Below are 1,153,433 nucleotides of genomic sequence, written 5' to 3'. Positions count from 1 at the left end.
GTAGGTTTTTTCCTGGCATTTCATAGTCCTTGGACGCTTTTCTTTCAGATTTAATCGGTGACCAATCAAAATATTGTGCTAAAACATTAAGATTCGATACGATACGATAAAGCAGTGCCTGTGATATTCCGAAATACGATGCATTATTCCTGTGGACACTGACTTTCAAGTAAAATGTCTCCTTACTAGAATATGCACAATGAATTTATCAGTGCAGGTTATAGGCACGTGGCTGTCGACATATGAAAGTTTGCGTCTGGCCGTCAGTCGTGTTGGGATAGCCAAATAGTAAGACGATCGCTCGTGATAAGCGGGAAATCTGGGTTCGAGGCCCCGTCAGGCACAAATTTTCACTGTCGTCATTCCATTGTACAGCTGATGGTTGCCCATATTCGCAACCGCGAATACATTTCATGTATTTCATGCTTTTCAAGTACTTTAAGATTCTTCTCTGTAGTAAGAGACTTTGGCCTGTCTGGACCAGAAAGCTCCGCAACCAATCAAGTGTCTTGAAATCTTTAATATGCGAATACTTTGTCGTGGTTTTGACGTTTCGGAAACGTTCCACAAACAAATCACAAATTCCATTGCAGTAATAGTCGTGTTGCCAACATAGCATCAGAACACATATACGCTCTTGAAACTTCCTGGCAGATTAAAACTGTGTGCCAGACCGAGACTCGAAATGTGGACCTTTACCTTTCGCAGGCAAGTGCTCTACCATTCTGGAAATATACGCTCTTATTTAGGTAACTTTTATTCCTAGTTTCTCAACAAACAACATAACCTCAAACTGCTACTGTCGGCTTACTTATGGGTACTAAGCACGAGTCAAGTTCAGAACTGACTTTCACTACGTGAGGCCAACTAAAGTGCGACTGACAACTGGCTTACGTATACTAACATTAGTATGATGATGACGATGATGATGATTCGTGCCAAAGATGTTGAAATTCTGATCACCAGTTTCTTCCTGAATACACTAAACAGTGAATAACTAAACTAGTAGATGATCAGTTGCGCCCTGCTGGCGCTGACAATGGACAACGCGTCAGACTGATGTCATACATCACTAGGCTACTAAGCGCTTGCTGCGGTACTGGCGCTGATGGTGGTACTGGTAGAGCTGTGCATCCAGTTACATTCGTGATCGGAAGATTAATGTTCATTTGAAGTCTGTTTGCATGACGTCAGATGGAAGTATCATATATGCCGTGTTTAGTGCGCCCTTTATGTCGTCGGATTGTAACTGTGGCCGATGGGTAGGACTGTCTGAGTGATGTTTCGTGAAAGCTTGACAGATACCCCGTTATGAGCACCCTCTATGACAACTGAATATAACTACGTTGCGCCACACTGGAGGCTGACCTTGCTGTTCTGCTCCTTCTGTGTCTAAGGCTGCGTACTGTCTCAAATGATGGACACGCTTCCCTTCCTCTGACAGAATGAAGGGAAACTGATGAAACTTGCTTCACTACCTTCATGCTTCAGTACTTTTAGTCCTACGTGTTTTGGAAGATGCACTCGTGTCGCTTTTACTGGCGTTTGCGTGGAAGTCCCAAGAACAATCTTACCAAACCAAAACCTGGATGAGGGGATGGTCGGTCAAGCTAACGCAATACGTCAACATCCATTTCTTTATCTGTGGAGTGAGTAGAGACGTTCACCGGTATCTGCGCTTTGTCGGTAGGCTGCAGCTGGTGCTCGCTGCTGATGGCGAAGTCGGAGACTGGTGCTGAGTGTAAACGTAGATCCTTAAGGCGTTTAGCTGTATGTTAGCCTGAAAAAGAAAACAGCGTAGAATTTCTGTCTTTACATGCAAGCGCGTGGTGAGGCTTCATTTGTTTCCGGAAGCATGAGAGAGGATTTTTGTTGTTTTACACCCAAACATGTTACAAGCATCACCAAGCCAATGGAAAAATCTAAAACGAAACTCAGTCCGAACACGTCATGAAGGCCCAACGGTACCGACCGGCCGCCGTGTCATCCTGAGCACACAGGCGTCACTGGGTGCGGATGTGGAGGGGCATGTGGTCAGCACACCGCTCTCCCGGCCGTACGTCAGTTTCCGAGACCGGGACCGCTACTTCTCAATCAAGTAGCTCCCCAATTTGCCTCACAAGGGCTTGTCAACAGTGCTCGGCAGACCGGATGCTCACCCATCCAAGTGATAGACCAGCCCGACAGCGCTTAACTTCGGTGATCTGACGGGAACTGGTGTTACCACTGCGGCACGGCCGTTGGCCAAGTCAAAGGAAAGGTACTCAATAATATGTACAAACATGAGAAGAAAGCCTGGGTACGTGCCAAATTACAAATGACATAAGAGCTTGGGAACATAATGTACTCAGTAGGAACTAGTAATGGTATCACAAAAAGAAACAATTTCATCAGCTTCCCCTCATCCTGAGCCAGAGAAGTGATACTGCGTCCGCCAGTCGAGCCGGTGCGCAGCCTTACACGAAGAGGGCGCATACTGCTAGGTGAGCCAGCAATGTGGCCCAGCATAGTTGCAGTCACCCGCCATAGAGAGCGAAATACTAGGGAGTAAAGTTGCATCATAGTCTCTCATTCAAAGATCATTGTCAAGAGAAAAGGCTGACAGCAGCTGAGACGTGGTAATTACTGGTGTTAAGGAAAACGTGGGAGGGAGAGCCCACCAATGTAACTTTCTTCTCACAAAGCCTGTTTATTTAACAATATATAATGACCAATTTGTTTCCTTTATCAATTAACAAGTTTGTGAAATGAATAAGCCTTTGCAAAAGAAATCAAAACAAGAACCACGTGACAATAATTACAAAGGCACGGACCTGCAGCCCGCCCGTTATCGGGTGAAACAGGTGTATTTACTACCGCCCTGGACACAGTTTCTCTGATTAAATGCTCTTCTGCAACACATGAAAACGTACAAGTAATATTGATGACAAGAGTGCTTCAATTACTCAAACAGATGACTTTTTTTTTAAATTTGGAAACTGTATGTCGAAAGGTTTGTGGTTAAGATGCGCACCTACACTTAAAGGTTAAACAAATTAGGAAAATATTATGACAATGATATGGCTTGCTTCAAAGCGAGCAACCTTTTTATTTCAATCAGCAACCAAGGTGCGACTGGACCCCGATCAGTGCGTTTTGACAATCTTATTCTGACTAAAGCCCTGCTGACAGTTGGTTGTTAATATGTCAAAAGTTAAACTGCTTGTCAGTTATGAAGTTCGCTCTGAAGGAACGTTTTAAAACATTACGTATGAGCACTTATTACAAGAGAACCCACTCGACGGAACCACAAGATGCAGTTAAAAATACACCAATAGTAACCGGAGCTTTCAAAGACAGGAACGCGCAGCTTAGTAGAACAGGTAGTTCAGATTATCACAAATGCAATTACAGTCAAGGAATTGAACCGGCTAACATTTGAATCTAACCACAAACTCCTGTTCGTTTAACGGCAACCTGTGCCTTGGTACAATTATTCCGATTCTATTTCCGACCAGGAGCTGATTCATTAAAACGTTAGTGATCGAGTATAAACTAGAAATGAAGGGCAGTGTAATATCAGAACAAATTTTCAAACGACAACCAGTGTGTAGTACAGTACTAAGATCTATATTTACCACCAAAGAGCCGACCGAGTAAAACTGAGGGTGGGGTACAAACCAGAAAATAATTAGAAGGTCGCGAAGATGATGACACCAATCAGTATGATGATTACAGAATGTTACTCCCTTTTCTCAGCAAGCGTCTCCACGGATCCACGGTACGTTGGGGCAGTTACTGACAAGGTAACCTCCCCATCGCACCCCCCTCAGATTTAGTTATAACTTGGCACAGTGGATAGGCCTTGATAAACTGAACACAGATCAATTGATAAAACAGGAAGAAGTTGTGTGGAACTGTGAAAAAATAAGCAAAATATACAAACTGAGTAGTCCATGGGCTACATAGGCAACATCAAGGAGAGTATGAGCTCAGGAGTGCCGTGGTCCCGTGGCAGCGTGCGCAGCTGCAGAAGGAGAGGTCCTTGGTTCAAGTCTTACTTTCTTTATTTTTGCGTAGTTATTATCTGTCTGTTCGTTCATTGACGTCTCTGTTCACTGTAATAAGTTTAGTGTCTGTGTTTTGCGACCGCATCGCAAAAGCGTGCGATTAGTAGACGAAAGGACGTGCCTCTCCAATCGGAACCGAAAACATTTGATCGCAAGGTCATTGGTCAACCGATTCCTCCACAGGAAAACACATCTGATATATTCTATACAACACTGGTGACGGTATGTGCGTCACATGACAGGAATATGTTGTCGACCCACCTAACTTGTACACTTGGCGAATGGGTAAAAAGATTCTTCTACCTTGCCCGATTTAGGTTTTCTTGTGGATGTGTTAATCACTCCCAAAAAAGTGACGAAAACATAAGAGTTTGTCACATAAACTGAAAATACATAACTAAAGTTTTCACTCGATGGAAGATTAGAACCAAGGACCTTTCGTTCCGCAGCTGCTCATGTTACCACGAGACCACGGCGCTCCTGCGGCCCCTGTGTCCTTGATGTTGCATATCTTCCCATGAACTACTCAGTTTGTATATTTTGCTTATTTTTTCACAGTTACACACAACTTCTTCCTGTTTTCGCAATTTATCAGTGTTCAGTTTTTCAAGGCCTATCCACTGTGCCAACTTATAACTAAATCTGAGGGGAGTGCGATGGGGAGGTTCCCTTGTGAGTGCTGCCGATGACAGCCAGGTAGAAGGGGGCAGCCAGGCTACTAGCGGCCGTCTCACACGGATGTTGCCAACCGACCGAAGGAATGTCGGCCTGCTGCTTGTAGTCGTCGTTGGCCCCAGTGAAATACTCCTGTATCTTTGCTCTGCGCAGGCCCTCCTTGCGTAGCTCGGACCTCGTGACCACCTCTTGTCACGACGCTACCGCTGATCCCCAAACTTGGTGCCCCCTTCCTCAGGCCTGAGGACACAATCCACAGATACCAACTCTTCCTCATAGATATTGGCAAGAGGGGTAGTCAATACTACCCTTGAGCTAGTGGCGCCAGACAGAACAGTCTACTAACTTAATGGCGCCACGGCTCAGGAGCTGCTAGAAAAACATTATACGTAAACTCACTGGCACGACCCAGGGACCACAGCCTAACGTGCTCTGTTCATCCGCCCTGGCACTATGCTTCTCTGAAGCTGCAGATATTGAGAAGGAGAAGCAGGAAGCCAACTGCAGGCATCCCCTGTTCACATGCGAAGCAGAAAGGCCTAGGAACAGGTGGAGAAGGAGGTTCACTCCGACTGCATCAGCAATTCAGTCACCACCTGGAACTCGTCGAACAAATGTTCGGCAAGGTTCATTAACTGGAAGGGATAGGAAGAACATCAACGAGGAACATGCCGAGGGCTTTCATCTGCCATATGTGATGTGGAAGGCTCTAAACCGACTGAGGACGGGAGTGACAAGACGCAAGGCCATCCTCAGGAAGTGGGGCTGCGCAACTGAGGAGGATTTATGTGAGTGTGACGACCTACAGGACAAACATCTCTGGTCTGCAGAAACCTTCCCGACCCTTGCCCGCAGAAAATATTTATGCAGCAAGTGACAAGTTCATCAAAATCACGGATTTCTAGTGCTTGCGGTCCATTTAATAGAAAACTACATGTGTCTTGCCGTATTATGTTATTACTTTCAGTATCTTGTATAATTGTCCTGTAAATTTATTGGTGATGTTGCATTTTAATTATTTTGTGTATCTACCTCCAGGATTTATCTAAGTCCAGGACACGAAAAATAAAAAATAAAATAAACAAATCGGTTTCCGTGTCTTTTGTGATAAAATTACCAATTTGGACAGTGTGCATTACGTTCCCAGATTATGTATCACTCACTTTGGCTGCTACTCGCGATTTCTTCCCATGTTTGTACACGTTACTGAGAGCCTTTCCATTGACTTCGAGGACCTTCTAACACGCTAGGGGGTTTAAAACAACAAAAATCCTCTCTCATGCGAATGGTGCACAATGCAGAAGTTTATGTTAAACACAGGCACGTGAATTTGACATTTTATAAGTTTGCATTTTAAAGACGCGTACCTGTCTTCTGTGACGGTTGTTCTCTTGCAGCTCCCACTGCCAGCGAAAGCTCAGATCTTTTTCTGTTTATTATTTATGTCATGTTGTGGAAACAGTCATAGAATGTATTCACAAGAAACTGTTAGATACTGAAATATACTGTGCCATGTACTCTAAAGTTAAATTGCACTCTTCACAACGAATTTGATTACATTCACTACATAAATTTTTGTTGCCTCCTCGGCCGCTTAGTCTGTTGTAAATATAATGAAGCTTGTTGTAGAATTGTTAGTCACTCAAGGTACTATGCTGGCAAACCTCTTACGTTATTTGATTTTCAAACAGATGAGCAAAACTGAACGTACTCAGATATTTCTCTCTTTACTTATTATGATCATCACTAAACTGACACAACTTTCTTTTCCTTTCTTTTTTTTTCTTTTTTTTTTTTTTTTTTTTAGCGCAACGCAATCTGACTTTCAATAATCCCTACAAAAGAATGGCCCTGATTAACAGTAACCTATATCTTTCATGAATCACTTACCTCATAAAAATCGTCGTTACTCGAATTACTGCAATACAGCGTGCGCCAATACTGCCAGCTGAATAAAAGATTCTAACTACTGAAGGCACTATCTACTGATAGGCATAGTTAGCAAATGAAAGATTTTGATAGGGAACAAACAATGTATTTACCTTAATAATATTCAAAAGTCATCATATATATATGAGTTATGATATACATTATTACAAATTTACTCTTCCTGACGGACACACGTCCAGATCGTCCGCTCTCAACATTCTGCCACCTCTCCCCCCACATCCAGCACTGCTGTCGGCTCACCTCCAACTGCGCAACTCTACGCGCTGTTCACATCTAACTGCCCAGCACTACAATAGCGAATATTCCAACAATGCCAACCAGCCACAGACTGCACACAGCACAGCCAGTGATTTTCATGCAGAGCGCTACGTGACGTTACCGACATAAAAACCTAAACAGCCTACTTACACTTTAACTTGTCTCAGCGGTGTTATCAATTGTTTTCACTAGTGTACGCGTCACCGTTTGCAACGAGGATGACTGATGATTCCGCGGCGTGAGGGCCAGAAGAGAAGTATCTCCGACCCTCAGATTAGGTCAACTGATTATACAGGCAATAATTAAAGAACAGAAACAACACTCAATGGCCATTCAACTTAGCATAAAAATTATGACAATTAAGAAGTCAAGGATTGCGAGGTGTTTCAAAACGCGGCATAGCTGTATAAAGGTGCTTCATTCGCAACTACCAGCTTCATGTCAGCAAAGACGGATCTTCGGGTTTATAATCGTTATATTTCCGTGATGTAGTTGGTCACAGTCCCATCTTATTTTCGTTGCTTTTATACAGCTGGTGTCTACCGGGTCTTTTAATGTATCCCACAGGGTGTTGTCTGGCCTCGTTCATTCAGCAGTCATGCTTTGTAAATTTTGAGAAGTATCTTTTGCATGTACTCAATTTTAACATGGCAACCCACAAATCTGGTTTGACTCTTAATGTGGATAAATTCCCGTAAGCTGGTGTGAGTGTTGTTATTGTTATTCACAATGTCTCTGAGCTGTGGTTGTCTTCATCAGAAAGTTCTTTCCACAGTTAAAATTCGGATTTCAAAACGTTGTAGAAAGGGAACCACTGCTCGCAATGACGTCAAATTAATGAAAATCTGACCAACAGATGGGACTGTAAGCGTCATAATGCGCACACCGACAGACGCGCGGCTCACGGCCGTTCCACAGTCCGCGTCCAAGAGGTCCAACATCACTGTCCCCATGAAGAATCGCGCGCTGCTGTCAAAGCACTTTTACAAGAACGGTGACTGCGCGTCAGTAGCACTGCAGAAGTTCCAGACAGCCAAGGGTATGCTAAGGCTCTAGAGAAAACGATTACAAAATTCGAAAAGACATGTTCTTTTGAAGTAGAGGGTGGCAGCGAAAGACAGGCAATTGATCCGACGTCTGTCGAATATGTGGCCACCGCACTGCAGGAGGAGTCGAACAGTGGTGTAGAAACATGCAGTACATGGGGTATAGTCCGAACGCTGAATGCTTGCGCGCACGATACCTAAAATCCTACGAAACACCCATTTTAAGGAGTTTCTTCCTGCTGACCTCCCAGCCGGACAAACGTTCCTTCAGGAATTTCTTGTTCGTACGGAAGTGAACAATGAATGGCCATAGAACATTCTGAAGACAGTCGAAATCCATTTCCACCTCCAAGGATACGTCAATAAGTAGAATCGCAAAATTTGGCAACGAGAAATCTGCATGAAAATTAACCGGTGCCATTTCATTCGGCAAAGGTGGGAATATGGTGTGGGTTAACGGCTTCGGTTACCGTAGGACCGCATGATGTTCGAGGAGATGAATCGTGCGGGTAATCTTACCTGTACCGTTACTGGTAAAGGCTGTCTAACATTTTGCACACCAAAGTCACTCTAACCCTTCGACAGCGAGGATATCGGATAGGATCATTTTTATGCAAGATGGCGTTTCTCCACACATTGCATAGCCAGTGAAGCGGCTGCCGCTGTGGCATTTCGGAAAACCTAGAATTATCAGCCGTCATTTCCCTATAGCCTGTTCCTCCAGATTACCTGATATTAATCCGTGTGATTTCTAGATGCGGGGTTATCCGAAAGATGTTGTGTTCAGTGCTCCAATTACGAACGTAACTGAATTGAAAGCAAGCATTGAGCGACGCATTCTGAACGTGACCGCGACACACTCAAATCTGTCGTGGAACACGACGTTTTACGATTTCAGTTTGTAGCAGAAAATGGAGGACGGCAAACTGAAATGTCTTACTCTAGTCTCACTAAAATTAAAAGCCGATTAAATTTAGATTTTTATGCTTTTTTTGCCCAAGGTTACAGAAAACACGATGTTATTTTGTATTCTGTGTGTTTTTGGCCCCAGTGCAATTGTTGTTGTTGTATTGGTCTTCAGTCCAGAGACCATGGAGCTTTCCATGCTACTCTATCCTATGCAAGCTTCTTCATCTCCCAGCTGAATCTGCTTAGTGTATTCATCTCTTGGTCTCCCTCTACGATTTTTATCCTCCACGCTGCCATCGAATACTAAGTTGGTGATCCCTTGATGCCTCAAAACATGTCCTACGAACCGATCCCTTCTTCTAGTCAAGTTGTGCCACAGATTTCTCTTCCCCCTAATTCTATTCAATACCTCCTCCTTAGTTATGTGATCTACCCATTTAATCTTCAGCATTATTCTGTAGCACCAAATTTCGTAAGCTTCTATTCTCTTTTTGTCCAAATTATTTTATCGTCCAAGTTTCACTTCCATTCATGGCCACGATCCATACAAATACTTTCATAAACGACTTCCTGGCACTTAAATCTATACTTGGCGTTAACAAATTTCTCTTCTTCAGAAACGCATTCCTTGCCATTCTCAGTCTACATTTTATATCCCCTCTACTTCGACCATCATTAGTTATTTTGCTCCTCAAATAGCAAAACTCGTCTACTACTTTAAGTGTGTCATTTCTTAAACTAACTACTACAGCATCACCCCACTTAATTCGACTACATTCTATTATCCTCGTTTTGCTTTTCTTGATGTTCATCTTATATCCTCCTTTCAAGACACTGCACATTCCGTTCAACTGCTCTTCTAGGTTCTTTGCCGTCTTTAATAGAATTACAATGTCATCGCCGAACCTCAAAGTATTTATTTCTCCTCCATGGATTTTAAAACCCACTCCGAATTTTTCTTTTGTTTCCTTTACTGCTTGCTCAATATACAGATTGAATAACATCGGGGAGAGTCTACAACCCTGTCTCACTCCCTTCCCAACCACTGCTTCCCTTTCATGTCCCTCGACTCTTATAACTGCCATCTGGTTTCTATGCAAATTGTTAATAGACTTTCGCTCCCTGCATTTTGCTCCTGTCACCTTCAGAATTTGAAAGAGAGTATTCCATCCAAATTTGTCAAAAGCATTCTCTAAGATTGCAAATGCTAGAAACGTAGGTTTGCTTTTCCTTAATCTATTTTCTAAGATAAGTCGTAGGGTCAGTATTGCCACACGTGTTCCAAATTTTCTACGGAATCCAAACTGATCTTTCTCCGAGTTCGGCTTCTACCAGTTTTTTCCATTCGTCTGTAAAGAATTCACGTTAGTAGTTTGCAGCCGTGACATATCAAACTGATCGTTCGGTAATTTTCACATCTCTCAACACCTGTTCTCTTTGGTACTGGAATTATTATATTCTTCTTGAAGTCTGAGGGTGTTTCGCTTGTCTCATACATCTTGCTCACCAGATGGTAGAGTTTTGTCAGGGCTGGCTCTCGGAAGGCTGTCAGTATTTCTAATGGAATGTTGTCTACTTCCGGGGCCTTGTTTCGGTTAGGGTCTTTCAGTGCTCTGCCAAACTCTTCACGCAGTATCATATATCCCATTCCATCTTCAACTACATCCTCTTCCATTTCCATTATATTATCCTCAAGTACATCGCCCTTGTACAGACCCTCTATATACTCCTTCCACTTTTCCGCTTTCTCTTCTTTGCTTAGATCTGGGTTTCCATCTGAGCTCTTGATATTCATGCAGGAGTTTTCTTTTCTGTAAAGGTCTCTTTAATTATCCTGTAGGCAGTATTTATCTTACCCCTAGTGAGATATGCCACTACATCCTTAGATTTGTCCTCTAGCCATCCCTGCTTAGCCATTTTGCACTTCCTGTCGATCTCATTTTTGAGACGTTTGTATTCCTTTTTGCCTGCTTCATTTACTGCATTTTTATATTTTCTCCTTTCATCAATTAAATTCAATATATCTTCTGTTACCCAAGGATTTCTACTAGCCCTCGTCTTTTTACCTACTTGATCCTCTGCTACCTTCGCTATTTAATCCCTCGAAACGAGCCATTCTTCTTATATTGTATTTCTTTCCCCCATTCTTGTCAATCGTTCGGTAATGCTTTCCCTGAAACTCTCTACAACCTCTAGTTCTGTCAGTTTATTCAGGTCCCATCTACTTAAATTCCCAACTTTTTGCAGTTTCTTCAGTTTTAATCTACAGTTCATAGCCAATAGATTGTGGTCAGAGTCCACATCTGCCTCTGGAAAAGTTTTACGACTTATAACCTGGTTCCTAAATCTCTTCTTACCATTATATAATGTATCTGAAACTTTCCATTATCTCTAGGCCTCTTCCATGTACACAACCATCTTTCATGATTCTTGAACCAAGTGTTAGCTATGATTAAGTTATGCTCTGTGCAAAATTGTACCAGGCGGCTTCCTCTTTCATTTCTTACCCCCGTTGCATATTCACATACTACGTTTCCTTCTCTTCCTTTGGCTACTATCGAATTCCTGTCACCCATGACTATTTAATTTTCGTCTCCCTTCACTATCTGAATAATTTCTTTTATCTCATCATACATTTCATCAATCTCTTCGTTAGTTGGCATATAAACTTGTACTGCTGTGGTAGGCGTGGGATTCGTGTCTATCTTGGCCACAATAATGCGTTCACTATGCTGTTTGTAGTTGCTTCCCTGCACTCCTATATTTTATTTCATTATTATACGTACTCCTGTGTTCACCTCACCAGAAGCTTTGTTCCTCCTGCCACTGAACTTCACTAATTCCCACTAAATCTAACTTTAACCTATCCTTTTCCATTTTTAAATTTTCTAAACTACCTGCCCGTTTAAGGGATCTGACATTCCTTGCTCCGATCCGAAGAGCGCCAGTTTTCTTTCTCCTGATAACGATGTCCTCCTGAGTAGTCCCCGCCCGGAGATCCGAATGTGGGACTATTTTACCTCCGGAATATTTTACCCAAGAGGACCCCATCATCATTTAAACAGTAAAGCTTCATGCCCTCGGGAAAAATTACGGCTGTAGTTTCCCCTTGCTTTCAGCCGTTCGCTGTACCAGCACAGAAAGGCCGTTTTGGTTAGTGTTACAAGGCCAGATCAGTCAATCATCGAGACTGTTGCCCCTGCAATTATTGAAAAGGCTTGTGCCCCTCTTCAGGAGCCACACGTTTGTCTGGCCTCTCAACAGATACCCCTCGGTTGTGGCTGCGCCTATGGTACGGCTAACTGTATCGCTGAGGCACGCAAGCCTCCCCATAAACGGCAAGTTCCATGGTTCATGGGGGGAGGCCAGTGCAATTAAAAAATCCATATCATTTTGCTTTGTACGTGGTTTTGAGCCTCAGAACAATTGAAAGCCGGTTTTTATCCATTCGTTGTGGTACGACCCCGCCGTGGTGACTGAGTTTACCTAACAGTGCCACAACTGTTGACTGCGGAGCTTGTTCAGTGATGCACACTGAGCAATACGGATATTGATATGTCCCACAGCCGTCGTATTGCTATTCATATGTAAATTGAAGCCAACCTCGTTTAAGTAACAATCAAAGTTTCGTTACATTTTTTGCTCCATGACTTTTCCGCCTGTGTCAGTAATACGCTGTTCAAATTTGACGATATTCTGAACAGTGATTATCTTTCTACAGCGTTTTGAAACTGGAACTTTAATTTTGGACACCATTTACATTAGCACCAACGACAACCTTCATTTGATTAATTATTAAAACAGAATCATTCTTTCAACTTCATTTCTCCACTACAACTCTTGAATTCTACACTCATTTAATTATAAGCACGGATCAGATAGAATGTAACACATCTCTAGTGAGAGAATGTTATCGTTTTGCGGTGAGAAAGTTACACAAAAAGCTATGGACCAACAGAGACAAAAAAATCTGCCGTCAGCTTTTGAACAAAGTTTTGCGACCTTACGTAAAAAAAAACCCTGCCAAATGGCATTAGGACTCGCTGTACGAGCGTTCCGTACTAATTTCATCTCCATATATAAAAGGCAATGTCCTGACCGATTGACTGACTGACTGATCACGACAGAAACTTGAAATCTGGAGAAGAAATTAACATTATGCAGCAGGCGTCGTTTAAGAAGTGATTTTTCGAAATTACAATTCTAAGTGGGTGAAATAGGCTACAAAGGGTTTTTTGAAAAATGTCGCTATTAAGGCGATTTTGAAGCTAGACCTACGAATGCTGGTATGTGGTGTCTCGGTCAGAAGTAACGAAATACGTTTTCCAGCAGTATTGGAAATTTAACATTATGGGGGTAAAAGAGTAAGTGAAACCCTTCATTGAAAATATATCATTATTAAGGAACTACTTAAGTATTTTTAACGCTACACCTATGAACACTGATATTTGACTTCTCGGTTAAAAATACAAAAATAGATGTTTCACTGTTTTTGGAAACTCAACACCTAAGAGAGTGAAATAGGGGATTAGATTTTTTATGAAAATATTTTATTACAAAAGCATTTTAAGGATAAATCAACGAAAATTTTAATTTTCATTCTCAGCTAGAAAGAAAAAAATGTTTTTCACTGTTTTTGGAAATGTAACCCCTATGGGAGTGAAATGGACAATGAAAGTTTTCATGGAAGTATTTCATTGTGTAAGCACTTTTGATGGTGACTCTATGAAGATTTGTATTTGGCTTCCCTGTTAGAAATAAAACAGATGCATGTCAATGGTTTTGGAAGTTCAACCGATAAGGGGATGAAATAGGGGGTCAAACGTTTTATGAAAATATTTCACTGCAAAAGCATTTTAAGGTTAAATCTTTGAAAACAAGTATTTGACTTCTAGGTTGGAGACGAAAAAATACATGTTTTACTGTTTTTGGAGCTTCAGCCACTGAGGGGGTGAAATAGGGTCGGACTGATACACTCATTCGGTCCAAGGCCAAACCGCTAAGGACAGAAACTTGAAATTTGGAGAAGATGTGGATTATAAGATCGTCGTTTAAGAAGGGATTCCTCGAAATTCCAACCCTCTGGGGGTAAAATAGCCGACGAAGGTTTTTTTAGGAAAATGTCGTTATTAAGGCAGTTTTGTAGCTAAACTTACAAAAATTGTATGTGGTTTCCTGGTCAGAAATAAAGAAATACGTTTTTCAGAATTTTTTGAAATTTAGTCCCATGTGGGTGAAAAAAGTTTCTTTTTTCAAAGTAAACGATTATTAAAGAACTACTAAAAAATTTTTAAGGCTGCATCTACGACACCTGATATTTGACTTCTCTGTTATAAATAAAGAAGTAAGTGCTTCTGTGTTACTGGAAATTCAACCCCTGAGAGAATGCAATAGGGGATAGAAATTTTTACGAAAATATTTCGTTACATTAAATAAATTGCAAAACTTAATTTACGAAATCCAGTATTTCAATTCCCGGCTTGATAGAAAGAAATATTTGTTACTGGATGAAAGTTGCTACCGAAATATCTCCACAATAACGCAAAATGCATGATTAACAAAAGCTTTGGACACGAGCTACCAAAATGCCTTTTAGGTCAGAAGTACATTCGGAAAAGAGATTGCTTGTATAGCTTTAATTAGCATGAAATGCAATTTGTGAACAACATAAAAATTCGTTTAAATAAAAACAGAAAATATTCTCTGAACGCCATTCAGTCTATGCGAGCGAAGCAGCGGGCGCTAGGTTGGTTATGAATGTAGATAACAACAAAAATTACGTGTGGCTCAGTGGCCAGATGCAAGTCGGAGGTCACTTCGGCGACTTGCTTGTCAGCAGAACAACCCCGGTTATCCAGTCGGAAAAAGGGGCCTATACTTTAACGTGGAAACAGTTGAGAGGGGATGGCTAGGTTAAAACAGACTGAAAGGTCTGTGGTCCTACTGAGATTCGATACAGCAACTTCTCGGTTTCTCAGTAAACATTTTATCACTAGGCCACCATCTGCGACATACATATAAATAATTCCTCTATAGAATGAGGAACGAGACTGCGATGTGACATAGAAGTTTAAAGCATTCACATTGCCGAGGGACCGTAGACATTTGTAAATGACACAAATTTCAACTTTTTACCTCCATCTCCTTCTGAAAGAAGAAGTCTTAACAGTCGGACAGACACATAGACAGAGAGACAGACGGACAGCAATAGCGATCCAACAAGGGTTCCGTTTTTATCGGTTGAGGCCGGAACCCTGAAAATAGATCGGTTTCAGTAATTTAAGTGTTGACACCAAAGACGAAATAACTGCACATATATTTTCGCCCTTATTCCACCAATTGAAGTTTCGACTGTGTCACAGAGTGACCTAATGCGGCTCCTCCTTGAAAGAAATACTTTCAGGAAGCTGTTGATGTAACTCCACGCCCATTCATGGAGTATGGAGTTCTTGCAATATTCCTTCACCAGAAACAAAGCTCGGCCAATCCTTGTCGGCCCGAAATGTCGATATTCAGAAATTAATCAATATATTCTGTATTACACAGTACTGCTATGATGTAACTGTGTTAGTTAATGTAAGATTAAACCGTACCGACTCTATGGAAACTAATATGTCTCATTTCCTGTGATTTGTGGACTCTTTTATTGGTTCAAATGGTTCTGAGCACTATTGGACTTAACATCTGAGGTCATCAGTCCCCTAGACTTAGAACTACTTAAACCTAACTAACCTAAGAACATCACACTTATCCATGCCCGAGGCAGGCTTCGAACCTGCGACTGTAGTGGTCGCGCGGTTCCAGACTGAAGCGCCTAGAACCGCTCGGCCACACCGGCCGGCTGGACTCTTTTATTCTCTCTTCTTGCCTCTCCTTCAGGAACTGTATCATTTGTGATGTTTCAGTGAAACTATAGGATGCTAGTTGTGGACTGCAGCGCACTAGGACGGGGATGACGACATTATCGGGTGGCAGTCACTCCCCACTGTGACCTCAACTTACCGAAGTGCTTAAAACGACTCGAAGAAATTACAAGTATTGGTGTTTTTAGTTGTGTAGGGGGATTTAAAAACGGATATCCTAACTGATGAAATGATGCAGGTTTCGTCTTAAAACGTTGAATTTATTTGATCGGTCCCACTTCGCTGCCTTACCAGTGCTTAACACGTTCAGGTTATTCCACTGCTATATAATGAGCGAACTGTCTAGTCTCCATTATTATTTGTCCCTCTAGGTTTACCCTGTTTAAGTGGTCCTCAACATTTTAGTTAAGCAAGAGCTGATGAGCAACTGTCTCAGGAGAAAGGCTGATGTGTGCAGTAACCACCTTTAAAGCTTTATCAAGTCTTTTCAGTAGTCCCAAAGACGAAATGAAACTACAATTAGCATCGTCTACTGAGTCAGATACTGCCATAAGCACCGTAATATAAAAAAGCAACGTATTTTAGCAATTCAGTCCCGAGATTTTAGATATGAATGTTGTGATACCTGAGAGCAGTCCTTAATGTGAAAAACGCGAGAAATAAACTCTGAGTAAAATACACCAGAATTCTTGTTACTTCAGTTTCTCTCTGTCTTAAGCTGTCTGAAAACTGAGAAGCTCATTCATCAGGCGTTTTTCGCTGTCACTGACAAAGGATCAAGAGCAGACGTTATGAGTAGATGTTACTTTTCGTCTCTTTGTATTTTATAGATTGAATGACACCTTTGCTTAATAGTGACGTATTTCACACAATACTGTCGACATTTTTGTTCTTTTCTGCGTTTTCATCGCAACTGTTTCTCTTTTCATGTTATCAGAAGCTGCAGTCGAAATTGCACTGCAATGACTCACTTGTTTCCTAATTTAAACTAACTAGAGATACATTATAAGACCATATTGACTCATTCATAGGAGTAATTTTTCATAATGATATGCTTATTAAGATAAAAACCCGATACTTATAGGCATCTCAGTAGGGGCTTGTGAGGCTCCCGTCCTGTATTAACGTCAATTCGAACACTCATGCATCGAAGAGATAGTTGTCTACGGTCATTGCAAAAAATTCCCGTGTTTGCTTTTCTGATATGAAACTGTATATTATTCACAGCGTATGAAATTTCAGTACAAAACGCCAACATCCAGAAACAGTGCCACGTACGTTGTCTTCCATCGGTGTCATTACAAATTAGACGTAGTGTTATGCAAGCATCCATAAGGAAAACTTTTTCCTAAAATACGATACTAAAATGAATGTTATTTACTCATAATGTTTATAGCAACGCATGCTGTAAAACAACAAATCATTTTCATTGCCTGAGTTTCAGTTTGTAGTTTACTTAAGGCAGAAGAATAAAAATACGTATGACATCCACAGAAGAGGAAAGCAACCTAAATAATTTTCCCTGCTGTTTATTTGTGATGTTCAAGTAGCAATTTTTGCCTCTGTAAATTATTCGCAACTACATTTAGACATAAATACACTCCTGGAAATGGAAAAAAGAACACATTGACACCGGTGTGTCAGACCCACCATACTTGCTCCGGACACTGCGAGAGGGCTGTACAAGCAATGATCACACGCACGGCACAGCGGACACACCAGGAACCGCGGTGTTGGCCGTCGAATGGCGCTAGCTGCGCAGCATTTGTGCACCGCCGCCGTCAGTGTCAGCCAGTTTGCCGTGGCATACGGAGCTCCATCGCAGTCTTTAACACTGGTAGCATGCCGCGACAGCGTGGACGTGAACCGTATGTGCAGTTGACGGACTTTGAGCGAGGGCGCATAGTGGGCATGCGGGAGGCCGGGTGGACGTACCGCCGAATTGCTCAACACGTGGGGCGTGAGGTCTCCACAGTACATCGATGTTGTCGCCAGTGGTCGGCGGAAGGTGCACGTGCCCGTCGACCTGGGACCGGACCGCAGCGACGCACGGATGCACGCCAAGACCGTAGGATCCTACGCAGTGCCGTAGGGGACCGCACCGCCACTTCCCAGCAAATTAGGGACACTGTTGCTCCTGGGGTATCGGCGAGGACCATTCGCAACCGTCTCCATGAAGCTGGGCTACGGTCCCGCACACCGTTAGGCCGTCTACCGCTCACGCCCCAACATCGTGCAGCCCGCCTCCAGTGGTGTCGCGACAGGCGTGAATGGAGGGACGAATGGAGACGTGTCGTCTTCAGCGATGAGAGTCGCTTCTGCCTTGGTGCCAATGATGGTCGTATGCGTGTTTGGCGCCGTGCAGGTGAGCGGCACAATCAGGACTGCATACGACCGAGGCACACAGGGCCAACACCCGGCATCATGGTGTGTGGAGCGATCTCCTACACTGGCCGTACACCACTGGTGATCGTCGAGGGGACACTGAATAGTGCACGGTACATCCAAACCGTCATCGATCCCATCGTTCTACCATTCCTAGACCGGCAAGGGAACTTGCTGTTCCAACAGGACAATGCACGTCCGCTTGTATCCCGTGCCACCCAACGTGCTCTAGAAGGTGTAAGTCAACTACCCTGGCCAGCAAGATCTCCGGATCTGTCCCCCATTGAGCATGTTTGGGACTGGAAGAAGCGTCGTCTCACGCGGTCTGCACGTCCAGCACGAACGCTGGTCCAACTGAGGCGTCAGATTGAAATGGCATGGCAATCCGTTCCACAGGACTACATCCAGCATCTCTACGATCGTCTCCATGGGAGAATAGCAGCCTGCATTGCTGCGAAAGGTGGATATACACTGTACTAGTGCCGACATTGTGCATGCTCTGTTGCCTGTGTCTATGTGCCTGTGGTTCTGTCAGTGTGATCATGTGATGTATCTGACCCCAGGAATGTGTCAATAAAGTTTCCCCTTCCTGGGACAATGAATTCACGGTGTTCTTCTTTTCAATTTCCAGGAGTGTAATATTTGAAGAATTGTGAATAAAATTTGTTGGCCTATACTAGGTATTTCTGCCCCTAGCCAATGCAGAGTAAGCTGGCGGTGCCGCATATTCTTGTTCGGAGTGTGTGAACTGTTCTCACTCAGAGGATGACAGAGGAACCAAATATTTGCTTCTGAACCTAGGAAGCTCGTTCCAATAAGAAATGCCGCTACTTCGTCATTCACTTTGCGAATCCTCTGTCTTAGACACTATTTGGACAACGAATGTGCGCTGTTTGATGCACTTGTGTGCTTTCTTAGCTTTGAAGCGATAACCCTCAGAGAGTAAGACTCAATTAACTTTGGTTTCTGATCTCGCTGGAGACAACATTCTTACCTCTTTTGCGAAAGAGCCAGTAGCAGGCAAATCGGTAAATAGTACAGAAGTCCTGAGACAACCTCTACCCCATAAGCTTTGTCGCTGTCTTGATTCTGCACGCTGTAGATTGTAAGGCGTCAGGCAAATCCAACACCTTCCATGTAAACCCTGACATGATAAGCAAATCCAGTAGTATGTCACATAGCTCCGAAAAAATTGTGACACTAAATTAACCAAAGTAATACGAGTAACGAGTGAGCAAATGGAATACCACAAACTAACACAAGAATGCCTAAATGCATGTCATACCTTCCCACCGCGAGACAGATGCAGTTCCGAGGGGAGAAACGAGGACAGAAGCCGAGAGCAGAACCGTGTTAAGCTAGAAGGCACAACGATAAGGGACGGGGACGGGACAGACACCCACGTCGAAAGCTAACCGCTAGGACCACCCCCATGCCCATGTTAAAAAAATGGTTCAAATGGCTCTGAGCACTATGGGACTTAACTACTGAGGTCATCAGTCTCCTAGAACTTAGTACTACTTAAACCTAACTAACCTAAGGACATCACACACATCCATGCCCGAGGCAGGATTCGAACCTGCGACCGTAGCGGTCACGCGGTTCCAAACTGACGCGCTTAGAACCACACGGCCACACCGGCCGGCCCATGTTAAAAGCTAGAGCCTTCCAGAAGAACAGTATAGATCTTACGATAACACGAGAAGGGCCACACCAGCCGCAAATTTTAGCGTGAGACTTTTTCGCGTCTCTGTTACGTCAGGACCACCCCCCAGCCCATGTTAAAAGATTGAGCCCTCCAGAAGAACAGTATAGATCTTACGATAACAATAAAAGGACCACACCAGCTGCAAGTTTTAGCGTGAGACTTTTTCGCGTCTCTGTTACGTTGCAAACTTTAAAAACATTGCCCCACCACGAAAAGTATAACGTTTCTCATTGGATAGACAGAATTTTTGTAGGCAGAGCATAAGGTTAACATTGAGACCCTGATTGGTCAGATGAAAACACAGTCAGATAGTTTTTTTAAACCAACTTCGGTAAATTGTAGTAAGGAGATGTTAGGAGAGAGTTACTTCCGAGAAGGCGAGGTGAGCGGAGCTGTGCTGCCCGCCGCCCCCTGACGACCACCGACAAGGTAATGAACGCACGCGATGCCGCATAACAGCGCATAAAGCTTAACTCAGAACTGCAGATGTGTCATCTGTTACACCCGCTTTTTGCGTAATACTAGTGTCGATTGTCAATTAAAGCTCATGGTGTTCACATTTGCCACTTGAAGAAAAAATCTGAAACGCAACGATTTTTCTGTTATATAGTTATTGAGAAGCCACATCAGCCACTGTAATTTACGACAAGTTAGATAAGTAATTAAAGATAATTGAGGGTCACTGTAGACCATTTTGATAGTTTTCTCTTTTGTGAAACTTAATTTAAACCTAGATTATAGATGTGATATGGCATAGGTCATCCTTCGATCCACTGTAGAACTTGGAAACCCATTCAGAGAATATTCGTTAACATTTTTGTTGAACGCAGTTGGTTTTTACCATCCTGTATTAAAACATTTCCTTTTATAAATAGTGCAACTTATAAACAATGTTTTGTGAGTAGAATAAAATTTCCAATGGTAAACTTAACTGCTTTTTCGACGTTATTTTACCAGCTAACTAAAAATAGGAAAGCCTTGAACCACTTCCACTAAATTCAGTTAGTATCAAGATTCTTTTACAGGGAGTGCAGTGGAGCTGACGCTGAAATCATTAAGTATTTGGTTATATCATCGCTAGTCTCACTGAACTCTTCTGAACTCTACATGTCATGTGTGGTCTGATGCCTCCTTACCAGCAACAGGTCCCAGATTCAAACTAGTCAATTCCCTAAAAAACACGTTCAGAGCGTCGTTGCGCGAAAGTGGTAGGGAGGAACGACATAGAACAATCAGACACCACACAGAATGTTAGAAAATGGCGACCCTGCCAGGATCGTAAAATACCATGATTGAAGGTCGACCACATGCCTAACTAGGTGAGAAAAATATCCTGTTAAAAAATTTTCGTATTAAAAAGAAACTCTTTTTGAAAGGCATAAATATTTGAAAACAGTAGCTGCAGCGATAGATAGTGAGACATTCTAGCAGAGACAATGGCATAATTAAGTTATGAATTTTAAAAATTGTTAGAATTAAGTTTTCTCCTCAATGCAAGCGCACAGGTGGCAGATACATCGTTGACAAGTTGGTTCTGACCCAACAAGTAAGTGAATGGATTGTCAAGTTGTGTGTGCAAAAAGTTTATGAAACGCGTGAGATCGTATGAGCGCATGTTGACTCGAAGTATGGCGTGAATTGCTTTTAAAACAGAAAATAAGGGATTCGGAAAGATTAGCAATGGCAGATCGAGACCTTGACCGAATTGAGGTAGAGACCAAGCATGAAAATGGACAGAGAATAGAGGACAGTACAACAGACGATGCAGTATCGCGAGAAATAGGAGAGATAATGCACCATAACGAGGATAATGTACGTCAAGGCATAGAAAACATAAGTCAGCATAGGACAGAGGAACAGGAAAGTAGAGAGACGGTCGATGAGGATTCTAACTTGCGTCTTGAATACGTAGAACCCATAGTACAAGTAATCAGAGCTTCCTCACCACAGAGTACAAGGAATGCGAGCAGAAACGTGTCACAGCACAGTTCAATGCAATCAGCTGCGAACCAAAACTTGGGCGAAAACACAGAGCGTAGGACGTCGGAAGAAAACGCAATAGGACCCACCAATCTGGCAGAATTATTACAACAAATTACGGAAACCATGACACGGCAAAATAAAGAAATAGCCAACCTAATTCAAATTCAGAATGCAGAAACCACGAGAAAAATGCGTGAGATTAAAGAACAAAACAAAAAAATTCAGTTACACCTAAGTCATATTGAAGACGAGGCAAAAGAATCTCGAGGAGTGATAGGAAACTTAATAACAGGTCACAATCAATTGAGAACAGACATTGACAAGGTACAAGTGGACGTACAAACATTGCGTAATGACACTCAGGACGAGATCAAAACATTACGTAACAACACCCAGGGAGAAGTCAAGAAACTAGAGAAACAGATAAACGTAATTACTAGACAAGCAGCAGGTACAGCGCGTAAAAATTGTTGAAAACAGTGTGTTACACAAACGTATCACAAAAGCAGCGCTGAAAAGATATGATAACCGCATAGTCAAAATAGAAGCGCCGGCCGAAGTGGCCGTGCGGTTAAAGGCGCTGCAGTCTGGAACCGCAAGACCGCTACGGTCGCAGGTTCGAATCCTGCCTCGGGCATGGATGTTTGTGATGTCCTTAGGTTAGTTAGGTTTAACTAGTTCTAAGTTCTAGGGGACTAATGACCTCAGCAGTTGAGTCCCATAGTGCTCAGAGCCATTTGAATCAAAATAGAAGCGCAAACGAAGCGACAATTTCAGAAATTGCGAACAGAGTTGTTGCAAATCATTGAAGAGCGTAGTGAACAGGATCGAACAAGCACAGAGTCTGCAAACACATCCGTATCTGTAACAGCACCGGAAAAACAAGCAATTAACGAAGATATTACGCATTTGCGATTCCAATCACAGGCGGAAAGTAGCATACGTGAAAACAGACAGCCTGCACAGCAACAAACACGTTTCGAAATTCTTGATGAACAAACGTCATCACAAACACACGCGGAACCACAAATGTATGTTTCAAGACAGTTTGGATCGTGCAATGAAGCAGCAAGGTTAGCCAGACAAGATACCGAACCAATACCTGACAATGGAAAGCCAGGTCGCGAAGAGTACTGTGCGATGCATTCAGCTACACGTTCACAACCGATAGAAGAAAATTATTGCGTACCACTCAAACGATACTACGCAAGGGTAGGCGAAAGTTACAGTGGACAATATCCAATGGATCTACCACAACCGGAAAGAACGACGGGAGAAATGATCAGAAACAAAAGTGGCGAAGAATCGCGAATTTCATAAGGAACTATGACGACGTACGGCAACGATCATTTCCTCACAGTCAGAAAATTTCAACACTTTCGAGAAGGAAACCCATTACATCCACGAACTTTTATTGATCAATTCCGAGTAGGACTATCAGAACACTGGACGCTAGCACACAAATTAGACTTTATATGTGCACACATGTCAGGAACAGTCGCAGAAACCATGCAAATGTTGTAGCGACATGCCGATCGTACGAAGATTTCAGAGAGAAGTTTCTCTCACGATATTGGTCCAGCGAAGCACAGAACAGAGTGAAGTACGAATTATTACAGAACCCATATTTTGAAAACTCAGGAGAGAAGAGTCCCGTGAAATTTTTCGAATTAATGGCAAAGAAAAATCAATGCTTAGATGTACCATACAGTGACGGAGAGTTGATTAAATTATGCGCGATGAAGCTACCATTGAAATACCAGCAATCATTTGTAGGTCGCGGAGGCAATGACGTCGAAGCATTTAATGGTATTCTAAGGGAACTAGAATATTTCAGAAGATGACGCAAGAAAAAGACGAAGCGCACGTGAAAACGAAAGCATAAAGCAGTGGAATCCACAAGACACAGTACGAAGAAACAATAATTACGAACCATGTGATAACTTCGCACCGAGAAACGACAATAGATTTCAACAAAGAACCGGTTATGAATGTAGAAGAGAATATGGCAATAACTATAATCCACCCAGGAACGGCAACAACTACTACAGAGGGAATAACGACAACCGGAACGGGTACTGGAGAACCAATAGACCGACAAATTATCAACAAATAAACCACTATCAACAAGTTGAACAAGAAAAGAGAATACAGATAGAAGAGGTGGAGGTAAGACCACCAAACCCCGATAAACGTTCGAATTGACAGCTAAGCGCCCATTCCAAAGAGAATGACGCACCGACCCAGGACAACTGCAGCACCTTGAACAGAGAAGTAAAAATTTTATCACGAGAAGAGAAGAAGGAAGAAACAAATCCGCAGGGACTAGATGAAAACGAAGACAAGAAATTAACAATACCGTGTTGGGGACGAAATTAATTGGGAGAATACTGACGAGGAAGATGAATTACCAGAGGCATGCACAACGAATGTAGGGGGAAAGGACGAAGTAATGAGTATTGCAGAGCTATTTGAGATGGAAACCAGGGAAAGCGAATTCAATGAGGATAATGCGCAGTCGAAAGAAGTTGAAAATAAGTTACGAGTGGGCACACAACCCAACGTACATAATGAAGGAAGTTATGAAGCGATAATTAGAGCATTTAGATGCGATTATGTGGAAGTAGTGACGAAGAAGGAGAAAGTAGACGAGGCTGAGGAAAAAGTAGAGGATGTTGTAGAAAGTGTAAATGAAGGAAGAAATAGAGAAGAGGAAATAAAAGAGAGAGAAGTAGCAGTCGAAGCTTATCCTACAGAAAGTTCGAATTCACAAGCGAAATTCCTAAAAAGACTCATGTATCATTTAGTGGAGGATTCGTTGATGCAAGAAGAAGACGAACAGAACCAACCCTTTCAAATTCAACCAATTGTGAAGGCCATGGTAAAGCATATCCCAGTCAATATTGTAATTGATAGCGGAAGTGAACTGACTGCGATCTCAGAAAATTTATTCATGCAGTGTAATGCCAATGAGGAATTGCCAGTTCTGAAAACACGTAAGATTAAAGTAAGAGGTCCTATTAGAAACATTGCTGCAGAAGTTACGAGACAAACAAGGTCAACTCTTTCATGTCAACGTCAAAAGATCGAAGCCAACTTCGTGATTATATCTAAACTAACTGTAGATTTGATTATAGGTGCAGATTTTTTAAATGAGAGACGAGCGATAATAGATATGGGGAAAGGTAGCGTAACGTTCGGGAATGTCACAATTCTCCTTGAGCAAAAGCTAAAATTAGAAGAAATACCAGTTATAAACAAACAATTAAGAAATTACGCGAAATAAAGAGGATGAGGCATTAGAATGGTATGCACAACAGGGGGAATCGCCTCAACTCATGTTAGAAGTCCATAAAGAAATCGACGAAAAATTGCAAGAAGTTCAAGGTACTTGGGAACACAGTAAAAGAGAATTAGAGGATATTTTACGAGATAAAGCAGAGGTATTTTTACCTAAGACGCAGTATTAAACACTTTCAGTACAAGTTTGAAGATTAATTTTATTACTGGTAAATAATCAGCACAATATTTCAAGATTATGTTGCAGATAAGATCGTCATGAGAAAGAAGAATTAAGAGAGAGGAAGGTGGGAAAAAGAAAGTTTCAATAAAAACAAAAACAAAAATAACACCAATAGTACCATAGATTAAGGTGAAGGGATAAAGCGTAGATAGTCTAACAGCATGAAATACTAAAATGCTATACACCACGACACTACACAAAAATAAAAAACGAATTTGAGGTTTTTTGTATAAGCTAAGACTCAAAATATCTTAGAATTGTAACATGGAAAGGGCGCCAAAATTTGTAAAGCTTTTTAAAAAGGCATAAAGCAATGTAGGTACTAGACATATGTTAGATGAATATAAGTAAAACTTTTTGTATGAACCTTTGTAAAAACTCCAGCAAAGACCAGATGCAATGACCCACAAGTTGCAACGCAAGAAGTATCAAGAAAGAAAACGACATAATTAGCTAGACACGATTTTACAAGGCAGAAGCGTCGAGAGAAAGGAAAGGACAGTGAGACCAACAGAAGGCCCTTGTATCGGAAGTGGGCTGTAAATCTGCCTGCTAAGTGGAACCCTGCTGGGACAGAACATGGAACCACATAGTGGCGGAACCCTGCAGAAACACGACAGGACACTGAACGCCAGAAGGGACCGGTGCAGGGACTGACAAGCAAACACCGGAATTTCACCGCTCGTAAACTCTGGAACGCCCCGACTCAGCGGAGCGAGCAAAAAAACGGCCTGACAAGAAGACAGCTTGGGCAAGCCATCACTGGCAAAAAAAAAAAAAGTGTAAAAGTCACACTACTGCTATTAAAACAGCACGCTCATGCACGAAACTGAAGAAAACTTCCACAAAGTAAAAATGACACGCCCAAACAATTTATCAAACTGTTACTAAGAGGAGAACTTCAAAGCGACTAGTTATCAATAAATATTTCCATATCCTGCCCAGAGAAGAGCCAAGAAGCAAGTAAGAAGAGGAGAAAAAGCAGGAAGAAGAGAAGTTGAAGATTCGCAAGAGTGAGACCAAGAAAGAAGATGCGTGAAGAATAGACGACATACCTTCCCAAATCCCTATCCTATTGTAAACTAGTCGTCTGTGAAGTATTACAACGAAAAACGACCGCTTTCAGGGACACATAACGATGACTTTCACGTATACAAAGCCAGTAAACCACGAGATTCTGCACTCACAGCTCCATTTCATTATGGGACTACCACAACAGCAACACACACATGCAAAGCCAACAACGACATACGAAGCTGTACATCAAATACTTGCCCACATGCATCTCGCTCAAGTACATCACCTTTGTGCAAAAACATTCGCCAACCTCATGCTTAAACATTCATAGGATTGTGTGAATGTGTGAAATCAAATTATGTGATGTAGGAATTGTGCAAAAGAAACATGTGAAAAACTAAATAAGTTAAGCACACCAGACAGCTAATAAACAACAAAATAACAGTCATTGACTATGGACTTAAGTAAAAAATAGACTATCGATAAAAATAAGTCATTAGTTCTGAAATGAATGGTACATAAAGAACAAAAGTAAGGCATAATACACACTAAAACTATATGCCACGTATTTTCTCCTCATAAAAATAAAAGAATAACTATATTTTACTTATTTTCTCCTTATAAAAACAAAGAATAAAATGTTATCTTGTTGGATGTTTTCCCTTTTTTTTTAACATTTGTACCATTTGTTAGGATAATATCTCAATGCTTGTGTATGTATATTTCTTTGTCAAAGCAATTCTTGGAAATAATTCTTTTTGTTAGTGTAACAATGTTGAAATGAGTGTCTAGAAACAGAAACATTTTACTTGCACATGATATTTAGAAAATGTGTTGGGAATAGATTTTACTTAATTACTACATTTATAAAAACAATATTTCTAAGAAAATCGATGTGAAAGACTCCTCACTTTCGATAACAAACTTCTTAAAAAACAAACTTCACAATTAACTAAAGAAATAAAATAATTAAAAATTAATAATTATAATAGAATAAAAATATTCTTCCCTTGTCAGTATAAACATATTTTGATAATAATGTGGAGGAATATAAAAATATAAATTAGTAATACAAACTAGCATAGAACAGAATAACGTGGCTGAACAGTTGGCAACAAAATTTAGATAACGGAATAATTTTTGACTGGCTCAGACAACGATTCAATTTTTGCCTAACTTCAGTGCAAAAATTAAGTTTGGTGGGTGGTGATATGTAAGGTGTCAGGCAAATCCAACACCTTCCATGAAAACCCTGACATGATAAGCAAATCCAGTAGTATGTCACATAGCTCTGAATAAATCGTGACATTAAATTAACCAAAGTAATATGAGTAATGAGTGAGCAAATGGAATATCACAGACTAACACAAGAATGCCTAAATGCATGTCATACCTTCCCACCGTGAGACAGACGCAGTTCCGAGGGGAGAAACGAGAACAGAAGCCGAGAGCAGAACCGTGTTAAGCTAGATGGCACAACGATAAGGGACGGGACGGATACCCACGTCGCCAGCTAACCGCTAGGACCACCCCCCTGCCCATGTTAAAAGCTAGAGCCCTCCAGAAGAACGGTATAGATCTTACAATAACGCAAAAAGGACCACACCACCCGCAAGTTTTAGCGTGAGACTTTTTCGCGTCTCTGTTACGCCAGGACCAACCCCCAGCCCATGTTAAAAGATAGAGCCCTCCAGAAGAACAGTATAGATCTTACGATAACACTAAAAGGACCACACCAGCTGCAAGTTTTAGCGTCAGACTTCTTCGCGTCTATGTTATGTTGCAAACCTTAAAAACATTGCCCCACCACGAAAAGTATAACGTTTCTCATTGGATAGACAGAATTTTTGTAGGTTAAGGTTAACATTGAGACCCTGATTAGTCGGATGAAAACACAGCCAGACAGTTTTTTTAAACCAACTTCGGTAAACTGTAGTAAGGAGAAGTTAGGAGAGAGTTACTTCCGAGAAGGCGAGGTGAGCAGAGCTGTTCTTCCCGCCACCCCCTGACGAACACCGACAAGGTAATGAACGCACTTGAAGCCGCATAACAGCGCATAAAGCTTCACTCAGAACTGCAGAAATCTCATCTGTTACACCCCCTTTTTGCGTAATACTAGTGTCGATCGTCAATTAAAGCTCATGATGTTCACATTTGCCACTTGAAGAAAAAATCTGAAACGCAACGATTTTTCTGTTATATAGTTATTGAGAAGCCACATCAGCCACTGTAATTTACGACAAGTTAGATAAGTAATTAAAGATAATTGAGGGTCACTGTAGACCATTTTGATAGTTTTCTCTTTTGTGAAACTTAATTTAAACCTAGATGTGATATGGCATAGGTCATCCTTCGATCCATTGTAGAACTTGGAAACCCAATTAGGGAATATTCGTTCACATTTTTGTTGATCGCAGTTGGTTTTTACCATCCTGTATTAAAACATTTCCTTTTATCAATAGTGCAATTTATAAACAATGCTTTGTGAGTAGAATAAAATTTCCAATGGTAAACTTAACTGCTTTTTCGACGTTATTTTACCAGCTAACTAAAAATAGGAAAGCCTTGAACCACTTCCACTAAATTCAGTTAGTATCAAGATTCTTTTACAGGGAGTGCAGTGGAGCTGACGCTGAAATCATTAAGTATTTGGTTATATCATCGCTAGTCTCACTGAACTCTTCTGAACTCTACATGTCATGTGTGGTCTGACGTCTCCTTGCCAGCAACAGGTCCCAGATTCAAACTAGTCAATTCCCTAAAAACCATGCTCAGAGCGTCGTTGCGCGAAAGTGGTAGGGAGACACGATATACAACAAACAGACACCACGCAGAATGTTAGAAGATCTAAGGGTGAAACGCTTACTGAGCTGTACATTTTTTAGTGCCTCATTTTTTTGTTTCCTTCATTTGTATTGACTTAAGTGTGGCAATGGATGATTTCTTAGCATGATTTCGTTATATATCTATCACTGTTGTTACATTTTCGTACTGTTATGGTAGTCCTTCCTGTAATGCTACTTCAGTATGACTGTGGACTGAATGTAGACACAGACCGTTTTGAACCCAGGAAAGCATACCATACCGCTAATTCGTGACAGTTTAAGATGATTCATTTTATTAAAAAAGGACATTATTCCTAACGCTATCATGGTAAGTTGTAATTCATTTGTGTTGATACAGTGCATACTGAATAACGTTTCTGCATTAGTGTATTGAACACAGCCGTTAAACAGAAGAGATAAATAAATCAGCAGCATTATAATGTCCCATATAATATTCAGATAGCTTTCCAACTTCTCACCTATTAACTATATTGGTAGCAGTTTCGGTAGCATATCACCTCTTTGCATCGTATGCTATGTTTAAAAACAGTATAGCTGTTCAGCTCAGCATGATAATGAGGCAAGCGGTCTCACGAATTCTGTCACTGACTGCACATAGTGTGGGTGAAGGCATCAACATACTGGATAGCAGCAAGAACAGTCGATCTGTGGAGTACAAGTTCTACTATGACCCAACCAAAAGTCGTTGAACGGTTATGGCTGCTGACATGAATGAAATCATATCAAGAGTTAGAGAGAAAAGCATTACTAAATAATCATTGACTTTGTCATCCAAGAGCTGCGTAAACTAGACCAAAAACTCTCCTGTGTAGGCTTGCGTCGTATGTGGTTTGGTTGATTAATGGCTGGCAGGTGTCATAAATATGAAACAGCATTCAGGAGCAAGTAAAGGGTTTAAATATATTTGATTATTGATACAGAGTCCAAATTTGCTCCCACCTCATCTGTGAAGGTAAAGACTGAAAAGGAAGTTGCATAAGTGTTTGAGCAGTAGGTACAGACATGGACAAATCACCACCCAGGTAAACTTCAAACCAATCATGAAGGAAAATTAAACAATTTCTATTTGAGAGACGTTAACGGCTAGCAACACAATACATCACTACTCAACATTCTCCGACATGCAACGAATACTGTGGAGTGTTTGAACAGAATAATAAAAAACTGTAAGTGGATACAGTTTAATCTTCAAGGATCTTATCACTGGCTCGATATTCTCCGACAAGCAATTGGGCAATTTAATCATTCTCAACATCATACTATAAAAATGAGGCCCATTGATATTTGTGATAATGAGATTATAAGTACGAGACCTGTTCCAAAAATTCCAGAACATTCGTAATTTTGCGAGAAAGGTGTGTTGGAGCGAAATGTGGTTGGCATTTCTGCACACATCTGTGTTTAATTTGTAATTGTTGGAAGTTTCATTGTTGTATGTCTGTTAGTTATTATTCAGTGCTCTATTGAGTAGAACACAGTGTCGTACAGTTTGCGAATTTCTAGGTGGCAGAGTTAGAGGAGTAACGCGTCTGCATTAAATTATGCGTGAAACTCAAGAAAACATTTACAGAGACACACCAAATGACGCAGGAAGTGTAGGATGATGAGGGCTTAAGCCATACTCGATGTTACAAATGTTTCACACAGCTTAAAAATGGCTGGACAGAAGTCAAGGGGGGATGTAATGGAAAATGTATCAGATTTATTTAAAAAATCATTACAGCCATATTTATTAATGTACAATTCTAACATTTTGAATGTTTAAGGCAAAAGAGCTGTGTTTTAACGAAAATGTATAATAAAATGTGCAGGATTAATATTTAGCCAGAAATTTGAATTTTTAATTTTTTTATTGTCGTTTCTATAAAAACCCATAACTCAAATTCTAATCATGCAGTGAATCTGAAAATCTTATTGTAGTTTCCTGAAAAGTTTATAAAACCACTGAAATACAGTTATTAATTTATGGTACAAATTGTATCATTAAGAGAGTTTTTAATTTTGAACATCCAAAATTAAGTTTTTTTCTACATACAATCAACAAAAAATAAGAATGTAATTCCTGGATCTCGCATTTTTTAGTACCAGGGAGACAGCGACATATTGCGAATAGTTCCTGAGAATTTCATATCATTAGCGGATATATTCTTTGAGAAAAAGTAAAACAGAGGAAATGAGTTTCAAGGATTTTCCTCTCATTCTTTTACATGTAATAAGCTTACCTCAATTTCGAAATCCTCCGTACTGATACTCCCCATCCTCCAGGTTCTCTTCTCGCATCTTTGAATCTGCCTCGCCTGTATTTGTATGTAAGACACTGATCTCTTTGCTTTCTTGACCCTGCTGTCGTCGATGATATAAAATTCTTTTGCTGTGAACACACCAGGACCTATACTAACTCTCTTCAGCACTTCAGTTCTGCCATTATTTCCGTGCTTGTAACATAATACTGTATCATAGATACCTTTTGAGTACTTCAAGTCCACAGAATGTCCTTGTCAAGCATCTAATCCAAATTAAATTAATGAGGTTTTCATTTGCATTTTGTATCTTTCCATGAAGACATTTCTTCAGTAAATCAGGATTTCCAAGAAGCCTGAATGTAGGCTTAATGGCATTCATAACAGGTTCTGGTCATGAGTGTTAATGTGAACACATCTCATTTCTGTTGTTGAACTTACACCCTTTTCTTTCGGACACAGATTGTGCATTTGTGTTTGGTCACTGGATGGTTAGTGGAAAAAATTTGACCACACAGCACGCCTCGTTGCCTCTAAATTATGTGATAGCTCTCCCATGAAATAGCTGAAGAGCATCAGTTTCTTTCGGAGTAAGCATCCCCCTTCCTCCCAGTAATTTTCCATCCTCAAGTATTTCACCTTCCTTCTCTTTGAGCAAGCGACTTAGCCTACCACCACGCCCCTTTTGGATGTGGCCAACACATTCCAACTTTTATACTGTTGTATTGCACGGATTTTTATCTGTTACAGCTCTGAACAAATAGGAGTCCCCATCATCAAGGTGTTTAGTATATCTAACACCATACTGGTCCTCATATCTGGAGAACATCCTCACAACTGCAGCAGCCTCCATGTCCCCACTTGAGCCACTATAATTTTTGGAGCATGCTACGAAATGCATTTACTTCCAAAGTTACACACTATCTTCATTGTTGGTCGTTTTCCTTGTTGCACACTAGTGGCAGTATTTAGACATAATTTCTACATCTAAGATTTTACCTGAGTCAATACCAATAAAAGATGCAACTCCATACAGAGATGTGTGACCCCTTTTCATTCAGGTCCCATCTACAGATACACACTTGTCAGTAACATTTGCAGGAGATTCACTGACATAAATGTCTACCCCAGGATATATTTCTTTTTGGTTTATTTCCACCAATTCCTCCACTGCTTGCTTCATAGATACTTCGGCAGTATCGCATACAGCAACAGACACTTCTTTATTTATTTTTTCAAACCTTGCACAAGGTGCAGGCACGTTCAGAAAACCACACAATAAATTACCTCGTTCCTTGCCCTGTCCAAAGCATCTCAGAGCACATACTAATCTAAAATTGCTTTCAAAGGTACCAGTGCAAATTTTTTGGGGGGAGGAAAATGAAAATTAATAGCCACACGAATTACAAATTAATTTAAAATCAAAAGCTATTCCCACTCTTCTTTCTTCATCAACAATCATGCATTCCGTATTTTTACAGCTAACAAATGAACACAAAAACTTCATAGCCTGGCAGAGAAGCTCTAAATCAATAACTCTGAATCCAGTTGAGTCCATATCAACATCATTCACCCAGCCATATAATCCCCCTGTCCCAAGTTTCGATGCGGAAGCTGAGAGCTTATGGTCTTCATTTCGGACTGCTTCCTCCTTTTTGTCGGTTAACCGATTTCCATGAAACCTACATTTTCTAAACAAAGTTTTTCCATCATCCATTATACGTAAATCTTGACTTCCACGTAAGTGTTTGCAAAATCAACCTTCTACCTACTAATATGTGCTAGTATTGTCAAAAAGTAAATAAACCACACGCAAGAAAGTTTTGAGGCAAAGATATGTATGTCAGCCAGAGATATGTCAGCAAAAGCTATCGAAAGAAAATTGCTTTCACACTGACAAACATTCCTCTGAAGCAAGCAGTTCCCCAAATGTCGGAAAAGGTGGGAGTGGTCGCCAGTGTAGAGTTAATCAGTTTAACAATTTAAAGGCATTTATGAAGCTGCTGATACCATAATATTCGCACACAACATAGATTAAACTGTGTAGATCAAGAAAGTAATATTTCTGAAAAAACGAGTTTTTGGACCAAAATCGATTACATCCTATCTTAAAGATGACCCTCGTCCAAGACGCCATTCGACTTCTACTGACCACACTCACGTCAGGAACACGAATGAAATTTTGTATTCCAATCGAAGATCGACTGTCCGAGAGATTGTAACACAATGTAACAATTGAGTTGGACCATGGCATGAAATCCTGACACAGCATCTTGGAATTCATCACGTTATCAAGTTCGTCCAACGGCTCTGGATCAGAAGGATCTTCGCCTCACAATCTGTGATGAGCTTTGGTATCGTGAAATGAGGACGATATGTTCCTTAAGAGAATCATGACTGGTGAAGAGATGTGGGTCTGTGGTTATGATGTTGAGACCAAGGTTCAGTCTTCACAATGAGCCAGGAAAGTTTCTCTAACTAGACAAAGAAAAGCTCGTTATACTGGGTCAAATGTCAAAGTTTTCTTTGTCCTTGAAGGATTAGTTCATCATGAATCTGTGCATTATGGCCAAACTTTTAATCAATGGTTCTATCAGGATGCGTTGCGATGTCTGCGAGGAAATATGAGAAGAAAATGGCCTGAAATTTGGCGAGACAATTCATTGTTCTTGCATGATGTTAATGCACCCGCACATTCATCCCTGTTGGTGTGTGACTGCTGCAAGAAAACGAAATAACTGTGCTGTCTCATCCTCTGTACTCTCCCGACCTGGTCCCTGCAGACGTTTTTTCTTATTTCCAAAGTTGAAAACCCAACTAAAAGGAGGAAGATTTGCAACGATAGAGGAGATAAAGGAAAATTCGCAGACGATTCTTTACGCGATCCAGCAAGAGGCGTAGCAAGACTGCTTCCGGAAGTGGAAACTGCGTTGAGAGAGGTGTATCAATTGTGGAGGAGAGTATTCCGAAGGAGACTATGCATAATAAGTAAAAGGTAAGCATGGAAAAATTTTGTGGACGAAGTTCCGGAATTTTTTAAACAGACCACTTACAGTAGAGTGACGCCTCACAAGTAGCAATTTCGTGTAGGTGATTCGGTGTTTATTTTCAAACGTAAGCCTGTATTTGAGAAATATTACCTGCTGAACTGGTCTACAGAGATATTTACTGTTTCCAAAGAACTATGAAAAAAATTCAAGAAGTTGCATCTTAAAGGATGTAAGATGAATAATTTTCTGCTAGTTTCTACACAAAGGAATTACAGGGAAGGTCTAAACTCAGTGCGTTTTTCATAGAATGCATCATAAGATGTTGAGGGAGCAAGGATTTAGTAGGAAGGATCACATTTCCTCCTTCGCACAACAGCTGGGTGGTTGATTAGGACATGTTACGCAACAATGTGCATCTGCATCTACATCATACGCCGCAAGCCATCTAATGGTGTGTGGCGTAGGGGACTTTCGGTACCACTATCTGATCCCTCCACCCCTGTTCCACTCACGAATACTGCGTGGGAAGAATGATTGTCGGTAAGCCTCAGTATTGGCTCTAATTTCTCGTATTTTCTCTTCGTCGTCAATACGCGAGATGTATGTGGGGGGAGGTAATACACTCCTGGAAATGGAAAAAAGAACACATTGACACCGGTGTGTCAGACCCACCATACTTGCTCCGGACACTGCGAGAGGGCTGTACAAGCAATGATCACACGCACGGCACAGCGGACACACCAGGAACCGCGGTGTTGGCCGTCGAATGGCGCTAGCTGCGCAGCATTTGTGCACCGCCGCCGTCAGTGTCAGCCAGTTTGCCGTGGCATACGGAGCTCCATCGCAGTCTTTAACACTGGTAGCATGCCGCGACAGCGTGGACGTGAACCGTATGTGCAGTTGACGGACTTTGAGCGAGGGCGTATAGTGGGCATGCGGGAGGCCGGGTGGACGTACCGCCGAATTGCTCAACACGTGGGGCGTGAGGTCTCCACAGTGCATCGATGTTGTCGCCAGTGGTCGGCGGAAGGTGCACGTGCCCGTCGACCTGGGACCGGACCGCAGCGACGCACGGATGCACGCCAAGACCGTAGGATCCTACGCAGTGCCGTAGGGGACCGCACCGCCACTTCCCAGCAAATTAGGGACACTGTTGCTCCTGGGGCATCGGCGAGGACCATTCGCAACCGTCTCCATGAAGCTGGGCTACGGTCCCGCACACCGTTAGGCCGTCTTCCGCTCACGCCGCAACATCGTGCAGCCCGCCTCCAGTGGTGTCGCGACAGGCGTGAATGGAGGGACGAATGGAGACGTGTCGTCTTCAGCGATGAGAGTCGCTTCTGCCTTGGTGCCAATGATGGTCGTATGCGTGTTTGGCGCCGTGCAGGTGAGCGCCACAATCAGGACTGCATACGACCGAGGCACACAGGGCCAACACCCGGCATCATGGTGTGGGAAGCGATCTCCTACACTGGCCGTACACCACTGGTGATCGTCGAGGGGACACTGAATAGTGCACGGTACATCCAAACCGTCATCGAACCCATCGTTCTACCATTCCTAGACCGGCAAGGGAACTTGCTGTTCCAACAGGACAATGCACGTCCGCATGTATCCCGTGCCACCCAACGTGCTCTAGAAGGTGTAAGTCAACTACCCTGGCCAGCAAGATCTCCGGATCTGTCCCCCATTGAGCATGTTTGGGACTGGATGAAGCGTCGTCTCACGCGGTCTGCACGTCCATCACGAACGCTGGTCCAACTGAGGCGCCAGGTGGAAATGGCATGGCAAGCCGTTCCACAGGACTACATCCAGCATCTCTACGATCGTCTCCATGGGAGAAAGGCAGCCTGCATTGCTGCGAAAGGTGGATATACACTGTACTAGTGCCGACATTGTGCATGCTCTGTTGCCTGTGTCTATGTGCCTGTAGTTCTGTCAGTGTGATCATGTGATGTATCTGACCCCAGGAATGTGTCAATAAAGTTTCCCCTTCCTGGGACAATGAATTCACGGTGTTCTTATTTCAATTTCCAGGAGTGTATGTTGTGTGGCTCCTTCTGAAAAGTGCTGTCCTGAAATTTCAGTAGTAAAACTCTCCGTGATGTACAATGTCTCTCTTGTAACGTCTGCCAGTGGAGTTTGTTCAGCACCTTCCTAACGCTCTCTAAGCGATCCCGTGACGAAACCCGCCGCTCTTCATTGGATCTTCTCTATCTGCTCTATCAGTCCTACCTGATAGGAATTCCAGATAGATGAACAATAATGAAGAATCGGGTGAACAAGAGCCTTATAAGCCACTTCTTTCGTGGGTGATTTAGATTTCCTTAAGATTCTTCCAATGAATCTGAGTCTTGTGTCTGCTTTCCCCACTATCTGTTTTATATTCTCATTCTAATTAAGGTCGTTCTGGATAGTTACGCCTAGATATTTTACGGCAGATGGTGTCTCCAGCCGTTTGTAATCAACAGTGTAGCTGTACAATAGTGGATTTCTTTTCCCATGTATGCGCAATATGTTACATTTTTTTACGTTCATGGTCAACTGCTAGAGTCTGCACCATTCATCAATTCTCTCCAGGTCGCTCTGCACATTCTTAATATCTTCTGGCGTTGCTGTTTTGGTATAAACAACTGCATCATCTCCGAATAGCCTTAAAGAGCATCCGACGCTTTCTACTAGATCATTTATATATATTGTGAGCAGCAACGGTCCTATCACACTTCCCTGTGGTACGCTAGATATTACCTTTACATCTGTCGATTTAGTTCCGTTAAGAGCGAAGTGTTAAGTTCTATCTGCAAGAAAGTCTTGAATCCAATCGTAGGCCTGCTCCGATACTCCGTAAGCTCATATTTTTTCATTAAACGGCAGTGCGGGATTGTGTCAAATGCCTTACTGAAATCAAGGAACACGGCATCAACCCGAGCGCCGTTGTCCACTGCGCTGTGGATCTCATGGAGGAACAGAGCGAGCTGAGTTTCGCAGGATCTCTGTTTGCGGATTCCATGTTGATTTTTATAGAGGATCTATTAATTTTCCAAGAACGTCATAATTCTTGAGCATAAGACATGTTCCATAATTCTGCAACAGATTGACGTCAACGATATAGGTATATAACTGTGTGGATCTGTCCTATGGCCTTTCTTAAAAACGGGAATGACCTGCGCTTTTTTCCAGTCGTTAGGTACCTTTCCTTGCTCAAGTGATCTACGATAAAATACTGGTAGAAGGGGAGCAAGTTCTTTCTCATAATCTTTATAGAATCTTATAGGTATCTAATCTGGGCCCGAAGCCTTTCCGCTACAGCGATTGCAGCTGCTTTTCAGTTCCGCGATTGGTTATCTCAATGTTTGCCATTCCAACGTTCGCACGACGATTGAAAGGAGGGACAGTGTTACGATCTTCCGCGGTGAAACAACTTCCGAAGACCGACATATGCCCACAAATGAAGTCCAGTTTATGCCTAAGTGGCCAATGCTCTGGCAAACCGATCAGGAATTCGGCCTGCTCTATTTCAACATGATGAACAAATCTTCCAACAGAAATATATTTCCCACATTTAATAATAATGATGAAATAAAAATTCTGATTCGACACTAGGATACGTTGACAATTCCAAGCAAGAGTAGTTTTAAAAGTAAGATGGTGACTCTAAAGCGACTTGGAAACACAGACGTAACATGTTCGTCTTCTGTTTCAAGAAACAAGATGTCAACTACATGGTGTCTAAATCAACGATACGCACAATATGGAAATCAAATGAACCCGAAAAACATGTATAACCGTACCGCATCTCCGGCTAATTGGGTTTTTCTATATGATTGTGTACCTAAAGCCCCTAATCTGTGGGAAAAGACATCTGCTACGAAGAATAAAGCAAAACAGAAAGAAGTAGATGGAGCTATAACAGAATCGCTACTGCTCAGTACTTTAGGAATGACAACTTGAGGAAAAGTTCGGTTAACTTTATATACGAGTATTTTTATTACGTAAACTAATTTTTAATTAACAGTAGTTAGTGGAAAATTTGGAGAAAAGGTTTTCAAAGTGTGTCACTAATGAGAATAATCAACGGTCACCAGTTTCTCAGAAGAACAAGAATAATTAAATTGAAACTGAACTTTATACTCGTAAGCAATCTTACGTAAGAATATTCATTGGCGTCAAGATGTAGGAACAGTACCTAACGCTCACTTTCAAGTACTTCACTCCACACATGTCACATAAGTCAGATAATAATCAAATAACAAACACATCCAACATATTGTATTAATTTTCATAGATCAATTGAAGTAAGATTGTTTACTGGCTATGGACAGAAACTTTGTTACGTTATTCACCGTATTACTGACTATTGTAATTGTAGCAAGCAGAAAGATTGTTTGAATTTACTCGTTGGTAAGGACTGTCATTTACCTAACAGTTACTCTGACATTTCTTTGCAATAAAAGTTATAAATTATGCCACAAGCTATAAATTAGAAACTGCGCTTTGACAGTGAAACTCGGTCTCCAAGACATTTTATTATGATAGTTACTCTATTTTTAGCAACTGAATTAATATTGGCTTTTGCATCTTTCTATTTGTGACACCATTCATACTACAGCTAAAGATTTCATTATTACGTAACTGTCCAAAACTTGGAAAAACTATGTTTTGCTAATTTAATAAATTAATGTTCACTTCATTTTCTGTTTATCTCAGTTCGTACAAAGTAATAGGGTGGATACTACTTGGATGATAACTTAGGAAAATTATTTACGTGACAATACGCACGAAAACAATGTTATTTAAGCAATAAAATTCCATACATGCGGATCAGCCTATTACACTTCTAGTTATAAAAAGTTTAGATCTTACTCAACTGTATGGTGCCTTTGGTTTGTCGAGTGGTTTCATTTAGCTGTAAAATAGGGCACAGGTTGATCTTCTTGCCATACCATAGCCGATAACAAGGGCCCACAGTACTCTTGATGTTATGTGAATTACTCTTGCTGCCTTTGTACTGTGCCCAATAAATGCCATACTCATAGCTCGCCCATATTAAACATCCGCCAAAACAACCATTTCAGTTTGCACTGCTCCGCACATCGGAAACAGGCCTTTTTTTCATCGGGGCTTTTGCATAGCCACATTGGCGAGTACACACAAACAGTGTCAACAATAGTCTCCTTGCGACAGTCTTCTTTCTACGACACCTAGAAAATGTATGATCGTCCACAGAGTCGTGGTGTTATACATACATTTCCGCATTTAGTTCTGATATGAACTATCTACAGCGCGCAAAACGGTTCATAAACAGGTCGATACGTGAATAGGATTGCTTTCGCTTACATTTACCGCTTAAGATGCTTACGTGATTTTGCGAATATAGGTAATGAGTCACCGTGTGCTCGAAACAAGAACTGATTTTCAGTGACAAGTATCACATAACGACTTAAGCGCTCAGGGAGAAGCTAATACCGAAAAGAATAAAATATTTTTGGTGAAGGTCTTCTGGAAAGTGGAACACATTTCAGTATCAGACGAAGGGAACCTGCAATTTCTGACTTTACTGAATTCGTCAGCTCTGCTGACATCAGCTTTCCTTTCATGTGAACAATATGAATATCCAGCTCTCCTGTCTACACTAAGACAGACTTGGTCCACTAAACCGGCTGATCAGTTGAAACACCTTCGTATATTATATTGACACTGCAGACGAAGAAGACAGGGAACATTAAGGTAGATTCGAGGGTATTCAGTAAATGTATACTAGCAAAAGCTAAAGAATTTTTAAATACTAAATTTTATCCATCCGATAACTTACAGCTGTGATGGAGTGATACACTGTACAGCCTACAATGCAACATGTATTCAAAGTTCGTCCTCCTTAATTAATCGAAACTCTCAGCTGCCAACAGGTGTTTTTGATACACCTCAATGGGGACAGCTGAAGATACGTGTACCCCAACCGAGACTCGAACCCAGGATCACGTACTTACATGGCAGACGCTCTATCCATCTGAGCCACCGAGAGCACAGAGAATTGCGCGACTGCAGGGACTTATCTCTTGCACACTTCCCGTGAGACCTACATTCCCAACTGTCTACAACCTACATTTGTAATGTTCCTAAAGGATATTTGCCCATTCACTCATTACTCTCACCAACTAAGGTGACGATTCGCATAAGAGTTCGCGCAAAGTATGCGCATTCGCACAGAAGAAAGTCAGTGGCCTACTAGCTTTTAACTATATGAAGATAGCAACTGTTCAGAAGGAACAGACACCAATGATTGACCATGCAAGCCCGTCCGGTCAGTTGTGCAGTCTAACGCACGGCTTCCCGGGGTGGGAAGGAGCGCCTCGGTGCCTATTCTGTATCTTTCCGCCATTGTGCCAATCGTTTCGGTACTCAAGAGCACCGAACGGTCTAGTACTCGAATTAGAGTCACTGCATTATTCAGTATGCATTTCGGTAGCGATACCGTTCGGGTCTAGAGAACTGAAGCACTGTTGTCAGTTCGTATCGCCCAAGCCAATCAAAAGCAAGCGGCCGCAGATCGGCGCATGGACACTGCAGCGCGTACAGAGCCACGAACACAAAGCGGCTAGCAGACGACACAGGCGCGCTGTTCTTCCAAGCACCGAAAACTGGTTTTACGTTGACATAACGCATGACGCCGCATTCCATCGAGCTGACGTGCCCGCCTTCATCGCCCTTGACTCCTCCTTAACAGTATCAGGTGCCGTATATCCATTTCCATGATCCTCAGCTGAAATGCATAAAAAATTTTAGTTTCTCTGACTGCATGTTTCCATGCATGCATAATAACGATAGCGTATTTGACTGTATTCTGCAGATTGTCATAAATGCCGCATTATCTCATCTTATTCTCATTCATACTGACATCATGTTTTGGATTTTACGTTTCGGAAAATGAGTTACGAATAGTGTGTAGTACCACATTGTACTATAAAAAACCCGAAAAATTGATTCTGTGAGTTTCAAAGAATAAGAAGATATACAAACTGTGGTTATAATTCACTCCTAGAAATCCAAATGATTAAATATCCAGCTTCTCTATATAATACGTCAATGATTTGTGTCTTAATAACGAAATTGAATAAACGCATTTTCGAGAGTTCCTGCAGTTCGTCGAAGTATATAACATGCATCTCATGAATGAAAATGTTTCGTATATTGTGCTACATTCTAAAAATATCACGGCGGAGATCTTTCATCTCTGTCTGCTGTTGCTGAGGCTACGATTGCAGATAAATACTTCTAACAGGCAAGATCATGAAGATGTCTGCTACTAGTTACATTCCCAGTAATTTAAGTTGTGATCTTAGATTCCTGTATAACCGCATACTCGGAAATCGCTACATATTCGGAAAAAATGGTGAATTATTTCTGACAAGAAAAAAATATGAAGGTTGCTGTCGGTTGTTTCGCTCACAGCAATTTCATTTCCAACAATTTCATATTTCGTATTTTAAACACACAGAAATCACGAAATCATTACTCAGGAAGTGCGCTCTTACATGTAAGTAATAACGAATATTGCAGAAAAATCTTAACTTACACGAATAACAATGTCTCAGAACATGTTGCATATATGAAGAGGAAAAATAAATTTTGCATCCACCCATGCGTGAACCCATGTCCTTTCATATCACAATCCCGCGCGCTAACAACTTGGCCACGCCAAACGACAGACATGTTGTGTTCAACTCTTATATTATTGTGTAGAGGCACGTAGTCTGATTTCGTTAACAAACGGTACTGAGTAAGTCACAAATGTGTGATAGTTTTTAAGGTTTCGAATATCAGGCTTCACATAATTGCTTTCCATTGTTATGTTACTTGAAAGCTGTAAACACTACAATTAAATAATAATAAAAGCTGTAAATAATATTATAATAATTACTAACAATCCCATTTGTGGGAAAATGTACACAAAGGTACTAGTAGCATCAGTTCACACTCATGTAATATACGTAAGCAGAGACGATGTCTTGATATTTAATGACATTTAAAGTCTTATTTCCATCAAAATAGCACGTATTTTGAGAGAATATTGACCGAATATGCTTTTTTCTTTTTTTGTGTTTTTGATGTAATCATTAACAGTAAGAACCTAACTTAACCATATTTCTAACAAAGGAAAATATTCCATTATGAACTCACTTTCCTACCGGATGCATCTCTGGTGATTCTTTAGTAACTCAATCACTAAATCCAAAGCTAAAACCGCTAAATATGTTTGAAATAACAAATTATAGGTGTACAGCTCACCGATCGACAGGTCCAGACCGAAATCCAAAATCTCTCGGTACTATTGTCATAAAATCGGTGGGAGTACCGTTCGGTAACAAGTCTCAGAAACTTACTGAATAGGATATTTCGATAAAGAACCGAAAATGACGTCACTACCGAGACTAGCCTACTACACCAATCGGTATGAACGATACAGAATAGTGCCCCTGGTCACTGGCACGAATCCGCCTCGCGGACTTGTGTCGAACTCCAGTGAGCCAGCCAGTCTCTGCATGATTTTTAGGCGGTTATCCATCTGCCTCGGCGAATGCGGGCTGGTTCCCTTTACTCCACCTCAGCTACACTATGTCGGCGATTGCTGCACAAACAAGTTCTCCACATACGCGTACACCACCATTTCTCTACCACGCGAACATAGAGGCTACAGTCGTCTGGTGTGAGACCTTCCCTGGGGGTCCACCGGAAGCCGAGCCGCACAACAAACCTGGGTTCAGTGTAGAGCGGCGGAGGGGTGAAGTGGACTGCAGTAGCCGGCGTGGGGTTGTGGACCACTGCAGCTGCAACGATGACGGAGCCTCTCTGTCGTTTCTAGATCCCCAGTTAACATAACATAACATGACCACGCAGCTTCTCAAGAAAGAAATGAAAATTAACCAAAACCCTCAGCTGTTAACAAGTGTCGCTGATATACCTCAATGTGGAGAGCTGAAAATGTGTGCCCCGACCAAGACTCGAACCCGGGAACTCCTACTTACATGGCAGACGCTCTATCTATCTGAGCCACCGAGATCACAGAGGAATGCGCGACAGCAGGGACTTATCCCTTGGACACTTCCCGTGAGACTTACATACCGAAATGTCTGCGACCTACATTCGTAATGTTTCTAAAGGATATTTGCCCATTCACTCATTACCTGCGCCAACTAAGCTGATGATTCCCGCAACAGTTCGGGCGAAGTGTGCGCATTATTAAGGAGGCTGTTGAAATAAGAATGAGCCAAAAGAACTTTAACCGCGATAGTGGATACCATCTGAGCTGTGCGTGGAAACGAGCGCTTGATGCAGAGAAGCAGCAGAGACGTTCCTTCCAAGGTTTACGTTCAAACGGAAGCGGTGGCGCCACCGGCGCACACAGTGACACCGTCTGAGACAGCAGTACGTAATCGCCGACCAATCATAAGCCGACCAATCAGAAGCTGGCTTCGGGCTATACAGAGGCTGCAACAGCAGCAGTGAAGACAGTCAGCTCCTGACGATGACGATGGAGGTAATCGTCGAAAACTCGAGATGTTATCTAGAACTGACGCGGCAAGAATGCCGAGAATGTTTTGTATATTATGGCATAGGCTGTATTCCCTCTAGGTGTTCTTTCTTTAGGTAGAAAAGTCTGTTCTTCGCAGCTTAATGTCTGCCATATCCTGCTTCACAGGACCAGTATATCAAACTCATTTTCGGGTGATGACAGTGTGCTAAGAGCATGCTTTATCTCTGTCATTGGATGCCTCCTCGCTATGAAACTCTCGTAAAGTAACCAAATGCCTCGTTACCTATGACGTACCGAGCAAGATGGCGGCGTGGTTAGCACACTGCACTCGCATTCTGGAGGACAACACTTCAAACTCGCGTCCAGCCACCCTGATTTAGGTTTTCTGTGATTTCCCTAAATCGCTTCAGGCAAATCCCTGGATGGTTTCTGTGAAAGGGCACTGCCGATTTCCTTTCCCATCCTTTCCTAATCCGAGCTTGTGCTCCGTCTCTAATGACCTCGTTGTCGACGGGACGTTAAAAGCTAATCTCCTACCCAGCCTCTTACCTATGAAACCTCTCAAGGCAGCAGCACAGAGGAGTTATAAATGCCAGAAAGCTAATCTCCTTCTTATCCTCTTACCTATGAAGTCTCTCAAGGTAGCAGCCCAGAGGAGTTATAAATGCCAGGTTCATACTATGTATCACTTTATAAATTCGGTGATATAGCTGACTTTATTACGATGATCATCTCTCCCAAAGTAAGTGTGAGATTAAAATTCCATTAAAAGGACTCACCACAACGAATAAACGCCTGATTACCGCTCAAGATCTCGAAACATATTTGTCCAACAGCACTGTTCCATTAAAAGACTATCTAGTCCTCCACATCCCACCATCTAGGTAGAGAGCTATTACATCGAGAAAAATGGCTAATGTACAGGAGGAAATTCGCAATCACGTAGAGCATACACGGACTGCACAAAGAAATTCAGAAGCTTCACACCTGCGATTTATTGATATAGAATGTCTATCTAAAATATCCCCTCGTACATGACCTAATCTTCATTATCGCATTCCTATGGTTAACACGCTGGAAATACTACAGTGTCATGGAGTCCGAGTCTTTGTTGGCAGCACATTCTATCTCTGACACACACACTCTCTCTCTCTCTCCTCGTTATTTCTGTAACATTCAAAGGAGTAAAACTATGAACTATAAAAACTTCGCTAACGTATCCTGGGAGAGAACTCCATTTGATTTCATCGCGTATCTCTCTTCAGATATATTGGAAACAAATACCGTCTGCATGTTTAAATTGACCATATGTGGTGATTCCACTAAATCTACAAATATTGGTCCACTGGAGCAGATGGCCAGTGATCAAAGTCGCTTTCCATAACCTGCGTAAAGTTTTATCGCCTGTATTGGCGGGAGACAATATCCGACAAACAATCATTCACAACAAGAGGATTCTAGTGTTGTTGTTTCACAAACCGTTTGATTGATTGTTTTTTGCTGTAAATCATTAAAGCGGTGTGTTCTGTCAGTTGACTCCTTTTCACGTTCGTCAGACATCAGCAAAAACACTCTGTGAGTGCGTTAGCGTCACTAGAATAAACTTTTGGGTTTAGGAGTAGACCCTTATTCTATGACAGAGCACATTGGTTTTTAGATGTACTAAATTTGTTTTATTCTTATATTGTTGTTAAAGAAGCACACAGGTTTACATAGATTGTGACATGACAATATCAGGACAGTTGTCAAGCTAACGCATTACGTCCTGTTTAGCAGAAATACCCCTAACACAACAATATCAAATTTAGTTAGAAGTTTCTCTAAAAGAATTTTCTTACTTCTAGACAGCGATTCCGGTTCTAAGTTCGGTACCATTAAGGATGACATTCAAGTCTACGGAAGATGGTTAGTTTTTGTGACAAGATGAGCAAAATATTACTGAAGACTGCTCAGGTTCACAGTGAATGCAAGCTGGAGATCCAACAATTTTACGCCTCTGCCAGCGCCATTTACCTTTAGCTGCGACGTGCTGTTGGCTGCAAGGCTTCTCTCACCCTCTGATTGGTTCAAATGGCTCTGATCACTATGAGACTTAACTTCGGACGTCATCAGTCCCCATAGAACATAGGACTACTTAAACATAACTAACCTAAGGACGTTACACATCCATGACCGAGGCAGGATTCGAACCTGTGACCGTAGCGGTCGCGCGGTTCCAGACTGTAGCGCCTAGAACCGCTCGGCCACCCCGGCCGGCTCACCCTCTGAAAATCCTATAAAAAGCTGATCAAAATCTTTACCGACTTTATCAGCTGGAACTGTCGTATGTTTCTGGTTAGTAGAGAAAACATGCACTCATCCCTAGTCTGGAAAATAAGACGATATACACGTGCATAAATGGAGCAACGTGTATGCTTCAATGGACTCTCAGTTGTCGCAAGAACAATGAATTACAGGACTGTTTTGTTTCTCCGCTATCGGAGCTCAACGACTCTTCTGCTAATTTCTAGCTGAACGTCAGCCAAAGAGAACGCAATGTTCACCCAAAATTCCTCTTTTGGCGTCACATGGGGCGTGTTGCGCCCTGTTCCACACTTGACGCTGATCAGAGGAGGGTCTCCGAAGTTTTCAGTATTGCATCTTTCATAAGAAACTGTCCCCCACTTCTTTCATGCTTCACGTCACGGCTTTTTCAGACCAATTGGAGCGTTCGTTTCATCTTGTGGAGACTGCCCCTGCCAATCGCAAAGAGCCTACCTTTAAAATGCTTTGAAACATCGCCCCTCTTTCTCCTTCAGTGTTTATTTCAGCCAATCGGACATGTTGTGCCCGCTCCTGACGCCTTATGGTTACATGCGTACATCACCAGCATACCACGGGCCTTTCGCATGATCAGCTGTGTCAGTGGTCTGTTTGTATATCTAGAAATTCCCCAACGCCGTTTTCTAAGGAATTTGTCCATCGCAAGCAGAACTGGGCTGTTACCTGCTACCCTCGCTATATCGCCGACTACGCTCCCCATCTCGTGAAGGAACAGAGCGAGCTAATTCCATCACTGCTGTTCAGATAAGAATGTTTCGCACCAGTCTTACTCATGGCACCAATCCCAGTGCACAACATCTCTCCAGATCCGTGCATTTCGAGGAGGTTAGTACCTCTTACCAGTGTATAGTAGATATCAGATGGTTGTGGTGACAGAGGGTTAAGAAGAAACATTTGGTTTATGCATGATGGAGGTTCAGACGAACGGAGTTTGAAGCATTCTGTGTAATTCAACTGCGCTATCAGTTCTGGAGTATTGTTCTAATGTTTCTAGTCAGTACCTAGAAGGTATTGACAAGAGAGAAATGATCTTAGAATACAAACACAAGCACTCCTATGGCTACACGATAATGCACGTGCTATAATATTAAAGCCATGTGGTTTCCGAAACATTAGTGATGCAGAGTGCAATACTCTCTCAGTAAAGCAACTCAGGACATGTATGTCCAACATCTGACATACATCCACCTTGCAACTTTTAGGTCCCAGTGCTTCCATTTCGATTTTTTACTCCCATTTCTCTTCCTGCCGCACACTCGTTCTTATGCACCAATATTTTCCTGCGCTAAGCAGCAGTGTAATTACTCTTTCGTTCTCCATCAATTTTCCGGCGTTTGGTAGAATTTCCACGAAATTATTATGTATTTCCCGCCAACTTTCGTAATACTTTTACCAATTTTTATGCCAGTTTTTCAGCATTTCTTGATGTATATATGCTCATATTGTTAATAAAACACGATGTGGTTGGTTTTATATGTGTAATATTCATCAACCTATTAAAATATTCCTGCTAATTTCCCTCCTTCCAGTGATCTATCTGCATGCATTTCAGATGGGATGAGCATGAAATTAATCGAATTGGATAACTGAAAGTGTGACAACTCTCGCTATGTATCTATGTGAGACTCTACGAGTGCAGCATGCAAAGCATGTAGTGAAAACTCGAAGTGTGGAAGCAAGCCAGTGTCTCACACTGATGCATCAGAGAATGTGTCTGTAGACTAGTGTAGTGGTGCAGTTGACGGGAACTCAAAGTCTGGAAACAGTTCTACATGTTGACTTGATTCGCACTCCAACATGTAGGGAGCTACAACAGAGACATGACCTGTATACAAAGCTGATTTCACCTGCTACTGTCTCGATTGTCCATGAGTATATGCTCCTATTACCAGATATGGTATGCTATTTCTGTTTATTAGAATTATCTGTTATTACCTTCAGTTGCTGACGGGCGTTGATATATATCAACGGGGACAGGTGAAAATGTGTGCTCCGACCGGAACTCGAACCCGGGATCTCTTGCTTACATGACAGACGCTCTATCCATCTGAGCCATCGAGGGCACAGAGGATAGTCCGACTGCAGAGTCTATCACGCGCACGCCTCCCATCAGACTCACATTCTCATCTTATATGTCCACACTCTACATTCTTAGTGTCCCTACCCAACACACTCATTACTCGTGGAAGACATTCTTACCAAGTCCCGTAAGAGTTCGGGTAATATGTGTGCACCTGCATAGTTCCTGTTTGTACCATCCAACGCTGATACACGCCCTATAACCCAGCGAAGGTATCTACAATCCGTCGATAAAACACACCTACATGTATCATCGATGTTTGGGATTAAAGCGCTGATGATATTCTGTTGTAAGCACGCAAAATGTAATTACGTTATTTCAAGTGCAGTATTCTCAGGCTAGACCTCTACGCGCTCTCCTCCTCACTCCAGCATTTTAATTTACCGCCAAAATTATAATTTACTACGAAATGTTGTCCCTCTATTTAATTAATTTCCTGCCACAATTTGAATTTTACACCATTTTTTATGGAAGGAGGTGAGGGGAGGTACAGGGATTTCCTAGAGAGGTGGTGGGGGTAGGGGACGCATGCCAGTGAGGGAAATGCCACGGCGTCATCCGGGAGTGGGGTAATTAGTTGATCAATTTTTAAATGTATAGTTAATTTGATATCAAAATTGCGCCAGAACGAACTTTTTTTTTGCCGCTACTGACCAAGTGTGCCCTTCCCGAACATTCTCATTACGTGAGGCGTTTCGTCGATATCTGTAAGAGTTCGAGAGTGATGTGCATCTGCACACGTTTGAATTATGTATGTGATATCTGTTCTCCCTTCAGTGCGGAAGGACACTGGCGCTATGTCAGTAGTGTACGGATACGTCGAGGATTTGTGTCTGACGGGAGGCATGCTAGGGTAGTGCGTGCAGTTGCGACGACCACTGTGTGTGTGTGTGTGTGTGTGTGTGTATGTGTGTGTGTGTGTGTGTGTGTGTGTGTTGTGTGTGGCTCAATGGTCAGAGCATCTGCCTTGTTTGTAGGACACTTGTGTTAAAATCCCGGTCCAGCACAAATTTGCAGCTTTCCTCATGATGTAAATCAGTGATCATTAGCAGCTACATGTCGCAATTCATTTGTGTCTTGTTGCGACAGTAAACGGCCGCTGAAAATCTGAGACCACGATCACAATAGCATTACTCAATGTTATCTTGAAGGCTTCGAAAACAGTTTGTCGACTGTCGGTCCATTTAAATGGCACGGCATTCATGCGCAACAGTTTAACGGAACAGCAAGTTCCGCTAACTCGCGAACAAAAAAATTGCACACACTGACAAAGTAAGATGTGCTGTTCTGGTTCTTGGGTGATCAGAAGCTAAGGATGATATGAGTGTTGTTCATGCGATGTCCTGCGGGGTGCCACACATTGGGGCAGCCAGTTTCAAAACCTGGACATTACAGAAAATTGGAGATAAAATCTTACAAACATATGAACTTTCTAGATTCTTTGGACCATTGATTAGGAATCCGATATTAGAATTACAAACTGAAAATGGTGGATCCAGTTTGGCAGATCAAAAATTATACCTTGCTGAAAACTTGCTAGCTCGGCTGCTAAAACCACACTGTCTTCTCAAGTAACGGTGTCCCACTCCGGACTGATCACTTCGGCGGTCTTCAGTCAGGCTAGGAGACGTCGGTGCGCGGCATGCGCGCCTCCTAGCGGCCGACACTATGGGGAGTAAAATCTGTGGATACAGGAGTGTGGCGCGAGCTATCGACCTTTGCGGCTCGGCACATGTTGGTGTTGGATCGAAAATGCATTCTTACCTTACAAAAACAGAATCCCACCCAAAGGCGGGCTAAGGCAATGTATCATGCAACCTCTTTAGGTGCTTACTGTATCGCAATTTAAAATCGGTTTGTCAAATAGTGACAAAAAACGCTTTATCTGAGCGTATAAAATCTAGACTCTCTCGCATTCATACTACAAAGGGCGTTCAAAAAGTTTTGAACAGTCATCTCCAGTTTTTTTTTATTTCTTGCAGGAGGTGATTGAAATTTTTTCTAAACGTACTTGGAACATTTAGCTATAAGTTAGTATATAAAAGGATTTTCCTTTTTTTTTTTTTTTTTTTTTTTTTTACAGGTGAGCCATAATGCACCGTGAAGTAGATGCCAGGTTGCGACAACGGTCGGTGTTGGAGTTTCTCCTCAAGACCGGCGATGACTCTGCCACATCGATTTACAGGAAGTTGCTCCCTGTTTATGGGGAGGACACAGTGGATTGCAGCAACATCCAGAGGTGATTGCAGAGTTTTAAAGACGATGATTTCTCTCTACTGGACAGTCCATTATGCAGTAGATCATCGACGGCAGCGAGTGATGTGAATAAGAAGACCATTGATGAAATCATCCAAAATGACAGATGTGTGACGACACGACAGCTTCCTGAAATGACTCGTTTGTCATTGGGTAGTGTGGTATCACTGGTACAGTCACTAGACGCGGTAGAATTTTGACGTCATGTTATCCAGTTTAGCTCTATCTGTTAACCCAAGCTGCTTCAAAAATTTTCTTTGACTCTAACCAGTTGATTCTGAAATAAAGGTTTTAACATCTGCTTACAGTGCTACAGGATGTCCATTTGGGAGTTTCCACTGCTGTGGAGCACAAACATCAGAGAAAACGTTCAGGCGAAAAAAGTCACTGGAGACCTTCTAACATCGTGTTGGACCTCCTTCTGCCTGGAGTAGTGCAGCAACTGGACGTGGCATGGATCAACAAGTCGCTGAAGCCCGCTGCAGGAAGATTGAGCCATGCTGCCTCTATAGCCGTCCGTAATTGCGAACGGGTTGCCAGTGCTGGATTTTGTGCGCGAGCTGACCATTCGATTATGTCCCTTAAATGATCATTGGGATTCGTTCAAAAAAAAAATGGTTCTGAGCACTATGGGAAAAAAATGTGTGTGAAATCTTATGGGACTTAACTGCTAAGGTCATCAGTTCCTAATCTTACACACTACTTAACCCAAAATTTTCCTAAAGACAAACAGACACACCCATGCCCGATGGAGGACTCGAACCTCCGCCGGCACCAGCTGCACAGTCCATGACTGCAGCGCCCAAGACCGCTCGGCTAATCCCGCGCGGCCACTATGGGACTTAACTGCTGAGGTCATCAGCCCCCTAGAACTTAGAACTTTTTAAACCTAACTAAGGACATCACGCACAACAGAGCCCGGTTCCAGACTGTAGCGCCTAGAACCGCTCGGCCACTCAGGCCGGCTTTGGGATTCGTGTTGTGCGATGTTGGTGACCAAATCATTCTCTTGGTTCACAATCTTTTTTAAACCATTCGGAACGGTTGTGACCCAGTGCCATGATGCATTGTTGTTTGGGTACATAATATCCGCGAATGGCTGGAAATAGTCTCCAAGTGGTTGAACATAGTCATTTCCAGTCAATGCTTGGTTCGGTTGGACCAAAAGACCCAGTTCATTCCATCTAAATACAGCCCATACCATTATGGGGCTACCACCAGGTTGTACAGTGCCTTGTTGAAAACTTGGTTCCATGCGTTCGTGGGGTCTGCGCCACACTAGAAGCCTACCACCAGCTCTTACCAACTGATATCGTGGCTCATCCGGCAAGGTCGTGGTTTTCCAGTCGTCTAGGATCCAACTGATACCGTCACGACACCAGGAGAGGCGCTGCAGGCGATATCGGGCTGTTAAGCGAAGTACTCGCGTCGGTCGCCTGTGGCCATAGCCCATTAACGCCAAATTTCGCGGCACTGTCCCAGCGGATTGTTCATTATACGTCTCACACAGATTTTTGCAGTTATTTCGCACAGTGCTGCTCTTCTGTTAGCACTGACAGCTCTACGCAAACACCACTGCTCTCGGTCATTAAATGAAGGCCGCCGGTCACTATGGTTGTGCATGCCTGAAATCTGGTACTCTTGACGCCTCGGTTCTGGGAATATTGAATACCCTAAGGCATTCCGAAATAGAATATCCATGCGTCTAGCTCCAACTACCATTCCACTTTCAAAATCTTTTAATTCCCGCATAAGTAAAAAATGACATCTCCGCTGAAGCAGTGCCCTTTTATAGCTCGTGTACGGAATACTACCACCAACTGTGTTACTGCACATCGATAACCAATGACTTCTTCACCGCACTCTTATTGACTGTGATGCTGTCCTAGGAATATTTGACGTATTGTTGGATGTAATTGTCACTTTGGTCTCTTTCTGTAGCACCCGTAAAACGTCCGCCTCCGTATCTGAGCGGCCAGCGTGGCAAACTGCCATACAGGGAGACCGTGTTCGATTACTGGCTGGCTCGGAGATTTCCTCCGCACAGGGCCTTGGTTTTGTGTTGACTTCAACATCATTTCATCACCATGGACACGCAAGTCACTGGAGTGGTGCGAACTGAAAAGGTTTGACCCAGGTGACTTGTAAAATCTGGAAATAACATGATAGCTTATTTAATATCTCACAACGTTTAGACAGTAGACGTTTAAGAAAGAGAGCACTTCTTCTTTCGCTACTTCCTTTATCCCGCAATGTGGGCAGGGTCGGCAGGGTTAAGTACGGAATTGGCATGGTTAATTTTAAGCGGTGGCCGGATGCCCTTCCTGCCGCCACCCCATACCTCCCTGGACGGAAGTAGTGTACCCTGGCTGTCTGCGCCTAGTGTAAATCGTGAATGTGTGTCAAATGTCTGCGAGTCGTGTAACTGAGGCGAAACGTGGGGACCAGCCCCGTATTCACTTAGTAGGATGTGGAAAACCGCCTACAAACCACATCCAGGCTTTCCGACCACCGGCCGTCGTCGTTGATTCGCCAGGGGGATTCGATCTGGGGCCAGCGCGCCTACCCGAGTCCAGGAAGCAGCGCGTTAGCACTCTCGGCTACGCTGGCGGGTTGACAAAGAGAGCATTGGCTCAGGTCAAAACGGTTCGAAGAGGCATGTGATGCGTCGTAGAAGAAATGGTTCTGTTACTCGTTTCAAGTAGTTTAAAATAAAGGTAGCAATCCTAGAAGACTGGAAAAGATCACTATTCATCCCCATTCCAAAGAAGAGAAGTTCTAAAGAATGCTCAGATAACCGAACAATCGCACTTATATCACATGCTAGCAAAGTCATGTTAAAAATCTTACAAAATAGACTTCGCCAATATCTAGATCGAGAGCTACCAGAAGAACAAGCTGGATTTAGGGAAGGAAGAGGAACTAGAGATCAAATTACTAACATTCGGTGGATTATGGAAAAAGCAAGAGAATTCCAGAGGGATGTGTACCTCTGCTTTATTGACTTCGCCAAAGCCTTTGACTGCGTCGATCACAAAAAATTACGGAACGTACTGGAAAACATGGGTGTACAAGATCACCTCATTCATCTAATACGGAGTTTATACATTGACCAAGAAGCCACGGTGAGAACTATGTAAGAAACAACGGAATGGATAAAGATTCAGAAAGGGGTCCGGCAAGGCTGCATACTGTCACCGTACTTATTCAATCTGTATGTCGAACATGTTATGAGGAATGCGAGGCTAGATATAGGAGAAACAGAAATTAAAATAGCTGAAATAAATGGAAACAACCTCAGGTACGCGGATGATACGATCCTGTTGGCAGAAAGTGAAGAAGAATTGAGAACAATCTTGATGAAGGTGAAAGACGAAAGTGAAAAGGCCGATCTCAGACTGAATGTGAAGAAAACGAAAATTATGGAAACTACACCTACCAATTCGTGGGATATAGCAGGAGAAATCATGGAGGTAGTGACCACATTCAGTTATCTCGGTTCCCAGATATCTGCTGATGGAGACTGCAGCCATGAAATTCGGAGACGCCTGTTGCTCGGTAGACAGGCGATGTCAAACCTTGACAAGGTTATAAGGTCCAGAGATATAACATTAGCAACAAAGATTGTGAAGGCTATGGTCTTTCCAGTTGTGATGTATGGATGTGAGACCTGGACCATTAGAAAGGCTGAACGGCGAAGAATTGACTCCTTCGAATTGTTGGAGGAAACTTCTTAGAGTTCCATGAACTGCAAAGAGAACCAACAGATCAATATTGGAGCAAATAAAACCAGCTTTCTCCCTGGAAGGTCTAATGTTAAAACAAAAGCTGACCTACTTTGGACACGCAATGCGAAGGCATGCCTTGCTGGAAAAAACATTAATGCTGGGGAAGATTGAAGGAACTAGAAGAAGAGGACGTCAGAGGATGAGATGGATCGATGGCATCACAGAAGCAATGTGTTCCAACCTGGAAGGTCTACGGGAGAAAGTCCAAGACAGGAAGAAGTGGCGTGATTTGGTTGATGGGGTCACGAAGAGTCGGAACCGGCTAAATGAATAGAGAGAGAGAGAGAGAGAGAGAGAGAGAGAGAGAGCAATCCTAGAATGGGTGAAATAGGGATTTGAATTTCTTTCTTCCTGATTACGAGAGCAAGCGAGTAGGGCTGCGTCGTCTGAGTCCGTAACGGCAGTACTTCGATAAAACACCCTTTTGTGACGCTTCCCAGTACGACGTCATTGGGTTTGTAGTTAACAGTGAAGCAACACCATCAGCTGAGTGACGTCAGAAAGACCGCTCACGCAGGAACTCCGGTCGCGCCGTTGCACCCTTAATCGTAGGAAGGGGTGAGTCGAGCGACGCGAGGAGCACGTGCGGCCGTTGCCATGGCAACGCGCATGCGCGCACAGGGTGCGAGGCGCCGCGGCCGCCGGACGGAGCGCGCTCGGCCGCCAGTGTCCGCGATGGTAGCGAGGTGCGCGGACGACGGCGGGGGCGGCTGCGGCTCGGGCCGCTGGGCGGCGGTGTACGCGTGTCTGTGCGCGCTGCTGCTGGCGCAGCTCGCCTCCTCCTGCTACCTGCTGCGCTACGTGCAGAGGGTGGAGCGTGCCTGCTGCAGCGGCGGCGCCGTCGCCGACCCCGACGACGACGCCGAGGGCGAGGACGAAGCGGCGCGGGTTCGCGCCCCGCGCAGCCTCGCCGATGACAGCAACGCCGTCGTGCAGGAGTCCACGGTCGAGTTCTTCGACCCCAAGCTGCGGCCCGAGATCGAGGAGCGCGACCAGCAGCAGAGCAAGGCGTCCGGCGACAAGGGCGCCACCCCCTGGGTCTGGCTTACCTCTTACTCCAGGCTGCCGGTAAGTCCGCACAGCGCGCGGCTCGAGCCCGCGCTACACGGCCAAGCGGCGAGTGGGCTGCCTAGCGGGCTAGCGGTTGCGTCGTATACTTGGCGAGTAATCTGAACAACAGATGTCTCCACCCATAGAACAGACATTAAGCACAGAAATATAATTAATTACACGCCCACACCGTAACAGATAAGTCAAAAAAGTTACGGAAGTTTAAACGACGTCTTATTCCGCGTACGGCTGTAGACGTTTTTGTTCTGCCATTCAAATTTCGAAATGATACCGTTGTCAAGGCATATATAAACCTAAAATAAAAGAGATCTTCAAAATTTAATGGGGAGACAACAATGCTGTGAAGAACATTAAGTGTAACCAATTAACACGTACGTACTTACAGGTATTCGGAGGCATGTAACGGCAAAGACAGACGTATTAAGGAATGTTGGTACTCCTGTACAATTTCGTCCCACTTCATAGCTTGTTAACAAACCATAGGCATATGTGTTCCACATATTGCTTCATGTTCAAATTGTGTGGAAATACGAGGGCGTGGCACCTCTAAAATTTTCTCAGAAAACTGTTACAACTTTTTAAATAAAACAAACGTTATTAATATTCTACAGCTTTATCCTTCATTACGGTATATTGATAATGTTTACTTATGGACCGTCTGACAGCAACTGAGTAAAACACAATTTTAATGCCATACGCGTTTCGCCTTTATTTTCTGCAAGGCATCATCAGTGGCCTGGAATATGTACATATGTTAGCTATTTAATTTACATTTTTGTCACTGTGCCTATAGGTTATAAACAGTTCTGGTGGTTGGTATTTCCTATTAAGTAGTAATGTTTTGAACCGTAATTACAGGTTGCGTGGACAATTTCTTACATATTACGCTCCTGTTCCATTTTTGGTGTTGTTCTTCTTCTTATGAACGCCAATTTGCGGTTTTTTCCCACATTCCACAGCACTATGAACTGAACGCTTGTTTTAATGCAATTTTTTGGTTTATGTTGCCGACTGTCAAATGTTTTTGCCAAAGATCGAATGTTATTGCCAAACTTATGAGTGTAATTATTGAAGTATCTGTGGTCTGTTCGTGTAATCATTTGTGTGTGTGTGTGTGTGTGTGTGTGTGTGTTATGGTGTGATATAATTTTTTTGTGCTCTGTGTGTGTGTGTGTGTGTGTGTGTGTGTGTGTGTGTGTGTGTGTGTGTGTATGTGTATGTGTATCTCCCAAAGGCAAACAGTTCGCCGATACCATCACCCCAGGATGTCTGTTCAAAAATGGCTCTGAGCACTATGGGACTCAACTGCTGTGGTCATTAGTCCCCTAGAACGTAGAACTACCTAAACCTAACTAACCTAAGGACATCACACACACCCATGCCCGGGGCAGGATTCGAACCTGCGACCGTAGCAGCAGCGCGGCTCCGGACTGGAGCGCCTAGAACCGCACGGCCACCGCGGCCGGCAGGATGTCTGTCTTTGATGACGAAGCCACAACCTTTTCTCTGCTTGATCGCTATCAATGTGAAGTCCTCCAAGGTGTTCTTTAAATTTTGGAAGCAGATGAAACTCGGATGAGGCAAAGACGGAACTGTATGGTGGGTGATCGATGGCAGTGAACCCAAGGCGTCGAATTGTTGCAGATGCCGTAACACTTGTGTGTGATCTGGTAGTTTCATGCTGGAGAAGAGGATGTTCCATGTCTGGACGAACTCAGCGAATTCTAAACTCGATTATAGCACGCATTTTCTCACGCAATGACAAAGTTACGTTAGTCAAAGCCATGTTACACGCTACAATTTCATATCGTCTAGCGACAGAGGGCTGCAGATATGTAGACATGAAGAATAATGATGTAGAATCTCAATAACGTTTGTTTTATTTAAAAAGCTTTAAGAATTTTCAAATCAATTTGGAGGCCTTACTTTTCTGCAGTGCCTCGTACTAACGTTGTTGGGACAGAGAACTGTTTGCCGCAGTATAGTACTGAAAATACTCAATGGCGTGCACATAAATGCAGGGTCAAGTGTGTGGTTCATACCATTGTCGTCTCCCCGTTATATTTTTCAGATACATTATACTGGATGTTCCTGGATGCTTGCCAATGACGTAACGCGTAAATTGCAAAATCAGAAAAAAATTTCTGCAACAATAAGGGGAAAATGACATCCTCTAAACATTTCATACATGATGCGGAGCCACAAGAAAAGCATTTACACTCTTAGATTTTAACAGTTACTTGTAAATAACATTAAAATCAGTATACACCACACATGCTTGTAAACCAGTCCTATGTCAATAACAACAGTCTCTCCTAGAGACAGCCGGTCGTGGTGGCCGAACGGTTCTAGGCGCTTCAGTCCGGAACCGCGCGCCTGCTACGGTCGCAGGTTCGAATCCTGCCTCGGGTATGGATGTATGTGATGTCATTAGGTTAGTTAGGTTTAAGTAGTTTCTAAGTCTAGGGGACTGATGACCTAAGATGTTGAGTCCCATAGTGCTTAGAGCCAGAGCCTCCTAAAGACAAAGCCAAAATTGCTCGTTACCGATGATTTTAAGTTTGTATTGCGGAAGTAAAATCGAGGTTTCTTTGTGTACTGCCACCAGAATAATGTCAACTGCGAACTTCGTTTTAAACTACATTCCGCAGCATCAGAATATAAAAAAAAATAGCCAATACACTGTATCTCAGAAACATTACAACGTACAAGGTCCTTCGTTTTCAGCCAATAGATGGCAGGTTCCGTACCATAAAAGTTTCTCGAACAATATTACACATTAGTAAATAAATTACTACAACTGCAATGAGATTTTTTTGGAGAACAAGAATGTAATTTGTGTTTTCTATACGAAAACATCCTATCCACGTAGATCATAACTGCCGATCATGGTAGGTATAAAGTCACTTTCTTCGTCCGTCGAATGTAAATGATTGTAGACTGTATTGCAATGCTGCAAATTCGCTAATAAATTACGTCAGTCCCTGTAGTGCTTAACGAAAATAATTCGTGAGCGTGCGTTTCCGTAGATGGAGTTTGGATTGTTAAAATGCATCTGCCTGAGAAATGTTTTGGAGACGAGACGCCTATTTATGCAGATCTCGCGTTGTATGAGCGTTACTTACAGCTTGGTTAACACGACTAGGCAGTAAATGCAGAACGCGAGGAATAGTTCGGCAAGCCCGTACAGTTTTTTCAAGCAGCCTGCGTTCTAACAAGGCAGGCAGTCTTCAAAGACGAAGAAATGTGAGGCTACCGAGGCAATATAACGACTTGTACGCGGAAATTTACATCTTTAAAATGATTTCATTCGTCTTTGTTAAGCCTTACCTTGGAAAACGCGTCTAAAAATGCTAGAACAAATGTTGCAAAAAGCAAATTATTAAAAATATTTGCCTTCTGTAAACCGAAATCTGAAATGAGGTAGACGATTTCAGCTTGGCTTGAAACTAGTATCAAGCCATAATGTCAAATTTTCACGTAAAAAACACAGGTGATTGGTATTGTACATGAATTTCGCTTTTTTTATCTCTCGTTGAGGCGTCAATTTTAATTCTTCGTATTCTGTTATTTATCCTTCTTCCCCTCCAGAATAGCATGTGATATGCTTGCTTCACACTGTTTTGATTGTTTTATTTCTGGCTCAAGGAGGTGACCAACGTCTCAGCGATTAAAATCAACTTGTGCAAAAGTCAGTTGGATTCTTTTTAAAACAGTGAGCACTCATCTTGCGTTAAATTTAGTTGTATTTAATGTTTCAAGTTAAATTATAATGAACTTTTCTTCTGTCAGCCGTACAGCCTCTGGTACGTGACAAAAGTGTACAGAGAAATACCATATTCTACCTTTCTCTATATTTTCTCCTATGGTTGACGTTTCAGTGTGTCATTCACGTGGATTTTCTTCAATTGAAGTACAGATTAAGTGATACAAAGCTTAACAGTTGAAAATTACTCCTTATAAACGGTCAGCAGTTTTACAAGAATTTCTGCTGGCGTTAAAGAGCCTGAAGCAAAGAATTTCATCTGGTGAAAATGTTTTATTTTATTGGCAAACTCACAATACGTAACGCGTACAATTACGTCAAAAGGAGGCATAGTTGAAACTATTCTGCACGCAAAATTACTACTTGACGTATCGTATCACACAACACAGCAAACATGGAATGTCACTGGAAAGCAAGTCCTCCTGTTGTCTGGTTGCAAATGTATCACCTTGCGTTCTTATACAGTGCAGCATGTTTCACGTAACGCGAACATGCATATTGTTTTATAGATGATTCGAGAAGTAGAAACAGAATTTTTGTGTAAAGGATTTTGAAACTGATAGCGGTAATTTAAAAAAAACCTTTACATAATTCTTGAGACAGTCACAGTCGAAAAATAGTCAAAATAATCCATACCATGCTGTTTTGTTAACGCTTTGTACATCTTACTCACCGCAGTACTGATAAAGAAAAGTGTTGTTTTCAAATAGAAACGTATTCGCCACGCGGAGTGGCCGCGTGATTAAAGGCGCTATGTCACGGATTGAGCGGCCCCTCCCGCCGGAGGTTCGAATCCTCCCTCGGGCATGGGTGTGTGTGTTGTTCTTAGCGTAATTTAATATAAGTTAGTTAAAGTGTTTAGGTCTAGAGATCGATGACTTCAGCAGTCTGGTCCCATAGGAATTCCCACACATTTGAACATTTAGAAACGCATTGCATGGGCCTTCCAAAGAAGCGTACAGCGGTAGAAGACTTTTCTTCACACAGAAATTACTCTTTATAAACGATGAACAATTTTAGATGAATTTTCGTTAGCGACAGCCGTCTAAAGCGGTATATATTATCACGTTAAAGAATTCCATTTTATATGCTAGAACGAAACAAATACAATTACTTCGAAATGCAGTAGAGTAGAAACTTTTCTGCACACGAAAATTGATACTTCGTATATCATATTTCACAATGTAATAAACACGAAGTGTCATTGAAAGCATGGAGCCCTGTTGATCAGCATAACACGGTTGCACAGAGCAGTTTCAACCCTGTTTTGCCAGGTTACCGGGGCAAAGCGCGAGAGACTTCGCTGTTAGCGATTTTATTTTCTTGTATCCTTATATTTCCTGCTTTTCTGGTGAAACGCTTCACTCCTGAAGATGAAGTTTGTTGTATGACTGTCCCTCCCTCCACTTCAAGAGCTGTCGAATACGATTAAAATAAAGTCGTTTCATAAAAACACATTTTGCTGAGTTAAATGTTATGAGTAATATGCATAAGTCAAAACTCCTTTTATGCGCCATCCGAACGTCGAAATTTTATTTCTGTATCTTAAACTGTTTCTAACATGATGTGTCAGCGGATGTCATGGAAGAGCATACTGGATGTTAAGTAACTGGATGGGATATCTGCACTTCTATTTTAAAACATTCAGTCTTGTTAGAAAACAGTAAGTACACTGTGATGTACAATGTTAACAGTAAGAATCAGACTAAGACAATGTTTAATCCTACAGTGTTAAATCTAGTAATAGAAAGCCAAAGAACGGCTCCACATCTGTTACGAGATAATAGCGACCTGTGATGCCCTACTCCTCCATCTTTCCCTCCAGATCCGTTCAACATTTCTTCGAGATATCTGCTCGACATGGTCAGGTGACGGGTGCTGGTTACCACTGGCACGTTACTCACTACCAGCAGTAATCAGCACCCGTCACCTGACCATGTCGAGCAGTCGCCTCGAAGAAATGTTGTAATATACACAAAATGTGTTCTTACAGCAGACTTGAGAGCCATATACTGATTTGCGGTGCTTGTTTTGGTAGTGCGCAACTTGCGACATCGTACAACACTGCTAGATTTGTGTGTCATTGAAGCCGCTATTGGTAAAATATGACGTTTTACTAGCTATTCGGCCTGAACCGTTCAAAATGTGGCCAACGCCGTCTTGATAAATAGTCGCTCATTCCATGGCTGAAATTTCGTAAATTCAGTCCTCAGTCAGTACACATCAAGGTTTCTGAACTGTCATAAAGGGTTTCGGCCAAATTATACGCTACACCAAGAAGAAATGCAGATGATAAATGGGTATTCATTGGACAAATATATTACACTGTAACTGACATGTTATTACATTTTCACGCAATTTGGGTGCATAGATCCTGAGAAATCAGTACCGAGAACAACCACCTCTGGCCGTAATAACGGCCTTGATACGCCTGGGAATTGAGTGAAACAGAGCTTGGATGACGTCTACAGGTACAGCTCCCCAAGCAGCTTCAACACGATGCCACAGTTCATCAGGAGTAGTGACTGGCGTATTGTGACAGGACAGTTGCTCGGCCACCATTAACGAGACGTTTTCAGTTGGTGAGAGATCTGGAGAATGTGCTGGCCAGGGCAGCAGTCGAACATTTTCTGTATCCAGAAAGGCCCGTACAGGACTTGCAACATGCGGTCGTGCATTATCCTGCTGAAATGTACGGTTTGGCAGGGATCGAATGAAGGGTAGAGCCACGGGTCGTAACACAACTGAAATGTAACGTCCACTGTTCAAAGTGCCGACAGTGCGAACAAGAGGTGACCGTGATGTGTAACCAATGGCACCCCATACCAACACGCCGGGTGATGTGCCAGTATGGCGATGACGAATACACGCTTCCCATGTGCGTTCACCGCGATGTCGCCAAACACGGATGCGACCATCATGATGCTGTAAACAGAACCTGGATTCTTCAGAAAAAATGACGTTTTGCCATTCGTGCACCCAGGTTCGTCGTTGAGTACACCGTCACAGGCGCTCCTGTCTGTGATGCAGCGTCAACGGTAACCGCAGCCATGGTTTCTGAGCTGATAGTCCATGCTGCTGCAAACGTTGTCGAACTGTTCGTGCAGATGGTTGTTGTCTTGAGAACGTCCCCATCTGTTGACTCAGGGATCGAGACGTGGCTGCACGCTCCGTTACAGCCATGCGGATAAGATGCATGTCATCTCGACTGCTAGTGATACGAGGCCGTTGGGATCCAGCACGGCGTTCCGTATTACCCTCCTGAACCCAACGATTCCATATTCTACCAACAATCATTGGATCTGGACCAACGCGAGCAGCAATGTCACGATACGATAAACCTCAATCGCAATAGCCTACAATCCGACCTTTATCAAAGTCGGAAACGTGATGGTACGTATTTCTCCTTCTTACAAGAGGTATCACAACAACATTTCACCAGCAACGCCGGTCAACTGCTGTTTGTGTATGAGAAATCGGTTGGAAACTTTCGTCATATCAGCACGTTGTAGGTGTCGCCACCGGCGCCAACCTTGTGTGAATGGCCTGAAAAGCTAATCATTTGCATATCACAGAATCGTCTTCCTGTCGGTTAAATTTCACGTCTGTAGCACGTCATTTTCGTGGTATAGCAATTTTAATGGGCAGTAGTGTACCATGTGGAGACCTGAAACTACACTCCTGGAAATGGAAAAAAGAACACATTGACACCGGTGTGTCAGACCCACCATACTTGCTCCGGACACTGCGAGAGGGCTGTACAAGCAATGATCACACGCACGGCACAGCGGACACACTAGGAACCGCGGTGTTGGCCGTCGAATGGCGCTAGCTGCGCAGCATTTGTGCACCGCCGCCGTCAGTGTCAGCCAGTTTGCCGTGGCATACGGAGCTCCATCGCAGTCTTTGACGCTGGTAGCATGCCGCGACAGCGTGGACGTGAACCGTATGTGCAGTTGACGGACTTTGAGCGAGGGCGTATAGTAGGCATGCGGGAGGCCGGGTGGACGTACCGCCGAATTGCTCAACACGTGGGGCGTGAGGTCTCCACAGTACATCGATGTTGTCGCCAGTGGTCGGCGGAAGGTGCACGTGCCCGTCAACCTGGGACCGGACCGCAGCGACGCACGGATGCACGCCAAGACCGTAGGATCCTACGCAGTGCCGTAGGGGACCGCACCGCCACTTCCCAGCAAATTAGGGACACTGTTGCTCCTGGGGTATCGGCGAGGACCATTCGCAACCGTCTCCATCAAGCTGGGCTACGGTCCCGCACACCGTTAGGCCGTCTTCCGCTCACGCCCCAACATCGTGCAGCCCGCCTCCAGTGGTGTCGCGACAGGCGTGAATGGAGGGACGAATGGAGACGTGTCGACTTCAGCGATGAGAGTCGTTTCTGCCTTGGTGCCAATGATGGTCGTATGCGTGTTTGGCGCCGTGCAGGTGAGCGCCACAATCAGGACTGCATACGACTGAGGCACACAGGGCCAACACACGGCATCATGGTGTGGGGAGCGATCTCCTACACTGGCCGTACACCACTGGTGATCGTCGAGGGGACACTGAATAGTGCACGGTACATCCAAACCGTCATCGAACCCATCGTTCTACCATTCCTAGACCGGCAAGGGAACTTGCTGTTCCAACAGGACAATGCACTTCCGCATGTATCCCGTGCCACCCAACGTGCTCTAGAAGGTGTGAGTCAACTACCCTGGCCAGCAAGATCTCCGGATCTGTCCCCCATTGAGCATGTTTGGGACTGGATGAAGCGTCGTCTCAAGCGGTCTGCACGTCCAGCACGAACGCTGGTCCAACTGAGGCGCCAGATGGAAATGGCATGGCAAGCCGTTCCACAGGACTACATCCAGCATCTCTACGATCGTCCCCATGGGAGAATAGCAGCCTGCATTGCTGCGAAAGATGGATATACACTGTACTAGTGCCGACATTGTGCATGCTCTGTTGCCTGTGTCTATGTGCCTGTGGTTCTGTCAGTGTGATCATGTGATGTATCTGACCCCAGGAATGTGTCAATAAAGTTTCCCCTTCCTGGGACAATGAATTCACGGTGTTCTTATTTCAATTTCCAGGAGTGTAAAACACAGGGGAGCAAGAGGACGGTTGTTATCACCTCAGCCAATGGTAAGCATCATTACAACATGGCGCAGCAGCTAATGAGAATGCTAGAAACGGTCCTCCTGTGTTTTAATTTTAGATTTGAAGTACGCGTAATTCCGCTGAAGTCGATTATCACACTGAAATAAAAGAAAGTGATCCGGGCTGTTTTTCTCATATAGTTATAAATCAAGATCACTCTTAGTTACTCAATAATACGTCGTCTTTCTGTAAACCAATATTTCAGTAAAAATGACTATATCTGTAGTTAAGCTGGGTAGGTCGCATAAAAAATCACACAGCAGGTGAAGAATGACCTTATTGATCAAAAAGTATGCATGGAGTGTTTCGGAATCGTTTCCATCTTCAGAAATCCAAGTACAAGGAACAAGAGCGTAAACAACTGTGTGTATAACATGAGATGACAGACCAAAGATCCGTAATATCATTTTACACACACAACTGGTGACACACTTGTTTTTGTGCTACCTTTGCCCATAGATTTCTGAAGATAGAATAAGTCCAAAACGTGTCATGGATACTTTGTGATCAATAAAGTAATTCTTCACCATATGTATGGTTTTTTAATGCAACCTAGTCAGCTTAACTACAGATCCCACATTAACAAGAACGGTCACTACATTCTTAAGTGATTTTTTGTCACGCGTTTATGGTATTTCAATACCTAAAGCGATTTGAGTCTTTCCATCTGATTTTCTGGTCGCTCTGAAATAAAAACTCCTGCCAAATTAAACTGCATTCAAGTCCTGTTGCCATAGGCTCACGTGGAAACTTTTATCATCTGTTCCATTTTTCAAATCGAAAATTACGTGATTGTTACAGACGATTGAAGCTTTGGGTCTTATTCCAATGGTGCAAGTGGCAAAGCATAGTCCACATTAAGTAGCTTACTTCACTTTCTTATCCGAGATACAGTGTTTATCTGTAAGGACATCTCACGTACTATAGCGGCTTGTAGTGGTAAGGCGCTGGTATACACGTAAGAAGGTTCTGGACTCACTCCGCGCTATGACCAGCGATGTGATAAAGGCTGTGGAATTGTATACAGTGTAACACAGTTGAGATATCCATCTATATTTCAGTTTGTTTTGGGTCGTCTAAGTCATATGAACCCAATGACGGGATGGATTTTTTGTAAAGGATACCACAGAGTTTATTTCTCGTCGTTTCAGAGTTTCTGTTCGTCTCTAACGACCTTCTCAACGTGGCACGATAGAAGCGTGGCGAGCTCAAGTGACTTTCATCCCTTCGCCTGTTACCTGCATAACGATATAACGCACGTCGTGTGGCTACAAGTACTCGGACGGATTGTTATAATACTGTTAACTGTAAACTTCGCGTAACGACGTTGCTGAGCCGTAGTAAATTGTATGATTTTACCGTGAGTTAGACGCAAGGCGGGAAATAGTGGTTGTTGCTTTAAATTGTGGATGTCATTGTAGTTAGAGTGTGGCAAAAGAATGCTTAATAAGTCGATAAGCTTTCTTTTGCCACAATGATGTCCCGAATTACAGTAACAACCACTGTTTCACCGTCTTGTGTCTGATTCACCGTATAATCATGCAAACTATCAACAGATGTCTGTACAATCGTATTCTGCACGGAAAGTGACATCCCGCTCAACGGATAACCATGCCAACGATGACGCCAGGGCACTTCTCAAACGGGATAGTGTGTGCCGGGCAGTCCCACATCCACAATCGCTGTGTACACAGCCACAGACGGGACGGGATGGCAAAAACAAGACGCCTACCAGGTGTTGGGTCATAAAGAGTATGGAGCAGAAGAGTTGCAAACTGATGTGGCTCGATGGCTTCATGTGAATCGTTCTGTTGTTTCTAGGATGTGGCGACAGTTGATAGAGACAGAAACTGTATCCCGAAGATTACGGCAGGGCCGACCACGTGCGATATAAAAAAGACAGGCGCGTTATTTGTTTGTACGGGCGCGACGATTCCGCACGGCAACTGGCATTTGACCTCGCAGCATGCACTCCACGTGCTGTATTCAGACAAACGGTTACAGTAAGCTTCGGCAGAGTGGTCTTTATTGACGGAGACCTGCTGTATGTGTACTTCTGCTGCGTCTTCACAGAAGGCAACGTGTGGAGTGCAGTTTGTCTACATACCACCTGGACGTCCAACAGTGGAACAATGTTCTTTTCACAGAGGACTTCCGATTTGGCAAGGAGGGTGATCTTCCAAGTATTCACATCTGGAAGGAACGTGGAACACGATTTCTGGACCGAAGCATTGTGCAAAGGGACCGATATCGAGGATGATCCCTAGTGGTGTGGGCAGGGATTATGTGGACCACTTGAATACGTTTTCATGAAACTGTACGCGTGAATCGGCAAGGATTAACTGCTGCCAAGTATCGTGTGGAGATCTTGGTACCTCATGTGCGAATGTTGCGAGTTGGTACGGAACCAGAAAGGAAATTGAGGAATTTGTGGTAAGTTCCTATGGGACCAAATTGCTCAGTCCGTCGGGCCCTAGGCTTACACACTGCTTAATGTAACCTAACTAACTTACGCTAAGGAAAACACACACACTCATGTCCGAGAGAGGACTCGAACCTCCGACGGGGGTAGCCCCGCGAACCGTAGCAACCCCCCTAGACCGCACGGCTACAACGCGCGGCAGGTACGGACCGATATTTCCTATTGATGGAAGATAACGCTCGACCTCACGGAGAAAGGTTAGTTGATTATTTCTTGGAAACAGAAATTGTTACACACGTTGTTTGGCTTCCTCGCTCTCCTGACTTAAATTCCATAGAGCATTTTGGGATCCCCCAGGGAGGCAGCTGGCGTTACGTCAGCACGCACCAACCACTCTCCAAGACTTGCATGCAGCTCTGCAGCAAGAAGGGCGTTGTGGCTTCAACATGCGATTGATAACATCATTCTCAGCATGCCCTGTCGTTGTGCCGGCCGGGGTGGCCGAGTGGTTCTAGGCGATACAGTCTGGAACCGCTCGACCGCTATGGTCGCAGGTTCGAATCCTGCCTCGGGCGTGGATGTGTGTGATGTGCTTAGGTTAGTTAGGTTTAAGTAGTTCTAGGGGATTGATAACCGCAGAAGTTACGTCCCATAGTGCTCAGAGCCATTTGAACCGCGTCATTGTTGGGCATATTTTGCTGCCAGAGGTGATCACACCCCATACTGAGCACATTAACCGGTCGTCGGAATGTTTGTCCAAATCAGTCAAGCTGGAAAAAAACGAAGAACATATTTATCTACCGTTATACATATACAAGTTATTTTTTTTCTCTATTCTTTACATTGTTCCTAATTTACTATCACCCGCTTACACTTTTTCATGGCAAAATAAATTAAACGTTGCAAAATTTCCGTTTGTTGGTTTAATTTTGAACACCAGTGTATTTAGGTAATAAATACACGTTAAATCATGTTACATGCGTTAATATACATGCGAACGCATGCATAAACATACCTCTGATTTAGATGCACTATTCGGTAAGATTAATGAAAGCCAGGAGGAATTTTCCTGTGTTGAGTGTACAGACGTGGTAATCGATTCTACAGTCATGTTATACAGGTAACTAACTAAAGCCACTAAGAAAACTTCACTCCAGTATTCATCTACCACGGAAAACGAAAATTATTGTTCAGTATTGAGACATATATTTTTAGGGGTTATTGCGATCCAGCGCGTCGATTTCTCGTTGCTCTACGCTGATAGCCTAATAGCATGTTGATCCAGCTGTGTAACGCAGATAGCAGCGTTCCTGCGTGGCATGTAACTGACGAATTTTGCTAGGTTTTTGGGGGTATGAAGCAACAGATGAACACTCACACTTCAAGCAATACCCTTTAATTACGGGTAGATCACTTAAAAGCGCGGAGCTGGTGTCCGATAGTGTTCAGAAGTGTTCCATCGGATTCAGGTCAGGCCAAGATATGGTGAGTGGACCATCATCCTCCTCAAACGACTGTAACACGATTATGGCCATGTGACACAGTTATCGTGCTGGAAGGGGCAGTCGCCGTCGGGCTAGACGTCAAACATGGAGGGTGGTCAGCAATAAAATTCACATAGTACACGGCTGTCATGGTACCTTCGATTATTACAACAAGTCCCTGTAAGACCAGTTGAATGTCCTTCTTTGGATAATGTTGTCCCCACCGGCGTGCGTCCGTATTGAGGTGCACGTTTAAGAAACGTAATTCATCCGACAGGCGACACGTCTCTATTGATCCACGGTCAATTCCTTATGATGCATTGCCCACTGTAATCGTAACTGACGTCGTTGGGTCTAGGGCCTTGAGGTAGACAGTGCACAGAACTGCTCTTGCGCGCTTGATGTCACTGAGTACTCTTTGCGCCTTACTTACTTACTTACTTACTTTTACGTTGGAGGCTGTGCGATTTTGTATTATCGTTTTTATTCAGTTACTTTTGTTCTGTGACTGCTTTGTAAGTAAAAGTGTTTCTATTGTGTGTAAGCAATAACAGGCTGTAATGTTATTGGATATAATGTTCACAATCGTAACACAAAAGAGAGTGAAGTAGACCATCATGCTCTCCTTCGCCATACAAGTTCGCATAAAACTGGGCTGTCGAAATGCTGTAAGAAAGACACTGCGAATGTTGTCAACACCAGAATATGCCCCCGTCATTTCAAAGAAACTGCTGGGGTATAATGGATTAGCGTCCACAACTGCTACATTTCTAAATTCTAAGTAACTTTGCCCGGAGTTGTGGATGCGACAATTTCTTTACGGAAACTGGAAGACAAGGAAAATAAAATAGAGGCAACTCTTAATATAGAAATTAACAATATTCAAGTAAATTTAATTGCGTAGTACTTACAATAATGACAGAAGTGAAACTCATTTAATAATGTTTGTTGGACAACCTTGTAACTCTAATTGCTTCTCAAGGCTCCTTGACTGATGGTACGAAGGTTTGGCATATTTCCCGTATCACATCATATCGTTGCTGAACGGAATATAAGGTACGTGAACTCACTTATATTTCTTGTACATCACATTTTGCAACAGTCGTAAGTTATCAACCTAATGTCCTTTTAATAGGTGAATTTCAACGACATAGACCGAAATTATCCTCTCATTCTGATGAAAATGCCAAAGGTTAGCGGTCTAACGAAAAGTATAAAATTGTGTGCTTCTAAAATTAATGCATTTACTTTAGTAAAATTGACAGTGTACGCCTATCAGCTAACTTTTTTAAACTTCTAATAGACAAGAAATAAAATAGCGCTTTATCTGTCATTTTCTCATTATAACTTTTCTGATAGTGAATTTATCAAATTACGTTAAAAGTTTGTTCACTGAATCGAAATTTCATTTTGCCCATAATCTTTACTAACAAAATTTACAAATTTATCGTTGCAGTATTCAGCAAAGACATCCCACTGTCAACTTCGATCAGTCGGGCCGAAATCTTATATCTCTGTGACACCGCTGAAGCGATTTTGCGTCTCTGGCAAGCTTTTGATCTCATTAGCCAATTTCAGGGCCAGCGTGCGTCAAACTGGCCATGCTGCTGTACAAACTCGAATGGACATTGCATTGTATTCTGCCTTGGCGTGCCGGACTCGTGTTGATGCGTTTTGGAGATATCGAGTGTTGGAAATTTTGGACGATACGGTTATACTCACTATGCCATGGTGATTAATAGGCAACGAGTAGGTCATGTAAGTCATGCGATGTAAATATTCGCGCAGTCGTTCTGCAATAATTCCGCACACAGATCTCGTAACTTAAAGTGTAAAGTGGGCCCATGCGTGTAGTGGTACAGGGGTTCACAGGCAGCTGTTTTCATAAACTACAAGCTGATTTGGCTTAAATGGTTCAAATGGCTCTGAGCACTATGGGACTTAACATTGTAACATCTGAGGTCATCAGTCCCCTAGAACTTAAAACTACTTAAATCTAACTAACCTAAGGACATCACACACATCCATGCCCGAGGCAGGATTCGAACCTGCAACTGTAGCGGTCGTGCGGTTCCAGACTGAAGCGCCTAGAACCGCTCAGCCACACCGGCCGGCTACAAGCTGATTTATGGGAATAAGTAATATCTGTTAAATCAATTGCATTTCATGTTGAATCTTATCTTCGTTTCTTACACTTTAATTGTTTGTTGTCTTTTTGAGAGACGTACCTGCAGATCGTCCCTCTCCGTGGTTTTCACTACAGTTAAAGTTACGTCCATGTGGTTTTCGTGATTAGCTTTGAGAACAATGAACCAAATATGTTCAGCATTCCGATTATTATATTCAATCTGTCATTAATTAATTACTGAACACAAAATAGCTACAAGCTGGAAGGCTGAAAAGTCGTAGGCACATGTTGCTACAGTCACTGGAAAGGCAGCGTGAGAATAGTGAAATAATTCAACTGCACACTGCTATTTCTGTCCATTCGTAGTAAATATTCCGCTCTGAGATTGAGTGATCTTACAGATGCATAAAGGTAGGTTACTGGACAATATTCCAGAATGAAGATGACTGAAGTTAACTATGTACTGTGTTTCTTTGTATAGGGGTGACATATTTCGTGAACTGTGTGGTAGCAACGCATTCCCCATTCTCAAAAAAATATGTGCAGGTTTTACTTTTCATTTACGTCGTGATCCTGTTGGACTGATGAAGCATTTAAGGAAGAATTCTTTTTGAGTCTAGATTCGGTAATTGTAGTTCGAGGAAATTCCTAAAGATAGTTTTCTTTCTTTTTTTGTCATCACTCTTCTGATTTATTTGATGAAGCCCTCCATGAATTCCTCACCTATGCCAACCTTTTCTTCTCAGGATAGCACTTGCAATCTATGCCCTCAATTATTTGCGAGGTCTATTCCCATCTGTCTTCATCTACAGTTTTTACCCTCTAGGCTACCTCTAGTACCACACAAATTATTCCCTCATGTATTCCCTCGCTTTCACATGTCGTATCATACTGTTACTTCTGCTCGTCAATATTTTTCATATATTCCTTTCCTCGTTGATTGTCCTCATTCCTTGCCTTATCAGTCCCCTCTGATTTTCAGCTTTCTTCTGTAGCATCGCATCTCAAACGGTATGATTCTCTTCTACTCCGGTTTTTCCACAGTCTTTCACTACCATACAATTCTGTGCTCTAAACGTACATTCTCAGAAATTCCTTCCTCAAATATTAAAGCCTATTTTAGATATTAGTAAACTTCCCTTGGTCAGGAATGCCCTCTCCACAAGTGCTAGTCTGCTTCTTATGTCCGCCTTCCTTTGATCATAATGGGTTATTTAACTGGCTAGGTAACAGAATTCCTGAATTTCATATTCAGTTCTGATGTTAAGTTCCTCATTGTTCTCATTTGTGCTACGTCTTTCTTCAATTAATTCTCCATCCACGTTCTGTACACATTAAACTCTTCATTATTCAACAGATCTTGTAATGATTATTTACTTTTACTGCGGACAGCGATGTCACCATCGAAACTTGTCACTCATAATGTTTCACCTTCAATTTTTTATGCAATTCTTGAACCTTTTTCTCATTTCCATCCTTCCTTCTTCGATGTATAGACTGAAGGGTGCGGGCTAAGGCTAGTTCCCAGTGTAACAACCTTTTTAATCCAAGCACTTCGTGCTTGGTCTTCCTTATACATTGATCCTTCCTGGTTCTAGTACTTATTGAATACTACACGCCTTTCCGTATAGCCTACCGCTACATTCCTCAGAAATTCGTACATCTTGCACCATTATACATTGTCGAACGCTTTTTGAAGGTCGACAAATCCTGTGAACTTATCTTCATCTTTCTTTTGTCCTGCTTCCAGAATTGCCCCTCTTGTACCTTTACCTTTCCTAAAGCCAAACTGATCATCATGTAATAGATCGTCAACTCTCTGTTATGCTCTTCTTTATCTTATTCTTGTCAGCAACTGGGATGCCTGAGCTCTTAAGTTACTTGTGCGATGATTCTATCACTTGTTGGCTCTAGATATCTTCGGAATTGTGTGGATGATGTTTTTCCTAGAGTCAAATCGTATATTGCCAGATTATTCGTTTTCCACACACCAACCTAATAGTCCTTCTGTTGCCACTTTTCCCAGTTATTTTAAAAATTCCGATAGAATATTATCTATCCCTTCTGCCTTATGGGATCTTAAGTCTTCGAGAGCTCTTCTGATTCTAATACTGCTCAGTCCGAAACTGCGCGCCTGCTACGGTCGCAGGTTCGAATCCTGCCTCGGGCATGGATGTGTCTGATGTCCGTAGGTTAGTTAGGTTTCAGTAGTTCTAAGTCTAGGGGACTGATGACCTCAGATGTTAAGTCCCATAGTACTTAGTGCCATTTGAACCATCTAATACTGGATCACCAGTCTCTTCCCTATCTACTCCCGTTTCGGCTTCTATCCGTCGCCAGACAAGTACCCCCCCCCCCTCCCCCCCACCTTATAGAGACCTTCACTGTACTTTTACTACCCTTCCCCTCTCTCCTCTGCATTTAACAGTGGAATTTTCACTGCAGTCTTAACCTGTTACCGCCCTTGCTTTTAATTTCACCGAACAGTGTTTTGATTTTTCTATATTCTGAGTTAGTCCTTCCGATAATCATTCCTTTCCCGATTTCTTTACAGTTTTCTTGAAGCATTTCACCTTAGTTTCCCTGCAATTCTAATTTATTTCACTCTTGAGTGACTTGTCTTTCTGTATTGCTGAATGTCACTGAACTTTTTTGCACTTGCTTGTTTCATCGATCAAGTGAGGTACTTCTTCTGTTACCCACGGTCTCTTCGCATTTACGTTCTTTGTACCTTCGTTTTTCTTTCCAACTTCTGTGATTGCCCTTTATAGAGATGTCCATTCCTCCTCGACTAAACTATTTATTGAGCTATTTATTATCGGAGTATCTATAGTTTCAACGAAATTCAGGCGTATCTCTTCATTCCTTTGGATTTTTTACCCCACTTCTTTGCGCATTGATTCTTCCTGACTAGTATCAAACTTCATCTTACTCTTCATCATTATTAAATTGTGATCTGAGTCTATATCTGCTCCTGGGTACGCCTTGCAATCCAGTATCTGATTTCGGAATCTCTGCCTGACTGTGCTGTAATATTCTCCTATCTCCCGGTCTTTTTCGGGTATAGGTCTGCCTCTCGTGATTCTTTAACACAGTACTCGTTATTTCTAGCTGAATTTATTGCAGATCTCAGTCATTCTCCCCTTCATTCCTACTACCAATCATGTATTCTCCCGTAACTCTTTTTTCTACTCCTACCCCAATAACCACATTCCAGTTCCCCATGATTATTAGATTTTCGTCTTCCTTTACCTTCTGTATATACTCATATACTTCTTCAGGTTCCACATTTCGTTGATAGGCAACATCAACTTTATTTAACTTCCTTGAAGCGTTTATTAATGGCTCTGTCAACAGTCACAGTTTATTAGGCAGCTAGTTTCGAACACTTACACGTTCATCTTCAAGCCTGGTCCACTGAGGCTGCACTGGCAGTGCCTGATCGTAAGAATAAACACGTATATAAATGTTAGCTGCATGAACGTGGCAGTCTACACATACATGTTACCAAGTCAAACTCGATAACAGGCTGCGGCATTCATCATGCTAACATTTATAGAGTAGATGTTCATTATTGAGATCAGGCACTGTCTGTGCAGCCTCAGTGGACCAGGATTGAAGATGAACGATAAGCGTTCGAAACTAGCAGCCTAATAAATAACTGCAACTGTGGACAGAACCATTAATAAATGCTTTAAGGAACTCTCAAATACTTTCTTGATCTTCTCATCTTCTGCTTGCGACGTCGGCATGTATACCTCATCTATTGTTGTCGGTGTTGGTTTGCTGTCGATTCTAATGAGGACAACCCTATAGCTAAACTGTTCACAGTAACTCACTGTCTGCCCTATCTTCCTGTTTATAACGAATGCTACTCCCGTTTACCATTTTCGCCGTAGGTTACTGGACGTTATTCTGGATTGTAAATGATTGTGGAAACCTGTGCGTTGTATTTCTTCGTGTAATCTCCATATGTAAAACGAAATATCCTGACTAACTGACTTACCATTGGCATGTCATTAGATTCACCTAGAGCGATGGAGTGCTTTTCTCCCGACCTTTTCATTCAATAAAAATCCAGTTTGGTCGCAGTAATCTAGCCCAGGTCCATCTCATCAGTGGTCTGTGATGTTTGCTGTTATGACATGCAAGCGATTGTAATACGCTCTTCTACTGTGTCACGAGCTATGGTCTCGTTGCATTTATCCAGTTTCGCACTAAGTATCATTAAAACAGTTTTTCGCACTATGTTTCTTTTACTTTCGTGGACAAAATGATCTTTAGCAGCTTAAAAAATAATAGTTTTTATTTATGAAGTATTACAGTAGTTTCTTCGCACGGCTACTTACATAATACGCACACGACCTATGCAAGTTGGCTGCATGTACATCTATTTCCTCCTTTGGCTGTCAGTCTTGTTACAATAAAGAGGGGAATATGGCGATAAAAACGCTGTTAATAATTGTCCGGATATGATCTCAGTAAAAATGACGTTTTATAAGTAATGACAGGCATGAAGGTAATAGAAGCTTTCGAAATGTGGTGGTATAGGTGAATGTTGAAGACTAGATTGATACATCGGGTAACTAACAAAGAGGTTCGGAATCGAACCGAGGAGAAACGACAATTGTGGTGTAACATGAGCAAAAGAAGGAACCCATTGGTGGAACCCGTCCTAAGGGACGAATTGTCAATTTTCTTATGGAGGAATGTATGAAGTCTAAAAATTGTTGAGGGAGAACAAGGCTTTTAGGGTATACGGAACGCCCTATGCTTACAATATTAAATTGAGCTAAAAGTTAGGAACATTTTCTCATTTGTTATTTGGACGATACTCTTGATGTTTTCACAGAACGCAGAGATATGTTCTGCTTTTATGCTGAATTATTAATTTTGAAAAAATAATGTATAGTTTTTCAGATATTTTATTTTTTGTAAATGTTAAAAAAAGTTATACATTTTAACAAGTATTTTAAAATTCACATCCATTAATACAAAATAATTCCACATATCTTTTAATTCAGATATATTAGAAGGTCTTAAGGAGCAACTACAGAAAATTTCATCTTTCTACTATAAATAGGCCCTGAGAAAATGTACCTTATACACAAAAAAACTAAAGTTATGGGAAATTAGCTTCAAAGTTTTTACTTCAGTACAAGCCTGCTCCATAACTTGTTTCATCAGAATCGTCCAACAGCTTCTTCTTGATGGCTCTGCTATGCTGTCTAGCCATCTTTGAATATACTTTTATGGCATTATCTGAAGACCTGAGCCGTTCCTTGTCCAAACAAAGCATAGCTGCGGCAGTTCGTAGTTCTACACAGAGCCCCAACTTCTGCAGAACTTTCCACTTTGTTATATTGCCATGATTGAATGATGAAACAGCATCATAAACGCCAAAGTGAAGTGTGTTTATACCCAAAAACACAGTTTTAGGTAGTCTATTCCATATCACATGGTTCACACACTAATTTGGATTTTGAGTCCGGCCATGAAGAAATTTCTTTAGTAGACTAATATCTGCGAGGTCTCGGAATATTGGTTTTATTTCATCCATTATGGCAGGTGGCAGGTGATGAGGGTAATTGTATTGTTTCTTATTTACCTTGCCTCTGTTGTACTTGCACCAACTATCGTCTCCTTTTGGACATAGCCCATGTTGGGGATTCTCATTGTTTGAAGCTGTATGAAAAAACAGATCCCAGACTGCTCTTCTCATTAATTCTGCATCTGCTGTATTCTGTCTTATTGCTAGACCATAGCACTTCTGAATATGATCTATTGTGGCATCTGTCAGTCTATTTTTCCCATCTAAAGTTTTTCCATCGCTCAATTTCTTGCCTTTCATGCTAGCCTTGAGCCGTCTAAGTCTTGATTCCATCCTTTTCTGAACATGGCCAACACATTCCAGTTTGGAAATTTTCACATCGTTACCATAGGGTCTCAGTTCCTCAATTTCTTTGAAAGCCTTTGAGTCACCATCTCCAAGATAATTTATGTATCTAACGTTGTACCATTTTACTGAGCATTGATAAATACTTCTTACACCAGCAACTTCCATACCACCACATGACCCATTGTAATTTGCCATGTACTCCTCTTCATGTTTATTTTTCATTTTCTCCTTGCATCTGCAATGCTTGGAAAGTATTGCCACATCAACTACCTTACCAGTGTCCACACTTGTAGCTGTTACTACACCATTCAGAGATGTGTGGCCTCTCTTCTGCCAGCTTCCATCAAAAGCTATGGACAAGTCTCTGCTATTATTATTTTCAACAACTGCTTCCTCAACAGCATCTTTCATGTTTTCCTGTGCCACATCTTCTACAGCAGAGCCTATTGCAATTATGTGTTTGTTAAATTTTGAAGGTGGAGGACGGAGGTTCATCACACCACACAACATGGCACCTGCAGCCCTGCCCTTTCCTATACACCGTAATCCATAAACCAGTCTAATGTTTATATCGTATAGTTTACCTGCATCTGCAATAACATGTGAGGAATTGAAGAAAGTAACACTGTGTTTGCAATAACTGCACATCAACTCTAATTCACAAGCAAGTCCTACTTGTAAGTTTGTTTTCAATGAAACTCCACATTTTCCACATTGTTTGCAGCACACATTGTTCTCCAAAACGTCTGATAATAAAGAAACGTTAATTACCGCATATTTTGTAGTCCCAGCATTTAGTTTCTTGTATTCTTCTTCAATTCCAGCTAGTTTTCTTCTTGAAGCACTTTCCAGTGTAGTGGCAGCAGCATCACTCAATGTATCGCTACCAGTGCTGAGGTTAGTCGCTACTGGGACATCAGATACTGATGAAGATGAATCAGACGAATTTTTAGTACACTTTACTTTCTTGCGCCAATGTACACGCTTTCTAAATACCTTCAGACTAGCTCTTGGCATGTTGAAGGAAAGAAAACTCAATGACTTCTCCACATACGACTTTCACAACAATGACATGGATGTACTCACAAAGGAAACAATACAAATGATGCAGAATCTATTGTCAACTGCCTAGCAGTGTAGCCAACAGAAAAGCTAACTCTCTAGTGCTCAATTATATCTCTGGCAAGGCTGTCTATATCAGGTATATTTCGCGTCTCATATACAAGGTGCGGAACATAGTGTGTCGAAATTATTTTAAAAAATTATTTAAAATAGTTCTATTCACGTCATCCAAATATTTTATACTTGGTATTAAACGGGAGAGTCTAAATTTTTCGAAAATTCATTTACCCAAAAATCGATTTTTTCATCGAAAAACTCATTCCGTACACCATTAATACAGTAGGCAGGTTCAGAGGTGTGTAGGCTGCAATAGTTAAGCAGAGATGAAGAGGCTTACACAGGACAGCGCGGAGAGCTGCATCAAACCAAATAACTTCCGGGAATTCAGCCAGGTAACACTTTCAGCGACCGCCGATACTTCGGCGGGAGAACACCCCGCCATTTTCAAGGCAAACTGCAACGGACAGGCGGCGTACATGCAGATTTAAAACCTCGGTTCTCGGACTGAAGCAGGAAAGATAACTCACACACTGAACACTAGTGTCACCAAAGATGACCAAATTCAGAGCTGTCGATAGTGAGACTACGAATTAGCAGGCGAGGTAGCATTGACTGTGTTCCTCTGTTTTTTGACAAGGGAGAGAGCCGGATTCCAAACAGAGTTTAAACAGAAACCTCCATCCCTGTTAACGAGGTTTTCGCTAATTTAATCTCAACTGCCTCCTTAATAACACTGTCCCAATAGCTGGACGTGCATGTCAATATCTCGGTGTTATTATATAACATGGGGTGACCAGTATCCAACCGATGTTCGGCAATAGCAGATCTATTTGGGTGCTGGAATCGTGTGTGCCGTTTATGCTCAGTACATCGGTCCTCCACGGTCCTGATAGTTTGATCAATATATGCCATGCCGCAGCTACAAGGAATACGATATATACCCGCCTTACGCAGTCCAAGATCATCCTTAACGGAACTCAGAACTGCTCTAATTTTAGATGGAGGTCGGAAAACACATTTCACATCGTATTTCCGTAAAATACGACCGAGGTTTTAAATTTGCATGTACGCCGCCTGTCTGTTGCAGTTTGCCTTGAAAATGGCGGGTGTTCTCCCGCCGAAATATCGGCGGTCGCTGAAAGTGTTACCTGGCTGAATTCCCGGAAGTTATTTGAAAGTTGTTTACGCCAGGAGAAACTCAGGTCTCACCTTGTGTCAAACCAGTTTTCGGATTCAACACCATAACAACAGCGACACGAATTAACATGCTGGACAAAATCTAGGAGGCTGTCTGACGAGGGATGAGCTCTTTGAATGTCCAAAGCCGTGCTCACAATGGCAAAGACTAACAATGAACCTTTCCAAACAAGAAGTTATAAAAGTACGGACAGTATAGCTATGGAAACGAAAAATTTAAGAATAGTAACTATATACAGCTCGCTTTAAATCATCAGAACACTGCACATGTGCTTTTTTTGTAGTTGTTATTCTGTCTCATTCATTGTTCTCATGTGCTTTCATCGTCGCTAGGTAGCCACGAGCAATATCATTTGGAAGCTCATAACGCTTGCAAATTGCTTTTTGACTATAGGAATATAAAAACCGAGATATGGGGTTGAGAAATCAAGGGCAGAATGCAGTCAGTCGCCTTCACATGTATGCAAGTCAGGAAGTCAGTACGGATTATTTGTCAACAATGTTGGCAGTTGTTAAGTCAGAGGTGAATCAGGAAATAAAAGATTACCACAGTAACAATATGCTATGAAAGCTATAGCTTTGGAACAACTAAAAAGTTTTTCTGGTAGACAAATAAGCCACTTAAAATTAAAAACAGACGTTTTGCTAAGATTTAAATGACTGAAACGACACAATTATGAAGTTAACCACTTCACGAAAAAATTAGTGTTAACTTGAAACAAAGATTACAATACTTTTGTACAATCACTGCAAATGTAATATTTGAATGAACATAAAGGTATCCCACGTGCAGTATTGCGGGGTGTCAGTTCACCAACATCGACAATTGCTTCTGAAGGGTCCCTTGTCAGAGGAACTACATCTTTTGCTCCAGACTTCCAGCAGAAGTGAAATAGCTCCAGCTTTCAAATCTGAATGTAAAGGCTGTATTTTATGCACTCCATCTTTCGTTGCAATATATTTGTTACGGATGTATACTGAGACCAATGCGCTGTTTTCGTAGTTCTCTTCTCAGAACTTTTTCGTTCTTAATTTATCTCCTTTATGGGCATTTTCTGTGTTTTGTAGTGACTCGTCCAGTGACTTAAGTATTGGTACGCCTACGGTCACAGTGAACGTGAAAAAATCACAAGTTAAAAGAAGTCCTTGCAGTGGTTACATATTATTTCGAGACTCTGCTCTGTCCTTTTTCCGGCTTGTTCAGCAGTGTTACAGTAGCGCTACATGCTTTTTATAAGATGGATGCAAATCACGATTCTCATTTTCCATGTTTGAAGAATCTATGGTTTAAGAAGGATGAAAATACAATTTGAACGACAGAAAAATTATTCCATGATTGTAAATGCTTGAGGTTGCCAGCTAACGAGAAATAAGTGACATTTATGGAGCCATTTGAGCGCTGAATAGCATGTCTGATCTACAAGCTGCCGCTGGCAGAAAGTTGATTGGCTTATTAAAGCGGATCTTAAAAAGCTGGCTTTCATATAAATAGCGGGCCTGGAAACGATGCTCTTTAGCTTAGCTGTGAAAGGCTGACATACAGCTTATTGGAAGAGTCGGCCGGTGGAATGTTGCCTTCAGGAATGCAGACATAGTTTCAGAGTGCGCTTCGTATTTCTTATAAAATTCGCCATAAATTCTGGACTGTCACTATCAAACCTTTTGTTAAGCTTTAGAGTCCCGTACGTATTGCCTGGCCGGAAGATGATGACAATGACAATCACTAATGCTGACTTTGGATATAATCATCAAATGTTACCAACTGCACAAGTATCGTCGAATATCCTTACGTAAAAACTCAGTCTATTCAATGAGTGTGTGTTGAATTACCTGATCAGGCACGTTCTGTGAACGGGATCTCTACTCTTTTGTCAAAGATATCACGTCTCCTATGGTGACTCTAGACCCTACTGAGAGGTGGTCAAGTCTTCTCGTGTACAGTTCATGCGTACGGATGTCTGCCGTGTGTGGCACATGCTGGAACTCTAATTGTCACCGTTCGTGGCTTCTACAAAGGTAAAACCTACCCAAGACGTTGCTCGCATCCTCCGCATGGTACAATGCAAACCCCACATCAGGGTAAGAGTCATAGCTTGCAACTCAAAAACGTCGCTAAGTTGACCTGTACGTGTGGGGCAGCTTTCGAGGAGCCCTGACATAGAATAGACGTCGTGAAAAACAGCTGAATAGACTCAGATTTGTGGTCGGATTCGAAATGCAGAAGAAATCATTTCGAGGCATAGAAGGAATAACTCAGATAAATTGTTTGACCATTAATTCACCGTCTGTTACCTACACTTAATGAAGTACTGTTGTTACAGCGGGACGTCTGATTCATATTGTAAATGAACAATACGGTTATGGCTTTAATGGGCTGCGTCCTAGAGAAGAAGACGGCTGCAGTGGAGTGTGGCTGGTAGAAGCACTTGCAGTGCTACAACCTCACATAGCCGCAAGCTGTTGCTGTAATTAGCTGCAAAGTTTTTGTGACCAAAATGCAATCCCAGAAGAAAAGGTCGTCTCTTTGACTGAAGCAGCATTCTGTTCTCGAGCTCTTGACTGTTGAAGGCGTTGCTCCAATTGAATTTTATAGAAGTGAAAGAGTTTTACGATATGGCTGTGCTGATGTTAGTACTGCTTAGCACAGGGTAAGCAAATATATAGCTGGTGTGCCTGGAATAACGTCACTGTGTGACAAATAAACAATTGGACTACGTCTGTCAGCAACCAGCGAGTTTTACGGGAAAGACACTGACGAACTGATTCAGACGATTCGGCGCATCACACAGCAGAAAACTGCTGGCACCATGGGAATTTCACGAGAGTGTGGGACTCACGTTACAGCATTGCTGGACTGTTGGAACATGTGTACTCGGTGTGTTCCCAGCGTGTTCATGCCTGAAATAAAAATTCCACGTATTTGAAATTTCCCAGCAATCGTCATTGCGTTACGAGATCTAAAGTGAAGCTTTTCTCGACAATAAAGTAACTTCACACGAAACTTGGCTCCACTATTATGAGCCCGAAACAAAACAACAGTCTCCTGAATATCGACGCCAATATCCGTCACAGAAAAAACAGGAGGAAAAAAAATATTACCACCTTCGGTCTGAATATGATGGCGTCTGTGTTTTCGAATCCTGATAGTCTGCTTTCACTGTTTATGGTTCAAAATTGAACAGACTGCGTTTTATTCCGGTAATGATACTTTATAACGATTTTCTCAAATCAGGCACCACCGTTGCCTAAGATCGTTAGAGAGATGTTCTCCAAAATGTAGGAATGCATCTCAGTTGAATTCGAGGGGAGGAAGGGAATATTTTGTTGTAACGACACACCACATATCACGAGCCGACACTGGAGAGTAAAGAGTGTGTTAAGTCACAAAAGTACAGCACCGCCAAACAGTTTAGATTCGGCGCCGTGTAATTTTCACATTTTCTTTAAAGTCAAGGAACATTACCATTGTTCCAATTAAGAAACTCACACTATGGTGAGAAAGAGATTGCTGAAACTTAACTGCGACAACTTTGCGAAACTTTTCTATCATTTAAAATAATGTCTCCAATTAACTGACGACTACATTTATAGTTAAAAATTTCATTAATGGGAAAACTCTGAGGAGAATCTCTGTATTTCATGTACTACAGTATTTCCACCAATTACCTCGTAGTGTCCATTATTTATCAATTGCCCCTTGTAGCTAGAAACCTGAAGCATACCAATGGACGGCGACATTAATTCTAGCGGAGCCGAAGTTCCCAGACTAAGGAGATTACAAACTGACAGTTTGACAACACCTGAACCTTGGCTCACCAAGTGCAACCCATTACCAGTAACATCTGAGGTTGATTTTTGTGGCCCGAAGCGAGTCGTGATTGTATCAGAAAAAGTGATGTTGATGAGAGGTGACATGGTCACCTTGAAGAAATAGCGATCCAATGTTGGAGGATACGTGGAAACCGGAACACTATCTGATCGCAAATTTTTTCATTCGATTCAGTAACCGGTTTCGATTGAAATAATCATCGTCAGATTAAACTTGAAAAAATATGCATATTTACAAGTAAGAGCATTGAGGTAAGTTGCAACGCTATAAGTAGTAGCGTTGACTCAGACCACCTGAGAAGCGTGTAACAGATAACAAATCTCCTTCCTCAAATTTAAGGGAAAAACAAATAGGACTCATAGCCATGACGGGCATTGTGACGCCATTCTTCATCAGAATTTATTCATTTTTTATATTATGTTAAGTTGAAGGAGACAGGTATGTTGTTCTAATATGCTATAGAAATCATGTGAATCGACGCTATTATTTATACTGTTGTAATTTATCATAATACCCTTACTGATAAATACGCAATTCCTCTTCTATGTCAATCAGATGACCACCATACCAATAGAAACCGGTAACTGAGTTCAATAAAACAACCTTGCGACCAAAGGCTGTTTTACTTTCCGCGGTTTATCGAAAGTGATTCTGGCAGAAATAAACAGAATTGATGAAATATATTCGCTGTTACGAATACGGATAATCGCCAGCTGTATATGGTACTGACAACAATGAAAATCTGTGTCGGATCGAGACTCGAACCAGGACTTGCCGCCTTATGTGAGCGGTCGCTTTACCATTTAGCTATCAATGGACGACTCTCGCCCAGACTCAAATTTCCACATGTTGTCGTTCCTGTGTCACAACCTTTACTCGAATACACCCATACAGGGGAGGACATTTTAACCGAAAGTCGCTGCCAGGTATCGGTGGATCAATATTTGATATTGCGGTGTCAGTGTTGTTAGGATGAACGAAGTAACGTTCCTTCAGACACGCACCCATGTCCAGAGGAAAAAATGGTTCAAATGGCTCTGAGTACTATGGGACTTAACATCTGAAGTCATCAGTCCCCTAGCCTTAGAACTACTTAAACCTAACTAACCTAAGGACATCACACACATCCATGCCCGAGGCAGGATTCGAACCTGCGACCGGTAGCAGCAGCGCGGTTCCGGATTGAAGCGCCTAGAACCGCTCGGTCACAGCGGTCGGCCCAGAGGAACAGACTGGATAAATAAGGTATTGCACTGCCTGTGTTGCTAACCCTTTTCACGGAAAATCAGATTTTGGCGGATAGTGGGATCATTTGTCTGTGGGTTGGACACATGTGAAATGCCAACCATTTCGTCCTTTTTACACAGGGCTACGTACCAATATGATAACTGAACAATTCACATTCTGTAAAAATACTTTATTTCAAAAATATTACAAATAAACAGATATTAATAATATTATGTAAGTATTCAAAACAATAAAATTATCTGAAGCAATAAAAATTAGGTAACAGGAGATGAAAGAAGGGCTGTTAAGCCAATAAACTTTAAATTATAAAAAATTAACGCAGAATGAGACTGAAATTTTCTTCTACGTGTCTTTTTAATGCATTCATTGCACATATTATTTTCGAGCATTCAAAGCAAGTAGGTGTATCACATCCAATGACCTTGTAATTTTTTGCCCATTTCTTTCTGACAAGGACAGTATGTGCAATCTCTGCGTTTTTCCAGTCTGTCACATTTTACGGCCAAGAAAGATAATGACAGAGCTCCTTATGTCTCATTTTCACCGACACAATCTAAAATGGTTTTACGTAATCTGTGAGGAAGGTTTGTTACCTTCAGATTCTTCTTCATGAATCGTGTAACGAAAGAAGTACCCAAAATTCTCAAAACGTTGAATCTTGATAAAGGTTCATTTTTTCCCCACAGTGTGTGCAATGTGTGCGAATTTGTACCACCATAAGCCAAGTACAGCGAGAGACCACCTTTTGGTTCTTCTGTTCGTCAAATGATTTGAACATTTCATGTCGATTATGTCCAGTCCTGATTATAAATGGAAATTATTTTCGTTTTTTTTTTTTTTTTTTGTTCCTAGGTCGTTGAACGCCGAGTGCTGCGTAGAAGAAAGTATAACAACAGATTTAGACTTCTTTGGCACATAGGAAAGGAATGTCAATTTCTTTTTAACCTTATAACCTAGATCCAAGAGTATGAGTTTTATTAGGAAGAAATTCAGGTGAAATCTGAGGTTTATTGCTCTTCATCTTCGCCACAAATATCAGTCCATGTTCAATTCATTCCTTGGCTGCTTCTGTCGAGCAGAACCAATTACTGCATGTGACAATACGAGTAATTTTGAATATACACTCAGTAAGGCGGACCAAGGTTTGGGTAGCGATTTTCAACTTATGTTCTGCAGGCGTGACCCTGGCACCATCACTTCCTTTCACTGCATATGTGTTTGCACTGAACAAGTATGAGTTATGAGCACCTGTTACATCTATCAGTTTCTACATCTACATACATAATCCGCAATCCACCATACGGTGCATGGCGGAGGGTACCTCCTACCAGAACTAGCATCTTCCCTCCCTGTTCCACACCCAAACAGAACGAGGGAAAAATGATTGCCTATATGCCTCTGTACGAGCCCTAATCTCTCTTATCTTTGGCGGCAGTAAAATTGTACTGCAGTCTCAAATGATGGTTCTCTAAATTTCCTCAGTAGCGGTTCACGAAAAGAACGCTTCCTTTCCTCCAGAAACTCCAACCCGAGTTCCTGAAGCATTTCCGTAACACTCGCGTGATGATCAAACCTACCAGTAACAAATCTAGCAGCCCGCTTCTGAATTGCTTCTATGTCCTCCCTCCATCCGACCTGATAGGGACCCCAAACGCTCGAGCAGTACTCAAGAATAGGTTCCTATTAGTGTTTTATAAGCGGTCTCCTTTACAGATGAACCACATCTTCCCAAAATTCTACCAATGAACCGGAGACTACTATCCGCCTTCCCCACAACTGTCATTACATGCTTGTCCCACTTCATATCGCTCTGCAATGATCACTAATCCCTGACACCGTCGATGAGGTCTGGTCTGTTCGTGGCTACCAGATCTAAAATATTTCCATTACGCGTTGGCTGTCGATTTAGCTGCTCAAGACAGTTACGCCGAAATATTTAATCGACGTGACTGAGTCAAGCGCTACACTGCTAATGGAGTATTCAAACATTACGCGATTCTTTTTCCTATTCATCTGCATTAATTTACATTTATCTATATTTAGAGTTAGCTGCCATTCTTTACACCAATCACAAATCCTGTCCAAGTCATCTTGTATCCTTCTACAGTCACTCAACGACGACACCTTCCCGTACACCGCAGCATCATCAGCAAACAGCCGCACATTGCTATCCACCCTATCCAAAAGATCATTTATGTACATAGAAAACAACAGCGGACCTACCTCACTTCCCTGGGGCACTCCAGATGATACCCTCACCTCCGATGAACACTCACCATCGAGGACAACGTACTTGGTTCTATTACTTAAGAAGTTTTCGAGCCACTCACGTATTTGGGAACCAATCCTATATGCCCGTAACTTAGTTAGGAGTCTGCAGTGGGGCACTGAGTCAAACGCTTCCCGGAAGTCTAGGAATATGGCATCCGTCTGATACCCTTCATCCATGGTTCGCAAGATATCACGTGAAAAAAGGGCGAGTTGCGTTTTGCAGGAGCGATTCTTTCTTAAGCCGTGCTGACGCATGGACAGCAACTTCTCTGTCTCAAGGAAATTCATTATATTCGAACTGAGAATATGTTCGAGAATCCTGAAACAAACCGATGTTAAGAATATTGGTCTGTAATTTTGAGGATCCGTCCTTCTACATTTCTTATACACATGCGTCACCTGCGCTTTTTTCCAGTCGCTCGGGACTTTACGTTGGGCAAGAGATTCGCGATAAATGCAAGCTAAGTAAGGAGCCAATGCAGTAGAGTATTCTCTGTAAAACCGAATTGGAATCCCATCAGGACCTGGCGATTTATTTATTTTCAACCCATTCAGCTGCTCCACAACCACAGGGGTGTCTATCACTATGTCCTCCATACGGGAATCTGTACGAGACTCAAACAGCGGTATGTTTGTACGATACGATCCTCCTGCATGAAAGATTTCTCAAATGCCAAATTTAAAATTTCAGCTTTCGTTTTGCTGTCTTCCGTTCCCAGGCTCGACTGATCAGTGAGTGACTGGATGGAAGCCTTCGACCCGCTTACCGATTTTACTTAAGACCAGAATTTCCTTGGATTTTCAGCAAGATCTTTTGCTAAGGTATGACGGTAGTAGTGATTGAATGCTTCGCGCATCGCTCGTTTTACAGCAGCACAAATCTCTAACTTTTGCCTGTCCTCATTCTCCCTATCTTTCTTGTACTGCGAATGCAACTGTCTTTGCTTCCTGAACATTCTCCCAACTGCGCTGTTAAACCACGGTGGGTCTTTTCCGTACGTAACCCAATTTTTCGGCATATACTTCTCCAATGCGTGATTTACAATGTGTTTAAAATTTGCCAATAATTCTTTCACGTCCATCGTACTGGAAGTAAATGAAGTTGATTCATTTACTAAGTGGGGTGATAACAACTGCTTATCTGCTCTTTCTAGTAAGAATACTCTCCTAGCCTTCTTGACCGACTTTTTAAATGACAACATCATGATATCATGATCACTAATCCCTGACACCGTCGATGAGGTCTGGTCTGTTCGTGGCTACCAGATCTAAAATATTTCCATTACGCGTTGGCTGTCGATTTAGCTGCTCAAGACAGTTATCGGATAATGTGATCAAAAGTAAGAACCTTCATCATCACAGCGCGTCAGCAATCGTTGGTTAAAATATTAAAAAACTAAAAACCCGCCTCGATTGCCGGTGTGAGGTGGAGTGTACACCATTAAGTTGTGTTTTTGACTTTGTACATATGTACTGTTTGTGTTTTCCTTTTCTTTTTCGTTTATAAATGTATAGCTATGGTGTTCTTTTAATCGTTGACAAAAGTCTTCTTAGGCACGTGTGGGTTTTATTGTTGTTCTGAAGAAGGAGTGGTTATGTACGCCGAAACCTGGGTTAACACTTAACACAAGGTGTTATTTTCGCAATCGAGGAGGATTTTTAGTTTTTTAATATTTTTTAATTTGTTCAAAAGTAATTCACACGACGGCTTGCCTGTACCACCTGTAATGAATCCATAGACATCCCAGTCTATACTAGGTAGGTTGAAGTCTCCTCCGACTAATATAGCATGATCCGGGTACTTCTACGATACAGAGTGTAGATTCCCTTTGAATGATTCTAGAACTGTCACGGTGGAACTTGGTGGCCGGTAATAACACCCAACAATTAACTTTATTTCTCCTAGCCCTGTTAAACGTGTCCAGATAACTTCACAATCACACTCTATTTCGACCTCAGTAGACACAATATTTTTGTCAACTGCAATGAAGACACCACCTCCTTCGGTGTCTAATCTGTCTTTCCGATACACGTCCCAACCCTCACTAAATATTTCAGAACTTCCTATCTCAGGGTTCAGCCAGGTCTCAGCCCCGAGAATAATTTGCGCGCACACGCTTCCTCGAGGGCAGTAAATTCAGGAACTATATTCCGAACACTCTGAAAATTTACTGCTAATATCTTGGTAGCTGAAGTGTCTTTACACTGAAAGCGTCCGGATTTCCCTGTGCACGCCACAAGTACTCTGCTACCCGAGTAGCCGCTTCCATTGAGTAGCGCACCCCTGACCTATCTAGGGACGTCCTACAATTCACCATCCAATAGCGCAAGTCCAGAAATCTGCAGCCAAGACCGTCACAGAGCCGACGAAGCCTCTGGTTGAGACCGTCCACTTGGCTCCAAACCAAAGGACCCCGATCCACTCTGGGAACGATGCTGCAAATAGAGAGCTCTGCTTGCACCCTTCGTGGGAGGCCAGCGGTCTTCACCAAATCCGCCAGCCGCCTGTACGAACTGAGGATCGCCTCAGAACCCAAGCGACAGGCATCATTGGTGCCGACGTGAGCAACTACTTGCAGATGACTGCACCCCGTACTCTCGATAGCCGCAGGCAAGGCCGCCTCCACATCTTGGATGAGGCCCCCAAGCAGACAAACCGAGTGCACGTTGGAATTCTTTCCAGCCCTGTACGCTGTTTCCCTAAGGGGCTCCATCACCCGCTTAACGTTGGAGCTCCCAATAACCAGCAAGCCTTTGCCCCTGTGTGCCTGCTCAGGCCCTGCTGAAGGAGCGGCCACCTGCCCACTGACATGATGAACGGGCGATGCCAGCCTCAACATTGACCCTCCGCCTCGTGCTCGGATGACGTCTTGAGTTGTAGGACGATCTCTTAAGCTGCGCGCTGGTCCTTCTGAAGTGGATTGTCGAACTTTTATTACGTTTTAATGTGTAGTTTTACTGCAGCAGTCAAGCGGTCGAGAGTTGCACGCAAAACAGTTTCTTCGTTTGAAGTATTTTCTGTAGGGAGGGTGGGATATTCCTCAGATGAAGTTGATAAGTTGATATTTGTGGCTCAGGCGGTGGGACACCGCCGTCACAATCTTATATATCTACTTCTGAGTCCCTATCATGTTCGGATGACGATATGTTTCCTACGCTAGGGACGTATGATTCATCAGAACGTATGTCGCCGTGCGATTACTCAGGTATCGCAAGTTCAATGATTCTTCTCGTACGGTTGAAAACATTTTGTTCACTCTGCAAAGAGAGCAAAAATATGGTCATGGTGGGCGCTCAGAACGGAATTAGAATAAAACAATAAAAAGTCAGAAAATGTCTTTATGGGTAATATTCAGTATGTTAAAAAATACTGCATTAATACAATACAATATCCAGTAATGGATACAGTGAAAATATTCGTTACCTGAATATGTACTTACTTACCATAAGACAAAAATAAAACTACGGAAGAAATAAAAATGTGTTAGTCGGATTATCTGCGTCACAAGCCGGTAAAAAAGTTACGCTTGCGAGATCGTCTTCCTGATAGGCAGGCAAAGAGGAAATGATTTGCCTTTGATACAGACTACTTTGGAGGAAAATGATGCTTGCCTGAAACAGAGAAGTCTACCAGCTGATGGCAACCGACCACCAGATGGAGGAGAGGTTAACTAAAGCATATGGGTGTCGTATGTCCCTTAGGTAGACATGCAGCGCTGTCAGTGGTGGAACTTCGAACCCTATCTGCCTGTCAGGCAGGAAATCTCACCTAAAGGTTAAGAGAAACGACGCAATGTTCCTTCGGACATGCATGCATGTCAGAAGGAATACACCGTTCTTCTTATCAACACAGTGCATAAGTGCACTGATCTCCTTCAACGAACGTCGTTTTCTCCATATGCGAAATTAATTTACTATCTGTTTTTCCTTGTCTATTTCACACAAAATCTCATTCTGTCTCTCTTTCTCTCTCTCTCTCTCTCTCGCTCTCTCTCTCTCTCTCTCTCTCTCTCTCTCTCTCTCACACACACACACACACACACAGCGAGAGAGAGAGAGAGAGAGAGAGAGAGAGAGAGAGACAGAGATACATACCAAATAGAGCTAACTGACGCATCTGGTACGTCTCAAAATCAGTCTTGGAACTAAACTTAATCATTTTGAGCTCCACAGTCGGTTGACACTAATATTAAAAATTAATAAGAAACACCACATCTGTAGTGATATACATTTATTGTGTCTCCACCGGTCTCGCTCGATATAAAGTTATCAGGTTGCAGAGTTGTGCCAAAATCATAACTTAAGAGGTTTGGTCGTCTTATGTAACGTTAGAAGCAAAAACTGCAAACCACGCTCGTACAAACATTCTGCCCACCGCCTGACAGAAGCTTAGCGAATCTGGCGTAAACAGCACACCGAGTCGCATGCACTTCCTATTCGTCATGCTCGCTCTTTTGTCATGTTCAGTCACATCCCAGATGTCTTCGATCAGTTTCCAATCTGGCGAGTTGAGGGGCCAGTATATCAAACGGAACTCGCCACTGTGTTCCTCAAACCATTTCATAACAATCCTGACCTAATGACATGTGCATTATCTTGTTTAAAAATACCATTACCGTAGGGAAACATGATCGTCATGAAGGAATGTACGATAATCCTTGGCCGTTATGATGCCCAAGTGAATGTTCCCAAGAACATAATGGAGCCGCCGCCAGCTTGTCTCTGTCCCGCAGTACAGGTGTCAAGGAGTTGCTCCCCTGGAAGACGGCGGATTCGCTCCCTCCTGTTGGCTTGATGAAGAAGATATCGGTGGTCATCAGGCCATTCAACACTGTGTCACTGTGCGAACGTGCAGTGCCAGTGGACATGCCCATTTCAGCCATAGTTGCCAATGTCGTGGTGTTAACATTGGCACATGCATGGATCGTCGGCAGTGGAGGCCCATAGTTTGGAGTGTTCCGTGCAACTATGTTTTCTGGCACACCTGTGCTCTGCCCAGCATTAAAGGCTAATGTTTGCTCCGCCTCCTGTCGTGTTTTACCAGTCCGCCAAGCCTACGATGAGGGGTGGCCACCCAACCCCAGGACGTCTGGACGTGGTTTCACCTTGATTTCACCATGTGTTGTAAACACTCACCATAGCACTCATCGAACGAACACCCAACGAGTCGTCTAATTTTCGAAATGCTTGTGCCGAGCCTCTAGGCGACCACAATCTGCCCTCGGTCAAACTCAAATAGATCGCGGGTCTTCCCCATTCTACACACGGACAGCACGATCACTGATACTACACCGAGCGCCGGTCTGACGCAGTCACTCCTCGCCAAGTGACGCTGCTAGCGGCTGGACAGGTTTATATCGATAGTAGGTCCGTGGTCATAATTTTCTGGATGAGCAGTGGATACCTACTGCCTATACTATCATGAAAACATGCACAGTTAATGCGAAAATTTCATTTTAAGAATATTGTGACATTGGGTTCTGATAGTGGCAATAGAACTTGTATTGTGACCGTGACAACTACGATAGCGGACAATGATCTTAATACACTAACTGTATGCACTATCAACGGAAGGAGTCCAAGGTAATATCATCTTGGACGTCCTTTTGTCCGGGGTAGTGCAGCAGCTCGACGTAGCATGAACTCAATAAGTTGTTGGAAGTCCCCTACTGTACCCTCTGAGATTGAGCAAGTGTTTCCGGTTCAGGATGTTGTGAACGAACAAACCTCACGATTATGTCCCACAAACGTTTTGTAGGATTCATGTTGGATGGCGAAACTATTCACTCGAACTGTCTACAATATTCTTCACACAAATCACAAACAGTTGTGTCCCAGTGACATGGCTCGACGTTGTTTGGGAACATGATGTCCATGAATTATTGCATATGATCTCCAAATAGCATAAAATAACCTTTTCCAGGCACTGATCGGTTCAGATGGACCAGAGAACCCAGTTCATTCCATGTACGTAAAACCCACACTATTATGGAGCCACCACCAGCTTGCACAGTGGCGTTTTGACAGCTTGGTTACATGGCTTCGTAGGGTCTACATGACACTCGAACCCCACAATCAGCTCTTACCAACTGAAATCGGGATTCATCTGACCAGGCCACTTTTTAGCAGTAGTTTAGGGCGCAATCGATATGATAGTTGTGATGCTCTTAGCAAAGGCGCTCCTGTCGTTCGTGTGCTGCCATAGCCCATTAACGCCACATTTCGTCGCACTGTCGTAATGGATGCATTCGTCCCACATTGATTTCAGCGGAAATATCACTCAGGGTTGCTTGTCTTTTAGCACTGACAGCTCTATGCAAACGTCTCTGCTCTCGGTCCCTAAATGAAGACCGTCAGTCAAACATGGCTCAGAGCACTATGGGACTTAATGTCTGAGGTCATCAGTCCCCTAGGCTTAGAACTACTTAAACATAAGGACATCACACACATCCATGCCCGAGGCAGGATTCGAACCTCCGACCATAGCGGTCGCGCGGTTCCACACTGAAGCGCCTAGAACCGCTCGGCCACACCGGCCGGCCACGAGAAAGAAAACTGGCGTTCTACGGATCGAGGTGTGGAATGTCAGATCGCTTAATCGGGCAGGTAGGTTAGAAAATTTAAAAAGGGAAATGGATAGGTTAGAGTCAGATACAGTGGGAATTAGTGAAGTTCGGTGGCAGGAGAAACAAGACTTTTGGTCATGTGAATACAGGGTCATAAATACAAAATCAAGTAGGGGTTATGCAGGAGTAGGTTAATTAATGAATAAAAAAAATAGGAGTGAGGGTAAGCTACTACAAATAGCATGTTGCTGTTGTTGTGGTCTTCAGTCCTGAGACTGGTTTGATGCAGCTCTCCATGCTACTCTAACCTGTGCAAGCCTCTTCATCTCACAGTACCTACTGCAGCCCACATCCTTCTGAATCTGCTTAGTGTATTCATCTCTTGGTCTCCCTCTACGAGTTATACCCTCCACGCTGCCTCTAGTACTAAACTGGTGATCCCTTGATGCCTCAGAACATGTCCCACCAACCGATCCCTTCTTCTAGTCAAGTTGTGCTACAAACTCCTCTTCTCCCCAATTCTGTTCAATACCTCCTCATTAGTTAGGTGATCTACCCATCTAATCTTCAGCATTCTTCTGTAGCACCACATTTCGAAAGCTTCTATTCTCTTCTTGCCTAAACTATTTATAGTCCATGTTTCACTTCCATACATGGCTACACTCCATACAAATACTTTCAGACACGACTTCCTCACACTTAAATGTATACTCGATGTTAACAAACTTCTCTCCTTCAGAAACGCTTTCCTTGCCATTGCCAGTCTACATTTTATATCCTCTCTACTTCTACCATCATCAGTTATTTTGCTCCCCAAATAGCAAAAGTCCTTTACTACTTTAAGTGTCTCGTTTCCTAATCTAATTCCCTCAGCATCACCCGACTTGATTCGACTATATTCCATTATCCTCGTTTTGCTTTTGGTGATGTTCATCTTATGTCCTCCTTTCCGTTCATCTGCTCTTCCTGGTCCTCTGCTGTCTCTGATAGAATTACAATGTCATCGGCGAACCTCAAACTTTTTATTTCTTCCCCATGGGTTTTAATAGCATAGCAAACGCATTATTGTGGCCAAGACAGACACGAAGCCAACGCCTACTACAGTAGTACAAGTTTATATGCCAACTAGCTCTGCAGATGATGAAGAAATTGATGAAATGCATGATGAGATAAAGCAAATTATTCAGGTAGTGAAGGGAAACGAAAATTTAATAGTCATGGGTGACTGGAATTCGAGAGTAGGAAAAGGGATTGGAGGGAACATAGTAGGTGAATATGGATTCGGGGTAAGAAATGAAAGAAGATGCCGTCTGGTAGAATGTTTCACACAGCATAACTTAATCATAGCTACCACTTGGTTCAAGAATCATAAGTGAAGGTTGTATGCATGGAAGAAGCCGAAAGTTCCATTAGAGCTACGACGGCTTCGGAAGAGCCAGTCCTGACAAAACTCTACCATCTGGTGAGCAAAATATATGAGACAGATGAAATACCCTTAGACTTCAAGAAGAATATAATAATTCCAATCCCAAAGAAAGCAGGTGTTGACAGATGTGAAAATTGCCGAACTATCAGTTTAATAAGTCACAGCTGCAAAATAATAACACGAATTCATTACAGACGAATGGAAAAATTGGTAGAAGCCGACCTCGAGGAAGATTAGTTTGAATTTCGTAGAAATATTGGAGGACGTGAGGCAATACTGACCTTACGACTTATCTTAGAAGAATGATTAAGGAAAGGCAAACCTACGTTTCTGGCATTTGCAGACTTAGAGAAACCTTTTGACAATGTTGACTGGAGTTCCCTCAATCAACTTCTAAAAGTGACAGGGGTAAAATACAGGGAGCGAATGGCTGTTTATAATTTGTTCAGAAACCAGATGGCAATTATAAGAATCGATGGACATGAAAGGGAAGCAGTGGTTGGGAAGGAAGTGAGACAGGGTTGTAGCCTCTCCCTGATGTTATTCAATCTGTATATTGAGCAAGCAGTAAAGGAAACAAAAGAAAATTTCGGAGTAGGTATTAAAATCCATGGAGAAGAAATAAAACTTTAAGGTTCGCCGATGACATTGTAATTCTGTCAGAGACAGCAAAGGTCTAGGAAGAGCAGTTGAACGGAATGGACTGTGTCTTGAAAGGAGGAAATAAGATGAACACCAACAAAAGCAAAACGAGGATAATGGGATGTAGTCGAATTAAGTCAGGTGATGCTGACGGAATTAGATTAGAAAATGAGACACTTAAAGTAGTAAAAGTGTTTTGCTATTTGGGGAGCAAAATAACTGATGATGGTCGAAGTAAAGAGGATATAAAATGTAGACTGGCAATGGCGAGAAAAGCGTTTCTGAAGAAGAGAAATTTGTTGACATCAAGTATAGATTTAAGTGTCAGGAAGTCGTTTCTGAAAGTATTTGTATGGAGTGTAGCCATGTATGGAAGTGAAACGTGGACTATATATAGTTTAGACAAGAAGAGAAAATAAGCTTTCGAAATGTGGTGCTTCAGAAGAGTGCTGAAGATTAGATGGGTAGATCACGTAACTAATGAGGAGGTATTGAATATAATTGGGGAGAAGAGGAGTTTGTGGCACAACTTGGCAAGAAGAATGGACCGGTTGGTAGGAAATGTTCTGAGGCATCAAGGGATCACAAATTTAGCATTGGAGGGCAGCGTGGAGGGTAAAAATCGTAGAGGGAGACCAAGAGATGAACACACTAAGCAGATTCGGAAGGATGTAGGCTGCAGTAAGTACTGGGAGATGAAGAAGCTTGGACAGGATAGAGTAGCATGGAGAGCTGCATCAAACCAGTCTCAAGACTGAAGTCCACAACAACAACTTCAAGTAATTGAGGAAACGCGCCGTACCTTTGACATTAGTCAATCACGTGTTACGCCGTAGTCCAAAAGCACTTACATCTACATAACTATTCAGCGATTAGACCTTAAGTGCCTGCCAGAGGGATCATCGAACCGCCTATAGACAATTTTCCCGTCGTTCCACTAACGGAACAACGCGCGGAAATGCAAACATTTAAATCTTTCCGTGAAAGCTCTGATTTATCTTAATTCACTGCGAGAATTGTTTCCCCCTGAGCCAGTGGGCACCAGCAAAACATTTTCGCATTTGGAGGAGAAAGTTGGTGATGAAATTTCGTGCAGAGCTGCGACGGAAAACGCGTTTAGTTTTACTGATGGTCACCCTAATCGTGTATCATATACGTGACACACTCTTACCTCTATCGCATGCCTAGGAGATTAGGCGTGAAACGCGCGAGTTGTACCTCTTATTATTTCTCCCTATCAAGAAACTTTCGTGAAAGAAGGAACGTGTAGAACACGAAAGAGGAAATTTTCATGTGCGGAGTAATGGAGCCCCGATCATCAGTCAGACGTTTATCCCTCGAGAACCGTTGGCGGATCGCAGGAGATGGAAATGTCGCCTCCAGACGAGTCAAGGAGGCAGCAGCCGCCTCTTAGGGAGGCCAGCGCCAGGAGATAACGACAGGAAGCGCTGCGCCGCTCCCAGCTGAGCCGCCGCTGCGCAGTTTGGCCTGATGGGCCGCCCCCCTCCCTGCCCCCCTGTCGTCACATTCAAACAGGCTGCCCCTGCGTTCCCGCCGCACCTGCAACATGACAACTACCTGCTCGAGTCCCAAAAAACACGTAGTAAGGAACCAGTACTGGTTTCTTTCACTCTCCCTCTATGTACAAAAAATGGTTCAAATGGGTCTGAGCACTATGGGACTTAACTTCAAAGGTCACCAGTCGCCTAGAACTTAGAACCACTAAAACCTAACTAACCTAAGGACATCACACACATCCATACCCGAGGCAGGATTCGAACATGCGACCGTAGCGGCAGCGCGGCTCCAGATTGTAGCGCCTAGAACCGCTCGGCCACTCTGGCCGGCTATGTATAAAAGTCTGCTGATACACACATCTGGTCTCAGACCACACACAGAACTTGACGCAAAAGGAAATGTCGCAATAGTCTCACTATTTTCCTCGTAGTTTAGACACTTTGCACCTGATGCTCAATAAAGGCCTCTCTAATGTTTTCCCACTGATAATCGAATCCTCAGGATTACACGTTTGTTATCAATATGTTCTGTTATCTGGTAGCAAGTAGCGTGTAGCCGAATATAATGTTTACGTAACAGTTAGAGAAATAATGCTACGTTGTGATCCTGCAATCTTATGCACTCTTTATCGCATCTGTTAACTCTTAACCGATATGGTAGGAAATCTTAACACAAAGTGCGTCCTCTTGTGTTGGGGACTTCAAAACAAAACAAGTGTATTGTGTCTGGTAATAAGTTTTGTTGCTGTTGTTTTGGGATGTATACGTAATTATATACGTATAAAGAAGAAAAACATGTTTATTTAGAAACAAACTAAAGCGAAATAAATGTGAAACTATTACAAAAAATATATACACTTCCTCTTATATCTATTTTTCAAGAAAAAGGGCCGGCCGCGGTGGTCTAGCGGTTCTGGCGCTGCAGTCCGGAACCGCGGGACTGCTACGGTCGCAGGTTCGAATCCTGCCTCGGGCATGGGTGTGTGTGATGTCCTTAGGTTAGTTAGGTTTAAGTAGTTCTAAGTTCTAGGGGACTTATGACCTAAGATGTTGAGTCCCATAGTGCTCAGAGCCATTTGAACCAAGAAAGAGGTGGCAAGTAAAAACATTTATTTATGGAATATACATTTGGTAAGGCGTAACAGTAAGACAAGAGCATACATATGCTCCTTTACGAAGACTGTGGCATACTGACAACAATCCAAACATGCATATAAAAAGAGATGGTATTTAGATTTACGATTCATTGAACACGCCAGTCTTTTCGTCTTCAGTTTCAGTAACCTGCATGTCCTCCTCGTCGTCAGGTTCATCCCCATTGGTGGGTTGATTTGGGGGAGGAGACGAAACAGTGAAGTCATCCGTCCCCTTTCAAAGGAACCATCCCGACAATTGCCTGAAGCGATTTAGGAAAATCACGGAAAACCTAAATCAGGATGGACGGACGCGGGTTTGAGCCGTCATCCTCTAGAAAGCGAATCCAGTGTGCTAACCACTCGCCACCTCGCTCGGTTCTTGCTGTTTCGTGATCTCTTGGAATATCAAAAATGGTTCAAATGTCTCTGAGCACTATGGGACTTAACATCTATGGTCATCAGTCCCCTAGAACTTAGAACTATTTAAACCTAACTAACCTAAGGACATCACACAACACCCAGCCATCACGAGGCAGAGAAAGTCCCTGACCCCACCGGGAATCTAACCCGGGAACCCCGGCGCGGGAAGCGAGAACGCTACCGCACGCCCACGAGCTGCGGACTCTTGGAATATCAATTTCGTTGGTAATGTTGATTTCGGGATCACCATCTTGAGCTGAATAACCAACAACACACTCCTCAACCCATCTTAGTACACCTTCCTCAAAGTCAGGATCTGCAGCGTTAACTCTTTTTTATTTTCGATTCACTGCCAAATTCACTAAACTGTGTCGCAGAGTTCTAATTTCATTGTTTACAGTGATTGACTTGATAACAGACTGCAGTCGCCCGAATACGTAACATGTCTCCCCACCACAGGAAGGTACTGACGGAGCATGCTCCCAAACCAATAGATATGAAAGCTACTGCAGCTTAATTTGAAAGTTACTAGAACTTCATACTTCCGTGGGAGATACTCCGCGACGCCTGTTGAGGGGTTAATATCACTTACAAATGCGAAGTGTAATCAAAACGTTTATAGTGAACTACGTAAGACACAGTTCTATATCTGAAACTGCTTCGTTCGAAAGCGCCCGTTTCGTCAGACTTTTGTACGACCCTGGCGCACGACCTTGAATGCGAAACGTATCGTAACTTTTGCTCTCGAAACAGCCATTATCCAAGCTGAAAGATCTGTTCTACCACCCATTAGAGTGCAGGCAATGTTATTACATTAGCAAATATACTAGTAGCAATTTTAATCAATTTTAAGCCACGTGTGCCGTAAATTAAACTATTATAAAAAAGGCTACTTACTACTAAATCGCAAAGTGATTGGTGGATAGAGGGGTCCGATCGTATATCTAACACACAGTAGAAAATACACTTCACTGCATTTATCACTGCCTACCTTCGTCATCGTTTCCTATAATGTAGATCTACCGCCAGTTAAAAAGTTGATCCTTCCAGGAGTAGAATAAGACCTGCATTTAATATGCCTTATGACAATTCCTCTGAAATAAACACTATAACTGTGTATTTAACGTCGCCAATCTCTGGAGGAGCTACCTTGGTACATCACTTCAAAAATTTACTAAGAAGCATTATTTAATTTTGACAAAGTAATTTGTACTTACAAATCAACGTGAAAGCAAGCAGAATTTCTTATGATACAACACTCATGCTATCATATTTGAAACTTCGTTTCTGTAATTACCGAAAATTAGCAATAGGAGCCTGAAACTTTATTTCGGCATAATTAACGTCAGCAGAATAAGACCTGCTTTTAATATACTTTATGACAATTCCTCTGGGGGGGGGGGGGGGGGGAGAAATGAAAAGAAGAAGCCGCCTGGCAGAACTTTGCACAGAGAATAACTTAATGATAGCTAACACTTGGTTCAAGGATCATGAAAAAAGGTTGTATACATGGAACAAGCCTGGAGATACTAGAAGGTATCAGACAGATTATATATGGTAAAACAGAGATTCAGGAACCACGCTTTAAATTGTAAGACAGGGGCAGATGTGGACTCTGATCACAATCAGTTGGTTATGAACTGTAGATTAAAACTCAAGAAACTGCAAAAAGGTGGGAATATGAGGAGATGGGACCTGGATAAACTGAAAGAACCAGAGGTAGTAGAGAGCTTCAGGGAGAGCATTACGGAACGATTGACAAGAATGGGGGAAAGAAATACAGTAGAAGAAGAATAGGTAGCATAGAGAGATGAAATAGTGAAGGTAGCAGGGGATCAGGTACGTAAAAAGACGAGGGCTAGTAGAAATCCTTGGGTAACAGAAGAAATATTGAATTTAATTGATGAAATGAGAAAATATAAAAATGCAGTAAATGAAGCAGGCAAAAAGGAATACAAACGTCTCAAAAATGAGATTGACAGGAAGTGCAAAATGGCTAAGCAGGGATGGCAAGAGGACAAATGTAAGGATGTAGAGGCTTATCTCATTAGGGGTAAGATAGATACTGCCTACAGAAAAATTAAAGAGACCTTTGGAGAAAAGAGAACCACTTGTATGAATATTAAGAGTTCAGATGGAAACCCAGTTCTAAGCAACGAAGGGAAAGCAGAAAGGTGGAAAAAGAATATAAAGGGTCTATACAAGGGCGATGTTCTTGAGGACAATATTATAGAAATGGAAGAGAATGTAGATGAAGATGAAATAGGTGATATGATAGTGCGTGAAGAGTTTGAAAGAGCACTGAAAGACCTAAGTCGAAACAAGGCCCCGGGAGCAGACAACATTCCATTAGGACTACTAACAGCCTTGAGAGACCCAGGCCTAACAAAACTCTACCATCTGGTGAAAAAGATGTATGAGACAGGTGAAATACCCTCCGACTTCAAGAAGAATATAATAATTCCAATCCCAAAGAAAGCAGGTGTTGACAGATGGGGAAATTACCGAACTATCAGTTTAATAAGCCATGGCTGCAAAATACTAACACGAATTCATTACAGACGAATGGGAAAAGTGGTAGAAGCCGACCTCGGGGAAGATCAGTTTGGATTCCGTAGAAATGTGGGAACACGTGAGGCAGTACTGACCCTACGACTTATCTTAGAAAATAGATTAAGTGAAGGCAAACCTACGTTTCTAGCATTTGTAGATTTATAGAAAGCTTTTGACTAGAATACTCTCTTTCAAATTCTGAGCCGGCCAGAGTGGCCGAGCGGTTAAAGGCGCTACAGTCTGGAACCGCACGACCACTACGGTCGCAGGTTCGAATCCTGCCTCGGGCATGGATGTGTGTGATGTCCTTAGGTTAGTTAGATTTAAGTAGTTCTAAGTTCTAGGGGACTTATGACCACAGCAGTTGAGTCCCATAGTGCTCAGAGCCATTTTTTCAAATTCTGAAGGTAGCAGGGGTAAAATACAGGGAGCGAATGGCTATTTACAATTTGTACAGAAACCAGATGGCAGTTATAAGAGTCAATGGGCATGAAAGGGAAGCAGTGGTTGGGAAGGGAGTGAGACAGGGTTGTAGCCTCTCCCCGATGTTATTCAATCTGTATATTGAGCAAGCAGTAAAGCAAACAAAAGAAAAATTCGGAGTTGGAATTAAAATCCATGGAGAAGAAATAAAAACTTTGAGGTTCACCGATGACATTGTAGTTCTGTCAGAGACAGCAAAGGACCTGGAAGAGCAGCTGAACGGAATGGACAGTGTCTTGAAAGTAGGATACAAGGTGAACACCAACAAAAGCAAAACGAGAATAATGGAATGTAGTCTAGTTAACTCGAGTGCTGCTGAGGGAATTAGATTATGAAATCAGACGCTTAAAGTAGTAAATGAGTTTTGCTATTTGGGGAGCAAAATAACTGATGATGGTCGAAGTAGAGAGGATATAAAATGTAGACTGGCAATGACAAGGAAGCTTTTCTGAAGAAGAGAATTTTTTCAACATCGAGTATAGATTTAAGTGTCAGGAAGCCGTTTCTGAAAGTATTTGTAATGAGTGTAGTCATGTATGGAAGTGAAACATATACGATAAATAGTTTAGACAAGAATAGAATAGAAGCTTTCGAAATGTGGTGCTACAGAAGAATGCTGAAGATTAGATGGGTAAATCACATAAGTAATGAGCAGGTACTGAATAGAATAGGAGAGAAGAGAAATTTGTGGCACAACTTGACTAGAAGAAGGGATCGTTTGGTAGGGTATATTCTGAGGCATCAAGGGATCACCAATTAGAACTGGCGGCCAGCGTGGAGGGTAAAAATCGTAGAGGAAGACCAAGAGATAAATACATTAAACAGATTCAGAACGATTTAAGTTGCAGTAAGTACTGGGTGATGAAGAACCTTGCACAGGATAGAGTAGCATGGAGAGCTGCATCAAACCAGTCTCTAGACTGAAGACCACTACAACCACACTGTCAGCAAATGAAATAAAAGGTGACCAATGCTTTACTTTTACTTTCAGTTCTGTTTAAATGAATCAACCATCACTTTAATACAATTGTTGACTCTGAGACATTGTCGGATTTCTGATATGATGATGATTACTGAAGTCATTAATTAAAATACATGACATAGAAGCTAAGATAGTGATTTTTGTGCAGGTTAAATGAACCATTGACATGCAGAGAAGATAACATTAACATTTTTGAAATCATGTTCTGTTCAGTATTTGCTCTATAATGACTGTCACTCAGTTAACAAAACTAATACTATGGTATAGCAGAAAATACTTGACTGCTCTCTGGTGTATCGTCCAAATAAGTGTTGGAAAACAATCTTACACAGTTCCTGCATGTTTCTGACAAACTGAATTATGTTGGTCCACCATAACACCTTCAGGAGCCATTTTCCAGCTGTATGCAGGGCTCAAAAAACCTCAGAACTGCGTACGTCCGGAAACTCTCCAACCACGACTTATTAATTATTTCAGAGACGACCTACAACGTGATGGTAAAAGTCGCACCACTTTAGAAGTGGTCCGACACACCGTTAATTGTAAAATTAAATACACATCTCTCACCAACAGCAACACCTCCACGCTCACGAACATCTCGCTACCGTCATCTTCTTCTCGGTACTGCACAGACTTCTCCACGAGTCAAGGTCACCCAAACAATGCGTCATTTGAGGTTCGCTATCTTACGTGGCTGAATGTTTAATATTTGACCTTCACAAAACATAATTCCCGTGGAGTGTTTGAGTCATTTACAGTTTTATAAACAATTCTTTTATCGTATTTTTATAAAGCAAAACACATTTTAAAAAATAATTTTGGAAGTTACAAGGACATTAGCTTCTGCAAAATGTATGAATCGATGTTATTTGACGTGTAGTTATATCAAGAAATGTAAAAAGATTTATAGGTTGATGTGTTCAATACAGTTGTTCCGTTATGCGCTGCTCTTGGTTTTGTGCCATCAATTCCACAAGTCTTCATGACAGCATTGGGCCATATCTTTCGGGGTTTCCCAAAGGTTCTTTTGTGTCCCTAAGATCTCTAATAAACCATCTTGCAGCAGCTATTGTTATCAGCCCATTGCCATCCAATACTGGTAAGCGGCTGTAGAAGATCTGTTATCTTACTTCTTCTGCAGACGCTGAGATTGACGTCCATCAATCCGACCGCTGTGGCCGAACGGGTCTAGGCGCTTCAGTCTGGAACCGCGCTGCTGCTACGGTCGTAGGTCCGAATCCTGCTTCGGGCATGGATGTGTGTGATTGTCTTAGTTAGATTTAAGTAGTTCTAAGTCTAGGGAACTGATGACCTCAGATGTTAGCTCGCACAGTGCTCAGAGCCATTTGAAGAATTTATTTTTTGACATCATCTGCCTCTTTATTCCGCTTTGCACAAACTGTAACTAATGAACCCTCGTCTTGGTTAATATGTCGTATATCTGGACCATAAATCGCTACTTGAAATACACAGGTATTTCGTTTCTAGGTTCATGGAACATCCTTGTTGCATAGGCACCTTCTCAATACACTCGCAAATCGGAAACAATACTTGAAGGAATTTTAGCTGCTGTGGACAAATTAGCTTACTAGGAAATGTGAATACAGAGTAAATATGTGGTAAGGGAGACTCAATTCTTATCTTAGAATTACAGAAAGGTTTCCACGACCTCCGAACCAACGAATGCCTTGAAGAAAATGCCAGCAAGACTTATACGGAAATCAAAGGCTAGGGGAAGATCTATATAACTTTGTGAATGAATTTTATGAAACTGCAAAAATAATATTAAAAGAAAGCAGGAGTGGAAAAACTTGAGATTCGCGGTACAATCTGTCTAGTATCACAAGCATTAAAACTGCAAAAGCAGGTTATCGAAGAGCTGAAAGAATAATTGAAATTTGAGTAGGAGAGGACTGTTATAGTGTTGAAAGTAGATTCACTGTACAAAACCATTTTAGTTTAATGTTTATCAATCCAGTGCAGAGTTAAGAGAAACGTGGAGACTTATACTATATACGTAGATGTGGAGAGGGATTTTGATAATGTGGAATGTAAAAAAAACATGTGTAGCTCTTATTCTATGTGTTATCAATTACAGGGTAGAAGGGTAATGCAATCTGGTTATTGCAAGAAGATTGCAGTAACCTGCACTGACGCAAAGGTGCAAAAGGCCGAACTCAAGGAGTAGCTTAAGGCGGTGCTAATCATTGTAGCCACTGATGTTTAATGTGTGTATTCAAGATGAAATGGGAGATTAAAGGATCTTTTCGATGTAGAAACTGTTTACAGTGGGCAAAAAAACACTACGATGAGGTTAACTAATGACATACCGCCGGCCACTGTGGCCGAGCGGTTCTAGGCGCTTCAGTCCGGAACCGCGCTCCTGCTACGGTCGCAGGTTCGAATCCTACCTCTGGCTTGGATGTGTGTGATGTCCTTAGATTAGTTAGGTTTAAGTAGTTATAAGTCTAGGGGACTGATTACCTCAGATGTTAGGCCCTATAACACTTAGAGCCATTTGAACAATTTTTTTAGTGACATACCAAAGGTCCCAAAAGCTAACATAACACGAACTTTAACGTTCTTGACGCAATTGAACCTGTTGCAGCCGATGGAATAAGGTTGTTTGCGTTACAAACTGGCGCGCTAGGTGGCTAAATGTTATACATGTAGAAGAGATCCTTTTAGAGGTGAATGAATTTTGTTATGTTGGAAGCAGGAAGAAGCATGAGGGCATAGTATGTTAATGGGGCTTTTTCTGTAAAGGAACAATCGCTATGTTGAAAAATGAGACCAAAATCATTCTCGAAAACAGTATTTGAAGCAAAGCTCTCTATGAGTGCTAAACGTGGACCATGCAGCAGACAGGAATAAAACGTGTCATGAGATGAAACACTCTGAGGGTAAGATCTACAAATGAGTAATTAGATTTGTCAGTCTTTGAAAGTAAGTGGATGATTGAAGATCTTCATAAAATCGCAACTTGGAGGACTCCTTGTATTGGACTAATAATCCGCTCCTAAAGTTAAAATCTGGGTTGTTAGATAGCGTCATATTTCCTTCTAAAATAAACGAAGTTTTGACTTCTCTGCTAGGATCATCTTCAGGATACTAGAACTCTCCATTGTTCCAACAATAATGGACACCGAAACATCCTGAAGAAGATCCCAGCAGAGGGGTCGAAACGTCGATTATTTCAGAAGGAAGTATGACGCGGCCTAACAACCCAGAAGATTTTAACTTTAGTGATAACGGCCACGAAAGCCTGCAGACTTGCATAATCCGCTCCTTCTTGTGCGAGATAGAGCTAACCTCGTCAGTGTTCACATTGGATGCGATGCAGGAAAAGGGTGTTTCTTCGAAAGCTCAGAGTTAATTGAATAATACCCATTTCTTATCTTTATTTTAGATAACTTAGGATCAAACTGTTTGGTATTTGTTCCTCTCAGTAGATGTCCTTTCAACTGAAACTAGGTCGGTACCAGCTAATCGACTTTGTGAACCCAACATGCATACTTGGCTAAGGGTACTTGGGACACACGAGTCGAATGAGGTCTATTTCGTTTCCTGGTCTCCAGTTACAACGATTAAATTGAATACAGAACAATGGTAGTTCATCGACAAGGGCTTTGCGAGTCCATTTCGGTGGCATTAAACAAAACGATAAAAATAATTCCCTGACTTAGCTGTTTGTAGAGGGCCAGCGGTTTAATCCCGTCAAAGGATATCATTTCTCCATCTGAGATAGCTGTAATGCCTTTCTTTCCGATGTGACGTTGGGTTTAATCTTACGGCCTATATTCTATCACACATCAGCGATACACGTTGCATCAGAACAAGCCTAGACACGGTCGCATCAAAGGTATCAAACCTCCCAGCAGTGAATCCCGTTCGCTACTCCCTTCCACTACAGGAACGTTTGACGACTGTTTCCCGTTTCAAATATGAGTCACTGTCCACCTTGTACAGTTCCTTTGTCCAAACTGCGAACATTACAACGTTACTGCTTTCTCCCGGACGTGTAATGAATGAGCCCCTCCCTCCTCCCCCTGCCCATACCTCTCTCTCTCTCTCTCCCTCTCTCTCCCTCTCTCGTCGTTTAAGCTCCTATGTTATCCGAACTTCCACTTGTACAAGCGGCAGAATACTATTCAATGCTTACAACCTGTCTTTCAATCAAATACTCGAAGTGCGAGGCTAGCCGCTTCCATCGGAGAGAAACGAGGTATGTAAGGCAGATTTAATATTCAGTATCGAGCAGCATGAGTGAAAGCGAGAGAGGTGGCCTGATTGCGATATTCATTGCAGATTCCCTTTGAAACGAGATTGCTGTCGGTGATCCGAGGTTAATGCGGATAGCGAACACGTGTCGCTGCCGGGGCGCTTCAGAATGTGCGCGTGTCGCCCACATTCAGGGGAGTTTCGCTACCCACGGTAGCTTAAACTGTAGTCTGTGTCTCCCCAATAGTGATGGAACATATTAATTCGACGTGAAACCGGCAGAGTCATCAAAATCAAATCGGTCGCTTGCATTTGTTTTACGCTCTCCATAACTTAAGAATTACTATAACATCAAAGTTGTACTCTGTTTGAAATATGGTAGAGAAACTGCACGCAGAAAAGCTCAGGTTCGGTTGAACGCTTCTCTTGACAGTCGGCAGAACATCTTACATTTGCACGTGGGAATCGCACTGTGTAGATCATGTTAATATGTAATGAAACTGGGGCCTCATACGACAAGAGCATGCGGTGGCAGCATGGGATGTTACACAGCACTGAGGATATTTTCCCTTTCTTTGTTGTCGTTTCCTGGTTCCCGTTTCCATGGTTCTCGTTCTTTTCTTTTTTTTATTCTCCTTCCATTTGTTCAGTTTTTTTCTAGTTCTGTACTCCGTTTCAATGCTTTAAGTACCTCATCAGCACGATGCTCCGCTGGTAAGGAATGCCATTACTCAAGAGTGTCCATCATACTCCATTTCAGTTATTCTACAAACTAGACAAGCTAGACCCATCCTGGGGTTTGTCCAGAAATACTTTTTAAGTATTTTTTGCATAAGTTACAGATTAACTGAGTTTCATTTTACCTCCTATTCCCACTTATCATTGTGTTTGTACCTCAGAGAAAATATCTGCACAGCAGGCAAATCTTGCCCATAGGCGCTATGTGTCATATTGGAAATATTCTTGCTTGCAGTCAGGGTATTTGTTGTTCACAACAGCCCATTTTATCCTCGGCGCACTTAAGTACTGCCTCTAGTTTGTTTTTTAAAATTTTTATTGTCATTTGGCCATCACCGTACAGCCATTCATCATATTTACAAGGTATCTTTCTTAAATGTTATTCTACTACACACTTCCTGAATTACTATTTACAAAAATATTCACTTTCTGAATAAATCATTTATACATGACACCGATTTAAACCACTAATAAAATGATTATACCACAATAATAAAAATGAATACATAAGACACAAAAATCAACACGTTGTGTACACAGTGTACCTAATTAGTTGGCTCACACATATTTAAGTGCTTGAAAATAACATTTAAAACTAGTGCAGTCTTTGGGTTGACAATACTGCAGCCGATTTTGGAACAGGAATCTCTGTGTTAAACAGTGTACTGGTAAAGGATTTTTGTTGTGTTTTCTATCTGGTACACGATAGCAGTAGATGAATCATGTCTACTTCTTCATTGCATAAATCACATACTGGAGCTTCCATCGATCGGTTCGGAAAATGCGAGTTGAGAATTCAAGATGGTTAAGCGGATGAGCGTAAGCATTGTTATGAATCGTCTGCTCCTATTCCATTCAGTATATCAAGGCGGTAGTTCTATTTTAAGCTGCAGCCAAACATATTGTACTGCTTTTGATTTCTTGACCGAATCCCAATGCGCCTGTCAGTCGTTTCTAGCTTTTTCCTTCGTCAAGTTCAGCGTTTGTTGACGAGAAAGTCTATCATTTAGGATTTCACCTAAGTTCTTTGCTCTTTTAGCTAATCTGTCTACTACTTTATTATGAAAGATGTCATCGTACCCTGGAATCCACAAGAAATTTGTCACTATTCCTGCTTGCTTATTTCTAACGATTTTTTAATAATATTTATAATCATGTGTCATTACAATAAAGCACAACCGAGAAGTACCCCTCTCAACTAAAACTAAAACCACACTATGCAGCCGGCCGCGGTGGTCTCGCGGTTCCAGGCGCGCAGTCCGGAACCGCGCGACTGCTACGGTCGCAGGTTCGAATCCTGCCTCGGACATGGATGTGTGTGATGTCCTTAGGTTAGTTAGGTTTAAGTAGTTCTAAGTTGTAGGGGACTGATGACCACAGCTGTTAAGTCCCATAGTGCTCAGAGCCATTTGAACCATTTGAACCACACTATGCAGTACAAAAATCTTTCTTTCACACGTTGACCTCTGCTCGCCGTACGACAACAAGACACAGAGCTTAATCAAATACGCCAGACAATGAAGTGACGTAATGGTCAGTCTACGAGGCGCGCAGGACACCCTGAGAGTTCAAAAAATTGCTCATTCTTTAAGCGCACTGCTAATGTCTGTCGAGCGATTTGCCAACTATTGAAAAGTTGTAGTTACTTATTTCAGTCATATTTTCCATTTAACATATGCGATGACCGATTTTGCGTGTACTAAAGCACAAGCATGAGTGGAACATAAAGTATTCAATTACGTGTTACACTGTAATTAAGTTAAAATGATATGAGGGTGGCTGATAATTTATGCAATCTCTCTTCCCGCTCTCCACGAATAGACTGGGAAGAAAACCTAATCACTGGTACAATGGCACAAACCTTCTTTCATGTATTTCTCAGTGATTTGTAGAGCATAGATTTAAATATGATACGGTAATCAACTGAAATAAATCGTAAGATTTAATCTATTAAATAAATACCTGTAAGGAATGTCCGATAGGTTGCGGAATGGGAACGACATTGAAAATCCGATGAAGCTCTGCACAGATGCTTAGGACAGTGTCTCTAGCATGCCCATCGACATCATGTCGCTCTTTACATTTCTTAGCAGACAGAGAGTACTTAGAGATGCCTGGAACAACAGCGTCTCCCGCCAAGTATGGCTTCCTGCTGAGAAGTTTCGCCTGATTTCATGGTACCTCACATAACACAACTGTCATCTGTTTTCTTCTTCGTGATATTTCTCGGCCGCACACTGAAGGGTCAATGAGGTCACCCCTGCAGCGTTTCCGAAGCGAAGTGTGTGATCACCCACCACAAAGCCACGACTTGTTTCCCTCTGGTGTTCATCTGTGGTCATATGAATCGCTGGGACAGGCAACTAGCTGCAGACCACAGTAGAGAGGTGGTGGAAAGCACAGGCGGTTGCCTTCTGTGACGAGGGTTTTGGAAAATTGGTTCAACTCTACGATAAATGTCTCAAGTCGCAGTGGCGACTGTTGTAGAGAATTAGCTCAAAGGCATAACAAACTGTTGCAGATAAAACACTGCACTTTTCATTTCGTGATCTATCGGAACTTACTTTCCGTAGAGCCCTCGTCGTTTCGTCATGAAGGAAATACAGAGAGACCACTTGTAATCGGTGGCCACGACTCGGCTGGAGTAGGTAGGTTCATGACGAGGTACGTCGCACCAGTTATTTGAAAATGAAGATAATTGCTTGGGGCAGATTACCACAGAGAGTTCCATGAAACCTTCTCAGACTGAAGATACCAAGAACATCATTGAATCAATTCAACGGCAGGAACAATGAATAGACATCAGCTACCTTCATAGCAGAGAATAATATAGAAAACACTATAGAACATAATCGCTATCTCTAATGACAGTTTCTTTATATTATAGAGTTGTGTGTCCAAAAAATAGTTACAAGGTGGAAAATAAAATGTTATAACTGGTGCAAAAAATAATGTTTTTAACAATATTAGAAAAGTTTTCCCCGTTAGAAGACTGACAACGAAAGAAACTAAGTTCAAAATTAATCTCAATCCAGTTCAATTTTCCTATGTCAAACACACAGTACAAAACAGTTCAATTTTCCTATGTCAGGCACACGTAAAAATACACTGTGTAGAGCTGTTGTGTCGAACGGAGAAGCTAAAATAACCAGAGAATCCGTAAACTTCATTAAGGTTCTTGAGGTGACCTACTGACTTACAAGTCTCATAAACTTGTAAGTTTCTCAGAGAGGCCTAAGTATCTTGACATCAATATACCATTTGGTAATGCCTGTTTCAACTACGTACTCAATACACTGTTTAGCTGATACATTACGACTATTATGTCTGACATAATTAATACGTGGGACCTAAAATGGAAAATTATTTAATGACACAATTGTATTGAATAAGCGCAGTACTGGGCCTTTAGCTAAATATTAACAACAACACTAAAAATACTTCTTGAAGTGTCTTCCAGAACTAATCAATTAACAGATAGACATTAAGTACTTCTTGAGAAAATTAACTATGGCAAGAAGAGTAATTCTTGAACTCTGTAGTAAACAGCACAGTCTTGCAAAACATCAATAATTGGAAAATATTTAATCAAGTCCCTTGCTGGCTGATATAACTGGTAGAATAAAGTTAAAACTCCAGCTATGGAGTACACTCATCGTGTACCCTAAGTTCGTGCTGAGCACAAATAATGAGAAACTTAATGCTCCCAGCTACACTCACTGAAACAAAGACAAACTCCAGACGTGCCAAGCTCACGCAGCCTGGTCCCTGTGGACGCAACATACTGGTTGAAGAGCGGTGGTGTACAGCAGACTGAACGCCAACAGTGATGGCAGCTCTGTTGATTTTCGTAGGTTCCGGGTTATGTCACTGGCTTCTGCAGCCCCAGCGTGAGCTTGAGATTTTGATGGGCTACGTACTGTATCTTTCTGAAAGGCTGCTCGACTGGGTGCCGGAAGAACAACGTAGTCTTGATCCGCACATCAGCTTTCACAGCCCTCTTATGGTTTACTCGCAGACTTCCTGGACCTGCCGCAGTTCCAGTGGAGCTGAAGGCGCTGCAATTGAGGGGTCAGCAGACATTCGGCTACTGGCACTCTGCGGTAGGTGCGCCACAATATCCCTCCTCCCTAGGATGGAGGTTTCGAGGTGGAGGCAGGTCACTGACGTCTGAAACCTCCGACCCCAGGGGGGGAAGGGCGAAGTGACGAATCGATGTCCATCAGGATGGGACTGCTGTTGAGCTGCCAGTGGGTGGATGGAGATTTCCTAGGCTCGCACCTGATCATTGTCAGCTGCTGGTGCCAGTATTTCTGGAACAAACAGTGGTAACAGATTTCTTGCTAGTTATGATGTTCCCTGCCCATCGTAGCCTACCCCTTGTACATATATTTGGCCAGACTGGGTCTTGTGGGGCATACCTGTCATGACAGGGTGGGAGGGCTGATGTGCTGGAAGTGTCAGCTGGGAATGTAACATGCATCTGTGTTTTCCCTCAGTGGGTGACCACCCCCACCCCTCTGCCTGTGAGTGTGTCCCCAGTAAGATGAAATAAAAAGAGAGACTGCTTGGGTGACTGATCGATACTGGCACAGATTAGTACTTACAAATGTCCCACCACGCCATTTGAAGCAGGGTGGAATGGGGCTCTATGGACTGATGTGCTCCTGTTAAATTTACAAACTGTCTAAGGAAAATATTCTGGTTAAGGTCTGCATGGTAGCAGTGCAAGTGATGGAAGGCATCCATGACACAAATGAGGATACAGATCCTACAGATAAATGGGAGAGAAGATCTGCCTTAGCATGTCGAATGGAAATGGATGTTGTAAGTATTGAGATAAATCTGGTTCTGGGACATTTTCATTGTGCAGATTGCATACATGCATACAGAATTCCTGGCGATCTATGGAAGTAAATTAGGGACTGTTATCTGTTAAAATCGTTCTTGGGAAACCCTCTAAGCAAAATATTCTGGTTAAGATCCAGATGGTGGCAGCGGAAGTGACACAATTGCATATACATAGCCTGCATCTACCACAATGAGCCAAGTGGTCCCCAGAAAGAGGCCAGCGAAATCCAGATAAAGCCTTGATAAGGGGATTAACGTGGATGTCCATAGGAAATATCTATAGGCAGGGGACACAGAATTGGACTGGTCAGTGGTACAAGTAGAAACACTGCATGTGATGGCTGTGTCAGTTCCTTGCCAGTACATGTGATGTCTGTCCATTTGTTTTGTGAGGATCACTCCACCCTCTCCCCTATCCCTCCTGTGACCATGGTGGCAGAGTTACAGGGCCCTCTATCAGGGCTTTCTGTTGGAGATTGCAACTTGCATTCACCCATTTTCTCCTTGAAGCAATAAAAACCATTACTATACAGAGTTTATTTCAACGATCCCAAAAGGCCTGAAGTTCTGGGTTCTGTAGTTGTTTTCTGTTGGCTGGCCATGCAAATTGCATACAATTGAAGACCTTTCTGAAGAGTGGATTGTGTGCTGTGTGATGCTTCACAGGATTGGCATCCAGAAGGAGGATGTTGATGGATTCCTCCACTACAACATGAAGGTGAAAGGAGACCTCAGGATCTACAGGTAAAACCTACAGGTAAACAGGAGAGAAGATCCACATAAGCACGGTGCACTGTCAAATGGAAATGGATGCTGTAAGTATTGGGATGAAGCCTGTTCTAGGCTATTTTCATTATGCAGGTGGAATGCATATGTTGGAATACTGACTGCAGTAATTGTATGCCCTAACACATAAACATTTCAGACAAGCAGTGAGATTATCGTTTATGTGCATATAGCATCCGAAAAAATTGTGGTATGTCCACATACACCAGTTAGGTGTTTTGATGATCTTCAGTCCTAAGAAATTATTTAACACTTAGGTCTCCCAGGAAGTGAGATTCGAGTACAGACAGCGCTTCTGGAAGTTGATGCATTCCACCAAGACACTCTCAAACACATTTTGTTGAGTACAGGCGTCTGGCACTATGTGATAATCAACAGTGCTCCAGTGGACAAAAGGGCTGGAAAGACATCTCTGATATGTGTTGGTGTACAATAATAAACACCACAGTCGATAGTGTGACAAAAACATGTGAGGATCTTGTTAGGGGAGTCCAAGCTGGTAATAAATTGCTCTTTAGATAATGAGGATGGTAAGTTTATCATAGGCACTTGTCCAGAATCTTTATAAAAATCTTTAAGGTAGTTGCTGATGACTTTGGGATCACGCTCAGACTCGTATTCCGACATATATAAATTTTTTGCTCTACAGTTAGTGGTCATCTACGTTAAACAATCTGTCCCAGTTGTCTTTATCGCTGTCCACGAAAAATTATTATTTCCCTGGTTCGCAGTGTTTCCATGTCGACTTTTTCTTGTACTCCTTTTGCCATCACATATTGATTCACATGTCTAAGAATTTTCTTGCATCAAACAGAGATGTACCTACTCCCTCATTTTCCCTCAATTTTCCCGCATTTTGGCGTATTTTCCCTCTAATTATATGTATTTTCCATCAATGTTTGTAATTTTACTGACTTCTGCACATGTGATCATGACCTAACTTCTGGGAACGTACTCTAAAATTGCTTGTAAATGTATTATAGATGACAACACCTAGCACAACTGCTCTATTTGTGTGTGTGCTACAAAACTTGACGGAAAATATAAGTGAATTGAGAGAAAATACGTCAATATGTGGGAAAATTGAGGGAGGATGAAGGAGCACTCACATGGCTGCTTGGTGCAGGAAAATTCTCTTACATGAAACGAGTGTGTGAGAGCACGAGGAATACGACAAAAAGATGACATGGAAGCACTGGGAACCAGGGAAGCTGATCATCCGTGTACAACGTTAATACGGCTGGAGTAGATTGTTTAATGAGGATGACCACCAACTGTAGTGTAATAAATTTATTTACGTCGGATCACAAACTCAGGTGCGACCCCAAAGTTATCGGCAACCACCTTTAGATTTTCAAGAAGTGTCTGGACATGTGCCTACAATTAACTTCCGTTCTGTGTCCGCTAAATGTAGAGAAATAAATTTATTTATGTCGGATCACAAGCACAGATGTGATCCCAAAGTTATTGTTAACCACCGTATAGCTATTATTGAAGTTTCTGGACATGTGACTACGATACATTTTCCGTCTTCCTTAGCCAAAGAGCACTGCATTACCATCTTGGGGAATGCAGTATACAACTAAAGAATGGCTCACGTGTTTGACCCTGTGCAAGACTGTGTAACTGGTCTAATCTGTGACAAACAGTATTTACAAAGTGCTTCTCTGTACCCTCTACCAATCATAATCATGTAGGGTCTTACAAATATCTTACAGAGCAGTTTCGTGTAATTGGTATATCTACTGAGGTAATACTAATACACGCAAATTGACTGTTGTCTTGGATGTTTTCCTGGGGAAGAGAACCATCTGCCTCTTAATTTGCATGTTTCTGCTTTAAAGGATGGTAGAGGGTAGACGGATTAATCGGTTGAGAGGGATTGTAACAAGGTAGGATTTAATGGTAGACTGACGATGCACTCTAGAGAGAAAGAGATCTTGTGGTAGGTCATTAATCGCACATTTGACTATTTTTTCCGTTGTTCTCTTGGGGTATATCAAATGGTTCAAATGGCTCGGAGCACTATGGGACTTAACTGCTGAGGTCATCAGTCCCCTAGAACTTAGAACTACTTAAACCCAACTAACCTAAGGACATCACACACATCCATGCCTGAGGCAGGATTCGAACCAGCGACCGTAGCGGTCGCGCGGCTCCAGACTGTAGCACCTAGAACCGCTCTGCCACTCCGGCCGGCGGGCTGTATCTATCGTGTGGTATAACTTACATTCGTCTCCTATACAACTGCGTTTTCTGTGCGTGACTTAGAGTCCTATCTATATGTAATCGTTAACAGCAAACCTCCCCATACCACAGTCGGCAGAGGACTTCCAACCTACACTATGTGATCAAAAATATCCTGGATGAAAATGACTTACAATTTCATGGCGCCCTCCATCGGTAATACTGGAATTCAGTATGGTGTTGGCCCACCCTTAGCCTTGATGACAGCTTCCACTCTTGCAGGCAGATGATCAATCAGGTGCTGTAAAGTTGCTTGGGGAATGACAGTCCATTCTTCACGGATTACTGCACTGAGGAGTGGTATCGATGTCGGTCGGTGAGGCCTGGCACGAAGTCGGCATTCCAAAACATACCAAAGCTGCTTTGCAGGATTCAAGCCAGGACTCTGTGCAGGCCACACCATTACAGGGATGTTATTATCGAGTAACCACTCCGCCACAAGCCGTGCACGATGAACATGTGGTCGATCTTGTTGAAAGATGCTATCACCATCCCCGAATTGCTCCTTAACAGTGGGAAGCAAGAAGGTGCTTAAGACATCAGTGTAAGCCTGTGCTGTGATAGTGTCACACAAAACCACAAGAGGTGCAAGCTCCCTCCATGAAAAACACAACACCATAACACCACCGCCTCGGAGCTTTACTGTTGGCACTACACACTCTGGCAGATGAAGTTCATCGGGCATTCGCCATACCCACACCCTGCTATCGGATCGCCAGATTGTGTACCGTGATTCGTCACTCCACACATCGTTTTTCACTGTTCAATCGTCCAATGTTTACGATCCTTACACAAAGCGAGGCATCGTTGGCATTTACCGGCGTGATTTGTGGCTTATGAGCAGACGCTCGACCATGAAATCCAAGTTTTCTCACCTCTCGCCTAGCTGTCATTATACTTGCAGTGGATCCTGATGCAGTTTGGAATTGCTCTTTGATGATCTGGATAGATGTCTGCCTATTGCACATTACAACTCTCTTCAACAGTGGGCAGACGAGGTCGGCCTGTACGCTTTTGACGCTTTTGTGGTGTACGTGTCCCTTCACGTTTCCACATCACTAGCACATCGGAAACAGTGGACCTAGGGATGTTGAGGAGTGTGGAAATCTCGCGTACAGACGTATGACACAAGTGACACCCAATCACCTGACCACGTTCGAAGTCCATGAGTTTCGCGAAGCGCCTCATTCTGCTCTCTCAAGATGTCTAATGATTACTGAAGCCGCTAATATGGACTACCTGGCCGTAGGTGGCAGCACAATGCACCTTGAACCTAATATGAAAAACGTGTTTTTCGGGGTGTCCGAATACTTTTGATCACATAGTGTATGTATGATGAATTACGTCCACCTAACCGATTGAAAACATATTTCTGCGCCTCCTCTAGACGAAGGAAGATATATACGAACTACTCTACTTCCCTGCCACATCCTAGACATGAATCGAGTCTTCAGTTTCATAGCTGTAGTGATTCTAAGTCAGTGACATAGATTTGTGAGATAGTGCAATCCCTGGGTACACATGTGCTTGACAGATGATTTTTGTGGAAGAGACTATGTTCTGTTCACAGAGTTAGTAGAACATGACGTGTAATTTCACATGCCAAACACCGCTGCTATGCGCATATCTATTTCCTCATAAAATGTTGTCGTTCTATGCATTTTCCGTTGCTGAAGATCAGTTGATAGAACTGATGCGAGCACAGCATAATTTCCAAACCGAAATCGGTTGTGAATAGTGGGCGTTATACACATCCAGAAAGCTATATAGTGCATGCCACAAAGAATCTACGTTTTGTCTTTGGTGTAGAAGGTAGTAGTTTTACTATCATAAACTTTGTCAGATGTTGGAAATATATAATTTCTGCATTGGAATATTGACAGCGTTGCATTTCACACCACTAATACATCCGAAAATACACAGCTTTAGTATTATAGAGTGTTTGGTTGCAGAACCATGTAACCTTAGGAGTGTGTTTATGTCCTACGATCATTTCTCTTTCCAATATCTTTTTAGTATGGACTACAAACACTAGAACAATACTCCAGAATTAATAGCATAAGTGATTTATGTAAAATGTTTCAAACTAATTTCGTCGTGCATAAACCACACGTCTCTTTTTCTTCTTCTTCTTCTTCTTCTTAACCGTCTGTTATATCGCCACAACACTCTCAAATGTTTTCAGGCTCATATCTACTATACACCTATAAAGAGTGCTAACCTCGTCAGCACACACGCATCTAGAGCGATCGTGTGTACTTGGATGGGTGCCATGAGTACGATTGATGTGGAACAGTCTTCACAGATCGCAGTTATGGTGTTGGAACGAGACTACCGGTTTGTTGTGCACGTTTGGAGCACGTGTTATGCTCTTCCTGAAATCGTAATATAGAATGTATTGATTACGTGGAACTCAGCTCAATCTTCTCCTTCACTAGACGTCAGATGGAGTGAGATAGTACCCTCCTACTTCTCGGCAGTTCCAAATTAAATCAGAGACAGTGTAGGAGGAAGGGTTGGTCAAAGACATTGTTGGGTGATCTTTCAATCATACTTTGTGACTGCCATCCACACAGATACAGATGTTCAATCGTAACTGGAAATTTCGCACTATGATCGATGTGGTATAAATATGTAGATAACCTAACTACATCGGTATAATGGAGGTGGTCTGATATACTTTGGTGTACATATCCAACAATTAACGCCGAATGAATGTACTTCTCAGTCTCTATCTACAGTCATTCTCCAGTATATAGCACTCGCAGGGTGGTAGAGGCGTGGTTTAGCAATGACACAGAAATAGGAAACCATGGTGTAGTGCCATTGGCTGATAGCATCACGAGATCTACACGATGAGAGTTTTTGTTGACGTGACAAGTCGTCGAGATCAGTGGTTTGAAAGTCATGTAATTGGGTAAAAATGAATCGAAATTGCGAAAAACCTGGTAAAAGCGCGAATTTTATTGGAAAACACCTAAAACTGAGGAAAATACGACAACATATGGATGGGTGAGGGTATATGAAAATCATTCAATTCCATTCCATTCCTATCTCCGTTGTAGTGGTTCTGAGTGATGGAAGCGCACCGAGGGTTTGAAGCAGTATGCAGTTTGGTACTGGACTCCAACATACGCACCATGCATTGAACAGTTGATCATTCCAGTGATACCCGAAGGATAAAGTATGGATGGGAATGTACCAATAGCCAGTGTCTGTCACATCAGTGTCTGATGACGCACCACTCATGGTTAATTCTGGAGACCGATCCATTTATTTAAGACATCCTAAGAGCAGAATACCTACAGTCTGATCTCGATTCTGATTGGCTGGAAGACTGATATACTAAATCATTTCATGGAGGTGACGAAATCCAGACATCTTGTGGGCATGAGACACCTGGGTTTGAGGTGATGTTTTCGTACAAGTTAGCTGGACCCTTCTAAGTTACTCATTTCTACATTAAACTTGTCAGTTTTTCCTGCTCTGGCGTACGCTGGGCAAGAACGTATGTAACATAAACAAAAGAAGCGAGAGCTCTTTAATCTCAATTACGCCCTTTATTACTGGACAAATATGTGATAAGGATGATGTGCCGGGACGATTTTGCTACTGGGAAGGTATGGTAGGCTATGCAAAATGACAACCAGCTGGTGTATGTGTGCACATACCATAATTTTTCGAGCACTGTACAGCTATAAATGGTTATCAAACTACTGTTCGGGGCACTTTATGCTTTTTCAACATAAAGATACTGTGGTTAGTGTTCCAAAATCTCACCAGACGCGTGAAAAGTATCGGACTACAATTCTTCCAAATATTTACGTTTGTGTAGCCGTAAGGGGAGGACATATTTGACACGGAAAAACGTGACTTCAACGCATTGACGACTACATCCGGTCGTAAGGGGTGGTAGAATCATCTCGTAAACACCTGCACAATATCAATGCAGGAATTCAGCTTTATCTGTTATCATGGACAGACACTAAGGCTGTAACATCATGAATACGCAGAACACCTTTTCATCAGCTTCGCTAAGCAGATGATCTGTCACACTATGTACTGTGATGTTTATTATAGTATATCAACAAATATTGGTGATGTCTTTTCAACCCCTTCGTCTGCGGGAACACGTGATTATCACATAGTGCCGGACGCCTCTGGGACTGATGACCTCGCTGTTTGGTCCTCTTCTCCAAATCAGTCAATCAGTTAATCAAACACCGGATTATTTTTTAAGTATTTCTAAGTAACAAAATATTTATAAACATTTAGAAAATTTAATTTTCTTAACTTTTTAGTGTTCACTCACATGTTGCTTGGAAATAAAGTTAATAATATGTTTCCGTTAAGTTTTGAGTTTTAAATTCTATTTCCCATCAGTAATACAGTTTTAATACAAAAACACTTTTTTTAACGTAGTCTCCTACTTTTTTGACACATATATACACCTGGTAGTAAAGACTTCGCCGTCACAGTCGGTGTCCATCAAGGTTCTGTACTATCACCACTTCTGTTCATTCTTGTAAAGGACAGTGTGACAGCTGACCTGCACTGGCCATTACCATAAACCCTACTTTATGCTGACGACGTGATGCTGGCCGCAGAAAACAAGTCTGATCTGCAGAGCCTTACTCAAGAACGGAGTGACCGGTTGACGCAACACGGTTTGCGCCTCAATTTGAAGAATACCGGGTACATGACATCAGACAGACATGAAATGGGAACCACCACGATTAATGGTGAAGATCTGACTCGTGTGAGTAAGTTTAAGTATCTTGGTTCCACGATCACCATTGACGGCCGACTCACGGAAAAGATCAACACCACAACTCAGGAAGCCTGGATGAAGTGGCGAACGACAACGGGAGTCACTTGCGACCGCAGGATGAAAGATAATTTAAAATCAAAAAATTACCGCACTGTCATCCTACCAGTCGCCTTATATGGTTGTGAGTGCTGGCCGACTACAGTTGAGACAGAACGCCTGCTAAGTGTAATGGAAACGAGGATGCTAAGGTGGACAGTGGGCCTCCCTAAGTTAGATCATGTTTCTAATGACAGCATTAGGAAATAGTTTGGTGTTCCACCGATCCAAGACAAGAGGCGTGAGAGTCGTCTTCGATGGTTTGGGCATGTTTTATGGGCCGGTGATGACTATTGCCAAGGCGGGCTACGCACTTGAAGTCGTCGACAGTAGACCCAAAGTACGACCTAAGTAACGTTGGGCTGATACAATTCATAAAGACCTTAAATGCGTGAACATCCACCCAGACGCAGGCTGTGATAGAGCGAAATGGAGGCAACAGACTCATATAGCGGACCCCGCAGGCACGCGGGACAAACGCTGAAGGAAAAGAAGTGTAAGGCTCTTTTTATGTACTGCATTTTACCAAGAAGTGGACAAATGGAATAGAAATAGACAAAGCAGAAATCCATCCTCAGACAAAAGAAGTGTAGTTCATCCTTACATCGGAGAAGTATAAACTAGTCAACATTTGAAAAAGTTAAAATATGCATAGTTTTTTTAAGACGAATAAGGCACCGAGCTAACAAAGCTGGGTCTACAGTAGCACTAAGGCAAGTACATTTTCACTCTATAGACAGTTTACCGAGTGACAGCATTGTCATTATTTCAATGTTATCTTCATAGAGACTGTGCCGCCTATCTGTCAGTACTTCATTATAGTTTGAAAACAGCCTCTCGCTACCAACATTGGAACACGGGAACCAAACAGTTTTCAATGCTGCAGCTACAAATTCCTGATTGTCGACTGCAGACATTTCACTATGTCAACTTGTACCGACTGCATTGACATTTGGTTTGGAACAAAATTCTAGACAGACTGATACCCCTTCAGAGTACCTGTAGTACTAAGAACATTCATCTCAGGTGCAGATTGCAAGCTACTGGCCATTTCGGAATTAATAGGATTGAGAATTATTGTCATTGGACCAAAACAAGAATCCAAGGCTTTGAAAACTGATGTACGTGGATCTGTGGTCCTTGAGTCGACAATCTCGTTTGGAGGTGCAGCCCAGCTCTCTTCTATCCCTCCTTAATTTCTGCCTGAAGCACTTCCCTCTTATCGTTTCTAAAACCTCACTGGTTTCATTAACAAATATACCTTTTCCCACAATACTGAGGCAAATTTCAAGATGCATCAACTTCCAATAAAGTTCATGTGAAGTTGGATGCTCTGAAGTGTCTAAGAAGACAACTATGCTCATCAAGCCTCTGGCATGTTTTTTTAACAAACATGGCCTCTGCAAGAAGCCTAGTTACATCATTATCTGACAGTGAAATAATATACTGAATGCCTGCATTCAGCAGCTCTCGTACATCACCTCAGTGGAAGAATTCAATCATTACCTCAAAATATTCTGGTACTAGGTGGCTGTGAAGAGCTAAGAGTTCCATCGTGTTAAAACTGGAAGAGGAAAAACCTTTGGATTTCTATTTCTCTCTTTAAGAAACTGCAAATATAAATGTTGTCTTCCTGGTGCTTAAACAGCACTCTTTAAATAACTGATTATGGCATTTAACTTACTAAGTTCTCTGGAATAAGTGTTAGCAATTAGATTAATTTTATGTGCCCAACACAACATGGATTAAATTATCACCTATCATTGTTTTCAAGGAGTCGACAAATTTGTTCGTAGACCTAGTACCGTCAATCACTACTGCTGTTACATTATCACACTATATTATATGTCTGAAGAGCCCCCAAAACAGCAGGAGCACATTGTGCCTAGTGCGCTGCATCGAGAACGTTCACAGTTGTCACAAAAAGTTTCTGCTCATTCCAAGCTTCTGTAATTCTCAACAAAACAGCAAAAACACAATGGCCTCTTCTGTCAGTCGTCTCGTCGGCAGATATAACATCTTTCCCTGCTAGTTGTTCCATTTCCTCTGTGTAGTAACCACAACCAACTGTGGGAACGCCTTGGGCTGCGGATCGGAGCCGCCAGGCGGGGAAGCCGCCGGCGGTGGAGCACGCACCACCGGGTAAACACAGGACGAGTCGGACGACAGACCAACGACAACTGACAACAACCGACCACGACCGAATATGAGCGACACAACAAGGAAGAGATAAACAACGGAGGCTTGTGGAAACCACAACGCCAAACACCAAACGTAAATCCACACGGAACCAGAGTCAGGCAAATGTCAACAACGAACAACGACCAGAACGCATTACCACCGAGATAGAAACAAAATCCAGAGCGAGTACCAGACTGGCTGGACTAGGTTTTTTTTTCTTTATTGTGATTTCATTCCCCTGCCTCATATGGGCAGGGGAGGGCTGTCAGCAGCACAATCCGCCGCTCTTCAGCCGAGTGACATGACAACTAAAACAAGAATAAAATAATATATACATAAGGAGGTAAAAAAGGGGAACATAAAACAGAGTAAGGGGAGAAAATGGAGGTAAAAATACACTGACATGTAGACGTTCATTGGGGACAGCTAAAAATGTCACCAGAAAGTTAAAAAACGCAGTTGGCGATTCTTAAAACACAGAGAAGACACTGGATGCGCATGCACAGGTTAAAAGTTGGCCATAGTATTAAAAACACTCCGAAACAACACACTTAAAACCCACTTGGAGCACACACGACGAAGAATAAAACTACCAAGTGGGATCTGCCGAGGGAAAGGTCAGAGAGGATGGAAAAGGAGGGGAGAGCATGGGGCAGCTGGGGAAGTGGCGGGATGAAGAGAGGAGGGGCAACCGTGGGTTCCCGAAGAGGCAGGAGACACATGGGGCGGGAGAGGAAAAGGGAAGACAGGGCAGGAGGGAGCGCAGAGACACTGAAAGAAGGCACAAGAGATGGAGGGGGAGTAGGAGGGGAAATCCGCTCAGAAGGAGGGAGGGGGAGGAGAGGGAGCCTGAGGAGGAGGCAGGAAGAGGGGGTTAGAGTTGGTAGGAAGGGTAGATGTCAGGGCGAAGCTCATCATCTGGGAGTGGTAGACAGTGGAAGTTGTGTTGGGAAAGGAGATGGAGGGTGTGGAGATGGAGAGAGGGAGGGACACAACGGTAAAGCCGCGGCAACTGGTTGGGAGCGGAGAGGAAGGGAGACACCAGGGGGTGATGGGGATCAAGGCGGCGGACAATATATAGTGTGCGGATGTGTTCAAGGAAAAGGAGAAGGTGGGGGAAGGGGATGAGGTCATAGAGGATGCGCGTGGGGGATGGAAGGCGGACGCGGAAGGCGAGGCGGAGTGCATGGCGTTCGAGGATTTGGAGGGCGTTATAGAACCGGGGAGGGGCGGAAATCCAAGTGATGCTGGCATAACAAAGGATGGGGCAGATTATGGATTTGTAGGTGTGGAGGATGGTGGAAGGATGCAGACCCCATGTCCGGCCGGACAGGAGTTTCAGGAGGCGGAGGCGGTTGTGAGCTTTGTTTTGGATGGTAAGGAGATGGGGAGTCCAGGTGAGGTGGCGGTCGAGGGTGGGGCCAAGGTATTTGAGGGTAGGAAGGAGGTGGATAGGACGGCCATAAATGGTGAGGTAGAAATCATGGAGGCGGAAGGAGCAGGTGGTGCGGCCTATGATGATCGCCTGGGTCTTGGAGGGATTAACACGGAGGAACCACTGGTTGCACCAAGCGGTGAATTGGTCAAGGTGGGTTTGGAGGGTACGTTGGGACCGTTGAAGGGTAGGATAAAGGGCTAGGTCATAGAGGATGCGCGTGGGGGATGGAAGGCGGACGCGGAAGGCGAGGCGGAGTGCATGGCGTTCGAGGATTTGGAGGGCGTTATAGAACCGGGGAGGGGCGGAAATCCAAGTGATGCTGGCATAACAAAGGATGGGGCAGATTATGGATTTGTAGGTGTGGAGGATGGTGGAAGGATGCAGACCCCATGTCCGGCCGGACAGGAGTTTCAGGAGGCGGAGGCGGTTGTGAGCTTTGTTTTGGATGGTAAGGAGATGGGGAGTCCAGGTGAGGTGGCGGTCGAGGGTGGGGCCAAGGTATTTGAGGGTAGGAAGGAGGTGGATAGGACGGCCATAAATGGTGAGGTAGAAATCATGGAGGCGGAAGGAGCAGGTGGTGCGGCCTATGATGATCGCCTGGGTCTTGGAGGGATTAACACGGAGGAACCACTGGTTGCACCAAGCGGTGAATTGGTCAAGGTGGGTTTGGAGGGTACGTTGGGACCGTTGAAGGGTAGGATAAAGGGCTAGGAAGGCGGTGTCATCAGCGAACTGGAGAAGATGAACAGAAGGGGGAGGTTTGGGCATATCAGCAGTGTACAGGAGATAGAGGAGAGGGGAAAGGACAGAACCTTGGGGCACGCCGGCAGAGGGGTAGAAAGTACGGGAGTTGGAATTGTGGATAGTCACATAGGAGGGACGATGGGAGAGGAAGGAAGCAATGAGATGGACGAAGTTGATGGGGAGAGCATAGGTCTGGAGTTTGAAAAGGAGTCCGGGATGCCAGACACGGTCATAGGCGTTCTGGAGATCAAGGGAAGCTGGACTAGGGCAGAGCGGGTCCCTATATACGAAACCGGAGGGAGCGGCTATTGGCCGCTGTCTGCACGTGGCTTAGCAGTGGCGCCCCTCGCTGTGCGAGAGCTGCTGCGCGGAATAGCCGCCACGGAGGCGGAGCCCTCTATGGGGTGACCACGTCCATTTGTTCTGCCGCGTGTTCGACTTCCGCGGCGGAAGGTACTAGACTCTGATTTCCTTTGCTGTTGAATGGAAGGCACAATAGTCTCACTCATTGTTTTAACACATGGGATGTTACCGGCACCAAAAAAGAATAGTCTGTTAGGTATTTGATCTTTCAAAATAATATGATATTGTACAAGAGAAAAATAGGTCGGGGGGGGGGGGGGGAGGTGGTGACCGGGGTAATTGGAATACCGGGTTAGTAGGTTATTAGAAAAATGGCCTACAAACAGTAAACCAAGCAAGTTAAAGGCACCAAGAATTTGTGGCGGATTTGTAACAGTCAACTTTTATGCCTAAATTAATACCATTATTTAAGATTCACTAATTAGATTTTGGTGAATATTTCAGGCTATGTAGTACTGACATTCGGTACGTCCCTAACAGCCCTACAATACATGCATTCATTATAAGTACGAAGGAGTCGGACACGCTATTCCAATACCCACAGATGTGGTACTTGGAACATACAGTTACAGACTTAATATTATTATTTTTTTAATTAATAATGGTTTGCTCCTGACACAAGATACAAAAATGAGAAAATTAGGGAAGTCTAATCATTAATATAAATTTTAACTAAAATATCTAGGTTGCTTTCTTTTGAAGCTTTGCAAGTATTTAATTTCTGTTCTAATTGCCCTGGTCCCCCCTATATTTTTATCAAATATGAAAGGTACAGACTGTGCAGTTGTGAACTGATCGAGAGAACACGTAAAGTGAAGATATACCAAAATAATTCTGAGGCAGGCTGTAGCCACATAATAAATAAAAAAAAGTAACACCACTACTGAGCTTCAGTGAACTCGTTCATCCACCGTCCTGCAGTTTGTGGTGTGGAATGTTGGCCCTCAAAAATGTTTCTACAGTCCTTTGGGCCAGATATTCACAATGGCTATTCTTCCATTTTGCAGATCCAAAGCTGCTGCTAATTGTAGACTACCGCTTTATTGGGAAACTGGTCTGCTTCAACTTGTTGTCCTTATGTTTTTCTGTCTACACATGTTTCACTATAGAATCTTTACGCTCCCACGAAACTCTAATATTGTAGAATTTGCAAAAACTGTTAACTTATCGGGAGCATATAAACCATCGATTTCAAATTCTCGCACCCGTTCGTCTGCGGTTACTGCAGGCTTAGGCATTTTCGCAGAACATACGTGTTCGTCGCCGACTCTAGAATAAGAAAACAATTTTAAAAAACCAGCAGTGATAAAAATTAGTATCCGACAAGAGAACTGTAACACCTTCGAAACGACTGAAAAACGCGCTACAAACAAAACACGAGTCAAGTGAAGTGTGCCCCAACTCTAATTCAGACAACTATGTGCATGCGCGAATCTGGCAGCTTGGCAACGTCAGAAAAATGTTTCGGGGTAGATTCTGGCTACTTTCTCTTACTGGTTGTACACCAAACTGCCACACTCTAAGTAACCAGAAGCGGGAGTATGCGCTGCTTATACCTACATCTACATCTACATTCCGCAAGCCACCTGACGGTATGTGCAGAGGGTACCTTGAGTACCTCTATCGGTTCTCCCTTCTATTCCAGTCTCGTATTGTTTGTGGAAAGAAAGATTGTCGGTATGCCTCTGTGTGGGCTCGAATCTCACTGATTTTATCTTTATGGTCTCTTCGCGAGATAAACATAGTAGGGAGCAATATATTGAAGATATGTTCTCGAAACTTCAACAAAATCCCGTACGGAGCTACTGAGCTTCTCTCTTGCAGAGTCTTCCACTCGAGTTTATTTATCATCTCCGTAACGCTTTCGTGATTACTAAATGATATGCGGTTTCAGTGCTGCGGATGCGCGGAAAGCTGCGTGATAACTGTTTAAACGAACCTTACTTCAACGAAGTTTGAAAACAATCATTTCGGTGTTAATTACAATATTCGTAAGTTAATACAAGCAGAAAAGTATGCACTCAGCCTTGAATGCCACAATGCTAATGGTATTGCACACAATACTGTTTATTCGCAAGGGTTGGCAGCAAGCATATTCAAAACAGTTGTCCTGCAGTGAATGGTATCTGTAAACCTGACTGAAGGCTTAAACACAAGCATCTACAATATTAACGTGGTTTGCGTGCAATCACGGATTACACCTTTTAATTTGTTTGGATGATTTGAGAATGGGTTCTGATACTTGAAAACTGTCATCAGTTAAACAAAAATAACTGAATGTTGCAACTTTGGCTGTTTTCTACATCAAACCGGTTAACTCAAGTTGCTGTACTGTTATTAATCCAGCGTGCCGGAAATCCAAAAAGATGAATTTTATGGCTGCTCGTTTCCGTCACAGAAATTAATGCTGTCCCGTAAGATATCTGCCTAGCAAACCATTCGCAACTGATCGCATATTCGAAATTAATACTTAAATATTTATTTGATTCTTCGATCTCTAATCAGACGGAAATATTAACATCACTTATTGCAGAACATGCTTGTATTACACTTTCGGATTTTTTCGTTTACTTTTACTGTAGAAAGTGGTAGAATCGTAAGCTCAATGATTGATGACGTTGTTGGCAGTGTTCGCGCCCACCTCCTTCTAAATACTTGCATTACATTCATAATAAAAGACCCAGACTGTGTTGACAATGCTATGACGGAAAAATATATATATTAGCATGCAGTGGGACACAAACCTATATCCATTCGTATCGTAAACCACAAAACTACCCGTTACGTTATGGCTTACTCATTCGGCTTTTGTCTCAAGTCTCAATGACCACATTTCTTCAAGCCTTATATCGTTGCTGCGTTATTAACCGCCTTTAATGAGCAGGGTGATGTGTTTGTGATAGAGTTTCATTGACCACTGCTTTAAAACGGCATACTGTGGCAGATACACTACAAAAGAAAGAAATAATCGAAATTCACACATTGGTCGTTCATAGGCGCTCGCAAGAGTCGATAGTCGAAAGGCCACTGGTGACGTCGCGACTGGAAACAGTAGTACGACAGTTGTACATGGAACATTTCAAACATTAAATATGTCACTGACATCACTGGATTTACGACTCTTCTTACGAGGACACAGAGAAATTTTATTGAAAACCGCTGATTTTGCGTTACTTCCTTAAAAACCATCGAATTCGAGTTATTTCCTAAAAAACTGATGAATGCGCGTTACTTCCTTAAAAACCTTCAAATTCACGTTATTCGTCGCGTTATCGTTTAAACGAATTTTTCCTGCCCCTATTCATCAGCTTATTATTAATTACTCTCCATCGTTCATCGTGGACCGAATTCGATTTTGCGAGTGGATATTACTTGTTCTCATAAGGCCATTGTACAAGACCAATTCCCTGATCTTCGCCAACTTGGTACCTGCTTTTGTGGTCCATATACCTGCAGCGTGGGGTAGCCGCGCGGTGTAGGGTGTCCTCCCACGGTTAGAGCGGCTCCCCTCGTCGGATGTTCGAGTCCTTCCTCGAGCATGGGTGTGGGTGTTGTCCTTAGCGTAAGTTAAAGTTAGATTAAGTAGTGTGTAAGCCTAGGGGCCGATGACCTCAGCAGTTTGGTCCCATAGGAACGCAAATTTCCAGCATTTCCCATATACCTTGCCGAGGTTGCGTGGTTCGCGTGCCTCAGTGGTGTAGAAATGGCCAACCACAACGAAGGGGTATCTGTGGAAAGGGCAGATAAACATAGGGTTGTTGAGGAGAGGCAGCAGTCTTTCAGTAGTTGTAGGGCAATGGCTATATATGAAAATTGAGACAGGATAGTAATGAATAAGAGAATGGAATGTGAGTAGGGTACTATGAACGGTACCCCAAATACATTGTAATAGACATGAAGCCGACATTCACCACAGTAGTACGCATACTACCTCTGAAGATGATGAAGAAATCGAAAGAATGTATCAGGAGATGAGAAATTGGAGAATAGTAGGTAATTGAGGAAATCAGGTCAGTGTAAACTGAAAGAAAGAAAAAGTTGTTGAGAGTTTCAGAGGCTCCATTAGGCAATGTTGACTGAAGCAGATGAAAGGAGGACAGTACAAGACGAATATGTAACTTTGTGAGATGACGTTACGAAGATAGCATAGGATGAAATAGGTAAAATTCAAGACAGGTACAAATCCTTGAATAACACAAGGCGTATTGAATCTAACTGACCAATAAAGAAAATGTAAAAATTTTGCCAATACAGCACGGGTCAGGGCATGGTGACAACGAAAAATCAGATCGTCAGCAAATGAAACATGCGTTAGCTTGAATGATTTACGAACTACAGAGCTGCAGTGCTGTATGTTTGACCGGTTAACATGGGGGACCGAGCTGCTCGTATCTGGCTCTTCATGACTCTGTTCGGTCACATTCTCGCTCCATTTCTGATGTACTGAATCGGAATATGCGAGAAACCGAGCATAGCCGGTCTTTGCTGACCTCCCACCTCACGTCACCCCACCGTAGTGCACAATTTCAACGTCTCTCTCTCTCTCTCTCTCTCTCTCTCTCTCTCTCTCTCTCTCCCTCCCCCCCCCCCCCCCCCTCTCTCTCTCTATCTTACGTTTTCTCTCTCTCCATATATTATATCACACTCAAATTAATAGAGCCCGTGGAAAAATAAATATTTCGGTGCAATCACACGAAAAGAAAGACTCGTTTCCCTCATTTCCAAAGAGTCGATTTATCCTGACTCTCATTCATAGAGAACTCCATACATATTTAAAAAAAAAAAACGAGATCCTTGAACTACAGAAGACGACTGTTTATAGTTACTGTTGATCAGCAGTATATGGCTGATGCGTTCTGGATTTAATTGGCTGCAGCGATATGTTAATTATATGTAAGCATCACTAAAGCACTGTTCGCTAGGTGCGTTTATAGCTGGCGTACTTAAAATACGTCTTGCGACTGTAGCCAGCATTGGTACATTTCTTTTATGACTGCTCCACCATTATAAGATACCACTATCGTTGGCGTGCATTAAAATATAGACGTCTGCTGCCCAGGATCTGATATTCTTCCAGCCCTTGAAAAAATCTCTCTTTGTGGCTAGCTATGACATTGCACTTCAAGTAACTATCTAACAAACAAGAAAGAGAAAAGTGATACAAAAGTGATGTGGAAATCACGAGAGCGTACCTGGAAGAAAAATATGTTTTACGTTGATGAAAAATTATAGAAATTACGGTCACCACAAAAAACTTGTTAGGATACTTCGTTCGTTATGAGACACTATGTACTAAAGATACAAAAACGGTTAAGTTAATCATAGCATGATGTACCCGAATAGCTTGCACACATTTGTCGCACACTGTTAGAAATGCTTTTAAATTTATGTCAAACATAATGCGAGGCAAGAAAGACGGCCAAACGAACGCGGCAGTTTTATGTTTGGAAGTAATTTCAATCTCCAGACGTGGAAAAGTAAGGCCGTGATTTTAATCCATTGTGTCTCCTGTTAACAAATACATACTTCCAATGTACATCAATTAAACTAGTTAATTACAAATCTATCCTTTCCTAGAACCACATTAAAATAGTACTTGTAACAGCAGTAATGAAACTCAACACAATCATTGTCTTTGACACTGCAGATGTGTTGAATTTTATGAAACTAAAGATCTAACTGAGTTTTAGATTCTTTTTTGCATTCTAATTCATTAGTGTCGTCTCTGGGAAATCTACAATTCTTCCCGCAAGTCCCTCTCATATCTCTTTCTTTTCGTTCAGTAAAGTAGCAACACCGTTATAGTGAGTGTATAAGAAACCTAGAAAAGTGTACTAGCCGTAACAGCGTGTGCTGATCTTGGTTTCAAAGATGACGTGAAAGATGAGCAGAAGCCACTTTTCTTTATGTACCGTACAATGCGTAGGACTGTTGAGATACTACATGTTGTTGAGCTGCCTCACCTGGACCACAGTTTCCATATTCACAAGAGAATCATATGACCCACACCTACTTAAGCACCAATATTGCGGAAATACAAAGAAACTGCGTCGAATTCCAAGGCGTACTGTTAGACACTTCTCCTTCTTACGCGAGGTGTAATACAATTTTCTCACAAATAAACGACTTTCAAATGCCATTCCTGAATGACGGATCCTCCGCGTAATTTTTCTGTACACATATATTGCAGATGCGGTTAGCCCTCCCAACATTACACTGCTGCGTTGAAATTCTAATCATCTGCATTTCCAAACATTTTGTCCACTTCATGCGAGTTTGACATTTGTTGCATGTCGCCTTCATGGTGTCGCAATTTCACGCGCCAACAGTGTATTTGCAGAAACAGTAAAGGTCGAGAACAGTAATGGTGATAGCGGAAGTATGAGCAGAAGCAATATAGTCTGTCTGTAAACTCAAGAGCGAGCAGCGCTTTTGGTGGGGAAGTAGCCTTTGCCGGAAGAACGCTACCACCGGCCTACAGGGGCACCCAAAATCTGTTGCCCGTTACCTGTCTAGAGGTGTAGATCGACGTGCAGTGATATACGTCGTTTCTGTTCGTATGATATTAGTTGCCAGTGCCGGTCAGTTGACTTTGTATACTTCCTGATATACTTCGATTTCCGGAAGTGATGGATAATCGTCTAGGATTGCAAGAAAATGTGCAGAATACGAGGAAGAGGAGGTACTTACGGAGTAACGAGCGTTCGATCGTCTCCAATGTTATTACAGCGTGTATTAAAGAGGCGACCCAAAAAGAACTGTTGAATAATATTACCAGTCCCAACCAAAGGGCTCCAATTTATGTAAACGTCAGCCACGTCCAATGGGACGCATAAGGAAGCAACGCGAAAATAAGCCGCATCGTTTAGTGGAATTGCCACGAAGGAATACTAATAATCTTGGGAGGAAACCGATCATTATAGACAGTTTCTAAATCACGTACAATCTTTGATGCTTATGCAACACTAAATCTCTATCTCGGTCACTCTTCACCTGATTCTGAGACATATTGAGAAAAATTTGTGCGCAGTAGCTATTCTAAACACTGCTGAAATTTTCTTCGAAAAATGTACGTGGATTCTGGAATTCAAAAACCTTGACATTCGAGATGCGTTCACGTATTAATTTTCATTTTTTTGTAAGAACTTTATTTGTTAATCTACAGCAATGTTATCCTCTTCAAAATATTCCCCGTTACATACTATACACTTGTGCCACTGCTTTTTCCAATTTCCGAAATTCTTTAGGAACTGTTTCTTAGGGGTAGTTTGTAGGTCTCTTAACTGTGCATTTTAAATCTCATCCATGCTTGTAAAACCGCTGTCCTTTAAGGCCTGCTTAGAAATGTTTATCCAACTTGTATGCCCTTGGTTCACTTATAACAGGCTCACCAAAAGCAATATTTAACATTTCTAAAACTTTCATACACTTCATTCCATCCCTATAACAAAATTTAATACAGATTCTCTAATCTATTTTTATACAAAACAAATGGTCGTTGATGCTACCAAAACACATGTAGCCTTTTTGACAGCTGACAACAGAGTAAATACCCAATATGCATAACATTGTACACATACTTTCGAGAGATGTTTACGAAGACAGTGACAAAAGGTAGTGCAAATCGGACTAATACAACATGCAAAATTATAAATTTCTGCTTACTTTTTAAACACTTTTCGTGTTGCAAAAATTGTTAAGTTTCAATGCAGTCATTCAAAGACAACATCTACCTTTTAGTAGAAACACAAAGTAAGAACAAGCCTCAAATTCTACAGATTGACTGCATTATATGGGGTTCGTTTTACGAATAGCAATAGAGGAACATATAATACATTCACATGAACAGGCATTCGGTTCTATGTTTGTAGTATAATCCTGACTTCCATTCTTATCTTCATATTATTTACTGTATAATATTGTGTCTCGGAAGAAGCTATAGTTTTTTGTATTCCTTATGGTCTTAATACATTTGTCTGACAATGAACGCAGCCGAGACGTATCTGCACACGGCGTCGCCACAGATTTAAATCGCGCGCCGCGGCAGGGCCGGTACTGCGTTGTGAAACGGCCTGTAGAAACGCCTCGTGACGTGGCTGGGTTGGCAGAGTGGGGACTCGCTAGCTCGCTCTTCAGTTTACCGACAGACTATACTAGTATTAGGCTTCATTTTTAATTGTAGCATCGTGCAATTTAATCCAAAATATGTTTCATAATACAATAAAAATTGAAAGACAGTTTTGTATCCTGTTGACTAATACTAGTTAACGTGGAAAAAATAAATAAATGGCATTAAAAGATATTTTAATATCTTATTACAGCAGTTGTGTGACATGCTGAAGTGTCAGGATTTAGGCTCATTCATGGAGCTGTAAAAATAAACATATTCAAATGAAGGCGTCCACTATCTGGACGTGTAGTATTAACGACAAGCAGACACAGACGATTTTGCTTGAAAATCATGGCATAAAGACTTCGTGTTTACAGACGCTTCGTTCCTTGTTACTTACGGTGAAGTGCGTGTAGTGCTAAGTATGTGAAGTACCTTGCTCATTTCTGAGAAAAACGCACTATCATGAGAGAAGGTGACGTAAGGAACTACATCGCCTACAAGGTGTGTGGATATCGAAATGTACATATAACTGTTTATTTGTTTTCTGCTTCTGAACATGAATAGTAATCACAGGTGCTTCACTAATCTGCTTAATATCATTATTTTATCTTATCTGTTTGTAATTTAAGAATTATTAAAGGAAAGATTTTTTGTTCAGCCACCTCTTTGGAATACGTCACCAAAGTTTATTGTTCAATTATTTTCTTCTATATACAACTGTTCTAATTTGTGCATAGTTATATAAGTCTGCAGGCTTTCGTGGCCGTTGTCACTGAAGTTAAAATCTTCTGGGTTATTAGGCCGCGTCAGGTTTCTTTTAAATTGTTCGACGTTTCGCCCCCTTTGCCGGGATCTTCCTCAGGATCTTTTGGTGTCCACTACTGGTAGAACACTGTCTGAGACGAGTGTCGCGTCCGCTTATAAAGGGGGAATTTTCAGGCGTTCGTGCTGGAGAAGTGATAGTATTGGTTAAAACACGTGTGGCTACCATTGGTGGGCCGTAGTCATAGTCTAATACAGGAGAAGGGGCGTTGGTAGCTCATCTCCTGTGGATACCATTGGTGGTCGTCGTCATTGGATAGAAAGGCACTGTTCCACACTTATGCTGGAGAATGGTTATTGGTTGAAACGCCTGCTACCGCAGGATTTTAGTGCTTTGAAACGAAAAGAGGAATCCGAGAAGTTAACGGTTAGAGTTAAGAAGGAAGTCGCTACTGTGGATCCGAAGCGAGTAGTGGTGAATCTCTCCTCAGAAGTACTCGATGAAGCAGCTGTTTCAGTTCTGGGCAAAGGTCTGAATTTCGCAGCTACACCGAAGAGAATACCTGTTGAAGAAATCGTAAGTGCCATCGAAGCATCCTCGTTTCGTTTTCCGAAGGTGCAGGCCGAAGAAGTAAGACAAGATGTGTCGAGAGTTCTACTGAAATGGAAACCTCCGAAAAGCAACATATCGGTGCAGGAAAGGAAATCTCTTATTGAACTCATGAGAAACGAAAGCATCGTTGTAACAAAATCGGATAAGGGGAATGCTACTGTTGTCTTGGACGCTGTGGATTATCACAGGAAGATGGAACAACTACTAGCTGATCCTGTGTATCAAAGTTAAAAAGCGATCCGACGAACAGAATTGTTCGGAAAGTGAAAAACCTGGTATCAGACTCCATACTGGACAGCTCTATTACAGAGAATCTAACACCTCGAATAACTGTCTCATCCAGAATGTACGGACTACCGAAAATACATAAAGAATCGGTTCCTTTGAGGCCTATAGTCAGTGGGATTAACTCGCCGAATTATTTTTTAGCACGTCATTTATCTGGCAAACTTAGACATCTCGTTGGTAAAACAAATACTTTTATAAAAGATTCGAAACATTTTTTAGAGATTATACGCACACTGAGGATATCTGCGGGTGACATTCTTGTTAGCTTCGATGTGACATCGTTATTTACTAACGTCCCAGTATCAGATACAATGGAGATCATAAGAGAGAATGTTGCTCCAGATGTTTGTGACTTAATTGAATTATGTCTTCGCTCGAGCTATTTTAAGTACAATGGTGAATTCTATGAACAGGCTCACGGTTTTGCTATGGGTTCACCCATTTCACCAGTTGCAGCTGAAGTTTTTATGGAACATTTTGAGCAACAGGCGTTAAGTAGTGCTCCTTTGAAGCCTTCTTGCTGGCTCCGCTACGTGGACGATACATTTGTTATATGGCCACACGGCGAAGAAGAACTTCATGCGTTCCACAATTTCCTTAATGGAATTCACCCCAAAATAAAATTCACCTTGGAGGCTGAGAGTGAGGTCGGTCTCCCGATCCTAGATGTGTTGGTATACAGAAGATCTGATAACAGTCTAGGTCACAGAGTGTACAGAAAGCAGACTAAAACAAACAGGTGTTTACATGCCACTTCGCACCACCCAGCCCAGAAGCAAACAGTACTCAACACACTGTCTTCACGTGCCTTCCGTATCAGCGATGACGACAACTTGGAATCGGAGTTGAACTTTTTAAAGAGGACATTGAAGGCAAATGGGTGTGATAGTTATTCCATCGACAGGGCTTTTAGGCAGAATATTCATACCGCTAATAAGAATGACGAGGAACCGCCTTCTCACTCCGTCAGGTTCCCGTTCGTTTCGGGGTCACTGACCGCATAAGCAGAATGTTAAAGAAAAATGGTATTCAGACATCTTTCTTTAGTCTAAACAAAATAAAAGACTTTTTGTGACGGAAAACGTATGCACCTGATTACCTCCACAATGCAGGCGTCTATCGAGTGTCATGTGGCTGCGGCTAAGTGTATATAGGCGAAACGGGAAGATCTGTTAAAGAACGCATTAAGGAACACGAACGGCACATGCGGCTAAATCAAAGTGCAAAATCAGCAGTAGCGGAACATCACGAGAACTGTGGCTCTGACATCGATATTAATAACGCACGTGTACTGGCTAAAGAAACAAACATTTATAGAAGAAAGGTCCGAGAAGCGGTTGAAATTTCTAAGAATTCATCTAATTTCAATAGAGAGGACGGCTATAGGTTTTCGGCATCGTGGCTCCCCGCCATCAAGGAAGTAATATGTGGCCGCGGTGTGTGAGGAGCGGCATAAACAACGCGCTGCAAGTCACCTCGGCGGACAATAATATTTTGGGTAAACATTCCCCCTCTCTTGCTCTGTCTGTTTCGAATCTAGCCATTGATGACGACCAACCAATAGCGGTAGCAGGCATTTCAACCAACAACCATTCTCCAGCATAAGTGTGGAACAGTGCCTTTCTATCCAACGACGATGACCGCCAATGGTATCCACAGGCGATGAGCTACCAACGCCCCTTCTTCTGTATTAGCCTATGACTACGGCCCACCAGAGGTAGCCACATGTATTTTAACCAATAATACCACTTCCCCAGCACGAACGCCAGAAAATTCCCCCTTTATAAGTAGACGCAACACTCGTCTCAGACAGTAGTTCACCACTTGATGCAACCAGTGGTTGCTCAAGGTCAATCCCTCCAAAACCCAGGCGTTCATTGTAGGCAAAACTACCCCTTCCTTCCGCCTCCTCGATTTCTATCTCACCATCTATGGCCGTCCTACTGCCCTCACCCCCACCCTTAAGTACCTTGGCGTCACCCTCTACCGTCGCCTCTCCTTGACCCCCCATCTCCGGATAATCCAAGCCAAGGCACGCTCCCGACTCCATCTCCTCAAGCTCCTTTCCGGCCGTATGTGGGGTCAGGACCCCTCCACCATACTCCACACCTATAAATCCCTCATCCGCTCTATCCTTTGTTATGCCCATCCGGCCTGGATCTCCGCCCCCCTACCTTTTATAAATCCCTTCAGATCCTTGAACGCCGTGCTCTCCACCTCGCCTATCGCATCTGTCTCCCCTCCCCCAAGTGGATCCTGTACGACCTCATTCCATTCCCCCACCTCCTCCTTTTCCTTGAAAGGATATGGATCCTGTACATCTCCCGTAAACTCGATCCTCCTCACCCGCTTGTCTCACCCATCCTCTCCCACCCCCACCCGCTGCTGCACCTGTGTTCCCACGTCCCACCCGGTCTCCATCTCTCCACCCTCGTTACCCTCTCCCAAGGTGGCTTCTGCCAGCTCCCCCTCCCTGATGATGTCCTCCTCCCCTCCATCTACCCCTCCTATTAAATTTGGTCCTCCCCTCCCACTTCCTGTGTATTTTCCTTTGGGCACCCTCCCTCCCTTCTCTCTCCTTCCCCCCTTCCTCCACCCCTCTTCCCACCAGGCTTGCCCTCCCCCTTCCTCCCTCCCCCCTATCTCCCCTGCCCGTGGCATCTCTGCTCTCCCTGCTCCGTCTCCCACCCCCCACCCCCCCTCCTCCTCTCTTGGCAGGTCCCCGGACTCGTACATGTTCAGTGGACATTTGCGCACCTCGCGCGCTGGAGATCATCGCCATCAGTGTTTCGTGTGTGTGCCTTCATTTTGTGTTTAGTGTTCTTTCGCCGTCACGCCACCACTGTTCACCTGTGCCGTCGCAGTCGTCCGTGTATTGTGCGCTGTGTCAACAGGTGTTAGTGTTTTTTCTCGTCCAGCGTGAATGGCTTCATGTTTATTGTTTTTCGTGTCTACAGTTTTTGCCCGCCGTTTTCATTGTATTATCTGTACCACCTATATCTCATATTTATTGTACCACTCGCGGCTGAAGAGCAGCGTATTATGCTGCTGACAGCCCGCCTTTGTCTAAGGTGATTAAAATAACAATAAAGAAAAAAAATCGTCTCAGTATTCTAGCAGTAGTGGACACCAGAAGATCCTGAGGAAGATCCCAGCAGAGGGGTCGAAACGTCGAACATTTTAGAAGAAACATGAGGCAGCCTAATAGCCCAGAAGATTTTAACTTCATTGTCCATAGTTCATTAGTTAACGTGTACCACATTTTATCTCAGTTATCGCACTTACACTAAATAATCCCTCTTGTTTTATTTTTAATTCTAAATTAGCATTTTTGATCTTTGTGAGTCGAGCTACTCTGTAGATGCACTAGTTTAAGACCTTTGATTCAATAAAATTTCACTGTGCCACCTACTAATCTTTGTATCCCATCATACCGCAACAGCCGAAACCCGTTTCGTGTAACAAATAATAAATATTGTAGAATATTGCACAATTGTTGTGTGTATTTCATTCGTAATGTTGGTCCATGAGTTTACAGTGACTCTTTGGAACCTCCCAAAGGATGTAATAGCTGAAACCGTTTCTAGTTTAGCACAAACTGGGATTATCAAGTACTAGAAAACAGCAATATTATTCTACCACTCGAATCACTGCAGTTTAAGTGTCGCCTTTCTCCGAAAATAGTTTTAGTTATGTTCACACGCTCTACCGATGCTCAGTGACTGGTTTCTTTGACATAATTTTGTGTAATGCCAATATAATGTAATTTTTGAGCAATGCAACGCCATTGTGTCGGGCATTTCCACGGCCATTCGTCCTCGACAAATCCAGGCTACAATGTGAACGTCACATTTGTTAATGAAGTTTCATTCGCGCGTGGCTCGGAGCGTGTGATTGGCTTTTCCGCTAGTGGCGGTGCAGATGTAATCACGGCGAAGTGGCAGGCTCTGCAGTGAACGCCGAGAGATGTAAGTGAATGTGTTTTATTCCGTAACAACGTCAATAGGTCAGAATTAGGTCACGCTGCTGTCAGATCAATTATGAGTGTCGAAAATAGTTTAGTATACTCGTCTTTGAAGACTTTCCTTTACGAAGATAGGTAGCTCTAAGAATTACTAAATGTTAAGTCAAATTTGTAGTTTTGTTAATCTGTCTTATATCTAAAATTGACGAACGGTGGAGCAGCTTTTCGAAATTTATTCATTACATTGTTATCATTGGCCAGATTCGAGCGTTCATATCATCTCCTGCATCGCAACAATGTCAAGTAATACTATTGCGTGGATACATTTTCTTAAGTGAAAATCAAAGACAATATATGAGAGAATACAAACAACTTACATTATTACTACTTGCTTGTAGTACAGTAACTGATTCAAAATCATAGCTTAAAGAGGGAGGGTAATAAATGGAACAGGAAAAAAGAAATACAGATTTTTTAGTAGCTAAGAGGTAAAATGTGTCTGACATATTTGATAAAAATATTACATTTCACATTATGGACGCAGTGAGAAGCATGGTGAGAGCTACCATTTTTCCAATAGAGACAAAAAATGTTTGTTGAAATTGGAGAAATTTGTAACTTCTCTGATATCTTGAGGAGGGTTGAGTTGGGTTGTTTTGGGGAAGGAGACCAGACAGCGAGGTCATCGGTCTCATCGGATTAGGGAAGGACGGGGAAGGAAGTCGGCCGCGCCCTTTGAAAGGAACCATCCCGGCATTTGCCTGGAGCGATTTAGGGAAATCACGGAAAACCTAAATTAGGATGGCCGGACGCGGGATTGAACCGTCGTCCTCCCGAATGCGAGTCCAGTGTTTAACCACTGCGCCACCTCGCTCGGTATATCTTGAGGAGATTTATTCCATAGTCATATGCTTGCAGCACGAAAAGACTAGCGTAAATACTAAAAAAAAAACAAAATTAGAACGAGGAGCCTTATAATTATTCATTATTTTGAAATATCATGTTTCAGGACATTTGCGGCTGTAATTTGGAGGGGTGTGATAATCTCGAATTTTGACTGTCCATAACTAACAACTTTCTTAGGAAGGGTAACAGTAGTGAGCCCTAAAGTATCTGAAGCAAAATGTTAGAGCTTATTTGCAAAGATAAAAAATTGTCACTCAAATTTATGCGCTCATTCAGCATTACACCAAGATCTTTATCTTCTACCATTTATCAATGAAACTTGGGTCATTTTCGGAAACTAGGAGATGAAGTACCGGGGGAAGTAATGCTGTGTGGAACCGTCGTGAGTTGTGTTTGGGTAGCTCAGTACGCACAGCACTCGCCCACGAAAAGCAAAGGTTCTAAGGTCGAGTTCCGGTCTGTCATAAAGCTTTAATCTGCCGTAAAGTTTCAATCAGCGTTACCCTTGATGCAGCTATCTGGGCTACTGCATAACTGTCGCACTGATTTTCGCGAAGACTGACGGGGACGTCCGTGTGGTCTGGTGTACCTTCAAATACATTTGCACTTTCAGCGAAATGTTACCTCGATTTAAAATAGGTATATCCGTCTTATCCCGTGTTGCCAGCTAATGGTTTTTGAGACAGGAACTTCACTAGCTCTTCGTGGCTTATTTGAGCACAGAAGAGAACAGAATAATTACTATCTCTTGGGTAGACAGTCACGCTCAATAACGACGGCATCAGGGTGAACCAAGAACACGTTACTCGCAAAATGACGAAAGTATCAAGTACACACGTGCTCAAGTCTCCCTAAAACCGCCCCGTTGCATATCATTCTTAACCTCAGCACCACAACACAAGTACTTAAAAGTAAGTGATATACATATAACCGATTAGCCACAAATTATAGGCAGAGAATATGCATCTCGATATAACATTCTACAGCGCAACTGGGAACATTTGTAAATAATTTGCTGGTCATGAAATACAGGCCGTCAACATGTCCGTTAATGAGAACTTCCAAACACTCACTACTCTTTAACCGTTAACTCCTGTCACATATACATTTGCGTCATGAGAGGAAGAGCGGTATCGATATAAACAACAGGGTACGAAATACTGTACGCTTGCAGGCTGCGTATTTAACGTTATTTAAAATTCTTGCTCAGACGGATGTAATTATTTGTTTGTTTTGCGGTGTGTATTTCTTCTGTTAACTCTTTCGTCTCAAAGGGCTTAGATCGTAAAACTACTTCGTCGTTTCAGAAACTTAAATTGCAAAAGAATGACTAAAACGTTTGCTGACACAAAGTGAACAATCGTATGAACTGGTAGAAGGTGTGCGAGTGTCCTGGAAAAGACTCCAAGTTACCTCACACGCCAGCAGGGGCGTAATCCTAGCGTTGTTGGCAGTGACTATCCCCGTCGCTAGTACAAAGCACTTCTACTGCCACCGATATATTTAAACAAATTATTGGCATCATCTGATGGTATCTATAGCAACCTACGATTTCTGAATATCGACCTACCTCAGTAACTGTAATTTCTATGTAAAAATATGTCACTGCAGCATACTAAAAATATTATTTGCAACGTACAGCATAGCTTTGATTGACTTTCAGGCCTCATCCTCTACGTTGCCTCCAGCTATTGACAATTCAATGGATTATACGCTACTGGCCATTAAAATTGCTACACCACGAAGAGGGCGTGCTACAGACGCGAAATTTAACCGACAGGAAGAAGATGCTGTGATATGCAAATGATTAGTTTTTCAGAGCATTCACACAAGGCTGGCGCCGTTGGCGACACCTACAACGTGCTGACATGAGGAAAGTCTCCAACCGATTTCTCATACACAAACAGCAGTTGACCGACGTTGCCAGGTGAAACGTTGATGTGATGCCTCGTGTAAGGAGGAGAAATGCGTACCATCACGTTTCCGACTTTGATAAAGCTCGGATTGTAGCCTATCGCGATTGCGGTTTATCGTATCGTGACATTCCTGCTCGCGTTGGTCGAGATCCAATGACTATTAGCAGAAAATGAAATCGGTGGTTTCAAGAGGGTACTACGGAACGCCGCGCTGGATCCCAACGGCCTCGTATAACTAGCACTCGAGATGACAGGCATCTTATCCGCATGGCTGTAACAGATAGTGCAGCCACATCTCGATCCAGGAGTCAACAGATAAGGACGTTTGCAAGACAACAACCATCTGCACGAACAGTTCGACGACGTTAGCAGTAGCATGGACTATCAGCACTGAGACCATTGCTGCAGTTGCCCTTGACGCTGTATCACAGACAGGACCGGCTGCGGTGGTGTACTCAACGACAAACCTGGGTGCACAAATGGCAAAACGTCATTTTTTCGGATGAATCCAAGTTCTGTTTACAGCATCATGATGGTGGCATCCCTGTTTTGGCGACATCGCGGTGAACGCACATTGGAAGCGTGTATTCATCATCGCCATACTGGCGAATCAGCCGGCGTGATGGTATGGGATGCCATTGGTTACACGTCTCGGTCACCTCTTGTCGCATTGACGGCACTTTGAACAGTGGACGTTACATTTCATATGTTTAATGACCCGTGGCTCTACCCTTCATTCGATTCGTGCGAAACCCTACATTTCATCAGGATAATGCACGACCGAATGTTGCAGGTCCTGTACGGGCCTTTCTGGATACAGAAAATGCTCGACTGCTGCCCTGGCCAGCACATTCTCCAGATCTCTCACCAATTGAAAACGTATGGTCAATAGTGGCCGAGCAACTGGCTCGTCACAATACGCCAGTCACTACTCTTGATGAACTGTGGTATAGTGTTGAAGCTGCGTGGGCAGCTGTAACAGTACACGCTATCCAAGCTCTGTTTGACTCAATGCTCAGGCGTATGAAGGCCGTTATTACGGCCAGAGGTGGTTGTTCTGGGTTCTGATTTCTTAGGATCTACGCACCAAAACTGCGTGAAAATGTAATCACATGTCAGTTCTAGTATAATATATTTGTCCAATGAATGCCCGTTTATCATCGTCATTTCTTCTTGGTGTAGCAGTTTTAATGGTCAGTAGTGTACTATATATATTTTTGACTTTCGGGCCTCATCTTCTACGTGTGAGGCTAGGAAAAGTGATAATCTTCTGTGATGCGATTTGTTGAGTCAGAGAGACACGGGCACCGTATCGTTTAGTCACAACGAGACGCTGCCTCAGGGGTTGAGACGCCACACTCGTGACTGGAACATGGAGACCAGGACAGGAGCGCGGGTGAAGTGCCTCTGGCAGCCGTGGATCACCAACTGATTGATTGCACGGCAGAATAGTGTGCCACCCCCAACCCCATACCTCCACCCCACCCCCCCACCCTTTCCCCCACCCGCGCCTCCTGGCTGCGTACCGAGCATCACCTCCGTCCACATATGAGTAGCTGCGAGCACTAAACTAGCTTTGTGATGGGGCATTGCATACAGGGAGACGCTACAATGTTTACTTGACATTCGCCCGACATTGTCTTCTGAACAGACTGTAACTTGCTACCGTTCAAGATTATATTATCGGTACTGTAGTTTTCCTATGAAAACCAGTTAACTTGCCAAGATTGATATATTAGCGTAATTACGACACCACTGCACATTAAAATTGCTACACCAGGAAGAAATGCAGATGATAAACGGGTATTCATTGGACCAATATATTATACTAGAACTGACATGTGATTACATTTTCACGCAATTTGGTTGCATAGATCCTGAGTAGTCATACCCAGAACAACCACCTCTGGCCATAATAACGGCCTTCATACGCCTGGGCATTGAGTCAAACAGAGCTTGGATGGCGTGTACAGGTACAGCTGCCCATGCAGCTTCAGCACGATACCACAGTTCATCAAGTGTAGTGACTGGCGTATTGTGACGAGCCAGTTGCTCGGCCACCACTGACGAGACGTTTTCAGTTGGTGAAGGATCTGGAGAATGTGCTGGCCAGGGCAGCAGTCGAGCATTTTCTGTATCCAGAAAGCCCCGTACAGGACCTGCAACATGCAGTCGTGCATTATCCTGCTGAAATGTAGGGTTTCGCAGGGATTGAATGAAGGATAGAGCCACGGGTCGTAACACATCTGAAATGTAACGTCCACTGTTCAAAGTGCCGTCAATGCGAACAAGAGGTGACCAAGTCCTGTAACCAATGGCACTCCATACCATCGCGAGGGGTGATACGCCAGTATGGCGATGACGAATACACGCTTCCAATGTACGTTCACCACGATGTCGCCAAAACAGGGATGCGACCATCATGATGCTGTTAACAGAACCTGGATTCATCCGAAAAAATGACGTTTTGCCATTAGTGCAACCACGTCCGTCGTTGAGTACTCCTTCACAGGCGCTCCTGTCTGTGATGCAGCGTCAAGGGCAACCGCAGCCATGGTCTCCGAGCTGATAGTCCATGCTGCTGCAAACGTCGTTGATCAGTTCGTGCAGATGGTTGTTGTCTTGCAAACGTCCCCATCTGTTGACTCAGGGATCGAGGCGTGGCTGCACGATCCATTACAGCCATGAGGATAAGAAACGTGTCAATTCGACTGCTAGTGATACCATTCCGTTGGGATCCAGCGATAGGTTACAACCCGACCTTTATCAAAGTCGGAAACGTGATGGTACCTATTTCTCCTCCTTACACGAGGCATCACAACAACATTTCACCAGGTAACGGCGGTCAACTACTGTTTGTGTATGAGAAATCGGTTGGAAACTTTCCTCATGCCAGCACGTTGAAGGTGTCGCCACCGGCGCCAACGTTGTGTGAATGCTCTGAAAAGTTAATCATTTGCATATCACAACATCTTCTTCCTGTCGGTTAAATTTCGCGTCTGTAGCATGTCATCTTCGTGGTGTAGCAATTTTAATGGTCAGTAGTGTACTTAGGCTGTACGTGCATCACAAGATTACCTTCCTGCAGCATGCTGACGATTTTAACGAAATCAGAGTGACGCTCCTTAGCTCGATGTCTAGGGCCTACATGAAAGCCCAAGAGGATACTGATGGTGATGCTGAAGGTCTATGATAAATGGAGAACATTGGTTTCGTACTTGAAGCAACAGTATTTCAGTGTCATCCATAAAATAATGTAGATGTAGATATATATTTTCTTAGTAACAAGGTGATAAATAGTAAAGTGTACAAAACTGTATGGGCAACTTATGGTTGTCTTACTTCGGCTACCAATCATTTGGTTATTGACAATCGCTCGTATTTGTTGTAACAAGAGTGTTACCGCAACCATGATTATAAGATTCCTTGGCCCAGCACACTCCATTACGTTGTAGCTCAAAATCTATGTCAGAAAACACAGGTCATGAATTCTTTTAACAATAAAACAAATAAATTAAAATATAAAAGTGGCAAAGACATCGAACTCGTAAGGCAGTTGCAACCATCTAAGCATACGTCTCTTCGGAAATAGCATACAAATCAGTGCTGGTTGCGTAGTCAGAGGTTTACGTCAGGCCCACGCCCAGGTATAGGTCATAAATACCCTCACAAATGAGAGTAAATGGTAAAAAATGAACATACAGGAAACTTGGGGAACGTTGTTTACAGTCTTTAGAAAATTTTACAGTATATCACTACCATATGTAAAATAGTTTTAGACATACACTACGTGACAAGAAATCTAATACTAAAGCGTATAATACTTGTATTATTATATCATATTGTGTTAATATTCTCATGTCCGGCCTCCGTAGCTGAGTGGTCAGCGCAACAGACCGTCAATCCCAAGGGCCCGGGTACGATTCCCGCCTGGGTTGGAGATTTTCTCCGCTCAGGGACTGGGTGTTGTGTTGTCCTAATCATCATAATTTCATCCCCATCGACGCGCAAGTCGCCGAAGTGGCGTCAAATGGAAAGACTTGCACCCGGCGAACGGCCTACTCGACGGGAGGCCCTAGTCACACGACAGTTACATTTGATATTCACATCATTTTTTGATTTGTGAACTTAATTAAAATGTGTGGCCGGTTTTAATGTTGGTTGTCTGTGTTTGCTTCTGCGGTTGTGTCTGCGTTTTTTGAGTGCTGCCACATATACATTGCTTTGTCCCTTTGCTGTTCATATATTTCTAGGGTGTTGTTTGAAAGGCAGACAGGAATTGACGAGGGAAAAATGAACGTCCTCAACAGAGTTTTTGATAGAATTTGTTAAATAAACTATTTATTTCAAATGTTCTTATTTCGAATGTGAGTGGAATGACAGGTGATATGTTTTCCTTTTTAAATACGGCTCGGCGCCTGAGTTATGAGGTGCTTTGCAAAATAATATAAAGTTGGTCACTCATGTTACATGAAACGATCACTACCGAAAACATCACGAATCTACGAACTCGTACAAGCAATTACGAAGAATTGAACACCAGGGTGCAGTTTGAATTAAACTTCACGATCTCACAAATAAACTTTAAAACTCCCTCCAATTGAGGCACGATAATTTTGCAATATTACTCAGGAGGGACTAACACGTCACTTATCCGCAAGCTTCCGTTGGCTGTCACCGGTCTTACCTTGAGTGCGCGCAACAGACTGACAGAGACCAGCGTGGTCAAGGCCCTTATGTACACTGGTGTCCAAAATTAAGGCAACAAACCACCGTTTCCCCGTCTGTGACTAATTCCCCATATAATCATACAAAATCTCAACAGATGTCATTACAATCGTGTTCAGGACGGACGACGGCACTCTGGTCAACGGACGAACATGCAAACGATGACATCAACTGTTTGTTAGGTAGTCCCACATCCACACTCGTTGTGCACTCAGTCACAGACGGTACTGTGTGGCACAGAGAAGACGCCTCCATACTCTGCAGTGAAGGGCCATAGAAGGAATGGATGCAGGACAGTGGCAAACTGAATTGGTGGTCTGAAGTCTTAATGTGAATAGTTCTGTTGTTTCTCAGATGTGGCGATAGTTTATAGAGACCGAAAGTGTACCCCGAAGACCAGCACAGGGCCTACCACAAGTGAAATCAGAAAGGACCGTTATTTGGCTGTAATGTCACAACAGGTACCGCCTTAGTATAGCACGGCAACTGGCATCTGACCACGTAGCATTCACTGGATGTGTTATATTGAGACAAACGGTGTACAGAAGGCTTCGGCAAGTGGCGTTTATTGTCAGAGAACTGCTGCATGTGCCTCTTCTGACACGACAGAAGGGTACGTATAGATAGGAGTCGTCAACGTACTACCTGGATGGTCGAACAGTTGGCCAATGTTCATGTCACAGATGAGCCCCGATTTGGGCTGAAGAGTGATTCTCGACGGATTCGGATCTGGAGGGAACGTGGGACCCAAACACTGTACAAAGGGACCAATATCGAGGAGTATCCCAAATGGTGTTGGCAGGGATTATGTGGACCACTAGAATGCCTTTTCATGAAATTGTACGAGTGATTCGACAAGGTCGAACTGTTGTGAGGTATCGTGACAAGATCTTGGGACATCATGTGCGATTGTTTCAAGGTGCTGTGGAATCAGTCTTTGTAATGATGGACAATAATGTTCGACACCATAGGCCACAGGCCATTGATGTGTTCCTGGAAACAGAATATAAGCACGAATGGCATGGCCTGCTCGCTCTCTCAATATGAATCCACTAGAGCATGTCTGGCAGGTTACATCACGTCAGCATCCACCAACCACTCTCCTAGACATGCTAGAAGCTCTTCGGCAAGATTGGGCGTTATTGCCACAACATGACATTGATGATATCATTCACAGCATTTTCTGTCGTTATGAGGCCTGTATTGCTGCCAGAGGCAACACATGAGAACACAATATGTCCATAGCGAACCGTTGTGCCGTGAAATATGCTCAGTCAACAACCGTGACCTGAAGGATACCCGATGGCTGATGGCTCGCCTCGAAGTTAATGCTATGCTTCTCCAAAACAATGGATGTATAGGATTCTCCCCAGGTCGCCAATACACTCATTGACTATAGTCATTCGCGATAGTTGAGTACAGAGATTCATTGGTAAACGCTGGCCGCTGTGGCCGAGTGGTTCTAGACGCTTCAGTCCGGAACCCGCGACCGTTACGGTCGCACGTTCGAATCCTGCGTCGGGCATGAGTATATGTGATGTCCTTAGGTTAGTTAGGTTTAAGTAGTTCTAAGTTATAGGGGACTGATGACCTCAGATTTTAAGTCCCTTAGGACTCAGAGCGATTTGAACCATTTTAACCATTGGTGAACATAATCCGATGACACTTATCACGAGTGAATGCTTCCCGGTAGCACCACCCCTCCCACGGCAACCGTTTTTGTTGTGGTGTTAACCTCAGCCTATTCCTGGGACGGCAATCCAATAGTCCGACTTCTGTTACTCGCTGACCTACGGTGCGGTATGACACGGAATGTCGAAGGAAGCTCATCACTTTTTCTCGGGTGGCAGACACAGACTAAAGGAGCTACAGTGTACTTGGTTCAGAATAAGTCAGTCCTCTCTTGCGGCGATCAGACGTAATAGACCGGAACATATAGGACGGCCACGTCTGTGTTCACGTACCTACGCAGTCCAACATCGGATTACTGTCACATCCGAATGTCCCACAAATATAGATATTGCACTATCCCTTAATGATGCTAGTGGACACATTTCTTCCATCGCCTAAGGCATTTAGAAGTTATTAATTATTAAAGGAGAAAGAAAGATCAACACAGTTCATCGTACATTGGTAATATACTATGGCACTCTCAGAGTATCATCGTCTAGGTTTTCGCATTCATATGGTTGCAATTTTGTGTTTCATAATTTTATTGGTGCTGTTTTTATTCCTCTGGCGACCGCGGAATCTCTAGCTGTCAGCTACGGTTCCCTTTATAACGGTCCGTCACATGCAGCCACTTCGCCCAGAATTCGCCATGCAGTAGCCTTTCAATTAACCTCAGCCCAAGTTTTCTTCGTGGTCGGTACATCCTGCCAATAGCAGGAAAAAGCTAACTTCTCGGGAACGATTCTGATCTATGCTATCACAAATGTATACTACACATCGTTAAATACACATCAAGAATTTGAAATTATGTTTGTTTAACGCAGTAAATGTTCAATGTTACCATTAAAAAGGTAGGCAAATCATCATTTTACAACTCTCGTAAAGGTAATGAATAAATCATATAGTGTGTAAACGATACGATTTTACAACGTACCACAATGGTGTATGTCAAGTCGAGACAAAGCAATCGGTACAGGAGACTTGTGGCCCATCAGGCTGGAAAACAGCCTCATATTGGCCTTAAAAACCCATCTAAGCTTTAGCGCATGAGCCCTGAGAGAGATTTTGGGTAAAATCGTGTTTGCACATTAAAAGCTTCTATTCCTTTTCATGACAAAATGAATAATTGATAGATTAGCTTAGGTTAGGTACGATTATTTACTTCAAAATATTGTGAATTTTAACAGAATAAAATCATCAATTATATCGCTTTGTTTCTATGACCTTCTTACTACGAAACTATTCTGCTTACGAGAGTAAAAATTAGATCGAATTTTAAACGCAACTAATTTTTGCATAATACTTACAAGAGTCTTTTTTTTCTTTTATCACCCTCACAGGAAAGGAGATATTACATTTTATAAGTGCAAGAAGAAGTGGCTTTAATATTCGAGGACGGTTTTAGCAGCACGAATGTGCAGTACGTCGGTGCCTTTTCTATGGCCAATTTGAGGCTTCTTCCTGACTTCATGGACCAGAAGTGTGCTACATGAATTTGTTGATCTCCATTTCACCTACACCACCGTCGTACGTTGTAAACAATTATCACTTAAGCCTGTATAAACGTCTGAGGATTGTTATATTATGACTAATTAGTGCATGTATGTTACTGTAACTAGTTCCTATTCAGGCACTAGACATCGATAAGCATGTGATGTAACGATGAAAACATAATCGGAGACTAAAGAAAGTTAGAGGTAGCAGCGTACGATGCGTGGATGAAGAGAGAGTCTGGAACGGAATGTCAGTCACTGGAGAAGTCAATAGCGTTATCAAGTATGCGCGAGGCTGTGCTAGCATACAGAAACTCAATATTTTGTCTGCAACGCTGCATATTTATGAAGAGGTTTGCCATCTTCCACGCTACCTTCCACCAGCATTTATGAGGTAATTAGATATATGAAGGTGAAGTCAACTAGGATGTTAGGCCATGTCATGTTACACTTCATTTTCTTCTTCACGATCGGGGATTTGGCCCCTCTGCTGTAATCTTCTTCAGCCGTGAACATCAGAAGATCCTGACGTAGAAAGCGTGCAGACTCACACAACCGGGTCTGTGTTTGAACGGTTGTCAGATTGGACAAATGAAATACAATGTCAGTTCCCTGAACCTCATCATCTTAAGCCAAGATATAATAAGGCCCTTTACCTAATCCAAAAGTGAATCGAGTTTATGTTGAAAAGAATTGAATTGCTATAAATATGGTGTAAAATTATTAACAGTTTATTCTGCTGCCATTCTAGAGATTACATATATAATCAAGAACCTTTCTGAAACTAATTCCCTTTATAAAAGGAGACTTTTACTTTCTAATGTGAGATTTTACCATAAGCATTTATATGTGTAAGGTGTACCAGCTTCTAACTGTGCTGAGTTGACGGAAACAGCGATTTAACTATGTTTTCTCCGTATTTAGGTACGAGATCGGGGTATTGAAACATCAGTAGATTAAAATTGAAAGGTTGTGTCAGATTCTGGGCAGTCAAGATCGAAGGAAACGTGAGATCACATTGTGAAATGTACAATAATAAATATACTGGTTGTTATTTTGTTTCTACTCAAAAAATATAGTTCAATGCATTTTAAAAAGATGATCAATTCTTTTGGAGTGTATTGTAGTACTCAACGATAAATGAGATGTTACAGCAATTGGAGAATAACAAATCTTTGCGCTAGAGGAAAATAGCACGTAAGTTACGTGGTTTTAAACAGGATAAGTCCTCGTAATATGGCAACTGTATGTATTTCACTTAGTCTAAAATAAATCAGTGTCATTTAATTTAACGATATATTTTTAATTAAAAGATTCTGATTGGTTTTAGATCAATTGAAATACATAGTCAGTATTTCATGGGAACTCATCCTGTTTGGAACCACGTAACTAATGTTTTACTTTCTTCTAGCGCATGTATTTTGTTACAGTACTCATTTCACGATGTTTGTGTCCTCTGTTGGTACTGCATAAGCATTATCCAAGACATTAGTCTCAAATACATACCTAGTTCCTATATTCACAGTTATTTACTAAAGATAAGTGATTAGATGGTACACTATATGTAGTACAACTGATATTTTGCTCCATTCCGTAATATTATTTTTAGACAGCTGTTCGAGTTGGTGGAAATTTTGTGGTAATGTTGACCAGCGTTATATAATTGTACTCACATCACTAAATTCTTGTTTATTTCTATACGTTCGTAAATAAAAACACTGCAAGTATGAGGCTTAAATGAAAGCATAGATCCCTTTTTGTATCGCCGCTTATGGAAAACCATGTATCAATATTTATAGTTGTTTATTAAATACTCAGGTTGTTCAATATACTTGTAATGCTACATAGAAACTTCTGCTATTTTTATCCATCCTCTAATATTATTATTTGCGGGCTAGCATTCGGGACGGTGGAAATATTCAGCTACCTACTACATTCCTTTGACGTCGAGTGTAAACAAAATTCCATGTGGCAATATTTGCAGTAACTTAACTGCTCGCACAGTCGGATAAAAACAGCACCGCACAGTACCCTGGCGACAAATGAAATGCTTAATTAGCTCGCTAATTACAGTACAACGTTTATTCATATTAATGCAGGTGAGCGTGCTGTGGCGCGATGTATGTGGTCTACGAGAGTGGGGCGGCAGCCGCCATGTTTACTCCCAAGATAGTTTGTGCAGTATTTGGAGAAATATAAATACACAACTGCATCGCGTCTGTTGTCGTTTGCTTTCCTGCGTTTGCAGAGCCAGGTGGCAAGTGCCGTGAGCCCCTGAAAACGCGACAACACGCTGTGCGGACGAGCGTAGCGGACTCACAGACAGAGCGGGCGCCTCCCGCAATCGCCACGAAGCGAGGATGTGCGTGCCAGAGGTTTCACTCGTGAAAATTAAATGGAGAAGGAAACTTCAGTCATCTCGTCCACAAAGCATTCAAACAAATACCTGCTGAAAATGTGGTATTTGTTGGCGCCATGTGCTCCAACGAGAATACAGCGTAATTCGAAATGAATACGACGATTACAAGAAGCTATAACTATTTCATGCATAGCGATATATCGATAAGATTTGCGTATAACGAAAAGAACGTTAATACAAGTTGTATGTGATTTACATGTGTTCCATATGAGTCCCTGGGTCACGCCATCTACACTACTGGCCATTAAAATAGCTACACCACGAAGAGGACGTGCTGCAGACGCGAAATTTAACCGACAGGAAGAAGATTCTGTGATATGCAGATGATTAGCTTTACAGAGCATTCACACGAGGTTGGCGCCGGTGGCGACACCTACAACGTGCTGACATGAGGAAGGTTTCCAACCGATTTCTCATACACAAACAGCAGTTGACTGGCGTTGCCTGGCGAAACGTTGTTGTGATGCCTCGTGTAAGGAGAGGAAATGTGTACCAACACGTTTCTGTCTTTGATAAAGGTGGATTGTAGCCTATCGCGATTGCGGTTTATCGTATCGCTCACGTTGGTCGAGATCTAATGACTGTTAGCAGAAGATGAAATCGGTGGGTTCAGGAGGGTAATACGGAACGCCGTGCTGGATTCCAACGGCCTCGTATTACTAGCAGTCGAGATGACAGGCATCTTATCCGCATGGCTGCAATGGACCGTGCAGCCACGTCTCGATCCCGGAGTCAACAGATGGGTCGTTCGCAAGACAACAACCATCTGCACGAACAGTTCGACGACGTTTGCAGCAGCATGGACTATCAGCTCGGTGACCAGGGCTGCTCTTACCCTTGACGCTGCATCACAGACAGGAGCGCCTGCGATGGTGTACTCAACGACGAACCTGGGTGCACGAATGGCCAAACGTCATTGTTTTGGATGAATCTAGGTTGTGTTCACAGCATCATGATGGTCGCATCCGTGTTTGGCGACATCGCGGTGAACGCACATTGGAAGCGTGTATTTGTCATCAGCATACTGGAGAATCACCCAGCGTGATAGTATGGGGTGCCATTGATTACACGTCTCGGTCACCTCTTGTTCGCATTGACGGCACTTTGAACAGTGGACGTTACATTTCAGACGTGTTACGACCCGTGGCTCTACCCTCCATTCGATTCCTGCGAAACCCTACATTTCAGCAGGATAATGCACGACTGCATGTTGCAGGTCCTGTATGGGCCTTTCTGGATACAGAAAATGTTCGACTGCTGCCCTGGCCAACACATTCTCCAGATCTCTCAGCAACTGAAAACGTCTGGCCAATGGTGGCCGAGCAACTGGCTCGTCACAATACGCCAGTCACTACTCTTGACGAACTGTGGTATCGTGTTGAAGCTGCATGGGCAGCTGTACCTGTATACGCCACCCAAGCTCTGTTTGACTCAATGCCCAGGTCTGTCAAAGCCGTTATTACGGCCAGAGGTGGTTGTTCTGAGTACTGATTTCTCAGGATCTACGCACCCAAATTGCGTGAAAATGTAATCACATGTGAGTGCTAGTATAATATATCTGTCCAACGAATGCCCGTTTATCATCTTCATTTCTTCTTGGTGTAGCAATTTTAATGGCCAGTAGTGTATTTCATGAATAGCGATATATCGATGAGAATTGCGTAGAACGTAAAAGAACGTTAATACCTTTTGTATGTGATTTATATGTGTTCCATATGAGGCCTCTGGGTCACACCACCCATATATGTGATCAACCAATCATCAATACCATCAATACCTAAGCGATATTCCATTTCACGCCATGAAGCAAATGTCAAGCCAGTAGTATGATTAAATTACCAACATTTATTTCGAGCTCTGAAGTTGTTTACAGCAAAATCTGCACATTCACATTCTCTTTCACACAATCCCATAAAAGGAGATGAACGCGGGCCACGTATGGAGACATGGCTTGGAAGGGGAACAAAGACGTAGTCTCCACGCTCCACAGTCGCCACTAAACGAGCTCAGCGTACCAGGGCGTGATGGAAAGCAATAACTTCGAATTTTTTTATGTGGAAGCTCTTGAAGCTTTTTAAAAGAAACAAACATGACCAAGATTCTCCATCTTTGTTCTTCTTGTCTACAAGTATGCAACGCTCTGTCGCTAGAGGGCTCCGAGTTGTAGCGTGTAACATGTTGATTTGAACGTACGTCCGTGAGTGAGAAACAGCGTGCTGTCATCGAGTTTAGAATTCGAAGAGTTCTTCCACACATGGAGCACCCTCTTTTTCGCCATTACAATGCCAGAGCACACACGAGGGCTGCGATATCTGCTAAGATCTGTCGCCTTCGGTTCATTGTTGACGATCATCCTCCATACAGTTCCGACTTGCTCACACCCGATTTTTATCTGTTTTCAGGACTTAAAGAACACCTTCGAGGATTTCACTTCGATAGTGCGGCGGTGAAAGCAGAGACGATGTTATGGCTCGGACAACGAAGCGAAACATTCTACAATAACAGTACCAACAAATTGGTCTCTCACTGCGTGAAATGAGTTTTTTTAGAAGATCGCGTCACGCCTCGTGTAATTATGAACGCGTAGCAGCACGTGTCGTAATCCGGCAGCAGCATAGTATAGTGGTGGAATGTTACAACATGTACCAAATAAAAATATGAAATTTTAATTGTCTCTTTTCTTAATGTGTATCCATTTGTATTGGTCGCAGCGCACTGGTCCATCTCACCCACACACGAGTGGCTGAGACTGGCCATTCAAGTATATTCCCATTTTAACGTATCTCTTGTACTTTAAATGGCAGTGCATTGCATGCAGTGCATTTTGCACTTAATATGACACTCTATACGAACATGCTGCCAGAAGTCACAGAGGTTGAAAAACACAAATGTTATGCTGAGGGGAAACGTGGCCTATCTCACTCGAATATATCGTAATCGGCATGCTGGTGTGGAGAAACAACTGAAATAGTTGAAAACAAACAAGTCGCCGGATCGAATGCAATCCCCATTCGTCTTTACAGCAAGTACTCTACTGCATTGGCTCCATACTTAGCCTACATTTATCATTAATCTCGCACTCAGCACAAAGTTAGGCGCAACTGGAAAAACCCAAGTGAATCCTGTATATAAATCGGTAAGAGGACGGACCCCTAAAATTACCAACCGATATCCTTAAAATGGGTTTTTTGTAGAATTCTGTTACTAGCGTTGTTCGAGATCACACTATTATCATACGACTATAGGATCGAATGGGTAAGGAGGGGCATATTTCAATGGTCACACAAATCTAAATGAGGCCGAGGTGTGCCTAGCGGTAAAACCTGAGTGCCGCCACGTCGCCTTTTTAGATGGATTCCACTACTGCCTGCAGCATCATGGTCGCACACATATGTCGACGCTCTGAGGAGAACACAGTAATAAGGATCCCTGTCGTAGAAAAGCGACTGAAAGAGATTAAAAAAAAAAACAAATCGCTAGGCCCGGAAGAAACTCCGATTCGGTTTTACAGGGAGTACTCTTCAGCAATGGCCCCATACTTATCTAGCATTTCTCGCGCATCTCTCGTTCAGCACTAACTTCCAAGAAAATGGGAAAAGCTCAGGTGACTCCTGCATACAAGATGGGTAAAAGAACTGATCCGCAAAATTACCGACCCTACCTTTAACACCGGTTTACTGCAAATATTTTGAACATGTTGTCAGTTGAAACACACTGCAAGACAATAGAAAAACGACGCACGGCGAAGGAGTTATGCAAAGTAGTCATAACATGTCATTCATACAGGTCTTGTCGGAAAACGGAAAACTGTAAATTTTGGCGGCCAATGGATGAATTTGTCACGCTGCAGCGCAGTTTCACAACGTAGCTGCAAGGATAGCAAAGGAGACAGGTCGATAGCGGCGCATAAAATTTTTGTGAATTTCATTTCGTGTAATCAGTTAGACAGTAACGAAGCCTCGCGGACAGGCGAGTGAACAATATCCGCACATGTCAGTATTTGAGAGCGAACGTATAGTTTGTCTTAGAGAAGCCGGTTAGAGTAATCGGCGAATCGCTTAGTATCTTAATAGGAGCGATGCCGCTATACGACGACGCTGTCAGGAATGGGTGAACCATGGCCGAACACGGCGTCAAGAGGGAAGCAGTCTGCAGTATACAATAAGAATACACACATGAATCGAATGGTCGAAGGTTTCTGTCACTCGGCAACTGCGAATTATGAATGTAACATATAAATTTATAAATGAAAGATTGGAATTAAATAAAATCTACGGCTACTATCTTAACGACTTTAAATGATGAATACGATAGTATAAGTACTTTTGAGAATGTGGTATATTTCAGCAAAACACTTTTAGGTGTTGATGGTTCAGTAATTAAATAAAATGTAAGTTGAATAACAGGGAAACAATATATTCCTACTGCACGTAATTAGTCATGAACAACAACACAGCTCGCGAAATATTCACTTCTGAACGCACACTACGACGGCACTCCGAAGTTTTTCTATCTGCCGCGATCAAGCGCAAACCGCTCCACAGTCCAAGTCCCTCTCGCTACTGTGCGTCCGTCGCGCCGTCGCGTCCAGCACCTCCCGTGTCCTATCCGTACTGTCTACAACTACTTCACTCCTCTCTCGAAACGATCCTCCTTCCTCACTTCCATACAGTCTCACCATTAACGAGCGCTGTGATTGGCTAAAGCTCTCCCTCCATATCTTCAAGCCAACGTACACACACAAACATATTTACGCACATACGAAATACTGGATTTACACTTAAATACTTGAAATTAAATAAATATTCCTATGACTGTACCACAGAGATGATCTAACACACACTATTAAACGCATAAACAAATTAAATAACCATATACCAAAGGAATAGCATCAAAAGGTAGGCCAGTAGCCTAGCCGGCCGGAATGCCCGAGTGGTTATAGGCGCTTTAGTCTGAAACTGCGCGACCGTTACGGTCGCAGGTTCTAATCCTGCCTCGGGCATGGGTGCGTGAGATGTCCTTAGGTTAGTTAGGTTTAAGTAGTTCTAAGTTCTAGGTGACTGATGACCGCCGATGTTAAGTCCCATTGTGCTCAGGGCCATTTGAACCATTTGAACCAGTAGCCTAACGTCTCTGTGCTTTCTAAAACACAGTAAATATTTAACCAGATTCTTCATGAATAGTATATACGGGATATAAAGAAACACATAGATGAATAATTATATGTATAAGCATGCTGCTACCGTTTTCTGTGTAACTGTTGAGTACTTACGGCCTGACGCGATCGATAGTAATCGGCCAATTTGACCTCCAATAAATCATGTGTAATTAAAGTTACATGACTGTAATCTACGGGTAATCTACACCAATTTAGGTTTACACTAATAGCTTTCTAAAGACATGTATAAGGAAGAAATGCGATGAACCGTTTAGATTTTGGAAATTCGTTGCTGCATGTTACTTGTATAATTTACATTCAGATACTAAGCTTTACACTAATAAAGATTGAAAATCTGACTACACCATGAGAATCCTCGTGCAAGTAATGGTACTGTACATGTTTCTTTTTCAGGTATCATGATTCATCTGGCTTCTATTAATTTCTATACGAACTGTGAAATGTCTGCCATTAAGGTTTCACATAGTCCGCCGTCTTTGGCACTCCCAGCGTGTCTCCTTCGTCAACACAGCGTCACAATGGAACTCCCAGCCACGCGGCTGGACCATGCGCTGGGGCTACCCCACTCGTCCGGCTAACGTTCGGCACCACGTGTTTGCTGCCGGGCCGCGGCTGGCTGAGCATCCCATGTGGCCACTCCAACTCGGAGCTTAGAATATTTTCAGGGCGCCACAACTCGCCCGTTACCTCACGGACCGAGCAATCGTCAGGGTCCCTCATTCATCGTTTCAGCGATCCGAAGTGCAGCAGGTGCTTCAGGAACCACAAGGACCATTAATAGGCGGCTGACAGGAAGGGGACTGACCTCACGGCCCCCCTTTCGCCGACTACTCTTGACCTCTGTACGTCAACAAGTACTTCGACAGTGGTATCGGGCACTTTCGGTTTGGAATCTCACTGACTTCTGTAGAACTGTTTACAGTGATGAGTCCTGCTTCTAACTAAGCTCCGCTGATCAGCGAAGACATGTCTGGAGACAACCTGGACATACGTGGTCTACCAACCTGACTGCCACCCGCCGTGCAGGAGTGACCGTCTGTTGTGCCATTTCCTTTCAAAGCAGGACCCATTTGGTTGTCTTCTGCGGCATCCTTACGGCACAGACGTATGTCGAGGGTATTCTACACCAGGTTTTGTTGCCATACATTGCAAGCTTACACTTCAGAAAGATAACGCTCACCTGCACAGAGTGGAAATTTCTACTGCTTGTCTTTGTGCTTTTCACACCATACTGTGCCTGATCTCTCACCAACCAAAAACACGTACAGCGTTACGGGCAAAGCCCTCCAGTCAGATAAGGATTGTGACGATCTAACGCGCCAGTTGGACAGAATTTTGCACGATGCACCTCTGGTGGATACACAAATCTATCAAGCAATGCAGCCGAACAACTGCTTGCATAATGGCAAGAGATGGGGGAATTCTTTATTTACTTGTTCAATTTGTGAAGCTCTTTCTCTTGAATAAGCCATCCAGTTTTTATGAAATTCTAACCATTTCTTTGTGGATACGTGTACATGACATCTACCGATTTCCTTCACATTCGGTTAGTTGCTTCGGGTCCATCGTTTTCCATTTTTGCCTTTGTAATAATTCTCCTTTACACGGAAAAGCAATACTCGAGCATATAACATTGTAGGCTTCCACGGCTGGTGTCATTTTGGATAAAATAATATTGAATGTTGGGCCGTGTAACTGTAAACTACTAAAATGTCTAAAATTCCGACGTTTCGACGCCCTGAAGAGGAACGCAGCAAGTCGGTTGAAACGTCGGCAGTTTCATCGGCTTATTAGTTTACAATGACGCGACCCAGTGCCCAAAATTATTACGTCCCTCACTCAGTTTGCCCTTTTCTCAAATAACATTGTGTAAACTAGGTGCGAAGAGGAACAGGTGCGCTTCATACTCGTACATTTCCGGAAAACGTTTGGCACGGTGCCCCACACTGTTAATGGAGGTACGAGCATATGGAATAAGTTCACAGATATGTGAGTGGCTCGAAGACTCCGTAAGCAGTAGACCCCATTACGAATTCCTCGATGACGAGTGCTCATTATAGACAGGGGTATAATCAGTAGTGCTCCAACGAAGTGTAAAAGGACCGGTCTTATTCTCTGCATATACAGGGTGCTACAAAAAGGTACGGCCAAACTTTCAGGAAACATAACCCACACACAAAGAAAGAAAATATGTTATGTGGACATGTGTCCGGAAACGCTTACTTTCCATGTTAGAGCTCATTTTATTACTTCTCTTCAAATCACATTAATCGTGGAATGGAAACACACAGCAACAGAACGTACCAGCGTGACTTCAAACACTTTGCTACAGGAAATGTTCAAATCCGCCTTCCGTCGCATGGAATCCCTGATGCGCTGATGCAGCCCTGGAGAATGGCGTATTGTATATCACAGCCGTCCACAATACGAGCACGAAGAGTCTCTACATTTGGTACCGGGGTTGCGTAGACAAGAGCTTTCAAATGCCCCCATAAATGAAAGTCAAGAAGGTTGAGGTCAGGAGAGTGGAGGCCATGGAATTGGTCCGCCTCTGCCAATCCATCGGTCACCGAATCTGTTGTTGAGAAGCGTACGAACACTTCGACTGAAATGTGCAAGAGCTCCATCGTGCATGAACCACATGTTGTCACGTACTTGTAAAGGCACATGTTCTAGCAGCACAGGTAGAGTATCCCGTATGAAATCATGATAACGTGCTCCATTGAGTGCAGGTGGAAGAACGAAACTAAAATGAGCTCTAACATGGAAATTAAGCGTTTCCAGACACATGTCTACATAACATCTTTTCTTTATTTTTGTGTGAGGAATGTTTCCTGAAAGTTTGGCAGTACCTTTTTGTAACACCCTGTATAAATGATCTGAAAGACAGTTTGAGCAGCAATCTGTGGCTGTTTTCTAATGATGCTGTGGTCTATGGGAAGGCGACACCGTTTAGTAACTCTAGGAGACTACAAGATAACTTCGACAAAGTTTCTTGTTAGAGTGATGAATGACAGCGTTCTGTAAATGTAGAAAAATGTAACTTAATACAGGTGAGTAGGAAAAACCATCTGGTAATGTTCATAGTGTAAATATCCGGTCTTAACTCTGCAAGGCGATATGAAATGCAACGCGATCGTAAGGACTCTAGTAGGAAACGCAAATCGTCAAAATAGGTGTTTTGGGAGAGTTTTAGGAAAGCGTGATTCATCTGTAATGGAGACGGCGTACAGAACGCCATTGCTGATCCTTCTTGAGTACTGCTCGAATGTTTGATTCCCCGCCAGGTCGGACTAAAGGCGGATATCGAAGCAGTTAAGAGGTGGTCTGCTAGATTTGTTACCAGTAGGATGGATCAACACGAGAGTGTTAGAGAGATGCTACAGGAACTCAAATGGGATTCAAATGGCTCTGAGCACTATGGGACTCAACATCTGAGGTCATCTGCCCCTAGAACTTGAACTACTTAAACGTAACTAACCTAAGGACATCACACACATCCACAGGGTTCGAACCTGCGACCGTAGCGGTCGCGCGATTCCAGATTAAAGCGCCTAGAACCGCTCGGCCACAGCGGCCCTCAAGTGGGAATGCCTGGAGGGAAGACGACGTTGTTTTCGTGGAAGACTGCTGAGAAAATTTAGAAGACCGTCATTTGAAGCTGACTGCAGAACATTCTAATTACGCCAACATACATTTCGTTTAAGGGCCACAAAGGTAAGAGAAATTACGCCCCATATTGACACATATAGGCAGTCGTTTTTCCTTCGATCAGTTTGCGAGTGGAAGAGGAAAGAAAGTGATTTCCGGTAGTACAACGTACCCCCCGCCAGGCACCCTACGATGGGTTGGGGGTATGTAGGTCCTGAATGTAGATGCATATACAGAGAACTAATGTTACCACATTGGATTCGTGTTGGTCATACGGGCCTAGCACGTGGGGCGATGGTAAGAGCTGCTACTGGATAGGCAACATGGTTCAAATGGCTCTGAGCACTATGCGACTTAACTTCTGAGGTCATCAGACGCCTATAACTTAGAACTAATTAAACCTAACTAACCTTAGGACATCATACACATCCATGCCCGAGGCAGGTTTCGATACTGCGACCATAGCGGTCGCTCGGCTCCAGACTGTAGCGCCTAGAACCGCACGGTCACTCCGGTCGGCGATAGGCAACATGATCACTTCTGATTCGAACAGCCAGTAATCCGAAAAGAAGCCGCTACATTTCTGATCTGATAAAGCTGGTAGCTGTGTTCTGTCTTCGACAATACAAGACCGCACGTTGCCCATGCCGTCATGACCAAACTCAATATAGGGGGTGTCCGACTCGTGACCTGGCCAAGACGCTGTTCCGAGCTCTCACCCACTGAAATCTGGTTGTAGGTTGCAAAGAGACTGGCACGCGGCAGCCACTGCAGTTGGCGTAAAGCTGAAGCAGCATGGAAAGATGTGCCCGTACATCGTGTGCGCCCTTATAATGCAGCTGTAGCTTTAATCCTGTGTTCTGTATAAGTACAACAAACAAATTTTCATCATTTGGATCCTCCCTGGAGTTGTAATTTTAGTGGGAAGTATTTCATTACAGCGATGATGGTGTGAAAGCATAGAGAATATGACCGGAAAAGAAAGCATGAAATTGAGTTTAGCACCGACTGACGTTCCAGAGCTCTCCCTTAAACCGGGTATGTTTTATCTTTCTGCCGGCCATGAGCGGTTCTAGGCGCTACAGTCTGGAACCGCGTGACCGCTACGGTCGCAGGTTCGAATCCTGCCTCGGGCATGGATGTGTATGAAGTTCTTAGATTAGTTAGGTTTAAGCAGTTCTAAGTTCTAGGGGACTTATGACCTCAGATGTTAACTCCCTTAGTGCTCAGAGCCATTTTTTAATCTTTCTGCATCTTTCTACGAGAGACTCTGTGATTTCGTAATTAGCTGTGTATGTAAAATTACCGCTAGCATCTGATATTAACAGCGTCGAGTCTTTTTGTGTCACTCGGCCACTGCTCCAGTGAACAAATAAAATAAAAGATGTGGATATTAGTCTCTTTTTTTTCACCGACTCAGTTACACAGTATTTTGGATGTTACCAAACCACCTTCAGATCTATCCAGAGTTTTGTATTACCAATGGTACCTGTGTGACTGGCCTGAGAATTTCATTATAACAAATACCATAACTTCCAGCAGTAAAATGTTTTTATAGGCCCACTTCATGTATTTCAAACACGGTAAACATCCCAGCTATGGAAAATAAATGTGTTACAATTTTTATGACACTAAAAACTGGCTGCTATAAAGTACAGCGAAGATGTAACTCTAAGGAATATTGGACATTTTGTTTAAAAACTCTGCATCTACCTTAGTGGGGGTTAACATATTACGTTACTAATAACTTACACGAAGTATTCTTTTGGTTCTCCGTTTGCGAATGCAGTGAGAAGATGCTTTAACACCTTGTACAGTAAGTTGCTCTGCTACTCTGTGTTACCATATAGTAGTCTTGCTGTCTCGATAAACCGGCCTCGGACATGGACATGGCTTTTGAAAGTGCCGTTATTGAGCGTTTCCGAGTGAGATAAAGAATTTATACAAAAATACAGTAGACCTTAGACTGTGAAATATGTTGAATTTAACTCACGTGTGTTGGAATCTGGCTCTCGATAACAATCAGATACGGGCTTAAAAATGAAACAAAAAGTAATTCTTTTTTATATGTAATTTCAATTTTTTGTGGAGTATAGGTGTAGATTCAGATGCTCCCTCTCTTCTGGTGCCCATTTATCACAGCTCCGTGTGTGTATACCACTGGAGTCTGCTCACGTGCCGATCACGGCGCCACTCCACTGCCGCAGCGGCAGACGTCGTTCTCGCGGTGACAAATGATGGCGCGCGCCTGATGCGAGTGCTGGCACCGCTTTCCCTACCGCCTCTTCATTTTTCTGTGTCAGCTGCCAATGCTGTGCATCCCATTGTCACGGATAGCTGTGGATGATCCAGTACTGGAACAGGCTGTAGTGCGCGTTGTCTTCACCAGTATCACATTTTGTGCGCGCCAGATACTCGTGGAATGATGTGGATCACGTATCTCCCCTTTGTTTGTTCATTTAAGTTTCTGCAATAGTGGTATCAAGGACTGATTCCCCAGAAAATGACAGCGAGCGACGGAGGAAGGAGGCTGGGAGGAGAGGGGAGGAAAAGAGAGTCAAAAAAAGAGTGAAAATGAGAAAGAGAGACAGAGACTGACAGAGAAAGGGGGAGAAGGAAGAGAGAGGAGTGAGAGACAGAGGGTAAGAGAAAAGGAAGCAAACGGAAGAGAAGTATAAATGGAGGGAGCAAGGGAAAGGGGTCGAGAGGATGAATGATAAAGTGAGGTAGGGTGAAGGATGACAAAGAGGGATGAAGAGAAGGAGGGGAATGGAGGGTGACGGAGGGAAGAATATTGCAGTGAATTGACAAATGATTAGAGGGGTTACAGTGGGAAGAGAGAGAGGGGAGGGAAGGAGGCAGTAGTGGAGTGGAGGAGAGGGGATATGGAAGGTGAAGGATGATGGAGTTGTGATGAACTGCAGGTTAGGTGGGAAGGGAGAGAATCGCATGTCTGTGCATGTGTGTGTGTGTGTGTGTGTGTGTGTGTGTGTGTGTGTGACAGAGAGAGAGAGAGAGACAGATAGAAAGAGAGAGAGGGGGGAGGGAAGGAGGGGACAGAGAGAGAGAGAGAGAGAGAGAGAGAGAGAGAGAGAGAGGAAGGGAGGGAGGTAAGGAAGGGGAGAGAGAGAGAGAGAGAGAGGGAGGGAGGGAAGGAGCGAGGGAGCGAGGGAGGGAGGGAGGGGGAGGGAGAGAGAGAGAAAGAGAGAGAGAGAGAGAGAGAGAGAGAGAGAGAGACTTTCATGAAAAAGTATTTTGTCCTTATTTTCTGTCTCTTTCACCATATTCCATACTATTTCCTGCCTCTCACATTTCTTCCCAGTGTGCCTTTCTCGCTCTCCTCTCTCGCCACTCCGTATGTGTGTTTGTGTGTGTGTGTGTGTGTGTGCGTGTGCGTGTGAAAGAGTGAGAAAGAAAAAAGAGAGAGAGAGAGAGGTGGGGGGGTGGGGGGAGGGAAAGAGGGAGAGAGAGAGACCTTTTTTCACTTTGCAGAAGTTAAGTTGTTATTTCGCTTTGGAAAAGAACAGTCAAGTCTTGTGTTCGGTTAAAGTGGAAATTAAATATATGAATATTGATACAAAACTGTTTTCTTGATGATGTGACAATTAAGAAGAAGTATATGTGAATTTACAAGAAGTTTAATAAAAATGTGTATCGTGAACACCAAATCAAAAATTATTTCTACCATACCATTGTTCTGATCTGGGATTGTTTGATCATTAAGAATTTCCTGAAAAACGCATTTGTTAGGTCTTCAAATATTGCTAAAATACAGATCTGGACCTTCTAGCAGTGAAAGTGGAATCACCCTAGAATCAACAAGATGAGCCATAATAACTTCGAAGAAATCTACATGGGAATCCATTCAAGATAAGTGCCAAAATTAATGACTTTTTTACAGTGAATTCATTATTTCCATTCTGATGATATCATCCACAGTCAATAACTTTGTTGTTGCCCGATAAAGCGAACATATGCTGCGTGAGCAACATTATTAATCGGACTTATAATCTACTTTGCAAGTGGTGGTATTGTTAGAATTTGGGAAGATATGTGAGAGACAGGAACAGTATGGAATATGGTGAAAGAGACAGAAAAAAGGGCAAAATACTTTTCCATGAAAGTTACTTCGCCGAGAACCAGCTCACATGACCTACCGGCCTACAGCGTTTGGAGGAGACAGTCTCTAGATTTGAATACAGTATACTCGTAAACTGTTCCTGTTCTCTCCGGATTAATTTGGCTTTCAACTCATACTACAGATTTTGCTCCACACTTCCACGCTTGTTCGCTTGCTCTGTGTTGCTGGTCAGTCCAGCAACTCCATTTGTTTTTCCTCTAAAAGTGAAGAAACTGGCTTAGATTTTGTCGAAAGAATCAATACTGTTTGATATCATTCGTAACCTTCATACACGACCATTAGCACAGCGCCATATGGTAACATTTTCTGTGACTTAAAATACAGGGTTATTACAAATGATTGAAGCGATTTCACAGCTCTGCAATAACTTTATTATTTGAGATATTTTCACAATGCTTTGCACACACATACAAAAACTCAAAAAGGTTTTTAGGCATTCACAAATGTTCGATTTGTGCCCCTTTAGTAATTCGGCAGACATCAAGCCGATAATCAAGTTCCTCCCACACTCGGCGCAGCATGTCCCCATCAATGAGTTCGAAAGCATCGTTGATGTGAGCTCGCAGTTCTGGCACGTTTCTTGGTAGAGGAGGTTTAAACACTGAATCTTTCACACACAGAAAGAAATCGCATGGGGTTAAGTCGGGAGAGCGTGGAGGCCATGACATGAATTGCTGATCATGATCTCCACCACGACCGATCCATCGGTTTTACAATCTCCTGTTTAAGAAATGCCGAACATCACGATGGAAGTGCGGTGGAGCACCATCCTGTTGAAAGATGAAGTCGGCGCTGTCAGTCTCCAGTTGTGGCATGAGCCAATTTTCCAGCATGTCCAGATACACGTGTCCTGTAACGTTTTTATCGCAGAAGAAAAAGGGGCCGTAAACTTTAAACCGTGAGATTGCACAAAACATGTTAACTTTTGGTGAATTGCGAATTTGCTGCACGAATGCGTGAGGATTCTCTACCGCCCAGATTCGCACATCGTGTCTGTTCACTTCAGCATTAAGAAAAAATGTTGCTTCATCACTGAAAACAAGTTTCGCACTGAACGCATCCTCTTCCATGAGCTGTTGCAACCACGCCGAAAATTCAAAGCGTTTGACTTTGTCATCGGGTGTCAGGGCTTGTAGCAATTGTAAACGGTAAGGCTTCTGCTTTAGCCTTTTCCGTAAGATTTTCCAAACCGTCGGCTGTGGTACGTTTAGCTCTCTCACGTGAAACTTGCCCGCACGCGTTCAACCGTTTCTTCGCTCACTGCAGGCCGACCCGTTGATTTCCCCTTACAGAGGCATCCAGAAGCTTTAAACTGCGCATACAATCGCCGAATGGAGTTAGCAGTTGGTGGATCTTTGTTGAACTTCGTCCTGAAGTGTCGTTGCACTGTTATGACTGACTGATGTGAGTGCATTTCAAGCACGACATACGCTTTCTCGGCTCTTGTCGTCATTTTGTCTCGCTGCGCTCTCGAGCGCTCTGGCGGCAGAAACCTGAAGTGCGGCTTCAGCCGAACAAAACTTTATGGGTTTTTCTACGTATCTGTAGTGTGTCGTGACCATATGTCAATGAATGGAGCTACAGTGAATTTATGAAATCGTTTCAATCATTTGTAATAGCCCTGTACTTAAATCGCGAGCGTTGGCTCTCATGAAAATTACATTTTCCTGCACGTCACAATAATTTTTCAATTCTCGGACTTAGTTTTCACCTAGCTACTAATAACGAGACCACAAGACATCAATTTTTTTTCATATTTATGGCTAAGTGAAGTTTAGCACACAAATGTCTGTCATCAAACGCAGGACAATGCAACTCTGAAAAATTAGCGAAAAATTTGACTTTGAAGTTTTCCCTTGTCTCTTCAATATCTTAAAGTTAGAACGAATTTTAGACAAGCAGCTTGGTTCTGTGACAGAATGTTTGCCTGTCACACAGGCGGTCCGGGTTCGATACCATTTGAACAAAAGTGCATGTTCCACCAGCGTTTCCATGAATCTTAAAATATGTCAAGATGAAAAACGTTTATCTTGTAATGTTTTTTGGTTTAAACATTATTAACAATCTGTTTACAGATAATCATTAAGTGAGACGTTATATTTACTATGAGAGCTGGATTTTTTAGTATGTAATTATAAAGAATAAGATGTACGTTTTGCTCATATTTGATATATGGGGATAAGGCCGTGGTCAAAGATTTTTCTCTGCCTAAAGTTTCGTCTTCCGCTGCTGCAGACATCGTCAGAGGCATTAACGACTCAGAAAGCTGTTGTACAGACAAATTCAGCAATCCGAACTGGTCAAATGTATTCGAAATGAACGGTTCCGAGTGCTACTGATTTTTTTCTCATCTTTATGGATTTTGCGCTTCATGGAAATTCTCGTAGAACATATAAACATCGGCTTGCTAAGCTTATTTGAATGTGTAACAACGTTTTGAGTCGTTAAAGCCTCTGATGACGTCTCCAGTATACGAAGAAGAGACGTTAGGCAGAGAGTCTTGTCTTGGACGACGGCATTATGCTCATAACGGACAAAGAGATAACGCAAATACCAGCCGTGAAAGCCTGAATTCTATCATGAAGACGTGCATTTTGACAAAACTGACAGATATGTGTTGATAAGCCTATATTGGACGAATTTTATATTTAAATGACGTATGTATTCGAAGTGAACGATCCTGAGGGATACTGATTCTTTTCCCGTAGTTATGTACTTTATCATTCTTAGAAATTCTTGTAGAACATGCAACTTCGTTTAAAAATTTACGTCACCTGGGAATCGAACATATTCGCAGTTTGTGGCTCGTGAATATTCTACCACAGTGCCACGCTGCATTTCAAAAGACGACCTTACTTTAAATTGCTGGAGAGACTCGGAGAAGTTCGAAATCGATTTTCTCAAAAATTTTTGAGAGTTGCGTCGAACTGCTTTGGGAAGTTTACGTTGAGTTCTAAACTTCATGTAACACAAATATAAAATAAAATACAGAAACTCGATAGCCGCATGGTCTGCTTGTGGGTCAGACTCAGTATTTTAATATCTACATTTGGCAACAGGCTCCGACACGACCTCGTCCGCTTTCACTCGCTCCAGCCTTCCCCATTCTACATCTCATGCCGCAGTGCTGACAGGTGACGACTTCATGGGAGATATCGAGTCGACACATGAGTTGAATATAGGAATTTCTTATTAATTTAACTACTGAGATGTTAATGAAAGAAAGTCTGCCCCCTTAGCAGAGTGGTCACCGCGTCTGACTGACATGCAGCGGAGAAGGGTTCGATTTCCCGCCATGTCGGAGATTTTATCTGCTCGTGTCCTGGGTGTTGTGTTGTCCTCATCTCCATTTCATCATTATCAACACGCAGGTCGCCCAATATGGCGCCAGCTGGAAAGAGTTGGAATTCAGCTGCCGAACTTCCACAGTTGCGCACTAGCGGCCTTCATTGCCATAGTATCATTTCATTTCAATGAAAGAAAATGGTTCAAATGGTTCAAATGGCTCTGAGCACTATGGGACTTAACATCTGAGGTCATCAGTCTCCTAGAACTTAGAACTACTTAAACCTAACCAATCTAAGAACATCATACACATCCATGCCCGATGCAGGATTCGAACCTGCGACCGTAGCAGTCACGCGGTTCCGGACTGAAGCACCTAGAACTGCTCGGCCACCACGGCTGACTAAATAAAATTGTAGTTAACGTCTTAGCAACAAGCTATGGGAGTGACGGATTAATCAAGCAAAAGGTAACTGACACAGTTGAATATATTGTTTGAAATTATGGTCACAATTCTGTGTACATGAGAAGCTCACTTCCTCGCGACGTCTTCACAGCATTGATTTCTACTAGACGATGCGAGGCAGCTTACTAAATGCTCCTATATCGTTCTGCTTTAATTTCCCGGAAGAAATTTCTCAGAGGAGCCACAGTCAGTAATTTACAGTGACTTAAGAAGATAATAACTCACTGCTTAAAATATCTTTTATGGGTGATGTATTTCCATCATAATCTGTAGCTTATAGAAAGAGATTTTCACTCTGCAGCGGAATGTACACTGATATGAAACTTCCTGGCAAATTAAAACTGTGTGCCGGACTGAGACTCGAACTCGGGACCTTTACCTTTCGCGTGGAAGTGCTCTACCGACTGAGATACCCAAACACAACTCGCGAACCGCGGAAGGTAATGGTCTTGAGTTCGAGTCTCCGTCTGACACACAGTCGTAATCTTCTAGGACGTTTCATTGTAGCTTATGCAAATGGAGTTATCAACCATTGCTACAGCGCTAAGGTCAGCTAATAAAATGACATTCCAGCAAGTCTTTGAAGATACAGGGGTCGTTTTACAAGTTGTTGGCGGTCATTTCCTTCATGTGGAGCAGTAAACGGCAGTCATCTTACATTATGGACGAGTGACCATCTGACCCATACAGCCTAGAAGTAGCGAAGTCAGTTAGCCGTACCTCAGGATGTAGCCTCCACAGCGGCAGCATGCACGTCGCCTACTATGGCAGAGTCGATTGGAGCTATGTGTCGAAGTCGCTGCTGCCACTACTGCCGCACCGTACCTCGCCCACACACACTAGGGAGCTTTCGCATGGCTTTCTCGTCTCACAAAGGACCAACTCCTGTGTCGCTTCCACGATTCAGATGCTCCCATCAAGAAAAGGTCTCATTGGTAGGTGTTAGCCATAAACTTTTACGTTAGTTATTGAGATCCTTGCGCGATTCAGAATAGCACAAACATTTTGTAGTTTTTTCTGTCAAAAGGAAATCATTACAAACTCATTTAGTAATAAATATACTAGTATAAGAATTTATATAACATTAGAAAATACTTCTATCTGAATTTGCCTGTCAGCTTTTCGCCATTGACGGATTTCTTGTCTCATTTCAATGATGGGGGCCTCACTATCTCTTTGTTTGCTCAGTATAAGACGTGAAGAGTTCACCTTTGTACCGGTCCGCCTTTTGCAAAACACAATTTTGATTTTGAACCCAAGCATGTTTCACTGCTGTTGCAGCATCCACAGTGGGTTTCTATTTCTCACCTGTTAAAGATCAAGAATGTTGTTTACTGTTTGTATACATGTAACTATTAGTTTTAAAATCGTAATTACAGATATTTGGAAAAACACATAAATTATGAATTCACACCTTTTTACCACATGGTGTGGTTTTACTGATGTGTTGTGTCCCTACAGTGACTGTTTTGTTCCACAGTTTGTCATCGGCAACCACTTGCACCTTGAAGTAGATAAATAGTTTAAGCCAAAATTACGATTTGAAAATAGTTATTTCTATGCCTGAACTTCCTCTGTAGGAATCAGCATGGGTTTCTAAAAAGACAATCGTGTGGAACCCAGCTCGCGCTATTCGTCCACGAGACTCAGAGGGCCATAGACACGGGTTCCCAGGTAGATGCCGTGTTTCTTGACTTCCGCAAGGCTTTTGAAACAGTTCCCCACAGTCGTTTAATGAACAAAGTAAGAGCATATGGACTATCAGACCAATTACGTGATTGGATTGAAGAGTTACTAGATAACAGAACGCAGCATGTCATTCTCAACGGAGAGAAATCTTCCGAAATAAGAGCGATTTCAGGTGTGCCGCAGGGGAGCGTCGTAGGACCGTTGCTATCCACATTATATAGAAATGACCTTGTGGATAACATCGAAAGTTCACTCAGGATTTTTGCGGATGATGATGTGGTATATCGAGAGGTTGTAACAATGGAAAATTGTACTGAAATGCAGGAGGATCTGCAACGAATTGACGCATTGTGCAGGGAATGGCAGTTGAATCTCAATGTAGACAAGTGTAATGTGCTGCGAATACATAGAAAGAAAGATACTTTATCATTTAGCTACAATATAGCAGGTCACCAACTGGAAGCAGTTAATTCCATAAATTATCTGAGAGTACGCATTAGGAGTGATTTAAAATGGAATGACCATACAAAATTAATACTCGGTAGCCAGGCTGAGGTTCATTGGAAGAATCCTAAATAAATGCAGTCCGAAAACAAAGGAAGTGGGTTACAGTACGCTTGTTCGCCCACTGCTTGAATACTGCTCACCGGAACTAGACAGGGTTGACAGAAGAGATAGAGAAGATCCAACGGAGGGCAGCACGCTTCGTTACAGGATCATTTAGTAAACACGAAAGCGTTACGGAGATGATAGATAAACTCCAGTGGAAGACTGCAAGAGAGACGCTCAGTAGCTCGGTACGGGCTTTTGTTGAAGTTTTGATAACATACCTTCACCGAGGAGTCAAGCAGTATATTGCTCCCTCCTACGTATATCTCGCAAAGAGACCATGAGGATAAAATCAGAGGGATTAGAGTCCACACAGAGGGATACCGACAATCTTTCTTTCCACAATACGGAACTGGAATAGAAGGGAGAACCGATAGAGGTACTCAAGGTACCCTCCGCCACACAACGTTGGGTGGCATGCGGAGTATGGATGTAGATGTAGATGTAGCGGTTCTTCTTTCGGCTCTCACAATTAGGTAGAAATATACAGCATCCAGTAAAAATTTTAAATATTCAGAATGTTTGGTGACTGAAGAAAGTAGTTCCTCATGCTACATACAAACTAATTACATATGTTGTAAGATCCTTACATCAGTTACGGAATGTTCTTCCACAGGCATCCGCTACTATACATCTGCGACGGGTGGTTCTCTGCTCAACAGTTACAGCGAGAGTCCTATATCGTTGCTGGTAGGAATTCTATGAGCATAGTTTTCCTCTTTCCTGTTTTGTTCACGGAAGTTATATTTCCCTATGAACGTTAAATTCCACAAAAATTGCTCTGAAAACTATGCGACTTAACTTCTGAGGACATCAGTCGCCTAGAACTTAGGACTACTTAAACCTAACTAACCTAAGGACATCACACACATCCATGCCCGAGGCAGGATTCGAACCTGCGACCGTAGTGGTCACGCGGTTCCAGACTGAAGCGCCTACAACTGCTCGGTCACACAGGCCAGTGGTTTCGCCCAGTGTTGTCCACTCAGCACCGCACTACCCGGACACCCGAGAAGTCGTGCAGTTTCCGAAATGATCATGCCGAGCCTCCGGGTCGTCATAATCCGCCCTCGGTCAAACTCAGAGAAATCGCCTGCATTCCCCATTCTAAACACGGATTGCACGCTCACTGATATTACATGCGTAGCGCGTATGTTGGCTAGCATTATTCCTCACCAGGTAACGCTTCTATTGCCTGGAGGGGTTTATGTCGATAGTAAATCGGTGGTCACAATGTTCTGTCCAATCAGTGTATGTTCAGGCAATTATTGTTCTCATGCCTCATCATTTAGATAGCGGCCCAATCTGAGCGATCGTCAATGGAATGACTGCATTAATGATATAGTAGGAAGAGCATTGTATTGAAATTTTAATGTTCTGAAGAGTAGTGTAGTTTTAATCGTAGTCAAAACAGAAATGAAAACTGCAGCTGGGTCTATGACTTACTTGCCCTCAATCTATTTAGTATAATCGCTTTATAATGCCTTAATCGTATCTCTTCAACTGCATTGAAGTGGAAGTCCAAAGCGCCACAAGTTTAATATACTTTTTGCGGGACATCTACAACTGTTGCAAAAATTTTTCGTGATGAATAAATGTACTCGGAAAATCTTTTTTTTTTTTTTTTTTAGATTGAAACATACACACTACCCGAGTTGCAGGATGTAAATCCCATCTTGAGATGCTTGATTGTTATACTAAAAAATCCAGCAAGGTTATCAAGCAGCACGTGAGATCCTTTGCGATAGAGGTACATAAAGGTTTCCCGAGTCAACCAGTACCACACCGGCTAAACGGGACCATGTAAGCGCTCGCGTATCATGAGAGCCCTGCAAGACCGATCAACAGACTGTAAATGTTTGTAATGAACTACAAAGGCACAACATCGCATCAATACGACTTAGTAATTGTAGACGAAACTTTCAGCCATTCATGGTTAAGATTAGTACACGAAATAACTAACAATTCATATAGTAGTTACACTCCAAAAGACAAGAACATTAAAAAAAAGTTGCAAGCAACACTTTACACGAAAATCGAACATTGCATCGAGCAAACAATTGGAAAGTGCAACTACAATGCTGTACTGTCAAGGGCAATAACGTCCACAACGCTGCCAAAGTGTCTAACTGCCAAATGGACAGATTCAAAGGGACACATTCACTCACGCGAAATCGTGTCATCACATGTACACAGCAATTACGTCATTATGCACTCTGGCAGCGTCGGAGAGTATTGCTTAATAACGCCTCACCTACTCTAGTCCAAAAAGATCTCCCATTAACACAAAAGCACGCTAAATAACACAAACTGCCAAGTTAAATACGGTGGAACACATATTAAATCAAGTCGGTGTGTCAGTAATGGATGTGCTAGTACCTATTCTCAGCTAGTAACATTTGTCGTTAGAATTCTTTGTATATGCTGATTATTGTTCAAGTATCTATAACAGAGGAACAAAACGGTAGCAACTACAGGAATTTGGTATATCCTTGGCATATATTCTGAACTAAGTTCCCTTCTGATTTGAGGGCTTGAAGTTCGCATTTTTACTAAGGTCCTACCTGGTTGTTACGACGTCTGACCTGCTATCAACGTGTGTAGTTCGTCTCTTATGAGCACAATACATATTGTTCTCACATGTACTTACACAGGGCTAAGGATTCCTTTACTGATGAGGTATTTTATCCTCCAGATTTACTGCACAACTGGTACAGAGGTACCTCACATGTCAGTTTTCCTGAAATGTTCTTCACGGTTGGCCTGGAACATCGGGAGAAAATGTGCGATTACAAAGTTTGGAAGTGGCGACGGTTCCCTTTTTCTTTTTTTATTGTTTTGTTGGATTTCGGGTAACCCCACTCAGCAGCCTACATAGATACCAGACCGGAGGGAAATATATTAAAGTAATACATTGAAGCTAAATACTTAGTTACAATAGCTTAACAATTAGCACGACAATATAGCTAATGTGATTATAATCATATTCCAACATTAGAATACTTGCTTTGTGCTACATGAATATCTCACATAGTTTTCCTTCGACTAAGGAGGTGTATAATGTTCTATATATTAATGTGTCTTTTTATGTTAAAGGTACAGCGACTGTGGTTGGTAACAGAGATCAGTCGAGTGAAGTTCCTTAGTAACGTTGTTGACAAGTCCTTCCAGTCAATTCAGCAAAAGTAAATGTGATTTGGATCATCCAAACGCCACAGTCACTCAGAAGAGATGGTATATTACTGATGCCGCAGAGGTGTGGCTTTCTTCGCAAAATAGTCATTGTCGGGAATTTACGAACTTCCAGAATTCTGGAGTCACGTGGGTCATCAACTTCCGTTAATCAACAGAACGAAAAACCACTCGAAGTTGCAAATATTTTATTTTTCATTCGATGACTATTTATCTGTTTGGACTGTGAATGACATTACACTTCTTTGACACCTTCGGAAATGCCGTTTTCGACTTCGTTACGCTGATTTGAGAATGGGGCTCGGCGCGAAACTAGTCAGCGTATACAGTCACTGTCAAGTAAACTGTTCTATAGTTTGAATGTACATGCCTTGCATTTTCAAGCGAGAGAAATTCAGATAAAGATCGTAAAATGTGATGATATGCTGTTCTATCGATTCCAGGGCATAATCTAAGTTCACCTACCAAATTTAATGATGGAGGGGCAGCTATATTTGACGATCTCAAAAGAAATCATCATAAAGCTTTAAGGACGGCCGCAGTCTCTTCGGGTTATACAGTGGCGTCAAAATTTCATTTGTCTGTGGCTTCACACTGTAGCATTGGGTTTCAGAACGCACATATACCGTCATTCACATTTTTTAACGCGTCCGTATATACTGCTCTAGCTTTTGGACGTCTGCTAGTATTCAAATAACTAAGCTGTATTTCCGACTTCAGTAGTATACGTAGGTCCACAATTACGTCTGACTCGAAGACGGTGGCACAGAATACTGGCTCAAGAGGCCGAAGCTTCGTGTTGAATGTCGATTGGAGAAGCAACTGGCAGAACGTTTCCAGACATCATCTATGAGGGGAGCACCAGATGGCTGGGACCGCTGTATTTGGAACTGGGGGGTTAAGTAATTCGTCTTAATGGTGATGGTAACCCACCAGTTTCGATTAACTAAGCAGTTTTTGGGATCTTATCACATTTTCAAAATATGTTCTTGTAGCTGGCATTTACCGAGTTTCTGTAATAGGTTCTCAGAGGCTGACCCAAAGCGAAGCCAAGGAACAAAATTGAACATTGCGTCGGTTTAGAAAGGATCTTCACAATTTCGTAACGAACGCCCAACGGCTTATTTTGAGAAATATCTGGTATGTAGCATGTATAGATTATAGACATTACATGTTTTTGGTGGAAATACATCAGAAGAAACTAACATAAACCAAATTTCGATTGTACGACGAATGATCGGAAAGGCATTGCGTTTATACATTGTAGTCTTGTCCGTGGTAGCCATGTGGTAGCCGTTTTAAATCTGAGTAGATCTATACATACATCTGTACATGATTTTGTAGAAACTGTGTTTTATATTCTATTAATTACAGTACCTTTACATCACTTACATAACTAGTAAATTCGTACAGTTCAATCCACGATAAACTTTGTTCCACAATACGTCGCGCTTGATGTATGTCGCAACGCTTGTCGACAGTCGAGCTGAAAATGGTGCATCGTCATAAACGATCTAGAAGAGTCTGAATAATTCATAAACTCAATTCTACTTTTACTTACAGGTGGATCTAACCGCATGCGTCTCTGTCGTATTTCGCGTTTGTGAAAATAAACCATACGCTCGTAGACTTCTCTACTGCATTCTCTGCTGCTTAGGAGCAATTTGTTCAACGTTTGTGCTGCCTTCCTACGTGTCCCTCGATGCATACACTAATTAGCCAGACGTTGTGGCCACCTGCTTAATAGCCGGTAAGTCCGCCTTAGGCTGGAATAATAGCGGCGACGTGTCGTGGCATGGAAGCAATGAGGCCTTGGTATTTCACTGGAAGCAGTTGGCACCACATCTGCACACACAAGTCACCTGATTACCGTAAATTCCGGGGGAGGGTGGCGATGAGCTCTGACACCACGTTCAGTCACGTCGCAGATGTGTTCGATCGGGTTCAGATTTGACAAGTTGTGGTGCCAGTACACCAACAGGAACTCGTCACTGTCTTCCTCGAACCACTCCAACACACTCCTGATCTTGTGACATGGCGCATTATCTTGTTGAAAAATGCCACTGCCATCGGGAAACATGATCGCCATGAAGGGGTGTACGTTGTTTGCAACCAGTGTACGATACCCCTTGGCCGTCATGGTGACTTGCACGAATTCCACTGCACCCATGGCTGCCCACGTGAATGTTCCCGAGAGCATAATGGGGCCGCTGCCAGCCAGCTTGTCTCCGTCCCGAAGTACAGGTTTCAAGGAGATGTTGCACTGGAAGACGACAGATTCGCAACCGCCCACCGGCATTACGAAGAAGGAATCGGGACTCATTAGACCGTGCAACGCTCTGCCACTGCGCCAACGTCCAGTGCCGACGGTCATGCGTCCATTTCAGCCGTAGCTGCCGATGTCGTGGTGTTAATATTGGCACATGCATGGGTCGTCGGCTGCGCAGGCCCAACGTTAGGAGTATTCGGTGCAACTATGTGTTCTGATACACTTTTATTCTGCCTAGCGCTGACGTCTCATGTTAGTGCTGCCACAGTTCGCCGCCTGCCCCATTTTACCAGTCTGCCCAGCCTACGAAGTCTGACATTTGTAGTGAGGGTGGCCGCCCAACCCCACAGCGTTTAGACGTGGTTTCACTTTGGTTTCGCCCAGTTCAAATGGTTCAAATGGCTGTGAGGACGATGGGACAACATCTGAGGTCATTAGTCCCCTAGGACTTAGAACTACTTAAACCTAACTAACCTAAGGACATCACACACATCCATGCCCGCGGCAGGATTCGAACCTGCGACCGTAGCGATCACGCGGTTCCAGACTGAAGCGCCTAGAACTACTTGCTCACACCGGCCGGCGGTTTCGCCCAGTGTTGTCCACTCAGCGCCGCACTACCCGGACACTCGACAAGTCGTGCAGTTTCCGAAATGATCATGCCGAGCCCCCGGGTCGTCACAATCTGCCCTCGGTCAAACTCAGAGAAATCGCGTGCATTCCCCATTCTACACACGGATTGCACGCTCACTGATATTACATGCGTAGTGCGTATGTTGGCTAGCATCATTCCTCACGAGGTAACGCTTCTATTGCCTGGAGGGGTTTATGTCGATAGTAAATCGGTGGTCACAATGTTCTGTCCAATCAGTGTGTGTGCAGGCAATTATTAGTCACATGCCTCATCATTTAGATATCGGCCCAATCGGAGCGACCGTAACTGGAATGACTGTATTAAAGATATAATGGAAGAAGCAGAGGTTAGACTGAGATTCATAGGAAGAATCTCAAGGAAATGTAACTCATCCACGAAAAAAGTGGATCACAAAGCAGTTGTTCGACCGACTCTTGAGTTTTGGTCGTCACTTTGGAACGCTTGTCCGATAGGACTAACAGAAGAGTCAGAAAGATGCAACGAAGAGCAGAGCCTTTCGTCAGAAGGTCGTTTAGCCGATAGAGAGCGTGATAGAGATGCTCAACAAGCTCAAGTGACAGACACTACAGGAGTGGCGCTGTGCATCACTAAGTGGTTTACTACCGAAATTCCGAGAGAGTACGTTCAGACAGCGTATTGCTTCCTCGCACATACGACTCGAGAAATGTCCACAACGAGAAAATTGGAGAATTTGGGGCTAATACAGAAGTTTGCCGACAGCACCGTTCGCGGCTGGAACACTGTAGGATTGGGCAGGTAGTCGTACCAGATGTATCATTCGCCCCACGCCGTCAGGAGGCTTGCGGATCACAGACGTAGATGTAGACGCACGTAAATTCTTCTTCGAGTCTTGTGTATCAATAAAGACCAGGTCATCGAGAAACTGACCTGTTCCGCGGTGATTATATATCCACGTAGGAGAGCCCAACAGCAAACGGTCAGCTTGCGCCGCTGTAGCCTCAAGTAATGGAACCAATATAGTGATTTCAGTTCTTGACGCGGCCAAGAAAATTGAGAAATTTACGGTTCTCGCCGGAAGTTTTAATGGGAGTTCCGCTTTCAATTAAATCCCAATTTAATATGAGATAATTTACTGCCGTTACGCCCCTTCTTTCGAGCTTAGCGCGGGAGCAGCACGCCCCTCCCCTAGTAATTATCGTCTCCTGATACAGGCGGGACACCTGCGAAGCAGCACAACACTTACAGGTGTTTCGAGCCCAGGAGGTCGGCTTAAAGGGGAACGGAGCATCCCTTTCCGCTGGCCGACACCAGTTTAAGGCAGGTGCCGCCTTAGAGGGGATTATTTTGTGCTGTTAATTTCCATATCCACAGTGTGTTTAGGAGGACTGGAAAAAGAACAATGGTTAACTTACCGACAACGAAGAGGTCGTTAGCGAAGTAGCACTGATTTGTGGATGGATAGGGAAGGAAATCGGTCATGTACTTTTCAAATGAATCTTCTGGAATCGGGGACTAGTAAAACTACAGGAAGACTAAGTGTCATGGCACCACAACCAACATTAACAGAGTGCAGACTGCAGCAAGCTCACCCCCTACAGTACAGAAAACGTGGGACTTTTCACAACCCCAGAACTCAGTGGCCAGGCCATCTGAGGGCATCTGCCAGGCAACCAGGCAGCATACATGGCAATGATAGAGGTCGCTGACAAGCCACACCTCTTCATGGATCTGTCGCGTCATGTGCCGAAAACAGGGCCGGAGGTATCCATTTGCGATGCAGCTATTTAGGCTGACACACGAGATATGGACAGTGTTCCATCACAGCCAACAACCTACATCTATGCCGCCTCAGGGACTCAGTCGGCGCGCTGGATAGCACACCACGTCCACGGCCAGGGATAGTACCATCTGCTGCTTTAAAAAAAAAATCTTTATTCTTCAATATATATGATACATAAACAACCCACCATCTTAAACAATTAGTGGGTCCTAATTGATACAATTCAAGTGTTATTACTACATCTTACTCTATGGTTAGTTCTTCTACTCACACTATGGGCACTACTATTATGTCTGGATTATGTTAGCCTCTGCTTATGCTAATCTACTTCTATTTGCAGCGTTACAGGTGTGCCAGCGTTGTATAAACCTGCGTTTGTTGGCCGTGTTCACCGAGGTAATCCCGGTGAACGTGCCCCTGGCACCGGACGGGCCCGGAGTTGTTGATCGCTGCATACTATACTAGTGTTGCTATCCTAGTTTATCCTACATCTAACCTAATATTTAACCTAATGTCGAATTCGGTGAGTGTCTGAATCGGTAAGAAAGGCGCACCCTCTCCCTAATCCCAGACGTGGCAGATTCCAGCCGTGAAGCGGCTGGCCAAGTCCACGCCTCGGCGGAACGGGACAAGTGCACAGAGTCAAGTCAGTAGCAATGTGAGATCTTAATTGTTGTTCCTTAGGAATTCCTTTATGACTTTGTGTGAGATTTCGTTTGCCAATTTGTTCAAGATTGAGAAGTGGTCCTCATGCCTGAGCAGGTGGTACGTGTCATGGTTGGGTAACTGATGACGTAATTGTACCGCTACGTCGTCGAAGAGGTGTCACTCATACACCACATGTTCTGGGGTGCCTGGTGTGGCCCCACAGTCACACACTGGTGTAGCCAGTTTCCTGAACCGGCATAGGTATGCCCGGTAGGGTCCATGACCCGTAAGAAAGTGCAGCACTCGTCTTGAAGGTTTGAAATATTCTAATTGCAGTCTCTCCCTGATATTGGGCAGTAGTTCGTGTGTTCTGTGATGGTTTCTTCATTGTCCCACTGTTCTTTCCAGAGCTCTTCCCCCCTGCGATTGATTTCCATTTTGTTTCCCACATGAATCCCCATTTGTGTGATTTTCTTATCCCTGTTTCCCTTTTTGACCCAGTACCACGTCGCTTGTTCTCTGATCTTTATATCGAGCGGACAGAGCCCCATTAGTACTGTTAGGGCTCCCCCCGGAGTTCTTCTGTATGCCCTCAATGATCTCACGCGCATATTTCGTGGCACTCTTCTTACAGCCATAGCAGACATGATCCTCGTGAGCCTGTGGGCCCAGTCTCCTGACCCATATCCTGCGATTGATGTCAAAATGCTATTATCGTATAATTTTATTAGTTTTAGTGGCAGGTGGAATCGTTTGTGTCCAATCGCTATTAGTTTGCTGTGTGTTTCTAACGATCTTTGTGTAACGGTGTCAATGTGTGATGTATAATTCCACCTCACATCGACGACTATTCTCAGGTATCGTGCCTCATGGCCTCGAGGAACTGGTGAGCCATCAATTCTTACGGTCGGATTCCTAGCTAGTTGTCCTTTCAGTAGTAAGTATGTAGACTTGCTTGGTGAGATCCTCGTTTTGGCAGTGTGGCACCTTGTACTCAAGACCGATATGGCCCTCTCAATTTTTGGCTCTAAATCTTCGCGGCTATGACCGACAACCAGCAGGAGGAGGTCGTCTGCGTAGGCTATGCCCTCTAGCACATAATCGCTGTTATGCAGGTTGTCCAAGAGGTGTTCCTTGTTAATATCCCAGAAGAGTGGCCCCAGGACAGATCCCTGTGGACATCCCTTGGTAATCTTTTTACTTATTCTCCCGCTAGGGTACGATGTTGTTGTTGTTGTTGTTGTTGTTGCTGTTGTTGTTGTTGTCTTCAGTTCTGAGACTGGTTTGATGCAGCTCTCCATGCTACTCTATCCTGTGCAACCTTCTTCATCTCCCAGTACTTACTGCAACCTAAATACTTTTGAATCTGCTTAGTGTATTCCTCTCTTGGTCTCCCTCTACGATTTTTACCGTCCACGCTGCCCTCCACTGCTAAATTTGTGATCCCTTGATGCCTCAGAACATGTCCTACCAACCGGTCCCTTCTTCTTGTCAAGATGTGCCACAAACTACTCTTCTCCCCAATTCTATTCAATACCTCCTCCTTAGTTATGTGATCTACCCATCTACTCTTCAGCATTCTTCTGTAGCACCATATCTCGAAAGCTTCTATTCTCTTCTTGTCCAAACTATTTATCATCCATGTTTCACTTCCATACATGGCTACACTCCATACAAATACTTTCAGAAACGACTTCCTAACACTTAAATCTATACTCGAAGTTAACAAATTTCTCTTCTTCAGAAACGCTTTCCTTGCCATTGCCAGTCTACATTTTATATCCTCTCTACTTCGACCATCATCAGTTATTTTACTCCCCAAATAGCAAAACTCCTTTACTACTTTAAGTGTCTCATTTCCTAATCTAATTCCCTCAGCATCACCCGACTTAATTCGACTACATTCTATTTTTCTCGTTTTGCTTTTGTTGATGTTCATCTTATATCCTCCTTTCAAGACACTGTCCATTCCGTTCAACTGCTATTCCAAGTGCTTTGCTGTCTCTGCTAGAATTACAATGTCATCGGCAAACCTCAACGTTTTATTTCTTCTCCATGGACTATAATACCTACTCCGAATTTTTCTTTTGTTTCCTTTACTGCTTGCTCAATATACAGATCGGATAACATCAGGGACAGGCTACAACCCTGTCTCACTCCCTTCCCAACCACTGCTTCCCTTTAATACCCCTCGACTCTTATTACTGCCATATGGTTTCTGTACAAATTGTAAATAGCCTATCCCTCCCTGTATTTTACCCCTGCCACCTTTAGAATTCGGAAGAGGGTATTCCAGTCAACACTGTCAAAAGCTTTCTCTAAGTCTACAAATGCTAGAAATGTAGGTTTGTCTTACCTTAAGTCGTAGGGTCAGTATTGCCTCACGTGATCCAACATTTCTGCGGAATCCAAACTGATCTTCGCCGAGGTCGGCTTCTACCAGTTTTTCCATTCGTCTGTAAAGAATTCGCGTTAGTGTTTTGCAGCTGTGACTTATTAAACTGACAGTTCGGTAATTTTCACATCTGTCAACACCTGCTTTTTTGGGATTGGGATTATTATATTCTTGTTGAAGTCTGAGGGTATTTCGACTGTCTCATACATATTTCTCACGAGATGTTAGAGTTTTCTCTGGGATGGCTCTCCCAAGGCTGTCAGTAGTTCTACTGGAATGTTGTCTACTCCAGGGGCCTTGTTTCGACTCAGGTCTTTCAGTGCTCTGTCAAACTCTTCACGCAGTATCATATCTCCCATTTCATCTTCATCTACATCCCCTGCCATTTCCATAAAATTGTCCTCAAGTACATCGCCCTTGTACAGACCCTCTATATACTCCTTCCACCTTTCTGCTTTCGCTTCTTTGGTTAGAACTGGGTTACCATCTGAGCTCTTGATATTCATACAAGTGGTTCTCTTTTCTCCAAAGGTCTCTCTAATTTTCCCGTTGGCAGTATCTATCTTACCCCTAGTGAGATAAGCCTCTATATCCTTAGATTTGCCCTATAGCCATCCCTGCTTAGCCATTTTGCACTTCCTGTCGATCTCATTTTTGAGACGTTTGTATTCCCTTTTGCCTGCTTCATTTACTGCATTTTTATATTTTCTCCTTTCATCAATTAAATTCAGTATTTCTTCTGTTACCCAAGGATTTCTACTAGCCCTCGTCTTTTTACCTACTTGATCCTCTGCTGCCTTCACTACTTCATCCCTCTGAGCTACCCATTCTTCTTCTACTGTATTTCTTTCCCCCATTCCTGTCAATAGTTCCCTTATGCTCTCCCTGAAACACTGTACAACCTCTGGTTCTTTCAGTTTATCCAGGTCCCATCTCCTTAAATTCCCACTTTTTGCAGCTTCTTCAGTTTTAATCCACAGTTCATATCCAATAGATTGTGGTCAAAGTCCACATCTGCCCCTGGAAATATCTTACAATTTAAAACCTGGTTCCTAAATCTCTGTCTTACCATTATATAATCTATCTGATACCTTCTAGTATCTCCAGGATTCTTCCATGTACACAAACTGCTTTTATGATTCTTGAACCAAGTGTTAGCTATGATTAAGTTATGCTCTGTGCAAAATTCTACCAGACAGCTTCCTGTTTCATTTCTCTCCCCCAATCCATATTCACCCACTATGTTTCCTTCTCTCCCTTTTGCTACTCTCGAATTCCAGTCACCTATGACTATTAAATTTTCGTCTCCCTTCACTACCTGAATAATTTCTTTTATCTCATCATACATTTCATCAATTTCTTCATCATCTGCAGAGCTAGTTGGCATATAAACTTGTACTACTGTAGTAGGCATGGGCTTCGTGTCTATCTTGGCCACAATAATGCGTTCACTATGCTGTTGGTAGTAGCTTACCCGCACTCCTATTTTTTTGTTCATTATTAAACCTACTCCTGCATTACCCCTATTTGGTTTTGTATTTATAACCCTGTATTCACCTGACCAAAAGTCTTGTTCCTCCTGCCACCGAACTTCACTAATTCCCACTATATCTAACTTCAACTTATCCATTCCCCATTTTGAATTTTCTAACCTACCTGCCCGACTAAGGGATCTGACATTCCACGCTCCGATCCGTAGAACACCAGTTTTCTGTCTCCTGATAACGACGTTCTCTTGAGTAGTCCCCGCCCGGAGATCTATATGGGGGACTATTTTACCCCCGGAATATTTTACCCAAGAGGACGCCATCATCATTTAACAGCCGGCCGCGGTGGTCTAGCGGTTCTAGGCGCGCAGTCCGGAACCGCGCGACTGCTACGGTCGCAGTTTCGAATCCTGCCTCGGGCATGGATGTGTGTGATGTCCTTAGGTTAGTTAGGTTTAAGTAGTTCTAAGTTCTAGGGGACTGATGACCGCAGTAGTTAAGTCCCATTGTGCTCAGAGCCATTTTAACCATCATTTAACCATACAGTAAAGCTGCATGCCCTCGGTAAAAATTACGGCTGTAGTTTCCCCTTGCTTTCAGCCGGTCGCAGTACCAGCACAGGTAGGCCGTTTTGGTTAGTGTTAGAAGGCCAGATCAGTCAATCTTCCTGACTGTTGCCCCTGCAACTACTGGAAAGGCTGCTGCCCCTCTTCATACGTTTGTCTGACCTCTCAACAGATACCCCTCCGTTGTGGTTGCACCTACGGTACGGCCATCTGTATCGCTGAGGCACGCAAGTCTCCCAACCAACGGCAAGGTCCATGGTTCATGGGGGTAGGAGGGGACGATAGCCAGACCTTATTCTCACAATAGCTCCTAAGACAGCCATATAGCGACCCTGGGCACTCCTTCTGTCGCAAGCGGGAGAAGAGCGAGGGCCACCACAGGTTGTCAAAGGTGCCACAGATATCCACCATGATGCTGACCACGTATTTGTGTGGGGTTGAGGCACAGATCTGCGCAGCCAGGGTGATGGCGTCAGACGCCGACCTCCCGGACCTGAAACCGAACTGTCTGTCGCTCATCCCACACTATACCCGGTGTGCTGCCAGTCTGTTTGCTAGCAACCTCTCAAAAAGTTTCCCCAGTATATCCAATAAACAGATGGCCCTGTAAGATTTGGTTTCATTAAGGTCTTTGTCTGGGTCCTTCTTGATGTTCACTACAGTTGCCGTTTTCCATATTTGGGGGAATTTCCTGAGCCGCAAGCACTCGTATAGCTTTGTAAGAGGTGCCACCAGCTGGGGGGGCAGGAATTGTACCACCTCTGCAGTGATGCCATCTGGGCCAGGAGCCTTACCCCTTTTAAGGGCATTTATCTGAGCAACAACTTCTTCTTTGGAGGAGGGATATACCATATTGTTGTTCCGGTATTCCTCTTGATCTTGTCTTCTGATCTGTTGTTGTGTGTCAGAGTCATCATTCTCGCTATCGTCAGGCAGCAGGGCACAGAGGAGGACCTCAGCAGCTTCCTGCCAGGTTTCCGTCATCCCGTCCTGATCCCTGACGGTAGACAACAACATGGGTGACCTGATCTTCTCCTGTACTAACTTGTGCGGGATGACCCATGAGTCTGTAGCTAGTTGTTGTTTGCACGTACTTCTCCCAGCTCTGTAGCCTTACTGCCGCAAGCTCCTATTGGAGGCGCTCCTTCGCCTCTCTGTATATTTGCAACCAACGTTGCTTTTCCTCCCAGACGACACTCCGCTGATAGTACCTCCTCGCCCTCCTTACAGACTGGCGCATCTGTCCTAGTTCGGTTGACCGTGGTGACGGAGAGGAAGCTATGGCTCTCCTCCTGGTTGGTACGGTAGCTTTCACCGCCCTAACAACTACTTTCACCAGTTCCTCGGCGTATCCTTCTACATTCTCCTCACCTTCTGGCAATGTCGGTATTTCACACTCGCTTGACAGACGGTCCCAGTCAACCCTGTTGTAGTTTAACTGTGTCTCCCACCCCATGTCCCAGTGGCACTCCTCGTCTCCCAATGAGAATGTGATAAGGTTATGATCACTGGTTCTTACTTGGTCCCAGACCAACCAATTTGTTACTCTGGTGGCGAGATTTGGCGTGACCAGTGTGGCATCGATGTTCGTGCCTTCACCCCCACCTCATGCGTAAGTAGGGGGGGGGGGGGTGGTCCCTTGTTTTTTGGCGACCATTAGCTGTAACGCCATGTTGGTCTCCTCGGCTTTTTCTCCCCGATCATCCCGTGTGCCGCTGAACTATAGGGGGGACTTTGCATTTATATCTGCAGTGATGATGCATCGATGCCCCCTGCTTGTACCTCACTCCACTTTTGTACCATACGCTACTTTGCGTGTATCAAGCTGCATCAAGGCGAGCTTCTAGCAAAATAAAATACTGGCGGCCACAGCCAGGAATGTCACACATTCCCTTTCTTCTTTGTTTTCCAAAGTTGGACTGTTCTCTAAGACAACTAACAAGTTAGTAAATGAGAAAATTTTTCCCGATATTAAAAAAAAAGAAGTTTCCAATCTCTCAGTAGCTCCTCTACTCTTGCATTGATGGGAATTCTTTAAAAAATATATGAAATTATTTTTCCTAAAATATCATCCCAATTAACGAAACCCATTGGCTTACTAATGCTAAACATATACTTTCTCATCTTAATTCTAACAAAACATCTTACTAAGCACACACTACATTACGAACTGTTTCTTACTACAAAATATCATTTATGATTTTCAGCACATAGCTGTCCTTTAAATTTTCTGTAGTCTTGTTATTCAACAGTAAACATAGGCACCTGCGCCGTTAAATCTCCTCATGAACACTCACTACACTTATTGATGTTTATATATTATAGGAAATAAACAATATATGTTGTCGGCGCAATGCCGTCCATCTTTACACAACACACGTTATTCATCTAATATCAGCGCAGTGCCGTCCACATTTACCTAATAACACTCACATTCTTTTTTTTTTAATTTATGCCAGTATTAGACCGTCCATATACATTGTTTACTATCACATAATTCGTAAATACTCTAAATCATATAAGCATGTAAGTGTGCTTACATAAAATTCATGCATAGATGTTACATAGTTTTACAATATCCACAATGTTACATTGAACATAATATAATACTATTTACAAAGTCTTTACACTGCTGTGGTGACTACAGGGCTGTCATTTGAATTGTCTCCTCGCGCGGCTAGTGTTCCTAATGTTGACTCATTGGTCAGTGCACTCTCGCACCACCTGCTAATATTTTGCCGATACGCATCAGGCGTGACTCATCCGAATCAGCGCTTACTTTCATTCCAGTTAATAACGACACTCGGCGCACTTCTATCTTAAGTCTACGAACTGAAAATGGAAATGATATGAGAATAGCTCTCATTTTATACTTCAGGTTATATTTTCATTTCAATCGATAACTTAACTAAGCATTCACAGAAGATCACAGGTCTTTTGAAAGAATTGAAGATACCCTACATCGTGATAGCAGAGAAAAATATATCCTGTTGCTTTAATTCGCTTGTAGCTTATTATGGACTTTGCTGCTCAAATATGTAAACACTATGAATATAACAAACATTTCTCATGTGCTTTATGCGTTTTTATCTCAGTACTTATTATTGTCTGTGTCCTATGTGAGATTCATGTTTTGTGTTCATTATCTGTGTGGGTAACATTTTTGCTTCGTGATACAATTAATAATAATGCTTCGGCGGAGATACCTTGCCTACTAACCCCTAAATGTGTGGCCGACTCTCACGTCGCCCAATACCTTCCTATTCCCTATCATCATGAACCAGTGGTTGACTTCTCTGGGCGATCCAAACCTCTCTCATCATCATTTTATCAGTGGCTGGACTCGTCCTAACCTAAATATGTATGTATTGCAGTGGAAACCTCATTACCGTTTGTAATCACTCGCAGAACATCTACCAACTGTTGCTAGTAAAGTTTAATGTAATCATCTCATGACCATTGCGTACTGTTTGTTCCAATTGCATCCACCTACTTGGTTTGCCGTCGCCCTCTTCCTCTTCGTCAGCTGCAGGCTAGCTAAATAAAGAAATATAGGACATTGTTTTCTCTGTATGTATACGTATGTAATTTCTTTTTGTTTCATAACACGTATAAAAATTTTCTGTACGTCGTTTATAGGTGTTCTGTTGCCTGCATGGATGATGATTTATGTCTTATAGCCCAGGTTCTGTACTTGTTTCGCAAACGTTATGCTGCATGGTATCTTTTGTGATACACAATTATAGTCTAAGATCGATTGCTTGACCATTCAATATGTACGTCTTTTGTTTCAGTTGACCCCTCTTTGTCTCCTTTTTTATCTTTTGAATAGCGTAGGATAGATGACAGATTTCAGTTCAGAATGATGGAGGGGGAAGAACTAACAGAGTGAAATGAAAGGAAGTAAACTGTTAGTTAACTCGAGTATCTGGTACGCGTCAGCTACATAGCAATACAAAGAGTGCTATTGTCCCCTCAGGTTATTTCTGCGGTGGTCAGTACGCCACTTGTTTTCATGCCACCCTGCCGGCACTTGTTTGTCGCCTGAAAGCGCGTACAGCTGTTCTAATACATATCGGAGGTTGTTAACCTCACTCTTGTTGACGTGAATTAGTCTCTGCAATACAGACATAGGAAACTTAAGAACTATTATTCCTACTTTTCCCAGTAGTAATGAAAGAACTCTTTATAACTATTCCTGCCACTGTTTTCAAAGCTCCTAACTTCAAATATTTCAGTTTTTAAACTGTTTTGTGTACTTATTGACCAGTATTGGTTTGAGAATGCTCTAATAAATTCTTGGTAAGTTACACGTATGTTACTTGGTATGTTTCACATGTGTTACTCATAGAGTCCTCTTCAAAAAGACCGGATAAAAATTTTATTTTCTGTTGTTCTGTCATGTTGTCTAACTGACGAATGAAAACAACAGAATGTATACTCCCTTTGCTAGAAAAGTTATGAAATTTGTAAGCATTGGCGTTACTGACTTCTTCATTAATATGAACTATACTCTTACGTTTTTCCCGTTCAATCCACGTTTCGAGTCTCTGTTTTAACGCACCTCTTACATCACCTATGTTTTTACTCATCTATGTTTTCTACCTTATATTTCTCTCAAACGACTGAGCGAATACAATCCTTGCACTCAAACTGGGATTTTTCTTAGTTTGCTATTTCGAATTTAATCTTGTTTAGTTTCCCTTCTACTTTTAGAATCAATTACAAACTATAAAAATACACAAGAAACACAAAATCAAAAATTAAAAAAATTACTAAAAACGTATAAAAATTGTTGATACATATCATATGATCTTGGCGGCGGTTTATCGGCTACTTTCTCGTTTTTCTTCCCTTTCTCCTTTTATTTATTATTCTGTTATCTCTAATTTATTCTCCTTTTTGCATCTTATATTACATGATGATTTGAGTATGTCTACTGATGTTTCATCATAGTACCATGTCATTCTGACAAGGAAAAAAAATCGCTCAGTCAGATAGAGCGTCTAAAATGAAAAAAAAGGAAAAGTGGTCTAGGGGTAGCGTCTTTGATTCATAATCAAAACGTCTTCAGTCCCGGGTCGAATCTCGCCGCTGATAAAATTTCATTAATAATCAGCATTGGCGGCCGAAGACTTCCGGCATAGATAGTCACACTCATTCTGCCAACGGCCTTGTCAAAGAGAGCGGAGGAGCGTACAGGGGTTCAGGGCACTCTCTTGTCTTAAGGGTGGGAAACTGCCCCTGAAGGCGAAAGAATCAACAAAGATCCACGGCATGAGAATGCAGAACCACTGCATGAAAGACACGTAACGTGTATCCACAGGACATGAGGCCTATAACAGAAAAAGTGTCATGATGATGTCTCCATTGGTAAAAGATTAAGGAATAGTCCTCCATTCGGATCTCCGGTAGGGAACTGCCAAGCGGGAGGTTACCATGAGAAAAAAATTGATTAATTAACAAAATAATAACATTCTACGAGTCGGGGTATGGAATGTCAGCAGCTTGAACGTGATAGGGAAATTAGAAAATCTGAAAAGGGAAATCGAAAGATGTGAAGATGTGAAGAAATCGAAAAAGAAATGATTGTCGATAGGACTGACTCAGCTTACAGGAAAGTCAAGACAACCTTCGTTAACATTAAAGGCAAGGGCGATAACATTAAGAGTGCAATGGGGATTCCATTGTTAAATGAGGAGGGGGGAATATTTGTCTGATGTGACAGAAGGAGGAACAGGAGTCAATTTAAAAGGTATGGGACCCGGTATTAGAATCAGAATTTAAAAGAACTTTGGAGGAGTTAAGATCAAATAAGACAGAAGGGATAGATAACATTCTACCAGAATTTCTAACATCGTTGGGGGAAGTGGCAACAAAACAACTATTCACGTTGGTGTGTAGAACGTATGAGTCTAACGTTCGGAAAAACATCATCTACACAATTCCGAAGACGACAAGAGCTGACAAGTGCGAGAAATATCCCACAATCAGCTTAACAGTTCATGCATCTAAGTTGCTTACAAGAACAATATGCAGAAGAATGGAAAATAAAATTGATGATGCGCTACATGACGATCCGTTTGGCCTTAGGAAAGGTAAAGGCACGAGGGAGGCAATTCTGACGTTGCAGTTAATAATGGAAGCAAGACGAAAGAAAAATCAAGACATGTTCATAGGATTTGTCGACCTGCAAAAAGCGTTCGACAATTTAAAATGGTGTAACATGTTCGAAATTCTGAGAAAAACAGGGGTAAGCTACAGGGAGAGACGGGTCATATACAATATGTACAACAGCCAAGAGGGAATAATAAGAGTTGATGACCAAGAACTAAGTGCTCGTATTAAAAGAGTGTAAGACAAGGATGTAGTCTTTCACCCCTACTGTTCAATCTGTACATCGAGGAAGCAATGATGAACATTAAAGAAAGGTTGAGGAGTGGAATTAAATATCAAGGTGAAAAGGCATCAGTGATAAGATTCGCTGATGACATTGCTATCCTGAGTGAAAGTGAAGAAGAATTATGTGATCTGCTGAATGGAGTGAACATTCTAATGATTGCAGAGTATGGATTGAGAAAAGAAAGACGAAGGTAATGAGAAGTAGTAGAAATGAGAACAGTGAGAAACTTAATATCAGGATCGATGGTCAGGAAGTAGATGGAGTTAAGGCATTCTGCTACCTAGGCAGTAAAAGAACGAATGAGGGACGGACCAAGGAGGACATTAAAAGCAGACTAACATTGGCAAAAAGGGCATTCCTGGGCAAGGGAAGTCTACTAATGTCAAACAGCGGCATTAATTTGAATAAGAAATCTATGAGAATGTACGTCTGGAGTACAGCATTGTATAGTAATGAAACGTGGACTGTGGGAAAACCGGAACCAAGAGAATAGAAGCGTTTGAGATGTGGTGCTACAGACGAATGTTGAAAATTAGGTGGACTGATAGCGTAATAAATGAGGAGGTTCTTTGCAGAATCGGAGAGGAAAGGAATACATGGAAAACACTGATAAAGAGAAGGGATAGGATGATAGGACATCTGCTATGACATAAGGGAATGACTTCCATGGTACTAGAGGGACCTGTAGAAGGCAAACACTGTTGAGGAAGACACAGATTGGAGTACATCCAGCAAATAACAGAGGACGTAGGTTGCAAGTGCTACTCTGAGATGAAGAGGTTAGCACAGGAAAGGAATTCGTGGTGGGTCGCACCAAACCAGTCACAAGACTGATGACCCAAAAACATAAAATCTCTCGGGAGGACGTTCAACCACTCTATCAATCAATGCACTGCCGAATACCTGGTTCCGTAAGGGACAGAGGTGGACCGAATCGTTACTGACTTGTTCAGTTTCTGAAGTTCTTTCTCTTGAATAAATCATCCAATTTTTCTGAAATTGTAATTTATTTTTTACCTTTGACAGACGTTGAACCTCTGAAACTTCAGATGTAATATCCTTTCAGTTCTTTACTTAGTTGTGGACTTAAACTTTTCCTGGCTTCAATTGTCCAGCAATTTAAGTTGTACTAGTATCTGATAGCAAATACTATAACTTTAGGTCACTGCAACAGTAAAAATGAAAACAGGGGTTCGGCAAAACTATGGAAATGCCGCGAGAATTGCATGCTTCAACACAAATGCGGAAGTTAGCCAAGCCTACCGGTTGTCGTGTTGCCATTGACCATGAACGGCTTCTGGGCAGTATGCTCAATACGTTACAACTGTGTGGTCAGAACAGTATTCTGTCTGATTGGGAACATTATGTCAGAGCCGAGTGATTTAGAGCGTGGACAAATCCATGGTGCTCGTGTGGTAGGCGTTTCCGTAACCAGATATCGGAAGTGTTTGTTGTTTCAAGAGGCACTACATCGAAGATTTATACCGCATACAGGAAAAGCAACAGAGCATCATCCGCTAAGTCACAACGTGGACGAAAGTGTGTGTGAGTGATCGTGACAGACAGTCACTGTAAATGACTGTGACAAAAAAAAGAGGGCATCAACTGCAAAAGTCACTGCATAATCAATTGTCGCACTCACGAACAGTGTTAGCAGCAAAACAGTACGAATGGAGCTCGAGGAGCTGGGAATCGCAGGGGGAACTGAAATTCGGAAACCACTCACCACTGATGCAATGACACGTACCAGTAAACCGTTTACGCCCAAATTGAAACATGGCGTGGAATCGGTGGTGATTTGGCCAGCCTTACGTGGTACTCATGCGCCTGATGGTTACTCAACAAGATCGCGTTACCGCCAGGGGTTAAGTGACCATTTTGACTGATCAGGTGCATCCTATGCTATAGTGTTTGCTCCCCAATGGTGGTGGTGTATTCCAAGACGACAGAGTCCCTGTTCACACAGCTCTAATCGTGCAGGAGTGGTTTTGTGAGCACGAGGATAAGTTGCCACATTTTTCCTGGCCGCCACACTGACCAGATCTGAATATTATTGAGCCTTTATGATGTATTTTGGAGAGAAAGGTGCGTGCTCGCTACTCGTCTTCATCATCGTTACCTCAATTTGAAAGATTTCCTTGAAAACCATGCAGAACCTGTATTGATCCATTTCGAGACGACTTGGAACCGTTTTGAATGCCAAAGGTTTCCCACTTCGTATTAAGTATTGTAATGGGTTTCCGTATTTTTGTGCACCCCACAAGGGGTTTGACAATTGTATCACTTTGATGTGGTACGGAGGTGCCAAACGACCCACGCAGGACGTTTAAGTACGATGCTTCCACAAAAATTCAGCATTAAATAGTAACTCGTCGTGAATCGTGTTCTGAATTATGACTCGTAGGATGCAGTGGGGCATTAGTGGAATAAGAGTGCCAGTTCAGAGTTGTCCGGTGATTTGGTTCAGGACTTCTGTTTGCAGTGTTTAATTGACTATTGTGGGGATAGCACACTGCTCTCCTGGCTGTTTTCAGTTTCCTACAAACTGTAGCTGGCATCACGAAATTGAATCCACTCCGTTTCAGTCCTCCCACCATGGGGTAGTCCCAGGCAGTACCAGAAACTGAACTAAGGTACGCCACGCGGGATTAGCCAAACGGTCTAGGGCGCTGCAGTTATGGACTGTGTGGCTAGTCCCGGCGGAGGTTCGAGTCCTCCCTCGGGCATGGGTGTGTGTGTTTGTCCTTAGGATAATTTAGGTTAAGAAGTGTGTAGGCGTAGGGACTAATGACAAAATCAGTTAAGTGCCATAAGATTTCACACACATTTGAAAATTTTTTTGAATCAAGGTCCTATAGGTGACAGTTATTTCACATGGTAGGTATTGTGGTGGACTCTTGTGAGGTATATGATATCGTAATGGTAATATGACAGGTCTACAAGACATCGTAGGGAATTGTAGCGTATTGCGGGAATTATCATGTTAAACAACTGTTGAAATACCGACCAACTCACATGAAAAAAGGACGGGGCTCTAAAAGTTATTGAACATCTGCATGAAAAGCAACTTTCGAATCTGAAACAGTTTTTCGTAACATTCTATAGAGTAAGAGTAACTGCAGATATAAATTACATATCACTTAATTGGAAACAAACATCTGTAGTAGTACCTTCGCGTAATCAAGAAGTAATTGACACTAAAACCATAAATTGGGTTAGAAAGAGGAACCTCAGGCAGGATGAAATCGATTTTCAAGCACTGAAAATATGGTTCAAGCACGAGTGTTTGCAGCTGAAACGTGAGAGATTTCTGACAGTGATACAAAGTGAGGTCGTTGCGACGTGAAGGTGTAGCAAGTACATCTGAAAGAGGCAAAGAATAGAAGGTAAATGCACTAAGTGTGAGAATCAGAAGATTAACATATCACACATTTCATCTGGGTACAAAAACCTGGCACCCACAAAATATTTGAAAGTAAGTGATAAAACCCCCAAAATAATTCACCAAATGTTCGTCAAGCTGCATTAGTTAAAGAAACACTTTCATGTAATACAGATGCGATCCTCTCACTGTTATAGACAATGAACAACTGAAACTGCCTTGGATTCCTAGCACAAGATTTGTTATAACAAGGGAGGGAGAGGGGTACGAGAAACTGAGAAGGATCTCTCTACATTCAGTTTCTTAAAAGTTGTTCTCCGTTGTCCGGAAAGGTTTGAAGAGCTGACTGATCATCTCACTGGAGTATTCAACGTTTATTTCAAAAAAGGCGGGTCAGATGTGGAAGTCAACTCAAGAGCATTCAGCAAACTAGAGCAACGAGAAGCCAGAGTACTCGTACAGAAGCTTTCGTCAGCTTCAAAAAAGCACATGACTAAACTGACAGACAAACCTTTATTTAGAGAAATTCGGTCTTGATACAAATCTGAGAGTGTTGGGTGTTGCCCACTCGTCTCGTATAGGGTCCTTAAGGGATGCTGCGTTTTCAGAATGCTATACAACAATTCAAGCAAATAACACTAGTAGCTTTATTTCTAATTCGCAAATTGACGATCCTTAAGTTGAATGTACTACGTTTTGTCGCCAGAGAGGGGCGACAGGCAATATAATTCCGAGTCCTTGCTGTAGACCATGTTCCTGCATGTTGACACACGTCACTAACTGTGCCTATACTGTCCACTAATGTCGGTATACGGAGCCGATCTCAGACGCCGAGGCTGGCAGGAGCGGCGGTTATATTCACTTCTTGCAGGGGTGCTCCTGTTATGGTGCAGTCCTAATCAGTGCAACATTGGCCGACGTTGTTGATCCGCCTTCTCTCGTCTTGCGTTCTTCGTCTTCGTTCCGAAGCTTGTAGTTACGCCAGAAAATCCCCCCCCCCCGATCCACCAAAGCGAAGGATGTGTAGGGAATGTGATAATGGCGGGGGATGCAGGAGCGTGGGCGCAACATCGGTCCGGAAGCTGCGGCTGCAGGGGACGTCAAGCTACCGACCTGACCTCGCCATCCGGCCTTCATTGTAGCGCAAACGTCCCCCGGAAAACGACCAGAAGGGTACGCATCCACCTCCTGCTGCCAAGAACCAGATGAAGAAGGTGGCGACTGCTGCGGTGTGGTCGGGTCCAGCTCCACCGGTAGGACGAGAGGAAGTGGAGGAGGTAAAGGCTCCGTCTCCATGGGGTCGTCCCGCGGTGTAGTGATGACACCCTCTGGCGGCTGCTGCGGCTGCGCTGCCCTCTGAATGTGGGGGAAGAGAGGCTGAAATATCTTCGTGCAAATGACAGAGGCCAAGTTGATTAAGATGATGGCTCTGCAAGCCATAGAGACCTGAAATAAGATACATGCAAGCGCCAAGCGACGGACGATCTCGCCTCGCGCCCAACATCTGCTGCCGCTATAAACCCTGTAAAAAAAATATCATGCGGCGCGAAGCGATACTTGCGGCCTTCCTTCGACACCGGATGCTGTGGTGGTTGGAGCAGGTGGAGCAGTGTGCGATGGCGGCGGGCGTGAAGCAATTCCACCGGCGAGGGTCCATCTCGTGGGTACGAACGATATGAGGCGAGAAACAGTTACGATGCTTGATCCCTGTTGTGCACGGACCGAAGTTTGGCCATCTGATGATTTAAGGTTCCGACAAAACGTTCCGCTTCGCCGTTTGACTGTCGATGGAACGAGGCACTAGTTTGATGCTGTGGGCCATTGCGTTCACAGAATGTTTCAAATTCATTTGACGTGAACTGAGGTCCGTTGTCTGTGTAAACCGTCTACGTAAAAAATTGATGACAACACCTCAGTTGTGCTACCTGACGTTGTCGAGTTCAGTGGCACAAGAAAAGGAAACTTGCTATATGAGTCAACCTCAATCAACCTACGGGTGCTCGAAAACAGTCCCGCAAAATCAATGTGCACACGTTGCCATGGCGATTGCGACTTAGGGCAAGCAGAGAATTTTTGTGGCACAGCAGGCTGATTTTCCGCACAAGCGGAACACTGTGACGTCATCTGTTCTATTTGGGCGTCCATAACGTGCCAAGTACAGTTTCGACGCTCTAACTGTTTGGTAGGAAAAATCCCCCAATGTCCTTGCTGAAGTAACTGCAACACTTCTACATCTACATCTACATCTATACTCCGCAAGCCACCTGACGGTGTGTGGCGGAGGGTACCCTGAGTACCTCTATCGGTTCTCCCTTCTATTCCAGTCTCGTTCGTGGAAAGAAGGATTGTCGGTATGCTTCTGTGTGGGCTCTAATCTCTCTGATTTTATCCCCATGGTCTCTTCGCGAGATATACGTAGGAGGGAGCAGTATACTCTTGACTCTTCGGTGAAGGTATGTTCTCGAAACTTTAACAAAAGCCCGTACTGAGCTACTGAGCGTCTCTCCTGCAGGGTCTTCCACTGAAGTTTATCTATAATCTCCGTAACGCTTTCGCGATTACTAAATGATCCTGTAACGAAGCGCGCTGCTCTCCGTTGGATCTTCTCTATCTCTTCTATCAACCCTATCTGGTACGGATCCCACACTGCTGAGCAGTATTCAAGCAGTGGGCGAACAAGCGTACTGAAACCTACTTCCTTTGTTTTCGGATTGCATTTCCTTAGGATTCTTCCAATGAATCTCAGTCTGGCATCTGCTTTACCGACAATCAACTTTGTATGACCATTCCATTTTAAATCACTCCTAATGCATCTCCCAGATAATTTATGGAATTAACTGCTTCCGGTTGCTGACCTGCTATTTTGTAGCTAAATGAGAAGGGATCTATCTTTCTATGTATTCGCAGCACATTACACTTGTTTACATTGAGATTCAATTGTCATTCCCTGCACTATGCGTCAATTCGCTGCAGATCCTCCTGCATTTCAATACAATTTTCCATTGTTACAACCTCTCGATATACCACAGCATCATCCGCAAAAAGCCTCAGTGAACTTTCGATGTTATCCACAGGGTCATTTATGTATATTGTGAATAGCAACGGTCCTACGACACTCCCCTGCGGCACACCTGAAATCACTCTTACTTCGGAAGACTTCTCTCCACTGAGAATGACATGCTGCGTTCTGGTATCTAGGAACTCTTCAATCCAATCACACAATTGGTCTGATAGTCCATATGCTCTTACTTTCTTCATTAAACGACTGTGGGGAACTGCATCGAACGCCTTCCTTTTGCAATGCTTTAGGGATCGACACACGTGACTGGCCTTTGTCGTTCTTAACAAAAATCACACCTTCCTACACAGTGAGGCTATGCTGACGGGCAAAGTATCGGCGCACTGCAGAATTCTTTACCCTATTCAATGAGTGAGGCCAAGATGTGCTGATAAATTGAGCAGAATGTTCAAATCTGAATCCGCTTCCGCGGTCTGTGCAATTTTCTTATAGTTCAGCGGAAAAGACTAGAGCAATTCAGAATCCTGAACATCGATGTGACAACAAGATGCAGTAGAAGCGTCAAGGTCTGTATCAGGGCCAATCGTCCGCGTTACCATGTTGGGCCGTCGGGCGATACACAATGTCATACAGGTATTGAGACAACAACAATGCCTATCGTTGCAATTTTTGGGCAGTTCGTACAGGAACCGGTTTCGTCGGATGAAGCAACGACTGCAAAGGTTTCTGATCGATTTCTAAATAGAATATTCTGCCACACAAATAGTGGAATTTGGTGACACCATACACAACAGCAGTTGCAGTATGTGGCCTTGCTCCATCTCGCATGAACCACTGCGTGTTGAAGGGCAAGGCAGTAGCAAGAAGCTGTGGAATGAAGCTATTGCGAAGCATGGTCAAATAACACTCGCGTGATTGTAGCACTGCAAAAGTCACTGTTCGCGTATGTAAGCGATACATAGCAGGCAAGGTACATGTTTCAAGAACGGAAATGTCTTGTCTATTATAATCTGTCAGTTGAGTGCTAGTTTTAGACAGGCGTGGGGAGCCTAACAGTTCATATGTGTGAAGATAGACCAATGCGACAGAGACACACGTGTCCTACTGAAATTGCACACGTTTCCCACAAACAAGTAAATGAACAAAATTTTTTCAATTTGTGGATAGTGACACTGAGCTTTGGAGAACAATTTTGCTGCATAAGCAATAAACCTGTCGTTACCACCAATTCTGTGCGAAAGCACTGCACCGATTCCGGAAGAGGAAGCGTCAACTTCCAACGCAACTGGTTTCTGAGGATCAAAGTGAACTAAGCACCAATCACTAACAAATGCATCTTTAAGTTTTTGAAAAGCTACTTGGCACTCATCTGTCCAAATAAAGGGGATATTCTTGCGACTCAAGCGATACAATGTTGCTGCCATTTGTGCAGCATTCGGTATGAAACGAATATAGTAGCTCATTTTCACTACGACTGACTGCAATTCTGTAATATTGCGAGGTACTGGCAAATCGGGTATGGCAAACAATTGCGACTAAAGAGGATGTACTCCTTGACTGTTTATGATATTTCCAAGATACAGCAACTCACGTTTAGAGAAATCACTCTTGTCCAGTCTACAATCTAGTACTGCCTTAGGTAACACACGAAACAAAGCACGTAAATTTGCAATATATTCTTCAGGTGGACGATCTGGGACAGCAATATCGTCCAAACAGTTTGAACAGTTTGGCACTTGTACAGTCAGATGTTACAAATACCGTTCGAAAATGGCGGGTGCCGAAGCACTGCCAAAAGGCAAACGCAAATATTTAAACAAACCCAAATGAGTATTTACGACACACACTTTTCGAGATTCTTCATCGAGGTGTATTTGGAGATATGTCTCACGCAAACCGATTTTTGAAAAGTTGCATCCAGCGCCAAATTTGTCCATAAGATCCTCTGGGCGTGGCAACGGATAAGTATCAATGACAATTTGTTGGTTGACTGCAGACTTATAGTCAACACAGAGACAAATGCGACCTGAAGGTTTTGGAGAAAAACCAGTAGACTAGCTGATACGGGCGCAATAACTCCGTTATCTTGCAGTTCTTTAAGTTCAGCCGCGACTTTGTGCCATAATGCAATGGGAACAGTTCTGGCCGGACAAAATTTCGGCTGAGCATTGTATTTAAGCGTAATATGTGCAACAAAGTTGTTATCTTTGCCTAAACCTTCAGAAGAGTTCCGGGAATTATTTTAGTTAGCTAGCTACACTGTGTTTTGCATTGAATGCAGACACTGACAACACATTGGCCTGAATATTAAAGCCAAACAAATCAAAAGAATCAAGACCAAATATCGTCTCACACTCGCGTGATTGTAGCACTGCAAAAGTCACTGTTCGCGTATGTAAGCGATACATAGCAGGCAAGGTACATGTTTCAAGAACGGAAATGTCTTGTCTATTATAGTCTGTCAGTTGAGTGCTAGTTTTAGACAGGCGTGGGGAGCCTAACAGTTCATATGTGTGAAGATAGACCAATGCGACAGAGACACACGTGTCCTACTGAAATTGCACACGTTTCCCACAAACAAGTAAATGAACAAAAAGTTTATTTGACTGGCGTATCACTGACGAAATTGCACACTTGCTAGTTTTTCTGACGCCCATTGCAGACTTTGAATACAGGGCATTAAAGACATGGGCCTTAAGACTAGGGTTTTGTAAGTGGACCGAATTCTTATGTTTGTTCTACTGCAAACTAACGTGCTGCACACGTCGTTCCCTACCACCAGCGTAACAATGCGCTTGCCAGGAGGGGAAATCTTGGTGTTTGTGCCGTGAATAATACCTAGGGCAAGACTCATTTCTGTTCGCCCTTGTAGCCACCTGTTTAGCGAACTGCCTACGCGGCATGGAAGGTTGTTTACTCGGCATGGCTATTGAACGCCGCCAGTGCGGAATGGGCGATCGCAACTGAGGCACTCAACCCGACGAATAACTAGCTGCTCAAATATATGAGCCGCACAAGGCACCAGAATCGTACTGATCTAGTATTTGCACTACCTGCTGAAATAATGGATCGGACTGTTTCAAAATTTGTTCCATAAATTTGACATCAGGTATATTGTACACGATCGCATCAAGCAACATAACATCTGAATATAAAGCACCGCAAGCACATTTAAATTTGCATTTCCTTGTTACACCCGGCAAATCTGTTACCCATTCGCGATATGTTTCTTCTGACCGGTTTTTTTCAATTAAAGAACTGATACCTAGCTGCTACCACATTCACTTGTTGGTCACAGTAGTTTGTTAGGGACTGTACTACTTGGTCGTAAGACAGTTCACTCGGAGTGGCGTTAGGAAAGAGTTTTTTAATTAATCTGAACACTGCACTTCCTACCGTGAATAATAGGTATGGAAGTTTCACAGTACCTTGGACGTTGTGAGCAAGCAAATGTGCTGCGAACTGTGATAACATCTCGAGACATTCCTCTTCTTGTTCACTAAACTGCCGAAAAGGTGGTATAGCAGCTATACTATGTGATGCTTCTTACGTCGGGCGCGTAGCATTGGCGAGTAGCTGCTGCACCGTGTTGAGTAGTGCTGATATTTGCTGTGGCTGTAACTGAAACATGTGCATTAGCTGTGTGGCTTTAACGCTTGCAGCTGCGGCGCCTGAGCAGGGGGCAGGACAGGATTGGTGGACGTGTTGGAAGACACAAATGCAAAAAATATAGAAGGCAAGCAATGTAAATAACGACAAAATCAAAGAAATTTTCTAGAACACCCACCTGAAAACACTGATTAGCAAAAACGACAAGGAACTGTGTAAGTAGGCTGTTTAGGTTTTTATGTTGGTAACGCCACGTAGCGCTCTGTATGAAAATCACTGACTGTGCTGTGAGCAGTCTGTGGCTGGTTTGCATTGTTGGAATATTTACTATTGTAGTGTTGGGCAGTTGGATGTTAACAGCGCGTAGATTTGCGCAGTTGGAAGTGAGCCGCCAGCAGTGGTGGATGTGTGGAGAGAAATTGCTGAATTTTGAGAGCGGACGATCTGAACGTGTGTCCCTCAGAAAGAATAAATTTGCAATATTGGATATCATCATCATCATCTTGGACAGTTTCCAGCCACTGGCTGGGTCTGTCGGGAACACAAGCCTCTCCATCGTGTTCTGTCTTTCCACCATTCCCCCTCTTCCACCTTCGTCCAGTTCTCTCCTCTTCTCGTCACACATTCCTTCACTCCCGTCACCCATCTATCTCTTGGTCTTCCTCTGGGCCTCTTCCCCTCCAGTTGCAGATCAAACATCCTCTTTGGAATTCTTCCCTCATCCATTCTCTTCATATGTCCATACCACTGCAGTCTTGATTTTTCTATCCTGTCCTGTACTGGTTCCTCCTTTAGTCTTTCCCTCACATACACATTTCGGAATCTGTCTCGTCTTGTTACACTCAACCTGCTCCTCTGGAACTTCATTTCACTAGCCTATATTCTACTTTTGTCGCTTTTGTGCATTACCCATGTCTCACTTCCGTATGTCAATATGGGGACAAAGTAGGTTCGGTATATAATTCCCTTGGATTTCTGTGGCACCTACTTGCTCCAAATAAGCCCCCTAATGCATTTGTAGAACTGCCCTGCTTTTCTGCACCTTTCATTTATTTCCATTGCGTTTCCCCCCTTACTTTCAATCATGCTTCCCAGGTACTTGAAGTTCTCTACCACTTGTAGTTTTTCCTCTCCACAAGTTATATCCACATTTGGCCTATTCTTCTTCCTTGTTGTGACAATTATTTCACTTTTCTTTGCAGAGAAATGCATTCCATATTGTGCTGCCGTTGCCTCCCATACATCTAACTGCTCTTGCACCTCCTTCTCGCAATTTCCCCATAACATCAGGTCATCGGCAAAAAGCACTGCTTTCATTTTATGATCTCCAATTGCATCTGATACTTGCTGTAGGATTTCATCCATAACAATAATAAACAATAAAGGTGAAAGTGCACTTCCCTGTCGCAGCCCATTTTCCAGCTTGAACCATGCAGTACGTTCCCTCCCCACTTTCACACAACTCTCACTTCCCTCGTACATTTTTCTGACTTTTCGTGTTATCTCTTCATCTATCCCTTTTGCGTTCAGCACATCCCAGAGCTTGCTCCTACAGATAATGTCATACGCCTTCTCAGTATCTAAAAAGGCCATGATTAAGTCCTTCCCGTACTCATAGTGCCTTTCCTGCAGTTGCCTTACCGCAAATATGAGGTCCGCTGTTGATCTTCCCGGTCTGAAACCATACTGCCTTCTTGCAGTCTACTTTCAATACTGCTTCTTATTCTCTTCTCCAGGATCTTTTCATAGATTTTTCCACAGTGGCATAGCAGGGTGATTCCTCTGTAGTTCTCACATCTCCTTTTATCCCCTTTCTTGAAGATCGGGACTATAATTCCTTTCTTCCAATCCTCAGGAATTTTGTTCTCCTTCCACACCACCCTCAGCACTCTGTATAGCCACTGGGTTCCTACTTCTCCTGCTGCTCGTATCATATCCACTGTTACTTCGTCCCAACCTGGTGTCTTGCCCCCTTTCATCCTCTTTATGGCTTCTTCCACTTCATTCCAAGTTAGATCATCAATTTCCCCACCATTATAATCGTATGCTGCCTTAGGCTCTCCAACGCTGTTAGTTACCCGCTTGGCGGCATTCAACAGATCTTCAAAGTACTCCTTCCAAATATTGGATATCATGAACTGATATATATATGATGACTTTGGAACATTATTAAGCTAAAAACATTGTTTGTTCTCTATCAAAATCTTTCATTTGCCAAATATGCCTATCAGTAGTTAGTGCCTTCAGTAGTTAGAATCTTTTATTTAGCTGGCAGTATTGGCGCTCGCTGTATTGTAGTAGTTCGAGTAACGGAGATTTTTGTGAAGTAAGTGATTCATGAAAGTTATAGGTTACTGTTAGTCAGGGCCATTCTTTTGTAGGGATTGTTGAAAGTCAGATTGCGTTGCGCTAAAAATAATGTGTGTCAGTTTAGTGTTGATCAGAATAAGTAAAGAGAGTAATACTCGTCACCGCCGATTCTGTTCAAATTTCTGGTATGTGCAAGACTTGGCCGCAAATAAAAATAATAGAAATGGGAGATCCAGACTGGTAAGCGAGTAGAGAAACACCACTTTTTGGTGCGGTGCCAATGCATGGAGCCATTTAGGTCAGCGTTGTTTCCGGGCAGCGGATGGTGCACTGGAAAGTGCGAGGGCTGTGCGAGGTCGATCCCTTACGGGGAAAAATACGTCCTTATTTTCAGTTTTTACGTTATTGACACTGGAAATGAACCGAAAATTTTAGCTCAATAATTTGTCTTTATCAATACTTTCATAAAAGCCGAAGGAAAAATTGGCTTTGCAAATAAATTTCCGGGAAGAGATTTTAACACACACACGAGGACGTTGGACACATAATTAGATACTTCCATTATTTTACAGTTGATGACATACGCTTGCTGGGGTGACAGTCATCGCAAAAACGGAGGAAGCAATCGTTTTCTTGACATTTTACACACGTCATGACCTTCACATTATTAGAAGTACATGGTTGTTTCATAATTTCTGTAGAGAAATAAACTTGGTTTACACCATTGAAGGTTCCCATATCGCAAAGTTTGGTAGAAAACCCTGCGTAACGCAACATTTCGCCAGATACTGTATTTGATGCAATGTTCTTGCGATGAGATTTATTTTTCTCACTCGATGAAACAAGAACAGTTTTGAGGCTTTTTGATCGTAATCTGTGCCTGACGATAATAATAAACGTCGCAGGGTTGCGCAAGGCGAGTGCATTTGTTGGAACAACTTTAATACTGCACAATGGTGATCGTTCATCCTGAAAAATCTTGTGTAATTGTACATTTATTTGTCCTCTCTTCAAGTAAATCAGCAGAAAAAATTCTCACTCCTACTCATACGTCTTCACCATACTAATATTTTTTTTTCTACAAGGCTCTTGTAAGTTTCCAGAATTATGAAGTATTGACGACATTCCTACATTTTGCGTCGCATACCCAGCAACTCGTTTTTTGAATCCTCGATCCAAAGGAGCCGGTACCCTCTCGTAGGCATATGTAGACAGTTGGCAATAATTATCCTGTATGGTTTACAACCTAGCTGTTTGGGCGTAAACATTTAACGCTATCCATGCGAAACGAACTGGATCACTGCTTGATAAATTATCAACTAGAAGTATCCAGTTTCCTGTAGATGTAGAGGAGAATGCGCAGTAACAGAAGCAAGTGTTTAAGAGGTTGCATTTGCCTCGCTTGATGTTACATACTGGAATGAGTCATTTCGCATCCACAGACGTAAAGTATGGACGTCATTTCATTACCCAAGATGGCGCAAAGTCTGGCGCAATAGTGATATGTACTGTCTATAATTTCTTACTGCTGCTAACAATGAAACAACTTCAATCTCTTTCAGGCTTATGTAATTACTATAGAAATAGGTCAGAGGGTTTGCTGAAATCGTAGATGGTTGATTCATTTTGAAAGACGCCAAGTTCTCGTGGCTTGTCGCCTTCCATTTCTTGCCTTGATTCAACTTTTTCTTGTTAGGTTCCCGAGTGGTGACGGCCAATTAAGGTCATTGGAGTAATGAAATCTGGAATGAGGGCTTCAATTTTCTTGAGATGGTAATTGGGTGACGGGGCTGTCTCACTTTATTAGACGTGGGCGGAAGGGCTAGCTGTGGACAAGAGGAGAGAGCGGGCCGCTCGTCGCACCACCACAGCAGGTGCCCAGCGTCTCTGCCTTTCGTAGCGAGGCGGGGTGAGGAGCGTAAGTGGTACGTGGCCAGCGTAAGGGCTGGCGCCTGGCAAAACGTTGTAGTGCACTGAGGCCTGCCGCTCGCCTACCAGACAACGCCGGACAGGTGCTACGTCTGCGTCGGTTCAGAGAATTTTAATGTCTGCATCCACGGATGTCGACAGATCGGCCTCAAGTTGTCCACTGCCGTCCAATGGCGAGAATCAGTTTCAGGCCTATACTTTCCCGTGCGTAGACCGAGAAACGACATCTGATACGGGTCGCAGCTCGTAGTCTAGTAGCTAGCGTTGCTGCCTCTGGATTACGGGGTCCCAGGTTCGATTCCCGGACGGGTTGGGGATTTTCTCTGCACGGAGACTCGGTGCTTGTGCTGTCCTTCATCATTTCATCATCATAATCATCGTAATCATTCGTGACGGGGCTTTGTACGTGTCTGTACGGGTGCTGCTGACCGCGCAGTTGAGGGCCCCACAAACCAGACATCACCATCATGATCATCTGGTAAGTAGACCGGTATGATGTGCGCTGGCGCAAAATTTGTTGGGGCGACCTTTGATAGGAGGAAAATTTGTTGTAATGATTTCGTTCAAAATGGTTCAAATGGCTCTGAGCACTATGGGACTCAACATCTGAGGTCATCAGTCCCCTAGAACTTAGAACTATTTAAACCTAACTAACCTAAGGAAAGCACACACATCCATGCCCGAGGCAGGATTCTAACCTACGACCGTAGCGGTCGCGCGGTTCCAGACTGAAGCGTCTAGAACCGCTCGGCCACACCGTCCGGCTGTAATGGTTTGGATGGGAAAGTAGTGGCAGAATCTAAGAGTATGATCAACAGCTGTTTCTGAGTCCTCCCACGATTGGAGATTTTCCTGTATGATGGGGACAAGGCGCTAATCTTTCAGTGTGAAGACAAAATGAGGAGTTCAGAGATTCGCTTCTGGATGGCCAGAGAGATCGGTCGTGTTTGGCTTCTGCACCGCCAGAGCGAAGATCAGATTTCAGCCAGAGTGAAAGTGATTGCAAGAGTCAGAAGTATTACTGTCATGGTAGTTTGGGCAGAACTTATCTGTTACCACTTGGTGACAACAGTGGGATTTCTTTGCCGTTTCACGCTCACAATATTTCGGTCAGGTCTTTGCCCACCTGCGCGGACTGCCACTAAGAGCAGCTGCAACACCACCTGTGTGCTCCGAGATGTCGGTACGTGGCCAGTCTTGCAGGTGATAATGTATTCACCACACCAGCGCAGCAGTCTAACTAATTTGACCCCTCTAATCTTAAGCTGTCGCCTTGTCGCCATACACAGCCATGGCTTGCATTTGTGATCTGTATCAAGGACTCTCTTTCCCCATAGATATTTGAGCCGTGCGCTGCTCGTGTTCATGCCGTTTCTTGCTTGACAGCTTCTCTTTACGGAACTGTCGTCTCGTTTCTTATTCGATTTACTGACGTCACTAAGTTGCTGGCTTGCCTGCCCGTGAGTGGCGACCGCTAGTATTTCCGGCTCGCTGTGTGTCGGGGGTTCAGTCAGGACGCAGCGCCAGTGAGGTCCGGACAGTCAGTACTCACCAACCGCTTGCGACACACATGCTCCGACGGAATGTGAGACTGAAATTGGAACGACCGTTGGTTAGTCTGTCGGTCGGTCGTCTCATCGGGAGACGTGAATTTGGTCTTTTGACCGTTTCTGGGCCTCGTCAGTTGGTCATCTTGCCGGACGTGGGTCGGTTCCTTTCTTGTGCAGAGATGTCGGTTGGCCAATGGGCATGCGTTACGTCTGCATAGTTGGATCCGAGCCAGTGTGCCAGGGTCACCATGTCTCCGAGTTCCGAACGGACATGGAGTTGAAATTAGAATTATATTAATACCGTCAGCTGCTAACGGGCGTTGATATATATCAATGGAGACAGGTGAAAATGTGTGCCCCGATCGGGACTCGAAGCATGGATCTCCTGCTTACATGGCAGACGCTCTATCCATCTGAGCCATCGAAGGCACAGAGGATACTGCAACTGCAGGGACTATCTCACACACGCCTCCCGTGAGACCCACATTCTAACCATATTTGTCCACACACTACATTCGTAGTGTCCCACCCCAACACACTCATTACTTGTGGAAGTCGTCCTTACTCAGTCACGTAAGAGCTCTGGGAATATGTGTGCATCCGCACAGAAGAAAAAGGTGATGGCCGGTATTGCCAGAACTATATACTTATATGGGTATGGTGTCTGTTCTTTCGGACATGTCCGAAGAACAGACACCATATCCATATTAGACATGGAATGGCGTCGGGATGGAGCTGCAGTGAGGCCTGGACAGCCAAGACGCGCCCGACTGTTGCTGACACGTATGACTTGAGTTGGGACGACCTTGGTTGACCGTCCGGTCGGTCGTCTCATCGGACGACTTATATTTGGTCGCCGACCTCTTCGGGTTCTCTGTGTGTGTCGTCATTCGTCCTCGTTATTCCACAGTGATTGCTTCTACGGTTGTTCGAGTTCTTGTGGAAGTGTGCCTTGACTGTTTTTAGACGCCAGTTGTCAAGACGTAGTGCTGCAGGTATCTTCGTCCTCGCTGATATTTTCGGTTGTCTTGCCGGTGGTCGGGTGGAAGGGAATTGATCAGGTTGTTGGTTGGTTCTTCAACCGTCCCTAGGTCGTGTTGCCGTCCGATTATTTAATCTTGCTTTTGGCTGCCTGTATCACCTAACCTCACTGTTCTGTTGTTTTTAGGTTGAGATTTTCTTTGTCTCAAGTATTGTGCGAGGCCTTCAGCCGTTTATTAATTTAGTTTGTTTTAATTTTAAAATAAGGCCTTCAGCCTACTTAAACTAAGGTTTCAAGACTGAATTGTTTAAAACTTATTTTTCAAAACGGAGATTTTGCTCTATTTCAAATCTTTCTTATTCAGGCCTTAAGCCCTCAGTTCTTATATCTCCAGTGTGCGGCCTTCAGGCGAGTTTTATGTAAAATTTTGTAACTAAGGCTTTCAGCCGTGTGTATTCCTTAAGACAATTTTAATAATATGTGTTCGGGCCTACAGCCGTAATGTTTTTTTAAATGGTTTTAAGGGCATGTGTGATTAAGAGTTTAAGGAAAATAAAGTTTATGTGTTTTGTGCAATTAACAGTAACCGATCTGGCCCATTTCCACAAGCATAACCTGATCCGCTGTGTCCTGCGAAATCAGATTTCAATATTGTTCGCAATAGTCAGAGGTAACGTGTTAAGGAAACAAGGTACTTTTCCGAAATATTACGTAATAATTAACACCTATTTCTTTCAGGTACTGTTTATAATGCATATGTTTTATAGATCAGGAAATGCAGCACAATTTCTAAACAAATTAGAAATATTTTGAATATTTCTGAACCTGCTCACGGTTATTAAAAAAATTGGAAAGAGATTGATGCATTTTTTTTTCAAAATTCTTCCTCAAGTTGAGGACCATTTAATCCAATATTATACATGTGAAGGAGACCAAAATTTTATCAGATTTGCATGACATGATGTATGAGGTACTAGACTTATTTCATTCTACCTATTATGTACACAACAAGGATAAAAAAAATTTTTTTTCCTAATAAAATGTTATTTTATTCTATAATTTAGTTGATTCTGCAATAAAGCTTAGGTCTACTACATAAGTATGGGCTATTGCAAGTTGCAGAAAAAATTAGAGCAATGATTTGTAAACTTTAGGAAGTATTTGTACCTGAATTCTGAAAAATACAACTTGCGGTAAATTGCGAATGAAGATATGAGTCCAATTAAACTGTGCCTCAGAACATTCCTGAAGCATAGGCTTAATCCAGCGGCATTTCTTCAACTTCAAGCTTCCTCTTGGCATTCCTTTTAGCACTTCTTGCTTCTTTGGTAGCTTGAAGAGCGAAACTTTCAGCTTCATGCACCCGTTGTCTGTCGCATACAAGCAACTGACCTTCCATATTAGAGCCACATTTTATACTTAAATTTCTCAGGACTTCCAACCTTCCTATCACTCCATCACTGAAACATATCACTGCATCTTGTACACCAACTTTTAATGTATTTAGTCCCACGAAAACATTCTTGGGTAATCTTTCCCATATGCAATGGTTGAAACTTTCATTCGTACTCTGAGTGCCGCCATGAAGACACTTACTAAGCAAAACAGGGTCACTCAGACCCGATTTTAATGGATGACGTTGTACGACCGCATCGAACTGCGCAAGTGGAGCAGCTCTCAGAATGACAAAACATTCGGCGAATGAGCTGGCCTACCCGTTCCCGCGTCTTAAATCCCATCAAGTACATATGAGATATGCTATGGAGGCGTAGTTCAGCACGTCCACATGTACCAAAGACCATCCAGCAGTCGTCAACCGCAGTAACCTCGAGGGCAGCATGGGAGCACATTAGAGATCTGATCACATACGCTACTGACTTTTGTAATGTCCAGGGGCCCATCACAAATCACTGTGAGTCCAGTATAATTATTGTCATTGAATAAAAGCGTCATTTGTGTTTGTCTTATTTCGTAGTCATTTATAGTTAGCTTCTGTATTATACTATAACAGATCATTCTATGTATGACTGAAGTTTCATAGAGCTACATTACGTGGCAGTGAACCATCACGTAGAAGTTACTTTCTTCCTTAAGTTTCGCCATCACTTAATGTCAATGGATGAGCCCAATTTGAGCAAGAGAGAGAGATTTACAATATGTCTAACTGCGATGGTTCAGACGGCACAGGAGCAGCTCAAATGCGATTGTTCTTGGGTAATGGGGTGAGGCATAATACCAGGGGGTTGTTTGACACCACACCCATCCATTCACATCGTAGGCATGAAATACCAAGGGAATGACGAGGTGGAATTTCAAGACCGTTGAATATTAGCCAATGTTACGACGCTCTGTCTCCCAGCTACTATCACTGGAACGACTCTAATAAACCTGCAACATACCTTCTTGTATTGGCCAGGTGTACTGACGCCTTATCAACTACAACCTGACCCTTTTTAAATCCACTCCAAAACCAGACTTTTAACTGTTAAGTAAATGTTTCAACATGTACGGCAGTATAGCGATAATTAACCCAATAACATTACGACCCTAATTTGGCGTTGTTTAACCTCCATTACCTCATGTGGGAAGCCGTTCATGTCTGAGACCTCACAGTTCATCAGTTACCAATGGGCTGCGTTACCCGTAGTGCATAATGATTAATTTAGTAATAACGAAATAAAAGCCACCTGATAAACAGGGACAAATGCCAATTATAAGGAACAATTATTCAGTGGGACTATTTGCTGTTAAATGATTGGTCAAAGGAATTCGCTAAGAAAGAAGATATTTGGTAGTTTATTGTTGTGTGATGATGTACAACAACGCAATCGAAGGAATAACCAGTGATCCATGTGGTTTATACTATGTTAGTGTACGCTGGTGAGCAGAAAAGTTGCATTCATTTATATTACTATTTCAACACAAAGTGATCATGTAGTTTCTTTTCAGAGATGTAAACAGTACAAATCTGGAGGCCGTATTTCTTCGAAGAAAGGAGGAATTTTGTTCCACGAGCTACTCTGGAGCAGTGAATTGCCTTACGCCAATGCGAAAAATCGGCGACCTACGGAGAAAAGTGCCGTCTTGATGGAAGCCAGCACTGTGAAGTAAGAAGACATATTCAGAGAGCAAGAGTACTTACTCAACACGCAGACGCTGCAAAATACGCCAGCCATCATTACTGGCCACGTTCAGACACCTTTCGCCTACAACAGGGCGCCCACAAAAGATGACAGGCCGAGAAAAGCAGACCAAGTGAAGACACTATTGCTTCACATTGGCGAGCGATCGTGCTATCTTGTTTCAGCTTTAAGGCTAAAGTGCTCGGGACGGGAAAACGCTATCTGGCATGGTTCACAAGAACAGTACTTTTACGAAGTCTTCCCTCTCAGATGTACTCATTGTGCTCAAATGTTCTTGAACAGTATCCAGGTGTTTACGTGGTGACAAGTTACACGGACAGTGCCAGTCACTGACTTTGAGATGAAGACCGATTGACCGCTTGTAGCTCATGGTGATGTAGCCAGTGACCTACTCAGGACTTTGGCTCCATAAGCTGCAGGCTTCTGCCCGAACAGACTATTGCATCCTTGCTACTTGGCTTCTTCACGACGCTGATTTGCCTACTGGGTGACTACGCCCTGAGGCGTTCACCTCACTAGTGGCATGTTTGTTCGAGTCCAGATTCGTAGCTGCCTGGCTAGTAAGTCGATGCAATTTGTTTCTTGTGGACCACCTCGCTCCTGGCCACCGCCCAGGTCGGGAACATGCCTTCGACGTCGATCGAGCTGGGGACTGTGTTTTGGATATCGTCCTTTCCTGTTCAGTATCCCGCGGCCAAAGGTGAGCATACTGCCTGGGCGTGGCTGCCATTCACCGGCCGCGGCGCGCGGTCCCTGCCAGCTACTGCTGTCCTGCCATCTGCGGGTGACGCTGCCCACGCACGTCGCTAACGTGGAGGTCTTGCTGATAGCGGATCCCTGATCCCCTGAGGTCCCGCTATGTCATCCTACACCAACGGCGTCCACTTTTGCGTCGGCGGCACCTAACATGAATAAGAGTGTAGTTCATTCAGGTTTGGTCTGACGGCCCGCTGCTAGATTTCAGCCACCATTCACATCCCAAGGCCTGGTGAAGGAGGCAGTTCTCCATCCCGACCTCGGTACACCTATTTTCTGCGTCCATGTTCGAGTCACCTCTCAGCCCCAATAGAAAAAATATTCTCTGGCAACCAGTTAGTATTGCCATAGAAAAGAATCGTTACACCTTCTGAACTCTAAGCTACGTTAACAGCGCATACACGAATCGAATGACACGAGAAGAATGGGCCATACAAGCATTCTCTACAAGGTTCTGTTCTATATTTGCGCTAATTTTCCAAGAACTTTCTCAGGAAGCCGCTGTCAGCCATTTACCTTCGGTACAGCTGAAATACTGTGCTCATTTTACAGTGTTAGGCTTGGGTATTTAATCGATTTAAAGCCGCATTCCTTTAACATTGTACTGCAATCAGTAAAATTTTTGTGGGTTTGTGACCGCGGTCGTTGTTGCAAGTTACCTTCTCAGAATGTTTTTGTACACTGAAATTCAATATATAAAACTACCGACGTTTTGTAAACAAAGACACCCTGAACAAGATCACTTGCAACGGTGACCGAAACGTCGGTAGTTTTATATATTGACAATGCGCTCATAAGCCGAGAAAAATTTTATCGACTGCGACAATGGTCGCGGAAGCCTACGTTTATATTGTACTGCAACATTACATAAAGACTCTCCTACCCCAATGACGACATTTATCCGTATACAATTCTGTCCTCAACGAGCAGTATCAGAAAGCTGCCCACTACAACAGGTAGATCGTTTCTGTACTTGTAGAACAGGAGTGGCCTACCACACACCACACTCCCACAGCCACTCATACCTGACGTTACATTTCCACTCAAGAACACTTGCTTTCCAATACAACGTAGTGTGTTCTGTTTTTCGAAATTTCTAAGAACCACTCATGTGTTTGATAGGATTTTAACAGTCTACTTGGTGGTAAAATGTCGAATGCTTCTTGTGAATCTAGGTATATAGAGTCTGTCTGTTGGATTGAGCCGGCCAGAGTGGCTGAGCGGTTCTAGGCGCTACAGTCTGGAACCGCGCGACCGCTACAGTCGCAGGATCGAATCCTGCCTCGGGCATGGATGTGTGTGATGTCCTTAGGCTAGTTAGGTTTAAGTAGTTCTGAGTTTTAGGGGACTGATGACCTCAGCAGTTAAGTCCCATAGTGCTCAGAGCCATTTGAACCATTTTTTTGTTGGATTGAATCCATATTCACCGATATCGTGTGTGAAATGGGCAAGATGCGTTTCACATGAGAGACGTTTTCTAAAATCATACTGATTTGTAGATATATCCGTCACTCCTTAGATAACCAGGAAAGGACGTGAGTAAATCCCAGGTATAACTGGACTGTCAGATCAAAGACTCCTGTTCTCGCACACTTGCCAGCTGAGGTTAGATTAGTGATCTGTTTTCCACACGTATGTGCAAATGCTCAGCTGATTCGCCTTTTCTTCTGTGTCCCAAGACATATGGCTGGTTTTATGCGACCCGTCACGAATTTATCTCTTGTGCCAATCTCTTCGTCTCAGATCAGCACTTTTACCCTACTTCGTCAAATATTTGTTGTATATTTTCTTACACCTACCTTCCCCTACAGTTTTTACCTTCTTCAAATGCCTTTAATACCAAGGACACTATTCCCACATGTCTGGCCGGCCGTAGTGACTGCGCGGTTCTACGCGCTTAAGTCTGGCACCGCGCGACGGCTACGGTCGCAGGTTCGAATCTTGCCTCGGGCATGGATGTGTGTGATTTCCTTAGGTTAGTTAGGTTTAAGTAGTTCTAAGTTCTAGGGGACTGATGACCTCAGATGTTAAGTCCCATAGTGCTCAGAGCCATTTGAACCATTTGAACCAGATGACTCAACACATGCCCTGTCAATCTGTACCTTCTTCTCGTCAGCCTTTTACATAATTATTTTCCTTTCTACGGCAATTCTGTGGATAACCTACTCATTCCTTATGTTACAAGTACACCCAATTTTCAACGTCCTTCGGTAGCACCGTATCTCGGACACATCGACTCTCTGGTTTTACCAGAATCCATGACTCGCTACCATACAACGCCGTGCTCCAAATGTAAATTCTCAGAAATTCCTTCCTTAGTTTAAGGCCTAAATTTGATACCAGTACTATTTTCTTAGAAAATTCGCTCTTTGCCTTTGCTAGTCTGCTTTATATGTCCTCCTTGCTTCGCCCACCACTTGTTATTTTGCTTCCGAGTTATCAGGACTTGTCAAACTCATCTGCTTTGTTGCCACAAATTTTGGTGTCATTTATCGGTAATCTCATTTCTGATATTCTTTATTACTTTTGTATTCTTTTTTTCGATTTACTCACAATCTCTAGCGTGTCTCATTAGACATTTCATTCCATTCAGCAAGTCTTGTAGTTATACCTCACATTCCATGACGATAGCCGAATATGTGATATGCTGCAACACAGCATTTAAATTCCACCCTTGAACATTTCATTCATTGCTATCATTGCTTCTTCGATATGTAAATTGAATAGTAGAGGCCAAAGACAGCATCCCTATTTACACTTCGTCCTTTGTCTTCCGTTTTCATTGTTCCTTCTTGTTTCATGTGCATATTGTATATTACCCGCCTTCCCTGCAGTCCACTCCTACTAGGGTTCCGTAGCTCAGTCGTAAAAACAAAAAGATGGCAGGATCACTTTGTTGTCCCTCCGTTTCTCTGTCTTTCTGTCTGTACAACTGTCTGTCCGACTATTAAGATCAAAACATACGGCCATTTATCTCACATATTTTGATATTCGAAAACTAACTCCTCGAAACCTATAGGGTGCTCCCATTAACATAGTATCATGAAATTTGGCAAGAAGCGAAGTATCACAGGCAAAAAACGCAAAATTTGTTAATTTAGAATCATAGCACAGGATTTTTTTTTCTTGGGGGGGGGGGGGGGGGGGGGTTCAGTCCGTCTGTCTCTGTGTCCGTATTTTAGGCCCATTTTCTCTGGAACAGGTTAGCGTATCAAGTTCAAATTTATGTTTCATACTAAAGGTTACGGTCTTGTGGGAGTGTAAAAAAAATTATGATTCGAAGTCAGTGCAGCCAAAAGATTCAATCATTTATCTCACATACACTGAAGAGCTAAAGAAACTAGTATATCTGCCTAATATCGTGTAGGCCCCCGTGAGCCCTCAGAAGTGCTGCAACACGACGTGTCATGGACTCTACTAATGTCTGAAATAATGCTGGAGGAAACTGACACCATGAGTCCTGCAGTGCTGTCCATAAATCCGTAAGAGTACGAGGTGGTGGAGGTCCCTTCTGAACAGTATGTTGCAAGGCATTCCAGATATGCTCAATAATGTTCATGTCTGAGGAGTTTGGTGGCCAGTGGAAGTGTTTCACTCAGAAGAGTGTCCCTGGAGCGGCTCTGTAGCAATTCTAGACGTGTGTCGTACCGCATTGTCCTGCCGGAGTTGTCGGAATGCATAATCTATATGAATGAATGCAGGTAATCAGACAGGAAGCTCACGTACGTGTCACCTGTCAGAGTCATATCTACACATATCAGGGGTCCCAGATCACTCCAACTGCACACGCCCCCACACCATTACACAGCCTCCACCAACTTGAACAGTCCCCTGCCGACATGCAGGGTCCATGGATTCATGAGGTTGACTCCGTACCGATAAACGTCCATCCACTCGATACAATTTGAAACGAGACTCGTCTGACCAGGCTACATGTTTGCAGTCATCAACAGTCCTATGTCGGTGTTGACTGGCCCAGGTGAGGCGTAAAACTCTGTGTCGTGCAATCATCAAGGGTACACGAGTGGGCCTTCAGCTCTGAAAGCCCGTATCGATTATGTTTCGTTGAATGGTTCACTCCCTGACACTTGATAATGGCCCAGAATTGAAATCTGGAGCAATTTGCGGAAGGGTTGCTCTTCTGTCACGTTTAACAATTCTTTTCAGTCGTCGTTCGTACCCGTTCTTGTAGGATCTTTTCGGCCGCAGCGATGTCGGAGATTTTATGTTTTACCGCGTTTCTGTTATTCGTGGTACACTCGTGACATGGTCGTAAGGGGAAAATCCCCACTTCATCGCTACCTCGGAGATTCTGTGACCCATCGCTCGTGCGCCGACTATAACACCACATTCAAACTCACTTAAATCTTGATAACCTGCCATTGTAGCAGCCGTAACCGATCTAACAGCTGCACCAGACACTTGTTGCATCATACAGGCGTTGCCTATTACAGGCGAGCTAACATCCCATAGATGTTTTTTCTGGCTCACATGCGGTTTCTCTTCGCCGAAATATCTTTGCTCAAATTCGTCTAGGGGTTGAACCACACGTGTCGCATTACACCCCCCAAATTAGACACTAGAGACCCTATGGGTAAATTGTCTTGCTGATGGCAAGTTTACGACATACAAAGTTAGTATAACATTTAATGACAGTAATAATATCGGGAATTAAATTAACGACCCATAAGGGATGGAGGCCACGCACTTGCGATTTGGTTAGAATAATGTTTCTTCAGAAAGCAAACTAATAGCGGAAGTGGTCGTATTTAGAATTTCTATTACACTCGAGCACATGTCCAGATCGTGCAAGTCTCATCGCGAAAAAGACCAATACTGCACCTCGTTAAATACGCGAAAAGTTAGAATTCACACGAGGCGCGCGGCTGCTCACCGCTCAAAGACCAAGTCCCGCGATACCACACAAGGAAATTTTCTGAGTCGTTTCACTTCCTAGCTACCGAAAGACCGACGGTCCGCTTTTGCGTCTCCACCAGCACTGCACCCTTTGGTGACCAGAGAGAAATGCTCGTTAACTCACACACAGTGCCGTATTGTTCAAATGTGTGTGAAATCTTACGGGACTTAACTGCTAAGGTCATCAGTCCGTAATCTTACACACTACTTAACCCAAATTATCTTAAGGACAAACACACACACCCTTGCGCGAGGGAGCACTCGAACCTCCGCCGGGACCAGCCGCACAGTCCATGGCTGTAGTGCCTAGACCGCTCGGCTAATCCCCCGCGGCAGCGCCGTATTCTGGCTGTTTGAATACGCATGCCTGTACCAGTTGCAGTGTAAGTTGATACTCGCGAACTCATTATAAAAACCTATAGGGTACTTCTCTTTGACCTAGAATCATGAAATTCGGCACGAAACGAAGTTTCAAGTACAGGTAAATTAAAATTCTGAAACTTGTTAAATGATAATTATGTAAAAAAACATCTTTTGCCATTTGAATGTATTTTGCATTCTTCACTGTAAAAAGCGTAATAGACGAACGTTACTGCATGGAAACATAATATGTGAGTTGTAGATATGTGTTCGTAAGTAAATAAAAAGTATTTTATTAAATCATTTCTCCCTCCATATATAAACTTAAGTCCCCTGCTCGCTTCTTTATCACGTCCGGACTTGTCCGAGGAAATACTGTACAGATTTTGATGCGCTCTTGGAACTCACGGGACCAATATCTTGCCAATATCAATACAGATAACAGGCAAATATCGTTGATATTCTCAATTCACGGGATGGGTGAACTATCTATACTCATCTTACGCTCTAGAATTCGGAGTCCTCTTGCGGCAGGTAGTTTGCAGCTTGCGTTAGCAAACCTGTAAAGTCGACCGAGTAGCATGGATGACGGATGTGAGTTTGAACGGAGCCCTCAGTGCGGGGTCCTAAGCTCACTTGGTCAGTTTTTGCTTTTGTTTTGATATTCGACTGCCTGCCTGCCTGTCTGTCTGTCCGTCCGTCTGTTACGACCCCTTTTTCTTAGGAATGGGTAAACATATCGAGTTGGAATTAATATCAGGCACTAAAGTCTACGGTCCCGTGGCGGTGTAAAAATTTTAAGCTGCTGTTTCAATGCAGTCAAAATATATAGCCATTTATGTCACATAGTTTGATATATTATCATTATTATGTGATCGTTATCGGTAACAGGAATAAACCATCGAAATTCTCAATTCTTTGGATGGATGAACTATTTATACACGTAATCAAGTTGGTACGAAACCCTCTGTAAGCGAGTCCTTCTTGCACTTATACGGAGATTTTTTCTTATAACTTCAAACATCTTAGATCATTTTACGTTGTGGGACGCTTTTCATTAAACTAGAGATCCCATGAATGTGTCTCAATTTTTCTAAACTCTTGCTCTGATTCCCAAGCGCAGCCTCAGAACTGACTCTCTGGTCTCTTTACCTCCTCTGAAAACAAACTAACTGTCATCTAAGAGAGCCTCATTTTCCTTTTCTAGTACTCCGTATACTATTCTTGTCAGCTAGGTGAAAGCATGAGCTGATAAGCTATCTGTGGATTGTGTGGAGGATGTTTTTCCGAATCTCTGACGGTATATCACTAATCTCTCAGATTCTACGCATAAACTTGAACAAACGATGGACTGCAGCTTCCCTCCTCCCCCCCCCCTCCCCCTCTCCCATGATTTTAAAAATTCTGAAGGAATGTTATCTGTTTTTTCTCTCTTATGTGATCGCAAGCCGCCCAAAACTCTGCTAAACCCTAGTACCTTCCATACCCACTCTCATTTCTTTTTCTGTCGCGCCATCAAATAGAGGCCTTCACAGAACACTTTCCACCTATTCCCTCTTTCTTCTGTGTTTTATCAGTGGAATTCCAACTGTGCTCTTAATGTCGTTAGCCTTGCTTTTAATTGCATCTAAGTTCTTTCGATTTTTCTATATACTGAATTAGTCCTTCAGACGATTATTTTCTTCAGTTTCTTCACTTTCTTTCTGCACCCATTTCACCTTGGCTTCTTATTTATTTCTTTACTAAGTGACTTAGATTTTCATTGTCATGTCTTTCCCCTGTGAAAATACTACTAAGAGCCTGACAATGTTTTTTTTTCCTTTTTTCTTTCCTGTTTACATCAAATAAAGTTAGAATCGTGCGGGTTTTGTGCTTCTTTCTACTCGTATACACTTTCTGTAACTACCCTCTGCGGAATTGTGATTTTTTTCTGTTGTCTGCTTAAAACTTTTCTATGTTCATAAAATTGTAATTTCTCTTAGAAGTTTAAAAAATTGTGATGTATGTAATATTCTCCTATACACGAGTATTGAAATGTAGAAAGAGGTCGCCGTGTGGCGCGATAACGAATTATGAAAAGAATAGCAGAAACTTTATCACCAAGCATCTGCGTAGAAATGGTTTCTATGTAGCAGCAGCTTTAGCTTTAGCAGTTTTCAGTGTATACCGCGTACTGTTTTCGAAGCATATTGCAGACTGTGAACTTAAAATATAAACATATTAAAGATTAAAGCCCTGCAGGATTCATGGTGTCAGTTCCATCCAACACTACTTCAGACACTAATGGGGTCCATGCCACGTCGTGTTGCGGCGCTTCTGCGTGCTTGTGGATGCTCTACACGATATTAGGCAGGTGTACAAGTTTCGTTGGCTCTTCAGTGTCTACTGCATACAGGGTAAACGGAAAAACTCCGTTCACTAAAACACAACGTGGACGTAGTGGTGTGTTGAGTGATCGCAGCAGACAGCCACTTAAAAGGATTGTGACAAAAATAAGCGGACGACGGCTGTGAAACTCACTACATGACTGAATGTCCCAATCTCATCGGCACCAAAATACCAAGAAGAGAGGGCCAAAAACTAGGATGTGATGGACGAGCTGGTATTCCAAAATGAGCCGTTACTGATGCCCATGTTCGTGGCTGGAATCAGACGTGATGTGAGCTAACATATGGCTCTGAGCACTATGGGACTCAACTTCTGAGGTCATTAGTCTCCTAGAACTTAGAACTAGTTAAACCTAACTAACCCAAGGACATCACACACATCCATGCCCGAGGCAGGATTCGAACCTGCGATCGTAGCGGTCTCGAGGTTCCAGACTGCAGCACCTAGAACCGCACGGCCACTTCGGCTGGCTGTCAGCTAACATATGCTGCTGAATGATTTTGTATTAGCAATTGTAATCAATAGTTAAAATCTACCAAAAATATAAACATATTCATTAAATAAATATAAATATTTGACATATTTATGGTGCATTCATTTGCTGTGTTGTGTGGAGAATACGATTTTCTAATAGATATTTGCATAATGAAAAGATGTTAAAAACGTAATGAATCAATAAATAAATTAGATACATAACGCGACTTTCAGGTATGTTAGCTACGTGTTATGCTGTCATCCGATATATTTTTTGTTGAAATCGCGTGATGAGTTTAAAAGCTGTTAATTCGGAGGTTCATTGTGTAAATGTTCAGTCACTCTAAAACAATTAACGCCTGTATTTTTAAAGATACTGAAAATATAGTTGTGTCGTTTTGCTGTGATCGCAGGTGTATTGAGATACCCTTTATTATTTGACTGTCATTTATAGTCGAATTTCCAAGAACTGTCACTCAGCCATCTTTCAGATTATCTCAAAGGCCGCCATTGCTGGTTCATTCCGCAGTTACCCAAGCGACTGACTGCTGTCCATATTCCCGAAACCGGGCTTTACCGGCTCCCTGTTTCCATGTCTCTGCATCTAGGGCCGCCTGGAGCCGGCCGGCCACACCCTGTCCTCGGCCATTGGTCCTACTAACATTCTGCCATACAAACTAATTCGCATCATACCAGTTCTAGGCGGCGACCTTGGTTTTCTTATAGAGCCTCACAGCTGATCACGTTAATGGCTGTTACACTACTTTCTTGCTTCCGATATTTTTATTTTCTGCTGTTAATATGTTTGCCAACTTGCGCTGTCCCGCACTACTGTAATGTTGACTGGAACAACTAAATTTGAACGCCATGTGTTTTGAAAGCCACATTTCTTCGATTAGTTAGGTAAAATGTAGCGTAGGGCCTTTATGCGTGGAAACATCCCAGAACCCCTGGCCGGTTGAATCGACTTCTCTGGACTTATGACTGAACCAGGTCCCTCTTGTGTCTTCAGGTTGTGACATAATTGTGCAACCATGCCAACAGGATTGCATAGCTAGTAGCACTAAGATTGCGTACTACGCTATGTTAGCCCCTACAGGGTCAAGAAAACCCCATTAGTGGATAACGAATTTTTACGATCTTAAAATTTCACTCTTCTTTCACTCTCTTCTTGCGCAGAAAACGGTATTTGTTGTATTGATTGAATCATTTGAGTCCATAGATTTATAAATGCATACATATATAATTCGGTATTCTACAGTCTACGACAATTGCTCTGTCACGACAAATTGAATATGGAGCTAGGTCTTCTTTTTCCATAGATAAACAGTAGCGCACCGGTTTGATTCCGCTGACTTGCAATGGGAGGGGCGTCCTTAAGGGAATTGCGGGCCGATGACGGGCACGTGTACTGGTACCATATTTGTCGTCCTGGGAATCAGTTCGCGGAGGTGATGGAATTGTTCCTTTCAGTAGCTCGATGAGATCTGTACTAGTAAGCGCCGGAGAAAAGACTGTAAGTAGGCTGTTTAGGTTTTTATGTTGGTAACTCAAGTAGCGCTCTATATGAAAATCACTGGCTCTGCTGTGTGCAGTCTGTGGCTGGTTGGCATTGTTGGAATATTCGCTATTGTAGTGTTGGGCAGATGGATGTGAACAGCGCGAAGCGTTGCGCAGTTGGAGGTGAACCGCCAGCAGTGGTGGATGTGGGAAGAGAGATGGCAGAGTTTTGACAGCGGACGATCTGGACGTGTGTCCGTCAGAAAAACGAAATTTGTAAGACTGGATGCCATGAACTGATATATATATATATTATGACTTTTGAACACTATTAAGGTAAATACATTGTTTGTTCTCTATGAAAATCTTTCATTTGCTAACTATGCCTATCAGTAGTTAGTGCCTTCAGTAGTTAGAATCCTTTATTTAACTGGCAGTATTGGCGCTCGCTGTATTGCAGTAGTTCGAGTAACGAAGAGTTTTGTGAGGTAAGTGATTCATGAAAGGTATAGGTTATTGTTAGTCAGGGCCATTCTTTTGTAGGGATTATTGAAAGTCAGATTGCGTTGCGCTAAAAATATTGTGTGTCAGTTTAGTGTTGATCAGAATAAGTAAAGAGAGAAATGTCTGAGTACGTTCAGTTTAGCTGTTTGAAAATCAAATAACGTAAGAGGAGTATCAGCGCAGGAGTTCATAAAATTTTCTAAGGGGAGGTTTCATAAGACTGAGGTCTCATTTCGGCACTTTCATACTGACCACAAAATACGAATATCGCCTAAGTCGCCACCACACCAAGGAAACTGTATAATTTCCCACGAACAAAAATGGTTCAAATGGCTCTGAGCACTATGCGACTTAACGTCTGAGGTCATCAGTCGCCTAGAACTTAGAGCTAATTAAACCTAACTAAGCTAAGGACATCACACACATCCATGCCCGAGGCAGGATTTGAAACTGCGACCGTAGTGGTCGCTCGGCTCCAGACTGTAGGGCCTAGAACCGCACGGCCACTCCGGCCGGCTCCCACGAACAGTGTAAGAACCAGAGTAAATAAAGGTATACAATAATTGCACAAGTCACAGTATTTACTGTCGCGCTTGGCGGCATTGAACGTACTATTTCGTTGAGTCGCATACCCTCCCGCTTTTGTTACGTCCGCACTGCGGACGCGTACGACGTTCCAGAAGCAAAGGAGCGAAGTGAAGAGTTCAGTAACGCAACCATCGTCTGAAAAGTTGACGAAACAATTCGAATTATCGAGTCTAAGACAACCGCTGATCTCGAATTATTCATGGTCCAGTCATACAGTATTCATGTCACCAACTGTCAAAGAGCTGATTAACCACCTTTTGCAGCGCGGACGTGTAGAAGGAGAGTCGATGAGGAGCTCGAAAGTACCGACTGAAATGTGGAGCCACGCTGACTCCAGTGCCGTGGCCAGATGCGACAGGTTTCTCGGCTGAGGACCCATGACGCAAACAGGTGGATTGAGGTGGTTCCACGAATTCTACATTGAGGATGTCAAATACCTTTCAGCATTCAGTTTTCAATCTTATTTCATTTCAGCGTTTTACAATGCAATTCTGGCCCCTGTTTTGATCACAGCCGAGGTAGGTTCCTCCTACACGTCGGTCAGGGACCTGAAGATGGCGTAGTAGAGCCCTGAAACTGGTTGCCAAATAAAATAAGACTGAAAATTGACGGCTGAATTGTATTTAACTTGTCATCCTCTATCCAACCGCCGAGTACCGCAACCATCTCTAAAAAGATGGACATACAGAGATTCGAGATTGGATCTAAATCTGGGAATTTAGTGGCCAGAGGAATACGCTTAACACTTCCTGATGATGTTCTTCGAACCACATACCTACACTGCGAGCTCTGTCGATCGTTCCATTGTTCTACTGATAGATACATTTGGGGATGGTATGGTACGTGCCTGTTGCCGATCAAAAAAATGTTCAAATGTGTGTGAAATCTTATGGGACTTAACTGCTAAGGTCATCAGTCCCTAAGCTTACACACTACTTAACCTAAATTATCCTAAGGACAAACACACACACACACATGCCCGAGGGAGGACTCGAACCTCCGCCGGGACCAGCCGCACAGTTCATGACTGCAGCGCCTAGACCGCTCGGCTAATCCCGCGCGGTCGTGCCTTTCAGAATAGGAGTATCACGCAGGGAATGCCACTAAAACGTTCCCCAGAACACAACGCTCCCTCCTCCGGCCTGCACTTTCGGACGATTGTTGCAGGTTGTTGGCCACCTGTCAGTAGGAGCATAAAAAGTCCGAAAAAGCCACTTGTCGCCACTCAATGGACGTCCATTTGCGGTATTGGTGTGCCAACTCCAGTCTTTGTAGCCGATGAACAGCAGTCACCGAGCGTGCATGAACCAGCCGCCTGCTGTGGCGTCCCACGCGCAGCAACGTCCACTGAACCGTCATTGAGAAGACACTGTTCGTGTTTCATTTGGCCGATCAGTTGCTGAACAGTTGCGAGCCTAATCTCCTGTACACATGTCCTCAGCCGTCCTCCACCTTTGTCACGTATCTCCGTGGTGCACCACAGCTACTTCGGCGCGGCGCCTGATTTGGACGGCGCCATTTTGCCACGCATAGTATACTTCAACCGCGGCGGACGCGAACAGTTTACAGACTCAGCCGTTTTGGGAATGCTTCTACCCTTGGCCCGAAATCTAATGATCATGCCCTTTTGACATCAGACAAATGAGGGAAGGGTGAAGGGGGAGGTTCTTTGTGCCCTCAATAAAAAATTTAAAAAATAAATAAAATTCATTAATTGTTCTCGAATTACATTAATGACATACTTTTTAAAGCTCTATTGATGCATAATCAGGATCCAGAAACTGAATATTTCTTCTAAAACTGTTTTCAAAAATGTATTTTATATCTTAAACTTACTTCATCATTTAAGATTACTAAGTCTGATTATGTTGAGGAAAATTAGTAGTAGTCGTTATAGTACTATTGAAGCACACTTTACTGTAATTAAAAAATGTTACAAAAACGTGAGGTAATATACCAGTAGCTTAGCTGCATAACATAGTTTTGTGAGAAGAATTATTCACCACTTTCTTCGTAATCTACTTCACCCTCGGAACATACAACTGCTGGGTTTACCACACGTCTACCTTTTAAGATTGTTGCAGATTATTGTTGTTTGATTCACTTTGTTGTACTTTCCTGCTTTTGAGCAGCTTTCACTAACACACACATGACATCTACCATTACCTCCATGAGCTTCCTTTGCACCGAAGTTCTGCTTGATTTTCCGTCCGAGAATACACTCCATACGTGAAACTACAGGCTTTGGAAGTTCTGCAATATTTGTAGCCCTTTCTTCACTGTATGGTTTCGTGAGCTGTGGTCCTAGTTCTTTGAAGAAAAAGTCGTCGCTTGTTAGGTTTTTTTCTAATTCCAGTCCGGGAAGTTCAACAAAAATAGTATATAACTATTTACTGCTGCTATGTCACAAGAGTACAGAAAACAGACGGCGGTCACCATCTTGTAGCTCTCTTAGTTGCATATTTCCTCACAGTTTGACCTATAGTGACAATGCCACTTTTAGTCTCACTATCATATAAATTTATTTCTTCTTAGTGTCAGTAGGTGAGCCAATTGCAACGTCATAATGTTGAGATGATAGAAACAGTATATTTCTTTTGGGTTTTCCACGGGGGATATAATTGTGATAAAACAATTGTGATTCGAATATTTCCAGTACCAGTATCACTGAAAGCAATTTTACTAGAATATAATTCTCGTCTTGAAGCACCCTTCAGTTTTTGAGGTATATGATTCCTATTAGTTTGTAACGTTCCCATGAGAGTTAGCTTGTGATTCCTCCTTAGATCATCGGCCAAATCAATTGAAGTGTAATATCTGTCCGTGGAGACATTTCGCCCTGAATTATGCATAGGGAACGCCAGGCGTTTGACCACAGGTGCAGCGGAATTTGATTGTTGTGTACCTTCATTTGTTTTCCCAGCATAACACTCCTTGTTGACAACAAATCTGGTTTTAGCGTCTGTGAGCATGCGTATAAGTATACCGTATTTACCATGTTTTTCCTACGTGAAGGCCTTGAAGTGACACCTGCCAAGGAACAATGACAACATTTCATCAATAGCGATGTGCATCCCAACAGAATAATATTTTGGCAATTCATTTCAAAATAAATATGGAAGACCTTAAATCACCAAATTAGGAAACGAGAAGGTGAACTGTTATGCTTTGAGCTTTCCAAGTGACCTGACAGAGAACCAGGGTCGTGTTACGAGAAGTCCCGATATGACTTTCACCCATAGAAAATATACAGAGTGTTTCAAAATTATATCGACAAACTTCAAAGGGATGTAGACGGTGTCTTGAGGAACAAAATGAGTATAGCAATCCATATCCGTAAGAATCATCGAATGACGGTCCAAAGCGTTAAAGTTACAGGCGGTAGTGCCTGTGTAAGTATATATATTCAGGATGATTCTGTGATGTTGCAAACTTTAGGAATGAAGAGGAATGGCCAATGTATCAATTTGAGATAAGGGGCTCTGGTCCGGAAACGAACGAGTCAATAGTTATAGGCGAAAATCTTTCTGATACCTCTGACGTTGAATACACTTACCGTTACTGTTCTTGCTGAGATTGTAGAGTAGGTAAGTGTCAGAGGTGGCGGTATGGACTGAACCAAGAAAAACAATCCAGTTTACATGTGCTCTGAAATGCATACCTTAAGAGTTATGAGCACTTGTTGATCTTCGCTACTGTGAAACACTTCTAATGAACAAGTGATCATAGCTCTTATGATACACATCTTAGAGCTCATGTTAAATACAGTTCCTTTCTTTTTTTGGTCCACACTATCGCCTCTGAAATTTACCTACGCTACAATCTTAGCAACAACAGTACCGGTACATGTATTCCACAGTCAGAGAGATCAGTACGATTTCCGCTTATAACTTTCGATTTGTTCGTTTCCGGACCGGAGCTCTTTACCTCGTACTGATACATTTACCAATCTCGATCATTCCTGAAAGCTTATAACATCATTACCGAGACATCCTGAATACACATTCATATACACAAGCGGGTCCTATAACGCTGATGCTCTGTGGCATCGTTGGTTGACATTTCCGGACATGGGTTCTATCCTCAGTTTGTTCCCCAAGACACATTCTGCATCCTCTCGAAGTCTGTTGGCGTAATTTTGAAACACCTCGTATATCTATAGAGTGAGCACGTTCTCAACATCAAACCAGACTAGCCACGTGACTTTGGGACACCACTGCTTGTCTACAATTAGCGGCAATAGCGGAACTCGAATATTACACTTACTCATCTTGGTTTATATACATTTCTGCACGTTTACTGCAACTGTATAACTGTAAATGTGATACTGATGTGAGACACCTTATACGTTGAAAAATAACGAGACACGGCATTGTAAAGTCTTGTACTATAGAGACAATTTTTATAATGTTATGGCCATCTGTTTACGGAGACAAGTACAAGATAAATCTGCAAGTAAACCAGTGCATATATATCGGTGCTATGTTCATATTCTGATAAAATTTATGGATGGCAGTCTGATTAATTTCGTCCAATTTATACAGGTTATCAATCTCTCACGTGTATCTAAGTATTTAAAGTATTTTTTCATGAGGCAGTTTCCTATACAGTGCCATTGTAACGTTATTAATCGACAGTATGAAGCAGAGAAAGACAAAACGTAAAAACAATACTGATGGCTGTTACTTCTTTTAGTACTCCAAAATTCGAGCACTGATCTTGTATTTTTCGTTTTATTTTTATTTCTTATTTTATTTTGTTCATAGTGTATGATTTTACTTTTCTGATGTGATGGCAAAAAAACAACGGACAAGTAGGTGGAGCAAACAGTTTAACGTGCTTACTGTAACAATTTTATAGTTCCAAATGCGTTGTTTCTTCTTGACACTTCGACGCTGTCTGCAGGGTAGCTGTAACGTAATCAATTAGAACAGAGGTTAGCCAATATTAATAAGTGCAATAGGAAACGTAAAATGACACTGTTGGCTGTCACTTCCTATCCCGTAGGTAAAGTGGAATCTTAACTATGATACTGTGGTGACAAAGCACAACACCATTGCTCTTCACTTCTTTAAGCCCACTTCAGTTCCTGGTGTCAAGCTGCTGAGAGGTCTGCAAAACGCATATACAGCGTTTCACCTGTACTTCTGAAGGTGATCTACACTCATGCTCATAAATTAACGGTAATTGCAAATGTGGTGCCACACAACACGGCACTACACAAAACTCTCGCTAATAGCATAGGCACATAGGGAGCGCACACGACACAGATCTGCAAGTCCGAAACACATGTGCCAAAAAGCGGCACTGATTCCTGCGCATGTACCCCGACATCAATATGGGATATGATCACCATGCACAAGTATACAGGCTGCACAACGGGTTGGCATACTCTGGATCAGGTGGTCGAGCAGCTGCTGGGGTATAGCCTCCCATTCTTGCACCAGTGTCTGTCAGAGCTCCTGAAGTGTCCTAGGGGTTTGAAGACGTACAGAGATACGCCGACCGAGAGCATCCCAGACGTGCACGATGGGGTTTAGGTCTGGATAACAGGCAGGCCACTCCATTCACCTGATATCTTCTGTTTGGAGGTACTCCTCCACGATGCCAGCTCGGTGGGGCTGTGCGTTATCATCCATCAAGAGGAAGGTGGGACCTACTGCACCCCTGTAAAGGCGGACATACTGGTACAAAATGATGTCCCGATACACCTGACCTATTACAGTTCCTCTGTCAAAGACATGCACGGGTGTACGTGCACCAATCATAATCCCACCCCACACTATCAAACCACGACCTCCATACAGGTCTCTTTCAAGGATATTAAGGGGTTGGTATCTGGTTCCTGGTACACACCAGATGAAAAACCGGTGAAAATCACTGTTCAGACTATACCTGGACTCATCCGTGAACATATCCTGGGACCGCTGTTCCAATGACGATGTACTGTGTTCTTGACACCAGGCTTTACGGGCTCTCCTGTGCCCAGGGGTCAGTGGAATGCCCTTGCAGGTCTCCTGGCGAATAAACCATGTCTTTTCAGTCATCTGTAGACTGTGTGTCTAGAGACAATTGTTCCATTAGCTGCGGTAAAGCTAACTGCAATACTCCGTGGCCGTTCGCGGGCACTGATTTTGTGATATTGGTTTTGTTGTGGTGTTGTACACTGTGGACGTCCCGTACTGTAGCGCCTGGACACGTTTCCTATCTGTTGGAATCGTTGGCATAATCTTGAGATCACACTTTCTGGCACACGGAAGGCCTGTGCTACGACCTGCTGTGTTTGACAAGCCTCCAGTCGCCCTAGTATTTTACCCCACCATAACGTCATCAATATGTGTTCTTTAAGCAATTTTCAACACACAGTCACCATTAGCACGTCTGAAAACGTACTCGCTGCGCCGTACTCTGACATGCACCAACACACCTCTGCATATGTGGAGTGCTTCCAGCGCCACAGTGCGACGACCGCAGGTCAAATGCACCTCATGGTCATACGCTGAGGTGATTTAAACCCACAAACCGCCCACCACAGCGTTGTTTCACCGTGTATGAGCATTATCCTTAATTTATGAGCATGAGTGTATCTGAATCAGCGAAGTAGTAACACCCGAAATACGTTAAGCGCTTATGGGCTAAAAGGCGCCGTACAAAATCAAATGACTTTGGACCGAGCACTGGGCTCACAACCCGAACCACACGCCATTGTTAAGCACTAATGAAGGACTGGTTCCCTTACTTCGATTTCACATAACTCATTAAGGTCAATCCAACACATTTATTTCAAATAACATAAATGAAGTTACATTTGAATCTGTCTGACATTAGACAGGAATAAAAATATCAATTTTTATTTTCAGCTGGTTTAGTGCGTGAAGCGCGAGGTAAGCCAATAACCAGATAAACTGAACAATTCTACGTAATTCAAAAGGAGGAGGAAAACAAAATTGAATCAATATACCCCACTGACAAATACCCAAAAAACCTTACAATAGTACTCAAAAGAACACACTGAAGTGGGGAGCAGTCATTCACCCCACAGAACACTTCAAAATGAGTTCAATAACAGAGCTGCGTGCCCCATAAAACTCCAAGACATTAAATACACTTCATTTGACGAATAAATACTCTTTAACATTACGCCACTCATGTTTGAGCTGCAGTGTCCCAAATAAACCGGCGCTTATTCTGAAAGAACAATTTTTTTTATATGTATAAATTACAGCATTAAGGAATTCCAAAAGATGTGCAATCGAACCCTGCTAGGAGGAGGCTGAGCCAGAAACACAGAATGCCACAAAAATACAGTTTTGCTGCGAAATCTTACAGGACACCCAGAAGCAGATACAGACAAGGGGTCGGAACCCACGAATAACACAGGCTAAGAGTCAGGCTGGGAGCACATCCTATGAGAACTTGTTCTCACTATGCTCACCACAAACTGTAGACATTCCGGCCGAACATCCGCTTGCGGTGGCTGGCAGAAGGACGAAGCAACTAAGGCGGGCCGCAAGATGAGACGCAGGGGGGCTGAGGGGGCTGACGCCAAATTCCTCACGGCAGCGTGAGTCACGGCGACAATCATCGCAAGTTGGATCGCAGTTTCAATACGCAGTTTGCTGAGGAACTTTGACTCCGGCAGAGATGGCGACTACTTCTGCTCTATTAATAGATATAAGTTCAGAATCGCATTCCGTTTCTGTGTTTGAGTTCGAAACGGTATGTTACATCGCTTTGATGAAACAAAAAGCAGAAAAAAGTGCGTACATGAAAAGAAGACTAAGTCATGGGGAATTCGCTTTAACTAAGGAATTTGATGATGAACAATTCACGAACTATTTTATATTAAACCATGATTAATTCCAAGAAGTGCATGGTCTCATCAAGAATGAAATTGACAGACAGGGATGCAACGCTACAAGGCCGATTGGAACCAAGGAGAAACCAGCTGTGTTTTTAAGGTAAGCTATTATGATTAACATATATCTCTATATATAAAAATGTTTTGTTGGTTTGTGTATAGCCACTAACCTCCGAAAGCTCTTGACCGATTGCTTTGAAATTTTGACACAACGTTGCATTCTAATACAGGATGGTTTTTAGGTACCTATTTCTTTAATATATTATATATATCCTATATTTAATCAGGACAGAGCACATCTCGAAAATTTGCTACAGAGTTTTAACACTGTCAATGTACAATGTTAACAACGAATGACAATGCAACTTACCATTTCGTATGTCCGTTTCCTTGGCCACTTCCTCCCACTTCTCAGCTTTCAGCTTCGCTTTCAAGTAATCTTCATGGCTGGTATCATACACAACTTTGCGAACACGTACGGCTTCAGTTAGCTTTTCCCCCATTTCGAACTACCAACAGCCAGAACCACCGTGAGCCTCGCAGTAAACTGCGTACAGGAGACTGCGGTCCGCAGGGTCACCAAGCGCAGGAACTGCGTCATGTCACGCTTCGCTCTAACGTGCGCAGGACCTAACAGGCCCACGCCGTGCTTCTCACACAGGCACCTCGATTTGTACAAACATCTTGGCCAACGTCAACTCCTGACTCCTCTCTCACTGCGAGGCTTGGCACAGTTTATATGAAATGCCTTTCAGACAACCAGTAACCGCCGCAGGAGTTTCACGATTAGCTAACAGCCCCAGCCTAACAGACATCACACGTGTGCTTACGCCCGAGTCACAACTCCGCCAGTCTCACCGGCCGCCCCAAACCGACTGCCTCTCGCCGTCCCGCGCGCCCCTGCCGAAGACGCAAAGATGCTTATGCCCGGGGACGCACCAAAGATAACAAGCCGATCGCTGATGATCGACCATAGAGCAGAAATATCTCTGGAGTGAGCATTGCGTCCTGCGCATGTTGTCAACATTAAATTGGAATTGTCACGTGATCTAGGGACGACGTCGATTGTTTAACGCCAATTCACGTCCGCCATCAGGTGACGTCACGTCTTGTCACATAACATCAAAACATTCTACAATACCTTTCGAATGGAGGTATTCACACAGGTCGTCAACGGAACGTCACGTCATTTCACGGTACGTCAAGGTTTCTCGGGAAGAAAATTTTGACGGTACCAGTCTGTTAACATCTTAAGTTAACCTATTTTCGCCGCGCTCATTCTCCTTATAATAGTGCATTTTGCACTGTTGTATCTTCATAATCTTTATTTTATAATAGCGCTTTGTTTTAGTGACAAATTGGAGATGTTCCATGACGAGTGCGATATTTTTTCCACTTTCTTACACAACCGAGGTCGTATATCTGAAGGCGAAAAGTTATTTAGCTTTTACGATAACACAACAGCGCTGACGCCCACAATGTATATGTATACGAACATAAGTAGACGAAGCAAATTCCACCATATGACATTTTAAGCAAAAAAGTCAGCTTTAATAAAGGAGTAAAATACAGTTGTTTATGACGTTATTAATTACGTAAGAAAAAACATAACGGATAAGTTTAGCAGGCTTCATTAATTCGTTTGAAGCTTTCTTTGATGTGTATGAATGTACATATTTTCCCTAGCAAATAATTGTCGATGTTTTGAAACGTTGTCTCACTTCTCAGTAATTTACCGAACTTAACTGCTCAAGAACATAGGTTATAAAGTCTGCTTCGGCCATTGACAAACTTTTGTCATTGTTAGCTCCTCAGTTCTGATACTATACTCTAACATTTTATGCATATTAGGGATGGTGACTCAAAACCCCAATTTTGCCGTTCAGTACTGTGTTAAGCGACTTGACGAGCTGTGACATGAAAGACATAGTAAATACATGCTGACATGAAGCTTCTGTGACGTCATGCTATTTCAAATATCAGACGTAAACTGCTATGGTGCCTGCAAAACGTCTATACTAAATCCACAGCACTTACGAAGGGAATCTGTCTTTACTAGCGATATGACAACATTCAAAATTTATAGGACAAATGTCGGACAAATCTACGGCGTCCCGAGATCACGTGACCATTGTGGCAACGTATGTTGACAACACAAAATCAATTCTGCCCTTCTGAATGCTCACTCCAGAGATATTTCTACTCTATGTGATCGACCAGCAATCTGGATCAGACTTGAGCTGCAGCAGATGTTGAGGACAGAATACTCGTTCTACGCATCCGAACGCACACTCTGTGGGTATTTATGTTTTCACCCCCGTAGCCTAGAGCGAAGTGCCGAGACGCCGCGCTGCGGCTGCGGTGTCGGGACGCCGGGAGCACGTGCGTCCGTTGCCAAGGCGACGCGCATGCGCAGCTGCCGCTTCTATTGCTGGCGCGTCGGCCCCCTTTGGGAGCGGCCGGCAGTGATCGCGATGGTCGCGGCGAGTGGCGGGACGGTCGACCGCGCGGGCCGCTGCCCGCCGGTATACGCGTGTCTGTGCGCGCTGCTGCTGGCTCAGCTCGCCTCCTCCTTGTACCTGCTGCGCTACGTGCAGAGGGTGGAGCGCTCCTGCTGCTGCGCGCCCGAGGAAGGCGGCAGCACGGACGAAACGGCTCGCGTGCGCGTGCCGCGCAGCGCACAGGTGGCGGGCAAGTTCATCGGCCAGGGGGCCAACGTCGAGTTCCTCGGTACCAACAAAACGAGGCCTGCAAACAAGACGTCCGGGGCCGACGAGGATTGGGTTACGCTGGACACCGTCTCTAGAGTACCGGTGAGTTTCGCGCAACGAACCACACACCAAGTATAAGCGGCATCCCCAGAACTGATACGCACAGGCCAAGCTACTGCATTTTGTTTTTACTGTTCGTTTCTGTTTTCCGTATATCGCGTGCACCGCATATCGGAACGATAATGACGACGACGACGACTCTAGTTCAAGTACACTGCATTAGCGTCTAATCAAAACTAAGTATACTAGCACAATAATAATCTAAAACACCATAGACTCTTCGGACGAAAACAGTAAAGTATGTGATGGCTAAAATGGTTCAAATGGCTCTGAGCACTATGGCACTTAACTGCTGAAGTCATCAGTCTCCTAGAACTTTGAACTACTTAAACATAACTATCCTAAGGACATCACACACATCCATGCCCGAGGCAGGATTCGAACCTGCGATCGTAGCGGTCGAGCGGTTCCAGACTGTAGCGCCTAGAACCGCTCGGCCACTCCCGCCGGCAAAGTATGTGAGCTGTCATCGATAACTGGGTCAGGTACAATCACGAAATGAGGTACAATTTGATCAGCTTCGTGATGTTGGCTCCACGGTACAGCGGCATCAAGAATCTATTTAAAAGCAGCAGTGTGCGAAATCAAAATAAACAAGAACTGTGATTTCAGTTGAAGGATGACTTCAAATTCGACATTCATGTTCTTAAGTTGTCGCTAGCTGTTACATCTACGACAGTCAGAACTCCGAGAACCTGTTCGTTTCCAGGACGGTCAGCGTGGATGCCGAAAGAAAAATCGGGTATCAGACGGTCTAACAGTACCACCATTTGCAAAGTAGGTTAGAAATCAGATTAATAATGTTGCTCACGCAGCATACGTTCGCTTTATCAAGCAACAACAAAGTTATTGGCTGTGGATGATATCGTCAGAATGGAAATAATGAAGTCATTGTAAAAAATGTCATAAATTTTGACACTTATCTAGAATGGGTTCCCACATATATTTGGTCGAAGTTGTTATGTCTCCTCTTGTTGATTCTAGGGTGATTCCACTTTAACTGCTAGAAGGTCGAGATCTGTATTTTAGCAATATTTGAAGACCTAACAAATGCGTTTTTTAGGAGATTCTTAATGATCAAACAATGCCAGATCAGAACAATGGTATCGTAGAAATAATTTTTGACTTGGTGTTCACGAACCACATTTTTATTAAACTTCTTGTAAATTCACATATACTTCTTCTTAATTGTCACATCATCAAGAAAACAGTTTTGTATCAATCTTCATATATTTAATTTCCACTTTAACAAACACAAGACTTGACTGATCTTTTACAAAGCGAAATAACAACTTAACTTCTGCAAAGTGAAACAAAGACTGCTGTGTGGCATTCGCGCCAAAACGGTTACAAGTAAGTCAAAGATTACAACAGTCTTACAGAAATGAATACACACAAGAACCATATCACTGTAATATATCGATACATCGGAGTACCTATACATTAATAAAACCAAATGTGAATATTGTCACAAAAATATGTCTGTTATTTCGCAGAAAAGTAGTACGATATTACTGGTATCGTGAACTGGTGTTGGAGTGCCGTAATGGTCACGTAAATAAAGAACCATTACAACGGCTAGTGGGCGCTTGTTGTTCGCATATCAGACCCTTTCTTTGTGGAGCTCGCCTCTATATCACTAGATATGCTGTATAATTGTAACTACACTGCCGGAAAAAACTGCAACACCAAAAAATAATTATTTGGGGCAGTGAAATTTTGGGAGTACTTTTGTCTAGGTAACATACGCAGGTGATACACATAGCAGGATCAGTGGTTAATGACAGCGCGAGATAAGCCTTTGCAAATGTGAAATTCTGGTACATTAATAACCAGAGTAGCCTCCAGAATGTTGAATGCAAACACGCAAAATTGCTTACATTGTGTTGCAGAGGTACCGAATGTCAGTTTGTGTGATGGAGTTCCACGCCTGTTGCAGTGGGTCGGACAGTACAGGGACGCTTAATGCTGGTTGTGGATGACGCCGGAGTTGTCCGATGATGTATATGCTCGACTGGAGAGGGATCTGGTGATATGTCGACACCCTGCAGAGCATGCGGGGTTACAAAAGCGGTACGTGGGAAATTGTTATCCAGTTGGAAATCATCCCCTGGAATGCCGTTCATGAGTGGCAGCACCAAAATTAAATACAGACTAAGCAGTGTCATGGTGCATGGGATAACAATGAAAGTGCTCCTGCTGTCATACGAAATCGCATCCCAGACCGTAACTCCAGGTACAGGTTGAGTGTGTCTAGCAAACAGACAGGTTGGTTGTAGGCTCTCAACTGGACTCCTTCTAAACAACACACGGCCATCACTGGCGCCAAGGCAGAACCAGCTTTCATCATACAATACCGGGTGAGCACAAAGTCTTGCCCCGGTTATAGAAATTTATAACAGAATAAACGTTTGACATAATAATTTACATTTGATGCCATTACATAGATTAGTGTTAGTAGTTTAAGACCACTTACGTTAGTAAACCTTACGTGTGCTCCCTTTGTAGCTCGGAGAATGTCGAGGCGGTATTCCAGTTCCCGCCAGGAGTTTCGTAACATATGTTCTATCACAGTACCCACAGCAGCTTGTATCCTAGTCTTCAGTTCGTCGACCTCGGCAATTGGTGTGACGAAGACTCTGTCCTTGATATAGCCCCAGAAAAAAACAAGTCAAGGGCGTAATGTCTGGAGAGCAGGGTGGCCAGGGTGTTGGACCGTTCCTTCCAATCCACCGATCCGGCCATTACTCCACTTGATATTTAAAGCTTTCACGGCGCACGTATTATTCCATAAGGAAATTAATCGATACTCTTGCAGTGTGTTGACACCGAAAAGCAGCATCTCTGTGGAGAGAGCAGCCCTCTGTAACTTAGGCACAGACGTGGATACGGTGTACTCAAGTCGGATAAAGATAATGCTAGAGATTAAAAAGATCAATGATTTATTGAGTGACACCGTAAAATCGATAAGGATCCTGCTAATCGAGCTATGTGAAAAACAAGAGAACTACTAACAGCAGTCTACCAAAGGAGATCCTTAAGAAACTGAGACGAAATAGTTCAGTTCCACCTAGCGCTCTATGGACCGCCCAAGGTCAACAAAGAAGGTGTGCCTTTACGCCCTATAGTAAGCAATACGAACTATCAGCTTAATAAGTCACAGCTGCAAAATACTAACACGAATTCTTTACAGGCGAATGGAAAAACTAGTAGAAGCCAACCTCGGGGAAGATCAGATTGGATTCCGTAGAAACACTGAAACACGTGAGGCAATACTGACCTTACGACTTATCTTAGAAGAAAGATTAAGGAAAGGCAAACCTACGTTTCTAGCATTTGTAGACTTAGAGAAAGCTTTTGACAATGTTGACTGGAATACTCTCTTTCAAATTCTGAAGGTGGCAGGGGTAAAATACAGGGAGCGAAAGGCTATTTACAATTTGTACAGAAACCAGATGGCAGTTATAAGAGTCGAGGGACATGAAAGGGAAGCAGTGGTTGGGAAGGGAGTAAGACAGGGTTGTAGCCTCTCCCCCATGTTGTTCAATCTGTATATTGAGCAAGCAGTAAAGGAAACAAAAGAAAAATTCGGGGTGGGTATTAAAATTCATGGAGAAGAAATAAAAACTTTGAGGTTCGCCGATGACATTGTAATTCTGTCAGAGACAGCAAAGGACTTGGAAGAGCAGTTGAATGGAATGGACAGTGTCTTGAAAGGAGGATATAAGATGAACATCAACAAAAGCAAAACAAGGATAATGGAATGTAGTCTAATTAAGTTGGGTGATGCTGAGGGAATTAGATTAGGAAATGAGGCACTTAAAGTAGTAAAGGAGTTTTGCTATTTGGGGAGCAAAATAACTAATGATGGTCGAAGTAGAGAGGATATAAAATGTAGGATGGCAATGGCAAGGAAAGCGTTTCTGAAGAAGAGAAATTTGTTAACATCCAGTATTGATTTAAGTGTCAGGAAGTCATTTCTGAAAGTATTCGTATGGAGTGTAGCCATGTATGGAAGTGAAACATGGACGATAAATAGTTTGGACAAGAAGAGAATAGAAGCTTTCGAAATGTGGTGCTACAGAAGAATGCTGAAGATTAGATGGGTAGATCACATAACTAATGAGGAAGTATTGAATAGGATTGGGGAGAAGAGAAGTTTGTGGCACAACTTGACCAGAAGAAGGGATCGGTTGGTAGGACATGTTCTGAGGCATCAAGGTATCACCAATTTAGTATTGGAGGGCAGCGTGGAGGGTAAAAATCGTAGAGGGAGACCAAGAGATGAATACACTAAGCAGATTCAGAAGGATGTAGGTTGCAGTAGGTACTGGGAGATGAAAAAGCTTGCACAGGATAGAGTGGCATGGAGAGCTGCATCAAACCAGTCTCAGGACTGAAGACCACAACAACAACAACAGTAAGCAATACTGGAGCAGCCACCTATGATTTGGCCAAATACTAGGCGTTATTACTGAAACCCATTGTAGACAAGTCTCCACATCACATAAGGAATCCTAGTCATTTTATCAGCAGACTTCAGTGACTTAAGCTGGAAATCAACGACTTCTTGTCAGTTTCGATGACGTTTGACTTTTTATAAATGTATCTCTGGTGGTCTCTGTAATCTCCCCCCTCCTTCCATTAAATAACGTCCAGTTCAAGTAATTAATAAGCAAAGATTTTTATGAAGATTTGAGAGGAGCGAAGATTACAATAAACTTTCAAGTTTACTTAGCTTGTCGCCGGCCAGGGTCGCCGTTCTAGGTTCTACAGTTTGGAACCGCGCGACCGTTACGGTCGCAGGTTCACATCCTGCCTCGGGCATGGATGTGTGTGATGTCCTTAGGTTAGTTAGGTTTAAGTAGTTCTAAGTTCTAGAGGACTGATGACCTCAGATGTTAAGTCCCATAGTGCTCAGAGCCATTTGAATTTACTTAGCTTGTCATATTGAGATGGCTCCAGTTTTTCTTGTCTAGGGGTTGATTCTTGAAGCTGAAAATCTCACATCAGGTCCTCACGGTTGGTTTGAACTACATGTATTGGGAGATTGTTGTTGCAGCATTTTTTTACGTAAATATATTTTCTCACATTTTAGTATCGCATACAGTGTTCTGATTTTTCACATTAACAGAGCCGAAATTACATTGTTCGCAAAAAATACAAAAATACCTCCTATCACATCGGAGGCAAGCTTACAGTTCTCACACTTCGCGCAAATAACAGTATTCCAAAGAGTTTACAGTATTTCTTCACAAATGAATTTCCACTAGTTTCATTTACAGACCAATCTTTTTACGTAAGATTTTTAGGAGCGATCACTCACCTCAGTATTTTAAAGCCGACAGTATTTTAGCGTTACGTTTATGACACTTTTATAGTTGGCCTCATGGTATGGACGGCCTTCGAGAGTTCTTTCAACATCTTGAATTCCGTACACGAAAACATAAAATGTACTATGGATATGAAAGAAGATGGTTCCTGGCCTTTATTAAACGTCTTGGTGTGACATAAGAGGGATGGGACACTTGGGCATTCGGTGTTTCGAAATCCCACTCATACAGAACTGCATCTGCAAGACAGAAGTTGCCACAAACGTTGGGCGTTATTAAGGCCATAATCCACCGAATTCATAAGATCTAGGACGCCGATAATCTGCAAACTGACCTGGGCAACCTGCAGACTGTGTTCCAGAACAATGGATATTCATCCCAAAAAGTACAGAGAGCGGTACATACCTACAAACGGCAAGATAAGCAAGAGGGTGAGACCTTAAAAACGATTGCTTATTTACAATATATTGAAAATATTACAGCCAAAACAAGCAGAATATTAAGAAAAAATAAATTTAAAGCAGTATTTCGCCGTGCTTCTAAAATCTCGGCGCTATTGGGATCTGTTAAAGAAGACATAGATTTACGTAAGGCAGTGGTAACAGAATTCCGGGCGAATGCGCAAATCTTACATAGGGCAAATGAAGCGCACAGCGCAGGAACGCATCGTACATCAGCGGGGTACGCGGCTCCTCCAAGCCAGTAACTGTGCTATCGCCGAGCTTTGTATCTCGCTAGTCATTTAATGAAATACAAAAAACAAAAACTATGGCCCAAACGTCAAACTTTTGGAGCTTCGTCATCAGGGAATCAGTGGAAATACGATTGTCTGAGTCCCTTATTAATCGAGATGGCAGTTTACAGACAAATTGTGCGTGGAATCCCGTCATAGAGAACGTCTACATCTACGTGATTACTCTGCTATTCACAATAAAGTGCCTGGCAGAGGGTTCAATGAACCACCTTCAAACTGTCTCTCTATCGTTCCACTCTCGAAGGCGAGCGGGAAAAACGAGCACTTACATTTTTCTGTGCGAGTCCTTATTTCTCTTATTTTATCGTAATGATCATTTCCACCTATGTAGGTGGGTGCCAACAGAATGTTTTCGCAATCGAAGGAGAAAACTGGTTATGGAAATTTCATGAGAAGATCCCTTCGCAACGAAAAGTCTTTGTTTTAATGATTGCCACTCCACGTTTCATGTCTGTGGCACTATCTCCCCTATTTAGCGATAGTACAAAACGAGTCGCTTTTCTTTGAACTTTTTCAATATCATCCGTCAGTCCCACCTCGTGCGGATCCCACACCGCACAGCAATACTCCAGAATAGGGCGGACAAGCATGGTGTAAGCAGTCTCTTTAGCAGACCTGTTGCTCCTTCTAAGTGTTCTGTCAATGAATCGCAGTTTTGGTTTGCTCTACCCATAACATTATCTATGTCATCGTTCCAATTTAGGTTATTTGTAATTGTAATCCCTAAATATTTAGTTGAATTTACAGTCTTCAGATTTGTTTGACTTACCGCGTAATCGAAATTTAGCTGATTTCTTTTAGTACTCATGTGAATAAATTCACACTTTTCCTTATTCGGGGTAAATTGCCACTTTTCGCACCATACAGATATCTTATATACATCGTTTTGCAAGTCGTTTTGATCATCTGATGACTTTACAGGACGGTAAATGACAGCATCATCTGCAAACAATCCAAGTCGACTACTCAGATTGTCTCCTATATCGTTAATATAGATCAGGAGCACTAGAGGGCCTATAACAATTCCTTGGGGAACGCCGGATATTACTTCTGTTTTACTCGATGACTTTCCGTCTATTACTACGAACTGTGATCTTTCTGACAGGAAAAATCATGAGAAGATCCTGTCGCAACGAAAAACGCCTTTGTTTTAATGATAACCCACACCAATTCACGTATCATGTCTGTGACACTGTCTCCCCTATTTCGCGATAGTACAAAACGAGCCGCTCTTCTTTGACGTTTTTCGATGTCAACCGTCAGTCCCACGTGGTACGGAACCCAAACCGCACAGCAATACTCCAGATAAGGGCGGACAAGCGTGGTGCAAGCAGTCTCTTTAGTAGACCTGTTGCACCTTAAGTGTTCTGCCGATGAATCGCAGTCTTTGGTTTGCTCTACCCACAACATTATGTATGCGATCGTTCCAATCTAGTTTATTTGTAAAACCTTGTCCTCTGTGTAGCCGGCGTCGTTTACCATACGAAAACCACCTGATATCGATAAAGCCAGTTTCACCACGGGGCAGCCCACAGACTGATAGACAAACAGCGCTTGCGCAACGCCATCCGGACGCACCGCCGGGGTGCTAAATACATAAGCTCAGTTCCTTTGCTGTCAATATTCACCTGAAGACGGCCAAAAGACTGCGCAGCAAGTTACAGACATCCGGAACTTCTCCCGAAATGTTATGTAACAGTTTATTGTATGTTTGCCACTACATTCGCTCACAGTGTACAAAGCATTTTGTTGGTGCCTTCTTTCGAAGTATGAATGTCCGGTATTGTTTGTTTACATATTCTATTTCTTATATTCTCATAGAAACAATCAATCAGCCGCAGATATGGTGGTTGCAGAGGCCAAAGTTTCCTCGAATTGACTTGTTTCCGAAAAAGAAAGCATTTTCTGTCATGGTGGACCGCTATGCAATATGCATCACTCTGGCGTGTTTAGTATTTCCACACAGAGATGCTCGTAATTCACTTACAGATATATTGAACATTTCTGAATATTTAAGTGTTTAGATTCCTGTGATAAAAATTACCCAAATCTCGGAAGTCCCATCATTCATTTCACCTCGCAAAAATTACACTATGTCGAAATAAACTTTCGACTCGTTTTTTTTTCTTTTTATTTCTTTTTTCACATGTTTAAATCTTCTGATTATTTATGCATCTTGCACTGTAAGTAGCAACTAGTCATCATGTCTCAGTAAAAATGACAAACAAGTATTCAGCTTGCATTATATTTATTGCCGTTAGTGAGAAATTATTTTAGAATAAGCGATGTGATCGTTCATGAGATCCTGGGTTACTCGGAAGTAACAACTGAGTTTCGAATTGACTATAAACATCACATCATAGTGTCTCAAACTATGTTAAAATTACACCTTATAGGCTCAAACTGTACGGGATAAATGTCTGCCATCTGCGCCCTACATCAGCTAATAACGTGAAAGTGGAAGGTTTATGTTGTGGTAGCAATAATTCATATATAACATAGCCGCTGAGTAAATTGCAACGTAAGTTAAGTATCATTGATACCTTAAATATTCACACATAGAGGTAAGGTACACGTGGAAATTGTGAGCAAAGAAAAAACGTGAAACAATGAACTCGTGAAACCCAAACATATGATAAATCAAATGCATGTGTGAATAACAATGAATAATTTATCATCATGGATAAACAAAGACATCCGACTGAACATTTCCCATCCTCCCTGAGATTCATAACACAACAGCACATAAAAATAAATTTACCCACTTCTGGGGAAAAATATTTCTCAAAGTGACTTGAATTTTCGGATGGTCAACTCAGAAAATGATACTGATCACAGCGTATTCTGATGAGATGAAAGCTAGGAAGTCCGGAAAAATAAATAAATAAAAACCAAGCGATTTGATATACATCCAACCTTAGTAATCTTGGCTGAAGCTAATCCACCATTATTTTCTGTGGTCGTATTCATAGCATTGTCACTAAGCTCCCTATGGACATTATGTGAGGCACCAGATAGTTTTTTCACCGTATACCTTGAAAATTGCCGCCTTGCAGTCCCTGCTTTCTAACTCTATCCCTTTTTGCTCTATTCTGTGATTAAAATTATCTCTTCTTCCCCCTTAATTTCTACCTATTAGGCGCACTACGAATGTAGTGGTGTGGGCATGTTGGGAATGTGAGTCTCACGGGGAGCGTGCAAGGGATAAGTCCCTGCAGGCGCACTATCCTCTGTGTCCGTGGTGGCTCACAGCCGGCACGGTAGCTCAGCGTGTTCGGTCTGAGGGTTAGCAGCCCTCTGTAATAAAAAAACTGAGCTAATCGATCAACAACGAACTTAAACGGATGTCATACGACGTCCGCCCCGAGCAGATGCAACGAAAAAAAAAAAAAAAAAAAAAAGAGGGATAGAGCGTCTGCCATGTAAGCAGGAGTTCCCGTGTTCGAGTACCGGTCGGTGCACACATTTTCAACACGTCCCTTATGAAGTATATCACCGCCTCTTTGCAGCTAGGGTGTCCATTTAATTATCATTTCATTCTAGCGAAAGATGCATGCTCATTAATGGTAACTGTTCATTCGGGAACAGATACTACCTTCATATATTGCTTCTTCTGTTTCTCTAATCTGTGTCCTTGTAATGTGCCCATCTCTACCACATTTGCAACTATTTCCATTAAAACTCTTGTTATTGTAATTTCCCTTCCTGATTCGTGCCAGTCTCTCTCTCTCTTTCTTTCTCTCTCTCTCTCTCTCTCTCTCTCTCTCTCTCTCTCTGTTCAACGAATTTCTATCTATAACGTAGAGCCGTATTCATGTTCTCATTGAAACTGAAATTCTTCCATAGAATCAATACGACTGTGGATTAGTTCCAATCGCAAGGGTTCTGGCAGTTTCATGTTCAAATCTGAAATCTCTGTGAAGATACCCATTGGCCTACCCAGATGATTTAATTTATTTAACAGACTACAACAAAACTCCTCATGTTTCTCACACTGGTAAGCTGGTCCGTTCAGAAAATCATTTTGCAGTCTCAACTACTTAACCTGCCCCAAATAGTTTTTCAAGAACATTGTTTCAAAACTTTGAAAACCAGTAAATTGCTCTGCATGGTGGTTTGCCCAAATCTGAGCTCTTCCTTTCTAACTGCCTGTTTACAGATTTAAATTTTATGCTGCCACTCATGATAACTATAAAATTACCCTTTAAACATAGCTAGAAAATCCAGTGCATGATACTCAATTTCTCCATTGAAAGGTGTGGTAATTGATCCCTTGTCCCACAGGATAATTTAACCTTAATTTACCATTCCCTACAGTTACACAATTGATAATCTCTTCAAAACATTTATTTCACCTTCGAATTCTTTCTTATCTACTTATTACATTCAGAAATTTCGACTTTTATGCACTTAAACTCTACATTATTTGCTTTTCATACCATGTTCATTTACGTTCTTCTGCCTCAGTCTACCCCACAAGATCACATTACACTCCCTCCATCCTGGCTAATAACCATTTCTCTACATCATCAACACTATTATGACTAACGGCCTCTACTGATTTGGAATTAGTCTCATGTTTCATTTTTATTTCTGTAATTTGGCTTCAAACTGATCAAATTATTCCCTTAATTCACTTAATTCCCCATCACCTCCACCAAGCTTTGACTCCACTTCCACATTTAATTCAGATTATATTTCTCCAAAGTTTGATGCTATTTTTGACAAATTATTATCATAATCTGTCAACATATTCTTGGTCGCTATTGGTTGGATTCCTAATACACACTGATACTCCACATCTGTGTCTTATCTCCGCATCTCAGAGCTGTTTGCATTCATTCTGAACCACACTCACTTGGAAACTTTTTAATTTTCTTCGTATTGTGCAGATGTGCTGACACAGAGGTGTGTGGAGGTTTCGGAACAGAGTCACTTCAGCACAGAGTCTACAGTTTAGTTATTCTGTGGAAACTGAGTGCTGATGCGGTGCAATTCAAAGACTTTGATGCAGAAACTTCCAAAGAGGTGCTGTGGAGTGGAGATACTGTGACACGAAGACTGCAACACAAGGGCAGCAGTACAGGTTCTACGGCACAGATTTGGCGTGAAGACTGTGGCACGGATATGCTGTAGCATGAAGACTGTGATGGAGGGAGTGCGACGCAGACAAAGCAGCGCCGAGATGTGGCGCCACTGAGAAGCTGTGGCACCAAGGCAATGTGGTACAGAGGCGCAGAACTGCTGAAAGCCGGCCCGTGTGACCGAGCGGTTCTAGGCGCTTCAGTCTGCAACCGCGCGACCGCTACTGTCACAGGTTCGAATCGTGCCTCGGGCATGGATGTGTGTGATGTCCTTAGGTTAGTTAGGTTTAAGTAGTTCTAAGTTCTCGGGGACTGATGACCTCAGATGTTAAGTCCCATAGTGCTCAGAGCCATTTGAACCATTTTGAACTGCTGAAACTCAGCAGCGAAGGTACACAACATTATGGATGCACAATGGCGCGAAGACTCTACGATGCAGAGCCACAATGATATTGAGACACTGAAGCGCAAAGACCTCGGCACAAAGATTGCAGCAAGGACGCACTGTGAATATGCATGCCGCATGAAGACAGATGCAGAGAATATGACACAGAGATGCTGCAACGCTGAGATTCTGTGGCGCTTAGAAATGGCAGCATTGGTACACAGTGGCATGGTGAGGCTATGGCATGAAGATGCTGCGATGCGAAGGGTCTGTTATAGAAAAGTACCATGAATGGCCCCAAGACAATGGCATGAAGACCGCGGAGACGCCGACAGTCACGTAGACGTGACACGGTGTCGTACCGCCTGCTACTACACTAAAACGTTCTTCAATACATAATGATTGCATTGCTACTAAAGCTGCAGCTGTTGCTCTATCTGGAACTCAGAGTTCCCTTAACTTTCGTCTGTTGCTAAGGCCTCAAGATTTTTACTAGGAAGGTGATCCAACAATAAATCTAGAATTATTTGGAAATGCAATCCCATCCTGGACAGGCTGCTAATAGCAAACTTCTGTGAGAATCAGATAACAATGATGTGGAATTCATCGTCAGGCAATATGATTTTATTGCTGCCTAACCACAAGTGGAAGACCTTAGATTTTAACATGGTTCATCTGATCAAAAGGGTTTGATCACATACACCAGCTTTAAGCCATTATAGTAACATGGAATATACATGGAGTTCCTTAATTAATAATGACAACATGATATAGTGAAACAAATGAATGTATGGATCGTGATCACTAGAGGAAATCGTTAAGAATGATTCTGCAGGTTAATAAATGTGCTACAAAATACAGAATAATCACTGATTGTTTCTCTACTCAAGTACCAACAAATGTATTCGAATGTTGGTCTCACATAATTTGTTTCTGAACACATTATAGATTGAACATAGTATAAATCATTAATTTGGCAATGCAAGCATGACATTTGCAAGCAGTAATATATGTTGGAAGCGAACAGGAAAATCACTATAATGGCAGCGAGATATTTGTTACTTGCTTAACAATATTAGAAATATGGTCATTCCCTACCTGGCATCAACAACTACAGAACTCCCTCCCTAGCTGACATCAAGAGCTACAAAACTGTGTCTGATGCATATATTGCACATCTGAATTATTTGATACCTATTTCATAAAAAATCGTCTAAATTTTAATAACTTCGTTAGTTATAATTTTACACACATGGTAATAATTTCACTCAGCTCATGTTTGCATAGCGGTTGCAATACTGTCTCTAGATTTTTCGTACAGTGTCTTTAAGCAGTTTTGTTGCTTTAGTTTAATATATTAGGTTTCAGGTTTAACGTACTCAGTTCCTGTTTTAACACTCAGTTCTTAAGTCATCTATCCTCACCCCTGAAGCACAGCCCCGTTCACTGTCACGTTAGCACTCGGGTTTTGCAAATCACTGAGCCGATTTTACCTGCCCAGCGCCCCCCCCCCCTCACCCCCCTCCCCACAATCACCACACCCGCATCCCACCCGACCCTGCCAGCGACACCCAGCCTCTGTCTACTCGCTGCAATAATATGGCTGATCTGCTCAGTGCCTAGTCGAACTTACTTTGCCCAGCCACATCACGGCGACATGCTAGCCATACACACCGCTCAACCACGTATTCACCATTTACATGCAGTGCTTAGGGGACTCGCTGCTCGTACTATTACGCCCTCAACGATCAACTGGTGCCGACACATCTAAGGTACTGCAAACTTCCTTCCGAAATCTTCTGACACGTCATTCCCACAAGATAACTCAGTTCAGTATAATAGTTAGTATATTTGCGTCATCTCTTCAGCAAAGTCAGCAATGGCTCTTTTTAATTTACCACTCTTTACCTGAATGGCTATACTGTTTCCCTGGAATGGACTTAAGCATATTTCTAGTTGTCAGAACCAACAGAATATCTTAAATATATTGAATCCACTTTTTATTTCATTGTGTGTATAAGCCATCATGTACATAATCTCTCAGAACTGGTGCTCACAGCTAATATAAAATTATTAAGTGATATTATCTAATAAATAAAGAAGAAGCAAACGTAACTCATTCACTGTTATTGGGACTCATAATAGGAGTTCTCAAGGAAAAGATTATGAATGAGTGACAAGTATTAAGTAGCACGCAATTATTATTACCATCAATCTACAACTCAGACATATAACTATAACTTTCAGAAGTATCTTTCCCATCTTCATACTCTCAAAGATATGAATGTCTCATTTATTACACCTTCAGTTGTAACACCAGGCATATAATACCATAGAGAACTTGAACAAAGGAAATGTCTTTCTGATCTGCATAATTACGTAATATACAGAACATGGCTGATAAAATACAGAGAATAATTATTACGTATAATGTATTTAAACAATGACCTCAAGTACGAATCAGTGGATAACATTTCGATTTACTAACAACTGAAGGTTTGAAGGTTTTCCTTTAGGTTACAGGAATACCTTACGCATTCTTACCTCAAAGTCTTGCTACTGAAATGAACTAAAATAAATGAAATTTTGAGGAATAATGTTCTTACAGTCAAATTAGGTTTGTTTTCCTGGGGTTTCCCAGGTCATTTCGTACAAATGTTAATTTCCTACGAATGGCCAAAGTCGTCACCTTCCCCATGTTTTCCTCTTATTATTGATTGGAAACTAATTGATTATACATACATGCAGTTATCATATATTTAACGTAATGTATTTAAGTTTTAGAGGAATTCTCTAAAAACTAGTCGACACTTGCGATTCAGTCTCTTGGAATTTCTAAAGTTCTGTAACTTAGGTCGTAGGCCTGAGCAGATCTATTGTCGAACGGTGAGATTCACAGTACTTTACATTTTAAGCAACTGGGAGGTCACCGTGAATGTAGGAGCTATGTTCGCTAATGATAAAACAAGTGAAATTGTTTATGATTTATTCGTTGGAGCATTTGTATTGTAGTAGCTTCATTAGTAAAATGAATCATTAGGCGCTGAGAAGTGGTGAGTTTTACTCTAATCTCCTTGCATTTTGTCTAGCCGCACTGTTTTTCCGTGCTCGGTATGAATGATGAATATATCAAGTTTAAAAAAAGTTAGCTAATTGTTTAGTTATATAACACAAACATACGTTTTTACTATTCAGAAGTGAATAAAGCAGTGTTTGAAGAAATTTATTGGTTGCTGTTCTCGCTATAGTTGTCCTTAATTTGCAGTAGCAGTGTTTGACGAATGCTTCTTCGGAAACGTAAATTTGTTTTGTAACTATTGTTCTATAATCAAGTGACACCATTGCTGTTGCTCTATCGAATTTTGGAAGAGAGAGAGTAAAAGAAAAGGGCTGCTTCCAATGTCAGACATTTTTAGCAACTGAGTTTTCTTCCATCGCTTTGATTTGCTACGCAGAACATAGAACATCGTAGCGCAGTGCTAGTAACATCCTGACCGCTTCCTGAATGATACGTAAGATGACGCAAGCGACTGACAGAATTCTGACAGACAGCTGTTAGACGATATCTGTTCCATGATTTACATCGAGGTCGTCAGCGGGTCAGATAAAACGACTGGCGTCAACAAAATATGAACGCTGAGATGTCAACAGCTTCCAGATAATCCGCTCCTCGTACTACTGCCTTCTGCATTCATTTCCCTCTAGCTGCCGCTGCGTTGCTTACAATCAAAGCGGCATCTACATAATAATGGGTTTTCTATCGTCTTTGCTTCTTCTTCAGTATAGTGAAGCATCAGGGAATGGCAGTAGATAGTCTGTTTACGCCATCAGTTAAATACTCTTTCGCTAGTTAGGTCCGACAGCTAGCGCGAATCATTAGCGTACAGAAACTGCGGGTGATGCGTGTCAGATGAATCTGCTGTTCGTATTCAGTCCAACTGCTACGTATAGCATTACCTCAATCATCGTTTTGTTTTGTGTTATTTATGGTCATCAGGTGGCAGAAATTCAACTGAATAAGAACCCGAATCAACTGTAGTTAACTAACGGCTATACTGTTGGATCATCGGCGAAATGAATTCTACTGAATTTCTGTCCGTGGCAAACGGCTCCCAAACCGAGATTGCCCACATCTTCCCTCGGTCTTTCTTCAATATACAAATTAAGTATCAATGATGAGAATGAGCTGCCGTACGTTACACTCGTCTTAATTTTAGTCTGTTGTATCGCTCTGTAAGCGCTGAAATATTCCACTTTGCTTCGAGTCCTAAGACTAATATCTTCCCTTCAACCCCTCATCGTTGCCTAAGAATGGAAAACATTTTATCCCATTTTACATTAACAAAAGGGTTCTTAAATTCTGCGAATGCAATGATGCTTCGTCTGTTTTTCCTAAACCAGCCCTCTCTTATTAGCCTCAGAGTTAAAAATGGTTAACGAGTGCCCCTACTTCCCTTAAAACCAGACTACAATGAGGTGACAAAAGTCATGGAATAGCGATATGTACACATACAGATGGAGGTAGAATAGCGTACACAAAGTGCAGAAGGGCAGTGCATTAGCGGAACCGCCATTTGAACTCAGGTGATTCACGCGGAAAGACTTCCGACGGGATTATGGCCTCTCGAAGGGAATTAACAGACTTATTGCAGCTACACGCATAGGACATCCCATTTCGAAAATCGTTGTTGTTGTTGTGGTCTTCAGTCCTGAGACAGGTTTGATGCAGCTCTCCATGCTACTCTATCCTGTGCAAGCTGCTTCATCTCCCAGTACCTACTGCAGCCTACATCTTTCTGAACCTGCTTTGTGTATTCATCTCTTGGTCTCCCTCTTCGATTTTTACCCTCCACGTTGGCCTCCAATACTAAATTGGTGATCCCTCGATGCCTCATAACATGTCCTACCAACCGATCCCTTCTTGTCAAGTTGTGCCACAAACTCCTCTTCTCTCCAATTCTATTCAGTACCTCCTCATTAGTTATGTGATATACCCATCTAATCTTCAGCATTCTTCTGTAGCACCACATTTTGAAAGCTTCTATTCTCTTCTTGTCCAAACAATTTTCGTCCATGTTTCACTTCCATACATGGCTACACTCCATACAAATACTTTCAGAAACGACTTCCTGACACTTAAATCTATACTCGACGTTATGAAATTCCTCTTCTTCAGAAACGCTTTCCTTGCCATTGCTAGTCTACATTTTATATCCTCTCTACTTCGACAATTATCAATTATTTTGCTCCCCAAATAGCAAAACTGCTTTACTACTTTAAGTGTCTCATTTCCTAATCTAATTCCCTCAGCATCACCTGAGTTAATTCGGCTACATTCCATTATCCTCGTTTTGTTTTTGTTGATGTTCATCTTATATCCTCCTTTCAAGACACTGTCCATTCCGTTCAACTGCTCTTCCAAGTCCTTTGCTGTCTCTGACAGAATTACAATGTCATCGGCGAACCTTACAGTTTTTATTTCTTCTCCATGGTTTTTAATACCAACTCCGAATTTTTCTTTTGTTTCCTTTACTGCTTGTCCAATATACAGATTGAATAACATCGGGGAGAGGCTACACCCCAGTCTCACTCCCTTCCCAACCACTGCTTCCCTTTCATACCCCTCGACTGTTATAACTGCCATCTGGTTTCTGTACAAACTGTAAATAACCTTTCGCTCCCTGTATTTTACCCCTGCCTCCTTCATAATTTCAGAGAGTATTCCAGTCAACATTGCCAAAAGCTTTCCCTAAGTCTACAGATGCTATAAAGGTAGGTTTGCCTTTTCTTAATCTAGCTTCTAAGATAAGCCGTATGGTCAGTATTGCCTCACGTGTTCCAACATTTCTACGGAATCCAAACTGATGTTCCCCGAGGTCGGCTTCTAACAGTTTTTCCATTCGTCTGTAAAGAATTCGCTTTAGATTTTTGCAGCTGTGGCTTAGGGAATTCAATATTCTACAATCCACATTATGGTTCAAATGGCTGTAAGCACTATGGACTTAACATCTGAGATCCTCAGTCCCGTAGACTTAGAACTACTTAAACCTAACTAAGCTAAGGACATCACACATATCCATGCCCGAGGCAGGATTCGAACCTGTGACCTTAGCGGTCGCGCGGTTCCAGACTGAAGCGCCTAGAACCGCTCGGCTACACCGGCCGGCAGATGCATTGTGCTACCACCTTCTACCAGGTACGCCGTATCAGCGACCTCAGTAGTCATTTTACATCGCGAGAGAGCAGAATGGGGCGCTCCGCTGAATCCACGGAGTTCGAACGCGGTCAGGTGGTTGGGTTTCACTTGTGTCATACGTCTGTACGCGAGATTTCCGCACTCCTAAACATCACTAGATCCACGGTTTTCGATAGATAGTTAAGTGGAAACGTGAAGGGACACGCACAGCACAAAAGTATGAAGGGCGACCTCGTCTGTTGACTGACGGTTGAAGAGGGTCGTAATGAGTATTAGGCAGGCATCTATCCAGACTACATGCAGGAATTATAAACTGCGTCAGGATCCACTGCAAGTACTATAAAAGATAGGCAGGAGGCGAGAAAACTTCGATTTCATGGTCGTGCGGCTGCTCATAAGCCACACATCACGCCGGTAAATTCCAAACGACGCCTCGCTTGGCGTAAGGAGCGTAAACATTAGACGATTGAACACTGGGAAAACGTTGTGTGGAGTGACGAATCACGGTAGACAGTGTGGCGATCCGATGGCAGGTTGAGGGTATGGTGAAACGTGAAACGTGAACGTCATCTGCCAGCGTGTGTAGTGCCAACAGTAAAATTCGGAGGCTGTGGTGTTAGGCGTGGTCGTGTTTTTCATGGAGGGAGCATGTACCACTTGTTGTTTTGCGTGGCACTATCACAGCACAGGCCTAGATTGATGTTTTAAGCACCTTCTGACTTCCCACTGTTAAAGAGCAATTGGGGTTGGAGATTGCATCTTTCAACAGGATCGAGCACTTGTTCATAATGAATTGTGTGCGGCGAAACGGTTACACGACAATAACATCCCTGTAATGGATTGGCCTGCACAGAGTTCTGACCTAAATCATATCAAGCAGCTTTGGGATGTTTTGGAACGCCGACTTCGTGCAAGGCCTCACCGATCGACATCGATACCTCTCTTCAGTGCAGCACTCCGTGAAGTATGGGCTTAAACTTCCTGGCAGATTAACACTGTTTTAATCTGCCAGGAAGTTTAATATCAGCGCACAATCCGCTACAGATTGAAAATCTCATTCTGGAAGAATGGGCTGCCATTCCTCAAGAAACTTTCCAGCACCTGATTGAACGTATGCCTGCGGGAGTGGAAGCTGTCATCAAAGCTAAGAGTGGACCAACACCATATTGAATTTCAGCGTTACCGTTGGAGGACGCCACGAACTTGTAAGTCATTTTCAGCCAGATGTCCGGATACTTATGATCACATAGTGTATCGTTCAGTTAGCTCCTCAACTGGCATCTGGAGGCTGAATGCAACTCCTTCTATTCCTCCTATTAAGGAAAAATACCTACAGGGTGTTTCAAAAATGACCGGTATATTTGAAACGGCAATAAAAACTAAACGAGCAGCGATAGAAATACACAGTTTGTTGCAATATGCTTGGGACAACAGTACATTTTCAGGCAGACAAACTTTCGAAATTACAGTAGTTACAATTTTCAACAACAGATGGCGCTGCAAGTGATGTGAAAGATATAGAAAACAACGCAGTCTGTGGGTGCGCCATTCTGTACGTCGTCTTTCTGCTGTAAGCGTGTGCTGTTCACAACGTGCACGTGTGCTGTAGACAACATGGTTTATTCCTTAGAACAGAGGATTTTTCTGGTGTTGGAATTCCACCGCCTAGAACACAGTGTTGTTGCAACAAGACGAAGTTTTCAACGGAGGTTTAATGTAACCAAAGGACCGAAAAGCGATACAATAAAGGATCTGTTTGAAAAATTTCAACGGACTGGGAACGTGATGGATGAACGTGCTGGAAATGTAGGGCGACCGCGTACAGCAACCACAGAGGGCAACGCGCAGCTAGTGCAGCAGGTGATCCAACAGCGGCCTCGGGTTTCCGTTCGCCGTGTTGCAGCTGCGGTCCAAATGACGCCTACGTCCACGTATCGTCTCATGCGCCAGATTTTACACCTCTATCCATACAAAATTCAAACGCGGCATCCCCTCAGCGCCGCTACCATTGCTGCACGAGAGACATTCGCTAACGATATAGTGCACAGGATTGATGACGGCGATATGCATGTGGGCAGCATTTGATTTACCTGGACGGCTTCGTCAATAAACAGAACTGGCGCATATGGGGAACCGAAAAGCCCCATGTTGCAGTCCCATCGTCCCTGCATCCTCAAAAAGTACTGGTCTGGGCCGCCATTTCTTCCAAAGGAATCATTGGCCCATCTTTCAGATCCGAAACGATTACTGCATCACGCTATCTGGACATTCTTCCTGAATTTGTGGCGGTACAAACTGCCTTAGACGACACTGCGAACACCTCGTGGTTTATGCAAGATGGTGCCCGGCCACATCGCACGGCCGACGTCTTTAATTTCCTGAATGAATATTTCGATGATCGTGTGATTGCTTTGGGCTATCCGAAACATACAGGAGGCGGCGTGGATTGGCCTCCCTATTCGCCAGACATGAACCCCTGTGACTTCTTTCTGTGGGGACACTTGAAAGACCAGGTGTACCGCCAGAATCCAGAAACAATTGAACAGCTGAAGCAGTACATCTCATCTGCATGTGAAGCCATTCCGCCAGACACGTTGTCAAAGGTTTCGGGTAATTTCATTCAGAGACTACGCCATATTATTGCTACGCATGGTGGATATGTGGAAAATATCGTACTATAGAGTTTCCCAGACCGCAGCGCCATCTGTTGTTGAAAATTGTAACTACTGTAATTTCGAAAGTTTGTCTGCCTGAAAATGTACTGTTGTCCCAAGCATATTGCAACAAACGGTGTATTTCTATCGGTGCTCGTTTAGTTTTTATTGCCGTTTCAAATATACCGGTCATTTTTGAAACACCCTGTATCAATACCAGGAAATAAACCCGCGTCCTGTGCATGCAAGTCAGACGCGCTGCCCACTTAACTACGGAGGTGGACAAACCCAGGCTCGTCCTCTGGTAATTTGATTTGAGTCACCTTGACGTTGAACTAGCTCTTGTGTCCGTGAGTCCTTATAAATAAATTGGTTTTTAGATAAGTTCCACCTTGAAAAAACAGTTTTTTCTTCTTTTTACCTTGACAGGTTTGGCTGAAGTTTCGTTACAGCATCTTCAGTGAGATTTTTATTTTCTTTCTATTAAACTGCAGGAAAATTGCTCTTTAATATCTGTACAACCAGAAATTCCATTTTTAAGGAGACAGAGTTACAAATTTGGTAATTCATAAATTTTTTTTTTGTAAATGCCTTGTTACCACATGCCGATGGATTTGTGGTTTCCTGTGTTTTGCGTTAGAATTGCTTTTCTTTTCCATTCTGTAATCTGAAACCATAAAGAACTTGACTTACGAGGTTATTTACATCGAAAATTTACGGCTGGGGAAGTTGTGGTTAACGCTAGTTTACTCTGTGTGGAAGGTCGTTTGTCTGTTTGCTTGTGTGTGTGCGCGCGCGCGCGTTTGTGTGTGTGTGTGTGTGTGTGTGTGTGTGTGTGTGTGTGTGTATAAGTTTTTTTTTAATAATTCCTGTATGGTTGCAGATGACAAACTGTGAAAGAAAAATAACTGTAACGCAAAAGACAGATAACCAAGAAAACCATCACCATGCGTTAACAAGGTACATATAAAAAGCTTTGTCTTCTGAGGCAACGGCCTGTTTCAGACCTTCTCCCACATTTCAATCTCTTTGCGTACTGAATTTCGTCCGTCATATGTTATTTTATCTTTAAGGTAGCAGAATTCCATAACTTGGACTTCTTCGTGACCACTAGATTCGACGTTATGATTATCGCTTATCTCATTTTTGTTTCTCCTCATTACTTTATTTTCTGTTTGGTTTGCTCTCAGTCCATGCCGTGTGTTCCCTTATTAGATATTGTAATTCTTCCTCAGTTTCAATATGAATGACGATGTGATGAACGAATTTTATTGTTGTTACACTTTCACCTTGAATTTTAATCTCCCTCTTGACCCTTTCTTTGATCTCCGTTATTGCTTCCTCGATGTATAGATTGAGCAGTAGGGACGAAAGACTGTATCCCTTTCTTACTCCTTTTAATCCGATCGTGCATTTCTTGGCCTTCCATTTTCATTAAAAGGAGATTGCCAGCGAAGTGCATTTAGTCTGTCGTTCTACACAATCTAATGTCGAAACATTCCCTATTTGAAATGCTAAGAGGCTGCTGGTCCTTCGAGATAATACCTTAAGCGCCGACTTGGGTTGTCTTCTGCTGACGCAAAATGAGGTGATTTTCGAGAATTTTCAGCAAAACGACACTTTCTATGTCGCTACGTTACTGTGAACGACTCAGTTACGTTAAATTTTGTGAGCATATAGCAAAATTTGATTCTGGCTCTTAACAGATTTCATTAGAAAAATCTTGAATTACTTGAACTGCCTTTTAGCCTACTAAATTTCATTGCTTGAGAAAATGATATACGTCCCTTTTGGATTCAAAATTTACACAATAATAGGTGACATTTTGTACCATTGCTTAGTTGTGAATCATACATACGACAGTAATGAAAGAACGGGTGCAGACAACAATCTTACCACTTCCAGTGTCATATGGCACATCCGATGTCAGGTTAAACACACGAGTTCCTTGATGCCCTGTCTCTTTCTCCCCTGGGGAATCACCGCGAACTTATCAAGGTCACCCAGGGAATCGCCAGCCCCTCCACTTCCCCTCATCTCCTCTGTGGACCAATGAGAAACATGCACCCCTCCACACATTCATCTTTTATAGCTCGGACACTTCAGTGGGAGGCATTCACTTTGCAGCTGGGCAGCATAGGGAGTCGATGAGACTGTGTCTATTTGTCAATAAAAATTACATAAATGCAAGTCGCTTCACTTTTATTTGATGATAACAATTTAATATTACGTTATTCCAGGCATCAACAGAAACCAAACTAAAGGATGTTTGTAAATACTCTCGTTCGTCCAAAAGTTTCTATAGTTTCCACATTATCCCCGTTTGTACGTATGTTTCAGTTTTTTCCAGATCTTCCACAGCTTTACTTATTTTTCTTCTCTTATTTTTTTCCATTCACGCATAATACACTACTGGCCATTAAAATTGCTACACAACGAAGATGACGTGCTAGAGAAGTGAAATTTAGCCGACAGGAAGAAGATGCTGTGATATACAAATGATTAGCTTTTCAGAGCATTCACACAAGGTTGGCGCCGGTGGCGACTCCTATAACGTGCTGACATGAGAAAAGTTTCCAACCGATTTCTCATACACAAACAGCAGTTGACCGGCGTTGCCTGGTGAAACGTTGTTGTGATGCCTCGTTTAAGGAGGATAAATGCGTACCATCACGTTACCGACGTTGATAAAGGTCGGATTGTAGCCTATCGCGATTGCGGTTTCTCGTATCGCAACATTGCTGCTAGCATTGGTCTAGATCCAATGACTGTTAGCAGAAATGGAATCGGTGGGTTCAGGAGGATAATACGGAACGCCGTGCTGGATCCCAACGGCCTCCTATCACTAGCAATCGAGATGACAGGCATCGTATCCGCATGGCTGTAACGGACCGTGCAGCCACGTCTCGATTCCTGAGTCAGCAGATGGGGACGTTTGCAAGACAACAACCATCTGCGCGAACAGTTCGAGGACGTTTGCAGCAGCTTGGGCTATTAGCTCGGAGACCATGGCTGCGGTTACCCTTGACGTTGCATGACAGACAGGAGCACCTGCGGTGGTGTACGCAACGACGAACCTGGGTGCACGAATGGCAAAACGTCATGTTTTCGGATGAATCCAGGTTCTATTTACAGCATCATGATGGTCGCATTCGTGTTTGGCGACATCGCGGTGAACGCACATTGGAAGCGTGTATTTGTCATCGCCATACTGGTGTATCACCCGGCGTGATGGTATGGGGTGACATTGGTTGCACGTCTCTGTCACCTCTTGTTCGCGGTGACGGCACTTTGAACAGTGGACGTTACATTTCAGATGTGTTACGACCCGTGGCTGTACCCTTCATTCGATCCCTGCGAAACCCTACATTTCAGCAGGATAATGCACGACCGCATGTTGGAGGTCCTGTACGGGCCTTTCTGGATACAGAAAATGTTCTACTGTCGCCCTGGCCAGCACATTCTCCAAATGTCTCACCTATTGAAAACGGCTGCTCAATGGTGGCCGAGCAACTGGGTCGTCACAATACGCCAGTGACTACCCTTGATGAACTGTGGTATCGTGTTGAAGCTGCATGAGCAGCTGTAACTGTACACGCCATCCAAGCTCTGTTTGACTCAATACCCAGGCGTATGAAGGCCGTTATTACGGCCTGAGGTGGTTGTTCTGGATACTGATTTCTGATTATCTATGCACCCAAATTGCGTGAAAATGTAATCACATGTCAGCTCTAGAATAATATATTTGCCGAATCAATACCCGTTTATCATCTGCATTTCTTCTTCGTTAGCAATTTTAATGGCCAGTAGTGTACACCCGATGGCATGATGCTCACAATGCAGCATGTTTCCGAATTATGTATCATTCCTATTGAACCACACCCTGTCAGCTTCATCTTGTATAACTGAGACTCTTTGGGGCCACACAGCTGCACAGGGAGAGGCTGTTGGACGCGTCTTTCTGTTAACAACTAAACATAACATTCCATCAGTAGAGGCACCAACAGAAGCTACGCCCAGACAGATTTGTTACTACACTCATTCTTCCCAAATTTTACGTACATTATCCTTGTTTCCCACAATTTTACGTATTTTACGTAATTATGCGAGGGCTGTCTCGATATCATGTCAAACACCGCGTTGAATCGTGTCATGACGTAGCGTCGTATCACGTTGACGCCATGAAGCTCTCAGCCAACCACAATGGCTCTGATTATGCATGGCTGTTAAGCCATCACAATATTACTAGACTTTATGACGTCATAGTAAAAGTCTAAATTTTCCAGTCAAGGATGCTATACGTGTAGCACAGTGCTAGAAAATATCCCTCTAGAGAAATTAGTAGTATCTATAACAGCCCCAACAAAAAATATGTCACCTGCAGGGTACCCCACTCTTCGGACTCAAAAGTGTAGAATATTGCCACGAGTGCTGCTCTCCTCTTTCCGCCTTCGCCCCCAACCGTCCATGGCCGAGAGGTCAGGTGTAATCCTCTCAGACCTGGTCTCTGACACAAAAGACACGTCTGTTATATGAGTTGTGGCCGAGGTATCTAGAACCTGCGCTAATAACGGCAAGCAGATTGCAACACATTGGTGAAAATATCAGAACTAAAAACCCTCCCGAACAGGCCATGAAGACCCAACGCTACTGACCGGCCGCTGTGTCATCCTCAGCTCATAGGTGTCAGTGGATGCGAATACGGTGGGGCATGTGGTCAGCGTACCGCTCTCCCGGCCGTATGTCAGTTTCCGAGACCGGGAAATATCAGAGACTGCTACCAATACACATACACTGCATTCGTAGGTCGAACGAGCCAAGTGAGATGCTGGTATGGTATGGAAACCCTTGAGTGGCCACAGCTGGCACCGAAGCCCTTGCCGTGAACGAAAGAATTCCACATGGCTGTCCCACACTAACAACAAGCCACGCCATCTCTCCATGTGTAGTAGAGGAAATTGCGTTACTGTAAATGTAATCATCTACAGCCTGGCAAAAAAAGACACTCAGTAATTAAGAGAGAATTGATACCTCCTAGGAAAACCAGTCATAACTTGCAAACATCTACACGCTTACCACAGAATCTGTGCATGTCTCTGCAAATGAATACTGATAACAGTTTACGTGCCATGCACTCCCCTCCACAATCCCCCTCTCTGCCTAGACTAAAAAGAAACAAGAGCCCAGTCCTCTCCCAACCATCATACTTCTGAAAGCTGCATGGGTGACCTCATTTTCAGCCAGGCGGCACTCCCACGTGGAAGGAAAATACGTAATTACAATTACGATATTTAAACAAAATAAAAACTGCAGTGTCATTAGTAAACGCGACATTGCTGTATGTCCCGTAAATTAGCTATAAGAAAATTCCAGTGTGGCCATCACTATTTAACGTCACTTTGACTGATCCACAGAATTCTAAAGACACATGCTGGACAACAATCACACTGCAGTATTTCAAAAACATTATTGCTACAAAAACATATCCGTGCATTGCATTAGTAATTAGTGGCATCATATATACACTCCTGGAAATTGAAATAAGAACACCGTGAATTCATTGTCCCAGGAAGGGGAAACTTTATTGACACATTCCTGGGGTCAGATACATCACATGATCACACTGACAGAACCACAGGCACCTAGACACAGGCAACAGAGCATGCACAATGTCGGCACTAGTACAGTGTATATCCACCTCTCGCAGCAATGCAGGCTGCTATTCTCCCATGGAGACGATCGTAGAGATGCTGGATGTAGTCCTGTGGAACGGCTTGCCATGCCATTTCCACATGGCGCCTCAGTTGGACCAGCGTTCGTGCTGGACGTGCAGACCGCGTGAGACGACGCTTCATCCAGTCCCAAACATGCTCAATGGGGGACAGATCCGGAGATCTTGCTGGCCAGGGTAGTTGACTTACACCTTCTAGAGCACGTTGGGTGGCACGGGATACATGCAGACATGCATTGTCCTGTTGGAACAGCAAGTTCCCTTGCCGGTCTAGGAATGGTAGAACGATGGGTTCGATGACGGTTTGGATGTACCGTGCACTATTCAGTGTCCCCTCGACGATCACCAGTGGTGTACGGCCAGTGTAGGAGATCGCTCCCCACACCATGATGCCGGGTGTTGGCCCTGTGTGCCTCGGTCGTATGCAGTCCTGATTGTGGCGCTAACCTGCACGGCGCCAAACACGCATACGACCATCATTGGCACAAAGGCAGAAGCGACTCTCATCGCTGAAGACGACACGTCTCCATTCGTCCCTCCATTCACGCCTGTCGCGACACCACTGGAGGCTGGCTGCACGATGTTGGGGCGTGAGCGGAAGACGGCCTAACGGTGTGCGGGACCGTAGCCCAGCTTCATGGAGACGGTTGCGAATGGTCCTCGCCGATACCCCAGAAGCAACAGTGTCCCTAATTTGCTGGGAAGTGGCGGTGCGGTCCCCTACGGCACTGCGTAGGATCCTACGGTCTTGGCGTGCATCCGTGCGTCGCTGCGGTCCGGTCCCAGGTCGACGGGCACGTGCACCTTCCGCCGACCACTGGCGACAACATCGATGTACTGTGGAGACCTCACGCCCCACGTGTTGAGCAATTCGGCGGTACGTCCACCCGGCCTCCCGCATGCCCACTATACGCCCTCGCTCAAAGTCCGTCAACTGCACATACGGTTCACGTCCACGCTGTCGCGGCATGCTACCAGTGTTAAAGACTGCGATGGAGCTCCGTATGCCACGGCAAACTGGCTGACACTGACGGCGGCGGTGCACAAATGCTGCGCAGCTAGCGCCATTTGACGGCCAACACCGCGGTTCCTGGTGTGTCCGCTGCGCCGTGCGTGTGATCATTGCTTGTACAGCCCTCTCGCAGTGTCCGGAGCAAGTATGGTGGGTCTGGCACACCGGTGTCAATGTGTTCTTTTTTCCATTTCCAGGGTGAGTCACCTAACGTTACCGCTGGATATATTTCGTAAACCACATCAAATACTGACGAACCGATTCCACAGACCGAACGTGAGGAGAGGGGCTAGTGTAATTGTTTAATACAAACCATACAAAAATGCACGGAAGTATGTTTTTTAACACAAACCTACGTTTTTTTAAATGGAACCACGTTAGTTTTGTTAGCACATCTGAACATATAGACAAATACATAATCAGTGCCGTTTGTTGCATTGTAAAATGTTAATTACATCCGGAGATATTGTAATCTGAAGTTGACGCTTGAAACCTCCGACGTTCAGTTGCGTGTTGTAACAAACACGGGCCACGGTCGGCGAGCAGCATCTGCAGGGACATGTTTACGATGACGACCGTGTTTACGAGTGTGGATGTAGTGCACTGTTGTGGTTTGGTCTAGCTGTCGCAGTGTCCGCATGTAGCGCTTGCTGCTATTGTTATTCTGCATTCGTCTCCGCACACAGACCAACCGTATTACATCGTGTTACCAGACGTCTGTGATAGTGTAGTGTTTTAGGAACTGTGTCCATTGTGTATTCGAACTCTGAAAAGGCGGAGATGATAGTCATCTATGGCGAGTGTCGACGAAATGCAGCTGAAGCCTGCAGAGTGTATGCAGAACGGTACCCGGACAGAGAGCATCCAACGTGCCGCACATTGCAAAACATCTACCGCCAACTGTATGCAACAGGTATGGTCGTAGCACGCAAACGGGTCCGTAACAGGCCCGTCACAGGAGAAGCGGGTGCAGTTGGTGTGTTAGCTGCTGTTGCCATGAACCCACACATGAGTACACGGGACATTGCGAGAGCCGGTGGACTGAGTCAAAGTAGTGTCATGCGCATACTGCATCGTCACCGCTTTCACCCGTTTCATGTGTCGGTACATCAGCAATTACATGGTGATGACTTTAATCATTGAGTGCAATTCTGTCAATGGACATTAACAGAGAAAGCGTTGCAGTTCTACCTGTTTACCGATGAAGCGGGTTTCACAAACCACGGGGCAGTGAATCTACGAAACATGCATTACTGGTCCGTGTACAATCCTCGCTGCTCAGACAGGTAGAGCGACAGCGGCCGTGGACTGTAAATGTATGGTGCGGAATCATTGGCGACCACCTCATTGGTCGTCACTTCATTGCAAGGGCCCAAATAGCTGCAACATACATCGCGTTTCTACAGAATGATCTCCCAACGTTGCTCGAAAATGTCGCACTGGAAACGCGTCGACGTATGTGGTATCAGCATGATGGTGCACCTGTACATTCCGCAATTAACACTAGGCTGACCCTTGACAGAATGTTCGACGGGCGTTTCATAGGACGTGGAGGACGCATAAATTGGCCAGCCCGTTCTCCGGATCTTACACGTCTGGACTTCTTTCTGTGGGGTACGTTAAAGGAGAATGTGTACCGTGATGTGCCTACAACCCCAGAGGATATGAAACAACGTATTGTGGCAGCCTGCGGCGACATTACACCAGATGTACTGCGGCGTGTACGACATTCATTACGCCAGAGATTGCAATTGTGTGCAGCAAATGATGGCCACCACATTGAACATCTATTGGCCTGACATGTCGGGACACACTCTATTCCACTCCGTAATTGAAAACGGAAACCACGTCTGTACGTGTACCTCAGCCCTTATGGTAATGTACATGTGCGTCAGTGAAAAGACCAATAAAAAGGTGTTAGCATGTGGACGTAATGTGCTGTTCCAGTCTCTTTTGTACCTAAGGTCCATCACCGTTCCCTTTGGATACCTACGTAATTCGGTGCTCTCCGATACACACGATCGAACAGCGGAGGAGTGGTACTCAAACGTCAACTTTAGGTTACATTATCTCCGGATGTAATTAACATTTTACAATGCAACAAACGGCACTGATTACGTATTTGTTTATATGTTCAGATTTGCTAACAAAACTAACGGGGTTCCATTTAAAAAACCGTAGGTTTGTGTTAAAAAACATACTTCCGTGCATTTTTTTATGGTTTGTATTAACCAATTAAACTAGCCCCTCTCCTTACGTTCACGTTCGGTCTGTGGAATCGATTCGTCAGTATTTGATGTGGTTTACGAAATATATCCAGCGGTAATGTTGGGTGACTCACCCTGTATATATATATATATATGGTTTTAATAGTGGAAATCTAAGGCATTGCTAAGAACGTACCACAACACAGTATTTATAATCACTAAACATTGCAATATAATAAGTTTGCGGCGATGCTATAAGACTCCTAAATACGTTCCTCGAAGAACACTGACTATGGACGAGATTCTCCAGGGCTCCCAGGATCTGCAACTCCCGCAACATTGGTGTACGACGTCATCATAAGACTCCTAAACAGATATGGAAGTACTCCAAAATACATAAACGTCCTTGCTAGACATAAATGAGACTCGGCATTGGTCACAGTGCAGCAAAAATGAACTCTCCCAACATATAAATCCATAGACTCACGGAGGTAACGATTCCTCTCCCACAATACGATGAAAAATACATTAGAGATCGTGCACCATCTATCGACAAGAATATGCTTCAAAGACCAATTAAAATGTCACAAACATAATTCAAATTTCGAACAACACGCGCATAACGACTGATGGAAAACAGGGCTGCACATACCTGATACATTAGAATCACTACTATTTATTCCCGATTTCTGTAACCCTCACAAAGCTCCAGGTAGTTCGCAGATGCCGTAGAACCCTACACTCAGAGTAAATGAGATGTCTGGTCCTGAGGTCCACAGCCTTATAGTGTGGACACTGGCTGACGGCAGCCTCGAGTGAAACTGACAAGTAGGGGGAATCAGTGTCTTAACGTACCGCTAGCAGTAACGGTCGAGAAATTCCTCCCCATGATCGGAGCGTACGTAATGACTGTTAAGAACCGACATGGTCTGTGTCGCCAGAAACTGATAAGACCACCGTTGTGTCACCATGCGACAGTGAAAAGCAGTCAGAGGAAGCTATATGGATAAGACACGTTCTACTTTTTCTTTTATTACACGTCTGTGAGTTGTAGGATTTACCAATACAGTCTATTTATGCATCATATAGTAGCAAAAAACATATCCTCCTTGTATTCGTTACAATAATGTCATCAGGTGTAAAGTGTTGGATGTTAAGATTTATTATAATGCCGCTTCCTTGTTCCAAATGTATCGTTACGGCACCAGCAGCGTCCCATCTATAACATAGTCATTTATGACGAAGTGCAAATCAGCTAATAGCTCAGTCAGGCCTGGATCCTGAAGCTTCTTGGAGGAGAAGCCTGTGGACAGGCAATAACTAAATAATTTTTCCGTTCTCATCTAAGGTGGTAAATGTGCATAATCTTTGCTTATAATGTTTTTCTCTCATAAGTGTCTGCTGGACAGTGTTGGTTTAGGGGTCATACGTTTAAGGTGGGGTGCATTGTAATTACATTCCACATCTATTAACCCAACCTGTTATGAGTCTCAGACTGATGATCAAATACTGTAATGTGTTATTGTAAGTTTGCTGACCACACTTTGTAGCAGAGAATCTATTGTTGCTGTAATACACACCTTATTAAGTACGAACCTTTTTTCAAAAAACAACATTTTGTGGGGGACAGTGAAACCATATTTTTGTGGTATCAGACGCCAAATGCGGCGTATTGACACCAAATGGTGAGGGTAGGAGCCAGGAGGTGCCATATTAAAACTCGGCGAGAGCTTTCCAAATGATTTATTCGTTTCCACTACAGAGCTTTGTTCACCTCGGTCCATGTCACAAGCCCCGCATTGCTGTGGAAGTACCCCAGTGGCCTGTGCAACGCAACGCTGTGTCGTGCCGGTCTTGTTCGCCAGCTGTAGAGTTCCGATTAGATCAGGATGGCTACACCAGCAGCCGACATCCCCTTTGACTCTGCGCTGCTCTGCTGGGAGCCGTAGGCCAGCCCCACTGATGCTTCTTTCTCGGCTGGCGTAGCTGGGAATGCGGCGACAACGACCACCCGCGATCCAGCGCCAGAATCTGCAGCCCCTCGCCACGAGAGTCTCCGGCGTGTGTCGGGAGCCGAGACCACTGTCTGTGGTGGCGAACCAAAGAGTGGCCCGCCTTGGCTGGCTGCAGACCCCGCACCGGCCTCAGAAGGTCGAACCAACGACCGACCGTGGACTGTGACGCTGTCGCTCCATCTGTTGCTGCGTGTACCCCGCCAGAGTGACACGCCCCGCCGTCCAAGAGAGCTGACACACTTGAATGACTCTCGTTAGAAAACAACACCTATTTATACTCGGCTGCGCACCTCTGTTTCGCTAACGCATTGCTCTGCCACGTCACATACGCCCCACACCCCGGTTGTGCCAATAGGCTCCTTCTGCCTATAGCTTGCGCCATGTGAACTGCTGAATTTACTCTTTTCAACAGTTTGACGGCCCTGTGGCCTCCATTCCACTTCGCAACCGCTGGTCAGCGTAACTTACTGCAATCCGGCCCGCACCTAGCTGTAACTTGTGCTTAGAATATCACACAAAACTAACTTTTCCTGTCATAAACGGTGGTGCCGCTACAATATTTTGTGTGTGTGTGTGTGTGTGTGTGTGTGTGTGTGTGTGTGTGTATGTGTATGTGTGTGTGTGTGTGTGTGTGTGTCTGTGTGTCAGGAAAGACTATCGATTAAATCCCTTATTTCATTGTAACTCATCACTAAGTTTTTAAACATGTTACATAAGTGATAAATAGTTGTAGATTCGAAGGTCAATCCTAGATATTTATTTGTTCCATACTGATATCAGCACAGCGTAATGGAAGCGTAATGCGACTGAAAAGACAATGTTACTGACAGCCATAGCTGTGAGGGCATAATAAAGCTAGCTTCCCAGTCTTTGTTCTGTAGGAAACAACGTGGGCAGACGGGATGATTTCAATCATCCAAAGGAGTATTTCTGAATTCCACAATCAGACTGGCTACAAAACAGCTTCCAGCATCGCTGTTTTTTGTTTCGTAATCGATTTCTACGCTGAAAGGGTAGGAATACAGTGCATAGTTTTATAAACCATTATAGGTCCTGATTGTCTTTTCTTTAGGTATAGCATCGAGATATTATATCCTGTCGTTCCAGAACAATCCATTAAAACTAGTGTTCCGTGACATGCAGACATACAGCTAAAAATATAAGACTTATGTATTCGTTTTTTAGGAGCCATAAGCAGAAAATACATCATAATCAGCACCATCTGATATACGAGGGATTCCCAGAAAGTAATGCACCGTATTTTTTTCTTCAGCAATTCTTTATTGAACATAATGAGAATTACACACACGAAAGAATGATGATTTATCCACACACCCTCTTTTTCCACATAATCCCATCCCGTTCTATGGCCTTCCTCCAGCGTGTAACAAGGGCTGTAACCACTGTCGGTACCAGTCCTTATTCTGGTGGCGGAGCCAGTGCTGCACTGTGTGAATCACCTCCTCATCGGCCTCAAAATGTCTTGGACGAATGGCATCCTTTAATGATGAATGACAACGTCTGCTCGCTGCAAACTGTCAGGTGTGACAGCCGTGGATGGTCTCCCTGACCGCTGGAAATCGTGGAACTCCACCTAACCGCCTGCTGATGACCTCATCCTCCGTGCCCAGCGACTAACTGTACTTCTGTCGACAGCAGATGCTCGAAAGACTTTGCACAAACCTTTGTGAATATTCCCCACAGTTTCTTTCACTGGAGTGAGAAAGCCGCGCGGGGTAGGCGCGCCACCGCGCGGGCTATGGCGCCTTGTCACGGTCCGTGCGGCTCCCCCCGTCTGAGGTTCGAGTCCTTCCTCGGGCATGGGTGTGTGTGTGTGTTATCCATAGCGTAAGTTAGTTTAAGTTAGAGTGAGTAGTGTGTAGGCTTATGGACCAATGACCTCAGCAGTTAGGTCCCATAAGACCTTCCCACAAATTTCCAAATTTTTTGCAGTGAGAAATTCAATGACAGCACGTTGCTTGTAACGTACATCACCTACAGGGACGCCATTTTGAGACTGTCGTGCAGCTATGGTATCTGTCAGTAGTGACGGAAACTTGTCGTGCTCACTCAGGAGACTTCAAATCACACATACGTAATGTTTCGCATTTGTAGCATTGTTTTAGGCTGAGAAAAAGAAAGTGGTGCGTTACTTTCGCGGCAACCCTCGTAATGTTTCTTCCGTAGTAGACAAATTGCATATTGCCTCCTTTACTTATCATGAAGTACGACTTATTCTATATTTATGTCAGAAAGACAGTAAGAACCTAAAGAGGTCCATAGTTCTGTGCATTCGCTTATATATGGTCAATAGAATTTTCACGATCTTAAAACTATCAAAAAAAACCTCTTCGAAGGTATTGTGTCCGATACTGGTACCCTTACAATGGGTAAACATTTATCCAGTCTATATATAGCTCACAGTGGAACTATCAACAATGCTGTTTGGTTGTTCATGTTATTGATCTGCAGCTTAAATAATTAAAACTGCAGACTTATAGAGCATAGCACTCTATCCAGTTATCGACTGTGATTATATGGAATATATGCATAGTCACACAAGTCAACAGTACATTGCATCGTATCATGGTACTATGACCAACAACAACGAATACTTTTTCTTACTAAGGATGACTATTCTCTGAGCACAAAAGAGCCATCGGGTAAGGTCTCTTATAGTAACACTTCCAGACACACGATCTTCTAAATCTGCAGCATCGTCGACAGGACTGACTGCGGACCTTTGGTACAGAGCCGAGTGGAGGGTCTGAATCAGAGGCTGAGACGGTTCTGCGACCGTGTGGGCTGCAGATTCCTCGACTTGCGCCATAGGGTGGTAAGGTTTCGGGTTCCGCTGGATAGGTCAGGAGTCCACTACACGCAAAAAGCGGCTACACGGGTAGCAGGGGTTGTGTGGCGTGGGCTGGGCGGTTTTTTTAGGTTAAATGGCCTTTGGCAAGTACAGAAAGGGCAACAGCCTCAACGGGTGCGGGGCAAAGTCAGGACATGCGGGGACCAAACAGCAATCGGTATTGTAATTGTCAACTGTCGAAGCTGCGTTGGTAAAGTACCAGAACTTCAAGCGCTGATAGAAAGCACCGAAGCTGAAATCGTTATAGGCACAGAAAGCTGGCTTAAGCCAGAGATAAATTCTGCCGAAATTTTTACAAAGGTACAGACGGTGTTTAGAAAGGATAGATTGCATGCAACCGGTGGTGGAGTGTTCGTCGCTGTTAGTAGTAGTTTATCCTGTAGTGAAGTAGAAGTGGATAGTTCCTGTGAATTATTATGGGTGGAGGTTACACTCAACAACCGAACTAGGTTAATAATTGGCTCCTTTTACCGACCTCCCGACTCAGCAGCATTAGTGGCAGAACAGCTGAGAGAAAATTTGGAATACATTTCACATAAATTTTCTCAGCATGTTATAGTCTTAGGTGGAGATTTCAATTTACCAGATATAGACTGGGACACTCAGATGTTTAGGACGGGTGGTAGGGACAGAGCATCGAGTGACATTATACTGAGTGCACTATCCGAAAATTACCTCGAGCAATTAAACAGAGAACCGACTCGTGGAGATAACATCTTGGACCTACTGATAACAAACAGACCCGAACTTTTCGACTCTGTATGTACAGAACAGGGAATCAGTGATCATAAGGCCGTTGCAGCATCCCTGAATATGGAAGTTAATAGGAATATAAAGAAAGGGAGGAAAGTTTATCTGTTTAGCAAGAGTAATAGAAGGCAGATTTCAGATTACCTAACAGATCAAAACGAAAATTTCTGTTCCGACACTGACAATGTTGAGTGTTTATGGAAAAAGTTCAAGGCAATCGTAAAATGCGTTTTAGACAGGTACGTGCCGAGTAAAACTGTGAGGGACGGGAAAAACCCACCGTGGTACAACAACAAAGTTAGGAAACTACTGCGAAAGCAAAGAGAGCTCCAATCCAGGTTTAAACGCAGCCAAAACCTCACAGACAAACAGAAGCTAAACGATGTCAAAGTTAGCGTAAGGAGGGCTATGCGTGAAGCGTTCAGTGAATTCGAAAGTAAAATTCTATGTACCGACTTGACAGAAAATCCTAGGAAGTTCTGGTCTTACGTTAAATCAGTAAGTGGCTCGAAACAGCATATCCAGACACTACGGGATGATGATGGCATTGAAACAGAGGATGACACGCGTAAAGCTGAAATACTAAACACCTTTTTCCAAAGCTGTTTCACAGAGGAAGACCGCACTGCAGTTCCTTCTCTAAATCCTCGCACAAACTAAAAAATGGCTGACATCGAAATAAGTGTCCAAGGAATAGAAAAGCAACTGGAATCACTCAATAGAGGAAAGTCCACTGGACCTGACGGGATACCAATTCGATTCTACACAGAGTACGCGAAAGAACTTGCCCCCCTTGTAACAGCCGTGTACCGCAAGTCTGTAGAGGAACGGAGGGTTCCAAATGATTGGAAAAGAGCACAGATAGTCCCAGTCTTCAAGAAGGGTCGTCGAGCAGATGCGCAAAACTATAGACCTATATCTCTGACGTCGATCTGTTGTAGAATTTTAGAACATGTTTTTTGCTCGAGAATCATGTCGTTTTTGGAAACCCAGAATCTACTATGTAGGAATCAACATGGATTCCGGAAACAGCGATCGTGTGAGACCCAACTCGCTTTATTTGTTCATGAGACCCAGAAAATATTAGATACAGGCTCCCAGGTAGATGCTATTTTTCTTGACTTCAGAAGGCGTTCGATACAGTTCCGCACTGTCGCCTGATAAACAAAGTAAGAGCCTACGGAATATCAGACCAGCTGTGTGGCTGGATTGAAGAGTTTTTAGCAAACAGAACACAGCATGTTGTTATCAATGGAGAGACGTCTACAGACGTTAAAGTAACCTCTGGCGTGCCACAGGGGAATGTTATGGGACCATTGCTTTTCACAATATATATAAATGACCTAGTAGAGTGTCGGAAGTTCCATGCGGCTTTTCGCGGATGATGCTGTAGTATACAGAGAAGTTGCAGCATTAGAAAATTGTAGCGAAATGCAGCAAGATCTGCAGCGGATAGGCACTTGGTGCAGGAAGTGGCAACTGACCCTTAACATAAACAAATGTAATGTATTGCGAATACATAGAAAGAAGGATCCTTTATTGTATGATTATATGATAGCGGAACAAACACTGGTAGCAGTTACTTCTGTAAAATATCTGGGAGTATGCGTGCGGAACGATTTGAAGTGGAATGATCATATAAAATTAATTGTTGGTCAGGCGGGTACCAGGTTGAGATTCATTGGGAGAGTGCTTAGAAAATGTAGTCCATCAACAAAGGAGGTGGCTTACAAAACACTCGTTCGACCTATACTTGAGTATTGCTCATCAGTGTGGGATCCGTACCAGATCGGTCTGACGGAGGAGATAGAGAAGATCCAAAGAAGAGCGGCGCGTTTCGTCACAGGGTTATTTGGTAACCGTGATAGTGTTACGGAGATGTTTAATAAACTCAAGTGGCAGACTCTGCAAGAGAGGGGCTCTCCATCGCGGTGTAGCTTGCTCGCCAGGTTTCGAGAGGGTGCGTTTCTGGATGAGGTATCGAATATATTGCTTCCCCCTACTTATACCTCCCGAGGAGATCACGAATGTAAAATTAGAGAGTTTAGAGCGCACACGGAGGCTTTCAGACAGTCGTTCTTCCCGCGAACCATACGCGACTGGAACAGGAAAGGGAGGTAATGACAGTGGCACGTGAAGTGCCCTCCGCCACACACCGTTGGGTGGCTTGCGGAGTATAAATGTAGATGTAGATGTAGATACTGTGTATACTGTGATGTAGAGACCGCAAGATCATGGAATGGGGGCGTGAAGTCCAGCGATGACAACCAACGTGCAAAGTGTGTAAGTAGGCTGTTTAGGTTTGTCTGTTGCTAACGCCACGTAGCGCTCTATATGAAAATCACTGACTGTGCTGTGTGAAGGCTGTGGTTGGTTTGCATTGTTGTTTGCTTTTGTAGTGTTGGGCAGCTGGATGTTAACAGTGCGTAGTGTTGCGCAGTTGGAGGTGAGCCGCCAGCAGTGGTGGATGCGGGGAGAGAGATGGCGGAGTTTTGAGAGCGGATTGATATATATATATTATGACTTTTGAACACTATTAAGGTAAATACATTGTTTGTTCTTTATCAAAATCTTTCATTTGCTAACTATGCCTATCAGTAGTTAGAATCTTTTATTCAGCTGGCAGTATTGGCGCTCGCTGTATTGCAGTAGTTCGAGTAACGAGGATTTTTGTGAGGTAAGAATTCATGAAAGGTATAGGTTATTGTTAGTCAGGGGCACTCTTTTGTAGGGATTTTTGAAAGTCAGATTGCGTTGCGCTAAAAATATTGTGTGTCAGTTTAGTGTTGATCAGAATAGGTAAAGAGCGAAATGTCTGAGTACGTTCAGTTCTGCTCAGCTGTTTGAAAATCAAATAATGTAAGATGTTTATCAGCACAGTAATTCAATAATTTTTCTAAGGGGACGTTACATGCTATTCTGCACTCCAAAACTGCATGCTTAGCTATGAATATTTATTGTAGTATCAGCCCACATGTCTATGTAAAAACGTTAAACGTAGACTACAAGCCTGACAGCAATATGGAAGGACATGAGAATTCTGCCTTAGGGTCGTCAGCATACCCTGCCGGAAAAAATCGCAACAGCAAAAAATGATTAATGTAGAGTAATTAAATTTCGGGAATACATTTGTCTGGGAAACATATTTAAGTGATTAATATTGCGAGATCACAGGTTAATGTAAGTACGAGATAGGTCATTGCAAATGTGATATGCTGGTACATTAATATCAGGTGTAACCACTAGAATGTTGAATGTAACCATGCAAATGTGCATGCATTGTGTTGTATAGGTGCCGGACGTTGGTTTCTCGGATGGAGTTCCATGCCTGCCAATACAGGGACGGTTAATGCTGTTTGTAAATGACGCAGGAATTGTCTTCCCATTGTGTCCCACAACTGCTCCACTAGAGAAAGATCTGTTGATCAAGCAAGCCAAGGCAACATGTCGACGCTCTGTAGAACATGTTGGGTTACAACAGTGGTATGTGAGCGAGTTTTACCCTTTTGAAAAACACCGCCTGGAATTCTGTTCATGAATGACAGCACAGCAGGTCGAATCACCAAACTGACGAACAATTTTGCAATCTGAGTACGTCGGATAACCACGAGAGTGCTCCTACCATCATAAAAAATAGCATCCTACACTATAACTATAAATGGAGGTCCAATGTGTCTAGCACGCAGACAAATTGTAACACGCCTGGGGTACAAATGGCGGGGGATTCCTTAATTCGTATAAGCGCTTGCTGCTTCTTGACCGTGCGCCCAGACCACACCACGTACCTGATAATCCCACGGCGGTCGTATTGTTCTGCTCCACACTGCTGACTGACCTACCTGAAATTATGTATCTAAATATGCAAGCAGGTTAGGGGAGCCACTCAGTGTCAAACACAACACTGTCCTACGTCTGATATCAACATCTATATTCTGAGACGATATGATAATCACAGGTTGCATTGTTTACACTCTAAGTCACAAGTGTTTACGCCCACTTCTAGATAATTATCTGTCCACGATATCACTTGGACGAGCGTACGCGTAACCGCACACTGCGCGGATGATTGTTGATGATGCGGAAGCCAAATGATCAAACGAAAGTTCTTACGCTCACCACGCTTACACAAATTTATTTTGGTACCAGTCCTCATTCACACTAGTAATCATATAACACTGCTCATAAAGTTGAATTACAGTTCACAGTTCACAATTGTACGAGCGTGCGCGTAACCGTGGCGGCGCGGCTGATTGTTGACGATTCGGAAACGCAATGACCGAACGCACGTTCTCACGCTCGCTACAAGACGCTGGCACTTGATTGCATTCTTTTATGGTAACTAATTTTTACCGATTCATATTAGTTCATTCTGAGAGACAGAATACGGCGCGGATGATTGAAGCTGTGCGAAACGCAACGAGAGGATACACCAATACGTTATCGGCGGCACTGCTCATTTTTAATCACATCATTACGCACTTTCCTCTGAATGACTTCCACATTTCATCACCTTACTGTAACAGCACTTATAGTAACACTTGAACTGCCATAATAACAATGCATCTCACATGCAGAGCTACCCACAACACAACATAACAGTTCCGTGTCCCGTGCTCGACTCAGCAAAAACGCGACCGCTCGCAAGGATGCTCCGCAACGAAGCCAGCGATGTGACAATACGCTTACAAAGTTGGGTGCAGGTCCTCAGCTGACCTCCTTGTAATCAACACACGGCCATCACTGGCACCGAGGGAGAACCAGCTTTCACCAGAAAACACAACACACCTCCACGCTGCCGCCCTCCAATGAACTCTCGGTTCACACTACAGAGGTCGCAAATGACGTTAGTTTAGCGTCAGTGGAATGGCACTCTAGCATTTAAAGCAAACCTGATTTCCATACTCATAGTGGCGCTATTAACGCCACTCCTATGCGACTGACGCGGAATCTGAACAGACTTCAACTTTAATGGGTAGAACACGCCTATCAATTTTTGTTTATGTCGCGCAACACCTTTGTAATGCAATTTAGTTTCCTTCTGTGTATTATAGTTATCAGTTTAGCACCTAGCCTGCCGATAGCTGGATTTTGTGATCGTTCCATCCTACGTCGATCCAAGCTGGTAGTCCTGCATACTTAAACTATGTGACTGTAATTCCTTCGTGTAGGCTAACGACATCAAGCGCTATCGACTATTTATTCAAATCCTGACTCATTTATTTATGCAATCAATCACTAAAACAAGTGCTAATTTCCCTTAAGTCTTTCTCCACATCACTGTATTTTTTGAAACGACGTATCTTCCCAGTTTACAACTACGAAGGAGCTAGTCTGCCGTGTCATTAATATAAGCCTGCCTTAAGTTACACTGTACACTTCGTTTGATAGCTGTAACGCGAATTGTGGCTTAAGGACTCTACGGTTAGCGTTGCTGTATCTCTATCTTGAGTTCCCGAGTTCAATCACCGTCAGAGTCGTTTTCTTCCCTCTCGTGTCTGTATGTGTGCATTGTACCCATCATCATTTTATCATCACAGACGTGCAAATCACCGCAGTAGCGTCGTATAAAGAGACTTGCACCAAGCTCCCGAACATCCCATCCGAGATCTCCTGGCCAATAAAGCCATACGCACGGTTCATTTTATTTTACTCATACGCGAGCCGTGGGTAACAGCTAGAATACAATGTTTATACAATCCTCAACGAGTTTAATCCATGTCGGTCCAAACTTTCATCCCAATATTAAAAATGCGAAAGTAGCTCTGTCTGCTACGTTTTCGCGACTAAAGCGCAGAAACGATATCCATGCAATCTGACGAGACATATTTTGAACCTTGTTGAAGAAGACAGGCTACTTTACGAAGTACGTAGCGCAAGATATTTATTGATTTGAAAAATATTACGCAAAATTAAGGAAAAATATGTACTCTTCGAGAAAGCTATTTACCTTTTCACGGCTGAACTTTATCAAATCAGTAAAAATACTTTTATTGGCTGATTTGTTCTGCTTAATCAATACAATACTTATTCAGTTCCCAACGTATTTAATCCATTCTTCCATGCTAATACTGGTAACTTATTATTAATTGCAAAGCAACTCAATCTGTTACGTTTCCACGAATCTGCGACTGAACCGATTCCGATGATACTTGGTATGGTGATAGCTTGAACCCTGAGGAGGATCGTAGGCTATTTTTAAAAGCTGTATCTTTTTGGGTATCATTAACATTTTTAAATGTGGCATAAGTGAGTAATATGCAGGCTACGCGGGCGCAATGGTCGACGACTCTTAGTGTCTATAGTTTATTCCTTGACAGTGCAAATGCAATGTTATTGTGCGCTTGGTCTATGATAGTGAGTTCCCACACAAACCGGCATAGCTGGAGAACTTTGGCGAAACACGACAATAACATTGGACGGTAAGCCCGGGAACCCTATTTGAAATTACTACTACAAGCCTCACAAACTTATGTCTGATTTAGTGTATAGTTTTAAGAGAGCTCAAGCTGCGAAAGTTACTAGAATCCAAGACGCCTTAGAGTAACCTCATGTCTGCCGCAACTTGGATGCAGAACGCCAGGCGGCCTTAAGAGCTACAAGTCACAAGCCGGTCGTATTTTGGACGCTGAGCTCCACGCGTCTCTCACAGCTTCAAGAAACTTGAAGTCTCACAGCGACGGCGTCACTTAAAGGCAGTTCGACAAACAGAGAGCCGTACTTCTACATGTGGAATTTGGGAGACTTTTGGTGAGTCTACATTTGATTATGATCTTTTAACTGAATATGGTAATCAGAGCCGGCCGCGGTGGTCTAGTGGTTCTAGGCGCGCAGTCCGGAACCGCGCGACTGCTACGGTCGCAGGTTCGAATCCTGCCTCGGGCATGGATGTGTGTGATGTCATTAGGTTAGTTAGGTTTAAGTAGTTCTAAGTTCTAGGGGACTGATGACCACAGATGTTAAGTCCCATAGTGCTCAGAGCCATTTGAACCATTTGGTAATCAGAAATTAGTCATCATAGGGCGATGGATCAAAAACGTAGCACTATAACTCATTAAAATGGAGGGATAGATGGGTGGTATGTATTGCTTTGGTGGCAGAAGAGCAAACCCAGTACTAGGTGAGCCAGAGAAACTCTAAAATCTCTACTTTTGCTGCTCAACTGTAACAAATCGACGCATTTTTAAATATAATTGTAAAACATAATGCATGCTTTCAAACTCGACATACACCAGAATAATAGAAACACGTTCATTAAGTACCTAAGTACCGGTGTTGCATACTTTTTTAATCATACGTTTCTACAGCACTTTATACACAGACATCTTGTAAAATTTCTAGCTTACTTACTCACCATCCCTCTTCATAACAAAATACTCGTATTCGAGCGAAGCAGGCGGATTTTCATCTTCTAAACGGTATTATCAGGGGCACTGATTATAGTCACAACAAAACAAGTCTGCGACATGTTGGTAATATTACGAAAAGAAACACATTCGAATTCGAATTAATCTAGATTCACTTAAGGGGCCTCAGGTAGCGTGAGGAAAGAAGTGCTCGGCACTAGGGGTTGGGTTGTTTGGGGAAGACCAGACAGCGAGGTCATCGGTCTCATCGGATTGGGGAAGGACGGGGAAGGAAGTCGGCCGTGCCCTCTCAAAGGAACCATCCCGGCATTTGCTTGGAGCGTTTTAGAGAAATCACGGAAAACCTAAATCAGGATGGCCGGACGCGGGATTGAACCGTCGTCCTCCCGACTCGGCGCTAGGTTTATTGATTAAAGCATATCTAGCTGTGTTTCGTCTGCATCCATTCAGCTGGTTTCAAGAGTCGTTTACTCATCTAAACACGTCTAAAAGACTGTCTTATCTCTGCTGATCGATTTATATGTGACGGAATCGAAGTAAGCTTCGCTGGTCTGTACATGACCAGTATACCCCTACCTAGTCGAGATACATGCGTTGCTGTTCCTTAAGATCGGACACGAGCTGGGTTGAGACGCTGACATCCAGCGCTTTGAAACCACCGTAAAGGTACTATATTTCTTTGCCAACATGACATGAGGTAACGATCTGGCTGGCGGAGTCAGTGGATCGATAGGGACACACACATTATTCTAAGTTGCTCTATTCCAGGGTTTCCCAAAATGCGTTACGCGCGAAGTGCACCACGAAAAACTATTAGCAATATGGCGTTTTTACCAACATTTTGACGATGCTTATGACTTAAAAAATTGTATTATGGTACCTATGTTATTATTTAAGATTTGAAATTGAAGTAATCACTAAATGAAGAAGTGTCTCTCATTTTTAAGAATTTTATTAACTTTCATTACAAACAAGGTGTTCCATCGAAGTACTATCTGTCTAAAATTCGGTACCTAGATACCCCAAATCCTAGCTTTCAGGTTAGTAACTTTCCTTTCTATCTCAACAGGTATAAGCATACTTAAACTGGTTACTAAAGAACTACTTAAGGGGGCATTGTACATGAAATTCGTTGAAATTTGACATTTTCTGTTTTCTACTCCATAATGTACTTCTGTCTTTCCTGAACATTTTGGTATATAATACATTAAACCAGACAATTGTGAGATCTTCAAATAATATTTTGATTGTTGACGTGCGACAGTCACATTTCGTGGCCATGCATATACTGCCACAGTTGAGTAGACATATCTTGGGAACTATACAGTCTAGAAGGCTGTGAATTGCTTTGCTTTGTGCCTACTGCTACGTCCCAGAAGTTGGCATTATGAATAAAAAAAATCAGTCCTTTGTTTATAATACTAGTTTTCGTTGAAAATAGTGTGATTATCAGCTGTTTTCGTAGTAAGCTAACTTCTATTGTTTTTTTTACGTAAATAAAATGACTAAGCGTAAAAGTAACTTCAAGAAACGCACATTTGTGTGTGACAGATATGGAAGACCTGCATTTTCCTCTGAAGTACTGGAAAACACGTGTGCTATCAGTGAAGGAAAACATGATAATATTTCTGAAGTGAGCACGCCCCCTAGTGCATCGAAAAGGAAAGTAACTCTAGAAACGGGTGACAGTGGTAATGATATGGACAACGTCACTATTGAACTGCAAATCCTTGTACAAGTTCTTTCTGAAACTGTCTCTTGCTATCTTTGTGGTGCTGAAATAAAACTTCATGAAGATATTGGAGCTAGAGTAGGTATTGTTACCAAATTAATTATTTAATGTCAGGAGTTCAAAAACGTAAAAGCGTTTCATACTTCATCAAAGTGTTCAAGTAATGAAGTGTATGAAATCAATGTGAGACGGTTATATGGCCTTAGATGCATTGGTAGAGGTGCAAGGGCTGGTAATGTTCTCTGCACTGTGTTGAATTTACCAAAACTACCTTCAAGATATACGAAATATGTAACAGCAATTGGGGACCCTGTAAATGCTGTCTCTGAAGATTCAAGCTGTTGAACAAAATGAGGGTAACACAGACATCAGCAATGCTGTGAATGTATCCTGGCAAAAGCGTGGGTTTTGTTCTAAAAACGGTTTCACATCTGCAATAAGTATTGGCATTGGAAAATTTTTGGATTTTGAAGTTCTCAGTAAGTACTGACATGGTTGTACAGTGAACCAGAAGAACAGATTACTCCAGATGCAGCAGTGTATAAAAAATATAAGGGCACAAGTGGAGGAATGGAGGTAAAAGGAGCAGTTAACATTTTCCAGCGTTCGCTGCCGAGAGAGGTGTCAGGTGTGTGAATTATTTAGGTGGTGGAGGCAGCAGGTCTTTCATTGCAGCACAAAACAGTAAGCCATATGATGTTCCTATACAAAAACTTCAGTGTGTAGGACATGTCAAGAAAAGGATGGGATCACGTCTGCCTAACCTAAAAACCAAGCTGAGTAACACAAAACTGTCTGATGGCAAGAAAATAAAATCTGCTGGAAGACTAACGGACAAAGTAATTGATGAATTACAGGAATGTTATGGGAAGGCTGTCAGAGATAACTGTGACAGTCTAGAAAAGATGAAAAGAGCTGTGTGGAGCACTTTCTTTCATCGAATATCAACCGATGAGAAACCGTGTCATGCTTTGTGTCCCCCTTCACCAAACACTTTGTGTAAATATAGGCACGCCAAATTTTTTGGCACCCTTCATGAATTTACACATAAGCATTCTCTTTCTTTGGCAGTAATAGAGGCAATCAAACCTGTTTATAAAGATTTGACAAATCCTGAGCTATTAAAGCAGTATTTACATGGGAAGACCCAGGATGTGAATGAGTCCCTCAATAATGTTGTGTGGTGCCATGTGCCTAAAAATGTATTTGTTGGCCTTATGACTCTAACGTTAGGAGTTTCTGATGCTGCAATAACTTTTAATGTTGGGAACTATGAAAGGCTTAGGGTTTTGGAGAATTTAGGGGTAAGATTTGGACAGAACACAGCTAAAGGACTGCGGGAACTGGATCAGCTTCGTATACGTGAAACAGAGTTGGCTACTCGGCAAAAGACTAAAGAAGGAAGAAAGAAATGGAGGAGGCTAGCTCTGGGATATTTTGACACTGAAGAAGATACAGGCTATGGACCAGGGAATTATAGTTCATAAAAGACGCAGAAATGTAAGTCTGTATAAGAATTTGTAATAAAAAGTGTTTTAAACCTCAAATTCTCTGAACTACGTTTTTTTGCAATAAATGACGCGTTTTCAAAAAATGTACTGATGGTATAGACATGAAATTTTCGCAGCATGCCAAGCGTGAGACTCAATACGTATGGAACTAGAATAATTAAAATATCCTGCGTTGTTTTGTTTTTACGTTCATTTTTTTTACAAAATTCTGTCAAAAATAGTGTTTGAAAAAAAAAAAGATAACATGCTCCACAATACAATTTTAGTAATAATTCTAATTCAGTGTATCTAGAAAGGTGCATTCGATAATTATGGAAAATTGTAAGTTGGTGTCTTAAAAAGTTTCCAAGATAATAGGTCACAAAATTCGATAAATTAATATTGGCGGCATAGGACATACAACGTCCCCTTAATACAAATTCTAAATCCATGAACTCTTCCAGCGTCTCTTACAGTAGAATTTCGTGTTACGAGCTGTATTAATTTCAGTATCCTAATTTTGGCTTGAGTATTTGCTACGACGTCACAACATGTAGCATCCCTCGCTGAAAGCAAGATTAGCTCCATTTCTGATTTCGAGGCTAGTTTATGCATAATTTAGACGGCATCGTGATATAAGTCACAAAGAAATCCTTCTCAACTAAGTATTTTAGCTCTTTGAAATCGAACGAGCTTAATTTCATATTCTCTACCGTTGCTGAGTTCTTTTCTTTCCCCGAAATCAAATGCTTGTTTCCTATAACTGCGAACTGTAGATTCTACGGCAAATGTTTATCAAAACCAGAATTCGTATGGACTGCTGATGAGGTTGGCAGCATCCACAGGAGTCACTTAAGTCACGGTTAGAGGTAGATTCTGTAAAAAAGACAGTAAACAACCATTTTCCAGCTATATTTTTTTCTCAGTACAGTCAAACCCGTGTTAATTTATTATGTTCAGAGAAACTTCACACGTATTTATGTTATTTCGGTGGGAATCCTTCTTGCTGCTCGGGTGCTGTGTTTTCTTCGCTTCATACACGGTTCACACTGATCACTAAATTGGGTGTGTAAGCCATTAATATTGATCATATGAATTTTCTTTCGTGTTTGAGCCTTCGACCAGAACACCAACATGGGTTCCCACTGTGTCATACGTGTTAAGCCAGCCCGTCTTCCACTTTAGAAGTAGCTCATTCCGGTAAGCGTTGCTGACAGCGTATCACTCAGCGCACTCAGCTGAATAAACCAGCTCTACACGTCACCCAGGCGACAAATAGGGAAATATGAGGAATGAGTAACGTGGTTGTTGCTGGCCGCATCTGGTGAACAGTATGCGAAAGAGACGCTCTCCGGTGATCCAGCTTTCAGACCGAGCGTGCAACTTCTCGCCGTCTGCCTGTTTCTGCGTGTCACGACCGGTCACTCGACGTGAACCACCTTCCCTTCCTACTGCTGTATTGAACTGTCACCAAGACTGGCGACCGCCCTCACAGTCCCGCCTGGAAGAGGCTTTAAGGGGAGGGTTACTATCTTTGGCGCGAAAAAGCATGTTCTTTGAGAATTTTTTTTCTCGGGATGTATTATAGATATCAATGTTAAATTGGTCAAAATGTTTATTGGTATTTCCTCTACAAACTGGAATTTTTTCGACCGGAAATGTCGAAGAGCAAAGGCGGAAGTGTCGTCGGGACGAAACAAAATTTCGATGTAGACCTCCACGCGCGGTATGTCTCAGGTCAGCCAGGTCGTCTTAAATCAAAATTGAGGTGACGTTATCGAAGTATGTAAGATTCTTTAGAAGTTGTAACTCGCTTAAGTTATTTGGACGATAGGAAAGAAAATGGTGGCCATTTGAAAAAATAGTTTTTTTTCATATTTATAGTTGATGGATCGGAATGAAAGTGGTACAACTCCTAGAAAATGTAGTTAGCTTCGTCGGAAACAAAGAATCATGCCAGTCGGTTCAGTAGATTTCAAGTTACCATACCACGCGATAAAAAAAAAGTCATTTCGAGAAAAACGCGTTTGAAGTTTTGACTGCATATAAATGCAATATTATGCAACTTAAGTTCGATCTGCTATTCCGGGCCCATAATCCTTCCTCTTCCTCATAGAGGGCCTTGCGCTCGATCTGGGCCATCCTTCGCTTCACTAGAGCCGCTCGCACGGCCGGTGACACGCAGTTTTCGGTCGCTTGAATCCGGTGTTTGTCCGAATGCTTGGCGAACTGCGTCGAATAGAGTTCCAGGGTGACGTCCAACGTTGTCATGGTCTTCAGAATGGCTGAATACCCTTCGTTAAAGCTGATCACTGCCAGGAAAGTGGCACTCTCCACAGTCTTCGCACCAGAATGCAAATGCTTGGGGCTAACTTCCAAACACACACGTTCAAACTTTCATTTGAATTTTGTGTGTTTCCTCCCAAGCGCCGGTACAATAACTCGTCCTCCGAAAGAAAAAAAACTGGTGCGTGAAAAAGGCTGATTTCAGGCAGGTACATTTTTTTGTTCAACCGCGAATTTCCGTTCCGTATTCAGAAAAACCGTTTCAGTGGTGGATTCTAAACACTTTTATGGCTCCAAAAATGCAATTAAAAAATCGATTTTTTGAACCAAAGGATAGTAAACCTCCCATTAAGTAACCCGTAATTTCCGAACTTAATCAGATTCGAGTTCAACTCTCTTTTCCATTTCGAACCACCATTCCAATGCCCTCCCTGTCCCACCCTCGATCAGGCCAACACTTCTTAGGCCTGTAAAAAGTAGAAAGAGAATCTCCCCCTTGCTTCACCCTCTACAGATATCGTTTGTGGCATTGATTAAGGAAAAACACACATGGAAACAAATCCGGCTACTTTCGAGGTTGGGGACACACTTCAAGGCCTAAATCTTTCCCAACCCAACTGGGGACATGTTATCATACGAATTCTTCTGGTGCGGGAAAAGATCCTTGCCCACATTTTTCAATAATGTTACGTATTTTGAAAACTAACTGTTTTATCCGTTTTCTGGACATCGTGCATTACAATGGTATTACGTGTAACTCACACATACACCCATAAACAAGTGAAGTTTTCTCGGCAACTTTCCCTATCTTTAAAGATCTTTCATTTTCGACAGTGCACCATTTTCACTAAAATTTGGTTTCCTGGTTATGGTGATGGTTATACGTTTTGTCCCATCATCTATGTCAAAAGACCTTGGGAACACACTTCTTATTTCCGAAATACAATTGTGAAAGGTCTAACGTGGAGCACTTTTGCTTTGGATGCAACAAACGTGGCACCTATGATACGTGAGCTACTTCATATGAAATATTACATCCAGCAAGAAGTTTTGCGAGAACTCACTCATGTTTTGATTCAGGCACCATCTTATATACAGGGTGGTCCATTGATCGTGACCGGGCCAAATATCTCACGAAATACGAGTCAAACGAAAAACCTACAAAGAACGAAACTTGTCTAGCTTGAAGGGGGAAACCAGATGGTGCTATGGTTGACCCGCTAGATGGCGCTGCCATAGGTCAAACGGATATCAACTGCGTTTTTTAAAATAGGAACCCACATTTCCTATTACATATTCGTGTAGGACGTAAAGAAATATGAGGCAGTTAGCTACAAAAGACTGGCCTAAGTTGTCAGTCGACCCTAAACCTAAATAAATATAACGTATTGCATGTGGATAGACTGAAAGACACATTGTTTTCTGATTGCACGATTCAGCACTGGAAACTGTAACCGTCATGAAACATCCGTCAGTAATGGTCTGGAATGACTTATAATAAATAACTGTATCAAATTACTTCTAGGGAATTCAGATCCTAGACTGCGATTAAGTGGAATAATAGTAACCAAATATCACTCATCCAGGAAAAAAGCGGCTTACAAAACACTCATTAGTATTCAGTCTGGTGCACTGAAACAATGGATTTAGACAGGGAACGGGTAAAATGCTAGGAAAGCCGACGCCCTTCGTCACGTGCTCGTGTAGTACACGCATAAGCGTTATGGAGATGAACATACATTTACAGTTGCAGCTCTAGTGGCAAGGCCACTGTTAAAATTACGACAGCATACATTTTTAAAGAAGACAAGGGTAAAGTATTACTCCTCCCACCTTCACCATGTACAAGGGCAGTACAAAAATATGAAAACAACGTGAGAACTGCACGCTTGAATATAAATGCAAATCGTAGCCGAGCCTGCAGGTTGCGCTGTATACAGGGTGAATCACCTAACGTTACCGCTGGATATATTTCGTAAACCACATCAAATACTGACGAACCGATTCCACAGACCGAACGTGAGGAGAGGGGCTAGTGTAACTGTTTAATACAAACCATACAAAAATGCACGGAAGTATGTTTTTTTAACACAAACCTACGTTTTTTTAAATCGAATCACGTTAGTTTTGTCAGCACATCTGAACATATAAACAAATACGTAATCAGTGCCGTTTGTTGCATTGTAAAATGTTAATTACATCCGGAGATATAGTAACCTAAAGTTGACGCTTGAAACCTCCGACGTTCAGTTGCGTGTTGTAACAAACACGGGCCACGGTCGGCGAGCAGCATCTGCAGGGACATGTTTACGATGACGACCGTGTTTGCCAGTGTGGCTGTAGTGCACTGTTGTGGTTTGGTCTAGCTGTCGCAGTGTCCGCATGTAGCGCTTGCTGCTATTATTCTGCATTCGTCTCCGCACGCAGACCAACTGTAGTACACCGTGTTACCAGACGTCTGTGATGGTGTAGTGTTGTAGGAACTGTGACCATGGTGTATTCGAACTCTGAAAAGGCGCAGATGATACTCATCTATGGCGCGTGTCGACGAAATGCCTCTGAAGCCTGCAGGGTGTATGCGGAACGGTACCCGGACAGGGAGCATCCAACGTGCCGCACATTGCAAAACATCTACCGCCAACTGTATGCAACAGGTATGGTCGTAGCACGCAAACGGGTCCGTAACAGGCCTGTCACAGGAGAAGCGGGTGCAGTTGGTGTGTTCGCTGCTGTTGCCATGAACCTACACATGAGTACACGGGACATTGCGAGAGCCGGTGGACTGAGTCAAAGTAGTGTCATGCGCATACTGCATCGTCACCGCTTTCACCCGTTTCGTGTGTCGCTACATCAGCAATTACATGGTGATGACTTTAATCGTCGAGTGCAATTCTGTCAATGATCATTAACAGAGAATGCGTTGCAGTTCTACCTGTTTACCGATGAAGCGGGTTTCACAAACCACGGGGCAGTGAATCTACGGAACATGCATTACTGGTCCGTGGACAATCCTCGCTGGCTCAGACAGGTAGAGCGACAGCGACTGTGGACTGTAAATGTATGGTGCGGAATCATTGGCGACCACCTCATTGGTTCTCACTTCATTTCAGGGGCGCAAACAGCTGCAACATATATCGCGTTTATACAGAATGATCTGCCAACGTTACTCGAAAATGTCCCACTGGAAACGCGTCGACGTATGTGGTATCAGCATGATGGTGCACCTGCACATTCCGCAATTAACACTAGGCTGACCCTTGACAGGATGTTCGACAGGCGTTTCATAGGACGTGGAGGACGCATAAATTGGCCAGCCCGTTCTCCTGATCTTACACCTCTGGACTTCTTTCTGTGGGGTATGTTAAAGGAGAATGTGTACCGTGATGTGCCTACAACCCCAGAGGATATGAAACAACGTATTGTGGCAGCCTGCGGCGACATTACACCAGATGTACTGCGGCGTGTACGACATTCATTACGCCAGAGATTGCAATTGTGTGCAGCAAATGATGGCCACCACATTGAACATCTATTGGCCTGACATGTCGTGACACACTCTATTCCACTCGTAATTGAAAACGGAAACCACGTCTGTACGTGTACCTCACCCCTCACGGTAATGTACGTGTGCGTCAGTGAAAAAGACCAATAAAAAGGTGTTAGCATGTGGACGTAATGTGCTGTTCCAGTCTCTTCTGTACCTAAAGTCCATCACCGTTCCCTCTGGATCCCTACGTAATTCGGTGCTCTCCGATACACACGATCGAACAGCGGAGGAGTGGTACTCAAGCGTCAACTCCACGATGTAATTAACATTTTACAATGCAACAAACGGCACTGATTACGTATTTGTTTATATGTTCAGATGTGCTAAAAAAACTAACGGGGTTCCATTTAAAAAAACGTAGGTTTGTGTTAAAAGACATACTTCCGTGCATTTTTTTATGGTTTGAATTAAACAATTACACTACCCCTCTCCTCACGTTCGGTCTGTTGAATCGATTCGTCAGTATTTGATGTGGTTTACGAAATATATCCAGCGGTAATGTTAGGTGACTCAACCTGTATATGACCACGGACGGCACCTCTTCAATTTACACAGTACCTTTCAAGGGTCAGTTGCGGTCAGAACAGTGTTCTGGATAATCGAGAATGTATTATACAGGAATTAAGTGACTTCAAACGTGGGAAGATTGTTGGTGCTCACACTTAGCTGCTTCCGTAACCAAGCTGGCCGAAATGTTTGGTGTTTCAGGAGACACAGTATCGAAGATTTATGCAGTAAACTAGGAAAGCGAAAAACATTATTCTCTAAGTCACAACGTGGGTGAAAGTTTGTGATGAGTGATCTCGACAGATGCTCATTGAAGTGGTCTGTGATAAAAAATAAGGACAGCTTCAGAAGTCAGAGCAGATATGAACGTCGGACTCGCGAAACCTGTCAGCACCAAACCAACAGAAAGGGAGCTCCATAAGCAGGGAACTGCAGGACTAGATGAAATTACAAAACCACTCATAAGCTATGCAAAAGACCGAAATAGGAAAACGCCCTGCCGAAGCTATAAAACAGAGACTATGGGGCAATGTTATGGGATTTAATCGAATGAGTTATGTTTCACTGTGTTTCCTGCTTCTGGCCGAGTTTACGTCTTAATGGTGAAATATAGCGGGCGCCTCGGTGATGATTCGAGCGACCACATTGTGGTATTCCACGGGGTCCATGGTTACTTTGAAAGCTCGCATTTTTGCCGTGAACTATGTGACAACTGTAGGTGATCAGGTCCATCCCACTGTACAGTGTCTGTTCCCGAATGGTGACGCTGTGCTCCATGGCGACAGGACCCCTGTTAACACAGCTCGTTGTCGTTCAGGAGTTTTGTGAGCTCGAGGATGAATCGTCGCTTCTCCCCTGGCCAACACACTCACCAGTTCTCAATATTACTGAGCGTTAGTCGTCTACTTTGGAGACAAGGGTGCTTTTCACTATCCACCTCCACCATCGTGAGGTGAATTTGCCACTGTTTCTCAGAGAGAATTGTTTAAGATTCCCTTGAAAAGCATACATGACATGGATTTATTCATTCAGAGACGAGTGGAAGATGTCTTGAACGCCAAAGATTTTCCTACGCCATATTAGGTGTGGTAATGTGTCGTCTTTTTGGTGCTGCCACGTTTTTGTCCACCTCCTGTATAAGCCACGAAGTGACCATGACGGCAAACAGGTATTCGAGGTCACACTTTGGCTCACTGGGAGCCGTTCTTCCCGCACGCCACTCTGGGATGGAACAAGAGAGACAGAAACTCTACTTTTACCGGGAGCACCCTGCGCCAAATGCTGTAAGGTGGCTTTCGGAACATAGACATTGATTTTACGAAGTGTGTTAAACTGCTCTTGCCTAATATATCGTGATTCTTGCCGCTCTGTGACGAATCAATCCAGACAATTATTGTAAAGTTGTCAAATCATAAGAGGGTTAGATTAGTCAAAATGTGTATAACAGCTTGAAGGAACGATACGGAATAGAATCTCCAGCAAACTGTAGTAGCGAGATAGCTGTTTCTCCTTTCGACCTGCCAATGTTGCTGTTTTCTGACAAAAGTAAGAGTCGAAATTACCACTAGCGCTATTGGAGCGAACCTGTCGGTCGAGTTCAAAGCTTCTAAGGCCACAGGCTCTTGTCCGTGGAAATGCAAGGTGCAACTTTGGCTTGGTTCATGGGTTGGGACTGGTGGTGCAACTGGTACCCACAGTTCGTAAAGAAAGGTGGATCAGCAACCGAGACCCATCTCAGAGAGAAGTTTTAACTTCCGAGCAATCTTATCGTAGAACGTACTCCACTCAAAAGTATAAACCTACCATTCGTGTCATCCTTATTAAATCCGTAGCATCCTAACAGTCTCACAAATCGTAACTGGCTGTCCGCTCTCGCGATGCGGCAATAAGCGATTGAAGAGCTCCTTGGTGAATATATAATTTAAATTGTCCCCCGGTGTTCATACGAACTGAATCGTTGGCTCTGCACCAGTTTTCAAGTGGATGCCAATACAACAGCGTATTTTTCGTACGCGGGTACTTTGACGAACGAGACTGAGAGTATCAATGGATTTTATTCGAGATTGTATTTCAAGATCTCGGCCGTATTCGGTCCCGTCAATACGCAAGCCCCTAGCCTCATCCCTGCCAGTGCTATACACACACACATATATATATATATATATATATATATATATATATATATATATATATATATAAGCCAGCTGTCCTCTCTGTTACAGAATCCAGTGCTTGAGGAAACAGTAGAAATCCTACTTCAGCAAAACCAGATAGACAAAGTCAGCTGATCTGCCTTAACAAACCACGAGACTTTACGTTTGGCACGATGAGAGCAGAGTGTGAGGAGGGATCCGAAAGCGGTGACGGCACGGCTACCCCTGAGTCTCAAACACATGACCGCTGTTCGTTTCGCCCTCTAAAGATAAGGGTGCCAGCTGAACCAGCCCGACGTACATTTCGTTATCTTGTACGTACATTTCGTTATCTTGTCTATTATTTTATGAGAATTTTGTGTTTGATTCGTAGCTGATAAAGTATTTTTCTGAAAATGAACCAAAACTCCAGTCTAAAAGTCTCTCTCTTTGCCACTAGTCTCGGCTTTGAATCCCCATTCTCCGGCGATCGGTCTCCATCAGTTGAGCAAAGCTGTGATGCTGTAACCTCGCATCACCGCTGCTCAGAATATGACTAGAGTTGCAGACTAAAATGGCGTACCAAACTGAATATTTCACTTCCATATCCATTCTTAGACTAATTGTGGCCAGAGATGAAACCAAATTGCACCATGACAGCTGAGCTGAGCTGGCCGAGGATGAGCTCAGGAAACTGCGGCAGCGACTCGGAAACTAGTAGCAAAGAAAGACATTGTGAGGTGTGTTTGTGCCACACTTTCTTCCAATAAAATAAGAGGAGCAAATCTTCGTATTCCTCGACAGTAAACTGAATACAGCAGCCAGCATACTTTACAAAGTTCGTACAGTACCAACGTTTCAACCAGGCGAAATGCACAATACGAATTTAAATTAAATTACGATACCACGAATTTCAACATCAATTTCTGCACAATAAACGTCAAACATGTGTCCAGAATGATTCACATGTACGGTGCTATTAAGACCATGTTTAAATTAATTTATCTAGCAAGAAAAGGGCTTGTGCAATGACCCCACACTCATCCCTCAGTTCAAACCGCATCTGTAACGCCTTCTACTACTTTATTTGTAAATTGTTTTACCACTTCTGCATAATTGTCTTCAACCATTTTTTCTAAACATGTCACACCTATTAGTTACAACGTTTACCATAAAACTATTAGAAATTCTCAGGAAACTCATTAGATGATGGACGCTCGCCGACAGCCCTAATTTCTCTAATGTTAACGAGACTTACATGGGGGTAAGTAGTACATTTTTCAACTCTGTTTGGAATGTCTGCTTCTGGAATTTTTGTGAGAAAGTCTTCGCAATGCACATCACGTTTTCTGCAACGTCTCACAGTGCAGTTTGTCGACCGTTTCTGTGTCATCCACTGACAAATACTTGCCGAATAGTGCCGCTCTTCTTTGAATATTTTCCATTTCAGCCGTTAATACAATGTCGTAAGGGTCCTAAAGGGAAGAACGGTTCTCATGAAAAGCCTTATGTAAGCCCCTTCTTTCGTGTATCAATGTCACTGATTACAGTAGCTGATCGTCTATCACATATTCAAAAGTTATATACCTTTATTTACCTCATAACAATACTTTCTTAATGACCAGAATAAAGTTACATTTGTTGCAAAGGCAGCTGCCGTCTGTACGTCGTTCTGGATTTCGTATTAAATTTCTTATGATGACAACTCTCTGTATATAACTTGTCTTCTATGGATAGACTCATACGTCTATAGTCGTTATTCGCGAGGTCATCTCTGACGGGTTGTTGTAAAGTTTTAATTTTCGTCTATAAAAAATTCAGTGGACTGGGGTGCGCCATGTTCTTTTCGCTTCTTTAGCGCCGAGCTATTCTACTGTGTCACGGGGATTTTAGTATGTGCCAAGAGCGCAGACGTGTACTCTCATGCACAAAAGTAAACGAACGACCTAAACTGCTTTCCACCCTATTTGTATGCAACCCACGTGATGCAACTTCCTTGCAGCACCTCTAATTTCTCTTCGGTTCAGTATGACATAAAAAATGGCTACTACAAGAGACCACTAAAGAATATTATCCTCTGTGGCAATCAGTCCAAATGCAAATTAATACCACAGTAACAAAACTATAAGGAAACACTTTATTAAGGATAACACTGCTTTATAGCATATAAACTCAAATTTAATACAGTAAATAACATTTTAAAAAACACATTTCCACTACAGATTAGTTATCGAGCAACTTTTGTCCCTCTTAACTAACCACAAAAGATCTTAAACACCATTCACAAATAACGAAGTATGCATACGTTTACACTTGAAATGGTGTGGCGTAAAATTTGTGTTGTACAGGGATTTGAAGCCAGCACCTATCGGGTTGTTAACTAGGCACAGTCAAATGTGAGATACGGATTTTTTTCACAAACAGTAATATAAATGAAAAGGAAACGATGAGATGAAAGAATTTTGCCTTACAGCTATTCGAACACAGCGTCCATCACCGTCGTTTTCCAGCCACGAATAGATGTTAAATGTCTTTGTTCACCATTACCTTTTGGCAGTTTGTCCCCTTCTAGCACGACACAGTGAGTTTCCTTTGTTAGGAAGTCTTCAATTGAGTCTTATATTTGTTAGGATATTTCGTATCTTCGTGATGCGGACCTGTATCAAAAGATTTTCTGGAAGTCGGGGAACAAGGCATAAAACTCATCTCCGCTGTCTACTGGATTCTAGATAACATAAACAGACGGAGAAAGTGGGTTTCGCACGATTGGTGCTTGCGAGACCCAAGTTAATTCAAACGTAGGGGCTGTTTCGCCTCCAGAAAATTCATCCCGTGCGAACTCATAATATATTCCATAATTCAGAAAGAAATAAAACATGATATTGTATAAACGTTTATACTTAGAAAGCCAAAATTACTTTCAAACAAGTATATTGACTTCACTATTTGACTAACAAGCACTTGTAAAGGTCACCTCTAAATTAAAGGAGAAATAATGGACAAAATAATATCTTCAGACAGAACAAAGTTGTAACCTTACACAGACGTACAAGACTGTAACGAACAACAATATATAAATGACTGTCTTTAACCACAGTATCCAATAAAATATTCATATGGAACATTGTTAATACTAAATTCCTAGAGATCTGTCAATTTTTATGTGTAATGCAGAGGAAATAATGTTACTTTAGTCATTCCTTGTAGTATGGATTATGCTGACTTCCGTTACAAAGAAATCAGTACATTAAAATGTTATTCAGCCTTCAGTTCTTCATAAAAGTATTTCAGTTCCTCTGGAATATAGTTGCACATATCCATTAAGTCTTTAAACTTTCCTACTTTTATTGTCACAGGCTGAGAACAAAGAAGAGGAATTCCAGTAAGTGGCACACCGTAAGGGTTACAATATGTACTGCGAACCCCTTCTGGTTTCCTTAAGATGAGATATGCGTGCCAGGGTTGTATGTAATACACTGTGACCGATTCTCATACGAAATGTTCTGGGATCATCTGCTGGTATCTGGATCCAATGTGATGATGTCAGTTTGAAGTTCGGATCCCTTCTCAGCGAATGTTCCAAATCACTTAGAACTTTGAAGTCTTCGGGCTGTAAATCATATACAAGGAAAGGTTTCATCGGCCTTGCTAAAGCGATAACCTATATCCAGTGTTTAGGAACAGAACATATGATGTTCCTTTTGACGCTCTATTAGGGCAAAGTCTTCATCACAGTGCAGAAAAATATGACCTGATAACAAGAAATTTTGACTGACTATCGTAAAATATCGCAGTGTTATTAAGTACTGACAAAGTCACAGCGTACGCCCATCATTTTTTTGCCCTACGCAACTGTCAGACCAAATACTGAAGTCTCTCCTTCACCCCCAGCAAGGAGCTGATACTTTGAGGTGAGGCACTTCAATATAAACTCTATTGCCAAAAGTACATTTTTGCATCGTAAGCTCCAGCATTATGTATGGCTTGATTATGACATGAATACTGTCTCTGATGGAATACTGAGGAGTGGCACAATACAGAACAGAAGAGCACTTGCTATACATCGACGTAAAGTACACTGTAGTTACGACTCTGACTTTGTTTTCATCTTCTTTCATCGCTGTATAAGTTAATTCAGCATTGGAATGATGTAATATACTTTGAACTTCAATAACTTGTCTCTCTTCATCTGTCTTTGCTGACATAATACCCAAATACTACCAGTCACAGTATGAGCAGGAATCTGCTCTAGGGAGACCAAATCGCAGATTGAAATCTGAGTGGAAAATCTCTCTAGAGTTGTGTTCATTGCATTTATGTTCAGAATGTCGTTCTATAAACATATCAAGCATCTTTTTTTAAATTTATATCAGCAGACAAGCAACTCTTTTCAGATTTGTGGCAGCTATAATGGCAATCTGTTTTTGGCAATGATCGTATATGATTTCGGATAGCTTCCCTTACATGTAGCATAAGGTCGATTTTTATGTTTGTCCCTCTAGTCACAGAATGACTCCGAACTTTTCATTTTCTCTTGCAATTTCTGCATTCTACGAGCTGTTATATTATGAACATGACATAACATCTTTTGACAAACCCGGTAAGTGTCACGACGGAACTGTTAATAAATAAGAAAAACTGCAATTTCTATCAGACACACCTTCTTCAGCCTCTCTTCTTTTAATGTGCTCAAGTTTTGGACAGTGCTGACCATTGATCGTAACTCAAGTGTGTCTTTTGTGTCCAGTGTAATTTGTCTACATTGATAGGGGCACCTGCAGCCGAATGCCCGAAAAAAAACTGTAATCACGTTCTCTGATGGTCCATCACGGTCAGGGGACATCGGCTGCTACGTTCTTTTAAATGTCAATAAACATAACCAATAGCCGTATACCTTAAGATATTTTATTTTGTTCTGAAAGCAACCAGTCTCGGTAATTCGTTTTGCCATCTTATGGGTAGGCTCAGTTGCCGTCACGTCTTCGTATGAAGCGTCTGTATAACGATTGTAATTCACGAAATCCAGTGTTTTATGGCGCTATAAGATAAGTTCGTTGATTTCGAAAAAAGCGTATGGGGCCTGAAGATTGCAAAATGAATTGCTGAAACTGTTTGGTTTCAGAATAAAATAAAATACCCTGAAGTATACGGCTGTTTATAAAGTTTATTGACATTGAAAAATATAATCAATTTTGTTGTGGCTGTGCCCTCTTGTAATGTATTGGGATTCCTTGCTGGATGAGGAGAGGTGATATGATAGGGTGGTTGGTCTCCTCTCACTACAACACGAAATGCACACGTGGTTAAAATGTGCTTTATTACAGATACCAATTGAGTACTTAACTTCAATGGTGTCCAGTCTGAAGTTCTGTGGTTAACAGTAATTAGTAAATAATATTTACTAATTCTAGAATCTTCTCCGTGTCCATATCACAGCTATATACAATGAGTAACGTTCCGTCGCAGCTAGCTAAGGTGCGAGGCGAGAACCGTCACTGTAAAACTCTAGAGCACATTGCGACGTATTGAGGTGCAATGCGAACTGGGTACCAATGGAACGTACTGAGGTAATGAGATCGAGCGATTGGGGTGGATCGGTCGGCGGTGGCGCCCTATATGCACGCTGCCCAGGGGGCGGTATCTGCGCGTAGTCTGAGTGCGTGTCGTGGTCTTCTCTTGTCATAGGCACGCCCAGTTCAGCGCCTGCTATACAATGTTTCCTAGTGCCGACTGGTGTGCTGACGAAGGCGTACGCTAGCACAACGTTTTGAAGCAGTGTTTGAATAAATTTATTATATTTTTTATAAACATACCGTAACTCGTTGTTATTTATCCAGTGGAAGACAATGATTACATAATAATGCTGTATGAATGTGTAAATCAAGTGCTCTCTTGTGTTACACTATTATGCATTATTTTACGTAACCTTCCATTGTACGACTATCCATTATGCTGCGATATGGTCCGCACTAATTGGTGATAATTCACAGTAAAGGCTGGACAGAAATTTGCTTTTCTAGCCACAAACTAGGCTACTTATTGAAGGCTATTGAATCATAAAATGATGAAAAATAGCGATACATAAAGTGTATAAAGTTGGATTACAACCTTGTCCTCCGTGCCTCACCTGTTAGACATTTTGGCACTATTTAATTCCCCGTCTTTGATATATCTTGTTTTCCAGTGTCCCTGAGTCGTTTACGATTCACATCACGCCATTCACTGGCACGTTGTTTACGCTTTTTGCCTCTATCCATGTGGTTTTTAGCACTGACTATAAGAGGCATACTTGATGCGTCCACCGTCTCACTTACAGATACAGCCTAGTTCTGCACAATGAAAACTTATTGCCACTCTGACACGAAAAAAAGTTTGTGTAGAGCAGTTCCAATATCCCTACCTTGTGCCAAGTACCGTAAAAAAAATTTTCCATGCGAAAGCGTATTTTTATAAAAATAAGGGTTACAACCTTATCTGGGTTGCTGTTCAATTGTAAAACACATTAACATCAGCCATATACACTATCTGATCAAAAACATCGGGAAAAAGCTACTACAGAACTGAGCCCTAGACGGTACGAAAGGCGGCCTCCCCCCCCCCCCCCCCCCCAGGGATTTTTTTGTTATAGAAGGAAGACTAATCATTGGATGTCACATGAGTAACAAATCCACCAGCGACATTTAAACCCTGCTAAAGCTGCCCAAGTAGGATGGTGGTGATGTGATTGTACGAGGGCAGTTCAATAAGTAATGCAACACATTTGTTTTCTGAAACAGGGGTTGTTTTATTCAGCATTGAAATACACCAGGTTATTCCCCAATCTTTTAGCTACACAACACTATTTTTCAACGTAATCTCCATTCAATGCTACGGCCTTACGCCACCTTGAAATGAGGGCCTGTATGCCTGCACGGTACCATTCCACTGGTCGATGTCGGAGCCAACGTCGTACTGCATCAATAACTTCTTCATCATCCGCGTAGTGCCTCCCACGGATTGCGTCCTTCATTGGGCCAAACATATGGAAATCCGACGGTGCGAGATCGGGGCTGTAGGGTGCACGAGGAAGAACAGTCCACTGAAGTTTTGTGAGCTCCTCTCGGGTGCGAAGACTTGTGTGAGGTCTTGCGTTGTCATGAAGAAGGAGAAGTTCGTTCAGATTTTTGTGCCTACGAACACGCTGAAGTCGTTTCTTCAATTTCTGAAGAGTAGCACAATACACTTCAGAGTTGATCGTTTGACCATGGGGAAGGACATCGAACAGAATAACCCCTTCAGCGTCCCAGAAGACTGTAACCATGACTTTACCGGCTGAGGGTATGGCTTTAAACTTTTTCTTGGTAGGGGAGTGGGTGTGGCGCCACTCCATTGATTGCCGTTTTGTTTCAGGTTCGAAGTGATGAACCCATGTTTCATCGCCTGTAACAATCTTTGACAAGAAATTGTCACCCTCAGCCACATGACGAGCAAGCAATTCCGCACAGATGGTTCTCCTTTGCTCTTTATGGTGTTTGGTTAATCAACGAGGGACCCAGCGGGAACAAACCTTTGAACAGCCCAACTGGTGAGCAATTGTGACAGCACTACCAACAGATGTCAAGTTGAGCACTGAGTTGTTTGATGGTGATCCGTCGATCATCCCGAACGAGTGTGTTCGCACGCTCCGCCATTGCAGGAGTCACAGCTGTGCACGGCCGGCCCGCACGCGGGAGATCAGACAGTCTTGCTTGACCTTGCGGCGATGATGACACACGCTTTGCCCAACGACTCACCGTGCTTTTGTCCACTGCCAGATCACCGTAGACATTCTGCAAGCGCCTATGAATATCTGAGATGCCCTGGTTTTCCGCCAAAAGAAACTCGATCACTGCCCGTTGTTTGCAACGGACATCCGTTACAGACGCCATTTTAACAGCTCCGTACAGCGCTGCCACCTGTCGGAAGTCAATGAAACTATACGAGACGAAGCGGGAATGTTTGAAAATATTCCACAAGAACTGTCCGGTTTTGTCAACCAAAATTGGCCGAGAAAAAAAAGTGTTGCATTACTTATTGAACTGCCCTCGTACATAAGCTAAAGAACAATCACAGCTGAACCAAGACCAGATAAAACTCTTGTAATGACGGACAGGAACCGTCGGTATTGCCGAAGGCGGTTGTAAAAAATCGCATGAAGTCACCGGAAAGAAGTCCCATCACCAGTGCGGCTAGCACAACGGCTGAGCCCAAGGAGCAACAAACCATGGGATAAAATGGTCGGATAGCTCCTTATAAGCCACATATCTCTTTAGTCACTGCTAAGCGATGCTTGAGGGCTGGAAAAGAGTAGTTTGGAATGATGAAGCACGCTATAGCCGGTGACCATCCGATGGAAGGGTTTGGCTTATGCGATTGCCTGGAGAACGATTTTTTAAACAAATATGTGGAAATCTTGGGAAAAACACCCTTTCACAAGGAAGTAATACCATTTGGAAAAAATGGAAATGAACGTATGGCATCGTTGGCCGGGAGGCCCCATTCGAGAAAGTTGGGCTGCCAAGCGCAAGTCTTATCTCAGTGGACGCCACATTGGGCGACTTGCGCGCTGGTGACAAGGATGATATGATGATAAGAACAACACAACACCCAGTCCCCGAGCGGGAAAAATCTCCTACCCGCCTGGGAATCGAACTAGGTTCCTCTTGGATGGGAAGGGAGCACGTTACCACCCAGCTAAGCAGGCGGGCACTATTTAGAAATTCAAACCGTAGGGTTGGCTGCAAAGACACAGGTGTTGTAGGAAATAATGGAAACAAAATCAGAAATATCAATGGTCACACACTAATACAGATGTGTAGGGAACATGAATACGTAGTTGCAGATATTTTATCAGAATAAAGTACACATACATACTAGGGAGGACCCAGTGCGAGCTACTGGATCTAAAAACAGGGCGAGAAATGTAAAAGTGTTTAGACAACCCGAGCGCGCAAATGCACCGTGTGGTGGAAGAAAAAGTCATTTCTCTCTTCAAAGTAATGAAATATACAATAAGAAAACACAGAAATGAAACAACACTGTAGAAACATACATTCATGTTCGGAAAAAAAAAAAAACAGATCACCGTGGACGACTACAGATAGAATGCTCATATACACGGGACATGTACATTAGTGCGTTCTGCAGAAATGATTAGCGTTTAAACGACGTCGGACCGCAGGTTCAAGGTCAACATTGATATCACGACGCAACACCATCCAACGGTAATCTGTGCCCGCGGCTATCGTTGCCGCTATAAACCGAAGGTAATGGATCAGAGTGACTCGAGCTGACGTGTAGGATGCCTCGCGGACGTATGCGCAAACCGTACCGTCAAATCAGTGAGTTTGCAAGACGACGTATTACTGGCTTGAGACAATGTGATGCACACTTCCGGGAAATTGCTGCTCGTGTGAGACTAAGTGTTTCGGCAGTGCAACAGATGTGTGCAGAATGGTTCACGGAAGGCCGTGGGACACGACGAGATGGGTCAGGTCGCACCATCCAGAGGATCCCTCGAGAAGATCGACACCTCATCCGAATTGCGTTGCAGGACATATGTGCGTCCTCCTAGGCTCTGGGACAACAGGGGAACAGTGTAGTACTTCGTACACTATCAGGGGTGACAGCCGTCGCCGTTTGTCACGGCATGGCTTAAGTGAGCGTCGTCTACTTCTCCGAGTTACGAATGTGCAGAAACGTGCTAGACGGCAGTGGTGTATGGAACGATATCACTTGGGGACAGGAATGGCATCAGATAAAGTTTTCGGGCGAATCCTGGTTCTGTTTTTTTGAAAATGATGACCGCATTTTGTTTCGCCTCAGACAGGGAGAGTGACATCACAGTGACAGCATTCACACAAGACATACAGAGTCATATGGTATGCGGTTCAGTTGGATACACCCGAACATCGCAGTTTGCGCGTTTCCAGGGCGCTGTGACCAGTGTGATCTAAGTGAATGACATCCTCCGACTCGTAGCCACACCCTTTCTGCACAACACCCCAGACGACGTTTTTCAGCAAGACAACGCAGCATCGCATGTTGCTGCGTGAACATTGGAACCAAGTGAATGCAGCATGGATGAATATACCACAGGACGCCATTCGCGCCGTATACGCGCCGATGCCAGCACGCATGGAACAAATTATCAGACCCATTGGGACCCTGTGACTACTATTTGACGGGCACATGCTGAACCGAGGTGACTGAAATGCTAATCAGTTCTGCAGAACATACTAATGTACATGTCATGTGAATATGAACTTCGTGTCGTCCATGCTGTTTTTTTTTCTGAGCATGAGGATATGTTTAAAACAGATCTGCTAAGACAGTATGTTATTAGGATGTTATAGAAAAGCAAGATGGAGAACAACTTACTCATCTATGAGATAGTTACCACCAGAAGAGTTATATGATCACCTCTAGAGCGCTGTCTCTCAAGCGGTCAAGCGGCCACCGAAGCTCTAGGAATTGAGACAAGAGGGAACAAACATGTCGAAAGACTCAGACAGGGTTTGGAACATTGTATTAAGGAGAAGGAAAAAAAGTGCATGTGAAATATTTACCAAATAAGACTATTCAATATATAAAGTGATAGGATGCTTTTTCTCTCTGTCACGGAGTGGGCGCTGATACGGCTCTGTTTCAAATAGGGCAATTCATGACATACGTTCAGGGCGTGTAGAAAATAAACATTAAGACTCAGTTTCTACAATTTCTAACACATAATTCAACGAAGTCTGACGTTTTACTTTCACAGAATGGGCATATGATTAGTAATATTGAACAGTTCAAATTTCTAGGTGTTCAGATAGAGAAAAAACTGTCGTGGAAAGCCCACGTTCAGTATCTTGTTCAAAAACTTAATGCTGCCATTTTTACTTTTCGAAAGGTATCCGAAGTAAGTGATCGTTCGACACGAAATGTAGTCTACTTTGCTTATTTTCATTCGCTTACGTCGCGTGGTATCATATTTTGGGGTAACTCTTCCCATTCTCGAAGGATATTTTTGGCTCAGAAATGGGCAGTTCGGGCAATAAGTGGTGTAAGTTCGCGAACCTCTTGTCGACCCCTTTTCACTAGTCTGGGTATTCTGACACCAGCCCCTCAATATATATATATATATATATATATATATATATATATATATATATATATATATATATTCTTTACAGTCATTTCTTGTTAACAGTATTAGCTTATTGCCAAGAGTAAGCAGCTTTCACTCGGTTAATACTTTGCAGTATGTACCAGTGTCAGACATGGTGAACACCTTAGACTAACGCGTGGCACCTGGTATCTGCGAGCTAGTTCACCATGGTTTAACGACCACATATTTCAGATGGAATGAGGAATTCTACGAACATACAGGTGACGTAGTGTAAGTAGGCTGTTTATGTTTTCTCTATGTAAGTAGGCTGTTTAGGTTTTTTTATTGGTAACGCCACCTCTGTATGAAAATCACTGGCTGTGCTGTGTGCAGTCTGTGGCTGCTTTGCATTGTTGTAATACTCGCCATTGTAGTGTTGGGCAGCGGCAGCTGGATGTGAACAGCGCGTAGCGTTGCGCAGTTGGAGGTGAGCCGCCAGCAGTGGTGGATGTGGGGAGAGAGATGGCGGAGGTTTGAAATTTGTCATGAACTGCTATATTTATATATGATGATATCAAGGTAAATACATTGTTTGTTCTCTATTAATATCTTTCATTTGCTAACTATCCCTATCAGTAGTTAGTGCCTTCCGTAGTTTGAATCTTTTATTTAGTTGGCAGTAGTGGCGCTCGCTGTATTGCAGTAGCTTGAGCAGCGAAGATTTTTGTGAGGTAAGTGATTTGTGAAAGGTATAGTTTAATGTTAGTCAGGGCCATTCTTTTGTAGGGAATTTTGAAAGTCAGATTGCGTTGCGCTAAAAATATTGTGTGTCAGGTTAAGCACAGTCATGTATAATTGTTCAAAGGGGACGTTTCAGTAGCTACGGGTTTCCCTTCTCTCGCTTATTCCAGAAGACATCTTCATGGATGCATCTGAAGGAACAGCACTCCAGTCCACACCATTACCCCCAGAATGCTGACATCCACTGTGTTGATGATACCTTCCTTATCTGGTCACTTGGAGAAGAAGACCTACAGAACTTCCGCCAAAACTTCAGTCGGTAGCGCAGCCACACCCAATTTATTATGGAGATAGAACATAATGACGTGCTGCCTTTCCTCGATGAGTAAGTTTACCGCAACCCTGGTAGTTAATCTGGCAACATAGCATACAGGGTGTTGCGAAAAGGTACGGCCAAACTTTCAGGAAACATTCCTGACACACAAATTAAGAAAAGATGTTACGTGGTCATGTGCCCGGAAGCGCTTAATTTCCATGTTAGAGCTCATTTAAGTTTCGTCCACCTACGCTCAATGGAGCACGTTATCATGATTTCATATGGGATACTCTACCTGTGCTGCTAGAACATGTGCCTTTACAAGTACGACACAACATGTGGTTCATACACGATGGAGGTCCTGCACATTTCAGTCGAAGTGTTCGTACGCTTCTCAACAACAGATTCGGTGACCGATGGATTGGTAGAGGTGGACCAATTCCATGGCCTCCACGCTCTCCTGACGTCAACCCTCTTGACTTTCATTTATGGGGGAATTTGAAAGCTGTTGTCTATGCAACCCCGGTACCAAATGTAGAGACTCTTCGTGCTCGTATTGTGGACGGCTGTGATGCAATACGCCATTCTCCAGGGCTGCATCAGCGCATCAGGGATTCCATGTGATGAAGGGTGGATGCATGTATCCTCACTAACGGAGGGCATTTTGAACATTTCCTGTAACAAAGTGTTTGAAGTCACACTGATACGTTCTGCTGCTGTGTGTTTCCATTCCATGATTAATGTGATTTGAAGAGAAGTAATAAAATGAGCTCTAACATGGAAAGTAAGCGTTTCCGGACCCATGTCCACATAACATATTTACTTTCCTTGTGTGTGAGGAATGTTCCCTGAAAGTTTGGCCGTACCTTTTTGTAACACCCTGTATAGGAAAACGACCGACACTGACAGGTGCCCACATGTCTGCTCTCACCATCACCCTACGCAGGCAAAATCCGACGTGTATACTTTAACGAAGACGGTCCATGGGATCAGGAGAGAAGAATATCTGAAGGTGGAACTACATTGTCTCAGGTCCATCGTTGGAGCCTATGGTTAAGGGATGAAGATGATAGATAACACTGTGGCAACAAAGTACGAAGGCAAAAGGGAAGAGCAGAAGAAAATGAAAAAAAAAAACACCGCTCTACTACCATACGTAAAAGGGGCTCTGAACGTGTGAAGAAAACCCTCCACCGCGCATCCATTTTTCGAAGCAGCAACAAAAAACAAAATGTTCTCTGATCAACGAAAGATGAAGTCGACAAACCACTGCTACGTTTTGCTGGAATCCACGAATTTGGCTGCGAGTGTGGTCTAGAGTATGTAGGCGAGACGGGGCGACCGATTAGTAGACAGATATGTGAACATGAAAGATTTGTTTGTCTAAGGCAACATAACAAGTCAGTGGTGGATCAACACCAGGATGAGAGCAGCAAACAGATTGTATTTCGAGAATCCTGCGCACTGGCGAAACAACCACTTACCTAGAGGAGGAGGATTATCGAGGCGATAGGAATAGCCAAGCGGCCCGTGAACGCGAACAGAGAAGGCAGGTACAGCTTTCCATCCTCTCGACTGCCAGCAGTAAACCCGTGCCGCATGACAGCTCTCGCAAAGCAAGCCACCCACACAGAGGCGTGGGAGGCCACAACGGCCGCTGATGCACTGGCAGGCGTCAGCCGGCGCTAGGCAGCAAGTAAACAGCGCTGCGTCGAAACTGCCGTGCGTTACTCAAATATCCTGTTTCCACTAGTGGAAGAAATAAATCAAACACCAGTCAAGGAGGGGTATTCCTGCCAATGACAAGAAATGAAGCAAACACCAATAAAGGACCTCTAATACCTGTCCTCATACTCAGGACATTATCAGATTACCATAACAGCCAGTCATTCAGCAGGTAGCAAAACATCCTGATGAAGACCATTTGCAACAGTGGCCGAAACGCACGAAAAATTATACTTATTGGCAAAGCGATCACATAACCTGAAATATTTTACCGACAGACTTATATGGCTTAAGCGTAACGAAGTTAACTCCAATGGTCGCAGCAACATCTACTTTAAGTCGACAGTCTTTCGAATAATTTGTTGCTATCAGAGTATTTCATTGTGTTGCATAGCAACAAGTCATAACCAAAAATGGTTCAAATGGCTCTAAGCACTATGGGACATAACATCTCAGGTCATCAGTCCCCTAGACTTAGAACTACTTAAACCTAACTAACCTAAGGACATCACACACATCTATGCCCGAGGCAAGATTCGAACCTGCGACTGTAGCAACAGCGCGGTTCCGGACTCAAGCGCCTAGAATCGCTCGGCCAAAGCCATAACCACGTAAAGACAATAAGACTAAACTGCTACTGCAAACATTCTCTGTAATCTATTTAGCGTATTCAAGCCTTTGCCTACACGCAATGCTGTTCAACGCTACTGCTCCTTCCAGTGGCACGTTGACTACACCTGGACGGTGTAGCAGATCTTCCACAAACCTGTCCCTTCTGGTGAGGGTTGCCCACAGACTTGTCTCTCCGTCTATTCGTTCTAGTTGATCCTCATTTTGTTACTTATGAAAGCAATTAATTGTTAATATTGTTCGATAGGAATATTCAACTACATTGCTTGAAAAAAAATAGTTAAGTGCCCAGAGGGGGACCAGGAAACGAAACATTTAGGGTTGAGACGGTACATGGTGTTATTTCACTGATTATTAAATCCACTTAATAAAAAAGCACTCCGTCTTCAGGCCGCAAGTGGCCCATCGGGACCATCCGATCGCCACGTCATCTTCAGCTGAGGACACGGATAGGAGGGGCGCGTGGTCAGCACACCGCTCTCCCGGTCGTTATGATGGTTTTCTTTGACCGGAGCCGCTATTATTCGGTCGAGTACCTCCTCAGTTGGCATCACGAGGCTGAGTGCACCCCGAAAACTGGCAACAGTGCATGGCGGCCCGGATAGTCATCCATCCATGTTCCGGCCACGCCCGAGAGTGCTTAACTTCCGTAATTTGACGGGAACCGGTGTATCCACTGCGGTAAGGCCGTTGCCAAATCCACTTAAATGTACAATTCACCTGGAAATATAAGCCGACCTATCACTATGACGTAGCACTGATCATCTGACCTGGATGCATACTGTTAACTCGGTTGAGAATAGTCTTATGAAGCACTTGAATCCGCTTGAAGCAAGATGGTCCTCAGCTGTTGTAACTAGTGCTTAATATCCTGGTTACTGGCATAGGACGGAACTGACTTTCGAGATGGTCCCACACATATTCCATCAGGGGCAGTTATGATGGTCTTCATGGTGACAGACTACCTCAACATCAAGCAGACAGTTGTAGAGACACGTGGCATGTGCGGACGAGCCTTGTCCTGTTGGTAAATAGCAACAATGTAGTGTCGCGAAAGAGGTAACACATGGGAGTGCAGGACGTCCGAAACGTACCGCCGTGCCGTCAGATTTCCCTCATCCACTACTAGAGCTGCTGATAACATATCGATATACCAGTACATCGATATTTCTTCATAAAATGTCGATTTATGTAGGCGATGCTTTTTCCCCGATATATCATTATCGAAATATCAATATCGAGTGCCGACATTTTTATTTTATATTATACTTTTTTCGCAATTTTCGGTAAATGTACGAAATTGTTCTTTCGAAAATGTAGAAGAACACAATTTTACTTTCACTGTGTAAATAAGTCTCACAAATTTTTGATCTCTCATTACATCTGGTCAGTCTCTTTGACTATGTTAAGTAAGCTTAGGTTGTAACCTCCCAACAGATAAATTCCGTAACCTCCCAATAAAAAAGTGACTAACCTAATAAAAATGTGACTCATATATAGCCTTTCAAAAGAAATCTAGTAATGTAACTTTTCAATAATTAACTGACTGTGAATCTAAACTGGTAAATCTGGACGTCAGCAGCGCTGCGTCATGGCCCTGAAAAATCATTCTGAATAAGCTGAAAATTCTTACCTCAATGATGTCACCGGATAACGCGTATATATCTGCTGCTATAAGAAATTTTTCTGGCACAGCCCAGTGCAATGCTGGCCACTAGATTCTGTTATGTATGCGGTAGCGTTCTCGCTTCCCGGGTTCGATTCCCGGCGGGGTCGGGGATTTTCTCTACCTCGTGATGACTGGGTGTTATGTGATGTCCTTAGGTTAGTTAGGTTTAAGTAGTTCTAAGTTCTAGGGAACTGATGACCATAGATGTTAAGTCCCATAGTGCTCAGAGCCATTTGAACCATTTGTTATGCATGAAAAACAACTGATTTTCTTTACGATAATCGGCATGACTATGTAAAGGAGAAAAAACTTTAAATTCAGATGAGTGACTGTCAAAAGTTGTCTTTATAAGAAAGATTATTATTGAAAGATTTTTGAAAACATTTACATGGGACTTTGATTTAACAATATTACAAAAATTAGTTGTAGCAATTAATATATGCGCGTGGCAATAAAGAACAATAATATTTTGCTTTTACCTTATACTACATCGCTCAGGCACTGCCATCGATCTCCACGACCGGCCTTAATAATTCTATAACTCTACTGCCCTTCTCGAGCTACAAAACATCACTACTGGACTGCATTGTCCGAACTCCAGGACAAAAGAGCTCTCTGTGAGCTATACAACTCGACAGCTGCTCTCTATGAGCGGTCTGACCCAACCGCCTGACTGCGAGCTACTACTACTACTGCTACCGACACTGCTCTCTGGTTGTTGGGGGTTGTTTTTGGGGAAGGAGACCAGACAGCGAGGTCATCGGTCTCATCGGATTAGGGAAGGACGGGGAAGGAAGTAGGCCGTGCCCTTTGAAAGGAACCATCCCGGCATTTGCCTGGAGTGATTTAGGGAAATCACGGAAAACCTAAATCAGGATGGCCGGACGCGGAATTGAACCGTCGTCCTCCCGAATGCGAGTCCAGTGTCTAACCACTGCGCCACCTCGCTCGGTGCTCTCTGGTCTGCGATTCTATTGTATTGTAGCTTACATATCGCAGGTAGCGCGTGAGCAATCCATCGAAGTTACATCTGCTCGAGTGCGCTAGTAATAAATTCCTTAGTCATGGACCTATTACAAGGTAGCACAAAGAAGAGGTCCGATTGTACTGGTGGGGGGGGGGGGGGGTGGTAACAAGTTTTCCGACGTGGGGAAATAGCTTACCAGTTATGTTAAAAACGAACTTTTAACGCAACTTGTGTGCTATCTCTTCAATCGTCATTCTTCAAAACCATTTCTGAAAAATATGACCATAACCAAAGTGACAATATTGGTTTTAGTGGTGGGTGGAGACGTATGAGAGGAAATGCTGACGTAATCTGCGCTTGGCGCTACCAACAGAAACTCCAATGTTTATTGTTCGCTCAAACAAAGTTGATACTCGGCGCGGTGGCTGATGGCAGCGACTGTAAATGGGAAATACATTTACGGTCGCTCCCATCAGTCACCGCGCCGAGTGTCAACTTTGCGCGTGTAGTAACTTCACCACGCAATTTTGACAATGCAACTGCTAGGGTGCTGGGGTGTGCAGATATGTAAAAAGAGTGAAGTCGGCATTAAGTGTTCCAGGAAAATCCTCTATGTGACGAAACCGAACGACGGACCCATGGGACACCTTTTATTGTGCCACATACAAGCAGTTACCATTGTTGCAAAGTACTTATCGGCAAGTGTGAACGTGCATCGTTTTCCTTTCAACTCTTGCTCTAAGGGGGACAAGCTGACAGCTAGCTTGTTGATGTACAGAATAACTAATAATAAATCAATACTTACTTATACAGAACTAAAACAGGCAAAATATTTACAGTGTGCAACCAATATTTTTATAGGCCAATACGCCGACACATTCTTCGTCGGTATATCGATACCTATTTCTTAAATATCGATATCTGATTTGCGACGTTTAGAAAAATATCAACAGTCCTAATCACTAGCAGCCATGACGTGAAGTTAAACCCAATGGTTCTCCACATCATGACACTAGGAGTTGCACTGCTAGTACCCTCCTCAACACTGGAAGAACTGAACGTTTCCCTACGTCACCGATCGACGACGCCATTCATCAGCGGTCCATGTTTCTGTTAAACCAGCATTGCAAATGCAGACCTTTTTTGTGTCGTGGTGTTGACAGCAGCACACACATGGCATGATAATCGCCTAGTGCAGCTGCTGTTGGTCTCCGCGCACTAGTGCGTGATGACACAGACTGTTGTAGGAGTTCACTACTTGTTCTCAGATGGCAGTCTCACGCGAGTACGCGGCAGCTCTGTGTCCTTCGCAGTGACCACTCAACATCTGGAGCTGTTCACGCTTCTTATATACCTTACATGGCCTGACGACAGCTCTGAACGCAAAAGACACAACTCACGCCTATGGGCGTCCTACTTGTCACAAAGAATTGTAGCTCTGACCATTTACGTGTCTGCTGTACATGTACGAAGTAACAGTGACGTTCAAGCATGTCATCTGTATACTTCACATTTTTTTTCAGGTGTTGTGGGTAGTTTATTCTTTTCCGGATTAACGGTAGTGCATTTCTGACTTTAAAAAAGTGCTCTACTACAGACGTACAGTTTCAGCAACTTCGGCCTCATTTCCGTACCAAGTAAATAGTAAAGATCCTTTGCGGAAGAAAGCTTCTTCATTTGTGCCAATCTACTTGAGATATCTTCCCTGCATCGACAAACTAAATAATCTTGCTTCCTAGAGATGGAAATCGTTCTCTAACGTCCCTTCACACTGTGGAAGTAAAATCAGTTGTTATTCCCTCTCTGACAATGTACATAGCCATCGTCACTACTTTGCTTGTTTTTAAGAAATCATCTCAGCTGCTCTATTGTTTCAACAGCTCTTCTAAGACGTTCTTACAGTCGGCCACAAGAACCACATCGTCTGTTAGTCATAGCACTGGTATCTGATTTGAGACACGAATAACGATATTATATGGCCGGCCGCTAGTGTCCGAGCGGTTCTAGGCCCTTCAGTCTGGAACCGCGCGACCGCTACGGTCGCAGGTTCGAATCCTACCTCGGGCATGGATGTGTGTGATGTCCTTAGGTTAGTTAGGTTTAAGTAGTTCTAAGTTCTAGGGGACTGATGACCTGAGATGTTAAGTCCCATGGTGCTCAGAGCCATTTGAACCATTTTTTGAACGATGTTATCTATACTTACCTCACATAAATCCTTTGTCTGCTTCTGCTTAATGTGACATCTGCATAACCATGCTCTTTGATGTAATATCTACGTAAATGTATTTATTCAATATTTATGTCAATTTATTTAATCTATGGACGTAATTTTAAAAAGTATTGTTCTGTAAAAGAAAATAAATGTTTAAAGTTCACTTATAGTAAAGGTTAATGCATAGGAAAAGTAGGTTTGTAAATATGTAAAAGATCCGACTTGGTGGCAACGTAAAAGGTGTACTTGCCGGTCGAACTGCAAGGCTCCTCTGTGGCACAAGTTAGTCGATGGCAGACAGTGAGAGATTGTGGTAAGCAAGGAGAGTGTTCACATGTTGTGTGCTCAACGAGACAGAAGAGCAGCAATATTATATAGTATAGCTTTGGATATGGAAGCAATCTGGCCTGCTCGTGGTATACGTTGGTTAGCGAAAATCCGACTCTAAACAGATAATTTTCAGAGCTTGTTACATAGCAACAGACGTCGGTATTCTTTCCGCCTTTTTGAGTAGCTACAGGGAATCGTCGCAGCCACTACTTCATCTCAAATTATCAGTTGATTACTGTATAATGACATGTACCCGTTATTTGCTTTCTTATCTAAATAATAACACTATTTTGTTTAAACTTTGCGTCGAAAACCCATATTTAACACTTAGTCATTTACCGAGACAGATCCTTTTCGAAGTGCTGCAGCGTTTCCGAGTATCCCACTTTAATGAACTGAAAAGTAATTACTTTCCATAACAAAATTTGGTAACTTTTGTAGAGAAGTAAAATCCATATTTATTCAGGGAGTCTAGTTTTTGAAGTACTCTACCCGTTTTAAGATAGATAAAGTTTCACCATAATACAACTGCAAAGACATTAACTAAAGTGTTTTGCTTAAATGTTGTTCTTATTGAAATCCCAGTACCATATTAAAGTTACATAAATAAAGCTGGGTTCATATAAAACAGTTTAATAGCTAATGAACTTGAAGGGACAACACAATGAATAATTATTGTGCTGTTCCGTAAGCAACAATGTTTACATTTTGATACATATGTAGTTGAAAGTGTTTCCCATAGTGTGTATTTACTAAAACGTTCAATTTTGGTCTGAGATAGCATATAGAACCGTTTCTGGGTCCCCATGGCAGTTGTTGAATCAGTTTTGCAATATATATTGCCGTAAAGGTACTGAGCAAGTGCAACTTTCGTTCTTATGAATTGTGTGCGCTGTAATCAGTAACTGGCTACCGCTACAAACTGCATCAGACCTATGGGAGTCACATGTTTCGTTTGAGCTATGTAATACAAAGAAGAGAATGCTCCTTGGGAAAGCAAACAGTAGTCAGAGTAGAGAACTTAAGTACCTGAAAACTATTTCAGTCACAGTATTTTCCAATATTATTATTAGTGCTCAACCATTAACAACCATTTAATTACCATTAGCTACCCACTATAATGTAAAGGTAGTGTTATTGAGAGCCAGTGGTTGACAAACCGTTTTATAACAATTCTGTGTTATTCATGCCAAACCATTGTTACACTGCTTGCTAAACTGAGCTAATTTCTTCTTTTTTATTTGCGAAATAGAAATTCAGTACCAACTAAAGTGAATCCCAATAGTTAACCTCATTTCTGAGCAGTGCTAGTACTTGGTACACTTCTACCTAATTAGCAGTTTACAATAACTAACGGAGTCTTAGTTCTAATCCCATTTGTTTTGCTACTGCCTCCTTTCAATAGTCGAGACACGGAAAACAGTCCGATGCCTTTCCATTACACACTATCGCGATCATTTCTAATCCTTTCAAAGGAGTAACTTTACCGATGTATCGCTAATTTAGTAAGAGCTCGTAGCGTTACAGGTTCCCTCGTAATTTTACTCTTGGGCCGGCCGGAGTGGCCGAGCGGTTAAAATGCGCTACAGTCTGGAACCGCACGACCACTACGGTCGCAGGTTGGAATCCTGCCTCGGGCATGGATGTGTGTGATGTCCTTAAGTTAGTTAGGTTTAAGTAGTTCTAAGTTCTAGGGGACTTATGACCACAGCAGTTGAGTCCCATCGTGCTCAGAGCCATTTGAACCATTTTTTTACTCTTCAACCGAAAATTTCTTAACTTGCTTCATTTTTTCACGAATATCCAAGGTGAAAAATAGTTTATCACTTTGCCCATCTCATAAAGTAAAAGTTTCTGAAAAGGGGACTGCCTGATTTGGTATATTGCACACGGCATGTGCACTTCAGAATACAAGTAGGTCAAATACCTTGTAATATTTAATACCAATCGAATTCGTGGCCTGTAAGCCACTTATCCAGTCAGTTAGTCGTTCGTTGATCTTAAAAGTGGCATGTTTACAGTTGGTCTACAATGAAGTCAGGGTAAATAGTTCTGAAGTATAAAAGGTCCAGCCAGTTGCTGACTGGGACGTTTCGTTAACGGTCGCTATCAAATGCAGCTTAATATTTGATTCCTGTGCCCCTCTAATGAGAAAAGAACGAGAATCGCGATAACAGTTTGCAAGAACAACTGCAGAGATTGTGTAAATAAGAACTCGCTTATCCCAGCGACCTATTTTAGATCCATCCTACGAGACTGGCAAATCATGGGCAGTCCTGATCACTCGATATAAGACAACAACAGTCTTGGCCATGATTTTAGCACTTAGGCTTGAACCATGGCTGTAGCGGGTCGTAGTGAAAGACAATCCATGCCTCAAGTAATACTGCTCTCCGCCAACTCGAATGTGTTTTGTGTAGGCAGGGGCGCCGCTACGGATGCGGCCGCACTACGGCAAGTCCCGCAGACACTAGGAGCAAAGCTACGTATTCCGTGCAGATGAGCTCACTCTGACGTCCTCGCGTTGCAGTGGCAGTGACGCCTCCGTGCTGTTCTCATAATGGCTTCGTCACAGACGCAGCTACTAACGAGGAGAAAACGGCAAGTGTCACAACACGATCTTCCTGGAACTTCGCTCAGTGGAAGAGGAGTCTAATTAACCGAACGCATGTTTCGGCTTATCTGGGTATACTCAACTGTTTCTGAGTAAACGACAGCCAAAGTTTGTTAGTGCGCTCTAATCTTAACCGAAGTGATAGCACAGTAGATAGCCTGGCGGTCTCTCATTTTTGCACGCCGTGTTCGAAACCAGATTATTGTTTTTATGTATTTAATTTTTAATTCTTTCATTTATCTACCCATGTCCGTATGTGCTTCCCCCACAGGAATGTTTCATATCAAAATAGTGGATACAAGGGCGTTAAATATTACAAGTGAATTACACAAAAAAGTGTAATACATTTATTACTTAATATACACTGAAGCGCCAAAGAAACGGGTATAGGCATGCGAATTCAAATACAGCGATATGCAAACAGGCAGAATGCGGCACTGAGGTCAGCAACGCCTATTCAAGTGTCTGGCGCAATTGTTATATCGGTTACTGCCACTACAATGGCCAGATTTAAATTAGTTTGAATGTGGTGCTATAGCCGGCGCACGAGCGACGGGGGAGAGCATCTCCAAGGTGGGATGACTTGGGGACTTTCCCGTACGATCGTTTCACGAGCGTACCGTAAATGTCAGGAATCCGGTAACACATCAAATCTCCAACAACGCTGTGCTTGGAAGAAGATCCTTCAAGAACGGGACCAACGACGACTGAAGAGAATCGTTCAACGTGACAGAAGTGCAACCCTTCCGCTAATTGCTGCAGAGTCCACTGCTGGGCCATCAACAAGTGTCAGAGAGCGAACCATTCAACGAAACATCATCGATATGGCCCACTCGTGTACCTTTGATGACTGCACGACACAAAGTTTTACCCCTCACCTGAGCCCGTTAACACCAACATTGGACTGTTGATGACTGGAAACCTGTGCCTGGTCGGACGAGTCTAGTTTCGAATTGTATCGAGCGGATGGACGTATACGGGCATGGAGACAGCCTCATGAATCCATAGGTCCTGCATGGGAGGAAGTGAATGTTCAAAATGGTGGAGGCTCTGTTACGGTGTTCGGCGTGTGCAGTGGAGAGATATGGGGTCACTGATAAGTCTAGATACGACTCTGACAGGTGACACGTACGTAAGCATTGTGTCTGATCACCTGTATCTCTTCGTGTGCATTGCGCATTCCGACGGACTTGGGCAATTACAGCAAGGCAATGCGATACCCCACACGTCCAGAATTCCTACAGAGTGGTTCCAGGAACACTTCCGAATTTAAACACTTACACTGGCCACCAAGCTCCCAAGACACGAACATTATTGAGCGTATGTGGGATGCCTTGCAACGTGCTGTTCAGAAGAGATCTCCACCGCCTCGTATCCTTAAGAATTTATGGACAGCCCTGCAGGATTCATGGTGTCAGTTCCTTCCAGCACTACTTCAGACACTAGTCGAGTCCATGCCACGTCGTGCTGCGTCACTTCTTCGTGCCCACGGTGGCCTTTGCTACATTGGCGTTTCTTCGTATCAATCTCAGTCAGAAAGAAACGACGTTGACACTGCTGAAGGTTTCATGCGTTGACAATAACTACGCGGAAAACCACGCATAACGGATCACTTTACCGAAAAAGTGCGCCTGCAATTGATGATGAATCAAGATACGCTACAGGAATTTCACTAAAAGTATTCTTCTCGTTAATTTATTGTTTTCTTAATTCATTCACTGTCAACGGCCTTGCCGCAGTGGTAACACCGGTTCCCGTCAGATCAACGAAGTTAAGCGCTGTCGGGCTGGGCTAGCACTCCGATGGGTGGCCACCCAGCTGTCCAGCGCTGTTGATAGGCGGGGTGCAATCAGCCCTTGTGAGGCGAACTATGTAGTACTTGATGGAGAAGTATCTGATCCGGTCTCGTAAATTGACTTCGGCTGGGAGAACTGGGTGCTGATCGCACGCCGCTCCATACCCGCATCCAGTGACGCCTGTGGGTTGAGTATGAAACGGCGTCCGGACGGTACCTTTGGACCTTCGCGGCCTGATCGCTTAGAGTTTAGTTTTTTAATTCATTCACTAGACATACAATTACACTGAAGAGCCACAGAAACTGGTACACATGCATAACACCGTGTAGGGCCCCCACAAGCGCGCAGAAGTGTGAAACACGACGTGACATGGACTCGAATAATGTCTGAAGTAGTGCTGGAGGCAACTGACGCCATGAATCCTACAGGGTTGTCCATAAATCGATAAGAGTACTAGGTGGTGGAGATCCCTTCTGAACATTACGTTGCAAGTCATCCCAGATTTGCTCAATAATATTCATGGCTGAGGAGTTTGGTGGCCAGCGGAGGTGTTTAAACTCAGAACAGTGTTCCTGGAGCCACTCTCTAACAAATCTCTACATGTGAGGTGTCGCATTTGCCTTCTGGAATTGCCCAAGTCCGTCGGAATGCACATTAGACTTGAATGGACCCATGTAATAAGACAGGATGCTTCCGTACATGTCACATGTGAAAGTCGTATCTAGACGTATGAGGGGTCCCGTATCACTCCAACTGCTCACGCCCTACACCATTACAGAGCCTCCACCAACTTGAACAGTCCCCTGCTAACATGCAGGATCCATGGATTCATGAGGTTGTCTCCTACCCATACACGTCCACACGCCCCACACAATTGTAAACCGAGACTCGTCCGACCAGGCAACATCAATCAACAATCCAATGTCGGTGTTGACGGCCCCAGGCGAGGCATAAAGCTTTGTGTCGTGCGGTCATCAAGGGTAGACGAGTGGGCCTTCGGCTCCGAAAGCCCACATCTATGATGTTTCGTTGAATGGTTCGAACGCTGACACTTGTTGATAGCCCAGCAATGAAATTTGCTGCAATTTGCGGAAGGGTTGTACTTCTGTCACGTTGAATGATTCTATTCAGTCATCGATGGTCCCGTTCTTGCAGGATCTTTTTCGGGCCGCAGCGATGTCGGAGATTTTGTGTTTTACCTGATTCCTGAGTGTCACGGTAGACTCGTAAAATGGTCGTACGGGAAAATCCCCGCTTCATCACTATCTCGGAGATGCTGTGTCCCATCATTCGTGCGCCGACTATAATACCACGTTCAAACTCGCTTAAATCTTCATAACCTGCCACTGTAGCAATCGATCTAATAACTACGCCACACACTTGTTGTCTTTCTATAGCCTTTTGCCGACCGCAACGCAATATTATGCCTGTTTAAATATCTCTGTATTTGAATACGCATGCTTATACTACTTTCTCTGGCGCTTCAGTGTAGTAGTTGACTAAGGACAACGTTATTTCAATATATATTGGAAAACATTCGTTTTGTAATCTTCGTTGACATGGGTAGAAAAATGAGCACTGCGTTAGTGGTTGGTTGGTTGTTTTGGGGAAGGAGACCAGACAGCGAGGTCATCGGTCTCATCGGATTAGGGAAGGACGGGGAAGGAAGTCGACCGTGCCCTTTGAAAGGAACCATCCCGGCATTTGCCTGGAGCGATTTAGGGAAATCACGGAAAACCTAAATCAGGATGGCCGGACGCTGGATTGAACCGTCGTCCTGCCGAATGCGACTGCGTTAGTGCATCAATAAAACTATAATACTATTATGATGCAGTTAAACGGAAAATGACAATATTACAGAATAAAAGGCCCGTCCATCGTTTAAAATACGCCCAATAAATTGTAATACTGATGAAGATATAACTCTAATATGCTGACTAAAGATGATCAATAAGTTAGAGAGATTCGCATCAGCTGTACTAATTATTTATTTAAACCACGGCCGGTTTCGGGATTTTAAAAAGGACATATTCAGATCTTTGAAATTATTGTATTTGGTATCATATAACATGAGGTCGGGCCAATCAGTAGAAGCAGTCCAAATTACTGCTCCAAATCACTGCATGTTGGCGGAAATTGTCCACCGCCAGGCACCCGCACACTATGAACGCAAACAACGAACTGGTGAGATTTTCAAATCGCGAAAATGGTAGTGGTTTGAATAACTAATTAGCAAATCACTCTCAATTAATTATCATGCCTGTCAGTTGATAATGCCATACAAACGAAATCTTGTGAAAGTGAAGATTGGTGAATATCCAGAATGCATTCTCGCATAAATAAAGATAAAAGTTGTTGGTTGCTGTATTTCTTCATGTAAGCGATCATTCTTGAATCAACTTCCGAAGACGGAAGTGAACATTTCAGCTCTGACTTTCGTTTAGGTGCCATCAGACCGACGACCTTTTCGAAAGACTGTTCTCTCTCACTGACTGATTTGCCGAGGCTCAAAAATTTTGGTACTCTTCTGGCAACTCGGTAGGTAAGATCAAGCATTCAGTTCATTGAACGCTTCTCACACAGAGTTCCCCGTCTATGCTTTGAAGTAGCTTGGCGAAAAGCTCAGCTATCATTGAAATCTACGGTGAAGACGTAAATTCAGCATAATTTTTGGCTCTACTAAACGACGTTTCGTTATCCAGTGCTGAGCTAATTGTAATTTTTTTTTTCCTTACACTACATACCACTAAGAGGCACAATTTGAAAGCCCAGAAAGCAGTCTTTGATCTGGCTATCGAGGTTATCAGGTCGACAGAATTTGATGTTTGGTGTGACGTTCGCAGTTATCGCGTGCGAACAAGTTTCCCGGCAACTACCGACAGAATTTGCCGAAGGTGCCGGCGGCGTGTGCTGCGCGGACTCTAGGCCGGCTGAAAGCGCCTGCCTGCTTTATGCTTCTGATGCAGGTGCGGAGATTTCCGCCGTTTGCGGTTCGCTGCCTAGTATAACTCTCCAACAACGGCCTAGCTGCAGGCCTCGGCCACGTACCTTGGACGCTCTTTTTGTGACGGCTTTGAATGACGTATGTGGACATCGGTCCCTGTCTTCAGTCTGATCCTAGAGACACTGCACAATTCTCGAAGCTTACATCGTTTTGTTCTACTCTGTGTATTTCGAAAACAACAGAAGTGACTCCAAGTGGACAATACTCCAGTACGTCCAGTACTAGCAGATGTCACGGGAGAGAAGATTCGGAACAAATAATGTGGGAGAGATACAGAACGAATTAATAAAATATGGAATTACAAAGAATTTGAAAACTTTCTATAAAATATTGTAAAATATTCAGGAATGGTCTGTATATTGTCTCAATCGAAATTAAGATTAAAAATTTTTGCAAAGTGATGCCACCGGCCGGAGTGGCCGACCGGTTCTAGGAGCTTCAGTAAGGAACCGCGCGACCGCTACGGTCGCAGGTTCGAATCCTGCCTCGGGCATGGATGTGTGTCATGTCCTTAGGTTAAGTTAGGTTTATGTAGTTCTAAGTTCTAGGGGACTGATGACCTCAGAAGTTAAGTCCCATAGTGCTCAGAGCTATTTGAACCAAAGTGATGCCCTGCTTCAGGTCTCAGCTACAGTTTTCAGATCTACTAACAGACATACCAAAAGAAAGTTTGCTTAAGTAAAAACATATGTAAAAATAGGTTCTGCGTTTTAAAAAATTTACGGGGAATTAACGTACCACATGTAGTATTGTAAATGCAACTAGAAGTGTACAACATCGTAGCAACGACAGTAACATCCTTATTTTAAATCTTCGGGCCAAACGTGCTATATTCAGCCTGAAACGGAAACAAGGGCAAGTATACACTGACCAGGTAGAACTCTATGATCACATACCTAATAACCGGTGTGCCCACCAATGGCACGGATAAGAGCGACGGCGAATCGTGGCATGGAAGCAATGAGGACTTGGCAGGTCTATGGACGGAGCTGGCACGACATCTGCACGCACAAATCACCAAATTCCCGTAAATTATGGGGAGGAGGGCGATGAGCTCAGACGCTACGTTCAATCACGTCGCAGATATATTCGATACGGCTCGGATCTGGCGATCTGTGGGGCCATATCATCAACTGAAACTCGCCACTGTGTTCTTTGAATCACTGCATCATACTCCTGGTCTTGTGAGATGGCACATTATCTTGTTGAAAAATGCCGCTGCCATCGGGAAACATGATCGTCGTGAAACTGTTTACGTTGTCTCCAAGGAGTGTACCGGACTCCTAGGCCGTGACGAAGCCTCGCACGAGCTTCACTGGACCCCTGAAAGCCCACATGAACGTTCCTCAGAAGACAATGGAGCCGCCGCCAGCTTGTGTCCCTCTCGTAGTACGGGTATCAAAGAGCTGTTCCTCTGCAATACGATGGATCCGCGCCCTTCCATTAGCATGCTGGACAAGGTATATGGATTCATCAGACAATGAAACGCTCTGCCACTACGCCTAAGTCCAGTGCCGATGGTCAGGTGCCCATTTCAGTCGTAGTTGCCGATGTTGTGGGGTTAACATTGGCACAAGCATGGGGTGTGTGCTCGGAGGCCCATCATTAGGAGTGTTCGGCGCACTGCGTGTCCCCACAGACTTTCACTCTGAGCAGCACTTAAGTCTGGTGTAAGGTTCGCCACAGTTCGTCACATGTCCTGTTTTACTAGTCTGGACAGCCTGCGACGTCCGACATCTGTAACGACGGGTGACCGCCCAACACCGCGACGTCTGGACGTGGTTTCATCTTGGTTTCACCAAGTCTTGAAGAAACTCACCACAGCACTCTAATCTTTCCTCGGTCAAACAGATAGTTCGCACGCTCCCCCCGGGCTACACACGCACAGCACACTCACTGATATTACATACACCGGATCTGACTAACAGTCATTCCTCGCCAGATTATGCTGCTGTCACCTTGAAGGGTTTATATCGATAATAGGTCAGTAGTCATAATGTTCTTGCTGATCAGTGCATTATCTACTGACAAACGAATAAGAATGAGAAAATAGTTATTTAGAGGAACGAATAACTTGTTGAAAGTACCACGCTATCAGTGACACACAGAGCTAATACAGAATATTAATTCTTTTATGTAGTGAAACGTCTACGTAAATATTTTTTTATAGTCAGTAACTGCAAACAGTGATTTGCCTGCGAAAGTAGTTGCATTTGTAATATTACATGTGGTATATTAAATCCCCGTAATTTTTTAAAAAGTAAGCCTATATCAATTTTTAAATAACTTGTTACTTAAGGCTTTTCTTTTGGTTTGTCTGTTTCAGATCTGAAGATGGTTGTTACACTAACGAAATTTGTCGTCACTTTACAAAAAAGAGAGAGAGAGAGAGAGAGAGAATGTTAAATGCGAATGAGACAATAAATAGAACAGTTTTCAAAATTTAAAAGATGTTTTTAGAAAGTTTTTTAAATTTTTTATAATTTTATTTTTGATTATCTACTTGCGATCGGTTTTTTTCGTATACTGACCAAGTCCGGCATACGCAAAACGAACTGTTGATGCAGCAGTCTATGCGCTGTCTTTTTCTATAGTGAACGAATAACACATCACTGAGCCTTCTTATGGGTGGACTTCAGACGGTCGTCTGAGCTGGTCTTTAGAACACTGCACTTCTATTTGGAAAGGAAACATTTAAGATCGCATTTAGCTGCACTGATCTATGTATCTAGCAGCTCATTCTCTCCAGGTGCAAATGGCTCTGAACACTATGGGACTTAACATCTGAGGTCATCAGTCCCCTAGAACTTAGAACTACTTCAACCTAACTAACCTAAGGACATCACACACATCCATGCCCGAGGCAGGATTCCAACCTGCGACCGTAGCAATCGAGCAGTTCCAGACTGAAGCGCCTAGAACCGCTCGGCCACCGCGGCCGGCTCTCCAGGTGGAAGTTACTCTAGTTGATCCGTTATCCTTGTCCAACTGAGGTATTTCCGTGTGATCAATGAATACATTGTTCACAGCACGTCGTAATCTAGCCTCCATTCCTTTCTTACTCCGTTATTTCCTTGTAATATCCTAAATCTGGGCTTTCTTACAGCACTATTACAGCCGATTTTTAGGCAAGGGCATTGAGGTCTCAAGTTGGTACTGTGAGAGCCTGAAAGTTATCGAACACAAAGGTAGACTTCGTAGAAACGTTAGCAATGACATGTCTTGTTCCATTCAAGTATGGAGACATCAAGACATGGTAAACTGTAGGCTAGGTAAGAGCACCAAGTCCCCTTTCGTGCTCTCAGCGTCCCTAAATGCTTTATAGAGGGCGAACCTGATCTCCAGCGACGAAACTATGGTGGGTGTCCAGGAATATTTTCTGAGCATATTGGTTTAAAGGATCCGTGGTCCCCATAATGTAGTTTCTACCCCAGTTACTTTTATTTCTGTGAAAATACTTTCACAACAATGAGAACTCATGTGATATGAAGTCACCAAATCGTGCAGAAAACAACACGGAGTAATGCACAATTGTTGTCTGCAAAATTAGCGTAAAGTGAATTCCGTCGCTGCCGGAATACATGAGCACGGCGTCATTCTGCCGATCTCCCACTGCATTCAGTGGATTCATACGAGAGATGCATGTTGGCCAGCTCTTCACCACTATAATTTTCCGTGCGTATTACTGTTAACGCCTTCATTTACACTGTTGATCAGAAATTTCTGGCTTAATTTAGATACGAAGGCAAATGGGGTTAATAAATTAAACGAAATATACAGAAAGCATTATGATAAATATTTCTCCCCCTCTCTCGCTCTGCTCGTTTCGCTTCTATCCAATGAAGATGGCTCACCAGCAGCAACATACAACTTTTCTTCGGGATAAGCGCGGGAAAACTCCCTTTCTCACCAATGACGATGGCCAAACAATGGAATTTTACGCAATAAACTCAGTTCTTCAGCATAGGTGCGGAAAAATCCCTCTTATAAGTGAACACCGCAGTGTTCAGCTAATCAAATGGCTCTGAGCACTATGCGACTTAACTTCTGAGGTCATCAGTCGCCTAGAACTTAGAACTACTTAAACCTAACTAACCTAAGGACATCACACACATCCATGCCCGGGCAGAAAGAGGAATACAATTGTTAATTTAGGACGTGTAATGCGACACGTGCGGTTCAACCGGTAGACGAGTTTGAGCCAAGACATTTCAACGAAGAGGAGCCCGAACATCTTTGGGACGCAATCAGTTGCCGTATTACATGTCATTCGTACTACTCGATCGATTTTCCTGGTTAGTTGACGGAAGTTGTAACCCGCTGGCTCTGGAGGGCTCCGAATTGCAGCGTGTAACATGGCGGGGCGGTGTGTAACGTAACTATGTGGGTGAGTGAGAAACAGCGTGCTGTAATCGAGTGTCTAACCGCAGAAAACGTGCCTCCAACTGAAATCCATAGTAGAATGAAAGCTGTGCACGGTGATGATTGTATCAACAGCAGTAACGCATGATGTTGTGTTGATCTTACTCGTAGTGAAGGAAACGGTGGTGCTAACCTCAGCCGCGCGGGATTAGCCGAGCGGCCTAGGGGGCTGCAGTCGTGGACTGTGCAGCTGGTCCTAGCGGAGGTTCGAGTCCTCCCTCGGACATGGGTGTGTGTATTTGTCATTAGGATAAATTAGCTTAAGTAGTGTGTAAGCTTAGGGACTGATGACCTTAGCAGTTAAGTCCCATAACATTTCACACACATTTTTTGCTAACCTCAACGTGCGTTACAGAGCTCGGAGTGGACGACCGCTTACGGCAACCGACCAGAATCTTCGGGACCGTTTTGATGAAATAGTCAGAGAAAATCGTCGGACAACACGGACATAGTTCTCGTATAAGTGTGGTACAGCACGAGGGCGTCTGTAACCCATCATTGCAGAATCACAGTACAGAAAACTGTGTGCACTGTTAGTGCCTCGAATGCTCAGTGCTGGCATGGTAGACAGGGGATTGGACAACTGTAAAGAGTTTCCTTTGCGTTTTGAACGGGATGTTGATGGGCTCGTTAACAACGTTGTGACAGGTGATGAAACTGGGTTCACCACTTTGGTCCCGAAAACAATAGAGCATAAAGGAAGTGGCACACCAAGGGGTTACCGACACCGAAAAGTTCACGACAATGCCATCAGCAGGCAAAGTCGTTTTTACAGTGTTCTGGAATGGTCAAGGGGCGGTGCATTTGGAATTCAAGCCTACCATGAACACTACAAGGTACGAGGGTCACTCCAAAAGAAATGCACACTATTTATTTTTTAAATCCATATTTTATTCTACATGTTTGAAAGTTTTACAGTGTGTAGATACATCCTTTAGGAACAATATTTTCATTTCTCCACATAATTTTCATCCCTCTCAACAGCCTTACGCCGTCTTGGAACCAGCGCCTGTATACCCGCACGGAAAAATTCTGGACCAACCTGCTGGAGCCACTGTTTGGCAGCGTGCACAAGGGAGCCATCATCTTCAAACCTTGTTCCACGAAGAGAGTTTTTCAGTTTCCCAAAGAGATTAGAGTCACATGGAGCCAGGTCAGGACTGTAAGGCGGATGTTTCAGTGTTGTCCATCCGAGTTTTGTGATCACTTCCATGGTTTTTTGACTGACATGTGGCCGTGTATTGTCGTTCAACAGCAAAACATCCTGGTTTTGCCGATGTGGTCGAACACGACTCAGTCGAGCTTGAAGTTTCTCAGTGTCGTCACATATTCATCAGAATTTATGGTGGTTCCACTTGGCATGGTGTCCACAAGCAACAGTCATTCGGAATCGAAAAACACTGTAGCCATAACTTTTCCAGCAGAAGGTGTGGTTTTGAATTTTCTTTTCTTGGATGAATTTACATGATGCCACTCCATTGATTGCCTCTTCGTCTCAGGTGAAAAATGATGGATCTATGTTTAATCACGTGTCACAATTCTTCCAAGAAATTAATCTCCATAATTCTCGTACTGTTCCAAAAGATCGCTGCATACCGTTTTTATTGTTTATTTTTGAGCCACTATCAACATCGTGGGAACCCACCTGGCACAAACCTTTTTTAACGCCAACATTTTCAGTATTCTGCAAACACTTCCTTCTCCTATCGCAACGTAGCGTGACAATTCGTTCACTGTGATGTGTCTGTCAGCAGTCACCAATTCGTTAACTCTCTGCACGTTGTCTGGGCTGTGTGCAGTACGAGGCCTGCCGCTGCGAGGACAATCCTCACTCAATATTGCCGTGCCCGCTTTCATCACGTAACCTGCTTGCCCACCGACTAACTGTACTGCGATTGACAGCAGCATCTCCATACATCTATTTCAACCTCTTGTGGATGTTTCCCACTGTCTCTTTTCCACAGCACAGGAATTCTATGACAGCATGTTGCTACTGACGAACGTCAAGTGTAGCAGCCATCTTGAAGACATACTGCGACGGGGCCACTCACGGGAACAGGTTGAACTAAGTTTGAAAACAAGCAGGAAGGATGTATCTACACACAGTAAAACTTTCACACATGCGGAATGAAAACTGTAGTTTTACAAAAATAGTGTGCATTTCTTTTAGAGTGGCCCTCGTACTAAGAGGCCTCAGAAAACTGAAATCACGAATTCGAAAATTTCGTCCACACTTGGAGCACCCTCTCCTGCAGCATGACATTGCTGGACCGCCACATACGACCTCTGTGACGTCTGCGCCAGCCTGATGCCTCGGTTTCATTGTCATCGATTATCCTCCATTCAGTTCGGATTTGTCTCCACCAGATTTTCAACTGTACCCACAATTTCAATAACTCCTTCGCGGACTTCAGTTCGATAGTGATGAAGCGGTGCAAGTAGAAGTGGCGTTGTTACCCTGTCAACAAAGTCAAAAAGTCTACATTGACGGTATCTATAAACTGTACAACCATTGGGAGAAACGTGGTTGTCGCTAGGGTGACTATATTGAGAAACTAGTACGTAGCGTAATATCCACGCCTATATCTTATTCAAAATAATATTCAATACAGCATTGTATATGGAATGTGACTGAACTTTGATCGTATTCTCGTGATACTGGTAAAAGGGACTTCATCGTTAATAAAATAATAAATAATTATTGTCAACGACGTAATTTAATATTTTGTAAAAAATTATGTCTCAGACTTTACCCATATAAAAATAATGAAAATCTTAATCTTTTACTATCTATGATTTTCGTAGAAAAATCCTTCTTGTTCGAACTGCTGTACTGATAGAATGTGACTGATGTCTCATAACACAGAGGTCTATAAAAACTGTACTAAAGTATTGTTATGTTGCTAATTGATATTTAAAACTAGAGTTTATGTGTTATTGAAATGAATCTTCATTGTTTGGAGTCCTCTTTCATTGTAATTTTCGTCCCATATAAATGTTAAGTTTCCTTCTCAGCTACCAAAGAGCGCAGTCATTAGTGCTATTGATCTACAGATCTCTTTATTGGTAAATAGTGGATATTAATGTGTCATGAAGCATTGAGAAATATTTTCGAATGTTAATGCATATACTGAAGGTGGGAACTGATTTAATATATATTATTTATTAAGACTAAAATACAGAATGAAGCAGAAAGGATAAATGACTGTCTTAAGTTAGCCGCCATCTTAGTGAAATATTGCAGCGGCAGTTTTAAATTGATTTTCTATACAGACTTAAATGTTGTTGGTTATAATTGCAATAATAATTGTGCACTAGCGGCCGAGGAACCACTCTGAACTAATAATTCCAGTTAGACTGTGAATATATCAAACATCCCTGAATGCAAACAATATCTCACGTGATATAAATTCTTATTTGCTGTTGTACGAAGCCTGGTACTTTCGTAACAACTTTTATGAAATATTTCGACAGGAAAGTACATTAGTATTGTCCACGTGTGGTATTGTGTGACAATGCTGATCATTTGGCTTAAAGAAAAGTGTTGCCAGGTGGAGATAACAATGCATTTGGCAGTTACGTTCAACTGTTCGTAAACTATAAAGGGATTTGTATGTTCACATATCTTAATGACGTTGGCGATCCCAGCAAAAGGCGATGTGGTCCAAATCTAGTGTTTCCACCAGCGTCGTAAATTTGAATACCACGTTCCCAAACCACTGCTCTTCTACCCCAAAATAAACTTTCTGAAGTAGCAAACAACCAACCCAAGGATCTGTGTCACATATCACTCTGCCACTGTTATTAACAACTGTTGTAAAACAGGGAACACGTGCTACATGTATTCAGGGGAGTATGTATGACAATAAGTGAAACTGTTTGCCCAAAACAGAGTTGCCGGCCGCTGTGACCGAGTGGTTCTAGGCGCCTCGGCCCGGAACCGCGCTGCCGTTACGGTCGCAGGTTCGATTTCTGCCTCGGGCATGGCTGTCTCGGACATGGCAGGTTAGTTAGGTTTAAGTAGTTCTAAGTCTAGGGGACTGATGACCTCAGATGTTAAGTCCCATAGCGCTTAGAGCCATTTGAACCATTTAAAACGGAGTTATACACAAATACATAAACCTATTCGCCTCTACTTGGGTAATTTCTACTGTTATTGAATTTTCTATGTTTATTTAATAATAACTGTATGTAATAATAATTGTAGAGTAATTTGAATAACACAATGCAAAACGGGCAATTTAATTATAAGATCTATAAGAATAAATTAGTTGTTTAGCTGAGCAATTGTTGTTCCGGTTCCTACAATGTGTTCAAATAAAAATATTTATGACAAGAAAATGTGGTAGTATCTGATTACAATAATTGTGTACGGAATTGTGTAACGTGTTTGGTTGTTAGATTGAAATATTATAATTTTTTTTTTTTTTTTTTTTTTTTTTGCAAACTAATAATGGTCAGTTATAAAGGTATTAATTTGACTACAGCAGTATGTCACGTGACAAAACTCGGGACAGAGCACACAAGGACAGATCATGGTCTTTTGCTGGTGGAAGCTCTGCGGGTAGGGTGATTTAAAACGGCCTGGGGCCGTACATGTTTGAGTTCCGATGTAGGAACATTACTGCAGCCTGCAGCATTTTTCGGAAGTTACTCTTCGGTGTGTAAGTTTACTAACTGATAATTTGTACTGTGAACGTAGTGCAACTTACATTGACTGCGATATAATGAATTGTTTATTTGCCTGCAACTGCTACACTAGAACTGTTTCTGATTACGGCAGTATCACTGTGTGCAGTATTCAGTTTCCGAATTAGGAATTTAAACTCTGAACGTAGAGCAATTTACAGTGATTGTGATACTGAAATGTTTATTTGTCTGCAACTGCTCTGCTAGATATATTTCATATTCTGTCTGTACTATTGTGTAGAACTATCATTCTTAGCACAGTAATCCCCTGTGAATAAAGCAACAGTGTAATTCAATCTTGTGCTAAACGTACATTAAGGGACCATAACCTTAATTCCCTGTTTCATTGGTTAATTTACTCACGTCGCATGTATTAGTATTTCACTGAATGATCTCTTAGGTCATCTTAATAACTGTTATTCGCTTATGTGAAGGCATAATGCAACAGTGTGCAGCAAAACTCTTTTGCAGACGAGCTATTTAACAGGTCGTGCACTCGCTCTCTGGCGGATTGGTAATAGTAGAGAAGATGAAACAGTCAACAATCGCAGTCCTTCTCGAGCGTCAAAGCGCTTCTTCTCTGTGCAGTAATGTTATTTGTAATGCTTATTTATAATGGAACTTACAGACGTTCTGTAATATAATTTTTCCTAAGTGCTTTGGCAGTGGATGTCACAAGAGTTCCAACATAATTGACACATTGGACATGTTAATTACAGTTTGATGCAATAATGGAATGAACTTCATTGCGTCATTTAATGAGATATTGAACTCCTGTTGATTTTTTTGTGCTTTTTTCCTTCCGTCTCCCATGAATGTTTTTGCTCTCTATGTTTACGAAACCCTTAAACTATTTCTCAATTGTATGTTGACGGTAATTATGTTGAGATGTTAGTCCACCAATGGGTCACACAACTCTCGAGCGTTGCTGGAAGCCTATGCAGACGCTTACTATGCAAATTTCGCATAATCAGAAGCGCTTGAAGCAGTTCAGAGAAACAAGCCAAGTACACACAAAACAGCCTTGAATGACGGTTTGCTGTGTTATTGTGCGAACTCCGTGCGGAAACTATAAACACTACAGTGAATGCCCGCGCAGAAACTGCGTACAAATTCGCCTGATTTCTCAGTCATAGGAGCAAATGGAAACACAAGTCAACTGCAACTCTAAGGACTGTTGTGCCCTAGTGAAACACTCTGGAACAGTTTTCAACTAGGTACAGGACATTCTGCAGGCAAAAGTGTACTAAGTTTCGTATCTTGTGAGAAAGTGCAGTGCGCTCGCTGACTAGTTCCATAATTATACTGCCGTCATGATAGTAAATTTGTTCAGAATTGCTTCAGGAACAATAATGAAAAAATCATAATGTCAGCAAAGCGTTGATCACAAAAATATTATACATTGTACGACTTTCAGAAGATGTATCTGTTTAGGGTGTGTTTTTCGTATCGTAAATCGCAATGTTTTGTTTTCGTGTTACTTCATTTCACCGTTGCTGACAGTAAGATTTAGGCATGAATCATATTCCACAGAGAAGACTCTAGAATGTGTAAAAAAGTCATACTCGGTCTCGGCCTTTCTTGACAAAGTAGTTCATACACATAAGGTGTTCTCTAAAGACGAGATAGGTTCGTGAACTGAGACAACTTGGATCTTGCGGAATGGTACCAGTGCGCTTTGTTCAGGGCGGATGTAGCTAAGTTTACGCTACTTCAGAGGGCCGCCATGAAAAATAAATGATCGCAGAACAATTTGCGAAAACATTTGGAAGTACATGAGAAAGAGAAATAACGAATAACTGGCTGAAAACCGAGGGAGGTGGCGCAGTGGCTAGCACACTGGATTCGCATTCGGGAGGACGACGGTTCAATCCCGCGTCCGGCCATCCTGATTTAGGTTTTCCGTCATTTCCCTAAATCGCTCCAGGCAAATGCCGGGATTGTTCCTTTGAAAGGGCACGGCCGACTTCCTTCCCCGTGATTCCCTAATCCGATGAGACCGATGACCTCGCTGTTTGATCTCTTCCCCCAAACAATCCAATCCAATGGCTGAAAGAAACATATTTCAATTTCCACTTTAGAGGATAACATCTGTTAACTGCATACTATTTTTCAGTTCCAGCTTACAAGCGTTGCTCATTGTGATGGCCATCTGCAACCACGACAGCGTGGAACTATACTAGACATTGCTCCATTCCTGTCCGAAACGTCTCGGTGAGAGGGGTGGAGGGATGTTGCCTGTGGTGACGCAGCAGCTCGTGCACTGCAGTGCGTCCATCATTCTCAGCCGTGGCAGCAGGAACTCCTCCAACGATCTGCGTCCCGGAAGCAAGTTTCAAATTGCCAGTTAATTCAAACTGCCGAACTACGTTCTTCAACCCCTGTGCAGAAACAGGAGCTCTCTGTATTCCTTCAACGCGTCGATACTCGCTAAATAAATCAGCACTAGTGCTATTGTTTTGATAAAACGTCTTTACGAATAGAGCCACGTCGTCTGTCTGTACCTGTACAATTCAGTGACAGTCATCAGACATCTCCTAATATAGTGTCGGACCTCCTTTTGCCCGGTGTAGTGCAGCGACTAAACGTGGCATGGACTCAACAAGTCGTCAGAAGCACCTGCAGAAATTCTGAGCCGTTCGTAATTACGAAAATGTTGCCGGTGCAAGGTTTTGTACACGAACTGACCACTCACTTACGTCCGATAAATGTTCTATGGGTTTCAAGTCGGGCGATCTGGGTGGCCAAATCATTCGCTCGAATTGTCCAGAATGTTCTTCAAAAGAATGGCAAGCAATTGTGGCCTAGTGATATGGCGGATTGTCACCCATAAAAATTCCATCGTTCTTTGGAAGCTTCAAGTCCGCGAGTGGCTGAAAATGAACTCCAAAGAGCAGAACACAACCATTTACAATCAATGTTCATTTCAGATGGACGAGAGAACCAGTTCATTCCAAGTAAATACAGCCCACGCTGCAGCTTGCACAGTGCCTTATAGACAACTTGAGTCCATGGCTTCGTGGGGTCTGCGCCGCACTCGAACCCTGCCATCAGCTCCTACCAACTGAAATCGGGACTCATCTGACTAGGCCATCGTTCACCAGTCGTCAAGGTCCAACCGATGTGGCGACGAGTCCAGGAGAAGCGCTGCAGACGATGTAGTGCTTTTAGCAAAGGCCCTCGCGTCGGTCGTGTACTGCCATAGCCTATTAGTGCCAACTTTGGCCGCACTGTCCTAACAGATACGTCCGTCGTATTTTCCATATTAATTTCTGCGGTTATTTCACGAGGTGTTGCTTGTCTGTTAGCACTGTCAACTCTACGCAAACGCCGCTGCTCTCGGTCGTTAAGTGAAGGCCGTTGGGCACTGCGTTGTGCATGGTGATAAGTAATACCCGAAAGTTGGTACTCTCACCACATTATTGACACTGTGGATCGCAAAATATCGAGTCCTGTATTTCCGAAATAGAATGTCTCATAAGTCTAGCTCCAATTAACATTCCGCACCCTGAGTCTTTTAATTCCCGTCATGCGGCCATAATCATGTAGGAATCGTTTTCACCTGAATCACTATGTATCTCTGTCCCATACATTTCGTCATCTCCGAGTAACCCACACTAATGCTCGTGTATCAGCGCAACGTCGCCATGCCAGTACCAGTGCCTAACGGCAAGTCCTGACACTGATGCTATTAACAGCGCTGATCCTGCAGCTCATTGTCTGAACATCATTCTTATGAAGTTTGGCACCAATGCTGTAAATAGTTTTCCGTCCACACCGGCGAAAGTGGCGGAAGTTTATGTCACTACTGGCCACTAAAATTGCTACACCACGAAGATGAAGTGCTACAGACGCGAAATTTAACCGACAGGAAGAAAATGCTGTGATATGCAAATGATTAGCTTTTCAGAGCATTCACACAAGGTTGGCGCCGGTGGCGACACCTACAACATGCTGACGTGAGGAAAGTTTCCGACGATTTCTCATATACATACAGCAGTTGGCCGGCGTTGCCTGGTGAAACTTTGTTGTGATGCCTCGTGTAAGGAGGAGAAATGCGTACCATCACGTTTCCGACTTTGATAAAGGTCGGATTGTAGCCTATCGCGATTGCGGTTTATCGTATCGCCACATTGCTGCTCGCGTTGGTCGAGATCCAATATGGAACCAGTGGGTTCAGGAGGGTAATACGAAACGCCGTGCTGGATCCCAACGGCCTCGTATCACTAGCAGTCGAGATGACAGGCATCTTATCCGCATGACTGTAACGGATCGTGCAGCCACGTCTCTATCCCTGAGTCAACAGTTGGGGACGTTTTCAATACAGCAACCATCTGCAGGAACAGTTCGACGACGTTTGCAGCAGCATGGACTATCACCTCAGAGACCATGGGTGCGGTTACCCTTGATGCTGCAGCACAGACAGGAGCACCTGCGATGTTGTACTCAACGACGAACCTGGGTGTACGAATGGCAAAACGTCATTTTTTCGGATGAATCCAGGTTCTGTTTACAGCATCATGATGGTCGCATTCGTGTTTGGCGACATCGCGCTGAACGCACATTGGAAGCGTGTATTCGTCATCGCCATACTGGCGTATCACCCGGCTTGATGGTATGGGGTGCCATTGGTTACACGTCTCTGTCACGTCTTGTTCACATTGACGGCACTTTGAACAGTGGACGTTACATTCCAGATGTGTTACGACCCGTGGCTCCATCCTTCATTCGATCCCTGCGAAAGCTTACATTTCAGCAGGATAATGCACGCCTGCATGTTGCAGGTCCTGTACGGGCCTTTCTGGATGCAGAATATGCTCGACTGCTGCCCTGGCCAGCTCATTCTCCAGATCTCTCACCAACTGAAAACATCTGGTCAATGGAGGCCAAACAACTGGCTCGTCACAATACGCCAGTCACTACTCTTGATGAACTGTGGTATCGTGTTGAAGCTGCATGGGCATCTGTACGTGTACACGCCATCCAAGCTCTGTTTGACTCAATGCTCAGGTGTATCAAGGCCGTTATTAGGGCCAGAGGTGGTTGTTCTGGGTACTGATTTCTCAGGATCTATGCACCCAAATTGCGTGAAAATGTAATCACATGTCTGTTCTAGTATAATATATTTGTCCAGTGAATACCCGTTTACCATCTGCATTTCTTCGTGGTGTAGCAGTTTTAATGGCCAGTAGTGTATAATCACCCTGTACTCCCGCTACACACTCGTTCGATGTCTAGTGGGCTACAGATGTAGACGTCGATTCTAGTTTCATACTGAATGTCGACAACTTTAAATATCAACATTCCTTCTTTTTCTTTTCTAGTAATGTATAGTTTATTGTCAGATTTCTTTGTTTTACTTACGTTTATTTTGATGTGAAAAATATGTTTGTTAGAATGCCGTTTTGCAGATACTTTCTTAGTATTCATGTATCCTTCACTCTGCCGCTGAGTTTCATTTCCATTTTATTATTATCTTATTTAGAAGCTCTGCAGATTTTTACAGGGCGATAAACATTGCATTCAATCGACAGCTGCTTACCTTTATTTGCTTTTCTTTCTTTTATGCAATTTACCAAGTGTGTGATAAGATCAGTAATCTGAAATCGTGGCTACAGCATACTGAAACAGTGAATTCCGCGGCGCCATATATGCATCTCTGTTTCTCGAGTGGACTGCGTCCTAATCTGCTGCCTGTGTAAACACCGTGTTGTTCTTTACTGAAGACTCCTCGCTGTGTTCTGCTTATCGGAAAATGTTTCATCGTCTTCATAAACTTTGCTTTAAGCCGTCGTGGACCCTCAGTTACTGAATACGGGGAGTTAATGGGAAAGATAAGGTGCCTCCTCCAGCTGCAACTAAATCTGGTGAGGAAATGGAATCTCTCCATCTCGGCCCGGAGATAAGACATTGTTTTAGATGCAGTAAAAGGGGAAGATGAAGTGCTGCAGTGTTCCTGAGTGACGTCAAAATGTGAGAGGGAAAAGGCTGAGAAAGTCTCTAAACGTTGCAGGCGAAACGGGTCTTCCTTTATAAAATACGATGAGGAACTGTAATCACTATGTCGCCATATTTAGGGGACTATTCATTGAGTTTAAAGATACGTGAACACATTGTGTGGTAAGCATCTATGTATGCGTAACTGATACTTTTTATCGGTGTCTAACTACGCTAAATTTGTCGTATCTTGTACACTATGTCAGAATGCGCCAACAGCCGCCAAATCGTGAAACAAGCACGACAGAATAGCACGACACTATCCTATCACCATAGCAAAGATTGTCACTACCACAAACTTATTATGACGTCAATGGGGACGACGTTTCCTGAACTAATGATAGCCGGCATTTCATTTGCGCTCGCCATTACAGGACGTCTTGGCTACAAGGCTTTTTATGCTTCCATACTATTTTGAATATGACAGTAGGTTACTCCTAATAGTGGCAATTGCAAAAACAGAACCAGTGATTGTCGTGAATTACGATGAAAGAGAAAAAAAGAATCCATGTCTAAAACTGATCACTGTTTTCATTTCCTTTGTTCCTTGTTTGTTTATTAAACCTGCCCATGTCTCTATTTTGTTCTATCTTCGATTTCTTCCTTATTTATGCCGATTTGTCTTGGTACCTATGAACTTGGTTGGTTGTGGCTCGTTATTGATTTTTCTAAATGTTGTAAAGTTGTTTATTCTGTCTGTTACAATAAATTCTTTTCATTTGTCCACAGCTCATTTACTTTTTTTTCTTAGTTACATTTTAATTTCTTTTACGTTTGTATACTTCTGCAACACTCGTTAATTCCTATAGTTTGGGAGTTGTCGTATTGCCTGATATCTCCCCACAGTCTTTTCCTGGCTGTTTTTTTTTCCGTTTATCGGTATTAAGATTAGTGTTGGTGATTCATACATAGTAGGTAAGGCAAATAAAAGTGGTTCGGAGAAGAGAATTCCGGAGTAGAAAGAGGCACAGCAGTGGAAAGGAAATACAGTACTACCCTGACTGTAGCAGATATCGAAAGAGACCACCATTCGTCTCTTGGCACTTTTGGGCCCTGGTCAGCAAGCTGCTGATGGCGGATCGAAGCTGAACTCCTGGAATTGCTGCAGTAGCGTTCCAATTGTCCTGCTGCAGTTCCTGAAGACTCTTTGGGTTGTTGCGATACACCTTGGACTTGAGGGCTCCCCACACGAAGTAATCGCACACTGACAGATCAGATGACCCGGTTGGCCAGCTAGGGCCGCTACCAGACTGACCTCTGCTAACAATTCTGTCTGTCTGGAAGTTACGCGAATTCTCCGCTGTCCGGAACCTGTCATTCTGTAAGTTGACATAACCACTCCGGTGAAAGTAGACTTCAGCAGACATAAAGAACAGATCCACGTGAAGACACGCATTGTTATCTCAGTGAACAGCCACTCACAAAACTGGAGACGCTGAGAAGCACCTGCTGCTTCTATTACATGAACAGCAGAGAGTCAGTAGGAATGCGTGTGCAAATCCATCCAGGCGCAGTATTCGTCCGCATAATCGGCGTGATAAGCCTCTCTCTCGCGACAGGCATTTTCTGGTGAACTGCAGCGACATTTTCTATTGTGCGGCCACGTTTGGGAATTTTTTTTTTGTCTTGTGCAAAACAAATTCTGTCTGACGCCATTTTCGGACTAAGCGTTGCATGGCATTCTTTGCAGGCTCTTTGACACAATTAAACTTCTCAGCAAACAACTGATCGCACCGTTTCCACGTCTTTGTTGTCACGTAGCTTCCCGCAAAGAACAACCGCTGTCCCACTGTGAGTACCTTGGCCTCCTTTACACTGCCCCACTGAGACTGATGCAGCCCGCACTGTGCTCTAAACCTGTGTGGGTTACGTGTGGATGTGGTTATATGCATACATTCACGTCCAGTTGTATCCACTTGTGCGGGCCACTTTTATTTGCCCAATGCTGTGTATTCTGGTTCAATTAGCTTCTGGGGACTACGAGATCGACCGATCGACTCAGTGTAGTTGAAGTGATATCTTTCTCAGAGATCACTTTTGATGTCTTGTAAAGCCATATGTTACCAGCAATCTACTCAAATCTACGGCAAATAGTTGTTATGTTTCACCATACAGTATTCCATCATTTGTAGAAAGGATAACACTAAAGCTTAAACCCTACGCCGGCGGTTCTAGGCGCTTCAGTCTGGAACTGCGCGACCGGTACAGTCACCCGGCCGCGGTGGTCTAGCGGTACTAGGCGCGCAGTCCGGAACCGCGCGACTGCTACGGTCGCAGGTTCGAATCCTGCCTCGGGCATGGATGTGTGTGATGTCCTTAGGTTAGTTAGGTTTAAGTAGTTCTAAGTTCTAGGGGACTGATGACCTTAGATGTTAAGTCCCATAGTGCTCAGAGCCATTTGAACCGGTACAGTCGCAGGTTCGAATCCTACCTCGGGCATTGACGTGTGTGATGTCCTTAGGTTAGTTAGGTTTAAGTAGTTCTAAGTTCTAGGGGACTGATGACCTCAGTTGTTAAGTCCCATAGTGCTCAGAGCCATTTTAACCATTTTTGAACCCTACGTTGTGTGAAATAGCGACTAGAACATGCAAAAATTTGATAGCTGAGTCAGTATTATCCTTGTTGCCAACAATGGAGACACCATCGACGCCTCTTACCACAGCACTCAAAGAAGAAATTACGTAGTTCTCAACTCCAACCACTTCAACTCTGACTACAAATGTGCCATTGAAACTCGATACCAATCCGGTCTGTTAACGCTTCACTTCCACCGATCACTGGTTAACTGAAACTCCCTTCACTCTGTTCAACAAACCGTAAGTTGTGGTTTCGGGAGAAACACGAAGCGCACGTAGCGTTGACCCAATTAGACAGTGATCACATAAAATGATTGAGGATCTGCTACTTGAACAATCGTATGTTTTTGTGAATGTTGCTTTTATTGAGCATTACTCCATGCGGTAACATGAATGTCTGAAAAATTTGCTTTCACGTCAAACGTAGGCTTCCTCTTTCGTTTCTTACCCCCAATCCATATTCACCTACTATGTTTCCTTCTCTCCCATTTCCTGCTCTCGAATTCCAATCACCCATGACTATTAAACTTTCGTCTCCCTTCACTACCTCTTTTATCTCACCATACATTTCATCAATTTCCTCTTCATCTGCAGAGCTAGTTGGCATATAAACTTGTACTACTGTAGTAGGCATGGGCTTTGTGTATATCTTGGCCACAATAATGCGTTCACTATGCTGTTTGTAGTAGCTTACCCGCACTCCTATTTTTTATTCATTATTAAACCTACACCTGCATTACCCCTATTTGCTTTTGTATTTATAACCCTGTATTCACCTGACCGAAAGTCTTGTTCCTCCTGCCACCGAACTTCACCAATTCCCACTATATCTAACTTTAACCTATCCCACTGATGCGCCCCACGGTCTAGGGGGGCATTTCCACGGTTCGAGCGGCTCCCCTCGCGCCATACCATACCATACAGCATCCCATCAAGACAATGCAGACAGCCTATATTTTGCAGTGCAAGTCCCCTACATCCAGAGAAATTTTCAGCAGCACAAAGGAAGTGAAAATGACGATGTCCTCCTCGGGTATGTGTGTGTGTGTGTGTGTGTAAGAGAGAGAGAGAGAGAGAGAGAGAGAGAGAGAGAGGGAGAGAGAGAGAGGAGAGAGAGAGAGAGAGAGAGAGAAAGCGTGTTAGTGTAATTTAAGTTAGATTAAGTAGTGTGTAAGCCTAGGGACCGATGACCTCAGCAGTTTGATGTCATAGGAACTTGCCACAAATTTCCAAAAAATATACTGGTGCGACTACATCACATGGCTTAACGAACACGCTGCAAACCTGTGTCATGTGTCAGCAGCACATACTAACGTGGTATTAGCAAAGCTAGCAGACATAAAGGATAATTACCCAGAAGATAAAGATTCTCAAGACCAAATTTCTTCATCTTGCGAGGGCGGTTCCAGAATGTGCGCTGGAACGGGCATGACAACCGCAGAAAATGCGACCGGCACCTAATCGGGCGACTTCACGAAGAAGATGCCGCAGTCGCCAACAGCATACAGCTTGCGCAGTGAAAATCAACAGCTGTTCATGTACAGGTCAGTACATACAAACAGATCTCGTGTGTATAGAGAACACAATTTTGACGGCAGTGCAAGTGCTTGACCTAAAAAGAAAACTTGGTGTTGGTTCCACAAAAGATTTGAACGCAATGCAAGACAAGGTACAGAGCTGTTCGATTACTCAAACGGAAACGACGATTGTTGGTGGGCGGCCGCACTCCTCATGCTGATTAACACCATCCAGACAACAACAATAATAATCGTAGCGTACGGCGCAACAGTGCTACAGTCGCAGTGCTAGGACATTCTAACGGGCTGTAGAAACAAATACTGGACGCAGATTCTTATAGGTTCATAAATTAGTGTTTTTCCTTAGCACTGTGAATCAACATCAGCTACATGCCATAACTTGATGGCGGCCCGCATCAATATGTACAGTGAACGGATCTCATTACATATCTGCCCTGCTTTTATGATGACGTGGAAGTCTGTCATCGTTTGTGTCAGCGACTCAATCACAAGAGCTGACTTCGTAACATTGTTCAGAGTGATGCAGGACCTGGTTAACGGTTGTTTAGTGCGAGTCAGAACAAACAAGTTTCTGCTTCTCACGTCGCGAAGAGTGCACAGAATGTTCTCCGACCAGAACGAAAATTTCCGTGGTGCGTTCAACGTATCCAAGAGTCTCGATCTTCAGAAAAGTATGACCACACACGTGTGCAATATCAGAGAAGCAACCCGTTTCTTCTTCCAGAATATCCGTGGCAAGTGAATTATGTCCCGTCTCCAGTGACGCCTACTGTGCACAGTTATTGAATTTATTCCCACACTGACAGACCCAGTGAAAGCACTGGAAAAACGCTGCCACATCATACAGTATCCCATCAAGACGATGCAGAGACAGCCTACATTTTGCGGTGCACGTCCCCTACGTCCAGATAGATTTGCAGCAGCACAAAGGAGATGAAACTGACGATAGCAGAAAACATTGCATCTACGTCAGACAATGACTGAGCATATCCACGCCTCATGATGGAAAAGATTATCAGGCAATTATCAAGCATTAAAGACTCCCATTATATCAGAGCGCTATCTGGCACCAAACATCGCCGATTTAATTATGCAGTTAGTGATGCACTCTATTTAGTGTCGTAGATTGTGTTGAAATTCCAATGGCCATAGAGGTGGCAGAGATTCATGCACAGCGTTTTTATGGTCTCCCTTTGGACTTTTGCTATCTTGACAATGTTCTGATCTTTTATAAGCCCTTGCAAGAGCGTTTACAGCATTTACACCAGTTCTTTCAGATCCTTGAAGATTTTGGCATCCTCATTAAAGCACAAAAATGTGTGTTTGCAAAAGCAGAGATTTCTTTTCTGGTCTACAAGGTCTCTTACACTGGATTATCACCACTGCAAGAAAAATTTTCGGCTATTCAAAATATATCACTGCCTACTACATACAGGACCTTCGACGGTGTTTTGGCGTGAAGAACTTTTATCGCCATCATTTACTGCACGTTGATGTTGTGCAGTAGTCTCTCGATCTTCTTCTTACTGGAAAAAACACTTTAGAAAATCTACGTGGTGTGTGGAATCAATTACAGCGTTTGAAGTTCTGAAGACAGCACTGTCTAAGGGAACACTGCTAACACATCCAAATCCCGGCGCAGCAATCTGACTCTATAGATGCCAGCCAGCTAGTGGTGGGCACTGCCTTACAGTAACATATTTACAGATCTTGACAAAGCCTGGCATTTTTCTCCAGGCGTCTTCGAGATGGATACTAAATGAAGCGCTATAGATTGAGAACCGTAAAACACTTCCAACCTATTTTGGACGGCCAGCACTTATTTTATGCAGTGGCTAATTGGGCTTATTTCACCACGTCAGTGCCGACATGTGGAATTTGAGATACAATTCACAACAGACGTTCGACAATCAAAGACGAAGACCATACCGTGGCTGACTGCCTTCCGAGAAAGCCAGCGTAACAATGGTGGATTAGGCAATGACTGCAGACAGGCACTTGGCAGACACTTTCATACGACAGTACAGTCTCGATGGAGCACCTGCCTTACTTCGCCTGATACATGTTCGAGTTGACGAATCTGGAAATGAAACGTGATGTGTCTGCAGCAGCGATCTTTTATGGCCTCTACCATCGCAAAAACTTCAGTGCTGTTCACAACATGTCTCACCCTGGCGTGAAAGCAACCGTGAAACGTGTGGCAAACAAAGTGGTCTGGCCAGGTGTAAAGAAAGACAGCTGTGGGAGGGAACGCTCCCATTCTTTGTGCCACAAAAACAGTTTCACGTCATGTACATGCAACCATTCAGGATTTTACTCTACCGATGGCACGTTTTGCACGTATCCACCTAGCTCTTGTCGGCCCATAGCCTTGTATAGACGGCCGCCCTTACTAATAAACGTTGACTGTTACACCAGGTGGCCAACGGCCTTGCCGCAGTGGTAACACCGGTTCCCGTCAGATCACCGAAGTTAGCGCTGTTTGACTTGGCTCTTGGATGGGCTACCGTCCGGGTCTGCCGAGCACTATTGGCAGTTGGGGTGCACTCAAGCCTTGTGTGGCCAATGGAGGAGCTACTTTATTGAAAAACAATGGCTCTGGTCACGAAAGTCTGCAACGGCCAGGAGAGTGGTCTGCTAACCACATGTCCCCCTGTATACACACACAGTGATGCCCATAAACTGAGGATGAGACGGCGGTCGCTTGCTATCGTTTGTCCTTACGAGGCCTGTTCGGACGGAAAGTTTATACAATGTATCCAGAAGCCATACCGGTAGCAGACATTAAAGCTGAATCAGTCACCGACGCATTTGTGACCGCCTGGTTTTCTCGACCGTGGCTACAATTCATTGAGCTGCTTAACCTTTGTAGCAGCCGCCATATTCCTACCACGAGCTACCACCTAGCTAGTAACGGCATGGTCGAGCACATGCACTGCTCTCTCAAATCTATTCTCATGTCCCACAAAGAGCCATGGATTGAAACTTGTCGCGGGCTCTGCTCTGTTTCCGGATGGCTATAGAACAAGGTTTGTCCCGTTCTTCAGTGCAGCTGGTGTTCGGCAAATAGCTGTGAGTACCTGGTGACTTCACCACACCGTCTCTACCAACAGCCTAGCCTCTAATGACCACAGTGGTTCTCTCAAAAAATTAGAGCGGCACATTAGAGAATTGTGACCGCAAAATCCGCAACACCACAGACAACACTCTCATTTCGTTTTTTAGAGAGCTGAAAACATCAACTCATGTGCACATGACGCTGTAGGCCCACCTCTCACTTCTCAGTACTCTGGTCCACACGAAGTAATACAAAAGAGGTACAAACACTTTCGTCATATGAAAGTGTAACGTGAATGAGACTCTTTCACTTGGGCGACCTAACGGCCACGCCTCTCGCTGCTCCGCAGCCGGCAACAGCTCCGCCGGGAGACTCGACCAGTCGTGGCCCGCACCCTCCTACATCTGCAATTTCACACCCGGGCTAACCCATCAAACGCAAATTCCGCGATGTCACCAGCACACCACGCAATCTTGCTGTTAGAAAGTGGAAGGTCAATGTTGACCAGCTGACTGACAATCAAACCGCACTTACTGTTCACACTTTAAACTGGAAAAGTCTCTCCGTGACACCTCCTAGTCCGCAGAAGAATATCTATCGTTGTAATGTGTAACAGGTGGTGAGGAGGAATTACTGACTCGTATCTGTATGTTTAAAAGAAGCCTTGTAAATGTTCAGCATGTTACTAACAATCAATTAAAAGTTTCAAAGTGTATAAATCTTCAATAAATCGTTCATGCGTTTTACCATACATCATTTCACCATTTGTAGCTAGGGTAACAACGAAGCTTAAACCCTGCAACCTACCGTCTAGAAATGATGAATTATTTACTTCTAGATATTAATATCTTTTAATACAAGCATATTATTTTCAGCGGAATCTTTTCTAATACTCCTTCGATAGCTTCCTTTTCCCCACCGTTGTGTTGGATGATCTCTCCTAGATACATAAACTTAACTTTTTCTTTTTTCTATTTTCCATATTTTGGTTTTAATATGGATGATCCAATCACTGTTTCCCATAAAGCTTGCTTTTTTCTTTCCAAGGAGATTCGTGGTTCTGCTGTCTCTCTCTCTCTCTCTCTCTCTCTGTCTTCATTGTCTTCTTTTTACCGTTACTATCGTATAAGCACAGAAACAGAGAGAAATCTAGTGTTCGCCATGTCTCTGACTGCTCCTAGAACAAAATCTGAGACTCCGTTCAACACTGTACTTCTGTCTTTACCCGTTAACATCTGCCGACTCCGCTACCACACTTACTACTAAACTGTATTAGCTATGTCAATTCGTTTGGGATCCATTTTTATGCATACGCTGAGATTATTTGTTATTTCCTACATCTCTTCAATTTAATTTACTCTCTTCGGTACGAGAGGCGTTTGAAAAGTCCTGCAAAAATAAAAACTACTTACGTGTTTGGGGTAAACCTTTTTTTTCGACATAGTCTCCTTTTAGACTTATACACTTCATCCAACGCTGTACTAACTTATTGATCCCTTTCGAATAACAGGAATTGTCCAAGTCTGCAGAATAGCCATTAGTTGCTGCAATCACCTCCTTGTTTGAATGAAATCTTTGTCCCACCAGCCATTCCTTCAAATTGGGGAACAAATAGTATTCCGAGGGAGCCAAGTCTGGAGAATAGGGGTGATGTGAAACGAGTGGGAACCCAACTTCCATTAATTTTGTGAGCACAACTGCTGAGGTGTGTGCTGATGCATTGTCGTGATGGGAAAGGACTTTTTTGCAGTCCAATCGCCGGCGTTTTTCTTGCAGCTCGGTTTTCAAACGGTCCAATAACGATGAATAATATTCACCTGTAATAGTTTTACCCTTTTCCAGATAGTCGATGAGGATTATCCCTTGCGAATCCCAAAGGACAGTCGCCATAACCTTTCCGGCGGAAGGAATGGTCTTCACCTTTTTTGGTGCAGATTCTCCCTTCGTAACCCATTGTTTAGATTGTTGTTTGGTCTCAGGAGTATTGTAATGTATCTATGTTTTATCCACAGCGACGAAACGATGCTTAAAGTCATGTGGTTTCTTCCTGAACAGCTGCAAACAATCCTTGCAACACTTCACACGATTCCGTTTTTGGTCAAGCGTGAGCAATCGTGGAACCCATCTTGGGGATAGCTTTCTCATGTCCAAAAGTTTATGCAAAATATAATGTATCCATTCATGCGAAATGCCCACAGCACTAAAAATCTCACGTACCTTAACTCTTCTGTCATCCATCACCATATCATGGATTTTATCAATGATTTCTGGAGTCGTAACCTCCACAGGGCGTCCAGAACTTTCAGCATCACTTGTGCTCATATGGCCACTCCGAAAATTTTGAAACCACTTCTAAACTGTTATAATGGAAGGTGCAGAGTCACCGTAATGTTTATCAAGCTTCTCTTTAGTCTCCTGAGGCGCTTTGCCTTTCATAAAGTAATGTTTAATCACCACACGAAATTCCTTTTCGTCCATTTTTTGACAATCACTCGACTTCCTTGATTCACAAGAATGCCAAACACAAAGAAATAAACCAATATGGTTGAAACTTGGTGTGCATTCTTTCCAAAGATGCTACTAACTAAACATGACATCGATACGCGCCGGTGGTCCCATCTCTCTCACTTTGCACGGACTTTTCAAACGCCCCTCGTATGTTCTGACTGCAGGATATGCACCGACGTGTGTTGGTGCAGTATTAAGACACGGGACTCACAATACTGAGGAAAGAGTGTTCCAGTCCCCAGTTATGTGTGTATCTCATAAGTGGCGGTGACTGTAGTGTGTGTAGTATAATGTCATGTTTGTGTTGGAGAATGAGGTTGATGAGAGGAGGCGCAGAGTGAAATCCGGTGTCGGCCCGTAGCCTAGTCCTCTTCAAGAACTCGAACCAGGCCGCTGAGCTCAACCTCCCCATCCGATGGGCGGCATCGCCATCAACAATGCTGCAGCTCTCACTTCATGAGACACTGCGGAGAGATTTGGAATTTAATCCAGGACATTGGCACAAAATCGGGTGAACACGAACTCTGCCCTTTGCCGCAAAGCCCAAGAGAAAGCTGCGAACAACACGTGGGATACCCAGGCGGTTACCCATCAGTATACTAGCCACGGCAGATGTTGTTTAATTTCGGCGATCTGATGGGAACCAGTGTATTCGCTGAGCATTTAGCATGTTCCGAAGTCGATTGAGGCGAATTATGGGTTGACACCGTTAAGAAAGCATACGTCATAGATCTTTCCACATTCTCGTCCAGCCACACTTGCATTCCGTCTTTAATGACCAGGTTATCAGTGGGACGCTAGATGCAAAACTCCATTGCTTCATAGTCAGTGCCTACATTTAAGCTTTAATCCCAGCAAAGCCCAGGTGGTCTAGTATTATAATATGATTTTGTGGGTATACCTTGATTCCTAATGAAGATGCCGTACTTTGTTGGTTGTCCCAAGGCAAGTTTCAGCAATAATTCCCTTTCATCTGTTGTCCTCTCTCTTCCTTTTATTTCTTTCTTTCATGTTGCATCATTAAAAATATGTTGCGGCTCTTCATTTAGTGTGTCTTTTGCTGGCCTCTAGGAAACATTTTTTCGTGTTGTCACGTGTAAGGAATAAAAAAAGGGAACGGCCGATGATTATGATAATCCCTATAACTAATTTGAAGATAATAAATAAAGAGTTAGCAGCGAGGTGAATCTATTGATACCGCCCTGTATTGCCGCAGACGTGGATTAATCAAGAGGAGATTTGAACTATACAATGTTTGTCTAATACTGTCGTGAAAACTGAATTAAATCACTGTCCAATCTAAAACTGTATCTATAATTTTTTGGAGGACTCCTGAAAATAACCTTGAAGGGTGAAGATTGGTGTTTGTAAAAAAAGTAGTGATGAAAAGTTTTGGGTGAAAAGACGGCTTCCTTCACCTGAGTTCGCTTTTGGCTGCAGCGCATTCAAAAATGAATAAGTTTCCGACCCTAAGATGCTAACCACGTGGTTCTAAAGATCTTCCCACTAATGAAGGTAGCGCAGAGAGCGAGACACTGACATTGCATTCTAGAGATGCAGAGTTGAAATTCTCGTCAGATTTACCTTTTATTTATCTAAATCGCCTCAGCCAAATACTAGAACGATTCATTTTTAAAAGACACGTACGATTCCCAGCCGTACTCTGGTTTTTAGGAGCATGTGCTCCAATAACCTCGACCTCAAAGTGACGTTAAACACGAATCCACCTCGTCCGGATAATTATTCCTGTCAACAACAAGAGGAAACAGGTATTGACTGCAGATATTCATAAATTATCAACAAGTTCTTTGGTCCCTTGACAGTGAATCAGGAGACGATAATTACTTGCGCTGAAACTTACTTCCGTCTCTAAGCGGCAGGACACTGTCCCTGCAGGAAAGAACGCGACGAGAGATACTGGAAGTAAATTATCTCATATTAAATTGGAATTTAATTGAAAGTGGAACTCCCATTAAAACTTGTAGTGGGAGTCCTAAATTTCGCGCTCGCAATCTTCTTGGCGGCGTGGCGTCACGAAGTGCTCTCGCTGTATCGACTCAATTACGACGCTCTGCAGCAGGACGGTGGCAGCAGCGGCAGCGGCGGTCACTCCACTGTGGGATAGTTCCGCAGCCGCAGTAATTCAACTAACGCTGTAGGAATCGGCTTCTTAGACAGATATTTAATGTTAGCACAAGGTACGAATCATTTAGGTGTTCCCAGAAATATCTATGCTGTTTGTGAAGTGCTGCTTTAGGCTAAGTTCAGACGTAACGCTCGTAGACGCGCACTTACCCGCGATAGTGTTACTAGAGGGTTCAGGTGACGAGCGACTCCTTTCCCCCATCTGCTCCTATTCCTCGAACGTATCCGCATACTTTACACCTCCCGCCGCCTCGATCCCCCTCACCCCCTGGTTGCTCCTCTCCTCTCCCGTCCCCGCCCCCTGCCACGCCTTCACTGTTGTGTCCCCCCTACCCTCCATCTCTACACCCTTCATCTCCTTTCCCAAGGTGGCTTCCGTCAACTCCCCCTCTCAGATGATGCTCTCTCTCCCTCCATTTATCCCTCCTATCACCTCTGATCCTCACCCCCCCCTCCTTTCCTTGTCCTTTTCCGAGGCTCCCTATTCCCCTCCCTCCTCCCCCATCCATCCTGTTTTTTCCCCACCTGCCCTCTCTCTGCCTCCCCTCTCTCCCTCGAGTCCGTTACAGTTTTCCTTCCTCTGCCATTCCCCATTCCCTCTCACGACTACCCTGCTCCCTCCTTCTGAGTCCTCTCCCTTCGTCGTCGTCGTCCCCCCATCCCCCGCCTTTCGTTTTTTCCTCTCTTCTCGCAACTTTATCTTCCCCCTCCTCTGTCCAGGTCCCCCTTCCCATCTGTCCTTGCCTGTGGAGTGTCATCTTCGTGCCGACCTTTTAGTGCAGTGTTCCTAGTGATTCTGAAATGTTGTGCATCTTTTCCGAAGTGTTGCGAAAGGGTGTGATTTTTAATATCTCTTGCAAACAGAATCCAGACTGTCGCCTTGTCTTTTTAATTATCTGTCTACTTTTTCCCTGTCTGCTTCCTGTGTATTTTATTATCATCGCCCATCACTAGTTTTATGTTTTAACTTTCCACAATTTTCCGCCGTTTTACATTTTACTTCACCGTCTTATCGCCTATTTTTATTGTTTCTTTTCTTCTTATGCTTTAAAAATTCTGTAGGCTGAAGAGTGGCGTACTAAGCTGCTGCCAGCCCGCCCCCTTCGTGGGGAATCGAAATCCAATAACGGAAAAAAAGACGAGCGGTAGACCGCGTTCGTTGCTGCAGTTTCTCGCAGTCTGTTTAGCTTTCGGGTATTTTGCTAGCGATTGTTCATTGCTGCCTAGGCTTTCTGGCAATTCTCTACATGGACCTGCAGCTTGTTGTCTGAGCCAATTTCATAGCCAGTAGTTCAGGTGAACAGAGACGAAAATCAGAAGGAACCAAGTCCCGGTAGTATGGTGGGCGATCTAACACGTTCCATTGAAGACACTGCAAGAGCGTCCTCATTGACCTTCTCGTTCAGAGAAAATTTTGTATACCTTGAAAAATATGCACCCAATTATATTCTAGAAGAGCACTTTCATTTGGTTGCAGGGAATCTGTACGTGTTGTTAATGCAAGCCGCTTGTCTCTCATTACTAATGTGACGCTGTCCCACTTGATTCGTGGACGGCAAAATGTCAAGTGCTACTTGTGCTGTGAAACGGTTTCACGTATTTCTGTACCGAAACTGAGTCGCTAATATGAGTGAACGTAAAACAACATGTTTTAATGTGTTAGCTGTACTGATATCACTAAATCAGTTTTAAGCAATAATATAATACCAGTCGTTTTATGAGCGTCATGCAGTGCCTATTTTGTGAGAAGAATTCACCGTTTTCCTGAACTTCTGGATTTGCACAGAATAAATAAATCCTTGGTCAGTTGAACATTGTCATGCTATGTCTTCCACTCTTCAACTATTACGCTCAGTCGTGACTGTGCCTAACCGTTTAAAACAGTCTACCGGAGCTGTACTTGAACTAGGATGTTCGCCTTTCGTGGGCTATTCAGGAACGGTAATCAGTGTGATTAAAAGTTTCAGGTAACGCAAACATCCAGTTACGAGTCTGGTTCAGTATCAGTTTTAATGTCTTCGTCAGTTTCAGTTACCGGGCTGGTACCGTCGACCACCCAGTTGACACTGTTTCATTACTCTTGTTTGTTTTCACCGTCTTCGCTAACCTCTTAAACTATCCGTGGTCGATTAATGGGGCACACTTGTAGAACTCAGAGTGGTGTCGATCCTTGTGTCGTCGACAGTTTAGTTGACACTAAGTCTGACAGCGGTATAAAGAGACATACCGGAGAATGTATGTGAACTGTTTTAGGACAGTAGCTGTTGTTAGATGGCCTTTGCTTTTAGTATTAACGAGAGTGAACACTTACACGCCAGTACGACGGTCTTGAGAAATGGCGATGATGACAGCGCTGTTCAGCACTCTATCGCCGAAATAACAACAGATGTCTCTGACAACATTTGTTGATGTCCTTCCTCGTTTTAAAACCTTCGAAACCGCAATACTTCATAAGTTGCTCAGTTTGCCCGCAAGATATCAGTCTTCTAATATTGTTCAGACATATACAATTACATTTTGGAAAGAACGACATTTCAGTCGAAATGTAGATATACCGTGATTACTTATTTTGAAAATAATTAATTGTCTGGTACAATCACATCAATTTAAAAACGGAATTACCAGTTTCAGCCACCACCGGTCATCTGTAGGTCCTAAGGCAGATGCCTTGGTTCACTTCCACCAATTCTGGTAATTTCATTTTGAAATTCGCGTGATTATGCTGGAAAGAAATTATTTTCCGTTACACTTACAGGTTTTCAGACGATTCAGTGATTGACGTATTGAAAGAATGAAACCGAGGCCTCTAGAATAAGGGATTTGCTTTTCCTGCTACCGCATTTTGGCATAGTAACTTAGTTGGATTTTTCTAATTTTCGTAACCTTGGTTCGGAAGCACCCAGCAAATGAGCACCAACAATTTGCCCACGTCCAAATTCCCATACCACCGACGTAATAATCCACTCTTAATTACACAGAACACCGTTCTGACCGTGATTGACAACTGCAACGTTCTGCAGACACCGCAAAGTTTCCGTTCTGGGTCAAATACAGCAGACCATCCGGGAGGCTTGGCTAGAATATGCATTTACGTTCAAGCATGCGTTATTCAGTTTTTCTACGTTTTTTTTCCCAACCCCTAAATTTTCTGATTCCATTTCTATCTTATAGATTTCACGTTTTTCATGCTGCAATATTTTTGTGAAACTGCAAAAATTACTGCGAAAAATTAAAGTTTTTCCAAATGTGAGAATGTTTCAAGGCGGCACATGCTGATGCAGCTAGGAACAAACATTCTATTGAAGTTAAAAAGCTCTGCAATCAGCAAAATTTTATGTTTAAGGTATTTAACGGTCTATCTGTTACATTAATATCCTACCGCATACCAATAACCTATAAGTGAAATCAAATTAAGCAAAAGTATTATCAAAAACCAGTTACAAGTTAAATACGTTTTGAAATTGAAGCTATTGGAAATCAATACAAAATTTCTATCTTCAAGACAGATAAAAGTGGTAAGATATTAATGAATCTCACTTAATTTGCAAGTATCGCATGTTCCATGGTAAAAAGACCTTATTTCGTTTCAAGGTACAAAATGCTGCACAAGTGACCAAGTATCGCTTAACTGTCCACACATAAACAGTCCTAAAATTACTAGTGCAGCATTTTATTGACGATAATATGTAGTAACTGAAGAATTGACGGTATTTTCCCAGCACTTTAAAAGCGAGGAGCTCTAAGCATTTACAAGTGTTACACAAAACAGAACCTCATGTCTCACAACAACAAAAATTGTATAAAATCGAGAAAACGGTTTACGGCAGTGTCCAGAACCTATTAATTCGACCGAGCGGGGTGGCGCAGTGGTTAGACACTGGACTCGCATTCGGGAGGACGACGGTTCAATCCCGCGTCCGGCCATCCTGATTTAGGTTTTCCGTGATTTCCCTAAATCACTCCAGGCAAATGCCGGGATGGTTCCTCTGAAAGGGCACGGCCGACTTCCTTCCCAATCCTTCCCTAATCCGATGAAACCGATGACCACGCTGTCTGGTCTCCTTCCCCAAACCAACCAACCAACCTATTAATTCATGTGTTTCCATTATCAGTCGCTAGGCGGAAGTACCGACCATAAAACATCATGTGCTGCTAGGTACACTATTCTCTGGCAACAAAATTCTCCTCCACTTTTGACACGCCTTTCATTTCGGTTATGCTAAAGGCGCCAAATTTCGGCCCTCAGTCCGTTTTTGGTCTCTGAATACCGTATCTTTAAATCAATCATTCCCAAAAAATTTATATAACATCACCAACTAAGCCTGCACATGGGATTTAGCTCAAAATATATCAGAAACGATTTGTTATCCTTACTGAAAAAAATTCTAAAACAATGTACTTTTACCAAACTTGAAAGGGTGCTCCTATTTTAGTGCCCTACTAACACGTCCTGTAAAAGAGGTATTAACAGTTTAAAAACAAGGTAGTAATAAGAAAGTTATGTTATAATATTTATTTATATTAGATACAGGTTACAAACGTTCACTTTTGGTACGAAAAATACTGATTAGCAACTGTAAGATTATTTTTTACCCTTCCAAAGAAGAGCTCCTGAGCACATTTCGTGTTGCCACACGGAACACTGACAAGGGGAAGGCCTGAGACACGGCCAACCGATTCGGCTTAAATTTGGCAGGTCGCTTGTGTACAACCTAAAACGAAGGAATCTTAGATATTTTGGGTCAACACCCCCGCAATTTTGAGAAAATCGTCCTTAAAGGTTACGACGAGCAATCGACTCAAAATGGTCGGGATCGATAGATAATTGTAAATAGAGCATTTTTCATCATCAGGTATGGGGTCCGCAAACGCAAACTTTTCAAAATCGAGGAAAGAAACTTTTACAACTGCCACTTTTGTACCCTCATGGTAAACGCTTTTCCGCCGATAGCACCCCGGCACGGTACCTCACCGTGTTCTGTGTCAGGGAGCTGGTTGGCCTCTGTAATAAAAATCTGAGTGGAAGGATCAACAAAACGAACTTTAATGGATGTCATGTGACGTCCGCAACGACGAAACCCAACGATAAAAAAAAAAAAAAAAGATAAATAAAAAAAAATAGCGCAACGGCCAGGGTAACTGGCTGGGAATCGGAAAACCCGGGTTCGAATCTCAAAGAAACCTAGCGGATGTTATTTTTTCGTTTGTATTTTTCCATATCTGAATTGATAGGGATAGGACGGTTAATAAGGTAAGTAAATCAATAAGGAATGATAATAAGCAGGTAGGCAAACTAATTTCCCAAATGCCGTTTAGTTAGTAAAGTATTAAACTTTTAAGCCTTATCACATGAAAACAACTCCGACGCTTGTTTACAACGAAGCATGGGACAGAATGCACACCGGGAGAGTTATGTTGTCCCGGTTGCCTCTTCGTCATATCATAGTTGTGAACCTGAAAGAGTGAAGGTGTCCAGCACCGGCCGTATAGAAGTCAGTCGGAAAGAGTTGTTTTCCGTCATTAGGCTGCCGCGAACCTCGCGGATACATGCATCGTTAATGCGCCGAATGAAATGCGTTTTGTGAATGAATACAGTGTTCTTCCGTAAGTAACATATGACGAGTACTGTATGTAGTTTGTAGTAATTAGCTCTTCGGTTTATGCCGTAGTAACTAGTAATTGTTTGTTGTGTCATATCTTTCAGGTCCATAATCTGAATATTGGATGATGTACACCCTTCGACTAGTGCTGTAATATAAAGTTCGGAGCCTGTCGCATACCTGATGATGAAAAATACTCTATTTACAATTATCTATCGATCGCGCCAATTTTGAGTCGATTGCTCGTCATAACCTTTAAGGATGATTTTCTCAAAATTGCGGAGGTGTTGACCCTTCGTTTTAGGTTGTACACAAGCGACCTGCCAAATCTGAGCCGAATCGATTGGCCGTGTCTGAGGCCTTCCCCTTGTGAGTGCAACGCACCCCTTTTTCCTCATGATTGCCTTGAGAAAAACGTTTTAGGCAACTGGGGCACTCAGGATCATCTTCATTATCCTCGCTTCACTTGAATCTTGGTGTGGGACATCACAGCCGTCATCAGAGTCACTAGATACTTCCAGTTTTGTTTTGTTTTTTAACGGTGTCTTTACCTTTCCTGGCAATGTCTTCGGAACTAGATCTAACCGTTTTCTCACATTAAGATTGGTTTTCTCTTTAGACTGTTGTAGTCTCATCTTGTAAGGTGAGACTGTAATAAGCGAAGCACTGCCTCGTCTCTTAGATGAAGATGAATAGATAACACGCACTCCTACGATATCTCTTGGGCTAACTGCTGTTAACTGTGGCGTCTGTGTGCTGCTTGAAGGCTGAGAGGCTTGACAGGCCGGCTGTATAGCTGAGCTTGTTGAGGGTTGAGTTTTTGGATGTGGGTCAGAAGCTGAGGAGGCGTCATCAATCACCAAAAAGTCTTCTGGGCCAAACACATTCGAGTTGTAAGGCAGAATCCCAGTTTTCTTAAAATCATTCACGGCAGTTTTTACAACCGATCCCTTTTCATAGGCTTCATTGAATAGCTGTGCAATCTGCAGGTTACCAACAATCCTGCCAGGATAGTTAGACAGCCAATTTTCTATTGGCTGCGCATAAAATGTTTTAAAAGGGAACATGAACGACACATCGAGAGCCTGCAGTTTTGAAGTGGAGTGAGAAGGCAAGCAAACTATGGGAACACCATTATCACGACGAATGTTGATGACATTCACATTGCCAGAACGTGAATAGTGTCCGTCCAATATCAACACAATAGGATCTTCCTGTGATGGCTTTACAATTGAAATGAAATGTCGAAACAATTTTTCTAAAAGATCACTTGTGATCCACCAAGACTCATTCGCAGCTCCTATTGACCCAGGTGGAGCTCCATCCATGAGTTCGTTCTTCATCAGCTTTTTGGGAAAAATCGTAAGAGAAGGCACAAATGTACCTGATGCCGAGTGCACAAAAAAACAGTGACTAGTGCACCTCTCTCTGCAGATGACAGTTTGTGCACACGCTTCTTCCCTTTTATAGCAATAATCTTTCGTACTTTACGTTGTAGCACTGTGATGCCGTTTTTATCTACGTCGAACGCTTTAAGTGGATTAAACCGTATTTTCTCCAACTCGGGCTTCAAAATAGAAAATAAGAGCTGAACACTTTCCTCGTTAAGCCTTGTACCCTAGCTAGTGACAAGGATTAAGGCGTTCGTATGGAAACGCGTCGGATGTCTCTGAAAAAACAGATGCAACCACTTCCGTCCAGCAGTTTTTTGCCCTACTGAAAATGAGTGAGCAACATTATTGGGTATAGCAAGCTAATAGGCCATTCGCCTAAGATCATTCAGAGTAAGGCCACAGAAATTTTTCTCCATGGCCTTACAATAAGACTCTAGCTCAGCCTCTAACTCAGGTAAAAAACTATTTGTCTATCAATAGCTTTTTCAATTAACTCTTCAGTACTTTTACCTTCTCCTTTCCTTACATAATGCTTGAGAGTTTCCCCAGACACAGTAAAAGGCATACTCGCAACTTTATATCCCATTTCCTTGTTTCTCACCGCAGTTATTGACGATTTCATCGTCTCTCTATCCCATTTCCTCTAGGCGGCATCTGAAATAAAATGAAAAAGTATGTTCTAAATTTCTTCCCATTTTCGAATTTAGGAACAGTTGGGGGGGCCAAAATAGGTACATGCTACTTGCCAACATGGCGCCTTCTTGCACTTCGTGAAGTAAACCAAACACGGCAAAACACTCAGATTATTCACTTTGTAGCTTACCCTAAACAGGTATGTCAAATACAATTAAATAAACACGTTATAATTCGAAAAGAGAATTTACAGATAGTATTTCGACTAGTCATCTTTTGACAAATTAGAATACGTTTTCTCAAAAGGCCACGCAGAGGACTGGACGCATGAAACTTTCACAACTAACTGGTGGCCATTAGCACAATTAACTGAAAGTATCGCCGATGGCGCCCCTACCGGCAGAACAGAGAACCTTAGCGGGACGAAATTAGGTACGGAGAGGAAATTTGGTGCTTTTATCTTACTTCCCGTTCCATTTTACATCAGAAGAACTACTCCTGCTAAGCCTCTGATTTTCCTTCGTGAACATTTCTCTGGATGTATGAAGGGGGAAGTAATATGTTGCCTGACTCTCATAGGAACGCACGCTCTCGGAGTCGTAACAGGAGACTCTCCGTGGTGTACAACACCTCTCTTGCAGCGTCTGCAACAGGAATCGGGTGAGCATCTACACAACAATCTCGCGCTTGAGAAACGAATTAATGGCGAAATGCGCTGGTATTCGTGAACCACCTCTGTCTCTTCTACTGATTGTATCTGCTAAAAGCTCTAGATTAAAGATCAATACATAAAAGTCGGTCTCGCAAATGTTTTATATGTCACTTCTTTCACTGTTTTAATTCATTTTCTTAAGATTCCTCCTTTTTTACTCATCTAGTTTTAAGTGACGGTCTGCTTTAGATTTCTGCAGATGGTTACTCTGAGATACTTTACGATCCAGCAATCTGTCACGAATAGCGTAGTGAATAATAATAGCTCCAACATCTTTACGCAGTGGTTTTTTCGGACGGGTCTGTTGAACTTCAGTCTGCCGTTCATTATTAATAAACTGCTTTCTGAGTCTATACCTCCTCCTGGGTACCCCTTACAGAACAATATCTGATTTTGGATTCTGGACTGGATGTAATTCAGCTGGAATCTTCCAGTGTCTTATTTTCTTGCATTTTTTGGACAGTATAATCACTTTTGTCCGCCTCCATTGCTGGGTGGTCAAGGTCAGAAGCGGCTGCAGGTCACGAAAACTGACAACACCTGGGAGAGCGGTGTTCTGACCCTATGCCAATACGTACCGCATCCAATAACGCCAGTGGCGGAAGATAAAACGGCGTTTAGTCGATACCAATCGGTGCGCTACGTTCTGTAGACGTATTTTACGTTTAGTTAATCACTATTACTATCTGAAATATATTGCAGATGTCAGTTAGCTTTTCCACTTTTTCAGTCATATTATCGAGCTATATTCGCTCGTAACACTATCTTCTATACCTTCCTCTGCCACAATGTCCCAATCAACCATGATTACAGACTGAATTAGGTATTCAGTATCCTAATATAATTTCTCTAACTCTTTTATCTTCTGCTCGTGACGCCGGAATGTGTGACTGAACTACTGCTGTTGGCGTTGGATTGCTGTCGAACTGTTCACACTAGCTCACTCTCTGCTTTGTCTTTCTATTCATAGCGAATCCTATTCCGGTTACACCATTTTCTGCTGCTGCTTATACAAGCCTACACGCACATGACCAGAAATCTTCACCTTCTTTCTATCTTATTTCACTGAAACTCACTATGTCTAGACTGAGCCTTGATTTTGGATTCTGGTTTTTTCCCACTTCACGTCTTATAGTTTCCCTACTTCATTCAATCTGTTGACATTCCACGTTCCGATAAGTAGACTGTTACCCTTCTGTTAGTTGTCCAGTCTTTTTCTCATGGTCATATCTCCCATTGGCAGTCCCCTTCCGGAGATACACTTGGGGAACTAATCCGGTATATATTGCCAATGCAGAGATCGTCATGACAATTTTTTAATTACAGAATATATATCCCGCAAATATACGTTTTGCGTCTTTAATTCAGTGGCTTAAATTACATTCTGCACCCTTAGGCCCTTGATCATTGCTAATTACTCCGTCTTTTAGGGCAGTTCCCCACTCCAACGGAAGGAAGGTGAATCAAACGTCCGTCCGCTTCTCCGCCCTCTTTGACAAGACCGTTGGCAGAACGACGATGACTCATACCGAAAATCTTCGGTGGCCATTGTTTGTGATTTATATTCAAAGCTTAAGCAGTGGCTAGGACAGAATTTGGAATCCGGGACACTTTTCTTACTATTCAAAGACTTTACTCCTGAATATTATTGTGGAATAATGGAGCACTGGCAAGTAGACTTTCGCAGTAATGCTTTTGTGCATACCATTACCCTGTGGCGCCAAACTGGCTCTGAGCACTATGGAACTTAACATCTGTGGTCATCAGTCCCCTAGAACTTAGAACTACTTAAACCTAACTAACCTAAGGACATCACACACATCCATGCCTGTGGCGCCAATTAAAGTGACACAGTGTCCCATAGTGGGGGTATCCTCGTCTCCACTTCCTTGGATTCGATTGGGATGGTCAAATTGCTTATCTCATCAACCAAATTATTTATTAGCAACTTCTGTTGCTCTTGTGCGACGCCATATTTTATCACACTAAAGGAACAAAAACTTACAAAAAAATGTTGTTACTAAAAGCATTTTTGAGTGCTGATTCCTCTCAGAATATAGAAAACCTCCTCTCAGAATCTAGAAACGTTGCGTCGTGTTGCTATTTGCATCTTGTAACGTTTCTTGAGCTGACACCTCTATTACGCATTAAAAAAATGGTTCAAATGGCTGTGAGCACTATGGGACTTAACATCTGTGGTCATCAGTCCCCAAGAACTTAGAACTATTTAAACCTAACCAACCTAAGGACACAACACACATCCATGCCCGAGGCAGCATTCGAACCTGCGACCGTAGCGGTCACGCGGTTCCGGACTGAAGCACCTAGAACCGCACGGCCACAACGGCCGGCTTATTACGCATTACATTGCAGATTTCCCGGCGAGCAACAAGACTTCAGTCCTGTTACTCGGACCTGCAACAACAATAGCTCTAAGGGGATCGCCTGCTCTTTAGATGTTCCCAGTCAGTGGCAACCGTACTGTTTAGCCTGACCGCTCATATACGTTGTTTTCAAACAATCATTCTCTGTTCCAGAGTACTGTTGCTACAATGGCTGCTGCGAAGCCGGAGGGGGGGGGGGGGGGGGGCTAGCTTGCAACGAAGGAAAATAAATTCCACTGACATAAAATAGTAGACACACATTCAGATCCTACGCTACTGATGCTGTTCTCTAGCCCGCAATACCTCCGTTATTCCACTGTAGATAATTTCGAAAGGAAGCAGACAACTTTCCAGTCTTGTGAACTAACAGCTTTAATTAAATATAGCTAAATGTAGCATCACTCATGGTCACGCTTTCTACACAGCAAACGATAAAGTCTGTTTGAAAAAGGGAGAAACTGTTTTACTTTCCGCGTAATTTTTCCCGATGTAGTCACAGATGTTGTAGCAAAAACAGCCACAGTGAAATTGTCCTAAAGTCATCGTGAATTCGAAGCGTGAAAGTTGCTCTTCAGAGGATTAAATGCCGAACTTCCTCATGTAGCTATTTCATTAAAATTGTTTACAGAAACAAGGCTGTTTTTCGCGTAGTAACAGCGGTTACGGGGACGGGATCAGCTACAGCGCTTCCTACGGAGTGTTCCTAAACTGTGACCTACAGGCAGTTGCCTCTCCTCTTCTGCCGGCTGTATCCTGCGTGCGTCTGTGTAGCGTAAGTGTGGCCACTGCGCACCCACATACATAGCCAACGTGCAGTGGGATAAAGAAGGTATTATGAGGAGACTTTCTGGAAGTTACCAGCCAGTCCCTGCTGCTGTGGTCATGATGATCGTGTAAAGACTTTCTCCACGTCACAAGAGCTAAGTAAAAGCAGTTGCAAAGGAGTTGAATGCTACAGTCACCATCTGTACTTTGTATCCTTGATGGTTGACGCCAAAAGTGAATATGTGGCGACACTACTATGTTGTACAGTGAGACCAGTGTTAAGAATTCTGGATATTAGTATTACGTGTATTCAGTGCTTATTCGTTGAATTTACAACAAGCCTAGACATCCTGGAATAAATAATGTCTTGGGGTTAACACTTAAGCGTCATCTGAAATACATGCACGTCAAAAAGTAAGTCCCCGACTGCTGTTAGGTATCTTGAAAAAAAACCTACACACACACACACACACAAATAGTAACAGACACCTCTGGAAGATTCAGAACAACTGCCAGGAACATCTTCAACTGTCCCACTGTCAGTCATCTTGTTTTTACACCTTCAACAGTTCCACTATCCACCATGTTCGTTTTTACAGCTGGTAAACAGCGAAACAGTGACAGTGGTAACTCAGTATATAGTGCTTGACAGTGATGAAGATGAAGAAAAAGAAAATGTAAGTGAAACATTATGTAAATAGACACATACACAAAAACACACACACACACACACACACACACACACACACACACACACACACACACACACATACATGCACACATACACATAGAATTAATTAATTTCAAGTATAGAAATAAGAAATTTCAAATCGTAATTTTGTCTTAAACAATTTATCTACTCTAAGGTGTAAGTGGTTGCAGATGACAAACTGTGAAACAAAACAGACACTGTAGAAGCACAACACATCTTAAAAACCACACTATGTGGTAAAACGGTATGAATTTATAATTTATATGCTTTCTTTTCAAATATCTGTAATGACGATTTAAAAACTAATAGTTACATGTATACAACCAATAAAGAACATTCTTCTATCTTTAACAGATGAAAAATAAAAGCCCACTGAAGATGCTGCAACTGCAGTGAAACATGTCTGGGTTAAAAAATAAAACTATGTTTTGCTAAAGCTGGACCTTATTAAAAAACATGCGTATTGGTAAAGCAAACACGGAAAAGAAGAACTTCAACCCCAAGACGATCTTATTGTCTCCTGTTGAATTCAAACAACTTTCAAATCGATAAGAGCACGTAGAGAGCGAATATAGTTATTATAATACACAAAAACGCGATTATGCATATTTTGGAATTTACCGAACGTTTTTATTTGTACTGAAAATTTTACTTCTCCAAGACGAGTTCCATTTATTATTACAGACAATATATTGTTAGTAATTTTGCATTCTCGTTTTCACTTTTGTAACTCAACGCTCGATTGCTATATTTCACCCATTTAAAACAACGATATAGCTAACGTAGTGCTGTACCATCGTGCACTTGTAATTTGGAATCTCTTCAGTTTGTAAACTTCTGTATTCGCATCTTGCGGAAAGTCGTTTATTTTTGAGCCGCTGGCAGTAAAAAGAAATAATCGTCATTCTGAAAGAAGCATTCCTCTGGTACATTAGCCGTCGAGCATATTTCTTAGCCGGCCGGTGTGACCGAGCGGTTCTAGGCGCTTCAGTCTGGAACCGCGCAACCGCTACGGTCGCAGGTACGAATCCTGCCTCAGGCATGGATGTGTGTGTTGTCCTTAGGTTAGTTAGGTTTAAGTAGTTCTAAGTTGTAGGGGACTGATACCTCAGATGTTTAGTCCCATAGTGCTCAGAGCCATTTGCTTTGGGTCCGACAGCCGATCCATTCCACTCATTCCACCAGGAAGGATGTACACAACTCGTGTTGTCTGTAATTCAACCACGCCTAGACGGTCGATACCGCGTTTCGATAGCATCCACATTGTTACTTTGTGGCAGGATGGGCTCTCAACAAGGGAAGCGTCAAAGCGTCTCGGAGTGAACCAAAGCGATGTTGTTTGGTCATGGAGGAGATACAGAGAGGCAGGAACTGCCGACTACACCCCTCGCTCAGGCCACCCAAGGGCTACTACCGCAGTGGATGACCGCTTCCTAAGGATTATGACTCGTAGAAACCCTGACAGCAACGCCTGCATGATGCGCAACTTCACTCCCGACATCCTTGGCGGTGCCCATCTCTGCAACCACAGCACCATGCAGCGCGGCACAGTTGGGCCCAAGAATATGCTGAATAGACTGCTCAGGATTGGCATCACATTCTCTTCACTGATGAGTGTCGTATATGCCTTCAACAAGACAATCGTCGAAGACGTGTTTGGAGGCAACCCTGTCAGGATGAACGCCTTAGACACACTGCCCAGCGAGTGCAGCAAGGTGGAGGTTCCCTGCTATTTTGGGGTGGCATTATGTGCTGTCGACGTTCGCCACTGGTGGTCATGGAAGGCGCCGTAACGGTTGTACAATACGTGAATGCCATCCTCCGATCGGTGGTGCAACCATATCCGTAGCATATTGGCGAGGCATTCATCTTCATGGACGACAATTCGCATCCTCATCGTGCACATCTTGTGAATGTCTTCCTTCAGGATAACGACATATCTCGACTAGAGTGGTCAGCTTGTTCTCAAAACGGGTACCCTATCGTACATGCCTGGGATAGTGTGAAAAGTGCTTTTATGGACGACGTGACCCACTAACTACTCTGAGGGATCCACGCCGAATCACCGTTGAGGAGTGGGACAATCTGGACCAACAGTGCCTTGATGAACTTGTAGATAGTATGCCATGACGAATACAGGCATGCATCAATGGAAGAGGACGTGCTACTGGGTATTAGAGGTACCAGATCTGGACCACGACCCCTGAAGGCCTCGTTGTGTGGTGGTGCAACATGCAATGTGTGGTTTTTATGAGCAATAAAAGTGCGGAAATGAGGTTCATGTTGAAATTTTCTGTACAGGTTCCGGAACTCTCGGAACCGAGGTGACGTAAAGCTTTTTTTGTTGTGTATATTTAACTCTTCATAAATTTTTCCTGCTGAAACCATTTTTTCTTCAGTTATCTGTACTCCTACCCTACTCGCATTTTATCGTGATATTTATGATACATTGAATCTTTCTACCGAGACAACCACATAACTAAGTATTCCTTGAACAAACGCAACAGTTACACTAAAAAAAAAAAAAAAAAAGTTAATGCTATTCCTCACATAATTCACCGGTTTGTGTTCACACTACAACGACACTGTTTCTACCTTCATCGGTTTGCAAAATTTCCTGCTACTGTAGGAATACTAATGTCTATGATCGAGATGAAAATGGCCTGTCTGCCATATGAAGTCTCATCTATATTCTGATTGTGTCCAGATTTCTCTCTTAATATGCTCTAAGTATATGTGAGTCGCTCGTTGCCGCAATAAAGTCCCCTTTTGCAGAACGTTTTAAGGTGCGTCCGTGAGTTCCACTAGCCACTAAATTCAGATCTGCTTACATAGCACTTCATTTTAAAACCATTCTGTAAGGCACATTGTTCAGTAAATGTGGCATTAATAATGATTACTTATTAATAGTATAAGAGTGAGAGGAGCTTTTGTCTGTAATACGTAGTTACCGGTATGTTCAAGAGAATACATACTTCCTTTCTGGACGATTCGCGCGGCATTGGTAATAGATAATAAGAAGCTGAGGAAGATGGGGTTCTTGTAACGGAGAACGGAGTCTCATTGCCGACACGACTTTCCATCTATAGAGATCAAGGCTGTTACGGCTGGCAACAGACTGTTGCTTCTGTGTAGAGTGCTCCGGCGTAGCAGAGGCCAAAACAAACAGCTGAGAAGACAGCTGAGGCACGTCCGCAAGAAACAATTTCTCGTGATGCAGTACAAGCTCCCACTGGCGATTGTAAAATTGAATAAAGTCAGACTTTTGTACAGAAGATACCCAATCGTCGTTCCATGTATTACATAATGAGCTCTAAACCGAAGTAGGCAATACGATTATTACTATTTACGCCTTATAAGTACAACATAAATAGCGCTTGTTTTACCGTATTACTGTTACAGAGCAATTTATCACCTAGATAACAGATGGGTGAAAAGTAACTACGAAAAAGAAAACAAACATGATAAATTGAAGCGGTCTCTATCCTCTCCGCCCTGGCATAAGCGCCGTATAAGAGCGTACGGTGCATGTTGCGAGATACCTTGGGATAACTTGACTCACTAGCCCACTTGTTATTCCCCAGCAGCTTCGTGAAGATACCAACTCGGCAAATCGCTGGGAACGTGATGTATGCGCCTGATCGCTTTGTTCTGGAAGCATTGGACTCTGTCGGTATGAGTTTTAGCAGCATTCCCCATACAGGACAGGAAGATCCTCAGTCCCCAGTCTTCAGGAGGGGTGATGTCTCATTACGCAGTGGGTAAATGGCTAAGAGAATGGCAATACTTTTCTTGCAAGTGTTGTGTTCCATGTGAGCTGATGATCAAGTATGAATCTTAGATATTTTACTATCCGCGTCAGTCGTATACGGGTGTCGAAGCGAGAGACGTCTCCTGTTGGTGTGAGCCGCCGCTCTGTGAGCAGAATCGTCTGGTTCTTGGCAGAACTGAACTCGATGTGCCAGTTTCATGTCCACGATTTGATCTGTCTGCAGGCGTCCTGTAATTTGCGTAGTTTCACATTTGGTCTTCTGTGCCAATATATTAAGGCAGTATATACTTCTATCGCTATCGCTTGTGCCTTATCCCACGGTTGTGCAGGGTCGGCCATGGTTCATCGGATTTGGCATGTTAATTTGAAGGGGTGGCCGGATGCCCTTTCTGCCGCCACCCCATACCCCCCCCCCCCCCCAGGATGGAATTAGTGTACCCCAACTGTCCACGTCTAATGTAATCTATGGAATAGTGCGAATGTGTTCAGATGTCTGCGAGCTGTGTAACTGAGGCGGAACGTGGGGACCAGTCCGGTATTCACCTAGCGGGATGTGGAAAACCGCCTAAAAACCACATCCGCTGGGCCGATTCGATCCGGCGCCGGTCCGCCTACCTGAATCCAGGAAGCAGCGCGTTAGCGCTCTCGGCTACCCTGGCGGGTCTAAGGCAGTATATACATCATAGATGTATTGGCTAACACGTGGTGACGATAGAAGATATTCTGTGTACTCACTGTACAAGAAAGGGCCCAACACAAAGCCTTGAGGGACAGCAGCAGGTACATTTCTGCATGTTGAAGTGGTGTCCACGGTCCTAACGCTTTCCAGTGAACTGGCAAGGAGTCGTATATGAGCGCTCGTCATTCCCTGAGTGAATAATTTGTAAAACAGACCCTGCTGCCAGACCTGTCAAAAGCATGGGAGGCATCCAGGAGGATCATGCCAAGGTGTTCTCCGTAGCTAAAATTGCTTCTTCCACGACTCGGAAGAGCTGGATAGGCGTGGAATGTCCTGCCCGGATCGCGAACTGCTTATCGGGAAGCGCTGATTCGCTGGTCAATCGTGGCAGCAAACGAACTTAGGCAACGCTGGAAGCGACGTTCCCTAATAAAACGGTACTGTACCTAACTCTGCGCAAGCGCCAAGTACTGTGAGTGCTGCCTACACTGCAAAAAATACAAGCTGCGCCGCAAGTGGTGAAGTATGATAATTATTTACTAATTATTTTATGCATTTGAAAAAACTTTGAAGGTTACTAACTATTTGTGATGTATTCACTTTTTATTTCAGTGCAAAAGTGGCTGGGACAGAGCACAGAGTTGCTTACTTATCGGCTGATGGTTGTAGTAACTGTCGTTCAAGTAGTTGGTTGTCATGAATCAATGAAAATTATCGCAGAAGTCTGTGCAGCTCTATTGCTTTATACCACAAACCCAAAATCGTTACCATAGCGTGTAAATATTTCCATAACGAGATCCAGAATTAACAACAAATATTAATTGAGACGAACCTCAAATTGTAATTTTGTGTTTTCTCACCATAGAGGATGAATATCATTTATTAAGCTCTTGCAGTAATCAATCAAACAATATGAATCATTCACTAAGAAACTGCCGTACTTCCTGCCTCTAATTCAAGTACACCTCTTTACAGAACGAAGAACAAGATTCGCATTCCAGATCAGTGCGTTCATGTATTACGTCTTTCTCATTTATGGCTCCGGACAACTGAGTGGAGTCAGTAACTACTTTGAAATAGCCGAAGCACGTAACTTAAGAGAGATATACTGTAAAAGATAAACAAAAACGAGGTACTGATGCTGTAACTAAGGGCCAATATCATCTACAGATCGAGAACCCCGTCTTTTAATGCAGGTCAGCATAAGGTTCCACGACTTGTTGAGAAGATAATCCTTGCTCCTGCTACGCAAAGGAATAACAAGAATGAATTACAATCTTGCCTGAGATTCGTAAGTTTTAGGGAACTTCTGTCCCACTTCCAACGGTATACGTACTCACAGCAATTTAAAACAAGATATCGTTTCAAAGTGTCATTGTAGCGACAAATATACACCAGTGCTACAGCTTACATTATGCATTGTCGGAAGAGAGAGAAAAATTCAGAATCGCAGGAGGTACTGGACAAAGAACTTTGTAAGCGCCAAAGCTATGCTCAACAGACTTGCGGAAGTGTTCATATGCTCACATAGTGAAAAGAAAACGCGTGTACTTTCAAATGGTATGTATCGGAACCACCTTCGTTTTGCTAAAGCTCGCTTCTAATGCAGATGAACTTCAACAGGTATTGGAGAAGTATGGAAGAGGATCAGAAAAAAAGTGTAATACAACTTATATAATATCCCATCAACGAACTGAAAAATAACAGTGGAAGCTAGGAATGACGTTATAGAATCAGTTCATGAGTTTTTATGCTTAGAGAATTTGAAGACAACGATCTTTGTTGACAGAACAATATACGAACAAAAAGTAAACACGGCCCTTCAGTGCCTTTGGTAACCATAATGAAATTTTTGAAATAAAGCCTCCGAACTCTCTGATAATCGTCTAATTTTTTTATTGCGGCAGAAGGTGAAGAACTTTCAATTTGGAAAGTAATTAAAAACTGAGGATTGCTTAATAAGAGACGGAGATATAGAAAGTTGTTACGAGGGACGAAAAAAGAGTCAGGTTCATAAGAGAACATACTACAATGACAGAGCCAGCTATAATCGTGACGGAAATGAAGTGGAGTTTATCAACATACGTCAGCAAACGAATGATCCAACGAAGTTCACTGTCAGTTGCCAGGGGAAAAAGTATTACTACGCGATATCCCTATACAAGATGTATAGAGAGCATTGAAAAACATATGGAAGCTGCAGCGGTGCTTCTAGGAAGCTACAAACTGTAACAGAGCAGTTTGACTTATTTATTTTTTATAGTCATTATTGCATGTCTAATACGGTAAAAATCCGACTATTGCTTGCAGCACACATTTCAGGAGGATCATTGAAACTATCGCAATCTTGCATTTATGCATGCTCCCATGTTCTCTTCTGTATAACACGGCCGTATTTTCCAATGGCTACATTTAAGACTTTCACAGAAAAGCATGTTATCACAGAGCAGTAACATTCTTGGTTTCAGCGCCTGTTTTTCATCGCTAGTTTCTAAATCGGCTCCATTTTATACCTCGACACCTGCTGTAGTGAAGAAACCCAACCGTGATTTAAACACATATAATGTCACCAGCAGACTTAAGTACTGTAGTGCTGTAAAGGCTCTTGTATCTCAAGTTCAGTTACGTGTTTGCGCCTCTGACAGGCGAGCACCAGGTGGTAAACTGAACCTTCTTCTCCTTTCCTCCAGTAGGATGATTGAAATCTCAAAGATTGACTTGAATGTCGTTTAAAACGTCCATGAACGAATATGAAGTTGGTATTAATATAGAGAACTTCCGTGGGAAAGTTCTTTGAGTTTACTGGCGGAATTCTGAGACTTCTGTATGGCTGAAGCGATCGTGATAACCTCTAGAAGTGTCAGGTGATTTCCATTCAGAAGCTGTTCAGCCGCGTTAATGTTACCAACCGTGAAAAGCCTGAGTAACCGTCTTTTGCATGACGGACTTTCAGGGAGAGAGGCAGTGAGTTTGTAGATGGTACTGACAGCGATGTGGAGCCATGCTGTGGCCAGTTCTACCAGGATTCTCGGTTGAGGGTCCAATGCGCGAAGAACCCGATCGAGGTGACCGCACAGGTTCGCGGTTGGATTTGTGTCCGTGGAGTTTGGTAGCCAGAGGAGTACAATAAACTCATCATTGTGATATTCGAACTATACGTACACTGCGAGACGTGTGACGTTACATTGTGTTGCTGTTAAATGCGATTGTGCCGAGGAAAAACTTCATGTAGGGTCGAGATTTTCCAAAGGAATAGATGCATGCTTGTGTTGATCTATTGTGCCTTCCAGAATGAAATGATCAGCCAAATAATGCCACTGAAACATTCCCCAGACCATAACGCTGCCTACTCCGGCCTGGACCCTTCTGATGATTCTTGTATTGTGTTTGCTTTCTCTTAGATGCAGCATAAAACGTGATTCACCTGATAAGGCCACCTTTCGGCACTCAGTGGATGTCCAGCTGCGGTACGGGCGTGCAAATTCTATTCTTCCTTGCCGATGACCGGCAGTTACAATGGGGGCACGAACCAGGCACCTACTGCGGAGGCCAACACGCAGCAACGTTCGCGGAACTGTAGGTAGCCCCTTGGTTCATTTGTGCATCCGGTTGCTCAACAATTGCACGTCTAATCGGTAGTACACATCTCCGCAGCCGTCATCCACCCCTGTCACAAACGGCCCATGCACTTTCCGTGGTGCTGGTTTTGGATAGCGCTATTTTGCCATATACTGTATACTCTAACCGTCGCATCATGCTGTCAGTTTAGAAACTTAGCGGTTTCGAAAATGCTTCTGTCCTTGGTCGAAAGCCAATGGCCATGCCCCGTTGACGTCGAACATAGGCGGTGGTCACATTAATGTCACTGCACCGGGTATTTCTCAATGTTCCCGTAATTTAAACAACAGATCTCAGAACATAGTCTTTCCGTACTCCTGACTATCCTTGACAACCGCGTCGCGCGGGGTAGTCGCGCGATCTTGGCGCCTTGTCAAGGTTCGCACGGTTCCCCCCGTCATAGATTCGAGTTCTCCCTCAGGCATGGGTGTGTGTGTGTTGTCCTTAGCGTAAGTTAGATTAAGTAGTGTGTAAGCCTAGGGACGGATGACCTCAGCAGTTTGGTCCCATAGGAACGTACCACAAAAGTTCAACTTGATAACCGCTTCATTCAGTAACTTAACCGCTGTTTGATTCCCGCGAATGTCTCAATGGTCTTCACCCACATCTAAATAATCTCAATGTCGCTCTTGTGTAGTTGATGCGTTATATTGTCTTATACAGCATGTGGTTCTTATGAAAACGCTTCTGATGAGATTCAGTTTCTTTAATGGTTTTGCGCATACTCGTATCAACTTTAGTGTCTTTCAATTAGTGTATTTATTGTTCGTCTGGCAAATAGCTTATACGGTCCATCAATTACTACATTATTCTGTAGCATCTACAGTTTTCGGTGCTTCCTGTGAAATGTTGCAGTAAGCTTATTTTACTGTGTGTTGGCTAATGTTAAGCCCTATATTTTACGTATTTGAAAATAGGGGAAACTCGAGTGCGGCACGATTCTGGTAACGCAGTACCTGACTGCGTAATAAACTATCGTAATTTGAAGGATGCTGTCCATTAATGTTCTAAGTTAGGGGGTGTTGCAGAAAGATGATGTAAATTGAGCAGACATGAGACGTTTCCTTTAATTTACGTCCATGGTCACAAACTTTTTGTTAACAGATTACCGGTTTCGGTCTATAATGACCACCATCAGACCTGTTTTATAAAAACAAAGTCCTAATGTACTGCAGCCATATTGGCATCGTCAAACAATATTGCTGCACTAAATTAGGACTTCCTTTTTATAAAACAGATCTGATGATGGTCATTAGAGATCGAAACTTGTAATCTATTAACAAAAAGTTTGTGACCATAGACGTAAATTAAAGGAACCTTTTTGTATATATGGGTCACTATTTTATTCTCGACAATGTCGCAGCTTGTGAGACATGAGAAGGTTCTCCACGGAATAGGCCAAGAAAGCTAAATGTCGAAAATACTAACTAGAGGCTGGGACACTTTGATAGAACATTTGTTAGGACATCAGGTAATACAATCCATGGTATTAGCAGAGCCATAAGGGGCAAAAATTGTAGGAAAATCTGGGTTGGAATGAACAGAACAGATAATTCAAGAAGTTGGAGTAAGTGCTAATATGGGACGAAGGGCTCGTTGTAGGAGAGGAAACCATGGCGGGTCACAACAGATGAGACAGAAAATTAATATGAAAGAAAGAAACACACATACACGCGCGCGCGCACATACACACGAAATTCATCTGTTAGCAACATTATAGACACATTATCGTTGGGATTTGTGTTATCGGTATACATATTCTGCTGGAAAAACGATCGGTATTGGCTCGCTTTCAGAGCTTATATTGCTTATGGTCCATGAACATTTACGAAGATTTTCCTCTGGCAGTAGCTTTGACTTTTGCATAGAAGTACTAAGCTAATATGTTACCATGTGTCACTTTATTCTCTTTGAACGGTTCTATTGATTCTGTCTTTTGGATGTTTCACTTTCGTGGTTGTCCTACAAGTTTTTGGATACTTCCTCTAACATGACACCTTCAAGTTGGAAATACGCAATCCTTTGCAAGTGCCGGCCACTGTGGCCGAGCGGTTCTAGACACTTCAGTCCGGAACCGCGCTCCTGCAGTCGCAGGTTCGAATCCTGCCTCGGGCATGGATGTGTGTGATGTGCTTAGGTTAGTTAGGTTTAAGTAGTTCTAAGTCCAGGGGACTGATAACCTCAGACGTTGAGTCCCATAGGGGTTAGAGCCATTTGAACCATTTGAACCTTTACAAGTCAAGTCGCCATTTATTATTTTTACTGATTGTTACTTTCTTCAAAAGCTGTTACCCATTTTCAGAAAACGGAATGATTTTTTTTTATTTTCTGTGTACGATCACCAGCATTAAAATAAAGTCATCAACGCTAGCAAATCGTAGCATCCACTGTGTAATAACATTATATCAGACAGTCACCATACTTTCAGAGGGATATCATAATTGAAGCCTTACGTTAGTCCAAAGCATTAGAACCAAGAAACAATACATAATATTTACCCAGTTATATGAGGTTCTCGTATCCTGTGTACAAGTTTTGTATGACTCAGACTTCACTTGAGCAGCGTTATCATCACAATTTACATAATGAGTTACACATGGCACGTAGCGTCGGTGAACAACAAGGAAAACTCTCCTATCATAGCAGACAGGACACCTTCCCGTTAAATGAACGCACTGAAAGTCGTTTAACAAATATAGGCAACTTATAAAAGTTAAACTAAGGGATAACTACCTGCTACATTCATTGCGTGATGCTTTAAACTTTTTGCTATCGTCTTTAGTGGTAATACGCTGCATGGCTGGGGTAGATTGTTGGGGAGACGTATCCTGCCGCTTTTTATGGGACTGCCCTGGTGACTCGGGCCTCCGAGGAGAGACCTACAGACGTATCGCTGCCCTGACCTCTGGCCTGGGATCGGCAGTCACGTGCGCATGCGCGTGAGGAAACGGTCGCCGTCAGCTGCCGAAACGGCCTCCGAGACGCGCCTCCAGCGAATAACTGCCGCGGTGCCACGTTGTGAGCGGCTCGTTCTGCTTTTCGAACACGCTGGCTGTCAATAATGAGAGTAAAGTAGTATAGGGCAGTCGAAGTGCGACTCTCCGCTTTAAGCGGTGCGCCAAATGCCGTATCCGTCCCTGCTTGTGACGAATCCAATGCAAGAAAAGTCTGTTGCATTCCTATTACTTTTAACGTGCACGTCTTGGTAACAGAGGCGCAATTTACATCATTTAAAGGACAATCTGTGCCGTTGTATAAATCAGACATCACCTATTTGCATGTTGCTGGACTGAGAATTTGACAATGATCTTGTATCTAGGGCTGCAAAGGGTAATGACGAAAGGGTCTATTTTCACAGTGTAATATATTCTGACGATCGGCGTGGATAAATAGAACAGAGGCAACAGATGCTTTTCAGCAATAGATAATAATAATAATCATAATATCTTTACATTAAATATTCACATCTCGTTCGTGTTTTTAATGTATTTCACATCGGTCTATTAAGTTATACACTTGGTAAGTCCACTACAGACTTTAACTATTGTATTGTTCATTTTATTGCATTTTGCACAGCTTCAGAATTGACGACTATGTGTAGACCTTCACTAGCGACATCTAACGAGCTTACGACATAAAAGTATGGTGTGGCCCCTATGCTGCAGTTTGTTACGAACAGTTGCGCTGGTAACATGATGACTCCGCCGGCACTGTGACCTAGTTTACACCATATTTTAAACATGTGTGACGATGCTAAACTGATTTTATGTGCATTTTGCAACTATGCCACTATGGCTCCATTATTTTGGGACACGTTGTACAACACATATGCCTCGTCATATTTTAATAAAATATTTCCACATCTACGAAAGAAATATTTTTCACTATATCATATTTTATTGTTTTACGATGTAAACTATGAGCTAGTTGTATTTCATTTTCCGATATCTGAAGATGGTCATTGTTGACCGAAACAGGTAGTCAAAGGACTAAAAGTATTGCGATTGTTGACGTAAATACAAGAACTTTACTGTACACATCCTGTATCACTGTTGTATTCCGCGACTATGTCGCATCTTTGAAATCTTCACACACTGAAAAATATAGACCAAAACTTCAACAAGGGTGTCATGCCTACACCACGTAGGAATGAAGCCGATTTCAGTTTTACTCGATATTGATAAATGAACTTTGAAATCACGGAGAGCGAGTGAGCAGAGAAACTGAGAAGATATAGTTAGAGAGTAAGAGTGTTAAGAGTGTTACCCTGGACTGTTCTTTGGCAGCGGGATGGTATCTGCGCGTGATCTAGGAATTGTGTGGTGGTACGACTGGAAGGAACTGCTGTACAAAATGACGCGACTTGATACCTCCCACCGAACCCACTGACTAACTTCCACAAGTTGAGTCCGACGAATAAGAATGAGGTCGCAGCTCAAGCCATTTAATTAGCCTGTGTCTGCTTGAGAAACGGAAATGTTCCCACTAATGATCTAGACTAACGTAACGACACGGCGTGCATTGTTAGTGGTAGGAGCAGTTAATGAGCGGACAGGAACTTGGGAAACATCAAAAACTGCTGCTAAAGCTGTCGCTACAGACTTTTTAGAATATCCAGAGTATATCTGAATTATGTGCCGCTCTGGGGGAACTGAACATGGATCTCCAAGGAAAACCACACATTGAATTCGAGTAGCCTAACACATTATTTAACTCATAAACTATAATAATAAATGGCATTATCAATAGGTACTAGGGGTGTCTCTGACTGGTAATCGAAACGTCCTATTTCTGCGATCCAGTCACAACCACTACTAAAATTTTGAATTAAAATCGCCAGCAATGGCAGATGAAGGCTTCCGATATACAGAGGCGCCCTTGTTCTGCCAACGACTTATCAAACAGCGTGAAAAAGCAACCACAGTAATAGGGAAGCCCTATGCCCAGGGGATGGAAAACTGCCCCTAAAAAGTCGAAGAATCTGCAACGATCAACGGCATGAGGATTCAGAAAGAAATGGAAACTATAGCGTTAGATATAAGTAACGTGTACCCACAGGACATGTGGCCTGCAATCATGATCTCTCCACTGGCAAAAGGTTTCGGACCAGGACCCCATTCGCATCACTGGAAAGGGACTAAAAAGGCGGAGGTAACCACAACGCTTGTATAACCAAAGAAAGAGTAACATTCCATGAGTCAGAGTCTGGAATGTCAGGTGTTTTAACGTGGTACGGAAGCTATAAAATCTGAAAAATGAAAATGCAAAGGCTTAGTGGAGATATAGTGTGGTGAGTGAAATGATTTGGCAATAAGACAATGATTTCTAATCAAACAAATATGGGGAATCTCAACATTAGCAGTAAACTTAGTAAAGAAAATAGGATTCTTTGTGAAAAGGGAGATAGGGCAGAGAGAGACTTACGCTGAACCGTTCAGTGATACGGTTGTTTTGCTCAGAATCAGAACCAGCTAACGCCATCAACAAGCAAGAGTGGAAGATACAGAGGATATATATGAGGATATTCAACGAGTAGTTCTGCAAGTAAAAGCAAATGATAATCTAATAGTTATGCGGGTTTTAGAACTCAGTAGTACGGGAAAAAACAGAAGAAAGACTTACAGGGTAATATGGGCATGGTATTAATAAGAGAGGGGAAAGACTAGTTCAGTTCTACAGTATGTTCCATCTAATAATAGGGAATACACTGTCTAAGAATCATAAGAGGAGGAATTGCTGAAGACTCGGGAACATTCCAGTTGGATTATAGCTTGGCTTCTGCAATCAGATACTGGCTTTTAAAGCGTACCCAGCAGCAGGTATAGACTCAGATCACAAATTAGCAGCGATGAAGAGTAAACTGAAGTTCAAGAGAATCGTAACGAGCAATCAGTATGGAAGGAAGTGGCATACTGAAGTACCGAGGAATGATGAGACGTGTTTTAAATTCGTGAGTGTACATCACAGAAAACACTAATCACAGATTGAAATTTTCACTCTACAGCGGAGTGTGCGCTGATATGAAACTTCCTGGCAGATTAAAACTGTGTGCCGGACCGAGACTCGAACTCGGGACCTTTGCCTTCCGCGGGCAAGTGCTCTACCGACTGAACTACCCAAACACGACTCACACCCCGTCCTCACAGCCTTAATTCCGCCAGTACCTTGTCTCCTACGTTCCCGACGAGGTACTGGCGGAATTAAGGCTGTGAGGACGGGGCGTGAGTCGTGCTTGTGTAGCTCAGTTGGTAGAGCACTTGCCCGCGGAAGGCAAAGGTCCCGAGTTTGAGTCTCGGTCCGGCATACAGTTTTAATCTGCCAGGAAGTTACTAATCACAGATGTTAGAAAGGCAAACGTAGGTATTAGGAAGATAAGTACGAAGGAACTTTAAGTATTAGAAGATGTTTTCAACTGATCGAAGAAATAACGAAATACAAAAGTGTTCAAGGAAAGACAGAAGTGCAACAATATAAGTAAGTTAGGAATGAAATAAAGAGGACGTGCTGGGAAGACGAGGTGAAATAACTGTAGGATTAACGTGAAGAAATAGAAAAGATATTATCGTCAGATGGACTAACACATTTTGCGCAAAAGTGAAAGAAACCTTCTGTGAAATTACAGGCAAGGGTGACAGTATTAAAAGTGCAGGGACATTTTCCACTATTATGGACGGATGAGAGAGTGATACGTGAAAAGAGTACATTGAATTCTAAAGCTGGCGGAACTTGGTTGACGTAACAGAAGAAGAAAAGAAAGTCGATATGTAGGACACAGGGAATCCATTAACGGAGTTTGAATTCGGCAAAGCTTTCGCAGACTTTAGATTAAATAAGACAAAAGGAATAGATAGCACTCCTTCGGAATTTCTGAGATCAACCTGAGTACTATTCAGTTTAGTCTGTAGAATCTATAAGACAAGAAACATATCATCATACTTCCGGTAAAATAAAAATGGTTCAAAGGGCTCTGAGCACTATGGGACTCAACTGCTGAGGTCATTAGTCCCCTAGAACTTAGAACTAGTTAAACCTAACTAACCTAAGGACGTCACACACATCCATGCCCGAGGCAGGATTCGAACCTGCGACCGTAGCGGTCTCGCGGTTCCAGACTGCAGCCGGTAAAATATCATCCACACCAAGTTGAAGGTAGTAAGAGCAGATAGGTACGAGAACTACCGCTCAATTTTTGATCTTTTAGATAATGATGAGTTTGCCTTTCGGAAAGACATGCAGCTCTGACGCTGCGCTTGATAGTGGAAGCAGGACTTAAGATGAATCAATACATGTTCATAGGATTCGTTGACACAGAAAAATATTCAGTAATGGAGAAAAGAACAAGATGTTCGAAATTCTGAGAAAAACAGGAGTAAGGTGTAGGGAAAGAAGGGTAATACACAACTAGCGGGAAAATGCTCCTATTGGAGTAAAAAGGCGAGTATGCTCCTGTTTAAATGACGCTGAAACGTGGGATTCCGACTGCATCACTCCACCTTCCTCAGTACCTTTAAAACTTTTTGCATGCGAACGTATTCCCGCTTTTCTTAACATGCAATTAAGCTCTCATTCTAACGAACTCCCCGAACCGTAACTCGTTCACACCCACTAGTCCGTCGCTGTAAGTCGCTTATACGTATCCACTCCCACTTGCCCATTCTCACTCACTCATTCAGCCCAACTCAGTGTCAATATCTCTTTGTGTCTCCTACCTCACAGTCACATTCTCCTTCGTTCTGTCCTACTACCTCTGTCACTGTCTCCGTTTTGCTCTATCTTACTAGTGGTATCCCATTCGTTCATTCCCATTGCTGCTGTCTCTTCTCACTGTCACTATCCCTCTCATCCTCGTTCTCATTGTCATTGACTCTGTCTTTCATTATCACTTCTACTTTCTCGTGGTATTTATTCCTCTACCACTGGCAAGTCTCTTTCGCTTTCTCCCTACCTCTGTTCCGTCACTGCCAACTATGTTCTACTGTGTCCCTCTCTTTCTCCCACACTGTTATTGTCTCCTTCACTCTTTGTGTACCATAAATGTTGTCTACTCTCTTGCAGTATTTGTTAGTTTTCCGTCCGTTTCTAAGTGCCACTGTCTCATTCACTCAAGGCATAAAAAAGCGAGAATATGTTCGCAAGTCAAAATTTGTGAGAAAATTTTTAAAGGTGCTGAGGATGGTAGACTGAGGCAGCTGATACTCTACTTTTCGGTCATTGTCTTTTACTAAACAAGACCGTATTTAATTTGTCTCCGGTCCGATAGGAGTCTTTTCCCGCTGGTTCCTTCTTTTTCCTGCTACAGCATGGCATGTCACTTAAATGAAAAGAAATTTATGGACCAGTAAAATTTTGATAGTTTGCTTTTAAGAAACTGAAATAACAGTAAACTAATCCTATAGCTAAAACCTGTATTTCGTGCACTAAAATTTTGCATGTGCTTCAGTACTACAACATGGGACTCTCAGAAACCTTCTGATCATAATGGAGACACTTTGGAGCATATTTATCTGTGCTACGTCGGATAATAAACTATGTTTTCGCCTCACACCAGGTTTTGTGCGCGTATTTTACGCGTACACGTAGGATGCATATATTAACATAATTTTCAAAGTTGTTTGAGATCGAGATCTTGGGAATATACCGAAAAAATTGCGGCCGTTTGCTGTGCATGGACGTCTTGGCTCGGTTTCGGTAACGATAAACCCTGGTTTGGGAATGTTTCTCGATATCAGATAAAAAGTTTAGAAAACTGGAAGATGGCACTTCTAGATAAGTACCCAAACAATACACCGATAAAATTTGAGGAATTTGATGCTGTTAGTTGTTCAGATACCGGCTGCTGAAGGCGAAAAAATAGCGGTACTCGCCTTTTTCAGGTTTTCAGGGAAACCACCCCTGAATTAAGTGGTGCCTCCATAAGCCCCTTTAGGGGCACCGTAGACCACCAATAATGCAAAAAGAGCCAACCGATTTCCTCCATTTGCCTAAGTTGGAGGAAGTGCGTAACATTTAAACTTTGACCCTGTACTGTGGGATGGTAATATTAAGACGATACTTGGTTACGTATATAAACGATCCCAAGCTCCCCAAACTCAAGGTCTATCCAAAAAAGTTGACCCTACGTTTCTGTCACGAATGGAAACAAACATCCCTAAAAGATCCCGTTTTTATTCGCGACGTTGTGGAACATATTGGAGCATACATTTTCATTTTTTGTAAATTTATATGTACACACATCAGAATATTTGTAGTTTATTCTCTGCGTTGAACAGTCTTCCCACAAACACATTACAGACTTTACGAACTGATGCCTTCTGCATGGCCACAACGCAGCACTAAGTGTACTACGTCTGTCTGTGTAGACTGACTGTTTTGTAATAATGAAACACCTACAGCCGTCCTTACGATGTTATTTATTATGTGGCTACTAGTTTTTGTGCTTCATTGCGGCATCTTCAGGTCTTAACTGACGCTGACGGGGTTAACTTAAATCGTATACACGATTATCAGTAGCCAAGATCTACGAACTGTCCGCCCCGATAGCTGAGTGGTCAGCGAAAGGGATTGTCGTCCTATGGGCCCGGGATCTATTCCCAGCTGGGTCGGGGATTTTCTCCGCTCGTGGACTGAAGCCCACGCCTACTACAGGAGTACAAGTTTATATGCCAACTATCTCTGCAGATGATGAAGAAATTGATGAAATGTATGATGAGATAAAAGAAATTATTCAGGTAGTGAAGGGAGACGAAAATTTAATAGTCATGGGTGACTGGAATTCGAGAGTAGGAAAAGGGAGTGAAGGAAACATAGTAGCTGAATATGGATTAGATATAAGAAATGAAAGAGGAAGCCGTCTGGTAGAATTTTGCACAGAGCATAATTTAATCATAGCTAACACTTGGTTCAAGGATCATAAAAGAAGGCTGTATACATGGAAGACTCCTGGAGATACTAGAAGGTATCAGATAGAGTATATAATGGTAAGACAGAGAATTAGGAACCAGGTTTTAAATTGTAAGACATTTCCAGGGGCATATGTGGCCTCTGACCACAATTTATTGGTTATGAACTGTGGATTGAAACTGAAGAAACTGCAAAAAGGTGGGAATTTAAGGAGATGAGACCTGGATAAACTGAAAGAACCAGAGGTTGTACAGAGTTTCAGGGAGAGCATAAGGGAACAATTGACAGGAATGGGGGAAAGAAATACAGTAGAAGAAGAATGGGTAGCTCTGATGGATGAAGAAGTGAAGGCAGCAGAGGATCAAGTAGGTAGAAAGACGAGGGCTAGTAGAAATCCTTGGGTAACAGAAGAAATATTGAATTTAATTGATGAAAGGAGAAAATATGAAAATGCAGTAAATGAAGCAGGTAAAAAGGAATACAAATGTCTCAAAAATGGGATCGACAGGGAGTGCGAAATGGCTAAGCAGGGATGGCTAGAGGACAAATGTAAGAATGTAGAGGCTTATGTCACTAGTGGTAAGATAGATACTGCCTACAGGAAAATTAAAGAGACCTTTGGAGATAAGAGAAACACTTGTATGGATATCAAGAGCTCAGATGGAAACCCAGTTCTAAGCAAAAAACGGAAAGCAGAAAGGTGGAAGAGGTATATAGAGGGTCTACACAAGGGCGATGTACTTGAGGACAATATTATGCAAATGGAAGAGGATGTAGACAAAGATGAAATGGGAGATATGATACTGCGTGAAGAGTTTGACAGAGCACTGAAAGACCTGAGTCGAAACAAGGCCCCGGGAGTAGACAACATTCCATTAGAACTACTGACGGCCTTGGGAGAGCAAGTCCTGACAAAACTCTACCATCTGGTGAGCAAGATGTACGAGACAGGCGAAATGCCCTCAGACTTCGAGAAGAATGTAATAATTCCAATCCCAAAGAAATCAGGTGTTGACAGATGTGGAAATTACCGAACTATCAGTTTAATAAGTCAAAGCTGCGAAATACTAACACGAATTCTTTACAGACGAATGGAAAAACTGGTAGAAGCCGACCTCGGGAAACATCAGTTTGGATTCCGTAGAAATATTGGAACACGTGAGGCAATACTGACCTGACGACTTATCTTAGAAGGATTAAGGAAAGACAAACCTACGTTTCTAGCATTTGTAGACTTAGAGAAAGCGTTTGACAATGTTGACTGGAATACTCTCTTTCAAATTCTAAAGGTGGCAGGGATAAAATACAGGTAGCGACATGTTATTTACAATTTGTACAGAAATCAGATGGCAGTAATAAGAGTCGAGGGGCATGAAAGGGAAGCAGTGGTTGGGAAGAGAGTGAGACAGGGTTGTAGCCTCTCCCCGATATTATTCAATCTGTATATTGAACAAGCAGTAAAGGAAACAACAGAAAAATTCGGAGTAGGCGTTAAAATCCATGGAGAAGAAATAAAAACTTTGATGTTCGCCGATGACATTGTAATTCTGTCAGAGACAGCAAAGGACTTGAAAGAGTAGTTGAACGGAATGGACAGTGTCTTGAAAGGAGGACATAAGATGAACATCAACAAAAGCAAAACGAGGATAATGGAATGTAGTCCAATTAAGTCGGGTGACGCTGAGGGAATTAGATTAGGAAATGAGACACTTAAAGTAGTAAAGGAGTTTTTCTGTTTGGGGAGCAAAATAACTTATGATGGTTGAAGTAGAGAAGATATAAAATGTAGAATGGCAGTGGCAAGGAAAGCGTTTCGAAAGAAGAGAGATTTGTTAACATCGAGTATAGATTTTATTGTCAGGAAGCCGTTTTTGAAAGTATTTGTATGAAGTGTAGCCATGTATGGAAGTGAAACATGGACGATAAATAGTTTGGACAAGAAGAGAATAGAAGCTTTCGAAGTGTGATGCTACAGAAGAATGCTGAAGATTAGATGGGTAGAGCACATAACTAATGAGGAGGTATTGAATAGAGTTGGGGAGAAGAGGAGTTTGTGGCACAACGTGACAAGAGGATGGGACCGCTTGGTAGGACATGTTCTGAGGCATCAACAGATCACAAATTTAGTATTGGAGGGCAGCGTGGAGGGTAAAAATCGTAGAGGGAGACCAAGAGATGAATACACTAAGCAGATTCAGAAGGATGTAGTTTGCAGTATGTACTGGGAGATGAAGAAGCTTGCACAGGATAGGGTAGGATGGAGAGCTGCAACAAACCAGTCTCTGGACTGAAGACCACAACAACAACATGGACTGGGTGTTGTGTTGTCTTAATCATCATTTCTCCCCCATCCGGCACGCAAATCGTCCAATGTGGCGTCGAATGTAATAAGACCTGCACCAAGGCGGCCAGACCTGCACCAAGGGGCCTGCCAGTCAATGACGCCAAACGCTCATTTCCGTTTCCATCTATGAACTAGTTTTTGCAGATTACCTGTAACAACGACGATGAGTCTCGAATCATCAACTGCCAACATGGTAGTTGTATTTTGCAGTAGCAACATCGTTGTAATGAGGAGGTTCTGAGTAGAATTGGGGAGAAAAGAAATTTGTGACACAACCTGACTATAAGAAGGGATCGGTTGGCAGGACACATTCCGAGACACCAAGGGACCAATAATTCAGTACTGGAGGGAGGTAGAGGGACACCAAGATGAATTAAGGAGCAGATTCAGAGGGAAGTGGGTTTCAGCAGTTATTCGGAGATGAAGTGGCTTGCGCAGTATAGAGTAGCGTGGAGAGCTGCATCAAACCAGTCTGCGGACGGTGGACCACAACAACAACATCCACACTCTGAAAATACTGTCTCTATGACTTGGGTTACCTCAAAAAGTTAAATAACTCACTCCTGGATGGAAATAGGTGCAATAATTTCCTCAAATTTGCATCATCTGTAGCTTTATTGATGCGTACTGCAAAAGTAGATGTACTATGGCGCTTCACAAATTCAATAGTGTGTGTTCTCCAATCAAGAGTGTGGTCTGTTTGTAGTCCCAAAATATTTAATTCTGATATTTGATCGTTAGAATAGACTAATTGTTGAGTGCTAAGAAAAGTAGTAGTTGTACTGGAAAAATAAAATTTGTATCACGTACATCTTCGACTACTTTCCAGTTTCCCAAGATGTTTCTTTACAGATTAATTGAATAAGGCTAATTTAATGTAATTCAATACTGAGCCTCAACAAAATGTAATTATATCCAGTGTTCCTCCGACAATCTGTTGATATGTGCAAATATTTCATCTGTTGTCACTTCGGTGATAGGACTAGTTCTGTTTTTTTGTTGTTGTGTTTTAACCATGAGCAAAAATGGCAAAGCTAACATTTTGTGGCATTACAAGTGGGACATCAATTACATAAATCAGGAGAAGGAACTTAATATCAGAGTGTTTCCAATTGTAAGTGCTTTCCCGCTAACTGTTCTCTGACATATTGATAAGATAAAAACGACTGAAATGCTTTGTTCCACTATGGGCGCATCCATACGGTAAAATAGTGTAACACACTTCAAAGGCGTCAGGTGCCATTAATTAAGATTCATGTTAAAATACCATTGAGCTGCAGACAGACAGTGACGAAGGATGTAGCAGACAAAAAATACTGGCAGCTGGGTATGATCTAAGCAATAAATACACGACTTGTTGATACCGTAACAAATTTCCTGACACCGACCACAGTATAGGACTTACAATCATATTTACGTCTCATCAATTTTTATCCCAACTATGTATTAAAATTCATTGAAACTGCACGATCTCTCACACAATTGCTAAGGAAAGGGATAAAGTTTCATTGCTCACCAGATCGTGAAGCAGCATTTTCAATAGTAAAATTTTTGTTAACATCTAGACCAGTTATTGCCTTTCCACTTTTTCAGAAACCTTCATACCACTCTACACTAGTAGCTGTGCGTTAAGTTGTGTCTTAAATCACGAAGTAGATGGGCGGGAACACCCCACAGCACATGCATTCAGACAGCTTAATCGAGCAGAAAGAAATTATTCAACAATTGGAGAAGAAATGCTGGCATTAATATTAGAAATAAATTACTTATCATGTTGTTTATATCGACGTCAGTCTGATTCGCCCTTTTAATGGAAACATAGAGGTGCAGTCTCACCTGTCGGCAGCGTCTTCCACAGGAGGGAGGTAAGAATCTGGGAGCAAGTGGAAAAAGGGAAAGTTTAGGCAATAAAAGCAAGACAGTTCTGTAACTACCCCGGCACATCACTACGATCTTACGAGACGAACTGGAATAATAAGGTATTAAGAGAATGCCAGGATAACTGTGAACGCAATACATTTATAAATTGATACGTTCCCTTATTAATTATTAAAGTTATGTTATTTTGTTATAGTTATGTTTCATGAAAGACAGGAATGTAGAGCGTTTTATTTTTGTGAAAGAGGCTGACAAGTGAATATAAAGGAAATGTTTTGTGTAATTTTGCATGAAGCTATGAAGGTAGTTGAACTTTAACGCCTAGGTTGGCAAGTAAACACCGATATACGTAGTAAGATAATTAATTATTTTGTAAGGGGTGCACATTTAGCTGTCGAGGAAGTAGTTGTGTACGATCAGCAGGGTTGAATAGCGGATAGATTGCCACTTACAACGACTGTGCTCAGTACTGGTCTTCTTCTTAATTGTACTCTTTTAGTTTTATGACAAGAGATATTTTCTTATTCAGTTTCTTTTATGTAAGAACATAGTTAACATCAGACAGTTCTACCCTGAATATAATCCACATAATGACTTTTGTCCCCGATATACCCCTCAGATTTGACCCATGGAAAACGCAACCGTCATAAATAATACGTTAGTCCCGATCCTGGTCGCCTCCATAGATCGACATCTGTTCACACAGCATGGCCACATGTTAATAGAACACCTCTTAGAGAACGTAAAAAAGTACCACAGAGAACATCAGCAGCAAGTAGTAGTTATAGGATCTAAAAACCACAGCTGTCTGTACAACTTTCGCATTAATGAGAATCATATACTACCACGTCAAGCGGAATGTAGCCCAAATCCCATCCCGGAAAAACTTCTCCCAATGCGTTAAAGCTAGTCACATCAGCACCAACCGGAGGCAATGGACGACGGACAAAGTGCTCCCCGAACAAAGATCTCTTTGTAGAGATGAGTACTGGTGAAGTCAGACAAATAATGTACAATGTGATACCGCGAGTGGAGAAACAAATAAGAAGCTTAAATGAGTGAAGACAAATAGTCTTTCGATTTAACATTCGAGGGCGAATTTTCTTCGTCGCAGAGATAAATGTAAAGGGATAAAGTTATAAATAAGTTTTGGAACCAGCAGAAGAGCGTCATGACGAAACCAGGGTACCACCAAGAATTTTAGTAAGTCAAATTTCTGTCTTTAATTTGCATCACTTTGAATATATACTACTTTGTTGCGCGTTAAGTTTTTGTCTCTGACTAGAATAAAGATTTCTTTCTGAATCTAAGGTCAGGTCTTGAGATATCCACTGAAGCGCCAAAGAAACTGCTATAGGCATGCGCATTCAAAGACAGAGATATGAATCGCTTATTTCAATAGTGGTACAAGTCCAATTTTGTTCATTTTGAGATACAGAGTCCTAAAGTTAAATGAGCGCTGAAAAATCTGCAGTTGACATACCAGAATTACTGAAGCATATGGCTTCTTGCCAGAGATGAAACTTTCTTTCCGTTTGTTTGGATCATTAATGTCCTAAGCATTATAGGCAGAAAAGTGGAGGTAATTGACTTCTACCACTATTGAAATAAGACCTTCATATGTAAACAGGCAGAATACGGAACTGCGGTCGGCGTCACCTATATAAGACAAGTGTCTGGCGCACTTGTTAGATCGTTACTGCTGCTACAATGGCAGATTGTCAACATTTAAGGGTGCTTGAGCGTGGTGTTATAGTCGGCGCACGAGCGATGGGACACAGCATCTCCGAGGTAGCTATGAAGTGGGGATTTTCCCGTTCGACTATTTCATGAGTGTACCGTGAATATCAGGAGTCCGGTAAAACATCAAATCTCCGGCACCGCTGCGACCGGAAAAAGATCCTGCAAGAACGGGACCAACGACTACTGAAGAGATTCGTTTAACGTGACAAGTGCAACCCTTCCGCAAATTGCTGTTGATTTCAATGCTGGGGCATCAGTAAGTGTCAGAGAGCGAACCATTCTACCAATCATCATCGATATGAGCTTTCGGAGCCGAAGGTCCACTCGTGTACCCATGATGACTGCACAACACAACGCTATACGCCTCGCCTGGGCCCGTCAGCATTGATTGGCTCTGAGCACTATGGGACTCAACTGCTGAGGTCATTAGTCCCCTAGAACTTAGAACTAGTTAAACCTAACTAACCTAACGACATCACAAACATCCATGCCCGAGGCAGGATTCGAATCTGCGACCGTAGCGGTCTTGCGGTTCCCGACTGCAGCGCCTTTAACCGCACGGCCACTTCGGCCGGCCGTCAGCATTGACATTAGATTGTTGATGACTGGGAACATGTTGCCTGGTTGGACGATTCTCGTTTCAAATTGTATTGAGCGCGTGGATGTGTACGAGTATGGAGACAACCTCACGATTCCTTGGACCCTGCAGCAGGGAACTCTTGAAGCTGGTGGAGGCTCTGTAATGGCATGGGGCGTGCCCAATTGGAGTGGTGTGGGACCCTTATACTTTTGGATACGACTCTCGACAGGTAATACCTTACATAAGAATCCTCTCTCTTCACCTGCATACATGCATGTCCATTGTGCATTCCGACGGACTTGGGCAATTCTAACAAGACAATGTGATACTCCACACGTTCATAATTGCTACAGAGTGATTCCACGAACACTCCTCTGAGTTTAAACACATCCGCTGGCTACCAAACTCCGCAGATATGAACATTACTGAGCATATCTGGGATGCCTTGCAACGTGCTGCTCAGAAGGGCTGTCCACCCCCTCGTACTGTTACGCAGTTATGGACAGCCCTGCAGGATTCGTGTTGTCAGTTCCCTCCAGCACTACTTCAGACATTAGTCGAGTCCATGCCACGTCGTGCTGCGGCACTTTGGCGTGCTCGTGGGGGGGCCCTATATGAAATTAGGAGGATTTCACCATCCATGAGACTTGGGTATGTCACACATTGTAGTCTCGTTGAAAACTGTCCTGTGGTGCAAATTTCGGCTGACTGAAAATGTTTTGCCACTTGGAGTGGTCGGGCGGTTTGAGGCACCATATCAAGGATTTTGCGACCCCTCCCGCCGGAGATTCGAGTCCTCCTTCGGGCATGGGTGTGCGTGTCGTTCTTAGCATAAGTTAGTTTAAGTAATGTGTAAGACTAGGGACCAATGATCTCAGCTGTTTGGTCCCTTAGAAATTCACACACATCTGAATATTTTTTGAAAATGTTTTGTCAGAATATACGTAACGCTGTTTCACGATGTGAGGCTGCCAGTTTTACGAAACTCAGTAGTGTTGGTTTCATAATTTTATTTGTTTAGTTACGCATTGATTTTACGTGGTAGGACGAGGCATCTTTTTTACTGAGGTGATACGAAATGCGATACAATACGTTGCAATAAATGACGCGGGACGTGACAGTTATTGGTGCGACGCTTTTGTTTCCCACGTGAGCGATAAAACAAGCAACGAGAGGAAGTAGATGGCAGTTGCCTCGCGTGTGGCCTCCTCTGCCACATTGGCACAGTCAACTTGTAAATATATTACGTATGTACTCGAGGCTGGGAAGATATATAGAATGTCAAATCAAACATCTTTCAGCCATCTAAATTTACAAACTCTTATTTTATTGGGCTATCAGTTTGGGCGATATATTACGCCATCTTCAGACCCCCTGTTTGATGTGTAGGACGATTCCAGCCTCAGTTCGGTCGAAATGGGGACCAGCATTTAAAAATAGTATCTGTAGATTTTTGATACGGCAATTACTTTAACCAGCATCTGCCGATTGTTAGATAAACGTTCAAACCAAACCAGTAAAAGATGGGTTTCACATGTGACTGGTTGGTTTGGACGTTTATCTGAGATTCTGTACTGATCAGCCGAGATTCCGCTCCCATCTTTGAAAAGGTGGACCTACAGAGGAAAGACGTATGGCTCTCTTTCCAGCGTTATAAGCAATTTCAGTGTCTTAGCTACATTTCGTATATAACATTGTATGAGATAAAATGTACCAAATGGAAACTGGCCAGCGACTACATTTTTACTGTTACAGCAAGTTGAAAAAGAGAGAGGGAGGTATGGATATGTATACGATATTACGATACATCACTTCCGTCGACAATTTCTGTCGTTCATAACTCCTCTGTTTTGCCACAGATGACGAGTCACTGTCATTTCTAGTAAGATAGCAGTACATTAGAGGTTCCTCATTCCTTCCACTCAACTGAGTGCAGTGTATAGGTTCTAATTAATGTTCGCCAACCTGCAGTCTTCTGTAGTTGGCCGCTGCGCAGAAAACAGAACATAGCTCGTGAATCCGTTATCTTGAGGCTGTAATAAACTCTTAGCGAGGAACTGATACTGTATGAATAATAAATTTCTATAGTTGTTTTGTTGACATGGGACGTCACTCACTTTCTTACTAGCAGACCACGAGAAACTGCTGAATTATAATCCACTTTATGTACTGAATTGGATTATAATGGGGCAGTTTCTCGTGGTAGTCGCGCGGTCTGCGTTGTCTTGTCACTCTCCGCCCGGCTCCCCCCGTCGGAGGTTCGTGTCCTCCCTCCGGTGTGTGTGTGTGTGTGTGTGTGTGTGTGTGGTCCTTAGCGTAAGTTAGATTAAGTAGTGTGTAAGCTTTTTTAAAGACGCATTTTTTTAGCGAATACTTTCCTTAAAATCGAATGAGAGATAGCAGAGAACACGTGCCAGTCCAAAAGAGACAAGCCGCTTCTGTGACCGAGCGGTTCCAGGCGCTTCAGTCCGGAACCGTGATGCTGCTACGGTCGCAGGTTCGAATCTTGCCTCGGGGGTGGATGTAAGTGATGTCCTTAAGTTAGTTAGATTTAATTACTTCTAAGTCTAGGGGACTGATGACCTCAGATGTTAAGTCCCATTGCGCTTAGAGCCATTTGAACCATCTTGAACCAAAAGAGACACCATGTCGTACCGGCCGATACGTGAGAGAACCATATCGGTGTTGTATCACTGTCGTCCCAGTGTGGACCAGTTAAGCCGTCCGCAGCTCGTGGTCGTACGGTAGCGTTCTCGCTTCCCGCGCCCGGGTTCCCGGGTTCGATTCCCGGCGGGGTCGGGGATTTTCTCTGCCTCGTGATGACTGGGTGTTGTGTGATGTCCTTAGGTTAGTTAGGTTTAAGTAGTTCTGAGTTCTAGGGGACTGATGACCTTAGATGTTAAGTCCCATAGTGCTCAGAGCCATTTTGAACCGGTTAAGCCGCTTCACCTATGTGGGTTACTTCTGCTTCTGCGTCGTATATTGTATCGCATACCGTATTGCCACAGTGAGAACTGCGCTTTAGAGTTAACACTGAAGTGCACATAGTACATGAGGTTTATATTGTAATAATTAATTAATAGTAATTAAAACAATTACAGAAATTAATATAGGTACTATAGTAATGCCAGTCTAACTGACATTATTTTAAGTAGTTTTATCATAACATGACGTTCCTTCTGAGTCAGAGTAATTACATACTAGTGCAAATGCATAGAAGCAGTACAGAAGGGAACAGATGTGAAGACGTTGATTGGTTCTAGGATGCGAAAGAAGTTACGGGATAGTGTAAGCAGATGATATCGAGGAGAAGATAACTGTGATAGATAGGGGAAATTACACCGAAATAGTGGTTTGTTGCTCGACAGAAGGAACAAAGCTGGAATACGCTGAGAGAGAAGCTACGTTAATACAAATAAGTAAAGCTTCAATTTCCTTATGAATGAAGCGTTGTATTGAATCACGCACAGGTTCTGGATATTATGTTCGAGTCGAGTGGTTCAAATGGCTCTGGGCACTATGGGACTTAACATCTGAGGTCATCAGTCCCCTAGGACTTAGAACTACATAAACCTAACTAACCTAAGGACATCACACACATCCATGCCCGAGGCAGGATTCGAACCTGCGACCGTAGCAGTCACGCGATTCCGGACTGAAGCGTCTAGAACCGCTCGGCCACCACGGCCGGCGTCGAGTGGTTGAAATAGAGGAAATTGTGGAGAAAGAGTTATTGCTGTGTATAGCTACAATCAATTAGCTGGACATGTCACATCTTGTATTGCATCTGTGGAAGACATTTATTTGATCTACGTCTACATCATTACTTTTCAATTCACAATTAAGTGCCTGCCAGAGGGTTCAGCGAACTACCTTCAAGTTTTTTTTTATGAGAATCGGCAAAACCATATAAAATGTCTAAACTTATCTTTCATTTTAAGTTGTGAGTATTAGTTTTCGGTTTTATTTAGATTATCTTTTTATTTAGCATCAGTTCGGCTTAGCTCCGATGGTATTGCTCGTCGTGGAAATTGTAAATGAAACATGAAAATCGACTTTTAAAAAGCCGCTGTGATTGTCTAGGAGATTTCGTCGCTCAGCTGCGCAAATGTTAAATGCTGTACAGTCGACTGACAACTAAAATGATTCTTTAATTTCGCTTATAGAACCTTCCGATTCTACAAAAGTGCAATGCAGCACACAAATGAAACGTTGATTTCCGACAGGCTTCCTAGGAAATTCACAGAAATATTCATGGGCTAATATTTCTTCACGACGTACTGTATTGACCGCGGCTGTGGATTGGCCAGTGAGCATCCTATAACTGTATTCCTGAAGTCCTACAACCGTATTCGTCGTCCACAATATGAGGTAAATCAGTTTTGAATAAATGAGAAATATTTTTTATTTTTTAACATGAACTGATGTTTATGTAATTATTACATTGGTTTTTTAGCAGAATTTCATTAATCTGACGAAATTAACACCGTACAAATTGTAAATTAACATCGACAGACTGTAATGGATGTCACAACAATAACCTTGAATTTCAAATGAGAGTAACTCGATACAGCGTCCGCTATCATTTACGTCTAGATAATAGAGGATAATAATACAGTCGCTGCAATCTTTTAGTGTAGAATCCGAGTAACGCTCGTTTTATAATTCCTGCAACCGTGACGTCATTTTGACGTCACACACAGTATGGACGACCGAATGATCGGGTATCGACTTCTATTGCATTCGATTCGGGCCTCCGAGTTTTCATGCGCGTGCCTCAGATTTAGAAAAAGATGTCATTCTTGAAGTGATTTATTATAATCTTTGCTATAATAAAATTTCACGTAATGGTTTATGGACGGTTAATGCCTTCATATAAAAGTGCTTTCTTAAGCGTTTGTTATTATCGCCAATAAATTACAAATTAAGAATTAAATATATTTATTTTATATTTGCCGTTTGCCGTTTCAGTGTAACAGAACATCGAAAACATAACAGAAACACATCACCATTATCATTAAATGTCACTTAATAACGCATCGACATACAAGCCTTCAATATAGAGTATGTTAACCAAGACCGGAGTTAAACATCACATGGTTAAGTAACGACATAATGAATAACGTCATGGTTTCTGGAATAGAATGTTGTTGGGTCGCACGCCGTTACATGCAGTTTTTAGCGTTTTTCATACGTTCTTTTAGTTTTTTGTAACTATTATTCAAGTATGATCTGCAGTGTTGGATGTTATTTACATTGTCTGATCTGAGAACGAAGAATGAAATAATATTTAGCGATTTCATAGCATGTGGTTACGCAGAAACCTAAGAGGACAGCTTAAATTGCTGCCACTGAAACGAGCAACAATAAAATGCTTGTTCTTCCTTCTCACAAACATTTGGCTCCATGTTTCCGAATACTTGCTGTCATTTGAGTTTATGGTTAGGCAGGAACCGAATAGGACAGTTTAAACTCATGCGAGTTAAACGAGGAGCGTTAGCATTCATATTTTTCTTTGTCACAAATATTTTGCTGTCTATTTCAGGATCTGTGGCGTTTTCCGAGGGTGTGGTTAGGCAGGAACCTAAGATTACGTACAGCTTTAAATGCTTCGACTGAAACGAGCAGCAATAAAATTCATATTCTGCCTTTTCACCAATATTTGGCTCTTTATTTTCCAAGAGTACAACTTAAAAAGCTGCGACTAAAACGAGCTGAAGTAAAATTTTTTCTTTTTCCTTCTCACAAGTATTTGTCTCTCTGTTTCCGAAAGCATAGCGACTTCCGAGTTTGTGGTTAGGTAAGAACTTAACAGGACACTTAAATTGCTGCGAATGAATCGAGGAGCAACAATATCGATATTCTTTCTTGTCACAAAGCCGATAGCCGATCGTGCGGTCGTCGATTTTGCGCTTGACGTTAAAATAACGTCAATTTTGCGGGACTTATTGTGGTAAAAGCATTATCTATAGAATCCGCTCTCCACAGAGAACCACAGCAGACAAAGATTGTCCCGTATGCACTCAAAGTCTAATTCACAGACATATATTACTAGAGTGGCTACGACGCAACGGCGATCATGGTTAATTGGCGGCAAGTTTGTGCATTGCGTTACTAAGAGATGTGTGATGAGGCAAATTAGCGGCGTCAGGAAGACTGTAGGTCAAATGGCTCTGCGCACTATGGGACTTAGTTTCTGAGGTCATCAGTCTCCTAGAACTTAGAACTACTTAAACCTAACTAACCTAAGGACATCACACACATCCATGCCCGAGGCAGGATTCGCACCTGCGACCGTAGCTGTCGCGCGGTTCCAGACTGTAGCGCCTAGAACCGCTCGGCCACCCCGGTATTACTTTAATTTCCTGAAAGGTGGTCTACACAAGCTTTGCAATTAAGCAAAAGTGGAGGCGTCAGAATGGGTGTGTAGGGGTTTACTACGAGACGCATGGTGAGGCAAAATGGCGGCGTCAGAAAGTTTATGTAAGAAGCTACTACGATTAGGTGGCCTATTCAAGTTCTTCAGTTGAGTAAATATTTGCGTATTAATTATGATTATTGTAGAATCATGTTAGAGAAAAACATAAAATTGCATATACACACGTTTAAAGCAGACTATAATTTTTATACGAACGCTGAAATGAATAAAGACTGTTACCAACGACAAATATGAGTACTTTCATATCGAGCATACTACTTGAAGAAAAGTCGAAGCTGATTAAAACTGCTTAAAAATATGACATTAAGCTACATCTGTTAATAGCCGATTTATTAAACTCCTTGAAATAAGCGTAAACTAACCACACACAAAAAAAGTTTTGCATCACCGCGGTTCCCAGAAATCCTGAAAATAGATGTTGACTGTGGATATTTTATGGCAGACACATGCCGTTTGACTGTTCAGAGATATCACTAAAGCCGCCCAAAGATGTAAACAACCGTGCGCGCGCAGCGCCTATTACACAGAGGGGGTCCGACAGCCGATCAGTTCCAATCATTCCACCATGGAGTAGGTATACGGCTCGTGTTATCTGTAGTTCAGCCATGCCTAGACGGTCAATACCGTGGTTCGATCTAGTCCGCATTGTTAATTTGTGACAGGAAGGGCTCTCAACAAGGGAAGTGTCCAGGCGTCTCGGAGTGAAACAAAGCGATGTTGTTCAGACGTGGAGGAGATACAGACAGACAGGAACTGTGGATGACATACCTCGCTGAAGCCGCCCAAGGGCCACTACTGCAGTGGATGACCGCTACTACGGATTATAGCTCTGAGTAACCCTGACAGCAACGCCACCATGTTGAATAATGCTTTTCGTGCAGCCACAGGACGTCTTGTTACGACTCAAACTGTGCGCAATAAGTTGCATGATGCGCAACTTCACCAAACAATCGTCAGATACGTGTTTGGAGGCAACCTGGTCAGGCTGACCGCCTTAAACACACTGTCCAGCGAGTGCAGCAAGGTGGATGTTCCCTGCTGTTTTGGGGTGGCATTATGTGGGGCCGACGTACGTCGCAGGTGGTCATGGAAGGCGCCGTAACGGCTGTACGATACGTGAATTCCATCCTGCGACCGATAGTGCAACTATATCGGCATTCGTCTTCATGGATGACAGTTCGCGCCCTCTTCGTGCACATTTGTTAATGACTTCCTTTAGGATAACGACATCGGTCGACTAGAGTGGCCAGCATGTTCTCCAGACATGAACGCTATCGAACGCTATCGAACATGCCTGGGATAGAATTAAAAGGGCTGTTTATGGACGACGTGACCCACCAACCACTCTGTCGGATCTACTCCGAACCGCCATTGAGGAGCGGGACAATCTGGACCAACAGTACCTTTTTGAACTTGTGAACAGTATGCCACGACGAATACAGGCATGCATCAATGCAATAGAGGGCGTGCTACTGGGTATTAGGGGTACCGGTGTGTACAGCAATCTGGACCACTACCTCTGAAGGTTTTACTGTGTGGTGGTACAACATACAATGTGTGGTTTTTATGAGCAGTAAAAGCGCGAAAATGATGTTTATGTTGATCTCCATTCCAATTTTCTGTACAGGTTCCGGAATTATCGGAACCGAGGTGATGCAAAACTTTTTTTGATTTTTGTATTTAATCAGTCCCGGTATTTCATCTAACACAGTCGGCAATGTAATTGTTTTGGCTTACGTAACATTACAAAACAAAAACTGCGACGTTGTTTCTAGTTATGCTTGTATTGAGAAATACTCTTTTTTCCATATCTTCCGTCAGCTGTACGAAAAATTACAGCCAAACGCAATGCATGTACTGATCCTTGCGTCAGAACTCTAAAGGTAACGTAGTTATATCAGTTCACCCCCTTTCTGGCTGCTGTTTTCTGAGTAATTATACAGCTGTATACACGTCCTTTGCTGTCGCAGCCATGTTGTGATTCTGAAGTGCTTGCTTCAGTGACACTATACTGTATACCATGTTGCCAGTCTTTTAATGCGTGTCCTTGATTGAATCACACCAAATACGTTATTTTTTAAAAAAATAACAAAGACGAACAATGGAATATCAAAGATGGAATAATGAAAATGTTATGAATAGCATAGCCTGCCTGCTCATCATGTAGTGGAGAAGTTTAGCTGCATATAGGCACAACAAATAGACTGCCAAAAGACCTCGGCAGCATATAGACGCTGGTCATCGGTGTGTGAGTAGTCTGTGTGTGAGTAGTGTTTCGCGTATGTGTGTGTATGTTTTAACCATTTCAGAAGAAAGCCTTTTTGCCGAAATTTTCCTTGTTTAGCGGTCCTTTCGTTGTTTGTCTCTGCGACTCATCATCTCCATTCTACGGTGTGTATACATATGAACAAATCAGTCTTCTCGTGCAAGCTCTGATTTTCCATATTTTATTATAATGATCGTTTCTTGCTAAATAGGGAGGGGGGGAGGGGCACGAATAGAGTATTTTCACATTCGGATGAGAAAGTTCGTGACTGAAATTTCACGAGAAGATGCTGTCGGAATCATGCAGAAAGAACTACCTTTCTCTGACGTTTTTCTATGTCCTTCGACAGTCGTATCTGATGCGGATGCCGCACCGACCAGCAATATTCCAGAAGAGGACGGAAAAACGTAGTCTAAGCAGTCTGTTTAGTAGGCCTGTTGTATCTTCTAAGTGCTCTGCAAATAAATCACTGTCTCTGGTTTGCTTTCCCCAGTCTCTTTAGTAGCCCTGTTGCACCTTCTAAGTGCTCTGCCAGTAAACCATAGTCTTTGGTTCGCTATCCCCGTAACGTAATCTATGTGAATGTTCCAATTTAAGTTATTTGTAACCGTAATCCCTAATAATTTTGTTGAATTCACACCCTTTAGAGTTGTGTGATTTATCGTATAACCGAAATTTACTGGAACCTTTTTAGTACTCAAGTGGATCACTTCGCATATTTCGTTATTTAGAGCTAATTGTCACTTTTTGAGCCACAGAGATATCTTGTCTATAACATTTTCCAACTGATATTAATCATGTGATGGTAAATGAAGTATCGTCTGCAAACTATCTATCAGAGCTACTCAAATTGTCGCCCAACTCGTTTATACAGATGAGGATCGGCAGAGGACGTGTAACCCTTCCTTGGGGCACACCAGTTGTTACTTCTCTTTTACTCGATGACTTTCCGTCAGTTACTACGAACTGCAACCTTTCTGACACGAAATCACAAATCTGGTAGCACAATTTAAGACATTATTCCCTACGCACTATATAATATTAGAAGCCGCTTGTGAGGAACAGTGTCAAAAGCTTCTTGGAATCTAGTTCACCGGATTACTCCTATTTCCTGTATTGAGTACTGGTGTGATCTGTGCAAGATTCCAGTCTCTCGGTACTGAATTTTCGTCGAGCGTGCGATTGCATACGATTGCTGAGTAAGGAGTTATTGTGTCAGTATACTCTGAAAGTAATCTAATTGCTATACAATCTGGACCGGAAGATTTCGTTTTATTAAGTGTTAAGCTGCTTCACTACACCGAGGGAATGTTTACTTCACTTTCTTTGGTGAAAGTATTTCGGAAAACTGTGTTTACTGATACCGCTTTAGTTGCACGGCCATCATTATGATTATCGCTTCCATCGCGCACTGAAGGTATTGCTTGCGTCTTGCCGCTGGTGTACTTTATGTATTACCAGAATGTCGTTGGATTTTCTGCCACATTTCGAAACTGAGTCTAGCTGTGGGAACTATTAAAAGCATGTAGCATTGATGTTTGCTGTAAGTTTCGAGCTTCTATAAAACTTCGGCAATCTTGGGGATTTTGCTTTCTTTTAAATTCGGCGTACTTTTTTCTGTGGTTTTTGCAACAGTGTTATGACCTGTTTTGTGTACCATCGGGGATCAGTATCATCTGTTGTTAATTTGTTTGGTGTACATATCTCCATTGTCGTCAATAACGTTTCTTTGAAGTTAAACCAGATCCAGTGTACGCTTACATAGTCAGAAAGGAAGGAGTGGAGACTGTCTCTACTGGATCTACTATCATGAAAGAATGCAGAGTTAATGCAAAAATGTCATCTTATAAACATTGTGGTACAATACTTAAATATTGCTGATGGTGGCTGTAGGACCCTGATAAGGGTACGACTATCACGGCAGCCAACTATGAACTTCATATACAAACAGTATACACTGTCAACGAAAGGAGACAGCAGGTATTAAGTAAACGTTTCTGTCAGATCTACTGTAGGTGCACTTCTGTAAATCAAATGGATTTTTGAAAGAGGCTTAAGTAATATACGAAAGCAACAACCAATTAAATCACATAGTGTGGTGTGACGTATCTATTTTTATACTGCTCCCGGCCACAGGCAGTGTTAAAGTATGTACAACACGTGGGGCAGCTTGCGATGTCCTCAGCCTTTTCCATGGGCGAATCACGCTGTAGATTTAGTAATATTTAGGTTGGTCACGTGATTATATTTTTGCAGAGGGTTCTGTCGTCTTATAGTAAGAAAAGGTGACTGGTGAACGCATAAAAACATTTTAAGTTATAATTATAGTTCAGTGGCGCAGTTATTTTAACGAGATGATTATTCCATTTAATATCCACGCGAACAGTCGATTTGATCGCGACTCAGAGGTGCTACATCTCGTGGTTGACGATCGCCACCAGGGGCAATTATGGGATGTCATATGGGCCACCTGCAGCAACGGGGCCATACGGGCGCCTGTGATTCAGTCTACCATAGTCCGTTGCCGAGCTACTATCAATTACGCTGTTCTGCTTACTGGATGGCGAGCCTGCACTGTACCTCGACTTTCCTATTCTCGTTGCTGACTTCCATTCAGCATTCTGCTCTCAATGAGCTTTATTTTGTTTATGTATCACGCGCTTTGGGAGTGAACAGGAAATTCCATCTTAAAAGATGATAACATCTCACCTCCCACGGCTGAGTAAATCCAAGACTGGTTGCACTGTAGAAGATAACAGCTTCCATACTGGAGATGTGTTTCTTGACTTACAGGAGGCATTTCGATACAGTTCCATTCAATTGTGTCATAAAACAAAACGTTCCAATGATTCGGAAACGCGTACTTTATTCTACCAACAAATAAAACACCATCCAATCAGTATTCAGAGATTTTAACTAACCTAAGACGATAATGCACTCCGTACGAATGCCGAAGTGACACAGAACTGGTAAAAATAGTACACACGCGTCTTCAGCCAGTCAGAGACAACATCATCATTAGGTGCTCTGGGAGTTTCATAAATTAGCGGCCATGTGGTATCCTACCGGCAACAGAGCTTCTCGCAGTGGGAGATACAGCCTGTCTCGCAGGGACGGCACATACGCGCTGTCTGTGAGTCATTCTGGAAGGACGGCGATCCCAGGAACTAATAAGGGACACGTCTCGTATAAGGAACTGCACTACTGCCGCCGTGGAGAACAACTGGGTCGCTGCAGAAGTTTTTTCTGTAAGTTTAATCAACACAACAAATACACATAACAGAGACATTAGTAATCAATAAAATATTCTCCTTTACTATTAACAATAATCTGACAACAATGGGGTAACTTTTCGATTCGCTACCGTAGAAATCACGTGGTTTTGAGGCGAAGAACTCGTCCAGCCATGTTCGGAGCGCATTTTCATCTGGAAAGGAAGTACCTTGAAGGTTGTCCGACAGAGAGCGGAAAATGAGAAAATCTGAGGCCACAAGCAGAACGCCGGCGGGCTTCATGTTAGCATAAAGACACCATTTCCCGTCACCATTCGAAATACACGATAGGAATGGTCGGTGCTGTTAACGAGCATGCAGCATGAGTCACCCGTGTACCAAATTGTGAACCTGCCCCATTGGATGCAAATGTCACACGATGGTGGAATGGTCACCATTCACCACATTTGCCAGTTCTCGACGTAGATCATTGTGAATCAATGGGTTTAGGCGATCTTCATCAAACCCTAAAGCTCTTCTTGGAGAGTGAGAGAGAGAGCGAGAGAGAGAGAGAGAGAGAGAGAGAGGGGGGGGGGGAGAAAGAGAGAGAGACTATTATCAAAAGGATAATCCTTAAAACGAAAAACTACACTACTGGCCATTAAAATTGCTACACCAAGAAGAAATGCAGATGATAAACGGGTATTCATTGGACAAATATATTATACTAGAACTGACATGTAATTACATTTTCACGCAATTTGGGTGCATAGATCCTGAGAATTAGTACCCAGAACAGCCACCTCTGGCCGTAATAACGGCATTGATACGCCTGGGCATTGAGTGAAACAGAGCTTGGATGGCGTGTACAGCTACAGGTGCCCATGCAGCTTCAACGCGATACCACAGTTCATCAAGAGTAGTGGCTGGCGTATTGTGACGAGCTAGTTGCTCGGCTACCATTGACCAGACGTTTTCAATTGGTGAGAGATCTGGAGAATGTGTTGGCCAGGGCAGCAGTCGAACATTTTCTGTATCCAGCAAGGCCCGTACAGGACCTGCAACATGCGGTCGTGCATTATCCTGCTGAAATGTAGGGTTTCGCAGGGATCGAATGAAGGGTAGATCCACCGGTCGTAACACATCTGAAATGTAACGTCCACTGCTCAAAGTGCTGTCAATGCGAACAAGAGGTGACCGAGACGTGTAATCAATGCCACCCCATGTCATCACCCCGGGTGATAGGCCAGTATGGCGATGACGAATACACGCTTCCAATGTGCGTTCACCGCGATGCCGCTAAGCACTGATGCGACCATCCTGATGCTGTAAACAGAGCCTGGATTCATCCGAAAAAATGACGTCTTGCCGTTCGTGCACCCAGGTTCGTCGTTGAGTATACCATCGCAGGCGCTCCTGTCTGTGATGCAGCGTCGAGGGTAACCGCAGCCATGTTCTCCGAGCTGATAGTCCATGCTGGTGCAAACGTCGTCGAACTGTTCGTGCAGATGGTTGTTGTCTTGCAAACGTCCCCATCTGTTGAATCAGGGATCATCTGTCATCTCGACTGCTAGTGATACGAGGCCATTGGGATCCGGCACGGCGTTTCGTATTACCCCCCTGAACCCATCGATTCCATATCCTGCTAACAGTCATTGGATCTCGACCAACGCGAGCAGCAATGTCGCGGTACGATAAAGCGCACTCGCGATAGGCTACAATCCGACCTTTATCAAAGTCGGAAACGTGATGGTACGCATTTCTCCTCCTTAAACGAGGCATCACAACAACCTTTCACCAGGCAACACCGGTCAACTGCTGTTTGTGTATGAGAAATCGGTTGGAAACTTTCCTCATGTCAGCAAGTTGTAGGTGTCGCCACCAACGTCAACCTTGCGTGAATGCTCTGAATAGCTAATCATTTGCATATCAGAGCATCTTCGTCCTGTCGGTTAAATTTCGCGTCCGTAACTCGTCATCTTCGGGGTGTAGCAATTTTAATGGCCAGTAGTGTATTTTGTTGTGCTCTGTCCGTTGACTTTATCCCCATTCACGTCCCATATATTTCCAGCTGCCTCCGCTGCTGTCCCTCCTCTATTAAACGCAAACAGAAGAATGTGTCGAAAACGACTCGATTTCTCCACTTGGCCCTCCATATTCTAGCATTCACAGTTCCCCTCACTATCTCCAGATGACAAAATTACGTAATGTAATTTCACATAGCAACAGTGAACTACAAATAAAAATGGCAATCGATAAATAAACCCATAGTAACCGGAATAACAACAAGCAAAACTGAAACGCTACGAACTTACACACTAACCTGTCGCCTGTGGCAGGGAACATCTTGTCGTGCATTGTAATGTACTGGGCAGTATCGTTCTTGGTACGAATCAAATGAAAACCAAGTGTTTTTGGTCATGTATTCATTGGACCTCATTTGTTTCTCTTTAGACCAAGGATTGTACCTAGCAATTTGTCCTCAGTATTCGAAATCAGTCTGTATACACCCCCGTGTATGATACCTTCCTGTCAAGACACTAGTGTCTCTACAAAACGCTGTACACTGAGATCTGAGTGAAATCCAAGATGGATCCAAGAAGGATACTTAATGAGGCCCTGAAGATATACATCTACATCTACATGGATAGTCTGCAAATAACATTTAAGTGCGTGGCAGAGGGTCCATCGAACAACCTCCACAATTCTCTATTATTCCAATCTCGTATAGGGCACGGAAAGAACGAACATTTATATCTATCCGTACGAGCTCTGTTTTTCCTTGTCGTTGTGATCGTTTCTCCCTGTGTAGGTTAGTGTCAACAAAATATTTTCACATTTGGAGGAGAAAGTTGCTGATTGGAATTTCGTGAGAAGATTCCGTCGCAACGAAAAACGCCTTTCTTTTAATGATGTACAGCCCTAATCCTGTATCGTTTCTGGGACACTCTCTCCCATATTTCGCGATGATACAAAACGTGCTGCCCTTCTTTGAACTTTTTCGATGTACTCCGTCAGTCCTATCTTGTAAAGATCCCACCCCGAGCAACAGTATTCTAAACGAGGACAGACAAGCTTAGTGTAGGCAGTCTCCTTAGTAGATCTGTTACATTTTCTAAGTGTCCTGCCAATGAAACGCAGTCTTTGGTTAGCCTTCTCCACAACATTTTTTATGTGTTCCATCCAATTTAAGTTGTTCGAAGTTGAAATACCTAGGTATTTAGTTGAATTTACGGCTTTTAGATTTTACTGGTTTATCGGTTAACCAAAGTTTAACGATTCCTTTTGTCACTCAGGTGGATGACCTCACACTTTTCATTATTTAGGGTCGACTGCCAATTTTTGCACCATTCAGATATCTTTTCTAAATCGTTTTGCAATTTGTTTTGATCTTCTGACCCATGTTGACTGTGTGTCAAAAAACTGGCTCTAGGCACTATGGGACTTAACATCTGAGGTCAGCAGTCCCATAGACATAGAACTACTTAAATCTAACTAACCTAAGAACATCACACACATCCATGCCCGAGGCAGGATTCGAACCTGCGATAGTAGCAGCAGTGCGGATCCGGACTGAAGTGCCTAGAACCGCTCGGTCACGGCGGCCGGCGACGGTGTGTCAAGAGACAGTTTTCTTCGAGGTACTTCATAATGTTTGAACACAAAATATGTTTCAAATTTCTGCTGCATATCGACGTAAACGATATGGGCCTGTAATTTAGTGAATTACTCCTACTACCTTTCTTGAATATTGGTGTGATCTGTGCAAATTTCCAGTCTTTGGGTAGGGATCTTTCGTCGAGCGAACGGTTGTTCAAATGGTTCAAATGGCTCTGAGCACTATGGGACTCAACGGCTGACGTCATCAGTCCCCTAGAACTTAGAACTAGTTAAACCTAACTAACCTAAGGACATCACAAACATCCATGCCCGAGGCAGGATTCGAACCTGCGACCGTAGCGGTCTTGCGGTTCCTGACTGCAGCGCCTTTAACCGCACGGCCACTTCGGCCGGCGCGAACGGTTGTATATGATAGTTAAGCATGGAGCTAATGCATCAGCATACTCCGAAAGGAACCTATTCGGTATACAGTCGGGACCTGAAGTCTTGCTTTTATTAAGCGATTTAAGTTGCTTTACTACTCCGAGGATATTTACTTCTACGTTACTCATGTTGGCAACTGTTCTCGATTCGAGTTCTGGAATATTTACTTCGTCTTCTTCTACGAAGGCATTTCGGAAAGTTGTGTTTAGCAGCTCTGCTTTGGCAGCAGTGTCTTCGATAGTATCTCCATTGCTATGGCGCAGAGAAGGCATTGATTGTTTCTTGCCGCTAACATACTTCACATACGACCAGAATCTCTTTCGATTTTCTGCCAGGTTTCGAGACAAAGTTTCGTTGTGGAAACTGTTATAAGCATCTCGCTGTGAAGTCCACACTAAATTTCGAGCATCTACAAAAGATTGCCAGTTTTAGGGATTTTGCGTCTGTTTAAATTTGGTATGTTTGTTTCGTTGTTTTTTCAACAGTGTTCTAACGCATTTTGTGTACCAAGGAGGATCAGTTCCGTCGTTTGTTAATTTATTTGGTATAAATCTCTCAATTGTTACCGATACTGTTTCTTTGAATTCAAGCCACATGTGGTCTACACTTATAATATTACTTTGGAATGAGTGGAGATTGTCTCTCAGGAAGGAGTCAAGTGAATTTTTATTGGCGTTTTTGAATACGTATATTTTTCGCTTATTTTTGGAGGATTTGGGGATTATAATATTCAGTCTCGCTACGACAACCCTGTGTTCACTAATCCCTGCATCGGTTTTGATGCTCCTTATTAACTCAGGATTATTTTTTGCTAAGAGGTCAAATGTGTTTTGACAACCGTGGGCTCATGAACTAACTGCTCGAAATAATTTTCAGAGAATGCATTTAGCACAACTTCGGATAATATTTTATGCGTACCTCGGGAACTGAACATGTATTTTCGCCAACATATCGTGGGTAAATTAAAGACACCACCAACTATTATCGTTTTAGTCGGGTACGTGTTTGAAATCAAACTCAAGTTTTCTTTGAACCGAAGCGACTGTATCATCTGAACTGGGAGGTCGGTAAAAGGATCCAATTATTATTTAATTCCGGTTGCCAACAATGACCTCTGCCCATACTAACTCACAGGAAGTGTCTACTTCAATTTTGCGACAAGTTAAACTACTTCTGACATCAACAAACACGCCAACGCCAACCGTGTTTAGCCTACCCTTTCGGAACACCGTTAGGTTCTAGGCAAAAATTTCGGCTGAGTTTATATCCGGCTTTAGACAGCTTTCAGTGCCTATTACGATTTGAGCATCAGTGCTTTCTATTGGCGCTTGGAGCTCTGGTACTTTTCCAACACAGCTAAGATACTTTACAACTGTTATACCATTGGTTCCTGCATCTACATTCTTCCTGTGTTCAGCCTGCACCCTTTGTGACTGAAGCCCTCCTTGTGTTTTCCCGAGACCCTCTAACCTAAAAAACCGCCCAGTCCACGCCACACAGCCACAGCCACTCAGGGCGATGGAGGCTAACAGGCACCTCGTGTGTACTGCAGTCTCGGTACAAATGAGGTCAGTGACACGTCATCTGTAGTAACACAAAGTAGGTATGAAAGAGAGAAATGTTTTTGAGGGGTTTATCATACGCCCAAATATCACTCACCCTCTCTCTCCCTCTCTCTCTCTCTTTTTCAACTTGCCGTAACTTTTATCGCTCCACATGTTCATTTGCTACAAGGAGTAGCTGAAAGGCGGTGTATACTCTATGACAGCGAAGTACGTAACAAACACTATGATAAGAGGTAGTGATTCAGCTGGTTGCTCACAAGGATGATGGTGAATTCGTTGCACAGAAAGCGGGGTTTAATTTCGCACCAAGTCATGCATATTTAGATTTTCGGCGATGGTCTGGTGAAGAAGGTCGCAGCCGATAGATCGTCCATACCGAGCTTTTGCTCTGCGTTGCCCCTAATGCTCTCATCGCTGAGAAGACATAACATTTCCATGGGCGGCCAATGGAGTTCGGCGACCTAACTAACGCCAACTCTGGCCTGCAGAAGCGCTGTAGGGTTGCCCTTTATTGCTGCGCATATTGTATCTGATGTAACATGGGCAACCACAATACTTCTTTAGCACTTAACGTTATGAAACAAGATTTTCAAGAACGGATAACAGCTAGAGGGACAATAATGTTAAAGTTCGTAACAGATTTTATGATCCATCGAGATACTGAAGCAAACGTCCGTTTGAAATCGTATTACATATCATTTTCGTTAACACTCATTCAAATGAGGAGTATAATGGTATGAGGCTTGTAATGATCTAAAGTCTACACCTACCTTCATACACTATGAATGGCCCAGCGCATGTTGTACACTAAGCATTTCTTTCTTTTCCACATGCATTCTCGAGTGGTGGGCGGGGGTTTGAAGCCATCTGATTTTACCGTCGTAGTTATTTCACATGATGTGTGTGCCTTGCTATTTTTGCGGTGTACACTCTCGGAATTTGATCAGCAAAATATTCCGCCTTTGTTGCAACGTCTGCCGCTGAAGTTAGATAAGCATCTCCGTGAGACGCAGAAACGTAAGACAACGGATCTGCTTTGTCTCATCTAGTAATCCCCCCCATCTACGGGCCACAGACTGAAGAGCAAAACTCGAAAACGATTCCGACGACAGTTTTGCGCATTACCTTCGCCGCAAGTAAATTACATTATTTTACCTGCACTTCTTCAATTGTGCCTGATATTTGCGTTTCTTAGAAACTGGTTTTGTACGGTAGTTCCACAATTAATCGCTCAGGACGCATACTCGTTAATATCTAATGACAGTCATCATATTCAGTGTATTAAAGTGAAACGTGTGATAAACAAAGTAATGAGACTTTTCTCCTATTTATGCATAGTGCATTGCATTTAATTATATAGAGAATCAACTATTAATCAATGCATCATCTTCAGCAGGTTTTTGTGTTTCACTACAGTTTTCCCGCATTTGCAATTCCCCGTTTATAACAGCATCAACTGTAAACGACTTCAGCGTACTTATGACACTGTCCCCCAGAAATACTTACACATATCAAAAAGTAATGGCCCTGTGTCATACCTCAGTGATAGACCGAGGCGACATTTACTAAGCTTTCTCCCAGCTAAACATGACATGCCGGATTTTTCTGCTAGGAGGTCGTCAGTATTCCGTAAGGTCGTATTTTGTTCAATAAGTGACAGTACTTGTTTGGATCAGTTATACAATGTTCGTAAGAAGATGGTAAACGTGTAGAAAAGAGAAAGCCGCGGTCCTAGCTCATAAATGATTCGTATTATGTGTCGCGTTAAGGACGGCGTCCTTGTACTATTTTACGAAAAATTTTCATGTAACTATAACGAACGTCATGTAACTGTACTTGCTTTTGGAAGATCTCAAAGAAAAGTACATCCTTTAAAAATATTCTTTCGTACATCTGTAGATAACCCAGAATCAGATTTTCACTCTGCAACGGAGCGTGCGCTGATATGGAACTTCCTGGCAGATTAAAACTGTGTGCCCGACCGAGACTCGAACTCGGGACCTTTGCCTTTCGCGGGCAAGTGCTCTACCAACTGAGCTACCGAAGCACGACTCGCGCCCGGTACTCACAGCTGTACTTCTGCCAGTATGTCGTCTCCTACCTTCCAAACTTCACAGAAGCTCTCCTGCGAACCTTGCAGGACTAGCACTCCTGAAAGAAAGGATACTGCGGAGACATGGCTTAGCCACAGCCTGGGGGATGTTTCCAGAAAGAGATTTTCACTCTGCAGCGGAGTGTGCGCTGACATGAAACTTCCTGGCAGATTAAAACTGTGTGCCCGACCGAGACTCGAACTCGGGACCTTTGCCTTTCGCGGGCAAGTGCTCTACCAACTGAGCTACCGAAGCACGACTCACGCCCGGTACTCACAGCTGTACTTCTGCCAGTATCTCGTCTCCTACCTTCCAAACTTTACAGAAGCTCTCCTGCGAAACTTGCAGGACTAGCACTCCTGAAAGAAAGGATACTGCGGAGACATGGCTTAGCCACAGCCTGAGTCGTGCTTCGGTAGCTCAGTTGGTAGAGCACTTGCCCGCGAAAGGCAAAGGTCCCGAGTTCGAGTCTCGGTCGGCCACACAGTTTTAATCTGCCACGAAGTTTCATGTCAGCGCACACTCCGCTGCAGAGTGAAAATCCCATTCTGGAAACATCCCCCAGGCTGTGGCTAAGCCATGTCTCCACAGTATCCTTTCTTTCAGGAGTGCTAGTCCTGCAAGGTTCGCAGGAGAGCTTCTGTAAAGTTTGGAAGGTAGGAGACGAGATACTGGCAGAAGTAAAGCTGTGAGTACCGGGCGTGAGTCGTGCTTCGGTATCTCAGTTGGTAGAGCACTTGCCCGCGAAAGGCAAAGGTCCCGAGTTCGAGTCTCGGTCGGGCACACAGTTTTAATCTGCCAGGAAGTTTCATGTCAGCGCACACTCCGCTGCAGAGTGAAAATCCCATTCTGGAAACATCCCCCAGGCTGTGGCTAAGCCATGTCTCCACAGTATCCTTTCTTTCAGGAGTGCTAGTTCTGCAAGGTTCGCAGGAGAGCTTCTGTAAAGTTTGGAAGGTAGGAGACGAGATACTGGCAGAAGTAAAGCTGTGAGTACCGGGCGTGAGTCGTGCTTCGGTAGCTCAGTTGGTAAAGCACTTGCCCGCGAAAGGCAAAGGCCCTGAGTTCGAGTCTCGGTCGGGCACACAGTTTTAATCTGCCAGGAAGTTTCATCTGTAGATAAGTTGCAAATCAAGTTGGATGGAAGATATACTTCAACGTCAAACTGTTGGTCCTCCCTCTGGTTGCCTAGCTGAATGAGCCTTCTCTAGTATCGTTTTAAATAGTACGGTTTAAGGATGTCATTTATTTATTTGGTATTGTCTTTTGGTGCATTATGTACACACAAGAAGAAGACCAAATATTGCACATGGTTTTGTGTGTATGAATGTTGTAAGAGGTCCGAGCAGATGTAATTTCGATGTATTGCTCATGCGCTGCCTGCGATATGCAAGGTCTCTGACCAGAGAGCAGTGTTGACTGCAGTAGGAACTGTGTAGCTATAGCAGTAAGTTGTTGCTAGTCTGGAGTCTGCTCTGGTCCGGTATGGTGTATCGTGTTGGCTGGCCCAGTCGCGGTGCAGCGATGCCGGAGCCTGAGAATTATTGTATAAGGTATAAAGCAGCCTCGCGCATATGTAGTAATGTTATCTCAAGTCGCATGTAAATGTTTCAAAACTGTCGTAATGATAATCTTCCTCATAAAAAGTAACTTTTAAGAACCATTCATTTCAATTTAAAGAATTTACTAATTTCTCCCATCCATGATCATCCTGATTATTGCAATAGAAAAATCAGTTGCTTCCTTTCATAAATGACACATAGGTCGGCCAGCATTGCACAGAGCTGTGCCGGAAAAATTTATTGTAAGAGCATATGTATCCAGCGACTTCATTGAGGTAAGAATTTTTCCTTTTTTTATTCAGAATGATCTTTCAGGGCCATGACGCAGCACTGCTGTCGTCCAAAATTTACCAGGTTGAATTCACAGTGAATTATTGAAAAGTCATAAGTGAGCGACAATGTAATTGAGAGGTTAGTTATATTGTTTTATTACCAGGTTACTGAATTTATTTTTTTATTGGGACGTTACACTGAATGTGAACGACATAATTATAATTTTTTACTGTTGAGAGATTTAGGAATTTTTGTGTTTTGAGGTTACGCTAAATGTGAATGGATTTTGAGCTTAGATTAAATCAGAAAGAATTTTGTGGGTAGATTAAATGTAAACGAATTTTGTGTGGAGGTTAATGTGAAAAGAATTTTGTAGGGAGGTTATAAATGTAAATGAATTTTGTGGGGAGGTTACACTGTGAAAGAATTTTGTTTTGAGGTTACACTAAAATCAGAATCATTAATCATAATATTTATTTTATTTTTTTGTGGGGAGGTTACAATGTATTACACAATATTTTTAACTAAAAATTTCGAATGTCTTAGTACAGCTCAGGATCACGGCGTTTCAAATAACTCAACTAAAAACATCTACTTCAAAAAGGATAGAAAATAATTTATAAATCTATATATTAGTCATTGTTCAAATGTAGCACAGATATATGTTTATCCGGAATGCAGAAACGCCCATGCTACTGTTCTACTGCAATATACCACAACTCTACATCACGCGATCAGTAAGGAAAACTATGACGTCATACCTAAGATAATCGCAGCTGATCGTGAATATTATACATAAAATAATGAAGAAGCTAACATGTCACAGGTTGCAGTGAGTTTAAACCACGTTACAATTAAGTACACTATTGTAAGTAGCCGAAGACTTGTTCAGTTTTATGTGTTGAGATAGTGTGAGTTGGTCTGAGTCTGTAATCACGGTCCACAGTCATGTCGAAAGAAGATGTGGAACCGCTGAGACTCGCTCTCATATATAAGTCTGTGTATCGTGTATCAGAAATACACTGCTTCGTGTGTCACTAATTTTTGTGGGTAGCTTCTGATGTGAATAATATGTGCATTTATATACTAGGATGAGACTAGGATAAATAGTTCACGCTTGAATTTGTAGGAAACTATTAAGCAAAACTATAGACTTATGCGCAAACGAAATACTTAAGTTTCTCAGAAGGGAAGTTCATTTCTGTGTATATATATATATATATATATATATATATATATATATATATATATATATATATATATATAAAAACAATAAATTTGTTATCTTAGTTTAAAATTTGAAAAAAAACTGACTTAACTGTAAGTAGTTAGCAATACAATATGTTCTATTTACTAAATTTTGAAATACGCAGGCTCTAGTTTATTTTATTTTGGCTCATACGAAGAGCACAATTGAAAGTAAAATAACGGGTGTTTTTCGTTATTACTATTTCGAGACAATAATGACACATAAATATTAAATGTTACTTTTTCCCATTAAGCTCTGTTCGGGATAAAATGAAAAGAAACAAATTTTGAATATCCATATTAGTGATTTTCAATCCAAAAGTTTTATTGCTTAATAGCCCATTAGAAGTTCATGTTAAAGAGAGCCTTCGGTAAAAGTACTCCTGACATTTTTCACATTCCTACAGAAAAATCAATTTTATTGATATATATGTATCAATTTATGAAAATATTTGTCAGTTGCATAAGTTTCTGGCTGTGTGGATTTACAGGATTTAGAAGAAATTTATTTACAAATTGTGAATACTATTAAACAACAGCTGTTCAGTTTATTAGTAATACACGAAAATTTGTAGCGGACCAGATTTCCTATCTAACGGGAGTGGTCACCTCAACCCCTTTGGTTATCTGTACAGACCTCTTGGGCAGATACAAATCTTCATATGTCACTGTGTTCACAGCCCTCATTGCTCATACATTTTATGTGATTCCCAAACAATGAGAGACATTATTATTATTGTTGTTTCAGTCTGTCTTGGCAAGTAATAACGTGTTTTTGTAATATCTGTATTTTACAGTGTGTATATAGTACTATGCAATGTCCTTTATACTACTAGACACATCTTTCGGATATGCATGCATATCTGAATGATATTGTTTATTACTATATGTATAGTATAAAATAGAATCATTGAAGAAACTGAGTGAATTTAGTTTTCCATTTAAATTTTGTTATGTATCAAAACATTAGGTGACAGACGTTTGCTGTTGTGAAGTTGCAATAACTAGGGCACAGCGAATTAAAATATTGTCAGCAGATGCAGTATTATCTCTGGCACATGTAATATGCAAATATTCAAAAAATAAAAGCACACTGATGACCAAGGAAAAACTTAACCAGCAAAGTATATAAAATCTTCAAAATTAAATTAGCTATTCTGATATGTTTGTATAACGTATATGCGAAACAATACATTGGTAGTGTATTCTTGCTACGTCAGGCAGTCGCTCGCTGACTGAATCCACGAAAATTAGCTCCCTGGGTGTGTTGGGTTTACATTGCGCTAGGTCAGTTATGTATAAAAAACACAGTTTATGTGTGTGTGCTTGGATCTCCTGCCAGACCCTTGGAAGGATTTCAACCAATAATTTGGCACAGAGACAACAAGTATCACCATATGGAGTTCCAATATGATATGGGCAGTGAGATATGGGCAAAAATGTGCTTTTTCCAGACCCTGGTGTATAGGCTGCCCTGCATCACAAGTATGTTGTGTGACAACAGTATCGGCCCCTGAAATCAACCTTATTTGCAGAACAGCCTACACATCAGGGGTAAAAGCGATTTTCCAGTCCTCAGCATGCAGGCTCTCCTGCCTGTCAGGTATGTCGTGATAGTAGTATCAGCCTCCTTCACTGAACTGTATTGCGTGGGCTACACAGTGTGGTGAGTGTGGCTGGAGACAGATTGAGATGGATAGAGGAGGAGATGGATAGACTGAGAGGAGGAGGAAATGGATGGAGAAATGGTAAGAGGGGGAGAGGCATGAGGCAGGTGTAAGGGTTAGAGTGGTAGGGGCATTTGGAAAAGGAAATAGGATAGGCGGCAGAGATCGAAAGAGAGAGGTGGTGGAGAATGTGGTCAGAGGGAGGGACCAGGAAGATATGGTCATAAATATGGGGTGGAGGAAATGGACAAAGAGAGGGGAAGAGGAGATGAAGAGACTGACAGAGTGTGGAGAAAGAGACAGGTAGAGGTGGAAGGATGAGGTAGAGAGTCAGAGGGAGGAGGACGTGAACATTGAGAAGGGAGAAGGAAGTGTGTTCAAGATATATATCCAAAACATATGCAGGCTATGCTCTGGGGAGAAAGCTAGTTAACAGAATAACTAAAAGCGTATAGAACTATTTCTTGCTGTTCTCTGCCAATATATGCCTTTATTTTCTTTTTCGGCGTGGCTCCTGTGTCCAGTATCTCTTTTACCATGACATATTCGCCCCTTTTGATCCAACGTTGTTTTCTTTCTTGTGACTAAGCCTAGTATCACTAGGAGCGCCTTAGTCGGTGTTGTGCTATACGCGCCAGCCAGGTGCAGGAGTATACTTCTCTGTGCTCGCCGAAGAGCCTGTGCTTCCTCTTTACCATACGTTGGATCCGTGGCGTACATTAGCTCATGTGCTGGGTAAGCTGCTCTACACAACATGCACCGTAAACTGTACACATACAGTTAGTTAATACACACGGATGAGTAGAGTTAAGGACAGTGTATCTAGGACGTAAAGTATATAGGCTGGAAGCACAGTGATATCCTGAACCCCCCCCCCCCTCCCACCACCACCACCACCACTTGACGTAGCAGATTAGGCCCTGGCTGGGCTCCCTTTAAAAGCAGACGCCTGTAGTATGCAAGGCCGCAGTGGGACACCCCCGCCGCTGCTGGCCTCACAGGCCTTTGCGTCTGCCAAAGACGCCGCCAGAGCGCGTCTTATGGCTTCCGCTGCTGCGCCAGTGTCCCTGTGGCTGGGCAGCCGCCGCTCGTCAGAGCAACGCACCGACTCGCTCCACTTCATCACGAGCACCAGCCAAAGCCGGCGAGGCATTTGTCTGGTTTCCTGCGCTACCTCAAGTGGCTCGCAGTTATATCTCTGCTTCCCATTTCAGGAGCCTTATTAACAGTTGAAACGTCGACGGTTGACAGTAGCACACACAGTGTCTCGCCGAGAAGCGAATGAACGAAAAAAGAATTCCAAATTCAAATACATCTCGGAAAAAATTGCAAAAAAAGTCACAAATATTAAATATCTAAACTTGTCAGTAACAGATTACTAGAAATGGATTCCACAATTACTTACCAGTGCATATCAAACATATATTTGTTTATCAGCCTCCCTAAACTCTCTCTTTGCGTCTATTCTGATGCAGTTGTTGTTATGGTTTTCTTTAACATTAATTATTTCTTATAAAAGCGGTTGTTTTTCATCCCGTTTCGTTAGCCGTATTTGACCACAAGATGTAACTCGAATGTAACAAAATATGACACAGCTGATCACTTGAGTAAAAGTTACTTCATTTACTTACTTCGTCACATTCGGACAAAATTTCGAGCCTTTGATAAGAATCACCTCCCTTCCCACTCGCGTAATCGATCTGGTCTGTAATAGATATACAACAACGTTTTACCACTGGCTTATCAGCAAACAGAAGACTTTGTTTCAGCTTCAGGAGATTGTATACTATACGTGGAACGCCTGAGATGCAACTGTCAACAAAGTATTTCATAGTATAGATTCTGATGTCATCCATGACGCAATTCATATAACTGTCTGAGGTACATTATCTATGGTCACATTAAAACATTCATTTCCGCCATATCTATGACATAGTGATAACGTAGGGGGACCAGCCAGAAGAGATATTTTGACATAAGAAGAAGTACCCATCTACATCGTTGACTGTCATTTGTTCAAAACAGTTGTTCAAGTCCCCCAATACGACAGGAGTAATATTACAATAATGCCGGGGAGTCGACAAGAAAATGGGAATACCAGGAGAAATGCGTGCTTGAACATCATCCTATATCCTAACCCTGCCTTGGCGGAGTGGAACTGCCAGGATGGTAGCTCAGCGTGTTTGGTCGAATGGCTGGTTGCCCCCTGCAACAAAAAAGACTGAATGAAGTAATCAACGATGAACTTGCACGGGTGTCATGTGGCGTCCGCTCAGAGTAGATGATGAAGGGAGAAGAAAAAGTGTCCTTGATTAATAATTAAAACTTCCTCGTTCCCGGGTTCGAACCTCACCACGGCTTTACTTCTGAGCAAAAATCATAAGTATTGCCGGGCGAAGACTTCCGGCATAAGAAGTCACCCTCATTCACCGATGGCCTTGTCGAAGATGACGGAGGAAAGGACAGAGGCTGAGGGCTCTCTTTTGCTCTTGGAAACTGCCCCTAAAACGCGAAAGAACCATCAATGATCAACGGCATGAGGATGCAGAAAGCAATTTAAACTACTCAGTTCAAGGCAAATATCATGCGTCCGCAAGACGTGTGGCCTGTAATTTATAATGTGTCATGATTAGATCTGTATTAGTAAAACGTTCCGTACTGGTACCCCCTTCGGATCTCCTGGAATGGACTGCCAGAGGGGAGGTAATAGTGGGAAAAAGATTGAATAACCAACAATAGGATAAAGTTCTACGAGGTGAAGTGTGAATCGTCAGAAATTTTATCGTGGTAGGGGAGCTAGAAAATCGGAACTGTTGAAGGTCGATCTGGATAAAATGGTCGCTTTGAAGTGAAATAGAAAGAAGGCAAGCTTTTCTGGACAGATGAGTATAGGGTAATATCAACAGTAGCAGAAAATCGAATAACGCGAGTTTGATTCGTCATGAATAGGACAGGGAGTGAGTAAATGTGAACGGTTCAGTGATAGGGTTGCTCTCATCAGAATCGACAGCAAATGAACACCGACAACGATAGTGCAGGCAGAAAATAAAGAGCTAGAGAAAGTGTAGGAGGAGATTGAGGAGATTGAACAAGTAATTCAGTACGTAAAAGGAGATGGAAATGTAATAGTTATGGGGCATCGGAATGCGATTGTAGGGGAAGCAGTGGAAGAAAGGGGTAAGGGAGAATAGGGGCTTGGTCGCAGGAATGAGGGAAGAGAAAGACTAATTGAGTACTGCAATAAATTGCAGATGGTAAAAGCGAAAACTCTGATCAGTAATCGCAAGAGGTGGAGGTACACTTGGTAAAGACCAGGAGATACAGGATGATTTCAATTAAATTACACCATGATCAGACTGAGATTCCGAAATCTGATATTGGATTGTAAAGGGTACCAGCGGCAGATATAGACTCAGGTCATAATTTGGTAATGATGAAGCGTAGACTGAAGTTTATTGGTTTAGTCAGGGAGAACCAATGTGCTAAGAAGAAGGATACGGAAATACTAAGAAATAAAGAAATACGCTTGAAGTTCTTTAAAGCTATAGATATTACGATAGTGAATAGCTCAGTAGTTCAGTTGAAGAGGAATACACATCGCTAATATGGCAATTACAGAAGTTGGAGAGATAAACGTAGATACAAGGAAGGTAACTGTGAAGAAACTGTAGGTAAAAGAATAAATACTTCAGTTAATCGACGAAAGAAGTAACTACAAAAATGTTCAGGGAAATTCAGGAGTACAGAAATACAAGACAATTAGGAATGAAACAAATAGGAAGAGTCAGGGAAGCTAAGGCGAAATGGCTGCAAGAAAAATGTGAAGATACTGAAAATGAAGTAATTGTTGGAAGGACTGACACAGCACATAGAAAAGTCAAAACAATATTCGGTAAAACTAAAAGAAAGGGCAGAAACATTAAGAGTACAATAGGAATTCCACTGATATATGCAAAGGAGAGAGGGGATGTATGGAAAGAGTGCATCGAGGGCGGCTATGAGGGGGAGGACTTATCCGACGACGTGATAGAGGAAGAAGCAGGTGTAAATAAGGAAGAAATAGGGGATGCAGTATTAAAAGAAGAGCTTTGGAAGACTTAAAATCAAATGAGACAGAAGGGATAGATAACATTATATCGGAATTTCTAAAATCATAGGCTGAAGTTGAGACAAAATGATTATTCAGGTTGGTGTTTTGATGGTGATATACCATCAGACTATCAGAAAAACATCATTCATACAGTTTCCAAGATTGCAAGAGCCGACAAGTGCGAGAATAATTGCACATTCATGTTAAAAGTTCATGCATCCAAGTTTGTGACAAGAATAATTACAGATGAATGGCAAAGAAAATTGAGACTCTGTTCGATGACGACCAGTTTGGCTTTCGGAAAGGTGAAGGCGGCAGAGGGGCCGTTCTGACGTTGCGGTTGATAATGGAAGCATGACTGAAGGGAAGTCAAGACACGTTCATAGATTTTGTCGACCTGAAAAAGCGCCAATAATAGGGGTAAGCTATGTACAAGACGCAAAAGGAACAATACGAATGGACGACTTACAATGAAGTGCACGGATTAAGAAGGGTGTAAGACAGGAATGTAGTAGTTCACCGTTGCTGTTCAATCCATACGTCAAAGAAGCAATGATGGAAATAGAAGAAAGCTTCAAGAGTTGGATCAAAATTAAAGCCGCGCGGAGTGGCCCGGCGGTTAGAGGCGCCATGTCACGAATCGGGCGGCAGCTCTCGCCAGAGATTCGAGTCCTCCCTCGAGCATAAGTGTGTGTGTTGCCCATAGCGTAAGTTAGTTTAAGTTAATTTAAGTAGTGTGTAAGTCTAGGGACCGATGGCCTCAGCAGTTTGGTCCCATAGAAATTCACACACTCAAAATTAAAGATGAAAGAATATGAATGTTAAGATTCGTTTATGAGACTTCTATCCTCATCGAAAGTGAAGAAAAACTACAAGAACTGTTGATTGGAATGAACAGTCTAACGAGTATAGAATGTGGATTGAGAGTAAATCGAAGAATGGCGAAAGTAATAAGAAGCAGCAGAAACATCAACAGCGAGAAATTAACATCATAATTGATGATGACGAAGTAGATGAAGCTAAGAAATTCTGATACATAGGCAGAAGATTAACTCATAACGGATGGAGCGAAGAGGACATAAAAAGCAGAGCAACACTGCAAAAAGGGCATTCCTGGACAAGGGAAGTCTACTAGTATCAGTTGTAGGTCTGTGGACTGAACTAAAATTGTTGCAGGTGTCAGTAGTGGTCAGCACCGCGTTCTTTGTAAATGTAAGTGCATTAGGTCGGAGCTACATGAACTTGAACTTGGGCAAAGGTTTGGTGTTCGTATGGCCCTTGGTTCCGTAACTAAAGTAGCCGAAGACTTGGTGATCCAGGAGACAGTGTATCGAACATTTACACCCGTTACAGGAAAATTCAAAAAGTATTGTGCGCTAAGTCACAAAGCGGACGAAAAGTGTGTGTTGAGTGATCAAAATGTTCAAATGTGTGTGAAATCTTATGGGACTTAACTGCTAAGGTCATCAGTCCCTAAGTTTGCACACTACTGAACCTAAATTATCCCAAGGACAAACACACACCCATGCCCGAGGGAGGACTTGAACCTCCGCCGGGACCAGCCGCACAGTCCATGACTGCAGCCCCTCAGACCGCTCGGCTAATCCCGCGCGGCGTTGAGTGATGGTGACACAATATAACTCAAGAGGAATATTCCGAAAAATAAGAGGACGACAGCGGCAAAAATCACTACAGAACTGAATATCGCATTCGTGAATGCTATCGGCGCCAAATGAACGCAATGGGAGATCCAGAAGCTGTGAATTTATAAGCGAACTGAAATTCCAAATCCAGATAATATTCCTGCCGAAACCGTACAAGCTGGGCTGTGAACCAATGAAAGAAAGTCAGCAGCCCATTACAAAGATTATTGTAAGGGGCTTAAAAAAGTTATTAGGAAGTCAAAAAGCATGTGGTATGCAGATACAGTAGTTAAGTCTCAGGATAAAATTAAGACCATATGGTCAGTCGTAAAGGAAGTGGCTGGTCTACAGACAGGTCGAGGATATAGAATCAGTGCGTAGGGCGAATGTCCGTGTTACTGATAAGTCGCATATATGTACAGTATTCAATAATCACTTTCTGAATATAGCAGGTGAACTGAATAGAAACCTAGTCCCAACAGGGAATCATATAGCGCCCGTAGAAAAAAGTTTTTCGAGACTGTTACCTGAAATGCTCCTCCATGATACTGACATGAGGGAGATTGAGTTAATAATTAAGTCACTAAAGACCAAGAACTCTCATGGATATGACGGGGTATCTATCAGAATACTGAAGTATTGTTCTATGTATGTTAGCCCAGTACTTAGCCATATCTGTAACTTTTCCTATAGGAGTGGTAGGTTTCCTGACCGATTAAAGTACTCGGTAGTGAAGCCACTTTATAAAAAGGGTGACAGGGATAATGTTGACAATTATAGACCTATTTCTACGCCATCGTTGGTTGCTAACGTTATCGAGAAAGGTTTATATACAAGGTTACTGGAGCATTTCAATTCACATAATTTGCTGTCAAATGTTTTAGAAATGGTATAACAACTGAAAATGCTATATTCTCTTTTCTCTGTGATGTTTTGGACGGATTAAATAAAAGGTTGCGAATGCTAGGTGTTTTCTTTGATTTAACGAAGGCTTTTGACTGTGTTGACCACAAAATATTACTGCAGAAGTTGGACCATTATGGAGTAAGGGGAGTAGCTTACAATTGGTTCGCTTCTTACTTTAAGAACAGAAAGCAGAAGGTAATTCTCCGCAATATTGAGAGTGGTGGTGATGTTCAGTCCCAATGGGGCACTGTTAAGTGGGGCGTTCCCCAAGGGTCGGTGCTGGGGCCGCTGCTGTTTCTTATTTATATAAATTATATGCCTTCTAGTATTACAGGTGATTCAAAAATATTTCTGTTTGCTGATGACACCAGCTTGGTAGTGAGGGATCTTGTGTGTAATATTGAAACATTATCAAATAATGTACTTCATGAAATAAGTTCGTGGTTTGTGGAAAATAATTTGATGCTAAATCACAGTAAGACTCAGTTTTTACAGATTCTAACTCACAATTCAACAAGAACTGACATTTTGATCAGACAGAATGGGCATATTATAAGCGAGACGGAACAGTTCAAGTTCCTAGGCGTTCGGATAGATAGTAAGCTGTTGTGGAAAGCCCATGTTCAGGATCTTGTTCAGAAACTAAATGCTGCTTTATTTACCATTAGAACAGAATCTGAAATAAGTGACAGTTCAACACGAAAAGTAGTCTACTTCGCATATTTTCATACGCTTATGTCATATGGTATTATTTTTTGGGGTAATTCTTCTGATTCAAAAAGGGTATTTTTGGCTCAAAAACGGGCTGTTCGAGAACCTCTTGTCGACCCCTATTCAATAGTATGGGAATTCTGACATTGCCCTCACAGTATATATTCTCTTTAATGTCTTTTGTTGTTAGCAATATTAGATTATCCCCTAGAGTTAGCAGCTTTCACTCAGTTAATACTAGGCAGAAATCAAATCTGCATGTGGAATGCACTTCCTTGACTCTTGTGCAGAAAGGAGCTATTCTGCTGCATCCATTTTCAATAAGCTACCACAAGAACTCAAGAATCTTAGCAGTAGCCCAAACGCTTTTAAGTCTAAACTGAAGAGTTTCCTCATGGCTCACTCCTTCTATTCTGTCGAGGAGCTCCTGGAAGAGCTGAAAAATTAAGCAAATTCCGGTGTTACATTGTTGATTTTCTTTATTTAAACTTACGAATTGTCGCCTGAATACGTTTTTTGTATTTCATTTTATCTGTTTCTACTATCGTGTTATAATTTCATGTATTGACTCGTTCCATGACCATGGAGACTTCTCCTTAATTTGGTCCCACGGAACAATAAATAAATAAATAAATAAATCGGGACGGATGAGTCTTGTTTCCCACTGTTACCAACTTCTGGCCAAGTTTGCGCCGTCCAAAGCCTGCGGCACATACTGCTTGCTGCCAGGTGGTGGTTTGGTGATGATTTGGGTTGCCATATCGTAGTATTCCATGGGCTCCAAGGTTATTCTGCAAAGTCGTATTACTTCCATCCCATGGAACAGTATTTTTTCCCTGCTGATAACGCTGCGTTCCATGACGCCAGGGCCCCTCTCCACGAAGCTCACATCGTCCAGAACTTGTTTTCTGAGTACGAAGGACTACTGTAGCATCTGCCCTAACCACAACAGTCACCAAATATCGCTGTTATTCAGCCTTAGTCCTCTACTTTGGAGGCAAGGATGTTTGCTCGCTATCCAGCTCCACCATCGTTACTTGAACTGATCATCGTTTTGCTGGAAGAATAGTACATGATTCCCGTGTAAACCATGTAGAACATGTAATTACCCCATTCTGTGACGATAGGTAGCTGTTTCGAATGCCAACTGTTTTTGTACATAGTATTAGGAGTGGAAATGTGCCTTTGGTGTTACTTTATGTGAACACGGTGCAAAATACTTTATTTCTCTCTTCCCTTGTCTCGGACTGCATAGAGCAGGAGTCTTGATGGAGTCGACGGTTCTTCTTCGTAAAGAGAGAACTGAGAGTTCGATTCCCAGGTTGCGCATCCCATGACGAAGACAGCTTTTCGTTGTCAGAGCGATCCTCCCTGTTCGTCGAAATTACAAAAACCTCTTTAGCCACATAGAAAATGGAGTGTTTGTCTAACACCTTACATGTTTCATTGGCTTCTCGTTTCCGTGTTCAGAACTTTGCTGTATTAGTTACTTCAATTTACTAAATTAAATCACAGTATCTGGCCTTTTTGAGGATTTTATTCTAGATCTTAATAAGCAGTTACGGTGAAATGTTTATTTTGGAGTTATGGTTTTTGCTCTTTTAAGTTATTTATTATTCACATATTGCTGTGTAAGGGCAAGATCTGCAAAAGTATGAAATCTTCGTAGTCTTCCACGGTGCTTCAAAGCAACTAAAAAAAGAAAATTATCACAGAGAGTAAATCTAAGACACGTATCTTAAATAAAACAGCAATTTTCAACTTGCAACGTGAAGGGAGCTTAGAGCGCTGCAGCTGATCTAATTGTCTTAATAAGTTTAATATCACGCAAAGCTGTAAATATCCGTCAAATATTTCACGGTCACAACTGGATCCAATTTTGTACGTATGTTTGTGTTAACTTCGACCGTTCACGTACTGTCAGCTCTTATAAATGATGTCGCTATAGCTCATGCAAAATGGATAAAGGCAACTGCTGAGTTATGAAGCAGAAAGCAGAAACGCAATTTTTTTTTATTTTTATGTCATTTAATCGACTTACTTCCTACGGATAGAAATTCTCGATTACGTTTTCACAACCTTTTGGATTACAAAACCTCTAAGTGAGAAGATAGTGAGACATTAGATGGGTCAACTAATCCATTAAATGATTGGGTGCTTATCTTTGACTATAGATACAAGTGGTGTTTGTGTGTCGCTGTGTGCGAAGTAATACACAATGTTCTGAAGTGCTTATCATGGACGTTAGAGTTTAGCCAGCCACTTTGGAATGAACGTACACAAGTAACTGTCAGCTGCCGACGCTCTTATAATTACAAGTGCTGCGCAGTGTGTGGACTGGCTCACAGCACGAAAAGTGCTGGTAGGACCGCGGCCACAGACAGTGGAAGCGCCACACGGATCGTTCGGAAGTCAGACGCGGTTGCCACTGCCTGTCCGTCGACAGTGTGGTCGTCAGTGGACGGCGGCGGGGCGGCGCTGTGGGCCAGCATGACCACCACTGAGGCGGAGAGGGCGGCGGTGGCGCGGGAGACGCGCTGAGCCTGGCACAGGGCCAGCTGCAGAGCCCGCAGGCCGCGCTGCGCCGTCAGCTGGAAGCCGGGGGCGGCGCCGCCCCATCGCCCCTCGACGCGGCCGCTCTCCTCCCCCAGGAGCCGCGCGGCTACACGGCCGACGCTGTGGCGCGCCAGCCCCCAAGCCGCCGCCTCCGCCGCGTCGGCCGCCTCCAGCGCGCCGCCCGCACACCCGGCGCCAAGCAGCGCCGCCCCCAGCGCCTCTCGCTGCGCGCCGCGCACGGTGTGCAGCACGGCGCGCTGGTCCGCCAGCGCCGCCTCCAGGTCACGGCGCGCCTCCTCCAGCGCCGCGGAGGCTGCCGCCCCCAACTGCGACCTTCCGGCCACCTGTCGCGCCGCCCCCAGCGCGTCGTCTACCGCTCTTTGGATCGCTGTCGCCCTGGCGTTGTCGAGCGCCGCCTGGAAGCGCCACAACTCGTCGCGCACTGTGAGCGCGTGACCGGCGCGACCGCAGCAGCCGCCCGCCGAGGTGCACAATCGCCCCCACAGTCGCAGCGCCGCCTCCGCCGCCTCCGCCACCGGCACCTCCAGCAGGCCAACCGGCGTTCGCTGGCGCTGCCACTCCTGCAAAAAAGCCCTCGTGTGTCACTCCGTGATGAACTGTGTGTCAGAACTGAAACCTAAATATACAGGATGTTACAAAAAGTGAAACGTCCCCTTTTGAACAATTATACAAGACTGTGCTTAAACTGACACACAATATTTTTTTAGCGCAACGCAATCTGACTTTCAAAATTCCCTACAAAAGAATGGCCCTGACTAACATTAACCTATACCTTTCACAAATCACTTACCTCACAAAAATCTTCGCTGCTCAAGCTACTGCAATACAGCGAGTGCCACTACTGCCAGCTAAATAAAAGATTCAAACTACGGAAGGCACTAACTACTGATAGGGATAGTTAGCAAATGAAAGATATTAATAGAGAACAAACAATGTATTTACCTTGATATCATCATATATAAATATAGCAGTTCATGACAAATTTCAAAACTCCGCCATCTCTCTCCCCACATCCACCACTGCTGGCGGCTCACCTCCAACTGCGCAACGCTACGCGCTGTTCACATCCAGCTGCCTAACACTACAATGGCAGACAACAATGCAAACTAGCCACAGACTGCACACAGCACAGCCAGTGATTTCATTTTCATACAGAGAGCGCTACGTGGCGGCGGGGTTACCAATATAAGAACCTAAACAGCCTACTTACATAAAGAAAACATAAACAGCCTTTTTGTTTATTGCTAGCGCGTAATCATAGAGAGAATTTCCCTTGTAGTTGTAGTTTTTCATTCTTGTACAGTAAAACAGTTGTGGCATGCATGTAGATTTGCACCAAGTATTTCGCAGCTGCAATTAACTAGATATTATTTTCAGTGCTATGTTAATGTGTTCTCTTCTTTTTGATCTTCAAATTGTGTTTTTCTGTGTTGTCGTGTAAAATACTGTGACAATAATGGCGTGTGAAAAACGTAATACTAGGCTCCAAAGTAAACTGAGAAATGACAGTGAAGACGAAAGCAGTGTGTTAGCGCCGCAGAGTAATGAATTAACTAATGTTCAAAGTAGTAATTTGGTAATTGCGCATAGGGAAATGGAGCGGGCGGCAAACAATGGTGTAGACAGTGAAACAGGCAGTGAACAGGGAAGCGTTATCGATCGATTGGTCGGCAACAGCTCGCCTCAGGAATCGGGAATGACAGAACACAATATTGCAAATACTGCAGACTCAGGTTTTGGGTTCCCACCGTTTTCTCAAATGAGTCAAGACACATTTTGCACTTGTCAAAATGTGAATGTTGCCGCTGCAACTTCACTGCCGAAAAGCACTGAGGAACATGTTTCAGACACCAGTGCATTGTTATTACAATTAATGCAACAAATGGGACAAAAGCTTGAAAAGTTAGACACAATGGAACAACATCAGAGACAAACACAGCAACAGTTAGACACAATGGAACAAAATCAGAGACAAACACAGCAAAAGCTTCAAAAGTTAGACACAATGGAACAAAATCAGAGACAAACACAGCAAAAGCTTCAAAAGTTAGACACAGTGGAACAAAATCTTAAAAAGTTAGACTCATTGGAACAAACACTTGAACAAACACGTGAAGATTTAACTACTGAGTTACATAACATTGAATTGAAATGTCAAAAAGTCTGTAATGACGTAAAAACACAAATTTGTGAGCATTTTCAACCTATTTTTTCGCGGCATGAAAATGCATTGCAGAATCACGAAGCAGCCATAAAAGAACTGCAAATTATTGTTCATGAAAATCATGAGACCTTGCAAGCTAAATTTGACTCAGTTGCATCTACCGATTCGGTTACGCAACTTGCAAAAACTCAGGAAAACTTTAAGGACACAGTAGATACTCTGAAACTTGGTTCAGAAAAACACACTGAAGAAATAAGGACACTATCGGAGAAAGTAGCCGAACTTTCGGATCAGGTCACTAACTTATCTACAAAGGTAGATGATGATCTGAATGACACAAGACCTGTAGCCTTCACTGACACAGAAGAGTATGAACAAATAAGAAAATTCAAACAAAATCAGAATCAAATTAATACACAACACCAAAGAGAAATCCGGGAAGTACAAGATCAGCTGACACAGGTAATACAAGAATTACGTATTTCAGAGGACACTGGCGCTCCAACACGGGAAGAGGGACTTAGAAACACGGAAAAGCCGAAAAATAATAACACAGGGCATTTCGGAAGTTATGAAAGAAATTGGCAATGTGCACCGAATTTTGAGATGGAACGGCAGACACAACCTAACAATGACCGATATGCGACTCGCCGACATGATGACTTTGACTATAAGCTGTTCATTACTACACGTAAATTCAAAACATTTAAGAATTCTGGGAACGACATTCATCCACAAGCATGGCTCCATCAATTCTCTCATTGTTTTCCTCCCAACTGGTCGTTGGAACACAGATTAGAATTTATGTGTGGCTACTTAGAGAATGAACCAGCTTTAAGAATGCGATCGGTCATTCACGATTGCCACAGTGAAGGAGAATTTTACCATGCCTTCCTCTCAGCATATTGGTCTCAAGCCACACAAGACAGAGTAAAACATAGCATCATAATGATGAAACGTTTCGAACAATCTGAATTTTCCAGTCTTATGAAATATTTTGAAGACATGTTGCATAAGAATCAGTATCTTTCAAACCCATACAGCCCCTCAGAACTCATCCGCATTTGCTTAATGAAATTGCCTGAACATTTACGACATATTATTTTAGCAGGACGTTGCAAAGACGACATTGAAGCATTTCAGGGACTCTTACAAGAATTAGAAATTGACACTGAGAATCGCGGAACGCGAAACCAGGAACACAACAATTACAGGTCACATCCGTCGCAATTCCGCGATGAAAGAAGTAATAACTTGACACGACAAGGCTATTATCACAACACAAATCGTGACCAAAACAGACACCACCCGTATGACAACCGTTGGCAGAGTAGTAATAACTACAGGGAAAGATCACCTCTCCGTGGTAATGACTATCACAGAGACAATCAGAGAAACAGACAATATGGGAACCAAAATAATTATTATTACGGGAGACAGAATAACGTTAGGCGCAACGGTCCAGCGCGCAGTTACGATTCAGGGAGAAATTCTCCACCACTTAACCGACAAGAAAGAAACTACAGGAACTATCGACATGACGACAGACGAGGTGATCGTAACGACAGACCTGAATTGCATCAGAACTGGCGGTTTAAACAGGGCAGGGCCCTCTCGTCACGGTGAATTTGTAGAAGTTAGGTCTCCAAATCCCAATAACGACGCTCGCCAACAAAGAGACAATAGGCAATGACTCACACCGCTGGCAGCCACAAAACGTTCTTATGACACTAACGACGCAGCTGCCGTAGCTAGTAATTACGTAAAAATGGAAGACATTAGGGACATCTTACTCCAAGAACACGACGTAAAACATAACAACATTGCATATCCTGTGGTTCACATTACAGTAAATGACATAAAATTTACGGCAGTATTTGACTCTGGCAGTCCCATTTCAGTAATCAGTGAAACAGCCTTTAGTAAATGCAACAAATCGAACGATTGCCCCACACTTCCGTTACGTAAGATTAAATTACAAGGTGCAATCTTTGGAAAAAGTGTAGATGTACGCCAACAAACCAATTTAGAATTCTTTTGTCAAAGCCACAGCTTCTCTATGAACTTTCTCATTGTTCCATTATTGTCGACGGAAATTATATTGGGAGTAGACTTTTTGAATGAATACAAAGCAATCTTAAACTTTCACGATGCTGAAATAAGTTTAGAGAAAGAAGGTAAGTCAATAGCTTTGAAATTTGAAGATTGGCTCTCAAACCATGACGAGGAAATTAATCGGCTTTACCTTCTGTTAGACAACAGTTCGGACTTTTCTACGGAACTAGACACTAACAATCACTCTGCAAGTACTGACAGGGATGATATCGACGGCGCATTTGACACTAATAAGTTAATTCAGAATAAAATTCAAACAATTGAGAATTGTAATGACACTGATAGGCAGGACCTTTTTGAGATTTTACAAGCACATTCCACAGTTTTTACTCATAAAACAGGAACAATCAAGGGATTTCAATACCAATTTCGTGTTCGTGAGCATACTAAATTTTGTGTTAGACCATACGTAATTCCGGCGCATTATAGGGACCGTGTTAGAACAGAAATACAATCTATGCTTAATGAGGGCATTATTGAGCCTGCAGTAAGCTCATACAACAATCCATTACATGTTGTTGAGAAGAAAAATGGATCGATCAGGCTTGTCTTAGATTCGAGACAAATCAATACGATCATTATTCCTGAAACAGATAGGCCGCAAACGTTAGAAGTACTTCTTCAAAATTTTAATGGTGTAAAAGTGTTGTCTTCCATTGATCTCAGATCCAGCTTTTATCAGATCGAACTTCATCCAGAATGTAGAAAATACACAGCTTTCCTTTGTTTCGGCGTTTGTTATCAGTTTCGGAAACTTCCTTTTGGTTTGAACATTTCTTCGGCAGCATTCATTCGTGGGTTAAATTCCATATTACCTGAGTTCTTAAAACGTCACATCACCTTATATGTGGACGATATTCTGATAGCAGAAGCTTCATGGGAACAACATAATCGCATCCTCAACAGTTTGTTACGTATTTTTGCAGAATCTGGAATTACAGTTAACTTGGAAAAGTCTGAATTCGGTGGGACAAAGGTGAAGTTTTTGGGACATATTATTTCTTCTGAAGGGATTCAGCCGGATCCTGAAAAGTTAGAAGCAATCAGAGCCATTCCAGTGCCATCCACAAAAAGACAAGTCCGCAGTTTTCTAGGTCTCGTAAATTTTTACCGTCGTTTTCTGAATATGCAAATTCTTGTTACACCAAAACCTTGTTCTCTCACTGGAAAAAATACTATTTGGAACTGGGACGAACAAGCACAGTTGGAATTCAATTCTTTGAAAGAAGCGTTACTTCACGCGCCAATCTTAGCTCATCCAGTTCTGTCATAAGATTTCTGCCTTAGCACGGATTCTTCTAAAGTCGGTCTTGGTGCCCATTTATTTCAAGAAGCCATAGAAAATGACACTACTGTTCAGAAAACCATTGCTTTTGCTAGCCGACTGCTAACAAAATCTGAAAAAAATTATTCCGTTACTGAATTAGAAGCTTTAGCTATCGTTTGGGCATTTAACAAATTCCGTTTCTTTCTTTCTGGTAAGCACGTAAAAGTATACAGTGATCATCGTGCATTACAATTTCTTATGTCTTCAAAATTAAATCATGACAGTTTAAAACGTTGGGCATTGTTTCTGCAAGAATTCCGCTTCACAATAGTCTACATTCCCGGCAAGGAGAACATTGTTGCGGACGCACTGTCACGCGCACCGGCTGGGCTTGAGAAAAGTAACAAAGAAGGCAACCTCGAGAAAAATTTCAGTATTCTTTGCATTCAGAAAGTCGCCTTTGAAAATTTCATCACCACATCTTTAAAAGACATTGCTCATGAACAAGATAAAGATCCGATTTGGAGAGACATCAAAAGTAAATGGCATGAAAAGACACACACTCAGATTCGGCATTATTACCTGGTTAGAAACAACATACTCTTCAAACGCTGCACTGTTGATGACAAGCTATGGGTACTTTGCATTCCTGACGATTTTGTTAATAAGCTCATTTGGTACATTCATTTCAGCTACGCACATTTTGGTCCACGAAAATGTTATCATATTCTTCGAACGACTTGTTATTTTAACAATATGGAAAAAAGAATTCGAAGAGTCTTGTCTATTTGTAAACTTTGTCAAAAGGCGAAACCATCTACTGTCTCACATCGTGCTCCGTTGTTTCCTATCATTCCTTCTAAATTAAAAGAATTTGCTGCTGTTGATCTCTTGGGACCGCTTGTCAGAACATCTAATGGATTTTCGTACGTTCTAGTCGCTGTTGAACTTACTTCAAAATTTGTTTCTTTCACACCGTTACGTAAAGCCACTGGACGGTCTGTATCCAACGCCTTTGTTAAAAATTTCTTACGTGAAGTTGGACACGTTAGTAAAGTCATTTCAGATAACGGACCGCAATTCAGATCTGCTGTTTGGTCACGCATGCTTCGCAACCATAAAATCAAACCTGTTTTTATTTCATTGTACTCACCACATTGTAACCCGTCTGAACGGATTATGAAAGAAATCAATAAGCTTTGCAGACTTTATTGTCACAGAAAGCATCAGCATTGGGACAGATATTTACACTTATTTCAAAATGTGCTGAATGAAATGCCTCATGATTCCACTGCTTTACCACCTACTCTTGTACTAAAGAATGAAGAACCACCGAACAGAATCAGAGAGCTTGTACCTTTCCCAAATACACGTAAACTTCGACACAAAGACATAATTGATTTGGCTCTTAAAAATATAAAATCTGCAGCAGACAAAAGGAGAAAACTACACGGTAAAGCAAATGCAAAGAAATTGTATATTGGTCAGAAAGTTCTCATTAAAGCTCATTCATTGTCACATAAGAAGAAACACTTGAGTCACAAATTCTTTCTAGTTTACAATGGACCTTACAGAATCCGACGTATACCACATGATAATTGCGTTGAAGTTGAAACTCTGCGTACTAGGAAGAGTAAAGGTTTACACCATATTTCACATGTAAAACCGTTTATAGAATTGCTTGTTAGTTGCACGATTACGTAACGACTGTAAGGCTCACATTCTTAGAACATTTACCAGTACTGCTAATGAGATTTTAACGCAACATTTTGGTTTATTTGAAAATACATTCTGAATTTAAAGTGCTTTCTGAGAGATACCAGATGACACAGAGGTTAGTTTATGTGACAGCTACACGATTTTTATCACGACGCTACTAATGAGTGACAATTTACAATGTTGCTGTTGCGGTGTATCTGTTTTATATCTGCACAGTTTTCTGAATTCTTCTGGAAAGAAAAACATGTTTTAGTAGTAACTTTTGTGGTATAGCAACAATGAGACACAACAATACGTTACTGTACAGTACTTTCTTCATCACGCCAATAAGCATAATAACTACGATATCTATACGCAAAGCATTTCACTTTTGTTTATCATGAGGTAAGTACACTGACTTCTGCAGAACTTAGCATTCGGAGGACGATAACTACGACACTTCCACAGAGATTACGTTACAAGACGCACAGTTTAGCGCTACAGTACACGTATTTGAGTGATTAATTTTATACTTAAAACATTTATTTTTAAAGATTTTTGAATTACAAAGAAAGTTTTCCGTGATACATTTCATTCCATTGCTGTAATCTGTAACACTTGAGGATATAATTACATTTATCCTCAGGGGGGTACACGCTTACTTTGTGTACCATGTGTGTGGCAACCACAAGGAACCCTAGCTAATATGGTATGTGCTTATACAACTTTACACATCGGTACCATATTTCTCTAACACACAAATTACACAGCTATCTGATCATGTAACTGAGAGATAAACTTTTTTTATTACATTAGTGACATATGTTTACACAATTACAGAGTTGGATTACTTCACACTTACGAAATTGTATTTTGTCTGTACTGTGTGATCTGTTCATATTTTTTCGGAACCATTGTGATACTATGAGAGCTTTGAATGATATATTTGGTAAGGGAGCATGATTTTAAAGTACGTTTGAGGTAGATGACACTATTGAAATGAGCAGAGAATTTTTTTTTAGGTTTTGAAATTATTGCAGAAAGCTACAACGTTTTTGAGATTTGACTGAGGTGTTATGATGTTATTATTACGACGACGATGTGTACTATGCTGTTGAGATATGTTTATGATCAATAAGATGATGCTACCGTATATGAGGAATAAGAAGTATGTTGGAAACCAAGAATCGTACTTTAGGAGTTATGAAATGTGCGTAATGCGTGACTGTATCACAATATTGACGAATATTTTATTTGGACACTTATATTTATAGGATTTTCTTTCTACAGATTTGCAACGCTAATTCTTGACCTGTGAAATATTTTTATGTGAGACTGTCACTGTAGCGGAAACTGGTGTCGTAAATATTTCCGTAAGAAAGTTAAGTGACCACCTGCACGTAATGCGTTGTGGGCACGCAGCTGTGTCAAACACCTGGAGAACAAGCCATTAGGGTGTGCCTTTCCGGAAGCACAGGTAGAAAAAAAAAGAAAAAAGGCAGGCCTTTATCCTCGCCATTGACATTCCTTTAGAGAAAATATTGCAAATGCGACACCCTCATTACTTCCATTAACCTTGCTATTGACATTCCTTTGTAGAAAGCATCGCAAATATTACACGCTCATTACCTGAAAACATATGATTACTCGTACTTTGTGCTAATTACTGCAATGCTTATGAATTGATGGGAAATATTCGTACATCTGCACACCTGATTATGACAAGTGTCTTTCTATGAGAGTTGAGAGCTACTGACTTACGAAATGCCACATGACTATTGAATGATGTTTTTATGCTTTGGTTTGCGTAATTGCTTATTTCATTTGACATCTGTTTTTCAGCTGTGTTGCAGCATTGGTTTCATAAAATAAAATTAAATGCATTTGCTAATGTGAACACTTTCTGTCAACAGATCTATTAAATAATAATTTTGTGATCCACATTCTTCAAAAAAGGAGCACTTGGAAAGGAAAGAACAATAAGAAGTACTAGTAACAGTAACTGCATACATAATATTCTTTTCAAGTACATGGTAATATTTCTTTTACAATAAGTTGTTGTGGTGCACCACTTTAATTACTTAGACATTAAGATGTGATTATACATTTCCCTTATCTGCATTGTTATCTTTAGTGTACTATTTTTTTTGCTTGAGCTATGTCATGTTTAGATATAAGCTGCTGTTTGCCAGGCATAGTGCTACTGAACTTTAATTTGTGTTACTCTGCTAAGCAAGATTTATTTTTTTGTTTGCTGCTCATTGCCTCATATTAGTTGTAATGTTGAATTGCTTGGTAATTTAGATTTACTGTAGCTTGCTTTGCTATTTTCCATTTTTTTCCATTGCTGTTTATATTAATTGTTTTATGTGCTGCTGCATTGCCTCGTCCCTTAGTTTAGCATCTGAGCTCAGTAGATTTAAGTTAGCTTAAGAGGGGGTAGACTATATAAGAAACTGACTATGGAGAATAGGTAAAGAATGCATTGAGAAGTTATACAAAAAAAAGTACAGAAAACAGGTTTAGGTAGGATTTTCTTAGAAATAAATGTTGATGTGAGAAATGTGTGAACATATAAATACAGAAAGCATGCTTAGATAGAATTTTTTTGGTGGAAACAAAGGATGAAATAAGAGGAAAGATATATGAAGTTTTGGGTTGGACTGCAGTACCAAATGTTACACTGAAAACGAACCCTATCCTTTCCTATTGGTGTTATCCCACTATGTGTTTGTGTACCCTTGTGTAGTTGTTTTCCTCCTGTCTCTGTGTAGTTTCATAGAATTTTTTCCTCTTTTAATATTAAGCTACATTCACTATGATGAGGAATACTGTTATCCTCAAATATAATTGGCATTAATAATATGTTATTTACTTTGTAAAGATGTTAGACATTATTCATTCTGTTTAAATGCTCATGTGTGAAGTTGATGTTTCGCAAGTTATTCTGATCTTCTATGTATGTACTCATGTCATAATTCCTGTAACACTGACGTATATGTCTATTTCTATTCTTTTGTAAAGCCAGTACTACAAATGTTATCTACATTGTTATGTTTTTAATGATGTATTTTGTACCTTTATTGTATTCTTATGTTATAAAATTGTAATTGTCACCAGTTCATGATATTATTAACTTGTTAGTTACATTTCACTGCACACGTTTCTGTTGGTCATAGTATATGGACAATATGTGAGAAGTTGGGACTGTTAGTGTTTGCACGTGTGTTAATAATTCAGCAAGGGACTGGATAACAGCATTGCTGGTTCTAAGGACAATTCCAAAAACTTTGTGAGTGCACAAGTGGTGGTTATGGACTTGCTATATTATCCGCAAGACTCTTCAATGGTGATTGTGCACCTGCACAGTCACAACAGATGGCTGCTGGCTATCTCTACAAGGACTACAGTGGGTCTACATCTTTGATGATCCATCAATACCATTATTTCTACAAGGACAGCAGTGGGTCTGCACCTCTGGTGGCCCACCAATACCACAATCTCTACCAGGACTCCAGTGGGTCTGCTCTGTGATGACCTACCTACCAATATTCTTCAAAACTTCGAATGACTCTGCTGTGGGTTTGCCCCATTGTGGCCCATTACCTGTCAGCATGTCAAGAGTCAGCACTGTCTTTCCGTTGGAAGGACAACACTACTTCTTCAAGACTGTATGGGAATCCACTACTTCTATGTGCAATTTCTTTTACTAATGAGAAACTGTAATTACTATTATGATGAATCATCAGGACTATCATTATGGACTGTGAGAAAATTTTAGCTTTTGACCAACATTGTATCAATAAGTGTGTGCATTTTATATCTTTGTTACTGTAATTGTGAAAAATTTTTGTCAAATCTGTATTGGCCAGTGCCCAACACCATTTGTAAAAATTTTTTGTGGGGAGCATGGGGGCTATGTAAGTAGGCTGTTTATGTTTTCTTTATGTAAGTAGGCTGTTTAGGTTCTTATATTGGTAACGCCGCCGCCACGTAGCGCTCTCTGTATGAAAATGAAATCACTGGCTGTGCTGTGTGCAGTCTGTGGCTAGTTTGCATTGTTGTCTGCCATTGTAGTGTTAGGCAGCTGGATGTGAACAGCGCGTAGCGTTGCGCAGTTGGAGGTGAGCCGACAGCAGTGGTGGATGTGGGGAGAGAGATGGCGGAGTTTTGTAATTTGTCATGAGCTGCTATATATATTATGATGATATCAAGGTAAATACATTGTTTGTTCTCTATTAATATCTTTCATTTGCTAACTATCCCTATCAGTAGTTAGTGCCTTCAGTAGTTTGAATCTTTTATTTAGCTGGCAGTAGTGGCGCTTGCTGTATTGCAGTAGTGGGAGAAACGAAGATTATTGTGAGGTAAGTGATTTAGTGATTTGTGAAAGGTATAGTTTAATGTTAGTCAGGGCCATTCTTTTGTAGGGATTTTTGAAAGTCAGATTGCGTTGCGCTAAAAATATTGTGTGTCAGTTTAAGCACAGTTTTGTATAAATTGTTCAAAGGGGACGTTTCAAAAGGTACGGCCAAACTTTCAGCCAACATTCCTCACACACAAATAAAGAAAAGATGTTATGTAGACATGTATCCGGAAACGCTTAATTTCCATGTTAGAGCTCATTTTAGTTTCATCAGTATGTAGTGTACTTCGTCGATTCACCGCCAGTTGGCCCAATTGAAGGAAGGTAATGTTGACTTCGGTGCTTGTGTTGACATGCGACTCATTGCTCTACAATACTAACATCAAGCACATCAGTACGTAGCATCAACAGGTTAGCGTTCATCACGAACTTGGTTTTGCAGTCAGTGCAATGTTTACAAATGCGGAGTCGGCAGATGCCCATTTGATGTATGGATTAGCACGGGGCAATAGCCGTGGCGCGGTAAGTTTGTATCGAGACAGATTTCCGGAACGAAGGTGTCCCGACATGAAGACGTTCGAAGCAATTGATCGGCGTCTTAGGGAGCACGGAACAGTCCAGCCTATGACTCGCGACTGGGTAAGACCTAGAACGACGAGGACACCTGCAATGGACGAGGCAATTCTTCGTGCAGTTGACGATAACCCTAGTGTCAGCGTCAGAGAAGTTGCTGCTGTACAAGGTAACGTTGTCCACGTCACTGTATGGAGAGTACTACGGGAGAACCAGTTGTTTCCGTGCCATGTACAGCGTGTGCAGGCACTATCAGCAGCTGATTGGCCTCCACGGGTACACTTCTGCGAATGGTTCATCGAACAATGTGTCAATCCTCATTTCAGTGCACATGTTCTCTTTACGGATGAGGCTTCATTCCAACGTGATCAAATTGTAAATTTTCACAATCAACATGTGTGGGCTGACGAGAATCCGCACGCCATTGTGCAATCACGTCATCAACACAGATTTACTGTGAACGTTTGGACAGGAATTGTTGGTGATGTCTAGATTGGGCCCCATGTTCTTCCACCTACGCTCAATGGAGCACGTTATCATGATTTCATACGGGATAATCTACCTGTGCTGTTAGATCATGTGCCTTTACAAGTACGACACAACATGTGGTTCATGGACGATGGAGCTCCTGCACATTTCAGTCGAATTGTTCGTACGCTTCTCAACAACAGATTCGGTGACCGATGGATTGGTAGTGGCGGACCAATTCCATGGCCTCCACGCTCTCCTGACCTCAACCCTCTTGACTTTCATTTATGGGGGCATTTGAAAGCTCTTGTCTACGCAACCCCGGTACCAAATGTAGAGCCTCTTCGTGCTCGTATTGTGGACGGCTGTGATACAATACGCCATTCTGCAGGGCTGCATCAGCGCATCAGGGATTCCTTGCGACGGAGGGTGGATGCATGTATCCTCGCTAACGGAGAACATTTTGAACATTTCCTGTAACAAAGTGTTTGAAGTCACGCTGGTACGTTCTGTTGCTGTGTGTTTCCATTCCATGATTAATGTGATTTGAAGAGAAGTAATAGAATGAGCTCTAACATGGAAAGTAACCTTTTCCGCACACATGTCCACATAACATATTTTCTTTCTTGGTGTGTGAGGAATGTTTCCTGAAAGTTTGGATGTACTTTTTGTAACACCCTGTAGAGTATTAATAAATGTAAACATGGTCCATAGTATTCTGTAGTCCGATGTTTGTTTATTCGTGCGATTAGCTAATTTCGACTAAGCGCCATTATGAAGCACATTTGTAACATCTGCTTTTATGTTATTTTCAAATCACTCCTAATTACAAGTAAAAAGTATCCATATTTCGTCATTCTACCAAAGGACCCACTGTACAGTGACACGTTTTTAGATCGTATTCTGAGCTTTGCTCTGTGTACAATAACATGGTTACCAATCTCACCAACTGCAACATGGTCGCGTACATATACAAACAGTGATCCAATACTGTCACATGTTTTTTATTCCAGCCTTTGATCACAAAATCAATTCTTTAGACGATGACCGTTTTCAGCCCGTAATGACCATCCTCAGATCTTTTCTACACCATATCCTAAAGTGATAAGGCCATAATGGCATCGTCAAAACATATAAATATAATGCTTCGCTGATTATATTGGTATGTTTTGATGACGTCATTATGGCCTTATCACTTTAGAACATCGTGTAAAAAAGATCTGAGGATGGTCATTACGGACTGAAACCGGTCATCGCCTAAAGAGTTGATATTGTTATCAAAAACTGGAATAAAAAACATGGTTACCAATGTACAAATGCGTCTGATAACGACGCATAGCCAAAATTAGGTAACGGCAAGATGAAATAAACATCGCATTGCAGCTTACTATGGACCATGTTGACGTTTATTTAAGCATCTGGAGGCTGTGGATTCTCACAGATACAAAATCTGAAGTAAACTTGTACCGCAGATATTTCGGACATGGTAGGCACTATTTATATGCAGTTTTCACAGTACTGAATTGTAGGAAATGGCGCCTATTTGCTACGAATCCACAGACTTTTGAGATGTTGGTAAGTTCAGTTCTCTAGAATAGTTACACATTTTTAAATGGGACAAAATTGACAGTACCCTAACGGTGCCGTACATAAGAATATGAGTGCAGGAAGCTAGTGCAAGCAGTTTACGAGTAACCGTTTTGTCTAAGGCGCTGCAGTCATGGACTGTGCGGCTGATCCCGGCGGAGGTTCGAGTCCTCCCTCGGGCATGGGTGTGCGTATTTGTCCTTAGGATAATTTAAGTTAAGTAGTGTGGAATCTTAGAGAATGATGACCTTAGCAGTTAAGTCCCATAAGATTTCACACGCATTTGAACATTTGAGTTACCGTGTTGTGAATATTGTAAACACCATCAGCTGTTCATTCCATCATATTGCTTGCATGCTAGGCGACGATGTTATGTTTGTTTACACTGTGCTGTGTATAGACAGCGATTGCATTGTAGCGCCCTGTCACTTATTGTGTTACAGCGGACGTAGCAGGACGTGCTTGGAAGATGGCATTTCACAGTGCAAAAAAGTGGACTGCTCATAGCTTATGATGATTTAACAAGTATTTCTTTCGTTCGTGTAGCGTGTACACCAAACATTATCCCAGTAGACATCAACCTCTTCAAACAGTTACAGATGATATGAAACTGTGTATTACTGCTGTTTGTTCAGCAGTTTCCGCTGAAATGCTAGAACGTGTGCAGCAATCGTTGCATGGCAGACTGCAAGCTTGTACTGACGCTGGTGATGGTCTTTTTGAACGCAGGCTTTGAGGCTACAGTGGTTCTTTACGTGTCAGATCCCACAGAGGTACTGCATTCGCATTTGTTTGTCTTTCGTTTGTTCTAGGCAGTGTTCCAGTTAACAATGAGATACCACCGGAGACTTATTAACATCTGTGTAGGGCCGAACTTACGCACCCATGTGAAATTCATATTCGTCTGTGCTAAAACATGGAACAAACAACTGTCGATGTTTACAATGCTCAAACCACGATTTATCGTAAGCTACTTGCACTAGACTCGTGCAACAAATGCCAATGACGTTATAATTTAGTCTACGTTGATTGTGGTACTGTCAGTAGACACGGTTCCATTGAAATATTTGTACTTATTTAAAATAAATACACATCTGAAATTCATAACACTCTCAGTCTGGGCTGCATAGTTGGGCACACTGCCTATCATTCCAATCTGACCAATCCGCATATCAATGGAGCATTCCATTTTCGAAATATTTGTGGCGCAAGTTTTAGGTGATTTACCCTTCATAAGAAGCGATCAAAAAGTCTCCGTTTGAGGGCGTTGCTGCAGCGTATGTGCAACCTAGCGCGACTCCGATGCGGGTATGTAAGCGTCGACATCTAGGCAAGGTATTCGTTTGGCATTACTGTATTTCTGGCGTGCATGTTGTAAAAGCTGAAGCGTGAACTGTGGTGACGTTATTACCAAATTCGTTCAAACAAGACCAAAGTGCTGTTAATCTTTCTTGTGTGCCGAAGGACAACCTCAGGTAAACATCTATCGGAGATTGAAGAATGTGAATGGGACAGCCTGTCTGTCGGAGTCCAATGTTGATGAATGTGTGGTGACAGACGTCCCTTGTCACAAATGTTACTCACTAGTTAACCGCCCCCTCAAAGTGGGAGGCATTCTAACATCCGCACTATAGTCCTTTCATTCCTCATGAGGCTATCACTCTTTCGGTTCCTGAAAATAAGGCCTTTAATGGTCGATAATTCCTCTCGGACAAGGATGTGAAGCAGGCAGTTAAGACTTCTTCACGCAACAGGACACGGTTTTTTGCCGAACGGTTATCTTGAATCTGATGCATCCATGCAATGATTGTCACAATACTAACGGCGAATTATCTTGATTGGCATAACGAGGACTGTACTGCCTTTGAACGGAAACTTTTTGCTAGCCCCTTATATTTAAATAATGAGTAGTAAAGTAATGACTTTTAAAGGGACAGAAGAACAAAAACAGGACAAGTGTCACAATTTTACTAGCTGTGATTAATAAGTCATGGTTACAAAATACTAGCACTAATTCTTTACAGAAGAATGGAAAAACTGTTGGAAGCTGGGCTCGGGGAGGATCAGTTTCGATTCCGGAGAAATGTAGTACTAACCCTACTGTTTCGCATTGAAGTTAGGTTAAAGAAAGGCAAAAGTATGTTTATGCCATTTTTAGACTTAACAGAAAGATTTTGACAGTGTTCACTGGTATATTCTCTTTCAAATTATGAAGGTAGCAGGAGTAAAATGTAGGGAGCGGAAGGCTACTTAAAACCTTTATAGAATCCAGACGGCAGTTATAAGAGTCGAGAGGCATGAAAGGGAAGCAGCGGTAAGGCAGCAGTAAAGGAACTCAAAGAAAAATAATTGAAAAGGAATTAAAGTTCAGGGAGAAGATACAAAAATTTTGAGTTTTTTGCTGATGACACTGTAATTCCGCCAAAGACACTAAAGGACTTGGAAGAACAGTTGAACGAAATAGTATCTTGAAAGGAGGGTACAAGAGAAATATCGACAAAGCAAAATAACGATAATGGAATGTAATGGAATTAAATCAGCTGAGGGAATTAGATTTGGAAACGAGACACTTAAAGTAGTAGATGAGGCTTTTTGTTTGGACAGCAAAAAACTTGTGATGGCCGAAGAAGAGAGGATACAAAATTTAGATTGGCAATGGTAAGGAAAGCGTTTTTGAAGAAGAGAAACTCGTTAACACCGAATACAGATCTCTTTGTCGAGAAGTTTTTTCTGAAGGTATTTGTCTGGAGCGTAACTATGTACGGAAATGAAACATGGACGACAAAAAGTTTAGACAAGAAGAGAGCAGAAGCTATTGAAATGTAGTGTTACAGAGTAATCCTTAAGATTAGATGGACAGGTCGTATAATTAGTGAAGAGGCACTGAATAGAACTGATGACAGAGGAAATTTGTAGCACAACTTGAATAACAGAAGGGATCGGTTCATAGGACATATTCTGAGACCGTAAGGCATCCTCAGTTTAGTATTGGAGGGACGTGTGCGGGGTAAAAATTATAAAGGGAGACCTAGAGATGAGTACAGTAAGTAGATTTAAAGGGATGTGGGTTGCAGTATGTACCCGTGGTCCAGGGGTAGCGTCCTTGATTCATAATCGAAACGTGTTCGATCCCCGCCACTGCCTAAATTTTGATAAATAATCAGCATTGGCGGCCGAAGACTTCCGGCATAAGAAATCAGCCCCATTCTGCCAACGTCCTTGTCAAAGAGGGCACTCTCTTGTCCTAGGGGTGGGAAATTGCCCCTAAAGGCGGAAGAATCAGCAATGATCAACGACATGAGGATGCAGAAGGCAATGGAAACCACTGCATTAAAGACACGTAACGTGTATCCACAGGACATGTGGCCTGTAATTGAAGAAGTGTCATGATGATCTCTCCATTGGCAAAAGATTCCGGAATAGTCCCCCATTCGGATCTCCGGGAGGGGACTGCCAAGGGGGAGGTTACCATGAGAAAAAGATTGAATAATCTACGAAAGGATAACGTTCTACGAGTCGGGGCGTGGAATATCAGAAGCTTGAACGTGGTAAGGAAACTAGAAAATCTGAAAAGGGAAATGCAAAGGCTCAATCTAGATGTAGTAGGGGTCAGTGAAGTGAAGTGGAAGGAAGACAAGGATTTCTGGTCAGATGAATATCGGGAAATATCAACAGCAGGAGAAAATGGTATAACAGATGTAGGATTCGTTATGAATAGGAAGGTAGGGCAGAGGGTGTGTTACTGTGAACAGTTCAGTGATCGGGTTGTTCTAATCAGAATCTATAGCAGACCAACACCGACAACGATAGTTCAGGTATACATGCCGACGTCGCAAGCTGAAGACGAACAGATAGAGAAAGTGTATGAGGATATTGAAAGGATAATGCAGTTTGTAAAGGGGGGACGAGAATCTAATAGTCATGAGCGACTGGAATGCAGTTGTAGGGGAAGGAGTAGAAGAAAAGGTTACAGGAGAATATGTGCTTGGGACAAGGAATGAAAGAGGAGAAAGACTAATTGAGTTCTGTAACAAGTTTCAGCTAGTAATAGCGAATACCCTGTTCAAGAATCACAAGAGGAGGAGGTATACTTGGAAAAGGCCGGGAGATACGGGAAGATTTCAATTAGATTACATCATGGTCAGACAGAGATTCCGAAATCAGATATTGGATTGAAAGGAGTACTCAGGAGCAAATATAGACTCAGATCACAATATAGTAGTGATGAAGAGTAGGCTGAATTTCAAGACATTAGTCAGGAAGAATCAATACGCAAAGAAGTGGGATACGGAAGTACTAAGGAATGACGAGATACGTTTGAAGTTCTCTAACGATATAGATACAGCAATAAGGAATAGCGCAGTAGGCAGTACAGTTGAAGAGGAATGGACATCTCTAAAAAGGGCCATCACAGAAGTTGGGAAGGAAAACATAGGTACAAAGAAGGTAGCTGCGAAGAAACCATGGGTAACAGAAGAAATACTTCAGTTGATTGATGAAAGGAGGAAGTACAAACATGTTCCGGGAAAATGAGGAATACAGAAATACAAGTCGCTGAGGAATGAAATAAATAGGAAGTGCAGGGAAGCTAAGACGAAATGGCTGCAGGAAAAATGTGAAGACATCGAAAAAGATATGATTAAAGACAGACTCAGCATACAGGAAAGTCAAAACAACCTTTGGTGACATTAAAAGCAACGGTGGTAACATTATGAGTACAACATGAATTTCACTGTTAAATGCAGAGGAGAGAGCAGATGGGTGGAAAGAATACATTGAAAGCCTCTATGAGAGTGAAGATTTGTCTGATGTGATAGAAGAAGAAACAGGAGTCGATTTAGAAGAGATAGGGGATCCAGTATTAGAATCGGAATTTAAAAGAGCTTTGGAGGACTTACGGTCAAATAAGGCAGAAGGGATAGATAACATTCCATCAGAATTTCTAAAATCATTGGGGGAAGTGACAACAAAACGACTATTCACGTTAGTGTGTAGAATATATGAGACTGGCGATATACCATCTGACTTTCGGAAAAGCATCATCCACACAATTCCGAAGACGGTAAGAGCTGACAACTGCGAGAACTATCGCACAATCAGCTTAACAACTCATGCATCGAAGCTGCTTACAAGAATAATACACAGAAGAATGGAAAAGAAAATTGATAATGCGCTAGGTGACGATCAGTTTGGCTTTAGGAAAAGTAAAGGGACGTGAGAGGCAATTCTGACGTTACGGCTAATAATGGAAGCACGGCTAAAGAAAAATTAAGGCACTTTCATAGGATTTGTCGACCTGGAAAAAGCGTTCGACAATATAAAATGGTGCAAGCTGTTCGAGATTCTGAAAAAAGTAGGGGTAAGCCATAGGGAGAGACGGGCCATATACAATATGTACAACAACCAAGAGGGAATAATAAGAGTGGACGATCAAGAACGAAGTGCTCGTATTAAGAAGGGTGTAAGACAAGGCTGTAGCCTTTCGCCCCTACTCTTCAATCTGTACATCGAGGAAGCAATGATGGAAATAAAAGAAAGGATCGGGAGTGGAACTAAAATACAAGGTGAAAGGATATCAATGATACGATTCGCTGATGACATTGCTATCCTGAGTGAAAGTCAAGAAGAATTAAATGATCTGCTGAACGGAATGAACAGTCTAATGAGTACACAGTATCGTTTGAGAGTAAATCGGAGAAAGACGAAGGTAATGAGAAGTAGTAGAAATGAGAACAGCGAGAAACCTAACATCAGGATTGATGGTCACGAAGTCAATGAAGTTAAGGAATTCTGCTACCTAGGCAGTAAAATAACCAATAACTGACGGAGCAAGGACATCAAAAGCAGACTCGCTATGGCAAAAAAGGCGTTTCTGGCCAAGAGAAGTCTACTAATATCAAATACCGGCCTTAATTTGAGGAAGAAATTTCTGAGGATGTACGTCTGGAGTACAGCATTGTATGGTAGTGAAACATGGACTGTGGGAAAACCGGAACAGAAGAGAATGGAAGCATTTGAGATGTGGTGCTATAGACGAATGTTGAAAATTAGGTGGACTGATAAAGTAAGGAATGAGGAGGTTCTATGCACAACCGGAGAGGAAAGGAATATGTGGAAAACAGTGATAAGGAGAAGGGACAGGATGATAGGACATCTGCTAAGACATGAGGGAATGACTTCCATGGTACTAGAGGGAACTGTAGAGGGCAAAAACTGTAGAGGAAGACAGAGAGGAATTCGCGGCGGGCCGCATCAAACCAGTCAGTAAACTGATGACCAAAAAAAAAAAAAAAAAGGATGCATGAGTTGTCCGGTGATAAACAGTCTAAACAGTCTTCGACAGTTTAGAGTAGCATGGAGGGCTGCATCACGTCTGTCTTCGAATTCAAGACCGAAACAGGATGTGATATTAGACAAGCATATGATAACGACGTCACAACTAATTACACTAACGGAATAGGAAGGCGCACAAAATGAACACGTTGACGGAACGCCACCGAAATGATGCTCCATTATTTCCATACATTTTTGTCATATCGATTAAAATTTCATGCTTATGCAAGCGTATTTTTCAGCGCAGAACGAATCCATTTCTGCGAATAAGAAACGGTGTGAAAAGATGATAGCTGTTGGGTATGTGAAACGTTACTGGGACTTCTGAGATGTGATTCCAACAAACTAAACCCATAAAATGTGCATGTGATGCTTATCGTCATCTTTCGGGCTTTCCTTGAATCAGTAACTTGACGGACATGGGAGCATCGTACCGTCAGATCGCACGACTGCAGAACGAATATTGACTAGACTAGTTCAGGACAACAATGAGGTAAGAAGAGTTTTTTTAGCTAAGATCGCTCGAATGTCTCTGACAAACAGGTGGATGACAATAGCTAAAACCAAGGCAGAGCTTACAGGCAGAGTGCCACCACGACCGTTGAGAACAAATTACCAGATGATGGCTTGAGATGGCGAGTTGTCAAGCGCCCTTCACCACCGACACCCCGCCACAGATAACAGAGACATTCATAGTGTAAAGTCAGAGTCAGCTGAGATACTGTGCTGTTCAGCGATGGTCTCACTTCTGACTGGTGCGGTCAGATCCGTAGATGATCTGTTACAGCAAGCATAGATTGTCGGCAGTGATACTCCTGCAAATGCGGATCTCTGATTTAGCGAGCTATTGTATATGACAACAGGATCACCGATCCGCGTTCTGGTCCTTGGCTGATCAGGTGGACGCGACCGACCGCCGTGTCAATCTTTGGCAGTGGCGTCGTCGGATGGTGCATGGGGAGGCATGTGCTCACCACACTATTCTTCCCGTCTTTGTCTGGCTTCTCGATTTTGGAGCCGCTACTAATCGGTCGAGTACTTTACCAATTGGCCTCATGATACAGACTGCACCCCAAAAAGTCCTCCCACGAAGGAAAAATTCCTGGTAGTATCGGGAATCGAATCCGCGTCCTCTGCAAGGCAGTCAGCCGTGCTGACCATTCAGCTACGGAGGCGGACTATGACAACATGACTGACTTAGTAATACTCGAGTAAGGCTGAATGCTCGCCAGTGTGTGACAAGATTGGTAAACTATTGTCTTACTCTCAATGACCAGGGTATCAGACGATATACTCCAGCAGGATAATGCAAGTTACCATGCCGCTGATCACATCACAAACACTATGAGGAATGGCTCAAATGGCTCTGAGCACTATGGGACTTAACATCTGTGGTCATCAGTCCTCTAGAACTTAGAACTTCTTAAACCTAACTAACCTAAGGACATCACGCACATCCATGCCCGAGGCAGGATTCGAACCTGCGAACGTAGCAGTCACGCGGTTCCGGACTGAGCGCCTAGAGCCGCTAGACCACCGCGGCCGGCTCTGAGGAATGTGCCAATCCGTAACTGACCTTGCAGTTCCTCTGATTTCTCACCAATAGAACGTGCCTGGGATACGATGGCTGGATCTATTGTGCCATGCCAGCCCCTAATCAGAAATCCTCCTGCAATCCCACAGCAGGCGTTATAGGAATGGCAAGAAATCTCTTAACATAGCATTCAGAAGCTGTTTGGTCCCATTTCACAATTAATGGAAGTCTGAATGTGTGTCCAAGGGGACTGTAACGAAAACTTGTATTTCCGCCTTTACACAACTACTGGTATCAGTAGTACCGAAAGTGATATCGGTAGGTAATATTGAAGAACACACTGTCCAGTCACATCAATGTGGGCATTTGTCAAAAAGCCTGAATAACCAACTTTCGCAGTGCAGGAAGAGAGTCAATGAAGTAGTGGAAGGGACCAACAGAGAGCCATACCGACTGCAGCGCCGTGGGCAGCTGCGCTAGGTTTCTTAGTTGAGGATCCATGGCGAGAACACCCAGCCGAAGTGGTTCCACGGATTCTCGGCTCAGTTTAAAGCCGAGGAGTTTGGTCGTCGGGGAAGAGGGGTAAACTCACTTTGGTACTCTTTAAACCACGCACTTACACTGCGAGCTGTGTGCTACGTTGCATTTTCCTGCTGGTAGATACCATCGTGTTTATGATAAACCAATTGCATGTAGGCGTGTACATACTTGTGTTGACCTAATGCGTCTTTCTTAATGACGAGATCACCTGGGGAATGCCACGAAAACATAACGCTCCCTCCTGGTTGCCATGTGTTTGCTTTCAGGCGTTTGACGCCGCACACACAAACGATGGAGCATAAACATGATTCAGATGGAAAAGGCCACCTGTCGGCACTCAATGGGCGTCCAGTTGCGGTAGTGACTTGCAGATTGCAGCCTTCGTTACCGATAAACAGCAGGCGCCTGCGGTGGAGGCCAATACTCAGCAACGTTCGATGAAGTGCTCTTGAGGAGGCACTGTTGTTATCCTCTTGGTTCACCTTGGCGGTTAGTTGCTCAAGAGTTGCAAGTCTATCCGCCCACACACACATCTCCTCAGCCGTCGTTCACCCTTGTCATCTATGGACTACCGTTGCCTCGGTACTAGTTTTGGATAGCGCCATTTTGCCATGCACGGTGTATTTTAAGCACGGCGGCACTCGAACATTTTGCATACTGTACGCTTTTGGAAATGCTTCCACGCTTGGTCCGAATGAAAATGATCATGCCCTTTTGGATGACAGATTAATTGGTTCGTTTCCGCATTACGACGCCGACTGCACATTTTTCGCGTCTCTCACACAAGCTTTATATATCCTCCACTGATAGTGCGGGCACCTGCCGTCTGTGAGTGGTTACTGGACTTTGACGTGGAAAATAGGCGGTGACTGGGCCGTGTATATCGGTAGGTACTGGATAAGCAAGCAAGGAGTGAGGCAAATATATCGATAAATAACATTTTCTACAGATAATATAGTATATCACAAAGTCTTGCTGACCTAAATAAAGAATTGTAATTATTATTTAGTATAAAATATTATTTTGCTATTTGTAGTTTGTCAATGAGTATATACAACAACTAATGCATAATCTAGACTCATAAAGCAAGTGACGAGATGAGGGGTTTTAGCAGCAATATCAAGAAAGTGACCGAGTATCAGAGAGCCGTAAATTTTGAATGCCGCATTATTATGCCGGTCAGCATAAAAAACTGCCAGATCCCTGATCGCTGTTAGTGTAGGCTTGAAAAATAGAGAAGTAATCGAATAGCGCCGACATGTACCAGGCTGATGGAGAGTTTCAATGTCAGTGAAGTGTAACTTTTCAATACTCTGTATTACTTAGTTTGAAGTTTACGCTGAGAGTGGGTTTCCCTGCTGCACTTCGGTAATAAATTGCTCACTGAGGGTATTTGAACTACTGTGTTTATAGCCTGAAAATGCCTTCTTTTGCCAGTGCATAACTGACTTTTGCTATAAATGTGGCAACAACCTTTTCTTCCTTTTTCCTAACGCGTTCGTAATTCTACGAGAGGTGTTTCTGAAAGTTGAGGTAAATGTCACTGTAGTGTAGTAAATGAACCGCTGAAGTTCAGTACAGATCGATAAAAACAACTTCTAAAAAGAAGAAAAATTATTATTCTGAGAACATTTACATAATTTGCATAGATTTTTTGTTTGATATGAAATGATTTTTGAAGGCGCACGATTTCCAGACACTACTGCTGTATTTACAAGGACACATTGATTATTCTTTCACGTACGAGGGCATATCAGATATGAAATTGAATTGAAATGTGGTGTCCATGACTGTGGGCGGAAACGGGCGCTACCTTGACCGGATTTAGTGGGGGATGTCTAGAATGTTACTGTGAGGCGGCAGTTAGCGTGATGCGAACCCTCGAGTCAGGCCACCATGAGCGATCAAGAGGCAAGCAAGTCTGTTGCGCAGCACACAATGATGAGGCTTCTCAGACAGAAGGCACCAAACCAGCGGAAATGTTGAGGAGGCTCCGTGCACAGGTTGTGAAAGAAACCGTTTCGTAGAACCAAGTGTATGAACGGCATAAAACGTTTGTGGCAGGGCGGGTAGCTGTGGGAAACGTACATCTACATCTACATACACACTCCGCAAGCCACCTAACTGTGTGTGGCGGAGGATTCCTTGAGTACCTCTATCGGTTCTCCCTTCTATTCCAGTCTCGTATTGTTCGTGGAAAGAAAGATTATCGGTATGCCTCTGTATGAGCTCTAATCTCTCTGATTTTATCCTCATGGTCTCTTCGCGAGATATACGTAGGAGGGAGAAATATACTGCTTGACTCCTCGGTGAAGGTATGTTCTCGAAACTTCAACAATAGCCCGTACCGAGCTACTGAGCATCTCTCTACCCCGCGAAGGACAACCCCAGACAGTATTACTGCAGAAGATCGGTGCCTAATGCCGGCTTTCGGTTAAGCCAAAAGCAAGACGCCGCAACAAAAGACGCCGGTAACTGGGCCGAAGCGTGATTCTTCTGAACGACTATGCAACGCGGCACTCTGCTGCTTTAACCGGGGAAAAACGGGGGAAATTCGTTGACAAAGTGCAGATTTGTAACCCTGCGACTACCACACGTTTGAACCTCTGAGTGCACCGGTTCGATGACAACGCACCATTACAGCACTTGGAGCGCAAGTGGTCTCGCGCACTTGCTTCCTTTTTATTCGAGTATTTCGTCATAAAGTTGTCAGTTCGACAGGAGAAATGCGTACCACAGTCAACAGACTGTGTAGAAAATAAGGTGACCGCATTTTGGTTTTGGTTGATTCAATAACGTTTACAGGAAATAATTCCGTTTCATAGTTGATCTCCTCTCGGACCACGCTAGTGTTTAGATGTTCAAATGTGTGTGAAGTCCTAAGGGACCAAACTGCTGAGGTCATCGGTCCCTAGACTTACACAGTACTTAAACTAAATTATGCTAAGTACAAAACACACACACACACACGCCCGAAGGATGACTCGAACCTCCGGCGGCAGGGCCCGCACGCTAGTGTTTTTCATGTACTGACTGTGTGAGGCAAAAGCGTACAAAACCTCAGACTTTATAACGTCATAACGCTGATCGTTGCGAACAATTATCAACATACACGTCTATGAGCGGCAACGATTTTTCAGCCGTCAGGATTTTTAGTCCGTGTAATCCACAGTTAATCTACCGTCTCAACGGTCTACATATAAATCGATATTCCGCTTTGCATACTACGGCGCGTGGTGGAGGTGCCCCGTACCGCTACTAGTCATTTTCTTTACTGTGCCACTCGCAAATAGAACGAGGCAAACCAACTGTCTATATGCCTCCGTATCAGCCCTAATTTTGTCATACCTTCTCTTCGTGGTCCTTAGGCGCTATGTATGTTGGAAGCAACAGAATCCTTCTGCAGTCAGCCTCAAATGCGGGTTCTGTAAATTTTCTCAATAGTGTTTCTCGAAAAGAATATAGCCCATCTTCGAGGGATTCCAATTTGTGTTTGGTATTTTCGAACACCACGCGAGTGTTATGGAGGACACAAATGGGATTCCCTGGATTCCTTGGAGGGAAGGAGAATAATAGCATTCCTGTTGCACTTTCCTGGAGTGCTCCTGACGATACCCTTGTCTCTGGCGAACACTCGCTTTCGAGAACACCACATAGGGTTCTATAACTTACGAAGTCTTCTTCGAGCTACTCAGATATCTAGATCCGTAGTAGCAACACAGGACCACAATTAATATTGATTATGGAAGACATTAGTTTACAGTAACTATTTTTTGGTTTTGGAATTTTTTTTACCTTCTGTATATTTTGATGTTGTGTGTTTTTAACTGACAACGCAATAATTTTCCGCCTCCTTTTATATCGGCGGGTTCGCCCCTTCAGGCATCTACAGTCCGATTTAAATTACTTGACAGTTGGCGTCTGTCACTAGTCGCTACAGTGTTGCCATATCGGCTGAAGGCTAATTATGGGCTACAGACGACACACAAACACAGCTTATCACTTCAGAAACGCTGTTAACGTATAACGCGGAGAAATGTTGGCAGTGACCGCCTCGAGGTATGACGGATATGCGAGATTTTCTGTCGACAGCTAATTTTAAATGACCAATGAATGAACTGCGGCAGACGAAGCGTTTTGTAGCCCTGAATGTAAAACGTATATTCTAAGCTAATCACAATCTCATGATGTGCCATGTATCCGTGAAAACGGCAGCCAACGGTTTGTGGTAGAACTAAAAGCACGATTGCTTTGTTCAGGGCGATTAAAGCTAACGGCTACGAGCAAACTCAAGACAGAAAAAATCCAGTTTCAGTGGTAAAAGGTACCTGTAATTTCTCGCTGTTATTGGTTGCCTGAAACCATCCTCACACTGGCCACACGAGCTGGCGCCTTACCAACCGATGAGCAGTCCTTCTTGGCACTTGGTTGCACATTACAGGCGAGACGAGGGTAATTTTTAGAGAAAGGCCATTTATTGGCTAAAGCATGTTGAAAGGGGCTACATAGGCCTAGGGAGGTGAGGGTGAGCCAGAGCTTAGAATTTGGCGAACATTGTTCGCGAAGCTACCGAAAGTTTTTGTCTGCCAAAACTAAGTCCACAGTGCCGCAGCACCGTGAGAAGCGTGAGATGTTCAATGCTACAGGGCGCGCATCCGACTCGCGGGTGGGCAAGAATACAAGACAGCGGGCCCGGCGACGGGCGGCCGGGTATGTTCGACGCACCACGCAGCTTCCTCCGCCCTGATTGGTCAGGACCGAGCAAACCGTGCGGGCGGCATGGAACTTTCCAGAGCGTTGCCTGCTAAGCGACGCCTGGGGCGGCGATACCTCGTGAATAAAGGAGAGAGGCGCGTGTCCAAGGTGCCCTTCCTCGGTGCTGACTTCCTGTTACTAGACCGTGGGATGAAAGAATTTACAGGCAGCTAACACTGCCGGCCGTGGATTGGCCGCAATAGAAAAATGAAGTTACTGTTTGGAGGCTCATATAATATAGTAAAATCTCCTTCTGTCTGGCTCATTCTTTACAAAATAAAATAGTCAATACGATGATGAAAATGATGCAGCAAAGAATTAGAAATAAATAAAATTACGTTTACACCAATTAATTGAATAAAAATAACTCTTTTGATTAGATTTAGAAATATAAAAAAAGATTCGCTACGTTTGACGAGATTCGAGCCTACGATCTTCTGCACGTGCTAACCACTGCTTTACGCTCGACAGTGGGTAAGGTTGTGATATTTATTATTGTGGAGACACAATCGCAACGTTGAATTTTAGCCTTCAAAAATCGGCTTCATGCAATTTCGTGCGAATCTGAATTAATGTAAGTCGATTTATCTGATTATGGCAAATGTGTGTGTGATGTAGAATCGCGTCTTGTGCGGAAGTATACAGTCGTGTTCGGTTAGTGTTGTGGATGGAAAGGTGTATTTCATTAGTATCGTGTGTGTGTGTGTGTGTGTGTGTGTGTGTGTGTGTGTGTGTGTGTGGTTTACGGTGCGATTATCACGTGTCATGGAATATGAAATCAAAGTGCCAGACCCATGATTCGGAATTCAGACACATCAAGACAGTTGGCCTCGGCAAGGAATTGGAAGCGAACTGACCAATTATTGTGATAGTTTGGCAACGGCGAATAGTGCGACCGTTTCGTTGAGTGCTGTGACTGGAGGAGACGCGTTCCATCACGTGAAGTGTCAACTATCAAGCAATTTTAATCCGACTATAGTGATCAGTTACGCATTACGCAGTGATGTCTGGATACTTTTGATCAAATGGCTTATAATTTTTAAAAACCAGTGAATCTGTCATACACGTGCATCACTATTACCGTATCATCATCTTAATAAATCGAATTTTTTTAAAATATCAATAATGAATTTGACCAAACAATTATCGGAAACGGCATCTGAAAAAGGAAGGACATAATAAAATTACTAAAGGTATAATGACTGTTAAAATATAAGACAAAATTCCAGGAATTAAAAAGAAAGTCCGTAACAACATTACCTGTGGAAGGCAAGGATCTTGGTTCGAGTCATGGGACAACACAGGGATCTGACCCATTCGAAACTTTCCTCAACTTTGATTCTGTATGAGTTCTATTCCACTTTACGTAATGAAAATGTCTTATCACTAGAGATTATACAGTATACGCCTTTGCACGTTTCTACGAAGTGTATAACCTCTATCACATCAGATGTTCGCCTACAACATACTGCGAGCTTCATGTGTTTGGGGAAAAAAGTTATAATAACGGCTCTACTCATCAACATTTCACTCTATCACGCACAACTTTGCCACACCTGCCTGTCCATCGTGGTATCGAGTGCAATACCGATTAAATGCACTATTTTCTTTTTCTGAGATCACGCTATTTGCCTTGTTTTTGCCTGCATAATCGTTAGCTGCCTTGGAAACGTTTGTCATCTGTGTGAGAATAACCTTTACTATGTAGATGACAGTCGTTCTTCAAAGAAAAGAAAATGGTCCGTTGGCTGTAAAAGAAAGGGGGAGACGAAAAGGCAAATTCTTTGCACAGTGAAACTACTGCATCGCTGCGGTGCTATAAAAAAGTTGGGCAGTGAGGTATCGGACCGTCAGGGGTTTACAGATGACAGGAGCTGTGAGCCCGATACGGCGGGGGAGTGAAAGAAATTTAAAATGCAGGAGAAAATAATGGAGCAGTCAGGAACGACAAAAGGAAGAGCGGGCAGCGCTCCCCCACCGCGATACGCCGCGAAAAGATGAATGGGCGCTGAGAAGGCTCAGAAATGGAAAACAGGCAGATATGAGGCGCCCAGTCAATATGCTGGCCAGTATAAGCAGCGCAGGGGAATAAGGAGAGGTTCCTATGACTGCTGAATTCTCGAAAACATTAACCATTCGTGAAGTAGAACTGATTCCTACACGCCTTTGGTGCTCCGTAAGACGAAGTTATCAAATCACCTAGAAAAGTAAACTGGCAACAACAAAAAATTTTTCTATATAGATTCCTTAACCTTACACTTGGTGCGGTCACAAACCAGAAGATTGTAGCTGCTGCTCTTCTTGTTGCTGTTGATTTCAGGCACAAGACTAGTACCAGCGATGTATTGCAAAGTGAAATTAGGGTGGAAACTTAAGATAGATAAGTGCTTGAAAATGGCCCACGGTTGATATTAGCCAACTGCACGGATAATAAAAAGAATATCGCGTATTTGGACCTTGTTTTCATCCTCAAAATAAACGATACTTTGATTGTTTTGTATGTTTCGGATACTTCTTATCAAGCGGCTGCTCTTATGACAACACGTAGAAATAAATCTTGGACACCGAATAAAAATTTTATAAAAAGGATGTGGTGATCATCGTAGATTAACTGAACATGCTATCTTGTCTCCCCACCTAGTGTTTTGTTTATAATGAGAACAGTTATTTTAAGATTATGTGTACTGACAGAAACAGAAAGTCTTAAACTATGAAATACCAGTCTTATAGGTACTTCCATTCCATTTGCAATGTAATTTCGGCAATACATTCGTCTAGGTAACATATTTAAGTTATTAACATTGCAACATAACAGGTTAACCTAAGTGCGAGATAAGTCATTCCAAATGCGAAACGATGTTACATTAATAACCGGTGTAACAACCAGATTATTGAATGCAAGCATGCAAACGTGCATGCATCGTGTTCCACAGGTCCGAATGTCAGTTTGTGGGATGAACTACCATGCCTGTTGCACACTCAGTCAATGTGGAGACAGTTAATGCTGCATGTGGATGGTGCTGGAGTTGTCCGCTGATGTCTGGAGACCGGTCTAGTGATCGAGAAGGTCAAGGAAACATGTCGACAAATTGTAGAGCACATTGGGTAACAAGAACGGTATGCATGCCAGCGTTATCCTGTTGGAAATGGTCCCCTGAATCGCTGTTCGTGAATGCCAGTACAACAGGTCGGATTACCAAAATGATGTACAGCTTTGCAGTCTGGGTCCGTGAGATAATCACTAGTGTACTCCAGCTATCGTAAGAAATCTCACCGCTGACCATAACTCTGTGTGTGGCCCTGCGTGTAGTAGTGTGACAACGTTCCGTCTAGTGAATGCCAGGCATAATCAAGGCGCAACGGTGGAGAAAGTGAACGCTTATGCCATCTGTGGGCCAGAATCGAAGGCAAAGCGGAAGTGCTTCAGCCTGGTGGTAGCTAAATTAAAGAACGCTACGCAGGAGACAGTGTCTGGCTTGTGCTGCACTCTGACAGCGAAATAACAAAAGAATAAAACTAAATAATATTGTTACGTGTAGTAAAAATATAAATATAATATTGCTTTAATATAGGAAAATGGCTGTAATTGAATATTGTAATACTATGGTATGTTTTAATTGTAAATAGATAACTTGGCGTAATGTAAAATAATGTTTAGGTGTAGGGAGAATCCCCGAGTATGAGAACAGTGTACAGGTTGGTGCGTAATATTGGCAGTAGAAGTAAGTTGGCGTAGCTCTGAGGCAGAACAAGTGTTAAGTGGCGTAAAAGTGCCTGCCGGAGTGTGCTACGGTAACGTTGCTAACGGACCATTTAGAAGTGAGCTGAAAACAGATATGGACTTCGTTTATCGTATGGCTACAAGCTAAATTGACACTAAGGCTTGTAAGACGCGGTATTTCGACGGAGATGGGCTGTGAGCGGCAAAATAGTACGGTTTCCCGCTCTGAGGTACGTGGCAATGCATGGTGCAATACTCCGTTAATTGCGACGAGTTGCTTGTGCCAACGGCGAGGTGTGAAGGGACCAGTAACCGCATCCAACGGCATATTTCGATCTCACTTCGGTGAGCTCACTTCAGTAGCAACGAACTAGGAGTTGTCTTACAAGAGTATTATTATGAACAGTGGTTGTTATCCCAACGACATTACCAATACATTTATATTTTGTGAATCAGTCTGTGTAATAGTCAAGCGAAGTTCTCTACAGTGTGTAAAGTTTGGAAGCAATAATAATTTTGTGGTTTAAATTGCATTCCCCGAGTGTAATCAATTATTTAAAGCAAATAGCTCATTATTACCCCATATCCAGTGATTTCTATGTGCTGCAACATCAGTGAAAAGTTATGGTGCGTGAGTATCGGCGTAGCTATATTACAAGAGAAAATAGTCGGAATTAACGCCAAAATTGCCAGCAGACCCACCTTCATGCAACGGATGGTAGATGTCAGGTACTGTGCCACCTTACTTACTATCCAGCTCGATGTGGTGGCTTCTCATTGCCATAGTCAAAAATTACTCGGTTCCGTCCGAGCAACGTGATTCTCAATTAGTGTTGTCAGTAACTATATTGACAAGCAGATCTATATTGTTCTTTACTTAAGCGTTCAAGGAAATTGCTGCCACAACAGTACACATGCAAACTCAATAACATTAAAATTCAGTAATTACAATTTGTGTAGTTTACATTAACCTAAAACAAGTTCAAATGTTTATCATGTGTGTTTATGTATTGTGAAACGATTTCAGGCTGTGGTATTGTTTTAGATGAATAATGTCCTCCTGCTAGTCAATATCAAACATACAGAATTAAGTGTTCCCTTTTCAGTCAATTCAAAGAGAGTATCAGTGCTACTAATAATCAAATATAGACGTAAAAATAAGTTTGTTACGCGCCATTATCATTATTTATTCCAAAAACTCCGTGTAGATTGTCTATTCAAACCTATTACACGTGACAGCCGCTTTCCGGAAGTCCAATGCCGCATGGTCTAATAATAATACAGTAAATTCAGGTAGTGGCATTGAAGTGTCCAGCACGCAGATAGATTGGGCCTCTTTCTAACCAACACACAGCCATCACTGCCACCCAGATAGAACAGCTTTCATCAGAGAACAACGCAAAGCCCCACCCACTCTCGCTTGACAACACTGAGGTCGCAAATGGTGGTGGTTTGGGGTCAGTGAAATTTAGGCTACAGGGCGTCTGGCTCGGAACTGTCCTCGAAATAACCAATTTTTTAATAGTCCTTTGTGTCACTTTGGTGCCAACTGCTGCTCAAATTCATACTGCAGATGCTGTACGATGCGCAAGAGCCATAAACTGAATACGAAAGTCTTCCGTCTCGGTAGTGCCCGGTTTGCTTGCGACCGCACATTCCCGTGACCACCGCTGCCAGAAAACATGTACACTGGCTACATTCCTTCCAAGTCTTTCTGCAGTGTCGCAGAAGGAACATCCAACTTCTCGTAGACCTATTACACGACCTCGTTCAAACTCATTGAGGTGTTAATAATGGCGTCTTTGTTGCTTTAAAGACATTATCCATTAACATCAACTCACCACGCCCAGTCTCAAAGGCAGCTAACGCTCACAACCGTTACAGAGTATGTTTAAAGCAAACCTGATTTGCATCCTCATAGTGGTACCACTAGCGGTGCTCTCATGCGACTGGAGTGAAATCTGACTAGACATCATCTTTCAGATGTAGAAACACGCCTACCAACTTTCGTTTATGCTGTACAACTTCTTCTTGTTGTAGCGATTTTTTTTTCGTCAGTGCATAACAAGTGCAAGGTCCGTATTACGATACGGAAACGAAGAACGACGGCAACGTTCCTAATGGCTTGAAAGTGAACTTTGAATACGACAGAAAAGGCGCGAAAATCCGTACTTTTAGTTCAAAATACACGAAATAGATGACAAAATTTTTCATTTATAGTTAATGTGCAGGCATAGTACACTAGTAGTAAAGTGCGTGCCTGGAATCCGAGAGATTCTTCTGACCTAGCAAAGTAATACACTACTGGCCGTTAAAACTGCTGCACCACGAAGATGACGTGTTACAGACGGCAAATTTAACCAACAGGAAGAAGATGCTGTGATTTGCAAATGATAAGCTTTTCAGAGCATTCACACAAAGTTGGCGACGGTGGCGACACCTACAACTTGCTGACATGAGGAAAGTTTCCAACCGATTTCTCATACACAAACAGCAGTTTACCGGCATTGCCTGGTGAAATGTTGTGATGTCTCGAGTAAGGAGAAGAAATGCGTACCATCACGTTTCCGACTTTAATAAAGGTAGGACTGCAGCCTATCGCGATTTCGGTTTATCGTATCGCGACATTGCTGCTCGCGTTAGTCGAGATCCAATGACTGTTAGCAGAATATGGAATCGGTTGGTTGAGGAGGGTAATACGGAACGCCGTGCTGGATCCTAACAGCCTCGTATCACTAGTAGTTCGAGATGACAGGCTTCTTATCCGCATGGCTGTAACGGATCGTGCAGCCACGTCTCGATCCCAAAGTCAACAGTTGCGGACGTTTGCAAGACAACAACCATCTGCACGAACAGTTCGACGACGTTTGCAGCAGTATGAACTGTCAGCTCGGAGACCCTGGCTGCGGTTACCCTTCGCGCTGCATCACAGACAGGAGCGCCTTCGATGGTGTACTCAACGACGAACCTGGGTGCACGAATGGCAAAACGTCATTTTTTCGGATGAATCCAGGTTCTGTTTACAGCATCACCATTGTTGCATCCGTGTTTGGTGACGTCACAGAGAACGCACATTATAAGCGTGTATTCGTCATCGCCATATTGTCGTATGGTATGGGGTGCCATTGGTTAAACGTCTCGGTCACCTCTTGTTCGCATTGACAGCACTTTCAACAGTGGACGTTACATTTCAGATGTGTAATGACCCGTGGCTCTACCCTTCATTCGATTCGTGCGAAACCCTACATTTCAGCAGGATAATGCACGACCGCTTGTTGCAGGTCCTGTACGGGCCTTTCTGGATACAGAAAATGTTCGACTGCCAGCACATTCTCCAGATCTCTCACCAATTGAAAACGTCTGGTCAATGGTGGCCGAGCAACTGGCTCGTGAAATGCGCCAGTCACTACTCTTGATGAACTGTGGTATAGTGTTGAAGCTGCATGGGCAGCTGTTCCTGTACACGCCATCCAAGCTCTGTTTGACACAATACCCAGGAGTATCAAGACCGTTATTACAGCCAGATGTGGTTGTCCTGGGTACTGATTTCTCAGGATCTATGCACCCAAATTGCGTGAAAATGTAATCACATGTCAGTTTTAGTATAAAATATTTGTCCAATGACTACCCATTTATCATCTGCATTTCTTCTTGGTGTAGCAATTTTAATGGCCAGTAGTGTATATTCTAGAAAGCTGAATCCAAAACTAATATTAACATCCCGTAGATGGGGTTTCAAAGTCATGTAAAATTTGTAAATGACGTTGTGGTCGCCTTTTGACTGCAAAAGTGTTCATTTCTAATACCAGATATTGAAACTGCTACCGTCTGACCATTATCAAGTGCAAATAATAGCGCCTCAGTACACGTCAAAACTTAAAGATCATCTGACAAGACACGTCCCAAAAGGTGGTGTGTGTGTGTGTGTGTGTGTGTGTATGTGTGTGTGTGTGTGTGTGTTTTTTTTTTTTGCATGCGTAGGTTAGTTTAAGTAGTGTGTAAGTCTAGGGACCGATGACCTCTACAGTTTGGTCCCTTAAGAACTCACACACTTTTGAACATTTTGCATTGTTAATATATTGTTTTTCCTCTGTTTTACTTTTGCATACATCTGTGATATTGTGTGAAATATATGACTCCATATTCGTTTTTGTCCCATATAAAATGGAAGGTGGTTTCGTCGCTTAGTGTTCTGTCGAAATTCGTCCCTGCTGGCGAATCCTTGCGTGAGTTACTCTTTTGAACTGTTTTGCAAGTATTCGACTATATTTCATTTTGCATCCGTTTTTCGTACTGTCTCGCATATTTTACACACTACCAGTTTTTAAACGGATATCCATCCTAGGAATAGGAGTTGTATGGGAGAAATGATTCTAGGTTAGATTTCAAACTTGCTTCGCTATCTCTCAGGCATTTCATGTTACAAGCACACGATCAAAATTTTTTGTTGTTGCTTTGAACTCATTCCTAGTCACTGATAGCTTTAATAATGGTTAATAAAGATAAGTTTGTCCTCTGTTTTTGTACGTATTGACATCACTACTCTTCTCAAGTTGTGATGTATTATATACGGTGAATTTCATTTAGGTGCGGGTCCAGTTAAAACTTTTTCCTTCTTGAGGATGTGATGGCATGATGACCGCGGCGCAGTATTCTTACTGTTCGTTTTTGCGCGATCAATATTTCTTTCCAAGTGATGAGTTACCCCAAAAAGTTATTCTATAAGACATTATTGACTGCAAACATGCAACATATGTCTGGAGGTTGGTATGGTGGTTTGCAAGACTAGCAATTACATGAAGAGCAAAAGTAGCTGAACTTACCGAATGGAGCAACAAGTTTACTGTTATCAGTCACTATTTATATCCATAACGCGTTTCGAAGGTTTAAACCTCCAGGTCGATTTACATGTCTCATTATGGTATATGTGTGTGTTGTATTATGATTTTGGGGTGACTTGTGGCACTGTTTCCAGTGGTCAAAACCTCCTTTCTCTGCCATAACACATCATATGTTTTACATTTTTACTTGTAATGTGTTACAACGGAGAAAGGATCCTAGACCACTGGAGACAGTGGTACAAGTTACCCCAAAATCGTAACACAACACACTGTATGTCACAAAACACGCATAAACCCACTTGATGATGGAGGTTTAAACCATTGAAACACAATGTGAATACAAATAGTGACAGATAACAGTAAATTTGTTATTTTATTAGATACCGGTAACAGTCACGGTAAAGGCTACCCTAAAATAATCGCATTTAATAGTATGACTCAGTTGTTTGAGAAGCTCAGTAATATGCTTAATCCACTTTCCAAAAATTTCGAGCATTCTACCTATTTACTAACGCCTGTTCATTCGCTTCATCAGTTATTGGTATGAGTCTATTGTAGAGAACTGAACACAGCGTGTGTTCTCAAAATTTAGGGAGAGTCCATTTTCAGAGAATCACTTAATAATTCTTTGATAAACATTATTTAGAGTCGCTTCTATTGCTTTCTCTCCAATCGCATTTATTACTGTCTGCAGAAAGACCAATTTTGAATGTTGTCTTTATAGTGGAGTCTCATTTACATATAATCTAAGGAATACAAGTCGACCTAAAATTCAACCCTGTGTGTCTTCCGTTCTGATTTCTCCCCAATTGCTAAAATTTTCTACCCTTGCAACATTGTTTCAATTATTCAGCACAACTTTTCTGTCAATAAGTATAACTGAAACTAGTTGTGTGTGGAATCATCAGTTCCGTAAAACTTGAGTTTTTCTAAGTATGTAACATGATCTGCACAAACAAACCCCTTGAAAAGATCACAAAAGATAGCAGCTGGCCATATTTTATTATTTAATACTTGTAGTATTTGGTGAGTGAATACATGAATAGCATTCCTAGTCGAGCAATAATTTTGGCATCCCAACTGCGGAGTGCTAAATAAGCTGTTTCTACTTTAATGTGGACAACTCTTGAGTACATTACTTTTTCGAATATTTTTAAAGAAACAGGTCAGTAAGGTAATTAGGCCACTATTATTTAAGTCTTCCATGGCACCTCTCTTATAGTGAGGTTTAACAATAGCATATTTTAACGCTTTTGAGATGGAGACTGAATCTCAAGAAATGACGTCTTAATTTGTTTCGTTTGTAACACTACCTCTGATCGCACTAAATTTTGCAGACTGTATCCGCATATACTACCATTGACTATACCTGCCAAATTACATAACTGTACAACACACAGTTCTAGACGTGAACCACGGGCCAGTGTCCAAGTGCGACTCAGTCCCTTTGTGAACGTGTTAACCTGTCTGGAAAAATTCCCTGTACCGGTGATGTATTACATACTCTCTAAGGACGTTAACCACTAAGGTAGAACAACTTTTCAGAATTATGCCTGAAATTCCACCAACGCCCATGAGCTTCCGTTACATAGAATCTTTAAAATTCTGTTAATTTCATTGGAGGATGTTCGTGCTACTTCTACTTAAATACACATTACCTGCATTATTAATTTCTGTCAGGACATTCATACTTCTGGATATTTCAGTGACTTTCATTACCAATATCATAGTACTTTTCGTAACATCTACATCTACATATAGTCCGCCCTGATAGCTGAGTGGTCAGCATGACGAAATGTTATAACTAATAGTCCGGGTTCGATTCCCGGCTAGGCAGGAGGTATTCTCCGCTCTGGGACTAGGTGTTTTATTGTCCTTATCATCATCATATCATCCCCATCGACACGCAAGTCGCCGAAGTGGCGTCAACTCGAAAGACTTCCCCCAGGCGAACGGTCTACCCGACGGGAGGTCTTAACCATACGGCATTTCCATTTTCCATATACATATATACTCCGCTAACCACATGTTGGTAGGACATGTTCTGAGGCATCAAGGGATCACCAATTTAGTATTGGAGGGCAGCGTGGAGGGTAAAAATTGTAGAGGGAGACCAAGAGATGAATACACTAAGCAGATTCAGAAGGATGTAGGTTGCAGTAGGTACTGGGAGATGAAAAAGCTTGCACAGGATAGGGTAGCATGGAGAGCTGCATCAAACCAGTCTCAGGACTGAAGACCACAACAACAACAACAACCACCAAGCGGTGTGTGGTGGAGGGCACTATTCTTCGCGCAAGAGTCATATTCCCCCCCCCTCCCCCTCTTTTCCACTCGCGGATCGCGCGAGAGAAAAAGGACTGTCTGAACGCCTCAGCACAAGCTCTAATTTCCATTATCATTGTATGGTGATCACTGCGCGATTTGAAAGTTGGTGGTAATAATAAATGCTCTACATCCTCAGCAAAGATCGGATTTCGGAATTTAGTGAGCAGCCCCTTCCTTTTAGCGTGTCGTCTATCTGCAAGTGTGTCCCACTTCAAACAAACTTTCTAAGTGATTTGTAACACTCTCGCGATGGCTAAATGTTCCAGTCATGAATCTTGCCGCTCTTCTTTGGACCTTATCATTCTCTTGCATCAGACCTAACTGGTAAAGGTCCCATACAGATGAACAGTACTCTAATACTGGACCAACTATAGTGTTGTAAGCAATTTCCTTTGTTGGAGGACTGCATCGCTTCAAGATTCTACCAATCGCAATCTAGAGTTCGCTTTACCCGTTACGTGTGTAATCTGACCGTTCCATTTGAGATCATTTCGAATAGTCACACCCAGATACTTGATGGGTGTTACCGCTTCCAAAGAGTAGGCATTTATTTTGTACTCGTACATTGATGGAGATTTTCGCTTTGTTACACGCAGTAGGTTACACTTACTAATACTGGGAGATAACTGCCACTCATTACACCACGAGTTTATTTTCTGCATATTTTTACTGATTTGTTCAAAACTTTCGTGTGATACTACTTTCCTGTAGACTATAGCATCATCGGTAAACAGTCTAATGCCGCTGTCAATCCAGTCAACCAGATTGTTTATGTAAATCGTAAAAAGCAGCGGACCTATTACGCTGCCCTATGGCACACCTGATGTTATACTTGTTTCTGTTGAAGTCTTCCCATGCAGGACGACATACTGCTTACTGCTAGAAAACTTTGTATCCAACCGCATATGTCATCGGATAGATCGGAAGCGAGCACTTTTTGGAGTAAGCCACAGTGCGGAACTGAGTAGAACGCCTTTCGGAAGTCGAGGAATATGGCATCAGCCTGGGAGCTGGTACCTAGAGCCTGTTGTATATCATGCACAAAGAGGGCCAGATGTGTCTCGCACGAGCTCTGTTTCCTAAAACCGTGCTGGATTCTGCAGATGAACTTCTCAGAGTCTAGAAACGTCATTATGTCTGAACACAAAATATGTTTCGAGACTCTACAACAAATAGATGTCAGTGAAATTGGCTGGTAATTATGTGCATCCGATTTTCTACCAATTTTATGGATTGCTATGACCAGAGCCTTATTCCAGTTCTGTGGAACTTTCCGCTGTTCCAGTGATTTCTGATAGATGATGGATAAGAATGGTGCTAAATTTGTAGCCCAGTCAACATAAAATCTTACGGGGATACCGTCTGGCACAGATGCCTTCTTGGTATCTAAGGATCTTAACTGAAACTTCCTGGCAGATTAAAACTGTGTGCCGGACAGAGACTCGAATGCGGGACCTTTTGCCTTTCGCGGACAAGTGCTCTCCAACTGAGCTACCCAAGCACGGGTCACGACCCGTCCTCACAGCTTTACTTCTGCCAGTACCTCGTCTCCTACCTTCCAAACTTAACAGAAGCTCTCCTGCGAACCTTGCAGAACTAGCCCTCCTGAAAGAAAGGATATTGCGGAGACATGGCTTAGCCACAGACTGGGGGATGTTTCCAGAGAGTTCGAGTCTTGGTCTGGCACACAGTTTTAATCTGCCAGGAAGTTTCATATCAGCGCACACTCCGCTGCAGAGTGAAAATCTCATTCTGAAGGGCATTTACTGTTTCACAATCCCAGATACACTAAACACAATGTCAGCCATTCTTGCGTTTGTTCGATAATGGAAAAGGGGAATCGTGCTGCAGTCCTCTACCGTAAACGAGTTTTTAAAAGCTAGGTTTAGAATTTGGCCCTTCTGTTTATCAACATCCGTTACATTACCCTTACTGTCAGCAAGAGAAGGTCTGGAATTTTTAATGATTATAAGGAATCCGCCTCAATTGCAAATAGAAACAGGATGTTGACCTAGGTTTCGGCGTGGATAACACTAAAACTACAAACTGTCTAAAGAGGATTGGTCCAACATTAATACAGAGCGCCTAAAAGGGTAAAAGACTCGCATAAAATGTAAAATAAACGGTACGTGTGTACCATGTCAATAGCTGTAATTAGCTCAAACGTCAGAAGCGTGCATCCTCACTCCAGCCAACTTTCGGTGGGCCGCGGGCTCAGGTGAGTTTAACTGTTAACGCTCGCACGTTGCACTAGTGAAACATATACAATTGAGGTTAGAATTCACTGTCAGTATCACTTTTCCTGATAAAACGTATAAAAATTGATACCTTCAATGTATCGAGTCTAAATGACACTAATAAACGTAGATACTGAGTATTGTACACCGACTTAATTGATAATCCCGCATATTTAACGTCAGTTAAGAACGTAAGCAAACGTTTCCCTACACGCGAAACTGTCCTAAACACAAACTTCGCTTTTCCTATTCAGACCCAAATTAAAACTGAAACTTTCAATTTATCAAGTCTATCTAACACTAATGCACGTAAATACTGTAGAATACACAGCAAAAACAATTAATTGCTGGCTAAATTACTTATCTCGCAACACTTATCTCGTAAACAGCAAGCGAAAAGCGCTCGTAGCCGGCGTCAGGGCAGCCAACTCACATGCAATTGCATGTAACATGCAATTAATGTCGGATCTTGACTTACACTGTTCTTTGCATAAATTTCTCTCTTTCTCTTCCTATTACATGACATTTTAGTTCCCATCGTTATCCATAGCTTACTTGTATATTCTGGACTACATTTCAGGGAAGCTATTTCAAATATAACCCATATTTACTCTGGAATGAACTGAAATTGACGTTAACACCTCTTTCTGTATGTATCTGATCAAACACCACCTCTTTTAACGTACCCTTACAACAGTCTATCCAGTTCTCATTAATAAATCGTCGGCCGGTGTGGCCGTGCGGTTCTAGGCGCTTCAGTCTGGAACCGCGTGACCGCTACGGTCGCAGATTCTAACCCTGCCTCGGGCATGGATGTGTGTGATGTCCTTAGGTTAGTTAGGTTTAAGCAGTTCTAAGTTCTAGGGGACTGATGACCACTGATTTTAAGTCCCATAGTGCTCAGAGCCATTAATAAATCTAACTGCTTTGTATGAAAATTTAAAACAGTGATGTCGGCCATATTTAATTTTCCATAGTTGCCCTGTATTATAGGCTGTTTGTGTTTCGTAGTGTCAAATAAGCAAACGTATTATCCGAAGTTCTTCATTTAACTACACTCCTGGAAATTGAAATAAGAACACCGTGAATTCATAGTCCCAGGAAGGGGAAACTTTATTGACACATTCCTGGGGTCAGATACATCACATGATCACACTGACAGAACCACAGGCACATAGACACAGGCAACAGAGCATGCACAATGTCGGCACTAGTACAGTGTATATCCACCTTTCGCAGCAATGCAGGCTGCTATTCTCCCATGGAGACGATCGTAGAGATGCTGGATGTAGTCCTGTGGAACGGCTTGCCATGCCATTTCCACCTGGCGCCTCAGTTGGACCAGCGTTCGTGCTGGACGTGCAGACCGCGTGAGACGACGCTTCATCCAGTCCCAAACATGCTCAATGGGGGACAGATCCGGAGATCTTGCTGGCCAGGGTAGTTGACTTACACCTTCTAGAGCACGTTGGGTGCCACGGGATACATGCGGACGTGCATTGTCCTGTTGGAACAGCAAGTTCCCTTGCCGGTCTAGGAATGGTAGAACGATGGGTTCGATGACGGTTTGGATGTATCGTGCACTATTCAGTGTCCCCTCGACGATCACCAGTGGTGTACGGCCAGTGTAGGAGATCGCTCCCCACACCATGATCCCGGGTGTTGGCCCTGTGTGCCTCGGTCGTATGCAGTCCTGATTGTGGCGCTCACCTGCACGGCGCCAAACACGCATACGACCATCATTGGCACCAAGGCAGAAGCGACTCTCATCGCTGAAGACGACACGTCTCCATTCGTCCCTCCATTCACGTCTGTCGCGACACCACTGGAGGCGGGCTGCACGATGTTGGGGCGTGAGCGGAAGACGGCCTAACGGTGTGCGGGACCGTAGCCCAGCTTCATGGAGACGGTTGCGAATGGTCCTCGCCGACACTCCAGGAGCAACAGTGTCCCTAATTTGCTGGAAAGTGGCGGTGCGGTCCCCTACGGCACTGCGTAGGATCCTACGGTCTTGGCGTGCATCCGTGCGTCGCTGCGGTCCGGTCCCAGGTCGACGGGCACGTGCACCTTCCGCGCCGACCACTGGCGACAACATCGATGTACTGTGGAGACCTCACGCCCCACGTGTTGAGCAATTCGGCGGTACGTCCACCCGGCCTCCCGCATGCCCACTATACGCCCTCGCTCAAAGTCCGTCAACTGCACATACGGTTCACGTCCACGCTGTCGCGGCATGCTACCAGTGTTAAAGACTGCGATGGAGCTCCGTATGCCACGGCAAACTGGCTGACACTGACGGCGGCGGTGCACAAATGCTGCGCAGCTAGCGCCATTCGACGGCCAACACCGCGGTTCCTGGTGTGTCCGCTGTGCCGTGCGTGTGATCATTGCTTGTACAGCCCTCTCGCAGTGTCCGGAGCAAGTATGGTGGGTCTGACACACCGGTGTCAATGTGTTCTTTTTTCCATTTCCAGGAGTGTATTTTTAAGATATCAAAAAAAAAAAGATGAGAACCTGAAGGAAACTCTAGAATACACATCTCTTGATGAGACAATGAGCTGCAACATCTCGAAGCACATAAATGAAAGTAATGAATTTATCGAAAAACGCATTTACATTTCATGGTAGTCCGAAATAAGTGCCACTAAATTCAGGTTAAATCGCAATAATCATATTATGAATTGTAAGATCGTTAAGATGATTTGAACGCGAAGTGAAGGCTTATGTAATAACGAAGCTATACTTACGAAGGAGCAGAACGTGAGAGAAATGTCTCGTTTCCCGACTACTAGTGTAAAAATTTCGTAAGTGCCCATTATAAATTCGAATTTGAAGAATTTGAAGCAATATTCGCAGCTCTTAAGACGAGATGTTGATCCAACACGATAGCCTGAAGGTTTAAAACATTGGGTTAGGGAATATCAAATGACGTTGAAAAGAAACAATAAATAAAATAAAAGTAAGCATTGTAAAAATACTTTTTTAGTGAAAACAACATTTTTGTTCTCTGGCTCCATTTATTTAGAACCCTTCTTCGCCTCGTTGTGTTTTTGGATTTTACTCATTATCATGTATTTATCGAGAACGACGAGCCAGTACAAATTGGTATATCATAAGGATGGTAACAAATCTCATAAATATGTTGGTACTCTTAGGAGTGCATGACAACACTCGATAACGGTTCAAATGGCTCTGAGCACTATGGGACTTAACATCTTAGGTCATCAGTCGCCTAGAACTTAGAACTACTTAAACCTAACTAACCTAAGGACATCACACACATCCATGCCCGAGGCAGGACTCGAACCTGCGACCGTAGCAGTCCCGCGGTTCCGGACTGTGGCGCCTAGAACCGCACGGCCACCGGGGCCGGTACACTCGATAACGGTTTCGAAGGCTAAAATTAAGAAAGGAGAAGAGGAGAAAATAAATGCAGCCTATATAAAAAAACGCCACTTTCCTGTAGAAAATGAATGGCTTTGGTACACCTTTTCGTGGTGGTATTTTTTCTTTCTGATGTCGATCTGAGAAGGAATTGATGTATACCTGGAGTGGGGACTGATTTATATGGCATAAAGTTGTTGGTTCTGTTGCAAGGCAAGTTGAAGCGAAAGATAGGAGCATTTAGCTAGCAAATCCGTACTGCCAGGCCACGTACGGTGTGGGCACCCACGACCATGTTCCGTGCAGTGTCGGCACATCACTGGTAATGGTCCGTTCGTGCGCGTTGTTTGGGACAGGGTTTCTCGCTACAGAGCCAGAACGAGACGCTAGTGAACCGACAGGAGCAGTGTAAATTAAATTACATTCTATCTCAAAACGCATTTCGAGTGGAATGTTGTACAGAGAACAATCGGAATTGAGGAACCGAAATATAACGAATGCCACAAAAACCAATTAAAAAACTTGATGCACATTGCATTACTAAGTATAATCATTACTGGAGACAATCGAATTCAGTACCACTGGGCCACCGATCACTTCTGATCCCTTCACTTCTATTACTCTGTACGTCAGATAGCCCAGTCGCCCGTTCAATGTAATTTCCCTATTAGTATTGCGGCCGTTTACAGGATATAGTTAATAATTCTGCCTCCTAAGTTGTACTGGTAGTAAAGGAAATCTGAATTCAGTACATCATTGAGAGACCTGTACAATTTAGGGACAATCACTAACATGCTAGATACTTTGAAGAGATACATAAAACTTTTAAACGAATCCAAAAAAACAGTGAAATTGATATTCTCTCTTCAGGCCTTCCTGATTTCTGTAATTAGTGTCTTGTTTCTTTATCACGGTTTCAGTCATGGGCGTTCACAGAAATTTATCCATGGTAGGGGCACGGCTCTAAGTTTACCATTCCTATATGAGGGAGTTGGTTAATTTGAAGATGTGTCATGCCACAAGAACTAAATTTTATATGTGACAGAAAAGAAAAAAAAACAACTTATTGTACCCCAGAGAACTGATGATAATTCGTGGTGTTTGACACTTCTGTGATGAATAAAAACTGGGTACTCCAGAATTCAAGCCCCCCACTCCCACGCTTGCGGTCGCTTATGGATTCAATCAGACAGACCAAACGTTTGAAGTTATCTGACGGCATGCGATGAAAATGTTCAAATTTTCCACCAATTTTTATTTTTATTTTTTTTTGGGGGGGGGTGGGGGGAGGTCTTGCGACATCTGAATGGATTGACGCATTGAGCACTTGCTCCAAACGACGTGAATTATTTCTTGGATTTATTCCAATCTCTGACTTCCCCTACGGTTTTTACACTACGCGGCTCTCCTATTACCGTGGAAGTTATTCCCTGATGTCTTACCAGATGTCTTATCATCTTGCCCTTTCTTCTTGTCAGTGTTTCCCTTTCCTCGCCGATTCTATGCAGAACCTCCTCATTTCTTATTATTGCCACTTCAAGCATCCTTCTATTACCCCTCATCTCAAAATCTTCGATTCTCTTCTTTTCCGTATATTTCAAAGTCCGTGATTCACCCCGTTACATGGGCTTGCTTCGAACGTTCATTCTCAGAAATTTGTTCCTCAAGTTAAGACCGACGTTTGATAGTAGTATGCTTCTTTTGGTTGGCAAAGACTATATTCTTTCCCTGTACTAGTATGTTTTCTTATGCCCTCCTTGATGCGTCTGCCACGTGTTATTTTGTGTTCAAGAGAGCAGAATTATTTCACTTTGTCTACGTCATCGTTCATAATTCTGATATCAAGTTTCTCAATAATCTCATTCTGCCTCTACTCATTCCCTCACGTGTCTTTAGGGAACAGCAGACTGTTCATTCCACGCATTACGTCATGTAATACTTCCTCAATTTCACTGAGGATGGGGATGTCATCAGCGAAAAATGTCACTAATATCCTGCCGACCACTACCAAACCTTTATTTCTGATGTTCATCTTTAGACTTTCCAGCCTTGGTGTCACCAGCTTATAACGTTTACTACATTTTCCTCCCTTCAGCCGATTATAAATACCTACACTACTGGCCATTAAAATTGCTACACCAAGAAGAAATGCAGATGATAAACGGGTACTCATTGGACAAATATATTATACTAGAACTGACATGTGATTACATTTTCACGCAATTTGGGTGCATAGATCCTGAGAAATCAGTACCCAGAACAACCACCTCTGAAAAGTAGGGTTTCGCAGGGATTGAATGAAGCGAAGAGCCACGGGTCTAACACATCTGAAATGTAACGTCCACTGTTCAAAGTGCCGTCAATGCGAACAAGAGGTGACCGAGACGTGTAACCAGTGGCACCCCATACCATCACGCCGGGTGATATGCCAGTATGGCGATGACGAACATACGCTTCCAATGTGCGTTCACCGCGATGTCGCCAAACACGGATGCAACCCAAATGATGCTGTGAAAAGAACCTGGATGCATCCGAAAAAGTGACATTTTGCCATGCGTGCACCCAAGTTCGTCGTTGAGTACACCATCGCAGACGCTCCTGTCTGTGATGCAGCGTCGAGGTAAACCGCAGCCATGTTCTCCGAGCTGGTAGTCCATGCTGGTGCAAACGTCGTCGAACTGTTCGTGCAGATGGTTGTTGTCTTGCAAACGTCCCCATCTGTTGACTCAGGGATCGAGACGTGGCTGTATAATCCATTCCAGCCATGTGGATAAGATGGTTGTCATCTCGACTGCTAGTGATACGAGGCCGTTGGGATCTAGCGCCCTCCTGAACCTACCAATTCCATATTCTGCTAACAGTCATTGGATCTCGACCAACGCGAGCAGCAATGTCGCGATACGATAAACCGCAATCGCGATAGGCTGCAGTCCGACCTTTATCAGAGTCGGAAACGTAATGGTACGCATTTCTTCTCCTTACTCGAGACATCACAACAACATTTCACCCGTCAACGCCGGTCAACTGCTGTTTGTGTGTGAGAAATCGGTTTGAAACTTTCTTCATGTCAGCACGTTGTAGGTGTCACCACTGGCGCCAACATTGTGTGAATGCTCTGAAAAGCTAATCCTTTGCATATCACAGCATCTTCTTCCTGTTGGTTAAATTTAGCGTCTGTCGCACGTAATCTTCGTGGTGTAGCAATTTTAATGGCCAGTAGTGTATGAATGCTACACTTGCAATGTTCGAAGCTTCGTCTCGTACTGCTATTGATGTTCGCAAGCATTCTGGAAGCGTGCTGCGCATCTATGAACACTGTTTAATTTCGCACAGCTCTGCGATCGGTGTGGATGCGACCGTTACGATAGCGCCAAAACCACACATCATTGTCTTCCTGTCAGAACTGTGAGTCACAGTGTATTACGGCGCCCTTTAATTGCTTGTTCATTCACGTATTTCAGATATTTTCCCTCCGTTCAGTTGTCAGTAAACCAAAACGTTTATAATGTTTTTTTCCGACAGACTTTTTGTTTTAGCCACTCTGCATCACAGTTAAGTTTTTACAGGTTTTCTGAATGTGGATATAATTTTATGTGTAACATGCTCTTCACACAGGGCTAGCAACCTTGGGCACTAATAACCAAGGAGTAATAGGCACTGCACATCATCATAACCATCTTCATCATCCAGTTATTTTCCCACTGATCCTAAACACAGATTAGGTCCCACTGGAATTTTTTGAGAAGAAGAAATTTTCGTCCAATGCACTGAGGAAGATGACGCTGCTAAAAACAGTGGACTCGTAGTCAAGAAGTCGACGGTTCATATTCCCGTCCGGCCATCCAGATCATGTTTTTTTCTGTAAATACCACAAGATGAATGTCTGCATAATTCCCCTGAAATAAAACGGTCGATATCCTTCCCCATCCTTCCATTATCCAAGTTCGTACTACGTCTCTAATGACGAATCATCTTTTTTTCTTCGTCAATTGCAGAGACAATCTTTGTGTCAAACGAATATTGTGCGAAGTTGGAAATATTTTTTTGTGTGACAGTAGACGAAATTCCACATAAATGGATATAATAAAACGAGTTGCGATTTTTCCCCCTTCATCGAATCAAAGAACACCACTTTCAACGAGTTTCAAAAAAGAGTGGTAATTACAACAATTTATTTTACTGCCGAACAATATTGGTTAAGCATGACTGTTAGATGGCACGACATATGCTTCAATAGAAAATGCAGTATTACAATAACGTTGTAAGGTGGCTGTAATTTCGGACCTTACAAGCACTCATCTACATACTCTGTCGTGATTTACAGCTGGAATTACGTATCATTTCATAGGTTGTACATCGCACATATGAATATTTAAAGATGATTTACACTGTCACGTACGCCATGTAAATAATCGTTAACGCCTATTGCATGAAAGGTGACGGAGTGTCTTTATTATCAAAACGGCATAATGAATGATTGCCTATACTAGTAGAGGTTGTAACGCCAGTGGAAACGAAACTGCAGACGTAACTCAAGCCCTGGGTGGAAAAGCCCGCACAGGTGTGTTGGTCCTCCTTAAAGCAGGAAGTAGCCAAGATGAACGAGTGGGGCACCTGAGTGCTGGAGCACAATATAGCCGCTGCCGGCCGGTGTTGTAGGGGGGCCAGCAGGATAACCGGATAATACGTCGGAAACTCTGAAAATCTTGGACGCAGCAGAGAGGATCAAGGAAGCATTACCTCTGAAATCACGCAGGCTGGGTTATTTCCGAGGAATTTTACTCTCAGAAGTGTACCATTTTTTGTATTCCTAATTAATGAGGATAGGCATTTCCGCGCAAACTTTCCGCGCTGGACGACAAAAGGCTAAAATATGGTTGGTCGGAGTTCGGGAGAATCTTTAGCGTGGGAGAATATTCCATGGTTTCGAGAATATGATTCGCCTTCTGCAGTTACGAGGGAGGGGAAGTGAGCTTTGCTGGGAAGCCAGAGGTGGAGAGAAAGAGGTCATCAGTTTTGAGCGCCCGTGTTTGATAGTCACTCAGTATCAGCTTTGTTGGTACAGACGGACTTGCTGTCTTTGTTCTCAGGAGAGTTTATAGATAGAACGGCTAGGTACTGTACAGTTGCAAACTTATACGATTCTACACTTCGCCTCCGGGTAGGGAGTTGTCATTGAGTATGCAGTGTTCAGTGATTGAGAGCACTTCTTGTGTCTATACTCACGTGGAGACATTATCTGAATTCTGCCCTTGTGGCTGGGAGTTCGCGTTTCTTGTCTGTAGAACACAGAGAGGAGAAGACATTATTAGATTATACTACTCAGAGGACCGTCTTCTGCCGTCCTAGTGTTTGAAAGAGTTTTTATTTTGTGACTGGAGTTCTTCCATTGTCACAGACGTGTGCGAGAACCATCACTCCAATGCACCAGACACAGTACACATCGTGATATTGCTAATTGCTTTGGCTTATTAGGGCTATAAAGCTAAACAGCTGTGATGACGTAAGTTGTATTTCCACCGAGGTTCCACATCACTGTAGGTAATGGCTCAAATGGGTCTAAGCACTATAGGAGTTAACATCTGAGGTCATCAGTCCCCTATACTTAGAACTACTTAAACCTAACTAATCTAAGGACATGACAAACATCTACACCCGAGGCAGGATTCGAACCTGCGACCGTAGCAGCAACGCGGTTCCGGACTGAAGCGCCTAGAACCGACTGTAGATCATGTTTGAAACTATTGTCTTCTAGTGTTTGGTGCATAGATGTTGTCAGTTCTTTCGCATTATTTATATTAGACCGTGTAGCCATAAAAGAGGGCAGATTTGGGCAATTTGATCAATCATATTAGTTAGGAAATTCATTTGTATCTCTCTGTGTCCATTGGACACTGATATATAACATTTCTAATATATAAAGGGCTTTTAATCTACAACAAACGTATAAGCAGAAACTTATCATTTTGTAGTTACTAGTTCCCTTTATCATTCATTTATGTTTATGTTGTAATTTATATGTTGAAGAGCAAGAACGAGGAAATAATATCACAACTAAGAGATCTGAAGATCTGCTTCTGGGTGTAGTCAGACAGGCCCATATCTTGATTTTCACGATCAGTATTTTCTGTTGCGCACATTCATATTTACACCTGCCTGGCGTAGCATCTTGGAACGTAAGCAAGGAACGAAAAGACATGATAACCACTGAGAAATAAATCTATAGTGGAGAGCACCAATGTTAGTTCTGGAAATCGCCATAGGAGTCTGGCTGCTTTTCACTAGTTTCACGCTGTCCTCAACTAGTTTCTCACTTGTGCTGCTTTACCACCTCTGTGTAACCGGTATACGCTGAAATCCCTATAATCTGAATGTCTTGCACGTTTGGCGCTTTGCAGCTTGTAGAAATCGCAAACATGTCATCTTATTCATTAATTGTTGGACAGAACTGCTTTGTAGTAGTAAGCCACTTCACCAGACTTGTTTAGGGCGTTGCCCATCGTCAGCGGTATATGTATTGCACAAAGACATATATTTCTAATAATAAGTTACTTACAGTGTATACTGTAGTGTTGTCTGTAAATGTGATTTTTGAATGCTTTCTAATTCAACTTGCCTTATACGTGATTTTCTCCAGCGTGTCCCAATGACGTTATTTCGATTGTTCGTATAATAATACGATTACATAATTAATATATACAGCTATGTAACCCCCATAAGGAATTCTTTTACGAAATATATGCAGTTGTTACTGGTGATCACTGTACACGAATAGTGTACATGCACAACTTCCCGATGACCTAATGACCTGAGATTTTAAACTTAGCTGACAACTGGATGGGGGTAAAAACTACCTATTTGCAACAGGGCACGGGGTGGTGGTAAAACGCGGTGACAACGAAGCATAATGCAGAGCATCGCCTGTCCTGTTTGGGTTCCTGCACGATGGCTGTGCTTAGCCGATTGCGTCACAGCCCCTACAGGCGCTTTCTGCTAGAATTACTTGCTGCAGAAAACGGTGAGCGACATGGCAACTCATTCAATTTATAGGTGCATGTCTGCAACGACTGAAATAGTTTCTCTTCATTGTAACACTTGGAAGCTGGAAGGTAATTGCTGTGACTGCTGGGGATGGAGGTCAAAATGACTACTGTGTCAATTTCAACCGATTCTAGTATGTGTGTGACTCATTTTACCACATTTTTATTAATTCATTCTCTTGCCTGTCTGTTTTGTAGAAATTTTGCGATTGCTTTAAAACGTAACTTCCTGATGAACTAGAAACTTGAAACGCAGTGTACACTGGTGTCCAAAATTAAAGCAAGGAGTCACTATTCCCTTCTCCTATGTCTAATACGCGACATGGTCGTACAAACTATCAAGAGATGTCCGTACCATCGTATCTGCACGGAAGATGGCATTCTGGTCAACGGACAACCACACCAACGATGACATCAGGGCACCTACCAAACCCAATAGTGTTTGCCGGGTAATCCCGCATCCACAATCGCTGTGTGTACGCTCACAGAAGGTGCAGTATGGTACAGAGAAAACGCCTACTCGCCTGTCTGCTGTGGAGGGCCATGGGAAGAACGGAAGTAGGACAGCCGCAAGCTGATGTAGTCCGATGGCTTAATGTAAATCACTATGCTATTTTCCGGATGTGGCGACAGTGTACAGACAATGAAACTGTATCCCGAAGACCAAGGCAGGGTCGAGCACGTTTGACATGAGAAAGAGAGAACCATTATTTGGGTGTAAGGGCGCGACAGCACCGCCTTACTACTGCATGGCAACTGGCGTCTTACCTTGCAGCATCCAATGCACCTGTTGTAGTCGAGGCAAACAGTGTACAGAAGGCTTCGGCAGAGTAGGCAGCTTTTATTGTCGGAGACCTGCTGTGTGTATACCACCGACGCGTCTTCACAGAAGGGAACGTCTAGAGTGGAGTCGCCAGCATGCCACCTGGGCAGTCGAACAGTGGGCCAATGTGTTTTGACAGAAGAGTCCCGATGGGTCTGGACAGTGATTTTCGACGGATTTCGGGACCCAAAAATTGTGGAAAGAGACTGATACGAGGATGTTTCCAGTTTGTGTGGAAAGGGATTATGTTGACCACTCGAACACCACTTTACGAAATGGTACGGTTAAATCGGAACGGCTTAACCGCCATCATGTGTCGTGACGAGATCTTGGGATCTCATGTGCGGTTGTTGCGAGGTGCTGTGGGCCCAGACTTCGTATTGCTGGACAGTAATGCCCGACCTCATAGAGAACGGGTGGTGTTTTCCTACGAACGGAAGATATTGCTAGCATGGCGTGGCCTACTCGCTCTCCCTGTTTGAATCCCATACAGCATGTCTGGGAAGCACTAGGGGGACGGAATGCATAGCGTCAACATCCACCAACCATCTCCAAGACTTGCGAGCAGCTCTGCACGAATAATGGGCATTATTGCCTCGAAATAAGATTGATGACAGACATCATCTACACGAGCTCCCGTCGTTGTCAGGCCTGTATTGCCACCAGAGGTGGTCACCCAATATTGAGCGCATTAATCAGTTGTCGGAATGTGCTTGTAAATCCGATAAGTTGAAAAAAGGAACGACGAACATTTTTGTTTACCGTTATGCATATTGCAGTTGTTTACCTTTTCTTTTCTTTATATTGTTTCTACTTTACTGTCACCTGACTATAGTGTTTTGTGGCAAAATAAACGCTACCTTGCCGGTCGTAGTGGCCGAGCGGTTCTAGGCGCAACGGTTTGGAACAGCGCGACTGCTAAGGTCGCAGGTTCGAATCCTGCCTCGGGCACGGATGTGTGTGATGTCCTTAGGTTGGTGAGGTTTAAGTAGTTCTAATTTCTAGGGGACTGATGACCTCAGAAGTTAAGTCCCATAGTGCTCAGAGCCATTTAAACCATTTTTGAAACGCTACCTTGCAAAATTTCGGTTTGTTGCTTTAATGTTGGACACCAGTGTAGTTCACAACAGGATGGAAAAACAATGTTAAAGCTCTATCTCGTGTGATGTGCGGCGGAGGGTACTTTATGTACCACTGGGCTTTCCCCTTCTTTCCATCTGGTAATCCTCCGTGTGAGGTTGAATCTTTCTAATTTTTACCTTCGCGGTCTTTTCGTGAGATATACGCAGGAGGAAGCAATGTACTGGCTGACTCAATTGAAGAGAAAGTGAAAATGTAAACCTGAAATGCACCACGTGTCTTTGTTGTAATCTCATCAAAGTGTTTGAAATCCATTGCCAACTTTTTTGGTTGTGAGTTTTTGATAACTATGAAAATATTTGAAGGTTTAGAACGAAAAAAATTGGGGCGCATGTCACAAGTAATTCTTGCGTGAATAGCTCGCCTCTTTACTTCTACCCGTTGAGTTTGGCGCATTTTTTTCATTTTTAATCTTATATGTAATTTCGTAGCTCTATAAAATATACATGGCAAATTGTTAGGGTTATCTATATGAATTCAGAAATTTGTAGGAGGCTTAGAGAAATTATTTTACGCTTCTTTGTCCAATTTTAAAACAGGATATATTAAATATTGCTTTTTAGTGGCTCTTAATTCTGTACACAAACTATATGGAAAATCAAATTAAATAGAAAAGTTTTCCGGGTATCCATTTTCTTATTTGTTAACAGAATTACGTTTAATATCAAAGTACGCACTTCCCACTACGTACTGGCTTTCGACACTCCATGACTGGCTACGGTCTCATGCCGGTCTCATGCTACAACTTCGGGAGGTGTAAATCGTAGCCCTAGATCACCACATCTAGAATACTGCTTTCTGTGCTACTGTAATTACTGACACACGATGTTCTCCGCCACCTCAACACACAGTTTTATTAACGTCATCTGTTTTTTTACTATTGGATGTTGTGGACCATCTTTTCTTATCTTGTAAGTACTACACCAAATACTCTCTACAGCCCGTTTGATATATTCCAGTATTGGCCTGTTCGTCCTTCAAGATGTTCCACAACTCCTGTTGCAGGGCTCTATGGGTTAGAGAGGGTGAATGTGAGGTAAGTTTCAGTATCGCATAATTTTCAAATCTGCCGCTTCATAGCAAGGTAGGTAAAGATAGAAACGCGTGACGCTTTATCGATAACGTTTTCCTGCTAGACTTAATCCCTCACAAGTACTTTTCGTCAAACTACGATAACGATTCGAGAGGATGGTGGATTCGCAACTAGAAGGGTTGATTGGAGTGCACCATGGAATGCCATCAATGTTTGTGGACGTTGTGTATGAAAGCATGCGTCACAAATACACGTTGTGCGACGAACATCAGGGTCCCAACATGGACAGGTCTGTTGAGCAAAGAGGTCACAAATCGTTGACTCCGCTGTGTGCGTACCGTGGAGTGAGAGATTTGAAAGTGCTCCGACCTTCAATCTTTCTTTGTATCCAAACGGTACATTTCCGCACATGGATTCCTTGCTTTATCTACTAAGTCTCTACACTCCCTAGAAGTCTTTAATTGGAATTGTGAAAGGCCCTTCACCTCGGAATCTACTGTTCTTTCTAGAGCCAGTTTAAGTATTCCTCGCTGTCGCATTAACCATTCTCTTCTGATAAGTCTTCCATAGAATTCTTTTCTCCTCTATTCTTATTAGTAATTATTCAATCAGTAATTTAACTCTCCTCAGAATACTGAACCAAGATCCGGGGGTATCTTTGGAGACAGACTCCATTAAAGCAATACCGTCTGTGCAAAGACAACACATCCGCTGGAAGCTGAGCAGCTTTATAAACTCATGCACAGGCTTTGATGAACCCCAACCTTCCAACAAAACCACATCCACACACCAGCAACAGAAGAGGAAACTGCGGAAAGTGAGAGTTTGGTTGAAAATGACAGTGTGGTTGGAAACAGAGCAACAGAAAATATTTATTTTAATTATTTTTCTTTTTCATACTATTGCAGTTATGGATTTTTGTTTCATCTCTTTATGTTACCAGCGAATAATCGGTATAAATGAAACATAATTTGTCATCAACAATATCTAAGAAGTGAAAAAAATTCTTGAAACCTTCAAAAAGGAAGATTTTAGTGGTGTTTAAACATATGTTAAAATATCTGTAACATTAGAGATATTAAGAATGCTTTGATTATGTCCTTTTCTACTTTCTCTCGTTCTTTAAATATATCATGAATATGTTTTTCAGTGGGTTGTATAATATGATTAATATACCGTTATTATGAATGTATTCCACGCCCTTTAATGTGTCTGATTTTGCTGAATGCTAAATGCTGTTTTTGATATTGATTTCTCTTAACAAGCGTGAACTTATATTATTTCCAAAACTGGAAAAGAACACAACAAATGAGATGAAAGGACAATACCTCACAAGTATCGGAATGAGAAATATGCGATACAACTTTTAACTCTCAAAAACGAAACACGTCATCCGGTGGAAATGTAACACTCTAATAATGTTATTTGTAAATAATAATATATCCCATTTTATTATACGATCCGGTGCACAATTTCGAGTCGTTGCAAAATCATCGTGCATACGAAGTTTAAAAGTACAAAAAATGCAGGACGTCTCTTTATCGGTGATACCAATTAAATTTTTTGGACATTTTCGTCTAACTCTTTGATGTCAAACAAACCGCGCTCGTCCATTGGACTCACGTCAACTGTAGTTGATGGGGGGGGGGGGGAGGAGTCGTTGGCGGAATGGGGGGGGGGGGGCGGGAGTGTGGCTTCATAAAAAGTAACTATGTCTTTTGTTCTTTGCGTTAATGCTTTATGTCTACGGACTGACCGTGTCCAGTAATATTTTTGTCGCTCGTCTTTGATATTAGCTACCTTTCCTGTGTAAGAGCTGAACTTCTAAGCACTATGTCGCCAGTTTTACCAAAGATTTAATTGGGTGACGCCACCGGTATTCCAGGCAGCAACGACACAGGACTTTGCGTCCGATGCAGTGGAGCCTTTTCATACAGGCATCTATCGATGCTTATCCCCACGCCGTCTTTGGCCGTGTTTCGCAAAGCGCATTTTCGGTACTACTGTTTTCTCCGTACTCTGTTGCATGTCCCTAGACCTGTTCCAAATGTCAAATTACGGAGATAATGTTTCAAAAATTCATTACTAGACAGCGAACGGTCTTTGTGCCAAGTCGTGCATTTCTCCGGAGCTCGAAGTGCCATGTGTCATGGTCTCTTCGATTTGCAAGAATGTTTGCCGGTGGGACATCCACAAATGTTGCGTGTAACGTACATGATTAAAACATCCGCTGCAGTTGTACAGTTATTTTTTGACTGATGTATTTACGCTGCCAGGTTTCAGAGACTCAGCCCCACCTGCAGGTGTATTTACAAAGAGTAGGACGAAACGTCCACGTCAAAACCTAACTTAAAAGGCAACACATCTGTCCTGAATGCCTCATTTGGATATTCACTCTTACGAGTCACGGCACGCACGGCACACGTGTTGCCTGGTTTGTTAGCTACGATATGGACGCTTCGACCTATTGTTTGTGTATATACCTTTAGATGGGGCTTAGCCCCGGAAACCTGGTAGTTTAAAGACTTCGGTCATAAAGAACTGTACAACTTCATCTGATGTTTTAATCACAAACTGCTGCATGTAGCACCAGATAGTTTGAAAAGGTGACACACAGCTTTTTGGTGAGTGGACACAGTTTAGAGCTGCCACATATTGCAGTTACAGAGAAATGAAGAAAGATAAGCAAAGCCTTGTTCCGCATGATTTGCACTAGACTGGTGAGTCAGTTAAAGGTATGAGCCCATTCTATGTAATTCCAATGCATGCAACTGACTATTTTGATTTTAAAAATGCTATTGAAATACTGTTGTCAATGCAGGCGGGTACAATCTCCTAGTGCACTGTGTGCAAAGTGTGTCTCATTCAGCCATCTCAAATGGCTATTAAAAATTCTTTCTCTGAAACGGAAGAATGGAAAAATATCAGCGCGTTCAAAAGAGGAAAGACAATGGCAGAAGTACACCATGGCGTACTTTATCTGGAAGACCAGTCAAGTTTACTAGTTTGAAATAGGAAGTCCTGTAGAAGATGTTGCCATTTCTTCCTCAATAGCACAGGACGTATTACGGTAAACTTTGAAGCATCTGATCCCATATAAGGAGCTGTGCGAGAAACAGACGTCGGTACTAGCAGATTATTATTCTTGAATTTTATTTTGTTATTCTCTTCTTAAAAGGTTTCAAAAGTGTTCAAATATGTGTGAAATCGTATGGGACTTAACTGCTAAGGCATCAGCCCCTAAGCTTAACACTAAATTATCCTAAGGACAAACACACACACCCATGCCGCGGGAGGACTCGAACCTCTGCCGGGTTAAAAGGTTTAAAAATGAGAAATGGTTTTGGTTGGCTACGGTTATATTAGCTAAAATATTACTGAAGCATTTCTGGAATTATATTGTTGTAAATGAAACGTAGTGTCTCAGTATTAATGACACTTAAAGCTAAAGCTACCTCATTGGCACTTAGAACCAGTCAGTTACTCATTGTGGCATTCAGGACATTCTTAGAAATTTTATTTTAGAATTTGTCTTGTTACCTTTTGTAGTGATGAAGTGCGCAGCATAATTCTGTGGTATGGAAGACAATTACGTATATGGCTCTTCGCCGAAATTTATTCAAGAAAGGCAAGAGTTTTACATTGCTGTTTTTAATATCAGGAAACTTGACAAATTCCATTTGATTATTAATAAAAGTAACCGCCAAAATTAATATTCAGCGAAGTAAAGAATGCCCATCCAGTTTATGTAACCTATAAAGCTGTTTGAAGCTTTCTGGGAGATTAAAACTGTGAGCCAGACCGAGACTCAAACTTGAGACCTCTGCCTTTGGCGGTCAGGGGCTCTACTGACTGAGCTAGCCAAGCACGAGCCGTCAGTCCTCTTCACAGATTTACTTTCGCTAGTTCCTCTTCTCCTGCTTTCCAAACTACTGTGCGTTTGCTTACAAAGCTTTACATTTTATTATGTATAATCATTTTATTTCATTATTTTAACTTTTTTTCAGTTTTTAAATTGAGTGACATTATTAAACATTAATTAACCGTGCTTTGAAAGATACATTTTACAAGTTGCGACAAGATGAATATGGATAACCTATCAAAACAATCACAAAAGGCCAGGTGCAATTAACTCTTAACGGCCTAGGATTGAACCAAGATGAGTCTTATTCTCTCACTCCTCTTTTCGTCAGATTGACAAATAGTTTTCAACCATTTCATCTGGACTGCTGAATTCGTAATTGTATCACTGCATTCTGCTGTATTGTGTTGCATCATATGGGTTTGAGAAGATCTTATTTATTCAAACTGACATATTTTCGAACTTCCTTATTCACACTTTATTCTCTTCCATTGGTATTTTTTTAGTTTATATTGATGCATTTGGGTCCGCATTGACGCATAGATGAGCACACCCATGTTATATGAAAACCGTGTTCTTTAGGGTCTAGTGCAAACGCTTCGAGAGTGGAACGTGGAAGTGGTCTGAGCGAGCCGTAACGAATGTTTTTTGACCACACGCTATTGGTAAACGACTGTTTCTGTTACGTTACGCAGCAGACGCCGGAAATCACGCGCCATTGTTTTTAAATAGTCCCTTTCTGGAGTTCGACGAGCACTGCGCGATGAGAGGATACAGTAGTTTGGGGACTGTGTTTTGGCTATGCTCTCTAAATGAAGCCCAGAAAAGCTCCAGACAGACAAGATCGTCAGTAAAGCATTTATTTAGGTGACCAGTTTCGGTAAGACTATGTTACCATCTTCGGATCTTCAATTTTACAATTCATACAATCTCCGCCATCTGAACTTTGTATTGCGTCATATCACAAATGCATGTGTAAGGACAGTAGATCAAAATGGATCACCACATGTCATAACTAAAATAACAGTGTATACAAAACATAAAATTAATGCACCAACTGTCACTGTCTACGCTCATACCACAGCTGAATACAGACCACCCTATTAATCTGATATTTTCAGTATACAGTTATCTTAATCATGAAATGCGGAAAACCAAAGCGTTCCACATTTATTACACATACATTTGTGACATAACACGATACAAAGAGCAGATGGCGAAGATTGTTTGAATTTTAAAGATAAAGATCCGAACCATTCATTTAAAAAATACTTCATTACCAATCTTGGCTGTTAGGAGTTTATCCAGAGTCCATCATATTACAAATCGCTCCCATTCTTGTAGTACCAGGAAGCTCTGTAAATCGTCAGGTCCGCCATCAATGAAGGACAACGCTCAACTCAAGACTGCGCCGAGGCAAGACATCATTTCATCATTTACAGCGAACATGTAATGTTAAAATTCTGTATTCCAAATTAGAAGAGGGAATAACGGCCCCTTTTTATGCCTCCCCATTCACCCCCCCCCCCCCCATTTCCCCGACCCACCCTTAGGTACAAGTTGACATTGATTTGATTATCATTGAGCGTGTTACACATTGATTCGTTTGAAAGAAGTGGTCTATGGACTACGAGTGGCAAGAAGAATCTTAATGGTGCTCCAATTTGGTGATACTGAACCAGAAAGCAAAAGACGCGCCTAATCCTTTAAACCAAGTGAGAAAATGCAAATATGAGTTGCCCGTTGGGTAATAATATCATAGCCCGCATCTCGTGGTCGTGCGGTAGCGTCCTCGCTTCCCACGCCCGGGTTCGATTCCCGGCGGGGTCAGGGATTATCTCTGCCTCGTGATGGCTGGGTGTTGTGTGCTGTCCATAGGTTAGTTAGGTTTAAGTAGTTCTAAGTTCTAGGGGACTGATGACCATAGATGTTAAGTCCCATAGTGCTCAGAGCCATTTGAACAGTAATATCATAAACAGACGAGATGAAATTTTATTACCACGTCATGCAAATACTACGGTGTTTCGTCTGGTGACAGTAGTGGCTGAGGTTGAAGTGGAGGCAACAGTGTTGTCCGGTTGCTACTGAGGGCGCATTTAAAGACGTGGGTTCGTGACTTCAGAACTCCAATAGAGTAATCAATTCCGTGTTAAATGTGTGCACACTAGGCAACAGAATTAAATTATCAGTTTTTAGGAACCCTGTAATTCTCTTCCACTGTGGCGCAGACGTTTGAAAACTGGCTCAAAGATGCTTACGTCCGTCCTCTGTAATGATGCAAGAGCGTGGCAGCCTGCGACATCGCCCTAGGGCTCCACGCCGCTTCAAACATCACGGTGTCGACAGAAGCGAAAAATGCCAGAGCTCTGAGGTGGGTCAATGACGTCGCATTGGCACCAAATCTCACACAACTCTGCCCGACACCACTGTGGGCGTGTCACAGGATGGGAAGTTCGTCACACGCCCTCTTAGCCATATTTCACCCCTTTCTTTGACGCCTCTGCAATTGAGGTCATAAATTACGTGGTTTTCTTATCGGGGCCGACGGAAAGATTTCAGACACATCGCCGTTCAGAATTAACAAGAAAACGCCTCAGAGGGTGGCACAAAGGGTGTCAATGAAACCACCCCTTTCCTTGATGCGTTGATTCATGCACATTTCGCGGTCGAAAACGACAGTTCTCAGTGCAGTGAACAACAGAACAACTTTATTGACAACCTTCGTCACTGCTGACACCACTTTCTAAGGATATTGGGGGGGTTGCATCCCCATCGTACGTTATCGCACCCCTTTAGAGCGCAGAGCGACCCCAGCTTCTGCTCTCGTGTACAGGTTGTAACTACTTCGGACCATACAAAATCATTCGGCGAAATTTGTTCGTGATCGGAAGCAGCAAAGGGGTTTATTCTTACGCTTTATCAGTCCTCCTTGTTCACACTCTCCTGTGGCATAATGACTAAGTGGTGTGACCCTAACACATGCGAGAACACAATGGCAAGGGATCGCTCGTTCGGTAATACAGACGGCAGATGCCCAGACTTACTGAGACTTGAAAAGATGTGTCTTTACAGAGAGAACCTGTGAAGTAGATCGAGATGTCCTGCAGGCAGGAAACAGGCATTGGAAGGGTGTCAAGTGGTTGTTGCCAGTAGGGCTACTTCGGAAGTTTTATATGTAAAGGCACATTTTTAAAATGATCAATATATGTGTGCAGGTGCCACCGCGAATATGACCGAACTGGAGAGGTTCTTAGAGGACTAGTTGCCGTTGTATTGGCGCATCTGTTGTCACATCTTTCCGTGATCACGTCGTAGGAGAGTGTGAACCTAGAAGGCTGGAAGAGCATGAAAACCGTTTCCTGCTACCACTCTGAAATTAGGTCGAATGGTTTTGTACGATCTATAGTGGTTCCAGCTTCATCCGAGAGCAAACATTGCCATCGCCCTGAACTCCAAGGGAATGTGATCACGTTCAGTGGGGATCACAGTGTCCTCAGAGAGGGTTTGAAACATCAAGAGGTGACAGCAGTCTCAAAGGTTGTCAAGAACCTCGTCCTGTTCGTATTGCACTGAGAACTGTCGTTTTCGACGGCAAAATGTGAGGGAATCAAAGACCCACGGAAAAGGGTTGTTCCATTGACGCCGTTTACGCTAACCTCTGAGGACTTTTCGTTCCGATTGTGAGCTGCTGTGTGTCTGAAATCTTTTCGTCGGTCACCCCGGTTCTCAACACACCTGCTTGGGAAGCGACTGCGTCGGCCCCGTGCCAGCGGATGGCCTGACCTGCAAACGGTACTACACTACTGGCCATTAAAATTGCTACACCACGAAGACGAGTGCTACAGACGCGAACTCTAACCGACAGGAAGAAGATGCTTTGATATGCAAATGATTAGCTTTTCAGAGCATTCACACAAGGTTGGCGCCGGTGGCGACACCTACAACGTGCTGAGATGAGGAAAGTTTCCAACCGATTTCTCATAAACAAACAGTAGTTGACCGGCGTTGCCTGGCGAAACGTTGTTGTAATGTCTCGTGAAAGTAGGAGAAATGCGTAGCATCACGTTTCCGACTTTGATAAAGGTCGGATTGTAGCCTATCGTGATTGCGGTTTATCGTGTCGCGACATTGCTGCTAGCGTTGGTCGACATCCAATGACTGTTAGCAGAATATGGAATCGGTGGCTTCAGGAGGGTAATACGGAACGCCGTGCTAGATCCCAACGGCCTCGTATCACCAGAAGCCGAGATGACAGGCATTTTATCCGCATGGCTGGAGCGAATCGTGCAGCCACGTCTCGATCCCTGAGGCAACAGATGGGGTCGTTTGCAAGACAACAACCATCTGCACGAACAGTTCGACGACGTTTGTAGCAGCATGGACTATCAGCTCGGAGACCATGGCTGCGGTTACCCTTGACGCTGCATCAAAGGCAGGAGCGCCTGCGATGGTGTACTCAACGACGAACCTGGGTGCACGAATGGGAAAACGTCATTTCTTCGGATGAATCCAGGTTCTGTTTACAGCATCATGATAGTCGCATCCGTGTTTGGCGACATCGCGGTGAACGCACATTGGAAGCGTGTATTCGTCATCGTCATACTGGCGTATCTCCCGGCGTGATTGTATGGGATGCCATTGTTACACGTCTCGGTCACCTCTTGTTCGCACTGACGGCACTTTGAACAGTGGACGTTACACTTCAGATGCGTTACCAGCCGTGGTTCTACCCTTCGTTCGATTCCTGCGAAACCCTACATTTCAGCAGGATAATGCACGACCCCTTCTTGCAGGTCCTGTACGGGCCTTTCTGGATACAGAAAATGTTCGACTGCTGCCCTGGGCAGCATATTCTCCAGATCTCTCACCAACTGAAAACGTCTGGTCAATGGTGACCGAGCAACTGGCTCGTCACAATACGCCAGTCACTACTCTTGATGAACTGTGGTATCGTGTTGAAGCTGCATGGGCAGCTGTACCTGTACACGCCATCCAAGCTCTGTTCGACTCAATGCCCAAGTCGTACCAAGGCCGTTATTACGATCAGAGGTGATGGTTCTGGGTACTGATTTCTCAGGATCTATGCACCCAAATTGCGTGAAAATTTAATCTCATCTCAGTTCTAGCATAGTATATTTGTCGAATGAATTCCCGTTTATCATCTGTATTTCTTCTTGGTGTAGCAATTTTAATGACCAGTAGTGTATGTACCCGAACCAGTAGCTAGTAAGTAAAATTAAAAAAAATGTGACTATAGACTGAATGATACAGTAGTTCTCAAGCATAACTCACGGGGAATGCAACGTTTCATCAGATATTTGACATCATTTACGAAGTGCATAGAAAGTGTTGACGTGTAACTGACGGCTTTGATATGAGAACGCCAGTGGGCGGACTAATTTCCAGTGGAACTGCGGGCTCACCCGGCAGACGGCGTCACCCTCGCCATGCGCGCAGTGGCTGGGGGCGGCGGCGGCCCTGAGGGCGCTAGCGAGCGCTCTGGCCTTGCCGCCGAGCGCGTCGCGCAGCCTGGCGCGCAGGTTTAGGAAGTCGGCGCAGGGCGCGCATGCGCCGTCACCAGAGTCGCCGTCACCGTCCACCTCGGAGAAGCAGTCGGCCGCGCTAGAGGCGACGTCCACCGGCAGGTCGAACAGCGTGTCCTGCGGCCGCGACGACGCCAGCTGACGCTCCACCTCTGCCGGGTACGCCGCGTCCTGGCCGTCGTCGCTGTCCTCTGGGCAGCTGCGGGCAACGGGGAGGCTATCAGGCAGAGGCCTACATACACTACTGGCCAGTAAAATTGCTGCACCAAGAAGAAATGCAGATGATAAACTGGTATTCAAAAAAATGGCTCTGAGCACTATGGGACTTAACTTCTGAGGTCATCAGTCACCTAGAACTTAGAACTAATTAAACCTAACTTACTTAAGGACATCACACACACCCATGCCCGAGGCAGGATTCGAACCTGCGACCGTAGCGGTCGCAAACTTGTATTCATTGGACAAATATATATTATACTAGAACTGATATGAAATTACACTTTCACGCAATTAGGGTGCATAGATCCTGAGAAACCAGTACCCAGAACAACCACCTCTGGCCGTAATAACGGCCTTGATACGACTGGGCATTGAGTCGAACAGAGCTTGGATGACGTGTACAGGTACAGCTGCCCATGCAGCTTCAACACGATACCACAGTTCATCAAGAGTAGTGACTGGCGTATTGTGACGAGCCAGTAGCTCGGTCACCATTGACCAGACGATTTGTATTGGTGAGAGATCTGGAGAATGTGCTGGCCAGGGCAGCAGTCGAACATTTTCTTTATCCAGAAACGCCCTACAGGACCTCCAACATGCGGTCGTGCATTATCCTGCTGAAATGTAGGATTTCCCAGGGATCGAATGAAGTGTAGAGCCACGGGTCGTAACACATCTTAAATGTAAGGTCCACTGTTCAAAGTGCCGTCAATGCGAACAAGAGGTGAGCGAGACGTGTAACCAATCGCACCCCATACCATCACGCCGGGTGATACGCCAGTATGACGATGACGAATACACGCTTCCAATGTGCGTTCACGGTGATGTCGCCAAACACGCATGCGACCATCGTGATGCTGTAAACAGAACCTGGATTCATCCGAAACAATGACGTTTTGGCATTCGTGCACCCAGGTTCGTCGTTGAGTACACCATCGCAGGCGCTCCTGTCTATGATGCAGTTTCAAGGGTAACCTCAGCCATGGTCTCCGAGCTGATAGTCCATTCTGTTGCAAACGTTACAGCCATGGGGATAAGATACCTGTCATCTCCACTGCTAGTGATACAAGGCCGTTGGGATTCAGCACGGTATTCCATATTACCCTCCTGAACCCACCGATCCCATGTTCTGCTAACAGTCATTGGATCTCGACCAACGCGAGCAGCAATGTCGCGGTACGATAAACCGCAATCGCGATAGGCTACAATCCGACCTTTATCAAAGTTGGAAACGTGATGGTACTCATTCCTCCTCCTTACACGAGGCATCACAACAACGTTTCACCAGGCAACGCCGGTCAATTGCTGTTTGTGTATGAGAAATCGGTTGGAAACTTTCCTCATGTCAGCACGTTGTAGGCGCCGCCATCGGCGCCAACCTTGTGTGAATGCTCTGAAAAGCTAATCATTTGCATATCACAGCATCTTCTTCCTGTCGGTTAAATTTAGCGTCCGTAGCACGTCATCTTCTTGCCGTAGCAATTTTAATGACCTATAGTGTATGTACACACATCAAAAAGACTTTTGCATCACCCCGGTTCCCAGAACTTCTCTAGATAGACGTTGACTGTGGGTACTGTATCACAGACACAGTCCCTTTGACCGTTAAGAGATGTCACAATACCCGCCGAAAGATGAAAACGACCATGGATGAGCAGCGCCTACTAGATGGAGGGGTCTGACAGCCGATCAGTTCCAGTCATTCCACCAGGAAGAATGTACACGGCTCGTGTTGTCTGTACTTCAACAATGCCTGGTCGGTCAATATCGCTGTTCGATCGCGTCCGCATTGTTACTTTGTGACAGGAAGGGCTCTCGACAAGGGAAGCGTCCTACCAAAGCGACGTTGTTCGGACATGGAGGAGATACAAAGAGACGGGAACTGTCGATGACATGCCTCGCTCAGGCGCCCAAGGGCTGCTACTGTAGTGGATGACCGCTACCTACGGATTATGGCTCGGAGGAAGCCTGACCTCAACGCCACCATGTTGAACAACGCGTTTTGTGCAGCCACAGGACGTCGTGATACGAGTCAAACTGTGTGCAATAGGCTGCATGATCCGCAACTTCACTTCCGCTGTCCATGGCGAGGTCCATATTGGCAACCACAACACCATGCAGCATGATACAGATAGGCCCAGCAACATGGTGAATTGACCGCTCAGGATTGGCAATTGGTTCTCTTCATCGATGAGTGTCGCTTATGCCTTCAACCAGACAATTGTCGGAGACTTGTTTGGAGGCAATCCGGCCTTAGACGCACAGTCCAGCGAGTGTAGCAAGGTGGAGGTTCAACGTAAATGGTTCAAATGGCTCTAAGCACTATGGGACTTACCATCTGAGGTCATCAGTCCACTAGACGTAGAACTACTTAAACCTAACCAACCTAAGGACATCACACACATCCATGCCCGAGGCAGGATTCGAACCTGCGACTGTAGCAGCCGTGTGTTCCGGACTGAATCGCCTAGAACCGATCGACCACAGCGGCCGGCAGTGGAGGTTCCCTGCTGTTTTGGGATGGTATTATGTGGGGCCGACTTACGCCGGTGGTGGTCATGGAAAGCGCAGTAACGGCTGTACCATACGTGAGTGGCATCCTCCGACCAATAGTGCAACCATATCGGCAGCATATTGGATCGGCATTCGTCTTAATGGACGACAATTCGCGCCCCCATCGATCTTGTGAAAGACTTCCTTCAGGATAACGACATCGCTCTACTAGAGGGGCCAGCATGTTCTCCAGACATGAACGCTATCGAACATGCCTGGGATAGATTAAAAAGTGCTGTTTATAGACGACGTGACTCACCAACCACTCTAACGGATCTACGCCGAATCGCCATTGAGGGGTGGGACAATCTGGATCAACAAGTGCCTTGATGAACTTGCGGATAGGATGTATTTACATGGGTTCTTCATATTTGTCTCGCTGCACGGTTATTACCCGCCTAGGAAATCGCAGTTGTGGTCACAAACAGGGCTAACTGGTTTGAACAGAGGTCTGAAGCCTGGAAGCAAATTCCATTTCGTTACAGCTAGTTCCCTGTTATCATGATTCTAAAGTGCCAGCATAGAGATAAGAAATTAAGCGGTGCAAAACAGTCAGAAGCTAGTCGAAGGTAGCGTCCAAAGTAGAAAGCCCGGCCGCCAAGGGACAGAGCGATAACGCTGTCGCGCGAGAGGTTGATGTCAACAGTGTAGGAAGCTCCGACAGTTCTTGCGAAACTAAACAGTTCGAGTGTTTGCACTGCCGCCTGATTCGTTTGTCTGTACGGCGGAGTTATGGCCATCAGGACACGTACTGATCCTCACGGACCGCGAGAGTGGGTTGCAGAAACTACAATATACGGCGCTTGATAGACAAGAGATATGTTTTGGGCGTCTTGGAGGCCCCTGTAAACGCGCAGGCATTGGGCGTTCACGTCAACTCACTTTGGTTGGATAAAAGGTCCTCCAGCCATTCTCCATAATGAAACCGTTGATCGCGTCGCTAACAGGAGGATTTTGGAAGGACAGTTTCTCCCAACATCAACCCTTGTACGGATTTCAGATCGACAGCCACGAAAGGTACCTATCAGGGCTAAAATTGTGAATGGCTCGTATCCCGCCACTACCGGGGCGGCCATCTGCCAGCAGTGCAACCGAACGTCTCTTGTCAGCCTTGGTCCAGCTCAGAGAAGCTTACTAGAAGTCATGTGATAACTCTCATTCGCATGAGGCTGGGCCTCTGGTGTTATCTCGCCCACCTATACTGGCTAAAAGCCATCGCTTCTGGATATTATGATCAGGACATAATGGCAGTGGCAGATCTGAACCACGTTATATTGGCGTGTACCAACCACACAGTCTGTCTTGTAGAAAAAACTGGTTGCAAGGGCTACCCCCTGCCTACGAGTATAACTACTTTACTTCATCGTTTCTATAGATACAGGTATTATTTGCTTGCGAGATATTTAAAACACGCTGTGTGGATCTTGTCCTCCCATGGAACCAGCTTGGTTCGAAAATAGGGACATCTATTTGTGTTTTCAGTTTGCATTATGACCTTATCTCTGTAAACGACGCCGTTGTCCAGGTTTCAATTATAAGTTGCTGTGGATGTCGTTTCCTCTCGAACCGGTCCAGGTCGTAATTTTGTGTTTTTTAATTGAAAGGACTTATCTTTGTATTTCACACTGTTTTTAATGTTCTATTGCGAAAATTGGACTAATGTTAACCTGAGAGTGTTGTAAGAACCGCTGGATGTCTGGTGTACGTCTTTTACTGTTTTTATTATACATTAAGAATTTAGGTTTGTACATCGAACTCTTTTTTATTGTCCTACTCTGGAAAATGTAATTATGTCAATATGACACTTTTGTAAGTATGGTTCGCTGTATGGCCTTTACTACCCAAATCTAAAATAACTAAATAAATAAAAAACAAAATAAAAGTTGGGGTTATGAACTCAAATAACAGTGCAGTGCAAACATGCTTCCGTTCTCCTAGATGAATGTGCTTGAATGTACGCTAGTTCAGCACCATCGTGACTGTTAATAAAAAAGATTTTTGAAACGGTATACACAACTGACCCGCCAGAACCTACATCCGGTTTCCAACTAAGGCGAAGGATTGCAGTTACCATGAGGATTTCATAAAATCTTTTAATGCAAGTCGTTGGTGGTCATTCGTCAAGAAGCCTCACTGTGGACGCTGGGGAAAGTAGCGCCTCTTGAGTCGCAGACATTTCTGGTTTCACTACCGAAGGTCTAACTACGTGAATTGTTATCCACTCGCATCACATTAGACTGTCACTGAAAACTTCTGTTACATAAATTAAAGGAATCTCTTAGTTTTGTTGTCATAGTTGCAATTTCTTTCTCCTAGAGAATCTTCATAGTTTCTAGAACACATTTGCTGAAGCCGTTCTACGATTGTAGGAGGAACATCTATGTCTACATCCATTCTCTGCAAATCAACGTGGAGTGCGTCGCATAGGGTTCTTCAATGTGATAAATGTTAAGGGTGTTTCCGAACCCAGTCGCGTATGGAGCACGAGAAGAACGACTGCTTAATAGAATCCGTACATGCTTACGTGGTGGAATTTTGTGTTTGTTATCCTCATGGGAGCGGTACGTATGGATTGAGTGTATTCCGAGATTAATTACTTAAAACCGCTTGACTAAACTTTGTAAGAAAGCTGTCACTTCGTAATTGACTTCTATCTTGAAGTATCTATCAATTCGAGTTCTCCAGTATTTCTATGCCGTGACATTCTCCCGTGAACCAATAACCAGAGCTGCCCTTCTCTGTAACATATTTATTGGTAACTAATGGCTCTGAGCACTATGCGACTTAACTGCTGAGGTCATCAGTCGCCTAGAACTTAGAACTAATTAAACCTAACTAACCTAAGGACATCATACACATCCATGCACGAGGCAGGATTCGAACCTGCGACCGCTGCGGTCGCCCGGCTCCAGACTGTAGCGCCCAGAACCGCACGGCCACTCCGGACGACTATTTGGTAACTAACTTGAAAGGCATACATCTTCTTTTTAAGTAGGTATACAAACACAAGAGAGACACGGTGAAATCAGGTGTACAAAATTACTGAAAGACAATGCTTTGTTGTGCATTAAACATAATTTCCAGAAGTGTTTTTCAGCTGCTTTGGGGTATGGAATATTTTTAGCCTTTCCGTCTGTCGCACTCGTGAGAATGCAACTTCTAACTGACTGTGTGAAACGTGTCAATCTTTCAAATTTAATTGACACACTTTGAACTTTTTTCCCGCGACTTCGTCAGAGTACGCTTATGTCTATCGCCCACCCGGTTAGCCGTGCTCCTGCCCCGGGCGTGGATGTATGTGATGTCCTTAGGTTAGTTAGGTTTAACTAGTTCTAAGTTCTAGGGGACTAATGACCTCAGCAGTTGAGTCCCATAGTGCTCAGAGCCATTTGAACCATTTTTTTTTTTTTTTTTTGGTTAGCCGTGCGGTCTAACGCACTGCATTCCGGGCAGGAAAGCGTGCCGGTCCCCGGCACGAACTTGCCCGGCGGTTTAGTGTCGAGGTCGGGTGTGCCAGCCAGTCTGTGATGGATGGTTCTTAAGGCGATCTGCCTCGGCGAATGCGGGCTGGTTCCCCTTACCCCGCCTCAGTTACACTATGTCGGCGATTGCTACGCAAACACTGTCTCCATGTACGAGTACACCATAATTACTCTACCACGCAAACATTGGATTCAAATGGTTCAAATGGCTCTGAGCGCTATGAGATTAACATCTTAGGTCATCAGTCTCCTAGAACTTAGAACTACTTAAACCTAACTAACCTAAGGACATCACACACATCCATGCCCGAGGCAGGATTCGAACCTGCGACCGTAGCAGTCCCACGGTTCCGGACTGTAGCGCCTAGAACCGCACGGCCACCGCGGTCGGCTCAAACATTGGGGTTACACTCGTCTGGTGTGAGCCAGCGGCCTTGTCAAAGAAGGCGGAAGAGAGGACAGAGTTTCAGGGGACTCTCTTGCCATAGGGGTGGGAAGCTGAAACTGAAGGCGGAAGAATCAACTATGAGCAACAGCATAAGGACGCAGAAGTCATTGGAAACCACTGAATTAAAGACGCGTAACGTGTATCCAGCGGACATGTGGTCTGTTATAGTAAAGTGTCATGATGATCTCTCCATTGGTAAAAGATTCCGGAATAGTCCTCCATTCGGATCTCCGGGAGGGGACTGCGAAGGGGGAGGTTACAACGAGAAAAAGATTCAATAATCAGCAAAATAATAAAATTCTGCGAATCCGGGCATGGAATGTCAGAAGCTTTGACGTGGCAGGGAAGCCATAAAATTTGAAACGGGAAATGCACAAGCTCAATCTAGGTATAGTAGGGTCAGTGAAGTGAAGTGGAAAGAAGACAAGGATTTGTAGTCAAATTAGGATAGGGTAATATCAATAGCAGCAGAAAATGGTGTAACAGAAGTAGGATTCGTTATGAATAGGAAGGTAGGACAGACATTGTGTTACTGTGGACAGTTCAATGACAGGGTTGTTCTTATCAGAATCGCAGCGAGCCAACACCGACAACGACAGTTCAGGTATACATACCGACGTCGAAAACTGAAGATGAAGAGATAGAGAAGGTGAAAGAGGATATTGAAAGGGTAATACAGTATCTAAGCGGAGATGAAAATCTAATAGTCAGGGGGGACTGAAATGTAGTCGTTGGGGAAGGAGAGAGCAAGATCGTCAGATTTCTCCCAATTTAGAAAGTTTGGAGCATTATGAGCGGGTCCCTCCAACCAGCTCGGGATTTTGACGATATAATTCGCCAGTGGGACCAAATTTGCATGGTGTCTATCAGGAGGACATCCAACAACTGTGCCAGTCAAGGCCAGGCCCAATAACAGATGTGGACAAGGGTGGACCAATCCGTTACTGACTTCCTCTGTTTGTACTGCTTCTCTTGAAAAAGAAAATCATTCAATTTTTTTGATGTTATAACCTTCTTTTTAATTGCAAATGTACATGGCGCATTCCGATTCCGTCCCATTAGGATAATTTCTTCGTTGTGATCTTTAGAGTGTAATTACTATATGTAAAGTAAAAACATTCGTTTTCCATATATTCTTGTTTGATGGTCTGTTATAAAATCGTGTAGGAGCTTATACAAAAAAATTGTTGGAAATTTATGGTAATGACTATGGGACCAAACTGCTGAGGTCATCGGTCTATAGGCTTACGCAGTACTACTAACTTAAACTAACCTACGGTAAGGATAACATACACACCCACCCGTGCCCGAGGGAGGACTCGAACCTCCGACGGGGGGATCCGCGCGAAGCGTGACAAGACGCGTCAGACCGCACGGCTACCCTGCGCGGCGATCGTATACACTAAGTCAGTCGATGCTGTAGTAGGCCGGTCGGAGTGGCCGAGCGGTTCCAGGCGCTAGAGTCTAGAGCCGCGCGACTGCTACGGTCGCAGGTTCGAATGCTGCCTCGGGCATGGATGTGTGTGATGTCCTTCGGTTGGTTAGGTTTAAGTAGTTCTAAGTTCTACGGGACTGATGACCTCAGAAGTTAAGTCCCATAGTGCTCAGAACCTTTTTTTTCTTTTTTTCTATAAAGTGATGCAACTTTAGTCATGGTCGTACGCAGAGAAAAATGGTTCAAATGGCTCTGAGCACTACGTGACTTAACATCTAAGGTCATCAGTCCCCTAGAACTTAGAACTACTTAAACCTAACTAACCTAAGGACATCACATACATCCATGCCGGAGGCAGGATTCGAACCTACGTCCGTAGCGGTCGCGCGGTTCCAGACTGAAGTGCCTAGAACAGCTCGTCCACACCGGCCGGCCGTACGTAGAGAATCAGCAGCTATGGTACAAATTACACACGATCATGTGAAAGCACAGAGTTGTCCATGCTCAAACACAGTCGTTACGTTATTTAATTTTCAGACGACATACGAGGAGGAGGAGGAGGAGGAGGAGATTAGTGTTTAACGTCCCATCGACAACGAGGTCATTAGAGACGGAGCACAAGCTCGGGTTAGGGAAGGATGGGGTAGGAAATCGGCCGTGCCCTTTCAAAGGAACCATCCCGGCATTTGCCTGAAGTGATATAGGGAAATCACGGAAAACCGAAATCAGGATGGCCGGACGCGGGATTGAACCGTCGTCCTTCCGAATGCGAGTCCAGTGTGTTAACCACTGCACTACCTCGCTCGGTAGATGACATACGAGATTGGCGCGTTACTATAGTGCTACAGCTGTTAGATCATTGCAGTTGGCAACAGTCGTAAGCATAGGAGGATTACACGAAGTTTACCGAATTGTACCGATAACAAATAGCGAACCGAAGCTCGGCTTTAGAAATCGACAATTTAAGCCGCGTCCACACCGGACGCAACGCATCGTGCAGCGCCTCGATGCACCGCACACAACTGTTGGCGCGGAGCAGCGCACAACTGCACAGAATGGAGCAGGGTATTCGCAGGTGCGCAGTAGTGTTCCAGTGTGCACGCGCGCGCACCAGTAACAACGGAAAATGAGACACGACGACCAAGCCGAGTCATGCAAGAACAAACAATTTCCTTTAAAGTACCGACACGACGCTTTCCCCACATTCGTTGTAGGCTAGCGCGGCGCACAGCGGCCCGTTGTGTTGACCGTACAGGTCGCGCTGCGCCGAACGTCGTTGTTCTCTGGTTTTGTGCGCAGCGGTCGGTGTGGACGCGGCTTTATAGACATCGCGTAACTTCTCTCTGCTGCCAAACTTTGCAGTCTGTTATTGTAAGTGTTTAACAGGCAAACATTAATATCATATTGATTAACTTATAATTGCCATATTTCAACATGAGCGATTTTAAATGCTTTCAAAACCCTTTAAAGTCTTTAAAAAATAAGATAAAAAAAGTTAACCTCTCATGGGTTGTGCAGGGGGGGGGGGGCGTTGAACACCCCGCCCCCCCCCACCCCCTCGCCCGTATCTATGCTCCTGGAACAACAAGATATCTGCATGGTGCGAAAAATGACATTCGACTGTGAATAATTATGTTTACTAAAAGGAATCCGCTAAATTTCAGTTACACGAGAAATCACACAAGTCTAAAGGCTGTCAACTCAACTAAAGACTTACGTGTTATAACAGCGAATAATTTCACTTGGAACGATCACATACACTCCTGGAAATGGAAAAAAGAACACATTGACACCGGTGTGTCAGACCCACCATACTTGCTCCGGACACTGCGAGAGGGCTGTACATGCAATGATCACACGCACGGCACAGCGGACACACCAGGAACCGCGGTGTTGGCCGTCGAATGGCGCTAGCTGCGCAGCATTTGTGCACCGCCGCCGTCAGTGTCAGCCAGTTTGCCGTGGCATACGGAGCTCCATCGCAGTCTTTAACACTGGTAGCATGCCGCGACAGCGTGGACGTGAACCGTATGTGCAGTTGACGGAGTTTGAGCGAGGGCGTATAGTGGGCATGCGGGAGGCCGGGTGGACGTACCGCCGAATTGCTCAACACGTGGGGCGTGAGGTCTCCACAGTACATCGATGTTGTCGCCAGTGGTCGGCGGAAGGTGCACGTGCCCGTCGACCTGGGACCGGACCGCAGCGACGCACGGATGCACGCCAAGACCGTAGGATCCTACGCAGTGCCGTAGGGGACCGCACCGCCACTTCCCAGCAAATTAGGGACACTTTTGCTCCTGGGGTATCGGCGAGGACCATTCGCAACCGTCTCCATGAAGCTGGGCTACGGTCCCGCACACCGTTAGGCCGTCTTCCGCTCACGCCCCAACATCGTGCAGCCCGCCTCCAGTGGTGTCGCGACAGGCGTGAATGGAGGGACGAATGGAGACGTGTCGTCTTCAGCGATGAGAGTCGCTTCTGCCTTGGTGCCAATGATGGTCGTATGCGTATTTGGCGCCGTGCAGGTGAGCGCCACAATCAGGACTGCATACGACCGAGGCACACAGGGCCAACACCCGGCATCATGGAGTGGGGAGCGATCTCCTACACTGGCCGTACACCACTGGTGATCGTCGAGGGGACACTGAATAGTGCACGGTACATCCAAACCGTCATCGAACCCATCGTTCTACCATTCCTAGACCGGCAAGGGAACTTGCTGTTCCAACAGGACAATGCACGTCCGCATGTGTCCCGTGCCACCCAACGTGCTCTAGAAGGTGTAAGTCAACTACCCTGGCCAGCAAGATCTCCGGATCTGTCCCCCATTGAGCATGTTTGGGACTGGATGAAGCGTCGTCTCACGCGGTCTGCACGTCCAGCACGAACGCTGGTCCAACTGAGGCGCCAGGTGGAAATGGCATGGAAAGCCGTTCCACGGGACTACATCCAGCATCTCTACGATCGTCTCCATGGGGGAATAGCAGCCTGCATTGCTGCGAAAGGTGGATATACACTGTACTAGTGCCGACATTGTGCATGCTCTGTTGCCTGTGTCGATGTGCCTGTGGTTCTGTCAGTGTGATAATGTGATGTATCTGACCCCAGGAATGTGTCAATAAAGTTTCCCCTTCCTGGGACAATGAATTCACGGTGTTCTTATTTCAATTTCCAGGAGTGTAGATAATATTGTGTCAAGACGAACCAAGGACTGCCTTTCACTGGCAGTGCTCTTAAAAGAGACTGCCTGCACTATGCTTCTACGTCCTCTTCAGCAGCATTTCTGCGCAGTAGGGGACCCGTACCAGATACGATTGACGGACGAAATCGAAAAGGTCAAAAGAAGGACAGCTCCTTTTGCAATATTGCAATACGGGGCAGAGACTTCCACGTAAATGATACACTAGTTGGGGTGGCAATTAATCGTTGCGACGAGATCTCTTCACGAAATTTCAATCACCAACTTTCTCCTCCAAATACGAAAATATATTGTCGACGCCAGCCTACATAGGAGGAAATGACAGCCGCGATAAAATAAGAGAAATCAGAGCTCGCAAGGAAATATTTAAGTGTAGGCTTTTTCCACGAGCTATTCGAGACTGGAACTGTACAAACGGTAGAGAAATAACCTGAAGGGGGTTTGATGAACTCTCCGCAAGGCACTTTAGTGGGAATTGCAGAATAGTCACGTAGGTTTATATGTAGATACATTGAACAACGCAAACAAGACACTGATGACACTTCATATTTTTAAAGTATTCCAGTATATTAATTACGAGATTCTAAAACGAAATGGAATACAGATGAAAATAAAAGGTGGTAGCACGTATGTTTCTTCCTTGTTACCAAATAAAAACTTCGTAAGCACCATACATACTGTGAAACCATCGTACACACATTTCTGTACAAAATGTTAGGCCGTTAGGGCAATAAACTCACATCAGATGGAAAAGTAATGCGTCCTTACGCTATGGCCGCGCGGTGTAGCCGTGCGGTCTGGGGCGCCTTGTCACGGTCCGTGCGGCTCCCCCTGTCGGAGGTCCGAGTCCTCCCTGGGGAATGGATGTGTGTGTCGTCCTTAGTGTAAGTTAGTTTAAGTTACATCAAGTAATGTGTAATCTTAGGGAACGATGACCTCAGCAGTTTGGTGCCATAAGGTCTTACCTCAAATTTCCACATCTTCTTATGCTGTGCTACTTTCTGTCATTTGCACATAAAGCAGAGGGGAAATTATCTAAAAATCTTCTATTTCTTAAATCAGTTTGATCATTAAGTAAGTCGTCAGTAAGATTTTTAACATAGCTGTTAATTTCTATTTCCTCGAGGACGTGCCTCATTCCACTTTTAGGCCCTGTATGAAGTATTGTTATGACAATCTATGTTGCTCGCCATATGTTTATTCTCACTTAAATGTTTACTGAATGTACTGTCTGCCTAACATATTCCTTAAACCTGTCTCTGGAAGCCCGCTCACTTTGTCCAATACGGATATAAAATTTTGTGCATTTGCCACATTCTATTTTGCATACCCCTGAATTTGAAAACTGGTTGGTTCTACCAGTGCTGTGTATGATTTTGTTATCTACTGTATTGCGTGTGTGAAAACTGGTCCCTACGTTCGTTTTCTTGAATATCTACCCATTTTATCCAAGAGTGCACTTAAGCATGGTAATTTGGCGTAATTTCATCAGTTCCCTAGAACTTCAGATTTCAAATATCAACAAGCAACACAAATTTGGAATTTTTCGTAGGGAAACCACCACGGATTACACAATAAGTGCCGGCCGGAGTGGCCGAGCGGTTCTAGGCGCTACTGTCTGGAACCGCGAGTCCGCTACGATCGCAGGTTCGAATCCTGCCTCGGGAATGGATGTGTGTGATATCCTTAGGTTAGTTAGGTTTAAGTAGTTCTAAGTTCTAGGGGACTGATGACCTCAGAAGTTAAGTCCCATAGTGCTCAGAGCCATTTGAACCATTTTACACAATAAGTACCGATTCTCGCCATTCAGTAACGTCATAAAGGAACCTATTTTAACTCTCTCATTCTAAGCGACCAGCGCTAGGCTATGATGAAGCAAAAAAGGAACTAGATATCTCGCTAGGAGTAGCTATTAAAGATGGTTTCGGAGACAGAAAATGATCACTAAACTATCTCATCAGAAAGTCATAAAATTTCCGATACGCCTAATTGACATGTCATCGTCGAAATAACATTTATCTGCTCTTATAAAGAGACCAATCATCGTATTACCGGGTATGAGTACACTTCAAAGATTCGTAATAAGGGTGACATTGTGCTTAGTGAATGAACGTTAAGAGTAAGTGCTAAGTACAAAAAGACTAAGTTTGCCATTTTATTGTACCTAAGTGCAGTCTCGGATAAAATCGCGCACGTATCCAAGGAAGCCAACGTAAGGACCAGTTTTCACACATGCAACACATTAAGTCAGAAAATCAGACACAGCACTGGTAGAACCAATCAGTTTGCAACATCAGCGGATGTACAGAATAGTGTGTGGCACATGCACGAAATGTTGTATTGCACAAACTGGGCGGACGTTCAGCCACAAGTTTAAATAACATAGTAACCAGACAATACCTCCACCTTCAGTGAACACTTAGGTGAAGATAAACTTATGGTGAGCAACAGAGATACAGCCCTTACAATATTACATAATGTGAAAATAAGCTTATGGTGAACAAAATAGATTGAGCTCTTACAGTATTGCATAGACTGCCTAAAAGTAGAATCATGAACATTCACGAAGAAACAGAAAATCACAGTTTCATTAAAAATCATCTAGATGACTTACCAAACGACTAAAAGAATTTAAGAAAAAGAAGATTTTTAGATAATTTCCAGTCTATATGCAAATAACAGCAAGTAGTATAGCATGGGACGGCTTACCTTTCCCATCGAATGTCGGTTTACTGCCATAACATTTTGTACAGAGATGTGTGTATGCAGATTTCATAATATGTTAGGCACTTACGGTACTTTTTTTGGTGACATGGAAAAATCATGTTCCCTGCTACTTATTATTTTTATCTTTATTTCTTTTATTTCTATAATCTCGTAAGTGACGTATTTTACCAGCTCTTCATAAATGCAGTCTAATAAATTTTAGCATTAATTCCGAAGTTTTCTATAGTATTGCAAGATTTGTACATAACAACGAGGGAGGATCAAGAGCATTCCACATACATTTTATTAAACTAATTTTATTCTCTACATTTCATTTTATACAACTGTGTGCTGTTGTGTCTAACCTATTTTAACAGTGCACATATTATTGCATAATTACTTTTTTACACTTTTATCGGAAGCATTTTAAGCACTTTGGAATTGATAATTATATGCTTTTACATACCTATGTTCCCCATACTAGGGGTTGGTAAGACGACTCATCGTGTATTTCTGTATTTACAACGTAGCGTCTTGTGAAGTATTGTTCAAATTTGTTGTGCCGTATGTTTGGCTGTATCATTGACAGTCATTTTGCGCCTTCCATGTATTTTCATCAGTTGCGATGTATACGCAAATAAAGTAATACGTAACATTAGTGTTGCCTTGTTCTGTATCAGTTCCCAAGCCTGTGTGAAACCTTTTCAGTAGATGACATACGTGATTTTTTGCTACTCTGTTACAAATAAATTTTCCTAACCTGTGCCTTTGCATCTTATGACTACATCACCACCTAGAAAGCTGTATGTTGCCAACTGATGTAAAAAGATGGTGTGATACGAAGCTTACAACTGTTATCGTTGGAATGTACTGTATCTGATTAGTGCATAGGCAGTCTTAACTTGTGAATATATTTTCGAGCCAACGGCCTTAGTTTACGTGTAAACGGTGTGCTAGAACATGTTGTAATGATTAAGTTCTTTCACGACGTACAGAGCTTCGCACCCGTCTGATGTTACTGTATTTCTATAGTGAAAAGGTGTATTTTTGACTGTGTCAGAGGTTTTTCAAGTCTGCCATGTGCTGAAGCAAAAAGTAAGTGATTCATTATTTTCGCCCTTTTCGAAATGTGCAACATGTTACGTTGGTGTAGTTCTGTATACACGAGTATACCCTGTGCCTCATTTTTGTATTTTTTAGCTTTAGCAGTGCCACTTGAAAATGCGATAGTGAAATAAATAATTTATGTAGTCAACGGTGAATATGATGTCCCTTAGACTTCGGCAGTGCGGCAGAAACCCCATTTGCATTTCTGAGTGTCAGCTGGTCACATCGTGGCAGATGATTAGTGGCTGAAAGGAGACTTTGCCCTACTGACGACTCGACACATTAACTCTTCGTCTTTGGTGAAATTATTTTGTAGCGCAGGCTAACCGTTGCTTCTAAACTTGATTGGGTTCCGTGATTTAACGCATGGTTAGCGATTCCAAGGCTCATGCATCACCAACCAGACTTTTACATTTACATGCGTATTATGTATGTTTTTCTGGCACGAGCTGGCCAATTGATGCACACCCATCCACAGTTAGACTCTTTTGATAATGGCCTATTGATCCGATAGTCAAATCAAATGGCCCAGAGCACTATGGGACTTAACTGCTGAGGTCATCAGTCCCTTAGAACTTAGAACTACTTAAACCTAACCACCCTAAGGACATCACACACATCCATGCCCGAGGCAGGATTCGAACCTGCGACCGTAGCGGTCGCACGGTGCCAGAATGTAGCGCCTAGAGACGATAGTCACACCCGTCCCACTTGGTCATAGTGGACTTTGACAAACTAAACCAGCCGTGATTTAAGTCTACTTTAATAGTCACAGTCAGTGTGAAATAATTGCTTTCTTGAAACTTGGTGGCAGATTAAAGCTATGTGCCGGACAGAGACTCGAACTCGGGAATTTTGCCACTCGCAGAACTTCTGTGAAGTATGGAAGGTAGAAGACGAGGTACTGGCAGAAGTAAAGCTGTGAGGATGGGGCGTGAGACGTGCTTGAGTAGCTCACATGGTAGAGCACTTGCCCGCAGAAGGCAAAGGTCCCGAGTTCGAGTCTCGGTCCGGCACATAGTTTTTATCTGCCAGTAAGTTTCACATCACTGCACACTCCGCTGCAGAGTGAAAATATCATTCTGGATTTGCTTTCTTGATTACGTATGTGTATACAAGGAATAATCATAATAAACTGAGATTAAATTAGGCCAGGACTTTTGATTCATTAGTTAAGTAGACCCTCTTTTAATTAATTAAACTTTTAAAGTTTTGTTAGAACCAGCAACTTAACTCTTCACGAGGGCTACTCCTTTCATATGATACAGACCGTTGTGCGACACTTTAATATCTTTATCTGTGTTCATACAGAGCAATCTTTCTGTCAGCACAACTCGTACACAACATCGCAGCAACCAAAAGCTTGCTAGCTCGGTTGGCGTCATTCCATATTGAAAGAGATATGTGTACCAATTTTGGTAGAGATTCCTTAAGGTGTTAGAGACAATAGGCTGATGTGTAACTGATTTTACACCCCCCCCCCCCCCCTCTAATACCCTAAACTCTAGGTGTGGGACGACATCGTAAGCGACACCAATAAGTCTAGCGACCCCGAGAACTATGGATTTGATACTAATATCCGTTGTTATAGAATATTTTCGCGTCACGCCATACTCGAACCTATGTGACTAAAGTTTATTATCTCCACGATATACTTATAAAAATGGTTTTGGAAATAGTGAGTGATATATACACAAAATTTGATTGAAATTACTCCAGATATTTTTGAGTTAAGCTTCTGTGTCACCCCACTTTTATCCCCATCTCTATTGGTGCTAGCTGTTTCTTACTCCTAAAAAAACCTTCGTGTGCATGCACACATCTATTCAAAGATTAATCACAATCGGGAGAATGTTATGGGAAAACACAGAATATAAACAAAAACATATTCATTTTTCTATATTAGATTTGATGCGGAATGGGCTCACAGCGTTCATCATACTATTATTAAACACGGTCGCTTGCGCTTGCCCAACTTTCAGTTGGGACCATAAGAATCTAAGACATATATTAACAGTTGTTTTCTTCTAGTTTTGTCGTTATTCACGCGTAGTATGACTTGGGCACCGTTCGTGCTTGTTTGAGATTTAGAATTACAGCAGTATTTATACCTGTGTGCATATTCGTATTTGAACATACGTACATCCCTACTCCTACACACACTTCATATCCTATCCCAATGCAATTTCGACCAACTCCGTATCCCAGACAATGAGGCCCGGCCGACATTTATTCCTCGTACCAATTTTAACTCTTCCTCATCGATCCCACTCCACATCAGGGCTCCTCCCCTCTTTCCCTCGCCATCGATCCCCATCCCATTTCTCTTTCAATCCCTGCCCTACCCACACGACACACTATCCTTCATCCTCTATGTTTCCCACCAACTGTATTTCCCACTATCCACCTCAGCTCCTACCTCTCGTCTCCACAGTGTTCGTATCTAACAGTCCCCTATCTTTCTACCCACACCCCTCAGCCTTATGGAACATACTCTCTCCTCTGGCAATACTTCTCACCAGCCGGCCGGGGTGGCCGAGCGGTTCTAGGCGCTACAGTCTGGAACCGCGCGACCGCTACAGTCGCAGGTTCGAATCCTGCCTCGCGCATGGATGTGGGTGATGTCCTTAGGGTAGTTAGGTTTAAGTAGTTCTAAGTTCTAGGGGACTGATGACCTCAGAAGTTAAGTCCCATAGTGCTCAGAGCCATTTTTTGAATACTTCTCACCCAAGTGTGCGTCCTTCCAGCTTTTAAGTGAAAGTACAGTCCTTCGGCGTTTTTATCAGAAAAATTTCGAACTCCAGGGATGTGTTTCTAAAATGAATACATTTCCGTTTTTTAACTATCCGTTAAAATAGAAAACAGCGGCAGTTGTATTTCTCATTGTAATTTTTTTTAATTCGCTTGGCTGAAGGGCGGAAAATTGTACCGCTAAACAGCCTACCCCCGCCCATATGGAGCGATGGATATGAAATAACAATAAAGAAAAAACTTCTGTCTGAGAATTCAGTCTGAGGATGATGAGTAATACTCGATTTGCAATCGCAATAGAAAGAATATCTGCTATTCGTAAGTAGAAGCGACCATTTGTAACGTTTACTGGTGATAGTGTTGCTCTGCATCATGTATAATGCTTTAAACAGAGTAGGGAGACAACTGGAATACATTAGAAGTGTTGTAGATTTATTGCCATACAGTAAACTCGCGCAAAAATTAAAGTGTACATCGCTTTTGTTATAACCATTTTCTCTTAATTTTTCGTTGATCTAGTGAGCTCCACATACTGAATGGCCTTCTTCCTTTAACATATTAACACACAAACCTATCCTTTCACACTCACCCAGAAAGCTACGACAAACTGCCAGCAGATAGAAATTGGCATTTGTGTCACAAAACATGCACCGTTTTCCGGATATCGATTTGTAAAAATTTCGAAAGAAATTGCTCCCTGACGACACAATACACCTAAATCAGATTTAATGAGGGAATGTTTAGTGGCGCGTTTCCTTTGAGTATGTAGTTTCGTTAACAACAAAATTCTCGAGAAGATTCCCCGGTTGTGTAATTTGTCTTCAGTAATCCTTAGATAAACTTTTACTGCTAAAACAGTACTACACTGTCCATTTTCATGAAATTGTTGGGAGGAGAAACAAGTGACTCAGTCTTTTGAAATGACCCTGCAAACATATTTCTTGATCCAGTCGTGCTGGACCATCATACTGGGCACGCACAAGTGCGTATCTTGAGAAGCATATATTCCTTTTTTTTAACCAGTATGTGTTGTCAGTATTAGCTGTATTTTTCTTTTGCAGCACTGATGTCTGTTGCCCGAACATGCTCTTTCACTCTGTTGCAGACTTATGAAACTTCCAATTTTTGGAGAATCAAAAGAGATTTCTAGGATTAAATAACCACAGAAGAAATAAACGCACGGCAAAACCGACATTTTATGAATACTGTTCTATATATTTTAGACATTTTGTCAGTATAAAGAGACTGGTTTGTTTTTATACCCAATACAACCACATTTGTTTCTCCGTCTACATAAGTGTGTCACAATCCGCTTCTTCTTATACATTGTGAGTAGTTCTACAAAAAAATATAAAAGTAGAAATCTGCGATTACTCCTCTTTTTTTATCATGGACCGAAATAAAATGATATCGTAGAAAACTTACTGTCGCACCATTGCCATGGGACAGCTTCATAAGCCACATTTGTTTGGACGTGATCCTTACCAGCGCATTCTAACGTCCAGCGTGCTGGGGAGATGATAAAGAACTATTAGTTACAGAGCGTCTTTCCAAACTGTCCCCAGATACATCATTCGTCGCACGATAACTTCGTTACGGAATGGTTATTACAGTATCAGGAAACATTAACCCGTACACAACTTACTCTCGCTGTAACGAAACACAGACAAGTATTAAGGGAAGGATGTTTAGGATTAATAGAAAGTTAATGACATTAAATCGTAGAACTAGCAGAGATTCGGTTGAGTAAATACTAAGAGATGAGAGTATCTTTGATAGGATTACTTACGGAGGATACTGATGCTCTGAATCTGCTAGGTTACGAATTTCTGAAAAATAAAGTCGTAGTTATCTTTACTTCGGACTAGAGGAGCAAGAACCATCACAGAAAAAAGATATAGTGATCAAACAAAAGAGTCTAGCGAACAAGGTTAAAACTTCGTTTCCTTACAATCACGTTATATCGTAGCTCAGAATGCATACACGACACGAAAGCTATTAGTGAGAGAGATATGTAGTGTTTCTATTTTCTAATTGTAATATGTGTTTCTTTCAGTTTTATAATATACAGCATACTCACTCCTAAAATCAAAATTATCGTTGCCACTGATGTGCATAAGTGAATAAACAGATTATACGTTACCGAAATGTGCTTTAGTAGCTTCGTCTGTGGCGTGTTGGCACCTGTGTCGTATTTTTTCCGTCTGTTTCCTATATAGATGATTTTGGTTATTTTATATGTGTGTTTACTAATATTTCCATGTAAAACAAACCACATTTGTAAGGCAGACACTAGTAACGGTAATTAGAAGCCGAAAAGGGCATTAGAACTGCGTAATGCATGTGAATAAATGCTACCTACTTTAAAACGTGTTTACAGATTGTTCTCTGCTGGTGATCCAATAAATTATTTACTGACATCCGACTTGTTTTTGAATCTCATGTGTAATGACAAGGGGCGTTCATATGTAGTTATGTTTCTCGTAAACCAAGCTGATACTGAGAATTTGAAACCGACAGACGTTAAATTACTATTGATGAAAGATAATTGTATGGGGCATGCCGCATTGTGTTGCAAATATAGCCTGCAGTTGACGCTTTTGTGTGTGTGTGTGTGTGTGTGTGTGTGTGTGTGAGAGAGAGAGAGAGAGAGAGAGAGAGAGAGAGAGTGAGAGAGAGAGAGAGAGAGAGAGAGAGAGAGAGATAGTATGACGGGACTATAAACGCAAATCTCTTCAAAAATATATAGACTTCCTGCACTGATTTTTGAAAAACTGGGAACCATAGGCCTATAACGACATTTATTGAAGATGCTTGAGATATATTAATAGTGTTTAAACCGACGTGTAACTTTGGCATGTGCCCTTTAATCTAATTTAATAACCTGATGCAACGTAATATTTCTGCTTGAGTGTAATCAGTCTTCGCAATTTTCACGATCACCTACTGTCAACAAAATGCTACGCCAGTCGTCTTATTTTATTATGCAAATAATTACACAAAAAGACCAAGGCTGTTTGCCCCAGTGACTGTCGTAAGTCTTCGCTGTGGATATCGTGGAGCCGATAATGAAATAGCAAACAAGAAGAAAGGGAGGTTAGCGTTTAACATCCTTGATGAAATTAGAAAAGAGCAAAAGATTTCTTACGATGAACCAATTCGGCCGTGGCGTTTTTAGAGTATCTGTTTCGGCATTAGCCTTAATCGATTTAGGAAAACCACGGAGGACCTAAATTGCGCTGCAGGATGTGGATTTGAATCACATTTCTGCCGAATTATAGTTCATCGTGTTAAACATTTGGCGATTTCCCCTCGAGCAAGAGAGTGGGGTAAAAACGGGAACCCCGATTCAGATTAGTTTGTTCTACTCTAGATAGAGCGAAACCGTCGTCATTAATTGATGTTGGGCTGCCAGCTAGGGTTACATTTGAAATGTCACTGTTACAACTTGTAAAGGAGTAAGACTGTTGGTGGGTTTCCTTCTTTTTAGATGTAAGTCACATTACTGCTCTTCACATGAGATAATTACATATCGAATCCCAGTCTGGAACCGCGCGACCGCTACGGTCGCAGGTTCGAATCCTGCCTCGGGCATGGATGTGTGTGATGTCCTCAGGTTGGTTGGGTTTAAGTAGTTCTAAAATCTAGGGGACTGATGACTTCAGATGTCAAGTCCCGTAGTGATCAGAGCCACATATTGGATCCGCATTCCACTCCACACCATCCCTTCAAAGTTCGAAGTCCTACCAATGCCACAACATGCAACGCTGAGGTGACTGGTCATGGGATTCCTGCCAACACCGTATCGGACCTTCTTTTGCCCAGCACAGAGCAGCAACTCGACGTGGAATGGCCTCAACAAGTCGTTGGAAGTCCCCTGCAGAAATACTGAGACACGCTGCCGTCCGTAATTGCGAAGGTGTTGCCCGTGCAGGATTTTGTGCACGAAATGACCTCTCGATTACGTCCCATAAATGTTCGACGGGATTCATGTCAAGCGATCTTGGCGGCCAAATCATTTGCTCGAATTGTCCATGTTGTTGTTGTTGTGGTCTTCAGTCCTGAGACTGGTTTGATGCAGCTCTCCATGCTACTCTATCCTGCTCAAGCTTCTTAATCTCCCAGTACCTACTGCATCATACATCCTTCTGAATCTGCTTAGTCTATTCTTCTCTTGGTCTCCCTCTACGATTTTTACCCTCCACGCTGTCCTCCAGTACTAAATTGGTAATCCCTAGATGCCTCAGAACATGTCCTACCAACCGATCCCTCCTTCTACTCAAGTTGTGCAACAAACTCCTCTTCTCCCCAATTCTATTCATTACCTCCTCATTACTTATGTGATCTACCCATCTAATCTTCAGCATTCTTGCCGGCCGGAGTGGCCGTGCGGTTCTGGGCGCTACAGTCTGGAGCCGAGCGACCGCTACGGTCGCAGGTTCGAATCCTGCCTCGGGCATGGATGTTTGTGATGTCTTTAGGTTAGTTAGGTTTAATTAGTTCTAAGTTCTAGATGACTGATGACCTCAGAAGTTAAGTCGCATAGTGCTCAGAGCCATTTGAGCCATTCAGCATTCTTCTGTAGCTCCACATTTCGAAAGCCTTTATTCTCTTCTTGTCCAAACTATTTTTCGTCCATGTTTCACTTCCGTACATGGCTACACTCCATACAAATACTTTCAGAAACGACTTCCTGGCACTTAAATCTATACTCGACGTTAACAAATTTTTCTTCAGAAACGCATTCCTTACCATTCCCAGTCTACATTTTATATTCTCTCTACTTCGACCGTCATCAGTTATTTTGCTCCCCAAACAACAAAACTCCTTTACTACTTTAAGTGTCTCATTTCCTAATCTAAATCCCTCACCATCACCCGACTTAATTCTACTACATTCCATTATCCTCGTCTTCCTTTTTTTGATGTTCATCTTATATCCTCCTTTCAAGACACTGTCCATCCCGTTCAACTGCTCTTCCAAGTCCTTTGCTGTCTCTGGCAGAATTACAATGTCATCGGCGAACCTCAAAGTTTTTATTTCTTCTCCATGGATTTTAATACCTACTCCGAATTTTTCTTTTGTTTGCTTTACTGCTTGCTCAATATAGAGATTGAATAACATCGGGGAGAGGCTACAACCCTGTCTCACTCCCTTCAGAACCACTGCTTCCCTTGCAGTTTACGTTAAATGATCGCATTCCGCAAGCAGCACATGAGAAATACACTTAGTCATTTCGAATGAAAATGGGGGAAGAAATTTATATCATCTGAATTTATACAGCAAGGAACCTAGGAATTTAGAGTACACTCACTAATAAATTGTGTAGCAAAGTGTACCGAATTGTTCATAACATTCTTCAAACAGTCTCGAACAATCACGGTCCGATGACACGACGCATTGTCATGCATCGTTATTTGGGGACACTAAGTCCATGAATTTCTGCAAAATGTCTGCAAGTTTCCGAACATAACCATTTCCAGTCAACGGTCGGTTCAGTTGGTCCGAGGAAACAGTTCAGTCCATGTAAATGCATCCACACTATTATGGAACCACCATCAGCTCCCACAGTGACTTATTGACAAATTGAATCCATGGCTTCGTGTCCTGCCTTTAGCTGTTTCCAACTGAAATCAGGTTTATATGACCACGCCACAGGTTTCCAGTCATCTAGGGTCCAACTGATATGGCCACGACTCCAGGTGAGGCGCTGCAGGCGATGTCGTGTTGTTAGTGAAGGCACTAGCGTCGGTCTTCCACTGCCATGATCTATTAAAGACAAATTTCGCCGCACTTTCCTAACAGATATCATCATCAATTACCCGACATTGATTTCTGCCGTCCGCAGCTCGTGGTCGCGCGGTAGCGTTCTCGCTTCCCGCGCCGGGGTTCCCGGGTTCGATTCCCGGCGGGATCACGGATTTTCCCTGCCTCGTGATGACTGGGTGTTGTGTGATGTCCTTAGGTTAGTTAGGTTTAAGTAGTTCTAAGTGCTAGGGGACTGATGACCATAAATGTTAAGTCCCATAGTGCTCAGAGCCATTTGAACCATTTTTTTTTATTTCTGCCATTATTCCAAACAGTGTTGGGTGTCTGTTAACATTGGTAACACTACGCAAATGCCGATGCTCTCCGTCGCTTTGAGACGTTGTACCCTCCAACTAACATTCGGGCGTACAAAGTCTGGCAATTCCCGTAGTACGACCATAACTCCGTCGGAAACTTTTCCACATGAATCACCTGAGTATAAATGACACCTCCGCCAAAGCAGCGCCCCTTTATACCTTGTGTATGCGATATTGTTGTCATCTCTGTACGTGCATATTGCTATCCCCTGACTTTCACCACCTCAATTTACATTAAATGTCCACATTCCGCATGGAGCGCATGAGAAATACACACTACTGGCCATTAAAAATGCTACACCACGAAGATGACGTCCTACAGACGCGAAATTTAATCGATAGGAAGAAGATGCTGTGATATGCAAATGATCAACTTTTCAGAGCATTCACACAAGGTTGGCGCCGGTGGCGACACCTGCAACGTGCTGACATGAGGAAAGTTTCCAACCGACTTCTCATACACAATCTGCAGTTTACCGGCGTTGCCTGGTGAAAAGTTGTTGTGATGCCTCGTGTGAGGAGGAGAAATGCGTACCATCACGTTTCCGACTTTGATAAAGGTCGGAATGTAGCCTATCGCGATTCCGGTTTGTCGTGTCGCGACATTGCTGCTCGCGTTTGTCGAGATCCAATGACTGTTAGCAGGATATGGAATCGGTGGGTTCAGGAGGGCAATGCGGAACGCCGTGCTGGATCCCAAAGGCCTCGTATCACTAGCAGATGGCAGGATCTTATCTGCATGGCTGTAACGTATCGTGCAGCCACGTCTCGATCCCTGAGTCAACAGATGGGGACGTTTGCAAGACAACAACCATCTGCACGAACACTTCGACGACGTTTGCAGCAGCATGGACTATCACCTCAGAGGCCATGGCTGCGGTTACCCTTGTCGCTGCATCACAGGCAGAATCGCCTGCGATGGTGTACTCAACGACGAACCTGGGTGCACGAATGGCGAAACGTCATTTTTTTGGATGAATCCAGGTTCTGTTTACAGCATCATGATGTTCGCTTCCGTGTTTGGCGTCATCGCGGTGAACGCACATTGGAAGTGTGTATTCGTCATCAAATGGTTCAAATGGCTCTGAGCACTATGGAACTTTACTTCTGAGGTCATCAGTCCCCTAGAACGTAGAACTACTTAAACCTAACTAACCTAAGCACAAACATGCATGCCCGAGGCAGGATTCGAAGCTGCGACCCCAGCAGTCGCGCGGTTCCATACTGTAGTGCCTACAACCGCTCGACCACCCCGGCCGGCTATTCGTCATCGCCATACTAGCGTTCGTATTGACGGCACTTTGAACTGTGGACGTTACATTTAATATGTGTTACGACCCGTGGCTCTACCCTTCATTCGATCCCTGCGAAACCTTAAATTTCAGCAGGCTAATGCACGACCGCATGTTGCTGCGCATTCTCCAGGTCTCTCACCAATTGAAAACGTCTGGCCAATGGTGGCCGAACAACTGGTTCGTCACAATACGCCAGTCACTACTCTTGATGAACTGTGGTATCGTGATGAAGCTGAATGGGCAGCTGTACGTGTACACGCCATCCAAGCTCTGTTTGACCCTATGCCAGGCGTATCAAGGCCGTTATTACGGCCAGAGGTGGTTGTTCTGGGTACTGATTTCTCAGGATCTATGCACCCAAATTGCGTGAAAAGTAATCACATGTCAGTTCTAGTAAATATATTTGTCCAATGAACATCCGTTTTTCATCTGTATTTCGTCTTGGTGTAGCAATTTTAATGGACAGTAGTGTACTTAGTCATTTCGAATGAAAAGGGTGGAAGAAATTTATACCAACTGAATTTATACCGCAAGGAACCGAGGAATTTAGCGTACACTAACTAATAAATGGTATGGCAATGTGCATCGAACAGACTTCCTCATTCTGCCTCAAGGAGTGAAAGCATGGGTCACTGTTAACATGCGTTAAGTGCGCCAAATGGGGACTCAAAGCTTGGCGACATTCACGTTGTTGTTCGTAACATTTACACAGTGTGTCAGCACCACATTTCAGCCGCCCGCCTTACTGCTGCTGGTCGATGGACGAGACACCCAGAGTGTACTTTAGGTAGGTCTTTTATTGTTTGTAGACAAATTCCGCATAGACCCACCATATCCCTCTCAGAAAAGTATAAGAACAGCTAAAACACGGATATATGAAACATTTATTTCAAGATTCATAGAAACAAAACGCATGCGACATTTCTGCCTTAGCATCTGAAACACAGTTAAAAGAACTTGGTTTTCACTACTAGGTCGGCGCTTGAAGGTGCATTACCAGCCGAAATAACGCGAAAAGTATCTCGAACAATGGCAATGGACGCGCGGCACCGCAGATGGTGTGCATTCTGAAGTGGCAGATTCACACACGTACTGTGCTCCGAGGAGGTGACAAGTATAGCTTACTCGTTTATGTTCCTCGCTAGTACAGTTCGTGACTCCAGAGGGGCGCTTTCTTGCAACAATGTCCTTTTTAAGGTTCTGTTGCTCAATCGATAAAAACGAAACCTTTGTAGGACCAGTTTATCGTCCATCTGTCTGTCTGTCCGACTGTTAAGACTCCTTTTTTTCAGGATTGGCTAGAGGTATCAAGTTGAAATTTATATCTTATAGTAAGGTCCCCGCTCCATTCATGGTGTGGCAATCAAAAGGTACGGCTGTTTATGTCAGGTATTTCACGCCTGCTAAGTCATTTATCAAAACCTATAGTGTACTTCCCTTTGATAATGAAATTTCACAAGAAGCAAAATTTCACAGCAGGTAAAGGAAAAAACACCGAAAATTGTTGATTTGTAATAATATTACGTGAAAATAATATTTTTTTGCCATTTGACTTCCGCTTGTCCGTCTATTAAGAGCTCTTTTTCTCGGTGACGGATATGGGCAAAAACGTGAAATTTATGAGACGCACTAAGGTCTACGGACCCATGTGCCGTATAAAAAATTAACCATACAAGTCAATGCAATCAAAAAGTACGGCCATTTATGTCACGCACTTTGAAACTTGAAACTTGAAAACTCACTCATCAAAACTTATAGATGTACTGTCCATTTACATGTTGGACCTTATGATCAAGTGGTGATGGAGAGTGTACGTTTTTAACATTAATGGAAATTCAAACTTCTCCACAACAAGGAAACAGGAAGGGACTTTATTGTTCAACAGTTAATGAAGATAAAAGTATTTTCATTTCAACACCTAAGCCGCTGAACAACAATATTAGTTTCTAAACAAAAGTGTTGAACTTCAGGTCATGACTTCCGCATTACGAGATGAGAGAAAAACAAAGAATAATAAAATAGATACAAAGAAAAGAAAACCTAAATAGCACAAATATAACTAAAAGAAAATTTAAAAACGAAAAATACAAGAAAAATGAGAAAGAACTATAGATTTAAAAAATTAAAGAAGTGGTTAAGGTGCCTGGAAACAGAGAGGTCACGATGCCGATGTCCGTCGCCCTACGGATCTTTTCAGTCTTCGTTTTAACCTAACTTTCACCTCGCAGTGAGGTATGCAAAATTATTCAGACCGTCGTATATTCGTATCCAGAAGTGATAACAATAACGACACTGGAAATATTTATAAGGGGAAGTTGACGTCATAAATTAGCAAGTTCTGGACATTAAACGCTCTATGCAGACATAACAGATGAATCGTTGGCAGCAACAGCGGCGCTAGGTTACTGCGGAAGGTGCAAAGTGTACTGTTTATTGCAGAATTTAAATCTATGTATTGTGTTTTACTATAAAGAAGAATTATTTGTCCCCACGAGAGACAACATGTGGTTCGGATTCCACGCTAAGCTGTGGGTCCCCTTTCGCCGGTTGGATAACTGGGGTCGATTGGGGACACAGAAGTCGCTGAAGTGGGGTCCAACAGAAACTTTTGCACCACGTCACTGAAAAACACGAACTACTGTTAGTATCTATACGCGTAAGGAAGCTCCTACGGAACCCTCAGAATAGAAGTTTCTTCTCGCAGTTCTCCGGTTTTTATTTATTTTTTTTATTTTTCCCTCTACATAGAGGCACGCTTTCAGAGGTACCAGTCCGTTGATGACATGTACTGTTGGAATGCAATGTTTCCGACAAGCTCGCAAACATAGTCTCAAGCAGATCACTGGAATTGTTACGATGGTAGTGTTTAGCCGCTGACTCAAACGCTAGGTTCATAAATTATTCCTGAACTTTTATTGCTCAGATTAAGCGCACATGACAGTGTGCTCATTGACACCAAGAAAATGCTCGTGAATGGCTGTGCCTCTTCAGATAGACCGCTGACACTTTAAGGGAATATCAGACGGCCGTAATTGGGAATATATCGATCCGCGATTATCGTGAGAAGTAGTAAATAATGAAAACCTCCAAATTTATGCTTCGTGTACTACAAACCTTGTTACACATTTGGGTCAGACTGCTGCAACTCCTACTTTAAATCTCGACGGTTAGCAAATTGTAGGCGCACTTAAATCTGACATCTCTAACATTCAGTAAGCATTTTTCGAAAGAAATTTCCACCGTTTGACTGTAAACTACCGCTCATTTATTTCGCAGAATCGTTATTTCGGCTTTATAGCCATTCTCAGGTGCAAGTTGAGATGTCACAAAATCTCTGATGTACCTAAACGCCATGTCATCACCGAAATAACATATTATGGTCTTGTAAACCAATCCTTGTATGAGGATATGAGAACGTGTCAGAAAGACGTACCAAGGGTGACATCGTGCGCAGCGAATAATCATTAACCAAATGTAATGCGTATTTGACAGCCAATACATTGCTGTGACATGCATTCATCATGTCCATTTTGATGAATGGGTGTATTGTCCTCTCTACACAGATAAATGAATGTGGGCGTCAAGTTTGACAGCAAAAGGCAATTGCAGTCACTTTCAGCCATTTCTTCCAGGCAGTCTTAAGATGATTTTAGCGTTAACACTTCTGTTGGTGGTGTAGGTGCAGATATTATATTAATGGGAATTCTACCGTTGTACTATAACACTTTAGTCGAGGGACGCTCGAAATAATTTTTATTGTTTTCTTACTTCCCAAAGTTCTGACGGTTAATTATTTGTTTTTCGGCTGTTTGCCATTATTACTACACCATCTACTGAAACATTCTATTTTATATTGATCTGAAGACCGTCAATTACTTTTATATTTAGTACATTTATCGGCTGCTTTTCAGTACGCTAAACTGTGGATATTAATAAGCGTCATAATATCTTCTAGTAGCCGCTCGGGGTAGATGCGCGGTGTAGAGAGCCTTGTCATGATCCGTGCTGCTACCCCCGTCGGAGGTTAGAGTGCTCCCTCGGACATGGATGTGTGTGTTGTCCATAGCGTAAGTTAATTTAAGTTAGATTCAGTAGTGTGTAAGCTTAGGGACCGATGACCTCAGCAGTTTGGCTCCATAAAATCTTAACAAAAATTTCCAAATTATCTTCTACTTCGTCTTCATCTTCTTTTTATTCATCAACAGCAGTAAGACGCCCACTGCTGACTAAAGGTGTCCCCAACGTTTTTTCATGCACTACGTTCTTCAGATATAGGCACACATATTGCTCCAGGACTCCATGTGTTTTCTAATTTCGTACTCCCAATCTGCGATCAGTTTGTCTTGAGTGTCTTTCTTATCCCTCGGTATTCAAAAGAGTACGCCTATGTCCATCTGCCTAATTCTCGCCAGGCTGTATATGCAAAATTATTCAGACCGTCGTATATTCGTATCCAGAAGTGATAACCATAACGACACTGGAAATATTTATAAGGGGAAGTTGACGTCATAAATTAGCAAGTCCTGGACATTAAACGCTCTATGCAGACATAACACATGAATCGTTGGCAGCAACAGCGGCGCTAGGTTACTGCGGAAGGTGCAAAGTGTACTATTTATTGCAGAATTTAAACGTATTGTGTTTTACTATAAAGAAGAATTATTTGTCCGCACGAGGGACAACATGTGATTCGGATTCCACGCTAAGCTGTGGGTCCCCTTTCGCCGGTTACGTAAATTAAATTACAAGTCTCAATAATGTGACATATAGATACTGGGTCAAATCATTAATTTTCCAGAATGAGATTTTTCGCTCTGCAGTGAAGAGTGTGCTGATATGAAACTCCCTGGCAGATTAAAACTGTGTTCCGGACCGAGACTTGAACTCGGGAACTTTGCTTTTCGTGGGCAAGTGCTCTACCATCTGAGCTACGCAAACACAGCTCAGGACCCGTCCTCACAGCTTCAATTCTGCCAGTACCTCGTCTCCTACCATCCAAACTTCACAGAAGCTCTTCTGCGAACCTGCAGAACTAACACTCCTGGACGAAAGGATATTGCGGAGATATAGCTTAGCCACAGCCTGGGAGATGTTTCCAGAATGAGAGGACGGGTCGTGAGTCGTGCTTGGATAGCTCAATTGGTAGAGCATTTGCCCGCGAAAGGCAAAGGTCCTGCATTCGAGTCTCGGTACAGCACACAGTTTTAATCTGCCAGGAAGTTTCAATCATTACTATTGTTTTCTGGCTTCCCACAATTCCGACACTTCGTTTATTTTCTGTTTGGCTATTTTTTATGTAATTAAAGCTGAGTACTATTACTAAATCAGCTTCTGAAGGATTTAATCATTGTATTATCAATATAAAGAACATTATATTGCATCAACATTTTTGCGTCAGTGAGTGGGAGGAAGGTAAGGTGTGGGGGCTATGGAATCAATTGAGCGAACATGCGGTGGGCGCCCATCACATTACTTACTTATGGTCTAAAATACCCAGAACCAGCAAGTCATTAAGTTAGTTGTCAGTCTGGTGGTATGTTAATCACACAAGCATGCCAAAGTACGAAATGACTGTGAACAATGCTTCAAACATATTACACCCGCTGCACCTCAGTTCACTGTCAACAAACGACAGCGCGCTCCCTGCTCGGTGTTAAAGATTCTGTGGACGAGCTACACCTGTGCAAGTGGTTACTCCCTGACTGGAACACACGACTGCCTGGCTATAGTGAGCTTCACGTATCATGGCGGTAGATATGATAGATTAGGTATGGTGAAAATGTTTCGCAGTTGTAGCGTAGAAAGACTGCATATATTGTATGGAGCTATGAAGAATGATATGAACCTTGGAAGAAAGAACGTTGTAATAATGGCGTTAGAGGTGACAGACGAATTTACGTGTTTGGGTAACAGGATCATAATGGTTGGTAGAATCCCGAACGAAACTGTGGAGGGAATACAGCAGCCCAAAACTGCATTTAGTTTTTGAAAGAACATACTCGCCAGCAAGAACATCGCTCTGGAAAGAAGGAAACTTATCATAAAAGTGTTTGTTTAGGGTGTGGGCTGTGCGGGTGTGTAATTTGGACAAGAGAAAAGACTGCTAGAGAGCTAGGAGATTTGGTTCTACAGATGGATGTTGAAGATCAGTTAGAGAGGCAGTTAGCAATGAAGTGACGCTAGAAGAGGAGAGGAAATCAAATCTCTCTGGATGCACATCCAAACAAGAAGAGAAAAACTCGTAGTACACCTTTTGAGATACAATGTCACATACGGAAGAATTTCCGAAGTAGGTATAGCGGCAGAGAATCGACAGGGACGACCAAGGATGTCATATACACAGCAGACTGAGGGCTATAGTGTGTGCTAAGCATACTGAAATGAATAAGAAGACAGACACAATAGTGGAATAGCGTACTGCTGCAAACCGACGTTAGGGTTGAGCACTAAAGAAGGCGAGCAAATGTTCGTTGGGGTAGGATAAGGGACACACGTCAGGTGTGTTTATTACTAAGCAGCTAAAGCTCGGCTCAGTGCAAAGTTTGCCCATCTAACGCTTTTCTAAGGACAAAGAAATTTACTTTCGATATTTTATGTAATTATTGCCCGAATTTAAAATTCTTTCATATTGTACTCATTAACCCTTTCAGTCCCACCATATGAAAAAAAGATAAATGGTAATTTTAATTTTTCACACGACTAACCCCCCCTCCCCCCTCTTCTCACAACACTAGAACATAAAGTTTTCGACCATCCATCATTTCATAACAAATTTCAAAGCAAATTCGCGATTTTCGTAGACACAATTTCACATTTCGAAACTCATAGTGCGTAAAACAAATTATAGTCCTAAAGAACAAGCTAAAATCGGCCTACGTTTAACAAATTTTGCACCATAAATATGTACTATCGCAATGGTGTCATTCCGAAACCATAAGTAAAAAGCAGTAGTACAGACTCAAATTTACGTTAAAATACACTGATGAGCCAAAACAATATGACACTCTCCTTAATAGCTCGTTTGTCCCTCTTTGGAAATACATCACTGATTCTGCGATTCTGCGCTTCATGGATCCGGCAGCTTGTAGGTAGGTTTGCAGATGTATGTGGCGTTAGAAATCTACGCACAGGTCATCTAACTCGCATAAGTAACTGGCCGGTGATTTGCGTACGCTGTGATAGCCTCCGATAGTGACCCAGATGGGTTCCTTAGGATTTACATCACGTGAATGTGGTAGGCGTGACATCAAAGTGAGTTCACTATAATGCTCCTCAAACCACTGTAGCATGGTTCTCGCTCCGAATGGCTCTGAGCACTATGGGACTCAACTGCTGAGGTCATTAGTCCCCTAGAACTTAGAACTAGTTAAACCTAACTAACCTAAAGACATCACAAACATCCATGCCCGAGGCAGGATTCGAACCTGCGACCGTAGCGGTCTTGCGGTTCCTAACTGCAGCGCCTTTAACCGCACGGCCACTTCGGCCGGCTCTCGCTCCGAGACAGGGATAATTATACTGCTCAAAGATGACATCGACGTCGGGAAATACATCAAGCATGAAGTGATGCAGATTGTTCGCAGCTGTTAGCGTGTCTTCGATTACTGCCACAGGTCCCATGCAAGCGCAGCAGAATGTGTCTAAAGCATAATACTGTTCCCACCGGCCTGTGTCCGTGGCGCGCTGCGCATTTCGAGCCGCCGTTCACTTCAATGACAGCGTGTTTGTAGACGACAATCGATCTAGTGTAGCAAAGACGTGATTCACCCGAAGAGCCGGCGCGTTTCCATTGATCGACGGTCGAATCCTGATGGTCCCATTCCCATTGCAATAGTAATTGACGATACCGCTGGGTCAACACGTGAACATACGGGTGGTCTGCTGCTGAGCTCCATGTTCAACAGTGCACGATTGATATGTGCTCCGAAACACTTGCGCGTGCACCAGCATTGTGCTCTTTCGGCAGAGATGCCACAGATAACCATCTATCCTACTTTACAGAGCAGACAGAACCCCACGTTCTGTGAAGAGTCGTGGACGTCCAACCATTTAGCACCTAGTGGTAGTTTCCGTAGATGCTCACAACAGGAGCACGAGAACATTCGACCAGCTTCGCAGCTTTCGAGATTCTCTTTCACAGTCTCTGCGTAATAATAATCTTCCCTTTGTCAACGTCGCTTATCTCAATCGACTTCCCCATTTTCAGTCCATAACTTCGTCCGTGTCTCCTCCGCTTCCAAACTTTTGCTCCCGTGGCGCGTCGCAAGGGCACCAGGCAGCATCAGACGTTGTGGTGGGCAGTGGTCATAAAGTTTCGGCTTATCAGAGCAACAGTCAATGAACTCCTCAATACGGCCACTCTAGTAGAAACACCTATGAGAATCTCCTACAGTCACATAGTACCTTCTCGCTGACTGTTGCTCTGATCGTTATTAAGCGACTGCAACAATTCACCACATCCGAACCATTAGATGTTGTCTTGCATCAGCATCCGTTGTTTCATTCAAAAGGAACTGACGCTTCAAAAACAATTTAATAAAATTAAGCTTACATTAATGATTCAATACGATAAGACTAGCATTATACAGTACAGGCCATTAAATTTGCTACACCATGAAGATGACGTACTACAGACGCGAAATTTAACCGACAGGAAGACAAGGTTGGCGCCGGTGGCGACAACTACAACGTGCACACATGAGAAGAGTTTCCAACCGATTTCTCATAGACAAACAACTGTTGGCCGGCGTTGACTGGTGAGACGTTTTTGTGATGCCTCGTGTAAGGAGGAGAAATACGCACCATCACGTTTCCGACTTTGGTAAAGGTCGGATTGTAGCCTACCGTGATTGCGGTTTATCGTATCGCGACACTGCTGCTCGCGTTGGTCGAGATCCAATGACTGTTAGCAGAATATGGAATCGGTGGGTTTAGGAGGATAATACGGAACGCCGTGCTGGATCCCAACGGCCTCGTATCACTAGCAATCGAGATGACAGGCATCTTATCCGCATGGCTATAACGGATCGTGCAGCCACATCTCGATCCCTGAGTCAACAGATGGGGACGTTTGCAAGACAAAAACCATCCGCACGAACAATTCGACGACGTTTGCAGCGGCATGGACTATCAGCTCGGAGACCATGGCTGCGGTTACCCTTGACGCTGCATCATACACAGGAGAGCCTGCGATGGTGTACTCAACGACGAACCTCGGTGCACGAATGGCAAATCGTCATTTTTTCAGATGAATCCAGGTTCTGTTTACAGCATCATGATGGTCCCATCCATGTTTGGCGACATCGCGGTGAACGCACATTGGAAGCGTGTATTCGTCATCGCCATACTGGCGTATCACCCGGCGTGATGGTATGGGGTGCCACTGGTTACACGTCTCGGTCACCTCTTGTACACATTGACGGCACTTTGAACAGTGAACGCTACATTTCAGATGTGTTACGAACCGTAGCTCTACCATTCATTCGATCCCTGTACGGGTCTTTGTGGATACAGAAAATGTTCGACTGCTGCCTTGGCCAGCACACTCTACAGATCTCTCAACAATTGAAAACGTCTGGTCAATGGTGGCCGAGCAACTGGCTCGTCACAATACGCCAGTCACTACTCTTGATGAACTGTGGTATCGTGTTGAAGCTGCATGGGCAGCTGTACCTGTACACACCATCTAAGCCCAGGCGTATAAAGGCCGTTATTAAGGTCAGAGGTGGTTGTTCTGGGTACTGATTTCTCAGGATCTATGCACCCAAATTTAGTGAAAATGTAATCATATGTCAGTTCTAGTGTAATATATTTGTCTAATGGATACCCGTTTATCATCTGCATTTCTTCTTGGTGTAGCAATTTTAATGGCCAGTAGTGTAGTTAGAAACAGTGTACATATCTTGAGGCAGCATAACTCACGCCGCGCAAATGATCCAGACTATATTCATCCGGTATTTGAGAATGAGAGCACTTATCGGCTTCCAGAAACTTTAAAACTTCTTTTGATCCTTTCAGAAAGTGTCTTCTTGGCGCGTACACCTCCCCCCCCCCCCCTTCCCCCCAACACACAAAGTTATTCTTGGAATCAAAGTTTATAGCCCACTACATTTAAATTGTTCGTGCAGTGAAACTTCAGCATCAGGGATGACGTTTCATTGTATTATTTCTTTACTTCCAGCTCTAGAAGCAACAGATTTTGCAAACAGTATCCACATGCAACACTGAATGCACTGCTAAATTATATCATTGCATGACACTTAGTTCAGGCGACATGACATTATAAATATGGGGATGTGTGAAAAATATACGTTTCTTAACGTGGAGCGCAAATTACACAGGCTTTACTGATCAAGAGTTCGATAACGAGAGCCGTTAGAGGCTGCCAACAAACTTTGAACGTAATTTGGGTCTTGCTCTAACCTTTTTCTCGCTTACACGTTTCACGTTTCACAATATAAATAAATGACCTAGTAGAAAGTGTAGGAAGTTCCATGCGGCTTTTCGCGGATGATGCTGTAGTACACAGAGAAGTTGCAGCGAAATGGAGGAACATCTGCAGCGGATAGGCACTTGGTGCAGGGAGTAGCAACTGACCCTTAACATAGACAAATGTAATGTATTGCGAGTACATAGAAAGAAGGATCCTTTATTGTATGATTATATGATAGCGGAACAAACACTGGTAGCAGTTACTCCTGTAAAATATCTGGCAGTATGCGTACGGAACGATTTGAAGTGGAATGATCATATAAAATTAATTGTTATTAAGGTGGGTGCCAGGTTGAGATTCATTGGGAGAGTCCGTAGAAAATGTAGTCCATCAACAAAGGAGGTGGCTTACAAAACACTCGTTCGACATATACTTGAGTATTGCTCATCAGTGTGGGATCCATACCAGGTCGGGTTGACGGAGGAGATAGAGAAGATCCAAAGAAGAGTGGCGTGTTTTGTCACAGGGTTATTTGGTAAGCGTGATAGCGTTACGGTTTAAAAACTCAAGTGGTAGACTCTGCAACAGACGCACTCTGCATCAAATGGCTCAAATGGCTCTGAGCACTATGGGACTTAACTTCTGAGGTCATCAGCCCATAGACTTAGAACTACTTAAACCTAACTAACCTAAGGACATCACACACATCCATGCCCGAGGAAGGATTCGAACCTGCGACCGTAGTAGTCGCGCGGTTCCAGACTGAAGCGCCTAGAACCGCTCGGCCACCACGGCCGGCCGCTCTGCATAGCGGTGTAGCTTGCTGTCCAGGTTTCGAGAGGGTGCGTGTCTGGATGAGGTATCGAATATATTGCTTCCCCCTACTTATACCTCCAGAGGAGATCACGAACGTAAAATTATTTCCGAGCGCGCACGGAGGCTTTCTGGCAGTCGTTCTTCCCGCGAACCATGCGCGACTGGAACAGGAAAGGGAGGTAATGACAGTGGCACGTAAAGTGCCCTCCGCCACACATTGTTGGTGACTTGCGGAGTATAAATGTAGATGTAGATGTAGGTTGTTATATGAGAACTAATCTGACAAGGATTTCTCAAAACTGACTCTTCCATGTACTGCTTGAGTTTTGCTTTTGAACTATTCTCACCAACGTTTCCACTTACACTTACGAAATGGTTGTTAAATACGTTATCCACTTTTGTACAGTTGGTTACGATGGTTACATTCGCTTTAATAGTAATACTACCTACCCAAAGGTTACTTTTCCTGTCTCTCTTCTGACAGCATTCCACAGTGATGTGGTTTTATTGCCTGAGTTGTTAATTTCATATCTAATAGAGATATTTTTTGATTTTCTGACCACTTTTCTCAGTATGTTACAAGAATTTTTATAGTGTGAAGTTACTTCTGGATCTTTAGTAATTCTTGTTGTGTCATACAATTTTCTTTTTCTTTCTGAACTGCCTGTAATACCTGTAATAATCCAAGTTTTGTTTGAAAACTAGTTGGTGTTACATTTGATAATTTTTTGGGGACAAAACTGATCTAAAAGGGATATAAATCTATCCAGAAATATGTAACAATTACTATTAGCATTTGGCTCATTACGTACATCTCCCAACTAACATTTCTTAAACTTTCTCTGAAGCGCTCTGCAGATGCCAGGTTTACCAGTCTTACACTTTTACTTAATGGTTTCTGAACTGTACACCATGCTATGTTTTGTAAGTTAATCAATTGTGCATGATGGTCTGATAATCCATTTATCACAGGGAAAGCACTTTTTAGATTTACATCCACTTATTGTCTATTACAGTGCTACTGTCTTGAGGTATACGTGTAGGGAAGTTGATCAATGATTCTACGTTATATGTCATTAATAACACTTCCAATTCACTTTTCCTATAATAATTGTTTAGGAAGTTTACATAGAAATCACCACAGATGAATAATTCTTTTTTTTGACTGACAGACAGCATAACATACTAAGCAGTCAAACTTTTTTATGAATCGCTCCCAATCTCTTAATGGGGACCTGTACACTGTTGCTCATATCTACACTGTAAGTTCACACGCATGAACTTCAAAGTTCTGATGGACACAAAATTAGCTTATTTCTACAGTTTTGTACTTATACCCTAGTTTTTTGCAAATGGCAACCCCTCCTTTATCCCTTCCCCCTGCTTATACCTCCAGAGGAGGTCACGAATGTAAAATTAGAGAGATTCGAGCGCGCACGGAGGCTTTTCGGCAGTCGCTCTTCCTGCGAAACATACGCGACTGGAACAGGAAAGGGAGGTAATGACAGTGGCACGTAAAGTGCCCTCGGCCACACACCGTTGGGTGGCTTGCGGAGTATAAATGTAGATGTAGAAATAACCGCACGTTCAATTTCTTAACGATAGAAGGTTTGCTGGTGACATTAAGGGGGGCGGGACGTCAAACGGGCCGACTTGGAGCAGGAGAGGCACCACACGACATTTTAATTTCCACTGTCCATACTTTTACAAATAAATTCATAAAACTTTGTCAACATGACCAGGAGGGATTCAGAATTCACAGTCTAAGCAATGTAAGTGCAAAAATATAACAAAATAAATTTTTTTACGTGTAAAATTTCATCATTTTTTCACTTACTATTGGTTGCATTTGTTACTATTGGTACACTTTTCTTCATGAATTTTGCACAGCATATAAACCGTACTTATAGGTGTATGAAACTCTAGAATTTTCCAAATCTATTAAAAACTGTGGTAAAAATTGAGATAATTAACCATAAAATTTGAGTTTTTTTCTAAACATGAAGCTTAAAATGTAACAGCTCATTTATTTTTTCATTAATTAAATAAATTCGAGAGTTTCATACACCTGTAAGTATGGTTTGTATGCTGTGCAAAATTCATCGAAGAATCTCCCTTACTTATGAAGGAAAGTGTACCTATAGTAACAAATGCAGCCAATAGTAAGTGAAAAAATGATGAAACTTCACAAGCAAAAAAATTTATTTTGTAATATATTTTTGAACTTACATTGCTAAGAGTGTGAATTCTGAATCCCTCCTGGTCATGTTGACAAAGTTTTATGAATTTACTTGCAAAAGTATGGACAGTAGAAATTAAAATGTCGTGTGGTGCCTCTCCTGCTCCAAGTCGGCCCGTTTGACGTCCTACCCCCCTTAACAAGCGACAGCGATAGGGAGAATCGGAGACAGAAACAGTGGTTCAAAGTGGCACTTAAATTAGCGTCGCCAGTTGGAGCAACAGGCGTGGCTAAAGTGTGTGGTGTGGGACAGAAACAGGTGGCACGTAGACGCCGCCGCAAAGCATTCTCTTGCCACTTGCAGCAGTCAGAGCACAGAGGACCGCCCGCTCTGTACCTGTAGTTGGAGTGCCAATCGACCTGGCCGCCAGCGCTGCCGGCGGCCGCGTCCAGGTACCGGCGGACCTCCGCCGGGGTGGGCTTGACGGCGCGGTCCAGCAGGTCGCACGTGCTGAGCACCACGTAAGCCACCAGGTGGCGGCCGGAGCCGAAGACTGCGTGCTGCTGCTGGTCGTCCCCCGGACACTCCGAGGCGCCGGCGGTGGCCGCCAGCCACAGCAGCAGCGGCAGGAGAGCTGGCGGTCTGGCGCGCATTCTGGGAAGCACTGCGGACAGCCGAGACCGCAGGGCAGCTCAGCGCCCCCTCCAGCGCCCGTCTGGCTCTTCTCACTCCACATTCCCACGCCACTCTGCCTTATCGGCCGCGTTGACGTCGGCACAGGGAAATGGATCGCACTACACAGGGCCCCCTCTGTCTTACAGCTACGGGCGCAGAGACTCGGCGGCTGCAGCCGGTGTCTGCTTGCAGCCGACTGCCAGCTCGGCGGGCTAGTCCCAAAACAGGCGACACTGCTAGCCCAACACGCACACCCGCACTCCTGCTTCTCTTTGCTTCCTCACACATTTGCCTGTGCGGCATCTTACGTCCGACTGTATTAGCCGATCAGTGTTTTACTTGGTCTTCATAATCGCTCTTTGACGCGGAAACGTCTGTTCTCCCGTCGGTCGAACTTTTTTGTATGACAAAATTCCCTCAGATATGAACTGATCTTCAAAGAAATGGTTGAAATGGCTCTGAGCGCTATGGGATTTAACATCTGAGGTCATCAGTCCCCTAGAACTTAGAACTATTTAAGCCTAACTAACCTAAAGACATCACACACCTGACTGTAGCGCCTAGAACCACTCGGCCACTTCGGCCGGCAACTGATCTTCCCAACCACTTTTTATTTTTTTTTTTTTTTTTTTTGCCTGAAATCATTCACTCGTCAGTATAAATTTTGTGTGTGACAGAATCCCGTCAGAGGTGAACTGGTCTTCCCAATCAGTTTTTTACGTGAAAACATTAATTCGCTCCTCGGTCGAACTTCATAATTACGAGGGTCGTTCAGTAAGTAATGCCCCATATTTTTTTCTCAGAACATAGTGATTTTTAAGAGTCAGAACTTCGTGACGATATACATCAATATGTCTTGCCCAAGACATATTTTTCTACGTAGTCTCCATTCTCCATCACGCTTTATGGCCGTACCCCTACGTTATGGAAGACCATGTATTCCCTGCCGGTAAAAGCTCTTTTCCTGTAGGCGTAGCAATGTTTTAATTGCATGACTGACACTCTAGTCTAGTTCCCCGTAGAGTATCTTCAAGCAGCCCAAAGAGATGGAAGTCCGAGGGTGCCAGGTCTGGACTATAGTGTGAAGGAGGCAGTGATGCCCAACTCAATTTGGTGATGTGTTTTCGGGTTCTCAAACTTGTGTGTGGGAGTGCATTATTGCCTTGAAGCAAGATTTCTGCCCGATTCATGTCCGAACGTACATGTCGGAAACGGTTCTTGAGGTTATTCAGTCTTCACTTATGCCTCTGAATTGATCGTTGACCCTCTTGGCATCACGCCAACACAAACCCAGTAGACAGTCAACGTGACTTTTCCGGCAGAGGGGGTTGCCTTGAATTTCTTATTTTGTGAATGAGGATGATGCCACTCCATGGACTGCCTTTTTGTTTCCGACTCAAAGTGGTGCTCGCAGATTCCGTCCCCCGTAACGATGCGTGAGAGAAAGGCTTTTCCGTCGGTCTCAAAACGCTCCAAATATTCAGATGAAATGGCCATTCTTTGAATCTTATGGTCCAATGTGAGCAATTGTGGAACCCATCGTGAGCAGCTCTTTGAATATCCGAGAGTCTCGATGATTGTCGACGCACTTCCAATGCTGACCAACAACTGTAGAGCCAGTTAAACAACAAACTGGTAGCCAAGATCGCAGGAATTCTTTTTATTCCATGGAATAAAAAGAATTCCTGCGATCTTGGCTACCAGTTTATTGTTTTAGAAGCATCTAGATCGCTCCCACATGAGCACAATGTGCTCCCTACAATTTAGAGCCAGTTGTCCAGCTGTGATGCGCCGGTCGACAAGAATAATGGCATCCTCACAATTAAGCATGTCTGGAGCAGTGGCTGTGGCAGGACGTCCCGAGCGTGGCTGATCATGGAGCTCTGTTTCTGCATGAAACTGAGGCTGTTACTTTCTTCACCCATCGCCCAACTGTACTCCTATCAGCTGCAGCATCGCCATACATTGCAGACAAACGTTTATGGATGTTCACCACGGTTTCTTTTTCTGCACACAGCACGTTGCTCGTAACGTGAGTCGTATGCAGATGCCATTTTGACACTGAACTACGGCTTTGCCATCGGCCATAACGGTTCGTAACTACACCGACGCACAGAACAAACGTCATATGTGAAGCACGAACAGAGACGTTTGTCTATGTCTATTAATGGCTTTTTAAAACAATATGGGACAACACTCATTGAACGACCCTCGTAAATTACGTTTCTTTTAATTTTATCCCGAAGCTTTCACAACAGATATGTGGCCCACCCGAACTGTACAGACAGAAATACCTTCACCTTGAGCCGTACACATGACATTTTAATGGGACGACGGACTTTACTGAGCTGAGTCCACAACTGCGAAAAATTGTTTGACTGATTTGATATCAATTGCAGCTGTCGTTTTTTTCTTATTTGTGACTATTGTACAGTTCCGTTATTGGCCCATTTTCAAATATCCTGGTAAACCGGAATAACAGGAACCATTCAGACAACAAAAACTATTAGGATTAATAAAAAGTTACTGTTCAGAAATTCGGCGGTGGCACATTGTACTATAGTAGTCTTTGCACGTTATACTTGAATGGTAATTGTGGTTGCGTGAAAATGTCATCGGTGTCTTTATTCACTGTCACCATCTCAATTAAGCGGATGCACGTCACACATTTAATACTATATGTATTTCCAGGGACCATCGCAATCGACTTACGCGTTTTACCGCACTATGGTTAGTCTGGACATGGCACTACGGGAAACCCTGTTCTTACGCTAAGCTACACATAAAGGGATGAATACGATATTGCATTGGCTGTCTTGTTCAGAAGTACACTGCAATGATCCTTCGGACATGCATGCAATTCTGAGGAATAGGCACTGCGGTGACTACAGCCGTTATGAAATACATGAGCTGTATTCGCATTTGCGAATATGGACGGCCATCAGGTGTATAATGCAATGATGACAGTGAAAATTTGTATCGGATTGGGACTCGAACAAGAATTTCCCGCATATCGTGAGCGCTCGCGTTACCGTTAGGATATCCGAGCACGCTTCACATGGTTGATGACATATGGAAGTCTGAGTCTGGCCTTGAAGCGTACTTGGATAGCCTAATGGTAAGGCGATCATTCGCGATAAGCAGGAAATTTGGGTTCGAATGCCAGTCCCATAATAGCTTTTATCGTCGTCATTCCGTTATACAGCTGAAGGTTGCCCACTTTCGCAACTGCGAATGTATTTCGCGTGTACAGGGGTGATGTCCTCGACACAGACTTGTGTAATTACCAGCCTGTATCTGTCGACTTACTTCGTGAAGAGTTAGGACTGGTGGGATAAAGTAAATGAAAAGGTCAAGATGTCTAAGTTAACGTTCCAGTAAAATAAAATGCATTGAACAGTTACTCTTACAGTTATATAGTACAACAGAACCATCACAACTTACGATAACATGGCTACTTGTTCCCCCGTATTGTGACCGCCTGTAACTGTCACCATAGAGATTATAGCGCGTTCTGTGGCCCTGCAACGCCTCGTCGTGGAAAAGGGGCAAAATGTTCCAGAAATATTTCGCTTTGCAAGCATTTACACTCAGAAGTCTATCAGATTGGTCCCTTAGATGAGCATACATTTCTATCTACCGCGTAACGTCCATTAGTTCATCTCTGTGCACCTTACGCAAAATCTGCACCAATTTACTAATTATAAGCATTCTTTCTTAGACTCCTTTAAATATGCAGCATATGCAGAAGGCTCATTGTTACATATCGTCGTGAGCTTCTTAGGCCGGTTGCTGACCTTCGTTCCCGTTCGGCCAATATTGTCACGTTAACCATACCCAAGTCCAAATCCGAAGCCAGGTTGCCAATGAAGCACAACTCTTAGAACTAGAGTTGCTCTCTACCAAAACTACTTTTAGATACTTTTGGCACAATACATAAATGACATAGTAAATGGTAAGATTACCATTGTGTTGGTAGCTTTGATATGGAAAGAAGCGTAACTGACTGTACAAGAGAGAATCTGGGAGCATACGACTTCTTGGTTCTTTTGTTTGTTTGTTTTGCACATAATTTGAACCTCACATGGTTCAGTGCTAGACTACTGTGTGTTTTATATCATTCATTGTGCTGCTTCTCTGCACTTACCAGGAGGAATACTCTGGACGAAAATGGGTTCTGTTGTCGTGACAACGAAATTACTACTTAGTGGCTGGACACACCTGCTCATCCAGCAGGGAGGGCATTTGAACGTTTAATCTTATCTGTGACAACAGCGTGAACGCGTTGATATTCAGTGTTGAGCAATGTGGTACCGATAGCATGATAGTTAGGTGGCTCGTATCCGGGACTAATTAAAGGAACAACTTTCACCGAGTACTGGGTCTCTAATATCGATGACGAGGCTCCTGAGGTATAAACAGCTCTAGCGGCGAACTCGTCTGTGTCTGTCAGATATTATTATAAGTGTCTCCGATGAAACTGATGAAGTGGCGTTAAAGAGACTAGACTGCTCCTCAGGTGAAGTTGAAGACATTGTACACATCGACACTTCATTAACCGTTTCAGAAACGGTACTCGAAATTTTTCCTAAACTCTGTAAAGATTTCCGAGCCACACATTTTACTGATTGTTGGCAGAGTCTACACTTCAGGAGGTTATCTCGTAGACTTATAGCAAGTGCATTATGGCATAGGCACTTTCCACAGCACTCACACGTTTTTCTTGTCTTGCTTTCAATGGTTCTGGTGTTGTACAATTCCCGCACTTTCAAACGAAGACGCATGATCAAGAACGTTGGTCGTTTGCTAATTTCCCCTCTTTTTGCGGCCCTTTATATGTCCTTACGCAGTTTCTAAGCGATTCACGCTTCTAGGCTTGAAGGGAATCTGGTAAGACCCTGATCACATACCTAAAGAAAGGGACTGAAATGAGGTAATGTGCGATAGGTTTGCAACACACATAACGTACAGGTAACAACAGAAAATAACTGATGATGGTCGGGTTTTCGAACTGGCGACCTGCAGCACGCCGGTGCGCCATGCTAAGCACTACGATTCACTGCCGGCACCACAAAAAATGGTTCAGATGGCTCTGAACACTATGGGACTTAACTTCTAAGGTCATCAGTCCCCTAGAACTTAGCACTACTTAAACCTAACTAACCTAAGGACATCACACACATCCATGCCCTAGGCAGGATTCGAACCTGCGAACGTAGCGGTCGCGCGGCTCAAGACTGCAGCGCCTAGAACCACTCGGCCACCCCGGCTGGCCCCGGCACCACAACTCACGGCAATATTAAGCATAGAGCTATCCCCTTTGCTAATTTTATATACGCGAGGTTGCGGAAAGGTTCCGACTTACTTGGCGTATGTCTCAGTAGCTATTATAAACTGTTACTGTCCCTGTGACTTGTTCTCACTTATACATTCATAAATCAAAATGGATGTACAGGTTTGACTGATTCTGACGGGCAAATTTGTCTGTTAAGTTGTGTAATGTCGCATGCCATAACTTACGAGGGGGAGTAATCTCAACTTTATCAATATGCTGCGCCTCAAAGTGCGTGCTACGATACTGTGGCACGGGAATTTCAGTAAGTAGCATGACGTACTTGGAAAGAAACAAAAAATTATCTACCGTAAGTAACTTAATCATTTTCGAGCTGGTAATTAAAATCTTATGATTGTCACACGTAGAACAATCTGACAGTTCATTTACGCAGAACTATGCACACTACTTTTGCTTAAAGGGAGTATGGATATGAGAATTCAACATTTATTCTTCTCGCAATATAAATTTGTTAGTTCTGGTGGTGAACATGGTGATAAGTTACTGAACAATTTTTGTATATGGTACAACAATCGTTTTCAGGAAACATGCTTCTGTTTATTTTTAAAGTTCCAGGAAATATACTTGATGGAAAGATTTAGTGATATCCCCTCAGGTACCTTAACTGTTTATTAGTCGGCTGGCGAGGTCCTCCGGGGAACATAATTTTTTTATCGTGTTAAATATGTAACAAGAATTGAAACAAAGATTTGTGGACGCTAACACTAGCTATTTTTTGCTTTCTTATTGGTTCCTTCTAATGACATTTTCCAGCATTATTTTTTAAAATCTCACGATGTTGGTTCCCGTCCCCAGATTTAGTAATTCAGAAACTTACATAGCGTTTAGGTATTAAATGAACACCTATTTCATGTAAGCTGGAATAAGAACATGGATACTCAGATGACATGCATTATAAGGGCAAGCTAATGCACCACTTAAGAAATACGGAAATGCGTAAATTTAAAGAATAAAATATCGTCTAATTCTTGCTTACTTAATAACTGGTTCTGACACAATTAGTCCATCTTCAGATCTGAAATGTGGAGAGGATGATATACAGCTTTGATTAGCATCAGCTACTCTGTCATAAAACAGCGGGTGGAGAAAAACTGTGACACGAAATTTTAACCCTGGATAGCTAATGACAGTAGGAACCAAATTTACTAATGTTGTGTAGGTCAACAATGCACAATTTTTGAACTACAAAAACTTGGCGCCACGGGCTCCCATTGGCCGCGGGATTGCCCTGCTGCCGGATGTTCTGGACAACGCATGACCGCGAATGCTTCGCCTGCCGAAGATAGCGACTGAATCGCAGGTGACGTGTGTGTTCCGAAGCGAAGCTTACGTGTGAATGCCTCCGATGTTAGGTGGAAACAAACAACAAGACCTATTCTATAAGTGTGCATATCATGTTGGGGCGTGGGACGTTTGTATATGTGATACGACGACCATAGGGCTGCCCATCAGCCCATGAACGGCAACATGGCAATCCAGCGGCCAATCGGAGCGCTTGGCGCCAAGTTTCCATAGTTTAAAAATGGTGTGTCGTCGACCTATACGATATAAGTAATTTTGGCTCCTACTGGCAGCAACTATCCGGGGTTAAAATTTCGTGACACAGTTTTTTTGTATATTGACCATTTCATCTAGGCCAGATCATGAGAACTCAAAGTTCAAGCAGCTCAGTCCTCGCCATCTACTGGAACTGCACGATCTCAAAGTAGAAATCTCATAATATCTTACTTTTTACGATGTACTAAGACTTACGGGATCTACACTGAAACGAAATTATACTGTTTTCAGCAGCTGTAACCATATTAGCTGTTTGGACTCTGTATAATGTAGCTCTGAAAAGACTAACAACTTTTCCGCATTTCTTTAATTACCCCACGACAGCACGCTACTGGCCTTTCCACGTATCGACTGTGCTTAATGAACTTTCTCCCCCGCATTATCAAAATGGGATTCACTGAAGGCAAGCAACAGTTGGCCACAGATTACGTTTTATGCGTGCCACAGGCGACACACGCACAGTAACGTAGTTCTTCTGTTTGTGCGTGCACGTTTTGATATACGCTCTTCATTTCCTCGGTAATCAATAACCCTTGTGTTGAGATAGCAGTTGTGGTGTAATCACAACACGTCTGAGTCAGTGACCAACGTCCCTTGTTTGGTTTCAGCCTCTGTTCCGCCAGATACGCCGTGTAATGCAGGTGGGGAGATGAACTTGAGGGCAACGGATGAAAGCACTTAGAACAGAGATCGATATAAAACAAAAGGGATTGTTAAAACTCGGCTGTAGTACCTCGGAACAACCGCCACTGCGTAGCGGCGGTGCAATTGTCACGGATTGTTATAATTCATTTCATTTTCATTCCCACATCTGAGCACATTATTTCTCACTGGTAGTCATTCAAGTGTGGATAAAATGGTGACTCTCAAGCTGAGTTCTCGGGTTACTGCATTTACGGCTCCTGGGTAATGGGTATACGAATAATGAAGGTTTTTGGCATTCTTTGCTGCCTTGGGTTTTAATTGAAGAACATATTTCAAGAACCTTCCTGACTCATTAAACCTATTTGCGGTATTCTTGCCAAGTGAGCTGTCTAGGTTGATTCAACGCCCACCACACACCCTCCTTCTACGAGTACTTCCCCTAAATTGGTAGCTCAGTCGACATTACTTCCCGCGAAATGTAAAATCCTGAGGTCGAGTACTGTACAGGGTGTTTGAAAAAGAATATACGTATTAAGAAGTATTATTGGTCCAAACTATCGATCGCTGCGCCTCGGCTCGGGTATTGGAGGAACGAATACATAGTCTAGTTCATATAAATAGTCGCTAGATGTCAGTTGTCTTCTATTTTGCTTGATAACCGTCATAAGTTTAAAATGGCTACTCCGTGGCAGAAATCATTTTGTGTTCTCGAGTTTGCGAAGTGCAATTCCGTGATGACAGTGCAAAGACGTTTCAGGTTGAGGTACCAAAGTGGTCCTTCGAAAGGGTGGAACATTCGTAGTGGGTATCGACAATTTCTAGATACAGGATGTGTATGTAAAGAAAGAGTCCTGGCCGCCCTCGTGTTCCTGAAGAAAATGTTGCATGAATTCAAACTGCTTTCCAATGTAGTCCTTCAAACTCAACTCGTCGTGCCAGTCGGGAGTTACAAATGCTTAAAACAACAATTTGGCTTGTTTTGGCACGTCGGTTGGTTATGAAGCCGTACGAATCACAGCTGTTACAAGCTCTGCGTCCTGATGACAAACGCAAACATGAGGCATTTTGTAACGAGATTCTTGATGCCATTGACAATGATAATACTTTCGCACAACCCATCGTGTTCAGTAATGAAGCGACATTCCATGTTAGTGGTCGGGTAAACAAACACAGTGTTTGGGGCCTACAGATCCCACATGCAGCCACTGAACATGTACGGGATTCGCCCAAAGTCAATGTGTTTTGTGCGGTATCCCAATCATCTGTCTAAGGCTCATTCTGATTTGGTGGATACACGGTTAATGGTCATCAGTATCTCGCTATGTTACAAAACTGGTTGTTTCCGAGGCTGCACGAAGACAACTTCATTTTTCAACAAGACGGAGCACATCCTCACTGGAGTCGCCAAGTGCGTGAATATCTGAATGAAACTCTACAGAACGGTTGGATTGTTCCTCAAGGAGCTGGTCGCCGGATTGAACACCTTCTGACTTCTTCCTTTGGGGTTTCGTTAAAGACAACGTTTACATACCACCACTCCAACAGAACATGGAAGTACCTGCCATGTTAGCCGAGAGCGCTAATGCGGTGCTTCCCGGACTCTGGTAGGCACGCTGGCCCGGATCGAATCGGCCCAGCGGATTACCGACATCGGCTGGTATGCCGGCCAGACTGGATGTGGTTTTCAGGCAGTTTTCAACATCCCATAGGTGAATACCGGGCTGGTATAGGAATATAAAAAATGGGACGAAGGTTTATCTGTTTAGCAAGAGTAATAGAAGGCAGATTTCAGACTACCTAACAGATCAAAACGAAAATTTCTGTTCCGACACTGACAGTGTTGAATGTTTATGGAAAAAGTTCAAGGCAATCGTAAAATGCGTTTTAGACAGGTACGTGCCGAGAAAAACTGTGAGGGACGGGAAAAACCCACCGTGGTTCAACAACAAAGTTAGGAAACTACTGCGAAAGCAAAGAGAGCTTCACTGCAAGTTTAAACGCAGCCAAAACCTATCAGACAAACAGAAGCTAAACGATGTCAAAGTTAGCGTAAGGAGGGCTATGCGTGAAGCGTTCAGTGAATTCGAAAGTAAAATTCCATGTACCGACTTGACAGAAAATCCTAGGAAGTTCTGGTCTTACGTTAAATCAGTAAGTGGCTCGAAACAGCATATCCAGACACTCTGGGATGATGATGGCATTGAAACAGAGGATGACACGCGTAAAGCTGAAATACTAAACACCTTTTTCCAAAGCTGTTTCACAGAGGAAGACCGCACTGCAGTTCCTTCTCTAAATCCTCGCACAAACAAAAAAATGGCTAACATCGAAATAAGTGTCCAAGGAATAGAAAAGCAACTGGAATCACTCAACAGAGGAAAGTCCACTCGACCTGACGGGATACCAATTCGATTCTACACAGAGTACGCGAAAGAACTTGCCCCCCTTCTAAAAGCCGTGTATCGCAAGTCTCTAGAGGAACGGAAGGTTCCAAATGATTGGAAAAGAGCACACGTAGTCCCAGTCTTCAAGAAGGGTCGTCGAGCAGATGCGCAAAACTATAGACCTATATCTCTGACGTCGATCTGTTGTAGAATTTTAGAACATATTTTTTGCTCGCGTATCATGTCGTTTTTGGAAACCCAGAATCTACTCTGTAGGAGTCAACATGGATTCCGGAAACAGCGATTGTGTGAGACCCAACTCGCTTTATTTGTTCATGAGACCCAGAAAATATTAGATACAGGCTCCCAGGTAGATGCTATTTTCCTTGACTTCCGGAAGGCGTTCGATACAGTTCCGCACTGTCGCCTGATAAACAAAGTAAGAGCCTACGGAATATCAGACCAGCTGTGTGGCTGGATTGAAGAGTCTTTAGCAAACAGAACACAGCATGTTGTTGTCAATGGGGAGACGTCTACAGACGTTAAAGTAACCTCTGGCGTGCCGTACGGGAGTGTTATGGGACCATTGCTTTTCACAATATATATAAATGGCCTAATAGATAGTGTCGGAAGTTCCATGCGGCTTTTCGCGGATGATGCTGTAGTATACAGAGAAGTTGCAGCATTAGAAAATTGTAGCGAAATGCAGGAAGATCTGCAGCGGATAGGCACTTGGTGCAGGGAGTGGCAACTGACCCTTAACATGGACAAATGTAATGTATTGCGAATACATAGAAAGAAGGATCCTTTATTGTATGATTGTATGATAGCGGAACAAACACTGGTAGCAGTTACTTCTGTAAAATATCTGGGAGTATGCATGCGGAACGATTTGAAGTGGAATGATCATATAAAATTAATTGTTGGTAAGGCGGGTGCCAGGTTGAGATTCATTGGGAGAGTCCTTAGAAAATGTAGTCCATCAACAAAGGAGGTGGCATACAAAGCACTCGTTCGGCCTATACTTGAGTATTGCTCATCAGTGTGGGATCCGTACGAGATCGGGTTGACGGAGGAGATAGAGGGGATCCAAAGAAGAGCGGCGCGTTTCGTCACAGGGTTATTTGGTAACCGTGATAGCGTTACGGAGATGTTTAGCAAACTCAAGTGGCATACTCTGTAAGAGAGGCGCTCTGGATCGCGGTGTAGCTTGCTCGCCAGGTTTCGAGAGGGTGCGTTTCTGGATGAGGTATCGAATATATTGCTTCCCCCTACTTGTACCTCCCGAGGAGATCACGAATGTAAAATTAGAGAGATTGGAGCGCGTACGGAGGCTTTCAGACAGTCGTTCTTCCCGCGAACCATACGCGACTGGAACAGAAAAGGGAAGTAATGACCGTGGCACGTAAAGTGCCCTCCGCCACATACCGTTGAGTGGCTTGCGGAGTATAAATGTAGATATAGATGTCCCCACGTTCCGCCAAAGTTACACGACACGCAGACATCTGAACTTGTTCGCACTATTCCATGGATTATACTAGACGCAGACAGCTGGTGTACACTAATTCCGTCCCGGGGGGTACAGGGTGGCGACAGGAAGAGCCTCCGGCCACCCCTTAAAATTAACCTTGCCAAATCCGTTCTAACCACGCCGACCCTGCGTAACCGCGGGACAAGACACTAGCAAAAGGAACTCCCACAGGACCTGGAAGAGTTGAAGCACTGGATCCGTACTGCCATAACATCAGTAATGAAGGACATGCTTGCTCGAGTATGGGAGGAATTTGAGTATCGATGTGATATTGTTGATGTCACTGATGGAGGACATATTGAACATCAGTATCTGAACTTGAGAGATTCGTAAATATGTATGTAAAGTATCATATTCGTATGTCTTAAAGTTTAATAAATATATGCATTTGAAATATGTATATTCTTTTTGAAACATCCTGTATTACTACACGGTCCAGTCACGCTAATTTGACCACCAACAACGTACGACGTCAACGTGCAATAACCACTCAAGGACTGCAGATGGTGACACTAGCACTGGAGGGTATATAAAGCGTGTCGTTTAGGGGGAAGGGGAGGGAGGTGCGAAAACGGCGCAGTTGTTGTCGTAAAGCGGAAACGGAACGATTTATCTGACGTCTTATAGGGCATGTTCATTGGCTTTCGAGCCAAGCGTGGAAGACCAGTGGTGTATCACGTGCCTTGTGGACTGTGGAGATGTGTAAGAGCGAATAGACATGCAACCATTCAGCTGCTGAGCAACTGACCGCCCAGATGCACCAAGGAGCTGCCAACAGTCTCTCATCACCAAATGTTCAGCGGTCGTCGCTGTGGTGGGCCTCCGCAGCGGACGTCTGGTTCATGCACCTATTGTTATTGCCATTCATGGAGGACAAAGGCTGGAATTTACACGCCAGTACCGTAACTGGACGTCCACTGAGTGGTGACAAGGACTTTTACAGGCAAATCTCGTTGAACATGGCCGTTGGCGTTGACGGCGTGAAATGTCTGAAAGCAGACACGGTAAACAATCGTTGAAAGGGTCCAGGCCTGAGGAAGGAGCTTCAAAATCTGGGGGAGGTTTTAACTGCATTCCCTGGGTGATCTCGTCATTCTGGAACGCACAGCGGATCAACACAATCATTTTATCTGTTCTCGGGGACCACGTTCAGCCCTACATTCTCCTTACAATGGCACCTACCGGCAGGACAGTGTAACGTGTCACTCAGCTCACGTGGTTCGAAGCACCAGGCTGATTTCACCGTACTCATCTGGCCATTAATCTCCTCTCGGATTTAAGCCCAACCGAGAACTCGTGGGACCACCTCGATCGGACTGTACGTTCCATGCATCCCCAACCGCGAAACCCAGCGCAGCTGGCCAAGGTCCTGGAGTCGTCATGGCTTCACGTGCTGGACATTACCTTCCAGAACCTCACTGACACTTTTCCTGCACGTCTCGCAACTGATTATTCAGGCTCTCGACAGATGATTAGATTACTGTGACTGGACAGTGTATATCACGAAGTTTCGGTGACTCTTTACATTTCACTGTAAAATAAAATATATATTCTCAATGTAGTTACTGAGTAGAGAGAAAAATTCTGCACTACTGCACTCTTCATCGCAGTCACTCGGTCGCTCTAACTTTCTCGATAGGAGTCTATATTTCACATCTGTGTCTGTATTCACTGACGGCTCTTCGGGCACCACTATCATTCCTCCCAGACACTTTTTCAGTTGCATTCGCGATTGGTGCGCGGACAGATCTACTGATGGTAAGCCTAAGTATGACCTCGAATTTCTCTGATCTTCCCTTCATAATTGTCTCGCGAGATTTACCAAGCAGGTGGAGGAAACTACCAGAAAAGCATAGTTAATCCTATTTTTAGTGTGTGGTAGACTCGACGTAACTAGATTTTCTGCCCTGTGATCATATCGTTTGGCTCATTCTGTCAGTTCAACGCGGTTTTCATCCACGATCTTGACTTTTTGGATTAATTTAAATTACTTTTCAGAAATAGCGCGTGCAGTCTTTCGTTTATGCAGTGTTGTTGTTACTGGCCAGTCATCAAGCTCTGTTATCAATTTAAAAACATGCTGCTGTTAATCGACTGACAATGCATCATAAATGTGAAAAGGTTTTTCAGGGACCGCTACCAGTTACAAAATTTCGTTGATTAACTTTAATAACCTATTAAAGCAACATTTTTCCAGAAGCAAACCTCATCTTCAGCCTATAATAGCAATGCAAAAGCATTTAATGAAAGTTACAAATAGATATTACGGTTGTTCATTACATTCCAGCAAGTACTATAACCATCACGTGAAGAAAAGGTAACCTAATATGAGGGAATATATACTTCGTTTGTCAGTCTTCTACTCATAGCTTTTTTTAATAAAATAATAATTTATGCATATGAAACGGCTGTCTTCCTGTGGTGTGCCCAGTTAGATCTAATCCTATGTCTCCTTGGAACTTACAAAGTAAACATCTTGTTTCTAAATCACAATGAGTTGTCTGTGATGACACGTTTCAAGTGTCCTTCGCGAAGTTTATAAACAGTGTTAATGTCGTTGACGATTGATATTATTATGTAGCTTATTTGATTTGAGATGTATATCATTATTTTTTCATATTCTGCAGTGGGACGTAATTTGGAAATATTTTGTAAACGTGTTATCTGAAGCTATGACATTTTAATTACTAAATTATAATATGCAATTGGTTTATGCTTAGGAATTATAGAATTATGTATGGTAGAAAAGTTACGGAAAAGTCCCTCCGCAACAAAGGGGCTTAGGCGGAAATAGTGAAGGTGGAAGGGCGCGAATCGGCACGAGAAGTGTTTGTGGCAAGATAGTCAGTGCCTACCTTTCGACGAGTCAGCCTTCCGAGTGATCAGTGAGGCAAAGACTTCTGGAAAAGTGAAGTAATCATGTCCCAGCTGTGAACCATTACTAGCCAGTGTATCGTGGAATTTATTGTACTGCTGTAAATTCTGAATTTACGACGCCAAGAAGATATTTTGCTGAGCATATTGTATCAAGAGCCAGGACTGCAACATGTGACTTTTCTCTACCGCCACAGAGTATCGTCACTGTATCCACCTTCAGGCAAAGTAACATTTAATAGTGTAAATGCATGCATGGACCAATGTTTGCTGAAGTGTTCAAATAATAAGTGACGAGTAGTAACCTTAAATCAGGAAACGTGATTTATACATAGTCATTCACCCCGATAGGATCCTGTTACTTTTCTTTGAGTACAACGTGAAAGTTCTTAAATGATTAGTTACAATAATGAAAAGAATTGGCAATTTCGTGGACTAATAGGATCTGGTTTTGCAGATAGTCTTTTAAGTGAAGCGGTCCATGTGGTAGTTAAAGTTTCTAAGTTCAATCTGTAACAAATGGATATTTAATTGCAATTTTATTCTGATGTAAAACTTTCAAAGATTATTAAAATCATTTCTCAGAATATAAAATTTACTACATAACTGTAATTACAGAAATAAAATATAGCTCTTAACAATTTGAAGGCCTACGATAGCCATACAGGTAAAACTCGCTTTTAAATAGTGATTTTGTTTGTCTGTCCTTAGATCTATGATTTTACTATTGTTTATTATTGGAAGAAATAATCAAGAAATGCGTTATTAGACTGAATAGTTCTAGGATCCCCCTTATTATTGTCAGTTATCCAGAAAGCCACAGCGAAAGTTCGCGCAATACTGAATTAATTGTTATTCAACTATGTGTGGATTTAATATCAAGACCTGCGTTATCTTACCTGGACTGCAAAACATTTAGGGTCTCCATGTACAACTCGTGTTCTGCGCAGTACAAAGCTATTTTGCTAGTACAAGCATGAGTGAGCTGTTATTTTCGTGTACGCCGGCCGGTGTGGCCGAGCGGCTCTAGGCGCTTCAGTCTGGAGCCGCGCGACCGCTACGGTCGCAGGTTCAAATCCTGCCTTGGGCATGGATGTGTGTGATGTCCTTAGGTTAGTTAGGTTTAAGTAGTTCTAAGTTCTAGGGGACTGATGATCTGAGATGTGAAGTCCCATACTGGGCAGAGGATTTTTTTTTTTTTTTTTTTCGTGTGCATTTACGAAACGTATTCCTAACAGAAGTCTAATACAGTAAATAGTTAAGGAAACAAGAGAAAAATTTGGAGTCGGAATTAAAATCTATGAAAAAAAAAGCTTTAAGGTTTGCCGATAACGTAATGCTGTCAGAGACAGCAAAGGACCTGGAAGAACTGTTGAACGAAATGGACAGTGTCTTGAAAGGAGCATATAAGATGAACACCAACAAAAGCGAAACGAGGATAATGGAATGTAGTCGAATTAAATCAGGTGACGCTCAGAGAATTAGATTAGGAAATGAGATACTTAAAGTAATAGATTAGTTTTGGTGTTTGGGGAGCAAAATAAATAATGATGGTCGAAGTAGGGAGGATACAAAATGTAGACTGGCCATGGTAAGGAAAACGCTTCTGAAGAAGAGAAATTTGTTGACATCAAGTATAGATTTAAGTGTCAGGAAGTTTTTTCGGAAAGTATTTGTATGGAGTGTAGCCATGTATGGGCGATAAATAGTTTAGACAAGAATAAAATAGAAACTTTCGAAATGTGGTGTCACAAAAGAATGCTGAAGAGTAGATGGTTAGATCACGTAAGTAATGAGGAGGTAATGAATAGAATTGGCGAGAAGAGGAATTTGTGGCGCAACGTGACTAGAAGAAGGGATCGGTTGGTAGGACATGTTATGTGCATTCTACTTATGTTTATATTTGTTCTCTGTCAACGTCAGCACGTGGATGTGTTCCATTACCCCGAGTACTTGCATTAAGCGATGGGAACGTCAACGTCAGTGTTGTTTTATGCAATTAATAACGTTGTGTTTCAGTGAATGGTACACCGTGATACATTTTTGAATAGGTCTTTAGGGGAGGAAATGCAATCCCGAATAAAAAATACAGGGAGCCATTTAAAAAAGTCATACCGTTGTTCGTATCTTTGTAAAAAACAAAGCTACAACGAAGGCAATCATGCTGATTGATGTCCCCCTGACGGCTAAAAAACATTTGCTTGAAACATTTTGTAATTTGCATCTGGACAAACAGTTATTTAGGGTGGTCAAGATAAATGGGACACCCTGTATAGCACACCTACTGCTAAGTAAAAGTGTTACTTTTTTAACGTATGATTATATAGCTACTTTTATAGAAATATATATATGGCACTCGACTCGAAAAATACGAGTCACGCATTCAAAGAAAATTAATAACCTAATCTACGTACAACACCAAACAAAAAAAAAGCTCTTCACCGTTTCAATTCTACAAGCACTAACAAAAATCTCAAGAACATAGAATTCACAGAAAATGAAATATATCTGTTAGGGAAATGACTCAAAGACAATATCGAACCACAATTGCATAATAAATCCATCAAAAATCATATAGCTACAAACATGGTAAAGCTGCCAAGAAAAAGCAGAATGTATTAAAACTTAAATTTGTTCACAGTATACAAAAAGAACAACATAACAGAAAAGTATGCTCACGAAACGAAATGAGAACACATTACCCTGACTGAAATAAACCATAAAAGAATGAACAACAACAGAATATGATTGCAGTGTGATAAGGGCAATTGTATAATTATGTTAAACCACAATACGTACGTAAATAAAGTCAAAAACTTTATTGAAGTCAACAAACATTACAGAATTACCAAATAATCCCACCAACAAATATGCAGTGCAGACAAAGAAAAACCTAAAAGAATTTTCACACTGTACTAAAGTACTGTGAAAAGAAATCAAATATCGCCAAGAATCAGTGGTGGCTGGTGCCTAAAATGAAAGGGTGTTCATTAACTTTACTATATTATGCTGTTTACATTTCCAGATACTTTCGTTTCTAAAAAATTTAAAATATTTCTGTAACTTTAAGGCGCTACAGTCATGGACTGTGCGGCTGCTCCGGGCGGAGGTTCGAGTCCTTCCTCGGGCATGGGTGTGTGTGTTTGTCCTTAGGATAATTTAGGTTAACTAGTGTGTAAGCTTAGGGACTGATGACCTTAGCAGTTAAGTCCCTTAAGATTTCACACACATTTGAACATTTTTTTTTTGTAGCTTTAAAATTATCTTAAAATGAGCCCGACGACTTACATAGGGTTGATTCTCTTGCTGAGATGTATTTGTAGAGAAAGTCCACCCTTCTTTCCTTATTCGTGGCGAATCTATACATAGCTCTCACGTTGAAATACTGTGTATCGTTTCTTTTTTAGTAAATACCATTGCAAGAGCAGACAGCCTATCTTCATTCATTACATTTCCAAGGAACATTCTGAGCTGCAGTAATGTGCAGAAACACTTCCCTGCTTCACACGTTCTCACTGGGATAGTAGCTACTAATTCCAACAACTTCATAACGTCACTTAAACATTATTTTCCATTAAAAACTTCGGAAGAGGTAATCCTCTTTTCCTTTCTTGGAATTCAATTCCAGGGTAAATGATTTGTAGTCCTGCTTTTAACTTAGGTTTATTTTAGAATGGATCGGATTGCACAACAGCAGAAGGAATTTTTTTGGAAACTTTATGTCTCAGCGAAGGTAAGAAGTGCTGCTCAAGTAAATTAGAGGTCAGTGAGTGGCTGGAGAATTCAAATCTCTCTTTGCTCTGCTGAATTATTATGTCACAGACTTCCTTTGCGGCTGCATTTCTTCTTGTTGCACTTTTTTTCTTTTTTTTCTTTTTTGCTTGATTTGGTTCTTCCTCGATTACGGTATTATTAACGTTGTCTGGAATTTTCAAAATATAATTTTTGGATGCTAGTGTTCCTAGATTTATTGATCAGTGGTGTGCGTCTGCAATTGTCTGTGCAAGAACCAACTTGGGGCACTCCTTTATAAAATACCTCCAACCAAAAGGGAAAAAAAACTGGCTGTTGCACTGTCAACCTTAGACCATATGCATGATTCACATTTGCCATCTGGTTGCTGGTATCTTCGACGTGCTGATGATATTCTAGAATGGTCTCTTAACTCTCGTGGACTTTAGGGATTGTTCCATCTTGTGGCTCAACTTTGAGGGCCTCTTCGTTTAACAGTAGCATCTAGAGCAGCCACTCGAAGAGGTGAATGAGAGAAGAGTATCGGTACCTTTACAGTAGTACCGAAAAATAGTTTTACTTCTTTATTTAGAGTTGTAGCTCGGGCAAAAATACAGTCGGTGAGCATAACAATGCACATAGTACGCGAAATGGTAATGATTGGACCCGTGCCTATTGATCGTGCAAGATGCAAGCACCATCATAACTTTGAGGTGTTACTGTTTCTTTCTGTTCTTGGGCGACACCGGCGTGGGCATTTTTAATGCAAGCTTCTAAAGAGGAAGCATCGTTACCACCTGTATTTAAAATCTCCAAAATCTTTCAACAGGCTTTACATTAGATAACAGGTAGCGAAATACTACAACCAACCATCCCCAAAGTTTCGCAGGAGAACTTCTGTGAAGTCTTGAAGGTAGGAAACAAGGTACTGGCGGAAGTAACATTCTGAGGATGGATCGCGTTTGAGTAGCTCAGTTGTTAGAGCAATTGCCTGCAAAAGGCAAAAGTTCCGAGTTCTAGTCTCGGTCCAGTACACAGTTTTAATCTACCAAGAAGCTTCATATCGGCGCACACCCCACTGCAGGGTGAAAACTTCATTCTGCCAGTGAATCGCTCTTTCCTAGTGTAACAAAATAACGAGAGCGAGAACTGTGTGTCGGCACAACATTCAAACTGTTTACTTAAATTCTATCTTCAGGACTAATTAAAATGTCATTATATCTGTAGGGAGGCTGCGTATTGCTTAAGCCTAATCCTGAGATTCTTGAGTAACTGAGATTCCCCTGTGCTTGTCATACGCGATACGCTCTCGTTCGAATGACGAAAGTGCAGGACATAAACCCGTTCTTACGGATCAGGTGCGCAAATCCAACTGCAGCCTGAAAACATCACTGCCATCTTATTCAGAATGAGGCTGAAGCAAAGTCTTTCTCCAGTGAATTGACCAGCGAGAAATGCGGTATTGTAAGTGCAACAATGGAATTGTATGCGACATTTCCCATCCAATTTTCTCGTGACCACTTTCTGGACTTAAAAAAGATCTCAAAAATTTATCACGGAATTACGTCCGTCTTCCTGTAATTAACAACGTTGCTTAAAGCTCCTAGCAGTTGTACATACATGATATCAATAAAAATATTTAACATATAATAACTTTAGCTGCTGGTTGAAGTTGCACGCAAGAAGAATTTTGTTCTGAATACAGAGCGTAATGGTCGTTTTATTTATCTTTGCTGTGCTCTTTATTGTGTTTAATATTTTTAAATTGTCACGATTGAATATAAGGAGATTTTCGGTATGGGTATTGAATAACTGCCTACGTTAATTATGTTTACCGTGAACCCTACTGTGTTCAGATCTCTTTTAAATAGTCACAATTGAATATAAAGAGCATTTGAGTGTGGATATTGATTAATTGGCTACATTATTACGTTAACCGCGTTTCATATTGATTTTAATGTTTTTAAGTTGCTGGTTTGTTACTTAACGAGCGTTATGTTATGGGCATTAAATTTACAATGTCTTTCGTTGCATTTGATACTTTAAATTATTCCAGTTATGCGTAAGCCGTACATCATTGTACACATTGAAAATTGTTTATCTTAATTATGTTCTCTGCCTTTTTTATGGTGTTTGAAGATGTTAAATTGTTGCACTTCAGGAAGATACATGATTAAATGTAAAAAAATTGGCAGTTGTATGGCAAAACATGTGTATGTCGGTCTGTCTGTAAACGATGAATGACAAGACAGAATGAATTTTTTTCCTTCAAGCTTCCTTTTTTATTATTATTGCTATCATGATTGGTGAATAAGCCCATTAACACTACGCAAAGTACTATGTGGAGGGCATTTGCCTTTCTTTGTGCCCATATTTCTTTCATTCTCTTCTTGTGGGCTTCCTTCCTCTCTCTTCATATCATATTGTTCCAGTCTTCTTCTTTGAAATTTCCTCTCGGGCAATTCGCCATTTGTGAATTTTAGACTTAAAAATTTTCGGTTTTGTAAATTTTATGGAATAATTGCTGCCAATTTTATGTCAATTTTGATCCCACCAATCCGTTTCCGTTTTGTTCGTTTCAACTTTGCTCCTATTGTCCAAAATATTGGCTCTTTGTTTTGTTAGTCTGTCTGGTCTCAGTCTTTTGATGTGTCCACAGAATGTTAGCCTGCGTTTCCTAATGTCACTAAATTTATTTATGTGTTGTTTGACTTTCTGATGGCTTCTGAGCCGCTGTTATTTGTCCACTAATTCTGGAACTAGAATTTTTCTTACGATCTGTCTTTCCATTTTCTCAATGCTTCCAACGTCTGTTTCACTGTTCAAAATTAATATTTCTGATCCATAGACGCATTCTGATTTACTCACACTATTGCAATGTCTCAATTTTGGGTTCTGAGAGACACGTTTTTTGTTGTAGATATTCTGGGTAAGTCTTTATCTTTTGATATCTAATTTCGTTTGAAATGATAAATAAATCGACACCCTAGCTGCAAACAGGCGTTGATATACATTATTGGGGACATTTTGAAAATGTGTGCCCCGATTGGGATCTTCTGCTTACGTGGCAGACGCTCTATCCGTCTGAACCACTGAGGGGACAGAGGATAGTGCGCCTGCAGGGACTTATCCCTTGCACGCTCCCCGTCAGACCCCAGGTGAGATCCCGGTTTCGAGTCCCGGTCGGGGCACACATTTTCAGCATGTCCCAAATGATGTATATCAACGCCTGTTTGCAGCTAGGGTGTCGATTTAAGAGAAGCTGCATTCTAGAGAAGCTGCACGATCATCAAAAGTATCTGTTCTTTCGGGAACAGATACTACCTTCACATATAATTTCGCTTCCTTTTGTTTCGATTCCATCTTCTTGAATGATTCCACTGAGGAGTTTAAAGTTTGGTACTCCTTTAATTTTCCCATATTTTGTCTCCATGAATTTCGGTGCTTGTTTGTTGCAGGTACGTACTGCGTCTTTTCAAAAGATATGTTGAGACTGACATTTTCTGCAGTTTCTTTCAAGAGTTCAGTCTTATTTTTGGTAGATGAAATGCCGCATGCTAACATTGTTGAACTATTTGCGAATGCCAGGCATCAGTAGATAAATTACCTCTGCCTAGTTGGTCAATTTTAAAGATTGATTTCTGTTTGCGCTACACTTGCATCACTTTCTCAAGCGCCCAGTTGAAAAATAATGGAGACAGCCCATCTTCTTGTCTTACTCCCGTTTTTCTTTCGAAAGCATCTGAGAGTTCCCCTGAAAATTTTACCTTGGACTCTGTATCTGTCAGTCTCTGTTTTATGACTTCAAGTTTTTTTCAGATCTAGACCTTGTTCTGTTAATACTAATACCTTCGCCCTTTTATGTCTCTCTAAGTATTCTTTGTGTTACGTCTTCACTCACACTATGATTTTTTTTGTTTGGTACTCTTAAATTGCGGGCAACAGTTTTGGATTAGTACATCTCTAATCCAGTCATAGGCTATAGCAGGAACGCCTGTGGCATCTTCAGGAGAATGAGAGGGTACTTCGGCAGTCGTACTAGAGAGAATACGAGCCTGGTGTAAATATATCACGGCTGTTGATGTGCTGAACGCAAACTGTTTTTTATAACAACTTATCCACAAATCATAAACGGGAGATTATGATGATACCTCTGAAAGCTTCTCATATTCTTCTTATTTCTTATTTTAAATATTTTGTAAGTAGAATTAATAACAATAGACGATATTCAACACCCGCGAAAATAACCGAATGAGGTCCATAGTACAAGACCAAAACCAACGCAAATTTACCCGCTGAAATGTAGTCTATCAGTATCTAGACGTTAGTAGAACACTTGACATTTCTAAAACCTTTCTTTTAGTGTCTGTCGTTCGTAAAGAGACTGCATCGCGATATTCTTACTTGCGTTTATGTCGCATCCAGTTATTGTGGTTAATTCAAGAGATACACAAGAGATTAAAACTGTGCTCCAGGTTGGGACTCGAACGCGGAGCCTTTGTTTCGCGGGTAGTGCTTGATCAACCAAGCTATCATCGCTGACCCCAATAGTTTTAATTCAGTGGCTATCTCACTCCTACTTCACAAACTACACACGAGTATTCCTGTATATCACGTTGGACTGCAAACCTAACATATGCATAATCCTTCACTCCGAAATACATTTCCTCTTTCTGTAGCAATATGAACAGAACTTATGTGAAGTTTAGAAATTAGTAATTGTATTGGAGGAATGAGGATGTGAGGGTGGCTGGGCATTGGTAGCTTGTGTAAAATTTTGACGGTGTGTTCAATGTGGTGGCCTCTACCTTTTGGGCTTACAAGGATAATAATGGCAACTAAACTGAATATAGTAACTTTACCTTCATAAATTAAACTGTTTAAATACATTTAAATTTTATAAATGATAGTTTAACATTCCGACTAATAATTAAAATGCAAAACAAAAAGTTGAAAACAGAGGGAACCACACCCACGTCCACAAATTGTCAGTCTGAGCATTAAACCACTTAGCCATGGCGCGGTTACGACAAGAGTTCCTCAAAAACCCTTCATGTTGTACTCCTGCACATACGCTACACGCAATTTCAAATATATATACTGACCTGGTGCTGTGAGCAATACAGCACCCATACTGCCAGAAGGGATATCACATCACAGTCGAAAACAAGCTTCTGCACCCCTTATCTGAGTTTATCGTAGCTTGGCTGACCACTATTTCAGCACTCAACGCTCGTTTTGATATACTACGGAAAGAGTGTTACAAAACATGTCCTTGTCCTTTTTATGTGCATACAGCACACATTCGAAAGGAAATGACGTAATATTAGTGCAATTTCCGGCTCACTTTCGAAAAGAAATGGCACAATTTTAGTGTGATATTTACTGTGTCCTGTAACACATACACGCATGATAACAGGCTGCCAATGTAGACGGATCATGCCTAAACTCACTTGTTAAAAGTATTGCCACAAAAGGTAAGGGTCTTCGTTCGAGTCCAGGCCTCAGTATTAACCATTCAAGAATTTCCAAGCGATATAATTTCAATCAGATAAATCGTAGAGTCAACATTGCCTCGCTCGCTCCTACATATCTCCAGGACCCAAACTGGTAATCCCCAAATTGGCATCTACAATTTTTCCATTTTTTCTGTGGATAATTCGTGTTAGTAATTTGCAACCATAGCGTTATGGAAGTGATGGACTTGTTCTGTTCACGCCTTATATCATCTGTGTTCTTTGGAAATGGAATTATTAATCCCAGCGGACAAAATATTAGTCACCCTCTTAGAAACACACACTACTGTCTTTTGAGCAATATAGATGCAATTTAAATGATCTCTGACATAAATCATGGAGTGCCGCGAAGGCCCAATGAGGCCTCACGCGCTTGGCGCATTTATTCACTTTATTGTAAACATGAACCATGATTTTTATTTCAACATTTTCTGAGACTAAGTAGCGCCGTTTCTTCTACATTTTCGTTGTGATAATTCTGTGGACACTCCCGCCCTCCAAGATCACAAAAGCCGTGTTCACAGAGCTGTATGCATAGTGTACGTCCCAGGGTTGACGAACATTCAGACACTCATCCACACATCGACCAGCTGACTAAATTAAGTGATTTTCATCCCTTATAATGAATATGAGGCTACTTAGAACAGCGGTTGAAAGCAGCAGCCAACATCTCTGCTACATATGGCGTAGCTGAAGAAACGAACTAATATAGGTGGCGCAGTGGTTCGCACACTGGGTTCGCATGCGTGAGGAGACAGATAAAATCGCGTCCGGTCATCCAGATTTAGGTTTTCCGTTATTTTCCTGAATCTCTCCAGCTAAGTGCCGCGATGGTTCACTGGAAAGGGCACGACCGGTTTTCTTTGCCATCCTTCAAACATTCCTGTCTTGTGCTCCGTCTTTGGTGACCTCGATGTCGACCAGACGTTAAGCCATAATCTTCCTTCCTTCCTGAAAAAAATTGTGACTGCATTCCTCACCGTACTGAGACCATTGTTGAGGCTAAGGGTCGTTGTATGTGGTATTAGTGTGATTATTCTGGGAGATGAGAGGGGGTGGGTGGCGAGTTATTCTTTAGTCTATTATGTTCACTTTGTAACAACGGTCTAATGGAGCCCACCAACTACGGATACCGTGAACTACAGCTACACAAATGTCTGTCGTATGTTAGAAGGACGATGTACAAAGAATGGTTCAAATGGCTCTGAGCGCTATGGGACTCAACTTCTGAGGTCATTAGTCCCCTAGAACTTAGAACTAGTTAAACCTAACTAACCTAAGGACATCACACACATCCATGCCCGAAGCAGGATTCGAACCTGCGATCGTAGCGGTCTCGCGGTTCCAGACTGCAGAGCCCAGAACCGCACGGCCACTTCGGCCGGCTGTACAACGAACAAGGTTGTTATAAATTCGCTGTAGCTACATTAATTGACATGTTGTCACTCATACTGGAAAACTTACAGTTTTGTATTGCTGCAGCCGTACTTCAGATTTCTGCCACGAAAGCGCAGCATTGAGCAGTTCGACTAGATGGCGACAGGCCCCGAGAAAGCATACATAGTGTATGAAATGCATTCACATGAGTCTGCCGTAACAGCACAACCACACTTTAGAACAGAGTTTCAAAAAGATCCACCAAATGCCAACTACATTCGTTGATGCTTTGTGCAGTTTAAACTTTCAGGATGCTTCTAGAAGGGGAAATCAACGGATCAGCCTGAAATGAGTGAAGAAACGCTTGACTGCATGCGGGCAAATTTCGCACGTAGCCAACAGAAGTTGACAAACAGGGAAAATACGAGAGCTGAACATACCACAACCGACCGTTTGGAACATTTTATGGAAGCGATTGAAGCTGAAGCGTTACCGTTTGTAATTGCTACAAGCCCTGACTCCCGATGACACAGTCGGATGCTTTGAATTTGCGGCACAGTTGCGACAGATTATGGAAGAGGATAAGTTTTGTGAGAAACTCATCTTCGTTGGTGAAGCAACATTTACTGTGAATGGCACAGAAGACAGGCACAGTGTTTGAGCCGGCCGTTGTGGCCGAGCGGTTCAAGGTGCTACAGACGGGAACCGCGCGACCTCTACAGTCGCAGGTTCGAATCCTGCCTCGGGCATGGATGTCTGTGATGTCCTGAGGTTAGTTAGGTTTAAGTAGTTCTAAGTTCTAGGGGACTGATGACCTCAGAAGTTAAGTCCCATAGTGCTTAGAGCCATTTGAACCATTTGAACAGTGTGCACATCTGGGGGACAGACAACCTGTACATTATCGTGCAGCACTTTCGAGATCCATCAAAAGTTACGTGTTGTATGAAGTCTCGCAGTTTAAAGTGTACGGTCCCTTTTTCTTCTGCTAAAAGACTATTACAGGACACGTATACCTGGACGTAATGGAAAATTGACACATGCCACAACTGGAGACCGACAGTATGGTTTTCATATGCTAACAGCATGGAGCTCCACACCATATCTACCATGATGTTAGTGAATTATTAAATAGGAGATTGAGAAACCGATAGATCGTTCAAGGTGGGGATGATGATCAGCATTTCATGTCATGACCTCCACACTTTCTCGACCATTCTGCATTTGATTTTTTGTGTATGTTTATGTGAAAAATTCAGAATTTACGCCTTCTCCACAAATAAATCCACCAGAACTGCGAGCTCGTGTCAACAGTGCTTTTGAGCCGATTTATAGGGACAAGCTACACCGAATGTGGGAAGAACTTGATTATCGACTTGATATCTGCAGAATCAGTAAGGTGGCACGTATGGAGCATTTGTAATACATTCAGCATTGCTTTTTGAGTTTTTCTATGTGTGTGCAAGTCCCTCTGACGGTATGTCAAATAATGTAGCTTCAGAAAATCTGTGAATTCGTGTCATTTATCGTAGCCTTGTACTCTGATGGAGAATTGTCGTCCCTTCTTCCCTTCACTGCATTTCAGACCTCATCGTACCTCGTAGCATATGCTGGACTCTCAGTTGCAAAGCTGGAGCAGCGAGGAGTTTGGTTGGCCTTTGACCGCGTCTCTTATCTGGAATGACTGACCGCAGCACTGGTGCCTGGCGTACTTCCATGAAAGGCGGTATGTACAGATGCGACTTGCCTTCTGATAAAAGCACTGCGTCATTCTGCCGACTGGTCCAGCAATCCAATTATGGAAGAATGAGAGAACGCAGTTCAGAATACTAAAAATACTCCGAATTTACGTAACAGGCCGTACACAGTATTTATGAAATACAGTCTCGCACCTTGAATTGAGGTGATGTCATTGAAAACTTGTCGACAGCGGGGACAGAGGAGTGGCGTATTTCCATGAAATTAAATAATAATAATAATGAGCGTACGGCATTGGTGGCCGGGAACCCCTCGCGGGGCGGTTCGCCCGCCGCTCCACAAGTTCTTTAACGCCACTACGGCGACTTGCATGTGAATGAGGATGAAATGATGATGAAAGACACACACAACACCCAGTCATCTCGAGGCAGAGAAAATCCCTGACCCCGCTGGAAATCGAACCCGGAACCCCGTGCGCGGGAAGCGAGAACACTACCGCAAGACCACGAGCCACGGACATGAAATTAAATAATATGAGAACAAATCTTTCAAACTCTTTGTAATCAGTGAAACAATTTGTAACGCCAAAACTCATGTAAGGATTCAGTATCGGCAGATAGGAGCACGCTGAAAGACAAACGTTGCCCTACAAATTGAAAGGAGAGAAAGATACACTTTGTGTGTGCGCGCGCGCGCGCGCGTGTGTGTGTGTGTGTGTGTGTGTGTGTGTGTGTGTGTGTGTGTGTGTGTGTGTATCTTAGTGGAAAAACAAAACCTTTGTACCAAGCACATATTTCTTTCCTAGTTAGCTCTGTTATGCGAAACGAACGTTTAAGACATAAAGTATGAAGAGATAGTTTATGTTTTCGAAAATAACATACTGAAGTAAATAATGTGGAAAAAAGTCGAAAAATTTGTTGTTCAGCAACTAGATAAAGAAGCAATAGCGTCATGCTTCAGCGAGGAGCTCTGAACATTTATCTCAACACATGAGCATGTAGAGGAACGATGGATCAAGTTTAAAAGAACGGTTGAGTGTGCGGTGGATAGATACGTACCCAGTAGAGCAGTTCATGATGGGACGGATCCTCCATAATATGCGGCCACTGTAAAGAAACAGTGACTGCCGCAAAGGGGTATAGCTAGCATAGGCCTATAGACAGAGATATGCTGAATGAAACTCGTTCGGCTGTCAAAAGCACACAGCGCGTGAAGCCTTCAGTAATTACCGTGGAACAATATTGTCGGAAGGTTTTTCATAAAATTCTGGTCATAGGTAAAGGCTGTTAGTGGCACCAAAGTTAGTGTCCTGGCACTCACGGATTAGAGGGGAAATACAGGGTAGGAAAGCCAAAGATGCAATTTTTAACTCTTTATTCAAATGTTCGTTTACAAAGGAAGATTCGGAAGTATTGCCCCGAATATCATTCTCGTACCGCTGAAAAGGCGAATGAAATAGATATTACTGTCAGTGGTGTTGAAGAACAGCTGAAACCCTTGTAACCGAATAAAGCCCTATCAGTTTCTATACCCAATTTGCGTCTGAGTTAGCCCCTCTGTTAACTATGATCTCTCGTAGAGCCCTGGAAGAGAAACTCTGCCCAGTAGTTGGAAAAACTCTCAGGTCACAACCGTCTAAAAATAGACTACTAGAAGTGATCCACAGAATTACCACCAATTGTCTTTAACATCCTTTCTTCATCTTATAACATCTTAGAACATATTCTGAGCTCAAACGCAATGAGTTATCTCGAACGGATCTCCTCCTTGCCTGCCAGCAGAGATTTCGTAAATGTCGATCATTTGAATCCCAGCTCCTGTTTTTCTCGCAAGACATACTGAGAGCCATGGATCAAGGCAATCACATAGGTGTAGTTATTCTCGATTTTCGAAAAACATTTGACTCAGTACCACACCTACGTTAATTATCATAACTACAATCGTATCGCGTATCAAGCGGTATTTGTGACCACTGATGATTATCTCGTAAAGAGGAGGCAGCAGGTTATCTTGGATGAACAGTCATGGACAGATGTAGAAGTAACATCGGATATGCCCCAGAGAAATGTGTCCGGTGCCTTGCTGTTTCTGTTGTATGTATATTAATGACCCTGTGGACATGTTAATAGTAACCTCAGACTTTTCGCAGATAATACAGTTATCTGTAATGTGGCAAAGTCTGAAAGAAGCCGTATAAATATTCAGTCAGACCTTCATAAGATTTCAAAATGGTGCAAAGATTGACAAATTGCTGTTAACCTCCACAAATGTAAAATTGTGCATTTCACAGAAAGAAGAAACGTAGTATATTGTGACTATAATACCAGTGAGTCACAGTTGGAAACGGTCAACTGATACAAATACCTGGGGACGTGCCCCCTCCTATGCACTACACAGTGGTTTGCAGAGTATGGGCATAGAAGTAGATGTAGAATTGTCTCACTAAATTTGATATCATGAGACGATAATAAGACCTAGTAGGTTATGGTTTGTCAACCAAAGGTACGTTTTCGCTTATGAACGTCCATCATTCTTGTGGGCGTGGGACAGCGGCTGACAATATAAGTAATGGAAGTGGAACACCGCAGCCACATTTTTAAAGCATTTATTATTCAGACAACTAGTTTCAACGCTACATTTGCGTCATCTTCAGGTCCTTTTATGAACCAAATTAGTACTCCTAGTCATTGAGTCATGTACGATAGGACCCATAAAATAACTAGGTGCCGTTGAACCGGTGTTCATAAGGAGAATTTTACACGTAACCGTTGTTTTATGGAATATTATTTCAATAGAACTTCTGGTACGCTACTCATTTACAACAGATATTTCAGTTCAATAAAAATCGAGCTACATTTCCCCATTTTGAGCTTCATGTCTTTCAGCATATGTTAATGACATAAACTCAATCACATGAAAACGGCGTAAAGGACCGAAACCTTGGTCGTAACTTAATAAACAACAATACAGTCAAATGACGGTGTGTTCATTTTAAAATATTGTATGACAGTTGCTCAGAAACATCAAAACCCATTTCCAGCTGTTCCCAAAACTTAGAGAATATCTTCGTGGACTTAACTTTACTCTGATTGTGACGAAGTGGTGCAGGCAGTGGTGAGGTTGCCGTTCCGGTAACAAAGTCCACCATGCTACAGTGACCGTATTAACAAACTGGTCTCTCGTTCGGTGGATTGTGTTCGTCTCTGGGGTGACCATGTTGAGAAATATAGACGTGAAGAACATAGATGTATAACGTTAATAACATTTGTTTTCAGACAAGAAATTTGGAGGCATTACTTTTCAGCATGACCTCTTACAGTGCTATTTTTTGGTTACGTCCTCGTCAAATTGGGCGCGTATTTCGGCCAATGCTTACCTTAACAAGTAATACGGTACAGTTTCAGCCCCTTCATGCAACAATTTACTGCACACTTGACTGCCGAGATGACGCCACAGAAACAGTCCACATGACTGAGCTTGAAAGGCTACTCAAGTGGGACAATACTGCTGATTGAGAATGTTGGCAAAATTTAGTGTGCTAACCACATTTTTTTTTTTTCAAACGCAACGTAAATTATACTAAACAATTTATAGATTGAATACCTTAACAACTAATGGGTTATTTACTACTCCACTGGGTGGATCCTGATTGGCAAAGACAGTTTAATTAGGTGGTGAATCAAGTACTCTGGCCCTAAAAATGTGGATAACGCAAACTGAATTGATCTGACGCTGAGCATACTTTAATTGATCGAATCTACCGAAGTTTCTCTACGTAGGTGCAGCTGAGAGCAAGTGGCGATTGAGGTCTGCACGCCCAGTCAATGCCGCGGCGGCAGTACGTTACCCTTATTACTTCGTGCGGTGATATAACTTGCAGCTGGCGAGATGTGTGCGGCGTAGATGAGACATGGAGGCGGCACATGTGAATCGATCGCGGCCACGAAACAAATGTAAAAATCTCACGGTCTAGCGATCAAGAAGACGGATCGCTACCACAGCCCTGAAAACTCGGTAGATTTCAGAGTGTGACGCACCCGTTCCCTATTCGTATCAAGGACCAGTTTGGCTCACTTGTACGACAGAGCGCACAAGGATACCAAACGTCAAGACTGGTAAACAAAAAACGAATAAGTGTGCCCTCGGCAAATGAGTAGCGCGAGACGTTTGAAGTCATACTGTCGATACAGTAAGAACCATAGGCTCCACAGTCGAAACAACTCGCAAATGAACTCAGTCTCAGGACAGGTTCCAAGTACCAACCTCACATGCCAGAGCTTCGACCAGAAGTGCCTACCAGACCAAAGGCCTGCACCTGAATGCTTCGCACCTCTCTAGAAAAAAATTCCGTTTTCTCACAAAACGCATGAACGAGACCGCCGCCACACAGCCTTGAGCCAATCACAGAGCTATAGAGGCCCTAAATTTCCCCTCCCATACGACAGCACAAACTCATTTCAAAGCAGAGCAATCCCTATCTCGACGAGGGGCTGCCCTGTCTGCCCTGTACGGCTGTGGGGCTGTCCGGCAAGATTTACTAAGGGGTGGGCTCGCCGCCAATTGATTTCAACTCCCAACAGATGGTTCAGATGGCTCTTAGCAGTCCCCTAGAACTTAGAACTACTTAAACCTAACTAACTTCAGGATATCACACACATCCATGTCCGAGGCAGGATTCGAGCCTTCGACCGGAGCGGTCGCGCGATTCCAGACTGTAGCGCCTAGAACCGATCGGCCACTTCGGCCGGCAACTCCCAAGCCGTTTGTATGAGCTAAGAATCATAAAAAACCTCATGCTTTTAGCGGCAACGGCCTTGCCACAGTGGATACACTGGTTCCCGTGAGGTCACCGAAGTTAAGCGCTGTAGGGCGTGGTCGGCACTTGGATGGGTGACCATCCAGGCCGCCATGCGCTGTTGCCGTTTTCCGGGGTGCACTCAGCCTCGTGATGCCAATTGAGGAGCTACTCGACCGAATAGTAGCGGCTTCGGTCAAGAATTCCATCTTACGACCGGGAGAGCGGTGTGCTGACCCCACGCCCCTACTATCCGCATCCTCCACCGAGGATGACTCGGTGGTCGGATGGTCCCGGTAGGCCCCTCGTAGCCTGAAGATGGAGCGCTTTCCTTTTCTTTCTTTTTTTTTATAGCGCCCTTCCAGGATCTATCAACATCTGCTCAGGTCATTAACTTTCTACTGTCTCAGTCAAGGTGTGTCAGGTTGTAATAAATTCTTTCTTAATTTTCCGTATGTGAAAATTAGTTGAGAGAAAAACTTGTCCTCTCTCAAGCTAAGGAGATATTAGAGACCGAAGTAGAGGAAGGCCTGTTCGACTATGTTGGCGCTTTAAGTAACGTCTGACAACAATAGCAAAACGTGCCAATGCCCTGTCATGCGCGTACCACACTCCACAGCATTGTGCAAGAAACTCATCTACCTCAAATTCTGGTGATCCCGTCGTACATCCATCCATCAAGTTTCCTTGGAGGAATTTTTGGCCCAGTATGACCACCTAGTACCCCTAATCGCACATTCAGTGAGAAACGCTGCTGACTTGCACATTCATGAACATCATGTGTGTTAACCTTAAATTGGAGACTTAATTTAATAGTTTACATTGCAAATAAATCTGTTCTAACTAGGAGAATATGCCATGTTGGTGTCAGTGGCGGCCCAAGACCACGCAGTTGCAGTTATCTCGCAAACAGATCGTTTGCGATCCGCAAACATCCACAACTGTTAATAAGAAATGGAACGTGTAAGTAAGCTGTTTAGCTTTTTATGTTGATAGCGCCACTTAGTGCTCTGTATGAAAATAGCTGACTGCGCTGTGTGCAATCTGTGGCCGGTTGGACTCATTGTTGGTATATTCGCTTGTGTAGTGTTGGGCAATTGGATGTGAACAGCGCATAGCGTTGTGCAGTTGGAGGTAAGCCGCCAGCTGTGGTGGATGTGGGGAGAGAGATGCCAGAGTTCTGAGATATTAATATGAGCAAACGATCAGGACGAGTGTCCGCCAGGAAAAGGAAATTTGTAAAGATGGATGTCGTGAATTGATGTATATATGATGACTTTTGAACATTATTAAGGTAAATACATTGTTTATTCTCCATCAAAATCTTTCATTTGCAAACTATGCCTATCAGTAGTTAGTGCCTTCAGTAGTTACAATATTTTATTTAGCTGGCAGTATTGGCGCTCGCTATATTGCAGTAGTTCGAGTAACGAAGATTTTTGTAAGGTAAGTGATTCATGAAAAGTATAGGTTATTGTTAGTCAGGGCCATTCTTTTGTAGGGATTATTGAAAGTCAGACTGCGTTGCGCTAAAATACTGTGTGTCAGTTTAGTGACGATCAGAATAAGTAAAGAGGAAACTGTTTGAGTTCGTTCAGTTTTGCTCAGCTGTTTGAAAATCAAATGACGTAGAAGTTTACCAGCACAGTCATGCTTAATTTTTCTAAGGGGATGTTTCAAACGTAATACCTCTTAATGATACAAATTCTGTCTTACTGTTATTTGTTATTAGGGCGTTGTTCATCGATTCTGTTGATGAATCTAATGATGTATCTGTGTTTAAAAAAGACTGATTCAAGTTTTCCGTGGTTTCCCTAAATTACTTGAGGCAAATGCGGCGATGGACCCCACTATAAGGCCACGCCCTCATCCATGTCGGACTACATTTATATGTAAATACTTATATATATGAATCACGCTATTTTTGCTGTTCCTAAATTGTAGTACCATGACATTTCCAGTATCCTTGTAAATGTGATCTACGTATGAATATATTACTACTACATTACGGAAAATCATCAGCTCTAACCCACGTAATAATTTCAAATTTTAACAACATTGAAAGAACGAGAACTGAATCATTAATAAGTTTCTTGGAATACATAACTCGTACTGAGTTCTAAATACAGTAATTCTGGTTTTCTGGAGCACGGCACGGTAATGGAGTTAAAACAGTTGCCTATTCCCGTTGTTGTCAACAGGATTAATTTGCTTCCGCGGAGCAGCTACGCCCCGCATGGCATCCTTTTACAAGTTTCTCGCAGCAGCTGCATTTATGAGGAGCAGACGCCAGCGGAAATGAGACGGGGATCTGGCCACAGACGAAATGATGTTTATTATCGTTCCTACCACAGACGTTTTTTGTTCACGCAGAAGACGGCGTTAGTAAAATGGAGCAGCCAGGCGGAAATGAACACGCCTAAACAAGTCTGTGGTCGTCTCCACATTTCCGAAGTCTGGCAGCACGTTTTGCATTGTAATTCGGCAGCTATGTGGCTTGCAATAAGGACACACAACGGAATTCCTGCGATGCTGTTGCGAATGTAATTTCTGAAACGCTGTTTCGCATCGTATAATAAATTTCGCTTATACTTCCCTTCCATGGACGATTTCCAGTGTCAAAATAATAGACATGGAATATTTGTAAAACTCATATTGTGCGTTACTAGATCGATGTTACGTCATTATTAAAGTTATTTTCCACTATGGACGACATCTCCTAACACAAATTACGAGCATTTATTCGGCGACATTGAATTACACCTCTTAATAAGAAAATTATATTAGCTATCTGAGTTCCTCAACAAATAATTTACAGTTTTCTGAAACAATAAAGCAACTCCTTGGATTTGAAACACACTCTGGAAAAAAACATTCAAATTAGCGAATACGACAGAAACTTAGAAGAACAAATGCAATACGTGCAGCATTTGTAGGCTCACGTGTCAAAATAGCGAGTTAACTATTTAGAATATCGAAACGAGCTGCCCGGTGTTTGATGATACGCAGAGGGGCGCATTATTATTATTATTATTATTATTATTATTATTATTGCACGTTCGATCAGTTTGACAGCTGTATCAACCGAGGAGATACTGAAGCAAGTATTTTCAGTGTAACAATGAAATATTTTTAACGGTATTCCAAAGAACTTGACACGACTTGTAATAAATTAACAGTTGTTAGCTTTGACGTTGAAATTGCGAAGCAAAGCCACAGGGAACGGCTGTTGTGGTTTAAACACCATCAAGCGCATTTCTCATGTCAGGCTCCGTCATTACAAGAAGAAGACAGAACAACAATACTGAAATTATGCAAATTTCCTGCCTCAGGCGATACAAATACAAGGTCAGCTGCGGTTTTTGTGACTGTTACTGTATGCTAACTTCTAATTTATCGAAAAGGGCTTAGTAAATGGATTTCACACATGTAAATTTCGACAGAAAACGGCGAAATAACATATGACATTGCCGGTGCTGGTACTGATGGCTGTAACTCATCGTTGCATATAGTGTAGTCACAGCACGAAGCTGTACTCAACGCCATTGTGGCCTTCGCTGCCAGCATCTGGTCTTATCGGCTTCGACTAAGCAGTTAGAAAACAGTACTGCGACGAATTCAGCGGATCGTACTTCCGATAGCCATCGGTGCCTTTGGCAACACACCTGTCGTGGAATAACTGGTGATTATAACCATATGTACATACAAATTCAGTTAAGAGAAACTTTAAAATACAGATATATACAAATGAATAAGAATTTTTTTAAAAAAAAAACAGGGAAGGAAAGAAAGAAAGAACGCTATGGTCACCCACACTTGTATGCCTAGACTCGAGGATCGTCGAGGAAAGCACATACCAGTGTGGGCAATGCAGAATAGTGTACCAACAATATGTTCAGAACTAGGCATAGTTGTAGATGGCCGGCAATCCTCAAGTTATTAGGAGGCTGTCACCAGCACGTCGAGTAATAAACGCTAGAAATAATCACTTGGAAGTTAATTCCTTTAGTATAATGTTGTTTTAATTAATTCTTATTTTCAATTTTCTGTTTTGTTGACACATTAATATTACCAATGATTGCTGTTATGAGGTAACGGGCGAGTTGCGGCGCCCGGTAAATATTATATGTCCAGAGTTGGGGCGGCCGCACAGGACGCACCTTAAAGCTGCGGCCCGGCAGCAGCCACGTGTTGCCGGACGTTGGCCGAAGCAAGAGGGGTTCAGCCGTACCGCGTGGCTGGGAATTCCATGGTGACGCTGTGTCAATGAAAGAGACTTGTATGCCGGGAGTGACAAAGATGGCGGACTTTGTGAAACCATAATGGCAGACATTTCGCAGTTCGTATAGAAATTAATAGTAGCCAGATGAATCATGATACATCAAGAAGAAACATGTACATTACTATTATTTTCACGATGATTCTGATGCTGTAATCAGATTTTCAATATCTTTATTAGTTTAAAGTTTAGTATCTGGCGGTAAATTATGCAAGTAACACCCACCAACGAATTTCCAAAATTTAAACGGTTCGTCCGATTTCGTCGACCGACGTGTCTTTAGAAATCTATTAGAGTAAACCTAAATTGGTATAAATTGCAGGCATTTAATTGTATAGTACACGAGTTATTGGAGGTCAAAGTGACCGATTACTGTCGATCGCGTCAGGCCATAAGTACTCCACAGTTACACGAAAAAACGGTAACAGCATGCTTATTAATATAATTATTCATCTATGTCTTTGTTTATATCCGATATATTCTATTCATGAAGAAATTGGTTAAATATTTACTGTGTTTTAGAAAGCACATAGACATTAGGCTACTGGCCTACCTTTCGTTGCTATTTCTTTGATATATGCTTATACAATTTGTTTATGTATTTATAATGTGTGTTAGAGCGTCTTTATGGTCCAGATGTAGGAATATTTATTTAATTTCAAGGTGTTTAAATGTAAATCCAGTATTTCGTGTGTGTTTCAATATATTTGTGTGGATAAGTTTGAAACGTCCCCTTAGAAAAATTTATTGATTTAATGTGCTGATAAACCTCTTCCATTATTTGATTTTCAAACAGCTGAGCAGAACTGAACGTACTCGGACATTTCGCTCTTTACCAATTCTGATCAACACTAAACTGACACACAATATTTTTAGCGCAACGCAATCTGACTTTGAAAAATCCCTACAAAAGAATGGCCCTGACTAACAATAACCTACACCTTTCATGAATCACTTACCTCACAAAAATCTTCGTTACTCGAACTACTGCAATACAGCGAGAGCCACTACTGCCAGCTAAATAAAAGACTCTACTGAAGGGACTAACTACTGATAGGCGTAGTTAGCAAATGAAAGATTTTGATAGAGAACAAACAATGTATAGTGTTCAAACGTCATAATATATATATATATATATATATATATATACTCCTGGAAATGGAAAAAAGAACACATTGACACCGGTGTGTCAGACCCACCATACTTGCTCCGGACACTGCGAGAGGGCTGTACAAGCAATGATCACACGCACGGCACAGCGGACACACCAGGAACCGCGGTGTTGGCCGTCGAATGGCGCTAGCTGCGCAGCATTTGTGCACCGCCGCCGTCAGTGTCAGCCAGTTTGCCGTGGCATACGGAGCTCCATCGCAGTCTTTAACACTGGTAGCATGCCGCGACAGCGTGGACGTGAGCCGTATGTGCAGTTGACAGACTTTGAGCGAGGGCGTATAGTGGGCATGCGGGAGGCCGGGTGGACGTACCGTCGAATTGCTCAACACGTGGGGCGTAAGGTCTCCACAGTACATCGATGTTGTCGCCAGTGGTCGGCGGAAGGTGCACGTGCCCGTCGACCTGGGACCGGACCGCAGCGACGCACGGATGCACGCCAAGACCGTAGGATCCTACGCAGTGCCGTAGAGGACCGCACCGCCACTTCCCAGCAAATTAGGGACACTGTTGCTCCTGGGGTATCGGCGAGGACCATTCGCAACCGTCTCCATGAAGCTGGGCTACGGTCCCGCACACCGTTAGGCCGTCTTCCGCTCACGCCCCAACATCGTGCAGCCCGCCTCCAGTGGTGTCGCGACAGGCGTGAATGGAAGGACGAATGGAGACGTGTCGTCTTCAGCGATGAGAGTCGCTTCTGCCTTGGTGCCAATGATGGTCGTATGCGTGTTTGGCGCCGTGCAGGTGAGCGCCACAATCAGGACTGCATACGACCGAGGCACACAGGGCCAACACCCGGCATCATGGTGTGGGGAGCGATCTCCTACACTGGACGTACACCACTGGTGATCGTCGAGGGGACACTGAATAGTGCACGGTACATCCAAACCGTCATCGAACCCATCGTTCTACCATTCCTAGACCGGCAAGGGAACTTGCTGTTCCAACAGGACAATGCACGTCCGCATGTATCCCGCGCCACCCAACGTGCTCTAGAAGGCGTAAGTCAACTACCCTGGCCAGCAAGATCTCCGGATCTGTCCCCCATTGAGCATGTTTGGGACTGGATGAAGCGTCGTCTCACGCAGTCTGCACGTCCAGCACGAACGCTGGTCCAACTGAGGCGCCAGGTGGAAATGGCATGGCAAGCCATTCCACAGGACTACATCCAGCATCTCTACGATCGTCTCCATGGGAGAATAGCAGCCTGCATTGCTGCGAAAGGTGGATATACACTGTACTAGTGCCGACATTGTGCATGCTCTGTTGCCTGTGTCTATGTGCCTGTCGTTCTGTCAGTGTGATCATGTGATGTATCTGACCCCAGGAATGTGTCAATAAAGTTTCCCCTTCCTGGGACAATGAATTCACGGTGTTCTTATTTCAATTTCCAGGAGTGTATATCAGTTCATGACATCCAGTCTTACAAATTTACTGTCTCTGATGGACACACGTCCAGATCATCCGCTATCAAAACTCCGCCATCTCTCTCCCCACATCCACCACTGCTGGCGGCTCACCTCCAACTGAGCAACGCTACGCGCTGTTCACATCCAGCTGCCCAACACTACAATAGCAAACAACAATGCAAACCAGCCATAGATTTTCATACAGAGCGCTACGTGGCGTTACCAACATAAAAACCTAAACAGCCTACTTACAAGTTGGATTGGAGACATGGAGAAAGCTCTCTAGCCAATCACAGTGCGCGTCTCGTTACTATGAGAGTGGTGTTCAGGTTGGGGAGGAGCATCGTTTCCAGAGAGGACACCGGGTAGTTCGGGAGAGTGTGGCAGTTCTGGACAGGACGGCACAGGACACGGCAGTAAGTGCCGGACGCGGACAGAACAGCGCGACGGACGCACAGTCGGCGGAAAGACTTGGACAGTGGAGCAGTTCGCTCGTGGTCGCGGAAGCTAGAAATACTTGGGAGTGCCGACCTGTGCTCTTGTGTGATTTCCGTGGCTTCTGCAGTGAAGACGTAGTGTGCGTTTAGAAGTGAATATTTCACGAGATATGTGTTGTTCATAGCTAATTACGTGCAGTAGGAATATATTGTTTCCCTGTTATTCAACTTATATTTTGTTTAATTACTGGACCATCGGCACCAATAAGTGTTTTGCAGAAATATACTGCATTCTCAAAAGTACTTCTACTATCGTACTCATCATTTAAAGTCGTTAAGATAGTACCTGCAATCTTTCATTTGTAAATTTATTTGTTACTTTCATAATTCGCGATTGCCGAGTGATAGAAACCTTCGGCCATTCGATTCATGTGTGTATTCTTATCGTGTACTGTAGACTCAGCAGTATTTGGCCTGCAATGCGGCAACTACGTATGCAGGTCCATAGACAACGAAACCAGCCAAAACTTTTAATATTTGCAACTCTGTGTCGGAGGGTGGTTGTTATTTGAAAGCCCGCACTGTTAACATAAATTATTAGTATATACAATCTATAACTCATTGTATTTCACTATACTTATTGAACATGTACGACCTGTTTTGAGTTTCCAGACAGTGGATAAGAAATTCGTGGCAAAACATTGAAACTGAATTTAGTCATGTTAAGTGAAGAGCTTTTGAGGAAACAATAAAACCGTTGAAAACCTTGACAGAATGACGGAAACTAAAGCGAGAGCTCTGCGTAAAGTTTTAATCGTAGCAGCAGATTCTACCCGCATTGTGTCTAAACCTAAGCAAATTTCTGAGATATTTTTGCAAAAATTTTCGACACCAACATTAAATCAGTTTGATCAGTGTACTCGTCCTTTCAAGGGATTTAGAATGTTACTGAAAATAATATACCATTTCATTAAAAAAACTTACTTACTTCAGGAGGTCAGTTGAGAAAAGAGTCTTTCAAAATAGAACAGAATTATTTGACCCTCTGCGTATCCCTCGCAGACCGAAATCCTCATTTCAGTATCTTCCACAGTTCACGGAATTAATGGAGTGTATATTTTGGGTGCTTCATCCTCTATAATCATGTAGATGTATGTACGTATTTCAACAATAAATGCAAATATCACATGACAACACTAAAATGTGCAAGTGTCTCTATTCATGAACCAAATAAGTCTTTTGTACCCTCCACGCTTATGTTAAGGTGCGGTAAGTTCCTATGCGACCAAACTGCTGAAGTCATCGGTCCATAGGCTTACAAACTACTTAATCTAACTTAAACTAACTTACGCTAAGAATAACACACACACCCATGCCCGAGAGAGGACTCGAACCTCCCACAGGGAGAGCCACGCGAACCGTGGCAAGGCGTCCTAGACCACGCAGCCATCCCACGCGTCTATGTTAAGGGGAAACATAACACTACAATCACTTATACAATTTCCTACAATCTTAATTTAGCTAGATCAACTTGTGCTTTGCAGCTATATTGTATTGGTTGCCGTAAACGACTGTAATATCAAATTCTGTCCACCATCAATTTCCACAGGTATTTCACGATACGAAACCTAATATCTCTTAGTGTGGTATCACGTGTCGACACCACCCCAAGGGCCTCGTGAAGTTGGCAACGCAATTGCAAGTTTCTGTCACAGGCCGATAACGGTCGATTGGGATCCGGCGGACCCAATGGAGCGTGCCTTCTGAGCCTCGGCTACGGTAGCTCTGTACAGTGAGCGTAGTCTGTTGCCGTAACGTAGGATGGCTGGCAACAGCAACACGGCCCACTCGCGCGTGAAACCTATCCCATAAGAAAGGCTGAACGGCGTAGAATAGACTCCCTTAAATTATGGTACTCGAGAAAACCCCTAGGAGTCCCATGGACGGCGAAGAGAACGAATAGGTCAGTGTTATAGGAAGTAAAACTAGATTTCCAACTGGAAGATCTGCCCGCTGGAAAAGACGAAATGCTTGGGAATATCGAAGGCAAAAGGGGAAGAGGGTGGCAAAGGATTATGTGAATCAATGACATCGCGGAAGTGATGGATTCCAACATGGAAAGTCTGCGGAGAAAATGCAGTGCAGAAGAAATTAGCCTTAGTTCATCTGGTCACAGAGAGTCGGAATCGACTAAACGAGCATGGATAGTGTATGCACTTGTGTTGCTCTTTAGTGTGTGCTACCACAAGTATTGTACAAGTGTAGAAGGGGGAATTTTTCAAAATACGACAACTTGTAACGGACTCGCAGTAGAATCCTGCAGCAAACACCACTGCCATTCTAATTTACGCTACTTTTTTGTTTTTTAATGTTATCAGGCATTTTTCCTTTTAAAAAAAGTGTATTTGCACAAAAATACACTTTCTAAGTATTATCACAATTTCTTGATTGGCCAACAATACGAGCCCGCCGTACATCAATAGAACTTCCCGTTTCCCCAATATGTGCGTTGAAAGTTTTCCGCGATTCACCCTATTCACAGAGGTAATGGTACGGCGAACCGAAGCGTATCGTACCGGTACCTCTGACAAAAAGAAAACGTTAAAATAAAGTTTTAAGGAGCTTAAATTTCAAAACAACACCCCCGTCATGGTTACAGTACCTCTCTTTACAAATCAAGCACTATATGCATAAAGGAGTATCACTTAACACTTGCATCCCGAGTATTGCAGGAATGGAAAGTATTATTCATAAGCGGTTTTCACAGAATGGAGCTCGTATATTTAGCCAATCAACAGATTGTAACAATACTTATAAAGCGTATTATTTGTGCAAACATACACTTTTCAAATGGAACAATGCCTACTGACATGACCAATATAAATGTAGGGTAAATCAGAATGTCAGTGGTTTTTGTTGCAGGATTCTAGTGCGAGGCGTTTAAGAGATTTCGAATTTTGAAAAGTCCCCACACCGACACTTGTACAATGCCTGTGGCAGCACACACTAAATAACACTAACAACACAGGTGCAGTTTTGTGCATTCTGACCACTAGAGAGACAATTGACTATCACAGGTTGTGTTCAAAATGATCACTGGCAGCGGCCAGTGCAAGATTTCAGTCTGGTATGGAACAGCTGCTGCACACGTGCTTGCATTTCAGCGGAGATGTCCGAGCAGGCCGCAGTAGTACAGTACATCGCTGCATATTATCGGATGTAGCTGGTGTGTCCTTGTAGACAATGTCGTTTGAAACGTCGTCCTCCCGAATGCGAGTAGAGGTAGAAGGATAGTGAAACTACCACTGGGCGCTAATCGTTTGCATGTACACGAGTCTTCATAGAACGTAGTGTTCAAAGGCCTGTCTGCTCTGTACAGTAGGATAGTTAGTGATCTGTGGTATCTCTGCCGAAAGAGCACAGTACTGCTGCACGCGCAAGTGGTTTGGAGCACACTGTTCATCGTACTTCGTTGAAGCTGGAGCTCCACAGCAGACTACCCCTACGTGTTCACATGTTGACCTAACAAGATCGTCAATTACGACTGCAGTCGGTCCATACGTTCGAGGTGAACGGCGGCTCGAAACGTGCAGCCCGCCACGGGCGCAGGCTGGTGGGAGAAGCATTATTCTACGGGAGATACTCTCCTGCGCTTACGTGGGACCTGTGATAGTAATCGAAGGTACGCTGACAGCTGCAAACCACCTGGTTCCCTTCATGTTTGATATCTTCCCCGACGGTGATGTCATCTTTCAGCTGTATAATTGTCCGTGTCTAGCAGCCAGAACCGTGCTACAGAGGTCATGGAGCTTTACAGTGAACCAAATTCGCATGATGTAAATCCTATATAACCCATCTGGGTCACTATCGGGTGCCATCACCGCGTACGCAAATTAGCAGCCCGTTATTTACGCGAATTACATGACCTTTGAGTTGGCAACTAATGCCACATACCTTTAAAAACCTACCAATAAACTGTCGGATACGTGATACGCAGAATCAGTGAGTCATAATGTTTTTGCTCATCAGTATATACAGAAATACGAAAACGAATCACGTCTAAAGGCCCTGAACTATTCCGAGGTATTGATGACAGAAAAAAGTTTGTCATTAGGAAGCCTTTCACCATACGATTGAAAAACTCATTCTATCTCTAACTTTTGTGGGGTTTACTGGAAGCCTATTGAAAACAGAACGTGTAGAATAACGCACATACTGCTCTATGTTACTCAAGAAAGTATAATTCAAATTCGAACAGTTTTTATGCCAACCGTTCTCTTTTCGAATTTATTCTTTACCCTTGAGGACATATTATCAAACTCAAATCCATTAAGAGAGTATTTCTCTAGAAATAGGAGAGTATGAAGACAAGATGTCTGTAAAAAAGAGCATAACTTTCGCAGATTGATATGGCAAGTAGCCTCAAAACACTCATTACGAATGCTGAGAATATCACAAAATACAATACCATAGGAGAAAAATACTGAGAACAAGCCGAGATAAGACATTGTCATATTTCAATGTCGGCGACAGCGAATACTATTCTTATTGGTAAAGAGTAGCATACATTTTCACGATAGGTTGAATTTGATTGTTCCAAGAAACCGTATTTTTCTATACTCTTCATTGATTGTTTGATCAGCCTGAAATAATAACAACAGTATTTTTACGAACTCCTGTTTCAGAAACTGTGTGTATTGTATTTTGTTATGAATTAGTGATAATCCGTTTTCTGTAAGTCATGCACTGATAGTAACCAATTTCTTTTCTGCTAAATCGCTTACATTACATTCCAACTCTTTCCGGACAATACTTATGCCTTCAAAATAAAGAATTTTTTTTTGAATCTTGTGCATATTTTGTTGAAATATAATTGACGTATTCAGAAAAGCTGTTAACCTAGAAAAGAACGGTGTACCAATCATCTCTTTTTACAGCATCGAAGTGAGAATCATATTTGTTCGCTGTTTGTTGGTCGCTATTTTTTAACAAAATTCTCTCTTCAGGTTATCATTCATTACCGAAAGTATCTCACTCAAAAAGTTAAATTGTGTTTTCCCTTGATTTTCCAGTCCTGAAGTCAAATTGCGATTATTGCAGTACATTTTCGTTTTCGGGAAAGCCTTCGAAATCTCTGGCACTAACAGTTTCTGCCGTTTTATATAATGATTTTCCTAAGGAGAATTTCAATCTATCTGGACACTGTCAATCCCTGAAAGACGGACAACCCACGGTGCAGTGAACTTCATAACTCTACTAGATATTTCTTCAAACCCAAGCTGTATTTTTTTCTCCAGTGGTTTACACTTCCTCCATTCCTGTTTTCAATAGCTGAATGTAATTGTTTCAGAACGTCATATTTGAAAAATTATGCGTACACGTCAATACCAATGAAATATCGATTTTACATGTAAATTATAGACAGGAAGTTGTTGTTAAATATTTTCCAGAATTTTATGCATGTAAAAACTGTTTAATTTTTCCACAGCGACGAAGTAATACGTTGGAGTTCCAACAACGGTCCTGATATTTCATTCACAAGCCTCCATACAGTTTTAGTTTCGTTCTGGGGCCACGCTGCAAAGAATTATTTAGGCCCGTCTAGTAACGTTACTCAGCGTTTTCAGTTTTGCTTGTAGTTGAATTCTGTAAGTCGATTGTTATCATGCTTTATATTACCCATTTCTCCTACAAAAGTACTAACGAAATTAGTTACTCAAATTGTTTATTCAGTAGTAATGTAAAAGAGCTGTGATAGAAACTGATATTTGTCGTTCAGGTTGTTGTACTATAGGGATCAACATGTCATATGCCTGAAACTTTCAATTTCCTCCCTATCTGCCTTGGCGTTGCGACACCAGGGCTTTATTTAAAACGGATACAATTCTTGTTGCAAAGCATCGTTGGCATTTGCTCTCAAAGCTCTTTTTTGCAGTTAAGATTTTACGAACCAATACATTCCTGACATGATCAACAACAGAAGGCTGCAACACAATGTGGAACGCTTCAAGATCTTGAGTATCATCTTTGCACAATTCGAGTGGGCCACATTTCGGTCGTTCCCATCGCATAAAAGACTCAATAGGTAATGGAAAGTCGGAGCCAGCAGTGCCAGAAATACTGGTTCACTATACCATGTTGGTGGACTTGTGATAAGAAAACATGACTGAAAGAGTACTTCAAATCCGCAGAACACGATAAAGACTCTCAGATTTTTAGCAATTGTTGTCCATCTGCATTTCTGCCACAATAAAATGTTGAAAATGATCTTATTTGTTAAGAAAATTATACATGACTGGACGATTGATGTCGCTCCATTTTTAATTTTTTAATTATTTATTTATTTATTTTCATACACCGTCTCTCTCGGGTGCATTCATGACTTGTTTCTGGTTCTTATTTACGTCTGACAAAACAGAAGCCGCCCGCGGTGGTCTAGCGGTTCTAGGCGCTCAGTCCGGAACCGCGCGACTGCTACGGTCGCAGGTTCGAATCCTGCCTCGGGCATGGATGTGTGTGATGTCCTTAGGTTAGTTAGGTTTAAGCAGTTCTAAGTTCTAGGGGACTGATGACCACAGATGTTTAGTCCCATAGTGCTCAGAGCCATTTGAACCATTTTGAACAAAACAGAATTTTACGTTTAATCCTCATTGCAGTAAAAGTTGTTGCTATCGGCTTTACGTTACAGTCTTTGTCCATAGCTTCTTCAAAGATTCTGCGTCGTCACACAGGACACCAATATTAGTTTGCTACTCTCTGACTACATTAAACTAATTTTTTAATCATCACTATTCGTGGATGCTCTAATCTACGTAGCTGACATTTTTCCTTTTTTTTTTTTTTTTTTTTTTTTTTTTTTTTTTTTTTTTTTTTTTTTTTTGACACACAGGGCCAGTCTGCAAGATGCAGGGTGAAGGCTTTTAGTGTTAATGAGTAATATATGGACTCAACAATACGGCGCTTGGCTCTGTATAAAGCAACTGGTACATGTGCACCGTCTGACAAAGAGAGGGCGAGGAAGAGACAGGAGGAGGAGGAAGAGATTGACAGAGAGAAGAGGGAGGAAGAGCTGGACAGAGAGAGGTGTAGGAGATGGACAGAGAGAAGGAGGGAGGAGGAGATGGGCAGAGTGACATGGGGGAAGGAGGAGATGAACAAAGAAAGAGGGGAAAAGAGTAGATAAAGAACGAGGCAAGGAGGAGATGGTCAGAGACATGGGGGGGGGGGGGGGGGGATGAGGAGTGAATAGGGAAGAAGCAGATGGAAAGAGAGAGGGGGAGGAGAAATATGCAGAGAGAGGGGATAGGAGGAGATGGACAGAGAAAGAGAGGGAAAAGGAGATAGAGAAGGAAGAAGAGATGAAGAGAGAGAGAGAAGTGGGAGAAGGAGATGCACATAGAGCTTGGAAGAGTAGATACAGAGAGGGGAGTAGGAGGTGGACACAGAGAGAGATGAAGGAGGTGATGGAAAGAGAAGGTGGGGGCAGAAGTGGCAATAGATGGTGAGGAGGAGCTGGCGAGAGAGAGGGAGAGGAGAGAGAGAGAGAGAGAGAGAGAGAGAGAGAGAGAGAGAGAGGGAGGGAGAGGGAGGAAGGGAGGGAGGGAAAGAGAGAGAGATGGGGGTGAGGGAGGGCGGGAGAGAAGGGGAAAGAGAGAAGGAGGCAGGCTGAGGGGGAGGGTAAAATAGGCAGACAAAGAGGAGGAGGAAGAGATGGACTTCTGTATTTCGTGGTGTTCGTATTTACTTTGTCTTGATCTATTTGGAACTGTATGGCTTATTTTGTTCGAGAGGACTCTGATACGAAAGAACAGCACGTTTCTTCTTATACAGAATGCAGCAGTGCTGTAGAAAAAATGTGTGGTAATAGTAAAAAGTTATGCCTGCAATCACGCTACCAATAACCTAAAATTATCTGTCACGCCGAAAGCAACTACCAGATTTCGATATGGGTTTCAGCGTTTCGGTTATGTTTCTGCCGTTCGCATCAGTACTTTCGAGGCTACTCACTGCGTCAAGATGTGATCAAATATTCTTAGGATGTTACTGCTGGTCATATGTTGGGATTCAGTGCTGTAGGACAGTGAAGATTTTAAACAATTATTTATACTAGTCTTTCTTCAGTTTACTCACAATCCGTATTCTGCACTAATTAGACTGTTCATTCGATTCAACACGTCCTGCAATTCTTCGTCACTTTCACTGAGCTTAGCAATATCATCAGCATATCTTATCAGTGGCATCGCTCACCATGAATTTTAATCCTCGTATTAAATCTTATATTTCCGTCACTTGTTCTTCGATTCATAGACTGAATACCTGGATCGAAAGACTACATCCCTGCGTAACACCCATTTCAGTCGAATCACTTTGTTCTTGTTCTCCCATTCTTCTTGTTCCCTCTTGGTTTCTGTACAAACTTTATCTTTCCCAATAGCTTACTCCTTTTTTTCTCAGAATTTTGAATATTTTGCACCATTTTACTTCGTGGAGCGCTTTGCCCGGTGGATAAATCCTATGAATCTGTCTTGATATCTCTAACGTATTGTTTCTAATATCAGTTGCAATGTAGTAACTGCTTCTCTGGTATCCATATCCTTCTGAAAACCAAAGTTATCTTCATCTAAAAACTCCAAAGTTTTTTTCTGAATGCATTACTGTTTCCACCTCTCGCCATATGAAGATACGTAATACATCCAGGAAAATTGTGAAACATGATCGGTTTGGTAGCCAAGGTGTTATGGTATGGGGAGGCGTACCGCTGCATGGGCGTTCTGACCTCCAGGTACGCTAACCGGTCGACGTTATTACACACTGTACTCCTTCCGCGCGTGCGTCTTTTCAGACTTCATTTTTATGGATGGCAATAGAGCATCTAACAGCGCAGGTGACAGAGCTCTTGGAACGAAAGTATATTCAGCGACTGGACTGGCCGAGCGTTCCCCCGACTTAAATTCCGTGGAGCGCATGTGGGGTGCATTGGGAAACGTACAGCATCACGTATACTTGTGCCTGTGACCATCCAGCGGGTGTCAACAGCGCTAGGGGGGGACTGGAGCACCATGTCACAAGAAATCCTTACCAGCCTTGTGACAGCATGGGAGCACGTTGCAGAGGATGAATTTCCGTCCTAGTGATCACACATTAAGACCATGTCCCGCATTTGTAATGTCCAGGGGACCCTCGCAAATCTCGTTGACTTCAGCGTAATTATTGTCGTTGAATAAAACTGCAATTTCTCTGCGTCTCACTGCACATTTATTTTAGTTATCTTCTGCACTGTAACTGTTCTTTCAATTCGTATTTGTAGTCCAAGTTTCACGGAGCTATGTTACTTGGCAGAACGCATCACGCGAGTGTTACTCTCGTCCTTAAATTTTGCATATCAATGTATATCAACAAGTGACGCACCTCAAATCTTCTGTTATTTCATTTATTACTAGGTTCGCTCTTCCCGCCGGCGTATCTTCAGACACTGATCACACTGATACAAACACGGTAAATACCCTGACGGAAAAAGAATCACAGTACTAAGGAGTTGTGCGACATAAACAAATGACAGTAGGCGTGGTTGTACATGTGAAAGATGATGCCTGTTCAAATTTCGCGCCACTCGCATAATAGCGGAGCTAGCAGTGCCTCTACGATGACGCAGATCGGGTTAGCTTTAAATACAGGTTCTAACGGTCTCGACTATTAATAACGTTTGAGATTGTACGTGGTGAGCAGATATGAGTCAAGAATCCCTTGAAGGCAACAAAGACGCCTTTATGTAAGTCTGAAGGCCTTAACTTCTAGCATTTCGAACTTCTCTTTTTGTTTCATTAAGGAACACGAACGGCACATGCGGCTGAAACAAAGTTCAAAATCGGCAGTAGCGGAACATCATAAGAACTGTAGCTCTGACATCCATTTTAATAACATACGTGTACTGGCTAAGGAAACAAACATTTATAGAAGAAAGGTCCAAGAAGCGGTTGAAATTTCTAAGAATGCGTCTAATTTCAATAGAGAGGGCGGCTATAGGCTTCCGGCATCGTGGTTCCCCGCCATCAAGGAAGTAAATACGCGACCGCGGTGTGTGAGCGGCATAAACAACGCGCTACAAGACAATAATATTTTGGGTAAACATTCCCCCTCTCTTGCTCTGTCCGTTTCGAATCTAGCCAGTGATGACGACCAACCAATAGCGGTAGCAGGAATTTCAACCAATAACCTTTTCTCCAGCGTTCAAATGGTTAAAATGGCACTGAGCACTATGGGATTTAACAGCTGAAGTCATCAGTCCTCTAGAACTTAGAGCTACTTAAACCAAACTTACCTAAGGACATCACACACATCCGTGCCCGAGGCAGGATTCGAACCTACGACCGTAGCGGTCGCACGGTTCCAGACTGAAGTGCCTAGAACCGCTCGGCCACACCGGCCGGTTTCTCCAGCGTAAGTGTGGAATCGTGCCCTTCTGTCTAATGACGATGGGCCGCCAATGGTATCCACAGGAGAATAGCGCCCCTTCTTCTGCATCATAGCGGGAATATTAGCCTGTGACTATGGCCAACGAATGGTAGCCATATGAATTTTAACCAATACTATCACTTCTCCAGCACGAACGCGTGCAAACTCCCGCTTTATAAGAGGACGCGACGCTTGTCTCTGAGAGTGTTGTAGCAGTAGTGGACACCAGAAGATCCTGAGGAAGATCGTAGCAGAGGGGTCGAAACGTCGCTCATTTTAGAAGACACATGACGCAGCCTAATAACCCAGAAGATTTTAACTTCAAAGACGCCTTTGTTAACATTTCACTGAGTTTGAACGAGGTCGTGTAAGAGAGTTGCGAGAAGCTGGATGTTCCTTCTGTGATTATGCAGATGACTTGGCAGGAACGTACCCTCTGTAGACGATTAGTGGCAGTCGTGGTCACTGGAATGTAAGGTTGCAAGAAGCCTGGAGTTTAGATGGTCACACCGAGAGAAAAGACCATCGTGTTGGGGGCGCGGCTCTGGTGCATCGTACTGCATCTGGATCAGCAATTTGAGCAGCTGTGGACGCCACAGTGACGCAACGAACTATTACAAGACAGTTACTTCAGGGACAGGTGGGAGCCAGATGCCCTACACCGTACGTTAAACCGAACCAACCACCGCCTTTGGCGTCTTCAGTCACATCAAGTGTGAGCTCATAGGAGGACACTGTGGAGATCCGTTGTATTTCAAGATGTAGCTGGCTCTGCGTCTGTGTCAGCGATAGCCGTCTGTCTGTTAGAAGGAGGCCACTTGGCCCACATCAGACCCGTCTACGTGCTCCACACACTGGACTTACTCGAGGAGTTATGCTCTGGGGCGCGATTTCGTATGACAGCAGGAGCACTATCTGGTTTCCTCCACCCATAGAATGTAAATTTGTACGACAGCGTGGTAATTTGAACTGTTGTGCATTTATTCATTTATGAACAGCATTACAGGGTTTTTTCCAACAGGATAACGCTCGCCCATACACTTGTAACCCAACGTGCTGTACACTGTGTCGAGTGTGTTTTCTGCTCGATCACCAGATCTGTCTCCAATAGAACACACACGGGACATCAACGGTCGACAACTCCAGCGTCATCTATAAACAGCACTCTACAGAGTGTCGACATGTTGCCTTGGCCTCCTCGATCACCAGATATGTCTCCAGTCGAGCACATACGGGTCATCATCGGACGTCAACTCCAGCATTATCTGCCCTATATTGACTGACTGAATGCAGCAGGCATCCCACAAACTGTCATACGGCACTTGTACAACACAATACATGCATCTTTACAGGCTTGTATTCAACAATGTGGCGGTTACAGCGGTTGTTCATGTGTCAGCAATTCACGTTTGCAGATGACATATCTTGCGCTTACATTAACCTGTGATCTTGCAATTTTAATCACTTAAATACCGGATGATCAAAAATTCAGTATAAATTTGAAAACTTAATAAACCACGGAGTAATGTAGATAGAGAGGTAAAAATTGACCCATATGCTTGGAATGACATGGGGTCTTATTAGAAAAAAAAAACAAAGTTCACAAAATGTCCGACAGATGGCGATGGACAGCAAAACTGCTACCGGGACGGGTGCGAGGTACGCCAATATGTTACAGAATCGTATCATCCCCAGCCTGGCTGATAAACACCTGCTGGAACGTACGATGTTTATGCAGGATGGCGCTCCACCCCATACTGCTAGACGCGTGAAAGATCTCTTGCGCGCGTCGTTTGGTGATAATCGTGTGCTCAGCCGCCACTTTCGTCATGCTTGGCCTCCCAGGTCCCCAGACCGCAGTACGTGCGATTATTGGCTTTGGGGTTACCTGAAGTCGCAAGTGTATCGTGATCGACCGACATCTCTAAGGATGCTGAAAGACAACACCCGACGCCAATGCCTCACCATAACTCCGGACATACTTTACAGTGCTGTTCACAACATTATTCCTCGACTACAGCTATTGTTGAGGAATGATGGTGGACATATTGAACATTTCCTGTTAAGAACATCATCTTTGCTTTATCTTACTTTGTTATGCTAATTATTGGTAATCTAATCAGATGAAGCGCCATCTGTCGGAATTTTTTTGAACTTTTGTATTTCTTTTGTTCTAATAAAACCCCATTTCATTCCAAGCATGTGTGTCAATTTGTACCTCTCTATCTACATTATTCCGTGATTTATTCAGTTTTCAAATTTATACTGACTTTTCATCACCCGGTATATTACCTAGACCAAAGTATTCCGAAAATTTCATTAATCTACATTAATTACTTTTTTGGTACTGTGACTCATTTCCGGCATTATCAAACACTATGTTTGTGAATGACATTGGTGTTGAGCGTTTGCCCTTCAGGGCGATGATTATCTGAAGACGGCCTCGTATTTGTAGAGTGAAACCAGTATTAAAGCAAGTAACACGCCATCTGTGTTGGTTCGTTCGTTCCTTGATATTGCCTCTGTCAGAAGTGAGTGAGGCGCCTACACGAAATCTTTAGGTACTGGAATGTTCTCGCAGTGAGAACAGGACTATCCTTGTGCAGGGGCTGCGCGGCGCGCGACTGGCCGGTAATTGAAATGAGTCGCTCCTCAGGGATCAGCGGCGGGCCGTCAGCTGGAGGGCGACCCACCGGCTCTCCGCGCCGTCCATTCACTGCGGGCAAACCCAATTAGGGCGGCCCGGGCAGTTATCCGCTGGCTCACTTATTCACGGCCGCTAATCGTGATACACGGCGCACTTCCCGCGGCCTTAATTGGCGCAGCTACCTAACACCACCACGACCACCACCGCCACCACACCACCTGCGCCTCAGCGCCAGGCCAGCCTACCCTAGACCTGCTAAATAAATCTGCTCGCCTGGTCATTGGCTGTGCCAAGACTCCTGACACAGTCACATAATGAGCTGTTGGCCACTGCCAGTGCTGAGCATATTACAGTGCTGCGCGGGTGGGGGGAGGGGGGTCGGGTGACGCTTGTAACTGTCGTGTTGTAGGGATGGCGGCTATCGCTGAAACAACTGGTGTTCGGTTATACTTGAAACGCCCTGCTAAACCTGCAGGACAGGACAGGTTCAAAAATGGTTCAAATGGCTCTGAGCACTATGGGACTTAACTCCTGAGGTCATCAGACCCCTAGAACTTAGAACTACTTAAACCTAACTAGCCTAAGGACATCACACACATCCATGCCCGAGGCAGGATTCGAACCTGCGACCGTAGCGGTCGCGCGGTTTCAGACTGAAGTCCCTAGAACCGCTCGGCCACTCCGGCCGTATGAGCCCCCTTACCAATATGATATTGCCCTCTCTCTGTCGTGAACGCATGCACTGACTCTGTTGGAAAGGGTCCAGAGGCAAGTTGTTGTAAATGGTCCTCGATGTCCTGCATACCGACACTGGGATGAAATTTATTTCTGAACTGCCACCACCCACGTTCTATGGGAACAGTTGTCAGGATCTTGCTGGCCACCTGTATACATCAAGATTACGCTGAACAGATCATACTGAAGCGCGTCATATGTGGACGAGCATTGTCCTCTTGATAAATGATACTGCGGTGGTGTGGCGTGAGAGCTAATACATGAAGCCACAGAGTGTCCGTGACTTAACTGTCGTGCCCTCAGAGTTCCCTCAGCCACTGTTAGCCGTGATCTGAAATCTTACACGATGGCTCGCCACCCCAGAAGATCAAGAGTAATACTGCCGTGCCGCATTGTAAGTATGGGACCTGTCACAGGGTTGCCACCGTACTCTCCGGCGGTCGTCGTTTGTGATGTTTAAAGAACCGCAATACCGCAATTCATCGCTGAACAGAATGCAACGCCATTCAGTAGCAGTCCACTCTTTCCAGTCCGCGCGGCTGCCCCCTCCTCCCCCCCCCCCCCCCCCCCGGTGGAGGCTTGTCCTCCTGCGGGCATGAGTGTGTTGTGTTGTCAATAGCGTAAGTTAGTTTAAGTAGTGTGTGAGCTTAGGGACCGATGACCTAAGACTTTGGTCCCATGCGATCTTACCACAGATTTACAATTCTAGACGCAGCCGTTTGTGTTGCGGTGTTAACGGTAGCCTACGCATGTGACGGCAATTCTCTAATCAGGCTGCTGCTAGACTCTGACCCTTCTTGGGGGATGAAAAAGAATGTCGCAGGTAGTCAATTATTTGTTCTGTGAAAGCAGAAGAGATTGCGACGTGCTTGCTGCCAACACGACGAACCGCCCTTGTTGGTGGTCAGTCGTGGTCGATCGCAAATCTACCCACACAATTCCTGCCTTCGTGTTCTCTCCTGTAACGGGCCACTTCAACATCCGAATACTCCACAAATCGGTGATGACTTTTCTGGAGACTAGAAACATACTGTGTAGGAATCAGCATGGGTTTCGAAAAAGACGATCGTGTGAAGCCTAGCTCGTGCTATACGTCCCCGAGACTCAAAGGGCCATAGACACGGGTTCCCAGGTGGATACTGTGTTTCTTGACTTCCGCAAGGCGTTTGATACAGTTCCCCACAGTCGTTTAATGAACAAAGTAAGGGCATATGGGCTATCAGACCAATTGTGTGATTGGATTGAAGAGTTCCTAGATAACAGAACGCAGCATGTATTTCTCAGTGGAGAGAAGTCTTCCGAAGTAAGAGTGATTTCAGGTGTGCCGCAGGGGAGTGTCGTAGGACCGTTGCTATTCACAATATATATAAATGACCTTGATGATAACATCGGAAGCTCACTGAGACATTTTGCGGATGATGCTGTAGTATATCGATAGGTTGTAACAATGGAAAATTGTACTGAAATGCAGGAGGATCTGCAACGAATTGACCCATAGTGCAGGGAATGGCAACTGAATCTCAATGTAGACAGTGTAATGTGCTGCGAATACACAGAAAGATAGATCCTTTATCATTTAGCTACAATATAGCAGATCAGCAACTGGAAGCAGTTAATTCCACAAATTATCTGGGAGTAGGCATTAGGAGTGGTTTAAAATGGTATGACCATATAAACTTAATCGTCAGTAAAGCAGATCTCAGACTGAGATTCATTGGAAGAATCCTAAGGAAATGCAGTTCGAAAACAAAGGAAGTAGGTTACGGTACACTTGTTCGCCCACTGCTTGAATACTGCTCACCGGTGTGGGATCCGTACCAGATACGGTTGATAGAAGAGATAGAGATCCAACGGAGAGCAGCGCGCTTCGTTACAGGATCATTTAGTAATCGCGAAAGCGTTACGGAGATGATGGACAAACTCCAGTGGAAGACTCTGGAAGAGAAAAGCTCAGTAGCTCGGTACGGTCTTTTGTTGAAGTTTCGAGAACATACCCTCACCGAGGAGTCAAGCAGGTTTGGTTAAAATTCTTATGGGTACCATTAGTGGGCCATAACCATAGGCTAATATTCACGCTATACTATCACTTCTCCAGCACGAACGCGGGAAAATTCCCTTTATAAGAGGACGCGAAACTCGTCTCTGAAAGTGCTCTAGCAATAGTGGACACCAGAAGATCTTGAGGAAGATCCCAGAAGAGTGGTCGAAATGTCGATCATTTTAGGAGAAATATGACGCGACCTAATAACCCTGCAGGTTATAACTGAAGTGACAACGGCCACGAAAGCATGCAGACTTACATAAGGTTCCTAGGTCTGAGATAACTCTAGCCCTGTGAACGAGTGTCCGTAATGCACCTTTGCATTGAGATGTATGAGGGCAGGTCGTAGCTCATAGATATAGGTCAGCGTGACTTAGTTTACGGAGCACACTGGGACCCAAGAAACCATCTTATTTTCTGGAAACCAAGACATATAAAAGCGGTAGGTCTCCATGTTCTCCATTTCCATGTTGAAGCGAGTGCTCGGATAGAGGGTGTTAAAGTCTTCCAGAAATACAGGAAACGTTGCTGTCCATGTGGCCATACTACAAAGGTGTCGTCCACATATCTCCAGAAACATTTAGATTTCAAAATCGCTGACTGAACTGCTTTTTCCTTGAAGTCTTCCATAAGGAGGTTAGCTACTGTGGGAACGAAGGGCTACACACGGTATAACTAAACATAGTATAATTAACGATCCGATCAATAGAGACACGGGATTTCAACTTAACAAGGCATGGGAAACAGCATTGGTGGTACTAAGGCAATGTCGGCCGCAGACCAACGAATCGAAATCAACACAAATTGAGAATCAGAGTCGGACACTTAAAGTGAGTGCTAACACTCTGCCAGCGAGCGCTGGCCCGCGGTTTCCGGCCGCCCTTTTCCCGCGTCGCACATGCGAAGACCGTGGCTCCTTTCTCTGGATGTCGCCGTGCTCCATGATTCGTCTATTGATGTTATACGTAGATCCGCCCTTCGGCGCCTGAGCTTGTATAGCTTGCCAGCGCATATACTGGCGAGCCACTGCAGTAACACGTCAGTAAGCAGCTGAAGATGACAACAGCTGTCTGGTTGAAGCACTGTGCAGCTTTCGTGACATTGTTCGTCGAGACGCCCGTGGAACACTGAAGCACTTACGTTGTCGTTTGGCTGCCTTAAATGAGACAGTCCTTCACTGGTCACAAGGCCCCTATAAATTCGTCGTCAGTCAACATTCCACACGCGATATGTACCAAATACTGCAACTATTTGCAGCTAAAGATTGTTGCACTACTTGTCGCAATCCTTGCTCTTATATCTGAGTTCAATATCATCCGGTATAAAAGACACTGTAGGGAGATATTGAAATCCAGATTATTTTTATGTGTGCTATATGCCTTCTCCAATCTTGTTCTGCCTGAATAGATTCTGGAAACTTCCTATATTTTCTGTTCACTGACACTGACAAGCTGAGCGCCCTGTGGTCCACTACGTCGCAATTAAACTGGCGAAGCAAAGACTGGAACTTGTCACAGCACCAGGCAGAACTCCAACCTATTCACCAGACCGACGACTCCAAATTTTTCGCGACACGCAAATTCACCAACATGGAATAATTAATGTGGTATTAAAAGTGCATCCAGGCCATGCGCTCTGAATGAACTGGTAACTGTGCAGCTTCCTTACTTAATTGAAAATACAAATCGACGAGTTTCATTTGTTATGACATATGGTGTTTCCTACTGGTCGCTTTTCCTCAAGTTACCTGCTCTAACTTTGTAAATTCGACAGTAGATGGTTTATCTTACATGGTTTGGCACCCAACAGGAATTAAAACGGCTAATAGGACAGAAACAGTAGTATTAAAATGAATTAACATTTCCATATGACTTTGGTACACGGTCTTTATTCAAGTAGAATCCTACAGTCTGCAGCCGGCCGCTGTGACAGAGCGGTTCTAGGCGCTTCAGTCTGGAACCGCGCTACCGCTACGGTCGCAGGTTCGAATCCTGCATCGGGCATGGATGTGTGTGATGTCCTTATATCAGTTAGGTTTAAGTAGTTCTAAGTTCTAGGGGACTGATGACTTCAGATGTTAAGTCCCATGGTGCTCAGAGCCATTTGAATCATTTTTGAACAGTCTGCAGTACATTATGCATACTGACGAGTATGCATAATAAAACTAAACCTCAGTATTGACAGTGCATTTAGATTTTTTTACTATGTTAATACATTTTACTCTTAATGTATTTCATTGCTGAAGGACGTTTCAGTGAAACAGGACAGTTTCCTCTCTATTGATTGGCGTCACAGTAAGAACGACGCCATGCAAGCTGACATAAGTAATTTTGTGCTACAGGATAATGATCGGTTGAACTAAACTGGGGGGTAGTAATGGCTTATGTCATCAGCAACTCTAAGTGATCCTTAAATGTGACTGTGTTAAAACATTTACGTCCTGTGAAGCAACAATTACAAAAACTTTGCAGGCCTACCGAAACAAAATGTGGACACACAGCAGTGTGCCGTTCGTTCTATTCATCAAAGTGGGTTTCAATAGAAAACTGGAAATATGCATATATATGACTTATTGGCTTCTGATCAGAATACTACTGTGTCTACATCTACATATATACTCCACTAACCACCAAGCGGTGGGTGGCGGAGGGCACAATTCGCGCCAAAGTCATATCCCTCGCCCCTCCCACCCCCCCCCCCCCCCCATTTGTTCCACCCACGGATCGCGCGATTGAAAAACGACTGTCTGAACGCCTCAGTACGAGCTCTAATTTCCCTCATTTCAATGGTGATCATTGCGCGATTTGAAAGTTGGCGGTAATAATATATGCTCTACATCCTCGGTGAAGATCGGATTTCGGAATTTAGTGAGCAGCCCCTTAATTTTAGCGTGCCATCTACCGGCAAATGTGTCCCACTTCAGACTTTCTATGAGATTTATAACGCTCTCGCGATGGCTAAACGTACCAGTCACGAATCTTGCCGCTCTGCTTTGGACCTTCTCAATCTCTTGAATCAGACCCAACTGTTAAGGGTCGCTTACAGGCGAACAATATTCTAAGACTGGACAAACTAACGTATTGTTGAAGGACTGCATCGCTTCAGGAGTCTACAAACAAACCGCAGTCTAGAGTTTGCCTTATCCTTTACTTGTGTGATCTGATCATTCCATTTGATATCTTCGAATAGTCACACCCAGATACTTGACGGATGTTACGCTTCCAAAGACTGGGCATTTATTTTGTACTCTTACATTAATGGGGATTCTCGTCTTGTTATACGCAGTAGGTTACACTTACTAATGCTGAGGGATAACTGCAACGCATTAATTTTCTGCAAATCTTCTTTGATTTGGCGGAAGCATCCGAAACTTCGTAATTCAGCATGTTCATATATTAAAACCGTGCAATATACTGACATTGAAGCCACTATCCTCAGAGATCCAGAAGCTAGAGTGGTCTCTCTCATACCCCACGCACCAATGATTCCAATTGATTTACCCATCCATTTTAAACGACTTTAAATCACAATCAAGGTTCCCTTTGCAACACCAATAACAAGGTTCACAGTCAGAGAAAGCGGGGAAAGAGAGGGTGAACAGGGACTGTGGAGGAAATGAACATGCTGAGAGGGAAGGAGGGGAGAGACAGAGACAGGGGGCGGAGGAGAAGATTGAGAAAGAGAAGGGAGAGGAGGAGATGGATGGAGAGAAGGGGGCGAGACAGAGATTAGGACGTACATCCAGTTCCCATACATATCTAGCAGCTGCGAAGCATTGCTGGGTTCGCAAGTAACTAATACACTAAAAAGAAGAAAAACTAAATAAGTTGTGACATTTTGTTTTATATAAAGGAAACCAATTCTTTAAAGAAAAGCTTCCGTCTTTTCTTAGACCACTGGAAATTTTGGGTAATGTTTTTCAAAAATGGTTCAAATGGCTCTGAGCACTATGGGACTTAACTTCTGAGGTCACCAGTCCCCTAGAACTTAGAACTACTTAAACCTAACTAACCTAAGGACATCACACACATCCATGCCCGAGGCAGGATTCGAAACTGCGACCGTGGCGGTTGCGCGTTTCCAGAGTGTAGCGCCTAGAACCGCTCGCCCACCCGGCCAGCAATGTTTTTCGACTCTTAGAAAATTCCTAGAATAAATCATTTATTTGTGAACCACTTCATTCCACCTCTTGGCACAGCTATCATTGGGTGCTGATTACGAGTGCGTAGGCCCGCCGCGGTAACGTAAGTCGGGCGCGGAGCCTCCTGACCGCGCACCTCCCGTGCCGAGTCGTAGGGCGTGCTGGAGGGTAAACTTGGGTAATGGAGCGACAGCACAAGTTGGCGCCTCTTCCGCTAATCGCCCGGCGCCGTGCGCCGCCGCGCCCCGCCCCACCCAGCTGCTGTTCGGCAACTCCTCGCGACACTCCACCGGCAACTTGCGGCCCAGGGAGGGGTTGCTGCACGTCCCGGTAGCCAGAGCCGCCCTCGTTCAGTACCGGCAGCCGTCCCAGGGGTGGCTACAGGCGCCTACCTGCTGGCACTGGCCGCGGGAGGCGCTAACAGCATTGTCGCTGCTCGTAGCACATGCGGGGTGCGACTATAAAATCTACATCTAAATGATTACTCTGCAATTCACATTTAAGTGCTTGGCAGAGGGTTCATCGAACCACAATCATTACTATCTCTCTACCATTCCACTCCCGAGCAGCACGCGGGAATAACGAACACCCAAACCTTTCTGTTCGAGCCCTGATCTCTCTTATTTTATTTTGATGATCATTCCTACCTATGTAGGTTGGGCTCAACAAAATATTTTCGCATTCGGAAGACAAAGTTGGTGACTGAAATTTCGTAAATAGATCTCACCGCGACGAAAAACGTCTTTGCTTTAATGACTTCCATCTCAACTCGCGTATCATATCTGCCACACTCTCTCCGCTATTACGTGATAATACAAAACGAGCTGCCCTTTTTTGCACCCTTTCGATGTCCTCCGTGAATCCCACCTGGTAAGGATCCCACACAGCGCAGCAATATTCTAACAGAGGACGAACGAGTGTACTCTAAGCTGTCTCTTTAGTGAACTTGTTGCATCTTCTAAGTGTCCTGCCAATGAAACGCAACCTTTGGCTCGCCTTCCCCACAATATTATCTATGTGGTCTTTCCAACTGAAGTTGTTCGTAATTTTAACACCCAGATACTTAGTTGAATTGACAGCCTTGAGAATTGTACTATTTATCGAGTAATCGAATTCCAACGGATTTCTTTTGGAACTCATGTGGATCACCTCACACTTTTCGTTATTGAGCGTCAACTACCACCTGCCACACCATACAGCAATCTTTTCTAAACCGCTTTGCAACTGATACTGGTCTTCGGATGACCTTACTAGACGGTAAATTACAGCATCATCTGCGAACAACCTAAGAGAACTGCTCAGATTGTCACCCAGGTCATTTATATAGCTCAGGAACAGCAGAGGTCCCAGGACGCTTCCCTGGGGAACACCTGATATCACTTCAGTTTTATTCCATGATTTGCCGTCTATTACTACGAACTGCGACCTTCCTGACAGGAAATCACGAATCCAGTCGAACAACTGAGACAATACCCCGTAGGCCCGCAGATTGATGAGAAGTCCCTTGTGAGGAACGGTGTCAAAACCTTTCCGGAAATCTAGAAATACAGAATCAACTTGAGATCCCCTGTCGATAGCGGCCATTACTTCGTGCGAACAAAGAGCTAGCTGCGTTGCACAAGAACGATGTTTTCTGAAACCATGCTGATTACGTATCAATAGATCGTTCCCTTCGAGGTGATTCATAATGTTTGAATACAGTATAATCTCCAAAACCCTACTGCAAACCGACGTCAACGATATAGGTCTGAAGTTCGATGGATTACTCCTAGTACCCTTCTTAAACACTGGTGCGACCTGCGCAATTTTCCAATCTGTAGGTACAGATCTATCGGTGAGCGAGTGGCTGTGTATGATTTCTAAGTAGGGAGCTATTGTATCAGCGTAATCTGAAAGGAACCTAATCGGTATACAATCTGGACCTGAAGACTTGCACGTATCAAGCGATTTGAGTTGCTTCGCAACCCCTAAGGTATCTACTTCTAAGAAACTCATACTAGCAGCTGTTCGTGTTTCAAATTCAGGAATATTCCATTCGTCTTCCCTGGTGAAGGAATTTCGGAAAACTGCGTTCAATAACTCCGCTTTAGCGGCACAGTCGTCGGTAACTGTACCATCGGCACTGCGCAGCGAAGGTATTGACTGCGTCTTGCCGCTTGTGTACTTTACATACGACCAGAATTTATTCGGATTTTCTACCAAATTTCGAGACAATGTCGTTGTGGAACCTATTAAAGGCGTCTCGCATTGAAGTCCGTGCCAAATTTCGCGCGTGTGTAAATTTTAGCCAATCTTCGGAATTTTGCGTTCTTCTGAACTTCGCATGCATTTTCCGTTGCCTCTGCAACAGCGTTCGGACATGTTTTGTGTACCATGGGGGATCAGTTCCATCTCTTGTCATCACTGAGTAAGTACGCATGCGCCGAAGATGAAGGACCAATAGCTGTGAAACGTGCAGCCTTCTCAGTCGAAAGCGGCATCTCCGGTATCTGTACACAGATCAGTGTGGCCATGGCCCCCGTTTGTGTAAGAGCTGTTATTTTTTTCTGGAATAATGATATGTGTAAAAATAGGACAACGAATTGTCGTGACAGAAGCTGCGACATTGTCGCGAATAAAACAGTGACCTGTATATGCAATAAGTTTCCTTTACTTTATGTCTACGGTCACAAACTTTTTGTTAACAGATTACCGGTTTCGGTCTATAATGACCATCATCAGATCTGCAACAAAAATTGGAAAAACATAAATACATTTGCATATTGTCAACAGCTTAAAAACAACACATAGACCATAATGAAAAGTACTACTGGCAATATATGCATGTGTGCATTTTATGTATGAAGAGGCATACCTGTTTCATAAAAATAAAGTACATCCATACCTGTTTCATAAAAAACAAAGTACATTAGGACTTTGTTTTTATGAAGCAGCTATGCCTCTTCATACGTAAAGCACACACATGCATATATTGTCAGTAGTACTTTCCATTATGGTCTATGTATTGTTTTTAAGCTGTAGACAATCTGCGAATGCATTTATGTTTTTCCCATTTTTGCTGCAGATCTGATGATGTTCATTATAGACCGAAACCAGTAACCTGTTAACAAAAAGTTTGTGACCATAGATGTAAAGTAAAGGAAACGAATTGTAGTGATGTCTCACATGAAACTTGGAAATCTGCTGCTGAAACCTATCTTGTACTATAAGAAATTTATGGCGAAGACTTTATGTCACGTACGCGAGTTTTTGAGTAGTTCAAGTGTTTGCAAGATGGCCGAGCAGACGCTGAAAATGACTCACGCCCCGAACGCCCTTCAACAACAAACACGGGTGAAAATATCGGAAACTAGATAATCTGCTCGATCCGCCCGCCGGTCTAGTATTTTATCGATCGTTGAAACTGAACGAATTGACAAAGAATGGATAAGGTATAGTTTACACACGTGATAAAACTGTGTGCGATCGAATCTTGGTTTTTCACTTAAAATCCTGAAACTAAATACCAATTCCTGCCACCCAACTTCACCGAGATCGGAAAAGCTCGAATGAGCAAATCAAGATTCAAAGCGATGATGATTTTTTTCTCTTTTTTTTCAATATTCCTGGAGTTGTGCATCTTCACTGGGTTCCTGAACGTCAAGCTGTTAGTCCACTTTACAACCTTGAGGGTCTTACTCTACTCCGTGAAAAAATAAGACGAATTAAAGGTCAGAATTGTGGAAGAGCAAGACAACGCACCAACTCATCCGTGTAGTCTGTTAAGAGGTTTCTATAGAAGTACACATCCCAGTGTTAGACCACCAACGCAATTTGCCTCACCTAGCACCATCTGACTGTCGTCTATTCGCCAAAGTCGAATCTACATGAAAGGAGCAACATTTCAGTCCGTTAAAGCAGTAAAGGGAGAAGGAGCACGTGTCTTCAAAGAACTCACAAAGGAAGATATCTAGCAGTGTTTCCATCAATGGAAAGCCTGTGAAGAGCGTTGTATGGATACAGGAGGGGAGTGCATTGAGTGTGACAGTAATTAAACATGTATGTTTTTGTAATAAACGTGTTCCAGAAATGGTCCCTTTGTATCTTAGTCACACCTCGTACAACACAGTGACAAATATACGCACACTCGTAATTTTTTCGTTTCTCTTTAACTGAATAACTGTCCACTCATGTACTGAGGGATATAAAGATTGCTATTTCAAGACTAATGCAAGCAAGCATTGTAAGAATCACTGGTTCCTGTTTAAGTTTTAGGTAACATAGTAACTTCTGAGGCTATTTACTCCTATTTAATTCTCACACGACTACAAGAATGAGTGACATACATATTAGTGTCAGTGGTTTTGAGAAATAGCTGAAATCGCTAAAGCTGAACACAGCTCCTGTGTCCGAAGGAGTCCTTATCAGCTTCTATGCCAAATTTGCGGCCGAGTTAGCCGTTCTGTTAACAGCCGGGTAGTTATAATTAAACTTTCCCTATCTAGCTTGTTATAACACGGAAACTAATTACACTACGAGTAACAAACTTGGTACATTAATGTCCAGAGTATGGGGTGCATGACGTCCATGCGTCACAAGACCACCGTTGAGTTCTAACTATGACCACGAGGTACCGCGATCAGTCATCGTAATTCATGGTCTCTCACACCTGACTAGTCGCAGTGCACTTGTTGATGTGTCTACATGAGCTTGGACAAAAGGAGCAGGGCATTACCAACAGTAATGTTATCCGTACAAAATCCATATCGTCCAGCAGCTTGCACCACAGGGCGTACGAAGACGTGTTGACTTCGCTCTCCACCTTCTCGTAAGGATTGAAGTTGACGAGGGCTGGCCATGGACCATCCTATGGACAGACGAAGCTCATTTTTCTCCGACGTGTGAGACGAACACACAAATCTGTCGAATGTGGGGACCTTCACCTCCAGTCACTGTGCATGAAGTTCCTCTGTATGGTGAATGCGTCAATGTTGTGGCTTCACGGCTACCTTCATCACTGGACCATTCTTTTTTGAACAGGTTGGCGCTCAAGGACCAAAGACGTGCAGTGTGACTGACCTGCGTTACTGCGATATGCGTCGCCAGCATGTCATACCCGCCGTACAAGAGAGAGACGCATTGAATTCAACAGTTTTCGTGCAAGATGGGGCCCCACAGCACATCGCTCGTGAAGGTCACCTGCTTCTCTGAAACACATTTGGAAACGATCTAATTATCAGCCAATCGGTTTCAAGTGCTTGGCCGGCACGGTCACCTGTTTGCAATCCCTGTGATTTATGGTTTTTGGCTACCCGAAGAACGAAGTTCACCGCGGCACATTGACACATGTGTTGATCTGAAGCGCAGCATATTGAGAGAGGCAGCCAAGATAAATACGGACATGCTTCGTTCTGCTGCGCAGAATGCAATCCTGCGCTTTCAGACTCTTCTGGACAGTGGTGGGCGCTATAATGAGCCCATTTTGTAACAGTAATGGTTCCGGTACGCAATGGTACGATGTACCGTAGCAGCACATTAAAACTGTTTCAGTTGAACTGATACTGCATTATTTCTATTCTCCATGTCCTTGACGTTAGCCGGCCGCGGTGGTCTAGCGGTTCAGGCGCTCAGTCCGGAACCGCGCGACTACTACGGTCGCAGGTTCGAATCCTGCCTCGGGCATGGATGTGTGTGATGTCCTTAGGTTAGTTAGGTTTAAGTAGTTCTAAGTTCTAGGGGACTGATGACCACAGATGTTAAGTCCCATAGTGCTCAGAGCCATTTGAAACATTTGAACCTTGACGTTAATGCTACCAAGTTTGGTCCTCGTACGGTAATTAGTTTCCGTGTTATAACGTGTTAAATAGGGAAAGTTTAACTAGAACCAACCGGAATAAGCGGCTATCAAATGAAAATGAGACATGGAAACGACTGTGAAGATGCGGATAGGATTCGCGCACTAAGGGTTCCGTAGAAACTTAATTACGTACGTAGACAGTCCGTTCTTTCCGGGAATCGAGAATATTCACGATTGTCGCTTGTATCGACATGGATACTGCCAAGATATTGGTCCCAGGGATTCCCAGACTTTCGATAATATTTTAATTTCGAGTTTCATGTCGGGTAACAAATGACAAAAGATATATTTTTTTCGTGTATCAGAATCAAAAATTAACTGTTTCCGCTATTTCCTTTCACCTGTACTGTGAAAGCTTACTTTTTGTCAAATTTCATGATTATAGGTCCATGACAAGTACACTATAGGTTTTGATAAGTAAGTTTTCGGGTATCAAAATATCATACATAAATAGCCGTATCCATCGACTGAAATGATTTAGAAGCTTAAAAGTTTTAAAGCGCCAAGGGACCATAGACATATGTGACATACACTTGAATGTAATACATCTACTCATTCCTGAGAGAAAAGGTTCTTAACAATCAAACAGACAGACGGACAAGAAAGTGCCTTTGTAAGGGTTCCGTTATTAAGACTGGGGCACGGAAACCCTAAACAGTAAGTAAACCATTTATTATTTCAAAAGTAATCGCCATAATTGTTAATATATTTATCCCAATGTGAGACAAGACCATCAATACCTTCGTGGAAAAGTGTTTGCAATTGCCTGCGAAACCGTGAGTGAACTGTAAAACCTCGCTTCTTGACAAATGTCATGATTCTATGTCTATGGGAAGTACCCTACAGGTGCCCGTCACGCTCCCCGCGCAGTCTAACGCGCTGCTTCCCGAGCGGGAAGGCGTGCCGGTCCCCAGCACGAATCCGTCCGGTGGATATTGTGGAGGTTCGGTGTGCCGACCAACTTATGGAGTGTTTTAAGGCGGTTTTCCATCTGTCTCGGCGAATGCGGGCTGGTTCCCCTAATTCCACCTCAGTTACACTACGTCGACAATTGCTGCGCAAACACTGTCTCCACGTACGCGTGCACCATAATTACTCTACCACGCTAACATTTGGGGTTACAATCGTCTGGTACGAGACGTTCCCGGAGGGGTCCGCTGGATGTCGAACCGCACGATAACCTTGGATTCGGTGTGGAGCTGCGGTGGGGTGGGTGGACTGCTGTGGCCGGTTGTGAGGTTGTGAACTACTGAGGGCTAAGGCGGGACGAAGCTTCTCCATCGTTTCTTGGTCCCCGGTTTAATATATAATACACAATACACACACCCTGTACGTCCTCATCAGTGAGTTTTCGAGTATCAAAATACGTAACGTATGAAGCCTTATATTTTGACTGAACTGGTATAGGGCATCGATGGCCTTGATTGTCTTTCTTCAGCGCTCCAGAAATATCGAAATCGAGTGGGGAGAGATCGCGACTGTATGGAGAATGTTTACAGGTTTCAAGCGAAATTTCTGCAGCGCACTCGAAAAAACCTTGGCAACTTGTGTGCGGGAATTGGGTCAAATGGCTCTGATCACTATGGGACTTAACAGCTGAGGTCGTCAGTCTCCTATAACGTAGAACTACTTAAACCTAACTAACCTAAGGACATCACACACATCCATGCCCGAGGCAGGATTCGAACCTGCGCGGGAATTATCCTGCGACAGAATGATGACGTCCGGGAAGCCCTTGCACATACTACCTACAATCCCGATCTCACCCTATGTAATTTCTTGAAGCCCTGAAGAAAAACATTCGCGGGCGGCGATTTACTTCGGTTGAAGAGGTGCACACCTGCATACAGTCATGGTTCCGTAGGCAGCCGCAAACATATCTCCGTGAAGGAACTGACCGTCTTATCTCACAGTAGGAAAAGTGTATTAACACCTCCGGCGATTACTTTCGTATCAATAAACCGTTTGCTTACTGTTTTCCATGTGTCACTTTTTCATTTGACTGCCACTTATGCAATCTACCTCAGAACCATCGAACAAGAAACCACTGCCAATAACTGGAAAAAAGCACTAGTCACACCCATCTACAAGAAGAGTAGCAGAAGTAATCTACTAATGTGCGGTATCCTTAACAACAGTTTGTTATAGAATCTTTGAATACAGTTTGAGCTCAAACTTAATGACTTCTCTCCAACAAAATGACTTCCTCCATATCGACCAGCGTGTATTCCGAAAACATTGATCATGCGAAACCCAACTCAATTTTCTCACCTGACATCCTGAAAGCCATGGATCAAGGCATTCAAATACATGCACTATTTCTCTATTTTTGAAAACATTTGACTCGGTGCCACACTTACGCTGATTATCAAAACTACGATCGTATGGAGTGAGAGAAAAATTTTGTAAATGGATTGAGAATTTATTGATTAGGACATAGAATGTTATTTATCCTGGATGGAGAGTCATCGACAGATGTAGAAGTGAGTACGGCTGTACCCCAGGGCTGTTCTTACTTTTGCTATCCATGTTGTACGTTAATGGCCTTGCAGAGAATATTAAAAGTAATCTCAGAATTTTAACAGATGATCCAGTTATCTACAATGAAGTACTGTCTGAATAAAGCTGTCTGTCTCGATAAGAATTCGACATGGTGCAAAAATTGGCAACTAACTTTAAATGTTCAGAAATGAAAAATGCTGCACTTCACAAAACGAAAGAGCGAGTTATTGTGTGACTCGCTATCAAAGACTCACATTGGAATCGGAAAATTCATACAAATACCTGGGTGTAACACATTGTGGAGACATGAAATGGAACTCCACATAGGCTCTAAACTAAACTCCTTCCGAACAGACCATGAAGGCCCAATGGTACCGACCGACCGCCGTGTCATCCTCAACCCACAGGCGTCACTGGAAGCGGATATGGAGGGCCATGTGGTCAGCACACCGCTCTGCTGGCCGTATGTCAGTTTACGAGACCGGAGCCACTACTTCTCAATCAAGTAGCTCCTCAGTTTGCCTCACAAGGGCTGAGTGCACCCCGCTTGCCAACAGCATTTGCCAGACCGGATGGTCACCCATCCAAATGCTAGCCCAGCCCAACAGCGCTGAACTCCGATGATCTGACGGGAACCGGTGTTACCACTGCGACAAGGCCGTTGGCCCACATAGGCTCACTTGTAGGCAAAGCACTCGACATATTTCGGTATTACTACTCGAGTCCCGGGACCCCTACAAAAATGGGACTAACGGGGGAAGGCGAAAGTGTACAGAGAAATGCAGCACGATTGGCCACAGGTTCGTTTGATCCACTGTCGAAGGGACGACGCACTGCGCCAGGAATATTACGTACTACATGGCGCAAAACGCCTGCCCCTAGGAAACCCGAATTAAACGTGAATTTCAAATAACGTCGTGCTTACAATCCTTTCAGGAGAAGCGGTTATCTCCAAACTGTGTCACTCTTTAAAAGTTTCAGGCAGCTACTGGCTGCTATGTATGTTATTGAGGCTAACGAGAACATCATGAAGATGATGTTACAGAAATGTTAGAGAACAGAATTGGCAGACACTTGATGCTATGACGCTAACAATACAAAAAAAGCCAATTTTCAAAGCTTCAAGAACCAGCGAAATGTATAACGACCCCTTACATACCGCTTCCATAGAGGTCATGATGACAGGCTCAGATTAATTACAGTCTGCACAGAGGCATTTAAATAGTCGTTCTTTCCGCGCTGCGTATCTGAATGGATAGGGAAGTATTCATAATAACCGATACAACGGGTAACAACCTCTGCCACGCACTTCACAGTGGTTTTCAGAGTATGGACGCAGATGTAGATCTAGAAAACGTTGGCTAGGGAAAGCGTCTTGCGCGCGAAAATGGCAGGAGTCGGTTACGAGCTGTCGCACTGAGCGGACGTGGCCTTGGATTCCGAGATATGATGCAGATTTGTATTAAAGCTCACAAAAGAACTAGCAGCGCTTAGAATTGGGATAATAACTGGTTGAATTGATTCAATAGCAATGGTCGCCTACTGGAAATCTTCAGATTCACACAATCCGAATCTAAAGACTTCACAATTGCACAGGTCACACCAGTACACAGGAAAGGAAATCCAGATAACCTGCTGAATTATATCCTCATATAATTGAAATAAATTTCCAACTCGATTCTGAAACAGGTATTGTGTTCCAAAAATATCAAATACTCCGAAGAACACGATTTATTGACACCTAATCAGCATGTACTCACAAAATATCGTTTTTGTGAACCAAACTTGCTCTTTATTTGCACGAAGTGATGAGTGCTGGCGACAATAGTTCTCAAGGTGATTCGATAACTTTAATTTCCAGAAGGGTTTTGGAACAGTTCTTCACAAGCAGCTTGTAATCAAATTGCGTTCCTGTGAATCACAGTGTTAGATGTGCCGTTAGATTCGCAATTTCGTATCACAAAAGTCACATTTCGTAGTAACTGACAGCAAGTCGTACAGCGAAACAGAAGCTATGACCGAGATTCCGCAAGGAAGCTTCATATGCCTTCTGTTGTTCTCTATCTACCTAAACGTTTTAGGAGACATTCTGAACAGCCCTCGCAGAATTTTTACCGTCTAGCGGTCATCAGAAGATCTAGACGTATCTCACAATTATTTACCTAAAGAATTGCATGGTTATGGAAGTTGCACCTGACGCTGAGCATTAAAAATTATGAGGTCCTTCACGTGAAATAATAAAATATTGCTGCTTGCATTGCGAAAGAATCCAAAATGCGTTGTGTGCAGAAGTGGACTGGCGAAATAACGAACGACGAGACATCAAGACAAGGGCCAATGGCGGCACGTCTCGTCGTAGTTGCTGAGTAAAGCTGTGTTTTCCTTGGAGCAGGAATTTTGCACCGCGCGAACAGGATACGGTGTTTTCCATCGATTGGGACACAAAACTTAAAATACGTTGCGGAATTTTGTATTCCCAGAAGACGAAACCGCAAGCGTGTTAACTATTCAGTCCACACGTGCAAACAACACGGTCTGGACACTGCTTCAATTAACAGTTTATCTTTCTTGGCAATGACGCGCAATCATAACTTTTTAGCACACTTAATATCGATTTGCACACAAACTTTTTCTGGCTTGAAGCAACTGCTTTAATAGAACGTATAATGCATTAGACTCGTCAACAACCAGTAGGCCTGTCACGCGTGACGGAAAGTGCTGCCTCATACTCATTGCATTCCGTCGGAAAACAAGTTCATTGTTTCGTCACTGTCGAAAGGACGACGCACTGCGCCAGGAGTATTACGTACTACATGGCGCAAAATGTCTTTCGTGAAAATTTCATTTTACATTTACGGGGGAATTTATCTCCATGTAGGGAACTGCTCGACCAGATAGTCTAATCAGTTATCCATTCTATAATGACTGATCTCTGACTTTGAGCAGGTATTCTGGCTATATCGCATCACGAACATCGATGTACTGTACCTTTTCGGAATCTCGGAACTGTCTTATTTCATTTGGGGAACGAATATTACATTTTAGTTGAAAAGGGAGCGACATACGCGATAATGTTTAAGAGATCAGATATGTTTCCGAGGATTTTTCTGGTGCGTGTCATCTTTGAGGAGTCATAGAAGCCAGACCGTAATTGGTATACCAGTCAGGTTCCTCTCAGAGTATGCAGACTCAATAGCGCCTTTCTTAGCAATCATATACAACCGCTCACTTGACGAAAAGTCTGTTCCTAAAGACTGGAAAGTAGCACAGCTCAACCAATATCCAAGAAAGGAAATAGGAGTAACCCATTGAATTACAGACTCATATCACTGACCTCAATTTGCAGTAGAATTTTGGAGCATATACTGTACTCGAACATTATGAATCACCTTGAAGAAAATTACTTATTGATACATCACCAACACGGATTCAGAAAATATCGCTCTTCTGCAACACAGATAGCTCTTTATTCCCATGAAGTAATGAGTGCTGTCGACAAGGGATCTCAGATCGATTCCATATTCCTAGATTTCCAGAAGGCTTTTGATACCGTTCCTCAAAAGCTACTATTAATCAAATTGTGTGCATACGGAGTATCGTCTCAGTTGTGTGACTGGATTCATGATTTCCTCTCAGTCGCAGTTCGTAGTGATAGACGGTAAATCATAGAGTACAGCAGAAGTGATATCCGGCATTCCGCAAGGTAGTGTCATGGGCCCTCTGCTGTTCCTGATTTATATAAATGATGTAGGTGATAATCTGAGCAGCCCCCTTAGATAGTATGCAGATAATGCTGTAATTTACTGTCTTATTAAATCATCAGACAATCAATTCCAATTACAAAATGATCTAGAGAGAATTTCTGTATGGTGCGAAAAGTGGCAATGAGCACTAAACAAAGAAAAGTGCGAGGTCATCCACATGGGTACCAAAAGAAATTTTGGGTATACGATAAATCGCACAAATCTAAGGGCTGTCAATTCGACTAAACACCTAGAAACTACAATTGCGAGCAACTTAAATTGGAAAGACCACATTGATAATATTGTGACGAAGGCGAAACGAAGACTGCGCTTTGTTGGCAGAACACTTAGAAGATACGACAAGCCCGCTAAAGAGACAGCCTACATTACACTTGTCCGTCCTCTGCTGGAATATTGCTGCGCGGTATGAGATCCTTACCAGGTAAGATTGACGGAGGAGATCGAAAAACTGCAAAGAAGCGCAGCTCGTTTAGTGTTATCGCGCAATAGGGTGAGAGTGTCACTGATATGATAGGCGAGTTGGGATGGCAGTCACTGAAACAATGGCGGTTTTCTTTGCAGCGAGATCTATTTACGAAATTTCGATCACCAACTTTCTCTTCCTAATGCGTAAATATTTTGTTGACACCCACCTACGTAGGGAGAAATGATCATCATAACTCTGCCTCGTGATGGCTGGGTGTTGTGTGATGTCCTTAGGTTAGTTAGGTTTAAGTAGTTCTAAGTTCTAGGGGACTGATGACCATAGATGTTAAGTCCCATAGTGCTCAGAGCCATTTGAACCATTTTTTTGATCACCATAAGAAAATAAGAGAAATCAGAGCTCGAACGGAAAGATTTAGGTGTTCCTTTTTCCCACGCGGCATTCGAGAGTGGAATGGTAGAGAAGTAGTATGAAAATGGTTCGATGAACCCTCTACCAAGCACTTAAATGTGAATTGCAGAGTAACCATGTAGGTGTAGATGTAGATTAGGGGAAACATTTATTTTCGCCCTTTGAAGATATTACGTTTTCTATTTCGCTTATTTTCTGATTATTCGTTTCACCGCTACATTTTCAAAAGCCAGACACTGAGACTGTGCTTCTCTATTGCGGCGGAAGACACACGGGTGGAAAGCTTAATTTTTTTTTTTTTTTTGTTGGTTACATCAATTGTCATTACTAACGAACAGTCCCAGTGTTTGTCAGTTAAGTTTTCGTAAAGCAACTGCGTAAATAACTCCAGTCTATGCAAAGCTCCAAGAGAGCGCACTTGTTACTGCAGCACGCTGCCACTGTTGTAATGCTGCAATAAGCGTCTTTTGATCGGTGAAGGATGGCAACTTCGTACTCTACGTTTTTAGTGCCCAGTTCTTGCACGTTGTCTCTGGCCAGCAACAGTTAGATGATAGACTGAGCTAATGAGTGAACTAGTTGGCGACCATGTGATGTGTCCACGCCATCCGAGTCTCCATTCTTGCATCTGCTCATTGACTGTAGTCACTCCAGCTAGTTGTCGGACCGTTGTATTCTTGATACGGTTACGCATGGAAATAGGGAAATGCCTAATGATCTCTGTAACTGCATTACCATGGCGTTTAGTGAGTGCTGAGCACGTCTAAGTGTGTTCCAGCTCTCGGTATTACATACTGCAACTGGTCTCACCAGTGTGCTGCATATCTTTGATTTTAGGTGGTTAGGCACCTTCTTATCATGAAGAATACCAGCCACGTCTCTGAATCTTATCCAGGTCCATTTTTATTCCTGCTGTTACGTCCTCAATTACATTGCCATAACTCTGTAGTCAAGAACATAGATGTCGGAATGTGTCCACACTAGTAACAAAAGTTCCATCAACTTGTACAGTTCCAGGAGTTGGAATAGTTTCGCAGTATTCAGCGTTCTGGATGTTTAAACGGAGGCCAGTTCGTTCTAGATGATCATGGACTTTAATTCAAGATCCTCCCTGATATCCACCGCAAACAGTACGTAATCAACAAGGAACAATGGAAAGTAAATGTTGCTCAGCGATTTTGGCAGCATCGCATTGGCAACCACGTGTTGCAAGAAACGAAAATGCAAAAAAATTAAACATGAGATATGAGCATTTTATGTAAATTTATCCGCATGGAAACGTAACGGTTGTGAAGGGCAACAATACTACTCCATTTACGCATTTCGTCTTGTTCATACTTGTCACCCCAGTAGCTGAATGGCCGGCACGGTACCTCAGCGTGTTCGGTTAGAGGGTTAGCTGCCCTCTGTAATAATAAAACTGAGTTAATGGATCAACTACGAACTGAAACGGGTGTTTTGCGACGTCCGCCCCGAGCAAATACAACGAACGAAAACGAACAAAATGAGATTTTAAAAAAATCGTCAGCGCGACAAACTGTCAATCCTAAGGGCCCGGGTTCGATTCCCGGCTGGGTCGAAGATTTTCTCCGCTCAGAGACTAAGAGTTATGTTTTCCTAATCATCATCATTTCATCCCCATCGGCGCGCAAGTCGCCGAAGTGGCGTTAAAACGAAAGTCTTGCACCTGGAGAACGGTCTACCCGACGGGAGGCCCTAGTCAAACGACATTTTATTTACTTACCATTAGGCAGATTGTGGGAATCTACATCCGCAAATATTATGACAAAGCGTCTAACCAGAAAGCAACTAAAACCCACCTGTAAGAAAGAATGGTTGTATCTTTAAAGTGTTAACGAAATTACGATCTGGCTTTAATGACTCCTCAAATTAGACACTCAGCGAAAAGTTCTCGAAGAAGTACGCTTTCTCTTAAATATCACCGCGTATGTCACCCACTTTTCAACTAAAATGTAATATTATCAAATAAAATAAATGTAAACCTTTCCAATTTTTCCCGCAAGGTACAATACATCGACGTAGATCATTCACTTTAAGCGAAACGTTAGTTATAAGTCGAGAGGTCAATCATTATGAAATGGGTAGCAGTACCAGTCTCGTGTTTAACCATCTGTCCTCACAGCGCTTGTTTGTTGTGGTGTTGCAGCTGGTGGCGATCCAGGGGTTCTGCAAGTCGACGCGGGAGTACTGCCCGCCGGGCGTGCCGGGGTCTCCAGGTCCTCAGGGGCCGCCCGGACTGCACGGCCAGCCCGGCGCCAAGGGCGACCGCGGAGAGCGGGGGTTCCCCGGCGAGCCCGGCTCCAGGGGACTCCCCGGCGTGGCGGGGTTGCCCGGTCCCCGCGGCCCCAAGGGCGAACTCGGCTACCCTGGTGAGTGAGCGCCTCACCCTGCTCTCTGTCTACGCTATGTCATAAAATGCCCTGTCCAATCATATATCAACTTTTGATTACCCTGACCTTTCCCATTATTATTATATTTGTAGATCGGTAACTGATATATTATTTCTTTTGGAAATAGTAGCTTCATAGCATCACTTTTTATTTTATGTATTTATACCTCATTTCTTTGTAACTAGCTTCGGGTTCGTAATCTTATTCTCAGGCACTCCTTCTAATAATTGGTCAATCTGTCAAATTGCAACCCAAACTGACGATTTCTTTTAAACTGTGCAGTACCCATAGTGTGACAGTAGTTTTCTACAGTTGTTTGTTGCAATGGCTATAGAGGGTGGTCCACTGATCGTGACCAGGCCAAATCTCTCACGAAATAAGCATCATACGAAAAAACTACAAAGAATGAAACTCATCTAGGTTGAAGGGGGAAACCCGATGGCGCCATGGTTGGCCCGCTAGATGACGCAGCCACAGGTCAAACGGATATCAACTGCATTTTTTTAAAATAGGAATCCCCATTTTTCTTACACATTCGTGTAGTACGTAAAGAAATATGAATGTTTTAGTTGGACCACTTTTATCGCTTTGTGATAGATGGCACTGTAATAGTCACAAACGTATAAGTACGTGGTATCACGTAACATTCCGCCAGTGCGGACGGCATTTGCTTCGTGATACATTACTCGTGTTAAAATCGACCGTTTACCACTTGCGGAAAAGGTCGATATCGTGTTGATGTATGACTATTGTGATCAAAATGCCCAACGGTTGTGTGCTATGTATACTGCTCGGTATCCTGGACGTCATCATCCAAGTGTCCGGACCGTTCGCCGGATAGTTACGTTATTTAAGGAAACAGAAAGTGTTCAGCCACATTTGAAACGTCAAACACGACCTGCAACAAATGATGATGCCCAAGTAGGTGTTTTAGCTGCTGTCACGGCTAATCCGCACATCAGTAGCAGACAAATTGCGCGAGAATCGGGAATTTCAAAAACGTCGGTGTTGAGAATGCTACATCAAACTCGATTGCACCCGTACCGTATATCTATGCACTAGAAATTGCATGGTGACGACTCTGAACGTCGTATACAGTTCTCCTATTACGCACAAGAGAAATTACGGGACGATGACAGATTTTTGCACGTGTTCTATTTAGCGACGAAGCGTCATTCACCAACAGCGGTAACATAAACCGGCATAATATGCACTATTGGGCAACGTAAAATCCACGATGGCTGCGACAAGTGGAACATCAGCGACCTTGGCGGGTTAATGTATGGCGTGGCATTATGGGAGGAAGGATAATTGGCCCCCATTTTATCGATGGAAATCTAAATAGTGCAATGTATGCTGATTTCCTATGTAATGTTCTACCTATGTTCCCACAAGATGTTTCACTACATGACAGAATGTCGATGTACTTCCAATATGATGGATGTCCGGCACATAGCTCACCCGAGATTTAAGCGGTATTGAATAGCATATTTCATGACAGGTGGTTTGTTCGTCGAAGCACCATACCATGGCCCGCAAGTTCACCATATCTGACGTCCCCGGATTTCTTTCTGTGGGGAAAGTTGAAGGATATTTGCTATCGTGATCCACCGACAACACCTAACAAACACGCGTCAGCGCATTGTCACTGCGTGCGCGAACATTTACGGAAGGCGAACTGCTCGCTATTGAGAGGAATGTCGTTACACGTATTGCCAAATGCATTGAGGTTGACGGACATCATTTTGAGCATTTATTGCATTAATGTGGTATTTACAGGTAATCACGCTGTAACAACATGCGTTCTCAGAAATGATAAGTTCACAATGGTACATGTATCACATTGGAACAACCGAAATAAAATGTTCAAACGTACCTACGTTCTGTATTTTAATTTAAAAAACCTACCTGTTACCAACAGTTCGTCTAAAATTATGAGCCATACGTTCGTGACTATTACAGCGCCATCTATCACACAGCGAAAAAAGTGGTCCAACTAAAACATTCATATTTCTTTACGTACTACACGAATATGTAATAAAAAGTGGGGGTTCCTATTTAAAAAAACGCAGTTGATATCCGTTTGACCTATGGCAGCGCCATCTAGCGGGCCAACCACAGCGCCATCTGGTTTCCCCCTTCAAGCTAGACAAGGTTCTTTCTTTGTAGTTTTTTCTTTTTCACGCTTATTTTGTGAGATATTTGGCCCGGTCACGATCAATGGACCACCCTGTATAGGCATCTTTTACTTGCTTATACTCAGAAATTGCCCTTCCTACCCTTGCCCGCATCTCGTGGTCGTGCGGTAGCGTTCTCGCTTCCCACGCCCGGGTTCCCGGGTTCGATTCCCGGCGGGGTCAGGGATTTTCTCTGCCTCGTGATGGCTGGGTGTTGTGTGATGTCCTTAGGTTAGTTAGGTTTAAGTAGTTCTAAGTTCTAGGGGACTGATGACCATAGATGTTAAGTCCCATAGTGCTCAGAGCCATTTTTGAACCTTCCTACCCTTCTTTTCACAGCATGCACTTGGCTTGAAGTCACGGAGGTTTCAACTTAAACTTGTAGGGCCTCAAAGTCGACAGCGTCAACTGATTGTCACAGAGAGTTGCATTTTGTCTTGTCGCTAAGTTCTTTGCATTGTGTTTTGTCGGGCTGTATCGCAAACTAGTGGCATTTAATAGAGCGAAATTTTCTGTGTGTTAAAGGTATCTATTAACGATGTTTTTGTGCATTCACTTTGCATCAGTGCATCATCCAAAAACCCTACCAGCTGTTATATTTACTCTGGAAGACATGTAGAAGCCCATATGATCGTCTTTTGTTCAACTTACATGAACTTGACACATAGAAAACACTGTATCTAAATTTCACTTAAGTAGTGTTATGGACACTTCATCACTAAATAGTGGCAGTACCCAGAAGAAGCATTATTGAATAACAGAATTTTCTGTAACTAATGTTAGTTTTGTGATTGTTACTGACTGATATGGGGAACTGTTCTTTCCACAACTATCATAGTCAGAATTAGGTACAGCTGCAGGTACTTTGTACTAAAATTATTATACAGCACAAGTAACCATTGTACATCCATGTTTAGAGGTTTGACAGCTCTTGAAAGGTTCGCTACCGATAAGAAGGCTCATGTTTTTTCTAAGCAGGAGCCATACAATCACGATTTGCTGAGAGGTAGCAGCACTGCTTGTCACGAAATCACACAAAATCGAATAGGAGAAATTAGAGATAACATTGGCCTAAATGGAAGTGTAACAATCACGGATACATACACTCTCTGCGTGGTGAATGACGGATAATAAATAAACTCCTCCCCCTATCACAAAGTGATGCGTGATGCCAGTCAGTAGCATCAGTAGCACAAGCACAAACAACATCGTTTGCTTGCAAATGTGCCCGTAATGACACACTGTGAGATGACAGAGTCAAATTCCCGTTATGTTTGCAACAAGCGTCGACTGCAGTTTCTCTGTATTTGGAGTACAAAAGAGCACGGCATACATATATCTGTAAAACTGTGCAAATTGTACTGTGCCTACCTAGACGAGGACTCAATCAATCCATTAGCCACGTGAAGCTCATGTTTTTCGCGCCAGCACTGATTATTGTACTGAAAGCCAGATGGCAGAATGAAAATAAAAACTAAAGATCAATATCGACTCATCCCAAGCCCTAGACACTTACGTGCGCAAACGCCTGGCTTGGCTCCGATCACTCAGATTAGATGCAGTTTTCTGTAGTGTAGACGTTATCCCTTTCTCTGTGTTATCTCGGGAAATCAGGGTTCGACGGACGGTCCAGCACATATTTTCACTGTCGTCATTCCATTATACAGATGATGGTTGTCCGTATTCGCAACTGCGAACAAATTCCATGTATGGAATTATATTTCTCGACTGGATAAAATGTAGCAAAACCAGTCGCATTAGACGTATCTAGAAGCTGCAACAAATGTTTTTGTAGTGTCAGGTTTAATTAACTATTAAAAACCAGAAATATTTGGAATTAAATTTGATATATTTTCGCGTCTTGGTTGCACGTTAACCACCAAGTCTGTATTAATGTGAAGTTACAGTGCCGACATTCTGTCGCAATTACAGTCACTCTAAACAATCAGCTTATACACGCATTAAAAAGAGTTTTGCATCACCCCGGTTCCCAGAACTCCTGAATATAGAGTTGACTGTGGATATTGACACAGTCCCTTTGACTGTTCAGAGGTGTCACTAAACCCGCCGAAACATGAAAACAACCATGCATGAGCAACGCCTATTAGACGGAACCGATCAGTTCCCGTCATTCCACAAGGAAGGAGGTACACGGCTCGTGTTGTCTGTAGTTCAACCATGCCTAGACCGTCAATACCGCGGTTCGATTGCGTCCGCATTGTTACATCGCGACAGGAAGGGCTCTCAACAAGGGAAGTGTCCAGACGTCTCGGAGTGAAAGCGATGTTGTTCGGACACGGAGGAAATACAGAGAGACGGGCACTGCCGATGACATGCCTCGTTCAGGCCACCCAAGGGCTACTACTGCAGTGAATGAGCGCTACCTACGGATAGCACGATGGGGGCGCGAATAGTCCATGAATTCGAATACCTCGCCAGTATGCTGCCGCTATGGTTGCACTTTCGGTCGGAAGATGGCATTCATGTATCGTTCAGCCGTTACGGCGCCTTCCATGACCACCAGCGACGTGCGTCGGAACCACATAATGCCATCCCAAAACAGCGGAGAATCTCCACCTTGCTACACTCGCTGGAGAGTGTGTCTAAGGCGTTCAGCCTAACCGGGTTGCCTCCAAACGAGTCCCCGACGATTGTTTGGTTGAAGGTATATGCGACACTCATCGGTGAAGAGAATCTGATGTCAATCCTGAGCGGTCCATTTGGCATGTTGTTGGCCCTATCTGTACCGCGCTGCATGGTGTCGTGGATGCAAAGATGGACCTCGCTATGGACGTCGGGAGTGAAGTTGCGCATTATGCAACCTATTGCGCATAGTTCGAGTCGTAACATGTCCTGTGGCTGCAAAAAAAACATTATTCAACATAGTGGCGTTGCTGTCAGGGTTCCTCCGAGCCATAATCCGTAGGCAGCGGTCATCCACTGCAGTAGTAGCCCTTGGGCGGCCTGAGCGAGGAATGTAATTGACAGTTCCTGTCTATTTGTATTTCCTCCATGTCCGCACAACATCGCTTTCACTCCGAGACACCTAGACACTTCCCTTGTTGAGAGCGCTTCCTGTCACAAAGTAACAATGCGGACGCGATCGAACCGCGGTATTGACCGTCTAGGCATGGCTGAATTACAGACAACACGAGCCGTATACCTCCTTCCTGGTGGAATGACTGGAAGTGATCGGCTGTCGGACCCCCCTCCGTCTAATAGGAGTTGCTCATGCATGGTTGTTTTCATGTTTCGGCGGGTTTAGTGACACCTCTGAACAGTCAAAGGGACTGTGTCTGTGATTCATTATCCACAGTCAACGTCTATATTCAGGAGATCTGGGAACTGGGGTGATGAAAAACGTTTTTTGATATGTGTTTTTCTCCTGTACTATGTCATTGAAACGAATGTTAATTTTGCTAATCTGTCTTCGGTTCGACGACTCCAGAAAAATGGATGGTAGACTGAAAACCGATCCTACAGTTGCAGTTTCGCACTATTTAATTCACTTGTAAGAAACAGTCACGCCTGCTGCTGCTTTGAAGAAAAATTCTGTACTGGCGAAATGTTGCTAGGATTTCATGGACGATGCAGATTTAAAGTGTAAATGGTATCAAAATTTTGAATTCAAAATCGTGATATTATGTGACACCAGAACACATTATCTCCTAGCTGCCCACGTATGTACTGACAAAGGCAGCGAAGGGATGGGACTGTCGTCTGAGAAGAAGAAATTATTGATACCATCACAGAATTTGATTTGACTGTCAAAACCTGTCGAAGGTACTTGGAGATATATCAGCTCAGTAGAAGTTGTTTACGGACTGAAAAACGGGAGCTAATTTATGTATTCAATATGAAGAAAAATTTAAGGACAATTCCATTAAAATTGTTGCCGTTGCATAATCGTCAATCGGACTGAAAAACGGAACCTAATTTATGTAGGCAATCTGAAGAAAAATAAAAGGATATTTCCATTAATTTTCTTGCCACAACAGAATCGTAAAGATTGATTTACTACAGACAAGCCACTTGTTTCACATGTGCCCAAAAAAAGTAAGACAGTTGTGTTAATTTCATCTATGCATCGTTGTAAATGCCCTAATAATAAGACAGGTAGGGGAGAGCGGGGCATGTTGAGACAAATTTCAGATATAATTTTTTACATTTTTTGTTTTAATTTTGTTTTAATTGGGAAAGTTATGATATTATACTTCAATTAGCTGTGCACTTTTCTATGGTATTGACGCTTTGATTAACCACATATATCTCCCAAAATTGAAATATTTGTTTAATGCTGCAAAGTGTATCAATGTTCCCCACATGGGGACAAGTTGATACTAGCGAGAGGTAAGTAGATACAAATGTTTAAATAATAAGCTAATTGACATTAAGGTGGCAAATAATTACTCAATAGATAATCGAAAACATTTATTTCCAGTCCTGACCTGGCTTGGATTCGGAGAATGGCTCCAAACATGTGAGACACAAGGCGTCGTTCTCTTGCTGAGACTCTGATGCAACCTTCGTTTTATTCTTTGGGACGCATTTCTTTTTCTTCACCTTGTTCTTCTCCTTGGTCTGACTCTCTATCGTTTTAAAAAGTCTTTTTTTGGCGTTTTCTGACTTGGCTACCATTTTAGCTTCCTTTTCTTTGGCTTCCTCTTCCAGTCTCTCCTTTACTGGTGTGCTAGTAAGGATAGCGGATTTTAAAGGTTTCTTCCCTTTTTTGATATTTTTTCGCTCTCCAGCATTAGGGTAGGTGCGGATGTCTTGAGGGCTCACAGTGAATACATCTAGAGCAACACCTTTACTTGTATATGAAACTGCATGTGTAGTCTCAGTTCGGTTCACTTTGGACTGTAGATCATCAACGTTGCTTATCCCAGCCTGAGAAGTCTTGACAGTGCTGTCTTGTGAAGTCATCTCTCTATCCGTGACTGCGCTGGACAAAAAGTCATCATCAGTAAACACTTCTCTGTTGTATGGCGCGATTCCTGTTGCTTGAAATCCAGATATAATATTTGTAGGATTTATTGCTCTAGGTAGTGCCATCTTTACTATGCCAGGAATGTCGTAGATTGTTACAGTTTTCCCTGGATTGTTGATCATCCAGTCGTCGACTGAAGCGAAGTAAAATTTCTTGAAAGGCCCATAAACTGACCTGTCAAGCGGTTGCAGGCGGTGGGAAGTGTGCGGGGGAAACGACAACATGACGATACCATTTTCTTTGCAAAAGTTGTTACGTGGCCGTGAAAATGTTTAATGAACCTCGAAAACGATTCAGATGTGATACATCCTGGTGGTCCGTTAATGATGAATTGATCCTTGAAGAATGCTCTCGGAAATATGAACATCGAAGGAACTGAGTTGCCGATGGCACTGACAGCCAATACCACAGTGACAGCCAGCCCCCTTTCCGCTGGCGTAGCTTTCCCAACTTGGCGTACTCCTTTCTGAGCAACGATTTTGTTTGGTCTCTGAACTGTTTGCACCCCGGTCTCGTCGACATTCCAAATATCCTTAGGTTCAAATTTGTATTTATCTAAAGTAGTCTTCAAATCGTCAAAAAATAGATCAACATTGGCTTTATTAAAATTGGTAGCGCGACTAAGGGTCGTAGCCTCAGGGCCCCTAATTAATAGTCGAGGATTTCTTTTCATAAATTAGCTAAACCAGTCCTTTGTAGCCATTTTATGGTTAATCCATGAATCAGGCAATGTAATGATATTCCTATTAGCAATAGCAAGTTCGTAAGCTAAAACTTTGATGTTTTGTGGTGTAAGTCCGTACCCCATTGTAACCGTTTCACCTTGCGATTCATCTTTTTTTCTTATAAATCTAAACAATGTCATTTTGTCGATCTCGAAGGCTACAGCTGCTTCCCGTAAAGACACGGTTTTGGTCTTGACGGCTTCATAGGCTTTTTCAAAGGTCTCATTCGGGACTTTCCCTCGATCTGTCTTCCTGGTATGATTCCGAACCATGTTTCTGTAAGAAAAGACAAAACTCTAATTTTTACAATATTGGGGTACGTTGATACGCTGTATCAATTTTCCCCAGCTACGCGTATCAACTTGCCCCTTTGAGTAAGTGTCTCTTAAGTCAAACTTAAGTCTCTAAAATATAAAGTCTAGAAAGATGAAACTATCATGAAATTCTTACCAAGAAACAGGCGTTTAACTGTGCCAACAGTGAACTTCCTGAAGAATATCCTCTTGCTGGTACGCCAACTCAAACACACTAGCCAACAATTACTTTCTACTAATGAAAACAGAATTTCAACAATAAAAACGCTTAGAGTACTCTGTTGACAGCTGGACGCCGTGTGGCACTGCGTCGCGGTAAACAACAGCCTCTACTCACTCATGTCCGCCCTGCGCATGCGTGTTAGCTGACAGTCCCATCTGTATCAACTTGCCCACGCATCTACTTGCCCCACTCTCCCCTAAGCCTGAAATAATGCTTTCTTATAATCTAACAAACCAGTATGTTGACGAATTAGATCCAAACTAAATGAACATTTCCAATAATTAGGTACACCCGTCGTTGTCCAATGACAGTGTTCTTTCGAATTCTAAACATTGCTGTCGTAAATTAGCATGCACTTCTGTCAGCCTTCAGCGACAGTAAATAGCTCTCAAGATTTGATTTCCTACAAGGTCTTTCGAGACAACTGTGCGACATGTATCTAAATGAAAGGTTACACACTGCAAGCTACCTAGAGAACTCAGAGGTTCAGTTGCCTTCCAGAGTGCAGAAGATTGGTCCAGCGAAACTAAAGGGGTATTTCTTGTATCCTCAAACATTGTATAAGAAGACTGAAGTGGCCTGTATAAACAGCAAACGACATATTTCTGCATGCTACAGGCGCTCAATCTGCTTCGAATGTGTGGATGAATGAAAAATTGCTTAAGTTCAGCGTTTGCGAAATTGCCTTCAGTTGAAGCTTACATGATTAATCTTCCTTTAGTTTTATATTTTGGACACTAATGCTCATAACTGCACTTCTCCTAATTATCTTCAATGTACTTTAAAGTTTTTTAAGTAGTTAACAGATGCAATGCAATTTGAAGCTGTTGACATAACGAGACATTAGTTTTCAAAGAAGCCATTGTTATGTTTTGATTTGGTAAAGATGTTTCGATGTCAAAAAATAGTAAACAGCAATCGGAATAACCTGTAGTCATTACTTTATATTTCTGTCGAATTGCCTATTTAGAAAATGCAGTAGGAATACGGAGTATGTAAATATCCCATGACACAGTTTATTTTGTAAAACATTGTCACCGACTTAGAGTTAAGGACACTATCAGATGTTGCTTCCTTCAGACAGAAGTATGGAATATAAGCTGCTGTATGATTACAGATTTTTGATGTGATCCAAGCGGCGGAGGCACCTAGAAAATGCCCAATATAGCGAAATTAGCTGATAACTGAATCACGAAATAAAGTGACTATCTCAAAGTAAAAACAGCCCACACAGGAATATTACTTTCCTCAAGACGTCCAGTGAATATTTCGTGTTTGACCTCACTGAGCTCTTCTAGTCAGCCGTACCTACTGTTGCTGCTTGTCAACTGATAACACAATGCTTCCCACCTGCTTTCGTACCGGCGTGTCCGCCTGTCGTGACATCTCGTGGCCAATGTGCGTTACATAAATGGGGGGGGGGGAATCTGGATACTTTTAATCACATAAAGTAAATGAAAGGATAAAATATACCAATATAGAAAATGATGTGGCAAAAGTGAATTCATACCTAAAACGTAAGACTGAAAGGAAATGCAAAGTTGTAGAAAAGTACTTGGTCGTGGGGAAGATAGACACAGCTCAGAGAAAAATTGAATTAATCATTGTAGAAATAAGAACCTGAGGTATGAACGTCAAGAGCTCAGACAGCAGGCCACTACTAAACAGAGAAGGAAAGGCTCAAAACTGGCAGGATATGGAAGGGGTATACAAAGGAAATAAATGTGGAGACTGGATGAAGATGAGATGGGAGATGTGATCCAGAAGAATTTGACAGAGCACCGAATGAAGTCAAAAAAGGCACCTGTAGTAGAAGGCATTGCAGGTTGCTATTTTATATCAAGGACACAGCACAGTGTTTAAGAGAATGAACAGGGAACAATTATATTCTGAGATAAAGACATAAGTTCTTCGATTAAGAAGGACTTAAGGCAGGCATTCTTTCTTCCCTACAGTACAACATAAACAAATATCACAAACGATCGTAACAATAACGTAACTTGTCTTATTTGGGTAATAGTTAAAACTTTACCGATCCCTCATATTACTCGTCTTTCCCGCAGCTTATAGCTGTTTCAAGTATCGTACACCAACTTGTGTTTTCTGAATAATTGGTGTTATGTTGCAACCACAATGATACTGATATGATGTGTTCTGCTTGCATAAGTGTGACACGTGTACGTTGCTGTTACACGTGTATATGTCGGCCTGTTGCAGGTCCTCCCGGACTGGACGGCCGAGACGGAGTGCCCGGAGAGCCGGGCCTGGACGGGCTGCCCGGCCGCAACGGGCTGGACGGGGTGCCCGGCAGGCCGGGCACGGACGGGGTGCCGGGGACGCCGGGCACGCCGGGCAGGAACGGCACGGACGGTGCGTCACTAGCATACAGCAAGCAGCACACACTACACAGCAGACAGCAAACAACAAACAGTAAACAGCAAACACCACAAGCATACAGCACTGTCCGAACAGACAGCAAACAGCATACAGCAGACAACAAACAGCAAACAGCAGACAGTAGGCAGCATACAGCAGACAGCAAACAGCAAACAGCATACAGTATACAGCACACAGCAAATGGTGTACATGAAACAGAAGACAGCATACAACATGCAGCAAACAGCATACAGCAAACAGCAGAGACGCACAGTTATAGTCATAATTTCTATTTTGTGTTTGGGATACAAGGAGCATTTAAAAAACTGCAGCCTAAATTACAGATGCTACACTGGGGTGTGATATGTCTGCTCCAGTCGTAATTTATGTTTTTTGTTTGTTATACAATGGACATTTCGGAAGCTGGCGGCTCAGTCACAGTAGGTCACCATTAGTTTTTCATCACTTTTCGTAACGTGCACGTCCCACTGCTCCTACTTGATAAATATTAAGTTAAAAGGGAAAACTGGCACTTGTGGAACTATACCATACTCCAGCTCAAATTACACCCATGTATTACCGTAACGAGAAAGGGGAAGAATAAAACTTTAACTATTGCATCAAAAGCAGCGGCTCTGTAATTTAATGATTCTATCCTTCCCTCTGTATTCAGTTTTTATTGTGACACGGTTATCCCAATTTTTTAGGGTTCCATACCTCAGCTAGGAAAAACGAAACCTGAATACAATCGCTTTGTTGTCCAACTCTGTGGCCAGCCGCTGTGGCCGAGTGGTTCTAGGCGCTTCAATCCGGAACTGCGCTGCTGCTACGGTCGCAGGTTCGAATCCTGCCTCGGGTATGGGTGTGTGTGATGTCCTTAGGTTAGTTGGGTTTAAGTAGTTCTAAGTATAGGGGACTGATGACCTCAGTTGTTTGTCCCATAGTGTTAAGAGCCATTTGAACCATTTTTTTTTTTCAACTCTGTCCACCTGTTAAGACCTCGTTTCCTCAGTGAGGTATTGAATTGGTATTGAATTATCCGGTTGATGTTTACACCAAATACTACGGCCTACGGTCAGCTGGCACTGTAAAAAGTTTAAACTTCCACGTCAATGCAATCCGAAGATACACCAATTTATGTCACGTATTACAAAGCATAACGTACAGCATTGGCCCCTTACTTAGCTTGCAATCATCGCGAATCGTTCGACCAGGAAAAGTCTCAAGCGACTGGAAAAAAAGCTCAGGGGACTACTGTATATAAGAAGGGTAAAAGAACAGACATGTAGAATTACAGACCAATATCTTTAGCATCGGTTTGCTGCAGAACCCTTCAACACATTCTAAGTTCGAATATAATAAATTTCCTTGAGTGCGACAAGAACCCACTATATTGTTATCGATGGTGGGTGTTCATTAAAGACAAGCATATCATCAGGCGTGCCCCAGCGGAGTGTGATAGGATCCCTGTTATGTTTTACATACGTAACTGATCTGATGATAGGGTAAACAGCAGTCTGCCGGTGTTTGCTGATGGTGCTCTGATGTATGGGAAGGTTAAATGACTGCAGGATGATCCAAGATGGCGTGAATAAAAATTTTTGTTGATGTGATGAATGCCAGCTAGCCATAAATGTAGATAAATTTAAGTTTATGCAGACGAGTAGGTAACGCAAACATGTGGCGTTCGAGTACAGCATTAGTACTGTGCTGCTTGACACAGTCATGTCGATTAATTGTGTAGGCGTAACGTTGCGAAGCATTATGAAATGGAATGAGCACGTAAGAATTGCAGTAGGGAAGGCGAATGATCGACTTCAGTTTATTGGGAGAATTTTAGGGAAGTGTACTTCACCTGTAAAGGTGACCGCATGTAGTACACAGGGGCGACCCATTGTCGAAAGCTGTTCGACTGTTTGGGATTCGCGCTAATCCGAACTAAAGAAGACATCGAAGCCATTCAGAGGCAGGTTGCTAGACTTTTTACGGATAGGTTCGAACAATACGCAAGTATTACCGAGTGCTTCGGGAACTCAACTAAGAATCGCTGGAGAGAAGGCGACATTCTTTTCGAGGAACAATACTGAGATAATTTAGAGAATTGGCATTTGAGGCGGACTGCACAACGATTCTACTGCCGCCAACGTACATTTCGCGTAAGGACCATGGAAGTTAAGTTAGAGAGGTTCGGGCTCGTATGTAGGCAGATGGACAATCATTTTTCCCTCACCCGCGCAGTACGGTGTCTTACTGAGTACCTACGTTGATGTACATGCCGACGTTTTGATACTCTCAAACTTAATCATTAAAACGTATAGAAGGAGTGTCTGTTCACATAACGAAGTTTGTACGGAGCCCTCAGGGTGCGAGTCCTACTCAGCCTTGTCCACTTTTTCCAGTGGCGGATGACATGGCGGAGACCATTATAGAAGTCTGCATTTTGCCTGTACAGGAACATTTTCGCCTTGATTTATTTGTGGAAATGTCTGCCGAGCTATAGTTTCTTCATTTGAGGTTCAAATGGTTCAAATGGCTCTGAGCACTATGGGACTCAACTGCTGAGGTCATTAGTCCCCTAGAACTCAGAACTAGTTAAACCTAACTAACCTAAGGACATCACAAACATCCATGCCCGAGGCAGGATTCGAACCTGCGACCGTAGCGGTCTTGCGATTCCAGACTGCAGCGCCTTTAACCGCACGGCCACTTCGGCCGGCTTCATTTGAGGAAAATGGTAGAGTTGACTGTGTGGCAAGGCAGGAGAAACAGCGGGGGAAGAGGATGGGGCTTAAGGTAAAATAATTTGATAGTCGAAAGAAGCACTCCGCTCTGTACAGGAACAGCTGGCACATTATCATGAAGCAAAACAATCTCCTAAACAGCTTGTCGCGCCTTTTCGTCTTGACACCTTCCCGTAATAAGTTTCCATTAATTTACGTCTACGGTCACACATTTTTGTTAACAGATTACCAGTTTCGGTCTTTAATGACCATCATCAGTTTTAAACAGTAGTGCTACTGACAACATGACTCGTGGATATGATGTTATTTATATGTGTTTGACGATGCTGCTGCTAAGTCCACATGTAGCATTTGACGATTCCACTGTGGCTGCAGCACATCAGGACTCTGTTTTTGTGAAACAGGTATGCCTCTTCATATTTAAAGTACACAAATATAAATTTTGTCAGTACTACTTTTCATTATCGTTTTTAAGCTGTAGACAGTCGGCGAGTGCATTTATTTTTTTCCCATTTCTGCTGCAGATCCGATGATGGTTATTAAAGACTGAAACCGGTAATCTGTTAATAAAAAGTTTGTGATCTTAGAAGTAAATTAAAGGAAATTTATTACGTATACGGGTCACTGTCTTTTCGCGACAATGTCGCAGTTTGTGAAACCTTCCCGTAACTTCATCAGGAATTTGCAACAGTATGCGCCTGTAGTGGTTTACTGTTTACTAGCAAAGTCTATTAGTACCACACCATCTTAGCCCCAAAACAGCCCAAGGTGCCCTACGATACTTAGGTCTTACCGCTTTTCGGCGCTGGTGCATCGATGTTTGTCTACTCGTTGGTTTTCCCATTTGGCTCTGAATCATAGTGATATACCAATCAGCCAACCACGTCATCTGGACTGGCCTGACTAACCTTTCCACTCTCTCGTTACTGCCTCCGTCGGCGAGATTTTTGAATAGGATTGTTGGTGCGCCGGCAGAAGTGGCCTAGCGGTTCTAGGCGCTACAGTCTGGAACCGCGCGATCGCTACGGCCGCCGGTTCGAATCCTGCCTCGGGCATGGATGTGTGTGATGTCTTCAGGTTAGTTAGGTTTAAGTAGTTGTAAATTCTAGGGGACTGATGACCTCAGAAGTTAAGTCCCATAGTGCTCAGAGCCATTTGAACCATTGTTGGTGCATTGTTTCTCTTCGAATGCACAAAACGAACTATCGCACGGTACGCTACTGAAGTCGCCAGAGGCATGGTGATGCTGGAGTGAAGGTTGTGGGATGGGGCACAGGGCAGCTCACGGGAGCAGAGAGACGCTGCGGAGATCTGTAAGCATTTTATTTTCCTTTGCCTCAGGCTGCACAAGTGTCCGTTGTCACGTTCACATCGAATTTCCCTCCTTCTGCAGCTTTGTCGCTCTGCTTTACTGAAGACCAGCCCCGTTGCCCGTGACCCAGTGGCGACAACCCACAGCGAAGCTCACTGCCGCAGCAGCGAACTCTTCGATGGCGGCCACGCACAGTGCTCAAGTAGTACTCGCCCGACGTCGAACCGCTCCACGCAATGGTGGAAGGCTGCTACTGTTGGGTGGATGCACTCTGCAGCAGACGGGACGCGACACCACTGCCTCTGGGCAGGAGTCGACCGTGCTGCTGGAAGGCCTGATCTCGTCTTCTGCTGGCTGGTTCCGAATCCCTTCGTACTCAGAGGGTCGAAACATGACCCCGCCACATACAGGAGGGAATTAAACTAATCTAAAACTAAACTCCTCCCGAACAGGATATGTAGACCCAACGGTACCAATCGGCTGCCGTGTCATCCTCAGAACATAGGCGTCACTGGATGCGGATATGGAGGGGCATGTGGTCAGCACACCGCTACTTCTCAATCAAGTAGCGCCTCTGTTTTCCTCACAAGGGCTGAGTGCACCCCGCTTGCCAACAGCGCCCGGCAGACCGGATGGTCACCCATCCAAGTGCTATCCCAGCCCGACAGCGCTTAACTTCGGTGATCTGACGGGAACCAATGTAACCACTGCGCCAACCTCTTTGTAGGAATGTGCCTCTTTAACTCACGTACTGACATACACTGAGTTAGCGACAGTGCACTGTTTCGATGGCGGCATCCAGCAAGCGTTACTTGCTATCCCAATGAGCACGCCGGTCCGTCAACTCTTGCGCTCGTGTCGGTCCATGCCCATGTGGGCCCGTGTCCATGACAGCCCGACATGCTGTGCTACGTCACAGTGTATGAAATGAAACCATCGTGTGGCATTGCTGGCCGGGATGCCCCATCCGGGAAGGTTCGGTCGCCGAGTGCAAGTCTTATTTCAGTCGACGCCACATTGGGCGACTCGAGTGCCGGTGATGAGGATGAAATGATGATCAGGACAACATAATAGCCAGTCCACGAGCGGAGAAAATCTCCAACTAGGCCAGGAATCTAACCCAGGTCCGTTACATGGAAGGCAAGCACATTACTATCCAAGTAAGCAGGCGAACCACAGTACTATCAAAAAGCCCGCGCCTGACCTACGGGTATGGCTGCAATCTACTGCTGCAAACTCACACTAAAACTACTTTATGAAGTGACGCCGCTACACTATCCTTAGGCTGGGCCATTTTCTTCTCCTCCAGCGGCTTGCTAGGCTACTGAAGTGCCGGGAATATAAACGAGACAGTAAACATGTACTTGCACACAAATAAAAAATTAATTATGTAACTTTTTCGAGGTGATATTAAGACTTGTTTCGGCTGCCGCTCCTAGGAGTCGTCAGGACTATTTCTCTGGTGTTTCAGCAAATACTTGCAGTTACGTTTTGCAATGTGTAGCTGGAATCGATCCAAACAAATATTTCTCATCATATGTTTCCTGTATGATCCTGTGTCAACAGAAAACTTCGTTTTATTACCTGTTACAATAAAATTACTTATAAAGAAAAATTTTATAAGTCCACTCCATAGAGCCGTACAGATTGGTCTACCAGGATATTCGGTTTAATTATTGTATTAGTAGGAACAGTTAAACACCAAGAACAACTAGTATTCCAGTAGCGACTGAGTAGCGCTGCCTATGGCGGTAGCAGGAAGCGGGGTCTTGGAGGTACAAGAGACGCGGCCAGTTGGGCACAGCCTACTGTTGGAGTACCGATAATTCTTCGTGTTTTACTGCCCCTGTTAATTAATCTCGATGAGACGAATATCACTTTACACTAATTTGTGACCGCTTTGTGGAATGGGTATGTAAAATTCCACCTATTCGACTGAGCCTTATTACTGCCAACGAAATCTTGATTAGTAGCTTAAAACGAATGGATAAATCGGTTCGGATCATTCGTATGTTGGATGTGAGAGCCTCTCCTGCTGCTGGATTTGAGAGGACAGTAGCCTCAGTATTTCCAATAGTTCTAATCTGCGAAAAGATTCCTTAGTGTTATTCTAATCATAAACAGATAAGCCATGAATACCGCTTTCCTGTATTCTGTCAAAATTTTCAAATGTGTGTGAATTCCTAAGGGGCCAAACTTCTGAGCTCATCAGTCCCTAGACTTACACACTACCTAAACTAAATTATGCTAAGAACAACACACACGTAAATGCTCGAGAGAGGACTCGAACCTCCGGTGGGAGAGTCCGCGCAATCCGTGACAAGGCACCTCAAACCACGCGGCTCTGTGTTGCGCCCACGCCTAGCACCCTTTGGATGGGATTCGAGTGTGGAGGGGTGTCATGTAGAATAAAATGAAACGAATGACAACGATAATAGAGCCAAGTTGACTGTCTCAGTGCCGATTGGGGACAGTGCTGATCCTAGACTGTAAAGGTGTTAGGTAAATGATTTACGTTTAGAGAAATTTGTTGGTTGGTATAAGGAATTCTGTCTGAGTTAAAATAATACTATTACCACTGCTACTTACATAATAACAATAATAATAATAATAATAATAATAACGCCTGCCTGTCTTTTGGGGATGACGCTATAGACGATAAACGGAGACACATACCTGAAATTCTGGAACGTGTGAAGAAGTTCCATCGAAGTTTGGAATACATGTGGCTAGAAGTGAGTCCAGAGGTGTAATCTGGACAGTCGCTGATCAGCCCAGACACACCGAAAATGTCTAAAGCAAGAAAAGTACTTTAATTATTTTCTGTATTGTATAGATAACTTCAGAGACATGTATGTAAAATACATTTATCTTTACGCTTAAGATGTCTCATTCCTTGCCCTGTTTTGTATAACAGGAGAAGATATACGTAACTGGACAAAGCAAATTAATCGGATATTTATGGCTAAAGTAACTATTTCTCTCAAACTGCTCACTGGATCCTGTAAAAGTTTCACAATCTTAAAGATCTAATTGAGTCTCAAGTCTGTACATCTCCTGATGGAAGTAGATAGTACTCTTTCATGATATTACTTTCTGTTCTCATACTTGTATGATATTCTCATTGATCTGGACTTGCTTAATACAGCCAGTATGAACTGATACATAAGAAATTAACGAAGTATTGTAGTTACACGCTTGAAAATGTCCCTCCAAGGCTTTCAATGCATTGCGTATCTTAAACAAAAACAACGATTTGAGATTTAAAAGGATTTTCTAGTTATTTACTTATTTTCATTTTACGAAAATGTCCCAACCATTTAGTCAACTTCGAGTATTCACTATAAATAAATATAGTATCAGCTCATTCATAGGTATGAAGGTTCTGACCATCGCGAAATATGTTTTGGAAAATCTTAGGAAATTTTGACAATGGAGAAAAGCAACGGGTTGACCGAAACTCTTCAGTAATCTCTCATTGATATGCGTGGTGTCGTAACAGCACATAGTTTACAAAAAGCAGAAAAATTAATTACTATGGAGCCACTATCTCACCATCAAACAAACTCACTAATGAATGATATTTAAAAACTTGTTTGACGTCGCTTAGTATCTCCACGGTCTACAGCGTTGCCCAAAACTTTCATTTAGAAATGTTGCTCACAAGCAACATCAAAATTCCACACTGTATTCTGCAATGTGTTTCAAGTTTGGTCCCTGAAGGGGCAACAGCGTTTGAACACAATATTTAATTCGTCATATACGACAGTATTCTGTCATCTCTGGTGAAATGTTTCTGAAAAGCGTGTGTCTTTTGAAGGTAACGTGTAAGGTTACGTGAGCATCAGTTACTGGTTTAACAGTTTCTTTCGATTTTGTAGTGCTGTTTTCTATTGTGTGTTGAAAACTGCATATAGCCAGCCGCTGTGACCGAGCGGTTCTAGGCGCTTCAGTACGGAACGGCGCTGCTGCTACGGTCGCAGGTTCGAATCCTGCCTCGGGCATGGACGTGTGTGATGTCCTTAGGTTAGTTAAGTTTAAGTAGTTCTAAGTCTAGGGGACTGATGACCTCAGATGTTAAGTCCCGTAGTACTTAGAGCCATTTGAGCCATTTCGAAACTGTTTATAAACAGCATATGAGGAAGTCTTGAAGGTGAGTTATTGTACTAGTATGTTAGCGAATGCTTACCTGGAACATTGCAAACGGTCTGATCTATTCTGGGAAGAGGAAGTCTGGCTTTAACTAGGAACAATAAGTCCAAAAGAAGAAGAAAATTGAAGCTCCAGTGTCAGTGAATCATGTACAAAATATTTTTGCACACTGGCTAGATTACGGACCGTAAAGGGAGATTTGGTGTCGGCCTTCAGGGGTATTCGGGTATAAATTGTAGAAAATGTGGAATTCTTCCGTGTTTTGTGCAAAAAAGACATTTCACATGAAATAGTGCAAAATGTTACCGTATTAATAACCACAGGAACAACACTGTAGAATATAACAAAATAATAAGCATCCAGTTGCACAAAATAAATTTAATTTCTTTCCTAGTTTCATCAGGAAGTTATCGAATTATTTGCGAGTGTCAACAATAAAATGCATACAGCAAAATTTCACCATCCTAAAAATATACAGGAGCAATAAGTAATACGGTACTCAAGTCATTAATGGATTCACTATTCTATTACTTGCTTCTGTATATTTTTAGGACCATGGAATTTTTCTGTATACATCTAATTGTTGACACAAACAATGCGGTACGTGTAACCCTCTGAAGAAGGGCACTTACATTTATGTTATGGCAGCTCGTTGCTGATCATTTCGTTATATATATGACTACAATTGCTGAGGATAGATATAATACTGAACATTGCAGTATTTATGGTGCAGCGACCGTTCCCCTCTTGTGGGCAATGATATTTAAAAGGAAATAAACTGTATTTTGACAAAGTGGATGTAAAAGCGTTCAAGTGAGCATTTACATCTAATTTAAATAACTTAATACTTTTTCTTCACAATATTACTATGTGTGGCAAACAAAAGATTACACTACTACTGGCAGGTTTCGTACACATAAACGAAATACGAGATTTTAATGCGGTAAGTTTCTACAGCGTTATCTGCCGTCAGTAGTAAAATTGAACACTCTCTCGCTCTTAGCGATTCCGAAGCTAGTTTCTATTTTATTCTGTTCTCCACAAAGGAATCGAGCATAGAATTTATGTCCTCCCTCAATTCACTGGCGGGAATGTCGAATACTTCGGGAATTTACGTTTGTCGTTATGGTTGTTTTGGATCGCACAAGCGGTTCTGACATATATACAGTTGGATCAGCAACGTTACATCCTCTTCTGACAAACGTGTCACATACAGTTAAAGTTCAGTAACAAAGCTAGTTCACACGCGTAAACCAACAGACAGCGATAGCGAATGCCCTCGGTACTGTACACATCGAGGCGCGTACCGAAGCGGAGAGTCCGCGAACTTCCTTTGATAATTCACTAAATAATCGACGAGTGGAACACCAGCAAGCACATTCGAAAGCGAAAAATAAAATGCTGTTAGTTCGTGCTCGCCTACCGTTTATACCGGATAGGACGCTATGTTAGCTGACACGTCGTTGCTTGTACACGCTCTGGTTAAACCGACGTTTTGCTTTTGTCCAAGAGTTTAGAAGCATCACGCACGACATGTGGTACACGATAAAGCGAGATTTCGAGTTGCGGACTGGGCTCACGTGTAGGTCTACCCTGACAGACTCAAGAAACTGACGCATAATAGTGATCAAGAACGCGACAAATATTAAAATCGCCACAAAGATTTCATCAGTATCAAGAGTATTTTAACAGTACCGCGACCAAGTAAATACTAGTAACGTTCCAAGGTAAGAATTACACCTTACCGCATATTTTGAGCGGTTTGTGGTTCATGACTCAAACTCGTGAAATCTGTTAAATGACAAGGTGCTTTAATTATTCACAACTCCACTGATACAAACATTTAATGCAGTTCAGTAAAAGTCCATTGGTGATTGAATTTAGATATATATATACACTACTGGCCATTAAAATTGCTACACCAAGAAGAAATGCAGATGATAAACTGGTATTAATTGGACATATATGTTATACTAGAACAGACATGTGATTACATTTTCAAACAATTTGGGTGCATAGATCCTGAGAAATCAGTACCCAGCACAACCACCTCTGGCCCTAATAACGGCCTTGATACGCCTGGGCATTGAGTCAAACAGAGATTGGATGGCGTGTACACGTACAGATGCCCATGCAGCTTCAACACGATACCACAGTTCATCAAGAGTAGTGACTGGCGTATTGTGACGAGCCAGTTGCTCGGCCACCATTGACCAGACGTTTTCAGTTGGTGAGAGATCTGTAGAATGTGCTGGCCAGGGCAGCAGTCGAACAATTTCTGCATCCAGAAAGGCCCGTACAGCACCTCCAACATGATTATCCTGCTGAAATGTAGGGTTTCCCAGGGATAGAATGAAGGGTAGAGCCACGGGTCGTAACACACCTGAAATGTAATGTCCACTGTTTAAAGTGTCGTCAATGCGAACAAGAGGTGACCGAGACGTGTAACCAATGGCATCCCATACCATCACGCCGGCTGATACGCCAGTATGGCGATGACGAATACACGCTTCCAATGTGCGTTCACCGTAATGTCGCCAAACACGGATGCAACCATCGTGATGCTATAAACAGAACCTGGATTCATCCGAAGAAATGACGTTTTGCCATTCGTGCACCCAGGTTCGTCATTGAGCACACCATCGCAGGCGCTCCTGTCTGTGATGCAGCGTCAAGGATAACCGCAGCCACGGTCTCCGAGCTGATAGTCCATGCTGCTGTAAACGTCGCCGAACTGTTCGTGCAGATGGTTGTTGTCTTGCAATCGTCCCCTTCTGTTGACTCAGGGATCGAGACGTGGCTGCACGATCCGTTACAGCCATGCGGATAAGATGCCTGTCATCTCGACTGCTAGTGATTCTTAGCTGAGCAGTCTAGGGCGCTGTAGTCATGAACTGTGCGGCTGGTCGCGGTAGAGGTTCGAGTCCTGCCTCGGGCATGGGTGTGTGTGTTTGTCCTTAGGGTAATTTAGGTTAAGTAGTGTGTAAGCTTAGGGACTGATGACCTTAGCAGTTAAGTCCCATAAGATTTCACACACATTTTTTTTGCTAGTGATACGAGGCCATTGGGATCCAGCACGGCGTTCCGTATTACCCTCCTGAACACACCGATTCCATATTGTACTAACAGTCGTTGGATCTCGACCAACGCGAGCAGCAATGTCGCGGTACGATAAAGCGCACTCGCGATAGGCTACAATCCGACCTTTATCAAAGTCGGAAACGTGATGGTACGCATTTCTCCTCCTTACACGAGGCATCACAACAAAGTTTCACCGGACAACACCGGTCAACTGCTGTTTGTGTATGAGAAATCGTTTGGAAACTTTCCTCATGTGAGCACGTTTTAGGTGTCGCCACCGGCGTCAACCTTGTGTTAATGCTCTGAAAAGCTAATCATTTGAATATCACAGCATCTTCTTCCTGTCGGTTAAATTTCGAGTCTGTAGCACGTCATCTTCGTGGTGTAGCAATTTTAATGGCCTGTAGTGTATATATATGACGAAAAATTAAGTGTGTGTTTCTCCTTTTAAGGTACTTCAACTAAGATTAACAAGTGGAACTCCAGAGATTGTAAGGGAACTTCCCATAATTCCAGTCTGCCTGCCGCTGAGGTGACCTCTCGGGCAACCTAAATGCAACCTGGACCATACCAAAAGGCAACTTTTCAAACATATCTAACCTGCTTGTAGCAGTAGCTGATCGACTCATTCGAACCAAATGGATTTTACTAGTTAAGATCTCAGCCGAAATTGCACTTCGCAAACACAGTTTGGACCAGTTATTAGTTGCACAATTATTAACATGAACTCAAAAGATTCCCAACAACCTGATTTGCTTTAAAATTATTTTTGATGGGTGCTTATTTAATTATATAGTCTATGTTTATATTATACATTTCCAAATAATAGTCATCTCTTTTATGAGCTGTCAAAGTCCAGCAGGCAACTACAGAAGGTGAGGTAAGTAAGAACCGGGAGTTTACCTTAAAAATTTATGTTGTACTTATTTCTATTTAGGTGACGATAGTGCTACCAACATGACACAATGCTTTCTCCAGCACAGTAACAGGTGAAAGTGGTAGAAATAATGGCAAAAATGTATTCTTTTAACTAGAAACTGGGGGCTTTCCAGCGCTTCCTTTTATAAACAATTGACGGACAAGTGTTGGTATGAATGCTACTAGTGTTTCTTAAGGATTATATTACTGTATTCACAAATAATGTATATGCTACAAATTGTTATTGTGAGTTGGGCTACATTAACCTCCAATGTATAGGGTTACAAAGTCTGTTCAGGCGACTCAACTTATTAGCGGTTCATAAATTATTACGTTGTTAACAAATAGAATTAAACGTACCAGTTGTGATTGTACTATGTGAATAAACTGACTAAAGAAGGCAATAAACAAGTCTACCGAGTGTTTCAAAATGAATATTGGGTTTTATGACTTTGCAGCCTTTATTATATCCAACTTAGAATTATAAATAATACGTGAAATGAAAGAGCAAAGAGTTTTGTCTGTATACCTGTGGCCATGCACTAATTCCTGTGACTTCTATTAGAAAGCTCTAGTAGCAAAGATGGCGCCTAGTGAACGAAAGCTTTTTGTGTTTTATAGTTCTCAAGGACTGAATCTGTTGTTATAGAGCAACGTGCATTGCGTATGAAGTTACTTCGTACATCCGTATCATCAGTTTGTAAAGATCGGTTTTCTTTGCAAAGGGAAGAATATGGGGCGACCAAAGGTTATTGAAGAAGTCGTAGCCCTAAGAAATCAGTTCGGAACGCTAGTCGTGGAGTCTGTATGAAGCCTTTTAAGGAGATACATGTCCTTATCTGTTAGAGTTGTTACAAACTCGAAAACCTACAGACCTGCAAACTTCGCAAATGAAATATTGCTGAATGACGATAAAGATTTTCTGGATCGTGTCGTCTTCGGTAATGAATCGACATTTCACCTAAGTGGAAATGTGAACACACATTCGTCGGGTGGCGGGGTTCAGCAAATACCCACAAGATGGTACAATTGCAAGGGGCTCCCCTACTTGAAATGTTTTTTGTGCCACATCAAGGCAGAAAGTCTATGAGCCTTTGTTTTTCGGTGAAGCAACTGAAACTGGTGTTTCGTATCTTGATGCGTACAACTATGGCTTCTTGCTGAACTGGACCGAGCTGAACCACAGAACTTTGTTTGGCCAGAAGATGGTGCGCAGCCTCACTGGCGTAACTCACTGCGCCATGGGTTAAACTATGTTGTACCCGAGCACTGGATTGATCGAAAGCGTCCGGATGACAGAGTTCGTTTCGCCACGTCTCTGCGTTCTGCCCGTTCTGACGCCGTGCGACTTTTACCTTGGAGGGCTCATAAAGCATTGTGTGTCTCACCGCTAACGGCTTATCTGTCTTACTAAACAGGATTGAAGCAGTTTTTGCAACAATTACTTCCGACACACTGATCAAGTACGAGGGAGAAGTCGCCTGTAGACTCGACCTATACGTGCGAGCCGGCCGCGGTGGTCTCGCGGTTCTAGGCGCTCAGTCCGGAACCGTGCGACTGTTACGGTCGCAGGTTCGAATCCTGCCTCGGGCATGGATGTGTGTGATGTCCTTAGGTTAGTTAGGTTTAAGTAGTTCTAAGTTCTAGGGGACTGATGACCACAGATGTTAAGTCCCATAGTGCTCAGAGCCATTTGAACCATTATACCGTGCGACGAATAGTGCTCACATTAGATAATTGCAAGAAAAAGTGTTTTAGTTTCTCTTTCGTTAGATGTTGTGTATTATTTGTAATTGTATCGAAGGTAATAAATATTAGAATGCCTTAAAATCACGATACGCATTTTGAAACACCCGATATGTCTCGCAAAAGTCCCTATTGCCTTCAATAGACGTGATCTTCAGTACTAATGACGCTTCTTTCCACACTAGCCACGCTTCAGTGCGGAACCGCGCTGCTGCTACGGTCGCAGGTTCGAATCCTGCCTCGGGCATTGATGTGTGTGATGTCCTTAGGTTAGTTAGGTTTAAGTAGTTCTAAGTTGTAGGGGACTGATGACCACAGATGTTAAGTCCCATAGTGCTCAGAGCCATTTGAACCATTTGAACCACACTAGCCAAACCTGTACGTGTTTCCTTGTCTCTCTCTCTATCTCTCTCTCTCTTGCAGCCCGTGTTTTCCTCAACCGTTTCACTGCGGTCAAACTTTGATCGTGCATTTCACTTTACCACCAAGCTCCTCCTTCCTGCCCCCTCCCGCTCTCACTTCCTCCCGCACCTCCCCTCCCCCCACGCACACACACACACACACACACACACACACACACACACACACACATACAGTCAACTTTTCCTCCTTTACCGAATTAATTAATCCTCGATGTCATAGGATCCTTCATCAACGAATCCCTTATTTTATTCAAGTTGTGTCATAAAACTCTACTTATTGATTTGATTCCTTCTACGCCACCACATTTCAGAAGCTTCTATTCTCGTCCTGCCTGTGCGGTTTATTGTCCACGTTTTTGTTTCTGGTCAATATAACGTTACATCAAAGACAACTTGTTTTACAAAAAAACATCCTAACACTTAAATTTAAATTCTGTGTTAAGAAATTTCTCTTTTTCCGAAAAGCTATTGCTACTCTCTATTTTATAGCCACTTTCATCTCTCACCACTACTGATCTACTACCCAAATGACAAAACTCGTCTATTACTTATTTTCTAATTTAATCCCCCGAACTTCCCCTGATTTAACCCAACTGCACATGAGTATCAATTCGTTGTACGAGTACGATTTCGTTGATGTTGACTTTATTATATATTTTCATGACACTATCATTTCCATTCAACCGTACTATAAAGTCCTCCGTAGTCTCACAGAATTACAATGTCATCAGCAAGCTTCAGAATTTCTATTTCTTCTCCTGAAACATTAGTACATCTTGTAAAGTTATTTTTTTCTCCTTGAATCGACTGAATACCATGGAGTATACGAGTAGGCTAACAACTGTGCCTGATTCTACTCTTAGCAGCTGACTCCATTTCAGGTCTCACTCCTCTTACAGCTGTACCACAGGGCTTCTGTACAGTTTGTGGCTAACATTTCGCTTCGTGTGGCTGACCTTCGGTAGTTAAGCTGGTTGAAATGGATATAATGTGAAACATGAAAGTCCTTGCAGAGGATAGAATAGCGCGTTGACCTCCATCAATACAGTCTTTCAACTGAAGACCACAACAGGAGCACCAACAATAAATATTACAGAATTTCACATTGTTTCTTAGTCGATTATGTTAAATGCTGTTTCTAGATATAAAGATGCTATAAATGTGCACTACTGGCCATTAAAATTGCTACACCACGAATATGATGTGCTACAGACGCGAAATGTAACCGACAGGAAGAACAAGCTCTGATATGCAAATGATTAGTTTTTCAGACCATTCACCCAAGGTTGGCGCCGGTGGTGACACCTACAACGTTCTGACATGAGGAAAGTTTCCAAACTATTTCTCATACACAAACAGCAGTTTGTTGCCCGGTGAAACTTTGTTGTGATGCCTCGTGTAAGGAGGAGAAATGCGTACCATCACGTTTCCGACTTTGATAAAGGTCGGATTGTAGCCTATCGCGATTGCAGTTTATCGTATCGCGACATTGCTGCTCGCGTTGGTCGAGATCCAATGACTGATAGCAGAATATGGAATCGGTGGGTTCAGGAGGGTAATACGGAACGCCGTGCTGGATCCCAATGGCCTCGTATCACTAGCAAAAAAAATATGTGTGAAATCTTATGGGACTTAACTGCTAAGGTCATCAGCCCCTAAGCTTACACACTACTTAACCTAAATTACCCTAAGGACAAACACACACACCCATGCCCGAGGCAGGACTCGAACCTCCACCGCGACCAGTCGCACAGTTCATGACTACAGCGCCCTAGACTGCTCGGCTAAGTATCACTAGCAATCGAGATGACAGGCATCTTATCCGCATGGCTGTAACGGATCTTTCAGCCACGTCTCGATCCCTAGGTCAACAGATGGGGAAGTTTGTAAGACAATAACCATCTGCACGAACAGTTCGACGACGTTTACAGCAGCGTGGACTATCAGCTCGGAGACCTTGTCTGCGGTTACCTCTGACGCTGCATCACAGACAGGAGCACCTGCGATGGTGTACTCAACGACGAACCTGGGTGCACGAATGGCAAAACGTTATTTTTGGGATGAATCCAGGTTCTGTTTACAGCATGATGTTGGTCGCATCCGTGTTTGGCGACATCGCGGTGAATGCACATTGGAAGCGTGTATTGGTCATCGCCATACTGGCGTATCACCCGGCGTGATGGTATGGGGTGCCATTGGTTACTCGTCTCGGTCGCCTCTTGTTCGCTCTGACGGCACTTTGAATAGTGGACGTTACATTTCAGATGTGTTACGGCCCGTGGCTCTACCCTTCATTCGATCCCTGCGAAACCCTACGTTTGAGCAGGATAATCCACGACCGCATGTTGCAGGTCGTGTACGGGCCTTTGTGTTCACAGAAAATGTTCGACTGCTGCCCTGGCCAGCACATTCTCCAGATCTCTCACCAACTGAAAACGTCTGCTCAATGGTGGCCGAGCAACTGGCTCGTCACAATACGCCAGTCACTACTTTTGATGAACCGTGGTATCGTGTTGAAGCTGCGTGGACTGCTGTAACTGTACACGTCATCCAAGCTCCGTTTGACTCAATGCCCAGGCGTATCAAGGCCGTTATTACGGCCAGATTTGGTTGTTCTGGGTACTGATTTCTCAGGAGCTATGCACCCAAATTGCGTGAAAATGTAATCACATGTCAGTTCTAGTATAATATATTTGTCCAATGAATACCCGTTTATCATCTGCATTTCTTCTTGGTGAAGCAATTTTAATGCCCAGTAGTGTATGACTGTCGTTCTTCAATTCATCTTCTAGGCAGTAGCGTGACCATAACCTTGAACAGGAGAAACACCGGCCATCTCGTAGCAGAGACAACACCTGCGTCGTGTCAGACCACTAGAAACGAAGTGTGGCCAAGTGGGGCTGGACTGTGCAATTTCAGCTGCTCAGAGGCAGCTGTCGCCACGGGGAACACGAACCCGCAGGCTGACCTCCTCACACGTGCCGGCGGCCGGGGCGGAGCGAAGGTGCGTGTCATTGCGGCCGGCGCGGGCGGAATGTAATCTGCCAGCCGGCGCCCGCATTCCCAGCGACGTCGTCCACCACCTGCCACTGATGACGTCAGCAGGAATGGGGGTGGTGGAGGGGCCCGGTCGGACGCGAGTCTCGCAGCTGCGACCGTCTGCTCCAGGAACAAATTTTTACCTGGTGTTCCACAATCTTCACCCATAATTTTTACTTTTTGTCTATCGTACACCATCCATTCAGCAAGCCTCTATCACTAGAAGTTGCAGAGAATGTACTACACAAATACGAGGGTGAGTCAAATGAAATATTATTTACTGTGCAGAAGTGGTACAAAGCTGTATCAGTTTTCAACATAATCTCCCCCACGCTCAATGCAAGTCCTCCAGCGCTTACAAAGTGCATAAATTCCTTTGGAAAAAAATTCTGTTGAACCACTCGTGCACCGCGTGGCGTACCTCTTCATCAGAACGGAACTTCTTTCTTCCCATTGTGCCTTAGAATAGTCCGAACATACGGAAATCACTTGGGGCAAGGTCTGGTGAGTATGGTGGATGAGGAAGACACTCAAAATGGAGGTCTGTGATTGTTGCAGTTGTTGTACGGGCAGTGTAGGGCTTAGCTTTGTCGTGTTGCAAAAGGACACCTACTGACAGCAACCCACGTCGCTTTGATTTGATTGCAGGCCGCAGATGATTTCTTAGGAGATCTGTGTTTGATGCACTGGTGACAGTGGTCCCTCTAGGCACGTAATGTTCCAAAATGACGCCTTTTTCGTCCCAAAAGAGAGTCAGCATAACCTTCCCTGCTGATGGTTCTGTTCGAAACTTCTTTGGTTTCGGTGATGAGGAATGGCGGCATTCCTTGCCCACTCTCTTCGTTTCCGGTTGGTGATAGTGAACCCAGGTTTCGTCCCCAGTAACGATTCTTGCAAGGAAGCCAACACCTTCTCGTTCAAAGCGTCGAAGAAGTTCTTCACAAGCATCAACACGTCGTTCTCTGATTTCAGGAGTCAACTGCCATGGCACCCATCTTGCAGACACTTTGTGAAACTGGAGCAAATCATGCACAATGTGGTGTGCTGACCCATGACTAATCTGTAAACGTGCTGAAATGTCATTCAGTGTCACTCAGCGGTTTTCCTTCACTATGGCTTCAACTGCTGCAATGTTCTGTGGAGTCACAACTCGCTGTGCCTGACCTGGAAGAGGAGCATCTTCCACTGAAGTCACACCATTTGCTAACTTCCTACTCCATTCGTAGACTTCCTGCTGCGACAAACATGCATCACAGTACTGAACCTTCATTCGTCCATGAAACACAGCAGGTTTCACACCTTCACTATCGAAAAACCGAATAACAGAACGCTGTTCTTCCCTGGTGCAAGTGACAAGTGGGGCGGCCATCTTTATACTGATACTGCGACGGTATGTGTGCATCTGCCCTATGCTGGCACCTACAGGCCATTCTCCATGCTGTTCGTAGCACGCTTACCAACTTACAGGATAACGGCTCGTATTTAGTACTTCATCCTTTTTTTTTCACTTCTGTAATTGCGTCATGATACCTATTCGCTTACCACTTGTGATCATTCAATAGCTTGTCCAACATTACCTAGCCATTGTAAAGTTGTTCGTGCTCGTGGTGCCTCCCATCTCAGAAATATTTGAAAGAAGTCACATTTCAGAACCACCGAGAGACGCTGATGAATAAATATTTTTCACTTAACCATTTCTGTACACTCAGTTGTACGTACAATGGTATCGTCAGGAGTGTCCCAGGGAAGTGTGATGGGACCGTTGTTATTCTTTATGTACATAAATAAACTGGCAGACAGGGTGAGCAGCAATCTGCGACTGTTCGCCGAAAAATTGTGGTGTACGGGAAGATATCGTCGTTGAGTGATTGCAGAAGGATACAGGATGGCGCGGACAAAATTTCTAGTTGCCCTAATGTGTGTTCTCTTCCCTCAATTTATATTCCAGAGGAACAGGAAAGTAAATGACTGAAGTAGAGTAACAAATGATTCAAATGGCTTTGCGTACTATGCGACATAACTTCTGAGGTCATCAGTCACCTAGAACTTAGAACTAATTAAACCTAACTAACCTAAGGACATCACACACATCCATGCCCTAGGCAGTATTCGAACCTGCGACCATAGCGGTCGCTCAGTTCCAGACTGTAGCGCCACATCGGCCGGCAGTAGAGTAACAAGGTATCTTCCAAATGACTGAAGTAGTGATGCAAGGTAGCCTTCACCATGCACCATACGGTGGTTTGCGGAGTACATATGTACGCTCATCCTCACAAATTAAGAATAATGCTGATACATGGTGAACCAACGCTCTGTTGGGCGGTTTGCGGGTTTAATTCACCTCGGGGTATAGCCGTGCGGTGCATTTGACTTGCGGTCGTCGCACGGTGGCGCTGGCAGCAGCCACATATGCAGAGGTGTGTTGGTGCATGTCAGAGTACGGCGCAGCGAGTAAGCGTGCAGACGTTTTCAGACATGCTAATGGTGACTGTGTGTTGCAAGTTGCTCAAAGAACACATATTGATGGCATTATGAGGGGTAGAATACTAGGGCAACTGGAGGCTGGTCAAACACAGCAGGTCGTAGCACGGGCCCTCCGTGTGACACAAAGTGTGATCTCATGGTTATGGCAACGATTCCAGCAGGCAGGAAGCGTGTCCAGGCGCTACAGTATGGGACGTCCACAGTGTACAACACCACAAGGAGACCAATATCTTACCATCAGTGCTCGCAGACGGCCACGGAGTACTGCAGGTAACCTTGCTCGGGACCTTACCGCAGCCTCTGGAACAGTTTTCTCCAGACACACAGTCTACAGATGACTGAACAGACATGGTTTATTCGGCCGGAAACCTGCAAGGTGCATTCCACTGACCCCTGGTCACAGGAGAGCCCGTAAAGCCTGGTGTCAAGATCACAGTACATGGTCATTGGAACAGTGGTTCCTGGTTATGTTCACAGACGAGGTCAGGTATAGTCTGAACAGTGATTCTCGCCGGGTTTTCAACTGGCGTAAACCAGGAACCAGATACCAACCCCTTAATGTCCTTGAAAGGGACTTGTATGGATGTCGTGATTTGATGGTGTGGGGTGGGATTATACACTCCTGGAAATTGAAATCAGAACACCGTGAATTCATTGTCCCAGGAAGGGGAAACTTTATTGACACATTCCTGGGGTCAGATACATCGCATGATCACACTGACAGAACCACAGGCACATAGAAACAGGCAACAGAGCTTGCACAATGTCGGCACTAGTACAGTGTATATCCACCTTTCGCAGCAATGCAGGCTGCTATTCTCCCATGGAGACGATCGTAGAGATGCTGGATGTAGTCCTGTGGAACGGCTTGCCATGCCATTTCCACCTGGCGCCTCAGTTGGACCAGCGTTCGTGCTGGACGTGCAGACCGCGTGAGACGACGCTTCATCCAGTCCCAAACATGCTCAATGGGGGACAGATCCGGAGATCTTGCTGGCCAGGGTAGTTGACTTACACCTTCTAGAGCACGTTGGGTGGCACGGGATACATGCGGACGTGCATTGTCCTGTTGGAACAGCAAGTTCCCTTGCCGGTCTAGGAATGGTAGAACGATGGGTTCGATGACGGTTTGGATGTACCGTGCACTATTCAGTGTCCCCTCGACGATCACCAGTGGTGTACGACCAGTGTAGGAGATCGCTCCCCACACCATGATGCCGGGTGTTGGCCCTGTGTGCCTCGGTCGTATGCAGTCCTGATTGTGGCGCTCACCTGCACGGCGCCAAACACGCATACGACCATCACTGGCACCAAGGCAGAAGCGACTCTCATCGCTGAAGACGACACGTCTCCATTCGTCCCTCCATTCACGCCTGTCGCGACACCACTGTAGGCGGGCTGCACGATGTTGGGGCGTGAGCGGAAGACGGCCTAACGGTGTGCGGGACCGTAGCCCAGCTTCATGGAGACGGTTGCGAATGGTCCTCGCCGATACCCCAGGAGCAACAGTGTCCCTAATTTGCTGGGAAGTGGCGGTGCGGTCCCCTACGGCACTGCGTAGGATCCTACGGTCTTGGCGTGCATCCGTGCGTCGCTGCGGTCCAGTCCCAGGTCGACGGGCACGTGCACCTTCCGCCGACCACTGGCGACAACATCGATGTACTGTGGAGACCTCACGCCCCACGTGTTGAGCAATTCGGCGGTACGTCCACCCGGCCTCCCGCATGCCCACTATACGCCCTCGCTCAAAGTCCGTCAACTGCACATACGGTTCACGTCCACGCTGTCGCGGCATGCTACCAGTGTTAAAGACTGCGATGGAGCTCCGTATGCCACGGCAAACTGGCTGACACTGACGGCGGCGGTGCACAAATGCTGCGCAGCTAGCGCCATTCGACGGCCAACACCGCGGTTCCTGGTGTGTCCGCTGTGCCGTGCGTGTGATCATTGCTTGTACAGCCCTCTCGCAGTGTCCGGAGCAAGTATGGTGGGTCTGACACACCGGTGTCAATGTGTTCTTTTTTCCATTTCCAGGAGTGTAATTGGTGCACGTACACCCCTCCATGTCTTTGACAGAGGAACTGTAATATGTCAGGTGTATCGGGACGTCATTTTCTACCAGTATGCCCGCCTTTTCAGGGGTGCAGTCGGTTCCACCTTCCTCTTGATGGATTATAACGCACGGCCCTACCGAGCTGCCATCGTGGAGGACTAACCTGAAACAGAAGATATCGGGCGAGTGGAGTGGCCTGCCTGTTCTCCACACCTGAACCCCATCGAGCATGTCTGGGATGCTCTCAGTCGATGTATCGCTCCCTGTCTTCAAACCTCTACGACAGTTCAGGAGCTCCGACAGGCACTGGTGCAACAATGGGAGGCTATACCCCAGCAGCTGCTCGACCACCTGATCCAGGGTATGCCAACCCTTTGTGCGGCCTGTGTACGTGTGCATGGTTATCATATCCCATATCGATGTCGGGGTACATGCGCAGCATGTGTTTCAGGACGGCTTTCTCAACTTATCACCAGTACCGTGGACTTACAGATCTATGTCGTGTGTGTTCCCTATCTGCCTATGATATTAGCACCAGTTTTGTGTAGTGTCACGTTTTGTGGCAACACATTCTGCAATTATCCTTAATTTATGAGCATTATTGTAGATACTGATTCCAACAGCTACTATCTAACTATCAATTCATCGACGTGAGGTGAATAGAGTCTTGTAAATTATAACAATTCAACACTGCATTCTCAGTTAAAATTGTGTACAGCATCCTGTATAGCAACTTTATTATCATGGCGACAAGTCAAATGAGAACAATCGTCCGCCACTGAAATTAAGTTATAAAATGTTGAAACTGCCAACGTGCATACATGTAAACGAAATAGGTGTTAAAATTCATTTGCACAGTGTTTCCTTTTTTCTATCAAATGCAGGCGACAATGCACAAATGAACAGCAGTAAACTACAGTATTAATTTCATTTGCATGAACACTGTCGACATTACTTTATACTATGCCAGACGCCATTGTGTTGTTAGTTGAGCGAATGCCCTAGGACATCAGCAGAGCATGATGTTTGCTTTATATTGATGGTATTTTACATTTCACATGCTGATGTGCCTTTCTACCTCGTAAAACGACGCAACATCACTATATGACTTGCAAGTTTGTAACGATTACGAACTTCTGTTAGTGTTTTACAAGATCCGATGATGACAACGCAGATCTGTTGAAACCCTTAATCAATAAAAAAGATTTACAAGCGATCTTGGCGTACCTGATATTTCAGAATAATATAAGTTTAGTTGAGTATGTTGCATTTTATTATGACACTTTTTTTTCAGCATATTCTCCACATATATCTGATGATCATTAGATGTTGAAAATCAATAGTTATAAAGATTAATTAATAAGCTGCTCTTGGTGGTTCTGATATACACCTATCCTCATTATCTAGAACATAGAAGAGAAAGTAAAATTTGTCGTTTCTCGTCGACAGAGGATAGTATCAAAGATGGTGCCGTTTGAACTTCTAGTGTTAGGACTCTTTGTGTAGTGGTAGAATCGAGAACAAGCAGTTGATAAGAGACGTCGCATCGACAATCCTTTGTCAAGAATACTATCTGACTCCATTAAGATTAGCATCCTCTTTTGAATTCTGAAAAACTTGGACTTTCAGTGTGAGGTATAGGTTATGTTATAGTGGTGTATCAGTCATGTGCAACTCTAGTAATCGGTATGATGTGAACTGTCTGGGGTGTTCATTTCCGTGAAATGTGACAATGGACGGAAAGTTCATAACCTTAGTTATAGCTTTCGTTTATTCACACACTTACTAACCGTCTCATTGTACCTTCGTCAATAACCATCTTGCCATGAAAAAGCAAGAAGTATTAGTGTTGCCAGTACCGTGGACTTATGACAGAAAAATACTAGACGACGAAGGAAGGAATATTAACCAGGGGACGTTCAAATCCCGTATCTGCCCAAACAGAATCCTAAGGTGGGATGCTACACTTTACGCATTATAGGCTACATCATTATTTTCTAAATAGCTAAAAAGTTCATGGTACATTTTGTATTAGCTCGTCATAGTCACTAGTCTTCAACCTAGTTGGAGTTAGTTGCGTACACTTCACTAGACGCTGAAGTAAACGAGTTGTTTCTATTGATCTCAGAGGACGAAAGTGTTAGTAGGCTCCTCCGTGGTGTACTCGCTCAAGGGTGATTAAGTCCACTGTTATATCGGTGCAGATGCTGCCTAAATTTTCCGCGATTAACGCGGAGGTGGTACACTGTCGCATGAAAGTTCCTGTTATACGTGCCAGAATCATGCCACGGTAATGATGGAATGTTCCGAAGGTTTTCCCGCGGAATTATCAATTGTGCTGGTAGGGGATACGCAGGTTCACGTTTCGATACAACTTCGCCCCTGTTCTACGAATTGACACACTAAGCAATTGCCGTTGTTGTTGACTACACAGTTCCTCAGTACTTCCAGCGCAGAACGCAAGTGTAACAGGATGATGATTATGTCACACACTCGGTCCGCTTCTTGAAGTCATGGTATTGCCATAAGTTCTCACAGAGGCCCCCGGGAGAAGGCATCCTGTTATGCACCAAACGCGCCTTGACAATTCCTCCAAGAGTTGACTAATGTTGGTGTAGTGTTCAGGACACTGGAGTCGTAAGATGGATGAGCTGAATTGAAATCTTTGTTTGGTCAACCAGATTTACAATCCGACGAGTTGCGAAGTACCCAGTCTCTCAGGAGCCTCTTCAGACTCGATGTTAACTGCCTACAGGTGATACCCACCAGAAGCAAAGTCTGCAGGCAGTAATGCCCACCGGTAGTGTGTGCGACACGGAATGTTATTGACGTCAGAATACGGTCGATGGGCTTCAGAGACTATAGGTATCTCCATGTAAGCGCTCCCGCTAGCTCCGGTTGAATATAGATTTCCAGCTTTAATAAATAACGCAGTTTATCCAGATTATGTCTCTGGATTTATTATTTAAATGTCTAAAGCGCAGGTAATGACCGCTAATGGTGAAATTTATTTCTTTGGACAGCATTAGGCGGTGACAGATTTTCCGACAGATAATCTTACGAATCTAAGTTGTAACACTAGTCTGCTGTGACAAAACTAATGTTACCCTCTGAGAGGATTTGGGAATTTTGACCGCGTGTGTATCTGATGGATAAAGGTATCGGACTGTAATATTCAAGATATTGCAATTAGCATAAAACTAAACAGGCTTTAACTTTGGGGTGAATGAAAGTAGGAAAATTCATATAGGAATGAAACAATAAACGGTCGCCAGCCCTAGGCAATTAATAAAATTGGATGTTAGTTACCGAAGTTAATTTCATTAATATTTCCGTTTGCATAGCACACAGGATACAAGCGGACACAGGGCACTCTGAGCTCTGGGTTGCAGCAGTTACCAATAATGCACAAACTAGTAATCATAGAAAGCAAAAAATATACCAAACGTATACTAATAACAGTTACACTAATCATCATTACTTGAACCAGCATAGAAAACTTAATGCAAGATGTGCAGGACTAAAGATGGACCTGAGGGGCCTCTAGTCTTAACTGGCATGTAAAAACCACAAATAAAGATAAATGATACCACCATTACGCTGTTCATATCCCACTACTTATATTTGTTTTCCTTAGCAGCAATAATATTCTAATTATCTTCTTAATATGAGAAGAATATGGTGGGGACCCATAAACTGGTATAGTATCACTCGTCAAACTCTATGATTATTTCAGCAGAAAAATTTAATTTAAAAAAAAAATACTTCTGAACTTCACTTGGGATAGTTTATATTTTATTTTACAAGGCAGCTTATTTAACACTGAGCTCAATTAACTTCAAAAAATCATTCAGATAGTAATCAAGGCTAAAGTATGTTTCAAACGAGTTTAAATGATTTGCCTTTTCCATCACCTGTGAAGCAGGTATTTTAGACAGTAACATATGCACAATCTGGCGTAGTACTTTTGCTAAACGATACTTCGTAATAAGCTGAGAGTATTTGAGAAAAATTCTAACTAACTTCACTTTTGTTGACCCTTGCACATTTGACAAACATAAATAAATCACTAGTTCATTGGAAACAGGAAACTCTGTTTTATAAACATTGAGGAGGGGACCCCGCGTAGATTCATGATCAGGATAGATGATACGGTCCCATATACAGATTTATAGCATTTGCATTATTATTAAAATCACTCACACAAATTAACTGGTCCATGCTCTGATACATATCTGTATGCATGTAGTTGGTGGAGAAGTGGCGAAGTTGTGGTGGCTAACAGTACTCACGGCTCTTGATGTTTGAATGCTCTTATAAATTTGTTCTTGGCGACGTTTACTCAACTTATTAGAGCCATTCCTTATTGCAGAGAGTACCAAGCAACAACCAAATCCACATCCGAGGCCAAATTCCATCAAAGCTGCCTCCAGTTGCCTTCCTTGGCACCGTCGAAGTGTACCGTGCAACGGCTAGCCACTGCATACCGTTCACACCAAGGAGCCGCCCAGTTCGACCGCCAAAACCACATTTTACATCGCGCCATGCCACACCCGTTGTGGAGGGACTTCACTACATCTTTTATACTTTACAATATAAGTGTCCTAAGCATTAACCAGCTTCCAATACACATTGTTTCTCTCATAAACTTACACAAATTATAAAACTTCATTATTTTAAACAATCAGTTAATTTTTTCCATATATACATTACAAACTTTAAATTTCCTATCACAAATAAATGACCTTAACTAACAAAGAATAAACAGTTCATAATTACAAATAAAAAGTTACGTAAAGTAAACCTACTTCTAATTTATATAAATGTTACAAAGTGTTCAGGACATCACTAAAGAAAATTTGCAAGCCATTTAGCCGTCGAATTAGCTTTACAGAGCGAATAACTGCGATCAGTTTCTAAATGTAGCACGTACAGCGCCAAGTGTATGACCTATACCTCCTTATGCAGACAATGGATATAAGGGGCGGTCAGAGTGGCAGCACGTATACACCAATAAAATTTATTGCCATCTAACACTCACTTAAATTCTTCAAAGGCTTAACAGCTTACGATTAATATTAAATTTTTAATAGCCAATAGATATCTCAGAACGTGTGGGAAGTCGCCGTTTACATGAAAATCCTAGTAAAGACTAGCGTAAGACCAGTTACAGTGTAAGACCGATTCCTGTACGTCGTAACTGTTTGTTCGTGGTGTTCGCTAACAGTGACTGACTGTCGGAGCTTTACACGTACTGCATTTTATGTATTTATTTTCCTCTTAGCCCATAATTACTTGAATTTTTATTTGGTTTTTCCTCCTCTTCAGGTGGACCCTTTAAAAAATGGTTCAAATGGCTCTGAGCACTATGCGACTTAACTTCTGAGGTCATCAGTCGCCTAGAACTTAGAACTACTTAAAGCTAACTAACCTAAGGACGTCACACACATCCATGCTCGAGGCTGGATTCGATCCCAGCGTTGCTCGAGAACTAATATCCGGAAGGTAGGCTTGAAGTATATCTCTATGGTGGACATCTTTCTGTGCATTCTGCCAAGTTTAGATTTTATTTTATTTCCTCTAACCACTTCATGGAAACGTTATCTTAATTTATTGTAACACCGGCTTCGATGCATAAAGCTTCAGATGCCACAATATGATTATGAGAGTATAAATGTGTGGTGGTGGACGGGAAGTAAGTAATCGGGGATTGGGCGGCGCGGGATGGAGGGGGGGGGGGGGGGGGGGGGGAGGGCTGGCACCCATGTCAGAACGTAGGGTCAGCAAGCACAGCACCTACCTGGACAGCAAGGCACGGAAGCCGATTCAAGTCTGGGCATCTTTCGTGCTTGGTGTGTAGGCGATTTAGGGTGGACCACAACAACCCATGTAGGTGGAATCCAGGAGGGGCTCGTGCAGTATCGAACATGAGGCCTTCAGAGTCAGGACTGATTTTTAAATTTATTTTGTTGCAGAAAGACAACGTTGCACTTCTCATTTTGAGAATTAATAACGGCTGTAGGCCCATGCTTAAAGAACGATAAGAAGTTTTATGAAAACGAGTTCCAAAAACGGATGAATATCGGCTCCAGAAAGAGATGGACGACAAACTTTGGAAAGCGTGGACGTTTCTTTGTACTTAATGTGTGTCGTGAGTAGACCTGTGACACCACGCTGAAAAAGAGTAGTGGATAATTAACCGCTGCACGTGTTAGTGAGATTCAAAGGCACAGGGCAACTATGATGCCTGAACGAAGATCCCCATCCTACACGTTAAAACTTACTGCTCAACTAAATCAAAAAGCAACCAGTTCGTTTCTACCAAAAATCCCTTTCGTAACTTGTTGTGCATAAGGTGAAGACGGATAGCATTTGGACAGAAATCGCTGAAATTCAAAGTCCCGTTGTAGTCCAGCTGTGTGAAGACTTTACGAGTGGATTGGCTGCTTTACTTGGCACATTTTACCGCCGATCTTTTGAGCAAAGAGACGTTCTCCGTGACTGGGAAATACCGCAGTTCACAACCTTCTAAGAGAACGGAATTAATTCGTAGAACTACCGTATTGCATCACCCAGATCTATTCCTTGCAAACCCGAGCGAGGTGGCGCAGTGGCTGGTACAATGGACTGGCATTCTGGAGGGCAACGGTTCAATTCTGCGTCCGGCCATCCTGATTTAGGTTTTCCGTGATTTCCCTAAATCACTCCGGGCAAATTCCCAGATGGTTCCTTTGGAAGGGCACGGCCGACTTCCTTCCCTAATCCCATAAGACAAATGACCTCGCTGTTGGTCTCCTACCCCAAACAACCCAACCCCACCATTTTCCTTGCGAAATACTGGAACATAATTAGAGCTAAAAATTGTACCAGCCAGCAACAAATTTTTCTTCTCCATGGAAATCAGAATGGGTTCCGAAAACATCGCGCACATTACACGTGATATCCTCAGTACTGTAGAGAGAGGATATCAAATTGTTCTAGATATTAGTTTTCTTCCGAGTCGTCAGCACATCGACAGCTTCTAAACCAAATATGTTTTGCGTGTCATGTCTAACCAGATTTACTACTGGATCGAAAATTCCTTGGCAGACATGACGCAGCACGTTGTACTTAATACACGATCAGCTAAAGGCACTGAAGAGCGAGGGCGTGCTGTAAAGTAAATCCCTCTGGATTCTTCGTTTTGTCGTCAGTATCGGCTGAGGTTGTAATAATTCATGCACAGTTTTCGGTCGACTTTCCCGCTTCGCTGACGCAATTTGCAGCCCCCTGCCGGCAGAGGGCTCCGAGTTGTAGCGTGTAACATGGCGGTGTGTAACGTAGTTAGGCCAGTGCATGAGAAAATCCAGCGTCCAGTCCCAGAAAATTTGTGTCCATTTCAAACCCTTAGAAGAATGAAAGCTGTGTATGGTGATGGGTTTCCTAACAACACTGTGAGAGGTGATGAAAGCTGAGTTAGCTGTCTTGAATCTGAATACTAGGGCCATCAATAGAGTTCCGCCACAAAGGATCACTGACGCCATAAAAGTTCAAGACCATGCCATCAGTAAGCAAAGCCATGCTCACAGTTTTCTAGATTGTTCAATGTACGGTGCATTTGGAATTCATATATAAAAGTGTGACACATGGGACTTTGGGAAAGGTAAGATTTGGTGTGGACGTGGCCTTATTCAGTTACCGTTGGTTGCTCATTTTTTTTAAATCACGCACACTTTATTTGGAACCAATTGCAAATGAGGTTGACAATAAGGAACGATTATCAAATTTGTCTGTTAAGACACAATGTCTAATAAAAAGTTGTTAAGCAATTTGCACTCACGGCTGAAGACCTTGTAGACCAGAAATTCAAATTATTTGCCTGCTGAAGGCCCTCATAGTAATAACTCAAAAAACAATTTAATAGCTGAGGGCCTGGATAGCAAATTTTTAAGAACAGTTAACTTCTCCAAGCGATACTAAAATATTTTTTTAAAAAAACACAATCATCAAAATTTCACTAATAAGAGATAATACCTAATTAAAAATTCTTTAGCCAAATTACATTCATGGTTGAACTCCATATTGAGCAGATATTCAAATTATTTTTCGGCTGAAGGCCCCAATAGTAATAACTCAAAAACAATTTAACAGCTGAAGGCCTGGATAGCAAATTCTTAAAAACAGTTAAACTTCTCCAAGATATACTAAAATATTTTTCAAAGAAGAAACACAATCATTAAAATTTCACTATTAAGAGGCCATATCTAAAAATTCTTTAAAGAAATTGCATTCTCGGGTGAAGGCCTTATTAAAAAGAAATTCAAATTACTTGTCGGCTGAAGGCCCCAATAGTACTATCTCAAAGTTAATTTAAAAAAAAAACAATCGTCACGATCCAATCTAACCAAGAGAGAAGTGGGCCTCAGACAGTGCTCCAAGGACTGGCCTGGGAAAGTCGCTCAACTTCGTAAACAATGAGACAGGCAGCCAAAAGTTGTATTCACTTAACCGGATGGCAACTCAAACTAGTGACAGTTTAATCGCAGACCACCACTCTTGCAAAATCTACCTAACATCTGGTGACCAACGCAACAATGGAATAACCCAGGCAAGGCAGAACCGGTGGACAGCACTGAGTCTTCAAAATCCAGTGTTTAGAACATTCAGAAGCAGAAGGAACCACTTCGACCAAGGTAGTCCAAAAAAACAATATATCCGAACCACAATCAAGGAGGCTGTCGAACTACACGCCTTACCAGACAGCAGCGGCAAGGGGAGTAATTAATTTTGCCAACACCAAACACTCCACTCGTTACTCTTCATCTCAGTGACCCTGCGAGCAGCAACGCGCGAACAAATGGCGTGATCTCAAAATAGTGGAGGTTTCACTACCGGGTTAATGTTCACTCAACTCAAACGTCCTGGGTCCGGTGGACGACCAGGTTGTGCCCCTCGCAACTACAGCCCCTCGACCCAGCAGTGCCTGCGTGCTGACAGCGATCCCAGCATGTCCTGGCGCTGCCGGCCCTTACTGTTGCTCCGTCCCAAAGGAACTGCCCAACACACTCCGACCCAGAAAAGACTTGACGTCCCTCCAAAGATAGTACCACCGCACTAGATATCGGTTACAGCTTCTGCTGCCACTTACGGACGGACAACCCTAGCAAATGTAGTGGTGCCAGTAAACACAAGAAGAAAACGAGACACCACTATCTCTATCACACGATGCCAACCTACCAATAGCACCAACGCGAGCCGCAACGAGGCTCAACCTCCCCCCCCCCCCTCAGACACCATCCGGGGGTAACCCAACAAGTGGCCTGTGGCCTAACCAAACTTAACTTGATTAAGATGGAACCGGTATTGCTTACTGGTGCAATTGTCTTTAACTAGAAGATTAACTTGGCCTAAAATTTGCATAATAGTACAGAGACCCAGAAAACGGGGAGTGGACTTACCAAGGTTTCCAAGGCGCACCTCTTTCCCCGGAAAATTACGGACATACACATGGTCTGCTGGTTTACCCCTAAAGACTCGTCGATTACGGCTTAACGGACAGCTTGTTTCTTGTGGACCCTAAAAATATTGCGCCTGGCACGATTCCAGTTTTCTTTGATGATATGAGAGGTAATATCCACAGGGATTAGATCTTGAATTCCACATAAGGGGGGAATTAACAGGATAAGCATAGATCAAGGAAACCGGAGTAGCCTTCAAAGCCTCTTGGCTGGCGGTATTGAAGGCAAGACTAAGCCAAGGGAGACTAGAATCCCACTTACTGGACTTCTTCTGACGGAAGATAATCATTGTGTATTTGAGACTACGACTGACCCTCTCTGCGAAAGAGCCCTGCGGGTAATATGGAGTGGTAGTCACGTGCTTCACACCGCTTTGAAAACAGAAAGCCTTGAAGGGAGCCGAAATCACAAACGATTTGCTTACGGGGTTCAAAAGCACTAAATACGTTAGTTATAACCGCAATTGTTGTAGCAGCAGTCATGTTACAACTCGGAAGAAACCAGGTAAACCTCGAAAACGCCTCAATAATAACCAATACCTACCGATGACCTCTTTTGATGAGAGGTAAGGGCCCCACATAACCGATATAGAGTTTGTCCATGGGGCAGGATTCGCGCTCAGAACTCAAGAAGCCCTATTGGAGAGCGTTCTTAGCCTTGGCTGCACTACACAACCGACACCGAGGAGCCATGTCTCTAACGTCTCGGTCCATAGACGGCCATGTGAAATGCTCCTAATACATCAGTTGCCAGCATTACTGGATACGCAGATAATGTGTCAGCACTCCAACCATCAAGTGCCAACTGAGCATCAAAAACAGCCTGAAGGTGACGCACTGAAGCGTTGAAACTAGTAGCGACAAGATAAAATTATTAGGACGACAGTAGGTGTTTTTATTTATTTGTCACATTAAGTTTTCTCTGATTTTCCTAATTCATTGCAAGCATATGTGGTACGGTTTCTTTGAAAGACCTTGGCTGATTTCCGTCCGAGTTTGTGCTCCGTCTCTAATAACCTGAATGTTGACGGGACATTAAACCCTATAACATCTATCCGCACACGACACAATCGGATCCATATTTTAGATTTAATTTATTACCTCATCGAAGAAGAGTTACCTTGCAAAGTTCAGGTGAAAGGCATAGGATATGTTCCAGGAGTAGATTTTGTCCTATCTTTCATTTTCATTCATAACAATGCAAACAGAAAAATCAAGACCCTTATCACACCCGTTAGTACACTTGCATACACAAATTGGAGGAAGGTAGAACAACAGTTCTAATGTCAAGCCCAACGTTGGCGAATTATGCATAGACTATTATGATCTTCCCAACTGGTGGAGTAACAAGAGTACGAGATTCCCGTCTGAAAAGACACGCCACACTAAGGAAGTTCTAAATTGAGATCAGTATCCTTTCACGCAAATAGAGTTAATTGTAACCTAATTTTCAGTAGGTGGCAAGCTATAAATGTTTAATTAATAGCTTGAATACAACGTATTAATATTCCACAATAATATTTATTATTTCTTTACGGACCGGCTTTCGGCTTCTTAGGCTATCGTCAGAAGTTATCTGACAATGGCCTAATTAGAAGCCGTAAGCCGGTTCATAACAAACTAATAAGTATTACTATCGGACCTTAATATGTTGTACTCAAGTTATTTATACGTCTATGTCCGTCCAAGAACCGTCTGAGTATTCCATAAGTACTATAAATGTCTACGTTCCTATTCGATAGTATAGACACATACAGAATAGTGTTTTCTTATTGTAACTGGGTTTACCAATAAAAGCAAGGAATTTGTACTCATGTATATTACTCTGCATTGTAAGATACAACATGCAGTTAAACCACTTGTGGCAGTTTTTTGATAAAACAGAAACAAATGCACCAGATTTCCGTTGTGACACCTAATTCTGAGACTCAGCTTATTGAAAGTAAGGGTGGGAGATTGGGGTTTAACTTAACGACGTGGTCAGTAGCAACGGGTCACAAGCCCAGTTTTGTGAATAATGAAGACAGGTACGGAGGAAAGCTGGTCGTATCGTTTTAAAGGACCCATCAGGACATTCTATGAATCGATTTAAGGTAATCACGAAAAAACTAAATCTTCGTCACATTTGATCCGTCATCCTCCCGAATACGAGTCTGTTGTGTTACCAATGCTTTACTCCGAGTGGTATCTTAACAGGTTTACAACCACCAGCGTTTAATTATAATTTCGGCCTTTGAATACATTTGCTGACTACGCCGTATCTCCTCGAGTCATCGTTATTTGCAATTTAAAATATGAAAAGACTATTTGCCTAATGTTTTGACAACTCGACAGCAGCAGCAGCTGTTCCCAACTTCTAATATCATTGTCTGCGTCGTTACAGGACTGCCAGGCTTGCCGGGACCAATTGGACCACCTGGGCCGAAGGGACCGAGAGGTGAGTACCAACAGGCTGTAGCTGTCTTATACCAGATGAATACAACTAGGCTATGCTCATCATATACAGAATCGATTAGAGACTAGCAGTAAGAAACTACGGCTAGCGTGCACAATAAGGCGAAGAAGTGGCTACCGGGAAGTAGCGACGTTATTCTGGCTACGGCCGGTGTTCGCAACGTTATGATGCAGGTTACTGTAAATAACATGGAGAATTTATATCCACCCACCGTCTCAATCGATGTAAAAATAGAGGTACGTCGTCTGCATTTCAGTGATACAATACAACACTTTTCTTAGGTTACCTGTTCACCCTAACCAATGCACAAGTTCCTAATAAACTTGATATGTTGCACAGATCACATCAATATTCGAGAAAGGTAGTAGGAATAATCCACTTAATTACAGGCCCATATCGTTAAGGTCAATATGAAGCAGGATTTTGAACATTACGAATTACCTCGAAGAAAACGGTCTCTTAACACACAGTCAACATGGGTTTAGAAAACATCGTTCCTGTGAAACACAACTAGGTCTTTATTCACATGAAATGTTGAGTGCTACTGACAAGGGATTTCAGATCGATTCCGTATTTCTGGATTTCCGGAAGGCTTTTGACACTGTACCACACAAGCGGCTCGTAGAGAAATTGCGTGCTTATGGAATATCGTCTCAGTTATGTGACTGGGGTTGTGATTTCCTGTCAGAGAGGTCACAGTTTGTAGTAATTGACGCAAAGTCATCGAGTAAAACAGAAGTGATTTCTGGCGTTCCCCAAGGTAGTGTTATAGGCCTTTGCTGTTCCTTATCTATATAAATGATTTGGGAAACAATTTGAGCAGCCGTCTTCAGTAGTTTGAAGACGATGCTGTCGTTTATCGACTAATAAAGTCACCAGAAGATCAAAACAAACTGCAAAAGGATTTATAAAAGATATCTGAATGGTGAGAAAAGTGGCAGTTGACCCTAAATAACGAAAAGTGTGAGGTCATCCACATGAGTGCTAAAAGGAACTCGTTAAACTTCGGTTACACGATAAATCAGTCTAATCTAAAAGCCGTAAATTCAACTAAACACCTAGGTTTTACAATTACGAACTACTTAAATTGGAAGGAACACATGGAAAATGTAGTGGGGAAGGCTAACCAAAGACTGCGTTTTATTGGCAGGACACTTAGAAAATGTAACAGACCTACTAAGGAGACTGCCTGCACTACACTTGTCCCTCTTTTAGAATGCTACTGCGCGCTGTGGGTCCTTACCAAATAGGACTGACGGAGTAGATCGAAAACGTTCAAAGAAAGGCAGCACGTTTTGTATTATCTCGAAGTATGGGAGAGAGTGTCACAGAAATGATACAGGATTTGGGCTGGACATCATTAAAAGAAAGGCGTTTTTCGTTGCGACGGAATCTTCTCACGAAATTCCAATCACCAACTTTCTTCTTCGAACGCGAAAATATTTTGTTGACACCGACCTACATAGGGAGGCACGATAAAATAAGGGAATTCAGAGCTCGTAACGAAAGATACAGATGTTCATTCTTTCCGCGCGCTATACGAGATTGGAATAATAGAGAATTGTGAAGGTGGTTCGATGAACCCTCTGCCAGACATTTGAGTGTAATTTGCAGAGTATCCATGTAGATGTAAATGTAGATGACTGCCGCTCGATAAACGTCACAATATTGGACTCTACGCAGAGAGTGGTATTTTTGGAGATAGGACTTGAAACAAGTTTTGAAAAAGAAATTTTGCATTGTTAATTATATTCGCCTGAGTACAGAATAGTTTAGTACATTTCATTCTTTAATACGCCAGTACAGTACGTCAACGGTCTGTGGTCATTTCTACAGTGAGGGGTAGTTTGTCAGCGAGAGTTCTGTCAGAGACTTACGACAAATATTTTGGAAACATCACCTCATGTGTTAGTTTGCTTGGTGAGAAACGTACGTACCTGACCTCTTTCAGGATACTGACAGTGAGTCCGCGGTTAGCCATCATGATGCACTAATAATGACGACCATCACCAAAGTATAAATGGTAAGAAGAACATACGTATAAGTGTTTTCAATGTCTCACTTCACAGATAAGAGTTAATATCGCTTAGTTAACACAAAGAGTAAGTGGAGAAACGATCCCTTGAATTCGCACGAGTAGTTCATAAACATCTTCAAAAATATGTGTCTAGAGTAATAGTCAAACATGGTTAACATCCTTCACGCTGCACAAACAGTATCAGGAGATACTTTAAGCAATAACTGCGCAATAAGCACAAAGCATAACATAAAGCCAGAGGTAGTTAGATATAACTGAAAAAAGGCCTGGTTACCAGAAGGGAACTGTGAAAAGATGATTGGTATCGATGTCAATTGCAGTGGTGCTGAGTAGAACATGATTTATGATAAACTCATCACTCTTCATCAAATTCAATGTAAGTTTTTGAAAATAGCCACAAGTCGCACTTAGATTTTATGTTTACCGGTTTCGTTCTTCAAATGAAGAACAGCATAATCAGCTTCTACAGTTTAAAGATGCCTGACGGCTCTAAAGATTGCGTTTAATGTTGGCTGACTCTACTAAAGATTAAACTGGCTTCACTGTAGCACCTAAACTCACTTATAAAGTACAGTAGTGAATGATGACTTTGACAGCGGCAAAGATTTAAGGTTAAGTCTAAGTACTATAGTACAGCTAAAACTTTAATGTTGTAGCCAACTTCAGACACAGTCAGCCAAATTTGAACGTGATATTTAGTTCTGTCAGTCAACTTTAAATTGAATATTCGGATTATGTTTTGTTCATTTGAAGAGCAAAAAGGTTAAATAAAAAGTACTAGGAGCGACTTGTAGCTGTTTTCAAGAACTTAGTTTTAAGAGTCCTGCTCTTGCTAAATTCAATATAGTTTTTGTACTTGAATTAACTCCTTACTAAACTATAATTTTATACAAATTCCTCGAACGGAAATCTTTTTTTTAATAGTTGATATCACCTAAAAACAGAAGTACCTAATGAAAGAAGATAAACTGGCGGAAGTTGAAGGTTTCCATCGTAGTAAAAGTATCGATTAGGTATACGAGATTCTTGAAGTGTTTCATTATTACTGCATAAGCATTCAGATTAAAGTCAACGTCCCAGACGGTTAATAAGTCCAAAAGTTTGTGTGAATTTCTTACATTTTTCTCTCCTCTGCGACAATGTACCCACTGTGTGTTATACTTGAAATGATGGAACATACTTGTCGTGTTTTCCAGGTATCGCTGGTCCACGCGGGCGTCCTGGTAAGCCGGGAACCAACGGGATCCCCGGCACTCCAGGCATCAACACGTGGAAGGTGCGCGTCAACGGCACCATCAGCAACGAACTGCTCATCCCGCCCTCCATCACAGGTCAGTCCGCCCGCCGCTCCTGTTCCAGTAATGTGTCACTACACAGACACACCACCACATGTAGCGATATCATAGAGTCAGCACAGGTTGAAGCGACACAGAACGGAAGGGAACGCCGTGTTCAGCAGTTACCATACAATATGAAAGTATTTACACGAGCTCTTCGTAGGCTGAACTTACGACTACGTACACTGACAAAGTGAAAATCACCAACAAGGAATGTGTGACGTAAATGAAAGTTGGTATGCGTGTTTCTACATCTGAAAGATGACGTGTATTCGAATTTCACGCTACTAGCATAAGAATAGCGCTAGAAGCGCCACAGTGAGAATGCAAATCAGGTTTCCTTTAAGTGCTCGCTGTAACGGTTGTGAGCGGTAGTTGCCTTTGAGATTGGACGTGGCGATTTTATGTTAGTGACGAATGTCTTTAAGACGACAAATACGCCTAACTGAGTTTGAACGAGGTCGTATATTAACACTACGAGAACATCGAAGTACCTTCTGATATGTTGCTGAAAGACTTGGCAGGAAGGTAGCAACTGTGCGTAGCGTGCTGGCAGCAATGGTCAGGAGAATGTACGGTCGCAAGAAGACCGGGCTCACGACTGCCTTGTGGTACTACCGAGAGGGAAGAGCATCGTGCTCAGCGTATCGCTCTGGCACATCGAACTGCATCTGCAGTAGCAATTGGAGCAGCGGTTGGCACCACAGTGGCACAGCGAACTGTTACAAATCGGTTACTTCAAGGGCAGTTCCAGGTCAGACTCCCTTAAACGTGCTTTCCTCTGAGGCAGATCGCCGCCATTCGCGACATCAGTGGTGCCAAGAGAGAGCTCAATGGAGGACACTGTGAACGTCTGTTGTTTATTCTGATGAAGGCCAATTGAGGGCCTGCAAACAACCTGTCTGCGTGCTGGACACAGTGGACCTATACCTGGAGTTATGGTCTGGGGTACGATTTCGCTTGTCAGCAGGAGCACTCTCGTGGTTATCCCACGCATCCGGACTGCAAATTTGTACGTCAGTCTGGGGATTCGATCTGTTATGCCTCCATTCATGAACAGCATTACAGGGTGTTTTTTCCAACAGGCTAACGCTCGCCCACACACCGCTGTTGTAACCAAATATGCTCTTCAACGTGTTGACATGATGTCTTGGCCTCCTCAATCACCAGATCTGTCTGCAGTCGAGCACAGATCATCATACGATGACATAGCTAGCGCCATCCACAGCCCGCATCATCCGTCCCTGTACTGATTGACTAAATGCAACACGCATGGTACTCCATCCCACAAACGGACATACGGCACCTGTGCAAAAACAGTACATGCACGTTTGCGTGCTTGAATTCATCATTCTGGCGGTTGTACTGGTTATTAAAAATGGTTCAACTGGGTCTCAGCACTATGGGACTCAACAGTTGAGGTCATCAGTCCCCTCGAACTTAGAACTACTTAAACCTAACTAACCGAAGGACATCACACACATCCATGCCTGAGGCAGGATTCGAACCTGCGACCGTAGCGGCCACGTGGTTCCAGACTGAAGCGCCTAGAACCGCACGGCCACACCGGCCGGCTGAGCAGGCCAGTTCTTTGAAATCTACCCTTTAAATTTCCATTCCGCGAAAAGTTAAGTGTACAACCCGAAATTACGGCCCTCGGCGTAGACCTAAAAAGTGAGAAATTTGCGTAAATCTGAAAGTGATTGATGCTGTCTTACTGGAATAATTTATTTGCAAATGATTTCGTATGATTGAAAATATCTCCGCGAACATTGTTTAAATGCGTCTAACGTGATATAGTAAAGACACCAAACAGAAGTGCTGATTAATTAAATGCTGAAATTTATTGACAAACGCATCAGTTAACGACATATAAAGTCAACTACGAAAATCGTGACAATACTGTTTCCAAACTCAGGTGTAAGTTTAAGTGGATAGCAGTGTCACTTGCCCATCTATGTTTGACAGTTTACATTAAAATAAAGTACCTGGTGTTTATAAATGAATATCGGGGCTTTAACGCTTAATAATATTTATTACATTAAACCTACAGTTATAAATAATATGTCAAATGAAAGAGAAACTCCAACAGTTCTACCAACAACCTTATAAATGTTAAATGTAAGCACCATTTCTCACACGGCACACATCAAGCCTATTGCCGAGTTCTTCCCAAACGTTGATAAGTGTGTCTTCAGTGACTGTAGAAACAGCTGCTTCAATCCGGTTTCTTAATTCAGGGAAGTGTGCTGGTAGCGGAGGCACGTACACACGGTTCTCGAGGAAGCCCCAAAGGAAAAAATCGCATGGCGTTAGGTCGGGTGAATGTGGAGACCATGCAAAGCATGCCCTGTCATTGGGCTGTCCTGTCATTGAAGAACTCGGCTATAGACTTGATGTGTGCCGTGTGACAAATGCTGCTCACACTGAACATTTATAAGGTTTTTGGTAAAACTTTTTGAGTTGCTCTTTCACTTGACATATCATTTATAACTGTAAGTTTAATATAATAAATGTTATAAAGCGTTAAAATCCCGATATTCATTTATAAACACCCTGTACAATGATAATTCTTTTCTATATGATCCTGCAAATTTTTTACTCAAACAGAGATTGGAAGTAGATAACTATCCTCAAACGTCCACACGTCCGTCCACATGCGATCGACCATGAATCCACATGTGTGAAATCTAACTGAACTACTCGCCGGTGCTGCGAAGTACGTTCACCGTGATTATGGCTGTGTTGCGCCATGCTGTATGCTGCAGAGGTGCTGGCCCTTCGTTAAGACGAGGTCGTCAGCACCCTGTTGCAATGTGAAGGTGTTACAGGCCAAACAGAGATGCAACACCAAGTCGATACATCTTCTGCAGCTACCGTTCACGGATTACATCAAGACACCTCCGCGACAAAAGCGCAAGGGATGTGGACACCTCCGCGACCAAACGCCTTGTCAGTTTGGACGCCTGCACATCCAAACGTCTTCTCCTGTGGCACTCACTTCTGCTGTCCTATCTCCTTCCCACCGAACAGTGCTGGTCACTAATTGCAAAATCAAGAAGCACTGCTGCCCAACCGTGAGGATTCTTTCCAACTAGTGAATAACTCAAAAATGGCTTGCCTCCTTCACTTCCAAAAAGCCATGACTTCAGAGCTGCGCTCTTGACATCACACAATAGTATATCAATCGCGCGTTCTCCAACCTGTGTCGATAGCCTCGCACCTCAGCGCACGAGAAATAAAGCAAAAGTCGCTACCAGGCTAGACGTTCCTTCCCGTAGCCCATGCTTTCTACAACCGTTAGGTGGCTACCTGCATTGGAGGTCCTTAAAACCTCGAAAGGCGCCCCTGCTTCCTGCATTCAGAGCTACGCTGCTCTCCTACCGGACATCAGCCTGCGCAGTCGCAAAAGTGAACAATACAATAGCTTTCCGCTTCACAGGGCGGGCGTTCTGGAGTTTCTTTCGAAGAATTCACCACCTGGGTGGCCGGTCCTTGCCGCTGGCCGATTCTGTTTGGTCGTTGCGTTCCCTGCTCGCCTTTTCAAATCCAATGCGTTCTTTATTTGCATGCGTACCAGGAACTTCCACAACCCAGTGAGCGCAACACCGTGTTAATAAAGGAAAGAAATGACAATTACATAGTACCGTGCTACCTGCAACCATGATTCCACTTCATCAATAAACATTCTCATGCCAATGTATCCTATTATCAGTCTCTGAATTACACAGGCACACTCTAATTTTGATGGAAACGGCATGTAGAGTTGGCTGCCGCATATCCGCAGCTCTCACACTAATGCTATCTCTCAATATTGCCTCAATGAATCAAATGCCAAGGGTTCTTTGCTTCCTCGTTTGACTCAAATAAGAACCTTGTTATTGCTCTCATTACGTCTGATCAGCTGACAACCATATGCAATGATGAGCAAAACATTTCCGTTTTTGCGCAACACGGATATATATATAGACCCTCTCATAATATGCGACGCAAATATAAAAGCAGAAGGATGAACTACAATAGTAAATGATGTAGTATGTGGTAACTACTGGACATCTTCTTAGTTTAAACAGAACTCTGAGCATCGTTGTTGCAGGGCGAATTACCTAATGTGGGGCTACAGTGCTTAATCTGATATAAATCTTTCAAATTGGCAAGGTTCTTCGAGGAGTACTAACGAAAGGGGCCTAGGTTCGATTTCCGGTTAGATCAAAGATTTTCTCCCCACGGGGACTGGGTCTTGTGTTGCCCTTAAGTTCGTATCCTAATAATTGATATTAAACAACTGAAATGGTTGTATGGGCCCGTCCTGAAAGCAAATTTAAAAAAATCTATAGCTAATCTGAGCATAACTAACTGTATTTACACAGTTGCTTTATATCACGTAACAACAAGATTACAACTGCTATGCACGCAATCACACTTAGACTGAATAATAATATTCTGAATATATTTCTACAGTTTCGAAACGTTAGCGAAATTTAACTTCTGTTGTTTGGTTCCTGCTTTGCAGAATTATTTCTCGTATTTTACTAAGTCACGTAACTGTAATGTCACACTGAAGTTTCCGTCGACGGGACGTTGACAAATAATCGTTTTTGTGTTACTGTCCGCAGTTCGTGGTCATGCGGTAGCGTTCTCACTTCCCGCACCCGGGTTCCTGGGTTCGATTCCCGGCGGGATCAGGGATTTTCTCTGCCTCGTGATGACTGGGTGTTGTGTGATGTCCTTAGGTTAGTTAGGTTTAAGTAGTTCTAAGTTCTGGGGGACTGATGACCATAGATGTTAAGTCCCATAGAGCTCAGAGCCATTTTATTGTGTGTGTTACTGCGTTGCATGGAGTCAAAGATGTAAATCTGCGATTCCCCTACCTGATTTCACAAAGTGCGACATGCTCACGAATTGAACAGTGACCCGAAAATAGAATAAATTTCCTTTACCTCAGTGTTTATGGTCACAAATTTTTATGTCGTTTGACTGCCGGTTTCGGTCTACAATGACCATCTTCAGATCTGTTTTATAAAAACATGTCATAATACACTGGAGCCATAGTGGCTGTCTGAAATCCCCAGCAGCTGCTGGTAGTGGAAGCTGGATGACTTGTTCTGTGATTGCATTGATAGTGCGAGAAGATAGAGCCTACTCTGCTTCTTATTTAATTAATTAGCTGAAAATTACTTTTCTCTCGCACCCAACTCCAGATACCAACTCAGCGGCAAGAAATGTTGTAAAGTCTCCGAGGAAAACTTATGGATGGGATCCATAGGCGACGTGAATGCAAAATATATAATATTTATGACAACAATGCCCACCACCACTATTGCGTGTGATGTACTCGTCTGAAGCTCATTTCTCCAAAATTTTCACCCCCACATAGCAAGCTGAAGCAATCTCAAACAGTTTGTTTGCAAACGAAAATCCATTTAAGATTCGCAGATTACGATAACCATTTATGTTGTTCTTAGTCACTGTCTATACTCACGACCCATTCTACGTTTACTTTCCAATTTTCTAACCGGGAAAATAACTCGTACTGTTACTTCTCTCAAGATGGTTTTCTCAAATCCTGCCAAAGAGTTTTAAGTCTGAGTCCAGTTAGCCATTCAATACGCCATTCTTGACCTCGTCCCATTTCCTTTTATTTTCTTGAAATCTTCACCAGAAAATTACTTTCGCTTCTTCTGCCATCCTAAAATACATTCCTCTTCTGTTCTTGAACATTCTGTGCAGGTTCTGAATATTTCATATACCTAAGTTTCCATTACAAACTCACCAACACTCTCCACCAATAAGCCACTGCTCAGTGTTCGACAACACTCTTTTTCCATCTAGATCTATATCTACATACATATGTGCAAGCCAACGTACAGTGCGTGGAGGAGAGTACGTGGCACCATTACTGCTCATTTCCCTTTCTGTTGCACTCCCAAACATAGCGAGGGGAACACCGCAGTCTGTGTGGCTCCGTACGGGTGCAAACATCTCTTACTTTAAGTTCGTGGTCCTTACGCGAAATGTACGTTGGTGGCAGTAGGATCGTTATGAAGTTGGATTCAAATGTTAAATTCTCTCAATAGCGTTCCTCGTAATGAACATCGCCTTCCTTCTGAGGAATCGCATTTGGGTTCGCGAAGCATCTCCTGGAGTGTTGACCGAACCTACCGGTAACAAATCTAGCGGTCCGCCTCTGAATTCCTTCGAAGTTTCTCTTTGAAACGACCTCATTGGGATCCCAAACACTCGAGCACTAATCAGAAATGGGTCACACTAAAAATGTAGATAAACCACACTTCCATAAAGCTCTCCCAATAAACCGAAGTCGACCATTCGCCTTCCACAGTACGATCTTCACATGCTCGTTCCATTTCATATCACTCTGAAACTTTACGTTTGGATATTTAATTCACTCGACTGTGTCAAACAACACACTCTTAATGCTCTAGTCGAACATTACGGGATGTTCTTTTTGTACCCATCTGTCTTAATTTACTTTTTTGGACATTTAGAGTTAGCTGCCATTTATCACATCAACGAGAAATTTTATGTAGCTCATCTTGCACCCAACAGTTAGTCAACGACGACGTCTTCCAGTACGCCACAGCATCATCAGTAAACAGCAGAAGATTGCTGCTTACTTGTCCGTTAGATCATTTATGAATACGGAGAACAATAGCGTCCCTATCATACCTGTGCTGGGGCACTCCTGACGATACCTTGATCTTTGATGAACCCTCACCGTCGAGGATAACGTACTGGGACTTTTAACTTAAGAGCTCTTGGAACCACTCACACACCTGGAAAAATATTGTTTATGCTCGTGCCTTCGTAAACAGTCTTGAATTGGACAAAATGTCGAACACTTTTCGGGAAACTAGGAATATGGAATCTGCCTGTTGCCATCCATCCATAGTTCGGAGGATATCACATGAGAAAATTGTAAACTGAGTTTCGCACGAGTGATGTGTTCTATAACTGAGCAGATTCGAGGACAGAAGCTTTACAGTCTCAAGTATCTCTCTCATAATAGAACTGAGAATGTGTGCAAGAGATCTGCAGCAAACCGATGTTAAGGATATTGGTCTGTAATTTTGCGGGTTGGTTCTTTTACCCTTCTGAGGCACAGGACTCACGCGCGCTTTCTTCCAGTCACTTGGAACTATGCGTTGACCGAGAGATAAGCGATGAATGCAAGCTAAGTAAGGAGTCAATGATGTAAAGTTCTCTTTAAAAAACCGAACTGGAATTCCATCAGAAACTGGTGACTTACTTGTTTCCAACTGTTTCAGTTGCTTCTCTATGTCACAACTGTGTCCTCTATACGGAAGTCTGTACGATGTTCAAACGACGGTATGTTTGTACAGTTCTCCTGCGTGAACGAATTCTTAAAAGCGAAATTTAAAACTTTAGCTTTTCTTTTGATATCTTTTATTTACACACCATATTTGTCAGCGAATGACTGGACAGGAGCCATCCATCCGCTAAGCGATTTTACATAGGCTCAGAATTTTCGCGCGTTCTCGGCTAGTTTTGTTTCCTGAGACATGACGGTGGTAGTTGTACGTTTCTCGCATCAATCATTTTACGAACGTATGAATCTCTGTTAACTATTGTCTGTCTTCATTTAAGCGTTCTCTTTTGCACCGTGAGTGGAACAGTCTTGCAGTCTTTGGTTCTCAGCATTTTCAGAATTTTGCTGTTAACTATTGACGGGTCTTCTCCGTACGTAATTCACTCTATGGCAACTACTTTTCCAAAGCGTAATTTAAAATTCGTTATACTTTGCTCGTAGTTGTTCTACTTCCATCGTAGTGGAACTAAATGATGTCCATTTATTGCCTAAGTGGGATGATAGCAACTGCTTATCTGCTCTCTCCAGCTCTTCTAGTCTTCTTGACTGAGTCGTTAATTTTGGTAACCATCATCACTATGATGACATGACCGTCACTAATCCTTGTTTCTACACCGACACCGTCGATAATGTCAGGCCATGTTTTAGCTACAAGGTCTAAAATATTTCCGTTGCATGTGGGCTGACGAACTAGCTGCTCAAGGCAGTTTTCGGGAAACTTGTTCAAAAGCGCTTTTTAACACCGCCTGTCCGCTCACGCTGCAATGAATCCGCCGGCCGAAGTGGCCGTGCGGTTAAAGGCGCTGCAGTCTGGAACCGCAGGACCGCTACGGTCGCAGGTTCGAATCCTGCCTCGGGCATGCATGTTTGTGATGTCCTTAGGTTAGTTAGGTTTAACTAGTTCTAAGTTCTAGGGGACTAATGACCTCAGCAGTTGAGTCCCATAGTGCTCAGAGCCATTTTTTGAACCGCAGGACCGCTACGGTCGCAGGTTCGAATCCTGCCTCGGGCATGGATGTTTGTGATGTCCTTAGGTTAGTTAGGTTTAACTAGTTCTAAGTTCTAGGGGACTAATGACCTCAGCAGTTGAGTCCCATAGTGCTCAGAGCCATTTGAACCATTTTTGCAATGAATCCATAGACGTCCTGGTTCATGCTCTGTAAGGTAAAGTCTCCTAAAACAAATACTGCATGGTCTGGATATTTTGTGTTACTAAGCGTAGACTTCCTTTGAATGCTCTAAAACGGTCACGTTGGAATCAGCTGGTAAAAACATCCAACAACTGACTTCATGTCTTTCAGCCTGCAAGTTCTCGAGAAACGCTCCACTTTTACTTCATTTCACAACAGTATCTCTTTATGCTTTTACTCCACACGTCACAATCTAAACCTTTCCTCAAAAACCTCTATCCTCAATACATTAACCGATCTACCTTTGTCGTACTTCCACGTCTCTCACCATGTTTCCACTCTTGGCTGTCTTCTTGTTCATTTAACGACTTAGATGTAACGGGCAAAGTACGTCACTTATACTAACCACAACATATACATTAATATTACACAAAAGCACTAGAAAAAACACTTTTACAAATACGATTAGATACACTGAAATATTAGAAATTAATTTTAACCTGTATAAAAGAGGCAGTCAGATGATAAAGAGACACATGGAAAAAAAGTAAGTAAAGTGCTTATTACTTCAAAGGTAAGCACCGTAACTGCTAATGCATTCATCCCACTGTGACACAAAACGGTCAATGGCTTCACGGGAAAATGTTTGCGGTTGCCTGGGGTACCGTTACTGTAGCCACGCGTGCCCCTCTTCGTCCGAAGGCAATCGACGGCCACGAATGTCTTTCTTCACGGCACCAAAAATAAGGAAATCGCATGGGGAGAGATCGGGACTGTATGGAGGATGTGTAAGGGCTTCCAAGCGAAAACTATGCAGCGTAGTCGTAACGACCTAGCAACACGTGTGATGACATTCTTCTGCAACGAACTGATGCCGTCCATCAACCACCCGCTCATTGACTTTCTGAAATACGGCGCCATGATTAACGCACAGCGAAACATGGACACTTTACAAAAACAGCAACGCTCTAAAGTCAGAACGCACCGGTATATTGACGGATGGCATCATCCTGTTGGCGTGAATTGCCTTGTCATATACAGGGTGGTCCACTGATCGTGACTGGTCCAAATATCTCACGAAATAAGCGTCAAACGAAAAACTACAAAGAACGAAACTTGGCTAGCTTGAACCATATGACGCTATGGCTGCCCCGCTAGATGGCGCTACCATAAGTCAAACGGATATCAACTGCGTTTTTTTAAATAGGAACCCTAATTTTTTATTACATATTCGTGTAGTACGTAAAGGAATATAAATGTTTTAATTGGACCACTTCTTTCGCTTTGTGATAGATGGCGCTGTAATATTCACAAACATATGACTCACAATTTTAGACGAACAGTTGGTAACAGGTAGGTTTTTTAAATTAAAATACAGAACGTAGGTACGTTTTAACATTTGGTTTCGGTTGTTCCAATGTGATACATGTACCGTTGTGAACTTATCATTTCTGAGAACGCATGCTTTTACAGCGTGATTACCTGTAAATACCACATTAATGCAATAAATGCTCAAAATGATGTCTGTCATCCTCAGTGCATTTGGCAATACGTGTAACGACATTCCTCTCAACAGCGAGTAGTTAGCCTTCCGTAATGTTGGCACATGCATTGACAATGCGCTGACGCATGTTGTCAGGCATTTTCGATGGATCACGATACCAAATATCCTTCAACTTTCCCCACAGAAAGAAATCCGTGGACGTCAGATCCGGTGAACGTGCGGGCAATGGTAGGGTGCTTCGACGACCAATCCACCTGCCATGAAATATGCTATTCAGTACCGCTTCAACCGCACGCGAGCTATATGCCGGACAATCATCATGTTGGAAGAACGTCGCCATTCTGTCATGCAGTGAGACATCTTGTAGTAACATCGGTAGAACATTACGTAGGAAATCAGCATACATTGCACCATTTAGACTGCCATCGATAAAATGGGGGTCAATTACCCCTCCTCCCATGATGCCGCAACATACATTAACCCACCAAGGTCGCTTATGTTCCACTTGTCGCAGCCATTGTGGATTTTCCGTTGCCCAATAGTGCATATTCTGCCGGTTCACGTTACCGCTGTTGGTGAATGACGCTTCGTCGCTAAATACGATGCGTGCCCTAAAATCTGTCAGCGTCCCGTAATTTCTCTTGTGCTCACTGGCAGAACTGTACACGACGTTCAAAGTCGTCGCCATGCAATTCCTGGTGCATAAAAATATAGTATGGGTGCAATCGATGTTGATGTAGCATTCTCAACACCGACGTTTTTGAGATTCCCGATTCTCGCGCAATTTGTCTGCTGCTGATATGCGGATTAGCCACTACAGCAGCTAAAACACCTACTTGGACATCATCATTTGTTGCAGGTCGTGGTGGACGTTTTACATGTGGCTGAAAACTTCCTGTTTCCTTAAATAACGTAACTATCCAGCGAACAGTCCTGACACTTGGGTGATATCGTCCAGGATACCGAGCAGCATGCATAGAACACATTTTGATCACAGTAGCCATACATCAACACGATATCGATCTTTGCCAGAATTGTTTTTTTCCTTTATTGTTATTTTATACCTGCACATACAACAGGTAGGCTGGCAGCAGCATTCTATGCCGCTTTTCAGCCTTAGAGGAGACAATGATAAAAGACAGAAAGAATACTCAGAAATGACAATGGTGGGAAAAAACAGTAGACATAAAATACAAAACACGGAGCCGTTCACACTCGACGAGAAATCACACCACAAGCTGTTGACACGACGCACGAAGATCGATGATTGCGATGACATATGGGAACGATGGAGCGTGACGGTGATCACTGAACACAAAACACGACGGCACACACACGAGACAGTGATGGCGATGATCTCCAGCGCGCGAATGTCCACGTAACGTGTGCAAGTCCGGGGACCTGCCAAGAGGGGAAGAAGGGTGAATGGGAGGGAGAGGGGAGAGCAAACATGCCAATTGCAGGGGAGAGGGGAGGAGGAGTAGAGGGACAGGGGTAGGGGAAGCCTGGGGGAGGACTGGGGAGAAAGGGAGGAGAGATGGAGAGAGAAGGGAGAGAGGGTGCCCAAAGGAATCAAACACAGGAAGCGGGAGGGAGGATCAAAATTGGTAGGAGGGGTAGACGGAGGGGAGGAGGGCATCATCAGGGAGGGGGAGCTGGCGGAATCCACCATGGGAGAGGGTGTGGAGAGTGGAGAGATGGAGAGCAGGTGGGACATTGAAGTACAGGCATGGCAGCAGACGGGGGTGGGAGAGGATGGGAGAGACCAGCGGGTGAGGAGGATTGAGTTTGTGGGAGATGCAGAGGATCCATATCCATTCGAGGAAAAGGAGGAGGTGGGGGAAGGGAATTAGGTCGTACAAGATCCGCATGGGGGAGAGGAGACAGATGCGATAGGCGAGGCAAAGAGCATGGCATTCCAGGATCTGAAGGGATTTGTAAAAGGTAGGGGGAGCGGAGATCCAGGCAGTGTGGGCAGAGAAAAAGATAGGGCGAATGAGGGATTTATAGATATGGAGGATGGTAGAGGGGTCCAGACCCCAAGTTCGGCCGGAGAGGAGTTTGAGGAAGGAGATAGAGGCGGGAGTGTGCCTTGGCTTGGATCGTCCGGAGGGGGAGGGGGGTCCAGGAGAGGCGACGGTCAAGGGTAACACCAAGGTGCTTAAGGGTGGGGGTGAGGGCGATAGGACGGCCATAGATGGTGATGTAGAAATCGAGGAGGCAGAAGGAAGGATTGGCTTTGCCTACTATGATCGCCTGGGATTTGGCAGGATTGACCTTAAGCAAACCACTGGTTGCACCAAGCAGTGAATCGGTCAAGATGGGATTGGAGAAAGTGTTGGGAGCGCTGCAGGGTGGGGGCAAGGGCAAGGAAGGCAGTGTCATCGGCGTACTGGAGAAAGTGAATGGCGGCTGAAGGCGGCGGCACAATTGGTAACCTGTCCATTTTAACACGGGTAATGTATCACGAAGCAAATACCGTCCACACTGGCGGAATGTTACGTGATGCCACGTACTTATACGTTTGTGACTATTACAGCGCCCTCTATCACAAAGCAAAGAAAGTGGTCCAACCAAAATATTCATATTTCTTTACGTGCTACACGAATATGTAATAAAAATGGGGGTTCCTATTTAAAAATCGCAGTTGATACTCGTTTGACCTCTGGCAGCGACATCTAGTGGACCAACCATAGCGCTATATGGTTTCCTCCTTCAAGCTAGACAAGTTTCGTTCTTAGTAGGTTTTTCGTGTGATGCTTATTTCGTGAGATATTGGGCCCGGCCACTATCAATGGACCACCCTGTATATGTGAAAGTTCTTTGACGGCGTTGCAGATCTTTCGGTGGGAAGCCCTTACACATCTTCCATTCAACCCCGAAGTGTGCCCATGCGATTTTCATACTTATGGAGTCCTGAAGAAAGACACTCGCTGGCGTCGATTGGCTTCGGGCCAAGAGGAGCTCGCTTGTCTACAGTCAGGGCTCTGCAGGCAATCGGAAACATTTTTCCGTGAAGGAACTGACCTACTTGTCTCACAATGGGATAAATGTATTAATCGTTACGGCAATTACTTTTGAAATAATAAACAGTATATTTACGTTTTGTCTACCATCCTGTTTTCATTTGACTGTCCCTTAAATTAAAAAAGTCAGTAAAACCGTGAATTAATGTAACGTTGAAAACATAGATAATTAACCAAGTCAATAGTAGAATTCAATTAATACATGTTACTTACATGTGAGGAAACATTTCTATCACAAAACTCCTCAATGCTCGTAATAAAATCACAGTTTGCTCTAACTCTTCCCTTGAGGTCATCACAGAGACACAGGTATTCTGCGGAAAATTAGTTCCACAGTCTCAGACATACATTTACATCTACAATTCTGCACTTCTACCACACGTGGTAGATGGTGATTCTGGAAACGCTGTCGTTCTTCTAACTCTCCAACCCCCCCCCCCCTCCCCCCTTTCCTTGTTCCCCTACGGAATGATAGCGAGAAGAATAACTGGCACTAAGCTTCAGAATTATTTGTAATTTATCTTATTTTCTGACTATGGGCATCACGCGATCAGTATATGGGAAGAATCAGTTCGTTTCTTATTGGTACTTACGCCCTTCAAATTTCAAAACTAGGCCTAAGCCATCCGAATTTTAACGGGAACCTCTCCGTGATGCACAACGCCTCTGTTGTCTTCCGTTAGAATAAGTCAAGCATCTTTGTAAAGCACTCGCTCCTACCTCCTCTTCAGTGTATTTTCTGTATCCTTTCTGCTAATCAGACTTGGTAAGGGTATTAGGCTAACAAGCGACACTCAAAAATCTGTTAGACAAGTGTTTTACAGGTCACTTATTTCGTCAGATAATTATATGTCCTTAAGATTATTCTGAAGAATCTCAGCCCGGAATTTGCTTTCCCTACAGTTAATTTTATGTCCTCATTCCTCTTCAGGCCTTGCCGGACGTTTATTACCGGGAATTTTATAGGAATTACTATTTCAGTGATTTATCCCTAGAACTCTAATCAAACAGTAGTAGCCGCTCCTGTGGCATACGATAAACTTATGCTGTAAGGGGTAATCTCTGTAGAAACTTACAGTTATCTTACCTGCCCCAGATGTCTTTCCACTATTGAGCCTTATCTGGAAAATGCAAGACATTTGTTGCTATATTCTACTGTAGTCTTTATCTAAAACTCCGTCAAATAAATCATCCCATGAAAGTATTTTGCTGGTTTTCTTTGAACATGAGTCCACGGTCACTAGTAATTTCTAAAATGACTCCATACCGCCAGCAGTTGTCGACATATTGGTTTATTTTTCAGGATATTCGTGACATTTGACTGCATTACATGAATTTATTAATTTGTTGCTGATGTGCGTCACTTACCACCATCTGGCAGCTGAATCAACGTTACAAAACAGAAATGACAACAAAATGTTTGCGCAAAATGTCTTAAGGACATGAAATATAAAAAAGAAACTTACGAAACATTGGCTACTGCATGTCACATGTCAATAATGCTGAACCGTACAATCGTAATTAATGTCGGTTTAATGAGTAATAATGCAGGAGAACAATACTTCTCGTACACCAGCAAAATTCCTCATGCACACACAACAGAAAACAGGCCGTATGTACTCAGCACATAACATGGCAAGCCAAAGCACCTCTAATCTCGAAGACAACACCAAGAAGATATCTAATCGATATAAATCTTGACACACAAAAATAAGTTTCAGAAAAAACAACCATAATTCTAACAATTACAGAGCAGTCCTAAGGAAAAAATGTACAAAAACCAACAGCATCACCGGTCCAAAACAGTTTTTTTATCTGTTTAATAAACTTTACATGACAATAATGTAAATGAAATGACCTATGACAAAAATCTTTGTACTAAAATTAAAATAATAATACCAAATCCTACGTACAATGTGTGAATCTATGTATCACACATACCAACGGACAGGGACAAGTTATTATTATCAAGATTTCCAGTATGTCATTGAGAAGCTACAACATGGAAATAAGAGAACCAGCTTTAAACAGTACTAGGTACACAGTGTAGGAGCTCAGTACCTTAATAAACGGTACCTTAGTGGTAGTATTTTTCCGTATTGTTGTACACTGGTGGCCTTGTGCCGTTTTTGAGAAAGCGCATTGAGGTACTAGTGCCAAACATTCGAAAATAGCTTAATGCCATAACTCTACAATAGTAGTGAAATACAAACCAACACGCTGAGATGTAGGAGTAATGAGTCATTTCAAAAAATTATTTTTCGTAAGTGCAAACGTAGTAGATACAGTTGTTAACGTAGAAGGGTAAAAGCAGCCAGCACGTGCGATAAAAGATATTTGTTTTAGAAATAAGCAGCTATGGGAAATGTATTTACATTCTTTTAATTTTTAGAGCATAAAAGATTATCTGTAGACATCCGTTCTGATAGCACCATACATAAAATAGGAGAAATAATATTAACTGTGTTAGCAAGCCCTGCACGCTACTGGTACCTGTTTGCAGAAAAACAGTCTGAGTTTTGGGAGCCTGCGTTAATGTAATCACTTCCTATTTTTCATTCTTTTAATTTTTCTTTTCCATAGATGTCGCAATAATAGTAACGAGATGTGTTACTTCATACTGCATGCCATGCGAGGGACTCGACTTTTTGAGTAATTGCTTTGGTAACTTTATCCTTGTGAACAAAAGCGCCGTTAATCATGCCTCTGTAATTATCCGATGGTCTGCTATAATGTGGCTGTCACTAAAGCAGGTTATGGGAGCGGAAACTCAGTACGCGGATGTGGTCATCATGCTAGCAGTTACTCTATTACACAACTACAGAGGAATAGTTAACTGCGCTTTCAGGTGCAAAGATGAAGTTTTCAAACCATTTACGTCGTAAATCGAGGTTTGCACTAGACATGCTGTTGGATGGAACACAATAGGCTATTAATTTTATCCCATGTATGGAACAGAAAAAGTAAAAATTAAAAAAAAATCCTGATAATGGCGAGATGCCGCTGATACTGATTTGTATTTAACAAACAGAGTTTTTGCATAAAAGGAATAATCACAGCTGCCTTCAAGAAAGATGACAGAAAATCGTGAAGATGGCGAGTTGTCGCGGAAACTAATTTGGGTGCAGCAAATAAAGTGTTTGCACCAAGGGATAGTCACAACTGCCTTAACCAAAGATTGTATGTTAAAGGCACGTAGATTTTGAGATCATTATATATGTCGGAGTGGATGGAAATGGGGGAGGAAATTTCTCATCGCTTAGTTTAAAATATGATTTCGGAAATTCCCTGAAATGATTCAGAGTTACCACGGAAAACTATTATCAGTTAGGCCTCATAGATTCCTCTAGCTTAATGTTTGAACCACTGAACAGAATAACACAAAAAAATTGACTGCATGATATTATTTTGTTCCCACATAATCAGAATCTAATTCGTTGGAGTGTCCAAAGGATTCTCTGTTCATTCATTCAGTGTGCTCCGTATACAGCAAATATGTTAAACCCTAACTGATATATTTCCTGAGCACTTGATGTGATATGAACTTCTTCCTCTCTTTGTATTATAAATAAAAACGTTAACATATAACCTGTTAATGTCGTATGTTCTCCCATCCATATGTATAATTTTTATAAATTACTCCAAATTCCTGCTATTGGTTTCGTGTCATTTTTTTTCAGTTTATGCTAAAGACCGCTGTACTTACAGAAAGAAACTAACCAGGTGTCAGACGAACGTCGATCTTCTCTTAAAACGCTAATATGTTCAGGAGGCTCTAGCTTGTTGAAAAACTGGGAAATGAACTAAGACACATTCCTATGTTCTTGTCAAGCTGAAGGATGACTCCATACATTTCAACAGTGGCGTAGCAGAATGAATAACCATTACAGAAACTGGTGGTTTGTGCAAGATTTGCAAGCACTACACTCTAGCACACGTTACCTGCTGCTGCGTTTAATGATCCGTCAAATAACTGAGGAATAATACACTCACTTCAGCCTTCTTTAACGGCGGACATTCGTAGAAAGCACAAACTACTTAAAAGATGCACCAAATTCACAATTTTGAAGATACGACAATGTTCTTGTCAAGCTGAAGGATGACTCCATACATTTCAACAGTGGCGTAGCAGAATGAATAACCATTACAGAAACTGGTGGTTTGTGCAAGATTTGCAAGCACTACACTCTAGCACACGTTACCTGCTGCTGCGTTTAATGATCCGTCAAATAACTGAGGAATAATACACTCACTTCAGCCTTCTTTAACGGCGGACATTCGTAGAAAGCACAAACTACTTAAAAGATGCACCAAATTCACAATTTTGAAGATACGACAATGAAATTTTGCGCTATGTTTCAAATGAAATTAGTACATTGACTGTTTAGTATCTTGGCTTACATATATTTAACTTTTTTATGGAATTTAAAAACTTTATTTTCAAAAAATAAAAGGTATCTTTTTCTCAGAGATTATTTACGAGATTTCTACAAAAACTTTCCCTGTTTAATCTCTCTGCACACGATGACCTTCTCTCATGTGGTTTTCTTTCATATATCGAATAGAAGAATTTTAATATTTTTTAAAAATTGTAATTCTGTAAGTATAGTATGAAATTCACGTAAAATTCAAAGCACCTTGCTCCCTATCTCAGCTTATGCTCAGAATTTCAAAATTTACTCTTGAGACAACATTTATAGGGTTTATGGACATAAGTGTCTCAAGAGTTGAAACATTATTTATTGGGTTTAAGGAAGTAAGTGACGTCGTCCCTTCCCCCCCCCCCCCTCCCTCCACCCCCCTCTCGATGAACCATGGACTTTGACGTTGCTGGGAAGGCTTGCGTGCCTCAGCGACAACGGAGAGGTATCTGTTGAGAAGCCAGACAAACGTGTGGTTCCTAAAGGGAGCAGTAGCCTTTTCAGTAGGTGCAGGGGAAAGAGTCTGGATGATTGACTTATCAACCCTTGTAACATCAACGAAAAAGGCCTTGCTGTACTGGTACTGCGAACGGCTGAAAGTAAGGGGAAACTACAGGGCATGCACCTCTACTATATGATTAAATGATGTTCCCATCCTCTTGGGTAAAATATTTCGGTAAAATGTTCCCTCATTCGTATCTCCGGGTGGGGACTACTCAGAAGAATGTCATTATAAGGAGAAACAGAACTGGCGTTCTACGGATCGGAGGGTGGAATGTCAGATCGCTTAATCTGGTAGGTTCGTTAGAAAATTTAAAAAAGGAAATGGTTAGGTAGAAGTTACATATGGAGGGAATTAGTGATGTTCGACGGCAGGAGGAAAAGGACTTCTGGTCTGGTAAATGCAGGGTTGTAATACAAAATCAAACAGGACTAATGCAGGAGTGGATTTGATAACGAATAAAAAAATTGGAATGCGGATAAGCTACCGCCAACAGCGTAGTGAACGCATTATTGTAGCCAAGATATACACGAAGCCCACACCCACCACAGTAATACAAGTTCATAGGCGACTAACTCTGCAGCTGATGTAAACATTGAAGAAATGTATAACGAGATAAATAATTATTCAGCTAGTTGAGAGAGACGAAAATTTAACAGTCATGGGGGACCGAAATTCGATAGTGGGAAAAGAAAGAGAAGGAGAAGTCGTAGGTGAACATGGACTGCGGGGAAAGGAATGAAAGAGGAAGCTGCCTGTTAGAATTCTGCACATAGCATAATGTTATAATAGTTAACACTTGGTTTAAAAATCATGAAAGAAGGTTGTATACGTAGAAGAAACCCAGAGACAGCGGATGATTTCAGACTCATTATATAATGGTTAGACAGAGATTTAGCAACCAGGTTTTAAATTTTAAGAGATTTTCAGAAGCAGATATGGACTTTGAAACAATTTATTCGTTATGAACAGTAGATTAAAACGGGAGAATTTGCAGAAAGGTAGAAATTTGAAGAGATGTGACTGGATTGACAGAAAGAACTAGAGGTTATAGAGACCTTCATGCGAGCATTAGGGAACAATTGACAAGAATAGGGGAAAGGAACACAGTAGAAAAAGAACGGTTAGCTTTGAGAGATGAAATAGGAAAGGCAGCAGAGGATCAAGTAGGTAAAAAGACGAGGTCTAGTAGAAATCCTTTGGTAAAACAAGAGATATTAAATTTAGCTGATGAAAGTAGTAAATATAAATATGCAGTAACTAAAATAGGCAGCAATGCTGACTGCAATACTCTCTTTCAAATTTTAAAAGTGGCAGGGAAAAAATACAGAGAGCGAAACGATATTTTCAATTTCTATGGAAAGCAGATGGCGGTTATAAAGAGTCAAGGGGCACGAAAGGGAAGCAATGGTTGAGAATTGAGTGAGACATGGTTGTAGCCTGTCCCTGATATTATTCAATCTGTGTATGGAGCAAGCAATAAAGGAAACAAAAGAAAAATTTGGAGTAGGAATTAAAGACCAGGGAGAAGAAATAAAAACTTTGAGCTTTGCTGATGGCACTGTAATTCTGCAGAGCCAGCAAAGGACTTGGAACAGCAGTTGAACGGAATGAAGGAGGATATAAGATGAACATCAACAAAAGCAAAACTAGGATAATGGAATGTAGTCGAATTAAATCAGGTGATTCTGAGGGAATTAGGTTAGGAAATGAGATACTTAAAGTAGTAAACGAGATTTGCAGTTTGGGCAGCAAGATAACTGATGATGGTCGAAGTAGAGGGTATGTAAAATGTAGACTGGCTATGGCAAGAAAACCGTTTCTGAAGAAGAGAAGTTTGTTAAAATCAAGTAATGATTTAAGTGTCAAGAAGTCTTTTCTGAAAGTATTTGTCTGGAGTGTAGCCATGTATGGAAGTAAAACATGGACGATAAACTGTTTGGACAAGAATGCTACAGAAGAATGCTGAAGATTAGAGGGGTAGATCACGTAAGTAATGAGGAGGCAATGAATAGGATTTGGGAGAAGAGGAATTTGGGGCACAACTTGGCTAGAAGAAGGAGTCTGTTGGTAGGACACATTCTGAGGCATCAAGGGATCACCAATTTTGTACCGGAGGGAAGCGTGGAGGGTAAAAATCATGGAGACCAAAAGATGAATACAGTAAGCAGATTCAGAAGGATGCATGTTGACTAGTTACTCGAAGATGAAGGAGCTTGCAGAGGATAGAGTAGCATGGAGAGCTGCATCAAACCAATCTTGGGACTGAGGACCACAACAACAACAGAAATAAGTATGGCGAATGGGATGTTCAGCTGTTGTACCACGTGCACATACGTAGGGTAGGGCGGCAGGTCGATAGTGAAATAAAAAAAATGAAATATAGGAGTATTCGCCGTCTTCAGTGAGAACCTGAAAACTAATTTCGTGGTCAGATAGAAAGCGATGGAGAACATACTGACTATAGTTTCCGGTCTGAAAGCCCAGATTCTTGTTTGGCTCACTGACAGAAATGTTAATATTCTCTGTTTACTCAGTGGGATCAGTAACTACGATTATAAATGAAAATTTAGAGTTCTAATTGATCGATGTATTTGGTAAACTTTCACACACACAACGTGGTAACATTCCTGATAATGATAATAGTAATAATAATAATAATAATAATAATGTCATCATCATAAACTGCACTATCAGCCGTTCAGAGTCTCCTTGACGGTAAGTTCCCATTTAGTGTTGTTTCGTCATGACTTCTGATGTTCAAAGTTAATTTTCAGCCACAAAAGTGGAAAATAATGTTAACATTTGCCCTGCGGTTTTGTTAACATTGTAGATGGCACACAAACAGCTACTTTCGCGAAATCTAAGCTATTCAGGATGGTGTACAGTCCTCGCGAGTTCGCTTCCTATTTGTACCGAAAGCATGCGTTTAGTTTAAGCCTGGTTTTGACGTTACCCCGAGGCAGCGCGGAAGCCGGCGTTTGACTGACGCGAACCGTGTGGTAGTTGGATGCGGAGCGAAGTGGTCACTGCCTCTCAGGCAGCAGCGGACGGCCGAAGGAAACGCCTGCCGATTTTATAACACTGTTGAATGTCGGTTTAGAATCTTCGTAATTTTTGCACGAATGGAGTTAAGTTGGCTTTAATAAAAAAAAAAAATTTGCTCTCCTGCATTTGAACTTTGCTGTCTAGAAACTTTAGAACGGAACTGACTGTCGAACATGACCTCTGAACTACATCTTTAAGAGACCTTTTATTGATTGATATTTACATCAAAGTCTTGAAACATATTATAGCTGTATTATTTAATAGGGTTCATCAGGTGCTGCAATCAAAACTGTCTATCGTTAATACAAATGATACTTAATCTACTGCAAATAAGATAGTTTTTGTTTCAAATGTAGTATTTAGCACCTTCAGTTTTTCGTAAAAACTCCGATTTTCATCATAACATTGTTCTGATCTAGTTGAAACTCGTAACAACTAAGTTCGACATACATTTACATAATCTGAACAATATTTTGGTTTTCTAGCTATATTATTTAGCGCCACATTTTTTTTTCTTAAAACGATGTATTTAGGGATTGATATTCATGTGACCACTCTGAGATTTAACAGTTTAAACATTAATATAATGTAGCACATGTTCACAAAGTTCGGAAAAGCAACTTTAATTTTTAATTTCATCATTAGATTACAGTGTAATACTTGTATGCTACGCTCAGCCGCGTTATGATGACGTGGCGCTAGTAGCAGTGAACTGCAGTAAGTCCCGTAACACTCGCTCGCCTCTGTATCTCTCAAATGACACAGCGATTCTTTGAAAACAGTAGCACGTAGTGCACTCTCATTCCATTTACAATGCATATGTTCTGGCATTATTGAATGATGAAAGAATCGAAAACTTGCGTAAATCCCCGTCAGCTGCACAAGACAAAACAAGAACTTCTCGTTAATAAACATTGTAGCTGGTTTGTTATAGTTTCTAAGATCCGGACAGAGTCACAGATTATCTGTACAGCAAAGAGTATATGCACATCCTTCTACATGTAACCCGAACAAGTTTGCTTGAAAGTAATCCACGTAATCGTTGTCCACCGATCTAGTATTGAATTGTGACTTCAAAAAGTGGCCGTGGAAGGACGCTCGCGTCAAACATTTAATTATTTTTTTCAGGCACATCGGATGCGATATCACTATTTAAACTTTGGGAACTTGTTGTCCATGAGTTCTGATACTCCGTCCGAGCAGGACTCGGAAGACCCCGTGGCACCGACTGACCGCGTGTCATCCTCGGCCCACAGGCGTCATTGGATGCGGATATGGATTGGCGTGTGGTCAGCACATCGCTGTCCCGGCTGCTGTCAGTTATCGAGACCGGAGCTCCTCAATTGGCCTCACAAAGGCTGAGTGCAGACCGCTTCCCAACAGTGCTCGGAAAACCCAGACGGTGATTCATTCAAGTGTAAGCGAAGCCCGACAGCGCTTAACATAGATGGTATGACAATTTCATGAACGACCCCCTTAAAGAACGTTACAAATTTACCCAGCAAAAATGGGCAGTCTAGATTCTTAATTGTTCTGTCCCCTTCACCGGAAACCGTCGACAAATTGAAGCAAGTCTTTTTTTGCTGTAAGTGTTTGGTACCAGTCTGCTGACTAGTCTCATATACATACCGTCACGATTTTCTCTCCTCAACTACTTGTTGAGTATCTTCCAATCTTGGTTTTCTTCTTCAGTTTTGACTACTAGTCTTTGTCGAAACGATCTTAGCCATATCACTTCACGCACGTATTTGTCTCCTAACTATACAGCCGTTGGTACTACAGCCTAATGCATTTTGGCTAACGACTTAGCCCCAGGAAGAACGTAGAATCGTAGAAGTTACGCTGCTGTATTTCTTAACTGTGGGACTTCAAGCAAGTGTTTCTTACCACACGCACACTAAGGAATCAGTGTTCTCATTGAATATATACAAATGTTAGTAAGGTAATGCTGTCCTAAGCACAAATGTTCGTTTCAACACCGCAGTGCCATACTGGCATGGTGAAAGGGATGAAGTCATTCGCACTAGAGATTGAACCGCAGCTGGTGACGTCAAATAAGTCACCTGGCTGGTAACAAACAACACTAAACAATACGGCCAAAAAATACTGGATGCTTTGCCTTTACGTTCTGCTTACTTTGAAATATTCTTCCCTGATGATTTTTTCGAGACTGTGAACTGCGTCCTTACATTGTCACAATTTTCGTTGAAATATGTCCTCTCAACGGTTGTGGACTAGCAATTTACAACAGACTTATTGTTGCAGTCCAATGGAAAACATGGTAACGATGTCCTCCAAACAGAAAATTGACTGATGATATAGATTTGTGAATTTACTAGATATATTCCATTAATGGTGGTCTAATGGTCTTCTTCAAAGTACGACCCATTTGCGTCACCACTCGTCTGAATTTCTTTCGCTGCTTTGTACATTTACGCTTCCCTTTTTCCGAGAAGATGTGGAACAGCTCTGCTCTTTTCGGCTTACGGCGCAAGGTAATATCTTCTGTAGCCATTCTAATGAAGCTTCTCACATCGTAGGTACACAACAATGTCTTGATGATTTCGTGGCGAGCTGGTATAATGGAGCGGTCAGCAGATGGCACACTTCTTACGTATCCAGTTGCGCCGGCGTCTCGGCCATGGCAGAAGACAGTGACAGCAACGAAGAGTGCAGTTGTCTCCATGCGGGAGGAATCGATAGGAGCCTTGTGGTCTCAGGCGGCACTGGCCGCACTTAACAGCACACACAACACACACACACACACACACACATACACAGTGAAAGAGAGAGGTATACGGAAGCCGGCGCCCTTGGTACCATGAGGAAGAGCAGAAAGGCAGAAACAGGCACAAAGTATACATGTCTACAAGTGTTTACCCGCCACCAGTTGACTAGGACGTCAGTACCACTGCTCCTAATTCGGCGTTTTAGGCACCCACCTGTTCCCTACACAGGGTGTAACGGACATAGGTGCATGTATTTTTATACGTGGCCTTAACACGTACACACAGCAGTGCGTTGATTGTTTTTTCCCTGGGTCGAAGTCTTCCCATAAACACGTCACAAACTTGACGGCCTGACGTTTTCTGGACGGTCGTAACTGCACCACTAAGTGGACAACGCCTGTCTGTAGAAACTCACCATTTTGCGTCCACGTGTCAACACCTGACCATCTGACCAGGCAAAAACAAGCAGTAATGGCTTACTCTTGCCACATGTACTTGAACGTACTCCCCAACCTAAAAACATACTACTTATAATAGAATTATTAAGAGGTTCTCTGAAAGTGGAGTCTCCCTTAAGTTTGAGAAAAAAACATTTTCATTGCTGCACAATAAATAGAGCCATATCAACAGTTAATGTAGCACCCGAACAGGAGACAATTTTTTAATAAATGTTGATCAAAACTTGAACTGGAGGAAGTATATTACCGAGTTTCTCAATCTGTTAACTCCAACTACTTTTTCTCTTCGCAGAATTTCTACTCTTGGAAAGAAATGAATCAACGTCCTGGCATATTTGGAATATATCCTATCAGTAATGTCGTATGGAATAATGTTGTATGGAATAATGTCCTGGGGTAACTCACAACTTAAGGAAATACTGATCGTGCAAAAGCCAGCAGCAAGAAAGATATGTGGTGCTCACCCGCAGTCGTTATGTACGACTTCTTCAGAAGGTAGGCATTTTAACTGTACCTTGACGATACATATAAATGCTGATGAAATTCGTCATAAGTAATGCATCACTTTTTTTGAGGAGAACATTGATGCCCATACCAACAATACTACAGAAAAAAATCACCTGTATTACCCACTAATAAAGCTGTCAATGGCTCAATAAGGAGGTCAATATGCCAATATGCAGCAAAAAGAAAAGTTTGATCTTTTGCCCAATATCATAACATGTCAGACAGGTAGCAAAGCAAGTTTTAAACCTAGCCTAAAATCACTTATGCTGTACAACTCGTTCTATTATACAGCCGAATTCATGATTAGAAACCGGCAAGAAAAAATAAGAAAAGCCTTGTTTTTAAGAGCAGTAGCATGAGTAGGACTACTAAAATGTGTTTGTTGATGTTAACACCAACCATCTACACGTATCCTGTGCACTGATTCACTCCCCATTATTTCAGTAACAGAATCTTTCACATAATGTACGGAACATGTAACTAACTCAGTAAATAACTAATTTATTGACTTATTAACTTAATTCAAAGCATGTTTACTGCACATCCTCGGCTTAACACTTCTGATGTACTTCACATTCTCATTATGTTCTCAGTTCTTCATCTGCGTAAGTAACAAATGCTTTCTTGGAGGGTTCTTTCTCTATGAACCTTCGTTTATTAAACGTGGATGTTCTAGTTTGACGATCACAATAACTCATTGAGTTATTGTGATTGTTTCTCAGATTTGGTTACTGATAATAACTTGATATCAGCGCCTATGAGTTTAATTTGTACACCACAACACTGAAGATGATCACTACGTGATTGAAAATCGATTTTGCTATCAATAAACCGTCAGTGTTAAGACCAACGCTGACCTTCCTTTTAATTTTGTGGGGGATGTCGGCATGAGCTTGAGGTTGTGCTGCTGGCAAAGTTCTATGAGCTGTGTTTCATTTTTCTTGGTGAATTTATATGCGGGATGGTTTCCAACTCTTTTCCTGTGCATTTTTTCTCTAGCGATCTGTGCATTCGTACTATTAATGATACTATTACTATGCAGTTTAATAAATGGAAAAAATGGGAAACGACCAACGTAATTCGTAATTACATTCACTATTAATCATCTTAAAGAGATCACGTCAGCATGCTCCAGGTTAAGCGCCAAACTGTAAAGCCAAGAAAGATTAGAAATTCCATTGGCAGAGCGGCCATTGGAGACGGTGCACAAACTCTGAGTGCGAAAGGAAATTGGGCGTGCTCTTTTCAAAGGAATCCATCCTGCAGTTGCCTGGAGCGATTTGAGTAAATCACGGAAAACCTTAATCAGGATGGCTGGGCACGTATTTGAATCATCTCCCTCCCGAATGCGAGCACAGTATGCTAACCACTGCGCCACTTCGCTCATTTAAATATGCAGGATTAGTGTTCTCTTAATCTAGAAGTCCTGTGATTCGCGACATAGACTAGCTTCATCTACATTCTAGAAACTTCAACAATACATCTCTCAACAATAAATCAAAAAGCTTTTTACGTAGTGCCTGCCACGGGAATTATCTCCTTTATACCTGCAACACTCTTCAGCTTACCAAATGAACCCCTGAGAAATGGGACGCCTTCAGTTAGATCTTTTCTATCTCTGCTATTAATCCAACCTGCTAAGGATCCGAAACAGAAGACCAATACTCAAAAACACTTTTTTGCAAATGTCTTGTAAGCCACTTGTTTCATGGATGAATTACATTTCCTCAGTCTGGTACCTGCTTATCCTAAAATCAGTTCTTTGAGTCTTTCCATTTTACTTTGCTCTGGACAGTCACTCCTAGCTATTTTAATGCTGTTGCTGTTTCCAGTGGTTTTTCACCAATAGCGTGACCGACCAGCAATGGACCCTTCACCTGTTGATTTGCAATGCCTTACATTAATTTCCGTTCATGATCAGTTGCAGTTCCTACACCACTTGCCTGAGAACATCTTTACAGAGCTTCTGATTATACGCATTATAGTGTTGTAAACTGTTGTAAACAAGAATTATGCTTCTAGCTACAGTTATGGAGGGGTGTAGGCCAGCATCTTCAGGAGAATTAGGTGCAGGGTACTAGGTCATAAGTTTTTTTAAACCAAGTGCTGGCCTTAGCCAGATGACAGAAGACTTAGGTCAATTATGCAGGGACTTTGAGAAGGAAGATCAGGTAGTTAAAGTTGGGGGAGCAGGAAATAGCCTGGCTGTGAACCCAAGATACAGTATTAGGAGTGACCTGGACAAAATAGCAGCAGAAACAGGGCACACAAATGTGGCATTTGTGGAGGTATTTCAGCGCCATGATCGACCCTGGGTTAACACTACTATAAGGCATGTTAAAACTGTGGTGAACAGAATGCTCCAGGCACGCTACACATGGCTGCACCAAAATAGGAAAAATAAAGACTAGTTAGCTTCTGTATCAGCAGATACTATAACGAGGGCCACAGTCACACAAGGGATGATCCTTGTGGTCAGTGGGACCAGGCAGACAGGTTTTTTAAGTTAAAGCCAAAGTCCAGACAATATTCAAGAAAAACAGAATAAAAGAAGCATCATGTGCACTAAATAGGAATATAGCTACTTCATCAAAATATTAGGGGAATAAAAAATAAAGTAGATGAGTTGCTAGTGTTATTAGGTGTATCAAAAATAAGAATGGGATTGATATATTTTGTCTGTCTGAACACCATGTAACTGTGGGGATGGAAAGTGTCATTATAAATGGGTATAACTGAGCATCTTAAACTTGCACATCAAGGATGGATAAAAGAGGAGTTGCCATTTACACAAAACAAGGGTATAAGTAGAAAACCGTAGAAACAAGCAAATTTTGTATCAATCAGAACTTTGAAGTTTGTCCTTGTGAACTATAGCTAGATAATGCAGTGTTGATATCAGCAACAGCGTACAAGTCCCCATTAGGAGATTGGGAGCGATCGATAAAAAATTTTGACTGCCTACTATGCTGTCTGTCAGACAAGAAAAAAACATTAGTCATCTGTGGTGATTTATATGTAAACTTCCTAAGCAATTATTATAGAGCCGGCCGGAGTAGCCGTGCGGTTCTAGGCGCTAGAGTCTGGAACCGAGCGACCGCTACGGTCGCAGTTTCGAATCCTGCCTCCGGCCGGCGTAGAATCAGTGAACAACTTCCCTACACATAGGGATCAAGACAGTAGCAGTGTATTAGACAGCAAGAAGATGTAAAACTAACATATGCCTTCCCTGTGATAAATGGATTATCAGGTCATGATGCACAATTGGTTGACTTACTAAACTTAGCAAGGTGTACTGTTCAGAAACCATTAAGTAAAAGTGTAAGGCTGGTCAGCCTGGAATCTACAGAGCACTTCAGAGAAAGTTTAAGAAATGTTAACTGGGAGAAGTATATAATGAGCCAAATGCTTATGGTAATTGTAACATATTTCTGGATAGATTTATATCCATTTTTGATCTGTTTTGCCCTCAAAAAATTATCAAATTTAACACCAACGTTTGGTTATTGCAGGTATTACAGAGAGTTCAAAAAGAAATGGAAAACTGTATGACACAACAAGAATTACTAAAGATCCAGAGTTAATTTTACACTACAAAAATTCTTGTAACATACTGAGAGAACTTGTCAGAAAATAAAAAATATGTGTATTAGATATGAAATTAACAACTTGGGTGATAAAGTCAAATCACTGAGGAATGCAGTTAGAAGAGAGACAGGAAAAGTAACCACTGGGGTAGGTAGCATTACTATTAAAGGTAATGAGACTATTATAACCAACAGTACTCAAGTAGATAATGTATTTAATAACCATTTCTTAAGTTTAGGTGAAAACATTGGTGAGAATAGCTCAAAAGCAAAAGTCAAGCAGTACATGGAAGAGTCAGTTTGGAGAAATCCTTGTCAGGTTAATTTTCATATAACAACCTCTTGTGAAATAAGGAAAATCATTAAAAATGTGCAAAATAAATGGTCTGCTGGAGTAGATGACATCTCTAACAAGGTATTAAAACAATGTGGAGCAGTTACAGCTCATGTTCCGAGACACATCTATAATGCATCACTAACTCAAGGCATTTTCCCAGACATGTTAAAATATGGCACTGTCAAACCTCTCTATATAAAATAAGACACCACAGATATCAATAACTACTGGCAATAATTACAGTATTTTCAAAATCGTAGAGTAAGGAATGTACTCAAGAGTGGTTAGGCATCTCAACGGTTATGGAATACTTGGTAAATCATCGCTTGGATTTCAAAACTGGTGTTCTAATGAAACAGAAATATATAGTTTCACAGCCCCAATAATACAGTCTCCAAAAAGTGAAATGTCATCAATATGAGTTTTCTGTGACTTATCCAAAGCATTTAACTGTGTGAACCATGACACTGTGTTACAGAAATTACAATTCTATGGTATAAATGGAACAACATATGAGTGATTTATGTCATATCTATAGAACAGGGAGAAAAAGTTTATTTATATGGTTTAATTGATTTAAGGAAGTTTCCCACTTCATCTAACTGGTGTGAAATTACATTAGGTGTGTCACTGGGTTCGATCATGGATCCCCTTCTGTTCTTTATATATATTTACCTGAAACAAGAAGCTGAACGGACAATGATTACTAATGATACAAGAATCATTATTAATCCAGTAAAAGATACTGCAATAGAAAATGATGCAAATAAGGTCTTTGGAAAAGTTATTGATAAGTTTTCTGCGAATGGGCTTGCTCTGAACTTTGAAAAATCACTTTATATCCTATTTTCTACTGCAAGAAGTATATAGCACATCAACGAAAGTAAGTAGCCAGGGTAGACCATACTAAGTGTTTGGGTGTTCATATAAATGAGAATTTTAATTGGAAAATTGATATTTTGGATCTCCTAAAGCGACTAGGTTCAGCAACTTTTGCAATTAGAATAATTTATAATTTTGAGGATGTACAAATCAGGAAACTAACATACATTGCATACTTTCACTCTGATGTCGTATGGAATAATATTTTGGGGTAACTCAACACTTACGCAAGAAGTATTCACTGCTGAAAAGAACGTGGCTAGAATAATGTATGGTGCTCATAGTCACACGTCTTGTAGGCACCTGTTTAAAAGGTTAGAAATTCTTACAGCGGCCTTACAGTACATTTACTCGGTAATGAGGTTTGTTCTCAACAACATGGACCAGTTTGAAAACAACAGTGACATTCATGATTATAATACCAGAAAAAAGAAACACTTACACTGTCCTCTACCAAACCTATCTTTGGCATAGAAAGAGCTAAAATATGCTTCTGTAAACTTTTCGATAAATTACCAGATGAAATAAAATGTCTGACAGACAGCAGTAATAGTTTCAAAAGTAAATGCAGCCTACAACAGACAATGTGTTCTTTTATTAAACACCAAAAAGGCGTTGTGTTATCTATCCCAACATACGTGATATCCTACAATGATGTGGGAGTACGGAAATCTCGTTGCACCATTTGCTCCAATGTCACCTAATCTCACAGTCAGATTAATTGACAGACGAAAGAAAGACAGACAAAACTGTGCAGGGAAAGACAGGAATACTGCAATATAAATCACTTACGAATGAAATAAGTAGTATGTGCAGGAAAGCAAAGGCGAAATTGCTGCAGGTAATATGCGAAGACATCAAAACAATAGTGTTAGTCGGAAGGACTGATTCAGTACACAGAGAAGTCAAAACAACATCAACTAAAATTAAAAGCAAGAGCGTCAACATTAAGAGTACAATGGCAATAGCACTGTTTAACACGGAAGGCGGATAGTTGGAAAAAGAACGATGAAGGTCTATACTAGGGGGAGGGCTGATGACAGTAGGGGTGTCGAAATGGAAGACATTAAGTGGCACACGGCACATCCTGTCTTACAATCAGAGTTTAAAAGGGTTTTGGAGGACTTGCGGTTAAGTATGGCAGAACTGATGGAAGGGACTTCTGAAATTATGTTTGGGGAAGTGGAAGCGAAGCGACTATTCAAGTTGGTGTGTAGAATCTATGAGACTGGAAACATACCATCAGACTTTTGGAAGGAAACCACCCACACAACAGCAAAAGTAGCAAGTGCAGATAAGTGCGAAAACTATCTCACTACCAGATTAATAGATCGTTCGACGAAGCTGTTAACAATAGTAATATACAAGATGTAAAATGAAATTGAGGAATTGTTGACTGACGACAGGGAAATAGTCAAACGGGGGGTTCAGGGGATCACGACCCCTCCCCTCGCTATCATCTAAATGAAATTAACCGTGACGTAGTTTCCGTGTAGTGAAATTGAAAGATATTCTCATTTGTCACTATCGTTTACTGTTTTTGTGCTGTGATATTGTATAGATTCTATACTGAGCTGACAAAAGTCACGGGATACCTCCTACTATCATCTCCCACCTCCTTTTGCCCGGCATATGCAGCAACTCGATGTAACATTGACTCAACAAGTTGTTGGGAGTCCCTTCAGGAATATTGAGACATGCTGCCTCTATATAGCCGTCTGTAATTGAGAAAGTGTTGCCATTGTAGGATTTTGTGCGCGAATTTTGTCCCATAAATGTTTGATGCAATTTGTGTGGGGCAGTCTCCGTGGAAAAATCATCACTCCAACTTTCCAGCATGTTCTTCAAAGGAATCGCTAATAATTGTGGCCTGGTTTCACGGTGCAAACTCATCCATAAAAATTCCATCGTTGTTTGGAAACATGACGTCCATGAACGGCCGCAATTGGTCTCCAAGTACCAGTTGGACCAGAGGACCAAGCCTGTTCCCCGTAAAAGCAGCCCACTCCATTATGGTGCTACCACCAGCGTGCACAGTGCCTGTTGAGAACTTGGGTCTATGGCTTCACGGGGCTGCCACACACTCGAACCTTACCATCAGCTTTTTTACCAAATGAAGTCGGGACCCATCTGATCAAGACACAGTCGCCTAGGATCCAACTGATATGATCACGAATTCAGGAGAGGCGCTGCAGGCGACGCCGCACTGCTAGAAAACACACTCGCGTCGGTCGTCTGTTGCCGTAGCCCATTAACGGGTTGATTCGTCGCATGTCCCACATTGATTTCTGCCCTCATTTCACGCATTGTTGCTTGTCTATTAGCAGTGGCGACTCCCCGAAGAAGCCGCTGATCCCGGTCCGTTAAGTGAAGGCCGTCGACCACTGCGTTATCCGTGGGGAGAGGTAATGCTTGAAATGCGGCATTCTCGGCACACTCTTGGCACTGTGGATCGCGGTATACTGATTTCTCTAACGATTTCCGAAATGGAATGTCCCATGCGTCTGTTTCCAACTACTATTCCATGTTCGAAGTTGTTAATTCACATCGGGCAGCCATACTCACGTCGGAAATCTTTTCACATAAATCACCTGAGTACAAATGACAGCTGCTCCAATACACTGTCCTTTTATACCGTATATGCGCGACATCACTGCCTATATTCTGTATATGTACATATCCCTATCCCATGAAATTTGTCACCTTAGTGTAATTATGAATAATTGTGTAATAAGAAATAAGAGGAAAACCTATTCTGGTTCCTCCGCTAGCAGTATGGTAGGTTAAACATATGTACACCTATAACAGATAATTACCTATCTATAGAAGGGTAATTTTAGGATTACAGTCGTTATTCGGAGGCTGGCAGGACTTTGGTGTTGCAATATTTCAGTATTTCACAAGGCTGTATACCGGTGAATGTCATTACAAATAACATTAAATTAAAATCAGTGCATAATAGTATACTTGGATTTGTCTGTGTCGGCACAAAAAGATGTTTACCATAAATAACATCGTTCCAACGGCTATTTTTGCGTTTCTTTTGAAAATCTGCTGAGTTTTCTATCATTAGTAGCCCAAATGGCAAAATAGCGCCCAATCTACACATTCTGGGGGTACGCAGTTACGAAAACCAGCTCCAATACAGAAGAATGAGGAGAGGCTTTTTGGAGTGTGGAAGTTGTATGTGATGCCAGCACATTCCTTGAATCGTATGTTTGCTGAGGTAGCAATGCCTGTATTCGGCAGATGAGGTGCTTTGAATCCATGCGCCGGCAACTTCGAAAATGGTTTTCTGTGATTTCCGATTTTTAATATAGGCAAATGTCGGGGTTGGTCCCTTACTGTAGGCCACAACCAATTCCTTCCGAATATCTTCCTTTCGTGGCAGATTTCAGTTCCTTTAAAGATGCAGCCCATTAGCTTAAATGGAAAGAGCTGCGTCGAAGGCGAGCCGAGCATGTCTTCGGAAACCCCTGGCACTAAAAGCCACACGAAAAAGAAATAATAATCCAAAATTCTCGTCATTTAGGCTCGTGCATTTGTCTGACGGGACATTCTTTAATGCAGAAAATGATCTTCCTTACACTGCAAGAAGTCAGATATGCATACTTAAACGAGGAAAGCTTAAGGTAGAAAAATTGTTCTAGTTTCTCTGTCGAACAGAGATTTTTTTCCAGAGTGAGATTTTTCACTCCGAAGCGGAGTGTCCGCTGATATGAAACTTACTGGCAGATTAAGACTGTGCTCCTGATGGAGGCTCGAACTCAGGACCTTTGCCTTCCAAGGGCAAGTGCTCTACCAGTCTTTTATTACAGAAAGCAGCCAGCTCTCAGACCGAAAACGCTGAAGTGCCCTGCCGGAACTATGAATCAACGACGCTACCCCTAGACCACGGGTGCAATTATATCGTGTTATTTGTTATAATTTTAGCAGGGCGTGGCTTAGACCCACTGACACTTCACAGAAGCTCTTCTATGAGTGTGGAAGGTAGGAGGCGAGTTTTTGGCAGAATTGAAGCTTTGATGACAGGTTGTGAATCGTGCTAGCGTAGCTTGGTCGGATCCCGGCACGACATCTCAGCGTGTTCGGTCAGAGGGTTTAGCTAACCTCCGTAATAAAAAAACTGAGTGAACGGATCAACGAACAACCTGAACGAGTGTCATTGGACGCCCGCCACGAACAAAGTCAACGAACAATATAGAACAAAATGAGATTAAAAAATAACGGTCGGTAGAGCACCTGCCCGTGAAAGGCGAAGGTCCTGAGTTCGAGTCTCGGTCCGGTATATAGTTTTGATCTGATAGAAAATTTCAGAGATCTGTTTATTCCAAAATTCCTGTCAGTAATATTCACGGTATCCCAAAAAATTAGGTCTCGTCCATTCCTGATCACTTCCTCAACTCGAACCCAGAATGAAAGAAGGAGTGTGTGAAATGACCTTTGAGGGTGAGGGAAGATAGTAGAATGACTGCTTCTTAGTGGTTTCCCAAAATAAAGCACACGTAGGTAACGAGATTATGTCTCCGTTTGCTGAAAACTACGAGATTATTGTCGAGAAAACGGTTAATTGTTCTTTACGGAAATTTGTGGAATAAGTGAAAAACATAAGTCTTTTTAATGTCCTCTTTAACAAATGTGACCCCTCTCTCCGGAACCTTTTGACAAACTGACAACCGTGCGGTCTAAAGCGCTGCAGGCATGGATTGTGTGGCTTGTCCCGGCGGAGGTTCGAGTCCTCCCTCGGGCATGGGTGTGTGTGTTTGTCATTAGGATAATTTAGGTTAAGTAGTAGGGAGTGATGACATTAGCAGTTAAGTCTCAAAATATTTCACACACATTTGAACGTTTTTGAACGAACTGAAAAATTCCTGGCTACGTCGTTGACTGTATGAAAGGTAAAGACACCAGAGAGGTAATTCTAACTTTGCTATTCATTATGGAAGCCAGATTTAAAAAAAAATACACACGCACACATTACGCCTCCATCGAAACTGTGCACCTACAAAACTTATGGTACGGTCAAGGGAAAGATGCGTAATACACTGTATGCACAAAAACCAGAGACAACAATAATAATGTAAGACCAAGAATTAAGTGCTAGGATTGAAGGCGGATCCAGCCTGTCTCCCCTACTGATTAATCTACACATAAAAGAACGAATGATAGAAATTAAAGCACATTTCAGGAGTAGGACTGAAAAAAATGTAAAGGCATATCAGTAAGATTCACTGATTCACCTCACCCCCCCCCCCCTTCCCCCTACCCCCAAAGAAAACTGGTAGTTCTTTTGAAAATGTAAACTTTGTAGTCCTGTGTGTGAGTTAAAACGTACCTCCAGTTTCTGTCACAATTTATGTTAGAGGTATAGTCTTAAGAGATCAGATAAATTGTTTTGAAACATCCTACATTATTATGTTGCAACGCCAGTACGATTTATAATCAAAATATTAGCTTCAAGAATGCTCGTAATGGTATTCGTTAATAGAATAGAGAACACTGACGAACAGAAAGCTTATTATTTCATTCTGAAACTGCAGTATGTCACTCACAAGACATTTGATGTTCCTCTTGCAGATATATCTGTGTATGTACTTGACTCCCTTAAGTACTGTTGGTAAACTTATGCAATCTTGGTAGAAGCTCTTTTCAAACCTGTTACCAAATACTATTTTTTTAAAAAAATAAGAAATACTGAAAACGACAGACGTCATTAAGATGTATATGTGTTGCGGAACACTTGTTACAATCAGAAACATTTTAAAGATATTCTAGGTTTAAGTGACAGACTACAACTCCTAAGGCCTGGGTTCTATCCCCGGCAGTTCCTGGGTCTTTTTTTACTTATATCTTCTTTCACTACTAACAACATTTCTTAAATGTGGAAAATGGCGTGTTACGCCCTATTTCGGAGGAACGTCTGCCATAGTAGGTGAATTCAAAGATCAGAAGTAGGCATTAGTACACACAATAACGTACCGTGCTGTTCAAAGCAACTCTCATTTGGCTGATACGTTTACTTAAAAAATTAGGGGCAGTACTTGTTTCAGGCTTCTGTTTTGTGAGAATTGATATGATTGTAAATGCCTACATGGGATGTGTTTGCCCAAAACATGATTCCTTTCCTCATTGGCAAATGTAGATATTTAGGATGAACTAAACGGAAGTAAGTCAGACATATCTCTTATGATAACAGATGAGGTAGTCTAATTCCAGAAATGGAGTTCTAATGAGGAATCCGTGTTTGGAGAATGTGGCGCTGAGTAGAATTTAGTTCACTTCTTCCAGTATCACTTAATCGCAGTGTAATACAACACGGAAGGATTAATAAAATCCACTATCAGCGCTCGTGGGGTTTCCAAATGCTGGACTGGAGCTGTCTACGATTTTATGTTTGCTTCTGGCAAGATAAATAAATAATACGAATTTCGATGCGCCAGTGTGACAGGATAATAGTTCAGCATTTCACATTACATCAATATACACTCTACGCCATACGCAGGCAAATTTCACAACTTGCTTGGAATTGATTTGTAGTCTACCTCTACCTGCATCTGACGCGATTAGTGTGGACTAATCTTGCAAAAAATTCTAATTCATGTACGCATATAGGTCGGGAAAATCAACTGCTACATAATCGTTTCATGGTGAATTTTTTCAGGAGTCTTTTGTTTTTCACAGTGCTACTAGTTTCGCTCCTAGACCATTTTCAAGTTTAGGCTTAGTAGGGATAAAAGTTAAATTCCTGTCATTTGTGACTGCTAAGTTTGAAACTGTCCTATGACCAAAACTGCTAGCACTGTGCAAAATGAAAGACAGTTGAAGGTTTTCACCAAAAATTTCAACGAATGTCGAATTCATTACAGGTTTACATGTTAGTGACTGTAACGTCGTTTAACTGAAAAAGAAAAAGTAAAATACAGAAGACGTGAATTAGATATGCTGGACTCTAATCTAATAGTTACTTTTCGGATACGATTCCATTGCCTTAAACTCTCTTCGTTCAGCAAATTGCATGCTGTGAATTTCCGGTTTTTACTCAAAATTTCTAGATGTTATTACACATTATCTGTCTTGAGCTGACTGCAAAGTAATTGAAAAAAATTACACCAGACGCGTTTCGCTTTTATTTACAAAGCATCACTTGGGGTATTGGTGTTTCTTTACATAGTCTGCACCTTCCCCTCTTCCTAGCAGTGGTTGGTGTCGACAGGCTTCATTTTACATCTGCAGTGTTTGGCATTACTTCTAGATGTACTTCTCAGTTTCTTCAGTCTTTGCAAAATGGCTATTATCGGCTACCAGCATCTTAGGTTTGGTCGATTATAAGTGTGTGATTAGTTGTTCCCAATAACACGGTAGTTAAGCTTACAGCGTAGAGAACGCGGAAGAGCGTAACGCTACTTGCCAGATAACGAATCTGCGCCTCCCATTTGTCTTTCTCGTGTTCCATCCAGCCTTCCCACAATTGATCGCCGACCTGAGCAGATATGGAAATGCGACACACGCTGCAGTAAACACCGAAACAACGGAGGGGCCGGCAGGGCTGTCTCTGCGGAGACGAGCAGCGCCAGGCTGGAGGCCGATTTGAATAAAAGTCTAATCAGTCACACCGGGCAGCCTGTTACTGGGTGCAATTAATCTCCACGCCACTGACGGAAGGAAGACAGGGCCCCCTACCGCGCTAAAAGGGTCGCAGGGAAGCCAAGGCAAGAAGAGAGACTGACGGCACACAGCCGAAACAGACAGTACGAAACAACGTGAAAAGTACGTTCCGGACTAGCATTAACACAGCGGAATTGCGTGAATAACATATTCGGGACTCTAGTACTCAAGTGTACGCGAAAGAGATTAAGGGGAGAACCCTTCTAAACGATAAGCACTTTTTACTTATTCTTGGGTCGACTTATTTGTGGGCAGAAAGGATACGAGGGATAGTCACATAATCATACACCGAGGTGACAAAAGTCTAGGATACCACCTAATATCGCGTCCGACCACCCCCTGCCCAGCACCGTTCAGCAGCTCGACCTGGCAGGGACTCAACAAGTCGTCTGAAATGCCCTGAAGAAATAATGAGCAGTGCTGGTTCTACAGCCGTCCATAATTGGGAAAGTGTTGCCGAAGCAGGATTTGTGCATGAATTGACTTCTTGATTATGTCCCACACATTTTCGATGGGATTCTTGTTGGGCGATCTGGGTGGCCATATCATTCGCTCGAACTTTTCAGAATGTTCTTCAAACCAGTCGCAAACACTTGTGTCCCAGTGACACGACGCACAGTCGTCCATAAAAATTTCATCGTTGTTTGGGAAAATGAAGTCCATGGAATGGTCTCCAAGTAGCCGAACATAACCAGGACGCAGTCCACTCCATGTAGACACAGCCTACACCATTATGGACTCACCACCAGTTTGCACAGTGCCTTGTTAATCTGGGTCCATGGGTTATGTGTCTGCACGACTCTCGAACCCTATCATAATCTCTTACCAACTGAAATTGGGATTCATCTGATTAGGTAACGGTTTTCCAGTTATTCACGAACCAGTTAACATGGTCACGAGTCATTCGTCTACTGCCATCCCCCATTAACTCAAAATTTCGCCGCAAAGTCCTCGTGTATACGCTCGTCGTACGTCCCACACTGATTTCTGCGATTAGTTCTCGCTCTGTGGTTTGTCTGTTAACTTTGTCTGTGATGACAGGTAATGCCTGAAATTTGGTATTCTCGGCGAACTCTTGACATTGTGGATCTCGGAATAATTAACTCCCTAACTATTTCCGAAATGGCATGTTCCATGCTTCTAGCCCGAACTACCATTCCGCTTTCAAAGTCTGTAACATCCACTCGTGCGGTCATAGTCACTTGCTACATCTACATCTGCTTGTATACAGATACTCCGCAAGCCACCGTACGATTCCTGGCGGAGGGTACACTGTACTACTATCAGACATTTCCTGTCCTGTTCCACTGGTAAATAGAGCAAGGGAAAAACAACTGCCTATATGCCTCCGTATGAGTCCTAATTTCTTGTATCTTCGTGGTCCTTACGCGTAATGCATGTTGGTGGCAGTAGAACCGTTCGGTAGTCAGCATCAAATACCAGTTCTCTAAATTTTATCGTGCTTCTAGGAAACAACGTCGGCTTCCCTCCAGGGGTTCCCGTTTGAGACCCCGAAGCATCTCAGTAACACGTGTTGATCAAACCTACTGATAACAAATCTAGCAGCCCGCCTCTGAATTGCTTCGATGTCTTCCTTCAATCCGACCTAGCACCGATCGCAAACACGCCGAGCAGTGCCCAAGAATAGGTCCCACCAGCATCCTATGTGCGGTCTCCTTCACAGGTGAACCATTTTTTCCTAAAATCCTCCCAATCAAGCGAAGTCGATTATTCGCCTTCCCCACCACGGTTCTCACATACTCGTTCTATCTCGTATCGCTTTGCAGCGTTACGCCCACATATTTAAACGACTTGACTGTTTCAAGCAGGACACTAGTAATACTGTATCAAAACGTTGCAAGTTCGTTCTTCCAACTCATTCGCATTAACTTACATTCTCTCATATTTAGGGCTAGCTGCCATTCATCACACCAACTGGAAATTTTGTCTAAGTCATCTTGTATCTTCCCACAGTCACCCAACATCGACACCTTAGCGTACAACACGGCGTCATCAGGAAGCAATTGCAGATTACTGCCAACCCTGTCCGCCAAATCACTTATGTAGGCCTATATACACTCCTGGAAATTGAAATAAGAACACCGTGAATTCATTGTCCCAGGAAGGGGAAACTTTATTGACACATTCCTGGGGTCAGATACATCACATGATCACACTGATAGAACCACAGGCACATAGACACAGGCAACAGAGCATGCACAATGTCGGCACTAGTACAGTGTATATCCACCTTTCGCAGCAATGCAGGCTGCTATTCTCCCATGGAGACGATCGTAGAGATGCTGGATGTAGTCCTGTGGAACGGCTTGCCATGCCATTTCCACCTGGCGCCTCAGTTGGACCAGCGTTCGTGCTGGACGTGCAGACCGCGTGAGACGACGCTTCATCCAGTCCCAAACATGCTCAATGGAGGACAGATCCGGAGATCTTGCTGGCCAGGGTAGTTGAATTACACCTTCTAGAGCACGTTGGGTGGCACGGGATACATGCGGACGTGCAATGTCCTGTTGGAACAGCAAGTTCCCTTGCCGGTCTAGGAATGGTAGAACGATGGGTTCGATGACGGTTTGGATGTACCGTGCACTATTCAGTGTCCCCTCGACGATCACCAGTGGTGTACGGCCAGTGTAGGAGATCGCTCCCCACACCATGATGCCGGGTGTTGGCCCTGTGTGCCTCGGTCGTATGCAGTCCTGATTGTGGCGCTCACCTGCACGGCGCCAAAGACGCATACGACCATCATTGGCACCAAGGCAGAAGCGACTCTCATCGCTGAAGACGACACGTCTCCATTCGTCCCTCCATTCACGCCTGTCGCGACACCACTGGAGGCGGGCTGCGCGATGTTGGGGCGTGAGCGGAAGACGGCCTAACGGTGTGCGGGACCGTAGCCCAGCTTCATGGAGACGGTTGCGAATGGTCCTCGCCGATACCCCAGGAGCAACAGTGTCCCTAATTTGCTGGGAAGTGGCGGTGCGGTCCCCTACGGCACTGCGTAGGATCCTACGGTCTTGGCGTGCATCCGTGCGTCGCTGCGGTCCGGTCCCAGGTCGACGGACACGTGCACCTTCCGCCGACCACTGGCGACAACATCGATGTACTGTGGAGACCTCACGCCCCACGTGTTGAGCAATTCGGCAGTACGTCCACCCGGCCTCCCGCATGCCCACTATACGCCCTCGCTCAAAGTCCGTCAACTGCACATACGGTTCACGTCCACGCTGTCGCGGCATGCTACCAGTGTTAAAGACTGCGATGGAGCTCCGTATGCCACGGCAAACTGGCTGACACTGACGGCGGCGGTGCACAAATGCTGCGCAGCTAGCGCCATTCGACGGCCAACACCGCGGTTCCTGGTGTGTCCGCTGTGCCGTGCGTGTGATCATTGCTTGTACAGCCCTCTCGCAGTGTCCGGAGCAAGTATGGTGGGTCTGACACACCGGTGTCAATGTGTTCTTTTTTCCATTTCCAGGAGTGTAGAAAACAACAGCGGTCCTATTACACTTTCCGAAGGCACTATTGACGATACCCTGGTCTCTGATGAACACTCGCCGTCGAGGATAACATGCTGGGTTCTATCACTTAAGAAGTCTTCGAACCACTCATATGTCTGTGAATTTATTCCATATGTTCGTACCTTCGTTAACAATCTACAGTGGTTCATTGTGTGAAATGCTTTCCGGAAATCTAGAAATATGGAGCCTGCCCTTCATCCATAGTTCACAGTAATATCATGTCAGGAAAGGGCAAGCTGAGGTTCGCCCGAGCGATGGTTCTAAAACCATGCTGATTCGTGTACATAAGCTTCTCAGTCTCAAGAAAGTTTATTTGATTTCAAATCTTTCAGTTGTTTCTCTACGCCAGAGATGCTTTTTACAATGTCGTCCACATATAGATTAGGTACAGCATAGGTCCTTCAACATTTCCTTGGATTTCCTTGGGGAACGCCACATATTAGTTCTATTTTACTCGACCGTTTTCGTCAGTTACTACCAACTGTGACCTCAAAACGTGGCCTGATTATTTTTTTAATAGGAATAATACACCGAAAGAAGCACAATGTCAAAAGTTTAGATGATAGAACATGCTGCAAGTATTTTTTAATGTTGAATTTTGCCTTATTCGTAGCTCGTCAGGCAGCTGGAGAAGTGTACGGTATACACCGGCCGTAGATGCAGCAGACGGCGTATGCGCAACACCGTGGGCACACGTCCTTGATTAAAGGCACATCGATAAACAGATAACACGGCGCAACACAATCGTAATTTGTAAAGCGAATTTCAGTGTCCGTTGATAGTTTCTGTAACACAGCTGTACACAGTTAATTTTGGCTCGAATATTCAACTCGTTTAATATCCATATTATTTAGCAGTTCTTTTTGCAGTCTGGCTAAGTGTTAAAATGGAGATAAAACTCAACTAATTTTCTTCGTAATGCTTGCTAATAGGATCTGTCTTTGTGCATTTCCCAGAATTTCACAGTAATGTGGAATCCATTTAATGTTTTCAACCCTGCAAAAAAGAAATATGAATAATGTGTTATGCAAACGAGAGCAACCACTTCTCCTACGTATGTGCTACTTATTACTTAATTTCTTCTACATTCGTTCCAATCATGTTGACACTTCGTTAGAAACTATGGAAACATTAGAGAAAACAGGAAATAGCTCGGTACATTACGTGGATTGTGGTTCGAACGATGGCTATTGTGCTAACTGAAGTTCAGAACAAAAATAGATTACTTTCTAAACCAAAAGAAAACATGTACGCAGATAGATTTCAATGAGAAAGAAAGGGTTACAAACGTTTGGTTAAACAAAGGAGGACAAAACACTTATACATAAGCAGGAAGCAAAGCCAGTTCCATATCGCAAAATCTTATCACCAATTGTATGGATGGAAAAAGAGATTTACACGAAGTACGAAATTAAAATGGAACTTTCAAAAGTGTTAAAGAAAACTATTCGAAAGACTTAGAACTCCTCGCGAGAGTAACTGCACCGTTACCAAGGGAGACATAGATCGGGCGCTCTGAATTGCATGTGAGATAAATATTTCTGATTTCCAGGCTTCTTCGACAGGCTTCTTCTACAGAGATTCAAGAAATTTTACGAAAAGGAAGCCGAAAAAGTTTGTCTCACTTAAACGTGTAGAGAGGATGTCATCAATAGGTAATATTACAGAGGAATTCGAAGCTGACGTGAAGACGAAACTGCTTGTTATACCTTAAGTGCTGCGTATAAAGCCAAACAGTTAGGTTTCGCGCAAACCGAATACAACAATGCCAGTAATAAGTATCAATGGATCACAGTTTCCTCAGGTTTATGACCGTCTTCAGGAACATCAAGGCAAAATAGGATCAAAAATTATAAAAACCGTCTGTTTACGTACAAAAATGTTGTAATCGACATCGCAAAATTTTGAAAAATGGGACAGAATTATTTTCGCTGTTGCATCAGGAACGTCCTTTTACTATTTTCAGAAAATAATTCATTGCTTTTGTTGCACTCGGGGTCTGGACATAACGCCGTCTCTGGCTTTAAGAGGAAGAGAAGACTTGTTAATATAATTCGCATTTCATCTGGAACTGATAGTGATTCAGCTTTCGATTAAAAAAATTTCAATAGTTTATAGTATTTTTCAGAAAATTGGCAGGCAGTGTAATCTCCGGTAGCTCTTTTTCATTTCAAATTTATCAACGGAACAGTATTGTTAAGTTTCAGTCATTTCTGCTTTCTCTGTTTGCATCACCACATTTTACGAATTTGTTTAAGCATGCTTGCTACGCACCACAATATTCAGAACAGTGACCACGACCATTTCTTACCCCACTCCAGCTCTGTCTAAATAAAACAAATAATTACTCTGAAGTGCCTGCAAGCATTAATTTATCTTTTATCATGTGTGCCTGGTGTAAGGAAAACGTTTTTGTCAACTAATAGACATTTCACACTTTTGTGGCGATTGCAGGGAATAAACAAGGAACTGTTTCATTGTTAGAAAAATCTAAATTATTCAAAAATGATCACAAGAACAAGAATTGTTATAAAATATTTAATGTCAATAAATTGTTGGAATCGTCTGTAATGTAACGACATTTACTTCCTTGACTTTCTTTAGTTTGGCAGTCACACGTGTTAACTATTACGTCTGCAACAGTTTACCTGTCGATATGCAGTTCTAGTTATTAAAAACTTAATGACTTGAGACATTTTTTGTGTAGTTTAAGTACTGAAAATTCGCATGCGTACACTTGCGACTTCGTCTGCTTATTCGACAATCACGCAGTAGGCAAAAAGGGCGATAAAACGGCTGTAATAAGCAGTTCTTCGTGCAGCTAGAATGAGTAACTCTTAACATCTTTTTTAAATACTTGCTGTGCATTTCTTTTGATGTATTCTTCCTGTACGAAAAATTTCAGGGTAGGTTCCGACATGTCGGATTAGACCATTCCTTTTTGAGACAATACCCCATAGGGATGTAATTTGATTAGAAGTCGCTTGTCAGAAACAGAATCAAAAGGCTTCTGAATATCTAGAAACATGGAGTCGATTTGAGATCATTTTTTCGATAGCATTACTTCATGAGACTGGATTCGTGTTTCCTGTCAGAAAGGTAACAGTTCGTAGTAAAAGATGGAAAGCCATTGAGTAAAACAGTAGTGATTTCTGGCGTTCCCCAAGGTAGTGTTACAGGCCATTCGCTGTTTCTGATCTATATAAAGTATTTGGGAGACAATCTGAGCAGCCGTCTTAGGTTTTTTGCAGATGACGCTGCCGTCCATCGACTAGCAAAGTCATAAGAAGATCAAAACAAATTGTGAAACGATTTAGAAGAGATATATGTATAGCGCGAAAGTTGGCAATTGACCCTAAGTATCTAAAAGTGTGAGGTCATCCACATGAGTGCTCAAAGGAATCCGTTACACTTCCGTGACACGATAAATCAGTGAAATCTGAAGACCATAAATTCAACTAAATACCTAGGAATTACAATTACGGACAACTTAAATTCGAAGGAACACATAGATTTGTTGTGGGGATAGCTAACCAAAGACTGCGTTTCACTGCCAGGATACTTAGAAAATGGTGCAGATCTACCAAAGATCCTGCCTACACTACGCTTGTCCGTCCTCTTTTAGAATACTGCTGCGCGGCGTGGGATCCTTTCCAGATAGGACTGACGGAGTACATCGAAAAAGTTCAAAGATGGACAGCACGTTTTGTATTACGGGGAAATAGGGGCGAGAGTGTCACTGAAATGATACAGGATTAGCGGTGGATATGATTAAAACAAAGTTATTTTTCTTTCCGGCGGAATCTTCTCACAAAATCTGGATCACCAACTTTCTCCTCCAAGTACAAAATTATTTTGTTGTGTCCGACCTACATAGGAAGAAACGGTCACCATAGTAAAATAAGGGAAATCTGAGCTCGCATGGGAAGATGTAGGTGTTCGTTTCTCCCGGGCGTTGTACGAAATGGCTCTGAGCACTATGCGACTTAACTTCTGAGTCGCCTAGAACTTAGAACTAATTAAACCTAACTAACCTAAGGACATCACACACATTCATGCCCGAGGCAGGATTCGAACCTGCGACCGTAGCGGTCGCTCGGCTCCAGACTGTAGCGCCTAGAACCGCACGGCCACTCCGGCCGGCCGTTGTACGAGACTGGAAAAATAGAGATATGTGAAGGTGGTTCGATGAACCCTCTGCCGGGCACTTAAATGTGTTTTACAGAGTATACATGTAAATGTGGATGTAGGTGAGAATAAAGAAGTAATTGTGTTCCACACGAGTGACATTTTCTGAATCCGCACTAACTTTGTGGCATAGATCGTGTATCTCGAGATAATTCATAATGTAGCATCTGGCGTCTCCCGGTCTAAAGGTGGCACGTAACAAAGATTGAAATGTTTTCTCGTGGTATAGGTTCAGGATCGATGGAGAGGAAGGACCCAACCGCGGTGCACGAGGGCGACAACGTGCGCATCAGCTGCGGCGCCGCCGGGAACCCCCGGCCGCACGTCGAGTGGCGCAAACTGGATGGCGCGCCCATCCCACTGGGCTCCTGGCAGAGTGAGTACCTAGGCTCTTTCTGTGTGTGTGTGTGTGTGTGTGTGCGTGTCAGAGAGAGAGAGAGAGAGAGAGGGAGAAGCTCAGCTACGGGCACCACGCTCCTGTAATCGCTGGCGTCCCCCACTTGCCATAGCAATATCGAATTTGCATTTTAATCTTTGTGGACTTTGTAGACAATCACTTTCTTCAGTATTCCACTGGCTATTGTATTAAGTATTGAGAAACCAAAAATAAAGGTAAGATGGAAAGAGTACTAGCGTACTGCCAGCTGGAAGACGTCGAAGTGTCGTTCAGCCTTCTAATCGGAAAGGGTTTTCTGCCTCCTCACACAATGGCCACCTTCAACAAGCTTGATCAGAGTTGTACAGTATGTATATAAATGGTGTTTCACAATTCATTTTGCAGATTTCTAGACGCTGCCGAGAGGACTTATTACGTAAGTTTTACATAGGAACCCATGTCCGGAAACGTCATCCGGCGACGCTACAGGACGTCAACGTTATAGGTGCCTGCGGCTGTAAATGTTTCTACATACAGAGTGATTTCTTGGTGAAGTTACAGTCTTCAAGGATCAAGGAGACAGATAAATGTATCAATTTGAGTTAAGGGTCCCTGGTTCGGAAGCAAACGAGATGGAAGCTGTAAGCGAAACTCTTTCTGATACATCCGATAGGGAATATATGTACTGGTACTGTTGTTACTCCACCCCCCAATAGTTGAGTGGTCAGCGTCACGGACTGCCGTCCTACGGGCCCTGATTCGATTTCCGGCTGGGTCGGGAATTTTCTCCGCTCAGGCACTGGTTGTTGTGATGTCTTCATCATCATTTCATAGCCATCCGGTGCGCAGGCCGTCCAATGTGGCGTCGAATGTAATAAGACCTGCACCAAGGCGGCCCGACTTGCCCCAGACCTGTCCCGGAAAATGCCACCAAACGCTCATTTCCATTTCCACGGTTGTTACTAAGAACGTGAGGTATGCTACTTTCAGACGTGGTAGTATAGGCCTAGACAAGAAAAAATGTCTAGTAAACATGGGCTTTAAAAGGCATACCTTAGGAGCTATGAACACCTATTCATTTTTGCTAGAGTGAAACACATCTCTATCGAACAAGGGCTCACAGCTCGTAAGTGGACACACCTCTGAACTGGCTGCATTTTTAGCATTATCTTCACCTTCATAGTGCAACTGATCCATAAATGAGAGATAGCTCAAAATTCGTAAACGCAATTAGGGTCATTACTCAAAGTATTTCCCAAAAAATCATTGAGATATTTATTATATTTTGGTACTGACAAAAACATTTATAATAGTGTAAAAAAGGAACACTATTTCACTGCGGTACCATTTCCTTTGGAACCACTGACTGCACAGCTTGTAAAAAGAGTTAGAGAACAGACAAAATTCACATAAGTGTTTCAAGCCTCCAGTTTCATTCCCTGATCCTGATCTGTGAAGGAGACAACAAATTTATTTTAATACAACAAAAATATTTAAAGATCTAGCTCAAATATCACTGACATCATCATCACACATTTTTCGGGAAATAGTAGTCAACGGAGGCAGAGGAGGTCATTCTAAATATCTGTACCAATTTTTGTGAGTTTAACTTCAGTCATTTAAAAAAAAAGTATACCTGAATGATGAAAATTCAAGTTTTCGGAAAATCGCAAAAGAAGATTTACAGATTTATACTCCTGGAAATGGAAAAAAGAACACATTGACACCGGTGTGTCAGACCCACCATACTTGCTCCGGACACTGCGAGAGGGCTGTACAAGCAATGATCACACGCACGGCACAGCGACACACCAGGAACCGCGATGTTGGCCGTCGAATGGCGCTAGCTGCGCAGCATTTGTGCACCGCCGCCGTCAGTGTCAGCCAGTTTGCCGTGGCATACGGAGCTCCATCGCAGTCTTTAACACTGGTAGCATGCCGCGACAGCGTGGACGTGAACCGTATGTGCAGTTGACGGACTTTGAGCGAGGGCGTATAGTGGGCATGCGGGAGGCCGGGTGGACGTACCGCCGAATTGCTCAACACGTGGGGCGTGAGGTCTCCACAGTACATCGATGTTGTCGCCAGTGGTCGGCGGAAGGTGCACGTGCCCGTCGACCTGGGACCGGACCGCAGCGACGCACGGATGCACGCCAAGACCGTAGGATCCTACGCAGTGCCGTAGGGGACCGCACCGCCACTTCCCAGCAAATTAGGGACACTGTTGCTCCTGGGGTATCGGCGAGGACCATTCGCAACCGTCTTCATGAAGCTGGGCTACGGTCCCGCACACCGTTAGGCCGTCTTCCGCTCACGCCCCAACATCGTGCAGCCCGCCTCCAGTAGTGTCGCGACAGGCGTGAATGGAGGGATGAATGGAGACGTGTCGTCTTCAGCGATGAGAGTCGCTTCTGCCTTGGTGCCAATGATGGTCGTATGCGTGTTTGGCGCCGTGCAGGTGAGCGCCACAATCAGGACTGCATACGACCAAGGCACACAGGGCCAACACCCGGCATCATGGTGTGGGGAGCAATCTCCTACACTGGCCGTACACCACTGGTGATCGTCTAGGGGACACTGAATAGTGCACGGTACATCCAAACCGTCATCGAACCCATCGTTCTACCATTCCTAGACCGGCAAGGGAACTTGCTGTTCCAACAGGACAATGCACGTCCGCATGTATCCCGTGCCACCCAACGTGCTCTAGAAGGTGTAAGTCAACTACCCTGGCCAGCAAGATCTCCGGATCTGTCCCCCATTGAGCATGTTTGGGACTGGATGAAGCGTCGTCTCACGCGGTCTGCACGTCCAGCACGAACGCTGGTCCAACTGAGGCGCCAGGTGGAAATGGCATGGCAAGCCGTTCCACAGGACTACATCCAGCATCTCTACGATCGTCTCCATGGGAGAATAGCAGCCTGCATTGCTGTGAAAGGTGGATATACACTGTACTAGTGCCGACATTGTGCATGCTCTGTTGCTTGTGTCTATGTGCCTGTGGTTCTGTCAGTGTGATCATGTGATGTATCTGACCCCAGGAATGTGTCAATAAAGTTTCCCCTTCCTGGGACAATGAATTCACGGTGTTCTTATTTCAATTTCCAGGAGTGTATTAAGTTACCACTACGCTGTTGTAAACATGGAAAAAAACCTGGAGATACTAGACGGTATCAGATAGATTATATAATGGTAAGACAGAGATTCAGGGACCAGGTAAGACATTTAAAGGGGCAGATGTGGACTCTGACCACAATCTATTGGTTATGAACTTCAGATTAAAATTGAAGAAACTACAAAAAGGTGGGAATTTGAGGAGATGGGTCCTGGATAAACTGAAAGAACTATAGTTTGTAGAGAGCTTCAGGGAGAGCATTAGGGAAAGATTGACAAGAATGGGGGAAAGAAATACAGTAGAAGAAGAATGGGTAGCTTTGAGAGATTAAATAGTGAAGGTAGCAGAGGATGAAGTAGGTAAAAAGACGAGGGCTAATGGAACTCCTTGGTTAACAGAAGAGATATTGAATTTAATTCTTGAAAGGAGATAATATAAAAATGCAGTAAATGAAACAGGCAAAAAGGAATACAAACGTCTCAAAAATGAGCTCGACATGAAGTGCAAAATGGCTAATCAGGGATGGCTAGAGGACAAATGTAAGGATGTAGAGGCACAAATCACTAGGGATAAGATAGATACTGCCTACAGGAAAATTAAAGAGACCTTTGGAGAAAAGAGAACCACTTGTATGAATATCAAGAGCTCAGATGGAAACCCAGTTCTAAACAAAGAAGGGAAAGCAGAAAGATGGAAGGAGTACATAGAGGGTTAATACAAGGGCGATGTTCTTGAGGACAATATTATAGAAATGGAAGAGAATGTAGATGAAGATGAAACAGGAGATATGATACTGCGTGAGGAGTCCGACAGAGCACTGAAAGACCTAAGTCGAAACAAGGCCCCGGGAGTAGACAACATTGCATTAGGACTACTGACAGCCTTGGGAGAGGCAGACCTAACAAAACTCTACCATATGGTGAGCAAGATGTATGAGACAGGCGAAATACCCTCAGATTTCAAGAAGAATATAATAATTCCAATCCCACAGGAAGCAGGTGTTTACAGATGTGAAAATTACCGAACTATCAGTTTTATAAGCCTCTGCTGCAAAATACTACCACGAATTCCTTACAGACGAATGGAGAAACTGGTGGAAGCCGACGTCGGGGAGGATTAATTTAGATTCCGTAGAAATGTTGGAGCACGTGAGGCAATACTGACCCTACGACTTATCTTAAAAAATAGATTAAGGAAAGGCAAAACTACGTTTCTAGCATTTTTAGACTTAGAGAAAGCTTTTGACAATGTTGACTGGAATACTCTCTTTCAAATTCTGAAGGGTAAAATACAGGGAGCGAAAGGGTATTTACAATTTGTACAGAAACCAGATGGCAGTTATATGAGTCGAGGTGCATGAAAGGGAAGCAGTGGTCGGGATGGGAGTGAGACAGGGTTGTAGCCTATCCCCGATGTTATTCAGTCTGTATATTGAGCAAGCAGTAAAGGAAACAAAAGAAAATTTCGGAGTAGGAATTAAAATCCATTGAGAAGAAATAAAAACTTTGAGGTTCGCCGATGACGTTGTAATTCTGTCAGAGACACCAAAGGACCTGGAAGAGCAGCTGAACGGAAAGGACAGTGCCTTGAAAGGTGGATATAAGATGAACATCAATAAAAGCAAAACGAGGATAATGAAATGTAGTCGAATTAATTCGGGTGATGCCGCAGGAATTAGATTACCAAATGAGACACTTAAAGTAGTAAAGGAGTTTTGCTATTTGGGGAGCAAAATAACTGATGATGGTCGATGTAGAGAGGATATAAAATGTAGACTGGCAATGGCAAGGAAAGCATTTCTGAAGAAGAGAAATTTGTTAACATCGAGTATAGATTTAAGTGACAGGAAGTCGTTTCTGAAAGTATTTGTATGGAGTGTAGCCATGTATGGAAGTGAAACATGGACGATAAATAGTTTAGACAAGAAGAGAATAGAAGCTTTCGAAATGTGGTGCTACAGAAGAATGCTGAAGATTAGATGGGTAGATCACATAACTAATGAGGAGGTATTGAGTAGAATTGGGGAGAAGAGGAGTTTGTGGCACAACTTCAAAGAAGAAGGGACCGGTTGGTAGGACATGTTCTGAGGTATCAAGGGATCACAAATTTAGCATTGGAGGGCAGATTGGAGGCTAGAAATCGTAGAGGGAGAGCAAGAGATGAATACACTAAGCAGATTCAGAAGGATGTAGGTTGCAGTAGATACTGGGAGATGAAGAAGCTTGCACAGGATAGGATAGCATGGAGAGCTGCTTCAAACCAGTCTCTGGACTGAAGACCACAACAACAACAACCACTACGCTCCTTTTGAAAATTCCAGTTGCATACTCCAGTTGCCCTCCTGTTTCCTTACCCTCCATACCCTTTCTCTTCATTCTTTTCCTTATCCTTGACTCCTTGGTAACAGCTTCTGCAGCTGTCTCTTCTTTGGTTACCAGTCGCTTATCAATGGCAGTTAGAGCTTGCGATCTTTCGAATAAAAATGTGATGGTGGCCCTCAACTAAGTACCCTCAGACTCAGAGGTGAAATATTAAAAGTTTTGGCTGGATTCGTTGTCCAGTGGCTGGGATACGTAGCTGCCGCATTAAAATCCAAATACTGCTGAATCTACAGTATACGATATGAATATACACGTGAATCGAATGATCGAAAGTTATTGTCACTCGGCAATTCCGAATTTTGAATGGAACATAAAATTTTATAAATGAAATATTGCAATTGAATAAAACCTGCAGGTATTATTTTAACTCCTTTGAATGATGAGTATGATGTCAGAAGTACGTTTAAGAATGCCATTTATTACTGCAAAACACTTATTGGTGTCAATGGTCCAGCAATTGAATAAAATATAAATTTAATAACAGGGAAACAATAGATTTCTACTTCCCGTAATTAGTTATGAGTTACGACATAGCTCGCGTGATATTCGCTTCTAAACGCATACTATGTCTTCACTGCAGAAGCCACGGATATCTCACAGTGCACAAGTCGGCACTATGAAATATTTATTTCTCCCGCGACCACGCGCAAACTGCCCAACACTCTACAAGTATTTCCTGCGACCGCTCATAGCACCTTCCCGTCCTACACTCCACGTGTCCTCTCCATGTAGCTCCTTCCCCACTTCTATACCGTCTCTCCATTGACTTCGGTAGTCGCCTACCTCAGTAACGAGCCCTGTGATTGGCTAGAGCGCTCCCATCATGTCTCCAAGCCAATGCACACTCACAAACATATTGAAACACATATGAACTACTGGATTTACATTTAAAGAACTTGATTTTAATTAAATATTCCTACTACTGGTCCACAAACACGCTCTAACACATATTATTAAATATATAAACAAATTAAATAAACATATATCAAAGGAATAGCAACAAAAGTAGGCCATTACCCTAATGTCTCTGTGCCCTCTAAAACACAGTAAATATTTGACCAATGTCTTCATGAATAGTATACATCGGATACATACAAAGACATAGACGAATAAATATATTGATAACCATGCTGGTACCGTTTTTTCGTGTAACTGTGGAGTACTTATGGCTTGACGTGATCAATAGTAATCGGCCACTTTGGCCTCCAATAACTCGTGTACTGTTCAGGTTACATGCCTGTAATTCATTCCAATTTAGGTTTACTCCAATAGCTTCCAAAAGGCACGTCGATCGACAAAATCGGATGAACAATTTAGATTTTGGAAACTCGTTGTTGGGTGTTACTCGTGTAATTTGCAGTCAGATACTAAACTTTAAACTAATAAAGATATTGAAAATCTGATTACACCATCAGAATCATCATGCAAATAGTGGTAATGTACATGTTACTTTTTAAGGTATCATGATTCGTCTGGCTATTATTAATTTCTAAATGAACTGTGAAATGTCTGGCATTATGCTTTCACAAAGTCCGCCATCTTTGTCACTCCCGGCATTCAAATCTCCTACATAGACACAAAGCACCTTTCTTGACACAGCGTCAACATGGAATTCCCAGCCACGTGGTCCGCCTGGACAATCTGCTGGGGCTACCCCTCTTGCTCCGGCTAACGTTCGGCACGACGTGTTTGCTGACGAGCCCCTGCTTGCCGAGCAGCCCGCGCGGCCACTCCATCTCTGAACTTAGAATATTTTCAGGACGCCACAACTCGCCCGTTAAGCTGAATCCATGTTCCTTCCTGTCTGGATGTTCAATTTCTTCATAACATTGATCCTTGAAATTACACCATCATCGAATGTTATTATTACAGCCATTACACCAATCTTCAGCACTGTCAGCCCAACAAATACAGTTTTGGGTATTCTCTCCCATATACAGCTGCTGAAGCTTTCATTTGCATTCTGAGAGAGACCATGCATACAATTCCTAAGTAGAATTTTGTTTGCCAGATCCCTATACATAGGCGTAATTGCCTTCATTACAGCAAGTGTTAAGGAATGCTTGTGGGTATATTGTATGCCTGTAGCATTGCCCAACCAGTACTTGCACCACGAATCTTCCCCTTTTGGACACAAACCATTCTGTGGGGTTTCATCTGTTGACACTGTGAAACCGCGTTGCACAAACAGCTCGTTTCATGTTCTCCAAATCTCCTACATTTCTCCTTATTGCTAGTTCTTAACATAGTCAAAGAATCAATTTCACTTTTTGTAGGACGACCTGTTCCACTCATATGTTTTCCGTCTGACGGTTTTTCTCCACTGAAGTCTTTGCATAATTTTCTCAGCCCAGCTCCCATTCTTCTTTGTACATGCCCAACACATTCAAGCCTTTCTATCAGAGTGCCCCCATACGGTCTGTTATTAACAACAGTAGTGTGTCATTTACACTCTCCATCCCCAAGGTAGCCTACATACCTCACACCACGTCTGACGTCTGATCTTATAAAAATGTTTAGAATTTATTTCGTTTCCATCTTTCCACTTGTGCCATCCAAGTTGTTTACAGAAATAATGCCAATAAACTTACTTAAACAACCTGGGCAGTGCCGTGTTAGACATTCATAATCTAGTATCTTACCAGTTTCAATAAATGTGGCAGTTACAACCCCATTCATAGAAGTATGATCTCGCTTCTGCCGAGATCAATGAAATGCTGCTACAATGTCTGTATTCTCAGAAAAGGCTACTGCTTCTTCTGCTGCTCATTTCATTGAATGTTCACTTACACCACATAAAGCATTATATATTAATTTATTGTATCTGTCAAACCTCAGTGAAGGTGAAGGCAAATCCATGACTGCACTAAAAGTCTGGACATCTGTCCTTCCCCTTCGGATACATCGCATAGCATAAGCAAGCTGAATATTTACACTGTAATGTCAACTATCAGTCACTGGCGATGTCATAGTATCACTGTGCATCTTACACGAGTTAGCCGGCCGCCGGTGGCCGAGCGGTTCTGGCGCTACAGTCTGGAACCGCGCGACCGCTACGGTCGCAGGTTCGAATCCTGCCTCGGGCATGGATGTGTGTGTTGTCCTTAGGTTGGTTAGGTTTAAGTAGTTCTAAGTTCTAGGGGACTTATGACCTCAGCAGTTGAGTCCCATAGTGCTCAGAGCCATTTTCTTACATGAGTTACAGGCAATCACTAACTGACTTGAAAGACACTACCTTGCTGAAATGTCCTCAGTAACGTGAATACTATCTTCACAATTGAAGTACTTACATTTCACAGCATTCTTCAAAGGTCTTGACAGCATTTTTAGGTTCACAATAATGTTTACGTCATTATTGCTGCTCACAATACTACTAGGCTTGTTCTACTTACATTCAGAAAGCGGACGTTTACGTCTAGAAGATCTGCCTGTAGACACAGTTTCCGAAGACGACTTTTGAAGCAACTGATGTGTGTTATTCGGCCGTGTTTGGAACTGGTTAACGCGAAACGCTCATTTGGTGCTAAATTTCTTTGCTCTCGGGATTTGTAGCACAGGAACACACACACACACACACACACACACACACACACACACACACACACACACACAGAAAGAAAACAACACACAATATCTGCTAAACCACAAGCGCATGAAATTCCAAAATCATATACTCTCAGAGCTTTGTTTACATTTGAATCACAGCCTTCTAGACATAGCTGTAATTTGGTTCCGGGACTCAGAGCCTTCTAGAATACTCCTGTGTTAACGATCCCTAACTAACGACGGAAAAAAGGAAGAAAAAAATAATGCTTCACGTATTCTGATACACTTCAAACTGACAGATGGGCGTGGCCTTTGTGCAACATTAGGTTCAACCTCCATTTCAGAACGAACGGAAAATGATAGTGCCCATAAACTACACATTTTTGAAATCTGCATGAAATGCTCTTCTCTATAGATGAAGAAATTTCTTTTCAAATTTTTGGTCATTTTCACGAGAATGTCCCCTTAATGTATGCATTGTACAGTCCATGTTTCCTAGACTTTTTCCTTATTTTGGTCCATACTACCACCTCTGAAAGTTACCTAAACTGCAATCTTAGCAACAACAATATCTGTACATATATTCCACTATCAGAGATATCAGAAAGATTTTGACTTATGACTTTCGGCTCTTTCGTTTAGGGTGCAGGGACCCTTACCTAAAATCGATGTATCACTCTTCTCTATCACCCCTGAAAGTCTGTATCATCATAACAGAATCACCCTGTATACACATACATTTGCAGGCGCCATCGTCTATGACGCTCTGTAGCGTCGTTGGATGACGATTCAGGACATGGGTTCCTACTGAATAGTGGAGGGAGAAGAGATAGCACATAGCCTACTCCACTACAATAGTTCCTTGAAGGTGGCCGAACTTAACATCTCCACCCGACGGACAAAGCGTCGTCAACAGTGTCGCTTGCACTCAGTCCACGAGACACTGCAGAGAGATTTGGGATTTAATCCAGGACAGTGGCGCTATGTCTGGTAATCAGAAATCTTACGCCACCAATTGTCCTTCCATTTTCCGGCCACATAATAGTGGCTGCTTTCTAACCGACCGTTACAACACATGCGTGCGTTAGTGACTCCGCCTACGGAGGCGGGTAATATGTGGAAGGAATAGTACTTTGTGAATAATCCATTGTTCCGCAGAATTTGCTAGTTAACACAGAAAACCATAAAGTGTAACTACATTGACCGTAAGCCTGAGAATAACAGTCCAACTGTAGACCAAGAGAAATTCTGAACACAGCAGATTGATGTAATAAGAGCATATATGCTGCTTCGTTAAAGATTTCGTAAACAGCGAAGTGACTGTGTTATTTCTTCGTTATTTACTGATATGTTTTACCTTTACAGTGGTACATACAGGTATGATACAAGCATCAAGGTGTGGAAAACCATTGGGCAGGTCTTGCCAAATCATTAAATAATTCTATTTATGAACAACAATTTCACATACAACACTTTTAGTATTTTTAGAACAGAACTAAACAACGTCAGCGGATACTTTATATTTAAAATATTCAAGCCATCAACAGCCATTGGTCACCGAAATTTTACCACAGAGAAAAGCTATAAAGATAAAAATTAAAAAAACTCACAGCTTTAACAAACTCACAAAATGGATTTTGAACAACAACTGTATATAAGCCACCTCCTTTGTTTTTCACACTCCACCTTATAATCGTCTCTTGCTATGGCCCACTCACCATACAAGCAGGAAGCACAACCGCCACGCCAGATACTATAGTTCAATTCTTTTATCTTGGCGGTTTGCGCATGCCCGCCCAGACGCGGGACATTGCTGCGTTGCCAGATGTACGCGCCAAGAGAGGCAGCGTCATAGTACGGTTCGCAAACTTACGTTTAGGGGGGAGCGCGCAGTTTATGAAGTAAAGCCACCACGGCCGCATTAACCCTTTCGCTGCTACAGAGACGTGCTCCCTGCATTCCGCGATGTGCGCGATTTTGTTATCATTGCACTGCTCTCCTGTGCAGACACATGGTGTTTCGACTGCTTTGACACACTTTATCATTCGATTTCACAAAAACTATTTGGCACAAAAATTTGATTTTTACACATCTTCTTGAATGATACCTTCCCCCCATAAATGACTTAATTTTGTTTCGAAGTTCAACGCAGTTATTGTGCAGCATTACACGTAGCAAACCATTGCAGAGGTAAAAGTCCATAGCGTATACTTTCTGTATGGTCGATTTTAATTGCCACTAGAAATTTCAAAAAATTACATACAAACGAATAAAATTCATGAAGTAAGACCTTCGATATTGTTTTTAAATAAAGAAAATATTGAGCACCAAAGAAGATTTGAACTCAGAACATTTCGCTTGGCAGCCATACTCTTCAACCATTATGCTAACGCAGCTCGCCATTCAGGACATCTCCTGGAGGACTTTAAACTATCACGCAAAATACCGACAAACACTGTTGGTATGACTATGAATTACTCACGTTTCGTCGAAGTACAATAGGAAATAAACAATTACTGCTGTTCTTTATCGTAAAAAAGCAGTTAGTGAGAATGATACAAACACCTTTCCTTGCTATCGCCTGAATTAGGAGGCTTATTGCTTGTTTGGTTTAATTAATTAATAGAGTATGAAGCATCTGGTATAAAGAATGCTTTTTCCAATCTTTCTATAAAAGAAAGTGTGCTATCAAGACATTGCTTTTGTTCAATTACTTTATTTATGACTGAACTCTTCTAAAACTGAAGACACTCGTCCGTGCTCTGCACTGCAGTGGAGCTCTGGCAATGTCGTTCTCTGTTCATGGGCTGACTGTTTTGTGACGTCAGATGCGCAGAACGAACCTAAACTCGGCCGCCATCATAAATGACGCGCACTTTAGTGTATCCTGGTCAAACCTTTTAATCTCTGTATAACAGCCACACCTATTTTCTTGTGTCCATTTGAAACTGCTTACTGTATTCAAGCCTTGATCTCCTTCTACAATTGTACCTTCCCCCCCCCCCCCCCCCAATTCCAAACTGACAATTCCTTGATGACTCAGAATTTGTTCTGTCATCCGATCCCTTCTTTTGGTCAAGTTGCATAAATTTCTTTTCTTCACAATTATTTTCAGAATATATTGTTTTTTTTATTCACTCTAACTATCTAATCCTCGGCATTCTGTAGCGCGATATGTCAAAGATCTTCTTGGCTGGTCAGAGCGTATTCCATGTTTCACTTCCATGCAAGGCTACACTACAAACAAATACCTTCAGAATATATTTCTTAACAATTCAGTTGTTATTAGATGTTAACAAACATCTCTTTTTCGAAATGGTTTTCCTACTGTTGTCAGTCTGCATTTTTTGTCCTCTCTAGAAAATCATTAGTTACTTTGACGCCCAAATGGCAAAAATCATGAATAACTTTTTGTGTCTTACTTGTTAGCGTAATTCCCTCAAACGTGCCTGATTTAATGCGACCACATTACATTATCTTTGTTTTGCTTTTCTTGATGCTTATTTTATAATCTCTTACCAAGGCATTATCTTTTTGTACACTGTTTTACCAAGTCTTTCGCTTCTCTGACAAATTACAATGTCATTGGTATATCTTAAAATTTCTATTTCTTGTCCCTGAACTTTAATTCCTCCTCCAAATGTTTCTTTAGTTTCCTTTAGTGCTTATTCACTGCACAGGCTGAATAACATCAGGGATAGGTTACAACACTGTCTCACTTCCCTACCCAAGCGTGGCTTCCCTTTCCTGTCCTTCCATTCTTTTAACTGCAATCTGGTTTCTGCACAAGCTGTAAATAACCTTTCGCTCCCTATGTTTTATCGTTGCTACCTTGAAAATTTCAAAAGTAAACGTCGTCGCAAGCTTTCTCTAAAACTAGAAATGTTAATTTCTAGGATAAGTTGTAGGGTCAGTATTGCTTCACGCACAACCGTTCTTGTCCACATCTCACAACATCTTTCGACGCCTCTGCGGTGGAGGTCAGAACCGCGACGCCCACCTTTGAAATCTCGCGGTTTTCGTATGGGTGGCCGAGGAAAACATTCCAGACAAACCACTTTCACGAAAGTGCTTCAGAAGGTCTCACAAATGGCGTCAATGAGTCACACGTTTCCTTGGGTTGTTGATTCCCACACATTTCGCAGCCGAAAACGACAGTCTGCAGTGCGTTGAGGAGCAGGAAGACGTTCTAGGCAGCCTTTGACAATGCTGACATCCTCGGACGTTTCAACCCTTCTCTATGGACATTGTCGGGTTTCATCATCATTAAACGTGATCACATCCCTTTGGAGAACAGCACGATAACAATGTATTCCCTCGTGAACAGGCTGGAACACCTAGGGACTGTTGAAAACCATTCGACGAAATCTGAACGTCAACCAAAGCAGCAAAAGATGCTTATGTTTTTTTCAGCCCTACGATTTCGCGTCCTCCTGTGGTGTAACCACGAAGGGATCCGGCACTGATACATGCGTGGATAAAACGGCGAAGGATCGCTTTGAAAGGCCCCCCTGTTCCAGTTCGACAAAATCGTCGATCACTTCCGCCAACCTTTATTGAGAATTTTAAAAGTGAGCATTTACCGAGAGAATCTATAAAGTAGTCTATTGTGCCTGTAGGTAGGCAACCCCTTTGACACCACTTTGATTCCAGTTGCCTGCCGACAAGCGCCTCGGTCTAATGAACTTTTTGTCAGTGGGCACATTCTCATTTGGCCTGACACTTTCGGGCCCAAAACTGTTCTTAGTGAGAAACATGGTGGAAATAGTCTAATTGGAAGACAAAGGAAGCGATTAGAACTGCAAAACGATTTCAAGCACTGGATGTCCTGAATCCTTGCCGCAGTGGTTACACCGGTTCCCGTGAGACCACTGAAGTTAAGCGCTGTCGGGCGTGGGCGGCACTTGGATGGGTGACCATCAGGGCCACCATGCGCTGTTGTCATTTTTCGGGGTGCACTCAGCCTCGTGGTGCCAATTGAGGAGCTGCTCGGCCGAATAGTAGCGGCTTCGGTCAAGAATACCATCATGACGACCGGGAGAGCGGTGTGCTGATCCACGCCCCTCCTATCCGCATCCTCCCCTTGAGGAAGACACGGCGACCGGATGTTACCGATGGGCCACTTGTGGCCTGTAGACGGAGTGGACGTTCTGGATCCAAAGTGCACAGGATCGCCATATATGGAGGCACATCCACACAGGCATATGGAAAGGTTGGCGCGTTACCTTTAGGGTTCGTAATCGCCGGTACATATGTATGGTATGAAAATCAGCAGAACGTGCAGGCCTACTGATAACGCTTACGCTTCATAACCAGCGATAAGGAAAGCTGTGAGTGAGCAGCTTTCTAGCTATAACTTAGGGGTAGTGAGCCAGGCACGCATCGTAGTTTTACTACATTCGTCTCTGTATTACAAGTGATGCCTCCTCTAGGAGAGCTGATAGTTCTTCAGTAAGCATTTGTGAATATCTTTTACCCTTTAATGTTTCTTCAATCAAGTAAGAACCCATCACGTACTCTCCCGTAATCTCGCGCAAATGTTCACACTCCACTGCCTCTGATGTTTAACCTCTGTCAGTGCGGATTCTCAGAGGCCCAGTAATGCATATTTCTTCATTTAGCAAAGGTAGATTCTTCGGTAAAGAGATTTCTTAGAAGAGAGACCCTTTGTCTACATGTCGCTTCAGAACCAGGTGACAGAATTACACTCGTATTCTTATACCTCACTGGTATAGCTACTGATCACGTGAGACATGTTACTGATGGAAGATGTTTGTGCGCAAAATGCCAACAATGCCTGTATGACTTGTTTTGGAGGCTCTCGCTAACATGTGTATTACGAAGAATAGCTGGCACAACTTCCATTTAGTTCGCTCCATTCGTTACAGGCTTGCTCTTTACCGACTGCATAGTGCTCCTGTGCAATGTAAATAACAATTTTTTGCATATTCACTGAATTGTCATTTTTCATGGACACCGTCTGTCGGGACATTTTTGTATGAACACTTCAACTGTTCTCTTCTAAAGTATCGCAAAGAAGTAACATACCAAATTGTTCTTCGTCTGTGAAAAAGCCGTCTAGCACGACGTATACGGAATGAAAGGTATATTTCCCTTGTGCCAGTTTTATACCGCTATCGCGACGGAGCAACACCTTCTTATTCGACGTGACGTACTTCCTTATTTGGGCATGAAATCACGAACCTCTGCATAAGGCAGCTATATGTTTCATGTTCAAAACAGAGAAATCGTAAAATGTAAGTAATGTAGTTACTCTGAAACTAGCAATGACATTTTAAATAACTCCTATTAGAGAAAAAGCAACATAATGTTAACGATGCTTTACGAAGAATTACTAAATGATTCTCTGAAAATGAAGTCCCCCTAAATTTTAAGAAAACACACTGTATTCAGTTCTGGACAACAAACAGAGTATTACCAACAACTGATGTAGCACATGAAGAATAGTCGGTAAATGGAATAGATTGTGTACAAAAATATGACAGCTTCTCTGGAAGAACTATATTACCGAGCTTCTCAAACAACTTCAGCTGCTTTTTCTCTTCTCGTAAGCCCATGTCTTGGAAACAGACGGATTTACTTCCTGATATGTTTTGCATAATTTCACTCAGTAATGTCTTTTGGAATTATTTTCCGGAGTAACTCGTAACTCATTAAGAGAGTACTGATTGAACAAGAAAGAGCAGTAAGAATAGCATGCAGTGTTCACCTGTGGGCCTCGCATAGGAACCTTCTCAAGGAGTTCGGTAATTTAACTGCACCACCAGAATATACATATTCGCTAATGATACATCTTATAAATTATCCGTGACAATTTCAGAAGAACATTGATATCCATACTTACAAAACTAAATGAAAAAGACCTTTATTGTCCAATATTAAAGCTATCAATGGCTTAGGAAGGAGTTCAACATGCAACACAAAAATTTTGATCATTTGCTCAATATCATAAAATACCCGATAGGTAGAAAAGCAGTTTAAGTGAAGTGGCATGAAGAGGACTAAAAAATGTATTTTTTAATGTTAACACTACCCATGTATACATATCCTTTAAACTGATTCTTTCCACATCATATCTGTAAAAGAATCGTTCAAATGATCTATGGAACATAGAACTAACTAAATAACTTCATAACTCAACACAGACGATATCATTTTGAAATTTTTCCTTAACTACTGTCACATGTTTGTGCTCTTCGAGTAGGAGTCTATTGCGTCTCACGCAAATCGGAAACGTCTTTTCACGAATGCAGGTAATAAAGTCTACCTGAACACTCATTTAGAATACGCATATTTGATTTTAAAAAAAGTAGCATGTTTCTCACTTACAATTTATTTGTTAGTTTAACATTCGCTGTTTGTGAAGAAATGAATAGCTACAACAGTTTCCATACCAAAAATTACGCAGTTTACTTTTTTCATTCATTTGTTTTTGTTGTTACAATTTGTCTGGTATCACTTCCAAGCAACTACGCCTTCGTCTTCAGACGTTTTATCATTGTGATTGTTGTGATTTACCACTGGAAATATATCCTGTTAATTTCTCCCCAGCATCCTTTAGTGTAAAAGCTAAGGTACTATATGAATCTCATAGTTACCATGCTACAGGACGATAGGGCATATTAATAGTGTATCACGTCGATGAAAGAGAGAAATATGCATGAATATATAGCCACAGTTGCTTGGAAATCGGAAGAATACACATTAAAACGAAAAACGGAGTTGAGTAGAATAAAAATAATAATAAGAGAATACCCTTGATTCGCCATGGAAAAATTCACTGATGCACAAAACGTAAGGTCGAAAATAGCTTTCACATGGTGTGCCACTGACAGAAAGAACTGCTACAGTGTAGTTCAGAAGGTAACTGAATGAAGTACGCTGTGAAACGAACACAAATGACACTTTGGTTCAAGGGAAATAATTATTACGCTGCAAACACCGAAATTCGTGATGGTCTGCTGGACAATAAAAAAGGTGAGAATGGTTCTTAACACAGCGCGTGCTCACCGCGGACAACAGCTCACGCTCTGCAACGTGCTCCCTTGCTAGCCACGAGGTCGGTAAGATGTTACTGTGGTAGGGCGTTCCATTCGTCCGTCAGTGCGGTTGTAACTGCTAGATGCTCATTGCTGCACGTGGACGTGCCGGAATACGTCTCCCCGACGCATCCCATCCCTCCATGCGACTTAAATCGGAGTAACTGATAGGCGGAGCCCGCCCGGTTGGCCGTGCGGTCTAACGCACGGCTTTCCGGAGCGGGAAGGAGCGCCTGGTCCCCGGCACGGATCCGCCCGGCGGGCTTGCGTCGAGGTCCGGTGAGCCGGCCAGTCTGTGGATGGTTTCTATGCGGTTTTCCATCTGCCTCGACGAATGCGGTCTGGTTCCCCTTATTCCACCTCAGCTACATTATGTCGGCGACTGCTGTGCAAACAAGTTTTCCAGGTATGCGTACACCTCCATTACTCTACCACGCAAATATAGGGGTTACACTCGTCTGGTGTGAGACGTTCCCTGAGGGAGGCGGCGCAGGGGTGAAGTAGACCACTGCGGCTGCGGCGGGGACAGAGCCTCTCCGTCGTTTCTAGGTCCCCGATTAACATACAACATACAACAACAACTGATAGGCGAGTCTATTGGCCGAATATCCACTTGTTCCAAAGAGCCTCCAGTTCCGCTGCTCGATGAAGTCGCGCATTGTCGTCCACAAAAATTAGGTCTGGGAGGAATTTACCCTTGATAAGATTGGCATGGGGAAACAGTGCAGCCGGCCGGAGTGGCCGAGCGGTTCTAGGCGCTACAGTCTGGAACTGCGCGACCGCTACGGTCGCAGGTTCGAATCCTGCCTCGGGCATGGATGTGTGTGATCTCCTTAGGTTAGTTAGGTTTAAGTAGTTCTAAGTTGTAGGGGACTGATGACCTCAGGAAGTTAAGTCCCATAGTGGTCAGAGCCATTTGAACCATTTGAAACAGTGCAGTGTCACTAAAACGGTCACGGGAGAGTGCAGTGTGTTCAACTATTTGGAATAAGTACAGCCATGCAGCATTATGCCTTCCCAAGTCATAACACCTTGATCACCAAATAGATCATGTTCGACAGTGTTTGTGGGTGCATTATGTGTTCCCAACTCTCGCCGTATGAGGACAAACTCACCATTATTGAACATTGGTGTTTAGCTGATCCAGGTGTTCTGGCGTGAGATGGCATAATATGGCGTGGACGTAGTGACGTCCAAATTTTTGAACACAGTAACTCACCGGTAAACGTTGTTGTGACACTATACTCCTTCCTCACGTCCACCTCTTTAGAAGTGCATTCTGCCCTAACTTCTTTTGTGTGGATCACAAACCGTGACCACATCGAACTGCGCATGTGGACGAGCTCTTGAAACGAGCAGATTTTCGACGAATGGACTGGCCAGCTCGTTCCCCCTACTTAAATCCCGTCGAAGATGTGCGGGATATGTTGGGGAAGTGGGGAGGGGGGAAAGAGGGGAGTGGGGGGCACTGATTGCAGCACGTCCACACGCACCCACGACCACTCAGCAGTTGTCAGAAGTGATGGTGGAGGGATGCGACGCCCTGCCTCAAGGACGCCGTGTGAACCCTTTGGCCAGCATGGGAGTGTTTTGCAGAGCATGCATTGCCGTCCACGGTGATCACATGCTCTATTAAAAACCATACCTCCCCTTTTGTAGCGTTCTGCGCTATGTTGTAGTAGTTCGTGTGTGTATTGTCCAAGTTTCATCGAGCAATGTTACTTGACAGTGATACGTCAGCCGAAAGCTACTTTCGTCCCGAAGTTTACACACCAGTGTAATTCACTGCTGACGCCGCAGATTTCCAGCGCTGTGGAAGCAACATAATGATCACATATGTGTTAAATAAAAGGGTTTATATGCTATCATGGGTGTCACTACTTTACCACTCAGCATGTAGTGGGTAGTAAGTACAGAACATTTTGAAAAGGAACCTATGTCCGGTATCGTATCGTTTCCGTTCTACAGCAGTTTCAATTCAGATGTGTACCTCGTCAACGTCTGCTTAGGGCAAGAGAAACGTCTCAGAGTTCCCTGTCCGGGTATCCAGCAGGGTAGACACGATGACGTGTACTACGTCAAACGGTCCGCAGACGTCACTTATTGCCCGCTTTGCTGTGAGACCGAGTCAGTACCTGTGCATCACCGATAGAGGAAACATGGTGGAGTACACGTTTGCGGAATACACAGACATGCTCCTTGTGTATGGCAAAGCTGGAGGTAACGGAAGAGCTGCTAATCGGCTGTATTACGAGCGTTTTCCACACCGTCACACTCCATCAAACAAGTTGCCCAAGTTACACAACGGCTACAAGAAACGGGTACTTTCACCGTGAGGAGGCAGGGCTGTGGTGCTCCACAGCGACTTCGCACTCCCGAATTTGAAGAAGGTGTACTGCGTCGCATTTAAGATAGCCCGTCAACGAGTTCCCAAAAAATTGTGCGTGTAATGGCTGTTAGTCACAGTACCGTCTTACACGCCCTGCATGAGCAACAATTACGACGGCAGTTCAATAAGTAATGCAACACATTTTTTTTTCTCTGCCAATTTTGGTTGAAAAAACCGGAAATTTCTTGTGGAATATTTTCAAACATTCCCGCTTCGTCTCGTATAGTTTCATTGACTTCCGACAGGTGGCAGCGCTGTACGGAGCTGTTAAAATGGCGTCTGTAACGGATGTGCGTTGCAAACAACGGGCAGTGATCGAGTTTCTTTTGGCGGAAAACCAGGGCATCTCAGATATTCATAGGCGCTTGCAGAATGTCTACGGTGATCTGGCAGTAGACAAAAGCACGGTGAGTCGTTGGGCAAAGCGTGTGTCATCATCGCCGCAAGATCAAGCAAGACTGTCTGATCTCCCGCGTGCGGGCCGGCCGTGCACAGCTGTGACTCCTGCAATGGCGGAGCGTGCCAACACACTCGTTCGAGATGATCGACGGGTTACTATCAAACAACTCAGTGCTCAACTTGACATATCTGTTGGTAGTGCTGTCACAATTGTACACCATTTGGGATATTCAAAGGTTTGTTCCCGCTGGGTCCCTCGTTGTCTAACAGAACACCATAAAGAGCAAAGGAGAACCATCTGTGCGGAATTGCTTGCTCGTCATGTGGCTGAGGGTGACAATTTCTTGTCAAAGATTGTTACAGGCGATGAAACATGGGTTCATCACTTCGAACCTGAAACAAAACGGCAATCAATGGAGTGGCGCAACACCCACTCCCCTACCAAGAAAAAGTTTAAAGCCATACCTTCAGCCGGTAAAGTTATGGTTACAGTCTTCTGGGACGCTGAAGGGGTTATTCTGTTCGATGTCCTTCCCCATGGTCAAACGATCAACTCTGAAGTGTATTGTGCTACTCTTCAGAAATTGAAGAAACGACTTCAGCGTGTTCGTAGGTACAAAAATCTGAACGAACTTCTCCTTCTTCATGACAACGCAAGACCTCACACAAGTCTTCGCACCCGAGAGGAGCTCACAAAACTTCAGTGGACTGTTCTTCCTCATGCACCCTACAGCCCCGATCTCGCACCGTCGGATTTCCATATGTTTGGCCCAATGAAGGACGCAATCCGTGGGAGGCACTACGCACATGATGAAGAAGTTATTGATGCAGTACGACGTTGGCTCCGACATCGACCAGTGGAATGGTACCGTGCAGGCATACAGGCCCTCATTTCAAGGTGGCGTAGCACTGAATGGAGATTACGTTGAAAAATAGTGTTGTGTAGCTAAAAGATTGGGGAATAACCTGGTGTATTTCAATGCTGAATAAAACAACCCCTGTTTCAGAAAAAAAATGTGTTGCATTACTTATTGAACTGCCCTCGTACATCCGTACCATTTACACGCTATGGGTCCAGCAGACTTTCCACCACAACGCGTCGCCTTCTGCACATGGTTCCTGCACCGTTGCATCGACACGCCCCTGTTTCCACGTCGAGTTCTCTTCACAGATGAATGTAGGTTCACAGGGGATTGTGTTCTGAATGCTCGAAATAGCCATGTTTGGAAGGACTAAAACCCTCATGACACGCATGTTCAGGTATTTCAAGACAGGTTTGGAATTAACGAGTGGGCAGGTATTCTGGACGGTCATGTGATTGGACCATACCTCCTTCCATCCAAGCTCACGGGTCCCGCATACTTAGTCTTCCCACGACACGTAATGGACCCGTTCTTGGAAGCTGTGTCACTGAATGTCCGTCAGGAAATGTGGTTTCAGCATGATGGAATACCACCTCACTTTTCGCTGGCCGTCCGGCGACATCTCAACAGACGGTATGGTGAAAGATGGATAGACCATGGTGGTCCAACCGCGTGGCCGCCGCTATCACCGGATATAACCCCTACGGACTACTTCTTGTGAGGTCGTATTTAGAGACTAATTTATGAGGCACCTGTAGAAACAAAGGAAGATCGCTGGCACAAGCTCTGGCCACTGCACAAGGCATTGAAGAGACACCAGGTGGGATGGAGAGAGTGTACCGGAACATGCTTCGGAGGTACAATATGTGTAACAACGTTGGTGGTCGCCACATCGAACCGCTGTTGTAATGCATCGGTACGTCGCGGCTGGTGCTGAAGATGGTGGGTTCTTGTTGTTGTCGACTAATGTAAACCATAAGGTGTAAGTTGTAGTGCAAATGCGTAAGTAATAACGGAACGAGTCAGTATTCTTTCCAAATGGATTGCAATAATTGTACTGGATCACGCCTAAGTACATTCCTCACGTGGGTGTGGATGAGATAATCATCTGCATTGAAACTGTCGTAGAACGGAAAGGATACGTTTCCAGACATGGGTTCCTATTCAAAATGTTATGTACTCTCTGCCCTCTACATGTCCTAGATGTTTGTAACGGGAATTTTCGACCACCCTGTATGTAATATTGACACGGTGACCAGTAACTACATCGGCGTGACTGCACTGTTACAGGTGCAAATCGAAGCGTCTCGCTCTTTCAGGCAACGAACGAGACTGGCAGATGGATTCCCGGCGGTGCTCCTTTCGTGGACTGTGGCAGCACCAGCCCGCGGCTGCTTGTAGTGCGCCTTTGTGTAGTCTACATGTGTGTGTGCCGTGTTACAGCCGTGTCGGTGTCTGGCTACACGCTGAACCTGACCCGCGTGTCGCGGGCGCACATGGGCGTCTACCAGTGCATCGCAGACAACGGCATCCCGCCGCCAGCCAACAAGACGTACCGCCTCGAGGTACACTGTGAGTACCACCCACAGCCCACCGTGCTCCCTCACTCCAGCACTCTCCATGTCGTCCTAGTTATCCTCTGCCTCATTATTCCTTCCAGTGGCTAATTAAATAGCACCTGCTGCCTACTACTTTAGCGTAAATTTCATTACTTTCTACTATAATATTCTTTCCAGATTCGTATTGGTCAGGTATGATCACATTACAACATCAGTTCCTCTCCTCCGTGATTTCATTTTGTTCCAATTCTCCTTTATCTTCTGCTCATGCTGCCCATCTCTTTCACTTGTACGTACTGTCCCTGCCGGTTTTTTCCCACCTTGGTAACTATCCAAAAATGTTTATATTTGTAGTCTATAACTGACTATTTTCTTTTCTGATTTATAACTGACTATTTTCTTTTCTGATATCGATGCAGTTGTTGGCTTCATACAGAAAGCCAGACACATTTCTTTCGTCAGGTTGCATTCGGTACAGATGGCCAAAGACGATTAAATTTTCCATTACCTCTGGCATTTTATATATATTTTCGTAGGTCTCTTCATCGTTCCTCGTTTTTCACTCCTCAATTGGTTATGCTGCACCTATTATTGTGGCAATGATCCATCTTTCGAGTTCCTCCCCTCTCCAGCTTACAGTTCAGCTTTAGCACTCGTCAGCATGTAAAACTTCCTGCTTAATCAATGTAATGCAGTGTAATAATTTTATACAGCTCGCGATACAAATCTTCTTCTAAAATTTCTTTCCATTTTATTAATGCTTAGGTATACTACAAATATTTCTAACCATTCTCTTATATTTCCTGTAAGATATTTAAAGCTACTAAGCCAGGCTGTTTTATTTACTTTTTATTTCTACATTCTTGGAATTTTTTTTTTGACACGAAGTTAGTGCTTTCAGACGAAATTCTTAAATTAGTTTTCTTTAAAAGATTTATTTCAGATTTTGATTGTGCCACATACGTTGCAAATACTGCAAAATCGTTTGAAAGTGCTACACACTCGGTCCTGATTCCATACCATTCCGTTCTTGGATTTACTGGTGCAAATGTGATTTTGAGCTGAAAATAATTAATTATTATATTTTTCCACAAAATATTGTTGAACAGTAAGGATTATAGGCCATCTCTCTGCCTGACATCCATTATTATTTGAAATGGCTCAGATATTTCGACCACAATTTTCACTTTATATGTATTGTTTGTTGGAATGTCATGCAATATGTTTACTGCCTTCTTGAATACTTCTGTCAATCCCGTCCCGGTCTGCTGAGTATAAATCAATAAATAATTTTATTGTAAGTCTGTTCATTAACATTGTGGCAGGACCAATAAACATACATAAATGGATGTTTGTTATCAGCTAGAGCTGGTTGTGAGCCGCAACTGAAGAACACTAAGACAAATGGGCGACGATAAAAGATGTGCAAATAGATTTAACAAACAGGGCCCACTGGCTTCAACTAACAGTAGTGTATTTAACTCTACGTACCCAGGCCCATCCAAATAATACTTCTAAATTACAAATCATGCTCGAACCCAATAAATAGCAATATTTGTAACATGAACAGACAGAAACTCTCAGCAGTGAACATCGTTTGCCTTTCTACAATTTACATAGTGTTGTATAAATACAATTTGGATCAGAACGCACATACTGCTTCAAGGGAAGATAAGAAAATTGAATTTCCATTTATGCTAAGTGCTCACTAGAGACACAACAAAAAATATTCATGAATAATAAACAGCCCGCAACGGCGAAAGACAGCTATAAACATGAAAGAAATAAAGTATCGCATGTTAACTGCTGTTAAACGCCTCTTAGCAAAAGTAGGGCTAAGTGAAACATAAGTATGAGAACTACACGGCACAGAGGATAACTCCAAATAGTTTCTCGTACAGCAGCACATTAAGATTCTCACCATGGAAACCCGTCTGGCCCATCCATTCCGCTTTGCCTGTAAGTTCCGGAGATATCAAATAACAATTGCTAAGGCCGTCTTCCACCAGATTCGGGCGTCGTGTTTCCCAGGCATGTAAACTGAATGCTTGGCGGTGCAGACTTTCGCTGGAAATCTATTCGAATTCCCGCAGTTGCTAGCAGCGTCCATGTCCAACGTAATCGCCAACTGCTGCCGCGGGATAGCCATCCTCCTCCTGCTATCTGCAGAGCTGATCCGAGGCGGCGTTAAGTCGACGTCGCAGGCAGCTCATGTATCCTCTGATAGGGTGCTGAGCAGGCAGAGAGGCTGATTCGCGCTTCCTGGTATACCTATACAATGCAAGCACGCAGCGCTCATTCAAGTGTCTTTCGGTGAAAGTGGTTACAATGATGGCGTGTAGAGCACGTTGTGTTGATGTGATTAATGTGACGACTGGAACAACAATACGGAAAAACAAGCAAAATTATGTAAGGATGATGCATGATAGAAAATACGCTGGACAATACTTTTGATGTGAAAGCATTAAGGCTGTCGTATCACCACGTCTGTGCGAATGGACTGCACTGATTCCATAAGAGGAAGCGTCAGCTTGCAACACAACCGGTTTATCAGGACAAAGTGCACCATTCATCGATCACTGAGCAGTGCATCTTTAAGTTTTTGTAAAGCTTCTTGAGACTCGTCTGTCCAAACGAAGGGGACATTCTTGCGATGCGATGGTGCAGTAATTTGTGCAGCATTCGGTCTGAACCGAATATAATAGTTCATTTTCCCTAAGACTGATTGCAGTTCTGTGACATTGAAAGGAACAGGCAAGTCTCGTATGGCTAACAAAAGTGATTGAAGAGATTGCACTCTTTGACTGTTTATGGCATTACCAAGATACCTCAGCTCTGGTTCAAAAAAATCGCACTTGTCCAGTCTACACTCTAGTCCTGCATCAAATAAAACACAAAAACAAAACACGCAAATTTACAATGTGTTTTTCAGGTGTACGACCTGCTACGACAATATCGTCCAAATAGTTCGAACAGTTTGGTACTTGAGCAGTCAGCTGTTCCAAACACCGGTGAAAAATGGCGGGTGCGTAATCACTGCCAAAAGGCAAACGCAAGTATTTAAACAAGCCCAAATGAGTGTTCACAACACAAACTTCTTGAGATTCTTCATCTAGCGGTATTTGAAGATATGCGTCGTGCAAATCAATTTTAGAAAAGTACCGATCAGCGCCTAATCTGTCCATGAGATCCTCTATTCGTCGCAATGGATAAGCATCAACCACAGTTTGCCCTAATGTAAACCCAGAGAGAATGCAACCTGAAGGTTTGGGGAGCAAATCCAATGTAATTGCCCACTGGCTAGCTTGTATAGGCACAATAGCTCCGCTGTCTTGCAATTCTTTAAGTTCAGCCGCGACTTTGTCTCGTAATGTAATGGGAACAGTTCTGGCACGGCAAAATTTCGTCTGAGCATTGTCTTTCATAGTAATGTGTACAAAAAATTTGTAGCCTTGCCCAAACCTTCAGAAAAGAGTTCAGGGAATTCTTTCAGCTAGCTAGCTACACTTTCTTTTGCATTGAATGCAGACACTGACAACACAGTGGCCTGAATGTTAAAGCCAAAAAATGAAAAGAATCCAGGCCAAATAGGTTCTCACAATAGCGGATTGTAGCACAGTGAAAGTTGCAGTATGCGAATTCGAGCGATATATGGCAGGCAAGGTACATTTTTCGAGAATGGGAATGTTTTGTCGATTATAAGCCTGACAGTTCATGCGTTTTACGATTCAGCAATGTAACAGAGGCACACTTGTCCAACTGGAATTTCCACTAATTTGCAAATGAACAAAAAGTTTGTTGGACTGGCATTGCACTGAAGAAACTGTTTGCTTGATAATTTTGTTAAAGCCTGTTGCAGGCGTTGAATACACTGCACTTTTGACATGGGCCTTGTGAGTAGATTTTTGTGATTGGGCACCGCGGGAAAAAGTCGGAATTTATAGAATTCCGTGTAGTTGTGGGGTAGTGTACGTGGATACTACAAAAATGACTGTCCAAAAACGACTTGAAGAGCACAAGGGCAATTGCAGAAGAGGGGATGAGCTGTTGCATAACATGCTTTACAGCCAGGCGACCACCACATTCATTTTGATAGGATTCAAGTACTGACAGGCACAAGCGAATCCAGGAAAGACTATACAGAGAGGCCATAGAGATCGTGAAACACCTCAGGAATTTCAATAGGAATGAGGAGGGCATGAAACAGAGGATGACAGACTAAAGGCCGAAATACTAAATGTCTTTTTCCAAAGCTGTTTCACAGAGGAAGACTGCACTGTAGTTCCTTCTCTAGATTGTCGCACAGATGACAAAATGGTAGATATCGAAATAGACGACAGAGGGATAGAGAAACAATTAATGTCGCTCAAAAGAGGAAAGGGGATACCAGTTTGATTTTACACAGAGTACGCGAAGGAACTTGCCCCCCTTCCTGCAGCGGTGTAACGTAGGTCTCTAGAAGAGCGTAGCGTTCCAAAGGATTGGAAAAGGGCACAGGTCATCCCCGTTTTCAAGAAGGGACGTCGAACAGATGTGCAGAACTATAGACCTATATCTCTAACGTCGATCAGTTGTAGACTTTTGGAACACGTATTATGTTCGAGTATAATGACTTTTTTGCAGACTAGAAATCTACTCTGCAGGAATCAGCATGGGTTTCGGAAAAGACGGTCGTGTGAAACCCAGCTTGCGCTATTCGTCTACGAGACTCAGAGGGCCATAGACACGGGTTCACAGGTAGATGCCGTGTTTCTTGACTTTCGCACGGCTTGCGATACAGTTCCCCACAGTCGTTTAATGAACAAAGTAAGACATATGGACTATCAGACCAATTGTGTGATTGGGTAGAAGAGTTCCTAGATAGCAGAACGCAGCATGTCATTCTCAATGGAGAGAAGTCTTCCGAAGTAGGAGTGATTTCAGGTGTGCCGCAGGGGAGTGTCGTAGGACCGTTGCTATTCACAATATACATAAATGACCTTGTGGATGACATCGGAAGTTCACTGAGGCCTTTTGCGGATGATGCTGTGGTATATCGAGAGATTGTAACAATGGAAAGTTGTACTGAAATGCAGGAGGATCTGCAGCGAATTGACGCATGGTGCAGGGAATGGCAATTGAATCTCAATGTAGACAAGTGTAATGTGCTGCGAATACAGAGAAAGAAGGATCCCTTATCATTTAGCTACAATATAGCAGGTCAGCAACTGGAAGCAGTTAATGCCATAAATTATCTGGGAGTACGCATTAGGAGTGATTTAAAATGGAATGATCATATAAAGTTGATCGTCGGTAAAGCAGATGCCAGACTGAGATTCATTGGAAGAATCCTAAGGAAATGCAATCCGAAAACAAAGGTAGTAGGTTACAGTACGTTTGTTCGCCCACTGCTTGAATACTGCTCAGCAGTGTGGGATCCGTACCAGATAGGGTTGATAGAAGAGATAGAGAAGATCCAACGGAGAGCAGCGCGCTTCGTTACAGGATCATTTAGTAATCGTGAAGGCGTTACGGAGTTGATAGATAAACTCCAGTGGAAGACTCTGCAGGATAGACGCTCAGTAGCTCGGTACGGGCTTTTGTTGAAGTTTCGAGAACATACCTTCACCGAAGAGTCAAGCAGTATATTGCTCCCTCCTACGTAATCCTCGCGAAGAGACCACGAGGATAAAATCAGAGAGATTAGAGCCCACACAGAGGCATACCGACAATCCTTCTTTCCACGAACAATACGAGACTGGAATAGAAGGGAGAACCGATAGAGGTACTCAAGGTACCCACCGCCACACACCGTCAGGTGGCTTGCGGAGTATGGATGTAGATGTAGAAATTTGAGTTCCGGTGCTGAAGAAGATGTGTACCTGTCTTCCACCAGGGGGTGACAGTAACAGCGGACGACGGCTGTCGACAACGGCTAGTTGCGTTAGCATATTCAAAACATGTGACGTCACGCCATTGCACGAGATCTCGCGGAAGCGGAATTTAGCTGTAGTCAGTAGCAAGCCAGGGTGTGAGTCGGACGTTCAATTAAGCTACGATCCCCCTTGAAAATGCCCTCCGCAGATGGGGACGAAACGTCGGGTTCTAAGGTGAAATCCCTAAGACCACGGCATGATAGCCCGGAATATTCTATTAACTGTGACAATTCCGGCCGTGAAAGTTTACATTTTACTTTTCAGGAGTCACAGGTGTATTCGACAGGCCGACACGTGGGATATTCGACAGATACGCGCGACCTTGTTGCGATGATGACAGCCTCGCTCAACGACGGCCCGTGCTTTTGTTCACTACCAGGTCTCTCTAGATTTTCTGCATTCGCTTATAAACATCTGCGGTGCCCTATTTTCCCACCAAAAGAAACCCAATGACAACTCTCGGCTTTGAACGCACCTCCGTTACAGATATCATTTTGAAGGCTACATATGGTGCCGTCTCCAATCGCAACTTCATGAAACTGTAGGGGCTGACGAGGGAATATTCAGCGAAGTCCCACAACAAACTCCAAACTTGGCTGAGAGAAGAAAGTGTTGCATTACTCATTCAACGTCCCTCGTATCTCTTTAAGCAACTTCAAGAACCTTTGCAAATCTTAGCACAGGCAATAAGTAGAGACTTTATGTTGACCAGCGATAAACAAAGTAATAAAAATAGAGTAAAAAATAATAAGAACCTCAAACTGTCATGCACTCTTTACCACTGTTTTACGAACACTTTCACTACATGGTACATTACAAAACATTCACACAGTATTTAGTAATGAAGTACCCTGTTTACAAACCTGTTTTATCCTAATTTACACACATCAAAAAAAGTTTTGCATCACCTCGGTTCCGAGAGTTCCGAAACCTGTACAGACATCAATATAAAAATCATTTCCGCCCTTTTTATAGCTCATGAAAACCACACATTGCATGTTGTATCACTATACAGCGAGTCCTTCAGAGGTGGTAGTCTAATTTGCTGTACATACCGGTACCTCTAATACCCAGCAGCACGTCCTCTTACAGTGAGACATGGCTGTATTCGTCGTGGCATACTATCTTCAACGGCGATTCGGCGCAGATCCCTCAGAGTGGTTGGTGGGTCACGTCGTCCATAAACAGTCCTTTTCAATCTATTCCAGGCATGTTCGATAGGGTTCATGTCTGGAGAACATGCTGGCCACTCGAGCGATATCGTTATCGTGAACGAAGTCATTCACAAGACGTGCACGTCGTCCATGAAGACGAATGCGTCGCCCATATGCTGCCAATGTGGTTGCACTATCGGTCGGAGCATGGCAGTCACGTATAGTCCAGCCGTTACGGCGCCTTCTATGACCACCAGTGGCGTACTTTGGCCCCACATAATGCCACCCCAAAACAGCAGGGAATCTCCACGTTGCTGCACACGCTGTACAGTGTGTCTAAGGCGTTCAGCCTGACCGGGTTGCCTCCAAACACGTCTCTGACGATTGTCTGTTTGAAGGCATATGCGACACTCATCGGTGAAGAGAACTTGATGCCAATCCTGGGCTGTATATCTGGCATGTTGTTGGGCCCATCTGTACAACGCTGCGTGTTGTCTTGGTTGCGAAGATGGACCTCGCCATGGACATCGGGAGTGAAGTTGCGCATCGTGCTCAATATTCCGCACAGTTTCAGTCGTAACACGTCGTCCTGTGGCTGGGCGAAAAGCATTATTCAACATGGTGGCGTTGATGTCAGGGTTCCTCCGAGCCATAATCCGTAAGTATCGGTCATCAACTGCAGTAGTAGCCCTCCATGTCCGAACAACATCCCTGTGGTTCGCTCCGAGACGCCTGGACACTTCCCTTGTTGACAGCCCTTCCTGACACAGAGTAACAATGCGGACGCGACCGAACCGCGGTATTGACCGTCTCGGCATGGTTGAACTGCAGACAACACTAGCCATGTACCTCCTTCTTGGTGGAATGACGGACTGATTGGCTTTCGGAACCTCCTCAACCAATAGGCGCTACTCATACATGGTTGTTTATATCTTTGGGCGGTTTTAGTGACATCTCTGAACAGTCAAAGGGACTGTGTCTGTGATAACAATATCCACAGTGAACGTCTGTGTTCAGGAGTTCTGGAAACCGGGCTGATGCAAAATCTTTTTTGATGTGAGTAAATTTTAGACCCTCAAACTGACTCAGTGCATTACCTCTCTTTTTTCAGAAACTTCATACTCAGATTTGTACACTAACAAAATTACTTTTAATGGTGTTGTGCTGAGAAATATTCGATAATTTATCGAAAATGAAAAAAGAAATTGACTTTTACTGGGAATTGGAGCATTGGAAACAAGTAAAGTAATTTAATGGTCGATTTATAGTCTGCCCTTGACCATCTACGCCATGAATGAAGCACTTTAACTAACCGAAAATTCACGAGGCTCTAGTTCATGCTACTTACACAATACTTAGACATTACTTTGCCTGAGGTAGGCGAAATACTGGTAAGGGAACATCACAATATATTGCCCCGTTAATTATATTCTTACATATCGCAGCTATTAGAGCAACAAAATATACATACACCGTAAAAGTTGTAGCTGATATGGACTATTACAATGTATCTGCCGTCCGAGCTACGATGAGAATACTGTAAGTATGGTTTGTTTCGCAAATGAATTCTTTGAGACACACAGTCAATTAGTTTACTTACTTGACTACACTACCGGTGGCAAAAATTAGACAAGTTAGGAATGACAGCGCGCCGGCCGAAGTGGCCGTGCGGTTAAAGGCGCTGCAGTCTGGAACCGCAAGACCGCTACGGTCGCAGGTTCGAATCCTGCCTCGGGCATGGATGTTTGTGATGTCCTTAGGTTAGTTAGGTTTAACTAGTTCTAAGTTCTAGGGGACTAATGACCTCAGCAGTTGAGTCCCATAGTGCTCAGAGCCATTTGAACCATTTTTTTGAATGACAGCGCGGTGAATGCATAGACAGTTTTCGCAGTGTGCACATTTGATAAAAGCAGCTTGGTCACAGTTGTCATGGAAACACTCATCAGTTAATCCTTCTTCGGAGCAGAACTGCAAGTTTGTTTGAAATACACTAGCAACATCTTTGGCGTACTGAAAAAATACGAATCTGATGAAGATGGTGGATCATGCCACCGAGGACTGGAAATACACAAGCGATTGAAGGCGTATAAAAGATCCCATAATTGTGTCTGAGATAATTTTCACGAAATATGTATTTGGACAGAAGAAGAAAACGTCGGTATATTGCACGGTGCCTGTGCACTTTGCTACAATCAGCTTCTTCGTGCATTCAACGCCTTCAGGGACTGTAGAATTGTATAGTTCGTCATCTCTATTGGTTGTCCGGGAGTCAATAAGAAAAAGGGCTTTAGTTTTTGCCTACGTATCTGCCACGTTACTTGTTATAGGTAGTATATTACATTCATCTTCGTCATATTATCAAATTTGCTAGCAAACGCCTTGATGTTTGGCAAATTCATATTCACATTTGCAAGAAAATGACATCTTTGTTCCGTTACAAGGACATACAAATGGGGTAGCAGCCTACCATTCATCATAATCCCAGACATTATTATATAAAAGTGTGTTATTACCGCTAGGGATCCAACCGCACGAAATACATGTTTGCTAACCTTCACTCTGAGGATCCGTCCAGATCGTAGCTCTTTATCTGATCCTAGTCGGCGTTAATTACTTGACCTGGTGTCAGATGGTTTTCCTCAATGAAAGGCCTATTTCCTCTCACGAAATGAAAAACGTTTTGCTGAATGTCGGCATCCCCATCAACAAAACGCTTGTTAACTTTGTGGATTATTTTGCGAAAGACAATTTTATCTTTTATCTAAATTTTACCCACGATTTGGAAGCTTTTAACTACAATGAATTGTGAGGGTCAGTTCTCTACTTTACTTTTACAGCAAACACAAACCCGTCTGACATATTGTGACCTCTGTGCTGCTTTTAGAGCGATTCGTAAATGGGGTGCTTTAGTATAGATGGAAAACCTGTTATCACCCTTCGTGTTCGTCCCTCTCCTGTGAATATCATTCCAGCATAGCAGCTAAAACTTCGTAAAGAGTTTTTTAGTCACTAACAAAACAAGACTTCGTGTCGCGACGGCTACGTGACCTTCCGTTGTGAGCATTACTTTCCAATACAGATAACAACTGAACTCATAAACAAAACAACAACTGAGGTCAACCAAAGCTAACAATTGATCTTGACTAAACTCGGCATGGGTGTTACCCGATAGTGCTATACTTGTAGAGATAGTTTAAACCCAATGTTGGGCTTGTAGACTATCGGTGGTGAGTATCCCTTTCTCATCGTATAATTAGAAACGAAAATATCTTTCAGTTTCAGATGCTGGACAAGATAGTGCAGCCTTTACCCTCCAAGTAATATACTAAGTAATTCTCTTCTTAGCGTAGAAATAGTAATCCAGAGGATGTAATTATATGCCACGTTACCAAGAATTCAAACTAGCAGCATTCGTGGCCCATTTGAAATAATTTATGAGCACTTTAGCCCCGCCTGTTACTTCAAATGCTTCTTCCTCAGAGGCCGGCCACAGATCAGTAGTGTTTCTTCTACGGCTGTTTCACGCTCTACATTCCATTCCACCTTTTCTGCTCACACACTTATCTTTCTCTTTACCATATCGATTACAACAGTATTGACCTAAGCATGAGCTTGTGACTGTACACAAAATATAAGTCTTACATTCACATATAAATTAAAGATCTTTACTGATTAAGTACATTCAAATACATAACATAAAATACACAAAACATTGAAGAAAACACAAATATTTCGAAAAACTTTATAAAAATGTCATCCTGTTAATATACATTTATATTGTTTTTTATATATAGCGTACGAGTGTTTCTTTGTAAACAACTGCCGCTTCTTCGACGATTTTGCAAACAAGCGTGTGTGTACAGGAGCATGGCGTATAATATTTGTTCCCCGTAACTCCATTGCCTTAAGGAGTTATCTTGTTTCACCTGCTAGTCCAACTCCCTCATTGGCTTTCATTTTTGTGTAGATCGGTTTCTTGCTTCCCTTCATATTCATATTTATGTCGCTGTTATTACTTTTTTTTCATTTCCACGTAGAAGTATGTCCCAGATATAAACCTTTCTTAAAGTCTTCCTTATGTTGATTTTCATGTAGTGGATTGATAGGAAACACGTTTGGTTCTCGAAGGTGCGAGCGACAAGGGCTTTTCCACTTTTAATTACTGAGTTGCATCTGTTGTCTTCCGAATGACGTTTCCTAAGTAAAAAAAAAAAAAAAAATCGTATTCTGAACTACCCACTTTAATATTAATGTAGCTGTTTGGAAGTGCGTGCTTAATACTAGGATCTTCGTATTCTTTGCATGTATTTGTGACTTGTATTGCTTCACGTAAGCTGATAGTACTTCTATAATCCTATTCGTGTACTTTCCAGAATATCATCTTTGTGCCTTTGTTTTTGTGCTTCAATGTGTCAACGCCTTCGTTAGTAAACATGCTGAATTTCATTGGTAAAGTGGAGAGCTCTGTCTGACACTTCACACAACAGTCTTCAAGAGAAGTATCGTTTGTCCCATTTTAACAACTATACAAAAACCGAAACCAAAAATACTGTGCATACAAAGTAATACCTGTACCACCAGCTATACATTGCACACAGAAATCAACTTCCTGAGTGCAGAAAAAAAAACACTCTCTGAAGCGACACAGAACGTGGTCCGTTGCCTGGCACCTTTGTATTTACATATTGCGCTAGTCTCAAATGTGCCCAAGTTCATAATTCTAATCCTGCACACACATAGCTCGGCATACCACTGCGAAACGCCGCGTCGGAATTTAAATAAAGCATGAAGAGGCACAAACGTGAATTAAAATCAAAGTTTCACACCCCTCATTGTAAAACCACAAGCTGCGTTGCTCTCAAAGAATTTATTTATATCCCTTTGGCCTACATCCAACAACAGTGCAAAAACTCTATTAATTAAAACAGAACAGACAACTTGTAGCAGCAAAGGCTGTGAGGGGGCGCCGTCGAAGCTGTGAGAGTCATAAACTGAGGCCGCGGAATACACTGGAAATATATGTCGCAGATACGAAACATATAAGGCCAAAATAACAGTTGAAGTTGGGAAGAGGCCTGGAACAGTTCTGACTGATAAACACAAATCCACAGGGCATCTTACCTACTCTCGTTAAATTAGAAAAATGATAAAATGATATATACTTCTAGGTTTAATTGCAATTAGATGTCAAGGCCTTTAACTGTCTTGTGAGGAAACGAAACTCTTAAAGACCCAAACCTCATTAACGTAAACAAGACTACTTTCATAAATTTGGGAACGAACGCAAAACGGAATCAAGATAAGAGAATTACAGAACGCTTGATTCACTTACCACTCAACAGATGCAGCAAATGTAGACTATGTAGTAAAAATAAGTGTCTGGAGGAAGTATTAGTATAGAAAGTTCAAAACCAAAACAGAAGGAAAGTTGTGTGCGATTTCCAACATGAATTGTTCCTAAAATTCATGTATGTATAAAATTAATAAAAATAAATAATTTTCCAAACATTATACCTTCTAAAAGTTATATCACTGATGGAAGCTGATACACCACTAGAAAACTACTATACTCTACAACAACTGATGTGGTATTACAGCAGAGTAACGGAGAACTTGGCGTTAGGTCGGTGGGAATAAAAGAATTTAGTTGATATATACCATATCTCACCCCAAACCCTACTCCTACTTGTTCCATAATAATAAAAATTAGTTCCGTCAATTGGTGATGATAACACGGCAAAATGCTGTACGGAAGTACAGTTCATTTAGTTCAAATTTTACTGAAAATTTCCAAAATTAACTCATTATCATTCATACAAGTATAATAATTATCCAACACACACCACAAACAACTCAAAAACCTGTTCCGTTATACTTTTATTTCGTTCAGTTACTAATTCCTTTATGAAACTGTTAAAATATTTAATAGGCTTGGTCTGAAGGAATTAAAATAATGTGAGAACATTCCACTGTTGTGTTAATTAATATTGCATTTTTGGTTAATATCAGTTACCACAAAAAGAAAAAACTATCTAATTGTAATTATTGCAATCATATTCATTTTCGCATTTTTTAATATTTAACGTTCATAATTGACGACAATATCCAATGTTTATAAGTTAAATACGGTACCAATTTACTTTCGTCAAAAAACATAGCCACATCTGAAACAAAATCATAAAAAGCACATTACATCACTGTCCTGATTCTTCGCTTGCGTACAGTCAAAGTTCCAAACAACTTCCTGCTTCTTTTCTTCTCTCCCAATTGCCCAATCTCCGTATGGACATCTCGACAATCACAGGCATACAATTTTTAGTGTGTCGTCCAGTGCTGTCCTCCAGCAACAAAAACAGTAGATGTGTGCTCGACGTACAAACATCTTATTCCATTTCAACAGACTGCACACATTGTTTCTGTCATCTCCAAATTACGACCGGAACGCTGTACATACGGTAACGATTTCTTCATTAATATTTGTGGTACATACGTAGTAGCCTAGGTAGACTCTACACAAAAGCACACACAAATTTGACTAAATCATGACAGCACCAGCTCTGTTGTGTGAGACGGAAACATGTGTATTAATAGGCAGAGATGAAGGCCAAACCCAAGCAGCTGATCGATGTTTCTAGGTTCGGTTAAGCACTGCTCCAAAAGAGGAAAAAAGTGATGACATGAAAACTATTGGATCAGTTACGTAATTAGAATATTCAAAAATCACTGACCAAACCTAACAACATATCGTGTCTCAAGAATATGTAATGTATGACACCTTAGAATGTGTTGGACTGTTAAACCGAAACAGGGATGTGGGTAAGTAGTGACGATGATGATGACAATTATGATCGTTCTACCATTCCTAGACCGGCAAGGGAACATGCTGTTCCAACAGGACAATGGACGTCCGCATGTATCCCGTGCCACCCAACGTGCTCTAGAAGGTGTAAGTCAACTACACTGGCCAGCAAGATCTCCGGATCTGTCCCCCATTGAGCATGTTTGGGACTGGATGAAGCGTCGTCTCACGCGGTCTGCACGTCCAGCACGAACGCTGGTCCAACTGAGGCGCCAGGTGGAAATGGCACGGCAAGCCGTTCCACAGGACTACATCCAGCATCTCTACGATCGTCTCCATGGGAGAATAGCAGCCTGAATTGCTGCGAAAGGTGGATATACACTGTACTAGTGCCGACATTGTGCATGCTCTGTTGCCTGTGTCTATGTGCCTGTGGTTCTGTCAGTGTGATCATGTGATGTATCTGACCCCAGGAATGTGTCAATAAAGTTTCCCCTTCCTGGGACAATGAATTCACGGTGTTCTTATTTCAATTTCCAGGAGTGTATATATAGGGTGAGTCACCTAACGTTACCGCTGGATACATTTCGTAAACCACATCAAATACTGACGAACCGATTCCACAGACCGAACGTGAGGAGAGGGGCTAGTGTAATTGTTTAATACAAACCATACAAAAATGCACGGAAGTATTTTTTAACACAAACCTACGTTTTTTCAAATGGAACCACGTTAGTTTTGTTAGCACATCTGAACATATAAACAAATACGTAATCAGTGCCGTTTGTTGCATTGTAAAATGTTAATTACATCCGGAGATATTGTAACCTAAAGATTACGCTTGAAACCTCCGACGTTCAGTTGCGTGTTGTAACAAACACGGGCCACGGTCAGCGAGCAGCATCTGCAGGGACATGACGACCGTGTTTACGAGTGTGGCTGTAGTGCACTATTGTGGTTTGGTCTAGCTGTCGCAATGTCCGCATGTAGCGCTTGCTGCTATTGTTATTCTGCATTCGTCTCCGCACGCAGACCAACTGTAGTACACCGCGTTACCAGACGTCTGTGATAGTGTAGTGTTGTAGGAACTGTGACCATGGTGTATTCGAACTCTGAAAAGGCGGAGATGGTATCTAAGGCGAGTGTCGGCGAAATGCAGCTGAAACCTGCAGGGTGTATGCAGAACGGTACCCGGACAGAGAGCATCCAACGTGCCGCACATTGCAAAACATCTACCGCCAACTGTATGCACGCAAACGGGTCCGTAACAGGGCCGTCACAGGAGAAGCGGGTGCAGTTGGTGTGTTAGCTGCTGTTGCCATGAACCCACACATGAGTACACGGGACATTGCGAGAGCCGGTGGTCTGAGTCAAAGTAGTGTCATGCGCATACTGCATCGTCACCGCTTTCACCCGTTTCATGTGTCGCTACATCAGCAATTATATGGTGATGACTTTAATCATCGAGTGCAATTCTGTCAATGGGCATTAACAGAGAATGCGTTGTAGTTCTACCTGTTTACCGATGAAGCGGGTTTCACAAACCACGGGGCAGTGAATCTACAGAACATGCATTACTGGTCCGTGGACAATCCTCGCTGGCTCAGACAGGTAGAGCGACAGCGACCGTGGACTGTAAATGTATGGTGCGGAATCATTGGCGACCACCACATTGGTCCTCACTTCATTGCAGGGGCCCCAACAGCTGCAACATACATCGCGTTTCTACAGAATGATCTGCCTACGTTGCTCGAAAATGTCCCACTGGAAACGCGTCGAAGTATGTGGTATCAGCATGAAGGTGCACCTGCACATTCCGCAATTAACACTAGGCTGACCCTTGACAGGATGTTCGACGGACGTTTCATAGGACGTGGAGGACGCATAAATTGGCCAGCCCGTTCTCCTGATCTTACACCTCTGGACTTCTTTCTGTGGGGTACGTTAAAGGAGAATGTGTACCGTGATGTGCCTACAACCCCAGAGGATATGAAACAACGTATTGTGGCAGCCTGCGGCGTCATTACACCAGATGTACTGCGGCGTGTACGACATTCATTACGCCTGAGATTGCAATTGTGTGCAGCAAATGATGGCCACCACATTGAACATCTATTGGCCTGACATGTCGGGACACACACTATTCCACTCCGGAATTGAAAACGGAAACCACGTGTGTACGTGTACCTCACCCCTCATGGTAATGTACATGTGCGTCAGTGAAAAAGACCAATAAAAAGGTGTTAGCATGTGGACGTAATGTGCTGTTCAAGTCTCTTCTGTACCTAAGGTCCATCACCGTTCCCTTTGGATCCCTACGTAATTCGGTGCTCTCCGATACACACGATCGAACAGCGGAGGAGTGGTACTCAAGCGTCAACTTTAGGTTACAATATCTCCGGATGTAATTAACATTTTACAATGTAACAAACGGCACTGATTACGTATTCGTTTATATGTTCAGATGTGCTAACAAAACTAGCGGGGTTCCATTTAAAAAAACGTAGGTTTGCGTTAAAAAACATACTTCCGTGCATTTTTTTACGGTTTGTATTAACCAGTTACACTAGCCCCTCTCCTCACGGCCGGTCTGTGGAATTGATTCGTCAGTATTTGATGTGGTTTACGAAATATATCCAGCGGTAATGTTAGGTGACTCACCCTATATATATACATATATAATGAAAATTTCTACAAATAAGCGATTGTAAGAGAGGTATCCATGTCTCCTGGATTCATACAATTAACATTCACATAATCACAGAGGTCCAGCGTGGCCTGTAATTATCACATGACAGCGAAACTTGGTAGATATCCTAAAGTGTTAATGGGGAATCAGTTTATGTTCGAAAAAAATTAGCTCGAATTTTGGTCACCACATATAAATCTCTGTGAATGTAAGAAAGTTGTATTGAAATGTTTCCAGATGTAATGGATTAGGAACGTTGGCACAAAAGATCAAACAAGTGTAAAAGGCATAATATTGATTTTATTTTTAACCGCCTCGAATATGAGCACCAGAGACCCCCACGAAATGCTATACAGCGCTAGATTTGCATCTGGTGGCCAAAACTGGACCTGATTTTTTTCCGAGTCAATCGTTTCCACATTCCTACAAAGTTTCGCTGCCTGATGATAATTACAGCCAACAGTGGAACCTTCTTGCGTGCTGCACTTTAACTAGAACCACCCGGTACTATAACCTCGAAAAAATCAAGCTGCAATGTTGTTGCTTTTAGTTACATTCACCATTCAGTGTGACATTTGGGTGACATGTTTCAGACCTTGTTGTAAGACCTTGTTCAAGAAACCTGCCGCCTCGAAAATCACCACATCAAAAGCCTTGAAATGTCTGCCCCGCAGTGGTTTCTTCATCCGAGGAAACAGAACGAAGTCACTGGATGTCGCGATGGGAGAATATAGGGAGCTGAGGCAGCACGTGGAAACCCAGGGAACGGTGTGCGGAATAGGCTGAGGCGTCGTCGTCCACCGACGTGCCGTCTCGGCAGCCTGCTGTAGCCCTGTCACTACAGTGCTGTTTCATGCTTCTGTGGCGACTTGCGTCTTACGAAAATAATGTGTTAACATCACACCAAAATAGACGCAGTACTGCCTAGCACGAGGATGTCTACATCTATATCTACATGGATACTCTGCAAATCACATTTAAGTGCCTGGCAGAGGGTTCATCGAACCACCTTTCACAGTTCTCTATTATTCCAATCTCGTATCACGCGCGGAAAGAACGATAACCTACATCTTTCCGTACAAGCTCTGATTTCCCTTATTTTATCGTGGTGATCGTTCCTCCCAATGTAGGTCGGTGTAAACAAAATATTTTCGCATTCGGAGGAGAAAGTTAGTGATCGGAATTTCGTGGGAAGATTCCGCCGCAACGAAAAGCGCCTTTCTTTTAATAATTTCCAGCCCAAATCCTGTATCATTTCTGTGACACTCTCTCCCATATTTCGCGATAATACAAAACGTGCTGCCTTTCTTTGAACTTTTCCGATGTACTCCGTCATTCCTATCTGGTAAAGATCCCACACCGTGCAGCAGTATTCTAAAAGAGGACGGACAAGCGTAGTGTAGGCAGTCTCCTTAGTAGGTATGTTGCATTTTCTAAGTATCCTGACAATAAAACGCAGTCTTTGGTTAACCATCCCGACAACATTTTCTATGTGTTCCTTCCGATTTAAGTTGTTCGTAATTGTAATACCTAGGTATTTAGTTGAATTTAGTGCTTTTAGATTAGACTGATTTTTCGTGTAACCGAAGTTTAACGAGTTCCTTTTAGCACTCATGTGGATGACCTCACACTTTTCGTTATTTAGGGTCAACTGCCACTTTTCGCACCAGTCCCATATTTTTTCTAAATCGTTTTGCAGTTTGTTTTGATCTTCTGATGACTTTAGTAGTCGATAAACGACAGCGTCATCCGCAAACGACCGAAGACGGCTGCTCAGTCTCTCAAATCGTTTATATAGGTAAGGAACAGCAAAGGGCCTGTAACACTACCTTGGGGAACGCCAGAAGTCATTTCTGTTTTACTCGATGACTTTCCGTCAACTAATACGGTGACCTCTCTGACAGGAAATCACAGATCCAGTCACATAACTGAGACGATATTCCATAAGCACGCAATTTTACTACGAGCCGCTTGTGTGGTACAGTGTCAAAAGCCTTCTTGAAATCCAGAAATACGGAATCGATCTGATATCCCTTGTCAATACCACTCAACACTTCATGTGAATAAAGAGCTAGTTGTGTTTCACAGGAAGGATTTTTTCTAAACCCATGCTGACTGTGTGTCAATAGACCGTTTTCTTCGAGGTGATTCATAATGTTCGAACACAATATATGTTCTAAAATCCTGCTGCAAATCGACGTTAACGATATGGGCCTGTAATTTAGTGACTTACTCCTACTACCTTTCTTGAATATTGGTGTGACCTGTGCAACTTTCCAGTCTTTGGGTACGGTTCTGTCGTCGAGCGAACGGTTGTATATGATTGTTAAGTATGGAGCTAATGCATCAGCATACTCCGAAAGGAACCTAACCGGTATACAGTCTGGACCAGAAGACTTGCTTTTATTAAGTAATTTAAGTTTCTTCACTACTCCGAGGATATTATTTTCTATGTTACTCATGTTGGCAGCTGTTCCCGATTCGAATCCTGGAATATTTACTTCGTCTTCTTTTGTGAAGGCATTTCGGAAGGCTGTGTTGAGTAACTCTGCTTTGGCAGCACTGTCTTCGGTAGAATCTCCATTGCTATCGCGGAGAGAAGGCATTGATTGTTTTCTTGCCGCTAACATACTTCACATACGACCAGAATCTGGGTTGGGTCTTCGCCCTTTCCGACGGTCGTGGATTCACTTGCTCCTTTGTCTCGGGTTCATAGCGATACTAGCGGAAAAGTGTTCCTATCTGAAAACAAAAAATCCGAATGTGTTTCGTCGGACTCCGAAAAGTAAGGTAACAGCTGCTTCATTCTACCTTCCTCAGCACCGGTAAAAATGTTCGCAAAAATTTTAGCATGTGAACATATTCACGCTTCTCTTAACATCCAACTCACCTTTAACTTTCACAGGCTCCCCTAACTGTAACACACTCACACCTAGTAGTCCTTCGCTGCAAGTCGCCCACACTCATTCACTGCCAGCTGCCTTGCTCACTCTCTCACTCACTCACTCAGCGCAGCTCGTTGTCTCTCCGTCACTGTCTCCTGGATCGCACTCCTAGTCCCCTTCGCTCTGTCTCCTCTCGTAGTCTCCTCTCACTGTCAGTTTTTCCCTCTTGTACTCTCCTACTGCTAATATCTCATTCCTTCCATGCCACTGCTGCTGCCTCTTCTCACTGTCACTATCTCTCTCTTCGTCGTTTTCACCGTCTCTCATTATCACTGGCTGCCACCCACTTCCACTTTCTCTTTCTCTTTATTCCTCCCACCCTCCCTTGCCACTGTCTCCTTCACTCATTTCCCATCAGTTCTGTTACTGTCAACTACACTCATGCTCATATATTAAGCATATGTTGATACGTGGTGAAACAACGCTCTGATGGGCGGTTTGCGGGTTTAAATCACCTCGGGGTATGACCATGCGTTGCATTTAACCTGCGGTCGTCGCACGGTGGCGTTGGAAGCAGTCCACATACGCGGAAGTGTGTTGGTGCATGTCAGAATACCGTGCAGCGAGTAAGTTTGCAGAAGTTTTCAGACGTGCTAATGGTGACTGTGTGTTGAAAATAGCTTAAAGAACACGCATTGATGACGTTATGAGGGTTAGAATACTAGGGCGACTAGAGGCTGGCCAAACAGAGCAGGTCAAAACACGGGCCCTCCGTGTGCCACAAAGTGTGATCTCAAGATTATGGCAACGATTTCAGCAGACAGGAAACGTCTCCAGGCGCTACAGTACGCGACGTCCACAATGTAAAACACCACAAGAAGACCGATATCTCACCATCAGTGCCCGCAGACGGCCACGGAGTATTGCAGGTAGCCTTGCTTGGGACCTTACCACAGTCACTGGAACAGTGGTTTCGAGACACACAGTCTACAAACGACTGAACAGACATGGTTTATTCACCCGGAGACCTGCAAACTGCATTCCACTGACCCCTGGCCACAGGAGAGCCCGTAAAGCTTGGTGTCAGGAACATAGCACAAGGCCATTGGAACGGTGGTCCCAGGTTATGTTCACGGATGAGTCCACGTATAGTCTGAACAGTGATTCTCGCCAGTTTTCATCTGGCGTAAACCAGGAACCAGATACCAAATCCTTAATGTCCTTGAAGGAGGTCGTGGTTTGATGGTGTGGGGTGGGATTATGATTGGTGCATGTACACCCCAGCATGTCTTTGACAGAGGAACTGTAACAGGTCAGGTGTATCGGGACGTCATTTTTCACCAGTATGTCCGCCTTTTCAGGGGTGCAGTGGGTCCCACATTCCTCCTGATGGATGATAATTCAGGGCCCCGCTGAGCTGCCATTGTGGAGTACCTTGAAACAGAAGATATCAGGCGAATAGAGTGGCGTGCTTGTTCTCCAGACCTAAACCCCATCGATCACGTCTGGGATGCTCTCGGTCGACGTATCGCTGCTCGTCTTCGAACCCCTACGACGCTTCAGGACCTCCGACAGGCACTGGTGCAAGAATGGGTGGCTATACCCCAGCAGCTGCTCGACAACCTATTCCAGAGTATGCCAGCCCATTGTGCGGCCTGTGTATGTGTGCATGGCGATCATATCCCATATTGATGTCGGGGTACATGCGCAGGAAGCAGTGGCGTTTTGTAGCACGTGTGTTTCGGAATGGGTTTCTCAACTTATCGCCAATAGTGTGGACTTACAGATCTGTGTTGTGTGTGTTCCCTACGTGCCTATGCTATAAGCGCCAGTTTTGTGTAGTGTCACATTGTATGGCACCACATTCTGCGATTATCCTTGATTTATGAGCATGAGTGTATGTTCCACTGCCACTGTGTCTTCTCTTTCTCCCTCACTGGCATTGTCTCCTTCCCCTTTCTATATCACATACCCTGTTTAGCACATCCCAGTGTTTATTAATTTTACTTCTCTTTGTCACTGCCTCTGTCTTCTTCTCTCTCAACATAAAAATAACGTCAATATGTTCGCATGCCAAACCTTTTGGGAAAATTTTTAAACGTGCTGAGAAAGGTAGAATGAAGTATCTGGTACCCCTTATTCCAGTCAGAGTTTGTAACTTACACGAAAAGAAACGCATTGGTTAGTAAAATTTAGATAATTTACATATGTAAAATTGAAATAATGAAAGACTAATTTTACATCTCGGACCGGATTTTATGTAAACAAAATCTTGCTTGTACTTCAGTACTATAAAATGGGGCTCCCAGACGACAACGGAGACATTTTGCACCGTATTTCTCCGTAATACATCACTTTATAAACTAAATTTTCGTCTCACACCGGATTTTAGGTGCGTATTTTACTCTACAAGGACGATAAATTTGAACGTCTGTATCTCAGAAACAGGTAAAGAGATGGAGAAAATTTTCAAGGTTGCTCGAGATCTGGATCTTAGGAATACGAGTACATCGTAAATAATACAGCCAATTGCTGTACACAGCCGTCCCGAAACACGCACTTTAGGCTTGGTGTCCAAAAAATAAGTTTTTGTGGTGTTTCTCTATGAAAGATAAGGATTTTCGAAAACGGGGAGATTACTCTTTTAGACAGATGCCTAGAGAATGTTGTTGTTGCTGTGGTCTTCAGTCCTGAGACTGATTTGAAGCAGCTCTCCATGCTACTCTATCCTGCGCAAGCTACTTCATCTCCCGGTACCTACTGCATCCTACATCCTTCTGAATCTGTTTAGTGTATTCATCTCTTGGTCTCCCTCTACGATTTTTACCCTCCACGCTGCCCTCCAGTACTAAATTGATGATCCATTGATGCCTCAGAACATGTCCTACCAACCGATCCCGTCTTCTAGTCAAGTTGTGCCACAAACTTCTCTTCCCCCTAATCCTGTTCAATACCTCCTCATTAGTTATATGGTCTACCCATCTAAACTTCAGCATTCTTCTGTAGCACCACATTTCGAAGGCTTCTATTCGCTTCTTGTCCAAACTAGTTATCGTCCATGTTTCACTAGAGAATATACCGTTAAAATTTGAGCCATTTGCTCCGGTTATTTATTATTTAGACTTCCGCCCTTACTGTATTTTACATGTAGAAGTAAAGTAACTCAAACCAAGGGTATGAAGAGAATTTTCTAGTTAATCGTGACTGGATCTTAGGAATACATTTTAAAGATTTCAGCCACTTGCTGTACATAGCCAATTTTGAATCCACGGCTTGGCTTCTGTCCGCTGGTAGCGGTGAAAATATAGTAAAAAGATAACTGTTTGGGGATTTTCAGAGGAACCGTCCATGAACTAATGGCGCCTCTATCAATCCTACCAAGCCCAACGTAAATCACCTCAAATGCAAAAAAAGAATCAATCGATTTGCACCGTTTGCCTTAGCGGTAAGGAACGTGTAATATTCGTACTTTGATCCTGTAGTGTGTGATAGTGACACCAAGTCGCACAAATTCGATACCTCTGTTACGTACAGAAACGGTCCCTAGTTCAAGGGCTGTCTAAAACACTTCACCCCACCTTTTCTTATCTCCAACAGAACCCGACGTTTGAGCACCGGAATATCCCGTTTTTACGAGCGCCGTTTTGGAACATCTTAGGCACTCATGCAGCACCGTTCCTTGGCGATTGGAAGCATAATGAAAGCTGGAAAGCACTGACACAGATACAAACATTGCTGCTGTTGTCTTGGTGCTACTGTGAGCACCCGTGGAACTACTCGTGCAGCGAACTTAATCATCTCCAGGATGTCGTGCAAGATGTTTAAACCTGATCTATTGTTCCCCTAGCACCTCGGTTCTGATACGCCCGTCGTCGAGCACCATAAGATCCACTTATGGTGCTGTTAACTGTTTATTCACAGAGAGATGGTCTGCCAGTGCGTTCATCACCATTCAGAATTATTTGACCTCACTGAAAGAGTCTGAGGGCTAGTAGCGTTTGATGGCGCAATGTTACCGCGCATTCATACCAAACCAGCGTGGGCTGTTTCGGCGTTGGTCCCCTACTATTGCTGAAAACGAATTACCGCGCAATATTTCACTATATCAGCAGTTCCTCTGGCAGCGTGCTACGACACCTTGGTGCGGGGTTTTCAGAGTTGCCTCCAGACCAGTTACAGATTGTTATACAGGATGTCATCAAGAAATAACCAATAGGAGTGCTCCAGAAACAAGACGACAAATGACAGGCACATCATCTTCAGGTACCAGCTCCAAAGCAGTTCAGTGAAGCACCCCCCGTTAACTGCGCTCCGATGTATCGCACGCGGCACCCCAAAGAATGTAAAAGATTTTCTCATTAACTGTAAGTCAAAGGTACGTCTGTAAGTTTTCAGGCCAGGGGACCACACCGTGGTTCAGGTCGAAAAAAATCGATTTTCGATTTTCATCATATTTTGATAGATTGTTTTATTTAAGTGCTATGAAAAGGATTTTGCTGATTTTTTTTTCGAGCATTTAAAGAGCATTTTCCTACCACGTGTGTTTATGTGCCACGCTTACTTTTCTGTCACCCACATTTCTGCATATATTTTAGATCTTTATATCCCCTAGATTGCACGTTAGGGATTTTTTTTACTCCCGAGTGTGTTGTCTATCTTTGGAATGCAACGGTCGGTATTCTTTTGTTTCTGCTGTTTGTAAACAACACGCTTTCAATTAGAAGACGGAAAATTGTTGACCGGTTAACTAAAACTGAAACAGAAAACTTGCAGTTTTACTATGGGCAGGCAGTTAGGAGAAATAAAGAAAATCTGGAGGCAATGAAGAGAGATGTTTGAGCCATATTCTTTCTCTACTGATGATAAGCCATGTCATGGATTGTGTCCATCAGGAGAAAATTCGTGGTGCATATACAATAGGGCTCAGGCAACTGCAGAATCTCATTCTCACCAGCATTCTCTTCCTGCTGCTGTTGTTACAGCAATTAAACCTATTTTCAGAGACTTGGCTCATCCTGACCTTCTAAGGAAATGTCTGCATGGGCAGGCATAGAACCCAAATGAATGTTTCAACAGTACAATTTGGAACCGCCTTCCTAAAACTGTATTTGTAGGCATGCATACAATGAAACTAGGAGTTCATGATGCTGTTAATACATCCAACTGCGGTAATGCTGGAGAGTGTTGGGTACTGAAAATGCTGGGAATTAATCCTGGTGAAAACATGATCACTGGGCTGCAACATTGCGATAAAATGAGGATAGCCGATGCAGACAGGTCTGCATCTAATATGGCCAAGAAAGCAAGACAAACATCCAGGAAGGTGAAAAGAAGCTGGAAGACCTGCTAGAGGCCAAAGAAGGGCCATCATATGAAGCAGGACAGTTTTAATTAACTGCAAGTAACAAATTTCAAAAGTTTTTTCTTTAAACTCAATCTCCCGCAAACTAAAATTTTCAGTACTTATGCCCCATTATATCAGAAACTATCATAGATAAATGAATGAAATTTTCAGAGACTGCATAACATAAAAAGCCACCTCTGGTACTACATTCATGAATATTCCCCCATTTGGAAGTTCACAAAAAAATATTTTCTGCAGAAAAAACTCAATATCTTTTGTTAATAAATTTAAAAAAGTATTTCTTAAAAACTATAAAATGGATAATGTAGATTTTAGAGCAGTTGACTCTATTAGCGCCATGTAACATACAGTAAAAACATTAAGGTCCTGCATCAAATAGTTTTTTTCAGAAATGGATCAAATACTTGCTTAAATTAACATGGATTAGATGGGCAGGGTGTGGTCCCCTTAAAATGTGTGCCTAGTTACATATACTAAACATGCTATTTTTGTTTCTCCCCAAATACAGGGTGCCGTTCCTAGACAGCCTTTGGGCGCTTTTCATTTACAACGCAAAGCATTGTACATTCAGACCCTTGGAAAATCATCTCTTCATAGTTTCAGATTAACCACGTACAAAGTGTCACAGTATGGAGCAAATTGGGAGTACAGTTTGACTTACGCGGAATGTTAGACAACTACTAAGAACTACCTCATTATGTCGCCGTAATTTCGTACTTGAGAGCTGATTCAGCGGTCATATGAATACATCATGTGGAAATCACATAGCATTCATTAGAAATCATACCCTAGGAACCATGGACTGAAATATTCAAGTGGGGTTGGTATTTCTAGACTTTTCTAAAATATTTGGATCAACGTCGTACCTACGTATATTATTTAGTCAGATTCATTTCAATTAAAGAACGTGCTTAGAAAGCAGGTGTAGGGCATATATTGCAATACTGTCTGAGATCCATTTGAGCTCGATCATACCACTCGCATTAAGATTATACAAGCAAAAGCAAAGGAAAAGTTCACAGTGTTGCTGTCCTCATGGTAGAGCATTACAGAAATTCTCATCTGACTGTCAAAGAAACACGCCTACTGTCTTACCAGAAACTACTGTGAAAAGTTCAAGAACTGCTTTTCAGGGCGGAGTCTATGAGCATTCTGGAAATCACGAACGTCATCTTCGAAGTAACCGTAATGACAAACTTCAAGTATGGAGTAATCTGTTCAAATATTTTTTACATCCTCGACCTCTGAAAGGAACTTAAAATAACTATAATACGTGCTGCTGCGTGAGTACTGGGACCAAAACCAAACTACTGGAAAACATTAAATGTGTCGGTAGTATAATAGAGTTCTCTACGTAATAAGTCGATGGATATGAAAATTTTCCATACATACCCTAGCAGGAAAGCTGTGGAATGTACTAGAATTTCTCATTTTTGGCAATATACAAGATTTTAGACGTGCATGAATATCCTGATACGAGATATTTTCGCATTTTATATGCAGAGCAATGTCACGTGGTAAAACAAATAAAATGTGCCGCATCGCTGGTATGCATAGTTTCCACACATGATGACACTAGCGTTCATTTGCATTTCACATTTCGAACCATTGTTACATTGTACTTAATATGCATGAGGTCAGCGAATTCATACCAGCCGCTTGCCATTCCTCGCCACGGCTGAAAATTTTCTCTTTCTTCTTTAATATTATATGGTCACTTTATTTACCCGCTGTGTCCTGGTGCGAAACGCAGACTTGAAATACAAAAGAAGTTATGTTTTAGTTACGTGTACTTCGAATTAGTTTGAGAACAACTTGTAAAGTACTTCCTCATTTACGTGTACACACTTAATCCGAAATTCCGTTGTACAGTGTATAGCAAAGAGCCCGTCGTACCTATATTAACACTACCTGTCTTGTTTCATTTTCGTAGAGAGTGGAGTAAACCTGACTGTCTCTATGTAAATATATACATACATATCCAAACGTACATACTAGATCACCATTTACATCTTTAACCCGCAAGACCTCGTAAAATGTACTTGATGATCCAGAATAATTTTCCATACATCCTATTCTATTGACGGATTGCAATAAACTCTGTGGATTCACGTATGTGTAGATCCAAAGTCATACAATTTTAGTACCACGATCATTCCACGAAAAATGGATACTTTGGGCTCCATGGGTTTTGTAAGTCTATCCACGAATAGTAAGAAAATATGTTGACACTAAAGTCCACACTGAATTGATTATTAGTCGCACACTCAGTTATCTACATCAGCAAATTTCATATCGTTTAACAGTTGGAACAAAAACTGTATAGCGGTCTTATTATGGTAAAACTCCGTGTGAGGTCCAATCTCTCTTATTGTGCTCTCAGGACAGCCACGTGAGATTTACGGTGGAGGTAGGAGAATTGGTGAACAATCTGCCCCTAAATTTCGCTGTCAATTCAAGGTCTCTACCATTTTTGGGATTCATCGTTACTGAATCAAAAATATTTACGTGCAGGTATTCAATTTAGATCCCAAACTTTCATCATTATTTCGAATATCTCATTAGTGCTTTCCTCCTGTCGTCATACACGTACGTAACTAAGGGTTAAGTTACGTATCGAATATTGTGTGGGTTAAAACAAGTGAACTGGAGAACATAAAAAGATCTATCAAGAGACAATCCAAGTAAAAGTGAACTTCATGCTGTTGTACGTTGAACACATTCCAAAGAAAACGCTCCCTTACGCACGATCAGTTTATCACTGCCTTCACCAAGAATGTATCCCAGTTGTGTGCATAACTGTCATGGTTTCTTGTGCTACATGGTGTCATGAATGTGTTGTTATGGATGATTTCAGAAAGAATTCAAGGCACAGAGTGAAACTCCGTTGCAGCACATTTCTTGCGCCGTAGAAGATATTGCAGGCCGTGGGGCGTGCTTCGAGGTCCTTTTTTTTTCTGCTTCGTCTCAGACCACTCAAGAACCATGTCAATATAATTATTTACTTTTCTTTTCGTTCAGCTTTCTCCACAACTGTTTCATTTTCTCAGAAGGAGCTCTTTTTCGCTCACCTGACCGTCTGACTCCACTCGTTTTCTTGTCCGTTTTATCTGATTTTCCAACCTCCAGTCTGAATTTGTCTTTGTTGAGTAAGGTCTCCTGTACAATATTTTTAGTCTTTCCTCCCAACGCATTCTCTTTTTCTGTTTTCCTGTTTTGGAGGAATGTGTGGATCTTATTTTTTATCGCCCTTCCTTAATTCTCGCTAGATGCTCATAGTACGTGACACGTCTTTTCCTGAAATCACATGTTATATTAGGGCAGAAGAAGATTATTTCCTTATTTGGTCTCAAACCCAGTTGCCACCTTTGTTCTTGACTGGACCTAAATAATTTTTTGCAAGATTCTTGTTTCTTTCTTTTCCAAATCTTCCAACGGCATTTTACATTCAAATAAAAGTGTTGTTTCCGGAACAGAGAGACTCTCTGGGTTTACAACTGTGTTGCATGCCTCAGTTTAAGTCTCTAGAAAGACGTTTCTTATTTTACAAGTATCTCACTTTCACGTATACTCTGTTAATTTTTTTTCATTCCTAATTCTAATTGCTTTTTCTTACTTTTTATCTTTATATTTTCACTCAGATATTTTAAGTTGTCTGCTTTCTTGACGTTATAATTTGTGTTTTTTTTTTTTTTTTTTTTTTTTGAATTCTTGGTGAGTTACGCTCCTCTGTCATATATTCTGTCTTTTCAAACTGTATTTGCAGACCCACTATTTCATTTTTTTCCTTTAGGAGTTGTAGTCTTTTCTTTGCACCCTCTAAGATTTGCTAGTTCGTCTGCAGAAACCAAACAATTCGTAGCTCCCTTACATCTAGTCAACAAAATGGAAAAGAAAATGAAAAATAAAATTGAGGATGTATTAGATGACGATCAGTTTGGCTTTAGGAAAGTTAAAGGCACCAGAGAGGCAATTCGGGCTTTCCGATTGATAATCTAAACAAGTCTAAAGAAAAATCATGACACATTTATGACATCTGTCGACCTGGAAAAAGCTTCGACAGTATAAAATGCTGCAAGAAATACGAAATTCTGAAAAAAATTGGGGTAAGCTACAGGGAACACGAATAGTGTACAATATGTGCAAGAGCCAAGAAAGAGCAACAATAGTGGAAGACCGAGAACGAAATTTTCGTGGGAGGAGTGAAACAGGAATATACTCCCCCGCTCCTATTCTTCAGTCTATAGATCGAAGCAATGACGAAAATAAAAGAAAGGTTTCAGAGTGGAATTAAAATTCAAGGTGAAAGGATATCAATAATGACACCCGCTGATGAATTGATATCCTTCAGTGAAAGTGAAGAAGAATTACAGAATCTGTTGAATGAAATGAACAGTGTAATAAGTACGGAATATGGATTGAGAATAAATCGAAAAAAGACGAAAGTAATTATGTTGTTGTTCCACAAGCTGCGACATTGTCGCAAATAAAACAGTGACCCGTATATGCAATACGTTTCCTTTACTTTACGTCTATGGTCACAAACGTTTTGTTAACAGTTTACCTGTTTCGGTCTATAATGACCATAATCAGATCTCTTTCATAAAAACAAAGTACTAATGTACTGGAGCCATAGTGGCATCTTTAAATGTTATATGCAGAATCAGCACAAGAATCGTCAAATATATATAAATAACATCATATGCACGAGTCATGTTGTCAGTAGCACTACTGTTCAAAACAAGCTGCAGCTTTGAAGATGCCACTACGGCTGCAGTACTTTAGGACTTTGTTTTAATGAAACAGATCTGATGATGGTCATTATAGACCGAAACCGGTAATCTGTTAACAAAACGTTTGTGACCATAGACGTAAATTAAAGGAAACGTATATTGTTGTTGTTGTGGTCTTCAGTCCAGAGACAGGTTTGATGCAGCTCTCCATGCTACTCTATCCTGTGCAAGGATCTTCATCTCCCAGTACCTACTGCAACCTACATACTTCTGAATCTGTTTAGTGTATTCATCTCTTGGTCTCCCTCTACGATTTTTACCCACCACACTGTCCTCCAATACTAAATTGGTGATCCATTGATGCCTCAGAATACGTCCTACCAATCGATCCCTTCTTCTAGTCAAGTTGTGCCACAAATTTCTCTTCTCTCCAATTCTGTTCAATATCTCCTCATTAGTTATGTGATCTATCCATCTAATCTTCAGCATTCTTCTGTAGCACCACATTCCGAAAGCTTCTATTCTCTTCTTGCTTAACTATTTATCGTCCACGTTTCACTTCCATACATGGCTACACTCCATACAAATACTTTCAGAAACGACTTCCTGACATTTACATCTATACTCGATGTTAACAAATTTCTCTTCTTCAGAAACGCTTTCCCTGCCATTGCTAGTCTACATTTTATATCCTCCCTACTTCGACCATAATCAGTTATTTTACTCCCCAAGTAGCAAAACTCATTTACTACTTAATTATAAGTAGCAGAAATGAGAACAGTGAGAAATTTAACACTGTGTTTGGTGACCAGGAAGTAGATGAAGTTAAGAAAATCTGCTATCTAGGCAGCAAAATGCAAGGAGGACCTAAAAAGCAGACTAGCACTGGCAAGAAGGACATTCCTGGCTAAGAGAGGTGTACCACTAATGAACATAGGTCTTAATGAGAGGAAGAAATTTCTGAGAATCTATATTTAGATCATAGTACTATATGTTAGAGAATCATGATCTGTTGGAAAACCAGAAAAGAAAGGAGTTGAAGCATTTACGATGTCGTGCTACAGAAGAATGGTGAAAATTAGGTGGAATGATAAGGAATGACGAGGTTCTGTGGAGACCTGGCAAGCAAAGGAATGCATGGAAAACATTGACAACAAGAAGGGACGGGATGCAGGACATCTGTTAAGATATCAGGGAATAACTTCCACAGTACTAGGGGGAGTTGTAGAGGGTAAAAATTGTAGAGAAAAACAGAGATTGGAATAGCTCCACCAAAAAATTTAAGACATAGGTTGCAAGTGCTACTCTGAGATGAAGTGGTTGGCAAGGGAGAGGAATTCATGGCGAGCAGCATCAAACCAGTCAGAAGACTGATGACTCAAAAAAAAATTTTTTTTTTCTCCTCTACTTTCCATTCCCATAACTTTTTCAGCACGCAGTTGAATATTAGTGGTGGAAAATGTCTCCTTGTCTGACTGCGGAAATAATTTGGAAGGGACAAGAAATTTTCCAAGGAATTTAACTATAGATACTATGTTTTTTTTAATTATTTCAAGAGATTTCCTTCCTACAACAAATTATTCAAGTTTTTGATGAGGGAGCCTCCGTCTACCGAAACATAAGCCTTTTTATCATCAAAAACATACTAACACTATCTTTTTATTTGAAGATTTCATATACACATTTATATGTTTTAGGTTTAGAATTTGCTATCGACAGAATTAGTTATTCCTAAATCCAGTTATATAAATGAGGATCCATAGATATTAGTAATACTTTTATTATTTTTGTGTCTGATCTTATCTGCTAAGGATCGCTGACAACAGTTACGTAAGAGTTCTTACCTTCAGCTTGTTTATTTTTCTTGCCTTTCAGTATTTTGTGTATCTCTTCACGGTGCAATTTCCTCTGTTTCCCGGTGAAGATTCTTCTGAATTTGGTTTCCTCGCTCTCTTGGAAACCCTCATAGTTATGGTTTTTGATTATAACTTTTTCTCTATTTTGGGTACCTTCTTCAGCACAATTCATTTTTTCTGTGAGTTTTTGAGCTTCGTTGATCCAGTTATATTGTTGTTGTTGTAATATTGGGATATTTGCTTAGATCATCTGCTTTCCTCTATCATTTTAAAACTTCTGAAGAAAATGGCATGTTTTATGTTCCAAAGCAATCTCTTTCCTATCGTGGTATAACACATTTGTACACATCTGATGCCGAGCCATCCATACCATAGATTATTGTCAAAATCTCAAATTAGCTAATTCCTTCGCCTCACACATGTTTAATTTACTACTGAATGGTGTCATTTCAGATATTCTAGTCCACTGGCAAACTCGAACTGTAATACTGGATCACCAACTTCTTACACATCAATTTCATCAGCTTCTTCATCACATTATTGGACAGATACTGTTTCATCGCATACACCTGCGATGAAGTACTCCATTTTAGTGCCTTTCTCTTGCACTGAACAGTGGTTTTCCATCTGTACCTCAGAAGCGAACACTTTTCAGTTTTACTTTCCCAAAATTATATTTTGTCTTCGTGTACAGTGTGTTCAGTTTCGCTAGATTTGTATCTTTCTCAATATCTTGCGTGAACCCTCACCTATTACGATTTAGCTTGTACCTCTTTCCTAAGCAAACAATCCTGCTGCCTTCATGCCTCATTCTTAAGAGCCTCGTTTCTTCTATATATGAAGGTAGAATATGTTCCCGAAAGAACAGATACCATTGATGACCGTGCAGCTTCTCTAGAATGAAATGATGATTAAATCGACACACTAGCTGCAAAAATGCGTTGATACACATCATTGGGGACATGTTGCTAATGTGTGCCCCACCGGGACTCGAACCCGGGATCTCCTGCTTACATGGCAGACGCTCTATCCATCTGAGCCACCAAGGTCGCAGAGGATAATACGCCTGCAGGGACTTATCTCTTTCACGCTCCCCGTGAGACCCACATTCCCAAAATGTCCACACCACATTTTTATTGCTCATGAAAAACACATATTGTATGTTGTACCACCATACACCGAAACCTTCAGAGGTGGTAGTCCAGATTGCTGTACACACCCGTACACCTAATATCCAGTAGCACGTCCTCTTACATTGATGCATGGCTGTATTCGTCGCGGCATACTATCCACAAGTTCATCAAGGCACTGTTGGATTGTCCCACATCTCAAAGGCGATTCGGCGTAGATACCTCAGAGTGGTTGGTGGGTCATGTCGTCCATAAACAGACCTTTTCAATCTATCCCAGGTATGTTCGATAGGGTCTGCTGGCAAAACCTACAACGAGCTGACATGAGGAAAGTATCCAAATGATTTCCCATACACAAACAGCAGTTGACCGGCGTTGCCTGGTGAAAAGTTGTTGTGATGCCTCGTGTAAGGAGGAGAAATGCGTACCATCACGTTTCAGACTTTGATAAGGGTCGTATCGTAGCCTATCGCGATTGCGTTTTATCGTATCGCGACATTGCTGCTCGCGTTGGTCGAGATCCAATGACTGTTAGCAGAATATGGTTTCGGTGAGTTCAGGAGGGTAATACAGATCGCAGTATCACTAGCAGTCGAGATGACAGGCATCTTATCTGCATGGCTGTAACGGATCGTGCAGCCACGTCTCGATCCCTGAGTCAACAGATGTGGACATTTGCAAGACAACAACCAACTACACGAACAGTTCGACGAAGTTTGCAGCAGTATGGACTATCAGCTCGGAGACCATGGCTGCAGTTACCCTTGACGCTGCATCACAGACAGGAGCGCCTGCGATGGTGCACTCAACCCTGGGTACACGAATGGCAAAACGTCATTTTTTTCGGATGAATGCAGGTCTGTTTACAGCATCACTATGGTCGCATCCATGTTTGGCGACATCACGGTGAACGCACATTGGAAGCATGTATTCGTCATCGCCATACTGGCGTATCACACGGGGTGATGATATGGGGTGCCATTGGTTACACGTCTAGGTCACCTCTTGTTCGCACTGACGGCACATTGAACAGTGGACGTTACATTTCAGATGTGTTACGACCCGTGGCTCTACCCTTCTTTCGATCCCTGCGAAACCCTACATTTCAGCAGGATAATGCACAACCGCATCTTGCAGGTCCTGTACGGGCCTTTCTGGATACAGAAAATATTCGACTGCTGCCTTGGTCAGCACATTCTCCAGATCTATCATCAATTGAAAAGGTCTGGTCAATGGTGGCCGAGCAACTCGCTCGTCATAGTATGCCACTCACTACTCTTGATAAACTGTGGTATCGTGTTGAAGCTGCATGGGAAGCTGTACCTGTACAAGTCATCCAAGCTCTGTTTGACTCAATGCCCAGGCGTATCAAGGCCGTTATTACGGCTAGAGGTGGTTGTTCTGGGTACTGATTTCTCACCATCTATGCACCCAAATTGCGTGACAATGTAATCACATGTCAGTTCTGGTATAGTATATTTGTCCAATGAATACCTGTTCATCATCTGCATTCCTTCTTGGTGTAGCAATTTTAATGACCAGTGGTATAGATTTTCAGTGTTTTCCATGTGTATCATCGATCAAATTCCTGGATGACTCCTTCAAGGCACTGGGAACCCGATGTTGTGAAGCATCTCTAATGACCTCGTTGTCGGCAGCTCCTGTTTTGCAATTGGTGTACAACTGCAGTGCGTCACGCACTAGCCAAGCGCCTTCTGCCCGCAGTCCCGCCGCTGATCCGCATCCACAGGCAGCTGGTGGGCGTGGTCAACGGTTCGACGGGGGTGCTGGAGTGCGACGTGGAGGCGTTCCCGGAGCCCGTCTGCTACTGGGAGCGCGAGGACGGCCGCCTCATTGAGCCCGGCCACAAGTTCGTCACCAGCCTCTCCGACAGGGACCGCTACAAGGTGCGTCCACCTGCTTCCTAAACAACATTGCACATGTAAATGGCATCTAATTCATTTGCAAATTCTGTTATTTTAATTTCGTCACGAAACATAGAACATTTTGTGCAAGATAGATTTTGTATTACTTTCTCCTCTACTCTTAAATGTTTGTATCCAAATTTACACATCCTTTGCAACATTCAAAATCATATACACAGTATCTTTTTTATATCACAGTTACCTCAGGTTTTGGACGGATTAAATAAAAGGTTGCGAACGCTAGGTGTTTTCTTTGATGTAACGAAGGCTTTTGACTGTGATGGTCACAAAATATTACTGCAGAAGTTGGACCATTATGGAGTAAGGGAAGCAGCTTACAATTGGTTCGCCTCTTACATTAAGAACAGAAAGCAGAAGGTAATTATCCGAAATATTGAGAGTGGTAGTGACGTTCAGTCCCAATGGGGCACTGTTAAGTGGGGCGTTCCCCAAGGGTCGGTACTTGGGCCACTGCTGTTTCTTATTTATATAAATGATATTACAGGTGATTCAAAAAATATTTCTGTTTGCTGATGACAACAGCTTGGTAGTGAAGGATCTTGTGTGTAATATTGAAACAGTATCAAATAATGTAGTTCATGAAATAAGTTCGTGGCTTGTGGAAAATAATTTTATGCTAAATCACAGTAAGACTCAGTTTTTACAGTTTCTAACTCACAATTCAACAACAACTGATATTTTGATCTGACAGAATGGGCATATTATAAGCGAGACGAAACAGTTCAAGTACCTAGGCGTTCGGATAGATAGTAAGCTGTTGCGGAAAGCCCATGTTCAGGATCTTATTCAGAAACTAAATTCTGCTTTATTTACCATTAGAACAGTATCTGAAATAAGTGACAGTTCAACACAACGTAGTCTACTTCGCATATTTTCATACTCTTATGTCATATGGTATTATATTTTGGGGTACTTCTCCTGATTCAAAAAGGGTATTTTTGGCTCAAAAACGGGCTGTTCGAGCTATATGTGGTGTAAGTTCGAGTACCTCTTGTCGACCCCTGTTCAATTGTCTGGGAATTCTGACATTGTCCTCACAGTATGCATTTTCTTTAATGTCGTTTGTTGTTAGCAATATTAGCTTATTCCAAAGAGTTAGCAACTTTCACTATGTTAATACTAGGCGTGTGGAATGCACTTCGTCTGGAACCGCAAGACCGCTGCGGTCGCAGGTTCGAATCCTGCCTCGGGCATGGATGTTTGTGATGTCCTTAGGTTAGTTAGGTTTAACTAGTTCTAAGTTCTAGGGGACTAATGACCTCAGCAGTTGAGTCCCATAGTGCTCCGAGCCATTTGAACCATTTTTGAATGCACTTCCCTGACTCTTGTGCAGAAAGGAGCGCAGTATTCTGCTGTATCCATTTTCTATAAGCTACCACAACAACACAAAAATCTTAGCAGTAGCCCAAACACTTTTAAGTCTAAACTGAAGAGTTTCCTCATGGCTCACTCCTTTTATTCTGTCGAGGAGCTCCTGGAAGAGCTGAAAAATTAAGCAAATTCCAGTGTTACATTCTTGATTTTCTTTATTTAAACTTACGACTTGTCGCCTGAATATGTTTCTTATATTTCATTTCATCTGTTTCTACTATCATGTTACAATTTCATGTATTGACTCGTTCCATGACCATGGAGACTTCTCCTTAATTTGGTCCCACGGAACAATAAATAAGTAAATAAATAAAATAACAATTGTAACAAGACAAAAAATTAAAATGATTTTTGTATCTATAGTGATAATGTGAGTAAATAATACTGACTCTGAAATAATAAAGGTTATACCGGCAGTACTACTACAAGTGCGTATATGGCGAATGATAATCATTATTGGCGCTTTGGTAGATATGTCATTAACCGTCTTCTGAAGTTGGAGATGTTATTCTGCTCTCTAATATAATGCGGAAGGTAATTCCGTATCAGGTTTCTTCTACCGAGAAGGGCTTCGAAAAAGTGACTGATCGGTGGAATGGGATAGAGAGGATTTTGCTCCGGCGAGAGTGATTGTTTCTGCTATGTTGTTCAGGCAAGAGCTTTAATGGAGAGATTTGGGGGATAGTGTACGTTCATAGGGCAGTAGAGAATACAAAGGGTATGGAAATCTCTGCTGTTGTCTGCACGTAGCCAGGATAGCTGTACACATGGTTGTGAAATATGATCAAAAACCCGAACGTTGCAGATGTAAGGAACACAGTCATTCATAACCAGATCCAGGCGCCGGGAGCTTTCCAGAGAAAGACCTCACAGTATAACATCGCTGTAATCAATAATTTGAAGTGTGATCGGAGGCTTTTCCGGCCTATGTGCTGTTTCCAGGGCTCTCGTGTGTCCAGCTGGATGCGATCGTTGAAGTCCCACGATATTTCGGCGAATAACCTTTCCGCCTTCATCAGGTGGTTCTGATGGAATGGTCTGTCTGCTCATTGTCAGTGTTATTTATGTCGGCGGCCGCAATCGAAGCGTCGGCGGCCGCAACCGGAAGTTCGGTGGCCGCAATCGGACCGTCGGCACAGGGAATCGAAACCCGACTGACGAACATAAATAACACTGACAATGAGTAGATAGACTTCCTCCTGGTGCACGCTGCACAGTACGTGGACGACACAGCCTTCTACACGAGAAATGCGAACAAGGACCTGGTCATTCGTAGGCTACAAAGGGTTTCAGACGACACAGAAACCTGGGCCCGTCACTGGCACTTCACCGTCAACTCTGAAAAGACGCAGGATATGCTGATTACCTGCATGCTCGGAAGGCGCGAACCTCCTCAACGTCCCCCCCCCCCCCCCACCGACACCTAAACGGAACCCAACTTCCCTGGCGCAGAACCGCCAAGTACCTTGGCGTAACCTTGGACTCTCGTCTTAAGTGGAAACCCCATATAGACGAGGTCCACAGAAAGGTCTGCACAAGAATGTCCATCCTCTACCCAATCCTTAACGAGCTCTCTTCCCATCCCAGTAGGAGTAAATGTGTACTAGCCCCTGATCCGGCCAGTAATGGAATATGCGTGCCCTGTCTGGGGATACGCGGCAAAGCAGCACCTTGACAAACTTCAGAGGCTGCAGAACCGTGCCCTCAGGAGGGCATTGCATTTACCTCTTGGATTCCCCATAGATGATCTGCACGCCGCAGCCGAAATCCCACTCCTGAGAGAGCGTTTCCACGATCTGGCAAGGGCCTTCTATGAGGGTTCTTCCAGATCAGGAAACGCCCTCATCCACTCAGTATGATATGTCCCGCGACAAGCAGAAGCGCCCCATGACGATCTTCGACGATTAAGTCGAAGAGAAAATCCCAATATCCAATCCCTAATCCTGCTCCTTCCCATATAACACCAAACATCTCGCCCACCTCAGGCAAATACCAGACACAAACAGACCAGTCATCACATTTCACAGACACCAAAAAACTACAGATATAATCACACACAAACGTATACAGGGAAGTAAAAGCCGACAGGCTACAAACTCCCCCTCACACTTCCCCAAAGAGGGGAAAGTAAATGATGAGAGCAGCAGCAGCAGCAGACAGACCGACCCATCAGAACCACCTGATGATGGCGGAAGGTTGTTCACCGAAATATCGTTTGAAGTATAAGTGTTTGTACAAATTTCTTTTTCAAATCAACAGGGAAGAGTTTTTGATATGTTTGTAGGGCATAGAGAGATGCTGATGCCTTCTTGCATATTGCAGTTACGTGCTCAGTCCAATTTAGATTTTCGTCTATTATTACTCATAGACGCTTTGCTGAGGGAGAAAGTTGTTATTAGCCCCGTTTACGGTCAAATATTGTAGGTATTCCCCTACTTTCTGGCTAATAAGACTACAATAAGCAAGAGGTACCACTTGGGTTTTGGGGGATTGAGCTTTAACCCCACAACCTAACTTATTTTCACAGTGCACATAGATCGGTATTGAGGTTCCCCACAGCTCTCTTCGGGTTTTTGTTTCTGCACTTAGACGCAACTGGAGTCATCAGCTTATATGTGGTATTTGCACTAGGTCAGAACGGATGACACGTCATTGACACAATGAAAAGGGTATACGACATAACACAGAACCCGAGGTGATGCCTGATACTGCCTGTCACAATGGTCGCCTTATGGTGCTGGACAAGGCGCATTGGTAGCGAGATGTCAGGTATGAGGTGAAACCATTGCACTGCACTAGTAAAGAAATTTAGGCTGCTAAGTTTGGCAAGTAAAAGGTCGAAGTGGACAGTGTTAATGGCTTTGCTGGAGTACAAGGAGCACATGAGTCACCTCTTGTGCTACCACGGAAAACTTCAGGTCATATGTTAGCTTTATTAATACAAATGTTGTGCAGCAATGTTCACGAAAATCTGACATATATTGGTCTAGTTGTTTGTTTGTGGTTAGACAGTTTGTTAGCTGGTCGTGGACTACATATTCTGAGACCTTGGACAGCGCAGGAAGAATGCAAATTGGTCAGTAATCAGAGGGTTCTGTATCAATGTCCTTTCCATATAGTGGCTTAGCTAGTTCCTTTTCCCAGGCCTCAGAGAAAATACCCGTGGTTAAGGAGTGGTGGAAGACATATGTTATAATGGGCAGTAGTGGGTCAGTAATAACCTTACGAAAGCAATGATTCATCTATATTACTAAACGGCTAAAACGGTCGCTCAGTCCAAGTTGCAGGTTGTCTAATGGGCTCCAGTGGCAAGGAAATTTTATTTTCACAATTTCATATACAAGGCCTTTTCTGTTTTCAATGTCCGATCGGTCAAGAATTAAAACCTGAGTGAAAAATCCGACGAAGTCTTGCAGAAATGTGTTGGGCAGTGTCTCCAGTGTGCTCGCCAATCGCGTCACGTCTCACTTTTCAGTTCTGAGCGCAGGGCGAACACATAAAAATATCTAGAACAACAGAGTCTTGTGCCAAGTGAGAAGTGCGTCTTTCTATATTTTAATGCTAAGGCCTTCAGCTTGGAAGTGAAAAGAGCTGAAAAAACTGCCAATTTATTTGTGAAATGATTTATCTAAAAGTAAGACAAATCATATTAGAGGAACATTTGATGTGCCTCCTGATCATACTCGAAATAATGTACAGCAAATACAGTGCTGATTGAGAGTTTTAAGTTCAATATTTAACTCTGAAACTTGGAATGTTAAACAGCACCGGTACTGGAGGAAATCTGGCTCGTTAACTGCTTAGATCGTGAAGTCTCACTTGCTCTACATCATTTCGAGCATCATTCAAAAGCGCGTCAGATGTTTCTTATGTCTCTTACTTTTTGACAAACCATTTCACAGAACATTTTACTGTATTTTGTCAATTTCCTAAATTTCTGTATGACAATGATCATCCGCACTGGCTACTATTATTTAGTCTACAACATCCATTTGTGTTATGTTCTTCACCACTATACGGTTTCGCTTTTGAAAGTATTATCAGATGTATATTATAACCCGTCAAACGGACATATTTGGATTACAGTCGAAACTTTGGTCAGTCATACGCTGTTAAAGTGCAGTGGGGTGCGCAGGTTTTAAAACACACATGTTGTTTCCTTTAAAGGGTGGAACCCTAGCCACTCCTTATTGAAATGAACTTGTATTTCTCAACTTCTACTTGAGTTTGTAAGTGCTGTATATTTTTTGTTTGTTTCTGTATTTTACCCTCAGTCGTCTTAGATTTCTGAGTATCTTATTCCATTTTACAGCGTCAAAGGTTTTCTCTGGGTTCGTGATTGCTTGCAACAATCTTGATTTTTCTTTGTTTTTGTTCTTGCGGTACAAAGCCCTTGTCGTTCCTCTTGTACCTGATACCCAGAAAGCAAATTGGCATTCTTCCAGCATCTCTTCTATTTTTTAGTACACTATTCTGCGAGCCTGTTAACAAGCATGGCTTTCCAAAGCAATTGTTCTACGGTTTTCACATTTGTCGGTGGTTCTTGATCCTTTATTACAGACTCTGTTGGAGCTGACATTCAGGTATAAAAATTTACACAAAAGGATGAGCAACATTTAAGATACGAGCTTCCTCGTTGTAATTTCTAAAACACTATGGGACTTTCGACACAAATAAACAGAAAGTTCTTCAGTGTTGGTTTGCGCTGTGTATGCTCGCTAGGCTCCTCTTACTGTTATCATAGTCTCGTCCTACTGAAACAAGAGGTAAGCAGTGAAGGAGAAATGCTTTAACAAATTGTTTTCTGTGTGGCTATCCTCCGCAGCAAATACTTGTTTTGTAAATAAGGCACATACATAGGACAAACAAATAGAATATTTGATGTCAGATACAAAGAACACATGAGAGCGTGGAAATATGGGATAAAGATCTCCACATTTGCAGAACACCTAAGAGAAAATGATCACAAACCAATCACTAGAGAAGATGAAATGAAAATAATTAGAATCGTCTCAGTTGTGCGACTGGATTCGTGATTTCCTGTCAGGAAGGTCGCAGTTCGTAGTAATAGACGGCAAATCATCGAGTAAAACTGAAGTGACATCAGGTGTTCCCCAGGGAAGCGTCCTGGGACCTCTGCTGTTCCTGATCTATATAAATGACCTGGGTGACAATCTGAGCAGTTCTCTAAGGTTGTTCGCAGATGATGCTGTAATTTACCGTCTAGTAAGGTCATCCGAAGACCAGTATCAGTTGCAAAGCGATTTAGAAAAGATTGCTGTATGGTGTGGCAGGTGGCAGTTGACGCTAAACAACGAAAAGTGTGAGGTGATCCACATGAGTTCCAAAAGAAATCCGTTGGAATTCGATTACTCGATAAAGAGTACAATTCTCAAGGCTGTCAATTCAACTAAGTACCTGGGTGTCAAAATCACGAACATCTTCAGTTGGAATATTGTGGGGAAGGCGAGCCAAAGGTTGCGTTTCATTGGCAGGACACTTAGAAGATGCAACAAGTCCACTAAAGAGACAGCTGACACTACACTCGTTCGTCCTCTGTTAGAATATTGCTGCGCGGTGTGGGATCCTTACCAGGTGGGATTAACGGGGGACATCGAAAGGGTGCAAAAAACGGCAGCCCGCTTTGTATTATCACGTATCTGCCGATATGATACGTGAGTTGGGATGGAAGTCATTAAAGCAAAGACGTATTTCTTCACGGCGAGATCTATTTACGTAATTTCAGTCACCAACTTTCTCTTCCGAATGCGAAAATATTTTGTTGAGCCCAACCTATATAGGTAGGAATGATCATCAAAATAAAATAAGAGAAATCAGAGCTCGAACAGAAAGGTTTAGGTGTTCGTTTTTCCCGCGCGCTGTTCGGGAGTGGAATGCTAGAGAGATAGTATGATTGTGGTTCGATGAACCCTCTGCCAAGCACTTAAATGTGAATTGCAGAGTAGTCATGTAGATGTAGAATCAACAATAAAAAACATCTCCTTACCATGCAAGAAAATTACCACACACAGAAAACCAAAGCAGAGGGGAAAATCCTGTTGAATGACCAAGTACACATGCCAAGCAATTCATTATTTGCACTAATAGATAAAATAATAATGTTCGCAAAAAGTAATAATATAATAATACTGTCCCATATAATAACAATATAACCGAACATCTTTACACACATTCATCCACAATATTGAAACGAAAAGTCAAATCAGCCGTCACCAAAGATTTCAACCACTCGCTAACAGCTAGTACACCCCGCCACCCCCCCCCCCCCCCCAAAAAAAAAAAAAAAAAAAAGACTCGTCGGCTCTATCTCCTTTTCTCTCTCTCTCTCTCTCTCACTCATACGCAAACACAGTATAAACATCACAAATAGAAGTTAGTCTTCTGGAACATATACTTCGTTAGGTTGGCAACAAATAGGTAAACATACCAAAGAAGATGAAACACGTAATGGAGTCGCAATATTTACGTTTTGGAAAACAGTGCACGATGAAATAGTTGTATCGAGTGACAAAAGAACAATAGTCCACCACAAAAAAGAGTGAGAAACATGGTGACCAGTATGTGGTAGGCGAGAACACAAAGAAGTGATTATATGGCAGTGATAAAAGTGGTAGTGCGACCTCCAAACCAGATGTGAGGAAACGCAGATCAGCAAAAGTTAAGTAATTATTTTTTACAAAAAAATCGCGAAGTGGACTGTTTAATAATATAAAACTAACAAAGCTGTATCGTTATAGATCCCACTGAACAGGAGAAGGCGAAACGCGTATGGGATAAATAAAGTAACTAGCAGCAGGAAAAAGCAGTGTTATTTACAAAACGAGAAATGCTTTGCTCGTCGCCCGTCCAACCGCGTCGTCTGCGCTTTCCGACTTGGCTCAACAGGCGCCACACCCCTCCAGTAGTATTCCATTCAGGCGCATAGCTCAGTACTTGTGGCCCACTAGAGTTTTGTATACTGTATTTTACTGTTAGGCGGACACGTAACGCACTTGGACATCAAAACTGTAAGCTCAATGGCAAATATTAGTTGCCTGGTAAGAAGAAATTCCTCGGAATTGCTATGAAGCCCAGATAACACGCAACTGGTTCCGCCTCGGAGCCAGCGATGGCCGTCTGCTGGTCAGAAAGAGGCGAATGGAGTGTCTACTACTAACCTGTCTGCGTGATAGACACACTGCACCTACGCCTGGCAGCAGAAGGACCCCCATGCACCCTGACTGCAAATTTGAACATCAATGTAGTGATTCGAATCGTTGCGCTATCACTAATGAACAATGTTCCAGAGGGTGTTTTCCAACAGGATAACGCTCGCCCACATACCGCTCCTGTAACCCACATGCTCTACAGAGTATCGACATGTTGCATTGGTCTGCAGGATCTCTAAATCTTCCTCCAACAGAGCGCATGTGGAACATGATCGGACGACAGCTTTAGCGACATCCACAAACAGCATTAACTGTCCCTGTAATGACCGACCCAGTGGAGCAGGCATGGAACTCTGTCCCACAAACTGATATGCGGCACCTGTGCAACACAATTCATGTCGTTTCCATGCTTGCATTCCACATTCTGGCAGTAACATCAGTTATTAATGTGCCAGTGTTACACATTTGGAATGGCTTATCTCGCGCTTACATTAACCTACGATCGTGCAATGTTAGTTACTTATTATATTACCTAAACAAATTTATTTTATTACTCTGCGTTAATTGCTTTTGGTGTTTCCATCTTTCCTTCAACGTATGTTTGGGATCATATATCATCTGCCTTGATTTGAGGTTGTTTGGTGGCAGAGATTGAGGTCTAACCTCTTTTCGTGCAACCCTGTCACTGTTGCTGGCTTCCCCGTGTCCACAGATGCGGATGCAGCTGAACATCACGCGAGTCTACCCGCCAGACCACGGGAAGTACCACTGCGTGGCCAAGAATGAGATGGGCATCACCAGGGGTGTCTTCAACGTCTACGGTAAACAAAAGTCTTTCCTAGAATGCCAGCTGTATGCTATGACTTACCTCACTGTCTTTTCTCTCTCCGTGTTTTGTGTTATTCACGACAAGAAAATTTTTGCTTTGTATTTCAGTATCCGTGTCCACCCTAATAATAATTAACTAATATGTTAGACTTGCTGTGGATCGATGCGCACATTCTATTTCTTCACTCTGTCCGTCAATTCACGTGACCGAGTTAATTCGTTAATAAAGACACGTTTCCAACGACATTAGCAACTCTAATGCTACATGTTGATCGGTTCGGTCTTTCAGTGCTCCATTAACTAGTCTTTACACTCACGGACGAGTTTATCCTGCTACGGGCTTAACTTTACGAGAATGTTGCAAACAATTCCACCTGTACTGATTGGCTCGATATCATCGTCGCCTCCTCCGAGGAAATACTTTATCATAGCAGGTTCTTGTTTAACAGAACCAACGAGCATTAATTGCGTAGTTGCGGTAAATGAATTTGCTCATAATCTTAAGCAATGACGTATTTTGTGCAACTCAACATATAGTTGTCTTTCCTTGCGAAAACAACCAATGATATTAGCACATGCAGCTAATCAGTCATGAACGGAACTATGTTACTCATATCTTTGAAGTTACGTTACGTCAGCGTCAAAAATTACGGCACATTTTCACTTTTGAAAAACCTATATCACTTAAATAAAATGTAATATTCTTTAAAAATTGATGGTAAATGTAATTACTGCCTCCAAACCCCAAATTCATTTCACCGAAAATCATCAGTCTCGAAGGTAATCTACTTTCCTTTTTCTCAGCCTCACTCAATTAAAGGAGGAGTTTCAAATGGCTCTGAGTGCTATGGGACTTGACTTCTGAGGTCATCAGTCCCCTAGAACTAAGAACTACTTAAACCTAACTAACCTAAGGACAGCACACACATCCATGCCACAGGCAGGATTCGAACCTGCGAACGTAGCGGTCGCGCGGTTCCAGACTGTAGCGCGTAGAACCGCTCGGCCACTCCGGCCGGCTAAAGGAGGAGGAGATTAGTGTTTAACGTCCCGTCGACAACGACGTCATAAGAGACGGAGCACAACGTCGGATTATGGAAAGATGGAGAAGGAAATCGGCCGTGACCTTTCAAAGGAACCATCCCGGCATTGGGTAGCCGGACGCTGGTTTGAACCGTCGTCCTCCCGAATGTGACTCCATTGTCTAACCACTGCGCCACCTCAATTAAAGATTCGGCTTCTGTTCAATAACATGATCAGGATAAGATTTAGCACAATGGGCGTGTATTACAAACACTCCTGCAACAATAATTCTCAATATAGTTTTAAATTTCCATTAATGACATCTTCTAATCAGAATGAGATTTTCACTCCGCAGTGGAGAGTGTGCTGGTATGAAAATTACTGCAGATTAAAGCTGTATGACGGACCGAGACTCAAAATCTGGACCTTTGCCTTTCGCAGGCAAGTGCTGTACCATCTGAGCTACCCAAGCACGACTCACGCCACGCCCTCACAGCTTTACTTCTGCCAGTATCTCGTCTCCTACCTTCCAAACCTTACAGAAGCTCTCCTACGTACCTTGCAGAATTAGCACTCCTGAATGAAGGGATATTTCGGAGACGTGGCTTATCCACAGCCTGAGGGATGTTCCCAGAATGAGAATTTCACTCTGCAGCGGAGTGTGCGCTGATATGAAACTTCCTGGCAGATTAAAACTGTGTGCCGGACCGAGACTCGAACTCGGAACATTTGTCATTCGCGGGCAAGTGCTCTACCAAGCTCATTCTGGAAACATCCCCCAGGCTATGGCTGAGCCATTTCTCCTTTCTTTCAGCAGTGCTAGTTCTGCAAGATTCGCAGGAGAGCTTCTGTAAATTTTGTAAGGTAGGAGACGAGATACTGGCAGAAGTAAAGCTGTGAGGACGGGGCGTGAGTCGTACTTGGGTTGGTAGAGCACTTGACAGCGAAAGGCAAAGGTCCCGAGTTCGAGTCTCGGTCCTGCACACAGTTTTAATCTGCCAGGAAGTTTCATCTTCTATTCAGCCTTGTTTTTCGTTCTCCATAATGCAATTGCATTGTCAATGTGAAAAGAAGACAACCACGCAGTTACTGGTACATGAATTAAGATCGTTTAACGCTTTTTCATCTTTTTTCCTCGAATACCATTCAACATCTTTATCAACAAAGGGCACTGTCCCAACGACGACATCTTTCAGCTTGGCACGACCTTGGGCTGCGCGCGTATGGCGACCATTTGTCCTGCAGCGTCCTCGAAACCACGTAACAGAAAGAAACAATACCGCAAAGCTACCACCAGTGTAAGACAATACTTATCACAGACACACACATAATTTTTTTAATATTATGACCCGATAGAGGCTTAAGTGCTGTTCCTTTAGTACGAATATTACATACTTTGTATAGCCATAGTTGTTACCATAAACCATCCATCGAACCGTGTCAGTGGAGGAAGGTAGTGCTTGCCAGACATGTGTTATATTCTCATGAATATCAGCACAGACTGCTAGCTGCCTCTAACCTCTTGTTTTTTTTTTCTTTTCTTTTCTGTTATTCTAATAAACCAGTTCAGTCTTGGGGACAAGGTATTTTAAATGCGCGGCACATCCTACACAGTACGAGTGTTTTCTGAACCACGCCCCTATTGACCAAGATGTGACCATTAATTCTGATCTGAGGCCCATTAATCAAACTATTATTCTACTGAAAGAGGCTGAAATGATTATCTGTTCCTTTTACTCAAGTTTAATAATGCATCTGACCGTCAGTTATCCACTCAGCCCCACTCGTAGCCACCTAGTTATAGTTCCTCTATTGGATCAGTCACTAACCGCTAGTGCCCTAACGGTGTCAGTCACTAATTTTTAATATACTGTCGCTGTTGATTAACTTCAATGTTATTGTAATAAGTATCTGTTATAAATGATTATTGCCCATTCACGTGCCGTAACTTTCCGGATAATTCACTCCCACTTATTGGACATTAAGAATTTCGATACTCACTTCTGTTTCCTTCCATTTCACAAAACCGCTATTGCAATTATCTCATCAAATAATCGTCGCCCAGTGAGATAATTTGCACTCGCATCTGCGACACATCCGTACTGCAAGCCATGTACCGCACGACCCACGAACTGTTATTCAACTCACCACTCGACGATTGTGAGTGCCGCATTTCCTACGCTGACAGTGTAGTAGGGAAAAGCATTCCAGAAATAATATAGAGGTTAGTAAGACCCGGCCTGGCCATTACAAATGAAATAGAGGATACAGAGCGTAGAACAGGTTTGTCGAAGTGGAATCATACTATAATTCCCATAAGACATATTTTCTCTGAAATTACACTATAGTTCTAAACGTTTCTTCCACTATCATACTAAAATGCTCTGAATATCTTTGTAATACTTTCTTCTTGATCTGTTCCTACAGACTGAGCCACCGAGAACTTTCTCGGTAACGCATTTTAGGTGTTCACGAAGCCCCATAGTAACAGTCTCAAGTTCCATTACAATGTACCTAATTTATATGCATTACAATTCTGCTTCTGAAGAATTTTTTGTTTTTCTTATATTTCTGCATACATCCCATTGTCATACAAGATGCCGTTGTGTCTTCGTAGCTTTTTAAAGAGAAAAATATCATTTCTTTTAAACGGGGGATTAAAATTACGGTGCCTAATAGCAGTAATAATAAAAGCAATAATAATCGTTCGGTGTAATAATTTAAATTATTTTACGAAACATAATGCTTAATGAAAACTCAGTCATGGTTCATCATTAAGAATTGTTTTGACATTCGCCTGGAATGACGTAGCAGACCTGTAGGAAACAAAAATGACAGCGGTTCAGTGGTTGAAACAGTGGCCTGTGAGGACGGCGGTTCAGATCATCATCCGACCACGCAGGTTTACGGGAGAGGACACGCCCGTTTCCTTGCCAATAGTTACCCGTCCGAGTAGAGCTCTGTCTGCTGCGATCGCGTCGCAGATGGAAGTTTAAAGGATTAGCTTTATTCCTTCCAAATCATCAAGGTCGGCAGCCTGAAATTGTTACGTCAATATGTCTTAATCGCCGTCACGTTAATCCTGCTGAATTGGCCAAAAGTATTCATAAATGGGTTCGTTTCAAGAATTTACGAGATCTACAGGACAATTAAGGGCATCTACGAGGAGTCCACAGTTGCGTCTATTCTCCTTAAGCCACGTTGCAGTGTTAGGGTGTGTACCAGAACGATAATTGTAAGAGGAAGTGGCATACCGAAACTTCACAGCAGCTCGAAACGGTGCTCCGGACTCAGACCGTTACCTGGGTCGTTTGTCTTTACTGAGCGATTACTCTACCATCTGAGCTATAACGGTGCTCCGGACTCAGACCGTTACCTGGGTCGTTTGTCTTTACTGAGCGATTACTCTACCATCTGAGCTATACAAGCGCGTCTCACGACCTCCTTCCCTTCTGAGTTTCACTTCCGGTGATGCCTCTCCACAACTTCCGAAACTTCACAGGTCTTCCGCGTACCTTGCGGGACTAATACTTCCAGCAGTTTGGAGATATACAGGAAGTGTGTATTTTGGAAGGCAGGGGATGAGATGCTAGCGGAAGGAAAACTGCCTAGCGAGACGGTCGTGAGTCGTATTTGGATAGTTCCGTCGTTGTAGCACTTTTCGATGACAGGTAAGCGTCCCAGGTTCAGATCCCAGCTAGGCATGCAGTTTCAACTGTAAGCAGCCCAGCCGGCCGAAGTGGCCGTGCGGTTAAAGGCGCTGCAGTCTGGAACCGCAAGACCGCTACGGTCGCAGGTTCGAATCCTGCCTCGGGCATGGATGTTTGTGATGTCCTTAGGTTAGTTAGGTTTAACTAGTTCTAAGTTCTAGGGGACTAATGACCTCAGCAGTTGAGTCCCATAGTGCTCAGAGCCATTGTAAGCAGCCCCAAACCAGCACATATTTCGCTGCCGAGTGAAAACTTATTCTGGAACCAACGTTTTGTCTAACTGACTGGAACGTAAGCCCTCAGAATTTTGACAGTAATCCTCCCAGTGATTCACATCATTTTTTGAGGCGTCTGTTACTCGAATTTGACGAGCATCTCCGCAACGCTCCCAAGCCTGCTTAACGAACCTGAGACGAATCGCGTTGCACATCCTCTAACGAATCGACTTAACCCACTCGTAACAGTCCCGGATTGATGACCAATATCCACAAATTGGTCGAATGATTCGTTTCTGAGCCACTTAAGACAGAATTATCGTATTGGAGCATACGTTCGTAGAATTTTTCATAAGATTAACAAACACAACAGACATACATCACAAAGACTTTAGTCTCCGATAATGTATTCTCCTTCACTACGTACAACAGTCTGCCAAAAGTTGGGTAACTTTTAGATTCCACTACTTAGAAATCACGGGATTTTGAGGCGAAGAACTCGAGGAGCTGTGTTGGGAGCGCATTTTCATCCGTAAAGGAAATTCTTTGAAGGTTGTTCGATAGAGAGCGCAAAGGTGAAAACCTGGGAGTGCGAGATCAGGCAAAGAAGGTAGATGCGGTATGGCTTGCCAACCCAGCTCCTGTATACAGTTTTTGTCAGTCTAGCAGAGTGCGGCCGGCTTAGCAGCACGCCACTCAGACGTCTCGGTCGTTGTTCTAGGACTGCGCCTGCAGGACGTCTCAGCTGTTGACAATAATGTCGGTAGAGACGGTTACACCTCGTGGAAGCAATTCACACCACATTGTCGCTGTTCCACAAGAAACATTATCTTTTGTGGATGCGCTCAGGTTCTTGCACGGAAAGTTGCTGTTTTGGTTTGCTCAGCTGTTCCTTTCTTTGCCTGATGTTAGCTTAAAGATACCATTTCTCGTCACCAGTAACGATACAGCATAGCAATGCTCCTTGATGTTCACGAGCCAGTTGATGACGAGCAAGCAGAAATCCACATGTGACCGACCATTCGCTTCCGCGCGGGATTAGCCGAGCGGTCTAGGCGCTGCAGTCATGGACTGTGCGGCTGGTCCCGGCGGATGTTCGAGTCCTCCCTCCGGCATGGGTGTGTGTGTTTGTCCTTAGGATAGTTTAGGTTAAGTAGTGTGTAAAGTTAAGGACTGATGACCTTAGCAGTTACGTCCCATAAGATTTCACACATATTTTTTAACCATCCGCTGAATTTTGTGATTTTGGCTTAGAGCAAACGGTATCGATACACCGGAGTTTTGGTCATCACATCTGCCAGTTCTCGACTACACTGACGTGGATCATTGTGAATTAGTGCCTTTAAACGATCATCAAACCCCAAAGCCTTCCAGAACTTGCAAAGTCACTAATGTCAAAACGATTCTCCATAAAACGAGAAATCCATTTCCTTTCTGTGCTCTGTCTAAAGCCATTATCGCCAAACACAACCCAAATGGTTCTGGCTGCCTCCGCTGCTCTCACCTCTCTACTGAACTCAAACAGAAGAATGAGTATGTCGGCACAACATCTTCTAGAGTTCCAGCTCCACTCACCATCTCCAAATGACAATATGACAATAAGTAGATTCAAATAGCAACGGTGAACTACAAATAAAAAATGATAACCGGTAAGTAAACCCATAGCATTCGGAATACCAACATGTAAAACAAAAACCGTACAAAAGTATGCACTATTCTAATAATTTTCCCTATGGTTTTCCAGTAAATCTCAATCTGGCACCTCTGTTTGGTTCACTTATTTCTGCGTTCCAGCTTTAGTCAGTTTCGACGGATAATCCCATCTATTTTCTATTTGTTATTACTCCGAACCATAAGCCACGAAAAATGCAATCGATCAGTTTTTTTGCCTCTTTATCTGCAATACCTTTAAATTACGTTAAGAGTCAATTGTCACCTCCTTCACCAACCATCGATCCTTTGCCCAAAGCCCAGAAATTCTCAGAGTCTTCTGGATTTGCATCTTTTTTGTACACAATTTCTTTATCGCTATCAGCCTCATGGAATTAGCTACGTTAAATACTATATCATTTATATTTATACTGAAATGTAACTGCTTTACAAAATTACACTAGTTTACTACCGAAGTTACTTTTACATATGAAAATTTCGCATTTTGATTCCTGCAGAGAAGATTTTATTCCGCCACACCACATGGTGCTCTTTCTTCGTCCTATGATATACTGTTAACGGAAGTGAGTTTCCCATGGAGAAAAGCCTGCACTTCGAGATCATAACTCTGTGAGTGTTCATTAACATGAGTTAAATCTTACATAACCCTATTGAAAAATTTGCAGAGTGTTACATAGCAGTCTATAAGGACGGGATCTTTTGCTTTTCACTGCGAGCCAGGTGAGAAACTTAGACCAAGGGTAGTTGCTGTCGTCATGAGCTATGGTTTTAGTTTACATGTGGAATGCGGCGGATGCGGTACCTAGAATGTGCCCACCGCAGGTCTGTCTCTCCGAAGACCGCAGGATATTACAAAAATATTTTTATGAGGCGGACGGAAGAAAAATGGGCGGTGGTTTTAATCTAGGTAATCGCGCCGGCTAATATTTCATTGCGAACGTTTGCGTTTCCGCCAGCTAGTAATTAAATGAGCAGGCAGCCCGCAGGAAACGACGCTCTCCGGCTCAGTTTTGGAATTCCATCTTCTTGCACACCTGCGGGCAATTCTGCCGAGCTACGTGCGCCTCCATCCGGGGTGCTTGGTGGCAACGCCGTTTCCAGAAACATTTCCCTACTTTTAAGTTTCGCAACACTTCATTATATTGCTTGCTCTTACTTTCTCACATGATCTGTGAGCCGTTAATAATTTACCTAACGAGAGAAGATAACTTATTTTTTTCATCGCCAATAAAGATTCACTGCTAAAACCTACTCGGATTTTTCTGTCTACACTGCCGGAGAAAATAAATGAAGCACCCAGAAGTGAAGAAGGTGACTTAATGGGTTTAGAGAATATATGATGTTATTTCAGTAATTACAAAATAGAGTGAGATTTACAAAGGACTACTTATCAACATGACATTAAAGGCCCTCTGGCGTGGAATTAGCCAGGGGTTCAGTTGGGAAAGGTGTTATACAGCCTTTGTATTCTCCCATCAGGCAAGTTGCCCCACGACTGTTGCAAGTCGACGGAGTTAGTGTCCGAGCTGGTTCCACACATATTCTATTAGTTATACAGCCTTTGTATTCTCCCATCAGGCAAGTTGCCCCACGACTGTTGTAAGTCGACGGAGTTAGTGTCCGAGCTGGTTCCACACATATTCTATTACGGTCATTTCTCGGCATTTTACTCGTTACAGAAAGACCTCAACATCACGCAGACACGTCATGGAGATACGTCCTACGGGTAGACGAGAACAGTCCTGTTGAAGAACTGCACCACAATGCTGTGATATGAGAGGTGGCACATGAGTAAGCGGGCTGACCATGACGAACCATTGTGCCGTCAGCGTTCACTCCATTGCAACCAAATGTGCTCAGAAGTCATATTAGATGGTTCCTCACAGCATAACGAGAGTAGTTATATGACTGTGCCCCTCCTAAAGACTGGAAGAATGGGACCTTTTTCAAGGTCGCTCCGTGCTCACTGATGACAGTCATCTGGGAGAGTGTAGAATTATATTCATCAGTGAACACAACGCGACGCAATTCGGCAGCAGTTCATGCTTCCTGATCACAGCCCCACTCCAAACGCAGCCGTTTGTGTTGTTGTACAGGGATGTCTAAACCTTAAGGACGAAAGACACTTTCGCATGATGTTCACTGAAAAGTAACATAGATATTTGAATCTTGGACCATACATAGAAAGGACTTCTTCAGTAAAATAGAGGAGGTAACTCAAAGAAATATTTAGTTGTCTCATACGTTCGTTCGCTTTTCCGTACAGTGCAGTCACAAGGAACGCCTGAAAGCACACCCCCAAGCAGCACAGCTAAGACAGGGTGGTTGCCAGCCTGCCTGCTTCCACACTTCACGCGTAAGGTCGTGCACAATATACACTCCTGGAAATGGAAAAAAGAACACATTGACACCGGTGTGTCAGACCCACCATACTTGCTCCGGACACTGCGAGAGGGCTGTACAAGCAATGATCACACGCACGGCACAGCGGACACACCAGGAACCGCGGTGTTGGCCGTCGAATGGCGCTAGCTGCGCAGCATTTGTGCACCGCCGCCGTCAGTGTCAGCCAGTTTGCCGTGGCATACGGAGCTCCATCGCAGTCTTTAACACTGGTAGCATGCCGCGACAGCGTGGACGTGAACCGTATGTGCAGTTGACGGACTTGGAGCGATGGCGTATAGTGGGTATGCGGGAGGCCGGGTGGACGTACCGCCGAATTGCTCAACACGTGGGGCGTGAGGTCTCCACAGTACATCGATGTTGTCGCCAGTGGTCGGCGGAAGGTGCACGTGCCCGTGGACCTGGGACCGGACCGCAGCGACGCACGGATGCACGCCAAGACCGTAGGATCCTACGCAGTGCCGTAGGGGACCGCACCGCCACTTTCCAGCAAATTAGGGACACTGTTGCTCCTGGGGTATCGGCGAGGACCATTCGCAACCGTCTCCATGAAGCTGGGCTACGGTCCCGCACACCGTTAGGCCGTCTTCCGCTCACGCCCCAACATCGTGCAGCCCGCCTCCAGTGGTGTCGCGACAGGCGTGAATGGAGGGACGAATGGAGACGTGTCGTCTTCAGCGATGAGAGTCGCTTCTGTCTTGGTGCCAATGATGGTCGTATGCGTGTTTGGCACCGTGCAGGTGAGCGCCACAATCAGGACTGTATACGACCGAGGCACACAGGGCCAACACCCGGCATCATGGTGTGGGGAGCGATCTCCTACACTGGCCGTACACCACTGGTGATCGTCGAGGGGACACTGAATAGTGCACGGTACATCCAAACCGTCATCGAACCCATCGTTCTACCATTCCTAGACCGGCAAGAGAACTTGCTGTTCCAACAGGACAATGCACGTCCGCATGTATCCCGTGCCACCCAACGTGCTCTAGAAGGTGTAAGTCAACTACCCTGGCCAGCAAGATCTCCGGATCTGTCCCCCATTGAGCATGTTTGGGACTGGATGAAGCGTCGTCTCACGCGGTCTGCACGTCCAGCACGAATTCTGGTCCAACTGAGGCGCCAGGTGAAAATGGCATGGCAAGCCGTTCCACAGGACTACATCCAGCATCTCTACGATCGTCTCCATGGGAGAATAGCAGCCTGCATTGCTGCGAAAGGTGGATATACACTGTACTAGTGCCGACATTGTGCATGCTCTGTTGCCTGTGTCTATGTGCATGTGGTTCTGTCAGTGTGATCATGTGATGTATCTGACCGCAGGAATGTGTCAATAAAGTTTCCCCTTCCTGGGACAATGAATTCACGATGTTCTTATTTCAATTTCCAGGAGTGTATTATGAGGGCTGTTAAGAAAGTAAGTTCCGATCGGTCGTGAAATGGAAACTGTTTGTAACTGACAATTCGAACGTTTTTACAACACAACTTTTATTGACGTGAGTCTACATGGAATGACTGAATAACAACGAAAAGTCACAATAACAAAGCCAGTAAGAGTTTCCTACCAGAGGCAACAAAAAATAACTTCTAAGTTTCCCGCAAGAGCCAGTTGTAACACACATACACTTTATTCTAAGTCCTATTCCGATACCGAAGACGTAGTCTTCCGTGGAGACGTCCTTGAGGTCGGTATTCGGCGTGAACTGACGTCCGGTGCTGGTTCTAGCCTTTAAATAATATTGACCAGCCAATCAGATGTTGGTGTAGTAATACTTCCTGCAGGCCATCTCGAACTCCCTCTGCAGGAAGTAGTACGCGGAATGTCTGCTTCCAAAACAGCAGACGTTTACCATTGCTTACGCCTTTGGGCATAGGCAACCTCGGTCCTGTGTCGTGTTAGATGTGTTGCCGCCCTGCAGGGGCTACCTTGGCGAAGGCGTAACAGAAACGACTGTGAAAATCGGATTAAGTTTTACTCAGATGTGTTGGTCAGTGTCTCTAGTACTTCCGTCGGTAGCGTCACGTCGCTCTTTTCAGTTTTCAGCGCACTGCGAGCACGTAAGCATGCATAGAAAATAGTGTCTTCCGCCAAATACGAGGGCCTGGTGAGAAATTTCGCCTGAAGCTATGCAGCCCACATAACATAATTGTCATGCTTTTACTTCTTCAAGACAATTGTCAATCGCATTCTGCAGAGATAATGAAGATGCTCCTGCAGCGTTTTCGATGGGAAGTGTTTCAGCACCCATAATACAACTCTTAATTGACTACCTCTGAGATTCATCTCTGCTCGCATGAACCGCTGACTATAAAGACAACACTTTGGCACAGACAACGACCTGTAGACCAGCGCAGAGAATTGGCAGAAAGCGTTGGCGGTTGCCTTGCATAAAGAGGGTATTGGAAAGTTGGCACAACCCTACGACAGATGTCTAAGTTGGAGCGGCGACTACGTAGAGATGTAGCTGGAAGTTGTAGCTAACTGTTGCGATTAAAACTTTATGATTTTAACAGTTGTTTAAATTTTCGCAGCCGACCGGTACTGTCTTTCCGAATAGCCCACGTAACTAAATAAGGTGGATCGGTTTTGTAAACAAATTTTTTCTTGCAGTATATTTCGTTATTGTCGACAATATATTGCAATTTCTCTGGAAGCTTATAAATGTCGTCCTTCCAAAAAGTCGGTGTGTTCAGGTTGATTAACTCTTCGAGGTTCAGTCTGTAGTCCTCTAAGGAGATGAGACGTTTAACATTCAGGAAATTGTTCAGGGAACGCAACAGATGAAAGTTTGAAGGGGCAATGTCTGGCGAATACAGCTGTTGAGGTAACAAATTCAACTCAAAACAACACAGGTTTTGACGGGTGACTAAAGAGGTGTATAGCCTGGCGTTGTCGTGGTGAAAGAAGACATTGTGCCCCAGATAAGGTCGTTTCTCATCAGTGACTGCCGTGAGGTGATCCAACTGCGAACAGTAATTCTTGGGAGTGATAGGCTCATTCGGAGGAAGTTCGTAATACAAGACGCTTTTGCAATCCAACCAGCTGAGTAACAGAACGCAGCTCTCATTTAGGAACAGATAGTGGTGGCTGCCCTGTCTTGTGCCACAATCAACGCTTAGGAATGCAGTTGTACACGATCCACTTCTCATCTCTATAAAAGGAGAATTCTGATTGCGTTTCAATAAGAACATACAGATGGGCTCGTCCTGAGTAAATTCCCTTCACTCGGTTCGTGAGGGAGCCATACTTCGCGTATATTTACGTATTGCAGCTTCTTCAAGTTCCTGGTCACAATAACACGAGCGACATTGAGCTCCAATAACAACACCAGCGTTGTCATTTGCAGATTGCTGAGCCGTTCCATGTCCGTAACTGTTGGCTACCCAGATTGAGGTTTGTGTGTTAGGGTGTGTAATCTATCACCACGAACGGCAATGCTGGATGGAATTTAATCCGGGGTAGGGGGCAGGCCGGCCCATTCGTCGAATATGCTCTCATTCGGTGAGCTCCTCCAACTGCGCTGTTTGATGCAGTCACTTACTGTCCAATCATCAAAATGAAGTCAGGGCTGCATGCACATCTGGAAAGCCCCACTGAGGGAAGGAGTACAGTGTGAAAAGAATGTTGACCGCTGAGTGTACCGTGTCCGAAAAGTTACTGTGACACTGTACTACTTTCCCTCGTGCGTTTTTTCAGGTGTACATTCGGCCACTAACATTTTTATGCATGACACTGCGCGACTGCATCGCAGGTGGTTCAAAATGGCTCTGAGCACTATGGGACTTAACATCTGAGGTCATCAGTCCCCTAGGACTTAGAACTACTTAAACCTAACTAACGTAAGGACATCACACATATCCATGCCCGAGGCAGGATTTGAACCTGCGACCGTAGTGCTCGCACGGTTCCAGACTAAAGCGCCTAGAACCGCTCGGCCACTGCGGCCGACCATAGCAGGTGGGGGAGGTGTGAGAACGAGAGGACATTTAGCGAATGGACGGCCTGCCCGTTCCCATACTTAAACCCCATCGAGCGTATGAGGTATGAGTTGGGGAGCTGCCAACCACGCTGACAGAGGAATGGAACTCCCTACCAAAATTATTCCTTATGAGCCTTGTGGCCAGCATGAGAACACGTTGCAGGGCATTTACTGCCGTCCGTGGTGATCACGTACCCTATTAAGACCTCTGTCCTGTCTTTTGTATGGCCCAGGGAAACATCACGTGGTGACATGGTGACCAAACGCAACGTCAGAACTTTTTCTCTGCTATTTTCTCCCCTTCTGTAACCGAATTGACATTAATAGAGTGTGACCAGATATTCCTTGTGATCTTCTATATATTACTCCAGCCACTCTGCAATTTTAGAAATGTTTTTGTTTTCACATTTATATCAAGTGATGGTCATACCATTTCTGGGTTCCTCGTTCTCACCCCTTTTAAATACACTGCCTGCCAAAAAAAACTGAAGCACCAAGAAAACATGGACGGATGGCAATGTGACTTCGTAACGTACACGCCATAGGCGGGTACGTAAATGGTTAGAGATGCAATTCAGGCAGTACAGCTACCAGAGTGCGTTAAGTTGCTCGTGTTTAAGCGTGAGATGTTGAGTCATCACTGTGAAGGACAAGGAGATGCCACGTCCTCTTATGAGACAGCGTTATCAACACTTGAAGCAATTTCAGAGGGGCTTTATTGTGGGCCTCCATTTGGCCTGCTGGTCGAATCGTGTAATAACCGGTTTTTTGGAGCACTCAGAAAGACGTGACAACGCCACGACTTGGACTGAATGACAACTTGAAGTCGTCGTCAAGAATCCGTTCGGTTACTTCTGATCACCACCAGGGATGATCCTTCTTTTGTGCACCTAATCCCTTCATATCTGCGCCTGTCATCCGAGAATTAGTAACAAACTGCCTACAGCTTTCTGTGCCACTGGCAGCATTTGTCGAAGTCTAGCAGCAACCGTACTAAAGAATTACCGCCCCATGCGTTGGCTGTCATTTCGAGTGGTGAATGAACTCGGAAGCGTGGACTGCTGATTAGCATTGCATTGTGTCCAGCGATGAATTGCGGTTCTGCACGACCCCAGGTGGCCATTGTCGTCGAGTTTGGCAGTGACCAGTGCTGAAGTCCTATTCTTCCGATATTGTGGAGAGGCAAAGCGGAATTACGTCTGGCGTCATGGTAGGGGGAATCAACGGGTATGACTTCAGATCACGCCTGATAGTGACTGACGGAACTCAGAGACACAACGGTACGTCCACACATGGAATGTGTCTCAGAAATGTGATGTTCGCATACTCCGGTGTCCAGAAAAATCCCTAAATCTGTCCCCGATAGAACGTGTGTGGGCCAGCTCCAACGTTAACTTCGTCCAGTGCCAATATTCAAGATCTCAAGGACCTGTTACGACTGTTGTAGGTCAGTTTGCTTCAGAAGAGGAAAGAACGGCTTTATGGCAGCATAATAAATCGAATCAGTGCGTGCGTCTAAGAAGGAAGAGGTGTTAAATTATACTGAAAAGTGGGCTCATGCTGCCAAATTCATTGTAAATTTGACTCGAGATTGTAAACAATGAAATAATGTAACATACCCTCTCAACCCGTATAGTTTTCTAATGCCTTCCGGGTGCTTCACGTTTCTCGTCGGTGTGTATTTTTGACTCAAAAACCTAATTTCTACTCCTGCTACAGATATCGGTGACTCCGAAGGTATCTCATCGACTCTTTGCTGACTACTTTGAGCTCTAACGTTTAGTGCTATGTCTAATTATAATCACCTATCTGTTTCACATTAACATCCCCTTCCTCCTCCACCTCACTTTCATACAGATTATTATTGTCACGAGCTCTCCGTCTGCCAACCATCTGCATTTAATAGACCTTTCCCGTAGGTACCTTCTAAATTAACATACTAAAATTTTCATTTTCCAAAATTACGTTTAATCCTGTATGACGTGTCGATTTTACCTTGAATCATAGTTCTATCAAGATCTTTCTGTCATCCATTCTGAATTTGCCTCATTACACTTTACTTCCGAAGCAACTTATACTTGTGTCTTCCAATCGTATTTTTCAAGATTGTGATAATCATCTTCTTGTAATATACGCCTGATATATAGCACAGTATGAAAATGAGTCATGGACTGTGTTAAAAGCGATAAGGATGATGAAACGTTTGGGAAGTAGTGTTATAGAAAGATGTTGAAAATTACGTGGTCCGATAGTGTAAGAAATGAAGACTCTGTGAAGGTAAACGACGTTTTGGAAACTGACATATATTAAGACAACGGGGAGTAGCCTCCACGGTAATAGAAGAAGCTGTAGAGGGTAAAAGCTATAGAAGAAGACGGAGATTCGAATATATCGAACAAATAATTCAGGATGTTAGGCGCAGGTGCTGCTCTGAAAGAAAGGGTTGGCACTAGCCAAAAGACTGATGACCTAAAAAAAGATTTTTTTTTTAAATTGACAATTCGTTGACTGTGCTGTCATTGCGATGCAGTACTTGTCTTTATTATTTTTTTTTCACTGAAACTGAAGTCTGAGAAAACTTGCAATAAGCTTAAACAACATAATTGTTAGGCGGAAAATACAAATACGTAGTATCGTCTTTAATAGGGTAAACATTTATGTAGAACCATTTGAAGAACAATATTTTCCCCTTTACTGTCTTTTAAGCTGAATTCCGAATTCCGCGATTAGTTGCTTCCCATTCAACTGGCCGACAATGAAGAAGCGAGTAATAAATTTTGGGCAAATTCATAAACTTACTGCTAAAGCGTGTGGTGTCTCCAAGTCAACTGTAGGCCGTATTAGCAAATCTGTGTCATTGGCAGAATCTCCAGACATGAATGAGTGTTTCGATTCTCCATGAAAGGGATACGAACGTGAACGAGAATCAACCGACTTTGATGATTTTAACAAAGAACTCGTGCATAGAACAGTGCTGCCCACTGAATATCGCGGAAGTCATTTGCCTCTGTACGTGATACGATACAATAATGGTGTCTGAAATGTTAGCAAAAATAATGTTGTAGTTTTCTTAACAAGTTTCTCGCGGGAAGTTTCTTCGAGGTACTACAGAACGAAAATGCATCAGTGACTACATTTTTCGCTACGCAGTTGCCGCATTTTCTCTCCTCTTACAATATTTTTTTTTAATCTCAGAATATATTTATGTTTAAGAAATAAAAGACCCGGGATATTCATCTGTAAACTTTGAGGATGTTCGTATTTTTTTCAGTCGAATTGCATTAGTGATTCTGTTACTATCACAGGCTGAAACAAAATTGTTTTCCTCCATAATTTCTTCTAACATTAGTTTTCATTTTTTTTCTAGCAGCTAGTGATAATTTTCTTTTGGAAAGTGCTCCATCATGTTCTAAACTAAAATAGAGTAGCCCAATATCTTTTTGAATTTTTACGGACATTTGAAATCATGACTATAAAAAAATTGGCAATGCTGTAAGACAGCGACATGACCTTGAAGCCCTATTTTTGTGTCAGCTACTATAGTATGTTTCCAGGTAGTCTGTCTAAGTGTCCTTAGAACTTCATTCGTCTCTTTCTAATGTCAGTTTCGACGTTTGATACTTTTTTCTGTTTTCTCGTTGGTTTTCAGTCTGTGTCCATTTTGTGTGTGTTGGTTCCACAATTTTCTAATAATCTTGCTCTCTCCTCTCTTAATTTCTTGTAAATCTAGTTTCCGATTCAGCGAGAGTGTTTCACTAGCGTATGTGACTGTCGTTTTGATTACTGTTATGTAGTGTCTTATTTTAGTGGCTTTTGACAGGCAGTTTTTGTAACACAAATTTTGAACAAGTCCAGGTGCTTTCTGCATTATCTGCAGTCTGCTTCTTGTGCTATTTCTTTTTTTCAAATCCCGTTGGTTCAATAATTTCACCGAGATATTTAAAGTGTTTCACTGTTGATTTTACCATAGTTTGTTTTAAGTTTCGGAATATCTGACTTGCAGCATATGAATTCATGTTTCTCAACGGAGATTTGCAGGCCAAACTTCTCAGTACATTCTTTGAAGGCCTCGATTTGTTTTAGTGCTGTTTCTTCACTGTCGGTGAGAATCGCTAAGTCATCTGCAAACTCTAAATATAGAATGTTCAATTTTCTTTGAGCTCTTCCTTGTCCGATTGGCTTCCAAAAGTTTGGTTTCCTTAGTTCCATTTTCCATTCTTTCATTACTTTGCCCAAAACCATGTTGAATAATAATGACAGCATCCCATCTCCATGTCTTTCTCTCGTTTTAGCTGAGAACAATTCCGATATTTCAGCTATGAATTTCATTTTTGGTTTGATTTCTGTCAATGTTTGGTCGATCAGTATCCGGGTTATGGTATCTAGTCCACATTCTCCCAGAATACTGCATAGAGATTATCTGTCTACAGAATCAACGAATGTGCAAACTATATGTTTCAACTCGATTGCTTTAATTTTTAAAATAGTTTTAAGATTTAAAATCTGTTCCAGGCACGACCTATTAGGTCGAAAGCCTGCTTAGTAATGTGAAATTTATGTTCTAGTTATTTTTGTGCCTTCTTTAGGAGACATGCGGATAAATCATTGTAAGTGACAGGCAATAGTTAAATGACTGTAGTTGTTAACATCTAATCTCTCTCTCTCCATTTTTGTGCAATGAACGTGTCAGTGCACATTCCTCTGGAATATTCTCTGTCTGCCAAATTTCTTGAATGATTTGAGCGATCTCTTTTAAGGAATTTGGACCAATGCTCATCACTACTTCAGCTACAATTTCATCTTCTCTCTATGACATTATTTTTGAGCTTTTTAATGAGACTATAAATTTCTTCTTGAGTTGGCGGTAGTGAAGTTTCATCGCGTGTTCTCGTTGTAATCTGGAGATTCTAGTACTTGATTGCAAGCAATTTGGAAGTTCTGAGAAATATGTGCCTAATTATTGACAATTTTTTGTTAGTTAGTGTCAATTTTCCGTTTTGTTTCCTGAAACAGGGGTTTCGTGTAGAGTGTTCTTTGATTTGATTTACAAATATTTTGTAAAAATCATGTATTTTGTGGTTCCTAAAGTCTTTTTCAGTTGAGTTTAGCTGTTCATTAAGATATTTTCTTGTACATTTATTTGATTCTTTTAGGTTAAAAACATCGATTTCTTTATGAAGTTGGTCTGTAAGCTACTTACGATGTTTCTTTACATAGTCTGCACCCTACCCTCTTCCTAGCAGTGGTTGATGTCTACAGGTTTCATTTCACATCTGCAGTTTTCGGCTTTTTGCGTTATTTCCTGCGCTGTACTACTTATAACCGACTTTCTTAACTGTTTTTCAATCATCACTGCTGCAATGTTTATGCCTATTCGTTTGTTTCCGTTCATGTTGTGAGTGTTGCCAACCTATGAAACTATTTTGCGTGTGTGTGTGTGTGTGTGTGTGAGAGAGAGAGAGAGAGAGAGAGAGAGACAGAGACAGAGACAGAGACAGGAGGCAGAGGGACAGAGTTAGTGAAATTGTCTTGTGTGTAGGTAGAGATGTGAGAGGGGTGGCGTTTTCTTCCGCAAGGGGGTGGGGTGGGGGGGGGGGAGAATAGACGCGGCTGTCCTGGACAGATCTGGGAGAAAATGGTAGTGGTAAATGGAGCCTGTTGCTGTATTTGTACTTTTAATGTTATATTAAGTGGACAATCAGTTGAAAGAGTGCGTGGTATGCCAAGTTGATCTGATCATTTATGAATTATTTCTTTTCTGTTATGGTTTTTTGGATATGGTAGTTTTCTTGAAAGGCGAAGAGGTGTTTTTTGGTGTTGTTTATGCTTATGATTTCCATGTCTGTGTCTCTACTTGTAATTTTATGTTGGTGTTGGTGTAAGTGTTCTGCAAAAGTTGACTGATTTGTCCTATACTTCCATGCTCATATTTGTTCCTTATATCTGGTGTCAAATGTCCTCCTGGTTTGGCCTATATATCTCCCATCACATGTTTTGCATTTCAGTTGGTATTTTCTTGATTTCTGATACAGTTCAGTTTTCCTAATGTTTTTGGGAAGTATTTCTGAGTTGTTGGTTTGGTGTGCTACTTTTATGCCTCGGTCTTTCAAAATATTGGATATTCTGTATGTGTATATGTGGTTGTATGTCATTGTGTACCATCTTTTACTTTCTCTCTCTTTCACACTTTGTGTTGTTTCTATTCCTGTATTTTGTGTATTTTTTTGTGAGTGATTGCGTCCTTGTGTTGGTGACTGTTAGGTATTTGTACTTTTCTGTTTCTTGATTTTCTTGTTCAGCTTTGTTACTAAGTTCTCTTTGTATCCATTGTTTGTGGTTATTTGTATTACAGTATTCATTTCTTTTTTGTAATTGTCTGTATCTAATGGTACTGTGTTTAGTCTGTGGAGCATGTATCTAACTACTACATACTTTAGAGAATTGGGGTGTTGTGATGTCTTATATATAATTGTGTCTGTTGTTGTCGGTTTTCGGTATAAGGCGAATATGTGTTGGTTGTTTTGAATCTTTATGGTGATGTCAAAGAAATTTAACTGTCTATTTTGCTCTTTCTCTATTGTAAAATGTATCTTATCATGAACAGACTTTATGTCTTTGTCAGGCACAAGATATCATCCATATATTTAATCCAGTGTAAGATGATGTACCTATCTGGCACTATTTTCTTAAATATAATCTGTTCTACATGGTTCATAAATATGTTTCTTATGGTTCCGGACACTACAGATCCCATTGGTAATCCTTCCCTTTGCAAATAGAATTCATTATTGGGCTTAAAATAATTCTATTTTGCTATTAGCTCTAGAAGCCTGGATGTTTCTTTGATGTATTTATGTGTATTCACATGAATACATCAAAGATCGCAACGTTTTTTGATTCTTATGGTCCTCCCAAAGTGATGTTGACATAATTTTTACATTGTTTTGTTGGCACAACTCGACGAACGTGAATATGTGTGCAGGGTAGTTCCCGACTTTTTCTTTATATTCTCTCTCTTTGCCAATTTGTACGTTGAAATCGCGGAGAACTTTTATGTCCTCCTTCGGAATTTTTTTCGTTTCAGTTTCAAGTTTTCCTCAAAATTCTTCTGTGTTCTCTGGTTCTTTTTTGTTGTCAGTTTTAGTAGGGTCGTGGTGAACATCAATAACTGTGTATGTTTTGTTGGTGAACTTAATTCGCATGCTCATTAGTCTCTTGCTAATTTGATGTACATCCATCACACAGTCAAGGACGTCCATATTCACAATAAAGGCCATATCAAATAATGCAGCTCCTCTGGATATTTTCATGTCTGTTTTGCTTTTAAAGTTAATGTTGTTGTTGTAGCCTGTTATTTCCGAATCGGTGAATCTAGTCTCTTGAAGTACAAGGATTTGAATTACCTGTCTGTTTAGTTCTGTAGTAAGATTCTGTAATTTTTCAGTTTGAATAAGGGTTTGGATGTTAAGAGTGACACTATATGTGTGAGATATTCGTGTAAATTTACCAGAGTGCTCCGACTTTCTCTGTCGTACAAGCCTAAGCTCCCCATAATCCGATAGCTTTGTTGTCGCCAGGGCTAGTCGATTGACCGTCTGTGGTAATTTTAATGTTATTTGTACGAATCATTCTGCTTGTAATTAGGTTCCAGCTAATGTTGTTTGGATAGAACCAGGGATTGTTAGTTCCTGCAGCCCAGTGTTCAGCCGCACCTCATACGGTGAAAAGACGCTGGCCAGAGTGGTTACAACACAGACATGTCTGAACTTTACATATGCTTACTTTCTTTATAAAGCTTGCCTCTTCTGCCAGTTCCACCTTTCCGATGATCTGAATCTCCGCTTTCACTGCCGTTGAGGTCTTCGCCGTTATGCTGGCAAGGAACCCTTACGAGGTACTATCACCTGGGTCAGGTGAACCAAGGTTTATAACGAGGTATTACTCCTCCCCCTCCTCCTTTTTCAATCTGGCTTGGGATCGGCTCAGGTGGAGTTGGACTATTATTATTACTATTATTATTATAGTGCACTTGGCTTGTCCTACAGTTTTTAATACCTTTCCGTTGTTCTATGTAGTATTTGTCGCACTCAGGCGGGTAGACCATAAAAGCAACCGACAATAATGTCTGACTCATCTTTGACGTTTATCGTCGAAGAAACTTTTTCGCTTTTGGAATCAGTAGACAAACGTCTCAGGAGGATTACCTCGGCTCGCAGAAAATTAATATTGCCACTTCTGCTACGAAAACAGTGAAAAGATGGATTTAGCGTACAGGTGACGATAAGGAACAATACACCAGCAAGATCTGGGCCGTGTTTAATCCCAGACAGAACTGAGTCGCAGGGTTTCCTAATGCTGCCAACAGCTAGCCTCTTCTTGGCGGACACACAGAGCTGCCGACTTGTGGGCCGAGAGGACTGCGTGCTGAGTGTAGCGTAACACCAAGTCCCCCGGAATATTGGGGACGACTGGGGTACGGCAAGCTTTTCGGAGACCGCAGCACCATTGGAGGAAGTTTCTGTGTAGACGAAGCGTTTCAGCAACCGCAGGAACGCCGTCTTCAAGCACTGTCGCAAGTGGGCGCTGCTAACTACAAGGCGGTGGTAATTAGCGCAGAGGGGAACGGGGAGGGGGAGGGGAAGAGGGGAGAGAGGAACGGTGGCCAAGTACAGGAGGCGGCGTCCCTGTGCAGCTCTCACCCGGCACAAAGCAACCTGAGACCGGAAACATTCACAGATCATTTAGTCCAGCCAGTGTAGCATGTAAAAGCGCCTAAAGCTGGTCATTATCACAGTACCTCAGTAAACTATGTTCCATTTAGGGAAAAAACGTACATTCTGCTTCGGTGTGTCTTATGGAATGAACTGCACCATCAGTGAAAGTGTTTATTGATACGTAGTACTTATTGGAAAGGGAGGACCCACCAATAAAACTTTCTTTTCACACAACCTGTTTATTTAACAATATGTAAACTGTGTTTTACAGATAATCGAAGCATTTAACCATGCAATTTTCTTTAACAAAATGAATGAATTTGCAATGACCTTAAACTTTAAGTTGAATAACCTTTTAATCTCTGCAAAAGAAATCTGAAGTGCTGTATTGCAAAACATCAAACAGTATGTCAATGGTTACATGACGGCCGGACCTGCAGCACGCCCGTTATCAGATGAAACAGCGGTGCTTACTACCGTGCTGGACACAGTCTGTCTTATTAAATGTCCTTCTGCAGCACATGAAAACTACATAGGCACCATTGATGACAAGAGTATTCAATTACTCAAAACAGATGAGTACACGACACGCTGAAAACAGACGCACATCAGTGTACAGGGCATCTTTCCAGGTTTGTGACTCACACCACACGTGCTCAATGTGGGCTTCGTTTGTGACGTAGCAAGCGTCAATTCGCGGGTGCAAGTCGTTCACACGATGTGTCCGGGAAGGCTCGAACGCAGCCCGCTTTGCGAATCTGGTAATTGTGTTGCCTGTCTGCAGGTCCAAACCAACTCGATGTGACTATGAGGAGATGAGGGTTAACAACGAAACTTGAGAACAGCACAATCTACAGGTGAAATTTGTAATTATACGAATTTCGTTAGCATTAGTATGCTTACCTTTACTAGTCAGACACTAATACTTAACAACAAAATGCAACAAATTCCTATTAGTTCTTTGATAAATTATCGTGAGATACACACGTCCCATACCATTGCCAATCAAACACTGGCAAAACGTCACAACTATTAGGTATCTAAGAGTTTGCGTCACGAAAGGTTTAAATTGTATTAAAGTACTTAAATCTAGTAGCAGGAAAGCCAGATGCTAGACAGATTCTCTGAAAGATTCCGATGGAAATGCAGCTGACCAATGACGATGGCAGCACACAAAACATTCCTTCAGTGAGGCCTGGAGTATTGTTTGTCAGGTAGGGACACTTGTAGGTAGTTTTAATATACACTGAGGAACAAAAAAAATGGTACACTTGCCTAATATCGTGTAGGGCCCCCACGAGCACACAGAAGTGCCACACCACGACGTGACATGGACTGGAGGGGACTGACACCATGAATTCTGCGGAGCTGACCATAAACTCGTAAGAGTTCAAAAATGTTCAAATGTGTGTGAAATCTTATGGGACTTAACTGCTAAGGTCATCAGTCCCTAAGCTTAGACACTACTTAACCTAAATTATCCTAAGGACAAACACACACACCCGTGCCCGAGGGAGGACTCGAACCTCCGCCGGGACCAACCACACAGTCCATGACTCCAGCGCCTCAGACCGCACGGCTAATCCCGCGCGAATTCGTAAGAGTACGAGGGGTTAGAGATCTCTTCTGAACAGCACTTAGCAATGCATCCCAGATACGCTCAATAATGTCCATGTCTAGGGAGTCTGGTGGTCAGCGGAAGTGTTTAAACTCAGAAGAGGTTCCTGGAGCCACTCTGTACTAATGCTGGACGTATGGGTTGTCGCGTTTTTCTGCTTGAACTGGTCGAGCCCGTCTGATGCACAATGGACATGAATGGATGCAGATGATCAGAGAGGATGCTTACGTACGTGTCTCCTGTTCATAGTCGTATTTAAACGTATCAGGAGTCCCATATCACTCCAACTGCACGCGCCCCACACCATTACAAAGCCACCATCAGTTTGAACCGTTCCCTTCTGACACGCTGAGCCCATAGATTCATGAGGTTGTCTCCATACCCGTACACGTCCATCCACTCGATACAATTTAAAACGAGACTCGTCCGACCATGCAACATGTTTTCAGTCATCAGCAGTCTAATGTCGGTGTCGACGCTCTCACGTCAGGCTTAAAGCTTTGTGTCGTGCAGTCACCAAGGGTACACGAGTGGGCCTTCGGCTTTGGAAGCCCATATGATGATGTTTCGTTGAATGGTTAGAACGCTGACACTTGCTGTTGGTCCACCATTGAAATCGGCAGCAATTTGCGGGAGAGTTGAACTTCTGTCTCCTAAAATGTTTCTCTCAAGTCGTCCTTGGCCCCTTTCTTGCAGGATCTTTTTCCTGCAGCAGCGATGTGGGAGATTTGATGTCTCACCAGATTCCTGATATTCACTGAACACTCGTGAAATGATCGCACGGGAAAGTTCCCACTTCATGGCTTTCTCAGAGATGGTGTGTCCCACCACTCGCGCGGCGACTATAACACCACGTTGAAACTCACTTAAATCTTGAAAACCTGCCATTGTAGCATCAGTAACCGATCCAACAGCTGCGCCAGACACTTGTTATATAAAGGTGTTGACGACCGCAGCACCGTATTCTGCCTGTTTACACATCTCTTTATTTGAATACGCATGCCTATACCCGTTTCTTTGGCGCTACAGTGTATTACAGTAAGCATGTTATACTTATTTTATAAAAATTAAAATTAAAATAGTACTGATATGATAAATATGCACAGATTTTATGTTTGTGTAATCTAAGTGCAACAGTTATATTAGAGATAACAATAAGGTGGGTTTTTAATCATGAGTGCTAATAGCAGTAAACATGGAGAAAGGAACAGACGAGGAAGGGAAAGATGAATGTGACAACGCACAGTTAAAAAATTTGCAGGAGGGGAAGGTGAAATGACTCATAGAGATAGGAAAAGAGGAAGAAGGGTAATGAGAGAAGTCAAGCGCACTGGCTTTGCTTTTTGCTAGAGGGGAAGCTGGCCATATACGTTAATTGGGGAAGCACAGCGAGGATGACAGGAAGAATTTCTTCAATTTTTTTCTTAAAAGTGTCAGGACTTTGAACTGCCTGTTTACATATTCCTGTACTTGAATACGCACGCCTGTACCAGTTTCTCTGGCACTTCAGTGTATGACGTAGAGAAGAAGATACCAGGAATAGCCGTACTTTCCTTCAGGGCTATCATTAGTAAAGACGAGAGACTCATAAAAAACAACGCGTTTGGTGGGAGCTATAAGAAAGCCATGTTCCATATACATATATCTAAATGCTATTTCCATGCCTAAACAGACATGGTTTAAGAAAACTAACATATTGACGTTTAAAGTTAGGCACAAAATATCGAAAATAAGCTGACCCGGATAAAATGTAGGTCTAGTATTGCTGCAACGCCCTAGAATTACATATTTAAGTGTTACAACGTTTCAGTCTGATGCTATGTATTGTCATCACTTAACTTTGTTTCCACCAGTTAAGGATGAGGGCAGAGATAATTTATCGCGATAAAAATGTAAGAGATAATGTTCATCAGTGAGTGTTAAACATGATTGGGCCAAGCCAGGCTAAGTACAGAACAACTGTTGCATTCATAACTATGGCACTCTAAGGCTGTAATCAACTACACAAATATCTAATAACAACACTCCAATCCACAAAAAAAAAAAAAAAATAATCACTGAAGCTCCTAGCTTTACGTACAGACAACATGGTCTAAGATGGTGGCAGAGATGTAACATCTCCAACAATGATGACAGTGTTAATATACTGAAAGAAAATGATTTCATAAAATTATATATCAATTATCGAGCACAACAGAACACAAACATAAGCAAATTGCTTTTTGTATTACGAAAATATGATTACTGATCGCTATGAAAATTCGAGCAAACTAAAATCATAAAATTTCTCAAAATATGTAATATTTGTTACGCTTTGCAAGCACAATGGACCTTCAAATTAAACATTTCCACATTTAAATTTTCTGTATTACTTATTAAAATACACATTGTTTGCATGGTTATGGTAATATGTAAGTATAATTACAAATCTCTACAGATATTTTTAATTTGTTTCAAATTAAAACAACACAAAACACTCTTTGCAAGCACAATAATCCTACAAAATTAAATATTCTCATACCTAAATTATAATGATAAGAGACCATACAAATATTTATCTATTATTTATTGATTCACTGTGTTTGGAAATGGATCTGATCGGAAGCGAAATGCATGTTTCTTAAATGGCGCCTTCTCCACTTATGAAACATGGTGAGATTTTTTTTAGAATACAACATTAGGCACAATTGGATTAAGGTCTGAAATTAAAAATATTGTGATATCACCATTAAGTGATGTAGAGACTATACAAATACTATATTCAACGTTCTTTTATATATAGATTCACTATGTTTGTTGTGGATGACAGCAGTAAGTTCGAAAGAAATTAGAATTAAAATATTCACTCAATTACTTCATGTCAAATAATATTACCAGCAGAATCGCTGTAGGGCTATGAAAATATTCCATACTTACGATTTCCTCAGTGATGGCCCGGTTATTACTTCTCATTCCATTTCCTGTACGTTCCTTTTGGTATTGGGCCACAGTTTGTCCGCATTTTGTACTACCTCATATTGCCTTCACGAGGAAATTCAGGTTGTTACACCATAACAAATCACAGAGAAATGAAACAAATTGGCCATCCTTTGCCTTTTATATTTATTTGTAGATAAGCATTGCCCATACTCAGCAAAACATTGGAGATTGCTTCAAAGTATGTACGCAGGTGTCAGCAAGTCTCATCGTGATGTCGACTGAGCATGTTCAGATTTGTTCCGCCAGGTAATAACAGACAAAAGCCAGTTCACGTTTATTAAGTCAAGAAAATATAGCGTTATTGCTTCATCAAAATAAGTGTTATAAATAGAGAGAGGAGGAAATTTACTGTGTAGTACAATTCAGAGACTTGAAATTTACTGATTATCATGAGACAGAAGAGGAAGTATTGTACAACTTCTTTTATGCTGTGTATGTACATAAACTGTATCAACAACCCTCGAAAATGTATCAGTTTACCTGCCCTCCCAAACTGTACCAATGTCCTCCCCCCCCCCCCCACCTCAGTAGTAGCAGTTTACCTTAAGATGTGTCTATTTGCTCCTAAACCATATCGGCTTACCCCCAAACAGTATCAACTTGCCTGAAATGTATCGACTTGACTCCCTCCTAAACCGTACCTCCACCCCTCAAAACTTCATCGACTTGGCCCCAAACTGTATCAGCTTGCCTTCAAACTACATCAACTTGTCAACAAACTGTATCAAGTTTGCTTCACAAATTGTATCAACTTGCCCCCAGATTAGGTCGACTTGCCTCATAACTGCATCAATTACCCCAAAACTGCATCAACTTTCTTCTCAACTGAATCACCTTCCCTGAAACTATACCAACTGGCACGAAACACTGTATAAACTTGTCTCACAAACTATATCATCTTACCCCAAACTTACTTCATTTTGCTGTGATTTGTTATGACATCACAATCTGATTTTCCTTGTGAAAGCAATATGGGGAAGTACTAAAAGAAGACAAACAAAGGGTCACTAACAAAAGAATTATATGGAGAATCAGAAAAAGGGATAACAGATGACCGAGCTAGGTGCCACAGTGGTTAGCACACTGGACTCATTTTTGGGATGACGATGATTTAGGTTTTCCATTATTTCCCTAAATCGCTTCAGGCAAATGCCAGGATACTTCCTTTGAAAGGGCGCTGCCGATTTCCTTCCTCATCCTTCCCTAATTCGATGCGACCAGTGATCTTCAAGTTTTGTCCCCTACCCCAAACCTACTAACTAATTAATAACTGGCTCCTCACTGAGGAAAACTGCTGATATACGTTGAATACATTTCGTGCTCTTATAGCGATTCGGTTGAAAAATGGATACTGAGTCTGCTGCTAATATTATTTTATAATAAAGTAATTGAGTGAATTCAATTTCAAATATATTGCTATCATACACAAAAAACTCAGCAAATACTTACATAAGAGAACGTTAAAGACTATTTATATAGTCTTTTACCATCACATAAAGGAAATATTACATTATTCTCAATTTCAGATCTTAATACTGCTGTACCTAATCTAGGATACGAAAATTCCCCACCATGTTTTATCAGAGGAGACAATTCGAGTCATGAAGCATACATTTCAACTTCCCATCAAATCCATTACCAAATTCAGTGAGTCAGTATGTAAAAGAATAATATTTATGTGGCCTCTTACCACTGCTTAATACACATGTTAACGAGATATTCTTAATGTCAGACAATATTACAGCTGTTCCTGATGTTGGATACAAAAAACTCTCAGCAGGAAACTGACGCTGTACTTTATAAACCATTTAAATCTGCTTCTCAACTACTACAGAGACTGGGACCACAATTCTGAAAGAAGAAAACAGAGCAAGATAAATACGGTAAAACCAGCGTATTTATGAAAGCTCAAGTTGGGGAAGAAGAAGAAGAAAGTAATTGCGATGAGGAAGATGATGATAGTGACTATCATGAGGAAGAGGAAGATGAGGATGATTTCGATAGCATTCTCTACTGGATAAGAATCGCCAATAAATCACGAGCAGATACTGACCCGAAAAAATTGGTAGAGCACCTAGTTTTCTTGCCTGTTTCGAAAGCAGTGGGCAATAATTCACATTATAATAAAGTAATATCTGTTGAAGATGAATTTTGAGAAGCATCGATTATTGCTTTAAGTTGCGGAAAATGAATTGAAAGACTGGTAAGTTGAAACTGAGGACATTAAGTATTACCTACTATGGGTAAGACAGCGATGGATATTTGTAACTGCTTTTTGCGAACATAAAATTGTGTCATTGATAACTTTCCTAATTCTCTGTGAATTTTAGCCTGTAAGTACGATCTGGAGTAGTTTTCACGTGGGCGTTTTTGCAACCAATTTTTATGTATTGGATCAATTTAATATGTGGTAAGAAGATCAAACTACTGCTGTCTGCTCACTTATAATTTACTTGAGTACTGCCAGTAAGCGAGTGGTATGTATTTTAACAAGTAAAACAGAGAATATAGAAGTGGTAATATTTAATTTGAAGGTTCATAGAACTTGCAAAGAGTGGTACAGATATTGAACTATTGTGTGCTGCTGAACTTGGTCTGTGTTAGTAATGGCAATAGGCAAGCTGTTCGTATTTTAATGAGACATGCAGACAATTTAGATGTGAGAATACTTAATCTGAAGGCTAATTGTGCTAATTGTGTGTTTTGTGAAATTTTATTTTGCTACCAAGTTCGAATTTTCGCATGAGCCGGTAATTATATTTGCATATCACGATAAGCATGTAAGCTGCATGAATTATAATAAGTAATTGACAAACAATGCACTTTTATTTCGGTCGAATTTTCGTAGACATCTGTAATTACGTTTTATGACAAGCGTGTGTGCGCTCTCTATTGTGTGTGTGTGTGTGTGTGTGTGTGTGTGTGTGTGTGTGTCTGTGTGTGCGAGCGTGTGTGTACTTCACGAATGATGATTAATTTTACGAAAGAGTTCTCTTTCGAGATATTGACTCTGTCATTGTCGTTGAAGAGATGTTTGTCATCATCTCTTATCATGTTGTGTGTGTAGACTTTGGAGTTTAAGTGCTACATCACAATAGAAAAACACCTTCTCCCTCCTTACTAAAGCGATTTCCGCGTGTGTACATCTGCATGCGTACATATGTGTGTGTGTGTGTGTGTGTGTGTGTAATTACTTCTCCATGTCTTCGGTCCTGCCTCCACATGAGTTTTAAGCAACTCTTAAAATTCTGAAAATGTAGTGTCCAATAAGATACAAGCAACGTATTAATTACCGTTAACTGGTGGTGAACATGACCCAAAATCTTAGAAAGTAAAATTTACATTCATACTTAACTAAAGACGCTCTTCCGCCCACTATTCCTGAATATAGAGGAAAAAGGATGAAACGATAGTCGTGCATGAAGTACTGTAGATCACGCAACCTAAGGTATCATGAGTAGTACTATTGTGTCTTTAAATATCAATGAGAAAATTAGTTGAGATAAATAATTTAGTGATAGCCTTGCCCATGTGTTTACATCGAGAGAAGACAGTACATAGTGCCTTTCTGGTGATGTGTGGATGTTTAAGATCACTACTTCATAAAAAACAACGCAGTGCTGTTCCGTGCTTATCATGGCATAGAGAAAAATGAAAGGTACATTTTAAAAGAATCACTCATTCTATCGCAATGTGACAGTAACTGTCACAATCTGAGTAGCATTTATATTCGTTTCCGACTTTCATTTTGTCATAATTCGTTAAGCCTTTGCGTCGTACTGTTTACAGAGCTCCGTTTGAGATTGCAAATTACCTCTGTACCTCTCTATATTAACTGAGAACTCTTGATGATGAAAATACGGAATGATATTTTAGACTCACCACTATAAAAGAACAAGATGTGGAAATATTTTCCTTGTACGTGAAGAGTCCATAAAGCACAAAGCAACCGTTTGCACAGATTTTTCAGCTCCGCGCTTTAAAGCGCTTGTATCTCCCTCCAGTGCTGTGTTGCGATTTCCGGCCTGTGACAACGCCCCCGAAAGATGAACAAGTTCATTAAAATGAGAAGGACCGCGGGTGCCAGTCCTTTTGAACGCCGCCGCCCTCTGCCGGCCGGCATTAAAGAGGATCTTTTGTTGGGAAGCGCGAGATTAATCTGCGGCTGTTTTTCCCCTCCCCCACCCTCCCCCCACCACCGCACCACTCCACCCGTTACCAACGCCATTGTCTCCGCTTCTACTGGAAAAACGTCCCGCTACCGTAAGACAGCGCTGAAAAAGAACAGATTTTATTTCATAGTCTTTTTTTTTTTTAAGAAAAGGAAAAAAAATTGACTGACGCGCTACCATGACGAATATAATCATACACCTTTTAATTAAGATGGAGTGTTTCTCTATACATCTCATGAGTTTCGTGTCACAGAAGGTTATGACATGCTTTTGCTTTAAGCTGTTACTCCATCTTCTCCACCCATCAAAACTGAATAAATTTACTTCGATGTTTAAGGAATAGGTTTTATCTTTGACGCCAAGCTATCTGAACGGAGGACAAAAATAGGATGAGACTTGGGCTTTGTCGATTCACTGCCGCTATGCTATTTTCCATTATTTTTAAGAGGTGATGGAAAAAAGTCTGATATTTTACGAGAGTACAGCCTCGGTTGAATGACCTTTGCACCAACTGGAGAGTGGCGCGTCTTCGACGAGTACAAAATCGCGTCCATCTTTAAGTTCTGTGCGGCCGAATTCTCGCTCACGGAAGGAGCTCTGCCAAGGCAAAACGGCGACAGCAACACAATTACCTAACCCTACTTTTTTACCCAATTTTCATCGTGGACGAACGTGGCAATGCATTTCTGGCCAACGTCACTCTTAATAAACACCTTATCAAAATATCTCAAGCTAAGAAATACTCTGTCTTAGTCTCCAAACGATCCGAACCCTCCTGAGAATCAAATCATATGCATCCTCAGTGGCGGTCATGGGGAATTTTTCCCCTTCATTGAAATGACCGATTCGTTAACAAACGTTCCAGTAGTGCAATATACAAATTTGTTTCCAATACCAGGTCCAATAATATTTATATGTTTATTTAACCATAAACTACTGCATATAATAAAAATATATCCACCAAACACGGATCTGAGAAGTGGAATGAAACGACGTCAAATGTTTAAGAATAGTGACAGAATTCAATGTTTCATTACAGGGTCACTTCTTTACTGAGCTCTTGTTGCCAAGCCCGTTCTAAGATATTAAATAAGCGGTTGTTACCAGTTAGTCAAAAATTTATAGCCGAAGCGCAATATCTATACGAATCTATGGACCTGTATCTACACATATCACAAAATTAAAATTCCTCGTAGCGTTTTTCTATCTGTATGTGAGGCTAATCTCAGACACTACTGTAGGGACTTTGATACGGTTTTCAGTAGTAGGCTGATTCACAAGGAACTCTTGTGTTTGTGTGTGTGTGTGTGTGTATAACACATTATGCCAGACAAGTCATCTCGCCAGGGAGATAGTTAGAGGCACCCTTGCGAAGGCTAGTTGCTTTTAAAAAGCAACATCGTGTGAAATTAGTATTCTCACGACTAACCAGACACCGGAAAAAACTGATATTGCCAGTGTACAATTTAATTGTTGCCAACAAAAAAGCTTTTGAGACTGTACCTCATATAGGATACTGTAAAGATGATGCATATGAACACACCTTCGTACTGTAGTGAACCATTGTTTGAAAATCAACTCGATAAGGAAAAGTACAAATGAAATTCGTAAATATACACCTGAAATAAATCAAGAAGCCACCTCCATTAATAAAAATATGTATCACTTTTCCCCAATTGGTCAAAGGCATTTCAAGAAACATTTTATAATACACTATGTGATCAAAAGTATCCGGACACTTCCACAAACATACATTTTTCATATTAGGTCCATTTTGCTGCCATCTACTGACAGTTACTCCATATCAGTAGTCATTAGACACAAAGAGAGAGCAGAATGGGGAGCTCCGCGGAACTCACGGACTTCGAACGTCGTCAGGTGATTGGGTGTCGCTTGTGTCACACATCTGAACGCATGAATTCCACTCTCCTAAATATCTCTAGGTCCTCATTTTTCGATGTGATAGTGAAGTGGAAAAGTGAAGGGACACGTACAGCACAAAAGTGTACCCGCCGAACTCGTCTCTTGACTGACAGAGACCGCCGACACCTGAAGAGGGCCGTAACCTGTAATAGGTAGACATCTATCCAGCCCATCGCACAGGAATTCCAAACAGCATCAGGATCCACTGCAAGTCCTATGACACTTAGGCGGGAGGTGAGAAAACTTGGATCTCATGGTCGAGCGGCTGCTCATAAGCCACACATCACGCCGGTAAATGCCAAACGGTACCTCGCTTGGTGTAAGGAGCGTAAACATTGGACGATTGCACAGTGGAAGAACGTTGTGTGGAGTGACGTATAACGGTACACAATGTGGCGATCCGATGGCAGGGTGTGGGTATGGTGAGTGCCCGGTAAACGTCATCTTCCAGAGTGGGTGTAGTGATAACAGAAAAATGCGGGGCGGTGGTGTTATAATGTGGTCGTGTTTTTCCATGGAGCGGATATGCACCCTTTGTTGTTTTGCGTGACACTGTCACAGCACAGGTCTACCTTGATGTTTTAAACAGCTTTTTTCTTCCCACTGTCCAAGAGCAATTCGGGGTTGGCAATTGCATTTTTCAACACGACTTTTCCGAAAATCAGATGGTACGTCGCCAGACTCATACATTCTACACATCAACGTGAATAGTCCTTTTGCTGCCATTTCCCCCAATGATTTTAAAAATTTGGATGGAATTTTATCAATCACTTGTGGCTTATTTGATCTTAAGTCCTCATAAGCTCCTTTAAATTCTGATTCAAATACTGGATCCCCTACCTCTTCTAAATCTACTCCTGTTTCTTCTTCTGTCACATCAGACAAACCTTCCTCTTTACAGAGTGCTTCAGTGTACTCTTTCCACCTATACGCTCTCTCCCCTACGTTTAACAGTGTAATTCACGTTGCACCTTTAATGTTACCCTTGCTTTTTATGTCAGCGATTGTTGTTTTGACTTTCATTGCATGCTGACTCCATCTTTCCGACAAATATTTCTTTCTCGATTTCTTCACATTTTTCCTGCAACCATTTTGTCTTAGCTTCCCTGCACTTCTTGTTTATTTTCAGCATTCAGCAACTTGTATTTCTGTATTCCTGAATTTCCCTGAACATTTTTATGTTTCCGTCGTTCATCGATCAACTGAAGCATTTATTCTGTTAGCCATGGTTTCTTAGCGGTTACCTTCTTTGTACCTATATTTTTCTTTCCAACTTCGGTGATTGCCCTTCTTGTCCATACCTACATCTACATCTACATCTACATTGATACTCCGCAAGCCACCCAACGGTGTGTGGCGGAGGGCACTTTACGTGCCACTGTCATTACCTCCCTTTCCTGTTCCAGTCGCGTATGGTTCGCGGGAAGAACGACTGTCTGAAAGCCTCCGTGCGCGCTCTAATCTCTCTAATTTTACATTCGTGATCTCCTCGGGAAGTATAAGTAGGGGGAAGCAATATATTCGATACCTCATCCAGAAACGCACCCTCTCGAAACCTGGCGAGCAAGCTACACCGCGATGCAGAGCGCCTCTCTTGCAGAGTCTGCCACTTGAGTTTATTAAACATCTCCGTAACGCTATCACGGTTACCAAATAACCCAGTGACGAAACGCGCCGCTCTTCTTTGGATCTTCTCTATCTCCTCCGTCAACCCGACCTGGTACGGATCCCACACTGATGAGCAATACTCAAGTATAGGTCGAACGAGTGTTTTGTAAGCCACCTCCTTTGTTGATGGACTACATTTTCTAAGCACTCTCCCAATGAATCTCAACCTGGTACCCGCCTTACCAACAATTAGTTTTATATGATCATTCCACTTCAAATCGTTCCGTACGCATACTCCCAGATATTTTACAGAAGTAACTGCTACCAGTGTTTGTTCCGCTATCATATAATCATACAATAAAGGATCCTTCTTTCTATGTATTCGCAATACATTACATTTGTCTATGTTAAGGGTCAGTTGCCACTCCCTGCACCAAGTGCCTATCCGCTGCAGATCTTCCTGTATTTCGCTACAATTTTCTAATGCAGCAACTTCTCTGTATACTACAGCATCATCCGCGAAAAGCCGCATGGAACTTCCGACACTATCTACTAAGTCATTCATATATATTGTGAAAAGCAATGGTCCCATAACACTCCCCTGTGGCACGCCAGAGGTTACTTTAACGTCTGTAGACGTCTCTCCATTGATAACAACATGCTGTGTTCTGTTTGCTAAAAACTCTTCAATCCAGCCACACAGCTGGTCTGATATTCCGTAGGCTCTTACTTTGTTTATCAGGCGACAGTGCGGAACTGTATCGAACGCCTTCCGGAAGTCAAGAAAAATAGCATCTACCTGGGAGCCTGTATCTAATATTTTCTGGGTCTCATGAACAAATAAGGCGAGTTGGGTCTCACACGATCGCTGTTTCCGGAATCCATGTTGATTCCTACATAGAAGATTCTGGGTTTCCAGAAATGACATGATACGCGAGCAAAAAACATGTTCTAAAATTCTACAAGAGATCGACGTAAGAGATATAGGTCTATAGTTTTGCGCATCTGCTCGACGACCCTTCTTGAAGACTGGGACTATCTGTGCTCTTTTCCAATCATTTGGAACCCTCCGTTCCTCTAGAGACTTGCGGTACACGGCTGTTAGAAGGGGGGCAAGTTCTTTCGCGTACTCTGTGTAGAATCGAATTGGTATCCCGTCAGGTCCAGTGGACTTTCCTCTATTGAGTGATTCCAGTTGCTTTTCTATTCCTTGGACACTTATTTCGATGTCAGCCATTTTTTCGTTTGTGCAAGGATTTAGAGAAGGAACTGCAGTGCGGTCTTCCTCTGTGAAACAGCTTTGGAAAAAGGTGTTTAGTATTTCAGCTTTACGCGTGTCATCCTCTGTTTCAATGCCATCATCATCCCGTAGTGTCTGGATATGCTGTTTCGAGCCACTTACTGATTTAACGTAAGACCAGAACTTCCTAGGATTTTCTGTCAAGTCGGTACATAGAATTTTACTTTCGAATTCAATGAACGCTTCACGCATAGCCCTCCTTACGCTAACTTTGACATCGTTTAGCTTCTGTTTGTCTGAGAGGTTTTGGCTGCGTTTAAACTTGGAGTGGAGCTCTCTTTGCTTTCGCAGTAGTTTCCTAACTTTGTTGTTGTACCACGGTGGGTTTTTCCCGTCCCTCACAGTTTTACTCGGCACGTACCTGTCTAAAACGCATTTTACGATTGCCTTGAACTTTTTCCATAAACACTCAACATTGTCAGTGTCGGAACAGAAATTTTCGTTTTGATCTGTTAGGTAGTCTGAAATCTGCCTTCTATTACTCTTGCTAAACAGATAAACCTTCCTCCCTTTTTTTATATTCCTATTAACTTCCATTTTCAGGGATGCTGCAACGGCCTTATGATCACTGATTCCCTGTTCTGTACATACAGATTCGAAAAGTTCGGGTCTGTTTGTTATCAGTAGGTCCAATATGTTATCTCCACGAGTCGGTTCTCTGTTTAATTGCTCGAGGTAATTTTCGGATAGTGCACTCAGTATAATGTCACTCGATGCTCTGTCCCTACCACCCGTCCTAAACATCTGAGTGTCCCAGTCTATATCTGGTAAATTGAAATCTCCACCTAAGACTATAACATGCTGAGAAAATTTATGTGAAATGTATTCCAAATTTTCTCTCAGTTGTTCTGCCACTAATGCTGCTGAGTCGGGAGGTCGGTAAAAGGAGCCAATTATTAACCTAGTTCGGTCGTTTAGTGTAACCTCCACCCATAATAATTCACAGGAACTATCCACTTCTACTTCACTACAGGATAAACTACTACTAACAGCGATGAACACTCCACCACCGGTTGCATGCAATCTATCCTTTCTAAACACCGTCTGTACCTTTGTAAAAATTTCGGCAGAATTTATCTCTGGCTTAAGCCAGCTTTCTGTACCTATAACGATTTCAGCTTCGGTGCTTTCTATCAGCGCTTGAATTTCCGGTACTTTACCAACGCAGCTTCGACAGTTGACAATTACAATACCGATTTCTGCTTGGTCCCCGCATGTCCTGACTTTGCCCCGCACCCGTTGAGGCTGTTGCCCTTTCTGTACTTGCCCAAGGCCATCTAACCTAAAAAACCGCCCAGCCCACGCCACACAACCCCTGCTACCCGTGTAGCCGCTTGTTGCGTGTAGTGGACTCCTGACCTATCCAGCGGAACCCGAAACCCCACCACCCTATGGCGCAAGTCGAGGAATCTGCAGCCCACACGGTCGCAGAACCGTCTCAGCCTCTGATTCAGACCCTCCACTCGGCTCTGTACCAAAGGTCCGCAGTCAGTCCTGTCGACGATGCTGCAGATGGTGAGCTCTGCTTTCATCCCGCTAGCGAGACTGGCAGTCTTCACCAAATCAGATAGCCGCCGGAAGTCAGAGAGGATTTCCTCCGATCCATAGCGACACACATCATTGGTGCCGACATGAGCGACCACCTGCAGATGGGTGCACCCTGTACCCTTCATGGCATCCGGAAGGACCCTTTCCACATCTGGAATGACTCCCCCCGGTATGCACACGGAGTGCACATTGGTTTTCTTCCCCTCTCTTGCTGCCATTTCCCTAAGGGGCCCCATTACGCGCCTGACGTTGGAGCTCCCAACTACCAGTAAGCCCACCCTCTGCGACTGCCCGGATCTTGCAGACTGAGGGGCAACCTCTGGAACAGGGCAAGCAGCCATGTCAGGCCGACGATCAGTATCAGCCTGAGACAGAGCCTGCAACTGGTTCGTCAGACAAACTGGAGAGGCTTTCCGTTCAGCCCTCCGGAATGTCTTTCGCCCCCTGCCACACCTTGAAACGACCTCCCACTCTACCACAGGTGAGGGATCAGCCTCAATGCGGGCAGTATCCCGGGCAACCACAGTCGTAGTCCGATCAGGGGATGCGTGGGACGAGCTGGCCGTCCCCGACAAACCCCCATCCCGACCCCCACAGTGATGCCCATTGGCAACAGCCTCAAGCTGTGTGACCGAAGCCAACACTGCCTGAAGCTGGGAGCGAAGGGATGCCAACTCAGCCTGCATCCGAACACAGCAGTTGCAGTCCCTATCCATGCTAAAAACTGTTTTGCTAAGAACGTCTGAACTAATCTACAGAGAGCGCAAACAAATCGACAAAATTTAAACGGTTATTAAAATACAAGATTGCCTAGTAAATGCAGTAATGCTGCTACTTGCGCACTGCTGACACTGCTCGACGGCGGAAGGAGACTAAGCGAAATTACACTATTCAGGTACTAAAACACGATGCTACACTCTCAAATACTATAATACGCCCGAAATTTATGAATTAAACAATGCAAGAACGAAAAACACGCAAAGAAATTAAGAATTAAACTATGTAACAAATGAGTGAGCTAGGAGTATACGACTTGCTGCTCAGCTGCTTATCCAACGGCGGCAGGGAGCACACTGACTGCGACCAACCGACACTGGCCGTTCAAAACAAAACAGTAGACAAACGACTACGCGAATTTACACTATTCAGGTACTAAAACGCGATGCTACAACTCTCAAATACTATAATACGCTCGAAATTTATGAATTAAACAATGCAAGTACCAAAAACACGCAAAGAAATTAAGAATTAAACTATGTAACAAATGAGTGAGCTAGGAGTATACGACTTGCTGCTGCAGCTGCTTATCCAACGGCGGCAGGGAGCACCTCTTGAACTACACTGCCTACTGAGGGATTCCTTATTGTTGTACTTGCAGCCATAGAGAACTTCAAGCGTATTTCGTCATTCCTTAGTACTTCTGTATCCCATTTCCTTGTGCATTACTTTTTTCTTACTAATTTCTTGAATTTCAGCCTGCTGTTCGTCATTATTACATTGTGGTCTGAGTCTATATGTGCTCCTTGCTACGGCTTACAATCCAGTATTTGATTTCGAGACCTCTGCCTGACCATGATGTAATCTAACTGAAATATTCCCTTGTGTTCAAATGTGTGTGAAATCTTATAGGACTTAACTGCTAAGGTAATCAGCCACTAAGTTTACACACTACTTAACCTAAATTATCCTCAGGACAAACACACACTCGAACCTCCGCCGGGATCAGCCGCACAGTCCATGACTGCAGCGCCTAGACCGCTCGGTTAATCCCGCGCGGCGAAATATTTCCTTATCACCAAGCCTTTTCCAAGTATACTTCCTCCTCTTGTGATTCTTGAACAGAGTGTTCGCTGTTACTTGCTGAAATTTATTATAGAACTTAATTACTATTTCTCCTCTCTCATTTCTTGTCCTAAACACATATTCTCCTGTAATCTTGTCTTCTTTACTCCTTCCCTACAACTGCATTCTAGTCCCCCATCACTATTAGATTTTCACCTCCATTTACATACTGTATTACCCTTTCAATATCTTCTTACACTCTATCTCTTCGTCTTCAGCTTGTGACGTCGGCATCTATATCTAGACTATCGTTGTCGGTGTTGGTTTGCTGTCGATTCTGATAGGAACAACCCTATCAGTGAACTGTTCTCAGTAATACATTCTCTGCCCTACCTTCCTATTCATAACGAATGCTACTCCTGTTATACTATTTTCTGCTGTTGTTTATACTTGTCCGCAGCTCGTGGTCGTGCGCTAGCGTTCTCGCTTCCCACGCCCGGGTTCCCGGATTCGATTCCCGGCGGGGTCAGGGATTTTCTCTGCCTCGTGATGACTGGGTGTTGTGTGATGTCCTTAGGTTAGTTAGGTTTAAGTAGTTCTAAGTTATAGGGGACTGATGACCATAGATGTTAAGTCCCATAGTGCTCAGAGCCATTTGAACCATTTTTTGTTTATGCTTCCCTATACTCAACTGACCAAAAATCCTTGTCTTCTTTCCACTTCACTTCACTGATCCCGACTATATCTAGACTTAGCCATTGTAGTTCCCTTTCCAGATTTTCTAGCTTTCCTACCACATTCAAGCTTCTGACATTCCACGCCCCGACTCGCAGAACGTTATCCTTTCATTCAATATTTAATCTTTTTCCCATGGTGAGGCCCTCTTGGAGCCGAATGGGGGACTATTCCGGAATCTTCTGCCAATGGAGAGATCATCATGACAGAGTTCTTCACTTACAGGCCACATGTCCTGTGCGCACACGTTATGTGTCTTTAATACAGTGGTTTCCATTATCGTCTGCATTCTCATGACGTTAAGCACTGTTGGTTGCTCCGCCTTTAGGGGCACTTTCCCACCCCAAGGACAAGAGAGTGCCCTGAACATCTATCAGCTCCTCCGCCCTCTCTGACAAGGCCGTCGGCAGAATGAGCGGTGACTTTTTATGCCGGAAGTTTTCAGCTGCCAATGCTGACTGTTAATCAAAATTTAAGCAGCGGCGGATTTCGAACCCGGGACAGAGGACATTTTGAATATTAATCAAAGACGCAACCCCTAGACCATTTCTTTCCATTTTTATTATCAGAACAACTTGGCACTATCATGAAACTTCAGCAGACAATAGTCAAATCATCATGTAATATAAGCTGCAGATGGGAGAAAAATTACTTATGATCACAAAATAACAAATAAAAAGAGGAAGGAGAAAAGCCAAGAACATTGCTGACAAACCATCACAAAACTCTCATGATATCTATTAACATTTTTATATAGCTTATATATTTTATTAATAGTTTTTAAAAATTTTATTTGTGTTGTATGTGTCATATTTATTCTTTTAGTCTTTATGTAGAATCTAAAAGCAGAGGGACAACGAAATCAGATTGTGTTCTAAGTAGAAAACTTAGAAAAATTCCAGTTTGACTGCAAGGACTGTATATGCTCATGTGTATATATACTTCGTCTAGAACCATACTGAGTCAGAACACAAAACAAAAGGAACATGGAAAATCGGAGAGCATAAGCCGAAGCAAATCATATGGGAACAAACATAAGAAAAAGTGGTTCAGATGGTTCTGAACGCTACGGGACTTAACATCTGAGGTCATCAGTTCCCTAGAACGTAGAACGACTTGAACCTAACTAACCTAAGGACATCACATACATCCATGCCCGAGGCAGTATTCGAACCTGCGGCCGCAGTGGTCGCGCGGTTCCAGACTGAAGCGCCTAGAACCGCTTGGCCACACCGGCCGGCAACATAAGAAAGAAAACACCTATCATGAGTAAAATGACATGAACCAACACACTGGTGACGGAAAACAAGATTGAACATGTTGGCGCAGAGGTCTCGATATCGTAATCATGTCCTATACGCCATGCTCAAGTACTGTATGAGGTTCATGGGATCTTCCCCCTCACCTTCTACAACAAAATGAACGAAGTGCCCCAGCAACCACATAACGGTATGGGTTTTCGACCGTGGAAAGGAGGAAGAACCTGGGCGTAATGTCATGATGTCCGTACTTTATGCAGTCTCAGAAGATTGATTAAGGAAGGGCAATTGTGTCCTAATCGAAGACCAATTTGCCATATGACCTCCACAAGTAAAGCGATGTTGTTTCGTTTCTGTAGACGTACAATGACCACATAAACTAGTGTCGCTGAGCCCAATACGGAAAAGTCGCTCGTTCATTGGAATCAAGTTGTTTACTACCTCTTACCACGAGGACGCTACGCGCATCGGTAAAATCGGTAGGCTGATATTGAACCAAACTGTCTTCCAGTTTGTTTGCGACGATTCTCTTTCAACTAGGTTCGGCCAAGAGCATCCTTCCAACGAGTCTTTAAAAATTTCATGGTGAGGATGGGTCTCCACAAAATGTCAGTCCCTAAGCAGCTCACCGCAAGACAGAAGACCGAATGTGTTGTAACTTATAATTTACGCGACCAACATCAACAAGGGGTTCGAGACTAGCAGGACGGACACAGAGAAATAAACGAGACGTGAATGTGTGACTTTCTTGAGTCATCGTCAAAACAGTACGTGTCACATTAGCATCTGCATCTCCCTTCGTATATCAGCTAGGCCCAAACCCCCAAAGGAACGAGGCTTCGTGACCACCTCATACTGTAAGCGAAATATTTGTCTTTTCCATAAGCAACAACCAGGAAATTGTTGTAGTTTCTTCGCCATCATCGAGGGAAGCGGATAAGCTTGGGTCACGTAATACGCTTTGTGTAAGGCATACGTGCCCATTATTCGGACTTCCTGGTGCAGAGTAAGAGAACGCCTTTCATGTTTTTGTATACCTGTCTGAATTTTTTCCGTAACAGACTTCCAGTTGAGTGTCGCCATTTTGAGTGGACATTAATCATTGGTGATACCGAGAGTCGCATGCCGATCCACTGCAGTAGCCCATGGAACAACTACGTCATCAAACCTCCAAAAATAAGAAGCTTGAATTTCACTTCATTACGTAGTCCACTGCATCTCCGACAATAATCGTCGATTACAGCCTTCAGTCGATGTATCTCCGCAGGATTGCGGAATAGAACCATCATGTCATCCGCGTATGCACTAACAGATTTAGTCCCTTCGAAAAGCGTCCAACCTTTCAGCTGGGATGCTAGCATCCGAAGTAGGGGCTCCAGAGACAACACAATCAAAGTCATTTACAGCTGGCTTTCTTGAGGCACTCCCCGGCGGTTATTTATCGGATGCGTCAGTTGGCCATTAACAACCACCGAAGCTGAAATACGCGTAAACAGATTTGAGAGCACTCGCCCAGTGTCAACAGTAAAACTAATTGCCTACACAATCTGAAGCAAAAAGTCGTGATTAACACTATCAAATGGCTTATCAAAGTCTAGAAAAGCAGGGGCACAAGAGACGGACGTTAGAGCAACAACCGAAACCACGTCACGACACCCGACTATAGGGGTAGGAATGGTACGACCAGATACGCGGCGATGATGTTTTGTGACAATCGTCTCCATCAGAGACGACACCTACTATTAACTATCCGCACCACAGTCTTACAGTCAAAGATTAACAAAGTAAGAAAGCTAACAGGGGCAGACGGTCCAGGGCGTTCCGGGATTAAAATAATTTTTCCCACGTTGAACGAGGTCGGCTCTCCTCTACCCTGTAACACTTCATTCAAAAGGGACGTAAAGATAGCAACCAACAACGGCCAAAAGCGCACGCAAAATTCCTTGGGAAGTCCATCCAGACCCGGGGACTTTTGAGAAGGCGATCCCATGATGAGTTTGTAAACTTCTTCAGGCTGAAAGACAGGTAAGAACTTTTCATTATGTTCAGGTGTAATTTTCTTATCCAAGATGCTGACAAGTAGGTCGGAAAATGGTTCACTGGACTCATCGGTGTCTTAGACGTCTGCACAATATTGGTGTAAGACACGCACTATATCAGCTTGCACCAGTACGATACGTCCATTATTTGTCGCGATGAATACAAGCGCGTCGACGACGGGTCTAATGCCAAAGCAAATATTATAAGGAAGTCAGTTCTTCTGTCACCAATGAACGTGGCTTGGATCGCATTTTCAAACCTTCTGTTTGTACTATCTTCATTGTCAGCAATTTTGCCTTTACACGCCTAACATCCGAAATTCGCAGAGGGGCGTGATCCCTAGTATCATAAAGTTCACGCTGAGTGGAATAGTAATATTAATATTCGTAAGTTCTCCGAAAGTCTCGCGCTATGCCCACACAATAAAGTATAAAAATTTGCCTCAGCCTTGGTTTTGCGAGCTGTGTCGACCAGTCAAGGATGGAAGAGTACTTCCCAGTGGACCCGAGAAGACGCTATCACACAGTTCGCATCACGTGATCGAGAGAGCATTCAGCTAGGTTAGCAACGTTTATCATCCACGGAGTGCGAAGGTATTTGACTGGTAGCCGTTGAAGACTGAGAGTTGTAGTCACAACATAGTGATCTGTAAAGGGAGATGAGATGACTTCAACATTAAGAAAACTATCGCGCAGGCAGTCTGCCACTAGAAATTGCAGTTATTTGGCTAAATTGAACTAACGTCAGGTATTTACATACCCATACGTCTTTCAAGCGTAATTCGTATAATTCAAGAGAGAAATTAAAATTTGGAGATTGATCTGCCGGACGCAACGCACAGTTAAAATCACCACCCAACAGAATACCCGGAGGATTCTTACGCAGCAGATAAACAATTTCATGTTCATAAAAACTCCAACGATCCACTGTGCGACCAGTGCTAGAAGGGGCATATAAAAAAGCCAAGCTAAGGTTAAAAAGTTGACAACCTACGCCTCTGCCAAAAAACAACATTTCCAGCTCAGCACCTCGGCAATAGGAATGCCTTCACGAAAAAATAAGACGATCCTCAAAGAATATTAGAGTGCTACATTAAAGATCAGATCACACGAGAACCAGTAAAATGAACGTCGTAAAGAAAAAAAATATTAACTTGCTAAATTTGCCTTTGACACAGATAAGACAGGTACCGCATTTAAAACTCTCTTTTGATATTTTGCCTACATGCATATATTTTAAAAAATTTTACCTGTCTAATACAAACAATATGTAAAAAAATTAGACTATAGATGAATATACACTCCTGGAAATGGAAAAAAGAACACATTGACACCGGTGTGTCAGACCCACCATACTCGCTCCGGACACTGCGAGAGAGCTGTACAAGCAATGATCACACGCACGGCACAGCGGACACACCAGGAACCGCGGTGTTGGCCGTCGAATGGCGCTAGCTGCGCAGCATTTGTGCACTGCCGCCGTAGTGTCAGCCAGTTTGCCGTGGCATACGGAGCTCCATCGCAGTCTTTAACACTGGTAGCATGCCGCGACAGCGTGGACGTGAACCGTATGTGCAGTTGACGGACTTTGAGCGAGGGCGTATAGTGGGCATGCGGGAGGCCGGGTGGACGTACCGCCGAATTGCTCAACACGTGGGGCGTGAGGTCTCCACAGTACATCGATGTTGTCGCCAGTGGTCGGCGGAAGGTGCACGTGCCCGTCGACCTGGGACCGGACCGCAGCGACGCACGGATGCACGCCAAGACCGTAGGATCCTACGCAGTGCCGTAGGGGACCACACCGCCACTTCCCAGCAAATTAGGGACACTGTTGCTCCTGGGGTATCGGCGAGGACCATTCGCAACCGTCTCCATGAAGCTGGGCTACGGTCCCGCACACCGTTAGGCCGTCTTCCGCTCACGCCCCAACATCGTGCAGCCCGCCTCCAGTGGTGTCGCGACAGGCGTGAATGGAGGGACGAATGGAGACGTGTCGTCTTCAGCGATGAGAGTCGCTTCTGCCTTGGTGCCAACGATGCTCGTATGCGTGTCTGGCGCCGTGCAGGTGAGCGCCACAATCAGGACTGCATACGACCGAGGCACACAGAGCCAACACCCGGCATCATGGTGTGGGGAGCGATCTCCTACACTGGCCGTACACCACTGGTGATCGTCGAGGGGACACTGAATAGTGCACGGTACATCCAAACCGTCATCGAACCCATCGTTCTACCATTCCCAGACCGGCAAGGGAACTTGCTGTTCCAACAGGACAATGCACGTCCGCGTGTATCCCGTGCCACCCAACGTGCTCTAGAAGGTGTAAGTCAACTACCCTGGCCAGCAAGATCTCCGGATCTGTCCCCCATTGAGCATGTTTGGGACTGGATGAAGCGTCGTCTCACGCGGTCTGCACGTCCAGCACGAACGCTGGTCCAACTGAGGCGCCAGGTGGAAATGGCATGGCAAGCCGTTCCACAGGACTACATCCAGCATCTCTACGATCGTCTCCATGGGAGAATAGCAGCCTGCACTGCTGCGAAAGGTGGATATATACTGTACTAGTGCCGACATTGTGCATGCTCTGTTGCCTGTGTCTATGTGCCTGTGGTTCTGTCAGTGTGATCATGTGATGTATCTGACCCCAGGAATGTGTCAATAAAGTTTCCCCTTCCTGGGACAATGAATTCACGGTGTTCTTATTTCAATTTCCAGGAGTGTATTTGCTTCGTGGCTGCTGTAAGGAGAGAACGAGTTAGGTACAGGATGAGTTGGCAGTCGGAGGTTTCAGTCTCTCCGGTTCTCAGATAATGCCAGGCAAAGTCGGAGATAACTGCTACAACTCGCGATGAAGACTCCGTCTCTCTGGCAGCTACAATACTCTCACTCGCCGTAAGATTTCTATGGAACCACTTTCAGTATGAGAAGGTTGAACAACAGTGGCAGTACGATATCTTCTGACTAACTAACTGATCGCTTAGGGAACGTCTTGAACACACAAGCTGACGGCGAAAAACTGCACATCGTTCGGACCGTGATAGTAGCAGATACTCCCAGTATTGTTAACTCGCGAAGAAATCGCTATGCACGTTATTGCTTAACACACTAATAGTTTTTATGAAGATTCGGGGATCCAACATCGAATAAAAGTGCGTGCACGGTTATTTCCCTTCTTCTTCCACAAACAAAATTTGTTTATTCTTGACAATTGCGATTACAAGTTGTATCTCCTTTGCACTTCAAAATTACTTCTATATGCAAACTTATGTAACCTCAAGAAAACATCGATATTCCTTATCTCCAGCAATTACAAAAATCATAGATTTTTTTTCCAGCAAAGAGCGTTGTCGTCTCAATTACGATAGCGCTTCATCGCTGGTACTCGCAGCCAGAATATTACAATAATTTACATTAGGTTGGGACATTACACGACGGTGTGTGATATAAGTATCCTATGACTGAACTGATGCACGGAAGCCATATGTCGTCAGTTATCAAGTAGTGAATTTAGTGACCCATTGACTTGGAAAGTATTTGTGATACCAACTTACGATTTTCCATACTTATTGTATGCACCAGTCCATACTTATTGTATGCACCAGTGAATTTAGTGACCCATTGTCTTGGAAAGTATTGGTGATACCAACTTACGATTTTCCATACTTATTGAATGCACCTTTCTAGATACACTGGATTAGAATTATTACTGGAGCCTTATGTCGTCAGTTACCAAGTAGTGAATTTAGTGACCCATTGTCTTGGAAAGTATTGATGACACCAACTCACGATTTTCCATACTTATTGAATGCACCTTTCTAGATACACTGGATTACAATTATTACTAAAATTTTATTATGGCGCATGTTATCTTTATTTTTCAAACACTGAATTTTTTCACAGAATTCTGTAATTAAACGAACATAAAAACAAAACAACTCAGGATATTTTAAGTATTCTACTTCCATTTCAGTTGAATCTCACACTTCGCATGTTGTGAAAATTTCTTTGTCTCTACCTTCAGTTATTTATTTCAAAAAATATACCGGGTGATCAAAAAGTCAGTATAAAATTGAAAATTTAATAAACCACGGAATAATGTAGATAGAGAGGTAAAAATTGACACACATGCTTGGAATGACATGAGGTTTTATTTTAACCGAAAAAAAAGCTAAGTCCACAAAATGTCCGACAGATGGCGCTGGACAGCAAAACGTCAGTGACTGCGCATGACAATCACGTATAAAAGGAGCTGTAATGAGAGAGAGAATCAGATGCGCCAGCAGTCGCAGCATGTTGACGTTACCTGAAAAGGCGCTTTTAGTGAAGCTGTATTATCAGAATGGGGAATGTGCTAGTTCAGCGTTACCATCCTGTCCCATAGGAAGGGGATTCGAACGGGTAAAGGTCCGTTGACAAATGCAGCTGTGGCGAGAATGATTTCGAAGCCGCGGGTTGTTTAGACGTCGCACAGGCATTCCATACACTACTGTTTGGTTGGCACTTAGGCGTACCCTCAGATGCTATCAGTACAAAATCCATCGGCACCATGAACTGTTACCTGGCGATTTAGTGAAGCGGAGGGCATTTGCGGTGTGGGCGTTTTAAAAGATGGCGGAAGATGACGATTGGTTGAGTAACGTGTTGTGGACCGACGAAGCTCATTTCACGCTCCGAGGGTCTGTCAACGTCCACAACTGTAGAATTTCGGCTACCGAAAATCCTAGAACTGTCGTGGAAACTCCACTGCTAGACGAGAAAGTCACGGTATGAGTTGAATTTACCACATCTACCGTTATCGGACTTTTTTCTTCGGGGAAATGCGTGATTCTGGTTTTGTAATTGCTACCGTGACGGATGAGAGGTACGCCGCTATGTTACAGAATCGCATCATCCCCAGCCTGGCTGATAAACACCTGCTGGAACGTACGATGTTTATGCAGGATGGCTAGATGCGTGAAAGATCTCTTGCGTCGTTTGGTGATGATCGTGTGCACAGCCGCCACTATCGTCATGCTTGGCCTCCCAGGTCCCCAGACCTCAGTCCATGCGATTATTGGCTTTGGGGTTACCTGAAGTCGCAAGTGTATCGTGATCGACCGACATCTCTAGGGATGCTGAAAGACAACATCCGACGCCAATGCCTCACCATAACTCCGAACATTCTTTACAGTGCTGTTCACAGCATTATTCCTCGACTACAGCTATTGTTGAGGAATGATGGTGGACGTATTGAGCATTTCCTGTAAAGAACATCATCTTTGCTTTGTCTTACTTTGTTATGCTAATTATTGCTATTCTAATTAGATGAAGCGCTATCTGTCGGACATTTTTTGAACTTTTGAATTTTTTTGGTTCCAATAAAACCCCATGTCATTCCAAGCATGTGTTTCAAATTGTACCTTTCTATCTACATTATTCCGTGATTTATTCAGTTTTCAAATTTATACCGACTTTTTGATCACCCGGCATATTTTTTGAAATAAATGACTGAAGGTAGAGACAAAGAAGGTACTTTTTCAGAAAACGGGTCATTTATTGCAAAAAATGTGGTTCAGATATATTGAGGTTTAAAACTTTTTTATTACAACTTGTCATACAGACTTACATTTCCGCGTCTTTTATGCACTAGAATTTCCCTGGTCCGTAGTCTGTGCCTTCTTCAGTGTCACAACAGCCCAGTGCTTGCCTCCTTCTTTTCTTTCTTGGTTCTTTTGTAACTTGCTGAGCAGCTAACTCTGCATCACGTACACGAAGCTCATCCAGTTCCTGCAGCCCTTTAGCTGTCTTCTGTCCAAATCTTACCGCTAACTTCTCGAGAACCTTAAGTCTTTCATAGTTCCTCCACTAAAAGTTATTACAGCATCAGAAACTGCTAACTTTAGAGTCATAGGACCAACAAATACGTTTTTAGGCACATGGCACCACACAACATTATTGAAGGACTCATTCACGTTCTGGGTCTTCCCATGTAAACACTTCTTCAATAGCTCAGGATTTGCCAAATCTCTGTACATAGGTTTGATTGCCTCCATTACTGCCGAAGGAAGAGAATTTTTATGTATAAATTCATGCAGGGTGCCAGAAAATTCAGCTTGCCTATATCTACGCCAAATGTTTGGTGGAAGTGGACACAAAGTATGACATGGCTTTTCATTGGTTGATATTCGATGAAAGAAAGTGCTCCACACAGCTCTTTTCATCTTCTCTAAATTTTCACAGTTATCTCTAATGGCTTTCCCATAATATTCCTGTAATTCATCAATTAATTGGTCCGTTAGTCTTCCAGCACATTTTATTGTCTTCCCATCAGACAGTTTTCTGTTACCCAGCTTGGTTTTTAGGTTACGCAGACGTGTTCTCATCCTTTTCTTGATATGTCCTACACAAAACAATGCAATCCACAGCCTTCTAGACTGCGTAGTTCCCAAGATATGACTGCTCAACTGTAGTCGCGTACAGTCACACGTCAATATTTAAAATATTATTTGAAGGTTTCACAATTGTCTGATTTTAATGTATTATATACCAAAATGTTCAGGAAAGCCCAAAGTACATAAAGGAGTAGAAAACAGAAAATGCCAAATTTCACGTACAATATCCTCTTAAGGAAAAGAACTTGTAGGTTTGGATCATTGAGCACAGCTATACAGGGATGTACGGAATGTATCGAGCAGAATTAGGTAGACAGCTGAGAGTCAAGGTCCGCTGCGTGACCTACAATTGAATCAGACATTGGGGGACCAGAATCCCCGTCATCGCAACCCTTTTTCTTAAATTTCTTACACTCCCCCGTACGGTCAGGCTGTGGCGGAAGGCACAGCCAACTCCACACCCTCACCAGCCTTAGTGCGACGCCGCTTGTTTGTCACGGTTACACGTTATATACTGGGGACAATAGGACTCTGAACCTGCAGCGCAGGTAAAGGCGGAAATTCATTTACGCGATTATTATCAGAACTGACCTTTTGTTCATTATGATCCGAAGCAGAAGCAAGTCCGACGTTGGGAGTGGAAGGAACAAGATCAGCAGCTTTCAATTTGCCACGCTGCGCTAATACAAAAACCCTCCGTGGGCAATTAGACCGAATGTGTCCGGTTTCGTTATATACGAAGCAGGTCCCCTCTTGACTAGTATACATGAAACGCACGCGGTAACCACACACTTGTAAATGTGATGGAACATTGCGTTTGACATGCATTTCAACGAAACGAATTTCATTACAACACTGTAATCTGTGTTGATTAGACCAATGTTAACGACGGACGTCCTTTATAAAGTTGTCATCAACTTATGGCGGTAGGTTGAACACTAACATCGGTATAGTCAATTTCAGCAGCTGCTAGTGGCACCATACTAACGGTATTATCGCGACGGTTGAACGGGACTTGAGAACCCTGCCGCGACAGTAATGTTTCAACGCGAAGGCGATCCATAAATTTCACGTAAAACATGTACTCGTCAGCGTCAAAACAAGCGGTGTGGACCTGATCTGAGTTCACATGAATTGTATAGACAAGCCAATCATGGATTTCTAGAGACACAGGCTGCACGTGTCGCGTTGTTTTATCGAAAGTAAAGCTCACAGTACCTTTTCGTGGTATACACGTGGTAGCCATAGCGGAGCGACCGACGCAGCTGCATTTATACAAGCACAAACAGACAGTAAAGCGGAGCGGATGCGCAGCCACTCACTCGGCAGACAGAACAACACTGACGGGGAAAACTTCACACAAGCGATGCTGCGGGAAGTGAAATAAACAAGAACCTTGCCGCTCGGCGCTCGAAGCCGAATTACCTTGGGTGCCTCCATACAGGTGTGAGTACACAGAAAATATAATTTTGTCTAGCACTAAACAACTAAATTGAAAGGCAAATCTTATTCAGAGTGGGTAGTCCACCAAAATACAAGAGCAAATACATGTACTAGTATAGGGCTAGCAAGTCCTTTTCAAATAATGAAAATTAAAGGTACACATCTTTAGTGAGATAATTCCTTACACAAAAGGTACTCAGTTATGTGCAACCAAAAAAAGTTAGTAACGTTATCCATATCCTGAAATAGTACCAAATTCCATCCGTAAGATGGGACTGTCGGACGGTAACAGAAGCAAAATCAAAATAGAAATTCGGCTTAGTAGCGACAGACTAAACGGCCGGCAAGCCTAACTACGTAGTTCCTTAATTTGCTATCATTAGCGCAGTTTATGGGTAACTTGAACTCTTTAGTAGCGAGACATCCATCTGTATCAGTAGAGGCATTGCTAATTATATGCTGGGCTGTGTTTCGGGGGACAGTGGATACACAAAATGAACAATTACACGATCTCCTCCAGCTAACACACGAGACGCAGATGAACAATCAAAATAAATCTACAACCTATACATACACAGAAGGATCACCTTGAGATTAAGGCGTCGCCCGTCCATACAAGCCACAATAATGGGCAATAAATAAAGCTGTAACTACCATTTAACAAGAGTGACTTAAATTATATGCGGCTTGGCCATTTGGAATATGGTCCACTCTTAACACGATCCGACTTGGCCTAGCGGCTCCACTGCTATCGGAAGATCAATAACAAACAATCGGTAGGAAATCACTTGGCTCAAAATGGCTCTGAGGCAGAGATTCCCCTTGAAGAGACGTATGGACCAGAGAGGAGCCGAAACAGACTAAATCCGCAACGTGGCTTCTCCTCCTGCCGATGGTGTTTGTAAAGCTCACGTCTTATTATTTGATTACACTTAGATATTTATTGAGTGTGAATAGGTACATTATCATGTCAGAGAATGCTGTCTTCGTCTACGAACATTATCAGCGCCATTGAAACATTGTTGTTGTCTTAAAATGTTTCATGGAGGTCATCAATCTTTCTTTTCATCGTGATCGTAGAATTCCCTGCAGCCGCGCTATGACCAGTCAATTGTAAACGACGCTATGACATACTGGCATAAGCTATCCAGCGGTAGGTTATGTTGTAAAAGTAGACTCGTCTCACAACATCGGTAGTCGATGTTTTTGTTCCTAATGTCATTTCTTCCTCTTTCCTAGATTCACTTGTTTTAATTTAAAAATTGTAACTCTACTATGAAAATTTTGGTTATGTAGTTATTATTATCTGACTATTATTATTGCTGCCACTTTCGTGCCACTGCTCATGTTGTCATAAGTAAAAATTCTCTAACAGTAGATTCAGTTTTTCTTCAGTTACTACGTTTATGGTGTGATGTTTCGTATGAACTCGGTGCTTCGTGATGAGAGAACATACAAATGTTCTGGATACACATTGTAGACCTGTGGCTAGGTCGCAAATGTACCAGCGAAACATGCATTGGCAATTTTCTTTAGCTGTAAGTCTGTGAGAAGCGACATGATGGGAGATCAACACAACTATCATGTTAACACTGAGTAATGAGAGCACTTTCTGAAATGATGCAGTACAAAGGAAGAACAAACAACAACTAGAATACGTTAGAAATAATTTAGGAAACACGAATCGGGAATTAAATGTACTTCCATGGGTGTGCATACTGTTGTTGTTTCCATCATCAGATATGCGATGGAATGAACACAGTTCTCCACTCCCGTTGCTTGCCATGCATCCATTTCTACTTAAGTGCTGCATCCTACGTTAACGACCTCCTTTATCACTCCCAACCTTCCACCATTCCTTCATCCACCGTTCCAAGCAAAGACTCATTCCTTGCGGCATATCCAGTCACTCTCTCTGCTAACTATCATGCATTCTCGGTTATCCAACAGTCTTCTGTCACACATTTTAAAGGTTTCTAATTGGTTCGTCGTTCATTATCTACATTTTGCACGCTCACATGGCCCTATTGTAGACATTAGTCATTTATTCTTAATCCCAAACTTTACATTTGTGGAGGTTGGCAGCTGATTGTTTCTGTAGAAAGTCCTTTTCCCTCGTGTAAGCCTTGCTGCTGTGTATTCGTTACCTCCTCCTTCTTTACCAGTTCTGCTTCTGAAACAACAGAACTGGCCCACCTCTGAAGAGATCGTCCACCTCAGTAGCTCAGTAGTCAGCATGTCCCGTTGCTATGCGCAGGACCTGCATTCGATCCCCGGTACTGCCAGGAATATGGAAGGACTGTAATAGGGTGCACTCGTAATGTCAGTTCAGAAGCTATTTGAGTAAGAAGTAGCGGAACCAAGGAACCAAGGTAAAGAAAGCCGAAAATAGCCGGGAGAACAGTGTGCTGACCCTGCGCCCTCCAATTTTTTTTTTTTTTTTCTTGAGTCACCAGTGTTCTGATTGCATTGATGTGGAACGCCACGAATTGCCCTCCTGTGCCAACCACTTCCTCCCGAAGTAGCACTTGCAACCTACGTCCTCAATTATGTGCTCCATGTATACCAACCTCTGTCTTCCTCTACAGTTTTTACCCTCTACAACTCTTTTTAATATCATGATAGTCATTCCCTGATGTCTTAGCAGATGTCCTATCATCTTGTCCCTTCTCCCTGTCAGTGTTTTCCCCATATTCCTTCCCTCTGCGTTTCTGCGCAGAACCTCCTCATTCCTCACTTTATCAGGCCACCTGATTTTCAACATTCGTCTACAGCACCACGTTTCAAATGCTTCTCTTCTCTTGTCTTCCGGTTTCCTCACAGTCTGTGTTTCACTACCATAGAATGCTATGCTCCAAACGTACATTCTCAGGAATTCCTTTCTCAAATTAAGGTCTATGTTTGGTACTAGTAGATTTCTGTTGTCCAGGTCTGTTATTTTTGTCAGCAACTTGGATGAATGTGCTGTTAACCTTACTGTGCGATAATTCTCGCACTTGTCAGCTCTTGTAGTCTTAGGTATTGTGTGGATGACATTTTTCCGAAAGTCAGATGGTATGTCGCCAGACTCATACATTCTACTACCAACTTGAATAGTCGTTTTGTTGTCATTTCCCCCAATGACTTCAGAAATTCTGATGGAAGGATATATATCCCTTGTGCCTTGTTTGATCTTAAGTCCTCCAAAGCGCGTTTAAATCCTGATTCTAATACTTGATCACCTATCTGTTCTAAATCCACACCTGTTTCTTCTTCTTTCAGATCAGACAAATCGTCTCCTTCATGGAGGTCTTCAATGTGCTCTTTACAGCTATCCGCCCTCTCCTCTGCATTTAACAGTGGAATTTCCGTTGCACTCTTAGTGTTACCACTGTTGCTTTTAATTTCACTGAAGGCCGTAGGCCGTTTTGACTTTCATATATGCTGTTCAGTCCTTCAGACAACCATTTCTTTTCTTCTCTGACAGCGCTGTGCGCCCTCTGTAAGAGAATCTGTGTGGCTGGTGGGACAGGCAGTTGGTAGTGTACAGTTAGCAGTGATGGAGGTTGAAAGTTGATAGTTAGCAGTTGTGGAGGATAGAGGTTTAAAGTGTTGTCCCCAACGGACGGTCAGGTCGTGTGTTCGTCATGGAAATGTAAGATTCTTAATGATTATATAATTTTTTGAACTGTATGTCAGATTATTAAGGTAAAATTTGCTAAAACATTGTTTACTCTGCAACAAACTCTTTCCTTTGCTAACCACATGCCTATTAGTAGTTAGAGCCTACAGTAGTTAGACTCTTATATTTAGCTGGCTGTATTAGTGCTTGCTGTATCGCTGTAGTTTGTGTAATGAAGCTTTTTTGTGAGGTAAGTGACTTATGAAATGTCTAACTTATTGTTAGGATTTCTACTAATTCAGGGCCATTCTTTTGTGTTAATTATTTGAGCAGTCAGATTGCGTTCTACATCTACAACTACGTATGTACTCCGCTGGCCACCAAGCAGTGTGCGGCGGAGGGCAGAATTCGCGCGACTGTCTGAACGCCACAGTACGAGCTATTATTTCCCTTATCTGTGAATGGTGATCACTGATCGATTTGAAAGTTGTTGGTAATAATATATGCTCTTCATCCTCGGCGATGATCGGATTTCGGAATTTAGTGAGCAGCCTCTTCTGTCTAGCGCGTCTTCTATCTGAAAGTGTATCCCACTTCAAACTTTCTATGAGTTCTGTAACGCTCTCGCCATGACTAAATGAACCAGTCACGAATCTTGCCGCTCTTCTTTGGACCTTTTCAATCTCTTGAATGAGATCCAACTGGTAAGGGTCCCATACAGACGAACAATACTCCAAGACTGGATGAACTAACGTATTGCAAGCAATTTCTTTTGTTGAAGGTCTGCATCGCTTCAGGATTCTACCAATAAACCGCAATCTAGAGTTCGCCTTGCCCATTACTTGTGTAATCTGATCATTCCACTTGAGATCATTTCTAATAGTCACACCCAGATACTTGACGGATGTTACCGCTTCCAAAGACTGGGTATTTATTTTGTATTCGTACATTAATGGGGATTTTCGCCTAGTTATACGGAGTATACGCGTTGGTGTTGTATTTGTCAGGAATAATTCTGTAGGTCAGGTATGAAATGACAAAGACAAGCAAAGTGACAGTCCGTTCAGTTTCACTCAGCAGTTTAATCAGGTTCACTTGTACGTCAATTTCACTCAGCAGTTCCAAAAGTAAATTAAGAAGTTTCACCTTCCCAGTTGTTTCAGTCAGTGGGCATCCATGGTTCCAGTGGAGCTCGTGCAAGGCACTATGATGGCCAAACAGTATCATACACTCATCAGTAAACACTTCCGGGCTAAGTTGCCGTGGACGATCTGTAGAACTTCTTCTCCCTGACGTTTCGTTCTCAACTACGGAGAACATCTTCCGAGGTGAGTCGACGACTGGCTGCTAGGAGCTGGGGCCTCCGCTTACGCGGAGATCGTAGAGGGCGCCACCGCACGTCACGTGGCGTCGATGTGTAGCTATCTCTGGCTATCGTCTGTTGTCTCGATTGCAGGCAATCGATTGTCACGTGATTGATGCAACGTCGACCGCCATATCTTGTCCAATTTTAATCCTTCTTCTTTACAATTAAAATTGTATTGATGTTTGTGGATTTCAATTGCCTCTCTATACATACGTGTATAATAATGCGACGTCCTCGCTAGCACGCTTGTCTCACCAAATTTTATTTCGTGATCTCAATCCTTAAAAACATGTTCCGCTACTGTCGATTTGTCGATATTTCCCAAGCGACAGTTTCTTTCGTGCTCCGTCAACCGCGTATTGATGCTTCTTTTTGTAGTTCCTATGTAAACCCTGCCACAACTACACGGAATTTTATATACCCCTGGGGTGGCTAGGGGGTGACGAGCATCTTTTGTTGATCTTAGGCATTCACTAATTTTCTTAGTAGGTCTGAAAATAGTCTCCACCTGAAACTTGGCTAGTACTTTCCCAATGCGATCCGTGATGTTATGGATGAACGGAAGAAATACTTTTCCAGCTGATGATTGTTGCTGTCTCCTATTTTTAGGCATTTTTCTACTTGGGTGAAGTGCTCGGTTAATCTCGTTTTTCGTATAACCATTTTTCGCAAAAGCCATTCGTAAACGATTTAGTTCTTCTCGTAAGTAGCCTGATTCACAAATATTATTGGCCCTATCCACTAGTGTTATTATGACCCCCCTCTTTTGCCTAGGGTGGTGGTTTGAGTTCTTATGGAGGTAGCGATCAGTATGTGTACCTTTCCTGTAGACCTTATGGCCTAAGGTCCCATCCGCCCGTTTGATAACTGATACATCCAAAAAGTTAAGTTGTCCATTCTTCTCTTTCTCCATAGTAAATTTGATCTTTGGGTTGATGCTATTTAAGTGCACCAGGAAATCATTCAAGTCTTCTTCCTTCTTCCTCATGATTCCATATTACAAAGGTATCATCCACATACCGATACCACTTGGAGGGGCTTTTTTTGGCCGACTGCAGTGCTTGATGTTCAAAATATTCCATGAATAAATTCCCAATTGCGGGGCTTAGGGGGCTTCCCATGACTACCCCATCAATCTGTTCATAAAATTCACCATTGTACTGAAAATAGGTCGAGGATAGACAGTGTTGGAACAAGGCCACTATATCAGTAGGGAACATATCGGCTATATGAGAGAGAGCTTCATCAACTGGAACCATAGTGAACAAAGACACTATATCAAAACTGACAAGGATGTCATTAGGACCGACAGTAATTTCCCTCAATTTCTCAATGAAATGTAGAGAGTTTTTAATATGACTCTCAGTTTGGCCTATGTAAGGTTGTAACAAAGAGGCAAGGTGTCTGGCTAGTTCTTCGGTAGGAGCTCCAATTGCGCTGACTATCGGTCTCAAAGGAACATCAGGCTTATGTATCTTTGCTAATACATATAATCTCGGAGGATAAGCCTCCGTTTTACAAAGATACCTTTTAACTTCTGTAGGAATGGAAGACTGTTTTATCAGGCGATTGGTGGCATTCAGCACATTCGTTGTGGTATCCTTTTTCAACTTCTTGTATGTGCTGGGTTCCAGGAGATCACTGATCTTCTTGTGATAATCCTTAGTATTCATTAAAACAGTAACATTTCCCTTGTCAGCGGCAACTATAATAACATTCTTGTCTGCATTGATCTCCCGCAATGCCTTCCTTTCCCCTTGAGACACATTGCTGCTGGGTGGCTTAGCTTTACGTAATATCCTGGAGGTTTCCATCCTAATTTCGTCAGCAGAATATGGTGGTAACTGACGAATTCCTGCCTCTATATTAGCAATAATGTCCTCCATAGGAACCTTGGATGGAGTGATTTCAAAATTCCCTCCTTTAGACAGAACAGAAAGTTCTTCCTTAGACAATTATTTTTCCGATAAATTAATAACCGTTTGGGTATTGTTTGGAATCGGTGTTTCCTGTCGACCCTCTTGTAGACGATCAAACTTCTCCTTCTGCCTATTGGAAGACACTTCTGCACTAATCTCCATAGATCTAAATGTTAAACTGTCCACTTTGTTCCAATGACAAAACTGCGTAGTATTGCTAATAAGTAAATGAAGATTTAGCAGTTGACTATCACATACCGCCAGTCCTCGTCGTGTCTGATGTATCCGCTCACGTAGTAATGCCAGTTCCATACGAGAATAAATACGGTTAGCTTGTGCCGAACGAAACATTCTCCTCACTTTTAAAAACTTGGGAACTATACCGGTATCACAACAGCGTAGCAGAAAAGTGAGTGAGCAAAGTTGTTGACCTTTCTTCTTGCGTAGGTTCTCCAGTCGTCGTACCCTAGTTGACAGTATCATACACTGGTTGCAGACCACGTACATCCCTTCGTGACAACCATGTTTCCCGGCGGCAGTGACATATTTCAGCAAGATAACGCGCCATGTCATAATACCACGAGTGTGATGGCGTGGTTCGAGGAACACAGTGTTGAGTTCCAGTTGATGTGCTGATTCCCCAATTCGGTAGATATGAACCTAATCGAACACATCTGAGATGGCCGGCCGATGTGGCCGAGCGGTTCTAGGCGCTTCAGTCTGGAACCGCGCGACCGCTCGCTACGGTCGCAGGTTCGGATCCTGCCTCGGGCATGGATTTACGTGATGTCCTTAGGTTCGTTAGGTTTAAGTAGTTCTAGGGGACTGATGACCTCAGATGTTAAGTCCCATAGTGCTCAGAGCCATTGGAATCACTGGAACATCTGAGATGTGATTCAACGTGGGAATTAGGTGACTTGAGTGTGCAGCTGTGGTGACAACTCCCTCACTGCTTCCATGCCACGAATCTTTGTCGCTGCTATCAAAGACTAAGGTGTTTTGACTGCTCGGTGTACATTGTAGCCACGAGATATGACAAGTTTCATTTCATTAAGCATGGCACTCAGTTCCAGATCATATTTCTGTCTCTTTCATAGCGAAGTGTACCACGTTGATTTCATGCCCATGGTAAGTAAGTCCGACGTTGGGACAGTTTGTTACTTTCTTCGCTCTCTCTTCAGCATACAAATTAACCGTCAACAGTAGTGACAGTGATCGACTCGCACCTTCCTGACATCTTTCCAGATTTTTTACTTCTTCTGTTATTCCATCAGTGCTGATCATTCCGGACTGCTTCCTATAGAGAGAATAAATTACGCTCGTATCATTGTAACTGATTCCATACTGCCTAAGAATAAAAGTAAAAAACTTTTTAATCCATTCTGCATCATCAAAAGCCTTCTTCACATGTATCAGTACTATTTACATTTAACTGATTTTCCAAAATTCGCTCTGTTACCAATCGTATAGCTAAAATTGCTTCTCGAATGCAGATATTTCGAAAATCATACTATCATTCTATATTTATTCGATTTTCCGTTTCTTTTGTGGATAAAACTGTCTTTCGAGTATTCACACTACTTTATCCAATCGCTGAGCTTACACAATCGCAGTACAGTTCCCGCAGCTGACTTCCGCAAGCCAGAATGAGATTTTCACTCTGCAGCGGAGTGTGCGCTGATATGAAACTTCCTGGCAGATTAAAACCGTGTGCCGGACCGAGACTCGAACTAGGGACGTTTGCCTTTCGCGGGCAAGTGCTTGGTAGAGCAGGAGAGCTTCTGTAAAATTTGGGAGGTAGGAGACGAGATACTGGCAGAAGTAAAGCTGTGAGGACGGGGTGTGAGTCGTGCTTGGGTAGCTCAGTTGTTAGAGCACTTGCCCACGAAAGGCAAAGGTTCCGAGTTTGAGTCTCTGTCCGGCATACAATTTTAATCTGCCAGGAAGTTTAACTTACGTAAGGTTTCCCTGATCTTATCCCCGATGTCTGGTGTTTAAAATTTCTAGCTTTTCGCTTTAGCTTTCAACTAACTGCAGTATCCATTGCATGGGAGGGTCATAACACTTTGTTTATTGGCGATCCCGACCAACTGACTTAAAGCGTCGAATTTTGTTTTTATATGGTAAAGTCTCTCCCAGTTTTGCCCCATAAATACCAGAAACTGTAAATCCATTATCTGATCAAAATTAACAGGGAAACTACTTGTGGGAATAAGTATGGGATGTGGCTGTCCACCTCTCGCCTTTATGACGGATTGAACTCTGCTGGAGACACTGTCAGCGAGGTGTCTGAATGTCTGTGGAGGAATAGTCCATTCTTCCTCGAGGATCGAAACCAGACAACGTAGTGATGTTAGACGCTTAACGTTCTAACTAACCCCAAAGATGTAATCGGATGGGGTCGGAAATCTGAGGTGGCCAGTCCATTTCATGAATGTCGCTGTCCACAAGCCACTGCCTCGATCTAACTTGAGATCCTGCTCTGAATGGTATGTATTGATGGCCTCTGAATAACGTAAGACATATGAAACAAATGTGATGAGAGATTTTAAAAGAAATCCACTCTAAGACAAAAAACGCTGCACAATGAAAGGATTATCTGAATGTGACGGAAATCGGTAGCTATGATGTACATGTACGGACAAATGTGCAGACAAACAAATGATCACAATTTCAGGAAAACTGTTTGATTTGTTCAAGAGAAAAAGTTTCACAAATTAAGCAAGTCAGTAACTCACTGATCCTCCTCTGGCCCTTAAGCAAGCAGTTATTCGACTTCGCACTGATTCATAGACTTTCTGGATGTCCTCCTCAGGAATATCGTGCCGAATTCTGTCCAATTTGTTTGTTAGATCGTCAAACTCCCGACCTGGTTGGACGCCTCTGCCCATAATGCTGCATGCTGCAGACGTTCTCAACTGGTGGGAGATCCGGCAGTCTTACTGCGACGGCAGTGTTTAGCAAGCGCGGAGACCAGCAGTAGAAAGTCTCGCTCTGTGCGGGCGGGCAATATTTTCCTCACATATGATCCCAACAATGCTTGCCATGAAGGACGACGAAATGGGTCGTACTGGAATATCATCGGCGTACCGCGGATGACAGCCAAAGGGGTCCTGGAGTGAAATGAAATGGCACCGCCGGCCGCTATGACCGAGTGGTTCTAGGCGATTCAGTCCGGAACCGCGCTGCTGTTACGGTAGCAGGTTCGAATCCTGCCTCGGGCGTGGATGTGTGTGATGTCCTCAGTTAGTTAGGTTTAATTAGTTCTAAGTCTAGGGGACTGATGAGCTCAGATGTTGAGTCCCATAGTGCTCAGAGCCATCTGAACCATTTGAAATGGCACCTCAGAACGTCTTTTCCTGGTTGTGGGGGTCGTATGGCACTCGGCAGACAGGTTTGTATCCTACTGCTGTCTGGTCATAGCGGCTCAGTTCGAAACGGGACCCATCACTGAAGACGTCTCTGTTCCAGTCAATGAGATTCCAGACGGAAGACATGCGTGGAGACGCCTCAGACAGCTGTGAGATAATTCCTTCGTCGTGTGTCTCTTTTTTTGTTTTGAGTGTATTATTTGAGTGTATTACACGGGAAGGACTTGTACTGGGTAAGAATAAATTGGGGAATGCATGGCTAGTTGGTTCTAAGGTAGAGTACGGTTCCGGTGGTGACTTAAAACCACGAGATAGTATTGAATCCAAGTATTCTGGTGCCTCACTGCTGCAGCTGCAGCGGCTGACTGGCAACGACGTGTGTCTCCGATACCATTGGTAAACGCTGATGTTGTTTTGTAAAATGTCGTTCATCAGTTACAGGACGCTGTTGAAGATCAGCTGAATCGATCTAGCAAGCAATGAAAAATGCGTGAAATTTGTCAGTGCCCTAAAATCCCTAATAAGTTAGATAATGAATCGAAGAGAGGTAATGGTTGGACACTTATTAACACCGGTGTCTCTAGTGAAAATTTTTATGAAAGAGGTGATGAGAAGGAAGAATGCTGATTATGAAAGGGAGAGCATTGATGATGTAGTATGCGATATGTGTACTGAAATGAAGGATAGGTGGCAAACAACAGGATTGTGAACTGCATCAGACCAACTTTCCGGTGGCGATCGAGACTGGCCGGCCGGAGTGGCCGAGCGGTTCTAGGCGCTACAGTCTGGAACCACGCGATCGCTACCGTCGCAGGTTGGAACCCTGCCTCGGGCATGGATGTGTGTGATGTCCTTAGGTTAGTTAGGTTTAAGTACTTCTAAGTTCTAGGGGACTGATGACCTCAGAAGTTAAGTCCCATAGTGCTCAGAGCCATTTGAACCACTTTTTTGATCGAGACTGAAGACCAAATGCGAGCAACCCAACCTAGTGTGTGTTCAGCCGTCTGCAGCAGCGAGTGTGTACGTGATGTGCTAGGGATGGGAAAACACACCGGTTAAAGCCAGTACCGGTATTTTAGTTCAGAGGTGGTTGTATGGACCAAGACAATAAAGAATAGCTAGTAAAGATGGACTCTGACACGCACACCTGAGGACCTATGAGCATCAGTTCATCTTCACTAGAGTGAAACAGATCTCCACCATTGAACAATCTCCAGAACAGAAGATTCCATTACAGAGTAAGAGGAGTAGATGGCGAACGCAGAAGAACCGTCTCCCCTAACGCAGCGTGCTTGCTCCAGCGCTCTACAATATCTACACAAATGATCAGCCAGTACCAGCAAGTACCAGGCTCTTCATTTACGCCGATGACACAGCAGTAGCTGCTCAGGAGCCAAACTTTAAGGAAGTAGAGGGAAAACTGTTTCTAGCAGTGGATGAACTCTCTAAATACTATGATGCCAACCACCTGAATCCAAATCCCAGTAAAACTCAAATGAACTCCTTCCACTTGCGAAACAGGGAAGCGCAGCAAAAGGTGGACAACACATGGCGAGGACAGCACCTGAAACATTGCCTAACACCAGTCTACCTAGATGTCGCAATGGACAGGACTCGAACGTACAGGCAGCGATGTCTAGACGTGAAACAGAAAGTCATTGCTCGCAATGGGTCACTAAAGAAGGTGATTGGCAGCAGCTGGGGAGACAACCCGCACCTCTTAAGGACTTCTGCGCTTTGCACTTTGTATATCAGCCGTAGAGTATGCTGCTCCTGTGTGGATCGCTTCAGTTCATGCTATACAAGTCGATATTCCGGTCAACGACACTGCAAGGATTATCTCGGGATGCTTGAAGCCAACACCAGTGCAGAAATTGTATCCGATTGTTGGAATAGCCCCAACCATCATCCGCTGGGTCACTACCGCAGACAATGAGAGTACAAAGCAGGAGAATGACTGCCCACATCCTCTGTATGGCCATCAGACGACAAGATTCCGCCTTAAATCCTGCAAGAGTTTCCTTGCTAGAACTGCGCCACTGGAGAGAGCACCAGAGGCAATTCGTCTTGCAACATGGAAGGGCTCACTGCCCGTAGACGTATCACCAAAGGAACTAGCTCCTGGCGCAAACAATACCCTGAACGGAAGTCCCTCAACCGCCTAAGAGTGGGCGTCCCCTGATGCAAGACCACCCTGAGGAAATGGGGAATGCTTCCAGCGAGCGCAGACACCTTTTGCGACTGCGGAGCTGAAGAAGTTCCAAGCCACCTCCTTGTATGCCCCCTCCTGGACAAACCGTGCACAATACAAGACGCTTACGAAGGAAATGACATAGGTACCTCAGCTGCTATTTTTTGGAAACGGTGATCGGACACGCAAACGAATGAATGTATTCGACAATGCTGATAGCTCTTAAGATATACATTTTGGAGCCCATGTTTACACTTCCTCTTGTCTTCCTCCATACTACCACCTCTAAATGTTGCTTAGCCTACATTCTTAGCAACAACAGTACCAGTGCATGTACTGCATTGTCAGAGGTTTCAGAATGATTTTCGGTTGTAGCTTTCCACTCGTTCGTTTCCGAACCAGGGGCCGTTATCTCAAATTGATACATTTATCCGTCTCCATCATTGAGAATTTCTAACATGAACACGGAATCACCGTGTACACACACACATTCACAGGAGCCGACATCTATAACTGCGACGCTCTGTAACGTCGTTGGTTGGCATTTCCGGACATGGGTTTCTATGTAATATTTCATCTACTAAACCCCCTCTACAGGCTCTCTACCGCGTGACCGCTACGGTCGCAGGTTCGAATCCTGCCTTGGGCATGGATGTGTGTGATGTCCTTAGGTTTGTTAGGTTTAAGTAGTACTAAGTTCTAGGGGACTGATGACCTTAGAAGTTAAGTCCCATAGTGCTCAGAGCCATTTGAACAGGCTCTAGAAGTGTGTAACATGAATTGTGAAACACCCTGTATACGGCGGTTTCTCACTATCGTCGCTGGAAATCCGCTGTATTGCAGACTGGCACCAACCCTAGTCTGGATATTTTTACGAAGTGAAGTAGCAGTGAAACACAATGCTTCATTTGCTGTAAAAGACTAAAGATTTGTCTGTCACTTTTAAGAAGAAAAGAAAATTATGGTAACAGTAATAAACTAAAATTTTACATTTCATTTACAGTATATAATAAAAATAGAAAATAGTTGACCTACTGCCTGTGTACTTTTGTTTGCTTGTAGCTCTTGAAAACGGACGAATTAACACGAAAAACAGAGTTCTTCAACCTCAGTTTTCACCGTTTAGTACCGACTACTCGTAATGGCAAACAGTGGTTTGATACCCGATTATAAAATGATTTTTAGCAGAAATTAAGTCCGCCTCAGCTAGCTGAGAGACAGAATGTCTATCCTATGGGCCCGAGTTCGATTCCCGGCTGGCGCAGGAACTATGCAAGTATTTCTTCACGTTTTACTGATGCAAGCAACTAACAGCCGAAAACATTTTACAGGCTTGGCGTTTTTGACTTCTAGCTTCTCATTCAGCAGTTTATTTCCATACTCCGCTCAGGGACTGTGTGTTGTGTTGTCCTAATCATCATCATCATCACAGAAGAAGTGGCCAGTGTTAAATTCTTGGTATTACAGCTTGATAATAAATTCAACTGGGAGGAGCACGCCACAGAACTGCTGAAGCGTCTTAACAAATCTCTATTTGCAATGCTAATTGTGTCAGATATAGGGAATATAAAAATGAAAAAGCTGACATACTATGCTTACTTTCACTCCATAATGTCATATTGGATTATTTTTTGGGGTAATTCATCAAGCCAAGCTAAAGTTTGCCGGGCACAAAAACGTACAGTAACAGTTATATGTGGTGTGAACTCAAGAACATCCTGCAGTAGCCTGTTTAGGGAAGTAGGGATACTAACTGCTGCTTCTCAATATATTTATTCCTTAATAAAATTTGTCATTAAAAATATATCACTTTTCCAAAACAACAGCTCAATTCATGGAATCAATATTAGATATAAGAAAAATCTTCACAAGGGTTTAAAGTCTCTTAGATTTGTACAAAAGGTGTGCATTATTCAGGAACAGACATTTTCAATAACTTGCGAGCAACCGTAAAAAGCTTAACAACCAATGAAATTCAGTTTAAGCGAAGCCTAAAGGATTTATTGGTGGCCAACTCTTTCTACTCCATTGACGAGTTTCTCAGTAGATCCAACTGGCACAATTTCAACGCAGTAATGTGTTCATTGTAAATAAGTGTGTGTGTGTGTGTGTGTGTGTGTAAGTACAATCTAACTTCTGCACCATTTCAGTGCAGTAATGTGTTTATTGTAAATAAGTATTATAGTCGTTCTATTACATGTTTATTACCTTATAAATAAATAAAACTTTTTTATTTTAAATTCAGTTCAATAGTGTTTATAAAATGATTCTTTCATATAGTGTTCATTAAAAAAAATATCGATCATTCCACTTGGGACCTGTGGAAGGTACATAAGCTTATTTGTTTCAGCCGTAAATATTTGTCATGTATTGTTGTTTTTCTGACATGTTTTACATCCTGGAGGACCTCCTCAGTACGGATCAATTGGAATGAAGGTAAATCTAATCTAATCTAATCTCAATCGACGCGCAAGTCGCCGAAGTAGCGTCAAATTGAAAGACTTGCATCCGGCGAACGGTCCATCCGACGGGAGGCCCTAGTCCCACGACGTTTATTTAGCAGAAATTAAGACATTAGAATCAGCTGGACAGTACTGGTGATTTTTTTTTATCATTCAGCTAGTCATCACTTTTAGAGAAGAGCAGCGAATGGTGGGTGAATTAAGGTTTCTTTTATTTGTCTGTTCATTTTAATGTTTTGATTTCGTATATCTTGAAACTGGGTGAGTCAAAATTTTTAAATCTTTGTTCCATTTTTACATTTATTACGGGAAATAAAGAACTTGCCCCTCTTCTAACAGCCGTGTACCGCAAGTCTCTAGAGGAACGGAAGGTTCCAAATGACTGGAAAAGAGCACAGGTAGTCCCAGTTTTCAAGAAGGGTCGTCGAGCAGATGCGCAAAACTATAGGCCTATATCTCTGACGTCGATCTGTTGTAGAATTTTAGAACATGTTTTTTGCTCGCGTATCATGTCATTTCAGAAAACCCAGAACCTACTCTGTAGGAATCAACATGGATTCCGGAAACAGCGATCGTGTGAGACCCAACTCGCTTTATTTGTTCATGAGACCCAGAAAATATTAGATACAGGATCCCAGGTAGATGCCATTTTCCTCGACTTCCAAAAGGCGTTTGATACAGTTCCGCACTGTCGCCTGATAAAGTAAGAGCCTACGGAATATCAGACCAGCTGTTTGGCTGGATTGAAGAGTTTTTAGCAAACAGAACACAGCATGTTGTTCTCAATGGAGCGTCGTCTACAGACGTTAAAGTAACCTCTGGCGTGCCACAGGGGAGTGTTATGGGACCATTGCTTTTCGCAATATATATAAATGACCTAGTAGATAGTGTCGGAAGTTCCAGGCGACTTTTCGCGGATGATGCTGTAGTATACAGTGAAGTTGCAGCATTAGAAAATTGCAGCGAAATGCAGGAACATCTGCAGCGGATAGGCACTAAGTGCAATGAGTGGCAACTGACCCTTAACATAGACAAACGTAATGTATTGCGAATACATAGAAAGAAGGATCCTTTATTGTACGATTATATGGTAGCGGAACAAACACTGGTAGCAGTTACTTCTGTAAAATATCTGGGAGTATGCGTACGGAACGATTTGAAGTGGAATGATCATATAAAATTAATTGCTGGTAAGGCGGGTACCAGGTTGAGATTCATTGGGAGAGTCCTTAGAAAATGTAGTCTACCAACGAAGGAGGTGGCTTACAAAACACTCGTTCGACTTATACTTGAGTATTGCTCATCATTGTGGGATCTGTACCAGGTCGGCTTGACAGAGGAGATAGAGAAGATCCAAAGAAGAGCGGCGCGTTTCGTCACAGGGTTATTTGGTAACCGTGATAGCGTTACGGAGATGTTTAGCAAACTCAAGTGGCAGACTCTGCAAGAGAGGCGCTCTGCATCGCGGTGTAGCTTGCTGTTCAGGTTTCGAGAGGGTGCGTTTCTGGATGAGGTATCGAATATATTGCTTCCGCCTACTTATACCTCCCGAGGAGATCACGAATGTAAAATTATGGAGATTCGAGCGAGCACGGAGGCTTTCCGGCAGTCGTTCTTCCTACGAACCATACGCTACTGGAACAGGAAGGGGAGGTAATGACAGTGGCACGTAAAGTGCCCTCCGCCACACACCGTTGGGTGGCTTGCGGAGTATAAATGTAGATGTAGGTGTAGATGAAATAATAGGAACAAAAAATCGAAAAATCGGTTATTTCAGAAACCGGCTAGTTTGATCGGTTTTAACAGTCGGGTTAACTAGCGTAGACCGGTTGTTTGAGCGATGACCGCCATCCGCGTGGTGTGCCCGCAGGAGTGGACCCCCGGCTGGCGACGCCGCCGCCGGTGCTGGCGTCGCTGCCGGGGGCCGTGGTGTACGGCGAGGGCCCGCCGCCGCCGCTCGACCTGGACGACTTGTGCCCCGCCCCCCAGCCCTGTCCCGAGTGCCCCAGGGCGGGCCGCTGCCTCGGCGGCGACCTCTCGCTGCTCAAGCTGGTCGGCGGCCGGCTCGACATCCGAGGCTTCGAGAACGTCACCGTACCCGGCCTGCCCAACAGGACCACCGGTGAGTAGCGCCTCGTCTTAGCAGCACACCTTCTGGCAGGTCTCTGGCCTACCAGGTAAAGGCTTACGGACAACACGATTTTCTGCTGCACTCGCGATAAATAGCAACATTTCCCTTAGCATGTGTTTAGGAAGCGTTCCGACATCATCAAGAGCACATATGCCTGTTATAGGATATTTTGTGTGACTACATATACGAGGGTGAGTCAAATGAAAACCTTAAATTTGTAATAACAAATCGAAATTTCGCGCCGTTATCCTGTAAGTTGGTAGGCGTGCTACAAACAGCGTGCAGAATGCCCTGTAGGTGGCAGCATAGTGCAGATGCACACATACCGTCGCACTATCAGTATAAAAATTGCCACCCCACTTGCGACCTGCACCAGGGAACAAAAGAGTTCTCTTATACGGTTTTTGCGTAGTGAAGGGGTGAAACCTATTGAAATTTATCGACGAATGAAGGTTCAGTACGGTGATGCTTGTGTCACAGGAGCGAGTCTACGAATGGGGTAGGAAGTTCGCAAATGGTGTGACTTCAGTGGAAGATTCTCCTCGCCCAGGTCAGACACAACGAGTTGTGACTCCACAGAGCATTGCAGCAGTTGAAGCCATAGTGAAGGAAAACCGCCGAGTGACAGTGAATGACATTGCGGCATGTTTACAGATTAGTCAAGGGTCAGCACACCACATTGCGCATTATGTGCTCCAGTTTCACAAAGTGTCTGCAAGATGGGTGCCACGGCAGCTGACTCCTGAAATGAGAGAACGACATGTTGATGTTTGTGAAGAACTTCTTCGGCGCTTTTCACGAGAAGGTGATGGCTTCCTTGCAAGAATCGTTACTGGGAACGAAACCTGGGTTCACTTCCACCAACCGGAAACGAGAGAGCGAGCAAGGAATGGCACCATTCCTCATCACCAAAACCGAAGTTTTGAACAGAACCATTACCAGGGAAGGATATGCTGACACACTTCTGCGACGAAAAAGGCGTCATTTTGGAGCATTACGTGCCTAGAGGAACCACTGTCACCAGTGCATCATACACAGATCTCCTAAAAATCATCTGCAGCCCCCAATCAAATCAAAACGTCGTGGACTGCTGTCAGCAGGTGTCCTTTTGCAACATGACAATGCAAGGCTCCACACTGCCCATATAACAATTGCAACAATCATAGACTTGCATTTTGAGTGTCTTCCTCATCCACTATACCCACCAGACCTTGCCCCAAGTGATTTCCATGTGTTTGGACCACTCAAAGACGCAGTGGGAGGAAAGAAGTTCCGTTCGGATGAAGAGGTACGTCACGCGGTGCATGAGTGGTTGCGAGGACTATCAAAAGAATTTTTTTCTAAAGGAATTTATGCACTTTGTAAGCACTGGAGGACTTGCATTGAGCGTGGGGGAGATTATGTTGAAAAGTGATATAGCTTTGTACCACCTCTGCACAGTAAATAATATTGAAAAAAATATTTAAGATTTTCATTTCACTCATCCTCGTACAATCCATACGTGTTTTTGTTCTTGTGTGTACCAGTGAGGTTAGGTGGCGGAGCTCAGCCGCGAGTTTTAGAACGGGTTTCGTTCTATTTTTCTTCTTACTTAGATACGACTTGAATACAAACAAATAACGCAGTACTCACTTAAGGAACGACCATGCATTCCATATATACCAAAACAATAACATCCCTTGCAGTGACACAGAGTTAAGGTTTTACTGAATTCTAAGATAACTCTATCAGTATGACATTGAAATTGAAATCATATTATACTCGAAATACATCAAGACACTTATTAGGAGAGTCAGTTTCTTTCTGATGGCCATCACAGAAAATATTACCTACGTTAAAGACATTTAATTTTGTTAAGAAAAGGCGCAGGAACTATGCAAGTATTTCTTCACGTTTTACTGATGCAAGCAACTAACAGCCGAAAACATTTTACAGGCTTGGCGTTTTTGACTTCTAGCTTCTCATTCAGCAGTTTATTTCCATACTTTGTGCCATTTACTAATGTTTCTAGTTGTTGATATAAGTCAATTTGGTAATTTCGCCTGTTGAAGATCATTTTCAATGTCTTGGATCACGTGTGCAGTCTCTTTAACGTAGATGGTAAATTCCTATTTTGAAGATAGTCAGGTACGCGTTAATGTGTTCGGTTAGATATATGTGACTGTAGGCTTTCCCGGCAGAAGCTATTGATGAAGATTTCTCGGGTCTCCAGCCGGGTGGTAGCGTTGATATCTCACGACGTTTCGGGAAGTGTCATACTACCCATCTTCTGGCGAAGTGTCGAGATTCGCGGAGAGCGGGCTATTTATATGCAGGGTCACCCCCCTCCACTAGACCTCGGGTGGCTGCGATGGACCAGCGGCGTGCTCGCGGTGATGGGGATGGCGGTCGCCCCCAGCGGCCGCGTTCGGTTCGGTTAGAGTTTAAGAAAATCCCTCACAGTTTTGGCTGTATACAGAGTTTCACATATTCCACCGCCAATTTTGTAAACACCACACTGCAGTTGTCAGTCTTTGTATGTTCTGTTGTAGTTTGTTTTGCATTATGAAGCTTCTGTTTATGTTCCTACATGTCCAAAAGTATGAAATTAAGCTGCTACTAACTACGTAGAGAGCAACAATGCGAACTTTTCAAAAACTTTTCTACAGTTAGTTACCTGTTTCATTAATATCAAAAGCCCTTGCAGAACTCCTAAGTCTTTCCTTACCAAAACTCAAAACGTTTTAAAGCACGTATATTTTGTCGATGGTGTAAAAAACATTCAGTTTATGCTAACAGTGTAATTCAAGTGTAATAATATTTGTGTTCACCTTCAGTATATTACCTGTACAATCTTCTTTGATCCGGTATATAGTTCTGTGTAGTCCCAAGCGATGTTAAGCGCTTTTTTTCTTTTTTAAAAAAATCGTGTGCCCCATATTGCAACGTGCACTGACACCGCCTGAGAAAAAAAGTGGAACACCTTGAAGCGAGCACCAAACGAACGCGCCGACTTAGGAGTACCAAGTTGCACCTTCTCTGACGAGGATTCACGCAATGGTTCAGTTTGAAAGGTGTTATAAAGCCGCTGTGTCCTCTCCGGAGGCAAGCCGCCCCACAACTGTCGTGACTGTTCCTTAACATCCCGAATAGTGGCTCTGGCCCACGGCTGACGTCAGAGGTGGTCAGTCACATGTTCTATCGGTTACAGACCTGAAGGACGTCAACATCATGCAGACAGTTCATAGAGATACGTTCACCTGTGGACGAGCATAGTTCTCTTGGAAAATGGCGCAACTTTACTGTCGCATTAGAAGTAACACAAGACTATGCAGGACGTTGGTGACGCATCGTTGTGGCGTCGGAGTCTCCTCGGTCAATACCAGATGTTGCATGAAGTCGTGCGCGATGGCTCCCCTAACCTTATCGTCATGAATAACACCGCTGTGTTTCCCCAAAGCATTGGAAGAATGGGACCTCTTCACAGGTCAGCGCTGTTTTCGCCGACGATAATCCTCGTTAGTGAATCGCTGAAGACAGTACTACGTCATTCGTCAGCAGACCATGCTTACCGATCGCAGCACCACTCCAAAAGCAGCCGTTTCTTTTACGGTGCTAACTGCAGCTTTCACATGGAACGACAGTTGCCTACTTTGGATACTGCCCGTCTCCGACGGATGTTGCAGGATGACGAAGAATGTCACATGGAGTCCATTAGTTGCAGTCGGACGGCAGGCGCAGATGTGAAAGGGTTATGTTGTATGGTCAGACGTGGTCGAACAGAACCTGGGCGCCGAGCTTGCCTGCCTTCAGTTCCCATGCAGTCCAGCATCGGCCGCTGTTCGAATGCTCCATATATCTGGACATTGCACGATTCTGTCATCCAGTCAAATCAAGACATTCAATAACGCCTTTACAAATTCTTTCATGTGCTGACATCGCTGTCACAGACGAGTGCGTGCTGTCTCCATGCCCACAGTGATCACTTAACATCTGACGCTAGTCATACCCCTTAGTTACCCTTCCATTCTCATAACAACAGTAATCACGAACAGCACTAATGCACACAGGTACTCGTTCTAACTTCACGGAGGAACACAGCTGTAATCATTTACATACCGACCTCTGGCGTGTACATGTGCAAAGACACATTGACATCCGACCGCGGCGTCTGAGTGCTTAACTTTTTTATGAGACAGTGTATATTAATAAGTAATTCATAGGTTATACCAATAAATATTTGCCGTTTTCAATTAAAAAGTGTACACGTAGTATCATAGAAAATTTATCGGTATAACTGCGCCACCTAACTCATGTACGCACACGACAATAAGAACAAGTCACCTTTGGCGTAAGTAGTCATACAAAATAGTGAAGAAGTAATACAAGTGCATTTGATGACGCCAGGATGCAACTGAGACGCTTCGTGCTAAATAAATATTGCCATTAAACGAAAGTGAAGCAACGAAATCTGTTCTTTAACAAATTTGTTATAGAATACGAATTCTCACCCGCGTCCATAAGTTGTTTGTTGTTGTGGTCTTCAGTCCTGAGAGTGGCTTGATGCAGCTCTCCATGCTACTCTATCCTGTGCAAGCTTCTTCATCTCCCAGTACCTACTGCAACCTAGATCTTTCTGAATCTGCTTAGTGTATTCATCTCTTGGTCTCCCTCTACGATTTTTACCCTCCACGCTGCCCTCCAATACCAAATTGGTGATCCCTTGATGCCTCAGAACATGTCCTACCAACCGATCTCTTCTTCTAGTCAAGTTGTGCCACAAACTCCTCTTCTCCCCAATTCCATTCAATATCTCCTCATCAGTTATGTGATCTACCCATCTAATCTTCAGAACTCTTCTGTAGAACCACAGTTCGAACGCTTCTATTCTCTTCCTGTCCAAACTATTTATCGTGCATGTTCCACTTCCATACATGGCTACTCTCCATACAAATATTTTCAGAAACGACTTCCTGCCTCTTAAATCTATACTCGATGTTAAGAAATTTCTCTTATTCAGAAATGCTTTCCTTGTCATTGCCAGTCTACATTTTATATCCTCTCTGCTTCGACCATCATCAGTTATTTTGCTCCCCAAATAGCAAAACTCCTTTACTACTTTAAGTGTCTCATTTCCTAATCTAATTCCCTCAGCATCACCCGACTTAATTCGACTACATTCCATTATCCTCGTTTTACTTTGGTTGATGTTCATCTTATATCCTCCCTTCAAGACACTGTCCATTCCGTTCAACTGCTCTTCCAAGTCCTTTGCTGTCTTTGACAGAATTACAATGTCATCGGCGAACCTCAAAGTTTTTATTTCTTCTCCATGGATTCTAATACCTACTCCGAATTTCTCTCTTGTTTCCTTTACTGCTTGCTCAGTATACAGACTGAATAACATCGGGGATAGGCTACAACCCTGTCTCACTCTTCCCAACCACTGCTTCCCTTTCATGTCCCTCGACTCTTATAACTGCCATCTGGTTTCTGTACAAATTGTAAATAACCCTTGACTCCCTGTATTTTATCTCTGCCACCTTCAGAATTTGGTAGAGAGTATGGCAGTCAACATTGTCAAAAGCTTTCTCTAAGTCTACAAATGCTAGAAACGTAGGTTTGCCTTTCCTTAACCTGTTTTCTATGATAAGTCGTAGGGTCGGTATTGCCTCACTTGTTCCAACATTTCTATGGAATCCAAACTGATTTCCCCCGAGGTCGGCCTCTAGCAGTTTTTCCATTCGTCTGTAAAGAATTCGCGTTAGTATTTTGCAGCCGTGGCTTATTAAACTGATAGTTCGGTAATTTTCATATCAGTCAACACCTGCTTTCTTTGGGCTTGGAATTATTATATTCTTCTTGAAGCCTGAGGGTATTTCGCCTGTCTCATAAATCTTGCTCACTAGATGGTAGAGTTTTGTTCAGCCTGTCTCTCCCAAAGCTGTCAGTAGTTCTAATGGAATGTTGTCTACTCCCGGAGCTTTGTTTCGACTCAGGTCTTTCAGTGCTCTGTCAAACTCTTCACGCATTATCATATCCCCCATTTCATCTTCATCCACATCCTTTTCCGTTTCCATAATATTGTCTCCAAGTACATCGCCCTTGTTTAGACCCTGTATATACTCCTTCAGAAGTACCCGTGGTCTAGGGGTAGCGTCTTTGATTCATGATCAAAACATCTTCGGTCACGGGTTCGATCCCTGCCACTGCCTAATTTTTGATAAATAATCAGCATTGGCGGCCGAAGATTGCCGGCACGGTAAATCAGCGTGTTCGGTCAGAGGGTTACGTGCCCTCTGTAACAAAAAAACTGAGTTAATCGATCATCAACGAAATTAAACGAATGTCTTACGACGTCCGCCCCGAGCAGACACAACGAACAAAAGACAACAAAATGAGATTTTTTAAAAAAAAGAAAGACTTCCGGCATAAGAAGTCAGCCTCATTCTGCCAACGGCCTTGTCAAAGGTGGCGGAGGGGCGGATAAAGGTTCAGGGCACTCTCTTGTCCTAGGGGTGGGAAATTGCCCCTAAAGGCGGAAGAATCAGCAATGATCAACGACATGAGGATGCAGAAGACAATGGAAACCACTGCATTAAAGACACGTAACGTGTATCCACAGGACATGTGACCTGTAATTGAAGAAGTGTCATGATGATCTCTCCACTGGCAAAAGATTCCGGATTAGTCCCCCATTCGGATCTCCGGGAGGTGACTGCCAAGGGGGAGGTTACCATGAGAAAAAGATTGAAGAATCAACGAAAGGATAACGTTCTACGAGTCGGAGCGTGGAGCGTCAGAAGCTTGAACGTGGTAGGGAAACTAGAAAATCTGAAAAGGGAAATGCAAAGGCTCAATCTAGATATAGTAGGGGTCAGTGAAGTGATGTGGAAGGAAGACAAGGATTTCTGGTCAGATGAGTATCGGGTAATATCAACAGCAGCATAAAATGGTATAACAGGTGTAGGATTCGTTATGAATAGGAAGGTAGGGCAGAGGGTGTGTTACTGTGAACAGTTCAATGACCGGGTTGTTCTAATCAGAATCGACAGCGGATCAACATCGACAACGATAGTTCGGGTATACATGCCGACGTCGCAAGCTGAAGATGAACAGATAGAGAAAGTGTATGAGGATATTGAAAGGGTAATGCAGTATGTAAAGGGGGACGAAAATCTAATAGTCATGGGCGACTGGAATGCAGTTGTAGGGGAAGGAGTAGAAGAAAAGGTTACAGGAGGATATGGGTTTGGGCCAAGGAATGAAAGAGGAGAAAGACTAATTGAGTTCTGTAACAAGTTTCAGCTAGTAATAGCGAATACCCTGTTCAAGAATCACAAGAGGAGGAGGTATACTTGGAAAAGGCCGGGAGATACGGGAAGATTTCAATTAGATTACATCATGGTCGGACAGAGATTCCGAAATCAGATACTGGATTGTAAGGCGTACCCAGGAGCAGATATAGACTCAGATCACAATATAGTAGTGATGAAGAGTAGGCCGAAGTTCAAGACATTAGTCAGGAAGAATCAATACGCAAAGAAGTGGGATCGGAAGTACTAAGGAATGACGAGATACGTTTGAAGTTCTCTAACGCTATAGATACAGAAATACGGAATAGCGCAGTAGGCAGTACAGTTGAAGAGTAATGGACATCTCTTAAAAGGGCCATCACAGAAGTTGGGAAGGAAAACATAGGTACAAAGAAGGTAGCTGCGGAGAAACCACGGGTAACAGAAGAAATACTTCAGTTGATTGATGAAAGGAGGAAGTACAAACATGTTCCGGGAAAATCAGGAATACAGAAACACAAGTCGCTGAGGAATGAATTAAATAGGAAGTGCAGGGAAGCTAAGAAGAAATGGCTGCAGGAAAAATGTGAAGACATCGAAAAAGATATGATTGTCGGAAGGACAGACTCAACATACAGGAAAGTCAAAACAACCTTTGGTGACATTAAAAGCAACAGTGGTAACATTAAGATGCAACGGGAATTCCACTGTTAAATGCAGAGGAGAGAGCAGATAGGTGGAAAGAATACATTGAAAGCCGCTATGAGGGTGAAGATTTGTCTGATGTGATAGATTAAGAAACAGGTGTCGATTTAGAAGAGATAGGGGATCCAGTATTAGAACGGGAATTTAAAAGACCTTTGGAGGACTTACGGTCAAATAAGGCAGAAGGGATAGATAACATTCCATCAGAATTTCTAAAATCATTGGGGGAAGTGGCAACAAAACGACTATTCACGTTGGTGTGTAGAATATATGAGTCTGGCGACATACCATCTGACTTTCGGAAAAGCATCATTCACACAATTCCGAAGACGGAAAGAGCTGACAAGTGCCAGAATTATCGCACAATCAGCTTAACAGCTCATGCATCGAAGCTGCTTACAAGAATAATATACAGAAGAATGGAATAGAAAATTGAGAATGCGCTAGGTGACGATCAGTTTGGCTTTAGGAAAAGTAAAGGGACGAGAGAGGCAATTCTGACGTTACGGCTAATAATGGAAGCAAGGCTAAAGAAAAATCAAGACACTTTCATAGGATTTGTCGGGAAAAAGCGTTCGACAATATAAAATGGTGCAAGCTGTTCGAGAATCTCAAAAAAAGTAGGGGTAAGCTATAGGGAGAGACGGGTCGTATACAATATGTACAACAACCAAGAGGGAATAATAAGAGTGGACGATGAAGAACGAAGTGCTCGTATTAAGACGGGTGTAAGACAAGGCTGTAGCCTTTCGCCCCTACTCTTCAACATGTACATCGAGGAAGCAATGATGGAAATAAAAGAAAGGTTCAGGAGTGGAATTAAAATACAAAGTGAAAGGATATCAATGATACGATCCGCTGATGACATTGCTGTGTGCAAGTGAAGAAGAATTAAATGATCTGCTGAACGGAATGAAGAGTCTAATGAGTACACAGTATGGTTTGAGAGTAAATCGGAGAAAGACGAAGGTAATGAGAAGTAGTAGAAATGAGAACAGCGAGAAACTTAACATCAGGATTGATGGTCACGAAGTCAATGAAGTTAAGGAATTCTGCTACCTAGGTAGTAAAATAACCAATGACGGACGGAGCAAGGAGGACATCAAAAGCAGACTCGCTGTGGCAAAAAAGGCATTTCTGGCCAAGAGAAGTCTACTAACATCAAATACCGGCCTTAATTTGAGGAAGAAATTTCTGAGGATGTACGTCTGGAGTACATCATTGTATGGTAGTGAAACATGGACTGTGGGAAAACCAGAAGAGAAGAGAATCAAAGCATTTGAGATGTAGTGCTATAGACGAATGTTGAAAATTAGGTGGACTGATAAGGTAAGGGATGACGAGGTTCTACGCAGAATCTGAGAGGAAAGGAATATGTGGAAAACACTGATAAGGAGAAGGGACAGGATGATAGGACATCTGCTAAGACATGAGGGAAAGACTTCCATGGTACTAGAGGGAGCTGTAGAGGGCAAAAACTGTAGAGGAAGACAGAGATTGGAATACGTGAAGCAAATAATTGAGGACGTAGGTTGCAAGTGCTACTCTGAGATGAATAGGTTAGCACAGGAAAGGAATTCGTGGTGAGCCGCATCAAACATCAGACCAGTCAGTAGACTGATGACCAAAAACACACACAAAAAAAATACTCCTTCAACCTTTCTGCTTTCTCTTCTTTGCTTCTCCAAAGGTCTCTTTAATTTTACTGTAGGCAGTATCTATCTTACCCCTAGTGAGATAAGCCTATACATCCTTATATTTGTCCTCCAACCATCCCTGCTTACCCATTTTGCACTTCCTGTCGATGTCATTTTTGAGAGGTTTGTATTCCTTTTTGCCTGCTTCATTTACTGCATTTTTATATTTTCTCCTTTCATGAATTAAATTCAAGATTTGTTCAATTACCCAAGGATTTATACTAGCCCTCGTCCTTTTACCTATTTGATCCTCTGCTGCCTTCTCTACTTCATCCCTCAAAGCTACCCATTCTTCTTCTACTGTATTTCTTTCCCCCATTCATGTCAATTGTTCACTTATGCTCTCCCTGAAACTTTGTAAAACCTCAGGTTTAGTCAGTTTATCCATGTCCTATCTCCTTAAATTCACACCTTCTTGCAGTTTCCTCAGTTTTAATCTACAGTTCATAAACAATAGATTGTGGCCAGAGTCCTTGGAAATGTCTTACAGTTTAAAACCTGGTTCCTAAATCTCTGTCTTACCATTATATAATCTATCTGATACCTTCTAGCATCTCAAGGCTTCTTCCATGTGTACAACTGTCTTTGTTGTATACACGTCCATATAACACGGATAAATTTAAGTTCAAGTAAAGATATATTCACACTAATCGTCAACGAAACAGAGAGAGACGTCGCCATCAAATTGAACTGTTCCCAGGATGAATTTTTCATTCTGTAGCCGAGTATGCCCTGGGATAAAACCTCCTGGCAAATGAGAACTGTGTGTTGGACCGTGATTCGAACCCGGGACGTTTGCCGTTCGTGATCATGTGCTCCACCAACTGAGCTACACGAGCACGACTCGTGAGTCGCCACAGCTTTACTTCCGTCAGAACCTCACCTCCTACCGACCAAACTTCACAGTCTCATCCGGCAGACAGTTTTAGTCTGCCAAGAAGTTTCATAATCTACTGTAGGTTAAAAAATTCATTCTTGAACATACCTCAGACTGTGTGTAAGTCATCTCTCCGCAGATATCCTTTCCTCCAGGAGTGCAGGTCCTGCAAGTTTCCCAGGAGAACTTCTGTTAGGTATGGAAGGTATGACGTGAGGTACCGGCCGAAGTACAGCACAGACGACGGTCGTGAGTCGTTCTCGGATAAATCAGATAGTAAAGCACTTGCCTGCGGAAGACAAAGGTCCCAGGTCCTAATCCCCGTCCCGCATACAGCTTAAATTTACCAGGAACGTTCACAATGAAGTTCACATTAGACGGAGCGTCGCTCACCCTGGTGCTGAATGGTGATATTACGTTATGATACAGAATCCACACTACAAAAAATTGTACTATAGCAGTAGTATTAAGGATGTAGTAATGATAGTATAGTTTATCAACGACCAACGCAAAATTCATAATTAATATTTTTCACGAAGATCGTATGGTAGATTTTCCATACGGCTGACAGCTGAAAGAAAAGAAGTATGGTCCAAACATTGCAAAACGTCAATTTTTATTTGCATGAGACAGTGTATACACACATTTACATTAAATGATATTCAGAAACACTTTTTCACCTTATCGTTTTGGTTTTATTTTGTTGCTATGTACCAAACGGCGTCAAAACAATATTTCCCTTCTTCTCTCAACAATACTTCTGTACAATCAGAGATACGTATTTCTAATGATAACTGTTCAATTTATTTAATGTCAAGTGTAGGGTTATTGTTTGTCCAGCTATTTTAAAATCTGAATCAAACTTTTTTTCATGTATTTGAACTATTTTGTGCGAAAACACCAACAGGAAAATGTCGACCTCCTCAATATCTCACTAAAACAATGCAAACAACAAAATGAGGATTAAGAAGTAGCAAAATCACGAACTCTTCTATTAAAACACCAGTGAGCTGAGTGAAATTAGGTCAACTACCCTCCTTAGCAGACTACTCTATCGTCGGTCAGCAACCTCAAAATTGTCTTGAACCTTATGTTCTGTTCTATTTCGCTGCATTCCTTACAGTTGTAGGTGTGTGTGTAATGTGTAACGCGGACTGCTTTTGCCTCACGTTTCGCACCCTGGTGTGTGATGCGAATCAGACTTAAATCTTTTCGATGGCTGGGTTTACCAACCTCCAGTCATAAATGGAGATGACTTCTAGCAAGACCGTAACAGTACCTCATGTCACCATTTGTTAGCAGCCAATCAGCATATCAGCGCTCAGCTCATCCCAGGAAACTCTGCTCATTCTGCACCTTTTCATTTCTGTAGTTCGCAACTCCTTCTCCCACACACCATTTTCATTCTGTGGAGCATTGCTACACTTCTGGTCCATGCGACACTGATTTCCACAAAACTCCCGTACAAATGGTTCCTTGTTGCTTGTTAGTTTATTCTGCACAGCTGGAACATCCCTCCTGTCTGTTGTCATTGTCCAAGTACTTACATCGGTTTTTATTTTTATTTATTTATTTATTTATTTTTTTACACGCCCTTCCGTTTCAGTGATCATATACTGAATTTTTCCAGTATTTATGCCACTGCTCTATTCCTAGTATTCTACCACTAATTTTCTATGCTTAAATCATGTCGTCTTCGTCCTCAGAAACAATCACGTGGTCATCTACAAACAGCATACAATATATACTATTCTCATTAATATTTTTACCTTTTGGAATTCGTTACCTATTTCACTTTTACATTGTTTTGGTGATTATGTCGTTAGTTTTTAAGACACTTTTACAAACATCTGATTTACTCAAATTGGAACGCTTCATCGCAACTTTAACGGCGGCTATTATGCGCTTAATGTTTACATCACTTAGAATAGGCGTTAAATTATAACTTAGCCCCTTATTTAAGAGGGCGGTCTCAGGAAGAGTAAAGGGAATATTAGTGAGACTCGAAACTCTTGGATAGTTGTTTTTTATTTAGTCTAGTCGAAAGAATATTAAAACACAATATACTCTAAAACTACAATCTAATGTTAATTACAGATAATTTCACATTTTATGTATCCAATGTTCGGCAACCAGAATGGCACGGTTTTTCATCGATAAGTCCTCCAACTCACACTGTTAGCTCAGATTAATGCACATCAATAAATATTCGGAGCCCTGCCTTCCCCCACATTCACAAAGTTCGTCATCATTGATACCCCCTTTTTTGAGATGAGTCTTGCATTTGTTCTCAATCTGTTAAGGTTCTTCCAAGTCCTTTACTCTAGACGGCCAGGAAAAGAATATGAACATCATTCCACGCAGGTCCGCCCCCGCTAGCTGATTGGTCAGCGCGACAGAATGTCAATCCTAAGCGCCCACGATCGATTCCAGCTAGGTCGGAGATTTTTTCCGCCTAGGGACTGGGTGTTGTGTTGTCCTAATCATTATCATTTCATCCCCATCGATGCACAAGTCGCCGAAGGGGCGTCAAATCAAAAGACTTGCACACGGCGGACGGTCTACCCTACGGGAGGCCCTACTCACACGACATTTTTATTTTATTCCACGAATTTCCTGAATGACTGTTAAATATCCTAACATTTGCTGTCGTTCTTGTTGAATTCACGAAATGCTTTTAGTTTCAAGCATATGTGTCAGGAAGAGAAGCCGCTACAACCTAAGTCAGTTATTTTCGTGAGGATTGAACTACACAACCTCATCACAGCACCGAACAGGGTTAGGTTACATCTACGACAAAATGTTGGTTGTTTACACAAATTAGCAACAATCTGCAATAATTTACTAACGGAAACCTAATAATAACTACTAATTGTAGTTAGAAAATAGTACCTCACAATACTTCAGTGTTCACATGCCACGCGAGGGGTAGCCGCGCCGTCTGAGGCGTCTTTTCACGGTCAGCGCGGCTGCCCCCGTCGGAGGTTCGAGTCCTACCTCGGTAATTGGTGTGTGTCGTCCTTAGCGTAACTTAGTTTCAGCTAGATTAAATAGTGTGTAATCTTAGGGACCGATGACCTCAACCATTTGGTCCCATAAGACGTTACCACAAATGTTCACATCCACAGAACTGTCTTTAGCTTCGGTCTGTTCCTGAATCCAGCGACAACTACGATCACTTGTATGATGTCCAGTTTGGCTCGTCTTGTCGGCGGCTGTAGAAACGAACCTGATGCCCTCTTGAGGTACCGTACGGTACTGTTGCTGGTACTGAGTTTAGTGGAACCTCGTGTCGGCTTATATCAACGTTTGTCGGATAAAAACGATAAACTGGTGGTCAAGATCGCAGGAATTCTTTCGACAAAACTAAAGCCGCCATCATCGGATCTAGGAAGGACAGAAAACACTATAAAAGTGGGCTTGGATTCCACTTGTATAATATGTATACCTATAAATTTAGTTACATACCTTAGGACACATACAGGTCACAACATCAAGGCAAACAATGGTGATATATCAGTTGCCTATATAACACGCAGGCCTTTGCATTTGCTTTCCGATATGCCGTATATGTGACCAGGTAGCTGTACAATTGTGTAGGTCTGCAGCTTTCATAAGTTTTGTAGATGTTTACGTGATACAGTAATCTCTAGAATTATGTACAAGCCCTAATTACGTAGTGTTACCACACACGCAGACCCCGTTATGACGCGAGCTGCGACATTCATTGACGCCTCTTCTGCTAGCGCCACCTCGCGACGCGGCCTGTAGTGTAAGAACAGAGCCGGAGTTGCGGTAGTACGTAGCTTGTGCTTGTATGGGATGGAGACACTTAACATGTATAATGTCATCTCTCTTGGACGCCTATGTTCTACTTACGACAATTTCGTAAGGCCTGCGTGTTGTAGGCAACTATTAATATCACCATTGTTTGCCTTGATGTTGTAACCTGTATGTGTCCTAAGGTATGTAACTAAATTTATAAGTATACATGTTACATAAGTGGAATCCAAGCCCACTTTTATAGTGTTTTCTGTCCTCCCTAGATCCGATGATGACGGCTTTAGCTGCGCCGAGAGCGGTAATCATGGAATAAAAAGCATTCCTGCCATCTTGGCTACCAGTTTATCAAGCATCTAAATCGCTCCCACATGAGCACAATGTGCCCTACAAAGTTTGTCGGATAGATCTCCACTTGGGAACTCTTTGTGTGACGTGAGGCGGAAGCATAAAGCAAATCTTCCCTCGTGTGCCCTCTAAGGAGACTAACCGTAACTATGGTACATCAGAGCTGTAGTCTGTTCGGAGCTCTTCCACATGTGACTGTGATCTTCGAAAGGGCTCAGCAGTTGCTATTGTTTTTCCTGTTCTTTGAGTTGGCCGCACGAAATCACATTTATTCGTCCTGATAATATGATGCAGTGTAATACAACGTAATTTTCGCCATATTTTGTGCCTCACAGCTAGCTTAAAATCATTATAGTGCAATAAGAGAAGCATCTCTAACCTATAGAAAACTAGGTAGTACTAGTGTCCTGCTTATACAGATACTTCAAGCCGTGGAACGTCTGCTAGGCCCAAAGTGCCAGCCCATTTGATCTTGCATTCATCTGTTTTCGTAAACATTTCCCTTATGTTTTAGTATCTGCTCTTACGAAGCCGCTATTCTCAGCTCCAGTGCGACTGTGCTTCAAGTCTCTGCAGACTCTTCGCGTTCACGGGCACGCCTCATGCTTTTGCAGACTGCCTGCTGTACGCCATCGGGAAGCCTGTGTACCATCGATGGACGGACATGACTTACGGCAGTTGGATGCGAGACGCCATGCCGCGGCCCGAAGCCAACGCGGAGAAATTCTGGGTCACCAACGAAACTGACCCGTACCACCTGTACGAATTCGCCAACAAGACTTCCTTCAGCAAGGACGTACCGACCAAAGTCTATAAGCTGGACCACCCATTCAAGGTAAGTACCACAACAACTGTCGCCACACGAGATCCTCTTTGTGGTCTGCGTGCGTGTTTACATCGATCGTCAGTGATGAAAATTTAAGCTCGGGCGCGCAGCCGAGTAATCGGGCAGCTGTGCGTGACACCAAAATTAAATCACGCGTCGTGCTAGCAGCGATGCGTGCAGTCCGCGCTTCAAACAACGTCCTGTCGCTCAAAGCCATGCGACTCGCGCTCCATCGCTTCACACGTATTTAGTAATTATTTTTATTATTCCGTCAGTAAACTTTGGTAACGTCGGCTGTTACTCCTAAGCAAATTGCTTCTGTGTCACGTACAGATAAAATAACAAAATAAAAAGCGAAAATTATGGTCAAACATTACTCACACTCCTTACATGGGTTCAATATTCTGAACATAGGAAGCAAGATCTTTCTTTCACCTCAGATTTGGGTCTGTGGAGGTTATTGTAATCATATGGTATATAACTATTTCTTCAAGTGTGACAAGTGTGATCCACGATCCAGCTGACAACAGGTTGCAAAGATAGTACACTAACAAAGACTCTTATCAACTTTGCGCATCATTCTTGATGTTCTCTATTAAGTTACAATAACAACGAAATACTCTCGTTAAAGAGTCTTCGTGTCTTCTTACTGACTAAGTCTTAAGAAAGTGAGTTTGTACTATTGATGAAGTGAGTAGAATTCCTCCTCTCTTCGTCCAGATTTACGTTTATAGATATTTTAAAACAACGAAAGCCACTAGTTTGTCTAAATCAGAGTTCCCTCATTTTTCCATTTCTTCTGTTTGCCCCAAAACCACAACAAGATGCCAACAATCCTAGTATATTTGACATAGTTTTTAACACACCCAGTAATCTGGCTGGATGCGTCGTATTGACGGATGCACTGAGCCTAGTTCATTCATTGTCAATTGTCGCTTAGGATAAGTGGACAGTTTACACGTTGTGACACAATTGTATCAAGGTACAAACAAGTTTTCGATTCTGCGTCTACTGATACTTTCTTCTTCCCAAATTTTAATGAAGATATATTAATGTGATTCATTGGCATATTTATTAGTTTTATTCCATAGTTCGGCCACCCTTAATTTTCACCCAATATTTTTTGTTCTGAAATAATACTTTATAATTCTTTAATTGTTAGTGGTTCTGAATCTGGTTTATCAGATTTATTCTGAGAGAATTCGAATTTTTCATGATTGAGTTCACAGTTCAAGAGTTTCTCAGAGTATTCCGCTAATAGCCAACAATTTTCTGCATTGTTGTGAACATTGTTCCCATTAGCATCTCGAAATTCAAGGGTTGATGCTTTTTATTTTGATAGATTTTGCTTGAAAGTTCTGTAGAAGTTTCTTGTGTTGTTTTTTGTAAACTCCTCATCAATTTGGAGAAGAGTTGTTTTCGTGTGTCTTCGTAACCTTATTTCTATTCTTATCTACCGTTTTCATAATTATAACGAAATTTAATCTATTTTTGTCTGTTTTTGCGATTTCCTTGCGGCCAAGACTGTTTTTTTTTCATTGCAATGTATATATCACGTTCCATCGACCATGATGTTTCATTTGTGTTATTTTGGATTTTTTGTTTTGTATGCTTCAGTTTACAATTTTTTGTTTGGGGTGCTATTTGTTCAGCAGAGAACTGAACATGCCACAAAGTAACAACAGTCATCGGAATAAATGCAGATATATGACTATGGAAAGCAGACTGACATGCCTCTAGGAGGAAGTCAGAATGGCTTAAGAAAAACAGCTTGTGTATTACTATATTACTTAGCAGGATGCATGAGAATCTCCTAAAAGGATCTGCTGCGCAATTCTCAAGTGATCTCAGAATAAACTTCCAATCACCTCTGATTGAGAGTCCCCACACTCCATATGACCTCCGGATTACATCCAAATGGCACACTTCTCTTTGAACTCACGATGCTCCCAGGCCGATCGACTGATCTCACTCCTCCAATAAACTCTCATTCATCTTGAAGCGCTGCTGAGAACGTAAACCATGCTTCAGTCACAGTCCCAATTGAGGGGTATCAGAAGTTGATTAGCTGATCGTAGAAATGCTATATGATGTGACACCAGTTTTTTTTTCCTTTTCCCTCCTGTTAAACAAAAAACGTAACTGATTGAGATGGAGATGGGCCACTAAGCGTTTTCCTTCAGTAACTTTTGCATTGTGTCAGACTCTCTCGTCGTCTCTCTGTACCTTTCCTAGTATGTAGCAGGACATGATGTGTGAATGTGTGGGATTTTTGAAGGTGCAGAGCTATTCCAAATATAGTTAAATGATGCAGTAGGTTTCTCAAAAGAGAAACCAGGGGAGCTAAACACAGGATTTATTGAGATACCTCAAAAAGATCGATTCTGAGGAACGTAGAGGGCCGAGGTTGGCCTCCGGCCAATATGAACGTTGCAGTTCAAACAGAGTCTGGTGTCCCACTGTTTACGGAATGGGTGTGCCTAAAATTCCTACGCTAGCTCTGCGTGGGTATTAGTTCTATTAAAACGCAAATCTCGTCCGTTGTCGATATGCTAGACACGTTGTTCTGTCTGTGAGATTCATAAATAAAAACTCGAATATCCATGGACATGCTTTAAGGCAACAATGAAAGTACCATGTCCAGCCAATAAGGACACAGCGCGATACAACTTCACAATAGTGCGATACAAATTTACAATAGTTCTCCAAATAAGATAAAAAATATTACATCATTCTCACTCTTCAGTAAAATCCTAAGGTCATACTTAGCCTTAATCACTGCTCCTAGTGAGCAACAGAATCTTTACAACTTATGAATCTCAAAACCTAAAAGAGAAAAGGGTGAAAACATCGTCCTGCATGTAGCGCAAGCTGCCCTATAGATTAAGCCAATCAACAAACTCACTCCTCAGAAAGAGCGTTGTTATCTACATCTACATTTATACTCCGCAAGCCACCCAACGGTGTGTGGCGGAGGGCACTTTACGTGCCACTGTCATTACCTCCCTTTCCTGTTCCAGTCGCGTATGGTTCGCGGGAAGAACGACTAAACATCTGAGTGTCCCAGTCTATATCTGGTAAATTGAAATCTCCATCTAAGACTATAACATGCTGAGAAAATTAATGTGAAATGTATTCTAGATTTTCTCTCAGTTGTTCTCCCAGTAATGCTGCTGAGTCGGGAGGTCGGTAAAACGAGTCAATTATTAACCTAGCTCGGTTGTTGAGTGTAACCTCCACCCATAATAATTCACAGGAACTATCCACTTCTACTTCACCACAGGATAAACCACTACTAACAACGACAAACACGCCACCACTGGTTGCATGCAATCAATCCTTTCTAAACACCGTCTGTGCCTTTGTAAAAATTTCGGCAGAACTTATCTCTGGCTTCAGCCAGCTTTCCGCTCCTATAACGATTTCAGCTTCGGTGCTTTCTATCAGCGCTTGAAGTTCCGGTACTTTACCAATACAGCTTCGACAGTTTACAATTACAATACCGATTGCTACTTGGCCCCGCATGTCCTGACTTCGCCCAGCACCCTTTGCGGCCGTTGCCCTTTCTGTACTTGCCCGAGGCCATCTGACCTAAAAAGCCGCCCAGTCCACGCCACACAACCCATGCCACCCGTGTAGCCGCCTGCTGCGTGTGGTGGATATTTACGTAACATCGAAATTGTGGTATGTACTCAAATTAATCAGAAAGTGTCAGAACCTAACAAAAACGCGTAAGCTAGAAAAAAAAGAAATTTGTAGGCATAGAAGTGGGCTTCGTCAACGGACAGAAATATTAATTCCGCGGTATGATACTGTGGGGCAGCAGGCCAGAGTGGCCGAGCGGTTCTGGGCACTACAGTCTTGAACCGCGCTGCTGCTACTGTCGCAGGTTCGAATCCTGCCTCGGGCATGGATGTGTGTGATGTCCTTAAGTTAGTTAGGTTTAAGTAGTTCTAAGTTCTAGGGGACTGATGACCTCAGAAGTTAAGTCCCATAGTGCTCAGAGCCATGTGAACCATTTGAACTGTGGGGCAAAGTTCACTTTTTTGAGTAGTTTTGAGTAGTTCCCTTTGTAACATAGACGCGAGCACATGTCCACGCCACTTCCATGTGGCACCCTCGTTGCGAGAAACAAAGTGCTTTGTGAGCAGAAAAGAATAGCAAATGGTAATAGAAGCTAGATAGCGTGCTTTTTTAATCATGTGAATTTTAGCTGTTTGGATTGGGTCGTAAGTCCATGCCATGTGTAAATGAGCGCCCTAGGAGCCACAGTATCTTGGTTTTTGAACGTTTAATAGCGTTGGAGGAGTCATAGATTTATTGCGGATTAAAGGAGGTATGCCTTACGTAATTAACGTTGCTTTTCTGTTGATTTCCTCTAATGCTAACATTTTTTTTTTTGTGCTGCGGCCCCGTGGTGTATGAGTATGCCTGTGGCTTATATGAGGCAGGAAGATATTAGTGCGATGTTTCATGGCTCTTTTAAGAGCAATTTAATGGAATTTAGTTTTTTAATATTAAGGAACAGTGTCTGACTGCTTGAAACAGTCATACGAAAAGTAATGATGTTTCATAGTTTCTTTATACGTTATGATTCGCATGCAATTCGATCTCATTCACAATAATCTTTGACAATGGCCTTCCGGCACCCTCGCACTGCAACTGATTGACTAATTTTGTTGAAATATTTTAAAAACAGAATACGGCTTTCACCATCCTGCCAGCGCGTATTTGAATTACATGAGAGAGAAACCTGTCACGTCATTCTGACTGATGACGCGCGTCTATATTATCACAATCAATTCAAATTGGTGTTGTCTAAATTCTGTAATTAGTTAACCTTTCCTCTGGGCTCACCTCTCGTGCGCAGATGAATATGTGTATGCCCAGGCGTTTCATTCTGTAGCTTCCCTGTGTTACCGTTCTTCCGCTTTAATTTACACAGCAGTGATATTTCGCGTAATGCTTCGCTGAATACTTCAGCATTAGATGCATCATGGGACTGTTGTTTGCCCTAGAGAGAGAGAGAGAGAACTAATTTCCCCCTCCCCCCCTCTCCATCCCCACCTGCCCCCTCTCCTCAATCTCCTCATAGTGTGACCATTCATAGCGTAAACGTAAGAGACCAATTAGGAACCAGAAGTAATACCAACTTATGCAAATGAGTCGGGAGCATACACAAATATGTGTTAGAATTACAGACAGTTGTTACCTTTCATACCCAATTATTCGATGATTAACTTCATTCCACAGCTATAAAGCAATAGGAGCCCCCGTGTAGTTACCTTGCGAGATGCTAAATTAAGTAGTCATTCGCCCATTCTCTCCCATCCCCCTCTTGACAATTCAGTAGATCTCTGTTGTCAGACATGAGTAAAGCAAGCGGTTACCGCCCCCATTACTGAGAGCGTTGGTTCTGTGTGCTTGTCGCGTTACCCATTGCATGAATTAATTAAAATTAGAGTCTTTGTAATGAATTACACAACAGAAAGAAATTTTCATGCACACCTAATCTAAGCATGCAGTAGGGGAGGGAGATAAACAGCACAGTATCACAGTATTACAAGAGATCAGTTCGCTCTCAATTGCTTCGTGTCTAATAGCGTAAAGCATAAAAAACCACTAAAAACAGAAGCGTAAGGCAACCTTGCACACTGTCTGACTAAAAAGATCCCTATGCTACCCCTTCTCGGCAGTTTTGTTAATGTTCCTCCACTCTTTCTTACAGGGCGCTGAATTTCTCATGCTATCATCTTTGTCATTAATGGGCTTAATCTGCAGTGTCACCCAACGAAGACTGGCGCTGGGTAACTACCCTAAATAAAGGCCCTAAATGCCTGATGTTACTTCGAGAAGTCTATGGGTAGCGCTTGTCGTGTATAATGGGGACTCTGGCGGTTATCACACTGGCCTCTGTTGTGGTGCCATCCATCGTCGGCTGCCGGTTCCCTAGCGGCTTACGTGCCGGCTTTTCTTGTGAAAACCGCAGAGAATTCCCTCAGCTATTTCCCTTCATTCCCGAGCTGTTGGGAAGGCTGCAGTCCCACTTGTACGTAACAGAAAAGCCTCTGATGCTTCGCACAAGCGTCTTAGACGTTCGGAGGTGAGTGGCGTCCCTCACCTGTCAGATAGCTTGAACCAAGACATACTTTTTACAGCGCAGTTAAACCGTCTTCTGTGGCTTTCGGGATATCCAGGTTCGGCTTAACGAGAGCCCTTTTGTCCTGAGCATTGGGCTACTTGGTATTTTAGTATCACTGATGCTGGTTTTGGAATCTGAATCACAGTCGTCCACTAATATTTTATAGGGGAACAGAGGATCTGTCAGTTGAGTAAAAAATAATTTCATGAATCTACAGAACGTAAATTTTACACTATTATCACATCGTCAACTGTTAATGAAGATACAATCACAGAATTTATTCACATAGATGTGACTGGCTTGATGAATATTTGACTAATAGGACCCACTGCCTTATACTAGAGAGGAACGCTCTACAGAAACGAAAGTAACATCGGCTATGCTCCAAGGAAGCTTAGTAGGACCTCTAGAGTTCTCAGTATACACAAACGACTTATCCGACAATCAGCAGTACTAAAATACTGTGCACTGACGATGTTTTTGTCTGTAGGAAAATATCGTCATTGGATGATGATGCGTAAATGTAGAAAGACAGAACAAAATTTTCGAATGTTGACACTGCTAAACTAATGCTTTTAACAAATTGAAAGAACCCAAAAGTATCCGAATACAGGACCAGTAGTGGACGTTTCCACTGCGTCACATTGTATAAAAATTTATGACTAAGGACAAAGGTGCGACAGGAAATGGGACGGTCGACTACAATCATAGTTAAGGTAGGAAAATGGAAGACTCAAAATTTTCATGTGGAGGCGCTCTACATGCACATGTAGATTGTCTCCAGATGAAAAACTGGAGCCGAACTTTAATATGTGAACCAAGATTAACGGTTGACATAGAGTGACTTTTATGTTATTTTATGCCACAATTTAATCGGAGATCATAAACAACTGAGTTCAGTCGTTTTCCACTTCCTCTAAGTCTTTCAGGAAAATAAATCAAGAAGCGTAGGTTCTTTTCAACCATTAATATACCATGGACTCCTAATTAAGGATAACTCACCAATAATTAATGAGTAATTCATTATGTGAAGCATTGAGATAATAAGATTCCTCCGCATTTACGCTAAATATTATAGACATGTTTCGTTAACTGATATTTTACTATTAGGCCAAACAGCAATTTCTCATCAGCTCTTAAGTTCGGCCATTTATATGTGTTCATCCCACATTAATGTTACGTTTACTTGTCTGATTAGATTTCCATTTTCTTATACCAATCATTACACACACACACACACACACACACACACACACCCACACACACGCACACATATGTAAACATTTAAGTCTTCTCTTTCACAACTTTAGACATTATGGGTAGTAAGAAGTAAGTTTGACTCTGAAACTAATCAAGACTAGGACTGAAAGACACAATCTCCACTGCACTAGGAGGTGTGATTACCTGGAAACAGCTGAGGCGGGGCTTTTCATGACTTTTCCATTTTCATTCACCTTGAGAGTACAGATATTCTTTCATCATATATTTTACAAATAGTAAGGAATAACTGTACAGTTGCATTACTACAGATAAAACTGCGTTAAAACTGACTCTGGCTCATAAAGAGACGGATAATACTGCAACCACACTCTTTGTTTATCTAATGACATAAAATACCTGAGACATGGCAAAGCCAATTTTCTTTTGGCTTGCTCATTATATTCCACAGATCTTTTCTCTTTCATTTCTTAATTTGGTGCTCATACAGTATAAAATAATTACGTATGTACTTAAGCTGTTAAGGTAAATGGTTATATTCCTTTATAAAAACCCATTTTTCTTGGTTTAATAGTGGTATCTAATTAAAACCAATTTTTTTTTAAAATACCAATATTTCACCGTAATAAGATGTAGTCGCTGTGAAAAACAGCCACTTCCACTAAAACGGTTCTTTATAGGTATTTGCTGACTTATTATCTGATAACCTGTTTCCTTTAACTTTACTTCACTTTAACTTGTACTTGAATGACTGTTCTTTCACTTGCTAACACTTTATAAAAATAAACAGAAGAATAAAAACAAACTGGTATCTTTGTACTACCTCCTTGCAGTGTTTCACAAATTGGATGAAAATTGATCTCTACGACAGGACTGACAGACACATACAGAGAAATGTTCATTATTCTCCTTACGTCTGTTTAAATAGTGGCTGCTTATGCTAATAAACAACTTTGTTGTTCCGCTGGACTGTCTCGCGGCTTCACTTGCTGGTGTAAACATTGTATTTACTAACACTGACACATTCGTATCACTAGAATTATAATATACAAAAATATTAAATACTTAGATAAGTTATGCAGTCCGTATTTAAATCCAAGCAACCAGTAAACATAGATGTTGCTTCAGATTTTCGAAACATGGGTTCATAATAAGAGTGGATGCTTTTTGAAAGGAGAGGCAGCTCCAGCCGCAATCAGGCATCGAAGTAATTCGATCGTGAAAGTTGAAAATTTGTGCCAGACAGAATTTGAACCCAGACCTCCTGCTTAACGCGAGCGGTTGTCTTTATCGCCTCAGCCGTCCGGACAGGCTTCTGGTCCCACCCAGTTTCTCTACTCGTCACACGTCAGAAGCGTTCACTGTCCATGCTGTCTTGCTCATAGCGGGTTCTGTATTCCCACAAGAGGTTCGGTCACCGTTGTAGATCCACACTGAAGTTATCAAGGCAGTCATCTTACAGGTATACTGTAAATACATGTGGGATATCTGTTCTGTCGAACATATCCGACAGAACAAACATCCCCCATTGTATGTAATAAATAATGGATCCTATCTTCTTCTTTCGTTTCAACCTTGTCGGAATACAGTAAGTAATATCCGTAAATCAGTTAGATTTCATTATGCGACAATGGAAGACATCCAAAATTGTCTTAGTTAGTCTATTACTGTTCATTCTACGAAGCTGTCAGTAAAAATTTAGTCTTCTTTTTCGTGTAGAATCTGAGAGTTTTTCATCCCATGATTATCTTTAAAATTATTTCTTTTAGTTCTAATTGTTCTATCAGATCTATGAGATTCCTGTTTAGGGTTTTTGCTGCATACAATACTTCTGCCTTTGTCAGTGTTTTGTAATGCTTAATTACGGACCGCCATGAAAAGGATTACATGTTGTGTGTCTCTTTTGTCAGTTGGAAAGCCAATTGAAGTTTGTTTTCCCCGGATTACCTTGCGTTCTGTTGCATTTCAACTAATACTAAAATTCTTTTACTGTAGTGATTACCCGTGGTCTAGGGCTAGCGTCTTTGATACATAATCGAAACGTCTTCGGTCCCGGGTCCGATCCCCGCCACTGCCTAAATTTTGATAAATAATCTGCATTGGTGGCCGAAGCCTTCCGCCATAAGAAGTCAGCCTCATTCTGCCAACGGCCTTGTCAAAGAGGGCGGAGGAGCGGATAGAGATTCAGGGCACTCTCTTGTCCTAGGGGTGGGAAATTGCCCCTGAAGGCGGAAGAATCAGCAATGATCAACGACATGAGGATGCAGAAGGCAATGGAAACCACTGCATTAAAGACACGTAACATGTATCCACAGGACATGTGGCCTGTATTTGAAGAAGTGTCATGATGATCTCTCCATTGGCAAAAGATTCAGGAATAGTCCCCCATCCGGATCTCCGGGAGGTGACTGCCAAGGGGGAGGTTACCATGTGAAAAAGATTGAATAATCAGTGAAAGGATAACGTTCTACGATTCGGGGCGTGGAATGTCAGAAGCTTGAACGTGGTAGGGAAACTAGAATATTTGAAAAGAGAAATGCATAGGCTCAGTCTAGATATAGTAGGGACCAGTGAAGTGAAGTTGAACGAAGACAAGGATTTCTGGTCAGATGAGTATCGGGTAATATCAACAGCAGCAGAAAATGGTATAACAGGTGAAGGATTCGTTATGAATAGGAAGGTAGGGCAGAGGGCGTGTTACTGTGATCAGTTCAGTGACCGGGTTGTTCTAATCAGAATCAACAGCAGACCAACACCGACAACGATAGTTCAGGTATACATGCCGACGTCGCAAGCTGAAGATGAACAGATAGAGAAAGTGTACGAAGATATTGAAAGGGTAATGCAGTATGTAAAGGGGGACGAAAATCTAATAGTCATGGGCGACTGGAATACAGTTGTAGGGGAAGGAGTAGAACAAAATGTTACAGGAGGATATGGGTTTGGGCCAAGGAATGAAAGAGGAGAAAGACTAATTGAGTTCTGTAACAAGTTTCAGCTAGTAATAGCGAATACCCTGTTCAAGAATCACAAGAGGAGGAGCTATACTTGGAAAATGCCGGGAGATACGGGAAGATTTCAATTAGATTACATCATGGTCAGACAGAGATTACGAAATCAGATACTGGATTGTAAGGCGTACCCAGGAGCAGATATAGACTCAGATCACAATATAGTAGTGATGAAGAGTAGGCTGAAGTTCAAGACATTAGTCAGGAAGAATCAATACGCAAAGAAGTGGGATACGGACGTACTAAGGAATGACGAGATACGTTTGAAGTTCTCTAACGCTATAGGTACAGCAATAAGGAATAGCGCAGTAGGCAGTACAGTTGAAGAGCAATGGACATCTCTAAAAAGGGCCATCACAGAAGTTGGGAAGGAAAACATAGGTACAAAGAAGGTAGCTGAAAAGAAACCATGGGTAACAGAAGAAATACTTCAGTTGATTGATGAAAGGAGGAAGTACAAACATGTTCCGGGAAAATCAGGAATACAGAAACACAAGTCGCTGAGAAATGAAATAAATAGGAAGTGCAGGGAAGCTAAGACGAAATGGCTGCAGGAAAAATGTGAAGACATCGAAAAAGATATGATTGTCGGAAGGACAGACTCAGCATACAGGAATGTGAAAACAACCTTTGGTGACATTAAAAGCAACGGTGATAACATTAAGAGTGCAACGGGAATTCCACTGTTAAATGCAGAGGAAAGAGCAAATAGGTGGAAAGAATACACTGAAAGCTTCTATGAGGGTGAAGATTTGTCTGGTGTGATAGAAGAAGAAACAGGAGTCGATTTAGAAGAGATACGGGATCCAGTATTAGAATCGGAATTTAAAAGAGCTTTGGAGGACTTACGGTCAAATAAGGCAGAAGGGATAGATAACATTCCATCAGAATTTCTTAAATCATTGGGGGAAGTGGCAACAAAACGACTATTCACGTTGGTGTGTAGAATATATGAGTCTGGCGATATACCATCTGACATTCGGAAAAGCATCATCCACACAATTCCGAAGACGGCAAGAGCTGACAAGTGCGAGAATTATCGCTCAATCAGCTTAACAACTCATGCATCGAAGCTGCTAACAAGAATAATATACAGAAGAATGGAATAGAAAATTGTGAATGCGCTAGGTGACGATCAGTTTGGCTTCAGGAAAAGTAAAAGGACGAGAGAGGCAATTCTGACGTTACGGCTAATAATGGAAGCAAGGCTAAAGAAAAATCAAGACACTTTCATAGGATTTGTCGACCTGGAAAAAGTGTTCGACAATATAAAATGGTGCAAGCTGTTCGAGATTCTGAAAAAAAGTAGGGGAAAGCTATAGGGAGAGACGGGTCATACACAATATGTACAACAACCAAGAGGGAATAATAAGTATGGACGATCAAGAACGAAGTGCTCGTATTAAGAATGGTGTAAGACAAGGCTGTAGCCTTTCACCCCTACTCTTCAATCTGTACATGGAGGAAGCAATGATGGAAATAAAGGAAAGGTTCAGGAGTGGAATTAAAATACAAGGTGAAAGGATATCAATGATACGATTCGCTGATGACATTGCTATCCTGAGTGAAAGTGAAGAAGAATTAAATGATCTGCTGAACGGAATGAACAGTCTAATGAGTACACAGTATGGTTTGAGAGTAAATCGGAGAAAGACGAAGGTAATGAGAAGTAGTAGAAATGAGAACAGCGAGAAACTTAACATCAGGATTGATGGTCACGAAGTCAATGAAGTTAAGGAATTCTACTACCTAGTCAGTAAAATAACCAATGACGGACGGAGCAAGGAGGACATCAAAAGCAGACTCGCTATGGCAAAAAAGGCATTTCTGGCCAAGAGAAGTCTACTAATATCAAATACCGGCCTTAATTTGAGGAAGAAATTTCTGAGGATGTACGTCTGGAGTACAGCATTGTATGGTAGTGAAACATGGACTGTGGGAAAACCGGAACAGGAGAGAATCGAATCATTTGAGATGTGGTGCTATAGACGAATGTTGAAAATTAGGTGGACTGATAAGGTAAGGAATGAGGAGGTTCTACGAAGAATCGGAGAGGAAAGGAATATGTGGAAAACTGATAAGGAGAAGGGACAGGATGATAGGACATCTGCTAAGACATGAGGGAATGACTTCCATGGTACTAGAGGGAGCTGTAGAGGGCAAAAACTGTAGAGGAAGACAGAGATTGGAATACGTCAAGCAAGTAATTGAGGACGTAGGTTGCAATTGCTACTCTGTGGTGAAGAGGTTAGCACAGGAAAGGAATTCGTGGCGGGCCGCATCAAACCAGTCAGTAAACTGAAGACCAAAAAAAAAAAAAAAAATTCATTGAACTTTTAGATATTTATTTGCTCATTTGTTGTTTGCCACGATTTTAGATTTTTCAAAGGAAATGTTAAGACCTATTATAGCTGCTTGTTTCTCTAGTTCAAGGACTTGTTCCTTTAACTCGTCCATAGTTTCAGCAAAATGATCCAGATCATCTGAAAAGACAAAGCAATTGATCCTGAGGTTCTTCTTCTTGCGACTCAGTCTTACTCCACTGTTTATATTTTCGTTCCATTCTCTGATTACTTTTTCAAGTGCACAGTTAAACAATAATGGGAAAAACCCGTTCCTTGGTCGTACTCCTCTTTTGATTTCAAATGGGTCTGCTATTTCACCCATGAATTCAACCCTTGAAAACTTATTCTTAATGGTGGCTTATATTCGGCTGGTTGTATTCTTATTCAAAGCCAGTTCTTCGATTACTGATATCAAGGATTATTTATCAGTTCAGATGTATGTCTGCTTGAAATGAATGAAGGAAATTACGTAAATCATTGCCCTTGATTTTTGCTATGCCATATTTGAGGTTTAGTATTTGTTCAGAGCATGATCTACCCTTTTTGAATCCTCCCTCGTTCTCCCTCAGTTATGAGGCTAATTGCAGCTCTGCTCTATTTAAAAGGACTTTTGGAAGAATGTTACAAGTTACATCAGGCGAAGATTATTTGGGTCTGTTTTGAAGCCTGTTTTCTGGAGAGGTTGGATGAGAGCTGGTTTTCACTCTACTAGAATTTCTTCTTCTTTCCAAATTTTACTGTAGACAACTGAAGTGATTTAGTGGTTTTTATTAGCTTTCTTTTTATTTCGACCCCATTTGATTTTCACTAAATGCTTCATTATTTTTTGAGTCTGAAATGATGTTTTGTAATTCTTCAATTGTTGGTGGTTCCGAATGTAACGGATCAGACGTATTTGGAGTGAATCCAAATTTTGCAGGACTGGGTTTACCATTCAAGAGTTTCTTGAAGTATTCAACTAATATGTTACAATTTTCTGTATTGTTATGAGCAATGTTCTCATTAGCATCTCGCATTCGAAAGATTGGTGCTTTATATTTTGATAATTTTTGCTATCGTAGAGGGAGACCAAGAGATGAATACACTAGGCAGATTCAAAAAGATGTAGGTTGCAGTAGTTACTTGCGCAGGATAGAGTAGCGTAGGAGGGATGCATCAAACTAGTCTCTGGACTGAAGACCACAACAACAACAACAATAGGTTTTGCTTGACAATTCTGTAGCAGCTTCTTGTGTTGTTTTTGATAAACTCGTCATCAATTTGGAGCAGAAAGTTGTTTTCATGTGCCTCCGTAACCTTATTTATATTTTTGTCTGTCTTTTCCCTGTTCTAAGAAATTTTAATTTCTTTTCCTCTGTCTTTTGTGATTGCCATTGTTGTAAAGACTGTATTCTGGCTGCATTATGTGTATCACATTCCATCAACCACAATGCATGTTTTCTAATTTTAGTCTTGGATGCTTTTTGTTCTGCTATGTTAAGTAAATTTTTCTTAGTTTTTTCCCAGGTTTGAGTCTAGTTGCTTTCTTTTGTCTTTGTAAAGTCTTCTGAACTTGGTATCATATCCGTACTTTATCTGCGACCTCAAATTTTTTTATCTTTGTATTTTCTGTTTGGGGTAACTTGTAAAACTTGATTTTGGACAGATAATGATCGGAATCGAGGAGTGCAGCCATAAGCACTCTAAAATTCATAATTCTTAATTTCTACAATATCAAGTTGGAGTTTTCCAAAGGTGCAATTTGGGGAAACCCATGTTTTTTGTTTCATGGTAGTGTTTTGAATGCTGTAGATTTAAGAATTAGGTTGTGTACCTAGCAAGGTTCTATTAGCCTGATGCCATCCCTCTTTATTCTAAAATGGACTGGATCGTTTCCAACAATCTTTAAACTTTTTTCTTGGCCAATCGATGCATTAAAATCTCCAAGAAAAATGATGATGTTCTTTTTTCTGGAAGTTTTTGAATAATGTCAGCTAGTTAGTTCCAAAATGTTTTTTTTCACTTTTCTTGTTGACTTACATTTACATGTGCTTGTGCATTAATAGCAGTGTACCTGTTGTTTGGAATTTTAAGTGTAATACTTGAGATTGTTTCAGGTTGGGAATCAAATTTAACTATCAATTTTTTTTTCCTGTTATACAGGCTATTCCAAGATGTGTCCTTTTTTCATCAATCAGTTTTCTACTTTACCTTCTTATATCCTAAGACCTTGTGAATAGAGATGGATCAACTCGAGTTACCAAACTGGATTGACGGGGTTTTAAGTTAGTCCAAGTTAAATAGCTGTGAACTCCTGTTGTGTTCATTTTGGTGCCACGGCGGTTAGGTTTACTGCTATTGAACCGACCGAACGCGAGTGAACCGTGTTGAGTCTATGCCTACGGAACGGAACGTCACTCACTGTGGTCTTCAAAAGTGCAATAGATTATTCTGATTTATTTTGCTTGATTGAAATTCGTGAAGCGTTAGATAAGTGTTACTTACATTTGGGTCTATACAGACCATTAGCACCGTGGCAACTTGGAAACACACAAGGGCCGTAAAAAAGTTTGCGCTCAAAAGCCATACAGTCCTGAATCGGTGTGCCAACGAGGAAGAAACGCCGTGAGCAGCGTGCCGTTAACCCACCAACGCAGCTGGCTGACGACACCCGTTTGGTAAAACACCATGTCCTTCTGCGTGATGAAGTCCATAACTGCCCGCTACACCTCCTCGTCCAACAGGAATAGGTAACCCTGCAAGGCCCTTTTTAAAGGGACCGAAGCCGTAATAATGACTTGGTGGGGGGGAGGGGGAGGGGGGGAGAGGAATTAAGGGCTATAGGTCGAGGACTCGATTGTCTTCCAGTTGAGTTGACTTAATTCCTGTGTTACATTTCCGATGCGGGAACGAGCCTTACGAAGGAGCAACAGCACCCCTTGGCACACCGTTCCACGCCGGTTATTACCGAGAGACAAACTGTCCCATACACATTCTATATTATCCGATGGATGTCTATCGGTGTATGTCGTTCGGTAGCCAGGAACACAACACAATTGCGAACTGTCTGGGTTGCACATCAAATTCACTACGTATATATATACAAAATCTATCTATCAAATATCCCCGATAGAAAATACTATTGGAATGTATTAACTAGTTTATTCTTCTCCAGAAACAAGGGGGCGATCTGTAATAATTACTTGAGAGAAGGTGAACTTCTTAGCCAAGATCGCTTGTAAAAAAACGTTTATTGTTGATTATAGGCGGACGAGAGAAGATGGATAGGATATGTCATCGGCGAACCCCAAAGTTTTAACTTCTTCTCCATAGATTTTAATTCCTACTCCGAATTTTTCTTTTGTTTCCTTTACTGCTTGCTCACTATACACATTGAATAACATCGGGGATAGGCTACAACCCTGTCTCACGCCCTTTCCAACCACTGCTTCCCTTTCTTGACCATCGACTCCTATAACCGTCATCTGGTTTCTGTACAAACTGTAAATAGCCTTTCGTTCCCTGTATTTTACCCTTGTCACCTTCAGATTTTGACAGAGAGTATTCCAGTCAACATTGTCAAAAGATTTCTCTAAGTCTACAAATGTGGGTTTCCCTTTCCTTAATCTTTCTTCTAAGGTAAGTCGTAGGGTCAGTATTGCCTCACGTGTTCCAACATTTCTACGGAATCCAAACTGATCATCGCCGAGATCGGCTTCTACCAGTTTTTCCATTCGTCTGTAAAGAATTCGTGTTAGTATTTTGCAGCCGTGTCTTATTAAACTGATAGGTAGTTTTCACATCTGTCAACACCTGCTTTCTTTGGGATTGGAATTGCTATATTCTTCTTGACGTCTGAGGGCATTTCGCCTGTTTCATACATCTTGCTCACCAGATGGTAGAGTTTTGTCAGGCTACCAGTAGTTCTAATGGAATGTTGTCTACTCCCGGGTCTTGTTTCGACTCAGGTCTTTCAGTGCTCTGTCAACCTCTTCACGCAGTATCGTATCTCTCATTTCATCTTCATCTACATCCTCTTCCATTTCCATAATATTGTCCTCAAAAACATCGCCCTTGTATAGACCCTCTATGTACTCCTTCCACCTTTCTGCTTTCCTTTCTTTGCTTAGAACCGGGTATTTCCATCAGAGCACTTGATATTCATGCACGTGGTTCTCTTTTCTCCAAAGGCCTCTTTAATTTCCTTGTAGGCAATACCTATCTTACTGCCAGTGACATACGCCTCTACATCATTTCATTTGTCCTCTAGCCACCCCTGCTTAGCCATTTTGCACTTCCTGTCGATCTCATTTTTGAGACGTTTGTATTCCTTTTTGCCTGATTCATTTACTGCATTTTTGTATTTTCTCTTTTCATCAATTGAATTCAGTATCTCTTCTGTTACCCAAGGATTTCTATTAGCCCTCGTCTTTTTACCTACTTGTTACTATGCTGCCTTCACTATTTCATCTCTCAAAGCTACCCACTCTTCTTCTACTGTACTTCTTCCTCATATTCTTGTCAATCGTTCCCTAATACTCTTCCAGAAAGTCTCTACAAGCTCTGGTTCTTCTTAAATTCCCACCTTTTTGCAGTTTCTTCAGTTTTAATCTACAGTTCATAACCAATAGATTGTGGTCAGAGTCCACATCTGCACCTGGAAATGTCTTACAATTTAAAACCTGGTTACAAAATCTTTGTCTTACCATTAAATAATCTACCAGAAACCTGGCAGTATCTCCAGGTATATTCCATGTATACAACCTTCTTTTATGAATCTTGAACCAAGTGTTAGCTATGATTAAGTCATGCTCTGTGCAGAATTCTACCAGGCGGGTTTCTCTTTCATTCCTTACCCCCATTCCATATTCACCTACTACTTTCCTTCTCTTCATTTTCCTACTATCGAATTCCAGTCGCCCATGACTTTTAAATTTTCGTCTCCCTTCACTATCTAAATAAATTCTTTTATCTCATCATACATTTCATCAATCTCTTCGTCATCTGCGGAGCAAGTTGGCATATAAACTAGTACTACTGTCGTAGGTGTGGCTCTCAAATCTGTCTTGGCCACAATAATGCGTTCACTATGCTGTTTGTACTAGCTTACCCGCATTCTTATCTTTTTATTCATAATTAAACCTACTCCTGCATTACCTCGATTTGATTTTGTATTTATAACCCTGTATTCACCTGACCAAAAGTCTTGTTACTTCTGCCACCAAACTTCACTAATTCCCACTATATCTAACTTTAAGCTATCCATTTCCCTTTTTAACTTTTCTAACCTACCTGCCCGATTAAGCGATCTGACATTCCACGCTCCGATCCGTAGAACGCCAGTTTTCTTTTCCCCGATAACAACGTTCTCCTGAGTAGTCCCCGCCCGGAGATCCAAATGGGGGACTATTTTATCTCCGGAATATTTTACCCAAGAGGACGCCACCATCATTTAATGATACAGTAATGCTGCATGCCCTCGGGAAAAATTATGGCTGTAGTTTCCCCTTGCTTGCAGCCTTTCGCAGTACCAGCACAGCAAGACCGTGTTGATTAGTGTTACAGGGCCAGATCAGTCAATCATCCAGACTGTTGCCCCTGCAACTACTGAAAAGGCTGCTGCCCCTCTTCAGGAACCACATGTTTGTCGGCCTCTCAACAGATGCCCCTCCGTTGTGTTTGCACCTACGGTACGGCTATCTGTATCGTTGAGGCACCCAAGCCTCCCCATCAAAGGCAAGGTCCATGGTTCGTCAGGGGGGTGGGGGGTTGGGGGGTGCTGTGATAGCGCCACGCAAAAAAAAGCAAAACAACAAGTGGTGGAAGCCCACTCCATAAAAAACACGACCACACCATAACACCACTGCCTCCAAATTTTACTGTTGTCATTACACGCGCTGGCAGATGACGTTCACCAGGCTTTCCCCACATCCATAGCCCGACATTGGTTCACCACATTGTGTAGCGTGATTCGCCACTCCACTCAACGTTTTTCCATTTTTCAGTCGTCCAATGTGTACTATCCTTAGACCAAGCGAGGCGTCGTTTGGCATTTACGGGCGTGTTGTGTGGCTTATGAGCAGCCGCTCGACCATGAAATCAACGTTTTCTTACCTCTCGCCCAACTGCCATAGTACTTTGAGTGGATCCTGATGCAGCTTGGAAATTCTGTGTGATAGTCTGAATAGATGTCTGCCTATTTCACATTACTTCCTTGTTCAATTGTGGGCGGTCTCTGTCCGCCAACAGACGAGTTTGGCCTGTACGCTTTTCTGCTGTATGTGTCCCTTCACATTTCCACTTCACTGTCTCATTGGAAACATGTGGACCAAGGGCTGTTTAGGAGTGTGGAAATCTCGCATAAAGACGTATGACACAAGTGACACACAATCACCTGATCACGTTCGTAGTCTGTGAGTTCCGTGGAGCGCCCCATCTGCTCTTTCACGATGCCTAATGACTACTGAGATCGCTGATATGGAGTACCTGGCAGTAGGTGGCAAAACAATTCACCTAATGTGGATGGGTATGTCCGTATGCTTTTGATCACGTAGTGTACGTGTTGTTCGAACCTATTGGTAACAAATCTAGCTGCATGCCTCTGAATTCCTTCGATGTCTTTCTTCAATCTGACTAGGTGCGTATCCCAAACACTCGAGCAGTACTCAAGAACAGCTGTCACCAGCGTCCTATATGCGGTATCCTCTACATGTGAACCACAGTTTCCTAAAATTCTCCCAGTAAACCGATGTCGGCTATTCGCCCTCTCTACCACAGTCCTCACAAGTTCGTTTCATTTCGTACTGCTTTGCAACGTTGCGCCCAGGTATTTACACAACTTGACCGTGTCAAAACTATACTATACTACTAATACTATATCCGAACGTTACCGGTTTGTTCTTCCCGCTCATCCGCATTAAATTGTATTTTTCCGCGTTTTGAGTTAGCTTACATTCATCATACCAGTTAGAAATTTAGTCTCAGTGGTCTTGTATCTTCCTATACCCAACTTCGACACCTTCCTGTGCACCAGCGCATCTTCAACAAATAACAGTAGATTGTTGCCCACTCCGTCCAACAAATCATAGCTCCTATCACACTTTGCTGGGGCACTCTTTTCCCCGATCCACTCTCTCCTCTATGTTTAACAGTGGAATTCCTCTTGCACATTTAATGTAGACGCCTTCCCTTTTGACGTCACCGAATGTTGGCCTCTCCATAGATACTCCCCGGTTCTCGTAGCACTTTCGATACAGCGATTTATATAATGGTGGCTTTACACTTCTGCCATGCCTACTGTTTATCAGAATCCATTTACATTTTAAATTTGTAAACCCGAGGGCAATTTTAATTATGATTAACAGATGTAACGTGACGCGCATGAATAAGGGGAAAGACGCACTAGTGTATGGTTATTTGATTGCGGAATAATTGGAAGCAGTCACCTTCATAAAATACACTACTGGCCATTAAAATTGCTGCACCAAGAAGAAATGCATATGATAAATGGGTATTCATTGGACAAATATATTATACTAGAAATGACATGTGAATACATTTTCACGCAATTTGGGTGCATAGATCCTGAGAAATCAGTACCCAGAACAACCACCTCTGGCCCTAATAACGGCCTTGATACGCCTGGGCATTGAGTCAAACAGAGCTTGGATGGCGTGCTCAGGAACAGTTGCCCATGCACCTTCAACACGATACCACAGTTCATCAAGAGTAGTGACTGGAGTATTGCGACGAGCCAGTTGCTCGGCCACCATAGACCAGAGGTTTTCAGTTGGTGAGAGGTCTGAAGAATGTGCTGGACAGGGCAGCAGTCGAACATTTTCTGTACCCAGAAAGGCCCGTACAGAACCTGCAACATGCGGTCGTGCATTATCCTGCTGAAATGTAGGCTTCCGCAGGTATCGAATGAATGGTAGAGCCACGGGTCGTAACACATCTGAAATGTAACGTCCACTGTTCAAAGTGCCGTCAATGCAAACGATAGGTGACCGAGACGTGTAACCAATGGCACCCCATACCATCACGCCGGATGATACGCCAGTATGGCGATGATGAATACACGCTTCCAATGTGCGTTCACCGCGATGTCGCCTAACATGGATGCGACCATCATGATGCTGTAAACAGAACCTGGATTCATCCGAAAAAATGATGTTTTGCCATTCGTGCACCCAGGTTCGTCGTTGAGTACACCATCGCAGGCTCTCCAGTCTGTGATGCAGCGTCAAAGGTAACCGCAGTCATGGTCTCCGAGCTGATAGGCCATGTTGCTGCAAACGTCATCGAACTGTTCGTGCAGATGGTTGTTGTCTTGCAAACGTCCCCATCTGTTGACTCAGGGATCGAGACGTGGCTGCACGATCCGTTACAGCTATGCGGATAAGATGTCTGTCATCTCGACTGCTGGTGATACGAGGCCGTTGGGATCCAGCACGGCGTTCCGTATTACCCTCCTGAACCCACCGATTCCATATTCTGCTAACAGTCATTGGATCTCGACCAACGCAAGCAGCAATACGATAAACCGCAATCGCGATAGGCTAAAATCCGACCTTTATCAGAGTCGGGAACGTGATGGTACGCATTTCTTCTCCTTACACGAGACATCACAACAACGTTTCACCAGGCAACGCCTGTCAACTGTTGTTTGTGTGTGAGAAATCGATTGGAAACTTTCCTCATGTCAGCACGTTGTATGTGTCGCCACCGGCGCCAACTTGTGTGAATGCTCTGAAAAGCTAATCATTTGCATATCACAGCATCTTCTTCCTGTCGGTTAAATTTCGCGTCTGTAGCACGTCATCTTTGTGGTGTAGCAATTTTAATGGCCTGTAGTGTATATATGTGACGAAAAATTTGTGGTGTAGCAATTTTAATGGCAAGAAGTGTATAAGAGTACTCTTGTGGAGCGATTAAATTAGAACCACCACATAAAACTAATAGCAGGTAAGGCCGATGCCAGACTAACTGGAACAATCCTCAAGAAAGGCTGTAGCTAGCGACTCCCCGTTCGAGCAGTACTTGAATATTGCTTGTCAGTCTGTGATCTGTACAACATAGGACTGATGGACGAAACAAAAAGGATGCAAAGAAGAGCAGTGTGTTTCGTAACAGGTTCATGTACTAAGCGCGAAAGCGTCAAACAGATAACCAGCCAACTCCAATGACAGACGCTTCAAGACAAACATACTGTTAAAAGTGCGGAGAGCGTACGTTCGTGGAAGAGTCAACCTCTGCATTGCTTCCTCCTGCGTACATCTCACAAACAGACCCTGGAGACAGAATTAAAGAGATTCGAGCCCACATGGAGGGTTACCAAAACAATCGTTGTTCCCGCGAATCATATGCAAATGTGACAGAAACGGGGGGGGGGGGGGGGGGGATTGGTGTAGTGAGAGTGGTACACGCAGCACACTCCACCACACCTCGTCAAGCTAGCTTCTGGAGTACAGGCGGAGATGTGCCTGTAGACGTAAATTATTGTTAACGCATGTAGTCCTGTGTAACCTCTGACGCAATCAAAACGAAAGAACCGAGCTAAAAACATTCACCAACCTAGATCGCATAAATATTTCTTCATTTAAGACAACCATTTCGACAGCCTTTGCTGTCATCTTCAGTTTTTTAAAAATCCTGTTGCTATGGAACGTCTTCATGTTACGTTGGACCTCATGCCACGTAAATGAACACGTTTCATAGTAGATTTTTTAAGACTTTCAGATAACAGCGAAAGCTGTCGAAACCGGTTGTCGTAAATAAAGAAATATTTATGCTATCTAGGCTGAATGTTTTTAGCAGGTAGTTTAATAGCTCCTTCGGTCTTCTGAAAATGAGCAAATTCAATCGAAAGGACCGAGATGTTAGCAAGTAGTTAAAGTAATGCGTAATTATATATTGCTGCTAAGTAGCGCTAGCATACTAATTACAGAATTAGTAGGCACTTTTCATTTCTCTCAAAATTGTTTCTAAATAAAATTGTACATTAATACTGGAACACTTTCAGTTATTTATTGCACAAGAATTAAACATTGTACAGATGTAATACATAAGGCATTTTGAAGAGAAATTCTTTTTTTATGTATTTTTACAAGCATTCGATGTGCAAACCATGAGTGACCAGGCAGACGTCAATATGGTAATCAAATTCTTGTCATACCGTCCCAGCATGGCACCGTCGGCTGTGTCAGTCGCTTCCCCGTATTCTCTCCCGGAGAGAGGCGGTACATACACCAGATCTTTAATTTGTCCCAAGAGAAAAAAGTCACACGGAGTGGGATCTAGTGATCGTGGATTGCCATTTCATAAAACATCTGTCCCCATCTGTAGCACGGCAGATCCATCGATGCCGCAGCTCCGTGTTCAGGTACCCTCGAAGTTCACGATAAAAATGGGGTCGAGCCCCATCCGGCTGAAAGATGGTGGCCTCTTACTTGGTTCTAAACATCTGTTGAACAGCTGTAGCACATTTGTTTTTGTCGAGCTCCAACGCACCTGCACTCGCCATGTTTGTGGCTAGCGCTCACTATCGACAAATTACCAAATTACGCTGTGGCGGTATATATGAAAAAAAAACTTTCAGGGTTACTCTTCAAAATGACATATGTATGATATCTATACAATGTTTGGTTCTTGTGCAGTAAATAATTGAAAGTCTTCCTGGAGTTTATGTACACCCTTTACTTAAGATTAACAATAACAAGTTGTGGTCTGCTGCAGTTCCTAAGTAGCTCATCTCCATATAACGCAGCAAAAAATAAATACCGGAAAGCCTCATTAGTAGCAGTGAAAACACTGATAATTTCACTGTTTTTATACCTTTACAATACTCTTGGCCCTCTTTCTTTGTTGAGATGTCGTCTGCCTGTTGACTCTCACCCTTTGAACATGCCAGCCGCAACGTTGACCTTTACTTCCCCGCAACCTCCCCGCCTGTTAGAGGGGGTCAGCTGTTCCGCAACAACTTGTTGATACGTATCTGCGGACGCAAGCAACAGGTGAACAGCTGCTATCGATTCCCGTCTGGCCCCGGTTACAGCTGACCCTACCGCAGGTCGTGCGATGCGCAGCGGTTACTGACTACCTTACGGTTCCCTCCACACGCAGCGTTCTGTGTTGCATTACTGCGGCAAGCGCCAAAATGAGGTCCTGTCTGCGGTCTGCGCACTGTAAAGTATTTACTCGTATACCTAAGCTATTGGCTATCAAACGTAACATTCTCGTTTTTTACTTAGTCCTACGTCACTTGATATCCATCACATACGAATAATCTAATCTAAATCTTTTCTCTACCGTTCCTCACTCGAACAGCGCGCGGGTGGAAACGAACATTTAACATTTTTCCGTCCAAGCTGTGATTTACCTTATTATATTGACTATGATCACTTCCACCTATGGGGGTAGGCGTCTACAAAATATTTTCGCATTCGGAGATGAAAGTTGGTGATTCAAATTTCGTGAAAAAGATCTCGCCCCAGCGAAATATGCCTTTGTTTTAATAATTAGCCAGCCAGTGTGGCCGAGCGGTTCTAGGCGCTATAGTCTGGGACCGCATGACCGCTACGGTCGCAGGTTCGAATCCTGCCTCGGGCATGGTTGTGTGTGATGTCCTTAGGTTAGTTAGGTTTAACTAGTTCTAAGTTCTAGGGGACTGATGACCTCAGAAGTTAAGTCCCATATTGCTCAGCCATTATTTTTTAATAATTGCCACACCAACTCGCGTGTCATATCCGTAACATTCTCTCCCTTATTTCGCCATAATACTAAACGCGCTGCCCTTTCTTGAACTTTCTCAGTGTCCTCCGTCAATCCTATCTGGTAAGGATCTCGTACTGCACAGAAATACTCTAAGAAAGAACGGACAAGGGTAGAGTAGGCAGTCTCTTTGGTGCAATTGTTGCATCATTGAAGTGTTCTGCCAACAGAACACAGTCGTTGGTTGGCCTTCCCAGTAACGCTAATCTGTGTCATCTTTCCAATTTTAGTTCTTTGTGATTGTAGTTGCTAGGTATTTACCGGAATTGGCAGCCTTGAGATTTGTGTGATTATAATCTAATCGAAAATATATCATTAATCATTGTACAGACGCTGTCGAGAACCTTTATCACACCTACAACTCCCAGCTCTTATCGTATGCTATCAGATGATCTCTGAAGAAGTACAGAATTCACAGAACTCAACGTTCGACTGACCTCCGAGATTAACGTCAATAGTGTGTGAGCACTACAGTAGTGACGCTACAACGACACTTCAATAAATAATGTTGTACACGGGACTTCTGAACACAAACTTGGACGCTGATGATAATGTCAATGGACTAGCGGGAGAGACTTGAATTTTCTCTGCACTAAAACAGAAAATAGGATTGTTTACGCGTAGCGTTCTACGACGGCTCATATTTGTGGTTGGCGCTTACTGGCGCTCAGCATCAAGGTTACCATCTGGCTGTTACTCGTATTTTCAGTTTCACAGTAAGAGTCAAGGCCAGGTGATAAATTAGGGTAAATTTGATCTCGTGACTTTTACTGCATTTTTCCCCTCTAACTCTATGTCTTGAGGACTCATTCCAGAAATCAGTGTGTGGATGATTGATTTGTATAGATTTTGTATCAAAAAAGTAAATTATTAGTGTAAAGAATATCGTATTGCACACTTCCTTTTCTGATGATGAAAAGAGTATGACGCTATTTAATAGTCTTCATCATCATCTACATCAGGGGTTGGTGCTTTCGATCGGTCTCCTTCAAAATTGATCAAGCCACCTCTTAATCGTTCTCATGAAGATCTTTTGCTTCTTGGGTTGTACTGTTTTATTGTTTTAGTGATTCTGTCATCGGGCATGCAGTTTATGTCTTTCCATTTCAATTGGTATTGCTTAATTGCGTCAGCTATGTTATGCGCATTAGATTCATCTCGGATGTCATCATTTATCGTTTTATCCATTAAAGTTCGTACAGTCAAGTCAGTAAGGAGGTTAGTTCTTCATGCATCTATTACCTTTTCCTCTCTCTTCTTAAAGGTCCAATTTTCGCATCCATAAAGCAGTGCTGGTGTTGCCACGACCTTACACAACATGAATAGGGTATCTCTGTGGAGTGTCTTTCCCAACGTTCTGCCTGTAATTACACCTGGAAGACTGCCGGCTTAGCGTGGCGAGGAGCTTCGTGCACTCTGCCATGGTCCAGAGGGCTTAGCTGGTGCGAGCACAAGCTCCCGACGCTGGCCGCTCAAGCCAGACAGGTCTCTTGGGAAGGAGTCAGACCAAGAGCAGACCACAACATAGTCGGGCAGGGAGCTCCAATAGGAGATAGCCTCGATGAAAAACGAGGAAAGACACCCTACAAAACCTGGAATTACGGAGCCATAGCTGTAGTGAAGGCAACTATCTGAGAGAGACAACCTCAGAAGAAAAACACGTGTGCTGGTGTATCTGAAAGCGGCAGTCCCACCACCCACGTATCCTCGTTACAAGCCTATATCTTGTAACGAGGAATTATAATAATAAACAGAATCTCCAGAAAAAAGCTATTTAATCATATGCATAACATTTCTAAACATTTACAGTCCTATGCTACAATGGCGTATGATCGCTTACTTCACCTGAAGAAAACTATGATTCAAACTATCTATTGAGACGGTACAATACAGAACTGTGCTGTTATTAACACAAGTCGTTCAGAGTTTTAAAGATCCATATGAGATATTTTAAGTACCACTGTTGCAGGCCAACAGCAAAATACCTGTAATGTGTTGCTGAAATAGCTCTTATTTTAATATCGTCAATGATTGTTCATGCCTGAAAGATATATTAAAGTGCTTGAGGTACAGTACGAGTAATAATGTTGAAAAGGATCATAGGTGGACGTTACTTTACTAAACGATTAAAATAAAATGCGGATGGAGAAACTGTTTCGCTGGGTTCTTGTGTGTAGGTTAGTCCAGAGAAATTGTGAATAAGCTCTTTTCACATATTTGAAAATTCGATCAATTACCCTAAGATATCAACACTGTATTCGAACTCGTTATCGGTTTCCTCGTTTAGGATTATCAGAGAAAACAGTTAGTTTTTACTTCAGAACATAACCGTAATGAACTACTTGTTAACAATCAGAACCATTTTCCAAGTGTAGCCGCCTAGCTCGTTTTGATATTCAGCCAGAGTCCACTAAGCAACTCTTTCTGTTTTTAGACACTCGCCCCATTCCGTATTCTCGTTTTTTGTTTCATTCTGAGTCAGTGGCAGCAGTATATCGCCCACAGTTTATTCCTTTTTCCAATTGATTTTTCTCGTATTTTTTGGAGAATTTTTGTAAATTATTTAACCCATTCTGTTTCCAATTCCAGCAATTTTACGCTGAGAAATTAACTGTACGGATTATCGCAAACCCTTTAAAATAACACAATTCTGCGATTTAGCAATACACTATGTGATCAAAAGCATCCGGACACCTTACTGAAAGTGACCTACAAGTTCGTGACGCCCTCTATCGGCAATATTGGAATTTACTATGGTGTTGGTCCACCCTTAACCTTGATGACAGCCTCCACTCTGCAACCATACGTTCAGCCAGGTGCTCGAAGTTTTCTTGGGACATGGCAGCCCATTCTTCACGGAGTGCTGCACTGAGGAGAGGTATCTATGTCGCTCGTGAGGCCTGGAAAGATGTCGTTCTAGAACGTCCCAAGGGTGTTCTATTGGATTCAGGTCAGGACTCTGTGAAGGCCAGTCCATTACAGGGATGGTATTGTCGTGTAACCATATTGTCGTGTAGCCACTCCGCCACAGGCCGTGCATTATAAACAGGTGCTCGATCGTGTTGAAAGATGCAATCGCCATCCCCGGATTGCTCTTCAATAGTGGGAAGCAAGAAGGTACTTAAAACATCGATGTAGTCCTGTGCTGTGATAGTGCCACGCAAATCAACAAGGGGTGCAAGCCCCCTTCATGAAAAACACGACTACACCATAACACTACTGTCTCCGCATTTTACTGTTGTCACTCCACGTGCTGGCAGATGACGTTCACCTGGCATCCCCTATACCCATAGACTGCCATCGGATCACCTCATTGTGTACCATGATACACCACTCCACACAACGTTTTTCCACTCTTCAATCGTTCAATGTGTCCGCTTCTTACACTAAGCGAGGCGTCGTTTGCAATTTACCGGCGTGATGTGTGGCTTATGAGCAGCTGCTCGACCATGAAATCCAACTTTTCTTACCTCTCGCCTAACTACCACAGCACTTGCAGTAGATCCGGATGCAGTTTGGAAATTCTGTGTGATAGTCTGGATAGAGGTCTGCATATTTCACTTAACGACCCTCTTCAACTGTGGGCAGTCTCTGTCAGTCAACAGACAAGTTCGGCCTGTACGCTTTTGTTTTGTATGTGTCCCCCTTCTCGTTTCCATTTCGATATCGCATCGGAAACAATGGACCTATAGATGTTTAGGAGTCTAGAAATCTCTCGGACAGACGTATGACACAATTGACACACAATCACCTGATCACGTTCGAAGTCCCTGAGTTCCGCGGAGCGCCCCATTCTGCTATCTCACGGTGTCTAATGACTACTGAGGTCGTTGATATGGAGTACCTGGCACCTAATTTGAAAAACATATTTTTTTGGGTGTCCGGATACCTTTTATCACACAGTGTAGGTTCTACCCTTTGTGTTAGTGGGGTAATACACAAAAACGAGAGCAAAAAAATGGTTCAAATGGCTCTGAGCACTATGGGACTTTACATCTGAGGTCATCAGTCCCCTAGAACTTAGAACTACTTAAACCTAACCAACCTAAGGACATCACACACATCCATGCCCGAGGCAGGATTCGAACCTGCGACCGTAGCGGTCGCGCGGTTCCAGACTGAAGCGCCTTTCACCGCGTGGCCACACTGGCCGGCAAAAAAAAAAAAAACAAAAAAAAAAAAACGAGAGCAAGTTGTTTCACAGTTACCATTGTTCCGAAAAATGGATAAATGGAATTTTATGTAAAAAATTACGTTTTTTAACACCACAGTGTTGGCGGGGAAGAGGGAGCAACCAGCGTGTAGGTGGGTGCCAACAGAATGTTTTCGCAATCGGAGAAGGAAACAGGAGATCGAAATTTCATGAGAAGATACCGTCGCAGCGAAAAACGCCTTTGTTTTAATGATTGCCACTCTAATTCACGTATCATGTCTGCAACACTATCTCCCCTATTTCGCGATAATACAAGACGAGCTGCCCTTCTTTCTACTTTTTCGATGTCATCCGTCAGTCCCACCTGATGCGAATCCCACACCGCACAGCAATAATCCAGAATAGGGCGGGCAAACGTGGTGTAATCAGTCTCTTTGGTAGACCTGTTGCACCTTCTAAGTGTTCTACCAATGAATCGCAGTCTTTGGTTTCCTCTACCCACTATATTATCTATGTGATCGTTCCAATTTAGGTTATTTGTAATTGTTATCCCTAAGTATTTACTTGAATTTACAGCCCTAAGATTTGTGTGACTTATCACGTAATCGAAATTTAGCTGATTTCTTTTAGTACTCATATGAATAACTTCAGACTTTTCTTTATTCAGGGTCAATTGCCACTTTTCGCACCATACAGATATCTTATCAAAATCATTTTGCAAGTTGTTTTGATCATCTGATGACTTTACAAGACGGTAAATGACAGCATCATCTGAAAACAATCTAAGACGGCTACTCAGATTGTCTCCTATACCGTTAGTATAGATCAGGAACAATAGAGGGCCTATAACACTTCCTTGGAGAACGCCGGATATTACTTCTGTTTCACTCGATGACTTTCCGTCTGTTACTACGAACTGTGACCTTTCTGACAGGAAATCACAAATCCAGTCGCACAACTGAGGCGATACTCCGAAGGCTCGCAGTTTGGTTAGATGACGCTTGTGAAGAACGGCGTCTAAAGCCTTCTGGAAATCTAAAAATATGTAATCAGTTTGACATCCCCTATCGATATCACTTATTACTTCATGAGTATAAAGAGCTAGTTGTGTTTCACAAGAACGATATTTTCTGAAACCGTGCTATGTGTCAATAAATCTTTTTCTTCGAGATACTTCATAATGTTTGAATACAGTATATGTCCTAAAACCCTACTGCAAATCGACGTTAGTGATACAGGCCTGTAATTCAGCGGATTACTCCTACTTCCCTTTTTGGGTATTTGTGTGACTTGAGCATTTTTCCAGTCTTTAAGGTACGGATCTTTCTGTGAGCGAGTAGTTGTATATAATTGCTAAATATGGAGCTTTTTATCAGCATACTCTGAGAGGAACCTGAATGGTATACAATCTGGACTCGATGTCTTGCCTTTGTTAAGTGATTGATACTGCTTTATACACCGAGGATATCTACTTCTACGTTTATCATCTTGGCAGTTGTTCTTGATTGGAATTCAGGATTATTTACTTCGTCTTCTTTGGTGAAGGAGTTTCGGAAAACCGTTTTTAATAACTCTGCTTTAGTGGCACTGTCATCTGTGACTTTACCGTTGTTATCGCGCATTGAAGGTATCGATTGTGAGCCATAAAAGTGAACTCAGGTGGAATACAGCTCTGAAAAGACGCACATTGAAAAGGAATACATTACTGCTGGTAAACCTTTCGGGGTGTAAGGGCTCTGAGGATGTCCAGCGCAGTTCTGGACGGAACTTCGGGAACAGAAGAGTTTCTTGGACCAAGACCTTACATCCCGAAAGGTTTACCAGCAACTAAGTCATCCGGTTGTGAAAGCCTTGATTCTATGGTCAAAGGAGTACATTGTCACCATAGCGTTCACCGTTGAGTGTACCCTGTTCAATGACCTGGAGGTCAATGTGCCCAAACAACGATACGCCTACCACATCTGGACCACCAAAATGGTCATGTTCGGCAATGCTGAACGGACCCTCATAAGGCGAGAAATGGGTATTCGTAGCAACCTCGGGATATTTGTCTAACTCGACTGTGTTGGTGGCCCAGGTGTAATGGTGTGAGGAGGCTTAATGTTGCATATGTCACCTGACCTGCAAATCTTTGAACATAGAACGTACACCAGCCAACGTTGTTGTGACAATGCGTTCTTTCAAGGGTCCTTTAGGCCCTGACTTCGTGTTTATGGATGACACTGCGTGACCGCATCGAATACCGCAAATGGAGGAGCACCTGGTACGAGTGGATATTCGGCGGGTGGAGTGGCTTGCCCGTTCCACTGAGATAAATTCCATCGAGCGCGTGCGATAATCACAGACCCTGTTAAGAACCAATTCCCGACGCTTCTAACGTCAAGAACACCAACATGAATCGCAGTGATTGTACTTTCAACATTGCAGCCCAGTCAGCAATCCTGATAATCTAATATATAAGAAACTATCAGCCTCGATTGTGATAGTGAAACCAACCTTTACCTAGGTTTGAGCCCAAATAATTGAGCCTTCTTCAAAAGATATACCTGAGTCTATAATTTACCTAAGAGGGCATGGTCTAGAAATAAAACTAAAACAGCCTAAATAGGCGTAGCCACATTTTAAAAATGCTCTACATAAGTACTAAGTCAACACCAAGACTTAAAGCTCTGGCGTGCGCCTCGTCTCCATGGACGCCGTGCGGTGGGCCTCGGGAGCTCACATGAAACTAAGTAGGACTAGATAACGCGCTGCAAAACTACATGACGGGGAACATTGCGTATGTCTAACTGAGACCATGACTGTCAAAGATAAAAGACCGACGCAGTTATATCTTAAAACAAATAACTTATAGAAAGGTTGAAAATCTTAAACACAAAGCCTCTGCACCAGGTTATGACTAAAATGTAACAAACTGAGCATGAATTTATATAAGTTCGAACACACTACCCCGACTTACACTATTAGAATATATCGGCCCTTTCACAACGAATGCTGCATAACGCACCCATTGTTATTAATGAAATATGACATAGGACATGAAACAGCGAAACTGTTGTATGTAAAAGCCATAATGCAATAATCTCGGTTAACCTGTACACAGATGGTCGAGTAGAACTTTTTATCAGTTGATGGAGATATACTTCTTATTGCTGACACGCACTGAATGAAGAATATTATCATGATTAATTTTTTATCTTATTACTAAAAATAACGCTTGAGTGAACGAACAACGCCACTTCATCGCCATGTAATAGCAAATGACCAGCATAGGTCAAATTATGTTTTACGTGTAGAAATATAGTAATTGCGTGAACGGACGTACAACGCCCTTTCATCGCCCTTATACTCTATCAACCGACAGAGGTCAATTTCACTGGCGCTACAAAAGAAAATTATCGTCTCTTATATTAAAGGCTGTTGTTAAATAGATATGATACGATAAAACGTGCTTGACCCGAAATCACACATAGGATAATTTTATGGACATGTTCTTCACAGGGAAGAATTAAAAAGAAATAAAAGATAGCTACTAATATGCCCATGCACATGCCATAAATGGACAAGGATGAAGTCGTCTCTGGATTGCAGCAACAAATAAAAGTAAAAGGAATTAAATCCCAAAAGGTCGAGACGAACCAGCTAAACTTCATCTTGTCACCTGAGGCTCCATTTCACCGCTCGTGGGCTAGTAACAACTTATATGAACATGACCATTGTCTATGGGATAGATGAGGGGACCTTAATTATTTAAAAACCATGTGTGCCACATTATGTAAGCACAGTATGTGGAAAGACCACTTGATAGGAATCAGTACGTGACATTTTTACACGTAAAACATAATTTGACCTATGCTGGTCATTTGCTATTACATGGCGATGAAGTGGCGTTGTTCGTTCACTCAAGCGTTATTTTTAGTAATAAGATAAATATTAATCTTGATAATATTCTTTATTCAGTGCGTGTCAGCAATAAGAAGTATATCTACAAGTGATAAAAACACCTACTCGACCATCAGTGTACAGGTTAACCGAAATTATTGCATTATGGCTTTTACATACAACAGTTTCGCTGTTTCATGTCCTATGTCATATTTCATAAATAACGATGGGTGCGTTATGCAGCATTCGTTGTGAAAGGGCCGATATATTCTAATAGTGTAAGTCGGGGTAGTGTGTTCTAACTTATATAAATTCATCCTCAGTTTGTTACATTTTAGTCATAACCTGGTGCAGAGGCTTTGTGTTTAAGATTTTCAACCTTTCTATTAGTTATTTGTTTTAAGATATAACTGCGTCGGTCTTTTATCTTTGACAGTCATGGTCTCAGTTAGACATACGCAATGTTCCCCGCCATGTAGTTTTGCAGCGCGTTACCTAGTCCTACTTAGTTTCACGTGAGCTCCCGAGGCCCACCGCACGGCGTCCATGGAGACGAGGCGCACGCCATAGCTTTAAGTCTTGGTGTTGACTTAGTACTTATGTAGCGGATTTTTAAAATGTGGCTACGCCCATTCAGGCTGTTTTAGTTTTATTTCTAGACCATGCCCTCTTAGGTAAATTATAGACTCAGGTATATCTTTTGAAGAAGGCTCAATTATTTGGGCTCAAACCTAGGTAAAGGTTGGTTTCATTATCGCAATCGAGGCTGATAGTTTCTATCGCAGTGACTTTAATGTAATTATTGTCTTTGAAAAAAAGGGTCAGTTTGTTTTCCTCACTGCGTACTTCTGTCAGTCATCTTCTGTACTATACTGTAGCAGTTCTTTCCATGTACGGTTCAAGTTTCATCGGGCTATTTTACTTGGCATACGAACATTAGTTCCGTCGTTATGTTTTGCCCGCCAATGTATAGCCAAAGCTAGCGAAAATGCAAAACCCTTTTCTTTATTCAGTTTCCATGCCTCTCCTTATCTTACTCTCTGATTAGGTATTACATTATTATGTTGTTGGCTCTTCAGTCTGAAGAATGCTTTGATGCAGCTCTCCACACAACTCTATCCCTTCCGAACCTAAACATCTATGTATAACGCCTGCAACCTACATCGACTTCAACGTCCTTTCTTGTAGCCAAGCTTGGGTCTCCATCTACAAGTTTCACTTTCCACACATCCTTCACTTAAAATTGTGCCTCACGAAGGCTCCTATCAACCAATCCCTATTCTTAGTCAATTTGTGCCGTAAAGCTGTTTTCTTTCCCAATTCGACGTAGTAATTCATTAATTAGTTTCTCAACATACCCGTCTACCAGTGATCTGCACTATTATTCTGTAACACAACGTTTCGAAGGCTCATATTCTCTCCCTCTCCGTAGTAATTAAAGTTGAAAGGCATCTTTTCATTCAGCCACCTTCATTTGGATCATCTATTTTTTTCACCAATTGCGGGAGAGCTCTTTGCCTTTATTTTCCTATCACATGCCGACTAATTTCGATATTCATCTCTTCTACATAGGAAGTACTCATGGTATACCTTGAGTGTTTGGAGTTGGTAGCTCGGCCAGTAAAAGCCTGGGGCACGGTCATTGTGTACTTATAGAACTACACTTCTTTACAAACAACATTAGAAGTAGTGAGCTCAATGTACAGCGAGATTACATACCCAAAAAATCACTATTACACAACTCACTTAAGTTAGTTGCTGTTAATTACACAGTGCCTTATAGGAAAAGCATAAGCACCAAAATAACTTTGAGAACATGAATGGTACAACATACGGGAGATAAGCTAACTAAATATGAAAACAAACCGATACCCACCCAAAATAATTACATGAACTTTAACAAAATAATTGAGGTAAGTACTGTATGTCTGAAAAGCAACATGGAGAAATAAATGAAACTTCACTGCTGGGTAATATTAGGAAGTAGAGAGAGTGTGAAAGATTTTAGATTCAACTGGAGATATTAATTAGTTAATCTACGTTTGTCGTGACACATCATACATGGAGTGAAATTAGGAAGAAATTGAAAGTGTGTTAGAGTAATATGAGTTTATTTATTTTTGTGGTAAAAAAAGAAATATGGCGGTGGTGCCAGTGTGAGGACCCCACAGATAATATATGGGTATAAATGGAGATTTGTATGGAAGATTTTTAATGAATTATATGGATATACGGTGATAAATATGAAGATGAATATTACAGGGGTACCTAGGAAAGGGCCACGAAATCGACGTTAGGAAGAATAGATCATATAGTTTTAAGTCTTAGAATGAATGATTGTATGACTGTGGATAGCGAAGTATGATACATGTACGGCAAGTAATTGTGAAAACGAACATCTTCAAGAAGCAGTGAAGAGTAAAGAAGGGACGTTCATATTTTATACATGGACTTCATGGTAGACACCATCTTACACACTAATATGTAAATTAGAACGAATCTTGCATTTATTCTGAATATTTCCATATTTTTCTTTGTTGTCTTGGATCTCCTGCACATTTTTACCTTCACAGTTACACATAGAAAATACGCTCGAGCACTGGCCACTACATGGAAAAAGTGGATTTGCTAGGGTCTGCTTCAGAAATCAAACTGCTTCTACGATTGCTACTTGTAGTGTGTCGTTAGTGTACTTATTCTATCGTTGGCATTTGATAAATCATGATCCTACGTACAATATTTACAAGTGCTCTTTTAAGAGCGAGTATGGGAAATGTCTTAGCCCTTGACAATTCCGACTTCATCACTACTTGTCAATCGTCATAATATTTCACATTCATGTACACGTATTTCAAGCCGTTTTTCTGCCTTATTGATCCGACGACATACAAATATCTACCTCCGTAACGTGTGACCGGTAATCGTACTGTATTTTTGTCAGGTGTGATTCCACTTATAATTCATTCCCGCTAAAGAAGAAGGTGCTTATGCTAAATGTACTGCTTTCGCTTCTGCGTGTGTCAAGAACTCAGTGTAGAAAATATTGTTTACTGAAGTTTGTGTTCATCCCCCGTACGAATTGTGTGTCATATTTTCATTTATATTCAGCTTATAGTTGCTCACGCTGGTAGTCGCTAAGGAAGTAGTTTTCGTACTAAGTTGTTTTTCATTCTGATGTATGTCTAGCAAATTACTGTACTGTGGCGTACGTTAAATGTACCTTTGTTACTACTGACTTCACTGTCTCTTCTTTACTCTTCACTGCTTCTCCAAGACTTTCGTTTTGACAATTACTTACCGTAAATGTATCACCATACTTCGCTTTCCACAGTCATACAATCATTCATTATAAGACTCAAAACTAAATAATCTAATCTTTCTTACGTCGATTTCGTGGCCCTTTCCTAGGTACGCCTGTAATATTCATCTTCATATTCATCGCCTTATACCCATATAATTATTCATTACAAACTTCCACATAAATCTCGATTTATACCCATATATTACCTGTGGGGTTCTCACACTGCACCACCACCCTATTTATTTCTTCCCACAAATATAAATAGACTCATATTACTCTAACACACTTTCAATTTCTTCCTAGTTGCACTCCACGTATGATATGTCACCACAAACGTAGATTAACTAATTAATACCTCCAGTTGAATCTAAAATCTTTCACACTCTCTCTACTTCCTAGTATTACCCAGCAGTGAAATTTCATTTATTTCTCCATATCGATTTTTAAACATGCAGTACTTACCACAATTATTTTGTTTAAGTTTATGTAATTATGCAGTGTGGGTATTGGTTTGTTTACATATTTAGTTTACTTATCTCCCGCGTGTTGTACAATTCATGTTCACAGTTTTATTTTGGTACTTATGCTTTTCCTATAAGGCACTATGTAATTAATAGCCACTAACATAAGTGAGTTCTATAATAGCAAATTTGGGGGTATGTATTCTACCAGTACATTAAGCTCACTTCTTGTAATGTTGTCTGTAAAGGAGTTTAGTTCTATAAGTGCACAACTGGTCCTCTCGCTAAATATTGTACAGTATGTTATTTTATACTTTACGTCCTAGTCATACGCATTTTTCTATGTTCATATTTCATTCTGCGTTTCTCATTGTCGCTTTCTTGTTTGCTGTATGTAAGTCGCTTAGTTCTTAAGTTCTTGGTGATCACTTTCTTTTAAGTGTACGTGTTATTTTCTTTTAAACTTGACTTAATCCTGTTGTATATAGTCGGATAAGTCATTTCCTGTATGTATTCCCCTCTACTTTTAATCCGTGTGCTTATTTCTAACTATGTACATACAATAGCCGATGTTAATTTCACAAATTGAGCATATTTTACGCTCCTTATAGTTTACTTACGTCAATGCGTTCCTTTTCTTAAAACTACGTATGCTTCACCCAATGATATACTCTTCGAATTAGTGTCCTTTACAGTATAGTCTCCGATTTGGGAATAAATGTCTCTATTCATTTTGTTTGTGTAGCTGATTTACGTTATAGTAATCAGCTGATAGTACTCCATTTCGTATCGCTTCTCTTTCGCCCAGTTGGCTGCGGGCTGTCCATGCCGATTTGCTTAAATTCTAAAATGGTTTCCGTGGTGGTGCACAGTGTGTCTTTGCGCATCTCGGCTGCAGCCGGCCCCTAAAGGTGACCCTGGACTGAACTTTGCATTTTGCGCACTCTACCCCTACGATCAGCTGATAGCCGCTACTCACATAGTTGTTACTGTGCGCTCAGCTTTAAGCGCGGCTGCGCGTCTCAGTACTTTTCACCGCTCGTAGCTCTCGCTTAAATCTCGCACTCTGTGAATCCCTTCCTTTTCCATCACTCTTATTCAAGTATTTTAGTTTGATGTAGGACAACTACGTCATCTAATGGCTTTAACTCCTTCAGAATTATGTATAATTGTCTTCGTTCGTGTTGTCTATTTCATGTTTTCTTAAATATCAAAAGGTTTCCTTTGCTTCTACCGATATTTAAGTCTTAAGAATGCACAATATCAAAATACATGGAAGATTTTTATTCACTGGGTTGCATGTCATTCTTTGCATGTTAGATAGAAGAAAAAACTGAACATTCTTTACTGTCTAAACAGGATAGAAGAAGAGGGAGAGGATGCCGGAAATATTGTACTCCCTAACTGGAGGGGAACCGAGCGCCATTTGGTTTATTCGTCAAAGGGCGACGAACTTCCCAGCTTCAGAACACCTTCATACCAAGTATACAGTAAAATAATAATAAACAGTTCAATATAAGTTTGTCTACCAACAAGAATGTACACTACAAAATTACATCTCATATGCTAATAGGTATGCTGGTCTGTAATTTTATAACTATAGATTCCCATCGCCGTTACGATCTTTCAGTTCTCTGCGGGTGGCGTAGGTACATTTACTTCCCGCGCTATCTCTTTAAACAAGCTGGATGACATCAGGCTTGTTGATACGCCAGTACCCAAAACAACTGGTATAACTATGTTTCCCACCTTTACCTTTGTTGTTGCCTGAGTGATTTAACTTACCTTTCGTGTTGTTTCTTTTTCTTCAGTGAACAAATCATCTTTCATTTCTGCTTCCTTATCACACCTTAAAACTAAATTACAGATAAGCTGTATGTGTAAGCTTGTTTCAGTGTCTACTTCCTCGTTTTTATTTCTGTTCCTGTTAGTGTTTATGTTGCTAATATTATTACTGTGACACACTGGCAGTTAATTACCTTCTTCGTGTAGTCATGCCCGATTATTGTTATTTCCATGGGGCGGTAAAGGTATTATTTCATTTTCTGCAGTCACTTCTACTATGTTCACGTACGTCCGCGTTTTCTCCAGTTCGTATCCCGGTTGTTTCGGTTTAACCGTACGATTGGCGGTTCTCTCTTTGATCCCTGAGTTCCACCTTCCGATCCTGGTAAAATGCATTTCCTTGTCGCCTAATATCAAAGTTTACTCTCGAATTTCTCCTATCTGGGCCATTGGCGTACCGATGGGGCTGACATTTATGTACGTACCTTCGGTCACCCTGTGGCTGATAGGTAAACAGATTGTACGGATTCCCGTTGTGGCGCCGTGGTGCATAAGAATGCCATTCATTCATACGCACGTGACCATTATAGTTTCCAAAGCCATTACCGTTACCGTACTTGTTCCTCCCATTTGGGTTGTGTTCATTACCGTTATGATAACTAGGCATGCCTTTCTTGTCCTCATGAATTAGATCTATTCAGCCGAGCACTGAGAGAAAATACTCGAGGTCATATTCGGGAATCGATACTAAATTTTCCCTAACATTTGCAGGCAACTTGTTCTTTAAGATTTTCAGTACACCGACATGATATATCGGATAATTCCAGTAGCAGGTCTTGTTCAGATATGTTTCAAAATAGTTTCTTAGCCCCCCGAATTTTAGATGATATGATAATGGGTTAAATACATCTTGTCTTAATCTCTCCTGGATAGCTGTTGACCAGTATTTATCTAATAATGCATTCTCAAGTTGGTCATATGTCTTGCAGAGTTCCAACATCTCTGTGGCCCACAAAAGGGCGCCGCCTTCTGTGTGTCTTACCACATATTGGTTCTACTGAACTTCTGTCCAAGTCCTAGGCAGTACATTCCTAAAGTCTCGGACATACGCCACCGGACGCGTTCCCTTTGTTTCATACGAAAATACAGGAGACTGTCGGTGTCTTATAAAAACTCTTGTCCATTAACAACGCTGTCCAGCAGGACAGAACAGTATTTACATGCGGTGATGACATATCTCTCTTATGAAAGTTTTGCCCGTTGCTCGCGCCGCGCGTCGGCATGCGCTCGCGCCGCTTGGGTAGCTAGCTGTCCGCACCACTGCACTGATCTCTCTCACCGGCAGACGGCCGTTTATAGCTCCGCTTACCGCCCCCAGGCGATGATATTACCGTACTTTGTTTGCTAACTATTTCATCCATTAATCTTTGTTCTACCTGCTTCATATCATGTTCTACACGTTTTAAAGTTTCTTCTTTTTTGTCTCCCATTACTTCCTTTGCCGCTTCCACGTGAGTACGCTGCTCGCCTACGCATTTTTCCGCGAACGTTGTGTTTTCATCTTCTGTATTACTTCCTTTGCCGCTTCCACATGAGTACACTGTTCGCCTACGCACTTTTCCGCGAACGTTGTGCTTTCATCTTCTGTATTACTTCCTTTGCTGCTTCCACATGAGTACACTGTTCGCCTACGCATTTTTCCGCGAACGTTGTGTTTTCATCTTCTGTATTACTTCCTTTGCCGCTTCCACATGAGTACACTGTTCGCCTACGCATTTTTCCGCGAACGTTGTGCTTTCATCTCCTGTATTATCCTTTACTGTTTCGTATAAAGTTGCACAATGTCTGAGTTGATTCTTTTATGCTTTAACTTAAGTGATCCAGTCTCCACTTTTTCTGGCAAGTAGTCACAGAACGAATGCAGCTTCGCTACTTCTGTTTGTACACTATGTATGTTAACCTGCGTATCCTTTTGCATTACCTGTAACTTATCCTGAGTTTCTGTGACTCCGGATAGCTCCTGTCCATACGTGCGTGTGAGTGTTTCAAATTTTTCTTCCAGTGTGCCGTTTAAATTATCACTCATATTGTGAACTGAAGTTTGTACTAGTTCGTTAATTTTGCTATCCACCCCAGTGGAGATTTGCGGAATCTGCTGTGTGAACTTCGTGTCCATATTATTAAGTTCTGTGCGGAAATTTTTTACTTCACTTGATATGTGTGTCATGTATGTATTTACCTTCCCAGTCACGGACTTTACTGTGGTCATGTCTGCTTTCAAATTAGTCATGCCCGCCTGTATTGTTTCCAAACTCCACATTCTTTTAATTTACTGTATTCAAATTGGTCTTTAAACCCGACATTTTTGAAGTTATGTCTGTTTTCATTGCGTTCATGTATGTTTGTGTTTGTGTTGAGGCTCGAAATAAGGCTTGCATATCTTCCCTAGTTACTTCTGGCCTATGCCTGTCGGCATCTGCGTGAGTACTATGCGTACTACTTTCATTTAAAATATTCCTTTTCCTTGAGGTGTCATTAATCTCATCTTCTGTAATCAACGTATTACTTGTAATGAAATGTTCCGCATTCACGGACGTCGAAGGCGCCCGGCATGCAAATAACCAACGCTTGATGGTTCGGAACCACACATTGTTACGTTTTGCAAATGCAATTGTACCACATTACCATTTTGATTTTGAAAAGATTTTTCCTTATTGTTTTGTCCATCCATTATAGAAATCTTTACGCCTCTGCAGTTACCAAAATTTTCTCTGTTTGGATTTCATTTCCGCGCTATTTCACGCATGACAGAAATTTCCGCGCTATTTCACGCATGACAGAATGTAATCTCAATTGCTGTTCACTCAATATGCTCTTCGTACTGACAAAGAAACCTTTGAAGCTTTAGGTTCTGGATTTTAGGAAATCCAAGGGATTTTCTAATAGATCTACGAGGAACGCATTTTCTACATGCATTGCCCGTTTCTACCTTATTGTTGTCTTGTAACTCGTACTTCCCTCTGTTGTACTTCTTGCTGTCCACTCTTGGTATTCTTGTCTTCTTCTTTCTAATTTATTTATTATTTCTTTTTCGTTCAGTTAGTATTTCTCCAGTGTTACATCATCGTCACCGTCATGTCATCAGAATAAATGGAACGTAAAGAAATTATTAACACACGTGTACATTCATTGTCTTAAGAATATTAGTACTCACAGTTTTGCCCACTACGTATCGCCTTGTCACGGTCGCCACTTTATAATATACTAAAAGAATATAGAATATGGAATATATATATGGAAATAATGAGATTAATTTTTCGCCATGTCGGACATGCACAATAAGCTGGGCTGTGCCTGTAAATGGTAAAGAATTTTTTCATATTAGTTCTATATGGGAAAAATAGTCTTTCTCTTGTCATATATTTATGCTTACCAGTTAATAATACTACGTCCGATCGTCGTATCCACGTACAAAATCTTGACTGTGTCCATCATATTGTAATTGGATCTTCGTGTTAACTCTGACGTACACAGGTGAGCTTCTTGGATTTTTGTATATTACAATACTACTTGTAATAACAATTCAGTTTTTCCCTGATGAAATACGACTGTGTTATTTCTTCTACAAATATAAAAAATACATACTTTTTACTTATTCTCATACAAAAAATGTCTGCCGCCGATTTCGCTGTTAAAATAACGTGCGTTTACTTTCGTTCATTACAGAGAGCGAGTCCCCTCACCCCTCTCCCCCACCTTTCTGAGGAACAGGAAAAGACATTTTTTGTTTTTTAACATTTTAGAGTAAAAAATACATGACTGTTGGCGCAGGCTCTACGCTGGGCTATCGCCTCACCATTTCTCTTTGTCTTTTAAGAAAACGAAAACATAAAAGCAAGAAATTCAAAAGATACATCACATCATGCCACGTGAAAAGGTAGAAATTGAAAGAAAAGAAAAGTGGCAGTTGGAGGGAGTCAGTCAGTCTGTCGTGGTCAGATATGGGCATGTAACGCACTGCATGTTATCGTGAGTTAGTATGCGCTGAGCTATTTCACTCATCAAGTGCCCGTTACTCTGAGTTTGTGCTGGTAGGTAGCACTGAGCCAGAGGTGGTCATCTGAAAGTTTTTTGGATAAGACAAGCTGCAGTCTAATAGTTCTGCTGCAACTCAATCCAAGAGAAGGATTGCATAATACTGAAATTGGTACTCAAGTTGTTACATTTCGAGAGGGCGAGCGATGTTGGTTGTTAGTCGTCAGTGTAAACAGGGACGCTTCTTTCAACCAAAATTTCGATACGCACCAAACCTCTCAGTACTGAAATCACTACATATCTATTTACAAAACACACATTTATTCAATGACAAAAAGATACACTTATTCGAGAGATCGTTGAGCCACCCCGCAAACTGATCCCAGTTAGGTGGTAACAGACAGTGGCGTTGGCAAGCAGGCCAGGCCCTCAGACAGCACACCAAGTACGGGATGATCGTCAGATGTAAGGTAGCTGAATGTACGTAATTGAAGATGTGACTAGATCTTGAGCATTACGATATTCAGATCATCTGGGCTATGGGGTGGATTTTCTGGATTGTGCACCGGGTTTTCTGGTCCAAAGGTTGTAACCTCCAGGAGCTCCTCCATGTTGTAAAGACGTATCCCACGTGGATTTGTAGGTCGAGAATGGCAGGTGATGTTTCCGGCGTTCAAGTCGCCACCTAAGGACACCTCGGGGAACTGACTGAAAATGAGCTGTGAGTCGCTCTCCCCGAAGGGCCTCTGAGGACTTAGGTAAGCAATGAAGAAGTTAATAATCCCGTAGAACGCGGAAATCGTAATTTCAGTGACCTCAAGAGTGTGAATGATCCACTGATGGCTGTAAGTGCTATGGGACCTAATAGCTGATGTCATTAGTCTCCTAGACTCAGAACTAATTAAACCTAACTAACCTAAGGACATCACACACATTCATGCCCGAGGCAGGATTCGAAACTGCGACCGTAGCAGCTGCGCGGTTTCGAACTGAAGAGCCACAGCGGCCGGCGCATGAGCCACTGAGTTTTTGGTAAACATGACCATCGTGTCCACATGGCCATTTGCCCTGTCTGTCCTGTAACCTGCCAGAACTTTCGTTTAAACGTCTGAGTCAGACGGAGATGTGTTTCAGTTAACAGCAGTATGTCTTGTATAAATTCTTCCAGTTCCAATTTTTGACGAAAAATTCCATTAAGATTGGAAACGCGTGTAAAAGGTCTCTGGACCAGACGACTTCACAGACCATGACTGGGGGCAAACAGAGACATTGCTCCCTCGAAGAGGACCAAGAGTTACATAAGGTTGTTTGTTGTGTAGTTGAATTTTTGTAGAGTATCCTTGATGGTGGTGAAGATTTCCCATTGTTGCAGAGAAACAATGAAGTGAGAAGTCGGGAGAGGTCGGTATCATCTATGAGGCTTTGGACGCTAGACGGAGTTGCAGTTGTTTGACGGCCCCGCGGGACGCGGCTGGAGGTGGATGATGTCCAAGCAGGATGCTGTCGTTGAGAAAATGATGGAAATGTCTTGGTTTCGACAATTGTCAGTAGTGTTGGATTTTTGCTGGCTTGCTGCCCCTTTGCTGTGATAGCCTGCCCCTGAGCCATATACGCATAAAGGGCTTGTTGACACGTAGGACAGCCTCTGTAGGTAGGCGGATGATCGACATCGCAGTTTGGGCACTACGGCTTTTGAAAGCGTGGCCGGATACAGGATGTGGTTGATGGTTGTCGCAGCACCGAACGCACCTGGCATGCGGCGCACAATAATTAGCTATGTAAAAAAATTTCAGGCAGCGCTTGCATTGTGGAGGACCGTCCCGAGCTCGGTATGTTTCCACCTTGATTCAAGTATCCATTGTATGGCGAACGTCGTATATCCACTTGTTGGTCCTGCAGGCATGGAGGTGGGCTGATCACCAGCTGTGTGGTTTTCTCATCTCTGGACTTGAATTCGTGGACATGCAGCTCCGTTTCCTTCCTTTGGCTGTAATCTCCGTCGGTGGATATTTGATCACCACTTTTAGAGATTTTCCCATGCGCGGCTAGTGAGTGAAAAACGGGATTTTCTCTGCTGTAGGAAGTTGAGCGCTTTGGGTTGATCCTCCATAGCTTCAAAATGGCATTTAATAGTTTCCCCCTTATATATGGCCTTTATCGAGTCTCTTATCTCTTTCTTGACCCCCACGTTCAAGTAACGATATTTGCCTGTACAGTTAGTCGCGGTTGGTGGCGCCTTCGCTGCTGGCACTTTCGGCGGCTGTGGTTGCTCACAGAGGGCTTTCCTCTGCAGCCGGTTGCGTTGTCACTCCCATCTGGTCACCATCTACTGGAAATGGGTCAAATTGGTTTGATGTAGGAATCAGGTGCTGGTGCTTGTAGGAATGTTTAAGTTCTGGTGAGTTTTTCCGATTTTTTCCCGTCCACTTGTAGCGAACCTCTTGGAATGGTTGCCCATTGCCTTCATCGCTTGATGGCTGTGCACAGTCGGTTTCCGACCCTGGGAGCGGGCCGCGCCTGCAATCCTCACCTGACGAGTCGTAGTCAACTTCAGGCGTTACCAGTCCACGCCTGACGGCAATGTCCCACGCTTATTGGTCGCAGCCCCTGCTGTCTCCTTCGATGATTTGCAGGTCGTCCGTGGTCGGCAGAGGATAAATGTTGACGCCGGGTGGGGTGTAAGGTTCTAAACTGACAGTCCTGCCCATGGCATTTTGCCTGGTTCCCGATCTGGATCTCGATCTAGGAGGACGCGAGCTGACCAGCAGCAGCCTGGGGCCAGGGTCTGTGATGTTTTCCGACTGCGTCGTACCAGAAGGTGCCGTATTCGTAGCCTATGTCGTCGTCGTCGGATGTCAGTCCTCCATGACCAGGGTGGTCGTAAACGGGGCGGGGGGGAGGGCACGCCACGATGCATTGTCATCGGCCGACCCTACCTAAGTTAAGCCCCAAAGCGCGACTTATTTACTGATGTGCATTAATACTAAGCTCCGAACTATTTTTTTCCACGTGATGCGCCACGTGAAATATTGTTCCGACCTAATAACGACCTCAACAACAAGACGCTGCAAGTTGTAGGTGGATTCTTTTCGCCTGGGTTGAGGCCGTGCTGTACAGCTGGCCTTGTTTGAGGGAAGTCTCGCTTGCAGGCGCTGCGACTCACGGTCACAATAAGTTTCTCAGCACAAGAAGTATAAAAAGTGAGTTTCCTTGCTTTACATACAAGGCTTGGACAAAAATGTGGGAAAACCGTGAGAGATGCATGCTTGAACTTAAATGCAGATCCCAGCATAGCTACAAGTTTCACTGTTGCATTTACAGTGGAAACTCGATTAACCGTCATCTTCGGGACCGTGGTCGTGACGGTTGAGCGAATAGACGGATAGCAGAAACACTGCATTACTCCAAAACATAACTTCAATCAATTATTTTATGCATAGACACATATCACTCTCACAGTAATATAATAATATTTCGGAGCGAAAACAAATTAAACACGATTGTAATAGCAAATGAAACTATTTATTAGAGTACATGATAAAAACATCCGTACAGTAGCTACAAAAGTTGCAAAATACGTAATGTACAGTACTGTACTGTACTATAAACTTACAGGTGAAATAGTTTATCTAGCTTGGAAATAGACAGTCAATTTCTTCTGCCTTTTTGATGTTCGAGCTTTCACCGCGGCAATATTTCGTATTTTTCGGAGCAGTAGTGCCTGCGTTGCATCAGCCTCTTCTTGACTTTCAAACCATTCTATACACTTGGACAGCATTGTTTCGGCCTCTGAATGGCTAATAGTTTGTTTTTCTTCATGGTTTGAACACTCGTCTTCGTCACCCCCTTCTTCTTCTACTTCTTTGGTGGCACTTACGCTGGCAGCAATTTCGTCATCACTCAAAATTTGAAAACCCCCGTCCACTTTGTCACACTCTAACCACTCTGATACTTCTTCTGACGTCAAATTTGTGCTGATTTGTAAATTATTGCACAAATTGACCATCTCGTCAACTGTCACACACTCAGGTTCCTCCGATTCTTCACCTCTAGGTTGAGGCCAAAGTTTATTCCAGCCGTTCTTGAGATTTGACACTGACAAATCACTCCATGCACTGGCAACATTGAAAATGGCATGTTTGATACTGTAAGACCTCCAAAACTGTTTTACCGATGTTGATTCATCAGATGAGAGCAAATTTTCGATAAATATTTTTCTATAATGACGTTTCATGTTTTCGATGATTCCCTGATCCATGGGCTGTATAAGTGAAGTTGTGTTTGCTGGAAGGAAGAGACATGTTATGTTTCCGTCATCACTTTTCATTTCACAAGTAGGGTGCGTTGGGCCATTGTGTAATAGCAATAGCGCTTTCTGTGGCAACTTTTTTTCAGCAAAATGTGCTCTAACTTGAGGTACAAATTGTTTGTGAAACCAGTCAGAAAAAATTGATTGATCCATCCAAGCACTCTTCTGGGCATAGTATTGTGCAGGGAGAGCATTCAAATTCAAATTCTTGAATGTGCGAGGTTTTCTCGATTTCCCAATCACAAGTAGAGGTAGCCTATGATTGCCGGTCGCATTTGCGCAAACCATAGCAGTGATGCGATCTTTTTATACTTTGAAACCTGGAGCAGCTTTTTCAGAGAGTGATGCTAATGTCTTTTGTGGTAAAGCCTACCAATGAATCCTAGATTCATCGCAATTGTAAACTTGCTCCCTAACAAGATTCAATTCAGCCATTTTTTCTTTAAATTGTTCCCGGAACTAAGCAATTACAGAGCTATCAGCGCTGAGTTTTTCTCCACTGATATCAAGTTGGCGAATGCCATGACGAAATTTAAACTTGTCGAGCCATCCGATACTTGCTTTAAAAGACGAGTCGCCATCAAGTTTGTTGTTCATTTCAACAGCCTTGGCCATTATTATAGGCCCTGAAAGTGGAATCCCCTGACTTCTTGCTTGTATAAACCATCGGCACACTGCAGTGTCCAATTCATCACATTTTGCAGGTTTCATTATCTTTCTTGTTAGCACATCTCCACTGCAGTGTCCAGTTCATCATATTTTGCAGGTTTTATTGTCTTTCTTGTTCGCACATCTCCATCCATGCTCTGCATTGTTGACACATGTTGTTCTATTTTTTCAGCATCACGTTTTATATCGTTAACTGTTGTTCTTCCAATACCATAAATCAGCGCTACACTTGTCGCAGTTTCGCCCTTTCTTAAGCGTTTTATAATTTCAAGTTTTTGATTAAGTCCTAAAACAACACGTTTACGTTTTTCAGACATTTTATCAAGTCACTGTATCACACACACCTGCACTAAATACGTTAGTGTAAGATATTAGTCAATAAAGCTTATTCAAGTGGAAAACACGTAACACGGCACAGCCCGCTAGATACACTGATACAATTACAGTCTTCTCGCCACAACTGGAAACCTATCCAGTGGTGATTGTTGACTCACAAGTGAGAGAAAGACAAGAATAGGGGGAGATGTGTTAGCACGTCAATTGAAGGTCATATTTTATGTACCATTCTACGGCGGGCGGGTACATTCGCTTCCCACTAAAATAGAGTAAATAAACAGAGCGAACGCGTCACTGCACCTTAGAGCATTCTGTTATTACAGTATTATTATGCTGTTACAGCAGTGACGGTTAACAGAAACTGAAGGATTAAAGAGTGATGGTTAATCGAGTTTTTACTCTATGTCCTAAATACGCTGCAAGCGCCACTCGGGGCCTGAACAGCGTCCTGTGTTGTAGTGAAAGCATTTTATCGTATCTAAGAGAATTCTAAATTGATAAATTGTTGGTACTTGTAATCAAGGGAGCCGAAGTGTTTGGTGTTTCAGCAGGCACCTTATCGAATATTTGTACCGTGCAGGGAAATCAGGGAAAGATCACCAGCTAAGTCACAACGTGCACGAAACTATGTGTTATGTGATAGTGACAGATGGTTACTGAAGAGAAGAGGACCACAGCTGCAAAACTGACTGCAGAACTAAGTATCGCTCTTGCGATCTCAAACGAGCCAGCACCAAAACAACACGAAGGGAGCTCCGTGAGCTGGCAATTGTAACGGGAGCTGGAGTTCCAAAACTACCTGTCAATGATTCAAAAGCCAGTAACAGGGAAACATAATGCCTAAGCGTAAAAAGCTGGACTGTGTAGCAATGGAAGAATGGTCACATGACTCTTGTTACATTGTTTTCAACCTGGCTGAGTTTAACGCATCTGTATCGAAACATTGCGGCATTCGGTGATGATTTGAGCAGGAATATTGCGATATTCCAGGGGATCTATACTTACCCTGCAAAGCCTCGTTGCTGCCAAGGATTGTGTGGTCACTTTGGCTGATCCAGTCCATCCCATTTTACAATGTTTGTTCCGCAATAATGATGCTGGGATCAGAGACGACAGTCAATCGTTCACACATCTCGCACCGTAAAGGACTCGTTTTGTGAGGACGACGATGAACTGTCTGTCGCATCTTCGCTGGCCACCACACTCATCAGATCTCACAAGGGGACTCTCTGTGGTGTCACCGCCAGACACCACACTTGCTAGGTGGTAGCCTTTTAAATCGGCCGCGGTCCGCTAATATACGACGGACCCGCGTGTCGCCACTGTCAGCAATTGCAGACCGAGCGCCGCCACACGGCAGGTCTAGAGAGACGTACTGGCACTCGCCCCAGTTGTACGGACGACTTAGCTAGCGATGCAACACTGACGAAGCCTCGTTTATTTGCAGAGAAGATAGTTAGAATAGCCTTCAGCTAAGTCAATGGCTACGACCTAGCAAGGCGCCATAGCAGTTGATAGTTATCGTATGAAGCATGTCTCATCAAGAACGATGTATACAAATGATGGATTAAAGTTAAGTATTCCAGCAGCTACGTACTTTTCTTTATAGCATTCATTACGTATCCTGTTTCAGACCTCACGCCAGCCTGCGTGAGCTTATAGCGTGCATTTCGGCTTCCTCAAACAACACGGTGTTGGCACTTCTGCCGACACTTCACTCTCCATACCGTAAATCACGGATTTTGATGCGCTGCAAGTCTGTTGTAGAGGCACTTACCCTGAGTACCTGGCTATCCGGTTTTTTAGTGACGGGCCTTGGTTTTGAGAAAATCGATTTTGAAGTTCACTGCGCGCTTTGTTTATCCGTAACATTACATATATTCCGAGCAAGTCTGCGTAGCGTAGCGGTAAAGGCTCACGGCTACCACGGTGGAGGTACCGTGTTCGAATCCTGCTCTTGTACTTTATTTTCAAAATCAACCGAATTTTTCAATTTTAAATCAAGGAATATCAAAAAACAGTGTATGGTGTGCGAAATTATAAAGATATATTCAGTTATTAATTTTTTCTGTCATTCAGTATTACAACATCGTATTTTTCATCGTCCACATTGCTTGATGTGCCAGAGCAATATTGTGGGTGACACTTATCATAGGAACAACCGAAGCACAAATTTTCGCAGCATCACGAGCATTTTATGAAAGCAACCGTCTTCCAGGCGCACGGTTTCTTCATGAGCGATACCGGGAAACACAATTCTTTTGCAATCAAAAAGATTTCTCTTTCATCCGCTAATTTCGATGCGAACCATTCGTATCTAATCATTCTTTCAAAATTAGGTGTGCTGAATTGATGTAGGATTAGCGAATCTAATTTTATCGAATCTTCCTTAGAAACGATCACTCTATTGTCTTTCGTCAATTCGGGAGCATTATGAATAATTTTCGTGAAGATTTTCACCTTTCGGTAAAAATAAACATCGCAGGGCTGGCAATAAGGAATGCACTTTGGTGGGACCACTTTTAGGGTGCAGGTGCTCGCTTTCCTTTCATCAGTGAATAGATGATCGTATAAAGTTAAATCGGTTTGCCCTCCCCACGAATCGATAATGTAAAAAAAAAAATTCTGTCCCACATACGGAAGATTTACAGAACCCAAAAATTCTTCGTACACCAGTTTCTTAAACTTCCCTGATTTCTGTATTTCCCAGTTAATTCGTCTACTCGTAAAAAACATATGGCAGCAGGGTTCGAACACGGTACCTCCACCGTGGTAGCCGTGAGCCTTTACCGTTGCGCTACGCTGACTTGCTCGGAATAGAAGTAATCTTACGGGTATACAGAGCGCGCAATGAACTTCAAAATCGATTCTCTCAAAAGGCCCGTCGCTAAAAATCCGTATAGCCAGGTACTCAAAGTGCCTCTACAACATATTTGAAGCGCATCAAAATCCGTGATTTACAGTATGGAGGCACCCCTTCAAAATACCTCCGTTTAAATTCCTTTATTGGGTTTTGTGTGATTACCAAAGCCGCCAAAACAATTAATTATTATATGATCGTGTGCTTAATGGATGAAGGCTATCGGTTTTCCTGCTGTGGTTTCGGGGGTATTTCAACCGAATGCGGCTGATCTGAGACGGAATAGTTATTGATTGAAAGTCTGTCTATCATAAAAGACCATAAAGGTTTCGATGCACAAACTGAAATGTATTTTCTATAATAACAAACAAATTCTGAGGCAGATGCTACCTTCGCCTTACACGCTTAATTAGGGTTATATCTTTTATTGATTGTGGCTTTTAAGTACTTCGTCACACGCAATGATGTTGGTTAACATTCACAACAATCCTCACTGCAATCCATGGTTGTTGCTGGCCGACGCGGTTGACGCGAAACACGTAATTCTCCACTCATCACTTTCTGTTTCATATCACTCGCGAATCGGTTGCGATGAGGGTCCATCCCTCGACGATCAGGGGGCCGCGCTCATTAGTCATACTCCGGTGAATTTACCGTTTACTACTCACTCGACCACCATTCACGGCCATCTCTGCAGTAACACTGCTACGCACTCGACACTATTTAGGTTCACTGCCTCCTGCAGCGCTCGACAATCGACTCATATCTGCTATCGACTTGGGTGTCGAATACTAGCATCTATGTTCGTGGGATCACGGATCCCTTACACCTTGTCAATATTTTGAGCCTTTGTGGTGTGCTTTGAAAAGACGGGGGCGTGACCACTATCCACCTCCATCATACTTACCTTAGCTTTCCACTGTTTTCAGGAGTAACGGTATAACATTTCTTTGAAAACCAAACAGGACCTGTGTTTATCCTTTGGAAGTTGTTTTGAATGCTAGTGAGCTCCTACACCATATTACCTACAGGAAAATTAAAGAGACCTTTGGAGAAAAGAGAGCCACTTGTATGAATATCAAGAGCGTTGATGGAAACCCAGTTCTAAGTAAAGAAGGGAAAGCAGAAAGGTGGAAGGAGTATATAGAGGGTCTATACAAGGGCGATGTACTTGAGGACAATATTATGGAAATGGAAGAGGATGTAGATGAAGATGAAATGGGAGATACGATACTGCGTGAAGAGTTTGACAGAGCACTGAAAGACCTGAGTCGAAACAAGGCCCCGGGAGTAGACAACATTCCATTGGAACTACTGACGGCCTTGGGAGAGCCAGTCCTCATAAAACTCTACCATCTGATGAGCAAGATGTATGATACAGGCGAAATACCGTCAGACTTCGAGAAGAATATAATTATTCCAATCCCAAAGAAAGCAGGTGTTGACAGATGTGAAAATTACCGAACTATCAGTCTAATAAGTCACAACTGCAAAATATTATCGCGAATTCTTTACAGACGAATGGAAAAACTGGTAGAAGCCGACCTCGGGGAAGATCAGTTTGGATTCCGTAGAAATGTTGGAACACGTGAGGCAATACTGACCCTACGACTTACCTTAGAAGAAAGATTAAGGAAAGGTAAACCTACATTTCTAGCATTTGTGGACTCAGAGAAAGCTTTTGACAATGTTGACTGGAATACTCTTTTTTTCAAATTCTGAAGGTGGCAGGGGTAAAATACAGGGAGCAAAGGCTATTTACAATTTTTACAGAAACCAGATGACAGTTATAAGAGTCGAGGGGCATGAAAGGGAAGCAGCGGTTGGGAAGGGAGTGAGACAGGGTTATAGCCTCTCCCCAATGTTATTCAATCTGTATATTGAGCAAGCAGTAAAGGAAACAAAAGAAAAATTCGGAGTAGGTATTAAAGTCCATGGAGAAGAAATTAAAACGTTGAGGTTCGCCGATGACATTGTATTTCTGTCAGAGACAGCAAAGGACTTGGAAGAGCAGTTGAACGGAATGGACAGTGTCTTGAAAGGAGGATATAAGATGAACATCAACAAAAGCAAAACGAGGATAATGGAATGTAGTCGAATTAAGTCGGGTGATGCTGAGGGAATTAGATTAGGAAATGAGACACTTAAAGTAGTAAAGGAGATTTGCTATTTGGGGAGTCAAATAACTGATGATGGTAGAAGTAGAGATGATATAAAATGTAGACTCGCAATGGCAAGGAAAGCGATTCTGAAGAAGAGACATTTGTTAACATCGAGTATAGATTTAAGTGTCAGGAAGTCGTTTCTGAAAGTATTTGTATGGAGTGTAGCCATGTATGGAAGTGAAACGTGGGCGATAAATAGTTTGAACAAGAAGAGAATAGAAGCTTTCGAAATGTGGTGCTACAGAAGAATGCTGAAGATTAGATGGGTAGATCACATAACTAATGAGGACGTATTGAATAGAATTGGGGAGAAGAGGAGTTTGTGGCACAACTTGAGAAGAAGAAGGGACCGGTTGGTAGGACATGATCTGAGGCATCAAGGGATCACAAATTTAGCATTGGAGGGCAGCGTGGAGGGTAAAAATCGTAGTGGGAGACCAAGAGACGAATACACTAAGCAGATTCAGAGGGATGTAGGTTGCAGTAAGTACTGGGAGATGAAGAGGCTTGCACAGGATAGAGTAGCATGGGGAGCTACATCAAACCAGTATCAGGACTGAAGACAACAACATTACGTACGGTAATGCATTATATTCACGATGTTTCCGTATTATTGTCCAACCCCCTTAATTGCATTAAACTGGTAGGAACTACTTCGTGAGTGGACTGGGAGACAATCTTAACTGATGGCATCAATTTATGGTACGCAGAAATGTACCTTGGTTGCACAACATATAGCCGTATTGTTCTGTTAACGTAATCTCACCTGCTTTCGCCGGTACAGCAGTTTCCCCGTCGTTTAACCCTGTGCTGCGGTGACCGGCAGGGCAACGCGCACGTGGTGTACAACGGGTCGTTCTTCTACCACGAGCGCGACCAGCGGCGCGTGCTGCGCTACGAGCTGTCCACGGGCCACTACACGCCGCTGGACGTGCCCCTGGTCGCCACCAACGGCTCCAACTACCTCTACTCCACCGACCACAACTACATCGACTTCTCCGTGGACGACAACGGCCTCTGGCTCATCTACGCCCTGCCAGATATCAACAACACCATCGTCATGAAGGTAAATCCCTAAACATGCCGTTGTGCCAAACTTAAGGACTAGAGTAACTTTCGCTTGATGTGTCAGTGCCAAGTAAAATAACTCGACGAAATTTGTACCAAACGTAGAAAGAACTGCTCCAGTATAGTGAATGGCAGAGAGACGGATTTAGTGGGGAAGTGGAGCAGAGTGGTGGTACAGTGAAAGTTGAAGACTCCTTATTACAAAAGTTTATTAATTTTCAGTAGCCCAAAAACCTTTCTTTTCTACATTGGTTGAACAGTCAACACTGTGCCCTAGCATTTCATTTATTTGTCAATCGGAGAGTGTTTCAATTTCGTCTTATACTGAAATCCTTTGGTTTTGTTTTCTAACATTCACTTGCAAGAGCTTACGCAAAGACGATACCCCATAAAAATTTAAATAACAGTTCTTAAAAGCCATTCAAGAGCCAAGATCGCAAAAAATATTTCTTATTCAAGACAACCGGCTTCAAAGACATTCTTATTTCACGCTATCGTCATGCACAAGATGTCAAGTGGATAAAACGCAGCACATTGTGAACGTTTGTCATTGCTAAAATATTTAAAGACACACAGCATCTTGTCCAAAAGGCTATGTACATGTACATACTGTTCACAGATGCTACAAATACGGTATACAATAGCACATATGTTTACGTACGCTTGACACATCAAACGTGTCCAGGATACATAAACAGATGTGGTATTGTGTATTGTATTTCTGTCAAGTAACAAGCTCCTGTGAACAATAGAGCCTATGTATACTGACATATATTATTGTCAAGATGTTGTGTGTTTTTAAATATTTGCCGCGCGGGATTAGCCGAGCGGTCTCAGGCGCTGCAGTCACGGACTGTGCGGCTGGTCCCGGCGGAGGTTCGAGTCCTCCCTCGGGCCTGGGTGTGTGTGTTTGCTCTTAGGATAATTTAGGTTAAGTAGTGTGCAAGCTTAGGGACTGATGACCTTAGCAGTTAAGTCCCCTAAGATTTCACACATATTTGAACATTTTTTAAAATATTTCAGCGATGATAAACTTTTGTGATGTGTTGAGTTTTATCCATTTGACGTCTTCTGCATGAGGTCAGAGTAAAATGAAATATTTCACTACAAAAAATGAAGACCTGGAGATGACAGCTAAGATCTGTGCAGCCTGCTGTCTTGAGTAAAAAATATTTTGTGCGATGTTTGCTTTTCAATGGTTTTTAACGATCAAAACAAATCGCCCTTCAGCACTCTCAAAATTTAAAAAAATTAATTAAATAACAATATTAAAACAATTTTCTAAAACAACCTCTGTTGAACAAATTTGGATTTCAATCCCTTAAGCTGAAATTAAAAACTCAGGCAATGTCAGAAGACAGTTCTTTCACAATAATCTATTAAATAACAATTCAATAGGACGATTGCCATTAAATTTCCACAAAAGTATTTGAAGCTCTTGATAAATAATGTAACCAAAGATCACGCAGAAAATGATCAGAAAAGTTCTCACGCCATAATTTTCAGATAGTTAACCAAAGGAATTGCAGTTATAAAATTCATTTTACCAAGAACAGTTACCAACATATTAACCTGAGAGCGCTCCACTATTTCCGGTAATTACCACACTGTGCTAATACATACAGTCCTCAAACAAAAGAAATCCAGTGTACCATATAATCGTACACAGTGAGGTGTTAAAATAACAGAAAATACAGCCTTTCATCAAAATACTCGTACCATGTACAGACTAACTTAAACATGTACCCACCCTTGGGATCGGCCGTATTTTTGTACTTTCCATATCACACTTCTTAGGCGTTACTACCAGAACAATAGGTCCTTCTTGACCAATACAACAGGTTACAGTTCATGCCTTATTCCCACCAAACCAAATCAACTTATTCGTTACCGGCGCGGTCCATATTTCTCCCCCTCGAAGAAGGTCAGCTTCAAAACACAGTTCTAAGGGATCCTAGAACAAGATCACTTCATCGGGTGAAGCCGAAACCAGTGTCCTCATTTTCAACTAGCAAAAGTTTCAGAAGTTCCAAAAGCAACGTACCACCTTTCCAAGTAAGATGGCTGCCATGCCGCGCCGTCTTCTTCCCCGAACTAGTGAAGGTCTGTGCATGTGCCTTCCTTCAGATACGCACGCTTCTCTGCCTCCGGCAGCCTCACCAAAAACCGTCCAATCGCTGGTAGTTACGCTCGCAAACTCTCACTGCTCGCGCAGAGCCACTGCCCATCCACTCCGTGAGCGCGCTCTACCGCTGGGCTCGCAAGCCTCATCCATACCACCAAAGACATTCTATGAAGACAAACCAGTCACTCGATCTCAGCGGTAATCTCGGACCATCTAACATGGTTCACATAGTGCATATGGTAACTGAAAGAAATACGCAATGAGAGGAACGGAAACGCTCGTGTAATACAAAAACAACAAATACGTGATCCATCGCCATTTATGATGGTCACCAGGAAGTTACAAAGAGGGGGACGTGGTTCTTAACAGAATATTTGATCACCACGGATAGCAACAAGGTTGGTAAAGAGTTCTTGTGGTAGAGCATTTCATTTCTCCACCAGAATGGTTGTCAAAGGCCGTTGGTGCATGTGGACACGACGCAATACGTCTCCCCAACGCATTCCACAAGTGCCCGAAGCTACTGAAGGCGAGGGAACAAGCAGGCCAGTCCATTCCCCGAGTACGCTCCCATTTCACGAGCCCCTGCAATTGGGCTGTCCGGCTCGGTCGTCCATTGTTGTTGTTATTGTTGTGGCCTAAGCACCGAGACTCGTTTGATGCAGCTCTCCATGCTACTCTATCATCTGCAAGCTTCTTCATTTCCAAGTACCTACTGCAGCCTACATCCTTCTGAATCTGCTTAGTGTATTCATCTCTTGGTCTCCCTCTACGATTTTTACCCTCCACGCTGCCCTCCAATACTAAATTGGTGATCCCTTGATGCCTCAGAATGTGTCCTACCAACCGATCCCTTCTTCCAGTCAAGTTGTGCCACAAATTCCTCCCCAATCCTATTCAATACCACCTCATTAGCTATGTGATCTACCCATCTAATCTTCAGCATTCTTCTGTAGCACCACATTTCGAAAGCTTCTATTCTCTTCTTGTCCAAACTATTTATCGTCCATGCTTCACTTCCATACATGGCTACACTCCATACAAATACTTCCAGAAACAATTTCCTGACACTTAAGTCTATACTCGATGTTAACAAATTTCTCTTCCTCAGAAACGCTTTTCTTTCCGTTGGCAGTCTACATTTTATATCCTCTCTACTTCGACCATCATTAATTATTATGCTCCCCAAATAGCAAAACTCATTTACTACTTTAAGTGTCTCATTTCTTAATCTAATTCCCTCAGCATCACCCAACTTAATTCGACTACAATCCATTATCCTCATTCTGCTTTTGTTGATGTTCATCTTTTGTCTTCCTTTCAAGACACTGCCCATTCCGTTCAACTGCTCTTCCAAGTCCTTTGCTGTCTCTGACAGTATTACAATGTCATCGGCGAACCTCAAAGTTTTTATTTCTTCTCCATGGATTTTAATACCTACTCCATACTTTTTTTTGTTTCCTTCACTGCTTGCTCAATATACAAATTTAATAACATCGGGAAAAGGCTACAACCCTGTTTCACCCCCGTCCCAACCACTGGCCCCCATTTCATGTCCCTCAACTCTAATATCTGCCATCTGGTTTCTGTACAAATTGTAAATAGTCTTTCGCGCCCTGTATTTTACCCCTGCCATCTTCAGAATATGAAAGAGAGTATTCCAGTCAACATTGTCAAAAGCTTTCTCTAAGTCTACAAATGCTAGAAACTATGGTTTGCCTTTCCTTAACCTAACTTCTAAGATAAGTCGTCGGATCAGTATTGGCTAACGTGTTCCAATATTTCTTCGGAATCCAAACTGATCTTCCCCGAGGTCGGCTTCTACTCGTTTTTCCATTCGTCTGTAAAGAATTCGCGTTAATATTTTGCAGCCGTGAGTTATTAAACTGACAGTTCGGTAATTTTCACATCTGTCAACACCTGCTTTCTTTGGGATTGGAATTATTATACTCTTTTTCAAGTCTGAGGGTATTTCACCTTTCTCATACATCTTGCTCACCAGATGGTAGATTTTTGTGAGGACTGGCTTTCTCAAGGCTGTCAGTAGTTCCAATGGAACGTTATTTACTCCCGGGGCCTTGTTTCGACTCAGATCTTTCAGTGCTCTGATAAACTCTTCGCGCAGTATCATATCTTCCATTTCATCTTCATCTACATCCTCTTCCATTTCCATAATATTGTCCTCAAGCACATCGCCCTTGTATAGACCCTCTATATACTCCTTCCACCTTTCTGCTTTCCCTTCGTTGCTTAGAACAGGGTTTCCATCTGAGATCTTGATATTCAAAAAAGTGGTTCTCCTTTCTCCAAAGGTCTCTTTAATTTTCCTGTAGGCAGTATCTATCTTACCCCTAGTGAGATAAGCCTCTACACCCTTACATTTGTCCTCTAGTCATCCCTGCTTAGCCATTTTGCACTTTCTGTCGATCTCATTTTTGAGACTTTTGTATTCCTTTTTGTCTGCTTCATTAACTGTGTTTTAGATTTTCTCCTTTCATCAATTAAATTCAATATCTCTTCTGTTACCCACGGATTTCTACTAGTCCTCGTCTTTTTACCGACTTGATCCTGTGCTGCCTTCACTACTTCATCCCTCAAAGCTACCCATTCTTCATCTACTATATTTCTTTCCCCCCATTCCTGTCAATCGTTCCTTTATGCTCTCCCTGAAACTCTGTATAACCTGTGGTTTAGTCAGTTTATCCAGGTCACATCTCCTTAAATTCCCACCTTTTTGCAGTTTCTTCAGTTTTAATCTACAGTTCATAACCAGTAGATTGTGGTCAGAGTCGACATCTGCCCCTGGAAATGTCTTACAATTTAAAACCTGGTTCCTAAATCTCTTACTATTATATAATCTATCTGATAGCTTCTAGTATCTGAAGGCTTCTTCCTTGTATACAACCTACCTTTATGATTCTTGAACCAAGTGTTAGCTATGGTTAAGTTATGCTCTGTGCAAAATTCTACCAGGCGGCTTCCTCTTTCATTTCTTACCCCCAATCCGTATTCACCTGCTACATTTCATTCTCTCCCTTTTCCTACTATCGAATTCCAGCCACCCAAGACTATTAAATTTTCATCTCCCTTCACTATCTGAATAATTTCTTTTATCTCATCATAGATTTCATCAATTTCTTCGTCATCTGCAGAGCTAGTTGACATATAAACTTGTACTACTGTAGTAGGCGTGGGCTTCGTGTCCATCTTGGCCACAGTAATGCGTTCACTATGCTGTTTGTAGTAGCTTACTCGCACTCCTATTTTTTTATTCATTATTAAACCCACTCCTGCATTACCCCTATTTGATTTTGAATTTATAACCCTGTATTCACCCGACCAAAAGTCTTGTTCCTCCTGCCACCGAATTTCACTAATTCCCACTATATCTAACTTTAACCTATCCATTTCCCTTTTTAAATTTTCTAACCTACAGTTAAGCTGCATGCCCTCGGTAAAAATTACAGCTGTAGTTTCCCCTTGCTTTCAGCCGTTCGCAGTACCAGCACAGCAAGGCCGTTTTGGTTAGTGTTACAAGGCCAGATCAGTCAATGATACACACTGTTGCCCCTGCAACTACTGAAAAGGCTGCTGCCCCTCTTCAGGAACCACACGTTTGTCTGGGCTCTCAACAGATACCCTCCGTTGTGGTTGCACCTACAGTACTGCTATCTGTACCGCTGAGGCACGCAAACCTCCCCACCTACGACGAGATGCATGCTTAATGGGGGGGGGGGGGGGGGAGTAAAACATAGACTGTGGGAAAATCTAAACTGAAAAAATCTTTTCTTTGCGATGCGCTGTTACAGAAGATGTACGAAATAGTAAGGTTCTTTGCAAAATCAGCGGGGTAAGGAATGTATGGAAAATTCGGACAAGGAGACGGGACAGGATGGTAAGATGTATGTTAAGACATCAAAGAGTACCTTCCATGGTACTGGAGGGAGCTGTAGAGATTAAAAACTGTAGACGGTGACAGAGAGTGGGATTCATTCAGCAAACAGCTGAGACAGTGGGTTGCAATGGCTACTCTGAGAGGGTCACATCAAACCAATCGGGAGACTGATGATTCGGACAAGAAAACCATGCTACACTATGCCTCCACACGCGATAACGCTTGGACCGCCAAAACGATCGTGTCCGACTATGTTCCTGGAGGCACTGCGTGTTCCCACCTCTCGTCAAATGAGGGGACGTCCAGACTCACTACGCAGATTGAATTCGCTCTTATCGAAACACGCGACGTCAGTGTTCATTGGTCCAGTTCCTACGCTCACAAGCGTAGCAGTCTGGTTAAATGTGGTTGCAACTGCACTAGCTGTTTGACATGAGAACCTTCGTGCCTGTTGCACAATGTAGCGGACATTTGCTGCTGTAGTTGACAGTGGCATGGTGACTGCACCCGAGTGGTCTGTTTGCCCGACGCTCAGTACGTTGTGTTCCGTGACGCCGAGCTTTCTTTCCACGGCTGGGAGACCTATGACAACATCTTTCAGCATTTCCATTCATTTCCATCGGGTAGTTAACTTGTTATGGTGCTTTTGCTATTTCGTCATTACGTTTTGGACAGCAATGTATTTTTTTTTATAAAAAGCCATACTGCAGAGTCAAAAACTAGATTGTACCATTAGTGTGAAGTGATGTGCTATGCCCATATTGTAGGTCCATTATTGTAAGTTCAGCGTTCTGCAATAATCCCACTTTTCCACCATCCTTTTCGTAGCTAAGTATGGTACTCTTATCTTGAAATCGTGAATGAACTGGTATCTTCTTTCTCTAGCCCTTTCTCCGTCAGAATTCCTTATTGCATTCTGCAAGAAGCGATCAAAAAGTTGCCGTTTGACTTCGTCGCTGCAGCGTATATGGAGGTGGGTATATAAGCACCAACCAAGCGCCACTCAGAGGTGGGTATATAAGCACCGACATATAGCTAAAAGGTCAATGTGGTCTTCGAAAGGAAATGTTTTCATTATCATATGGCAGAGTCTCCTCTCGTCCACTGTCCTATCCAATTTAGTTTCCCCCTCTTAATTGTTTCCAGTATTTGTTTTCTCTCATCCACCCTGTGTAACCTTATACAGCATTTTATCCGTCCGTTTCACACCTTCCATTCTCATCCAAATCCACGTTTCAAATGACTCTTAAGGGTTTTTTCTTTCTCCGCCGTAGTGTCCATGTTTTGAAACCATAACAGGACACTCTAAACAAAACACTTCACTAATGATTTACTTTATTGTTTATTCAAAGAAATTTCTTTTGGGATAGCTGTCCTTCATTTTATTTCTTTATTACACGTCATGTTACTGCTTATTTTGCAGTCCAGGCACTTGCATTTTTCCACTATTTTTTCACAACTTTTCACTTTCATGTTCCTTGCATGTCTTGCAGAAATCACTGTTGTCGTCTGTTTTAGTTTTATATTCATCCCATATTCGTTATAGCTGGTATTCAGTTCTTTTAACATACTGTCAATGCCATTTTCATTTTGCTTAGCATTACCATTTTATCAGCATATCTCATATATTTCATTATCCTTCCCCTGACTGCCACGGCAATTTTTTTCTGAAGAAAGTCTTCAGGATCTAAAGTAAACAAAGTATGTGAAAGGCACATTTTTTTGTTATCTCATATCATTACTATACTTTTACTTACTGAACCTTATATGAATTGTGTATTCAACTCATTTCTTTCCGTGAGTGGAGTTAAAGTGACATATCATTTATGTTTATAAATCTGTAGCATACTTGCGACTAAGCTAGAAAACTATAAGGTCCTTCCAAACTCAGTTATTATCACTACTGAAAGATTTAAAATGAACATTACTTTACGGAAAACAGTATTGGAGACAACGCGGTGTCGAGTATAGTCTCCTGATGAAAACTAGCCCACGTGTGCTAGTGACAAGGATTCCACAGTAAATGTGCCTAGGAAATCAAATACTCTTTTGGCAGTGGTGGGGCCTGATCTTATACTGGCACTTTCTGCTCACCTACAACTACGAAAGCAGTCAGCCACCTGACTAGTAGCCTCTGATGTATAGTGCACACCCGACCCATTTAGACAAATCTACAGTTCTCAGCCTTATGGTCCAAGTACAAATGTTGCGGTTTGGTTTGTTACAGAGTTTTCCAAGTCTCTGGTTCAATCCTTCCACTCCATTCGGAACCACGGACCCGTGAGAAGTTCTGTGAACAATGCTGCAAATTGCGAGCTTTATTGAATCTCTGTGAGCAAGACTAGACTTCGCAACATCTCTGCCAACAGCTAGAATTATGGAAGTATGCTCAGGCGTCAGGTATCTTTTGTCAAGTTTAACCAAAACCAAACAATTAATTTGTTTTATTATAAAAAAAGTCGTCATCTTGCTGTCTGGATTCGTTTATCAGCCCTATTGCAAATTAATCGTATTTCTCTGACCTCACAACGCTCACTGATTCCTTAAGCTCAGAACTCGAGTAGTCATAAATTTCCAGCGCCAACTTCAAGAGACTAGGTGCATTATTTACTGATCATGTGTGAGCAGACATCTCTTACAGTTCGTTTAGATCGACACGCTATCACAAAATTCTTTATTTAGTTACTTAAGACTAACGAAAATTCAACCAAACTTGGAGAAGGTTTACGAGGGATCTCCTCGTATCCATTAGATGATAAATGGGTGGTTCATTTTATCTTCTGATGAATCTAATCTACGAGACATGGGGAGAAGCCTTACGTCGCGGTGTATTGCGCAAAAATATATGTAAATCACCATGCCTCCCACCACGAATTCCTCTCCTACATGACCCTCTTTACCTCACAGTAGGACGTGTACCATTCGTCCCCACGTATCTGTTAGATATATCCCATGCAGTTTTTACCCTCTACAGCTCCATTTAGTCCAGTGGAAGTTGTCTGCAGCTCGTGGTCTTGCGGTAGCGTTCTCGTTTCCTGCGCACGGCGTCCCGGGTTCGATTCCCGGCGGCGTCAGGGATTTTTTTCTACCTCATGATGACTGGGCGATGTGTGTCCTTCATCATCATTGACGCGCAAGTCGCCAAGTGGCGTCAACTAAAAAGGATTAGCAATACGGCAGCCGAACTTCCCCGCATGGGCCTCCCGGCCAACAGTGTCACACGATCATTTCATTCTTTTTTTGTTTCTTCATGTCTCATAACATGTTCCTTATCTCGCTAACTAAGCGAAGAATACCTGGACTGATAAGTCCACCTAACTATCAGCATTCTTCTGTAGCACCACGTCCCACATCCGAAACGCTTAGAGTCATTTCTCATGTTCACATGACTTGTGTGTGATTCGCTTTCGGACAATGCTGTGCACCAAACGTAAATTCTTACTAATTTATTCCTCAAATTAAGGCCTATGTTTGATGCTGGTAGGCTCATTTTGGCGGAGGATGCTCTCTGCCCCTGTGCTAGGCTGCTTGGTCCTTCAGTGCGCCGGCCGCGGTGGTCTCGCGGTTCTAGGCGCGAAGTCTGGAACCGTGAGACTGCTACGGTCGCAGGTTCGAATCCTGCCTCGGGCATGGATGTGTGTGATGTCCTTAGGTTGGTTAGGTTTAAGTAGTTCTAAGTTCTAGGGGACTGATGACCACAGCAGTTGAGTCCCATTGTGCTCACAGCCATTTGAACCTTCAGTGCCATTTTGCTTCCAAGATTGCAGAATTTCCATACTTCGTCGCACACATGGTCACTGCTTTTGATGTTACGTTCATCGTTAACATCTTTTCTACTGCTGCACATAACTTTCGTCTTTCTTGTGTTCACTCTTAATCCATAGTGTGTGCCCATTAGACCGTTCATTTCATTCAACATTTCCTGTATCCTCCTTCACTTTCACTAAGAATAGCAGTGTCATCAGCCATTCTTGTAATTTATTTAGTTCCCCCTTAAATTTTAGCTGTGCTCCTCGACCTCTGTTTTATTTGCGTCATTATTTCTTCGATGCATAGAGTAAACAATAGGGTAAAAAGACTGCATCTCCGTCTTACATTATTTTTAATCCGAACACTTCGTTCTTGATCTTCGATTATTATTGTTCCCTGTTGGTTGTTGTACATATCCAACATTATTCGTCTTTTTCCATAGCTTATTACTATTTTTCTCAGGGTTTCCAACATTTTACAGTGTCGAACGCTTTTCCTCCGTCTACAAATCTAGCGAAATCTAGCGACCGAGCCCTAATTTTTCTTAAGTCTTTCTTCCATTATCAATCACAAAGTCAGAACTGGCTGCCTGTTGCCCCTACGATTCCCAAAGCCAAAATGATCGTCATCTATCACCCCCTCAGTTTCCTTTTTCATTCTTCTGTAAGTTATTCTTGTCAACATCTTGGATGCATGAGACGTTAAGCCGACTGTACTATAGTCCTCATCCTCACCCACCCTTGATGTCTCAAGAATTATGTGCATGCTATTTTTCCGAAAGTGTTATGGTGTCTATAGTACCTTCGATTCTACATATTCTCTTTGTTGCCACTTTTCACAATGATTCTAGTAATTTCGAAGGCATATAATCTACCTCTTCTGCCTTAACTGATCTAGGTCTTCCACGATCTGTGAACCCTAATACTGGGTCCCCTATACCATTCATTTCGATTCCCATGTGTTCTTCCATCAAGGCGTCAGACAAGTAGCGAATTTCATTCTACTATTTCAGTCGGTCCGCTTTCTCCTCTGAGTTTAACAATGCAATTTCCACGTCGCTCTTAATGTTGCCGTCCTTGCTTTTAATTTCACCGAAGTTTGTTTTGGCTTTTCTATACGCCGAATCAGTCCTTCCGACGAGCAGCACTTTTCAATTTCTCCACATTTTTCATGCAACCGTTTGGCGTTGGCTTCGGCGCACTTGCACTTTATTTCAATCCTAAGTGACTTACGTTGCTGTAATCTTGTCTTTCCCTGAACTTTTCTATACTTTATTCTATCGTTGATCAACTGAATTATTTGTTCTGCCACTTAAAATTTCTTCGGAGTTTTCTTTCTCGTGGCAAAGTTTGTCTGTTCAAACTTCTGTGAGCGCGCTTTCTAGAGATGTCCATTCTTCAACTGAACTGCCTACTCTAGTACTCATTATCACAGTATCTACAGGATTAGAGAACTTCAAACGCATTTCACCATTCCCCTTTATTTCTTTAACCTCATCTTTCCACTTTGATTTTTCCATACGATTCTCATAGACTTTACTATACCTTTCAGCATTACCAAATTATGATCCAACTCTAATCTGCTCGTTGGAACCACTTACAATCAAATATCTCATTCCAGTATTTCTGGCTGACCATGTAATCCAGGTGGAATCTTTCTTAGTCTCCGGTCCTATTCCAAGCATACCTACTCCTCTTGTGATTTTTGAATTGTGTAGTCGCTAGTCCTGACATTTCTTACAGATGTCAGTTATTCTATCTCCTCTCTCGTTCCTACTACCGAGGTAGTATTCACCTTTAACTGTGTCTTCCATGACTTTCGGTACTACCACATACCAATACCCAATGACCATTAAGTTATGAAATCCCTTAACACGCTGATTTACCGGTTCACTGCCTTCATAATCTCTATCTGTTCATATTCTGCGTGAGATTTTGGCATATATACTTGTACTATTATTGCTGGCTTTGATTTGCTACCGGTTCTGACGTGTTCTGCCCTATCGCTGAAATGTTTATTCACTCTCTACCGTCCCTCTCTCTCCCATCCTTCTCATAACGAACCACATTTGCGTTATAACATTTTCTCAGGGTTTCCAACATTTTACAGTGTCGAACGCTTTTCCTCCGTCTACAAATTCTGTGTTCCTCTAACCAGAAAGCCGTGTCTTCTTTCATTTCACTTCAGTGACCCTGTCTATATCTAGACTCCGCCTTCCACTGCACTTTTCAAATTTTTCGACTTCCAACCACGTTCAAACTTGAGACATTGCACACGACTGCTCGTAGAATGTTAGATTTTCGTTAATTATTCATTCTTTTTCTGGTGGTTACCTTCTCCTTGGCAATCCCATTATCGAGATCCGAATAGGGGACTGATTCCGAGTCCTTTAACAATAGACAAATGATCAAGATACTTATCCAATTACAAGTCATTCTTGCTATGGATGTACATTTTGTGTCTCTAAAGCTGTGATCTCCGTTGCCTTTTGCATCCTCAAGTCGTTGATCATCACTGATTCTTTCGCCTTTTGTGGGCAGTTTCCCACCCAGAGGGGAAGAGGTAGCCTGCATGCTCCTCCGCTCTGTTTGACATGACCGGTGGTAGAGCGCGGGTGGCTCCTTATGCCGGAAGCCTTCAACAGCCCTTGCTGATAACTTTTATTCAGAATTTAAGCATTGACTTGCGTAGAACAAGGAACACAAGGCTTTTCGATTATTAGTCAAAGTCACTACGTCCTTCTTTTTATAACAATTATTCAACCCGTGAAACACTGCTGATTTATAAGCACCTTGTAGTATCTGTAGTTGCGGCAGCACAAATAATCTGTACGTGCATCTTATTATTTCGCTGCTGAAAATGGTCAGCCAATTCACGCCAGGAACAACGAGGCAGTTAAGGAAGGGCGGGCAGAGAGGGACGGGGGAAGTCGGTAGCCTTGCACTAAAATAAAGCGAAGACGATTTCACCCCCCAAAAAAGTTACGTCAAGTGTTCTCTCTAATGCAGAAAGGTTTGTTCCCTTTCGTTATAAGTAGCGACTAGTAAGCAGGTGGTACTGTTCTCGCTCATAAACGTGATGGCGCTACTAATTTCAGTAAAATCCTCCCAACTCATCAGGTCTGATGCTCTATGAATAGTTATGTACTATGGTTTACTCATTGGTAACCAGCTGTCCTATGGTACAGAGGGCTAAGATATTGCTATGTCGTCATGCAGTAACTTGTAAATTCTTTCTGTACAAAGAAATGAATTTTCTTATTGTCAAGTCAAAACCATACCGTCGAAGTAACTAATTTAGAATTATTTCGTTCTATGTATAAGACCATTTGTCTTTTTTTCCTTCCAATAACTCGCTTCATGTGAAGCCATGTAATGGAATAAACACTTTGGAAGCATTACTTTTATTGCTACACACTTGGTTCAAAAAATTATTCAAATGGCTCTAAGCACTATGGGACTTAACATCTGAGGTCTTCAGGCCGCAAAATTAGAACTAAACCTAACTAACCTAAGAACATCACACACATCCATGCCCGAGGCAGGATTCGAACCTGCGATCGTGGCAGCAGCGCGGTTCCGGGCTGAAGCGCCGAGAACCGCTCGGCGTCAGCTACCGGCCCTTGTTTGTTGAAATCGTGTGAACTACTTGTAGTTTAGAAAAATCTTTTGATTATAACCATCCTTTCGCAACGTATTCATTATGTTTAGTGGATTTTACCTAAATATGCCACCTTCTACAGAAGAGATTGAGCTACGACGATCGTTAAACGTGCCTTGCTGTCTATATTTCTCAGTAAGGTAAACAAACTGATATGGTGAAAGGTATTTCCCATGGTAGCAACTGCAAGGAGCAGAGAAGCGGTAGGTACGGCGCTGCAACAGAGTAACATTTTAATACAACTGTTCTCATTCAATAAGCCTCATTCAAATCTAATACTGTGTAATAACGGGCTCCTCTGAACCACGTAAAGCATTTGTGGAAATCCGTTAATAGAACTGATTCTTGTGATTCTAGCACAACCTTCTGGTTCAAGGCCCGATAATCTACTACACCATCGGTATCCCTTGCCTTCTTCTTCTTTTTTTAGAAAAAGAAAAAGAAAAATAACTAGGAACCGCATAAAGCGAAGTGGAGGGTCTAATAACTCCATCCTCTAGCAACTGACTGATGATCTGTTTTAACTCTAATCATACAATGAAGGCTTTCACGACCGGATGTTTCAGCTGCTGAGAATTCTTCCGGGTTGTATGGCCGTGGTCCATAGAACCCTTGAATCTCTGAAGTTCCGTTCAAAGCTACGTTGGACATCTTCGGAGGTGCTCATGGTTGTGCTGAGTCTTGCCGACGGCCTTGGACGAAACGTCAGGGATTGAAAAGTTCCATGGACCACGGCCATACAACCCGGAAGAATTCACAGCAGCTGTTTTAACTCTCGAATCTTGATCTTGGGCGGAGTCAGACGATAGTGCGATTGCCTTCTTGGCACGTGATCCATTAGCTTGTTGGTGACGCCCAACCGGTCTTTCAAAGCATCAGAAATCTGCTTTAGTTCTATTGGCCCTCTTATAATTGCACAGCATGTACTTCTTCTGCGGGTGAAATTTAAAGAGAAAATTTATTCCAGCATAATCCAAAATGCATGGCGTCTTGACTATACAATCACAACCCAAAGTAACACTTGAAGACGAGCTGCTAGATACCATGAACTCTAACGAACAATACAAATCATGAATTTTTACTTGAACCCGCACCTTGCTTAGCAACAGTAAACTTTCCCTACTCACTGTACGACATTTCTTACTAAAGGTTTGCTAGAGAGGAAAGCTACAAATAGACCTATGTCTCTAGCACCAATGATAATCCATTAAGGAACAAATATTCCCAGAATCCAATAAACTGCACACCGATTCGTGGACTCGCGACTGATAGCGGTGCAAATGAATGGTAGGCCGCGGTTCAGCGCCATGATTTTATTACAACCCTTCGAAAGCCCACCGCTTCGCCAGTGCCGTCAGCTGTTCTTAAGATCGCTTATCCGAAATTAACAGTCGCGAGCCATATTCTGATTACATCCAAAACAATTCCCCGCGTGAAAAGAAACTTACCTTTTTCGTTCCGTCCACAGGCTCACTGGACTTGCCACTACAGAGTCGTACTCCGCTTTCGTCCCTTTTCCATCATTAAAGCGAAAACTCCACAGAGCGGCTACTAACTGATCAAGTTCCACAAAATTCTGAGGCTTTACCATGAAAATCACCCGCGAGTCGTCTGCCAGACGTATGCTTTCAAAATATTATTATTAGTGTCACTTTCTGTAGTTCCCAAACAAAGCGCAATCCTAGCTCTTTGGATATCATCCTCGCAATGAACTAAACTTTCGATGCCTCCATGAACTCTAAAATAATACGAATTTATCATCTCATTGTTACACCTGCTGTAGAGGTTTCGATGAAAAATTAGGCTACGCAATCCCTCAAGGGAGACCTGGTCGCGGATAATTTGCTCCACTCAGTCTACCGCTAGCGAGAGTATAAATCACCTGAAACATCTGAAGGTGCGAAAAATGAAGGACGTTCACTTGCCGCTATCACCGTCTCCATATTCGACTCAATTGGCCAAACTCCTACTTCCTAAAATACTCTAGCAATCGGACTGGGAAACTTATTGAAGCAACGCCGCAGTCCCAAGTCATCACCTTCCGCCACAGTCCTGCATAACACCGTCTTCCGATCCTTTCTGCATATACGACAACCATTTGGTCATGATCTGAAGTTTCACCAGTCTTCCACGCAGTGTTTCTAGAGTTGGAATTTGTTTCCTATCCGTATTGATTTGAAACAAATCTTGCATACGGTTAGCCAAGTGGCTTAACTTTGCTTCAATACTCAATACTTGCTTAAGAGAAGGCAGCTGTCCTGCAAAAACTTAATATTGACTTTCACAGCGGAGAGGTATTCGCCGGCCGCTGTGGCCGAGCGGTTCTAGGCGCTTCAGTCTGGAACCGCGTTACCGCTACGGTCACAGGTTCGAATCCTCCCTCGGGCGTGGATGTGTGTGATGTCCTTAGGTTATTTAGGTTTAAGTAGTTCTAAGTTCTAGGGACTGATGACCTCAGAAGTTAAGTCCCATAGTGCTCAGAGCCATTTGAGCCATTTGGAGAGGTATTCGGAACACAGTTTAGCAGCCGCAGCTACCTCGCTACATCCTGCTTACATAGCTGTAATGGGCAGCAAAGCGTCCCGCAACCTTTGCGCTAGTTCCGTCACGCTTACCTCAGCTACTGGGGCCATTATTCGCAGTTCGTGTTAAGACATTCCTTTTTTAAATGAGAGATGCCAATAGCTCCTCGGGAGGCCATGCTTGGCAGTAGAATAACTTGCAACACAACGTAAAGAACAGCACAAACATTAAAACTCAACTGCTTTAATTTCCTTAGTTTGCCAAATTTCCCTTGGATTTGCATTTATGCAACCACGCTCTTGCTACCATTAATATGATGAAGGATGTTTACTATGGTAGCAACTTTGTGGAGAAGAGAAGTGGTAGGTATTGGGCTTCAGTAGAGGGTTTCAATATAATAACTGTCTCTATTTGCAGAGGTCTTCACAAAGGAGTTTTGGCACAATCTTCGAAAGAAACATATTCTATTTAATTTACTACAGTTTAAACCAAGCGCTCTAAAACAATCATAAATTGAAATTAAATAAATTATATAAAAAATCTTCAACATTAAGGTTACAGGTTGAACTAAGCAATTACAATTATCAAAGCAGTTTTAAAACAAATAAAAAATACGCTTCAATTACATCTTTAAATATTCGGTTACTAGCAAGTCTGACAGACAGACATGTTTCAAAAACAATAATAATTCATTACCATCTACCCTGCAGCAAGGACCCCTAATCAACACACAAATTAAGATCGACTCCGTACAAGTGGTGTGGGTGACTTACAGATTACGAATACCACCGGCGTCATTGGGCCACTTGACTACAATGTACAGAAAGAAAAGTTACACACTCTTGAATACAGAAGAAATATAACTACACAACGGACATTAAAACATGAAAAGCATGCAAGAATAATTACTTGTTAAGCCGTGCTTAGAAATACACTGAACTTAATGGTTTGAAGGCACGCACGTACTCAGTTTACGTAACATCAGTGCCTATTTGACTCGTATTTTACATTAATACAATGCAGGAAACTAACCACAGTACAAACTGGTTTCACCACAAGGAAAGCTGTTTAAAATTAAAGGAATTTTATCCATAGTGGATGCTGTAGAACTCTGTGACTGTTCCTTTATGGGGTGTAGAAAAATATCCGCTACCAGTCACAATAAAAGGTTATTTATTTGTCACACGACCAGTTTCGGGCTTGCGCCCATCCTCGGTGTTTATACTTTCATGTACATGTTCATACTGCTGGAGATCACTGTATAAATACAAAAAAAAAATTATTTGTTGGTGACTAAACAGATACAAGTGGGACAATTGTGAGTGGCAAGGCTGCATTTGACGAAAATATATCTGTACTTACATAAAGATGAAGCACCATTATTATATTTACGCTGTGGTTACAGTTTTGCCACTTAGTGACACAGTTATTATCATTTTCACGTCCATATTTCAGTTTTACCAAGTTTAGCTACATATTTGACTATTACGATGTGCACTCGTGAAATACACTGTATTTACATACAAACATGAGGGCTGTGGTCAAAGAACTTAGACGTAGCAGATGTAAAGATGTTTCTCATACAGAAACATGTAGGTTATGGTCAAAGAACTTAGCCACAGGAAGTGCAAGGGTGTTGCACATATAGAAACTTTAAAAGCTATTATATACTGCGAAGTTTTTTGATACACATTATGAAATTTTTTTATCCACATTTTGGTTGGAGAACTTAGATCTAGGAAGTACAATGATGTTATATATACGAAATTACTAAAAGCTATTACAAATTATTATTATTTTTTGTATTTATACAGTGATCTCCAGCAGTATGAACATGTACATGAATGTATTGGGTGATCAAAAAGTCAGTGTAAGTTTGAAAACGTAATAAACCACGGAATAATGTAGATAGAGAGGTAAAAATTGACACACCTGCTTGGAATGACATGGGGCTTTATTAGAAACAAAGTTCACAAAATGTCCAACAGATGGCGCTGGACAGCAAAACGTCAGTAACTGCTACCGTGACGGGTGAGAGGTACGCCGATATGTTACAGAATCGCATCATCCCCAGCCTGGCTGATAAAAACCTGCTGGAACGTACGATGTCTATGCAGGATGGCGCTCCGCCCCATATTGCTAGACGTGTGAAAGATCTCTTTCGCGCGTCGTTTGGTGATGATCGTGTGCTCAGCCGCCACTTTCGTCATGCTTGGCCCCCCAGGTCCCCAGACCTCAGTCCGTGCGATTATTGGCTTTGGGGTTACCTGAAGTCGTAAATGTATCGTGATCGACCGACATCTCTAGGGATGCAGAAAGACAACATCCGTCGCCAATGCCTCACCATAACTCCGGACATGCTTTACAGTGCTGTTCACAAAATTATTCCTCGACTGCAGCTATTGTTGAGGAATGATGGTGGACATATTGAGCATTTCCTGTAAAGAACATCATCTTTGCTTTGTCTTACTTTGTTATGCTAATTATTGCTATTCTGATCAAATGAAGCGCCATCTGTAGGACATTTTTGAACTTTTGTATTTTTTTGGTTCTACTAAAACCCCATGTCATTCCAAGCATGTGTGTCAATTTGTACCTCTCTATCTACATTATTCCGTGATTTATTCAGTTTTCAAATTTATACTGACTTTTTGATCACTCAGTATAAACACCCAAGGATGGGCGCAAGCCCCAAACCGGTCGTGTGACAAATAAATAACCTTTTATTGTGACTGGTAGGGGATATTTTTCTACATTGATTAAAATTGTTTAACAGGAGTAGTTCTAACATCGCCAAAACGCGACCAGGGACAGTACAGTCAAAATGAGATGGCCCTAAATCTAAAGTGAATACACCCCAACAACCTGAAGCCTAATTTAAACCTTTCCTGGCAGAAATCTTCAACGCAGGTGCCGTAACACGCTTCCGGACGACGCTGCTCGGCTACCACCGTTCATCGTGGTGCACCATAGCACGGTAAAGAACAGGCGCAACCCGTCCAGTGCAGTGTCTCGTGCTCTGCCCTCTCCCAAACCAAGGAGAGTACCAAAGTGCTCTAGCGCAAGAAACGGCGAAGAGAACCTCACTCTCCCTCCGTCGTGCTGCGTAAAATCCTCACTTTTCCCATCACTTCGCTGAGATCGGGCGTTCTGCCGGTGGTAGTAATAGACTGAAAGTCATTGAGTGAAACAGAAGTAAATAACTTCCGGGAATTCAGCAGGTAACACTTTCAGCGACCGCCGATATTTCGGCGGGAGAACACCCCGCCATTTTCAGGGCAAACTGCAACGGACAGGCGGCGTAGATGCAAATTTAATACCTCGGTTCTCGGATAGAAGCAGGAAAGATAACACACACACACACTGAACACTAGTGCCACCAAAGATGACCAAAGTCAGAGCTATCGATAGTGAGACTACGAATTCGTAGGTGAGGCAGCATTGACTCTGTTCCTCTGTTTTTTGACAAGGGAGAGAGCCGGATTCCAAACAGAGTTTAAACAGAAACCTCCATCCCTGTTAACGAGGTTGCTCGCTAATTTAATCTCAACTGCCTCCCTAATGACACTGTCCCAATAGATGGACGTGCATGCCAGTATCTCGGTGTTATTATATAACATGGGGTGCCCAGTATCCAAGCAATGTTCGGCAATAGCAGATCTATTTGGCTGCTGTAATCGTGTGTGCCGTTTATGCTCAGTACATCTGTCCTCCACGGTCCTGATAGTTTGACCAATATATGCCATGCCGCTGCTACAAGGAATACGATATACACCCGCCTTACGCAGTCCAAGATCATCCTTAACGGAACTCAAAAGTGCTCTAATTTTAGATGGAGGTCGGAAAACACATTTCACATCGTATTTCCGTAAAATACGACCGATCTTATTGGACGTGCTTCCTATGTAAGGCAAAAAGGCAGTAGACTTAGGTGTTGACTCAGAATTATCATCAATCACCCGATGTACAGTTGGTCGATAGCGCAACGCACGTTCAATCTGTCTATCACTATAACCATTTTGACGAAATGTAACTTCAAGATGGGACAGCTCAGCTGGCAAAGTCTCAGTGTCAGAGACGACATGTGCCCTGTGTACCAAGGTACGAAGTACCCCTTCACGCTGAGCCGAATGGTGACAACTATTAGCTTGTAAGTACAAGTCGGTGTGAGTACGTTTCCTGTAGACTGCATGTCCCAATGATCCATCATCCTTCCTCCTAACCAACACGTCGAGAAAGGGAAGGCTACCATCCTCTTCCACCTCCATCGTAAAACGAATGTTCGGGTGGATCGAGTTCAGATGTTCTAGAAAGACATTCAAATTCTCCCTACCGTGAGGCCAAACAACGAAGGTATCGTCAACGTATCTAAAGAAACAGGCGGGTTTTAAAAACAGAGGAACAGAGTCAATGCTACCTCACCTACGAATTCATAGTCTCACTATCGATAGCTCTGACTTTGGTCATCTTTGGTGGCACTAGTGTTCAGTGTGTGTGTGTGTTATCTTTCCTGCTTCTATCCGAGAATCGAGGTATTAAATTTGCATGTACGCCGCCTGTCCGTTGCAGTTTGCCTTGAAAATGGCGGGGTGTTCTCCCGCCGAAATATCGGCGGTCGCTGAAAGTGTTACCTGGCTGAATTCCCGGAAGCTATTTGAAAGTTGTATACGCCAGGAGAAACTCAGGTCTCACAAAACAGAAGTAATATCCGGTGTTCCCCAAGGAAGTTTCATAGGCCCTCTATTGTTCCTGATCCATGTTGACGATATAGGAGACAATCTGCGTAGCCGTCTTGGATTGTTTGCAGGTGATACTGTCATTCACCGTTTTGTAAAGTCATCAGATGATAAAAACGACTTGCAAAATGATTTAGAACAGATATCTTTAAGTTGCGATAAGTGGCAATTGACCCTGAATAAGGAAAAGTGTGAAGTTATTCACATGAGTGTTAAAAGAAATCAGCTAAATTTCGATTACGCGGTAAGTCACACAAATCTGAAGGCTATAAATTCAACTAAATACTTAGGGATTACAATTACAAATAACCTAAATTGGAAGGATCACATAGAGAATATTGCGGGTAGAGCAAACCAAAGACTACGTTTCATTGGCAGAACACTTAGAAGGTGCAACAGGTCTACTAAAGAGACTGCTTACAGCACGCTTGTCCACCCTATTCTGTAGTATTGCTGTACGGTGTGGGATCCGCATCAGATGGGACTGACGGATGACATCGAAAAAGTGCAAAGAAGGGCAGCTCGTTTTGTATTATCGCGAAATAGGGGAGATAGTGTCACAGAGACATGATGCGTGAATTGGAGTGGCAGTCATTAAAACAAAGAGGATTTCCGTTGCTACAGGATCTTCTCACGAAATTTCAATCACCAGTTTTCTCCTCCGATTGCGAAAACATTCTGTTGACACCCACCTACATAGGGAGAAATGATCGTCACGATAAAATAAGAGAAATCAGGGCTCGCAAAGAAAAATTTAAGTGCTCGTTTTTTCCCGCGTGTCGTTCGGGAGTGGAGCGGTAGAGAGACAGCTTGAAGGTGGTTCATTGAACCCTCTGCCAGGCGCTTTATTGTGAATAGCAGAGTAATCACGTAGATGTAGATGGTCCGCGTATTCGCAGCAGGATATTTAGACTCCTCAACTCGACATGTTCATCAAGTTTTCCGTGAGGCTCGTGGAACACCTGACGAAGACGTATTGTTGCATCGTCAAAATATCCTGCTTGGAAGACGCGAACTACCGGTAGAACACCCGATCTCAACGAGGTAACATCGAATTGCAGGGAAAGACTAACATTACACTCGCTTTTCCTCTTCGCGCACTCCCTATGGGACCGCGGCAAATACCACCACGCCGCGCTGAACAACACCATGTTAGACAGATCTCATCAGGTATCGACAGGAATCGGCGCACGGTTGGAAAACCTTATTTAATTATCAGCGTTCTCAGAACATTTCGTATTAACAAAATATTCTACAGCGAAATACACTCCTGGAAATTGAAATAAGAACACCGTGAATTCATTGTCCCAGGAAGGGGAAACTTTATTGACACATTCCTGGGGTCAGATACATCACATGATCACACTGACAGAACCACAGGCACATAGACACAGGCAACAGAGCATGCACAATGTCGGCACTAGTACAGTGTATATCCACCTTTCGCAGCAATGCAGGCTGCTATTCTCTCATGGAGACGATCGTAGAGATGCTGGATGTAGTCCTGTGGAACGGCTTGCCATGCCATTTCCACCTGGCGCCTCAGTTGGACCAGCGTTCGTGCTGGACGTGCAGACCGCGTGAGACGACGCTTCATCCAGTCCCAAACATGCTCAATGGGGGACAGATCCGGAGATCTTGCTGGCCAGGGTAGTTGACTTACACCTTCTAGAGCACGTTGGGTGGCGCGGGATACATGCGGACGTGCATTGTCCTGTTGGAACAGCAAGTTCCCTTGCCGGTCTAGGAACGGTAGAACGATGGGTTCGATGACGGTTTGGATGTACCGTGCACTATTCAGTGTCCCCTCGACGATCACCAGTGGTGTACGGCCAGTGTAGGAGATCGCTCCCCACACCATGATGCCGGGTGTTGGCCCTGTGTGCCTCGGTCGTATGCAGTCCTGATTGTGGCGCTCACCTGCACGGCGCCAAACACGCATACGACCATCATTGGCACCAAGGCAGAAGCGACTCTCATCGCTGAAGACGACACGTCTCCATTCGTCCCTCCATTCACGCCTGTCGCGACACCACTGGAGGCGGGCTGCACGATGTTGGGGCGTGAGCGGAAGACGGCCTAACGGTGTGCGGGATCGTAGCCCAGCTTCATGGAGACGGTTGCGAATGGTCCTCGCCGATACCCCAGGAGCAACAGTATCCCTAATTTGCTGGGAAGTGGCGGTGCGGTCCCCTACGGCACTGCATAGGATCCTACGGTCTTGGCGTGCATCCGTGCGTCGCTGCGGTCCGGTCCCAGGTCGACGGGCACTTGCACCTTCCGACGACCACTGGCGACAACATCGATGTACTGTGGAGACCTCACGCCCCACGTGTTGAGCAATTCGGCGGTACGTCCACCCGGCCTCCCGCATGCCCACTATACGCCCTCGCTCAAAGTCCGTCAACTGCACATACGGTTCACGTCCACGCTGTCGCGGCATGCTACCAGTGTTAAAGACTGCGATGGAGCTCCGTATGCCACGGCAAACTGGCTGACACTGACGGCGGCGGTGCACAAATGCTGCGCAGCTAGCGCCATTCGACGGCCAACACCGCGGTTCCTGGTGTGTCCGCTGTGCCGTGCGTGTGATCATTGCTTGTACAGCCCTCTCGCAGTGTCCGGAGCAAGTATGGTAGGTCTGACACACCGGTGTCAATGTGTTCTTTTTTCCATTTCCAGGAGTGTAGATCCAGAGCGTATAGTGTCTGACTTTAATTGCATCATTTGTAATAATGACAACCGTTGGGTAATATAACGTAAGTTCAGCCCACACTTATGACTAGCAGCACAAATCACAGCGGAGAGGGCCTGATTGGACACAGATATGATTAAAAACCAGCCAAGATCGCATAGAATATTTTTTATTTAAGACAACCATTTTCAACAGACTATGCTGTCATCTTCAGGTCTTAAAATCTTTTGTTGTAAAACATGTTCATTTTACGCTGACCTCACGAATGAGATGTCAAGTGGGTAAAGTCAGCACATTATAAAATGTTTATCACCACTACAATATCTAAAAACATAAAGCACCTTGCCTAACAGGCTATGTCCGTATATATACTGCTCGCAGCTGCTTGTTAATGATACAAACTCAGTACACAGTAGCACATCTGTTTACATATGCATTCTAAACTGTTTAGAATATGTCCAACAGATTTAAAGAGTTGTGCTATTGCGTACCGAATTTGTATGATGTAACAAGCAACTGCGAGCAAGATGTATATGGACATAGCCTGTTGCGCAGTGTGCTTTACATTTTTAAATATTTTAGCGATGACAAACCTTTTATAATGTGCATTTTTATCCACTTGACATCATCTGCGTGAGGTCAGCGTAAAAGGAACATGTTTTACAACAAAAGATTTTAAGACCTGAAGATGAGAGCATAGTCTGCTGAAACCGGTTGTCTTAAATTTTTTTAAAAAAATTATGTGATCTTAGCTGTTGAATGGTTTTTGAAACCATTACACAGATCGCCCTTTAGTTTTCTCAAAACGAGAAAATTCATCCGCAGCAGCTTTAACCTGAATACTGATCCCACTAATACCTTACCTGCAACGACCATCTTACTTGAAACTACAAACTCTTTCCAACTTGTCTTTATTTCAGAGATAATCGCTAGGTACCAAATCTCCACCCCACCCTACGTAATTCCAGTAAAATACGCCACCTCACCTACTCCTATAACTATAATGCAGTTAAATATCATTGAAGCTCCCTTCAACAGTTTCATCAGCACCCCCCTCCCCCTCTCATTTCCACCCAGATTCCACCTTCGTGTTCTCCTACATCCACTCTCACTTTCTTTCTTCATGGCTAGATACCCTTGTCTCTTCTTTCTTTCATTCTGTCCAGTGCACGCATTACAAAAAGTTTCCCGAACCATCATAATGTTCCACAACAAACTCGTTCCTCCACTTCACGCCCTTAAATCAGCTCCCACGTCGTCTCACAATTTGACCTCCCACCTGGAGACCCTATTCCTCCCAACCATAAACCCTTCAAGCCAGAAAATCGCCATTATTCTTCACACGATGGGCACATCAGCAACAGCAACAGCAGCAGGAACACCTCAGCACCAAGAAATTCACCACTACGCCCACAGTAAGTTTCTCCGTTTTAGGGTCATCTTGTAGCACTACTTTTAAAAAACGTTATGTGAGTGCTGTAGGTACTCTTCCCTCTTTAATATGCAAGAGTTAAAATACTGAAGTTACTAGTAAATTTTCAATTAGATGAAGGAATTTCTTATTATTATTCGGATTACCAGCTATATCGTACAACTAGAGATGCCAGTTGTAAACTACTTCACTAGATTTTCTCCTAGTTCTACTTTCATACCCCTAAGTTTGACATTTACTACAACAGAAAGCAGCAATTTTGCAAAGAATTACGGGTCTGCTGGTTTGTATGTCTCGGGCAGAGGAAATGAGCACCAATTTAGGAAGTTAAATGAATGTCGACTTTGCCGGACGAAGCACCCAGGGCGCGTCCACAGCTTTTTGCACCATGTGGAGGCGTCTTGCTGGCTGTGGGTGGTGCTCGCCCTTGACTTGTGTAAGCGGACAGTCAGGGCTGGTTTCTTCAGGTTACCCTCACTTGACTTGACAGCTAGAGCCAGGAGGTAATGGAAAAGTCACCAAAAGAAAAATTCTGAGCGAAACTGTAAGCCCGCCAACGTCCTGTTCTCAAGCAGCAACAGCTTAGTTCCTCAGTCCACGTCTCGGTCACCCGGCCACGAGAACTTTATTAAGAGCCGCACCACCAAGTGAACTGCTTTTCCACATGTGGTCAGCCTATCTCGCTATTCGTTTGCTTTTTGTATGCCCTGCACCCTCAGTACCCATTCGGACCTAGACAGGTTAGTCCTGTGCAAAAGCAATGGTTTTTCTGTGTACCATGCAAAACATGTGTCCGTGTGTGTTTTCTCCAACGTATTTTTTCGTTCACATTTAAGGCAGCCTAGTTCCTCTACTGCATGTTGCGTTAATCTAGATTACGCGTTTCTCGTAATCCCAATTCCACCTTGCTTACACCGTCAGAAGCGGTAATAGACTCCTTTGTTTCTCTTGTAAATGAAAACTTTCGTATTGCATGTTGGCAGACGGGACGAGACTGCCTGTCCTTTATACGCCACAACCAGTGTGAAAACCGTTATCATCAAATGCACAGGACGCGAGCACCTCCTGCAAGCTGACACAGGTGTCTATATTGCTTGTAAAAGTTTTAACGCCGTTTCGTTCTGACATCAGGATAATCTACAACTATACTTATAGCACGCTCAATAATTCCACATTAACACATTTTGCCTTTTTGTTTCAATCCTTAATGTTTCTAAAATTTTGAAAAAAAAAAAGGAAATGAAAGCGTCGGGACCAACTTTTCTGCGGCAAGATCACCTCCAATAAACTAATTATTGTATTTTCGTTTCACCAGATTCATTAAATCAGTTTTTAGTGTCCTGTGCTTTTCTATTATCTCAATATTGTTCCATTCTACATCTTGCTTTCCTTTTTACTTCAGCAATATCGATCCTTCGTTTGGCTTTCATTTTGACTTGGAATCTGTCTTTCTTTTCTTTGCTTTTTTTTTGTAGTTTCATCTGTGAGCATATTTTCTGTGATTTGGGGTTATCTTGGATAAATTTGGTTATTTCTTTGTTGTGGAAGTAGCCAAAAACTTTTTCTGAGGTTGTCTCCATAAAATAACATTTCATTGTGCCTCAGACTTTTCCGGTAATTTGCTAAAGGTTTCATTTTTGTTTCGGACTAGTTTGTTGTTATGGAATAAGAGGCCACGGATTTTTTTAAATATCTTCCTTTCCTTTATCTCGTCCTTTCAGCTGGGCCATGGTTGGTGAGGGCAGTGCTTCGGTTGCATAGTAAGCATTCGATTTGTTTACTGTATTTTAATGTCTTATTGTTGCATTCTGTAAGAGGGACTTCTTGTTATATTATATTTGGTAGAGCTCTGCCCGCGAAAGGTAAGTTCGAGTCTCGGTTCCGCATACAGTTTTAATCCGCCAGGAAGTTTCGTATCAGCGCACACCCCGCTGCAGAGTGAAAATCTCACTGTGGAAACATACCCCAGGCTGTGGCTAAGCCATGTCTCCGGAATATTCTTTCTTGCAGGAGTGCTAGTTCTGCAAGGTTCGCTTCTGTGAAGTTTGGAAGGTAGAAGACGAGGTACTGGCAGAAATGAAGCTGTGAGGACGGGTCGTGAGTCGTAGCTCAGTTGGTAGAGCACTTGCCCGAGAAAGGCAAAGGTCCCGAGTTTGGGTCTCGATCCGGCACACTGCCAGGAAGTTTCAAAAATAGGCTTGACTGCCTAATAGCCCTGCCCCCTGTTCTCCGATGCTGCGGCTGTACATAATCCTGTTTTGTCTTTATTGCGTTGCTGCAGGTGGACACGTCGACGATGCAGAAGCAGTACATGTGGAACATCAGCGTGAACCACCACGAAGTGGGCGAGATGTTCGTCGTGTGCGGCGTGCTGTACGCCGTGAACAGCGTCACCGACCGCATCACAAAGATAGCGTGAGTAGCAGCGGCAGCAGCAGCGGCTGCAGCGGCAACTACTTGCTGCACAACACTAATGAGCAGCGGCCCTTCGCCACTGCCTGGAGAGCGCACGACCTGCACGTGTGACCTCTCGACGCGTCCGCCGCCTGCTGCTGGGAGCACGACTTGCAGAAGTCACAGAGGGGGTGGCCGACTCAACAGCCCTACAACAGCGCCCTATGAGAGGCACGGCTTCCAACTGTTAGCTGCAGTTTCTGCAACACAGGATCCTTTCCAGCTGTGTTTGTAGTCAATGTAGCTCTGTTTAGTCTAGCTGTGTGTTCCTTAGATCATATCCACGATAAATGCGTCGATGAGCAGTTTCACGTTGCAGAGGTATAACACGTGCGCTGTGATGCCCCGTAAAAGAAAAAAATCGGCCGGGTGCGGGTAGTACTAGAACTGAGGGCTCCGTACCAAAGATATTGACGATTTCGCGTGCTATCGACATTAATATTGGCAAGATATTGGTCCCAGGGATCCCAAGACTTTCGAGAGTGTTTTAATTTCGATTTGAACACATTATGGGAGTATGCAGTGGTCAATGTTGTTACAAATATTTACTATAAAAACAGTCTTGATCACAAATTATTTATAACGGTGACCGGTTTCGACCACGACTGTGGTGATCTTCAGTGATTTACCACCGTAGGAGATTCTTACTCATTGGTCTGAAGATGACCACAGTTGTGGTCGAAACCGGTCACCGTAATAAATAATTTGTGATCAAGATTGTTTTCTATAGTAAATATTTTTAATTTCGAGTTTGAAACCAGATAATAAATGACAGAAGAAATATTTTACATATTAACGATTTTACGATTTTTTTTACTTTACTTGTACAATGAAGTCTTTCTTCTTACCAAATTTAATATTCCTACACCAACGGAAAGTGAGTGGGTTTGCGAGTATCAGAATATTTGACACAAATAGCGGTATCCCTTGACTGCATTGATTTAGAAGCTAACATTTACTGCAGCGCCGTAAGACCGTAGAACTCAGCATTTGACATACATTCCGAACTACCCGTTCCTGAGAAAAAGAGCTCTTAAAACACTGAGGAGCAGACAGTCAATCGGATAACAAATGACGACATTTTTGCCTGTGATGTGATTACAAATTAACAATTTCCGAAATTTTTCCTTTCGTGGTAAAACCTTGCTTCTTGGCAAATTTCGTGATTCTAGATTAACGTTAAGTTCCTGTAGGTTCGATGAGTGGGTAGGCAAGTGTGAAAATGTGTAACATAAACGGCCATATATTTGATTCCACTGACTTATAAGCTCCCCTTTTTTACACTGCCAAGGGACTGAAGACCTTAATACTTGACATGAATTTCAACTTGGATACGCGTTCGAGAGAGAAATAGTTCTGAACAGTCGAACAGGTACACAGACAGGCAAATGGACGACAACGAAGTGATCCTGTAGAGTTCCGTTTTACCGACTCAGGTAAGCATCTCCAGAAATGTAAATGAATGAACGGAATGACCTATTGTAATAATATTATAATTACGGGACAGGTTGGTTATTCTTAAATTTTCGCTGCTTAAGCCAGTGTAGAGGGAAAATCATTTACGTAGGAGTACATAATTTTAAAGGAATCCTGTTCAGACTATACGCTGCAAGGTTTGCACTGTTAGTAGTGTTAGTGTCTTGACCTGTCGTTAGGTACCGGCACTGGAACTGCTAAGTAGCGCTGAACCACAAGGATCAGTGTGCATGGGAGTTCCAAACACTCAACCTGGGTCTGGTCCGAGGAAAATGGACTCGCATTCGGCAGGACGACGGTTCAAACCCGCGTCCTGCCATCCAGACTTAGGTTTTCCATGATACACGGTGCGACAATAACGTAATGAGACTGATTTTCTTTGCAAGATGTGGCTACCCTGCAGGCTTGCGTAGGCACAATATCTTTGACCTTGGTCTATAAGCTGATTCTAGTCCAACCGGCACATCGATGCAACTGCTCAGTCGTGAGTTGTGCTGTAATAAGTTAACACGTGTTTGTATCTCTCGTCACAGAAATGGTACTGCATAATATTGCGCAACGGTATGCCATTTCTTTTTGCGTTACATTAGATGAAAATGCGACGACCACTTACAGTAAGCTTCAGAAGGCTTTTGGAGAGGAGGATGTGTCAAGAGCTCAAGTTTTTCGTTGGCATAAAATGTTTAGTGAAGGCAGAACGAATGTTGAAGATGAAGACCGCAGTGGACCACCATCAACCTCACGGATGGATGTCAACTTGGCCAGGGTGCCTGAACTAGTACGATCTGACCTAAGATTATCCGTGAAAATGATTTCAGAAAAACTGAACGTCAATAGAGAAACGGTTAGTCTAATAATAACTGAAGATCTTGGTATGAGAAAGATTAGTGCAAAAATGGTCCCCAAAACTCACACACCACAACAGCGAGAAACACGGAAAAATCTGCAGTCCAGAATTGTTGAGCCGTGTTATCACTGGTGATGAAAGTTGTCTTTTTCAATATGATCCAGAGACAAAACTCCGAAGTTCGCAATGGTTCAAAATGGTTCAAATGGCTCTGAGCACTATGGGACTCAACTTCTGAGGTCATTAGTCCCCTAGAACTTAGAACTAGTTAAACCTAACTAACCTAAGGACATCACACACATCCATGCCCGAGGCAAAATTCGAACCTGCGACCGTAGCGGTTGCGCGGTTCCAGACTGCAGCGCCTAGATCCGTACGGCCACTTCGGCCGGCGTTCGCAATGGTGCTCAAAGGGATCATCCAGACCAAAAAAAGCTCGCATGTCAAAAGTGAAATGCATGGTTGTGTGCTTCTTTGATTGCAAGGGAATAAAGAGTGGGTGCCTCCTGGACAAACACTTCACCAATATTACTACAAAGAAATTTTAGAAAGACTTCGTAAAACAGTTCTTCGTGTCGGTGCCAACATTGCTGATAATTGGATTCTGCATCACTATAATGTGACATCCCATACTGCTCTGTCAATACTGCAATTTTTAACTTCAAAACAAATTTCAGTACTACCACAGTCACCTTATTCACCATATATCGCTAAGTGCGACTTTTTTCTATTTCCAAGAGTCAAAACGGAGGTCAAGCGACACCATTTTCAAACAACACAAGATGTCCAAAAAGCTGTGACGAGGGTTTTGGAGGACATTACAGAAGATGAGTTCCAGAAATGTTACCATCAATGGGAGAAGCGCTGGAAAAAGGGTGTTCAATAAGAATGGAACTACTTTGAACGTGACAACACTTAACTAGAATGAAACGGTAAGCAACATTATTTCACATCCGTCTCATTACTTTATTCTGGCACCTCGTATTCCTAAATAGCTCCAGGCAAATGCCGGGATGGTTTCTTTAAAAGGGCACCGCCGATTCCCTTCCCCATCCTTGACACAATTCGAGCTTGTGCTCCGTCTCTAATGATCTTGATGTCGACGGGACGTTAAACCTGATCTTCCTTTTTTTAACAAGGGTGTGGACAAGGTGAGCATGGCTTTACTCGTAAATCTGTTTGCGCAATAAAGGAATAAGAAGTTCTCCTTCCGCACTGCACTGAAGTACGTCATTCAGAAGTTCGGATTAACTTGCAATTTGGGAACTGCTTTGGGATAGGCCAGTGGTCAGCTGCGTCACAAATTGTTAAAGAAGTTACTGTCGTCGTGGCTGAGAATGCTGGATACGACGTGCGATCTTGAAGCAGTGCACGAGCTGCGTCACGACAGCTGAACATTCCCTGGTCCACCGTTCGAAGAGTGCTGCCAACAATTGTGAAATGGTGTTTCTAGTGTGGTTTCAGGCTGTCATTGTTGCAGATGATCGCCACTTTGAGCAAGGTTTATGACCTGGATCGTAAACATGGTACGCAGTTAACAAACGTTACCCTCTCATGTGTAAATTTAAAATGTGGAAATCAAAAATGTGTTTGTTTCAACGGCATACTTCTTATTTCTCTGCAGCATGACCTTCTAATGTTTCCACAAAGTTTCATTGTCCTACGATCACTCGTTTTTCATGGAGGCCCTCTCAAGTACTGAAAGTTTAACTATAAGCATCCTGTATATTCAGCTGGTTGTTGTTCATAAACTTAACCGCTACGGTCGCAGGTTCGAATCCTGCCTCGGGAATGGATGTGTGTGATGTCTTTAGGTTAGTTAGGTTTAAGTAGTTCTAAGTTCTAGGGGACTGGCGACCTCAGAAGGTAAGTCCCATAGTGCTCACAGCCATTTGAACCATTTGAACCTTGATCCCACAAACAAGCCAAAAGGTTTTGACCTACCAAGGAACCTCTGGTGCCGCCTCAACAGGTTAAGGACCGGACATGGTTGTTGTAGCTACTTCTGCTACAAATGAGCCTGGATCAGTTCACCAATGTGTGAATGTAATCAAGGAGAGCAGACAATTGAACATCTAGTCTAACGCTGTCCACTACATTCATAACCGGTAATTCCCGACGACTCGTTCACTCTCACACGCAGCTTAATTAATTGGTTGAAAAACACGGACTTTACGGTTTAATCTTGTCTTATATCATATGTATATTGTATAAAATCACTTCTCTTTTATCAACTGTATATTGTATAAAATCACCATACGAATAAGTAAACTAACTGGTACAGGGCAAGCCCGCACAAATGTTCCTCATTTACAGCTAGCGATATCATAGTGTGCACGCGTTCTTCTATGAGCAGGGACATACAACAGTTCGCAGTCTTAGTGTCTACTGATACACAAGTTTAATGGATCTTAACGTCTTCTCCTGTGGACTTACACGCTAATATCCACGGTGCTGTGCTCAACGCTGAGGACTTGGCACTCTGCGACCGGGGGGCCAATTGGTGGCCTCTAGTTCTCGACTAGGGCCTGCAGCTGCCTTCCCACTCCCACTTGTGCAGATATACTACTTGCTACTTTCACTGTTCGCATGGCAGACCCTGCCGCGGGGAGCATGAAACAGGAAAAATCGTGCAAACGGTATTAGACTTACACAATGTACTGGTCTCCCTGGAAGAATCTTTACCATTGTTACATGGTTTCATAAGAGCAGAGATGCGAAAAAGGAAGATAAAGAAACTATTCTTCAGATATATGGTACATTCTAATTGTAGCAATTTAATTCACTCGATATTCAGAAGAAAATGAATGTGCCATTTGCTGAAACATCATTGTTGGTTCGTCTGACACAGAAGACGTAGGCAAGGTGCACATCAAACAATAACTTGGTCACCACTCTCTTAATACATTGCACTCGGAGATACGCTGTACGCCATAGCTTTCACGACAAGGCCGTCTGTTATCTGCATCCAAAACTACTAGTCCACTTATCGACACGGCGCCGGCAGTGCGTCGAATTCAGTGTGAACCAGAGACACTTGCTGGGGAAAAAAAAAAAAGCGCTAATGCGCTGCTTCCTGGACTCGGGTAGGCGCACCGGCCCCGGATCGAACCCGCCCGGCGCATTACCGACGTCGGTCCCGGCGCATTACCGACGTCAGTCGGTGTGCTGGCCGGCCTGGATGTGGTTTTTAGTCGGTTTTCCACATCCCGCTAGGTGAATACCGGGCTGGTCCCCACATTCCGCCTCAGTTACACGAATCACAGACATCTGAACACGTTCGCTCTTTTCCATGACTTAAACTAGACGCAGACAGCAGGGGTACACTAATTCCGTCCTGGGGGGAAACGAGTGGTGATATGCAGTACAGAAAGTTAAAATGTCTCTAACTTCATACCACAATCCATATGAGCAGTTTTCTAGTGACCCTACCGACTCAGTACTAAAGAGACCAGGAGCCAAGAAAATGTGGGCACTCTGTACTGGAACTGAGGATACAAACTGAACTAGCACAAAGACGAAAGTTGATCACAATACGGATTCAGACGCAACTATTTCAGATCGCATTTCATTACTGTAGTAATATTCATGGACTTTAAAAATCAAATTATTTTTCTAACAAAAATACATCTTAATGATAGAAATTCGTCTAAAATGAGACATAAATTATTAAAAATATATTACTTCTTATAATATGTTCATGGAAAACTGTGTTTCAAGATACTACAGTGACACATTCGATACGTCAAATGAGTATACAGACCTCTTGGCATGGAAACTTCATAGGAGAATGTATAATCTGTAGTTTTCCGATTTTCCTGTGATTACATTATTTATAAAAATCTTGCTCTTCCAACACAAATGACCCCACAAACAAGTTGATAAAGAGTTTGGACGACTAGTTTGTCAAATAAAACTACTGTGAATGTAGCTACAATATAGAAAATTTCCATATTTATTAACTACACATGCCTGTGAGAGTTTGATACATTCACAGAAAGGTGCAATTAATTTGACACCTGGGTTTTGGGTGCCATGGAATGGTTGAAGTCTAATCTTTGTGCATGGTTTACCTTCTGAATTCTATGGTTGCTGTTTGCTATTACAACAAAAAATGGCTCTAAGCACTATTGGACTTAACATCTGAGGTCATCAGTCCCCTAGACTTAGAACTAATTAAACCTAACTAACCTAAGGACATCAGACACACCCATGCCCGAGGCAGGATTCGAACCTGCGACAATAGCAGCAGCGCGGTTCCGGACTGAAGCGCCTAGAACCGCTCGGCCACCGCGGCCGGCTTATTACTACATTTCAAGGTTTTTTTCTAAGATTTTTCTAAATAGGGACGGATAGGCTCGTATTACTTGCCAATCACCTCAAACAGATGCTGAGCAATGGTATGGGCGGCTGCATAGAGTCCTATATTGTTAGAACCGCGTCGCATCGCAATACTTTGTTTTATCAAACAGGATATGCGGAAAATAACCACCGCTCAATTAAGGAAACTATTCGATGAACGTAGCAGGGCTGGAACGACCAGAGAACTGCACCTGAGGATGAAATGACTTTGGAATGAAAAATAAATAGCGGAAAATAGAAAAAAATGAAAATCACAGACATGGAAGACACCGCTTCAGTTGTAAAGCTTTTATTTTTGAAACTCACGGTTGATTTCGTGTTCTGCGATCGCTTGCGGTGGTCGCCTCCAGACTACCTGTCTAGCAGTACTTGCGGTCACAGCACGTGACTAATTGCACCTGATCGTGGGCATTCGTTAGTCCAAAACGTGTCCTGAATTTTGAATATAAATGTTTATTACGATGATGATTTGAGGATGTTCCCACAACAGGATGTTAAAATAATCAAAGATTGTATTGGAAATCATTTTGATGTGAAGATAAGCGAATCATGTACCTCCTTTTATCCAGATCAGTCATCACCCTGCAATATGCTACTAACATCAGATAATAAATAGTGTAAGGTGACAGATTAAATGAATATCAATTTCGCAGATTCCATGAGAGATTTTATACATCGTAACAGGAAGGTGAATATGTCAACTGACAAACTTCAGAGAAAATGAGCAGATTTGCCAACTAAAATGTATGGTATGCAATATAAAGGAATGACACTCAGTCGACGGTATTAACACACGAAACCTAAATCCTGCATGTCAACGAGCAAGAGAAGAAAAAAGCTGCTGGAGGAAATGTCATAGTTTGGGAGCGGTCGCGAGTTGTGATGTCACGGCCTGAGTACAATGGAATGCTCTTAAAGGGACCCAGGGCGATGGACAGCCAACAAGCTAGGTGACTCAATGAAGAGGGCAGTTAGGGAGCAGGTGGCGTGGTACAGAGAGAATCTGTATAAAATTGCGTTGGAGAATTCCAGATGGATACGAACAAACCAGTGACGCAGTCGATCACGTAAACTGCGCGTGGTTCACTCATGATGTATGCATGTAACTTTTAGGCATATGGAGCGAGCACAAAATGTCCGATTGGTTGACATGGACTAGGAAGGAGTAAAGTGCCGAAATTTTGACACAGTTTGATGGTAAGCCCTTTGCGATTGGCAGAGATAGTTTTCAAAAAGTACAAGGAACGTTCCTATTGGTCGGAAAAAGCTGTGACTTGGAGCACGAAAGGATCCAGGTGGGCGACAGTTTTGCTACGACAGACCACAAGACCGAAAATTTCGAGGACTCTCTTCTGAACCAGCGTTAACTGCAGAACAGGGCGCCCCACGCACTCTATGACACAAAGGAGGAATGTTCAGTGAACACTGCATTCACTTCAGCTGGCATTCAGTTAGATATTAGCTGTAGCGTCGTCGATCTCCAACGGCGGAGAAACGAAACAGCCACATAGTTAATTGTTCTTGTGAGAACTGAGAGGGCATTGTAATATGCACGCTGTTCCATCCACGCACGTGCATATCGCCGTATTTGAAGACTAGGGATGAGTGCATGTTTTTATAGGAGAGTTTCATAGAAGAGTTTCTGCTGATGTAATCTTTGAAGGTTTTGATTAGCTTTCATAGGACTTTCAGAGGACAAGAGTAGCCATGCAGCCAACAGCTCATCGCAGCTAAGGTAAATACCGCGTGCAGAGGCATAAACTTGTTGGTTCACCAGCTTGTGTCCCCTGTGAACTCGAGCAACCTTGAGTAATATTTTTCTCAGCTTGCCACAAAAACTAACCATCCTCCATAGACTTGATTGTCATCCTAAATAGAACCAAACATAGAACCGGAATCGGATAATTTGTCGTAATATTGGTCAACTTCACGATGTAGTAGTATGAATAATTTTGTGAAGAACCTTCTGGTTAAAAATTTGATATTGTTGTGTTTAGAGTTATTTCGATTCATCAGGACAAAATGTGTTATCTTGACAACTGCCCTATCATTGTCACACTACAACCTATATAAATTCGTGTATTTCCTTGATAATAATTCTGAATTAAAAACAGTTTGTGTACAGCTTAAACACCGTTGTGCTCTGTCATAGAATAAAGGTCCACTCCTTACCCCAGTCTTTTATTCTAGAGACGCTAACGCACTCAGAGGGTGTTTATGCTAACGTCTGACGAAAGAGAGAAGGAGTGGAGTGTCAGAATAGTACTAAGCAATATCAAGCCAAGTTGTTGTTTAACGTTGTTACCACAAATCTCGAAAAGTATCTAAAGGATTTACATCAAAATTTTTACACGTTTCTCTAAGCTATGTAAACACTGAGTAGATAAATGTTACGGGACACCTTCTAATATCGTATCGGAAGTCGTTTTGTGCAGCGTAGTGCAGCTTCTCGACGTGGTACTCACTCAACAAGTCGTTGGAAGCCCTCAGCAGAAACACTGAGCCACGATGCCTCTACAGCCGTCCAAAATTGTGGAAACGTTGCCGGTACAGGATTCTGTTCACAAACTGACCTCTCTATTATATTCCTTAAATGTTCGATGGGATTCATATCGGACATTCTGGGTTGTCAAACCATTCACTCGAACTGTCCAGAATGTTCGTCAAACCTATCGCGAACATTTGTGGCTCCATGAAGTGCACTATCATCCATAAATATGTAATTGTCGTATGAGAACACGAAGTCAATGAATGGCTGAAAATGGTCTCCAAGTAACAAACATAACCATTTAAGGTCAACGATCGGTTGAGTTGGAACGGAAGACCTACTCCACTAAAACACAGCCCACACCGTTACGGAGCCAACACCAGCTTGCACAGTCCTTTCCTGACAACTTGGTTCCCATGCCTTCGCAGGGTTCCTGCCATACTAGAGCCCTATCATCAGCTGTTACCAAATGAAATCGCGACGTGGCCGCGGTTTTCCAGGACTGTAGGGTAAATCTGGTATGGTCAGGAGCCCAGGAGAGGCGCTGCAGGCGACGTCGTGCTCTAAGAAAAGGAAATCGCATCTGTAGTCTGTTGCCACAGCCCATTAACGCCAGATTTCGCCGCACTGTCCTACCGGATACGTTCGACCAACGTCAAACATGTATTTCTGTGGTTATTTGAATCGGTGTTACTTGTTTGTTAACATTGATAACTCTCGCAAACGGTGCTGCTTTCGGTCGTTAAGTGAAGGCCGCCACCAACGGCGTTGTCCGTGGCTAGAGGTAATACCGCAAATTTGGTATTCTCGGCACGCTCTAGACACTGTGGATCTCGCAATATCGAATTCCCTAACGATTTCCGAAATGGAATTTCCAATCCGTCTAGCTACATGTACCATTTCGCGCTCAAAGTCTGTTAATTCTCGCCGTGCAGCCATAACCGCGCCGGAAACCTTTTCACATGAACCACCTCAACACAAATGACACGTGCGACAGTGCACTGCCCTTTTATACCTTGTGTACGCGATACTGCCGCCGTGTGTAAATGGGAATATCGCTGTCTCATGACTTTTGTCACCTCAGTGTAAAGCGAAAACTTTGTCACCGAAAATCTCTAAAAGTTCTAGGCTGCATAAATCAAATTTTTAGACGACGCTCCAAAGAACATACACTACATACTTCTTGTATACATAATAGATAAATATAATATAGAAAGGGGAAACCCTTGTTACCAAAAATCTCAGGAAGCTGATGACCGACTCATGTCACATTTTTACGTGATACCCCAATAAATAATTGGGCGGACAGGGATTCTACGAGTGTTGTCCCCAGAAAGTAAGTTCCGATCGGTTACGAAATGGAAACCACAGTGAAAACCAGAAACGTTTTATTTGCAACAGTTAGGTATACCTTCCACATACTTCTCCACATAGTCGCCGCTCCAACTTCGCGTGTTGTAGTGTATCGACTTTCCAATATCCTCGTCATAGAAAGCAGCAGCCTGTACTTTCTGAAGTGGTCTGCAGCTCGTTGTCTGTGGAAAAATTTTGTCTTCATAGTAAGCGGTTCTTGTGAGCAGAGATTCAGGGGGAGTCAATTACGGACTGTATTGTGGGTGATCAAACACTTCTAATTGGAATCGCTGCAGGAGCGTCTTCATTGCCCCTGCAGTGTACTGCCGAGGATTGGCATGAAGGAACTGCTCGACAGTTGTGTTATGTGGGCTGCATGACACGGGGGAAATCTCTAACCAGGCTCTCCTACGACACGATCGACGGTGGTACTAAAGACACTGCCCAACACATCTGTGCAAACTTTACCGAATTTTCCTACTGGTTTCCATTTCGCGACCGATCGGAACTTACTTTCTGGCCAACACTCGTGTTAAAACCACATGCGATTAAGAAAATTGTGTGCTGTTCTGCGAACATTTGCGCTTTAGGTTTCCTTCTAGCCGTCACTTGCTGCTACGTATGATAGGGAGACACACAACCATTAGACAGTTTATTTCTTCCATACATATTGATTCTCCCTATATTTTCAAACAAATATTATATTCACAACAATTTGTTGTTTGTTGGTTTCAACAGAAAACAGGGAAGTTGCATGTATGGCTCACTGGCTTATGATTCAGTACTACGACGGAACTTGAATCGTCCGAGACACTGCAAACCTACCCACTTCAGATTAAAGCTATACGGAACATAATCATTGTCACAGATCCAGCAGCTGGAGAGGTGTTCATCGTGGAGTTTAAGCGACTACACTTCCCAATCATGGTTTTGTTCGCAACAAAAATAAACATGGCTCAGTGGCAGAGAGAGGAGTAAGAGGGGGGGGGGGAGGGGGGGGAGAATTAATGGACATGGGGAGGGTGAGGAGGTGATGCACAGAGAGCGAAATTGGACAAAGAGAGGGGGAGGATGAGATGGACAGAGAGAAATGGGGGGGGGGAGGAGTTCACTTTCCCAAGACTGCAAGAGCCGACAAAACATCAACACACGTTAATTGTAAAAAGCGCTCCACATTGTCAAATAGTGCAATATGTTCGAATTTCCGAGAAAAATTGGGGTGAGCTATAAGGAGAGACGGATAATATACAACATGCACAAGAGGTAAGAGGGAAAAATAAGAGTGGGAGACCAAGAACGGAGAACTCGGGTTAAAAGGTGTGCAAGACTGGACGTAATCTTTCACCTGTAAGCTCAATTTATACATCGAAAGAACAACGACGGAAATAATAGGAGGTTGGAAAGTGGGATTAACATCCAACGGGAAAGGATTTCATTGATAAGATTTGCTAATGCATAGCTATCCTAAGTGAAAGTGAAGAAGAATATCACGATTTGCTGAATGGAATGAACAGTCTAACGAGCACAGAATATGGATTGAGAGTAAATCGAAGAAAGACGAAAGTAATGAGCAGTAGGAGAAATGAGAGCAGCGAGAAACCTAACATCAGTATTGATGGTCGCGAAGTAGATGAATTGAAGGAATTCTGCTATTTAGGCAGCAAAGTAACCAATGACGGATGGAGCAAGGAGGACATCAAAAGTAGAACAGACTGGCAAAAACTGCATTCCTGGCCAAGACAAGCCGACTAGTGTCAAACATACGCCTTAATTTGAGGAAGAAATTTCTGAGAATGAGCGCGCATTGTACGGTAGGGAAACATGAATTGTGAGAGAAATGGAACAGAAGAGAATTGTAGGGTGTGAGATGTGATGCTACAGACGAGTGTTGAAAATTGGGTGGACAGATGAGTAAGAAATGTGGAGGTTCTCCGGAGAATCGGCGAGGAAAGGAATATATGGGAAATACTGACAAGCTGCCGGCCGGAGTGGCCGTGCGGTTCTAGGCGCTACAGCCTAGAGCCGAGCGACCGCTACGGTCGCAGGTACGAATCCTGCCTCGGGCATGGACGTGTGTGATGTCCTTAGGTTAGTTAGGTTTAATTAATTCTAAGTTCTAGGCGACTGATGACCTCAGAAGTCGCATAGTGCTCAGAGCCATTTGAGCCATTTGAACTGACGAGCATACGGAATTGGATGGTTGGGCATCTCTTAAGACACGATAAATAATTTCCATTGTACTAGACGAAGCTGTAGAGGGTAAAAGCTGAAGAGGAAGACAGAGAGTGGACTACGTACTTCAAATTATTGAGAACGTAGGTTGACAGTGCTACTATGAAATGAAGAGGTTGGCACAGGAGAGGAACTCGTGGCGAACCGCATGAAGCCAGTCAGAAGGTCAGAAGACCGTTGACTAAAAAAAAAAAATCAGTTTCCGTAGATATTTAGCAACTGCAAAGCATTTCTGAGTTCACTACCATAATTTTTTTTTTTTTTTTTTTTTTGGTCATCAGCATTCTGACTGTTTTGATGCGGCTCGACACGAATTCTTCTCCTGTGCTAACCTCTTCAACTTAGAGTAGCACTTGCAATGTACGCCCCCAATTATTTGCTGGATGTATTACAATCTCTGTCTTCCTCTACAGTTTTTGCCCTCTACAGCTCCCTCTACTACCATGGAAGTCGTTCCCTCATGTCTTAACAGATGTCCTATCACCCTATCTCTTCTCCTTATCAGTGTTTTCCACATACTCCTTTCCTCTTCTCCGATTCTGCGCAAAACTTCCTCATTCCTTACCTAATCACTCCATCTAACTTTCAACATTCGTCTGAGGCACCACGTCTCAAATACTTCGATTCTCTTCTGCTCCGGTTTTCCAACAGTCCATGTTTCACTACCATACAATGCTGTACTCTAGACGTACATTCTCAGAAATTTCTTTCCAAATTAAGGCCGATAATTGATATTCGTAAAGTTTTCTTGACTAGGAAAGCCCTTTCTGCCATTGCTAGACTGCTTTCGATGTCCTCCTTGCTCCGTCCGTCATTGGTTATTTTACTGCCTAGGTAGCAGAATTCCTCAAATTCATCTACTTCGTGACCATCAATTCTGACGTTCAGTTTCTTGCTGTTCTCATTTCTACTAATTCTCATTACCTTCGTCTTCCTTCGATTTACTCCCACACCATATTTTGTATTCATTAGACTGTTCATTCCGTCAAGCAGATCATGTAATTATTCTTCACTTTCGATGAGGGTAGCAGTTTCATCAGCGAATGGAATCATTGATATCATTTCACTTCAACCTTGAACCTTTCTTTTACTTCTATCATTGCTTCCCCGTTGTACAGATTGAACAGTAGGTGCGAAAGGCTAGATCCTTGTCTTACACCCTTTTTAATACGAGCACTTCGTTCTTGGTCGTCCACTCTTATTATTCCCTCTTGGCTGTTGTACATTTTGTACATGACCCGTCTCAGCCTGTAGCTTACTCATACATTTCTCAGAATTTCGAACATCTTGTACCATTTTACATTGGCGAACGCTTTTTCCAGGTCGACAAATCCTATGAACGTGTCTTGATTTTTCTTTAGTCTTGCTTCCATTGTTAACCGCAACGTCAGAATTGCCTCTCTCGTGCCTTTACCTTCTTAAAGCCAAACTGATCATCATCTAGCGCATCCTCAATTTTCTTTTCCGATCTTCTATATATTATTATTCTAAGCACCTTGGATGCAAGAGCTGTTAAGCTGATTGTGCAGTTGATTCTCGCACTTGTCACCTCTTGCAGTCATCGGAATTGTGTGATGATACTTTTCCAAAAGTCAGATGATATGTCGCCAGATTCATACATTCTGCACACCATCGTCAATAGACGTTTTGTTGCAACTCCCCACAATGACTTTAGAAATTCTGATGGAATGTTATCTATCCCTTCTCTCTTATATGATCTTAAGTCCTCCAAAGCTTTTTTAAATCGTGATTCTAATACTGGATCCCCAATCTGTTAAAAATCGACTCCTTTTTCTTCTTCTATCACATCAGACAAATCTTCCCCCTCATAGAGGCTTTCAATGTATTCTTGCCACCTATCCGCTCTCTCCTCTCCATTTAACAGTGGAATTTCCGTTCCACTCTTAATATTATACCCCTTGCTTGTAATGTCACCGAAGGTTGTTTTGACTTTCCTGTATGCTGAGTCTTTCCTTCCGACAATCATTTCTTTTTCGATGTCTTCTCATTTTTCCTGCAGCCATTTGGTCTCACTTAGCTTTCATGCACTTCCTATTTATTTCATTCCTCAGTGACTTGTATTTCTCTATTCCTGAGTTTCCCGGAACTTTTTTGTACTTCCTCGTTTCATCAATCAATTGAAGTATTTCTTCAGTTACGCATGGTTTCTTCACAGTTACCTTCTTTCTACCTATGTTTTCCTTCCCAACTCCTGTGATGACTCTTTTTAGAGATGTCCATTCCTCTTCAACTGTACTGCGTATTGAGCTATTCCTTGTTACTGCAGCTATAGGCTTAGAGAACTTCAACCCTATCTCGTCATTTCTTAGTACTTCCGTATCCCAATTCTTTGCGTATTGATTCTTCCTGACTAAGGTCTCAAACTTAAGCCTTGTCTTCATCACTACTATATAGTATACGTTTGAGTATATGTCTGCTCCTGGGTACGCCTTACAATCGAGTATATGATTTCGGACTCTCTGCCTGATCATGATATATTCTAACTGAAGTCTTTCCGTATCAGCAGGCCTTTTCCAAGTATACCTCCGCCTCTTGTGATTCTTGAACAGCGTATTCGCTACTACTTGCTGAAACTTGTTACAGAACTCAATTAGTCTTTCTCCTGTCTCATTCCTTGCCCCAAGCCTGTATTCTCCCGTAACCTATTCTTCTACTCTGCATTCCAGTCTCCCATTACTATTAGATTTTACGTACTGTATTACCCTTTCAATATCCTCATACACATTCTCTAACTCTTCATCTTTGACAAGATCGTTGGCAGAATGAGGAGTCACTACTTATGCCGGAAGTGCTCATTATTAACCAAAATTTAAGCAGCGGCGGGATTTGACTCGAGACCGAAGACGTTTTGATTATGAATCAAAAGCGCTACCCCTATACCCCTAGCAGGATATGTAAAATGAAAGGGCTAGGTGTGAGCAAGTGCTTCGGCCAATTCTATGGCGGAGCATCTGAGTTACACTCCAAGACATAAAAAAAAGACCCGCGACTAAGGAATTAGCCAAATGTATCGAAAGTCTGTAAATGTGATGTTCATGTACAGACAAACAAATGATTACAAGCCGAGAAAAACTTGATGATTTATTGAAGAGAAAGAGCTTCGCAAACTGGCAAAGTCAATAATGCGTAAGTCCACCTTCATGCAAGCAGTTATTCGGTTTGGTACTGATTGGAAGTTTCTGGGTGTGCTCAAGAGGGATAGCGTGCCAAATTCTGTCCCACTGGCGCGTTAGATCGTCGAAATCCCGCGTTGGTTTGACTCTGACCTTAATGCTCCAAAGTTCTCAATTGGGGAAAAATCCGGTGACAGTGCTGGCCGAGGTAGGGTACGGGAAGCACCAAGACAAGTAGCAGAAGCTCTCGCCGTGTGCGGACGGGAATTCACTTGTTAGTATGTAAGCAGAGGATGCATTGCCACGAAGGGCAGCAAAACAGGACGTAGAGTATCGTCAACGTACCACTGTGCAGCAAGGGTGGTGCGGATGACAACCAGACAGGTCCTGCTATAACAAAAAAAATGCCACCCCACGCCATCACTCCTTGTTGTCGGGCATTATGGTTGGTTGGTTGTTTTGGGGAAGGAGACCAGACAACGAGGTCATCGGTCTCATCGGATTAGGGAAGGACGGGAAAGGAAGTCGGCCCTGCCCTTTGATAGGAACCATCCCGGCATTTGCGTGGAGTGATTTAGGGAAATCACGGAAAACCTAAATCAGGATGGCCGGACGCAGGATTGAACCGTCGTCCTCCCGAATGCGAGTCCAGTGTCTAACCACTGCGCCACCTCGCTCGGTGTCGGGCATTATGGGGAGACAGTTAGGTCGGTATTCTACCATGGTCTTAGATGTCTCCAGACATGTCTTCGTCCAGAGTCTCCTTGACTGAAGTAGAATTGTCTTCAGCGATGAGTCTCGCTTCGAATTGAGCCCCGAAGACGATATGTTTACGTACGCCCCAGACAACTGAAGATAATGAACATCACATCACTACCATCGTGTCATAAACGGATATTTTGTATTTTAATTTCTTTGGCATTAGAATTGCTCAGGAGCATGGAATGGGATCTGTCAAGAAAAAACTTTTTTTAGTACGTTTTCAAATTCAACCTAGCTGTGTGTCAGCAGTTGTATACCACGGGGCAAGTCATCAAAAATTTTGGAGGCAACACTGTGCACCCCCATTCTGAATGGAAGACATGTTTAATGTCGGGTAACGAACGTCATCTTTTCTTCTGGTATTGCAATTATCACCGTCTTTGTTCCTTCTGAACTCCATTGGACATAGACATTTTCTTCCTGAGGTTCAAATGGCTCTGAGCACTATGGCACTTAACTTCTGAGGTCACCAGTACCCTAGAATTTAGAACTATTAAACCTAACTAACCTAAGGACATCACACACATCAATGCCCGAGGCAGGATTCGAACCTGCGACCGTAGCGCCCACGCGGTTCCAGATTGTAGCACCTAGAACCGCTCGGCTGTGCCCTTTTGAAAGAACTATAACGGGATTTGCCTGGAGCCATTTGGGGAAATTACGAAAAACCTAAATTGGATGGCCGGATGCGAGTTTGAACTGTCGTCCTCCCGAATGCGCGTCCATTACGCTAACTACTGCCCCGCCTCCCTTGGTCTCTCCCGGGCGTCTATTTACCCGTTATTAAATATGACTTTTATTTGAAGTGTGAAAAATATGTGAACTTACTGATTGGCCCCTCGCCAAGATTTTTTGCTGTTTCAACGGGCAAATGCGCCCAAAGTAAGTTAGAAGAGCTCGAAAATCCGTTCCTCCGTGTTACATTATCAACAGGGACTCAAATTCCGACGTTCCCAGCCAAGTTATTTCCTCGCCAATTGTTATATTGATGATTGATGTAGTACTTCTAGATGTGCTGAATAAGAGCTGTTGCTATTCCGGAATTGAGAGTCAGACCTTTCAGAGAGAAACACACTGCTCTGCAAAACTTAAGGACGAGATTGGATAAAGTAGTACCACATGTTAACTATTAGGTGGAAATGAATGAAAGAGCTGGAGAATGTTGACAGAGGTCACGCACAGAGAATTGGACGCCACATGGTATGAGGCCAGCGTGAACGTAGCGTCAAACGGGGCTGACCCCACAACACGAGACAGTTGAGGCAACGGGAAAAGACAGTTTGTGTTAGTCAAGGAACGGTTACGGTGCACTGTGGAGGTATTCGTCATTAAAACATGCCTGGGACACAACATCTCACTCACTTCACACAGCGAAGAATCATCGAGAAGCTGGAAGAAGGATCAAGTGTGGCGAGTGTAGCCCAAGAGTTTGATACTGCTTACAGAACTAGTTCACGTGCGTGAGGTGCATTCCGGACCACAGGCACTGCTGCCCATTGAAGAGAAGGCGCTCGACCACTGTCAACTACAGCAGCACAACAGCTCTACGTTCTGCTGCGGGCAACAAGGGAAAGACGTCAAACAGCGGCTGTATTTGCAACCACTTTTAACAAACAACCTTTTAGATACGGCAGTCACAGCTATGAGTAGTCGTCTTAGATATTAATAAACCGCTTCAGTTGTATTTATTACTTTATTATTGGATGACTACCGGTTTTAAGGCACTAAAAGACACACCTTCAGTTGAACATATAATTAAAACATTAGACCGGAAAACCTCGGAATCTTTTTTATCCAACTACCACTAACCCTGTTCGCGATTCCGTGTAGATCAGAGACGCGGACCCATCCACTATATTGGAACCCGGCTGTTTTATTCTATGAAATACCGCCATTTAGTGGTGTTTTGTTCTGAAGGACAACGAATGATGGATAAAGAGGTTCCAAGCTTTTCCGGTCAAATGTTTGTCATACGTTCACCAGAAGACGTGGCTTTTAGTGCCAAGAAACCGGTAGCTATCCAGTAATAAAGGACTAAACACAGCTGAAGAGTTTTATTAGTACCCAACATGACGTTTAACAAAACTGCAAGGTACGCAATGTCAAGCTCACAGTGGCACCGCCAACACATGGGGTAATCCCTTTGCCTAAGAACACGACGTTGTGTTCCGTTGGCACTTGCACATCGACACACCGTTAGCGATTGTTCTAGGAGTGTAGGACGTGTACAAACGAGGATGATGATGATTATGATTATGATGATGATGATGATGATGATGATGATGATGTTGACGATGACGATGATGATGTTGGGTCTGCGGGACGCTCAACTGCGCGGTTACCAGCGCCCGTACAAATTTTCAATCTTCACTCAGTCCAATCTTGCCACTTTCATGGATGATGATGAAATAATGAGGACAACACAAACACCCAGTCTCCACGCGGAGAAAATTCACAACGCGGTTGGGAATCGAACCTGGGACCCCGTGATCCACCAACGATTAGTAGGGTCGTGTACTCTTCTCGGATCAGATTAGATTCAGTTTGAAAAGTGAGCCGGCCGTTGTGGCCGAGCGATTCTACGCGCTTCCGCCCGGAACCGCGCGACTGGTACGGTCGCAGGCTCGAATCCTGCGTCGATCATGGATGTATGTGATGTTCTTAGGTTAGTTAGGTTTAAGTAGTACTAAGTTCTAGGGGACTGATGACCACAGATGTTAAGACCCATAGTGCTCAGAGCCATTTGAACCGTTTTGAAAAGTGTCTCTGGACGTACCCTCATATAGAGAGAGGTTGAAACACGCAACGAACCTAGGAACATAGTCGAACATGGTCGATTTGCTGGTCCAGGTGTTGTCTTGTGGAACGGTGTAAGGTTGCATGAGCAATTTTGAACTCCAAATGTTCGAATGCGGCACATCCACCGGTCAACGCTGTTGTGCCGTTATATTCATTTCCCTTTGTGCATCTTTCCAGGGTCGTTGTCTGCCCAGATTTCAATTTTGTGGTAGACAACTGTATCTAAGAGCACAAGTGGAGGAGCTCTTGGAATGATAGGGTAATCGGTGAATTGATTGGTCTGCCGGTTCCCCCGATTTAAGTCCCACCGAACACGTGTTGGGCGCGACGGGGCGACGTGTACTGCAACACGTCCACATCTACTAAAGACCATCCAGCAATTCTCGACTGCGCCGGTGGAGGAATGCGTCACCTTACCTCAATAACTAATTACCAATCTTGTGGGCAGCATGGGAGCGCTTTTAAGACCCGTGTCCAGGGGACCATCATCAATCGCGGTAACTTCAGTGTAATCACTGTCTTTGAACAAAACTGTCATTTTCATTCGTCTCATTGCGTATTTCTTTCAGTTGACGTTTATACACTGCCGGCCATTAAAAATGCTACACCATGAAGAAATGCAGATAATAAACGAGTATTCATTGGACAAATATATTATACTAGAACTGACATGTGATTACATTTTCACGCAATTTGGGTGCATAGATCCTGAGAAATCAGTACCCAGAACAACCAACTCTGGCCTTAATAACGGCCTTGATACCCCTGGGCATTGAGTCAAACAGAGCTTGGATGGCGTGTACAGGTACAGCTGCACATGCAGCTTCAACACGATACCACAGTTCACCAAGAGTAGTGACTGGCGTATTGTGACGAGCCAGTTGCTCGGCCACCGTTGACCAGACGTTTTCAGTTGGTGAGACACCTGGAGAATGTGCTGGGCAGGGCAGCAGTCGAACATTTTCTGTATCCAGAAAGGCCCGTACAGGACCTGCAACGTGCGGTCGTGCATTATCCTGCTAAAATGTAGGGTTTCGCAGGGATCGAATGAAGGGTAGAGCCACGGGTCGTAACACATCTGAAATGTAACGTCCACTGTTCAAAGTGCCGTCAATGCGGACAAGAGGTGACCGAAACGTGTAACCAATGGCAGGGTGATACGACAGTATGGCGATGACGAATACGCGCTTCCAATGTGCGTTCACCGCGATGTCGCCAAACACGGATGCGATCATCATGATGCTGTAAACAGAACCTGAATTCATCCGAACAAATGACGTTTTGCCATTCGTGCACCCAGGTTCGTCGTTGAGTACACCATCGCAGGCGCTCCTGTCTGTGATGCAGCGTCAAGGGTAACTGCAGCCATGGTCTCCGAGCTGATAGTCCAAGTTGCTGCAAACGTCATCGAACTGTTCGTGCAGATGGTTGTTGTCTTGCAAACGTCCCCATCTGTTGACTCAGGGATCGAGACGTGGCTGCACGATCCGTTACAGTCATGCGAATAAGATGCCTGTCATCTCGACTACTAGTGATACGAGGCCGTTGGGATCAAGCACGGCGTTCCGTATTACCCTCCTGAACCCACCGATTCTATATTCTGCTAACAGTCATTGGATCTCGACCAACGCGAGCAGCAATGTCGCGGTATTATAAACCGCAATCTCGATAGGCTACAATCCGACCTTTATCAAAGTCGGATACGTGATGGTACGCATTTCTCCTCTTTAGGGCCGGCCGGTGCGGCCGTGCGGTTCTAAGCGCTTCAGTTTGGAACCGCGTGACCGCTACGGTCGCAGGTTCGAATGCTGCCTCGGGCATGTATGTGTGTGATGTCCTTAGGTTAGTTAGGTTTAAGTAGTTCTCAGTTCTAGGGGACTGATGACCTCAGCAGTTAAGTCCCAAAGTGCCCAGAGCCATTTGAACCATTTATTTTTCTCCTCTTTGCACGAGGCATCACAACAAAGTTTCACCAGGCAATGCCGGTCAACTGCTATTTGCTATGAGAAATCGGTTGGAAACTTTCCTCATGTCAGCACGTTGTAGGTGTCGCCACCGGCGCCAACCTTGTATGAATGCTCTGAAAAGTTAATCATTTGCATATCACAGCATCTTCTTCCTGTCGGTTAAATTTCGCATCTGTAGCATGTCATCTTCGCGGTGTTGCAATTTTAATGGCCATTAGTGTATTATCCTGTAGCAGATATTTCTATGTATGGTCCAAGTGTCATCGAGCTATGTTACTTGCCGTGACACCATGCGAAATATGACTGCCTTCCTTAAATTTTGTACACCATTTTACAATGCAACAGCAAAAGAGCGAGAAATTTCGCCACTTACAGACTGGAACCAGCAAGGGGCTGTAAATAACTCTTAGGTAAATATTCAAAAAGTTCGCCTCGGGCGTTCCACCTCAGTAGGTAGTGCCTCCCCTAAAGGCCCCTTCTTGCTGATGAAGTTGCCGCCTGGGGCCACGCCCACGTCGGAAGACGCGGCCGAGCCTGCTGGGACGGCGGCTCGCGTGCACCTGAACGCGCTAACTCTTACTTATAATTAGATTCCAATCACGCCGGCTCGCACGCTAGTTTGCTCTCGTAATAGACGTGGCGAGCGGCCAGCAACTGCGCCGGTGCTTCAGCACCGCGTGCTTCGGAGACGTTGCACTGAACAAACTAGTTGAATCATTACGGAAACTAGAACCAGGCACAGTGTACATCAAATCCTATACAAGTTTTTCAGTGTTTACGTAAGTTTCATTGGACAGATACGCGAGTTTATCACTGCTGTGAATTGACTGCTATTGAGGAGTGATTGTACCTCCAACGAATTTGTGTGAAACAAGGTATCCAGATTGACACATTCCGACTCGCATCTACTTTCCTAATTCCTTAAGTGGATAGCGAAAAGGGAATATAATAAACGAAGATCTGCACAGGACCTTCAAACACTAATTGACCAAAATGCGTCCCTGCTGCAACTGTCGTATTAAATATCTATATATACGAGGATTGACTCATCATCATCCAACCCAAACCGGTAAGGGTAGATACTTGAAATTTAGAGACGGTGTTGACCATAGGCATAGGCACCGTTTAAGAAAGCATTTTTCACATTCTATCCTTAAGAGAGTGAAATTGGGAAATAAAGAATTTTTCAAAATATGTCGCCATTAAGGCAATTTTGAAGCTAGAACTAAGACAACTGGTGTTTGGTTTCTCGAGCAGAACTGAAGACATACGTGTTTCCGCCCCTAAGGAGGTGGAATAGCAGGTGAAATATCTTTTTCAAAAAATTACATCATTACTAAAGTTTTTTAACCTACGTCTATGAAATTTGGTATTTGACTTCTCCATTAGAAACAAAAGAAATTCGTGTTTCAGTGTTTTTGGAAAATTCAGTAACTAAGAGGATTAGATAGGGGATAAAGGTTATTATACAAATAGTTCATTGTGACAGCATTTTCGTATTTGGCTTGTCTGGTAGAATATAAAACTTTCGGGTTTCAGTGTTTTTTGGAAATTCAACCCGCAAGGGGATAAAACAAAGCCTAACTGATTCATTGATATAGCATAGCCCAGCTCAAACCGCTAAGGACAGGAATTTCAAATTTGGAAAGGCTGTTCGTCTTATACACACGTCATATACTAAAGGACTGTTGGAAATTCGACCTCTAAGGGGGGTGAAGTGCCGGGTGAAAAAATTTTTTTGGAAATATATCACTCTTTAGGCAATTTTGAATCTAGAACTACGAAAATTGCTATTTCGTTTCTCGGTCAGAAAGAAAAAATTTGTGCTTCAGCATTTTTGGACTCTTCAATCGCTAAGGTGTGGTAAAACTGATTGGAAAATAAATCGTTATTAACGTACTGATAAGGCATTTTAAAGCTATGTCTGTGGAAAATTGGCGTTTGACTTGTCGGTTAAACATAAAGAATAGGTATTCCAGTATTTTTGGAAATTTAGTCACTAAGGGATATGAAGTATGGCATGAAGATGTTTCTGAATATATTTCGTTACCGCTATATCAAAACGTTTTTAAGCTAAGACTATGAAAATTGTTACTGGTCTTCTAAGGAAATATGTTAGTGCGTGAAAGCTTCTGTGAAAGTATTACCACAAGAACTCAAAAGGTAGGATTAACAAAGACCTCTAACTCCACCTACCAGAATCGCTTTTTGGTAGGAAGTACATTCGGAAAAACTGTGCCTATACACTGAAGAGACAAAGAAGCTGGTATAGCTGCCCAGCGAGCACGCAGAAGTGACGCAACACGGCGTGGCATGCACTTGACTAATGTCTGAAGTAGTGCTGTAGCGAACTGACACCATGAATCCTGCAAAGTCTTCAGCAGAGCAATTGGTCCACGGTTTGTGCTTCCCTACAGTTGTTAATAACAACAGAAGTCGCCATTTTTCGGTCTTCGTACATCAATGCATAGGCGATTGAGAGATCGCCTTGTTGGTGGCCAAGTGAGAGATTTTCAGATGGGGTCCTCAAAATCTGAGCTTCCCACATTTTCATTTTTGTTCCGGATCGAGTTGTTTACAAATTTATGTTTTTCCTGGACCTCAATCTCTGATAGCAGTTTTTGGTGCCATAGGCTTGGCGACTAGGATCGTTTTTTCTTCATTGCGAGCATCCTACCGACAGATATGTGGGAAGAACAGTGCCTGGCAGATGATATACCTCGGCAAGCGGTGTAGGGCACTGACACCCAGTAACAGTCCTGCGCGCTTCATTCAGTCAGTGCATTGTCAGCCTCTTAGGTACGCGCAGACATACAGACAAGGCATGTGTATTCTGCCACAGCATTACTAATAATGCCACTGTTCTTAAAATTAGTGTCTGAGAACTGCGTGTAGCACAGATCATCTTCTTTAGACAGTTAGTTGTTGCTTACTCTTCCAGTCTTGTATTACTGCAACACTGCTTGCAAATCAAGAAGCGGTCAAATGCAACATCTAATTATTGTGGCTTAGTGTAGGATCCAACTCTACTCCTCACTGTCAAACGCTATGTATGTCTATGTTTAAGACGGAAATCATATAGTTGAGTTGTAACTGGAATAGTTCGAAGTTGATTCATATTCTAATAACTATTCATCTTCTCTAAAGTGTATCAAGTCAAGTTCCACTTCTTCAAGGGACTCAGCCTAAGTTGCTAAACCCAGATCATAGGCGTAATGAAAACTTGTGGTGTACTCAGTAAGTGTTGGTAGCTAACATTGACGTTAAAAAAGAGTAGGGACCAATACGCTTTCTCATGGTAACCAAATTTGCAGACATCGTCATTGACAGTGTTTTCGCTCCTGGAAGTCTATGCACATCTGCATTTCCAGTAATGAAAACATAGTCCTTGCATGCGAACCACGCTTGTAATTCGAGCATTCAGCTGGAATGATATGTGTGCAGAAGAGCTATAAACACACGAAAACAAAATTTATTGTGAAACTACCAAAGTAAAAATGGAATAGAATGTTATTATCTATGGTTTCTGCATATATGGTGTTACAATAAAAATTACATTCCGTAAAACTGAATTTAAAACTTTGATGGAACATCATTAATCGGATTATTAAGCTGAAATGTACCTCACAAGTAAGAAATATATTTCATATTGTTCTTGGAATGCTACTCAGTTTCACTACTCCCATGATTTATTTTGTCTTTTATTTGGCATAAAGACGAGAGAATACAGTACAACCTGGTGTTAATTCATTTAATACTTATGACACTCGTCATCATCATCATTTCCTTGTGCCTTTGTCCCACTGCAACACAGGGTCGGCCTTGTTACTATCGATTTGGCGTTGTTAGTGTCAGAGGGTGGCCGGATGCCCTGCCTGTTCATTATTCTGTATCAGAACCAACTTTTACTACTTCAAAGCGTAAGGTATAGAAAATAAAGAGTTTTCATTCGGAATCAATCCATCAGATGTCCATTGAGCAATTCGATCCGATCGTTGATTGGCAAAACCAGAGGTGAATTGAACACGTCCATCGATCCCATCCGTTCTTGTTGTGGGTGATGAGGTATGATCGCCACGCTTACACGAGTTCATTCTGCTCCCCTTCCCCACGTTGAAGCTGTGCGAAATCGGTGGAACGAATTAGTAACCCATGGTTTGGCTGAGCTGATGATCCTTCTGGGGGATGAGGGAGCTAACGGAAACCCAGTTACATTCAGGGCTAGTAAATATATTTAAGTGTGGTTTTCACTGAGAGATAGCACTCAATTTGGCAATTTTTTCTGAATGAAAGGAAGTTGTCTAGGAGACACCGACGACTCCCAGAGAGATGAAATACCAAACAAGATGAGGCTGTGCTGCAGAACTCCAGATGAAATTCAATATGGTCTGTTCGAAATCGCTTTACTATATGTATCAGTTTTCTAGTTAAACATTTTGAGCACTTTATAACCCTACCACTACTATTGTAATTTAGTATGCCTTTACCTAAATAACAGAAAACTCTGTCTCTATGTTGCCACGTATAACCCTCTTACTAAAATTTAGTTTAGTTTCCAAATAAAGTACACTATGGGGGGACAGTCTTGTTAATAGGAAAAGCTAATCAATAGAGTTACCCTTTTTTTAGGATTTGACTGTGTTGTGTCTAATGGTTAAGAAAATCAGGCTATGCAATTCTTTTACTTAAGGTATTAGCCAGTGGTTAGAAAGAAACCCACTATTAATAGTATTATACTGAAGCTAGGAAAACTTAGTTCCCAGTTCATTTAATGGTTTAAAACATGCACTAAAGCTCTCCAACCTACCCGGGAAACTAAACAGCGAAGTATTGGAAAAGCAGAAGTATGAATTTTTCCTGCTTTCTTGCTACTGTTTAAGTTGTTTCTTCCAATTAATATTACTCCACGTAAACATTGTTGGTGCAGACACTGGAATTTCTTTTGACTACTACACCCTTATACATTACGTTTTCAAAAGAGAAAATTCCCAATAGATAATATTCAGGAAGCTAAAAAAAGAAATTGCCGGGAGGGACCTTTAGAAAAGCACTTTCCATAATCAACGAACTTAAATACTCAAATACTTAGATACTTTTAATACTGAACATTTCACTTCTACTATAACACTCTGCAATAGTTAAGAAAACTTTCTCATTATTTACACAAAAACAATTTAAATGGTGCCTCTTAATACTAACTTGGTGCTTCTTGATATTAACTTGGTGCTTCATAAGTCTGTGAAACTGGAGATTCGCATTAGTCAAACACCAGGAAGGAACCCTATATAGATGTATGATTAGGATGAAATAACAGGGGAACCAGTTTCTTTAAAGTTCAAGAATTATTATTCACAGTTTAAGTTAATGGTTCACGCTGTACAAAAGTAGAACTCAAAAATCATATCTGGTGGCCGTAGGCTTGAGAGTGGCGAACAATTATAGCAGCTACACTCCCACAGTACGGCCTGCAAGTATCTTGCTGTTTGGGCTCAATTTCTCCTCTTGGAGTCGTTCAATTTTACATACAATAGCCCAACAACTCGCAACTATGCCGTAAGCCGCTTGCAGTCTTCATCCGAGGCATTTTTGTGCAAATTTGCTGGCAAAGCTCCTCCTGCTCCACAAGGTAGTTGCCTTAATCACTGCTGCCAACAGACTGTGTGACTTATTCCCCGCGCTTGCGCCATTTCGCCCTTGTCGTCTTTTCCACTCCCCAGAGACACTTCCGTTTCAAACAAAAGCATATTGGCTTTTACATAACACCTATTTCTTGCATTGTTCCTAAGCGTGACCATTTCTTAGAATTGTCAAAATGGTTCAAATGGCTCTGAGCACTATGGCACTTAACATCTGAGGTCATCAGTCCCCTAGAACTTAGAACTACTTAAACCTAACTAACCTAAGGACATCACACACATCCATACCCCAGGCAGGATTCGAACCTGCGACCGTAGCGGTCACGCGGTTCCAGACTGAAGCGCCTAGAAACGCACGGCCACACCGGCCGGCTAGAATTGTCAAATTTACATCAAAATGAATAGTTTATATACACAAATATTTTTAAATACGAATGCCGTCAGAAAATTATTTAACGTAATAAACATTTTACGTATTATTTACATACATTACTCACATACAATGCAAAGAACGTCAACTTCCAGTATAGTACACTTTACATACACAGAAAATATAGTACTAATGTGAGAATATTTTAAAGCAAAAAAATTATAAATATTCAGATGAGCCATAAAAAAATAGTGTTATATCTTCATGTGATAATCATAACAATAAGCACACGAATCGTATCTGAGTTACGTGTTTGCCCACCTTTGGTATAGCAGGGCAGATTTTTATAAGATCCGTCTTCCTGACGGAGGAACGGTGGTTTGTTGCGGCGCTATTAACTTGTTACCGTTTTTGATAAAGTTCCGAAAAAGTGACATTGCTGAAGTTCTCCTTGATAGTTCTGTCCAATACCATGGAAATTAGTTCCATTAAGAAAAGTTTGTGTTATAATTCGGTAGCTATAAGCATTAAAACTTACCTGTGTACGCCTGAAAACTTGCCACTTTTTCCGCTGTAATTTAACGAAAATCTGCCCACGTTTTGGATGTGTTCGAGAAAGCCGATGGTGGACGCCACATCTTGTGTAATGAACAAAATTTCTTTCCCACTGCATTTTATCGTCTGTTGCCAGATTTAGAACATTTTTTCCAGTAAAATCTGTGAACTGAAGCAGTCCCGTTACTGGAGCAGAGAGCAGAGAACTTTATTGGAGCCACATGCAGTGGGAACTTTCGCCTTTATATATGTAATTTTTTCTTACTTCATATTGTTGATGTAGAGAACGTCTTTTTACGTGTAAGGTTACTGTGATGTATCGATAGCCATGAAGGATTCTATCAACCTCTTGGCTTTTCCTCTTCGGACACACACACACACACAAAGGGATTGTGACGCTCTTGGCTCTCTTTTTTCGCTGCTCCTCTATGGCGCTAACGAGCGGTACTCGAGCGGCAAAAATCGCCGGCTCTTGTGCTTTTAATTATCTGCCTAGAGCCGGTCGACTGCACGTGCTCCTCGCTTCTGCCGTGCTCGGGCGACTGAATTAACGTCAGCGGGGGCCAAATGTAAGCGAGTGGCATTGGGCCAGATATAGGATAAATTGTTACCGCGTCTCTCTCTCTCTCTCTCTCTCTCTCTCTCTCTCTCTGTGTGTGTGTGTGTGTGTGTGTGTGTGTGTGTGTATGTGGAAGGGTAGGAGGGAAGAAAGGTTCGCGCCTTTAACAGCTCTGAGCGATAAAGTTGTCCGAAAACACGAGGGAGGGAACGACACGGAGAGGGCCAGCTACGGCTGCGGAAGAAGGGATTATGCGAGAGCACAGCACAGCACGGCACGGATCAGTAGGCTTCGTCCCCATGTCCTGGCCCCGTGCCATGCCACGTCATCACCTCGCACGGACTCCACATCTCCCTCTCAATAGTTCCTTCGTACCGACATTCATGTGTGGAACGTGGAGTTAGGAACACGGTGTGCAACACAATCTGTAGACGAAGTTCCTACCACTATTCATGCCTCTGGTAGATGAGCCTTTTCAAACCTGTGTGTAATGAAGCCTGCCGCTGTGGCCGAGCGGTTCTAGGCTCGTCACGTTTGTAACGGCGTGACCGCTACGGTCGCAGGTTCGAATCCCGCTTCGGGCATGGATGTGTGTGGTGTCCTTAGGTTAGTTAGGTTTAAGTTGTTCTAAGTCTAGCGGACTGAAGACCTCAGATGTTAAGTCCCATAGTGATGAGAGTCATTTGAACCATATTTGTGTAATGAAACGTAGCTCCTACTCCGAGATAGATCCATAACAGCACATTACAATAGTGAAATTAATCACTTTGTAATTAATTGAAGCGATCGGTCTAGACATATCAACACCCCAGTCACTAAAGTGTTCAGAATGAGATTTTCACTCTGCAGCGGAGTGTGCGCTGATATGAAACTTCCTGGCAGATTAAAACTGTGTGCCCGACCGAGACTCGAACTCGGGACCTTTGCCTTTCGGGGGCAAGTGCTCTACCACTGAGCTACCGAAGCACAACTCACGCCCGGTACTCACAGCTTTGCCCGCGAAAGGCAAAGGTCCCGAGTTCGAGTCTCGGTCGGGCACACAGTTTTAATCTGCCAGGAAGTTTCATATCAGCTCACACTCCGCTGCATAGTGAAAATCTCATTCTGGAAACATCCCCCAGGCTGTGGCTAAGCCATGTCTCCGCAATATCCTTTCTTTCAGGAGTGCTAGTTCTGCAAGGTTCGCAGGAGAGCTTCTGTAAAATTTGGAAGGTAGGAGACGAGGTACTGGCAGAAGTAAAGCTGTCAGTACCGGGCGTGAGTCGTGCTTCGGTAGCTCAGTTGGTAGAGCACTTGCCCGCGAAAGGCAAAGGTCCCGAGTTCGAGTCTCGGTCGGGCACACAGTTTTAATCTGCCAGGAAGTTTCACTAAAGTGTTAATATTCAATTATCCTTCTGTTTACTTACGTAATTATAGTCAGTTGTGTCAAACGTCAACATCAACTCAGATGCTGGAGAAGGAAAATGTCTAAAGATGAGACATTAAACCTCAAAACGTGTAGCACAAAATTAATGCGATGTATTGTGGCTGGTTACGGATCTTCATTGCTATTTTTATCCTACGGACTTTCAAAAATGTTTTGACTCAGGATCACAATGAAGCCTACTAAAGGAAGGATGTCGCTTGTATGAAGTCTTCACGGGTTGTCAGCCGAGTAGCGTCGTCGTCTTGTAGCAACGTTTCGATGGAATGCGTCTCCATCATCTTCAAGCGAAGATGGGCTCTAAATTCATTCATTCAGAGCTATGAGCACTTGTTCATCTTTGCTACTTTGAAACACAACTCTTCTAATGACCAAGTGCTCGTAACACTAAAGTGTTGCTACGAGACGACGACGCTACTCGGCTGACAGCGCGTGAAGACTTCATATATGAAATTCGCCGAGAAAGACTGCCCTCACATATAAGGATGTTGCTGTTAGATATTTAGTCAGCCTTTCCAATGGACTGACAACTTTTGAAATACAAAAGGAACCACCTTACCCTCAATGAAGAGTTATAATATACAAACACAAAAAAACTGGACTTCCCGTGAAAAAGTAATATAAACATTACAATTCATGTAACACACTGATGTCTGAGAGTCCAAAATATTATTATAGCCATAGATTTTTGAAGATGGTGTTGTTACCTATACGGAATTTTAATCTGATTGTAATATCCAGTTACACATTAGCAACATATCTGTCTGTGGTGGTAATACTGGAAACCAACGTCCAGTCTAGAACAAAGTAAATCTCTACACTTAACGAAAGGTTTGTTTGGGTGCGTTATTCTCGACTGGCGAATAGTCGTTTATATAGTACAGATACCTTTAACCTACCCTATACAGGGTGTATCATAATTAATGGCGTAAACGCATACAGTTGAAAGTACACGAAAGTAGAAGCAAAAAAGTCTCAGTAAACATAGGGTCGAAAATGCATACATTAAGAGCTACGAGCATCCTCGATACTGTGAAACATATCTCTTCTACTGCAAGTTCTTTGCTTTCTATATTTTGGGAACTGGTAGTATGGACCAAACGAAGAAAAAATATCCAATAAACAAGTTCCTTAAAAGCTATGAGCACTTGTTCATCTTTGCTAATTTGAAACACAACTCTTCTAATGATCAAGCTCGTAACTTTTAAGGTGTGCATTTTAGAGCACAAATTTGCTGGACATTTTTTTCTTATTTCGGTCCATACTACCACTATCCAAAATATGGAAAGCAAAGAACTTGCAATAGAAGAGATTTGTTTCTCAGTATCGAAGATGAAAAATTGCTCGCAACTCTTAAGGTATGCATTTTTGACCCTATGTTTACTGAGACTTTTTTGCTTTCAACTGTATGCGTTTACTCCATTAATTACAATACACCCTGTATAAAGGAAGAAGTAAAAATACGTTCACTTGCAGTTCAATCAAATTCGATTTATTGGTAGGACATTTGGAACCTGTTTTGATAGCAATACAATTATTCTGTTAATAACTGAGTTTAGTAACTGTTGACATAAAGTTTGCAGGAGATACAGCCACCGAAAAATAAACTGCCAAATGGTTTATTCAGTCCAGGACACAATGAGATAATTTCAGACTCCAGTTTGACCATCCACTGTTGTGGGTATATGTTGCAGCTATTATCATGAAAAATCATTCAGTGTTCATAGTGTATCACCACATTAGGCGGTGGAAAAATTTGATCAGAACTAATAATGTGAAGTTATATTCTTGTGATTTACACCGAATAAATATTTATTCATAACTGAATATTGCGCTAGTGGTTGAGATCCTTACAATGTCAGAACAAGAAGGGACATCGAGCGTGTATGAAGAAGGGCAGCTTGAATAAATGAAAAAATTACTGGTTCAAATTTTGTAACAACAAATGCTAAATCATTTTAATTGGTAGGCGTTGAAATACAGTCGTCTTATACCCCATGAAAAGCTGAAAGCTGCTTATAAAATTCCAAGCACTCTATTTTATGGCAGAAAATAGGAATATTCTTCGTCTCCTCAATTGGAAACGGCACGGATAACATCTAGCACAGGAGCACATGCAACTTTTCGTGCTACGCGCAGCAAATTGAACGGAAAGAAATATTAACATGTGGTACAAGAAGAACTTTCAGCGTACGATTTTGTCATCTTGTTTTCATTGATTACAGATTTCGGTTACCGATACACAATTTTGTTTTTGTATACAGTATGAAGTATCCTCTTCCATACAGTGATTCTTAAGGTATAATTGTGTATGTTGGTGAAGACTAATATTTCACCGAGTAGTCTTCATACCAATACGTGCATTAAAACTGGCCCATTGCACTTAAGAGAGAGACTCTCCCAAGAATAAAAATGTTTCCCACAATCCAACCAAAATATCCTGAGCTGACATAAAAGTAGATATGGCGAGTAAATTAATTCTTCGAAAAAAAAAACAGAGAGTCCTGTTATATTGTGTTTCTGTAGTGGTGCCAAGCATGAAGGACACAAGGAAATGTCTATATAGTTAGGAATCTTCAGACGGACTGCACCAGTTGAATAAATGAAAGTATTACTGTCATGATGCAATGGATCTTCTATAAAAAGTGGTCCACGTCACGGGAGAAGTTTCGTCAGCCAAAATAGACGCATAATTTCCGACAGCGAACCAACCTTGCAATATGATGTGACGACTGAATGACTGAAATTTAACTGCTCTCATCAAGGCAGACGCCATCACCTTACAAATTTCCCTGTGATTCTCAGGCTGGTTGGGTTATGCTGGCGATGAGAATGCCTTAACTTGGTATGTTGCTAGCAATATCATCAGCATTAGCATCAGCATCAGCATTGGCATTAGCATCAGCTTTAGCACTAGCATTACATCTTGGGAAGCTGCAGCCCGCTGATTAGGAAAAGGCAAACGATTATACTAATATATCTTTATATGTTGTTCGCTTTATTGGTATCTACTATAAAAGAATTTTGCAACTTTTTTTTTTTTTTTTGCCAGGTTAATATTTCATTCCAGTGACATTTCATCTCTATCTACTTGTACATTCAACGTCGATAATTTTTAGGAAATTATGTAGTAATCATATTTGATTCATTTCTTGTTGCCGATACCCTAAGAAATCGGTCACATTGGTTACAGACTCAACGAGGCTGGCACCAACTACTTTCCCTCCCTGTGTAATCTGGCATCATTCTCGTGCAATGCTTATACATTGTCTTTAGCGATACATGCGATATATATATATGCCTAAATCTTATGTGTGACACATACCTGATGGAATTAGAAGAACAATATAACAACAGCTTCATATTTTAAGTGTACGAACGATGTCTCTTTAAATTATTCAAATGGACTGATTCTCATCAATTTTCATTAGGCTTTTCTTCCTGAAGGTGGGACGTTATTATACTTGAGTTTGCAATGGGCTCCAGCATCATGTACAAACAAACAAAGGCCATCGATGTTGAAACGTTCGCCGTTTGCCAACTACAGTCCACGTAAGGTTTTGCATATGTGCCCAGTCACCCTTTCCATAAATTGTTAGTTGAAGCGATTTTCACTCTTAAACAGACACTTTCGAGTGTTAATTTCACGAGAGATTCGCAACATTCGTAATACGAAAAATGGAAATATCGAAGTAATAGGGAAGGAAATAATTATTCAAAACCTTTCGAACTGTATAAAAATTGCAATTAGAAGCAGACACAAAATAAAAATTTGTCGGCTGCTACACCCAATACTTTTTTCTGTTAAGACGTTGCTGACGAATTCAATAGGCACGGTGAAAATAGCTTTACTTGTTCAAGGAGTAGTATAGGATATCACCTACACCCAGTAAACGTAATGTAAATGCGCCTACAAAGTATTCCAAAGTTGTAAGACTGTTTCCAGTGCGTCACATATCACTGAGGGGGAAAAGAAAGAGCGCCGCACAACCGAAAAATAATCCGGGAAACAGGTAGATGTGATTTACATGTACAGGCAAACAAGTAATTACTATTTCAGAATAATTGGCTCATTTATTCGTTCGAGAGAAAGAGTTTCACAATTTGGGCTAGTCAGTAACGCATTGGTCCACATCTGGTCCTTGTGCAAACAGTCATTCAGCTTGGCATTGACTGACAACGTTGCTGGATGTTATCCTGAGGGATATCGTGCCAGATTCTGTCCAATTGGTGCCTTAGATTCTCAAAAACCCATTTCGTTGAACCCTGCCCACAATGCTCCAAACGTCCTCAATTGAGGAGCGATGTGACAACCTTGCTGTACAAGGTAGGATTTAGCTAGCACGAAGATATGTAGCACAAACTCTCGCTGTTCACGAGCAGGCATTAGGTTGACGTGAAGGACAACAAAACGAGACGTAGAGTATCGCCGACATACCGCTAAGCTGTAAGGTTGCCGCTGATGACAACCAAAGGGGTCGTGCTGAGAAATGGAATGGCACCTCAGACCATCACTCCTCGTATCCCGTCGTTGTCTAAGGCGCCTACAAATGTGATTCCAGGCCGAATGCGGCCGACGCCACTGCAAGTGGACTTGTTAGCGTTCAGAAGTCAATGGTAGTCTAGAGGCGTTGTGAGCTCAGCCCCCTTTCTGTGAGCCGCCTATTAATGATCCTTGTGGGCACTGAAACCACAATTGCACTTCGGATCAATGATAATGATGAACCTGGCGCTCGGAGTGCCTCTGCGCTCGGTACTCATGTTCTACCTTCTCTCTAGGTCAACCACTTCCTTCTTCACGCCCGCAGCTCGTGATCTCGCGGTCGCGTTCTCGCTTCCCGGGCACATGATCCTGGGTTCGATTCCCGGCGGGGTTGGGAACTTTCACCTGCCTCAAGATGACTGGGTGTTTGTGTTGTCCTTATCATTTCATCATCATTCATGAATGTGACGAGTTTGGACTGAGCAAGGTTGGGAATTTGTACGGGCGCTGATAACCGCGCAGTTGTGCGCCCCATAAACCAGACATCATCATCATCCTTCTTCTCGCCATGGTTCATCAGTTCTCAACAAGATCGTCCAACAATGGCACTGCATTATTTCAATGTCAAGCGATTCCCCGATTGCTCCAACTAGACTATTTAAGTCCAACTATAGATCCTCTCTCAAATGCCGACATCTGGAGACACACTGATCAGACAGAACATCATAACTATCGACCTACTATCGATACAAAACCCGTCCAGGCGATAGCAGCGCCACCTGGCAGTGAATGGCTGCCAGTCAGACACACGCACGTTGCGTGTAATATCCGTGTGTAGAATTGGGAAGGCGCAATAACTGAGTTTGACAGAGGCAGATTATTATGGCCTGGAGGCTCGACACGAGCATTCCCGAAACCGCATGATTTGATGGATGTTCCAGGAGTATCTTCAGTACATAGCGAAACCAGGTGAAACCAAGTCCAGATGTCTTGGGATTGGGCGGCTACCTCTCATTACAGATGTCGGACGTTGCAAGCTGGGCAGGTTGGTAAAATGTCAGAGGCGGCGGGCTGTGGTGGAACTAACATCACACATTCTTGCTGGTCAGAGTTCAAGAGTGTCTGAGAAAGAGCACCAAATAATCATAATGATGGGCCTCAGCAGCAGACGATCCATGCATGTGTCATTGTTAACACCACAATATCGGCAACTAGGACTGGAATGAGCACGTCATCATCGGCACTGAACGTCGACGCAGTACAGAGCCTTGCACGCTCTGATTGATCGTGATACCTTCTTCATCACGCTGGTGGGAGGGCGCGAATCAGTTGTGTTCCAGGGCCACAGCTCTTTGTCAGCTGTCCTGCCAGACGGAGACAAGCTGGGGGCGGGTCCATTATGTTCTGTGGAACATTCACATAGGCATCCATGGGTCCAGTGGAGCTCGTGTAAGGCACCATGACAGCCAAGAAGTTTCGTACTTTGTTTGCAGACCCTTTACACCCCCTCATGTTTCCCTATGGCAGTGGCATTTTTCAACAAAGCAATGTGCCATGTCGCAAAGCCAATAGTGTGATGGAGAGGTTCAAGGAACAAAATGGCTAGTCCAATTGATGGGCTGGGCCCCCAGCTCCCCAGATCTGAACCCCATCGAACGCATCTGGGGTGTGAGTGAACGAGGCGTCAGAGCTCATCGCCCACTCCCCGGAATATTAGGGACTTAGGTAACTTGCGTATGCATATATGGTTCCAACTGCATCCAACGACCTACGAATACATCACTGCTTCCATGCAACGACGCTTAGCCACTTTTATCCTTGCCAAAGGTGGACATAGCGGTTATTGCGTTGTTTTGTTGGTTTTTTTTTTTTGGGGGGGGGGGGGGGGGGAAGGAGACCAGACAGCGAGGTCATCGGTCTCATCGGATTAGGAAAGGACGGGGAAGGAAGTCGGCCATGCCCTTTCAAAGGAACCATCCCGGCATTTGCCTGGAGTGATTTAGGGAAATCACGGAAAACCTAAATCAGGATGGCCGGACGCGGGATTGAACCGTCGTCCTCCCGAATGCGAGTCCAGTGTCTAACCACTGCGCCACCTCGCTCGGTATTGCGTAGGCAGTCATAATTCTCTAGCTGATCAGTGTACCGCTCACTCACCTGTAAGCGAGGCAAAGTTGCTGTCGACCTGGGTACACGGAACGAAATTCGCGAAGACTTTATGCCCTGCTGTCGATATGTCCATTGTTTACTATCCTTGCCATCTGCGCGGTGGAATTACGCTGTTGCGTCAGACATTCATCCTTCTGCCACCAAAGATTATAATTTTGCGTTTTCCGTCGATACCTATATGAATATCAGTTTGTGACCGATTTGCAAACTCCTCTGTGGTGCGTTAGTTTTTATTTCCCTTTGTGGCCAGTTGGGTGGAGCATTCTATGTTGGTATAATGTACTGTTTTGTTACGTTTTTTATCTCGCTTGCAGTGTATGTATTGTAAGTTTACAAATACTTGACGAACGTCATATTTCAGGAAGCTGAGACCTACTGACGTGGTAAATCTTTATTACTTAAAGATTTCGATCATCTGAACATTTGCTTACAACGATGTCCTTACTGTGGCATGAAATATATGGAGGGACTGCTGTCAATAATAAATTGGAAAAGGCATTCAACAGTAAAATGCACTGCAGCAGTTAACTGACTTTTCTACAATGTCAGAATCAGTTCCCATCCGTCCGTGTCGAGTGCAGCTTGTGTTCTTCATTTCTACTGGTAAAGACTGGTAAAGGTTAGAGCTTCTTTATATTAAAGGGTTTCATGAATGAGGCTCCAATAAGATGGAGCCTGTGGCCGCTGATGCTCTACACACTTCCGTTAATTTTATTACTTTTTATATCTGTTTATAAAAATAAATGATGATGTACAAGCCCTACTTCATGTTTTATTGTTATCTACCTGTTAAACTAAGTTAGAGAACAATGAAATTTTTCACTTCCCTGTGCTTAATAAATCGGGATGACCGCCTAGGCATCATAAACATTACTCCAAGGAGCAATACGAAAGAAGGAAACCAAAGCAACCAAAGGGTAACTAACACACACGTAGCGGTCTCACAACCATGACCGTGTGGCAAGCCTGGGCGGGAATGCCCTGACTCGCAGCTAGCTTTCATGATGTCCAAATCCGGTGTATGCGTGTATCGGTCATTCGAATCGCGGCAATCTCATTAAACGGTTTAATAAACATAGATACCCTTAATCCTGGGCATTAAAGTTAGAGTAGCTCTATACTCTTCTGATGAACCACAGAACTATAGCACAGCATTGAGCTGCCACTTTTCAGGGATAATTTTCCGCGAGACTGCACTCATTAAGTTAGCATAAATTACTCGACAAAGTAACAGAATGATATAGGCGAATGACAGACACAGCATCATAATAATGTATCGTTCCCAACACGTAAACCTGTAAAAATACCAGTTGACAGTATTAAAATATTAAAGAGGAAAGAGTGGAATTGTCGTCTGACTTTCTTCCTGTCTTTGTCGAACTGAAATTTAAGAGAATGAACACGAGATGTGTTGCACTGTTACTGACAAAGCATTATGATTAGTCATGTTCTACAAATATTGCATTCATAATACGATTCTTCAGTAAGATTCTTATTAAAAATATTTTTCGCTACTGAATGTAGTGTATAATTTACTTTCTGTGTGCGTTCCTCCCTTTAACGTGTTTTGAAGTCGACAAGGTTTTTTCTTCCTAGCTAACAGAGGTGCAGTAGTATAAGTTCTATTTCACCCTCGTTATTCGCGTGTGTATGTCTCCTTTTAGGAACCCTTTTCTGCTTTAGTACGTAACAGTAGTTGTTAAAATTTCGAAAAAAAAGTCCGAATTTTGTGTTGGTGATGAAACCGTTCGCGTATTCACCTTCTCATTTAGATAGAGAGAGTAAATGATAAAGATTTGTACCACGCTCACCTTATACCGAGATTTACAGCATTCCACTGAACAAAGGGGTTGCAATATATAAAAATGTTACTGTAATTCATCGTTTTATATGGTGTACGGAAGTGTAATCCTTATGACATAATGTCTGAAATGATAGTGGTTATTGTAATATGATATTGATTGATGTTTGATTTTGACACTGTATTGATTCTGTAAATGTTAGCAGATAAAGTTTACTGCAATGTATTCACCTATTTTGACAATCACCTGAAATGTTCCACACCCATGAGAATCATCTCATTTTTGCGCCTATGGAACAGAAACTGAATTTAATCTAATCTAATCTAGAGGAAAACTAGTACTAGTGATGAAAATTTAGTTTTGAGTGTTTCACATTTAGGCAGATAGCGTACCTATAGGAACCATTATTTACTGATAATCGCGATCGTAATATTTACCAAAGGTCATGTAATACTTTTACAGCTTATGATTATCGTCATAATCGTTTTTATATATGAGCGGTTTTGGAAGAGTTCCCATACTCCGCTAGTCAAACCGTTCAGTGTCAACAATAACGTTTTTCTCACTATTTCCTCTTTTGACATCAATATAGAGCACATTTTACGGTACGGTAGCCTATTCTTTGACATCGTAAGAGCATTCTGTTACAACTGTAATTGATACATTTGGACTTTATGCACCATTTCTTTGTGTCAATATTGTTTTATGGCCTATCTCTAAATTATATTCTTTAAACTACTCCAGGAAGAAAATAGTGTATGGGCTGTTTATTCTTGATTTATGATTTTGACGCGGAGATTAGCTCTCACTTCAGTGCACAGAGACGATTTCTAATCGGCGGAAGGCCTCAGACACGGCCAACCGATTTAGCAGTTCACCTGTGTATAGGGTCTACGTAAAATAAATGGCTCTAAGATATTTTGGCTCTATACCCAGCCCTTTTTGAGGAAACCACCGCTGAAGTTGATGACGCGCAATCAACTCGAATATGACGTCATCCTTAGATAATCGAAAATTAAGCATTTTTATCGTACGTACATGGGATCCTAAATCTCATGTTTTCCTAAAAATTGAGGAAAGAAACTGTTTCGAGTGCCGCTAATGTACCAATACGGTAAACCATGTTGAACGGAAACGCCGCTGGTCGGCGACGGAGGGTTATGGCTGGGTAACGGAGAACCTGTGTTCCATTTGCAAATGTATTCTGCAGTATTTTGTTCTTTTCCGTATGAAAATTGGCGAGAATAAGAGGCTTAAGAAGGTAAGTAACTCGATAAGAAATGATAAAAAGGTAGGCAAATAAATTTCTGAAACAACTTGTGTCAGTAAAGAATTAAAATTTTAATCCTAGTGAGTCTATACTGCCTTTTTCACTCTGTCTGTTACACGACCTCACTTTCCTTCGAACAACTATACAGATGGTACTTGTCATAAAACAATTCGAAGCAAATACACTGGCAACATCGAGAACATCTAATGAATGCAGTCTTAGTCCAACTGCGTAATATCTACCGAAGATTCGGAGGAAAACAGTTTAGTTTTAAATGTGAGTGTATGCTTTCCCGGCGTATACAGCTGGCGAAGAGTTCTCGGGCTTCCAGCCGGGTGGCGGTGTCTTCAAACAGCGACGTTTCGACGAGTGACATACTCATCATCTTCTGGCGAAGATGATGAGTATGTCACTCGTCGAAACGTCGCTGTTTGAAGACACCGCCACCCGGCCGGAAGCCCGAGAACTCTTCGCCAGTTTAGTTTTACATTTAAAAATAAATGGTTTTTCCGCAATTAATTTTGATGCCTGTCACACATATGATAATATCACCAGAAAATAAGGTACTCAAGCCTGCCGCTGTGGCCGAGAGGTTCTAGGCGCTTCAGTCCGGAACCGCGCTGCTGCTACGGTCGCAGGTTCGAATCCTGCCTCGGGCATGGATGTATGTGATCTCCTTAGGTTTGTTAGATTTAAAAAGTTCTAAGTCTGGGGGACTGATGACCTCAAATGTTAAGTCCCATTGTCATAAGAGCCATTTGAACCATTTTTATGGTACTGAAACTTGTTCATGAATTATGCTATGAATCGTTATTGCGTCCGTGGTGTTGTGCAATTCCCACTGGATTCTTAGAGGCACATTGTAATTTTAATTTTTCACTAATCCATGTCGATCGAGAAGTTTATTTGCTTATCTTGTCATTATTCTTTATTGCTTTCCTACCACATTAATCCTACGAAATTCGAGGCAAAATAAATACAAATAAAAAATACTGCATGATGCATGTGGAAGCGAACACAGATTCTCTGCTCCCCAGTCAGAGTTCTTCGTTTTTACGCCAGCGGCACTTTCGTTGAACGGCGTTTATCTTATCGTTACCTAAGCAGCAATCGTAACAGTTTATTTTCTCAAAACGTATTGGAATGTGTGTTTCAGGACCCCATATATGACTAAAAAATGTTTAGTTTTCAGTTATCTATCAATCCCGTCAATTTTGATCTGATTGCGCGTCATGAACTTTAGAAGTGGTTTTCCCAAGAAAACGGGTGGGTGTCTAGCCAAAACGTTTTATGAGTATTTCATTTTACGTTTTACACAAGCAACCTACCAGATATGAGCCGAATCGTTGGCCGTGTTTGAGGCTTTCCTCTTGTAAGTATTGCTTTAGAGCCTCATTTCTGCAGCTAGATTTTACTTTTCCATATTTGCTCTTTAAAATAAATTACATTAAATTTATTGTATCTCGTTAATGGTCTCTGCGACGGTATGATTTGTAAATGTATGTGTTACCCACATATATAAAATCTATAACTTGTTCAGCTGTTTCATTGTTTCCCGTGTTTCAAATCCTAAACAATTTCAGCTGGCTACGAATATTGTATACAGATCTTTGTAAATTAGTTTCGCTTACTGGCATTAGTGTCCAGTCGTCTGCAGATAGCAACTTTCAAGCATTATTTTTAGATAGATTTTTACAAGAAGTGGAACAGTTGTTTTAGATCCCTGGATTATGTAGTTCACATAAATAAATGATAATAATGGTGATGGATCCTGATAGCCATGATTAATGTTTATAACTGTCGTTAATTTTCAAACTTTTAATTTAAGTGTGTAATTAGAAACATGTTTTGTTGCATAAAGAAACTAAAACTTGATATTTTCTCGTATTTGAGACATTATGTGTCTTTTGACTGCTTTCTTTTCTATATCAACTTTCTAATTATATGTGCCTTTGATTCCATTCTTTTCTGTATTAACTTTTTGAATTACGAGCATGGTGTAAATATGACAAGTGTACTTGGCTGCCCATTCCTGAAGCTGTGTTGTTCCTCTCCATTGTTTCCTGAAACAAATTTTTTGCTGTAACTGTCGTTCATAATTTTAAATACTCTTATAATTAACAGTTTTGTTTACGCATTTTCAGCTTTCCTGTTGGTACAAGCACTTCCTTGAAAAATTTGTGACTAAAGTCGATTTTTAGATTATGTGTATTTTAATGAAGCTTAATTGGACACAAATGTTTTCTGTTGCAGTTTTGCCCTTGACCTATATACGAACAATCTACAGGACGTAAATCTCAACTTCACTAATCCATTCAGGAGGACAACAATGATCGGATACAATCACAGAAACAAGGTTCGTCAACCATTGCTTTCACTCATACAACTAGTGGTGATCTCGAAAGGGGAAATACAAATAATCGAACTCTTTTTCCTGGAGACTTGTGTGTGATATTTCTGTTTACATGTCAGTGGTAGCCAAGAACTGACGTTGTAGCAGTGTCACGTTCTGAATATCACCAGGAATGTACTAAGCGCTGCTTTACGCGCACACATTGTTGAGAAATAATTATGTAAACTCCTTATCGCACAGGAACGTCAGACTGAACTTAATATAGATTCGTCATCGTTACGTACATCGCACATTTGTAATTTTAATTTACCTGAAGACACTGTGATCGCTGAATTATTGCCACTTTTCTTGCTGTTCCTTACTGTGGATCCTTTAAGACAATATTCCAATATCAGAAGCAACCTTAAGGCCAACCTTGCGCTATCCAGCGTGTATGACATTATACAAAGATTCAAAAAGGCAGTGTTTTTAGGATAATGTTTCTCAGACAAAAAGAAAAGAAAAGTGTAACTATGCACGTGTCTCAGTACCACACTACTGTGAGACAGTAGTCATTGATATGTGCGAAACACGCTTCGGGTAAATTTTTACATGCTTTGGAATTTGAATTACTTGTCTAAACGCACTCCGTCTATTTCTATACAGGTTTCGAATCTGAAATACATTGACTCGCTCTTCCACATGTACCAGGAGTCCAGTGAAATGCGGGAGTGATCCGATATTGCAAATTACTGACACAGTCGTTTCCTAATATTAAGTATACCTCATTTCTCTTATTTGCGTATGACTCTGATGCTGTGAAATAATGCACTTGAAGAAAAGGGTGTTACTTTTATGAAACTTACCGATCTCTTCCGTGAATCCGGTTTGCTCATTGTTTTACACTAACAGTACTCAAGAATCAGTTGGACACCTACGTCTACATACATATACCCCAACAAATTGTACACTGGATTCAAATTATAATGCAATCTATTGAATTTAATTCGCTTGATATGCGAGGTAGAAATCACTCTTTATATGGTATGGACGGTACACTCCCTAATTTCTCTTATCCTCGTAGTTCTAGATAAATATTGAAAGGTGGCAACAAATTTGTGGCACAGTTTCTAAAACTTCGGAAGTGCTTATGAATAATTCTGTTCAAGTGCATCATATTAAAAGGGCATCTGCACTTCAATCAAAACTGACTATAATAGATAGAATACGCTTAAAATATTTTAGGCATATCAGCGTAGTTGTAGAAGTCAGAGGAGGGCTGTCCATATCGAGCATATGTTGTAACAGTTGCAGTATTACATCTACTTGACAACCAAAGAAAATGTGATTGACATCTGTTCTTTACTGCAGTAGCAAAATGGAAGTACTACCAAGCCAGTGTGATAGCGTTTGCTTCAGCGAACATAATACGGACTATAATGTTCTCGAATCTTCTGCACTATTGTTTCTCACATCTGAACATAGTCATCTGTTACCTGGTTAATTTTGTCATAATCTCGGCCTTTGTATTATGATGACTGTTGCAATTCTACATTCTACTTCTCTAGTATTAATAGTTTGAGAAGCTTTAAGAGGACTGCAAATGGGATTTTTCTCTCTCTCAAAAGTAACGGCTTTTGGCACCTCATCTGGTGTTGTGCATATCAGGTTAATTGTGTCGTAGGCCGTCGAATGACAGCGTCGTTCACTGTAGCGCTATCTCAGTAGCTGTTGCGTTATTCTGGTATCGAAGAGGATAACAATCTGGATATCCTGATGTTTCTCGGTGCATAGCAACGCTCCTCGTAGAGCCATAACTCAGCTGTCATTATGCTTCGTTGTTCGAAGCATCGGTGTAGATAAGCCTTGTGTTTCTATGTTTGCAGAGATTTTTAAATGTCTACAGGCAAAGGCTAGGGCCAACGGAATTTGAGTTTCTAACATACCGATCTGATAATCTGAATCATAATAGCGTATTTAAGCTGCCTGGCAGTAACTTTTATGGCTGTACATAATTATGCATGCACAGTATATCCAACGCTGTAGTCCGTTGCCTGTAATCCCCACGTTCCCTAGTGATGAATGGACACGCTAGGCCACAAGCTCCCGGTCGACCAGATGCATGCTTTCCTATAAATAACTGAAGCGTTGAGGAAAGACACACTTCAGTATCAGTCAAGCAAAGCTGTGGTAAAACTTTTCGTTTTTTTTTTTTTTTTTTTTTTTTTTTTTTTTTTTTTTTTTTTTTTAGGTAAGAAACAACATACGTAAATGTTGGCTGCAGTGTTCACAGTGTATTGTCGTTCGTAAGCTAACGCCAGTTGTTGACGTCTTCTAAGAGCAATGTGTATCCACCTAACATATACGTTTGCTTCGTCCTCATAAGCAAGGTTTACAATATTTACGTGCACCCTAGTTCTTGTGCATGACGGGTGAATGTCTCCAGAATTAAGCTTTGGGACCGTTTAATTCAGACCTGGCAAAGAGTGGCTCGCGACACATTCCCCTCCAGCAAATACTTCCCCCTCCAACGCGAACCACGCGGTGTCGTGACGATCCAGCCACAGCCACACCGGCCAATTTCAGGAATAACTGACAGTCGGTGTTGGTCATGAGACCTGCCTAGTCCCTAAAAGTAAACGTCTTAAGACATAGACTACCAAAACTTTGATTTTTGTTTATTTGTCCCCGATTCTAGTACTCACATTAACGAGATATTTAAATATTTACGATAGTCTTAATTTTCGTCACATCTTTCATTGCGGACAACAATGCCACTTTTCTCCCATAGTGCTTCCTAATGTATGACGCAATACAAAGTTAATTAATTTATTCTGTTTTTCCTTAACTTACCAAGTAAGATACGATACTGCGTGAAGAGTTTCACACAGCACTGAAAGATCTGAGTCGAAACAAGGCCCCGGCAGTAGACAACATTCCATTAGAACTACTGACAGCCTTGGGAGAGCCAGTCCTGGCAAAACTCTACCCTCTGGTGAGCAAGATGTATGAGACAGGCGAAATACCCTCAGACTTCAAGAAGAATATAATAACTCCAATCCCAAAGAAAGCAGGTGTTGACAGATGTGAAAATTACCGTAATATCAGTTTAATAAGCCACGGCTGCAAAATACTAACACGAATTCTTTACAGGCGAATGGAAAAACTAATAGAGGCCGACCTCGGGGAAGATCAGTTTGGATTCCGTAGAAATATTGGAACACGTGTGGCAATACTGACCCTACGACTTACCTTAGTAACTAGATTAAGGAAGACAAACCTACGTTCCTAGCATTTGTAGACTTAGAGAAAGCTTTTGACAATGTTGACTGGAATACTTTCTTTCAAATTGTGAAGGTGGCAGGGGTAAAATACAGGGAGCGAATAGCTATTTACAATTTGTACAGAAACCAGATGGCAGTTATAAGAGTCGAGGGACATGAAAGGGAAGCAGTGGTTGGGAAGGGAGTGAGACAGGGTTGTAGCCTCTCCCCGATGTTGTTCAATCTGTATATTGAGCAAGCAGTAAAGGAAACGAAAGAAAAATTCGGAGTAGGTATTAAAATCCATGGAGAAGAAATAAAAACTTTAAGGTTCGCCGATGACATTGTAATTCTGTCAGAGACAGTAAAGGACTTGGAAGAACAGTTGAACGGAATGGATAGTGTCTTGAAAGGAGGATATAAGATGAACATCAACAAAAGCAAAACGAGGATAATGGAATGTAGTCGAATTAAATCGGGTGATGCTGAGGGAATTACTTTAGGAAATGAGACACTTAAAGTAGTAAATGAGTTTTGCTATTTGGGGAGCAAAATAACTGATGATGGTCGAAGTAGAGAGGATATAAAATGTAGACTGGCAATGGCAAGGAAAGCGTTTCTGAAGAAGAGAAATTTGTTGACATCGAGTGTAGGTTTAAGTGTCAGGAAGTCGTTTCTGAAAGTATTTGTATGGAGTGTAGCCATGTATGGAAGTGAAACATGGACGATAAACAGTTTGGACAAGAAGAGAATAAAAGCTTTCGAAATGTGGTGCTACAGAAGAATGCTGAAGATTAGATGGGTAGATCACATAACTAATGATGAAGTATGAATAGGATTGGGGAGAAGAGAAGTTTGTGACACAACTTGACTAGAAGAAGTGACCGGTTGGTAGAACATGTTCTGAGGCATCAAGGGATCACCAATTTGGTATTGTTGGGCAGCGTGGAGGGTAAAAATCGTAGAGGGAGACCAAGAGATGAATACACTAAGCAGATTCAGAAGGATGTAGGTTGCAGTAGGTACTGGGAGATGAAGAAGCTTGCACAGGATAGAGTAGCATGGAGAGCTGCATCAAACCAGTCTCAGGACTGAAGACCACAACAACAACAACAACCAACTAAGCCATTTTCGCTTCCGACCGTAGCCGATGTACCATCCGCGCAAATTGCAGAGTACGTTTGAAATCACCAATTTTGTTAGCACTGCCCTAAAAACACCCAAATACGTTGTTCTGAGTAACTGAAATAAAGTGAGTAACTGTTCATGTACTAGTACAGAAAAGTCGACCATTATTCGACGAATAAAAATTAGTGGTTGACTAAGATCTGTGCGATCAGTACTCTCGTCCTCACACAAAGAATAATACCGACAATTTACCAGTACTAGTTCATTCCTTTTTTCCGACATGTCCCATATGAAGAACACGACTTTGTTAGGTGGCAAAGCCAGCGTTTTAAAATGCTTAGCAGCATCACAGTAACAAACTGCTTTTGCTGTTTCTATTCCATATTCTAAATCTTTTTTGAGCTATTACTAATTTTCAACGTACCACACATGAGGCAGTTAAACTCTTTTCCTTAATAAAAGAAAATATGGTCTAAAGTAGCGTGTACTGTAGACGATCATTATTTAAATCGTGCTGTCAGCTAATTATCTTGACTTGTCATCTGGAAGTACCTGTAAAGCCAACGTGGAAAAGTATCACGTCGCTATACATCACCATATATGAGTGAGTGACACATTACACAGTTCACATTAACATATCACTTGCAAAATTACTAGTTACATGTGTGATACTATGTATTATATGTCATAATTGACAAATTATTTTTCACTACACGTACAAATTAGACATTATATTCCATTATTACATTGTGAATGAATCCACTGTAACGTGACTACTTTGAACATCATATGCTCTAAGTACTACAGCTTGACAAGGAGAAGCAGGTAGTATTTTGTTGTCAAAGATATATATACATCCGAACACTGTAAGATAATCTATAGCCAATGTGAGAGGCATTGCTGGTGTGCCAGACTTAGTTCATGTGTTGTATATAAGTCGGTCAGCGACCATTCACTTTTTAAGGTCGTACAAACAGACATAATAAACTACTGTACACAGTACATTCACAATAATATATGAAATAAGTAAAAATTTCGCAAAGTATTGAAAAATGAACAAACCATTAATTACTGGTGAGCCAGACTTAACGAATGTCTTATATCATAGATCATCGATGTCTGGATGCTATAAATAGACACACTGAAGCTAAACTATTGACATTTCCTACAAAAGAGTGCTCCATAGAAATACAATTTCAATATAATTATATTATTGCTGACAAGCAGGCAGAATCCTCACTTTGTCTTCGCTAAAATGGGTAAGTTGTGATGATAGGTAATAAACATGCACGAGATTCAGAGTACAAACGACACTATTTTCTGGGTACACCTTACTGGACGCACAATACTGCCAAAACGATACTCTAAAGATTGTTCATTTTTCAATATTTTGTTAAATTTGTATTTACCTTAGATATTCTTGTTAACTTACTGACTAAAATATTTGATTAGGTCTGTTTGTACGACCGTAAGCAGTCTTTGATCGCTGGTTGTCTGATATACAACACATCAACCAAGTCTAACACACCAACAATATATGTAACGTTCCTCTGATATTTGCTAACGATATCGCTACAGTGTTTGAGTGTATGTGTATCTTTGACAACAATATATTAGCTGCTCTTAATCGTCAAGCTGTAGTTCTTAGAGCGAAGTTCGAAAATGATGTTTACAGCTGTCATATCAGTGTGGATTCATTCACAGTATACTGATGGAATATAACACCTCAATGTAAGGATGAAATATAAAGTCTACTTTTTACGTGTGTTGAAAATAATTTGACAATTATGACATTTCATACACAACAGTACACATGCAAATAGGTGTTTCACATGGTAAAGTGGTATGTTTATGTGAGGTGTGTAATGTGTTACTTATACATGGTGATATATTAAGAAGTATCCAGACAATGTGACACTTTTCCACCTTGGCTCTACAGTTGCTTGAAATAAAAAAGTCGGGGATATTAGGTAATAGACCGATTTAAATAAAGATCGTCTACATTACAATCAACTGCAGACCATTATTTCCTCTATTAAGCATTTGGAGGCTATCGATCCCCGCAAAGACAAAATCTTTCTTTAAGACTTGATCGTTCACGCCTCTCTTATGTCTCTTTCTTTAATTGTATAGTTCGTCATGTCAGTAACGTCCGTGTGATATTTTGCGGAGCGAAGAGAAATGTCGAACAAGAATATTAACGTTGCTTTGACTTGAGCATTTTTTACTTGTGCTTTCTAAACACTGGAGTATTTCATTGGAATTGTGTAAAAAGAATTACTCAATCTTCCATTCCTCACTGAAAGCATGCTCTTCAGTATTCTTTTGTTTCGACTTTGTTGAGAACTGAAACACAAGAACAGTCACAGTAATAACCATTGAAACGTCCCCTTTGAACAATTATACACGACTGTGCTTAAACTGACATACAATATTTTTAGCGCAACGCAGTCTGACTTTCAGAAATCCCTACAAAAGAATGGCCCTTACTAACATTAACCTGTACCTTTCACAAATCACTTACCTCACAAAAATCTTCGTTACTCAAGCTACTGCAATACAGCGAGCGCCACTAGTGCCAGCTAAATAAAAGATTCAAACTAAGGAAGGCACTAACTACTGATAGGCATAGTTAGCAAATGAAAGATTTTAATAGAGAACAAACACTGTATTTACCTTAATAGTCATATTATATATAGCAGTTCATGACAGTCTCACAAATTTCAAAACTCCGCCATCTCTCTCCCCACATGCATCACCGCTGGCGGCTCACCTCCAACTGCGCAACGCTACGCGCTGTTCACATCCAGCCGCCGCTGCCCAACACTACAATGGCAGACAACAATGCAAACCAGCCACAGACTGCACACAGCACAGCCAGTGATTTTCATACAGAGGTGGCGTTACCAATAAAAAAACCTAAACAGCCTACTTACACCATATAAAACCCAAAATAATAGATACAGCAATAGTCAAGTTGACAATCTGAACGACAGAGCAATATTTATGAGAGTAAATCTGAACAAAACACCAAGAGCTAGCAGACTAACAAAACAGCGATACTCCTACGAAGTTAAGCCAGTTAACATGCGAAAGCCTGTGCTTTTAGGGATCAGCCTAAGAGAGTCTGCTCCACACGATTGCTAGTAAACAAGCGAATTGTGGGCTACAGCGAAGCTTGACGTCACTACGCGAGTAGCGTTGGAGGAAATGGCTTCCGTGCAAAGCTTTGCCTGGCCTGGTCTAGTTACAACTGAAGGAAATATAATTTGTATGCCAAACGCGTTTCGCCTTCATTTTCTGCATGGCATCTTCAGTAACCTAGAATATGTATACATATTTTTTTCTACTATTTAGTTTACGCTTAGGATGTTGCATATATAGGTTAGAAACAGTTGTGTCACTTTTTGATTTTCTATGATCTAATAAAAATTTAAATTATACTTACAGATTTAAGTTGATGTTGATTTATATGTTGCGGTTTTGTTTCTTCGTTAGTGCTACTCTTATTCTTATAGTTGCCATTTGAAATTTTGTTTTCAGGCTTAGGAACTCAACACTTGTTACAATGCTATGTTTTAGGTGGTGTTGACAACTGTCGGATGTTATTGCCAACTAATGAATGTGTTTTTGTGATATCTGTGACCCGGTTGCGTGTGCATCTGTTTTTGTGTGAGTGTGTGTGTGTGTGTGTGTGTGTGTGTGTGTGTGTGTGTGCGATGTGGTATTTATATCCTTTGGTGTGATACAAGTGACGGTATACACAGTTTCTTACTTTTTGTATGGTAATGGTGTGAGTATGTATGCTCGCACTGGTGTGTGTGTGTGTGTGTGTGTGTGTGTGTGTGTGTGTGTGTGTGTGTTTGCGTCAAAGAGAGAGAGAGAGAGAGAGAGAGAGAGAGAGATTATGAATTTGTTTTAATGTGGTAGCATGATTTTTACCTTATCATTCCTTTTATTAAGTTTGGTAGAGAGTGTATATTGACGTTTGTTTGCTCATTTATCACATTACTTCTCAGCAATGGCTTTCTAGATGTGCTAGTTTTACTGCATTTGTATCAGATATTTTTCATGGTTGCTTATTCGGATTGTTCTCATATCGTTGCATGTTTGTAGGATGGTGGTTGTTTTATTCTAAGGGCTCTGCAAATATGAAGTGTTTTTTTTTATACCTACAATACCTGATGTGTTCTTCGTACCATGTTTTAAAACATATTCAAAAGTTGACAGTAACATTAGACTGCCGATAACACCAACGAAAAAACATAACATCAAAACAAGTGTTCAGTTTCTAGTGCGGTGAAGTCTGAAAACAAATTTTCAAACGGCAATTATAATGAGAAGAATAGCGCTAGCAAAGGAAGAAAAAGACAAAATGCAGATCAACATTCACAAAACTTTAAGTAGAAATTTAATTATTGCTATGTCATAGAAAAGCAGAAACTGCCACAACTGATTATATACAACGTCCTAAATGTAAACTAAATTGTATAAACAAAAATATTTACATATTCTAGGACACTAAAGATGCTGTGCAAAGAATAAAGGCGAAACGCATATGGCACAAAAATTATGTTTCGTTCGGCTGTAACTAGATGGTGCCAAAGTAAAAATTATCACAATAACCTAAACTTATACAACTATTCATTGGCATATTCCAGGCGAAGCCTATGTAGCCGATATTTTGTTGTAATTTCTTGTTGGGAAGTAATTTTACCTTCCATGAAACAGTCCATTAATTACTTTGCTAATTTCAACAATCCCAAAAATCACTGTCAGAGAGAACGCACACTAGGAAGCAATTTGACTATATGCTTATATGTAGTTTATTCTTGTAATATACACGAAGAAGCCAAAGAAACTGGTACACCTGCCTAATATCGTGTTGGGCCCTCGAGAGCAGGCAGAAGTGTCGCAACACGATGTGTCAGGTCTGAAGTAGTGCTTCAGCGAATTGACACGATGAATCTCGGTGGGCTGTCCTTAAATCCGTGAGAGTACGAGGGGTGGAGATCTCTTCTGAACAGCACGTTGCAAGGTATAAGCTCAATAACGTTCATGTCTGTGGAGTTTGGTGCCCAGTGGAAGTGTTTAAACCCAGAAGAGTGTTCCTGGAGCCACTCTGTTGCACGTCTGGTCGTGTGGGGTGTGTCAGCGCCCTGCTGGAATTGCCCAAGTTTGTCGGAAAGCACAATGGACGTGGATGAATGCAAGTGATCAGACAGGATGTTTACGTACGTGTCACCCGTCAGAGTGGTATTTACACGTATCAGAGGTCGCATTTCACTCCAACTGCATACACCCCACACCATTACATAGCCTCCACTAGCTTGAACAGTACCATGCTGCCATGCAGGGTCCATGGATTCATGAGGTTGTTTGTGTACCCGTACACATCCATTCTCTCGATACAATTTGAAATGAGACTCGTCCGACCAGATAACATGTTTCCCGTCATCAACAGTCCAATGACGGTGTTGACGGGCCCAGGATAGAAGTAAAGGGTACATGAGTGGGCCTTCAGCTCCGAAAGCCCCTATCGATGAAGTTTCGTTGAATGGTTTGCACACTGAAACGTGTTCTTGGCCCAGCACTGAAATCTGGAGCAATTTGCAGAAGGGTTGCACTTCTGTCACGTTGAACGATTGTCTTCAGTGGTCGTTGGTCCCGTTCTTGCAAAATCTTTTCCCGGCCACAGCGATGGCGGAGATTTGATATTTTACCGGATTCCTGATATTCACGGTACACTCGTGAAATGGTCGTAGGGGAAAATCCCCACTTGATCGCTAGCTCGGAGATTCTGTGTCCCATCACTCGTACGCCGACTATAACACCAATTTCAAACTCACTTGTCTTGATAACCGGCCTTTGTAGCAGCATTAACCGTTCTAAAAATTGCGCCAGAGTCTTGTTGTCTTATACAGGGCGGTCCATTGATAGTGACCGCGCCAAATGTCTCTCGAAAAAATCATCAAACAAAAAAACTACAAAGAACAAAACTCGTCTACCTTGAAGGGGGAAACCAAATCGCGCTATGGTAGGCCCGCTAGATGGCGCTGCCACAGGTCAAACGGATATCAACAGCGTTTTTTTTTAAATAGGAACCCCTATTTTTTATTACACATTCATGTAGTACGTAAAGAAATATGAATGTTTTAGTTGGACCACTTTTTTCGCTTTGTGATACATGGCGCTGTAATAGTCACAAATGTATAAGTACGTGGTATCACTCAACATTCCGCCAGTGCGGACGGTATTTGCTTCGTGATACATTAGCCGTGTTAAAATGGACCGTTTACCAATTGCGAAAAAGTTCTATATCGTGTTGTTGTATGGCTAATGTGATCAAAATGCCCAACGGGCGTGTTATATGTATGCTGCTCGGTATCCTGGACGACATCATCCAAGTGTCCCGACCATTCGCCGGATAGCTACGTTATTTAAGGAAACAGGAAGTGTTCAGTCACATGTGAAACGTCAACCACGACCTGCAACAAATGATGATGCCCATGTAGGTGTTTTAGCTACTGTCGCGGCTAATCCGCACATCAGTAGCAGACGAATTGCGCGAGAATCGGGAATCTCAAAAACTTCGGTGTTGAGAATGCTACATCAACATCGATTGCACCCGTACCATATTTCTATACACCACGAATTGCATGGCGACGACTTTAAACGTCGTGTATAGTTCTGCCACTGCGCACAAGGGAAATTACGCGTTCTATTTAGCGACGAAGCGCCATTCACCAACAGCGGTAAAGTAAACCGGCATACTATGCACTATTGAGCAACGGAAAATCCACGATGGGTGCGACAAGTGGAACATCGCCGACCTTGGCAGGTTAATGTATGAAGCGGCATTATGGGAAGAAAGATAATTGGCCCGCATTTTATCGATGGTGCAATGTATGCTGATTTCGTACGTAATGTTCTGTTCCGATGTTACTACAATCTGTTTCACTGCATGACAGAATGGCGATGTACATCCAAGGCAATGAATGTCCGGCACATAGGTCGCGTGCGGTTGAAGCGGTATTGAATAGCATATTTCATGACAGGTGGATTGGTCATCGAAGCACCATACCATGGCCCGCACGTTCATCGGATCTGACGTCCCCGTATTTCTTTCTGTGGGGAAAGTTGAAGGATGTTTGCTCTCATAATCCACCGACAACGCCTGACAACATGCGTCAGCGCTTTGTCAATGCATGTGCGAACATTACGGAAGGCGAACTACTGGCTGTTGAGAGGAATGTCGTTACACGTATTGCCAAATGCATTGAGGTTGATGGACATCATTTTGAACATTTATTGCATTAATGTGGTATTTAAAGGTAATCACGTTGTAACAGCATGCGTTCTCAGAAATGATAAGTTCACAAAGGTACATGTATCACACTGGAACAACCGAATAAAATGTTCAAACGTACCTACGTTCTGTATTTTAATTTAAAAAAAACTTACCTGTTACCAAGTGTTCGTCTACACCTGTGAGCCATATGTTTGTGACTATTACAGCGCCATATAACACAAAGCGAAAAAAGTGGTGCAACTGTTGATGTTGTTGTGGTCTTCAGACCCGAGACTGGTTTGACCCAGCTCTCCATGCTACTCTATCCTGTGCAAGCTTCTTCATCTCCCACTACCTACTGCAGTCTACATCCTTCTGAGTCTGCTTAGTGTACTCATCTCTTGGTCTCCCTCTACGATTTTTACCCTCCACGTTGCCCTCCAGTACTAAATTGATGATCCCTTGATGCGTCAGAACATGTCCTACCAACCGATCCCTTCTTCTAGTCAAGTTGTGCCACAAACTCCTCTTCTCCCCAATTCTATTCAATACCTCCTCATTAGTTATGTGATCTACCCAACTAATCTTCAGCATTATTCTGTAGCACCACATTTCGAAAGCTTCTATTCTCTTCTTGTCTAAACTAAGTATCGTCCACGTTTCACTTCCATACATGGCTACACTCCATACAAATACTTTCAGAAACGTCTTCCTGACATTTAAATCTATACTCGATGTTAACAAATTTCTCTTCTTCAGAAACGCTTTCCATGCCATTGCCAGTCTACATTTTATATCCTCTCTACTTCGACCATCATCATTTATTTTGCTCCCCAAATAGCAAAACTCCTTTACTACTTTAAGTGTCTCATTTTCTAATCTAATTCCCTCACCATCACCCGACTTAATTAGACTACATTCCATTACCCTTGTTTTGATTTTGTTGATGTTCATCTTATACCCTCCTTTCAAGACTCTGTCTATTCTGTTCAACTGCCCTTCCAAGTCCTTTGCTGTCTCTGACAGAATTACAATGTCATCGGCGAACCTCAAAGTTTTTATTTCTTCTCCATGGATTTTAATGCCTACTCCGAACTTTTCTTATGTTTCCTTTACTGCTTGCTCAATATACAGATTGAACAACATCGGGGAGAGACTACAACTCTGTCTCACTCCCTTCCCAACCACTGCTTCCCTTTCATGTCCCTCGACTCTTATAACTGCCATCTGGTTTCTGTACAAATTGTAAATAGCCTTTCGCTCCCTGTATTTTACCGCTGCCACCTTCACAATTTGAAAGAAAGTATTCCAGTCAACATTTTCAAAAGCTTGCTCTAAGGCTACAAATGCTAGAAACGTAGGTTTAGCTTTCCTTAATCTTTCTTCTAAGATAAGTCGTAGGGTCAGTATTGCCTCACGTGTTCCAATATTTCTACGGAATCCAAACTGATCTTCCCCGAGGTCGGCTTCTACCACTTTTTCCATTCGTCTGTAAAGAATTCGCGATAGTATTTTGCAGCTGTGACTTATTAAACTGATAGTTCGGCATTTTTCACATCTGTCAACACCTGCTTTCCTTGGGATTGAAATTATTATATTCTTCTTGAGGTCTGAGGGAGTGGTGCAACTAAAACATTCGTATTTCTTTACTTACTGCACGAATATGCAATAAGAAATGAGGGTTCCAATTTTTAAAAAGCGCAGTTGATATCCGTTTGATCTATGGCAGCGCCGTCTAGCGGGCCACGCATAGCGCCATCTGGCTTCCCCCTTCAAGCTAGACGAGTTTCGTTCTTTGTAGTTTTTTCGTTTGACGCTTATTTCGTGAGATATTTGGCCCGGTCACGATCAATGGACCACCCAGTATAGGCGTCGCCGACCGCAGCGCCGTATCCTGCCTGTTTACATATTTCTGTATTTGAATAGCCGGCCGGAGTGGGCGAGCGGTTCTAGGCGCCACAGTCTTGAACCGCGCGACTGCTACGGTCGCAGGTTCGAATCCTACCTTGGGCATGGATGTGTGTGATGTGCTTAGGTTGGTTAGGTTTAAGTAGTTCTAAGTTCTAGAGGACTGATGACCTCAGAAGTCCCATAGTGCTCAGAGCCATTTGAACCATGTTTTTGTATTTGAATACGCATGCCTCTCCCAGTTTCTTTGTAGCTTCGGTGTATATGGACCAGTTTCCGTGTATTCCACAACAATAGGAGGATATTTTGTTGATCCTGTATGTGGACGTGAGGCAGAATTCCGTTAACGTACGGAAGTATTATAATACCTGATTTTGTACGTCCTGCTCGCGTGTGTCGACAGGAGCTGTTCACGTGGGACAAGGGCAACCAGCTGACGTACCCGGTGCGCTACCACGAGATGGGCTACCACCTGAACGCCACGTCATCCGGAGGTGGCAGCGGGAGCGTCGAGGACCGCAGCGACTCCGACACCTCCAGCGGCCAGGTGCACACCGGCATCGAGGTTTCGTAGCCGCGCCACCCGCAGCCGCCGCTGCCGCACCACCTCCAACACCGCTGAGTGGTTACCGCGGCGCGACGCGGCTGCCCGGGCACTGGCTGGCGGTGCCCGCAGCGTGGGGGCACTGTGCGCCTCACAGGAGGCGCGTGGGGGCGGTAGCAGGGGGACCGAGGGGAGGGTACGGACACTGTGCTGTTCGTAAGATGCTGCAAACTCTAGTGGTTTGCATGCCGGTTTTCCCTCCCATTCTTAATCCACCGGAAACTTATTTCCTTTCATTGCCCTGCACCCGTCAGACAACCGCGGACTGCTTAATTGAGCATAACAGGCTATAGAACTACAGCATATTTATCGTGGGGAGACGACACTCATTTATCTATTATGTTAAGAATATTTTACTTCTAGACACAATCATGCATCTGTTTTCATATTAATGGTGTCAATAACATAAAACGATTTTTCGATATAAATATCAAAAATTAACCTCCTTATAGGCTGGCATAATGATATTTGTGGACATCCAATATCATACAGGAAAACGTGTCAGCAATTTACTTTTATTAAAACTATTATTGGTACTTCTGTCGAAGCTGCGTGGAGAAAAATCTTTTATATGCGTTGACTAGTTTTGGGCACGACGTCTATTATAAAAACATCGCTTTCTTCATAAGTATTGGCACGTAATACAACCAGCACATTTTCAGACAGCCACAACTGGAAATAGTGAGTAACATTTACGACCTCATGTACAGAGTGTTATCAATCTTCCTAGCCACGTAGCACCAGTTAACTGTTGTATTATGTATCAGTACATACGATGAAGTCAACGGTTTGATAGTGGGCGTCACGTCCGAAACTAACCACCGTAAATAAATGATTTTTCGCACCGCAGCTTCGACAGAATTATAAACAATTTTAATATTGATATGTATTCAGTATTACCCACGATGATTCGATAATGACGTTACACACATTCAGAGGTGATGGAGAAACGTAAATATATTAATCTGAAAACAGAAATCCTGGTTCAAAAACGATTGAGTCGAATGTTATAAGCGATTATCGTCCTACGATAAGGACAGAATCTGAAGATAAAGTTGAAGCTTAATATTTTCCCACAAAAATGTAATTCCATCTGTTCGAAAATCGATCTGATAGCTCTGACAATGGAATAAACGCACCATCACAATTGTGGCTAAGATTATAGGGTAAGCAACTCTCTGAGGTTGTAGTATGGACCAAAAGAAGAAAAAGAGTCTGGAATACATTGGCTCTGAAATTCATCCCTTAAGAGCTATGGGCAGTTGTTCATCTTCGCTATTGTGAAACACATCTCCTGTACTGCAAGCTCTTTGCTTTCCATATTTTAAAGGAGGTAGTATGGATCAACACAAGAAATAATGTCCAGTAAGTATCGGGTGTCAAACGCATCCCGTTGAAGCTATGGGTACTTGTTCAGTAGAAGAGATGTGGTTCAAAGTAGCGAGGATGAACAGGTTCTCATCGCCCTTAAAGTATGCATTTTAGAGGCTATGTTTACCTGCCATTTTCTTCTTCTTTTGGTCCATACTACCACCTCTGGAAGTTACCTTCCTTACAATCTTAGCAACAACTGTACCGATACATATATTCTACTGTCATAGTTGTCGGAACAATTTTCGCTTACAACTTCCGAATCGATCGTTTCCGGACTAGGGCTCCTTACCTCAAATTAACACATTTACCCTTCTTCGTCATCCCCGAAACTTCGTAACATCACCACGCAATACCAATATCCTCGTAAAGGACCTCGCATTGTCATTAAGTTAACATGATCTGCTAGATTTTATACTGGGTGTATTGTAATTAATACCGAAAACTGAGACAAGTGAAAGTGCACGAAAATAGAAGCAAAAACGTTCCACCAAACACGAATCTCCAAGCGACACGTTTGCCACATAATTGTGAATACGGACTTCACTCTAAATTACTGCCCCTGTTGGTAGAAATGTATGCGAAATGTAAACGATTTGGTTGTCCCCGAAGACTTAGGCGCAGATTTCACCCTCGGTCTACCTTAGCAAGAAATAGAATACTACTTCAGCCCATTGTGTGGTACATTTTTCTGTATACTGGTACCTGTTCAAGGAGGTGTCTCGCGTGTCGCCCTCGGACTTGGATGCAACTCTATACTCGTCTCTGCAGTGAGATACAAATTGTCTATGACACCCCCTGGATGATCTCGTAAATCTTGAAAAGGTTGTAAAATTCTCTGCTCAGTTCTTGAATCGGATCAATGAAAGAGGTCTTCACATCACTCCCAAGAAGACCCCAAAAAGAAAAATATCGAGGATTGATGTCAGATGATCTTGGATATAAAGATGTGGCCCCTGTTAGACAAGTCCATCACTGACCATATCGGGCGTCACATGTCGTCGTCTTACGTAAGCAGCAGAAAGTGTCGGTGGCCGCATACATCTGCCACGTTCCACAACCACGGACAGCTGGAGAAATTCGAGCCTAATTAGAAGAGAAATTAATCGAAAAGTTTATATTTCACAGACATTTCTACTAAGTAGGGCGATACTTCCTACTGAAGTCAGTGGCGACTCACAATCACAAATTCACAGTTGATTTGTAAACTCATGTTCATTGGTATGTTTTTGCTTTTATTAACTTACACTTTACCAACGTCATTGTAACACTGTTAATTATGAATTAACAGCTATAGCAGAAATTTGTCACTTTCTTTTGTCACACTATGTTTCTTCATATGTTGCTAACCTCTCCCATGATATCCTCTTCAGCTCTTGTTCACTGGTGTTTTTTCTATTTCTACCACTTAAATACAAGTAGCCATTTCGCGTTGTGCTGGTTCAGTGGAAGAGGAGAGACAGTAGCCTATGTACACAGCTTCGAAATGTAGCCAAATACGTGTGCCAGAGCAGACGAAAGAATCCAACTCCCTTTCTGCTCCGCTCCATACTATCGTTACAGGTGTGTGTGCCCCTCCATACCAGTACGAATCATTTGAACCGAAGTCGATACGGTATGCAAACCGTTTGCAATCAAGAGTTAAGGAAAATGACTCACTATTAATATAAAAGACTTATTTGGATGGATGTTATATTCTGATATCATTATTCTTTGTACAAAAACTGTATTATAGTACCTTAACATTTGTATGTAACCAATTGACACGACTACAATAAAATATAATTTACGATGGTATCCATTCTTATATTGCAAAATATGTTTCCTCATATGACATTCAATTAACGATAACAGAACTACTTTCTCTTGTCTCCGAGGTCTCTACACAGGACACAGTAATTTACCATGTAATTTGGCTGAAGCATCCATTACTGCTGCAGCAAACCTTGTTGGCAGTATTATTGAATTTTCTCATATAGAGAAATGAGAGGAAGCGAACTGTTTTCCTTCTAAAAGTCTTTCTAAAGCCAAGACCGCATAAATATTTCTTCAATTTTCAACCACAGGTTTCGACAGGTTTTGTTGTCTTCTTCAGGTCTTCAAAAATTTTTGTTGCAAAACGTATGATCTACCTTAGACGGCGTGTATCGCAGTGTACATTGGCGCGCACCCTGAGCTGCGTGCGGCTCATGCAGCGTGTATCTTGTAAGCGTGGTCCTGTTCCATGCTGCTATAGTGGGGATTGGATTTGATTGTTTGAGGGAAGAGACCAAACAGCGAGGTCATCGGTCTCATCGGATAGGGAAGGACGGCGAAGGAAGTCGGCCGTGCCCTTTCAAAGGAACCATCCTGGCAGTGGCCTACTATGGTGGGGTCTGCTGCTGTGCTTAAGGTAACATGTGATAGTTTATGATATTTTTCCGCCACCTTCTTCTACCTTGTTGGTGATGTAATGGCAATTTTCTTTTAACTAGGTCCAGATTTCATTTTATATGTTCTTATGAAGAACATTTAAGTTTCTACTACTTTTAGTTTATTTTAGCTACGTAGTATAAAAATATAGGAACATACTCCTTCCTCTGTTTGTTTGTAATACAAAGTTTTCTTGTTTTATAGACAATCTGTTGGTGCCCCGAAAGGGCAAAATGCGTTACTGATATATAATTTTGGAACCAAATCTATCATTATTCTGAAATACAGAAATGTGATTTTCTCTTAGGTCACACGCTTGTCATACTTGCATTAGGCTCTAATTAAAGATGAACAATTTCTCATTTAATATTTACGATTCCATGGTTCGGTGTCTATACCTCATTGACATTGTTTTGATCATACTAGATTTTGGGAGGATACTGCCTTATTGTTAATATAAGCCAAAATTTCTTCTGGCTATTTGTAATTATTTATACTTCAGTTGATTCTTTATATTTAAACAGTAAGAACAATAAGGAGCAAAAGCAGTTGTCTGTGATCCTTAATGTATTACTTACCACTCTTAGCATTAATTTACTTATTTTTCTAGAGGGTAATGGTTGTGTTTCTATCATATTAGAGGATTAACGCCACTGCTTTTATTGCTAAGTGTTGTGTAGGCACTATCTACCCATTTTTTGCAACCAACCTCGCTTTTTAATTTTCCTTCAATCCTAGGAAATCCCGATCTTGGGATATTTAAAATTAAAACTAAAAAAAAAACTCTGCCCGAACAGGCCATGAAGACCCAACGGTACCGATCGTGTGATCCACAGCCCACGGGCGTCACTGGAGGGGCATGTTGTTAGCACACCGTTCTCACGGCCGTAAGCCAGTTTACGAGACCGGAGCCGCTACTTCTCAATCAAGTAGCTACTCAGTTTCCCTCACAGAGGCTGAGTGCAGCCCACTTTCCAACAGCGCTCGGCTGACCGAATGGTCACCCATCCAAGTGCTAGCCCAGCCCGACAGCGCTTAAGTTCTGTGATCTGACGGTGTTACCACTGCGGCATGGCCGTTGGCATTTAAAATTATCTAATTGGGTGATATTCTCAGGAGGTATGACTGATTGTTCGTGATGTATGATTAGCTTTTTTTCAGAATTCTTTATATTATTAGTGACTTTTATATACATATTCTACAACGTATTGTCTCTATTTCAATCGAGGTTTTGTCTGATAAACCTTTAAAGATGCATTAGTATGACATTTACTAGATATTTTCAGCGGGAATTATTTAGAGGAACTGGATGGTCCGAAATACTGGACGTAATTCCATTATAATACACTATGTGATCAAACATATCCGGTCACCCACAAAAACATACCTTTTTCATGTTTGGTGCATTGTGCTGCCACCTATTGCCAGTCACTCCACATCAGCGACCTCAGTAGTCATTAGACATAGTGAGAGAGCAGAATGGGGCGCTCCGCAGAACTCATGGGCCTCCAACTTGGTCAGGTGATTGGGTGTCACTTGTGTCATATGTCTGTGCGCCAGATTTCCACACTCCTAAACATCCCCACTGTTTGCGGTGTGATAGTGAAGTGGGAACGTGAAGGGGCGCATCCAGCACAAAAGCGCACAGGCCGACCGCGTCTGCTGACTGACAGAGACCGCCGACAGTTGAAGAGGGTCGTAATGTGTAGTAGGCACGCGTCTATCGAGACCATCACACAGGAATTCCAAACTGCATCAGAATCCACTGCAAATACTATGACAGTTAGGCGAGAGGTGAGAAAACTTGGATATCATGGTCAAGCGGCTATTCATAAGCCACACATCACGCCGGTAAATGCCAAACGACGCCTCGCTTGGTGTAAGGAGCGTAAACACTGGACGATTGAACAGTGGAAAAACGTTGCGTGGAGTGACGTATCACGGTACACATTGTGGCGATCTGATGTCAGGGTGCGGGTTTGGCGAATGCTCGGTGAAAATCATCTGCCAGCGTGTGTAGAGCCTACAGTAAAATTTGGAGGCGATGCTGTTACGGTGTTGTTTTGCGTGTCACTATCACAGCACAGGCCTACATTTATGTTTTAAGCACCTTCTTGCTTCCCACTGTTGAAGAGCGATTCGGGGAAGGCGATTGCACCTATCGGCACGATCGAGCATCTGTTCATAATGTATGGCCTGCGGCGGAGTGGTTACACGACAATAACATCCCTGTAATGGAGTGACCTGCGCAGTGTCCTGACATGAATCCTGTAGAACACCTTTGCGATGATTTGGAACGCCGACTTCTTGCCAGGCCTCACTGACCGACATCGATACCTCTACTCAGTGCAATACTCCGTGAATAATGGGCTACCATTCCCCAAGAAACCTTCCAGCATCTGATCGAACGTATGCCTGCGAGAGTGAAAGCTGTCTTCGAAGCTAAGGGTGGGCCAACACCATATTGAATTTCAGCATTTCCGATGGAGTGCGCCACGAACTTGTAACTCATTTTAAGCTAGGTGACTGGATGCTTTTGATCACATAGTGTATGTTCTCCAGTAGTATCAGTGAGATGAATGGGGGTTACTCAAAATCTTACTGTGATATACGAGCCCTAACAAGCAGCTTGGGTCCATGTTTGGATTACCACCCACCGTTTTCATAAATGGCCAGCCCGAGTCAACTTGCCACCACTCTTCTGCAGGTCACTGTGGAGATTGACTCCTTGAAATACTCTGAGTGCCGTGTCACAAATAAACAAGAACTACGTTAGTACAGGTGAGTGGTGGTATGTATATTAATCTCTGACTAAATGAGGCATGGGCATAAAAATTTCCTTTAGTAAACTATATACGCAACATACATAAAACTCACGCTTTCTTCATTATTCCCCTAACAGTCAGAGACTGATGATACTAGCCCAGTTGTTTCCCCTCAAACATTTTACTAGATGTAATCGATTCACTCTTATTTTATATAACTTTCACTACGATTATTATTAACCGTAGACGTTATATTCTCTCATTGCCTCCAGAGTGTTAAATTATGGTTGTGAGCCGACTGTGACAATAATTTTCAGAATTCAGTTGTTTATATTTCTTACTTGCGCGCCCTTTGAGGCATGTATTATAGCTTTCTGCTGTCCTCTCTCTCTTAACAGTTGTGAGGAGTCAAATGGCTCTGAGCACTATGGGACTTAACATCTATGGTCATCAGTCCCCTAGAACTTAGAACTACTTAAACCTAACTAACCGAAGGACATCACACATATCCATGCCCGAGGCAGGATTCGAACCTGCGACCGTAGCAGTCGCGCGGCTCCGGACTGAGCGCCTAGAACCGCTAGACCACCGCGGCCGGCTGTGAGGAGTCGCTTAGCCTGCAGTGTAATTATGTTCTGCAAGGTTACAGTGACAGAAATAAGAAGCATCCTAGTCAGAAGCATTTGTGTGTGAAAAGAGGGATTACAAAGCTGTTTCTGCACAGATCGACAGAGAAAGGAAAAATCAAGACAGATTTAGGTTGTTGGAACCAACGATGATGATGATAGTACCCAAAACACAATAACTATTCGTGTCCCCCCACCGAGCGAGGTGGCGCAGTGGTTAGCACACTGGACTCGCATTCGGGAGGACGACGGTTCAAACCCGCGTCCGACCATCCTGATTTAGGTTTTCCGTGATTTCCCTAAATCGCTCCAGGCAAATGCCGGGATGGTTCCTTTGAAAGGGCACGGCCGACGTCCTTCCCCGTCCTTCCCTAATCCGATGAGACCGATGACCTCGCTGTTTGGTCTCTTCCCCCAAACAATCCAAAAGTCGTGTCCCCCCTCACAGGAATCTCTGGTGTGAATTGAGCTTCTCCCTACAGCCCAGAGGAGTGATTTTCAGTTTCCTACAGAATGAGTGCAATAAGTCTTCTCTACTACAGTCCCAAAGTATTAGGTCCAAGCCTCGTAAGTCAAAAACATCCCACAGACCACAACAGATCTAAGCTTTCCTTCCTGGCTGGTAGTTATTATTTATACTGCTTTACATTCTAGCATACATGCATTACACTCATTTTCACTATGTCTATTAGTGTTACCTCATTCCCTAATATTACTGATTATTTCTTTCTTTCTTTACTTTAACAGCAATAATGAAACTTAAATGTTTCTTTTTTACTACTGGTCGATTAGGACCAAAGAAAAACACAATAATCTGTCTTTTACTGCACTGTTGCATTTTACACTTCTGTATACAGTTTCGTAAAGAGATATTTTATGATTTACGTGTCAGCATACGTCCACATGTGTGCTGCATCATATAGTCCTGTAATGGACTGAGTCTCAGCATTACATAAAAGTAGGGCTTTTGGGTGGGGCTTATGTATCACCTGTCAGAGTCCTTGGAGTAAATGACTAAAATTCCCTATTTCTTTATGAAGTGTGGAACTCCTAATATGTGTTTATCTCCTATGTGAAACATAGCAAGCATACCTGTTCCGTTACATCTTTAAAGCCTTTGTTGAACACTACTTCTCAGCTTAAGCTAAATAATGTGACAAATGCGATTCAACTGTTTCATTATCCCGAGTTCGAGTCTCGGTCGGGCACACAGTTTTAATCTGCCAGGAAGTTTCAATGTTTCATTATCCTCGCAATGGGGTTACTTTGAGGTCAATATTTCGAAATTGGTACCTGTTGAATATTACATTTAGCTTGTACTTTCTTACAATATTTGTTAATGAACTGGCTACCATTGTCTAACAAGAGGTGTCTCGGTATCCGGCGTTAATTAACGCCCCGGCCCATCAATCGTGTTGCGTCCACCTGTTTGTGCCTGCAGCGTCCGCCCCCGGCAGCGATCACTTCAGGCCCGGAAAGCTCGGTGTGTGTCCTCGGCAAACAGCAGCAGCGACCGGACGTCTAGAAGCCGGCAGCGACGACGTCAAAGCGGCAACTGCCGCCCGTCTGAATTATGGAGAAGAGCGTGCCGCAGCGTCCATTGTGCGGACACGTCGCTTTGTTCCGCGCGGCGCGCGACACAACAGGCGTGGCCGTGTTGTACCAGCAGACCGCAGCACGTGCGCGTCCTGGCAGCGTCACAGGCCGGGCTTCTGGAGCCCCACGCAGCGCAGACCCAACACACGCCGCGTGTTGTCTTCCCAGTACTGGAAGCTCTGCACACGCTGCCGGCGGTTGTGCCTCTCCGTTGAACCAAACCAGCATTACGTACTGAGCCGTCGATACCGAACGTGTACTCAGTCTGTGGACACGTCGAACGGATTAGCTCTCCACCACATTCCGCTTAAGGGGAGGTTTACTATCGTTGGCCCGAAAAAAGCATGTTCCTTGAGAATTTTTTTTCTCGGGATGTGTTATACAGGGTGTTACAAAAAGGTACAGCCAAACTTTCAGGAAAAATTCCTCACACACAAATAAAGAAAAAATGTTATGTGGACATGTGTCCGGAAACGCTTAATTTCCATGTTAGAGCTCATTTTAGTTTCGTCGGTATGTACTGTACTTCCTCGATTCACAGCCAGTTGGCCCAATTGAAGGAAGGTAATGTTGACTTCGGTGCTTGTGTTGACATGCGACTCATTGCTCTACAGTACTAGCATCAAGCACATCAGTACGTAGCATCAACAGGTTAGTGTTCATCACGAACGTGGTTTTGCAGTCAGTGCAATGTTACAAATGCGGAGTTGGCAGATGCCCATTTGATGTATGGATTAGCACGGGGCAATAGCCGTGGCGCGGTACGTTTGTATCGAGACAGATTTCCAGAACGAAGGTGTCCCGACAGGAAGACGTTCGAAGCAATTGATCGGCGTCTTAGGGAGCACGGAACATTCCAGCCTATGACTCGCGACTGGGGAAGACCTAGAACGACGAGGACACCTGCAATGGACGAGGCAATTCTTCGCGCAGTTGACGATAACCCTAATGTCAGCGTCAGAGAAGTTGCTGCTGTACAAGGTAACGTTGACCACGTCACTGTATGGAGAGTACTACGGGAGAACCAGTTGTTTCCGTACCATGTACACCGTGGGCAGTCACTATCAGCAGCTGATTGGCCTCCACGGGTACACTCTTGCGAATGGTTCATCCAACAATGTGTCAATCCTCATTTCAGTGCAAATGTTCTCTTTAGGATGAGGCTTCATTCCAACGTGATCAAATTGTAAATTTTCACAATCAACATGTGTGGGCTGACGAGAATCCGAACGCAATTGTGCAATCACGTCATCAACACAGATTTTCTGTAAACGTTTGGGCAGGCATTGTTGGTGATGTCTTGATTGGGCCCCATGTTCTTCCACCTACGCTCAATGCAGCACGTGTTCATAATTTCATACGGGATACTCTACCTGTGCTGTTAGAACATGTGCCTTTACAAGTACGACACAACATGTGGCTTATGCACGATGGAGCTCCTGCACATTTCAGCCGAAGTGTTCGTACGCTTCTCAAAAACAGATTCGGTGACCGATGGATTGGTAGAGGCGGACCAATTCCATGGCCTCCACGCTCTCCTGACCTCAACCCTCTTGACTTTCATTTATGGGGTCATTTGAAAGCTCTTGTCTACGCAACCCCGGTACCAAATGTAGAGACTCTTCGTGTTCGTATTGTGGACGGCTGTGATACAATACGCCATACTCCAGGGCTGCATCAGCGCATCAGGGATTCCATGCGACGGAGGGTTGATGCATGTATCCTCGCTAACGGAGGACATTTTGAACATTTCCTGTAACAAAGTGATTGAAGTCACGCTGGTACGTTCTGTTGCTGTGTGTTTCCATTCCATGATTAATGTGATTTGAAGAGAAGTAATAAAATGAGCTCTAACATGGAAAGTAAGCGTTTCCGGACACATGTTCACATAACATATTATTTTCTTTCTTTGTGTGTGAGGAATGTTTCCTGAAAGTTTGGCCGTACCTTTTTGTAACTCCCTGTAGATATCAATATCAAATTTGGTCAAAATATTTACTGATATTTCCTCTATAAACCGGAATTTTTTCGACCGGAAACGTCGAAAAGCAAAGGCGGACGTGCCGTCGGAACGAAACAAAATTTCGATGTAGACCTCTACGTGCTGTATGTCACAAGTCAGCCGGCTCGTCTGAAATCAAAATTGCGTTGACGTTAGCAGAGTATATAAGATTCTTTAGTTGTACCTCGCTTAAGTTATTTGGACCATAGGAAACAAAATAGCGGCCATTATTTTTAAAAAAAAAAGGGTTTTTTCATCGATTTTTCGACTTCGACAGCGAAGTAAAAATATTTATATTTGATGGATTGGAATAAAAGTGGTACAACAACTAGACAATTTAGTTAGCTTCGTTGGAAACAAAGAATCATGCCAGTAGATTTGAAGTTACCATACCACGCGATAAAGAAACTGTCATTTCCAGAAAAATGCGTTTAAAGTTTTGACTACATATAAATGCAATATTACGCAACTTACGCTCAATCTGCTATTCTGGGTCCATAAACTAGTCTTTCCTCTTACTCACAGAGGGCGTTCTGCTCGATCTGAGCCACCCTGCGCTGCTCCAGAGTCGCTCGTACGGCCGGTGAGAATGTTTTCGGCCGCTTGAATCCGGTGGTCGTCCGAATGCTTGGCGAGCTGCGTCGAATAGACTCCCAGGGTGACGTCCATCGTTGTCATGGTCTTTAGAATTGCTGAATACCCTTCCTTGAAGCTGCTCACTGCCAGGAAAGTCGCAATCTCCACAGTCTTCGCACCAGAATGAAAATGCTTGGGGGCTAACTTCCAAACACACGCGTTCAAACTTTCATTTGAATTTTGTGTGTTTCCTCCCAAGCATCGGTACAATAACTCATCCTCCGAAAGGGCCTCGTAGATCAGATGAACCACATTTTGAATTTCTTTGGAGAGCGGCTGGTCGTGTTGATATTCGCCCAGATGTCCGGTAGCCTCTGCAATGCGCCACTTGCACCAACTAGTTTCCCCAGCCGGACAATTTTGGTGTTGTTTATGGTCATCCATCGCACACTTGTGGAAATACGTTTCCCAAATTGCCTTCTTCACCTGTTCCACCGAATTGGAATGCCGTCGGATTGCCAAGCCGTAGCACGTCGTAAGCTCCTTGATCACTGTATCAGTTTTAATCATGGGCATGTAAATAGAATAATTTTTCGCGGCTACAAAGTCTAAATTCTCGAAAAAACTGGTGCGTGAAAAAGGCCGATTTCAGGAAGGTGCATTTTTTTGTTCAACTGCGAACAACAAACATTTCCGTTCCGTATTCGGAAAAACCGTTTCAGGAGTGGATGCTAAACACTTTTATGGATCCGAAAATGCAATTTAAAAAAAAAAACGAATTTTTGAACCAAAAGATAGTAAACGTCCCCTTAATTTGTGAACGCAATATAAGTTGTAAGAAATGACTGTGATATTGTAATGAAACCTGCTCATGGTCTGTATGAAATTATTGGTGTACCACATTGTTTCTGCTGATAGTAGAAGAAACCCGTTAAAATGTGTCCTTTTCGATTATTGTCTTAATAAAATCTGCAGGAGATTTTGCATTTAAATAACTTTGTTTCCATTTCCCTCAGTGCATCGTCCCGGAACTCCCCTTCGCAGTAGACCATGTATTAATAATGAACGACACGGAACTCGACAGATAAAGGTCATCTCATACTCTCACTGAATTGCCAGATAGAGATAATTTCAGATCTTAGTAAAATTTCCGAAAAAAAAACATTTAACCTCTCTATTTTTAGTCTGTAATATGAAAGAGTATCTTCAGACAGAAAGTTATTACCAGTCTTCACGAAATATACATACATAAATGGCTAAACGTTACGTTACAGGAAATTTTCAAGAAGTATTACATTTTTGTATTTCAACGCATGCAAACACACATTTGGACTGAAAAAAAAGGAAATTTTCCAAGATTGTAGACGTCTGTTATACACATTTTGTTTTGGAAACGTGGAAGTATTTCGAGATAAAAAATTAAACGCTTTCGCCTGTGTAGCGAAAAATGTCGTCGATGATGAATTTGTCTTCTGTTAGAACTCTTAGAAATTGTTAGCTTGAAAGTTGTTAAGAAAACTATAAAATTAATTTTCGTAACATCTGAGACATCGTTAATGTATCACGTCATCTGCGAACGCAATTTATTTACGAGAGACTCAATTTTTGTTGAAGACAAGCAAAATAAATTTGTTCGTATGGTTATGAGGAACCCAAGTTTTACCAAGTATACTAGAAGACTATTACCGTCAGCACGCAGTAAGTGCGTTGTAAACAATAACTTCGCTCTTGCTGCTGCACTGTCTCTGTATTCCATTAAAGCCTTTTGTCAATCATTAGAGTTCCTGAATCGAAAACCAAGTGAGCGAAGAAGACGAAAAATGGCCTCTGAGCCGGAGTAATTAATTATTTCCTCTGTCTTAGTTTTTAGTAGAATACTCCGCCCTAACTTTTTGTTAAAATATTCAAATTCCGTAGCTATCCGGTTTCTATTACATCCCTTTCTTAGAGAATGAAAACACGTACTCATATCTGGATGTTTTGCCGATTTTATGGCATAGATAATACGGAATACAGTCGATTCGGAAATACCAACAGCTTGTGCTGTCAATTTATGAATTTGCAAGAACATTTGTGTTATTCCTGCCTTCTCCACTGTTGGCCAGATCAGTAACAAAAGCCTGAGTAAGTTCGATACGGAAATTTTGTTTTATTTTCCAATGTCTTGTCGCCTTTTATGCACACCGTCTGGGAAAGCCATTTCTCACTCCAAAACAGAGATCAGTGCACCTCTCTAATGAAGGCTGAAACCTCACACGAGCACAGGATATGCGCGAGCATCGAACATAAGCTGGCGCTGATCTCCATTATTGTTCCAGTGTGCATGTGCTAACAAAGATTTGAAGCGGACAAATCACAGCGCCTGACAACGTCGCACAGCGCGAATGACTGTGAGCTGCCCTTTTTGGTAATGACCACTACAGTAACTGTTCCATCATTGCAGCTACAATCTCAAAAGTTGAAAGCGAACTGATGTCGGTCGTGTCAAGACGCATTTGAATCAGAGCTTTACCATTTCTGCCCATTTGTGACTGCACAATACCTACGCATACCCGAACGATAGCAAAAGTACATTGATTTTTCTTTCACACCAAGGAGGAAGAATTGTTAATGCAGTGATCTTTAAGGCAGCTTTTGTAGCGGGAAGGGTGATACATTTTCTGAATACGTCGAATAAATCAAACATACATAAACAGGCAACTATGGGTAATCGCTTCTTAAGAATCCTTTTAGGTAGCAAATTGAGGGCATAGTCAAACTGAATCATTTCAAACAATGTGCAACGAGTGTAACTGAGGCAGTAGAAAACTCAGTTCTTATGATTCAACGCCAAGAGCTGCTGATGAATTTTTTTTATTATTCATCCAGTTTCGATACTAACACCATCATCAGGTGTCACAAAATATTTACAATACCTAACAAGACGAAATGGATGGTCTCGAAACATTTAACATTTGACGATGCCACTATGGCTGCAGTACATTAGGACTTTGTTTTTATAAACAGATCTGATGGTGGTCATTATAGACCGAAACCGGTAATCTGTTAAAAAAGTTTGTGACCATAGACGTAAATTAAAGGAGGCTTATCGAAAAAAGAAATCAAAATCTTTTGACGCCATTGACTTTGTATCGTCTTGTAATCGTGTTTATTTTATGGTGCTCGATGATGGTCTGTCCACTGAACTGCATGTGTAATAAAGAAACTTTATCACGTTTTTGTTGGTGGATCACCTAAAAATCATTTTTGTTAATTTTACGAAATAATAAAATCTTGTTAATATTGACTATGTTACTTCAGACCGCCCATACAATATCATTGTTTTATCTGAGTAACAAAAATACACTCCTGGAAATTGAAATAAGAACACCGTGAATTCATTGTCCCAGGAAGGGGAAACTTTATTGACACATTCCTGGGGTCAGATACATCACATGATCACACTGACAGAACCACAGGCACATAGACACAGGCAACAGAGCATGCATAATGTCGGCACTAGTACAGTGTACATCCACATTTCGCAGCAATGCAGGCTGCTATTCTCCCATGGAGATGCTGGATGTAGTCCTGTGGAACGGCTTGCCATGCCATTTCCACCTGGCGCCTCAGTTGGACCAGCGTTCGTGCTGGACGTGCAGACCGCGTGAGACGACGCTTCATCCAGTCCCAAACATGCTCAATGGGGGACAGATCCGGAGATCTTGCTGGCCAGGGTAGTTGACTTACACCTTCTAGAGCACGTTGGGTGGCACGGGATACATGCGGACGTGCATTGTCCTGTTGGAACAGCAAGTTCCCTTGCCGGTCTAGGAATGGTAGAACGATGGGTTCGATGACGGTTTGGATGTACCGTGCACTATTCAGTGTCCCCTCGACGATCATCAGTGGTGCACGGCCAGTGTAGGAGATCGCTCCCCACACCATGATGCCGGGTGTTGGCCCTGTGTGCCTCGGTCGTATGCAGTCCTGATTGTGGCGCTCACCTGCACGGCGCCAAACACGCATACGACCATCATTGGCACCAAGGCAGAAGCGACTCTCATCGCTGAAGACGACACGTCTCCATTCGTCCCTCCATTCACGCTTGTCGCGACACCACTGGAGGCGGGCTGCACGATGTTGGGGCGTGAGCGGAAGACGGCCTAACAGTGTGCGGGACCGTAGCCCAGCTTCATGGAGACGGTTGCGAATGGTCCTCGCCGATACCCCAGGAGCAACAGTGTCCCTAATTTGCTGGGAAGTGGCGGTGCGGTCCCCTACGGCACTGCGTAGGATCCTACGGTCTTGGCGTGCATCCGTGCGTCGCTGCGGTCCGGTCCCAGGTCGACGGGCACGTGCACCTTCCGCCGACCACTGGCGACAACATCGATGTACTGTGGAGACCTCACGCCCCACGTGTTGAGCAATTTGGCGGTACGTCCACCCAGCCTCCCGCATGCCCACTATACGCCCTCGCTCAAAGTCCGTCAACTGCACATACGTTTCACGTCCACGCTGTCGCGGCATGCTACCAGTGTTAAAGACTGCGATGGAGCTCCGTATGCCACGGCAAACTGGCTGACACTGACGGCGGCGGTGCACAAATGCTGCGCAGCTAGCGCCATTCGACGGCCAACACCGCGGTACCTGGTGTGTCCGCTGTGCCGTGCGTGTGATCATTGCTTGTACAGCCCTCTCGCAGTGTCCGGAGCAAGTATGGTGGGTCTGACACACCGGTGTCAATGTGTTCTTTTTTCCATTTCCAGGAGTGTATAAGCACAGTATGAGGACTGTGTTTCCTTTACAGGCACATGGACATAAAATACGCTGGTAATAAGTGATCGCCCTCTGTTAACACCGTCAGTTGTAATCAGCGAATGAGCAAGGTTGACATCAGACGATATAATGGCACACAAAACTAAACCAGAAGTTGGGAAAGGTATTAACCTCAGTCCTACAGTCAGGAAGTCAGTGTTGGGGACAAACGCAACAATTCGTCATTGCTGTTCTGGGCGAAGTATTTGTCGAAGTGGTTGGCACTTGCCTCCCTCCGGCTGTCGTTACATATTCATGTCAGGACTCTGTGCAGGCCAGTCCATTACAGGAATGTTACTGTCGTGTAACCACTCCGCCACAGGCCGTGCATTATGAACAGGTGTTCGATAGTGTTGAAAGATGCAACCGCCATTCCCGAATTGCTCTTCAACAGTGGGAAGCAAGAAGGTGCTTAAAACATCAGTGTAGGCCTTTGCTGTGACAGTACCACACAAAACAACAAGGGGTGCAAGCCCCCTCCATGAAAAACACGACCACACTATAACACAACCGTGGATGGTGAATGTTTTTACAAAAGAGAAAAAGCTGATGAGGAACTCTCTAGATAGCATAGAGCCGATGGCTCTGCCATCTTCCAGTGCTAAGTCATAATTATGTAGAAATGGGTTCAGCTGACGACTTGTGCCGCATTGTTAACTATTTAAAACCTCAGTCACTGACTCCCGCTAGCCGCGACAAATGTGAATGATCCTTGTTTCCGGCTTTAGTTTACTGCAGTATACGGGATTACCCTCACTTCGAGTGTGAATGTCCGGACCTGACAGTGATGTTCCCTTCTTGTTAAACAAACATAATACACTAAACTAAGTGACTAAGATTCCGTAAGTAGGGTACACTTCTTTCCAGCATTATGAAATGGCGAAACTTGGAATATGCCAAATGTGTATCAACGGCGAGTTGCTATTTCCTATTAAGTTAGTAGGAGGATTTTTATAACATATTACCTCTGTATTCTGTGTTCGTTCTTCGTCTTGTTTCCTCGTTTCATTATACTGTGGGTGTAAAATTTCATTTATTTCGGAATTTGTCCTTTGGTAAGCCTACGTGCCAGGGTACGACTTAAACTAATGTATATTCTGAACTGTCAAAAACAGACTGAAGCATATCATTTTCAGTTTTGAGATTACTGTATGGGCAAGTTTCGAAAGCCAATAAATTAAAAAAATGAATGTTGAAATGTACTCTTTGACGTCTACTTGTGATGAAGACGACAAAGCTGCTTCGAAAGCGAGCATTAAGGCATAGCGCAGTACACACGGTACCATACGTGTAACCAAATAATGCTCAACGATGAGAAGTGTTTAGCCGTTTTTGGAGACTGCTACAAGAATTTGATTCCGATACAGTTGGGTCACACCTCATAGGTAACGTGACACATATACTCCGAAGAAACGCATCAAAGAAGTCGGCACGGCACACGACAGCGGCTTTCCTTCCGTCTTTGTTTGATCAACCGTATAGAGCGTGCTCTTTATTATGGAATTTTCTAAAGAGAGGATGGTAGATGCTATAGTACTATCTCATTGTGGTCAGCCACATAATGATTGGCCAAACAAGACATATTATGTAATTACCGTAAATCACGTCTATAAGTGTCTGAGAATTCTGTAAAGAGTAAAAACTCTGTTCTCCACATTCCATGGGACCATGGGAAGGAGGAGGGGAGAATGGCATAGCGGGGGAGGGGAGGGGGGGTTGGAGTAAGTGCCCCTCTTGCTCCCTTTGTGGATGCCTATGAGGAGGAGAAAGTTTAGGGACTGGCTCGAAAGGCTCCCAAATTTTAGCCATGAATGCGCAGTTGACCAACAGCTATGGCATAAATTACGACCCTGAAGGACGCTTGTTATAGAGAAGCTCATGTTCAAACACTCTATGGGTTACTAGTACTAAACTCTGCGGAAGTGCGCACAAATACCAACTACTCCATGTAACAGAATTATTTATTTGTCTCACAAAACCACTACAAACAAGCATCATCGTGAAGCAGAGGCAAGACTGAAGTCAAAAAGCTTAGATTCTATAGTCAAAGTTGTTCAGTTCACTGTCAATAGTCGCCGCAATTCCTTAAGTCATTTATTCCTCATGGACACACATAACACATCACCATACTATTAGATCGCTGAGGTTACTGACAGTCGTACACAAAACGCACTAAGTGTGTGTGTGTGTGTGTGTGTGTGTGTGTGTGTGTGTGTAAGTACAATCTAACTTCTGCACCATTTCAGTGCAGTAATGTCTTCATTGTAAATAAGTATTATAGTAGTTGTATTACACGTTTATTACCTTATAAATAAATAAACTTTTTTTTTAAATTCAGTGCATTAGTATTTTTGAAATGATTCTTTCATATAGTGTTCATTAAAAAATGACTATCATTCCTTTGGGACCTGTGGAATGGCACATTATCTTATTTGTTTGAGTTGTAAATATTTGTCATGTGTTGTTGGTTTTTTTGACATGTTCTACATCCTGGAGGACCTGCTCACTACGGATCAATTGGAATGAACGTAAATCTAATCTAATCTAATACAGGGTGATTCAAAAAGAATACCACAACTTTAGGAATTTAAAACTCTGTAACGACAAAAGGCAAAGCTAAGCACTATCTGTCGGCGAATTAAGGGAGCTATAAAGTTTCATTTAGTTGTACATCTGTTCGCTTGAGGCGCTGTTGACTAGGCGTCAGCGTCAGTTGATGCTAAGATGGCGACCGCTCAACAGAAAGCTTTTTGTGTTATTGAGTACGGCAGAAGTGAATCGACGACAGTTGTTCAGCGTGCATTTCGAACGAAGTATGGTGTTAAACCTCCTGATAGGTGGTGTATTAAACGCTGGTATAAACAGTTTACGTCAACTACCCGAGGCAATGGATCGGCCGCCAGGCAGCCCGTGACAGAGCACTTCATCACTGGCCTCCAAGAAGCCCTGATCTTACCCCCTGCGATTTTTTCTTATGAGGGTATGTTAAGGATATGGTGTTTCGGCCACCTCTCCCAGCCACCATTGATGATTTGAAACGAGAAATAACAGCAGCTATCCAAACTGTTACGCCTGATATGCTACAAGAGTGTGGAACGAGTTGGAGTATCGGGTTGATATTGCTCTAGTGTCTGGAGGAGGCCATATTGAACATCTCTGAACTTGTTTTCGAGTGAAAAAAAACCTTTTTAAATACTCTTTGTAATGATGTATAACAGAAGGTTATATTATGTTTCTTTCATTAAATACACATTTTTAAAGTTGTGTCATTCTTTTTGAATCACACTGTACAATGCGGCACTTCTGAGTGCTCGCGGGGGCCCTACACGATTTTGCAACTACATCTACGTGATTACTCTGCTATTCACAATTAAGTGCCTGGCCCGTGTACGAGTTTCTTTGATTCTTCAGCGTAGTATTCTCCAAAGCGCTCCTTATTTCCACATTCCTAAAACAACTTTTCTTTTAACAAACTAACAAACTTTCCCAAAATTTCGACTTTCCGTCTTAACATCCAAATCGACTCGTTGAAAAACTCGCTCCTCAATTGTTTCCTTTTCGATCGACCTTCTGCTTCAAGATATACACAGGTAATATACACAAGTACATTGTAAGTAATATAACTCAAAATAATAATAATATCAGTTACATAACACTTTCTCAATACTTGTTAGAACACATAAACCATAAGATACTTGAAGGCATTTGAAAGAAAGGAAATTAAAAATGTATACACAGTTATGTGTTGCCACCTACGTTATCAACTTAGCGTGACACTGTCACAAGAATACCAAACAGAGGGCCAAAATCTGTCCACCACATTTCCACATTGGACGTGTCTAGATCATCCTCGTATAGAAAGTCTAAATTGGCAGCTAACAATCCGTTGTCAAACTTTTACCATCGGTGTAGAAATTAACCACACTGACAGGAACCTCTTGTTCACCATCCACTTCCTGTACGCGTAGAACATTCCTGCATGTAAAACATCGCCATGTATTTAACTCATTTCCCTCTAGTGGTTCTACCAAGCACAGTACGTTCCCGCTTCAAAGTAATTTCCCTGTGCGTAGCGGCATCTTATCACGCGAATCGAGTCTTAATGTCTTTGTGCACAGTTTAATTGGTTTGTCCTCCGTGACAGGCAACCCTTGTGACAGTCATTAGCAACACCTTCCCCAGCTGTAACACCGATTATGCAGCATAAGATCAATTTATGCAAGAAATTTACACAAGGATCTTGGAGTAGCCTTCACTTACATGGCGCAAAACTTACATAGCGTCTTGGAAGTGTTTTCTTCCATTCTAAAAACTTAGTACCGGCGAACGTAACGACTCAACATTATAACTCCCCACCCCCACGCAACCTATAATATCTCTTCTCCAAGAGGTACAAACTCGGCACAGATACGTGAGTTTCTGTTTCTAGTAAGAATGTACGCTCTCTACCCTCTATTACACAAGTTAATCGACACTGCACGTCTACATACGTACATGTTTCATAGAAAGTTGCTGGGACCGTCATCTGGCGGATTTCGAGTTCGCATTGGTGTTTAACGATCGATTGGTCTTACTTTTGACCTTCTCATTTTGCATTCAACGTGAACATTCCTCATCTCGGCACCAAACAGCTCCTGATTTTTTATACTGTGGTTGGTGGCACTGCCTCTGAATGCGACCAGAATGCCCACATCGATATCACCTTCCTCGAGCTGTGTGACTACCCTGACGGCAGTAGCCACGTTCTTCTGGCTTTCTAGATAGAGAGCAGCAGCTCCCTCAGGAAACCGCCAGCGCTGTATGTTCCGCTCCCCGCTGACTCACTTTCCCACCATATCGCACATATTGGTATTCATTTTTCCTGTTCTATCCAAAAAACCTTCTATTGACTCGTTTTGCCACTGTGCTACACCATTTAGATGTTCTTCAAGGAATTCAGCCCTATAGTGCTTCTTACTCGTATATTGCTGTTTATTTAAGCTGATCGAATGTAACTACACTACTGCCCATTAAAATTGCTACACCAAGAAGAAATGCAGATGATAAACGGGGATTCATTGGACAAATATACTAGAATTGACATGTGATTACATTTTCACGCAATTTGGGTGCATAGATCCTGAGAAATCAGTACCCAGAACAACCACCTCTGGCCGTAACAACAGCCTTGATACGTCTGGGCATTGAGTCAAACAGAGCTTGGATGGCGTGTACAGGCAGAGCTGCCCATGCAGCTTCAGCACGATACCACAGTTCATCAAGAGTAGTGACTGGTGTATTGTGACGAGCCACCATTGACCAGACGTTTTCAATTGGTGAGAGATCTGGAGAATGTGCTGGCCAGGTTAGCATTCGAACATTTTCTGTATCCAGAAAGGCCCGTACAGGACCTGCAACATGCGGTCGTGCATTATCCTGCTGAAATGTAGGGTTTCGCAGGGATCGAATGAAGGGTAGAGCCACGGGTCGTAACACATCTGAAATGTAACGTCCACTGTTGAAAGTGCTGTCAATGCGAACAAGAGGTGACCGAGACGTGTAACCAATGGCACCCCATACCATCATGCCGGGTGATACGCCAGTATGGCGATGACGAATACGCGCTTCCAATGTGCGTTCACCGCGATGTCGCCAAACACGGATGCGACCATCATGATGCTGTAAACAGAAACTGGAATCATCTCAAAAAGTGACGTTTTGCCATTCGTTCACCCAGGTTCGTCGTGAGTACACCATCGTAGGCGCTCCTGTCTGTGATGCAGTGTCAAGGGTAACCGCAGCCATGGTCTCCGAGCTGATAGTCCATGCTGCTGCAAACGTCGTCGAACTGTTCGTGCACATGGTTGTTGTCTTGACTCACTGCATTCTTGATGCTCCTCAATATGGCTGGAGACAGAGTCCCTGATGTGACGGTTTGTGGCAGCGACGCTTCTGAAACGACTTGTAGCGGTTGAAGTGAATGGCGTCTACTGTGAATGGTAGACCTATGTGGACAGTGGTTAGGAACGTGTTCAGTCCACCACTCTAGGTTGAAGTGATACGTTGGTGGCTGTTCAACATTTCATCACAAAAACAGTACTTCATATTGAAGTAAAACAACTGTAATGGTACTAGGCGGCGGCCAATGGAACAATGGCGTCAAATGGTTCAAATGGCTCTGAGCACTATGGGACTTAACATCTATGGTCATCAGTCCCCTAGAACTTAGAACTACTTAAACCTAACTAACCTAAGGACATCACACACATCCATGCCCGAGGCAGGATTCGAACCTGCGACCGTAGCAGTCGCGCGGCTCCGGACTGAGCGCCTAGAACCGCTAGACCACCGCGGCCGGCACAATGGTGTCGGCTGGACTCAGCCAATGAAGCTTGTTTGGCTGAACAATGGCCTGTTCTCACGGGTGGCGTGTGGCCTTTCCCTGGGAAGCTTGTGGCAGCTGGGTAAGGTAATGCGATCGACACTACAGCAGGTGTGCTGACTCACAACCCATGCAGGGCAGTGAGCGGCACACAGTATAGGCAGCCACACAGACTGGCACGATTACACAGGTCACTGCATGAAGCAATGGAGTGTGCAGAACAAAACGTTGTCTCAGTGTCGATGGAGGCAGTTCACAAGTCGTGACATATGTCTGCACAGACAATAATGGACAACAACAGTGATTGCCCACACAGGTGAAAATCACTAACACTAACAGATAATAACAGGTAATAAGAGTTGGAGAGCTAGATGACCCTGGCATGAGCCATGTGCCCCCATAGTAGGAGGTCAGTAGTGGATGGAAGTTAGCCAGTAGGTGGCCAACTGGTTGGTAGGCAGGATGTCACCAGTATTCCGATGTAACTTGCATTCCAAGACTGAAACTAGTGAAGACAGAGGTAGGCAATGGCAGCCTGTTGATACATTTTGAATAATAGCCTTGTGCACATTTCCTCTCGTAGTTGGCTGTTAGCAGTGTCTGCATGACGCATGTCTAGAATTGGCGTCATATATGCAGATTTGGCCAGCTGTTGATTTTGAAATGGAAGTAATTTAGCTCTCTAAGATAGAGTAAGATTGGGTGGAAGATGTGACTGACCGCCTCAGCTTTTCTCTTGTGTCAGTAGCTCCACAGCCTTGGCGGTGTGGTAATTTAGCCTTCCAGTGTCAGCATAATCTATTTACATCTTCTTATGTATGGCCCCATAATGTGTCTTCTTGTGTCACCTTGATGTGACATCTCCTGTTCATTTGGTCACAGAGTTTTTCTGCTGTGACAGACAGAGCTGCGACACAACAACACCAAACTAGCAGCACTACATAAAATATGCTACATCTACTCTAATAATTATTAGAGCGTTCGACATGGGTTCTATTTCTGATATTAAAGTATGTGCTTCTAGACCATTTTATCGTGGGAAATTCAAATATGTAAACAAAATATCGTTGACAGGGATACTTTTTATGTAATATGTATATGTATGTATATTCACAGTTCATGGCAAACACTGAGACGTTATAGAGAAATACGGGTATGTTGCCGCATCCAGTAGTGATAGAACGTGATAATTTCATGTGCAACTGCAGGTGGGAAGAATCAGACATCATTAGGTTATCCCCCGCCACACCTATGTCATTAAGACCACCTGAAACATCTCATTAACTCGAACGGCGACAGCCGGTCTCTGCCTTGGCAGTAAAGCTTCGTGCCTCCTAGGGGCAGGTGCATCGAGTTTACAACAGTGTTGTTAGCCGCAGTTTGCGTCAGTATTAACGAATGGGTGTTTTGGCTGACAAGTAACTGTCTGTCATATTTCCGAGCACGGTTGAATTTTTTAGTTCCTGTGTGTAAACCGATTGAGCCTGGTGCTGAAGGTAAGTCGACTGCTTGTTTTTACACATCAGCGTTCCTCTAGTTCCCTGCTATTAACTTAATACAGGTGTATTACCAAAGTGGTATTTTTAAATTTGCAGAAATGCCACGTCGTTGTGGATGTCGATATAAGCCGGACAACTTCTGCTACATCTGTAGGAAGTCCACCTTTGCCAGAAATAGGAAGAAAATTTCTTTAGTTATAAAGAAAGCATACAAACATTACTTTGGAGTAGAGGTAGGAGACCAAGATAAAAAATGGGCACCACATTTCTGTTGTGCTACATGTTACTGCAAACTAACTCAGTGGTGGAAAGGTAAAGAGAATGTGGCGTTGTTTGCTGTTCCCATGGTGTGGAGGGAGCCTAAGGACCATGTTACTGATTGTTTTTCTGTCTAACAAAAATTCACGGTTTTACAAACAAAAAGTCGAAGAGGCACATTGTTTACCCAGATCTGCCTTCAGCGAGAATGCCAGTGCAGCATTCCGACAACCTGCCAGTACCTTCAAGAGCTCGAGGTCAAATTCCGAGCGACAGTGAAACAAGTAGTACTGAAGAAATCACTGATGATGATTCTTTATATCACTGCACAAGTGAGTCATCGCCACATTTGTTAACACTGGCAGATTTAAATGATTTACTACGTGATCTAGGACTAAGTAAACAAAAGGCGCAGCTGCTTGGTTCAAGATTACATGAGTATAATCTACTGCACCAAAGTACTAAAATCAGTGTGTTCAGGCACAGAGAATATGCCTTTATTTCTTATTTTTCAACTGACGAAGCACTGACATTTTGCAATGACGTTGCTGGCCTGATGAAAGTGCTGAACTTCACTTATATTTCACAGGAGTGGAGACTTTTCATAGAGGCATTGAAAACAAGTCTGAAGGGTGTTTTCCTCCATAACGGAAATAAAATACCCTCTGTTCCAGTAGCTTACGCTAGTTTGACAAAAGAGAATTACGAATTAGTACAAAGGATGCTAAATCCGTTAAAATACAATGAACACAAATGGAAAATATGTGCAGATTTCAAGGTAATTGCTATGGTACTGGGAATGCAACAAGGCTACACAAAGTATGCCTGTTATCTTTGCGAGTGGGATAGTCGAGACCGAAATTCTCACTACGTGAAAAAGAAATGGCCTAGGCGAAGATGGAAGTCGGTAGGCGAAGATGGAAAGTCGGCGAAAAGAATGTACAACGTGAAAGTCTGGTAGCTCCTGAATATATACTACTTCCACCGCTTCACATCGAACTTGGCCTGATGAAGCAATTCGTGAAGGCCATGGATCCAACAGGCTGTGGGTTTGCATATCTAGCTACCAAATTCCCCCGTCTTTCAGCTGCAAAAATAAAGGAAGGTGTATTTGTGGGCCCACAAATCAGGGAGCTGCAGAAAGATGCAAATTTTGAAGCATGTTTAACTGATAAAGAAAAAACCGCATGGGACTGTTTCAAGATGGAGTCGGAAAACTTCCTCGGAAGAAGAAGAGCTACTAACTACAAAGCAATGGTGAAGGATATGATCAAAGCACGTCAGGATTTGGGGTGCAATATGTCTTTGAAGGTGCATATGATGGACTCTCATCTGGACTACTTCACAGAGAGTTGTAGTGACGTATCGGATGAACATGGGGAAAGATTCCATAAAGACATTTCTACCATAGAAAGGCGCTATGAAGGGAAGTGGGTACCTTCTATGTTAGCAGATTATTGCTGGAATATCATTCTAGAGAAGAAAGATTCACAATACAAGAGAAAAAAGTGATGTGCATTACAAGGCAGTGGCTCATTGTTTGTCAATTTTCTGTAATTTCACATGTCAAATAAATGCTTCAAAGTGTATACACAAAGGTTACTGCGTTATATGTTAGATCCCACCCTCCATTAATGTGATAAACTTATAACATCATAAAGATGTGCATTTGTTTGTCGAATTTCACCTCACGTTTGCTGCATTATATCAGAAACTGAAAAGAGAAATAAAATTGCGATTACTCATAAACTATCCCTGACAGAAAAAAACAAAAAGAGTTTTCAATTCAGCATGCAAAATACAACTAGGATCACAATATTTTTATCAGAAATAGAAAAAAAGGTTTCTTTGTGGAACAGTGTAATGGAAGATGAAAACTGACATTAATCTCGAACTGAGCTATCTTCTTGTGTCGTAATGTATGAAAATCATCAACAGTGTTCATAATAATGCCAAGTTTATGCAAAGAACATGTTAACCTTTCTGACTTGGCTCATGAGCTGTTAGCACAGTTTAAAAGAAGAGGTAGCAAACGAGTTCATTATTTTGTAGGCTAATCTTTGGGGAAAGAATTCACCTAACACATTTAAATGTATGGTCTTTTTCCTAGAAATTTCCCTGCATAAATAAAATTATAAAGTTTCATTGTTCTAAGAACGAAGAAGAGGTCCAGGGTGGAGCAAATAAATGCGGCCCAGAGAACAGAGTTCCAGGATACAAAGAAACACAGCAGAGGAAAGGAAATACAGCACTAACCTGACTATAGCAGATGCTCAAAGTGACCACCATTTATCTCTTCATACTTCTGGCCCCTGGTCAGAAAGTTGCTGGAGGTGGATCGGAGCTGGACTATTTGAAGTGCTGCTGCAGTTCTTGAAGACTACAAATGTTGTTATGATACATCTTACACATGAGGGCTCTCCACACAAAGTAATCATGCACTGACAGATCAGATGACCTGGGTGGCCAGTTAGGGCCGCGACCGAACTGCCCTCTACTAGCAACTCTGTCAGGTATGAAGGTTGTGAAGATGTGCTCCTCTGCTTACCACTCTGTCAGGCATAAATATTGTGAAGATGTGCTCCTCGGCAGACTGTATGATCAGTCGCCCCATCATGTAGGTCTTTTCCTTCTTCATTAATGCTGCCACAAATGGCTTTTGAATATTTTTTGACTTGTCCATAACAGATCCTGTCTGACGCCGTTTTTGGTCTAAGCATTGAAGGCACACTTTGCTAACACCTCGAGACCGTTAAACCTCTCTCCAAGCAATTGACCACACCGTTTCCACAACTTTGGTGTCACGTAACTTTCTGCAACGAATATCCGCTGTTCCACTCTGAGTACCATCGTCCCCTTTGTACAGCTTCACTCACACTGAGACAGCTCACACTGCGCTCTGAACCAGTCTGGATCACGTGGTGGGCGTACATGTGGTGTGGTTATATGCATACATTCACGTCCAACTGAATCCAGTCTTCCAGGGCACTTTTATTGGCAGCTGTACTACAAAACATTACAGGTGACACTTGTTTGCACATTTACACAGTCGCATGCACAAAGGAAATACACTTTTGGGCAATGATACTAGACATTATCGAACTATCTTGATGTTTTAGAGATTTCGTTGGTTGCCTGTTCCTTGGATACTATGGCAGTCTCTGTCACACTTCGCAAGTGATAAACCTTAGTTGATGGACCCAAGTACAGCATCCTGTTCATGTTTAAGGTAATTCAGCTAGCACCACACTCAAACTAGTAAAAACTCCCAGCAATGGTGTTGGATGGATGCCATTCTGCTAGGCAATGTAATGGACATCTGTGTGCTTCCATTGGGTAAGTTCTTCTCAAGATGTCCAGCAATGAGCTGACCGGTTAGTCCATGCCACGTGTGTCATTACGTTAACTTCCGTTACTTCCTCCATTCCTCGTTAGGCACATAAAAAATGACAAAAGAATTATATCTAAATCTAGTACTATTTATAAATACACTCCTGGAAATTGAAATAAGAACACCGTGAATTCGTCGTCCCAGGAAGGGGAAACTTTATTGACACATTCCTGGGGTCAGATACATCACATGATCACACTGACAGAACCACAGGCACATAGACACAGGCAACAGAGCATGCACAATGTCGGCACTAGTACAGTGTATATCCACCTTTCGCAGCAATGCAGGCTGCTATTCTCCCATGGAGACGATCGTAAAGATGCTGGAGGTAGTCCTGCGGAACGGCTTGTCATGCCATTTCCACCTGGCGCCTCAGTTGGACCAGCGTTCGTACTGGACGTGCAGACCGCGTGAGACGACGCTTCATCCAGTCCCAAACATGCTCAATGGGGGACAGATCCGGAGATCTTGCTGGCCAGGGTAGTTGACTTACACCTTCTAGAGCACGTTGGGTGGCACGGGATACATGCGGACGTGCATTGTCCTGTTGGAACAGCAAGTTCCCTTGCCGGTCTAGGAATGGTAGAACGATGGGTTCGATGACGGTTTGGATGTACCGTGCACTATTCAGTGTCCCCTCGACGATCACCAGTGGTGTACGGCCAGTGTAGGAGATTGCTCCCCACACCATGATGCCGGGTGTTGGCCCTGTGTGCCTCGGTCGTATGCAGTCCTGATTGTGGCGCTCACCTGCACGGCGTCAAACACGCATATGACCATCATTGGCACCAAGGCAGAAGCGACTCTCATCGCTGAAGACGACACGTCTCCATTCGTCCCTCCATTCACGCCTGTCGCGAAACCACTGGAGGCGGGCTGCACGATGTTGGGGCGTGAGCGGAAGACGGCCTAACGGTGTGCGGGACCGTAGCCCAGCTTCATGGAGACGGTTGCGAATGGTCCTCGCCGATACCCCAGGAGCAACAGTGTCCCTAATTTGCTGGGAAGTGGCGGTGCGGTCCCCTACGGCACTGCGTAGGATCCTACGGTCTTGGCGTGCATCCGTGCGTCGCTGCGGTCCGGTCCCAGGTCGACGGGCACGTGCACCTTCCGCCGACCACTGGCGACAACATCGATGTACTGTGGAGACCTCACGCCCCACGTGTTGAGCAATTTGGCGGTACGTCCACCCAGCCTCCCGCATGCCCACTATACGCCCTCGCTCAAAGTCCGTCAACTGTACATATGGTTCACGTCCACGCTGTCGCGGCATGCTACCAGTGTTAAAGACTGCGTGGAGCTCCGTATGCCACGGCAAACTGGCTGACACTGACGGCGGCGGTGCACAAATGCTGCGCAGCTAGCGCCATTCGACGGCCAACACCGCGGTTCCTAGTGTGTCCGCTGTGCCGTGCGTGTGATCATTGCTTGTACAGCCCTCTCGCAGTGTCCGGAGCAAATATGGTGGGTCTGACACACCGGTGTCAATGTGTTCTTTTTTCCATTTCCAGGAGTGTATATACTTGTATAGTTGATGGTACATCATTTTATGAATTAAAAAACTCTTCCTTTGACGACAAATTTGAGTGATATAATAGCTTGAATTACACAATAGGTACTTGACAATTTCAAAATAATTAAGAATAAAACAAAGCTGACATCTAAATGATCATAATTAAAGCACCAAAGTCATACACAATATTACTAAATAAATTCTGTGCAAAAATGGGATATTCACGGATCCTCTTTGAAGACCGCCAGAAAACGATTCGATACATGCAAATCCTATTAATTCTATACACATTCTAGAAAAATAATGTCCTCCCTTTCAAAATTACGTTTCTACTCTGTGAAGAACCATACATTACTACTTTCTACTACACAAATATTACACATGACTCACCTGCTTAAAGTTATGGTGGGCATGTCTTCTTCTTGACGATTCTCTATGTCTGTGACTAACAGATCGCATACAATTGAAGCTAAAATCCTCAAGACTGTTAGGTCGCGTCACGTTATTCTTCAGTTTCTTCTGCATGACACTCGAGATCGCTTAGAAGAAACTGAAGAATGACATGACGTTGCCTAACAACCTGTGAGATTTTGGCTTCAGTGACAACGCCCACGAAAGCTTGCAAACATACATACACTGAGGCTACAAAAGCCATGGGATATCACAACGTATCCTGTCGGACGTCCTTTTGCCCGGTGTAGTGTAGCAGTTCGACGTGGCATGGACTCAACAAGTCGTTGGAAGGTCCCTGTAGATATGTTGTGTCATGCTGCCTCTGTGCCTGTCCACAATTTAGAAAGTGTTGCTGGTATAGGATCCTGTGCAGGAACTGACCTCCCACAACTGTTCGATGGGATTCATGTCGGGCGACCTTGGTGGCCAAACCATTCGCTCGAAATGTCTAGAGCGTTTTATAAGCCTTCCGCGAACAATTGTGGTCCGGTGACAATTTGCGTCCATGGCTTCGTGGGATCTGCACTGAAACGTCCCCTTTGAAGAATTATACACGAGACTGTGCTAAATCTGATACACAATATCTTTTTTAGCGCAACGCAATCTGACTTTCAAAAATGCCTACAAAATAAATGGCCCTGACTAACATTAACCTATGCATTTCACAGATCGCTTACCTCACAAAAATCTTGGTTACTCGAACTACTGCAATACAGCGAGCGCCACTACTGCCAGCTAAATAAAAGATTCAAACTATTGAAGGCACTAACTACTGATAGGCATAGTTAGCAAATGAAAGATTTTAATAGAGAACAAACAATGTATTTACCTTAATAGTCATAATATATATAGCAGTTCATGACAAATTACAAAACTCCGCCATCTCTCTCCCCACATCCACCACTGCTGGCGGCTCACCTCCAACTGCGCAACGCTACGCGCTGTTCACATCCAGCTGCCGCTGCCCAACACTACAATGGCAGACAACAATGCAAACTAGCCACAGACTGCACACAGCACAGCCAGTGATTTTCATACAGAGAGCGCTATGTGGCGGCGGCGTTACCAATATAAGAACCTAAACAGCCTACTTACATAGCCCCCATGCTCCCCACAAAAAATTTTGCAAATTGTTTTGGGCACTGGCCAATACATATTTGTTAAAATTTTTTTAACAATTACAGTAACAGAGAAATCAAATGCACACACTTATTGATACAATGTTAGTCAAATGCTAAAATTTTCTCACAGTCCTTAAAGACAGTCCTAATCATTCATCACAGTAAAACTGTCGTTTCTTTTCTCAAAGTCTGAGCAGTAAAAGAAAATACACACGGAAATAGTGGATTTCCATGCAGTCTTGAAGAAGTAGTGTTGTCCTTCCAACAGAAAGACAATGCTGACTCTTGACATGCTGACAGATAATGGGCCACAACAGAGCAAACCCACAGCAGAGTCATTCGACATCTTGAAGAATATTGGTAGTACGTCATCACAGAGCAGACCCACCGTAGTCCTGGTAGAGATTACGGTACTGGTGGGCCACCAGAGGTGCAGACCCACTGCAGTCCTTGTAGAAATAATGGTACTGGTGAGTCAGCAAAGATGTAGACCCACTGTAGTCCTTGTAGAAATGGCCAGCAACCATCTGTTGCGACTGTGCAGGTGCACAATCACAATCGAAGAGTCTTGCGGACAATATAGCAAGTCCGTAAACCACCACTTGTGCACTCACAAAAAATTTTTTTGAAATTTCCTTAGAACCAGCAATGCTGTTATCCAGTCCCTTACTGAATTATCAACACACTTGCAAGCACTAACAGTCCCAACTTCTCACATACTGTGCATATATTATGACCAACAGAAACGTGTGCAGTGAAATGTAACTTACAAGTTAATAATATGATGAACTGGTGTCAATTACAATTTTATAACATGAGAATACAATTACAAAGGTACAAAACACATCATTAAAAACATAATAATACAGATAACATTTGTAGTAATAGGGGCTTTCCAAAAGAATAGAAATAAACATATACATCAGTGTTACAGGAATTATGACATAAGTACATAGATAAAAGATCAGAATAACTTTCGGAATATCAACTTCACACATGAGCATTAAAACAAAACAGAACAAATAATGTTTAAACATCTTTACAAAGTAAATAACATGGTATTAGAAAAATTCTACAACATAACAACATCAGCTAAACACACAAAGACAGGAAAAACACAAACACACAAGGGAACACAAACACATAGTGGGATAACACAAGGAAAGAACAGGGTTTCTTTTACTGCAGTATTTTGCAAACAAAACTTTCTTTGTTCTTGGAGATCTCCCTTCGTTCATCATTATTCCCAAAAAGTCATATCTATACCTCTTTTCTGTATTCTAACCATATTTCTTTCAAAATAATTATGGCTCATTGTACAATACTCATTTTGGCCCAAATCGTTTTCATATAACTTTCAATGCATTCTTTCCCTATTCTCCATAGTTAGGTTCCTATATAGTCTACCCCCCCTTAAGCTAACTTAAATCTACTGAGCTCAGATGCTAAACTAAGGGACGAGGCAATGCAGCAGCACAAAACAATTAATACAAACATCAATGTCAAAAATTTCAAATTGGCAAAGCAATTGCAATATTACAACTAATATAAGGCACTGTGCAGCAAACAAGAAAAATAAATCCGTAGTAAAACTGGCTTAACAGCGTAATACAAAGTCAAATTCAGTAACATTATGCCTGGCAAACAGCAGCAGTGAATGCTATAACGTATACCTAAGCATGACAAAGCTCAAGCAGAAAAAATAGTACACTAAAGATAACAATGCAGACAAGGGAAATGTATAATCACATCTTAATGTCTATGTAATTAAAGTGGTGCACCACAAAAACTAATTCTACAAAAAATTACTAAGTACTAGAAAAGAAAATTATACATGCAGTTACTGTTATTAGTCCCTTCTTATTGTTCTTTCCATTCCAAGAGTTCCTTTTTCGAAGAATGTATATCATAAAATAATTATTTAATAGATCTGTTGACAGAAAGTATTCACATTAGCAAATGCATTTAATTTTATTTTATAAAAGCAATGATGCAACACACCTGGAAAACAGATATCAAATAAAATAAGCAACTATGTACAAAGTGAAGCATAAAGATATCATTCAGTAGTCATGAAGCATTTCATAGTTAGTAGAAATTCTCTCAACTCTCGTAGAAAGATGCTTGTCATAATCAGGTGTGCAGATGTAAGTATCTTTCCAAGTAATGAGCGTGTCGTATTTGCGATGCTTTCTACAAAGGAATGTCAATAGCGAGGATAACGGCTCTTTTTTTTCTACCTGTGCCTCTGAAATGGCACACACACACTAATGGCTTTTTCTCCAGGCGTCTGACACAGCTGGGTGCCCACGACACATTACGTGCATGTGGTCACTTAACTTTCTTACGGAAATATTTACGACAGCAGTTTCCGCTACAGTGGCAGTCTCATATAAAAATATTTCACAGGTCAAGAATTTGCGTTACAAGTGTGTAGAAACAAAATCCTATTGATATAACAGAGTTCAAAAAATTTTCGTCAGCATTGTAATACATTCACGCATTTACATACATTTCATAACTCTTAAAGTACGATTCTTGGTTTCCAATAACCTGTTTCACAAACCAGAGTCCCTAACCACTGCTCGTTATTCCTTACCTTATTCGTCGACACTTCTTCAATATTTCATCATAACAGATACATAGCATAATCAAATAACTCATATAGCATTAGCTTATTGATCATAAACATATGGCAACAGCATAATACACATCATCATCGTAATAATAACATCATAAAACCTCAGCCAAATCTCAAAATCGTCGTAGCTTCCTCCAATAGTGTCAAAACCTAAAAAAAATTCTCTGCTCATGTCAAAAGTGTCATCTGCCTCAAATGCACTTTAAAAATCATAATCCCATACCAAATACATCATTCAAAGCTCTCATAGTATCACAATGGTTCCGAAAAATATGAGCATTTCACAAAGTACAGACAAAATACAATTTTATAAGTACGAAGTTATCCAGCTGTGTAATTATGTAAACATCTGTCACTGACATAGTAAAAAGAATATTTGTTTCTCTGTCAAATAATCATATAGCTGTGTAATTCTGTGTTAGAGAAATATGGTACCGATGTGTAAAGTTGTATAAGCAAATACCATATTAGCTAGGGCTCCTTGTGCTTGCCAAACACATGGTACACAAAGTAGGCGTGTACCACCCTGAGGATTAATGTAATTATACCCTCAGGTGTTACAGATTACAGCAATGGAATGAAATGTATCACGGAAAACCTTTGTATCATTGTACTCCAAATATTTTTAAAAATAAATGATTTAAGTACAAAATTAATCACTCAAATACGTGTCCTGTAGCGCTAAATGTGCGTCTTGCTGTAAGATAATCTCTGTGGAAGTGTCGTAGTTATTGTCCTCCGAAAGCTAAGTTCTGCAAAAGCCAATGTACTTACCTCATGATATACCAAATTTCAAGTAAACCAAAATGTTGCATTACAATGTCATTAACAATACTGGTATATGTTCTAAGTATGTGAGCCTTATAGTCATTACGTAATCATGCAACTAACAAGCAAGAATGTACAAATACAACACTGTGTTGTCTGTTCACTATAACAATGCATTCGTAATTTCTGTTTAAATAAGTTCTCTTGGTTCTTGACTGGATATTTAACTTCAAACATTGTTGCATGTTAACAGATTCTAAGTCTGACAAGCATACTAGTAATGTAAAGTGAAAAGTTATATGGCAAAGACAAAGTTAAAAACCAGATTATCTCTCAATAAATGATTTTACATGTGAAATGTGGTACAATCTTTTACTCTTCAAAGTACTCAGAGTTTCAGCTTGAACGCAATTATCATGCAGTATACGTTGGTAAAGAATACTGGAATTTTTCTCAAGGTTAGCTTCTATGTTATTTTTCTCTGAGCCAGCCGGCGCATGTGGGTGTCTGCGGCGCGAGTCATTGTCTGTCTCTTTGTTGGCGCGCATTGTTATTGGGATTAGGAGACCCAACTTCTACAAATTCGCCTTGCCGAGAGGGCCCTGCCCTGTTTGAATCCCGCCAGTTCTGATGCAATTCAGGTCTGTCGTTACGATTATATCGTCTGTCGTCATGTCGGTAGATTCCATAGTTTCTTTCTTGTCGGTCACGTGGTGGAGAATTTCTCCCTGAATCGTAGCTACGCACTGAACTGTTGCGCCTGAAGTTATTCTGTCTGCCTTGATAATAATTGTTTTGGTTCACATATTGTCTGTTTCTCTGATTGTCTCTGTGATAGTCATTACCACGGAGAGGTGATCTTTCTCTGTAATTATTACTACTCTGCCAATGGTTGTCATACGGGTGGTGTCTGTTTTGGTCACGATATGTGTTGTGAGAATAGCCTTGTCATGTCCAGTTATTATTTCTGTCGTCACGAAATTGTGACGGATGTGACCTGTAGTGATTTTTTTCCTGTTTTCTCATCCCGCGACTGTCTGTGTCAATTTCTAATTCTTGTAAGAGTCCCTGAAAAGCTTCAATGTCGTCTTTGCAACGTCCTGCCAAAATAATATGTCGTAAATGGTCAGGCAATTTGATTAAGCAAATGCGGATGAGTTCTGAGGGGCTGTATGGGTTTGACAGGTACTGATTCTTGTGCAACATGTCTTCAAAATATTTCACAAGACTGGAAAATTCAGATTGTTCGAAATGATTCATCATTATAATGCTATGATTTACTTGGTCTTGTGTAGCTTGAGACCAATATGCTGAGAGGAAGGCATGATAAAATTCTGCTTCACTGTGACAATCGTGAATGACCGATCGCATTCTTACAGCTGGTTCATTCTCCAAGTAGCCACACATAAATTCTAATCTGTGCTCTAATGACCAGTTGGGAGGAAAACAATGAGAGAATTGATGGAGCCACGCTTGTGGATGAATGTCGTTGCCAGAATTCTTAAACGTTTTGAATTTACATGTAGTAATGAACAGCTTATAGTCAAAATCATCATGTCGGCGAGTCGCATGTCGGTCATTGTTACGTCGTGTTGGCGGTTCAATCTCAAAATTCGGTGCACATTGTCAATTTCTTTCATAATTTCCGAAATGCGCTGTGTTATTATTTTGTGGCTGTTCCGTATTTCTATGTCCCTCTTCCCGTATTGGGACGCGAGTGTCCTCTGAAATACGTAATTCTTGTATTACCTGTGTCAGCTGATCTTGTACTTCCCGGATTTCTCTTTTGTACTGTGTATTGATTTAATTTTGATTTTGTTTGAATTTTCTAATTTGTTCATACTCTTCTGTGTCAGTGAAGGCTACAGGTCTTGTGTCATTCAGATCATCATCTACCTTTGTAGATAAGTTAGTGACCTGATCCGAAAGTTCAACTACTTTCTCTGATAATGTACTAATTTCCTCTATGTGTCTTTCTACTGTGTCCTTTAAGTTTTCCTGAGTTTTTGCAAGTTGCGTAACTGAATCGGTAGATGCAACTGAGTCAATTTTAGCTTGTAAGGTCTCATGATTTTCATGCACAATAATTTGCAGTTCTTTTATGGCTGCTTCGTGATTCTGTAATGCATTTTCATGCCGCAAAAAAATAGGTTGAAAATGCTCACAAATTTGTGTTTTTACGCCGTTACAGACTTTTTGACATTTCGATTCGATTTTATGTAACTCAGTAGTCAAATCTTCACGTGTTTGTTCAAGTGTGGTGTGAAGATTTTGTTCCATTGCGTCTAATTTTTTAAGATTTTGTCCCAATTGTCTCTGATTTTGTTCCATTTGTTGCATTAATTGCAATAGTAATGTATTAGTGTCTGGAATCTGTTTCTCTATGTTTTTTTGCAGTGCATTTTCACCGGCAACATTCACATTTTGACAAGCAGAAAATGTGTCTTGACTCATTTGAGAAAACGGCGAGGACCCAAAACCTGAATCTACAGTATTTGCAAAATTGTGTCCTGTCATTTCGGATTCCTGAGGCGAGCTGTTGCCGAGCGATCGATCAATAATGCTTTCCTGTTCACTACCTGTTTCACTGTCTACGCCATTGTTTGCAGCCCGCTCCATTTCCCTATGCACGGTTACCAAATTACTACTTTGAACGTCTGTTAATTCATTACACAGTGGTGCTGGCAAGCTACGCTCGTCGTCACTATTATATCTCAGTTTACTTTGGAGCCTAGTGTTACATTTTTCACACGCCATTATTGTCACAATATTTCACACGATAACACAGAAAAGCACAATTTGAAGAGCAAAAATAAGAGAACACATTAACATAGCACTGAAAATAATATGTAGTTAATTGCAAGCACAGCTGTGAAATACTTGGTGCAAATCTACATGCATGCCACAACTGTTTTACTGTACAACAATGAAAGACTGCAACCACAAAGGAGATTCTTTCTACAATTACGCACTAGCAATAAACAATAGCTACACTAATTACACAAACTACAAGAAAAAATCAGAAGATTCCAGTGAGGTATCCTGGCAGGGTCGCCATATGAAACGTCCCCTTTGAAGAATTATACACGAGACTGTGCTTAAACTGATACACAATATTTTTTTAGCACAACACAATCTGACTTTCAAAAATGCCTACAAAAAAAATGGCCTTGACTAACATTAACCTATGCATTTCACAAATCGCTTACCTCACAAAAATCTTGGTTACTCGAACTACTGCAATACAGTGAGCGCCACTACTGCCAGCTAAATAAAAGATTCAAACTACGGAAGGCACTAACTACTGATAGGCATAGTTAGCAAATGAAAGATTTTAATAGAGAACAAACAATGTATTTACCTTAATAGTCATAATATATATAGCAGTTCATGACAAATTACAAAACTCCGCCATCTCTCTCCCCACATCCACCACTGCTGGCGGCTCACCTCCAACTGTGCAACGCTACGCGCTGTTCACATCCAGCTGCCGCTGCCCAACACTACAATGGCAGACAACAATGCAAACTAGCCACAGACTGCACACAGCACAGCCAGTGATTTTCATTCAGAGAGCGCTATGTGGCGGTGGCGTTACCAATATAAGAACCTAAACAGCCTACTTACAGCACCACACTCTAACTCTACTATCAGGTCAACTAACTGAAATTGGGAGTCATATGACCAGGTCATGGTTTTTCAAAACCAACCAACGGGATGGTTTGTCGTACATCCCACACTATTTTCTGGAGTTACTTCTCGCAGCATTCCTTGCCTGTTAGCACTGACAACGTCACACACTGTTTTCTGGAGTTATTTCTCGCAGAGTTAAATGCCTGATAGCACTGAAAGCGTCACACACCGTTTTGTGCAGTTATTGCTCGCAGTGTTGCTTCCCTGTTAGCACTGACAACTCCAAACTGCTCTCGGTAGTTAAATGAAGACCGTTGGCCATTGCAATGTCCGTGATGAGTGGTAATGCCTGAAATTTGGTATTTATGGTACCCCCTTGACACTTTGGATCGTGGAATACTGAATCCCCTGACGATTTCCGTAATGTTTCGTGTGTGTAGCTCCAATTTGCCACTCCATGTTCAAAGTGTGTTAGTTCCCTTCGTGCGGCCATAATCACGTCAGAAACCTTCTCACGTGAATCCACCAATGCACTGCTTTTTATGCCTTTGTACGCGATGCTAAAGCCATATGTGCGTAAGCATACACCTATCCGATGACTTTTCTAACTTCAGTGTAGATCGCATACAGTCAAAGAGAACATTCTCACAGAAGCTCCACCTGGGAGTGCAAGAACTTTGTTGCTCACGAAACAGTATCATTTCTGTTGTCCTGTTGTTTAAGTCTCCTCTGTGCCTAAAAGAGTACAACCTATTTACGTAATCATTCCTTTCTCTTGCACGTCCGTCACAACAACGGTTGAAAACAATGATTGATCTATGAGCAGAACATGCTTAAAATAAAATTTAATTCAGATACGTACACTGGACGCAGAAACCGAATTAGTTTAAAATTAGGCATAATACCGCAGTAACAAGTCTTCTTCCTTTATTATTAAGCTGCACTTAGTTACCAACAAAACGCCACTAGATCCACTCATCGGGTTCATCCTTGTCTTCCACTTCATGTCCAATAATTTTACAAGACATCATTAACTGCTTCTGTCGGCACTATCTTTTCAGTACTATCTCTGATCCTTGATATCCGCATAATGCTCTCCACAGCTCATCGTACAAGGTACACAGTTTTACATTACTCGCAAAAGTTTTGTCGACCTGTAAGCATAAATCACATTAGAAAATGTATTCATAAACAAATTCTGTGTAACTGCAACTGTACTGCACTTAAGCTAGGATACCATTCTCACCAGGTCTGCCGACAGCTGCTGCCACCTCCGACCTGTGTCTACTCATCTACCGCCTTCCAGAACCAAATTTTGTTTCATAATTATACACGAGAGCGTCGCCTAGTTAACCATTATCTATCTGATTGTCTGGGAGTGCGCGGAAACTATTACAGGTAACGCTTTTCCTCCGTAATGTCTCAGTGAGACACAAATCAAACGTAACACCGTCACTATTTTTTGGCGGTACCAGAGATACTAGCAGTTCAGCCGTAGCAGTGGAAGGCAGCCGGCGGGGGCCAGTGTGCCAATGCGCCAATTGCAGCATGGGTGATGTTTAGGCAGCACCCGGCGCACTGAGCCGAGCGGGACTATTTTGCAAACCCAGCAGTAAGACGTCACTATTTCAGGTCGATTCAAGGTTCTTCCACACTCTCAGGCCACGGGTTTTTTGTACTGAACATGGCTGGCAACAGCACATCGGTACAAGTGGGCCGTAAACGGTTGTAGATAACCAACTGGAGCGTAGGATTCAGCAGTCCAAAAGTGCCTACGGAGATGAGAGTGTCACACCGGACGGCAGGGCGGTAGGAGACAGCAAACAACAGCTAAAAGTTTTGGTGTACACCACCGCACCTTCTGGCTTGGTAATGTCTTCCTCCTTGAACTTGGTACATCTCCCCCTGTGATTTGCCTCCTGATACACTCCATCATCAGCCAGACTCGTTGCCTGGAGAGCAGCAGAATGAGACCCACGCGTTACATCCGCCCACACTTCTGTGCTGGTGTACACACAAAAGCACCACACACCGTCACTCACTGGGGCGAGATCCACCACCAGAGGCTGCCATCACCTTCAAGTAACTCCACAGTTTACAGTTCTGCTGGCTCTGTTTCGCAAGCAGCCGTGTCTCACTAGCTGGGCCTCATGCTGCTGTATAAGCTACTGGTGTCGGCATTCTTGAGCACTAACGTCACTGTGCGCTAGTTTTCAGGTCGCCACCACCACGCACAAACCTTGTCATCTGGTCCGAGGGGGCGTGTCTGCCGCCCCCAAAAACTAACTGTCAGTGTAGTCAAACGAGAGCCAGTAAAATGTTTTGCCTTTTGATGCTCTATGCCTACGATACCTATGGCCTGCTCCTGTCACATCGTCACCAACATCACGCCCCCCCCCCCCCCCTCCCAAAAAAAAAAAAGAAAAAGAAACACGCGTTAGGAGTCGTGCACCACCTGATGGCATTTCTGGCGTCAGAGGTCGGATCGACAATGCCTACAACCGCCATTCATGAATGAGGAGGAAGACTCGACTCCAGTGGGGTGGCAGCTTTGTGAACACTCGGTTGGTTGAGTGCAGTCCTTTTTTTATTAATTTCTTTTTTTCTGCGAGTATCAAAAAGCGTCAGCGGGTCTTTTGCCAAATGAGTAAGTGTATTAGTAAGCTCAGTTCGTGTACATTATTCACAGACAGTGTTCTGTGAGTGTGTAAATAGAAATGTTAATTTGGCATTGTACATTATGACAAGCTAGGAGTGTGGCTCATTGTCCAGGGGTGTACAGGGTAGTACCCATCTGTAGTGATTCAAAGAGATGAAACTGAGTGCTGTCATGGAGTATCAATTGCTTTCAGTGTGCAAAGAAGTTGTTATGAGCTGCCCCTCAGGTAGAGCAATTAAGTTGCGATGAAAAGTATTATGACGGTGTTATGGTTAAGCTTCCTTCTCATATTTTTAATTTGTTTAACTGTTTTCTTGTCTTTAGCGAATAGAGCTGTCACGATGCAATAGAATGCGAATTATGGGAAATGTGCTTCAGTTTTTGCGTATTGGAAAGTGCAATGTTGTTGCGACAGGAATGTGCTCTCTAGGTGGTGGACCCGTGGTCTAGGGGTATAATCGCTCACTAATAAACGAAACATCCTCAGTCCTGCATTCGAAATTAGCCACTACCTAAATTATGAAAAAAACCTTATCAGGGTTGTTTTTGGAATACTTGAGTGGGTCTCACGACGCGTGAGAAAGTTTTGTCAACATAATACGAAAAGTTAACGTAAATAATTAAGAGCTGATGCAGAATGAAACAGCAGTCAGTCATTTTCCAGGAATGTGGCATAGTACATTAGACGCTTTACTTAGGGGACGGGAATGTGGTATGCGAGGAGGGTACAGGCAGATACACTGAACGATATCTCTGCTGCCATAAAGTTAGCTAAAGAGCTCGAAGTTGTAGGTGTAGTAACAGGACTATGGAGCGAAGGTGTCTCCTGTTGTAACCTCATCCAGAGGAAGTGTTGCCAACCACAATGTAGTAAACACGGTGAGCCTTGAGACCAGCAGCAGGCTTGCAGGAATGTAAACAAAATTGGCAGAGGCCGAATAATAACGCATTAATCGTAAATGGAACTCCAAATCCTCCAGTGGGCTTTCCCAGTCAGTTTCAATCCTGCTAAACGTATGCAGATGTGGAGTATTGCTTAGCTGACGTCGTGAATGGTAAGAATTTTTATTCAACTCGTGGGCACTTGTGTCAGGGAAGAGTCTGGACCACCCGGATTAAAAGAAGTTGAACCCTCCACATTATACATTACATGGCGTGGGGGGGCAGTGGTGCGGATTCACTAAGTTCAGCATTATTGGGTTTTCAGTTTAGGACGAAATGGTTCCAGCAGTCTTTGGGAGTTGTTTCCTATATAGGGGAAGGGCACTGCAAACGCCTACGCTAGGATTTTCGGTTTAAGCATCATGCTAAAATTGGCCTTCGGTGACACACAGTAGAATTTGTGGAAACATTGATCCAGGTGGGAGAAAGTGACATTAGTTATGTATTGTCGCAAGATTTGTCCGCCACAAGGGACAACAAACTAACTAAATTGCAGCCAAAATTAATAAAGCTCAGTTCAAGTAGTACAGATTAGATTAGATAAGGCACCACGAAATTTCTTTGGAAGAGTGTGAAGATGAAATACCTGTTGACGTGTTGTAAATAGTACAACTGTTAGAAAAGTATACGTAGTGGATGCATCACGATGTTTTTTATGTAGAAGTATTCCAAGGTATTGTATTGAATGTCAACCGGGGACCTAGAAACGACGGAGAGGCTCCGTCCCCGCCGCAGCCGCAGTGGTCCACAACCCCACGACGACTACCGCAGTTCATTTCACCCCTCCGCCGCCCCACACCGAACCCAGGGTTATTGTGTGGTTCGACCCCCGGTGGACTTCCCCCCCCCCCCCCCCCCCCCGGCCCGCCGCCCAGGGAACGTCTCACACCAGACGAGTGCAACCCCTACGTTTGCGTGGTAGGGTAATGGTGGTGTAGGCGTACGTGGAGAACTTGTTTGCGCAGCAATCGCCGACATAGTGTAACTGAGGCGGAATAAGGGGAACCAGCCCGCGTTCGCCGAGGGAGATGGAAAACCTCCTAAAAACCATCCACAGACTGGCCGGTTCACCGGACCTCGACATAAATCCGCCGGGTGGATTCGTGCCGGGACCAGGCGCTCCTTCCCGCACGGAAACAACATCGCTCTGGTTCATTACGAGGCTCCTGGACACTTCCCTTGTTGAAAGCCCTTCCTGTCACAAAGTAACAATGCGGACGCGATCGAACCGCGGTATTGACCGTCTAGGCATGGTTGAACTACAGGCAACATGAGCCGTGTACCCCTTCCTAATGGGATGACTGAAACTGATCGGCTGTCGGACCCCCTCCGTCTAATAGGCGCTGCTCATGCATAATTGTTTACATCCGTGGGCGGGTTTAGAGATATCTCTGAACAGTCAAAGGGACTGAGTCTGAGATACAATATCGCCGGCCGGAGTGGCCGTGCGGTTCTAGGCGCTACAGTCTGGAACCGAGCGGCCGCTACGGTCGCAGGTTCGAATCCTGCCTCGGGTATGGATGTGTGTGATGTCCTTAGGTTAGTTAGGTTTAATTAGTTCTAAGTTGTAGGTGACTGATGACCTCAGAAGTTCAGTCGCGTAGTGCTCAGAGCCATTTGAACCATTTTTTTGAGATACAATATCCACTATCAACATCTGTTTTCAGGAATTCTGGGAACCGAGGTGATACGAAACTTTTTTAATGTGAGTATATGGTACCCCTGCACGAAAACCTGTATCAATATGCTAAAATGAAGATCATGATTGCTTACTGATATGGTGCTCTGTAACATGGTGCTTGGGTGAGAATTTCATTGTCTTTCTTCCATGAAAATCCATTTAAACTCCTGAAAATACACACATATTTCTTGTTATAATGCAGTAGTGTGATTACATATCTCCAGTGGCTTCGATGGCGTTAGTGTTATGGAACATAAAGGAGGGAGAGCCTGGCACCCTACTGGAATCCCTGACTACTATCAACTTCGAATGAAATTTTATAAGTTGTTATAGTGTATACTGGTCGTTCGGTCTTGTCCTCGGCTGCACACATTTATTTTATAACACGAGTTCTTTAAATAACACTATGAAGTATCGTCGGAGAAAAGTGTATGTAGCTTCAGTGTCATTAATATGCAGATTTGTTTAGTTGTTGCATATGGAGTTCTGCACTGGAGAGCTTTGCTTGGGATAATGCATAACTCCCACGTGCCTCAGCAGTACAGACAGCCATACCGTAGGTGCAAGCATAACGGAGGTGTATCTGTTGAGAGGCCAGACAAACGTGTGGTTCCTGAAGAGGGGCAGTAGCCTTTTCAGTAGCTGCAGGGGCAACGGTCTGGATGATTGACTGATCTGGCCTTGTAACACTAACCAAAACGGCCTTGCTGTGCTGGTACTACGAACGGCTGAAACCAAGGGGAAACTGCAGCCGTAATTTTTCTCGAGGGCATGCAGCTTTACTGTATGGTTAAATGATGATGGCATCCTCTTGGTTAAAATATCCCGGAGGTAAAATAGTCCTTCATTCGGATTTCCAGGAGGGGAATACTCAGGAGGACGATGTTATCAGGAGAAAGAAAACTGGCGTTCTACGGATCGGAGCGTGGAATGTCAGATCCCTTAATCGGGCAGGTAGGTTAGAAAATTTAAAAAGGGAAATGGATAGGTTAAAGTTAGATGTAGTGGGAGTTAGTGAACTTCGGTGGCAGAAGGAACAAGACTTCTGGTCAGGTGAATACAGGATTATAAATACAAAATCAAATAGGGGTAATGCAGGAGTAGGTTTAATAATGAATAAAAAAATAGGAATGTGGGTATGCTACTACAAACAGCACACTGAACGCGTTATTGTGGCCAAGATAAATACGAAGCCCACATCTACCACAGTAATACAGTTTATATGCCAACTAGCTCCGCAGATGACGAAGATATTGATGAAATGTATGATGAGATAAAAGAAATTATTCAGATAGTGAAGGGAGACGAAAATTTAATAGTCATGGGTGACTGGAATTCGATATTAGGAAAAGGAAAGAAGGAACATAGTAGGTGAATATGGAATGGGGGTAAGGAATAAAAGAGGAAGTCACCTGGTAAAATTTTGCGCAGAGCAAAGCTTAATCATAGCTAACACTACGTTTAAGAATCATGAAAGAAGGTTATATACGTGGAAGAGGCCTGGAGACACTGTAATGGTAAGATAGAGATTTAGGAACGAAGTTTTAAATCGTAAGACATTTCCAGTGGCACATGTGGACTCTGACCACAATCTATTGGTTATGAACTGTAGATTTAAACTGAAGAAACTGCAAAAAGGTGGGATTTTAAGGAGATGGGACCTGGATAAACTGACTAGACCAGAGGTTGTACAGAGCTTCAGGGAGAGCATGAGGGAAATATTGACAAGAATGGGTGAAAGAAATACAGTAGAATAAGAATGGGTAGCTTTGAGAGATGAAATAGTGAAGGTAGCAGAGGATCAAGTAGGTAAAAGGCGAGGTCTAATAGAAATCCTTGGGTAACAGAAGAGATATTGAATTTAATTGATGAAAGGAGAAAATATAAATAGGCAGTAAATGAAGCAGGCAAAAAGGAATACAAACGTCTCAAAAATGAGATCGACAGGAAGTGCAAAATGATAAAGCAGGGATGGCTAGAGGACAAATGTAAGGATGTAGAGGTGCATATCACTAGGGGTAAGATAGATACTGCCTACAGGAAAATTAAAGAGACCTTTGCAGAAAAGAGAACCACTTGCATGAATATCAACAGCTCAGATGTAAATCCAATTCTAAGCAAAGAAGGGCAAGCAGAAAGGTGGAAGGAGTATATATAGGGTCTATACAAGGGCGATGTTCTTGAGGACAATATTATGGAAATGGAAGAGTATGTAGATGAATATGAAATAGGAGATATGATACTGCGTGAGGAGTTTGACAGAGCACTGAAAGACCTAAGTCGAAACAAGGCACTGGGAGTAGACAACATGCCATTAGAACTACTGATAGGCTTGGGAGAGCCAGCCCTCACAAAACTCTACCATCTGGTGAGCAAAATGCTTGACACGGGTGAAATACCCTCAGACTTCAAGAAGAATGTAATAACTCCAATCCCAAAGAAAGCAGGAGTTGACAAATGTGAAAATGAAATATCAGTGTAATAAGCCACGGCTGCAAAATATTCATGCGAATTTTTTACAGACGAATGGAAAAACTGGTAGAAGCACACCACGGGGAAGATCCGTTTGGATTCCATAGAAATGTTGGTACATGTTGCACAGGACGGAGTAGCATGGAGAGCTGCATCAAACTAGTCTCTGGACCGAAGACCACACAAAAGAACAATACATAACTCATGGTGATGGAATATTAATAATGATGTCTCTTTCTTGGAAATACTCAAGCTGATTAAGGCTCTAGCTGGAACACTCTGTAATTTGATAAGTGTAATAGTGGTGCCTACTTCCCCTATGCAGTGGTCAGACAGTCGTTTCTTGAGGCGCCTGTCAGTGGTGGCTCAGAGAGGAAGGTTCCCAGCGTGCACTTTAATTTATTTATCCACGTGTGTTCTTGGGTGCAACATTTCTAATGTTGCAGTCGCGCAGCGGTGTTTTTTGCTAGTGGAGCGCAGCCCAGTGCCTGATGGTGTAGAAGAGGTGCTGGCAACACAGGGCTCTTTGCCCCTACGGTGGTGGCATGGAGTGGATAGGCCCACTTACAAATACACTATGTCGACCTTGTAGGAGAGGTGTCATGAATCTTGTTTGTGTTAAATTAAGATATAATTGCTCCAATATTATCCCAGTTGAGGTGGTAACAGCATGACTGCATAAGAAAACATCTATGGTAATTCTTAGGCAATGAAACAGGGGCTATCATTTGGCTATACACCTCTACAGTGTAGTTGGGGGTTTCTTGTGTGTAACAGAATTTTTTGACGTAATACTGGCTTGAAATGTTTTAATTTACTGCGATGTTTTCACATGTCCATTCTAATTTCATGCCACACAGGGTAGCCATGATGTCTGGGGCGCCTTGTCACGGTCTGCACGGCTCCCTCCATTGGAGGTTTGAGTCCTCACTGGGGCATGGGTGTGTGTGTTGTCCACAGCGTAAGTTAGCTTAAGTTAGAATAAGTAGTATGTAAGCCTAGGGACCGATGACCTCAGTAATTTGGCCCCATAGTCCTTACCACAAATTTCCAAATGTCTAATTTTATTGGCTCTGATTACTCTGGGCAGCCTGTTAATGATATCATAATATTTCAGCAATATTGGGTCATAAATTATAGAGAGTAAAATAAGGATGTCTTGGAGAAATTTCCAGCAGATATCTAGGGTCATAAATTACACTAATTAAGATAAGGGTATCTCAGGTAAGCATCTGGTGGCAATATTGTGTCATAAATTATAGCCATAACATAACTATAAATGTAGCAGCAGTCATGTTTTGATAGTGGCATACATACTGGGCTATAAATCATGGTAATTAATATAAGGCAATCAGTTTTGATCATAAACTATAGCCCTTAAGGTGTTAAATAAGGTCACAAATTTGGCTTAAATACTAGATAAGAGAACAACTGGCCTACTTGGAAGAGGGGCAAGGGTGTGGGGAGAAGGAAGGGTAGGATTAAGATAAGGATGACAGGTAGTGTTTGTTTACATAATGGTCATGAATCATCAGAAACTGCTCTGTTCTCCTACTTTCAAGTTCTGTTAGGAACATGTCTCCTCGCTTATAGTCGCTAAAGCATGCTTCTGCGGTGACACTCGACCTGAAGGTAAGCTGATTCGAATTTTGGTGGTGGAAAAAATACTCACAGCCAGTATTTGGCCGGAAAGGGGAGGAGAGATGGTGGCGTAAAGTTCCTCATCAGCAGATGTGCTGGATTAAATACCGAACTTCTCTGCAGCGTCATCTGAAGTGAAGACATGTGACACTTGATGGTGATCCGTCCATTAGATGGGAACGTTAAACTTGTCAACCCCATGGTGCTACTCGCGAGGAATGAGCTTTGTGCTAGCACTGCATTTCACCCTCTACCTTCTTTCACCATCATCATCATACAACACAGACATTACACTACATTGTACACACACACACACACATATATATATATATATATATATATATAATTTTTGTCTGGATTAAAGGACAATATCGTCCCAGAAACAAATAAAAATATATTTGAAAACACTCTGCCCTGGTAAATGGCAAAAAATGAGTCTCTGAAAAGTAATGCCTTTTTTGTCTTATACATCCTTTCGGCTATATGTTGAACGTAAACATCAGATAGAGATTTTCAGTCACGGCTGTCAGACTTGATGCGGAAACGGCAGAGGGAAAAGCGCAATGCTTACATAATACACTGTGGCTAATATAGAGAAATACCTGCAAAGGACACAGCATTTGCGGCATAACTGAAAGTGTTAACGAAATATAAATCTCCAGTACTGTTCCCCATCGATCCAAGAGAAGGACGCTGGCCAGACGAATGGAGAGAGAGAGAGAGAGAGAGAGAGAGAGAGAGAGAGAGAGCTGTAAAGGCAGGGCCACGAGATACATCTTTGGTTTGTTCGCCAGAGCGAAGTGTTTGTCGTGCGTTCGACTTCAAAAGCGGGTGTTCCTTTGACATTAAAATGGGCCGTTTGCTCGCATCACAGCACCTGGCGGGGCCCGCTGATCACACGTCCAGAAATACAAGACATAGGCTTTTCGTTAACTTTCCCTTCACTTTGCGTTACATGTCATGCGTGTATTTCAGATGTTTTTAAATTTCATAGAATGTGGGCCTACTGTGCGTTACTGGCGTACCTATTCCAGAGCACTTTTACTGTCAAATATTATCCCTCGTTCAGCAACTTTGAGGTTATTTATTCACTCTTGCTACAGCATGTTACACAAACAGAAGTAAGCGACGGATGAGTTAATAATTTTTCGTGCTTAGTGGCGCGGAGATCAACCAAAATAAGTTAAATTCACCTGGCCTGTAAAAGTTAAGTTTAGAGAAAAATACATTAACGTTTGCGTAGCCTCCAGTATTCTTGTACTACCTAGTCAGTCAATCAATTTCCACACTGGACTTATAAAAATTAGGGAAACGCTATGTTGCCGATTTTAATGCTCCAGGTGTTCTGTCTCCTGCAACTTTAGCACAACGCCCTTAACGTTCATATAACAATTAGAAACTGTCAAAAGTCCTCCCTCGGAACGTTATTCAACTCGCGCGTTATATTGGCTTGAATATCGGTTATGCCGTTTTCATCCTTCCTGTGAATTTCCGTACTGTGTGGTTTTGTGGTCGTTACGTTGTGATAACACCAAGTCTCGTCAACAGTGATGATTTTCTACAGAAAAGAAGTGTCCGGGATTTGCATTTCAGTCAAATCGTGGCAGGCTTCCAAGCGACTTTGTTTTCGTTCAGGAGTTAAGATGTGCGACACAAACTTTGCACATACTTTTCTCTTCTCCAGAACATTAATGAGAATGTCTTCAACACTTATTTTAGAGATTTTGTTCCCTCGCGATTTGAGACGCAACAACGCTGACGTAGTATGGCCAGACATCCACTGCTTGACACTGCCTCCTCACAACTGAATAGTAGAACATGCATCTGTTGTTTACAGTTGTTAGTTCAAGCTGCCACCGTAGTTACACGCTGGCATTGCTTATACAACAGGAATAAAATCAGTTTTGAAAAAAGCATATTATTTTGTGCACAATTGTATGTTTATTCGCTAACAGTTTCTGTTGTTATAACCATCTTCACAGGAGAACACGGTTTTTGTTGTTGTTATTGTTGTGGTCTCCTGTCCAAAGATTGGTTTGATGCAGCTCTCTATGCTATTCTACCCTGTGCAAGCATCTTCACCTCCGAGAAACTTCTACAGCCTACAGCCCTCTGAATTTGGTTCCTGTATTCATTTCTTGGTCTCCCTCTACGATTTTTACCCCCCACGTGTCCCTCCAGTACTAAATTGGTGATTCCTTGATACCTCATAATGTGTCCTACCAACCTTCTTGTACTAAGGTTGTACCACAAGGTTCTCTTCTCCCCAATAGCTTTCAGTACCTCCTCATTAGTTACGTGATCTATCCACATAGTCTTCAGCATTCTTCTGTAGCATCACATTTCAAAAGTTTCTATTCTCTTCTTGGCTGAAATGTTTATTGTATATGTTTCACTTCCATACGTGGCTGTACTCCATACAAATACTTTCAGAAAGGGCTTCCTCATACTGAAATTTATACTGGAAGTTAACAAATTTCTCTTCTTCACAAACGCTTTTCGTACCATTGCCGGTATATATTTTATATCTTCCCCACTTCGACCATCATCAGTTATTTTGATTCCCAAATTGCAAAATTCATTTACTACTTTAAGTGTCTCATTTCCTAATCTAATTCACTCAGTATCATCTGATTTAATTCGACTACATTCCATTACCCTCGTTTTGCTTTTGTTGATGTTCATCTGATATCCTCCTTTCAAGATACTGTCCATTCCGTGCAACTGCTCTTCAAAGTCCTTTGCTGTCTTTGTCATGTAATGTCATATTATGTCTGCCATGTCATTGGCAAATCTCGAAGTTTTTATTTCTTCTCCCTGGACTTTAATTCCTACTCCTAACTTTTCTTTCGTTTCCTTTACTGTTTGCTGAATATACAGGTTGAATAACATCGGCGATAGGCTACAACCCTAGCTCGCTCCCTTCTCGATCACTGTTTCCGTTTCGTGCCCCTAGCCTCCTATAAATGCCATGTAGTTTCTGTACAAATTGTAAATAGCCTCTCACTCCCAATATTTTACTCCTGACACCTTCAGAACTTGAAAGAGAGTATTCCAGTCAACATTGTCAAACGTTTTCTGAAAGTCTACGAATGCTATAATTGTAGGTTTGCCTTTCCTTAATGTATCTTCTTTGACAAGTCATAGGACCCGTATTTCCTCGCGTGTTCCTACATTTCTCCGGAATCCAAATTGGTCTTCTCCGAGATCGCATTCCGTAAGTTTTTCCATTCTTCTGTAAAGGATTCTACTTTGCAGCCGTAACTTATTAAACTGACAGTTCGACAATTTTCACACCTGGCAGCACCGGATTTCTTTGGAACTGTAATTATGAGGCTATCACCAGCTCTAACAGAATGTTGTCTACTCGCAGGGCTTGTTTCTCCTGTTACCGACGTCCTCTGGAGATGTAAATGTGGTACTATTTTACCTCCGGAATATTTTACCCAAGAGGATGCCACCATCATTTAACCATATAGTAGAGCTGCATGCCCTCGGGAACAATTAAGGTAGTAGCTTTCCCTTGCTTTTAGCCGTTCGCAGTACAAGCATACCAAGGCTGTTTTGATTGACGTTAAAAGGCGAGATCAGTCAATCATTCAGACTGTTGCCCCTGCTACTAATGAAAAAGCTGCTGCCCTAGTCAGGAACCACACGCTTGTCCGATCTCTCAACAGATACCCTCCGTTATGGTTGCACCTACAGTTCGGCTACCTGTATCGCTGAGCCAGAATGTATATAGCCTACATCAATGGATCAAAAATACATTTTCGTCAAATATTACCTAACCAATTCTAGAACTTATATAATGTCATAAAACTCTGTCTGATATCAGTTCACATAAACGTGCTGTATTATGGCACAATTACAATGATGTACAGTTGGTGAAAATTCCACACTTAATAATGGGCATCTTATAACAGTCAGATGTACAAATGTTATGTGACAGTCATATAGATCAAGCTGAAACACTACAAAGTATGAATGTCTGAAAGATTACAAACGTCGTTTGGTCTAGTCAAAAATTGAAGCGTGCGCACGAATAACGCTAATGGCACATTTTGCAGTTGTTGGGAAATTGACAAAAACTGTTAGTTCCAGAGAATTAATACGATATAATAATGTAATAGCAGATATGTATTGTTTGTGCATATAGACTGTGGAAAATACTAATTTCTGATTTTTAAAATTGCGCTAAGCACAGATATTTCGAAATAAGTAAGTTTTAAAATGGAATAACGCTGTATAGCAATGGATATACAGCGTTATTCCAGATCAGCTAGTGCTCTGCTATAATTATAAGGTGTCTAGAATCGAAAAATAGTAAGTAATAGATTTAAAACAAGATACTGAATAATATTTATTGTAAACTGAATTGCTTGATCTAAAAAAAAAAAAGAAATACGACATTAGTTTATCAAGTTTAGGCTCAAATCTAGTACATTATAGTCAGTTGTCACACTGCAGGTTTTCATAAAACTGCCTGTATTTTGGTTCCATATATTTCGTCATGTCCAATAGATCCCTTTTCTTCTCCTTATGAACTTTCAGTGTCCCGTTATAGAGCAACCGGAATTCAGAAGGCAGTGGACAATTTTTTACGTGATGTTCACAACCATGCTTTACAATACAGTGTCTTTCCCATGGGCGAAGCATATTGTGGGTACGGCGCACGCTTAAACCTCGAGCATCGTCACTACACAGCTTCAACCAAAGTACATCGGTAATTTTCAAAGCAGGCGGCTTCTTCAAAAACAACTCGATGGATCATATGTCCTTGAAGTCTTCCATCATCATTTCGTGAATGGTCAGTTTTGAAGGGTCGACAAAGGCCTCAGCAATGACTTGCTTCCATTCTGAAGGAACCACAACTTTCGACACTTTCTTCCTTTTCTCGATGACTGCAAAATCCTTGTCACAGGGTAGGAAACTGTGGCCCGAACAAAAAACTTCTGATGTATTTCTGTAAAGTACTTGCAGCTGATCAGATAGAAATCAAGCGCTAAAACTCTCCAGTTGTTGTTCTGCCCGACACAGAGGCCAGACCAAACAATCAGTTTTCGTTCGATACCTTCTTCAAGCGTATCATAATTGTGCGTCACAAATTTAAGCAGACAGGAAACTATTTCGGCTGAACCTCTCCTTGCGGTGGATTCATCCCACAAATTTACGGTGATGTTTCCAGTACCATCGTCATGAATCGTGAAATTATACGACGTCAGCTGTCTTTGGTACAATACCGTGGAATGAGTCAGTGTAGGATAAGTAAAACCTGTTGCAGGTCAACACATATAACATGTATATTGTTATTCTCCTTAGCCATTTCCATATCGTTCTTTAGGGCTTTGTATGCTTGGTCTGCTCTTGAGTGATGCAACTGACTCTCAATTTCGATCTTGTGCAGTTCTATTTCATCTCAAGCTGCAATCATTTTGTTAAACAACAAATCGCACAGTTTGCAAGTATCTGATCTAGGTGTTCCGAAACGCAGATTAAAATCTGTTTGAAACAGACTTTGATAGTATGACCTGCTTATTGACTTATCAGGAAACTTTTCGGTAAACAACCGATACATTCTACAGAGGTTGAGATCGGGGTGCAGACATGCTTTTGAAGATTTATTCCTGCTGTAATGGCTCATCTGCTTTGGGAAACTCGATATGTGTTGCCGAATAAGAGACCTGTCGTCATTTGATATGGCATGTGGCCTATTGCAATGTTTTCCTCTACCCTCTTTAGGAGTGGTTATTCCACCTTTTACTTTACTTTGCAGAGTCTGCATTCGTCGCTGGGTGATGGAGAATATGTCAAGCAATGTTTTTTGACACACTTCTTTTGAGTATGTATTTGAAAGTAGCTTGTTTCTGTGAAGTATCGTCTGTCTTACCTCTCTTGCGCCTGGCTGGCACGCCTATTTCCATGGATTTTATTAAGTATATGGACTGCTCATCGTATGTTAAGGCATGATATTCTTCGTACAGCTTTAACTTCATTTCCAGGTTTATGTCCTTGCATCCTTCTTTTGAGCACACTTCTGACCTGAAGTCCTGAATCACGAAAACAATCACTATTACTACCTAATATTCAACTAGATTATCAAATTTCACATTCTCTTTTAATAATATAGCATTACTCAGACTGAGTATTCTATTTTTTCGCCAATGATAACTACAGAACTGTAGTTAATTTCATCCACGTTACATACTTTTACCGTAATGTTTTCAGAAGATACACATAACATGTCATTAGAGCCATGTACTCTACAGGGCACGTCGCCGCTTTACAGGACACATATGCTTCTCTAAAGACATACACCTGGCTGTTCCGCAGGAACTACCTTTCCTTTTCGTGTTTTATGTTCCAGTCCAGCATCACGAAGCCTTTTCCTCTTAATATCCTGCCAACTACCAATGTTAATTTTCCTTTTCCGTGCATTATTTGCACGTTTCAAACCACTTGCGGTAAGCGTCACCTTGCTGCACTCCGCCATTCTTGTAACATACAGCGTCTCGTCGCTGTTTAGTGCTGCCCTCGGACGGTGAACATGTCAATTATAACACCAGGCGATGCAGACTGCCGTATACAGCATTATTCCACGCGATTCTACGAAATGTCAAAATGTGCCATACAGCGTTATTCGTGCGCACGCTTCAATCACAGTAACAAAAACACAGACATGGAATGGTGTCCATTATCTGAATAACAATATAAATGCATAACCTGATGTAATGTGATATCACTTCTCACCTGAAGTATTAGTTTCACACACCTAACGCCGTTATCTGGCCATCCAGGAATTGAAATGATGTTATGCATCACTTGAGATCCAAAGAACATAGGAACAGACACTTATATTTAAGTTCTAGGCAGGTGATGTAAGGTATAGATCGTAGTGTTTTTGGGATTTACACCTCGAGGTCTAGGTTAAATGGCTTGTGCCGCCTGAGGTGCAGGTTTCATCTATATGTGAACTGAATGTAGGGTTATATGAAGTCTACCATGAAAGGTCGTTAATTAGACGTTACATTGCAAGATCGAATATTTACACTCCTTGTAATTACATTTAATTTTGCTTTTTTTGCTGAAACTCGCTACTAAATAAAAATAACTTGCACATGCTACCTTTATTGTCTCATGTGGGAAGATTGTAGAACATCTAGAAGGGCATATTCAGTGGCATGACAACTTGTCTACATGTGATGAACTGAGATCATTCTGTAGAGCTTTTACTGTCAGATATTGCTTCCCACAAGAGCCAAACATTACATTAATGAGATTCGGGATTCACTTTAACACAATTTTAAGACTGGACGGGTTTAAAGGTCATTACAGACAGGTGTTTACTTCGCCAATTTTCAGCGTCCCTCATATTTTGATTGCCTTTGTCGATCTATATACCCATAAATAATCACTTCATCTACAAGTATCACAGCAGTATTTGGCTTATAATGCGGTAACTACGTATCCCAGCCCCTAAACAGCTAAATCAGCCAAAACTTGTAATATTTCAACTCTGAGTCTGAGGGTACGTAGTTGAGGGCCACCATTTTTTTTTAAATGTCTGCAACTGGGGGCTCGTCTGGGATTTGTGTCCTGCAAATTCCTTTGCTCTCTGTTATTCAGCGTACTATGCGAAGTGTAAAAACCTTCGCAAAACCAGTAGAGATTTCTGTAGAGTGAACCTCTCACAAGACACAGTGTGAGATCGTTTTTTTTCCGCAAGTAGGTTTCTGGAAACAGTGAAATTACGCAGTAATTTTCGCAACTAACAACGCTATCGATAGAGGTCCTAATATATCACGTTAAAAGCAATTTGCGTGGGAGCTGAGAGTCTAAATAAGTTGAGTGCAGGGAACGATAGTGGTTAGCGTGTTTAACAGACAGTGGCATCGGAAACGGTTGGAACACGAGGCAACCAGCAGCGGCTAAAGTTAAATCAGGCGACTTCTTCAGTGACAGACGCAATGTATCAGCAGTACGACGGCAGCGTCTTCGAGTACTCCAGGGTAGTCTTCAGTGTCGACTTCCACTACAACTGACGGCATCATCATGGCAGAGGGAACCATCTCAGATCAATAAGTGCCTGTGCAAATAGAGAGATAGTGTTTAACTCTGAAGTTCAAGCTCCACTTATAAATCTCGCGAATATAAAAGTTACCTAGTATGTGCAGTTCTGAAAACGGAAGTGAGCCGGCTAGTCCGAAATCAGAGCGGAAAAGTGTAACTAGTAGGAATTCAGGCAAGGGGAATTAATGTGGGGGAGATATGATGTCCCAACTAATGCAAATAATCCAGGGATTGGGAAATAATACGAATACAGTGGCAAATAATATCAGTACAAATCGAACAGATATGGGTACATTGTGAACAGATATGGGCTCGCTGCAAACAGTTACGGGTACAATTCGGACTGATATGGGTACAAAGAAAACTGAAGTAGGTTCAGCTGTGAAAGAGGAAGTTGAAAAAATTCTGGGTAACCTTGAAAAAGCAATTGATGATAAATTACAATGTGTCCGAGTGGATATGGGCAAAATTACAGACGAAGGTGTAATAGTAAAATCTAAAATCGAATCAGTGGAAAAAGTTCTGGGGAAGAAATGGATAAGATATAGATGGAAAGGTAAGATACTGTATAAAAGCGCAAGATACTCATAAAAGCAATATAAATTTAGCAATTAGTGACATTGCCAAACGTGTAGGCGAGGGTGAGAAAGAAGTGGGAAAAATTAAAGATAAAGTAGAGTCCAGTATCACTAGTAAAAATGAATTTAAAAAACAACTGCAACAGATAAAAAGTGATTTAATTTCGTTAGACTCCCAAGAGTCCACACCGGTTATAAATATCCCTTGGGCAAGTACCGATCTATGAAATGTTACACAGATGATCGAAGATATCATCCAGTAAATTTCTTGGCTGCGTGTAGGGACGCTTTTGTTCATGGCATGTCGGACGAAGCGAAAATAGAACACGTTAAACGGCATTTGGAGAGAGACCCACAGTCTTGGGCAAATGTTAAATGTAGTTCGAGCGAATCGTCGAAGAGTTCGAAAAGTGTTTTTTGAATAAACTATGGAGCGAGGCAAAATAGACGTGGATCGAAAACGAATTTTTAAGCAGGCCGAGTTACAGGTACGGTAATGGGACGATGAGAGATTTTTGCAAAGTGCGAACTTGGCAAGCTTATGCATGTGAAACATCCGTTGGGGGTTTTAACGGAAATCACCACATTCAAAAGGCGATTACCCGAAAATTTGCAGTGGGATCTTGTCCATAGTCCATGTGATTCCGTGGACGAATTTCTAGAGTTTGTAGAAAAATTAGAGAGGGCTTTGAAGTTCAAACTCAGAGCATATCGGGTGGTAGCTATCAAAATGGGAATCCAAACCATCATCACCAGAATAATGATCGTGAGATAGTAGCTGGAATGAACAGAATGGTTGGAGAACGACGGGAGTGATAACTTCCGTGAATGGGACCCAAGTAAAGAACGCAGATTTGATGGGGGAAATTGGCGCGAAGTGCAATTGCGTAACAACCGGTCGGGAAACTGATGTTCGCCACATCTCAGGTCCGTGGATGGCGGTCTGAACAGGTGATGGAAAGGACTGGAGATAATGGTAATGGTAGAAATGTTGATAGGTTTGGAGAAAGGCAACAAATAATTAGGCTACACGGGGGGCTCTTTCAATAAAAGCAGTCGCGAACGGCGGAAGCATAGATTTGTGAGAGAATTAAGTAAAAGTAATGTGAATAAATTTTCGGGGAATGATTTTAGTTGTAAACGTGTAATGAGTGAGTGTGTGAATGGTGATAAACGGAAAGTTTCAGTGGTTCAAAAGGAAAAAGAGGAGATAAATTTTGTGAAAGAAAATTGTGTGGAGAATTCTGAATAGGTATTAGCAAACAGTAGCAATTGCAGTAAGAAAGGTGTTGTAGTAGCAAGTATTTGTGAGTCGGCGAAAAGCGTCGATGTTAATGAAGGTGGCGAAGCTTTCCTCTAGCCAGTTGCAAATGAGGGAGATTGTGTTTCGGCGGAAAGCGTCAGTGTTACTAAGGGAGGCTTAGCATTGGTCTCGCCAGCAGTTGAAGTTAAAAATGTATCGGCGGAGGTAGATGATTTCTGTTTAAAGGAATGGAGTAATGGTAATTTATGTAATGATGTAAAAGCTACTGGTATTGATACTTCAGAGGAAGGAATTTATGCGTTTCTAGTCACGAATGAAGGCGAAACGAAACTTATTGATGAATGTGTGGTTCTAAAATGTTTGTCAGAGAATGAATGTGAGGATGTTTGTAAAGTAGGATCGGGGGTTAATCTGGATGAAAAGTATGTATAAATAGCAGTGTGTGCTGATTTTTGCCCAATTACAGCGGAATATAGCAAGTCTGGAAGTCCCAAAATTGTACGACAAGGTAGCAGCAATTCGTGTAATGTGGTGGCGGAGAATAAAGTTGTGTAGGATTCACATAAAGTTAATTTGTCGGCGCAGGAAAGTAAGGCTTCCTATGTGAATTTATATAGTGATTTAAATGGTGTATCAGCAGATAAGGTTGCTGAGATGAATATTTATGGTGGTGATGGCTTAGGCCTCGATCTACTATTTCAGGAACATAATGTGTTTCAAAGTGAATTAATATGTAATTTTGTTGAATCTGCAAGTGTCGATACTTTGGAGAGGAAAAACATTAAAGTTGTGCATGTTGTGGGTAGTGAATCGGCGAAAGGTGTGGAAGAACTAACAGAAAATTTAGAGAGGGCTGAAGTAAATAGTGTGGATGGAAGTAGTTTGTGTAATGATGTTCGTACGAATTGGTATATGAAGGAGGAGTGTGATTTTAGTGTGACCGATTGGCGTTGGTATGGTGTGGTAACACAGTTCCTGTGTAGATGGTATGTCGCCTTATTGTACTTTCAACACAGTACTTCAAAATGAAATGGGAATTGTAACCTTTTGCATAGTGAGCTATGAATGTAAGAGAGCTGTTTCTTTTTAGATATCATCCATCGACAGACTTATAAACAGTATCTCCATTAAAACTGTGAACAACTATGAGATTTGGAATGTGTGTTACAGTTTCTTAAGTTGCTTCATATTGAAACCACAAGTATCTCTCAGTACAGGTACAATTCACTCTCCAAGGTAAACCTTTATCACAACACTTAAACTCTTTACCTGAAACAATTTTATTGTATTCAGAGCACTGATGAACATAAAAATCTTGAAATTCTCCATTAATATAACAACCATCTTTATTACAATTTGTACAACATTGGCTATAAAATTCTCACCAAATTTTCTTTCACAGATACCACATTTTTATAGTACAGATTGTATATAGCAATTGTGATTTTCCATTGTTACTACTTGTTTACAGTTTCTGCAAAGTTCAAACCCACATTTATGTTCTTTAGATCTAAAACAAATCTTTTTGCATCCTTCACATTTGTAAGCTGTATCACAAACGTTTGGTGATTTTTCAACCAGTCTTCACTATAACAGTATCTACTGCATTTCTCACAATAAATCTTATTTTCTTCACTTTCATTTTCTGGACTTTTGCATAACATGCACATTTTTCTCTCTATTATACATCTGTGACCATTCTTGTTGTTATATGGCTTATTACATTTATCACAGAAATACACTGATCCTAGGAAAGCTGTCATACTGTTAGTTACATCAAAATGGTTTCGATCTTTATACAGATATATCTTGATTTCTTTCTCAGCGCCACTATAGACAATCGAATTGAAATTCTCAGCACATACGATATTTGAACAATTGTAATAAACATTTTTGGAACAGTGATCAAAAAATTTTTGAACGTATTTCTTTTTAAAATTCAGTCTTGATCGCACCACATATGCTGTAAGAACATAGGGGACCGGTTTTGGTTATATCACATGACCATCATCAGACCTATAATTTAATTTAGAAAGTAATACGAACCTTACTAGATTGACAATAAAATATAACAAAATGCTTATAAAGATAAAATACAATAGGACTTGTCATACCCATGGAATCCTTCGAAGATGGTAGGTAGAGCACCCTTCTCAGCTGCTGTGATGTGAACTGGTGCCAGCAAGTGACAGGCATAAGCTTAAATACGAAGATGCCCCACCTACCTCTTCTCCCTCTACCTCACATCAACCAATCAGAGTAAAACGGGTTTACATAATCGTCAAAAAGGAAAAATAAAAAAAGTACAATAATAACATAAAAATAGTTATTTATAAAATATCTCTTTTCAACCATGGCACCGAGCGAGGTGGCGCAGTGGTTAGACACTGGACTCGCATTCGGGAGGACGACGGTTCAATCCCACGTCCGGCCATCCTGATTCAGGTTTTCCGTGATTTCCCTCAATCGCTCCAGGCAAATGCTGGGATGGTTCCTTTCAAAGGGCACGGCCGACTTCCTTCCCCGTCCTTCCCTAATCCGATGAGACTGATGACAACGCTGTCTGGTCTCCTTCCCCAAACCAACCAACCAACCAACCATGGCACTAATCGAATATTGTATAAAATGTCAATTAAAAGCTTTAAAATAACTATACAGACAATGTATACTCAGTGTGCCCTCTGTGGGGTAAGGTGGTACTACCACAACTGTTTCAAAGTCAAATCATGTTGTGAAGGTCTTTGGCATTGCGGCATCATATCAATATGTGAGTTGTGACTCAACTGCAAGTATATACTGCTAGATATATGTAATAATGGAATGATTGGCTGCAGAGTGCTATGATATTACATACACTTCTTAATGTTATAAAACTGATTTATTAAAAATGGAGTCATATTTCCTAATATTTCTAGTTGGAAGGTTAAGATTATGATATAAATATTTACTTACTGTTCTAAGATACATTTCTGCCATAGATACAACTGGGACCTATGATTTTCTGAACAAAAGAGTACATACGTGTTCATAGAATTTCGTCAAAGAGATCAAGAGACGTTTTTCACGAAAATCTAACTCTTCATTGAGAAGCACTGACGGTTCATCTCTATAATGGGGCATATATCTCGATCTCTCCTTTACATACAACATTTATTTGGATATCTAACAATTCTTCAACTTTTTTAATGTCATCCAAAGTAAATCTTTCTTCATTGTATTTGCCCAGCTGTTTACATAATTTGTCAGTTAACTCTTACTAATTTGTATTTGTCTCTCTAATATTCTTAATTTCACCAGTGGTTAGTTCTCTTCCCAAAATATTATTTGTGTGGTATGTTAATGCAACAATAACTATTCAAAGACAAAATAAATTATCAATGTTATTAATTCTTGTTATACATCTTATAGTGTTTTTGTCTTCAGCTAGATTTATTACTTTTTTTACCTTTACCAACTCTAGGAGTTGCTACTACGAGTATCTGAATATTAGAGGAAGTATAAGTTATGTCAACAGTCTCATTAGATGTTAAGATATCTTTATTTTATTCCACAAAACTTGAACAGACTCTCTAGTATTATTCGATGCTTTATATCCTGTGGAAACTGGATAAAGCATTTTTGTGTTGTTGATTGTTCAATTCAACTTATCCCCTTTTCTAAAATTAGTCCTGTTTTTAGCCACTTTTACCATAGAATTGATTGCTTTTGTTATATAATCTGTTTTCTCACTAATGGTATCAAGTCTTGCAATATTAACATAATTAAAAACAATTCTGTAGCCAACAGACTACGCTTTAAATTTTTCATTACATCTCGACCTAATTTCTTCAATCTCAAATAAATGCTTTTTAGATGGCCCAGTCTCCTTTTCTTGCTCAAATATTTTGCTTCTGAAAGGGAGAATTTGATCTAGTCTCACTATTTTTCCTCTCTCAGAAGGTAAGACCAGTAGAAATAATTTATATTAGGTACATGATGTGGGTTTGATCTTGCTGCTTGGAATGTTTCTAGATGAAATGTAAACTCTTGTAATCCAATGCCATTTATTAACTCTGATTTCTTTAATCTATTGCATCCTATAATGTCAAGATTCGAATAAAAGCAATCAGAATCCTTAATTTCTTGACAACCATTATCATTAGTTTCATCTCTTTCAGCTGCCATTGCATCAGTTACTTTTTTCAACATTTTAGTACACTCTTCACTCAAAATTTGTTTTAAAAATTCTTATGATTAGATATATATTGTTTAAAATGCTCCTTTTTATTATTCTCTTTCTACCATGGATTCTAATACATTATTTACAAATGTATGAAAACTTATGCTTTGAGTATTTGCGTGAATGAAAGTTATCAATTGACTTCTTCACTTAGCATTTTTTACACTTCTTCAAGTCTTCCATTTACTAATAAATTTTTTATCAACAAATGAATCCACTTTCTTGTTGCTGTGCAATAGATAGTTGTGTAGATAAAATATTTCACTCTTAATTTTTTCAGTGTCATCATCATTCCTACTATTTATTTTTTATTTCACATACATATTTCGTGAGAAGCAAATTTATCGTACTCTTAAGGAAATTACCAATGGAATTTCACGCTCTAAATATTTAGCACCTGAAAAATTAACAGAATTTCAGTCATCATGATGCCAGCTGCTGAAAAGAAAATTTTTGTTTACTAACGTATTTTCATTCTATATAAATGGAGATCGAATCATCTATGCTAAATATCTTCAAATTCGTTGAAGACATAATTATTTAAACTTGGAATTAATTAAACTGAATTAAACTTGGGCCCATGGTTTGCTGACATTTGGGTGCTATTATTTGAAGAGAAGAGCATCTTGATCACTAATAATATTATAACGTTTTTGTACAGAAATCCCGATGTCAAATATTTGATGCCTGGAATTTTATCGAGAAATAAAAGACATTATGTCCCATTTCTTAAATAAAATGGCATCCCTTTCATAGAAATTCAACACGATGGTCCTTTTGCCTTAGAATACGAATACATTCAAAATGAGAAACAAGTCTTAAGGCAAGTAACTTCATCCAAAAGAAATGGATTCCTTTAACTGTATGATAATTTTAAGGAATCTGTGATGACATTCAAGATGAAACAATGCAAATAAGTGAGAAAGTATTACTTGACCATCAAGAAAAGGATCACCTAAAATACACAACATCTGTTGAAAACGAGCAATCTCAAAAAATTATTGAACAACAAATGATACAAATACCAAAAAAAGATTAAGAATGTCTACAATTAAAAGATGTATATCTGATGTAGTAGAGATGAACAAAGAACAAATTATATACATTGCCACATCCAAGCAGCATGCCAAGAAAAATTATTTCCAAGTTGGTGGCATACTATCTGACAATCTTATTTCAAGAAGATTATCAAGCTATAATAGTGGAAGACCTAAGGATGATAAAATATTTTAGGTCAGAAAATATAAGTGTACTGATTATAACTTAATAGAGCAAATGCTTAACATTTATTTTAGTGTATACAGAGTAGATAAAAGAAAAGAAATATAGAATATGTACTTCAACAGTCTATCTTACTTCGTTGAGAACTTATGTGACCAATCCAATGACATTGTTGATGAAGTAAATGGGGAAAGAAAAAATATTTATGACATAATATTGATTGTTCCTGCTATAGAATTTTAATTTACTGACCGTCAGTTCCAGAGAGGAAAGAAGAAAAGAGGTTATTGGTGTTTCATCCACTCACCAACTTTTCCTATGGAATGCCAGAGGGAAAATATTCTCCCCCCCGGTAGATCTTAAACAGCAATGTTTGCTCTGAAGCGTGTCTGTCACAAAAATGCAGCTTTCTGGTTATTCTACCCAAAACTATGCAAAAATAAAGTTTCATGCTTTATTCGTTAAGGAATATGAATACACCTCCTGAAAAGTTAAAGGAATTTCAGAGCTTTGAAACATCACCTCTGCCAATTTTACAAAATTCAAAGGGAATTAGAGATGGAATTCCAGGCACTAAATCCTTATCGCCTGAAAAATTAACAGTGCTGTAGAATTTCAGGGTTCACACTCCTGGACCCTGCTAAATTTAAGACAATGTGATTCCACTGGCTGAAAACATTAATGATAAACTATATTCTAGCATATTTTTATGGAAATCCTGGATGGAAAATTCCTATGTCTGGAATTGTGGAGGATGTTTTATACTTTGGAGTTTCAGTTATTATGGAATTCCACGTGTGGAACCTACGAAAGTCAATGAATGAATTTTTGAATCTGTTTTTAAAGTATTCATGTACACTTCAAATTTCATTTCCACTGAGATTGTATAAATAATTCACACTTACATCAGTTAATTGATTTATGAATGTAGATATTATATCTTCGTCATCATCAGGATAATATACAGACAGAATGAAGGAAAATGTCAGTTTCCTCATTCATACTGTTTTTATACGTTTATACAGAAATGAATTTAAGGGTGAGCAAACCACTCACCCCTTCAAAGATGTTTCAAATATTGTTTCTATCAATCAACCAGTGGCAGCTAAAACAGACACAGTCTGAAGACTTGTGCAGCCAGAAAGGCTGGTTCAGCTGCTGCTGCTCTGGCAGCTGCCAGTCTTGGGTTGCATCCAGGCTGGTAATATTTCCTATCTGCAGATACAGGAATTTCACAGGAATCAGATTATTCCTGTGAAGATATTTCTGAACTCCTACCCAGTAGGGGTCGAACTTAAAATAACAATTTTAACCTGAACGAAACATTCACCTTAAGAGGCAATGCCAGTCCCCAGTCACCCATAAACTTATGACAGTTTCGGCAGCAGTGAATGGCCCTATCAAAATATATTAAAAATTTTAATTATTTCTTACAAATGTATCAAAAATTATTTCTCTTAAATGGAGTCAATTGTAGACCTTATCAACAACAAGCTTGCATACAATGGTAAGCAATTGTGTGTGATTATTGATGAAAATAATGTTCCTTAGTTCAAAGCAAAAGATGTTGCTGAGATTTTAGAATACAGTAATCCATAACAAGCTATCAGAGTAAATGCTGATGATGATGAAACAATTACATTGGAAAATTTATGAGAACAAGGGGTGCTATCATATAGCACCCTTTTAAATTCATAAAAATATAGTATTTATCAATGAATCCAGTCTGTATTCCATAATTTTATCTTCTAAAAAAGAAGAAGTAAAACAATCAGAAGATAGGTTACTCATGTAGTTTTCCTTCGGTTCGAAAATTTGGTGAATATAAACTACAATCAACAATTGAAAATTTCCAAGGACATATTGAAGGTTTACAGATTGATAAGGAAATGGCGATGTTTATTCTGAAGGAAAGAAAAGAAGGCTTTCAAAACGTAAGACTAAAAATTAGAGAAATACAACCGCATGTAGTTCCACCAACTGAAGGTACTAATGTGAGACATATATTTGTCCTTCTAAGATTATTTGATGATGATTGTGACTATGATTATTATGTCATTAGAATACAAAGAAGAAATTTACAAAGACAGCTATGTGGAATTGTAGACGGACATCCAAACTGTGAAGAAATTTTGAGACTTGAGTACAATCCTTACTCACTAAATTTATACCAAAGAATGAAAGAAAATTTGAGAATTTTCTGTCATCTCAACTATTCACTACTTTGAATAACTATACTCAAGAACACTTGATTAACGATATAATGAATCTTTATCAGACTGGCGCAGTCTGAAGGCAGGCACAGCCTCTGAATTGATATAATTTTTGGTAGCATTAAAATGATGCTATCAAAAATATATACAAAATTCATTTTTTTCTGGGGTCGGATTCTTTGTCTGCTGACGCAGTATGAGGCAGTTTTGGCTACTGCTGAACTGATATAATTTTTTGAGCTCGAATAGGTCCTATTAAAGCAGACACAGTCTGAGAACTGGCGCATCCAGAAAGGCTGCTTCGGATGCCGCTGCTTTGGCAGTCGCCAACTCAAGTCACCCAAATGTTGTGCGAATTATCGAAACCTAACCGCACAGCATAGACTTTATCTCTTTTCTTTCTCAGAACATTTTCAACGAGATACACATCTGGATATTTCGTTTTCCGTATCTCATAGTCACAAAAACTTCCTTTTACTTATTCTCCATCTAAGGCTTTTAATTTATACGCATTTCGGTTGGAATGAATAATATCATCAAATTCAAACATTTCAATTGGCAGTATATCCTTTTTTCAAAACTCCTTCAAGTTTACTAATCTTCACTTTATCTCCTATTTTAAATTTAGCCTCATCGTTAGGCACAATGTTACCTGTCTTATAGTTCTTTCCATTAACCTCTACTGGCTTCATTTTTATAGTTCGATGAACTGTGTTATTCTATTCATCAACTAGTTTCGAAACTAGGGCGACCATTTATAATTTCCTTGAAGAGCAAATTTTATCCACATATTTACTTTCAATGTTCTATTAAATTGTTCAACAACAAACACTTTTAATTCTAAAAGAGTCGACTAATGATTAATGGTACTTCATCAGCTCATGAAACTCTTTATTGTAGAATTCTTTATCACTATCTATCTGTAAATTTTTTGGGCGTCAGGCCTGCTCCAGCTGGTGCTGAATATCTTAACAAATGCATCAACTAGATTCGTAGCCCCTTTATCTTGAACTGGGATTGTTGTTGTTGTGGTTTTCAGTTCTGAGACTGGTTTGATGCAGCTCTCCATGCTACTCTATCTTGTGCAAGCTTCTTCATCTCCCAGCACTTACTGCATCCTACATCCTTCTGAATCTGCTTAGTTTATTCATCTCTTGGTCTCCCTCTACGATTTTACCCTCCATGCTGCCCTCCAATACTAAATTGGTGATCCCTTGATGCCTCACAATATGCCCTACCAACCGATCCCTTCTTCTAGTCAAGTTGTGCCACAAATATCTCCCCTCTCTAATTCTATTCAGTACCTCCTCATTAGTTATGTGATCTACCCATCAAATCTTCAGCATTCTTCTGTAGCACCTCATTTCGAAAACTTCTATTCTCTTCTTGTCTAAACTATTTATCGTCCATGTTTCACTTCCATAAATGCCTACACTCCATACAAATATTTTCAGAAACGACTTCCTGACACTTAAATCTATACTCGATGTTAGCAAACTTCCCTTCTTCAGAAACGCTTCCCTTGGCGTTGCCAATCTACATTTTATATCCTCTCCACTTCGACTATCATCAGTTATTTTGCTCCCCAAATAGCAAAAGTCCTTTACTACTTTAAGTGTCTCATTTCCTATTCTAATTTCCTCAGAATTACCTGACATAATTCGACTACATTCCATTATCCTCATTTTGCTTTTGTTGATGTTCATCTTATACCCTCCTTTCAAGACACTGTCCATTCCATTCAACTGCTCTTCCAAGTCCTTTGCTGTCTCTGACAGAATTACAATGTCATCGGTGAACCTCAAAGTTTTTATTTCTTCTCCATGGATTTTAATACCTCCTCTGAATTTCTCTTTTGTTTCCTTTACTGCTTGCTCCATATACAGGTTGAATAACGTTAGGGAGAGGCTACATCCCTGTTTCACTCCCTTCCCAACCACTGCTTCCCCTTCATGCACCTCGACCCTTATAACTGCCATCTGCTTTCTGTACAAATTGTAAATAGTCTTTCGCTCCCTGTATTTTACTCCTGCCACCTTTGAAAGAGAGTATTCTAGTCAACATTGTCAAAAGCTTTCTGTAAGTCTACAAAATGCTAGAAGCGTGGGTTTCCCTTTCCTTAGTCTTTCTTCTAAGATAAGTTGTAAGGTCAGTATTGCCTTACGTGTTCCAACTTTTCTACAGAATCCAAACTGATCTTCCCCGAGGTCGGCTTCTACCAGTGTTTCCATTCGTCTGTAAAGAATTCGCGTTAGAGTTTTGCAGCAGTGACTTATTAAACTGATAGTTCGGTAATTTTCACATCTGTCAACACTTTCTTTCTTTGGGATTGGAATTATTATATTCTTCTTGAAGTCTGAGGGTATTTCGCCTGTCTCATACATCTTGCTCACCAGATGGTAGAGTTTTGTCAAGACTGGCTCTCCCAAGGCTATCAGTAGTTCTAATGGAATGTTGTCTACTCCCAGGGCCTTGTTTCGACTCAGGTCTTTCAGTGCTCTGTCAATCTCTTCACGCTGTATCGTATCTCCCATTTCATCTTCACCTACATCCCTTTCCATTTCCATAATATTGTCCTCAAGTACGTCGTTCTTGTATAGACCCTCTATATACTCCTTCCACGTTTCTGCTTTCCCTTCTTTGCTTAGAACTGGGTTTCCATCTGAGCTCTTGATATTAATGCAAGTGGTTCTCTTTTCTCCAAAGGTCTCTTTAATTTTCCTGTACGCGGTATCTATCTTACCCCTAGTGAGATAAGCCTCTACACCCTTATATTTGTCCTCTAGCCATCGCTGCTTAGCCATTTTGCACTTTCTGTCGATCTCATATTTGAGACGTTTGTATTCATTTTTGCCTGCTTCATTTACTGCGTTATTATATTTTCTCCTTTCATCAATTAAATTCAATAGTTGTTCTGCTATCCAAGGATTTCTACTAGCCCTCGTCTTTTTACCTATTTGATCCTCTGCTGCCTTCACTACTTCATCCCTCAGAGCTATCCATTCTTCTTCTTCTGTATTTCTTTCTCCCATTCCTCTCAATTGTTCCCTTATGCTCTCCCTGAAACTTTATACAACCTCTGGGTCTTTCAGTTTATCCGGGTACCATCTCCTTAAATTCGCACCTTTTTGCAGTTTCTTCAGTTTTAATCTACAGTTTAACCAATCCATTGTTGTCAGAGTCCACATCTGCCCCTGGAAATTTCTTACAATTTAATACCTGGTTCCTAAATCTCTGTATTACCATTATATAATCTATCTGATACCTTGTAGTATCTGCAGGATTCTTCCATGTATACAGCCTTCTTTTACGATTCTTGAACCACGTGTTAGCTATGATTAAGTTATGCTCTGTGCGAAACTCTATTAGACAGCTTTCTCTTTCATTTCTTACCCCCAATCCATATTCACCTACTATGTTTCCTTCTCTCCCTTTTCCTACTCTCGAATTCCAGTCACCCATGACTATTAAATTTTCGTCTCCCTTCACTACCTGAATAATTTCTTTTATCTCATCATGCATTTCATCAATTTCTTCATCATCTGCAGAGCTAGTTGGCATATAAACTTGTACTACCGTAGTAGGCATGGGCTTTGTGTCTATCTTGGCCACAATAAGGCGTTCACTATGCTGTTTGTAGTAGCTTACCCGTACTCCTATTTTTTTGATTCGTTATTAAACCTACTCCTGCCTTACCCCTATTTGATTTTGTATTTATAACCCTGTATTCACCTGACCAAAAGTCTTGTACCTCCTGCCACCGAACTTCACTAATTCCCACTATATCTAACTTTAACCTATCCATTTCCCTTTTTAAATTTTCTAACCTACCTGCCCAATTAAAGGATCTGACATTCCACGATCCAATCCGTAGAACGCCAGCTTTCTTTCTCCTGATAACGACGTCCTCTTGAGTAGTCCCCGCCCAGAGATCCGAATGGGGGACGTTTGTCTAGCCTCTCAACAGATACCCCTCCATTGTGGTTGCACCTACGGTACGGTCATCTGTATCGCCGAGGCACGCAAGCCTCCCCACCAACGGCAAGGTCAATGGTTCATGGGGTAGCCCATGTAAATTTAGAAAATACATCGATAACAGTTACTAAATATTTATATCCTCGATTTATCTTTGGAATTTCTTTCAACTTGCCAGAGTCCATATTAATTAGATGGGCTTGCCTTAGATCATGAATACTGAGAGAAATTACATTTCTTCATTTTAAAATTTTTCTCCTCAGTTCTACATCTACATCCATACTCCGCAAGCCACCTGACGGTGTGAGGCGGAGGGTACCTCTATCGGTTCTCCCTTCTATTCTCTCTGTGTGGGCTCTAATCTCTCTGATTTTATCCTCATGGTCTCTTCGCGAGATATACGTAGGAGGGAGCAATATACTGCTTGACTCTTCGGTGAAGGTATGTTCTCGAAACTTCAACAAAAGCCCGTACCGAGCTACTGAGCGTCTCTCCTGCAGTGTCTTCCACTAGAGTTTATCTATCATCTCCGTAACGCTTTCACGATTACTAAATGATCCTGTAACGAAGCTCGCTGCTCTCCGTTGGATCTTCTCTATCTCTTCTATCAACCCAATCTGGTACGGATTCCACACTGCTGAGCAGTATTCAAGCAGTGGGCGAGCAAGCGTACTGTAACCTACTTCCTTTGTTTTCGCATTGCATTTCTTTAGGATTCTTCCAATGAATCTCAGTCCGGCATCTGCTTTACCAACGATCGACTTTATATGATCATTCCATTTTAAATCACTCCTAATGCCTACTCCCAGATAATTTATGGAATTAACTGCTTCCAGTTGCTGACCTGCTATATTGTAGCTAAATGATAAGGCATCTATCTTTCTATGTATCCGCAGCACATTACACTTGTCTACATTGAGATTCAATTGCCATTCCCTGCACCATGCGTCAATTCGCTGCAGATCCTCCTGCATTTCAGTACAATTTTCCATTGTTACAACCTCTCGATACACCATAGCATCATCTGCAAAAAGCCTCAGTGAACTTCCAATGTCATCCACAAGGTCATTTATGTATATTGTGAATAGCAACGGTCGTATGACACTCCCCTGCGGCACACCTGAAATCACTCTTACTTCGGAAGACTTCTCTCCATTGAGAATGACATGCTGCGTTCTGTTATCTAAGAACTCTTCAATCCAGTCACACAATTGGTCTAATAGTCCATATGCTCTTACTTTGTTCATTAAACGACTCTGGGGAACTGTATCGAACGCCTTGCGGAAGTCAAGAAACACGGCATCTACCTGAGAACCCGTGTGTATGGCCCTCTGAGTCTCGTGGACGAATAGCGCGAGCTGGGTTTCACACGATCGTATTTTTCGAAACCCATGCTGATTCCTACAGAGTAGATTTCTAGTCTCCAGAAAAGTCATTATACTCGAACATAATACGTGTTCCAAAATTCTACAACTGATCGACGTTAGAGATATAGGTCTACAGTTCTGCACATCTGTTCGACGTCCCTTCTTGAAAACGGGGATGACCTGTGCCCTCTTCCAATCCTTTGGAACGCTACGCTCTTCTAGAGACCTACGGTACACCGCTGCAAGAAGGGGGGCAAGTTCCTTCGCGTACTCTGTAGAATCGAACTGGTATCCCATCAGGTCCAGCGATCTTTCCTCTTTTGAGCGATTTTGATTGTTTCCCTATCCCTCTGTCGTCTATTTCGATATCTACCATTCTGTCATCTGTGCGACAATCTAGAGAAGGAACTACAATGCAGTCTTCCTCTGTGAAACAGCTTTGGAAAAAGACATTTAGTATTTCGGCCTTTAGTCTGTCATCCTCTGTTTCAGTACCATTTTGGTCACAGAGTGTCTGGATATTTTGTTTTGATCCACCTACCACTTTGACATAAGACCAAAATTTCTTAGGATTTTCTGCTAAGTCAGTACATAGAGCTTTACTTTCGAATTCATTGAACGCCTCTCGCATAGCCCTCCTCACACTACATTTGACTTCGCGTAATTTTTGTTTGTCTGCAAGGCTTTGGCTATTTTTATGTTTGCTGTGAAGTTCCCTTTGATTCCACAGCAGTTTTCTAACTCGGTTGTTGTACCACGGTGGCTCTTTTCCATCTCTTACGATCTTGCTTGGCACATAATCATCTAACGCATATTGTACGATGGTTTTGAACTTTGTCCACTGATCCTCAACACTATCTGTACTTGAGACAAAACTTTTGTGTTGAGCCATCAGGTACTCTGTAATCTGCTTTTTGTCACTTTTGCTAAACAGAAAAATCTTCCTACCTTTTTTAATATTTCTATTTACGGCTGAAATCATCGATGTAGTAACCGCTTTATGATCGCTGATTCCCTGTTCTGCGTTAACTGTTTCAAATAGTTCGGGTCTGTTTGTCACCAGAAGGTCTAATATGTTATCGCCACGAGTCGGTTCTCTGTTTAACTGCTCAAGGTAATCTTCAGATAAAGCATTCAAAAAAATTTCACTGGATTCTTTGTCCCTGCCACACGTTATGAACGTTTGAGTCTCCCAGTCTATATCCGGCAAATTAAAATCTCCACCCAGAACTATAACATGGTGAGGAAATCTACTCGAAATATTTTTCAAATTATCCTTCAGGTGCTCAGCCACAACAGCTGCTGAACCAGGGGGCGTATAGAGACATCCAATTACCATGTCTGAGCCTGCATTAACCGTGACCTTCACCCAAATTATTTCACATTTCGGATCTCTGTCAATTTCCTTCGATACTATTGCACTTCTTATCGCTATAAACATGCCTCCCCCTTCACTGTCCAGCCTGTCTCTGTGGTATATATTCCAATCTGAGTTTAGGATTTCATTACTGTTAACGTATGGTTTCAGCCAACTTTCTGTCCCTAGTACTATGTGGGCATTGTGGTCGTTTATTAATGAGAGCAGTTCTGGGACCTTTCTATAGACGCTCCTGCAGTTTACTATTAGCACATTAATATTGTTATTCCCTGTTGCATTTTGCCTACTCCTACGTTGCTGCGTCTCAGGAGGCGTCTTGTCAGGCCTAGGGAAGGAATTCTCTAACCTAAAAGATCCACATTTGCACTCCACACGCACTCCGCTACCCTTGTAGCCGCTTCCTCCACCCGATAGCGGAGGTCGAGAAATTTGCACCCCAGATCTCCGCAGAATCGTCTGAGCCTCTGGTTTAAGCCTTCCACTCGGCTCAAAACCAGGGGACCGCGATCGGTTCTAGGAACGATACTACAAATAGTTAGCTCAGATACCACCCCGGGAGCGAGGCTTTCCGCCTTCACCAACTCCGCCAACCGCCTGTACGAACTGAGGATGACCTCTGAACCCAGACGGCACGAGTCATTGGTGCTGACATGAGCAACAATTTGCAGTCGGGTGCACCCAGTGCTCTCTATCGCCGCCGGCAGGGCCTCCTCCACATCTCGGATGAGACCCTCCAGCAAGCAGACAGAGTGAACACTGGCCTTCTTCCCCGACCTTTCCGCTATTTTCCTAAGGGGCTCCATCACCCGCCTAACGTTGGAGCTCCCAGTAACTAATAAACCGTGTGCCTGCTCGGACCTTGCTGAAGGAGCGGCCACATGTCCACTCACAGGCAGCGCGGGCGATGCCACACGGCCAGCTTCCACATTGACCCTCCGCCTCGTGCGCCGCGAACGCCGCTGAACCCGCCACTCGCCGTGGGGAGAGGGTGGCCCAACCGCGCCCGGTACCCGCGAAGATGTCTCGACAGCAGGGACCGTGGGCGAAGCATGTAACACCTGGGGTGTACCAGGTGACGCACCAGACTCCCCACTGCCGCTGCACTCCGAGGCAGCAACCTGAAGACGGCTGATCGCGGCCATCAACACTTTCAGCTGTTCGCGAACAGTGGCCAGCTCCTCTTGCGTCCGTACACAGCAGTCACACATCCTACCCATCCTAAGAAATCAATGTACTGTAGAGAGTTAATCAACTTTTAACTAGACTGCTAATTCACTAAATGCGGCTGATAGTTGACTAAACTGTGGTTGCTAGACACTTCCTGTAGAAAACAATGAAAATAGCACTACCTGTCTCTGGACTATATTGAAAACAAACACGAGCACTACTGGCACTATGGTTGACTAAAGGGACCCGCTCTGACTGTATTCAAAACAAACACGAAATCTATGGAACACTATTACTAGCACTCGACAATTAAAGCTTCCTAGAAGCAAAAACACATGGAAGAAGAAGTGACAAGTAAGAAAAATACAGTTAATACTTATATTAACGTAGCTCGCTGCACAGCAGACGTGAAACAGACGGCAGTTACAACGACACTCAATTTATGTAACTCATTAATAATTTCTTCACGAATTGATTTGTTCACCCTTCCACTTACAAAATTGTTTTAACGAATCTATTTTTCTTCCTTTTACAAATTATGCCAAGACCATCGATTCTTTGTCTTCCATTTTTTGTGATAACTCCATGAGGTTCATGAGTATCAGTAAATTTTTACACGTCAAACGCTAGATGTGTTCATCCGTTTATGTAGATAAAAATATTATAAGGCTTAAATTATTTCACCAAATATAATTAACTTTACATCAACAGGAACAGTTCTAAGAGAATGTTTCAATCTTACAGTCAGAAAACTTGACTTACTTACTATTACTGACTGATTAGAAGGAGTTATTTCATAAAGATTATCATAAACACTTACCAAAATATCGAAATCACTAAATGATCATTCTTTGTTTGTGTTTTGGCCAGTACCCATAAAGTTTTATAAAATAAACCTGTACTTCAAATTATGAATTTTTTCTTCACCTCCATTCATAAAAGTAAAATCAATGATTTGATTATCATATATTTTATCTTTGAGTTTACTTAAATCATCCAAGTATGGGGCTAAATCTGTTTTTGAGAAATAATCTCTAAAAGCTTTTTCTACTTCTTTTTTGGTAAATAATTTGATAGATCAGTTTTTGTGATATAATTACTGAACTATGTTAGATTGCTTGTGTACTCAGGTTTTGTAACATATTCTTTCTCTAAGTATTGTTTGGTAACAGCATCATAACCATTTATCAAATCTTTTATATCTACAATTCTTCTGCCTTCAAAATCAATATGTCCTCTAGTTACTTTAAAGATGGTTCATAGTCGCAAACAAATTCTTTATGAAACTGTTTGATTAAATGTTCTGATGACTGAAAAACCTTAACGAGTTTGTTTCCAAAAAAGTCCATTCAGTAAATTTAAAATATCACTAAACTTATAATTATTGCATAACAAATCCAAAACAAACAAACACAGATGACTGCAAATTATTTCATAGAAGTTTTGTATTCTCTCGCTATTTTGGTACACACTAGCTGTTTGGGAATGTCCCCCCCCCCCATATGAATCAAAAACCAGTTTTTTACCCTTATACTTATAATTGCAAATCCCATGGGTGCTAACAATGTCATAAGTACCTAACTTCAGTCATCAGTCATATAAATACCATTAAAATGTTTCATTTTTAATTGTTTAAATAGTTTTTCTATATCGAAATTAGATAAAAGATTGTTAAATTTCAATCATTTTTTGGAATTGTTTTGTTGTTTTGAATCCAGCTCCAGCTTTCTTTTCCATTTCCAAATTATGTCTTTTTTGTTCTTCTAGCTGTTTATCAGCTTTCTTCTTGTTTGTGACTGCATTTACGATTACTGCAGATCCACCAGCAAGTGAGTCAATTTTTGCATGATAAGGCAAAGCTGCTAATAATAAAGGAAGAAATCCACCTTCATGTATCTTTTTTATTAGATATTCAACAATTTTTTTCACAACAGCTATGCCCATGCCTAATATTCGTTTGCCATACATGATTCCTGAAATTGTTGCTGCAACTTTTTCACCTAAAGAAGCATCTCTTCCATACATTCTTTCATTTGCAGCTAGCTGAAGCTCTTTATCCACTTCATGTCTTTTTTGTAAACCTTTATGATCTCTATCGGCAAGATCATGGTTTTTACAAGCTTCATCTTGTGGGTTAATTGCCAGATCACCACACATAAGTGTTTCGTCAAATTTAGTGAACAGCCCACAGTACTCATAACTAGGTAGGTGCATCTCAGGCATTGGTTTATTATTTAAACACAACTGACTAACCCTTTACCATGTTTTTCACTCTTCCAAAATGTATGAAGAAGATTATTCAAAATTCTAATCAAATACGTAATTTTTTTGGATTGTTCACGACGAAATCACTGCATTTGTTTGTCAACATTTGCATTATTCCAAGTTTTTCGTTGTGATAATTTTTATTTTCAGGTAGTTCTTCTCCTTGAACAACTGCTAATCTATCGATTAATTGATGGAGTTCATTCATCCAGACATCTTCGATTGTTCCACTTTTTTATTAAGCCTTCACCTTTTTTCTCAGGTGAACTTATTTCTGAAGAATCTGTAGTTGCTCTTCGTAAATTTGGAAAATAGTCATTAACAATTTGTTTTATCAAACCTTTGTATTTGATTACTCCACTTGCTTTGACTCTATTTGGGTTGTTTTCAGAATATATTGCTCTTGTTTTATGAAATATATCAATATAATTTGATAAATCAACTGAATTAAATTTTTCATCCATATCATCCATAGTAATATTCTTTTTCGTTAAAAGATTTATTAAACCATCAGTTCCTTTGTAAGTCATTTCACCTACTGTTAATTTATCTCCTTCAAATGTTACTGGTAATCTTCCTATATAGGAAAAGGCACCAACAGGCATTAATCCAAAAGTAGTATTTTCATTATAATTTACATGTTCTAGCATACTTTCACTTCTATTTATTTTCTTAGCATCATTATCCTTTATTTTTTTTAGATTGTTTCTCTTCATCATATTTTTTTCAATGCCTCTTCAGTTTCTGATTCACTCAATGTATAGTCGTATTTACCAGGAATATCATCATGCAATTGTAAATCTCCAAAATCATCATGGTGATGATATGGAACCATTTGCTGAATTGCTTTGAAAATGTTATCTCCCAGTTCCTCGATTCTTTGTTTAACTTGATCAGTAGCATCGATAACTGGTTGATCATCTTTTTTATATTTTTCACTCTCTGTTCTTGGTTGTTTTTTTCATTTTTTAAACTCTTCTTTTCATTGCTCCCTTACTCTTCTACTTTGTCTGGCCCTTTTAACAGTCTCTGGGTCATATTTTGCAAACATTTAATAAAAGAAGTAAAAACATTAATGTTTATAACAATTTGTAAGATAACGTATTCTTATTATACATTTCTCGAAATAGTAGCAACCACATGTATCTGGACCATCTGTAGTTTCTTCATCAGGCCAAGGGCAATTAATGTAACATTCATTAATTTTTTAAAATTTTCATACTCAGTTATATTTTGAATACCTTTTTAAAATTCATTTATATGTTCTGGTAAAATATTATTACTGTGGTCTAACAGATAATAAATATCGTTTTTTAAGCTGTCCGTTTATGTAGAATAAAGATTTAATGAATTCTGTATTTTATTTCTGAACTTCCCATCATTTGGTTATCTTGTCATATCTATTGTAATAAAACCAAACTGTTCATTCTAATATTTACTACATATTTCTTTAAATTCATCAAACTTCAAATCGCCTCCAACATACTCATGGTAAAGATGATTTAAATTTGTATCATGTTATCTAAAGATATTTAAAGAATTTAGATTACCTCTTACTAACTGTTTAGCTATTTTTGAGTATGTTTAGCCAAGTAAAACCAATCTATTACTTTATGTCTCCCTCTAGTGAAATATTCTCTAACTATATCTTGATTTTCTGTAATGAAGTAATCGAAAACTACGTGAGAATTATATTGGCATTGATCTAATGGAATAATTTCTACTACTTGGAATAAATGTGGCGATCTTCTCTGTATTTTTTTCACATCCCTCTATAAATTCCGAGTATTTTGGCTGATCTAAACTTTTTGAATAAATGTACAAATGATTGATTCTAATCCAATTTAGCCATCCTGTGGCAAAAATATAACTGTCAATCATTAATGTTGGTTTTCCACATCTCCTCAGTCCAATTATGACTCATCTGATTAAATTTGGTAAAAGTTTACCATGTCTATTTTTAGATTCATTTTCAGGAATTCTTACTTTTGGCTTCCAAACTGTTTTAATTTAATTAAATAATGTTTAATAATAATGAGTAGATTATTTCAATTGAGTGGTAAGGCATCTGTTCTCAAAAGAAGATTAACTGTACCTGTATGAGACAGCCTTAATAATGTTGGGTTACTTGGTTTTAATTTAACTTTTCTAATTCCAAATATTACATTGTGAAATAATAAACTTTACTGTGATGGAGTAATGATAGAAATTCCTGTTGGTCAGTATAGCTTAAAAGAATTAGAAAAATTTATTCGTTCCATAAAGACAAATATTCAAATTAAAGCATATGAAATTTTAAATACAGATGCTATTGAGAGTGATCTTAAGTTCTATGTAGAAATAAAAGATAGTATTGGAAGTGAGCTTGGATTTAGTGCTCAAATTGTTGAGGTTAATGAAAAATCTGTTGCAAAAGATGTTACTAAAACTATTTCATTCAAATTCATAAATATAAATTTTAATTTGGCTGATGCAATGCTTGTAAAGCTCAATGAACATTTTCATAGAGAAACTGATATTATTGTCTCATTCAAGCCTAATGCAGAATTTGGTGGGCCAATAATTCATGAACAGCATTATCCTGTAAATATGCCAATTTTTGATCCAATTCAAGATTTAGAAATTATTATAACCAATGAAAATAATAAATTGATTTATTTTAATAGTGCTTGTATCACAGTAATTTTAGAAATTTCTTAGTATTTTTTGTTCTTACATAAATCATGAACAAAGTTGACAGTTATCAGTTTTACTCATTCCCTGTGAATGAGAAGAGTAAAACTAATTTTAATCTTTCCAATAAAAACACAGAGATTAATATAAATATTGGAGATGGTTGGGTTTATCGTAATCATGCCCAATTATACACGAACGTTAGTATTATTGGAACTAATGGTACAGATTATCTAACTTATGATGGAAAACCCAATAAATAATGAATCGATAATTATGTGGCAAAACTGTTCCATATTATCACCATAAAACGTTAGTATTATTGGAACTGATGGTACAGATTATCTAATTTATGATGGAAAATCCAATAAAAAATGAATCGATAATTATGTGGCAAAACTGTTCAATATTATCACCATAAAAAAAGAAAACAATATTTTGTCTAGAGTGTAATTTCCATTGATTTCTTCATCAGCTCTTATTCAGTTGACTTCGACTCTAGCCAATGAGCTATCCATGAAAGAATATATTCTTAATAATCGAAAGATAAAAAGTATGAAAAATGAAGTGCTTTATCAGTTAGAATTATTTGGCGGATTTTTTAAAGATTATAAAGAAATTATGTGGGAAGGAGATTTAACAGTAATTTTTAGATGGTCATCGAATGCTGGAGGTCTAATTCTTCATTGGGTACATCGTACCCAAACAGGAGTTGAAGATGTGACAACACTTCCAAAAGAGGTTAAACTTGCCATAGAATAGATGGAAATTCGTGTTCCTGTGGTTAAATTCGAATCAGAATATTCACCTGAATTAGAACGAAACGGATTTAAAAATCCGAAAATTCCCATTTCTTTCTTTGAACCACAAACTGTATAGATTGCTGGATTGGATGAAAAGAAAAATTTGAGTTAGATTTTACAAATTTCTATAAGTCTGCAGAATTTGATATGCCTTATTGCATCTGTATTGTTTTTTACTCAAAAAGGAAAAATAGTTACTTGACTCTTCCTTATTCAGTTGTGCTAAATTACAGAACATCTATATTAAAAATGGAAGAAGCGAAGTTTTTTCTCAAGAAATGTGGAATCTACTTCCACCAAATAACTATCTAACAGCATATAATGCTTTCCTAGATTTTAAGAGAACTACGAAATTGAATCGTGATGTTAACGTGTGTCTATTAAAGTTCATTGAAAATTACCCTATCTATGTCATAAATATGTCTAGGAGAATGAATGTGTTAGCTACACAGAAAACTACAATGAAATTACTTGCCACTTTTAATGAAAAAATTTCGAAAGATACAATTGCATATCTAGTAATGTACAGCAAGAAAAATTTGACATACGATTCACAACACATAATTTTGAATAAAAATTTTTAATTTGAATGATTAGCGAAGTATCGGCAGCCGCTGGCCACTTCATGGTAGAGAAACTGTGGAACTCTTGCCCATATGAGATCTCTAACTCCAATGATCTCTAGAATAAACAGCAGGCTGTTATAGAGCAGCTGGCACGGCCTTCAGATAACTATCCACACCTCTTTCTCTCTCTCTGTCGCTCTCAGCTACACTTGTCCTGCAACAGTTGAGTAAACTCTCAATACATGCTCCCTGACTGCAGAAAATTAATATCAAGGTAATTTCGCTATTTCTGAACCGATTTTGATTATTTAAACTTTGACACAAAGCTAATTAAACAGTTTTCTACAGTATCTAAGTGATTAAAATAGATTTTAATTATCATTAAATAGCTCCAAACTTTTTGCTCTCGTAGCAACTTTGTCATTCAAATACCAACAGCATACAATCTTCGAGCCTCCTTGCTCTGTCTAACCTTATAACCGAGTACATAAACTGAAGGATTTTGGCCATTATCTCATGGAGTCTTCAAGTGTTAGTGGTTTGAGGAGAACTAGCCGTTTGACAGAACATTTTCTATCCTCGCTCCTGTACAATTTATCGCCATTCTACGGGCGGGTTTAAGACCTGTCCTAAAGAGTGGATGGCGTGTTTCAGCCCGCAGTAATGGAGCACTCTGTTAACTCAGATTCAGTAGGCATAGACCTGAAGCTCAGTAGGAGGCTGAGTGGAAGGTGTTCGATAGGGAATGTTTTGCACTTTTTACAAACTAATTTAGTGATCTGGCGATTTTAAGTAGCTTTTCGGCGAGAGTGGCAAGTGGGTGCCTAGGGCTTACTCACAGACGATCTTCCGATGGAAGATCGTCTGCAACTGCGCTCAGCGTAGCGACTTACTACTAATGAATGAGCGTAACTATTTAAATGAAGCGTTTCCAGGAAAATGAATTGGTTGTGGAGGCCCAATGTTCTGATCTCCATGTTCCCAGGACCTTAATCCTTCCCGGCGGGGTCAGGGATTTTCTCTGCCTCGTGATGGCTGGGTGTTGTGTGCTGTCCTTAGGTTAGTTAGGTTTAAGTAGTTCTAAGTTCTAGGGGACTGATGACCATAGATGTTAAGTCCCATAGTGCTCAGAGCCATTTGAACCATTTTTTTGACCTTAATCCACTAGATTTTTATTTTTGCGGGCACTTACAGGAACAAGTTTATAGTACTCCATCCACAAATAGCTCACGCGCGTGCCGCTTTGGCAGCGTCGGCTGCAGGTGTGTTGCATAGGATCCAGCAAACAATGATCCAGCGAGTGGCGAAATCTTTGCAGATGCAAGGTGTGAGCCGGACCACTGTTCGACTAGTTTATCTTTCCAATTTGCGGCAAGTGATATTTGTCATAGAGGTTCGTGAGGGCAGCGGAGAGTCTGTGGAGGGATGTGGAGTAAAGAATGTAAAGAGTGGCGCCTTGGCTGTCAACGCTAACGTTCCTGCAGTGAGTTCTGGATTGGCTTGGCACGTGATAGCAAGTAAGTTACATGGTGTGTGCGTAGAGGGACGAGTACGCCGTACGTCGCTGCTTGTGGAGGTTTCAGTATGGGCTGTTAGCACGGCGCAACCTGCTGGTTGCAACCGATAAGGAGTTATGGAATGACTGCCTCGGTGTTCGTGTGAGACGCACAGGGGGTTTTCGTTAGAGGCTATCCATTCCGGTTTTGCTACATCAGCACTGAAATCCGCAGCCTGCAGCTACGGTGAGCGTAATTATTATTTGATTCTGCAGACTACTGCGCAAGAGTGTGCCACCTCCTCAAGATTCCTCCCCTATGGCCAGCCGTTCTAGTCAGTCGTTAAGTAGTTTGAATTGACTGACTGTACTTATTGATTTGATCTCTGTATCGGCTCAATCTGCCTTTCCTTATGTCAAGATTTTTTATGCTCTGTTTCTTTAACAACTTCACGGAGAGAGCGTTCTGTGTACGATTCATCTAGCATGTTGGTATCTCACGTGTGTTTGTTTAATTGGCGGCTGGGGCCGTGAACTTTTATTTGAATAACAAAATGTTTCATTGCGACGCCATCGTATAAACGTGGGACCAGCATAATTCAGTTTAGCTCCTCATTTGTTTTATTTTGTATTTAATTGTCAGTACCGACTGGTAATCGAATGTTTTAGTGTTGTAGACTTGTAGACAGTACCACGCTAAACTGGTGGTTTGCGAGACGGCTGTTGTGTACCGGCCAGGCCATGTATGAGTGAAATGTGAAGCAGATCGCACTAATTTAGAGCTGAGAAACAAATCTCAGTTATTTTATTGCCGAATGCAGTTATCATCTGTAGAAATTTTAAAGTCTACCTGTTACTGTAATTCCTTTGTTAAACTTTTTGCGTGTGTTTAAAGTGTCTGTTAATATTCAGTCAAATACCTTGATGTCAAACAGCCCATCAGGCCTGTTTCAAAATTAACTTTCAAATGCAAGTTAAGTATTGAGTTTTTAATTGCATTTCTGTAATTACACCTTCAGGAATCATTGGTTGTAGTTGCTACTTCTTAAAATCAGCCCTTCAGGCGTTAGTGGTTGCAGTTCGATATTTGTTGTTGGAATCAACCCTGCAGGCATTATTGGTTGTTAGTTGCAATTTCTTTTTAATCAGCCATTCGGGCGTTATTGGTTGTGGTAGTGGCAATTTCTCTAAGTCAGCCCCTCAAGCGTTATTGGTTGTTGTTTGTTCGTTAAAATCAGACCTTCTGGCGTTTTGCTTTGGGAATTTACTATATTTCTTCTTAATTTGTTTTTTATATTAACCCTTCAGGCAGTGTGAAAAATTTTGTCTCCCTACATTGTTACCAGTGTTTTTAAAATAAGTCATTGATTGTTAAAGATCACTAGCTTGTACCGTCAAGGCTAGGCTAACTTAATGTTAAATAAAGTCTGCGTTACCTACCCACCAAATGAAAAAAAGAAACCGACCCAGTGCTTCCTTTGGTTATTTGGTCGCGTGGCACCGGGTTGGATACTCGTCCGCGTCTATCAAGGTGGTCGCTTTGAACATCTACTCTAAAGTGAATGTTGCTCATACGTGTATGTACTGATTCTGTGAAGATCAGTCTGGACGTCAAATGTAAGAATAGAATTATTGTTTATAGCATAACTCGCAGTCTAGTGTAGCCTACCTGTTATATTTTTTGCACCTCACTGGGTGCAAACAATGTATATTTTGAGTATGTAGGGCTGCACCTGCATATTTCGGCCACTACCATCATGTGTATGTTTTTAGGGCTAGGTATGGCACCTGCCTCACATACGAGGTTGTTAGTAAACACAAGAAGCAAGGTAGTGTGTACAGTCAAGCCGCTAGCAGCAGCCACGGCCTCTGGGGGCGCCAACCTCTCCACAACGTGGCGTGCAAGGCACACCATACAGCGCTGCAGTCACGGGCACTAATTTACATACGCACGGTGACATGCTCACATGACACTACACATGTATCCTTTTGCAGGAGCGTACTTAACTCGGCATTTCGTCCATGGAGGACCAGTTACGACCTCAGTTCCGAGCAGAGACCAGCTGCCTCAATTCTCAACTACGGCCACCAGCTCCTGCTACTTTGTTCCCCGACAAGGTGCCGTGCCATCCTCGTCCTGAGCCACGCACAACGATTCGCTGTCGCTGACCACAATGGGGACTCCACTTCACTGTGTCGCAACGTGTCTTTACTAGAGATGGGCAAACTCGTTCTTCCTTGAGAACTAGTTCACTGGTGATCGTTCTTTTTTGGAAACCGTCCTTTTTTACTCGTTCATCGTCCGTTTGTGCTTGGTATATGGTTCTTATGAAAAACTGGAAACCAGTAGTGTAGGTGACTGAAGGATGGAGGGTACCAAGAGAGAGCACTTGCCTCCCCCTGGAGTGCAAAGTTTTTATTCATTACAGAATTCTCACACATTTGTAGAAGTAATTTCCGTGATTCGGCAGAACCTCTCGTTTAACCAACTGTAGCATTGTGTGGCTGATCGAAGGGGAAATAATACATGATGGCGCACAGAAAACCGGCCCCGAATACAGACTGCTCGCCAATTACGCAAGATTTGTTGCCCGTTACGAGCAGATACAAAAAACAGATAAACATGTAATAATTCGGCAGAGAAGAAATAACAAATAAGCTAATGCAAGCAACAACGGCGAAACAATAGATGATTGTTGGGGGACAATGGGCAGTCTAGTAATCGGGGCTGATTTTTCATGTGCCAGACTGTACCACTGAAATAATATTGTGTAGAAGTTGTCATATTCTCTTTACAGAATATGAGAGCAGACACTCGATTATGGAGCGCTGGCTTCATTCGGTTGTTAAGTCGGTCTGCCTTCCGTAGCAATGAACATGCATCAAAGAAAGACGGAAACTAGCCGCTCGTCTGTGCCGGACCGACTTCCTTCATTGCCTTCTTCGATATATTGTTGTGGAGTTGCGCATGAGGTGTCTCGCCACTGTCGTGGGACCGGATTCCCTGTCACAGTTTTCTTAACGTAATCAGCAGTAGCGAAAGGTAACGCTTCCTAGAGCTATGTTTTGTTTAACAGAATGCTGTGTGCATTGCGCTATGCTTTAAAACTTTTTTCTGCTTAATCACTTTCGAGAAAGATTAGTCAAAGGTTCTTTATGACTGGTTCATTTTTGTTTATAACCAGTAGCATTCTCATTTTTGATAGTTTCATACTTCAGATTTTTCGTTTTCAGTAAGAGTTTGTTGTTACTAGTACTTGATAAAAATATGGTTTCTAATATTTTGCTGTTTTATTTCCTAACTTACTGCTCATTTTCTCGAATACACGTTAAATGTTATCGTAAAATGATATAGTGTTGGATCGTCAACTTGAGAAATGTGTCATTTCCAGAATCATATTAATAACACAGAAAGGTTTACTTCGAAGAAGATAATCGTGAATAATGCCTGTCTTATAAGTATCAAAGTAGTCTACCCATAATAAATACCAATATTGAGTCGATATCCATCATTTCGAGGAGAATTCTGGTGGTATGACACATCTCAAAAGTGATCAATTAATTTACATCAAGAATGGCTATTTTATAGCCTTTTCCCCCCTCCTTGGAAAAATTTCTGCGGACACTCACAACTAGTATTATTGTTCCCCACAAACACTACGTTTTACAGTGTAGGATAAAAATTGTGAAACAATTCTTTAAATTACAATTCATAAATCTTTTTTTCATGACACAGACTCATTTCCAGCAAAAAAGTGTTACACATAATACAAAAATTGTAGTATCTGAATAAATAATACACATTTTATAAACTCAAGTGGGATCAGACATTTTCGAAACACGTGGTATTAAAAAAAATTGGTGACTTGAGCGAATGTAAAGGAGATTAGAATGGACTTAAAGCAGTGAGACTGCCCTGTAATTCCTCCAAAGGATTATCGACCGAATTTGAAATGTGAAAATGGTACAGGGGACTATTTAGGTAAATTCATTTCACTTCGTTGTAAAACTTTATTTAACAGCTTCTAGAACACATATGTACAAACTTAAACATTGCCATATGTCTCATCAAATACTGTTCATATTTTACTTTGCTCATTTATTTAATGTAAACTGGTATACAGCCACTGCTTTGATTATAAAGTTAATGTTAAAATGCAGTACCACCACACTCTCAAACTGTAGGTTCCCTCAAACACCTCAATTTTCCTGCATTTATTAATTTCTGTTTACCGTATTGATATAGCTTAAGTTCTTCGTGTATTCTGTATTTACATTGACAACTGTCTCTTCTTTTTTTTAATTGGTTGTGTATCACTCTCCATGTTTCATACCTCTTGATGCAGCCTTGCCTAGTACTAAGTTTATCTTATTTCAATAATTTTGTCTATCAATAGATACCATTATGTAGGCATGTTATTCTTATATTGTGCTAAATGTTTTCCTGTCAACTCCATTGTTATTTATGTACTGTTCAGTTTTTACTATTTCATTGCAAAGATGTTACTCACTGTATGTTTATACTTCACTCTAGATGTGTTACTTCTCTTCCAGTGTTGTCTGCTAACATTTAACTTCTTTGGTGATAATACTCAGTAAATGCCTGAAGATGGCCTTGTAAGCCGAAAACCGGTTAGCAATAAAAATAATATTGTAGAACAAAAGCAAACTGGTGCTTTTCATTTATTATTTATTATTAAACATTGCCATTGATAAACGTAATTTCTGAAATTTTTGATGGCCCCAATCGACTTTTTTCAGTCGGTGTTCGTCCTGCTTTTGAAAATATCCTCTCTGAAGGTACTGAAGTCGCTGGTACTTACAGCCGATTTAGGGCCAATGAATATAAATGTGGGTAAATAAGTTTTCTTTGTTCCCACCACAACATCCCTCGGGAGCAACATCTCAGAAATGTATTTGTCCATTTCAGTTACAGCCATAGCCTTAGAATCATAAGTCTGTGTTGTTTTGCCACTTCGTTGTCAAAGGCTTTCCACAAATTAAAGTTTGTGAATGTCGGAAAAGATGATGATGGAAGTACGTTTGAAGAGGAAGCTACTGAAGTGAGTTCATTAGTTTTTTCTTGTTGATGAACTTCACTCGCGATTCCATCGTATGCCTGCATGTACTTCGTGCGTCCTGCTGTGAACCTGTTTTTTTTTTTTTTTTTTAAATCGTGGATCAATTAACGTCGCTTGGCCAACAACATACGACGTATTAACAAGCCGCTCTTCGACAGCCTTTATCATCGTCTCAGACATTGCAACTATTACGGGGGGCAACCCTTCCTGGTTTTTAAACGTAGACACGAAGTTTAAGTGTGTCCAGGTTAAAACTTCTGTTTTGGGCAACAATACAGTTTGATCAACGCTCACCTCTTTAGTTGCTTCATAAAATATGTAAAGTCATGTAACTGAATGTTCTATGATATCCCACCCCTCTGGCGCAGTTTATGCTCATCGTTTCCGACAGCAGCTAAAGTGGAAATTATGGGCAATTTGTTTCCAAAAACACGTACTAGTATGTCGAAAAGCGAGTTCCATGGCGTGGGGACTTCTTGTTTTAGTTTTAGTATGGACAGATTCATTTGCACTTGCGTTTCCTTTAGTTTATTCATTGCAAGTAAACGTTTTTTGAAAAACTGAACGAGACATATCATTTTTTCGACCACACTTTCAATTGGTTTTAGACCCGATTTGACAATTAAATTTATAGTGTGGGCGTAACAGAGTATGTGAGGCCATGTACTAATTTTGACCGCAGCAACCAGTTAACTGCGTTGTCGGTTACAATTGCCACTATTTTGTTGCCTATTCCCCAGTTAGTCGCTTCTCTTTGTAAAAAATTACCTATGTTTTCTGCAGTGTGTCGAGGCCAAAATTCCAGGCAGCCCAATACATTCGAATGAAGTCTCGTGTTCAGTTACCGCAATAAAACTTTGATTGTTCGAGGAAGTCCACCCGTCAGTTGTCAGAGCAACTGCTGTCGTCGAATTCAGTTTTCCTCGTAAATTATCCCGTAGTTGACTGAATAGTTGTGGCGGCAAGCTGGTCGAAAGGGTTGCACTACTTGGAAGCTGGTAATTGGGGCAGAGCAGGGAAACAAATTCTTTGTCTTCCACAATGATGAAGGGATGGAATTCCTTACAAATCATTTTAAGCAACTGTAAGTCGATTTCTTTGCTTTTATAAATTCGAAGGGGCTTAATAATACTGACAAACTTTGTCAAAGATGACTGCCCTCCTCCTATTGAAACAGGTTCAAAGGCGGCAAATTCAGGCATCCTGCTGACCAGATTGTTCGACGATGCGAATCAACATCGCTGACAGGTTCGCTCACAGAGGCCGAGGAGGTTGAGGCTGGGGTGAATCGCTGGCAAGACGCAGTTGATTTCGTAGCACTGTTTCTGCAGATGTTGACGATGGAGACCTAGATCCAGAGTCCGTCCTCTCCGGTGGCACTGTGGTTTCTTTATAAGATGCCTTTTTAAATTAGCCATGGAGCCTCCAGCAATACTGATGATGGCTTTGCAATATTTGCATTCCCCTCAATCCACCTCTATTTTCTTGTAGTGATACCACAATACAATCGTTGAAAATCTTGGCATCTGTAATATTATTATAATTTCATTACTAATTTGCCTTAAAAAGTTACCTTGAAAAGTTTTAAAGAGAATCTCTGTGTGCATTGTACAAACCATTACAAATAAATATTGATACGTAAAATTACACATGATTAAAATAGTTGGAAATTGAATAGCACGGAATGGTGTTGATAAAGTCAGTGATAAGTTATGGTTGCTCTTATGGCAATTTTAAAAGTTATGTTTTCTTGTCTTTGGCAACCACCCCTCCCTCTCCTTTCCCCAACTGGGCTCCATTCCATGTAGAAAGGAGCTGCGAAATTTGAGCTCAATGAGATAAGGCCCCTTGTCCATAAAAATTTGAAAACCTTGAAAAAGTATTAAGTCTGCCCAAGCATTACTTCTGCACTACTGCATGATAAATTGATTAATTGCCTATTGTAGACAGATTGTTTACTTAGACTTTCTTAGCTGAATGCGTTTTTCGCTTCGCTATATTCATGTGACGGGCAAGTGACTACAAGCACACGAAGATGTAATTAGCTGGTGACATGGTCAGGTAAAGACTAACAGATAGGCCGGCAGGCACAGCGCGAACGAAAGTGCGGATTTACGGAACTAAAAGCTGTTTACGATCCAGCACAGCCACCCCAGAACACAGTCGCCTTGCCTTTTCGAGAGAAGATCGTAGCAAGTGCAACGTCTTTGTTTTCTGTTTGTTTACGTAAAATAATTCACATTCGCAACGTAATTACTCGCATTAAATAACTGACCAATAGCCGGCAGCGGTGGTCTCGCGGTTAAGGCGCTCAGTCCGGAACCGCGCGACTGCTACGGTCGCAGGTTCGAATCCTGCCTCGGGCATGGATGTGTGTGATGTCCTTAGGTTAGTTAGGTTTAAGTAGTTCTAAGTTCTAGGGGACTGATGACCACAGAAGTTCAGTCCCATAGTGCTCAGAGCCATTTTGAACTGACCAGTAATGAGTCGTCTAACAAACCAACATTAATAGTTTTCTTTTGCAGTTTTCTGGTGTCTACATCACACTGTCTGCGCATCAAACTGCCATACTAATTGTGCGGGAACTGAAGTTTTATTTATATAAATCATAACTTCCGACACAGGAGCTGCGAAACGTCATACTAAAATCATAAGCTTTGTATCAGCAGCAGCGGCAACTACATAAGGACGCTGGAATATCGTCTTAACATAATAAGAAAAAAGAAAGAAGATGGTGGGAAGGGTTCGTGAATGGAATCAGTCATTAGGTATTTGAGAAAGAGAACTTCTGAGCGAGCAAGGGTAGTCAGGCACCTATTAACCGACGAGAGTGAAACGAATATGAAATTTCACAATTACGTTTTACTGTACTTAATATAAACTTTACACAAATGTATATGAAAATAAAATAAAAGCGAAATCTATTACTAGTTCAATGCTGATAATTGTGTTTACTGTAATATGGAATAGTTTTCAAAGTCACTTCCCTACATTTTTTTTTAATAAGTGGAAAACCGTGGGCTCTAGCGAAAACGTATCCCGATATAATATTTAACTACATTAAATTTTCTACAAAAAAAGGTCCTATTCATTTTTTTCTAGCATTAATAGTTTGCTTGTAGAGAGCTGGACAACATAACATGAAAATCTCACGCGACGCGCATGGGCTGTAGCTCATGTAGTCTAGTAAACCTGTTGGTGGCTGTTTCCCAACTTAATAGATCACAAGTGTCTTATATAAAATTCTTCGTCTCGACTTCCTCTACACAGCTATGATACGTTGTAAACAACAATCATTTACACCCTACATATACTTCATGTTGTCTCTAGTTCCTAGGCGATGTAGAGACGTTATGGAAGAATAAATAGTTTTAAAATAAAATGTGGTCTTCTCATCATATTTGTCTAACACGTTTAGTAAAAATTAGATTTTTATGTTGCATTATTAAAGTTAATGCAGCAATAATAATAATTAAGTTCGCAGTAATAAAGTTTATTGTTTGAAAGCTCCTTCTGAACACATGTTTTTGAGATAACAATTAAGTACGATTTTATGGCAATCTATGTCTTTTCAAATGGAGAGGCACCCCTTATCCTACCGAGCCAAAATGACCCACAACCAACTTTTTTTTCTTTCTCAAAGAAACCAAACTAGCAGGTAATGCAAATTGGAAACAACAAAACTTAAAATTTAATTAGAGCCTTCTTAAATGTAATGTTTTGTATATGAAAGATACATGAAAATCGTTTTATATAAATTTTCTTACGCTAAAAATTAAGCAAATTATTGAAAGTTAGTTGCTAAATCAAACCGATGAAACAAAAAAAATATATGAATAAAAAAAACTTGCCTTGTTACTCGTATGTCTTTCGCTGTTCATCGATATAATGAAGTGAGCCGATATGCCCTTTTGTTACCTCAAAAGACGTACCTATTACATACAACGTAATTTTTAAGTAATTTACGTAACTATAAAATACTTTGTAATTACCGGTCATGGATGCTGAGTAGCCAGAACTAGGTGCAAGAACAGTTTGAAACACATGTAAAATGGGCGAGCGCAGTGAACGAAACGAACAACTAACTGGATACTGAACTAACTAGGAGCAGTCGGCAGTGTAACTGCGACAGGTGGTCATGCGAATAACGGCGAGTGCGGCTGAGGGAGACCGAGACTGAGACGAGCACGCGACCAAGGCTGGAACGAGAACTGCCGAAGTGACCGCCGCGGCCGATGTGAAGTAGTGAACTATGAAGCGATCGTTCCTATAAGTAGACCACCGCGACCGAAGTGAACTATGAAAGACAGTTCCTTGGAATTCGTTCCACGGCCCTTTCGTTCATCTTGGTGAACCGTTCCTTTGGACCCGTTCGTTCACGAACTACAAATCTCTAGTCTTTACTATTGGACTCCCTACGAGCTTTCAGCCTCAAAGGACCTTGTCGTCACAGCATTCGCTGCTCATCTGGAAGCTGCCTACATGTTACCAGCCCCGTGGGCCTGTGTCGTAGCCAATTTTCCCCGCCCCTCCGTACATTGCTGTTCTAAAGTATCGCAGACATTAGCATCAGGGGTTGTATTTAGCTTGGTTTTGTAATAAACAGTTCTTATTGCAAGGTGAATGTCTCACATCGGTGAGTCACCCTCCATCCTCTAGAAGAGGACACAACCATTACTGTATCCATTTTTATTTTCTGTGAGTTTTAGTTCTCTCATGGGGAAACAAAGCGGTCGTTTACATGTGTAAGATGTTCATATTATGTCTTAATATTTAAATAAAGATGAAAGCAACAGAAATAAATACACAAGATACCGCACTGGGGTGGTGTAAATTGGATACAATCATGTTTTAACTGAAAAAAAAAAGTTTCAGACGAACGTGACTTGAACATGGGCAAGTCTTTATCATCGTTATCCGCAGCCCTGTCTCGTCTCATTGACCTAATGGGACAGCTCTCGCACAGCACAGAGCTCGTGCTACCTGCTCCTAGTCAACCTGCACGCAATTACAGCATTGCCAGAGCCCCATTTTTTAAAATTGCATTTCTGTTAAACCTATTGATAAGACAAAGTTTTGCTAGAGACACTTTTGTCTTGAATTGGGATGTGGTATTTCTTGTCGAATACCACATGTGGCATTTTTTCTTCACCCTGTATAAATACGACATCTGTTTGCTTTAGTCTTCGTTTAGACCCTTTTTCGATTAATCTGCGTTCTAATGTAGTTGGTCCATATGTATGTTTAGATCTGACTAACTCTCATTTCGAAAAAAAGAAAAATATTTTTAATTCCTGCCTCTTTCCAGAAAAAGCAGCTGCATGACTGTTTTTGAGGCACTTTTATTTTCGCACATGTCATAAAGTATTTGTTTTGTTCTCTCCTCTTTATTTACAGTTGTCTCCTCTTTATTTAAAGCTGTGTTTGTGATAACGACATTGCCAAAAACCGAGCGAGGTGGCGTAGTGGTTAACACACTGGTCTGGCGTTCGGAAGGACGACGGTTGAATCCCGCGTCCGGCCATCCTGATTTAGGTTTCCCATGGTTTCCCTAAATCGCTCCAGACAAATGCCGGGATGGTTCCTTTGAAAGCTCACTGATGACTTCCTTCCGCGTCCTTCCCTACTCCGACGAGACCGATGACCTCGCTGTTTGGTCTCCTACGCCGAACAGCTCAACCCCATTGCCAAGAACAGTTGCATTTTCAGCTTCCAAACTCCGTCACTGGGCCCCTATAACTCAATGATATGCTGCAGAAAGATCTCGAAATGTTGTACACACATATATCAACAAGATCGCACAATTATAATGTGTGAACGTAACCTACAGTCCTCTAAATGACGCACGTAACAAATTACAGAGCAAGCGGGGCACACGATAGCATTAGTGTTCCTTATCGATATACATACACTCCGCATATAACAAATGTGATGAACAGTAGTAACAGAATCATAGCATCTCTGAAAACTATTATGCAAATGAAATGACCTTTAATGAGAACAGTGTGTGTATAGCAAAAACCTCTGTTTACATAAAGTAAGTAGTATCGAGGCAAACAAATCACAAAGTTTCAAATTATCCAGAAAAGGAACGTCGTGCATCTGCACCATATATGGATGTCAGTGTTCAATTGAAAGAGCTGTGACAAACATCTCTGAATTTATTTTAACTTGTAAGCTAGAAGTAACACTGTAGATGAGGAAAGAATAGGTGCATTTTAAATGTGGTGCTCCAGAAGAATATTAAAGATTAGATGTGTAGGTCGGACAACTAACGAAAATTTACTGAATCAAATCGGGCAGAAAACAACTTTATGGCACAGTTTGACTGAAGGAAAGATAGAGTGATACAACCAGAAGCTTAAATAGGTAGTTAATTTATTAACAGAGAGAGGTGAGAAGAGGTTTCGAAGGGAGGACACTCAAAATTCCAGAGGGTCAGCAATAACAATATAATAAACTCCATCAGAAGTTGTACTATCATGTCGTGCTGGTGGACTCGAGTGTGTTCCCGCTATTGTTTCTACTGTACTGTACGTATTGTGACGTCCCTTCCCTCCTTCACTCGCCGGGAAGAGACGTGACTCGTAACGATGTTCGTCCCCGTCGGTGTGACGTCGAACAGCACCTGTAACTCTCGTAGGAACACAACTCCTCGCGTGGTTTAGAAATATTCTGTTACCTGTCCGCAACAGTCTTCTCAGTTTGTGCGAACTGATAAACTGCAATCGTTTATTTTTATTTTTATGCCCGGGGGGTAGTTCGTGATGAAATAAAATCTTAATTCTTGTTTCATCATTACGGTCGTTTCTCACATCATACATAGCGAGGATGAAATTTTTTCTGTCTACTATTCCGTTGCTACGTCCAGTTATTAACTACGGTTCGACGTAACTCAAAATGGCTCTGAGCACTATGGGACTTAACATCTATGGTCATCAGTCCTCTAGAACTTAGAACTACTTAAACCTAACGAACCTAAGGACATCACACAACACCCAGCCATCACGAGACAGAGAAAATCCCTGACCCCGCCGGGAATCGAACCCGGGAACCCGGGCGTGGGAAGCGAGAACGCTACCGCACCACCACGAGCTGTGGACTTCGACGTAACTCCAGAGATACCTTATGTTGGAGTAAATGTTTTTTTTAATACGCGTAATACTGGTTTAAACTAATCACTGTTCACTGTCCATTATTCACGTACTCACTTAGTCACTTAAAATATTTAAAGAGTTAGGCGACACGTAAGAATTACCTTTTGACTCATATTTTATTGTTCTTTCGGTAATTAATTGTTTGTCCCTACAACACACATTAGTCTCAGGGGTTTTATTTAGCTTGATTTTGTAATAAACAGTTCTTATAGCAAGGTGGTTTAGAAATATTCTGTTACCTGTCCGCAACAGTCTTCTCAGTTTGTGCGAACTGATAAACTGCAATCGTTTATTTTTATTTTTATGCCCGGTTAGTTCCGAGATGAAATAAAATCTTGATTCTTGTTTCATCATTACGGTCGTTTTTCACATCATACATAGCGAGGATTTCAGTTCAGTTCAGTAATCGTGACGCTGACGACAACTTTTGACTAATCGACGCACTTGTCTTTCTTCTTGTCTTCGTTTCAGTGTCCTACTCAAGACTACGAATTGTTTTTCTGTCGTTGATCCACTGCTCTCAAGGTTTGTAACTGTTCATCAGTACGAAGGCTAAGTTCGATAAACCAATATCACTCTATTGAAGTCTAACACTCGTCGTACTATACCGTCGCGTTGAGAACGGTAAAGATTAACCTTCATCAGTCGAATGACTGAGCAGTACTTCAGTCTCTACCTCACGAATTCCAAAACTGAAACAATCTAATAGCATTTGCGTCCAGACAACTATCGCAAAAGTACTCTAGAGCGACTCAAAAGCAACTAACTGAACATTTCCATATTCGAGTTGCATTGTAGTCGCATTGAATTTCCTTTTCGATGCGGCTACAACTCTCTTCCATGGTAAATGTTATCTTTGGCTGAATTACTTTTGTGGTGTCACCGCCAGACACCACACTTGCTAGGTGGTAGCCTTTAAATCGGCCGCGGTCCGTTAGTATACGGCGGACCTGCGTGTCGCCACTGTCAGTGATAGCAGACCGAGCGCCACCACACGGCAGGTCTAGAGAGACGTACTAGCACTCGCCCAGTTGTACAGCCGACTTTGCAAGGGAAGGTTCACTGACAAATACGCTCTCATTTGCCGAGACGATAGTTAGCATAGCCTTCAGCTACATTTGCTACGACCTAGCAAGGCGCCGTATCCAATTGATATTTATTATATGAAGCATGTATCATCAAGAGCGATGTTCTACAATTGTGGATTAAAGTTAAGTATTATATCAACTACTTACTTTATTTGCAATTCTCAAGATATTGTCCTGTTCCAGACCTCACGCCAGTCAGCGTGTAATTAAACGCGTGCATTTCGGCCTCCTCTAGAAACACAGTGTTGGCTCTTCTGCCAACACTACAACTTTCTTGGATTTAACCTTCGTTCATATGATTTTGAATTCATTCTATAGATAATCCATTAAATTTCGGGCATGCAGCCACGCAAATAAAATTTCCTCTACTGATATTTCGGCCGCGTATCGTCCGGCCATCTTCAGAGCGAGTCACAAGACTGACAACAAGGTGCCAAGCGCGGCCTTACAAGCTCCACCGCGGCGGTACTGCGCATGCGGGTCACAGATGCTGGTCGGCGGCAGAGACATACGCTTACACATGCGCCGCCTGTGGAGAAGGCGTACTGACATTCGATTTGCTTATCGATGTATGATCGGCGGCGGTGACACGATGACGACTTCTCTGCAGTTTAATTACTCCAAGAGCCGGATTCCATCTTTGTCCAAATTAAAACCATTATCTCTATTTATTAAATTGTTAGCTAACCTCATTTCTATAGCTTCCTTGAAGACAGATTCCCAAAAAGAAGAGGTGGATGTTAAAATCTTCACATCACTGTAATTCATGGAATGACCTGTATCAATACAATGTTCGGCCACAGATGACTTGTCTGGCTGTAATAAGCATGTGTATCTTCGATGCTCCACACACCTCTCATGAACGGTGCGTGTTGTTTGACCTATGTACGACTTCTCACAATTTCCGCAAGGAATCTGACATACCCCCGCTTTGCGAAGCTGTAAATCGTCCTTCGCAGAGCCGAGTAAAGCCGCAATCTTCGTGGGGGGCCGGGAGATCACCTTAACACAGTGTTTCTCAAGAATACGGCCTATCTTCGAGGAAAGAGCACCCACATAGCGCAAAATCGCACTAGATCTGAAGGAATTACTATCTTCTTCCCCATCACATACCTGCTTCTTAGGTTTCGCATCGAATGCTCTACGAATTTGTTGCGGAGAAAATGCATTCGATTTAAAAATGTTCTTGAGGTATGTGAGCTCTTCTTGCAAATTGTCTTTATCGGATATACAGTGCGCCCGATGCGGCTGCATGCCCGAAATTTAATGGATTATTCATTAAGCCGCGAGAAGTTGAAAATGCACATATTCTATAGATGTCTGATAAAGAATCTATGATAATCCTTTTATCTCCCCTTCTTGTATGCTATTCTCAATATTTGAATAATATAGGTGTTAATCAAAATATTACCAGTGTAGATTTAATCGTCAATAGTAGCAGTCACTATCAAGATGACGCCGGCCGAAGTGGTCGTGCGGTTAAAGGCGCTGCAGTCTGGAACCGCGCGACCGCTACGGTCGCAGGTTCGAATCCTGCCTCGGGCATGGATGTTTGTGATGTCCTTAGGTTAGTTAGGTTTAACTAGTTCTAAGTTCTAGGGGACTAATGACCTCAGCAGTTGAGTCCCATAGTGCTCAGAGCCATTTGATTTTGTCAAGATGACACCTTTCGCTACTTTAAGTTTCCACAATGTTTGTTAATTGGGGCTTTCTGCCCTTGGGGCCTTATAGTATACAGTATAGTCATCTTAGGGTCTGGACTTTGTTGCCTAGGGTCCCTCCACCAGTGGATGAGATTGGGGCAGCAGAGGCAATTAAAGTCGGCGAGCGTTGGCGGTAACGGGCCCAGTAAGACATTCCGGCCGCAGTCCGCAGTATTTACGACCGGTGCCCGGAAGGCGGTCTCTTAACATTCCTGCCGGCGCTGTTTTGTGAGGGATGCGCCGGCAGCGCGGTGCGCTGTTAATATTTTATGGGGCGTCCGCACAGCCGCGTACAGCGGCCTCGCACGTGCGGCTGCGGTGCGGCGGCGGCGGCGCGGTAATTTGCGCGCAGACAGTTTGCAACTCGTGCGGCTGGCGCGCAGTGTGCGGCGGCGGGTGGTTACGACCGCGGCGTGCAGCCGCGCCGCGTTGCCGCATTAGCGAAGCAACACCTGCTGCGCAGAGGCGGCGCGCCGGGTGAGGCGCCACGTAGTTTTAGACCACCTCCTGGGCGCTTCAGGGATCCTGCTGAAAATTAAGGCAGCAGAATACGGTGACTGTCTTGAGCTCAAAGTGATTCGACAACCAGCGGCATCTTGTAACAGATGCCAGATCCTGAATACGGAATCCCGCCAATAGACGGGAGCATTACAGAAGCTAATCGAGAAGGTCCACTGACAGGGTTCCGCTTGGGACCACAGATCTAGTATCGTCAGGGTAAAAGCCATGACGGGCGTCCAATAAGTAAGTGGCCTTTCTTCCTTATGCTGGAGGCTTATCGTTTAAGATTGGACGAATTTTAAGGAGTTTTAACATTAAGAGTGTGTTCCATCCACCCTCTAAGATTAGGGCTCTGCTCGGCTCTGTGAAGGATGATTTGGGACTTAGGAAACCCGGGGTGTACAAAATCCCGTGTCAATGTGGGAAAGCTTACGTTGGCCGTTCTATTCGCACAGTGAATGACAGGTGTGTGCAACATCGCCGTCACACGAGGCTACAACAGCCGGAAAAATCGCCCGTAGCAGAACACTGCCTGAATGAGAGACACAAAATGAAATTTGAGGAAACTATTGTAATTGCCAACATTTCCGGTTTTTGGAATAGTGTGTATAAAGAGGCGATCGAAATTAGGTTGGCTGATAATTTAATCAACAGGGACAATGGGTTTCCTCTTAGCAAAACGTGGAATCCTGTATTATCTCGCATCAAAACTGAACGTTCTTCGGTGCGGCCTTGATTGCGATATATCGTTGCCAGCAGTGTTTCACTAAGGGCGGCGCCACCTCCCTGTTTTGGAAGTCAGAAACCGTGATGGGCGGCGCATGCGCCGTGTACTGAACGGTGGCCTATATAGGACGTCGAATTGCAATCTTGCGTCAGTTCTCAGCGGGACTCATCAGCAGAAGCAGCATTTCCTGAAGATGGCGAACAGTTGGATCGCCGAAATATCGAGTCAAGTTGATTTTAGGATCCGGCAGCAAACCCGAAAAGACTTTCAAGTAAGATAACACTTTTTTAAGTTAAAATCTTCTGGGATATTAGGCCGCGTCATGTTTCTTCTAAAATGTTCGACGTTTCGACCCCTCTGCTGGGATCTTCCTCAGAATCTTTTGGTGTCCACTAAGGCTATAACACTGTCAGAGACGAATTCAAAAATGGCTCTGAGCACTATGGGACTTAACTTCTGAGGTCATCAGTCCCCTAGTTAAAGCTAACTAACCTAAAGACATCACGCACATCCAGGCCCGAGGCAGGATTCGAATCTGCGACCGTAGCGGTCGCGCGGTTCCAGACTCCAGCGCCTAGAACTGCTCGGCCACTCCGGCCCAGAGACGAGTGTCGCGTGCACTTATAAAGGGGAAGTTTTCTGGCCTTCGTACTGGAGAAGTGATAGTATTGGTTAAAATTCATATGGCTACCATTGGTGGGCCATAGTCATAGGCTAATATTTCCGCTCTGATGCAGAAATAGCTCATCTCCTGTGGATAACAATGATGGTCCATCGTCATTTCATAGAAAGGAACTATTCCACACTTACGCTGGAGAAGGGTTATTGGTTGAAATGCCTGTTACCTCGCCGACCCGAGTGGCCGAGCGGTTCTAGGCGCTACAAGCTGGAACCGCGCTAACGTTAAGGTCGCAGGTTTGAATCCTGCCTCGGGCATGGATGTGTGTGATGTCCTTAGTTAGGTTTAAGTAGTTCTAGGTTCTAGGGGACTGATGACCTGAGAAGTCAAGTCCCATAGTGCTCAGAGCCATTTGAACCATTTGAACCTGCTACCGCTATTGGTTGGTCGTCATCAGTGGCTAGACTCGAAACGGGCAGAGCAAGAGAGGGGGAATGTTACCCAAAATGTTATTGTGCTCCGAGGTGACTTGCAGGGCGTTGTTTATGCCACTCACACACCGCGGCCGCGTATTTACTTCCTTGACGGCGGGGAGCCACGATGCCTGAAGCCTATAGCCGTCCTCTCTATTGAAATTAGATGCATTCTTAGAAATATCAACCGCTTCTCGGACCTTTCTTCTAAAAATGTTAGTTTCCTTAGCCAGTACACGTACGTTATTAAAATCGATGTCAGAGCCACAGTTCTCGTGATGTTCCGCTACTGCCGATTTTGCACTTTGTTTTAGGCGCATGTGACGTTCGTGTTCCTTAATGCGTTCTTTAACAGTTCTTCCCGTTTCGCCTATATACACTTTGCCGCAGCCACACGACACTTGATAGACGCCTGGATTGTCGAGGTAATCAGGTGCATCCGTTTTCCGTCGGAAAAAGCCTTTTATTTTGTTTTGACTAAAGAAAGATGTATGCATACGATTTTTCTTTAAAATTCTGCTTATGCGGTCAGTGACCCCAGAAACGAACGGTAGCCTGACGGAGTGAGAAGGCGGTTCCTTGTCCTTCGTATTAGCGGTATAAATATTCCGCCCAAAAGCCCTGTCGATTGAATAACTATCACACCTATTTGCCTTCAATGTCCTCTTTAAAAAATTCAACTCCTATTCCAAGTTGTCGTCATCGCTGATACGGAAGGCACGTGAAGACAGAGTGTTGAGTACTGCTTGCTTCTGGGTTGGGTGGTGGTGTGGAGTGGCATCTAAATACCTGTTTGTGTTAGTCGGCTTTCTGTACACTCTGTGAGTGTTATCAGATCTTCTGATATACCAACTCATCTAGGAACGGGAAACCGACCTCTCTCTCAACCTCCAAGGTGAATTTGATTTTGGGGTGAATTCCATTTTGTGACCGAGCGGTTCTAGGGGCTTCAGTCCGGAACTGCGTGACTGCTACAGTCGCAGGATCGAATCCTGCCTCGGGCATGGATGTGTGTGATGTCCTTAGGTTAGTTAGGTTTAAGGAGTTCTAAGTTTAAATGGCTCTGAGTACTATGGGACTTAACATCTGAGGTCATCAGCCCCTAGAACTTAGAACTACTTAAACCTAACTAACCTAAGGACATCACACACATCGATGCCCGAGGCAGGATTCGAACCTGCGACCGTAGCGGTCGCGCGGTTCAGGACTGAAGCGCCTAGAACCGCTCGGCCACAATGGCCGGAGAGTTCTAAGTTCTAGGGGACTGTTGACCTCAAATGTTAAGTCCCATAGTGATCAGAGCCATTTTTGCATTCCATTTAAGAAATTGTGGAACACATGAAGCTGTTCATCGCCGCGTGGCCATATAACAAATGTATCGTCCACATAGCGGAGCCATCAAAGGAGCACTACTTAACGCTTGTTGCTCAAAATGTTCCGGCCGGCCGAAGTGGCCGTGCGGTTAAAGGCGCTGCAGTCTGGAACCGCAAGACCGCTACGGTCGCAGGTTCGAATCCTGCCTCGGGCTTGGATGTTTGTGATGTCCTTAGGTTAGTTAGGTTTAACTAGTTCTAAGGTCTAGGGGACTAATAACCTCAGCAGTTGAGTCCCATAGTGCTCAGAGCCATCAAAATGTTCCATAAAAACGTCACCTGCAACTGGCGAGCCCATAGCGAGGTCGTCAGCCTGTTTATAGAATTCACCATTGTATTAAAATACACTCCTGGAAATGGAAAAAAGAACACATTGACACCGGTGTGTCAGACCCACCATACGTGCTCCGGACACTGCGAGAGGGCTGTACAAGCAATGATCACACGCACGGCACAGCGGACACACCAGGAACCGCGGTGTTGGCCGTCGAATGGCGCTAGCTGCGCAGCATTTGTGCACCGCCGCCGTCAGTGTCAGCCAGTTTGCCGTGGCATACGGAGCTCCATCGCAGTCTTTAACACTGGTAGCATGCCGCGACAGCGTGGACGTGAACCGTATGTGCAGTTGACGGACTTTGAGCGAGGGCGTATAGTGGGCATGCGGGAGGCCGGGTGGACGTGCCGCCGAATTGCTCAACACGTGGGGCGTGAGGTCTCCATAGTACATCGATGTTGTCGCCAGTGGTCGGCGGAAGGTGCACGTGCCCGTCGACCTGAGACCGGACCGCAGCGACGCACGGATGCACGCCAAGACCGTAGGATCCTACGCAGTGCCGTAGGGGACCGCACCGCCACATCCCAGCAAATTAGGGACACTGTTGCTCCTGGGGTATCGGCGAGGACCATTCGCAACCGTCTCCATGAAGCTGGGCTACGGTCCCGCACACCGTTAGGCCGTCTTCCGCTCACGCCCCAACATCGTGCAGCCCGCCTCCAGTGGTGTCGCGACAAGCGTGAATGGAGGGACGAATGGAGACGTGTCGTCTTCAGCGATGAGAGTCGCTTCTGCCTTGGTGCCAATGATGATCGTATGCGTGTTTGGCGCCGTGCAGGTGAGCGCCACAATCAGGACTGCATACGACCGAGGCACACAGGGCCAACACCCGGCATCATGGTGTGGGGAGCGATCTCCTACACTGGCCGTACACCACTGGTGATCGTCGAGGGGACAGTGAATAGTGCACGGTACATCCAAACCGTCATCGAACCCATCGTTCTACCATTCCTAGACCGGCAAGGGAACTTGCTGTTCCAACAGGACAATGCACGTCCGCATGTATCCCGTGCCACCCAACGTGCTCTAGAAGGTGTAAGTCAACTACCCTGGCCAGCAAGATCTCCGGATCTGTCCCCCGTTGAGCATGTTTGGGACTGGATGAAGCGTCGTCTCACGCGGTCTGCACGTCCAGCTCGAACGCTGGTCCAACTGAGGCGCCAGGTGGAAATGGCATGGCAAGCCGTTCCACAGGACTACATCCAGCATCTCTGTGATCGTCTCCATGGGAGAATAGCAGCCTGCATTGCTGCGAAAGGTGGATATACACTGTACTAGTGCCGACATTGTGCATGCTCTGTTGCCTGTGTCTATGTGCCTGTGGTTCTGTCAGTGTGATCATGTGATGTATCTGACCCCAGGAATGTGTCAATAAAGTTTCCCCTTCCTGGGACAATAAATTCACGGTGTTCTTATTGCAATTTCCAGGAGTGTAGTTCGAACGGTGACATAATTCAATTAAGTCACAAACATCTGGAGCAACACCAGAAAACTCCCCCTTTGTAAGTGGACGCGACACTCGTCTCTGACTCTGTTTTAGCAGTAGTGGACACCGAAAGATCCTGAGGAAGATCCCAGCAGAGGGGTAGAAACGTCGAACATTTTAGAAGAAACATGACGTGGCCTAATAACCCAGAAGATTTTAACTTCAGTGACAACGCCCACGAAAGCCTGCAGACTTACTTTTTCTTTGCCAGTTCCGGTTTGTAAAAAATGCGGAATCTGTTGTGAGACATCGTGGAATATTGCCGCTTCAGCCCCTTCCGTTTCATAAAGTGGCTTCCGTAACGGAGTTGTGTTCCAAGCAGAGAGTTGTCATTGTGCTTCCTTTGGCAGAAAACCACAGCATCGCAGATACTCATAGGCGCTTGCAGCATATCTACGGAGACCTGGTGGTGAACAAAAGCACGGTGAGTCGTTTGGCGAGGCGTCTGTCATCATAGCAACAAGGTCACGCAAACCTGTCCGATCTCCCGCGTGCCGGCCGCAATATTGGAACGTGCGAACAGTGGTCCGACGGATCACAGTCAAACACCTCGCTGCTCAACTACACGTCTCCGCTGGTAATGATAGCACGCTCGTCCACCAGCTGGGGTATTCAAAGGTGTGTACAAGCTGGGTTCCTCGCCGCCTAATAGAAGACCATAAAGAGAAACAAAGTAATTGATTGTGCATTGCAAGGTCGATCGTCACGATATTTTGTCTAACATCGCCAGATGTGCAGGCGATTAAACACGGGTTTATCAATTCGAAGTGTAAACAAAACGGTGATCTGTGGAGTTCCGCCACTCCACCTCTCCTCCGAAGACTCAGTTGAAAGCTGCGCCCGCAGCCGGTGAAGTCGTGGCAACGGCCTTTATGGGACTCTGACGGTATTATTCTGTTTGATGTCTCCACTCATGTTGCAACGAACAACTCTGAAATCTACGAGTATGTGCTACCCTCAGGAAATTGAAAAAAAACGAATTCAGCGTTTTGGTAGCCACCAAAACACGAACGAACTTTTCCTTCTCCGTGACAACGAAAACCTCACACAACTCTGTGCATCCGAAAGGAGTTTACAAAACTTCATTACACTGTTCTTCCCCATCCATTCTACAGCCCGGATCTCGCACCTTCCGACGTCCATCTGTTCGGCCCAATGATGGATTCACTTCGCGGGTTATGCGGCGGTTATTTAAGCTAAAAGACTTTGGGTCCAACGCCGAAAAATAGAGTGGTACCATATGCGCATACAGGAGGAAGAATGAGCAATGACCAACGGCATGAGAATACAGAAGAAACCTACTGCATTAAAGACACATAAAGTGTATGCACTGCTTAAGTGGCCTGTAATTGAAAAGTGTTAAAATGATCTCGCCATTGACAAAATATTCTGGAATAGTCCCCCATTCGGACCTCCGGGAGGGGACTGCCAATACAGAGATGACCATTAGAAAAAAAAACTGAATAACCAGCGATAGAATAATGCTCTACGACTCGGGGCTTGCAATTTGAACGTGGTGGGGATACTAGAAAACCTGCAAAGGGAAATACAAATGTTCAATCTAGAGATAGTGGGGGTCTGTGAAGTGAAATAGGAAAATGACAAGGATTTGGGGTCAGATGAGTATAGGGTAACAACAGCAGCAGAAAATGGTATAACTGGATTACGATTCGTTATGAATAGGAAGGTAGGGCAGAGAGAGTGTTACTGTGAACAGTTGATTGATAGGTCTTTTCTCATCAGAATCGACAGCAAACGAACACCGACAACGACAGTTCAAGTATACAAGCCAACGTAGCAGGCAGGACAGGAAGAGCTAGAGATAGTATGTGAGGATGTTGAACCGCTAATTCATTTCGTAAAGGGAGATGAAAATCTAATAGTCATAGGAGAGTTGAATGTAGTTGTAGGGGAAGGAGTAGAAGAAAAGGTTACAGGAAAACATGGGCTCCCGACAAGGAATGAGAGAGGAGACAGACTAATTTCTGCAGTAAATTTCAGCTAGTAATAGCGAATACTCAGTTCCAGAATCAAAAAACGAGGAGGTACACTTGGAAAAAGCCGGGAGATACAGGAAGATTTCAGTTAGAAGACACCATGGTCAAATAGAGATTCTGAAATCAGATACTGAATGGTAAGGCGTACCCAGGAGCAGATATAGACTCATATCACAATGTAGTACTGACGAAAACTACGCTGAAGTGTAAGAGATTAATCAATATGCAAATAAGTGGGACACAGAAGTACTAAGGAATGACGAGATACACTTGAAGTTCTCTAATGTTATAGATAGAGCAATAAAGAATAGTCCGGTAGGCACTACAGTAGAAAAGGAATGGACATATCTAAACTGGGCAATCATAGAAGCTGGAAAGAAAAACGCAGGTACAAAGAAGGTAATTGCGAAGAAACCATGGGCAACAGAAGAAATATTTCAATTGATCGATAAAGGAGGAAGTGCAAAAGTACAAGAAATACAAGTCACCGAGGAATGAAAAAAATAGGAAGTGCAGACAAGATAAGACGAAATGTCTGCAGGAACAATGTGAAGACATCGAAAAAAAGGTGATTGTCGGAAGGAGAAACTCAGCATACAGGAAAGTCAAAACAACCTTCGGTGAAATTTATAGCAAGGGTGGTAATATGAAAAGTGCAATGGGAATTCCACTGTTAAATGACGATAGGAGAGCGGATAGCTGAAAAGAGTACACTGAAGACCTATGTGAGGGGGAAGACTTTGTCTGAATTAACACAAGAAGAATAATGAGTCGACAGGGGAGAGTAAGGGGATCTAGTATTAGAACCAGGTTTCAAAAAAGCTTTCGAAAGTGTAAGATAAAATAAGGCAGGAGGGATAGATAACATTCCAAAAGAATTTCGGAAATGATTGGTGGAAATGGCAACAAAACAACTATTCGCATTACTGTGGAGCATATATGAGTCTGACGGTATGCCATCTGACTTTCGGAAAAATAATATCTACACAGTCCCAAAGACTGCAACAACTGACAAGTGCGAGAATTACCGCACAATCAGTTTAATAGCATTAAAGTTCCTGACAATAATAATACACAGAAGCATGGAAAAGAAAATTTGTGATGTGTTAGATGACCATCAGTTTGCCTTTAGGAAATGTATAGGCACCAGCAATTCATTTCTGACGTTGCGGTTGATAATGGAAGCAAGACTAAAGAAAAATCAAGATGCGTTCGTAGGATTTGTCGACCTGGAAACAACGTCAACTATGCAAGACGTTCGAAATGCTGAGGGAAATAGGGGGTAGCTACAAGGATAGACGGGTAATATGCACATGTACAAGAGTCAAGAGGGACTAATAATAGTGCAAGAACAAGAATGAAGTGCTCCGATTAAAAAGGTTGTAAGACAAAGATGAGGTTTTTCGCCCCTACTATTCAATCTGTTCATCGAAGAAGAAATGATAGAAATAACTGCAAGGTTCGAGAGTGGAATTAAAATTCAAAGTGAAATGATCTCGATGTTAAGATTCGTTGATGACATTACTGTGGTCAATGAGAGTGAGGAAGAATAACGGACCTACTGAATGGAATTAACAGTCTAATGAGTACGGAGTATGAACTGAGAGTGACTCTATGATAGACGAAATTAATGAGAAGCAGTAGAAATGAGAGCAGGGAGAATCTTAACATTACAATCACTGATCAAAGTAGATGAATTTAGGGAATTCTGATACCTAGGCAGCAAAATAACCAATGGTGGACGGAGCAAGGAGGACGTCAAAAGCAGACTAGCACTGGCGAAAAGGGCATTCCTGGCCAAGAGAAGTTACTAGTATCAAGCATAGGCCTTAATATGAGGAAGAAATTTCTAAGAATGTACGTTTGGTGCACAGCATTGAATGGTAGTGAAACATGGTCTGTGGGAAAACCGAAACAGAAGAGAAACGAAGCAACTGAGATGTGGTGTTACAGACGAATGTTGAAAATTAGTTCACCTAATTAGATAAGGAATGAGGAGGTTCTGCGCAGAGTTAGAGAGGAAAGGTACATGTGGAAAACACTGACAAATAGAAGGTACAGGATGATATGACGATTGTTAAGACATCAGGGTCTGACTTCCATGGTACTGGAGGGAGCTGCAACGGGTAAGAGCTGTAGAGGAAGATAAAGATTGGAAATAACTGAGGACGGACCCCCTCAATCCAGAAAGGAGGGAAAAAAATAAAAAAGAAAAAACGGTAGCTACAGTACGAGTGAAGCATATGGAGCATGTTGCGTGCTACTGTATTGACCAGTAACTCAATTAGGCAGCTGAGGAAAGGTACAAGGGGTTGACAAAAATACGGAAACACTAAAACACAACAGTTTACCACGCCTAATACGATGCATGGAAACCCTTGGCATTTAGAACAGCTTCCAGTCGTGTCGGAATGGGCAAATGCAGATCCTGTGTGGTTTTCAAGGGAATATTATACCATTCTTTCTGCAAAACTGTGACAAGTCCGGATAACAATGATGCAGATGGTTAGCAATCAAACACACTTCTCTCCACAGAAGACCAGCAAGTCTCAAAAACGTTGAGATCTGGTGACAGTGCTGGCTAGAGCAGCTGCGGCAATTCGTCCTCACACTGACAAAGTCAGTCCCGTGTCAACTCGAGCAACTTCAAACACAGCATCACCTTTGGGAACAAACATTGTAATACTGGATGGAGTGATCAGCCATAGTGGTCATATAAGTCTTAGCGATAATGAGATCTTGCACAGTACCCATAAGGAACGTGGCAGCCCAAACTATCACTCTTGGACGTATTCTCTCTAAGCAGCGTGAAAGAGGTCTCATCCTACCAAATGACTATCGTCAGTTGTTGAATATCCAGGTTTTATGGCTTCGCCAACACGTTTTCTTGTTACGGGAATTTACATTACTGATAAGTGGTTCCGGAATTCCAGCTCGTCCTGCATTTCCCTTCCTGTTGTTTCGCTGTTGATTGGATTCATGAGTGTGGGACTTTCAATTATGCAGTGAGTTTTGCTGCTGTCGTCTTCTTCTTTTTCGTCACAATCCTCTTCAGTGCCCTTCTGTGACTATCAGTCAACACACAAATTAGGCTGTGTTTTGAATGAGCGGCTGATGTTTACCGCTTTCCCTGCGTGCCATGTAAGTTTGTTTTTGGGGGTTGAATGGACCAGACTACAAAGGTCATCGGTCGCAATGTAAGTCTTCGACACGCTGCCTCTTGAAACACCAATCACTACAGCTACCTTCGCTACGAAAGCGTCCAACATTCGAGCACCAACAATTTGCTCACGTTCGAATTCACACAGCTTCGACATAATGCACAGATGAATAAACGAATCACTGTTCTGACCACGACTAGCACTGGCAACATATTGACAACATTGCACAGTTGCCGTTCGTGGCCAAATACAAGAGCGTAACTTGCAGGCTTGGCTAGCGTCTCGTTAAGCTGGAGTATGCATTTCTCGTGGTATTTCCATATTTTTGTCCAGCACCTGCAGCTCTCCTGTGGCATCCTCGGTGTACTAATTCCTAAGACAACGTTGCTTTGAAGTCACACGTATGGTCTGCGGATTTCCCTTGATTTATCGTGAGCGTCTGCATTCAGATACAAGCGTTGTCAACTGGGTTGTCTCTGGTAAGTGACTTAGAAACACCTATACCAGGATAAATGCGTTCAACTAATAATGTGTCTCGTTCATTATGTAGCGCTTTCCTCCAACCATTTACATGTACATCTACATAGACTGAAGAACCAAAGAAACTGGTACACCTGTCTAATATCGTGTAGAGCCCCCGCGAGCACGCAGAACTGCCGCAACACGAGGTGACATGAACACTACTAACGTCTGAAGCAGTGCTGGAGGGAACTGACACCGTGAATCCTGCAGGACTAGCCGGCCGTGGTGGCCGAGCGGTTCTAGGCGCTTCAGTCTGGGACCGCGCGACCGTACGGTAGCAGGTTCGAATCCTGTCTCGGGCATGGATGTGTGTGTTGTCCTTAGGTTAGTTAGGTTTAAGTAGTTCTAAGTTCTAGGGGACTCATGACGACAGCTGTTAATTTCCATAGTGCTCAGAGCCATTTGAACCATTTGAATCCTGCAGGACTGTCCATAAATCCGTAAAAATACGACAGGGTCGAAATCTTCTGAACAGCACGTTGCAAGGCATCCCATATAAGCTCAATGATGTTCTTGTCTGGGGAGTTTGGTGGCCATCGGAAGTGTTTAAACTCCGAAGAGTGTTCGGGAGCCACTTTGTAGCAATTCTGGACGTGTGGGTTGTCGAATTGTCCTGCTGGAATTTCCCAAGTCCGTCGGAATGCACAATGGATATGAATGGAAACAGGTGATCAGACAGGAATCTTACATACGTGTCACCTGTCAGAGTAGTATCTAAAAGTAGCAAAGGTCCCACATCACTCCAACTGCACACGCCCCACATCATTACAGAGCCTCCACCAGTTTGAACAGTCCCCTGCTGAAATGCAGGGTCCATGGAATCATGAGGTTATCTCTATTCCAGTACACGTGCATCCACACGATACAATTTCAAAGAGACTCATCCGACCAGGAAACATGTTTCCAGTCATCAACAGTCCAATGTCGCTGTTGATGGGCCCAGGCGAGGAGTAAGGTTTCGTGTCGTGCAGTCATCAAGGATACAGGAATGGGCTTTCGGCTCCGAAAGCCCTTATCGATGATGTTTCGTTGAATGGTTAGCACGCTGACACTTGTTAATGGCCCAGCATAGAAATCTGCAGCTATCTGCGGAAGAGTTGCACTTCTGTCACGTTGAACAATTCTTTTAAATTGTCGTTGGTCCTGTTCTTGTAGGATCTTTTTCCAGGCGCAGTGATTCCGGAGATTTGATGTTTTGCCGGAATCCTGATATTCACGGTACACTCCTGAAATGGTCGTGTGGGAAAATCCTCATTTCATTGCTGCCTCGGAGGTTCTGTATCCCATCGTTCGTGCGCCGACTATAGCACCAGGTTCAAACTCACTTAAATTCGATAACCTACCAATGTAACAGCAGTAACCGATCTAACAAGTGCGCCAGACACTTGTTGTCTTATATAGGCGTTGCAGATCGCAGCGCCGTATTCTTCCTGTTCACATATTTCTGTATTTGAATACACATGGCGCTTCAGTGTATTTCTCCACAAGCTACAGCTTAGTCAATGAAGGAGTGAATTTTTCGCAAATATTCAGCCACGCTCGGTGAGTCGCTAGGAGGAAGAAAGATTATGGTTTGACTTCGTGTTTAGGATGTCATCATGAACTTCACGTTTCCCCAAAATCAAGAATTGTACAACTTTACTTTCTTATTTTTATTTCCTTATTTGTTCGCTATTAGTTTCAAAGTCAAAGCCCCATTCTCGGTCGCGCATTCTCGTCTAAATCAGCCTGAAATCGTCTACGGCCTGACGATAAATATTCTGGTAATAATTTCAAGATTTTAAACATGGCTGCAACAGCAACTGTTGAAATTCTTCACGATAAAGGATGACAGCCAAAAACAGTTGCAGGATAAAAATTTATTAAAATTCTTGACCAAGGTTTCGGTACATATAAATATACCTTCAGCAGAAGTAAAAAATCTAAAATTACATCATGCAATGGAGATTAATAAAACAATTGTGCCAAAGGTGTCGTCAATAATTAAGACATCTTCTCCATTTGTACAGCATGACTATAGGCACAGGGTCAAAGCGAGCAGTTTAGCACCATTACTTCGCCTATTGGCGTTTTCCTGTCAGAAAGGTCACAGTTCGTAATAACTAAAGGAAAGTCATAGTGAAACAGTAGTATCTGGCTCTCTTCAAGAAGTGTTATAGGCCCTCTGTTGTTCCTGTTCGTTGTTTACAGGTTCTACTAACTAAATTTAGTGGAAGGGATTCAAGGCTTTCCTATTTTTAGTTAGCTGGTAAAATAACGTCGAAGAAGCAGTTAAGTTTACCATTGGCAATTTTATTCTACTCACAGAACATGGTTTATAAATTGCACTATTGATAAAAGGAAATGTTTCAATACAGGATGATAAAAACCAACTGCGTTAAACAAAAATGTGAACGAATATTCCCTGAATGGGTTTCCAAGTTCTACAATGGATTGAAGGATGACCTATGCTATATCACATCTATAATCTAGGTTTAAATTAAGTTTCACAAAAGAGAAAACTTTCAAAATAGTCTACAGTGACCCTCAATTATCTTTAAATACATATCTAACTTGTCGTAAATTACAGTGGCTGATGTGGCTTCTCAATAACTATATAACAGAAAAATCATCGCGTTTCAGATTTTTACTTCAAGTGGCAAATGTGAACACCATGAGCTTTAGTTGACGATTGACACTAGTATTACGCAAAAAGGGGGTGTAACAGATGAGACTTCTGCAGTTATGAGTGAAGCATTATACGCTCAAAAATGCGGCATCGCGTGCGTTCATTACCTTGTCGGTGTTCGTCAGGGGGGGCGGCCGGCGCAGCTCCGTCCAGTTCGCCCTCTCGGAAGCAACTCTGTCCTAACTTCTCCTTACTACAATTTACCGAAGTTGGTTTAATAAAAAACTATCTGGCTGTGTTTTCATCTGACCAATCAGGGTCTCAATGTTAACCTTAAGCTCCGCCTACAAAAATTCCGTCTATCCAATGACAAACGTTATACTTTTCGTGGTGGGGCAATGTTTTTAAAGTTTGCAACGTAACAGAGAAGCGAAAAAGTCCCACGCTAAAACTTGCAGCTGGTGTGGTCCGTTTAGCGTTATCGTAAGATCTATACTGTTCTTCTGGAGGGCTCTAGCTTTTAACATGGGCTGGGGGGTGGTCCTAACGTAACAGACTCCAAAAAGTCTCACGCTAAAAACTTGCGGGTGGTGTAGCCCTTTTTGTGATATCGTAAGATCTATACTGTTCTTCTGGAGGGCTCTAGCTTTTAACCTTGGGCTGGGTGGTGGTCTTGACGTAACAGAGACGCGAAGAAGTCTCACGCTAAAACTTGCGGGTGGTGTAGCCCTTTTTGTGTTATCGTAAGATCTATACTGTTCTTCTGGAGGGCTCTAGCTTTTAACATGGGCTGGGGGGTGGTCCTAACGTAACAGACTCCAAAAAGTCTCACGCTAAAAACTTGCGGGTGGTGTAGCCCTTTTTGTGATATCGTAAGATCTATACTGTTCTTCTGGAGGGCTCTAGCTTTTAACCTTGGGCTGGGTGGTGGTCTTGACGTAACAGAGACGCGAAGAAGTCTCACGCTAAAACTTGCGGGTGGTGTGGTCCTAGCAGTTAGCTGGCGACGTGGGTGTTTGTCCGTCCCTTATCATAGGGCCTTCCAGCTTAACATGGTTCTGCTCTTGGCTTCTGTCCTTGTTTCTCCCCTCGGAACTGCGTCTGTCTCACAATGGGAAGGTATGACATGCATTTAGGCATTCTTGTGTTAGTCTGTGGTATTCCATTTACTCACTCGTTACTCGTATTACTTTGGTTAATTTAATGTCACGAGTTATTCGGAGCTATGTGACATACTACTTGATTTGTTTATCATGTCAGGGTCTTCATGGAAGGTGTTGGATTTGTCTGACACCTTACATATCACCACCCTTCGAACTTAATTTTTGCACTGAACTTAGGCAATGATTGAATCGTTGTCTAAGTCAGTTAAATTATTGCTTTATCTAAATTTTGTTGCCTACTGTTTAGCCACGTTATTCTGGTTCTATGCTAGTTTGTATTACTAATTCATATTTTTATATTCTTCCACATTATAATTAAAAATGACAAGAGAAGAATATTTTTATGCTGTTATTAATTTTTAATTATTTTCTTTCTTTATTTAAGTGTGAATTTTGTTTTTTAAGATGTTTGTTATCGAAAGTGAGGAGTCTTTCACATCGATTTTCTCAGAAATATATTTTTTATAAATGTAGTAATTAAGTAAAATCTATTCCTAACACTTTTCTAAATATCATGTATAAGTAAAATGTTTTTGTTTCTAGACACTCATTTCAACATTGTTACACTAACAAATAACAATTATTTCCAAGAATTGCTTTGACAAAGAAATATACATACACAAGTATTGAGATATAATCCTAACAAATGGTACAAATGTTTAAAAAAGGGAAAACATCAAACAATATAATTTTTTATTCTTTGTTTTATAAGGAGAAAATAAGTAAAATATAGTTATTCTTTTATTTTTATAAGGAGAAAATAAGTGGCATATAGTTTTAGTGTTTATTGTGCCTTACTTTTGTTCTTTATATACTGTCCATTTCAGAACTAATGACTTATTTTCATCGATAGTCTTATTTTATTTAAGTCCATAGTCAATGACTGTTATTTTGTAGTTTATTAGCTGTCTGGTGTGCTTAACTTATTTAGTTTTTCACACATTTCTTTTTCACAATTCCTACATCACATAATTTGATTTCACACATTCACACAATCCTATGAATGTTTAAGCATGAGGTTGGCGAATGTTTTAGCACAAAGGTGATGGACTTGAGCAAGATGGATGTGGGCAAGTATTTAATGTACAGCTTCATTCGTCATTCCTTGTTGGCTTTGCAAGTGTGTGATGCTGTTGTGGAGGTCCCATAATGGAATGGAGCTGTGAGTGCAGAATCTCGTGGTTTACTGGCTTTGTATGCATAAAAGTCATCGTTATGTGTCGCTGAAAGCGGTCGTTTTTCGTTGTAATACTTCGCAGACGACTATTTTACAATAGGATAGGGATTTGGGAAGGTATGTCGTCTATTCTTCACCCATCTTCTTTCTTGGTCTCAATCTTGCGAATCTTCAACTTCTGTTCTTCCTACTTTTTCTCTGCCTCTTACTTGCTTCTTGGTTCTTCTCTGGGCAGGATATGGAAATATTTATTGATAGCTAGTCGCTCTGAAGTTCTCCTCCTAGTACCCATTTGATAAATTGTTTGGTTGTGTCATTTTTACTTTGTGGACGTTTCTTCAGTTTCGTGCATCAGCGTGCTGTTTAATAGCGGTAGTGTGACTTTTACACTTTTTTTTTTTTTGCCAGTAGTGGCTTGCCCAAGCAGTCTTCTCGTCAGGCCATTTTTTGCTCACTCTGCTGAGTGGGGGCGCTCGGAGACCCTTCCGGCGTTCAGCATTGCGTCGCATCACTGCAGGGTGTTCCGTCCCAGCAGGGTTCTGCCTAGCGGGCAAATTTATTGCCCACTTCAGTTACAAGGGCCTTCTGTTGGTCTCGCTGTCCTTTCCCTTCTCTCGACACTTCTGCCTTGTAGGATTCGTGTCTTGCTAATTACGTCCTTTTCTTTCTTGATACTTCTCGCGTTGTAACTTGTGGGTCATTGCATCTTGTCCTTGCTGGAGTTTTTATAATGGTTCTTACAAAAAGTTTTACTTATTATCATCTAACATATGTCTAGTACCTACATTATTTTACGCCTTTTTAAAAGCTTTACAAATTTCGGCGCCCTTTCCATGTTACCATTCTAAGATATTTTGAATCTTAACTTCTACAAAAATCCTCAAATTCTTTTTTTTTTATTTTTTGTGTAGTGTTGTGGTGTATAGCATTTTAGTATTTCATGCTGTTGGACTATTTACGCTTTATCCCTTCTCCTTAATCTATGGTACTATTGGTGTTATTTATGTTTTTGTTTTTATTGAAACCACTTTCTTTTTCCCACCTTCCTCTCTCTTCATTCTTCGTTCTCCTGACGATCTTATCTGCATCATAATCTTGAAATATTGTGCTGATTATTTACCAGTAATAAAATTAATCTTCAAACTTGTACTGAAAGTGTTTAATACTGCCAGTCTTAGGTAAAAATACCTCTGCTTTATCTCGTAAAATACCCTCTAATTCTCTTTTTCTGTGTTCCGAAATACCTTGAACTTCTTGAAATTTTTCGTCGATTTCTTTATGGACCTCTAACATGAGTTGAGGCGATTCCCCCTTTTGTGCATACCATTCTAATTCTTCATCCTCTTTATCTCACGTCATTCTTAATTGTTTGTTTATAACTGGTATTTCTTCTAATTTTAGCTTTTGGTCAAAGAGAAGTGTGACATTCCCGAATGTTACGCTACCTTTCCCCATATCTATTATCGCTCGTCTCTCATTTAAAAAATCTGCACCTATAATCAAATCTACAGTTAGTTTAGGTATAAACACGAAGTTGGCTTCAATCTTTTTACCTTGGCACGAAAGAGTTAACTTTGTTTTTCTCGTAACTTCCGCAGCATTGTTTCTAATAGGACCTCTTACTTTAATCTTACGTGTTTTCAGAACTGGTAATTCCTCATTGGCATTACACTGCATGAATAAATTTTCTGAGATCGCAGTCAGTTCACTTCCGTTATCAATTACAATATTGACTGGGATATGCTTTACCATGGCCTTCACAATTGGTTGAATTTAAAAGGGTTGGTTCTGTTCTTCTTCTTCTTGCATCAACGAATCCTCCACTGAATCATACATGAGTCTTTTTAGGAATTTCCCTTGTGAATTCGAGCTTTCTGTAGGATAAGCTTCGACTGCTACTTCTCTCTCTTTTATTTCCTCTTCTCTATTTCTTCCCTCATTTACGCTTTCTTCAACATCCTCTACTTTTTCCTCATCCTCGTCTATCTTCTCCTTCTTCATCGCTACTTCCACATAATAGCATCTAAATGCTCTAATTGTCGCTTCATACCTTCATTCATTATATACGTTGGGTTGTGTGCCCACTCGTAACTTATTTTCAACTCCTGTCGGCTGCGCATTATCCTCATTGAATTCGCTTTCCCTGGTTTCCATCTCAAATAGCTCTGCAATACTCATTACTTCGTCCTTTCCTCCTACGTTCGTTGTGCATGCCTCTGGTAATTCATCTTCCTCGTCAGTATTCTCCCAATTAATTTCGTCACAACACGATATTGTTATTTTCTTGTCTTCGTTTTCATCTGGTCCCTGCGAATTTGTTTCTTCCTTCTTCTCTTCTCGTGATAAAATTTTTACTTCTCTGTTCAAGGTGCTGCAATTGTCCTGGGTCGGTGCGTCATTCTCTTTGGCATGGGCGCTTAGCTGTCAATTCGAACGTTTATCGGGGTTTGGTGGTCTTACCTCCACCTCTTCTATCTTTATTCTCTTTTCTTGTTCAGCTTGTTGATAGTGGTTTCTTTGTTGATAATCTGTCGGTCTATTGGTTCTCCAGTACGCGTTCCGGTTGTCGTTATTCCCTCTGTAATAGTTGTTGTCGTTCCTGGGTTAATTATAGTTATTGCCATATTCTCTTCTAAATCCATAACCGGTTCTTTGTTGAAATCTATTGTCGTTTCTTGGTGCGAAGTTATCACATGGTTCGTAATTATTGTTTCTTCGTACTGTGTCTTGTGGATTCCACTGCTTTTTGCTTTCGTTTTCACGTGCGCTTCGTCTTTTTCTTGCGTCATCTTCCGAAAATATGAACTCTAGTTCCCTTAGAATACCTTTAAATGCTTCGACGTCATTGCCTCCGCGACCTACTAATGATTGCTGGTATTTCAATGGTAGCTTCATCGCGCATAATTTAATCAACTCTCCGTCACTGTATGGTACATCTAAGCATTGATTTTTCTTTGCCATTAATTCGAAAAATTTCACGGGACTCTTCTCTCTTGAATTTTCAAAATATGGGTTCTGTAATAATTCATACTTCACTCTGTTCTGTGCTTCGCTGGACCAATATCGTGAGAGAAACTTCTCTGTGAAATCTTCGTACGATCGGCATGTCGCTGCAACATTCTGCATGGTTTCTGCGACTGTTACTGACATGTGTGCACATATAAAGTCTAATTTGTGTGCTAGCGTCCAGTGTTCTGGTAATCCTACTCGGAATTGATCAATACAAGTTCGTGGATGTAATGAGTTTCCTTCTCGAAAGTGTTGAAATTTTCTGACTGTGAGGAAATGATCGTTGTCGTACTTTGTCATAGTTCCATATGAAATTCGCGATTCTTTGCCACTTTTGTTTCTGATCATTTCTCCTGACGTTCTTTCCGGTTGTGGTAGATCCATTAGATATTGTCAACTTTCGCCTACCCTTGCGTAGTATCGTTGGAGTGGTACGCAATAATTTTCTTCCATCTGTTGTGAACGTGTACCTGAATGCATTGCACTGTACTCTTCGCGACCTGGCTTTCCATTGTCACTATGATACTTTCCGCCTGTGATTGGAATCGCAAATGCATGATATCTTCATTAATTGCTTGTTTTTCCGGTGCTGTTACAGATACGGATGTGGTTGCAGACTCTGTGCTGTATGCTGACTTACGTTTTCTATGCCTTGACGTACATTATCCTCGTTATGGTGCGTTATATATCCTATTTCTCGCGATACCGCATAGTCTGTTGTACTGTCCTCTATTCTCTGTCCATTTTCATGCTGGGTCGCTACCTCAATTCGGTCAAGGTCTCGACCTGCCATTGCTAAACTTTCCGAATCCCTTATTTTCTGTTTTAAAAGCAATTCACGCGCCCTACTTCGCGTCAACATGCACTCATACGATCTCACGCGTTTCATAAAGTTTTTTGTTCACACGACTTGACAAACCATTCACATACTTGTTGGGTCAGAACCAACTTGTCAACGATGTATCCGCCACCTGTGCGCTTGCTTTGGAGAGAAAACTTAATTCTAACAATATTAAAATTCATAACTTAATTATGCTATTGTCTCTGCCAGAATGTCTCTGTTTTATTGAATACTTTCTTACTATCTATCGCTGCAGCTACTGTTTTCGACTATTTATAACTTTAGAAAAAAAAAATTTTTTATTACGAAAATTTTTCAACAGAATATTTTTCTGACCTAGTTAGGCACTTGCTCGACCTTCAATCATGATATTTTACCATCCTGGCAGGGTCGCCATTTTCTAAACATTCTGCGTGGTGTCTGTTTGTTCTATATCGTGTCTCCCTACCACTTTCGCGCAATGACGCTCTGAGCATGTTTTTTAGGGAATTGACTAGTTTGAACCTGGGACCTGTTGCTGGTAAGGAGACGTCAGACCACACATGACATGTAGAATTCAGAAGAGTTCAGTGAGACTAGCGATGATATAACCAAATACTTTATGATTTCAGCGTCAGCTCCACTGCACTCGCTGTAAAAGAATCTTAATACTAACTAAATTTAGTGGAAGGGGTTCAAGGCTTTCCTATTTTTAGATAGCTGGTAAAATAACGTCGAAAAAGCAGTTAAGTTTACCATTGGAAATTTTATTCTACTCACAAAACATCGTTTATAAATTGCACTATTGATAAAAGGAAATGTTCTAATACAGGATGGTAAAAACCAACTGCGTTAAACAAAAATGTGAACGAATATTCCCTGAATGGGTTTCCAAGTTCTACAATGGATTGAAGGATGACCTATGCTATATCACATCTATAATCTAGGTTTAAATTAAGTTTCACAAAAGAGAAAACTATCAAAATGGTCTACAGTGACCCTCAATTATCTTTAATTACTTATCTAACTTGTTGTAAATTACAGTGGCTGATGTGGCTTCTCAATAACTATGTAACAGAAAAATCATCGCGTTTCAGATTTTTACTTCAAGTGGCAAATGTGAACACCATGAGCTTTAGTTGACGATCGACACTAGTATTACGCAAAAAGGGGGTGTAACAGATGAGACTTCTGCAGTTCTGAGTGAAGCCTTATGCGCTCAAAAATGCGGCATCGCGTGCGTTCATTACCTTGTCGGTGTTCGTCAGGGGGGGGGGGGGGGGGGGGCGGCCGGCGCAGCTCCGGCCAGCTCACCCTCTCGGAAGCAACTCTGTCCTAACTTCTCCTTACTACAATTTACCGAAGTTGGTTTAAAAAAAACTATCTGGCTGTGTTTCCATCTGACCAATCAGTGTGTCAGTGTTAACCTTAAGCTCTGCCTACAAAAATTCTGTCTATCCAATGAGAAACGTTATACTTTTCGTGGTGGGGCACTGTTTTTATAGTTTGCAATGTAACAGAGAAGCAAAAAAGTCTCACGCTAAAACTTGCAGCTGGTGTGGTCCTTTTAGCGTTATCATAAGATCTATACTGTTCTTCTGGAGGGCTCTAGCTTTTAACATGGGCTGGTTGGTGGTCCTAACGTGACAGAGACGCAAAAAAGTCTCACGCTAAAAACTTGCGGGTGGTGTAGCCCTTTTTGTGTTATTGTAAGATCTATACTGTTCTTCTGGAGGGCTCTAGCTTTTAACATTGGCTGGGGGGGGGGGGGGGGGGTGGTCTTGACGTAACAGAGACGCGGAAAAGTCTCACACTAAAACTTGCGGGTGGTGTGGTCCTAGCAGTTAGCTGGCGACGTGAGTGTCCGTCCGTCCCTTATCGCAGGGCCTTCCAGCTTAACACGGTTCCGCTCTCGGCTTCTGTCCTCGTTTCTCCCCTCGGAACTGCGTCTGTCTCACGGTGGGAAGGTATGACATGCATTTAGGCATTCTTGTGTTAGTCTGTGGTATTCCATTTGCTCACTCGTTACTCGTATTGCTTTGGTTAATTTAATGTCACGATTTATTCGGAGCTATGTGACATACTACTTGATTTGCTTATCATGTCAGGGTTTTCATGGAAGGTGTTGGATTTGCCTGACACCTTACAAAGAAACTGAACCGTGTCCTTTCTAGAAGAAACACGTCCGAAATATGCTTTCGGTCGATTTAGGCAAACCACGGAAAACTCATCAGCTTGATCGAGCAGGGTTTTAAACCCCCATTCCTCACTTTGCTGGCGTACGAGGTCGAACCCCACCTGATACAAATTCCTAATAGCCGTGCTGTTTGAATAGCAGAGCAATAATTATGCTAGTTGGTTTGTTTCTTTGGTTTCAGTGTTTCCATAGATGTCTGTGCAGGGTGTGGCTGGTCCCGGCGGAGGTTCGAGTCCTCCCTCGGACATGGGTCTGTGTGTTTGTCCCTAGGATAATTTAGATTAAGTAGTGAGTAAGCTTAGGGACTCATGACATTAGCAGTTAAGTCCCATAAGATTTCACACACATTTGAACTTTTTTTTCCTGTACAGGGCAGCTAATACAAGGAAACCTCCGAAGGTCGCTCTCCGACTCAGTCGTAACTTCGCAAGGTGAGAGAGGGATACAAGTAAAGGTACATATATTTTGCTGAGGTGCCGAAACTCAGCAGTGTAACAGTTCCCAAGAAAATTGCGGTCAGAGTTTCCACTGGTCTCCATCAGTCCGCTCGCGCTTTGGTAGCGGCAGTGGTTGAGAGCACTGTTCGGAATTTTTGCGCCCAGTGTTCAAATCCAGTCTTACGATTTCCTTTATCATTTGTTCTCGCCGAGGTGTGTGACGTTAATGTATTTTTTGACATCATGAAATATGATAGAATTATTGGCAAAAGAAATAAACATTCCAGGTCTTATTAAATACGGATTTATCACCACAAGTCTTATGTGATCTTATACTATTAATATTAATATATGAAACTCGTATAAATTCCAGTATACTAGTTTTTTCTTTAATTTTTACTTTCATATCTATGTAGAAACAGTGCATTCCTCAGGGTGCTATCTGTCACAAAAACATTACAATCATAAAAAATTGGACCATCACGAGCAGCTTACAAAGGAACATATCCCACAGCATACTGTGAACAGCATTAGGAAATATTATGACAAACAAAACTCATCTCGATATGGCAATAATTATTGGCAAACCAAGTATATCGAAGTAGTTTTTCGAAAACTAGAGCCTGCAATTGACTTTGAATCAAGACGTTTATTTTAATACGAGCATCGCTTCTACTTTCCCTTTGCTGTTCAATGACAATAGGACACTTCCGTAATCGACCAATGTAATTCTTCACCTGTCAGTAAACGTGTACGTCGCACGCGTAACAGAACGGCATACAATTTGACAGTATTTCTTTAAATGAACACGACGGAATTCCGATTTCATCGACAAACAGGCCATCGTGTGAGGAGGAATCGCTTTGCCCACCCCACGAGTCAATAACGTATAGAAACAGCTCCACTTATACGTAAGACCGCTAAACTCTGTTCAGAAACTGATGGAAAGTTTGCTTTGTGAGTTTTCCAAATTTTGTGGCTGTAACGTACACATCCTGATGCCGTTTCATTAATTGGTCTAATTGGATTCGAGGGAAAAATTTGCCACTAACTGCTTGAAGGTAAACAAAAATTGTTCGCAACACTTTTCCGGAGAGTGCCAATCATTCTGGGTTGTGTACGAGTGGACATTGTCTTTTTATCTCTCAAAATGATGCAGCTTAATATCCAACAGGTTGTTGTTGAGAGTGGCACTCACAGTGGAACACTATGAGTTTAAACTTTCCTTCTGTTTTGAAAATTAAATGGGCAAAATTTGCACAACTTAAGATCTTTGTTTCCTACACCACTTCAAAGGAGAATGTGTTTCTACAGTGACCGGGCTAGTTTACTTCGATTTATTGAAAAACCTGATTTATATCACACCTGAATGAAAGCAGCAACGACTACATTTTGCAGAAATACGGCTGTCCAACATACCATCACAGAGATGTTGAAGAATACCTTAATCGCATTTTGCCACTGAGATGTACACGACTCAGGGGGTAGGTAGGCGAGACACTGATGTAACATAGCCCTCTGCGATTTTTTTCCATTGGTGTTTTGTGATGGGTATCGTCTTCACACCCACATTTCTGGTATGGAAACTAGCATTGACGGTAACGTATTTATGGGTTTTAGCATAATAAGCCTGGATGGAGCCATGGGTCGTAACAATCAGTTTCAAAATTTTGTCAATCTCTGTACTTCTCAGTGCAAACGAACACAGTTTCTTACCTGCCAATTGTCGAAACCTATTCACGGACTTACAAACAATCCTGTACACTTTAACCTTTCACTTCCTCTTGGTATACAGGCTATCCCAGGAGGAATTGTCAGTATTCAGGGATATGACAGGAACGATCACTTGAAGCAAAAAGGTCTAGTAAAAATGGGTTCTACAATGCATATCTTAAGAGCATCAGCCGTTCTTCATTTTAGGTACCACGAAACAAATGTTTTTTACTACAAACTCTTTGCTTTTCATAATTTGGGTGGAGGTAGGATGGACCAAAACAAGAGAAAATTGTTCAGTAAACATGGATTCCGAAATACACAAATTATGATCTACTATAAGTTGCTCAGTAGAAGAGATGTATCTCACAGTTTCTTCTTGTTTCTTACTTTTATATTTTTTTAGTCATCAATCTTCTACTGGTATGATGTGGCCCGACACGAATTCCCTTCGCATGCCAACCTCTTCATCACAGAGAATCTCAGAGAAGCTCTTGCAGCCTACGTCCTCAATTATTTACTGGACGTATTCCAATCTCTGTCTTCCTCTACAGTTTTTACCCTCTACAGTTCTCTCTGGTGCAATGCAAGTTATTCCCTCATGTCTTAACAGGTATCCTGTCATCCTGTCCCTTCTTCTTCTCAGTGTTTTCCACATATGTCTTACCTCACCGATTCTGCACATAACCTCGTCATTCCTTACCTTGCCAGTCAACGTAATTTTCAACGTGCTCCTGGAGCACCACATCTCAAATGCTTCGATTCTCTTCTATTCCGGTTTTCCCACAGTCCACGTTTAAGTACCATACAACGCCGAGCTCCAAGCGTACATCCTTAGAAAGTTCAGAAATTTCTTCCTCAAATTAAGGCCGTGTTTGATACTAGTAGACTTCTCTTGGCCATGAATGACATTTTTTCCAGAGCTAACTATTCATTTCATTCAGTAGATCCTGTAACTCAGAAGATTCCTAGCAATGTCATCAGCGAATCTTATCATTGATATCCTTTCACCCTGAATTTTAATTCTACTCTTGAACCTTTCTTTTATTCCCATCATCGCTTCTTCGATGTATAGAGTGAACAGTAGGGCCAAAAACTACATCCCTGTCTTACGCCCTTTTCAATCACAGCGCTTCGTATTTCGTCTTCCACTCTTTTTATTCACTCTTGGCTCTTCTACATGCGGTATATTGCCCGTCTCTCGCAGTAGCGTATCCCTATTTTCCTCAGAATAGCGAATATCTTGCACCATTTGACATCGTCGAACGCTTTTTCCAGGTCGACAAATCCTACGAAAGTGTCTTGAGTTTTTTTCCGTCTGACTCCCATTATCAACCGCAACATCAGAACTGCCTCTCTGGTGCCTTTAACTTTCCTAATGCCAAACTGATCATGGAACACCCCCTCTATTTTCTTTTCCATTCTCCTGTATATTAATTTTCTCAGTAACTTGGATATACAAGGTTTAGGCACTTTTGTGCTCTTGAAGTCTTCGGAATTGTGTGGATGATGTTTTTCCGGAAATCAGATGGTAGATCTGTTCATAGATGTAGGCCACTGATGACTCCTATGTACGATTGCAGTTAACCACCTCGGTCTCATTTAAGGCCTGAAGATAGTGCACTGAAGCACAGAGACTGGTAGCCATATAATAAATAACGTGGTAAGGACGTCTGTAGGTGTTCCGTTTGATTACCTTCAGTTTTGATGTTTCTGGAGGGGACGTAAACCAATTCACGGTGTACGTGTATAAGAGCAGGAGAGCTTCTGTGAAGTTTGGAAGGTAGGAGACGAGGTACTGGCAGAACTAAAGCTGTGAGGACGGGGCGTGAGTCGTGCTTGGGTAGCACAGATGGTAGAGCACTTTCCCGCGAAAGGCGAAGGTCCCGAGTTCGAGTCACGTTCCGGCACACAGTTTTAATCTACCAGGCAGTTTCAAAAATGCAGAATGTTATTAGACCCTATTTTCCGATTCTTGTAACAAGAAGTTGATGTGTTGTTTCAACAGGATAATGCCCGGTCACATACTGCCTTTGAAACTCAGTGGGATAGGATAGCAGCAATCAATGATTTTACAATGTTACTTATAATCCATCTCGATTGCAAAATTTTTATTCATATGACCGGTTTCGGTTCATCTAGAACCATCTTCAGATCTGATATTTCGGTTACAGGAGTAACCCGTCCAAATCCAAGAACTTGTTGTGACGCAGCATGTGAAAGTTGCTGGATTTGGACGGGTTACTGCTGTAACCGAAATATCAGGTCTGAAGATGGTTTTAGATGAACCGAAACCGGTCATATGAAAAAAAATTTTGCAATCAAGACGGATTAGAAGTAACATTATAAACTCAGTGGGCTTTGCAATACGTGCATCAAATTCCCTGGCCCGCTCTTCAATCTTGTCTCCAGTCGAGCAACTGTGGGATACGATGAGACTCGTGCGTTTCGTCAACCAATAACTCTTACAGAATTACGTAAACAGGCTGAGGAGGCTTGGCATAACGTATCCCAGGACAGTATTCGCCGTCTGTACAACCGACTGGATGTCACCAGTCAGCGCTTGCTTTGTCCCCGTTGGAGACAAAAACACGTACTAATGTGGGTGTTTCAGAATGGGTCGATACCTGGTACCTGAGACCCGATTGTGCTATTGAATTGTAAATGTAATCATTTCGTGTATTTCTTACGCACTTTTGCAACAATAAATCTTGTGTTTACTGGAAACCTCGAAAAGGGTGTACTACACTCCTGGAAATTGAAATAAGAACACCGAGAATTCATTGTCCCAGGAAGGGGAAACTTTATTGACACATTCCTGGGGTCAGATACATCACATGATCACACTGACAGAACCACAGGCACATAGACACAGGCAACAGAGCATGCACAATGTCGGCACTAGTACAGTGTATATCCACCTTTCGCAGCAATGTAGGCTGCTATTCTCCCATGGAGACGATCGTAGAGATGCTGGATGTAGTCCTGTGGAACGGCTTGCCATGCCATTTCCACCTGGCGCCTCAGTTGGACCAGCGTTCGTGCTGGACGTGCAGACCGCGTGAGACGACGCTTCATCCACTCCAAAACATGCTCAATGGGGGACAGATCCGGAGATCTTGCTGGCCAGGGTAGTTGACTTACACCTTCTAGAGCACGTTGGGTGGCACGGGATACATGCGGACGTGCATTGTCCTGTTGGAACAGCAAGTTCCCTTGCAGGTCTAGGAATGGTAGAACGATGGGTTCGATGACGGTTTGGATGTACCGTGCACTATTCAGTGTCCCCTCGACGATCACCAGTGGTGTACGGCCAGTGTAGGAGATAGCTCCCCACACCATGATGCCGGGTGTTGCCCCTGTGTGCCTCGGTCGTATGCAGTCCTGATTGTGGCGCTCACCTGCACGGCGCCAAACACGCATACGACCATCATTGACACCAAGGCAGAAGCGACTCTCATCGCTGAAGACGACACGTCTCCATTCGTCTCTCCATTCACGCCTGTCGCGACACCACTGGAGGCGGGCTGCACGATGTTGGGGCGTGAGCGGAAGACGGCCTAACGGTGTGCGGGACCGTAGCCCAGCTTCATGGAGCCGGTTGCGAATGGTCCTCGCCGATACCCCAGGAGCAACAGTGTCCCTAATTTGCTGGGAAGTGGCGGTGCGGTCCCCTACGGCACTGCGTAGGATCCTACGGTCTTGGCGTGCATCCGTGCGTCGCTGCGATCCGGTCCCAGGTCGACGGGCACGTGCACCTTCCGCCGACCACTGGCAACAACATCGATGTACTGTGGAGACCTCACGCCCCACGTGTTGAGCAATTCGGCGGTACGTCCACCCGGCCTCCCGCATGCCCACTATACGCCCTCGCTCAAAGTCCGTCAACTGCACATACGGTTCACGTCCACACTGTCGCGGCATGCTACCAGTGTTAAAGACTGCGATGGAGCTCCGTATGCCACGGCAAACTTGCTGACACTGACGGCGGCGGTGCACAAATGCTGCGCAGCTAGCGCCATTCGACGGCCAACACCGCGGTTCCTGGTGTGTCCGCTGTGCCGTGCGTGTGATCATTGCTTGTACAGCCCTCTCGCAGTGTCCGGAGCAAGTATGGTGGGTCTGACACACCGGTGTCAATGTGTTCTTTTTTCCATTTCCAGGAGTGTATTTTTCTGGCAGTGCAGTATTATGTCTGCTGAAGTCGCCAACCACCAACATATAGAGTTTATATGTCTGCTCTGGAAGTTACTAGCCTCCACAAATCTCAACTGATTGCCTGGTAACTTATAAACAGACGTTTCGGAACAGTTACTGAACTGTGAGATTTTACGTAATATCTTCCACTGATATTTTCGTGGAGAGAACCTGAATATGAGATTGGATGAAGATATCACTTCAGTACTGTCGATGAGGATATTCAATCACTACACTCATTCCTTTGATTTTGGGACGACGATGACTCACGTCTCTGTGTGTTTCCTGAATACATATTACATTATAATTATGATCATGGCACCTTTTTTTGTCATCAGTCTTCTAACTGGTTTGATGTGGCCCGCAACGAATTCCTCTATTGTGCTAACGTCCTCATCTCAGAGTATCACTTGCAACTTACGCCTTCAATAATTTGCTGGATGTCTTCCAATAGTTGTCTTCCTCTAGAGTTTCTGCCCTCTACAGCGCACTCTCGTACCATGGAAATCATTCCCTCGTGTCCTAACAGATGCCGTGTCATCCTGTCCCCTCTCATTATCAGAGTTTTCCACATATTCCTTTCCTCTCCGATTCTGCGCAGAAACTCCTCATTCCTTATCTTATCAGCCCATTTAATTTTCAACATTCTTCTGTAGCACCACATCTAAAATGCTTCAATTCTCTTCTGTTCCGGTTTTTCCAGTCCATGTTTCACTACCATACAATGCTGTACTCCAGACCTACATTCTCATAAATTTCTTCCTCAAATTAAGGACGATATTTGACACAAGTAGACTTCTGTGGGACAGGAATGTCCTTTTTTCCATTGATAGTCTGCTCTTGATATCCTCCTTGCCCCATCCGTCGTTGGTTTTTTTACTCCCTTGGTAGCAGAATTCCGTAACTTCATCTGCTTCGTGACCGCTGTTCTCATTTCTACTACTTCTAGTTACCTTCGTCTTTCTTAGATTTACTCTCAATCCATACTCTGTACTCATTAGACTGTTCATTCCGTTCAGGATATCATGTAATTCTTGTTCACATTCACTCACGATGGCAATGTCATCAGCGAATCGTATCATTGATCTCCTTTCATCTTTAATTTTCATTCCACTCCTGAACCTTTCTTTTATTTCCATCATTGCTTCCTCGATGTACAGATAGAGCAGTTGAGGCGAAAGCCTACATCCTTGTCTCATCCCCTTTTGTCGCCAGACCCATGCATTCTACACACCGACGTAAATAGTCGTTTTGTTGCCACTTCCTCCAATGACTTCATAAATTCTCGTGGAATTTTTTCTATTCCTTCTGCCTTATTTTAAGTCCTACAAAGCTCTTTTAAATTCTGATTCTAGTACTGAATCCCCTATCTCTTCTAAATCGACTCCTGTTTCTTCTTCTATGACATCAGACAAATCCTCCCCCTCATGGAGTCTTCCAATGTACTCTTTCCACCTATCCGCTCTCTCCTTTGCATTTAACAGTGGAAAACGCGTTGTAGTCTTAATTTTAAACGTGCTCCCTTGCTTTTAATGTCACCGAAGGTTGTTTTGACTTTCCTGTATGCTAAGTCTGTCCTTCCGACAATCACTTCTTTTTCGATGTCTTCATATTTTTCCTGCAGCCGGTTCGCCTGAGCTGCCCTGCATTTCCTATTTATTTCATTCCCCAGCGACTTGTATTTCTGTACTGCACATATGACTTAGTAATTCTTCCTTACTAGCCATAACGCATTCGATGATCTCTCCGTTATCGGTCGTACATGTTACAATTTCACATCTTGATGCGAATCCCTTAGCACGTTCATCTCAGTGTCTTCTGTCTTGGGGAAGATATGGTGGTCTGGTTCCATCGACAGCGCTTGAATTTTCTGGGAAGGAGGAGTGTGCGGTTCTAGTGCAATGAGCACCACTTGATTCCGCCTACCGTGTTGCCGACAGCGACCTGTATCTGAGAGGGGAAGGTCTGAGAGGGGAAGGGCTAACCTCCCTTCGCGGGACCCTGGCTCTACGTTGTCCCCTGTGGGAGCTGCCCTTGTGTGCGCCGAATCCGTTGCCTGGTTCGTCATAAGCGTTGCCAGGGTCGTCATCAGTGGCGGGAGGGGGGGGGAGGGGGGGAGGGGGGGGACGATGGGGCTGCCGGAGGGACAAACCCTGTCGGACAGCCGTATCGGCCGATCCCTGCACGACCGAAGCAGCTGCTTCGCCTGCGCCCGCCCTTTGCCTATCTCGCGTGGCATCATGCACTGAATTGACACAAGCCATTAACTACAAATTTTGATATCGAATTAATTCAGATCTGTAGACAGAAAACCGGATGATCATATTCATCGCTGCTATCGCTGTATCTTTAGTGAACTGCAAAGACTCAGTCTTCCATCCATATAATTTTGCCGCTTCACAAACGATGCTGGTATTGAGCAACTGTAACGTGAGTTTTAAACTTGGAGAGATGGTCTATTTACTGTAGCAGTTTTCATGAAGCCCCAGAGTTGCTTAGGGATAGCTTCTTCTTCTTCTTTCGCTGGTACCCTGTCCCGCGTTTGTGGCATGGATAGGACGGATTTGGCAAGATTAATTTTAAGGGGTGGCCGGATACGCTTCTGCCGCCACCCCGTAGCCCCCCCCCCCCCCCCGGGACGAAATTAGTGCACCCCAGCTGTCTGCATCTAGTGTAATCCATGGAATAGTGCGAACGTGTTCAGATATCTGCGAGCCATGTAACTGAGGCGAAACATGGGGACCAGCCAGGTATTCACCAAGTGGGATGTGGAAAACCGTGTAAAAACCACACCTAGGCTGACTGGCACACCGGCCAACATTGGTAATCCACCGGGCGGATTCGATCCGGGGGTCAGGGCGCCTAACCGAGTCCAGGAAGCAGTGCATTAGTGTCCTCGGCTAACCGGCTGGGTCAGTTGCTTAGGGACAGCGCTGTATAAATACTCAGTTTCAGTTAGATAATGTTGTACATTCAGTATTAGTCAGAGACGATTGTTTATTAAGTCCTACTCAGAGCATCTTTTAGCTTTTCACCTACGATGTTCAGCTTAATTACCACACCAATTTCATCTAATAGCTTTTATTGAATTTACTTGGTTATGACTTTCTAAAGCTGAGGTCACATGAATATTTATTTATTTACAAATAATCAGTTTCGACACAGTTTGCTGTCATCTTCAGATCTTCAGAATCTTATGTTATGAACTGTGTTCATTTTGAGTTGGACCTCACGCCAGGTTGTCATGTACGAGGGTCAAAAATGGTTCAAATGGCTCTGAGCACTATGCGACTAAACTTCTGAGGTCATCAGTCGCCTAGAACTGAGAACTAATTAAACCTAACTAACCTAAGGACATCACACACATCCATGACCGAGGCAGGATTCGAACCTGCGACCGTAGCGGTCGCTCGGTTCCAGACTGTAGCGCCTAGAACCGCACGGCCACTCCGGCTGGCGTGCGAGGGTCACTCCAAAAGAAATGCACACTATTTTTGTAAAAATACAGTTTTCATTCTGCATGTGTGAAAGTTTTACAGTGTGTAGATACATCCTTCCTGCTTGTTTTCAAACTTAGTTCAACCTGTTCCCGTGAGTGGCGCCGTCACAGCGTGTCTTCAAGATAGCTGCTACACTTGATGTTCGTCAGAACCAACGTGCTGTCATAGAATTCCTGTGCTGTGAAAACGATACAGTGGGAAACACCCACAAGAGGTTGAATAAGGTGTATGGAGATGCTGCTGTCGATCGCAGTACAGTTAGTGGGCAAGCAGGTTACGTGATGAAAGCGGGCACGGCAATATTGAGGATTGTCCTCGCAGCGGCAGGCGTCGTACTGCACACACTCCAGACAATGTGCAGAGAGTTAACGAATTGGTGACTGCTGACAGACGCATCACATTGAATGAATTGTCACGCTACGTTGGGATAGGGGAAGGAAGTGTTTGCAGAATACTGGAAGTGTAGACGTTAAAAAAGGTTTGCACCAGGTGGGTCCCCGGGATGTTGACAGTGGCTCACAAAGAGAGAAGAAAAACGGTATGCAGCGAACTTTTGGAACAGTACGAGAATGATGGAGGTGAATTTCTTGGAAGAATTGTGACAAGTGATGAAACATGGCTTCATCATTTTTCACCAGAGACGAAGAGGCAATCAATGGAGTGGCATCATGCAAATTCACCCAAGAAAAAAAAAATTCAGAACCACACCTTCTCCTGGATTAGTTATAGCTACGGTGTTTTTCGATTCCGAAGGACTCTTGTTTGTGGACGTCATGCCGAGTGGAACCACCATAAAAACTGATGCATATGTGACGATACTGAAGAAACTTCAAGCTCGACTGAGTCGTGTTCGACCACATCGGCAAAAGCAGGATGTTTTGCTGTTGCACGACAATGCACGGCCACATGTCAGTCAAAAAACCATGGAAGTGATCACAAAACTCGCATGGACAACACTGAAACACCCGCCTTACAGTCCTGACCTGGCTCCATGTGACTATCATCTCTTTGAGAAACTGAAAGACTCTCTTCGTGGAACAAGGTTTGAAGATGATGACTCCCTTGTGCACGCTGCCAAACAGTGGCTCCAGCAGGTTGGTCCAGAATTTTACCGTGCGAGTACACAGGCGCTCGTGCCAAGATAGCGTAAGTCAGTTGAGAGGGATGGAAATTATGTGGAGAAATGAAAATATTGTTCCTAAAGGATGTATCTACACACTGTAAATCTTTCAAACATGTAGAATAAAAGATGGATTTTAAAAAAAAAAGTGTGCATTTTGTTTGGAGTGACCCTCGTGGATAAAATTACATTATGTTCTACGTTGTATCTACATGGCAACTTGAAGTGAGGTCCAATTCAAAACGAACGCATTTAATAATATAAATATTTGAAGATCATAACATGGCAGCAAACCCTGTTGACACCTATTATTTGTAAATGAAGAAGTATTTATACGATCTTTGTTTCAGAAAGTTTTAATCCAATAGCTGTAAGTATTCTTCCTTTCTTCGTACTTTTTACTTCGTACCTATAACAGATATTTATTCACTTTTAGTCTTCACTAGTATTCAGTATGACTCCGTTCCTCCTGATATACTGTGTACCTTAATTTGTGACGCAATCTCATCTACTGGGTCGCTCGAAACGCTCTCGTCTAGTTATACAGCACACGCACTCAAATCACAAGACTTGCACTACCAGCGATAAAGCGCCCAATAAATGTTTCCCAGTGAATTTGTACCTAGAAAATATGGTACACTTACAATATTCACTAGTATTTGAGAACTGCCACATTCCGAGAAGGCCAGTGTTGGGCAGTCGACAGACGTCGCCTACTGCGGCGCGGAATGAGTCCGCCTGCTTGGGTGGGTCGCTGGGGCGGTGGCGCAGTGTTAATTAGATGCTCGGCCGGGTCTGGTGCTCGCACTCAAACACGCGCCGCCTTCCTCCTCGGCGGCGGCGTTTCGAACCCCGGCGAGTGCAGCACTATCGCTGCACACACGACTGGACGCTAGAGCTCTAATTAGCTCCGCTGGGGCAACCAGTGGCTTTACGTCACCTGCCACATGTATCGCGCACACACGGCCAGTGTTTGAAATCCCCAGGGGGTTTCAATGTTTCACGCGGATCTGCGTTCCAGATGAAGCGATTTCATGCTGGCACTGTTTAAGGTCGCTCCAAATAAAACGACTTTACCAGCAAATAGTGAACGAAATGTTTACAGACGGTGATGTACCACGTCTACAAACAACTGTCCATAATTAATCTGCGGCACCGAAATGTCAGAACCAGAGATGACATTATGAAGCTTGGTAGTGAGAGAAATGGGTGCGTTTGTTAAAGGAATGAGGAGCTAATCAGCAATTATTAGCAATTCAATTTCATGTAAAACTGATTCATTACATCTAAAACTGTCACAGTGAGACCGTGGCTGTGTACAATTAATCTAGGTTGATTCTTACAAAGAAGAAGACAGCAACCAGCCATTATCAATACTGCTATTTATTTAAGTAAATAGCGCCGTAACCGGTTTCGAACTGACAAGTTCATCAACAGACGGCTTTTCACATGATTATGGCGCTATTTACTTAAGTAAACAGCAGTATTAATAGTGGCTGGTTGCTGTCTTCTTCTTTGTAATAATCAACCTACATTGATTCATTACATTTTTAAAGTGAATTTTGATTGAGGTTAGTTGATGTTTGAAACACGCTATTTCTGTGTAAAAAATCTTCGCACTATAACTACGGTGCAGACAATCGTTTTTGTCCGTTGCACATGTGCATTTTTCCCAAAAAATCGTGTATTATTTATTTTACACTGTCTCAATTTAGTATTTGATTGTCCTTCTAAGTCAACACATTTTGCCCTACAGTTCTACAAATGAGTATGCAACATGAAAACTGCACAAGATGATGATGAAAATTTGTTTTCGAATATACAATATTCCTTTCAGTCATAGAGGAGTTGCACAAGAATATGGAAACCCTAAAAACACATTACAATGCCATTACCGTTGCCATTCAAAACAGCTTCCAGCCATCTTGGAGTGGACGAGTGGATTCATGAGAATCTTACACCATTGTTCCTACAAAACAGTGGCACATTCAGTGTTGAATAGCAATGACGAAACCCTCTCTCCAAAGCATCACACTAAAGCCCAATAATATTGAGAACTGTTACTGTATCGGTCAGGGAAGATGCGGCAGTTCATCCTCTTGCCGATAAAGCTAGTCATGGGCAATGTGAACTGTGTGAACAGCGGCCCTTTCTTCCTGGAACACATCACCACAATTGGGGAACAAACATTGTATCATATGATGGACCTTAAGAGCCATACAGGTCACATAATCAACAGTGAACCCCTACCATGTTTCGTCCAAGGGACTAAGATCGTCCAAAAGTTCGAAACAGTGTGCAGCAAGAGTTGTCGGACCGAATGACTTTCCTCCATTGCTCCGTAGCCCAGGTTCTTAGTCTTTGCCACCACGTTTTCCAGTTGCCGATATTTTCGTCACCGGTGAGTGGTTTTGTAATTCCAGCTCGCCCTGTAATTCTCAGACTGTGGTGCTCCATTTTTGTTGTCTTGTCCAGACACGGTTCGCGAGTGCGACAGTCAGTTACGTAGTGACGTTTCCAGCTGTAGTCCTCTTATTTTTCGCCACAGTCCTTGTCAATGAACGTCTGTCGAGATCACTAAACATACACTTTCATCCGCATTATGATTTACACTACTGGCCATTAAAGTTGCTACACCAAGAAGAAATGCAGATGATAAACGGGTATTCAATGGGCAAATATATCATACTAGAACTGACATGTGATTACATTTTCACGCAATTTAGGTGCATAGATCCTGAGAAACCAGTACCCACAACAACCACCTCTGGCCGTAATAACGGCCTTGATACGCCTGGGCATTGAGTCAAACAGAGCTCGGATGGCGTGTACAGGTACAGCTGCCCATGCAGTTTCAACACGATGCCACAGTTCATCAAGAGTAGTGACTGGCGTATTACGACGAGCCAGTTGCTCGGCCACCATTAACTAGACTTTTTCATTTGGTGAGAGATCTGGAGAATGTGCTGGCCAGGGCAGCAGTCGAACATTTTCTGTATCCAGAAAGGCCCGTACAGGACCTGCAACACGCGGTCGTGCATTACCCTCCTGAAATGTAGGGTTTCGCAGGGATCAAATGAAGGGTAGAGCCATGGGTCGTAACACATCTGAAATGTAAGTTCCAGTGTTCAAAGTGCCGTCAATGTGAACAAGAGGTGACAGAGATATGTAACCAATGGCACGCCATACCATCACGCCGGGTGATAGCCAGTATGCCGATGATGAATACACGCTTCCAATTTGCGTTCATCGCGATGTCGCCAAACACGGATGCTACCACCATGATGCTGTAAACAGAACCTGGATTCATCCCGAAAAAATGATGTTTTGCCATTCGTACACCCAGGTTCGTCGTTGAGTACACCATCGAAGGCGCTCCTGTCTGTGATGCAGCGTCAAGGGTAACCGCAACCATGGTCTCCGAGCTGATAGTACATGCTGCTGCAAACGTCGTCGAACTGTTCGTGGAGATGGTTGTTGTCTTGCAAACGTCCCCATCTGTTGACTCAGGGATCGAGACGTGGCTGCACGATCCGTTACAGCCACGCGGATAAGATGCCTGTCATCTCGACTGCTAATGATACGAGGCCGTTGGGATCCAGCACGGCGTTCCGTATTACCCTCCTGAATCCACCGATTCCAAATTCTCCCAACATTCATTGGATCTCGACCAACGCGAGCAGCATTGTCGGGATACGAAAAACCGCAATCGCCATAGGCTACAATCTGACCTTTATCAAAGTCGGAAACGTGATGGTACGCATTTCTGCTCCTTACACGCGGCATCACAACAACGTTTCACCAGGCAACGCCGATCAACTGCTGTTTGTGTATGAGAAATCGGTTGGAAACTTTCCTCATGTCAGCAGGTTGTAGGTGTCGCCACCGGCGCCAACCTTGTGTGAATGCTCTGAAAAGCTAATCATTGGCATATCACAGCATCTTCTTCCTGTCGGTTAAATTTCGCGTCTGTAACACGTCATCTTCGTGGTGTAGCAATTTTAATGGCCTGTAGTGTAGATGACGTTTCCCCGCCTTCCTGTATGTGGTATACATCTTCAATGAGATGCTTCTTGATTGATCAAACACTTTGGCTCCTTCGGTTACGGAAGCACCCAACATACGAGCGCCAACAGCTTGCCGACGCTTGAATTCGCTTGGCCTGGACGTAATGGATTCCCAACGACACAAAGCGCCGTTACGACTACGGCTGACACTTGCAGCTCACTGAGGACAGGCGCGTTCGTGGTCAGACTTCTACATCTACATACACACCGCAAGCCAGAGTAAGGTGCGCGACGGAAAAGAAGACGAAGTAAATATTTCAGAATTCGGATCAAGAACAGCCGCCAACTTGAGTAACGAAGAAGTAGTGAAGCAAAGCAAAACAACTTAAATCACTTAATAAAAGCACGTCTTCTGCTCCAAACTGTATACCAAATAGGTTCCTTTCAGAGTATGCTGCTCCTTTAGCTCCATACCTTACAATTACAAACAACCGTTCGCTCGACGAAAGATCCGTACCTAAAGACTGGAAAGTTGCAGAGGTCACAGCAAGAAATGTAGTAGAAGTAATCCTCTTAATCTCAGGCCCATATCATTAACGTCGATATGCAGCATGATCCTGGAACATATATTGTGTTCGAACATTATGAATTACCTTGAAGAAAACGGTCTGCTGACACACAGTCAGCATGGGTTTAGAAAACATTGTTCTTGTGAAACACAACTAGCTCTTTATCCACATGAAGTGTTGAGTGTTATTGACAAAGGTTTTAAGATCGATTCCGTATTTCTGGATTTCCGGAAGGCTTTTGACACTGTACCACATAAGCGACTTGTAGCGAAATTGCGTGCTTATGGAACATCGTCTCAGTTATTTAACTGGATTCGTGATTTCCTGTTAGAGAGGTCACAGTTGGTAGTAATTGACGGAAATTCATTGAGTAAAACACAAGTGATTTCTGGAGCTCCCCAAGGAAGTGTTCTAGGCCCTTTGCTGTTCCTTATCTATATAAACGATTTGGGAGACTACCTGAGCAGCCGTCCTAAGTTGTTTGTAGATGACGCTCTTTTATCGACTAATAAAGCTATCAGAAGGTTAAAACAAATTGCAAAAATATTTAGAAAAGATATCTGAATGGTGCGAAAATTGGGACTAGACCCTAATTAACTAAAAGTGTGAGGTCATCCCACTGAGTGCTAAAAGGAATTCGTTAATCTTCTGTTACACGATAAATCAGTAAATCCGAAAGGCCGTGAATTCAACTAAATACCTAGGAATTGCAGTTACGAACAACTTAAATTGGAAGGAACACATAGAAAATGTTGTGGGGAAGGCTAAACAAAGGCTTTGCTTTCTTGGCAGCACACTTAGAAAATGTGACAGATCTACTAACGAGACTGCCTACACTACGCTTGTCCGCCCTCTTTTAGAATACTGCTTCGCGGTGTGCGATCCTTACCAGATAGGACTAACGAAGTGCATCGAAAAAGTTCAAAGAAGGGCAGCACGTTTCGTATTATCGCGAAATAAGAGAGAGAGTGTCACTGAAATGATACAGGATTTGGGTTGGACATCATTAAAAGAAAGGCGTTTTTCGTTGCGACGAAATCTTCTCACGGAATTCCAATCACCAGCTTTCTCCTCCGAATGCGAAATTATTTTGTTGACACCGATCTACACAGGGAGAAATGATCACCACAATAAAATAAGGGAAAGCAGAGCTCGTACTGAAAGGTATGTGTTCGTTCTTTCCGAGCGCTGTACGAGATTGGAATACAGGGAATTGTGAAGGTGGTTCTATGAACCCTCTTCCAGGCACTTAAACGTGATTTGCAGAGAATCCATTCATATGTAGATGTGGATACCTCGTACCACTACTAGTTATTTCCTTTCCTGTTCTACTCGAAAATAGAGGGAAGATGAAACAGCTCTTTATATACCTCCGTACGTGCTCTAATTTCTCTTATCTTTGTGGTCTTTACGCGAAATGTACGTTAGCGGCAGTAGAATCGTTCTTCAGTCAATTTCAAGTGCTGGTTCTCTAAATTTTCGCACAGTGTTCCTCGAAAATGTAGCAAGAAGAAGAGTATTTTAAGCACCAGATTAAGATGTATTTTCGTTATAGGTCTATCTGTGGCCGAGTGCCATTATTTAGGAAATATTATTAAGGTATATGTGCTCAGGAATATCTTAACATAATAAACTGTTTTGATTTATTCACGAATAAGCGACAAGTATTACACGTGCAGAGGATAAGTGAGAAGAATTAAACAGATAGCAAAATATTAAAGTGAGTTACTGCTTATTGTCAGGCCATATCGTTTGCACTGTTAACTGTGTGCCCCTGATTAAACGATCTGAAGGGACGATCAGAACAGCTTAAAAACCATCTTACAGGCTACCGTATCAAGGCCACCGATAACCGGAAACAGATTTGTTTATTGCGTCATATATTTTACACGTTACGCCGTGTTCTGACACTGGTCGTTTCCGTACAAACTAAATTTTAGAAACTACATGAACAAATTTGTTCCGTTCATTTAAAAACTGAGTTATTGATGATACGCTAAAAAAATAAAGATTTAAAAATAAAACAAAACTAAAAACCTTTTTTTTTTTTACAAACAAAGAACTTCAGTTTGAGAATCAAAGCCTGCAGGTTAGATGAGTGTCCTGGAAGACACTTCAGGTCTGTTCATATGTCAGCAGGGCTGACTCTTAGTGTCACTATGTCTGTTGTTAGTAGAAAACATAGCTGCTAAAACCAATTCATTTTACTAACTCAATGGAATTCCCTCATTAATTACTTCTTCTTCTTCTTTGTCTTTGTCTTCTTCTCCTTCTACAAGCATTAGACCTACTGGCTCTTTATGATCTCTTGATTTATTAATCTTTTCTTTCTTCTACCAATGTTCCTTCTTCCTTTAGGGATATAATGTTGTAGTTGTTTTGTAATACTGTCATCGCTCATTATTTCTCTTGTTTTTTTCTATTACTTTCTGTATTCCTTAATATTTTCACGTAAGTGGTAAATTCGTAAGTTTTTCCGGATGGTCTAATTTCTTAATCTTTCTCTTCTTTTTACTCCCTGGACTGTTCTTAGAAATCTCATCTCGGTTGCCTAGAGTGTACTGTGCGTTCTAGAGTCTATAGTCCAGTCTTAACTTCCATATAGTGCATAGAGAACTGCTATAACTTCATAAAATTTTAGCACTATGTGCTTTCGTACATTTCCCCTAAGCGTTCTTTTCATGGTGCCACAGATCACATTGAATCTCTCGTTCTTTTTTTTCCGGCATCAATTTCTCCAAGGTTTGATACTTTACACCCTAAGAATGTAAAGTTGTTAAGTTGTTCAACAACTTTCTTTCGTAATATGAATTTACATCTTAAAGCTATTGGATTGCCATGGACGTGATTTTATTTGTCGATATACTTTATGTTGCACTGATATCTTATATAGTTCTTACAGTGCTCTCTGTAAGTTATCTTTGTTATTCGCAATCAGCATCTGGTCGTAAGCAAACATTGCAGTTTTTATAAAGTGTCTTCCACTGAAGTGAAATTTCATAATCCGTTGTTTCCATTCCCTCCAAAAGTTGTCTAAATATAAATTAAAAAGTGACGATGTAATACAACGCCCTTGTCGCAGCCCTTTATTAAATTTCCTTTGATGATACTTATAGATTTGAGCTGTACATTTGTCTGTGTTCTTGTGTATGTACTTCAGATAACTTCGATCAAATTTAGTGGTGTTCCTATTTTTCCCACCCTTTCTATGTGACCAGTTATCAGAATCATTATATCATCTATAAAAACAGCAAGATCTTACTTTCCGAAAAACTGTTTGGTCTTCGAGTACTATGCTGTCTGCGATGTTTCGCATTCCTTTTGCTATTATCTTCGCATGTATTTTTCATAACACATTTAAAAAACTTATGACTCTACAACTTCCGCAGTCTGCTCTTCCTCCTCTTTTAAAAATGCTGATTGCTACTGGTTTCAATTCCACTGCTATTTTCCTTTGCTGCCATCACTAATTTTAAAAGATATAAAGGCTATACTTTGCTCCTTCCTGAAGGTATTTAAAAAGTTCTACGTTGGTAATGTCCGTTCTAGGAGATTTTAGGTTTTTCCGGCTTTGTAAGACCTCCTGAAGATCACTAAATTCTGTTTTATCAGTTTCCGAAAGACATCGGTTTATTTTTTATATTTCCTCATTATCCGTTTTGGAGTGCCTGGTGCCTCTATATGGAGCGCAGTACTCGGCCACTCCTGTTTCTGCCAAGACGACAGCATCCTGCGGGTTGCCGCTCTTTAATTCCACAGGCGCTCCTCCTTCGGAGGACTCGATTGTGACAGTAAACACTCTGCTTAACAGGCTCAACATTAGAAGGAACCACCAGAGAACGCTACCATCGTCCATACGCAGCACGCTTTACGCGCTGCTATCAGCGTCCTCACGTCTCATGTTCCTCAAGAGCCCACGGTTATTCCACCGGAGCGGTAGACTGAAGCCGCGGAGCGAGCTCCATCAGTCAGTTTAAGTCAAAACTTCACTCCAGACCCCTCACTCCTGTCGCCTACGGCATACCATCTGTTGGAGGTTCAGCTGACCCTGCATGACGTCGCATCGCTTCACTACGCGGCACAGAAACCACCAGCACTCGCCCTGGGACCCAGCACTACGGTACAGTTGCGCAGCAGTAATTACTTCACGACATACGTAATGACACAGGTCACTACGGTTTTGCTACATTTATACTGTTTCAAGGACGATCACATCTGTTACTAGCTTTTCTGAAACTTTATTTTTATGTTGTGAGGTTGCAACAAATGTACATTTCGAACTACACTCTTTTCAGTCTGGACAGGTGGCTCAAGGTCATTGGTCTCGCACTCAGCACCTCATGTGACCACCCCCTCCACAATGGCTTTTCCCCTCTCTCCCAGTGCAAAATCCAGCCCTTCTGCAGTTATAGAACAAAAGTGCGGGTGTGAGTGTATGTGTTTACGTTGAAATTGTACGTAATGTCGAATCAAAGTGGTATTAAGTGACTGTCTAAGAATATTGTGTGTAAAGCGTAAAATTCTTTTTAGAGCGCTGGAAAACCGCCAAGAAAAAGTTTGTGCATTTTTTCAGAGCTACGCAAAAAACAACCGCAGGAGCATGTCGTGTCTGCGCAAGAACAGTGCAACGCACCTGCGAGAAATCCGATAAAAATTGAAACAGTGCAGTAGTTTCCATTCCATAAGCAGCAGGTTTCGCTGCTCGCTCGCACCGGGAATTACAAATGAAGGCGGCTCCGCCGCCAATTTTATTGCACGACGCGGCCGGCCATGGGTGCAACAGAACCCATGTGGACGGGTGGAAAGAAATGTGTCATGCTTCATAATACGTATTTATATGTGTCGTGTATTTTGCATTTCTTGTTCGTGAATGTGAATCTGCACATGAAATTTCATAATCCTCCTCACACCTTTCCATAAAGCGTGGCCAAATCTTAAATGGGAAATAATTCTGTAGTATAGTAGTGCCAACCTTACTCCTGGATAGGGGATCGGAGAGACAGCACAGGCAGGTAAAAGTCAAAGACGTTCCAGTGTCACAAGATTTGGGGTGGAGAGGTTGGTCATGGCCAAGTGGTTCGGCCATCCCCTCCACCGGGGCCCATGAAGACCTCTGGGTGTCAACGATATTCTGAGTGTGTTACAGAAGACGGGTAAGTGAGCAGACATGCCCTCAGTGCGTCTGTCTCGATGTTCACGCGAGGAAGAGAGGTATTTGAATATTTGCACTAATTGTTTTATTTCCAGCTTCGGATTGTGTAAGGAAATGAATGTTCTCGTTTAATTTCGGAAATTTGACCCCCTGTGTTAATGTATCTGCTCCCCAATTTGCCCGTTATCCTCCTCACATAGTGGATGTCCCATGTAAAATATTGGGAGACTTTGGTGGTATACATTTGGCCAACGCAATTCCGTCTTGCCCTTAGAAATGTGCGTGCAGATTAGTATATAATATACTCGAGCTATAAGTTGTAAAGTTGTAATATCTGTAAACAATTGCTGCAGTTGCTGTAAAGTCCAGTGATAATGTTTAAAATAAATAGGTAAAAGATTGTCATCAACTTTAACATACCCTAAAAATCATATAGGAGTCAAGTTAAAGGAATTCATTTAAAATAAAATATATAGAATACAGGAACCCACACATCGGCGTGTGAACGCTCCAGCCCCTTGCCTAGTATCGTACAGAAAGGGCTCGCTCTCTAGGTAGCGCTCTCAAGCTCCCCTCTCCAGTTATCCGTTGCGCAATTTTCATTCAGGGCTTGACGACATCAACTTTCATCTGGTGTCCTTAGGCAAGGAGGTTTGACGGTAATCTTTCAAAATGTATTCGAAAATGAAATACCCTAGTGCCAAACTATCCCTCTCCAAGAAAAGGCATTACCCGCTAAAAATCTGCCACAGAATAAGATGATTTTCAGAAGGGCGCAATTCATTGCTCAGTTCTGCAATTTTATGATAATGGTGAATACATAACACTTAAAAAACTTAAAGCTTTTTTAAAAGCTAAAATAGACTGTGGAGTAGATAGTACTTCTTTGCATAAAACTTTAAAAAACGTTGCTTTAGATATCGAAAAGCTAAACACGGTCGGAGAGATTTGATGGAGAGAAAACATACTGTAGCCGCAAGAGCCTCATTTTTAGGAAGTATGCATGAGATGAAGAATGAAGATTATCCTCGTCCTACTATTTACATCGACGAAACTTGGATCAATCAAAATCACGCTAAAAGTTTTCTTGTAGGATTCTAAAAGAAACAGTGGGCTAAAGATCCCGTTAAATGAAGGACCACGCCTGATCATCTGCCATGCTCGATCGGCCAAATGCGGTTTCGTAGAGGCAGCATAATTGGTGTTTCGTTCTACATTCTGTGTTAATTATCTTAAAGAGATAAGTAAAGTAGTAAATGGTTTACTGACCTCCTCCTATGTGATAGTCATGGACAACGCAAGCTATCATTCCATGTTTAACGCAGAAGTTCCAAAAAGCTGACATTTTATAATGGCTGCAAAGCAGAAGCATACGTCGTGATCCAACACACACGACATCCAAATCGCTATGCATTGTTAGGCAATACAGCACAAATTATAGCCGATATGAGCCTGATAGTGTATCTGCGGAAATGGGACATGAAGCAATAGAGCATTCTCCATATCACTGTTAGTACAATTCCATTGAACTGACGTGGGGTCAGATAAAGCGAGGTGTAGCACACAATAATTCTTCATTTTTTGGCAGAAGTGCGTTGCCTACGTGAAGATAGTGACAACAGTTCCAGTGACGGTGATGACGATGAAGGCAGTTATGATGGTGTCTGACCGCTATAGTTTCTGTTTGGTGGGTTAACTTTCAATTTTTCTTTTCTTTCCCTTTATTAATGTAATTGCTTTAGCGCAATAATCTCTAGACTCGTGTACAAACATACTGCAACGTGCAAAACAAAGTTCATTAAACTCTGATAAATAAATTCTAAAAGTGCTTATTATTGTTCGTATCTTGTTTAAGCAGCAATAGCTGTCGACTATGCGGTGTGCTTGTGCAAAAAAGTATCGTAGGGAGGGGGGGGGGGAGAGGATAGAACACAAAAAAGTATCGAAAGGGAGGGGGAGAGATAAAACACTTTCATTCAAATCAGACTATTGTCCAACCTCCGGACATAAAAATGTTCTTTCTCTTGTAATCATCCTGTGAATGTTGCAGTTCTTACTTTTGTGCTCGCTAAGAAAAATTCGGAGAGAATCTCTGTTTTCACACAGACATGTTTCAGCACTTTTTGTACTGTCTTCAGTGGGTTTATTTGTTTACTTTATTTCTGCAAGATTGTTGTTCCATGTCGCTTGTAAAACAACTTTTGGTGCAAAATATTTACCTTTATAAAATAAGCGATTATTGTCAAATACACCACAAGAAAGATAGACTACATACCATGAAGGAATTATCCAATTAATACGGAAATCGGTAGATGTGATGTACATTTACAGACGAACAAATGATTAAAATTTCAGAACAAAATGGATGATCTGACTTATTTGAGAGAAAGAACTTCACAAATTAAGCCAGTCAATAACGCACTGATCGACCTCTGGCTCTTGTGCAAGCAGCTATTCGGCTTGTCGCTGATTGACAGTGTTGTTGGATGTCCTCCTGAAGGACATCGTGCCAAATTCTGCCCAAACAGTAAGTTAGATCATTAAAATTCGTATCTGGTTGGAGGGACCTGCCCATAATACTTCAAACGTTTTCCATTGTGGAGAGATCGCGCCCATGCTGGCCATGGTATGGTGTAGTAAATATGAAGACAAGCAATAAAACATTTCGTTGTATGCGGGTGTGCATTATCTTGCTTAAATGTGAGCCCAGTATGGATTGCCGTGGATGGCAGCAAAAGGTGACGTAGCAAGCTGTCGACGTACCGCTGTGCCGTAAGGATGACGACCCAAGGGATCGTACTATGAAATGATTATTCCTGGCTGTCGGGCCCTAGGGCGGGTGACAGTCACGTTGGTATCCCACTGGGCGTCATCAGAGACTGTTCATTTGGTCATCGGGGCTCAGTTCGAAGCGGGACTCATCACTGAATACAATTGTACTCCATTCAGTAAGATTCCAGGCCTGATCTCTCCCCAACCGAGAACATTTGGAACATTATGGGCATGACCCTCCAACAAGCTCAAGATTTGGACGATCTCACGCGTCACTTGGTCATAATTTGGCACGATATCCCTCAGAAGCACATTCAACAATTCTATAAATCAATGGCAAGCCGAATAACTGCTTGCATAAGGGCCATAGGTGGATCAAATCATTATTGTGTTGTTCAATTTGAGAAGCTCTTTCTCCTGAGTAAATTATCAAACATTTTCGGAAACTGGAGACACTTCTTTGTCTGTACATGTACATCACATTTACCTACTTCCATCCCATTCGAGAAATTCTTTCGTGGTGCGTTGTTTTTCCTTCATTTTTGTCTTAAAGTGTAAACAAAACTCTTTACCACATTAAAAACGTAGCATTCCAGTCTTCTCCATAGATGTAAGGATAACAATGAGATGTGTTTGCTGCGACTGTTGGCATTTCACTGGATAAAGGCTGTGATACTAAGAATATGCCGTAAGGATGAGGGTGATGCAAGCGGTGGCGACACTCCAGTGTGGGGCATTGTGTCCAATGGTTTCTCGCCACGAACGGGAATGGGACCTCTCTGGTGGTTGACGGTCGTCAAGGGAGAGTGTGAAGGCTGCGAGCCACCAACATGCGTCTCACACATGCATTCTCTTAGGATCAGCAAAGAGGTAAGTCAGTTATGTTTTGGGCTGGTATCTCGTATTGGTAGACGCGAGTTATTTCTGTCGAGGATAAACAGAGGGCTGGCTGATCAATATTGGGACACCTACCTATTGTCCAGCCCTGCAGTCAGTGTGTCACTAAAGGGTTCGTCTTTCAAGCACAATGAGTCCACCTCGTGAACACCCGTATCCTGGAGGTAGGAATTAAACAATTAAATGGCCTGCGACATCAGCAAAGGTGAACCCTACTGAGCATGCTTGGGACCAGTTAAAACTTGCAGTGCATCTTCGAAGAAAATCTTCTGGCACACTGAATGATCTCAAGCCGGCCGCCATTGGATCATGTGACATCAAGCTGAAAAGCCTTGGCTCCTGGAAAAAGTGAACTCCGTTCAAAATGGTTCAGATGACTCTAAGCACTATGGAACTTAACATCTGAGGTCATCAGTCCCCTAGACTTACAACTACTTAAACCTAACTAACCTTAGGACATCACACACATCCATGCTCGAGGCAGGATTCGAACCTGCGAACGTAGCAGCAGCGCGGTCCCTGACTGAACCGCCTAGAACCGCTCGGCCACAGCGGCCGGCTGTGAACACCGTACTAGACAGGATAAACATAAGGAGGAAAAGAAGATGAATAACATTCCTTAATTCGGAATGAAGTTTCAATCTATAGCAGTGTGTGCGCTGATGTGTAACTCACAGGCAGATTACAACTTTGTGCCAAAACGGAACTCGAAGCCAGAATGTTTGACTTTTACGAGCAAGCGATCTACCAATTGAGCATCTACACACCGTTCACTACCCGTCCTAATAGTTTCACTTGCGCCAGTACCTCTCTCATTCTTTAAAAACTTCACACAAGTCATACGTTCACTCCCTGCACACAGTTTCAAATATATAGGTGGTGCAAAATTCTTTTCAAGCTGTTTATCGCATTTAACCGCCGTTCGTGCACAGTTTCTGTTCTACCTACGGGAGTGATACGTAGGGGGTAGTGGTGTACTCATCGATTCCTCCTTTCATATTGGATCTTCAAATTCGTACTTCGCATCTATTTCAACACATCTGACCTTTCCGATTTTTCAGTATTTCAGTGGGGCTCCTCCGTGATTATAGTAGTGACCATCACTGCTGCCCTCTGAATACCCTATCAGTGCGCACTCCTGCTTGGTAATAAATGATGGGGAGGACTTACCTGATGACGTGACAGAAGAAGGAACAGGACTAGATACGGAAGAGATAAGGGATCCAGTACCAGAATCAGAATTTTCAAGAGCTTTGGAAGACTTAAATAATGCAATAGACAAACAATATCTGATCCAAAATATCCTGACACACAAAAAAAAATATGTTCTTCGTATTTGACGCCAGGTACTCCGTATAAGCGACCCCAGTAGTCATTAGACATCTTGAGAGAGCAGAATGGAGCGCTCCGCGGAACTCATGGACTTCGAACGTGGACAGGTGATTGGGTGTCACTTGTGTCATACGTCTGTACGCAAGCTTTATAGATTCCTAAACATCCCTAGGTCCACTGTTTCCGATGTGATAGTGAAATGGAAACGTGAAGGGACGCATACAGCACAAAGGCGTACAGGCCGACCTAGTCTGTTGACTGACAGAGACCGCAGACAGTTGAAGAGTGTCGTAATTCCAAACTGCATCAGGATCCACTGCTACTACTATGATAGAGATAAGAAAACTTGGATTTTATGGTCGAGTGACTGCTCATAAACCACACATCACGCCGGTAAATGCCAAACGACGCCTCGCTTGGCGTGAGGAGCGTAAACATTGAACGATTGAACAATGTAAAAACGTTGTGTGGAGTGACGAATCACGGTACACAACATGGTGATCCGATGGCAAGATATGCGTATGGCGAAAGCCCGGTGAACGTCATCTGCCAGTGTGTGTAGTGCCAACAGTAAAATTCGGAGGCGGTGGTGTTATGATGTGGTCGTGTTTTTCATTGCGGGGGAGGGGGGGGGGGGAGAATTCCATCCGTTGTTGTTTTGTGTGGCACTATCACATCACAAGCTACATTGATGTCTTAAGCACCTTCTCGCTTCCCACTGTTGAAGAGCAATTCGGGGTTGGCGACTGCATCTTTCGACACACCTGTTCATAATGCACTGCTTGTGGCGGAGTGGTTACAGGACGATAACATCCTTGTAATGGACTGCAGTGCTCAGAGTCCTGACCTGAATCCTACAGAACACCTTTGGGATATTTTGGAACGCCGACATCGTGCCAGGCCTCACAGACCGACATGAGTACCTCCCTTCAGTGCAGCACTCCATGAAGAATGGGCTGCCATTCCCCAAGAAACCTTCCAGCAACTGACTGAACGTATGCCTGCAAGAGTGGAAGCTGTCATCAAGGGTAAGGGTGGGCCAACACCATATTGAATTCCAGCATTACCAATGAAGAGCGCTACGAACTTGTAAGTCATTTTCAGCCAGGTGTCCGTATAAGTTTGATCACATAGTGTAGCTAACATTCCATCGGAGTTTCTATAACCATTGGGGGAAGTGGCTAAATATGGTTATCCAAGTTAGTATGTAGAATGTAAGAGAATGGCGATATAGCACCAGACTTTCGGAAAACATAATCCATACAATTCCCAAGACTGCAAGAGCCAACGAGTGCGCGGATTATCGAAGAGTCAATAATGTACACAAGAATGGAAAATAAAACTGAGCATCTGATCGATGACGATCAGTTTGACTTAAAGAACGGTAAATGTGTGGTGTCACCGCCAGACACCACACTTGCTAGGTGGTAGCTTAAATCGGCCGCGGTCCATTTAGTACATGTCGGACCCGTGTGTCGCCACTGTGTGATCGCAGACCGAGCGCCACCACAAGGCAGGTCTCGAGATACGGACGAGCACTCGCCCCAGTTGTACGGACGACATTGCTAGCGACAATACGGACGAAGCCTTCCTCTCATTTGCCGAGAGACAGTTAGAATAGCCTTCTGCTAAGTCCATGGCTACGACCTAGCAAGGCGCCAATTGTAACAGTGCATGTATCTTACGAGTCTCGTTTGTATAGTCAAGAGAGATGTATCACAAGGAGTGATTAAAAGTTAAGTATATTCCAAAGCTACGTATTTTCTTTATAGCAGTCATAACGTATCCTGTTCCAGACTTGACGCCAGTCGGCGTGTGTGTACGCGTGCCTTTCGGCTCCCTTCTCAGTGTGGCGTAACTAGCTTGTTACGCCACAACAAAATGTACCAGAGAGCCAATTATGACTTTGTGGTCGATAATGGAAGCAAGACTGGAGAACAATCCAGACATGTTCATAAGATTTTTCAACCTGGAAAAGGCGTTCGACAATGTAAAGTTGTGCTAGATGTTTAGCTTGCATTTATCGCGAATCTCTTGCCCAACGTAAAGTCCCGAGCGACTGGAAAAAAGCTCAGGTGACGCCCGTATATAAGAAGGGTAGAAGGACGGATCCTCAAAATTACAGACCAATATCCTTAACATCGGTTTGTTGCAGGATTCTCGAAAATATTCTCAGTTCGAATATAATGAATTTCCTTGAGACAGAGAAGTTGCTGTCCATGCATCAGCACGGCTTTAGAAAGCATCGCTCCTGTGAAACGCAACTCGCCCTTTTTTCACATGATATCTTGCGAATCATGGATGAAGGGTATCAGACGGATGCCATATTCCTTGACTTCCGGAAAGCGTTTGTCTCGGTGCCCCACTGTAGACTCCTAACTAAGGTACGAGCATATGGGATTGGTTCCCAAGTATGTGAATGGCTCGAAGACTTCTTAAGTAATAGAATCCAGTACGTTATCCTAGATGGTGAGTGTTCATCGGAGGTGAGGGTATCATCTGGAGTGCCCCAGGGAATTGTAGTAGGGCCGCTGTTGTTTTCTATCTACATAAATGATCTTTTGGATAGGGTGGATAGCAATGTGCGGCTGTTTGCTGATGATGCTGTGGTGTATGGGAAGGTGTCGCGGTTGAGTGACTGTAGGAGGATACAAGATGACTTGGACAGGATTTGTGATTGGTGTAAAGAATGGCAGCTAACTCTAAATGTAGATAAATTTAAATTAATGCAGATGAATAGGAAAAAGAATCCTGTAATGTTTGAATACTCCATTAGTAGTGTAGCGCTTGACACAGTCACGTCAATTAAATATTTGGGCGTAACAGTGCAGAGCGATATGAAGTGGGACAAGCGTGTAATGGCAGTTGTGGGGAAGGCGGATAGTCGTCTTCGGTTCATTGGTAGAATTTTAGGAAGATTTGGTTCATCTGTAAAGGAGACCGCTTATAAAACACTAATACGACCTATTCTTGAGTACGGCTCGAGCGTTTGGGATCCCTATCAGGTCGGATTGAGGGAGGACATAGAAGCAATTCAGAGGTGGGCTGCTAGATTTGTTACTGGTAGATTTGATAATCACGCGAGTGTTACGGAAATGCTTCAGGAACTCGGGTGGGAGTCTCTAGAGGAAAGGAGGCGTTCTTTTCGTGAATCGCTACTGAGGAAATTTAGAGAACCAGCATTTGAGGCTGACTGCAGTACAATTTTACTGCCGCCAACTTAAATTTCGCGTGAAGACCACAAAGATAAGATAAGAGGGATTAGGGCTCGTACAGAGGCATATAGGCAATCATTTTTCTCTCGTTCCGTTTGGGAGTGGAACAGGGAGAGAAGGTGCTGGTTGTGGTACGAGATACCCTCCGCCACGCACCGATGGTGGGTTGCGGAGTATGTATGTAGATGTAGATGTAGAAATTCCTGGAAAAGTAGGGGTAAGCTATAGTGAAGGACGGGTAATACACGACGTGTACAAGAACGAAGAGGGAACAATAAGACTGGAAGACCAATAACGAACTGCGCGGATTAAAAAGTGTGTAAGACGGGGACATAATCTTTCGCCCCTGTTATTCAGTCGGAACGTTGAAGAAGCAATGACAGAAGTAACAGGAAGACTCGAGAGTCAGATTAAAACTGAGCGTAAGATGATATCAATGTTAACACTCGCTGATGACTTAGTTATCCTCAGTGAAAGCGCAGAAGGATTTCGGGATCTGCTGATAGAAATGTACAATCTTCTGAGTACAGAGTAAGGATTGAGAGTAATCTGAAGAAAGACAAAGTAATGAGTATTAGCAGAAGTGAGATCAGCGAGAAACTTAACATCACAACCGGTGATTCGGAGAAGGTGAATTTAAAGAACTCTATTATCTAGGCAACATAATAACCCAGGACGAACGGAACAAGGAGGACTTACAAAGCAGACTGAAACTGGTAAAAAGGGCATTCCTGGTCAAGAGCAGTCTACTATTTTCAAACACAAGTCTTAATTTGAGAAAGAAAAATCTGAGAATGTAATTTCCAGCACAGCATTGTATGGCGGTGAGATATGGATTGTAAGAAAACCGGAACAGAAGAGAATAGAAGCATTTCAGGTGTGGTGCTACAGGAGAACGTTGAAAATTAGGTGGACCGATGATGTAAGAAAGCGGGAGGTTCTCTACAGAATCGGCATGATATAGCATCTATCAAGACATCAAAGAATAACTTACATGGTACTAGAGGGAGCTGTAGAGGGTAAAAAGAGCACAGGAAGACCGAGATTGGGATAAATCCAGCAAGTAATCGAGGACGTAGGTTGCAAGTGGTACTCTGAGATGAAGAGGTAGGCACAGGACGTGCATTCGTGGCGGGCCGCATCAAACCAGTCAGGACACTGACGAATAAAAAGAAATGAAACGCACAAGCTTTTTGTGAGGGTCTTCTTTTGTAGAATCACTGCGTTTCCTCAGTGTCCTGCTAATAAAGTGAAATCTGTCACCTTCCCTTACTATGATGGAGTCTATCCATGTCCCCACAAATTATTACAGCAACGTATCTGTACGAGTTGAGTGGTTCGGTTTGTAACTCACTGACATGGTCACTACAATTTGTTAGAAATAGAGAAGGCAGTGTGCTCACATTCCGACGCATTTGTGGCGGCCAGTTCCTGGGTGCTGGCACATGGCGGCGCTGCGATCACAGACGCTGATGCACTGGTAGCAGGCTACGTGGCCGCTAAGCCTAATAAGATCACAGACACCATTACCGGCAGGATGGGGCGGCGGAGGTGATGACAAGCCAGTGCCGAGACCTGCGTCTAGTATTCAGCTGTTTGTGCGCGGTCCGCGAGCCCTTGCATAAGTCAGGGGTGCAAAGGGCAACCTCTGCAGCCTCCCCTCCGGCAACTCTATGCCGGCAACACAGATTCAAAAAGAAGTAGTACTCTAACCGTTGTATTTAATTCTCGCAATCGTTGAACCACATTTCTCAGCCTCCTTAACCGATGCCCAGCACAAAAGCTAGCAGTATGTGCTGCAATATTATACATTAGTCAGTTAGTTGAAAACCGTTCCTCCATTCTACGCATTTTTTTCCTCCAGTGTGATGTGAACATGACCAAAACTTATAGACCAAAATCATACATATACAGGATGTTACACGATTACTGTTACAGTAGGGCTCGACAGGAGGTACCCCAAAGTGCATGTGGACCGAAGCTCAGCCTGTCTCACTTTTGCTCGGTCCATACCTGAGGTAGCCGGTATAGTGCAAGATTTCATTTAGTAATGCGGTGTGGTATTTACTGTCGGGACAACTGTCTTCGGCAGATACGTAGTGTTACTGGTATTGGTTCATGATATGAAGGACGTTCGCAGATCCAGAGGCTTTTTTTAACAACTTTTAAACCCTTTAAAACTGAAAAAAAAACTTCAACGCTGAAGGGGAATGACAAAGAGTGAAATGACAATTCTCAAAATCTACATGCATAGACAGATACAGCAAATTTTCTATGAAATGACATTATAATTCCATGTAGAAAGACTTTAAGGTTTTAGCTGACTGTAAGAAGCCATAAAACGTACACTGAACAACGGACGAGATTCATTGTTCTGTACATCCAGAAGCACTTGATGCCAAATTTGCAGGGAGGGAGCACGCGAAGAAATTGGTTGTGTGAACAGTAACATTTCTGAAGTTGCACGCATTATTCCACTACCAGTTTCAACAGGTTTCGATGGAACTGAATGAAAAGTATGGAGTCTTCGATGATACTACGAAGTATGTTGGTTAGTAATCAATAAAAGTATATTGTCAGTGGGGCTACGCATTCACTAGTCTGTCACTACTTATGCACTATGTTTAACAACATATATAGACTGTCAGTTCTCACCACAACTACAGAATAGACCAGGGCTACAGAATACTGCCTATACCTGGCAATAACACAGTCAAGCCATACTCTAGCCTATTTAACAAACTATATTACCAACTGCAAAATTTCACAAAATGAAATTATACCATCGGCTCATGCACGAAAAATAGCTCCAAGAAAATATGTCTTATCATAGTAAACCCCCAGAAACGCAACTATTACTCGGCTACTCAAATAAGGTTCCTCCAGTCACAGTTTTAACACACAAGTTAAAATGTCACTGGATACACAACTGAACGACTTGCCACAGTTACAAATCAGAAGCACTAAAATGTTAATCAGAACGACTCATCTTTACCAACAAAGAGTAACTGTACAAACATACTGTGCAGAACCACCATAGTGATATTAGATAAAAACTCCACCACTGCTGATGCGCTTGGTCAGGGTATAGCCGTACACACTATTTGTTAATCTTAAACATTTCATACAAAACTCCTTACATTAAACAACTGTGTTTACAATTATTTAGGAAATATACTGACTATATAAGAGGTCGAGACAGTACAGTAACCTCAAGTCAAAGATATCAGCCTCGACCAGGTAGTCAACATCATGAATAGCGACCAGAGGGCATTCTGCCCGCAAAGGGAGCGCTGTTCTCCTTACATAAGCAACCTGGCCGCTTGGCCTAATGTCCTTATGTAAATAAACTGTTCAATTTTTACGTTTATACTAATTAACGCTGTTCGAAAAGCCCTTGGAAGGCTCAACGGTACCGACCGGCCGCCAAGCCATCCCCAGCCCACGGGCATCACTGGATGCCGATATGGAGGGCCATGTGGTCAGCACACCGCTCTCCCAGCCGTATGTCACTACGAGATATGTCACTAAAAGACTGGAGCCGCTACTTCTCTATCAAGTAGCCCCTCGGTTTGCCTCACAAGGGCTGAGTGCACCCCACTTGCCAACAGCTATGGGCAGAACAGATGGCTACTCATCGAAGTGCTAGCCCAGCCAGACACTGCTTAAATTCGGTGATCTGACAGGAAATGGTGTTATCACTGCATCAAGGCCGTTGACCTTGTTACGTTTATCCAAGTGTAGTTTATGAGAATACAAACAAACTGGGTATGAACGCTCTTAGTAATGTTCATGGAAGTCCAATTTATGGCCAGATGCTTTTGACCTAATCTTAATTACTGTAATTTATGATCCCAAAGATGGCTATCTCCCCTCCACCGCTAGCCTGGCTGCATTATCCTACATGTGGAATTTTACCTGTACTACCATCCCCCTATGTCACTCTTCAAGTAAGGCAGCCAGCATCATGAGGTGGACTTGTAATTCATGCTCTGTATGCCAGTAGAAGAAAACAACTTTAAGGCAGTTGGGTGATTTATGATTGTTGTGGAAAGTACAATTGTTATTTAGCACATACTTTGCGAATTTTTCTCATAGAGCTATTAATCAAAGTTTTGCATTGGCTTTACAACATCTCAACTTTCCTTTGCTGTTCACAATTCGTGGCAGTTTGCGGCACTTTTGCTGAGTTTCTCCCAGATTTCCAAATATTCACTTTTAAAGTTCATCATTCAAAGATATATGTAAATACGAGACTTTAAATCTTATCACAATCATCACAGTGTATTATTCAAACAAATACACTCTTTCTACGTGGTGAGTCTATGTTTCACTGTAAGGAACTTTTCCCTGCACTATTAGCGTATTAAAAACAATGGTCTACGCAATATGACATCACTATGAAATTTCCTTAAAGGAGTACTTGAAATAATGGCAAGAAATCAAAAAGGTTCCAAGTATCAACCTTCTTGCAGACAGTTATGTACATACCCACGATGTGTCTAATATACCACACCTGTGCTATCACCGTTACCACCACTGTGTTAGGAATAGGAGAGCTGAGCCCATTACTAAAACAAGCAAATTTCAGGTGGGTATCTTCTGTGCTGTGTCAGTGCCGGTCAGCCTCTACACTACTTGCTGCTGCCACCATGATAGTCATCCTTCCGCAACAAGCACTGCTATGCAAATCCTAATGCATGTTCGTGCACTCTGAGAGTGCACTGTTGGCAGACGCTTGATACACAAACAAATACCATGCCTTACTCCACCTAGCAGTGGTGAGTACACATAGCCCATTGTTCCAGTCCACACCACCATCCAAACTAGTATCTAAATAAAGGGGCCTTACGTATAACAAAACCATTTCTAATTAAAAAACTTATTTGAGCCGTGCACATGTGCCAAGTTCTTTTCCTCCTAGCAGCTTATGGTGTGGTCTGCACGAACTATGTGATCAACAATATAAGGACATCTACATCCTCCTGTGCAATTGCTGCGACTGCTGTAAAGAGGAATGCATGTGGATGCATGTGGGGAACAGGCAGTGGACCAGGTGTGTCCACACTCTAATCTGGAACAACAGACAGTTCTTGTTTATGCACGCCAGCTGTGGCAGGATATGGAGACAGTTCAGTTCCTCTCCAGGGTCAATTCATAATCGCAACAGCCTAAAAGTACATCACAGGGCTGATAACGCATATTTTTGCTGACAGTTACTCAGCTGGAAACATTTTTAGCCTGGACGTCATATCATTGGATGGATTCTCCATCTCAGATGAAGCTCAGATTATCTCTGACAATGTGCACTTCCAGAAACTTAATAGCCCTGTGCTGTATTCCCTTCTATATTCGAAACTGGGATGTGATGTACCACAGATTTCTACGCTCATAACTTCCTGAGACCAAACTTTGTGCCCTGTTACCGCCGGGGAAGGCCCGTTCTGGTCTCCTGATTGACAGCCATTAAGCCGAACTGTATCAGGAGAAGACTATTTTACTAAGATCGACCTCCCCGATGCATATTTGTTAATTTCACTTGATGAGGAGTCGCAAAACATCGCGGTTATCAACACTACGTTCAGCTCATACAAATACATGCTCTTGTCTTTAGAGATCTCTTGTTGTTGTGGTCTTCAGTCCGAAGACTGGTTGATGCATCTCTCCATGCTACTCTATCCTGTGCAAGCCTCTTTATCTCCAAATAACTACTGCAGCCTACTTCCTTATGAACCTGCTTAGTGTATTCATCTCTTGGTCTCCCTCTACAATTTTTGCCCGCCACGCTTCCCTCGGTGATCCCTTGAGGTCTCAGAATGTGTCCTACCAACCGATCCCTTCTTCTAGTCAGGGAATGCCACAAAATTCTTTTCTCCACATTTCAGTTCAGTACCTCCTCATTAGTTTCGTGATCTAACCATCTAATCTTCAGCATTATTCTGTATCACCACACTTCAAAAGCTTATATTCTCTTCTTATCTATACCGTTTATCGTCCACGTTCCACTTCCATACAAGGCTATACTCCATACTAATACTCTATACAATAACTTTCAGAAAATACTTTCTGACACTTAAATCTACACTCGATGTTAATCATTTTCTCTTCTTCAGAAACGCTTTCGTTGCCATTGCCAGTCTACATTTTACATCGTAAGTTACTTTGCTGTCCAAATAGCAAAACTCATCTACTACTTCAAGTGTTTCCTTTACTGCTTGGTCAATATACAGCTCGAATAAATTCGGAGATAGGCTACAACCCTGTCTCATTTCCTTCTCAACTACTGCTTCCCTTTCCTGTCCGTTGACTTCTACATCTGCTGTACAAATTGTAACCTTTTCCTCCCAGTATTTTACCCTTGACACCTTTAGAATTTATAAGAGAATATTCCAGTCAACATTATCAAAAGCTTTCTCTGTGTCTCCAGATGCTATTAACGTAGATTTCTTTCCTTAACCTGTCTTTTATCAAGTCGTAGGGTCAGAATTGCCTCGCGTATTCCTACATTTCGACGGAATCCAAATTCATCTTGCCCGTGGTCGGCTTCTACCAGTGTTTCCATTCTTCTGTAAAGAATTCATGTTAGGATTTTGTAACTATGACTTATTAAACGAATAGCTCGGTAACATTCACACCTGCCAGCACCTGTTTTCTATGGAATTGGAATTATTATATTCTTCCTGAAGTCTAAGGTACTTCGCCTGTCTCATACATCTTGCTCACCTGATGGAAGAGTTTTGTCTTGGCTGACTCTCGCTAGAATGTCAGTAGTTGTAATGGGATGTTGTCTGCTCACAGGGCCTTGTTTCGAATTAGGTCTTTCAACGCCCTGTCAAATTCTTCACCCAGTGTCATATTTCCCATCTCATCTTTATTTACGTCCTCTTCCGTTTCCAAAATACTGCTCTCAATTACATTTCCATTGTATAGATCCTCTATATACTCCTCCCACCTTTCTGCTTTCCCTTCTTTGCTTAAGACTGGTTTTCCACCTGAGCTCTTGATATTCAGACAGTAGATTCTGTTTCCTCCAAAAAGTCTCTTTAATTTGCCTTTAGGTGGTATCTGTCTTTCCCCTAGTGATATATGCTTCTAAATTGTTGCATTTGTCCTCTACCCATTCCTGCTTAGCAATTTTTCACTTCTTGTCAAATTCATATTTTAGACTACTTCATTCACTGCATTTTTATGTTTTCTCCTTTCATCAGTTAAATGCAATATCTCTTGTGTTACCCAAGGATATCTTTAAGCCCTCGGCTTTTTTAACCACTTGATCCTTTGCTGCCTTCACTACGTCTTTTCTCAAAACCACCCATTCTTCTTCTACTGTTTTCCTTTCCCCTGTTCTTGTCAATCGTTCCCTATAGTTCCCTCTAAAAATTCAATAACATCTGGTTCTCTAAGTTTCTCCAGGCCCCATCTCCTTAAATTCCTGCCTTTTTGCAGTTTCTTCAATTTTAATCTACAGTTCATAACCAACAAATTGTAGTCAGAGTCCACCTCTGACTTTGGAAATCTGGATCCGAATCCCCTGCCTTCCCATTATATAATCAAATTGAAACCGTCCATTCTCTTCAGGTGTCTTTCATGTATAAAACCTTCTTTCATGACTCTTAAACAAAGTACTAGCTATAATAAAGCTATGGTCTGTGCAAAATTCTACCAAGTGGTTTCCCCTTTCATTCTTTACCCGCAGTCAATATTCACCTAATACTATTCCTTCTCTTCCTTTTCCTACAGTCGCATTCCAGCCGACCATGACTACTAAATTTTCTCTCCCTTAACTATCTGAATAATTTCTTTTATCATATCATACATTTCTTCATTCTCTTCATCATCTGCGGAACTAGCTGGTATATAAACTTGTACTACTGTGGTGTGTGTGGACTTCGTTTCTATCTTGACTACAATAAAGCGCTCACTACGCTGTTCATAGTAGTTTATTGACGTTCCCATTATTATAACTCCTGTAATCTTTCAGAAATTTCTATAACTGTTAACTATGGCCTTACTTGGCTGTACTAACTATCAACAAGACTTGTCACGAATGCTGTGCATCTGGAACACCTGTGAAACCTTTGTAGACTACAATGAGGTGACAAAAGTCATGGGATGGTTACGTGCATATACAAAAATGGCGATATCACCTCATACAAAAGGTATAAAAGGTGTCCTGAGTGAACATGGCCGCTCAATGGGATTTAACAGAGTTTGAACTCGGAATTGTAGTTGCAGCTAGACACATGGGTCATTTCATTTCGTAAATCATTAGGAAATTCAATTTTCCGAGCTCCACAGTGTCAAGTGTGCGCCGGTAATACCAAATTTAAGGCATTACCTCTCACTACGGACAACGCAGTGGCCGATGGCCTTCACTTAACGACTGAGAACAGCAGTATTTGAGTAAAATTGTCAGTGTTAAGAGAGAAGCAACACTGTGTGAAATAAGCGCAGAAATCAATGTGGAACATAAGAAAAACGTATCCGTAAGTACAGTGTGTCGAAATTTGGTGCTGATGCGCCATGGCAGCAGACGACAGACACGAATGCTAACAGTACGGCTTTGCCTGCCGCGCTGCTCCTGGGCTCGTAACCATGTCGGTTGGACTCTAGACGACTGGTAAACCGTGGCTGGTAAGAGTAGATAGTAGGGTTGGAGTGTAGTTCAGACCCTGTGAAGCAATGGACCCAATGTCAACAGGTACTCTGCACGCTGGTGGTGGGCTACATAATGATGTGCGCTGTGCTTATGGGGCTGGCTCCTCTGGTCCAGCTGAACCGATCATTGCTGGGAATGGTTACGTTCGGTTACGCAGAGACTATTTACAATCGTTCGAGGACTGACTGTATCAAAACATCTCACTGGGCCAAAATTGTTCATGATTAGTTTGAAGAATGTTCTAGCAAAAGAAAGCCCAAAGTGGTACTGGGAGGTATAACAAGACTTTCGTCACCTCAATGCATTTGCTACATTGAGGAAGGGTTAAAATACCACTTAGACAAATCCACGTTTTTTCCATTAGCAAGTGAAATTCGTTGGGCATTTGTTAAACACAGATACTTTTCATGATGTCACAGTTATTAGCTCTCCAGCGAACCGCCTAAGCTTAAAAGAGCAATAAAGTCTTTTGGGATAAGTTCCCCCACAAGCGCCCCATATCATTCAAGTGGAGGAAAAGCATTCAGCACAGTTGTCCTGCTGTCTGTGAGCGCACCTCCACACAACTGAAGCGCACACAGCACCCTGCCCTACACCATTTTCAAATCACGTCCATTAGTTCTGTGTGCAGATGCCACTCCTTATGGCTCTGCTGCAGAGCTGCGACGTAGGAATGATAACGATACTGAGCAACCCAGGGCCTAAGCGTCAAAGACGCTGACACCAGCTCAAAAGAACTACTCACTCATGGAAAAAGGAGCATTAGCGATTGCATTTGCAGCTAAAAATTTCCGTATTTACCTATTTGAGCTTGACTTCACTTTAATTACGGACCACAAACCGCGTTCCAGTCTAATGGACAGCATAATGGCTCCAACGGTGGGCACTTTTCCTAACTCACTACAGTGATGGCAATAAGTTCAGCAGGGCAACACGCAAACGCGGATGCTCTATCTCGCCTTCCCGCAGGACCAGACCCAGCCTTTGACAAGTAGGAAATATTATCTTTCCACACAGCCTCCGAACGGACAAAGACCCTGGAAGGATTTCCCCTAACGGCTGCACGACTGGCTGCAGACAAGCACTGCAACCAGATCCTGTGACAAGTCATGCGCTCTCTGTTCCGTGGGCGGCCGACAGGTATTTCAGAGAACAAAAACGAAGAGGTCCACGCTTTGTCCCACGTGACATTAAGTTCTGTCAGTCATGTGCATTGTCCCCCTAATACACTTCTGGAAATGGAAAAAAGAACACATTGACGCCGGTGTGTCAGACCCACCATACTTGCTCAGGACACTGCGAGAGGGCTGTACAAGCAATGATCACACGCACGGCACAGCGGACCCACCAGGAACCGCGGTGTTGGCCGTCGAATGGCGCTAGCTGCGCAGCATTTGTGCACCGCCGCCGTCAGTGTTGGCCAGTTTGCCGTGGCATACGGAGCTCCATCGCAGTCTTTAACACTGGTAGCATGCCGCGACAGCGTGGACGTGAACCGTATGTGCAGTTGACGGACTTTGAGCGAGGGCGTATAGTGGGCATGCGGGAGGCCGGGTGGACGTTCCGCCGTATTGCTCAACACGTGGGGCGTGAGGTCTCCACAGTACATCGATGTTGTCGCCAGTGGTCGGCGGAAGGTGCACGCGCCCGTCAACCTGGGACCGGACCGCAGCGACGCACGGATGCACGCCAAGACCGTAGGATCCTACGCAGTGCCGTAGGGGACCGCACCGCCACTTCCCAGCAAATTAGGGACACTGTTGCTCCTGGGGTATCGGCGAGGACCATTCGCAACCGTCTCCATGAAGCTGGGCTACGGTCCCGCACACCGTTAGGCCGTCTTCCGCTCACGCCCCAACATCGTGCAGCCCGCCTCCAGTGGTGTCGCGACAGGCGTGAATGGAGGGACGAATGGAGACGTGTCGTCTTCAGCGATGAGAGTCGCTTCTGCCTTGGTGCCAATGATGGTCGTATGCGTGTTTGGCGCCTTGCAGGTGAGCGCCACAATCAGGACTGCATACGACCGAGGCACACAGGGCCAACACCCGGCATCATGGTGTGGGGAGCGATCTCCTACACTGGCCGTACACCACTGGTGATCGTCGAGGGGACACTGAATAGTGCACGGTACATCCAAACCGTCATCGAACCCATCGTTCTACCATTCCTAGACCGGCAAGGGAACTTGCTGTTCCAACAGGACAATGCACGTCCGCATGTATCCCGTGCCACCCAACGTGCTCTAGAAGGTGTAAGTCAACTACCCTGGCCAGCAAGATCTCCGGATCTGTCCCCCATTGAGCATGTTTGGGACTGGATGAAGCGTCGTCTCACGCGGTCTGCACGTCCAGCACGAACGCTGGTCCAACTGAGGCGCCAGGTGGAAATGGCATGGCAAGCCGTTCCACAGGACTACATCCAGCATCTCTACTATCGTCTCCATGGGAGAATAGCAGCCTGCATTGCTGCGAAAGGTGGATATACACTGTACTAGTGCCGACATTGTGCATGCTCTGTTGCCTGTGTCTATGTGCCTGTGGTTCTGTCAGTGTGATCATGTGATGTATCTGACCCCAGGAATGTGTCAATAAAGTTTCCCCTTCCTGGGACAATGAATTCACGGTGTTCTTTTTTCAATTTCCAGGAGTGTAGATTCTGCTGCAAAGAGGCACCATATCTTCTTTTTAACCGCCCTGCAGCCTCACGTTTCAAACTACTATCATCCTAGGCATTGCAAAATGTCGCTGATGAATGTCATAAAGTCCTGGTTTAGCGAAGGATGTGCAAGCCAATACGCACAGTTAAGCTTGTACTCGGCAGCAGGCAACACCACCCAAATCTTTGACTCCTAGCCCACTCTCCCTTCGACTTTGGCATTGTACTCATTTGGACTGGGCTCTATGTGACTAACAGACATGGACGCCTCCGTCCTCCACAACGACGCCAAAATACATGCGCTAGTGGACAGTCTAAACATCGAACGGCTTTCCAAAACTATAGTATCAGACAATGGGATTCACTTCATGGCCATGTCCTTTAACGAATTCCGTATATCAAATGACACAAACCACATTATTCCGTCATTTCACCTATCCTCCAATAGCGAAGCGGAGTACCTGGTTTTGACGTTAAAACGTAGCCAGGTCGAGAATCCCAGCTCCAAAGGCAAACCTATCGTAACTTCTCATACCAGCTCCAATCCCATCAATTCAGGTTTAACAAAGTACAGCCGATCGTACCATATTTTACATTTCTAGAGGTAACAGCTTCGCTACAGAAAGTCTTGGGTCACTATCAGACGTACACCAATTAATCTGTTGACAACACTTGCCTATTTGTCACAACTTTACATGCACCAGAACACACCAGATAGTACTCCAATGGTACTCCACACCCCTCCAAGGCCTTGGACAAGATGTATTTATACATCTTTTAACAATTACGTTCTTTGACGTTGTTATGTTACTTCATGTTTAATCTTAAGATTTCAATAAGTTAACCCAGAAAAAACTGACCTTACAGAGTTTTAGTAGAAATTAAAATAAGTACATTTATAATGCATAATTCCGAAATTAACTATCTTCTACAAGTGCAGTTTTGAAACATACATTCAGTTAACAATTATGTTCTTATTATTCAGTCCAGAAGATTCCCGAACATCTTTACGTAATTAATTATGCGATTTTACGAAACAATTTTGAGCTGGTAATATTTCTACAACATCAAAATAACAATTAAAACGTTCAAAATGACTTTTTTACGACATTAAAAGGCTAAGATGGGGAATAATTACGTACATCACAAAATCTTTAAATCGTGTTACGAAAAATTAAGGAATCGTTCTTCTAACACTATTTATGATACAAATTATCCTTCTGAATCAGGTTACGTCTCTAGTTTAATCTTCTCTAGCTTTCGTAATATGTGGACACTGCACTGAATTTCTCTATAGAATGTTCCAGAAACATTAATTACAAGTTTAATTACATATTTTTAGTTGGTCATTTCCATAAGAATGTTTTTCTGGCCGGCCGGAGTGGCCGAGTGGTTCTAGGCGCTTCAGTCCGGAACCGCGCGACCGCTACGATCGCAGGTTCGAATCCTGCCTCGGGCATGGATGTGTGTGATGCCCCTAGATTAGTTAGGTTTAAATAGTTCTAAGTTCTAGGGGACTGATGACCTCAGATGTCAAGTCCCATATTGCTTACAGCTATTTTTTTCTGACTTGCAAAGATATGTAAGATAAGCTTTTCGAAAATTAATGCTTTACACAGTTAATTTGCGTTAAGGTAAACAATGAATTTTACTAATTGAATTATAATTATGAGACTGATGAAAAGATTTCAAAGAATGATACATTATTAACACTGTTTCCAGAATTTGTTCTTTCTCCTCAAAACATCCCGATATTCGTATCAAAGTGATAATGAGTTATCCTAACTGTACATTACTTTACCTGATTAAGAACGGTCTGTAACACAGTTTAACAGTTTCGTTACAACTATTTCACACTATTGCACTAAGTGACCTTATTCGCTAAGTTTCCTTGTAAACTACCCACATCTGCTATATGCGTATGGCATACCACGAAACCCGCTGTATCGGGTAATCCACATGACCCAGTACAGCCTGTTTCGTTATAACGTTTAAGCAGCAAATGTTAAAAGCATTGGCCGCAATAGCAGCATTGCACAACACCAGCAGTTCTCACGATGCTCGTGAGTATGTAGAGGGCCACTCCCATCCAAGACAATCTTGCATGCTCCTCCATCTCCTCGTCCCATAGCTCTGAGAGCCCCAGACATGTCTCTCAAGGAAGTACCCGCCGTTCACAGCAGTATGGGCGTGCTCGTACAGAATGAAAGACACATGACACCAACGACATTATTTAAAACCAAAGGGCCCCGAAATTTATCAGAGCACCACAAATGCTTTGGAGCGCCATCATACAAACCCACACCTACAAACTGGACCACCATTGCCACTCTCAAATCCTCACCGATATAACTTGCGCCCACGAATACCAGCGACAGTTTCATTAGACTCAGACATGAGGATGGCGCTCTCCATGTTGGCTCCGCCGCCACAGCCAACAATGCCCACGTTGTCATGTCCCAGGATACTGACGACCCCAGTTTCTCAGGCCAGCTGGAGGACTTAAGTGCCAGGCCATTGACCAGACAATCAGTTCACCTTGTATGCTGCCCGTAAATTCCATAGAACTGAGCTAATAGACATAAAAGTACCCATGCTCTGAAGGAATTATCATTTTTTTCTTTATGAATATTGACCCATAAGAAACATCGTGACGCAATCTGGCTATCCTTCAGTAATAACTAAACACAGACACACATAATAAATGAAACAGCAAAACTGGGCCTCTGATTTACTTATTGTTCTGTAGTATGTAACCTCCCCTTTTCTGTAATGGAGTTGAGAAGATAGAATTTTTATATAACACTTTATCGAACGTGGCATCGCAATTGCTGATCCGAGGCTCTCGGTGGAAATTTTCATTCTGGAACCTGTAACGTATATACTATAACATTGTAAGCATATTCACATTGATCAAAAGCCTGTACTATCTGAAAAATAATTGTTATGTAAATAATGATCATGCTGAAGACACAAGATTACAGTCAGTAATTTTACTGCACAATGTTTACATGAACAGCCCCGTGACCCATCTAAGAAAAACTTTAAAAAAGTGTGCACTTACACTGATGGGGGAATGACATGTAAATGAATTCAAAAGTTTTGGACCAATTGATAATTATTGAAACCCAAAAGATGCAAATGTTCTACAGGAAACACCACGTTAACAAGAACCGTTTGATACCCACAGAACTATAAGACAAAGACTTCGTCTGCAAAGCACTCGTGAAACCAATAAAAATGCAAGGAACATTAGGTGAATGAAGAACACATTTTCCCAACTCTTCTACGAATCAAATACACCACATAAAGGCAATGCAAACTGGCCCGAATTAGTTGTTACTACTAATTTCACTTCACTACTCATTCTGTCACAGCGCAGTCAGGAAGCCTTCGTTCCAGTACGGCTCGCCAAGTTCACAATTACAGAAATATATTACCTTGTTTTTCAGTACGGGTCAACAGAAAAATGTTGTACACAAGAAATTCACACGTAGGGGCTCAGGCTGCATTAATACAATATCCTCCTTCATTCTCGGTATAATTCTCAGCAGCTATGTTCCCGTCACATCGTACCACACACAAGAAGTGAACAGGACGAAAGACAACAGAGAACAGCATAGAAAAAAAGGAAGCTTTGTTCACCTTCAAACTCGCAAGCCATTTTGTCCGCACAGCCGCGATTAATTCTCGTCACTGTACCAGCACTCGCCCCAACTACATTAATTAAGAAAAAACAGCTCAGCAGAAGCAGGAATGACTACAAGAATAAGTGACTTTTGGGAACACAGATATCACAGCAATGAATGCTCGTGAGTAACGGGCTCATAAAACGTATTACATGGAACCTACCAAAACACTTTCCAGGTCGTTGCTGGCTATACACACCCATTGCAAGGGACAGAGACCGCTGGAGAATACGGAACCGGAAGTCGGCCGCTTGGTGGAACTGTTACATCTGTGAGAGCTGGACTTGCTACAGCATCGCCTCGTTGTTGTGACACACCGATGGTTCTTGGTCACCTCCTCGTTTCATGTATTATCCCTCCAGATTACTCGATGGACGTTGTTTATCTGTAACTCCGACTCTAATAACACGTAACACGTTGATTGTCTTTCTGTTCGCACCGAGCGATCTGCTGTCAACGGCCCAATGTCGGTTGGACCAGACTCAGCGTGTTTCTTGTGAGTCGTTCTCAACAATCATGCATCCCGGTTACAATAGCAGCTATGGATAAAGCTGTCGTTGTGGATAACGGATTTCTGGTACTGATACGTGTTGAATATGGAGCGGAAAGATTCCGCTCATTGTTTACAATTATAAGCGAGAGAGTCCCCAGGGATTACGTGACAATCGACGGTTCAGGGGACATAGGGTTGTGCTTCCTGCAGAAGCTGTTAATATCCCTCTGCCACGTTGAAAATTTGGATTCAACTCGATCTCCCCCACTGTGATGTCAGCGTGACCAACTTTGATCTCAGTGGCAAGAGACACTGGGTGATGTAATGGTTGATATGTGAAACATGGAGCACCCTGAAGGGGCGTGGATGTACAGTCATAAAATCATATGTTAGAGAACTTGTACAGCTGGTGGGAGTGAATATTGGGAAAATAAGACTTTACGATTATGGGAACTGTCGCCCACCCTGGAGCTTCTGTAGTTGAAAATGATACAAACAGTACGTTTGAGAGTTGTGAAGATGTAAGATGGGAATCTGGGGAAGCCACTCCCACAAAAGATAGGAAGAACCGGTGAGTTTAATGAATAGTGGGTGAGGAAGTATCTAGAGGCTGGAGTGGAGGTGTGCGTAATTGACTGTTGATGTCTTAGTGGTGGAGCGATCCGTCCCTGTTTATGGAGATAACTACTAGCATGAAATAACGGGCAATAGTTCAGAGGACAACAAAGAAAACCGTACAGGCAGTATTAGTTATACGATGTACAGTCGACAGCAATGGTTACAGCGATGACCAGTTCCACAGACTAGCGGAGGCGGGTACAGGCGCCAGTAAATTCTGAAATCGACGCTGATGTATAGCCTTATTAAACCAGAATCAGTAACCCTACGTGTAGCCAAAGCAAGTTACCGCATAGTTTTGTAAAGAGATCGAGCCCTCACAGCTCCACATTTTACATGGTGAAGTGGTGAAGATCTGCGTTCATGTCAGACAAGAAATATGATACACTATTGATTAGTGGAACAGCTTTTTGTATCTTTAGTGTCACAGTTTAACTCATTCCAGACAGACGGCGCTACTGACAACGCAAGAATCTTGCTTCAGTAGTCAGGACGAAGGAAGAAGACTGCCAGAAATTAAGCAATTGTATTTGGTATTGGGGCACAGTCTCGTACAATTCTTTTAATTAGTACTTATTTGCCATTGTCTGTACTGTTTGTTACAACTTCCACTATCGTAATTTCAGCCTTAGGTTATTTTCAAACTGTTAAATGTGCTAGAAACACAGTGTTAGCCAACATTTTTATTACTTTTGTTAATGTTTATTACTGCTGCGTTTTCAGCAACTGTAACCACTTGAAAATGACTTAATGTTGAAATTTCCATAGTGGATATTGTAATAAATAGTAAAGTCAATGATCTAGATTTGGTGTAGAAGGCATTATGCCATTCACATCATTTGTTCTTCTTCATGTTTCGGATGGAAAAACGTGCTATTTGACAGCACTTTTAGGTTTACAGGAAAAACCTTAGCTAAAAAAATTGGGTCGTTGGGAAGACTGTGGGTGTGAATGAGCAGTCTGACGTACGTACGTGTAATGCGAGTGTATAGAAGGTTGAAAAATGTCTTTAACCAGCGCGTGGGTTTTACAAGACAGACTAAGGTGCAGTGTAGGAAAAGAGACGTTATATACCGCCATCTAACACATGGTTTCCGAAACTTACTAGAACTGTCACGAAAGGCATCTCTGTCTTCTGTAGCTTTCTGACATGACCATAGTAGTGAAAGACCTAGTTAACTGTTTTACTTTTTCAGGAAATCGTTCGTACTGAATGGTAGCTCCGCTTTCCGACCCCGACGGACCATTTGTTATTGATCGGCCGCTGTGTCAGTCTCCGCCAATGGAGTCGTTCCTTATGCCTTGTCATTGGCATAAGGAGAGCGTGGTTAGCACACACAACTTCTCATTCAAGTTTCTCCTCAACTGGTATCACTTGGCTGAAGCCACTCTGTTTCACTCTTCCCGCCAAGGAAATATTTGTGGAAGTACTGGGCGTTGAACCGGCTCCTTCACAGTGTATTTGCTTGATGCATAACTTTAATACACACAGTAGGTACCCATGACAGAGACTTCAGTCGTTAATAATATATTCTCATTCAACATGTAAAACAGTCTGCCAACGCTGGAGTAATTTTTCGAGTCCGCGACTGTAGAAATCACGTGGTTTTGAGGCGAAGATGTCACGGAGCCATGTTCGGCGTGCATTTTCATCCGGAAAGAAAGTTTCTTGAAGTTTGTGCGACAGAGAACGGGAAAGATGAGAACCTGAGGGCGCAAGATCAGGTAAATAAGTTGGGTGCGGAATGACTTCCCAACTAAATTCCTGTATGTAATTCCTTCTCAGTCTAGCAACACGCGGGTGCGAGCATCACCGTGGAGTACCTTCACTTCAGGCAGTCTTCCTGACTGTTGCTTTTGGACTGCATCTGCAAGACTTCTCAGTTGTTGACAATAAATGTCAGCAGTGATGTTTACACATCGGGGAAGCAATTCGTAGTACACCATGCCGTTGCTGCGCTGCCAGAAGCATGTCATTATCTTTTGTGGACGAGCGCAGATCTTTGTACGGAAAGTTCCTGCTTCGTTCTAGGTTATCCATTTCTACCTTTTCCTTGTTGTTGTTGTGGTCTTCAGTCCAGAGACTGGTTTGCTGCAGCTCTCCATGCAACTCTATCGTGTTCAAGCTTCAAAAAAAAAAAAATGGTTCAAATGGCTCTAAGCACTATGGGACTTAACATCTCTGGTCATCAGTCCCCTAGAACTTAGAACTACTTAAACCTAACTAACCTAAGGACATCACACACATCCATGCCCGAGGCAGGATTCGAACCTGCGACCGTAGCAGTCGCGCGGTTCCGGACTGAGCGCCTGAACCGCTAGACCACCGCGGCCGGCGTTCAAGCTTCTTCATCTCCCAGTACCTAGTGCAACCTACATCCTTCTCATTCCGCTTAGTGTATTGATCTCTTGGTCTCACTCTACCGATATTTGCCCTCCACGCTGCCCTCCAATACTAAATTGGTGATCCATTGATGCCTCAGAAGATGTACTACGAACCGATCCCATCTTCTAGTCAAGTTGGGTCACAAATTTCTCTTCTCCCCAATTCTATTCAATACCTCCTCATTAGTTATGTGATCTACCCATCTAATCTACAGCATTCTTCTGTAGCACCACATTTGGAAAGCTTGTTTTCTCTTCTTATCTAAACTGTTTATCGCCCATGTTTCACTTCCATACATAGCTACACTCCATACAAATACTTTCAGAAAATACTTCCTTGCACTTAAATGTATTCTCTATGTTAACAAATTTATCCTCTTTAGAAATGCTTTCCTTGCAATAGCCAGCCTACATATTACGTCCTCCCTACTTCTACAGTCATCAGTTACTTTTCTTCTCATCTGCTACTTTGTGTCTCATTTCCTAACCTAATTTCCTCAGTATCACCCGACTTATTTCGACTACATTCCTTTATCGACGTTTTGCTTTTGATGATGTTCTGTTACATCCTCCTTTCAAGACACTGTCCATTCCGTTCAGCTGCCCTTACAGGTCCTTTGCTGTCTCTGAAAATATTATAATGTCATCGTCAAATCTCGAAGTTTGTATTTCTTCTCCATGGATTTTAATTCCTACTCCGAATTCCTTCCTTTGCTGCTTGCTCAATAAACAGATTGAATAACATCGGGGATAGGATAAAACCCTGTCTCACTCCCTTCTCAACCATTGCTTCCCTTTCGTGCCCATCGGCTCTTATAACTACCATCTGTTTTCTGTACAAGCTGTAAATTGCCTTTCGCTCCCTGTATTTTATCCCTGCCACCTTCTTAATTTGAGAGTATTCCAGCCAACGTTGTCAAAAGCTTTCTCTAAGTCTACAAATGCTAGAAACGTAGGTTTGCCTTTCCTTAATCTATCTTCTAAGATAAGTCGTAGCGCCAGTATTGCCTCACGTGTTTGCAGCATTTCTACGGAATCCAAGCTGATCTTCCCCGAGGTCGGCTTCTACTATTTTTTCCATTTGTCTGTAAAGGATTCTTGTTAGTATTTTGCAGCTGTGACTTATTAAACTGATAGTTCCGTATGTTTCAATCTGACAGCACTTGTTTTCTGTGGGATTGGAATTATTATATTCTTCTTGAAGTTCGAGGGTATTTCGCCTGTCTCATACCACTTGCCCACCAGGTGGTAGAGTTTTGTCAGGGCTGGCTGTCCCAAGGCTGTCAGTAGTTTTATTGAGATGTTGTCTTTTCCTTATGTTAGCATCAGGACACCATTTCTCGTCACCAATAACGATACAGAATAGGATCGCTGTGTGTTGTTTACGAGCCGATTGTCGACGAGCAAGCAGAGATACACGTATGGCTACCTGCTGACTTGTGCGATTTTGGCTTAGAGCATGCGGTACACATACACCCCATTTTTGAACATTCCCCATCGCATGCAAATGTCGCAAGATGGTGGAATGAATGGGTCACAGTGGATTAACACGTTTAAACAATCTTCATCAAACCCCGAAGGTCTTCATGAGCGTGATGATGAGTTATTTCAAAGCGCTTCGCCGCGTGGCGGGATAGCCGAGCGGTCTTGGGCGCCTTGCCACGGTTCGACCGGCTTCCACACCTCCCCCCCCCCCCCCACACACACACACAAATACACTCGGAGGTTTGAGTCCTCCCTCGGGCATGGGTGTCTGTGTTGTCCTTAGCGTAAGTTAGTTTGATTAAGTAGTGTGTATGCCTGTGGACCGATGACCTCAGTCGTGTGGTCCGTTAGGAACTTACCACCACTACCACTATCAAAACGCTTCTCCTGAAAATGAGAAAACCATTTTTTCCGTGCTTTGTCCAATGGCCTTATCCCCATACACGGCTTAAAAGTTTCTGGTTGCCTCCGCTACTGTCAACGCTCTACTGAATTCAGACAGAGGAATACGTAGGAAATGTACCGATTTCTCAACTTGACACCCCAATTTCTATGGTCCACAGCTCCACTCACTGTCTCCAGATGACAAAATAGCAGTGTATAAACTCAAATAACAACAGCGAACTACAAATAAAAAATGACAATCGATAAATAAACCCATAGAAAATGGAATTCCAAAGTGCAAAACAGAAACGCTACGAACTTGTACATGAACCAAAGAGTATACAGGCTAATCATTTGAGTATGAGGACCAAATACTGAATGGTAGCTGAAATGAATATCATAGTTAGTGATGTTTTGTGTTATTTGATTATCTACAAGATGACGCAGTATCTTCATAGACAATATTCTAGTAATACAACGACAGGAGAAATATGAGATTATAACGATCTTCTACAAACGGGTACGACACTCTCTCTCCGACCGCTGCAAACTTTGGCACAGTATACGTAGCCGAGGGCACGCATCACGCGACGTGGCGGTGCTAGGACGTGCAAGGACCTGCGCTGCGATCCACAGTTCACGGAGCTGGTGAATTATTCACGGCAGCTGCGGCCATCCGCCATTCCGTTTACGCGGAGCACAGTGTGCTTGGGAACATAGCCCCACGGCACCACACTCTCCGCAGCGCATGACGTAAAGAGCAGATCGCAAAAACCAGGGGCTGCTAACTGCCTCTGTACCCTGCAGCATAGGGAGGTAGGCAGCAGCACCACTTTTGTGATGCAACTACTCTCCATCCATTAAAGTTGTAACGCCATGTGGGTGGCGTGCAACAAACCTTAAATTGGCATGAGTTAGTTACTTGTTCCGTACATCATCTGAACAGTATAAATGTCGTGGAACGAGTCAGTTTACAGGATATGTGTACACGACTAATTTAACATTACTGGGTATATATATTTTTCGGTCCTTCTCGTGAAACTACATTTGAAAACTATAATTTTCTACGCGCTACTAGCTTCTGAACGAAAATTCGTCTAAAGCGTAGGAGTTGCTCAGAAGAAATGATTCTGGGTTAGATATAAAACTTACTGTGCTACGTGACAGACATTTTAAGTTACTAGGCTATGATAAAAAAAATTGTTGATGCTCATTGATCTTCTTTCTGAGCCACTGTTTAATAAAGGTCATATTTCCTTCTAGTGGTTTAGGCAACACATCGCTGTTCTTCTCGAGCTGAGATGGATTTTTAAGACGAGTGTCATTAGCATATGGCGAAATTGCACTTAAAATGCCGGACTCCTTCAAGGGAGACTTACAAGGCGACTGTAGTTGAATACCACATATTAATTCTTACTCCTCTCTCTTGTGCAATAAATGCTTTCTTTCTGAATAAGTTATCAAAAAAATTGTTCAGAAAGACATTACTAACTGATAATATGCAGAATTGTTAGAAGATTGATTCCCTCGTTTGCAAGACTGGAAATTATACAAACAGCGAAAGTACCTCAACCAATTGTTTCCAGATGGAAAATTCTATCCTGTTTTCTTACTCATGTTAATGTGCTAAGTCAGTTGTTGGCAGAACTCTATTTGATGTAGAGAAACGAATATATTGCGTTTCCTCAAAATTTAGATGGAGTACATTTTCAGAGAACCACTTAATAATTCATCTCCTTCTACTCATGGCGCTACAACCCTGCCTGAGTCATAGCTTAGTCAATAAGCTTAATTCATTCTGCCCTTTTCAGCGTGATTCTCCACCATTCTCCGACTATGAGGATTTGTACATCTTCTTTCATGTCATCTCGCCATCGCTTTCGTGGGCGTCCTCTCTGTCTTCTTCCAGCTGACCTTCATTCAATAACTTTTAAGTGGTTCTTCCAGTATCCATCCTAAGTAAATGTCAAGCCAGCCTACTTCCCTACTTTTTGTTATTTTCGCAATGTCAGCTTCTAGTATGAGACGATCCAGCCCAGTATTCCTTTTACAACTGCAGAAACCATTGTTACTGAACTGCTCCATTGTGCAGAACCACGCTTTCAAATATCCTGAGCTGCTGCTCATCACTACTTGATAATACTTGTTTCACATCCGTAGATTACAAATGGTCTGATCATGACATTATAAATCTCCATTTCAACTGTCTATAGAGAAGAACTCTTGAACATGTGGAAACATCTATTCCCACTTAAAATGCGCAGTTTTATTTCAAGTGACACGGAATTTTCCCTATTAATATCAGATCTCAGATAGTCAATGTTCTATACACGTCCAAAATTGAAACTTGCTAGTGATAGTTTGTTCCTAGTTATTATTTTCCTTTCTTGTGAAATTCATATACTTGGTCTGAGTTTAATTAATAGCAAAGCCTCTAGGTAGTGTGGCTTCTTTCAGCACACCTATTGTCCTGTCTAGTAAAAGTCGTCTTATAATTTCTACATCATCACCGTACGTTCATATCTGGGTTACCTTTGCAGTTACCTAACCACATATTTGAAGCTTTCGAATAGCTGCTTCAAGAAAAAACTTAAAGAGCATTGTAGAGAGGACGGCCCCTTGTATGACTCTATTACCAATGCTAAACCATTTACTGACTCCTGCATCCACTCACACTGCAGGCCTCCAAAAATACAATGTTACCTGAATAATTGATACATACTTATATGGTATCAGTAGCAAATCACTTAGCATTAGTGCCCTATCATGGATGTCGAAGACCTGCTTGAGTTCTACATACAGGTTATGAAGCTCAGTATTATATTCACGCCTTCCCCTTCAAATATTATTCTAATATTCCACATTTCATCCTGCACTCGTCACAACATTGAATAATCAAGCCCAAAATTTGATTTCAAATCAAGTTTTCTATTGTTCACCACACGTTAACACAAAATTTTGCACAACAAATAGCAAATAATACACCAACGTCATGAAAAAGACATTCATTTACGACCGTGTACACATCTTGAAGCCGCTCTTCCTCCTTTAACACATTTCCCACCTCAACTACGACAACAGTTAAACGCTGAAGGCGAGAGAAATGAAAGATACTCTCTAAATTTGTCGACTAGTTGCAGAGATTTTACAAAACAACACAAAACATAGAATATTAATATTAAATGCAACATGGGGCAACTACGTGCGATGTTTCAATGGCGATGTTGGTCGGTGAGGCCTGGCACGTAGTAGGCGTTCCAAAGTATCCCAAAAGGTATCCTATAGAATTCACGTCAGAACTTTAGCAGGCCAGTCCAATACAGGGATGGCCGGCCGTTGTGGCCGAGCGGTTCTAGGCGCGTCAGTACGGAACCGCGCTGCTGCCACGGTCGTAGGTTCGAATCCTACCTCGGGCATGGATGTGTGTCATGTTAGTTAGGTTTAAGTAGTTCTAAGTCTAGGGGACTGATGACCTCAGATGTTAAATCCCGTAGTGCTCAGAGCCATTTGAACCATTACAGGGATGTTATTGTCCTGTAACCACTCCGCCACAAGCCATGCTTTATGAACAGGTGCTCGATCGTGTTGAAAGATGCAATCGCCATCCCCGAATTGCTCTTCAACAGTGGGAACCAAGAGTTGCTTAAAACAGCAATGTAGGCCTGTGGTGTGACAGTGACACGCGAAACACGAAGGGGTGCAAGCCCCTCCATGAGAAACACGACCACATCATAACACCACCGCCTCCGAATTTTACTGTTGGCACTACACACGCTGGCAGATAACGTTCACCGGACATTCACCATACCCACACCCTGCCATCGGATCGCCACACTGTGTACCGTGATTCGTCACTCCATACACCGTTTTTCTACCGTTCAATCGTCCAATGTTTACGCTCCTTACGCTAAGCGAGGCGTCGTTTGGCTTTTACCGGCGTCATGTGTGGTTCATGAGCAGCCGCTCGACCATAAATTCCAAGTCTTCTCTGCTTGTAAAGTTGCTGTGGCCTGATATAGGCTCTAAGCACTATGGGACTTAACAGCTGAGGTAATCAGTCCCCTAGACTTGTTGTTGTTGTTGTGGTCTTCAGTCCTCAGACTGGTTTGATGCAGCTCTCCATGCTACCCTATCCTGTGCAAGTTTCTTCATCTCCCAGTACTTACTGCAACCCACATCCTTCTGAATCTGCTTAGTGTATTCATTTCTTGGTCTCCCTCTACGATTTTTACCCTCCACGCTGCCCTCCAATGCCAAATTTGTGATCCCTTGATGCCTCAGAACATGTCCTACCAACCGGTCCCTTCTTCTAGTTAAGTTGTGCCACAAACTCCTCTTCTCCATTATTCTATTCAATACTTCATCATTAGTTATGTGATCTACCCATCTAATCTTCAGCATTCTTCTGTAGCACCACATTTCGAAAGCTTCTATTCTCTTCTTGTCTAAACTATTTATCGTCCATGTTTCACATCCATACATGGCTATACACCATACAAATACTTTCAGAAACGACTTCCTGACACTTAAATCTATACTCGATGTTAACAAATTTCTCTTCTTCAGAAACGCTATCCTTGCCATTGCCAGTCTGCATTTTATATCTTCTCTACTTCGACCATCATCAGTTAATTTGCTCCCCAAATAGCAAAACTCATTTACTACTTTAAGTGCCTCATTTCCTAATCTAATTCCCTCAGCATCACCCGACTTAATTCGACTACATTCCATTATCCTCGTTTTGCTTTTGTTGATGTTCATCTTATATCATCCTTTCAAGACACTGTCCATACCGTTCAACTGATCTTCCAAGTCCTTTGCTGTCTCTGATAGAATTACAATGTCATCGGCGAACCTCAAAGTTTTTATTTCGTCTCCATGGATTTTAATACCTACTCCGAATTTTTCTTTTGTTTCCTTTGCTGCTTGCTCAATATACAGATTGAATAACATCGGGGAGAGGCTACAACCCTGTCTCACTCCCTTCCCAACCACTGCTTCCCTTTCATGCCCTTCGACTCTTATAACTGCCATCTGGTTTCTGTACAAATTGTAAATAGCCTTTCGCTCCCTGTATTTTACACCTGCCACCTTTAGAATTTGAAAGAGAGTATTCCAGTCAACATTGTCAAAAGCTTTCTCTAAGTCTACAAATGCTAGAAACGTAGGTTTGCCTTTCCTTAATCTTTCTTCTAAGATAAGTCGTAAAGTCAGTATTGCCTCACGTGTTCCAATATTTTTACGGAATCCAAACTGATCTTCCCCGAGATAGGCTTCTACTAATTTTTCCATTCGCCTGTAAAGAATTCGTGTTAGCATTTTACAGCTGTGACTTATTAAACTGATAGTTCGGTAATTTTCACATCTGTCAACACCTGCTTTCTTTGGGATTGAAATTATTATATTCTTCTTGAAGTCTGAGGGTATTTCGCCTATCTCATACATCTTGCTCACCAGATGGCAGAGTTTTGTCAGGACTGGCTCTCCCAAAGCCATCAGCAGTTCTAATGGAATGTTGTCTACTCCCGGGGCCTTGTTTCGACTCAGGTCTTTCAGTGCTCTCTCAAACTCTTCACGCAGTATCTATCTCCCATTTCATCTTCATCTACATCCTCTTCAATTTCCATAATATTGTCCTCAAGTACATCGCCCTTGTATAGACCTTCTATATGCTCCTTCCACCTTTCTGCTTTCCCTTCTTTGCTTAGAACTGGGTTTCCATCTGAGCTCTTGATGTTCATGCAAGTGGTTATCTTATCTCCAAAGGTCTCTTTAATTTTCCTGTAGGCAGTATCTATCTTACCCCTAGTGAGATAAGCCTCTACATCCTTACATTTGTCCTCTAGCCATCCCTGCTTAGCCATTTTGCACTTCCTGTCGATCTTATTTTTGAGACGTTTCTATTTCTTTTTGCCTGCTTCATTTACTGCATTTTTATATTTTCTCCTTTCATCAATTAAATTCATTATATCTTCTGTTACCCAAGGATTTCTATTAGCCCTCGTCTTTTTACCTACTTGATCCTCTGCTGCCTTCACTACTTCATCCCTCAAAGTTACCCATTCTTCTTCTACTGTATTTATTTCCCTCATTCCTGTCAATTGTTCCCTTATGCTCTCCCTGAAACTCTGTACAACCTCTGGTTCTTTCAGTTTATCCAGGTCCCATCTCCTTAAATTCCCGTCTTTTTGCAGTTTCTTCAGTTTTAATCTACAGGTCATAACCAATAGATTGTGATCAGAGTCCACATCTGCCCCTGGAAATGTCTTACAATTTAAAACCTGGTTCCTAAATCTCTGTCTTACCATGTCCCCTAGACTTAGAACTACTTAAACCTAACCAACCTAAGGACATCACACACATCCATGCCCGAGGCAGGATTCGAACCTGCGACCGTAGCAACAGCGCGGTTCCGTTCTGAAGCTCCTAGAACCGCTGGGCCACAGCGGCCGACTGGCCTGATACTGCGAATATGTGTTTTTTGTTCGTCTGTTCTGCGTCGATGCCTACTAGTGTGTCACGAAGACTGAATAACATTAGTGTCCCAATTTATTATATCTGTTTATGGATAAGTTAGGTAAGAATTATTTCTCGGCAGAGTGCTGTTTATTTTGATGTCAACTATAAAGATTTTTTAATGTAAGTCGAAACAAGGCCCCGGGAGTAGACAAAATTCCATAAGAACTACTGATAGCCTTGGGAGAGCCAGCCCTGACCAAACTCTACCATCTGGTGAGAAAGATGTATGAGACGGGTGAAATGCCCTCAGAGTTCAAAAAGAGTATAATAATTCTAATCCGAAAGAAAGCAGGGGTTGACAGATGTGAAAATTACCGATCAGTTTAATAAGTCACGGCTGCAAAATACTAACGCGAATTCTTCACAGACAAATGGAGAAACTGGTAGAAGCCGGTCTAGGGGAAGATCAGTTTACATTCCGTAGAAATGTTGGAACACATGAGGCAATACTGACCCAACGACTTATCTTAGAATACAGATTAAGGACAGACAAACCTACGTTTCTAGCATTGTACACTTAGAGAAAGCTTTTGACAATGTTGACTGGAATACTCTGTTTCAGATTCTGAAGGTGGCAACGGTAACATACATGGAGCGAAGACTGTTTACAATTTGTGCAGAAACCTAATGGCAGTTATAAGAGATGAAGGGTATGAAAGGGAAGCAGTGGTTGGGAAGGGAGTGAGACAGGGTTGTAGCCTATCCCCGCTTTTATTCAATCTGTATAATGAGCAAGCAGTAAAGGAAACAAAAGAAAAATTCGGAGTTGGAATTAAAATCCATGCAGAAGAAATAAAAACTTTGAGGTTCGCCGATGATATTCTAATTCTGTCAGAGACAGCCAAGGACCTGGAAGAGCGGTTGAACGGAATGGACAGTGTCTTGAAAGGAGGATGGAAGATGAACATCAACAAAAGTAAAACGAGGATAATGGAATGTAGTCGAATTAAATCGGGTGATGCTGAGGGAATTAGATTAGGCAATGATAACCTTAAAGTAGTAAATGAGTTTTGCTATTTGGGGAGCAAACTAACTGATGATGGTCGAAGTAGAGATGATAAAAATGTAGACTGGCAATGGCAAGGAAAGAGTTTCTCAAGATGAGAAATTTGTTAACATCGAGTATAGATTTAAGTGTCAGGAAGTCGTTTCTGAAAGTATTTGTATAGAGTATAGCCATGTATGGAAGTGAAACATTGACGATAACTAGTTTGGACAGGATGAGAATAGAAGCTTTCGGATTGGGGTGCTGCAGAAGAATGCTGAAGATTAGATGGGTAGATCACATAACTAATGAGGAGGTATTGAATAGAATTGGGGAGAAGAGAAATTTGTGACCCAACTTGACTAGAAGAAGGGACCGGTTGGTAGGACACGTTCTGAAGCATCAAGGGATCAACAATTTAGTACTGGAGTGCAGCGTGGAGGGTAAAAATCGCAGAGGGAGACCAAGAGATGAACACACAAAGCAGGTTCAGAAGGATATAGGTTGCAGTAGGTACTGGGAGATGAAGAAGCTTACACTGGATAGAGTAGCATGGAGCGCTGCATCAAACCAGTCTCTGAACTGAAGACCAGAACAACAACATTAATGAAATTTAAGTTTATGAATTGTTGTATTTTCATCGATAGTACTATCGTAAAATAAGCCCACTTTTGAACAACCGATCCTCTCCCCTAACCCCCTCCCCTCCCCCTCGCCCTACTCCTGCAGGTCAAGCTCTACTCCGCCCACAACCACCGAAACACTCTGGGAACGACTGAGTTTGAGTAATGAATCACACTACACCCTGCTGCATTACGATGAGTGTTTGGGTCTGTGAGAATACCTGGAGGAAATTACCTGCCATCATGTGTGGAGCCAACAGCGAAGTGTGGAGGAGGCGATGTTACGATATTTCGTGGCTAGGATTGGGCCCTTATTGCGCTTAAGAAAATGCTAAATCCAAAGGGATATGAACACATTTTACAATACTGTGTAGTGCGTACAGCAGAGGTACCATTTTCAGACTATGATTGTATTAGCGTAACAATGCACCCTGTCAAAAGCAGCATCTTGCAAGACAGTGGTTTGTGGACAATAACTTTCTTGATTGGCCCGCCCAGAGTCCCAAAATGAACCCAGTGGTACACATTTTGGATACATTCGATACTGTTTCTGGCCTCGGCTCTTGAGGAAAAAATGGTTCAAATGGCTCTGAGCACTATGGGACTTAACTTCTGATGTCATCAGTCCCCTAGAACTTAGAACTACTTAAACCTAACTAACCTAAGGACATCACACACATCCATGCCCGAGGCAGGATTCGAACCTGCGACCGTAGCGGTCGCGCGGTTCCAGACTGTAGCGCCTAGAACCGCTCGGCCACTCCGGCCGGCTCTTGAGGAAAAAGACACTCAGACAACTCATTGAATGTGTCCATAGGAGAATTGAAGCCATCACAAAGGCGGAGGGTTGACACACCTCACGTTAGTGTCCACTAATAAATGTGCGGGTAGTTTTGATGAGACAGACTATGTCGGAGATCAGTAGACGACCTTTCTCTTCACCGCTGAATTCTGACTGAATTTATAGAGTGACAGCTAGTGATCTTTTTTAACTATTTTTAGTAGATGCCGACATTTAGTTGCACATCTTTGAAACAAGTGTTAATGTGATATGTGATATTCCATCCGTTTCAAACAAATACGGTTATTCGACAAGTGTATATGACCTGACTGGAACGCTACAACAGGCAGTACTATAATTAAAAGGAACTTCTAACAGATAACTCCCATGGCATACAACCAGATCCGGCTATCACACTGACAACTAAAAAATACTTGGACATAGCATTTGTTTGGTCCATATGAGAGCAACCTTTGGCTCAGGAGGGTCTATTAAAGCATTTTACTTCATATAAGAGGTAGTTTTTAGGGTTCGTAAGGTGTGGCCTGTGATTAGAAACTGTATTATTTCCAGGCGTAGTTAGATAAAAGCCTGGTCTGTGAAACTGTGCTCTAAAATATGAATGTTAATGTTCCTGTATTCAACTGGAAAAACGATCTGGCTAAAACTAATTAAATAAATTGTCACGTAAATACTTAAGCTTACGAAAATATGCGCAAAGATAAATGAGTTTGCATAGCTATATATTTGAGCATCGGTAGTAGGTAAATACTCATGAGGTAGACTACCGTTATGCTGTTTGTGATCTTCAATCCAGGGACTGGTTCCATGCAGCCCTCCACGCTACTCTATACTGTTCAAGTTTTTTCATCTCCAAGTAACTACTGCAACCTACATCCTTCTGAATCTGCTTCGTGCGTTCATCTCTTGCCCTCTACGCTTCCCCCCCCCCCCCCCCCCCCCCCACCCCAATACTAAATGGGCGATCCCTTGGCGTCTCAGAAAGTGTCCTACCAACCGATCACTTCTTCTAGTCAAGTTGTGTCACAAATTCCTCTTCTCCCCAATCCTGTTCGTGTAATCTTCAGCATTCTTCTGTAGCACCATATTTCGAAAGCTTCATTTCTTTTCTCAGCTAAACTGTTTATCGCCAGTGTTTCATTTCACTTTCACTTAAAACACGACGGCAGGACATAGTACTCCATTATCTTAACAACTGAACTGCCTTATTCGGTTGGTTTATCTCGTGTAATGTTCTCTGATAAAAACACAGTTCGCTTTTCATCGCCACGCACATCAAGGACTCTGGAACCATGAACATGTGCTATGACCCTTATACAAACTACAGTCCGTTCGGATGGTTTGTCCCCTACGACATAGATGTCACCAGAACTTTGAAAAAGGGTGGTGGGGGTCCGATTTGTTAAAGACACACCAAAGAGACTAATGTTTTTCATTTATTCTTAAAATTATGTTATTCGACAGTGATCTCAGAGTTTTCAGCAAGTGGAGATATAATCTCGTTACTTCCTTCACCCTCTAATGTCATTTTAAACTCTTATTTTTTCAGTCTGGATATGAGCTGAGGAAATGATCAGAAACGGACGAACGATAATTTTTTGGGATATGGTGATTATTACTGACACCGAGTAAAAAGATCTCTGTTCATCACAGGAGCTAGAACATTTTTGGTGATGAAAATGGAAAGTATCCGGAGTTATTCAACCTTACACTTTCCCAGATTGCTTCGTTCAAGTATGTATCTCTCGCTTCTTGCAGTATAAGGAAGATCATTTTCTGCATTAAAGAATGTCCCGGCAGACAAATGCATGAGCCTCAAAGACGAGAATTTATGTATCGTGTGGCTTTTAGAGCCGTGTTTCTCCAGAGAGATGCCCAGCTCGCATTCGATGCTGCTCTTCAAGGGAAATGTCAGGAAAGAAGGGCATTCGGAACGAATTTGCTGTGGCTTGTAGTAAGGAACCAACCCCGGAATTTGCCTTAATTAAAAATGGGAAACGACAGAAAACATTTTCAAACTACCTCGCCTCCCGAATCCAGGGATTGCTAGCTCAGAGGCCCACCATGCAGAGGTTCCCCAAGACGGTGGAGAATTTGGTAAAACTGGTGGTTGTATATTGTTTTAAATAGTATAAAATGCACCGCAACAAAAGATGGAATTCTGACATTGTATGTTTTCCCTATGATTCTGCGTGTTTAGTCATTTGACAGTGCATGAACGCATGCATGTTTTAAGATTTAATTTTAGATGGAATTTCTGGCTTCAGTTGTTACAGAATTGTAAGAGCGTAAGTAGGTTTTGGCGAAAAGGGAAGGGTTGGATTCAGAGCGAAGTCGGCTGGGACGAGTTCAAGCGGCCCGCTGAAAAAATTGTTTAGAAACGAAAAAACTGTAGAATGTGTTGTCATCACATACCCCATCCGCTCTCCACAAGCCCTTCTCCATCGTTATGTATCGCAACCCACGTTCAAAACTGAGTACTGCCCAGGTGTCCAGATTTGGCGATATTTTGCTATCTGAACTACTAATGGTAGAATATTGAGCAAATTTTTTGAAGAAATACAATTATCACCCTTTTGTCGATATTTTTGTTGGTCAACGTGTTTTTGGGGTGACACAAACAAAGCCAGCTGCATTGATTTTAATTTAATGTTACTTGCAATGATCTTTACCATTCCGCTGGCATGCGAAATACCGAAATACTGCAATCCCATAGTTCTACTAGCCTTCAAATAATGAATCCATTGCTGAGATTAAACTTCTACAGATAGATAATTAGGCTATAATTTTTAGCCGGCCGGAGTGGCCGAGCGGTTCTAGGCGCTACAGTATGGATCCGCGTGACCGCTACAGTCGCAGGTTCGAATCCTGCCTCGGGCACGGATGTGTGTGATGTCTTTAGGTTAGTTAGGTTTAAGTAGTTCTAAGTTCTAGGTGAGTGATGACCTCAGAAGTTAAGTCCCATAGTGCTCAGAGCCATTTGAACCACATAAATTTTCAATCAATGCTAGCGAATGAAACAAAAAACATTTTCCCCTTATTTCTTGTTGAAAGCTCATCCATAATTAAAACTATCACAATAGCACATAGCACAAAAAAATAAACGGTTGCACTTTCATTAAATTCAACTGCAAGCAAGAATTGAACTGGCTAACAATACAATAACTGAGCTCAAACAAGACAAACAAGTGGTCTTGATTAAAATAGGATGGGCGATAGCCGATATAATTACGAATATATAGATAATTCAAATCTACCGATGACACTGCTGACTATCGATAAAATGTCTCCCTTCTTCGTCTTGTGATTGAAAATCAAAATATCTTCCAAATTGCCTACACGCGAAATAGATAGTCTATAATTTCATTTAGGGGATGGGTGTCTGGTATCGTTGGATCCCCCGCTGGCTATGACCTTGTTTACGAGCATAAATAGTTAGCATCGCATCGTAGCCGCACTGGGTTTCCCGGTGGTCAGAAGCGCCTTGCCACTGTTCACGCGGCTTTCGGCTCCCCCCCCCCCCCTTCCCCCTTCCGCTCGGAAGTTCGAGTCCTCCCTCGGCCTGTTGTCCTTAGCCTAAGTTATATTAAGCCCAGGGCCCAATGGCCTCAGCAGTTTGGTCCCATAGGAACTTTCCACAAACCATCGCATCGTGAGAGTTCCGCTAAACCGTCACCATGACGGATCATAGTCGGGTCATCGCCTTTTTCAGCAGTCGTGAACCCACAGGTTTTCACTACGAGCTTCGGTCGTCTGCTTGAGGCATCACACTAATGTACTCAGCATACGCCCACGGTAATTAGTAAGCTAAAGAACTTATCTGGATTGACCAGACACAGATTAAATATTTCCACTGCTTCTTCGGTCCGTCGGGATTTTTGGAGTGCTCTGAACATTTGTAGAATGCAGAAAGTAACGACCTTCGTAATGTACAACACTTCTTGCAAGATGCTGAAAATTGGTCCGTGATTGATTTTCACTTTTTGCGAGAACGGCCCCGACTGTGAAACGTGCGTCGGTACCTAACTGTTACTGTGGAGTGACTGTTCTTCCAAACATTATCCCATATGAGCAAACCAGCTACGTCTTTACCTGTGGTTACTCGTACCTTAGTACTTAGGCTACACACAGCTCTGTTTTAAAAATAATAGGTCGATGTAGTCACTGGCTCGAGCCGCCCACGTCTGCTTTCGTGTCCCACAGCTAATTCCCTGCAAATAATAATGTGTACCTGTGGTCCTGCAGTCAAATAGTCTACACGTTGGCTGGAATTGCGAATTAATAAAATGCACAGAAATACAAAAGAAAAGGTAAATGAGTAACTCAATAAAAACGATTTTATTCTAGCATCTGTAGGCGGCAGAGAATTATGCCGAACAATGTTTATTCAAGAAAGGACATCTCATATAAACGGGAGGTGGTCCTACGATAGTCAGTTAAAATACAGACAGAAAATCCCCTTTTCAAATGCAATAAAGCTACGTTCAGAGCGTTATGAGAATGGTAGCAAAATACAGAAACTAAATAGTCATCGCGAAAACTAAGTCCATTTCGTGATCACGAAATATTCTTCACTTAAAATAGTTCGAGTTCGACATGCTGATGCATAAATCGACACACGCCATTCAAAGAACGGTAATTCATGCTCTGTCTATGCGCAGTTTCTTATTACAAACGGTAAAAGAGTCGTGCTATGAAGCACATTTAGACCTTTCGAAATATAGAATCCCTTCAGAAGCCTAAGTATGGTAGCAGCCGTTCACCGCCCGGAATCTAACATCTCCACGATGGAATATCCGTTGTTACTATAGGCAAGTCTGCCTCCTTAAAGCAGTCGACACGAAGTGACCGGAATCTCTCCCTTTACCTTTTCACTCGCGAAGTCCCAGTCTCCACTTGGCTCATCAGTTTTCCGCCACTGTTCAACTCTCGTTGGCTGAAAGCCATCCCCACCAAAAATAAATCGTTCTCAAGTTCTACAGACATGATTTGACTCACTTGACCAGTTACCCGCACTAAACTAATATGTTACAACAACATTTAAATAAAGAAATATCATAAACATTCGGTTACAAAAAAATGGTTCAAATGGCTCTGAGCACTATGGGACTTAACATCAATGGTCATCAGTCCCCTAGAACTTAGAACTACTTAAACCTAACTAACCTAAGGACATTACACAACACCCAGCCATCACGAGGCAGAGAAAATCCCTGACCCCGCCGGGAATCGAACCCGGGAACCCGGGCGTGGGAAGCGAGAACGCTACCGCACGACCACGAGATGCGGGCATTCGATTACATTTACACCATTTACAGTACTTATAACTAAAGGTTTGTTCGTTAATAAATGAGCCAGCATTGTTCCGCAAGTGTGCTTACGTTAAATGACAACAGATTGTCTTTAAATATCTTTCAAACAATTATTTGTATCTTCTTGGTAGAAGCGTCGTCTTGTTCTCTTTTCAATTGTAGCGTCCGCTAACGAAAAATGGCCGGCGTCCGCTAACATGTGCGACTGACCACTTTAAATTAGCACAGTTTTTTAATAGTACTTGCTGTCAGCATTTAAATTAAGCCGCTGGCAAAATTACATATTAAAAGTTAATTACATAACTACGCTAGTATGACAATATGAGAGGCTTTTATGCAGTATTCATTTGCTCTGTAAATGTGAAAAATACGATGTTGTGACAAACCTGGCTTACCAAGTCCCGTAAGAGTTTCTGTTCTTTCGGACATGTCCGAAAGAACAGACACCATATCCGTATAAGTCTATAGTTCTGGCAATACCGGCCATGACCTTCTTCTTCTGTGTGGATGCACACATATTCCCCGAACTCTAACGGGTTGGTTCAAATGGCTCTGAGCACTACTATGGGACTTAACTGCTGAGGTCATCAGTCCCCTAGAACTTACAACTGCCCGAGGCAGGATTCGAACCTGCGACCGTAGCGGTCGCGCGGTTCCAGACTGTAGCGCCTAGAACCGCTCGGCCACTCCGGCCGGCTGAACTCTAACGGGACTTGGTAAGAATGTCTTCCACGAGTAATGAGTGTGTTGGAGTGGGACACTACGAATGTAGTGTGTTGACACACAAGGGGAGAATTTAGGTCTCGCGGTAGGCGTGCGCGAGATAGTCCCTGCAGTCGCACTATCTTCTGTGCCTCGGTGGCTCAGATGGGTGGAGAGTCTGCCATGTAAGCAGGAGATCCCGGGTTCGAGTCCCGGTCAGGACACACAGTTTCACCTGTCCCCGTTGATATAAATCAACGCCCGTTAGCAGCTGAAGGTATTAATATAATTCTAATTTCGTTCTTAATAAACGAAGAAAGCCCATGGGGAACATTCATTATTAAGAACGCAAGTTCTGGAAGGCCGAAAACACATGAACTTCGCTCAAGGAGACCTTCAAATACCGACGAAAAGTCGAACGTTACGTGTTTTTGCGACATCAGACCGATGTTTAACAATAACGACTATGGATGACATGTTGAACTTAAACACTTTCGCAGTACATCAAATTTTGACCCAAGTTTTGGACATGCGCGTTTGAGCAGAAAGACAATTGAAGAAACGTATGCATTGATATTTATGGGAGGGCTGATAATGTCTACGAATGATTCAGTCGTTTGATCACAGGTGACGAATGCTGGACTCTGGAGTGAGATCCTGAGACAGAGCGGCAAGATGAGGAGTGGCACACAGAGGCATCTCCTCGACAGAGAAAAGATCGGTTGAGGAAATCAAAGATCAAAACAATGCTAATTTGCTTTCCTTGGCAGCAGGGGTGTCGTGCATAAAGAATATACTCTTCTACAACAAATTGTCAACAAAGTATTTTACAAAGATGTCCTTGAAAGGCTCCACGAAAATAGTGAGTCGAGTGACACCGAATAGTGCAAACAAGGGGGTGGCGCATCATGACAACACCTCATGTCACACATTAATTTTCTGTTGTGTAGCCCCCCCCCCCCATTCATCTGATCTGAGTCGTTGTGCCTTTTTTTTTCTTTTCCTGAAATTGAAAAACAGCTTAAAAGGACGTCATTTTTTTTTACTCTGGAGAGCATTCAAAAGAATGTGACCGATTTTTCAGCGTTGGTACCAACGCTGGTAGCAACGACTCCGCCTTTTATAGCTTCCGAAGGGAACTGCTTTGAATGGGACAAGATTGTTGTTCGAAAAAAATAAACACTATGACAGATAAAAAATTAGTCTCGTTACTTTTCTCACGCAGCTCGTAGAAAATGAGTTCATTATCATCCTCCTCAAAACACTGGAGCACGACTCTCGCCTTGTGACACGTGCAGTTATCTCGCTGGAAAATGCCAACATTAACGGGCCTGAATGTTGTCGGCAGTGTGGCTCCCGTAGTCCAAAGCTGTCATGATGCTTTCGATTACTACCACAGGTATCATGGACATTCGAGTAAATGTCCCCCACAGTACAACATTGTCACCAGTGATGCGTCCATCCCACTGTGAATGTTTCGTGTAGCTGTTACACTGGACGATGGTATATCCGGAAACGACCATCGACGTAGTGTAACAAAAGACGCGATTTACCCATCCAGGCGGCACATACGTTCCTGTTGACCTACGGGTCCACTATGTATGATCCTGTGCCCACTGCAGTCATAACAGACGAAGTCGTTTGCTCACCATGGGAACACGTAGAGGTCGATTGCTGTGCAGGTCCATGTTCTTCAGTATGCGCTGAACGGTGTGCTCCGGCACACTTTTACAGCGTGACAATTACTGAACCATACGATAAAAAGGAAGTTAGTTACAAAGTACGGCGTGCACACATTTTATCCAACATGTAAACGTCGCTACAGGTACTCGGATTTAGGTTATGACATGTTCGATGTGCCTGCCATCCTTGGCGACGGTGTGGCGAGACGAATAGTGAAATTCTGCATCACCGCATGAAGTGGAACATCTATGCTGTCGATGACCTGAATGACTCTTTTCCGCTCAGCGATAGTTTTGAGGTTATTGCTGTACACCTTATTTTTAATATAGCCCAACAAAAAGGAGTCACCTGTGTTCAGATCCGGAGAATATGGTGGCTAATCGAGGTTCATGCCATTGGACTCTGGGTGCCCCAGAGCCAGAATGCGGTCTCCAGAGTGCTCCTCCAGGACATCAAACACTCTCCTGGTTCGATGGTGTCGAGCACCGCCTTGCATGAACCACATCTTGTCGAAATCAGGGTCACTTTGGATAGTGGGGATGAAATCATCTTCCAAAACCTTCACGTACCCTTCGGTAGTCACCGTACCATCAAGGAATAACGCATCGATTATTCCGTGACTGGACGTTGCAAACCACGCAGTCACCCGTTGAGGGTGAAGAGACGTCTTCATCGCGAAATGCGGGTTCTTAGTCTCCCAAAAGCGTCAATTTTGATTAGTGACGAACCCATCCAAATGAAAGTGGGCTTCGTCGGTATACCAAACCATACTAATTCCCATCATGCCCGACGGACAACGGTGCAGTTTAAACGTCCTAATGCAAACCGTTCAAGAATTATGACGATTTTATCTGATATAGTTAAATAACTGTCATTCCGTCCTTCTATCAGTATGCCGTCCAGCATACCACGGCTAGCCTCCTAACCTGCTTTACAGCGACCATTAATCAAATTGTTTGCATATGGAGTATCGTCTCAGTTGTGTGACTGGATTAGTGATTTCCTCTCAGAGAGGTCACAGTTCGTAGTGATAGACGGTAAATCATCGAGTACAACAGAAATGATATCCGGCGTTCCTTAAGGTAGTGTCATAGGCCCTCTGCTGTTCCTGATTTACGTAAATGATCTAGGTGATAATCTGAACAGCCCCCTTAGATTGTTTGCAGATGACGCTGTAATTTACCGTCTAGTAAAATCATCAGACGATCAATTCCAATTACAAAATGATCTAGAGAGAATTTCTGTATGGTGCGAAAAGTGGCAATTGGCACTAAACAAAGAAAAGTGCGAGGTCATCCACATGGGTACTAAAAGAAATCCGATAAACTTTGGGTATACGATAAATCGCACAAATCTAAGGGCTGTCAAATCGACTAAATACCTAGGAATTACAATTACGAGGAACTTAAATCGGAAAGACCACATAACTACTATTGTGGGGAAGGCGAAACAAAGACTGCGATTTGTTGGCAGAACACTTAGAAGATGCTACAAACCCACTAAAGAGACAGCCTACATTACACTTGTCTGTCCTCTGCTGAAATATTGCTGCGCGGAATGGGTTCCTTACCAGGTAGGATTGACGGCGTGCAAAGAAGGGCAGCTCGTTTCGTGTCATCGCGCAGTATGGGTGAGAGTGTCACTGACATGATACGCGAGTTGAGGTGCCAGTCACTGGAACAAAAGCGGTTTTCTTTGCCGCGAGATCTATTTACGAAATTTCAATCACCAACTGTCTCTTCCGAATGCGAAAATATTTTGTTGACACCCACTTACGTAGGGACAAATGATTATCATAATAAAATAAGAGAAATCAGAACGGAAACATTTAGGTGTTCATTTTTCCCACGCGCCGTTCGAGAGTGGAATGGTAGAGAAGTAGTATGAAAATGGTTCGATGAACCCTCTGCCAGGCACTTGAGTGTGAATTGAAGAGTAACCATGTAGATGTAGATGTAGACAGTGAGGGCGACCATCCGACGTGATGAGGCGCGGACTTTTAACATCTTGTCGCCTACTCATGGTGTCGCCGTCCTATAACCACGTTCTGCAGTTGCTCGCGACAATAGCAAGCGAATAGTCGACCAGCTTCGTTGTTAACCGAAGTATTCGTTCCCACCTGCTAGGCCATAAGAATCCGCCCTTTGTCAAAATCGCTGATGTGACTGCTCTTTCCTCAGCGCGTCACATTCTGGGCAGTGGTCATGATGTTTTGGCTCATCATTAGTAAAGTTTCGAAACAGTCTTTTTCATCCTTGTTTAATTATATACTCGCTGTTTTTGTTACCAGGGATGGAAGGAGCAAGGCAGAAGTGAGAAGTAGAATAGCTCAAGCAAAGGCTGCTTTTAACAAGAAGAAAAACATATTAACATCTAAGAGCATCAGCCTTGAAACCAGGAAAAGATTTTTGAAATCATATGTGTGGAGTATGGCATGCTATGGGTGTGAAACATGGACTCTCGGGACAGAGGAACAGCAGAAGCTAAATTCTTTTGAAATGTGGTGCTATAGACGCATGCTCAAAATAAAATGGATCGACAAGGTCACCAACGAAGTGGTTCTGGAAAGAGCAGGTGAGAAGAGAAGCTTCTGGAGTTTCATTGTTAAAAGAAGAGTGCAATTTACAGGCCATCTATTAAGACATAAAGGACTCGTGAACACAATCATAGAGGGATATGTCGAGGGAAAAAGACCAAGAGGAAGACCACGACTGAGGTACATGGATCAAATCGTGAAAGATGTGGGATGTGACACCTATAAAGAAATGAAGAGAAAAGCTGAAAGACGCACAGAATGGAGACAAGCTGCCATTGTAGCTGTTGCAAACCAATCCTTGGATTGACCACTACAGAAGAAGAAGAAGTTTTTATCTATTTTCAGA

General features: G+C 42.7%; 1 protein-coding gene, 2 non-coding genes and 1 pseudogene across 3 annotated transcripts; 3 read left to right on the top strand and 1 right to left on the bottom strand.

The window, feature by feature from the left end:
- The first annotated feature begins 44,061 nt into the window (after positions 1–44,061).
- Positions 44,062–44,251, top strand: LOC124799706. Its single transcript, XR_007017065.1, has one exon. It is a non-coding gene; the product is annotated as a U2 spliceosomal RNA (small nuclear RNA).
- A 186,697-nt stretch (positions 44,252–230,948) lies between these two features.
- Positions 230,949–970,186, top strand: LOC124799128. The gene is made up of 15 exons (XM_047262665.1): positions 230,949–231,512; positions 587,288–587,510; positions 598,178–598,330; positions 632,164–632,217; positions 635,470–635,604; positions 680,708–680,854; positions 703,051–703,179; positions 737,418–737,599; positions 746,891–746,999; positions 814,280–814,531; positions 829,836–830,056; positions 883,294–883,533; positions 910,633–910,766; positions 952,746–952,848; positions 966,818–970,186. Exons 1-15 carry the CDS (start codon positions 230,949–230,951, stop codon positions 966,986–966,988), a joined length of 2,817 nt encoding a protein of 938 aa, XP_047118621.1. The 3' UTR covers positions 966,989–970,186.
- Positions 544,882–544,999, top strand: LOC124799748 (annotated as a pseudogene).
- Positions 940,239–940,312, bottom strand: Trnas-cga. The gene has a single exon. It is a non-coding gene; the product is annotated as a tRNA-Ser (tRNA).
- Positions 970,187–1,153,433: the final 183,247 nt, after the last annotated feature.

This window comes from Schistocerca piceifrons, chromosome 5 (assembly GCF_021461385.2).
Source record: "Schistocerca piceifrons isolate TAMUIC-IGC-003096 chromosome 5, iqSchPice1.1, whole genome shotgun sequence".
Lineage (NCBI taxonomy): Eukaryota > Metazoa > Arthropoda > Insecta > Orthoptera > Acrididae > Schistocerca > Schistocerca piceifrons.
Note: the sequence above shows the minus strand (reverse complement) of the source record. Positions and strands in the feature narration are given on the sequence as shown.

What these genes read in the sequence shown, in the direction of transcription:
- LOC124799128 (XM_047262665.1), top strand. Translation starts at nt 230,949, where the DNA reads ATGTTGAGGACAGAATACTCGTTCTACGCATCCGAACGCACACTCTGT. An exon ending in TGGGCCGAAGGGACCGAGAG is followed by an intron (nt 632,218 to 635,469) that starts GTGAGTACCAAC and finishes CGTGTTTTCCAG; the next exon opens with GTATCGCTGGTCCACGCGGG. An exon ending in GTACCGCCTCGAGGTACACT is followed by an intron (nt 703,180 to 737,417) that starts GTGAGTACCACC and finishes TTCTGCCCGCAG; the next exon opens with TCCCGCCGCTGATCCGCATC.